We start from the raw sequence: 826,453 nt of genomic DNA on the forward strand, positions 1-826,453 counted from the left end.
CAACGGCTCCTGCATTTGTGACTGAGACCCAGGCACAGAAAGAGGCTAAAAGTTGCACAGGGGCAAAATGCATTCCACGGATGAGGGTTGTATACGCTAAAACAATCCTTAAAGATACACTTTCAAACTAAGCTTGACTAAGAGATATTTGTGAGGAGCTTATTAAAATAGATGAGACTTGAGGCTTATTAATATCCTTAAAGAATATTATAACAAATAAACTAAAAACCTATTTAGGCAATATTTGAACAATGCTTTAATATTATTCTGAAAGCTCTCCCGGAGGAAGAAAACGTAAAAGCTTCAAGACTGATGGATTTTTTGTTAGACATGTCGGCCACAGAACGTACATCATTGTTTAAAACAAAGAGGGTGACATTACTGCTGCTCAAACTTGAGTCCGATTTGAAAGCCAAAAAATACAGCCCTGACTGAATGCAGTATAGCTAAATTTATTGGCAGATTCCCACCTCTTCAATGATACCAGCAAAAGTTAGAATAATTATAGATCCCATAATGTAATCGTGTCTTTGTAACTTTTTAGACACAATGCAAACACAGTATACGTTTTCAAGCACGCAATTAATGAAGTCAACAGTCTCCATGTCTCCTCTGAATAATTGGAGATTCATCGCTTTGACCTTAAATGTATCACAACATATTGAATTCCTGCCCTGGACCGTTTTTGCATGAAACCTGTAAATGCCTTTTCAGCAATTGGTCTCATGGAAAGATAGAAACAAAATGGTCGAAACCCCGAACGCCAGTGCACCTTTGTCAACATACACTGAATCAGTGACGGGGTTTGGAACAAGGGGTTCAAAACGATACAAATTGTTTCCGCCAAATTCCAATTAAAACCTTCAAAATATTGCCTCAAATGTTATTCAAAAAGCGATTTTGTGGTTTGTGATAAATTGGTACGTAGGTTTTGTACACGAATTGGCATCCAGTGTGAAGCCCTTTTTTCTAGCCTCATTCGTATATTATGTTTAGTGCTAGATTCATCAATGTCAAAGATATTTGTTCTCCCATTTCAATTGGTTGACAGCCTATTTCGCCTGTCTTGAAAGATTAATAATGTTTGCTTATTTCTAAGCTAGATTGCATGGGTACAAATGCACGTATTGAGCATATGTTAATTTCTTAATTAACATAGATATGACAAAATTGGACCTAATGTCATTACCAGCTACCAGTCCCTATATTCGACTTCTGGAGACATTATAGGGGACGGGAACCAATCATGTGAGACTCCGGCGTGCTTGGGCGCCAACATTTACACAGATGGTTGATTTACCTCCGTTAAAAAAATGGAAGAGAGCCTTCGTCAAAATTTGTCCGATTAAATTTGATTTTATATCTATCTTGAAGTATGGTTTGCGTTGTCCATTCAAAATACAATTTTCAGGTGTTGAAAATTTTCAAACTCTTTTTTCCCCTTATTTTTTTGCCCACTTAATCCACTTAATTGTTATCTGATTGATTGTTTGGTTGGTTAATGTTGGGCGTGAGAGTGGGGGGGGGGCGATGACCGCCGTCTCCCTTTCTAGCTCCATCCGTGAAGCCTGACTCTGACAATGACACGTGCATTGCGTTCTGCGTTTGCTTGAGGAATTCGCCAATCAAATCCTCCTGGAAAGTCAATGTTGCCGCACAGCATTGACAGCCAATGAGCTTCCAGGAAAATCGGGTAGAGAAGAAGAACGCGTCACAGTGTTGCCAGACACGGAGTGGGTTTTCGACCGCTTAAGCCACTGTCTCTGATTTCAGGGGCATATAAGCTAGGGGTAGACCTACTGTCATTTCATTTCGGCTCTGTATCTGTTGCGCTAAGTCAGTTAGGTTACGATTCATTTTACCGAAGCGATATGGTTGAACAAGGAAAGAGGCAACATTGCTGCTGTTTCTTGTATTTCCTAGCTATGACAGTCACTACTACAATTTTGGCGCGAACAGGTAAGCGTTATTGGTTTTGTCAGTGTATATTCCAGTCAGGACACTCCAGATGGAAGGTTGGTGTTTCACTTAAGAAAATTGTAAAATTGTAGAAATAATTGTAAAAATTTGTTAACCCCAATCAAAGGTTTCTCTAAGACAGACGTTGAGAAGTTGTGTTAAGGTTTGGGGATAGTTTCTGGAATAGTGGAATAGTATATAAATATTGACTGCTTCGAGTGGTATAGTAAAGCTAGCCTCCCGAGGTGATCCATGGAGCATTCGTTTTTAGAATGCTTCATGGATCACTGTGGGAGACTAGTTTTACTTCACCGAGAGATAAAGCACTCAACATTTGTTTTACAACACCTCACACAGGTTACACTATGAGTTGAAATACACGCCTGGGTACTATTCATAGTTTCGTTGCTATGGCTATTGTTTTTAGTTGCTACCGGTATATAATTCTTTTTCAGAGCAAGGCAGACTGTGTACAGGCTTTTTAATGTGGTGGTACAAAAATATAGCAAGCGTCACGTGACACACGTTCGGCCAATCAAAATACAGGATCTGTGGGTGAGGTGTTATTATGAGAAATGCAGTATACATGTGAGCGGAATACGTTATGGGTAAGGTCGACACCGACTCAAACCAACTCAGACGCACGACCAACTCGGACCCATAACTAACTCGAACTATCTATAAAACCTTATGGGTTTACAGTCACTTCGCCCCATCTCCACTTCGCCCCATCCCCACTAAATTTTTATCTAGTAGTCTAGCAAAAATTAAAGCCGACGAGGAACGCAAACGGCACGACCTCGCGTTAGACCAATTGGCGCAAGCTAAAAAAATCCTGGGAGCAAAACCAAGTTCATATGTTAGACTTTTTAAACGAGCGCACGAGGCAAGAACGCGAGAGTCACCAGACGTTTGTAAACGGTGACGAGGCGTTACAACCCAATGCCGAATTAACAGGCAAACAGATTACGCCGTTGCCGCCAGAGCCCAAGTTATCCATTTTCTACGCGCCATCTGAGGATCAGAAAATCCGCGAGTTTATATGGATAATAGGCGGAATGTCTTTGGTCGGTTATTTGGCGTATCGTTTTAGTTCACTTTATTTTAAAATTATTTGACAGTCCGAATTTATTAGCAAGGCGAAAGCGCTGTAAATCGTTTGGCGCAAAAAAAAGTGTGGAAAAATCAGCCGTGCGATCCTGCTTAGAAAAACAGGCAGTGTGGCAATTGATTACCCGCGCCAGATTACGTACCCAGGTCAATGACTTTACAATCAGAATCGGTCAAACGCAATTACGCGCATCATATGGATATAGTTTATTTACCTTGGAATCGAGTGAATCGTAAAACTTTTAAATTTGACCCTAGTAGAAGTCGGTTCGTGGTATAAAGCGGCAAAATCTAAGGCGAGTTTAAAAAGTTGATGACGAAAAATAAAATAGAAATCCAAGTGGGCGAACCCGGGGTACATCGATCACTGGACATCGTCGAACAATTTCACCGTACATTGGCCTAGCGTTTATTAGGCTATCAATGCGTGCAAGAGATGTTAAACGTGGGTGTTCGTAACCCGCAAAAGCAAACGAAGCAAACGAGCAAGAACCTCCTCCAGACGCGGTCGTTTGGTACCTTTATTACCTGGGCGAGCAAGAAGGGTAAATAAATGGGTAAAGGGCAAGCGCGTGAAAACGGGTCTGACTTTGTATTATTTATTAAAATAGAAGTTTTGTCAAAGGAGAGCTTCAAGTAGTACCCGAAGATACCGAATTACCGCCCGCTAAATAATGACCGTGGGCTAGAGTTTTAATGCCGTCTCATAATACGTAACGCTTTGTGTCTAACGGTGAGAGATTTAATTTATTTTGCGACACCGTTAATATCTGATGTTTATCTGATCTAAGTAATTGCTGCTTATTAAAATGCTGAACCCGACCAAATAGGCAACTTTTATACTCTCCTCACGCGTTTTGCCTTTTTCAAATGTTGCCTGTCCGTTAAAATCGAGTACATATTTGGACGTATGCAAACGGCCTCTTATATTTGTTGGCCACCGATTTCATCTTTCAGTTTGCCAATGACCTTTTTATTTTCTGAGTCGTAAAGTTTATGATCCTGGGGATAGTTACTAAAGTCGAAAAATTTATGCTTTTTGCGCAGGTACTTGTTTAAATTGTCAGTTTGAATTTGAACGAGTAATGAATCGGTATCTGTATAAAGTAAGCCTCCTTTATCGCCAAAATCAGCTTTTAGCGTGTCGTAATAAAAATCGTAAATTGAAGTTTTATACAAGTTCAACACACTTACTCCACAGTAGATCGGCTTATTAAATTTTGTTTTTATGTGATACATCTCGACGAATGAAAGGTCACACTTGTTAAACGGAGAAGTCGATTTATAGTTTGGTTTAAAAGTAAGTTTCTGATATTTTTCGGCGTTTTGCAAGTCCTCAATAAATGACCGTCCATCCGATAGCGCACGTTTTCCATAGTTTTGCCCCAAACCGAGTTATTCATCAATTTGAAGAAGTCTTTCTCAAAATCAGACTTGGCTAATTTGCGTAACTCGGTATTTTTATCGATATAACTTTTCATCCGATGCGCCTATTTAAACAACATGACTCGGTAAATCTGTTTTAATTCTAAGCTGAGTTCTAAATATTTCTGTAAAGTTCGATAATGAACGACATATTTTCGTTTTGTGTTTAAAGTCAACACAAGCTTATCTCCTGAGATAATTCACTCGCCGTGGGATATTAAATCTGTTTGATATTCCGACAGCCATTCATTTGGAATCGATATATTTTCTCCGGCGGGAAGTCGTTGTGTAAATCGTGTAAGTGTCGCAGATAATCCAACGCCACCTGGAGTATATATCCTTTAGACGCTCTTGAATAAATTTTGGAGATGAACTCTGGAGTACATTTGGTTACGTCCTGAATCCATCGAAAGTGTTTAAACGGCAAAGGCTGACTCATGGCGCGGCTGTATAAATTATTTGCGTCTAAATACATAATATGCGACGTCGGTTTCTTGGAATAATAATCTTTTAATTTGGAATTATTTGCCTTGGCGTAGCGCTTTGCACCCACGCTAGAAATTCCGCCGCGTGTGGCTCGTTCAAAAAATAAGTGATTGTCGATATTTGTCAATAGTTCCAACTTGATGCTGGAGTGTTTTAGCAAAGCATCACAAGATCCCAGAGACGTATAATAATTCGCCAGATCGAGGGCCTAGTTCTGTATGAAGACTTTTAGTCCCCGAGATTACGGCAGTTGAACGTTTTCCACACGTTTTGAGCTTGGTCATATTCTTCCTCCGTAATAGACACTTGCCTCGACGAGCTGTAAAAAAACGGCTCGAGGAGGCAGTTGCGATTCTTCAAATTTATCAAACGAGTCGATATATTCGTACGGGTAAATCCCCTTTTCTGGAAGTAAATCGGTGTTATTTGGGTAGTTTCGCAAAGTAGGTTGAAAGCGTCGGGGGAATAGTCTTTAACCAATCGATCGAGGAATCTTGAAAACTGAGTTGGTCAAAGCTAAACGATATATAATTCTCGGAATTTTAGCGATTACTTTAATTTACAGCCGTTAAACGCTTGCGCAAATTGAATAATTAGATGCGCGTCGTATTTCTTTAAATTGTGAAGAATCACTGGGACAGGCGTTTGATTTGGGACAACTCTTAACTTTGAATTGCAACTGAAATGCGCGGGGCCTCTATATTTACCCGTCACGTGACAGTGATCTCTGACTTTTCGAAATTTATTCATTGGCTTTCCGCACGTCATACGAATAAAATCTTTGAAACCATCTTCATTGACCAAACTAAAGGCGATTTTTTCGTCCTTAGTTTTGGTTCGTTTGAATCTCGGCATTGGCATTGTGACACGCGCCGTCACATCTAACGACTGCGTAAGAATAGCCGCACGGTTAATGGTTTTGTGTTTTAACCGTGTTTAATTCTTTTGGCGGTAAGTTTTCTAGAACAGACTCGAAACCCGCGTAGATTATAAAGGGGGCGTCCTGCTTATTTTCATAATTTTCAAACTTGATGATATTTTTGCCTTTGGCAGGCATTTCGACCTTGCACGCCGCCGCGTCCATGCCTTGACAGTCTTCTTGATGCCCGCTGAGTCGTTCTTCGGTTTGAAAGTGTGACAGGCATTTAAAGCATCAATAAGATTTACCGTTGTGATTATTAACGTCGCCCATAAATTGTGAAAGTGTTTAATCCATGAATAATGACTCGTTTCGCGTTTGGTAAAATAAAGTAAATTAATGGGCTCTTTTTGCGTTTAGTTTTGTAAAACATGTAAGTGCCTTCTTTCTCGGTACAGCCTAATACATTAATGGCAAATAAATTTGAGATTCTTTCGTGAAATTTGTGAAATCAGTGTCGTAAATTTACGTTTGTGAAATTTAGGCCGTCGGCTGTCGTATAAGTCGAGATGCGCTCGTTATGTATTTTGTAATTTGGCTTCGTTTCTAACTGACGTTTGTCCGAATATAATTTTAAAGCCGCTCGCAATGCCCAGTGAATGCATGCTTGATCATCTTTATTTTGGACATTGATAATTGCTTTCTTATCTACCAGATATTTTGGTAGTGGAATATAAGTGGCGCGACCTGGATTATATTTCACCACGTTGATATAAGGCGTGCACTTTATCGGCCACGCTTCTCGTTAGCTTTCACGTCTTCTTTTTGTTGCGCGATTTGCTGATTCAATGCTTCTTTAATTTCACTTTTAGAAAAGACAGCGTTATTTTTACTCGTAAACGTGAAAACGCCAAGTTTCGTTTCGACTCTGGGTTTCTTCAATTTGAACTGAATCTTAATGGTCGTTTGTTATTTATATGGGCCGATTTCTTTAGACTCGGCTAGTGCTTTGTCTTCGATATACTTTCTATAAAAATAAAAAAATTGAATCACATCGTCTTCATAGAAATTAGGTATTAATTCTCAATTTCTATAATTGTCCTTGAAGCGTCTAATTCTACGGATGTCCACTTCTTCAATCGCTTGCGACCTAATGTACGCTTTAATCGCAGTGATCAGGTCCTTTCGCACTATTTATCCTTTTGAACCCGTGGCCGTGAATTCTATGTTATTGTCTTGCGCTATCTTTAAAAACTGGCGATACGACTGGCGAGTGAGATTTTAAATTGCCGTTGACTCTCTTGAATCGCCTTTTCGAGCTCCGGCTTTGAATGACTTTTTTTAGCGAGCGCTGGTAATGGGACGTCATATCGTTTAACATAGTCAACAATAAAAGATTTTTTCAATCGCGTAAAGTCTGGTAAAACAGGTTGGCACTGTGGTTTTTCTCGGAGTCTTTATACCTATTTTATATATACGTTTTTTTTTAATTTATCTAATTTTTCCCGGCGCGCCCAGTATTTTTTCCTGCGGTTTAAAGCGCCGGGGGAAAGTCCCGCGTTTGTGTGTTAGGAGCTCCGCGATTGCCGGTTCGGGAAGTCGGGTCACGGGGTTTGGGGGGAAGTCCCGGCTGGCTCAAAATGAGTAAAAGAGGGGCTGGTCTTTATTTATCCCTCCCCTATTACTTCTTTCACGGGTGCGGCGTGGTGGGAACCAGCGCTTTGCACTCGTGATATTACCACAGCGTCAACGAAACACGAAGAAATGTATTTCTAACTTGCCAATAAAAGTGTAATAGGATGAATTTTGTGCCCACCATTTTTTTGAAATTCTAACTGCCCCTTAGAAATGTGTGGGTTGCTTGGCAGCGCGTGTGGGCAGGTTGGTAGCAGAACTTGCAACCAACCACAAGAGTCCTTGAGGAGGAGCAGATAAATTTAGTGGCCAGTGACCCTTCACTCCACTTGGCTACTGGACTCAACAGAGACTGTTCTGTTGTCTCTGCGATCTCTCCTTGCATTGAACCTGCCACAATTACATATTCGTCCCTGTCCTGCTCTAGGCAAAGACACCACTAGTATTGGGGCACTAAGGTTACCTCAGTGAGCCTATCGAGCTGTAGGCCTATGTACTGCTGGACAGGGAGTGACTTGAAGCGGAGTCGCATGCATTGTGTTCCCCACACCTGATGTACCCAAGCTGGGGAAGGAGAGACTGTGCAATCGAGCCCTGCACACCATCTGCACATAGCCAACGCTCCTAAGAGTTCATTTGAGCCCCCCTTGAACTACAAGTCCTTCAACTGCAGGCTCCCCAGCTTAGTGCCAAGTGAAGCAAGGACACGTCATCCCCAACCTCAAAGCAACTTCAAGCTACGCCCTTTATTTATTTTATTGTTAATTAATAATTATCTTTTGCGAACAGAATCCCTGGGTTTTTCTTGTTGTTTTTAAATATATGTATCCTTTAGGTTTAGGATATCTGTATTTTCGTACAGCGTGTTAAAACTTTTCGCTAACTTAGCCGGAAACGCACTAATCTCCACTGGTTGGCTGACAATAAAATGGCGTAAACTAGTAAACAAATAAATAATGTAAGCAGGTGTCATAATTTTCATATTATGCCAACAATTTGGTCCGGCGGTCGGGAAATTATTATTTTTGGCCTTTGAAAGTTGGATTATCCGATCGTTATTTGGGTACCTTAACGTCGATTTTACTTGTTGCATCTAGGCCAATGAAGAAAAGAATGAATGATAATCAACGGGGCGAAGTGGTAATGGGGCGAAGTGGAAATGGGGCGAAGTGACCGACACCCGTTCAGAGGTTTGAGTAATAAAAGTACATCGATAAAACAAGGTTTTTAAAGGAATTGCACTGCATGAAGTGTGACAATACACACACTACAGTTGATAAAAATAATATGCGCATAATCACATGCATTGCATTTATCGTGAAGTTAACGAAAGGGGATTAAAATGACACCTGTCAACTGCTGTGTTTGCTTTGTGGCACAATCAGCAAATGTCACTTTGATACGTGAAAGTGCCCATTTGGACATCAGAGGTTTAATAAGTTGGCTTTGATAGTTCAGTTTACTCTCACTGTCTTGTCAACTTGGATCGCTGTCTTTGTGAAAATAAAGCAAACACAGGAACAAATTAACTTTGTAGAACCAGAAAGCCTGAAGTAAATTTTATTACTTTACTCTTTGTAAATAAAGGAAAATATTTCAAAATTTTCCATGCTTTTTCTAAAAAAATATGGTACCCTTGCAGAGAAATAATGATGTGAAAGCACAGTCCCTTATAGGTGTAGCTTGTAAAATTGTGAAGTGAGCACATGCTCAGTGAAAAACAAAGTTACAAATAAATTAACAAACAAATGAAGAGACTTGGTTTTTCTTGAATTGAGCTGACACATCAAAAAGTAAACAAAATTTTGATAATAAAATGTCAAACCTATGGAAATTATTGCACAAATCGAGATACTGGTATACTTCTGTTCATAACTTCAAATTCATAGCACAAATCACAAGACACAGCAAATAAAAAACATGTTAAATGAGACACAAAGGGAAAGTAACCACAGTGCATTAAAATTACACTGCATGTTCGGAACATTTTTACTCAATTTAGTCAACGAAAGAAGACAAAATAGCATTTGTTAGATTTAGAATCAGAATATGAGATCCTAATTGAATAGGCAGGGTTTTTTTTGGTGTGTTGGCAAATTAGTACTGTTGGTTGATATCTGTTATGTCAGTCAGTTTGATTACACCTTGTTTTTAGATGATGGAAATATCTACCGGCTTTTTGGAGGAGCTTCGCCAAACGAGGGCGTCCTTCAGGTTCGCAGCAGGGCAAACGAGTCAGCGTGGTATAGTTTATGCAGCTCTGCCATCATCCTCGAGCCAGGACTCGGGGCGAGTCCCTGTAAGCAACAAGGATACAGAATCTCGTGCAGCGTGCAAAAGGTGGCTTCACTGCAGAGTTTCAGGGCGCCCCCCGGATTTGCAGGCTTCCCAGTTAAGAGAGTTTACACCTCCTGTGGCGGAGTTGACTGGACCTGTAGTCTCATGGTCGATCGGACGGGTGAACAGACTTGCGACCAGGAGGAAGTCTTATGGATCATGTGTGGGTCAGGTAAGGTCAAAACAAATAGCAACTATCAGTAGATTATCTAAATAATTACTTCATCTGCGTTTATTAAAACTCCCAACCTTTGTTGCAGTTAGCATAACTTTTAGCATAACCAATTGCACAGGTTTTTTCATAGTCAAGTGTGTGATATTATGATACTCTGAATATCGCCAAATGTATGCATTTCCATTTATCAGACGATACACAATACAGTGATCCAACAAGAGGTTACCATGGAAAAGTTTTTTTTTATGTTTACGATGGCCAACAGCACGGTCCACTGTATTGTGAATTGCTTTTGTTTCTGTTTGTAATAAAGATCTGGAATTCAGGTTAGGACCTGGCCCCAATGAAAATGAAGGCCCACTACAGGTACGTTGTAATAACACCGACCATTGGCATGGAATATGCGGAGGTGATCACTGGCTGGCTGCTTCTTGGGCTCATCGGGTTGCATGCCACCATCTTGGATATCCTGGTACTGTTTACACAATAGCTTATAATTACGAGGGATTTTTCGGCGCCTTCTTGGATGAGCTGTCTTGCTTGGATGGAAAAGACAGTTTGATAGATTGCCAGTACCGACAACCACTTCAATATCCCTGTTTTGGCTTCGCTGGTCTGAGGTGCAATCACCAAGGTGAGTGGACTAGAAAGCACTTGCGTGATTGGTATCTTGATAATATTGCAAGTACACTGAAATGCCCATCGAAGTAAAGTTAGTTCCTCGTTCGACGTTCGACTTTCAATTTTTGTTTTTTGTCCCTTTTGCACTCCATTGTTTCTAGGGATGTGCATCCTGAGTGCACACTGAATGTAAAACTGTTACTTATTCAACGTTGAATATCGAACCGTTACTTGTTGAACATTGAATCGCGAACGTCAAACGAAGAATAAGTAACTAGCTTCACGCTGCCGAAATCTCCTGAGATTAATTAAGTTTGAATCCAAGCTTTCAAATAAAAAGCAGCCCACCTGATTTAGGAACAATAAAGGGATGAGATTCACGTTTTCTCCATGGCAATGTAGATGTGGAGCTGAAACTCGTCGACTCGCAATACGAAGCCTCCGGCTTTGTCGTTGGTCGTTCCAGTTCAACTGACGGATTCGGAGTCATCTGCAGAGGAAGCTGGGATGATCGTGACGCACAGGTGACCTGCCGGCATCTTGGTTACCTGGGCAATATAAACGTGAGGCGTGCAAAACTACACGATGCAAGCAAGGTGCCAAACAGTACGTTCGTATCGAGGGTTGGCTGCCAGGGTAACGAGAGGAGCCTGTCACAATGTGAGCTGGTGTTTGATGCCTTGACCTCCTGCAGCGAGTTTGCTTATGTGGAATGTAAGGCAGGTACGCAATAGCAGATGCACTCACTTTGGTAGTAACTGCAACTGTTATAGATGTAGTTTAACAATGGGGGACATTTTTCTGCAGTGTGTCTTGTAATGTGGAGTACACTCATGTATTCCACAGATACATTGTCTCATTTTTAAAACTGTGTATTTAAAACTGACTGCAAGAAAAAGGTTCGCGGTTTGAGAAATCTAGCGGACTAAAAAAAAATAAACCATGTCGGTTTCATTTTGCCATTCTGTAAATGTGTGACGCAGTACGCCGAAGTCGGAATACTTACGACTGTTTGCTGTTGTCTAGCATTTACATAATAATGAAGGGCTCCAAGCGTATCATATCAGCGTGAGTGTATTTTTGACAGCGACGCTGATGAACAGTCGGTTTCTTTTCACATCTACTATGAAAACAATCTGACAACGACATCAGCAACACTAAATAAAGCAGCTTGCCAACCAATTTTAGTCCGAGCTTTGGGAAACAGATGCCATCAACAATGCGGTTTCCAGCCACACTGGTATTGTCCAAAGACACGATAAGACGGTAGAACACCGACAGTGTGTTTTATCATCTATCGCAGGAGATTGTGCATGGTTATACCGCATGGACCATCCCGCACAGAGCGATTTAACATACCCCGCCGGAACTACTCTCACGTACCACGTCATAGTTTTAGCCAACACACATGCTATATATGATGACTTTCCAAATACTTGAGGCTGGGAAATAAGGTTCTAAAGGTCACTTTTAAAGTTGATTGGATGGCAAGAATCATGTTTGTGTTGGTTAAGTGTGTTTTTAATGACGCACAAACCGAATTGGACAAAGTATCCTCCATCCGTGTACAACATCTTTAAGTTGCCTTATACTGCGCATTATTATCCAGACACCAAGAGTGTGTATTCTTCATTACTGTGTACGCTACAATGCACTCACGTTGCACTGTATATCAGAAAACGTACAACTAAAATCCATGCAAGTAAGAAAACATGCAGTTAAACCTTTCTAAACCCATTTTCACTCAGGATTAGACTTTACATTTCTCGAAAACGGTATTATGTTTCCTACACTTCCGACTGTCCAGGTTATATATCCTATATATATAAAGACAATTGTACAGTAGTTTTAATCGAATTTGATTTATGTATTTTTGAGCACCAATTTTATATTGTTTTGTACAAATGCGCTTAACAATGAAGATATTTAACGTGACTGAGCCAAATGGTATACAGGCCAGGGCACGTAATAAGACAGCCGCCAAACGAACTGTTTCCCCCCGCATCTATTGATTGGAGACATTAAGAAGCAGTTACAGTTATGGGGTTAAGAGGAAAACCCCAGAGAAGATAATTTTGGCTTAAATCCACAGAATCAGGTATAGGGACTGAAAACCCAATCCACATGTGGACGAAGCTGTGACTGAATTCGGGCTGCAGAGGTATAATGAATAACGAAGAACAATAACTAACACTAACCTGACTCCCGAACTGTTCAAGCTTAGTGAGTTAATGGTATTTCAAATAAGTAGTATTTCAAATTATTCCATTGCTAAAATTTGCAGTGAACTATACATTCGAATGTTCCATTTGTCACCAGCAACCGCCAGATTCGACTTTCCGGCCTATTTGTGTGGTGAGATACACTACTGTGGCTTTGATTGTAACAAAGGCCGCCACGACACGCTGAGGCCATGGCCACAAGAGACATGCAAATGTGACGACGTATGTGTTTTCTTCGGCGACTGTTGCTACGACTACAGCCTGAACTGTGACCCTGCTCCTGACTGGAGGACCTTAACAATGGGCGGAATCAGCGTCCAGTACTATGCATGTGTCGCGCTGCTGACAGATCTTCCAGTAACGGAAAATTTCGGTTTTGCGCTGGTTAGTTTCTGTCCAGAGCAGTGGAAAGACGTCTTTGTGAAACAACTCTGCGAAGGAAAAGTCGATGATGATGACGCCATCGGTTCTCTTCCAGTATTCGACGTAAAGGGTGCTGTCTACAGAAATATCTTTTGTGCAGCTTGCCACAGAGTTCATCTGAGAAGTGTTCAAAAATGGGGTGCAAGTTTGGAGTATATTTCTGGAAATCCTACACACAATTCGAGGTTCAATGTGACCATAGACGGTGATTTAACTGGAAGATTTGTGTTTAAACCACCAAAGAGAAACACATCCTTAGGAAGCGCGCGCACTTGCCCAGTCAATTTTGCCCACTCTTGTGATCAGGAATTCCAGAACACTTCCGTAGAAGAGTCATGCTTGGATTATTTTGCCCCATTTCACGTTAATGAAAAAGCTTTCAAAAATCCGCATTGTGCAGTGTGTACCAACGTAAGCTTGACATCACCCGTGGCCGACTGCGGTTTACTCTGTTCGCCAATTTGCAGTGACGTTGACAAGTGGGCCTTTTGTTCAGAAGTGTGCGGAGCACCAAGCGCCCTTCCTAGACTGGAAATTCTTTTCGATTTCGGTTGGGGTCCCGGCGAGAATTCCGGCTGCAAGCCAGGACAGTTCTTTGATCCATTCCTAGAGAGATGTCGGACATTAATCTGTGCGTCCGGTGCTACTGACGAGGACGGTCAGTGCTCATTGGAATCTCAGCCTCATGTAAAACTACCCTCCAAGTTCTTTTCCCTCCTCAGTGACGAATGTAATGAGATAATCAACAGAAGTCTTGGCCCTGAAGTAGTTCATTGCCAAGCCCTACCAGCTGGTTACATAGACTCCACGGATGTAGTTTGGTCCAACTTCACTCTATCGATACTACTTCAGACGTCTCACTCATTCGGCAGTGGAACGGAAGGGGATTATAGACCAGTTCTAGGAAACCAGTTCTTGGAAGAGACTGATATTAAAATGTGCAACATAACCTCCCTATTGGTCTACGTTCTGGATGGCGCAGGTCTGTTGAAAGCGGTCGACGCTTGTACAAACTTCACACATAAATCAAGAGAGATTTTCCTGTCTTTTAGGGGTGCAAACTCAAGTCAGGATATTTTAGTTTTTTTCTTGACTGCCTTTACAAGACAAAACTACAACACAACGAGAAGTGCTGCGATTTCAATAGGTTGCCTTGACATGCTCGAACTACACTGCTCTCAAGTCGCATTGTTAGAAGAAAACGAGTATACGTACAAGGATGATCTACTGTCCATAGATCTAGAGCACTTACCAAAAGGGAGAAGGTTTGGACCCCGGGAATTCACCGTGTTGCCCGATGGCAAAGCTGCAGTATGCGGTCCCATTGACGGGTCCGATCCTAATGACTCTTTACTGGGCATTTTAACCTTGGTCTGCAGTTGTCTGTCACTAGTCGGTCTTGCAGCCACCTTCGTAACTTACTGCACCTTTCAAAAACTCAGAAACACGGCGGGCATATACACAATGAATCTTTTGGTGGCGCTCTTTACTGCACTCCTCCTTTTTGTTTTGGAGTCTCCATTGGGTCTAGATGGAGGTTACTGCGTTGTTCTTGCCTCCTTGGTGCACTTTTCCTGGATTTCAGCTTTCCTTTGGATGGCGACATTGTCTGTAAACGCTGCCAAAACCTTTGGTGGGAGAAATCTTCGTCCACGGGCTTTAGGCCGACATCACAGCTGCTACCGTCTGCTGACTATCATGACAGTCGTCTGGGGTAGTGCTTTCGTTATCGTGGCAGTTTGTCTGGTGTTGAATTTCTGCAACTGCACCCACCTTCCAGTGATATACAGCAAGACCTCACCCTGTGCGTTCACTGGTCCTGGCGTTCGTCTACTTGCCTTTGGCGTTCCTGTTGCAGCTTCGCTGTTGGTAAGCACGGGCAGTTTCCTCTTTGTCATCTTAAGCGTCAGAAAGTCCAAGAAAGACAGCAAGATGGTTCGGGCTCGGGAATCTATGAAGGAATTGCAGGACCAGGTGAAAATCTACGGCAAGGTATGTCACAAAACGCCGAATACATTCCTCAATGGCCACAAATTTTCCCGAATTAGTAGACATGCATGCATGTGCATGGATGACAATAGGCCTACTAATGAAAATGATAAGCACTTTGAAGATAACAAAAGTGAATTACCGTTTTTTTAATCCAACAGCTTGCGATACTGTTTGGGATAACATGGATTCTGTCCTTCACGGTAGGAATAGTGGGTCACGTGGCCTTGAAATACATCGACGCCATTGTCAACCCGCTGCAGGGTGTGTTTATCTTTGCGGCTTTCTGCTTGAACCAACGCGTGAGGGCAATGTGGAGGGGTTGGCTTGGCAAAAGGACGAAACAGGAAGGCAGGCAATTCCCTGTCCCAAAAGGATCAACAACGAATTTGTCTACAATCAGTTCTTCAGCTGGAAATACAAAACTCTGAACTAACTGAAATTAATAAATTGTGTTTCACTCGGTAATTTTTATCGACATATGAGAGCATATAAAAATGTAGCGCTGCGAAAGTCCTGCATTAATAGACATTTTTGGTCTTTTTGCGCGAAATGTAAAACATCTTTCTGCTTGCTGTACTTATCTGTTTGATTTATTGAGGTTCAGATCAAGACAGATAATAAGTACTGCAATTTCAAAGCTAAATGTTGTTTGGGTTGACAGGGTGTTGCTATTTTCGAGGCCCTTCAAAGCTCACATTTAAGTGAAATAAACGACTTGCGGCTTTCACTTTTTTGCCGGTCAATTTAAACAATTTAAACACCAAACAACTCGTTAATAAATTTTCTTTTTCTGTAATGTAGAATTTATATGATTGGATAAGGATTACGATCTAATTAGTCCTAGTAGCAGTGCGTACTATAACCTCAATGATGTGTGCGAGTGGAGGGATACACCCATACTCAGGTGCAGTCCGTTCACGCTGGGCGCGGCCGAAAAGTTAAATTAAGCAGTCTATACCAATAAATACTAAAACATTTCCATATAATTCATATGCAGCATCTATGACAATCATTCAACCTATTTCACACAGCATTATAACAGTTAAATGAGAAAAATGTTAAACGTTTTCAAGTTTCATGTAGGCCTATTTTAGAGACCTGTGTACGGATTAGAACTGCGGTTTTTCTCACCAGCATTACAACAAATTTTGACAAAGAGTGCCCAAATGATCTTCAACACTCAACTAGTAGGATTTGAATTTAAAAGACATACAGACTGAATTCATGATATCTGATGAAACTTCTTCAAGGACATGTATACTTTAAACATAATATTGTATAAAAATCTATACATTCGAATTACAGCTTTCATGAAATAAAGACTGTTGTCGCTCCTGTTTTATTTCACTCACTTTCTTTTACGAAGAAAACCTGAACTTTAAGTGCTTGCTTGACATATGCCAATAGCATTATTTTCATTTTTAGCTATTCTGAAGTAATCTTAATTTTATAACCATTTATAGGCACCTAGTCAGTTTCCCTATGTAGTTTGTTTCATATCCTCTCTGAGTGATCCCTGTTCACCACTCCTCAGGTTGTATTGTGTTATTAGGGCGTGATCCCCTGCTACATGGTGTTTCAGGTTAATGGCTTCTGGTGAGCGCCTCCGAACAAAGATATTTACAATTGGGAAAAGCCACCAACATAGGACAGGATAACTCAGTTGGTAGAGCACCGGTTCGGTACTCTGGAGGTGGCAAGTTCAAATCCCGCTCCAGTCAACTTCTTTGTTCATCTTTATAATCATTTTTAAGCACCTAGTCAGTTTCCCTATACAGTTTGTTTCATAGAGTATTGTAAGATCTGTATACAGACAAGTATAATCTAAGACTTTTGTCCATGTGGATTGTTGCATTTTTAATAATCTTTATCTATATCATGTATAAAACATAATACTTAAAACAGTGTTCATAACGGTTGAACTAGGTTATTAGAATGACTTTATTCAACTGATTTTGTCGCATTAAATCCGTTCAGATAATAATTCGAAGATCACTTAGTACTCGTGCGGTCTACGGCCATCTTCATTCTGTCCAGCTCGCGGCGCAGTCGTTGAATCTCTCTTTCGGCGTCAGTGAGGTGCCCACAATGTTGGCTTCGGATAATCTGTGAGACTAGCATGCTTTGAGCTGGCTGCACATCATATCTTGACCGTACCTGCAACCATTTTGAAATCGTTCCAGTTACCTGCGGGTCTGTCGGCATAGCCTAGATTGAAGCAATCGTGGCATGAACTCGAGCAAAAAAGTGCCTTGTACAAATTTGAAGTAATGAGATTTCTTGTATAATTATGTCAGTTTTAATGATTGAATTTCTTACCTTTGGAACAAATATAACACTCAGAGTCAGAGTTGTGGCCAGCCAGATCATGCAAGCTTCAAGGGCATAGTTGGCGTTTCGGTCCTCCAGAACGAACGACACTGGTGCACCAACGAAAGACAGGATCAAGACATTGTAGACGCAGACACCTACAAAAAGCCGATTGAAGAATGAATGTGCAAAGGCAAAAATCTGACGTTTTCCCTCAAACCAGGGGCGCCTCGAAGGATGGGCAAGAGGGGGCACTTGTGCCCCCTTCCCCTTGAAAAAATGGGGAACATTAAAAAAGTTGGGAAAAAAACTAACTAAATAGAAATAAGAGGGGAAATGGGATGAAAGTCACGGATTTGCTTTAAAAAATTGCCTTCCAACCTTGAATGGGTTTATCATAAATCATCAATTCTCATAAATTCCCCACCTTAAGGGGAAAATGGTTCCCTCCTTAGAAAAATCCCTGCGACGCCCATGCCTCAAACGCCTCAACGCCTTTGTTAAGGAAGTCTTAAATGTAGCTCCTTTGTTCTTCATTATTATTAAATTTTGCGCAGAGATTTACCAATGTTTTTGGAGTCATTCAGTGCTGGGATTGAGACTGTCCTGGTTTCCCATGCCAAAAAAGCGCCAAATATCAACAAAAGGCCATCGATGACGTAGAAGGCCCCAATCCAGTAGGTCTGATTCCTAGATTCACACAACACTTGGATTGGTGCATACACGATGTCGTCATTCTGCTCATCAGTCTAAAACAGGACAGAAGTTAAGGTGTTTAATGTGACAAATGTACCTGCAATGGCAAATTGCTGGCAATGCACTCAATGAATGAAACAGCAGATATTACAACAAAAAATAACTTTGAGCTAAAAAGAAAAAAAAATGCGCTTTTGCCTTACCACTTTATCCCTATGCTTTTCAAGGGCTACCAGTGGGTCAATTATTTCCCACAAGACGAGAACAGCAACATCAAGGAAAACAAGAGATGCAACCCAGCTGAACAAGCGCTGATCCTTCACTACCTGCAAAAAAAACCAAAAGACGCCTATATAGAACCTTTAAAAAGAAAGTTGGGGTAATTTTACAAGATGAAGCTGGATATTTTACCAGGCATGGATGATAGGGCCCTTGTTCAAGAGGTGTTCATGTCAAGAGTGAAAGAAGCCTTTAGGGGAGGGTTTTAGACAGAAGTCTCGGAGGTTATGGGGAAGCAATTTAAACAATCTGGGAAAAAAGGTAAACAAAGAAAACTTCACACAATTAGTTGGGCAATATTGATGATTAGCTGAGCGTAAGCCTTCCTTGTGGTAGGCTGTGATGGGAAGAAAATTCGATGGGATGTTGATATGTTTGAAGAGGCATTTAATGACAAAGGAAACACCTAAGACAGCAAGTCTGTTGTAGAGAGGGGGAGGTACGTTTAGACAAGCGTTCTTCTTAAGTGAGGGAGGTAGCAAGATTGTAAGGAAAGCCAAGATTTCGTGAAGCGTCGTTGAAATGCCTCAATACATTGGATTTGATTTTTCTTATGTGGTAACAAACTGTTAATCCATATTCAAGAACAGACTGGCAAAGAGATTGGAAACGTTTACTACTGTATTTCTGGATTTCACAGTGCGTCGAATGATACCAGCATGTTTGGAACATTTTGAACGAATCTTGTTAACATGCTTTATCCATGTAAGGTAACTGGGAAAAAGAACACCAGGGTATTTGTAGGAGCTGACCACTTGCAGCTGTTCTGTACCCTGGAAGTAGTAAAGAGTGCATATGTATCACTTTACACTTGGTTGAGTTCAGCTTCATGTGGTTCCGTGTCCACCATTCAGAGATCGAGTTGAGATCTTTCTGTAAGAAAACTGCATCATTAGCATTTTGAACAATTTTAAACAACACAGTACCATCTGCATATTGAGGTAGTGGCGATTGAACACTATTAGATCAGATGTGAACAAACCAAAAAGCACTAGACCGAGATCCGAGCCCCTGGGAACGCTTAAGATAACTTGTATCCATTCTGACTTGTTCCTTGCAAAAATTACTCGTTATTTCCTGTCAGAAACAATATATTTAATCCATGAAAGAGGAATTCCACAGATGCCGTATAGGTGTAACTTCTGAAGAAGATTTAGATGATCACACCTATCAAAGGCTTTTGACTTATTATATTAAAGGTGGCATCAATTCTGGGTGGTTCAGAGACATCTAGTGCATGAGCCCATCTATAAAACAGGGTAGATTTAACTGAGTGATACCAGAACGTCAATGTTGGAAACCATGTTGAGATTGAGGAATGGTACTATATTGTTAAGTGGGCAAGCAGTTTCTGAAGTCTGAAACATTCAAGCATTTTACATGGAACTGAGGTAAGAGAGATAGTTCTCAATAAGAGACTTATCACCATGTTTGAACAGAGCAACAACGTTTGCCAGTTTCCAGCAATGGGGAGTGGAACTTGTGAAGAGATAAGATTAAAAATGCATGTCATTATTGGAGAAATGAAAGACCCTGCAAGTTTGAGAATTCTGGGAGAATTGGAGGAGGCTTGGAGGAATTTATGTTATTGGTGGCATTTGCCACATCACCCGGTTGACTTGAAGGTTCTGCAGGGGCATAACTCTGGAATGGGCTTCACAGGCACCATCATTTTTGAATATCAATACAATTTTCAACAAGAATGTTGATCCTCCTTGCTATCTCTGGAAGAATTATCATTATAGCTGGACTTTACAAATAACAGACTTAGTAGTGTCGTGCGATGTCGTTGTTTTGTTATGTTTGTTGTTTGTTTTGCGATTTACCATCTTTGTTGTTGTTTTGTTGGTGAATATCTTGTGCACTCGCCAGGTCTTGCTGAACATGGAGCCAAAGGCCAAAGAGAATCCAATAGACAAACACCAAGTCTTGGCCTGAAAATAATTAATACATCAAAATAAGGTATATCATTTCCAACATCCTCGAGACCAACAATAAGGCCTATTGGTTTGTTCGGTTTTGCATTTTTTTAGTCGATCACTAGACAACATAGGATATACTTCAAATCTATGCGGTAGATGTTCTACTGGAATACACTGTTTAATGACATGATTACATTTTAAGCGAGATTACCACAAACAATAATCCATTATTAATCTTTATCCTTATTCAGTATAACCACCACAAATAATAGAGATCTCACTATACTTTATTTACCTTGCACATCCACACAAATGTCTCAGTGGATGCTATGGCCGTATCCACTCCTTGAAAGATGACTGAGGAGTAGGCTAGCATACCACCAATCAGCATCAAGTTGTTTATGTTGGGGCTAGACATCTTGATCACCCTGCAATGAAGAAACAGACAGAGACACAACGTAGCACAACATGAAAGATATCACCTTTGTTCCACACAGAATACTGTGATAATTTTGCACAACAATGTATAACACAATACATGTATATCTAGAATAACGTTTGTTATATGTAGTCCTTGCTTAATTTGGCATTCATCCGCATTAGCCGAATTTACCAATAAGTCTTGTGGAATTTTGGTCGTGTGTTCATATGCAACAAGCAGTTCAAATGGTTTTAGGGCCGCTCCCCTCCCCTCCCCCCTAAAAAAAACAAATTGGCTGATTCCCTTCGTCAAAATAAAGGTAAATTCATCACATCGTGCATCATTTAGGATAAATCAGAGTCAAATAATTGTGTCACCTGTTTAATACCTAAGTGTCCTGAAGTGGATATTGAAAGCCAGGAAACAGCACGCTAGGATAATTCCAACTGTGGCAAAGATTACGCCAGTGATGAATACTGCAGTTTTTATCGTTTGCCGATCCTCCAGTTCGATAATGAAGTCAATTGGTGGCGCCTCACCTTGAAAGGGAACCAAAACAAAATAGAGAACGGAATGTGAGGACAGGTCCTCTTCAACAGCAAAGATAAGGCCCCCCCCAAAAAAAACTTTAAAAAAATTATTAATCCTTAATAAGATGTCTAGCCCCAACATTAACAACTTGATGCTGATTGGTGGTATGCTAGCCTACTCCTCAGTCACCTTTCAAAAAACAAAATAGAGAACGGAATGTGAGGACAGGTCCTCTTCAACAGCAAAGATAAGGCCCCCCCCAAAAAAAAACTTAAAAAAAATGACATTTGCAGGTAGACAGACATGAGGCTGACAAATTATTATTGCCACGAATGTAAACTTCTACTTGCTTGCCTATAGCTCAAATTGTAATGCACGTACGGAGAATTTCAGCAACAAATGTGACATACCTTCCCAGAGAACTGGTTCGTATCCCTGCCAGGTTATGTGTTTATTTGCCACTGAGTCCATCATCCCTACGTCGACACGGCTGTTGTCTGTGCAAGTGTTAAAATAGACTAAAAAATGAGGGAAGTCCGCTGCTGTTTTAAATATGGCAGCGGTGATCATTTATAGAGACGTTACAACTCTTGACTGTGTGTGTCGTCATTTGTATTTACTATTTTTGCTTTAGTCATAACAAAGATGTAACATTGGTAGGAAAGTTAGTTGTTTAATTTGTATACTTTTATTGAAATGTAAAGCAGCCTGCTCGGTTGAGTATGTAAGCCAAATTAACATGACAAATAAGTTTAGGGATCTACTCTACATCTCACTCTTACTCAAATGCTAGCAAAATGAAAGCTGGAAAGTTACCCTGTATTTGCCAAATTTGAATTAATCCCAGCCGGTCTCCCGATGAAGTGAATTTCACTGGACCCTGTGATTGATTTCGATGAATTAAAGAAAGATAGTAATCATGTTTATTAAATTGAAACTTGACCTGATATTTATTGTTTCACCAAAGTGGAATCCTTCAAAGGTTCTGCTCGATTGGAAGTTTTTGCTCTTACACTTATGATATTGCCTGTATAGAGTAGCACACATAGTTAAAAAGCATACCATTAACGCTCTCTTTAAAGGCACCAACAAACTGGGAGACCACTAGAGGAGGTTGATAAATGAACTGGTGGAACTCCTTGTGAATAAAAAAGGAACTATTTTTTTCTGTGTGCGGTGACCAATAAAATGCAACTTGTTACCCACCGTTATACCCTCGAATGTCATTCTGCTGATTATGTCAAAGAGCATTTGCACGGTTACAGTGTCATCGTACGTGAAATCAGCCAACGTTTTAGGAGGATCTAGCGATGTAAGAACCAAATGAGACATATTACAATAACTTGCAAAGATACGTGACACCTGAATACAAACGCAGACGTATGTGAGCTAAATTATGACCAGTCATGTTCATTTTAAGTGATTCGACTCAATAAACTGTGCTTACCATTATTTATTTTTGTAAACCTCGTTCGACTTTGCCCAAAGGAGTCGTTAATTAAAATGTTGAAAAATAGTGCCCACGTTGTCTAAAGTTTTGTCCAATTGATATCCCTGAGAAACTAAACAACTGAAGAACATATTTCTGCCATTCGCATAATGTATGTGTGTCAACCGAATAAAGGATTTTTAAAATAGAATGTGGATTTACCTAAATTTCGAAGTTGCTGGTCGGCTTCGTGTAAAGCAAGGGCAGCAGTCCAGACAGTGTCATAGGTGAACGGCATATCAAGGAAACCAATCAGGGATTCCGGATCTTCTGAATCAACAAGCAATTTAAATCTCTCCAGGAACTTGCGAGACGTCTGAGAGTAAGTAAAATGGCAAAAAACGCCGTTTGGTTTCGCTAACGCCTGGTAGGTCGATTGGGTATTGAAGTAAATTTCGCAATAAATTGCTGAACGGAAAAATGATCAATCAAGACTAATCATTGCTCATTTAAGAGGGGCCTGAAAGCTTTAGTGATGTCAACCTCCCTCATTACAGTTTACGTGTAAATCTGGAACTATTGTTAGTATTGATACTATAGGTGTGCACGCGTGGAAGACTAACGTCAGGTGACGGGTCACGATCGAAGAAAATGTCAACAGAGACTTATCTGAAATGGCAATTAATGGATATTCATGGAAGGTATAAAACGTTGGTGATTTGAATCCTGATACCCCCCTCAGCTTTTCTGCTCTGTCAATTTCGGTGAATCTAACTTCAAACTTCAGACTCACCAGCCCGGACACAGTCGGTGCTCGCCGAGGATCTGTCGGGAAGCTAAGTACGGCTAGTCCAAACTGCCCAGACACTACTTCTTTCAGCTGATCCAACGAACAGTCAATCGAATCGTCTGGCACCAGCAAGGAGTTCAGGGTGTGCCATCCTTCAGAGTCACGAAGGAGATACTTTGTTTCTGATTTGTTTATTACAATACCACCTATCCCTCACACACTTATCCAACGTGGCATGGTGAGTTAAAAAGCGTAACCCCAGTGGTGGTAAAAAAATAGGGAATACAGTTTAATATACTCACGTGGTATCTAGGTAATAAGTTAAATCTGTAAGTGGCACTGTGACTGCGAAAAAAAAATACGGACCAATTGTGCGGGTTTTTCAAAATTTTGCACGTTGGTACCGTTAGTGGCGCCACTCAGAAATGCTTGTTTGATGACGTGCCACCATGGAAACGAAAAACGTGACGTCATGACCACGCATGTTTTAGTATATACAAAAGCCTAAACGCCAGGGCTGTCAGCCTAGCCTGACACTTTTGTCGGAATAAAATAACAACATCCACCATAAGAATTGAAAACATCTGTCCACTCTGAACCTACCAGGCCTTATTTATCATATGATCATGGTCTCCTTAACCACCTCGTTCACCAGCAGTGCCCCCGTCGTCAGCCCGACCAGGATCCCGTCGGCACTGGGGGGGGGCACGATTAGTTCAAAGCGGTAAAACTCTGCGCCTCGTACTTGGGACAGTGTATAACTGTTACTATACTACATGTAATTATGTGCATTGACGTGACTGCGCCCACTCAGTGCGCACATGCACCAGCCGGAGAACCGTTTCCACGGCGCTACGTCGACAAAATTCTGGAAAAGCCGTATTTCTTAGATGTAAATGAAGCGATGACAACTCGCACCTTTCACGAAAGCTAGCCATGGCGTTCTGCTGAAATGAGTCTCAGAACTGAGTTTTTTAACCAAAAAATTGCTGAATCCGGGTTTATCTGGCATAAATGTCTGTAATGGGATTCAAGTAAACATACTACGTCCAGATTTTTTATATTCTTCCACCATTGGGGTTGCTTTTTAAAGGTTTCCGGTAGCACCACGCACAAATATCCCTTTTCTGAATATATATGGTACCCTACAGTTCTTTTCAGAACAACACATATAAATTTAGATACTTTGGCATGATGCTACCGCATACTTTTTACTTAACTAACTCTTTCTTACAAAGCAAACCAATGAGGAAACAAGGAAAATATTTTTTTGTTAAGTTGTCATTTTTGGCGAACCGTTAAACTAATATTTCATAACTTTGCTCCAATGTTGAAATGTGCAATAAAACAGTAAGGGTTTAGTTTAACATTGTTCAAAAGTACTTTAATAATTAACATGTATATTTTTACAGTCCTGAGTCCACTTATTTCAGTCTAAGTTTACCCTAAGGGACTAGGTTTAACTGGAATACTGTGGTTGGCACTCGAGATTTGTTTCGATGCGTTATTTGAGAAGCAACGTTGTGATATGTGTTTCCTCTAGTCTGCTTCTTTGCTGTTAATGAAAGAAATTGTTTCCTTCATGAAACAGAGTTTGTTATTATGAATTTTAAATTTGCTGAGTGAGAAGGAATGAGTTCTGGGAAACTGAAAGGGTCATTTTTTGGGAATCTTTGAATCCAAGCATGTACAGCATGTGAACGCATGTTAACAAATTGCCCGAGGAGATGGTTTTACCAAAACAAAATCCAGTCCTGTCGGCGACTAAAATTCGAGACAAAGTTCTTGTCACATGGTTTTCTGAAGATAAAGTCCCCAATGAGTTAAATTTACCTGGCACTATCCAGACGTATTTAGCGCCGTACATCTTCTGGTGATACGCCTGACAGTAAACCTTCCGCGCCATATTGGTATAGAATTCGCCCACTATAATACGAGCGCCAGATTCCTGTAGGTATAAGGTATTGAGGAATTTGAAGTTGTTTTAAATGTTAAAAGTATCTTTAGTAATTATGGCTTTAAGCATTATTAACATCTACAGGAAATATCTGACTTTTGGTAACGCTTACTTTTAAATTATAATAAACTTGGGTACTACACACCCGAACAGATTTGAACTCATCTTTTGATTACAATGATACATGTACTTATGTGTTGAATATATTTGTATGCTATATATGTAGTGGTGAAGTTACCAAAAGGCAAGGAATGTAGAGGCATGTATATTGTAGAGAACATTCTGTAATATCACTACTGTTTTTCGGGTTAAAGTCTTGATTGTGTCATATCTGATAATTATTTCAGAAATCTGTGGTTAAAACTATTCTGTACAATGCATGATTAAGGAAGGCACCAATAAAGCTTGAGTTGATGTTTTGCCATCATAAATTATTGGTACCTTTAGATGTTCCACGTGCGTGGTCGGATCATCCACGAAACTCTCGGAAGCTATCACCTGGATACCGACATCTTTGGCATCACGGTGGAATTCTGCCATTGTCTTTGAGTGAAACAACATCAAAAATTGCAATTCTCCCAAGCGACTATTAAGCCTGATTACGGGACAAATTAGTTCATCTCATGGATGCAAAACATTGTGTACAAAAGGATGAGCATTAATTGGTTAAGCTTCCTGAGAATTTACTGCCGTTTTATTTGATGTGGCTATAAAGAGGATTTGTGTACCAATGAAAAGACGGGAGCCGACTCGCAAAGCGTTGCTACTTTCTTCCATCCGAACTCCGTTATGAGGGCCAGTTTTCCAACGTTGAACATTGTCCCTGGTGGATACAGGCGGAAGAACCGAGGGAACAACTGTCGATTTGATAGCTTCGGAGACATTGCGCTATACGATATCTTAACAGTGCACAGATAGGATGTAAAGACAGCGGTGTAATAAGTCTTATTTCTAGAAACAACGCCTCGATTCTACGGTGAGAAACATGAAGAAAAAAAATAATAGACAAACCATTAATCAATAGCAGAAGGACTGGCAAGGAAAAAAAACCGAATATACCAGAGGAATCCCGCCCCTCACACGCACACACACACAATTTTAGGCACACGTGAAATATGAGACACGGTTAAAGATTCTAAAGAGTCCAACCTGAATGAGGTTCCAATAGTGCGAAGCCTGTGCTGTCGGTTCCGTGGCTAAGGAACAACCTGCTCCAATCACCATGACCTTGGTAGTGCTCTTGTTGAAGAGTTCTCGGTACATTTCGTCGGTAGCCTTGCCACCATTGCACTGGAGAAACGAACTCATTTAACCCAAATCCAACCCAACTCAGCTTAACCCCCCCCCCATAAACTCAGTTATACCTAACCCAAGCCATCTTAACCAAACCCAATCCATCTAAATCTAACCCACGTCAACCCATCATAAATTGTTCCAACAATACAGCAGAGGAGAACTGGTCAGTCCCTAGGAGTGGTTTACAATCCCTTTCTTCAATATAAAGTTCTTGCATATAAATCTAGCTTTTTGTTGCTTTGAAACGTCGCGACTACTTACTTCAAAAAAACACTGATAATATTTACAAAACCCAAAATGTAGAGATTACTTCTTCTAAGGACAAATGTTTTAAGATTTGAATTTTTTTTCAGCCAAAGTGCTTTTCATAAATACAGGAAAGGAGTACAATATCTTCATATTTGAATTTTTAAAGAGTTTACAATGTTGTTTTCTTGTTTGCTGCGCTTTTTCTAGATTTAGACTGACGACAGAAACAGCCCGTTTTCTCCTTGCAACAATGATTTATTCTAAATTAAAAAGGCCAGTTGTCTACCGGTAACATAAAGAGTTTGTGGAACTTCATTCCAAGGAAAAGCAAAAACAGTAATATCAGTAGTCACACGACTGGAATCGACTATAAACTTATCTCTTTCTATGAAACTAGAATTTCTAAGATCAGGCATTTCGTCATAAACAAGAAAAATAACCTACACTGAACGACGTCACAGCCCGGACATTGAAATGAGCAAAACCTTTACTGCGCAAACTTTAAAAAGAGTAAACTTCAAACTTTTTAATCCTGTTTTTCCATTCAACGGCTCAATTCGTCCTAAGAGTATTAATTGCACTGCGTATAATATTTAAATGTTTAACACCAAGTGGTAAACATTCTCTAACGATTTCCTTTATCCTAACGCAATTTTTATTTCTAAATTGTCTGGTCCCTTGTTATAGTAACGGATAAGAGTTTGAATCTTTTACCTTTGAAAACAGCCAATAATTGATAAAGCCACCCCTGCAATTACCTCTGAATCCCTTGGTATGACAAGAATCTCGTACCCAGGTAGGATATCCGGATTGCCGTTAATGTCCTTCACAGCTAGCTCGGTAGCGGGTATAGCGGTCTGCGCTCCAGCCCACGGGCCAGACTCCGGATAGAGTCCAAGGAGGTATAGTTTGGTGACATTGGACTGGCACACACTTGGAGTGCTAGCAGTTGTAACGAGGAAAAACAGCAGCAGCATTTTCCTTGCTACCCCAAAATCTAAGTGCAAAAAAGGCGCAGTTTTCGTTTGCTCATACATTTGGACGATGAGGGATACTGAATACAGTCCTGGCAACAATGTCAAATTTCTCGTGGTTTTTTAAGCATATAAACAAAGACAGTGACTAGTACACCGATGTCCAATCGCATAGCTTGTTGGTAATTCGCCACCGTCCGTAGTCATTTGTTCTGAGAGGACCTGACGCTACTGTTTGTATAGAATACGCGACAATGCTCCCAGTAACTTCAGTAGAACGACTGTAGGGGTTTGGCTTGTTTGGTTTTTCGTAACTCCCCAACTGCTTTTTGATTAAAGTCGAGAAAGGAAATTTTCCCCTGCCTTAATTGTGTGCGGACCAAATTACAACTTATGTTTTCCATCCTAATCAAATTATTACCTGAAATCTTTTGTGTATATTCACACAGACTTCCAGTCCAGTTCGTTTGTAGTGCCTTAAGGGGATGGAACAGCGCCTTAATTAAGTTTGCTCACCAATATTTAATGAAAAGAAAGCTTTGTTAATTCAATTATATATCTTCTTGCTGCTTGTATTTCGGGGTAATTTCAGACATCTCTGCATTCTTTCATCGTACAATTTTATGTGATTTCTTAGGCAGCGCGAGAATTTCCAAAGTTCTAGAGTAGAGAAGAATTTGCATGACTACTACAAAGTGAGCAGAAACACCGAAATCTAATTTGTCTGATCACTGTTTTTGAAAGCTTTACCAGTGGTACAGGCGGCATTTACTACAAAGGCGATTAGCTATAGGAGTCAAGTAAAGAATTTCCAGTGAAGGCTGAGAACAATTGGAATTGCATATTTCAGCAAAGCTTTTCAACACAGAAAGTGTACTTTGCCATTACAGCATATGAAATCCAGTATAAAATATTTTTGTCAAAGTATAGTGGGCATACATATTTACGGAGTGGCTTTAACTTTATAATGTCAACAAATTTAAATAATTAGATACGAATGGAAAATCTGTTGTCCTTCTCATACAAAATCATCGGAAGCCCTAAAAGTTGATCCACACTACGGACTTGTCATCATGTGAGCGAGCTGCTTCATGCCTCTTGACAACTAAATAAAATGGTGCCTTTTTCACAAAGTCACACGTTCATGTTATTGCTGTAGTGTCTTCAATAATACAAAGGCATGCCAACATTAGCACCATGAAATCTATAAAAAGACTTAATCCAATATCGGAATGGCTCTGTTTTTTTAAATGCAGTCCGGCATTATCTTGAGCTGTGTGGTGCGTCGTGGAATGAGTGGAGGAATATTGCATTGACATAATCTTGTTAGATCTTCCAGCTGGACTTGTCTGATTTTGATATTATGTTTAACATGTGATTTAAATTTATATTGTCGAAGGTTTGTTACACAATCACTTTTACGTCTTTGTAATTTTTTTCTGCTATTTGCGGTCAATCAAAGATGCACACACTTCTCACGCTCCATACTTGATGTGTAACGTCATTTGAACTGCGAAGTGTAGTGCCAACGAATGAAGTACCGTTCGCTTGTTAGTTGACCCGCTGGTTCTCGCTCTAATGCCTTAAATCCACATGACCGTAACGAATGCCGACAGCACTCAAAACGTCAAGACACAGACAGTCACAGAACAGACAAAATGGAGGCCGAAACTCTGCAATGTTTCGCATAACATTTAAGGTGGCAATACCACCCCTTCAAGCCAAACTGACACTCCAGTTTGATGTATTTTTCTTATGGTTGAGGCTGCATATGGTAGTAATAAGGCGAAAATAAACAATACGAATGGTACTTCGCGAGGTGAACATGTGTACGCCTGTCATGCCAGCGTGCGTGCTTGTCTAGGCCTTATACTGAACGACTCAACGCAGCTCTTGAGTCAGCAAAGTTGAACCGTTTAATGTGAATTACTCACATTTCGTCCGGGACAAGTTGCAGTAAAATTGTGGGGAGAGTAAATCCTTTCCACACAATTTCTCCTCAAGTAGCAGTGCATTTATTGAGGGAAAGCTGCGGAGGAATTTTGCATTAGTACGTCACTTATTTTGAAGGACTGTTTACATTATTCGTTGCAGGGCAGTCTACCACCAGGCACCAGGGCACACACACGTTGGTCCAAACAGGGCTGACAAGCACAAAATCCCCTCTCCAGCCCAGTAACTGGGGTTCTAACTCACCCACACAATTGTGTATTTGGATGCAACTGGGGACCCCATATTGTTCCGTTTTTGTTTGTACTTTAACTTTTTTGGAAGACCACCCATATGTTCTGTACACAGTTGTCAAATTGGGGACCCTCTGTCAATCGGGGACCTTATTGTCCTCTATTGTTCAGGGTCCCCGATTGAATGCAGAAACAAACTCTGGTACACGGCCCAGCTGCGTTGTCTTCAGGAACACCAGGTTGCGCAGCGTAAGCACGGACTCCGGGTCCAAGACAATGAGAAGTGGAAGACAAAAGAGACGCAGCGCACACAAGCTTGCGACCAAACAGAACCAGGTACCAACTCCATGTGCAGTTCGTGCGCCGCACTATCAGCCTGTGTCCGCGTACTAGTTGTACATAAACTTCAACAAGTCTTACCATACACATTGACTGTTCTGCTACAATACCCAAGATCCACTGATTCAGATCTCTTCGCTTGCAGATTTTGTAGACAAAGTAAACGATATGGAAGATGGCACTTTACAATAGTTCTGATATTTTATGCAAGATTTGCTATGACATATCAGTACAGATATAATAAAATCGTGGTCCATTAACCTGTTAACTACGATAGCAACATAGCTTTGGGAGTTGCGTGCAAATCGTTTAATACCTTAATAGAATATGCAATTAAAATAGGCATGTGCCAAAGAAAATAAAATGCTATATATATATTATATATGTAGTTGGCTTTAATGTGAAATTATCAGTGATTTTATGAATACTGAGTCTTAATGTTTTACTTGTCCTTACATACTAAAATTCCATCATCATCTGGTGCCGGTCTTTTTCGAGTGATAAACCTCGTATTTAAGAAACGAGCTGTTCAAATACTTTCTTATAATGATTCTATCGATATCACACTACACAATTATTTGCAAGTCTTTAGCTACGACAGTTACATTAATGAATACATGAAATAATCTGTACCTTCATGCATTCACTTCTGTTTTACTTTAACTTCAAATAGTCATTGTCAAATTACTAGGAGTGTCTTGAAGGAATTAAGCCTTCATGTTGGCTGTGGTTGAACGACAATAGTCAAAATTGAATAGTTCGACATGGTGCCCTCTATGTGAATCTTACTTCTAATATGTTATCATATACGTCATTTACATACAGAAATATATCATACCAATAATGAATGTTTATGAGTGCAAAGTTAACAGTTATTTCATGAGGTGACATATGAAACTTTTATTCCACGAGGTGAAGCCATTGTGGAATCGAACAGAGTTTCATAATGTCTCTTGTTCGTACTTCGTTGTTGTATCTCAGTTTGTTCTTATTTGTATTTTGGAAATGATGAAAAATATTAATTATTTTTAATTTTAATCATATTAATAGGTACGATTTGGTTGGTCTTGCTTTTTCCCTTAGTTTCACCTGATGTTGTTCGGTGCACCCGATCCGACTACCCAGCGCTACTTATAAGTAGGGCTTTCACATCAAATACGTCATGCTATAAGCAGGTTGGTATCACAGGATCGTAGCAGGGGTACGTTCGCCAGGCTTGAGAGTGTGGCATGAAAAACGCCCCCACTTGAAACACAACAGAGAGCCACTGCTGCGGTGCACAAGTTAGCGCTGGTCTAGCTTACAAGTGTGGCGAACATGGTCCATGCTACGGTCCTATGCTATCGACCTACTCATAGCATGGGGCATTTGGTGTCTAAGCCTAGTTATATGTAGCGGTGGGTAGTCAGATCGGTTGTTCAGTCTCCTAGGTTCACTATTCATTCACACTCGTCTCGTATATGCTCTTTCGAAACCAAATCTGATCGTAACAATGGTCAGTCAATGTTTACTGTCAAAAAAGATCCAAACGATGTTGTCTGTCCCATAAGCATACCCTTGACAGGACTCTTCAAAGTTTCATCCAGCACTGCAGTCAGATGTACGAATGTAGTCAGAATAGAATCAAGGGTGTACCAATCCTCAATTTATTTCTAACCTCGCCTTCATCCTGTCGAGTTCTTGCCGGAGCCGCTGCATTTCCCTCTCCACGTCGGCAGGTTGTTCACTCTGGTGGCTACGAGGCTGCACCACGTTTCTGGCCCGTACCTGAAACAGTGCAACCGTTTGAAAGTCATGAAATATTACTATAAATCTTACATGTTATTAGGAGGTAGCTTCAATGCAAATTAGCTGTATTATAGGAGCTTGTTTCTAAAACCAGGGCCCTTTTCTTATCCCCAAAAGAGACATCTTCTCTGTATTTCATTCAGGGGCTGAGCCTTCACAAGTTTTTAGTGTAACACTTTGCGGTCAGTTTTACGCCAAGTTTATGAAATCGAACACACTGCTCTCATTCTCAATGCACCTGGACTGGCACGCAGCCTCGAACTTCAAGTGACCGTTAAAATAATACCATTATGTTTGATATATATCAACCTTCACCTTTATAATGAAAAGAAGTGTCTTGAAATGTTACAAAAATGGAGTATGTTTGTCCTGGAAGGAGGGAGTCCGCTCCCACCCTGCTATGAGGTGGGCCAAAATCGGCTCATTAACGGTCTCTACGAAAATAGGGAATCGTTGACTCGAACATTAAAATATCGGGACCTATCTGTTTGATCTAAGGTAAAGGGGTGGAAGATTTAGATCTGCTTACCTTGGGTACAAATACTACGCAGAGTGTGAGTGTAGTGGTTAGCCAGATCAGGGTAGCGACTGCTGCGTAATGCACGTTCCTCTCCTCGAGAACAAACGACATTGGCGCGCCCGTTAAAGACATTATCAGAACATTGTAGACACAGATACCTGGAAATATTAGTTGTCATCCGTCAGTTGTTAATTCTAACTGAATTGTGCAGTTTCCGTTGATAAAATTATAGCATGATTAAGAAATACACTGCATAAATTATTAATATGACACTTTGAACGAGGAAGAAATTTGGACAGGGTCTCAAGTTATCACGCCAATTAAGTCCTAACAAAGACTTAAGAATTATAATTCAACCTTCGGGGCCTACCTATATACCTAGAGTCGTTCAGTGCTGGGATAGAGACTTTCCTGGTCTCCCAGGCCAAAAAAGCGCCAAATATTAGCAGGAGACCATCGATGATGTAGAAAGTACCAATCCAGTAGATTTGGTTCCTTGACTCACAAAACAATCGGATAGGTGTGTACACAACGTCGTCATTTTCGTTGTCAACCTAACCATGGAGAAATATCATTAAATACAGCGTGATGAATTAAAACAATGATTATAGCAGTGGTGTTAAAATAATAGGACGATTTACGTAGATCAATAAAACCATTTTGTATGGGAAGAGAAAAAAAAAAGTAATTACCACTTTAGCTCCAAGCCGCTCTACCGCAACTAGAGGGTCAAGAATTTCCCACAAAATGAGAATAACAATATCTAGGAGAACTAGTACGGCAACCCAGATGAGCAATCGGTGATCCTTCAGTACCTGAACAAAGCATGTAAGATTGAAGAATCTGAAGGAATGAATTTCCACTTGAAAAACCAACGGTGATGAATAGCGATCTTGGTCCTGTGTAATATTAACACAAATTTAGAGGGATCATCGTATTATTACCATCCTCATTGCAGTTTTGTTTGTGAATATCTTGTGCACACGCCAGGTCTTGCAGAACATGGAGCCGAAGGCCAAGGAAAACCCGGTAGAAAGGCACCATGTCTTGGCCTGTATGAAGGATGACGTAAAGATGTATCAGTTGACACAACGAAAAAATCTTAATACTTTAATGAATGGCACCACCAAGTGTCATAATCCAAGTATGAGATGAAACCTCTAAATTTACAAATTGCTGAAAAGTAAAAGTCGAAAAATCAAGAGAAGGAATGTAGCAAAACGTAAATCTGGTTGCTTTGTTCTCTCGGATAGGCTTTAGGTAATGTGTTTAGGTAATCACATTTTCCACATTCCTCGTCATGGCTAAATTAGTAGAAATGTTGTTTGTTTACAGCCTGTTGAGCATGTAGAGTTGCCCAAAAGTCAACAACTTTCCATGCTCAAGATGACTTACCAGGCATGACGGTCAAGTTGACGGATTCGCAATGCTCATATATGGAACACCGAACAATATGTCATTATGTATAATCTTCATCCTTCTTTAGAATTATCCATCATGAACGAAAGAGATGCCATTTTCACCTTGCACATCGACAAAAATGTGTCAGTGGATGCTATGGCCGTATCCACTCCTTGGAAGATGATTGAGACGTAGGCTAGCATACCACCAATCAGCATCAAGTTGTTGATGTTGGGGCTCGACATCTTGATCATCCTGCGATAAGCCAAATGGTGCAAGAAAAAAAATAGTTTTGGATTTGGCTAAATTTGCAAAAGGACTCAACGCTCCGTAAGAGCAGCTTCATTTAATGACACGCAAGGTTTGTTTAGACAATGACTTTGTCAACAACATTTAAATTTAAATGAAGTCATATGAGGTCAGTGCAATTCAGCATGAGAAACACATAATTTTTTTTCAGTTCCGAGAATGAAAAAACTCTTTAAAAGAAAAAAATACTCTTCTTTAACCGGCGGTTTTTGAAGTGGATGTTGAAAATCAGGAAGCAGCAGGCCAAGATGATCCCAAACGTAGCGAAGATTGCACCAGAAATGAAAACTGCACTTCGTATCGTCTGACGATCTTCAAATTCAATAACAAAATCAACAGGGGGTGCCCCGCCTGAAAAGAATTAAAAAGAAGGGTTCTCTTAGATTGAGAGAGTCAGAAATAGGCCATCGAAATGATATTTTTAAAGTTAGAACAGTGACGTCATGCAGTCTAAGGAAATTAGCTTTTCCAGCGCCCTGTACAGGCATTGGATACGAGAGAAAGGTATTGATTTAACAATGAGATCGTGGCACCTGTTCTTAACACCACTTGGTATCCAATACTAGAATTACCTTCCCAGCGGATTGATTCGTATCCTTCCCACGTGATGTCTTCGCTAGTACCTGGGTCCATCACCCCCACGTTGACGTGTCTGTTATCTGTGTGAGTATTCAAGATGTTCTTGGGAAGCAGTTTTTGCAAGTACCTTTGTGCTTTTTGTGACTCTTGGGGCGCTTTTAATGGACCGAGTTCTACTATCTTGCCGTGCCATGATGTACCAGATCGTTGTCTTGCTAATGGCTTATGCCAGCGAGGTTGAAATTCCTGACAATTACTAAGTAGCCTCACTCACAAAAAGTTAATGTCAACACTAATTACAGCATCATGTTCAGAGACGGAAGGGGCAGGACAAGCGTGTGTGATGAAATAAAGGCGATAATATTATTATTTCCTCATTATAGCTATTGGTTTGAAATGAAGGTATTCCATACGAAGATAGCTATAACTGACCTTGTAACTGCCAAATCTGAATTAATCCAAGCCTGTCGCCAGACGGAGTAAATTTCACAGGACCCTGTCATGGATTTCAAGAGACACACCTAGAGGTTTAGTCTCAAGCGTTTGGTTCTTTGGTGTCAGGGCGCTATATCCATTTGTCAATTTCTGTGTTTGTATTTCACGTGCTATCGTGTTAGCTTATCATGCATGTATTAGGGGTATTCCTTAGTCACGTGGTACTCTTGCCTTTCGTACTTTTTGGTGCTTGAACACCCTACATCATTAATATACGTTGACTTTATTACGAAAACAGCCCATGAAGAAATTTCATTGGATAATATAACTTCCTTGCTTTGGATGTGGCACTTTCAAACTTGAACATTATACATATAACAAGCCTTAAATAATATTACCCACCGATATGCCCTGGAAAGACATGTTGCTAATAATGTCAAAGAGGATTTGTACGGTTACGGAATCTTCATACGTAAAATTAGCCAAGGTTCGTGGAGGATCTAGAAAAGTGAAAGGATAGTTCAAGTTAAAAAGTATTTTGATGGACTATGCACATTTTATTTTAAGTGATTCTTGCCAATCAATGTCCTTTTATCTTTATTCGCAGGAGTCTTTGAAACTCTTATTTATTTCTATTTTTTCACTAAAATTGGAGGCAACGGTTTAATTAATCCTTCGATTGATTATTACTAGACTGTGATCACATGCAGTCGTACACCAATGACCTGCTGCTGTCGCAACACGATGCAATGGTAGCTACTCAGATTTAATGACAGATATAGAAGATAAAGAACACCCAACATTGGAACGAGGTTATACATTAGTGTGCAATAAAAGAAACCAAATGAGAAACTGGTGTTACCTAAATTGCCAAGTTGCTTATCAGCCTCGTGTAGAGCTAGGGCAGCAGTCCATATGGTGTCATAGCTAAACGGCATTTCAGAGTAACCAGGCAAGGATTCTGGATTGTCCGAGCCAACAGTCTCTTTGAACCTCTCCAAGAACTTGCTGGTGGTCTGCAAAACATAGGAAAGAGCCCAAATAAGGTTTGATTGTTGCTAACTGGGCACAGGGACACTGTAAACAAAAGTAAGTCATTCTTGATGACTCATTGAATTAAGACAGGACTTATATTTAGTCATCAGTGACTGATCTTCGGTCAAATGTGACTAATATTTGATTTATATTTGACGAATAAATTTGGTCATTGGCCTGTCTCACCAAATTAAATTGGGGATTTTAGACGTAGAGCCAGACTATATTTTATTAGTCAAAATGCCCAATTTTTCTTTACAGTGCAGAGGCAGATTCCAAATAATCAACTTCTTGCATGAACTACTTCAATGAAAAATAACGAGCAACGATAACCCATAGTATCTTTGTGTGCAAATTGTTCACGCAAAGCCTCATTCATTTTAGACGTGGAGGGGAAATAAGCCTATGACATCACACTTTGACTTCTGACTCACCATTCCTGACAGAGCTGGTGCTCGCTGAGAATCGGGAGGAAGACTTACAGCGTTAATGCCTATCTGGCCGCCCGCCACTTCCCTGAGCTGGTCCAGTGAACAGTCAACCGAATCGTCCGGCACCAACCAAATATTCAGAGTTATCCATCCTTTACAGTAAAGTATGTTTATTTCAGAGTAAGGTTTAATTTAGTTACATGGCTGTAAAGCACGATATTTTGTTGCACTAAACATGAACAAACTCTGGCCGATAGGAGCAATTTATAATACGTTACAGTAGGTGTCCCGTTATCTTGTAATCTGGCAATCCTTGTAATAACCGACCACTTCATCGCATTGACAATTCCTTTAGTTTTTGAGTGCGACATTTTTGTGAGATTATACCTGGCACTATCCAGACGTATTTGGCGCCGTACATCTTTTGGTGATACGCCTCACAGTAGACCTTTCTTGCCCCGTCACCATAGAAACCAGCGACGATAATGCGAGCACCCGAATGCTACGGTAAGAAGAATAGTCATGTTGAAAATAAAAGCTTTTACTGATGCCCAGACAATGGGTAAGAAACACGTAAACACCACAGTAAAATATAATTATAATTTCCAAGGTGTGGAATAATTTACATCAAAAGAGATTATGTGATCTGTTGATGATATATTCTGCAACTTGAATTTTCTAGCTTACAATTTGCATAACTAGTTCAGAAAACTACTACTGAAAATTGTAGAATACCAGGATCTCGAATTTTGAGGTTGCAACATTTTGAACCCATCTCTACCTTCAGGAATTTCACCTGCTCAGTTGGATCCTCAATGAAACTCTCTGCAGCTATCACCTCAATACCGGCTCTTTTAGCATCACGGTGGAATTCTGCGAAGGCCTTTGAGGAGATATAAAGATATAAGCCTCTCTTTAAAACTTTAATGAGGTCTTGTTACAGTGGAGTGTTGGGGGGGCAGGGGGCATGGGGAAGGGAAGTGCAGGGGGGCAGGGGTTCAACCTGAACGCCTACATTTTTTCCTTTTTTTAACACTTCATAGGTGAGCTGGATAGACAGTAATCGATATATTTAGTTATCAAATATCAGGACCAAAACCCTAAGAAGACAACACAAGCAAGTAAACACGACCGTGAGTAAGGCTTTTGGTATTTCTCCCCGAACACCATATTGAATGAGCCAGAAGCCGCATTCGCTTTTGACTTCCCCCCCCCACACCAGAGCTGGATACGCCACTGTAACAAAACAATTCAGAATGATCAGTGAAACCTTTAAAGTACTTCATGTTAATAGAGCCTGAAAGTAAAAGGTCAAGCTTCCGGAACCCTCGCGCGGTCTGCTTATGGGAATTTTACACTGGGCCGTCCTATCACGTTCGATAATTTTTGGAAAAATAATTCCTAACTGAAACCAACCCATGAAACACTCATGTTGGAATTTTACCTTTGTCTTACTCAAGTAATATTTAGGAAAAGTCACGTGGAGATGGGTAGAAAACGAATTCTATTAACGACCTCTCCGTCCTGCGATATCGTTTCTAGGTCTCCTTGTTCACGCACGTTTCTTTTAACTCCCCGTGCCTTCGTGGTTACCAGATTGTACAACATTGCAAAGGTTTACCTACCTACAGTCGATGGATTCTAGATTCTGTTGAGTTGACATCACGTAGATATTGTCAGCAAAGGTTAGAAAAAATATTAGAATCTTTCGTAAACGTAGAACACTGTTTTATGTTTATTACCTTATAAATTACGAAAGTGTGTAAAATGTTTTTATTTTTTTATTTCGTCGTTACCGACAGACAACAATAACATTTCAACCCGTAAATGTTCATCTGCGTATGAGACTTTCGCATTGCACTGTTCTTCATGTATTCATAATTTTCAGAACTGATGTGTCAATTTTTGCAGGATATTTCTCTTTCAGGTCAGATGATTTTTCAGTTTCTATCAATTGATAACCAGCAAGTATTTTCAAAGCCCATTTTCCGAATGGATGTTTCAAGAAAAAAAAAATTAACATTCACAAATCTTTGTCCTATCCAAGGTTCCGGAAGCGCGCCATCAGGGGTCAACTTTCAGACTCCATAACGTTTCTTTCAAAACGCATGCCAGCTAAGTTCTGCTGAAAAGAAAACACTGACTGCGATTGATTTCAACATTGCTGGCTAAATCACCCTGTATATATTGTATAAGCACTTTTAGAGAAAGTTGTACCAATGAAAAGATGGCAACTGACTGATGAAGTGTCGCCACTTTCTTCCAGTTGAATTCTCTTATCAGGGCCAGCTTGGCAATGTTGAACATATTCCCCGGTGGATACAGACGAAAGAAACGTGGGAACAGCGACCGAGTTGATAGCTTTGGTGAACTTGAAGCATACGATATCTTGGTAGTACACAATGACATACAGACATTCGTATTAAGACACTGAAATAAAAGTCAAAATGTTTAAACAAAACCGAACCTCTATATTGGATTATTGTTTAATTTAAAATTAAAACAAAAGCTTATATAAACCCATAACCTTAACCATAATCCAAACCTAAAACTCCTATCCTCTACCTTTATCGAAACTCAAAAAAACATCCAACTTGCATTATTATTTGCTTCGGCAAATGCACTTTCACAGAACACTTATTGTACCAAACTGAGTTGTAAGAGATCCCCTTTCGTTCATATTTTTTATTAAACATGTTGACACCATATTTCTCTCTCTTTTTAATGGGAATGAAATGGCGCGGGAAACAGTAAAGTGAAATGAAGTTCTATACCATTTGAATTAACGGGTACCGTTTATAAGAACAAAAAATTCGATGTGATCAGTACAGTGATCAAATGACAGCGCAGGACCTGGTATTGTTCATGCTGTATCCAGTTAGTAAGAGGTTCAGCATAAGAGCCATTTTTCCGGTAAGAACGTTTGTTCCACAGGGATACAGATAAGAAAACTTTTTGTTCTATCCGTCCACGACAAAAGCAGTCTCCGGAAAGATGGCTACCATGCAGAACCTCTATTGATTACAAGCTTCCATTGGGTCATCTGTGTTGGAAATTCGGAGAGTGCGAAAGTTGGGGAATGGTTTGTGTGGCCATAGAAATGTGATAAGCTGCGGGGTACACCATGTACACTATAGACACGATCTTCGTTATAAATATGTACATCTGTAATGTGTATCAATAGATAAGACTTGAAGCTATGCACAGTGGAAGTACTACTACCATCAGAACCACACATGGTACAACCGCCAGCCTTACCTATTCAATGCGTATCAAATTTATGCAGAATCTTCAATCCGAATGGCGTATTTATGGCTTTATAAAATTGTTATCCCTTTTTGGTGATAGTGTAAGCATGTTTGACATCGGGAAATCCTAAGTTATTCACGATTCGCTTAATTTGTTTGTCTCATCACAAAAAAATGTGTGTGGGGGTGGACTGGGTGGGGGTAATGATTCAATAGCCCATCCCCACCTCAAAAGGTTACGCCTAAGCATTGAATGAACACTCGAGTTGCGCGTTAACATTCGGTTTCCGTGTAACTTGATGAGCTTAGGCTGCTTGTTTCACGCGAATCAGGAGAGCGAACATTGATGAGTCGTTGATTCAATGACGGCAAATCTTGTTTATTGGATGGGGCAAGCCAGCGATGGGATCACTGACCGAGATTTTGATCCGTGTGAAACAAATAGGCCCTAATATGTGTGGCAGTTTTTTTTTTTCTTGTTTAACTGAAGTGTCACCACACTTACGAACCGGACAAACCATTTAAAACCGGCCACGTGACGGGTTCTCAACCAATGGGAATGGGTAACTAGGTGATTATGAAAAATAACTATAGCGTCGCGCGCGGTCTTTGCGGGTGTTAAATGTAATGAACTGCAATAAGCAAATCTTTTCATTAGCTTAAGACATACGTAACCAGTCTGCAATCGCTGAAAATGATATTGCATGACTTATCTCTTTCAAACGGTACGCAGTAAAAGTTTTCGCCTGTAGATAAAATTGATAGGGACATTAAAGTTAATTAAAGGTAGAAGTTGACAAGATTCCAACCTGGATAAGATTCCAGTAGTGCGAGGCCTGCGCTGTAGGCTCCGTAGCGATAGAGCACCCTGCCCCGATCACCATGACCTTGGTTGTGGTCTTGTTGAACAGCTCACGGTACATCTCATCGGTAGCCTTGCCACCATCGCACTTGAGAAACAAGCTTATTCTTTAAGCCATCCTGAACCCAATCTAACACAACCCAACTCAGCCCAACTCAAGCCCAATCCAACGCGGGCTGCTCAAGCCAGCCCAGCCACGCCTGACTCAGCTTAAGTGTACCAAGGCACATAGACAACGCTAGAGTTCAAGTTTTAAATACGCCAATGGAAATTTAACTTCAAAGTCTTTATTACAAGGCACGTTTGCTTACGCTACAGTAATTAATAAGGCTTTTTGGAAATGAATCCTGGTAAGTTCATTTGTGACGTAGGCATTTCTGGGGGTACCCGGGGTGCACACATTTTTATCAGGGGGCATCAAAATACAATGAGCTGGATTTCACGGGAGGGGGGGAGGGCACCCAGCGGGCACAGGCATTCGCTGGGGGGCACGTCCCCCCCCCGTTGTTACGCCACTGGGTGTCGGTCATTTCATTTTGCAGACTAAATTCTCTAAATAAAAGTAATTGACATCACAAAAGTGCACATGCTTAGCAATTTTTAAAAAAAAATTGATAGTCTCACTCAAAATCATCAGAAATAAATTCACTTTTGTTTCATGATGTTTGCTGTTCATGAACTAATTTGTTCGTGCTGTAACTCTTTGGCTTTCATTTATTTTGTGGAGTTTATTTCCTTGTATCGATAATGAGATTTTCTGACATTTAAAAATCAAACATTCTGTAACTCAATTGTCATTCAATTTAGAAACCAACACTGGAAATGTTTTTTGTCGATTCCTTTACCTTTGTGTATACTCAAATGCAATTAAACTCTGGGCTCTCCAAATAACATCACTGATTATATGGATAACGCGTATTCAAAATTATTTTTAATGAAAAGTGGGGTCGTCTTGGATTGCTACAGGTATTCTGTAACCATTGTTAACACTCCCTTAACGAACTGATTACGAACTTCTTGTGTTCTTCAAAGAAATACCTTTGGTGCAAATTTTGCTGTCAAAATTAGTAAAATTATTGTATGCCGCTGCACTAACGGAGAAGCACATGCAAATTATCATGTACACAGACAAAATGAAAAAAAAAATAAATTTGTTAATTTAGTTTTTGTCAATTTTTTGTTTAGAAAAATAATCTCCATAGTCTGTCCTTAATAACTCATCAACTGAAGTTCAAGCATCAACATTTGAAAAAGTGACCGTGTAAAAAACAGAAAACGCTACAAACCCCTTGTCCTTTGTAAGATAAAAGAATAAATACCCTTTCAATAACGGACACACGTGATGAAATGTATTCAAACAGTTGGAATGTAAAGTGTAATAATTTCTTTTTCAAAATGTTTTAATTTGACAGATCATTTCAACTTTGAAATGCACTCTAAAATAAACACGCTAGAGGAGTACGGACCTTACCTCCGTATCTCTTGGTATGACAACAATCTGATGACGAGGTAGAATATCAGGATTGCTGTTGATATCCGTCACAGCTAGTTGGGTTGCTGGTATAGCGGTCTGTGCTCCGACCCAGGGTCCAGACTCTGGATAGAGCCCGAGAAGATAGAGTTTGGTCACATTGGGCATACAGACACACGCTGTCCCAAGGATTGTAAGACGAAAAAACAGCGACAACATCTTTCTCGTTGCTTCGAACAGTTAGACCCAAGAAACCAAGCGCCATGCCTTATATTTTAGGCTGCGGCCTTTTGCTCTTCAAGTTCAGTTTGACAGTCTAATAGATGAGGCCACGGCACAGGCGGGGTGGCTGTAATAGAAAGTGGCGACCTTTCCATTGATAACAGCAAGAGGGTGACTAGTCATCATGTGTTAGCAACTTTTTGATTTTGAATAGGGGCATTTTTTTTTATAAACGGTATAAGAAATCTTAGAATACCATCATGGCTCTGGAATGGAAATCGTCATTCTCTGAGAATTAGTCGGTCAGAGGGTGGAAGAGGGTATCTTTTTTATACCCCACCCCCACGGTTTGAATGGTCCTGAAGTGACGTTTTAGCCTATGTAAATTATATTCTGTGACGGTCTGCCGCTTGAATAACGCTGAGTGAGGACTTGAATCACACCTTGATTTTGACAAAATTTGTATTTCGTTAGTTTATACGTGCTTCGAGTCGTGTGTATATTCATGCATGTGCATATTAAGGTTTCATATTAATATTAGATTGAAGTTTTTAGATTTATGAAGATCTATTCGTCAACAGTATGTTTGCAGCAGACGGTGATCTTTCATATAGTGATTTATTTATATGTAGAACTCAAAACAGTTTGACGACAGTACGTTTCGTTTACATAATCGAGTGAAATAGGGAGCCAAGACAAGAGATATAAAAAAAAACCACAGGATAATAACAAATTATATCTGTGTTAAACAGCCTTTCTGAAAGAATCGTAGAAAGTTACGCTAAGAATTGGAAAAGGCAACAGTGTGAAGTTAATGTATAACGATTTTTAGCTTATTGATAATGTACGCCACATTCCATGGATTATATTCAAGTAGATCTACGACTCATGAAAATTCTCAATTTAAATCGTATCTTCATTCTACTTCAAAAATATTCTGATATTATTAAAAGTTTAAAATCTTTTGGTTGAATAAGAAAAATGGTTACGATTATTTATATGATTTTTCACTGCCTTAGAAGTTCTTGCATTTACTTTTGCAAGTTATTAAACTGGAGTTTTTGATTGTGATACTAGAACTTTTTCCTATGGATGCATCTAGTCAGCTGGCCGCGCTTTTGATGCTTCAAGTCTCATGACGTGAAAGACTGTTTTTGCAGCGTCTCCATCCAGCATGCCGATGACCTTAAAAGTACAACTTTGCATTCAACCAAAATTACAATTCCCCTAACTCCTTCATATTAGTTCGAAAACCAATGACGAGGACGTGTAAAATGACAATGCATGATGTGTTTTTAATGACACAGTCCTAAGCTTCATCAGGTAGTAATTGTGCCCCCCAACCAAAGCAATTTTGCAGACTTCACGGGACGTTACATCTTCAATTCCTCGAAATTCTTCTTCGTTTTGCCGAGTTAATGCCGGAGCTGCTGGACTTCCCGCTCCGTGTTGGTAGGTTGTCGACTCTGTTGCCTTGGGAAATCTGCGAGGCTAACGTGCTCTGAGCTGGCTGCATCTCATTTCCCATCCGTACCTGAAACAGTCAGGCGTTTGATAGCTGATTATGTAGTTTCTCATTCGCAACCAAACATGAGCCGAAAATTGCAAATAAAGGGCGGATCAAGAAGTAAATATTCGGAAAGGGGATGTTTCCCCAAAATTAAGAACATATTCATGTAACCATCTTCAACATTTTCAACGATGAATTTATAGTTTGGGGCTTTTGACACATTGAGGAATGGAAAAGAAAACTGACCCAAAACGAATATTTTCTCTCAATCTCTCAAGTCTCTTTGGGGAAGCCACAACCTCTACAGCCAACCTTGTGTGATCCTTATATCCGCTTTTGATTGGAGCGTGGAAAATAATAAAATTCATTCCGGCATGGTTGAAGATATAATTACAATTTATTGCCGATATGAGCCTGAGGGCGGCACGTACTTAAAGGAATGATAAACTTTTCTTCAAACTTTCTGACACGAGACAGATCGATATCACCACAGCAGTAGATGACACGTGCAGAATACAAATTTGCCAGACCTGTCGTCTGCAACTTCTGTTTGATATCCTGAATGACCGCGCCCCATTTTAAAATCGAGCTGGTTCCTTACTTCATGATCTGAATTTTAATATTTGTATGATTGTATTGGCTGGCTTTAGGAACAAAGACCAGACAGAGTGTGATGGTAGTGTCCAGCCAGAAAGGATAGATACCAGGGAGTAGTGGGCGTTCCTCTCCTCAAGAACAAGCGACATCGGGGCGCCCACAAGAGACAGGACCAAGATGTTACAGAGGCAGATACCTTAAAATTTCAGTTAACGGCGATGATCAGAAAACATTACATGCAAAGCATTGTGAGTGATGTTATCAATGATCTAATTTCCGCTTAGAGTAGGAGCAAGAATTTTAAGCCTCCTAGATCCGGATAACAAAAGTAAGACTTTCAACGAAGTCTGTTTGCAAAGGACAAGCTTTTATATGTCAAAAATTGGAAACTTAAAATTCTATTTAAAAGCGCCAAATATCAACAAAAGGCCATCGATGACATAGAAGACACCAATCGAGTAGGTCTGGTTCCTTGACCCACATGTCATCTGGACTGGTGTGTACACGATGTCGTCGTTTTTATCGCCAATCTAAGAATATTACACGACTGCAGTCCATGTTAAATCACATAAGTGGTAAATATAACATTCGTGAACGACTCTATGTCTAATTCATGTTGAACTCAAAGAAAAATTTTAGAAACAGTGTAGAAACTGAAGACAACATACAAACACGTTTCTTCTTACCACTTTAGCTCCAAGCCACTCTATAGCTGTGAGTGAATCGAGGATTTCCCATATGATGAGAACTGTAACATCTTGAATAACCAGCGTGGCGTCAGAGCCGAACAAACAGTGACCCTTCACCCTCTGAGCAAGAACAATTAAACAAATAAACATAAACATAAAAATGGTTGGATTATTATACATCAGAGGGAAAATCGAGAATACAAATATACCGCCCAATATGGCGATAAGAGGATGTTTCAACTGGAATTGGTCCCCAGTTAAAATTTCTGCAAATCTTCATGAATTAACACTCCAATATGTACTGTTAAGGATTTCTGACTCAGTGTTTCAACTACGCCGTAAAGCAACTGTTACCAAGTTTGTGTCATATGCAGTTTTGTCAATAGACGAAAACTCTTTTAAGGATTTTACCATCCTGTTGTTGGTTTTGTTGGCGAATATCTTGTGCACCTGCCAGGTCTTGCTGAACGTGGAACCGCAGGCCAATGAAAACCTGATAGACAGACACTACGTCTTAACATGAGTCACGACAGAAAATGTATAACTATATGAACGAAATGGATGTAGAGGCGATTAAAAAGACACACATGGATTTGCAAACTTGTCTCAGCAAGTTATTTAGGCGTGACAAATTTTAAATAAAATATATAGAACTGCAGCTAGCGTGGCGGCATGCTAAGAAGTTTAGTTATCCATAGTAAAGACTTTGCCAGCCCCATTCTGTCTTGACGAGAGTTACTAACACCTAACTATTGGTGTCAATTCATTCCACAACAGTGAGTTCTTTGTATAACATGGCTCACCCTTTGGAGGGTTAAAAAGCAGACGATTTACCTTACACATCAAAAGAACTCTTCCAGTGGAAGTGACTGCGGTATCTATACCCTGAAATATGATGGACACGTAGGCCAGTATTCCACCAATCAGGATCAAGTTGTTGATTTGGGGGCTGTATCTTAATAACAGAGCAATAGTACAAACATATGCATATTACGGGAAAGGCCCAGTACAGCTTTCTAAAGCTGTCATAAATGTATTAATGTGCATCATATGTCCACTTAGACTGATAAACCAACAAAGTTGTCTAACTATATTCTGACAGTAAAACCCTTTGATGTAAACTGATGTTTCACAACCACTTGTAAAATTAACCTTCAAAAAGAATAAAAGAGTCTTTATTCTCACGAAAGAAACGCAAGTTTGATTTTATAGTTATTTGAACCTTTCTTGGCATTATGAAATGTTACGATCCCTGCTTCGTTTACTGGTGGTTCTTGAAATGGATGTTGAAAATCAAGGGGAAACAATCCAGGATGATCCCAGTCGCTGCTAAAACGGCGTCAGTTATGAAAACGGTGGTTTTTATCGCCTGGCGATCTTCCAGTTCAATAACAAAATCAATAGGGGGTATCAGGCCTTCAAAGAAGCATAGAGGCGTTTGTTTTCAATTTAAAAAAACACAGCACACACTTCAAGGATAGTCAAAGATTTTTTCCCCAGGGTTAAGGGTGTGAAATAGCATTTGTGCAAACCTACACTTCAAATTGTGCTCAACAGAAATACGCCACGCATGCAAATCAACAAAGAGTCTCTTAATAATAATTAAAAATTACAATAATAATTTAAAATTTATAATGCGCCGTTTCCATAAAAATGATCAATGGTGCAGTACAAGTTGATATAAAAAAATTAATTTCATTTACGAAATGAAAGATAATGATAAATGAATAAGAATAAATGAATGAATGTCACCGCGCTCGTACCCAAACCGCAGTAGGGGGATACGTCTGCCCCGCCAACAGGGAGAACCTAACCCTGCCGACATCGGTGATGTCTAGATTTTTCCTGGGGACAGACGCTTCTAACCCTACCTACGATAAAAGAAAAGTAATTATACCAGACAAGGTGACACTAAAATAACGAATCACAGCTAAACCCACGTTAAAAATGTTATTACCCTACTACTTAAAATCAATTAAATAAAATCAAGAATCTTGCAGTGCAATATATCACTGGACAAGTGTAATATTAAAAAGGTAACTTTTCACTTTCCATTTAAAAATAGCAAGGCTTTGCTCACACCCTATATGCCATGGTAAAGCATTCCATAATTTAGGAGCAGCCATTGCAAATGCCTTGTTACCAAGTGTAGGTAGCATTTTACCGTAAGGGTAACTTAACAGAGGACCGTTAGTTGCTGACCTGAGATGATATCTAGACTCCTTCTTAATAATGGCAAGATTCATTAAGTATCCAGGAGCAAGACCGTGGATACATGACTTTGTATGTTAAGAGATTTTGAAGTTGATCCTGTGCAAAACCGGTAACCAGTGCCGATGATACATTATTAGTGTTATGTGCTGAAACTTGGGTTTATTCGTAAGGAGCCCAGCTGCAGCATTCTGGACTCGCTGGAATCTCATTATCTGTGCTGCCGACAAACCATACATAAGACTATTACAATAGTCCACACAGCTGGTCACCAATGCGTGAATTTACACTGAAAGCGAACCGGGAGAGAGGAATTTATTGATGCTCCTAAGATTGTGAAGAGTGAAAAAATGCTGCACAACAAGCCTTAGTGATGTGGGTGTCCATTGTCATTTCTGAATCAAACTATGATCCCAAATTCCTGACGCACGTGGATGAAGGGATTACAGAACTGCCCACCGTGACATTAGACATATTTATTTTCTGCAACTGTTGCCTGGTTCCAATAATCAGGAATTCACACTTAGCATCATTGATCATTAGCCTGTCTTGCAGCATCCAATTTCCAATGTCCAAAATACAACTTTCCTTTGCAGCTAGAGCGGTTTGGCAGAAGTGTAATCGGGTTTAAATGATAAGTACAACTACGTGTCGTCTGCATAAAAATGGACATCAAGCAAATGGTCTTCAATGATGTCAAATAGTTAGAAGCATAAACCGTAAATAAAAGTGATCCTAAGCAAATCCCTTAAGGGACACCACAGTTTAGATCAAATTTCTCTGACAGAGTACCCTGAAATAGAAATACTGTTGGCTTCTGCCAGATAAATAAGATGAAAACCAGGCCAGAGCTTTACCAGATATCACAACTTTAAATTCTAAACATTGCAACAGAAGAGTGTGATTAACTGTATCGAAGGCAGCACTTGAGTCCAAGCGAACAAGCAAAATGACATGCTGAGAATTCATTTTCAGCAGTATATCATTCTTAACCTTCAGGAGAACCGTCTAAGTGCAATGATACTTTCGGTAAGAAGATTGAAAAACAGGAAACAGAAGGTCGACACGTGGGAGTAAAGCTGAAAACACACAGCTCTCTCTGTCAATATAGAAATGAATTGGAGATCACTAATCGGTCGATAATTTTCTAAAATCAAATCGAGGTTGTCTCTCTTCAACAAGGGACGCACCAAAGCTTCTTTCCAGTCCCTCGGAAATACACCTGATTCTAAGGAACAATAAGTGGTTGCCCGGAGACTTCTATTGACGCAAATGACTCGGGTCATTTACAGTGCCTTGATCAGTACTCCTTCGGTCGTACATGTACTTTGAAAAGGGGGGGGGGGCTTAGAGAGGCTCAATGGCCTCACAAAATTTCCAGTTTAGACGTGTGGGTAATTTACTATGCGAGCGTCATCATGCAAAAGCAGAAATGATGCCCAAAGGTTTGGAGAAATTACATCATGCATTCCGAATGAATGAGACGGAAATTGGGTACCAGTTCCAGGCAAAAGTACAACCCCAATTGTAAAAAAAAACTCAATGTCCTATTTTCTTTGATGTCCAGTCCACCGTACACCTGACGTACCTTGCCAGAGGACGGGTTTGTATCCTTCCCAAGAGATGTCCTCACGGGCCACTGGGTCCATCATCCCCACGTCAATAATATTATACCTGCTCTTTACCAATGTTTTTATCAAATATATATGTATTGAAGCCTTAATGGCGAGTGCAAATTGTGCACTTTTGGGCGTTTGAGATGTGTACATTTTAAATGGCACGTAAACACTAGTGTCTTAGAAAGTCGGACAATCTCGAAACAATATTTCGAAAAGATGATCAGAGCAAGATGTAAAAACACACTTAGTACGTGTAAAAGGAAGGTTAGTATGTAACTCAGCCTGATAAATATTATTTAAACCATTATAAGTGAGGGCACTGTATGTCCTTTAATGCGAGGTTGGTAATGTACCTTGAATTTGCCAAATCTGAATCAAGCCAAGCCTGTCGCCCGATGAAGTAAATTTCACAGGACCCTGGATTGGATCGCAAGAGGCACAACATAGCCGGGAGGTTAAATCCGGTAGTTGAGGCTGTTTCTCAAAGCTTCGAAAAGAGAAATCATCTACTTTCAATTTTCCGACGTCTGTCTCACGCTCTGTGGCTGCTTTAATCCCAGAGTAAGTATCCCTTGGTCACATGGCATCAGTGTTTCCTAATCTCTGAAAAGCTCCATTGTCTCAGATGGACGTTGACCAGCGACGTACAATTCTACCGAGGACTTGGGGGTCGGGGATGACGTAAATCTATTTAAAAATTGTCTGGCAATAGAAATAGAGGCTTTGGTCAAAGCTTTCGTCATTGACAGTCCGTATGATAACCGACCGCAGTGGCATAATTTAAAATAGCCAGCTATCTGCAGCTCCTGGCTATTACGTGCATGTACAGGTATTATTTTAAAGAGTGAGGTAGATCTTTTTGAGGTCCATTTTTAGGATATATATTTTTCCGACGTTGTTTTACAAGATATATTTTCCCAAAGTTCGTTTGTTCGAGACATACATTCTCTAGTTCGTTTGGAAACTTTTTTCTTTTTTGTTGGTAACGAATCGTTATTATGAGTTTTTTTGATGAAGTTTGTTTTTTATGAGAGATTTTTTTCCAAGTGCAAGGAGACATACATTGTCAGGTTTGTATTAATTTCTCACAATTTTTTTAAATATATCTAGTAAAAACGATTCGTTTCCAAAAATAGAAACAACGTCTCTATCTATAGATTTTGCGGGAACAAACTGGAGAATATATATCTTGAACAGACGAACTTGGGAAAGATATACTTTTTCTCTAAACGGAGTTGAAAAAAATGTACTTTGATTTTTAAAAATATACACCTGATGGCATTCCAAGGCTGACTTATCAAGCACCACTGTCATGCAAACAAACGATATCAATTAATAATTTAAGTTGTGTACTTTTGGTAAATTTGAGCTCCTGACTATGCCTACAGTGCATATCAAGCTACCTGATAAATATACATCATAGCGTAAGTGGAGAAATATCTTTGGATGTATACATAGAATATTGTTAGTCGTGAGTTGGTTTTGTCATGATGGGACAGACCTTCCTATATAATCAGATATGCTGACATAAAAACAGATAAGCTGATAATAGAAAAAGGGAATTAATGCCCATGTGGCCTTAAAATTAATGAGACAAATGGATAAGTGGCCACTTTGTTCCTCCTTTTACGTTGATTGTCAAATTAGGGGCTTTACTGAGGGCAGACTAGGCGTGTCCAGAGCTTGGTTTCATGAGCAAATCCAAATTCGGTCATTTATCATAATGTTGTGGGCAAAAAAAAAATCAAAAGCCTTATCGCGGTCCCGACATCCTTGTTTTCATTGCATGGTGTTATTTCTTAGGGTTTTTGGGCTAAAATTTGATAATAAATATACCAAATACTTTTTTCAGTGAGGTAGCTAGGATTTACAAGTGGGGGGGGGGCACAAGGGGGCACCAGCATCTCCCCCCCCCGTCCCCCTGTGCCGCTGGATACGCCACTGTCTTGGAGAGCTTAATGCCACACTGAACGAGTTCTGTCCTTCCCACGCACTGTTTATTTTTTCCATGCACGTTATTTTACCCTGTCAGTTGCTCAGATCAGTGACACACTAAATTTTTCCCTTTGTCTCGGTAGAGGGAGTGGCCTCTCCTGGCAAGTCCATTGGAGCTAATTAACATATTACTTTTTTTGAAGTCCAAATTCCACAACTACTTATCATATTGTGACGGAAAGTGTATAGGACTAGAGCTAGTCTAATTTTATTAATGAGTTGCAGTGCACGTACCTGATTGGCTAGTGACTTGGTAACGTGTGCTGGCTAGGCATAGCGTAGCGCGCTGTGCGCACATGGTCGTGCTACTGCAGTGAGCGCTGCGATCGCATTATAGTTGGTTGCGTGTTGGACTTCGCAGAGTGAAGTTGGTGAGTTGGCACGGAGCTAAGGCATTGTCAGCGCTGTGCGAAGCGTTGCGTGGTGCTGATGCGTTGCAAGTACGTGATTGTATAGACTGTACGTGGCTGACTAGTGTGTGTAGCTGACGCGTTGCAAGTACAAAGCTGTGAGAGCTGTACGTTGCTGACGCTGGCTCGCATGCACGTTAGGTGAAGCTCGTACGAAGTTGTACAAGTTGTACGATGCTGACGCGGTGTGCATTGTTGATGCAGTGCATGTAGTGTGCATGGTTTACACAGCGGTGTGCATTGTTTACACAGAGGTGCGTTGCTTATGCAGGGGTGCATTGCTGACGCAGTGTGACTTTGTTGATGCGCTGTGTGTGGTAGATGCACAGTGAACGGCTGATGCGCATGGTGCATGTATGATGCATTGGCGTATTGCTGCTGCGGCCCTACGCTAAATTAGTGCTCAATCCAATTACGTAAATACACAGGCAACCAAACCAATCTCCCAATCACTTCATTGTACATTTCATTTGTTGATTTGTGTTGATTAATGTTGAATAAATTGAACGTCCTGTACCGACAGTTCTTCTGTCAAGGATTACTTTCTTTGCAGGTTGATTGTGTAATTCAACAGAGACTAATTAACACTTGGTCACAATCGGCGGTATATTTCCTTCAAAACGGTCCTGCAGCCTTTGCCTTGAGGTCGCTCTGTGTGGTCTCTCGTCTGGGGAAAAGCCTTAGGTTGGGAAGATCGACTCTGCCACTAATAGTGCTTGGTTTGATCCCATCAACTCAGGGTAGGCCCGGGGATGCCCGCCACAATATCCTACCACTGAACATGCTGAAAAGCCTGGTTTAGTCATTTTACAGCCAGGTCCTCCCCTAGCCAGAATAAATGCAAAAAACCTAGATGGCCTTGAGCCAGCCTTCAGGCAATTCCCATAGGACTGTGTACTAATGGGTCCCTTGTGCACAACCTAATAGGCTGTTTACAAAACGGTGTCTGGGGCAGTGTTCCTTATCAGTGACAGCTGTCTGGAACTTGTCAGAGGCGTCTGTCGGCTATCTTTGAAGTGTTATTTTTTGTTGGGGGGGTGTGTGGTGGTGGTATGGCTTGGCTGGCGTGTGGCAAGGGGGCCCCCCACTTCAAAGCCGGTTAGCCTGGGAAAACGCCCCCCCCCCGCGGTACTGTGATGTAGGTTTGGTGGGTTTTGGTGGTTTGTAAGAATTGTAGAGGCTGTGGAACAACCTCTAAAGCATTAATATACCTTCAGGACGGACTCAGGGCTCTGCAAACCGGAAAAATGCAATGGACTCAACGAAAAAGGCCGTCCCAGTAACCGTGTAGGTTTGACCTTGAGAACGCGTCGCAGGGTGGGTAGAGGGAACGGCATCTCCCGGAGAGGCCACTGGAGTTAATTAGGGTGTGTGTTTTTGGATTTTTTTACGTCCATATACCAGAACCAGCCCCGGTTTATGCTGAGAAACGTGGTTTAGTCACTTAACCTGGCCTCCCCTTGCCTGAAAAAATTCCAGTCGGCCTCCAGCCAAATCCCATGGAAACGTGTGCTAAGGGGTCCCCTGTGTTTACACAGTGGGTTATTTACAAAAACCGTGGCTGGGCCAGGCAGTGGAATGTTTTTTATCAGGGACAGCCATCAGAAACTTGTCTGAGGCCGGCTTCGGCTATCTTTGAAGTATTATTTTGGTGGTGGGGGTGATGTGGCTTGGCTGACACGTGGCGAGCCCCTCCCCCACCTAAAATCAGGATAGCCTGGGAAATGAGGCCCCCTCGCTATGGTGGTGCACTTTTTGCGGGTTTTACGAGCTGTAGAGGCTAGGGGACAACCACTGAAGTATTGAAATATCTTCAGGAAGGACTGAGGGCTCTGAAACCCGAGAAATGATACGGCCTCTCCAAACGAGCAGCTCAAGCAACCGTGTGAAAACCAAAATATAACAGCGTCGTAACTAACAGCAGAATATGGACTTACCTAAACTGACAAGTTGCTTTTTAGCCTTGTGGAGATGGGGCAGCAGTCCATATGATGTCATAGCTGAATGCCATCTCAACCTTGCAAAGATTCCGGATTGTCTGAACCAACAGGCTCTTTGAACCTTCCCAAGAACCTGTGGGTGGTTGGAAAATGGCCCAACGATCAAATCCGTAGAACTGGTGTAATCTATTGGCGACAGATTGTCAGACAACACTGGTTGAGAAATAAACTGGTTAGTGCATGAACCAGAAGATTGGAAGGTCTTGTCGTATGAGCTATTTCCGGGTTTCTAATTGTAAAAGCTCGAGCCAGGCTAAAAATAGAACATAAGTGCATTCAGGATCGTGACCATTTTGGACTGTTGGTAGTGTTACTCTGCAAGGAAATTTTATGCAATCGGGTAAATGTCACATACTGAGGAATACAAGTGTACATGCGCAGTTCAGTCGAAGCACGTGCCACAAGGCAAACACATGTTCAGGAGGGAAGACGCCATGAAACAAAAGTTTGCCGTTTCACGGCAACTCTCCCCATCGCTTCACTTATCGCTTCACCTTTTCGCTCCTCATATAGCCGCCCCCGTTACTCTCCACGAATCACATATATTATCGAACAAACGCGTACAAAGGTTTGCATTCGTACACGTGCGTTTTAAGGCGAATGCGTCAACATGTGTGTTCACGCCCCATAGAGACAACGTTCACTACAAGGTCGCATGCGCACTTTAATTTCAAAGCGACAACAGCGGTTTTTAGTGTAAGCAGATGACGTTATAGCGCAGAATTTTTCAACGACTGACCTCGTAAAATACCAAAGTGTAGAAGCATGAATAAATTCCAGGAGGATCTAAACACGGTATCACGAACAGTTACACACACTTTTTACTTAAGTTAAGTTTTATTCGGACATAATTTTTGAGATAATGTGATAATTCACACAATTTGATGCGAAAATTTGGTTCAAATTGAAACTGATTTTACATACACGTTTATCCTGCGGCTTTCCAGTTTTTGAGTGCATCTATAAGACAGTCTTCTAGTTTATATGAATCCAATTTTATAACCAGGAAAACTCGGCATTTTTAATAGATATTGATCAAATTCGGTTACACTCAATTTTTCAGGTGAAAAATAAAATCATTTTATTTTCATTACTTGTTTAGGCAGGCCACAAATTCAATGCTATACTGAAAAATGAAACGATACATGTAATTTGGATTTGTCGTTTAATCTGTTAACGAAGAAAACGCCTCATTTTGCAATATCAGAGCGCACGAAATCAGACATAGCCAATATGAAATAAGACCTATCCCAGTTATTTATATGAATGAAATTTTACAACGCATACCAATTAGACATAGCCTGTTGGTATGCCGTTGCTAGATGAAAATCTTGCGCACGCTATTTTGGTAATGAGCGCCATGGAGGCAAGTCCACTGTGCTAGTGAGCACAATTACTCAAGTTTTTCGTGGGAGTATAAGGGTGGGACTTACAGGACCAATCTTATTAAATACCAAAGTCATTACGTCACAAGCACAATACATGACTTTTGTGTAAAATGCATTAGCACGAGAATTAGCCCATGAACCAAGACGCGCGCGTACCGTCCATTCTTTGCCTACACATCCTGGTTCTAAATGACTTCAGACTTCCGTGCTCCATAACAATAAAAGAGTTAAATTTCTTGGACTCGCCAATCCTGACAGAATCTGTGCTTGTCGAGAATCTGGAGGTAAGCTGAGCGGGGCAATGCCAAATTGACCTATCATGACATCCGTCAGTTGGTCCAATGAACAGTCAATTGAATCGTCTGACACGAGCAAAGTGTGCAGGTTCAGGATTCCTGGAAAGAAAGTTCATCTTAGTATATAGTTTAAGGGTGGTCACTCAAAATGCTTAACGCTCCTACAGGTGTAAACTCTGACCGTCTTTAGTCCTCTAAAATTTTATCATAAATTACACCGAGGGGTGCTGCTACAATAAAGCAGCGTGTTTGATATACTAGTTTTTCCCGGCCGAATTAGTTAAAACAGCATTCAAATTCATGAAAGTGCATTTACATTCGAGCGATTTCTCGAAGCCCGTTACTCCCCTGCATGGTTGAGTTTCGAAACTTTGCGCATTCAGTTTCGTTTGTGGACGTCCAATCATGCACTGTCAAGAATTTAGTTTGGTATTAACACTATCATTCAATTTCGCGATGCACATGCGTCACTCAATTTCGCCCTGGGTGACTGGGAGGTGGATTCCTACCCGAATTTTACTTTCATAACCGTCAATGGGCACTCATATTCGCAATGTTAGATTTTCAAAGTATACGTACCCTAAGTATTGGAGAAGAGATAGAGTTTCTGTATAATTATGATACGTGTACAGTTCCAGAGACATCTTGATCGCCGGCGATATTTGCTCTGGATCTTTATTATCCCCAACCTTTTCATTTAACTTGTACTTGTATACTTTTGTTCTGTTAAATGCGTATGGGGATAATATCGAGTTGTTTTTTTGAAGTAGAAAATTTCGGATTACACGAAACCAATTTGTCCTTTTTATAAGCAGGAAAAATACAAATTACAAGATTACTGCTGAAAAGATTGAGTATTTGGTCATTGTTTTAACAATCATTTAGCCAGATAAAAATTTGATCATTTCTTTTTCTCGTTTTAAGCAGAAATAAATACATACATTATAGACAAGAGGTTCTCCCATTAAGGTGAGATTAGTGTACTGAGAGGGATTTTTTTTCTGCGAGTGAAACCCCTCTTCTTCATGATGTAATTTGAATAAATTAGTCCAGCATAAAATATTTCAAATTTGTAAATTAGATTTCGATGAAAAAATCGCACGGATAAGAGAAATGCTTACCTGTTCATGAAATCGTCTGGCTAATTACGAGTAACCGCAGAGTGATCGTGCGAATTTGACTTCTGTTCTTGGGGTTTTCTGAACTGAATAGCGACTCAAACTTTGCTGTTTAACAGAAGTTTGCAATCGCTTGCTCAAGGAGTTAAATTGAACGATTATTTTGGCTGATTGAATGTTGATCTGGATCGTCAATCAATTTTTCGCTAAATTGAATGAGCCTGACGTTAATTGGAGCGCCAATTTTAAAAAGTTGACTGTGCGGGAAAACCTATATCTAAATAGACGGTTGCGATATACCTTCTCAAAGGCGTATTGGTTTGATTGATGATGTTGCTAATCTGATTCTCTGTGCGCAAGGAATCATTGAAATGACTGTAAATCTCGTAAAACAATAATTATAAAGGATTATTGTTGGTAGGCCTATTGCATATTCATATGCCTTGTAGGTCTGCAAAGGGCAATGGAATTTCAGTAGCCCGTCGATTCTAGTGCTTTGTTATCACTTTCTGGCACTGCATCACTCTGGACTTGATTGTTAATATCCTTCAGTGATATAATTATATACCTGAAACCATCCACACGTATTTGGCACCCGTACATCTTCTGGTGGTAGGCCTCACAGAAAACTCTCCTCGCCGTGCTGTCATAGAACTCAGAGACGATGATGCGAGCCCCTGGATATAGAGTGAAACATTAAGCGACTGTGTAGTTGGCAAGAAAGGAAAACATATTCTAGGCATTACCATGCACCGAACTTCAGTAATTCTAGATGAAATTTAAGCAGAATGCAGCAGAATACAAGACAGATTTTAAATCACTTGCTTGACACAGACATCTACACATTTAATTTATTGGTCTATTCTTTGTAGTTAAAGTTACAAAAAGGTATAAAACCGGACCTATGCATATCGTAAGAAATATGCTGTTTCTACTTGTATTTTGCTTCATCTGACGAAAATCAGAGAAATAGACCAGTTCACTAATGAACTCAATTGTTTTTTCCAAATATAAAAGTGAAACAAGTGCAGAAGCTAAAGAGAAAACGACATTTAAATTTGTGCCCCTGCACATTTTCCATGGGCCGCTCAAGCTTATTGCCTTCACTTGCCATTTAAGCGCATGTGTGGATAAATTACAATTAATTAGTGAACTGGTTTATGATTATGATCTCAAATATGGCACATTATAAACAGTAGAGAAGCAAAGGCATTTTCCTTCGGGGTGTGCCAGCGTCAATTTGCTGACTTCGTGTTGCGTAAAATTCACGAAGTGAGCTATATTTCATGCCACAGGGGAAATACCGACAACTTATATCGTTTATGTGCCAATTTTGGATTTACTTGCCGACCGACGAGCTATTTGCCAACTCGAATTAATTATTGGGGAGTGCCGCAACCCCCCGAGCACCACGGTCGCTACGCCCCTGATAATAAATTAATGGAAACGTGCCACGAGTGTCAATTTGATTCTGTAGCTTGAGGTTTTCCACTTGCGTGGTGGGATTTTCAATGAAGGCCTCTGAGGCTATCACCTCGATCCCTGCTTCTTTGGCGTCTTGGTGGAATTCCAGCAAATGTCTGTGACAAAAAAGGGCGGACAGTCGGTTTTTCCATGTTTTAAAAAGTCTGTTTTCTTCAGTTGGGAATGACCACAGTTATTAGCTGTTTTGGTCTGTCAGCGGTCCTGCCACTACTAATTATAGTGCCAGTGTGAGCACTACTCCGCCGGCCATGCCTTTGATTTCGTCTATGTCTGTTAGTGTGGTGCCATCCTTGTCTCATGCACATGACCACCCACCTTTGACGAGCTTTTGACGAACTGGGGCTGGAGTACCGAAGCAGACTCAAGCAAAAACTTGGAATGGCGAGTACGTTGATTTTGGCGCTTTATTGCGGCCGGTCCGCGGTGGATTTGTCACTAGCACTCCCCAAGATTGTGTGCTTTTGATCGGCTCTACTGAGTCACCTACTTGGCAAATTCGCCCTCCTGCCCAGTACACTCGCATCACGTTCACTCGTTTCAGGGAATCAGTTAAACTCAAGCGGTGTATAAAACGTAGCCAATTAGTTTTGCAACCGTCCATAGTAAGTTTGACTTTTTGAAGAGGCACAATTCTGGATAAAATTGTGATATTTTCGATCAGTCGACCGTGCCTGTAATGGGGAATTAATTGGATACATAGATGGACTCGATGTAAGGTATTGGTTTCTACACTCTTTTATTTCACGCCAAGTACAATGCTGGGATTGAGACCTTGTTTTGGCTGTGCTGAATGAACGACTTGAGAGAAATTAACAGGCGACAATGATGACGTACAACCACTTAAGTTTTCAGCTTCGCGGATCGCAACTACCGGAGGGTTATGAATAATAATAATGCTATAGATTGTTGTTTCGCGGATCGCAACGACCAGAAACAGTTGTGGAAGTTGGTTAAATTTCGCCGATCGCAACGGCCGGAAATAGACTTCCATGGTTGATATTATGTTGGGGGTTTCGCGAATCGCTACGATTGGAGATTACATTTATGGTCGACACTGTTGTGTATTTGCGAATCGCCGAGACCGGAAAACTTAGCTGATCTGACAATAAACTGCTCTGGCCATAGTGAACAAGTAAAAACTTTGTCGATGCCTGAATTTCTTACTGTTTTTTCGCATAGGGGAATAATTATCTCCAAAGGGGTCAATCTCAAGCCTTTATTGGTTTTACAGGAGCTATAGTAGTCTATAGTAGACGTACCAATGAAACACAGGAACCGACTTGTAAATCTTTGCCACTTTCTTTCAGCCAAACCCTTTAATGAGAGCCAACTTGGCAACATTAAGCTTTGTCCATGGTGGATACAGACGGAAGAACTGTGGGAACAGTGATCGAGTTAACAGCTTTGGTGAGCCAGCACCGTTCGATATCTTAACAAAACACAGAATGGATGCAAAAGGAAGTAGATGTTTTCTGGATTTAATTACAGAAACGAACGGTTTGCCCAAGCTTCTCAAACTTTGCGGTAATTGAAAAGAATTGCAAGGTTTTGTAACAATGACCATAATTAATAATTTGTAGTTTGCCAGGCTTATCCACCAACGCATCCAGTAAAATCCATGTGTACTACGCAGAAAACGAAAAAGTCATGTAAATAGCTAAAATAAAAAGACAATACCAAAAGACGAAGAGAATGAAGGGAGACGACAACACTCTGAAGTCAAAGCAAACCAAAGAAAACTATGACATAATTACTATTCAGCCAAAACCTCATTGTAAAAGCTTGATCGGATAGAAATTCAACGAATCCCGTTGAAAGCAGAATCATAGTCTCGTTTGATAACATGGAAAATTATGTCAAAGATTTCTACCTGAATAAGGTTCCAGTAGTGCGAAGCTTGTGCTGTAGGTTCGGTATCTAGGGCCTCCTCCAATCACCATGACCTTGGTACCGTAGTGCTTTTGTTGAAGAGCTCTCGGTACATAGCTTTGCCCCCCTTGCACTGGACAAAAAACCCATCAAACTCCATGCTTCGTCGTAACTTTGCTGTTTGAGCGTTTGATCAATTTAATTATTAAAACTTATACAACCTTGTGTACAACACAATACAAAATATGTTACCATGGTAACAAAAACAATTTTCTACCATTTACAGTGTTTTTGTTAGGCTTGTCATTGTTATAACTCAAATGATTTGAAAAGGAAATGTGATCTTAGAATTTGAAGTAATGACAAATTGTCTCTTATAACGTACGATACCCGGACAGTTGAGTCTGCCTTTGGATGAAAACGAAACAGGGCGTGTACATGCCTTCAGCCTTTGTAGTTGTTTGTTTTGTTTGAATCCTTCTGCTCAGAACTGAAGACATGTATACATTTTAAGGGGAAAAAGCATTAAGTCATACTGCGCCAAGGGAAATGCACATACTAATCATCATAACTGGTAATCAGAAAAAGGTTTCTTACAAACCAGAGGTTGCCAACACAAACACAGAAAACATGCACAACAATTGGTCAATGCATAAAATTATTTACATTATTTTAATTAACAAAATACACCACATGAAACAAACAATGGGCCTGCATTAGCGAAATTAGAAACGGCCAAGCTAAGAAAAACAAAATTAATATGATGGCCATGCACAAAAACATTAAAGTAACATTTTACAGACACACAACTCAGTCAAGCAAAGGAAAACATTATTACAAGACTTTAACTTACCCTTTCTTGTATGAAAAATAAAGACCACTGCCCGGTCGGTGCAGAACGGTGAGCACAGCCATCAAGGCTGCGACCCCTAAACAGCACTGCCACACCAGCACGGACCCCAACCACCTCCGGCAGCCCACAGGCAGATCCAAGCAGCAGCAATGTAGACAATCATCGGAATAGGGGTGCGGTCTTCAAACTGTGCTCACGCACGTTCACCATAACTGACACTGACCGAGGCCGAGCAGCCCGCTACAAGGCCTTAAATACGGAATGAGACATTCCATGCAAACAAAAAGGTCCATGCACCTTTGGTATTCAGCGAACAGCAACAAAAGACAGGTATGAGTAGAGGCTTTATGTAACGGATTGAAACTTATTAACGTTTCTACACCCCTCCTTGCCTTGTCAAAATATTTTCTTTATCCCCTATATCGTTATTTCCTCTCAGTCAGAAGTAAGAACCCACAAAAACGGAAAGGACTCCATTCAACATGCCGGCGATTTTATCACTATTGCATCGTGGAAAAAATACAAAATGGTGACTTCTATTGGCTTACATATGGAGCATTCACCCTCTCAGACTGAGACATGTTCATGCGGATTGATTTGAACCGCTGAAGTATTTTGCTGAAAGCAATTTCTTTTATATGTCGTTCCAATCTAAAAAGAGTCAATGTTCATTTAACAACGGCCACAAAAACGGTTATCGTCAGCCGTTATTGCGAAAGACCGATATCTTACCTGAGTATCCCTTGGTATGGCAACAATCTCGTAACCCGGTAGAATATCAGGATTGTCGTTGACATCCGTCACTGCTGGTTCGATAGCAGGTATATAGCGGTCTGTCCTCCTGCCAAGGGACTGGATTCCGGGTACAACCCAAGTAGGTAGAGCTTGGTAACATTGGACTGATAGACACAAGGAGAGCCAGCGTTCGCAACGAGGAAAAAAAAGCAGTAACATTTTTTCCTTCCCCCAAAGTCTCAGAGCGAATATGTCTGGCCATGTCATCTTATATTTTAAGGAGACGTCTATGTTTTCTCCTCACTTTCTACAGTTTGGCTACGAAATCTGTACAGCCGAAACTATAGTGTCGCATTCTAGTGCTTTTGCGCAGTCAGAAAATGAACAATGTCCCTTGCGATGATGGGGAATTGTGATGGCTTATCGGAAACGTTGATGGCCAAAGAGACTGTATAATTGTTTTTATTTCATTTTGCTCCTACTTTTCAGACTATCACCAAACTTCAAAGGTTTCAATAAAGCCCAAAGACATATTTGCCTGTGTAAATTGTGTTCCACAAAGGCTTCCGCGTGAAATTTATGCATTGCTTCAAAATCAAATTATACTGGTGAAGTCACACCGTTGTGAATATGTTTTCATCTCCTTTGTAGTACCTTTTCATGATAACGATTCTGGAAATATACTTTTTGAGTCAAAGTTGATTGAATGTCGTCAAGTTAGCGCAAAAACTGGTATCTTGGTTTTGAGTACTTTGAGAGAAACGCATACATAGATCGCGTCAGAGTAATTTTGTGCTGAATTTAAATAATTTGACTTTAAGCAGCTTATGTATTCAAGCACTTAAATCGGTTGTTCTGGGCTTTGGTATCTTGATTATTTTAGTTCAACATACTACGATTTAACTGGAACCACAAACTACCATATTCCAGTCAAAACTTCGTAATTCGTTGCCACACTGGATGCAAGACCTCGTTTTAAACAGATCCTTCCAAAACAGTGTATGTAACGGGTGTAAATCCTGTTTGGAAAAAACAGGAAATATATTTTTTGAAAATATGGAATGGGCCTTAGAAAAATCGCCAGACTGTTTTGTGCCCAAAAAAGTAAAAAGGCTCATGATCTCCTCAGAGGAAAAAATTAAGAGACGAAGGTATAGGCCTACTTTAATTAAATAAGACGGAGACATTCGTGTGATCAAGAAATGTCAGGTGATTGAGGGGTAAATGCAGTTGGGATAACAAGCATGAAAAGAGAACGTTAATTAAGGTGGAGAGTTTTTATGCTGAAAAACTGTGTTTGGGAAGTGAACACAACTTCGTTATCACTTTGTATGCATGTTTAGATGCTAAACATTCAGTCTCAATGTCAGTGGCTGATCACTATGTCCATCAAAACCTTAAACACATGTACCACCTAACCATGTTTACAAACTGACAACAACAACGTGTTCAGAAAAAAGTGTTTCCTGGCCGAAACAGTTTTTGCAGTGTAACGTTGGAGTAATGTGACAGGAAAGCAAGTCGCTGGAAGCTTTTACATCTGCAATGGACGTCCCAGGAATGCTATCTTTCCGTTTGGGAAATACGTGTATTACGGGAAAATTGAGTGACAAACATACACGCAACGTCATGTAATTATGCATCAGATTACATGACGTTGCGTGTATGTTTGTCAACCTTCTAATCTAGTCATGCAGTTATACGTGTTACACGTGAAGTTTCCAATTCATGGGTGAATACAGCTACAGTATGCATGCAGTGAAGGGTTGTGTTCGTTACTTGGTGAAAATCATGCTGGACCAGTGCGGATGAAGTGATCGATTTTGCACATAAGAAACTTAACGTTGGAAATTAACAAAACACGGGTGCTTTTCATCAAATTCACTTTGTTCTTGTGTTTACAGGGTGGATTTAGCAGGAGTGTGGATATCCAAGCATCATTTTCTTTTTGATTTTCAACAAAATGCATGCTCCCGGAGGCAATCAGGACAAAGTTTCAGTTACGTTATCCAGTGCATGCTTTTCATCAGTTTCATGTCAGCTTGCATGGTGGTTAGATAAACAACAGAAATGAAAACCTAAATTAATTTAATCTATTACTGGCTGCAAAAAGCAAGACGAGGTATTCTTACGGATGTTAAAGATTAAAATTATCAAATTTGATGTTCATACCAACTTTCAAGTTCATTTGTCTTACGATGTTGAAAAATGGCCCGGAGAATGATTGTCCGGAAAAAAGGAGAAAAATGGAACCGTACGACTTCAAAAAAAGTGAATGGGTTAAGCTCAATTAGCGGTAGATACCTCATAGGCAACTCAATAGTATGCATTAACGTTTAGTGTTGCTTTCAAAGAAAATGGACAGATGCAATGCAGGTTTGATTTTCATGCTATTGTCTTTAAAGATGCAGTTTATAGTTTATTGATGAGCTTTCGACATTCTCTCATTTCAGTTAGAATAGAATAGAGGAGCAACCTGCCTACATATACATTCATACGTCCAGTATTTTGCTCATGTTATAATAGACTTCATAAAAAATGGAAAAAAATATGCAATCTCTGTTAACCTACCGAAAGAGACGATGATAATACCACCGAATTTCAAAGGGAGCACGGGTCCATTGAAATCTAATTTTATCGGAATAGCTGAGGAACACCAGTCCTGAGCCATGTCCCTTTCTCTGTTCCTCCTGGTCATCCACCACCCCTATTCACGCTCATAATAGTTATTGTTACAAACACATCCTCGAACAACTAGTGCGCCAACAAGCGAGATTCCTAAAGCAAACGAGCATGACTCAACCCAGTTACGTCCCAGAATCACACGTTACACGTTTTGCAGTATTGTTTTAGTGTCATGGGCACAGATACCCATCTAGATGTGTCCGTCCAGAGTTCATTTGTCAAGTTTAGATAAACGGATAAACTTATCTAGAAGCACTAATTCCGTCATGTACTTTTTTGGTATTCCGGTAGATGAAGACATGGCGTGTTTCCTCGACATCCCGAACGAGTTCATAGTCTTCACCCCCGCATTCATTTTCTGCAAGCACAGTAATTAAGGTCATCACGGTGATATGACTTTTCGTGAAACCTCCTTCTGTGCTGTGGACTATCAAAAGTGAAAGATTTCTAAAGTTTTTTTTATATTTCTAAGTAAATGCTCGAAAAAAACCAAGGCTCAAAATGAGACCTTTAATTGCAAAAGTAGCACTGCCAAATTCCTTGTTAACTAAGTTGACAACATTTGATCAATTAGCTTCTCTTCGGATGTTTTCCTGCTGTCTTTCTCAAGGTAAAAGCATCTCCTAATTTTCAAGGCCAAATCGAAACCACACCAAAGAGGGAATGTTCAAGAACGACTTGAATTAATTAATTGAATTCCCAATGAACGCATTATGATATATTGTTTCCTGGTGTGTCTTCTGTTCAAATAGGAAAATTATGTGTTTCTTCTTTAAATAAATACTGATTTTTATTTGAGCTAAACAAAGGGCAGCTTTCGTATTGCATAGCCTCAAGACGTTTACAGACTGACAGCTAATTGAAGATGTAAATCTGAAACAAGCATCGACACTTCCTTGTAACTGAATAAAATTATGCCTGATGCTGCGTTTGTTTTCTCGGTAAAACTATATTTGTACTTACAGTCCGATTCAGGTTTTGTTTTGTGAACAAGATCGCGCCTTCATTCGTGTTTATGGTCAGCAACACTTCGGGCAAGATATCTTTTCTAGACGTGGATTTGAAAAGGCGCATCGTGCTCCTCCAACATGGGCATTCGTGTAAAGGTAAATAAAACATGATTAACTTAAATTTTTAAAGTCACAGTTTCAATAATGGAAATTATCAAATAAGCTAGCAGTCTACAGTCTTAATCGTCCGTTTTTATCAGGTCTGCAGTGTTTGGCAACTGAATATTTTCCCAGAATGACGTACAACGCGAGTTCTTTATGACGGTCCATAATTCAGTACACTCAAGTTAACCACGCTTTTCATCGTATTTTAATTACTATAGAAGTTGGGAGACCGTCCCTTCATCGATATAGATTCTTCTGTGGGCACAGCTCCCGTCAACTTCTAAGTCCGAAAGGCCCGTACACAAACGAAGGCTAACACGACTAACGACACACAGACACACCACTGTAAAACATGGATCTGTGTGAGCTAACGCATAACAATGCAGAGCTGAATACATACAACCCTTCAGAGATTTCTTCTCGCCGATCACTGTCATTTAGAATCCGTGGGTGTGTTTTTTTATGAGATCTTGATTTCCATTGAAGGTGTGTTAATGTTTGGTTTGTTTATTTATCTTTTATTGACTTGTTAATTTTTTTCGATCAGTAGAGTTTGTTTATCTCAGAATCATTCTCATCTCAACTGACCGGAGGCTGTTATTCTTGCCTCAAACATTTCCGTTACCCTTGGCCAGGCAGTCCTGTGTGCTCCATGACGGAATTACGTCATTGGAGCCTGCTTTAACCTCAGTAAAATTGCGCGCGGCGTCGAAGCCGAACAAAGCGCAGGCGCACCTATGACCTCTCCCAAAGACCTTGGCTACTGAGCTGCGTGTTCAGCTTGGAATCTGATCAACCTTGCATCAAATACGTACGGCCTTCGGCACACAGAACTGGGACAGAACAGGATTGTAAACTGACACGTACTGGTCGATCATTGCAACACGGAGCTGCTTGATGGTTTAAACCAAGCGCAGTCCGATGGCGATGTCATTTCTCACACTTCTGGGTTTCTTTCTGAAACTCGTGACAACTGTGGCACAGCGGGTACCACCCAGTGAGTATGGCACTGCTTGTTTGTTTCGTTGTTTTAACTTTCTCTTCTGTAGCCTACACGCAGTAGCGTACAGTGCCTACTAGTTTAACTTGTGTTAGGGAACCAATGGTCCGTGATAGTATAATGGCACTGTGACGACATTTTGTAGTAAACGTTTCCAAAGTTTGCTTCAACCTTTGCAATTTGAAAATAATTGCGCACTATTCTAGCTTTGATTATAATTTCGGAACATTGATCCTTGTACACAGTGTACATATTTCCTATAGTTTCCACATGGTCAGTGTCCGCGAGCTTACCGTCTTTGTGTGAGTGTAAAGTGTTGGACCACCTTAATTCCTTCTACACATGCACTTGATTGAATATTGCTTCGCCATACCATTAATTACTACCCAAACCAAATGGGGTACATTGCTGTTTAGTTAAAGCCGCTGTACTCTTGAGGTGTCTGTTAGTATATAGAGTATGATATTCGCTGCAGGTATTTTAGTTTCCTTATAAATTATATAAACTTTACAAACGTTTGACCTCAACCCCACCAAGCCTCTGCCGCGCCTGTGCATGTCATTTGTTTTGGAAAACGCGGCCGTACGTGCAACATTATTATGGGGCATGCCTTGGTCAACTCGTGTTTGAGCGTTTTCGTGGGCGCTGATATTGATCTTTTACTGTATCACATCTTTTGTTATTTTTCGTCAAACTGGAACTTAAATGTTTTGAATGTAGGGCTTTATGGAAGTTAGTAATCACACTTGAGTCTTGTCAATATTTCACGCGATCCACCTCGCCGCGATTGTGATTTAAGATAATTCAGATCCACTTAAATTTTGTGAATATCGTTAACTGGGCGACTAGACGTTCCTTTGTTGTAACCCGAGTGATAAATATGACGAAGCAAACAGAACAGGTTGCCAGTTTATTTATGGTCCGCGGTCGCCGCGATTGGTGTCTGACCTCTGTAAGCGGAAAGAAAGTGTTGACTATTTAGGTGAAGTGGCAACACACAAGAACCCTTGACTCTAGGCCCAGCTTGCGACATTATTCTATCTAATATTTTAAACCACAAAACCTCACATGCGTCTTACTCACTGTGATATATTTTGATCCACAATCTACAATTTAACAAAAGAATGTTACACATTTTAATTCATTTATAGTGAAAGCAGACGAGCATGGACAGGAGATCCCCACATAAAAAGTACAGGCAAATTAAAATGAAACCGGAACGAATGAAAACGAAGCTGGGATGAGAATATAATCCTTGCTGTCTGTGCCAGGTTCATTGTTATCAGAAAGTTTTCCGTTCTGCCGCGATTACCCTCCCCCATAGTTTAAGGACTACTTTGAGGCCCCCGGCCGCCAGTCCTGGTCTTTGGATCACACGATTATATCTAGGGGTTCAGCGCACTCTTGTGCTTTCTTGAACTTGTCAGTTTTGGTCAAAAAGGCATTAGTAGGAAATTGTGGGGGTAGGCAGCAGGAAATAAATAGTCGTGTCCCTTTCTGCCTGTCCGTCATTCACCGCACTGTAAAAGCAGAAAAACGGGCAAGCAGTTATCATTACGTAAATTATGGACACGCTTCACTCGTGAATCACTTTGGAGATAGTAATGAATTTCACGAACACTGCATGCAGAGTCCCCTATATCAGATTGAAGTGTTCAAATGCATTTAGGAGTTTGGCGAATAGTTTGCTACTTTCATTTGGTACTTTTAATTCATATTTTCTGCTTCAATATAGAAACGTTACACAACTCTTGTTTTTATATTTTCTGCATCAGTTGATCGTATTCAACACCTGAACCGAAACGCAAGGGGTTTTGCGCTTGGAACTTGTGGCCCAGATGCCGCGGTCACGTTGTGCAATGTCATACCTTTTACTTGCTTGACAATACCCACATCTTGGATAAGGATGAAAAGGAATTAAAATTACTATTATTAATTATTTCTGATAATGACAACAAGGATTCCTTCCAAGTGCCCTGGGCACTGTTGCTCGCAAGCCCGAAGAAAGCTGACAATGAGAAGGGGGATCATATTTCCCTAGGCTTGTACGTTTCTTATACCAGAGTGTATACAAGAGATCTTCGCAGTCAATTTTGAACTTAAATGCAACAAATGTAACGTACAGGAAAAATTGCTTTTCATATTTTCTTACAACATAATAGGCCTTCGTCTTGTGATCTGTACTATTTATTTGAATGGATCTATAGGCTGCAATTCGTTGGTTTTTCACTGAAAAAACGTTTAGCCTGACGGCCAGCCGAAAAGCAGACACTTTATTCTATTTTCTGTTTTCTATTTACTGTTTTCTATTTCTTATGTACCATCGACGAGAGAATTAAATGCTTCGCAATAAAAAAAAACCACACAGGTAAACACTGATATTAATAAGGTTCACTTTCAACTCTCACAGGGCCAACTGAATGTAGCTGGTTTACGGTATTTCCTGGGAAGTTGATAAAGGAGTGCAAAAAAAGATTTGCCGATCTTTCTTCTCAAGGTTACTAAGCTTCCTTTCAACGTGACCATACAGCAGACAGCCGGCTGCAAATATGTTGAATTACAACAGCCACAATGCAAAATGACTGTTTGACGTGCGAGGTCACGTACTCAGTACATTTTCCTGTAGTTGCGTACAGGCACGAATGCAAAACAGGTTTACAATGTACCCCCCGTACTAAGAATCGGTCTTGTTAGCATACAAATTACTTTTTGTGAAGGGGTATACAGTTTAATTGCACAGGCTGAGGAGGTCAATTTTATGTCCCATAAACACTCTTACTTGAGTGGTTTTGTTAAGGGTATGCGAAGTTTCTTCAGTGGAATAAATTGTCAGCGTTAATGACGAAAACCTCAACAGCGAAGGCTCAATAAGTGAAATATAAAAATACAAATAGGGAAGAGAGGAGAAGACAAGGCAGTCGTTTTGTCACGATATGTCACTATCTTTTTCTCATAAAATTCGTGTTAATTTAAGTCAGTTTCAAGTTAAGCCCGCGTTGAGATATCGGTTCCCATTCTTAATACTTGTTTGTTATAACCTAGCACCAATTTTTTTACTGCCCGTATTAAAAAAATCAATAATGCAGTATAGGACTGAAATTACGGTACCTGAAATTTTTCAACTCACATTAAAGTGGACATTTCCCCCGTTAAGACAGTCCTCTCGCATAGTAGTTGTCCAGAAAATATGATTAAATGTTCTCTACCTTTAAAATATTCCTTGTAGTTACCGCATGAAGCTTTCAGTCCCAGTAAAATAGCAACTGTAACTGGCTTCTTTGCTTTAATAGTAGCCATACTTGTGTATATAAAATAAATAAAACTGGATTTTGGAGAAACCCCTGGCCCCTGAGAAAGCCTTTCTTAGCACACCAACAGCCATTTTATCATATAGAACTAGGCTTGCTAACTTGGCAATTGTACAGGCACTTGATTGGGTCTGGCACACGACAGAAATCCTAACTGTGTTATATGCATTTTATTTTCAGTTTAAATCGGGTATGTTCTTGGGTAATAGATAACCTTTGGATTAAATGTCAACAAATGTAACATTGGTCCCACAGTGCGACTCAGCATCGATCAACTCGACGTTCAACTCGTGATGGGAAGCTCCCCCAACGAAGGGCGAGTGCTCATTCGCTGGTCCCCGGATTCTCCCTGGACCGCTGTTTGCCATGATTTCTTCTTGGTTAACAACGCAGTTCCCTTCCAGATGTGCCGGCGAATGGGATATCCGTTTGCTTGCGGACAAGACTATGCTGGATCCCGCCGGACGGACGAGGCGTCGCTGGTAAACATCACTAGTGAACGTTTCCTGGTGTCCTGCGCGGCTGACAGCACTGATCCGACTTTTGGTGGCTGCAGTTTGGAGCCTCTGCCTCCCAGCGGCGATCCCACTTTAGGACCACCCTGCACACATGACAACGACATGTGGCTGTCTTGTGGATATTCAGGTGTGATACACGTGTTTACCAAACCAATAAAGCCATTTAAAGTAATCAAATCAATAAAAATGACAATCATCATAACATGCTTAAGACGTTCTTTTTCAAAAGATACAGGGAGTGACATATGTATTTCGACTAGAACTTGGAAGCATCCAATTATTTGTGTTGGCCCTTCTTTTTTCAGTGGTTTTAGGCAGTTTTCCCTCGATTTGTCTGTAGAAGTGAGGTGAACATAATTTATTAGGTATTTCTGGCTGGTAGATCCCATCTACAATTACCCGAAACTCGACTTGTAATTGCCACATAAAGTTAATCGAAAATACTGAAATAGTGCTGGTATTTAGGAATGGGAAAGAAGTAATTGCCGTCGTGGTTTGCATTATGGTTACTTTTGTAATCACCATTTTAAAGTGGGCATTATATGATTGTTGTGTTTTGTTGTGATAAGGTTTTAATTTGGTGTATTTTTTTGGTTTTGACGATTCGCTGACAGGCATGCCTGACTTCGAACTACGTTTGGTAGAGGAAAGTTACCTTGATCCTGGCGGTCTCCTAGAAGGCCGTTGCAGCCCGCAAGACGAGTGGAGGGCCATCTGCGGCAGTAGTTTCCATCGCCTGAGACTAGGCCGCGTGGCGTGTCGGGAACTGGGGTTCTCCGATTATGCTGTCAGGGGCCTAAGGGTCCCTCTGGAAAGACTGGATCCCCAACGCAGGCCGAACTTGGACCTGTTCGTGGACATCGGCTGCATCGGGAACGAAACAAGCCTCACCGAGTGCCAGCACTACTCGCTGCGGGAGTGCTCCAAGTACCTCACGATCGAATGTTTCACTGGTGAGCACCTCTAACTTTCTGTCTGTGGGCCACAAGCACGCATGCATTGGGTATGCCCAGTGTGTATGGCACTTAGAATGGCGCTTAGAACAAGGGGTTTTATCCCTTTGTGCACAAAACCTCAGCATTTATACGTGAAATGGCCAAATCCGAACGTGAAAGCTGGGCTGAAATGGCCCAAAAATACAAACATAGTGGATTTTTTTCTCTGCGATGTGGTTTGGATGTAGTTTTTTTTCATGTTAGGGTGTGTTTTATTCATTTAAGTCGTGAGCTGAGGTTCAAGTTCGCTAAATAATCTTTAACTCCGCTTATTTTTTCACAAATGCAGGGGTTACTGAATATGAAGAGACTTCGTATCTTTGTGGCTCGAAGCAGCTGTGTCGAGAGCAGTGTGAACAGCCTCATCCAATCAATGGCTCAAGTGATGACATTTTCCACTACTGTCAATGTGACGACGTTTGCGGTCTTTTTGACGACTGCTGTTACGATTACGGGGGTATGTGCAGTCCGGGTCCGCCCGAACTCAACCGTGGAGGCTTTTCCATTGAACAGTTTGGATGCGTTTGGGTACCAGGGAGTCAGTTCACTCATATCGGTTACGTGGCTGTAGATCGCTGTCAAGCTGGCTGGACGGATGAGGGCACGCGTGATTTATGCGAAAGACCCGTGAATATCACGGATGTCATCGGATCGCTGCCAGTGTATGACGAGAAAGGTGTGGATTTTAAGAACACCTACTGTGCCATATGCAACGGTAGGTCTTTGAAAACGCTCAAAAGATGGGATGTATCCGCCACATACGATGATCAGTATCCATCACTTGATACTTTTTACCCATCCCTGAACGAGACATTACCGAGCTTAGGCTGGATAATGACGCCCCCAAGGGGCCATGATATCATACGGCAGTGCTCAGCCCATCTGATAGACACATGCATGGAAGAATTTCGGGGAAGCCGGTTGGAAGCTGGGTGTAAGGCGTATTACGCTCCTGTTAAAGTCGAAGACAATTACATTCGCTACAAAAACCCTCACTGCGCCATGTGCAACGGAGAAAACATTTTTCCAGATAGCTCCTGCATGGATCAGACGTGTACCGAGTACTGTGCACCCGACCCCTGGGGACCATGTGCTGGTATATGCAGTCCCTTTGACGGCTTCCTGACGATTGAAGTTCTCTTTGACTTCTCCTCCTCGTCTTCCATCAATGGGATGTCTTGCTCAACAGGACAGATCTTCGACCCGTTTCTGGAGAGGTGCCGCGTACTAACGTGCGCAACTGGATATGAGATCCACGGTAATGAGTGCGTTCCAGCTCCGTCGATCTCTCCATTTCCATCTAACAACGAGTCACTGGTCATCGATTGTCTTACAGAGGGATCTAACCACATGACCACGGTACTCCATGTCGGGACGAAGGTACAACAAATGATGTCGACTCTGTCTGTGAGTGTATTAGTACGTTCAGCCTCTGACGTCCGCAACCTGGAGATCATATTTGATAGCTCTGTCAAATCTGTCGTGAACGACTCTTCCCTACCCTGTAACATATCAGCTTTGTCGATTTTCTTGCCATTTCATTTTAACGTGTCCAGCCTTTGCAACAATTATTCCGTGGCAGGGAGCGACGTTTTTCCTGACTACTCAGGGCGTATTCTCGCAGCAGCGCGATTCCTTCACATTTCGAATGCGCAGTATGCGAAAGAAAGTGTGGCCCCGTCGTGCCTGAGGATGACTGAACTGAATTGCTCATCTCTTCTGACTCTGAGAGACACAGAATACTCTATGGTTTCGGCAAAACGTATCCACGTTTTTGCAACAGAAAATAACCTGTCCGCTGATGAGTTTGTTCTTTTACCAGATGGCTCGGTCGTCGTTTGCTCCTATATTGGACCGGTACCAGAAGGCGTGGAGCTGCAGGTCCGCCGGGCACTTTCTTTTGTTGGCAGCTGCCTGTCGCTAATCGCCCTTGCAGCTACTTTCGTGACGTACTGCGTGTTCCCAGACCTGAGGAATCTAGCCGGCATAGCAACGATGAACCTCGTGGTGGCGCTCTTCTTAGCGATCCTGCTATTTCTATTATCCGGTTATCTGAGCCAGAGCCAGGCTGCATGCGAGTTTGGAGCTGTGGTGGCGCACTTTGCCTGGCTGGCTGCTTTCCTGTGGATGACGATGCTGGCGGTGAAAGTTGCCCGCACCCTGACGTCCATGGTGCCGAGTAGCGGGCGCAGGAGGGTCAATACCCGGGAACTCATTGTCTATATCTGCCTTGCCTGGGGTGTTCCTTTCCTCATCGTCTGCATCTGCATTATCCTCCAGTACTGCAATTGCCCCACCTTGCCTGTGATCTACGCACAGGGCAGTATTTGCTGGATCTCAGACGCCACCACTCGGCTGGTTGCCTTCACTGTGCCTATGACATTAAGTCTTGTCTTCAACCTTTGTTTGTACGTCTGCACGATCATCAGTGTCAGGAGAAACAGACGTAGTTCTAGAGCAGTACGCAAGCACAGCAAGCTAGACGATGCCAAGGAGGAGCTGGTCATTTATGCCAGGGTAACTGTATTATGTAAATTGACAGTGTTATTAAAGTCGAGTACCTCAAGACCATCACAAGACTAGGCCCCACAAGACAATCACAGGACCAACAAAAAACCGCTAGTCTAAATACAAATCACAAAAACATTCCGTTGCAGTTGTTTACAATGTAGTTGATGCACTTGTGTGTGATTATTTGATGGCCTCTACTTCAGCACTGTTATAATTAGACACAAATTGCTTGTTGTTAGTTGCTAATGGTAATGCAGTCATGTCCAATGCCTAAATTAACAGTAACATTTATTATTATCCTTAATCTGTAGCTATGCGCTCTTGTGGGCGTGACCTGGGTGTTTGGCTTCGTGTCTCAGTCAGTGACGGGCATCCTGGCCTTCTCCTACATCTATATCATCCTCAACTATCTCCAAGGAGTCTTTATCTTCGCCGCTTTCTGCCTGAACAAGAAGGTTCGGAACCTGTGGAGGGAGAAGTTCGGCATGCAGAAGGAAGTCACGACGACAGGTGGGACCACTGATCCTAAGCATCGTTCAAGAGAATCTGCACTGGTGGCGTCAACGCTGCCGGACACTTCGGAAGATTCAAAGCTGTAGCCTGTTCAATAAACGATGGTGAATTGATTTCGGTCAGGACTGGACTGCGTGGAGAGGAAATGTTGACATCCTTTCTCCATTCTGTAAAACATCAGCATCTGTTGGCGAAGGCTCCTGTGTTGTTACATACTGTAAGCCCAATAAAAGCTGGCGAGTTTTAGAGTCTGATCTGTGAATGAAAGTTGGAATTTGAATCGTTTATTTCTTACCAAAAGTTAAACTGATTCTGTTCTGATTCAGGTATTTTTCAGTATTTGTTGTCATGTTTAGATTCGAGCAATTTATGTTCAAGAAGGGGATTTATTTCAGTGTGAAATATGTGCCTGAAAATAAAAGGACGTTTAACTACATGTAATTTAAAATACGTATACTACGTTTCGTATGTTCAGCATCAGTGCATTTTTCTTGAGTCATGAAACGGAATTTCAACTTCTTCTTTCCAAACATTATAGAATAAACTTTCGCATTAAGGTCTGCAAGACTTCGATTAAGTTAAAAGAAAGAATATTCAACGAACACATGAATGCATCTTCAGGGCTTTGAAAACTTCCGCAACTCCATCCACATTGAAATTAGACTTATGCTTGAGAAAGGACGATTGCAAAGGGTATAAAAATGAGTTCTATTCAACGTCCAAAAAGATTGAGCCTTGACATCATGATTTTATTGGAAAATATAATGCCAAGATCCTACCTAATAAAAGGCAAATGTCATTCATTGGTTCGGTCTGCATTAGCAATTAATTAAATCAATAAGAATTGTAGAGAGAGACTCAACAGTAAAACAAATCCAGCTGTGAAGGAAGAACAGGAGTGACGTTAAGTTCCAAAGAGCTGCAATGGAAAAATTATATGGGCGTATACTAGTTGATTATGTCTTCCCTGCAGACACCTTGATACTTTACAGTTTTGACGTTGCATACAGGGGCGAAACATCTTTCCATCTTTACATTGTTATCAATCGAGGCAACCGATTTGATGAGCATATCAGATTAACGTGACGAGGGACATATTCGTTAGGGCACAAGTAAATAACCAGCGATTATTCCCTCCCCCCATTTAGTCAATTCAGTTGCTTGGGATTGCACGACTCAGTACTTGTTACTGGTTACCGATAATTGCGCGATTTTATTTAAATAACTGAATTATTCCCTCGTTGTGTGGCGATGTATTTATTTGATGGCGCAAACTGAGCTTTATGGCATTCAGACTTCATACGTGTTTGTGGACACAGGCACGAAAAATGCATCACCCGAGGCTCGCATAGCTCTGTTTTGATTTCTTCGAATACCATCGTGTGTTAGTCAGTCCAATGCCACCAAGCTTTACCCACTCGGGCTGTTTGTTTGGTCGGGTTCATGGGCCGGGGCTGAGGCCACAGTACTTGCTACCAAGATGGCTCTTCGGGATGTTAACACTAATCCAGTTGTATTGCCAGATTACGAATTGGTTCTTGTTATCAGGGGTACGGAGGTAAGCGCTAAATGATTACACTACGGGTAACGTTTCATATTCTCCGAGCGTCATGCAGTACCATTGGGTCTTCAGATTTCATTCACAGAATAAAGTATTAGCTTTTCTTAACTAGCGACATGGCTTGAGGTTGCCTGACCCGACGTTACTATTATGCTAAATCAGTGGCATTGAAGCCCCTGCCCAAATGGAAATATCCCCCGTGTAATTTTTTGTGTTTGTTTGTTATTTTTTTGGATGATATCTTTGAATATATCTTTGATATCTATACGTCGAGTCTGCATGGCCTCGTGGAAGGAGTTACTGTAATGCACGAGGGCATGCACGCGTGTGGTCTTGAACTTCAAATAACTGTAAAACAAATTCCCAATTGAATTGAAACGGCACATTTGTACTGACAGTGGCTGTTGTTACATGAAGGAAAAGTTCTAAAAGAAATCATACATAAGCCAACCAAGTTTGGGGCGGTGAAAGGCCTCTGAGAGTGAGATTGCCCAAAACAAACTGCCTTGAGGGGTGATGACACTAATATCTAAAACAAATAATAAGCGAATCGTGAAGCGAAAATGAAAAATAGTACTGGAGTTAACTGTCTTGTTAAACAACGTTTTGGAGTTTAAACATTTCTTGTACCCACTTTTTTGCTCACATTTATTGAAATGGATAATGTTTTAAAATTTGTACTTTTTAAAAATCCGCTTAACGATTTAACACATTCCTTAATGCACACAAAAACATGTCGAGGTTTAACATGTTGAAAATTGGGTATAATATAAGTGTTTAGAAATGTGTTTAAACTCTGAGCACAGTTTTAAGAGTTTAAAATATCTAGAACAAAGGCAAAAATGCAATCTATTTTCGTTAAAAAATTTATTTAAATAGTGGCTTTTAAACAGCAATAACTAAGTAACTGTTCGACGACGTCAGTAAAATTGTCGTTCTGACCAGGAAATATGCGTCGCTATAAAAAGCTTTGTGAATAAACATCTTTTTACTGTTTTTGCCCTAATTCGTCACAGAGAAGATACATAGATACATAATAAGGATAGTTACATAGTAAAGATAAAAGTTTAAATATGATTTATTTGCCCAATCTCTTCTCTGTCTCTGGGCTTTCTACGATACTGAACGCTTTTGAACGATAAGGGCCGATGATACGTGCACTGTGTTTATAATTCAGAAACTTCTACTGATGTGCAAATAAACCGTATAATGTATGAAATAAGTTTGCACTGAGTTTAATGTAACCTATATTTGCTTACTTTTTTGTTTTGTTTATGTATAATGAGTGTTGTTCGAAGAATCTAAAGAATATTTATTAAGTCTCGGTTCATTTCTAAAGCTTCACTACTAGGGAGGCATAAGCCCAGCGCTTAGGCGAATCACATCCTCTCAAAGATCTTAATGGAATGTCTGTCTGCGACAACGACGTCACCTGCGTGATTGAAGGTCATTTCTATCGGATTGTACAGCCCTTCAGCTACTGTTGCTACGAATGCACCGCTCGAGTCATAATGCTGAACTGCGCAGTTTCCCACTTTAGTGGAATGAACGGCAACATAGATGTCCCCGCTATCATCGCACAGAACACCAGTTGGCTTTGCAGGTCTGCTATTAAAAAATACCCCGACGCTGAACACCTCTTCACCATTGAAGTCAATGCACAATAGCTTCTTACCCTCGTACTGTGCGAAGATCAGGCTATCATTCTTGCCAATTGCCACGTAATAGTCAATATTGTCGTTAATTGCGCATGTAACGAACGATCCGTCCACGCCGTAGACAGAAATGGTGTTCCTGCTTCTGTCAGCCACTGCTAGTCTTTGCTTGTCTACAGCAATGCTATTGTTGCTACTCTTTGAGAGTCCCTCTGAATCTTCTCTTGAAGTTGTGAAGCTGCGAATCGGCTGTAGGTTGTTGTCGAAAACCTTTACCTTTTCTTTGTCTGTGACATAAAGTAGGTCATTGCAGGACACCGCAACACCCCAAGGAGCTTTTAGATGATGCTGATCATCCCCCTGAGCAACTGAGGTTTTGTACTGCCCATTGGATTTAAACACCGTCAGTCGTTGTAACGTTGTATCTGTTACAACAATATCTCCATTGCTGAAACATGCAACACTACTGGCAAAAGTAAATTCCCCTTCACCTTTGCCCTCCTTGCCGAACTCATCCTTGAGTTGCCAGTTTTCTTTGACGAAAATTTCTCCAAGATCTGCATCATTGCTTACAACATCATGACATTTCACCCCGATGAACGACTGGTCATACTTAACCGGTTCACACTTGAGTTCCGTCTGCAATTCCAAGTTGTGCACCACTTTCGGCTTGAGCTCCATAAGTTCGAAGTCATCAGCTTCGTGCATCAAGTTATTCACAGCTGTGACGATCTGATCCGCGCATTCCACTTGTTCACGGATGTGTGTCAGTGCATTTTCGAACTCGCTGTCTCTGTCACGACCGATTATGTTCACTTTTTCGGTAAGGATCTCTACCTTGGTTCTGATTTTAGCCATCTCCGCTTCTGCTTTTGCCGAAATGTTATTCAGAGCCTGAGCTATATTCTCTTGTAATCTCTTTCTAGCATTGTTGAGTGATCCTTCAGTGGATTCAAACTGCTGTTTAAGTTGCTCAAATTTCTGCAATTTGGCATGGACATTTTCACGGAATGATTCGACGGAATCAGAGATTTCGGTGAAACTGTGTTCTCCTGAACGGTGTTCTGTTGCTGCACACATTGCACAAATCATCACATCGCAATCTTCACAGTAAAAACAAAAAGCGTAGTCGTTGTGTTTGCTACACTTCCTGGTGTTGGCTTCACCTGGCTTGGTTTTAGACACCGTCGCTTTGGGTACTTCGTTTAGTAGTTCAATGATTTGGTGATTTTTAGTAAGTTTCCAACGCTGGTGCGCTTCCCAACAACTCCTGCAGATGTTCTCCTTACAGTCGAGACACCTTGAGACAGCTATCATACCCTCCTCACACTGTTCGCAACGAAGCGATGGCTTTGACACCTCACCAAGGACCTTTTCCTGTCTGTTGAATTCCTCAACAAGAGAACTAAGGTAAAAACAGCCAGAAAGACCCTGCAATCCTGCATTGGGTATTTTTGTGTCTCTCCTGCAGACTGGACACGTCACCTTGCCTGTCCCTGGCGTCTGTTTGCTCATCATCTCATCCAGACACTTCAGACAGAAACTATGTAGACAGTCCAATATCTTGGGGTCCTTGTAGCGACAGCAGCAGATGGGACATTCCAGATGCCCCTTGCTGATCTTGTCCAGTACGGTTTTAGTTGCAGCTTCTGCCATTATTTGACAAATACGACCTTCAACGTAAATTGTCACAAAACAGTAGGTCACCAAAAATGGAATATTAAAATTGAGACGGCATTTTTAAGTAATAGCTCCCAACCATGTTAGATCAATCTGTCGTAGAAGGGGGAAAAAATGGGGGTGGGTGCCACCCTTGATTATGACCTCGAATGCCAATTTCCGATCAAAGGTCAAATTAGGTAACATGATATAGCGGTTGAATTTTAAGAGCCTGGACCTAATTTTGTGTCTGGGCTTAGAGGTGAATGACACGAGGTACCCGGGAGCTGCGATTAGGATGGGAATAGTGGTGGGTGGCAGTTTTGATTATGAGCCTGAAGGTCTATTTGAGGTCAACAGTCAAATCAGGTAGGATGCACATTTTGAGTGATTTTTAAGCTGGTGAGCCTCATTCTGTGTATACCGTTTCAAGGAAAAAATTAGTTGTGTGACAAAAGAAGTAGCCAAAACCGGTAATTTAAACCAAATCATGAAACAGGTACGTGTTTGCATAACTCCTACAAAGTATTTTTTCGAACGATTCACTGATTTTGTGATTTGTTGTCAGCAAGCAGTTTGCAGCAGTCTTGCATGAACTCGCACCCTTCTGTTGCTGTATCCCTTCGTGGTGGTCCTCCTTGCTGTCGACGGTGTAAGTTTATCAGTTTTGTTTGTGATTTTCTCCTGTTGTTTCCTGGTTTTTATTACAGCTTATCCATCTTGTCTGTTTTTCTGCTAATGATTTGCTCCCCCCACAGGTAATTGCAGCGTCGTCTTTTTCTCTGTTTATGTACTAATATTTCCAAATAGGTCACTTAGGAGACATTCTGTGGTAAATTTTTCAACCGTTACGGAGGCATCGGTCATTAGGGAGATATTTCAAGGAGGAAAATTTTTATCTCCCACATTTTGAGAGATGATAGATTAGGGTCTGAAAGGAAAACATGCATAGTTTGGCTAAGATCAGATTAGGGAATATTGAATTAGGGGACGGTAAAGTTTGAAAAATTTTGTGCACGTTCCTATGGGAATGTCTCCCAAGTGACCCACTTCGGTAATTATAATAACATTATTACCTCTTTTCTACAGGTACTTGCAGTGTTTTCATCTTCTCTCTTTTATGTACTAATGATACTATGTGATTTTCAATTTTCACACTTTTGTTGAATTCCCCTGAGATCATCGGTGACACTGTCTGAAAGACTGATAAATTTTTTGTACATATGAGCTCATTTTTTTCAAGATCGAGAGCCATTTGTCTGAAATGCGGTTCGTTTTTCATGCGAATTCAAATTCCCACTCTAAACGCAAATCATAAGAAAAATTCTGATTGATTTTTTGTGAAATTAATTTTGACTCTTTTGGCCGATTTTACCCCTTTTGGCAGCCCGGGTTTTTTTACAAACAAACTCAACGCAAATCAATAGAAAATTCTTTCACCAAAAAATAAGTATTATTACAACCAAAATTGTTTCAGAATTTTTCTAATGATTTGCGTTTAGTTTCGTTGTGAAAAATTGAAGTAAACTGCTGGCGACCTTCGGTTTGGACAATTTTTTTTCTTTTTTTTTCAATTATTTTGTATTTTTGTTTACTGTTTTTATTTTGGGAACTTTTTAGGGCATATTGTTTTCAGATGTTGGTTATTTATTTTTTAGATTATTTCTTTTATAAATGTTTTAGAGTTTGTTTTGTGTTTTACCCTTTACATTTTGATATGAAAATGCTGTTCGCCCGTGATTATTTATTTTTGGTGAGATTTATTTTTGTGGCTAATAACTTTTAATTTTGTTTAACTAAATATTTTAATAAGTTGTTTCTCAAATGGTTTTGTTCGTTGTTCTGTGTTTTATTATTTAGATTTTTGAATAAGAAGATTCTGTTTGCTCGTAATCGTTTATTTTTGTTTAAATTAATTTTGACCCGTTTGGCCGCCCATAGAGAGCATGGCGCTAGATTAAAGTTCAAATAATGTTTGCTGGTCATTTATGAATTTATTTATGTATCACTTATTGCATACCAACAGCTTTTCAACATCTTAAAAATATCCGTTCATTTTCGTGTGAATCTAGGAAGCTACTATATTTGCTTTTTATGGTACAAAATAATACAACATACCACGCGAGTTAAGTCGCGGCTGCGAGTTAATTAAGTCGAGGCCGCGAGTTAAGTAAGTCGCGGCCGCGAGCTAAGTAAGTCGTGGCCGCAAGATACCAGCAACAACGGAAGAGAAACGCACTTTTGCAAAACGCACTTTCCGTTTTCATCGATACGGTTTCCTCCTTGTATGATACTTTCTCATTAGAGTGTTCATGGTATTCTTCACCATTCACAAGTAGAAAATGTCAGGGACAAACCGGCAAAACTGAAAACAAAAACTCTAAAATGTTGACTTTACTTCCAACCTCTGACTCGCTTACTTTGGAGATACGTGACAAAAACAGGCAAAAATTTGGCAGAAAATGGATTTTTATAGGGTGCAAGTTAGCAAAAGGGACTTTGAGTGTTTAAATTCTTTTCGGTATGGAAAACAGGGGCAAACAGCTTTATCTGAACTTGATGTTGATCGATTACTTTTGGGGTCCACCTGCACGAGTCAAGAGCCATTTTACTGGCTTCTGTCGCTTTAGTGGATTTAGTGCGCATGCGTACAACTAAGTGAGAGGCATGAAAATACGTGCGCTGGCCTCAGGTAAATTAACTTCCTCCTCCTCAATGCTATGTTCTTCCCAGACGTCTTCGCTTCTAGACTTTTTTGTGTGATGTACAGTACATGAAGGGTGTACGCTCTTTTTAGACGTGTGCTGTACATGTATGTGTACATAATTATGTACATACTGGCCTAGGGTGCGTTGATTAAGTACCGCCTCCTACGTCATCGTTCAGACATGCATTATGCAGGATATTTAAATTGGTTGATGACGACAATTCCATTTTCGCAAAAGGCTTGTTCAGCCTGGACAAAAGAGCCTAAAATTTTGTTCTCTTTGAGACTTAAGAAAACATTGAACATGTTTTGTTAGCAAATACATGTGAAGAATTACAACAGTACATGGTACTTGTGGGATAAAATCACAATTTTTAAATCCGTTTTAGTGCAGCTTTAAAATAGTTGATTGAACATGGTTGCCTGCTATTACCAAAGCATGCCCTGAAAAAGAAATCTACAGTACTTTTACACCTTTGCTTGACCAACTGAACCCCACACCCGAACAGGGCGCTGGGAAGGGCTGATGGCTTTGCACTGATGTGACATGGCTACTACGTGCACGACGTCCGACCACGAGGTTATCACTTCCTGTAGTGTTAGCGAAGCCTTGTTTGAAGCTTTTGGTTAGACATGCAATGGATATGTGTCGGCGTATATGATAAAATCATGGCCTTGGTACAACCATGGTAATTTTTGCCCTTATTTAAGAACTATCATTATTCACGTGTCTTTGGGCGATACTTTCAAATCATATAGTTATTTTGATTAATTTGTATGAATGAATAACGCGTAGTAAGAATATTTTCAGCAATGAGGAAGAAAACGAACTGATAACCGCTACACTGAACGAGCTTGCACGCTTTGCAAAAATTCCCACTATGCTCTTCGCGTCATCAGCTGTGATCGGGGGTGACGTATTTCCTACACTAAAATCTGTGCAAGCCACCAGCCCTTCCCAGTGCCCGAGCGACGAGCGAAGTCTTAAAAGGGATTTGAAAGAATAAGAACTTCGGTTTGTGCGGCCTGCAGGTTTCATGTGAGCAATGTACATGTATATTGCATTACTGAATGGTGCAGGCACTACGGCAGACGCACAGTGTCAAAGCCCACAAAACATTTATGACAGATCGATCAGTTCCTCGTTCACGCTCTATAGGGCGCGACATGGTTGCTCAATGATCAAGCCGTTACAGATTTACACATAAATGTTCATTTCCTGGAGTCACCTACCTGTGCTGTAGGCACGACGCGAAGCTCAGAATAAAGGGTAAATTCTGTGTAGGCCCGACAACAGACGCTATTTGTTGGAAAAAAACGTACGAACATGAGCTGCAGATCCGAATGGTGACGGGGATTTCTATTGCTGTTTAGGCATACATGTAACGCTGAGGCTGTGCGACCGTCGGATAGAAGACCTCATTGCTCACGATGGGAAAAACCAGTTGCAACATTTAGAGCACATTCAACATGTAAGCATCCGACCTAAACTTGTGCGGTTGATGAAAGCTGGTTCAAAGTTCAATGTTATCACAGGGGTGTGCACACAGTGAATAAGGAGGGCGGAAAGGGTATGTGATGGAGCAAGTAACTGGCGATTATTTTAACGCGCTGTGGCTGGACGTTTAGGTAGGTTGTGGTCTACTGTTGTCGCCCTAGTCTGTTTCATTGGAAACGGAAGCAAGACCAGTTTATAAAGGATGAGTTTTGGAGTTTATTTTACGCTAAAATATCCTCCAGGGGTAAAAAGAAAAAAATGTATCGAGTAACATACGATCTGGTTTAGAAAATAAAGAAACTAAAGGGAAAACATTGGAACATGACGTGTATATGTGTGGATCAAACCCAATACGCAATGGGCCTGCTGAAAAAGTATGCGCATTGATTAGCCCATCACGTCCACAACAGCCGACGATATGTGAGTGGAAATAGGAAGCATTACAATATAGATAGGCAATAATATCTTATGCGCTGCCACAACTATGGAATATGGAGGTCGCTATTCCGTTACACTTACTATAGCCATTTCGTATTTCAAAGCTTTTAATGTCATTAATCGTGCTGAGTTTACTGTTTCCCACGGGGTAACTCAGTGTATAGTGATATAAGACCATACATAAAAATACCACATTGCTAGGCCTTTAATTATTTCTTTATTAATTTATTCATTTATCGGGATTTTTCTGTTGATTTTTTCATTATGGATGTTAGTTGAGGTTGTAAATGAGACATCATTTTAACTCAGATTTGGAGATCAGCGCTCAGTTTCTTGTTTTCACACCAGTCATTGTTCTTTAATAGAAATCACATTCAACTCAATATTTTGATTTAAACAACTACAATTTAATAAAATATATACCTTTCTTTAATAATGTATAAATCACCTTTCATCAACAGCAAATGATTAACATTAAGATTATGTTCATTATTAACCAAAGGTTATGATCATATATTGGCCACTATACAGAATGACAATGTTTAAGCTTGCGGTATTTTACAAAAACTTGGACTTGGAACTGTCCCAATTGAACTGTCAGAACAGAAAAACTCAAACATGCAGTCTGAATAAAGCGTGTGGACACTATTGTAAGGACGTCACTGTTTATTAATTAAAACAAGATCAAGCAAATCAACAGGGAGGTGTTGTGTTTTCCCCAAGATTGTTGGCTTTATATTTAGCAGCACTAATTTTAACGTGATAATTGTTAATAAAATATTTCAAAATGTTAGAATAAAGGAGATGTTTCCAAAAAGTTACCAATCGTTATAATTGTAAACAGGTTTTAAAAAGCATAACTTTCGATTGTGGTTTTATTTTTTATTATACTTAAATCTTGTTCATTTTTGTTTATTAGTTTGGATTTATGACCTCCAGTTTATAATGAACATTATTCCCTTTCAAAAAGAAGAGAATTTTCACTATTTTCAAGTAATTGTTATGAAGCTGATTGCTGAAGTGTGATGTATAATGGAGATGTTCTTCCAGTGTCATGGATGGATTAATTAATTTCCTTCACATAAATAACAAAATGACCAAGTGGGGATGTGAGTACTCACTGTACCTACGCAATTAAAGAAAGTAGACCTCATTAACATGTTACAACAATTTCGTTAGCATATGCAACCCTCCCATTTTATGACTTAGTGATACTTCCACTCTGTACCGTAAACACACAGCACACACTCTGGTTAAAAATCGTTTTACGTAACACGTTGAGTCTTTTATGTTTGCACGATCAGATTAGAATTACACGAAAGGGTGTTGAAAGCTATGAAGACTTTGTCTCTCTGGTTCTCAAAAATGACTAACAAACAACAGTGAACAAATTTCAGGATATCGCATTTTGGAATTAATTGTCATCAAATATTAAAACACTCGATGTGACCGCATAAAATATCTATAACCAATTTTTATTTGCTTACTGATATAAAAGATTTTGGACTTTTTAGAAAACTTAATATTTGACTTTTCTGTTCCCTTTAGCAGACGTTCACATACTGGAAATTATTTACAACATTCAGGCGATTTTGAAAAAGCTGTTGGTTATTTATTTAGCATTGATGTATATCTCAATGTACATTATATCTCAGTGTACATTTTGAAGATGATGTACATAGTATGCATATGTAAGCATACACCCCATGTACATGTCCATATACATTCCGTTGTACTGCATGCAGCTTACTTTAGTCAGCACTGAAAAAGGAAGTAGTACACAAGTACATTCACGTACAGATGCACAACAAAACCTAGCTTAATAGGGTTCAAAGTTGACGCAGTGAAACGAAGAGTGCGCTTGCCCGATTACGGAAGATAATAAAGGACAATATATGACAAATAGCGTTGAGGAATTAATTGTGATAAGTCTCTCTCAAGCCCCGGCCCTTCTATATTCAATTAGAATTATTGTTCTTACACAGTTATTTATAGCACTATGTACTAATGACGTATCACTGTATTCGGGCTAGAATGGGGTCGTCGTATAATCGTTCTTTTGCACGTTGACGCCATAGGCATATGGACCGAGCTTCAATGTGGCAGCTTTACACAATCAATATAGCCGGTTCAGTGATTCCCGTGATTTTTTGCGGGTTCTGCGTTAAAGCGATTCTGACGCGATCCTACAAGTTGCCAGTTAGAGTTTCTGCATGTCTTTGGCGGCAGCGTGCCAAGAGCGAATGCCAACAGTAGCAGAAATATCGCACACGTGCAAGTTACATTTGATTAAAAGAAAGTTAAGGGCGCAATCTTACCGTTTCCAATTGTTGAGGGTAAATTCCCTGGAAGATTCGAAAAGATCGTTACACAAAACAACTGTCTTTCCCACACTAAATAACTGTAGTGATATTTTTTTATCACAGTGTGTCCACTGATGACCCCATTCTATCTCAACAATGCATTGCGGTAAACACCGTTGTACGTCATTAGCACATGAGCTGTTGATTGGATGGTTCCACATGCATGTTGAAGGTTCACTCACAATATGCTTCTTACAAGGCCTATAAGATAATTCTGTGTTGTATATTTCAGACAGAAAAGTGACGTTCTAAGCAGACCTGGAATACATAAAACGAAAAAAAAGCTTTTATACGTTACATATTAATACATTTTAAAGACATATTATTGTGAATCCCATTTATGTAAATCAAGGAACACGAAAGCATTTTTTATAAGCTTAGCTGAGTGACATCGTACAATATACAGCCAGTAAGAGAATAATATAGTTTATTCTAATTACACTATGTTCGTTGAATTATTTTCTGCATTAAGCTGGAAATTAAAACAGTAATACATTAAGTCTGCGTTTTATGCACAGTCCTCCCCCAGCACTGCAGCGATCCTTTGGATTGAATCATTTGCCAGAGTAATATAGGTTTTCCCGGCCGAATTCGTAATCTTCCCGGTCAAATTCATGGCTGTTCATAAGTATTCTAACGATTTTTTTTCAGCAGACTGCTCCCATGTTTCTTTTTGATACGGCAGAGCCTTCAATTATTGGATTGAATAATGTATAACCGTCATTAGATTTCCCGCTGGATGACTCAAATGAAAAAATCGTCCCAGATTTTACTTTTGTGTTCGTCTATAGGCAATCAATCGCATTGTGAGCCTTCAAAGAGGAATACTTCAATGTAAGAGGATTATACGGCAAATTAAGATATGTATTGAACGGAAAGGGAGATTACAAGTGTGTCCAACGTATTTACTTGAATGAAATTATATGTCTCAAACAAATGACTCATCAAAAATACAGTACAGTACAATACAGTATGGCGTATAATAACACGCATTCCATAACTCAGCCGTGCTGTAGTTTGTACAAGCGTTGATGGGTAGGTGACGCGCAAACCTGATTGGACCATAGAGATACTTAGACTTATAATCATATTTCTCAGTAAAGTTTACCGTCGGTAATATTTTTAGGCATATCAGTGTTTAAAATGTAAAGCAGATTGTTTTGTGGGGTCAGAATATTAACGGTACGCTGATAACAACAACAACGCATCGCCGGAATACAGTGTTTGCCTTCAAACTCAGCGGAAGATCTTAACGGATCGTCTATCAGCCACGATGAGGTGGCCGCTGGGACTGTCATGCCTAAGGGGGGAGAAAACCCGGATGCTACAAGACCAACATGTGTACCGTCAGCAGCATAGTGGTGTATTTCGGCACCGTCCTCTTTGCCGTGTTCATAAAAAACTACCGACATAAACGTCGCCCACTTCATCACAGCATACTCCAGTTGGCGCACGTACGGCCCATGGACAGACAAGCTTACATTAAACATCTCAGTACCAGACAAATCTACACTCAGCAACCTGCAACCTTTATAATCCGGCAGAATGAGTAGATTTTTTCTACGTATCGCCAAAAATTCAGGTCGAAAGGCGAGGGAGATCTTTTTGATGAGAGATCCATCCGCCTTCTCCAGATATACAACGTTTCTTGCAATGTCAACAATTGCTATTTGTGTCTCCATGTCGACAGCAATGCCTGTGGAATGACTCTTGGGCTGTTCGTGGGAATCGCCTGGTTGGAAGTTTTGGAGCTTTTGCAGATGGACATCAAACACATGCACGTCCTGACCATCTGTGACAAGGAGCAGGTCATCAGAGGTTACAGCAACACAACACGGTCGGGACACCTGATCTGAGCTCAGAGTGGTCTTAAACCGTCCAGTTGGTGTGTACGCTTATTTTGTTCTCCTTTGAATCTGACACTATTATGTCGCCATTTGGAAAGCAACCGACGTCATATCTATGGACGGGATTTCTGCCTCGTGGTCTTCCAAATGTATTCATAAACGGCCACTTTTCTTCATGGAGAAGTTTTCCGAGACCAGTGTAACGTTCGATGTTGTGACATCTTATTCCACGAATTAAATCCAGTGATGGGCCTTTTCAAATGACAAGTCCTCGAGTCCTAAGTTACCCATTGCTTTCGGTTTCCGTTCCGAAACTTCGAAGTTGTTATCTGTTTTCATCTCGTTGTGTACTGCCGCTGTGATCAACTCGGCACGTTCTATTTTCTCCCTGTTGCTTCTGATTGTTTCTTGGAACACATTGTCTCTCACTTGGAATGTTTGAGAGACTGAGGCGCTGGCATTCACCTTGGATTTGGGCAATTTGGGATGCTTCGTGTTTTGTGATGTCGCAGAGCGCTCTATCAGACATTACTTGCAATCTCTGCCGCGAAAGTTCCATACAGAGCTCGATTTTATTCATCCGTTCCTTTTCTTTTTTCAGATACTGGAAGACATTGTCTCATACTCGCGGTAGGATCGCGCTGCTTGAGAATCGTATTGCATCTGTGTCCTTGCTTCAAGTTGGTGAATGTGGCGCACTCTGCACACGCTACGTTGCACGCGTCGCAGTAGTGAGACACGTCTTGTTCACGATTTTCATGCTTCATTTCCATCGTTGCATGCCCTTTATGAGCGTCATCACCAATTAAAACAATACAATAGTCCTTTGTGTTCTTCAAAACTTCATGTTCCTCAAGACACGTCTTGCATTTGCTCTGATTTGCTTGAGCACCTTTTTCACACTCGACGGCTGACACAGATTTCCCCTCCAATATTTTTTCCTGCCTGGTGACTCCGTCTACTAGAGAAATGATGGCGAAACTGTCCGCAAGACCTTGTATCCCGGAGCTGGGAACTGGCGGGTTTTTTTCCCTACAAACCGGACACGAGAGACTGCCTTGCTGGCGTTGCTTGCTCACTATATCGTCCAGACAATTCAAACAGAAGGTGTGCATGCAGGCTAGGCACTTCGGATCCTTGTAACGACAGCAGCAGATTGGACATTCTAGATGTCCCTGTCTGATTTTTTTCCAGCACAGTTTAAGCTACAGCCTCCGCCATGTTTTTGGATTTAGCCTAAAACAAGAAAGAATTGTCAAGAATTTTGTCAATTAAGTCAATTACTTAGTCATTTAATCATTTGAGATGTGTTCAATTAGAACGCATCAACTTTGTCAGTTAATTAATGCATCACTCGCCTGGGTTTGGAGACGCTTAGACTATCCAACCATTGCTATCCTCGGGTACACATTGTTGTAAATAATTCAAAGAAGCTGTTGGACCCCAGAAGAACTAAAACATTGAACTAGTATAGTCTCTGACGCAGCGGTGTACAACCCAAGACAGAATACTGGACACTCAACTGTGTCTACACATTTATTTTTCGTACTTGTTCAACACAAAGCAAGCTAGAATGCTCCCTGTGAAAAAGACCTTGATATGTGCGTGTATGCTGATGTGGTTCAATAACGACGATTTGAAAAGGTGCCATCCTCGAACGAAGATCGAGTGCGTTGTAAAGAAGTCATTTGTATTGATATTGATCAATTCACTTCACCGAAAGATCTTTATCTTAACTGTTGAAAGTACGCACAACTGGCACACAGCAAGTTTGTGAGAGTCAGGACTGTTATTTCTATTTAATACCACATGAGATAGTTATCAGGATCATGCAATCTACATGGAATTATTTTGGTGCACATTATAGGGTTTTTACCATTACAATGCACGTAGTGTAATCTCGTGTCAGTTAAATCCGAACCTTTGACTGTCCGCCATAAACTTTGATCAATGAAGTTAATAATATAGTGATAAAAAGAACAAAAAGAAACGAAAGGTCAAGAAACATACTTTAATCGGAAACAGCAGTAGGCCTATACACCCCGAATATCAAAGTGACTGAACAGTTGCCAACTTCATGAGTCATTTTATCCAGGTAAGTGTAGCAATAAAATATAACAAAATGATAATTTTATCCCAACCCCTTCCTAGGCGTTATGATAGAAATGCTTATATAGAGAGTTGCGACGTGAGTGTCTCACTGATGGATTATGCGTCAGTGCGCCTGGACAGTTAGTACATAGCTGCCTGTTATACTGTACACTTAATGCATGAGCAGCCATTTCGGGTTCAATGTCTGAAGTTGGAGCTACTCCATAGTTCCGTTTACAGCTCTGACTATGAAATGTAAAGAGCGTCCTCTAAGCCAGCTATAGCAATAATGTGATTGTCAGCGTTTGAACGTTCCGGCCGGGTTGGGGGCGCTGCTGTAGTGGCCGGATCTTAACACTGGCAAGACGTAATGCATGAAAGTAGGTGACTTCTGCGAGATCACTGGTGAAGTGCCAATATCCGCGTGTTGAGGCGACATGAGTGACATCAGTCACAAACACTCGTCAGACACTCAGAAAGGTCTGGACGAATTAAATGTCTCTTTGTAAGACTTCAACATTAGCTGTTGACTTAATTTACGTCAAAGTGTCTGTTCGTTGATAACGGGCTTCCACTGGCTCCGGGTTATCGACATTTTGCTCTGGACATTTAGCCTGCTTAGGGCAGAAAAAGGAAAGAAAATCTACATCAAGCAGACACAATGCACAGAAATTCCCCTAATCTATGGGTTATCGTTTTTTTTTTCTTGGCCTGTTTGTAGTCGATCATTCGAAAGATATTCAAATTGGGCGTAAATCTCGGGGGATGCATGTATGCCCCATATTTTTTGACAAGGGAATGGGCTGGCCATGAGATCATCCCCACACACTTTTTTCATGGTGGAGAAGATGTAGATTTTGAGGTATTCTTGGAACTTGTAAACAATAAAAGAAAGAGAAAAATGACAAAACCTCTTAAAACGCCGTTTTAAAATATAGGGTAATGGATGTATGTATACATCATCTATACATCTGTGACATTAGCGCCCCCTGGTGTCATGTGGTGGCCAGCAGACAACCCCTCCCCCCTCTGATTTTCAAATTTCCGCAGCATTCCAAGGTCGTCCCCAATCTCCCCGGTCTCTGGAAAAGATTTGTACTCCACTGTAAAGATCTTTCCATATATTCATGCTAAGGGGGATGAAGACCTGGATTTCTGACTGAGGGGGAATCAAATATTTCCATATTTGGTGGTTAAACAAAGCAATGGAAAAGAGAGAAAATATTCGATGTGGTAGTTGGGGCGATGTTCAGTCTACCCTAGAGATGATTTTATTGGATCACGTCCTCTCAATGTTAATATTTTCCTATGCTGCCCATACAGATGTTCGTATGGGGGATAATGGATGAGGCTTAATGTATCTGCAGGTCGGTCAGCAGCACCCTCAGTGACCTAATATTACCGGAGCAATCTGGCTAGATGATGGGGATGAGGGAATAAAATCCCGAGCAGGTGGGATAGGTCAATAAATGATTCAGAAAAGATTCCAAGAGCAAGCATCCCTCTTTTACCGTGCATTTTATGCACGGTAATATAACCATGAGGATGTCAACTAAGGCTCTTCCGGAATATCAATCTTGAATTTAACCCAGAAATTTCAATTTCAGGATATTTAAAGAATGTACATCACTTCACGTCACCATTTGATTAAGAAATTTCGATCAGTCTATATATCTGAACTTTTATTTGACAGCAAAAGGCTCCCTGGATTGATAATAGGGCTAGGCCTATATTGTAAATATCTGACGTGCACAAGGCTTAGCCTCATACTTTTTTAGTTTCCCCTGGTTTAAATTGTTTTCTGTTCAAAAGGCATAGGAAGCGAAGATTTCAAAAGCCAACTTTCTTAAAAATTCTATTACGAACGTATGAGATTGGACGGTAGTAAGGGGGAGCCGGTATTCTTGCTTGCATAAGATGCACGTGGGTGTTTCAAAAAAATTCCCAATCATAAAATGACCAACGGGCTTTCCTTTCTCTGAAATTGGCATGCCTTGACGTAAGAGCGGTTTCACACTGAGGCGCACTGTCGCCATTGAAACCAAGATATTTGTCGCCGAACAAACTAAGACTTTAATTTCACATATATTAAACACTTTAACGTGCTTTAAACATCTTGTAGCGAAGAAAAATGCATCATACCAATGCCTGTAATATACCACATATCGTAGAAAAGTTAGGCGGTGCATTTAAAAAGACTTGCAATCGAACTCGAGAGATAACCCCTTTCCAAATTAAAATCCTGTCTGACATGTCTTCTTCTTTTGTTTTGTTTTTTTTTCCTTGTTTGCCTAATGGATTCAGAAGGTTACAATGCAGCTAATATTACTTAGCTTCAGTATTGTGTAAAACATAAAGAGTCTATCTGAAAATAACTCAAATTATAAGGAATTTGAACGCCAAACAGTATCACTTTGTAGCTTAAACGCGCTTATCAGCCAGATGCGTACCACGATATGAATTTGGCTGGTAAGCTATTTGGAAACGGGGTGCCTAGCCCTAGCCCCTTCCTGAAATTGTCACTGATTACTGCGCGCAAATTCAGCGGCGACAGTCTGGACGTTTCCAATAAAGATTGACTATGCAAAAAATAGCAAGCGATACATATGGAAAGGCAGCGCTGTGTTTCCATGGCCTGTATGAGGAAAATATGCCAGCTTGAACGTTTCTGTTCCCATTTTAAGTAATTTCTTCAGAATAGCGTCTTGGGTAACGCGTCCCCATCATCCTGTTGCTGTACTGCCAATAAGATTGGGCTGATCTCTCTGCTGGCGTGATGGCTTGGAGCCGTCAGAGTCATATCAGGGGCCGATCCTCCTGATAATGCGTCTGTCCGGGGCATATCAGTAGTTAATGGGAAATCTATGTATGTCACTCCAGCTGTCTGAAGGAGATCATCCCGGTCAAAGACATACAGCATTAAAAGTTTCCTCGGTCGTCTACAGGTTGGCCGCGTGTACTTGTTTCAGTTTTTGTGGGTTCATTTTGGGCGAGATGTTCGTCTTTTGTCATAAATGTGTGGCAGTCAGGCTTCAAGTCACTTTTGAGTTTTTTCATAAACACTTTATTAGATTATTTTTCCTCTCGTTTATTTTTATTGCCCTGCACTGTTAAAAGATTTCTGTCAAATAACAATAGATTCTATCGTCAATTGGCATTACAGAAGTTGCTTTTGGACAGCACATTGTACTGCCATTTTTTCTGCGTTTTACTAACAGGAGATTCTTAAAGAAGTGTATTAAGGACATTGTGAGAAAAATATTATTCGCACTTACGGATTACTAAACTGTATTAACGGATTAGTAATCCATATGTTGTACTGCTTGACTAAACTTCCTTTCAATGGGCCCGAGCGGTACCAAGAGAGAGTGCCGCTGTGATATCTTAACAAAGCAGGTCCCTTTGGTACGTAGGAACTCCACTTTGCTGGTTCCCGAATGACAGTGAGTTACAGTGGCGTTGCGTACACGTCTGGCCCTTTCACTCTCCACTAGTACGGCTCTTTTCGACCGATGAGGGGATGCTAGGGGGTGCCTAGGATCATTATTTACAAAACTGTACGTACGAAATAGTAATCCGTATTTACTTTATAGTAATCCGTACGTACGAATTAAATTTTCTCTTTCCATGTCCTAAATACACTTCCATACGAATCTCCTGTTAGTATACAAAGAAAGCTGACAGTAGAATGTGCCATCCCAAAACAGCAACTTCTGTAATGCCAATTGACAATAGAATCAACTATTAGTTAACATACATTTTTCACCAGTGTGGTGCTATTTCTATCTGGCCAATTATGGATTGCTTTGTAGTCTTTCCTGGTTGCTTGATTTCCTCCAGACCCCTTTAGCCCCTTGAATTCCATCTCAATTTCTTAATGCGTTGAAACTGTTTTTCTTTAAGGACTTAGGATGTATCTTTTGGTGACTCTCCCACAGCGAGAGCTCGATTGTAAACTCGGGACATACAACTACTCAAAACTATGACATTAAGGGGTGCTTGCTCGCTATATCTCTCAATTGTTAATTGCATCGTAAATCAAGAAAGGTAATTCAGAATGTAATCAAGGAGTCAAACGACATTTGTGCATCATCACATTATATCCTTCTTACGAGACTGAGAGAACAAAAATGCTTGGAAACCACATTCAGATGATGAAAATTTGGGAGGCCCTTACTGACGTTTTACTGATCATTTATTTGGGGTCCTTCCTTCTGGACAACGACCTTCCACGAAAAACACTTCCGCAGCTACGGGTAATTTTTGTAGTGACGTGACTATTACCACGATCCGAAAACGTGGGAAGAGGAGACGGCAAGATGGGACCCACCGTTTATGTTGTCAGTAGGATGAGAAAAATGGCAAAGCCATGGAGGACACAAGAAGAAGATTGACTGTTTTGAGAAGGCCTGGTCCAAATTGCATCCGGTTTTCCCCGTGGAAATGCTGAAAAACAAGCTCATCTGCGAGGTTTGCTCTTTAATCGTTTAGAAACCTTTTCCTGTTTGGGTAGATAGAATCTTTAAGTCGTTGATACTGTTTATCAATTTAATATACTACAAACATAATATTGAGCCTACCAACTTTATAAATGCATATTTTCTTAACTTTATCGGGTGGCTGTCAGGAAATAAATATCTCTCATGTCATTTACAATTACCTTTGTTTACATTTTCGAAGATGTCTGACACTCGTTATGATCAAGACAGTGATCAATGCATACCTTCTTATTCTTAATTAAAAATCTTTAACTATTATATTTCCCCATTAATTCATTATCTTGAGAATAACTCAAGATAAATGTACCAACCCAATTTCCATTTTCTCAGCTGATTCCATTATTACCTGTCTCCTGGTTCATGTTCTTGAAATATTCTTCAGTATTACCAGCAGTGGTTCCATAACTCCTTTCCATTAATGTGTCACTGATTTTGCTCCACTGATTGGCTTTTAAAACTGTTCTTATGTTGCACTAATAACGAATCATTGCAGTAGAATAATAAAATCATAACGCACGAATGCATACTAAATAAAAAATTGCTTCAAATAGTAAACCCATTACATGTTAAATTAAGCTTAATATATATGTTTTGAAAATGGCAATTTTTTAATTGGACTACAGTGTACTGACTTCAGGCCGCTCTATACAGTGCTTGCAAGGGCAATTTTTGTATGAAAGGAAAGGAAGTGGGAACGATTGATGCTGTAGGAAATTATCGAGAAACGTGAGATCAACTTGCAATGTTCGCATATAAGACGTTCCGATGTGCAAATGCGAATGTGTTTGTATCTGATTGTCACTTTTAGACTCAGTGTCTTTTATAGCATTCGTTTGAACAGTTTACGAGCGATTTCCAGTTGCGAAATTCCGCACAAACTCGAAGTCTTCTTATCAACGACATGCCAAAGGAAGAGGCTGGCCTGTATTCCAGAGAGTTAGTGGACAGTTCAGTGTCACTTCAGTCCACCTCGGCCACTAGTGATCACAGAGCAGATCCGCCTATCGCCAATCTATCGGGGAGCGTGCGACTGCAGCACTCTCTCCCAGATCTGCCGTTCCGTGCCTGTTAATAACTTGACACACAATACACGTATGTTTAGTCATTAATTTTCTCTGTCACTGCGGATGGGTTTTTCTTTGCTAAATTCATCCCAAGGAGCCTCTTGATTTGAAATCACGGCCTTCCATATCTTGCTCCCCATCTCTAGCTAGTCCAGTATGTCTGGAGACCTTATTGCTTCTAGCAGCCAAGTTATATACACCATCCTATTAAGGCGACATCCATAGGGATGAAAACAAAAGCCTTTTCCCGAATTTTAGAACTAAGGCATCTGTATAAATACCTCCCTTTTGCTCGACGTTTGTACACAAATCTCAAAATTCAAATATCAATTTCATAAAGAAAAATTATAAATCGTAATTGAGGCATCAATAAGAGCGGACAATCTTTTTTAAATGCAAACCTTTCGCATTGGTGAGCTTTGATGTTGAAATGAAGATTGACTGGTGGAGAGTTTGCTTATGCTCCATCCATCATGATTTTTCGTTTTAGACTCCCGCTAGCATAACACGAACCATTCATCATCGGACACTTCGCAACTCGGTCAGCCGACATCCTATTAACGGAGGATCTTTCCCTCTCTTTTTCTCCTAAAAGCTAAGATGCTCGGCTGAAAGCCGTTTTAGTGTCAGCAACAAGCAGCAACAAGCGTTAGTGCCCTTTTAACTGGGGCTTGATTTGCTGACAGACTGCTGGAAAGGTCGTTACAATGTGTCTCCAGCTTTATGGATCAGTTTTTCCCTTTGAGTCACGTTTCCACATTGTGAATAAGTTCAGGTTCTATTATTTCGTTTCAGTCGGGCAGCCGAACCCTCTCACGTCTTTTAAACTGCAAAACGCCCTCTAACGTTTGCGGGAAGAGAACTGGTTTGAAATCCGACTTGTCTAATTGTTCCCTGAGCCGTATGTAAACAAGTAGCATCTATAGTGCGAAGCACGTCTTACGGGGTGACACCACAACAGCTAGAGCAGCCTAGAGGGCAACGGAGGAACAGAAAAATGGTTCGCTGTTGGAGGTCGAACCATTTTATACATTGCAGTTTATCGGGATGCCCTTTCTTTCAGCCTATTCCAAACTGCTCATCCAGCGCACACTCTGACGTAGCAACGGGCCCCTCAACCTCCACTACTGTGATCTCGAGTACAACTACTAAACAAGCAGATGACGGCAGCGAACGTTCAGGAATCACTCAGTTTGTTTTGCAGTAAATCTGCCGAGTGATTTGCTTGATTGCTTCGCGTCTACGGTCACGTTCGCGGAGCAACAACCGGCTGCCATTCACAGAAAAAGCTCCCAGATTTTTATTCAGACACAACCAGTTGTCTCAACGGGGATTCGGTGCGGGAGGTAAATAAGCAATCAACCTCTCGTCTGCAAAAGGAAAAAAAATTGTCAACAGCTTACTCACGGGGAGACTGGTGCGTCATGAACGTTCTTACGTCAGCGCACCGCGAGGAAATCTGACAAGATATCAACAAATAAGACATATTCTATTCACTTCCCTGCGTTGGTTCCTTCGATCCGTTCTTCTGGTGGCAAAATTATTTAAGCACTTTAAATCCAACAGTTCAACTGACAACCTCGTATTTGCATTTTATTGCTTCTAGAGCACCATAATTATATCATAAAACTGGTTCTTTAAATTCCATTGATGTTCTTCAAGCTATACCACCTTTTACGATTGTGTACTTCACAGTGCACTCAAGTCCAAAATGCACAGATGATTTGAAGTCCAGTTCAATAAGCTGAACATTAACCATTCTGCTTTAACTTATCCCAAATAGCAAAACAAATCTTTAACCCAAGTTTATCTTAAACCGAAAGTTGCTGCCTGTATTGCTTCGCGATCCTGGTACCTCATCGTGGAATTAACAAATCATCAATATACCCTATGGCTTTCCCTCATTCACGTCAACAGGGAGTAACCCCACGCGTATGTAGACCAGCCGCAACGTGTAAAATTTGTCTCTGAAACTCAGCCCTGAACGGTGCACGATAGATTCACGCAACTTTCGCCGATCATCCTGGCAAGTCATAGTGAAATTTGCCACCGTATTCAGAGCAAACTGAAAACAGGGAAGCTGCTGTGAAGGGACCAAATCGTACCCAAGGAGCAGAGAGGTAACATGGGCGGGGGAGGTGTAAGTTAGAGGAAACATCACACCCTCTTTAGGTCTTCCTTACTTGCAATGCAGTTAATTTTTATCTAAAGTGATATTCTTAAATGAGGCATGTAAATGAGGCTCTTTGGTGAGGAATAGAGGACGCACAAATAAGTCCGGTGCACATTAAGTTATTGGGGGTTTTTGTTCCCAATTCCCGCTGCAAATCACGAGAGGAATCTGTTGCCAGGGTTATATGAGTTGCTTGCTGCATAAATACCTTCTTGAAAAGCTTCTGGTTTCGTTAATGCGTTATATGAAACTGAAATTGGTGCATTTGTTTGAAAGTCTTCGTTTCATCATTATTTTAGTAATTCACACTCTACTGTTGACGTTTTATTTCTGTCGACGTTCCAAGGCCTGGCATGCTTAACATATGGTACTCCTACAGAGTTGGTATGTGATCTCTAATCTGTGGGTATATAATTTTTTTTCTCCTTCCAGTCTTTTATTTCTTCCTGAACGTTTGTATATGTAGTCAATAAATAAACTCTTACTATCTCCCCGCTGTAATGAGGTTTTCTTTATTAATTAATCAAATGAATACTTTCGATAATAATGGCTTCGGATTTTCTTCATTATCTTGTCGTTACAATGGTTTATCTGTTTGTCAAAAATTATACGTTTCAAAGCTTCTTTTGGTTTAAAAAAGAGGCTGGCATTATTTTCTTTTGCAAGAGGTATTTGCAAAGACCCCCCCCTTTTTTAACTGAGAATTTTATCTGGGTAAAGACAGGCATGCAAGATTTATGCCGAGGATGATTTACATACATCGACCACGGTTTGCCCTGGACTGGGTTTTTCCCTTTCATAAAATCTTCTTTCATTGTCACCATTTTCCCCTCGGGTGTTTGCTAAAGATGGGATTACTTCAAGGTCATTGTGATTCGGAGGGGATTGTGATGAATATATCAAAGGACGGGGATAATAGCACGCTCCAAAATACACTGCACAGTCCGGATTGCAATTTGTGTAGAGCTTTTCCTAGGGTAATGCGCAAGCGACTATAGACCGTTTTGCTGTATATCTAATCCTTCTAAATCAAGCCAGATTTAATTTGATTTTCCGCTCTTAAATCAGAAGAAGCATGGTGTTTTTAATATTTAAGGGGAATACAAAAGGATATATAGGATTCTCCATGTTACGTTACTGCTATAGGAAGCTGCAATGATATTAGAAGAAGTTTAGGATTCGGTGAAATAAACTGACGAGAATGGACGTACCGTGTCATTTCCAGGAACATTATGACTGATTTTATTAAAGAAGATGTTCCCCAAAAGGACAAAAGTAGATAAGATGCCTTAAAAATTAATTCCCTTTCAGTTTGCGTTTCGTTTTATATACACCGTTGTTTTGTGTGATGTTGTGTTCTTATTTTTTTAGATGAATAGCAGCATGTTACGTAGGTCTATGATGCCAACAAATGAATGCGATAAGCTCTGCACACGTCTGGTCATGAATACATGCATCATACAGTTGGTCTCGATTTCAAGATAAACTAGTCGAGTGGAATAAAAACTCCACTCTGATGTGGAGGAAGGAATTTTAATTATTACTATCCCCTCACAATTAGAAGTATCTATCAGTGACATCTCAGGGATAGATTCAGTTGATGATTTAACGAAGTATTTCGGGGAAAACGGTATTCCAAACTAGAGGAATTCCAAGTAATTGTGTTGTCGTCAGAAAAATTCTGGAGATGGATCCACGTTTCAGTCATCAGCGTGATTACGACTTAGTCTGAACAGTCGTGTCATAGCTAACCACCGCCATCGTCACCTAGAGTGCTTGATGTCTTGGCAAGCGACACTTTCATAAATGACTTGTTGCTTGCACGCCCTACGGGTGACCCTCTACAAATTGACACTTCCGCATGTCCGTCCACGGAAGATCACCCCTTCCCACTCTACGGAGCTAATGAGACTGGAGAGGTCCGATACACTGGGTAAAAGTCACTGCCAGCTACCTTGTAATTAGCGACCCGTCTCGCTGGCTGTGGGTGTAAGTAAAAAACCCGTCCAAGAGTGTTTTTCACCGGCGGGCAGTGAACGCTATACCTAAGCGGTTGAAAGGGTCATCCAGGCTCCATGCCTCGGCCGGCCACCGGAAGCATATTGGATATCGTTATATCTTAGTGGTGTTGACAGTATAAAATGGAAAAGCAAGAATTAGTCATTAAAAATCCTGTGTTGAAATAGATACGCTCTATCAAAGGAGTAGAGAAAATATAAAGTTACGTTTTAACACGAAAAGGTTTGCTAAGTGCAGAGAAATTGGAATTCAACACCCCCGAACTCAAGGGAAACATTTTTATTAGACGGCGCCAACCTCCTGGAGTAAAAGTCGCGCTTGTTTAGCGGACATGGTTCAATGGAAAATCCCTAATACTACACCATTCAAAAGGAGGTTTAAAGTGAGTAGATCATATTTTCATTTGCCATAACTCCCCATAATTAATTTCCCGCCATTCTGACCCATCCTAGCTCGCAGCTCTTTGTTATTATGTAGGACTTCAATTAACAGCAAGAGTAGACTTGTAATTGCTTTATGATCAAGACTCTGTAGACCCGCCAATTTTATTTTACAACGGAGTTTGAAACTCCAAAAACGTACAGCACAGAGGATCTAGGATTCTGGCTGATTTAAAAAAAACTCGGTAAAAGTTCGCCCAATACGTCACTTGGTGGTGCTCCCAAACTATGACGTCCTAAATTTTTGCTCCAAAGACGACGGTACGGCTTTTCTTACTTTTGATATTCGCTCACATATATACTAAAAAGACAGTTTCTGCCACAGTTTGTCCACTAAAAGTGTCGTGACATTGTTTGTGCATGTTAGACCATTGTATGAATTAACCCTTTCTCGAGTGTCAGGTTGGCTTTACTGTCAGGTATTGACTCTGTTCATACTTCCAACTTTATATTGAATTGAAAGCGATGTTAACGTTGAGAGTAAAATCACTGTAATGAAATAAAAGTCCACAACACGTTGCATGTTTACGTTGATGAATAATTAACCATTTGCGATGAATTACATCTTAATGTTTAAAGCCACAATTGAAAATCGAGGCATCAACACGAAGTCTGATACCACCCCATTTAACAGATTACAATGCGACCAGGATGGAAAATGGCTTTTCTTGTCAATAAGGTCACTTTCTGTGACATAATCTTGCTCGGTGTGGTAAATCTTTGCCATTCTGGTGTAACTGCGCATGAGATAAATTTTACGTACGCACATGAATGTGAAAGGGCCCATAAGAGTGCATGTCAACTTTATAATGGACCACAACCTTTTTCCATTACTCATATAAAACGGCCTTGCTTAAGAAATCCCCAGTTTTCTTAGTCATAATGCTGAAAAGTGATTCTGTGAGTTTTCCTTGTGATGTTCTTCCCTGATGGAGGCACTGGACGTGACTTTCAGTGAACAACGACCTCCGTGGGCGTTGTGAAGTACTTTTGCAATTCAAATGATGACAAGGATTAGCATGGTCGAGTTTTTAGGTGAACAGACGCTTTCTCAGATGTGCAGAAGAAAACGTGTTCTTACATAATAACATATTAAGACTTAATTGAACACCGTCTATGTTTAAAAGTCCGATGTTTCAATTGAAACAATGAAATTTCCACGAAACATAGGTATCAATCAGTGTGCAGTTTCCACTTCAGTTCTTGTGGTGAAAGGGTTTCAATATTCAATACTTATGATTTCAAAACCTTCTAAATACCCAGTTATAAGGTTTCTTTTTGCCCTTGTATTACATGTTTCATAAAAACAATGGATCTGAAGTAAGGGCAATATCAATTGAGGGAGGGCCGATCGGTGGAAAAAATTATAAAATTCCAGAACAAATCCATGCTGCTGCCATATAGATGACTAAATAAACCGGGCGAAGTGTGGTATTTATACTTGTCACTTGTTTTTACACTGAGTACCGTGAATGTTTTGTTTCTAGGTGAGAACAGAAAAATGTTTTTCTTGTCACACACACAACCTACTTTTTTTATAGTCAAGGTCGGTAGAAATTGGGAACCAAAAATGGGGTAAGAAATGAGCACCACAAAATTTAAAAATTAGTCCCTAATCGATTGCAGAAGACGCAGAGAAACATTCAAAATGGAAAACGAATATTAGCGTGTGTCAGGCGTGTGAGTTCGGGCACGGGTCTGAGTGCTATCCCACCTGATAACGTATACATCAACGGGTAGTTTTTAACGCAAGAATAATGAGCGGAAATGGAAAGGTCTGTAGAGTTTCGAGTTTCAGCCAGGTAGGCTGTGCATTGTTACTTTTATCAGATGGGTGGATGTGACAAAATAGACAAGATACGGAAAGGACCTGCAACGCAGAACACGCGCGCGCTGGCGTCAATGTCCATTCATGATCCGCCCTCGCTTTCACACAAAGCGCCCGTGACCTGCGCAGTTGACGCATTATCCCATCCACAGCCTGTCCATTAGGATCGGCAATTGGACATTGGGGGTGATGCTTTCCTTATAAAAGGGTCAGAAGCAGAAGGCAGTAGCGTCAGTTTGGCTTGGAAGACATACAGTCCCGTCGACTATTTGTGATATTCCTCTGCTATAGGAAGGCAGTTATCAACACGATTTGACTCAGTTATTAACTCTCTCAAACGGAAGTAGCTAACCCTGCGCTTTTTGGCTTCAAAAAACATCGCTGCATTCACCACGAGGGCCTTCAGATAGGTAAGTATTAGTGCTATTTATACGATATTTCTTTTTTGAACTTATCTTGTGGATATCAGAATATCAAAGATTACATAATGTACAAGCACCCAGGCGATCTGACACTTAGTACTTATGAAGGCGTCACCAAAATATAACAAGTATAACTTGAATTAATGACTCGACCAAAGTTCGACTCGACTCAAGTTTTTCATGGAAGATCTGAATCAAGTGAAAGTTACTGAGACTCTAGTATACCAAAATGAAAGTAAACTTTTTTTGCGAAAAACTATTTGCAATGATTACAGTGCCGGTTTACAACGTTCATGTCATGTCTTATTATCGTCAAGAGTAAAGGGTTTGACAAAACGTAGAAACCCAGAGGTAAATTTTAAAACACCCTAAAAACTCTCTCTTTCTTGTTTTTACATATTCTTTTGTGTTCAAATATTTGTGACTCGAATTGACTCCAGCTAAATACTTGGCTCGACTGGACTTGACTTTTCGCCCATTGACTCGACTCAACTCAATACGTTATACACTGACTCGGCTCGAGTCGAGTCACAAAAATAGTGACTCGTTACAACTCTGGCCTAAACACATTTTGCGGTAATCTATTAAAAAAATACACCGAGACACTTTTGTGAGATTCTGACAATTCTGAACCACAGGTGCAGATATCGTGCAAAAACTTTGAATCAAATTTAAACGAAGATTTCATTTTTCTCAACTATCGGCCTGGCCTATGGCATGAAAAGTGCACAGGGTGCGCGAAAAGCGCGCTCACCTGTAGACCGTCAGTTATGGTGGGTAATTTACAACCAGTCACGGTGCAGGCTGGTTCGTTTCATGTCACGCCTTTTCACGTAGACCAACACTTCGTTGTCGTTCTCAGAAGTGTAATGAACCCTGTAGGTGCACGCGTCATACCATTACAGGTTGCGATTTGGCGCAAAATCACCTCTTAACTCATGTGAACAGATTAGAAATGGTGATAGTCAAATGTGAGTAGAATATTCCCGGAGTTGTCCCAGCATAACCTGTGTAATTAATTTATATTAGTCACATAGCAAAAAACCATTAAACGAATCAGAATCAACCAATCAGAGAGTAAAGCCATTCCGTCTTTGGTACTTTCCCCAATGATGAATTTTCATTGCGTGCATTTTATACTGTTTGGTTTGAAGAACGTTTAAGGAGTGAGAAGGATTTGAAAAGGTGTGCTGTATTCATTTAAACCCTGAAATGGAAAAATATTGTATGGAATTATGGTAATTTGGCGTTTTTCTGTTCTTTGGGCGCAACAGCTTACTGCAATTAGCTATAAAACAGTGGAAAGATTAATCAGTCACTCCGATGCATTACGACAGGCTCTATAATGGATTTCCCCCACTTTTTAGCTACGAGGTTCAAGGCACAAAGTCGCGGCACCTTTAGTTCATTGAGAACACGAAACTTGATGTTGGAGTTATGAAAATTAGGCCTAGGATAATTACACGCCTCAGCACTCCCTGTGAAATTACCTATCCATAATTAAACGTGACAGGGAACGTTTTGACGTCACTCGTGTAAAGCAACACTGATTGGAATGATATGCTGCTCTGCCTGAATATCCAAGCGTCCTGTACAGCGGCGTTTTCATTTCTTTTTTGAGCCGCCTTTACTGGGTCATTTTTGCAATAGATATTGATGGGGTGTTGTCGATGTGCGGTCATTGTGCCCCACAGTGGCGAAAGTGCGGGGTTTTTTTCTATACACGAAATAACTATGGACCCGTCATCTAGAAATTATGTGCAGAGATATGGCGCCCGTGTTACGTGGTATTCTGGGATTTCCAGATTACCTCTTTTATAAAAAAAAAAAGATGTACACGAGCAGTGGAAAAAATGTTTCCCGACATTGCACTGTTTTGCACGATTTTTTTTCCAAGTGCGGAGAAACTACAAGGGAGGCGGGTTAGATTATAAGCTCGAAGGAGCTGAACACACTTTTAAAAACAAAGATCCGACTTCTACTAAGTCAGTTATATGTACGGGCGTCGCTAGGATGTTTTCCAAGGGGCTCAGAGTACTTTCTTCGGTGGAGGAGGCAAAGCACTCGTTAGCATGAAACTGATTATCATTAATATTGGAAGGTGGTCAGTTTGAAGGTTTTTTAAGCAATTTATGATTTTCATCTAATTTTGTCCCTTTTGTTTCTTTTGCCTTTTCTGTGTGTTTCCTTTCCTGTTTTTCTATATTTCATTCTTTTTCCGGGGGGGGGGCGCTCCCCTGCCCCTACGAAACCCATGGTTATACACTTAGTTTAAATGATATCTCGGACAAACACGAAATGTGCGTGACTAAAGTGATACACAAACGTGTAGTTACTATTTTGTTCAGCTTAGATGATGTGTTTTCCTGTCTTTGGGAATTCTGATGACTATTAGTTAGTGTTTCTAAACAGCTGCAAAATACACCCCCTTAAAAACACAATAAGCTCCAATGATCTCCAAATCTCAAGTGGTGTTGCATCAATACAAGCAGCATTTCCCGATATTAATTGAAGGTGTATTTTCCTTTTCTTTACTTGAGACTACACGAAATTCGTTCTTTAATATAGCTTGCCTTTCTGTTAACAGGTTTCTTGGCAGATATCATCGTCTTTTACTAGTTTAAGACTGTATTTCTTCACAACTTATTCATACTATCCGGATATGCTACTTGGCTCACAGAGGTCTGAACAATACGCGGAAGGGTACCTCGAATCATGCCGGGCACGATCGGCCAAATACACACTCGAAGCAATGCCGCTTCCGTTGCTCTGCCGCGAAATTGCGCAGGTCTGAAAGCTCCTCCTTCGGGTAACCCTGGCCGGTAGGCTAAGTGCAAAACCCCCTTAGATGCGCAGGCTCCTTCCTGTGCCGAACGGTAAACGACAGAAGTAAACGCTGGATACGCTGAAGAAAGGAAAAATCAGACGTGGGCAACAAGACAACGTCGAAGACTCACACTTCCGGTTGTATGTTGACCAAACCATTAAAAGTCGACGACAAAATAAAATGTGGTACGCATTTTAATGAGGTTCGGGGTTTCTGACAGGTGGTATGCCTACATGAAAGCAACCCAATCCGGACTGCCTTTGAAATGCAATTTGATAGTATTTCTGAAGTACCAGGATCGGCTTGCATTACGGTCTTTGCGTGGTAATAAAATAGTTGCCCATTTTGGCGTCACAAATGTTGACTTTGACCTGACTTGAACATGACTTGGCAGTTGCAAATAAACAAAACACTTTTCAGTAGATTCTTACTTATGCACACAAAACTCAATTTTTACATTTGTACACCTTTCATTATTTTAATTCCCTTTTTAAGCCACTTCAAAAGGGTAGAAGTCTTATAACAGCAGGGTACATATATTTCAGCTACGTTGATTCCACATTTTCCAATATTAATTGTATAAAGCATTGTGATCAACGCAAGTACTTCATTTCTTTTCTGGGATGATTTAGAATCGGTGGCTGACTTAATATCATCACTTCCTTTTAAACTGTATATCTCCGACTATTAAGGAATAAAGAACATGTAACAAACAAATTTATTGTGCACGACTTCAGCCATTAACTGAACTTTAAAATGTCATAGTCGTGTTCTAAAATATCTCCAAACCATGCTTACAGGCCTTCGATGATTTTTGCTCACAAGTCAACAATAAGAAGCCGAACCTTCATCAGCGGGTGATTCGCCTCCCCCCTTCCCGACCTGGAGGCAAGGACTGATCAAGTACCACTGAACAGTCGGGTTTTTCAATTCGCCTTTCGGGGGGAGTGGCTGTCTTATTCTTCCTGAGTGTTGTTGAAAAAAAACAGTACCAAAAAGCTGAGAGAAAAATTGCACTAGCATGGTAAGGTTGCCTGAAGTTTGTTTTGTTTCGGGATATAAAGTTGTCCAGAAATATCTTTTCCGCCCCTTTCCGAAGTGCATGCCCAAGTCGTAAGTATGATGGAAGAGAACCCACGTTATCTTTGAAGATTGTTTGATAAAGCTGTAATTTCCTTGGTTGTTGCCTAACTGAAGCTGGGCCAGAGATTTCTGACACGTGAAAGCGGACAGAATATCTTCTAAGACGAACTTGTAATTGTGGAACTAGAGAGTAGATACCTCCTGCAGGCAACGCACATCTTCCTCGGTTTCTCATTCCCCACAATCTAACCCCATGCCCCAAAGTATTTCCCTTCTCGCAAATTATGGAATTTATCCGTTCCCATTTTATCTGGGAAAACAAGGTGGAATTCTTTGGAACATATTTAGCGCTGTACTTAGTAAAGCCTTCCCTGTATTTTTTTTTCGGCTTTTTTGCGAGAGCCATTCAACTGGAGGCTAAAACTGCATATTTATATTAAAAAAGCACAGACATCATTGATCGCCTCGACCTACTGTAATCTCAGTTGGGGATAGCCGAGATACTGCTGAGATTTCAAATAAGATCCAACAAATTTAGCTCCATACTGTCCCACTGACTTAAGCAAATCTGTTTTATGGATCATTGCACCTTTGGTCGAAGACCACGAAGAATTCTTTAAAATTAAGTAGAAGGGGGAAGTCCTTTCCTAACTTAGGTTTGATAGCATTCGAGCATGCATCAACAATGCAACACTGCAGCGTCATATTAACACCTTTGGAATCGATGTAGGAGTAGAATATTCCATTTATTTTGAGAGCTGAATTCATCGGTTTAAAGTTTTTAGATTGTATGAGAATACCAAAAGAGGATGTTTCCAACCAAATTTTCTCCCTTCAGGAGCGCGTTTGTGAAAGGAAGAGAAATAAGAAAGCCATTGCGTACTTTCTCCTTATCAGGGCGTCTCAGGGGAAATGATTTCTTGAGCGAAGGAAAAAATCATAATGCCCCTTCCATCTTGGCATGCTCTTAGAGCCTAAGGGTATTTCCCTTACAAACAGGCAAAGAAAGTCCAATTGAAGCACACGTCTTTGAGGGTAGAAATCCTGTGTTGGGGAGCTGGTGGGGGTGGGGAGAGTTACTGAACCTTCTGTCAACCTACTTGTTTTTTGTGGGTAAACACATTTTTGGAATATATAAAATGGATTTGAATTATGCAGCTGCAAAGTTTCCAGAGAGGCGGTTGTAAAAATCCTTGGTGTCTCTTCCATCTATCTATTTATTAGCGAGCACTAATGAAGCGAATATAAGAAATCTTTTGCTCGTACGCGGGTTTCCTAAATGTTAGATTCTGAATTTTGGTTCCCTTGTCAGCCTTATATTAATATATCTCTATACGTGAGCAAGAATCTAATTCACTTAATTTACATCGCAAAGAAGAAATCATTAATTAATGTGTGTAAATCCAATCGCTATTTCTGATTCATTCCGTTGTTGAGAAGATAAGTATTCAGCATAAACAGTGAAAAAATGCCTCAACCCCTTAACATTTCGACCATGAAGAGAAAACAGTTATCTGACATAATGACTAAATTCCATGAAAATCTCTATTTTTAATATCTAAGGATTGCCCTACCTTTATTTAAAAACTAAATTATGCCAGTCATGTGCTATATCTTTACGAGAAATTTTAAACTACTTGTCATTTAAATACAATCTATGGGGAAGATACTCAAATCTGTATCATGGGGACAGATGTATTTGATAACAGTGCTTGTTTTTCCTTGGGCAATCCATTACATTTAAAAATATATAAAAATAAAAGGAAATCATGGACGCTTTACTGAAAATGGATTTTATGCTTCACTGAGACAAGAAAATTCACCTTCAGAAGTTGTGCAAAATCAAATGGGAACTTGTCAAACAAACTTGGAAAATAAACCAATGTCTTAATTCAGATCACTGCTTGAATTGGAATCGAACATATTTTCATTGCCTTGGAGGTAATTAACATTATTCATCTAAAGATGAAGGAAAGAGCAAATGATTACCATGCATAATTTAGTTCCACGTTTTCTTATCTCTTTCTTTTAATTCAACGTCATTTCTCACCTTCCTATTTTTGGAAGAAGTGTAATGAAAACAAGTGAAACCCAGGATTAAATAGTTTAGAAGGTGAAAAATTACTTCTGTGATTCAATTTTTTTTTAAACTAAGAGCTTTCGAGATAAATGCGGAACTAAGATTTCATGATACATTTTTGGATTGTCCCAAATTTCAATTTATGTTTTTTGGGGAAAAGGAAATATTCTGTATCCAATAAAATTCAATTAAGTATGCACCACTCATGGTGTTAGTGACCAAGAGTCGTGGTGTTTCACGAACGTTATCACTGCACAGCAAATCCTAAATGTGCCCAGCCGGTTTATATTTTCCATCTGTTAAAAGAAGGGCCACGTTAAAATAATATCCAGGATTAACGACTGCATCAGCCGAGGGTGGGTGGGGAAGATGGAGATTGATCGTCCCTTAAGGCCGTGTGTTGACATCAATAACAAAACAGCAATACGCATGGGCACTCAACCACCGCAGTAATCAAGATTTAGATGGGAAAAATGTCACTTTAATAGACCTCTAAATTACTGAATTTATCTCTTGCCTGCCTGGTGTAATATGAGGAACATGTTGTACAATCAACTATAACAGAATAAGAGGTTAACACGAATTACTACTTTGTTCCTCTTCTTTCACCCAATCCTGATATCTACTAATGATCCTCCTTGTCCTTTTCTTCATAGGTGATAAACAAAAAACGCTTTCTAGTTTAGGCAAGGTTGGTGTTAAAAAGGGGGAATGGGCTATAAGTCGAAACAGAGCACGCAGTTAACAACAAGTGCATATATTATGCGCGTGGGCATTAGGCAATATTGATTCTGGTTTTTTTTTCAGGGCGGTTGCTGCATTAACTGTTTTCCAATCACTCGTACTGGAACTAACAACGCAGAAAGTTTGGTATGTGTGCATGTGTGTGCTGGGAAACTCCAAAGAGTCGGCCGGGAAGACAGTCCCACAAGCCTGTCTGACCGTGATATCGATCCACCCACGCGGAAAAAAAAATTCGAAACTCCTCTCGTTCTTGCAACCTGTCTCTCAGACCCCGCGCGAGTATCGTTGTCAATTGTTCTGCTCGATTGAATCTTATAATTTCATTTCGCGTCCAACCGATGCTGTGCGCGGTTACCTTGATGTCTGATAAACGTCTCCTCCTCTTACCGCTGAAGCGAAGATGCAACGGCTTCGCATACACGCACCGAGGCAGTTCGTGATGGAGATATACATCTCTTTTTTATTAATTGGACATTTGATAAACTTAAAGTTTGAGGAAGTAGGCTATTCTCAAAGGAGCAAATGGTTAAGTATTAAAAAGACTCAAAGAAAAGGAAGACTTTTATGTAATTATGTTAATTGTTGAGAAATATAACCAGTGTGCCACAAATCAAAATCATGTTCACGGTAAATTAAACTTGTCATGTCTGGAAGTGCCTTCTGAAGAGACAAACAGAAAAAAGGAAGACTTTCATCTTACACTGACAAAGTTTCAATGGGAGCAAAATTTTCTCGAAAGTGAGTCCAATGGTATAAAAATAAATTATCAGGATCACCTACCTACACAGGAAACGAATAGACCCACCTAGGTTAGTGTGGTTAGAATTTTATATTATGACATGTTTAAAACAATTTGGAGCTTAAGTTAGAGTATATTTGAGGCGTAGATTAGGCGTAACCAAAACAAACAAAAACTGTACAAATAACAAAGATCAAGAAAACCAAACTTACCAAACGGCATGACTTGTTGACAACGCGGTGATAAAAATAAATATAACTCGGCGCTTTCGGGTTAATGCCAACTTTGTTTCCCTAACATTTTGCAAGAACCGCAAGGCAGCTGTCTCGGATTGAACTTATAAAATCGCAGAAAAGACACCATCAAACCGCAAAAGACCCCGTCGTTGATGTTCACCAACCGTTCTTATTAACAAGGTGGCCAAAATTTTCCATCTAGCCTTTCATCAGCTTAATTGTGTACCCAAAGCATGCAACAAAAGACCAACGATAGTCACTCCCTTACTTATTCTTCGTCGTTATGTGCTCCAGCGGAGCATGAGTGATAGCATTTCATGGCCTCCCCATCTAGAATCCGTTGAGCTGTAATTTTGCCTGTATAATAATTGAATGCATTTTCAGCTCACGGTCTCTCGGTAACTGAAAAACGAGGGCCCAATTCCCCATAGCAGATTGAGAAATTAGCTGGTAAAGCATCTATGAGTAGCATTGGAACCCTTGAACTGCATTAATCAGACGCTTTTGACTAGTCACAGAGTTACAGATGAAATGATGAATTGTATAATTTGAACCACTGCCTCGGTGGCAAACCATACATTTACCAAATACTTTACTTTGTCAACGGCAATCATAAGGGAGCAAGTCCTTTCCTCTAGTACTCGGCTTTATTCTCCACTACTAATCCTTGTTTTTCAACCTGTAATTCTGTGAAGACTGGTATCACCTTTTCAATGCCTGAAACCATTAAGATTCAGTTTCAAAAGCCTGACTTCTTGGACATTTACAATCTCTTAAATCACCATCCCTACGAGCCATCCGGTCGGGCTACAAGTTGTTAGCTAATAATATATCCCCTTTCCCTCACAAATTTATGGATTTACCTGGATTCTTCCATTCCCTTGTGCATTGAGTCCAATTAGATTTAAAAGCTCGGCTGTACATCAATTAGATCGAAAGCGCTGTTGAGGCAGCTGAAATTTCAAAGGACCGCGGCGGTGGATAGCCTACGAACGACGTGACATCGGACGACAAAATACAGAGACAGGAAGCCGTTATTGCGTGCATTTCTCTTGTGACGTTACATAAAGATACAAGGTTGTTTAATCACTATTACAAATCAGCTGTCTTGCATTAAATCGCAAAATCCTCAGTCGGAATGTCTCTTGGATTTAATATCAAATGTTCAGAGGTTTAAACTTTCTTGGAAAATGAAATTGCACAGAACCCATTTTAGTCAATGATATTCATTGGTCCACATTGTAACCAGTACAAGGCCAATTGAAAATGTCTTTGATTATCGTATAATGCAAAATTATTAAGGTACCAAACGCAATGCCTGACATTAGATCTGTGAGGTAAGCTGCATCAAACTAAACATCTGGTTAAATTCGCAGGTGTGTGATTTGCATTTTAGCTACATAAAATTCAAATAGTTGTAAGGTACTAGGCTAGTTTTTCTCGCAGTGCCATGGTTCAAATATGGGGGGGGGGAACTACTGAAAGAATACAACGAGCAATTTCTACTAGATTTGGTGTCACGAAAGGCAAACAAATGCAATTCACTCTCTTTAGCGTAATTGCACCTCGCAGCGTGGGTCATTGCAACTGTCGGGTGAATTGCTCATTAGTGGAGTGAAGTCTGTTTGCAACTGGATGAAAAATGACAGCTTGATAATGTCACAGGAATGATTTGGAACATCGGCAATAGGGCATTTCAGGGCCAAGTAAAGTAGAACTGATCGAGGGTTCAATTTTATCGGGGAAGATGCGTCCGTAATAACGCCACGGGCACACCTTATGAAATACCAACGACAAGAGGGTGACATTTTATATTTTCTTTCGAGAGATGAATAGTACCTAGATGTAGAAAAGAAGAAAACAAACGCAACAATGTATAATCAAGTCAAACTGTATTGCACCGTCGGAAGTCTATTAAACCTCTTGTTGTATTTTACTTCTATTTAAATCTTTGCCTCATGTTGCATTGGCAGGACGACCCTTCTACATGTAAGCTCTTTTTTATCTGCTTCAATGAAAAGAACAGTAGAAAGGACCTACTGAATTGAAAATTCAAACCAAATTGATTCAATTTTAGATAATGGAGCTTTTTCCCAATGTAAGGGATCGATTTAGTTTCAAAGCCCAGCAACATTCAACAACTATTTAAAATGAATCGAAATTTATCTGTAGTACTACTGTCTGCCCCGTCTGGAAATACTTTGGAATGCGTTACTTTGCCGACAAAGAAAACAGACGTCATGTTTGCCAACTCCCAAGGTCAGTTATAGTGCAGACGGGCCTTTGAAATAAAGGATTGTTGGTGCGGCTTTATATGAATTGAATTAATACCGGGTCCGTGTGTGAGTCTTTTACTTGCCGAAAATCCTTGCATTTTTATTATAGCTTACGTCGAATTAAGAAGTCGTCCCGTAAACATCAAGTCATCTGTGATACACCTTCACTAGGAGAGTAACAAATTAAACACAATTTTAGGTTTCGAGCTTAATTGGAAAGATAAGGTAGAACAGACCCTTTTTTTCGTAACTTGCTTTATTTTGTCAAGAAAAAAGCAAAGTCCGGAACTAGAGATTACTGTCAATTAATGTGTTCTTCGATAAAGATACTGATAGCTCTCAAGAGATGTTAAAATGGAATAAAACTGTTTCATGGCTCACATGGAAGGTTAAGCATGGTAGAGACTGAGTCGTTAAAAATCCACGTACATTGCCACTAATGGGATTTCAAGCTATTCATGGTGACAGACAACTAAGGTGGAAAGCTTGCGGTAGCACCATGCAAGGATACGACCTCTTTGTGAGTCTGTATGGTTCTGAAAAGAACCGTGAGGACCTCAACGTTTCGGACAGTATGCTCTTTCCGTCGTCAGAAGAACCACACAGACTCACAAAGAGATCGTATCCTTGCATGGTGCTACCGCAAGCTTTCCACCTTACATTGCCACTGTCGAGCGATATAGGCAAACATGTTTGTACCTGCCACATTCCCTCACAAAAACTATTGGGTCTAGTTCATGATCCACACCAGACCATCTGGTGTTCAATTATGTACATCTCAGCAGCTTCGCTCGTCCAACCCGACCTGGGTTGAACTGGGTTTCTTTACCTCTAAGTACCGCCCTTAATCCCTTTAGTAGAGGCACGAAGTCCATGAGGTGGGAAACCCCGCTGCTGCATGCTCTCCTGGGATAACTGTCGAGAACACTGGCTCCCTGATCACTTGTTGCAGGCGCGAGCCTTGTCAAAACAGATATAGTGGCCTCCGTGAGATTGCTGGGTTGCTAACCGTAAACTGTGTTGTGAAACGTGCGTCCATGACAAACACTCGAAAGGCACGCGCGCCTTGCTCAGGCAACAAATTCTCATTAGTGAAAGAGCCTGATCCGACCCAGACGAGCCTGAACTGAAATAAATGGCAAGATTAATCTCTATGAAAGAGCAAATTAACAACAAGCGTGTAACCGATGAACTTCCTCATCATAAAAGGGCTTTTCCGATATACCTTTTTAACTCTTAATTTGGTATATGGTTGTCATAGATATGACCTCCTTTCAAACCGTGTTTTCACTTTGGAGTCCGTTTGGACTTGTCAGGTCACCCAAGGCTTCAATTTCAAGCAAGGTATGGTAAGCGTCTCCGTAGGTCTCAGATTAACTTTTTTCTTTTTATTCAAAGGTTTAACGGGCCAGACGAAGGAAACACTAAAGACACCCTCAGGACAGCGCGTGTTCAAATATTTGATAATTTTTTTAATCCATCTAATTGTTCTTCTGAGAAAAAATACTAAAGGTAAAGTGCAAGTAGCAAAATTATCGACAAAACTGTCATTTTTTCTTTATACAAACGATTTTTGAAGTGTTAGATAGAAGAATTGTTTATAGTACGTACACCGCGCTTTACCTAAGATTGTTGGCCCTGCTGTATCAGCCTCTAATAACGTCTCCACCCTTATTAACGTCAATAGGGATGCGCCAGCGTCTGATCTTTCACGCCAGAGTGGTTTTAATCTGCTGTGTAATTACAGCTTTTCGATAGTCGCATCCGACCAAGAATGGGCTTTTAAAAACAAGGTCTTCCTAGTTTGTAATTAAGAACCGACATATAAATCAATTCATATCTTCTTTTTTTTTCTAAATTTGGCATAATTATTGTTGGTGTGTTTTAGCTTGTCAGGATATTTATATTAATACGTGGCACTCTCTTGCTCAAACAGTGACTCGCTTCAAAGGAAGAGGACAGGGAAAGCGTAAAACAAAAGGTTATTGATCCTAACTCATGATTACGGCAAACACGTAAAAAGAGTTCACTGATCGACTCTTGATTGTGGCGGCTCCAAATTTGTCTCACCACTTCGGAGACAGATAACGAGGCTCTAAGTGTTTCTCAATAATCGTTGCTGCTCCGTTTGGTCTTGTTGAGACGTTGCGATTGGTGAAAGAGTATGAAAAGGTCGCCTCAATGCTATTCAAACGCTAAAACAATCCGTCTTTGAAGAATACGATGGCAGTTATCTATCTCAACATAACACAGTAGGCCTACTAAGTTACCAAACACGTTCTATACTTTGGACCAAGCAACTTTACCGCTGTATCTTGCAAAGCCACTGCCATCACTAATTTATCTTTTAAACTTTCATTCAGGTCATTAGAATGGGTATTTCAACTACAAAACTGTCAGTTAATAGGAAAGCCGTATGTGTTATTCGATTTCTGCTCCCATAGGCTTTGGAAAGATTACCGTCAAATTTCTCCTGGGGTGTTTGATGGTGATCCAAAAGTAGGAATCTCATGCATGCTGTATGATGTTTGTCCTGTAGTACCCTGGACAGTTGCCACCACCGTGTCTGTCAATGTGTGTAATAAATACTGAAATGCAGCATGGAATTCCAAGTTCACAAGTTATCTTCACTCAGTAAATGCTTTTAGTACATTCGTTGGAAAGGGCCACAGCATCTAATGAAAAACGAGGCCTGATGCATCGTCGCCAGCCGGTCATCAGTTTGGACGAGTATATACTTCAACTAAGACAGGGAATCTTAAGAAAGTAATGTGTGACATGATCGTTGAAAAAAAATAAAGACGGGGAATCACCATCGACGCATTTCTGCCAACGTGCAGGCTTATGCCGTTCAGAGGGATCAGGAAGCACATTACCTGCATCATTATGGCATTGCTGCGTAAGAGAACTTTTATGTCTAAACGTTACTCGAGGATTCCATAACAAAAAAATCTGCAAAACAACTAGGCCTAGACGATTAGATTGCCTGTACGATAAAGCCATTCAATATAAACACAAGGCGGTTTTAATGAGTGATTGCTTTGTATATCAGCATACTGAAAGTAAACGAGGTATGAACAAGTAGGTCAGATGTCGTGTTTATTACCTTATTTTCCAGCTAAGATCTCATTGTCAACGTCTTTAACAAGCAATCTTTATAAGGAATCTTGAAGTCAAGGAAATTAAAGTGCAGCAAAGCAGAGGTTTGGCACCGATAGCTGTATCAAGGAGCCCCAGACGACGGTTTGCCCACGAGCTTTCAGTGGCCAAGTGGGAGACCGAGTCGTGTAGACCACATTGAGTCATCATGAAACAAGTTGGGGTGCCCCGTAAACCTGGCCGCTGACAGGTCAGCGATAGTTGATGACATTAGCACAGAGATTTATATTTCGCTAAAAGGATTCCTGCATAGCAGTGAGTCCGCTATGGTCCTCCAGGTCTAACTTGCTATGATACGCAAGTTTCTAGCACAGCTGCCAAAATATTTTTTCATTCAGTGTTTATTTATGCAATTTTAGGCAAAACGTTTGTCGAAGTGGGCTGATTACCTGTTGGAAATCAGAACCACGCTGCATTGTTTCAATCTATTTTTGCGGAATTCAACAGCTCTGATAATTAAACTGGCATATTCATGTTCAGCCCAGCATAATACACCAGATGCTACCGCGGATATTTCATTCACATTTCAAAAAGATTTTAAAAACATACACAATTCACTCTTTATTATTATGCTGTGTGCATATTTCTAGTACCAAAAGACAGCTCCGGTTACTGGTTAGGCCTATATTTGCCCTGAAGGGCCGCTGGGAGTTTAAGGGTATAATTCAGATCCGATTCCATAAGCGGTCGCTGTTAATTCGAGTTTACACTTTTCCGTTCCAAGTTAACACTCCTGAGTCTTGGCACTTCTCCCAGCTAATAACGCTTTTCAACTCGGGAAAATCTGCAGAATAGCCGCCGGATATGAACTGGGTCAGTCTGGGTAGAGTCTGGCCTTATAATTCGAGAGAGCGGCGCGACGACAAAAGACCCGCGAACTTCTCTGGTAACCCTCCGATGAGACAAGATTTGCTCTCACAACGAGGCAAGGAATTCTGTAGGCCCCGTCTGCTTGCCCAATTGAGAAAGTTAATCCTCATCGATGTTTGCCCAGTTTCCATTTCGGGTGGCAATTTCAACGGCTTATTTATCGCGATCCAAGTGGTTTACGCTGAGGCTGCACACTCTGGTCATGTCACTCTTTGCCTAGGCTTTACACATACGACGATCTTCCGGAAAAGTTAGTATTTCAAGACTGCAGATTGCATGTCTGTGTTCACCGTAAAGATGTAAAGTAGTCAAAGCCTATCTCATATTTTTTCTATCCCTTAGGTTTTATATAAAAATCATATTGAAATAGGAGGATATGGGACTGTCAGGGATCTATTTTATATTTTAAATATACCAGTTAATTTGTGTATTTATTTGAACTCCAGAGCAAGTGAAGTGCATTAACTAAAGGATTTTAAAATCCGATTTGTACAAAAGAAACCATCTCCAAGGTGATTCAAGGAATGACATTCGGTTGAATATTCACTCACGGATCATTGCCAAAAATTAAAGCACAGTCTTGACGCTGAATACCGTCGTCAAGAGTCAAGTATTATTTAGATATACAACTTTTCTTCCCACGGTTATGGGGCCGTTTGTAAATTATGGATGAGGTGAACGTCTCTACCTGAAAGTTGAGGCCGACCATGGACCTCTCATTTCAAATGTTTCCAGGCGTTTTGAAATCGACTTCAAAAAATTCAACATATCATAAATGCAAACCATCTTGGCTAATCCTCAAATCCATCTTTAATTGCCATTGTCTTCATGAATTTTCTCAACATTCCTCCCGTGAGCTCCATGCTAAGAATGAAATGGCGGTCAGACACTATTCTTCGATTCTTCTCTTAGAAGATAAAGCCGTGTTTTACAAACACAGAGGACGAGGAATTGGGGCTTCCATTGTTATCTTTTGACCAACCTATTAAAGACATCTACCTCGGCGGAGCGTTTTGAACAAAGCATGACTACTGAAGACAGGAAATCTTTTACTATCTTTGCGTGTCTGTCCTCAATGAGTGTGGTACAATGCATGTGAAGTTGCAAATAAACACCACCATGCTCGTGTCAGTTCGCTCAGAGGGTTGATACGTGAGGGCATTGCCCATTCTATTTGTCAACGAAAATGAGACGAGAGAAGCACACAAATTTGCTTAGTTTTTTGCCTGTCAGAGCCGGCCTCTGCAGCGGAAAGTGCTGACAAAGAGGGAACTCTTGAGGGATCATCGGATTACAGAGAAAGGAAATTGGATAAAATATTGGTAAAATCCCCATGGAAGCTAGAGGCTTTACTTTTATCAAGGAAGCCTTTAACTGCAACCTAATAACCGGATAGTCGTCGGATCTAAATTAAAATGACCGCATTTTTTTCTCAATAATGATTCCATTATCACGAATACTTCTACAGTGCTTAAGGTTTGAATTGCAAATAATCGGAAACTAATGTATTTTTCGAAAAATGAATGATACTTTATTTCATCATCTAACCCTTCATGAATTATTTAACAGCCATTTATGAATGTCACTTTTTTAGAAAAGTAACGAAATATCATCACGACTATACCAGTGATGATCCTTAAGAGTCATTTCAGGTAATTTACTTGACATATGTGACCATGCTCATGAAATCGTTGTTATATACTTATAAATATGTGCAGGATGAAAAGACTTGGGGTGCAAGTAAACAAAAGAGACATTTTCTAATCCATATGTAACTCGTTGCCATGGAAACAGCTCATTTGGTGTGTCACTTTGAATTATCATCCTTGCCTCTACTTAAGGAAAGAAATTGTCGCTTTAGGTGCCTTTGTGTGCACCCCGAGTCTTTTCATCTTTCGTCTTTCAAGAAAGTATGTAAAAAAAATGATTTTGTGATCGTGGACGCACGTGTCAAGTATTTACGTGAAATGACTCTTAACAAACAAGATGTGAGCGAGTTGTCAATCAGGCGCATGCATTCCATAAAGTTGAATGGGCAACAACCCAACCACCAGAAAATGCCCTTTTGTTGAATATTTCAACACGAAGAATATTCAGGTAGAATAATTCAGCAGTATCAAATGACTCACCGAACGTTGTGGTAATGGGAAGCTAAGATGTAAAGCGATCGCAGTGATGCTTTGAAACGAGGTGGATCTCAAAAGATCTCAAAAGCGCTAAGCGACGAAAAAACCGAAAATGAAGCTATTCGGGTTTCGGAAGAAAAAAGAGTTGCCCTGCTGTTTTCTTTTTCAGTAAAAGGGGTATGTGAGTAATGCACAACTTTTCCCCATTTAGATCAAAGGCCTTCTGATCTTAGTGAGCGATAGCCGCATATAAACTCTTTATGAAAAGGGTTTCTTTTCATTTTTTGCCATGAATTTCACAGAGACTGCCATCGGAAGAGCATTTTGTTTCAAGCTTGATAAAAAGCATAACTGTACCAAAGATATCTTGGTCAGAAACATTAACATCTATTATTTCGATCTGTTAGAATGAGTTCTGTTAAAGTTGTAGTTCTCTTATTGGATGTTAGGTTAATTTTCTTAAGGCCGTCCTCAAGCAGCTGCAGCTGGATTTTGAACGAAAATGTTGTGTTTTTTAATGATGAATTTCTGGCCTGGTTTTTTTTTATTTATTTAGTTTTCTTTATTCTCTTGCACAAAAAAAATTCCTCTAGCTGAACTTTGCTCGCAAAATTGCTAGGATCAGAGGTGAAAACGAAATGAACTGCAAGTTAATGTGTGGGAATAAATGAACATTATTTATTTTTCCCGGAATGGGTGCTTGGGCAATCAAACGCGACAGACCGCTTGGGAATTCTTGATTTACGCGCAGCCTGGAGGGCCAGACAAGGACCCTTGATGTCCCCTTCATTCCTTCCGACTTTCCACGGCCGAAGGAGGGTGCCATCAGCGGGCCAGAGTTGAGTGGCTGGTTGGCATGCCAAGTCCTAATGCAGGGTGTCTTTTTTTTCCTGCATAGGCCCTTCGGTCGCAGGTTATGGCTAGTGCACAAAACGGCTTCGTGGCCAGTGCAGCACGCGCGCTTTGCTGCCGTGATATCACGTTACGCGAGACCACACAGCCACCCTGAATTTTCCCAGGTGCTTGTTGCTTGGAGAGCACAAAAGGCCAACAAAAGGGTCACTTTAGTCTAAAGTCACGGAAGCAAAGGGGATTAGTCCAGTCTGATTTTTAGTGACCTTACAGAGTGCGGATGATGGAGCGCAGGGCGAAAATTATGATGCGTGACTTTTGCCTTTTGCTTTTTACGAAATAAGCTGAAAGTCACGACTATGTACTTGTCTGAGCATTATGAATTTGCACGATAAAATAAGAAACAAGTTGCACTTCAGTATTATGAAACATTTTTGGATCCAAAAGTAAATACTGCAACTCAGTGGTATGATTCCCTTGGATGAGTTGGACATTAAGTTTACGCATTAAAACAGTTTTTACATTGAGCAGGTCCTGCGAGTTGCATCGAGGAATAATGTAGGATATACGAACTTGAAAAATCTTGAAAAACTCTTCACGCGCATATTTAACTATCGGTATGTCTGTGGCATAGATATCACAGTTTGCTTGAACTGAGTAATTTCTACAATTTATCTTAACCATTTGTCCGAATAGGTCTTAGGATTTGGTCTTTCACAGTATAATTAACAAATCAGCTACTCAAAATGAAGTTGTGAAAAGAAAAAGAGTTTGCAAATAGCGACGGCTTTCGGACAGTTCTATATGAAGGTTGCCCTAAATTAAACTATGCCGGAACCATTAAAGATAATGATGTGACTGACTTGCATACGTATTTCTTATCTTCACGATAAAAATGAAGTCTTCCTTGTCCTTGGTAAGACAACCACGACGCCCACTTAACCGACGCCCACTCAGTAGAAAAATATTTAGGTTTTTTTCCAACAAAATCGTTACTGGAGCTCGAACTTTTTTTCCCATTTTGGCGAGTGGCGTGTCCAGTCCTTCAAGGGTGCTTACGAAAAGGCGAGGCAAACACTCAACCATTCATGCACAATCGCGTGGGGACGTTCGATACTCCACAGACGGTTGCGTCACGGCCTTGCTGCCGACGAAATTGATAACCTTCTGATATCGATCCCAAAAGCAGTGACGGCCATTAAAATAGCGAAGCGCAGATATTCACTGCGCAGGCGCGGCGCAATTGCCAAGCAAACGGAGAGCTAGCACAAGTTGGTGGAAGATTAATCTGTCCTACATCTGAAAAGAAAATGTAACATTTAAGTTCACTTCATCACACTTGTCCAGAGGATGCTAAAGATTTTCCATTTTTCCAACACTGTCAAAATTATCACTTTCCTCAACAACGAGGACAAGCCGTATTTGTCCGTTCTCGCCCTTTGGAGATTCTAGAGATTTAGATGTCAGGCATAAATGTCAATGTAATGTGCAGTAATTTCCAACCCAGGTCAGTTGATGTTTTAGACAAGGGAATGGGTATTAAAACCCCAAACAGATATTTCTAGCGCCCAAAGCCAATAACGCTGATTACAAATGCCAAAAACGAACAGTGGTCGCTTATTATCTGTAGTTATTATCTGTCAATTTCCTGTGTTAGCTATGTGTTTATCTTTAGGTACTCGAGAGACTGACAACTTGTGAGAAACATCAGACTGTAATTTTCTTCGGGATGACAATGTGGTTGCATGGCCGGTCTGGCTTGACGAGAAAAAGAATGCTCTGATATAAGATATCTCATACTCGAATTTGGCATTCACTCGTTCTTCTTGACACAAAGGAAGGAGTAAGTAGTTGGGCGCACACGGCCACGATGAACGACATCCATCGGCTCATTCTTCTCCTTTCCCTGGGAACGATTGCCCTCCTCCTGTGCCTACCAGCTTGTTCCGATGCACAACCCGTCGGGAAATTCCAGTTCGACCTCGACGAACTCCCCGAGGCCGGTCTTGAGGACTGGGGTTGGAAACCCCCACCCCTCGTTCTCACCAGACAAAGGGTCCTGGAGAGACTAGCTGATCTCGCCATGTCCCGATCTGGATCAGGCCCAGGTGAGAACCTCGGACTAAAATCATCTATTGGATTCTCCTAAACCGTATCAATACAGAAAGGGAGAATTTTGCATGCTGACAAGTTTTACAGATTGTCCAAAATGATATAACACTCGTCATCATAACAGGTTCAGTCATCCTCCGAACACTTGACCAGCTTTACATTTTAAAAATCCTGTGGACCTTTTTATACTTTAAGCTTTTAAACACAACATGGTTTAGGATAATGATGTGTCACAATTTGTAATGACTGACTGCTTAGATATTGCAGCTAGTTCAAAGGTGTCGTTTTCACTCTGTGTACAGGTTACACGCTTCCGAGGAAAAGGATTGTGGGTGGTGTAGGACTTCGCTTCTTCCCGCTGGACAGAGTGGCCATGGATGAACAGCTGAGGAATGATTGGGACCTACTAGCGCGAATGGAGAGGAACCAGGAAACATTCGAGGACATTGGCCGCAGGAGATAGAAGCCAAAATGGAGCACAGGACCGACGGTTTTACGTTTTATTTTAAACCGGTCAGTTTCAAATTAGGACTATCAGAAAAATGATAAACAAAAAATGATAAAAATAAATGACCTATTGCGGTGGAATTCCATCAACGCAGCTTATGAATTATTGTCCAACCATACCAAATGGACGTGGGACGTGCAAAGTCTGAGACAAACCAAGTTCTACACACAAATTCCACAGGATTGTCTAAGAAGCGTGACTAACTCACAGTTACTGAAATGGTAACACTCTCGTGCGCTGGTGGCATACGCGAGCGTCTTATACAGTTTCGTCATTGTGTCTCGTCAAAATGAAAGCGCTGTTTAATTGCGGGTAACTGCAGTTGCCAAAATTTGCTCTTTGCCTTTCTATTCCGTTTAATGTTCCAATTTTCTATCCATATCTAATTCAGATCTATGGCCCATTTTGATCACAAGTGTATGTCAAATAGACTCTGGCAATTCAGTTTGTAATTTATAATTACACACGACCTACACACGATTCTTTACCACACCAGGTTCTACAGAACACAACCAATCACCCTCCTGACCCTGGCAGGTGTAGGCAAGGCTCACTCAGTGGTGCCTAGGGGGGGGGGCTCGGGAAGCAAGGGCCCCACCCGACGTTGTCAGTTTCATAAAATTTCAGTTCCCTGTATAGACTTGACGACCATACATTCGGCTAATACAGTGTTTCACCATTGAGATGTTTTGCCTTAAAAAAAAATTTACCAAAACTTATTGTACTTTTAAGACTGCATTAGGATTTCTGAAGTATTTGGATAAGGCAGTAATTGTCTCATAAACCAGTTTAAAACCACGGAATACAGGCAATTACATTGCATTAAACTGGTAAACATAAAAGCCCACTCAAAAATTCAACGCAAAACAAAAATTCGACACTAATGAATCTTCTTATTTCTGCCTTTTTTTGTCTACCTTGTCTTCCCCTTCATCCAGATTTCCTCAAAAACAACAGTACAGGCTGAATTAATTAAATACGAGGAGTGATCCACTACTCACTGCCGTCACGTTCCGCCATGTCAACAAGCTCCCCCTTCTCAACACCTTATAGTCGAAGAGTGTATTAAACGCCTCTTCAACCTGCTCACCTGACACCCCGACTCCTTGCCAGTTATTTGGTGTTTTACGTGAAAAACGAAGTACCTTCATCGTAGGTCCCCAGTCGGATCCCCCTCTCGGTTCACGGGCATTTTGATTCAGCGGAACGCTCCCAAACCCCTCGGGGACCCTATCCGCCGTTACATCGACTGCCTTGTGTACATATGAACGATTTTAAACATTTTAACAACACAATTTCGAGTCTGCGAGTATGGAAACCATCAAAACTGCATCGTATTGTGTGTAGATATATAGCGGTAATATCCAAGACGGTTTCTTAATGTATGTTATGTAATCAACTGTATATACAACTTTCGGTTTCATTTATCGAAGATAATAGTTTTCTGGGATCTCATAAATATGATTTGTTTTTTTAAGGACAGACTGAAAGAGTTAGTTAAATTCTGTTTTGGGACACGGCCTTAATCGGCAGTGACCCTGACGTAGGTTGCAATACTGGTTATAGTTCGATTGGCAAGGGTCGTGGTGTGTTCCGAATGTAATTATTTGGGGTGGGGGAATCTCGATGTCTCTGTTTTTCCTCTTTATATGGTGTGACACTGCCTGATTTTAAAGAGAACGCCTGAGAACTGTCATTTCAAGATGGACTAAATATTTAAACAAAATGTTGTTGAAGTTGAGAGGTGAGTACATTTTCCTCTAGACCATTCTCCACTGACGTTAATTTTTAACTTCGGCAATGTATACTCTTAGGAAATTAACACTCCAATAACAATTGGCTATTTGCTTTTTCAGGTACAGCCTGTTTTTATTTTGTGTCTTTTGGTTGCACAGAGCACTGAATCAAGGCAGGCAGCAAATATCCAAGCGCACACTGTGGTTAGTGGGAAGGACATTCTGAATTTCGTTTATTGCGCATCAAATTTTTAAAAAAGGGATCCCAAAATGCTTGGGCATGGTTTCACAGCTCACTACTGTGTGGTATAGGGAAAGTATAAGGAACAGTGTAATTTTAAACATTTTGACCATTTGAATGTATTTTAAAGTATTTACGGCAAGCGGTGCCTGTACCTATTTTTCGTAACCTAGTTAGATTATTAGATTTAGGGGTATCTGCGTGTGAATTCCTTTAGGGCAAGCATTTTGACTGACAACTGCTACTATGTGATGAAAGCAAAACACATGTTCTCTTTAACTGTAATATGTTCAATTGGATTATTAAATTAATAATTACCTATTCTTTGTCAGAGCATTACTTTTCACGCAGTCTGCGCTACGTTATTAGTCTAAGTTATTCGAGTAAATGTTACATCCATTGGAACTCCTAGTCGTGCATTTTGCCCGACCTAAAGGGAAGAGAAACAATAGATTTAACCGATATTTGTGGTGGACTGTAGTCAGAGTTTATCAAAGCAGAAAGACAAAATATAGCAGTCTAACGGTTATGAAATTGGACGTTTTCGGGATATTTCAACCATAGATGACTGTGAGAGGTCGGGTTTTTCTTTAATTTTCCAACAAAATGAAAGATTGATGAGTGTATAGACAACAGTTACGCCTTTTTTTTCTAACGACTAAGTGATCGTGTTATCGCCATTCTACCGAGACCATAAAAGCCATCACTGGCAGGTATTGCTCGGTGTTCTTATACCCACTTAGCAGTCCTTGACGGAGGTTGCTTGAATTCATCAACCTGCTGACGTTGCGATTACACCAAACGACAGGAAGCATACAGTAAGATTAGATATACTGACGATTTGGCTGGGATGTAGGCATTCGTTGCTTTTTATTCAATGGCTGACATTTTGACTGTCTTACTCCAAGCATGAGCACCGTTGTCATTTGCCCTCAAATTCATGCAAGATCACATCAGCATTTTGGGGAAGCCTTTCGATGAGGGTTAAGCTAGTGATCGATTTCTGTGTTTCCTTATCACCTACATACTTCTGCACTTAGACCTATTTACTTACAAAACGTACATCTCTGTAGCCGTCCGATAGTTCTTAAGGCCCGTACATCTAGCAGCATTACGTTGTCTCCACGCGGTCAAACCAACATCTAAGCTGCGTATTTCACAGCTGTGAGACGCTATACTTAGTATATACAATTCTTCTCTATGGCCATGGGCACCGGGTCAGTCGTATAACAAAAGGGGCATTCACGAATAATGCCTATCCGAGTTACGGGCATACACGGCTTTGACACGCGTGGCCAAGCTCACATTCTACGTATATATGAATATATGAATAGCTGGCTCTCTTTACCTGGCCCTTCTCGGTCCTGATTTATTAACTTTGAACTTCAACAGTTCTTCTTGACCATTTGCTCCTGATTCACTAATAAAGTGTGCAGTGCGTATTTCAATAAAAGAATACAAAATGTTTGGTGCTTTTTGTAACCTCCAGCTTTTGTCATAATTTATTCTGTATCTGTGGTATTTACACACTAACTTGGAGTTCTTGTTTACTTACATTTTGCCGTATCTTTTAGCCAGAATTTCGTCTCATTGCCAAAAGATCTGTTTCTTGATTTGTTCTTAATCAGCGGTTTTAATGGGGAAAGAACAAGCCTCAGTTATGAGCCCCTGGGTCAATGACTTTATCATATTAACCAAAACAAAACTGTATCCGTTTGGGTTTACCCATGATAATTTTTGTCTCCATTATTGTAATGATTTTATTCATATAGAGACAGATTTAGGTAAACATTGGCGGGCAAAGTTTCATTTCAAACCAGTCTTACAATGCATAGGGCATCGTAGCATGGTTCTCATATTCTTTTTTTTAACTTGGAAGAGGGTCAGTAGTTGCTGAACACACATAGCCTGCAGGAAATGATCATGATAAAATGTTCACTCTGCGATTGTCTTGTTCTGCGTTAGTCTTACTTCAGGGATTAGAAAATCCATAAATATTTGTACCCTGCAAACCCGTAACTTGCAGCTTCCCCCTCAACGACGCATGGACCATTGTTTGCTGATCATGCCCATCCTGTGTCGGCGATCTAAAATCCACGCTCAGTATTTTTCCCGTCATAAATTTCAGGCACCAGAACTCCCAATAGGTACATGACTCAGTGTCGATACATCTTGCATATATCAAATTTGGCCGGACGACAGGGGGCTTTTTTGGGGGGGGGTACTCTGCATCATGCAGCCCGTCAACATTTTACCGTTGACGCCGCAATAATGAAATGAAACCAAATTCGAGTTGCTTCAATTCATCCGATTTCCAATTTAAGAACTTGTGCGCTGAAATGCAACAAGTGCGCCCATTTTTATACATAGGTAGATTTAAGGTTTGAATCAAATTTGCACCATGTTTGAGTTTTTACTTTTTAAAATATTTTATCTTTTACTTCGACGAAAAAAGGTTTAAAACTAGAATAAGTTGAATATGTGTTCGCCCGAATGAGCACAATCATTTTCATGCTATTTATTGTGCTTGAGCACATACGCATTGCGGGTAGTCACACGCGTGTGCACAGATCACCCACTTCTCTTTTCTTTTTTTTTCTTTGTAGGAAATTCTAGACAGGGTCCTTATAAAGAGTTATTTCAATGTTACTATAAGCTTTTTAAATTTGCTTTCAAGAAGACTCACTCTGGTTCACAATAAATTCGAGTCTAACGGCAATCATTTCTTCTTAGCACAATTTTTCTGCAATTGTTCACTCTTCTTCAATACATTAAAACTATTGGACATTTATATTAGGTAGTATTGAAAGTGCTCTTTGATAAAAACATTAAAAATTGTCCATGCTTTCCAGAACACTTTAGGCCGCTGTTGCCATGATGTCATCTGGGAAGACACGTTTCAGTGCACAGGCTTTTTCGATCAAATTGTAAACCCAGAATTTACTCACTGAAACCATTTCTGGGAAAAGATTGATCGCTTGCTTGTTGCTATGTACTTCATTGAATCCCTAAAGAAGAGAAAATATTGTGAACACACCCATGTCACATTAAGATGTTCTTCTTGGGATGAAATCGCAATTTTGTCCATGGATAAATAAATATTTACTAGCGTAACATCAAAACGGCAACAAAATACCCCTGAAACAACCTGAGAAAAATGAGTTTAGTGAGACATACGGGTGCATGTTGATGTCTGTGTAAAAAAAATCCACTGCCGCTGCTTCTTACGTAAGCGAAAGCACCACACCATCGAGTATTTGTTTGAAATAAAAAGGTTTAAAAGGCTGGAACTGGGGTTGACAAGAATATGCGCGTAGTAGAATGAGGTTGGTAAAAGTGCACTATACTCGACCTTGCCAGAGGGCAAGTTACACAATTTCCAGAAATCATAAAAAATCGAGATTTATCATGTAATTGCTCAGTGTACACTTCTGCTTTACACAAAAGCAAATAAATGCAAGGAAAAATCAGTAGACCAAGCTTAAGTATGCCGTCTTTTTACGACATTTTATAGACTAATCCGAGGAGACGCCATAACTGCGGTGGTACCACGCTCACACGCGCGTTGTTGTGCTTGACACGAGCGTGAATTTGGCAAATGGCGACACCCTATTGGTCGAAGAGGCCTGTAACGCGCGCACAACACCTCTCCACGAGCGTTGTGCCGAATTACACAACCGCTTTATCGTCCTGACAGACGTTCACCAGTTACATGAATCATTGGGCCTTTAAAGATTTTGCTCAAGGCAGCTAGGGTGACTGTCTCTTGTTAGTTGTAGGCACTCCATAGGAACCAAAATCTCTTCGTTGGCTTCATTGGCTGGCAGATTGGCCTGGTTTGCGGCACTGCCGTGGTTGTACTGCTTACAAGTGACCCATACACCGTCGCACGTTCATTATCATCATATGTTCCCGCTGAGTCCATACCAAGGCAACGGGCTATTGCGAGAAAGCCCAGGCTGCATCCGTCTTAGTCCGAACGGAAGAAACCTCATGATGGATTGTTGCCTCCAAGGTGCTAGCCGATGGCCGACACCCTTGTAAAGGACGTGCTAATAACGCGCTTCGGCCTCGTCGAAATAAAACTTTGTTTCTGGGATTTGGCTGACTCAAATACCTGTTTTTAATGGTGTCATCATTTCCCTTTAATTTAATTATACTGTCTCCTCCAACATGATGATCATGCTTTACGACAAAACGCACGCAGATACGAGTGCTTTTAGGGCAGATGACTTAAAGGTGTGTAATGACGTAAACGGATATGGAAGTGTTTTTATAGACAGATGATTAAAAGATGAGTAATGAAGATAACGAAGATTTGCAATATCCAAATATCTCATTTCCCTGGACAATTTTTGAAGCTCAAGACGTACGGTCTCCTGAAGGAAGGATCCATGCCGTAGACTGCCACTCGTTAACTGAGACTGCCGCTGAGCGACGATTCCTTGGGGTCTGGTATTGTTCAACGAAACCCGACATCTAATCTGGTACTCATCTCTGGAGTGACTTGATATTAAAAAGAAGGCAGGGTTTCAGAAGAAGGTGTGCAGGTTGATGAAAAGCCAGCAGGATATCCGAAGGGTTGGGCTTTCAGACTATGTGACAAGTCATGATTTCCTGTCTGTAACCTCCGGCCGTGGACGCGAAGAAGGACGCGGAGTATGGAGGGAAACACGTCGACAGTTTCAAATTAATCTATATTTCTTGCAACGCGGTTTTCATCGGGCTTGTCGGGGTACATTTTGAACATGGTGCTAAATTTCTTCCTTGGGGGTGCATAATAAGAAATTACACATGGAGCAGAATGTGAAACTAAACAGGTACATTACAATGGTCTTGAGCTGAGCTAAAGATCCATATATAAGGAACCATACAGCTGAGCAGACATTCCCTGCAAAATAACGACTCGTTAAAAGTAGGGAAGGGACATACCAGATTCAAACATACAATGCTAATGATGAACGGAATGAATTATTCAGGAACTAATAATGCGCATCTATCAAAATGGCGAATCCCTACATAAAAATGCAGTTGCAATGCAAAGACTTTCAAAAGATGCAAGAAATATTTCCAATACAGAGTGAGTCGTGGAATCAGCAAAAAAAAAAGAAGGTAAATGTCAATGAAGGCACGAAAGAAAATAAATCAAAAACAAAGTTACTCGACGCAAAAATGCACCCAGTAGTAACTGCCAACAAGACTGGCGGTTGCTCTTTCGAGAGATGCAGACAATAAATATGTAACTTTCCCTGCGTGGGCTTATGTATATAATCCGATAAAAATGGCCCGTGTTTTGCAGGATATCAAAAGTGGAGGCCTAGAAAAAAGGTTAATCATGTGTTAGTTCCATTGCATGCCGGCCGGGACACTGCTGTCTGTCTAAGATTGAAGAGACGTGATTTCACCGTTTGAAATTGTAATGCCTCACCGCCCTGTGTTTGGTTGTATTTACTAAAGGCCTGTGTGATGAATGCCTTGTCGAAGCTCGTGAGATGGTTCCGATCTGTCACCAACCTACACGTTCCATCGAAACGCTGTACTATGGTTTCACTTGCGGATGTTCAGTGCCCAAACTCCAATAGGACTGAAGTTGGGGTTTCATCCTTGATTGCTCCGGCTATACATATTCAACACTAGCAAACCGCAAGGCACGTGTAATAATCACCCGGCATTTCGTTTCTATCTGTTTGACACCCTTTTGGTGCGATTCAGCTTTTGTAACCAAGATGCACCGCCTTTGATGGTTGATTATTTAGTAAAAACTCATCTCTGTGGACTTATTTTCATTGGAAGCATACAAGTGGCAAGCGACACGACGGGGAACAAGAAGGAGCCTGCGTGCTATTCGCGTAGCTATTGTGTAACCCCAGTCTAAACACGCTTTAAACCTTTAACGGCGAGTTTTGTATGCAGCTGCCGTCATATTTTAATCAGTGTCTGTTTATGTGTGTCCTATACATCAACATCACATGCTATGGCGTGCAGAGTTAGCATTAAATTCAAGAATAAAGATATATCTATTATTAAATACAGATTATATCTCTATTAACATTTATTCACGGAAAAGAGATATCTCTATTAAAAATATAGATATCTCTATTGCGTAATAGAGATATCACTATTAAGTTTCCGCTTCCGAGGTCAGCAGGTCGCTCTCGACGTTTTGTGTTTATAAATCTATTATCTTGAGGGATTTTGAATTGTATCTTAGTACTAGTACTTCCGTAATTGTTTACATTAGGAAACGTTACATAACCCATGCTCAGTGAACCTATATATATCTCTATTAAGAATAGATATATCTCTATTAGGAATAGACATTTAGATCTGTATACGCAGGTTAAATGTTAACACCATACATCACCTACCTGTTCATTCTGACACCGGTTTGTCTGTTCGCTTTGTGGTTTCTGTTCAAGAACTGGAAGAGCAAAGTTTTGAATTAAAATCAGCTTCGTTTATCTTTCACTCACGGAGCCTGGGTCAGCCTTATATAGATATATAGATACGCAAGATATCCCTTAATATAGAGGACCCATTAAGATAAAAAAGAGTTGATCCCCAATAAAGGAACGTTTAAGAAAGGCTTACGTATGAGACAAAACCAAGTGGTCATCTGGCTCCTTTATTTTTTTCTATGGTACTCAGTTGTTATGTTTGTGCGACTATCTCTTAGCGCGTGAGCATAAAATCTACATCATCGCGTCATGGCGTCACGAATTGTACTCTTCCATCTCGACGATAAGTGTCTTCTGCTCGTTTCTTGTACGCCCCGGCCCGATGGGGCACTCGATGTCAGCTATTTGGGTCACGGATGCAGTAGTGCAGTGTACGGGGGAGTACTTTTCTAGCCTCCTAAGCTTTTCCCGAAACGAGGTTGGATTTTTACCGAGACCAGCTGGTGTAATTTGTAGACGGTTTTCACATGACGTAACACGACTGTCAAAGGCATTTCAGAAAGCGTACCATGTCTGTGGAGGTGCATACATTTTCAAATATGAGCAGTTTCTAATGGCAGTTTCATGTACGCCTGAATGCTGAGAGACTTGGAAGGCCCGTGAGTTTCCGCACACATCTGAACATTGACCGTCAAAAATCACATGACTTAAAAATCCTCTATAGACTAATCCAATTAGACGCCGAAACTGCGGTGGCGCCGCAGTGACACGCACAATGCTTTAGCTCGACGCGCGCGTGTTTGGGGGAAATTGCGACACCCTATTGGTCGAAGAGGCATGTAAGGCGCGCGCATACCAGCTGTCAAGGAGCGATGTGCCACCGCAGAAATGGTTTGTAATTCCGGCTGTCGAATTACATTATAGTCCATTCACCTCTATCTAACCTTTTCTGAATGTGTCACATTCCCTTCCTGTTCATATACTCCAATTGGGAGTGGGATGAATGTGTTCATTGTCATTAAAGCCACTTGCTCCTATAAAACGCTTAAACAGCAGGGTTTCTTGGGGGGATGTTGAATACAATTGGTTGTCTCTGATGTCGTAAATGTCATGGCAGTGCAATAATTTTGAAAATCCTCCGTTTCAATGGCGTACTTCGTGGAATAGGCATGAAAAAAGAACACAAATCTACACTCAATTGCCATTGTTGAGCATTGAATTTACGGTGTACGAAGTATCGGATATTTTATCATTATTCTTTTGTTGTAAGGTTTGCCTTGTCTCCAGTACACCCCAGGAGAGAAATTGGAGAACACTCCCACAATGAAAAGCTATGACGCGCAGCCCACCTCACGTCGATAGCTGATTCAGACTATTACTTATTGTGAATGTCAGACACGCGGGTGGGTGGTATTCAATCTTTTTTGTGTAAAAGATGTTTTGGTATCTGATGTCTCTGTCTGTATAGTCAATCTGAAAACAGAATGCGCTGACTATCTTTGGGGCGATGGCCTCTGTGAGTTGTTTATTAAAAATCCCACGCGTGGCGTGTCAATGTGACAGGCGTTGTGCTCGTTGTGTAACGCGTGAGTTGTCATTATAGTACCATTCACAATTCAAATTTACATTTCCGTGCAGCGCCTGGTGACGTTAGCAGATATTCACGATTGGTCCTAGAAATTTGTAGTCATTCATATATCCTGTTACGTATGGACCTTGCAACTAAAACCATAGTTGGTTCGTAACCGATATTAAAAGCTTACTTGGTTTCATTTCTTTAAATCTAAATTGCCCAATTTCTTTTCGTCCTGCATGAACAACACGGGAGATAATTATATTTACAATGACAAAACATTCTGCTTAATGCGCTCACTCAAAAGTGTTAAAGCAGTGCTTGTTGTGTCTTTCTTGAAAGAACATGAAGTTTATTTTATTCATTCAATAGCAGGTCTAGTTTTTAACACCTTTACATGGCATATTGCGAATTTTAACAGGAGATTCTCATAATTATACATAATGCTGTCACCGTCTCATCTATTTTACTTTGCTGCTCGGTAGGATAGGGCAACTCAAATGAGCAGTGGCGTACAAAATGCGTGTTGGAGACAACATGTGAATACTAAAAAGCACTTTTGCCGAGATACAGTTCGCGCCATTATTCATATCCCGGGTAACGCACGTGCGTGCATGCAGGCCTGCACCATTTTGTACGTGTTGTTTACCCGTAGCAGTTAACTTGCATGCTCGTCGTTTGACGCATTATTCTATGAGAGATGCTGATAGTATCGCTCTCGCGTCGTTCATTTATGCGGCCAGTTTCGTGATACGAAATTCAATACGTTGTTGTTTTCTTGCATTTGCCCGTGATGTCATTTCCCAAAGGTTGATGACACTTCACTCAACATTTGGGAGCTTGTTTCCAAGAAAAGGAAGTTAATGGTAGCCTCTTGTCTATTTAACCCAATCTAATGTAGTTGGACTGTATTTCTTTTCTTGTAGCAATAACTGAAAGAAACGGTCTGTTTTCGATTTCCGTTTTCTTCCTTGAGATTGATTGCCAAACCAAGATAATTTTTAATATTTTAGTAGATTCTTCCCTGGACTTTTGGTTTTTAAGATATTCCTAAATTCATTGGAGAGAAAAAGCAGCATATGGTCTGGGGGTGCAAATGAAGATGCTCAGTCGTTTATTTAAAAAAAAAACGGCGGTGATACTGTACGAAATGACCAACGTTAGGTAGACTTGTTTGTCCAACTAATGTTTCTGATGAGCTAGTAGCGCTAAAACGGTGGTGCACTGAGTGGTTCCCGGAGGCAAAACAAAGTATTTTATCAAATAGAAGTGATAGGTATAAGGGTATAAAGGATGGCTGCTACTGGACGGACAGCACCACATTCCCGCCAGATTTCACCACAAGCAACCAGCGCCACATCTCAGGTAAGGACACACCTTTATTTTCTGGACATTGTTGAATATAGCCTATATTCTTCAAATTCCTGATAGCAAAAATCATATTTTTAAAATCTCTAACATTAAGTAATTCGCTGTTCCTGTTGGTTTAGAGGATATCTTTGGACAAAAACGCTGAGAGCCTTCAGCCACAACCTTAAACAATTATCCATTATTGTCTACCATATAGTGTTTGACAAAACTGCCAATGTGCGTGTTTTCGCTTGAAATGCGCTCTAAAAACTCCGGGAACAGGTAATGTTAGGGGGCTTACCCTTACCCGGTTCAACAACGACACTCTTTTTGTTCATTCTGATTTTTGTTTTCTAGGGAAGGGCCAAGTCCTTAGCGAGAACCGAATTCTTAGTCATTCTGACCTAGAAGTTTTTAGAATGCGCAATTCCACAAAAAAATCTACAAATCAATTTTCAGAAACTTCAGTAATTTCCACCAAACTCAATTGTACTGCATCTTTTGTTTCAGTTGACAAGCTTCAGTGTGTAGATATTCGTATTACCTTCGTGCTTTCTACAGCGCGTAGTTTCTGATAACAAATACGTATAATTATACGTCACACCGTGGCAAAATTCCTAAATTTACATCACATGCTGAGACATACATGTATCTTGGGATTTTTCTCTTGCGCTCTTTAAACAACCTCATCTCGAAAACAGGAAGAAGTCATTCCTTTCAGCGATCAGATGGCTTGAATTTCATCTTGATGGCGGTTCTTGGATTTGTTTTTCGTCAGTTGCTAAGTATACACTTTGGGCGTTTGACGTCTGAATAGGTGGGTTTAACGTGATCAGATCTAATTGAAAATGTCTATAGTGTTTAGAAAAGGCAGGAAAGATAATTCATGTTTAAAACCAAAATAGTTACGGGACAAAATATCGGTCATGGTCAGGATGTTTATCGCAGCCTGATTATTCAAAAGATCTTTGCTAACAGAAGCCCAAAAAAAGCTGGCCAGACTACCACAAGCCCGCGCAAATGCGTACGGGTTTTAATAATGCACCCACGCACTCGATGATGGGTGTGTGCGCACTTTGCTTTCAAGCCAACCAGTGACTACGCTCACGATCATGACGGGAAAATGTGAACTGAAAATACATTAATTGCCGGAAAATTAGTCTGGTTTCCTGGACTGAAGACTTCCGATGAATCTTGATAAAACCCTAGGTCATGTATCGCCAACGATTAAATATACATGTAGTTCATGGCGCTATATGTCATGAGCCATAATTGAGCTCCGTCTGGGCTGGAAGCTATCATTTCATTTATTTTAAAATCGGGATGTACCTTTATAATACGCAATGGCACAAGATACACAAGAAAATTATCTTTAAACAGACAAAAACAACTGAACAATACTGGATTGCCTGATGACATATTAGATGCAGGCGTTGCAACGTGATATTTGGTCACGGCTATGTTGGTCACATTTAAGAAACACTATTTTTTAAACGTGTTTTACTTACACACACACACACACACTGTCCAAATGTTTGTTCACAGTAGATTAATGTTGCAAAAAATATAGTACAACACTGCTCATTTATCAGTATTATTTTACAGTGCAGTTGTCGACAAGTGCGTTTAAACGGCAGAAATGTAAGACCATAAACGATTCTATCCGAACGTTGACCACAAAGATTTTGGAATATTTCGGAAAACGGAGGAATTTCTGCAATTTCGTTACGGACATTGGTTGATACCGGACCCTCAAATAACAGTGATAGTTATATTCATCAGGTCTGGGAACCAGACTAGCGGAATATTTTGCCACGTCTTTATGAAACGTGACCTTCCGGAAGTCGACTCTTTAGTGAGAAAAAAAGCGTGAGTTGTTAGTAATTCAAGCAACGAATACGCTAGCAAATGTGTCACTTTGAGGTTTTAAGCTTTAAATTCATCGTTTTGTTGTCTTAATGAGTGTGTCATAGAACCCTAACATCGGTAAGTGGTTTTTCCATTGGGGAAGGCGCGGGCCAAAGGCGGAACTCGGGTTCTGCAAAAGGGAAAGGGAAAGAGTGCTAAAATGAAACGGATTATCGGTTTGTAAATACCTATCAAAACACCTGAACAAGAAAGGCACCAGACGAGTTACACGTTTTCCTTCAGCCGCTACCTCTACACTTTCATTATAAGTCGTTTGCAGAATGCTTCTCGTTGCTACTAAAAATCGACTTTCTCACTGGTCTATTTTTTTAGTTTATCAGTGCATTTTCCTTGTACAAACAGTAACCTCACCACTTGGATATGTTCCCAATCTAAGATGGACAGGTTTATTAATGATGCAATATTTCAATTTTGTATGATCTTTTCTAAAGCTACAATAATTTTAAGGAATATACACTGCAAAATAAAAAATAATAATAATTCATATTTACACGTGGTGGTCACAGTGGCAAAATCGAACATCATTCCATCAGTGTATTACATTAACAGCCAAGCTCTTTTTTTCGTCGCTTCTACTGGAACTGTTACAGTATTTCTAAATTTGGAAGAGCGAGAAAACTTCAGGATCATGGCCTCCTCCGTGCCTCTCTTGGCAACCTACCTACTTATAGCCTGCATTGTGGGGGCGGGCTTTGCTTCAACCCACGTGGAGGGGATAACGGCATCCCAAGGTGCAGCTAGAGGGTGAGAAACCATGTGGCTTCTGGACTTTTGGCAGGTCCCGCTAAGCAAAAGGAGTTCCCCGAGAAGATAGAGCATGAAGGGGGGCAGTGAATGGTATTGGACCAAGAGCTAGACAAACCGTGGAACCTGTTTGCTCTATAAAAAGAACATTTTGAAAATGCATCCTTTCTTAAAAGGCTGAAAAGCGATTGGTTTAGTAAACTGGATTCCTATGAGGTTAATGATTTCTTTTAACATTTGACTGTCAGATTGAAAATCTCGAATCGAGTTGAGGAAATCCGGAAACTGATGTATACCCGTTTATGAAACGATCAGGCTTGGAGCTTCTAATTTGAATTACAATTTTGCAGGCGTCCCCGTGGTGACATGGTGCACCTCCTGCGGATGTCTCTCCGCGATATATACGTCCACAGTGCTCAGCTGCTTAAGCAGGAACTAGACAACAGTCTGGCCGTGGTAGACGGCGCGGTCAGCGGCGACACAGGGTGAGTCGGTTGGTTTCGTGTTTCTGAAAGCCGCCTCAACGTAGGCCTACGCCAATATAATACCGATTGCCAGTTCGAAGATCGCGCGATGAGGAGCTGGAGACCCACTTCACGATTAATTGCAGAAATGATTCCTCACCCCCCTCTCAAAATAATGAAAAAGAAGAAAGTGCAGTTTTCTTATTTACACAGATTCTATTGAGTGAAAGCTTAACTATTTTTAGGGTTCCTAAGAGTGAACTTCGACAAGCGCGAGCGCCAACCGAATGCAACTTAGTTATACACTCTTGTGTTTACTGTTTGACCTTGTGCTGTGACCTGGATTTCTTTTAGTTTCTGAAACATTTGTGGTGCAAAGGGACTGATCATTATTATGCCAGTTTTCCTCTATCATCACCACTCTCAGACCTGCCAAGAGGAATTCTGCCGGGCCAGGGTCCACCTCGTTGGGCAGCGGACCACTATACTTCCTGGCCAGGGGATTGGGCCTCGACGAGGCGTCATCCACCTTCGACGATACGGTTGAGCACAACGAGCGGCTATTTGACATCGCCGGACGGAAATAAACCAGTGGAGAGTGTGGCGGACATGTACCTATGTGGACTCATCCAAAAGGAAATAACAAGAAATTCCCAATAATTTGTACAGCAAAAATATCAATATGGAAAAGGCTTTTTCAGCATAACTGACTGACTTGATTGTAAACTGTTTGGCGATGTGAACCTAGATGACCGAATTTATGACGCAGCCCCGATCTCTGCGGGCGTCATTTTCCGATTTGCGACCTGCATCCGATATCCGTAAAATGAGACCAATATAATTGAGCGCCCTCTGTCAAATAATTGCAAGGTTGTTACATCTTACCCATATCTTGTACATTTTAACCCTACTATTTACATTATGTATAGTGCACGTTTCCTCATTTTCAGTTTAGGTAATCCTATGTAGGTGTATACAAATCAGTCTTGCCTGGTACCCTTCATTTTGTAAAATGGGACCGTGTCATCATTGTGTTCCACTTCTACAAAAGTATCAGTTTAGGTAAAAGGCGCTTCTTGCTTTCGGAGCACTTCTCGGTATCTATAGTTCAGTGTGACAGAGACTCGTAATGCCAAATAGGATGATCAGTGAAGAAATATCGCGCAGACACGTAGCGACCGTGAGTGGATACATGTCTTGTAAGTGCAGGTTTTGAATACGTGGCTCCGAATGTACAAATGGACAGAGCAAACTTCTCTCAAAACGAAGCCACATCGAGACTCTGCAAGACCACGCATTGCAATAGGTCACGTTCAATCACCTCTTGTATTATGCGGTAGCGCCTAAGATAGTGCAGTAGTTCAATTTAAAGAGAAAAATAAGAAAGGAAACCAACGGATGCGAATTCGCTCTGGACAGTCTCTTCGTGCACACACACGAGACTTTTTCAGAGTATAGTAAAGGCTTTGCACTTCCATAAATTTTGTTCGTGCTTTTTTTTATTTATTAAGGTTCTTTGTTTTTCAAAGTGCATTATGGTAGCCACAGTCTTTCATCAGTAGTAAACAGTTGAATTCTGATAGGTGTGGTAGAAGCACAATGCCATCGCAACTGCGAAGTACTCTAAGTATGAAATAGATAGCAAAAGTCAATGAAACATGCAACCTAATAAATTGACCAGAGTGGAAGGGCATTGGTTGATTTGAAGTGGTGATGTTTATTTAACACGAGGCGTGTTGCCTTCATAGAGCGCACACGGCCCGTCGCTATTTCCGGGGACATTACTGTAAGAAGGAAAAACGAGGATTAGAGCATTTCAGAGCTGAAATCTTGACATTGCTTAAAATCTGCACCTGCAGTCTACCCTTCAGACAAACCACATGATCTGCTATCCGGTAGTATTCTGTCGGTACCTGTTTTGGCGTTGAGCATTGAAGCTTAATCCTCCCAATAATAATGGCAAGCAGGTGTATTTTAATTGTATTAAATCCAGATGCATTCTGGACCGTTGGGGCAATATCTTCCAAATACTTGTCATATGATATTACTGTTGTAACCGAAACTGATTCTAATTTTGGAGTACTGGTTACAGTGTTATGAAGCATCGATGGGCACTGGACTGTCACTTCGATTAAGAGGACTCGGATTATACGGTTTCAACTGCTGGTTCTGAACAAACGGGGTAGGTGGGTTCCACCCCTCCCTCCTTGGAGGCAGGATTGTGAGGAGTGGGCGTAGTGAAGAGGAACTACACCATATGCACCTATAATGAGGTCTTAAACGGGCAATCTACATTCTTAACAGCCTAATCGTAGCAGCTGTAATGAACTTTTGTTCAAACTTGTTAAATCTTTTATAAGTACGCCTAGGTCTGTTTTGATAAGGAGACACCTCATTTCTTGGACACATATAGCCCCCCCTTATTAAAGCCCCTCCAATATGATCACAGCATCCTTCCTCCATGATCACAGTTCGTTTCCAGCCAAAACGAGCCTGATAGGCTAACATCCGATTTAAGAAATCAATATAAGCCATGGCAGGCACAAAGCAATGTTTACATGACAGTGTCACAACCTATAGTACTAATTCCTTGAGTCTGAACTTGCAGTGGCGGATCTGTTGATTCATATATGAAACAAGGAGGTTCTACAAATTCGGGATCTGGCTGGCTAATGGCTTTCCCTTATACCCTTCCGTTATAAATTCATCAGCCTCAAAGGCGCTACCTAGGTAAGGACGTAAAACGGTCCTTCGTTTGTCTGATGCCCAAGCAATGGCAAGTCCAGGCGACACGAGAGGAAAAAAAAATCAAACAACTCAAGTCCGAAACCCAAGCGCCGTGAAATCCCCTGCGAGCTGAGAAGCGCCACTGCTAAGTGAGCCGAGGAGGCACTCAACTCGCTTTCAACGAATTATTTGGCAGGACTCTCCTCCTTTCCCGCTGGAGCTGTGTGCTAAGGGCCAGGGGGTTTCCTCCCGGAACGCACTAGACGCGAGAAGTCACGACGTCTCCATGGTGGTCTCGTGAGACGAGCGATTTTAAAACCTGGATTGGCTTTCCTCATTTTTTGTACTTTAAATTCGGAAGGGAAAAAATTCTGAGGTAGCGTTCTCCAAGTCCATGTGCACGTGACAAGAGATAGGAAAACACAGGGTCTCCTCTTTTTGGCATAAAATAAGGAAAAATATTTGGAATGAAAGTACGTACCGGGCATTTTGATGAGGAAAGCTGTGCATTCATAAATAATTTGGCACCCAGCACGACGACCTTGCTAAATACAGGATCACGAGGGTGCATTATGAACACACAGCGCCGAAGCTTGTAAACTTAACACTCGCTTATTCCTACCGAAGCTACTAGAATTTAACCTTTCAATTTTAGTTCACGTAATATCTACTGACGTGTTAAGGGAATATCAGTAACTCGTGTTAGACATAAGGTAATTACTTTAATGTTTACCTCACGCACATAAAAAAATCTGAGTGGTGAATGCTTGAGAGTACACGTAGATCACCGTCAATTCCTCGTCTTTGCATGTAACAACAGCGGATGGTGAATTACATGTGCCTGGCACAGACAGACCTAAATGAAAATCGTAACTTGGTAACACTGGTATGAAATTTCTCCCCCAAGTTTTTCTGTTGATAGCATCACCCAAGGTCACTTGATAAAACTTTGCATAAAATATGGTGTGCAACAAAAGGAAGATAGCCCCGCCCATACTAAGAAGACGAGTTTTTATTGGTCAAGGTTTAGACATCACCGGTGTGGTCGTCCACGGCGATGTGTGGCACAGCTGTTCCCAAGCTCTTATTAGTTCCTTCAGTTCAGCTGCACTCTAAACGGTTGGCCCCGATGGCGTTGTGCATCGAGACTTTCCACGACGTTAGTCAGGAGAATGAAAGACGGAGGTAATTGCATTGTACGTGTTTTATTTGCTTTTCTGAGTGGAATTCGTTTTTTTTTGGGGGGGGGGTCAGATTTGACTGCCCAGAGTTCTGCATTCGCAGTGGTGTGCGTGCACATACAAGACTAACCGCCACACGTGTTCATGGTGTTCATTACCTAAGAACGTAATGTCTGAAGTTGCACCTTTGGTCGTCGAGTTTGTTGATAAATTATCAGGAAATAAAGTAAGAACAATGGAAATGTTTCAAGACATTATTCAAACATATGAATCATGTTACTTTTCATTAGAATTTATTTGAAATCCTATGTCAAAAAAGATACTGACCATTTTTGTTACAATCAGGCAAAAATTATTCTCCTTTTTTCAATTGAAGGAAGTGATTGTAGTCAAAAATTTGTTTAAAAAGTACCCACTATGTAACAATTGTTCATGGTTATAAAAACAGCTTTTTCAAAACGGTACAGAGTAACTGATTTGACTGCATTTAAAAAATTCGGAATCCACTGGAGGAAAAGTCAGCAAAATGTTTTTGAATTTGACACACATCGTTTGATTACAGAAGTTCGTATTTGTGTGTGATATCACCACCTCCGTATTTGTGTACACTACATGTATATTTTGCGTTAGAATCAATACTTTTTTATCTTAAATTGAAATGCAAACGTTAGGACGGTACTATTTCGGGGCAATTTGAAATTATATACATGTAATTATTCACTTTAATCACCAGTGGATTCAAATAAATCCATGAATTAAATTCAATGAGAGTGAATATATAATTTGACTTTTTGTACCAAACTTACTTTCAATTGAAAATGTATTGGTGAAAATGTCTGAACATATGGCAATTTTATCTATTTTATTGATAGAAAGGCTCTTCGAATTACGCTGCTGATGTTCACTGCTATACTTAGAAATCTTCAGTAGTGTATCCAGCTTTCGGTGTTGGGGGAGGTGGCAAATTCAAAACACAAATGCACTTTCGGGCTCAGTCAGCATGATAATTGTGGAGAAAAACTATAGCCTATTCATTTCATAAATACATAATACCAATTATTTTCTTTCCTACTTATCTGTGAAGTAATATCAATTGAAAAAAAAATATTTTTTTTTCAATCCATCAGGGAAGGAAAGTTGCCCCCTCCCCCTGCAAATCTTGCAAATAGAAGAAAAAGTGTGTTGTTTTTGGTGTCGAAATTAGATTGCCTGAATATCCATTTGGGGGCTCAGTTTTTAAACAACGACGCTGTCGTCGTTTGTTCGCACAGAAACGCTTGTCTGCTTGAAAATGAAATGCGCATGCTCGTTTGTGTCAATGGGACATGGACATATGTGACCAGATTGAAAGGAAATGACAGCTTGAAGATTAGGTTGCTACCAACGCGCACTTGCCAGTGCGTTCTACTAATAGCAGTCTTTTGGCAAACCGCCCACACCAGTTTGTAACCCAAAACAGTGTAATCAAAGACACGGACTCATCAATTTTAAAACCGCCGCTCGAATTCGACACTTGAAGGCCTTGTCGGTGTGGAAAAAGTGCGCCCCCTTAGGGAGAATAGAGATGGAGCGGTAACGCACGGCGCTGTCACCGAAAGCAGTTTCGGAGGATCAGTTGGTTTACTGAAGCAAATTGGCCACATAAAGCTAGTGTTTCAAGTAGGCTGTCATACATTATGCAGAACACCACTGGCGACATGTCTACATGATATAAGCTCAATAATTTCAACAACAAGGCATCAAATCTCACACCTGGGCGCTCTTCCATAGCATCCCCTGCATGGCAAAGTGTTCGTCGACTTGGATATGTATTATAATCCCGTAAGTCATTCCTGAGTCCTTGTATCGGATTCATAGCTCGATGTTATGAAATTCAATTTGTAAGTTATACCTCACGTTTCTGGAAAAAAAAACTTTCACCTCACGTTTCTGAAAAAAAACTTTCACCACACGTTTTTGAAAAAGAAGAATCAGAGACCACTGGGGATTTGCTAACAAGAGAAATGATCACCCCATGGCCCAATTTCATGGCGCTACTTAACCCAGAATTCCGCGCTTACGATCTCCATTCTGCGCTAACCACGCAGAAACATTTTGCGCTATAACCTTTTCAATACGTTCGCTGTAAGTACAGAATTTTCGCTTGCGGGAAACAGCGCCATGAAAGTTACAGTACCTTTTAAGCACAGATTCCTTAGTTACGGAATGTACGCAAGCGCAAAAGCCAAATTCCTCGCTAACCCGTGAAATACGTTCTGCTACGGTAAGCTTGCGGTAGGCAGCGCCAGGAAATTGGGCCCTCAAGCTGCTCAGTAGAATAGACGCCGATAATACCCGAGCCGCGAGTGAGGGCATTGTCAACGTTCTTTGTCCTTTACCTGGCCAAGCACACATGTATTTCCATTCATAAATACCTTTCTATGATGCATACATATGATGCATTTCCAATGATATGTAATACAAAACTGCTGCAAACTGCTTGCTGACTACAATGACCTAAAATAAATATCTCAAAATATGGAGGGCCTGACGTTTTGATCCTCGCAGAATTTCTCAAAGGCAAATGACAAGTGGACAGGGCAAACAAGCAAACAGATAATCAACCAAGCATGGATGAATGCAAGAGGAATGCAAAAGAAAGATCAAGAAAGCTGAAGTCTGAAGAAAGGGGCAAATGATGCATGAAAGGCATGGTTGAACAACAACGGAATGTAAGAAAAAATACAATGGATGGAACTGGACCCCAAGTGGGCTTGGGGGCATTATCTGCATCCTCTTGGATGTTCAGGCCTAGGGGTTGTATGGTGTGGAGACGTTTGATCCAAAGCTTCTCGCTGTTGAAGCAAACAGCATCTTTACGGAACCCAAGCGATACTATGCCCTTTAAGATCATGTCAGACATAGAATGGTTAGGAAGGTTGAAGTGGTGGCCTACAGGGGTATGTAGTCGTTTGGATGGAACTGGACTGTCTAGTCCAGGAAATTACCAAGCGAACGGTAGAGCTGAAGCTGCCGTAAAGATCATCAAGCGGCTCTTCCTTAAATGCAGAGCCACGCGTGAAGACCCATATCATACCTTGGCATGCTGAACTTGCGTAATGCTTCCACTGAAGTCATGTCAACCAGTCCTGCCCAACGCATGTTTGGTCGTCGAGCCAATTCTCACAGTCTGCCCTGCCTTCTCAACAAATTGGAGTTCATTCCCCAAGATGGTCATTTCGCAGCCGGCCAGAAAACCCACAAGCAACATGCCACTGCAACACACACAAACGAGCACAGAAAGGAACCCCCACCATTCGCCGTCGGTGTTGCTGTTCGAGTGCAACCTATCGACAACAGATCAGCAGTTTAGAAGCTGGCTACCGTAACAAAGAGGCTGGGAAAGAGGGCCTACCTTATGACCAACCCTGATGGAAGACAGTACAGACGGACACGCCGTCATCTCTGTCCTGCCAAATACGCTCGAGTTCCTAACGTGCCCCTGTACTTCTCATCTCCCTGTCCCCTAGATGCTAGGACACCACCTCAGTCAGCTGTACCAAAACCATCACCTCCAACAGCTCCACCCCACATGCTGTATTCCCTCCTTCCACCTCACCAGCCCCTCCAGTTGCCCCGCCCACCAAGAGACCAAGTCGCATTCCAGTCCTCAACCATCCAGTCAAGCTACGATCCGGTAGACTAACGAAACCTATTTCACGACTTGACTTGTGAACCTTGTAACACCGTGATTTAAATCACCGCCTCTGGCATATCACACGTATTGTGTAGAGGCTTACTTACAATTACGCAGACACCGCATTGTTTTATCCAGGTTTATTCCTCACTCAAATTAGCAGGATGCCATGAGCCAGGATATACCTCATCCATTTTTTAACCCTTCAGAACTGCTGGATATTCTAATCATCATCCACTGAACCCCATTAGACTTCTTAATTAGCACTTATTCAGTGTTGAAACTTCTACAATTGGATTTAAAGGGGGGATGTTGAGTGTACGCTGCCACTGGTAGTATAGCGCCACCTAGAAATGCCTGGCATGCTTGACCCCTGACCTAGGTAACTACTAAGGTAAAAAGCTGGTCACATTAAAGTGTCCTCAGAATAAAACACCTCCGCCTGAGTTGTCACGAAACAAAGATACAAGGCATCATGAAAAAGGAGGACCAAATCATGATCTTGGATGACAATGTGAACGCGTCTGCTGATGAGAAACTCTAGCTTGGACTTGATTGGACGTACCAGCAGTGGTTCAAGGACAGTGGTATCCATGTACTGGAAGAGCCAAGTCAAAGCCCCTAACCTATAGATAATCTGTAGAGGGAGCCAAAGACTGGAGCGATGGCCAGGAGACCATCCAACCTGACCCGGCTAGAGGCTTTCGCCAAGGAAGAGTTGATCATTATCCCACAAAAGAAGTAGTGAATTCCGGAACAGCTTTCTACACTCCTGCCCTGATAACTCCATCATTGTCCACATCTACAGCCGTAATAATTAAATTCAATGGACAGGGCAGGGCACTCCATTGAGTAAAGCAGTATAAAAAGCTTCAGTGCTTGTAGCGTGCCTCTGGGGGCGGGTTAGCGTAGCGGTTCTTTCCTCGCTTGGCACCAATGAAGCCCGGGTTCGAGTCCCGGCTTGGCCCAGGCTTTAAGTGCATTTGGTTTCCAGTCCATACTCGCTCTCGCTGGTTTTCCTCGGGTACTCCGGTTTCCTCCTGCCTCTGAAACTGGACCTTCTTCCTAACTCCGTAATGTGATGCTGATTAATAAAGTGATGAATAAACGCAAATAGCCTGAGTTGCTGAAAGCGCCATTATAAGAAAAACATCATCAGCATGCCTCTCACTCCTTCGCTGTGCAGCAAAGCTCGAAACATATTCGCGCCACTGCTTACCACCTCGTTGCAAATGGATAGGTAGAATGATTTCATCAAACCCTTATGTCGGCATTAGAAGCTCAAAGGGAACCCAACAAGTGGACAGAATTATTGCCACTCATCATTCTGCTTAGTCTTCGCTCATCGTTTAAAGCTGACTTAGGATGTAGTGCCGTAGAGCTAGTTTATGGTTCTACTCTTCGACTCCCTGGGGAATTAATCGTTCCAGTAAAAAATGTAGACAGTCTATAGACCCTATCAGCTATGTCTACCGCCTTTGTCATTACATGTCGCAGCTCAAACCAAAATCACCTAGAACTACAGAGCACGAAAGTCAAGTTCCTAAAGATTGGTTTACTCGCACGCATGTGTTTCTGGGCGTAGATGCTGTTAAAAAAAAAGCATTGCGGCCTCCTTATGAAGGCCTGTATCATGTCATCAAGAGAGAAAAAAAATATTTCATTCTATACATCAATGGCAAACAAAGTACAGTAAGTGTTGACAGGTTGAAGGTCGCTCATACTGATATTGAATCCCATACACCAGCTTCAGTTCAACCCCCATCCGACAGTGTACCCAGAGAGGCAGAAAGGTTCACCAGATCTGGAAGACGTGTGCGCTGGCCAAGAAAATGTGTACAGACTTTCCTCATCTGAATTAAAATATTGTACATATATTCACTTTGTAAATATTTTCTTCTGTTTATTGTCGATCACATTTTGTTTGCCAACATGCGATCTTGAGGGGGGCTAATGTACTGAATTAACCTATAGATAATCTGTAGAGGGAGCCGAAGACTGGAGTGATGGCCAGGAGACCATCCAACCTGACCCGGCTCGAGGCTTTCGCCAAGGAAGAGTTAATCATTATCCCACAAGAGAAGTAGTGAATTCCGGAACAGCTCTCTACACTCCTACCCTGATAATCCCATCATTGTCCAAATCTACAGCTTTTATAATTAAATTCAATGGACAGGGCAGGGCACTCCACTGAGTAAAGCAGTATAAAAAGCTTCAGCGCTTGCAGCGTGCCCCTCACTCCTTCGCTTTGCAGCAAAGCTTCAAGAAGCTACTGGCCAATACTGAAATCAACTAGCAGCCAGTTTACATGTATTTTGTTCTACTTGTGTCTGGATGTGGGGGTGGGATCTGGCTTAGCAGTGTTTGCTCCTTACGGTGAATATCCCCGCGGAAGGCCACATTTTCTTAGTATTTATTTTTGTCAATATCTACAACAATTTTGCCGAGTCAAGAAACGGCCGGAGAAGACCGAGACTCAAGCTTTTCTTTATCTTTATTTATCGCCCAAACCTCTAAAGAGACGTGAAGAAAGCTTGTGGACACTTTTAGGAACCGTCTTAATTAAGGTAGTCATCAAGAACAAAGGCTACGCTATTAACTATTATGGAAAGACAAAACCTGGGGTATGAAAACTTTCAACAGGAGCAAAAAGAAACCCGGGCCGTATCTATTATTATGCAAATGATGTTTAGTCAAAACGCGTGTGGGTTTGTGCATTGCAACAAATGGACAAAAGATATAAAGGAAGTACCAAGATAGGCCTGATAACTTTTACAAATGAAGGATTTAGAAAATTATGTTATTTTCCAAAGGGTGCAAATACTTTTGAGCACAACTGTATACGACAGATTCTGCAGCGATCAAATTTCCTACCGAATGCATTCAAGTGCGATAGGGGAGAGCATTTCTGTGAGACAATGCTGTCCCATCCATATTTGAAGACTATCCAGATCATTTGAAGCCGGTAACTAATTACATTTAAATTATGCAACGCGACTTCAAGCATGGAATAAAGCGGTTTCACGGTTTTCCTTGTTTAACTGTCATCTTTTTTCCAGCCAAATTATTGTCTGGAGCTTGGGCTTTAACCGCCAACGAAGAAGAAAGAAACACCTCCTATATAAGATCCGTTTCCAATCCCAGCCGATAAGGCGTCTGGCTCTGGTGAGCACGTGATGGCAGAATGTGCATACAGTCATCCTCAAACGATGACGTCTTTGGAAGCTCAGGAGCGCATCGCCCAGCTGGAGAAGAAGAAAAAGAAACAGTTGCAGAAGACAAACCTGCAGTTAACAACCACGTCTGCATCAGTGAGGGACATCGTTCGCAGACTGAAAGGGGAACGACTTGTTCCCGATGACAAGGTTCAATTAATCCAGTCAAAGTTCACAAACCTGCAGTTTGAACTCGCAAACTCTTCATCATATCCAACTCTAATCGACTATATGGCAGATGGCCCAAAGATAAGAAACTTTGAATTGTATCTGTACTACTGCTCGACAAAAGCTTATGATTTCAACATTATGAAACTAGTTCATGTTTCTTATTACATGTATTACTGTAGTGATTTTATTTTTGAATTTGTAATCAAGGCCTGACCAATGTGACATCGCCAGACAGAGTTAGTTACAGGAATTCAAATAGCAATCCTTATTAAAAAGTACAACAATGACATGAAAGCTTCGTTTTCGACTGTGGTGCCCTTTTAGCCATGTAACAGGCCAATAAAGTTAAACTTCTGGGGTGAATTGTCGTGACACTGATAACTAAAATTCCCAGTATATATGCTCACAATTTATGCCGTGCAGAAAAGTTCAACATTCAATAAGAACACAGAATATTATTTAGCGCTTGAGCAAAGGTTCCTTGTACAAAATGAGATTTTACGGTATTAGTAAAGGCTTAAGAAGAACCATAAATTTGGCCCTCTGTTTCACAGATTTTCTCTTTGTACATTTCCTTATGTAAAAACAAAGAATAGAATTAAACTGTGGCCCTATTTTGTATTTTGTGTTACGTACTAGACTTCATTAGTATTCATGAGCAAATCGAAGCTCGTCATTGGCCGATTTCATTTCGCGTCTTAGAAGTAGAAATGATACGCAACAAGGTGACGTTATAGCAATGGGTATCCACCTCGCTGCCGTACGGTAGTTTTTTCTTGTAGCATCAGAAAATCACTCTGGACCCGCCGTGTAAATATGAAGTCTGTGTCATGTAATCTTTATGGAACCAGTCTGGAGTTGTATCCTAATTACTGTTACAGTGAAGACCCAAAAGGTATGTCAGCACCAGACTATTGAAGCCCTGTTTCTATGCACATCTGCACTCCACAATCATCACATGGAAATTTAGCAGCTGAGAAACAACAATGGCACCTGTGAGTACAAGTAACGTGAGATTTCTGTTTTAATATTTATGAATTACTGGTCCGGAGGTGCAGGTCAGGTTGACTACCTCCCCACGCGAAGCGTCAGGACGTAGTCAAGCTGAGCTGCGCCTCGGGACCAGTAATTCCCACTATTTCCCCTCAAACCATGCTGTGTTTGTATAATATAGGCCTATCCATGTACATGGATAGCATTTTAAATATTAAATGGCAGTATCAGCTGCATACAATGAATGCAAAAAGACCTAAAAATGTGCAAAGTAGCCTTTTTGTATATTTTTTATCTTGACTTCATTTTGTTCAATGTGTTTTGCCCATTCTGGATGTGCTTAGACGCATTAAAAAGTCACGTGAACAGGGGTCTTTTTGCAATTCTCTGCACAAGCAATGGCTCGCGCGCGCGCTTCCCATACAGTTTTTTATTAGGTAAATATAACCAGGGTTCGGATTTTGTTCGAACGAGGTTTTTCAAAGACTTGTTGACGTTACTATGCTTCAATCGACAGGTTTGAAGAAAAGCTAACTTCTGCATCAGGAGTGGGAAAATTTTGAAAGAATAATGCATGGTTAAGGTGTGAGCAGCAGCGAATTGTCGGAGATCGACGGTAAATCAAGTTTAGAAGAAGGAACATCTCTGGACATGTAGAAAAATCTACCAGAAAGCCATGATTTGTGTTTGTCAGATATCTGCAGACGCATTGAAACAAAATTAGGTGACTAGATGATGTGATATGAGTGACAGGATTCTTCGTCACGTCAGGGCAGAGATGAAATAAAAGCGAGAAACCGAGAGCTGACGTTTCTGTAGAATGAAGCAACAAACAAGCAAGTCAACGCTACAATGAAAGAAACTTTGTGTAATTTATGAACTTATATTCGTTCTTAGTTAACACTGACTTCTTTCATTTCTCCCAGAAGGTAGTTGCTAAATGTAAATCTCTGGTTAAGTTGTTAACTCAACCTTTTTTTTAAATCTTATTTATAAGTGTGTGTTGTGAAAACGGCAGCAAGTTAGTTTAACTGCTTATTTAAAGCTGCACTCACTTTGTGCTCACAGAAAAGATTCTTACACTTTTGTATGCTGATTTCGCTTTTAATTAAAATTTATTCTGTGTAACAGGAATGGATTTCGGTACAATTTATCCTGTGAGTGTGTCAAATTAAAATTGAGACTTTATTTTATTTCTTATTACTGATGACCTTTTCAGTGTTGTCCCATCGAAATCAGTGGAAAAGCCTACTGTGGGTCTTGGAAGAATTCTTGCCGAATCCCGTCTTGCGTCGTCCCGTCGCCCCAACGCGTCGACGCTACGACAGCTCTATCCGTCGCGTCGTGCCGTCGACCTGTTGCGTCGTGGCCTTCAGCCGTCGCGTCGTGTAGTTGCGTCGTGCCGTCGCCCTTTGGCGTCGTGCCGTCGCGTCGTGCCGCCGATTTGTGCTCTCACCGTCGCCTCATTACTGGTAGTAATAGGGGGCGCCCTTAGAGACAGAGTTAAGTTCAATTTTCATTTTTCATGATCAAATCTTGTAGGCCCCGTGGGTGCATTCCACAAAATTGTTGCATTCCTGGGCGAGAGCTCATTAATATTTTATGATCCCGAGGGGGCTTTTACAATAAGACATGCCATAATCAGAAGGGATCATAGAAACATTTCTATAAATCCCGAATTTGGGACTGATCGTTTCCACTTCGGGGTATTTCTTTCACAAAAAGCCCCAAATTGTGGACCTATTTTGGATAGAGGCGGGCGGCTACATTCAGAGCTGAGTGCAGAGTTTTACTACTCTTTGGGGGTATCTTTGGGGAAAGGTGAATAAAAAAAATTCACGTGGCTAACCCTCAGAAAAATGAAACGATCCTCTGGCCATAGTCTTGAATTTCCAGTGAAAAACGCGGCGCTATTTCGGTTTGATTTTGCACTGTTTTCTATGGGCGCGTACTTGGAGTAGTGCAACCATTGATCTCCATTGTAAAGACTGAATAGGTCATCGCCCAGTGTGTGCGTACAAAATGTGCGGCCGTACAATGGCGGCGCGTTGCGTTTCAGGAGGGTAATGTGATGTTGTATAGTGGGCATTTGGTCAAAATTGATTATGGAGAGAAAATTTCTAATGCAAGAGTACAATTTCTCGACTTAACAGACCATTTTCTTATTAAATAACCTACTCAAAAGTGATAATAATTAATAATGTCCAAGCTGTCCAAGTGTTTTTCGGTCTTGTATCAATGAGTCAACACTGAAAAACTTCATCAAGTATATGAAAAAAGCCTTAATTTTATTAAAAACTCAAGGGAAACACTGTACTGAAATTCATTCATATACTGAGTAAATTTATTGAAAACTGATAAGTGTGAGGATCTTTCCTGTGAGCCCAAATGAGCAGAACTTTGACGGCGAGCCAAACTAATTAAGTTCGTGCCACTTTCACCACAGACACTTATAAATCAAGTAAAAAAATTGAGTTACAAGCTTGACTAAAGATTTACATTTAACGACTTTCTGAAAGGAAAAAGGTCAGTGTAAACTGAAAACGAATCTTTTTTGTAATTTAGACAAAGTTTCTTTCCTTGCGTTGATAAAATTTCCTTGTTTGTTGCTTCACTCGACGAAAAACGTCAGCTCTCTGTCTCTCGCTCTAGTTTCATCTCTGCCCTAAAGATGGATATTCCGTCACTCATATCACATCGTCTGTCAGACGATTTGGGTTCAATGCGTCTGCAGATCTCACATACACAAATCATGGCTTTCTTCGAGATTTTTCCAGTGAAATCTGGGGAAAATAAACGACAAATTAATCATTCAGTTTTTAAAAACACTTTTGCCGATAAATGATATTTCAGACGGTCCCAAGCATTATAGCACAAGGCGTGCAGAAACCTTCTGAATGTGCGACTCACATGTCAAAAGCTGCCCCTTCTTCCAAACTTGATTTTACCTTCGATCTCTGGCAATTCTCTGCTGCACACACCTCAACCGTTATTCTTTCCAAATCCATCCATTCCAAGGGCAGAATTCCGGTTTTTTTTTCTTCGTAATCTGACGACTGAAGTACAATAACCTCAACTTCCCAGCAGTTTTGAAATCTCCGTTTGAAAGTGCACGCAAAATCCGCTACGCTTGTTATTTACCCTCCTGAAAATATGCACACGCGGGACACGTTTTGGACGCGATATCCTATCCAGTCTTTCTAATGGAGATCAATGAGTGTAACCCTGTGCACGTACGCACATTATTTTTTCCAGGACTTGTGACATACGCCCTATATTGGCCTAAGTAATCCCCAGCCATTGTTGACGCGTATGACGTCTGTGCTAGGTTGCTGTCATTGCAAATTGAAGCCACTTACGACCCTGCTACGTAAAATTTGAACATGCTCAAAACGTAGGCACGACCTCCCGTCCATGAAGACCCTACCACGTTCTTATCAGTTCCCACTGAGTTCTTACGATGTACAAGATCTCACCATGATTTGCCATGCTCTCCCTATTTCTTTTTGAGGACGTAGTAAGATCGTTTTTGAATGTGATGGGGGTTTAAGTTGTCCTCACCCTCCGTGGTGGAGTATCCAGGACACTTGTCAATGATCACATTTTCTAGCTCACAAGTATTTTGTAACAACCAGTGCTTTTGAATTGTCTTTTTTTTCTTTGTCTAATAGTTTAATTAGGCCTAATGAGTAGATATAATATATTCATTTATATTCATATCTATGAACACCTGGTATCCACCGCAGGATGGCTGTGCATAAGGGTTGAGCGTGTATGTGCAAACGTGGAATATATCTTTTGTTCAGTGGCATGGTGAGAGTGTTTCCTCGGATGCCGAAATGTATGCAGATAATAGAAAATTGTCAAGTTTTTTTTTCTTTATCGAATACGGGCGTTTCACAATAGAACGCCTCCAAGAGTTTGCATGCGTTGGCCAATCACAATGCCCAAAATTTATCGATGGAAAGGGTCGACAAATTTCGTGATTGGGCAAACTCTTGGAGGCGCACTATTGTGAATCGCCCGTATTTGAGTGTGTGGCATATGCCAATTTCCGCCACTTCAATTTGTCCGGCGAAGTCCCAAAAGTGACAATGTGACACACTGAAAAAATCCCAGTATTAAGGGCAGACAATGTTGATCAAGGGAATATGTAACACCTTGGGGTCGATGACTTTTGCTGAAGAGATGTAAGCAGTTCACAAAATTTCAAACCTCTGTGAGTTGAATTCCTCTGGTGTATGGAAGGCCTGATTATATAGACTGGGCCTGCACAGTCTGCAAGGGCAGCGGCTTTGAGCTATCGCTCCGTTTTCTTTTGATCTCGAGTCTCATGCCCATTTACCCCATCGCAAACATCATAGGTTTCCCCAATCGATCACACTGTATGCGGGAAGTAATTAGATCAACATCGGAAGATGGACCTATTCACCACTCAGAGCATTTTCTTCTCTGTCTCCGTTAGTTGGTCGGGTCAACATCTTTGTTTTTCTCTCTTCCGGATGGGGGTAACCATGGCAACGGGATGATGGAGCAAATCTGACGATGGACGGGGGGGGTGTGTTTTTTCGCATAGCGTCATGATTTTCTCATTTCATTCTGTGTTCCCCGTGGTGTGCGGGATTATCTCGTAAATTCTCGCCACTGCCAAAAATTGGAAGAGTAATTGGAGTGGCAGCAGTGCTGACAGCAAAAATTTATGGCGACGAGAACATGTTGTTTCCTGAGCCTACAGGTTAGAGTGTATGTTCTCCCTGGGGTAGGCGTTGGACTCTGCCTAAGGTCGCCCTTTGGAAAAAACCAGCTGTACAAAAAGAAGATGGACGATTGGAAATACGAACTGTTGGGAGAAATGGACGGGTGGGGTAATTAGTAAGACATGCGGAAGTGCATTGACCAGAGTGTTGGCGGTCATGTGCATCATATGCCCGCCTGCAAACGCACATACAGCACTGCCGTGGTTGTTTCAAGCATGATATGCTTGGACGCTGATGTTGGAGACCTCCCAGCGTGTCCGTCTTGTTCTTAATTAAAGTATAGAAATAATTGTATGTAAGTTGGTTCAACATTCTTTGCTAAAACTGAGTTTGTCATCCACCATTTTTTTGGGGTAATATAAACATCCACGATACGTTCGAACTTTCGAGCAGAAGAATAAATTCACTTAAATCCCCATACATCTACTTCCAAAGTCACCCCCCTCCCCACAAAAAACATTCGTCAAGAAATTAAAAGACAAAATGCAACTCCTTTTCCTGCAACTCTATCCTTTTAAATAGTTCACTTGAAACTTTTGTTTACTTCACACCTTGGCTTGGACTATAAATGTAACTACCTTTGAATTAGTTGACAGCTTTGGCCGTTTGGTATTTTCGTTTCTGCAGAGTGAATTTCAAAACTTCCCAAATTATCTTTCACTTTTACACGTACGGCTTCTATTTACCTTCTCAGAGAATGAGATGAGCAGTTCCCCACATTTTCCATCAAACTGTTTGCTATAGGATTGGCTGTCCGTGGAAATGACGCGATTACTGCCTTTAACGTGTCCGTTTGCCCTGGGCAGTTGAATCTCCAGGTTGTAGTGGTGTCGATAAACAAGCTCCGTAATACCGAGCTCCTAGAATTCTCAGGCGAGACACCTATCCATTTACGGGAGATGATTTCCCCACAACTGTTTATGGAGCGTCATTCTTGGTTGACACAAAATAATCCCCGCATCCCTGACGGAAACTCATTCGGTGAAGCGTTGAAACACCCACACTGTTTCGCTCGGAATTCTCGAGCTCAATGGAAGGCGCAAATACACAACCTCACAATCAAATTCAAAGACTCCCCAAAATTCATATTTTAATTGCTTTCAATGAAAACATTTCACTTGCATAGCTTTGCAATCACGGCGAATATACTAAAATGTTTTACACAATTTTGTCAGGCCATAATGTAAAATATGTGCCTTGTACAAACATCAATAAAACTCCATTTATTTTAATAAATGAAAATAAATAAGCTAAGGGATTAACAAAAAAACAGAAAGTGTCCTACACAATAACTCTACCAAAACAATACCAAAAAATCCAGGAAATAGGTAATTAGTGACTTGGCTCTATGTTTGTTGGACATATTTGAGAGCTTCATGTGCACTGCACTTTGTGAGAGTGACCAAAAGAGAAGTCACTTCAGATTAACAAACAAATGCCAACCCCTGGAAAGTGTACCCAACACCTTTGCAATCTTCAACACAGAAAGAACTTCACTGAATTAAACCAAGTTGAAATATTCTGAGAAATGCAGCTATTTCACATCTGCGCGTTGGGATTAGAAATTTGAAGCATAACGATGAAGTACATGCCTACATGTACGTAACCAAATGCGTGCAACCAAACATGATAGCAAAATATTCCCAATATCCCAGTTTAAGCTCAAACTATGGCGACTATATATGGAACACTACATGTATGACATGAAAATAAATGGGACAGTCGACCAAAATGATGTGGGTTTATTAGTTGAATTATCATCTCATTCAAAGTTTGTATTCACACACTAGTTGAATATAAGAATGAACAAAAAGCTGGACAGCATAACACCGCTATTCCGAACTTGGTACTCCGAATATCCCCCATTGACTCCTGCATTCTCCTTGCAAGTTACACGTACCTCACATTAAAAGATCACACACGAAAGAAACACAAGACTGACGACAGAAAATAAAGAAAACTTAGTCAAGAAGGAACAGCCAACGTGCAGCTGGCGTGACTTTAACGTGCGCTTGTACATGGTGCCTTGTGGGGTGCCGGAACAATGAAAGGTACCCACAAGGCCAGTTTTGATCCTTGTGGGGTACAAAAGTGGTACCCCACAAGAATTTCCCGAAATAGATATTTCAAATTTACTCAAAAAGGAGGAATTTTCAAGTGCCATTCATCCATCGCAAATTGAAGTGTTTTAAATAAGAAACATACGGTCGAAATTTCAACCCAGGAAACTGAATTTGGTTGAAATGGCAGTGATTTGAAATTTTTTCCGTGTTATGTGGGGGTTTTGTACACGAGAACAAGGCAAATACCCCACAAGTATACATATGTCTGTAAGGGTGGGTGTACATGTGTGTGCCTGTCATGCAGCCATGAAGCGTAACGTGTACATCAAGTACACATCATACATGCAATGTGGGCATCTTTGATGCCCAAATCTTGCTCCTTGCACTCAGAATAAAAGCAGAAATGTTCACATCTGAAACATTAATGAGAACAGCAGTGAGACAGATTACCTTTCGTGCTTTAATTTGCAGAAAGTTTCAATTGTTTTAGCAAACTTGGCTGACATTTCAAGAGGCTATTCCGATCCAGAGCTATAGAATGGTTCCCGGCTTTATCTATAACAGTACTAATCAGTGTATCCACATTGCAATGTCATGCTGTGTCAGAATCACTTGGCTGCGACTTCAACATTACACACTACTCTATGGGAACTGGCTGCGACTACACCCTAGACTAGTCCACAATTTCTGGCCACAGCCAAGTAATGCCAACATGACCTCACATGCAATTTTAGATGACTCAAGGGAAACTGTAATGGGAAACCTGATTTCATTTCACGGCTTAGTTTCCAGTGAGAACCATTCAAATGGTAAAATATGAAAGGAACTCAACTTATACACTGTACTGAACAAAATACACAAATGTCAATATTGTTTGTTTTTAACTTGATACTTTGGGTGTAAGTTTGAGGTGTTGAACCAAAATCCTTATGAAGAAACATTTGTCAAGCATGCCATCTCACAGTTGAATGGGTGAGAGTCTGGAATGAGTACATCATGTTCGTTATAGCAGCGTTGTGTTGTACCATCATATGACACGATTTCCCATCCCTCATAGTCCCCTGAAATCTCTCAGGTTTCGAGTCCAGAAAAAACTGAGTTGCATATCTTTTTCCGTATTATCTCAACCACGACTTATTTCCATCACTCGGTAGGCTTGATCAGACCCCAGTCCGTAGCCTGCTGGAGGGCACTCTCCGCTCTGGACCGCACCCCTTTCATAGCGGGCGTCTCGTCCTTGGCGAAGGCCATCATGATTTCCAACAGGTTTGTTTCGACGACGGTGGTGGCGTTTTCCTTGCTGCTCTCAATCAGACTCATGACAACGTGCACACCTCGCATTCGGATGTCGATGTTCTCGCTGGCGCACAGACCCTGCATAATTTCCAGCCACGCCTTCACCTGAAATCAAGATTCAAGATTCAAATTTATTACTGTCCATGCGAAAATTCACATGGAAATTTACTTTCCCTTGGCTAGTTGCAAACAGTTTGTTAATATTGCATTCATCAATATTACAATCACACTTAATAACGAAACAAAATTGCATTAAAGTGACATAAACGGCAATCACAGTCTACAAAGATAATAATTCCTAAATCAAATTAATAATATCTCTAATAGTCATCAATCTTTCAATTTCAATACTTTTTCGTGTTCCTTTGGGGTAAGGGTTCAAGACTCCTGATCAGAAGCTCTGGGGTTTGAATCTAGCAGGTGGCCAAATGTTGAGGCCTTAGGCAAGTCAATTTGCCCCTACTGCCTCTCTCCACCCTCGTGATTACGAATGGGTACTAGCATCTCAGCCAACACGGAACAAAACATTCTTAATTGTCAGGAGAAATTGGAAACAAACGCTGGTCTGATGGCCACAAAGCTTTTGACAGATTAGACAAACGTTTGACAGTAATTTGTCAACCTTTTACTTTCTTTAAGCCACCCAGCCCCAAACAGATTGCTGGACCAAGGGCAGTGTAAGAAAATCTCTGAGTTGACATTGTGAACGCCAGCATCAATGTGAGATCATGCCTTTTTCCTGGCCCCACAGAATTTCTAATTATCCCCAGCTTGATGTTCACCTTCAAAACCTTGTCACAGACTTCCTGGAGGTGAGCTATGCTGGCCAGTGCTCCTGCTGCCGCCTTGACTAAAGCCTCATCCTCCTCGCCACAGTACAAGACAAGGAGCTTGACACGATCATTGTCTCCCAGAAACTTCTGAGCCACCTGTGGTTGGAAGATTCCACCAGATTCAATTGATTCTACAGGACATGCTAAACAATCTTAAACTGAAGAGCTGTGCTGGTTGCTTATTAAGGTGACGAATATTGCTTGAATTCTTTTCCTCATCCTCCTGGTATAATCTGTCCCACGGTGCATGAGTACTGGGTTTGCAACATTAATGTCGCAGGTGTACACCTTGAGTGTCTTCAGTTTCTATACCTCTTCGCTGGAAACCAGGTTGCACATGCACTCTGTGGCAGCTCTCTTGATCATGTCATGGTCCTCAAACATGTAATTCTCAATCTGGGAGAAACCCTTTTCTTTCAAAATTCGGTTCCTGTATAAAAAAAAGGAAAAATAAAAGTACCCATTACTGGTGCTATTTCATAATCCACAACACTTTTCAAGGACAGCAAAATGCAGAATACTGGCTAAGCTAAAACATTCATTTAGAGAAACCCTTGCCAATAAAAAGCCTGACACTGCTTTACTTCACCCCTAACCTTTAATGAGGTTGAGCGAGACTGGGTCCTAGCTTGGCTTACCGCAGTGAGTCGCTGATCCCAGCTAGGTTCGTCAAGGCCATTAATGCCTCAAAGTTCTGCAAACCTGTCCTGTCGACATGGAGGAGGCTGACCAGTGGACGGACAATTTCGAGACACTGTGATCACAAAAAATTTTCTAAAAATCACTAAGCCCTCAACTTTCATGACAGTAAAAAGATCGTCTGTAACAAATTGAAATGTCTAAACTATCTTATTTTGCCATTTACCACACTTAATTGGAATTTGACTCACCCGAAAATTGTACTGTTGATGTACCCAAATGTGGTGCAGCCCATTATGTGGTGCACTTTTGATTTTTCTCTGTAGTGCCTAACTAGAGCAAAATTTTGACTTCATATTTTGCAATAACTGAAAATTTATTCAGCTCTCTACATTCCTATTCACAAATCTTGAGTTTATGCACCTGTTACAGAGTTCCAATGAAATTCTATTTTGGCCTGATTTTCAGGGTTTTTTCAAAGTGCAAAATAAACTCTTTTCAAGGTGCACAGAAGTATGAAAATATTTGTTAACAGACTTGTAGGTATGCAAGTAAAGGTTGGGCGGAGTGTTCTAATTATTTGAATGTGAGAATGCGGAATTTTCTTATATTTATTCAAGTGAGCCACGTTCGGGAACACACAGCTGAATTCATTCATGCCCAATTCCCAGACACCACTTTTTTTAATTGTGGAGTACATTTGATGACAATTGAAACTGTTTAGAAAGGTTGTATTATGAAGGTAACAGAACCTTTATTTAACAGAATGAAATTGAAGTTTGTCAACAAACAAGTTTGACAACACACTGCAAGAGGAAAGTCAAGGGAAACATCAACATGTGCCATGCTAGGGGGCACCACAACACTTATATAATTCACACAAGTTAATGTTCAAACTCATACTTGAAACCCCTAAAAAATACTAGATCTTCTACAGTGGATGCAATACTAAAGAAACAACATGTACCTTGTGGACAAGCCAGTTTCAGGAAATGGACAAAGACGACAAGAACCACTCAACCATGTTACACAATGCCAGGAACAGTGGGCAACTGATATCCAGTTTATTGACACCAGGATGAAGGTTGAGACTCACCCGCTGTCCAGGAAATGCCAGTTCCGGATTCATGGTGATCCCAATCCTAGCCAGAGCCTGAGCTGCTCTAACCTTCCCTTCCATGGTCCCGTTATTGGCAAGAGGGATCAGAGCCTTGCCACCGCCTTGCTGTACGATCAGGCCTCGGTCGTCCTTGCCCTCCGTCAGTGTCAGGAACACCCTGGCCACTTGCTCCCGGCAGTTCTCGCTGTCGGCCTTGGCTAGGAAGACTAGAGCTGTGACCACTCCTTCTCGCAGTAGCTTCCTGACTCTCTCCTGTAAGTATTCCTTGCTGTCCTAAAGCATGGAAAGGCCCATTGTACATGTTCAAATGAAAGTCAATTTTATAAAGCACATTCTGTTTGCCTAAGGGTGTGGCTAATGCTTACCTCATAATGTGGCTGACGCTTGCCTTAGGGTATGGCTCATGCTTGCCTTAGGGTATGGCTTATATTAAAATCAGGGTGTGGTTCATGCCTACCTTAGGGAGTGGCTTCATGCTTACCTTTGGGTGTGGCTCAGGGATGTGTTGTTTGGCAAACTGAGCCAGCTTCACCATCTCCGGGTCTGGTTTCTCTTCATCATAGCTATTGCTGAGATTGACAAAGACCGAGGCTACACTGTACAACACTGTCTTATCGCCACTCTGAAACACAATCAAGACAGCACTGTTTGTGGTGAACTCTTCAACAAACACCATACTCTTTGAATGGTTCCAGACAGAAGTTCAATCCACATCCCCTGCTGTCCAAATTACTGTTAACCACTTCCTGCCGGGGACTCCAGAATCGGAGACGTATGGTTTATATGCGTGGCCGGGGTCTCCGAACTCGAACAAAGGAAACAGGGCCCTGTAACAAAAGACCATACTCCGAACAAAAGACCAGGGCATTACCGACATTTTTCGCTCTCAAAAGTGGTGATAATCCAGCCATGTTTTGAAACCGTATACCAGGGTTTGGGGCTTTGAGAGCGAGCGGATTACCACCGGGGACAAAAGTGCTCCACCACCGCAGCGATGAGCCACACAGCACCGCTACACGCTAATTTGGCCCCTATTGAAAAGACGTCAGCAGTGCACTGAGCCAGGTTCATGAACAAAAGAAAGTTATATAACACCGCACAATCTGGGCTCTGTTTACAAGGCTGCAGGCCAGGCTGAAATACTCGGGCATCAATGAAGGTCACCTGTCAACTTCGAGTAGTGGCTAAAGATTACTTCATGCAGCTATAAACGACCGTTAAATGGAATGATGACTTTTTGAAGGATTTTGAAAACAGAAAAAATGATAGTCATGCCGGCCCAGCATCATCAGCAGTGAAAAATGCCCCGGCATGAAGTGGTTAATGTTAATCGATATCATCTAGAACAGAGCTGGAACCACCAACATAAGATGGACCTTCCACGTTACCTTGGCTAACTCAATCAGCGTCTTGAGTGCCTTAGGGTCATTGACGATGTCCTCCTTGACATCTCCATCCAGTGATAAGAAGGATAGGCCCTCTGCAGCCCACTTCTGGAGGTCATGAATCTTCTCTGGGTTAAGAAGGAATCTGTAATAAGGAAGGGGAAATGCTCATACCTTCATGTCATGTTGGAAGCAAAGTTTTTCAACTGGCCAGGTAAAGAACCTTGGTGAAAAAAGGGGAATGCATAAATTTTTGAAAAAGTACAGGAGCACTAAAGAATATACATGTACTTTGATCTGTCTTGAAACTGTGACCAATTGATAACTAAGTACACAGCAAGGGAAAACTGTGTGGTTTACCCTGAGGTACCCCATGAAATCCTGTGTAACCTCAAACCAACCCTGAGTGAACACCTGTTTAATTTTTTGTTTTCCCTTAAGGAGTCTAAATTTCACATCAGAAAAAGTGCAAACATGCTTACCTTTTCACCTCTTTGGCAAGTTTTACTGTGGCCCCGTCGGCAAACAGTTTAATGCTGGCGTCGGTCCCACCCGCCACCCCAAGCTTACACATACCGACTAGCGCTCTCACTTTGATGTTATCGTTGCTGGACTTGTAACATTCTTTCAAGATGTTGATACCGGTTTGCAGGATGCCAGTGCAGCGATCCTTCTTGTTGGCAGCCTGGATGATCGCTTCTAAGGCAACTTTCTGGAAGTTTTGGAAAGTGAAACAGACATTTTTGAATCAAAGAACTCATGAGGTGAGAAATTTACTTCTTTATAGGAAAAGCCAAGTAGACTTTTAAACACGGTGTTGTGTGTAAAAAGGAGCCGTGAAATAGATTTTTGTTGCATTCACTTATTATGCATCTTTATACTTTTCTTCAATGTATGAAAACTGAATTCCTGTTGAAGTGACGTGCATTGATAATGCACTTTTTAAAACATTTCACACTGTTCACGCTTTTCAAGTGAAGGTTCTTTCGTTGCAATATAAGACACTGTTCAGTTTACATAATTCCATATTCAAATTTTGAACCCAAATTTACTCTTTGAAAACATTTCTGAGAAGTTGCAGCTTACTGACTTATTGCTATATACTTACACAACAATAAATTGCCAAAAGAAATAGAAAGTTGAAAATTTCAGAGAAGTTTTGAACAAATAAATGCAATATTGAGGTGTACAGCCTTGGATGATATCAGTTTTGCTAGAAAATATGCAAAACTCTTTTGCCGGGAAAATATGTATTAACATAAAAACAAAAAAAAAGAATCCAAAATACAGATAAAATATACAGATTGATACAGATTGCTATATACTTACACAACAATAAATTGCCAAAAGAAATAGAAAGTTGAAAATTTCAGAGAAGTTTTGAACAAATAAATGCAATATTGAGGTGTACAGCCTTGGATGATATCAGTTTTGCTAGAAAATATGCAAAACTCTTTTGCCAGGAAAATATGTATTAACATAAAAACAAAAAAAAAGAATCCAAAATACAGATAAAAATAGCAAAACAACAACAAACCTTGAAATAAGGTTGCTACATGAAGGAGATATTTGACGGGTTGTAGTAAAATAAATGGTCCCTTTAAGCAAACATTTATAGCTGAAAATACTAACATAAAGAATGGGTCGGAAAGCAGCTTTGCTAAGCCAATTTCTTCAATGCTTCAATAGCAAACTTCCAATCATTCTTCAAGTAAGAACAGTTTCTGTTCAAGGACATGTTTTGCAGCCAGATGTGATTCAACCACGGGCCATACCTGATGAAGGACGTCATAACTTCCTGCCATGGCAACCATGACCTCAACAACGCCCTCTCTGCCAATGAGTCCGTTGCCAACATCAAACGGACCCTGTAGTAGGGCTGTGATGGCTGTAATGGCCTCCATGTTGGACTCCATCGTGTTCACATTAAATTTATCCCTGTAAGAGAAGAAAATTTACCACAAAGGAGGCCGATAAGTGTCAGTTTTTGTATCTCATGAGGCCATTTCTCCAACTGTGGTATTTTGCTGTGGTGCTGTGGTGTTTCATTTCATTTGTTTGTTTTCTTGTTGGTATGTGTTGTGACTTGTTTGCTTTGTCTTGTGTGTTTATGCCTTTTTTATCTCGTTGTCTGTCTCTGCGTTTTGTGTGACACTTTATTGTTGTAGTTAGAGAGCCTCTCAACAAGTTATTATACAGGATTTTAGGCAATCCTTCAGGCCTACATACGGTACAATTTTATGCTTGTTTGTTTTTAGTGTTTTTACTTGATAGTCGTTTGTATCTTGTCCTCTTGTAGTTTGTCACTTTGATATTTCGTGATGTGGTTTTTATTTTTTATGTGATTGTAATTGGACTGAAAAGTATTTTTTATTTTTATTGTCTGTGACATGTATTTTGCCTGAGAAATTGTCCAATCAATAAATAATAAATAACTTCTGTGAGACGGCTAAATCCACTGGTGACTTACGTGATGAATTTATTGCACAATTCGTCATAGTATTTCCGGTTCTTCTCGCTGTGCATTTCATCATAGAGCTTAGACAGAGCCACAGCTGCGTGCATGCGTGTGTTTGCAGTTATCGGTAACCGCTTAAGCTCTGGTACTTGGCCGGCCACAGTGAGCAGTTTCATTAAACCTGACAAAGGTAGAACGAGGCCAATTCAAGAAACTATGACTACAACACAGAACACATGAGCTAGTTGGTCTCTAGTTCAAATAGCTAAGGGAATAAATGTGCCTGACCGGTCTTAAGCGTGCGTTTAAGACCGGCTCAGGAAAATGGACATGACTAATGCCCGAGCCGCAGACGAGGGTATTGCCATTACCAGCATTAAATCTCCGGAGCGTTAATTTTAGACGAGCCAAGCACATATTTATTCCCATTTATAAATACCTTTTAATTCAGCGAGTCAAAAGAAGTCAACATGTGATGGATTTCCAACAATTTTGTTCTAAAATTTTACTGTCACTTTCCCGAATGCCCCCATCCATTTTATGGCATATTCCTCTTGAAAGTTGTCTAATAGAATCTTTTTAAATGAACTTGGCGCGCGCACTCAGATACCTGACCAATCAGACTCGATTAAACTGTCTTGTATCCATGTACCAGCGCCTGATTTACACAGCAGGCATTATCACTCCTTGGCGGACATTATTAAATGTTAATATATGGTCACATGACATGTTTCGACCAATAGGAATAGAAAAATTGTCCCAAGTATCTATTAACTGGGTTTTAAAGTCATCCGTATCATTTTTTAGTGACAAGAGGGATTCCACTGGAACCGCTAAGAGATTTGGCTAGGACCAGAAGCTGCAATGGGAAGGTTTGAGCTTAACTACTCATTCTAATTTATTCAAAGAAGAAACTGAAGAAAAAAAATTGTTTTGGGATATTAAAATGTTTCCAGTACCTCCATTGGTCATGAACGTGAGTGCTCTGCCGGTACCGGTCTCCTTTGGCACAAACTTCATGATGATGTCAATGACTGCATCTCTGCCGTAACCTGACACATTCTTGTCCGTCAGCAGACCAAGGAGGAACATTAAGAGCGACTTGAATTCAGTAGTCAGATCTGTCAATGGTAATATGAACCAGTAATGGATTACTTTTCTAGTACTAACTGAAGAAACAGCTTTGAAATGAAATCTATTGGCTGAATAATGAAGATGCAAAAACAGGCTTTTCCAGTAAGAGGGGCCACAAAGTACTGCTCACTCACCAGGCACGAGAGCTTCTTTGGCTTTCCGGGGTTGTTTGGAGTCTTCTTCCATCATTGCCTGATTTCAAAGAACACAAATGTCAGCGCCAAACCTTGAAGGTTTTCTTGAAGGGAGATGTCAGAGACGAGGACAGTAAGGACAAGAAGGGCGGTTGATGCATACCTGCAATTTCAACCCCTTGACGATGGGAATTTCTTTCTGAAAGCCAACTCCAAGAATTCCAGCCTCGATTGGCCACGAAGACCACCTGCCAAACTGCAAATTCTCGGTTTGTGGCCCTGCGTGCTCTGCACGCTTTGAATTACATAGCGAAAAGGCTGATTGTTCGGTGGCATGCGGCTCTACTCACGCTTCCACATTCCCGTTGCCTCTTTTCAAAGTAGGGACTATTGTGAAGCTGGTGATTATGATGCAAATTCGGTTCTTTTCATTTCTGGGCTACACACAAAAGCCAATCACCATATATACAAGAGCCAGGGTCTGCCTTCTTTCACGGTGTTCGCTCGAGTGTGGGCCGAGAATAATAGCTGAAAAGCGGGCTGAGGATCTCAATTTTTACAGCGGCTCTATCCGTGTCCCAGCGCGAAGGGGTTGAGTCTGATCAATGTTGATTCATGGTAATTAATATACATGTACATATAAACTGGTGGGTAGGCTGGTGAGTTTTTTTCCTGGAAATTTACAAATTACAGTGTCAGGTTTGTGTAACAATTTAGGCTAATGCAATTGTTGTCTACCAATAGTGTGTCCCATTAGACCTAATTAGTTTTCATGCATGTAGTCCTATGGGTTCATGTATGGTAGGCCACAGCTGCATACAATGTACTTTATTCCTTTGAGTACTAGTTTATCACATTTACATTGTCTGGAGGACTCTTTGGAATTTCTGTACAGCTGTGTGCATTTCAGTAGTGTTCGGTCCCTGTATTTGTTAAGTTGAAGTTGCTACCTATTTGGGTAGCAATCCACTGCTTTGTTAGTCTCATAAGCACTCGTTCTGTTACACTTGAAAGCCTCCAAGGGCTCCAAATTAATGATACTAAGTTGACTGGTAACCATTTTTGATCACCTAAGACAGCGATTTACCTGTATTGCAGTTAAAAGGATGTTTGCTGCAGCATTGGCAATCTCCTCTGTTGGTGATGAAATGAGCTTGGCAAGAGATGGTAAGGTGAATTCTTTTAAAACTGCATTGGCCTGAACATAAAAATTGAAAAAAAAAAATTGGATGATCACACATTGGCGTCGTTTTGATTAATCAGGTCAACCAATGCTTGGGAATCAGATGATAGGGGAAAAATAACAAAATCGTTTCAAAGAAACCTTCATAAGAGCAGTTGACAGGTGTTTGCTTATGGTAAAGGCGCAACGCTGATTTAAAAGAGAATTTTACAGCAAACAACTACGCAAAACCCCTTGGAACCTTTCAACCATTCTGAACGTTGAAGTACCAAACACTTGACAGGTTAAATGCCCCTACCCTTGCTTTATGCCCCTGGCAAAGACAACTGAGCACCCTCAGACCAGCCAGTGTCAGCTCCTTGTCCTCTCCTTGTAGGAGGTGCTGTATCTTGGACACACCCCCTTCGGCAAAGATTCTCTCCGCCCCTGTAGTCTCCCTCGCTAAGACAATCAAGTTGTTAGCAGCCTGCAAATGAATCACACCTTAGGGAGATGACTCAATCCTACACCGTCCAAATGTCAAAAGCAGGGGTGAGATGAAAGTGAAGTAGCCACAAAATGATCAACAGAGGATTTGAGGGTCCCACAGCAGGATAGGGTCCATAATACACATCTGTGTTAGCCATATGGCATCCCTTAAAACACCCATGCATTGTGTTCTACATGTCTTATCAACTTTTACACGTAAAAACACCTTAATGTTACCTAAATATTTAAGAGTACACTCAGGATTTTCAAGATTTTACAAATGATTGCTTGAAAAATCCTGAAATAAGAAATTCCTGACAAATCTCACTCCTGGAAAAGGGCGTGGCTGCTGTCAATGGACTGAATTAAGGGCACAGTACACTGATGATAGCCACGCCCCTATACCAGGTTCGAAGAAAAGTAGTCCAATTATAAAACGTTTTGAAAGATTTTCTCGTTTTAGTTTTGCTTCAAAATGATACACAAATAGCACAGTATAATACATGTGAAGTCAATTTTGAATACATTCATCCTCAAAGCATCATCTTCACAAGCCTGTCTTTAAAAATTACCACGGATGAGACTTCCAGTGACCCAAACCGACATTATCACAATGCAAAGTATGATGAGATGGACTCATTTCCATTTACCTGTCTTCTCTTCTCCACATCTTCATCTGATAAAGCAGTAAACATCTGTACCACTTTACTATCTGTTGTGGACAGTTTGGTGACCTTTATGATGGATAAATGAAGAAAAGCAAAAAACATTTCGACACTTAAAAGAAACTTTGAACTAGTTTTATGACAAAATGTATCCACAAACATCACTGGATCCATATACAGTATTCCTTGAGATATTTGAGATTTTGTTGCAATGTATTTAATGACACTAATTTTCAAAATTTCAAACAGCAGAAGTAACCCCATTCCCCCTAAAAAAAAGCAAAACTGAAACCATTAAAACATCCCCTGAGTACAAAGAACAAAATAATGAGAACAAAAAAGGGGGCAGTGAAGTCTGTAAAGAAAACCATCGTCAACAGCATATCACAAATTAACAGGTGGGGCAACACAGTGCATCACTACCCACGACAGAGCACGCAATGACTACCTTCTCTGCCACGATCGCATTGAGCCTCCGGAGCATGGCTTGCACGGCTGTGTTGCTGGGCTCCAGCTTGTTCAGTTGTAGCGCCTCCTTGAAAGCCTCCTCGAATCGCCCTAGCTGCTCCAGGGCTTGGCACTTCCGGAAGAGTGCCTTGGTGTCATTGGGAATGATATCCAGAGCTGCGGTGTCAATGCACATTAACAATCACACACACAGGCCATGACAACAATGCTAGACGAACCTTTACTCAAAGAAAGTACATGTACATAAAGTTGGGTAATTATCAGCAGTGCAGTGTTTGACAAGCTGAGAAAATTGTCATGCCAGCCAGCTGTGGATGCAAATGCATTCTGGGCTACAAAATCTTGAGAGGGTATAACTTGTGAAATATACATGTACTATGCAAAGTCTACCCAAATACATCATCAGTTTTTAGTCTGCTGCTTATCATGACCAGATTGGCCGTCATGTGTAGTGTGCTCTCCACTGTTTCTGCAGAAATACATGTAAGGTGTTAGTGTTGTAGTGCAGACCATCACAGTTCCTTTCTAAAGACCTTTTACAGGGTCATGCTCAAGACCAGTCACTAGTAACAAACTTAACACTGACAAAGGAATACATTAGTTGGTGCTTATTTGAATAGCTCCTGACTTGAATTCAGGCTGGAGATCTTGTGTTGTCTCGTAAAGGTCTTGTGGGGACTTTTGTGATGGTTTTTTTTACAACACTGGTACACAGAAGTGTTTAGAAAGTGTGCAATTCCATCCTCTTTAAAACCAGCCTAAATGACAACTTCAACTTCCCATTTTTGCCAACGCAATCATGGCATATTCTTTCAAAGGTCTCACCAGCAGCAGCATCTTGAGCGGCCTTCTCATACTTTTGGAGTTTCAGGTAGCAAGCTGAGCGGTTCTTGTAGTAAACAGCCCTGTCTGATTGCCCCTTGGGACAGGCGCCAATTGCTTTACTATATGCTTCTACTGCCTCCTCAAATCTCTCCAACTTGTAGTGGTTGTTGCCTTCCTCTTTCCATTTTTGTGCCTCTTGAACCTGCAGGGTAAAATTAAGGAAAATTATAACTCAGTTAAATGCTAATCCAATTAAGCAAGGCTGAGTCTTGAAGTCATCGGTCATCCATCATTCTTGAGAAGCCAATCTCTACTCCAATTAAAATTGAAGTCTACACGTAATAGCAGCAGAAGTTAGTCTATCACCTGTCTATGTGAAATTTGTTTTAAAAACTGTGAATTCAACAATGTTTAACATAAAAATTATAGCATTTTTTTCTGAATTTGATATTCCATTCTCCCTTTCCACACATTTCTCACAATCCTTAATGAGGAAAGAATGTTGTTACATCCTGACTCTACCTCAGTGTCTGTGTACAAATCAAAGTTCGGCATGGTTAGGCATGTTAGGGGAGTCAGGAAAATGTTCGAAATTAGAAAATCGTCTTTTCAGCATTTCTGCGATGAATGACCTGCAATGATTGGCAGAAGACAACATTTTTCCCTTTGTTGAAGAGGTACAATACTGTATATACAGCGTGATTTGAGGGAAATCGCCCAATGGCCTTATTTGGAACTACCGGTGCATTACACGTACATGTAACTAAACTTAGCCATACGATAACACGAACGCATACGGTCTGAGCCTTTTTAGTACACACATTGCATTGGAATGTTAGGAATGCCGATTTCTGTCAGACGTCTTTTGTCTCTTAACCAAGTCATTGGTCGATTTTACAAACCATTCCAATGCAGAAGATTGAAAGATTCCGTTACAGTTACTGGATTTGAATTTTGGCGTACAGATATCCACAAAAGTTACCTTTTCCAAAGGATCTTCACTCGAGTCACCCATCGTAACCATCTCTTGACAAGTCACGTCGAAATTCGTTGTACCACTTGAGGGCGCTGTTAAAGTGAAAAGCAGTTCCCACAGCGGCATGGCAGTTCCCGTCGTCTGTACGAAGTTTCAAAAATAAAGATTACGTCTACCAAACCATGAAAACACCAAAGTGGAGGTGGAACTGGATGACTGTTCGAGGTTTTTCAGCGGTTTTCCTCCCCAATTGCAAAGCATTTCATGCCACTCGTCAGCAAAATAATGGATGAACAAACTTCATTTGTAGACGCTCTCAAGGCAAAGTACTGCGAGTGCGAGAATGATGCCGTGAACGAAGGGTCGGAAAATTTTGTGCAGATCACCGTGTTTGGCAGCAGCTGTCGCCGGCGGCCACGAAGTGACTGCGCTGGGGAAGACAGCGGGCAAGGCAATGGACATGATGGAAAAGAGGCTGGTGATGATTGTGTTCCGGAGTTAGGCTACTTGAAAAATGTGGTGAATATATATCTTATAAGAAAAAAGAACAGAAGCCACTGATGATTTTTCCTTGCACTGCAAATAAATACTAAAATGGTAAAAAGTCAAATTTAGCTACGAAAAATGGGCTTATTGAGTTATTCACTCAGAAAACTCTTAATTTAGATCGGTCTCTCAGTTAGGGTTTGTGCACAGACAGACAGGGTGTCAATACAATCAAGCAGCTAGCAGCATCCCTATGCTATAGTATAGGACTATTCCCGTATACATCATGTACACGTAGGGAATTCTTTCACATAGAGGGCCTGCTAAGAGTGCCCTCACAGAGGACATGTTGTACTCAAGCATATCACTGTCAGTTGGGAGATGCTATCTGGGCGCAAGCCGGGTACGGTCATGAATAATACAACATACATGTATGACGTCACATGAATAAAACATGTTCTACTCAAGCATATCACTGTCAATTGGGAGATGCTACATGTATCTTGGCGCAAGCCGGGTACGGTCATGAATAATACAACATATGATGTCACATGAATAAAACATGTTCTATAAATGTACATGTAGGCTACTGTACCTGACTTGTACCCGTTTGTACTCCACATGCATACACCGTAATTTCATACTTACACTATAGGTTTTTTAAAGTTATGAGCACACATGGAGTACACATGGGCGCAAATGAGGTACATTTGAGAAAAAGACATACTAAGTATGAAATTGTGAGCGCAGGTGGAGTACATCCGGGCGCAAGCCAGATACATGTATGCTTGTACTGAAACATGAATATATGGATGTACAGAGTATAAGTGTGTATACATGTATATACTAAGACTCTGATGTCAAGCACGTCGTGCACGCATGAACGCCAGTATCGGGTCACACGTCGATTGTTGTTTTGTTCATATCTACATCATATGTTGCATTATTCATGACTGAACCCGGCCTGAGCCCAGATAGCATCTCCCTATCTCACAGGAACTAAGACCTTTCTCAGTGAGGGCACTCCACGTACATGTACGTGTACATGTAGGCCCTCTATTCCCCAACTTTTTATACATGTATTTACATTTTTAAAATTAAATTGTTTGTCTCCAAACAATGAACACATTTCTAGACAAATTTCTGAACACAACAGGGTGACAGGCAGTGTTGTACTGACTTTATGTAAATATCCTTTTTAATACATGTACAGTACGTGTAGCTAATGATGTGTGATATATACATGTACATATGTACATGTACAGTATGCCCATAACATGCTATAGCTGTCGTGGCTCCCAACTTACATGTATAAGCTACATGTATTGTGATGACGTCTCCCTTATTTGTGCAATAAATTGTGCAATATGTTGTTGCATAAGACAGGAAGCAGTAATTTAATCATCTCCTGCTTATGAATAAAGTGTCCACCAACTAAGAGGGTTGGCCATTATTTAGTGGCTTTTTACAGTCGTTAAAACCTATCCCACAGATTTGGCATGCTATCAGTGCCATTTGTCTTTGTTGAGTCACAACCCTCAATTCACTTTGGATGCCAAGGAGCCGAATTTACAAAATGTAAGTTCTCCTCCTGAGTGAGTTTGTTCCTGTCTGAGTGATGTGAACCTGAAATGAATTTTAAATGGCCTAAATGACAGTTGCATGTAAAAATTGTTGATTCAATAGCAGCAGAACTAGGGAGGCATTATGGCTTAATAGGAAAAAGTCAACACAATTTCAAATATTGATGTTCATTTGTCTTTTTGCTGTATTTAAATTTTACGAGCAGGTTGCATTATATTGTACCCTGATTGCTTTTTAATACCTGTATTTTCTTCTTGCATTACCATCTCATATATCTTGCTAATTATTCATTTAATTTTCCTTTGAATCTTAGACCCATTTTTTTCTCTGCTTTGGTGTCCTAGTTACTACTCTTGTACATACATGGACATTTTACCCTGTTGCACAGAAGTATTTACATATAAAGGTGTACTGACTGCACTGTCAATGTTTAACCTACCAGACTCTCTACAACAGTGGCATCACTCATGCTGCTATTCCATCAACCGGTCTATCTTCCCTCTGTCCCAATGTCCATGACCTGGACCTCTCAGGCAACTTGCTGAGCAGCTGGCATGAAGTGAAGACGATTCTGAAAAATCTACCTTGTTTGAAGTTTGTCAACCTGAGTTCTAACCCCTTGGGCAATTTGGAGGTACAGTAGAGATTACTACAAATACATGTACATGTATGCTGCCTTTGCCTACATGTACTCACAGAAAAATCAGAAGCCCCACTCCACAACCTGGTGACTTTCTTAATGTCACCCTAACTCTTGATAATTAAATCAATGTAATATTTCACTTGAATTCTTTTTGAGTTCAACTCATGTTCTTAGTGTTTATTTAGAAATTCAGTTTGTCATGTATGTGGAGCATTTTGAATAGAGAAGTTTAAAAAAGCTGAATATATTGATGTTTTAGACATCTGTTTGTGTTATTATTTAAAAAAAAAAGCAAACTGAGTTTCCCTTTTGCATGTCTTGAGTCAGACAGATTAACAAGTTATGTTTGATGTTTCACAGATTGTAAAGCAAGAGCAGATTCCCTGCTGCATTGAGGATCTGGTGCTGAATGATACCAAAGTTTCATGGAGTGAAGTGGCTGCCTTGTCACGCCTCATGCCAAAACTGAAGCAACTGCACTTGTGCAAGAATGGTAAAAAAAATACCGGTAGTTGTACCCTATCCAGTCTTGACAGTGTCTCTTCACGGAAAAGAAATTGTTTTAGCGTCAACCTTTCTGCAAAATGAACCTGCTGATTACAGTAGTACAGTAATAATTTGATATAATTTGATTTGTGATAATTACAGAGTATAACACCATTGATTTACCTGCTGATGAAGCATCAACAAGTCTTGGCCATTTGCATGTATTGGCACTGAACAACAATCGCATAAAGAGGTGAGATGTGCAATTTATTTGACAATATTTTTAAAGGAGTTAATGCTTAAGATTACATATACATTGATGTTATTTCATTTCAAGGGTTGTAACTTTTTTCTGTCAAATTGTCAACTAAAATTGTGAAAATGCTTTTCAGAATCCACAAACTTGTTTCAGAAATTGGTCCAATTTCTATTTGATGTACAACTGCCAGCCGTTCCTTTCTCAATCGGTCGTTTTCAGATGGAACGAAGTTGCCAAGTTGAAGTCACTGCCAAAACTTCGCAGTCTTGTCCTCATGGAAAACCCCCTTGAGGATGTATTCTACAAACAAGCACATTCCACAGCTTCTGATGAAAGGTCAGCAGAGAAAGAGAAAGCCGGTGACGCTGGAGACAAAGAGAGAACTCAGCCTGGAGACACAGCAAAGTCTGAAAGTTTTTGTGCTGAAAATGTTGGAGAAAAAGACGGAGTCAGCTGTGAACAAAATGTTGCTTTGGTGGACAAGGACAACGAAGCTAACATTCCTCGTTGGCACTTACAAGAAAACAAACAGGCCTTGGGATCTGAACTGGTAGCAACACATCCCAAGGCCAACCGGAATGACCAAAGCCAGCCTTGGGTAGTGATGGAGGGAGAGGGAGCAATAAATGGGGATGCCAGCCCAGGCTCTGTTGCCTTGGAGACAGCCAAGGATGAGGCTGTGGGAAAAGCTAGCACTGCAGAATCAGTTCAGTCCAGTGCTGGAGCTTCTGGAAGCAATAGAGAATGCAACACAGTTAGTTGAATGTTCACTGACTTTAGGAATTTCCTTCTTGATTCACCCATATAAGCTGCCTTTTTATTGTCTTATTTTATTATTTAAATGCCTGCCAGTTTATCTATACATCAAGGCCAGTGTAGTTGCTCTGCTGCCCTCTATCTTGCAGTTTTAATGATTCAGAAGGCTAGGGTTGATAGCCTTTTTCTAATGCCTCTCATGTTACACATTCTTTAGATGGGAGCTTTAGAATCTGCAGACAGCCAGTCACCTGTGAGTAACAAACAGGAGCAGGTGGATGCAGCCTTCCCAGCATTGGAATCTCTATGTGTGACAGGCACCTGCCTGTCGAACTGGCAAGACCTGCAGGAGCTGAGACATTTCCCCAGGTTACACTCTGTCAAGATCAAGGTTGGTCTTTGAGCTTCAGTCGTGACCTATTCATTATAAATAAGGAACAAGGCCACAAAGCCTATCATTGAAGAGTTACCATGCCCTAAACAAATTCAGTTCTTGTACAAGAAAATGGCAGATTGACAGCATGGCAGTGGATAATGCAGTTGGTAGAGCACTAGAGAAGCATAGCATTTCAGCAGTTTGAGGTTCCAACTTGTTTTCAGCTGAAAAGAGATTAATTCAAATTTCACCGTTTTGCCAAAAAACAAGTGAAAATTCACAATGAGGTGGGAAGAACTTAATTTTCTCTGTCTTGTGTATTTCATAATTTCTTCAGAGTATTCCGCTCTTGGAAAGCTGGGATGAAGCTGACCGAAGAAAACTTGCTGTAGCGTGGTGAGCAGTGTTTTTTGGTTTTGAATAGCTTTACAATAACACATTTTAATTACCTGAACACCATGGATGGAATCAGGCTGTTTGGCATTTGGTCAGTTGGTTTTGTGATGATGGTTATTTTTAGTTATGATAGTTAAAATCTAAGACGGTTTAAGATCAGGCAATATTCCAGGTTGATTTTTTGTAAGATCTCCAATTGGTGCATTTCAGCCTGCCAAGTATCAAGCATCTTAACGGCAGCGAGATAACTCTGACGGAGAGGGAGAAGTCAGAACGGCATTTTGTCCGAGTCTTTGTCGACCACGCCCAACCTCCGGCACGGTTGGAGGAGCTAGTCCAGAAACATGGTGATGATACAGTTGTCAAGTCTGTGAGATATACACCCACATTTCTGAATAATTCCTACTCATAAACTGTGGGTTTTAAACTTTGTGTTTTTCACTTAATACACAGTTGAATTATTTTGGAGTGGAATAAACAAGAAGATGGTGACGTCCTCTTCACATTTTTCACCTGAAAAGTTTTTTCTTGGGGGGCATACAGCTTCTGAGATATGTAATACCAAGGCAAGGGAGAGAGGACTGCTGTTAAAGAGCATCTCTAAGGAAAATGTATTTTCTCTGATTTTATCTGTTTAAATAAAAATCGAACACAGTGTTATTTGTCTTCAGAGCTCAACTATAATAAGCTAAAAAGGACTTTTTTTCTGTTCATGCCAAGTTGTAAAATCTGAATGTAGATTTGGATGCTTCCATATTTATTTGAACAGATAAAATCAGAGAAAACATGTTTTCCTTAGAGGAGCTCTTTAAAAGTTGAATTGCTTTACCAGCCATGCAAAGAAATGTAACACATCATGAAAATATTAGCCATATTTTCACCTGTATGTTAAGGTAAGCTTTGTAGCATATTGCAGCAAGGAATCTGTTTCAATCCAGTGTCGACTCATTCTTTACTAGGTAAGTTGAGGCCCTTGGTCCAAGTGGACATAGGACAAGGATTTCAGGAGTTTGTGGAGTTGAAATTTATCTACGGAGGTCGCTGTATCCACCAAGGAGTTGTTAGGGTGGTGGAGCCAGTCAGAAAACTGAAGCAAATCTGCAGTAACCTGATTGATACGTCTTCAACGTACGTAGCATCAAGTTGTTATCCTCTATTTAGGGTTCCCCCCCTTGTTTAAAATTCCCATTTTAGTCATTCGTTGTTGCTTTCCCTTTAGTTTGCGGATTTTATGCTGATCTCTTTCACACGTAAATCGTTAGCGAAAAAGGGGATTTTGAGAAGACTGAAAAGTGACCGAGGGATTTGAATGTGTAACCCTCCGGATATGCTGTTGTCTTTTTCCTTCGTAGCCATTGAGAGCAAGCTTAGATTACCAGTGTAGTTAAGTACTGCTGGTTCTGCACCACTACTGATGAAATTGTATGAGTTTAGTCTTGAGTCAAGAAATTATTTTTGTTTAACGAAAACTTGGTCTATTTCTCTTTTCTTTGAAGGATGGTAAAACTATACCACAAGACTCGAGACCCAGACACTGACGAGCCAGTCCTGGATGAGCTGTTTCTCGACTCGCTGCCCATGAGTCGCTTTGATATGAAGGACGGTGACGAAATCCTCATTGATTTGAAGAAGGGTCTGAATAGAAGAACGCCTTGGCAGCCTGCGATCAAAATGGCTCCTTAGGCAAACCTTAGATATTGAGATCATGCAGGCCATTTTCTGCAATACCACCCAAAGTAATAGTTTCAACATCGAGTGTGGAGCCAGACTTACATAGGACATGCGTGACATGTACCAAGAACTGCTGATTTTGCCAGTATTCATATATTGATCGCAAGGTTTGGATTGGTGTTTGCATGAGCTTTTCATGAAATTCTTGATCAACTTAAGCATGGCATAGTGCATGCTATGTCATGTTAATGTGTGTGTGATACTGCATTCAACTTTGTCATAAGAGTTGTGTTTATATCAAAGCATATTATGTACAAACAAGGTTTCAATTTTGGTTTGCTTTATATGTTAGGGTCTTCACTGGCAAAGTACCTAAGTGTTTTGCTGTATGTCATTTGTCGTCAGACATATTTTATTGTTTCAACAAAGGTCATTGCAGTGCATCAGAGTTGAAGTTTGAGGTTTCTCTTTAACGCCTGTGTTTTGTTGTGCTGAGAAAGATTTGATGTTGGGGGGTTGTGGGATAAGGAGTGCCCAAGTTCTTTTTCTGCGTTAACAATGTTATCAACTTCATTTTCCCACAATAAAATATGGCTATGAAATTTCTGTTGAGGCTTTCTGTCAACATTTACAATGAGAATCTTTTCCAAACGAAAAATGTCTATGCCTGCATCAGATTATATATTGATGTGTTTGATGTCCAAATGAGAATAAAATTTTTATTTTTAGAATATTTTTGTTTCACAGTTCTAGTTGAAAGTAAATATACATGTATATACATATATATACCAATTTTTTAGAATCTGTTTGGAGAATTTTTTATTGTATTCAATATTTATTCTAAAGATTATTATTGAATATTGAATTTGTTTTTAAGAAGTGGAACTTGTCAGCTCTGAAAAAATCTATTTTGTAAATTTTCAGGAACAGAACAGAATATCCCTTTTGCACTGAAAAATATTTTTCCATCCTGTGTTTTATTTACAAATACAAATAAATCAAAGTAGTCGTGCTTTTTATAGTATGAGGATACAATAAAAGTCTTGGAAGGTTTGTGTGTCATGTAGTTTTGCATTGTGTAAAAGCAGATCTTCTTATCCACTGTCTTTTTCATCTGGAGCTAGGGTCAAGCTTTCACAACTGGAACCCTAAACATTGCCACAAGCACATTTGTCAATTTTTAGAGACAAGACGGATACAACATATACATGTACGACGTAGTGATGAATGTTGCGATGTGTTCCATGACAAATTTCACATAGGAATAAAAGGAGATTAGAGCTCATGAACTCATCTTTTGGTAGGTCTTCATTGGCGCTAACAGGTACAGCTCTGGCATGTCTGGTATATTCTGTGTAATAGGGCCCATTTTATTCCCTTGCTTCAGAATTGCTTCATGTCAAGTGCTCCAGTAAAACAAACCACTGTGTTGTAACAGGCCCACTGATATGCCAAGATAGCCACTCGGTTGCAATTGAACTTGTTCCCATCTCCTTTGATACCAGAAGGATCGAGCAAACATCTGTCCCAGACACGGGGTTAGTATTTGTACCCCTGGTGTCGCAGCCTCTTGACAAAGGTCACAGTGTCTCTATTCCGGATGCCATATCTGTGGGAAAGGTCAAAGAAATCTGCTGAATGTTTTAGGCTATGAAAATGTAAGTCACCACCCAAGTCCTCAGACTAAAGTTTTGGAGAGTGGAGACTTGCCAAAAGATGGAGCACGAGGTTTAAAGGAGGGAGGTGGTCTGTTATTTTCATCATTCATGTATATCCCCACTTGAATATTAGTACTAGTTTGCTGTTGGATAAAGTGAACTTACTCTTTGAGTTTCTTGTTCTTGTCCAGCTGTTCTCCTTCATAGCAGAGGGAGTAGGTCCGCCAGATGTATTTCCTGTTGTAAACAAAAAGTGAACATCTCAGTCATGCAGTTTGAACTTGATACTTCGTGTACATGTACAATCAGTAATGAATTTCTAAGAAAAGTTTAACAGTCATGTAACACATGTTAACCCCATTCTTAAGAAGTAGTCTGTTCTTACCAACTAATGCTGACTTGGCTGCCCTCTCTGGACTCCTTCAGAGTTACATATCGCTGGATGGCATGCTTCAAGTCTTGCACCCTGGCTCCTTGGAGGACTACAATAGCTATATAAGAGATGGAACACTGCTATATCAACCTTCACACTATAGGAATGGACATTCCTGTTGTAGAAAACAGATGTACAGTACATGAACCCCCCCACCCTTTGTTAGGGTCAGCCCCTGTTAGGGTTACTCTTCATCAGGGATGGCCTCCGTTAGTGTGTACTGAGAGGTTTGTAGATGTAGCTCATGAGAGTGAAACATCCAAAGAGTATTTAAGTACGATACTGAGGTTTCAATAACTGGAGTAAACTTCATGGAATTGAATTAAAATACATGCTGAAAGAAGAAAGACAAAAATGTGGGTATTAAAAGGTAAAGTTCTGTTGTACTGGTGGTCAGGGTAGTGAACATCAGACATGTCAGATGGGTACTGCAACCTGACTTGGCCAATATACATTTTTCAATGGCCAGTTTTTTGGACAATTTTGACCAAAGTTACCTGTCATACAACATTTCTGCTTATAACAAGGAAGGTTTTAGGTCCCAATCTTTTGCTTATCACAGTTGTCATTCCTGATGTACAAGGCATGTACAAGGTTCCTGTTACATAACAAGGTACACTGTACATGTACAGTACTTGCATATGCAAAATCGGAAGGACCTCTTATTAACTGAGGATCAGGGAAATTTCTATCAGGTTGTCAGCTAACTATTTGATAAGCCGAGGTGTGAATAAGGTTGACTCACGCATCAACTCCCCAGTGAATTTCTGCACATTGACAGTCATAGCTTGGCCGTACTCCAGTGCAATCTGGAGGCCTACTTCCTCAGCTGTCACCTCAGCAGGGAGGTCACTGAGAAGGGGGTCATCTCTAATGATCTCTGCCAGTCCATCGCGCATGATCTTCATAGCCTCGTGGTGTGTCACTTCACCCGGTGTGGGTGCTCTCTGGCATTCATCCTGGGATGTGACCTTGGGTGCGTCTAGGATGGGCTCCACGGCATTGTCACTGGGTGTGGCAGGGATTGTGGCCTGGAGAGCGTCTATGGGTTTCTGGTGTTCCATTGAAGTGCATGTGGAAAGTGTCTGTGCTTTGTGAAATCAGCTGGGGATCATACTAACTACCGGTATGCTACCTGTAACTGTAGTGATGTACATGAAGGCCTACTATGTCCTAACACTTTACATCTTTTTTCCTGCAAATCATGACACAGTCACAACTTCACAAGTTGACTGGTTCCAGCCAATCACAACCTCCTGAAAAATAAATATTTAAATATTTTTTCAACAATAGTTGGCAAACATGTCATGTGGCTTTTTTCTTGATCACGCCATGATCACAACAGATCTAAGGATCACAGTGTTGGGCGCTATCACTCAATCCATGATTGATATATGCGCAATCCCTTAAACGTCCATAATTTGATGATAATCAGCTCACTTCATTTTCTTTACAATGCACATTTGTGAAAGACTGTCTTGACATTGAAGTAGACACTGGGGAATTTCTACAGGATCAACTGATCGCACTGCACATTTATGCAATCACCATGACGATCGACTGATAATGCCCAACAACATCAATAGGGGAGCACACAACACTATTTGTCACATGGTGTAAAATTGTGCCAGGGACTAAGGGGGCATAAGGACGATGATGTAAATAAAAAACATACCCAACCATGGAAATTGAAAAGTGGGGTGAGTGCCAACACGTGTACATGCCATATGACACGATTCATGTCTATGCAGATCTTCAATATTGCGTACATACATGTACGTACATGTATACCCCAGCAGCCCTACTACAGCCTACAGGCTAACTTTAAATGTATCCCTCAACCTTAATCAAACTGGCATATATTCAATTTAAAATAGCTTTTTTTATTTTGTTTACTTTGTTAATGAACTCATCTTGATTTTAGAAAAGTTGAAAAATTGCCCAAACTTTGCCAAACTTGACTCCTGACCAACTCGACCGTTGAACCAACTTGTCTGTTGACCAACTCGACTTCAAAGTCAAGTCAACTCGACCATTTACCAATTCATTAGACAAACTCTTTCCTTGAAAAATAGTTATTAAAAGGCGAAAATAAAGATCGAATCGGTTCCAGATCGCAAAAATTATGGATGCTAATTTCGGCTCAATGAACCCAGGAAATCAACTGAAATGCAATCAATAGACTTGTGCCAATGATAATGAGATACTCCAAAATAATTTTTCCAATTTGAGAAGCATGCACGCACGAACCCCCGAAATCTGTCACCACACTGTGCGCATGCACAGATCACATCACACACAGTAAGACGAATTACAAGCGTGATCCAGAACTAGGAAAAATGCGTTCCTTCTACAATGCCCTGCAGGCCTACCTGTTGCACCGTTTGCACGGTCGAGTTGGTCAAGAGTCGAGTTGACCTTTATGGTCGAAGGAACAAGGGTCGAGAGTCGAGTTGACTCGAGTCAAGTTGGCAAACGGTCGAGTTGACCTGATACCGGCTAGCATGGCTAGGGCACTTACAGTTACACTCTCCTACACAGGCCTACACGCATTATTAACTTCCATTATCGAATAAATGCAAAACTCACATGTCCACCCAGCACCTGGTTTTTAGGTCAACTCTTGATATGATGCGGTCATCCGTCTTATCAAAAGAGTCATCAATCCAGATCCAAACAAAAAGTTAATCAATTTCATGTGATGTACATGTACATACGTGTGTACACGGATGTCAGTGTCAAGGATGGCACGGTGGCCTTGGCCTAATTCAATAAATAATTCACCAAATCGTATTCTTCAGTTTCACTCTCTTGAGGGCGCTGCTTGTAAAACATGCAAAAATTGATGGTGACACGAGCCAGACCCAAGACACGTTACGTGCAGTGCTGAAAATGTTGATGTTCTGCCCAACATGTGCCAATGTACTCGTTGTCGAAGAGGGGCCAAACTGCTACAGATTCGCTTGTAACACATGTCCATTTATTCACAATATAACGAGAAAGGTAGGCGTAACCAAACTCTGGAACGTCCTGTTCTGTTGCACCATCATGACCATGACATCATTCAATTCATGATTGTCTGATTGTTGTCATCGTGGGAGTATGACAACAATCATGACAACGATTGATGTCATGGTCATGATGGTGCAACAGAACAGGACGTTTCAGAGTTTGGTCCAGATTTTGACGGGCCTTGTTTTCGCACCCTTACCGACTGCGTTATGCCGCACGATGTAAATAACTTCGAATGACGTAAAAAACATGTACCTTCAGTCTTGCTGAAGATCTCTTCTCCCCGCTGACCGATGAAGTGTAAAGTTAAGGTTCTAGTGGTAAGTTGCACTCATAAGTATCTACTACATGCTAGAGTACACATAGGCCTAGCTCTACTAGTGGAGTGTTAGTATTCCTCTTTTTGGATTTTGGACGGGATCATCATACATGTACGTGTTGCTCTTGGAAGACCATATTTCGCCCATAGAGTTATTCTGAATCTCGATACAAACATTTGAAAGGAACAAGCGGCGAAAAGTTCAATTGCCGTGCGTGTGTCAAGTGAAAACGGTTGGATTTTGACAGATTGTGAAGTGAGATCATTGAAGCCCCCTCCGTTGCACATGTCGCTGTGACTTCAACGTTAGTGAATTTTGCCTGGTACTTGTGTATGTACTTTTTATATATCACACCAGGCAAAATTGTCAAGTGGTTAAGAAATAACCATTGCCCGAATTCATATGAATGATGCACTAGAGTCCTGCACACTCTCCACACACGCAATAGTTGGCCAGTCTACATGTATGATAATCATCATTTTTAATGTTTCTAAAAGCGTACAAAACCGCTTCACCCCTTCCCCCCTGCATATGCTTTGTGTTCTCGTGAAAATGATGAAAAAAAATGGATGACCCCAAAAGTGACTGTGTGGGTTTTTTACAATTACTGTAAGGCCTTCAAAATAAAAGAAAATGGATCAATATTTTGACAAAAAAGAGATTATAATAAATATTCACTAGGCCCTACATGTTGATATTACAACCGACATGTGACATCCAACAGCAAAATACTAGTTACTTTCTCATCTTGCTGAACATGTGTATGAGCCACGTGCTGCTGTCTGGGGCAAGTGTCTACAGGAACTACATGTACATTGTATTCTCCATCAATGCTTACAAAGCATTTTGGTGTGTTGTTGATGTGAATGAATCAAAGAAGCCTCGTGTGATTCCTGCACCTCAACCTGATCCAACTCATGCTCCTGCACTAGAACACAACATTGCTTCAGAGCACCACCATCACCAGTGATGATGACAGTGACTCGAAGATTAATGACAGTGACAAGTGCTGTGTTTGCACTGATTTCCACTCATTGAATTTGCAAACTCCCATCAATTTAACATCATGGGGCCATGTTCGAAAACTGCTTGCACTGGACACACATCAAGTACTATTGCAGTGTCACCCCTCTTCTGGCAAGTGATACATTTTATTGTCACACCTTGTCACACTCACAGTCTCCCATGCTTTCAACCCACAGAGGAATAAATTTTACCAATGTTGTTTCCTTCTTTTGTCAGGAGATTTCCCTGAGAAAAATATTAGTCATTTTTTCAGGGCAAGCATGTTTATTATTTTGCCAAGTAATTATGGTTAATGAAATAATTTCCACAGTAAGCACTGGAACATATTTGTTTCAGTTTTAGAAATAAATGAAAGTGTTTTCAGTTTAAAATACTCGCCAATTTATTGAGTTCATGTTTAATGAGAAGTAAACATAGGACAGTTGGAAAAAAACATAAAACACAGGGAAACTTTAGAGTTGAAAGCAAAGAAACACCTGCAATGGTTTTACCTTTATTTTGTAATTTGAAATTTAAAATCATTTCAGTATTTTGTGAGATGCCTTAAAAAAAGAGATTGAGTTTGGAAAAGACGACTTCCGACAATAAAGGATAAGATGAAGTTGCACAAGAGGCACCGCACGGCAACAAACATTTATTTCATGCATGGCTTCACTTGAGCACCGTACCTCTGGACAACCTTTGAAAACAAGCCATAGTCAGCCACGGGTGGCGCGTTCATCATCCAGTTTTGTTCGTTGTTTACAAATTACATGTAACTTAGGGAAGGTGATTAGGACAATTGATATCTTGTATTTGTTTGTATTTTTCAAATTAAAGAAAAAGCCTTATTTCCTCGAAAACTAGTCTCTGATGGATACAGGTAGTATGCTTAGGCCTGCTGCCAAGTTGTAATGTTAGCACGGTTGTGGCACATCAATCATTCATGTCAATAAGCCAATTTCCTGTTCTGTCACCATGTTGAGTTTAGCGCGCCCGCTAACTGTCTACAGCAATAACAATCACGAGCATCCATTTGCCAAACATTATGCAACGTCGTTGTCAGGAATTTGTTTCCCCGCTGTTTAGTCTTCTGAGCTTGCGCACATGAAACGTAAAAAAAGCTTATTGATTGGTCTTGGTTGAACCATGGTTGGACTACTAGCTAGCCAAAGTTGTATGCGTACTATGATGTACATGTACCATGGAGCTATACATGTACTTGTAGCTCCATGGATGTACACACGTGCCCAGGCCTGCTTGTTTATAATGCAGATCAGTACATGTAAATAAGATGCCATAGACAGTAGTGATAAATATCCCCACTTCATAAAAATAGGAAAGCACAGGAGTTCCAGACAGCTCACTTCCTCATCTTTTATTTTTCTTTCAATTTTCAGTGGCTTCACAGGTGACTTTTGAAGATCCCGGTATTTCTCTCCAGAGAAAATCACCCCTCGATACAGTCATGAGGCCCATCAGCATTTTTAAAACATTTTTTACAGTCCATTGCAAAATAGAGCAATTTGGAGGGCCCCATTTGGTTCAGTACTTTCAGAAATACAACTGGCATTGTCCTGCTCCTGGATTTCATCCACCATTTTAACAAACCACCCAGTCCACGTGCCACAAAACGCTCTAAAAACAGAGAATTTGACAGCCTGCAAATCGTGATTTGGTCTGTGCAGGCAATTTTGCACCTATTTACTGGCCTGCAACTTTAACATGCTTGAGTTGGGTGCACTCGGACAATAAGCACGATTGTGCATATTGGCATTGCACTATCGGTCAGTCCTTTCCTAAATCTCCACCTTTTTCCCCACTTTTGAAACAGTCTTCCTTAACCATGAACATGACGAATTAGGCCCTAGAGCCTAAATGCAGTTTAATGCTAAACCTAGAAAGAAAAGGTGATTTGGATTAGTTGGTGCCAGAGTCATTGGTAAATTGTGTAAAAAAATCAACAGATACATGTACCACGCAGATCAAGCAATTGTGCCCACATCATGTACTGTACATGCCTGAACTACAGATAATGGGACATGAGTCACTTCACATATCAATTACAAGTGCACAGAGGATGAATCTTAATTCCCCCCCCCCAATCATTGGTCATGGTCATTGGGGTTGTGCCTTCCTACTACGGGTAGTCTATCAATAATTTGGGCTGAGTCAATGCGAATAATTTATTATTCGAATACTCGACCTTCAATTACGTGTAGGTCGAATATCTGAATAATAGGTCGTACTGACAGGCAGAGTGTTGATGAACGAACCATGTACAATATCAGTGGCAACAACACACACAATTCACATTATAATCAACATAATAGCTTCTCACATCTGGGAGTATCTCCAGCCACGATTTAGCAAGATTTAGGAGACAAACAACACTTCTTGTCCTGTTGAAAATTTATATCCCTTTGAAATTGTTTAATGAATAAGTTACTTTTTGAATCGTAATATTTATGTCCCTTTTCAGTTGAATTTGCTTTTAAAAAGCCTCCATATTGCAATATTTCTCATTTAAAACGAAAGAAAATTCTCCCTTTTCATGAATTTTGCATTTGAATATTCATACTCAGAAAATAATATTTGAATATCCAATAATTGATTGAATATGTTTCGAGTGTGTATCCTGTGTTTGCACATTATCCGGCGTCAAGTGGTTAAGACAGTAGACCCCAGTTTTACCCTTTTTTTCCATTCTTGCCTAGATCTCCAGCAAAAAGTTTCCTCGTTTGAAGGAAGTAGATGATGTCCTGGGTGGAGCAGCAGCTTGGGAGAATGTGGATTCTACAGAAGGTATATACCCCTCGTAAACAATATACATGTACCCCCCGAAAAAAACATTAAAGAAACCACACACATTGGTGTCATTAGTATGTGGGAGAGGGGGAAGCAATGACTTACAGCCAACAGACAAGTCACGGTGGAAGGGGTCATTCTTGGGATTTTTTTTTTCAAGCAAAGTGCCAATTTTTTTTCCCCCAGCTTCACTTCCCTCCCCTCGTGATGGTCCTACAGCTTCCATTTGTACATGTACATTGTTTTGTATTACTATTGTAGTAACGGCCCCCTGAACCTTAACTGTGTGCAAACAACCACATGGATTATGATGTGGATTATCATGTGGATTATGACTTGATGGGTGGCACACTAGACTGTACGTGTACATAATTTGTGCAGTGCATGAGGATATTTTTCCTACCAGCGTGGTACATCAGTGTTTACTCGAGCTGATTTTATATCGAAGACAGGAAACGCCTCCTTTTGAGGGAGAAACTGGACAAGTTTTCTCCCTGCACGGCACTCTACATGATATGTATATAATCTCGACTGATATCGATACTCAACCCTGGCGCTCAGGCCAATATGAGAACGAGGTACATGTATATATATCCCTCCAGTGAGTGATCGTCACATTTGCCAGAGAACTCTACTATCTCACCCTTACAGAAAAATGTCCCAAATGTGAACATCCGAGGGCTTACTTCATGCAGATTCAGACGCGCTCTGCCGACGAGCCAATGACCACCTTCTACAAATGTTGTAGCCCAGACTGTGGGCACAGGTGGCGGGATTGAGTGCATCGTTTGTCTTTTGAAACTGTGTGTTTAGTTTTCTTTTATGGGTGCATATATTGTAACTTACAAATGTAGGGATGCCAGATCAGAAAATTCTTGCACAATTGGGTGACTACCTACCAGAAGAGCCTTGTCTATGGGCTGGTTGCTACATGTAGGTGTGAATTCAAGACTTCTAAGTAATACGACATGGTCTTCAAGGAAAGAATTTGTAGAATGGGGGACTGTATGTAAAAAGACATTCAATTTAAATGCTTGCTGAAATGTGCATTAAAATCAGTACTCATTGAAACCACACCATCATTTCTACTTGTATACTACAATCATTTTCATTCTAAAAAGAAACCTTACAAACTTAATGCCTTCTTAAGACTTAAAGGTTTTCATGGTGAAAGAACTATATGAGGAAAAAAAAAGAAAACAAAAAAACCAAAACGATTGCGGTTACACCATGGATCAATCTCTTTCTTGAGTATGTGTGGTTCTGAGAAGAACCAGGGAATAACTCGACGTTTCAAACAGTGTAATGCCTTCTTGGCTGATTATATTGATGACAAACGGCTTCATTCAAATCTTATTCCAGGTAAACATAACTTAAATGTTGATAAACGGATTCTTCCAATTACCCCAGATAGCATTTATCTGTCGGTAAATCATCTTATCAGACAGACATGATCTTATTTAATAGTCTCCGGAATCCAGTCGCCGGCAAACAAAACTATTGATCAGATGACTAATCACTACTCGCCTGACTGATAATTGACGAATGGATGTAGGTCTGCCTGTGAAAGTTTGTGGGGGTTTTTTTTGGTTGCTTCGCTGAAGAATGCAGCGTCATGTTTTGAAGATTTATCTGAAGCAAACGTTGAGACAGATAAATATGTGCACGTATCTGAGGAGTATTTTGAATGGTGGTATGTGCCATAAAAAACACAAGATAGACATGAACACCTGTGTGATACTCATGAATAAACAACAGAAATTGCGCATCTCGTTGGCAAACATGTAACAGAAATAGATGCAGGTTGAAATTCCAGGGCCTTGTGGATACCTCATGCCCATAGATTTAACCGAGCTTCATTCTGTTTGCCCGTCATCAAATTTGGCGAGAATGGACTTGCTTTGGAAGAAAAAGTCATTGTGAGCGGCTTGATGATTGGTAGTAGGCTTATTAGCTTTAAATTGGGAGAATACGGTCGTTTCACAATAGTGCGCCTCCAAGAGTTTGCAATGCGTTGACTAATCACAGTGCGCGAAATCTGTCTCCCGAATGCGCTTTAGAAAGGGTCGACAGATTTCACGCACTGTGATTGGTCAACGCGTTGCAAACTCTTGGCGGCGCAATATTATGAATCGCCTGTCTTGGACATTAAGGAATAATGAATGCATGTGTTTCATTCGCGTAAGTGTAGGTCCGGTATATTTTGTCGTAGGTTTTTGTTTTGGTTTTGCTTATTGTTTTATTTATTTTATTTACAGTTTCAGAATTGATGCCGTATGACAAAAGCAGAAATGCCACTTAATAGCCTACATATGTATATATACTGCCAAAGAGGAGCCTTTATTAAACAATAACTAACAAGAAGCTCGTAGACTTGTATTGGTAAAGTGTGTTTATACAATTAAATACATTTACATCAAATTGAAATGATGTGATTTTCCACTAAACTGTTTTTTTACCATAACTTTCACAATACCTGAATTTACGACATTTCAAGACGAGATGTAAGTTTTTCAGTTACGGGTTTTGCCCGTACCAAACGTAGATTCATAAACACTGTATGTAACACTCTGTGCTTGTCCAAGAGCTTGTGATAGACTTCACAAGCTTAAAATTAACATCTCCCCAGCGTAAAGTGCATCTTGAAATACTTTGCAGTACCCGCTGCTATGTGTTTCTTCCTCCATGGTCTGACTCGGACCCTCGTCTGACTCGGAGTGGTTAAGACGTCTGCACTAATGAGCAAGAGGTAAGCTCGTGAATTTTTTGGCGAGCTGTCGGCCAAGCACCGAGTACATGTATACAGTGTTTATGAATATACGTCAGGTAAGGGCAAAACCCGTAATTAACATTTACGACATTTTGTTTGAGTCTGCTTTTAAAGTTTACAAGACATTACATGCATGCACCAGTGAGTAGGATCCGTTGATAAGGGAATAGATATGTGCTTGGCCGGTCTTAAACGTGCGTTTAAGACTGACTCAGGGGAATGGACGCTACTAATGTCCGAGCCGCAGCGTTTAGAGTGCTCCACATGACGGAGTTATGCGGTTGTTCGTTCAGAGACCTTGATGTTCATTAAAACCTAACCCCCAGGGTGTATGTAAAATCGTATTGAAATAGGAGGATTTGGGACTGTTAGGGTTAAGGTACCGAGTTTGCCGTAAAGGCCGTATCAATAGGGCCTAATGCACAGAGTCCGCCTGGCGTCCTCAATGTCGCGCTTCCGTGCAACTTCTCGATGGTGTTTTACGAAGGGGCTTTCAGAAGAATTAAACATGGACTAGTTTCGATTCAAGGATGGTGAGTGTAAGTCACTCTGTACATCTGTGAACTTAGGAATGAATAAGATGGAAGTCCTTCACGTCTGTGAAGCGCAGGTCTCAGTCGTTGGTCCGACGACAAAAATCCTGACAGGAGTTAGTAAACCATTACTGTGCCTGTTCCATTTGCCTTCCCAGCGTCAGATTAAAAACCCGTTTCTTGCTTTTCAACAGTCGACAGCAGGCATGTCTTATTTTTTGGTTCATCCACGCATAGAGAATCGGGTTGATAGCCACTGTTGTGGACAGTATGAACATTCCGAAGCGTGCTCCTTGGAAGAGCATGGGGGAAGTTACGCCGAACAAGTAGACGATGGATATGGGAATGTATGAGTACGAACATTTTGAGGAGTCTGATTTCATCTTTAGTGATGCCGGAGGCATTGGGTCTATTTTGGCAAGAGAGTTGATGTTGATCGTTCGTACAGGGTCCCGTCGATACGGCCCGGCCGACGCGTCGTCTACTGGCCCGGATCACTAGCAGTACACGAAAATACTGCACGGGGACAATGATCAACACAGACACCACAAAGATGCAGATAAACACCATAACGAAGTAGTAGGTGGTGGGGTCCAACGGATTGAAAACGCAGCATGAGAAAGCTGGCAAGTACTGGATATCCACCTCAATGGCGAACTCCGAGAACAACGCCACCAGCAGACTTTCCAGCCAGAAGACAAGCACAGCAAAGATTATCTGTTTGCGGCCGCAGAAGCGGCTGTAAGTTCCAGAGGACTTGGCCACAAGGAAATAACGGTTGGTGGCAACGGCGGCCAAGGTAAGTAAAGACACCTCCCAGAGAATTAGGGAGAATTTGGCTTTGAACCGACACACCTTGGAACTGAGAGGCCAGCCCTCGGCAAGGATGGCTAGGACGTAAAAGGGGACAGTGAAGACGGACAGCAGGAGGTCCGACATACTGAGGTTGAGCACGAAGGCGTTATGGGAAGTGTGGAGCTCAGGCGTCTTGGCAATGGATATGATAACAAGAAGATTCCCGATGATACCTAAGATGTCGGCGATTATGACCGTCGTGCCATGAAGCGCACGAAGTGGAACAGACAGATGGCTGACTGGGAGAATGGTACTGTTAGCCTCCATGGCAGTTGGGTTATTTGAATTAAACGTCCAGTTGTCGGTTTGTAACTCAATCTGCGACTTTCAGAGTAGCTCAGGCACAGAACGACTGAGTCCTCTAGACTGTTAATCGCATCTGGATTGTTTCACGCTGGTATGTGAACATTTGGAACTCTTTCATGATATTTGTGTGCAACACAGCTTTATCCTATCTAGACAAACTGAGCAGATTGTGTTCACAGTGCACTGGTTGTACAACTTGTAATACGTTTGGGAAGACCGCCTAACAAAATGCACAGCGTTGGTGATATCAAAGGGACATGAATCCTTCCCGTTAAAAGCAGTCACCAAAGTAGGGCATTATTGAGCGATCGATGAAGCTCCAGAAAGAAAAAACATGTACTTGATTAAAGAAATGTTACAAGTTGTACATATCCGTCATCCGTCGCCAAATAGTCGGCAAAAACTTCATACCAAGATTTTTTCTTGCCTATTTAAATGGGAGGGAGCTCGCCGCAGTTAAAAAGTCAAAAGATTTTACTACGTCGTCCTCGTATACGTAGCTGGTGTCTGTGGTTGTTTCTTAACTTGAGAAGAAACGCACTTCCGCGCTCTGTTAAAGTTTCACAGGATCTGTCTAAATTAATGAGTATCTGAGTCGTATGCTCTCAGATTTTTTTGGGCGGAGCATATGTCGTATATTTCTGCGGGGAGAAGCGTTCGCTGATTGATGTACATTTAGGCCTACAGTGGTAAGCATTTGCGCATCAAATTGGTGATGTATCATCTGTGCTATTAAAGTTCGACTCTGATTAAGGATCGCCGTCCTGGTAATTTCGAGCTGTCCACTTTGTACTGAGTTGACAAGAGTGGTGACACCCAGAAACAAATGAACCAACTCCGCTCAGTGACCCTGTGATCGTCTACGAAGTCATTGGCCTAAGTATTTTGGAACCGGTAGATTTCACATCAAGACTACTGTAGACCACGCTTCTTGATGATTTCGCTCCTTGAAAGTTCCATTGGGGAGAGTAAGATTTTCGGAAAACGTACGGTAGCACTGTGCCCATTGTCTTTCGTTAGAGGTTTATCGCTCAAAGGGAGCAATTGGTGTTCTCAATATCTTGTACAGACGTCATTAGCGACAGATTGGGTGACGTGGAGGAACTCCTGTCGCATTTAATCTGTCATTTTCAACCTGATTAATTACGTCAGCGAAATTAAGCGGCCGGTACGATGTCAGGAAGAACGCCGCTTCATTAGTCTGTGCACGGGATAGACATTAACGAACATCAGCGAGTAATCTGTGGAGTTTTGCATCGTGGGTGTATAAGGAATCAAGTAAACTAACAAATTCAGGCTGCCATAATTCGTCAACCAGCTGCTAGGAAAAGTGCAGGGGCGATATCCCTGCAGCATGGAAAATTCAGCTGGGTACATTGTGGGTCATTTGCCCGGGCCATTGCGCGTGCTTCATGGTACAGCGGTTATTGTCACTGATGTCTTGGGTATCACCGGCAATCTTCTGGTCATCATCTTGATTGTGACCACGTCCAAGCTCCGGACCTCCCACAACGCCTTCGTGTGTAATCACAGTCTGGTCAACCTCCTGTTGTCCATCGTCTTCTTGCCCTTTTACGCCGTGGCTGTCCTGGCAGGGAAGTGGCCCGAGGCCCTAGACCCGATCCTTTGTCGATTCAGCGCCCATTTCTCAGCCCTATTGTGGCACGTGTCTCTGATCAACCACTGCGCTCTTGCGATCAACAGGTACCTTCTCGTGGGAAAATCACCCGCTGTTTACGACAAATACTGTGGGAGGAAACCAATTGCCTTCGTTCTGCTATCTACGTGGTTTCTTGCTGTCGCGGTAGCTGTCATCTTTCACGTTAAGTTTGAGTCTCAATACCAGCCCCTCTTTTCCTTCTGTATTACCAACGTTGACCCTGGTTCCCGTCTCATTGTTACTGTGATCTCGAGCATAACAGTTGTGACCGGCATGATCGTGATACCTGTGCAGTACTACCGGATATTCCGTGTGGTGCGGGCGAGCGGGCGACAGTTTCTTAGACCAACCGCAATGGTACCCGTCGCCTTGGCCGAGACAGCATTGCCACGTCGGGGTCCACACCCAAGGTCTTCGGCTTCCCGGTCTGTCACAAAAGAAGAGATCCGACTCATCAAGATGTCAGTGATTGTGACGCTCGTCTACCTGCTTTCGTATGTGCCAATATCCGTCATTTCCATGATCGGTATGTACAATCCGGTTGTTTTTCGAGGGGCACGGCTTGGGGTGTTCATCCTGTCGTTAACGCCGGCCGTTGATCCAGTAATCTATGCCTGGATGAACAGAAATATCAGAAAAGCCTGTTGTCGAGTCATCAGGTGTCAGCAACTAGCGCATGCAGCACGACGTCGGTAGGTTGGAGGACCCTTTAATTGGTAAGGAAACCAGCATCTATATAATTATGTATGGTTTCGTGCACAAGTACCCCTCACCAGTTACAAGGAGAGAGGTGAGACTGACATTTAAACACCATTGTCGGCGTTCACGCTTAGTGCGTGGGCTCTATATATGTGATGGCCATTTGGGGTCGTGCTCCACGAATCTGCTTCATGTATTCAACACTGAGATAGGGAGGAGCCTGATTGTTTCTTTGTAGCCTCACTTTAAAAACACTGTTCATTTAAACAATAAGGTATCATGACTTCTTGCCCGTGATTTGGAGCTGTACACAGAGATGCTTTACAAGGACGGCCTCTTTTTCGATTCAAGATGGCAAACTCTTCTAAAGGTTAGCATGCGGAAACCCTATTGCCGGATACATGTACTCATTTTGTGTAAATTCTACGCGATACCCGAGCAAAAATGTACACGCATGCGTATAGTTGACTCTTGGCGTTCGCTCATGGAGCTCAGACTTCCAGTACTGTTTAATATGTACAGCGTCGCCTTTGAAACATTGGTTTTTCGAACAAAGTCATCTTTAAGACATTGGTTATAATTATTCCTTGTAACAATACGAACCTGGGGGTGGCTTTCTTTGACTTCTACCGTAGCCTTACTAACTGTTGTTATTCATTATTTGTAGCAGTAACTTCTTCAGCGTTCATGAGAGGTATTCGTAACGTTATTACGTGAACATTTTATTGCCTCACGTTCAGTAAGTGAAATAAACAATGTAGATAAGGCTGTAAAGATTTACGCTCATAAGATAAAAGCTAGGCTACAGCTTATAATATTAGCAGTACCGTTGAAGGTAAACATCGTGAATGAGATGAGAAATGAATTAAGGCAAGCACAGAATGTCAAACAGCAAACTTAGCTTTTATTTTGATGTCTTGGCTGTCGACCAGTCCGATGAAAATAGTATCATTTACCCATCGTACTGACCATTTGCTGTGTACTTAAATAATGGCGGTTGTAAATGACTTGATGAGGTCGTTCGTACGGGCGTTTCACATAGTACGCCGCTAAGAGTTTGAAACGCGGTGACCACCGTACACAGTGTTCTTTTGAATGGGTTGACCATAGTCCATACGCGTCGAATGGCAATGTGCGTTTGGAAAGAGTCACCGTGTTCCAAACTCTTGGTGACGCACTATCCGGTTTATGACGTGACGTCAATTCAGTTTAAACCACTGCACATGCACTGCACGTAGAGTTGCATGCATTGATCACCGTTTACATGGAACCGGAAGTTAACGCGCAACTTTAGCGATCGTCCAATGGGAGCCTGCAAATCGGGGCGCGTCCGCGTGTATAACGAAGTCACTTACGAACCACATTGTGGAACACCTGCATGTTACGCGGTAAATCATTTATATGCGTATTTTGATAAGTGACAAAGTTTGCTTCCTGTGTTATTACTCTGGCTATCTTTGCTGAAGAGTTTGAAGAACATAATTTGTATTTTGAGGTCAAAATTTATGAGATGCCCGTAAACACACCCGTCTGCTCATGGCCGCAATGAAAATTGGCGAAATGTTTTCCAAAGTAATTAATCTCTACCGTTTGAAAAAGCACAAAAACACAATGCACAAAAACACCAAAATCGTCTTTAAACTTCAGCACAATATTTCAGGGCCCTAAAATTGGGATTATTGTCTCACTCTTTCTCAGGTGGAAGAGCATTAATCTGGCTGCCGTTCACATGGGCTTAACTCTGTTTCGTCAAACAGAGGAACACTGCCCATGTGGTTTCGGCACCCTCCCCTCCCCCGGCACACACGACCATCACCACCACTTTTCGAAATTCCTCAGCCGGGCAATTCACCCATCCCCCACACACATAATTCCACTCCCCCCAATTTCCGGCACATGGTCATTAACAGCTGCCAAGAATAATGCCAAATGCATGCAGTGTCAACAGGAGTCTTACCTGACTAACATTGAAACTTCAAAACAGGAGCTACATACATGTACATATTTACATTAATTTATTTTACTTGAAGATTTTGGGAACTTGCTACATTACTTACATTAATTTATTTTACTTGAAGGTTTGGGGAACTTGCTTAACTGTCAAGCTTAAGCTTAACTGTAAGTACAAAAAAATATTTGGCACCAAATTGATAATGTGTTAGTTAGAATGGCGTAATAAATAAAATGATGTCAATCAATTTTGCATGCACATCATGCCTCAATTTTGATGACAGCTGTCAAAAAGAACGTCGAAAACAAATTAGGAGAAAAAGTTAAGCATGCAGAAAGAAGCTGACCCACTGTACTGAGTTTGGTCGCAGTCACGAAATTTTCTAGTTGTACCATAGAGCTAGGAACATGGTTGTACTGTGGATGCCATCCCTTCTTAAGGGCTAAGCCTACCACTTAAGAGCATTTTACTGACCTGCGTAGTAGAATATTTCAGGAAAGAACATACTGTTTTCTTCTTTGACAAGGATGGCTTCTGCTTTGTCAAACACCAATTTGAGGTGACAGTGCTGGCAAACAATGTCCAAAAAGTAATATTTTCCTGAATAAACATTTGTCGATGATTATTTTACTTAAAACAAGGTCTACGACAAACCCAATATCGTGGCGCTGCCTAACATTTGCCAGAAAAGTCGGGCTTGCTGTTGCAGAAAACTTGGCTTACTGTGAGTGCGTGTTCCACGCTTGGCATGGTCAATAGCTTGCGCGTGCCTAATGTTGCCACTACGTTGAGCATGTTTTTTCCCTCCAAGGTAAGCGTGCTGTTTGCTGTGGTTACTACTCACTGTTAACATGAAGTACACGGAACCCCAGTTAGTTTAAAATCGTGTGCATATAGCAGCGCACGTGAGATCGTGCTTTGCTGTTCGCGTACGTCCGATTAGAGGGCGCTTGAGGGTTTACTGCAATAGAGCACCTTGGAGCCTGAATTAATCAGACGGGCCAGGAGTCCGGGCGCACAGGAAAGCCATTCCGTCGTCACTGTATTCAACTTGCACTGTGGAGTACAGCACGCCGTACTTGGTCTCCAAGATGTGGCGGGCCTCCTTCAAGATACTGCGGGCGTTGACCGGCTCGCCATCGTACAGCGAAGCTGGAGGGTCAGAGAGATTTGTCGGAGATAATAATTATACATGTGATTCTGGTCGTTTTAGTGCCTCACGATTCACGATTGGTGGGGAACCAGACAATGCGCATTTGAATGAATCACACCATGGGACTGCCAATTTTGAATAAGAGTCCGCAATGTTGACGGAACATGAGAGATCGCAAAGCCCTAACGGCTCCGTAATCATTTGAGATTCTAGACGGTGTAATCCGAGACAGTTATGGTGAGCCACCAATGCGGTGTAGATTGTTAACTGCCAATGCATTCGTTAAATTTCAACAGAAAAGCCGCACACGCTAAAGACTTCAAGGTTTCTTGATTGTGCTATGTATGTTTTCATATTTTTTTTAAATATTTTACCAGCGTCAGAAATCCCTTGTTGGCTGAGAGCTTGACAGTAGCCTGAACTGCGTGAGTCTCACGCTCTTGTGCGGACCATGGGCAAAGTATGCTAACTTCCTTGTCTTCGAGATCATAAATTGAACGAAAAGCAATGATATATCTGGTACTTTAAATAGAGACGGGGAGAACATGACGGTTTTGATTGATGGAGAAACTCGTGCACTTTTATTTTGGTATCACCTGTGCCACGTTCTCTACGATCGCCAGATCATGACCAGACATGCCAGATATTAAGAGGCACTTGCACTCGTAGACTCAGGCCGCCCCACACCTTGTAGGTCTGATACCATCTGTAATTTGATTTTGTAGACCTCGGGCAAGAGAGGAGTGACAGCTTTGAGTTGTAGGATTTTTGGATTTTAGGGTAAGATACTCGACACGGGATATCGAAGGCCATCTTGCAACTTACCAATAACAAGGTGGACAGTGATGACGTGAACGCCACTGGTCAAAGACCATATACGTAGAGAGTGGACGCCCTCTACGCCGTCAATCTCAACCAATCGGCGACGAGCATCAGCGTAGTCAATAGAGGGCGGCTTGGCTGTAAAAACATGGGGAAAAAATTATGTAACGTCGTTCCCAATCCCATTAGAGGTCTTGATAACACATGTAAAACAGATGCTGTTTGTAATCTATGTAAAGAATTCGACCGAAATTGTCGGCAACAGTGTAACAGTATCCTTTGTATACAAAGGGCCGGTGGTTTCATTCAAATGAGATCGAAGTGCCAGCAAACGTTGAGATATTATAGGCCTATGTAGAAGAAAGATATGACTTGTTTCGGTGGGCTAAATGTTGTGCTAGGAATTTGCAGTTTGGTTTTCAGATAGCTCTTGTAGACTTACCTTCCATGAGTATCAATATGATATCTCGAAACAGTCTGCATGTGGTTAGGAACACAAACACACTGAATATGATGGTAAGAATTGGATCAATGATGGTCAGGTCCGGCTGTTTCAAGATAAAAGAGTGAAATAAAGTATTACTGTAACGGGTTTGTTTTTTGCCCTGTGGGAACCACTTGGAATAGACTAATCTGGCGAAGAGGATAAGCCATATTCCAGCTATTGAATTGACGTTAAAAACATGTTTCTGGCGAGGGTTGCGAAAACAAGCCCCGTACTGGCGAGTCGGCACTGAGTTTGCGCACTTCGAGCCTTTGCCTTATTAATTTCCAAAGTGTGCACGCACAAGTTCAAATACTCTGTAGGGTGCGCGTGACTGTGGAGTCATCACTACAAAGCAATGACTTCTCGTATAAATCTACTTGTACATCGAACGGTCATCTCATGTGTGCCATGTGGCATCTTATGATCAAAATGATAAAAAATACTTCAGATTTCTTACACGAAAATAAAGGATGATTGCTGCAATCAGAATGCTGAGACTTTGGAGGATATCACCGATGACGTGGAGCGTGGCAGCTCGTAAATTCACGCTCTGGTGTTCCGTGTCCGTCGCTCCGAATGCAGCCACAGTGGGCTTACAGCTCCCACCGTCACATGTGAAATTTAGTATGAAGCCCAAACTATTGGGTAAAAGGAAGAATGGTCGTCAGTTCTTGGTTAGCCGTTCCTGGTTCTTTAATAGTGGTTTTTTGTTGTTGTTTTCTTGTTATTCCTGTTTTGTTGTTCTCTGTGTGAGTTTTAGTTTGCTTCGCTTTTATAACAGTCTGTATGATCGTTGCATTTAAAATGTGGCGTATAAGTGGGGCTGCAATCCCAGTTGTGTACAGAAATTCGGAAGAATGATTGATTTTTCATAGGTTGTTCCTCTGTAGATTAAATGTAATAAATTACTTTGTGAAAGTGGAGTTATCAGCAATGGTTCCCACACCGTCGCCAAATTTCCTGTCTTTGCTTTACAGTGTTGAAAGAAGCATGCATTACTTAGCGGTTCTTGTTTGACAGCTTTGCACTCATCTTCACGTAGTTAAACATCGACAATAAGCTGAACTTACACAAAGTTGATTGCCAACCCGATGGATGCTGTAATGATCATGATGTTGGAGTCGATTTGTAAACGGTCTGCCATTGCCCGTTTGACTCCAAAGTAGATAAGCACCCCCGTCATGACCCAAATGATTAACACTGAGAATAGGGCTCCTAGGATCTCTGTTGAATTAAAACACAGAGCAGTTTTGGTGAACAAAAATTAGGTAACATCAACCGCATAAAAACACACTGAAATAGAGCCATACTCGTTCTGCTCATCAATATTTAAATACTAGAATGATGAAATATCAGTTTTTTCTTAAGAAATTTATTATTCGATAATCAACTTAATCAGACAAAAAGTATCCCTTAATTCAGCCAAAAGTGTTAGATAGAATAAAGGCTTTCACCAGTAACTGACTGACTTCTAGCTGGTTACATTGGTTCTGCTGTGAAACAATAAGAGTAGGCCAGTGAAGAGACACAACCTTTTTCTTGCTCAGAATACAGTGCAATTTGCTGAGATAGGAAACAAAATGACGTCATGGAAAACATGACCAACCTGCGCGGTGCCAGCCGTGTGTAAGTCTCTGACTGGGCTGCTTCCTCGCTAAGCAGATGGCCAGTAGTGCTATGATGAAACCTAGAAAGTCCACCAGCATGTGCGCTGCGTCCGTTACCACTGCAAGACTGTCCGCCAGATAGCCTCCTGATAGAGAAAAAGGAAACGTTGTTTTTCTTATTAAATGGTCGTGGTGGCTGCCATTTTGAAGCTGGTCCGGTCTCAGAATTTTTTTTATTTTAGTTTTAGTTAACTTAAAATGGTTATTGGTTACGCAAGCAAAATCTGCATTGTGATATTTCGCCCATTATTTAAGTGCATTGTGATAATTGTTTTTGTAAATTGTAACCTTTGAATTGTAATTTTTCTCTAAATGCCGAGGATCCCAAAAGTGAAGCAGTTGGCCTTTAAATCAAAAATTGAATTTCGCTGAAATTGTATTTCATATTTTGATATTTGAAATATCAAACATTTCCCATTTGAATAAGTTAGATGCAATTTCTTCTTTGGATTTTCGGACTTGAGTCAACAAAATTATAATACAACCCCCAAAATCAAACATCTGTTAGTCATTATTCAAATTATCTACGATTAAAGACTGACATCTGTGGTAGCAGACTGGTGGTAACGGACTGACACATGTATGGCTGTCGATGCAAAGCATTGTGGGTAAAGTGTATAGTTAGAGCCATGGTCTGAGATGGAGCTGGTTTTTGCCACGGCTTCGAATAATTGTATTTTCCTGATATTTGACATGGTTTTCAGTAGGGAGGTATTGATTACGCAAACTCAATCGGATCACAAGGGTGATTTACTATTTCCTCCTAATTCTTGGTTAAACAAGTGTTTTGGCATAACGTCCACATTTTGCATTCCAGTGCTTCCATGATACAAATAATTTTGGGGTTTGAAAGGATTCTTTCGTTGATATGGTAAAAGACCCCTCTATTTGTACAGCTTGAGACCTTACGTATGATGTGTCCACCTGAAGATGACTGGAATGTGGTTTATTGCAAAGCACCTGTCACAGTGTTGCTTGAACAGTATAATGGCATTTTTCCTGGATGGTTCTGACCAAAGATTGTATAGCGCCGAAGGCGCAAGATGGATGACTCTGCCAAAAACGTGTAATTAGCATGGGCGCCATCTGAGCAAGCGATACGCTTGCGCAGTCTACGGTAATGCTTCGGCGCAGGCTCACTAGGCGCACGTGCCTGCTGCGGCGCCTGCGCCTTGGCATTAATGTGCATTGCGCAGGCGTATCGCGTGCTCAAATGGCGCCCATGCGATTACAACGTTTTACGTGTATTCACGGTTAAGTTGGCCATCTTGCGCCGCTACGTGGCGCTATACGGCCTTTTGTTCTGCCTAATCGATGCAAGGAATACATTACTCTGTCATTGCGGTGTCTGGCACAAGCGTAACACCAATACACAAAAAAGGCTGATAAAGAGACAGCTTGAAAACCATGCAACGCATATGGAGGTAGAGACATCTCTCCGTGCATGCATATGGCGACTACCATTTATCGATAGTTGTATTTTAGCGAATAATTTTTGAGTTTTTCATCACCTTATGGCAACTCTACAGGCGCTCTGTTAACCTTCACGTGGAATCAAAATCATAATTTTCCCAAAATTAGAATATTTATTAAATATCACATCTGCAGCTCTAGTAGTGCCCAGGGTCTAACCAGGATATTTTGCCAATTTTTTGTGGCCTCTCGACCAATCAGAAGGCCAGATTTGGCCCTGTGACCTTTATTAGCGTAAAACGAGGAATGGGAATATTCCATTTTTAATTTTCCGCGTGGGTGTAGGTAGTTTTTGGAGGGGCTGTGGTGGCACTTTAAAAATACAGGAACGTACCATTTTAAGTAGGGTTTTGAATTGGATACCAATTTGATTGGATATTTTTTCATTGTTTCATTGTTCAAATTGGTCTTTTTATTGCCCAAACTGCTCTTTGTATTACTCTTTTACTTATTTTATTACTCTTTTCATTGTTCAACTTGTTCTTGTAATCGTTCAAATTGATTTTTTATGGTCTACATTGGTCTTTTCATTGTTCAAATATACTCTTGGGCTTTTTACAAAGCTCATCAAAGTTTGCTTAGAAGACAGAATGAGTTTTAAAATCTCATAGGTAATCTCATTGGACTGTGTAGGTTTGGCGTTTACTTCCCCTGCAATAAAAAGGCCAATTTGAACTATAAAAAGAGCATTTTATACAATGAAAAGAGCAATAAAAAGAACAATTTCAGCAATAAACGGAGCAATTTGAACAATAAAAACAGCAATTTATACATTAAAAAGACCAATTTATACAATAAAAAGACCAACTGAAAAATACAAAATCATTGTGAACAATAAAAATAAAAGATCAGTTTGAGCAAGGAAAAAAGTATATTTTAACAATGAAAAGATCAATTTAGACCATAAAAATCAATTTGAACGATAAAAAGAACAATTTGAACAATAAAAAGAGTAAAAGAGTAATAAAATGAGTAAAAGAGTAGTACAAAGAGCAGTTTGGGCAATAAAAAGACCAATTTGAACAATGAAACAATGAAAAAATAGACACTGAAATGTGCAAATCAGAAGCAGTAAATACGTGTATATTTAAGATATATGGAACGATTTCTTTTGTTTCGTGTCATTTAAAGGTCATCCTTCGCAGGGTCAACATGAATGGTATTTTTACATCCAAGCCCTATGCTTGTCACCAGTGTATCAAATGCTTCGGACGGAAGTTTAATCTAGAGAGGCACATGAAAAATCCATGTTGAGGAGGAATCAGACATGAATGAAGTTGACGAAAAACTCGGATTCTGTTGAGGAAGTCGATGACGAAACCTCGGATGAAGACAGTTCAGATTTGGAAGACAATGCCGCCTACCAAGATTGGCTGGCTGAAGCTAGGGAAACACATAGGGAGATGAGGGATGAAAAATAGGACAAGTACGTCAGTGAAGGCATGGATGAAGATCAAGCCATGCAGAAGGCAAACAGAAAGACCCTCTGGGCAGTCGAACGAGACTTTTTCGACAACTATAAGGAGTTCCTGTCAAGTTACCTGCATTTGAGGGAAATGCAAGGACATTGTGGATGATCTCGACGGAAAGCTTGATAAAGGCATGAACGTCAACAAAACCTTGAAAAGAGTTTTGCCTAAACATGCTGAAAAATTTGCCGGACTGTTTCATGACGAAGAGGAGCATGCCTAAAAGATAACAGTGTGTAGATAGAGACAAATGGTTCCAAAAAGAATGAGTACATGTAATGCCTCTGATTTCAAAGTTAACAAACTTCCGGTAATCACCCTTTTAGTAATTCTTAAAATTACCAAGATAATTATTGGAGAAAAATCAATGATGAACAACGGGAAATAAAACGGCACCAGTACAAACCTACCAGAAACCAATATGTGAAGTCCACTGAATTTGTTTTGTGTTATACTTATCGGTATGACTATCGAATAATAATTCTCAGGTCGGATATCGGCTGGAGCTTCTACACAATATTCCACAGCACAACGAATAAATTTACTTCCTTGCTACGTCTTAAAAATCCCCAACTGACGTCATGCTGCCCCCAAGGCTAGAATTCTTAATTTTATATAAAGCTGTATTTTACATTTAGGTTCCACAATAAAGAACAACAGTAATGCTCCGCTCTGACTGAATTTGTAAAACGCATACATGTACAGGGTATTAAACCGCCGTAAAATATCCGTTCAAAGAATTTGAAAAATTCTGCCAGAGCCCAAACCATATACATGTACAAGGTAACCGACGTACAACACTCTAGTTCAAAGGAGTAAAAATTCAGCTAGGGACAACAGAGTCTTCTTTCCGTATCGATCAAATCTTGGTAGCGATAGTAAGCTAAACGCAAGACCGTTAGCACGTGGGCGCCCTCTCTCCTAGTACCAACGCTCACTTCCAACGTACACAATGTAATCATTAACACAATAGTCCGCCGACACAGTTCACCCTTTGTCTTAGGATTATCCCTCTCATTACCAGGCGGCACGTACGTCCCTTTGTCTAGGGATTATCGCTTCCTACTCCTTAATTACCTTAGGATCTGCTGGTGGGCGAGTCTATATTTTTCCATGACATCAAGCAACCTGACTCATCGTCTATTATTTTTCATTTTATCCTGTTGTGCCATAATTTCAAAGTAAAGGTCATTGTGTACCATCATAGGAATTTACTGGTTCAATGTAAAAATGCACTATTGTTGGTTTTTGTGGTATTCCATTAAATAGGTGTATACATACTGTAAGTATATACTGTATGTACAAATGTTCTTACTTTATATAGGCCACTTGCGTACGGTACCGTACCGTAGGTCTATATACACGCGTAATTACATGCACGCGTGAAGGAAATCTTACGCGTACGTCATCAGTAAATAATGAGAACTCAACTCCAAAACTCTACTTAAAATGGTACACTCCTGTGAGTAAGTACGTACATACACGTGTAAAGAAAATCTTAGACTAGAGAATAATGTATTCTGCGTTAGCTACGAACTAGAGAACTTGTATCCAATTCAAAACACTACTTAAAATGGTACGTTCCTGTATTTTTAAAATGCCACCACAGCCCCTCCTAAAATTACCTACACCCCGCGGAAAATTGAAAATGGAATATTCTCATTCCTCGTTTTATGCTAAAGAGGGTCAAGTAGCCTATATTTTTGATCCTTCTTTTTTTTAATACTCAGCAGTGATTCGAGGAAACAGCATGAATATACGGGAGGACTTAGTTTAATAACATTTTTCTATGTCATTACATTTTATAGTCAAATTTCAGTTTTCTCATGGAACACTATAACCCCATAAGAGGCACACTGTACAAGTGTCAGTCTGCACGGTTACCATGGCAACGCTTATCATGACTGACTCCAGCAGAGAACCAATCTTGAAAGAAAGAGAGCAACATAGAAAAGCGCACATGTAAACAATGTGTGGCGTTATCACTACTGAAGTCTATTCGGCATCTTCACAATGAACAACAATTTGGATGGTTGGCTGTAAGAACTGAAAGGGAAATTGTGACAAAATTAAGTTGGAGTTAGGACAGCTCAAGTTTTGAACAATCCAGCTTTAGCCCTTCGCTAAAATGTGGCAAATTTAAATGCACGTTTAGATTAAATGTTTACCTGAGAGTTTGTCTAAACCTCCTACACTCTGAAAACTCAGGGGAGGGGACTAACCCGTTTGGGGGTCAAAGAATGATACTCTTCTAGGTCATTTTGAACCGTTTCCAGATCACAAGTTACCCAAAATGACCCTGAAATGAGTCAAAATAATTCAAGATAAGGTCAAAATGATCCAAAATAGAGTCATTCTTTTATCAACAAAAAAGTCTGTCCCAACGGGACCCGGGTCCAGGTCAATCGGAACTCAAGAGTTTCTATAGTGAGCACCTCCTGTTGAAATTGAACTGTCATTACTCAAAGCAATAAATGAGTTGAAAGATATATGAAATACGATGCTCCACTCGCCTCCTATCTCAGCGATCATGACCACAAGGCTCAAGATAGCAGCAACGAGTAGACGGTTCCTGGCCCGCTGAAGCACCTGATGTCTCACCAGGTGTCTTTGTGTGTCGTTAGCGTTGTCCACGCTTCCGTAGCCGTTCTCGTCCTCAGCATTCGAGGCGATCAACATTTCGTCTCTGCGCTTACTGCCTCCCATGTTTCATTCACAGCTGTGTTTTTTTGGGGGGAAAGGTAGGTGTTAAAAATTGGCACTATGTAATATCTATAATGAAAAGATGTTAAATTGTGATAATATGTAATTCAATGTTTAACATTATAATTGTGGCAATTAGGCAAACACAATTTTTAGGCCTACATAAAAAAACCTTCATAATTAACGTAAAATTTTCACATTTCAGCAAAAACTGGAGAATGAATGCATTCATTTTGTATTTTTTCAATTAAACGTTAAAAAGTTTTAAATTGGTGCTCCATAATGCGAGTTACATTTCTCTACTGAAAATATTCGTAGAATGTTGCACTTGGTTTTTATTTTGTCAGAAACCACATTTTCCCCTTTTGATCGGTCAAATCGGTGCTCAAACGCCCGAGTTACGTTAAATCTTTGAGTTGTGGAGTCGTTTGTGTGGGCCAGAGCTTACTCAGCACGCATGCGTGAAAGCCGAGTTGCAAGTGCATGAATAAATAATTCTATGCCATGGAAGGTGTTTCACGTGATATATCATAAAATGAAACTGAAGTATACGAAAAATTGATGCTTAATTGCCTGTGTTCACATTCTGACTTAAATCGTTTGCAAATCCTCTATGAATTTCATAGTCATAGGTAATTGATCACGAAGTTAAAGTCGGACTATATTTTCTCGCGGACGTAGATGGCGCTGACGTTCCCAAATACATTGGGTACGTGAATGAAGGGTCAAAGTACAGTTTCGTCTTTGGAATTCTGCCCCCCCCCTTTATTGGGAGGGCGGATCATTGTACGCACTAAACTTCCTTGTCGGAATTCTTCCCCCTTATTGGGAGGGCGGATCAAAGTACGCACTGAACTTCGTTGTACGAATTCTTCCCCCTTATTGGGAGGGCGGATCATTGTACGCACTAAACTTCCTTGTCGGAATTCTTCCCCCTTATTGGGAGGGCGGATCAAAGTATGCACTGAACTTCGTTGTACGAATTCTTCCCCCTTATTGGGAGGGCGGATCAAAGTACGCACTGAACTTCGTTGTACGAATTCTTCCCCCTTATTGGGAGGGCGGATCAAAGTACGCACTGAACTTCGTTGTACGAATTCTTCCCCCTTATTGGGAGGGCGGATCAAAGTACGCACTGAACTTCGTTGTACGAATTCTTCCCCCTTATTGGGAGGGCGGATCAAAGTACGCACTGAACTTCGTTGTACGAATTCTTCCCCCTTATTGGGAGGGCGGATCAAAGTACGCACTGAACTTCGTTGTGCGAATTCTTCCCCCTTATTGGGAGTGCGGATCAAAGTATGCACTGAACTTCGTTGTCGGAATTCTTCCCCCTTATTGGGAGGGCGGATCAAAGTATGCACTGAACTTCGTTGTCCGAATTCTTCCCCCTTATTGGGAGGGCGGATCAAAGTATGCACTGAACTTCGTTGTACGAATTCTTCCCCCTTATTGGGAGTTCGGATCAAAGGATGCACTGAACTTCGTTGTACGAATTCTTCTCCCTTATTGGGAGTGCGGATCAAAGTATGAACTTCGTTGTACGAATTCTTCCCCCTTATTGGGAGGGCGGATCATTGTACACACTAAACGTCGTCGTCGGAATTCTGCCCCGTTATTGGGAGGGCGGATCATAGTATACGCAAATCTTCGTTGTACGAATTCTGCCCCTTATATTGGGAGAGTGGATCAAAGTGAGCACTAAACGTTGCCCTGCGCCATAATTGACAACGCAGATAAAGGTATGCACTAACTTTCGCTGTCAGAAGGCTTTTTCAACAAAATGATCTCTGTAGAGATTACACCAGAATGTCTTTTAGGCATGGAGAAAGAAAAAATTCCTCCATGATCTATTTCATACACATTATAAGTGCCTTTGTGAATTTTTACAAGTTGGTGGACACAAACGATATTGAGAAATTTTGGTATCCTATTTCACTTGTAGCTCTATAAATCAATACTCTTTTTAATTCTATTACCATTTGAGCTGCTGTGTAATCACCCACAGACACCCTGTAAAGTCCACAAACAAAACAATCAATTTTGTTTCAAAAGGCCTTTGTTTTATTTTATATTCATTCCCGTGCACCGACGTGCATTATCAGAGGCCTAATCTTTTAGTCTGCAGACACTTATCTGTAGGTTCAAAATAACCCCTTTTGACCAAATTTGCTCACATTGTGATCATCGGGAGGGCATACTTTAAACTCATCCACGATACTTCCGTCTAGTATTGGGTGCCGTACATAACGAGGAACCAGGGGCAGCGTGATTGGTCGTAGGCTAAGGGAAAGTGTTTTTTTAAGTTGGCTCTCAGATCAGTCGACCTTTCAAATTCGAAATGGAAAAGTCTAGGATCCACCGAAAAATTATTTACCGGTATAAAAATACTATTCTCTGTCCTCCTCGAAATTTGTTCTTTACAATCTGTGCACCAGCTTATAAAAAAGGCCTTCATTAGGCAGCCTTCTAGCTTTTTTGCGTCTTTTGTTTTTCAATTCATTCCATTCAATCAATATGCACTTTTCTATGAGAGGACACTACACTTCAAACTCAATGGAAACTTCCTTTAATATAATCCTTTAATTAAAGCCACGATTATCGAATTTTTCTAGTCGAGTTTCCCCAGTAAGATACATGAAAATATATCGCTTTCGGTACCAGTACCGTGTACACGTACTCAATGTACGGTACTGTGCATTGCTGTGCAGTAAATGTACGCCCAAACATAGTGCAGACACCATGCACAATGTTCGACTGTGGTCGAGTTCGGGCGGCCTGTGCTTGACACGGGTTTCTTGTTCTAGCGCTCTAACGGCGGGAACACGACTCAAGAACACTGTTCCCGGAACAGGATCACACCACCTCCGCGTCAGGGTTTTACAGGAACACACAGAAAAACTCGTGAGATTTTGATTTTTGAACAGCTTTAAAAAGTAGAGAGATGGCTTCAAAGCCATAGACAATGGAAGGATTTGCAAAATTAACATTGATTATTTTCTGTAACGCAGAAATGAATGTTCCTATTTATATAGAAAAAATTTCAGCCCGTCCAAACATCAACTCTCGAATTACGTAGCCATGTTGCATATTGCTTGTCATTACCTACCATCAATAACCATTGTTTGTTTCCGGCGTTCGAGCGGCCGACCCACGAACAACAAACCGAGCTGTTAGTGAACATACGGGAACAAGCCGCCCGAACTCGGCCTGTGTGTACGGATGAAATAAGACAGTCCACACGTTGGTGGCACGTGGGGGTTCTGGAAAAGTAGATCAGGCAGGAGGTCGGACTAGCCACACGCAGAGTGTTGATGGATGGCGTATTTGATAGTAGATAACGACGCCTTCCCTGGGGTATAGATTAACATTGGAATCCTGGTCGCAGAGAGGGCCAGATTTTTAAAAGAGAAATTCGCCTTGTGACACTTTTTCTAGTCTAAGCTTATGGGTCTTTCTATTAGTTCGGGGTCCATTTTTTTTGTACCCCTGTCACATCTTACATGATTTGGTAAGTTCAACACACTCTGTAATTTCCAAGAGTGATGAATTAATGCATGCCACTTACCAAAAATAGAAATAGCTTGAAATCAATTTTAGTAAATTTTAGTAATACTTCCATGTAAAATTACACAGGTCAAGTGTAACAGGGATACAAAAATGACACAATTTGGGACCCCGCATTTACGGAATGACCCAAATGCTATTGGACAGACGTAACCCACCCCCGTGATGAGTACAATAAAACAAAGGCAAATTCAAAAAGGAACGAACCGTGGTCCAGCCCATTGCAAAGCCATACGATGTTTTCAAGATGTAATTTTGGAAAAACCTACCATGGCAAGCTGTCAGTCATCATAATTATAGGCCTAGGCTAAGTTCATTTTGTGAGGTCTGTAGCCCAACCCTAGGTCTAATCATAGACCTGGAGGGAAAAACAAACAAACAATGGACTGCCAACTGTGTCCAGCGGGCGCACGTCGATCTTGCGTCAACCGGAAGTGCCGAAGTTACCGGCTCAGACACCTCCTGTCTCTGTCGTCCGTATGTTGAACGGTGCTGCGTGCATAGTGTTGATCTTTCCTCCTCAAAATGGCATAAAATTTCTATGTAATAATTGTACAGTTGTTGGAAGCAGTGCCCTAAAGACACAAATAGTTGGTTGAGTTTCTATGGTGTCACGAAGAGGCCAGATCCAACCCCCCCCCAAAAAAAAATTAAAAAGCGAAAAGACGAGACGGAACTGAACACAAGCAACGAGAATGGAGGCAACCATGTAGGCCTAGTTAAGAATTGTCAAGATCTGAAGATAGCATCGTTTTATGGTGAGTTCATACAATTTGAATATCAGTACATTTGGGTTTCAAGACCGAAGTCTTATTTCTTCTTCGGCTTAGTTGAAACATCCTCAGCTTATCATGCAGAAGTCATTTTAGTGCCAAAGAGTGTGGCGGTAATATTAACATAGGCCCTAATTAATAAAAACTACAAACAATGTAAAAGATTAATAGGAAAAAAATGACTTGGTTTGCTTGTGGTCTGGTGCAGTATTCTTTTTCACTTCACAATAATTCTCTTTATATTTCGTTTTATGGAATGAGCAGGTGCCACCGTAGCCTACCCGCTGAATTTCTGCATTAGTTAATAATCCTGGTCCTGGTAAGTACATTGAGATGGTTGGTTGAGTTGGTTGTTGACTAGAGTTTTCCTGTGTTAAATATTTGAAATTTGATTTCTTAAATTGTAAATTTAACAGTTTTCATTTTTTCTGTGCTCTCATTTTTTTGCGTCTGGCTCCATGTATGGATGTATTTTTTTCCATATTGCACTGCAATGCATGCTTTTCTGTTGATGTTCACGTGTAAACCCCTCATGTTAAACCCCTCTGTAAACGTTTCTTGAGTAGTAACCAGAATTTTATGCATGCTGTAACTATTCAAAAGCAATAAAGTCAGATTTTAACTCTCGTTCAAAAGTAATTCTTGGCCAGATGCCATATCTTAGGTTCATGTCATCAAATTGGGCCCATCCAACCAAGCAGTTACGAACCCTTTTATTTTTTATTTATTTTTTGAGAGTAGTTATAGAACCATTTTAGCAAAGTTTAATATTTTTCTGTAAATTATGAATAAGATGTTACTGTGTTACTTAACATCTTTTGAATGACCTTAATTATGTACGTTCCATCACACTTATTGGAATATGGTCTTTTGGTGACCCATGGATTGTAACAGTTCAGAATGTTGCCACACCTTCAAAACTGGCATTTAAAACGAAAAAAAACTTTGCAAGTACAATACGTTCTTGTTTGTGAAAAAGAAAGTTGGGTTTGAACCCCATTCAAGCGGGCTTTTATTCACTCATACTTTGTTGAATCTCACTCTTTAGGTTGTGTGAGCATCACTTACACCATCCCCTAAATTGGTGGCTCACATGGACTTGAGCAATGTGCGAAGGGAAGCCACAATGTTGAGGACCAACAGCCCATGACAGCAGACTGCAACTTGCAACACTCATAAGGAGCATGAAACTTTAACAGGCCACATCTTTCAACCATATATGCACTCGTGCACACTGGCAGGTGCACTTAACACAGACATATGGAATCTAAATTCTGAGGATTCCAAAAACAGTAGGGAGAACTATATGTATATGGTAGCTTCAAATAGCTCCAGTTTTGTTTACAAATACTGAATTTTAAATATTTCTTGGCATACGGGAGATATTTCTTATTGCTATTACATAAAAATCCCTGATTGCAAATATATAGGATTAGAAAGAAATTTCACATATAACATGGACACTTTATTCCTGTCTCAATTTCATGCATGGAATGACACTCATAACACTGTTAAACATTGCGTCAGTGGCATCTCTGATGAATTTATAATTACAGTGATGTGAAATATTTTTGAGCTTATTCACAAGCTAATTCAATTTTTCGTATTTATTGCAATTCCTGGTGCAAAAATAAATGACTACATAACTTTTTTCATGCAGCACGAATTTTTATTGGAATACAATGTAAGTTCCAACTGTGTCAGTTAAATAGGCTAGGCCTAGGCCCCAGCTGGCTGAGCAAGGCTAGAGCTTGTCACACTGCCATGTTTGGAGCAGCTTGCAGTAAACTGCATGGCACTTCCGTAAGGCCACTCGACATCAGATTCTAAATCAACGTCTTCTTGCCAATCAGGACATTGGCATTGACTTTGTGTGAAAAGTGTTTTTTGGCCTTGTGGTAGGCCCAATATGGAATTAACATGATTAGGCCTAGGTTTAAGAGGCAAACAGCAAAAGACAAGCGTTTCTTGCACACACGGCCATCCAATCAACCTGCCATCGACATAGCGATCACTGGACATCCTGGAAGCAGCATGAGGACCCATCCCATTCAGCTCAAACCTAGCTCAGGATGGAAGCAAGCATTTTTCTCTCAAATAGACCGTGCAAAAAAAGGTAAGTCGAATGCTACTCGATTTCTCATACACTAAGAGTCTGACAACGAAATTGCACCATTTTTCAAAAATGATTGACTCAGACAATATGGCCAGGGATGTGATACAACTTAGTGAAAGTAATAACATTGGGGAAATATTATTTAAATGAACAGGTCAGTCAGACACTGTTTGTATAAGTATTCAGTAGCTTGGAAAAATATTCTATAACGTTAACTCCGAATCATTTGCCAAGTGATTTTATTGACTGGCATTCTTTTCAACATGAAATAGATGAGACTGTTCCAAAGACCGAATTAATTACGTGGTGCGCTAATTTCTGGTGTGTAAAGGGAGCCAATACATTGTCAAAATGGACACACCAAAAGCGCCACTTTTCCAGGAATTCCGAATTAAGGCGCTGTTGGATATGTGGCTCTATAAGTAATACAAAATGTACGTTTGTTGATTACCACACAGATTGTGAATTTTGCTTCCAACAGGAAGAACCAACAGCCTAATTGTTACCAGAGCTGAGGGAAGGCTCAAGTTGGGTGCTGACAAATTGTCCATATTCTGAAAGCATCAAGACACCCTTTGGAGAGATTGTTCACAGGTAATTAAAAGATTTGACAACATTTTCATTGCTTCCATTAACAAAGTACACGGTACATGTACATGCGTGGAGTACATTGCATTTGAAAGTTACCCTAATTGGAACTCCTCTTCCCATGGAATTCATGTTCATTTCACAAACTCTGACATTTTATAGATTTTCACATATATGAGAAAAGATTTTCACTCATTTTTACAGATGTTGGAACAATTTTTGCATAATTTTTTCACAAGTGAAAAATATTTGCACGTCCTTTTACACATTTGGGAATGTGAAATGTCAGTGTGAAGGTAACAGTTAATTTTATTCACTAAATTTCCCGCTCCGATTCACAGTGTTTACTTTCAAATGCAATGTTCTGTATGTACCCTTTATTGTTCTCAAAGACGTTCAGTATCCATCTCTCGTTTTGGTCAGTAAATAACATCGACAATTAGTAATTTTAAGTGCATTTTATTCTGAACCTGTCAATTTTCAAGAGTGTAGCAGGATATTCTGTTCAATATGTGACAAAAATCATTAGACATTTCAGCAAGATGAATTGACCAGATATTCATGTACTTGAAATTGATTTCTCAGTGACAAACCATTTGTCATCTTTTTACAGATTTTACTGGATGAAAGTCTCTAACCTTGAGGATCGTGTGTCTGGTACTGGATATGGACCAACCAGCGTCTCCCATAGTCCTCTTATCTGAAAGGTGTGGGACAGATACTTTAAGAGCTGCATAGTTCTTATGAATGAATTGTTACAATATATTGGCCATGTCTGCTAGTTTCAAACAGTAACATTTAAATATCACAATAGATATATTTAGATTTTGAAAATTGTAGCATTTTGTATCAAAAACGCAGAACTGAGTTAAGGTCCCTTGGGCCATCATGAAAATAATTATAAGAAAATTCTTTGGAAACCAGACAGACTCTGATTTATGTATTATTAAGACTTTGCTGGGTGGACGAATTATCTGAATGGTTCATACATTGTAATGAGTTTGATGAGCTTAACAAGTCTATTCCTGGTGGATAAACAAATTAATTTCCAGTTTGTACTGCGTTTTAGACACTGTGGGATAAACAATTGTAGCCCTTGTCCATACAGCATTAAAGGGTTTTTCAGGGATAGACATTTCTATCCCTAGTTCTTACTACATTAAAGAGTTTGCTAGGGATATACAATGGATGCTTTCATTTCTAATTTGCAACTAATATTTCACCAAAAACGGTCTTTTTAATGCTCCAATTCTGTAAAAAGTAGAAAAGTGAAAATTTGCAGTTAATTGTGAAGGTATCCGTTTTTACAGTTGTTCAATGAAATGAGGTCTAGTCTTGTGTTTATCTTACACGAAAGACTTTATATAATGCTTTTTTGGGGCTGAATCCGAATTTCGTTTCCAAAACAGAAGCTATTTCCAGATTAATTATTACTTTATCGCTCTCCACGTTCCGTCCTCGATCTTCGTCACGCTGATAGTGCCTGCCGCGCCCCTCATCAGTAAGTGCCATATCCTTGAAACACACTCCGCAAACCCCGCTAATAACAAGCGTCAATTTTGAGAGAGCTATCATTATCATAATCACATACATGTCTTTAAAACATAGGAAGGCACGGAATAGGCGCCAAGACTCTAATTTTCTGGCCTCACTGTATAACAAATGTGGGCTTGCATATTTTACAAATAACGGTGTGGCGAAGGGGGAACGCTTGCCCCCCCGCCGGAAATTTTGTATAAATAATAAAGGGGAAACATGAGGAAAAATGCTCAAATAGAACCCCTCCCAACTGTTGATTGTTTTAGCTTCATAATGGTTGATTCTCTGTTTGTTTGTCCTGTCCACTTATTATTTTGCCTTTGACAAAGATTCTGCTAGGATCTAAACTTCAGGCCCTCCATTTTTTAAGATTTTAGCTGATGAGTGCTTTGCCCTTCCCCCAGAAAGGTGGTCCCCCGAGATCCTAGCGAGGCCCGTGTTTGCAAAGTTTCTTTGAGAAACAAAATTAAATTCTGGTCAAGCATTTTGATAGTGAACTCCGACAAATTGTTCCTTTCCTGATGTTATTGGGCAAACTGACAACTATTACATGCTAAAATTCATCACAAAAGTAACTACCTCCACAGTCGTCAGTAACAGTGTAAAAATTCACTGAAATGCATCACAAATGCCGGATTATACACTAACCACTTTATTATTCAGAGCGGCTCGTGCGCTTTCGATGAAAGTCACATTCATTATGGGTTAAGAAATAACGGCATTTACATTACGCGACAAACGGCAATTGTACTCGTTGGAAATATTATTGGAAAATGCCATGGTGTTAGATCATGGACTGCAGGTCAACATCTGATTTTCAATGGACGATCCAACATACATATGATGCATTTTGGAATTTACCTGAAGACGATCACAGGCCGCTTATTAGAGTCCAAGCCCTGCAACAACTTTGAGCGAAATATTTCACTGCAAATTGTATCTGCTTTTAGTGAAGGAACAGTTGAGATGCCGACTAAGAAGACATAACTTTGTTTCTCATGAATTATATGAACATTTCAATCAGCGTCATTTAACCCTAGAAAATAATGAACACTGAGCTGCTAGAGCCATCGTTCGTAGCCATGTATAGAATGAGTGAGAAAAGAATTTTGTATTCATAGGCCATTCAAAATTTCAAGGCTTTCTCAGAGAACTTTCTTTCAAAATTTCTTTTCAAAATTCTAGCTCTGATGATTGCTAATGCAGCTGTTAATGTACTATAGACGCCGGTCTTTTTGACCACCAAACCCATAGAAAGGCGTATAATATTTTATTCATCGAACGGTTTCCTCGACTTTGAATTCAGCTTGCTTTTCCAGGAAGGACTGCTGCCACTGGAAGGCATTTTTCGTCATTATTAAACCATACGAATATACCTTGATAATATGCTCAAAAGTTACCATGACGACCAAATATGGGAAACGTACACATACATAATGACAGTATCATTGCTTTTATTACCATATCATCCACAGCTGTTGTTCTATGCTCTCTTTTCACCCCCCTTCAGTCCTTTGGTGGTTGCATTATAGGAGAGAAGCAAATCCCATCTTATTGTGTGCGGAATATAAACTGTTTATAGCAGAGTCGTGCTTTAAAAAGCACGAGAATGGTAATCTTGTCATAAGCCAAGTATGAAAAATTTGCACAATGCTTTTCCGAAGAGCTCTTTTTAACACCCTTGATATGGAAAGAATGCTTCAGACTTTTTCTTTGAAATAATCGCACCTGCAGCTGTGAGATAGACTCGACAACCAATTATACGGGATAAAATAAATGACCACTTTCCAATGTTCGGTTGAGATAATCCAACAATCACCGTCTGGTTTGAAATAATTTCTCATTCAAATCTGCAACTGTAGCATTTTAATTATTTCCCAAAATGTCGTTATACTGCTGCTAAAATAACAAATCCATGTCGTTCACACTTTTTGACAAAATGCTGAGTCAGCTTCTTTGTTCAGCCAAAATAATGCTTGCTAAAAGTGAAACCAAATGTAAATTGTTTTCAAAGTAATTTGTTCTCAGAAAAAAGTACCCCAACTTTTTTCTACCCCCCCAAAAAAAAATCTGGAAGCATTATTTTAAATATATATATTGTTTGATTTTCTTTACTTGTACCTTGGTGGGACACATGACAGACGAACTTGTCACAGCGTGGTGGCCACATTATCTTCAAGATAGAAGGTCCGATCGTGGCGATCCGTTTCAATGATTTTAATTACATTTGGGGGCTACCTCATGTTTTGCACATTCATCTGTGTGACTTTAAAATTTGCTCTCCTAAAATGAAGAAGTTCACCAACCATAAAAGGGTTGATTCTAAATTTGATATTAATCTCATGCGCTGTTTCAGTTGCACATGACAATATAATAGCTGAAACAGATGCGGGAAGTCGAGTGACGGGATGATACTATGACGAAGGTTTGAAGCTTGTTATGGATAAATCGGAAAATGTTGTCGGAACATTATGTCTATTATTACAAATGTTTCTTTCATCTTTTCAAATATTTCAGTGTGTCTTGTGATGGGTTGGTTACTGGAAATGTTCTGATTACAGCTGAATATTTACTTCCGTTGTAGCATACCTTGGTACGTCGAAAATGGGGCTTTCCAGTGACATAGCTGGAATTTGTGCCTTCCAGTAAAAAAAAGTCATTTTATGAATCCATTTGTCTCAAACCACTACGCTCTGAAATATAATCCCGACCTGAGCTGTTGCCGCTTTTTACAATTTGATAAGATATTCACACAAGGGGAAACAAAACAGGTTCCAGTTCCCTCGGTGGGCTTACTATATTGAATGGTTTTATCTGTGTCAAAAAAGAGTTTTCCAAAATGACGGTGTTTAAGGTGGATGGTATAAATATAGGTTGTGCCATTTAATAGCCCCATTTTGGGGTGTCCAAGATATTATACAGCATTTCCAATCATACAATTATTCAAATCAACGGTTCTGTCCAAGTGAGGGGACTATATCGCGCACACGGCCTGCCGCCATGTTATGGAATGGCCAGTGATAGAGCACTATAGTCTACATCTGCAACATTAAGTCCAGAAATCTCAATATCGGACAAGTCAAATATGACCCAGGGGTGATTTCTTTTTTAATACAAACCAACAAAAATCAGCTAGCCACTTCCAAAATATTTTCAGAAAAGACGAATATGCCTCAGTATACAGTTCTCGAAAATCCTTAATGAAGTCTTTGTAAATGGCTAAATAATTGAAAAGTATCAAGACGTCGGCTTGCCAAGAACAATAAACGCCAGTTTTTACAAAAATGGGAAAACCCGCGCCGCCCAGGTAAAAAGTTGTGTTCTGCTGAAGGATTTAAATTATCTTTGAATTAAATTGTGAATGTGATCATGGCAGGATGCAACGGACAGTCTCCATTTATGGATTATGTAATTGGCTGTATGCACTTAACACTTTTTTTCTCTCAAAAGGTGGACAATTGATTTATCTGTTTCTGCATCAACACTCCTGAGTAAACCATGTCACGAGACGAGGTTCCAATAAGTTTTCGAAGCGGCCGTTGGCAGAACTATGTTCACGTGTGTGGGCCCGGTGAGTTTTCGTATCGTTAAATGCAGTATCCGAGACATGTTTGTTTCTTTGAAGTGATTTGCCCGCATGTTATGTAATTAAATACGATTACTCCCAGCACTATATCAACACACAATTTTACGACTCAGTGACTTTTACGTTTGTAATAGCGTGGATGCTTTATGTGGCGGGTAAGGGTTTGATATTGAAAAAGTCGTATCAGTACATATTCACACGCGATTTGTGAACGTTTGATTCTGAGTAATGTTACCTTTCTTGCGCTTCAGACTCCAGTCGGTGACAGTTGATTTCGAAAGACTGCAATGTTGAGTGGCTGATAAAAAATTTAGTGATGACAGACAGCAGAGTGACTGATCACAGACGAGGAGTGAAGAGGCTATGGCATCGCAGACTGTGTAACTCCTGCCCCTCTGATCTCCAAACGACGAGTGCTCCTCAAAATCGGCACCTCTCTCCACCAGTGGTAAGTTACCAGACAACAGACACTTTGCTTTTTGCCTGGTTATTGCTGAGCCGTCCAGTGCGAGGCGGCGCCTCCCGGTGACGTGGCTCTCTTTCGCTATAAGTTCATTGGCTCAATAAGGCTGCCAGACTTGCATGTCGCTATGAAGAAATTAAATATTCATGGTTAATTGGCCAGCTGTATATTGCGCGTTCAAGGTTATCCAGGAAGTCAGTTTTACGAGATATTTGTATCATTATCATAAAACTATATGAACAATTGCTGTTCAAAGCGCATCAAACTAGAAGACTGAACGATTTTAGCGACTTTACCAACAACAGAGATACTTTCTTCCACGTTTTTTACAACTTATCTGTAGAACCTTCACACGACTAATTATGAAAAATATAGAAATAAGATAAATTTAGATTGTATAAAATATGACTAAAAGTATGCATTGCCGGGTCTGTGCAATGGTATAAATTTAACCTTCATTTCAATGGCGACAAAATTGCTGGCATTTTGAATCTCCTTTTAAGTGCGGGAGACCCACACCACTGCACATGTCTTGCCCATGTATCCCGCTCTATTTGCGCAAATGAAGGACATGTAATCTATTCTGAATGTTCTGCTCCGTAACCTCGGCATGAAATGAAATGCAAATGACATGACTATCCGTCGGCTGGAAGGAATTTTCAGTAAGCCACAGCCTACTGAGAAAATTGTCCTTTTGGGCAAGCGAATAATGAGTGCCTTCCAGCAAGCAGTTGTGTTTTGTAAGCGTTTTACACGACAACGGAGAAAGCGTGTACCCCCCCCAAAAAAAAGCTTGACAGAACTCATTAAAATAAATTATTGCTTCATTTTTCTTGGTCAAGTTTTACCGGCAAGGTTGCTACCAGTCAGACGTTTGCAGCAACTTCTATTTTTGGCAAAATACAATTTTCCTCTCCACTTACAGCCGAACATACCCGGCAAAAACGCTTACAGTGAGAATGGTCAAACTTAAGAGTCGATTTATGGTATAAAAAACGAACAAGCGAAAACAGACAAAGGTTGGGTGTAACTTTTATTTCCAACATTGAATTATTTGAAATAAAGCCCCACTAAAATTAGTACAAATGCAGTTTGATATACAAAGATACCAAAAATGTGTTTTGCGTTATCATTGCAAATGCAGCACTATCCGAACTTTACCCATTCGGAATCATCCTTCCTATTTTATGATGACATTTTATCATAATGTCAACACAGACGGCCACTTCCACCAAAGCGCATAAATTATAATGTTATGCGGGCCCTGTATAATTCCCGCTTGCCCCTTCCATACACACCACCTTCGCACGAATTCATTTGTAGTCTTGAAAAATTGATGAGTTTGGTTGGTAGGCCGTCACGCTTCGCTAGCGCGAGGGAAGCTTCTGCGCTTGGAGTATCACACGGCACACGGTCCAATGATGAGTGGAGAGCAATTAAGCTAACGGGCCAGGCGTGTGCGGGAAGGGGGGTGGTAGAAGGGGAATACAAAGTGTCTGTGACATGCCATTACTAGGAAAACGGTGGCGAGAGCAACTCTTGCACTTGTTTTTATAGCGTCTGGGGGAAGCTAGGGGTTGTTACCAGAAACAAAGCCCCACTGACGGATGCCCATCTTATAGGTCATGATTCCAGTGATGGAAAAAGAGGACAGAAAAGTGCATCTTGGCACTTGGTATATTTATGCACCTGACGAAATATGACTCGGTGAAATACGAATCATTGTAGAGATTCAAATGGTAGAACAAAGTCTGGAACGTTCCTGAGGCAGGTAGGTGCGGGGATAACAGGGGAATACTTTACCCCAACATGTGTTTCCAGCAAACGAGTTTTCAAGCCTCTCTAACAGCTTAACTCAAAATGCACTGCGGGACTTCAGCACGCATTAATATACCAGTTGGTTTGGTACTTCGATAATGCAGTAAAATGGTAAAATAAATGAAATAATAAACGTATTTTAGGGACTGTTACAATGGTTCCGAAATTACGACTGTATAGCACCTGTAGGCCATATCCTCTTTATGAAGAGGGTATATACCAGTACTATGCAATCGGTCATCTTCATGAAGTCGTCTGACTTCTCATGCACGACCAACTTAGTTGAACTGCCTATAGTAAAACTGAGCAACGCCTTGCTATATGGTAACCTTTGTGATTAAACGTTTGGTACTGTCGCTGTGAGAAAATTGGCCGCTTCCATTTGGGGAATTGATCTATTATTAATCTTAGTAAGAGCCTTGTCATCCATTAGGAATATAGTCCTCTCCAGCCTTAATCATTGTCATCATTGACAATGAGCGATGGCTCATTTTCCCCTCATTTCCATTCTCGTCGTAATAATTATAATCCACCTATGTTTTTATTGTTGCTCGTGTTTCCGTAGAGCTTGAAAGTAAAAGGTCACGCAGTAAGCTTCCAAAACCCTAGCGCGGCCCGCCTACGGGCATTTTGCCTGGGGCCACCCTATCACCTTAAAGATTCATACTACTGGCGAACGTAAAAGCCAAGCAAACAGGACGTCACGAAAGATTGGAGCGATATTTCTCTCGAGTGGAAATGTGTTCAACTTTTGCAAACTTGTACAGAAAATGTTTGACCTGACGTCACAAAGTCGCATTTCGAGTGAAGTATGAATCGGCCTGATCAGACATTCAGTTGGTTTGTTATCTTAAGTTTGCATTCTTGTAAAGAAGTATCATTGTTGAAAAGGAACCTGGAGATGAATAAAAAACAAATTTCATTCGTGACCTTTCACTGCAGCCGTTACGGTTCCTGGGTCCCCTTATCCATGCATGTTTGTTCTCACTTCATGAATATTTACGTGAGATCGAGAGTGTACAACTTTGCAAAGGTTTGTCTCCCTACAGTCAATGGATTTCTAGATTCAGTCGAGTTGACCGGTTGCCAGTTGCTGTCAGCAAAGGGGAGATTAGACTTCACAATATTTCGTAAATGCAGATCATTCCTTCAAGCTCATTTCCTTAGAAACTGCTAACTAGTAAAGTATTTCTTTCAAATTTTATTTCAGTGTTTATGTAAAGACTACAACAAAATAATTTCGTAACTTTCCATCTGCGTTCCAGTTTACCGAGTTGCGCTGATCATCGTGTACTTTGGATTTTATGAAGTTAGAGGTCTTTTTAGCACGATATTTCTCTTCCAGTTAAGGCAATGTTTTCGTTTCCTATAAATTGATAAATAGTGAGTAAATGGCGGTAAATAAAAAGGTACTAAGCCCCAGAGTGCCAGCAAGTGTAGAATTTTTTTGTTCAAAACGTGAAGTATTATTTTTCAGCGTTGTTCGTACGACATATTTTTTTCCTAGAGTTCGTTTGTTGGAGACGTATATGCTCAATTCGTTCTTGTGATATCTGTATTTAGAAACATCGTTTCTATTTCAGGAAACAAAAAAGAAATTTCATAAAAACGGACTTGGAAAATGTGTTCTTTTGAAAATTTGATGGCACTCCGGGGATTTCGTTAAAAAGGCCTGTTCGAAGATGAACGAAAAAATGATTTCAAACTCTATCATCTTTAGGCCTCAACATTAATTTTCCTGTCTAGGGGTGTCACAAACGTGCCATCATGGGCCAATTTGCAGACTCTTTTGTAGCGGAAAACTATTTGAACATTATTAAGTTTATTTGTGCATGAACTAAGTGTCCTTGATAAACGAAGGATGGGCAAAGCTTGGCGCTCTGTGTAAGTTCTATAGTTCGCGCGCGATTATAGTTGGCAGAGTCAGCAGAGCTTTGAAGACGTAAGTTCTAGATATTCTAAGTGTGCCGCATTGTAAAAATCTTGACTGCTTCGATGGTGTATTACAACCAGTCTCTCAACCAAAGAAGCTAGTTTTTTACACCACTCGAAGCAGTCAACATTTTTGTGTACTATGAGCCTCGAGCTGGACAGAGAGAGGGCGCGATTTACCTTACAAAGCAGGCTCCCTTGCATAGTACAGGGGACTGCGTTTCGCTGATTCACAAACGACTATATGAAATGCACGCGTTAGAGACGCATCGCTACCAATAACATGAGCACTCCAGACCAATATAGGGTGCACCACTACAAATAAATTCCCATAGACAGCAGTGATAAATCCCCATACTTCACAAATATTTTAAAAATACTCACAACTCTCACAGGTGTTCAGGCTGCACAGAAAAATGATGTTCCACATGTCCTCTTTCATTTTCCTTTCAATTTTCGGGGGGTTGACCAATGAATTTTTGAGAAATTTTCACCAGAAGCAGACCACCCCTAAAATGCAGAAAATGTCCCTGTCCAGAAAAGTAGCCATTTTGAAAAACCCTCCCTCAGCAAAATGGCTCAAATAGTGCCACTTTCATACCCGATTGCATCCAAATTGCTCAGAATTGGAAGCCCCGAGTCCGGCGCAGAGGTCCAGTCTCATATTTCTTGAATTCCTCAGTTCCATGGCTCTCAGGACCCTCTAATATAGAATATTTTGAGTGTATAACTTTTATTAATGAGCTCGGCGGACATATTTCTGGCCTAATTACCAGGGTGCACCCACAAGGCTTTATTCAGCCGATGATGAAGAAGTGTTTGTGCTTGAGGCCTATGGGATATGTGAACAATGGATGCTACGGTAGGCGCTGGCAGACTGCCCGAGTCTGTAACGGCGCCTTTCATTACGTACACTTTTAGCTGCGTTGCGTATATGCGAAGAGTTTATGCGTTTCACTTTCACAGACACAAAAACGACTCCATTAACATAACACACGTGTGCGTTGCGTTCGGCTGTCAAAATCGCCAAGGGAGCGTTTTGACAGATACGCAACGCTTGGCGCAAGTACAGTCTAGACTAGCCCGTCACTTGCGGGCGCATTGTGCTTCGTGTACATGTACTGTACATGCATGTGGGCCGTACGCAGTGTGATATTTTGTGTTGACAGTGCAAGGTTGAACTGTGCAGTGGAATTGTCAGTGCTTACAACGTCCCTGTGATGCGACCTTGGTTTGTGAATTGGCCGTTGTACTTTTGCCTGGAGTGAAATATACTGTAGTGTGAAATTAGCTGTTTATCGCTAATAGGGTCTAGTCTTATCTCACTGTCGTACAGTCATCTCAACTTCATTCAATCAAGAAATTGCTTGTTGGAATTCCCTAATAATTCATCATTGTTGCTCGAGGTTACCAGCCATGTTTAGTGGATTAAATAACAGCTGAACTGTTGCGTAACAGCGAGCAAAAGCGTTGCGTCCGCGCGCAACTTAATAAACTATGAAATTCTTTGTTAGTATTTTTTAATCATTCCATCTTATCCTGTGTAACGGCAAGAAAAAGAGAACAATTTAAATGAATGATTTCATTTGAGATTGGAATTACACAGATTAAATTGTACGATGCGATAAGATTGCATTAGTGATTGCCAATGTAGAAATACATGTAGAGTTACTTGCAATTTACTAGATATCTCTTTGTCTTGCTATCCATAGGAAATATTCCAGGTTTGTACATTCGATACATTAGATGAATTAGCCTTAACTTTCCCACATGTCAACAGTTTGATTTTTACTATGCCTTCTATTTGTTTTATTTATGACCAGCCCACCAATCCTAGCTTCAGCTTCATTCTAATTACAGCGATATCTGGTTTAGCGACTAGTTCAGTTGTATCGGACGTAGTTGATATATTCCAGCAGAATGTAAATTTATGTTAATCTTTGTCACAGGGGAAAGTGAATAGTTTGAAACTCATCGATTCGAGTAAGATTCTTAATTAAGTCCCCTTTCTGTTTCTGTGTTTCCAGAATGTTGTCGTTGTTCCTGTACGTCCAATAAAAAAATATACAGAAGCAACCATTAGAAGATTCCGCTTGTATCGTAGTGATGTGGAGTTGCGCTTCTTGTCTGCACCAGTCAGGTTTCCTTGTTTTGTGTCTTGTCTCACAGTCATCATAATCACCGGTATATTGCACCAAAACAGATCTGCTCCCCAAGCCCAAACTATTGTCACGCTTTTGGTCCGATACCCCCAATGTGTTAAGTCATGGTAAAGCGTAGCAAATCATATGCACGACGGCGCCTGTGAGCATCTTGAAGAACTTTGTCTAATCTTTGTGGTTTGGCAAGGGCCACAAAAGCCGTAATGAATCTGCTTCACATTTATACAAATGGTTTTTATATAAATAATTGATATTTGTAGTCTCACCATAGAACAATCCCCGAAGATGCGCTTTATAAATCTGAAAGAGAGAACATTTTATCTGTAACTCATCCCTTTCAATTAATCTAAATGCTTCCCAACGAGTGAGCCTCGATTAGGTTACACCTCTATAAGATACGTGTTTTGTCAGATTAAACCCTATAAGACAACAGTAATTTATCTCTAAAATACTTTACTTCGCGCAGTTCCTTATATATGTATCGTCATAAGATACTTCCTTTCGTCAAAAATATTTGAGCTTGAGTAGCAAAACCATTTTTAACGTCTGTTTACCAGGTTTCACTCAGCTGTAAATAATCAAACATTTCAATGCTGCAGCTGCATGCCCAGATTTGTTGCAGACTCGGCGACTTTCGCAATAACGAAGAAATTGCACAGCTGTAACCGTGATCTTTTTTTTCCTGTGTGAGGCTTGATCTGTATGCAGAGGGCTTACATGATTGACAGACTCTCAACTCTTAAATGGTACTAGGCGAAAAATCAAAATCATATATCCTTGAACTGTGTAAATTCTTTCTCAGATACATATAGAACAAAAAACTGCCTCTTTGTTAAAACTGACTGCGTAGACAAAACCGCCCATTTGAAACAGATGAAATATTACACATGTTAAGAACAGATATGGACCTACCCGATAAACACAATGGAATCGAATTTATGATCCAAAAATGGCAGCCACTGGATCTTTGACGACATTTTTCTCAAAAAAGTCATTTTTCAGATAACTTTGGTTTGCTTTTGAGAGCTTCGCCCTAGTTGGTTTCAATTCAGTAATACATTGGAAACGGAAGGACATGAAACCTACCCACTAGTGTCGAAAAGTTCATGCCATCAATCTGCCATTAGAATTCCAACGCGTTTCATTCTAGTCAATTATCTGTAACCATGCACATAATGTTGAGGGGGGTTGCGTGAAAAGTTGATTGAGGTAGAAAACAGGAAGTTCCTTTGGATGAAATGGAAATTAGAATTGACGGGGCAGCATCGGGGAAGTACGCTAGATGGATTGTATCTGTATAAGACAATACATTTTGCACTATACAACATTTATAAATTCATATATTCATTTTGAATCATATCATGAAACTCCAATTTCACCCTTGTAATACTTTATGGGCTTGCATTATTATGTGTCACTTTACAGATGTAGGATACAGTTTTTGTGCCTTTGTCACATCTGCACTTTAACAAAATGTCTGTAAATAACAGTACATTAATTGTTAATTGGTATTACATAAGTTGTTGTTTTGGGACAGCACATTCTACTGTCCAAAGTGTATTTAGAACATGGAAAGGGAAACTTTAATTCGTACGGACGGATTACTATTTAGTAAGTATGGACTACTATTTCGTACGTACGATTTCGTAAATAATGACACTATGTATATGCACTGGTCGCATTTAAAATTCCGTCTTGAGCAGAAGCATCCCCTCATCGGTTGAAAAGAGCCATACTGGTGGGGAGTGTTGTGTTGTTGGCAGGGCTGGACGCGTACACAACGCATGCATCTCATTGTCATTTGGGAACCAGCAAAGTGGAGTTCCTACTGAAGGAGCCTCCGTTGCTAGGAAATCGCATCCTCTTGTGGTCCCGCTCGGGCCCAATGAACGGAAGTTTAGTCATGGAATGCAACATGTGGATTACTAATCCGTAACCATGGTTTAGTAATACGTACGTACGAAATAGTAATTCGTATGTACGAATAGATTTTTCTCACCATGTCCTAAATAGACTTCCATAAGAATCTCCTGTTCGTAAACTGAGAAAAAAATGATAGTATAATGTGCTCTCCAAAAGCAACTTCTGTAATGCCAATTGACGATAGAATCTACTGTTATTTGACAGAAATTTTTTAACAGTGTGATTTTAAAAATTAAATCAAGCAAATTCTTAAAAAATAGTTTGAAGTCAATTCCAATCGGATCTTGGGGCCATTCATTAAGTACGTGTGCACGAAATACCGACTTTTCAGACCCCCTCCCCGTAAGCATGGCGTACGCAGTGGCGCCAACAAGTGTATTGATATGTTGAAGACTCATTACAAGCAATTTTTGGGTTTTCGTACGGTACGCACCGGCTTGAATGCTCCTCCCCCTCTGTACGCATGATGTATATGCAACTGCACAAACCCCACCCCCACGCCTTCGTGCGTTGACCTTTGTACTTTATGGACGGCCCCTAGGTCAGGTGTAACAGGCGTACAAAAACATGGTACATTTTTATTTGTGTTTTTTTCTTGACAATAATCCTACGCATCTGGTCTTCAAGATGTATATATAACGTATATATCAACTTGAACGTTGACAAGAACGAGAGTTCTGATGACATTATCATATGATTGCTGTGATTTTTTTAATTGCCCTCAGAGTGATAATTCTTTTCAATTTATCTCCTAAACAAAAAGGGATATTTGCAAAATATGATTTAATTAGATTTTGATTTAATTAGACGTTAGGCCTACTGTTCACCTGAAAAGGTTCTGAAAATGAAATTTCTGATTCTTATTCTATAGACCATATTCACCTACATTGAATTATCAGCATTCAGAAAGATAGGACTGTAATTGTCAGAGATGTGTTACAGGCGTAGATAATGGCAATATGGGTGCAGTCTCGACAATACCTACACATACCTAGAGTGAGATTGAATGGGAACGAGTGGGATGTGTCGCAGCTATAATGCGTTAAGTTGATGCGTATCTTGTGTAGCGTAACAATGCCTGAAACCCTCTCTCTTCAAGGGCCAATATCTCTACGCAGCAGGTCACATTCAGATCGTATGAAATAAACAATTGATAGGCTCCCTTATTTACTATATCAAAAACTCTGCTATGTAAATGAAAACCTTCCGACCAAGCATGAAAATATAGTGGCAGTATTGGATTTCTGCCTGTGTGTATAATGCATGTAAATTTCATTAATTCTACCACGGTACAAAGTATTGCGATAAAGGCTACTCACCATTTCCAATGCAACTACTCCCTATAGCAGTGTCGGTATGTTTATAACGTATGCAAAGTCATATTTTTGTCGCTTTTGTTTTCCAATGCCAGTGTTACAAATGGAAAGCCTGTCAAGAGTGCTCAGGCTCGTGAGAAGTGAAACGTTTTATTCTCTAGCGGATCCCGACAAATACATTTGTGGCATTGGTTCCATGGTTTTTTCATTAATGGTTGACAATTACTGTCTAAGCCCTCTATCTTTAGCTGACACGCGTAGGCCATAAACTGTTGTTTCCTCAGGCATTTGTGTTGATGGTAGCATCAACTACAGCTATTAAAATACCTAGCAGTTGCAGCAATAACTTATGAACATCAGCAATGAATGATTTGGCCAACAGGATCCATAAATCGTTACCATTAATCAGAAATTTGTGCCATAACATACAAGCTATACACAGCATGCGTTACAGAGCATAAATATTAATAATGCATAAACTGTTATCCCTGGAGCATCAACAAAATGCATTGTCATTGTCAATTATGTACATTCAAACCTTCGCTCTTGTTTGGAATTCACTCGTGAAGTGGCCTTTCAGATCCGTGGTTTTGCGTTTCACCACAATTTTATCATGGTGGGTTGTTCCTGGGTTCTGTGGTTCATATCAACAATTTGAATTGGTGCAATTCGGATTCGATTGGTCGTTATGTCATAGTTTCGCAGCCTTGCACTTACAACACAAGCTCCTACACCCAGCAAGATATGGGACGGAGGTGTACCTCCCTACATGTCCAATCCCTATACACGCTCTAGACTATTGTTCCCTAACCCCCTTCCCCAATGTCTGAAAAGAATTCCTGAGATTCCGATCAAACAATGACCAACGCAAAGGTGCACATGGGTGTGGGTGGGTGCACTTATACATGGGGCCTTGTGGGGTACCGGAGCAATGGGAAGTACCCCTTCACGAAACTGAAATTTGGAAATAACTCAAAAAGGGGAAAATTTTTATGGGTAAAAATCTGTCGCAAATTGAAGTGTTTTATATAAGGGACATACGGTCGAAATTTCAACCCAGGAAATTGAATAAGATTTAAATTGGAGTGATTTGAAATTTGTTGCGTGTTGTGCGGGAGTTTGTACACGACAACAAAGGAAATACCCCACAAGTTTAGCTGTATGCGTGTGTGGGGGGATGCTCTTCAAATAATATTTGACTTACCACTCCGTTGAGGTCGATCGGATGGTTGGTTCAGAACAATACGGCAGTTGGATCCGCCGTTAACAATGCTGTAATCTGGTCAGTACGACGACACAAAGGGCTATAAGTCTTGTCACCATGAGCATATAGGCCTACCCTGGTGTAGTACCACCACTCTCAGAGGATTTTAGACGTAAACGGGTGTATTTGGACTAAGTCAAACAAGCTGAAAAATATTGAATAGAATGCAGAGCATCAAATGATTGTGTATTGTTCTCTGTTATGACAACTGTGTATTATACCAGTGTTGCAGTGGCACGTCTGACACATTCATGACTTCATGGAGTCAATTGAGAATGTGTCCGAACAGTACTGCTTGACTAAAGTTCTTGATAAGTTGCATTTTAGCTTAGAGAATGACTCTTTTTGCCTCTGTGATGTTTGGCTTTTTTAATGAGCAAAATAATCGCTTATTTCTATTTTTTCAAGTAATATCTACGTCGTGATTTATATGAACATACATGTATATGACAAGTTGTCATCCCACTTACCCGGTAGAAGGGGGGGGGTTGTATGGGATGTTCAGCAATATTAAGGAATAGTGCATATAAATTATTGAAATCATGCTTAGAGACCTTGATGTGTTGACTCAAAAAATAACTAATTTATATAGGAAAATAAACAAATCAAATGAATCTACAGGTTTTTGGATTTGTCCTACTTCATACCAAAACCCACCAGTCATATAAAAGCCACCAGAAGGTTCTCCAAAATACCTGTGTATGTATCTTCTAATTTGGTTGGTCACTTAACCTGGTGTCAACGGAGCGGTGATGAGAGTTTCACCCAATCACTTAATATGGTCATAACTCTTTTTTTTTTTTTTGCCAACTTGGCAAAGATTCCAAGTTGTCCTCACCAAGGCATACACCACAGTCCTGTAGACTCCCATTGGCTAGACCCCAACCACTGCAGAGTAAGGAGTCTTGAAAGATCAGTCACCACAAGGAGCCCATATGGTCGGTATCAGGAAGTGGAACTCATTGTTTAACAGATATGTGCTGACTCGTCATGGCTGTTTGGGTTGTGGCTAGTATAACAGTACTTCCTCGGCAGCATAATGAAATGTAGATAGGGAGGGGACCTGAGGGATGTACATATATTATTTACCATAAAACAGTCGTACAGATTCAGGCATGACCGGGAACTGACCCGGTGACAAAAGTCTCCGCGTGGAGAAAAAGTCTTACATTGTGGGCGTGGCTGCTCCGAGGGAAATAATTACCATCTGTGCATTAAATTTCACCTAGGAGTGATTTTGTCATCTGATTCTCACTAGACAAAGTTTAGTTTTCACAGAAGGCATTTCCGTGCAATAAACAATCAAATGAACTTTATGTATTTCTTGTTGAAGCAGACAAAAGTGATACAATCTGAAAAGAGAAATGTTGCCCCCCCCCAATCATTTCTTGATTGACATCCTTGCAATGCTGCTCCTCGGTTGGATGGAGGCTGACATTTGCAAAGTGTAAAGACACATAGAAACAATAAAATAAAGAGGACTGATAAGTTCAAGCATTTTGTTCAAAAAATACAGAATAAAACAGGACATTGAAGAAGAAGATACAGTGTTTGGTAGTTTGGAGCCTGTCTGTTCATAACATTGGTTTGTTTATCACAGCCTCATATGCATGTATATCATAATTATGCAACTTATGGGCCACACACACATATTTCAACACGTGCGTTAAATTGTGTTTTTCACATTTTGGTTGTTCGTAACATGGAAAAATTCCCAAGGATACGCTGGCAAGAATGCTAGAAGATAGACCCTACAATGCTCACGAAAACGGGAGACGCCAGTCTTCTTTACCTTACATTACATTAAGACCGGTGTAACGCAGTACGATGAGACCACCTTTCAGCTGGCAGCAGGAGGTAACACAATCTGAGGGAGCACGTATGGAGAAACAAACACGAAATAAACAAAAAATTATGTTACGTTTATATACCTTATCATACCATATCATTTTGCTTAAAGTGCCTTATCATACTTTTTTCGTACTTTTTTCATAGCGCAAAGAAGGGTTCTGTTCCTCGCTCTATGGTAGAATTTAATGCAAGTGGATGTTAACGAGATAGAATCTTCAGGAAAAATGTTAATCGGTTAAATAACAACTCTTCACAAATATACAGATTGGCAACTGATTATTTATTCATGGACACTGGAGCTTAACTAATTGCAACTTAATCCCTCTCTTAATCGATCTGGACTATTAAATATCTACCCATGTGCATTTATCTATAAATCAAATAACCAAGACATAAACATTTTATAAATGAATGCATTATTAAACCTGGCACTATCTCTCGTGCCCGCATAGCATGTCCAAAACACCATGATTACTACACGGCAACGTACCGAGCGATTCATGGACAACATGAATAGCGCCCTCATGTACTACAGCACTTAACAATTAGCAAACACTACAAACATAAAATGCATTCATTTAAAACCCACAGAAGAGCCACGTAGAAAGTCAGACATTTTTACGGTATAAATCACTTGATTACAAAAAAATTTCGGTTGAGGGACCTACTTACATTGCCGGAGAAGTTTTTGCTGTTTATATTTCAGATCGTACCGCGCAATGTTTATTGTAAGATTTGGGCGGAGCGAAAAGCAGATTAGAAGTTTTCTTTTTTTTAATCACAATGTTCAAACGTTTATTTAAAATATTTTGTTTTGCTGTGAATTACAGTATGACTTGGTTCTGTCCCTGTAGGTTTGAAGACTAGATCAATTATTGCAGGTCTATAGGTTACTGCGTAGAGTGTTTGTTGTCCTCATGGCGGATGCGGGAAGCGTTGCTTAAACTTCGAAGCAGCACGTTGAGTGGAAGTCCGGAAAGACTCTCTTAAATTGTTGGGTCATTGGATTTTGAAGTCGGTATGTTTTAAATGTCATGGCCATTGGATTTTTGAAGCTGGCATATGGGCCAAAATATGGGTAGAAGTTGAGGAACGGGTTGAGGAACGGGCAATGTCACCTTGAAGTCGGCAGGATGATGCTATAAAGGCATCATTGCGTCAGGCCATAATTTATTGCGTGAGTATGGTCGGTTCAGTAATAATAATAAAACCTTTACAATGCGTCAATTTCATACAAATGATGGAAAGCACACGGTCAGGTCGAGATTGTATTTTTTTTTAAAGAACAGACCAAAGATTCTTTCCAATCCGCAGGAAATACACCAAAGACCAAAGTGGAATGGATAATTCTGGTAATAACTGGAAGCAAGACATCAGGGCAGTCACTCACCAACGGTAGGCATTGGCGGACCTACTGCACAGGATTTCTTTGCTGATTTCACGACAAATTGTTACACCTATAGTTGTGTCTCAGTTTATGGGGGGAAATAGTTAGTAAAACAAAGTGCTATTATATGACACTGGTGATTCCGCCACTGAATGAGAAGCCCCATTTGTTATGACTTATGCGTATCAAATCTAACATGTTTATTTTTGCAAAGTCGTTTCAAAGGGACAGTTCATTGGTAAGAGGTTGGAAGGGATTATCATTAGTCTTTGGATGCTCTAAATAGTTCCCCTTGATTGGAGCTGTCACCTTCTATAAATTCTTCGTAAAAATCGCAACAAGCTTTTTTTTTCATACAGAGGAAGTAACCATCTTTTGAATCTTATAGTCCAAGAGATCATAAGCCTTATTAGTTCGCCGTTTGCCTTTCTTCTCAGTGTCACTGCTGACTCAATCAACCAAGGTGGACAGGGCCTAATAGTGACATTCTTGTTCAACGGGGCACCGGTGTATTAAACGTGCTTTATAACACTTGAGACGTTCTTCGAGATCCTGAGGAATATCCATACACAGCTTAAAAAAATTTAGGTCAGCTTTCAAAGAATCCATGTTAATAGATTTAACGTCCCTGTAAAGCAACCTTCTTCAGTGGGGATTTGGAAATGCCCAGTTATTTACCGACGGCTACCCCGCTGGTAAACGGCAGCAGGCCAATGTGGGCTCAACGTTCTCGAATGACGTTATCTTAACTGTCTCATTTGAGGAAGAATGATCTCCAAATTGCAGTTGCCAGCTTTGGCTCCTCCCGGTAAGTACGATGGGGACTAATGCACTGGCTTGGGAAAATAGGCGCTGCTTTCAAAGTCCTGAGATCATACAGTTTGTCGTTCGAAAGACAGCAGCTGCTATGAAAAAAATATATTCAATACTTTTCCACTTTCCTTCGAAGATTTCTGTGACAGAAGGGACCTACTATAGTTTCTGCATAAAGGTATGTCAGGATAAAGCGGCTTATATTGTCATACATCTGCCATGAAAATATTGACTTTCTAAAAGTATTTATGGGTGCATTCCACCAAATGGTTGTATTTCTGCGAGTGAGCTCATTAATATTTTGTGATTCCACGGGATTTTTACAATAAGACAGGCCATAATCAGGAGGCATCACAGAAATATGTCTATAAATCCCGAATTTAGGTCTGATAGTTTCCAGTTCGGGGAACTTCTTTCACAAAAAGCCCCAAAATATTTTGGACAGAGGTGGGTGGCTACATTCAGAAATGAGCGCTTAGTTTTACTGCTATTTTGGGGGTATCTTCGTTCAAAGGCGAATAATTTGTGGTTTACCCCCATGAAACTGAAACGAAAAGGGATCTTCCGGCCATAATTTGAATTTCCAGTGAAAAAAAAAAACGGAGGCCAACCTCTTCACAAGAGTCAACAGGCGGCGCTATTTCGGTCCAATTTTGCACTGTTTTCTGCGGGCGTGTATTTTGTGTAGTGCGACCTTACATGCACGTGCAGGTGCGGTACATCTCAACAGTTACCTAATCAGGGATCGTTTTGTTAAACCGATACCCGGGTTTAGGGCCCATCTCACAGCTCGGGTGGGGGCAGATTACGCTCAATTCCTTTGAAACCTGGCATGACTGTAAAAATACTTCTCAATTATCATTACAAATGTGAAGGTTTGAACTCAATCAAACATACGGTTTTGTTGTTACAGCCATTTTGAAGTTCAAGTACGTGTGCGAGTCCGCGTGCATTATTTAAACCCCACAACGGAAAAAGAAAATTTTTTTGCTGACCGTGTGTCTTGGAAAATGGGCGCTGAGTAACAACCGTATGTTCAATTTTACAAAATTGGTGTAAAAATGACCGCAAAGAGTGAAAATATTTTAAAACTCTCCCACGTGATACATTTGTGGCAAATCGGTCTGACTTTCCTTTGATATTTTTCTTTGAAATACGTGCTTCAAAAGGATGGCGCATTCTAATTTTCTCAGAATGCGATTTTGGGATAATCACCATTTTGACGTGATTGAGGTGGCCGCGCCGTGTTAAAGAACTTAGTCTCATCCATAGAGATTATACGAAAGCTGGAGTGGTCAGGGACCGTATTCACAAATCGTACTTAAGAAAAACTTAAGTCGCAAATAAAATCTAAGCACCCTGCTAACTTAAGTGGGGCGCTCAACTTGAGATCCACGAAAAAACTAAGCATCCTACTTATCTCAGTGCTGCACGTAAGTCCCATAAGTAAATATTTCTGTTGCTCGTGCGCATAAATCACTTATCAACAATGGTCGCTTAGTGTCCATTGCCAATCAATCAATTAAGATTCCGGACGGATGCAGACAGGTTACAAAGCTGCTTTTTCCCCCTTTTTTTGGCTCATCATTTTTAAGCCTATAGACTAATCCGATTAGACGCCATAACTGCGGTGGCACCCCACTCACACGCACATCCCGCAGCTTGACGCACGCGTACATTTGGCAAATCACAATACCCAGTTGGTCAAAGAGGCATGTAACGCGCAAGTACCACTTGTCCACGAGCGTTGTGCCACCGCAGTGATGGCTTCTAATTCGGGTGGACGAATTACACCATCGCATCTACAAATTACAACCCAAATAAATAAAATTCGCGTTTGGTACGCGATCCTCTCCCATGGAAGCGTTTAGACGCAAGACGCATTGAAATCCCAATAAATATTTTGAAATCGCTGTTGCACTGACGCGCGGATTCAACTAGATTAACTTGATCGCAACACTTTGATTGTGAAAATTATATAATTGATAATTGAACAGCTTCGTCTCAGTTTAATAATTTATAACAATGGCCCCCAAAGACGGTAAGCAGTCAAGAAAGCCTAACTTTTCTGAGAATGAAAACTTGACCATTCTAGCTCAATGGGAAAGAGGGCGAGAAGTGCTCCGGCCCAAATTTTCTGCGAAAAGAACAGCAGCTGCCAAGCATGATGCCTGGCAAGAAATTACCGATATGCTGAATGCACAGTTTCCTTCTGTCCAACGGGACGGTCAGCGAAATTCAAAAGAAATGGCGCCATGCACGAATAAGCAAAATGAAGGAGAAAGCATACGCGCAAAGAAAGGAGTCACTGAAAACATGTACCGAGTTTTAAAAAGGTTTTCATCCACTCTATATATAGGTCCTACAGCTTTTGTACAGAATGAAAGAAGGTGGTTTAGACCGCAACAAAAACTATTCTTATTTAAACTATACCGAGGCGTATCCGGGTGCGTCTGATGAAAAAAAAATTGACCTTATAATCTGTCCTCACGAAGTAGGCCTAATCACTCGTTTCGATTTTTTATATACCGATTCAAATTGGTGACGTTGAACATTAGGCCCAAAGGTTTACAATGAAAATGACAATCTACTAAAAACGCAATACGGGGTTTTCCAAAGAAGTATAAGATACCATGAATAATAATAAGGGAAATGCCGAATTGCGTTTACAAAAATCGGTGTGTGCATCACGGTTTAGGTCTGATTTTCTCCTTGTGTTAAATTCTCTAGTTGGAGGTCCAGCACCACCTGATTTGGCTGCACTGAACCAGAGATTGATGTCACTTCTTGGAGAGACTTCTCCAGCCATTGTTGGCATCAGCGGTGGCACAGATAGTTTTAAGCTGGTAGATGTAGAGGCTCAACCCACTTTGGCCTCAGAGAACCAGTCTGTAGCGGCGACATGACACCGGCCGAATGGTGAAACAGCTTATTATCAGCCTCATAATTCATGCAGAAATTTTGGCACAACGGATAAAAATTAATCCAGTTAAAAACAACTCTTGATGGCTAGCTCTTAGTTGGAGGATCTCTGTGAAGATTTTTATTTCTTGACTTATTATAACAGCAAACTGGTAGGCCGACCCGGCGGTAGAGTTTGCTGGAGCACTGGAGCACCGTGAGGAAGCGGTCTGATTTTGGCCGGCCGGGGAAAATACCCTGTTGTATTGAAATACCGATTGCACAGTAATAGTTTGGAGAAACTTATAGAATTTTTTTAAATTTCAAGATGTACTCTAATAAAGGATTTTGCCCTTTAATGGTTACATTTATTAACTTAACTTCACTGTAGGTCGACAGCTATAAATATTTCACTGCCCTGTGCAAAGACTCGACTTCACCATGATAAAACAAATAAAAAAAATCACACATTGGCCTAAGCTAGCTCCACCCAGCCACCCAAACACCCACCCAAAAACCAAGCCGCCCACTCTCATGCACATTGAAACCTTCTTGTTGGCTGTGCAGAATTTCGTTTTCTTTGTGTCTCGAAAGACCAACAGGTCAAGGTGACACTAAAATATTTTTAAAAATTGGCAATATTAAACTGTGGTCCAATTTAAACATTATCGCCACAGCTTACGGGTGCTGGATCTGCAACAGAAAACTTCTACAATAAAGGAAAACGTTTCGGAAATCTTCACGAGATAATCCATACACTTCCTCCTCCTAGATTCTGCTGGAAAAAGAAACCCACAGTTTTGTTTCCTTGGCTTCCAAATGCTGCTTTTTAAGGCTTGAAGACCGGAGACGGGCGAGTGGTGGCCGCATACGCAGGTGCGTGAGGTAAAAATAGTGTTCGAGTGTTCGTCACATCTCATGCACTTGTACGCGTTTCATGCATACGTGGAGGCGTCGGCGTGGTTCCAAGATGTTTGTGCCTAATGGGACCAGTGGCGTAGCCGGGGGGGCCTGGGGGGCATGTTCCCCCCCCCCCCAAAAAAATTCCCGGTTCCCCAGGTGCCCCCCTCCACTGAAAAAAACGGAGGAATGGATACTGAGCAAGGCTAACAAAAACTTGCCCAAAAAGACACACCACTGAAAGCTGGTGCCCCCCCCCCAAGATGCTGGGGGCCCTTTGTACCCCACTGAACCAGTAAATCCTAGCTAACTACGCCACCCCGACGTCCCAGTTCTACTTACGATCTCTATGGTCTCATCAAAAGGGGGCGCTTTCCAGACGTGCTGGGTGTAGTCACAGACATAAATATTTATGTATATGGGTGTCACTAATTCGAGCCCCTTTGAAAACGGTGTAAAATCGACATTGTTCAGAGCCCAATAAAATGTTTACCAACATACCAAGGTTTCTGAAACACATGTTAAATTATTTTATGGTCCATAATCTGTGAATTTGTTTGCAATTTTCTGTGGGTTGACTGAAAACATTTTTAGTTATTCTCACAAATCAAAATTACCCCTCCCCCAAAGTGATTTTTCCCGAAGTCTGCTTGCGGCCATTTTTCAAGTGGCAATCTACACCTTGTGGCACAAAGGATCATTTTTCAACCGAATGTTTTAGCCATTCTGCTCTCAGATGAGAGCCCTTAGACCAAGGGAGTTAATTTTCGCCAAGGTTTACATACTTTCTCCATTTTGGGGGTCACACAATCTCCTTTTTCAAAAGATACTGTGGGGGGCACATTTAATGCTAATAAGTTCCCCCGAAACTGTCACTTGAATTAGTAAATTGGACTACGTGTCCTCTTCCCAGGCGTCTGCATGTGCTTTGTAGGGTATTCTCAGGTAAACTGACTGAGCTGCCCGACTTTTCCAAGGTAAACATTGCATGGAATTGGAAAACACGGCGGATGCCTCGTTGTGTGTAACTTGTACAGAAACTTGAGCGGATACACGTTCGGGAAGGCGTTTCACTCATCATTTTCGTCAGACACAGATTTTGCATAGGCGTAAGTTTTTGATCGGCCAAATTTATGGGTGGGAGGAGTTTTAGGGTAAAACTATGCCAGAAACAAGTGATTTTTAAAGTTGGTGTAATCATGGTAAGAATACTATTCTGAGTATTCATTCATCATGCACTTCAACAACAGTATGATCTCTCAGTCATGTCAGTCCTTTGTCATGTTTGTTGGGAATGAATTGGTCATTGATGAGCAGATGAGCACCATGAATGAGTGGAGTGGTCGATTGGGAAAGAGTTCCACAGGCCCTATATGGAGTACAGATGACACTAATTTTTCCCTTAAAATGTTACATCAGCCATCAGAAAGTGATAACATATCCTAAAACGTAAATCAATTAGTTAGGTTTACGGTTACACCATCATAACCATCTCTATTCGTAAGTGTTGGTTCTGAGTAGAACTAGTAACTCTATGTTTTGGGTAGCTCCACTGAGTGGAGCGGTAGTAGGCCAACTCCTCTTTTTCGGAAGACCGATCCAATACAAAATTTTTAAAAAGAAGAGTACTAACGCTCCACTCAATTGAGCTACATGTACGTTTCAGGCAGTATGCGCTGCCCGTCAGCAGGTGAATGCTGGAGGTGAAGTGTATGAAGGGTCGCAGGAGGGGGATAACTGCGCTGAATCATCATGATCATGTTGGAATGGAGCCTATTGGTGCTCACTGGAGTGCAGCCTTGGTTTCTGGATCCTGGCTCTGCAGTGTTACTAGGCATTTGTAAACTTCGGGACCCCCTCAAAAGAGGTCGACCTGCAAAAGGATACCCAACGCAATCTGTGGCAAAGGGGAACCCCCCTAATGTGATGTGTAAGCTATATACCTTAAGGCTATTGTGCCTACTGCACCCCCCTGAAAATCTGAAAGGAATTCCAAAGATTCCTACACAACTGTGGGGCCACCTTTGCCACACATTGTGCATCATATGTGCAAAAGAGTACAACCTTGGGCAATGATGCTGATCCTATTGTTTGTGAAATTAGATCAATACATTAGGCATGGTGAGCTATACTGTACTTTGGGAAGGGTGCTGGGATGCCCTTGGGTATAGATGACCCACTGGGCGGACTGCCAGGGATGGGACACAAGATGTCACTGGTGGTGAGTTCTTTGTCTTGAAGGACCGTTCTGTGCATGAAGATTTCTATGGCCTCTCTTATGCGGTGTGGGTACCAGTGCTGTTATTTATTCAGCCTGCTGCCAGTTGATGTGGTCTTCGGAGTGCGAATGCTTAACCATGGATGACTTTTCAAACTCGCCTTGTCCGCTATGGGCCTCAATTATGTTTCATTTAATCTTGAAATTTTTGCCAGTCTCCCCTTTGTATACTTTGCTGCATTCAAAAGGGATCTTGTATACTTTGGGTCTTGCCTTGGGATCTTGCTTGTCCTTGAAGCATTTACTTAGAAAACACTTAGGTACTTAGATTTTTGGAGACAAGGGGCATCAAGTGTTGTATATGGAACTCTTTCCATGTATTATGCACTGCATTCATAGGCTAATGTGAGTGTGAGGTGTATTATGTCCATAATTATGTGAGCATGGTGAGTTACTCAAAGAAGAAAACGGTCGAGGAAATCATCCTTATCATCAGTTTCATCACTAATTTACCCAAAACATGTACATGATGTATAAATCATGTAAGTGAGTCACAGTTTCCTGCATGTGGAATTCACTGTCCTTGGTGAGTTGTCCATTGTAGAGCGAGAGAGAGAGAATTCCCTTGATCAGTATGTAGCATGTTCCTATCCGCTGCTGTGTACATGCAGATAGGTCATTTCATGCAGTAATGATGATGATGAAAACAATTAACAAATGCCACAAATCAATTTTTGATAATTTGAAAGTTGCTTATACATGTAAATGTAGTCTCCATCTGGACATTTTGATAGACATTGATTTTTATTTTCTGTAGACTATGGCCTTGAACCAGCACAGCTCGTCCAACATCAACAACAATGCCACTGTCTTGGAGTCAGGTCAGGAATCCAATGGGATTATCCAGGCCTTGCTGACCGACCTGTACCAGGTCACCATGGCCTATGCCTACTGGAAGAGTGGACGGATGGACAGCCGAGCCATCTTTGATCTGTTCTTCCGCAAGAACCCCTTCCGGGGCGAGTTTACCATCTTTGCTGGCCTCGAGGAGTGCCTGAGGTTCTTGAAGAATTTCCGGTTCACAGAATCTGGTAGGCTATTCATGATGGGGGGGCTTGGTCTTTGCCAGGAGTCAATAACTTGGTGGCCATGTTTTCCTTAAATTGAAGGACCAAGCTGCTGAGATTTTGTACTTGTAGATTTCACTTGCACATTTCATAACAGAAAGGGGTGTCCAGAGTTGCCCACAGGTATCCAGAAGACACAACATACCCCATAATGCAATGGCTGAATTGTTTGGGAAGGACAAAACAAGCTTACCAGTCAATCTTTTGTGACAGTTTCGTGTAATCTAGGCAATGATCAAAGGATCATTCCCATGGAAGTTCTTTTAGTTTATTTTTGAGATTATACATGTACATGTATCAATTCCTCTGGTTGAAATGTCCAACCTTTCATCAGGGCATTATATAGCTAACCCAAAATACTCCTATTTTATCCTTGATAAGCTTTCAGGTAGATCGACATGTATTCATTTAACACAGGAATGCCAACTTGGAAATAGCAATAAAAAGGGATGGATCTTCATGTAACCACTAACGTGTGGCTGATTTGTCCACAGACAGCAGTTTCGGAAAGTACAAAATTTCTACAACAGTTAGCCAACGTGTCCCTTCATATTATAGAGCTTGTTTATTTTTCTCAACTCCACAGACATTGCATTTTTACGCACTGTGCTGCCGCCCACCACCGAAGTGGACTTCTTTGACTACTTGTCCAGGTTAGACTGCTCAACAGTTGAGGTGTACGCTTTCAATGAGGGCTCAGTGGTCTTCCCTAGGGTGCCTCTGCTGAGAATCGAGGGACCCCTGCCGCTGGTACAACTGCTGGAGACCACACTCTTGAACCTTATCAACTATGCCAGGTTCGTTAGAAGATCGGATGCCTCTGAGCAGTGATTTCTGGAGGGTAGGGGGCATCTGAAGATGCAAATTTAATGTGCACTTCCCACTTTTAGAGGTCACTCAATGGGGCATGCATCATTTGAAAATTAAAAAAAGTTTTTTATAATGTGAACAAAGAAAGAACTTGCATTGTGTGGATTGGAAATTCCCCCCATGCACTATAGTTGGTTTTTCAGTTGATCCACGTTGCCAGAATAGTGACAAAAGAACTTTTCCCAAAAATTTAATTTCCAGTCACAAACCAGGAATTATGGATCTTATTGCTTCTGTCTGTTGACATTTTTATTTTTTTATTCTTGCTTTGCTTGAGATATTTTAATCAATATTTATCAGTATAAACATAGTTATATAATAATTCATGCACAGTTTGGCAATCAGTGTGTAAGCAACATATTACTGTACATGTAATTGCTGCTTTTAAACCATATATTCTTCTTTTTGTGAGTAGTTTGCTTAATTCAAGTCTTGCTTTATCCAGTTTGGTAGCAACCAATGCAGCAAGATTTCGCCTGGCTACTGGACCCAACAAGCGTCTGCTGGAGTTTGGCCTGCGTCGGGCACAAGGGCCTGATGGAGGTCTTTCAGCCAGCAAATACAGCTACATTGGAGGTGATGTAGATTGGTCTTTGATTCCCTACATGTACATTGGAGAATCTCTGGCCATTTTTATTTAGGTCTTATTCTGAGTCCTCAAATGCTCTGAAATCATCAGTCCAACAAAAAGACTAGTATCTCATCAGCACCTGTTTCCCTTTTCCTCACTGGCCTCCTTTTTTCCTTTGCTACAATGTGTTTTTATTTTTTTTCTCCCAACAATGCATGTAGGTATAAATGCACGGTGTTGGATGGTGGAAAACTGTATTGAAAGGGTATTCATAAATAAATGACCGGAAGGTGCAGTTCAGATTGATGACCATCTACCTGTGTTTTCTTTGTTGTTTAGCTTTTCTATTGAAATACGGCTTCCACCCAAAAACAAGGACATATTTCTTGTTATCCTTTCTCTGCTAATTAAGCCCATGAAGAAAAGTGGTTATGCTTTGGTGAGCAACAGTTCCAGGCTAACCCCTGATGAGCACGCTTCAAATCTTTTCATATATTTTGGGTCTTTGCTGATGGATTGGGCACCCTACGTGTACTTTGCCAAATGCCAAATATGACACTCAAAGATAAACTGTTTTGTGCATCGTTTCAAGTTCAACAACAGTGATTGTCATGTTTTCTTGCTTTTGTGGCAGGGTTTGACGCCACAAGTAATGTCTTAGCAGGGAAGTTATACAACATTCCACTTCGAGGAACTAACGCACATGCCTTGGTCATGGCCTACCGTAGCCTTGATGACCTGGAAAACAAGGTAAGCATTTTCTTTATCCTAGCATATCAAGAAAAACTGCATGATCAGGACTTCCAGCTGTACGTTTTGAAGTTTTTTAGATGAATTGGGTGACCATTTGTCAACTTATGGTTCATCCATGACACACCTCGCTAATGTAAGTGTGAATATATCTTCTTCTTGTCAGATGCGAACATGGCAACTCAGAATCCTGGCTCTCCAGCTTAGAAAGCTTGTCCCGAATACATGAATAGACTAGTCCAACCACTGTTGATTATTTCTTGTAGTCAGACAAACTATGATTATTTGTGGTGCTTGACAGACCTTGCTTTTGCTGTACTTCAGTCATGGACTGCTTGCATTTTGCTGTTGCAAACTTTGAAACTTACTGTCCACAAGTAGATGTGGAAGATCTCTTGCACTGAATAGTGTTGATGGCTTCTGCTACAGATGCTGCTACCTAAAGACTCGACCAGGGACCCAGTCGATCTCGCTGCCAGCTCCCTAGTCTGGCTAGACAGAGTCTGCCAGTTGCTAGGCCTGAGAGATACAAACGCTGGAGAGCTGGCCTCATTTATTGCGTATGCTGTGGCATTTCCAGACTCCTTCCTGATGCTGGTAGACACCTATGATGTGCTCAAGTAAGTCGATTGGGTAGAACTGGATTCGAGCCATTGACATTCCAAATGCATTACCATTGCTCCACCGATTGAATTTTCCGACCCTGTAGTATACCCAGCTAGTTTTTCATTCTTCCTTTGTAATTTTACAGAAGTGGAATAGCCAACTTCTGTGCTGTCTCACTTGCCCTCCATGACGTTGGGTATAGAGCCACCGGGATACGCATTGACAGTGGAGACTTGGCCTACCAGTCTCTAGAGATCAGGAAAATTTTCCAGAAAGTTGCTCACAAGTGAGTAGCTTTATTCTTTCATCCTTCAAAATCCTGTTTTGTTTCACCCTTTTATAACTTTGCTCATGAAGTTCGCACATGGAGACTCAGACCTTTGGGGCTGTGTTGTAAACTTGGCAGTTGGTTTAACCTTGAATTTCAGATTCGGGTTACCATGGTTCCAAGATCTGACAATCGTTGCGAGTAATGACATCAATGAGGATACCTTACTATCACTCCAGCAACAGGTCAGTTTGAATTGGAACTCAAAATACTATGTTAAAAGCATTCACAGAGGCACATCGGAGCCTTTTACTACCTGAAGGAAAAGATTTCTTCAAAATGTAATATTTATTCTGTAAAAATACATGTAAAGGGAATCTATGGAGTGACAGTTTGGGAGGCCTTAAGGCCTTTGTCTGAAAGCCTTGGTCTTGGCCTCAGCTTTGCTATATAATGACTCAGTCTTGGCCTGAGCCTTAGCACCCTCTGGACTCAACGAATCAGTCGAGGTTGGTTGGAGGCCACCCGTTTGACTTGATATTCCTAGTGTTTACTTTTCCCAAAGGTTTTTTAAAAACTGAGCTTTGCAACACCTGCCAAACGAGAAATAATTACACCCATTCAAATTTGTTGACAAGGTTGTTCACAATATTATACCGAAAGTAACTAATTTATGATGCATAGCGCTTGGTTATTTTTTCTTGCATGAAACGAGTAGGGATAATTATTGTCTTGTCATGTACACACAGGTTCTTTTGTGAATCTGTATGAATTTTGTGTGCCAGCAAGCGTTGCTAAAAATAGAGAAAATCACCTTCAATCGTGTAGAGTGGTGTTATCATGCATGTGTAATAACTGGCCTTGGCTTTGAATGGCATTGACTCGGTCTTGGCCTTGGAGACCCAAGATTTGGACTCAGCCTTGCTGAGCCTCTAAGTTCCTGGACTTGAATTTAACAGTGGTAAGTGACAATTGCTCATCTGTTTTTAGCCAATCAAATGGTACTTTTCTTTTCACTGATGCATTAGAAAACAAGACATTTGTTAATTGTTATTGACTTCTACTTTTGCAGAGTTGTCAGTCGTCCGTTATTTTTTTGAAGGGTTGTGTTCTCAAACCAAAAAATAGATTTGTGAAATTTCTACCTTCGTTCAGGGCCACGCAATTGACGCCTTTGGAATCGGAACCCACCTTGTGACATGTCAGAAGCAGCCAGCACTAGGGTGTGTCTTTAAGGTGAGGAAAAGGTAATTGTAGTGGGACACCTGCGCAGAAGAGACATCTGGGATGATCACACTGGTAAATGATTGTAGAGAACGACTAAAAGATAGTGGAAAAGTAATTGTGTATTCATAACAAGGTCATTAAGAAGATAGCAACCAATGGCAAGGGCAGCGAGGACTTGAATGGGAGATTCTTATTTTGTAAAGGCGACAAACTCCTCAGGACTTGACATGTCTCTCATTTACTGCTTTGCAGTTGGTCCAGATAGACAACAACCCATGCATCAAACTGAGCCATGACGTTGACAAAGTCACCATTCCTGGCAGAAAGACGGCATTCCGTCTCTATGGAGCAGACGGTTGGTACAGCAGTCCTTCAAGCCTTTTAGAGAGGTCGATTTGTAATCGAAGCTTAAACTTCAGGCCTTGATGAGCGCATGAAACCTGAACCCAGAACACCCCCGTTTGACACCCTGACATGCCTGATGCTAATGTATTCTGGTCCAAGCATGTCAACAGTGCCTGTTGAGTTCCATTTGTGTGAAATTTGTTGAGGGCCCCAATCTCTCAAGCAATTGGATCTTATTAGACTTGAATCAAGTCAGACTTCTCATATGTTGCTCTTCCCCAGTCAGCCATCCCTTCACAAACACAGTACATGCATAACTTCTTATAAGGCGCCCTCATTTGACAGCTTTTCTGCAATATCCAGCATCAACATCAAAGATTGTACGTGTGTCACCAGTCAGTAAGTCTGACCTAAGCCAATCAGACCCCCTCTTGTTCATAATTATATAGTTATTCATAATTGCATATGAAAGACTTGATCTTGCGTAATGTATACAGAATTTCCACCAATCAAAGTAGTCAGACTTGGAAATTCTACCACTCAAAGTAGTCAGACTTGTAGATTAGTTCATTATAACAGAGGTATGAACGATGTAAAAACAAGTCCAGCAATTTGATTGGCTGCTACATGTTTTGGTAGATGAGCTGATTCACTGTGTACAAATGGCTGGCAGATTCGTCAAGTCTGGATTTCTGAACTCTAAGTAATAAGTGGACACAAGAGGGTGCGAAGCAAGAAACAACGCACAGCCTCCATTTCCAAAGCATGAACACAGACAAGGTCACGGAAGATCCTGACTTGAGTCAAGTCTAGGATCTTATCAACTTTGAAACTTTTTCATTCTCAATTGAAACTTATCACACAGGCTTAGCTATTGCGGATCTAATGGCCCAGTCCTCGGAGCCACAACCTGAGGAGCAGAAAGTTGTACTTTGTCGTCATCCATTTGAGGTAGGTATTTAGAATTGTTTCATTGCTTCTTGTAGCTTGCAAAAACTCCTCTGTAGACTCGTATAGAAATGTAAATCAAATTTGAGTTAAATGTATAATCCTGTTGATTTAACTTATGACTACAGGCACTGAGAAGAGTAAATGTCCAACCATCCAAAGTAGAGAAACTGCACAAGCTGTACATGAAAGATGGAGAAGTAAGAAAATGAGTAGCTTTGGAAAACTGAAGTTCATTTAAATTTAAATCATTGGAAGCTAATCAATTATAAGTAATTTGTATAGTTGTTCATTGGCTAAAGTTTTGTACCTGGCCCATTCAGCACACAGTTCCTTAAACCATCTTGAAACAATTTTCCCCACTCTATACATTTCCAGATTTGTCAGGCATTACCGACTCTGTCAGAGATCCGTGACAACGTCAAACAGGGCATGCAAGCACTTCGGTCCGATGTCAAACGTGAACTCAATCCTACTCCTTACAAGGTTTGTGTGAAGTCACTACCTAAGGCTATTGCTGCAGGAATGGTATCTTGCACTAGGGAAAAAACAGACTACTTTTCCAGTTTTTAATCGCGTCAGCAGGTGGCCGATAATAAACTCTCAGCACAGATACACATCGAAGGTCATTTATAGTTGAACATTGTTAATAAGAGCATGTTTAATACACATTCTGCTCATAACAAGGAAGGTTTGAGGTCTTAATCCTTTTATCTTTATTGTTTTGGTTCCTGATAATACAAGGTTCCTACCAAGTAATCCACACAAGGTCCCAACTGTCATATATGGCATTTTGAGGCTCCCGTACATGTATTAACATGCCGTGTCTGGAACGCACAATAAGCACTGCCTCTGAACCTACGCCTGAGTACACGAGTACATTACATGGCGTCAGAAGTGGGGAGTCCCAAACTGAGCAAAATGAGAAAGGCAATTGACCAGAACTCATTTAGCAGTAAGAAAGCAACGTCTCAGAAGTCGGTGAATGAGTGAGTACCTCAGACTACGGTCACTCAAACTCATAAATAAAAAGGCCGAATTTTGCACACCGACCACACGGCAACGAGTACATTGCTGAAGGACCGAATCAGTTTCGTGATAAAATATCACACATCGTTACAGTGGAACGATCTCTCGTAAGACTGTTTCGACACACAAAGAAACTGTCACCAAGAACCTCCGAAGCTGATGGTAACACTGTCATAAGGAGAATTGCTGTTAAAGTGATCAGATTTGGTGTTCCAAAAAAAAAAGCTGCACTTGCCCTACGTTCGTCAACGAAACTACGGAAGCCGATAAGAGACATGTGAAAATTGACACAAAAACTGTGCATGAACTGGTCAGCATTGCACATTCACATTCAAGGGTCCCCTAGCTCAAAAGTCAGAGGTAAAAAAGGTCAATTACTTCACGACCTACGTCGGAGACAAAGGAAGGGAAGTCTACACAACTTTCAAGTGGAAACTCCAGATGAGTGTGACAAGCTAGAGGCAGTTTGTGCCAAGTTTGAGAAATATGTGGCCCCACGAAAAAATCAAATTCGTGCCACTATAAATTTCAACTAGAACGGGAAAAATTTGACAGCTTTGTCGTTGACCTGTGAGTGCTAGTGAAAGACTGTGGGTACGACGATGAAGAACACATGATTCGAGATGCCATAGTCCTGTGGGTACTAAATCATGCGGTTCAAGAGAAATGCCTGGAGAAAGGAGACAAGCTGACACTTGCCATGGCCATCAAGATTGGTCAAAACTACGAAACTTCATAACAGAACCTGAAGGAAATAAACAAAGAAGAAGATCGCAAAGTCAATGTGATAAAGTCAGCGAATCGCTCCAAAAAAATTAGTCGTGCTAAATCACACCCACAGCAAAGGCTTAGCCATGAGAAGGGCAGTTCAAACCAAACAAAGTCCAGGCGATCAGAGGCCAAAGCTGGTCCTGCAAAGAAATGCCACATATGCGGATATCAAGCAGACCCCCGAAAATGCCCCGCAAAAAACCAAACCTGTGACTTTTGCAACGGGCCTAATCACTTTGCATCAGTGTGCCGAAAGTGCCTTGCAGCACACAGTATGGAAGGTGCCGCAGCCCAAGGAACAACAGAATGTGATGAGTTTTCTTCAAAGGAAGAATACACTCACCTCATCAATGCATTAGATGATGAATCAGACTCAAAAGAGTGGTACGAACAAGTCTCGATCAACAACAGAAAAATAGAGGTGCAGATTGACCCTGGAGCAGCGCAGTCCATTATGCCACTCCACATCTACCAAACACTTGAAGGCACAAAAGAGCTGAGCCCAAGTGACTGCAAGTTTGAGTCATACACCAGCAACTGAAAGTGGAAGGGCGCACACGCTGCCTACATGCCACAAAAATGTGTGCATCGATGTGCCATACTACGTCGTACAGGCAGAAAGCAAACCACTACTTCTCAGTGGAGATGCCAGCAAGCAACTTAGACTCAAAGACAGAGTCTATGGGCCGGAGCAGTACCCCGAGCTTAAGACGACCACTGGTACTCTTCCAGGAAAATATTCCTTGAAGATTGACCCATCAGTTAAGCCAGTAGTGCATGGCCCCAGATGCCAGCCACAGGGCCTCATGCCAAAGATTGTCGGGAAGCTACAGGAAATGGAGGGTGACAAACATATCATGAAAGTCAGGGAACCAACAGATTGGGTGAGTTCCATGGTCGTCATGGTTAAAAATGGGAAGGTGAGAATCTGTTCCGACCCAAAGGATCTCAATAAGGCGATCCGTCGAGAACACTACTCAGTCCCATCTGTCGAAGAAGTACTGGCATCTATGCCAGATGCCAAAGTTTTCTCAGTTATAGACGCCAAGTCCGGCTTCCTGCAGATTGAGCTTGATTACAAGTCAAGCCTTCTGACGCCATTTAATACGCCCATTGGCCGTTTCAGATGGCTACGTCTTCCATTTGGCATAAAGAGTGCACAGGAAATCTTCCAACGAGCCATAGACACCATGCTGGAGGGTGTAGATGGCGCACGTGCCATTATAGATGACATCCTGATTGCAGGCAAGAATCAAAAAACCCACAATCAGATCATGAAAGCTGTTGTCACCAGAGCAACCAAGTGGAACTTGAAGCTCAATTTTGACAAGTGCCATGTCAGACAGACACAAGTAAAGTATGTTGGTCACCTTGTCACTGCCAGTGGATTGAAGCCTGACCCTGATAAGGTCAAAGCGATGAGAGAGATGCCCGAGTCCCCAAAAGAGGACGTCCAAACATTTCTTGGCTGCATCCAGTAATTGGCAAAGTTCATCCCAAACCTCAGTGAGGTTGATCAGCCACTTCGTCAAATGATGAAGAAAGACGTGAAGTTCCACTGGGACAAACCACAGCAGCAAAGCTTTGCCAAACTCAAAGAGCTTTGCAGTGCAGCTCCAGTTCTGGCATACTATGATGTCCACAAAGAGATAACAATACAATATGACGCCAGTAGCTATGCTCTTGGTGGAGTTCTACTCCAAGAAGGCAAGCCAATAGCATACACTTCCAGAGCCATGACACCAACAGAAATGAAATATGCTCACATAGAGAAGGAAATGCTTGCAATTGCCCACTCTTGCGAGAAATTCCATCATTACGTCTTTGGCAAGACCGTGACGGTTGAGAGTGACCACAGTCCACTTCAAGCAATCTTCTCCAAATCTCTCCTGTCAGCTCCAATGAGGTTGCAGTCCATGCTCCTTAAACTACAACCATATGACTTGTTCGTCACATACAAGCCCAGAAAAGAGATCTGGCTCGGAGACCTACTCAGCAGAGCTAACCTGCCAGACACAGAACCTGTCATCAAGCCAGTCATCGTCAACATGGGAGACTACATCTCAGTAACACCAACATGCTACAATGAGTTCCAGCAGAAAACTGCAGACGAACTGAATGAGCTATCCACAATGATCTGGAAAGACTGGCCCGATACCAAACAGGAGACACCACATGCCGTTCGCGAGTACTGGAACACCAGAGATGAGCTCGCATTCTCAGATGGAGTCGTCTACAAGGCATGAGAATTGTTGTCCCACCCAGCATGAGGAAGGACATGCTTGCCCTGATCCATGAATCAAATATGGGTATAGCCAAATGCAAGCAGAGAGCCTGTGAAGCCATGTTCTGGCCCGGAATGACTCATCAGATAGAGGACATTGTTGCAGATTGCAGAGTTTGCAGCAAGCACCAGAATCAGCAGCCTTCCAAGACACTCAAACCCACAAAGGTACCTGATCTCCCTTAGATTGAGCTGGGATTTGACATATTCCAGTTCAAAGGCCACCAGTATCTTCTAATCGTAGACTACTTCTCCAAATTCATCGAAGTCGACAAGCTTACAGACAGCAACAGCGCAGTAGTCATACAAGCCTTGAAGTCTCAATTTAGCTGTCATGGCATTCTTGAGAAGCTGCGCACTGACAATGGTCCACAATACTCATCCGTTGTTTTTGACACATTCTGCAAGGACTACCAGATCATCCATGTCACCGCCTCACCTCTTCATCCTCAGTCCAATGGGGAAGGTGAGCATGCCATTCAGACGGTCAAGCGCTTGTGGAAGAAAACTAGTGACAGACATCTAGAGTTGCTTGACTACTGTACGACCCCGCTCGCAAGCTGTGATCTCTCGCCTGCTCAACTCCTTATGAGTCGCAGACCTCGAAACAAGCTACCTGTTGCACACACCCTACTTCGTCCTAAGACACACAAGGCATCAGACATACAGCGCCGCCTTGCACAAGCCAAGGGCAAACAGGAACACTACTTCAACCAAAAGGCACATGACTTACCGCCACTGAAGTCTGGAGATGCCGTTAGGATGGCACCATTTCCAGGTGCCAAGCAGTGGGTTCCTGCCACTGTGGTAGATCATCACGAATCCCCACGATCATACATAGTGGAGTACTGAGGGTGCAAATACCGACGCAATCAATGACATCTTCATCTCTTCACCCACGTGGCAAACCAACAACCACCACTGGCAGTCATCCCAGACCCTGAGCCCGAACCTTTGCTGAAACCCAAGATGACTACAGGTACCCCTCACCAGACCCATAAACCTGACCTGAGTCCACAACCAGCACCTCAAGACGTCAGCCCTCAAAGCCACCCTATGTCACCAGAAGTGGACAAATTGTCCAGCCACCTACCCGCATGGACTCGTGAACTGGACTTTAACACTCCAATCTAAGCCTTTCATAAACAGTTATATGTGCTTTGAAATAGATCACACAATATAATACCCAATCCCAAGCTCCACCACAAACGTAAGCATACATGCATGTATAGTTGTTTATAGTGCATCTCATCCAGAACAACTCGGCTCGTTGATAGATTGTCACATTACCACAGCCCATACATGTTTTTGGTTGAATTGCAGATGTTACTTCTCAATTTAGGTGTTTGCCGGAAAGGTTTCCACAGTTTAAAGTTCTAGATATAACGTTACTGTTTACTACTGTTTGTTTTTTGATAAAAAAAGGGAGATGTCATATATGGCATTTTGAGGCTCCCGGACATGTACTTACATGCCGTGTGTGGAACGCACAATAAAGCACTGCCTCTGAATCTACGCCTGAGTACACGAGTACATTACACCAACAACCTCTAATGAGGTTCAACTGTTTACAGCTCTGGCAACCGAGAAATCTTGAGTCCTTTTACAAGACCATTTACAAACAACATGGGATGAATACCTTGTGAAGTTACTTCATATCAGTTGTCTATGATGGACCTGTGACGACTTGAGATGAATTTTGATGAACAGGAGTACAGTATTGTCGACATGAATTCCAACCAAGTTTGAAATTCCTGTCTTTTGTTTGTTCCTTCTATATTGCCCTCAGGTGTCAGTCACAACCAATCTCTACCATTTCCTGCATGACCTTTGGCAGGAGAGCCTGCCTATTGGTCAACTCAGCTGAGGCAGCTCCCAGACTAGATCATTGAACTGCCATGTAGAATCCCACTAATCTGGAAGAATTTCACAAACAGTGCTATATTCCATGAAAAGTACTCAGATAACTGGGACAAGATGTCAAGTACACCTGACTAGGAATGGGAGAAAGATGAGGTGAAAGATAATCAGGAAGGCAACTAAAATGTGATAGTTGTTTGTTTGTAGTACTGAAAAGATATCACAATATTTTTTTAATTATGCTGCATTCTTGAATGTGACATTAAATTGTGTTGCCATTTAAAGTACATTGTAAAATTGTATACACATGCACGCATTAGAACAGAAAGATTTGAAGTTTATATGAAATTCTAAAATGTTTTTAAGAAATACAATTGAAATATGTTTTATAACTGACGGTTGAAAAATCAAATTTGCGTTTGGAAAGATATGTTGGATCTTTGTCATTTTAGGTTCAAATTATGAAATGAGTTTAAAAGTACTGTTAGAAAGGCAAGTGGATCTTGGCAAAATCTTACCGACTTTTCAATCTATTTGACCAAAAAAAATGTACTTTTGATCTCTGAGCTTATAAATTGGGAGATCTAAATAGAACGCTGTTTTGATACAATGTAAATGTATTTAACTAAAGCATGCTATCAGACCAGGTGAAAGGCAGGGAACTTTCAATGTAATACATATGTAGTTAAAAAAGGTGAGTGGGTCAATAGAAGCAGTTATGGGATGAAATGCATTAATTGCAGTACTTTACTCAGGACAATTTAAAAGCAGTGACTTCGTACTGGTGATCAAAATGGACCGGAATATTTTTCACTCTCTATTTTTATTCATGCTAATGGTGAAACTCCCAAATCTGGGTGTGGCTTTTACCTACATGCCAAACCACTGGCGGAAACTTGTTTTTTTAATCAAATTAACAAAAAAGCACCAAACTTCATCTTGAAACGACTTTGATGAAAGTGATGAAATTCTCGTTATAACCTTTCAATTACAGGACTTGTGTGTCTTTTTATCGAGAAAAAATTACAGTTGGACTCTTTCACTTTTTGTTCTTAGTATATTTGTCAAAATGACCTGAAATTAATTGCAGATAAACCCAAAATTATTTGTGCAGTTCCACACATAATTAAGCTATGAAGACAACCGTATGAATTGTATGAGCACAGCTCAGTTGAGTGTTGACTGAGAGAGATTTTTTTCTAACAGAAGCTAGAACTCAATTTGTGGATGTGCTATCTTTTGTTTTGTTTACTATCCAAAATCTGGCCAAAGTAATCATCACTGCATTTAGAATAGAATGTTTATTTTAGTTTTTCATAATGGTGAGTAAAATATATAAGTATATTTGTTTATAACGGAAAGGATTCTTTGTATATTTGATAAGAGAGCAATCATGTTTTAATATTAAATACTGACAATAATCATCATGCGAGACATGACAATAATTATATTGACTAGCACCATACTCTCGAATTTTCAGATATGTGTTCTTTTATTTTTTCAGATTTCATAAATAGCAGAATATTTAATTATCAAGGAGTGATTTCTATTGAAAAAGTATCTGGTTTTCAACAATTTTCATGATCATTTCATAACTAGAAATGTTGAGTCCTTAGTACTGCAACATCTTTTACAAATCGGAAGTATTTGTGGCAGTGATTCCATACAAAATTTTGTAACTGGTCAAATTTACAAATTGTATCAAAATTAATAATTGCATTGTTTTCATCCAAAAAGAATAGCAGGGACATGGCCCATGAAGAAGCACAACTCCTTGTGTTGCAAAGGATTGCATTTAGAAATATGTTCATGTTTTCTGTCCAGCAGAAAGTAATTTGTGGTAATGCAATACAAAACAAAATAATGTTTCTTCTTATTGTTTAAAACTGATACTGACTGACAGCTCTCTTGGCAGCATAGTAGAGTTGTGCCTTTTTCCTTAGTTAAGTAATTGTTATGCAATTATTGCAAGAATCTTGGAGGATAGTTACTGGAATACATTAGGCCCTGGAAAGTCATAATATATATATCTTTACCAGCTCATTTCAACGTGATTTTTTAAAAGGCATCTGCCCACAGTTCTGCTGTACAAGTTACTGTTTATTTTTTAGTAAAACTTGAGTGGGCATTCAGTGGATTATATGCAAGAAGGCCTTTAAGCACTTAGCAAGATCAGTGACCTGGCCTTTGAGGAAAGCAATGTGGTTTCAAACAGATGAACTTAAGTGTCCAATTTTTATGTGATCCACATGTAGTTGGCACTGTCTTTTATTGCCTGCCACTCTCTGGATGGAACCATCTCCACATAATCATCAACTGTCATTAGTCTATTTGGGAGTGGAAGGACGTTCCAGCATGTTGTACACCTTGTCGATGTCGGGGCGCTTGACAGCAGTCTTGCGGGAGCACTTCTTGCCAATGTGCTGGAGCAAGGTGATTTTGGTCTTCTTTCCGATCGCAGAGAGTACTCTTCCAAGAGCGTAGATATCAGAGGCCACTGTGTATGGGGTCTCACCTCGGAGCACCTCAGGTGCTACGAAGGGCTTAGCAGCAGACTCTGCTGCAGCTTGGATCTCTGGGGTGGAGTGGATCTTGGGAGCAAGCCTCATAAAGGTGCAGTCTCCTAGGTCACAGATCTTGGCTCGCCAGCCTTTCCAGTTGCCGTCTGTGGCATAAAGCAGGATGTTTTCTGGCTTGAGATTGATGTGGAGGTATTCCAGCTGATGGAGGTGTTTTATTCCGTCAGCTATGTCCTGGGCAATCTGGACCCAGTCGCTGTAAGGTATCTCTGATGCGGCGATCTTCTTGTCCCTCAGGACGTCCTCCAAGGTGGTGTTCTCGGGGATAAAGTCATTGCCGACGAACTCCTCCAAGATACAACGGAGTGGGGACTGTTGGATAACGCCTACCAGATGTGGAAATGATGGATGGCCATTGACAATGTGGAGGGCATCAAGTTCCTTGTGAAATCGGACCTCGGGGTCCTCTCCTTGGATGATCTTTGCAGCGACGAGTTTGCCATTTTCAGACGGGATGTGGACAAGACGTGTGGTTCCAGTCTCGCCACAGCCTAGCTCCACCCATCGTCCCAAAATATCCAGTCCTGGTTTGACGTCTCTACACTGGTACAAGCGACTCCCCAGGTATGATGGATGCCCATTGTACATGTAAAAGCCAGACTTCTTGCTTTTGCCTTCAGATGGAGTCTTGGTCGGCCTTGATGCTCTAGCATGGGGAGTTAAGTTTTTCTCAGGAGGTGAGAGAGTTGAGATAGCTGGTGCAGATTGTGAGGAGCCTGTCTCCAGAGACTTTGTAGAGGCAGAAGAACACTGGGATGAGGAATAGCTTTCTTCATTGGCTTCTGTTACCGTGGCAACATCCTCATTCACCTCTTTCTCCAATCTTTCAGGGTAAAAAACAGACCAAGTAATGAATTTATCTGCAACAGTTATTTGGGGTAAATAACACCAGTATACTTTTGGTGAAGAGTCCGTAGGTATGTAGGGAAGATTCCCCATTTCTTATTAGCAGCTTAAGTTGAGTATATCTGAGCTTCTATCGGAAGGAAGATACAATGTCTTGTAAGCTGATCTTTTATCTTCAGGCGGTAAAAACACAGGTAGGATTTGTATTAAAAAGTTGTAGAAAAAGTCAGTTTTGTGTTTTGTTGGCAAACTTTCGCACTGGTTGTACTAGGGTACCTTGAAGGAATAGCAGGATTGGATATGTTTATATCAGGAGAATCAGCTGTCTTGTCTTTGGGCTTGAAGATAGCTTGGATAGCACGCCTCAACCCAGACATCTTCTTTCTTTTCATTTTCCTGAAAGGAAAAACGCAAACAGTCAAATCATTCAAATTCTCATTTCTGTAAAAGTCAGGTCCCACAACCGAACTGCTTGGATATCTTTTAAAAACAAATATTCTGTGAACTACTGTGCACAGATTTTTTTTTCTGCAATCCACTGAGAAAATTCATGATAAGGTCTGATGATTTCAGTTTATTTGAATAATTGGTCCTATTAGAAATACACCATTCATTTTTGAAGTAGTTTGCCGTCAGTTTTTGAAATCATGCAGTTTCACTCAAAGAACAAGTCTCATCTTTTTATGTCGTATGTGCTTGCTCATTAGATTTACAAGTATTTACTTTGCTATGTGAATCAGTTCGAGGCAGTTTTCACTTTCCTTTCTACAATGTGCTCTATAAAGCTACTGTGTCTATTTCCTACTTGTGCTTTATCTGTTGCTTGTCCAGAGAGTCTGTTTCAAGAGTGTATGTCTTATATCAAGTAGGCCTACTGGTTTTTGGTGAAATTGTTGCTTTCATTTCTTACATGTCAGGTGGCGGGCGCCTGTCAATCACAGCACACTTCATGCCAATTATCTGATGGCTAAAAGTCGCGTCTATTCCAGATTGATTCTCGGTGTTGGAGCTCATTTCATGCTTTCTGGCCATTGTCGGTTCTGCCATGGTAGAAATATTTGATATATCTTAACCCACTTAATTTTCTCAAATCCTCGAAACTTGAAAGGTCTACCAGTAGTGGGGTCATAATGTATAATGCAATAAAATTTACAAATGCCAACTCACCATATGAGATATCTCTCAATGTATCAAGTACGGCTCGCAAAACTTCCAAAATTATCTCGAAATTCACAACGAGAAAATCACCAAAAAATTATTGTCAGGCTGCATGTGTTTACAATCGTGGTTTGTTTACTTTTTGCCTTGCCATGCGCGTAGTGAGTTGATTTCCCGGAACTACTTGCTAACTTGCTTTCTTTTAGACCGAGTAGTTGGTGGAAATATGATTGAAAAAAATTATTCACAAGTCATTATTTTTTTCTAATGATCGATGATCGGGCACAGTCGTTATCATGTACGTAGCAACAAAAGGTTTCCAATCTGAATAAAATTTTTAATTGCTATAAAAGAAATAATGTTTACACATAAACTATTCGATAATAGGTATTTATTGATCGAATGTTTCACATCCAAGCATTGATCTCCATGGAGATCAAATGCTGTAAAGCGATCATCTCATGAGCTGGTAAAGTAGTGCGGGTAGAAGGGCGATTTGTTAGGCCTATGTCATAAAGACCGCAGCGCGCCGGGGCACCGGGCTCCCGTGGGGGCCGTACTGCGTACCCGGTCGAACATGTGGCACGCGCGCGTTATTGCCATGTTTGGGAATTCAGCGCACCTTTGGAACTGGTGTAATATGAAGCTTGTACGTTTTCCAATGCCCCGGCCTTTTTTCTCAATTGGGGCGGATCCTGGGGCCCGGGCCATGGCGCTTCATACCCTAAACAGGATTTCTTTTTTTTTTATGACAGAAAGATTATTGTCGCGTCTATCAACACTCACATGAAAAATTTCCATTTGTTTGCCTTCTAAAAAACCAAGTTCTCCCACTCTGAATTTGTTGGTTCACGATCCGTCCATGTGCACATTACATATAGGTGGGGCAGGAGCCCGAAAGACTCGACTCGATGAGAAATGCGAGGGTTTGCAGTGTCCATGCATTGCACAAGAAGTAAACACCAATTAATAGACTGCATTCATGTGTCGGCCAGCTTGAATTGAAAGTTAGGTAAAAATTCATTTTGGAATCCACAGAGTAAAAATAACGACAAAATTAAAGTTCAGAAATATAGTAACTCATCCCATATTTTTTTTGGAATAATTCCAAGTGTGTGAAGAATTATATTTTTAGCCACATTAACACAAAACAAACAACCCATATAAAACAAAAACAAAACTGAAAGTGAGATCTTAAACCAAAATAGTCTCCAATGTGATAATTCACGGAACTTAAAACATAACCTCCCCTAGAATAAGGTCTATTGATGTCCAGGTATCATTTAGACCGCTGTAGCACTGAAGAGTTAATTGGCACAAGCAAAGTTAGAGAAGCTTGAACTCCATGCTAATCTTGATCACAGAAGGCGTTTACTGTGTTGCCATATCAGGAGGAGTATTATATATTTATCATATTACAATGAAGCCATGATTTGCTCATGATCGCGAACAATATTCTAGTTTTGAAATCTTTGGTCTCTGGCAGACAAAAAGACCCCCAGTCGTGTAGTTAACAAAATGCTTGTAAAGACCAAAGCTAAACTTGTAAATGATCAAGATTCGAGGAATCATCGATCAACTTGAACGACGGATAGGCCTACACTAATTCAAATTTAAATCTAATTCAATATGTCCAGATTATAAAAAAATATATAAACAAATAATCTAGCGTGATCTATTTGGCAATCCACTAAATGATAACTTGAATTTGAAAATTACACAGATTAAAATAGCATGTTCGAAACATAATCACTAAAATATCTGATATTAATTACAATTGATGTTCGTAGTTCACAGGTTTTTTTCGGAAATTAATAGGCCTACTTGGAACAAATCACATATGCTCCGTTCTCAACTTGTGTACGTCACGTGTGTATGGTGCCATGATTTACCGCTTTGCTGAGCGAACACAGCTGGCAACTGATTGCCTATTGACGAAAGCGAAGAGAAGTTCAAGTGGTGGCCGGGTAGAACCTGATGCCCAAACCGGAACTTGACCCCAGGTAGTTGGTTAGGGTAGGCCCTATTGAAACTGTCCCAATAAGGAACCAAATGTAGGCCCTACATATTAAATTATAAAGTTAAAAACGCCTAGTTTTGATCACCGGGACCGACAGCATAAAGTCGTAAATGCACTGATTAATTGATTGCCTCTTAAAATCGTCAGCGGGTCACCCGTGGTTATACTATCGGAAAAATGTGCTCGCGACATTTGGAAGTCTGACCATTCAGACTTACACAGTCAGCTTGAGAGGACCAATAAAATCTCAAAGTACTTCAAGTCTTTGCCCGGCCGGCGGCGCTGCCTAGCCTTACTCTCTTGAGAGGTCACAGACTGTTCCACACAGATGGTTGTATCCATCGACAGTGCAGTCATGATCACTTGCTGTTGGACTTTACCTTTGGGATCGACGGTGGATGACCGCGAACTTGTTTAACGTGCGAGGTTGCACTCCGCTGGTAATCCATGCCTCTTTTACGGATCACCCTATTAAACACGTGCAGCCGGCGCCAGACAGGAGTACCAGTTTTCAATTAATGGTCGAACTCGTCTCGATGTTGTCAAAGGATCGTATGTGTCGGCATCGTGGAGTGCAATTTTTAGGCAATTTTTATCTCCTTCTATTCTCGTTATAAATGGTAATTGCTGTGTCCACATGGCTTCAGTACACTTTGTTGTACACCCACTTCCTGGAACAGAGGATGAACTAAACGATAGGTAGGATTTACTACTTCCGAAGACCTAGGCTTTCCTTTGCTTCGTGAATTTCTAGTTCGTCATGTTCGTCATTGTGGTGGGACTCGACTTCGCATGCTAAGCTTGCACAGCATCGCGCGCCCTAGAGTGGTACATGATGTTGTACATGTACTGCAAACATCCCATCTGCTCCTTCATCTTTACTGATCTCTATGTTCTGCTAGTGAAAAAATATGCTGGGGAGTCGGGTTGGTGTAGTGCCTAATCAGCTAGGCCTCGCCTAGAACTAGGCCTACATGTAGTTCTTTCTTCGCCTTCCACCTCTGCGGTCCGGGTTCGATTCCCGGCTCGGTGCATAACCGAGTAACTTGGACCCTACAAATCGCTTTTTTAAACATTTGGACATGGTCGAGCGATAGTAGGGTCCAAGTACCTTTCATAGACTTTTGTTTCAATTAATTCATTTCACTCAAAATACATGTAGCTCGTACCCCACATCGAAATCCTCCAAATTGATCTCCAAATGGTCCTTCAACTGTCTAATGCTCCCGGCTAAGGATTAAATGAGAATCATAGATTCCAATCATGATAGTAAGGTTTACACACATGTGGGAAAAAAAGAGAAATTTCCCCTTCAATTCGGAAACGCTCTTGTTGTCGAGCTCAAAGGAGCCATCTTCTGTATTCTGCAGGTCAAACTGTATGCTAATGTACCTGAAGACTACTTCGAGAACTTCCAGTCACTACTCCATTATACTCCGTGTGACTTTGATATGGGGTTTTGGAATCGAATTTTTGTGGTGAAATGATTCATAGACATGACAGATGTAAGAAAGCTATTAAATTAAATTTTCCACTGTCATCAAACCTGCCTAAATTAATCTATACCTCCTGAAAAGTGGGATAACCAAGTTTCAGAGCGTGAGACAGGATATTTGTGAAAACAAATGCAAATTTTGCTCACCAGTTTCTCGCTTCCACCCGTTGACCGTTGCTCCGTTCATGTTTATCAGACTGCGCATGCGTCGAACCCACCAATGACTGTTCTTGCTTCCACCCGTTGACCGTTGCTCCGTTCCTGTTTATCAGACTGCGCATGCGTCGAACCCACCAATGACTGTTCTTGCTTCCACCCGTTGACCGTTGCTCCGTTCATGTTTATCAGACTGCGCATGCGTCGAACCCACCAATGACTGTTCTTGCTTCCACCCGTTGACCGTTGCTCCGTTCATGTTTATCAGACTGCGCATGTGTCGAACCCACCAATGACTGTTCTTGCTTCCACCCGTTGATCGTTGCTCCGTTCATGTTTATCAGACTTGCGCATGCGTCGAACCCACCAATGACTGTTCTTGCTCCACATCTTGGCTCGACCATTTTCGGTGGCGTTGTTTTCATTGTGGGGCCATCCTGGTTGCTGTTGTGACCTGGAAACACACATCAGGCATGACGCGCGACATGTGCTGCCCCGTGTATGTATAGCTGGGACAAATACAACACAAGATGTTATCCCCTGCCACTGGAAATTGTCAAGCCAAGCATGCCAAGATGCGGAGCAAGTGCAGTCATTGGCATGATTTGTGGGTTCGACGCAGAACATTCCTCAAGGGTTTTCTTCCCACCTCTAAAACTGTGACTGCTTCTCATTACATGTATCTCCTCTGTACAGGTTTCTTCAGGCTTGCAAGCTACATGTACATTACTCGGACACTCTCGATAGAAACGACATTAAACTGATTGTACACGGACCATCGGTACCGATGGTCCGTGTACAAACCAGAATGGACCAATAAGGAAACAGCGCCCATGGCTTGTGTATTGCCAGAACGTAGCCAATAAGAGTGCACATGCTCACCTTGCTCCACGCCCACAGTGCCCTTCAAGATCCAGAATTGCAAGCACATAAACAGCGGGATGACCACAGGGTTTTACGAGCGCTGTGATAGCATGTGGTTTCGTGATTTACCACTGCACTGACCTTCAATGTGGTGACTGGGTTTGTCAAGCACCCAAATATTAAAACATAAAGTCAGCAATAGTAAGGAAAAAGAAAGAACAGTGCAGTGGGGAAAATTTGCAAACTGCCTGGTGGAAGTCGTAGCAAAACGGAATAGAGTAGTGCACACTTATTAAATTGGCTTTAAGGCAACGATATTGAAAACTCAGCTCCCCGAGAATATATGCCTGCGTGGGCTTTCAATTTTTGAACTGGACAGTGTATTGTATGACGGAACTGAACCATTGCAAACTAGGTATACTCTGTTGATTCCACTGGGCAACTCAATATGAGAATCCAGAAAGACTGATAAAAATCATGATGATTTAAAATTTCGTTCTTTATTCGGAACATCTTCGGGGACATCTTTAGATGGCTTTCATTAGTCCTTTGTTTTTCATTCTGTTGAGACATCTGAATATTATCAGTTGATCACCTTCTGGTTTCCACTAGGCACGTACCAGGCTAATCATACACATGTCCATGTACTGTACAAGTGTACAATCACAGTAAAAATTGTCCTGAAGACAGTGCTGAAATAATGAAGTCAATGTGAACTGCTTTACCAAAATGTCCCCGGTGTTTTTCATGTGTATGAGCTGATTTTTTGTGAGGGTTCCATGGCCCCGTTTTGTTCCGGCCTGTCCATCGTATTCCTGTATTTTAATGGGGCTGGATCCGCCCGTCGAGAATACCCACTTGGCTGTTTCCTTCACGGAGAATGGACCTATGTACTGATCTCTATGATGACGTTTACACTTTGTTTACGTGTACATGTGTGCTTTCCTATGGTGCCCAGTGGACTGTGCCCCAACCTCCCCCGCTTGGAGGGAAAAGTGGGATGCGAGAAGGGAAAAGGGGGTGCAGGAGCGAATTTGCATGTGGGGAGTATTCAGTATTGTCGAGAAAAAAGCGGGGTTCAATAACGGAAAAGAGGGGTGCGAAAAGGGAAAAGGGGATGCAGGAACGAATTTGCAGTGTGCGGGAGTATTCAATTTTGTGGAGACAAAAGAGGGGTGCGAGAACGGAAAAGAGGGGTGCGTGAAGGGAAAAGTGGGGTGCGAGAAGGGAAAAGCGAGGTGCGAGAAGGGAAAAGAGGGGTGAGAGAAGGGAAAAGTTGGGTGCGAGAAGGGAAAAGAGGGGTGCGAGAAGGGAAAAGTTGGGTGCGAGAAGTGAAAAGGGGTGCGAGAAGGTAATAGCGAGGAACAGGAGCGAATTTCGAGGGTGCAAAGTATTCAGTTTTGTCGAGTCAAAAGAGGGGTGCGAGAAGGGAAAAGAGGGGTGCGAGAAGGGAAAAGAGGGGTGCGAGAAGGGAAAAGAGAGGTGTGGACGTGGATTTGCAGTGTGGGGAGAATTCAGATTGTCGAGTCAAAAGCGGAGTGCGAGAGCGGAAAAGAGAGGTGCAAAAAGGAAATAGTGGGGTGCGAGAATGGAAAACGAGAGGGGTGTGAAAAGGAAAAAGTGGGGTGCAAGAAGGGAAAAGAGGGGTGCGAGAAGGTAAGAGCGGGGAACAGGAGCGAATTTCGAGGGTGCAGAGTATTCAGTTTTGTCGAGTCAAAAGAGGGGTGCGAGAAGGGAAAAGAGGGGTGCAAGAAGGTAATAGCGGGGAACAGGAGCGAATTTCGAGGGTGCAGAGTATTCAGTTTTGTCGAGTCAAAAGAGGGGTGCGAGAAGGGAAAAGAGGGGTGCGAGAAGGGAAAAGAGGGGCGCGAGAAGGGAAAAGAGAGGTGCGGACGTGGATTTGCAGTGTGGGGAGAATTCAGATTGTCGAGTCAAAAGCGGAGTGCGAGAGCGGAAAAGAGAGGTGCAAAACGGAAATAGTGGGGTGCGAGAATGGAAAACGAGAGGGGTGTGAAAAGGAAAAAGTGGGGTGCAAGAAGGGAAAAGAGGGTTGCAAAAAGATTTTGAAAGGGGCAAGGGAGTGAATTTGTGGTGTGTAGAGCCTTCAGTTTTGTCGAGTCAAAAGAGGGGTGCGAGAAGGGAAAATTGGGGTGCGAGCAGAAAACAGTGGGGCACGGGAGCGAGAGTCAAAAGCGGGTTGCAAGAAGGGAAAAGAGGGGTGCGAGAAGCGAAAAGTTGGGTGCGATAAGGGAAAAGAGGGGTGCGAGAAGGTAATAGCGGGGAACAGGAGCGAATTTCGGGGGTGCAGAGTATTCAGTTTTGTCGAGGCAAAAGAGGGGTGCGAGAAGGGAAAAGGGGGGTGCGCGAAGGGAAAAGACGGGTGGGAGAAGGGAAAAGAGGGGTGCGAAAAGGGAAAAGAGAGGTGCGGACGTGGATTGGCAGTGTGGGGAGTGTTCAGTTTTGTCAAGTCAAAAGCAGAGTGCGAGAAGGGAAAAGAGGGGTGCGAGAAATAAAGGTGCGAGAAAGGAAAAGGGGGGTGAGAGAAGGGAAAAGTGGGGTGCGAAAAGAAAAAAAGGGGCAAGGGAGCGAATTTGCAGTGTGGGGAGCACTCGGTTTTGTCGAGTCAAAAGCGGAGTGCGAGAGCGGAAAAGAGGGGTGCAGACGTGGATTTGCAGTGTGGGGAGTATTCAGTTTTGTCAAGTCAAAAGCAGAGTGAGAGAAGGGAAAACAGGGGTGCAAGAAATAAAAGTGGGGTGCGAGAAGGGAAAAGAGGGGTGAGAGAAGGAAAAAGTGGGGGGCGAGAAGGGAAAAGAGAGGTAGGAACGTGGATTTGCAGTGTGGGGAGTATTCAGTTTTGTCGAGTCAAAAGAGGGGTGCGAGAAGGGAAAAGAGGGGTGCAAGAAGGGAAAAGAGGGGTGCGAGAAGGGAAAGGAGAGGTGCGGACGAGGATTTGCAGTGTGGGGAGTATTCAGTTTTGTCGAGTCAAAAGCGGGGTGCCGGAACGGAAAAGAGGGGTGCGAGAAGGGAAAAGAGGGGTGCGAGAAGGGAAAAGAGAGGTGCGGACGTGGATTTGCAGTGTGGGGAGAATTCAGTTTTGTCGAGTCAAAAGCGGAGTGCGAGAGCGGAAAAGAGAGGTGCAAAAAGGAAATAGTGGGGTGCGAGAATGGAAAACGAGAGGGGTGTGAAAAGGAAAAAGTGGGGTGCAAGAAGGGAAAAGAGAGGTGCAAAAAGATTTTTAAAAGGGGCAAGGGAGTGAATTTGTGGTGTGTTGAGCCTTCAGTTTTGTCGAGTCAAAAGAGGGGTGCGAGAAGGGAAAAGTGGGGTGCGAGCAGAAAACAGTGGGGCACGGGAGCGAGAGTCAAAAGCGGGTTGCGAGAAGGGAAAAGAGGGGTGCGAGAAGGTAATAGCGGGGAACAGGAGCGAATTTCGAGGGTGCAAAGTATTCAGTTTTGTCGAGTCAAAAGAGGGGTGCGAGAAGGGAAAAGAGGGGTGCGAGAAGGGAAAAGTGGGGTGCGAGAAGGGAAAAGAGAGGTGCGGACGTGGATTGGCAGTGTGGGGAGTATTCAGTTTTGTCGAGTCAAAAGCGGGGTGCCGGAACGGAAAAGAGGGGTGCGAGAAGGGAAAAGAGGGGTGCGAGAAGGGAAAAGATGGGTGCGAGAAGAGAAAAGGGGGGTGCGAGAAGGTAAGAGCGGGGAACAGGAGCGAATTTCGAGGGTGCAGAGTATTCAGTTTTGTCGAGTCAAAAGAGGGGTGCGAGAAGGGAAAAGAGGGGTGCGAGAAGGGAAAAGAGGGGTGCGAGAGGGGAAAAGAGAGGTGTGGACGTGGATTTGCAGTGTGGGAAGAATTCAGTTTTGTTGAGTCAAAAGCGGAGTGCGAGAAGGAAAAAGAGGGGTGCGAAAAGGGAAAATGGGGTGCAGGAAGGGAAAAGAGGGGTGCGAGAAGGGAAAAGAGGGGTGCGAGAAGGTAAATATGGGGTACAGGAACAAATTTCCAGTGTGCAGAGTAATCAGTTTTGTCGAGTCAAAAGGGGGGGCGAGAAGGGAAAAGAGAGGTGCGAAAAGAAAAAAAGTGGGGCACGAGAGCAAATTGGCTGCGTATTGAGCCTTCAGTTTTGTCAAGTCAAAAGCGGGGTGCGTAAAGGGAAAAGAGGGGTGCGAGAAGGGAAACGTTGGGTGTGAGAAGGGAAAAGTGGGGTACGAGAATGGAAAAGTGGGGTGCGAGAAGGGAAAAGAGGGGTGCGAGAAGGGAAAAGAGAGGTGCGGACGTGGATTTGCAGTGTGGGGAGAATTCAGTTTTGTCGAGTCAAAAGCGGAGTGCGAGAAGGAAAAAGAGGGGTGCAAAAAGGGAAAAATGGAGTGCAGGAAGGGAAAAGAGGGGTGCGAGAAGGGAAAAGAGGGGTGCAAGAAGGTAAATATGGGGTACAGGAACAAAGGTCCAGTGTGCAGAGGAATAGGTTTTGTCGGGTCAAAAGGGGGGCCGAGAAGGGAAAAGAGGGGTGCGAGAAGGGAAAAGTGGGATGCGAGAAGGGAAAAGAGAGGTGCGAAAAGAAAAAAAGTGGGGCACGAGAGCAAATTGGCTGCGTATTGAGCCTTCAGTTTTGTCAAGTCAAAAGCGGGGTGCGTAAAGGGAAAAAAGGGGTGCGTGAAGGGAAAAGAGGGGTGCGAGAAGGGAAACGTTGGGTGTGAGAAGGGAAAAGTGGGGTGCGAGAATGGAAAAGTGGGGTGCGTGAGAAGGGAAAATCGCGAGAAGGGGAAGTGTGTGCGAGAAGGCAAAAGTGGAGCGTGAGAAGGGAAAAGTGGGATGCGGGCACTAATTTGTAGTGTCTTGAATCTTGTTAAGTCAAAAGCGGGGTGCGAGAGCGGAAGGGAAGGGGTGCGGGCGCAATTTGCAGCGTGTTGTGTCTTCACGTTTGTCAAGAAAAAGAACAATTAAAGGGACTGCATGCGGTACTATCTTTTAAGCAGATGGTTGTTGGTCTGTCAGTTAGTCAATTTTTTTGCATTGTTGGATTGTCACTTTCGTTGTTGCAACTTAATGTTACCCAAATACATACCCAGAACATCAATCCTTTAGTTTTCAGCAGCTATAGCTTTTTTGTTTGTTTGTTTGGTTTTTTTTTTGTAGTTTTCCTTTTCTTCCTCTGGCAATGCACGCCACTCCTCCCAAATGTTTTGATTTGCAGCTGTAAAATTCAAAGTACTCGCTGGAGCTTGTTGCAAAATAAATAAGCAGATCGAGTACATGTATTTTGATAACGGCGATTTTAAGCCTTGGTCTTGAGATTTTGTTTTATTGGATTGACATGTTACAGGTTCACATTTATAAGACGGGAAACAGCGCTTTTCAAGCATCATCGTCAATGTCAAATGGATTTCGCAATGAACTAAAATTCATAGCTAGATTGTTGCTCGATCAAACTTCAGCGTTACTATATTTTAGAATCACATTTTTATGACAGGTGTACGCGTATTACCGTCTGTCACAGGACAAAGCTTTCATGTAATTGCCAGATTTGATAATATGACTCTGAACATTAAGGTTTTATTCAGTCAGAAACTTTTCGAACGGACCCCAACCCTTGTTTTTGTTCGGTTATCTTGTCCCAGAAACGATGAGCTTTCTCAAGTCAATAAAAACTGTATTATTTTTCTCTGTAAGCTCCGACTGCGCATTTTAGAACACTGGTTTCTTGTGTTGTCTACACGTACATGTACTGTACACTATTTATTATACAGGCAGTAGACCTCTACATAATTTGGGAAGTATCACCTGCAGATAGCTTTCCCAGACGAATATGATAATACACATGCCCAATGCCCAACCACCGGTTTGAAAAGCTTGGAACTTAAAGGTCAATCATTGGTCAATCACAAAACAACATGCTCTCACAGCGCTCATAAAACCTTGTGGTCAGCCACTGTTTATGTGCTTGTAATTCCCCAGTGGGAAGGCCAACGGGTGTGGAGCATGCAAGGTGAGCATGTGCGCTCTAATTGGCTACGTTCTGGCAGTACACAAGCCATGGGCGCTGTATCCTGATTGGTCCATTCTGGTTTGTACACGGACCATCGGTACCGATGGTCTGTGTACGATCAATTTAATGTCGCTTCTATCGAGAGTGTCCGAGTAATGTACAGTGCTTAGGGCTCTCAGTTGCAGAATCCTTGGTGTCATTGCCAGAAATTAAATAATGATAGTAACAGTACATGTACACCCTTTCTTGGTGAGGTCAGATGCCTGCTAGGGAGGTTTATCCGCTTTAACCCTCCTTTGGTTTTACAACACAAATATGCACGCGTGCTCACAGGCACACTCTTGCATGTGTTTTCTATACTGAACACGAACATGCACAGGTTCAGTATGTACACATTTGGTTGCCAGCACAAAATGACCCAGGGTCTTTTGTGCAGTCCTCTTCACTGCATTTGGTTTACTGCACAGTTATGCACATGAAACAGTAAAGCACAGTTGTTGGGCAGCACAAAAGTGCAATCTGATATTCCTGTCATGCCTGTGAGGGACAGTTGGTGCAGTGCACAACACAACACAGCTGTGCTTCTTTGAGGTGTTTACCAGATGACCCAAAGAGTGACTTCAGCATAGGAGGATTAAATCTCATTAAAATTGTTCAATTCACAATGCATGTTGCCGCACATGTACATGTACATACATTGTATATTCTCTCATCATTGTCAACAATACAACAGCTTGACCAATTGCAACTCAGCTCCTACATGTACATGTATCTTTGTCGTCTTGAGTTCCTGTCTCCTGAAAAAATATGGCAAATGAAAGCTGCACTGTGATCCAGTGATCGACCTAACCACATCCATACAGTGACCAACCATATAGCGCAGCTTTCATTTGTGATCTAACATGGTGGCAGGATACAGTTTACTGAAGTGCTCAAGTTATCGCTGATTCTGCAACTTGTGCTGGGTATCTCCGATCACTCAACCATTTCTTGTCTCATGAATATTCGTAAACCGCAGTCAACTCACACACAAATACTGTAAGGAACATCAGAGCAGTTAACAGGGAGTACTTTGCCAACAATCTCCTTGAGCATGATATCTTGTCAGCCATTTCTGGTTCTGTCCAAGAAGCTGCTGACCAACACAATCTCATCCTTACAGAGCTCTTGGACACTCATGCGCCCGCCAAAATAAAATCTATCAAGGTTTGCACTCCTTGGTACAATAATGAGATACCTCTGGAGAGGAAAAATGTAGGCAACTTGAATGCAAGTAGTGTTTTCCAGACTCAAAATACCGGTACATCGCCAGTTATGATGTGAGCAACAACAACGTGTCATTTCCCTGGTTTGCAAATCAATTTCCCTGATTCGCGTGCTCATTACAACCAGTTAATTCACGAATGTCACTGCGATTCTACGCGACTTTTTTCGTGTGGCTAACCACCTAGGCATTTAAGATCTTCCGATTGCTATTTGCTTTCTATTCCTCATACTCACAAATCATGGGGTGATCGATCTTTTTCTAATGCAGGTCCCCGTCTTTGGAATGAACTACCATTTTATATCCGTTCTATCCCCTCAATCTCAGAGTTCAAAGTTGTCTTGAAATCCCACTTCTTCGTTAACAATTATTACATCTTAATTATTTTGGTTTTTCTTTTTCTTGATTGTACTGTGCCATGAGCGTCTCTTGAGGCGGATACCAGCGCATTATAAATATTCATTATTATTATTACCATTCTGGTAGGATTCCGAGAAACTCTTACAACATGTGCAGAAGCACCGATTTTTTTCAAGAAAATTAATCGTCGCATGGTCGTAACACCATAGGTCATAAGATTTAAAGAAATATGCATCAGTTAGGATGGCTTTTGGGGAAAAGATTTGATTGAGAAATTGGACTTTTCAATTGCAGTAAATGTATCCCGATTTGATATTACTGGGCTGCACTCAAAAACCCATAGTAATTACGAACCCAGAAAAAGTTGTAGGTCTGCAATTCACACGGGGTAGTGACTTGCAGTTCTGTAAGTAGTGCTAAATATGCCCCAGCCACATTTGCTACCTTTAAGATGTACAGCATATTACAACTTACAAGGTTATGACTCAAATGGCAAAGTGATATGACTAAGGCAGGGGCCAATAAATCTACTTATGATGACAACTCCAATCTTTTGTCTCACCTCATGTGTGTAGTTTGGATTATCACCTCCACTGAATTGTATTTTATGGGTGTTTTTTCTTTGTCAACAGGTTAAGGGAACTTGCAGAGAAAATCCGCAGACAGCCGGCAGCTAGGTAAGTCCTATTGTCACGGTCAATTAAGTTGTGAAGTTGAAGAAATCTGCAAAATTAACAATGTTATGCATTGCATATCGTGCTTTTGTGTGATGATACATGTGTGTGTTGGGTTGCAAAGGGTGGAAACTTTCCTGGAAATTTGGAAGATTTCCATGGAAAGTTTTGGGAACTTTTGTCTGGTCAGGAATTTTGGAATCTACGTATGACAAAAACAAACAAAAAAATCAAATTTCTAAAGGAAATTTTGATCATTGTAAGTAGGGCTGTACCGAAGATCCGAATATTCAATCGATTATCAAATATTTGAATATTATTTTCTGAATTTGAATATTTTAATGCAAAATTCATGAAAAGGGAAAATTTTCTTTCGTTTTAAATGAGAAAAATCACATTATGGAGGCTTGTTTCAAGCAGATATAAATGAAAAGCGACAGAAATCTTACAATTCAAAAAGTAAATTATTTATTAAAAGGGATAGAAATTTTCAAAAGGACAATAAGTATTGTTTGTCTCTACATCTTGCTAAATCGTGGCTGGAGATACTCCCAGACACGAGAAGCTATTATAGTGATTATAATGTACAATGGTGTGCATTATTGCAACTGATTTTGCATATGGTTTGTTCATCAACAATCTGCCGGTCATTACAAGCGAATGTTCAGATATTTGATCGAATTGAAGGTCGAATATTCGAATAGTGAATTATTCGAATTGGCTCAGCCCTAATTATAAGTTTCTCTTACATCTTCCATATGCTTAAAAATACATGTACCGGTACTTTAAAGTTTTAGGTGCTTTAATTTGATATGAAAATGAAAAACATGAATATTAATTAAAAACTGAGTTCATACGATTTACATACAATTACGATGCACGAAATTTCCATCCAGTCTCCAAAGGCGTTGCAAGTAATGTCCACCACGCACTCTACAACATGTACAATGTAACTAGGCATGTGCGCTGCTGCTATGCTAGATTCATCAAATATCTTTAAATGAGAAAGAAAGTGCAAGCTATAGATTTTGATGCATGTAGAAGGCAAAGGCATAAATATGGTGTATGTCAGTGGTGGTATAAGTCTCCTGCCGATTGCAACTTTATGCAACAGCTTTTCAGCCCCTTTTATACCACTACATGTACATGTACAAATGTATGTGTTTTATAAAGTACACTGTACATGTATGTCCAAAGCAAAAGTTGAAATTTCTGTTTTTAGAAATGAATCAGTTTTCATGTTGTTCCAAAAGTGTTATTTTCCTTTCCTCTTTATTACAGTATTCTACGGTTGTCAGGAATGCCTAATCTCACATGACAAGCAACCGTACACTTCGTCATATACATGTATACCCAAAAAGACTGCCCATCGAGAGTTTATGAAAAATCCCAATATTCTCAGAAAATTCCCAGGAATATTTCCACCTTGAAAAATTTTTTTGCAACCCTATGTCATTGTATGTGTGTGTAGTTTAATTTTTGAAGGCTATATTATACCAATGTTAATTTGCTTATTTGTAGCATTACTGGTGTACCTCCTTTGAAGCACGAGGTCGTCAACTTGGTGGTGGTTGGACCACACCATGCAGCCTTTCTGCTTGAGGTAAGCGCACAAGAAATGGATGCTGAAGGGAAAAGCAAATGTATGTGATGTCTCATGCCTCCCCATGGTGTTAAGTCTTCTTTGTTGGGTGACACATAGGGCTGCGAGCATCATGAGTTTTCTCCAAGACAGTTGGTAAACCATGCTTGTCGATTGACAAGCGTGTACTCGGGGCGTTTTAACTCCAGATGGAACAGGTTGGCTTTCATCGTTTGTCGCAGGGCACTGGAGGCTTTTACTTTGCTTCACCGGTGCAATCACACATTGAGAAAGATGAGCTTTCTATGTAGTGCCTGACAAAACATGTAAAAAGTTAGACCTGTATTTGGCAATACATATTGGCACAATGCTTATCCCAATTTGATGGGATTTTTGATATTTTCTTTCTTTACTGAAAAGTCTTCCATTTTCAGCATTCTGTACAAGTCATTATTCATGTACTTTTGGGGGTCTAAAGAGAACTTTTTGGGTTTTTTTAGAGTCAGATATGCCTGATATTTGACCCTGATTTTGGGGCTTCAGTTCTATTATTTATCAAATGAAAGCAAAAACACGCTTCACTTGACAGTAAAACAGTTCACAAACTAATGTGACATTTAGTCATGTATTTCAAAAGAGTTTCAGTAAGCATGTGCACATTTATTTCTACCGCCATGAATCCTTTTTTTCTCAGGATGGTCGAATCTGCCGCCTGCACTTTCACATCAACCCAGATAAGATTGAAACGGGTAAAGCAGAGCCAACCAAAAGGTATGCAAGAGGATCAGCCATGACCAGGGCCCATTTTTGCAGAGCTGCTTAACAGTCATGTTTACTGTAGCATTGAAGATTTGCTCACAATAAGCACTACTTCACGGCAGTGTTTGGCATGATTCTATTTACGGTTGCATGCGCATTGTATTGTCACTGTTTTTAGCAAATTTGTAATCCAAGGTACATGTTGTGAATGCCTTCTGGAATGGTTACTGCTTACGGCCCGCATTTGTGTTCTCAGCATTGCCGTGAAATTGGGCCCAGGTTTAATAACGCTAACCTTCCCTAACCACACAGAATTCAACACCTGTAAAGAGTGTGAGTTTGTGGCATTGGGTACTGTTAGCTTACTATCTGGTGTTTAATTTTGTGTGAATGGGTACTGTGGGCCTGCACATACCCTGTTGAACTTTGTCTGAATGGGTACTGTGGGCCTGCACATACCCTGTTGAACTTTGTCTGAATGGGTACTGTGGGCCTGCACGTACCCTGTTGAACTTTGTCTGAATGGGTACTGTGGGCCTGCACATACCCTGTTGAACTTTGTCTGAATGGGTACTGTGGGCCTGCACATACCCTGTTGAATTTTGTCTGAATGGGTACTGTGGGCCTGCACATACCCTGTTGAATTTGGACTGAATGGGTACTGTGGGCCTGCACATACCCTGTTGAACTTTGTCTGAATGGCATGAATGGGTACTGTGGGCCTGCACATACCCTGTTGAAATTGGACTGAATGGGTACTGTGGGCCTGCACATACCCTGTTGAACTTTGTCTGAATGGCATGAATGGGTACTGTGGGCCTGCACATACCCTGTTAAAATTGGACTGAATGGGTACTGTGGGCCTGCACATACCCTGTTGAATTTGGAGTGAATGGGTACTGTGGGCCTGCATATACCCTGTTGAACTTTGTCTGAATGGGTACTGTGGGCCTGCACATACCCTGTTGAACTTTGTCTGAATGGGTACTGTGGGCCTGCACATACCCTGTTGAACTTTGTCTGAATGGGTATTGTGGGCCTGCACATACCCTGTTGAACTTTGTCTGAATGGGTACTGTTGGCCTGCACATACCCTGTTGAACTTTGTCTGAATGGGTACTGTTGGCCTGCACATACCCTGTTGAACTTTGTCTGAATGGGTACTGTGGGCCTGCACATACCCTGTTGAACTTTGTCTGAATGGGTACTGTGGGCCTGCACATACCCTGTTGAATTTGGACTGAATGGGTACTGTGGGCCTGCACATACCCTGTTGAACTTTGTCTGAATGGGTACTGTGGGCCTGCACATACCCTGTTGAACTTTGTCTGAATGGGTACTGTGGGCCTGCACATACCCTGTTGAACTTTGTCTGAATGGGTACTGTGGGCCTGCACGTACCCTGTTGAATTTTGTCTGAATGGGTACTGTGGGCCTGCACGTACCCTGTTGAATTTTGTCTGAATGGGTACTGTGGGCCTGCACGTACCCTGTTGAATTTTGTCTGAATGGGTACTGTGGGCCTGCACGTACCCTGTTGAATTTTGTCTGAATGGGTACTGTGGGCCTGCACGTACCCTGTTGAATTTTGTCTGAATGGGTACTGTGGGCCTGCACATACCCTGTTGAACTTTGTCTGAATGGGTACTGTGGGCCTGCACATACCCTGTTGAATTTTGTCTGAATGGGTACTGTGGGCCTGCACATACCCTGTTGAATTTTGTCTGAATGGGTACTGTGGGCCTGCAAATACCCTGTTGAATTTTGTCTGAATGGGTGCTGTGGGCCTGCACATACCCTGTTGAATTTTGTCTGAATGGGTGCTGTGGGCCTGCACATACCCTGTTGAATTTTGTCTGGATGGGTGCTGTGGGCCTGCACATACCCTGTTGAATTTTGTCTGAATGGGTACTGTGGGCGTGCACATACCCTGTTGAACTTTGTCTGCATGGGTACTGTGGGCCTGCACATACCCTGTTGAATTTTGTCTGAATGGGTACTGTGGGCCTGCACATACCCTGTTGAATTTTGACTGAATGGGTACTGTGGGCCTGCACATACCCTGTTGAACTTTGTCTGAATGGGTACTGTGGGCCTGCATATACCCTGTTGAATTTGGACTGAATGGGTACTGTGGGCCTGCATATACCCTGTTGAATTTTGTCTGAAGACCCTGTTGAATTTGGACTGAATGGGTACTGTGGGCCTGCATATACCCTGTTGAACTTTGTCTGAATGGGTACTGTGGCCCTCTCACTTTTTACCATCACTTATACCATCAAGAATTTCAAATGAGGACTGTATTTTTAAAAATTATGTAAAGATAGAAAGTTTCCCATTGAAATGGTAAGTATGATAGTATGTAATATTATGTAATAAATACCATAACAAGGACAATCTTCATTGTTTCTGACCACAATGATCCCAGCAGCCGGGGATGGATATGCAGCATGATGGTGTGTGAGTTTGTTTGAATAGGTACTGCCTGTCCATGCTCGTTGTACTGTGGGCTTGCTGTACCCAATCAAACAAAATCACACAGGTAAAGACCTACTGAAGTTTGTGGGATTGGGTACCGTGAGGTAAAGAATGTTTTTCCAAGGTGTTGAAGTTTGTGTGATTGGGGAAGGTTAGGTCCAGCAACCCTTGGGTGGGTTAGGGTTAATATGTAAGCAGTGATAAGGGACCAAATAAAAAAAAGTATGTTGACAAAACTGTCAACATTATCCACTCAGTTTGGAAGTGCAAGATTTTGTCATATGGCAATTCCTCTGTCCTTTTAAATGCACATAGTTCAAGGATTTTGAGTATTTTCGTTGAGCTGTTAAAAAATTATGTGTACATTTACAGTTTGAAATGACAATTCAGTTCAGTTATGTTTAGGAATGCTGGAATATCATGAGCGCTTCTCTTGAGTCAGAGAAATACACTGTACGTACTTTCCATGTATTCCATTAGTTCAAAGGCTAAGACAGCAACCTCCTCAACCACACGCAACCTCTCATCAACAAGTCGAACCTCGACCAACCCCTGGCTGTTGAGCTCAGGGGAACAGCCCTCAAGTTCCTCTAATACCGCGTGAGTTCCTTGTGTTCTTGATTTTTCTTGATCTCCCCAAATCTCCCCAAGTCTCCTGCTCAACTGTTGTTGGTTTAAAGATGGTTAAGGATTGTAATGAAGCAGATGGTTTGTGTGACGGATGTATCTCATGTTGTTGTCCTGTTTCACAAACTTCAGGAAATGGATAACAAGCAGCCGTACCACGACCAGTCGAAGCACAACAAATGCAGCGTCCACTGCCTCAGCCACCTCTCGCAACCGTGGCCGCTTTATCCGCACGCAGTCCCGGGGTCGAGGGGGTGTCATTGTAGGGTCGCGACCTGTGGTCCCAGCAGCCGTGGTACCCGAGGAGCTGGTGTCCCAAGCCCAGATGGTCCTGCAGGGGAAAAGCCGGGGCGTGATTATCAGGGAGCTTCAGCGCACAGTAAGTCTGGGAACTAGACGTAACATTTATAGGTACAAAAAATTTGCTTCCACTGGGGAAAATGAATATATTTATTTGTACAAGCAACCTCACTTGCCTTCCATTTTGGTCTCCAACAAATCATGCATATACATGTGTACTCAGTTACATAACCCTGAAGTTCTTGCTCAGAGTAGAAATTGATCTAAGAATTATATAAGGTCGTGCTGAATATCTGAATATGCAATCGATTAACGAATATTCAAAGAATATTTTTTCAAATTTGAATGTTTGAATGCAAAATTCATTAAAAGGGAGAATTTTCTTTTGTTTTAAATGAGAAAAATTGTACTATGGAGGCTTGTTCCAAGCAGATTCAAACAAAGCGTGACAGAAACCTTACAATGTACAAAAGTACATTTTCCATTAAAATTTGTAAAAGAAAATACATTTTCAACAGGACAAGAAGTATTATGCACCTCTTAAATCTTGCCAAATCATGGCTGGAGATACTCGTAGATGTGAGAAGCTATTACAGTGATTATAATGTATGATTTTGTACATTGTTTGTTCTTCAACAATCTGCCAGTCGGTACGACTGAATATTCTGATAGTTGATGGAATTGAAGGTCAAATATTCGAATAGTTAATTATTGGAATTGACACAACCCTAGATTTACACACAAGCAAATGACTTTTGCTATGTTGTAGAATCTGGATGTAAACCTAGCTGTGAATAACCTCTTAAGTCGCGATGATGAGGATGGGGATGACCAAGAAGAAGGAGACAGTTACATCTCAGGAGGAGGTAAGAGTGGCACCTGAAATTGCTTGAAGATGGAGGGTTTGAAAAGGGTTATGTTGGAATCCTACAATGCCCGAGGGAAAACCTGTGGAAACACTACATTTGTTCCATGGAATCCTCAGAATTTCTGGGCAATTTCCAATTGAAAATTTGTGGGAATCCATTTGGGAATATTCCTTGGAGACCTCGGGAATTTTTAGGAAAAGTTTCAGGATATCCAGCCTTAACTGCTTGAAACCCAGATTCCCGTGCCGTAATGTTTAAATACCATCAAACATAAATTTTTCATTTTTTTTTTAGATGACTTGATGTCTCTTCTGGATGGTGGTATCCATTCTGATCATCCCAGTGTCATCATCGATGCCGATGCCATGTTCTCAGAAGACTTCCTTGGTCTTCACTCGTCCCGAGCCCGGTCCAGAGCGTCGTCCAGCAGAGGTGAGAACTGTACCCTTGGACTAAAATTCTGCATCGAACAAACTTGTCAGTTTTAGTCCTAGTTGCCCAAAGGCAAAGCCTGTGTTGATGTTTGTGCAAAGGGGAGGCAAATTGATGTAAACAGTTATGCGTATGAAGTAAGTGTGCCATCACCCCACTTGTGTAATATTATACTGTGCGTGAGATAAATTCAGTGACTTTAAGGAGAACCGTTTTCCCCTTATGATAATTCTTGGCTTTTCATGTACATGCTTAGATTGACTTGACGTATTAATTGAGTGCTAGGTAGATCCATTCTGATATTCTTGAAACTCTGTCGATTCTTTCTTTTTCCCCTCCGAGTAGACCGTGATAGAGATGCCAGCGAGCGGGACCCACTGTTGCGAGCCAGGGACCGGCGTTGGCTGGACAGTGCCCTACGAGATGCAGCCAGCAGCGCGGGCAGTTACAAGTCCAGCACGGTGGACCCTACGGTTGGCCAGGAGCCCAAAAAGGGGGCACCAGTCCAACACAGCCAGAGCCCGTTGTCGGTCAGCGATGATCTGGAATGGTGGCCAGAGAAGGTCAGACATGACATGGATCATTGTTAGAAGAAAATTCTAAAGTTTAACCCAAACAGCCCTCAATCCTTAATCCTCCAATTTCAGTACGATTTTATATGTACCCTAGGGGGTTGGAGTTAATGGAAAGTAGACACCTGTATTTAAGGACTGAATATTTTGGTTGGCTCCATTTTTGAGCAGGGGGGAGATGGATGTCGGTTCACCCACATTGCCGCCATGTACAGCGAACTCCTTGCAGTGGGTGTAAATGGCCAACTGTATCAGTGGAAATGGAATGACCCAGAGCCATATAGGAAGCCAGAGGTGAGAAATCATTTTAAAGTAATCTGCTGTGCCTTGTTATTGCAAATTCAAAGATGTGGTTGAGTTTGAAAGCTTACAGTTGTATTTTCTGTCTTGTGAACTTGATGGCACATGTTATCGTGTGCTTATTCATGTGGTTTTCGTATTTTCCCTTACAGAATTTGAACCTTCAGCACCCCAAGGCGGCAACTCTTGGCTTGCTAGGGGAAAAGGTTGTCCAGATCACTGCTTGCTATGAGAAAGCTGTCCTAGTCACTGAATCGGGGAAGGTAATCCGTCCTGGTTACATTTCAGAATGGCTGTCACTCCATTCTATAGAATTTTGCATTAGGGAGATGTAAAGGCAAGTTTGAAATGGTATTATTGTGGCTATGGCTATGAGTGTTAGGCCTTGACATACCACAATGTATGTTGGTACCCATAGACGTAAACGCCCTTTTCAGATATTTTCTAGATTTATAACATAAACTTGGCAGCCAGACAGTCCTAACAACCAAAGTATCAAAGAGATGAAATGACCACAAATGAAGCGGTCATGGGTTGGACTCTCATCGGAGCTTATGATGTTTTTTGAAGCCCAGGAAAGTTGTCCAGCATTGATTGGTAGAGGGAGTGCTTGTTTATGCATCATTCTCCAGTCAGAAACAGGTTCAAAATGTAGTGAGGTCTCACGCTTAAAGCACTACATATGTATTGATTTCTGAATTAGCTTCCTGGATTAAAAAAGTGGCCTAAATCAATGAAGGGTTATTCTAGCATTCATAAGTATAAAGCTTGAGCAAATCCAGACTTCAGTCAGCAAATTAAATACTGGATGGCAAAGCTCTTCACACATTTGGACCTGGTTTCAGATTGCCACTCTGTTGGATGAGACGCTGTCTCCCATCGCCTCACGCCTGGAGCATGCTGCTACCTACTTCAACGAGTTCCAGGGCGAGAGAATCCATTCTGTCTACACCTGCCCTCTCTACACCTGTGCCTGGCTGGACAATGGCACCCTCTTCTGGTGGTAAGAATGAAAACAGCTCCTACATGTTTGGCAGAAATGGTGCCTTAGCTTAGCTGAGCTTAACTTAACTTAGCTCACCTTAGCTCTGCTTGAGCTTTTTTCCGCTTTTATGTTGTTTTCTTTTGTTGAAATTGTCACAATCTTCTATTTTGAAAATTCAGAGAAGGAGAGTTGTGTGTACCACTTTGAAATCCCCCAGCAGCTATAACATTGTAACCTGGAATGTTGTAATGGGTAGAATGGAATTCAGTTAACTTTTTGAAACAGTAACTTACCCGCGAATATCTCTTAATGATAATAATATCCACATGACTAAATGTAAACAATACCACCACGTGTGGACTGCCTTGGCCACGGTGATCACATATATTCCTACGGGCAGATTCAACCACGTACAAGCGCACTTGCGAACGCTGCATGTTTGACAAATGTATCTTGAATAGGTAGATTACCATCACAACACTATGCACTCATTACCATCACAACACATCATAGGTCCAGCATGATCGTGACTTCACTGGAAAAAGGTCTATATTAAGGTGGTACATATTTGCAGTTATATCAGGTTCAATAAATCAGAATATGTAAACGCCAATGTTTTGCAGGGGAGTTCTACCCCTCTCGGTCAGGAAGAAAGTCCTAGAGAGAGCAAGGGAGAGAGCACGGGCCAAGAAACGAGAGGCTAGCAACCCCGGTAGCATCACTGTAGGAACACAGGTGAGAGGTCAAAGGTCAAATTGGAAAGGTCAGATGGCAAGAGTTAGGACCATCCTGGTTGCATTGGCTGGCTGTCTGTAGCTGTGCACACCAGAGTCACAGGAGAAGCTTGGAAAGTGATAGTTTGTGACAGCTTTCATCCTACAGTAACCTAGACTCCCTTGGCATTGTAGATGGGAACCCCCTGGGTCTTCCACGGTTCTCCACCTTGCAAGGAACCAGTGACACATTTTGTAATTGGCGGCTTCAAGGTCCATTCGAAATAATAGTCGCTTTGCCCGGCCTGCGAAATCCTCCAAACCCACCTGATGGATTTTGAAAGATCAGGGAAGATTAGGGATATCAGTCACTGAATAACTAAATGTTCCTGGATTGGATTTTGCCACAGGTGTGCCTTCGCAGCTGCCCCATGTACCATGCAGGCGCCCTGGCCTTCAACACTAAAAGCTACCCCCCTAAAGTGGGCCAGCTCCTGGACACCGCCTGGAACCTCTCCGACACCTGCCGCTTCCGCATCCGCCACAACTCACTGGAACGCTCGGACCAGAAGACAGCCTCAGATGCCAAAGAGGATGGCAAAGGGGGCGATGGCAAGGGTGACAGTAAGGGCGACGGGCGGGGGGAGAGTAAAGTGGAGGTCAAGGGTGACATGGGACCACCCCCGTCCCCAGGATCCACTAGCAGCGGGGAGATCATCGTGGTATCCAGTCCGGCAGCACAGAGTAAGCATTGCTTCAAACAACTTGCCATTTAAACTTGATGGCCCTGTGACCAGTACATAAATCTGTGGTTACCGAGTGAGATCAGCCAGCCAAACAATGCTTTCCACACAAAGAGTATCTGAGGCTACGAAGCCGATTAGGAAAGACCCTGTTAGGCACAATGTCAAAAAGATTTTAATCGGCGTGCTGCCGCGGCGCCCCACGGCACATTTTCCAAGTCACCTATTCACCACCTACACGCAACACAGTGTGGTGCCCAGACCAGTCTCCAGCTCATTAAGTATTCCAATTGTGCATTTGCTATTGTGTTAACGACAGCATGAATAGAGAAATTCCTCTGTCACACAAGGCTCACTGCGGTGCGCCGATGTCCAGTGTTAATTTTAGCTACAGACCGAGTCCTGTGGAAGAGTCTCAAATTCCAAGCAAGGGATAGTGGAACTGGGAGGGAACCCAGAAAAGTGTCTGCAGATTTGAAATTTCAGCAGATCGAAAGTTCAGATTGAATTTCAAGGTCTGAGTACCGTCATTTTCGTACATCCAGATCTGAAAATTATTCAGTCTGCCTTCAACTCAAATAGACCTCAAATTCCAGTGAAATGGTCAGTGTGCTGTGAGTAGGAGATACATGTACTACAAAACTATTTCCAAAATGTAAATTTTTAATTTGGACGGAGGATTGACGACATTTACAATGGCACTCCATTTCAAACGAATTCCCTGAGGAGCTTTTTCTTTAAACCAAGAGGGACAACCAACTGACCCTATAGAATATATATTTCTTTGAGCTAATGGGGCCAGTTGCCTTTTTTAGTGTCTGCGTCTTTTGATTGACATTGCCTGTGTCAGCATTTTTTTTTATCTACAAACCTGGACCATGTGTGGTTTTATTTTTTCCCCGCCCCACCGCGTAATGATACCAGGCTTCCAACCCACCAAAATATTCCTTCCTGAAACGGCATTTATTTGAACCTGGATCACACTTGGTTTAAATTTTTTTCCCTTCCCGACTGTGTGCTGATTATTTTTATTCCGCTCATTCAATCTGCCAAATATATTCATCCTCCCCATCTCAGCGTTTCTTTATCGAAACTTGGATCATGCATGGTTTAAATATTTGCCATGCCCCACCACGTACTGATTATTTTTATTCTGTGCATTCAATCCGTCAAAAATATTAATCCTCCTGGAAAATATTGAGTCTTGTGAAACATTTCTTGAGTCTGGGAGAAAAATTTGAAAATGTGGATAATTGAGGGGCAGGAAAATATTCAGAGGCCGGGGATAATTAATTTGAGTCCAGGTGAATCAAGGAGAAAAATATTCTGAACTCCAGGAAAAATATTCTGAGTTCTGAGAAAATATTGGGAGTCTGGTGGAACTTTTTTTTTAAGTCTGGGAAAAATATCTGTGGCTGGGAAAACATTTAAAGGGGAGGATGTATTGAGCTCTGTAAATATTCTTGAGTGCTGGGATAAAATATTCTGAATCTTAAGAAAGCATTCTTAGTCCAGCAAAAGCTCTGAGTCTTGTGGACAATATTAATAGTCCGATGAAACATAAGTTCTTACACTGGGAAAAATATAGTGGGACAGGAAAAATATTCCAAGGGTGGAGATTTGTTTTTTTGTAGATATTCCTGGGTCTGAGATACAATAATGTGAGTCTTTGGAAAACATTCTAAGTTGGAGAAACACTTTTCTGAGTTTCTTAAAGTGTGAGAAAACATTCTAAAGTGTGAGAAAACATTCTAAAGTTAGAAAGAAAATCCAGCCCGGGGAATTATTTTGAGGCTGAGGAATTTATTTCGGCATGGCCAAAACTAATACCCAACGAATACATGTATATTCGGGGCCCTCTGGTAATTTAACTGGTTTTGTCTCCTCTCTACCTATCCTTCAAAAGCGCCAACCACAGTAATTGAAGGTAACAATTAATCTCATTGTGACCGCAAAATTTCATTTCCGGCCAGTAACCGACACTGCCTTTATTACTTAGTGATTAGGGTATCTGGCTTCAACTTTTACAACCAATGATAATTCAGAATTTGTACAGCTATTATTTCAATTGGTTTCTCATTTTCTATTTTACGTCTGGGCGATTAGTATGTTGACTGTTGAGCCTGGAGTATCAGGAGGGGGGTTGATGACCTTGGTTCGATATTAAATCTAGGAAGGCCGTTAAAAGTGTACACAGATGCCAGGGGGCAGGCCTCCTTTATGAATACAGAAATAATACACTGTAACAGAAAAATGTTTGGAGAGTGAGGGCCCTCGGTATCAACTTTTGACCTTAAAAGCCTTCGTGTATGTGGACTATCGAGACAGCTCCATGATTTTGTGTAACCTGTAGGACAAATTCAAAAGGGTTTTTTTTTTTCAACAAAAAGCGAAAGCCTTTAATAGTGAAAATTGCTGACATCAGATCAGTGTCTGTGATTCTGCCGGTGCACTGCGGCTGCCTACAAGTACCTACCTACAAGAATGCAGTCATCTATGAAAGCATCATGCAAATCTGTAGCCTTTGTTATGCAGGATCCCTAGGTAGGTTGGCGGCACCCGGGGTCGGCCAGCCGGGGTGCCGGATGATAGAGCAGGGAAACAATTATTTACTTATCATTTGCTGACATCTCTTTTCTGATATAAGCATCAGCTAAATTGTTGAGGTATTAGGGGGCTCAAAAGTCTTGATTGCCTGCATGACATCCTAGAAAGTATGCCTATTAAAGTGCTCCAAACCAAAACGTATGCAGCAGGTACAATTAATGGATATTTTTTAAGTGGTCGTTTATAACGTCTGGTCAGATGCTTATCAGTAAAGATGTGTAATTGTTTCTAAACAGTATTCCCCTTCACTTTATTTTTTGTTAGGACGTGGGACAAAGCGTCCTCTGTCATCTCCAGTGAGAGAAGTTGAGAAGCCAGACATTGAGGTGTGGGCGTTGACTGACGTTGTCTTTGTGGAAGACATACGCTCCGTTCCCATCGGCCGTGTTCTGAAAGTGAGCCATGGTCAACAGTTTGTGTCAACCTCTGGATTTATCACAATGTCAAATATGTGAATGTCTATTTTTACAGCATTCTTAATGTCACGCAAAAAAGTGTTTCTTTTGGACTAAAGAAATCAACTTTGAATAATTGCTCAGGTTGACGGAGCTTATGTGGCTGTGAAGTTTCCCTCCTTGGAACCGGTTCCTGATGCTACCAATGACTGTGATGTACCCTCTCTACTCCAAGACTGTCGCCTTCTACGCAAAGATGAACTCCAAGTATGTACACGGAAACAGAATTACCTTTTTTCCCTCCGCCAGTCCTCCTTCTCCCCTGCGAACAAATTATGGTTCCACTCCAGCAGTTTTAATTATCAGTTGTGATTTTTACAGTCGATCAACAAATGACTTTCTTCTCTTTTGTTGTGTCATTTCTGCGTCACAAAACGGCCCAGTAGACCGAATTTCTTTGTTTACGCTTGTCTTTTGTCTGTAAACAGATCGTGAAGGGTGGCGCGGCACCAAAAGTCCCCGACTGTTTCCAGCGCCTACCCAAGAAGCTGTCTTTGCCAGAAAGTGGAAAACTCTTAGCCATCTCCGTTGACTTTCAAGGTCAGTGTGGCATGAAATACTGAGGTGGGAGGGGTTGTTGAAATCAATATGAACTAGTTACATATGCTCAATGTATAACTGTTTCTGCATGTAACTGACATCCCTTGTATTGTGCAAATCTTCTGGCATTTTGGCAAAGAATGCAGCGTGAATTCTTCAAAATACTCCACTCTGTAGGGAAGGACATGTTCTTTACCAGTGAACTTTCTAGGGACATGAAGCCCCATCTAAGTTGACAGCAGATGGGCTCCGCATTTCCTCAGTCCCACAAAAGCTTCCAAAACTTCCCAGTGGAGTTTGATTTATCTGATAGGGTATATGGTCATTGAGTGTCGAAGTGTTTCAAAAATTTGTAAAACTACAGGGCTCCAGTATATGCAGACCTCATAGATTTATTGACGTTAGTCATAGTCAGTAGCCTTAGGTATCACTGGAAATAACACATATGCCTATGGAAGCCACTGGCTTGTGACTATAGCCGTTTCTCATTGACTTGTGTGCTCCACCAACGATAGCCAATATTCTTCAGAAACATCTAACCGTTATTACATTTGTATCTTGTATGATAGGAGTGCACGTCTTGGTCAACGTCCGGTCCAATCTCCTCTACCTGCTCTATGAGCTGATGTCCAGCCGACCCAGCCAAGAGAGCCCCTTCCCTACCAAGACACGCTCCTTTCTGGGCAAGTCTCCAGAGCTAATCCGCATCCACACGGGACGTGAGGTAAGGCCATTGTTCGTTTGTCGTCAGTGATAGACACATATTTTCACATGTGCCTGCACAGTTACAAGGCTTAGGTCCACCCTCTTTTGTGAGCATAATGACAAATATGCCAAGACACAATGGACCTTGCTCAATCCATGATATATTCTATGACACAAAATTTGCCAGTGGTCATGGCTGTGTTTGCACGCAGTATGCACCTGTGAATTATTTGAATGGATTTCAAGTTGGAAGTACATATAAATACCTGCATCTACCACAATTTCTTTTAAGCTTTTAGCTGTATTGCCTAGCTGTATGGCCTAGCTGTGTGGCCTAGCTGTATGGCCTAGCTGTATGGCCTAGCTGTATGGCCTAGCTGTATTGCCTGAAAGACAGATTTCACAGTTCTTTTCTAATTTCCATTTGTACACATGAAGACATATACACACAAAGCACCAACTGCAGTGTAAACATTACCAGTACATTCATATTTAAATACATAGACAATTTCTATTTTCAAGCATGCATGTATACACACAAAATGGCTAGCTACAGGAAAAGTGGACAACTTCAGTAAGAAAATTCGCTCAACTCAACAGATCATCCTCACAAATGTTTTGACAATATTTCTTGATTGACTCCAGCACTCATTGCGTACTACAAATTGAAATGTTCAGCACTGTACAGAAAATGTCTTTTGTACTAACTTGAAATAAAAATTGAAATGTCCCAGTGTAAGAAATGTTATTAAATCATACAAAATTGTTACACAGACTCCCAGAGAGTAGCATGGAAAGGGCTTCACTGCAGTTACTGTAAAAACTGAGTGTAAAACAAGCTCGTTTATTAAAGGCATATCAGCGCTTCTTACACTGTATGTATGTACATGTAATAAATTTATGTCTGTGCTGAACAAAGGTCTACTGACAAAAGTTACTGGACATCTGCAACATCTTTAACAGTCTCTTTAATCTTAATACCAGTGCATGCTTTTGACATGCACACATGCTAAACAGTGTTATATTTTAGAAGAACAGCCTTTTTGATGTATTTTACGTGGACGTACATGTACATGAAAAACAGTTCTTTGTTGTGTTAAATGTATGTAAATGCATTCAGTCTTTAACACTAATGGGGCTACATGTTCCAATTTCAGTATGATTTTACATACCCCCGAGGGAGTTATGTGTACATGTACATGCACCAGGACTTAAGATTAATTCCACTGAGGCGAGATACTTGTGTATTTTAAAGTAGGTGTATTTATGCCTACAGAGATTTGGGCTCCTTTTTCTCACGTACACATGACGGAGAGATTACCTAGTTCTTCAACCCTAGTTCTGCATGCACATGTTCATGCGTTAAGTAGTTGAACTTATACTTCTGCCTGTCCTCTAATTTCAACATGAACTGTATATTTACTGCTTGACTGTGCCATTATTGTTGGTTACAAGTACTATTACGTGAAGCTTTTATAGAGCATTTCATTATTATTTTGGCTCGCCATTTCTGAAACATTCCACATGAAACAAGTTGAAATTTGCTTTCTGCAGCCAGTAATGTATAGGAATTCACTTTGTTAGGCAGTCGTATGCTTTGTTGTCATGAGCAGGGCAGACATCATCAGCCAATGGCGTGAGTCATTTACTGTCTGACAATCTGACTCTAGTCCAGTAATATGTATGATGCCCATCTGGGTACCTGTATGGGTCACTTTCTGCTATGTAGACTCCATTGCTATATGGATTCACATCAATATTGACAATTGTAAGTGGCTTCCAAACAGGGATGTTCTTCGTCAGTGTTGGCGAGTGTTTCCTCAATGTTTGTAACCAGTTCCTCTTTCTGACGAAGGAGTTGATACTTGCCTGCATCAGCCACCTGCTGGCTGACATAGTCATAGACATGCTGAACCCACTCCACCTTGGCGGAGATTACTTGAAGTGCCTTGCAGAAATCTTTTGCTCTGGCTCGTTTCAATGTCATCAGGGTTTCCAAAACTTGATCTTCGTCTTCTGCCTCTGCATATTCACCAGCCGTCTCAATCTTTGCGACAGTGTTATCCAGGATATCTTCTGTGCGTTCACAATTCCTCTTGATGTGCTGCACAGCTGAGATGTAGTCTTGCTGTCGCTTCTCCAGCCTGGACCGGAGAATACCCAACTCCTGCCTCGCCAAGTCATCAGCTTCATCGATCTCCAGATGCTCATGTTCTAGGCTTCGGTGTGAGGTTGCTGCACACATTGCACAGATCAAAGCCTGGCAGGTTTTGCAGTAGAAGCAGCATTCATACCTCTCATGTTTCCTGCACTTTGGGACAACGGGGGGTTTCTCAGTTGTGGTTGGATCTAGTATGTCAATATGGTGGCCGGTGTGCTTTGAATCCTGTTGCATCCAGCAGTCTTGGCACAGCCTCTCCTGACAGTCGCTGCATTGGATGACTGCACTGGCCTCATCGTTGCACAGACTACAGATCACTGCACCCTGCTGAATGCGCAGCAGCTTTTTCTGGCTTGCGACTTCCTCCACCAGTGATACCATCGTGAAGTTAGGCTTCAGCCCCAATGTCCCTCTTCCAATCAGTGATGTCTTGACTCTGCAATTGGGGCAGTGTAGTTCATTGCAGGAATGGCCGCTGTTACTTCGCATGTCTTCAAGACATTGTATGCAGAATGTGTGAAGGCAGTCCAAATAGGTTGGAGATGTGAAGGTGTTAAGGCAGATATGACACTTGAGATGGTCTTGAGTTAGCATATCCAAGACTGATTCGGCTGTGATTTCCATTAGTTGCCCTTTGGGGGACTCCATTTCCTCCAAGGTTACTACAAAAAAAAATAAAATTGTATAAAATTAATGTACATTCATGTACATGTAATGATGTGTGTATCGGTATGGTGCCCAATGAGATCTTCTCAGAATGAGGTTATCTCACTTACATGTACAATGTTAATACATATTCTGCAGTTTACATCTGCAGGAAGAAAATACAAGCACACCCACCCAAGTAGACAAACCAGCAAACTGGCCAACTAAACTGACTGATGAATAAACTAATCACAAAGCAGCAATAGAACATGCAATGTATCACAGTAATAGGATTGTACCTACACAACACAGCTGTGCAGCATTTTACAACACAAATCATCATGTAACGTGCACATACATGTACACGTAACATTTATATGATAGCGGTATGTGTCTGTCCTTGTGCATGTAATACACAGATACATGTACGCTGCACAGTGCATGTACTGGACCGTATACACCTGAAAGAATATTGCACCACAAAACTTTCCAAATTAATTTCAATGTGAACTTAATGGGAGAAAAAAATACTTTGACATATTACAAGTACCTGCTTTGTTTTTGGTGAATTCCATCATGAAGGTAGCAGTCAGTGGTAGACCGGTAGGTTTAAACACAAACCCAGTCATAGGAAATTTACAGTACGAATGCAGAGTGCTAGTTGGGTGAAATGCATGTAGATCCCAAATGCCTGGCTGTTCTAGAATGCAGGGGGCTTTATATACTCAGAGTCAGTTGTACACGTCAGGCTTATAGAGACGGTGTTTCCCAGTGTACATGTACTGTCAACCTCAGTGCTGTGATTGTGCAATGGTTTGCACAGTTTGGTCTATGAGGCATGAGATTGCGCAACCTCCATAGATATGTAATGATGTACCGGTCCCCCACATGTACATATAGAGTACATACCGGGTACATGTATGTACATGTGCATGTACATGCAGGAGCCTGTATTGACCTTGTATACACAGGCTGTTTCTCATCAAGGGAATTCCCCTTGGCATGCAATGAACTCACACATGGTACAGGAATGCCTTGTGTGGCTGAATTTACAGTCCCAGTATGCTACATGTACATGTATGTGGGGATGCCAGCAGAGTGCTACTGTAAGCAGCTTAAAACCTTCCTTCTGTTTTAACTGTCAAAAACAGTCAAAAATGCCTTCCAATTGATTTCCCCCAGTACACAGACACATACATGTATGAGGAATTTGACTGATTTGGACTGATATGACAACTGTGTCAAGAATGCATCTTAGCATAGGAGGGTTAGACCTGGGTCACTGGCATAGGTTCAGACGTGTCAAATTACTCAAAAAAAGTTAAGGACCACTTTTTTCTTAACTTGTAATTTTTTTCCAGCAATGATTGGGGTCTAGTTCTTTCATTTTTTGTGTGTCGAGATGGTGTTCTCACTGGGATGAAAAATTTGTAAAAAATGTTTCAAAACGTCAAATGCACATTTCAGCAGTAAAGTATCTCATATAAAAAAGTACACAGAAAATGAGAAGTGGTCCTTAACTTTTATTGAGTAGTGTATTAAATTAACCATCTACATGTATGTACCATGTACTGGAGTTCTGAGAGATAAAAAATTTAAATTACTTATTCAAAATGTTTTTAATAAGTGGGAAATGTACACGTACATATTTAGCAATTGTTGCCTATGGTATTGGGGTCCATAGTGTTTTGTACACCCTCGAGGCCAAATGGCACTGGAGGCAAACCCTGTCACAGCAGGCAACAATTGTTTTGTTATACGTGCAGGTGTATCATGGTCATAAATTACAAAGGAGCAGTCTTATATGGACATGTTATGTATTATATGCATACATGTACACGTTATTGCAAGATAGCTTAAAACACTCTGACAAATTGAGACACTTTAGCAGCAAATTACATGTAGATTTTAAATTACAAGGAAAGTTATTGATGGTGATGTCCTTTGTTGAGCAATGTGCTTGTTTCTTTTAGGGGGGGAGGAATCTAGGATTTATGACAAATTGTCATTATTATTATTATTAACTTGTTTAATAGAGAAACCTGGGATTCATGAAGAACTGGACTTTTTGTTGACTGGTTGAATCTCAAGAAATTATTTACACCAAATTCTCTTGAAAAGTATTGACAAGATTGAACAGCAGACGAGAAGAGACGACATCAGTGTTTTACATGTATATAAACAAAAATGGTGGTGATCATAGCAGAAACAGTGATAAGAGCATACTCACGTTCCAGGATCATAGTGGGGTGCATGAACAGAACAGAAGTCTATTAACCTGCGGGTCTCTGTCATGGTCAGAGTGAAGAGAGTATCGCATGTGAACGCACAGGGGGTTTCAGTGTCCTCCCATTCAGCACATCTCCCCCAGTAATCAACATATACACTGTACGTGTACAGGTAGCACATGTACCGTCGTCGTGGCTATCCATCCTTGAACCCAAGATTACACAATTACAATGCAGTGGACACGACTCATCAACTGTGGGAAAGATCAGCGTTATCTATCAGCTTTTGAAGCCTGGCAACATCACCAGTGCACTCGATGCATAAATGATACCTACCGGTACACGCTTGAACTTGAAGCAAATCACCTGATCAATCCTTGACCAATAAAAAGTTATTGTCTATGACCTTGGTGTAACAAGACATGTCCTGTAATGCAACTCAAAAGCATACATGTTACACGCAGGATGCATGCACAGAATAATTTTTTTTAATAATGGGTACATGTACATTAGTTAAATGCAAGTTTGCAATATAAATCGCATACGTGTAAATTGAAGAGCTTAATCAGCTTGCGTAAATAAGGAAATGACGTGGCAAAATATCTGAGGTACTGTACAATACACAGACACATAAAGCAGAACAATAAAAACTCTGGCTGAGAGGTTTCAGTAGCAGCATTTTGTAATTTTTCTTTATTCTAAGAACGACTTGTACACACGCTTTACTCTCAGTACAGTAGTTATGCATGTACATGTACATGATGTATGGGTGTACATGTACATGAAACATAAACGTGTACATTCACGTGTGCGACATACTGGTTGAATATCACAGTGTTGTCATCAAATGTGTATACATGCACGTATACCGGTACTTTGGATTAAAGCCGATTAGTATTCAAGTTTTAAAACTACAGAATAATGGCAAAATAGATCCAGTACCAGTGCATGTTGCTTCTGTGAGCTAAGAGTTAAACACTACATTTTGTTTTCTCTGTATCAACGGATAATTTACATGTCCTAGTACAGCATCAAAATAATATAGATACTAGTAAATTTCTTTTGATAAAGCAAAGTGATAAGCATTGGATTTTACCAGATGAGTGACAAATACTGCACTCTCCAATTTGAAATTATATTATGCAGTTGATTAAAACATTTAATAAACTTATTGCAAACTCAAACAATGCAATAATTAATTTCACCTCCGAATCTGAGGTACCGGTATTGTGCATATGCTTTTAAGTAATTACATGTACAGTAGTTAATCCAGATTGAATAAGGTTCAAATATCTATTGATTTGTTTTGGTTCATTAATTCCCAATACTGCATTGTGCTTTCCTATTGGTGCTTTTTGAACTGGGAAGAGGGACGAATATACCATAGAGGCTTGCATTGCTTAAATACAAGCTGAAGATTGCATACAGGTGTACAAGTACTATCGATATTTACATGTAGATTTACTAGCTCTGATGGACGGAGTGCTGGAGAAGTTCCTCATCCCTAACCAAGAGAAAGGCTGAGCTGTCACCTCAGCATTGTTGATGCTATGCGTCTGGCACTCAATCAAATGGGTGGTTTGTGCCTGGAGTATGTGACCTTCATGTACATGTAAGGTGCCAGTACATATCAGGAATGGGATTGGGTCTTAGAGCTTTATTTGGACCCAGTACAGCCTTGGCCCAGGTCTAACGGGGATGGACATTTCGGTGTCATCCATGTACCATGTGTCATTACTTGAAGTCACCTGGAAATCAGCTGACTTGTAGCACTTGGCTTTTCTCACGTTGATGTAGACAATTGTTGGTAGTTCGGGAATTGGAACTGTCTTTTCAAGAATATGTCGTAGCTGCAGTACCAGTTCTTCCTTTGATCGGAGGAGGGCATATTTATCTGCTGAGCTTACCCGTTTACTGATGGTGTCACGTATGTTTTGAACCCACTCAACTTTCGTGCATGCAGCCTCCATTGCTTTGGAGTACTCGGCTGCCCTTGCTTGTGCAAATTCAGTAAGTTTGGAAAGGTATCGATCCTTGTTGGGACCTCCTGACTGCTGGATTTTGGTAGTTGCCTCAGCAATTTCGTCCTGCATCTCATTACATTTTCTCTCGATGATAGCTTTGTGTGAGATGTATTCTTGTAGACGCTTCTCAGATCTGGACAGGAGAATGCCTAACTCCTGCCTCGCTGTGTCATATGCTTGATCGATTTCCAGATGCTTGTGTTCGTGGCTGCGATGCAAGGTTGCCATGCACATCAGGCAGATAAAATCCTGGCAGGTTTGGCAGAAGTAGCAGCATTGGCTCTCCCCATGCTTGCTGCACTTTGGGACAGTGGGAGATTTCTCAGTCCAGATAAGATCCAGAACATCAGTCTTGTGGGTGGCATGGTTGGACTCCTGTTGCATCCAGCAGTCTTGGCACAGCCTCTCCCGACAGTCACTGCACAGGATGACTACATTGGCCTTGTTACACAGACTGCATGTAGGGATCATGGCCATCTGCTGAATGCACAGCATCCTTTTCTGGCTCTTGACCTCAGCCACCAGTGACGCCATTGTGAAGTTGGGTTTCAGTGCCGATATACTCCTTCCGATCAACGGTGTCTTGACTCTGCAATCAGGGCAGCCCAATTCATTGCAGGAACGCCCGTTGCTACTGCGCAGGTTTTCAAGACATTGTAGGCAGAATGTGTGCTGGCAGTCCAAAAAGGTTGGAGATTCGAAGGTGTTAAGGCAGATATGACACTTCAGAAAGTCTTGAGTTAGCATCTCCAAGACGGACCGAGCTGTGAGTTCTGTTGGATTCTGTGAGTGGGGCTCCATTTCCTCTGAGGATGAGGGAAAACAGTTAAAAATTAGAAATGATTCGTTTGTTTTTAGAGTGAATAACACATCTTGTTTGAAGTAATGTGTACAGTATGAGAAGAAGAAAAAGTTGTTGCAGCCCCCCACCTCTTCAAAAATGAACCCAAATGTTTACCAAAAAAATTTAATGAATCAACTGACAGATCTCAACACATCGGCAGAGTATACATATAAATGCCAAAGTGTACTTACATGTACATGTATATTCATTGTGATCATGAACATACATATGTAACGCAATCTAAATCTCTACACATGTAGCAGATGCTTCTAATAAATTAGTCAAACTGCTATATGTACAGGTTCAACAAAAAACAGAAAGAATTAATGCTATGTTATCATATTCAAGAAGTAATTGCAATAGATATGGGTACGGTACATACATGTACATGTACATTACCTTTGATGTATTCACCAGTTGGAATAATTTTGTACATGGGTATATCTCAGCACTCAGTAGTACAGTTACAGGTGTAACGGCTCCAGGAACCCAAGGTGTTGTGTGCTGTTTGGCTTGGTCTGTGTGAATAATGATGGCTTATATACATGTACTGTACATGTACATGTAGTGTTGGTCGGTTTTAATATAAAACTGACCTCATGCCTTCATGCAGTGGCCTGAGATCCACGCACATGTACATGTATGTATGGGGAATTTCCTATACTCTGTCCACATTGATGTGGTAATACTTTTAATAACGGGGAAGTGCTCTTCCCAGAAACAGCGGCAGCAATTGTGAAATTGCAATCTGACCCACATTGTACATACTCAGTACCACAGTGCTGGGGTTCCCCCTGCCTAATCAAAAGTGAGGCGACCAGCCTCATGACTGTCTGTGATTGGCTTTTCTTAGCCAATATTGCCCTGTGACTGGTCAAAAATGAATAATAAATGAATAACGTGGAAATCCCTGCATTTCATCCTAGGAAGCAGTAATTTCCTTAATACTTGTACATGTACCAGTATGTACATGTACATTGCATATATATGTATTTCACTGTCATTTGAAGGCCAAACATATACATGTACAGCAGAACGCTGCTATAATGAACACAACGGTGTCCACGCTAAATGTTCAGTACAGCGGTGTTCCACTGTACATGTAAGTGAAGTTACTGTGTGGAGCATTTTCCTATAATAATGCAAATGTACATGTATGTATTGTCATTTTGCATGCACAGTCTCTACCTGAGAGCAGTACTAAACTGTTGAAATCATGTGCGGCATAAAGCACTTCCAGACTGGTTTCTGTCTCTGAAAATATAAATTTAAGACAGAGGAAAGGTTAGGAACCAGTCTACAGCACCTCCCCCCCCCCCACAGAGACAACAGCGTACATGTACACGTGTACTTGCAAACATGTACATGTACGTATGTGTACGGCAGAAAAACAGCGTAAGAAATGTACGAGTAACAGTATAAAGATGAGTAACGCAATCACTGGTTGAAATGGATTGAAGCTCCTAAAAGATGGTGAAGATTCCTGTGAGCTATGTTCAATCACTAAACCTGCTGTCTGTTTCTAGTGTTTGTTTGTCCTTCCAATCTCCATTTCGAAGAAAATGTGTGTATTTGTGGCGATTCTTGCAAAGCGTAATCTTCCTTATCACCTTGCCGTGTGTGCACAGTATTGCTAAGTCCAATTGTGTGTCTCTGTGCAAGCTGATTTCTTTGAGTTCCAGGCATTGTTGGTCATCGTCTTGCATGAATATGACTGAAACTTTTTGTGGTTTTATTACAGATGTGTAAAATACAAATTGAAGCCCACACTGTAAAACCAAATTTTGACCAGCCTATTCTAGGAATAAGTAATCACAAGCATTGTATTGGCCTGATGATTTTTTTGTAATGAAGAAAACTAGGCAACAGACCGGACGTGTTTTTGATGAAACAGGTCGAGAGTATCCTACATGTAAAACATCATTTTTCATGGGAGATGTGAAATGGTTGACATCTGATGTAATACATATACATGTAGGATATGGTTTGACGCACCGTTGGTGATGCACATGTTTGCTGTCCAACGGTAATTTCCACTTTTCTATTAACCACCTCGCACTCATCGCTGCATGTACTTCAGTCACTGGAAAGTCCTGCCACAATGTGGTTCTTTCCTGTCACAAGTGCCTTCAAATGTAAAAAAAGTATTGTTGTGAAATTACTCAACATGAACTGTTAATCGATTATTAGTCAATGATATTGGTTATTTTTGGTATTATTACAGCGACTGACAGCACGCTCTGCGATTATTACCGGTAGTTCACTCACGTTGCGTCTTCGCCACTTCAAAGTGCATTGACAGTGCACAGTCGAGTGTGTAAATGCCTTCAATCGTGGACCTGTAACAATAGAGGACAATAGGGTCCACGGTTGCCGACGAGTCCTCGGTTGGAAAACGTGCACAAAACATATGGGAGGTCTTCCGAAAAAGTATGAACAAAAGAGGAACAATAGGGAGTCCACGATTGAAGGCGTTTACACACTTGCGTGAGTTACTGCTGTGTGCGCACTATTAGAACCACATGTAAACAGCGCGCACTTGCTTGCTTGGTCACGCTAGCGCCCTCTTGCGGGGGAACGTGAGACATTGATGTTCGCTACGCTGCATGCTGTTTTGTTCTACCTTATGTGACTTATTAGTCAATGTTCTGATGGAATGTTTTGTTCTTAATTCTCTGTAAAAACAAGCCCAACCTGTATAAGTAGCCCCGCTAGATTGTAAATAGAGAGTTCTGACCTTGGACCATTGGGATCTGTGCCCAGAATTAAACCAGCTGTGAAGTATAAATCTGTGTGACTGCCCTTTTATATGCCCGTTTCAACGGCAAACCTGCAACAGGACATGTACATGTATGTACAGTATGATAGTGTACCAGTGTTTGTATGCATGTACCGATATAATGTACATGTACATTTGTAACTTTGCTTGTCCAATATTGTATACATGGTCATGCATGTACACGCACCACCACTGGTACCAGTACATGTCTAAGCACTTAGGATTGCTGGTATGGTATATGGGTTATTCCAGAAATTCGGGGTTCATTTTTTTCGTGTCCCTGTCACATCTGAAAAATTATTTTAGAAGTCCAGAACACATTTTCGTGTTTCCAAGAGTGATGAATTAATGCAGATTACCTGCCAAACAAATAGTAATAGTTTGAAATCAATTCCAGTGATATTTCCATGTCAAATAACAAAGGTCAGATGTAACAGGGACACGAAAATGTCACACTTTTGGGCCCTTAATTTCTGGAATTACACATATTTCTTCATTTCCTTTCTCGGTTTCATCATTACTTTAGTTTCAAAGGAAAGATGATTTTCCTTCCTTTGCCTACACCATGCTAAAAATACTGGTCCAATGAGCCCTCTTCCCCTCTCAAGTGTCTGTGATCACAGAAAGTAAAAACATTCCTTTGTAAGATGGACAAGTGATCAATTGAAAAAAATGGCTGAATTGCCGTAAAGTTAACAAAAATCATTAGAGTTACTGTGACTGGTAAATAAAATCTTCTAATTTGACCAAGTTTAACTTTGACACAGTCAATTGCCAATAATTGCCCACCAAACCATTGATCTTCACATTGTGTGCTTTCTCTTGTTTGTCCCTAGGATTCAGTCACCATCCTGCAAGATGGCAACGGTGCCCTCTATCCCCTTGCCAAGAACGCCGTTAGTGGGATCCGCGATCCCATCTGGTTTGATCTACCACCGGCACGATGCCTAGCCCTAGGCACCCACTCCCTGGGACATGGTTTATTTGGCACTAACGTCAAGACCAAAGCTGCTGTACTGGTCCTAGCTGTAGAGGTACCGTACAAGTGTTTGTACTTGTTGGGGAATTCAAATAAGCCCTCCTCCTGAGGGCTTTCAGGCAATTTCTCTGACTGAAACAGTTACTTATTGAGTGGATATGGTCACTTGCACTTGGGAACGTGATATGGTGAGACTGTAATGGCTTCTTTGGCCATGTTTGACTCTACTGGCTATGGTTGTGAGCAACATGTGTGTTAATGCCTGCAGCCACTGGCCATTGGACTCCATTGGAGACATTGAAGTCCATGTGGACTCAAATCGGTATCAAATTGGCATACATGTAGCTGTGCTTCCCACTCTACGTCAGATCGCCCAGGTTCAAATCCCACCTGATGTACATGTATCATGTCGATTATTGGTAATCAGCACCTTTTTAAAACACATTCCTTGAAACTCATTAAGTAGAATGTACATGTACATGATGGGTAGATTTTCCTTCTTCACTTCTGGTGGGCATCCTTGCTGCATGTAGGTTTTATTCACATGCTGGGTGGGCCCTTTAGGGAAAAGGATAAAGCATCACTAGTCAAGCTTCAACAAGATTTATATAACTTCAGCTAGTCTTCATTCATGTGTTTCTGAATTTTTCAGACCCAGGGCCTGATGCCACATATACTGAGATGCGACTACGAAGCAGTGTCACACTTTCTGAGCAACCTGGAGCTGGAGACCAGTAAGTCCAGTGCACACATGGAACTATATATGAAAACTAGAGTGCTAACTTCTCATTCTCCGCGAAGAGAAAATTTGATGCCGTCCTGGGCACAGACATTTTGAATCCATGTGTGTGCTTTTAGAATGTTCATAGTTAGATAGAATGGATATCGAATAACGTATTCTAAATGCAATGCGCAATCCCTAACGTTCGATCATGGTCGTCTGATGTCGTGTGCTTGTCTTTTGATGACTGTCTTTCAATATATAAATTCAGTCCTAATTAAATATTCATTCTCTTAATTCACTCAGTATTAATTGAGTTGACAGCTCTGGAGCTGCAGCTGTTGTGCGCATCGCGTACCGATACAATCCGATTAAAAAGTCTTGGTAAAATTTTCGTGAATCGCATGCGCACACGCGTTTGCATTTTTTGGCATAAAGCGAAATGAAACTCTCATCTGATGAATGTGTGTTCAGCTTGTTTGTGTATTGGCTTTGTTGGCATATGGTTTTAGAATACAGACGCAGAAATGCAAATGCATGTATGTAGCTGTACAAAACCTGTGTGCAATTTTGAGTTTTCCATAGGTTTGTGCACAAACAAAGATGCGCCAGCATACATGTAAATCACTTTGTACATACATAAGTCACACATGTACATGTAGCTTTATGGATGCACATTGGCTTTAGTACATACATGTATACACTGTAATGTTGAAATGCTCTGTTAGTCTCAATCCAGTCTGATACTGCAAGTCTGTGCAGCCACAACTACACTTCATATCCGGTTCGTAAGTGACTTCGTCACAAAGGTGGATGGGCCACAATTTGCAGGCTCCCATCGGACGATCGCTGAAGTTGGGCGTTAACGTCCGGTACCATGGTTCCATGTAAACGGCGATCAATGCATGCAACTGTGTGTGCAGTGCATGTGCAGTAGTGACATCACACTTACGAACCGGATAGCCACTGTAGCTACATGTATTTGACAACATGCCTGTAGAACCTTGCTGAAACTTGAGGTACAAAGTGGTACGTGGTCTCCACATACGTCTTTACACAAAATTGTTGTAGTCTCAGGTAATAATTAATAGAGTTAGTGTAAACTTGGCTTTTTAACTGATATCAGGAAGTGTTTTGCCTCGTATCAAAAAGACATGGTTTATTACTGTGCCTGCACATGGCTGTCGCTTTGCTGGGGTGAATTATGTTAGTTATGTCTTTCTCAGATGCAGTTGTCAAGGAGCAGAAGTTGAAGGTCGTTCTAGCAGAGCGTTGTGATGGCAACCGTAACATCTTCCACGCCTGCATCAGCAACTGCGTCCCTATCTCCAACACAGAAACCCCAGTCACAGGTTAGTCTCTGTAGCCAATGCTTGCCATGACCTTAGCTCATTCTTACTGTATATGTAACTTGATAGCTTCTGGTAACCACATTCCAGATGTACGTTAGCATCTGCACGGGTAAGCTGGGGTTAGTTGGTTCAAGTCCCACCTGAGAGAGTTGTTGCTCTCAGAAAATAACGTACCAATCTCCCAAGGGCAAACCAAAAATCGAAATTGATATCTTCCTGTTGCAAAACTCCTACAGGTTATTTCAAACTTGGGATAACAAGTGGGTTTAGAGAGTGTGCTACAGCTGAACTGCCGTTCATTTCTAAACTGAACTCATGCGAAGCAAACCAAGCTGGTCGGTTGGGATATTGGGCATTTACGACATAGTATGAACCCTCCTATGCCAAGACGCATTCTTGACACAGTTGTCCCATCAGTCAAAATCAATCAAAAAATACTCTTGTCAGTGTACTGGGGCAGATCAACTGGAAGAAAGTTTTGACTCTCTGTGACTGTTGCAGCAAAAAGAGGGTTCATAGCACATGGAATGCATGCAGAGAGAGCAACAGAAACAAAAGTGTATAAAAAAGCTTTGCTTTATCTTCCAGGTTACTGTCATTCCGTGTATTAACATGTACACCCACTGGAAGTATGTCTGTGCTCATGTGCACATCTTCACATGTGCATTGTTCTTGTGTGATGTCTCCATGCATTACTCCGTGTATAATACATGTGAAATGTGTGTGGTCAGAATTCATTAACGGTCAACTGAGGACGTGCAGTGTGCTGCATTAGTGTGCGCGACTGCAGAATTCTCACTCCAAACATTTCTGCTGATGTATTATTCAGACCACAATTATGTGTGCCAACCACCCAGTAGCTATGCCTTTACATTCCCTATGAGGCCAGTGATGTCATGTGTAATGTAAAACACCCATTGTAATTACATGTATCGTTGTCATTCAACTGGAAGGCTAGGTCAGGACTGTTAGACTCCTGAACTTGTTTACTTATTCACATATCCTATAGTCACTTTGTTCAAGCACGGTCCAAAGACATCACTGGAAAGTGGCAAAAAACGTCAGGCAGCCAACCTTAACTGTCCTTGGAATTTAACTTCCAGTGAGTGAACTTCGGGGAAACAGTTTAGAAAAAAGTACCGTAAAATCTCGATAAGTCGAAGCCCGCTAAGTCGAAACTCCGTTTACCTCGACGTCTTTCTGTATTCCCGACAAAAGAATAGGCCTTTATGTACAATAAACTATCCGTAACTCGAAACGTCAATACCACTAAAGCCGCCTATCTCGAAGTTTTGGCTGGCCAATTAAAAAAACACACTGAAGAATGATGAATAGAAAGTGATGAAACTGATGTTCAAAACAAAATTTCCCGACCTTGTCTGAAACCAGCCTAAACCTAACCTGAGGGGTTAATTGCAGCACTAGTTTGAAATACTTTTTCTTATTCTGTCTTTTTCTTTGTTAGATGCACCACCAACTTCAGCTGAGTCTTTGACAAGTAGGGCACAGATTATTCGTAATGCTCTGCACACTTTGAATAACGCCATTGCAGGGGCTGCCATGGCCAACTCGAGCTCTGCAGCATCAAGGAGGTAAGGGCAGAGAACCGAAGGCTGTATAACCATGGTATTTAAGATGCGTGTATGAACACTCATTGGGGTCATGGGCTGGCTGGCTGACAAGATGGTTGACTGACTGACAGGATGGCTGGCTGGCTATTTGTCTTGTTGCCAACTGTGTGAGTTCATCTATGATGCTTATCTTAAGCCAGTCCTCAACCATTATCTTATACTCATCTCTCCCTCTGGCAGCATCAACTTAAGAGAGCTGATGGGCCGTGCAGCCAGTGCTGCCCGCACAGCCCGTGTAGCAAGTAGCGGGCTAGCGGCGGAGGACTTGAGAGATTCCTCTCCTCCTCCAACCCCTGGCAGTGCTATCCCGACTTTGAGCTGGCCCCCGGAACCCTCTGGCCTCTATGGAGGTACGTGGCCAGTTATCATTCGCCGGCACAGCGTGAACAGACAATAGATGGTGCTGTGAATTGTCTGGAGTTTTTTTTTAAAGCACTATGTGATCTTTGTTGACAGAATGTTCTGAAAGGTTCTTACTGAAAATGTTGCTTTAAACACAAAATCGGGCAAGAAGGCTTCAAGAATTTTAAGTGCATTGGCCCTGTAAACTAGTCTGGACCATGCTAAGTATCAATTAAATATTTCTTTCTAATAATATTTGCCAAAAATCATTTGACTGACCTTTAGTTCTGACCGAGGACACTTGAAATCTTGATGTGGTTACCTGTACCTCAGATCAAGAGGAAGACAACCTGAGCCTTGGCACCAGCGCCGCGGCAACGGCAGGCTCCACAAGCTCCCTGGCTAGCAACGCATCCTCCCTGGCCGCCTCCTTGCCCATCCCTCCCGCTTACCCAACGGCGGCCCGCCTCACCCCTGAGGAGAGGAAGAGGAACGCCCACAGCATCCTGAGGCTGCTCTGCTGTACCCCGGCACTTGTGCCTTGCATCGTGGACTTGCTGTCGGCAGAGTAAGTTTGACCTGATCCCTAATATCACAGCAAGGAGAATTCTGTTGAGTAATGACAAAAAGAGATGCATTAAACATTTGTTGTTACCTGCCACATGCCATTTAGATTGAAGAACATACTTGACGTACTGAGCACTTGGGACTCACAAAAAATCTGCACTTTTTGGTTAAAATCGAGCCTTTTTAGTTCTGAGGTATTCAAATGAATTTGTTACCGTCTGGTGTTTTCACAGAGATTTTGTTCTTTTACTTCAGGGATGCCCGCGGTGACACCCCTTTCATGGCAGCAGTTGCCTGCCAAGCCTACTCAGCTGCCCTCTCTATCTTGGATGCCATGGAGGAGATCACCCACAAGCCCCGTAGTGCTACCGCTGCAACCCCTACCCCCGCGCCCACCACCGCTAAGCCTGGCAGCACAGCCCCATGTCCTTCCAAACAGCCAACCAAGCCCAAGGCTAGCGGGGCCAGCAGCTCTGGTCCAGCTGTGGTAGAGGAGTTTAATCAAGCTGTGTTTGATCGGATGTTTTACCCTCCGGGCAGCGATCCAGACTCGTCGCCGCTCTACGTGCTCTGTTGTAACGACACGTGTAGCTTCACCTGGACTGGCACCGAGCACATCAACCAGGCAAGTTGTAGTTTCCACGTGTCTAAACTGATAAAACTTAAGGATTCCTTTATCAGTTATTTCTTACAAGAATCTATCCAACTCACCAATTTTGCTCTAAATTTTCAGGAAAACTTGTTTTACCCAACGTCAACCATTGGCATAGGTTGCACATCCACTGCTCTGCCTCTTATGCTCTGTATCCACTTGATTCCATATTCAGTTGGACAGGCTTTGATCCAGATTTTCATTATTTTGTTAATGTAGTCTTTTGATTGTAATTGTAAAGTTCAAGGAGCTGTAAATGTCTTTCATAACTATTTCCAACATCAGCAGAGTGACCACCAGCATTCACTTCCTGAGGAAGCCACGTTGCCTGGATGAAACTATTCATAACAGAAGTAATCCTTTTTCATGATGAATGCCAATTTTAACCAGTGATGTCTGTGGTGGTTTGCAGGATATCTTTGAGTGCAGGACATGTGGTCTGACTGATACCCTGTGTTGCTGTACTGAATGCGCACGGGTTTGCCATAAGGGACATGACTGCAAGTGAGTGATTAGGTACCATACTAATAGTCTATCAGCATCTCAATCTGGCTGACACAAGTTACTATTGAAGAAATTGAAGGCAGGTGTATGATTAGCATGTGTTAACTTAAGACATTGGGTAAAGAAAGGGGATTGAACATAGCCAGTGCACATATTTCATGATCGTTATTATGTGTACAGGACTGACTGAAATGGTTTGTGTCCAGTTTGTTTCATACTGCAAATCTTATCTCTTTCATCTTCTCTCCAAGACTCAAGCGGACGTCTCCAACAGCCTATTGTGACTGCTGGGAAAAGAGCGAATGCAAATCGTTGATTGCTGGCCACCTGCAGAAGCGCACGGAGCTGCTGTTTCGCCTAGTCAACGACACCCACCTGGTTACCGTGCCTAACAGCAGGTAGGTAGCATCTCAGGCAAGCCCTGCCGATTGGACTGTTTGCCAGTTTTATCAGGTAGTACAGCAGCAAAATGTCCTTTGAGGAAGTTGTTTACCAGGATCAAAGCATCATGCTCGCTAACTTTTGAGCTCTGTACATTTTGCAGCAATCAATGCAGCGAGCAGTTTGCAACATGTTATATGTTTTCTGTCTTATTGCCTGACGTTTACAAAGACTGTCATCAGTGGACTGATAATTTCTTCACCATTTTCTTTTCTTCCAAAGAGGAGAGAACATTCTGCTCTTTCTTGTGCAGTGCGTTGCTAGACAGACTGCGGAACAGCGCCAATATGGCCAGTCTAGGAACAGCAGACTGCCCAGAAAAAACAATGACTCAGGTAGGCTGCTGAAAAAGCAAATTTATGTCCGAATTTGCCATACTTCCACTGTTGACCAAAAGAGTCCTATTTAAAGCAGTATTGTTTAATGGGCTGTGTCCTTTGCATGGCTAGGATGCAAACCATCATAATGCTATGATCCTCTTATGTGGATGGAGACATCTAGGAGACATCTTGCCGAGAAACATAACATAATGACCAACAGCTGTAATTTAAGCCCCAAAGGATCAGCTTCATAACCCTAAAAGAGCCGGATTATTTTTGCCGTTGCACAGCTGGAGAAGGGAGCAAAATCTGCCCCCAAGAACTCAGCTGTCCCATGCCTAATTGTTCAGAATATTGGTGTGAATGTATATAAAGGCACTTCTTATTAGTACGGATGTGAAGTTTCAATTCAGTCTATCAAGTGAGTTTGTTGTTATGGGAATATGAGCTTGTTTGAAGTTCAAGACCACAAGCCTGCCAGCCCATGTGCATTGTGCACGACAGTGGGAAAAGTGTACATTTCTGGCTGACCTTTCTCGGAAAAAGTCTCACTGCGCGAGAACAGTATGTTCGATTTTCACAGAAATGGTGTCAAAATAAAAGAGTTACTAAGAAAACTCCCAAAGGCTCAGCTCATGAAGAAAAATGTGCTGCTGTGATATCAGAAACATGTTGAGGAAGGGTAGAATCTGCCCCCCTCCCCTGGCCATGTTAGGGTTACATTAATTTGGGATATTTCTGTTTCCTCCCCCTTGTATATGACATCAGTCCGTCACTGCCTGAGGACGCGGCATAGAACCAGCACCTGCATTCAAACCTCTGATACTCTGATAAGGAGTCACAAACCTTGAACCACTCACCCTGACTTTCATCTGTTTTGCTTTTCACCTCACAGATGTGGAAATGCCAGACCACAACTTGGAGCCGCCACGCTTCTGTCGACAGGCTCTGGAACACATCTTGCAGAACTGGCAGGCCATCCGTTCCATGATCAGAAGTGGCTGCACCAGCGATCTCAGTGTGTAAGTGAACCGCTCAGCCGTAACCCTTCCAGATCCTTCAAAATCAGCAAAGAAGTTTCAAGGATTGTTCAGGCTCAAGGAAAGCACAGCCCAGCAAGGAATGTGTCCATCATTTTTTGGCACTATGGATGACTTTATTAGGATTGAGATTCAGACGGATTGCTGACAGAAATGTCTCTTGATAGGGATAGGGTTTACCTGTTCTAAGCTATGATTGCAAACTTAGTTTAGTCAAAGCACCCAGAATATGTCAGCATGAAAATCTTCGGCAGGAGTAATTATCCTTTGAAATGTCTCAATCTGATTTTTCAGGAGCTGTGCGCCAGACTGCAGCAACCAGCCCCACACACCAATGGCAGAAGAGGAAGTCTACTTGAACAGCCAATCTGAGACCATGCGATTGGACTGGTTCACCCACACCCTCATCGTCAAATGCACCAGTGCAGTAAGCCCCCATCAGTTCCAAAGAAATTGGCTTTATCACTCCGTTAAGAGGATCGTTCAGGATTACAGCATGGTTCCTTATAACATGCCAAGATGTCAGCAGAAAGTCCAGCTGTGGGCTTAGGAAGTCTGTGCCTTTGATCTGCTGATTTTGCTCCTTTTTTTTTTATATTGTTAGGATTTGGACACACTTCTGACTACCTTGATCAAGAAGCTGACGACCACCTCCAACGCAGCTCAGAAGTCAGAGGTTGCGGATGTGGTGCGGCGATTTGTGCGATCTGTGGCCCGTGTCTTTGTTGTCTTGACTGTTGAAATGGCTCCTGGAAAGAAAAGGTATGAAGTGGGCTTATCCTTCGCTGGAAGTGGTCCAAAGCATGCAGTTCAGAAACATATCCGGAATGGTGGAATGGTTTCAACATGAGATTTAGAGCATATGGTAGGAGACATTGACTTGACCCTTTCCCCAAACCATGTATATCTTGAGAAAGCAGAACCATAACAAGTTGCTTGCCGGGGCCTTTTCAAGATTTTCCATTTTCGAAATTCTTCAAAAATTCATCCTTTCATTGAATGGCCGTTTATACCCACATGAAGGACTCTTTGGGACTACTCTAAAGCTGACAGTTAACTTTCATTGGCTTTTGAATATTTCATACAGGCCTGCAGCCTTTGAAAAAGAGCCCAGATTGTGCGGTGTTACATAAGATTCTTTTGTTCCCGAAACCGGCACACTGCACTGCTGACCTCTTTTCAATAGGGGCCAGATTAGGGTGCAGCGGTGCTGTGTGGCTCATCGCTGCGGTGGTGGAGAGCTTTTGTCGCCGGTGGTAATCCACTTGCTCTAAATGCCTCAAACCATGGTATACTGTTTCAAAACAAGGCTGGATTATCTCCACAATTGAAAGCGAAAAAATGTTGGTAATGCCCAGCAGCTCAGTCTTTTGTGCTGAGCATGGTCTTTTGTTATAAGGCCCAACTCTTCTGTCCCAGTTCCGGGCTCCTTAGCTCTGCATATAAAGCCTATGTACTCGAAAATGGGTCGAAGGAAGTGGTTTACCCTAACAGTCCCAAATCCTCCAATTTCGATACAATTTTACATACACCCTAGGGGGTTGGGGTTAATATATGTTTTTTAAATTCTAAATAAAAAAATGTATTTATTGAATATGTTCATCTTTGCCCCCCAAAAATCTTAGCTTTCTTTACAGCATTGAGTATGTTTGATTTTATTTGACCCCTCCTGTGTTACAGCTCGGAGGCAGTGTTGCGCTGCAAGCGCGTCTTCCAAGCCCTCATCCACCAGTCAGTCGGGGAGCTCTGTGAGATTGCGGAGTCCCTCATCGCACCAGTCCGCATGGGCATCACGCGGCCCACTGCCCCCTTTGCACTCTTCAGTAGTCACGCTGATGCCGTACAGGTGGGACTTTTCACACAGAAATTCTAGATCTTGACATAGGAGATCCAATCCAAGGGATGGATTCGTACATTTCACACTTGGAAATGAAACAAAGATCCAAAGAAAAAAATGCTCAATAAACATAACCATAAAGAATAGACACCAGATTCTGTTACACCAGCCCTGTTTATCTGTTTCATGATGAATTTTTGTGTGGGGAGATGTTAATTTATATAACAGGTTTTGCCCTAACCCAACATATTAATGTGTACGTTGGGTAAGGGCAAAACCTGTTATATAAATTAAGCCCAGTTTATTATCTCTATTCGAAGTTGGGAGTTGAAGCCCTTTAAACACACACTCGTTAATGTAACATTTTTTAGTCCACATTGGACTGCTAGGACATGGCTATGACAGTTTTGGCAAAATGCATGCAACTAAACAGGTAATGGGGAAAACAACAGTTTCTGTCAAGATGAAAGATACTCCATCTATAACCAACTGCACCAAAGATACCGAGACTCTGTTCTGTTCCTGGTCACACAGGGAAGCGAGGAACTATTCTTTGCAGAGCCCCTGCCCCGTCAGAACAGCTCGCGGTCAGAGGCGATGAGCAGCATAGGCACCCGTCCTGTTGGTAGCCTGCATCATCGCCGCTCTGTCACCAGCCGACTTGGAGACGATGAAGAAGAACCGGATATTGGGGCTGATGGCATGGAGGTCGATGCAGTGGAGGGAGAAGCCCTGGATGTTCCCCGTGATTCTCATCATCGAGACCCTGTAGAGGGCGACGGTAACCCTGAAGGGGAACACAGAGACGACCAGAACGAAGATGACGGTAAAGACAGTTCATCTGTAGTGATTAACGACCACCTTTTGTAAAAACTTCAGAGACCCACAGCATCGTTGGACTTCCCCAACAAATCTGACTACAAGTTAAGTGCTAAGTGAGTTTTTGTGTATTTTGATCTTCAAGTGTCTGGCGTTGTGCAGATTCCCTTTCGTGCTTCATTTTCTCCAGGCAATGACAGTGACATGGACCTGGATCTCCTAGCTGAGAGTGACAGTGACAGCGACAGTAACCATAGCAACCAAGACCAGGACAATGCCAGCCAAGACCAAGATGCAACTAGTGGTCGTCGCAGCACGGTGACAGCAGCCACGGCTGGCTCTGATGCGGGTACTTGTAGAATCTTAAACCTTTCAGTTGATTTTATTAATCTCAGCTGTTAAACTGTTGAACAAATAATAATATGAGATTAACGTTGTAATGTGGAAAAACCTCATCCCTATTTACTGTAGATGTACTAGCCAGCTTTCTGCTCAGAGTACTTTAACCTTGGTTGGTTTGCAAAGACTTAAGCAGTCACTGATTTTGAAACAGGTGGCGGGTCGGTGGCTGTGTTCTACTCAGAAGACGAGTCCTCCTCAAACCTGGATGATGCAGAGGGTGAAGATGATGATGACAGCGAGAACGAGATTGAAGAGGAGGAAGAGATGGAAGACCCCTCATCTTTTGGAACGGACACCCTGGACAGGCCGGGTACTAGCAGCAGACAGGGTGGGTCCCGGACAGCCCAGCCCCAGCACCCAATGCAGTGGGCCTTCCGGCACCAGACTTCTAGGAGCAGTGACACCAATACGACCACACCCGCTACGTCCTCCAGTAACCGTGAGTTTTAGGTTTTTCTGTTTTGTGACTCAGTCAGCACTATTAAATGAGTCCAAGCTAATTGCTGTGTTATTGATGACTACCCTAACACATTCAAGCAATTACCAGTTTGTTTGCTGACCACCTGTTGGAAAGCGAAGTGAGACCCAGAGTCTGTCCCTTGCCATTGTGACCCAAGAGGCCCGTTGCTTAGCTCCAGTATCCTTTGCATGACAGGACTGAGAATGTGTCTAACCTGTTGATTGGATGCCAATACTTGGAGAAACCAGATATCCCTGTGGATGCCTCTTGGATAACTTGCTCAGCTAGGATTTTAATGGAGAGTAGGTATTATCATGCTTAGGAGGTAGGCATAGCAATTATCATCATGCTAAGCGTCTAATGTTTCTAACATTGCTAGGGGGTCTGATCTACATTGATGCCTCCAGTCAGCGCCGCATGGCCATCAATGCAGCCAGTGCCCTGGCCAATAGCAACAGTGTTACATCCAGTAACGAGACAGCGCCTTCTACCACAGCCAGCCGTTTGGCCAGGGCCTACGGAATCGTGGTGCGTCAGATTACCGAACTCCTGGCAATGCTGATGATCTACCATGGTCCAGAAAGCTTGCGGGAGAGCGTGGAAGTCTCAGCCGAAGAAGCAAGTGATTTACAAGTAGGTTTTAGTTGATAGTTTGGGCACCAAATCATTTCTAGGGACTGGAACCTTTTAGACCTGGTTGGAAAAGGGTACTAGGTACTAGACCAGCATGATCAAAAGCTTTGAAGTCATTCAGGTGTATCAGTAACTTGCTGCCATAATATCCAGAACTAAACAAAAAGGGGCTTAACTGATTAGCAGGTGCTGGTAAGATAATCAGACAACACACACACCCGATATTGGATAGTTTACCCGTTTTGCCACTGGGAAACAGTAGACCCCGGCTAGAACTGCACCTTCTTTGCCAACCAGCCTGCATTCAAGGCCGGTATCTGGGCTAGTATGGAAGCGCTATATACAACCAAGTGAAACACGGGGGCCATTTTCAAACCAGATTTAAATAGTCATGGTCAGTTACTTACAAAGAGGGGGAAGTTTTTCCACTTTGTTCAAGAAAACTTTTATGGAGCTATTGGTATGTATTGTGTTTTTTATATTTTTTTTTCTTCTTGTATAGTCGGTTGTGGAAAACTGCCTAAAGCCAACCTGGGATTGGCTCTTTTGCATCATGAACAGCACAGAAGCACAGCTTCGTTATGGCAAGGCTTTGACAGCAGCCACTGACCCTGCCCATCCGACTCACCCTAACCACTCCCAGTATATGCGTGGCCTGCGAGGTGCCGCCCGTGAAGCAGCAGCCCGTGACCAGTCGTTCCAGCGTAGCCTGGAGAACCGCCGCAACGCTGCCACTTCGCACTCTGCAAGCAACAGCGAGGAGCATGTAGCCCTCATGGACTTCCTCAACTACACCCTCTCGCTGATGCGCTCCCACAACAGCGAGCATGCCAGCTGGCTGCCTGTCCTCGACATGTCTGCCCTCAAGCACGTCGCTTACGTCCTGGATGCCATGATTTACTACATGCGCTGCACCGAGCAGGACGGTGCAGCTGCAGGGATAGCAGCAACTGACCAAGATCGCATCCGACGATCCTCCTGGAACCTAGTTTCTCAGGAGTATGAAATAGAGGAGGCAGCTGACGAAGAAGGCACTGATGCCAGCGTGGTGTTGGACACAGAGAGTGTGGAGGAAGACAGCAGCGTCACTGGCTCCACCTCTGGGCAGAGACATCCCTTCTTTGTCCGTTCCGACTCAACCACCTTCCTAGGATGCCAACCACCAGATCCCTTCAGCACACCGCTCTCGGAAGCCTTGCCGCTAGCTGACAGGCCGCAGCTGCTTCAGCCTGACGCCACCCGGGAACAGCTGTTTGGCGTCCCGCATCAGGTTGTTGGTGGAGGGTCCTCAGACCCCCCGACTGTGGCCTCCCACAGTGCGTCAGTTACTGTCGAGCGACAGTTCCTAGAAGTCATTCCAATGAGGATGAGCGTCTCGCAGCGCAATCCGCACATGAGCAGCGATCTGGATGACGCTGAAGATGAGATTGATGCTGATGGGATGCATCCTGCGCAAGAGGGAGAGACCTTGGTTGCTGGGGAACCTCAGCGGATGTCAGATGTAACAAATGGGAATGAACTTGGAACAAGATCAGAATCCTCCAGTGATCCATCAGGTGGGTTCACTTTTGGACTTCATTGCCATTGTTTTTTATGTGGAAGCTATGAAATTGTTGGCTAAATTTGATTATATCTGTGTGGTTTGCTATAGAGCTGTTCAAAGCTCACATTAATGTGTGGTTATTTGTCGAAACAAAGCTTTAAGCTACATGTACCAAGTTGGAGCTGCCCTTATCAATTTTCTTACAGGTAATTGATTGTAGTTTTAGTTACTTGCTTGAAATACCACTTAACAGCTTAATACTTTGGTAGAGTTTCATGGCATTGCTTTTTATCTGTCCTGGTTTGGTTTTTCCCTTTGTGTTCTTCGTAGGTGCCAGCTTAGCTAGTCTGTCCACTGTTCTCATGAGCCAGAGTCAGGGAGTTGCCAGTCATCAGACCCTCTCTTCCCAGGGCACCTCTAGTGACCCCAGCACCTCCGGCCGCAGCCTCTCACTGGGCTCTAGCGGGCCTTCCCTTGATCCCCGAGCAGAGAGAGACCTCCGCTGTGGTGTCATCAGGGCTGGGTCCTTCCCTGATCCTCCATTCTTTCCAGACATCCTCGGCGGGTCATTGCAAACCCCACCTACTGCCAGTTCCGTGTCATCAGATAACCGGGAGCTGTTGAATGCTATAGCCACCATATCACCCCAGGAGGTGTCAGTCATCCGGACGACGGGGCTGGCTCAGCGACCGCCTTCATATGAAGAGGTTGCCCATGGAGGCAGATTGGTTGAGGAGCTAGCTGGACCGAACCAGGGACCAAGACCTCAGGAAATGAGTACGCTTGCAGACCCTGCCCAACTTCTTGCCGGACCATCAGCACTCAGCCCCATTGATGTCAGACTAGATGCTGCGGGTGGAGTACCACCCACGCCTAATTTGCCCCCTCCCATGCAGAGCCCCCTTACCAGGGGCGGGGCCCTTGCAGCAGATGACCGCCCTTCCCGATCAGTGAAGCCCAAGGACGTTCGCAGCAGTGGGATTAATGCAGAGGCAGGATTAGCGATGGGTCCAGGACCTAGCAACTCGTCTGGTGTAGACTTGGGAGGTCTGCTTACTGTTGGGCCAGGGAGACCTGACAGGTATGTACGCAAGGTTCACACCTGCATCATACTGATTTTAAAGAGGGTTGGACGATAACTGTGTTTCCGGTTTATCTTCTTGCTTAATAGCTCAAGAACCTTTACTCACTTTTGAAAAATTTCCTCAGAAGATCATGTAATGCTTGCAAAGGCATTGCATAATTTCCAGGGGAGTATCCGAAACTTTTCAAACCATCATCAATTTTTTTTAACTTTGTCAGATTTAAGAGTACCCTCAGCCCCCTGGTCTCAGTGGACAACCTTCTCGGGCGATGGCGTCTATGTCTGGAGCTTTTCGGCCGCGTATTCCTGGAGGACGTAGGGGCAGAGCCAGGCTCAGTACTGGGGGAATTACGCCCCTTTGAGGTCAAAGAGCTGCGCTTCCGTCGTGAAATGGAGAAGCTACGCAACAACAGAAACGGAGACCTGACTCTAGAAGTAAGTTCAGGAAGCATCTTCATGGAGTCATGTCTCACCTGATAAAAATTCATCACAGATTTCTCTGTGACTTGTATTTCCCTATGAGGAAAAGATTTCAGGTTCTCAACAGGTTTTTTTTGTGAGCATAGGAGTTAGTCAAAAATGTTGAAGTGGGGGAAGGAAGTTTAGTAGGATGGGGGAGGTGGGAAAGGTGTACCAAGCACTGTAAATATTCCCCTTTCATCCGGCAACTGTGATTATTAAACGTGAGACATTTCAGATGTAGCCAGTCTCCTTTACAATTGTTGGTGTGATTGTATTAGGTGGAGCGCAAACGTGAACTCCTGATCCAGCAGACCGTCCGTCAGCTCAACTCCTTCTACAACCGTCGCAGCAGTGCCTCCACAGGGCCACCCATGGCCGTTCAGCGGGTCAAGGTCACCTTCAAGGACGAGCCGGGGGAGGGCAGCGGGGTGGCACGGAGCTTCTACACGGCCATCGCTGAGGCCTTCATGTCTGGGGAGAAGCTGCCCAGCTTGGATGAGCCCCAGGGAAGCTACAAAGGGCCCCAGTACAGTGAGTAGTGTCTGTCTTGTGCTTTTCATCAGTAGGAGCGATTTACAGTACCACTGAACATTACAGCCCTAAACTTTGAGGTGTTAGTGTTAATCGTGAAGAGCCTTGTTGGACTTGGCATGTTAACCCCTTCACGGCGGGATTATGTTGACCGCGACTGCCGGGCTGTGGTATGCCCTGAATGGAGGGCATTGTCCAGCAGCAGGCGCCATTGAACCAGCAGCTGCATGGTGAATAGACTGTATGTGTGGTATGCACTAATGCTCACACAAAGGTGCTGTAATAGCAGTCATCCGTAGCGAAGGGGTTAAGGGTTTGAGAGAGTTCAAATTAAAGGGAGTGAACACTGCTTTTTGGGAAAGGTTGACCTCTTGCCACTCCACAATCACTATTCAGGGTTCTAAATCACCATACCTTGCCCAAGCTTTCACAACTAAAGCTCCTCATTCCCCCTTCCCATTCCTAGTGACTCACAAAAACCGTTCTTCAGCGTTGTATGCTTCATTGCTAGAATTTTTCACTTCCCTAATGTGTATCACTTCATGAGCTCATACAGTTGTGTAACAACATTCTGAATACCAGGAGTTTAGTGTTGCACTAAGGGAACAATTGGATATTTAAAGTCAGGTCCCACCCAGGCTAATATGGGTCTTTTTGTTCAATCTACTGATAAGCAGCGAGCCTGCAGTTGAAGTACGATTGCAAGATTTAGTCGCTCAGCGCTGTTGTCAAAAGCATTCACATATTTATCTTTTTCCTTCCCCGTATAAGATGATCCTAGTGTATGCCTTTTAAATTGTTTGTTGAAATTTTTAATACAATGTGCAGGGCTCATACAACGGCTCCGAAGTCAGGAACGGGAGCGTGAACGTCGCCGCCAGTCGGACTATCGCAGCGGTCGCATGATCCAGATGTTTGAGCGTGAGCGGAATCAGCTGTCATACGACGCCCGTCCCTTCTACCCGCAGGACGGTGGTAGCGCAGAGGAACGGGTCGGTGACTATGAGCCTCTGACTCCGGCCAAGCAAGCGCTGGGAGAGAGGTTGTTCCCCAGGGTTCTGGCCTTGCAGCCGGTGAGAATTCCCAATTGACGATAAAACAAAATCATTGGATTTGTTCCATTGTTGAAGTAATCAAGTTCTGCTCTGATCCGCATCATTGCATTCAACCTGTTCTGCTTTAAGTCAAAATTTTTTAGAATTTCAAATTTAGGTGTTGGATGAGAATATGTTCAGAAATTTGCTGTTGTTTTTTCAAATTTCCAAGACTGGTGTTTGATGGGTTTGCACATATCACCTCATATCTTTCTTTACTGACCTTTTGTTTCCAGTCATTGGCAAGTAAGATCACCGGCATGTTGCTTGAGTTGCCCCCGGCTAGGTTGCTTCTGTTGCTGTCCAGTGAGGAGACGCTAAGAGAAAGAGTGGATGAAGCCGTGGACATCATCCTTGGCCATGGAAGGTAAGCCCAACACTGGTTTGTAGAACCTCACATTTGTTTGTTAACTTTCTTGAATCTGGCTAAGTGGGTAACAAGGACTTGGTATAAAATGTAACATCTGTGATCTGAGCAAGATCCTCCAACTGATGAGAAAGCAGGGGTCTTTTCATTGATGGGTCTATGCTTGGAATGTTAGCACGCTGCTTGTACATGTATTTAAATTTGGAGAATTAAGAGTAGCCAAAATGTTGATTGGGTGCAGTTATTTTTAAGAATGTGTCCTTGGATGTTGTCATTCCTAGGGAAGAGAGCTCAGAGAGCAGCTTGCTCGATCTGGACATCTTCAGTCTCTCGGACCGTGGAAGCTCAGGACCCTCCTCTGGCCCCACCCACCAGGACAAGCCCAAGGCGGGCTCGGGTGGGGAGGGGCCACGCCCGGATGAATCGGAAGACGGGGAGGAAGGGACAGAACTCGACAACGAGCCGTTGTTTTACCAGCCGGGGAAGAGAGGATTCTACTCACCCCGGCCGGGCAAGAACAGCACTGAGCGCCTCAACTGCTTCAGGAACGTAGGCAGGTAGGAATGAAAGAGTGAAATAATGTAAGGCTTCAAAGACTAGACAGAATTTTTTCCTGAGTTGCTTTGTACGTTTAAAAGGACGGACAATCATTGCTTTCCTGTGTATGGGATGGCAGCCCATTGTGATTTACTCTTAGGCTGATGCCAGTGGGTATTGAAACTCTTGGGTGATAAGATCCACTTAATGGTAAATGGCTTGCTTGAGGACACAACATAATGACCAACAGATAGATTCAAAACTGTAGCTCCTACTTTTGATAACCCACCCTTGACGGTCCTTACATCCATACATATTATTCACTTGTCTTTCTTGACCTGTTGCAGGATTCTAGGCCTGTGCCTCCTACAGAATGAACTTTGCCCTCTGACCTTGAGTCGACACGTTGTCAAAGTGCTGCTTGGCAGAAAGGTGAGCCTACCAGACAAGTCACCGGTAAAAATGGAGCATGAAAGTATCAATGATATTTGCCTTGTTTGAATGAGTAGGAAAATAAAGAATTTCTGGTGAGGAATAAGGCTTTCTGGACTAGGAAGTCAATCAGTATTTCACTGAAGTAATCTTCCTCCCATTATAGGTCGGCTGGCATGATCTAGCCTTCCTGGACCCAGCTCTCTATGAGAGCCTGCGACACCTTCTTCAAGATGCACAGCGGGACGGAGCCGAGGGGCTGATCAGTTCCCTGGACCTCTACTTCAGCATTGAGCTGTGCAAGGAAGAAGGGGGAAGCACCGGCAGTGGGGGACAGGTGGAGCTGATCCCCCACGGCATGGAGACTCGTGTCACGGTGGCCAACGTCTACGACTACGTGCGGCGTTACGCCGAGTATCGGATGACAACGGTTGCCCAGAAAGCCCATGCGGTAGGTCTTGAGCTTGTAGGATTGACAAATGTCGCACCCAGCCTCTGTCACTTTACAATGGCTACAATGGCATGTAGCCATTGTTTGGCATGCACAGGGCTTATCCACTATGGACACGGGGCGAGGGTTCCCCTCGTTTTCTCTGTTTTCTCAGAATGACGCAATCTACATTCAGAATTTGCATCTTGGCATGAACAGGAAAAAGCTCTTTTAAGCTTGTTATAGTTAAGCTCTGAAGACAAACGACATGCTTCCATATTCATTTGAACAGATAAAATCAGAGAAAATGTGTTTTCCTCAGATGTGCTCTTTAAAGTACAAAGAAGGTATGAGAGGGGTTATCACCCATTCTTCTTTTTTCCTTTGTGGCAGTCTATGAAGCAAGGCTTGTACGACGTCCTTCCCAAGGGAGCCTTAGAGGGTTTGACGGCTGAAGACTTTCGTCTGTTAGTCAATGGCTGTGGCCAGGTCAACGTACAAACCCTAATGAGCTACACAACGTTCAACGATGAAACAGGTGAGCGGCTAGTCATGTGGCACAGCTTCTAAATTCAAACGGTGCTCCATTTCACGCTGCGCAGGAGTGTTGTGTCTTACCAGAGTCGGTGGAGTGCTCAGCGTGTCTCAGTTTTTAATCTCAACCTCATGCAGTTTCAACTGTTTCCTGTTCTTTTTGTTTGTGTGTGTGTGTGTGCTGTGTGTTTCTCTCTGCAGGAGAGACTCATGCGGGTGAGGGTGGGGAAAAACTGAGCCGTTTTAAGCTGTGGTTCTGGGCCATCGTAGAGAAAATGAGCAACCAGCAAAGACAAGATCTGGTAAGCTGATTGTCACACTCTCTCAACAAATATGACCAAGTTGATCACAGCACAACAAATTGAACCCCATGTTGTTGTCAGGTTCTCCACAAGTACTGCACAAGGATGTTACCAGCACCCAGTCTTAACATGAGGCAGGAGCTATTTGTACAACAATTATAACAAAGACGTTTCTTTGTCACTGTTCACCAACTGTTAGTAGCGAAAGTACTTGGGGCTACTCAAGTGAAACGTGCATTGCTGGGCCACCAAGTAGAGGGACGCATTTGCAATCTTTAGCAATTCTGTGTTTCCATCTGCTGCCAGGTCTATTTCTGGACCTCCAGTCCCAACCTACCGGCCAGCGAGGAAGGGTTCCAGCCGATGCCGACCATCACCGTCCGGCCACCGGACGACAATCATCTGCCCACAGCTAACACCTGCATCTCCCGCCTCTACATCCCACTCTACAGCTCCAAGGCCATCCTGAAGAAGAAACTTCTCATGGCAATCAAGACCAAAGCATTTGGCTTTGTGTAATTCCTTGTTAGTTAAGAAAAAGAGTAGTGTATGCAGTATTTAGATGTCTAAGTAGGTTTATCTGTCAATGAATCTTTCTCTAGAGGGACTAGTTGGTCCTTTTTGTTCCTGACATCATGCTTGTGGCTTCTCGGGTGCTCCGTGTGACCTTCGGCTGGAGACATAAAACTAGCATTTACTCACAGCCCACATTGATGGTTCTGTTGGCTGTTGCTTCGCTTAAGTGCCTTCAAAGGCTTTAAAACTCTGCTAGAAATTACTTGTCAAACTTCCTTTAGGGGGCCCCAAGGATCCTGGAAAATTAGCCATACAGAGGAAGTCATCTGACATACGTTAACAAAAATTTGAGGGGGATCCCAGGTAAGAATTAATTTTGTACGAGTTCATTGGTTAGATTGTCTGTCAATCAAGATCTTTGACAAGTGATTGCTGAAAATGATTTGTGGAGAATTTTTGTTTGAGTTTCATGTCCAGGCTGCCTCCATATTTATTTATAACAGGTTAATTTGCTTCATGAATTCAAAGATTGAAAGATTAGTTGTGAAGGATTCCCTTTCAGGAAGGATTTGGGTTATTAGGGAAATATGTATTGTTTCAAAGAAATCTCCCAGTTGCGGTGAAGAAACAAATTTATGTTTCCTTGTAGCCTTTGAGCTTAGAGTGGTGCTGCTCAAGTATTAAGAGGTAAACCACTATTCAGCATGTGGTTTCTTATGGGCTCTAGATTTGATATCTTGAAATTTTAGCTGTGATATTTTTTAATGGGCATTTCAAGAGAGGAACCTTCACCAGTAATTCCATTTATCAAAGCACGTTTGTTCCTTTGAGTGTGAAGGGTCTGCTCATAGCATACTACGAAGTAATTTTACTTGTCACCCTCCACAATGGCTCAGTAACTTGAAATCCTCTTGTTTTTTTAACTCAGGAGAATAAGACGCTTTCTCCCTTTTGACAAATTACTGGGGGTTTTTTCCCAACAAATGTGGGCAGGGCTGCATTCCAGGAGTTCAGAAGAGTTTAGTACATGTTGAATTATTCAGATGTTTCAAACAAATATGTGGTACCGTATTAGTATGGAGTATTGCCAGCACATTGCTAGCACATTATACCCGCCTCCATCCCATTCTGTCCCCGCCCCTTGTATTTCAGCGACCTCCGACCTTGCCAATGTACACTTGCACACTCTGTACAAATGCAGGAGCATTGAAAATGACACATGTACATACACCTACAAGTATACAGCAGTGTGCAAAATTATTGAAACACGGTATATTTTAGGGTACAGTGTACATTGAAATGTATTTTAGTTCCCTGTGATGAAATGGCAATCAATACAGTATGTTTATCCATGAAATGTTTTTATTTTCAGCATTAGTGCTTGAAGACGTGCAAAATTATCCAAACACTCAACACTCTGCGTATGCATACTCGCCGTTTGGTTCCAAACTGTTCCAACTTAGATTCATTAATTTATAGGACTTTAGACCAATACATGTACTCCTTTGTCCAGTACTTGTGTTTCTTTGCTTCACGCTGTTGTTCTCCCACAATGATGGCTTCTTACATGTAGCTGCTACTCTGTCTACAAGTCCTTGTTTTATCAACCACCAAAGCACAGTTGATGAAGAAACTGTAACCCCATCCGTTAGCATGCTGTTGGTGTCATCTTGAAGCTCCCTTGAGGTTCTCCTCCGGTCTCCAAGACTTACAGTATTATGTCTCTCTGATGTTGCTTCTTCCATCCTTTCCCCTCGTGGTGTTGGCATGAATTGTGCCCAGACACCTGTCCAAAGTGTGTTGTACAGAGCTTGGGCTGCAATTTAGGTCTGTGGTGATTGATCGGTAGCTCCATCCAGCATCAGAGAGGGCCTTTATTTATGCCCTTTGCTCAGTTGTAAGTTCCTTCTTTGCCCTGTTCACACGTAGGCTCACCCAGCACCGTCTGTGTATCCCCATTAACCCTAACACTCCTCAGTCCTCCAACAGTTGAAGGATTGGGGAGTGTTAGGGTTATTTTAGTTAATACATGGGATAGTATGGGCCATGACAGGGGAAGCCAATAATCTGGTCCTGTCTCCTGTGACTACGGCTTCGAATTTGTATCAAAAGAGGCAGTGGTGCAGAGCCGTAGCCAGTGTTTTATTCTGTGCATGCCATAGTCTCACATGGAGACGCTGCACTGTGTCTTGCCAACATAGAGTGCAACATAAACCGTTGAAAACATTTCTTGTAGGGGTTTTCCTGAAGGACCCCATATGTATATTTGCAGTGGACGTTAGTAATGACACACGATAAAGCCAAAAGTGCAAAAGTTTCTTTTTTAAGAGATATTGAGCCATTTCATTCAACATTGTCATTAGAAGCGAGTATCAATCCTTGACATATAAACTGATTTTTATCAACACCATTAAACCCTACTAAATTCTTCACCATTCAAATATCAACTGGGCTTTCGGTTATAGGCAATGAATTGCTGAAAGAAAACAATTTACAGCAAACCAGATTTTTAAGTCTGTGAATCTGGCTTTAAAAACTTTTGCAAGCTAATGACCATCAGGATGGCCTTCAGTTCAACGCTGGCTTCATATTTATGTGTTTCACATTCTGGTGAAAAGCCCGGTTGCAAGAATACCACGATTTTTTTACACACACAGAAGTAAACAAATTTTCACTGCTCGAAAAAGGCTACTGCATAATTGTTTGATTACATAAGATCAATGACTAACAGAATAATCCATCAGACGTCTCGTTTCCATCACTAAAGCTCACTGGCGTTCCAGTGTGAGACCCTGAACAATGAGCTATTTAAGCCGAGGAAGGAAAGGTGATCTGTGCTCTGGGTTAGTCTAGTCTTTATGTACCCTTTCCGCTAAATAGGGGCTTTTCATAATTAGGTTCAACATTTTATGCATATGTTATCGACAGAAGGTTGTTGGTGCTGATGACCACCAAAGCTTGCCAGCCAGTCTCCCGTTGACGGATGGAGCATACTGTCCCAAATGTTAAGTACCCTCCGGTTCTTATCAGAACCACATGTACATGTACATGGACTCACAACAGGGATATTTTGAAAGGTGCTACTACAGACCTATTACCTTTACCAGCCACCTTCTCCATAAAGAACTTGAAATCTCAATTAATGCATGGAAAGAGCATTGCAATTGAACTGGACAAAAAACAAACTGCAGAATAATGGCCAAGAGGTGAACGAATAGCTGGTTACTAGAGTTGTCTGGATAGTCCATCCTTAAATTTGAAAACACTAGTTTATTTCACCACAAGCCACTTCAGTCTCAAATGTGCAAAGTGTTCAAATAATTTATACCATATGTACAGTAGAACAGTGTTAGAACAAAGTCCTTGTGAATTTACAAATTTCCTTGTTACAGTAGTTACCTTGCATTATCAGTCATGAAAAACAAAGGCTTGGGACCTAAAATTGTCCTTGTTATAAGACCTTGTATTAACAGAGCTCTTCTTATCTGTGTTTGACCGTATGCAAAAAAAATTCACAGGTATATTGATTGCTATTTCATCACAAGTAACATAAGCTCCTAATGCCAGGTGTTCAAATAATTTTTGCATACCACTGTGTATTACCTGCAATTTTAAATTACCCACCTGCATGTACATGTAAACCGCAAAGTGAATAAATAATGTACAAGAAACATAAATCTGCAATTTATGGAACAAAATAACGCTCTAGAAATAGTGGTTCTTCCTGTACAAAATACAAATTCAAGCAAGCTGGGACATTTCCTGTAGGCAGTCCGTAATTATATCTGATGTGGGACATGTATGAGAAATAAAGAACACCAAAAGATGTGTACAAACATTGTCTCCAAGTGTGATTAAATTGGGCTTAAAAAGGCAATCCATCATTTAGTTGCCACATCTTATGATTTATCATGAACTAAATCTATCATAAAATAGCATTTTGCCCCTCAAAAATGGAATTTACAAATTACAATACGGTGCTAATTTCTACTTTTGATGAGGCTCAAATTTCTTCTGTCCTATGAAGTCAAATGCTTGTGGTCAAATTGATAAGAATAAAGAGAACCATGTAACCTTGCCTTTCATAAAAAAATACAAACGATGCAGTTCATGAATCTCCTGAAATTATACCCATAAACAATCAATTGCACTCGCACATGTACATGTACGTGGATAATTCCTGAAATTAGGGGTCCAAAAGTGTGAGATTTGTGTGTCCCTGTTACATCTGATCTTTGTTTTTTGAAAAGGAAATATCACCGGAATGTTTTTTAAACTATTACTATTTGTTTGGCGGGTAATTTGCATTAATTTAGCACTCTTGGAAATAAGAAAATGTGTTCTGAATTTACAAAATCGTATGTCGGATGTAACGGGGACATGAAAAAAAATGGACCCCTAGTTTCTGGAATTACCCACCTACATTTCTATCTCCCTTAATGTAATTCCATGACTCTTGCTGTTACTATTGTTTTCTTGACCACCAAACTGCATGTATGTGATATGCAAAACATTTCTATCCTTCTATTCATCTGAGGTAATTTTATGATTTTCATCCGAGGTAAACATAAATACACTAGACAGCAAAAGAAACTTGCCACTTCTGGCCACACAGGCCAAAGGCCACAAATAAAAATTTGCTCCATAGAAATAAACAATTTTTGTACACAGGTATGCTGCAATACTCCAACTAATCACATGCCCAAGAGTAAGTGATTATCTTTATACCGGAAGAATTTGACATGCACAGCAACTTGGTTACTGAAGCAAAAGTCACATAATGAGCCTTAAGTTTTATGCAGAAATCAATGTCACAGGACGAAATAAAGAAGTCACAATCATTGCTTTTCAATAATGTGTATGCATAGTCAGTAAGGATGGAATCCCTATACAGAAACCACTCATGCCCATCATTTTGACAAAACAGGTGTTCACTTTGTCATTGGTTGTTTAAAATGTTGCCCATTCATGGGTCATTTTTGCTTGGTGGAGAGTGCTTTTGTGTGTGACTTTTGATTCAAGAACCAAGTTGCTGTGCATGTTAATTTCTTCTTTGTTATAAAGATATTCACTTGCTCTTGGGCATGTGATTAGTAAGGGGTATTGCAGCATACCTGTGTACAAAAATTGTTTCTATGGGGTGAATTTTTATGTGTGGCCTTTGACAAAAGTGGCAAGTTTCGTTTGCTGTCCAGTGTATTTGATTCTACGTATTCCAACCAACAATTCGTACACTTCTAGTTTTATCAACATATCTCCTGAATACAGTCAAAAGTAAAACTGAAAATTCAATGGGAACAAAAATATACAGACGTCTAAACGATACAAATACATGTGGCGGTACACAATAATTAAATAAAAATGAAAGATATTTCTTCTTGTACACAAATGTAGATGCATGACTCAAGTGTGATGCTGTTACACAAATGCTGAAATATAATAACATTTCCTACTTTAGTTTTTGAACTAATTCATTTAAAATCTGCCAATAACATTTCATCAGTTCATGGAGTTGACATCATTTGATGTACAGTGTGTACTGTAACTTCCGGTTGCAATTTTGTTTTTTTTTTAAAAACTTTTTATGACAAAGGCCTGCAAGTCCACCAACACTGCATCCGATTACATGCTTGTCAATTCATGATATAGGTGATTTGTTTCCAAATTTTAAAGCACTTGGTGTCAATACCGTACATGTATTTTCTAAATTACATAGCTGCAATTCTCTTAGAGTTGTCAGTAAGTACTGACCTCAAAAATAAATTTTTTTTGAAAGACTACAAAAGTAGTAGGAATAAAATAGAATATATAACACAGTAACAAAAATACATAACTTTGAATCTGTGGCAGCCCATGTTTGAATTGGGATTTCAATCTATTTAAAGAAAGCTACAAGGATTTTTATTTTTCTCTTTATTTATACATGGTCATTGCAATCTCATTAAAACTTTTATTAGATCGGAATTTAAAATACTCTGATCTCTCTCAACAGCAGAGCAAAGCATACATGTAGGCCAATGACCACTGCACCAGTGACGGCATTCCTGACCACTTGCTTCATGTCCTTGGGCAGTATGAAGGCGCTGAACTCCGTAGTCAGATGAAACATTCTGTGGGAGAGGAGCAGGTATATCATGGAAGCCAGGGCAAAGTTCATCAGAGGGTAGCCTGGAATGAAGACTATGAGTCTCCGGGCATCATACTGCATGTAGATGTGCAGCTGGCTGATGTAGGTCTCCAAGGTGATCTTACCCAGGAAGGCAAAGAGACCCAGGTACCGCATCCGTAGCCATGGCAACAGGTTTCTGAAGAAGATGTAGACCAGGATTGGCACCCAGGAAGTATAGGGGTGAAGCTTGTTGTAGTCATATTTCTCTCGCCACATCACAGCGTCGTACCACATAACCAAACCAACAAGCAGTAACCCACTCAGGAACAACTTGATGGAGACAGCTAAGAGGTAGTCGCGGCGATTCAGGTGCCGCTTGTCAAGGTAGTTCATAAACCATTCATAGTAGGGGTAGTTGTAGGCACACAGCATACCAACGAATGCCGCATAGTGGTCCAGTCCTGCTCGGAACAGCCACTCGTGCATGGAACCCTTGTATGCCAGAACAAACCAGAAGGGCTTGAAGACCACTTCTCGTAATGGTGTGTCAAACACCAAAGCGTTGAGAACAAAGTAGCAGACGAATTTGAATGCCATCTTGGCTCTGTCCTGGTTCCAGGAGGGAAGAATACCCATGAATGCGTAGACAGAGAGGAACCAGTAGGTATGCATGGCACAGATGTAATACAGCATATAGCTGCTGTCGGTCACCAACATGGTCAAGACTACCAGAAAGTTGAGCCGGAACAGCATCTTGAGGAAGCGCCAGAGAGAGAAGTCCTTGCGTACCCAGAAGAAAGAGAAATTACCTGCAAGAACCAGCACCAAAAAGTTGAAGTGAATAGAGTACTCAACTTTCTGATTACTTACTACACGTACTTTGAAAGAGTTATTCTCAGGTCACCACACCCTGGGCTGGATCTAGCTCAGCTGGTAGAAAACTGGAGCAGTATTCTGGAGGTTGTGAATTTCAATCCGCTATGTGCTTTTGTTTTTAACACTGCCACAAAAATAATCATACTGTATGTCAAGCTGGTAACTTCCACCTGTGGTTTTTAATTGATTGCATTGTCATTTACATGTAAGAATGGTGAAACTGTTCCCAAGGAATAGTCTGGTAATACTGAATTTGTAATAACCATACATGTACTTCTTACCAAACCCAGTCATCCAGACGTAACAAGCGATGAACAGCCTGATGTAGTTGTACGTCTCTGCTGCTCTGAAGTAGTGGTACCAGACAAACATTACTTGCATCCAGCCCTTCCATTCCTCAGTCTGGTCCCTGGAAGGAAGCATAAAGTAAGAGATCGTTGAGACAATTGAAGCCACAGCTGTAATCCAATGCCGCTAAAATCCACAGCCTTGACAAAAACTGATATTAACACAACTTTGTGAGACATACAATTTTCATCGAGCTAAGGTGGTAACCCAGTTTTGCTTACATGTACATGTACTTAGCAGAATCGCTTAACAGAAAGAGGTTTTCAGCCACTTGATTGAAATTCCTAACCTGTTCAGAATTTTATCTTGAGTTGATTGCAGGGTGAATGCTCCCGCAACGGCAAACAGCAGCAAAACCAAGAACATGAACAAGTCTCGTGAATACTTCCTCTCGGCCTCAGGCCACTCATGTTTGTAGTCACACAGGTAGAAGAACAGCATGATCAGGCCAAACATGGCACAGAACTTCAGGAACTCATCAAATGTCGGTGGTGGTTTCACCTTGGAGAATGTCATCGCCTCTTTCTCCATTTTCTGATGTTGACTTGCATCAACCTTCTCAGGACCAGTGTAAACATTGCTTGGCTGTTTAGCACCTCTGAAATCGCTGACAACTTTCTCATTTGGGATGTTTCTTTGGTTGTCTGCCGGTAGATTTGGCTCACTGTTTCTGCTTATGACCCTTTCCTTGTCAGCGTCTGACATTATTTCAGTTGATCCTTTGCCAGTTATTGCACCGTTTTGGCTGCCAAAAATCTGTGCATTTTTCCTTAGAGTTGTGTTTTGGCTGCCATTTTCCTCTACGTTCAGCAAGTCCGCTATGGCATTATTCCCGGATGCTTCCAGATCCAAACTGCTAGGCATGACAGTGACCCTGTCCCTGTGTCGACCATAGACCCATCGCAACAGCCACATGACAACGGCAGTGACCCAAAGCAGGAACAGGGTCAACTGGGCAATGGTGGGTGCAGCATGCGTCGACTGGCCGAGTGCTGCCGAACTGACGTTAAAGGCAGAGGGCGCACTCCGTCGCACAACATTCCCAAAGCTCCAGTGCTTCAAAGTCTCCATGACGAAATTTCAAATTCGTCACTCTTCACAAACATGTACACCTGACAAAACAACAACTAAAGTAAATTTTACTGAATGAAAAGTTCAAACAAACATCTCATTTGATAAAATGTCACTTACTGTTGCGTCCATTTGCCTGGGCATTTTGACAGGGATACTGAATTCTCCAAAGTCAACACCTACCGGGTACATGTAACACATACATGATCATCCTGTTTTAGAACTACTGCTACAGGTACATGTACATCATGCAAACAGAGAGCAAACAATACTGCAATCTGCCACGTTTACAATATTGGTTTTTTTTTATTTGTTACGTGCAGAGAATACAAGGCAGAAGAAAATCAAAAGACGGGAACAAGGTCAAAGGACAACAAAGGAACTAATTTGGAATAACATTTAACCCCTTGACGACAGGAATTTCTTTACGAAAGCCGACTCCAAGAATTCCAGCCTTGCTTGGCCACGAAGGCCACCTGCCAAACCGCAAATTCTCGGTTTGTGGCCCTGCGTGCTCTGCACCCTTTGAATTACACGGTGAAAAGGCTGATTGTTTGGTGGCATGCGGCTCTACTCACGCTTCCACATTCCAGTTGCCTCTTTTCAAATTGGGGACTATTGTGAAGCTGTTGATTATGATGCAAATTCGGTCTTTTCATTTCTGGGCTAAACACAAAGGCCAATCACCATATATACAAGAGCCAGGGTCTGCCTTCTTTCACCGTGTTCATTCGAGCATGGGCCGAGAATAATAGCTGAAAAGTGGGCTGAGGATCTCAATTTATATGGCGTGTCTAGCCGCCTCCCGGCGCGAAGAGGTTAATTATAAACATAAACCAGCAAAGCAGTATAAAAGCAAAGTAAATTTAGTGGTTTTTTTTGCAATTCAAACTTCTCATGCAAAAACACCATGAAGTTGTCCAAGCAAAAGCATAAAAGCAAACATATTTACATTAGCACAGCCAAGCACAATTCTACCATGAAAATTAGCAAGCCAGCAAAAGCATGTTAATGGACAAAGAGGCAGGGTGTCCCAGAAAAACCAAACCATGAGGAAGGGGTTAATCTGCCCAAACCATGAGATATGATTATAATGTGTGAGGATCTCCGGAAAGTAGAAGCAGTATTCTTTCTAATGATACCTTGATGGTATCCCTCCTGCCATGCATGACTGAACACCATTGTCTTGAAAATGGGGCATCCGAACTCAGTTGTAACACTTTGGATAAACCAGTGAGTGAGGTTGTCCTCTGTCGTGCTTGTCGTGGTTGAAAGTGACAACAAGAGGTCATGTTAATGAGGGAAAATTGCCTTTTGTCACTTTCAAGTTATGCGATAATCTGGTTTAAATGTGTTGACTTGCCCCGAGGTAGGCCAGTGAAGTGTTGAAAAGTGTTCGAAGCAGGACAGCAAGTCTGCAAAATGGTGCAACTTACCCCAGAGCAAAGAGTGTTTGTCATGACGAAATTTCTTGAAAACAAGAGCTTTCAAGCCACCCAAGCTGCATTTAAGGAAGCCTTCCCTGATAGGCAAAGTCGACCATCTGGGAAAACGTGCGCAAATACCGAGACCATGGGACAAGCCTTAATTTGAATAAGGGTCATTCGGGCGAACTACTGAAAACGTTGCTGCAGTTCGACAGCAATTTGTCGAACAGCCAAGGGGAACCAGTTGCTGGAGGAATGGACTTGGACACGCGGAAGGTGTCGGTGCATAATTAACTGTGAATTACGTAATGAGTAAATCATCGGTATGCCCTTGATATCTTATACAGTACAAACATGACAAAGGACAACCTCATTCACTGGTTTATCCAAAGTGTTACAACTGAGTTCGGATGCCCCATTTTCAAGACAATGATGTTCAGTCATGCATGACAGGATGGATACCATCAAGGTATCATTAGAAAGAATACTGCTTGTACTTTTCGGAGATCCTTAAGCATCATAATCCTGTCTCATGGTTTGGGCATATTAACCCCTTTCCTCAGGGTTTGGTTTTTTCTGGGACACCCTGTATTCGGCCAAGCATAATTACCTTAAGGAGCCAACACAAGAAAGAGAAAAATGAGGCCCCGCCCAGTCAGCACCATGTCTAAAGGAGCACAGTCGTTGGGCCAAGCACCTCCACACCCCGCGCCAGAACAGTCCAGCTCAGACAGGTAGGTCAGTGTCGGTCGTCAAGATTTGGCTTCAGCATGGAGGCACGACACTCCAGGATCCACGGTCCCACAGCGGTGTCAGCTTCGGCCACGGTCTGGCGATGGCGAGGAGAAGACGACAAGGAGGTGCTGACCCAACGCTGGCTATTTTGGAAAGCACATGCTAAGAGCATATAGGCACTGACTGAGAACGAAACAAATGACTATGGAGTCTTTTATACAATTGTAGGTTTTTAAAACGTGCGTAAATTCCACATGTACCTTTTCGGGGAGACACAAAAGGATTGGGATCAACTGGAATAGTAACAAACTGCATTTGATGTACATGTACATGTAACTGGAGTTTGGGTTCACATGAATGCCACGCACACATGTACAATCATTTCCCTGTGCACACTCTCTTGCCCTCTGTTTGCTGCATTTTTATTGAAATTCCAGAATCAATAGTGTTTTTCTTTGCCGCTCCACATGGTCCCCACACCAGATGTTCACACAATGTGCAGCTCAATTCATATTTTTTTATCCCTCTTAATACATGTCATATGTGCACACCACGCAGTTGTACAACTGCAGTGCTCGGCCTATGAGCTGCAAGCTGGACCAAGGGAGGGCACAATTTTCATAGCAACGGAGGTTCCTCTGGTGGGAACTGCAATTTGTTGGTTCACAAAAGACGATGGAATGCAAGTGTTGCGGTAGCATCACTACCAACAAAATGAACACTCCCCACGAACTCTTTTCAACCAATGAAGGGGTGCTTCTTCAAATGATGTCGCGCTTTGGTACTCTGTATTACTGTGTGACAGCAGTGCAAACAGATTTTGGGGAAAAACTTGAACCAAGCACACACGTTGTGCTGCTGAAGGCAGGCAAAATGCTTGTTTCTAGGGATACATGTACATGTACTCTTCATTAACAGCAAACCCTGGTGGGTGGTACATGTACACTGTAGCTCCGGCAGCCCAGCTGTGTTGCAACTACTATGTAACAAGCTGGGTTTTCCAAGTTACATGTACATGTATATGTGTTTATATAGATACCGGTTGATATAATATTGGGCCCAGTACACCACTCATAAGTTTTAAGGTAAAGGATAGAATTTTCAGGTTTGGTTTATAATCACTGTGTAAATGCTACTAATTTAACCATCTAATTGTAAGTTGCAGGTGTACAAGTACATGTAATTCTCACAAATACTAGTAGGCCTACTGTATACTGTACGCATGCAGGAACTGAAGAGCACAGTCTTTGGACCTCAATTTTCACAAGCTACAGTACGATCTAATAATGAAAGAATAAATAATTTGCTGGAGGAGTCTTTCAAAAGAAATATTCAGACCCACGGTCAGCATGAGTGGAAGGACATGGGAAGCTGGCAACTGAATAAATGTATCTTCGAATGGGGTCTGAACATGCCTATCGAGCTTGCAGTCCCTCGAGGACGTTCTAAGCTCAGGCAGAGGAGAAAGATCAATATGCACAAGCTTCTAATGGACAAAACATACCCATCAGACACAATGAAAATGTGCAGAGGTACACGTACATGTACAGCGAAAAACAAATGAACATATGTACATGTACAGGAATTGACTGTGTGACAGCCAAACGTGAACTTGCAGTCCGTGGCTGGAATGCAACAGTAGCCGTTGAAGGTCCCAATACTTCCGTCATGGACATCACTCTGGTACAAAGGTAACATGTATGTCTGTATGTGTGGCAATGACTCAAAACAGGTAAAAATAGAGGGTTTTCAAACAAGGGGCCGTCCAAATGACAATATTACAATGTTTAACGTTTACCATAGTACCCCTCTGGATTCCAATCCTATCTGATTCTCTAACCTCTTTTGGACAATTGTGCAGCCCTGAGCTCTGCACACAAAGTGCTCAACATGGAAAATGAGCTTCATTCCTCTGTAAATCAGAACCCAGCATGGCGGAAAATTAGAAAACCCATGGAAAAATGAGACAAGTACATGTACATGTATGATGTACATGCAAATGCTGTCCTGTACATGTATGTGTTCAGTGCAATCAGTCCACTTGCACGATCGCTTGACCCTTGGGTGATTGGGCGATATAATTACATGTACATGATTTGTTGAATTTGACTTTTTTACTACATGCATGTAAGACAATAATGTACAGTGTACTGATGGCCAATAAACTGTACTGCAAGGGGTGTCAGTCCCTGTCACTTCTCCCCATTCCCACCTTGCCCCATTCCCACTTCTCCCCATTCCCACCTTGCCCCATTCCCACTTCTCCCCATTCCCACCTTGCCCCATTCCCACTTCTCCCCATTCCCACTTCTCCCCATTCCCACTTCTCCCCATTCCCACCTTGCCCCATTCCCACTTCTCCCCATTCCCACTTCTCCCCATTGCCACTTCTCCCCATTCCCACCTTGCCCCATTCCCACTTCTCCCCATTCCCACTTCTCCCCATTCCCACTTCTCCCAATTCCCACCTTGCCCCATTCCCACTTCTCCCCATTCCCACTTCTCCCCATTCCCACTTCTCCCCATTCCCACTTCTCCCCATTCCCACCTTGCCCCATTCCCACTTCTCCCCATTCCCACCTTGCCCCATTCCCACTTCTCCCCATTCCCACGTTGCCCCATTCCTACTTCGCCCCACTGGTTATCATTGTTTTCTTTTAGTTTAAAGGGCGGCATACCGGTACATTGGCATATATGCAACAGATACAAACATTGACAGTTTTAGTATCCAGTCAAGTCAGAGGTTCCGATTCAAACAACTTGTTCTATAGGCCTAAATATGGCCTATTTTTGACTGCGGGTTGCAGGTATTAATTTTATCATATCATCTCTTCACCAGAAGTAAATAATTGCCAGAGACGAAGCGGCTATCGTGCAGTTCTGTTTTTTTTTTTAATTACCTGGTTCTTTTTTCAGACGTCTACTGAGGCCACGGTGTAAAATACTTTACATGTACCGGTATACGGTGTACCTTAATGATGGGATGGAATTTCATGTACATGTAGTAGATAGACGGGCCTAATTTCTGAGGTCAATCGATCTTGCACGCGCTCTGCACGTATATGACCCGTATCGTTTTCCCAGTTCCAGATCACTTGAAATAAAAACCTACCTCCTTAGTTTTGTCGTACATGTATTCACATCAGACAGGTTCTGGTTTAAAAGTGAAATGTAAACTTCTTGTTGAACAAAACTTGCTTTCGGAAAATTTTGGCCAGATTTCAGATTCGCACTTTGACATTTTGGAACGGTAGCGGGGAAAAAATGACAAATAGTTATAGGGCGATATATATGTCACTCACTGCGAGTGATCCCAATGCCTTTTTTTCATACTCAACAGTCATATAAACTCTTGCATAATGTCTGTTCAATCAAAATGACTTTCAAAGTTGCGTTAAACAGGCTGAAAACTGAATGCATATTGTTTCCTAGTTTTGGATCACACATTAAGTGCATGCAATATACTTTGCGAACTCATCGTGACATAATGGGTTCCTCAACTGTGCGGCACGAGATCGTACTGTTGATGGCTCATGCTGTGCAGCTGAAAAAAGTCGAAATTTACACAAGATCCAATTTTTTAATTCATTGTAATTCTTATTTATGAATCAAGTTTCCTAAATTGAGAAATTTTTCATTAGAAAATAATTTTTTCATAATGGTTCTGGCTGAAAATAAATTTGCCGCTCGCTTCGTTACTTTCCGGAAACCGATCCAGAATGACAAAAGGGAGTATCACCACTTTCGTCGATCCTCTACGTCCGAATTAACTGTGGTATCTCTATCACACAAGGTGGATGGTGACCACATTCACTGGAATTTGAGAATTTTCGTAGAGCTGCAATCTGACTGAATAATTTTGCAATCTTGAACTGGGAAAACGACTGTATACATGTGAAGAGATCTCCCTGGTCGAGTTTGTGACCACATTTCACTGGAATTTGAGAATTTTTGTAGAACTGCAATCTGACTGAATAATTTTGCAATCTTGAACTGGGAAAATGACTGTATATATGTGAAGAGATCTCCCTGGTCGAGTTGTCTCTCTGTCAAAGTCGAGTTGTCCTAACGGACAACTTGGCAAACGGTCAAGTTGTCTCAACGATCGAGTTGCCTTAACAGTCAAGTTGTCTCAACGGTCGAGTTGTCTCAACGGTCATGTTGTCCAAAGTCGAGTTGGCAAACGGTCGAGTTGTCCAACATCTGAAGTGGGGATGGGGCGATGTGGTTAGGAGCGACCAGTCATGTCAGTTAGTAGCCCCATTAATGTGGCCTACAGTCGGCTGGGAGCGGCGTACCGTAGGCCAAATTAATGGGGCTAGTCGCTTGGGCCCTAGGGGCGAAGTCGAAATGCATGGGGCAAAGTGACTTTAAGTGTAAAGCACTGTAACAGTCTAACAAAAGTGCAAGCAGGGCTAGGGAAAATTAGTGACGTCCGTATACTGGTACATAAATATACAGTGTACATGTACATAGCTCAATGAGTCATAGGCCCCCTAAGGCCCTATGCCTACTTATGGAAATTATCAAAAGGCACACAGGTCTGTTTCTAGGTCTACTTCCACTCGACTCGAGTCCAAGTCCATCAATCCATGCATCGAAGAAGCCGGCAAAAATAATCTGCACTGTCTACCCATCCATACAGAAGTTGCAGCAAGTGACTACATAATTACTAGACTAGATAACACGACTGTACTGTGTTTTATTCCTCCATGGTGTATTGTAGTATCAATCATATTTATGTATTTATTAAAAGTTCCATTATCGTGGTGATTATTATGCTGTAGAAAATCAAATAAATCTTGAAATCTAGACAACTAGGCATGACGGGTGATCAGCAAGTAATCCAACCTACCATGGAGCTATAAAAAAAGGAACCTACTGTCGTCTACCTCTGTACTCCAACTCCTGGCTGTACCCTGCCCAAGATCTTGCTTCAGTCTGCGCAGGAGAAGCCGGCCTGCCCGCCTATCGCCCGCACTAAATCATTTGATGATTTATTTAAAACAAAACAAGTGATCGATTATGCATGATGCACGCCCTCTATGACGCACAAAATGTAATGTACAACCGGTGCACCTTTCACCACCGTCGTACGTCTTGCAGCCCGCGCGCTTTGTACGTACATGCCTTTCGCAATGCACCGTAGTTAAACATGTACATGTACATGTACACACGCGCACTCCATGTGTGTACGCCCCGTGTACGTACACGCGCACCAAACCGTCACCCGCATTGATCTCCATTATAAAGACTATTTTAAGTCTTGTGTTCGAAACCCCGAGCAGCCGGCAATATGTTATTGATCATTTTAATTATAATTCCAAGTTTTTAAACCTATATTATAATGTATTTCTTATATGGGATCTTCACTTGTACCAGAAAAGGTAATTTTCGAGATGAAAATTGTCTTCAGGTTAGATATTTTCGTTACGTTTACCTGCAGTCCCTTTTTGACCGTGCCGTGCCAACAGTGTTGCCCAGGTACGGTTTCTGGCGACGGTCGGTTGTGCGTGCTGCAGCCATACACGCACTGTAAATTTTGGTGGAACGTGAAGAATTTTTGACAATACGGGTAACAAATACAATGGACAGAAGATAAGAATGGGAGGCGCTCGTTTTTACAACGGTGTGGAAAACGGTCATGTTTAAGGGAAGGTGGGACCTTTACTGACAAGTACATGTGTACATTGTTGGAAAAGAACTCAATAGTTTTACGAATTAAATCGTTGTTATGCATGGATTTTAGAGGTGTCAATTTGAAGAGATCAAGGCGCAGAATTACAATCGTGTTAACGTGCAGGATCCAGAGCTGGATCGATAAGTCAAAATGGGAATACTTTTCAAGAATCTCCATGAATCGAAGGGCTGGTGTACGCATTGAAAATAGAACGAGTGCTTCGATAATTCTTGTAGATACGGGAAACGCTGGATGGAGTTTGTAGCTGCAAATGAAATAGTTCCTTATGAACACCCCCTTATAAAGAATGGAATAGGCACAGGCCGTTGCACGCACATCACGCGCACAAATAGAAAAAGGCCCTTTTTAGCCTGTTATTGTTGAGCTCTGAAGACAAATGACATTGCGTTCGATTTGGATCCTTCCATATTTATTTGAACTGATAAAATCAGAGAAAACATGTTTTCCTGTGAGTTGCTCTTTAAGCTCCATCCAGAGTCCCCCAGTGGAATCGGGAACCAACAGCAAGATCATACCCATGTATGGTGTTCCATATGTTCCATCTGGCGTCGCATTTTTCAGCCGGCGTCGCATTTTTTGACGGGCGTCGCATTTTTCGTTGGGCGTCGCATTTTTCGACCATCGACGCATTTTCGGAAAACTTTTCGTGATTTTGTATTGCTGACAACTTCTTTCAACCAAGAAAAGGTAAAATTTCTCTAAGTGACACTTTGTCGCCAAGAGTAGTTACATTTTAAATTATAGACCGTAATGCGATAAACGCTCCCTCGGGAAGCATGTCTGCAAGATGGCAAATGCCATACCAACCAGAGTGAACAATAGGCCTACTATACTGGGTTTGATTTTCGTGGCAACTAGTAATCATCAGTACGGGGACATTTTTCACTCAAAAAGCTTGCAGAAGTGAGAAACCAAATTGAGCGAGGTGAACTTCCACGACTAATCGGGTTCATTTTTTAAAGGGTTGTTAATTTATTTACATAAAGTTAGTCGACGCATACATGCTAATTTAGCCGTTTCCATAATCATTAAAAATATGTACGCACACTTTTAGCATCCACGTCAACAACATCAGGTCCGGCTGGACCAAGGTTGACCATCATGATTAATGGCTTATTCACATTGAAAGGCGACGCGAGTATGAAAATGCGACGCCGGTTGAAAAATGCGACGCCGGATGGCACATATGGAACACCATACCCATGGGAATGAGGTTGGATCCACAAACGTACACGTACGTGTGCGTGTACACATGCCAGTACCATTTACCATTTTATCGCATGTACATGTACTTTACATGTACAGGTATGTACTGTACTGTACAACCCGTACGACCCGCCCAACATGCATATTCATAACACAATGCGGAAGCGGGGCCTTAGCAACCAAACAGCTGAGTCCCGCGCAACGTGCAACGAAGTCTATCGAGTGGGATTTCTACTGTGTCAAAAAATCGAAGATTTTGTTTATTCAGAAAGGACTGAAAATAATCAACTATGGCTACAGCAGTACATGGTAAGTAGTCATGTGTATACAGTTCTCATCCACAATATTTCTGCCAGGGAAGCTCTTGTTCTGTAAAGGTTGCTGGTAAGTCCGTTTCGTAGCCTAGGTTAGGCCCTCGGCTCGAGTCCGTTTATGTTATCACCTACAGTACAGGCCTAACTCTTTACTTTGAAGTTCCTGTCTTTGTGCTCAAACAGTATATCCAGGGGTCAGGGCCCACACAGATTTAAAATTAAGGGGCCTCTACGCATTTTTACAAACACATCAACTCAACGGCTGTGCCAAATGAAAAGTTAAATTTTGGTGAGGAAAGGGATGTACATGCATGACATGTACGCTATGCCTGTGTACACAAATCATTTTCATGAGACTTAAATACATGTATCATACAAAAATATGATAGATGTTGTGGCGAAAATCGTCACAGTGGAGATGCTATCCACCCCCAGCAAATGCAACATCATGTCCACGACACAGTTGAGGCATGGCGTGCATGCCCAACTGAGTCAATACAGCTTGGCATGCCAAACTTTGGTTATCCAGCAAAAGCGTCTATAAAAAGAGTGTAGTTAAATAAAATAGGGTAGGGACAAATGGCTGTTTACCAGTTTTAAGGCATTTTTACATGTAGGCCCAAGGCCTTTGTTTTCATGTCATGGTTTTCCCAGTTTACATGTACAGGTCTAGGCCTAGGCAATTTAGTGACATCACTGCATTCCACTGATTTTTCACCCCTTGATCATCTTCTCATTTCCTCTTGGAATCACTCAGTCATTTTCATGCTTAATGTGTGCATTTTCTCTTATTATAATCTCAACACAATTTAGTAAAAACCTACTTGGGCATGCCCTATTTCTCGTAGAGTGTTTCTTTCCAATGAAAGCAAAGTTGGGTGTGCAGCATGCTCCAACTGTGTCGTTAACACAGGTGGGACAGTTAGAAAGTATGGGTGTAGCAGAGATTTAAGCGCACTGCCTAATTGTCAGTTGTCAGAGCATAGGCCTACATTACAGGATCCGTCTGTCAGCAGACACAATGACCAGTGCTCATAATGAATGAAATTGCTTTTGTTTTACCAATGTTTGTGAGTAGAATGACCTTCAAGGGAAAAAATGCTTTCTTTTAAGTAACTTGGACCTTACATGTATTTATCACCTTTTAACTAATTGTAATACTTGCTTGGATGTGGTTGGGCAAAACATTTGAAAGAATCCAAACTGTACATGTCCCAGCTGCTCAGACTTAAATGTAATCCAGTTCTGAAGCCAGCAATAAGACAAACACTTTGTCAACTGTCATTGCTTTCTGTCACAATTTGTCATTGTGTAATGCAGTTTGATCAGCCTTCATAGTTAGTTGACAACTGGTGAGATGCAAACATGTAATGTTGTGTAAGCGTTATGTTAATTGGAAAAATGATATGCAGCTTGTAAAAAAAATGGTTGGCTGAATAGAAGCCTTTTTATTTACCTCTGCAGCAAGGCCACTTCAAAGCATGCCTCCTTCACAGAGACTAGAGGTTCTTGCGAGACCCAAGCAACTTCCACCGGGGTATCGCGAGGACAGGTAAAGACCCTAAAATCTGCTGCAATCAACCCTCTGATCCCACAGAAAAAGTAACAGTGAATAACGTGAAGTCTACACAATCCCAAAAGTATCCATTAATGGCACTGTGAGAATAGTTAAATCCAAGAGAAACCATCAAGAGATCTTTTCTTTTTAGTTGAGGACGGTATAAAGAACAGTTTTTCTTAATTTTTAACCAAGATGAAGTTTTTTGGCATTACATCTACATACATGTACAAAGCTGTTGTAAATGAATAAGTGTAATGAATGTTACATGTAACATTACACCTGTATACATGAAGTTTGGGTTGACAATATGCATGTACATGTATATCCAGGACCACAATGATGATTATCTACTGTGGTAGTTGCTCTGCTTTGCACTGCCAGGTTAGACATTTTAAGACCCTCTTAAAGTAATTAAATTACTTTTTTCTGTAATGATGTCCAGTCCATATTGACCGTAAAATTCTGTAACTTCAGGTAAAAATTTGAAGAAAACTTGTGAAGTACTCATTGTTACAACCTTGCTTTGCAAAAGCTTTCTTAGTGTAATGACAAAGCTGTCTCTGACTCTTGTTAATAATCCTGCCCTTTTGAAGCTACGATGTAGTATGCTCGCCTAAATGTTTGAATCTGAGACTGCAAAATAACATGATTCAAAATTTAAAGTTACAGTAAAACTCTGTTAGCAATGTGTCACATTTACAAGTTCCTTTGCATGAAACTCTCTGCACCTTCTTACACAATACACAGTTGAGTCCTTTTTTACCCATTGTGACAGGTAATGATTTGGCATGCTAGATCGTGTACGGCATTTTGTAGCCTGTGTAAAAGGACTCGAGGGGACATTTCTGTCCACAATAGAAAAGATCAATAAACACACATTCGCATCCAATCACTTGGCACAAGTTAAACAGCGTTACCAAGCTACCCTGCCGAAGGCATGGAGAGAGAGCAGTTACTTCTCTGTCGCTGAGTGGACTTGTCAAAAGAATTGTGTGACCTGTATTATTACTCATCATTGATTTGTAGGCCATTTTTGACTGAAACCAGCAAAGCGTTCATGGGTCATCAATACTACCGACAATCACATGTATATGTAATGCAAACAAGAAGTCTTATATTATCATTAAAGACTTAATGTTGTCAGCGAATCCTAGGCAGAAATTACCATAGACCCTCATGTAGAGAGGGTTTTCTGTCTTTTATATATTTCTCTTCGTTTAATGGATTTTCACAGATTTTATAATTTTCAACAGAAACCTGTTGAAAAACATTCCTACATGTAATTTCAGAAAATATAAGCAGATTAAGTCTTACTATTTTTCAATAGATTTCATAATTGATGGTATTCATCTCTCAACCAGTTGGCCATTGCTGATCTTTTCTGTAACTTTTAGTGGGAATCTTACGAGTAATTTGTATCCTCTCAGAAAGGATCTTCTCAGAAATCTTGTCTGACCGGGACTGAGAGTAGCACTTTCCTGAAAAGTGGGTTGCCCGACTTATCTCATCTTCAGAATTGTCCATTTAGCGGAGAGGGATTATGTCCTCCAGACAGCTCTGATTATAAACCAAATAGTTCTGTTGCTGATTGAGAATGCAAGTGGGCGGAGCGGTGTGGGAAATGGAACAGCCCAAATGGGCAATGGAGTCACACTCACAGGAATAAAATAATCAATAAGCAGTTGCCAGGTCCTAAATAATTAACTAATTAGAGAGGAGTGTACATGTACATGAAGCACAAAAGTTGTGTTACCTTCATTTTATAGTTACATGTACAAGGTTTCACCCACGAGTGTCAACTGTTAAAAGGCATGAATAATAATAAGCTGTCACAGTCTGTTGACAAAGTTGCTCTCGGTGTGGAGATAGCTTTTTGTTGGAATCTTTTTTCTTTTCTCAGCTGTTACTGGATTGTAATACAAATTATTAGTATTGGACTGATGTATACATGAATTGTTTGTTCATCTTTCACATATTCCAACTGTAGAAATAAAATTTAAACTTTTTTCTCAATTTTTTTTAAAGGCGATCTGTTTACTGGATTGATAAACTTCCCCCAATGCCTGGACCAGAGGGTACAACAGCTTTTGGTAATTTGCCTCAAAGTAATTCTTCATATTTTCTGGTAGTTAGAAGTACATATGTGTAATACAACTCTTTGAATCTTTGTTTATTCAAACTGTGAAATGATCAGGATGCCTCTGTGTGCACTTAAAAACTCGACATTGAAAAATTGATCCCTAAATGATAAATTACGAGCTAACTTAAAAGTGACAAGTCCTCATTGCTGAAAGTGTCAAGTGTCAGTGCTAAAGGGTCCTTATTGAAAAATATTGCTAAAAACATTAATTCGTGCGAGAGAATTGTTTGGAATTTAAATTGTCTTAAGGAACTAGTTTTGTAAATAGACAGAAAAAAGTGTTGTCAGATTCAATGAAATATTTCTTTCCTGCTCAGAGTAAGGCTGTAAGTGTACTTTCAAAAATTATATTTTTGCTGTAATGAACGTTTAGTGGAAAAAAAAGAAAAACAAAGTTAATAAAATGTTTTGTTTCCCACCCATAACAGTTGTGAACAGTTGGCAGGACACGTTGAGCAAGCCCAAACTTGTCCATCCTGGCTGGAAAGGAGAAAGGTAATGCAGTATATCCAAAAGTACTCTTTTAAACCAAAATCTTGTCGGCAAGGATAAGAAGGCTTTATAATGTACGATTACATGTATTTGTATTGGCAAATGTTAGTGGATACAGGCTTTAGAAAAGTCTTGTCAATCAAACTCACTGCTTCTGCAGTTCCTAACTGTAGAAGTATCATTCTCAGAAAGCAGTTCTCTGAATTCTGGTTAAGATATAACTCATTATCTCTATAGGCCCAGCCCCATATGGCCTGTCAGCAAAAATGCCCAGAAGGCAGAAGCCAGCGACCGTCTTCACATTCTCAGCAACCCCAAGACCACCGTTTCCGGGTTTGTGCCTGAGCGGCCAATTATGACAAAGGTCAGTGAGGCCGCCAAGAGTGCGATGGCATCAGACCGGATCGAACAGCTCTCCCGGGCCAAGACCTACGTGCCGCTGAAGATCCGCGAGAGCTACGAGTTTGACTGCTTCATGTGGGACCAGGAGATCTCCAAAGCAGCCCGCAATGCCCGTGCCTCGGAGCGGCTCGAGGCCCTAGCCGAGTCCAAACGCCACCACCCCAACTTCCAAGACGCCAGGTCCATCCAGTGGGATGTCTCCGAGTCTGCGCTGAAAGCCATCGCCACGTTGCGCTTGCAGCAGTTGGCCCGGCCGAAAAGCCGCAGCAAGTACGACAACTATGATCCCTACAAGGTATCGCCAGCATCGTTGCATACGCGGGCCACACCCAGAATTGAGGAACTCTGCCTGCCCATACCCAGGAAAATCCGGCAAAAACGCGTTGTTGGAGGTGGTGGTGGTGGCGGCGGTGCAATATAAACATTTTTCATATCCCCTGTGTCCTGAATCAAATATCATACATATACACCTGCATGTCTTGTATACATGATGTATTTGCTCCTCACATGGTATTTTGAACTCATAAAGTTTATTTTCAGACAAGTATACAGGTATATCCCACATATTTTTCTTCACTTTTTGAGGTCTTTTTAGAAATAAATGCAGTGAAACTTTGAAAAACCTTGCAGTTTGTGTTCTGGAAGTTCCTGTTTACCTACATGAATTGCATGTATTCAGAGAAGTTTACAGGGACTTTTCTTCGCATATGTTTTCAGTGAAGCTCTTGTGCAAAGCTTTAATGCTGTGAAAATTTGTTGAAGGATTTGATAGCATTCATGTACGCCGCTGTCCAAGCTGGAAACACTTCTGCCTGCATTTCAGGTGCCAAGGTTTGAAGTATGGCTCTGATCAGCAGACACTTGAGTCTTGATCGTAAACAAGCTGGTTGGTATTTTAGCAATATTCTCATTAGATCGTGGAATAAGCTCCATTTCATTCAAAATCAGGTGTTTGTCAGTATTGAACTGCAGCAAAAATTTCACGTTTTCCGTAGGACCAACTATACATGTAGTAAAAACACCTAAAAATTACATGCTTTTGATAGAGTACTGTCTAAACATTAGTAATTCGAGTTTAATATCGAAGGAAACAAGTGTAGAATAACGTTGATCACTGACTTTTGGAGGTATGTATTACAATTATTTTGAGTGAGTAACTGGAAGAAGTATTTTGAACAAATTAGATCAATGCATTATCAACTAACACATAAATCTGCATTATTTTCTGTGGATTGAAAGAGAATGTGTACCTTGCAAAGTATTAAAGAATAGTGTGATGACTCATGGGCTATAATTTTCACCACTTGTGATTGGATTAGGAGAGTTAGACCATACAGAAATATGAAAATCCTTTAAAGTTTATAGATAAACACTTTGGGAGATCACACCTATAATGATAATATCATTGATGCATGCAATTGTTCTGATATCAAATTTTGATAAATAATGTTGGGGAACTATCTTGGTGTATGCAAGTAGAGAGAAAATCAACATTTTAAAGGGACAGTAGTAGAGATTATTTAAAGTGCACGTTGCCACTTGTTCAAGACAAAAGTAGTTATCAAAATCAGGATTCAAGACCGGTATGCTATTTATGTTTGAAAAACCTATCATATTTATGTAACGATTTTGTTCATGTTTTATTTTTGGTGCATGGATTATGCTGTGGAAGTGGTGGACACATACAAAAATATCATTAACATGCATATAACTATAAATTTAAGATCAAATTTTGATACACAATATTGGAAAAATGAGCCGTTTAAAGATTAATTGCTTAGTCCATTTTGTTATTCTTTGATCATACACGTAATGCATGTACATGTACATGAGGCATCAGGCCCTCATTTGAATGTTCATTGTAAACTCCACGTACTTGCTGAAAATGTAGATCAGATTTGTAACCATATTTATCAAATATTAATGGTTTTGTTGGATGTGCGGCCGTATTTTTTTTCCGTTTTTGAATTGAAAATGTTTTTTATCGCTTTTGCTTTCATTGGTCTTTCGTTTTATATTACGACTGTACACATTTTCACTTGTCAATAAAGCTTTTACGTGCACAGTATTCACGCAGCCGTACGATCATCAGGCTGAGTGTAAGCAATTGCCGTTTTCTTTGGCTTTTCAGTTATGAATTAATCCGTTCACGGAAGTGCTTCCGTGATATAACACTCTACAGCGGGAGAAAAATTGGTAGACTAATATAAACAAAACTGGTGCTTATATTTTTGGGGAATATGTCGCCAAAATCGAAGTTCACCTATACTTCATCAGCACACGGCTATTGTAACAACCCGGCTTTTCTACATGCACTTTCGCCCGGCCCATGCCGTGCATGTACGGTACATGTACCTGCAGATGCGGTCCAGGCCACACTTTTAGTAGTGTTGTATAAGAAAGAAACAATGTTGACAACAGGTACTAACTTTTGAGAAAGGAACTTTTATTCTAAACTATTTTCAGCTTGTACAAGAGAGAGTGGGAGTACTGTGCACAGAGATGTTGCTTGGAGAGTGGTTGTGATGAAACTGGCTAAAAATGACCAAGTGGTGAAAATAAGGTTGGGAACACAGGCCGGAAGAACAAGGGTAAATCTAACTAAAATCTAATTATAAAGTAATAAATCCTAGACCAGAAGTCTGCCAGAGGAATGTGGTAAGAAGGCCAAAGCAATAAAAGTGGGTCCTTGTGTAGGAGTGCTCTTAAATCAATTAGGAGGCTTGACATTACAGGGTCAAAAGTTAAAGGCTCCTAATCTGCTGGGAAAAATGTACATGGAGTCTACTGTAGATGCAAGTGTTCTTATTTTTACAAGGGGGAAAAACGCTACACACTAACCCTAATGCAAGTTCAAGAAAGACACTTGTTACCAGAACTCATAACAGGAAACCAAAGGCCGGGGAACTCTTGCTGAGCACACATAAACTCGATTTTGTAAGGTCAATGTCATGTAGGAAGGAAGGAGTTGTAACTCAGGCACTTCAAAGCGTCCAATGATGGTCGACGCCGAGTCTGACGAATAATAGAAAATATTCCAAAAATACCTTATTGCTGCCTGCATCTTACCTGGACAAGCGGGGCCAGTAATACCCTGGCAATACTTGTAGTTTTTTGCTTGCAATTTAATACAAACTATCGATGTGACCAGGAAATAAATTCCTGATATTAGACCTACTTTCAGTTGCCATCATAAATAAACTTTTTAAATTTTGACACACTGTTTCATTATCCATGCAAAGTTTGTAATTCTAATCTCCTATGTCCAATCATAGAGCTGTAGCTCTATGGTCCAATATACATCAGTGTCAAAGACTTGGAACGAGTTTGGCTAAGACTGGCCAACAAAATGTTCACTATTACCGGAAAACTTAGTTCATTAGGAACAAAATGCGCTATCTTCATCACAAGGAGTTATCGTGTTTTCGCATAAAATACGCTTTTGTACAAATGCCATAATAAAAATGATTCAAACAAAACACAAAATCTTACAAACAGCTTGGCTATTTATTCCTAAAAGAAGTCCAGAAGAAAGCGTTCGATAAGGGAAACAACTGCACATGAACACTTCGGTTATACAGCCTAATAGAAGCAACTGCGCAAACACTACATTCGATGATGTTGTCGGTTCATATCAAGTACCAACGATGGCATGAATATTCAACTTCCTATACTGCAGTACACAACGTTTTAGGGATGCAGATTACCAACGAAAAATTGCGGCGACGATCATGGGGTACAAAGGGGGCTTATGGCTGCAAAACAGGTGGCGGGTAGCAGGCGTGCAGTGCGCTTCGCTCTGGCTATGGACATACCGGGAATGCCAGAAAGTGGTAATCGGCCAGATGTTACAGCCCGGGCAGTTCAAACTCCTTCTGTGTCCTTCCTCCAAGGTCTGAAGCCAGTATACGAGCCAGCCGTATAATGTTCCCTCTTAGTCGGAATACTTGTACATTATGTGTCCTGTCTGATAACTGATTTTGCCTCCACCTGCCAAAAGGGGAATCGTGACGTCCCTCCTCGTTAACCATAGTACCAACACGGCGACTTCTTCTGATTTGCCTAACATTACAAAGAACTCAGGGGTGTGAGAGGGGTGTGTCGCAGGAGGTGAGCGCGTGGTGGCGCTCTTGTTTTGGCGGATCAATCAACGAGTTGTTAGCAGCGCTACATACGCGCGCCGCATCTTAAGCTTAGCTAGCTGGGCCTGGGAAAAGCACGACATGTCGACAATGGACATGCATGTTCTGCATGAGTGCGTCACATACGTGGGCCTAATTTGCGCTTGCATTCCTTCGACGTCAACACTGATGTTTGGTGGAGTAAAATCTGTTCCAATTACTTACTATACGGTTTTGACGGATGAAAAGGGCTAGAATGGCGGAGACAGTGGTCGAGAACTTCATCGGTGGTGAGTTTATTGGGACTAAGTCACACCTGGACAGCTACGATCCGTCTACAGGAGAGGTGTGGGCTAGGATTCCGGACAGCGGAGAGGCCGAGATCGAGCAGGCTGTGAAGGCTGCCAAGGGAGCATTCCCAGGGTACGGATCATCCTAGTATAATAGGCCTACTAATAGTGCGTGTACTGCTAGGCACTGACGTTCGCCCCACTCCCACTTTCATCCCGTTCGTGGGATCCCACAGTTCGGGGAATACAGAACTTTCATGACGGGAGGCCGGGTTCGACGTCCGCCGCGCTCCCACGAGCAGGATGAATGAAAAACAAAATGGTTTACTTAGCAAAACGTACGTTTTCAGACCAGTTTCATGGGGTTTGTGCATGGGATGTCAAGTTGTGTCCTTATATATATGGGAGTCCTTCCAATGTGGGCCTACATGTACTTATAGTGTGGGGTTTATTATCGGGTAACAACCTCACAGTTCTTAGTATGTGTAGCACGGAAAAATGGCACCCTAAACTAAGTCTGAATAAACAAAAAACAAACCAGTATTTGGGGAACTCGCTAAAAAACTTCAAATTTGATCGGGTAGGGAGGAGTCGCAAGGAAAATTAGGTGGAGGCAAATGACTGCAAGTTTTATAGAAAGGAGGAAACAAAACCAAAAAAATGTAATCCCAAAATTTATTGCTTAGGGGCAATGCTCAACAGAATCCAAACAACGATATAAAAAGGAATTGTCTGACCACAAACTCAATCAAACTTGTGATCTAAAAAAATTGAATAACCAGTGTGACGTCTGGACAGAATGGGACTAGATTAACTTTGATCTTCAAAAAATGCACTTAATGAAACTACGTCAAACTACGAAAAAAATTAGAAGCCAATGAAACTTTGCAGGTCAAAAGAAATAGGAGCGTGGATTCAACAAAATTTAAAGTCTAGCAAATACAAGCAAAAAAATGAATGAATTTCAACAAAAAAACGAAAACCTAACCAAAAATAAAACTAACAAAACCGAAAGCCAACACAGCATATAAGAGGGTTGCAAAACAATAAACACAACAGCTTTGAAAACCTGAAACATTAAAAAACGAAGAAAAACGAATAGATATATGAAAATGATTGACGATTATATGCAAAAAGTAACTTTAAAAGTTAAACAAGGTAAATGTTATAAGTCTACAAAATAAGATGACCAGTCTCTAGTTCCATAGCTAGTTCACACAAACCATCTGGCTCTCCCTTTCACAACCTGTAAACAAAAAACCACAGCCAGAGGTGCATGTAGCAGTCCAAACCACCAAAATCCCTGTGAATACCTAATAAGCTGATAAGACTATCCCTGCCTTCAAGGTCAGCTGGCTACAGACAAACCAAGTGCTCACCCTGGGTAGAGGCTAGAGGAGACTTTAGTCCTCCCACCGTAAATCAATCAGCAACACAATCATTATGTATAAAAGATGACTGGAGTTAATACTAACCAAAGGACTAAGGAACAAGTCTAAACTGCTGAAACACTAACTCCATGGTGAAGCGCCTCTCCTTACCAGACCACTGATCTTATGAATGGGACTCTACTACATGTATCAGTTAAAGCATGAAAGTAAATGTACATGTATATGTAATAGACAAAGCAAGAAAGAAAATCACTGTTAAATACTTAGGCTTAACCTTAATAAGAAAACAAAGTGAAAACAGCTCTGAAGTGTAAAAAAAATGTTTGAAAGCTTGAATCCTTTCAACAAAGGTATGCAGGGCAAAGTAATACAATTTAGTCAGAACTGAGGCAGAAAACTACACAAATCATGATGAGTAAAAGTCAAAACTTGTCAAAACCAAATTCCTCTAGTTTTCCATCCCAACAGCAACGAATGTCACTAATAAAGACAGAGCAATAAAATGGTAAACGTAATCTAGTAAGAATGCATAAAAATCAGGAACAGGAGTAAATGTGTAGACTTCATGAGTCGAGCACAACCATGACCATGCTGTAATACCCATCTCTCACAAGTTACAGGTATTTCATAAAACATGAAATAAACTTATTTTCTAAAATAAGCCTGAAAAGGTTGACCGAGAGGATGGAAACTCAAGTACACGCACATGTACCTGACTATATTCATTGTATTAATACAACAAAAACTTCACAATGTAATAAAAATATCCTGAAAAGAACCTAGGGTAATCTACTGCACACAATAAAAAATCTTCTTTCCAACAGTTTCATTAAGGAAAACGAAGTAATATAAGGGAAATTACCGAATAAAACGGCAGACTAAGCGATGGGCAGAAAACTCATAAAAATGTGGTGTGTGCTCTTCACTGCCAGTCTGCAAACTGAGGGGGTCTAGAAGGAATGCTGAGCACATGGTGCTGAATCAAAGGGGCTCTTTGTTCAAGGGTCTAATTACTGTAAGAATGATGTTACCTTACCAGGAGGAGGGTGTAGCTTAAAAAAGAAAATTGTTTTCCAGGGGGGAGGGAACTGAAGTTATTGTACATAAAGAAAATTACAATCATCCTCCTTACATATGCATGCTACTGGCAAAACTTAGCTAGAATTTGTAGAAATATCTAGTGCTAGGCTCTTGGCATGTACTGGCTAATTCCCCCATTTCATCCACCTAGAGCTTGATATTTCTGGCTAGTATTAGTAATAGTACTGGAGTCATGTAATGTACACACCAGCCAAGTTTGGGCCGTCAAATATAAACATAGTCCAGTACAATGCATACATGTACATGTACATACACATAGATTATTTTGAGATAGTTTTCCTGCTTGACGAGGAGGCACTAATACCGGTTAATTAGAATTGAAATCCATTTTCAATAATACATATTACTGAGCTACCACTAGGAGTTTCAAATATGTGGTCTGTCTGCGGTATACGGATATGCAGATGGTCATCTACACCAGTGGAGGAACGCTCCCGCATCATGCAAAAGATTGCTGACATCGTGGAGTTGCATCTGCCTGAGTTGGCCAAGGTTGAGTCACGTGACCAGGGCAAGCCAGTCTCATTGGCTACTCAGGTCGACATACCCCGGGTCGTGCTGAACTTCCGATTCTTCTCGACAGTGATACTTCACACAAACAACAGGTACATGGGAGACACCTGGAGCTTGAGAACAAATCATCACACTCATAATTCACAAATTGGGAAAGTAAATTTGGACTCCAGTACATGCCCCCTTTCATAAATTTTCAGTGGCCCAAAGGTGATCTCCAATAGGCTTTAATCTCCTTTTGCCCTTCAAAATGACTGGATGGTGAGAAAAAAACCCTCCCACAATCTGAACATACCCACACCCAATTTTAAACTGTGAAAATCCTGTTTATGCCTCCACCCGTACGATATCAGAAAGCTGAAAACTCTTTTGCCTCACTGAAGTTCAGAGCTTTGGAAGCCAACTATTCAGACGCCAAATTGCATGATGCAAGATTTCAAGTGGATATGAGCAAGCAATCACATTAACCTAAAACATTCATGAAGTTGTATTGAGAAGGTTACATGTAATTCTTAATGTAAACCAAAAGGTCATTAAGATGGCTGACAAACATTGCAACACTTTCAACCCTGGCATTTGTATTTTCTCTCAGTTCCACCATGTTAGACAAAGTCAACGCCATCAACTACACGACACATGCACCGGTGGGTGTGGCCGGGCTCATCAGCCCCTGGAATCTGCCGCTGTACCTCCTGACCTTTAAGGTGGCCCCTTGCATCGCCTTTGGCAACACCTGTGTCTGTAAGCCCAGCGAGATGACTTCTGTGACTGCTTGGATACTGGCAAAGCTGCTCAACGAGGCAGGTCTGTGGCCTGATGGTACAGTCTGATGGCTTGGCTGAATGAGTATGACTGATAAAACTCTTGAGCTTTGGGTCAGAATCCAAGAGACTAACCTCTAGCTCAGTTAAAAGTTAATTGCAGAAAAGTCAAGATGCAAAAACTGTTTCAGTACACATGCATACAGTCAGTGGATATCCCAGGTTGGTAATCAGGTCAAATGAAGCTCTTCCCTTATTTCCAGGTCTTCCTCCAGGTGTTGTCAATTTTGTTTTTGGCACTGGTCCCCATGCCGGCCAGGCCTTGGTCCAGCATCCTGATGTTCCCCTTATATCCTTTACCGGCGGTACAGCAACTGCTGAACACATCATCAAGACTAGTGCACCTTACTGCAAAAAGCTCTCCCTGGAGGTAAAGAACAATGGGTCTGTCAGTTTGGAGAACTGAACACTCCAAAGGACTTTGGATTTTAAAGTGAGGTTTGGACAACAGAAGATGATTGTGCATGCATAATTTGTTTAGATTAGAGTTCAGAGAAAGACCTGATGTTGGAATTCAGTGGTTTATGGCGTATCATTCCAAGTTCATCCTCTCGCCTTTTCTCTCCCAGCTTGGAGGCAAGAATCCCGGTGTCGTCTTTGAGGATGCCGACTTTGAGAACTGCGTCCAGACCTGCGTGCGATCCAGCTTTGCCAATCAGGGGGAGATCTGCCTCTGTACCAGCCGAATCTTTGTCCAGGAGACTATCTTTGACAAGTTTGTGGAGCGTTTTGTCCAAGAAACAAGGTGCGTGAGTCCCACCGCTTGTGAGAAGTTGCAGACATCAGCCCTATCTGTTGCCATCGCGGATTTCAAACAAGTGTAATGAATTTTGGTTAACTCCCCTCATTTGCACAGGAAGTTGAAAGTTGGCCCACCACAGGAACCTAGCACCAACATGGGCGCCCTTATCAGCAAGGAACATCTGCAGAAGGTCAAAGGTTATGTGGCCATTGCCAGCCAAGATGGCGGGACAGTACTGTGCGGAGAAGGAAAGGAGATACTTGATCTTCCAGTGAAGAATAAAAATGTAACTCAACTGAGTGTGTGCAGGTTGTGGTAATTATCTTATTCATTACATGCAAAGAATGCTGGGAGTATCTGACAGATTATACCGCCTATGTCGGTCTTGGGAATACCTCACTAGTTTCTATCACATGGTTTACAAAAATTGTAAGTTGTTTTATTTGAGCCCCTGTACCAATCTCTAAGAGGAAGCAGACATCTCAGCATTTGTAGAAGACTACTCTAGTCATCTTCAAAATATCTCTGTTCATGATTGTTTGAACAGTATTTTTTTGGTGACTGTTGTAGGGGTATTTCATGAGGCCCACCGTGATTGTCAACGTACCAGACAACTCACGGAGCATGCAGGAGGAGATCTTTGGTCCCGTCACTTGCATCAATAGCTTCAAGACAGAAGAAGAGGTCACTGCAAATTTCGAAATAATTGTTGAAGTCTGTTGCTACAGAAAACCTGAAAAAAGGAATGGCATCATGCCTGTGTTCTTTGCTTGTGATTCTGTCAGAACACTTTATGTAGAAAAAAGTGATAAAGATTTACTGTCATTAGCCAATCTAAGAATACTGAGATGATAATGAGATGTTCAGAAGAAAATTATAAATAGGCACAAGGCTTCTTTACTGTCATGCAGATTTGAAAAGAGGTTTTCTTTGGTACATGCTGAAGTTCTTAATAGCAAGTCACACTTTGGAACGATTATGGTTGTGTAAAGTTTGTTGAATAGTCTCATGGTTTGTATAAGTGGGAGAAGAGATGCCACTATCACCAGCCTTTTTTGTTTGGGAGATGTGAGATTTTTTTTCTCTGCACGGCAGGCGATTGAGAGAGCAAACAGTGTGAAGTATGGACTCGCGGCTTGTCTCTGGACACAGGATGTCAGTAAGGCACACCGAGTTGGCCAGAAACTCCAGGTATGTCTCCCGTTCATTTTGATTCTGGCTGTGTAGCTCGCTGTCATCTGCGAAACTGTTGTCACAAACCAAGCCATGTGTTTGTAGTGTGTGATCATTGTGATGTGATTTCAGATAATGGTTTCCACTGGACTAATCACGGAACTCCCCTACCGCAACCCAAATCTTTTAATTTGTTAGTACCTAAAAGGAGAGGCAACAGAGAGCTGACAGACCTGTTGTCACATCTTGCTCTGGTTTATTTTGTGTTGAGTCTGTCCGCATATTCACATTATCATCAGGTGGCTAAGATGGTTCTCAGATTCAACTCCGCTAGTCCATGGTAGTTTTCTTTTTACTAGCTATTCGAATTTCCCCTCTCCCCAAAAAAGGCTGGTACCGTTTGGACCAACTGTTGGCTTGTCCGTGACCTCAACATGCCCTTCGGTGGGACGAAAGCTTCTGGGATCGGACGAGAAGGTGCCACCTCTTCAAGGGAGTTTTACACGGATGAGAAGACTATTTGCATCAAGCTGTAAGGTTTTGTGGAACAAGAAGAGGGCCCGGCCTTACACCAATCGGGTGTTGCTCAGCGCATATTGGCAGACTTACTTTATAGCCAATTAGTTTTCTCTGGTGGTAAAGAGCTTTGTTCAAAGAGTGCATGTAGGTTGCCTTTTGGGCACAAAATCTGATGTTTATAACCTTGTTTAACCTTAGGAAGGGTAACCTGAGTCATTTCCTCATATCTTTACAGTAATTGTTTTGGTGTTCCTGGGCCATATGTTGGAGTAACTTTTGAGTGCTTTTTTATATTCCAAATAATGGCTTTATTTACAAACCTTACTTTTTTGTCAGCAACATGGCAACAATAATGTAACATAATCTCTGTACATATTCATATGACCTTTTCATGTTACTTAGGAAAAGGTCAAAGTGTGCCAAAAGTCCTCCTCAACTACTCAAGTCAAATCCTTGACAAAAGGAATCTCCAGTTTTATTGAGTTAACATGGTTGTTGGATTGCTTTTCTTTGAAATTTCAAGTGCTATGCATATGTAGCGGCAAATTGTGCTGGTGACTGGAACATTAAACACTACCAGATTGTAAGCATTGACATCTGATTTGTGTTATCACCAACCTCTTGAAAGTACTCCCTGCTCTGCATGACTGCGGATCGTCAAAGTGAGCACAACTTTCTTCCTTTTGTTGATTCTAACTGCATTTTTGAAAAAAATCTGTTTTCATACTTTTCAAATCTGTCTTGCCTGAAGGATATTTTTTAATCATTAGTGGATATATTCCATTAAATATTTTGGGATTTGTTTGTATTTGTGATTTCCATCTGCAGTTTTCTTTCATACTGGTCATCATGGTTGAACAAAACGGAGGTACCGTATAGACATTTTAAGTTATGGAGGTACTCAAGAACAATCTATTCTCACGATGGGAATGAGATATGACCTTGAGGTACACGAAGAACTTTTCAAGTTACCAGTTTTGAGTCAATGAGAATTTACCGTACATGGGGAATACATGTATTTGATATTTCAAATTGATCATCAAAAAATCTGATCTCGATGGACCTCACGTTGGGTACCAACTTTCACACGGGACCTCCAACATCAGCCCAGCCCCCTGTTGGAGATGAGAAGCTCACTTCGCATATGGAGATGAAACGAACATCATTATACTCAGAGAGAGCTCCTTAAAGAGAACGCATGTAGCATCACCAAAAAGGGAATCGACACAAATATGAACGAGCTAATGGGCGCTAAACCAAACATTTTCCACTGATGTGGTTTTTATTTCAAACACAGAAAGTGTACAATTAAGAGATATAATTTTAACATACATGTATCAATATAATACCGTAAATAGATACGATACGTGTATAGTACTGCGGAATATTTCATCTATCTGACTGGCTGGCAAAAATACATTGTACACATTCATTTGGTTTACAATTTGGTACAAGTTTGGTACACTTCACAATTATCATCTCACACACACACAACACTGTCGAGATGTAGAAATATAAATAGTACAATACAGAAATTGGCAATGCTGCTCCACTTAATTGGGCTTTCCCTGTTTTTAGAATGTTTTGACACCCAAATCTACATGTGAACCCAGGCGATGAATTTCACGTACTTTGTAGACTTTTAACTTCCGATTTCACTGCATACATTGAGGTATTCATAAATCAGATATATTTATTGGACAAACTGTGTCTTTTCTATTGAAAATGCTAATTACAATTTTCCGTATGCCAAAGACGTGTATAACTGAACAAAATATAACTAAAACATCAAAGCACTTCCATTTTTTCTTTTCCCCAGTGTTATCGATAAACTTCTTTTTACCTTCATTTAAACTAAATTGAGTCTGAATCTTTCCTTTGGTACACACGTACAGTACATGTACAAATAATGTCACACCACAATAGTAATTTAAGTCCGAATGCTTTGAATACGTCAATGTACATGTATTTGTCTTATTTAGTTTGGCAGAAAAGGCAAGAACATTTCCAAAAACCATTGTTTGAATACCACAAAGATATGTAATGTGCATACAAGGCATGAAACTATAATTGAACTGGAAACCTGTCATAGGTCTACTTGAAGCATGCAGTGGCTACTTCAATTACGTATACTTTTTAACAGGAGGTTTTTATAGTTGGCCATAACTTTTTTTAATCAAGAAATTAGCAAAAGGCCGTCCAAAATGGACGTGGGAGCCCTCTACGCAGAGTTTTAAATCCACAGACAACCCTGATTTGGTTCCAATAAAAGCACTTGATACAATATTTTAAGGCCTACTTTGCAAAGCTTAACTCCTAATGACTGCATTTCCATCAAAAGAATTTGATGCATACCCTGTTTGTATGATGTCGTTTTTTAACTTTGAAGTTGTGAAACTTTATGCCAAGACCCAAACACGCAAATTTCGTTTCTTGTAACATCACAAATGAAAGCTAAATGGACATAATGTATGTGTAGGCATGCATGCCCCAAGTTACCGTATTAAATACTGCAGAATTTGTACCCCATACAAAATGTGTCATCGATACACCTGTATATTTGAAACTAAAATAATGTATGATCGTGGGATGGACTCCAACCCAACCTCCCAAAAGTTCCATTTTTCTGGGCCAAATATTCACTGCCCTGGACAGTGCTGACCAAAAAAGCAGGGAATCCTGTGATAGGTGGGAGTCCAGCCGTGGTTGTCTAGATTAATGAGATAAATACAATAGAATTTTACTCTTTTTAATACAGGAAAGAGAAGGAAAATGGAATTAAAAGGTCCTGCAGCCCCTGACCATCAGTTTGATTACCTGGATGCCCACCACTCAGCCAGCACACTCTTCTTGTTTGTATCGTTCAAAGCCAAAATATAAAGATTCAATTACTGAAAATGTGAAATAAACTGGCACACGTGCATACTTTATACATCCAAACAAGATGCCTTGGATGTAGACATGTACAATAGATATGTACAGTAGATTGGGTACGTGTTGTTAATGGCCACTACATGAACAAGTCATTACAAGGGACAGTTGAGTTGACATCAACATGTGCATCATTGTTGGGCTTCTTTTTCCCTTTGAAGAATCATTCTTTTGGGGAATTCAAAATTAATCTGTTGAACTTCAAAATTTTCAAAATGAATTCCCAATAGCCTTGTAGGGGAGAACATATTACGGCTTAGGATATTTTTCTCAGACAATTACAATGTAGTTGAGAAAAGTACATATGGCTCCCTGATAAACATTAATCGAATATTTCAGGTCGCAAGCTTTGGAGTACAATTTGGTGCCAATGGGGATGTGTACAATGTACATGTGGTATTATTCTGTTGTAAACTGGAGAAAAGGAATTACATGTAATTCGTACCATTTTCCTGGGAAGGGAATTTTCAAAAACGGCGTACAGGTTCCATATTCCATTGTGAAACAAAGCATCGCATAACTTACACTACCGGTGTGTACCAGTACATGTATACACAATTGCAGTTTCCCAGAAACTGTGTACGTAATCCTCCATTGTCAAACAAAGGAAAACATATCTTTTTTTCCCACAATTGTCCCCAACGACAATCGTTTTTGTAAGAACACACACACACAAAAAAACCGACAATAAATAGGGCAAAATGCGGTTGAAGCTCAATAACTGACACTGCGGCTATTAATGAAAGACGGGGCATTTAGTTCTCTTTAAAACGTGGGAAATCAAAATGCACTGGGATGTCAAATAGCATATTTCATTTCACTGTGTCAAAATTAAATGGCTTATTTATCAATTACTGACCACAAGGCCAAAATTAATGGATGACCGGGTTCTAGAAACCCTTCAGTCCTACTCCTCCCTAATCAAAGGAAGGGACAAGTCTTTTCCCCCTACATTTCTGGCAAATTTCAAGCACCGACACATGAATATTATCGTATTTGCTATTACTACTTGTGACCTGCCTTTGTTCTTTATGGTGAAAAGAACAAGAACACTTAACACTACCGAGGGCTGTGCCAAGTCAAGACAAAAAGGACCTTCTGTACTCTCAAGCTACCCCAATGTGGCTTTATAAAGTTATACACTATAAAAATATCAGTTACCTATTTAAGCTGTATAACAAAATTTATTTGACTTGTGTCTGTGACTTGGTAGAATCTATCAGTGATCTCCAACTACTGACGTGTTCAACCAATGTTGCCAATCATTATCAAAAAGCACACATAACTAACGAAAAACTCAAATATTGCACAAAGCTCTTTGGAATCTAAAACTGCATTTAAATCTGTACACTGACCTTTACAACAAGAGGCAGCCTGACAAGCGCTACACATTATCAACATTTTGATGACCTAGCTGCACTAGTGTATTACACTGCAAGGACAGAGGTATTTAACATGTATCATTTTAAATGATTCATTCACTAAGTAATCTCCACTGCAAAAACGACATGTACATGTAGGGCGCACGGATAATACTGTTTACTGAAGTCAGGAGCGAGAAGAGGATTCACCCTGTTACCATGGTTACATGTATCTCCTTAGTTGCGATCAGTAATATAACTCTGTATCAAGTCATTCAATGGATTTTGGGAAACCCTGTACACAAGTGGTTAGAATTTGTAACAGTACGTACATGTACCGGTATTTGAGTAAATTAAAAAAAACACTGTCCACAACTGAAAGACACTCCCTCAATATTCATGTGCGCTTTGATACAGCTTTGAGGGGGAAAGGCTTTTTCTTATTCCAGTGTTCCTACACCCCCCCCCTTACATGTACATAAAAAAATCACATCAAAGAAGTGGACAATCTTTAGAGATAATAATTCCACTGGTGCGGATTGCTTTGGTTTACAACTATTGCAAAAGCAAGACACAAATCATTAAAGTTCAAGACCAAAAAATTCAAACATTCCACGGTAAAGGCAAATTATTAAATATCTACATGTAAGTAGATGAACAAAAAAACAATTGACAAAAGCACAAAACAAAAAAATGTAGTACTTCTTCAAGATTCCAGTTTCAGACAGGTAGAATTCAGAAGCCTTCCATAAGATTTGGTATGTGTTCCCCTGCAAGGAATCCCTTGGGCTAACAAGGATGCAAGTACTAGGCATTGAAGAAAAAGCTGCCAAATCACACTTTTAGATCAAAATCACAGGGAACAGTGCTCCTGCCCATACTTTTAAGGTGCTAGCCCATGATCTAGTGATGCCCCTAATTTCAGAATACCTTTTTTGAACAAACCGTCAATGGCATCTTCTCAATTTGGACTTCTAGTATCTTTAGTGCCACGCTGCGACTTTGCTGAGGCGGTTCAGAAGTTTGACTGGCTACCTGTCATGACTGAGGATCCCTTTTAAAGGGCATCTCCCATGACATGACAACTCAGAGGGTTAGATGCTGTCGACTGTCGACTGCGATCACTTCCAATCAGAATTCCTGTCAGTGCAGCAAAGACCTCGATGAACCCCAGAATGACACCAAAGATGTCAAAACCAAAACAGACTCTCTGAAAGAGCCAAAGGCAATCCCGAGTCATTCTTCGGTTTGAAATATTACGGCCAAGGAGAGTAAGATATACACCATCTAGGAAAAACCCGGTTGGACAATTCCGTCTTTGCTCATCCATGCTAAAACTACAACAGCTCGTTTGGGGCAGATGTCTTGACTAACAAAGGTGGTGTTCAAAACGTTCCTAACAGATCTTCCAAACTTAAACAGGCATGTTTCGTTATCTGTGACATTCTGCTGCAAATACACTGTACAGACACACCCCAGTGATGCAAATGGGGTATGTAACATTATACACATATTTCGAAATACATGTACATGTAACTACAGATGTACTGTACTGAACCAAATGAGGGCACGTCGGATGTTCCTCCCACTGGCTGTCAGTTTTGCAGGGGGAGATATGTCTGGGTTTGACCAGAATCAAGGAAATACGTACTCGGGATATATGGATTTTTCTACATGGCATGGTATTCTTAAAACAAAGTATTATTTTTCGAATTTTACAAGACTGAGAATGCAGGACTTGTAAAATTTGAGGTTTGAGAGGGTGTGTTCAGGTGTTGTCACACTGGAATGCAATGGAAAAAATGTTGAACTGTGGGAGACTTGGTGTTAGATTGTAAAGAGTCAAGACTCGGCACAGCTTTCTAGCTCTGTCCGCATTTATGGGAAATATCACACACACCCAAAGTGGCATCCAGTTGTCACTTTGAGTAATCAAAATAGCTCATAAAGTTATTGATCTCGGCACTGGTATTCTTTAGTTGACAACGGCCCCAAAATTGCAAGGACGGAAAGTTTTGTGGTTCGAAAGCCAGGTGGAAAACGAGGCGGCAAAGGGGAAGACGATATAGATGACTGCGATTTAATCGACAAGCAAGGATACTGCAGGTACAGTCTGTGCGATCAATTTGTTGAATATTCTGGTGGAGGCCCATCCCCCCCTTTTTTTCTGTGTCCTCAAACCTTTCCCTGCCTTTGACATTAGAGATTCTACTTACCAGCTTGGAGGCCACCTCATCTCTGACGTACATGAACGGGTACCCTTTGTGATACTCATGGATGGCACTGACGAGCATGAAACACATCATCAGCAGTGCCGCAAGCATAGCGATGAATGAACTCATCATGTACATGCGGATCTGTACCATTGGGCACACAAAAAATTTATATTTTAAAAGTTTGATCACTTGTGGTCAGCACAACTGTTGGATGAGACTGCCTGTGTCCTGCTTGGGTATTACGTGACCATACATGTATATCCCAGTTCACCTAAGACTGGTCAGCACTGCAGTAGGTAGGGGTTTAGTTCGCAATGACCACAGATCCCTTATCGTATGATGACCTCTTTTACTGTGTATGGTCGTAGTCATGTTATTCAACACTTTCAACGATGCATAATTTTCTTTGCAACAGAGGCTCCTTTGGTCAGAAGTGAACTTCCCTGGTTCAAGAACAACTATGAAATGCATAGGTTACCATCCCATTGCTACCACCAAAGTGAACGCTCCCAACCTAAACGTATGTGGCTCTTTTCAACCAATGAGGTGGTGCTTCTGCTCAAGGCGGACGGACCTTATTCACAAGGATGTCATTTTTGATCATGTTCCTTGAACCTTTCTCATGTAATATAATCCAACAAATGGGATGGTGTCAAACTATTTGCGGTTCCATGCCTCACTGGAATGTTTTAAACAAAAGTTACTGAAAACATTTTGATAAATTGACAAATTAAATACGATAAATTTGAAATGATTATCTTAATGGGTAGCTGCAATCAATTTATTATAATACAAACCTTCAAACTGCACCTCTGTGTCTCAGCTAACCTTGTTCTCACTTTTTGTTTCACTATTTCCAAGGGTATTTTACTGCCATCTTGGTTCTTATGCGGGTAAGTGTTTCATATTCATGAGCAAAACTGTGATGTCATCCCAGGAAGATGCCGAAATATTACATTGGTTTGTACACAAAAAAGTCCTGCAATTTTGTAGATTTTTCAGGAGGCAGTTTTCTCTTCTGTGCTGACTCATTGTTGTGTATGTGCATAAAGCAAACATCAATTCCTTTCTCAGAAATGTTTTTTTAATTAAGTAAATTTTAGGTTCACAATATGAACAGAAAAGCCTGTGCACTGAACTATGAGCGTTTTCGAAATGAGTGGATCTGGCATAGACATCAGCTTTGCTGGTTCCAGTCAGAGCTTGTACATGTGGTTTTGAACGCTGCTTCAAAATGGCTAGAGCCAGCGAAACCAAACTCTAAGCCGAATCCACTCATTTAAAAAAAGCTCCATGTCTTCCCTTAATGACATCAAAGCAACAGCGCCCTCAATTGTCTAGGAAAGCATGGATAATTTTAATTGTTTCAAAAAGTGCATTTTTCAATGTATTTAACCAAGTGTGACACGCACTGTGAAAATGAGTCACAAGTTATCAGGGCCACTTTTTGAGTTTTACATTGTATTAGATTGAGAAATTTCAGCTCTGTTTCAATGTGTCACTTAGTTTGGTACGATGAAAATGGATGTTGTGTAGAATTCAAATTGTTGAGGATTCCTGCTGCTTAAATACTATGCGAGATTCTTTCAAAGGCCTTTAACTCAAAAGTGGCCCTGGAGACAGGTGACTCAATTTCCTAGAGCAGGTCCCAAACAGGAATGTAGAATGAGTTTTCATACATTGAAGAATACAAAGTTGAAGAAAAATTGCGTCTAAGAAAAATTATTACAGGAATACTTAATGATTAAATTAAATGAAATTTCTCCATAATGATTATGAACTTTCCTTCATAACTTCCACTTTGGTTCCCCAAAATAAAGACGTTAACCTCGATTTCATGACTTTCAGTCCAATGTGGCCGCCTTGCGAATAGGGTTGATTTATTCAACTTGTGAACACCTGTAGGCTACTTGTTGCATGTAATGTAACACAATCTGTGGCCCCTGCAATGGTGATGCTAGCTTTCCATAACCTCCACGCCTACATACATGTACCTTCAGGATGGGGAAGGCGGGTAATTGAGAGACCCATATTTAGTCTAGCTCCTTGACTCCCTCCCCACCCACTACTGAAGTAAGATACATCCTCCCCAGATCAGACTGTAGAAGCCTCACCATTTTTGTTTTCTTGTTTCTGGACATCAATGCCATGACACCAGCCACAAAGAAACACTGGATAAATAAAAAGACACAGAAGATAACAGCTAATGGGATTGAAAGGAGGCAAGTTCAAGAATTCGCCAAGATTTAGGGCTGAAAAAGGAAGCAATCGGTATCAATAAAATTATCAATACATTCTTTGTCCTTTTTTTTTCCTTTCAAGGTGGGTGTCAACAGTACCCTTTTGAATTCCATGGAAAAAAACATTTCTGCTGCGCTCAAAATAAAAACTGGAAGGAGCAGGAGGACATTTCAGTAGATTCTCTTGTGGAGAAAAACATTATTTGTCAAGACCAGACACAATCTGCATATGAAGGTTTGAAGGTTTCCATGGTGGAGGTACACATAGTTATTAGATAAAAGGTTGCAGTAGCACCGTGTACATCTCATTTTGAGGTTCTGAAGAGACATCAGTCATGGTTTCGAAAACCCAAATTATAAACAGAATCAGGTGTCATCACAAATCTCTGTCTTATAAACTACTTGGTTATTTACCGGAAATCCGCACCAAATGGGTGTGCCCATGACAGCAATGTTGCAGTAGCCGATCGTCGTGGTAACGATGCCATCGATGACACTGCATAGCGCTATGCTGAGCTGTAACACGCCCAGCCACTTGGCCAGCCGCACGTTGTAGTTGGGATTCTCAGGAGCCATGGAGTACATAGCCACAAAGTTGCCTAATGAAAAGAAAACAATCAAAAGTTGGAACTATCAACTGCTTTTAGAGGGATGTACAGAGCTGAGATTGGGGCCGTGGGCACAGTGCTTTCGGTGTGGGTGGCAGGCAAAGCACTAAACAGTATTACACTGACAACAGACAGTGCACTGTTTTCGTGTCAATTCAAAGGCATTTGCAAGAAAACTGGCAGTTACTTGTTACTTCTTTCATCACCATGAGGGAGTCCACACATACAAGCAGACCTTACTCCTCAACAGCAGCACACCAGTAACAATGAACGGGCCAATTCGGAGGTGCGAGTAGTTTTGTAACAATGGCAATTATATTCTCCTTTCCCCGACCGATTTCTTTCTTAAGAATGCTCTCTTTGTAATATTTCCAATGTGTTGTGGGGGTGGGGGTGGAAGTGCTTCCTGCCCCTTGCCCAGGAGCTGCATACAGCATGCCTGTGAGGCTAGGATAAACACGTGTGAGGCAATGACACATACATGTACAATGTATGCCCTTGGAATGGATAAAGAACGTGCCAGTGTGCCCAGAATTTGAGCAACTCCTGGTGAACAGCTCTCAATCTGAACCTTGCCACTGTACCGACGCACCTTGGTTGCTTATCTCTCCTTCGTCAGTCTCAGGAGGTAGCCTTTGAAACTCAATCACTGGCATCTCCAAGTTTCTCAGGGTGTCCGTGTGATGAATCGGAAGGGGGGGGTGGACCAGTCTACATATCCTGAACCTTGGGTAGCTGAAGCTGAGGCAGGACGGTGTGCTGGTGAGACTTGATCGTCTTGTTGACAAGGTCTCCTGGGCTCTGGATCAGACTGGCAATTTCTAAAACATTCCATGGATGTACATGTAAGTGTATCCAATAAGTCAATTTCTCACACCATCTTGCTTTCTTTGAAACCACATACTTAGGCATATTTTTGGTTTTGGGAGAAATACTTGTGGACTTTGTTTCAAACAAAATATCTAGCCATGATGTATATAGATTTTCTTAAGTGAATCCAGCGCCAGTTGCTGCAGACACAAGAATTCAAAGAATCCACCCACCATCTCAGACAAACCAACCATCTTTTTATAACAAAGGGACCTCCATTCTCCAGAGCTCCCAGACAAAATAAACCAATCATTTGTCTACATGGCACAGCCATCTGTTCCTTCCCCCATGGCAAATTACAAGTAAAGATGTCAAAAACTGGATTTTAATATTTTGATAAGCGAAACATTCATCAATCAGTCATGCAGTGTAATACACAAGTTTAATAGAAGGCTACTCTACTTTTCAATTTTCGTCCCTGTCTAAACATGGATATTAGTTGACTGCATCAGTTCATTCCAGATTGTTGAATGGGTGCCAAACAGTTGGGATCTATTTTGTCTAGGAACCAGACAGCAATAAACATGTTGCTCCCTACTGCTATTTACATGCGTCAGTGACTCCGTATCAGGCAACAGTGGACACCCGTGATAAAGCCTTGTGAACATGCAACGTCTATACAGCTGTCAGGTATTTGTATGAGTCGCCATGGGCGGAAATCCCGTGGGGACAGGGGTGACACATCCCCCCCATGAATTTGGCACAGCGTGTAAAGGATGAGCAACACTGCATGAGTCAGTGGCACCATGCCGGCGGCAATGATTTCATACTCAGTCCCAAGCATTTCGGTTCACTTATCTTTGTTAAATAATACTATTGTTTGCCTTGCCCTGGGGACGTAAGTTTTATTGTTGTCTGGTTCTTGGACCAAAGAGATCCCAACTGTCACTGAAAGTGTTTATCGCCTGTTCAACAATCAGAAATGAACAGATGTACATGTAGGCCATAAACAAATGGACGTGTTGAGATGGCAAAAATAGATCTCAAATTTCATGGACGGATACATGAATTTATGACCAGGTCGGGTGAGTGAAGCCATATAAAAAAGGCAGTGTATACATATACGTGTACTTACCCAGCACCTGCAAAATTATATTTCCTGGGCAAATGTGCGGTAGCTGTTTTTCAGACTTAGAAATTCTTACCATGACAAATCTTAGTCTGGTTCTAAGCCACCACAGTTGATGCAACTTAGTATTCACAAAGGTAAGGAATAAGACATTATATAATTTCAGACTTTTTCCCTACAGAATGACAAAGAAAAAAGTACAAAACCCTGTAGCAGTCAAATTTAAATTAAGGCCAATGAAAGTTGATCGCATGGTTCCCGTCACTGCCTGAATGAAAGTTTTGGCTCGCATCAAAAGAGTTCATTGTTCACCTTTTTCCAAAAGCTCCGTCTGATTTCACGGTTCTCCTCACGGCGTCAGCACCCACATGCAAATTTCGGTCCACGTCAAAAAAGTTTACCATTCATTTTTTTAAAAGCGGTGTCAAGATTGTCAGTCTAAAAACCAAACGCTAGTGCTATTATCCTGAATTGACGTCTTTGCCAATACGTCAAATGCGCTTGTTGATTTGGAAATGGTCAGGGTTGTGTGTCTCCATCCATATTGAATGCAAAATTAAATTGAGGGAGAAGAGACATTTTTTGGAAAACCCAGTGAGGTTATGTGGGCGGAGTTAAATTATTCATGATTCATAACAGATGTACAGTATCATTTAGATGAACACTTTTGTGTGTACACATGAATGTGTGGTAGTACGAGTACAATCAAGTCACTGACAGGTAAAGGTACAGGGAGGAGCCAATTTTGATTGACAATAGGCACGCTGTCGCCGAAATGGCTAAAGCACATGTTGCATATGAAGGCGCTTGGCACGTGGCAGGAAACTAATCCATTGTATGAATGTAATGTAATGTATGTGGTTTGTGCACCAGGTAAATCGAGCCCTGGGTTCATCATTCATCAATGTTCATTGCCAATGTCTTGCTCTGGGGATCTATGTAATAACGCTGTCTTGTTCCCAGACCAAAAAGATCCCGACTGTGTTTGGCATCGGTTAGCGATCTGGAATTAGTCGCTGTAGTAAATGAATGGCCCAAATCGAAACCAAAATTTCGCGGACTTTTACGCATTGGAAATCGCCCAAAGTAATACATCAGAGTTTGATGGGGTGAGTGATCCATACATGCAAAAGGCCAATGGGGTTTCATAGAAGGCATTTTCGCTGAGTCCCCAATTTTTTAATGGACCACTGTGGGGCCTGGGAATAGGATATTGAGGAAGTCCAGTAGACTGGCCCCCAGTCTGGAGCTAGATCCTCTCCAAGATCAAGTCAAAAAGAAAACAGAAAACGAAGTTCAAAAATTTATGATGTAGACTGGTTGTACTTTGAGGCTTGACTAGTCGAAGTCCAACGTCACGAATGTCTAGACCCGTAAACCATTGCAAACACAGCCCTTCGTATAAATAATGGCATTGGTACAGTGTAAGGGCCGAGGCCTGTTTACCAAGACCATGCATCACCGATGCATGGTTTACGGGTCTAGAAAAATAAACGTCATGCATGTCACGCATAGGCCTACATCATGAACTGGCATGTCGCCAAATCAGGATTCTGTTCAATTTACCTTTTCCTGGCTACATTTTCAATTCGCTGATTAATTTGAGACAAGAACTCACGAACAAATAATTATACACTATCTATAGCTCAAAGTGGGAGGTAATACTTCTTCAACGGACGGTTTCAGCACCAAGTCCGCGATGGAACCTCCGATCTAGGTTCTCCAGGGTAGTCAATAAACAGTCTGGTGACGCTTCTCAAATAATAAACAGAAACCATTGTTGGCGCTTGGGTCCCCATCATAAATCGATAATAACGCTAAAAAAAGAGGATCAAAAGAGGGCGTTCTTTTATTTAGTACTGGGAAAAATCAAGCAGCCCTCACCAGGCATGCCAGGAATGGCAAGAGTGGGACTAGCGATTTGAATGCAGAAAGCTTCAAGTTCAAACTGCCAGGCGTCTCTTGAAAGTGTGTGAATGACGCACTGTTCTTTCTTTTCATTTGGCAGGGGATATCCTTGGTCTGACCCAGAGTTAATGTCTGTGGTTGCAGCCTTACGCGTGTACTTGCGGTGGGTTGTGCGAGTTGAATTGATTATTTCCCCCATCATAGTCTTAGGTTGAATTCGGGCGGCTTGTTCTCGTATGTTCACTAAAAAGCTCGATTTCGTTGTTCGTGGGTCGGCCGCTCGAACGCCGGGAACAAACAACCGGTTAGTTAGTTAGTTAGTTAGTGACAAGCAACATGCAACATGGCGGCGTCCATGTAGGCTACGTTATTCGCGAGTTAATGTTTGGATGGGCTGAATTCTTTTCTATATAAACAGGAACATTCATTTCTGTGTTACGGAAAATCATTTTGCAAAACTTCCCATTGTCGATGGCTTTGGAAGCCATCTCTTTACTTTTTGCAGTTGTTCAAAAATCAAAATCTCACGAGTTTTTCCGTGTGTTCCTGTAAAACCCTGACGAGGAGGTGATGTGATCCTGTTCCGAGAACAGTGTTCTTGAGTCGTGTTCCCGCCGTTCGAGCGCGAGAACAAGAAACCGTCCTTGTCAAGACTATTGAACAGGCCGCCCGAACTCGACCTTAGATGTAATGTAAAATGTATGTTTTATTTCATCACTGTCATTTTAATTTTTTATATTTCTGGTTCATTTCAGCTCATTGAGCATCGATTATCTGATGAATTCTAGCGCGATAGGCCTAAAACAAATGGATATATACGTGCGCATTCATTCTGGCGCGGGTCGGGCACCCATTCATCGGGATTCGTTGCATTTCTGCAGTCAACTTATTGTGCGGCGCTAAAGGGTATTTACCTGTGTGTGTGACTTTTTTGCCTTTTGCCAGGCTGATGTGACGCAAAATTGGAAAGAAATAGCACCACTGTCCTGGTGAAACTCACGCAGGAAAAAGGTGGCCTTAGTGTTTGGCTGGCAATTCAAGATATGACAAGCTAGGGCAACTTTCTTTTCAATTTCATGTGTTAAGTGTTAATTACCTCATTTTAAAATCCTCACTTCCTCAAAAAGGATGTCGGACAACTCGACCGTTTGCCAACTCAACGTCAGACAACTCGACCGTTGAGACAACTCGACCATTGTGACAGCTCGACCGTTTGCCAAGTCGTCCGTTAGGACAACTCGACGTTGACAGAGAGACAACTCAACCAGTTGCTTCACATATTAGGCCTATACAGTCGTTTTCCCTGTTCAAGATCGCAAAATTATTCAGTCAGATTGCAGCTGTACAAAAATCCTTAATTCCAGTGAAATTTAGTCACTGTCCTCCTTGTGTGGTAGGCTAGAGATATCATGGTTACCACCAAATCAATTTCAAATTTTAATTCGGACGTACAGGATCGATGAAAATGGTGACACTTTTTCTCATTCTGGATCGGTTTCCGGAAAGTAACGACGCGAGCTGCAAATCTATTTTCAGCCAGAACCATTGTAAAAAGCTTTTCTTTTAATGAAAAATTTCTCAATTTAAAAAAACTTGGTTCATAAATAAAAATTCTAATGAATTAAGAAAGGGATTTTTTCAGCTGCACAAGCTGACAAACCCATTACGTCACGACATCTCTGCAGCGTCCGTATAGCGAGATGACTAGTATAATAGTATAATTGCGTGCATGCACTTAATGTGCGATCCAAAACTGGGAAATAATATGCGTTCAGTTTCTGCCAGTTTTTAATAAAACGCAACTTTGACAGTTATTTTGAAGTTAAACAGACCTTAGATGCAAGAGTTTATATGACTGTTGAGTATGAAAAAAAAAGGATTTGGGATCGCTCGCAGTGAGTGACATATATCGCTCTAGACTATTCGTCATTTTTTTCCCGCTACCGTTCCAAAATGTCAAAGCGGGAATCAGAATTTTGGCCAAAATTTTCCGAAGCCAGTTTTGTTCAACAAGAACTTTACATTTCACTTTAAACCAGAAACTGTCTGAGAATGTAGAACTGAAGGACAATACCAAGGAAGTGGGTTTTATTTCAAGCTATGCGGAACTCCGGGAAAATGACTGTAATGCATACGGGCCTTATACTAGTACGTGCAGCGCAGGTGCAAGATCGGTTAATTGCGCAAAGACTTACTACAACCACTATTTTTGTACTTCCCTTAGAAATTGGGCTTGTCTGTATTTACATCATGAAATTCCATCCCATCATTAAAGCATACATGTATATTATATTATTTTACACCGTTGCCTCAGTAGACGACTGTGCTGAGCAGACAGTCCTAACGGACAACTTGTCCCAACGGTCGACTTGTCCCTCTTTTACGCCCGGACGGTCGAGTTGTCTCAACGGTCGAATTGTCCGAAGTCAAGTTGGCAAACGGTCGAGTTGTCTGGAACCCCCTCAAAAATACGCATGCAGTAGGCCTACTCAAACTCTGGTCTCGGGTTTGAATGTACATGTAGTTTAACTGACCGCCTCTAGCTCTATGCAATAGGCCTTGCAGGTGTTTGTAAAATAAGCAAAATACCCAAAGATATGAGCCAAAATCCCAACTTTCCTCGTTGTGACACTCATATTGTAAATAACCTGTGAGATCACAAAATATAAGCATGCACGCTGAAATATAGACAGAGTTTTGCACTCAGTGCATGGGAGAAACAGACAAGGTCAAACCTTTCATTTTCGCATTAAAAGCATGAAATTCTCCAAACTCTAGTATATGAACTGAACAAACGCCTGGTTTTCCCCTCGTAATGAATGGAAAAAAGCCTTACACAGCATCATAAAGCTGCTAACTTTAACCATCAACATTGGCTTAATAGCTGTCTTTTTCAATAGAAATTCTTGGTTTTTCCCTTAGAAAAATCTACGGTGGCTCTTAGTTTACATACTTTGGAGTCCCTTTTGTTTTCCAGCACAAAAAATTGCATTAAAATAATTAAAATAAAAAAAAATTTGCACAGATTTTATTAAGTTATTATAACGACTAAGATGTAAAGTAACATCTTTTGCTTAAATGCAATGTTGTTATCAATTTATATTAAAGACACTGGTACATTGAATTTCCAACTTGCAAACTAAGGAATATTCCTATGAAAACAATAACTTCAGGCCCTATTCAGTCCTATTCATCTGCCACTTTTGCATTATGGTACCTTGAGGTAATGAATATTCCAAATCTAAAAAGTGTGCGAGAACAAACCAAATGCATGCAGTTTCAGGTCAGTGAATGAGAAAAATAATACCTTGTTTTCTTGCATAACGATTTCAGATCAAAAGTTGTTAACCTGAATTCACTGAACAGCGTCTGGGACACATTCTCACCTTCAGTCGAGCGAGTTACAGTAACTCAACCCTTGCGTGCGGTTATCATGACAATTTTTTAAAATGCGTCTCTATATGCACCGTAAAATTGGCCTTCTTTCATTGTTTTCTGCAAAATGACAATTTCCCGGCCCAGAAAGAATAATTCAATAGGTAGTTTAGCTCAATAACCATCTTCAAACTAAGTAATGCTTTCCACCAATAATTTCTTATTTATGAATTTTTGATCGAGACTCATTATCGACAAGTATGACGGCAATAGCAGAAGGAATGCTGGAATCGAGATCACATGACGTCGATATAGCTTGATCTTACAACAGGTCCGAGTCTTATTTCTGGAGCCTGTCCCGGCTGTCTTTCACACCCGGATCACAGAGAGGTTTCTTCCGACTTGTGCTGTTTCAGCAGTATGTCGGATGCATTCATCGAACCCTTTTCCTGGGGGGGGGGGAGATTAAGAAAAATGAAATGATAATGATGTTTTAATATGATGCCTACTACGACCACTATCGAGCTTGGCCACATGTCTGCATGCCTTTACGATTGCATACTAGCAAATCAAATAAAATGTTCATTTGTTCGACAAGCTATCCCAGAAATACTTTCATCAAGCAGGCAGCTGCAATTTTACCGTTCTTTTTCACCGATTAGCCATGTGATAGACGAAACTGTAATCCAACTTTTGTAATCCATTATTCAAAAATTCAAAGGATCCAAGAATCCCAGCACATTGAGCCACTGACAAATTTGATGATGCCTAAATCGAACCAAGATGAACGCTGTAATTATATTCATTGCCTTATGCAGTAGACAGTATCTCAAGAGGGATGCACGGGAAGCACGCAGAGGCTGATACCGTACAACCCCAAATGTGGCTACAAGATAGATCTGCCCCTGTAAATACTGTGCCACCTATTATCCAGCTTTAAGAACAGTCTTCAACCAATGTGTGGAGGTAGTTTTACCTCGAGTTCTTCATCTTCACTTTTTACATATGATGACACTCTTCTCCTTCCTAACAGCCATGCGCAATAACACCAGTCAGGCACCTGGACGTGCAATCTTGGATCCACGATTCCTTGCTCATTGCCACCTGATGATGATCGAAACGAAAACAGGAAGGATACAGTTACTGTCCTCGTTTATGAATTCAGAAAGGATTCGCATCTTTATCTGAAAAGCAGATGATATAATGTGCTCACCGAAAATAAGGGTGCTGACAACGCCAACTAAAATAGACAAAACGCACGTCAAAGTTGGGTACCAAACTCTTGACACGGAATACAGAGGCCCCAAAATTGGTCCACTGCTGAAAAAAAACATGTACAGGTTAGGCCTACATACTGTCAGCCGTAGATGGACAAATATCTGACAGATTTCTGTTCAATGGAGTTTCTGGTTACAATTTAAAATCAAAGATTCTTGTTTGAAATTTAAACGATAACACTAACCTTTCTACTGTTGGTTCAACAGTGGCTAAAGAACTATTCAGGTATTCCGTCACAAATCCGTTCATTACGTACTGCGTTACCACGGTCTCTGTTGTCACGTTCATCTCATCACAGCCTTCTGTCGATAAAGGCAATTCAGCATCAGACGGTCCGCCGTGAATAATGTTCCCAACACCCAGCCATACACCCACAGCAGCTCCGACCACATAGGAAGCGAAGGCAGCCTGCAAAGCCAATGCCCGTAAACCTCATGTTCGTGCATAAGACCATTTTAGGGTTGTGGCAAATACGCACCATATATCTCTAATAAATCAAACGAGCAATTTCAAACCAATGTTTCTGTCGTCTTCGTCGGACAAACCTTTGAGCCACAACGAGGGTAGAACGCCCCTAAGAGGTACAAAGCCAAAACCGGACCATTTGAGGCACCGCCGATAACAAGCACCGTCTGCGGAATATAAAAACACTGGCAGATCTAGGCTCATTTAAATAGAGGAATACAAAAGAAAAGACGGGGTGGCACGGCCCCACTTCATTCCTTTGTACCTACTGTATTTTAATGAACCTGATGATTCCCTTGAAAAATTTCAGCGGTCAAAAGTCAATGGTACACATAAACATTTGTCGGTGTATGTTTATATTTCCTTGATTTTAGTTCAAATCAAACAATAAAGCTTGGAGAGAATAAGCAGCTTGAATATAGGATCTTGGAAATTTCAAACATCTTTACGTTGATGTGTTTTCGGATGGCTAACCTGTAAAAAGGCTGCTATTGCTTTTTAACTTACAGGCGTGACACTCCCCATCAAGGGCACCAGGAACGCCATCCCAAAAGTAACCAGTGCGAAAACTGTAGCTGAAACACATAAACAAATGAATTCTTGAAAAACAGGGGCACTTATTTCACACAAAAAAACACATTGTAAACAGTTGCTCAAAAAAGAAGAACCAAAAAGGGAAACTTTGTATTGGGCAGACTATAGGCCCACAAAATTAACAGAATGTGCCTCATACCGATGATCTTCAAGACGAGTGTGTATCTCTCGTCACTGAGGGTCTTCCAGCAAGGTTTGACGAGATGCTCACCTAGTAAGGCAGCTACGCCGTTCAGCACAGACGACAAGGTGCTTGAAAGAGGAAAGATACCAGTTTGGAGATTACCTGAATGCAGTTAATTACAGTGGCATTCACACAAAATATTGGATTCAGAGCCTCAAAGCACATGACCAGGGCAGGAGCTCAAACGATTTCTGGCCAAGATTAACCTGATCACAAATTACAAGACTTTTTTTATTTCTTGAGAAAATACTGCAGCGTGCCGACGAGCCTTCAATTAGCAGGTCATCCAGATTTGCTGGAAGATGAGGTGGACCTGGATTCAGCCTTCCCGACAAGTGGCTATCGGGAAAAAGGGAACGTCGCTCCGTTTGGAGGAAATCTACCCTCAAGCCCTGCAGGCAAGAATTGGCACCCTGCTATATAATAGACGTCCTCATGTACGCCGGCTTGTACGCATGCTTGTACGCAGGGTTAGCGATATGACACAGCGGCCTTACTGCATATGCTATTCAACATAGACCGCAGCGACAGAAAACGAGAGTTAAAGCAAAAACAAACAAACAAACAAACAAACAACCCAACAAACAAACCGGGAACTACGAAAGGTCCGCTCGGCGTGCACGCAGGCGTGTCAGCAAGGACCATTGCCGCGGGCACCACTATCCTGCGGTTGGTTGTTTGTCCATAACCCAGGTTGGTTACAATATCAAGAACTACTTACTTCAGTAAATAATTCAACAATCACTTTAAAAAGAGCAATTCTCATTTACCTTAAAGCTGCTCCAAATATGCCAGATAACAGAAAACCAGCTACACCTGGTGCCCCTCGGAAGACCTCAGTAATAAAGTAAGGCAATATCTACAGACAATCAAACACAATAATAGGAAAAACGGGAATATTTGTAACCAACAAAATAATGACACTGCCGATCTCTGTAACTCACTACCAAATATCAATCTGGAAATAATCTTAACAATACTGTGGACGAATGCATGTTTGACATCGGCCAAACCATACACTATTCAACTGAATGTAATCACTGTCCACTTTGAATGGACGTTGGTATTGAGACTTGCCTCGTCCTGTTGAGCGAGGAGTCCCTGGGTATAGGGGTCGCACTTTGCGTAGTAAGCGTAGATGGTTACCCCACCCAGAACACAGAGGAAAGTGAAGACGGTTGATCCAACCATGAAACCAATCAAAGCGCTGATGAGAAATGGTAGGGTTAACGGCTGGAGTTTGTATTAAGAATAATGGTTGTTGTTAATAGTCAAGTCATTTCAGTCATCCCATCTATTGTTACTGACCAAAAGCTGTTCCTTGCCGAGAGGAACAAAGAATCTGATAGTAATTTTCAGGATTGTTCGCTTCAAGAAAACAATTCCTTGCCAAAAAAACACACTGAACATTGCCAAGAAGCAATTTTACGAACCAGATATAACTTGTTATGCTTCTTGCTTATATACTGAGTGACTAACAGCGCTTCGGAATGCAAGTGGAGTCACAATGTGTCTTACAGAACTAACTCACGTCTTTGCCACGTTGAGGCTCTTGCATGCCAGATAGCGTTGGACCATATACTGGTTGCTGATGTGCACAGTGGCTGCAGTTCCTAACTGGCCAATGAGTAGTCCCCACACAGTGTAGTATTCAGTCGGATCGGGGCTGATACTGTGGTTTTCAGGAAGAAAATAACAATTGAAAATAGTCTTTCAATATAAATACTTTGACAAATAGTCTTTGAAATCAGAAGGCGGGCCCGGAGTGTCCTCAGGTTGCTTGTCAGTTTAAGGAATTAGTTTCAGTGAGGTGTCATTTTTAAAAGATATGTTTCCACTTTTACGGAAAGAGTTATCTATCACTCGTAATGCTGTCAGTATATGGCCTGGAAGACGGATGTTATAAATGACTTAAACAATTATTACATGTGCAGCTTGATATCCACCCCTTGGGGACCAAGAGAGGGCGCACCTTTCCCAGCAACGGAATCTCTTTTGGTGGGAACTGCACTTCGCTGGTTCACCGACTGTGCGACATGCAAGCGTTACAAAAATAAGGTCGAGTTCTGGCGGCCTGTTTGTTGACTTGTTCTCGCTCTTGAACAGTGGGAACACGATCCAAGAACACTGTCCTCGGAACAGGATCACACATCACCACCTCCTCGTCAGGGTTTAACAGGAACACACGGATAAAGTCTCGAGATTTTGATTTTTTTTAAAGCCACAAAAAATTGCGAGATGGCTGACAAGGCCGGATACAATTTGGAAGTTTAAAAAATTAACATTAATAATTTTCCAGAAGACAGAAATGCATGCTCCTTTTTTACATAAAAGAATTCAGCCCAGTTATCCAAACATTGACAAGGACTTCGCCGTGTTACTTGCCACGAACTGCCTGCGTTAACAGGTTGCACGTTCCTGACTTTCGAGGGGCTGACCCACGAACAAGAAAGCCAGCTGTTCTTGAACATACACGAACAAGCCACCCGAACCTGGCCCATACCTATATACACTCCCCAAGAAACATTGCTCTTTTCAGCCGATGAGGAGGTACTTCTGCTCGAGTTAGAAAGATGCAGCCATGTACGTTTTTGTAGTAAAACTTTTCGCAAATGAAACTCACTTAAGCAACTGTATCCGTTGCCCCTTTTCGGCGATTCTCCAGACGTTCTCGATGCCACCCATCTCAAAGTTTCCTTTGATGATGACAATGATGATGGTAGAGAATATGACAAGCATCTGCAGTGTGTCTGTCCACAAGACCGCCTTCATGCCGCCCTTTGTGTCCCAAGAATACAAAATTCATTCACTCTTTTCACTTTCATAAAGACACATCAAGGAAAGTTTGCAGTTTTTAAGGAATTTAATACTTACAATGACTGTATAGACGGTGCATACACCAACGAGGCACACCACAGCCAGCGAGTAACTTACACTTGTGACTGAAGACGAAAACAAGAAAACAAGACCAAGTATTGACAGCATGTTTTCGCTCTAAAGGAGGAATTCTTGGTTTCCGGGAAAACCGCTCGACAGACCAAGCAACTTCATATGTTGTAAGCAAACTTTTAAGTGATATAGATGATAAGAAATTTACAATTGGGATTTTTTTTTAGATTTTAGATTTTGATACTGTTAACCACGACATTTTGATTAGTAAAATTGAACATTATGTTGTCCGCGGGACTGCGCTAAACTGGTTTAAAAGTTATTTAAGTAATGGAAACAGTTTGTTTCATATAATTGGGTTAATTCGGATGCTTATGTAATATCTTGAGTCCCGCAAGGTTCAGTATTGGATCACTTGTTGTTTTTGCTTTTTATCAATGGCATCTGCAATACATCAGATATTATATCTTTTTGCCTTTTTGCAGATGACACCAGCTTTTCATACAGTCACACTAATGTTGATACAGCCGTTCAAAATATCAATGGAGAGCTTATCAATATGAATAAGTGGCGTTTAGCCAACAAGATGTGCATTAATTTACTTAAATCAAATTACATGATATTCTGTGGAAAACATAAGAGGTATACGCAAACTATTCCATTTGCTGTAAATGGTACAAACCTGAAACAATCAAAATGCATTCGATTTTTAGGTATTATTTTTAATGAGCATTTAACTTGGAAGGACCACAGTAATGATGTAGCAAGTAAAGTTTCAAAAATACTGGCATAATGAATCGCTTAAAATTTTATTGACCAAGCAGTATTTTGCTTGCCCTATATAATTCCTTTGTTCTTCCGTATTTGAACTCTTCCATAATTACATAGGGTGGAGCTACGTAATTTGTTAAATAAATCCTTAAGTTGCAAAAAAGAGCTGTACGTATCACTGATAAGACTGGTTATTGTGATCGTACTACTCCATTGTTTGCCAAATTTAAATTCTACGTTTTAACGATTTGTACGAATTTTTTTGTGTAAATCTAAATGTTGTCTAGTCGTGGTATTTCAAGTTGGAATAAACTTAATGACGTTCTAAAATCATTGCCAACTCTGCCTGCATTTGCCAAGAAACTGAAAATGACACTACTTAATACATATTTGGAAACTTTGTGATGCCACCAAATTATTGTACAAAGTACCCATCAGACAGATAGATTCAGCCATGGCTAAGTCTTGCTTCATTCCTGTATATCTAATGTTTGTATAGTCCTTGTCCTTGTCAGTCCCAGGTCGAGGTACAAAAGCTTTTAGCTTCACCCACTTACCTAGATGTTGCCCTCTGGTTTTGTGCTCAAGTGTTAATATTATTTGTCCTGCGTAATAATTTAATTGTTTAAATGTATTTTGAATTGAAATATGTGCATTCTTGTCCTTAAGTATAGCAATGTACAATCTATGTGTCTTTGTAGGGCAATGTTGAAATAAATGTTGAACCTAAAAAGAAAGCCATATGACGCATAGTTATCAATTTTTAATTATGGGTTTCGCCCGACGTATGAAAAACCCGTTACTAAAAAAAATTACATCTCCCCAACGCAAAGTACATCTTGAAGCAGCTCGATTGTTGCAGAGTTCCACATGACCATTGAAATTGGTAATCCAGGAAGTGCTTGGTTGTCATTATTATGCATGTTCATTTAACAAACACCTGATTGAGTGTTGCACACTGAAAAACAGGGGCATTGCCTTAATCACGGGAGATTGGGGTATGAATCCCCTTCCTTGACCAAGGGGTGGGGGTCGGATTATCCCCCTCTTTCTCGTGGTATTTCGAGGTGATTTTTGACTTAACAGCCACATTGTATTCGATAGTGCTGCAAAGGGGAGAACATTGCAAAAGCTTAAACATGCCACTTTGATGCAAGGCAAAGTGTTGCAGCGAGCTTATAGTGTCATGTGGTACATACCTAACACCCCCCCGCTTTTTCAAAAATTTTCTCGGCCGAGTATTTTGACTGAAGTCACCCCACCTCCAGTCTGTCGAACAGATTGACGCCACTGCCGCACAAAATGGAGAGGTAGGCCTTAACATGCGGTTTTCTCGAACCACATGCGCATCCCGACCAGGCACATTTCTTGTCCCTGCATGATATCGTACATTTTAAATCGTACCTGCCGTTGCGGCTACGCACACTGCAAATGTCACCAAACCCATGTACAGAATCTATCAGATGAAACAAAAGAAAAAAGGTCAAGGCAGTGTTCCCATCCATTGCAATAAGCACTACTTGATAATTTCAGTAATAAAGTGCCATTACCAAGCATACGTACCGCAAAGAAAATGAAGGCGAAAACTCCACATGCTAGTACAGCCCTGTTGAATCTTAGTTCCAAATACTAGTAAAACCAACAATGACAGTAAAATTAGTTTGATAGACTTAGACTAGTTTGATAAATGCTGAAACTCAAACCACGGTCTCATACACTCAAATGTTTAAGGTACTGGCGTAAGCCTGCATTTTAAGAGCCATTAGAAGCAGTTAGGATTGCTGTAATTGACTATTAGGAGAATAATATTTGATGAAAAGTTTGCTGGAATTAGTTTGCCAAGTTCTATGGTAACAGTGCAATTCAGGTGTTAATAATTATAATCTTGAATGGCTTACTTCAAACACAGATGTTATTCCCATGTTGTAGTACAGCGGCACGAAGAAGTACAACGAGATGAACCCGCTGAACACAACTGGGGCGGCAGCCCACACGCCCATGGTGCCTCTGAAGTAGACATCTGACGGCATCCCCTGTAGAGAGATACCGGAGAAGTAGCTGGCCAGGAGAGAGAGCGTGACGGGGACCACGGTCATACGGCGGTTGGCCAGAATATACTCGGCCGAGGTGTGCTGCCGACCGCCCCTCAGACCGTAGTAGAAGCCGATAGCAAGAGACGCTAAGAGCATGGAACCACAGACGGCGTAATCGGCGGCCTGAAACGCATGCCGCTCTCCCGTTGGAGTTTGCATGGCGTCTGTAATTTGTTGGTGCCCACTACAGTTAAACTCAGGTAAAGTTGTTTAATACTCTTTAGGTAACACAAAGTACTCCATACTTCGCTAAAGTGCAGTCATGCACTCGTTTCTTCGATCAGTTGTGCACGACAGAGGCTTGAAGGAATAGCTCTGCGAACATTAAGTTGCCGGCTTCCAAGTCTTGGAAGAACGTATGCACTAAAATGGGGCTGCTAATAAAAATACGTACACTGTTGAATGCTTTGTTTGACTTTGAAGTGAAAAAAAAAACACAAACAAGACCCAAAGGACGTATCTAACAAGGATGTGCAAAATAATACAGCAAGGTCGACAAAAATAAAGCACACCAATTGTAGTCGTTCAGTACACATTTGTTTGATAACCTTTGCCCTCGGAACAACGTGCGACCCCAGTAATCATTGAGCAAACATGTAAGGTGCTGCACTTGGAATTGACGGTTAAATGTATCTACCCATTGAAATTTCGATCAGCTAATGGCAAAATGCTTTATAGCACACATTCGATTTTATTCATTTGTAAAGAGTTCACTTCGTTATCAGGATTTAGGTACATATCCTACTTTATACTAGCACACCATTATTTGGGGTGGCTGTTGACTTCCAGCAAATTAGTTGATCTTTTAATTTCCCCCTGAGAAATTTAAACAGTTTTGAATTTTGCTATTTTGCTATTGATATTGTTTACATGAAAAATTCATTCAGCCTGGTCCACAATACCGTGTTAATTACACATACAAAATTGAAAATTTTAAACAGTCGACTGGTAAAAATTAAAAAATATTTAATTCAATAATCTTAAATGTTAAGCCCCCAAAAAGTCTTCAGGTCAGCGAGCGCGTCGCCGTTGACCTGTGCTTCGGCAAAATAAAAAAAAGTTGTCAAAAAAGTAAAAAAGCTGCCAAACTTGCTTAAAAGACTGAAATGCTTCAACTGTGTAATTTTAACGTGTTTCGATGGGTTACGGTTGAGTAATCCTGTACAGTAAAGGAGTGACGTCTCTCTAGTTCCCGATACATTGAGTCGGGCACTCTTTTTCAGATGACGTCATTTCTGTATCATACATTTAGATCTGGGAACCAGACAAATGAGGTGGTCTTATGTCCTGTGTACATGTACAAGGTGAATGCTTTTGAACAATTAAAAAGCCGGGGGCAGTCTATTTTAGTGAGGGTAGTGGCTGGCGTTGCATGCACATGCAGTCGCGATGGACATCGCACTTTATACGTACATCATTTCCGCCAAAAAAGTGAGGGTAAAAAAAAAGCCGCGTCGCTGCACCAATTTCAGAGCCAACTCCTAACCGGAAACCGGAGACTTTTTTGGCCTTGTGTGGCTTAAAATAGTTGAAGGTTTTATAGGCCATATCTTACAATAATATATTTAATTTCTTTTTCAAAATATACTCAGTTTCATCCACTACCAATACAAAACTTGAAACTACAATTACATTAAAAAGATATGCATTTAAGTTCGTAATACTCGCGTATAATACATTTACATGTATACCACAAGCTACAAAGGGCGGCAAGAATAAACCTGACTGCTATTTCACATGCTAATGAAAAGGTCAAAGGCTACATTAATTTTTTTAGACAATACCAAGAGGGAAGTTACAGAAATAAGTCTTGTTCGACTAATAAGCAATATCGTCGTATACCTTTACAAAAAAATCTTAAGTACTGAAGGGTCATATACCTCCGAACAAAGGCAATGACAAGGTTGAAGACCGTTGGCTCACCATATTTAGACTATTAGTTGGTGGCACTATAGGCTGGTGATAATAACAAGCTCTCCAATACTCAACTTCGGCTCCGTCTCAGGCTTCAACTGTTTTTTGACGAGATGACTTTGAAGCTGTAAGCGTAGTAATTAGTCTAATAGTGCCACAAAACATCAAATAAGATGCAAGAGAGCCAGAAATTACAGTAATCCTATTTGATTTAAACGCTCCAGGCCCACAATCGGGGATTGGTTTTGGGAACGAAGCCTGAGACGGAGCCCAAGTCGAGTATTGGAAAAGGGCCCTGCTCTGCTTACATCAGATGCCTTCGTTTAGCTCTCAATAATTTTGTAAGTTAAACCATGCTATACACTAATTGACTCTTTACGTCCAAGTTTATAGGCCCATAAAAGTCCAGACAATATCCAATCCTTTTTACACCAGAGTTGTATCAGTGTTGGCTGAGTGTGACTGATGGGAATTTATCTGGCTGTGTGTGCCCGAGGCGTCGACAAGATCGGTGGGTTTTCGCCGGGTCCTCCTCCGCCCATCAGAGCGGTGTCTCCGGCCATACTTCTCTCTCAGTAGTTTTCGAACCCGGGCCGTGAAGCAGAAACTCAGGAAGATCAAAAAACCTTGCAAGGAGTTCAGGATGACGAAGACAAACAACATGGCGTAGCCCTGGATGACTTGGGTCAGAAAGCCAAAGACCCAACTCATACCCATGAGAACGCTCAGCTGCGGGATAATATTACTGAATAAATGAACATGGCTATAGTTATCGATGAAAGTCTTAATGCGTGAGCTAAGCAAAATGAGCATTGAGAACGAGTCCCAAAGGCTTGCCCAACATGAGCTGCCGCTATTACGCGGTTATGGTGGAACTCTTATGAAGTACCAAAACGGCACTGCGAAATAATATTTTACAAAATGTTTATGGTAAGGGGTATCAAAAGGTCACAAGTAGTATGTAATGACATTATATTAACAGAGCTAAGAGTTGTGATTGACACTTTGAGATGCACCGTAATAGTTAGAAGGGCCTACAGCAAGCTGTGATGCCGATACCAATAAACCTTTTTCACCCACGTGACTAAATGTAAACAATACCACCCCGTGTGGACCGTCTTGACCACGGTGATCGTATTTATTCCTACGGGCAGCTTCAACCAGGTGCAAGCGCACGTGCGAACGCTAAATGCTTGACGAGTTTACCTTGGATAAGTATATTACCATCACAACACTAAGCGATCACTACCATCACAACACATCAGAGGTCCAGCACGATCGTGACGTCACTAGAAAAAGGTCTATAGATACTTGCACATGTAAATGTAAGTACTTACCCTTGTGTAAATGACAAATTCAACTTTCGCCTCCTGCATTCTCGTCTCGTTACGTGCAACTCTCGTTGCACTTCGCGAGATCCGGAGGTTGACAACGGTGAATAGGAACAGACAAATACCGACTGTCAGTGTCACAGCCACTGGAATGCCAAACGCATATAAGTTGACTTGGGGGTTTACGATATAGCAGCTTATCTCGCTGGCGTAAATTGATCCGGTGACAACGCATTGGCAAAAGTGAAGCCCAATGCAAATTCCCACGATCACCAGTGACGTTCCCCAGGAGAAGAGCATGTACAGCAACAGCGGCCTGGTTTCCGACTCCTCAGACTTATTGACCACTTTGCTGGTGATGGTACGCGCCACATTTATTGACAGGGCCAACATCCACATGAATGCAGCCAGCCAGGTGAAATGGATGACGGGGGCAGCAACCAAGCACAGTGTGGGCACCTCCACAAAGAACCCGTTCAGTAGCAAGAGGAGGTTGGCCAGGAAAAGTGCCACAACCAAGTTCATGATGCACCGGCCTGCTAAATTGCGTAGTGTTGGTAGCAAGGAATACACGAAGAACGTCGCTGCGAGCGCTACAAGCGACAGAATCGTGAGAACGAGGTACAAGTAGCGATATGCCAGTTCAGTGGTAGTTGGTGGTCCAGGGGTCGAGGGTTGGATCACAGCATCAGCGCATGCAGCTGCGCTCCCATCCGCAAGAACAACGTACATTCCAAGAGGCAAAACAAGGCCGGATGGAATATACTTGACAACCGTTTCGTTACCAATTTCAGATTTCTCAATGTCCGAAGAGTTCAGGGTTAAAATAGGACAGGTCAAACTGTTGTCAAGACATGCGCTGTCAGTCTTCAAGAAGTTGTATACACTTGTCGAGGTATTGTAATTAAACTGTGACAAGCGAACAACCTTTGTACGGATGTCTTGACCGAAATGGGCTTGAAAAAGATCGGTGCCAACTTCAACAAAATTCAAGCAGTGGTCTAAGGGAAGGATATATTCAAATTCAAGGAAAAAAGCTACCTGCGTTGCATTACACCAACTACTGTGTACGAGGAGATTCAGGGCCTCACTCACGTCGTACAATGTTGTTTCATTTTCTGTAAGGAAATTAACTGCAACATTTCCCGACGCGCTATCAAGATTTGCATCCCAGTAAACAATGCCTTGTGTTTTTGGACCAAGCAGCGCCCTCAGGCAGTCCGCCAAGTCAACATTGACTGTATTATTTGAGTTGTACGCAAATGCAGTCACAGTACCAGGCTTTGGTGCATCTGGTTCAACCGTGGGGGGCGCTACAACCTTGACACATTCATCACCAATGATCTCGTATCCCGAGGAGCAGGACAGCAGCCGGCAGCTGCCGAGGAAGGGGTCATACAACTCTCCTGTCATGCAGGAGTCGACGCCAGCTATTGAGCTGCCCTGGCTACTGAAGCTAAATAACACGTCGATTGTGAGGAAACCTTCTGGAGCAGCACACCTCCTGAAACAGCGCCCCCATGGGTCATCACCGCACAACTCCTCGCAGTAGTCGTAGTCGCATGAATCACCCTGGGAAAGCGTGAGGTTGTTGCATTTCCCGCAGTAGGCATTGCGGTAGTTTGTTATGGTGCCCGAGAATGCTGAGGGCCGGTACGCCATCGACGCAGAATACGTCTTACAACCTTGCTCAGTCAGGCTCCCGCGGTATTCCTCTAAGCAGGTGTCAATGGCTGGCGTGGAACACTGGCGGATTTCAATCCCTGATCTATCTGGCGCCCTGACTACAAATTTGCCTGTGTAAGTACCGAAGGCTGGCGGTCCTACGTCAAAATTTGGAAGAAATGGTAGCCCCCCTCGATCACTCGAATAACGGGCCTCCACGCTCCAGGGAACCACCTGGTCGTGTCTCTCGCCATGACACACCGCGCAATAGATGTTCTTATACTGGATAAAGGTGATGTTGTTGTAGACGGGAATGGACCGGAAAACATCCGAATCATTCGCCGGCGATTCACACATTTCTCGTATCCCACTCCCAAGCCAATCTTCAGGGCAGATTTCCACCAAGAAGTAGCCCATGAATGTAGTATCGAAGCCCGGCACTTCTACGCAGCCGAACCAGTTAATGGGCAACCCGTTCAGGGAAGTTGGAGGTTCACGTGACTCCGAGTTACAGTTCTCTTCGTAGTCATAGCAGCAGTCACCAAAGATCAGGCATACGTCGTCGCAGTGACATCCGCGTCTGGGCACGGAGGTGGTGTCTCGTTGTTGGGAGCATTCTACGCCGCACAGGTGACGGTTACCACACAGCCCTACCTGAGATCCGTACTCGCTTGTTTCTGGCATTCAGTAAGAATAGAATTGCCCAAGTTATTTACATGCTAATTAACTTTGCAAAGAATGCAAAGAATTACATATGTCGAGGTAAAAAATAAAAATCAATTTTCATTCCAAAAGAAAAGTCTCCAAAGTTGCTGACATGATCTGTTTCCACATTTGCTGACTGTTTACCCAGAAGCAGAACGTTAAAGTCACTCAAATGTAAGCCTTTGTTTTAAACACACTAACACCCCTTTGCCTAGGTTACAGTGGATATTTTTGTTATGAAAAATAGCATAGTGTTATATTACCTATACCACATGATAATCTTGGAACACTGGTGCAAGATGTGCGAGTCAATCCCAGTCGGCATTCCAACAGATCAGTCTCGTTTCCAGCGCACCCAAACTCGGATATAACAACTCGCGACGGGATCGAGGTTGGCTCAAGGTTGGCGAGGGAAATCACCGCTCTTTCAGCAGCAAAAGAGAATCCAAGATGGCGGCACGCCACCTCTGCGTCGCGGCGGTCCCAAGAATAGCTGTAGCAGACAGACGCCCAGTCCTGACTTCCCCGGCAACGCGCCTGAACTGTCCCCGTGAAAGAGGACAGAGGATTGGCCAAACGGAGTTCGAGCTCACCGGGGCCTAAGGTCAAAGATCAGAAGCAACAGTCATGCTCCAAGTCAACTTCAGCTGTTAACCCGTTTGGGGGTCAATATCCTTGATTTTGTGGAATATTTTTTCAGGATTTTTAAAAGATATTCGAGGTTATTGAAAGAACTGATCTCTCTCACTATGGAAAATAAGGAACAGAAAAATAAGAGACAAAATTGCATTATCTATTATTTAGCAGACCTAAGAGTGTTGGGTTTCTCAACAAATTTTATACATTAACCCAAAGTGCTTTTTAGTCCCAGAAAAAAAGCTATTGCAAAGCGATACTCTGGTAGCTGGAAAAAAGTTGCCCTGTAACTTTCCTGTCTTGTCATGTCCTTGAAACTTCCTTAAACCTCACATTGCAATACAGTAAACATTTATTTTACTAATACTAGAAGCTTTACCGGATGTACAGTGAAGCCACAAATCTTGGGTGTTCGATGAACACGCGCCATTCACAGATGGGATTCCGGTAATGTCGCAGTCCTGCTCCGTATACGTTGACCCAATATCACAATTTCCAAAGCTCACCTCCTCGACCGAACCGAGATCGACATCTGGGCTAGAAAACTCGGCCCCCGTTCCGTACTTGCAGGCGACCTGATAACCCAGACGGGCGCATAGCGCAAACCCGATAGCATCGTTAATGGCGTTGACATCGGTGCAAACGGTTGACCACGACCCGTCATTTGCATGTGCAATCTGTAAGCGGCCTTCATTGAGGTCCTGTCCTCCGATCAAGCGGAAATGATCAGTTGAAATCCGGCCTGAAGAAAAAACATCCAAAGGCTTACTAAAGCTTTTTTTGAGTAACAAACCCAGATGTAATGAAATTTGTCAATTTACAAGAGCCACTGTGAGCCTTGTAGCAAAAGGGTTTAAAGTTTGTGTACAGATGTTCAAAGGCAGCAGAAACAGTGCGGAGTGCGCAATATATCAAATCAAACACATACTAAGATAATTGAAGTCGTCAAAATAGATGGTGGCAATCTTTTTCAAGGTGCACATTGTTCGCCACAAGAAGAGCCCTGCATTAACGGATGCCCGTTTTAATTTTGGGTCTACTAGATGAAATGCTGTAAGAGCAAAGGTGTGAAGATACAATTTCAAACAGTTCATGCAGGCTGGAGATGTATGCGTACCTGTTAATGGCATAAGCTGATGGAAGCTCGGGGTTGCAAGACCGAAAATAGTCAGGACAATATTCCAGAAATTAGTCTTCATTCTTGTAGAAATGACGAAGATCTGTTTGCGAACGATGATCTATTTATACAGACGGAAGAAAGACATGGAAACGCAGCACATGAAATTTACAGAGGGGGCACAATCTTTCTGTTTGCTGGATGTTTGGATATCTCGAGAATTACAGACAAGTTTATTACTGAGCTTCTTCGTTCTGTATATACCCCACGCCCATGTATCTTCTTGAGGCCACTTCGTAATGACGAGACCTTAAAAACGCGCGTAAACATTTGCGCCATTGTATCTGTCAAAATTGCTCCTGGGACTATTTTGACGGCCGAGCGCAACGCACACGTGTGTTACGTTAATGGAGTCGATTTTGTGTCCGTGAAAGTGAAGCGCATGAGTGCATCGCGTACGTAACTTGCACTCCAAAAACGTACATATGGAGTGCGTTCGATTAGCTTACACGTGTAAGTCAAACTTACACGAGAGCGTTCGTTTAGCCATCACGTGATCTTCGTGCCTGCTCTGGTGTCATCAGCCACCACTACCCCGGCTGGCGAGCGAGTCTCTGGAGGCTGCTCGAGTGTAATGACGCAACGGTTGACTGTTCGAGCATGAGCATGATGGAACGTGGCGGGGACTTGACCTCTTTCCCTAAATGCCTTGGCGATTACACTGCAGCGTTCGATTAGCCTCATTTTGAGGCTTCCCTTGCGTGTAACACTGATGTATTCAGGGAAGCTAATCGAACACACCCATGGAAAGATGCCTTTAATCGTTTGTAGAACACATTGCGAGCCCTTATGGGTTCACACATGTATGGGTCTGTAAAGTACAGAAAACTGAGGGCGCGTTCGAGCGATAGTCATTTTGTTAACCATTAGTCGATTTCCTGCACGCAGAATGATGGTCTTAAATGTTTTCCATAATAAAATTTTTCAAATAACTCGACCTTTTTCCAAATGCACATGTACTTGCTGTTTTAGACGCCAAGTGTGGGGCAAACGAGGAAGCTAGAGTCTGATTTTTAGCTTATAAAGGAAAAATGACTAAAAAGGCGTGCCAACTGGTGAGTAATTCTCTCACTCAAATTTCGTATAATTCAATGCCAGTAAAAACATTAATTGAGATTTACAAAATATTCAATACTGATGTGATTGTAATATTAAATACATTAGGGTGCCGAATGGTGGACCAGTCCATCTTATGCGTGGGAACGTACAACCAGTTCTTTGCATAATCAGGCTTGATTCAAAACAACAGAGTAATTGGGAAGCCTAAAGGGTGAAAGATTTTCATCAATCAATGCCAATTGTCCTTTTCCGGTTATTTCCAGTCTGCAGAAAGCTTTTAGCGCTTGAAAGGGTGATCCGGCTGAGAGTACAGCCTTATCGTCCTTATAAAACAAAAAAGGCTTTACCCAGAGATATGTCAAATTGAAAAATCGCTATCGCATGAAGCTCAATTACATCCACTTTAGTTACATCCCAGCTTAGCCAGGTAGCAATATAACAAAATTAGTATTATTTGTCACAAAGCAGCTTTATGACCGCTGTTTAATTTTGTGCCAAGTGCGACACACACTAGCCACTAGTTGTTTTCACCCGGTACACAGGATATATCTTGTCACCAGCTTATCGGGAAAATTGGCAAGTACTCGACAAATGGTCGTCCATCGAATTTGTCCTCATTTTTATGTGAATGTTGACAAACTGCCCTTCTTGCGTTGGTGTAGGCGTTTTGTTGTTTTCCTTTGTCAACTGAAGAAACACTTGTTCAAGGTTATAAAATAGCAAAAAGCATGTCTCTATGATGGTAACCACCGGCAGTTTTACCCGCACGTGACTTCTTTGCCTTTGTAACGTGTTTATGAACTGACCCGTGTCGTCAATTGTGCCAAGGGAGGATTTAAAAAAAATGAAATCTCAAGGTAAATCAGTGGATTTCACCTGTAAAGATACCGGCAGATTGCATTTGATGGAATCATAAAAATTATTCCCCGCCCATAGCCGGACTTTATCGTGGTCTTAACAAAACACTTATTGCCATCCGAACTTGGATGTACCAGCAATATTACCTTGGCCGTATTTATTTTCTCTGCCTTTAGAGTCAAAACGATTTGACGATGGGAGGGAAACACAGTTCAACTGAAACTTGTCTGTGACACGCGTACGAATCTGATACTTTCATATTTCTGGAAATTTCGTCTGCATAACTTTTGTGTGCCGATTTGAAGTCTCAAACTCTTCATGGAGACTGGAGCTTACATCTAAAACCGAAAGCCTTCTGATTACCGTACGTAAATGTCATTTTACAATTTACATGCATGCAGAACATTTGTGTCAATCAGGTTTAGGGTGCAGCTTTTCTTGTGCGTATTTTGAATTTTGTAGAAATTAACAATAGAGCGACAAACTCTTAAAAGGTTTCGACTACATGTTTTTTTTTTATCCCAGACACTTCAGACTTCTTTAGGTTTTCTTTTATTAGCTTTTTTATAAAAATGACATTACACATGCATAAACTAGCGGTGAGAATAATGCACACCTATGTTCCAAGAGGGACTGCGAGTGACCAACAGAGGGTGCTATTTCCTGAAACCAAAGGCTAAGGGAAATTGGAGCCTCTTCTTGTTACTCGCAGGTAGGCCACAAGGGCAATGAACTTGTGCAAGTGACTTCATTGCTGGCCCACGTGCTGTATATTAATTTAACACCGCCGTACAAAATGTAAAAAATCTGAATAAGCATTTTAACAATTAAAGGAACACCTTTATTTTCCCTACAGTTAATTTTGAGTTGCTCTTCAACGTTCATATTAATGTAAGGGTGCTGTAACGAGTCTTAAATTTTAAAGAGGTGGGGAAAGAAAACTTTAATTCCCAAATTATAACCTAAAAGCAATAAGTGGCAAGACCAATTTTCAAAATTAACATGAAAAAAAAATTGAACACCTTTCCCATTTATTGCCGAAGAAACGTCCCAAACGGGGCTTCAGCGAGTCCCCTTTTCGCTCCGATTTTAGAAACACTGATCATGTAACCCTAACAGTCCCAAATTCCTTGTTTTCAAAGTGACTTTACATCACCCTAGGAGGTTACGGTTATAAATAGTGTGTTGGCTCAATCTTTCAAGCTAGTCTTGTTGCAGAGCAACAAGCATAAATGCAATGTTCTCGCGCGGCTCTTGTCCACTTCGTTGATTTTTCCATCCATCAAGTTTAATTGCATGATTTATTGTATTTTTCCATAAAATAAAACATACTCCGGGATTGTGCAGTTTGTGGTTTCGGAATCTCGTAAGCCGTACACTGAGACTTGGTCTCGACGCTTCCGTGCAATAACGCGTTGAACCAATCGTTCCCGGACAGCGCGATAACGGTTGATTTTAAACTTTCCCGATTGTCGCAGACAGAAAATAATATGCCAAGGATTTTTGAGGACTGCTTTGACAATACCCAGTGTCTGCAAAAGCACTCCAAATTGAGAGAAGTGACGCATAAGCCTCGCCCACTGCTTGTGTTGTGTTGCATCTGCCGGTGACGGCAGTGCTGTGCTGACGCTGCTGGACCGGCACGGTCAGGTTTGGGACCACCACAGTAGCCCTGCAACATTGTAAGGTTCCGTGTCGTCGTCCTCATTCATCGACGACTAAATGGTTACTTTCATAGGAACTGAATGTACTCACTTTCATGAGAAGAATCCCATATGTATTTTTATCCCTTTTTCTCAGACACATTGAAACTGTAGCCTCGGCAATAAACAAGTCCGCATGTGGGTTGCTGACTTTTTTAGAAGGTTCACGTGTGCACACATTACAAGGCAGCCCGCAATTCAGCCAAAGATTCAGGTCTGGGTGCTGGACTCCTACGCTGACCGCGTTGTTCTGTGTTGCCACACTGCACGTGAACACGAGTGTTCTCTAGCTCTTGAAGGTTTGCATGGTGGAATACGATAAGGTAGAGGGTTTACGGATACACCATGAGGAAAATATCTCTTTTGAGTATGTGTGGTTCTGAACAGAACAGGTTAGTTGACGTTTCGAACAGTGAGTGCTCTGTCCATCTTCCATTGTTAAACACTCACATGAAACAGACCATGCTATCAAGTGGCATGAAGCACATCTTATCGCCAGCATCGACCAATGGCGTAACCGACGTATCTGCGAGGCCATTGAAATCTTCAAGAGCAAGACGGTCCCCCAAGACATCGGCGGCTTCAACATTAGTGATATTTAGCGCCCCCTCCTGTCCAACGGGTCCCCTATACCCACGGACTCCCAACCTTCAGTGCCACATGGGTCCCCTACACCCGGCACTCTCTCCAGCCCCCTAACACCAACTGACACGCGCCAATGAGCAGCCACAGCAGCTCTCAGCACAGTTCCCGCCTTCACGCCCCAGTACCCAGATAGCTTGGATTCCAATTCTCAGGCCCCAGTGATTACCCACAGCATATAATCAGCAGCATAGTTGGTTTGCATCAGTCCTGAACATGGACAGAGCACTCACTGTCACTGGTCCTTTTCAGAACCACACATACTCAAAAGAAATATTTTCCACATGGTGTATCCGCAAACCCTGTTCATACATCTTGGAGATTAATGTATAATATTTTGCATTTCCTACACGTCATCAAAACTCATTTTAATGCATTCCGGGGCAGCAACTATGCCAGCTTACATGTCTCTTTACGCATGCTTCATGCTTGACTGCTGTGCCTTTCTCCCCATGACGTCATCAACCCAACATTTTGACCTCGCGTGTTTCCGACATTGGCTCGGTTATTTGTGGAAAGCAATTGCCGCTTTTTTCTCTCGTGTTGATTTTCAGGATCTATTATATACTGTTGGGTGGCCAATCTACATTGTACCTCCAAAATAATTGAAGCCAATTATTGCATTGCGCAAGTGAATCATGCATGCATAATTTTGTGACCTCCATAGATCACGGAGTTACTATGAAGGACATGTAAATCAGCCTTGACCCAACGGCCTGGATACGATTTCCCAACAAAATGGAAAGATGACTCGCCTGAACATGATTTTGGTAAGGATTATCTACAACACTAAATGGCATCCGAGCCCGAAACCACATCCAAGACAGTACAAAATCACACCTTGAGTTAGACTTTAACAACATAATACTGAATGTGATTTCTGGCTCAGGTGTGATTTTGGATAATCCCTGCCAAAATCTCATTCTAGGTTGAATATCACATCCACCCTTAACACCTTGGCACTTTTATAGGGAAATCTTAACCAGGTCGTTGATATACGTACATGTATAAAAATCTAAATCAGCAATGCATGCATAGGCGGTGTTGCTAATTATTCTGGATTCATATAACAGTATGACACTTAATTATTTACACATACATGTGCTCTAAAAAGACTCTTAAAACAAACAATCACAAACGTGTAATTTTTTCAAAAGGCCTTCTGGCTGCAATTTCAGTAGTATGCCTCTACAGGGACTGTAGATATCTTAATGCACACGATCCAAATTCAACGTAGCTCACCTGGGTTCCTGCGCAACACTGACAGCTTCTACTTGTGTTCAAAACTCAGTTTCGAAATTGCGATCAAGCTGGACAAACACAAAAAAGAACTATGCCGACCCCACATGTTTCAGTAACAGTTAAAGGACATATCACTTGTCATGGTGACCAGACTCTAAGAATGAAAAGCGACAACGTTATCAGGCACAACGAATGCTTACAAAACAACTGCTTTCTACACAAGGCAGGATTTCTCTGAACTCAGATCTAGTGTGCTTCTCTTCCTACGCAATTGTACAAAACGCTGCCGACAGTAGTGCCCTTGATGAAACAATTGGGCCTATGCTATGGGCCTAACCGCACAGCAAAACAAAGGGACAAAGCAAACCGGAAGAGGAATTCAATAGCAGTATTGCAGCCCATCCTGAATCCAACGCTCTGCATGATAGCTCAGTGCAATGTGAATGACTTGCGTGATCCGAAAAAAAAGTTGGTGACCCTGACCTCGCTGTCATTTTGCTTGCTGACATTTCAAATCCATTTCTGAACAAACAGAACTTTCACATTAAAGTATGTAAAAAGTATGAGTTTCTGTAAGCAAACTAATAGTGGTATATTGAATATTTTGTATAGTTTCCTTCATCATTCACACATACCGACCTCAAGGAGGCTACATGTTTGGGGCAAACTAGGGGAGTCGGTAGTTGCTTTAAGCTAAATTGAAACGAAACCTCGGATGGAAAGAGGACTAAAAAGGTGTCCTAACTGGTACATATAGTTCTGTCAATCACATTTTGTGCAGTTCAGTCCAGTAAATGTGCTACATTTAAATTTTCAAAACCGTCCGCGTAAAATCTGTGCAACGATTCAGTTCATCTTATGCACAGGGAACGAACAGCCACCTGTTAGTGTCATCCGTGTTTTTTAATCTTTCATTCTTGACTCGACAATTTTTGCCGAATTGGGAAGATTAAAGGATGGAAGACGGTGGCCTCGTCAATCAATGTCAAGGGCCAATTCCGGTTATTATCTAAAACCTTTAGAAAATGGTAATTGGTGTGGTTAAGAGCATTTATACAAAAGGCCCTTTCAGAGAGGAAAAAAAGTTGTACTTCAGGTCAACTGCATCCACATTCTTGTAGTTTTCACAACCGTAATTCAACTGGATATCAATTTTATCCACTAAGTACCTTAACAGACGTTGAAACTAACCACTTAACAAGAACGAGGACCATAGGATCAGCTATAGCAACAGTAGCATTAATAGAAATAATAATAGCTACCAGAAAGTTGATTACAGCAATAACAAAAAACGATAGCCAACAACAACAAACAACAAAAACAGCTGGAATAACGGAAAGCACGTAGAGACCATCAGTATTTTTGTTTGTCAACATCTTCTATCTCTGTATTTTAAATGAAATCTTCCACGACTGCAGTTTCGGTGTATTCTGATCACGGACGCCCTGGAGATCTTTGGAAAGGTGGTCCTGTAAAAGGAAGACACAGCATTGAAATTGTGGACGCCATTTTTGAGGAACCGGTTTTGGTACGTGATGGAAGTGGGGCTGATAGCGGCATATTTCATGCTTCTCCTTCATCTGGACATCGTGCGAACGCAACTACTGTCTCTCGGTGAGTATCTTTCGTGAGAATTCCATACCAAGGGCAGAGGACGTTTGAACGACATAGAAAGTGAAAGTGAAATTCAAAGATCACGTGAGCTTTCGGAACTCTCCCACGGTCCCCTAATGGGGACTTTTACTTGAGGCTGTCCCACAACGTTCAATAAATTTTGGAAGAATGATTTCTAACGGAAAACCACCCCATGAAACATTCATCTTGAAGTTTACCTTTGTTTTCCTCAAGTAATATTTAGGAAAAGTCACGTGGAGATGGGTAAAAACGAATTTCATTAACGACATTCCAATTCCGGCGGTATCGTACTTACATCTTGTTCATGCACGTTTGTTTTCAGCCGCGTGCGTTGTTTTCACTCTCATTGAAGTGATAGGTCAATTGAATGAAAAATATAAATTCCAAATTTTTTGCACGTTGATTTTCCTATCCAAGGGTTCCGGTAGCACGCCATCAAAGGTCAACTTTCCGACTCTATAACGGTGCACGTTTGTTTCCTGTTAATTTCCGGTTTAAGTTATTGGAACTTTTAAAGGAAATTTTAAAGATATGCATAGCCCAATGCGAGCCACATGCTGCTAAAAGTTGTCCCAACTTGGATTTAATACAGGAGTTAATACACATGTAAAACAATGGATAATTTCTTTTCTTCTGAAAGCAATTGAAACAAATTTAAAAAGTACAAAAAATCAAAGTAATTATTGTGTCAGAAACCTGCTTTCTAAACTAAACCTCAAAACGAACCTCAACATCAACGGCTGCAGCACGACTCAAATTTCCTGCAGCACGGCTCAAAGTGCTTGTGCTTTAAATGCACAAGCAATTTGCTTTTGAAACATGAGTAATTTGCAAATTGTTAAGCCTCAGTCACTGTTTCCATGTTTCATAGCTACGTGGCATTTTAACGTGTTCGTTGCAGAAACTGTGTATGTAAAATACAAAATACATTTTGCTGTCGAATTAACTTGTTTGTCGTGTCTACAACTTAAAAACATCAATTCAAAAGCTGATTTTGTCAAAAGGGATGACTTTAATATCCCTTTTGACAAAATCAGCTTTTGGCCTTGTCCGGAATACATAGTGTGAAAAAGACTTTTGAAAGTCACTCCAAAATGCAGTGAGTTCCAGCTTAACAACCTACACACTATAGAAAGAAACACAAATGTGGAAAATATCAATAACTGAAATTTGTATACTCATGGGAAGGTGCTGAGGTAGAGAAACTATATACATTTATAAAATGTTCGTCTCTTTTTCTTTTCTAGGGTCTAATGTGTATTTGTTTTCAAATGCAATGTTTTTGTTTCTCAAGTCTGATGATTGTATGAGTTGAGGGGATACTAAATCGTGCTGAAAGAATTAAACACAGTCATTTGGCATTTAAGCGGGATATGCCTTTCAAGCAATGGTTCTGTTTATTATACTTAAATGCTGATATGTATTTATATTTGGAGTACTGTATGTTTTGATAATGCATGCCAAGTAAAAAAAAATCAGGCGTGGCACAGCCGAGTTCTTGGGGGTGGGAATCCGCCCCTTGCTGTGAGATAGGCCAAAACAAACCGGTTCCTTTAAGGTTAAAGCATCATTGATGATCATAGCTTAACACTGACTTAGGGTGTTTTGCCCATAAAAGGAAGAGAGTTTGAAAGTGAGCGTTGCAAAATTTGGAATAAGTAGCTATCAGTTTGAATGCAGCAACTGCAGGACAGACACGAATGGACATGACTATAAACCAACTCAGTGATTTAACTCCTAGCTGCTGCCTTGTTTTTCAAATGACGAATAACGAATTTTAGAGAAAAATGGAAACTAGCTCGTTCCTTTCATTGAATTGGAAAGCAAATTTTCTGCTTACATTTTTGAAAGTTAGTGAAATGATTGAAATATACACGAAGGCTTTCGTTGTTTTTCGAGGCACGTACAGCAGCGTATTTGTGACCCACTCTGTGAAAATGAGTCTTAAGTCGCAAGAGCCACTTTGATTGATTTTGATTCGATCAAGCTTGTGATTTTATGTATGCTGGGTTCGTTGTTAGAATTTTCGGGTCCAAGAACCAGACTACCAATGCCCAAGTAAATTCTGGAGTACCACAATATAAATTGCGTACGTTATTGGTTAACTACGCGCACAGACGGCAAATGGGTCGTATACGTTAATTGTCTCACGTTCGGCCTTCTCTTTGTCAGAACCGTATCGAATATCGGGTCATTGGAGTCGACATTTTTGTACTTTATTTTAACGGCCGTGGTAAGTTAACTTAAAGGATTTTTTATCGAGTACTGTTAATCGAAAACGAGTACTTTGACGCTCGAGTACAATTTTTGGATGTCGAGTTCCGAGTATTTTGTAGCCCGAGTACAAGAACTGTAGTTCGAGTACGAGTACTTGGATGTCCGAGTACAAGTATGAGTACTCTGAAAACGGTACTTGAGTAGTACTAGAGTACGTGTACCGAGTACGAGTACTACAACACTGCCCCTAGCATTTTTCTCCATGAAGTATCCACTTTCGTCAGGATGCTAAACTGAGTGATAAATAATAAAAAAAACTCAATTTGCTCTTTCCAATACAAAATGAAAACTCAAAAAGTGGCTCTGGTGACTCAAGACTCATTTTCAAAGGTGAGTCACATTTCATTCAGACGAGCAATTTTAACGCTAAAATATTGATAAGGTTTACATAATTGAATACCAGATGCTCAAGATATCGACCAACTTGACATTCAACTCGTGAACACCACTACCCCGAACGAGGGTCGAGTGCTCATACGCTGGTCCCCCGACTCACCCTGGCGTGCCATTTGTTATGACCGGTACCTACCCACCACAGCCGCCTACCAAATGTGCCGTCGGCTTGGGTTCCCGTTTGTGTGTGGTCATAGTGAGGCTGGGGCTCAACGGACGGATGAGTTGTCGCTGGTAAACGTATCTAGCCGAATAGTCGTTGCAGAGTCTTGTTTCTTCAGCCCAGATAGCGTCTTTGAAGGAAGCTGCAGCCTAGCAGAGTTCAATTTTGGCTTCCCTGGAGATGGGCCGCCATGTTCCCATGACAATGACCTCTGGTTATCCTGTGGATATTCAGGTGAGTTTAAAAAGTGTGTACGGCAACCCAGGAACGTACGCCTAGCCGAGAACGTAATGCGGTTGTGCGTAAGGTCCCGTGCGTAGTACGTACAAGCAGGCACTTAAGTGTCGTCAATACGGGCGATTCCCAAAAGTGCGCCACCAAGAGTTTGCAACACGCTGGCCAATCATAACGCGCGAAATTTGTCGACCATTTTCTAACGTGCATTGGGTCGACAAATTTCGCGCATTGTGATAGGCCAATGCGTTGCAAATTCTTGGTGGCGCACTACTGTGAAACGGCCGTATTCTGCGCGCACGAGTGCGTCATATTTGTGTGGGTCTAGACAAACGATAGTGATGTTTCGTGTTGTTGCCTCAGTCTGTTAAGAGGGTAGTCGTATTGGAGTACTACAATTTGTCCTTCAAAAGTTGGCCTCAATGGTAACAGACATTGGCTATTTAGATATGTTGAAGGGATCTTGTTTGAAACCTTCAGATGACGACCCTGGAATGACCTCAGCATTCTGGCCAGACTTGGAGTGCGTAGATCTTTTTCTGTCTCTTCTTGTAGTAACTGATTTATCAATCTTTGCCTGTGTAGGTATGCCCGAATTCCAACTGCGGCAGGTTGGGGAGACGTACGATCGCAGAAAGCTTGTACAAGGCCGCTGTGGCCCGGTACACGAATGGAGCGCCATTTGTGGCAACAGCTTCTATCTCTTGAGAGCTGGACGTGTGATGTGCCGCGAACTCGGTTATTCCGATCGTGCACTGAGATACGAAGGGGTCTCTCTCCAAGACATGGAACCGCAGCATCGACCCAACTATTCGCTGTCCGCCGACATCGGCTGCTTTGGGAACGAGACAAGTTTGACTGAGTGCCAGCATTACTCGCTGCGAGACTGTCAATACTACGTCACACTGGAATGCTTCACTGGTATGGATATCTTGCTGAATCCATTTTTACTCAGAGTTAATAATTAGAAAGGAGTTTTGTGCTCTTAGGAGGTTGCCCTCTGCAAACTCACGACAACCTTATTGACCGAAACGCTCAAACGAAACTGTTGTGAAGTAAAACGACACTGTTTTACCTCTTCAAAGTACATATTTCTGTTTTTTCAAACACTATGAATGACTGACCAACAATGTCCGCGTAGGCTGGATGTTTCAAAAAAGTAAGAAATATGGAAAGTAGACAAGAGCATACTGCAGTAAATGTGACTTATAGTGACTTTCAATTATTCTTCCCGGCCCAAGGTGTCACTGAGTATAACGACACGGGATATCTCTGTGGTTCAAAGCAGCTCTGTGGCGGTAGATGCGAGCAGAAGCATCCAATCAATGGCTCGGGTGATGACATTTTCCACTACTGTCAATGTGACGATGCCTGTGTTCTTTTTGACGACTGTTGCTACGACTACAAAGATGTGTGCGATCCCAAACCACCTAGCCTTGAGCGTGGAGGCTTCACCATTGAGCAGTTGGGGTGTATCTGGGTGCCAGGCAGTCAGTTCACTCATATTGGCTACGTGGCAGTCAACCGTTGCCCAATCAGCTGGGTGGACGAGGGCACACGTGATTTATGCGAGAGACCTCTGAATAACACAGACGTTGTTGGATCGCTGCCGGTGTATGACGAGAAAGGTGTGGATTTTAAGAACATCTACTGTGCCATATGCAACGGAAGATCAATAGAATACGTGACATTGTGGAATGTATCCGCTTCTGGGAGCGTCAGGGAGTCTTCCATCAGGTATCACCCTACTTTTGACCTATTCCTACCAATTAAAGGTTGGGTTGTAACCCCACCCAAAGACCACTTGTTCATACGGGAATGTCCCGCTTATCTGGTAGACACATGTTTGGAAGAGTTCCAAGGGAGCGTATTGGAAGAAGGCTGTAAAGCATATTACGCTCCAATCAAAGCGGACGACAGTGACATACGATACCGCAACCCGCACTGTGCAATGTGCAATGGGAAGTCTCCGATAGCCGAGAGTTCATGTAATGATCAGACATGCCAAGACTTTTGCGATCCCTGGCCCTGGGGAGGTTGTTCTTCCATCTGTGGTCCTATTGATAAAATTTTTACAATTGAGGTTTTCTTCGAATTCGCCTCGTCCTCATCTGCCAGTGGAATGTCTTGCTCTGAGCGTCAGATCTATGACCCGTTCCTGGGTAGGTGTCGCGTTCTGACGTGCGCAGCCGGTTTTCAAATTGCAGGGGATGAGTGTGTTATCGAAGATCGGGTTTCCGATACCCCAATGAGTAACACCATTAATTGTTTGTCAGAAACCCTTGGAATTGGCACGTCGAGTGTGTTTACCTCGGAACATCAGCATGAGGCACCTGACCCAAATGCCACCGCCCAGAGTCTATATATTGTAATGCTTTCAGCCACATATATTTCTGACTTCGAGCTTGCCTTTGACAAAGCCGTTGAAGCTATTGGATTCGATCCTCACGAATCACCGTTACTTTGCAATATTTCCCAAGTGTCACTTCTTTTACCATTCGCCTTAAACATTTCAAACCATTGTATTAACAGCACAGTAGACGGGAGTAAACTTATCCCAGTCCATAATGACACATTGATGAAGGTTCTAGAGTATAATGCCAACCCTATTGATCAGAAGTACTCTAAACTGAAGGCGTCCCTTATTTGCTTGAAAATCCTTGATTTGAACTGCTCATCCTTGCTGTTCCTTGATCACCTCGAATACCACATAGTATCGAATAGTACAATTAAGATTGCTGCTTCCGGCTCATGGCTATCGGATGGCGAATATGTGCTCTTTCCCGACGGCATAGCAGTTGTTTGCTCTTTTATTGGACCGACGCCAGAGGGTTTGGAGCCATACATCCGTCGTGTGATCTCGTTCGTTGGCAGTTGTTTGTCCCTGTTTGCTCTAGCCGCCACATTCGTGACGTACTGCGTCTTTTCTGAGCTCCGGAGCCTTGCAGGCAAATTGGTCATGAACCTGACGGTGGCACTATTCACGGCCATTTTGATGTTCCTGGTGCCCGGCTACCTGGCTTGGAATCCAACGGCTTGCGTGCTCGGGGCGGTGCTAGCGCACTTCGCCTGGTTAGCCGCTTTCACCTTCATGACTGTGATTGCGGTCAACGTCGAGCGCTCCCTGACGTCGCTGATACAGAGAAAGGAGTTGTCATCAGGTGTTAACTGGACGCTGGTGGCCTACATGACTTTGGCCTGGGGCATGCCTTTTGCTATCGTTATCATCTGCTTGGTTCTCCAGTACTGTGACTGCACCAGTCTGCCCGTGATCTACTCGGAGGGTGCTGTTTGCTGGATCACTGACGCCACCGTGCGTCTGGTCGTCTTTGTTGTGCCAGTTGGGATTAGTCTTGTTTCCAGCACCAGCTTGTATGTTGTCACGGTGGTTAGACTCAGACAGAGAAGGCGCGCCACACAGATCGTTCGGAGGCAAGGGAGGATTGAAGGCGCCACAAAGGAGGTCGCCATCTATTCCAAGGTAAGAAGCTCCAAAGTTTCCAAACCCAGCATATACAGGATGCAACTATTTATTCTAAATGTCCATGTGGACTGGCTCATAATCCATCATTTTGGTTCAAGCAATTGAGACACTAATGTTACAACTCTAAAACAGCTCTGGATAAAAGTAGTCGTGCTAGTTCCGCACAGATACTACACTGGACTCGTCTCTTAGGCAAAATTTGCTTGATTTGTTTTACTACAAAAAGTGGCTAAAACTTGTACAAAAATCACCGTGTAGTTCAGCCCTTGGGCAGCAAACATGTGACTGAATAAACCTACAATAATAATAATAACGACAAATCTTTATTGGATTGCTTCTAATTTTTACCAGCTGTGCACTCTCATTGGCGTGACCTGGCTATTTGGCTTCGTATCTCAGTCAGTAACGGGCATCCTGGCCTTCTCCTACATCTACATCATCCTCAATTACCTCCAAGGTGTCTTCATATTCATCGCCTTCTGCCTCAACAAGAGGGTCCGAGGTCTGTGGAAGGAGAAGTTGGAAGGACCAAAAGAGAAGCCGAAAAAAGGAGCTCCGTCCGCTTCCAAAAATAACACACACGGATCCAACACGCCCGCGACAATCTCCACTGTTAGTGCACTCAATGTACCAGAAGACACCAAGCTTTAAAATACAAGTTCCACACTGATGGGACAACGTAACGGCTCATCATGAAAGAGACTTGCCTTTATGGTTGAAATGCAAATTCATAGGAAAATCAATCTGTGAAGACAAAATTTAATGTAAACCATGATTTCATTCAAAAAGAATAGTCATTTGCACTGATCACTTTGACAGTGAGAAGTTGAACGGTCAGCGAGACGAACAGCCTGAATTAATGGACTTGGTATAGTCTCTGTATGTGAAAGACGACAGCGAAATAATTCCAAAAAAGTTGAAGTTGACAAATGAAGACGGTAATAAAATTTAAAAGCCTTGGGTAGACCAACTTGAGTACAGTGAAATCAAAACAATTGTTGAACGGATATTGTTTGTTGCTTTTAAAATTATCCTAATTTATCTGAATAAAAAATATCAGCCTACCTGACCTCAATTTCCGAGGTCCATTTGGCAAAAAGCTTTTTCTTCAAAGTGAAGACGAGTTAAATGTATCTGAGTGATTGGCTTGGGTAGGGTGATCTTTTCCCTGAGGGTGATACGGTTTCAATGGATGTATAATTATCCTGATGGATTATAGTGCGAACCCATTCTGCCTGCTTAGTTTCAAGATGTCTGTATGCATGCATGCATGCTTCAATCAGTACTCAGCGTTAATGCAACTTGAAAAGACTTTTAGCAGTAACAAAGTGATGAAAACTAAAATTTCTTGTTTATATTCATGCCAGTAAATAATTGATTAATTGTAAAAAAATCTCCGCTTATGTCGCATTTCGTTCACTAAGTGTATAGCGCAGTATATGCATATTTTATTTCGAAAAATTGCTCTATGAAAACGATAGGTAAAGTGGATGCCTTATTTGGACATGATCGGTGTGGCTACGGTATTTTACGTATTACTTTTGTTTATTTTCTTCATTTTCAAAGGAACTGAATTTGCATTGTGTGTGGCTTTATTAGAGCGTCTGGAGTTATTTCTATGATTCTCATTTTTTTTAATTGAAGGAAGGTTTGGTCTGTCGATGAAAAGGTGGGTAAGATACTAATTGCTTTCCTTTGGAAATACCTCAGTTTATTTTTCCTCCAAGTATGAAATTCAAGACAGGGTCGGAGGCTTCATAAAGGTTTTTCCTTGGCCGGTGCCAAAAATAAGAATCATATGAGAACTGTAGAATTAACTACGGACGTTCGTATGTAAAAAAAACTATGTAATTTAAAATGATACCAATCTACTTTATCATTTGTTTTTAACTGGTGGAATTTTTGCAGAAGCACTTATCAAAAAAAAAAGTTGGTTGTTTTTACCTAGCTCAATATATATACCGTCAAAAATCTGGCCTGTCTTGTGATGCATGTACATTGTACATGATACATTTGGAGTGTTTACACTTCTATAGATGATGACAAGGTGCCTGTAGGATCATTGAGCTAGCCCTATGGTAGGGGGAGGTGGGAACTTGATTGACTTGCCAAATGTACAGGTAGATGTGTAATTGTGTAAATATGCAGGTATGTGTTCCATACTGGAAATGTAGGCCTAAGAGGAGTTTAATGTTAGTGTTTACGTTGAACTTTATTGACCATTAAAAAAAAGAATTCTCTTCTCTTTTACAAAGGTAGAGACAAGTGAAACCTGATAAATGATACTGGTTGACCTATTGCATTGCCCCAAATGAAGCGTGTCTTGACTCCAAGGTTCTTTGGGAACAGCAATATGCATGCACGAGGTCTTCGCTATCAGCACGGCCACACGCTAACTCACACCTGTGCTTTTAACCGTTCTCAAATGACCAAGTTTGATGGATCTGCTTCAAATAATCTCTGCAGCAAGTTTAAGATTAAACGGTCTCTAAACCCATCCAGACAGGCGCTCCAGCCAGAGCTTCAACTTGCATTGTACATCACATAACGAGCGACCGAAATGCCAACGTTAAAAGTAGCCTTATTATTGGCTATGGCAGTGACCGAAGTAGCCTCAGTCTGTGCCCTGTCCGCCAAATCACAGTGAATGTGTTACATTTGCGTACATGCCACCGCAACCTAAGAACGCTTTTCAGTGGGAGTCACACGAACATGCCTCGTAAAACTGACCTCTCAAATCTCCCAGATACTGTGCGTGCATCGATTGTCTTACGCCCAGGCTAGCCACACGGCTGAGGTCTCTATAACGAAGTGGACGTTGCTCAACGGACGCCCGTGTTCTCCGTTACTTCTCGCGAGTCCCAAGCGTGGGAGAAGGAACAAGCCAATAGAATTTAATAAATGCAAGCTTATCATGTGGGACAGGAAGGCAAAGGGATTATGTGTACTGTTCTTAGTGTGCTGGATTTTTGATGTGTCGACGCAGACAGGTGAGTCTGTGGGTAGCATAGGCCTATATTTGACGTCGTAGATTTTGTATTTGTCCACCATATTGAAATGCAATTCTGGAAAGCAAACTGTTTCTCTTTTGTTTGCCCCAAAAGGAACGTGTAAACATTAAGTTAAATTTTTTTTTTAAGTTGCAATAGCAGAGTAGCAATTTATGGAGCTTTATATAAAACGCAAATTTATAATGTAATAAATGTATAAAGGCGCCTTTCTATATGTGATATGTACGTTTTTTGGGATGCGATGGGTACACAATGCGTTCATGAGTTTCACTTTCACGGACACAAAAATCGGCTCCATTATTAACATAACATACGTACGTGTGCGTTGCGTTTGGTCGCCAGAATCGCCCAAGGAGCGATTTTGACGGATACGCAACGCTCGGCTCAAGTGTTAACGCGCATATGGAAAGGTGCCTTAAGGCTTCAGTTAATTTACAGTTGAGTTTTGATTGATTATTGATTTGAATTTCTAAGCATTATTTCTGATACACCGGAAACGACCGTAAAAAGACACCATTGAATGACTAGCCCTAAAACAAGCAGCCGTCAGAAACTCTTAATCCGCTGATTGATTTGCTTTTCATTGAATTCCCGTTTTCTACTGACACACTATTCTGTCAGATGGTAATTCAACCATCTCTAGTTAAGCGGTTTTTCTGTAAACATTCAGTGCTTGTCAGAGAGCGAAAAAAGTCACAAGCTTACTCGGGTGGGACTCGAACCCACGACCTCCAGCTTAAAATGTTGACACTTGACTAACCATGGTACTGAACAAAAGATGCATTCCCTGGACAGCACACACTCATCCAATTTTCATAACTATCCTTATATGATAGGACTTACTGAACTAAACCGGGACACACGCAGTGAAATCAAGAAACACTTGTTATAGTATTCATATAATAATATTCAATAGGCCTAAACTATTTACCGATGATCGTAAGGAAAATAAAATGCACACCAAGAGACTGGTTTTTACAGGAAGGTTTATTCACTTGTAAAACAACATACACGAATTGTTCGCTAAAAGAGAAGAAGACAGTTTAAATGTGACACACTTACGTCACCAAGGATCTGTTGATTCTTAGACGATGGAGCAGTGCGCCTCGTGAACGGTGGTTCAGCACTACAGGGACGAGTCGAGGTGTATCACAATGGTGCTTGGGGGACAGTCTGCGATGACAACTGGGACTTGTTGGACGCCAGGGTAGTCTGCCGTTCTCTTGGTTACGCTGATGCCTTGGCGTTCTCTGTTCAATTCGGCGAGGGATCAGGGTATATCTACTTGGACGAAGTGGATTGTATCGGAGATGAGTTGAGCTTAGCAGAGTGTAGGCACGCGGGTTGGGGACGGCATGACTGTAGTCACTACGAAGACGCTGGCGTCATTTGCTCAGGTATGAGGCTTGGGAAAGATGAAGTAAAACCATCCTGCACATTTATTCCTTTACATTTTGTCGCCGTCTTGCTGCCTAACCTTTCTGCTAATTTTACAATATGCAATTAATGACCCACATTATGATGTTGTGCAATATATCCAAGCAGGAGCAATAATCCCTTATTTTAACCAAATTCTGGCAAATTTACTAAGCATCACATCAAAGAAACCATAGCAACAGTTTGAAGTTTAGTCCTCGTTTTTCAGGACTTTCGAGAGAGGAAATTGGTTTGCTTCTCAACAAATTGGAAGTTCGCCTCGTTGACGGTAAAGCAGAGTGGGAAGGCCGAGTCGAGGTGCGTTTGCCCAACGGCACTTGGGGGACCGTCTGCGACGACAGTTGGGACTTGTTAGACGCCACAGTGGTCTGCCGTTCGCTCGGCTACCCTTATGCCCGGGCTGCCTCTAATGAGTTCGGCGAGGGATCGGGTTTCATCTACCTGGACGAGGTGGACTGTGTCGGAGACGAGATGGGCCTAGCAGAGTGCCAGCACGAAGACTGGGGACTGCATGACTGCAGTCACTACGAGGACGCTGGCGTCATTTGCTCAGGTATGACGCATGGGCTTTGTTTAATTCAATGCCTTCTCGTGTATCACTGCTGCATCTGTTATTTTTGCTGTCTTTCTCCGTATAATAATTATTTAAAATACAATGATTATTTCAAATGAACGCTGCATGGCACATACACAGGAATCAGTACCTCACGTACTTACCAAACCTTTCACACATTGGCATAACACCAATGAAGAAAACACTACCATTAATTTGTTCCTTTCAGAGCCTTTGGGAGAAGAAGCTGGTTTCTTTCCAGATATAATAGATGTTCGCCTCGCAGACGGTCAGGCACTGTCAGAGGGCAGAGTCGAGGTGCGTTTAGTCAACGGCACTTGGGGAACCGTCTGCAACGACGCATGGGACCTTCTCGACGCCACGGTAGTATGCAGTTTCCTCGGATACCGCTACGCTATGTCTGCCTCTGTCTGGTTTGGAGCAGGTTCGGGATTCATCTACATGGACGAGGTCAGGTGCATCGGGCAGGAATCCCACCTTGCACAATGCTCTTTTGAAGGCTGGGGCGTTCATGACTGTAGCCACAGTGAAGATGCCGGTGTAATTTGCTCATCTGATCTTAGAAACCAAAACGAAATTCCCTCTTTAACAGGTAATTATGTTTTACCTACAATATACACGTAATTCAAAGAGTGACATCTCTGAAGGACTCAAGTTGAAGCTTCATACTTGACCAAGGGTCAATTTTTTTAAGTCAAAATTATTTACTTCAGATTGGGAGGAAGTGCTTTTACATTTCCAATATTTGGCATAGTTATGTCCTACAATTCTCTTTAATGTCGTTTTAACCATTCTGCAGTTGGTAGTATCCGGCTGGTTGGAGGGAATTCGTCCTCTGAAGGACGGGTGGAAGTTTACTTGCCCAGCCAGTGGGGAACAATATGCGACGACCTTTGGAGACTGCCAGACGCTATAGTTGTTTGCCGTCAACTAGGCTTCAGAGGTGTTATCTCGGGGCACACTAAATTTGGTGAGGGCTCTGGAAATATCTTGCTGGACGACCTTCATTGCTCTGGTGATGAGGAACGACTCGCAGACTGCCCTCATGCAACCTGGGGTGTTCATGACTGCAGTCACAGTGAAGACGTGGGTGTTATATGTTCCAATGCAACTGCTAACGAAACACAAGATGGTTCAGGTATGTTTGAGCACTGATAAAACAACACAATTCTATTATGTCTACGGAAACAAAAGGTAGACGCCCCTCAAAATGCTGACTTGTTTTTACAGGTGAGGTGATGACGTTTCGGCTCTTTGGGGGAGTTGCCCAGAATGAAGGTGTTCTTCAATTTCGCAGTTCTATCAATGAGACGTGGAACACAGTTTGCAGTCCCAATTCTGACCTGTCCTCCCTTTTTGGAGCCGAGGTTTGCCGAAGGATTGGGTACAAGTTTTTCTGCGGCTTGAAAAGCCTGGAGAACGTGCAGAGCTTCAGGCAACGGGACAAGCTGGCCGGTTTTCCTTTAAAGCAGGGTTTCGAAGTTTGCCTTGTTTCGCCTGTTGCTGCTACTTGTAAACTGACGCTCAATCCGGAGAACGACATCCCATGCGCGTTAGATGAAGCTGTTTGGGTCGCTTGTGGCATGGGTATGTGAGATCTAAAGATTGCGGGCATATCTATGTTATTAATTTTTCTAATCATCGGCCTTGAATTCAAAGAAACTAGTATAGATTTCCGGCGTTGTAATTTTACGTAGTCGTTTTTTCGTCTCAGTGTGTTACGCTCGTAAAGCACACAAATTAGGCACGTGGTATTTGACGTAAGCACTAATTACATCTCTTTCATGCTTTTTTAACTATGAAGATCTAGATTTCCGCCTTGCATATGGAGTTTTGCCAAACGAAGGTATTCTACTGATTCGTTGCATCAATAGCACAGAGTGGTATGGCACGTGTGGCGATCACTGGATGCATTCCACGCATGTGCACCGTGTTGCATGCCGACATTTTGGATTACGTGAAAGGGCTCCCATCTCGTCCTACACGTTACCCAAGTCGTCTTTGCCGAACCCAACAGAAATCTTTCTTGATCGCATCGAGTGCTCTGGGAGGGAGGAACATCTCAATGCTTGTCAGATGCAGCAGCCTTTGCCTGCTTTCTGCTCGAGCTTTGCTGGAGTAAGGTGTCAAGGTGAGTACAGAAATCTGGGCAATGGCCTCATTGTCAATGAGGTCTCCTAAGAGAGAGAGAGAGAGAGAGAGAGAGAGAGAGAGAGAGAGAGAGAGAGAGAGAGAGAGAGAGAGAGAGAGAGAGAGAGAGAGAGAGAGAGAGAGAGAGAGAGAGAGAGAGAGAGAGAGAGAGAGAGAGAGAGAGAGAGGGGGGGGAGGAAGTTCGTTAAATGCTGTAAGAAGTAGTACCTGTTTAGTATTAGTGACCCTTGGACAAATACAAGTGCCCAACTGTTGTGAAGTGACGTCTCTCAAGTCTCTCACGAGCACTTTCTTTTCCATAAATGTCACACAACAAATGTAGCTTCGAATGTAAATAGGGGATGTGTTTTACACGTCAACAACGTTTCCACGAAGTGACCAACGTTTAAAATCTAACTAAACCGCAATTTTTAGAGGGTTGTATTCGAAATTATTCCCCTATTAATTACACATCTTTAACTAGTTCGTTGGTGCGCATTTTCGGAAATGTTTGCATTGTCAGAAAGTGTAATCTTTGTTCATTGCTAATCCTTGGACGTAGGAAAGGCCTCATCAATTTTTAATTCATTAAGAAAAAACTTGGCTCACTTCGTAAAAATGTTTGTTTCTCCGAGAGGAGATTAACGCAGTAGAAAGCTGTTACTTTATTTTTACATTTCAAGGAGAACGCACTTGTTCTTTTCCAGAATTGTTTGTGTGCGTTACGTCGCATCCTGATTTGACCAAGAGAATCTATTGTCTCCTCTTGGCCCTGCAAACGAAGTTACTTTTTACCACTTCGTGAGCACAAAGTTTGCTCACAGTTAATGATATTTTGAAGACCACTTTGCTATAATTTTTTGTCAAAAGTACTGTCAAATATAATGAAAAAGCCAGAAAAATTCCCGGTCGAAAAACTATTCATTTTCGTGGTTTTTGTCATTTCCTGGAAAAAAAATGACTAGATAATCGAAAGGAAGCTTGAAATGTGAATTATCATGATGCAAAAAACCTTGCCGGAGGTCTTCAATTTTTGGAATGTCTTCAGTTTCCCTCCTCCTTTTTTCTCCCATTTAAAGGATCGAACATAGAACTGAAGCTTGTGGATTCCCTATACAGTGGTGCTGGTATCGTTGTCGGACGGGTAAGGCCGTCTGACGAATGGGGCGCCATTTGCGGACCCGCGGACGAGCGAGATGAAGAAGTGGTCTGCCGCCAGTTGGGGTTTCTAAGGAGCGTCCAAGTGTTCGGATCGGTGAAAAATGCACATGAGATACCGGAAACAGTACTGGTTTCGAGACCTGGGTGTTTCGGCAATGAGACGGAACTTTCACAGTGTGCGCTGGTGCCCGGATTCGGCAAAACCTGCAACTCATACCTCTATGTCGAATGCCAAGAAGGTTTGTGGATTAATTATCTCGAGCCAATTGGCTGACATTGTTAAAGAAGATATGCTGTCAGTTATTTTCCAATTCTTCCTGATAAACTGGCTAATATCCCTGTCCTTAAAATATTTACATCTGTCAAGAGGGTGTATATAATGCTCAAGGACGTATATCAAAATTCTTCTGCTTAAGCATCACTGGTTTCTTGTTTCTAAACTCTGCACGTCTGTTGGTGTCTTCATTGATATGAAGTTTATATGATATGATCGATAGTTGATTTATGAAATTGAAATGATATATCCTTCTTTCAGAGATATTTAAGAGTTTTTTCTTTATTTCCTTCCAAAGAAACTGCAAGATTTGATACTCCTGCCTATTTGTGTGGAGAAATCCACTACTGTGGGTACGAGTGCAACCAAGGAAAACGGAATACGTTGAGACCAATCAAAGAAGAAACATGCAAGTGTGACGAAGCTTGTGTGTTTTTTAACGACTGTTGCTATGACTACCATTCAATCTGTAATCAGACATCCGAGTGGGGGAAAGTGGTTATGAACGGTGTGAGGATTCAGTATTACACATGCATGTTAACACCTGGTCAGCCTGGCCATTTTGGCTGGGCATTTGTGAGTCTTTGCCCCAAGACCTGGGTTGTCCCATTTGTCAAGCAGAATTGCGAGATGATGTCTGCCAATGACGACGTCATCGGTTCCTTACCCGTTTACGATAACCGAGGTGCTGTCTACAAAAATATCTTCTGCGCAATTTGTCACGGAGTCCAACCTGAAATTTTACGAAAGTGGAACGCTAGCATTGAATTTACACAATCATCGGGAAGTACCACATTCGATTCAAGATTTAACGTCACTATTGAAGGTACACCAACCGGGAGGTATGTTTTCAACCCACCGACAAATAACGATTTATTTGGCACAGCCCGCACCTGCCCGACACGTACTGTCAGCTCCTGTAGTGCACAGTTTTCGAATACATCCGTGGAATCGGCATGCAGTGATTACTTTGCCCCAGTCTATTTGAACGACACCCAGTTCAAAAACCCTCATTGTGCCATGTGCAATGGCTTGACGGTAGATCCTACTGATGGCTGTGGACCTCTGTGCAATATGATCTGCAGCAAGGAAAACGTCTGGGCTGAATGTAGTGCAGTATGTGCCCCAAGTGGTGTTTTTCCAACCATAGAAACTCTTTTCGATTTCGGCTGGGGAGGTGGCGATGACTCGGTCTGTCGAACTGGGGAACTGTTTGATCCTTTCCTAGAAAGGTGCCGGGCTGTTTTCTGTCCGTCAGGCGTGGCAAACGAGGATGGCAAATGTACTGAGGTTTCTGATGTGTTTCATGAAAAGTCCTCTCTATGGTTTGGCATGCTCAACGAAAATTGCACCACTTTCCTTAACACAAGCCTTCACGCGGATACTGTCTACTGGAGAGCAGAAATCGACTCTGAAATAGAAAAGTTCCAAAGTACTGGCCTGGATATCGTGCTTAGAGATTTTGACTCAATCGAAAAACGTGGTGAGGAATTATTTATGATGCTTGAGAAGTATCTCAGTGATTTGCAGATGTGTAATATTGGAAGGGTAGCTGTTTACGTGACCACGCCTGCTGTGCTGTTAGAGATTGAAAGCTGCGCGAATACGTCGCTTGAGGCGGGAGATGTTTTCCAGATAAGTGAACAGAATAGCTCTCAGTTAGATTTTGAGATATTTCCAACTTACCTCTGGACCAGTCATCATGGAGAAAACTTCGTAAAAGAGGAAGCGGCACCGAGTGAATGCCTTGAAATACTCGAACTGAAATGTATGGACTCACTGTTGCTTAGTCCGGGGGAGTATGAGAGGGGACCTGCGGATGCCTCGTTCATTAAACACACATCAACTGGCCTGAAGTTTGACACCCACGAATTTGCTCTCTTGTCGGATGGCAGGGCTGCCATTTGTGGTCCCGTCGAATGGACTGATCCAAACGTAATAGCTTTGTGGATTGTCTCTTTGGTCTGTAGCTTTCTGTCACTTTCAGCACTGGTGGCGACTTTTGTCACCTACTGGAAGTTTCCCGAGCTCAGAAATATGGCGGGTATGTACACAATGAACCTCGTAGTGGCACTCTTTGTGGCTATTCTGCTGGTAGCCTTAGCAGGATTCCTCTCCTTAGAAGGACATAACTGTGTGTTGTTTGGCGCCCTGACGCACTTTTCCTGGCTGTCAGCCTTCTTTTGGATGGCGATGTTGTCGTACAACGTTGCTAGATCCTTCAGCGGGGGGATATCCAGCACCGGAGCTCGACGAAAAAGTCGCCGCTTGCTTGTCTGCATGTTATTGGCTTGGGGCGGTGCTTTGCTCATCGTGTCCACATGTTTGTCACTAACTCTTTGCGAGTGCACTGGGCTCCCGCCCGTTTATAGCCATGCCTCGCCCTGCTTATTCACCAGTGGAACTGTCTTACTCGGCGTATTTGGTGCCCCCGTGGTTATCTCGTTGCTCTTTAACACCATTTGCTTCATTGTAGTTATTGTCAGCGTACGGAAGACCAAGTGTGCCAGTAAGATGGTGCAAAACAAGGGTCAGATGAAAGAGGCACTTGATGAAGTGAAGATATATGCTAAGGTAAGTGTCATGCTCACTTGATGCGGAGGAAACTAATAAGTGTTCCGGGACCCACGACTAGCAGGCCTCTAACAGATTGCTGTTTGTTATTGGCTAGATTGCACCCACCTGGCTATTCTCATAAATGTGATGCTCAAGTGATCTTATTGTTTTGGGGGAACCGCACTGTTGTCTTAATGAAGAAATAAAATCAGTTCCACGAAGTTTATCGATTAGATTGATAACTTTGACAGTTACAAAATCACATAATTGCTCCTAATTTTTCGAATCCCTTTTGTTTCTCGTTTTAACAGCTATCTTCACTCTTTGGACTCACGTGGGTCCTCGCTTTTATTTCTGAGGCCGTTGGTCAAGTGTTCTTGTCCTACGTAAACGTCCTCATCAACACACTGCAGGGGGTTTTCGTCTTTGTAGTCTTTTGCTTGAATCAACGCGTGAGGGCCTTGTGGCGGAGAGAATTCCGCGACCACCGAGGGGGAGAGAGCAGCGGGCAGCTGCAGCTGTCTACAATGCGGACGTCGAGGTCCTCCAAAACTACCCAGCTGCATGAAGATGGTCTTAATGGAGAACCCTCCAGCAAAACGTAGATTGAATAGCCTTTACAAAATTTGAGCTCAAACGTAGATATCATTAGCTTGGTCACTAAACACATAGGATAAAGGCGATGCAGATCACCCGTCAGTATCTTTAGTAATTAGTTTCAGTTTACTCTGAAAGATCGCCCTCCTTGCAGTTCTGAAAAGCAGAGTAGGGTGGTTTTTCCTTGTAAATCCAATTGTACTCTAAAGAATCATCCAAACTTCCAAACAATCATGGAGAAGTTGGTCATAAGAGTGTACGTCCTCAAAACCAATTGCAAGAAATCATCCTGCACCTCTATTCGCTGAATTTCACACACTAACGCTCGCAAACTTCAAAGAGGGATCTTCATGTTCAGGGACATTAAAAAAAGTCTTCTGTATAGGCGCCAGGTAGTTGTACCTTATCTCCTGTTATGTATTATAGTTTCTTGTGACCTTTACTTTTGTTCATAGTCTTTCATATAGCTTTTGTCAAATTGTGTGAATTATTCATTAATGACATTCTATTCTTTTCTATCCCTGAATATCCATCTTCAACTATGTTTACAGTATTTGTGTATTTGTGTTTGTCTAATTGTTAGTCTGTCTATGTAATTGTTTCCAGTTTTGTTGTGACAAGGCACCTCCTTGAAAGCTCTCGACTTCGAAAGATACTTCCATAATTGCTAATTTGTTTCCCCTTTTTTCCTCAACCCACGTTAATTCAATTTATTAAATCACCTTGTAACATTGTATAAAGACTTGGGGCATTGTTAAAATAAATGGTGATTAAATTATGTTTGTCACTCTTTAAGAATCATAAAGTGAATATAAAAGTCTTGTTCAGGGTCAGATTTAAGTCTGGCAATCGTATAGAAACGAGACATTTCAGTAGACCTGACTTATAGTAACACACATACAAAAAAAGTGTTTTATTCGGATCAACGATGTTGCCTATGCGTATAAAAATGGCACCATAAAAACTTTACTTACTTGGAGTGAACACGTGCCCAGACCTATCTGGGTTTCTTCGTCAACAGAATGGTGTAGATTGCAAAGGATCAGTACATAGTGTCATTTGTTCTCATCTTTCTCAGAATGTTCTGTAGAGTCTACAACAGTAAGACAAGCTGTCTTTTTAAGTCACACAATTACCATCTGCAAAAATCAAACATGCCAGCTATTAATGATGTCATCACGGGCGTCGCTGGGGGGTGTCGGAAAGTTCACATCCCCCTCCCCATGGGTTGGTTTTTATCTGCAAAATCAGGATCTCTCGGCAAAATGAATAAACGTCAGGTAGATGTTGGGCTAGGGAATCAGGCTACAGTACACTCGTTTTGCGTGACGGTCCGTTGGCAAATTTCACGTGGCACTCCTCACGTTCAAAATGGTCTAGCGACGCCCTTGGCTGTTTACCATGTGGCTCTCGTTTCCCAAGAATTTCATGAACTTGAAGTCATAGGGGGGGCTTTATAGCAGACGAACGGAGAACAGACGGGTAAAGTAAGTTAGATGTCTGGCGTCTAAGCACTAATCTACGCAGGAGGCGAAAAAGCAACGCAATTAGGAATACTTGGAATAGTTTGGCCTTCGCGTTGAAATAACCCCACATCCTATAGCCTGACCATAATCTCCTTGTCTGCCCTCTTTTAATCCACAGCTTCGAGCAAGCACAGTGCCCACACTTGTAGGCGCTTTTGCCCCGAAAAAATGAAACAATATAATTTCAGAGCCGTAGGTGACGTCATCAAAAGAAGCTTCTTTCATTTCCACATGCCTGATATGAAGGAGAACTTCAGCTTGTACTTTTGACGTCAGTAGCATTCCTTTTTTTACATAACAGATTGGTAGATTGACGTTTAGTATGCGGAACAAAGCAAACTGGCCTCAAAGATCAGTCAAATTAGTAATTCCCAACCTAATTTTAAATTTCTTAAAAATGAGATTGCGAATTACCAATTTGACTGATCATTAAGGCCAATTTTGCTTTGTTCCGTATACCAGAAGTGAATCTACCTTTCCCATCAATGCGTATCAGTGTTTGAACAAAGCCTACTGGTATTGCTCAATGAACTGAGCGGTAGTGATATTTGTGCATTTTCTATTGCGCCATAACATTCACGAAAGTTTTCAACTTCAGTTTATATATAAAGGAACTCAAGGCAATGAACTTAATGAGCAGCTCGAAAGCTTAGTGGCAGTATAATTAGTTCTGGTTCATATGTTCCACGCTGTGTTTGATTCTATTTCAAATCCGTGACAGGATTCTAGTTATAAACTCAATTAATCTAACATCTAGTATGGTTTAATCTTATCGATACCAGTTATGACGTAGGTATCTTTAGTCCAGTGTGCAAAACAGTAACGCTTATGATAACTTACTTCAGCTTAAAAAAGGTTATTATAATGATGTTATAATTATTCCGTAGGAATCACAAAAGTAAAAATTTTGAAAAGACGTAACACCATTAAAATCTGGAGAGAGTTAAATGCATGACTGACCAGATATTCTAATCAAATTGCTATTTATAGTTCATCAGCCGTTCTGCATTATCCTTTAAATGAAATTAGGGTTACTCGGTGCCAAAAGGTGCTGTTTGTTTTTTAAACCAGAGATTTTGCAATGTGATATAAAAGGAAACATTATTTAGGATTCACATACTTAATTTGAATATTACATCATAGTATATTGTAGCATTAAATAAACTTTGCATAAAAGAACAAAGATGAGTTACACGAAAAGTACTTCTTCCCTTGATATCACTTTCCCGTCCCGCTATGCTTGCCTGAAGAGAAAACGTTGAAATACACCTATCTGTTGTCCTAATTATTGTAAGTTGTATCAGTTCCAAGCGTTCCATGGACGAGAGAGGGTGCACAGCTTTGTTTTTTTCCAATAACTTGCTTAACAACTATTTTTAAGTTGAATCGTTTCCTGAATTAACGTGTCTCTGCCCGTAGCCAGTGTGCTTTTCTAAACACATAGAACAATATTTATTCCATTCGTAAAGTTTTGTTTCAAGCCAGACTCCCGTAAAGTTATTAATTTAAATTTAACTTTGCATGGCACCTTACATTGGAAAGTCGAAATTCAAATAAAACTGGCTGTTCTCTTTTCAAAATAAGGTCTGAATGATTGACTTGTCTGCCCTCTCAGCCTAACTAAGCCTAACTGCTTAGCGTGGCTTGCTTGGACATTGGTTACCTTAGGCCTACTGCACGAAGCCCCACTCTTAGTCTTACCGGCCTCACACGGCAGCTTCTTCCGCCACAGGGCCCTCACGCGTTGGTTTATGCCAAACGCCAGGAAGATGAAGACCCCTTGCGAAGTGTTGAGAATGACGTTGATGTAGGACATGACCACGTGGTTCACGGCCTCAGACACAAAGGCTACGATCCATGTGAGTCCGAAGATAAATACAAGCTGTTGAGACAAACGGCAAAAGGTAGAACAAAATAGTGTTCAATTGAAAATGTTGCTGAATCGCACTTTCTTGACAGTGAATGAAAAACAAGCAAAAATCAGACAAGAATCAATCGCTTGTAAATAGGATCATACCTTTACATAAATCTTTGCTTCATCTGTAATCTCTTTAAGTTGTCCTTTGCTCTGTACCATCTTGCTATCTCGCTTGGTCATCCTTACATTATAAGCAACCAGCGCAAAGCAAACGATGCTGATCACGAGAGATGTTGCCACGGGACAACCAAAGACAACAAGAAGAACGTTCCCTCTGGCGATGGCGCATGGTGGAGACTGACTGTATATTGGTGGAAGACTGGTACACTTACAGACGCTCAAAACTAAGCACACTACCACAATAAGCATGGCACTACCCCAAACCAAGGCCATGGAGGCTACCAACCACCGAAGGCTACATACAGAACCTCTTGACGTGGCAGTCTTGCTGACAAAGGTCTTAGCCACACTGTAAGACAGCAACGTCATCCAGAAGAATGCAGACAACCAAGCAAAGTGAATTAGCGAGGAAGTTGCAATGCAGCCTGGTCCTTTGATATCAAGGAATCCCGCCAAAACTAACAGAAGGATAGCCACAAAGAGCGCCACCACGAGGTTCATCGTGTACAAGCCGCCCATATTTCTGAGCTCACGCAACACACAGTAGGTGATAAAGGTGGCTGCCAATGCCACGAGAGATAGAAAACTGCAGACCAGTGAGACCATCCACAGGGCAAAGTCATAAGGGTCAGTCCAGTCAACAGGACCGCATATCACAGCCTTCCCATCTGCAAAAATGGCGTAATTACCGGACATAAATTCTTTCTGTGTTGGAACGTGTCGGATGACCGAAGCCTGATGAACTTCATACTCCTCGGGATTTAGCATCAGAATCTCCGAACATTCCAGCTCCAGGAAATCAAAACATGCTTCTGGAATAAGGGCATTTCTTGAAAAGTTGGACACCCCTTTAGTCCAACAGAATGCTTGCAGTATTTTGAAGTCATGCCCAGAAGTACTATTTGCTGTTAAGTTGAAGACTTCACTCACTGTCACTGTTGAATTGACGCAGCTGTTGACTTGTTCCAACAACAGCGCCTCCTCTCGAGAGTAAACTGTCACCGTGTTGACGTCACAAACTTCAAGTGTCTCAGAAAGGTTTCCAAACATTGCAAACAAGTCTCCACTTACAATTGCAGTGGTTTCAAATCTTGTGATAAGAATGGAAAGATCGAAAGCACTCTGTGTCACACCTGCGTCGGGCCCACTAATGACTACTACCTGCCAATACTCTGTGTTTGCACCAAAGTCGGTGTTGACTAATGCATTACAACCGCCATTTAACAAGGGAAGCCGGTCAGGGGACGGTATTGCGTCGAAATTCCGAGACTCTGCAACCCGAGGACATCCTCCGTCTTCGTTTTCGACACCCGGAAAGCAAAAGACAGTTCGGCACCTGTCCAGGAATGTGTCATACAATTCACCTGGCTGGCAGACGGAGCCCTCATCGCCACCCCAACCAAAATCGAAGAGGGTCTCTATAGAGTTACCAGAGTCACCCCTTACACTGCATTTAAGCTCACAAGGCTCCAAATCGCCATCGCCGCAGGTAGTAGTACAGATATTCCCACAGCTGTCTCGTGGTTCCACACTGAGGCCGTTACACATAGCGCACTGCGGATTTTTGAACTGAGTTGCATTCACATAAACAGGAGCAAAGTATTTCCTGCAGGCTGTGTCTAAAGACGGGGTTGCTAAATCCTCAAGGCATTTGGTGACTGTTTTCACAGGACATGTGCGGGCCTGTCCGGGATCAGTCTCCCCAGGTGGCTCAATCCAATACTTAGGTTTATCATAATCGGAAGTGACATCATCATCTGAATACAATGTTGCCATAGGATCCGTCTCGTTTTGGGCAATCTTCCATCTCTCTAAAACGGTGGGATTCATCCCGTGGCAAACGGCACAAAATATATTTTTGAAAACCACACCGTCCTCGTTGTACAGGGGCAGGAGATTTATGATATCATCTTCGGCCGCTGTTTGCTCACATTGTTGCCTGACCACGTTATTGATCCACCACTCCGGGCATATACCTACCAACACAAACCCGAAAAACTGGTATCTTCCTTCGGGGTACTTAGTGGGTAAGTGTACACATGTGTGGTACTTCAGGGATATACCTTTTATGGTTATTTCTCTGGTATCAACACCAGTTTGACACTGAGATTGGTAGTCATAGCAGCAATCATTAAAATACATGCATGCGTCGTCACATTTGCATGTCTCTTCCTTGTATATTCTCAACGTATTGCGTAGGCCGGTATTGCATTCAAAACCACAATAGTGTATCTCGCCACACAAGTAAGCAGGGATGTCAAACCTCGAAGTTTCTGTTGAAAAGTAAACGGAGAAATAAGAAAATTAGTATCGTTCTGACGTACACAAAAAGGAAAGAAACGCTTCACTTCATATACTTATCTCTGTATGCTATGGAAAGATGTGAACAGCCGATCAATATTTGATGAAAGGTAAACAAACTTACTGTCCTGGCATTCAATATACTGGAAATATTCACAAGTCTTGTCGGTGTCTGAGACCACCAAGCACTGTGAGAAATCACTCTCCATGCCCAAGCAACCAATGTGCGATACTAACGTGGGCATTGTCATTAGGCCTGTACTCTCTTTCCGGCTTGATCTTTGCACAGGTACGCTCGTTGAAAATCCAAAATGGCGGCAGAGTACGTCTGTATCGCGGGAGTCGTCCAGATCTTGGCAGAGGGCACCCCACTCATCCGTCTGGCGCACTCGCCCAACCACGATCCCAGACGCGGGAAATCTTGAGTCGATTAATTTTAGCTCCAAATTCCTGTCGGCTAAAGGTCAATTGACAGAGGCATCTTTATACATTTTTTTCTGTTACGATTGGAAAGACACTGTGCAAATTGGGATTCCCAATCATCTGCACCAGCCCTACCTTTAGAGGCCGCTTTTTGGAATATATAACATGGTTCAATGAAATAATAAAATTGCTATTCTTTAACAATAGGTATGTGAAAAAAAACCATGGATCTCAGTATAAAATCCATGGATCTCAGTATTCTGCTCCACTTCTCAGCACTGCCGGATTTCTAAATAGCACAATAAAATAGAGAATAAAATATATTTTATATTAAACAAAAAAAAGGAGGGAAATATCATATTGACTGGACTTACATTCGTTTCCGCATCTCACACCAGCGTAGCGAGGACAAAATTCAAGTGTTGGTTGGGTTATCTCGCAATCAGTCAGTGCCTCCTCCTCACCAGAACAAACTATTCCTTTAATGAGGGTAGGAACCCAGGATGACAATTTGCTATTTTCCACAGTATACGGGGTAGGTACGGCTGAATCGGGAAATCCAAGATGGCGGCATGCGACTCGATGGACTTCTGTAGATACTATCCAGTCATCACCACAGACGGAACCCCATTGTTCGGTGTCATGACAACGCACTTGAAGAAGGCCAGCATTATCCAACATGTTATGCGAAAGACGGAAGTCTACATCTGAATCTAAAAGGTGAAATTATGGTAATGGTCATTGATTCAATAAAAATGAACTGAAAAAAAAAAGAATTTCCTTCTAAACTGAACAGGTTGTTTTCTTCCATGTAACGTTACAGTACAACAAAATGGACTATTCTGTGTAATTTATCGGGGATTCAAAATGTTGATCAGCTAATACCATTTTAAGGCTACGTCAGAAACTTGTGGCTAAAGCTGTAAATAATGTGTGACTGCGCTACCCAATGGCTGCAGCCACTTCCTACAGCCACTTCCAACGGCTTTTCTTTGAGAGAAGCCCTAGCGTCAAACCGAGACCAGAAGCCATGCAAAAATTGGCTAACAGCAGACCCCCTTTGATTTCCAGGCTCGTTGTGTCCCACAACGCAGTCACTGAGCACAAACGGACCTAATAAATGGTAATTATTGCTGCGTGTGTACTTTTCCACTCATGCCCCTCGCTGCCAAACTGGGATTGCTTCAGATAAAGAGCAAAGCACACTATGCCTTGAAGCTGCTCTTCTTTTAATAACGACTCGTGATTGCTTATGGATCGCATGGATATGATCGACCATTGTTTTAAGGGCCAGGTTTCAACAGGGGAGTAAATTACCATTTCCGCATGAAATCCAAATAGCTTCATCTGCTGTGCACGTTGTGGTGTTCCCTTTGACTGGCAGCAGACCACAGAAGAAGTACCCTGCCGAAACAGACATGCAATAGTCGGCTGCCCTTACGAAGGGGGATGCATCCAAATCATTGTGTATAGACACTCCTGTCCGGGAACCACAGAAAAATGGGTACCCAAGTCGCCTGCAGATGTCAGCTCCAACGCCTGCCGGCATCGTCCTTCCTGCCGTGCAAAGCGTGCTCCACTTGTTGTTTTCAGTAGTATGGAATTGGAGGATGCCTTCTTTTGGAGAAGCCCCACCTACAAGTTGGTATACTGTCTCGTTTTCTACAAGAATATAGTTAACACATCTGTAATTATGACTTTTTGGTTCTTTGCAGAAAGCGAAACGATGTTAGGGATGAGGTTGAAAACATTTCAATACTCTGCCTCAAATACTCAAAGTTTTTAAATCTGAACTGAAACTAATAATGACAAATGTGGTGTGCGACGTATTGAGCTGAATTTTAGGCTCCATTATCATTCCTTTTAGTCTGTCGTCTAAGAAGTATTTGTAAATCCAGTCATAACACTCAAAAGGATGAGAAATCTAGCTTTTAAATAAAGGGGGAAAAGAAATATCAAGAACAAAAACCACTCAGTGCATATTACAAATAGACACCCTTGACTCCTACCCGGGGGAAAAAATATCTCTATCCCGTCAGTGGAACAGTGAGCACTGGCGTCTGAGCTGTGATCGCAGTAGTCGTCTCCCAAATCTGGCTGGTAACAGTCATCCAACCGAAGCTCATCCCCAACGCATTGTACCGTCTCTATGTGAATTGGTCCCGAGCCCGGTATGATCCCTTGTGGGTAGGCAGAAATGGCAGAGAGGTAGCCAAGATAATGGCAGGCCACCTGAGCTGCCTGCAGATGCCATCCGTCATTGCATACTGTTCCCCATTCTCCATTGACAAATATCTCAACCCGACCCATTGAATATGCTGTTCCATCGGACAGACGTAATGTCTGTTTTTTTTCTGAAAACAAATCAAAATAGGGCACAAAATATTGCCCACGGTGTATCAGTGACGATGTCTTCAATGAATTAAGACTTCTTTTTTGTTACAATCATGGATATTAAAAGAAAACTACCAACAGTATAAAAATTATGGTAAAAGTAAGTTTTAAAATTCAACCTTTTTCAAGACTACTGAGACTCCAAAGTTTCGAGTCTAAACTAAGCAAACTTCTGAGGTTTTCTCCTGATTCCAAGATCACTTACCTCTTTCTTCCTCAAAGACGCTCCCAGAAGAGAAATAATATTCATAAGACCAGTTATCTGAACTTTCATATGACGAACCATCTATGCTTTCAGAGAACGAGTCGGTAGAAGTTTCAGAGGACGAGTCAGCCAAGGTTTCAGAGGATGGGCCATCTGAGTTTTCATACAAAACATCGGAGTTTTCATATAAGCAGATGGTACCTGCATCTTGGTCGTGGCTGCAGTCAGTCTCTCCCCAGCCCGTATGGCGGCATTGCTCCAGTCGCAGTTCGTCACCGTTGCAGTCGATCTCAGAAAGAAAAATAGGTCCGGTGCCTGGACCGAAATTCTGGGAAACTGAAACGGCGGAAGGGTAGCCGAGGGAGCGGCAGACTACCACAGCGTCAGTAATATCCCAGCCGTCATTGCAGACTGTTCCCCAAACACCGTTGTACAACACCTCAACTCTCCCGGCGAAATGTGAGTTTGAACCGGAAAGACGGATCTGTATTTCACCAGTGTTTCCTACGTTGGAGATTTTGCCAATATTTAACAAAATAAAATACATCTTTTAAGGCTACGCTCTAGCAGTATTTCAACAATCGCAATTTTAAGCACCATTCCCCTCCCCCCAAAAAATGTTCGAACAAACTTGCTGATAATTATCTTTATTCAAATCTGAATTTCCAAAAGGTTTCTTCTTTGTTCTTACCACGTTGGTTATATATGTGAAGGGAAAATTAGTGTTCTCCGTTTAAGTCTTACCAGGCTCAACTGTGAAAAACCCATTTATTTAATTTTAAATTTTTAATTTTTGATGTTTTAAAACAACCACTGAATCGTGAATTTCAGGTAAGAAAGAAATTAGCAAAATCAAATCTGTTTAGATCAATTTTTTTTTAGAAATCCAGATTTCCTGCTGAATAATTACTTACCATTTTGCGCGAAGATATTCAAGATTTTCAAAGCCAAGACAACCAGTAAAGCAGCCCCGTGAGAAGAAATTGGCGTGTATGCCATTTCGCGCAACGTAAAGAAGCATGAGGTTAGTTGAAGACGCGATGGTTAAGAATGTGGTGAAGTCCTGTTGAATGCGTTCATTAGTTCCTTTAAAACAAGACAATGCAAAATGCAGCTTCACTAACGCGGAGCGTTTCCGCCGTTGGCGCTACCCACATTTCTTATGAATTCCTCCGACAAGCGGGGTATATCTGAACGGCACATCACCTGTCTTTTATCACCGCTTCGATCACGAGATTCTTGTTCATAGTTCTGGATATGTTACATAACGATTTTACTAAGCCAGTAAAAATTATACTGGTTGTGGTGTTGAAGAACTTTGGCACAACAGTGATCAGAGTCAGATTTCCTTAACTTACATTGTGATATGAAGGCCACGTATTTTAACCTAACACCAATGAGTGTTTGGGGACGTCTTTTGCGCGTTTTCAAACAAACTTCGTTCGATTTGGATGCATCTTTCTACCAAAAATACCAAGCTTTTACTCGTCATAAAAAAAATCGCTACAAATTTTTTAGCCTTTTATATTGTAAATTTTATGGTTACAAATTATATTCTGTTATGGGACTAGACTTATTAACTCCGATGAATAGTCCATCTGATGTAAGGGGATTGGATAACTGTAGTTATCAATCATCGCGGCGTCGTCATTTTGTTCTCAGGAAGAGGTTGGTGGAAAAGCACTACTCAGGGACGGACTGATAAACCAGAGGAAGGCGTTAATTTCAAGATTTCTTTTAAATCAAAATTGGTGATTTTTATCTCCTTTTATCTCTCTTATTTATTGTTCTCGCCACCTTTCTTTGTCTCTCATTGTTTATTCTTTTGGCTTGGGGAAAGGAAATGGAAAATTTCATCTCGACACTGACAGATGGGAGTGAGATCGCACTTGGGAAAATTGATCTCGCACGTCTCCGAGCTCCTCACTCCCACAATCGTCGCTACTGGACAACCGTCAACGCACTACTTTTGCACTTGATTATGCTACGTCACCTGACCTGAAACTTCGAGCTACCATGCAAAAACTCGACCAGAAGAAGCCTACTGGCCTGGAAAACTAGGCTTGGAGGTTGAAACGAAGGGTTCCAAGGCAAGAGCGTGTTAAAAATGAGGGTAAGAATTAAACACACTCCAATGAATTTCTCAAAAAAAGGTGAGGAGTCGTTGAACCCTTGCGATTATTAGAGAAGAAAGAAGGCCACACTGACTGTAAAAGGGCTGACATGAGATCGTTTCTGGCTAAGCTATTTTAATTGCATGTATCCTACAATACGCCGTTTCCAGTCACGTCCCTCCGTAGCATTTAGATTCGTGGTATATCCTTGTGAACTAAGCAAACTTTGCTGATAGTCCACTATGATGGTCGGCGTTTGAGGGCATTGGACGCTTTCCCACTTTCTTGGGGGGGGGAGTAGTAGGACAGAGGAGAAGTTTGGTGTATTACACTTCCATTACTTTCCAAAACGTGTAAAAAGCCCACCAAATCCATTTTTTGGGACCCCCTTAACCAATTTGGTCCCCCAAAATTCGGTTCTGAATCTGTTCCTGATATTCAGACAGTGGTGTAGTTCTGAATCTGTTCCTGATATTCAGACAGTGGTGTAGTTCTGAATCTGTTCCTGATATTCAGACAGTGGTGTAGTTCTGAATCTGTTCCTGATATTCAGACAGTGGTGTAGTTCTGAATCTGTTCCTGATATTCAGACAGTGGTGTAGTTCTGAATCTGTTCCTGATATTCAGACAGTGGTGTAGTTCTGAATCTGTTCCTGATATTCAGACAGTGGTGTAGTTCTGAATCTGTTCCTGATATTCAGACAGTGGTGTAGTTCTGAATCTGTTCCTGATATTCAGACAGTGGTGTAGTTCTGAATCTGTTCCTGATATTCAGACAGTGGTGTAGTTCTGAATCTGTTCCTGATATTCAGACAGTGGTGTAGTTCTGAATCTGTTCCTGATATTCAGACAGTGGTGTAGTTCTGAATCTGTTCCTGATATTCAGACAGTGGTGTAGTTCTGAATCTGTTCCTGATATTCAGACAGTGGTGTAGTTCTGAATCTGTTCCTGATATTCAGACAGTGGTGTAGCTGGGGGGAAGGGTAGATGAGGAAACCGCCTTCCAGTAGGGACTTTTGCCCCTCCTTTCCCTCCTCGTTGGTATGTGAGCTGTCGCCACACCATTTTTACTGTGTTGCTATGCGTTACTTAAGTTGGGACATAGACCTTGGAGACAAGGCTCCTTAAAGGGCTGTCCATTCTACAATTTCAGTTTCATATTAATAGCGGGAAGAGAGGGCAATGCCATCCACCCCCCCCCATCTCAGTCCCTGCATCTCCAGAGAAAAAGCCTGTCTGCACCACCGTATCCACACACACTTCTCATTTACATGAAGTAATCCACAGCACGTTAGGGATTCTGTCCCACAATCCTCGCCTTATTGTTCATTTGACCACCCCAGTCAACCTGAACTTCCCCGTTTTCAAGCATTCCATGTATTCCCCTCTCGACAAATAATAAAAATGCGTTCGCAACCAAGGCATTCGTCATAGTAACGACATCCTGAGATAAAGTCTCAGCATCATCATCATCATCATCATTTAACCTCCCTTGTCTTCCCGACAGGCTCTCCACACAACAGCTGCTAACTTCATGTTATATACATGGAGATCTCCTCTCTTTACATATGCTAAGGCTCGCTGCATTTTTTTGACTGTTAACTGCTTATTACAATCATGGTTAAAATGATACTCTGTCGATATCTGCTGCAGCTACAGAAAAAATGCTCTTATAGAATAATAGTGTCTCTGTTTATTATTTCGTTACTTTTGCTTTTCCTCTTTCAGGTCAGGTATCGCCCAAGATAATATGTTACTCATGACCCAACATGTCAGGGGTCATCAGGAAAGGTCGTCTGAATTGGAAGCTATTTCATGGCATCTTGTTTTCGAGATGTACTTTACATAATACACTCCAAGCTGGGCTGCCCGTTTAGATGAAAGCGTTGTCGAGCTAATGGTCATGTCGGTCATGTTGCTTTGACAAAGTTGAGGATTGGTGTTTATCTTTGAGTACAACACTAGTTGTCGTAAGCTCAAGAAGTCCAAGATCCACAGCCGGTAAAACGTTAGGAAGTCCGAAAAATTCTTCATAACCCACTTCGTTTGTTTCACTTTGATTCTCAAGTCCATCCTCCGTGGTCCTAAGGTGTGGGGAGGTATAAATCCCCATCTCCCGTGATTAACACACATGGTACCATTGATCAAGATCTAGATCTGTGTGAAACGAACAGGCCTTGAGCGAGCTTGCATATGCTGGTTCCAAAACCAAAACGGAGACAGGCTAGCGCGTTGCAATGGTCGCACATCATGTCGGCGCAGATGGCGCCCTCCACGTCATCTGGGATGTAGCGCTCTAAAGAACGAACTTTTCCAGAAATGCATAATTGCGGGAGGATACCCTTTATCCCTCAATGAGGAAATTAAACAAACTTAAAACAATACAAACGTAATACAAAAAATCGCTTCATGAAGATCACAACCATCAGAAAGAGTAATAAAGATAACTAAATTGTATTTGATGATGTAAATACCTTCTCAATATTCTGATCTATTCTAACCATCATGCATTAATTCATTTTCACAACCCAGTTTCGTTTTTTAACTGTCTTCCTTCTTTTTAAGCTTTGAAACTCAACCCCATCGGGAAGCAATTCACTGGAGTGACTAAGGACGAAGTGTCATACACAACCGTGTTATCGATGATGAAGAGAGCTTTATATAGCATCATCTAAAGCAGTCTTGGTTCTTTTGGTAAGGGACTATAGACCTTTTTCCTTTGATGTAAAGATCGTGCTGGACCTGTGATGTGTTGTGATGGTTATGCGTGCATAGTGTTGTGATGGTAAGGAGTTCATAGTGTTGTGATGGTAATCTACCTATTCAAGGTAACCTAGTCAAGCACGTAGCATTCGCAAGTGCGCTTGAAGTTGCCCGTAGGAATCACGTTCAGGGTCGTACACTGGAACGCCAATAAGCTTTTGTGATGGAAACGAGACGTTTGATAGATGGGTGAATGATCTATGTAATCAAATATGCAGTAGCCTTTTTTTCGAGCAGTGAAATTTCGTTTATTTCCACTGTTCGTGCAAACCAAATCATGATATTCTTGCAATCAGGGTTTTCACACAAATGTGAAACACATAAATATGAAGCCAGCGTTGAACTAAACGCCACCATGATGGTCATTAGCTTGCAATAGTTGTTTTAAAGCCAGATTCACGAACGTCAAAATCAGGTTCACTGTGACTTTGTTCTGTCACAGCAGGTGATATTCGAATTGTATAAAAGTTAGTAAGGTTTAATGGTGTCGATAAAAATCAGTTTAGGATATGTGAAGGAACGATACTCACTTCTAGTGACGCTGTTGCATGAAATGGCTCAATATATCTTTAAAAACTTTTGCCCTTTTAGCTTCATTATGTGTGTCATTACAAACGTCCATTGCAAATATATATGTGGCATATATCTTCAGGAAAACCCCTACAGGACATATTTTCAGCGGTTTATGTTGTACTCTGTGTTGGCAATACGCGGTGCTGCGTCTCCATGTGAGACTACGGCATGCATAAGTATCGAATACTAGCTACGGCTCTCCACCGCCGCCTCTTTTGATAAAAAATCGAAGCCGTATCGGAGGAGATGTCTCCCCCGTCATGCACTCCTCACACAATCCTTATAAACTAAATTGATACGCCGGTAGTGATGGGTAAACATACGTGGAATATATGCGATCACTGGGGCCAAGGCGGTCTACACGTGGTGGTATTGTTTACATTTAGTCACACGGTTGAGGTCTATATTTTACACGTAAACAATAACAACAAAAGAACCGAAGCCGTTACCACCCAGTTCATCAGAGCCTACCGCTTCGTAGCACTGTATCCCGTACTGCCGCAATGCACTGACACGCACTACTCATGTTTAAATTGACATTTAACTGACTTGAGTTTTACGTCATACATGACGTCAGCTAAAAACCATAAGCTTACTGGGCTTCTAGCGTTTGCAGCTCCGTCTATTCATATGTTTATTAGATTAACATAAATGCCAGCATTCAGAAGCTTTGCGGATTACTCATTCAATTGAATATCTTTCGCTTGTATACGGCGACAGATGAGCGTCAGCCTTGTTACTGTATAACCAATAAGATTTTAGCATTTGTGGTGGTGGCTACGCCATCATGATATAAAAAGGAGTGAAACCGACATCGTAAATGACCACGCACACCCGCACATGAACCAGTCATTTATTGCAAGGTTACCATTCACATAACGGTGCAAATACTCAACGTACATGGGTGTGGTGGTGACGTGGGTGTGTTGAGGAGACAAGTCGCTGTGTTCCCCTCAATCAGCAATATGTCGATCCTGCTTTTCCTGTTCCTATCCGGCAACATGGCCCCTGCAGAATGCGAGCCCAACGTTACCCGGCTTTACATTCTTGGTCTCTATCCAATGTCTGGCTCCTGGGCAGCTGGGGAAGCCTTTTGGCCCGCCAGCCAACTCGCGGCAAAGCACATTAATGCCAACCCTGATGTTCTACCGGGCTACGAGATCGTTATCTTGCTCCTAGACACAAAGGCAAGTTCCCTTCCTTATTCTCCATCTAAACTACTGACAGAAAATATTACTTAGGGCTTTATTCACGAGATGACAATTTAGGATTGTAACATTGGAAATGTTTGGGTAGATTCGAGGTTCAAGGTTAAACCAAGTGGCTGTCAACCCCCCTGTCAAAGCATATGGAAGAGACAGTAAATCGGCCTTCCGTTTGGCTTGCCAAAATTTTGGTATCATATCGTGCCCTCTCAGCTCTTTCGTTACACAGCCAATGACGGTTTCCTGGTAAGATTTTTAACCAGATTCCCATCAGCGCAACAACCGACACACTCAAGGTTTTCTCCGCATTCAAATTAAATCAGATGATGCATCATGCCTTTTCCTGTTTATTTCGGTGTATTTGCAAAGTAAACGTTTTTACAGTAAACTTTCTACAGTGCTTGACTGCACTGGTAGCACGGGAGCCTCAAATTGACGGTAAATTACATTAATACAGCAGTCTCATATTCAAACACAGATTTTCATAACAGCTAGTTTGCTATAATGTTGTAACATAGCCACTGTCAATTGGATTACGTCAATAAGATCCATCCGACGTGTGACAGGAGGAGTTAGGATATGTTCTAGGTCACGCTTTCTTTACCGTGTGTCTGGAAATCTCTGTCACGGCCGTTCTTCATTCCGTGGCACATTTTATAGTGAACCGAAATGGTATATGCATCGGCTGACCCCTCCGATGTTCGTAGTGGGTTAGTACACAAACATCATCGATTTGTTCAGGAATTTTCCTGTGAATTGTATCTTTGAATTAATAGGTGGTGATAATATTTAAAACTACATCAACAAAGTGCACAATATATAGTTCAACGCTTTTATAAAAAAATAAAATATTCCAAGATTACTTGGGTTAAGCAAAGATTTGCTTTTTTGGTGCCAATACGAAAATAAACGTCAAACCTTACCCTTTAAAGTTGTAAATTCGTTACCATAGATTTATACAGTAATTGGATGAGCTTCTACAACTTCAGTTTATTGTTACCGTGTAAAACACATGGGTAGTTTACTGTAAAATTCGTTTACACGTGGATTACTCTCAACGACCACTATCAGGTACAGTACGGTACTGCACATTTAACAGTAATATTGAACAGTGTGTGGGGGGGTTGGTTCTAATATCAGGTTTCTCTAATTGCTTTGAGGAACTATATCACACAAATTTCGCAAAGAATACTGGAATTTTGTCCCTGAACACACTCAAGAGTTCATTTCCTATTATAATTTCGAAGGCATTCTATTCATTCAGTCGGATTACTTACCATTACTAACCAAGAACACACTAAAAGGAGTAAGAAGTTAGAAATCTAAAGTCTCTGAAGTGTTAATGTAGTTTAATAGTGATCTGTAAATGCGGCCATTCTGATTCAGAACGTGTTGGTGATTGAGTCAGTGAAATTTAAAAAAAGGTATCTGCTGTGTTTTTCAGTGTGATGGGGGAACGGCTGTGAACGTGATGTACCGGGAACTTTACAACATCACCACTACAAAAATAATGATCCTGGGTGGAGGGTGTTCTGTAGCTACAGAGCCAACGGCTCTCGTCTCACATCATTGGAATTTAATACAAGTAAGTGATATTGATGCTAAAGATAATACGGAAGCTTTTCAAATTAATAGAACCCTTCCGACAGTTTTAGCCGGCGTCACGCAGTTAATCAACAGCGCATACTCTGTGACCCATATAATTACGAGAGTCTTTGCTGGTGATGGCATTGCCATGACAACGGCTGGTGAACTGAATAGTACATTTTCAAAACAGCTTGCATGTGCAGATCATAAAATGCATGTTTTGATTTTCTTTGTTACTTTGTTTTCTCGCACATCTCACATTTTTCGTCTGACCCAATTAACTTTAACCTTCTGGATTTTCAACGTTGCCGACATTCCTGACTCGTGGCATCCAGACATATGTAACTCAAGAAAGCACAATGAGCGCCCAACGCTGGAAAATAACACAGAAGTCACAACAGCGAGCTCAGTAAGACAGACGTAACAAATGCCTTCATCTTAGAAACACTACCAAAGGTGGACCACTGTTAACACGTCTGATAAAAATAAAATGATTAGGAAAATAACAGCAAATGATATCGAAGAAATATCATGCAGTGAGCGCTAATGTAGTTTTTTGAATCACGGAGAAATGTGATTGGATTTACCCCATTTTCTGGCTTAAATATCTGAAGCCATGATTTTCTTGGCGCCAACATTGAAAACTGGCGATTGCAATTAAGAGGCCCTGTTTCTGTGTAATCAGGAACATCTGCCAGACTTTTTTCACTGGTAAGTCGCAAGCGAAAGTCACTAATTCGGCCAGTATTTAAAGTAATGTACTTGAAGTCAATGCGCTACGGGTACTTTGCGTGTGCTGGGGAGAAGACTTCATGTAATGGCGCCAACTACTAGTGACATCAAAAATTAATGATGTTAAGGTGTTTTGTCGTTTTGAAAGATGCCACCAAAAGTCAGTTTATCATTTGTTTGTTTTGGTGTCAAGTAAAAGTCTATTTTTACCTTTTTATATGATTTTTTGCCTCTTGAAAGTCAACTAAATTTTGCTATGCTGGGTTAGATATTGAGTCTGGCAAGACAAAACTCGTGAAAACGAGGTCTAAAGACGGGGTAAATCTTGATAAAGAATTTTGAGTAGGGCACGTGGGGCATTGGTGATAGCTCAATTTTGAATGCGACCCTAAGCGGATTTTTCCACGCTGCATGTGCAAAGTTCCTACTTGTGATTAGGTGACTTTTTGAGGTAAGTTTGTATAAATTGCTGCACTGACTGGGGCCTTTGCCCATCTGTCTTACTCTTCGTGGTCTTAAAAGCTTGCTTCCGCTAATTTTACTGTGCAATTAACCATGAAGGATTTTATTCTCTGTGAGCATTTTAAACAAAAGACGATCTTAGAAAGAGTTCGCATTGTTTGCCACATTTGCAGATTTTTTAAACAGACGGTCAAGGTGAAGTCTATTACCAAATAATGTGGCATCAATACAATTTTAGAGTGTCATTCAGTGAAATCTGTAAGTATCAAGTCCATCAGAGAATGGGCAAATGCTCCTTTTGTACACAGCCCATACGCGTATTGTAGATATTGATTTGTGTTACTTTGTTGGCACCGACAGATTTCTGTCAGGATAGCCGTAAGCGTTTTGCGTACACGTAGTAAATGGCAAGGTGGAACTTCCTTTGAAATCGACGAAGCAGCTTTAACTATACAATTAATGTAAATTTTCACATTTTTTTACTGGCAGCCCGGGCGCCAGTAATATACTGTAAATCACTGTCATTTATTGGAGAGTATCACCATAGATATGTGCTGTAACAAACACAAATAAATATACGGCTACGGTTCCCTTATCTCGTATCTAGAAATCTTGATCCTCATATACGTTCTTGATGTGCAGTTCCTATGATCACCTTCACAATTGTCTTCAACTTTAACATTTAGACTTTTTAAAGAAGTGGACCATTAAAAAGATGATTTTTCGTGAAACAATTGGTGAAAATGAGAAATCAAAGCATCCTATTCTCAACTTCCTGTAGAACATAAAAAGTTATGAATTTAAAGCAACATTTCACAGATTTAAATCAAGAACAAAATAAACTTTGTACACCGATTGTCTCTAACCCATTGTATCATTCATGTAAGATGATGCTACATTTTGTTTTTAATCCATCCACAGTAACCTGAATGTTTTTTTTCTGAACTGAAGCACTGAAACACAACAAATTCACGCAAACAATTTCTTTTTCAAATAAGATTTTTAGTCAATTAAAATAACATTTCTCTCTCTTGTCGATTCCTCCAATGAGATTTATCATTTTTCATGCATATTTTCCTAAATAATCTAGTTTATGATTTGTCCAAGGTAACCATTATTTTTTAATAAAGGTTTGCTACCCAAACCAAAATGCAAACAAGCTGTATAAAACACTAAATCACAAAGATTTTGATAACATTTTGAAAAAGCTCTTGCATATTTCTCAAGCAAGGCGAACTTCGCAAGTTCATACTACATTAGAGTTCATACTTCATTTGAGAGTTTGTTGGGATTGAAAATTCTATCCCAAGTTTGCACTGCATTTAAGTGTTTGCTTGGGATAGACAGTTCTATAGAAAGACTAATCTATTTCATGTTGAAAAGAATGCCAATCAATAAAATCACTAGGCGAATGATTCGGAGCAGAAGATTACAATAGAACATCATTTCAAGCTACTGGATGCTTATAATATAAAACTGACCTTGTTATTTAAATAGTATTTCCCCAATGTTGCTACTTTCACTTAGTGTATCACATCCCTGGCAACATTGCGTTATTGAGTCATTCATTTTTGGAACAATGGTGGAATTTCATTTTCAGACTCAGTGTATAAGAAATCCAGTAGCATTCCACTTACCTTGTTTGGTGTATTTGAGATAAAATGCTTGTTTCCATCGTGAGCTAGGTTAGGCTGAATAGGATGGGTCCGAATGTTGCTTCCAGGACTGATGTCTACTTATCGCCATATTGATGGCAGATTGATTGGATGACAGAGTGAGTCAGAAACGCTTGCCTCTTGTTGTTTGCCTCTTAATTCAAGACTGAGCCTACCACAAGGCAAAAAAGGAAAAAAAACACTGTCCACACAAAGTCAATTCCAATTTCCTGATGGGCAAGAAAAGATTGATTCAGAATCTGCTGTCGAGTGGCCTTACGGAAATGCCATGCAGTTTACTGCAATCTGCTCCAAGCATGCCAGTGTGACAAGTTCTAGCCTTAACGCTTTATATAATTATGTTGTAAGTGTGAGTTGTATCAATGTTAATGTCCATGAAAAAAAACAGACACAAAAAACAAAAGGAGGTTCACAAAAAACGAAATCTGACAACTACAGTCAAGTATTTACAAAATTCTTAAAAGAAACTGCACATAAATCATCAAATACAATCATCTCAACAATTTGTCAAAATAATGACAAATACTTGCGTAAAGATCGAAAAATTAATGGCAGAATTACTTGACCAAAGTGACAGCAGCTATTAGTGTCAGCATGTTATATATACAATATACTGCTGCATTTCACAAAAGCTAATATCACCAGGTTACAATAGCACATGTTGTAATACTTTAGTTGCACGGAGTGGCCTTCAAGAGTAGAACCGCTTTCCAAGTAATGAGACTCACTTAAAGAATGGCAAGTTTAACCACAAGACGTTTGGGGAGGAAAGCGAGGCTGGACCGGAAGGGCCATTGAGGCAGTCCACCGGCTTTATAAGGAAAAGTCGGTATTAATTAATTTGACTAGCCCTCGTCAAATCCATATGAACCAAACACATTCATTCACCCTGTATTAATATTCAAAGGACTGGTAACCAATAACTAATAAGGCAAGGAAACTTATATGATGGATGGAAAACGGAATGTCCAGTAAATGTATAAAATTCATATGAGATCAATTTTGAATAAACTACTGTACCACTTTGTCCGAAGACATCTTCTTGTGTCAATCCATATAACCTGTCGGGTTATACTAAGTAAGTACTTGTGACAAACACGTTTTGCAGTAAAGTTCGTTTACAGTGAATTACTTTTACAAAACCAATGCAACACTGCGTATTTAACAGCAGTATTTTACGTTGAAGTATTTCCTGGCTTTTCGTTTGTCTTTTTTCATTTTTTTTTTCAAAATTTGGCATGAAGCTGTACACTTCCTTGATTCACCGAAGGAAAAAATTGTACCTTTTTTGTTTTGCACATTATTATTCTACGTACAGGGTTCGCACGCCTCCTGGAAAACCTGGACAATCCTGGAATTTTACGACCGTCCTGGAAAGTGCTTTTGATTTTTAAAAGAAGTCCTTGAAATTCCTGGAAATTGCAGTAACATGAGACAAATGATCTATTACTGTGTTGGAAAATTTACCGCGATCGATCCGTGTCCGCGTACGTTGTTGTTGTTGAAATAGCGCGGTGCAATAGAGTATTCACCGTCAGACCATGCGGCGTGCATGGTCTACACACTCGAAAACACACCCACCCTGCATGCGCATGCTGTGAGCGAAATCGTTTTTTGATGGTACCCACATTGTAATTCTTTCTTTTTTGCAAGCAGGGGGTACCAAGGATATCATTACCAAACTTTCTTGTAGTCAAATTTTACCTTAGTTTTATGTAGCTCCATGCATGGTGAACTCTCTGTTGTGGATAGAGTTATGAAATCATTCTCGGTTAAATTTGTGTACTTTATTGAATACGTAATTAAATATTTCCAGTCATTACACAGGTAAACTATTAAAGCTCAATGTAAAGGTAAAACTGTGAATGTGTTGAACCTTTTTCCTTAAAGTTGAGTGGCCTTAGGGAAGTTAATTTTTCATGATCGCCAGCTGATGTGTGTAAGTCTACCTCGTGGTCCAGTTGTCACTATCAGAATACGTGTCACGTCTTTGTCGCTGCGCTGCTCGATTTCTGTATATTGTTATGTTATAACTTCACAATCTTCTTGATTGTTAACCTGAAAAGTCCTGGAAAAATCAAACTTTTGACCTGGAAAATCCGGGAAAAATCCTGGAATTTTTCTCACAGGGGCGTATAAACCCTGTACGCACTCCTGATGACGGTAATATTCCAAAGTGGTTGCTTGAAAGGCTTATATTAAGTAACCCTCTCAGAGTGTCCAACATTTTCTTCTGCAAGGTTAGGCTTTACGTTCTCCAGAATCATATATGAACCAATAGTGTTGGCATAAAAACTTCAATCAACCACATGGGTACAATGTAAAGATCCCTTTTAAATACAAGAATTGCCTTTCTTTCAGTTGTCTTATGGTGCCTCGTCCCCAGAGCTGTCCAAGCGCCTCCTCTATCCCCGTTTCTTCCGGCTATTCCCAACAGAGTCGCTCTTCAACGTGGTTTGGCTGGCCGCTATGGAGAAATTCAACTGGACTAAAGTGGCCACTCTCTACCAATCTATCGACCTCTTCTCCTTGGTAAGATTTCCGGCTCTCTCCTTGAAACAATGTGGACGAATTATTTTGTGTTATTGAGCCATAGAGGTGCAGTGAAAACTTCGAGAGAAAGCAACAAGTGCCGAGGAAATAGGCCGTCATGAAAATGGAATCTTGCGATACCAGTAAAATGAGAGCGCTTGCCGCTAAGCTTATTTGACAAAAAGTGTAAAATAGTCAAATGGCTTGAAAGCTGAAAATGTGGTTATAAAATTTATTATTTCACAAATGTTGCCTGTTATTTCGAACTGTCATCGGAAGGTATTTTTGAATACGCAGGACATTCTGAAAACTTATCAGCCTTTAGTGAAAGCAAAACATAATCATTAAATAAACCAAATAAACGGCACTGAGCATCAGCTTCACAGCGGCACTTTGAGAGCGAGCACATGTACAAGATGGGACTTATAATGTTTGAGATTCTCTGAATTCACAGTTATTATTTTTAGTCTCTTGAAAATACAGTTCAATTTAATTGGAGAAGGCGGATGTTAATTAATTTTGGATTTATACACTATATTCAGGGTATACCCCAGAGGGCTTGTGAAAAAAACCAAAAAACCCAAAACACAATCGTACTCGGGTGGGACTCAAACCCACGACCTCCTGCTTACTAGTGCGGACGTCTTAACCACTCGCCCGCCGAGCTTGCCGCGAACAACTATTTCAAAGATGGATTTGTGCCGGGGAGATGTAAATTAATTTCGGATTTTTGCCTTGCCCGACGCAGATGTTGCTGCGGCTTCAGTAAACGTACCCTTTGACAGGTTATAAGTATCTTGATTGGCAGATACTAAACTTAGAAAGAATTCTTTATTCCTGTGTTATGCACGCTGCTGGGGAATCAAAATCACAGGATGTAGAAAAGTCTCTTCTGTTTGAAACTTTATGAGGACAGCTGATGTCAATGTTATAGGATTGTACTTCTGAATGGATACACTTTGAGAGTGCACTGAAAACGATTCACTTAATGATTGTTGCACTGATTGAAGTTCAAGATTTGATCTTACAGCGACTGCAAGAAACAGAATAATCCGAAAAAAGCAATAATGAAGTTGTCAGTCTCAGTGAAGATTGAGAGACTTTGGCTTAATTCACCATGTTGACAGGTCCAGACAGACTCTTGAGAAGAACCGTTATGTTCATACATCAGTGAAAAATTTAGGGGAAACTGACGTTCCCACCTATTCAAAAATGCAGCTTCAGCGTTTCAGAGTTAGGACCCAAATGAATTGATATGAGTGGCTCTACCTTCGCTGAAAAAATGCAATTAGTCTTTCTTTGCAGAAATTGATCAGTAATCACATCCCCAAAGTACTCCCCATACATGCATGTATGTGTTAAAGAGTTCCAGGCAAATCGCCGAAGTTGTTCACGCAAACCTAATTGCGGGACTCCTCAATATTTTCGATTGAAATATAAAAGTAGGCTAAATCCTGTAAAAACCTAAGGATATATAATACCTTCGAACGTAAAACATATAGAATACATAATTCTTACTTAAGGATATATGTGTAGCTAGTTCTTGAGATTCTAATTTTATTTACCTCTCAGAATTGATCATTTTAGACGAGACATGTCAAGTCTGTCAGGCTCTTTCGTCAAACTTATTAATAGATTTCCATAATGTATTTACGTTCAATCAACCAGACCCATTTTAATAATGTTAACATCTAAATATGATTATTTTCGCTGAATGAGAGATTTGTGTTAACCTGACAGGTGCCGGTATTAGGGCGATAGCATATCATATTGGCATTCTCTCTAGAAAATTGCAGCCTCTCTAGAAAATTAGATTTTATTTCATTTTATTTTGTTAATTATTCTCTCAAAAGGTCAGCATTTTTAAATGTATTTATCACAGCGAGTCAGCACCCCAGTATTTTACATAATTGATATATGTGTACCAGTCAAATATACGCACCAAAAACTGTGATGGAGTTAAGCTTTTAATAATTTATTGATAAATTAACTATTGATTAATTAATTAGACATTTGAAACTAATAATTATATGAATATGGAAAGAATAATGTGATTGTAAATTGAATAGAATTGATGACAGTGTAATGAGGATATTAATATTGTAAGGTATTATCTGATGTTTGTTGATTAATTGATATTAAGTTCTTATTGCATGCTTACGATTCTCTTATCAAGCGTTTTGAGATTTTTTATAATGTAAGACGCTATATCAAAAATAAACTATTATTATTATTAACTGGCACAAACTTTTAAAAGATATAAGAACTGTAAGACCTCGTTTTAGCAGTTACATTACAAATTATAAGTTAATCCTGCGTTGGGTAAAGTGCATATACAAACACGTACACGAACCGCTGTGCTAACAGAAGGTGACCTGTACATGCGATGGAGAGCGAGAATAGAATCTAATGTAAAAAACGCTTTACTGCTTTAAGTGCATTGTTCGAAAGGAACAACAAAGACTACGTTTTTTCTGGTATAGAGTCATTTCTTTACTCTGTGTTTTTGCGGTGTAGACTACCGATTGTATTACGATTTCTATTGCCACTGAAAAAATGAGGTACGTTTTCTCCTCGTCAGACTAAGTCTAATTTAACTTGACCATGAATGAACAATGGTCGTTTACCTCATTTTATAGGCAATGGCCGATTTCCAGCGGGACGCCAAGGCTGCAGGTATTGAAATCCTTGCCGCCGAGAGCTTCGTCGACGATCCAGTTCTACATGTAGAAAACATCAAGGTGATGCACAAGATTAGGTTCGGCCATGTTTTCCTTGGTCACTGTGCTGTAGCATTCAGCAAAATCTTGAAAAATTACTAACTCACTTACTCTACGAGAGAAAGTAACTGCATTATTGGAGATTTTTTACGGGGTAAACAGATCCACAAGCGGTAGTAGAATCGTTTCGATTTTTCATAGTTCGTTTTTATTTAAGATAAATTGTTTTAAAATTGACAAGTGCATCTCTCCCTCATTGTTATGCAACCTTGAATCATGTTAATTCATTTCAGAACCTTCTCCGTGAATGATATCATGGTGGTTACTTTTTACACGTTGGCACAACGGTGCTTATTATAGTGACAATACCAACCAAACAAGTTCCCGTAGTATTTGTCATGTAAACGAACAATGATCGACTATGGGCAACAGCGTATTTGAAATTAAAACCTGACATTGAATCAGGTCTTAGAACTGCAGTGAATCTCTGTCCAAGTTTTGTTTAAAAATGACTTCTATTTTTTCCTGATAATTATTAACTGTTGCAGAAAAGCGGAGCCCGTATCATTATGGGCAATTTCTATAGTGACATGGCCATACGCGTGTTCTGTACGGCTTACCACCAAAAGATGTACGGTGCCAAGTACGTGTGGTTTGTACCAGGTAGGATCACTCTCTTTGTATCATGTAATTTTTAATTTCACTTTTTTTATGCTTCAGCGACAAACACACAGGCTAACTAAGGGAGAGTCTGGAAATTGGGGAACATTCGTGGACTATGGGTCCCGGGTTACGTTCCTGTTCATCTGGCGTTCCTTTGGGACGTGCAGCGTTCTGTTGAGAACACGCGTGTTCCTGCAGTTCTATGTTCCCAACGGCACGCTCACGGCTAGATAATAGCAGTCGGACAATCATTTGTCCATGAAGTAGAAAACATAAATTCATAACGCATACCTCGATAACCTTGCAGGTTATAATCCTCATCGTTTCTACTTTTCCAAAACAGAATACTTTGATGAGTGACTACGTTTGTCATATGAAGCCTGAAGTTTGATATAGTAATAGCTAAAATCCATCCTCTTCTTTTAGTTGTGAGTTGAAGCTTAATCAAGTGCTGCCAAAGTTACGGTACCCAGTGGTTTAGGCCAACTTTGGCAGGTTTATGGAATTTAATGAACAAAAATTTTTAAAAAAGGATTACACATGAAAACTACTTCAGGCCAAAGCTTCCTAGAAATGTACCAATAAAAGGTAGCACAACCTATCTTTCCACTTGGCCGTTCCAACGAACACGCTGTCTCAGTGAGGACGTTTTCACATTTTGAGACGCTCCCTAAAATTGATGAAATTTATTACGAAAACAGTTTAAGCGAGAGAATGCCCCGGTTAACCGACTTCCATGGAATTAAAATGCCAGTTGATACTTCATTACACTCGCAAAGGTTGGTACAAGGCAAGATGGTGGCGGGAACCGGACAGTTCCATAGACTGTACGAAGGATCAAATGGATGTGGTAGTTGACAACGTCTTCACGGTCAACATCAACGCGCTGCCAACGGAAAACCGAAAGCCGTCAGAGACTGGCCTGGTAGGTGGGGAGGGTCTTTTGCGATGGAAAATTCAAACTTTCAATAATCGTTGATTAGCGCCTGAAATCTGAAGCAGCTCCCGGCATGTTTGTTTAGGCTTGCACGTATGATTATTTCACATTCTGTGGAACTCTGTCGGGACGGTTTCCTATTGCTCAGTCTTGTCATTCAACACGCTACTTCATCACCAAATCTCATTCATCATCACAACAATGATGATGTGTAGACTAAAGTCATCAAAATGAACAGTTGTGCCATTTCCACACAGATTAAGGTATAGAAAAGCCCTTGTGGTGATTAATTAAGCAGCCTTGTAAATACACCGATGTTTCTAATAAAATGTGCATAATGAGCAAATTGAGATGTCCTTCCAGGGAGAAATTCGACATATTTAAGTTGCTCATTTAAGTTCTAGTTGCAGAAAATAAAGTTTAATTCCCAAGTAAAATATGAGTTCTTTGATACACTCACGTCTTCTGTTTTATCGTGCAAACCCCTGACTGGCTCCTTTTGATGCAGTTAGAGGCGTTCTGATTACTTTTTACTGCAGACGCCCAAAACATTTAAGGAGAAGTTCAACGACTTCTATGGGGACGGTGCGGAATCGTTGGCTGGTTACACGACGTGCTCATTGGGTTACGACACGGTTTGGGCAATCGCCTTTGCTCTCCAGGGCACCGAGAGGCAACTTAGATCCCAGGGTAATTCCCTTAATTTAAACTGAATGGGTGCGAGCAAAACATTTGAGAACTGTAACAGGGTGTACGTAACGACTTCGGCAAGTTCAAATATCAACAGCTTGCAAAAATAATAATAATAATAAAAAAACGCAAGCATACCGGTCAGACAGAGTTAGCAACACTTTATAGATTAGCCAACAGGGTTATAAATCAGTGGGTGAGGTGGGGATGCATATATCCCACTTTTGGACAGGGGGTAGGACAGTAAATCATTTCCAATTTTTTGTAGTGGAAATAATGAATTGGATTTGGGGAATTCTTAGAATTCCCAATAACCAAAATATTTAGTAATGAAATGGGGCAGAAAATGAAACAACAACAACAAAAATGGAAATGCGCTTAGGTTAGAATGCATATTAATCACGAAGAGATAAATACCATGAAAAACGAACTTCGTGTCCTATTCACCACCGGCTTTTCAAATATCTACGGCTGGGTCCTCTAAGTCCTTACCAAAATTTATGACAACATTAACCAAACAAGCGCTTAAGAAAACAGACTTCACTCGTGGGTCGGCCCTATTGACATTGAAAGCGAGGTTAACTCTTGATTTTTGTAGTTGAGAGTAAAAATTAAAGCAATGAAATGAAAACTGATAACAAATCAGTACCTGTCCACTCTGATGATTACTTTTAAATTTGCAATTAGACACAGAAAAATGTACCCTAGCGTTTTAGGCCATATATTTAGCAAAATATTCGAAGGGAGGCATGAAAAGCACGGCAATCATAAAACAATCTGGTTCCATTTCTATCGCCAGTTTGCAATTCATAAAACAGATTTAGGAGAGGAGATTCAAAATGGCTTCAACGTGATTAATGCTTAATAGAGCTGGTTGTTCCAATTGATTTGCAACGAAGAACTTCTAAGCAGAGTAGACCCTACTACACAAGAGCAATGATAAGCAAGCAAACAATCACTGTTGCCATTACCAGAGTTTATTACCATAGATTTTGCCTGAGCACATCTCACAGGTGACAAATCAAATTACGGGGCACATACTAAATGTAATAATCAGATGAGATATATATAAATTATAAATAAAGATAAATCCACTACAGGTATATCTGGTATGTATTAACAATGGCTGCATGTGGAAGCCAGTAGGCCAAAATTTTTCTTAACATCGATCGCATCAGTTGAAATCTCTCCCGGGAATCAAGAACATTAGGCGACTCAAATTAATAGGTCACGTGTTTCAGGTAATTGAGAAATCACTACAACCATCATGGTATGACCTTCAACCATGAGACTAGTCACAATGGCATTGATTGTGATTCACCAAAGAGCAGTCACAATTAATGACGGTCCTGGAATATTTAAGCCTAACACACTAATGGGTTTGGCTAGTATTGTGTGTGCATGCTCACTCCCATTGTGACCATGGGCGTAAATCCGGTGAGAGATGGGGGTATATGTCTCTCCACTTTTTGAGGTGGGGATGGGCTATTGAATCATCACGCCACTTTTTGTGGTTAGCAAAATAATTAAAGCGGTGGTGAAGAATTCAGACTTCCAACAACTAAAATGCATTCAGTATCACTAAAAAAGAGAGAATTACACAGCCATAAATATATAATTCTGAATAAATTTTACAAAATGTACAGTAACATCTTGGCCATCGAGCTATATATAGAGTCATATTGTATCACCCCTCCCACTATTCAAAGTTTCATGTCAACCCCCCCCCACCGGGGGGGTTGACATGAAACTTTGAAAAGTAACAATTGTGCTACACTAGTGTTTTGCTTAACACACTAAAACCTATGCTCAATCTCACCACGCATTGTGTGATTCGTCCACATTAAATGCAGCTATTCCTGGAGCGCGCAATACTTATGTTTGTAGATATAATGTTTACATACAACCTTTCTTGTGCATAGCAGCCGAGCTCATGGCTCTCGGGAAAACTTTAGAAAAGTTTTTCTCCCGTAATTATGGAAGCGGTTATCCCTGAGAAGCAGGTAAACACGTTTCACGTTCAAAAGTGTGTTGCGTGCAAAATGACGCAGTAAAGAGAGTATTAATGCAGTCTACAAACTCTTCCAAAGTGTTGTCACGTGACTGTGTTGCATTGTGAGATTGACATACGCTAATTACCTCATTAACATAAACCCGGCAGGATTCCTCCGGAATCGTTACCTGCTACTGGTCTCTACGTTAGGTGGACGTCTGTAAGATGTACCAGGCGGGAACAAAAAAAATATTTAAAAACTAAATAAACATATGCAAAAAGTAAAAACAAATTGTCATAAGTACATAGGTTATTACTACAAATTAAGAGGATGGGACTGACCAAAAAATGTACATGAAAATGTCGACAAGCAAAAACGAGGAGTGAACCACGTTAAAAGAGCAAAGTTTAATTATACCAAGCTTAAACGTAACGTCAAGTATGAGATAAAAAATAATCTGCATTCATCTTTTTTTTCAGATCCACCAAGAAAGTTATCTGATTTTACATACAGCGATAACGTAACATTGGAGATCCTTTTTGATAAAATGAGCGACATGGAGTTCGAAGGAGTATCGGTATGTAAAGTGTTGGGAGTTTTACTGTCAGCATTACATCCTTACATTACTTGCTGGTCCTCCACCGATTCTAAACTGCAGAATTATAACATATCACGTTCAAGTGGATAGCCACATATCCCCAGTGGCCCTATTAAGCACGACCTGAAGCAAACGATGAGAGATTGATTTGGTTTGTTGGCGATGTACGTGCTTAATGTCAGTGCGAACGAGCACTGAAGTAATCAGTTGGAGAATATATGGCCATCCCCAAATTTGCGATAAAACATATTTCCATTGGAAATGGCTGCAGCCTCTGACTTCGGCTTCATAAGCACATGGGTCTTTTCAAGCTTCAGCCACAAACGTAATGCGGACACAGCCTAAGAGTTCACTGTAGAGAAACTGGTGTTAAAAGCAACACTTCTTGGTGTTATAAGATGACTATGCACGCACCGCTGATGGTACTTTACACACCTATAGGTGTTAATTAAATAGACTGCACTGGAGGGTAAGTAGGCCTACATAAAAGTACATATAAAACCAAGGCACTGAAATAGCATCAAAAATTGTAGCACCAGTGAAAGGTTTTGGCATGTTCTTTTGATAAAACCGATGTAGCACCCTGCTTTTGCATTGTTCGGGTGATGAAGCACTTTTGCGACATACGAACCTAACTTCATGTGTAGGTTGAAAGCGCGGTTTGAAGGGAGAAACTGAAATAAGCCTGCCGTAATTACAATATCAGTTGGAAAATGTTCTAATTAGTAACATCAGACTAACCAGCAAGAAACACAATTCTCAACCTTCAAAGTTTCCCAAACAGGACTCATACAGCATTATTTCTTGGATATATATTTTTAGGGGCCAGTTCAATTCGACCGCAATGGCGATAGGATCTGTTTGCTAAATCTGCATCAAATCAAAGGTTCGTATGATACAAGTATAGGTCTATGCGCTAAAAGGAGATTGTTCTGCAACTAGATTGTTGAGATATAACGCTACGGAATAGTGTCAAGTTAAGGCAATTTGATGTTTATAAGAGGAAGGTGCAAAGTAAGGGGAATATTATAGGACTTATAAAAACAAATAGGCTGTGACAATGAAAGCAGGTGTCCTTAACTGGATGCACACTCATTTGCATCATGAATCGTCTACGATATTACCTTCCGAGTCAGGTTTTATTAACATTGTATAATTCCTTCATATTAGCATATTTATATTATTCCATTTTTACTTGAGCTGGTATCCAAATGTAACAAATTACTATAACTTTACAAAAACGAGCGGTCCGCATCATTTAGAATACTGCCTATCGTGATCATTCTGTTCCTTTGTTTGCTAAATTAAACCTATTGCAATGTAACCATTTATACAAACTGGGAACATTCATGTACAAACTTATACATAATTTACTCCCTTCCACTTCTTGTTTTACTTTAGCATCTAACATGATAATACTCAAGGCAGTGTGAGGAGATACTTATATGTCCAATTTAACATAACATAATTGGCTAAGAACGATATTATTCTTCAAGGTATCTTGTACTGGAATGGTCTAGACGATCCTCGAAAATCATTAATTCTTTATCAGTGGTTGTTAGAAAACTAAAAGCCTAGTTGCTCTGCTCAAATTCCTAAATCATTTTTATTCGTGCTCTATTGATGTGGCGTTGTTTCACACTTGTTTGTTTTGGCTTTTTCGTCATTTGTCTGTCCTACGTTAGATTGTATGGTTGTCGTCTGTCTATAGGTTGGGGTACAAAAGCGTTCCTGCTTAACCTTAAACCTAAATGTTGTCATCTAATTGATCAAATGTATAATCCTATTTTATGTAATGTTACTCAATTTGAATGGCCAGATATATTCATTACTTAAGTAGTGGGAACGTGTTTGGTTACATAGTACAGAATGAATGAAATAAACGTTTCATCATCAACTAACTGAGCACGAAGCAGTTCAATCAACTATGTCAGAACTGGTCTTGCACCAGATGGCCAGTGCAGGGCTTTTGTTGGGCCTCCAAATTATTCAATCTTCAGCATGTTAATTCATTGCACACTCCTTAAGTTGGAAAGGTTGTTAATTGTCGCAGACCAGTAAAATGCAGCTTACAACTGAGCAGTGTGTGTTTGTGGTAACAGAGTGGTCGAGGACTGGAAGCCTCCAGCAAGAAGTAGGTTCATCATTTTGGTCAGCGTTTTCCTGACCGTGCCATTCCTTCAAGTCGACAATTTGGAGAAACATCCAAAAGTACCAAAGGGTGGGGACAAGCTTGAATCTCACCAAGGGTCGCTCAGGCCAACGAAGAACGGTAAGATCAGATGCGAACACCAGGGCTGTCCATGAGTTGCTACAAAGAGACCCACCTGTCTGCCAGGAGAAATGGGCTAGGAATTCCGCCATCATCTTTCCAAAAGATTGTTTGATTGGACATCCATAGTACCATTACAAGATGCACAGGCAACACGAACTCCTTGATGCAGATCTACCCAGATGACTTAAAGATTTTGCCAGTGGTTTTTTGACCGGCATCCCAGATTCTTAGAGCACTTTGTGATTGGGCATGAAGCAGTGTTTTTCATGAATGGCCAAGTCAATAACCAGAATGTCCGCGAATACGCTCCGATGCCTATCCCACCCAACTTCAGTTTGGATGTGAGAATGAGACGAGATTTCTCTTTGGATAGGTCGGTGTGGAGATGGCACCGTCATTGGACCCTTTTTCTTTGACAGCAATCTCAATTGTGAACGTTACCTTGAGATTATCGACGACAACATTGTACCGCAGTTGCACTTCGAACACAAGGGTGCAATGTTTCGCCGCTTATGGTGGGCCCCGGATGGAGCTCCAGCTCATCGTCGGATCATCGTGAGGGATAGGCTACGAAAGTTGTTCAACGTCAGAGTAATTGCGGTCGGCAATGAGACTGAGTGGCCACCAAGGTCCCCTGACCTTGCCCACTGTGATTTCTTTTTGTGGGGATAAGTCGCCACACTAAGATATCAATGACTTACGTGCCTATACCCAGCAAGAAATGAGACCGAGGGGTACCCCCCAACATGTCCAATCCCCGCTGAGACCTTAAGAGACAGGCGTAATCAGGAATGCATTCAGAGCACTGAGAATCGGAGCTCAATCTTTTGTTGAATGGAATGGTGAGCATGTCAAAGGACAGTGGGTTAGGTGAGACAGGCATAAGCCCCCAAATGTTAAATCACTGAATAAAATTTTCTTAAGGACACACACTGGTCTTTCTTCTTTTTAGGTATGAAAAATGTCATGTCGGAGTTAGGCTGCGGATTTTGGTGCAAGACACAGTTCTGACATAAGTGATTGAACTGCTTCATGTATAGTTATCTGTGACAGTAAATTGGATTTCTTGATGTCATAAGAAAGAGGATATCATTAGTTAATTAATAAATGGTGGTTGTCAATTTCCAAAATATTTAGTCATGTCCAAGAAATGAAGAAATTAATCACGGTTTCTTTTTTTAAACACAGCGTACAATGTAATTACTTTGTTTATCCGGTTTGACTCAGCCGATTTAGTTTGCGTTCCTCCTATTAGACCTCGAGTCTATTCTTGTTGGTATTGTGGACACAACCACTGGTACACGAAAAGAGCTGAGTTTGAACGGTTACCATCCAATACATTGGCCAGGTAAAGGAAAGATCCTGTTTCATTTACTAAACTTTAAAATTGGTCATCTGTTTCCTGTTTAGGCAAAGAGATACTCGTTTTTAAGAACTTGCTATAAACATGTATTTTAGACATGCATTTTATTTTGAATAGTACTGGTAATACGGACACAGATTGATGGTGTGTAATTTATACATTCCCATACAGCACCATCAACATGAAAAAAGGGTTTTATGTCATACTCATTACTCACCATGTTGGCAAAATTTTAGAGTTAAAACTCTTTCGTCGGTCTATAGTGCACTGCTTTCATTGACTCGAAGCAAACCCCAACAAACATTCCGTTACAAGGCTTTATTAGTGCTGTATTTAACTGTGATCTGGATTTTTTGCGCAAAATTTTGAAAACGCCCAGCACTGTTTGCTATAAACACGTAGAAGTTTGTTGATCAATTTCGCTAAGGTGGTGAGCCCCCCATCGATTTCATCATCGAAAGGGAAGTGCGACAAACAATCTTGTATCCTGTGTTTGTGACGGGCACTGTGTTTGCAACGCTGGGTATTTTACTGGCTGGTTTCTTCCTAGCTTTCAATATTCATTACAGAACTAGACGGTAAGTAATCAAGTTACAGACAAAATTTCAAATGTAGAACATAAAGGCCCTCGGATGGCAGGATTAAAAGAATGATTACGAGTTCTTTTGTGTTGTCTGTACCATACATATTATGTGTGTTCCTCAACTGCCAGCAATCAGCAAAATGTTCGCTCGCTCATTTCTAAACCTACAGAGTGATCAAGATGTCGAGCCCCAACATCAACAACTTGATGCTGATTGGTGGAATGCTAGCCTATATCTCTATCATCTTCCAAGGAGTGGATACGGCCATAGCATCCACTGACACATTTATGTGGATGTGTAAGGTAAACACTGGTAAATTTGAGGTAGTGGACAGTATCGTTCTATTTTAAGACTACTGGAATGCATCTATCAGATTGTACACCCCCCCCAAATATAAATGCCTTTCGATCGTATTAAAGAGATGTACAAAACGAGTGGGAGACTTTGAGACGATAGGGGACAGCAAACATTATACACCAGTCCTTTTCTATTGTTTTTATCAAGGTTGAGCTATGTGTGCATGATCATATACCTACCAATATGCCAGATGATTTTGAAGAACTGGTATGTTTGCCAATTACAATGTGTTAAAAGGCTCTGTCATACCAGCAGTTTGTTTTATCATGAACTGCAGTCAAAGACGTGGCTTCTTGCGATTGGCTTTTCAACTGCCTTTGGGGCGATGTTTAGTAAAACGTGGCGGGTGCACAAGATTTTCAACAACAAGACTGCAATGAAGTTGGTAAGAATCATTTGTTCAAATTAATAGATCTTATTTACCGTATATACTGCTAATTTTTAACATACTAGCCATTTTTCTGTTCTCTCGAGTAACACATTACGTAGTATTATGTATATATGAAAACACAAATAATTAGGTCCGTCTGATTTCTTTGAAAAACTCTCAATTTCTAGTTCACATTCAATTTCTCGGATAATTTTGAATATTTTGTCTGGTCAACAAACACCCTTATTTCAATTGCAGTTTTTGATTATGAATTTTTTTAATTGCAGGTCGTGAAAGACAGCAAACTGTTCATCTTTATAGCTGCACTAATAATCCTTGATGTTATTATACTCATTTTATGGAATTCTACCGACTCTGTGCGTGCTAACTTGATACATGGCCAAGAAGTGGTATGTTCCCGATTCTGGATAAATTTATTCCAATAAAAGGCGAATTTAACTAAACTGGACAGCAAAAGAAACTTGCCACTTCTGTCAAAGGCTAAACATAAAAATTCATTCCATAGAAATAAACAATTTTTGTACACAGGTATGCTGCAATACCCCTTACTAACCACAAAATAAAGTGATTATCTTTATAACAAAGAAGAAATTGACATGCACAGCAACTTGGTTACTGAATCAGAAGTCATAGAATGTTACAGACTGAGCTGTAAGTCTTATACAGAAATCAATGTCACAGGACAAAATAAACAAGTCACGATCGTTACTTTTTAATCATGTGTATGCATAGTCCATAAGGATGGCATCCCTATACAGAAACCACTCATCCACATCATTTTGACAAAACAGGTGTTCGCTTTGTCATTGGTTGTTTAGAATGTTGTCCATTCATGGGCCATTTTTGCTTGGTGGAGAGTGCTTTTGTGTGTGACGTTTGATTCAGTAACCAAGTTGCTGTGCGTGTCAATTTCTTTGTTATAAAGATAATCACTTGCTTTTGGGCATGTGATTAGTAAGGGGTATTGCAGCACACCTGTGTACAAAAAATTGTTTATTTCTATGAAGTGAAATTTAATGTGTGGCCTTTGACAGAAGTGGCAAGTTTCTGTTGCTGTCCAGTGTATTTACGGCAAGGGACTTAGAATATGTGGATTTCACTTTTGAGTGACATTTCAGAGCGGATTGCCCGTGAAAAGCATGAAAAGACACAATTAATGAATTACCGTACAAATTATCACTAATTTTACCACATCTTGCCATGCACTGCCGAGTTTTTATGACAGTGTATCTTCACTTTATTAATACCAACTCGCTACATGTGCATTGAGCGCATTCTATTTCACATCTCCCTTTGATCATTTGCGTTCCACCCGCCTTTGGTGGGAAGCCATGCTGAAACAACGTTTGGTCATGCCATTGGTTCACGCATGGCCGGTGGACATAATAACGGCTGTTGCCCGTTTCAGGCGCAGCCTTTCAATAAAGATGTAGGATCAAAGAGGTTTGTGGGAAGTGTGCGAAGACTCAGTAAAGAATGTATTTAGGAGTTCGCAGGCATGATTTAGCATTCTGGTGTTCTGGTTTGATAAAAAAAGAGATGATCTTGTAAAGGTATAGATGAACGAACTTTTAGGACCTTCAAGGGGAGCCAGTACACTTCTCACTCAGATGTCTTCAAATTATTTAATTTAGATACACTAGACAAAAAGGACAGTAGGGCATTGCATGAAATCTGGTAAGGTTTATGAAATGGTCAAGGAATTTTTGCCCCCAGAAGACAAATAAAACTGAGGGGAAATGAATTCTTTTTTGACAGTTCTGACCTCTTTTCCAGGTTGATCCCGAGAATGATGACATTGTTTACAAGCCGATCCGTGTGTTATGTGCGTCTCGCAACCAGACCTACTGGGTCGTTGCCTTCTACATCATCAATGGCATTCTGCTGTTAGTCGGAGCTATTCTGGCCTGGGAGACTAGAAATGTCTCCATTCCAGCTCTGAACGACTCTAAATATATTGGTAAGATAACAAAACATGTTTAATTATATTGTTTTTTTATATTGGGGACACGCTGGACTGTTTTCCCCAATGCTCGTCAGTTAATATGCTATATCTGCGCAAGGTTTGTGTGCTGATAGAAAATGTCTAACGTCATAGAATTTCGTCAGTCTACATGCGTTATAAAGATTTGGTGGGTATTCAATTGTTTGATGCTGCGAAGCAAAATGGTTGAAGTCCATAGGAGCTGTGAATTTCCAGAAGACAACAAATTATATATATATATAATATATATTTATATACATATATAGTTATATATAAATTATATAGTTTCTTCTCTTTGAGCCAAACCTAAACGAGTGTTAAGTTGGGCGAAGATCCTGGAAGATAATGACACCTCACTTTATGTGATCGGTGCTCCACAGGTGTCTGTGTCTATAATGTCTTGATCTTATCTATCGTTGGTGTGACGGTTTCCTACGTTGTGGAGGAGCAAAATGTTCTGTATGCTCTCACGGCCTTTTTCATCTGGCTGGCAACTACCTTAACACTGTGTGTTCTGTTCATCCCAAAGGTATCCTTTTACATCAATGAAGGTAGCTAGGTGAATACAAAAACATATAATGCTGTAAATTATTTCACTTGTAAACGTTTTGGTTTTTGATGCAATGTCTACTTTGAACTAGTTAGTTTATTCCTGTCTTTCCCTACTTTTTTCCCTCAGATACGGATGCGAAATGATGTCCGCCCAGCGCAGAACCCCATCGTCTCCCATGCAGCCAGAGACGAGGGGAACGCAAATACGTCAGAGTTGGAGAGGCAGCTTCAAGAACTTCGTCAGGAAGTAATCCGGTTGAAGGAGGAAAATACGAAGCCGGTATTTCCGCGTTCAGACTTAAAACAATTTTCACTGTAGGAGTTCTCCATTTTGGAGGTGGCATTGCCAAAAGTATAATCTTTTTTTACTTGCACCGAACAAGACGCGTTCCTTGGGAATTTCTGAGTGTACAAGATTTATCTAATCGGATTGGCCTATGTACTGGTTCCTAAAGATCTCGAGTTTTCTACAACGATACAGGAGCGCTATTGGTCGAGCCTTTTAGAGTCTGGTTTGGGAATTTCCTGGACTTAGCGAGTCAATTTTGGTCTATGCCTCATTTCTTGCTGCGTCGTTTTACAGTTAGTGCTAAGCCTGTTCACCTTAGCCGCCGGCGATCCAAGGTGCCGCGGTGATTCGGCCCGGATGCCACGCGTGATCGTGGGCTGTTCAGAGCCGGGTTTCGGCGCCCGCATAACGACTTGATCAACCTGACTGGATGGATATTCACGCATGCGTCAATGATGGCACGGCATATTCATACTTTCCCATTGAGAGCGTCAACAGCACGGGCGTATATTAAAGAAACTCGCAATGCCCTTAATCAGCTTATAGAGATCATTGAATCCACTAGCAGCCATTTTACCGAGCCGAATACAATTTTGCCCGGCAATGCCCACTTTTGTTCTCCCTGGCGTCAATAGAAGGGAGCCAACCCACGCATTTGTATTCGGCTCGGTTAAATGGCCGCTGGTTGGCTTCTATTTCATACAAAGGCGTTGCAATTCCAGGTTTTTTTTATATAGGTCCGTGGCCAACACGGCTGACGCTACATAACGGACTCATCCATTATATATAGGGATGTCTACATTTGATTATTTTGCCGTAATATCCTTTTTAATACAAAGCTTAAAGACAAAGTGTACATACTGTTCAAGAAAAAACCTAGTAATTACCGTTTGGGGAAAAGTACGATGCTTTTATGGTAAATCATGTTTTTAGAATAATGTGAACGCCCTCTTCAGTGAACGAGACTACAGGTTGTTGCTAATAAACGGTCAACTAACCAATCAAACTTCCCCTAAAATAAATCGTGATTCTTAGCCAATCAGATTGTTCCGTCCAATTTTGATAGCCTATATGTTTTGCACAAAAGGGCTTGCAGATTGCTCAAGTCGGTGATTGGGCACCGCATGGACGGGCAAGCTTTGTATATTTGGCTCGGTAAAATGGCCGCTAGTGGACTCAGTGATCTCTATAAGCTGATTAAGGGCATTGCCAGTCCAGATTGTTTTAATATACGTCGGTGGAGCACCGCCCGGCCGGCACGCAAACTGGGGAATGAGGTTGCACTGACCCATTATGCGGTTGTTAAACTCGAACTGCATCGCGTACGCATTGCGAGAAAGGTGGTACACCCGACCAATTATCGACTTGATTTCAAAACCAATATTTGGATATTTACAGGTACATGTACCCCCCACGGAATTCTGAGTCTTCCAAAGCCCCCTTATATATGGTAAATATACAGATCCTATATATATATGTGTGTGTAACGAATGCCCTTGGAAAAAGTATGGATGGGTCCCACTGTGCGCTCCTAGAAACCTCTCCCCAGTTAACCGCTAACTGGGTATTGGTCTGCGCTGTGTGGCTTTGGACAGGCTTGGGCAAAATTGGGCTTTGGTTGCTTAAGCCGGTCGTTGTAAGGTTCGGATGGGCCGGGTTGCGGCTGTTTCGGCGGAGGCGGGTGTATCTGCGTCAGCTGGGTTACAGGTGTGTTTACTTGTGGCCCTGCTGGGGAGGATGGAAGCGAGTGAGCAGGGCTTGGCCATAGTAGACTTGGCTGATCTTTTGTTGTGTTCACAACATGCAGATCTAATGATACTAATTTGCTCTTCTGTCTTATTTCCGAAGGACCCTGAAGAAAGTCCCAGGCAGATTCAGAGAGATGCTCCCCAGATGCACTCTAGGCCTGTGACGACGGATTCCAGTTTGCAGAAAACCCATTGATGGTTGACAATAGCCTATAGAAACAGTCTACAATGGTGTATAAAACAGTTGGAGAATTTCTTGACTCATCGCCCACTTTTTTGGGGGGGGATGGTTACAGAGTAGGCCTATCTTTGAGTACATTTGCTTGCAGTAACATCCAGTTCCCTTATCGAGAACTTTATTTTACTTGACAATTTTTATTTATTCCAGATTTTTACAACACATTGCAAATCATACCTCCAGAAATGACTATATTTGCATGTATCTTAGCCTTTGACACATATTGTTGTGGTGTATATACATGGCCAATTATATTGGCAGTTTGACAGATGCATATTGTATGTGTTAGTTGGGTTCCAGTTTCCATTCTATTCTGTTCTGTATTGAAAATGTACCTAAAGATAGCGGGCTTTATCAACACAATGAGTTAGTCTCGGTGAAAGCGCAGAAGCCATCTCAAGATGTCACAGAGCGTAAAAAACATTTGCAAAAAGCCCTAAGAAGCAGATGACACTTTTGACTTTACAAAATACCATTGAGTCATCAAAGTTAATCATTCCAATAAAACAAGAAAGACACAGTGACAAACAATTGTAAACCCAGATGGAATTTCACGCTATCCATGGTGAAGGACAGCAACAGGTGGAATTAAAGGCTTTCGATAGAAACATGCGAAGGAATAAGAGAGATATATTCCTTCGCAAGGTGCAACCGCAAGCCTTTCCACCTGTTAATTGTAAACACCTCATCCCAAACTGTAAGATTTATAGCGATTGCTTGCTTTGTTTTTATTTTTTCCCCTGCGACATTTTAATCTGAATGTTTCGCGGAACACCATCGATCAGTAGAACACAACTACATATGCACGTACGCAAAATTGGACGAGTCCGTTGAGCCTTTTGGACACATTGTGTGACAGTCTTCTCCTCAAACGGCAAGAAATAGATCAGCAGAGAATGTAGTCGGGATCGTAATAAAATTTGGGAACAGAAACAGAATTTTCAAAATTAGAAACAAGGCCTCAGCCTTGTTTCTAATTTTGGAAAATATCACCGAAAAACCAAGGTAAACCACATCGATCAAGATAGAGCCGTGGAGTTGGAAAAGGCACTGATGTACAAACTATGAACAAATGACACGCACCAAAATGATAATCGTGTCCCTAAATGACTTGATGCAACATGCTGATGGTTTTGAATTTTTAGAGCTTGATCCAAACGAGATGCACAACTTGGACTGTACACGTTCATTATGTAATGGAAGATTATAAAAAATAATGAAAGGTTATTAGTATAGTTGTGCTTGGAAAGTCACTTGCATAATTGTAATAAGCCGCGTGGGTTCTAACACGTGTGGTGAGTAGACTGATGTGAGAACGGAATAGCCCCACTACATGTAGTGTCACGGTGGCACGGACCCTTGCTCCCGCTCCATCCTTAGCCACACATCCGTATACGCAATTTCGTGTCGGTGTGGTGAAATCTTCGGCGCACCCTCTCTATAATCGTAGGTGCAATTTTTTTTCGGCGCGCACAAATGATCCTTAGTCTCTCCACTCTCGAATGACCATTTATTGAATGATTTTACTCACGTTGTTCTAGTGTTTTCCAGTCTTTTTGCCTTTACCCATTCAATCTCAGGGTCCCACTCTCACACGCCATCTTTAAATTAAAATGAGTCTGTTGAACTTTAAGTCACTGGACCCTGGTCTGCAGACGGCTGTACCATGTCAAGACATATCTAATATACTACTGAAGTCTCGCGGACTGAGCAATTGTGCAGGTAAGTTCATTTGTTGGTACAGTTTTTTACATGGAACAGCCGTCTGCGGGCTGGGTAAAGGCAAAAGACTAAGGATGGAGCGGGAGCGAGGGTCCGTGCCACACCAGTGGGGCTAAGAATGGAAGACCAATGAAGCAGGCAAAGGAGACTGAGGTTTAAGTCGTTTTGAATGGTTTTATCCGTTTCCTAACACAACATTACACATACTGATCAGCAACGGTTGTTGATGTTCAACATTGGTTGATTACGGATCTGATCGGCGTTGGTTGTAAGATCCATTTGGTGTTGCTGTGACTTTTGATGATCCGCTTCATGTCACAGACAAAAGGAAGTCAAGGCGTTTGGCAATGAGCTTCGGCTGAATAGTGACCTCTCCCCATCACCAGATGATGTCGAAGGGTAATCAAAGAGTTAGCTAATTGGCATTGCTTTGACAAGCAGTGAGTGGATCGTAGTGGCTAACAACCATCTAAAGCCTTCCGATCAGTGCCCATGACCTGTACAGATCTTTGGTTACAAGCACATCAAACGACAGTAGGCCTAACATTTCCTCAACATTTGTCAAAGGTCAGCATGTTTTCTTCGCTAAAAGGGCATGGGTTTATTGTAGTGCATATAATCAGATGGCGTGTCTACATAGCCAACTGGTATCCTGCGCGATGATTGCGGAGCTATCTACAGCGCTGTTCTTTGCGATAGTTGGTAGTTGTGCTGTGAAGCATTACGATGCTAGAGTAAAGCCCGTTAGAAATGGCGTTTACTGTCGCTGGCGATAGTTTTGTCGCAGACAAACAGTTTTGAGATTATTTGACTGCAATGAGTAAAGTTGTCACCTTTGAAAGAAAATTAAAGAAGAAAGTCAAGAACATCTTGAAAGAAAGGCTACCGATCAAGATTTCATGCCTTAATAAACATTGTATTTGCACGATTCCTTGCTAGTGTTATTGTTAAATGTCCTATTAAATGAAAAGAGATTGACAATAATATCCAGTTATAAACGGATCCCACAGTTTAATTGCATATTTCAAGTCGATTATTTGGTCAACTGGGATCATACCCTCGCGCCAGGTCCACTAAAATAAAAAAGTAAGACATATTTTTTGAACTTTCACTACAGGTTTATTTTAATACCTCAGTTGCTAAATAATTTGCTCTTTTTGTATAGAGATCACGAACATATTTTTGTCAGCACAGGTATTGGCGCAGTTTGATTTTTCGCCTCGATTGCCTTGCTAGAGCGGTATCTTTACCTTATATTTCACAGTAAATGAAATTTCACTAAGTTTTCAGCTTTGTAAATCACGAATCGTGTGTTTACCAATCTGCTACAACATTTAAACTCAATCCTATTTTGGCGTGATTTGCCATTTTGTTTTACAAAGTGCGAATCAAAATTTGCCAAAATAGGGAAAATAATTTATTTTTGGTGTTGGATATGCTAAAGGAACTAATGTTATATCAACACTAAAGAATTCCTAAATGCCAATATGGGATTTCTGAGATTTGTTCTGGTGCACCTGGTTAAGGAATTGCTCACTTAGTTTCAATAGCATTTACTTTGAAGATAATAAAACCAATATTAAACTGCATGAATTTGTGGTTAGGGGACTTCATTGTATTCAATTTGGGTTTTAATCAACTTAAAAGCAAAGAAAGGTCTAGACAGGCAGTTTGGGCCTCTTTTAGACGCTTGAATCTAACTGTATTGTGTGCGTGTGAAGGAAACATAAAGATTGAAGCGGTTAATGAAAATGTGGCCTTTTCTCATTTATAAGAACGGGTTATGGTTAATATAAATCTGGGTCACAATTCTTTACGACAATGTTTAAAACAGAAAAAAAGGTTTAACAAAGGGCGCTACACTGGACATCTTTCAAAGGCATAGTGTCAGAAGATGCGCAACGCTGCGCAATTCGCTGAAGATTTCGTTCCATATTTCTATTTTTATTCTTTTCTGATACTTTATCTAAAGGTTTCATAATTCATGGATGTTAATGTCGCCACTCCGGTTTGTTCGGTAACTTAATAAATTTCAAATTACAATTATTATTTCCATTTTCGAAAATTTACTCGACAACATTTTGTATTAGAAGTAAATTCAATTCATAGAGCTCTTCGCTTATTCTGATGATTTTTATTATTGTTAGAATGAATAAAATAACTCACACAGAAAATTGTGGTTTTTCTTGCTGTCACACTATCATATTTTAGCCTGCAGGTTTGGAGGACTTGGAGTGCGGCCCCAACTGATCGTCACCGTTATTTATTTCAATCTTTAGCCCAAACAGGGAAAAAGAAAACAAGTTGTGATGCACTTTCTAAGGAAGAATCTAATCATACTCAAATGCATGTAAATGTTCTCTAGCGTCGGGTTGGGGGATAAATTGGCAAAATATCACCAAACTTCAATATGTCGATATCAAACGTGACATATTATATATTAATGAATAATTATATCCGATTTTGTCTTTCTTTGCCATGAAAACTAAACATGAGGGAACTACCTCACAGCCAATCCAATTAATTTATTATACGGGTCCATAATTTAGTTGTTACAAATTAATTATGCAAGTTTTTCCACCCTACATCATTGTTTTTGAGATTTACTTATTGCTTTGAATATTAAGAGATGCTATTCAAAAACAAATACTAAGATAATTGATGGTTAAGTATAAAAATATTAGGCTTGAAAATCAAAACAATGATGTCCAACACTGGGTACAAGTCTAATTGTTTGGTATACATTACAATTTGCCTTCTTTGGCGACCTTGAACTTTTTCAAGCTTTCAGTCAACCGGATTCTTTATTGTTGAATTTAAAACTAATTGCTTTGAATATTTTAATGTACTATCTTACAAATAACAAAAGCCGACCTGTCTGAAGTTTTCATTTAAGTTTAGGCTTGAAAGACGCAAACCTAAAAACGAAGGGAACGTGAATGCAGAGTGTAATCGGTAATCATAGCCTCTCACCATTTCATTTTTGTCAATTTCAAGATTAATGTCTACAATAATCAAACATCTTTATTTATTACTACTTTTTGTTACTATATTCGTTTTGTTATTTCTTACAGACCAAGTATCGTTGCCCCTCCAACCCTGGTGCAGAGAAATCCACAAGTATACACGTATCTGAATGGGATCTTGAAATCTGCCCTCCTCAGAGAGTACATCCTTTTTCTGTTTGGATTTTTACCTGTTTGGAGCATGTCAATGATAGAAAAAAATAACAGTGGAGATCGGTTCAGGGGAATTTACTGAAATCCTTCTCAGCCTTGGTCTATTTCAGAAAGCGTAAGTACCAGGGCACTTTCATAATGTCAGTAAGAACATGGGAAAAGGGAGACAGCACAAACAATGTGTAGACAAAGGAGGATGACGCAAGTTGCTGAAACCCTGCTTGGCGCGTTTTGGATGTTGGTAGAAATCTGAAGAACAGCCAAATTAATGCCTCCGATTGGTGAAGACAACCTGAAAATAATCCTGCAATCGTTACCCTTTACCTGCTCCTTTTACTGAACTACACTCGATAAAGACTTCAAATTGATGACGCATGTAAATGTAGAAGACAACTTCGACCTAGCATATTTAATAGAAGACATTACACTTCACAATGTGGCGGGCAGTATACGTGCCAAAGTAGCTCTGATATACCTTCTCGGGTTGTCCCCACTCGGCGGCCCGTACTCGCAGGACTTGGCCCTCTTGCGTGCAGCCAAGCTGGCCTTGAAAGACATCCATGACAACACAGACATTCTTCCAGAATATGAAATCGAAATTATACCCAGGGAATCGTTGGTGAGACGATTTTTTTCTTTCAGTTTATATTTAGTGTTTGCATTCTTCACGAACTAAATATTGCCTTAGAAACATTAAACCAGCTAAGCGTGAAAACTGTTAATGCTTAAATGGGTGTGTCAATTCAAAGCTGATTATTCATTTCAACCAAGAATAAGGGTTATGCAGTACTCCACAATGGAAAAAAGGTCATGGATTATACCCAAATATATTCCAAAATATATCCCAAATATATATTCCAAAGTCATACAAAGTGAAATTTGTTTCTTTCGTCTCTGCAAAATGTATGCTTGCTAACTAACCGAATTTCTCAAATGTTTTACAATTACATGGTATGTAATTCAATACATTTGATACCTCCAGGGAGCCAGTACAAGTCGGTTAATTAAGAAATTAAAAACGACTTTCCTCTGCATATCTCTACGATTAAGACCGATTCAAGGATGTAGGGGTGAAAATAAGGTTTAAGATATCGGTAACATCAACGATGAAAAAATTGTCGTTCAACTTTCAGGCAAGAATTTTTCCATTCGCCAGATCAAACTTTAGCGTCTCATTGTGTCAAGATTGTACATAAACTGTCGGCTGTCCTTCCTTAGGCCAGGGCGTTTACGGGTAGATTTAAATTAGCAATTCACAACCGAAACACCTGGTTTGCTTGAGAGTATAATATTTGCCAGAATTTTTCCGTTTTATAGAGAGTCGACAGACATCTGCTATCTATGTTTGGTTGCTTGTGTGTGTGTCATATTGAAATGGAAGCCGTTTGACAATAATTTGGCTGTGTAAGTCGTTGCGTTCACTCCAAGTTTTTAAGTTTTGCTACAAGCTATATGACGTGCAATTTACAACACACATTTCTGCCTCCCTCTAGTCTCTCTACAAGACGTGACAGCACGACGGCAACCTTCCGTCAGCCGTCGCGTTGCACCGTCTTACCATGCGTCGCATCGTGCTTCAAGCGACGTAAGCGACGCTACCAAAGACACGACATACGATGCGACGCACGACAGTGCAACGCGACGGCACGACGCAAGGGAGCCGTTGTGATGTCGTATCGTGTAGTTGCGTCGCCTTGAGAGAGGCTAAAAAGGAGGCAGAAATGTGTGTCGTAAATAGTATACCATATTAAAGACAGGAGAAGAACCTATGTGAAGACTGAAGAATCACGTCATTAGATAAACATTCACGGTAAGCACAGGTAGTGTATTACACTAACTGTCGAGCGTGTATGCCTTGGAGTGATTTGTAAATCAAGGCATACAGAACTAAAGTCATATATAATATACCCTATATGTGTAGAATACACCAGCTGTAATCGTCAAACGTGTCAGTTTTGATATTGTTAGACATCAAGGAATCTTGCTTTTGCATCGGAGTTGAACTTTGTTTCTTAAACATGACTATTGTGACTTTTGCTTATTACCTCCTATTGGTAATAAGCTATTAAACGCGTAACAGCCTGAAGTAGAATACCTTTTGGTTTCAAAGCCATGCTTTACATATTTGCCTTGCATTAAATATTTTTTTCAGTCGATAAAACATACCAGTGATGTAAGTGCAATATCATTACAAGAATTGTCAAAGTAGCACAATGATTCAACTGCCCTTTTCCATTGCTGAGGGACACATTTTCAGAAACACTGAGTTCATAAGCAAACAGTTTGATGAGTCTTGCTGGAATGGCATCGGAGCCACATGCTTTACCAGGTTGAATTTTCGAAAGTTCATTTTACATCCAAAGGCTGAACTATATGCGGTTTACCACAAGGCAAATAGGCAGGATGATTTAATACATTCAAATGTGGCTTCAAAAGGGGCTATGTCACTAGCAACCTGAATAAAATCATCATTAATGAAATTAGCAATTTTCAACAGATCAGTTTGGTCTATCCCCGGGATGTTAATAACAACATCAGACTAAACTGTGGAGATGTCATTACTTTAATATTTTTGCACCATGATGATGGACTATCACGTTTCAGGTGGAGGTCACGGCTATGATAAAAAAATTTTTAGAGTTTTTAATGTAACAAATGATTTTGTTCCTACATTTCCACCAAGCGCTAGCATCCCCTTGATTAAAAAGAAGTTGTCGTTGTTTTATGAGCGCTTTAATTTCAGTGGTAATCCATGGCATATCTTTCACATGAGTACGAACAGGTCTAACGGGGAAATAAACATCAAGTGCACAATTCAAAATAGAATATAACTTGTCACATTGAACCGTTGTAGTCTTAGCAGTAAGTACCTCTTACCTCTAAGTCGAAAGCCACCTGCCAAAGGATCGAATTGTAGTCCCCGTGCTTAAGGAACGACCAGCATCCTTAGCAAAATTGCGTCCCATGGCACTTACTGATCATCTAGCTAAAATATCTGAACTGTTTATTACTAGATGGTTACTCTCCGATATTAATCATTGCCTAGACCAGAATCAGTTTGGCAGTCACCCAGGAATGTCAACTACTCATTGTTTGGTGGATAGGCCTATTGTTAATTATATTGCTAAAATCTGCTGATAAACCAACTTTCGTCTCAACTCTAATTACTACCTATTTTTCCCAAGCATTTGACAGGGTAGACCATTCTGTTGTGATATCAAAACTGCTCAATTTAAATCCTTGTGGCTGGCTGATTCCTTGGATTGCTGATTTCCTCACTGGTCGCACCCAATGCGTGCGATATCCTGGTTGTTGTCCGATTGGTCCCCAGTTACAGCGGGAGTTCCTCAGGGAACACGGTTGGGGCCAGTGCTCTATCTTGTTCTTAATGATGATGCTCTCGCCTCTGTAGGACCCCAGTGTTGGAAGTATGTCAACGACATGACAATCGTTGAATCGACATTGCGGGGTGCGGCCACTGAAGCCCAAGCTACACTTGATACGTTAGACCAATGGTATACAGAAAATAACATGCGTCTTAATATTAACAAATGCCATGCTATGAGAGTTTATTTAGGTAAAACTATTCCTCAGGCACTCCATCTGACTATTGACAACAAGGTATTAGAACAAATTGACTCTGTGAGAATTCTGGGTGTTCTTATTCAGTCTAACCGTAAATGGGATAAACACATCCAACAAATTGTTTAGAAAGCGAATATCAGAGGGCCTGTTACGTGTAAGTCAACTGATCCCATTCAACCTGCCTAGGTGTGATCTCATAACAATATACATAGGGGACATTCGGCCGCTTCTTGAGTATTCTGCACCTATTTGGCATCCAACTCTTACTCGAAGCAAAGCTCACCAAATTGAAAGGGTTCAGAAACGAGTATTACCGTCCGTTTAATTTTAGGCATCCACTATAAACATGCAAAATTGCTCTAAGCCTTGTTCAACTTGAAACACTCTGTGATAGAAGGATTAGACTTTACTTAAAATTCGCTCAGTCACTTGCGAAATCTTCTTAGTTTCGTCACCGGTTGCCATTAAATAATTCCACATCCAGGAATTTAAGAAATCGTAACCCGTTTAAGGAAGTCCTGTGTAACTGAGCGGTTTAAATATAGCCTGATTCCTATCTTTACCAGGCTTTTAGTGAAAACGCGTAATTAAAACCATCCGGCCATAGACCATAATAACCGCAGAGGATCGCTCTTTGTATTTGTCTTTGTATATATATTTTTTTAAAATTTAAATATTTGTATATTGTTTCTTGTATTTAATATTATCCTTGTGAAATCATGTGCAATTCAGCCTGCTTGACTGCAATCATGATTGAATAAAACACCATAACAATAATAAATATATATAATTTGACATAACAAAGTATTATACGATATACGTGTATAATACTTTGATGTACTAATTACGTGATGTAAAGTGGCATGATATACTAAATGTATTGATAACACACTATAGGTATGGTTACATTCTCCACTACTCAATAGAATATGATCTATTATACTATGTGATATTTATGGGACATATAACAGTACATTATACAATGTAAAATAATACTTTGAATCTAGCTCAGCCTGTCGAATGATACTGTTTGAAAAGATTTAGATTTTGCTTTTGCTTTTAATCCCTCGTAGCTCTTTGACAAGAATTGATGCCCACTTCTCTTTGATGTTGTCTTTTTTCTTAGCTGACGATTCTCGTTAGAACAGATGTCAAACTAAGATTTTTGATATATCCTCGTCCAACTAACTTATAGACCGGATGCAATCGATCGATCGAATTTCCATCGCAAGCTTGCTGTTTCATTGCTTGAAGACGCGTCGAGTGACGGCAAATGGTATCTTGGTGTAATTTGCACGAGAGGTATGAAGTACCTTTTTGTTATTGTTGGGGATATATGAAGGCACCTCCATGATGAAATGACGAAAGGACATAAATGCATAAAATTACGTTAAAAATCACATGATAGCCCATTGTAAATGTTTGGTATTTTTAGCCCTATTTACTGAATATTCTTAAGTAAATGCCGCGTAAGAAATGGATGTATTGTGTCTGTACGACTGTGGTCTTGCCCATTAACACGCCACAGCAATAGAGCCACGGCAAACTGTACCAGTTTTGGACACGGCCTAAATATAGCCCAAAGCGTACTCAGGGGTGACAGGGTCTGACGCAGCTACCTATGATAAAACGAGCCATAACTTTTGTTGAATACTACAAGTAGCAAGTTTTTGATTAGTTACAACGTGTTATCCTGTTTCAATAATCTGTTTGTAGTTAAGTAATATGTACCAAAAAAACAGTAAAATGTCGATGACACTTGGAATGATATCAATATGTAATCAATGTATTTGTATGCAGGCTTCAGTTTTGGTGTAAATTATTAGGAAAAGTGGCGGTGACTGGCGTCAGTGGTTATGTCAATGACCACTGCGTTGTCTTTTGTTATACTGTCTTAATAGCAGTTCTTTGGTCTGTCCGGATATGATTTGCGTGCATATTTTGTTAAAGGATCAGGGCAGCTTTCATAATCAAGATTTATTAGGCGTGCTTTAGTTTAGAACTGGAAATCCCGAGTTAATATTTGTATTAGATAAAAGGCATACTCGGAAAGCGCATGCAAAAAGGCGTCTTTCCATGGTGCGACTATGCTCTCATGCGTTTCAACTTACACAGACGCAATTAAAATAACATACACGAGTGTTCGTTGCGTTCAGAACGCTTGGCACAATCAGAAAATGTTGGACCAAGCTCAATGAACTATGCCTGATCCTTTTCCTGATAATTGTCAACCACAATTATTTCAAGTGAGGGCAAAAAAGAGTTTTCTGTCAATATCAACATGACGCATACTGTTGTGTTTGTGTTTGCAGGGCTTAGGCCCAACTATAATTTCTGTGCACTTTTATTCCCACTGCTTATCAGTTAACTAAACAGAAATAAGTTAGACGCCAGGGAAATGTCTTTGTGACTTTCAAGGAAAAATCTTACCGAAGAAAATAAATATGCAGCAGAAAAAAATATTGCACATATAAAAGGATTACCTTTTGTTTTAGCCCCGTTGTCAGCTTCAGTCGTGGGGCACAGTGCCAGCTGAGGTTGGGGGCTGCATGATTGTTTTATTTTGTAATGATTTTGCCAATGGGGAACAAATGATCGCCGCGGGGAAAGACTCAGCTTGGCAACGGGCTAGGCCATAAGTGCCTCTGTGTTCTGACGTTGATTGAACCTTGACATGAAACGCAGTCCTGAAAATAATATCATCTGATTTCTCCCAGTTAGAGGAAGTACATTGAAGATTAGTATCTCGCCTTACAACAAACATGGTTGAATGCTGGAATGGGCCTGAAATACAAAGGAATTTTGATGTTTGCTGGTTGTGAAATTCGTCATCAAAATTGCAGCCATTGAGAGAAGGTATTCCGAACAAGAAATGAAATGTCATGAAATGAAGCAGCTGCTTGTCTGACACAAATTTTCATTGCCTTCATTACGTGTGCAAATGATCCTAACTATGGGACATACGCAGTTTAATAATTTCCCTCTGAAACATACGTATAGGTCAGGGATGCCCACATTGTCTAATCTGCTGCTGTCGTTACATGGATACCACGATACTGAACTGTCTGCATACTTTCTGCCTGAACTGTCTAGATGAGATGATGAGCAAACAGACGCCCGGGACAGGCAAGGTGACGTGTCCAGTCTGCAAGAGACAATCACAAGTACCTGATGAAGGATCTCTGGGTCTTTCCATTCTGTTTCCACTTAAATCCTCCTCTCGAAGATGAATTTCACTATTAGGAGGATGAGACGATGCCTTTGATTTAAAGCAAATAATGTGAAGAAAGCAGGGTGGCCGTCTCAAAATGCCTTGACGGCAAGGAGAACATTTTGAAATGATGCCAAGACGCACATGAGCGTCAGAAGCTGACTAAAAAAATCACCAAACTGTGAAAAAAAAGAGCGAACCGCACGATTGATCCGATTTTAAAAAAATAAGTATTCATTTAATGATAACTTCAAAATCCAAAGCATATATCATTGGGGAATCAATTTTCGCCACTGTGATTAGAATTTAAACTACGAGTATGATCCTCATTTTCCCACAGTAACTTCAAAAAAAGGTTTGTATTGCGAGTGAGTTCCATTGCAGACTTCAATAAAGATTTGTATCGCAAGTAAGTTCCATTGCAGAATTCTTTATTTTGATGGTGCTTCTTGTTGAAAGGAATAAAATAACGCGCACAGAAAAGGTACGTTTTCTTTAAGGTTACACTCTTACTTTTCACAAAAAAGTAGAAGGGAGCCACGTGCACTATACAGTAATGTCAACAAGAACGATAGAAAGGAAAACACAGCACAGGCATAAAGAGTTTCCTGTTTTGACAAAGGATAATGAAGCAAGGAGCTGAAAGCGTGCGTTGCGCCCTCTGAATGAAGTCAACTTGAAAATAATCTTGGAGACGTTACGACAACACCAGTGTTGTTGTACCTTTATCTGAACAGCACTCGACAAAATCTTCGAATTGACAGCGTATGCAAAAGCAAAGAAGCAAAGTCTTAATTTGCATATCAATTAAGTGCGAAATGTCCTGCACTCATACTCTGATTGGTTCCTCCACCCTTGCTCCAGACCTCCACAGCTTTAAGTAACCGCGAGGTTTATTCGGGGTCAAACTGCTTAAGCAATAAATTTCAATTTAAGTTTCCAATTATCCAAAAATCTGAAATTGAACAGATTTTGACTGAAACTGGAACCTGTTTTCATGCAGTTTACATCCGCTGATGATGATTCTGGTGTCTGTAAAAAAAAGTAAAAAAGCCAAAACACAGAGGCCAATGGATTCAACAAAATAGACAACAAACAAACGTAAAAAAATGAACCGATATGACTACTATTCCAATGATGACGATTCTTTATTTCGTATTTAAATGTAAAAGTTTGAATTCGATTTTAACATCCTCCTTACAAAGCGTTGATTTAAATCAGGTTACTTGCCATTCAGAGTATATATATTGGATCAAACTTACAAAATATGTAAAAATGCGCTTACCTTTGCGTTGTGTTCTTAGAAACAAGCAGCAATGACATCGGTCTTCTGTCTGTAACTTTGAAAGGATTCCTCTGTGTTTCCACAATGATTAAAAGATAGCTGAAACTTTTGAAGTTAATTGCTTTACATTTACCAAAATATCAGTTGGTTTTGCTCCAAACCCAAATTTAACTGCTTCATGTAAATATTGAACGCATTTCTTAAATCCTGTCGCCATCCTATACGCTGAACGTGTAAAATATAGATTGTTCAGAAAGTTTCGTTAAAGCTGATTTTCATAAGGGGAATGCGTTGTTTGACACCATAAGCAAAATATCTTACACTACCCGTCGAACAATCATCTAAACAAACAATGGACCTGAAAGGCAAGTAATTTTTTGTTTTCGTTGAGATTGTTTTCATTCTTTCAAAACTTTCTGGATGATTTGAGACCGTTTCCTGTTTCTTTTATCCATTATTTTTCTTTTCATTTTCTCTTTTTTTGTGTATGGGGGGGAGTGCTGTTAATGCCATGACGTACGGTTTGGTTGTTTCATCAGTGTCGACTCTTGCATCAGGTATAAAACGGACTGTCTAATACCTGCCCAGCCGTGTTTGGAGTGAATTATCAGTAAGACGAGAAAATGTTCCTACGGGTGTCCTTAATGGCATTCAGCCTCGTTATCACCAACGCAGTTCCTGTCGTCTACGGGTCGAATAGGACCAAGCTGTACCTCCTTGGATTGTTCCCGCTCGGTGGCCCGTACTCACAGGATCAGGCCATCCAGCCTGCAGCTCAGCTGGCCTTGCAAGACATCAATGAAAATCCAGACATTTTACCAGACTATGAGATCGTCATCATACCAAGGGATTCAGCGGTGAGGCAATTTTCTTTTTCACTTTTAAATTCAAATGTATTTTCAAGATGATTTTTATTCTTCACTTTATATGCTGATATAAACTAAAATGCCAAGTTGGTTAAATAGAAGCTCATGGAAGGATAAAAATTTCTACTGTGAAGAACCTGATTGTCTTAATTAACCCTAATAGTTTTTTAAAAAGGAAAATGCTTTGAACCTCTTCTCCCCACAACCACGAAACGGGTAATACATCTACAAATCTAATTTTTCTGCTTGCTTATTGGGAAAATGTGTCATTTGTCGATCTATTTCTGCGTAGAATGGAAATGAAGTGTTATTACTCTTAGTTTTAAAATAAAGACAGTCAATTGTAATAAATAAAACTGACTAGACTAATATGTAGGTAAAATTACAATAATTAAAAATAAAAGCACTTCTTCAAAGACTAAAAGCAAGATGAAAAAAATACTCTTTGGAATTATCAAAATTAATGTCGTGTTGTCTATTAAGGGCATACAATTAGGCTTTGTGTGTAAGATATAATTACCAACTCTGTGTCGCATACAACATTCTCACCAAATAAACGCAGATAATGTATTGGTGGGGCATCGATGTTTTTGATACAGGTTTTCCTGGTCAATTTCGGCAAACGAAAAGCCAATTTAATTTTCATGTGTTCGAATTAGAGCCATACTTCAACTCAAGGTTTTACTGTGTTTCGAATTCGGAACTCAGGCATTCAATTTCGTTTTGAGTCATTCGGATTCCTTTAGTACAATCGTCATTCAATTAGCAAAGCTGATTTCTTATTTCTAATTTTGTGAAGAGGCAATCAGTTTTATAAAGTAAATATTCAAATTAAAGATAAACAAATGTCAAAACAAAACTTCAAAACAAAACTAAACAAAACGAAAAGAGGCAAATGAACTGAAATAGACAATTTTTCTCAGTCAAATCTTTCATCTTCTGTTAATCCTGTCTGTTTCCTGTATATTTTGGATGAATTGGTCGTTGTTTTCTGTACTTTCATTTTTTGGATCTTTATATCTTAAACTGACGCTTTGGCATTTCGTTTGTGTAATTGTGATAATGAAATATTGAGTATCCCATATCTTGACACATGTTTTAACGTTTTGGTATGGTTCTTTCACTGCATACGCTTCAATTGACATTAAACACTCTCGCGTAGCGATCACTCTGCCATTTCTGGAAATAGTGTGTACATATTAGCGAAAGGTTGCTGTCGAAGAACATCAGCAAAGTGTCTCCTGTACACATAGGTCAACTGTATTCATATCATTAACATTTTAAAGAAAAATTTTAACAGTGTGTGTTTTAGATTGCACTTAATAACAGAAATTCCTCCCAAGTAATGAAAACGAATGACCAAACACACGCCTTGGAAAAGCGCCTACAAAAATGAATGTTTTTGGTTGAATTGTTCATTTGGGTTATAATTTGGTTACATCGGATGACACATCAGTGCTTTCTCCTAATCTTAAAACGAAATCGAATATATAAGCTTGGTGGTGCATTATTCTCAGAAAGAGACATTTATTGCTGCTATTAATAAGTTTATGGTATAGGGCTGCTTAGTGTGTATGAAATAAATATCAGGCTGCAATTGATGGGCGCATATTGGTTACGATTACGAACGAGTACAGCTCAATACCAAAATCAGCTTTCTCTTGAAACCTCACAACGATTTCATTCAAAAGGGCAAAGATGCACATCTAATCAATCAGTGCAGACACATGCCTTTGCTTGGACGTTTGATTTTGTCCCCAACTTAATCTTACGTCAAATATAAACAGACGCCTTCCGGAGTTTGACACTGCTTTGTCTGTGTGCTAGGACGCACAACAAAACCAAACGAGGAAAGTGCCCAGAAGAATCTTCTCAAAATTCATTAAATTTTGTTAATATTTGATGTTGATGGTATAAAGACAACTGACTCAACCATAAAGGTGAAAGTAGCAGTGGTAACATAATTACAATTGTCTTTAAATCGATTTTGGAGCTTTTTCCCTGCCCGACGTCTATTTCAACAATGTACACTCAGTGTATGCAGCCAAAGGCTTGTGAAAAAACCACAAACGTATTCGGATGGGACTCGAACCCACCACCTCCTGCTTACTAGTGCAAACTTTTTAACCACTCGACCACCGAGCTTTGCCGGTGTTGGTCGACTGGTTCGAATCAGATGTAGCAGCGGGTACCGCAAACAACCATTTCAAGGATGGAAATCATAGAAATAGTTGTTCGCGGTCATACAAAGCCCTATTCGACTCCAGCGTACTCTTATACACCCACATGTTTACAGATAATTATCGACCATTCCATTTTTCCTTATGGCTTTGCATTGACAACACACGTTTACCTTTAAAAAATGTCCATTCTTATCACAGTAAATACGAATAATTGCACTAACTTAGACAAATGTACTATAAGTGAATGATATTACTGGGGCATAATGATACGTAATAAATTGGTAAATTGCAAAGTCACCTTAGAAAACACTTTTAAACTTGCATTTACTACTGTCAGGTTATATCTTTTGTTGACGTCAATATCTGTTAGTTAAAAACTAGTTAGTTAGTTTTAAAGTTAAAAACTAGTTAGTTAGTTTTAAAATCTTCATGCATAAATTATAAATCAATTAAAGGACGACCAACCCATTTTCCCATTTGTCCCCAGTGTGATGGCGGGATAGCTGTGAATGAAATGTTCAGTGAGTTATACAACCACACAACCACCAAAATTATGATAATCGGAGCGTTCTGTTCTGTTGGAACCGAACCAACTGCACAAGCGTCACATCACTGGAACCTTATCCAGGTTTGACATGTTTAGTTATTGTATCTAAAATACCAACACTATTATATCATTTTCACAATGCAGTATACAGATCAACAAAGACTGGGGAAAGTCAAATTTAATAGGAAAGGACAATGGCAACACTAGTTTTCTAGTCGAGATATCTTAAAACCCACACAACCAACACCAGACCTCCAGTCTGAACTCAAGTCACAATCGATTAAAAAGAAGTACAACACATTTCCTTGTCACTCTTCCACCTGTATAGTGGCTGGTCTTTTGGATGGTTTTGAGCATGGTCTTGTGTCTTGTCATGTGAAAGGTCTTGTAATGGTCTCAATTGCAGCACTGGACATCACGGAGAACTAAATAAAGGCTTTAACGATAGATAAAAGTTTAATAATGATCTTAGTTGGACGAACAATCAGAGATATGTTTGAACCATGCCAGGAATATCGAACTTGCCGTCATAACCCGGTCCGACTGCTTACCACTGTTCATAATAAACAATGTTTTCAGGGTGAATGGTCCATCTTCATAGCGTGGATGTAATATATTATCGTATTGTTGATATGGGTGCAACGCTACTAAATAAGGCCAAATTCGATAAAGCATTAAAGTGAGCAGTTTTTCTGGAATTACAATGTATTACCAAAACGCTTCGTATAGGACGGCATTTTGCTTTGAAAGACTTAACACTAAGCAGCAGTGGGTAATCAGATAAGGTGCCTTCCCCTATATGTTCTACTAAAAGGGCAGAATGGAAATTTATCTTTGCTTCAATTCAGAACGTAGATTGCTTACCACTGAACAGGAGCCCCGCTGAAGGCTTATATTTTAACATTTTTTTCCTTTATATTCAAAGATATCGTATGCCTCCACCTCTCCCAAACTGTCCAACCGGGCTCTTTTCCCGAGGTTTTTTCGCCTGCCCCCAACAGACTTTGTGATAAATGCTGTCAGGATCGCACTGTGTAGAGAATTCAAATGGAAGAAAGTGGCCACGATTCATCAATCGGCGTCTATCTTTTCCCTGGTAGGTTTCAGCCTTCCTGCCACGTAGGTCACAACGAGAAATTGCAATCTGCTGACTAATCAAAACGCTTTGTATTATGACGAAAGTAATGCAGGATACGCACAAGAGTGAGGAATCATGAAAATTATCACGTATTGAAAAAGAAGAATAGAAGGGAACATGGCTGTCTTTAACCTGTGTTTATTCATCCACAGTAAATGTGTGTCAATATGTCCATTTTTGGTCACATGTTTACCTATCATACTCTGCATGTAATAACGTTTTCAATCAATTCACATGCACTGCAGAATTGGATTCGTAGTTTTAGAAACAATAACAACAAAAGTGCTAAGGTGGCTTTATAAAACAAATTCGGAAATCACTTTCAGGCCTGTTTATACTACAGGCGAATGTGAAAGCGAAACAACATTTCGCTCGAATTGAAATGTGTTCAACTTTTGCGAATTCACAACGCGAATGGATGTCACAAATTTGACGTCACAAATTAGCGTTTGTGCACCAAGTACGAACTGGCCTCTACCTCATAAGTTAAATACTCCCAAGTGTTGACCATTTTGACCAAGTGTACAGGATGCAAATTCTGTATTGCAGGCCTTTTTGACCAGAGACGAAGGAAGGATAAGAATAATAATAATATACATTTACCGTTTCCATAAAAAAAATCAACGTCATAGTACAAGTTAACATGAAAAATAATTGATTGAAGAAATGAAAGGATAAGGATAAAGGAATAAGGATAAGTTCACTGACTGTCATGACATCTTACACGTTTACCACGGTTGAATGAACACAGTACCTTTGAAAAAAATTCATTTGTATTGTAAAGAATGGAACAGGCCCTCACAGCTGTTACGTGTCTAGTTTACAACATGGACTTCATCAAAGAATAAGAACGTACGACAGTGGATCTATTTGGTCCGTCACAAGAGCCATTTTTATGCTATGTCAGAATCCTGTTTCAGGTTGATCTTGAACGAGAGACGTTCGTGAAATCTTTTTTTATGTGTGTTTTGGGATTCGCAGACCATGGCAGACTTCCATCGTGGCGCTAAAAAAGCAGGCATTGAGGTGATCGCTGCAGAAAGTTTCATCGATAACCCGACCACACAGATTGAAAATATCAAGGCAAGATGAACACGTACTATTCAAACAAATTTACACTACAAGAATATAATTTCCTACTTTGACATTTGCGATTGATAAAATGAGACTTTTTTGCGTATTTTGAAATATACACACATGTATGTGTCCTGCACGCAATTTTGCCTGGCACACATTCTTCAGAGGTTCTGGGGGAGATGGATATTTTAAAAAGGAAATGTTTCTCTGGTCTCTCTAAAGAATGTAGGAGCTCGCATAATAGTGGGGGCGTTCTATGACAACATGGCAAGAAGGGTTTTTTGTGCAGTCTATCACCACAAGCTGTATGGCGCCAAATACGTTTGGATTTTGCCAGGTTGGTAGCTTACCTTTTAGGATTGGTAGGTTGTTTGGTGCCAAAGCAATATAGCGCCTGTGGAATCTGTACCAGTGGCGTAAGCGGGGGGGGGGTTGGCTTGCCTGGCCATGAAAATTTGAAAAGCGAGGGATGACACCATAAGGACTCTATAATTGCGCATCATATTGATGTACATATGTAACATGTATTCAGAATGGCTTATTTATGGCTTTTGAAAATTGCAGTCTCCTACTTAATCATATTGAATGCATTTTAGTCGTTGGAAGTCTGAAAAACTTTTCTCACAATCCCTTTATTTTTTGCTCTCCAAAAATATACGTGAGTGTGTGTGTGTGGGGGAGGGGAAAGTCAATAGCCCATCCCTACCCCTGGTATTTGCTTGCATGATCTGTACTGTTGCTTCTTTCGCGACTTGCAATATCTATACCTTAATTTATATGTCCCCTATGAGAAGTCCATATTGTGTTTTATGTCCAGTGACTGACGCTCAACAGTTTGTAGGTGATTGCTTGGTTATGGGTAGCTGCTTCGTGAATTTCCGATGGACGCGAGTGCTACCATATACCGACCGTACAGTCAAACCTTTTGTTAGCGCAGAATCCCATATTTGTCAGACGTGAATCAGATCTGTATTATGTGTCTAGACTGGATGCAATGGCACTGGTGGCGGGATCCAGACGATGCTGTAGACTGCACGCCAGAACAAATGGATACCTCGACAGCCAATTACTTCGGCATAATTGCCGAAAGTCTGCCGCCTGACATCAATCGAGCTCCTTCCCTCTCAGGAATGGTAAGTTTCCATCTTTCGTTTAACAACTCATTAACTAAGCTGCAAAAACATTTAGTCGTTATTTTGTAGTTTGTCATAAAGATCCGTATCCATAAAACAAAAAAACTCATATTTTTGAATAACGTTGGAATACGCAATACTGGTTGCTGACTATAATCCCTTTCTCCTCCTCTCTAAAAGTCCACCACTGAATTTTTGGAACGATTCAAAGCCATATCTGGAAATGATGATCCGGAAACAATGACGGGCTTTGTTGAGATTTCGTTTACCTATGACAGTGTGTGGACGGCGGCACTCGCACTCCACGAAGCGGAGCGGCAACTCCGTCTGCTAAGTAATGGTTTGCTTTAGTAATGGTTTGCTTCAAGTTCACTTAATAACTATCTGCATAAAAGACTCTGCCAAAAACAACGAAAGGCGAGTTTCGGTCTATGTTATGTACCTTCTTTCTAGAAGCGTGTATAATGCCCCAAAATGTGGTCTCACACTTCAGGAAGGGCATAGAGGGTTACATTCTAACATTTCAAACTCGACACAAAACATGCATATTCGCATCCTCATACCTAAAATTTTGGTTCTGAATCCACAATTAACACGCGCTGGTATTGGACAGAGATCTTCAGCTTATGCAACTGACAATCACCATTGTTCCTAACGACTACTAAAGACAAATGAATGCAGGGGAGCAAGTTTGAAAATTCAAAAATACCAGTAATATATCAACAAAGGTGAATGTAGCACAGCTGTTCATTAAGGCATGTTGTGTTTTTAATTCTACTTATCTGAAAGGAAATGCAAGTTCAGTTCACAAAGCCACAAACTTTGTCTTTATGGACATTTTCACATGCTGTAACTTTCCATTTCAGATTCATCAAGAACGCTTAAAGATTTCTCGTACGACAGTGTGACGGCAACAACACTTTTTGACATCATCAGCAATCTAACATTCCAGGGAATTTCAGTAGGTTTAATGGCACGCAGCGCTTTACATGAATTCATGAGATTATAATTATAGAACTAAACCAGTCCGCTGCTGTTTTAACTAAATGCCAAGGACATCAATTTTAGTAACAACTTATTTTTTGGCAGCTTTTACATTATTTTTCGTTAATTAAACGAGTATCATTATAATTATGCAAGACAAAAGTGAATGATTACCAACGAGTCTAAAATGTCAGACTAAAATATGTACTCAGTGAAGAAATCAGACCACTTGAAAAGCCCAAAGACCCCTCTGTTATACTATAACTAATATCTTTAAAAGCTTATAGTTTAATATTGCATGGACAAAATAGTGTCTACTTTGCTCGATGTTTTTGTGTGTGACTCCTTGCCAGGGTCCTGTCAAATTTTTACCCTCAGGGGACAGGGTAGGACTTCTTCTACTTAGACAATTGCAAGGTAAGTTTACATACAACAAACTATACATGTTACAAAATCTTTGATATCCTAGCCTAAGTTAAGCTTTTGCCACTTAAGAGGGAAAAACACTTGTCCCATGCTGATGATCATAGGCCTACCACAACAATAGCAAAAATTAAAATGCATCAAATTCTACATCAGAATGTGTTGTATCTCCGCTGAAAATAATTTCCCAGTAACTTCGCTGCTGCATACTGAAATTTAAAGTACCTGTACCAAAAGAACATGCTAGTGATTCTGATTGCAATAATACCCATACGATACACACTTTCCTACAATATCTACATTTACCGTAGATGGTGAACGTGTTAACGTAGGTATCATGGATCCAACAGTCGGGTCAGGGGAAGATATCCAATGGAAAGGCTACACACCAATCTATTGGCCAGGTGGGTAAACGTACGTTTTCCCTAACATGACAAACGCACAAGAGGCAGAAATCCCGTGGAAACTCTCTAAATCCGAAAGAGTGAAAATTGGAACGAGATTAAAATCACTCTCACATTAGATTGAAATACTCTTAGAATAAAATTACTTCATCAGTCGAAGCTCCAGTGAAAACTCGATCTTTGTGACTAAGGAAGTTTCACTCTAAAACGTATGATCCCTATTGTACATTTTCATTAAAAAACTTACTTTTCACTCTTTGGAATTTAGAGAGAATTCCCTCACTTTTGGAGGGGGGTATTGGCAATTGGAGACTCACCCATCCCCCACCTTCAAACATTTTTCTTGGTAAGAAAAAAAAAAGATTTTGAGGCGGTTTTGAGCTTCCCAATACCAAAAATTTACTTACATACGCCGTCTTGATGTGATGTTTAGGGCTGTAAGGGGGGCATAAAATGCAAATGTGTATCATGGACGGCGCGCCCACTATAGTCAGATTGTCTACAGTAATTTCCACAGAGGAGCATTTTTTTAATATAAGTCACCCTAATCCCCGGTCCATGGCACAGATTTATCCCACTGACATACCGAAGGCAAACGCGCTTCCACCAACATGTAAATCGGTCGGTCAAGACACTGTTTCAGCTGCAAGTGTTGCAAGAGTCTCTGTTGATAATGAACTCTATTTCAGGGGGAACTCCTCCGATTGATTTTCTAATCGAACTGGAGGATCGGCAGACGATACACCCTTCGCTATTTGTGACTGGCGCCATCTCGTCAACGGTGGGCATCGCACTGGCTTCCTGCTTTTTGGCCTTCAACATTCGATACAGGAAGTTACGGTACACTTTCCTAGAGGAAAGAAAAAAGGACTGCCAAGTCCAGCGGGCGCGCTCGATCTTGAGTCAACCGCAAGTGCTGAAGTTGCAGGCACAGACAACTTTTGTTTTGCTGTCTTCCGTAAATAAAATTTGCTGAAAAAGAGAATACAGGATGACAGCAAATAAACTTACGTACTAAGATCCAAGAGACTTACTTCCAAAAGAAAACAATTATTCCTGACTCGTATCGACAACCGAGTGGACTGTGAACCTACAGGAAACAGACCTAAGGAAGCAACTAGTCAATTGAAAATTCCAAAACAGTATTAAGAAAAAAGAATTCAGCAATGGAAGTGGGGAAAACTGTTCCGAAACAGAATCTAAATTGAAGTCTATAAAAAAATTTAAAAAAAAATATTTTTAAAAAGTAGAAGAAAGGCCAACACGATATATAGGAGTGTTGAAGTTAAATACACAACAACTTCAACAACCTGTAGAAATAGATCCAAAAAAAAATAAAACCGTGTAAATAGGTAGCTACTTACATGTATACGACAAAATGCAGCTGAACAATTCCAAGTAAATGAGTTATGTCGACAAACAACAAACACACTTTTCTCAAATCTACAGTCAGACCCTTGTGCATAATTAATTCTAAAACTGCTAAGTCTTCTTTGTCAGGTAAGCCTATTTTCCTTGCGAATACTTAATGAGCATAGCCAGGATGGGGCACAACATGCTTACAGGTCACTAAAGATAAACAGGTGTTTAACCTAACCACAGTGATTAGAGTTGTTAAAAGTCTCCACCGCGATACATAGCGGGCACAGCCAGTGCACTAGGCAATATACAATAAATTATATCCAACTACAGGAACTAAGGGGCAGCTCTAGTCTTCTGAAACACTGACACTACTGTCCAAGTGTCCATCCACCCCAGACGCCTCTGAGAAACCAGGCCTTAACCAAATAAGGAAATCCACTCATTCCTCTTCCAAAACCTGCAATGCTTAGGCTATGTGTAACTCTACCTTGAGGAACGTTAAACAGGAAAAGGAGTTGCAAGAGTGCACATTTTGCTATTCCAAATCATCAATCAAAACTGTAGGTCTTAAAACAAGAATCTCAACAAATCTACAAGCATGACAGCCTAATGTTAAAAGAAAAATACCTTTCTCAAAAGTCAAAAGACTGCAAAAACATTTGAATACAGATTTGGCCCAATAGCTATGACAACTTTTCATTAGACAATAGCCTCCACTCAGGTAATCAATGTTTAGTTTTCTAAACTCTCCAAAAACGCGTAAGTGAAGAATCTACATAAATACAGCTGTCCCAAACAAACATGTTTTTCTTTAAACTGTGAAGAGACTATGGAAAGAGTCCACAAGTAAAACAATGATTGAACTCAACTGATTTACGATGGCACAAAAATAATCAAAACATAGTTGGTTTACGTCCCTACAATGCAAAGTAAAATCGAACTTCAGTTCATGATCAATCAAAAGATATGAAAAAGTCACGAAAACAAAACAAATCCAAGTGTTTGGTTTGATCTTTTCAAGCTACTTGAAGGAAACTTATACAGAGAAAGATCACCAAAAGGGGAGGTAAAACAGCTACTTTTATACAATATAATCCCTCTTACATTTTTATTCATAAATACAATCAATGAGATTGACTTACCGAAGAAGAGAGCAGACCAAATGTAGGGGCAGAAACAGATACTTCGAAAATGAAATGTGTGTACACTTTAAATTGAGTAGAGTCTCACAGAGGAGTGCAGAGCACATAACCCCAAAACAGAAGGCCTATTATTCTAAGTGTCCAATTACAAAGTACAAGGTGTTTGTTTACCGGGGGGGCAGTGCACTAAGGAAATTCGTTTACCAGGAGGACCAATCTGCACTAGTACTACAAACATATTATTTTAGAATAATCCCCTCTACACTCAAATGTGTAAATAAAACTACTCAAAATGGCATACATTTCCAGGTAATAATTGTGCACTTGTTGGAAGCAGCGCCTAAAGACACAAACACGGGCTTGAGTTTCTGTGGTATACCGATTACAATAACATATTTGTATGCGGTTAATCTCATCCATTCATGTCCATTTTGCGATTTTTTTCCACGAAATACATGAAAAAGAAATAATTTCAAGGCAAAATTACGAGCGCAATCGTTCATGGCACGTGAACAACGCTTCGAAGATCAACCGAAAATCTCCTGTGTCGGCAACTGTAGCCGACGGAACATATATAGAGGCCTACGCAAAGCAAGGTGCGCCCGCTGGAAATCGCAGTCCATTTTTTCCCTCCAGGTCTATGGGTACACTGATGAAGTTAAAGATTAATTTGGTATGGACGAATCAAGTGACCAAGGTAATGCCTTTACTGGTCATTTTAGTGCCCCCGCCAATGATGGTAAGCAGTGTGATATTTATTGTGTGGAGCCACTGTTTCGCGATTGTCACTTTGTACAAACCCAAAACAATGCTTTCTTCCAATAAAGGAGGGGGCGGTTTTGAATCCAATGAAACGTCGCTGGATGCATCTAGATATATAGGGATAGGGATCCCAAGTGCCTTGGTATAAGAGTATTAGCAGTCATATTAGTGGTCTTTCGGATATCTTTTTCAACTGCCAAGTTCTCTTCACTTGTGATTGGGTGAAAAGTACCAACAAGAATTTCAGCTCTATTACTTAAATGGCTCTATTCTTTTCATAAAAGTGTTATCAAGATGTCGAGTCCCAACATGAACAACTTGATCCTGATTGGTGGAATGCTAGCCTACGTCTCCATCATCACTCAAGGAGTGGACACAGCAATAGCATCCTCTGAGACCTTTGTGGGAATGTGCAAGGTAAGGGCTTAATTGACGTTTTCTTGTATAGTCGAGAAAACTTCAAATAATACTTGAGTCGAATCTTTTACTCAGTTGCTGTCCTGACTCAAACAGGAAATGGTGCAGTAACGTTCCACCGAATGGGGCCATAGAGACCGTACCTTACACCAAGCTAAAGTATATATTACATGAATGTTATTGGATATGTATTGTTGCCAAGATGCACGGCAAAGTGTGATGTTAATTTAACAATACAAAGTGACAACACTGATGGAACAGACAAAGACCAGTCACAAGTAGCAGGACGAACAGTGATAAAAGAATGCTCTTGCTGCAGTTAACGTGGACACAATTCTGACTATTAAACTTAAAAAGATCGAGGTCTGAGGTTTACCTTGTGATTGTCTTGTGTGGTCTTGCGATGGTATTAAGAGGTTTCAACCACGATTTTTGATTGTTTGTCTGGGGGAACGTTACGTTAATATTGGGGCCCTCTTTCCGTATTCCGCATAGGCTAGGACTTGGTGTCTATCCATCGGGTTTTCATTGGCCTTTGGCTCCATGTTCAGCAAGACCTGGCGTGTACATAAGATATTTACCAACAGGACTGCCATCAAAGTTGTAAGAAAACTTTAATATTTCCCAGTCGATGATGAATTAAATTATAAGCCAGTTTCCCCGGAATTCACAGTGTATATCAAGACTATTACCTTGCACTGAGGGCTGGTGATTTTGATCAATGGTCCTCTCTCAACGGTCGGAAAATCACAGCTTTATTCGTGAGGGACAGCATAAGATTAGTCTGGTTTGTTTAAACAGACAGTAACATCGATTCCCCAGGGTGTTCATACAGCGTAATTGACTTACAGACCCTGAAATAAGCCTAAGTACAACATGGGGACATATACACGAAGGCGCCAGTAACAGAGAAGACACCACACAAGACTGATAAACGAAATTTACCCATACAGAGGTAGAGTTCATCAGTATAATCAGCAGATGGACAAAACATGGCTCCACCGTGTTGAGGTATTTGTCCAGAAGTGGACTGAAAGTAGCCGTATTTACAATGACAAGCAATATGGAGGAATGTTAATTAGTTCCTGAATAAGCCTGATCTGGGACCATTCGCATACATGTAGGCACATCTCTTCAAATCTTTTGTGCATTATCCAGGCCAGACTACATACACGTTTGAACGGCTGCGTTGAATACAACTAAATCTTGTCTTGGGTAGCAGAAAAATACAAATAAATGTGTATGTACAAATACTTAATTGAAGGTACTGAAAGATCACCGGTTGTTCAGCTTTGTAGCCACGCTGGTTGCTATTGATGTCTTGATCCTGATACTGTGGGAACTAATCGATCCACTCGAAACAACAGAGCGATTTGGCGCTACCGAGGTACTCAGACAATTGGAGATTACTTTAATGTTCTACGTTTACATTTGTCTTGTTAGCAGTGGATGATTGCATTTTATACTTTTAATGTGTGTCTTTAGGTTGACGAAGAAAACGACGACATCGTTTACACGCCTATCCGTATGTTGTGTGAGTCTAGGAACCAGACCTACTGGGTTGGTGCCTTCTACATCATCAATGGTCTTCTGCTGATGTTTGGTGCTTTTCTGGCCTGGGAGACCAGGAAAGTCTCTATCCCAGCTCTCAATGATTCAAAGTTCATAGGTGGGGGCAACTTTAAGTAGGCAAATATCTGAATTTTTGTTAGCAATATCACATTTTTAACCCTAACCCCCTATGGACCATTGAAATCACACATATGCTTGTTAGATTCAGAATGGTTAGGAAAAAGAACTTTGGGATCCCTAATATAGCAAATTAAGAAGCACAAAAATGTGCGACGAAGGGGTCCTCATTGTAAGTCTTTATCAAACAAAACTGTAACTATTGTATTTCCAATTTTTTTTAATTTGTGCTTAAAAATGTCTTGTCTGTATTAAGTTAGTTAAGTTGTTGGTTGAGCAGTTGGATGGTATGAACCTGCTTTGGGTAAGATTCCTGAAGATCAAAATTTAAAGACTGACAGCTCTATCTAAAACAGGGCATGTTTCTTTTAGGCCTGTGCATCTACAACATCTTGGTCCTGTCGCTTGTGGGAGCCCCAGTGTCGTTTGTTTTGGAGGAGCAAAACACCCACTACGCCCTGGTATCTATCTTGATCTGGCTGGCCACTACCATCACACTCTGCTTAGTTTTTTTTCCGAAAGTGAGTTTCAGCTTAACAAAATCCCAATATTCTGAAAAGGTTTCAATAGCACAGGATGGATACTGAAGGGGAATGAATGTTCCGTTCTTTAAGTCTCTTTTTTTTAATGAGAGCAGATGGGTCGTATGAGAACAAACGTCTAGGCGCCTGTTTTTATTTAATTAAAAACCAATACATAATAATCAGACGGGCTGTGGAGCAAAATATAACTGAAGTGCAATCAATGTTGTCTGCATGCTGTCAGATACGAACGAAGAATGATGTCCAACCGGCTCAGAGCACTATAGTATCGCAGACGACCCAGGGTCAGCATGGTGCGACCTCTGAAAATGAGAATAAAGAGGTACAACTTCTCCGCCAGGAAATAGACCGCTTGAAGAAGAGCCTGAAGGATTTGGTAATGAAGTGGATCATTTTGCTGTTTATACAAGGCCGACATTTGCCGAGAAATGTTTTATTTTCGACAGAGTGGAGTTTTTATAGAAACCTGGACTAATATTTCCTGATCATGTTTCCTATTTTCAACTGGAATGTTTTCCATGATTAACGTCTGGTAACTGCTTGGTTTTCTGCAGAGTGGGGATGATGGAGGACAAGGACAGAGCTCAACTAGACCTTGACAAGTTTTTGGTCAGCAAGACAGGAGAAGATCCTTCATGAAAGACTGAAGAATCACGCCATCAGATAGATATCTGAAATAAGCACAGAAGGTGTATTGTAAGTGTTGTGCATGCCTTCAGGTGATTTTTCGAACAAAGGCATTTAGGGCTGAAAATTATGCACTACATCCTTTAGACTGTAATCTGAAACATACGCCAGTTATAATCGCGAAACTACAGAACGGTATTTGCTAAAATCGATGACTTTCACTTCAGCATTCTTATTTTTATTGTAACCAGACGAGCAAGGGGACATGACAAAAGGTCTTGGCTGGAAACAATTTTGCAGTTCGCTCACATGATGGTTTATTTGACTGGAAACTCAAAGACAAAACGTTAGTGTGAGTATTGGCCAAGATATAGGATCTGCGTTCTAAACAAATTTTCTAACAATAGCAATGACGCGTGCGTAGTGTTGGGGAGGTGAACCATTGACAACAGACCAGAAAAAACTGAGGAGAAAAGGTTACCAGTTGATAGGGTGTCTGTGCAGACAGAATTGCAACAATATCTCCATATGTGGCGATCGTACATTGTAGAATATCGACAAATGCAAGATTTACAATCATTAAATAATGGCATAGCCACTCTTACAAAATTTCTAGAGTACTTAAAACCCGTGTCAGCTGGTAATAAATCTAGTAAAAAAGAATTGCATTCACTAGCATCATTATACCATAGCTTTTCACCTTCCCAAAACACTGAAACACCTGATACATACAACGCCTACAATCTCTTTATTTTCTCAATATAAGGCCACAGTCTCGTACCTGTCAGGAGGTATGTTACCTGTGGTTGTAGAGTCCTAGTTTCATCAACGGCCGCAAAACAATATTACAGGCCTAAGCGACAAATGTGAAAGAACGTCACGCCTTTTTTCATGCATGGTTACATTATATCAATGTGACAGCGGGGAGCAAGTTTCCTCCATAGCTTATCAGCTCCAATTGTTCTTTGGCCTTTCAACCCCAAATCAATTTCAACCATAAGACGAATTGTTTCTACAGCCATGATAAAAATATATTTGATTTGCATCAGGCATACTTCTTAAGTTCGTAAAACATCCTCAGCGATACAAATGCTAGAGGAGAACATTAGTTGTCAAAGTAGCACAGGTATTTAATATACTGTGGTATGATATTACTAAGTAGGCCACAATGGATAAACAATCTAAAGATTAACACGTTATTGATATGTAATGTAGGTAGCATTATGCATTCTATGGAAGATCGCATAAAGTAGAATATAATGTAACCTTATACGATACAGTATATAAAAGAATAGTGTACACTTTTAAATAAACATTTTGGAGCTACCTAACTGATAATTCATGACAGTTAGCTTAGAATATAATTATATGAGTCTATGAGATACTATGATATAACAAAATACTTCACAGTTGAAATATTTTTGAAGCTACGTTGTTGATAAATAATGATAGCATGATATACTCTACGACAGGAAAAAATTACATATGAAGCACTAAATGATATAGTACCATATAAAAGAATACAATACAATTTGAAACAGTAATTTAAGGGCTATCTTTTAATTAACTTGAATTTCATGCTGTCTTCTTTCTTAGCCAGGAATCCTCTTCTTCGCCTTGGAGGGCTTGTAGATGTGATCGATTGATCGAATTTTCACTGCGAGCTTGTTAATTCATTGTTTGAAGACGTGTTCTGGTGAGATCTGCGGGGGGGGGTTGCTCGATTGGGGTTCCATTTTCCCTCCCATTTCAAATACTGCTTGTATTACTCCTAAACCCGTTGAGAGCATATAAAAGCACTTCACGTTGAAATACCCTCAATATTCGAAAGAGTGAATATAAACGTTTGGTGTTTTGCAGTTGTACGTACAGAATGTCTTGAAGCTAGTTTCATGTCCACATTGGGTATTTTTGTGTCTGTGGCTGTGGTCTTGCCCATTAGCACGCCACGGCTATAGCCATTACCGTGATGTTAAGGTCCCTTCCGGACACGGCCTAAATCATGTTCCCATGGCATGCAGGACGTACAACCCATGTGGTGCACACTGAATTGTGGACGCATCCGTGCGCAGCACGGAAGGGTTTTCTGGTGGCCATATCCGTGTCTCGCTTGTGGTTTGTAGGCTCTGCTGGCCTCCTTCATCCCCCGTTTGATCTTTTGTTTCCCCATGCTTTACAATCTTGCTATATTCACAGCCCGACACCACCAGTTTGCGGTGCAGGTATATAGATGACACTTTCACCAAATATTAGAAAGGAACATTCCCAGGAGTTCACTGAACATCTTTATTCATTAAATCCACTCATCAACGTCACCACTGATGAAGACGAGGGCAATAGCTTACTCCTCACCTGGATTCTGGACGATTGCAGTCTAGAATAGGCAGAATATACCGAAAACCAACCCATATGGACCGATGGTTCAGCTCAGTGACTCCAATCATCCAGCTGAACGCAAATTGGGAGTCTTTAAATTTCTAATGCATAGAGTGAATCCCGTCTTCAACATACTGATAAACATAAGGATGTTACGCATCAACCAGTCTCTCCAAAAGTGTGGGTATCCCCGCCATGTGGACTTTGGCGAGGGAAACCAAACCCAACAAAAGAAAATGAAAAAGAGCATTACCCAACATAAGCATGTCCAACAACAGAAAGAGTCGGTGGTCCTCCCTCATATCAAAGGAGTTTTGGAGGCACTCATAAGAATAATTATTTGCAACCTACAATATTGACACGTGTTTCAGGCCTGCAGGCACAGTCGCAGACAATAACTTGTTCCACCTGTAAGGCCAAATCAAAAAAGAAGGCCCGGAGGGATTAGGTGTAACACATCCCGTGCCAAAGGCAGACAAGACAAGGACAGTTCATTGGGGAGACAGAGAGTTCCCTGACGCCTCGATTTCGGAGAACCGTTGCCAGAGCTCAATATGCTCAGAGATATCCCAATATATTCATATCATATAACCTGGTCACTACACCGACATATCACAAGTCAACAAACTGGAAAGTGCGCACGTATTTGAAAACGACGTGAAGGAGAAGCGAACGTCAGAACCTACAAACCATCACTTGAACATCCAGGAATTTATGATCCGGTGTTGGGATTGCGTGTTCATGGATTAAGAATCTGGGTCAATGCAGTGACGAAGACCTCAGTTCTCGGTCAGATATTTTACGTAAGAATTTTTCAGGTGATTTTAACCAAAGTTAAATTTAGATTACTTTTTACGTTCGACATGTTCACGTTTAAACGCACCTCATCGTGTTCAAATGATTAATGTGTTTAGTTTATAAACGTGTCAAACGTTCTTGGGTTTACAGTGATGTCACTCTCTGTTTGGCAAGCTCCTTCCCAGGAAAAGATGTCCATCAGCTATTGATCTTACCGAACATTTACTGTATCTGCAGCTTCATAGTGAGTCTGCATAGATGCTGCCCAGCTGATTCTGGTCATGTCAGATGCTATAAACACTCTTGGCTGGATGCATGTTATTCCTCATTTGGACCTAGGAGCAAAAAAAAAGAAAGAAAGAAAAAAGGATCCCGTGGTAAAAAAGGAAGGTTCATGGTGTAATTCTGTATTAAAGGGCGCAGTTGAGTTTAAAAGCCACACAAATCGTCCTCTCTTATGTCAGGTGCAAGAATTTGCTTTTGAATCCTTGGATAACAGGATGTGTGTTTCTTTTTTAAATGATTTGATACACTTGCCTTTGGGAAGAAGACTACGCAAAGTGTGAAGGTATGACCAGTGAGATCACGGGAGATATTGGACATGGTGTGCATTTCATTCCTAAATAGCAAACGACACTGGGACACCCACCAAAGACACAATCGGGACATCGTAAACACAGACAATTTAAAACGTTTCATTGAGACATGCATATTCAACGGAACGATGGTTATAAAACTTAACTCTATTAAAACAAAATCCCAAACTTTTTCGTCCATTAGCAAGAGAAGTGTTGACCCAACTTGATAGAAGTTAAATCTAATGGGAAATGGTACTGTAATGGGTAGTTGCATATAGCCTTGTATCGGCACACAGTCATTTAGCTGACCTTCGGCGGACCGCCCTGACATGTTTCTGTTGTTGGTGTTGGAATAGAGAGCGCCGGAAATTGGTATCTATTCGGGTTATTTGTATTCAGACCCCGGGAAGAATTGGCCAGGTTCCAGGGCGGGGAAAAGTAAAACTTAGTTACATTTTTGACATAGGCTTAGTTCTTGTTCTTTATGGAATGTGGCTGTTGTTTCGTGAGGGATGCAATGAGCGGACTGCAGACGAGTCGTTATTTGAAATAAAAAGGTTTTGCTTGTTGCGTTGAAAGACTTGTGTAGTGTCCCTTGTCTTGCGTTTCGCTGAAACCGGAAGACAAGGACCCCAATAGGACCACGCTTCACGACCGATGTACCTGCAGTCGTACAGTGCTGCAATGGAGACCTGGGCTCCCAGGTCAGAAAAGATCCAAATATCAGCAGAAGGCCATCCATAACGCCACCAATCCACACTAGGCCTGGTTGCTGACCTTACAGAGCAATCGGATCGATGTGTACACGATGTCGTCATTATCTAGGTCAACCTTGGAAAGGAAAATGACAACTTTTGATCCCACTGTGCCAAAAAAATGTTTTCCCATCTATGATACAAATTTAAAAATGCTTTGCTCTCTGTTTCCCCGTTGTGGAAAGAAAACTTTTTTTCTGAAATTTGTGAGTCTTTGTTTGTTGTTTCTTTGTTGCCACGCTCAATAGATAATGCTTCTTATCACAGCGAAACCCAGTTAGCTGCTATTGTGGATAAAGCCCTTGGTGATAACAGCTGATGCATTATTTCCCTCAAGTGGGAGTCCTGATGATAATGTCAGTGATTTTTCCAACACGGAATTAGACATTCAAAACCACTAAATGGCATTGCGTAGCAGCATGCCAGTTGAATTCCAAGTTCTTTTGCTGCTGTGTTAATTAAATCAGTGACGACCAGAGCTGCAACAACAAAAGTCATCAACCGGGTGTCTCCGAGAAACCAGAGGATTTTGTTTCTTTTTGTTACCCCTAGAGGGCGTCGTCAGGTCATTGTTTGTCGCTTTCTTGTACACGATAACCAAAAAGGATGATATTCATGACATGCACGTCAGTGGATGCTAGCGTGTGTACAAAACTGCTGAAGTTGATGAGTTGTTTGTAGTTGTGACCAACTTTCCAAAATGCATTCTTGAATATTTCAACGCATTTTAAACCTGTATTTTTTTCCATTTTCAACCGGATAACATGAGAAGCATTTCAAATGATCACAGCCATTTAAAAAAATACGTTTTACACAGTTTGCTCATATCATGTTAATAGAAACATGATTTTGTCTGAAATTATCATCGTGGTGATGGTGATGGTGGTGGGAAAACGTGAATTACATTTCAAGGAGTCATAAACTTCATGCTCAGCAGTAAAATTGCCAATGATATTTGGAAAGACAATAACTTAAAGCCAAGTTTCCGTTTTCACAAAATGCAACTTCATCTGACATTTCCATAATTCTTAGAGCAGTTTCTTCACCTACAATTGTCATTTGTTCTTCTTGAAGCCATGTGAGAGTGTCAATGATTTACTTCCATTTGTGTTGATATACACAAAAGGCAAACCTGTTACGTAAGAGTTCATACAATGGCGTCATCAAGCCCTCTCTATCACAAAAATACACAGAGCGCTATATGTACCTATCGTATCCTGTGTTGCAGAACTGCATGCATGAAGGCAATAAGTCCTCAAAGAGTCTTTTCATATTCATGGCCGGGTACGTATAATTCAAACTATACTTGTAAGTAACGATTGACCGCAAATTTTGAATTTTACAAATTTGTCCAGAGGAACACATCATATAAACATGCTCTTTATTTGGAGGTATGGAAGGATAATAAAGGTTTGTAACATGTTATATAGGTGTTGATCGCATTTAAGTGCTATGTAAAGTGATTTATATTAAAGTGGTGTCATAAAAGAAAAAGAGTGATGGGCTCACTAGACATTCACTTTTTCAGTTAGTCACAAGAAAGCCATCATAAAAGGTCATACTATAACAAAAGTATGTTTGTCTGCACCCGTCAAATGTGAAAACGTATTTTTATATTACTTTATTTGCAGGCCTTCATTTGAATTAATCTGGAATGGTATCGGGCTCCAGAATGATCCAAAAGGCGTATTTATACTGGTCCATAGCTCAGGCCTTCGTGGCACTGACAGTTACTGCACTAGGAATTACTGCCCTAACGTTGGATTGTAAGTTCAGTGATAGCGCTGTGCCTCTGTGGTCTGGGGCTTGGGTGAGTTAATTAGGATTTAATTTGTAGCGTCGGAGCGAAACTTAGGTTAACGCGTTTTGTTTTTATAAAGCCGTAATGTGTTGGAGTGTACTCTACTTTATGTTGGCGATTTAATTTCTCTAAACTTAATTACACCACTCTCAAAACAAGTGAATTCTCACTTTGAAAATGTGTGTTGTGTGATCCTAAGTGCCATAGGAGTCAATAAAACAGGCTAGATGGCCCGGCAAACAATGACGATCGACTGTTTAATGTTTAAATTAATGTGAAAAAAGGGAACAGCATCAGCAAGATGCTCCCCTTGACAACGGCAACGGCTAGCAAAGGAAAGACCCGTATCTTACTTATACATTCACATGAAATTGCTAAGTACACAACGAGAAAAACAGTCTATGTTGTTACATTTCAGTGTGTTCTTGATACAATTTCATTCGATTTACCAAATAGGAAACAGCGGCCTGCGGCGATTTCTCGTCAACCTAAAGGCTAAAGGCCACAAGTTAAATGGATACAAGACTACAAGCACATCAGATACTCTGCAACATTAAACAATTAGAAAAGCGAAGAGTTAGCTTTGATTTGAAAGTTGTCCAGGTGATAGCAAGCATGTGAGCATTCACAGGAATTAGTTAAATTAAGTGAATTAATAGGTGAAATGATTTGAGTCAATGACTCGAATTGTGTCCGACTCGCACAATTTTTGGCGACTCGACTGGACTTGAGTCTCTGCGACTAAATGACTCAACTCGATTCGAATCTCTTATGGAGGCTCGAATCGAGCACAAGCTTGTAAGACTCCAGTCTCAAAAAAATTAAAGTATGTCTAAATGAAGGTAAATACTAAAAATGACTTACATGTAGTTTTGCTTTTATTGTATTTTTCAAATTGTCTCGATCTCAGTACTTTAGTCGACTCAACTTGACTACACAAAGTGACTCCACTCGACTCAACTCAAGTCACCACATTTGGTGACTCGTTACAACATTGTAATCTGCATAATTGATTGGTCGAATAAATAATGAGAAGTTATTGGAATAAGAAGGAGTTTAAAGATAAATCTTAACATGAACTGAGTATATACTTCCTCGACTTTAACGTTCCAGCCTATGTAACAGTTGCATACGAATCGACCAATCACGTCCTAGCATCCACTTCATTAGAGTGAGCATAAACTTTTTAAAAGGCGGAAGTTCATGGTTGCCGGTGTTCGTCTTTGAAACTATTGCTCCATTTTCTTTTTTTTTTTCAGTTCTTCCTGTGCGGACTTCTCGGAATCTCTGCCTCTCGTAACACAAATAACAATTGTCTGGTAAGACACTTCTATGAAATTCATACTCCTTCAAACCATGGAAGAAGGACACGAAAGGAGTTGTAACTCACGCACTTCAAAGCGTCTAATGATGGTCGCCGCCGCACTTGACGAAAAATAGAAAACATTCCCAAAATGCCTTATTGCTGCCTGCATCTTAGCCAGACAAGCGGGGCCAGTAATATCCTGGCAATACTTGTAGTTTGTTTGCTTGCAATTGAATACAAACTATCGATGAGACCAGGAAATAGAGAGAGAAAAATTCCGAATATTAGACCTACTTTTGCCATCACAAATAAACTTTTGACACACTGTTTCATTATCCATGCAAAGTTTGTAATTCTAGTCTCCTCCGTCCAATACATCAGTGTTCAAAGACAAGGTACGAATTTGGCTAAGACTGGCCAACAAAATGTTCACTACTTCTGGAAAGATCAGTTTATTGGGAACAAAAAGCGCTATTTCATCACAGGGAGTGATCGTGAAATCTCATAAAATACGCCTTTGTGCAAATGCCATAATAAACATTATTCAAACAAAACACAAAGTCTCACAAACAGCTTGGCTATTTATTCCAAAAAGAAGTCCACAAGAAAGCGTTCGATAAGGGCAACAACTGCGCATGAACGCTTCGGGTACACAGCCTAATAAAAGCAACTGCGCAAGGACTAAATTTGATGTTGTTGTCGGATCATATCAAGCACCAACGATGGCATGAATATTCAGCTTCCTATACTGTAGTACACAACATTTTGGGATGCAGATTACCAACGAAAAATTGCGGCGACGATCATTGGGTACAAAGGGGGCTTATGGTTGCAAAACAGGTGGTGGGTAGCAGGCGTGTGCTGCGCTCTGGCTATGGACATACTGGGAATGCCAGAAAGTGGTAATCGGCCAAAGGTTATAGCCCGGGCTGTTCAAACTCCTTCTGTGTCCTTCCCCCATGTTCAGACATACCCCATTCTTTCAGAGATGTAAGACGGCTTTGTTTTCCACATTCCTTTCGCTTACTATTTACATCGGCGTTTTAAAATCTGTCACCCCACTGCTTAATTTGTGGATTTTTTAAAAACGTTTTCATATGGGCAATACTCGTTATTAAAAATTAATGTTCTTATGGCTCAAATCAACTTTACTTGAACTGAGGGACCTTTCTGACTTCCACTTGAATACAAAGTGTGTTTATTTTTCTGGGTGATCAGGCACCTTTTTTAGTCTCACATATCGCACCTGATCAGACTACCCACCACAGATAATAAACGAGGCTTTTCACCGAGAAATGTCCTTGTTTGGAACCCGGCCGAAATATATTATGAAATTCCCTGAATTACACGACTTCAGCGTCAGTATGTACGGTCATGGGCACAAAAGAGGTCGAAAGGAGAATTCGATCGAGCCGGCTTCTGTAGCGTAGTATGTACGGAAAAGGATTACGTGTTGCTGGTTTTCTTGGTTAGAAACCAAGATGTGAGGTTTTCTCCTTTCAATATCTTTTTTCTTTCAGGTTATTTCCTGTTGGAAACACGAAATATGTCAATCAGGCGTAAATTAGTGCCAGAAATTGGGGGGGATGGAGGTGGGGAAGGTTGGGGGAGGGAATGACTTGCCCGTCCATGAGAATTTGAAGGGGGGGGGGCTGACACCATTGACTCGATATGGGGGTTGATGTTCATGATATTGATGTACATCTGTAATATACATTCAAAAGGGCATATTTATGGCATTATAACTTGTTTTCCCTTTATTGAGCTATACTGAACGTATTTTAGTCGATGGAAGTCTGAAAAATTTATTATGATCCGTTTTCATTTTTTGCACACTACAAAAGGGGGAGATGATCCAATAGCCCATCCCCCACCTCAATACGTGGGGGGATGCACAGTATACCCCCCCATCTCCCCGGGACTTACGCCGATGGTTGGAAAATTTCAATTAAAAAAGTTATTTTATTATTACTTTCATTTGTAGCCCTGAATTTTATTTGAGGAAAAAAGTTCACTTCAACGCATTCTGGATTAGGTAATACCGTGTTTCTTTCGACCCGTTCCGAATGGGGGCTTTTCCCCGTAAAAGTTGCGTCTTTTAATGGCAGTGGGCAGTCTGATTGGGGGCACCTCAATGTTATGAGAGGTGATTGTGATGAAGGACGTATGTTTGCAGATTTCCCTTGTATGAAAAATTAGTTTATCGCTTCAAAATAGGTGCTTAAATGAAATCTGGGTCCAGTCTTTGCGCAGACATGACCAGGGTTTAAGTCAGCCTCTTAACTACGCAACTTCTTCAGTTTTCTTCCACTGTTATTCCATCGGTTAATACACAATCTGATTTTTACCATTCCACTTGTTAATGCACATCCTGCCTTCTCACCAGCAACAGCGGCATATCCTCTAACGGTAGCGTGATGATCCTCACACAAAATTAATTCACTCACGGAAAACACGGTGTGCTTTTATGTCCCTGTAGACTGGCGGCCATCTTGTATTCTGCGTTATTGGTATTATGTATTCAATCAACATGACGGTGCTGTTTTCAACTGCAGCGGCTGAAGAAGAGGAAACTACTGATAGCGAGGTTAGTGTTTGATTATATCAAGCGAAAAGTGTGGACAATCGGCGTATGTTTACCTGTGCCCGACTTAATTGAACGTGGCTTGGCACGTCTATCTACATGAAGAGCGGGAAGTCGTAGCGAAATAGCTCGCACTGCCCGAGGTTACGTCCGACTGAAGTTTTGTTGCATAAGTTAAACTTCATATCATTAATTCTGCAAAATTACCCCTTGTGCTGAAAAGCAAACGTGTATCTCAGCTGATAGCCTTCTGTATAAATTTGTACTTTATAAGCAATATGGAGGTATTGTGACAAAATGAAAGCTCAGATTTGTTCAAGTCAAGTGAGGTAGTGAATAAATTATCTTTTCTTACTGCAAGATCCCCTTTCTAAATTGCTGTCCACAGTCGCCTCTAGCGGCAAGGGCGGCCGTAGATATAACCTTGGCCACCTTGGGGATAGTACAGGTGTTTCTGTCCGTTCGATGCCTCGCATTTGCCAGTAAGGTGTGCTGCAGCGGGAATAACTTAGCGCCGAGGCGCAACAGTCGGCCCAATACAGTGAGTACTGTGGACTTCTTCATCGGAACAGGGAAGTTAGAATTATCAAAAAGTCAGTGCTTGAAAAGGCACCTTTACTCCCCACAATCGACTTGCTTCAGAGGATGAGGCATAGAGGCCCATTTTCTGTAATACAATGGACTTGCTAAAGAGGATGAGGCATAGAGGTTTATTTTCTGTAACACTGTACGTTAACCTAAGCCAACGCTCGCTTATGAGGACCAGATTGTTCAAAAGGTTAACTGCAGAGGACAAAAAGATTTGTAAAGAAAGTCTTCCAAAGTTGTGAGGCCGATTTTAAAGAATGGCTTACATCCCATATTCCCTTTTTCCCGAGACAATTTGAAATGAAGCATGTTTGTTAAAAGATTCCTAGAGGAGCACAATAACATGTTTTCCTCATCACCAAGCAGATTGAAACAATCACTGGGATAAATATACTTTTATGTCACTTGTTCATAGGAAAACCCTCGGGAGATAGAGGTAGCTGGAATGAACATTGATGTTGATGTGCCGCAGACACCAAGTACAGTGATGGCGCCCCCTAGCTATGGTGAGTGAATAAACTGTTTACACTAGGGCAAGCTCAAAATTTCACAATAAACACTGTCTCTTTCTATAAAACGATCGCTTTTAGAAGTGCACTTTCTCACAAAGCATGTTGAATGTCCCTATATACAGCGTATGTTAATTCAACGGCACCACAGTCCTACGATATCCGATTCGCGAACGGGAACTTTCCACCAGTGCCACCTTACGCCGACCAGCCGCCCTCATACAGTGAGGTAACATCAAGTGCCTGGACACCAAACTCTTTGCAAATCCAGATCTCATACACACCCACGAGCGAGGAGCGTCAAGAGCACACAGCGGTTAGCATTGCTGCAGACAGCCAGGCTCGCGAGTCCGAGAACGGGCAAAGTCCGCAGGTCACGACCACAGTTAGTGTTGATCAGGCCACCGATACACCGAGCACGCGGAGCACTCACCAAAAAGCGCAAAATGGAGTGGTCGCTGTGGTGGAAGTTGAACCATCCACACCCAACATTTGTGATACCCACATAGGGGAACTCCTGCGAGAAGACGGCCAGAGTTCACAATAGGCGGTTGTGCTACAGTTAACACCCGTCCAGACTAACCCGACAAAACTTCACATTTTGAGTTAATTAATTTCTACACTTTCTTGGTTAGATCTAGTTTTCAAAAGATAGACGCCATGAAAATTATTGAATACCTCTGAGGAGTATTTATAAGTTTCAAGCTCTAAAAAGTATAAATTTACCTCAAAGGAAAAAATGATTGTATTCCAGAACTAATTAAGTAGGTTTTCGTTCGTGTAACGGACGTTTATAACCAAAACAAGTGAGTAACTAAAAATAGTAATATACTTTATAAAACAAACAAATATTCATGATGTTGACAAATGCCGTAATTCAAATTAAATCCCTAACTACAGACGTGATGTGCTTGCCCCATCAGGTTAATTTGCCTATAATGTTATACTGTAAATGTGTGGGGTTTCTTCAGGATGAGCAATGTCAACTTATTGATCTGCAAATGATGTAATTCGCTGTGCTTCCGTGCATGGTGTTGGCCCAACTAATGATAGCCAAACTGTTCAATTTCTTAAATTTGACAAGCACACAGACGCTATCTGAGTGCTTCTGGGGTCATCCCCCTGTTATAGTTTAGGTAGTGGCCTAAATAAAAACTACAGTATTAGTGATAAGTAAAAAACGACTGCATAGTCCTGAATTCTTTGCTTAACAAGACTGACGTATACTAAATGACTTACCGCGAGGGCACGGCGTACTTTAGACCCACTGAGCTAATGATTAACTAACTTTGGAAATTATTACATTATCTCACAACGGGAACCGGTTCAGGAGAGTGCAAGGCATTGGAAAGGTTGTTATTCAGCGAGGCCATTTCATACATTCAGAATTTCAGTGTTGCGAAAGATACTAAGGATGTGAAGCCCTTTCCTGTTTTAAGAATGAGTAGCACTGGACGCAGAGAAGCACGATAGTTGAAGTCTGCTTGCAGTGCAGATAACAATACGACAGCTGCGGGATAACTTAACAGTCGTTGACATTCTGTTGAAAGCAGTTTTGTTTCCTCAGGTGAGTGTTCAGAAGTTTTTCGTGACCATTGAGAGAGCTTTATCAGTGGAACATGATGGTATATGTAACTGCTGGTTGTAGCGAGGATGAGGATGGCTATTTTCGGGAGTGAACTGAAGAAGGATTCAGCGGGTGGTTTATAATTGTGGTGGTAACTTTAACGATCATATAGGCGATAATGAGGATGTGATGATGGTGTGTGATTGTTGGAATGTCAATAATGGTAATATGCAGGTGTTGATGCAGGAGAGTGATGTGGTGGTAGTGGCGTAATCAAAATGACGGTGGCATGTTGGATTGGTGGTGAATACGACGATAACAACCTTGACAAAGGAACAACTAAGATGACAACACTGGAACTAAGTAATTATGGCAGTTAACGAGGATGAAAAAGCCAGTGAGAACAGATTTTGAGCTGCAATTTTACTTCGCCGTAAACCTAAGTGTAACGTGTAACCGAATGCCAAAATGTGAGAGGGTTAAAAAAATAAATCCTTCATCAACCCTTACCCACTAGGGTGTATGTAAAATCATATTGAAATCGGGGGATTTCAATAAAATAGAATTTCTAACGATGATTGAGCATCTGATCCATGGTAAGGTTGCATAAACTTCACAGTTGCCATTTTTCAAGAGGAGGTAAAGTCCAAAGATTGGGTAATTAAACCAGCCATGGCAATACACGAAGATTGGTCTATATTAGGCTTATTTACATCTTCCGCACACTGATTTATGCACCAATACACTTTTCACCCCGATGTGTCAGGGTTGTCCTCAGTCATTAAGGCAACGTTGACTTCTGGACTAATAGCAACCTCTACTTAACATTCAGAAGTACATTCGAAATTTTGCATGGTGCTAAAGGAAACAAACTCCTATTTTGAAAAACGAGCCCCGCCCAGAAAAAAAGAACAACAAGTCTTGGATTTTATTCTTGAAAATGCCTGTGATTATATGGTGTTACTTGGTAGATATTGTAGAATCTTCAATCAAGATGGCGGGTCCGGGGGAGACGGACCAATCACAGCAAGGAGACGCCACTAGCACCACTACGTCATTCCCTCCCCGAAGCTCACTGGTCAAGCCGATCTACGTGGCGGGAATCCTGCAGCTCATTTTGGCTCTTAGCATCGGCGTGGTTGGCATGTTTGCCTCATCCAAGAACTGCGCACTAAGTATCACCTGGGTTTATTTCTTCAATTCAATCTGGGTGGGTATTTTTTACAAACCCTCCCCAAACCTCAAGCAGCAAGATATATTAAAGGCACGTTATAGCGAAATATGCTGTCACACGTCATCCTCCATTTTTGAAGAGGCACTGTTACTCAAGTATTCGCTTCCTCCGAGGGAACAACAACACTTCACAACAATCAATTCTCACCGCTCCCCGTGTAAATAAGAACCCCCTCGGTACTTTGCCATCAATATCAATTCAGGTGTAGGAGGTTCAATTTCTGAGTTGATTTTCGGCATACAAAAAACCCACGTGTTGCTTCTAATGGGATTCCTCTCAATGGTTAAAACAGATACAGTTGTGCTCCATTATCCATACCCTTTGGAAAATAACATACCTTTCTAAATTCTTCATTTGTAGAAGCTATTAGGCCTATGTTGGTACTTCCGCTATATCTTTTGTATATTTGTTGCAATACACAAAGCCACATATGAGTTGGCTAAACTTCATTTGCATAATAATAGATACGTCCCGGGTTTCTTTTTTGCTCCTGGTCAAAATTATTCATACCCCGACAAAATCCCAAGAAAAAAATGTCCTTTCATTCATACTGCTTTTTTTCACTTTCTATGACTGCAAGAATCTTTGGCCTGAAGCAATCTAAAAATATTTCAATAGAATAAATACCTTGTTTTAATGACTTTGTGCTCAAGAATCTGATGAAATGCCACCCCCCCCAAAAAAAGAAGGTAAAAATAAGACAGGTTTTCAGATCATTCTCAGTTACTCGTCACCTCGGCCAAGAAGTAGGAACTCGATTAGGATATACGCCAGTGTATCGTGAATGCCCATAAAGAAGGCAAAGGGTACAAGGCAGTTTCCAATCAATATGAGGTCCCTGTTGCAACAGTTCAGAGTATCATCAGGAAGCATATGAGGTTCAACACAGTGAAAAAACCGTGATGGGTGTGGCAGGAAGGGCAAAGTATCTCCTAGACTCGCCAGAAAAATCTGTCGGGAGACCAACAACAACCCACGGATCAAAATCAAGGCCCTAAATGATACCCTTGACAAGGCAGGAACGAAGGTGTCACTGGCAACCATCCAGTGAGTATTGCACAAAGAAGGTCTCCTTGGACACAGGCCCAGGAAGACACCACTACTCAGGAAGAAACTGATAAGGAGGCTCGTCTGGCACTTGCCAGAGCACATCAAAACCAAGATCCTACCTTTTGGTCATCGGTCCAGTGGTCTGATGAGGCAAAGATGAAGTTGTTTGGCCACATGGATATTGCCTACGTCTAGAGGAAGCAAGGAGAAGCATACAAGCCGAAGAACACAGTCCCAACCGTAAAGCATGGTGGTGGCACCATAATGCTATGGAGTTGCTTCTTTGCTAGTGGCACTGGAAACCTCATTAAGATAACAGGGCATTATGAAAAAGGAGGATTATATCAAGATCCTTGATAACAATGTGAAAGCGTCGGCAGAGAAACTCCAGCTTGGACCAGACTGGACGTACCAGTAGGACATCGGACCCCAATAACACCGTCAAGGTAGTAAAGCAGTGGTTCAAGGACAATGGTGTTCATGTACTAGAATAGCCAAACCAAAGTCCTGACCTAAATGCAACAGACAATCTTTGGGAGGAGCTGAAGACCAGCGTGATGGCCAGGAGACCATCCAACCTGACCCAGCCGAGTGGGCCAACATCCCACGTGAGACAGAAAGCTTGTGGACACTTAAGGGAGGCAGTCATCAAGAACAAAGGTCACGCTATTGACTATTAAGAAGAGACTTTTGACTATGTAAATGTGGGGTTTGAATAATTTTGACCAGGAGCAAAAAGAAACCCGCGTCGTATCTATTATTATGCAAATGAAGTTTAGCCAACTCATATGTGGGTCTGTGTATTGCAACAAACAGATAAAAGATATCATCGTGGAAGCACCAACGTAATAGCTTTTACGACTGAAGAAGTTAGAAAAGTATGTTATTTTCCAAAGGGCATGAATAATTGAGTACAACTGTAACTATGAAAGCTTCATCCACACCGCCTACAAGGGTTTTTATTTTGAAGGCACAATGCTACTGTACCCACCGTTAGTTGTTTCAGATTAATTGTCAACTTTGGCGAACTATTGTAACCAATGAAGGTAAACTTTCAGTTAGAGAAGTAGCTAATAACTGATAATTATTGTTTGCCCTGTATTCATTTTCAGCACTGTTTGATATGATTCCCAACCATAAACCCAGCTCTCTCGTTGAAAGGGATAAAAACAACGCGGACACTAATAAAGCAAAACCAGTTTTCACATTTTTTACAACACCTATTAACTTAGTATTTAAACAACTATGAACAAAACAACTAAGATGTTTCAATAAGCTTGTGTGCCAGTACGACTTCGGGGAAGGAGAAGTGGGATGTGAATGGGGGAAAGGAGGTTCTTATTACGGGCGCTTCATTCGGAAAACCAGCACCACGGGTGCATTGTTTTTGATGAGCTCACGCGCGTCGGGGCACATCATTGCAAATGACGTTTGGATGTGGAGACTCTGATCCAATCCAAGACCTCTGACGAAGCCGCCAGACCGGGCCAGTAGCACTATGACGACATAAACTCCACGCCACCGTCGATTGCAAATTGACATCAAAACGTCGTCAGACGGCAGTCTCCCGGTCCCAAGGGATGTGTCCCTGTGGCAGACTCACGTCAAACGCCATCAATGGGCACAGTCGCCACGTGAAACTCCGCGATAGCAGCGATGGTTCTGATGGTGAGGGATAAAAGGCATACCCCAAAAGTCCATCAAAGTTTTACGTCGACAAACATTCCATATACATACACCCTCGCATGACAAGAAATCCCATTGCTTAGGCACACAACAGTTTGGTAAAAAAATAACAAAAAAGCTGCTAGCCCGTCAAGGGTTAAACTGCTTGCCTCGTTAATGTCAAGACATTGTTTACTCCATGCAAAACACAGTAATCAGTCCGGTAACTACAATTAATTAAACTAACTTAATTTAAAAAATGAGTAAGAATCATTTTACCAACTCGTTTATCAAAACCTAAAAAACCGATGACACCAAATCTACACAGTTGATACAAGAAAAACATTATCATATTTAAAACTAGTCCATTAAAGCACGAAAACAAAAGCTAAAGAACCACTGCTTCAATCTTTGTTTAGTGGACGCTAGTGTCACCTCAAAACACACGTGGCTGTCCATATCCACAACATTTAATAGCTAAAATAAAAAGGGCATCTCCATTGTTTTTCCACACAAGTAATAGCCTTCCTGCATGGCTCAAACGATGTTTCTTTTCCCTAGTTTATCGTATCAAGTTCGGTGGGTCTGTCACCTTCCAGACGAGGCGCAGTGGCACTAGGAATGAAGGAAATCAAAAGGACGGTAAGTTTACAAGTGGTTTTTAAAAAGTCCTTTAGGCCTCAAATGTTCTCAAGTTCTTCAAAGTGTAGCTCTCAATCATATCGGTGGAACTAATTAAATCTAGCACGTTAGACCTGCTTTCTGGTACGTCAAGATAACCATCTCTGCTTTGTTGTACCTGCGAATCACTGACGTCTTCTCTCAGGGATTCTGGTATTTAAATAAAGTGGCACAATAATTTTTTTCTCAGATGAAATGGTATCGAATGATGTGTCTTGTTGGTCTGCTGATGATCTTCGGTTTTATGACCGTGGAACTGATTGGCATATTCCAGGAACCTAAACCAGCTCGAGTAGAGGTGAGGCAAACACAATCACCATGTCACCAAGTCACCTTATCACCTCTTCACCACCGTCCCCATCACAATGAAACGTGTTATCTGATCGATCACCAGCGTCATATTTACTATCACCATGATATGAATTACGGCCCTTTAATACCACTAATACACATATCCGGTACGAATTCCTACTAAAGCTCTGCAATCCCTGTGGATGCTTACAGTCAGTTTGTCAAAAAAATAAAGTCATGCTAGAGGAAAAGTGTTATTCAAAAACTCAACAGTCCTTGTGCAAGCAAGTTTGGTAAACCGAGGAAGCAGTGGATGCTAAGCAGAAAATTGTTGGAGTGTGCACATACGGTATGATTGGTGGATAAGGTTGGCACACGTCAAAGCTTCTGGTAACCAGACATTACAAGAACGAACACTCCGACTTTCATTGCCTGAAAGCCTGCTTGCAGAAACAAAAGAAAGAAAAGAAAAGTCAAGAACAACAAACATTGATGGAAATAATCCAAACTATTGGGAAAAAGGCAAATACATGTATTAATACAAACTTTCATCTGGTCAGTAAGTTGACAAACTCCTTTCTTCAACAGTGGAACTGCATGACGATGCACTTGATCATTCTCGTCGTAGGCTTCGCTGCTCTCGTGGTGTCAATGGGAGGTATAGCAGCATCCACAAGACTTATCATCGTCTTCAACAGGATGCAGAGACAGGTATAATGACGTCTGCATTCCTGCTTGTTGTTTTTGTAACCAACAAGAGATGTTCAACATACTGTGGCAACACAATTCCAAAAGGGGAAGTAGTATCCCTCCTTTTGTCTCCTACAAGCGTTTGAGGTGAATTAAAATTACGTAAAGTATTCGTATATCATCCATCATTATTGTAATTGCCAGGTATTACTTTGCTCTTTCTGATGCAAGATCAACGACTCTCTATAAATTGTCATTGTCGGTGCAGGGGTATGACAACACCTTTTCAGCGCAGTCCAACACAGTGTCTGGCAGCCTGGGACACACAAACTACGGCATGACACCAGGTGAGGAGAACAATACACAGAGAAACACGGTCAAAGGCAGTTTATTATAAATTTTGTCATTAATTGGTGCAGCTTGTGTTTTGTTTTAATACGTACGTGTTTGAATCAGTTGACAGGGCATGAAAGTTAAAAATTCATCTATGAGAGGTGGTTGCAATGAATATCCCTTAGATCTCCTCAGGGGTGTGCATATCACTTGAAACTATTGTCTATGATAAGACAAAAATCACCAAGGCCATGTTAGAAAAGCGTACGGCGCCCTCTAGTAGCACGACACTTTACCCAATATCTGACCAGCCCATTTTTAAGGCATCCTTTGTCCCTTTGGCGTCACTTTTTTTTCTGAAACGGGTTTTGTGTTGCCCTGATTCCACAGATATGTTCATCTTACCAGAGTATTCTGTCGATGCTGACTTGCCACCAAGCTACGCTGACGTTGTGTCCGGAAAAGCCGACGGAAATGAATGTCGGTCGGGCATTGACGCACCTGATGAACCCTCGTCGAGCAACTCGTAACACGTTCCAGAGCTTCAGCCACAGGCTGTAGAGGGCGCTGTGTATGAACGTAGCACTGGACCATTTCTGCACGTGAATAATTTTCATTATGTTGATGCATACTCTAAGAGTTTTCCGCAGGGATAATTTGCATGTTTGGGCAAAGCCTGAGTGAAAGTTGTACATTTTTTGTTGTCAATGAATATTGAGACGCGAGGGCTGGTTGCCCGCATAACCCAACATACTGCTAACGATTTTGTGCCGGAAACCGACATGGAAGTGTGAGCGACTATAATGAGCTGGTCACGATGAACACACGATCGTGAAGTCCTTCGCCATCCCACATCACGCAAAATAAACCACATCGGCCTACTACATGACGATGGGGAGCCCTCTCTTGATGTTAAGCCAATCCTGATATCAAACAAATGACCAAGACTTATATGCATCGAGGGATTTCTGTTTATCCATTTTTACAAGGAGTTATCTGTTATTAGAAATTTGATGGCTAAATGCCTCATTGAAATTTCAACTAACCTTTTGAGCAGCTATGATGGTTTATAGTATTTGAAATAACTTAGATATTGTAGTGTGAAAATAAACACAAACCTTTTCGCTTTGGCAAACGGGAAAAATCTTTGACAACCATTGACTGGTCTTCCATCATTGCGTCAGCGTATTTAGCCATTTCATAGTTATGAGGCTATTAGTTACAACAATTTAAAGTGAAAAATGAAATCTAGAGATGGTGGAAATTCGAGCAATTTCGTGAATGTATACAATACAACCATGCATTGACTGGTCTTCCATCATTGCGTCAGCGTATTTAGCCATTTCATAGTTATGAGGCTATTAGTTACAACAATTTAAAGTGAAAAATGAAATCTAGAGATGGTGGAAATTCGAGCAATTTCGTGAATGTATACAATATCTCAACGTCTCTGCAAACAAATAGTTGGAAAGCAGTGTTTATTTTCTTTTTTAATTAGTGTTTATTGGATAATAAAACGGTCCCGTTCGATTAGTTGGACGTCATATTTGCATTTAGGATGAGTTTTCTCTTTGAACGTTTTTCTGTTATTTTCAGGTGATGTCCGATATTTTCTTTGTAATAGTTGTGTTCACTATGCATTTCAACTTCCAAGTGTAAAAATAAAGCAAGTTGATACCCAACATCACCTTTTGTCATATCAGGTTACGTGATGCGAGGAAATTCTTATTCAGAGGGAAATCAGATGACTAATGTTTTTTGCTTTGGAAGATTCCGTTGGTCCCCTTTTCATGAACACTTTACTGTGAGGGCCGGCCCTGCCTCGGTGTATGCTCCTCTTCCAGGCTTTATTCCCGTTGGGGAAACACGTTTACGTTTTGAGACACAAACATAGTTGAAAAATTAGCATTATGATGGCATCATGAGATTAATTTTTGGGTGAAAAGAAGAGTAGCACAGATCACCCTTTGTTAAATCGGCAAATAACCTTTAATTTAGATAATTGACATATTACATGAATATACACACCACAATATTATTTTACATCATACGCTATCAACATAAACGTAACACTGTTGGCAAACACAGTACAGATCTTTGTCTTTTCTGCAAATGTTTTTCACTTTTGAAAACAACATACTCTGAATAAAAATGTTTCCCTTTTCTGGAAAGGAGATAGTGAAACTTTTTGTGCTGTTTGACAGCTGAACTGTCTTTGGATTTCCATCTGTTACAGTTCCCTGAGGAATTCTCCGCGAATAGTTTGTGTTAAATTTCGTAATAAGCAAATCTGATTTAACAGATAAATAATTCCATCACACCAAGGGATTGCCACTAGCTATTGCGATGTATTCGGCAGCAACCTACAGCAATTGTGCTTCCAGGACGTGCAGCGTACCCGTGTCATCTGGAAACGTTCAGATGAACGTAATTATGTAGAATTCAAAACGAACAAAAAGCCCTTCATTCTATATTAAATTCCAGCCAAGTATCCGAAATATGCCAACACTTGCCATCATTTTCACGGCAGCGGTGGAAATTATTAATACGCAATGGACTAAAACTGTAATACACCCTCTGTTGAAATGATACAAGACATCGGCTTGCCATTAGTGAACAATGACCTGTCATCGATAGACCATTATATTATCGATTGGTAGCTTAATCAAACGATCAGATGATCAAAAGAAACTTTCTGTTCCTACCATATCATAAAATGACACATGGTGCTTTTCATGAGAGATAATTCTTGCTACTTACAAAGCTGCCGCTTTTAATCTGCCAGGTCACGTGCAATCTGAAACAAACACGCACAAAGTTCAAACAGCAAAAAACTGCCAATCACAAAATAAGACTCAACTGCACAAACTATAGCAATTCACGGTGGCAATTTGGACGGGAATAAAAGCAACAGATGGCCAACGTTAAATTAAGCAATGATCGATATTCAACCGTAAGTGGCAAAACCTCTGAATAAGACCAAACCTGCAGATTAACACGAACACGAACTAGTTCACCTCAAGCCCATACACCTGGGAAATTTCGTTAGGTAAACAACACCGCATATACTAATAGACGGAATAATTTAACTGTGCTGCATTTAGCATATTTATAACTTTATGGAAATGATTTGAATCTTTGCACTGAATCTCCCCTGCATTATCAGTGCAACGTATCGTTTCTTTAAATGTTACGCTTAAAGCAAAGAACATTCCGCTGTCAACAAAGGCCTTCTGCATTAATACGAGGCAGGCGGAAAAGATTTACTAAGGCTTGCCTAACGACATTTCTGATGGGCATGTGGGCAAGTGGGCTGCCCTTTCACTGACGGCTCGTTAGCAATCTTGACAAAAGAAGTCTCGTGAGAAGCTTTTCCTCAAATTACTCTGACTCAAGTTTTGCTTTGTTACAGCACTAAGTACTACTTTTTTATTGTTAAAATTGTCACAATTTTGGGAAACCAAAATAAAAATCGAAATTGGCTTTAACATGGAAAATAAAGTCAGACCTATTCTTCACATCATCGATAGTATTACCGTCGAGGTTTATCATTATTTTTTAACCTTGCTACCTCCTTGTTTGAAGTAAAAAGGAGTAAAACTAGCCTTCCAAAGTCTTCTTGCTTCTGTTACGATCGAAAAAGAGGTCGGCCTTGACACTTTTTCATTCCCACGGGGAACAAAACAGTAAAAAGAAAAACTCGTTAAAGAAATACGGTATTTGGACTCTGGACTAAAGTCCGACAAAATGTTACTTGATTATGTCAACGAATTAGTTGAAATATCAACGACAGTGAAAATCATCAATAGAAGTGCTACTCACGTAACGAGATATTGCACTGAAGTTACCCCTGTGCATTTTTAACACTAGAAAAAAATCACACCGTCGCTCTACGCGTGACAGCTCTTAACTCAGCCCATTTTGTTGCTCCAAGCCATATTTCTCGTCCTACTAAATATGCTTTCCTGTTGAACGGCTGGCCTTCATATTCCCTTGCTCGTGGGCGGTATCACATGTTTACTACACACTCGGGAGACGTTTAAGTTTAAAGTTGTCTGAGATTGTGTCCATATGGCTGCGGCTTGAACTTACACAGAGTTTCAAGCCTTAGCAAGTTGCTTCGGCCTGAGTACCATTCAAAATAGTAGTGCGAACAACTGCCTTACTGTGCACTGCCGCGATAAGATTACATGTTCATTATGGCATCAAAATCTACATTTCAAAATACATTTAGTATTATACGTGTACTTAATTTCAATTTAGATTATTCAAATGCTCAAATATAACCGTCGTAAACTTTTTACGTATTGTAGGCCTATATCAGCTTCACTGGTATCAGCCACAACACGTAACTTATAACGTGGTCGTATACCAATAAATATATGCCAGCTATACTTACTCAGCCGTGTATCACAAGTATCACTAATACATTTTGTTTGCGAGAGTTTAAAAAGGACTCAGATTTTTAAATAGTATAGCCACCTTTTACCTAATCATACCGCAGGCGAATGAGCTACAGTTGTACTACAATGTACTTGTGCTTATCTTGCATGCGAGTTGCATTTTATAGGCCTATATGATTCGACGAAGCAAAAGGGTAGGGCTACCATGGGCTCCTCTAGTCTGTATCTTACTGAGCATTTTCCGTTAGTAGCTCGTGGATACGATGTTTCAATATTTCTAGGTATGGTAATATTTGAATTTATTTTTATTCACGCCACTCTTAATCTATGCACACTCTACTTCACTTGGTTACAATTACATGTAGGCCTATATAACTTTTTAAGCATAATATTTCTGAAGCCAGTCACATCGCAAATACAGTACGTTCAAGCCTCTTCTAGCCAAGCAGTAGATCGGAGATTGATAGGATATATGAGGCGTACAGGTGGCCTTAAATAGGAATAACATCTGGATTCATTATCATGTGTAAGCACAACCAGCTCAAAAAGCTAGGAAAGAATTGCAGTACTTTGCACTGAGATTCTCCTGCTCAAACACCAAGACAAAGCCACATATTGTTGGTATACCGTGCATTGACAATCTATCGTTGTTCCTCTTATTTCCCTTGTTCACAAAGTGTGCAATAAAAATACTTTTGACTTCACTTTTACTGGCATTTTATCGCTACGCTTTTCATTTGCTAAGAGGCATACTGTAGGTCGTTACTCCTATTTTCTTTTCGCTCAGTTTTCCAGGTCCCTGGGCAAATCATTTATTTTGTGTCTTTCTTTTGACTTAGCACATCACTTGTTGGACACTTTGCATTACCAGTCACAATCTCCTATATCCGTTGCCATTTTTGATGTCAGCCCGAAACTGAATCGATATTTAGTGACTACGGCTTACGTCATTGCCACTACCAAAATAAGGGATAGCCGTTTGAAACAAGCCCTGACACTCAAGATGGGGTTTGACGAGTGCTGCGGGCAATGTGTAATTTCTTTGCGAACTATCAGTTCAAATTTCCAATGAAGGATACAAGGCGATGTTACCTGTGAGCTATAAGAGCCGTACTATAATAATTTGGTTATCTAGTTCACCTTAGTTACCCCACAACATCAAATCCAAAACACTCGAATGTTACATATATTTTACTTCAACCGCCATGATGTGAGATCTGTCACACGTGGGACATCTGCGAGACGTTGGCGCTGGTACGCCGGGTCGTTCCTGTGAGTGTCGTAAGGCGCATGGTTCCCTGTCCATGGCGTAAGCGTTGCCTGCTCCACACACAGCGGAACAGACAGCAGCGCTGGCGGTAGGTGGAGCTCATGACGAAAACAATCCAAGGGTTGGTGCACGAGTTCGTCAAAGCCATGAGGAAGCTGATTATCCTCAGGTAGTCTATGTAGGACGGATAAGGCAGCAGAGCAATCAGCTCAACCGAGGTGTAAGCCCTAACATGAAGGTGGATGAAATGAGGCAGCCAGAATATGGCAAAGAGCACCGTGATGAACAGGACGATGCCGGCAAGACGCTTGCGGAGCCGACTTTGCTGGGCGTGGCTCTCGGTGTAGTCAAACTGCACAACGCTCTTATACAGAGAGCTCGCAATGCGAATGTAAAAGAAGCTCACGATGGCTAGAGGTAAAACGTAGCCCAGGACGGACCGAAGGGAGACGAATACTTTCTTAACAATTTCATGGGTAGGGAACTGATTACATTGTTTGTAGTTGGTCTTGCTGGCAAAGACAAGGGAGGGGATACCCAGCAATAATGAGGTGGATATAACTACCGCTACAGCACAGAGACTGTTAACGGAACAAGAACCCCTCCTTCGGCGGTTCTCTATCCCACAGACGATGGCCAGGTACCTCTCGCGGCTCAGGGCCGCGAGAGAGAAAACGCACATGCTCTGACCCACATCTTCCACGTACGCCTTGAGCTTGCAAGTGGAGACTGCGGCCTCCCAGCTGGGCGAGATCTCCTTCTCGATGAAGAAGGTGGAGGCACTGAGGATGTACAGCAGGTCGCCCACTGTGAGGTTGATGATGAGGATATTGGGTGGGTTGCGAAGTTTCTTGTGCCTAACCACCAGGTAGATGATGCTCAGATTCCCAACTAGCCCAATAAGGCTTAACAAGGCAACCCCAATCGGGCCAGCCAGGGATCTGGCTTCCAGACAAGAACTGTCGACGCATGTGTCGTTTTCAGAGTAGAGGTACGAGAACTCCATCTCCTGAGCCAGAGAATTATCCATGGTTCCAAAGAATATAGCCCACGTCCGTGCAGACTCTAACTACGCGAGAACCTTCTGTTGCTCCGTACTGAGTTCAGATAACACCTCGGAGTGAGTTTTCATACCTGTCAAACACACAATATAAAATTACATTTATTCACTGACAGATCTGATTACTACAAGGTTCCATTTCAGGGAGCATAGTGATCGGTTCTGCGTCTCTCTGCAGAAACAGGTTACAATGTAGTACAAAACCTTGTGCTTCAGCATCACGTTTGATAAGGTGTACAATTCATCTCATTTTTCTCGCTCCTATGAGAAAATTCTCCTTTTTCTCCTTCCCCATTATTACTTCCTTTTTACGCCAAGTTTCATTCTTTCCCTGGTTAATATACCAAACTTACCATAATCCCAAAAAGGTCAACAATAACCGCAGTTTCATACTAGGGCCTTTGCTTCGAATGGTTTTTGGCCATGTGAATAAGAAAACTTAAAATTCAACAACGAAAAACCGACAGCACAAGATAGAATTGTCGTTAATCACTTGGTTTGTGGGACCTGATTTCCTTTCTTTTGTCTTTTGACTGGTATTTCATACTAAAAGCAGAGCTAAGCGTGTGTAACTTCAGCGTACCCCGGACGTGTACAGTGGAATACGCTTTTCTCTCGCCAATTTAGCCAAGCCGTTTGTTTTGGCGCCGAATCACGATTCCAATTTCCTGTGCAAGAGATGGCAACTGACCAGGCGAAGGGGCTAGTTGTTTTCGTGTCGAAGAAGACATGTTTGATACCTTGGGAACCTCCAAATTATATTTGGGTTTCAAAATGTTTCATAACGCTGGTGTCAATGGCATTTCTGACGTTAAAAACATCCTATTTCCGCCCGTCGTTTTCCATGTTTATATTGCCAACGGTTTAGAATATTTCGTCCTATAAAAAGTGGGCAACTTTTGGCCAAGTTTACGGGGTAACATTTTTTATATAGAATTTGCCCAAGTCTGTTTATCTGATTGACAGTATCAAATTGTGTCTCTCCGTTTTGGGGCATGTAATATAATTTTTAAAAATAGCTCTCATTATGCAGAGATATCGCATCCGCGGTCTCTTCAATAAAAGAAGACCTGGACTGTTTTCTCGCTCCAAATAGTAATATCAAAACACGAAAGAGACTTTAGGCTGATTTAATGTCCATGCTTATCCACTGGAGCGTGGAAGCAATTTATGGCTTCCTCGTTTATTTTTAATTCAGGCGTGAATCTAGTCTTTAATTAGAGGGCCATCTGAATGCGGGAAAACTCTCCATAAGCTTGCACAGGAAGGAAGGAATCATGTCGGAGTCTGGTCTAGATGGTGTCCGTCCCATTTGGTCTGGTGCCTGTGCCTTCGGCATGATACAAACAATCACTAATTGCCTCTCTCATAAAAGGCAGCATGGCATTTTTGAGAAGAGAATTGGGTTGGCCGTTTTACCAGCACGATAGCATTGAGCGGTATAGTTATCAAGGGAGGCATGGCGCTTCCGATAAGGCCTTTTGGCATAATGAACCAGGGCATTATAATTATATGAAGAACCATATGCGCACCAAATTGGAAACGGGTAGCAAGCTATTCTCAGAAACAGTGGTAGCAAGTTAGACTTCATAGCCAAATTAAATTCGCCAAGGAAAAACTTGTAGTTTTATCAATATTATACCATCTTACGTCCGACAGCTTACGACAAAAAGTGGTTGCTGTGTAAAGCGCTTTCCCAAGGTTCATTCGAGATGCTTAACGATAAAATACGCTAAATTTCCAGGGGATATCAGGTCGTAAAATATCTGAGATGCAGACTGGAAATGGTTTGATAAAGGGGAAGGCTATCGAAAAGAACTGCAAACCCTTCACGGTGGCATCGCTATCTGTGAGGTGGCCGACAGTGACGAGACAAGAAGTTACCGACCCCAGGGATTGACTGTGCTCGGAGGCCAAGAAGCTTGGGTACTTCCGTCTGCTGCCTCTTGCCCAAGGCCAGGCACGCACACTCGATACCAGATATTCGCTCCCACACCCTGCAACAATGACCGAGGTCCAACCGCGAGAGACGATCAGCGGCACGCACCTGAAAGATGTTGCGAAATTAATTTTCAAAGCCTCTCTTTGAATCCACATTACTATATCTTTGCGTGGGCGCGTGATAGACTGAAAGTCGTTGTGTTGTCTTCATACTCGACGACAAGGGCATGTAGGATACCTTATGTCAGATACCATAGAGTTTATAGAGTACTGCCCGTCACATAAATGATGGATTTTGACATTAGTCGAGAGCTCTGAAGAGATCAATTTGTATACTCCATAAACACTCCACAAAAAGCGGCAAAGAAGAGGCACACCACGACATTGGGGAAAATAAAGGATAGGGAAAAATTGAATGATTTCGGAGGGTGTTCATTTTAGGAATTGCCTCCTTCATGTGAACTATCAATAAAAAGATGGAAAACAATTTCTCTACATGTTATAATCTAGTCCAAACCACTTTTAAAAATAACACCTTTTTTATTCAAGACCACACGGTTAAAAGTCAACGCATAGTTCTGCAGTATAAAACATGGCGTCTAAGACTCCGAAGTTAATTTCCTTCAGAATTCTCCCAAGGGTAAACATATCAGAACAATAGATATTTCTTTGACGTTTTATTCGCTGTTTTCCAAATTTACACCTTTGGACGTACCAGAAATTGACTACCCAAAATGCGATATATTTTTAAGAGTGGAAGTGACAATAAAAACCTGTGTTCTTACAGCTGCAACCATTTATTTTTAGGCTACATGTTTAGGTAGTCTATATATCAAGTGCAATACGTTTTCTTAGTTAAGGCTGTCCCTCGCGCGGTGGGACCCCCAAGTCGACGTGGTCGGTTAGCGCTGTGATGGATTGCCGAGCAAGACATGTGTTCGCGGGGCAATATGCGTCCAAAAACACATTTGAAGCCGGAAAGGCATGCACCAATCATTCCGGGTAAATCTTTCAAGAGAATGAAGCTTCGCTGGAACCGACTTGGATCTCCCCTCACTGTCTCCACGGGATCAGGTACGAATGCTCGGACGGCATTGCAACGAGGCATGTTTGTCATTGTCTACGCTATCCGACATTTGAAATGAATGTTTCAGCCGATCTGGTCTCCAGAGCGCTACCTCCATGGGGAAAATGTTAGAGATCCTATTACTTCTGACCTCTTTTATATTTACTGTTCACATCTCAAGTATCCGCTGATATGCTTCAGAAAAAAAACAAATCTATACGAGACCTTATAACTTGATTTGCAGGTCTATGTTGGATGTTCCCCACGGGTGACTCACTGATTGAAGTATCAATGGCAACGATATGGCAATTTATACAATAAAGCAACAAGTGAGGAACACCCCCATTAAATAATATGTATTTTCATAATTATACATGCTGCAGATTCCAAAATAACTCATTTTCTTGCTTTCTTCCACGGTTATTCTAAAATCAGTTTTAATTTCGTGAAACTGAGTAGCGAGGAGGTATCATTATATTGCATTCCAGATGCTATGTTAAAAAGCAAGCAGTGATGGCGCCAACATCAGCAGCTGACTGGGCCGGGCCCGCGCTTCATGTCTCTTTGAGAAAGTACCAATGTTTGCCCAACCGGAGCCAATATTTCTGACAGGCTTATAGAATGACATTTGCACGTTGGACGATTTTTTTTAATTTAGACGGGCAAAACCTGCCGGTGGGTATGCATCGACCAGGAAAACGTGCGGGTCCCTGATTGATTGCAACAGTCGATCAATTAAAGTCATTTCACGCTGTTGGATTTTGACAAAAGGGCGACAGTTTATCTCTGAATGCTTCTTCCAAATGGGTATTGGGGTGAATATGTTACCCTAACTGTGCTGAAAAGGGAGTCGTCAAACAATTAAAAGTGTCCACTTATCATCTGACAGATGATTCCTGTCTGCAGGGCAACATAATTGTTACATTGGGCGTCCCATACCACAGTTTTTATATTGGCTTTAGCTTACCTTGTGCAAATATTATATTCTCTCTTCCAAAAGTAGCAAATTGTTCCAATCATTGAATAAATACGCAAAGAATGTTTACTTCTTTTTCAAAACTGTACAAGGCTTGTAAACATTCGGCGATAATTTTAGTGTTTGGCTCGACAAAAAAATTCAATCCTTGATTAAGTTACAATTAACAACATCGGCAATAAAAAGGCAAAACTCCAACCACCTGAGTAAACATCGTCATCTCGCTTGTCATTGTTCTAACTAAATTTCCCAACAGGTGTTTGATACACATTTCATTCTTTTGCCCCTTTTCCCTTTGCTTTTTTCTTCATTTGTCTTACTTTTAAGAGCCGCAGATTACCTCAGGGTTAAGCCAGTGCGACAGACCGTAGACTCAAATAGTTCAGAAAACATAAGTCTGCAGTGCTTTGGGTTGGACGCTTTTTCAGTGTGGGTATATCAGGGTGGAATGGTGGCATCACATCAGATGCAAGTTTTACACCATAGTTTTTCCAGTCAAGCGTTTGGGGACTGCATGCTAGCCAGAGGTAAACAACGCACAGCATAAATATGTAAAAGCCTGGTCAACAGGATCGAACCAGGACCAACCGTGGCAATGGACGAGGGAGGAATCCAAAGACACGCAAGCATCGACCGTCCACTCAGCCATTATGATCATGAGTCAAGGCAGCAGTTATTGATAGCCCCAAGAGTGATGATCTGTTCAGGAATAGCAATTAACGGTTACAGTTGACAACGAATCAATTGTAAACTCCGCCAGAAACTGCCGGATTATACACGATCCAGTATCCCGGTTTCTCGACATTAAACTGTGCTGATCGATAAGCCATTTCAGGCGACGGCAGAAAGATGCACGGCAAACAGATACAGGAAAATTGAAAGATTGATGACGTACCACACGGGACATGTTCTGCCATAGTATTTTCGACAGAACAAACACTTCGAGAGCAGAAGAACGATGAGAGACTAAATGCATGTACGCTACATTTTACTTTAATAAAAAATTTTCCTGTGCCAGAGGCTCTGTTCGATGAAAGTTTTAGGTGCATATCACTAAATGTATCCGTAATATGCTTAAAAACGTGGAAAGTCAACTACAAAGCTTGCCATGAGTGCACAACCCCTGCACGTTGGAAATGAAAAACCCCAAAAATCAACTTGTTCTGCCGTAATCTTGTCATTTGCAAAATTGTTCTTCCAGACTATTCAATGGGCCAATGTACTATATTGTAGCTCACTTTCTCCTAGCTTTAATTTTCCAATTATGACAAAGTAAATCATTGTCAATCCGTCTTTGCGTTAATACCTACAAATTGCTAGCATTTCGCATCCTCGAAGCGCACAAAGAACACCGATTTCAGCGGTTTCAGTTGTGGAAAGCTATGCTTCCATTACCATTACTTGCTCTTGTATTCCGTGCATAACACCATATCTACCTGCATTACAGCAATAGAAGTCAATCATCCGATGAGTTAGTGACCTAAAGTAAATATTTCCTCTCTGCAAACGATGGGGTTTTGTTTGCGCGATACTCCAGGGAAGGAGTATCACAGCGGCCAAAAATGACAGCTCAAATAAACTAGAAAAAAAGAGACAAAAAACTGCAAAGGGTGGCTATGTTACACAACCAACTCGAAATTAGACTACTGACCATAGGCAACCAACTTTGACGATATAAGATCAAGAACAAGGTGTGAAATTAGCACATTTCGGCATGGCCTGGAGATGTTTACATCAGTGTATATTTATTAACATCTCTGCTCTTGCAGTTTATATCTGCTCGTGCAAAGTGCACATGCAGGAATTACTGTTGTAATGCCAATAGTATACAGGTGTACATCCACAAGTTTTGAATTGAATAACTAGGTACACGGGTACGGTAACCCTTTGCAGGAACTGCCGTGGCCTCGTGTATGTTTCCTCTTTGAGAAACAATGACATAACCTGACAAGACTGTTAGAAGATGTCCTTCAATTCATGCAGTTCCTGTCGGCGAAAAGTTTTTACCAGTTCCTGGACGTCGAAAAAGACAGCGATTCGAAAGAGCACCCTATGTTCAAGCCACGGACACTCCGAGAATCCCTACGGTAGTTTTAAATGTCATTTCACAGTTATTGTACAAAATTAAAACGCGGGCTGATTTATCAATCCGCTTTTGCAGTCTGCACTTCGAAACTTCGATGCTCATTTAAGGCATTAACCGTACGGTACATCATTTTATACAGGTTAACAGGGACAGGTGGTTTAGTATACAGTTTTTAAACGTAATCAACTATGCCTCCACTTATTTTAACCTTGTTCTGTCTAAGGAAGCTAATTCCCATACATTTCCTCTTTTGTAAGCAAGGAAACGTACTTCTTTGTCAGATCTCATTCAACTACAGTTTGCTCATGCTTTACACACCACAAAGCAAAGATTTTGCTGATTGCAGTCATTCAAAGCAGGTTCACCCATGAAGTTATTCTATATTTAAAGAAACCTATTAATCAAAAAGCTCCAGGTATTTCACAAACCCTTGGCATTTGCAATGGGACAATTTGTGTAACTTCAACAAAAATTCAGATGAGATACGATTGCCTTTAGCGACAACCTGTCAGACCTTCAGTGGTGCTTTGCTGCTGTGGTAGACCTTTGGGAAATTTACTTGATTTCGGTTCGTGCCTGTGCAAATATACACCACAAGAAGATATCATACATTGTTTATGCTGAAGAAAATACCCAGTGTACATCATAATAATTCGAATTTACTTATCTTAGCCAAAAAAGACCAGTGATCAGGCTCTCTGACAGTCTGTCAGGCAGACGAAATCTCGATAAATTTAGAAGAAAACATCTGAGAAATTTGTTAAGTGAACAAAGTTTTTTCCCTAAGAGGAATATTCCCTCCGCAAGTAATAGAATCGGAGTTGGTTGAACCTGTGCTGAGTGGCTGAGACTTTACACGGAACGGTAACTTAATGACACGTCTCCCTGAAACATCCTCGACAAAGCGAAGCGCAAAAACAGTCGACTGTGATTTATTGACCCGCAGCTCACTCTTAAACGCGTCACAAGGCTTTCCTGGTCCGTTGACACTCGTGACATCACTGTGACATCACTCTTTTCTTCCGACACATGTGAGCACTATGCATTTTCATTGGCTGCAGATACACAGATCAAAGGCGGTGTATCTTAAGGCAGTGCATCTAAAGATACACCCTAGTAAACAAGAAAATATGCTTTTGCAGACATGTGCTGTAGCTTTATTTGAGACAGCCTAATGTTTTTAACACAAGTGAATTCATGGAAATCCTAAGAGGTATTTTGACATTATCAGCATCTGAACGTCCACGGTGCTGGTTTTGTCTTCCTCGCCTGACCACGTAAATACTAAGGCATTCAGAGATGTTTCGTTTCTTGAGGAGTTGCATTATCTCACGATTTAAATGGCCTAGACACACTGCCGGAAGAAAGGAACCCCGCTCACCCGTAACAGGCTGGAAATCTTTCGAGAAATATTTCAAAGTGTAGTACTGTAGCACAGCGAAAATACTTCACCATTCTCGAGATACACTTTCCATGAGATTGAATTGACTCTAGATTTGGAAATTAAAAAAGAAAGTGAGAGTCCTCGGTACCTTAGGTGAATCCATGTGTATATTACCAACTTAACTTAGCACCCGACTGGGCTGAGCCGAAAACGTGTTGTATGGTCATTTGGGTTTGGCATGGGAAACACTTTGGTCACAGACGGAACAGAAACACGTATTTGCGTAAAATCTTGCGATGTAGACACTCCACTTCAGCACATACATGTAGTTCTTTTCAACGGCGGATCCAGAACTGGATTTTTCGGAGGGCCGACTTTTTTTCGGGGGGGGGCAACATTTGTAATTCTTTTTTCTTAACCTCTAATGACCTTTTTAGGGGTCAGGTAACATTCCCTGGCTTTTTGTACGCTTTAGCAGGAAGAGAAGTGAAATTGATTAAAAAATCTCCTTATTTTTTTCAAAACTAATTTCTGGCCCCTTTTTGAGGGGCAGTGTTCGTTGCCCCCTCCCCATCTGTACTTGATTGACAATAAAAATCCACTTTCTCTGCTATTCTGTTCGTTACAATTAGATTTATTCCGATAACAGGCTTTCCGGCATGTCACGACATAGTAATGCTTTCCCAGTAAAAGAAATTCCGTGTGCGCTGTTGACGGTCCACAATTACTAGTACGACAGGGCTGGGAGATCAATCACCATCGTACCAGGCTCGGTGTCTCGTTGGAATTAAAAAGAAAGAACAGGAGAGGAGAGGAAATACAGCAATTCAAAGTAAGTAGAGGCTTACAGGAAAGACTTTGGCCAGCCGACACGCCGCCCGGATTTGCTAATGAATTATGGCGATGTGGTATTACACTTTTCAGCATGTAAGACCCCCTCTATATAGAACAAATGTTTAGCCAGTTCAAGACGACTCCTCTGGCGTGCCCCAGACGAGACGTAAAATAACAGTTGACAGACAAACTGTCCCTCGATAATTAGTTTCTTTGAATGCTAGATTTATTCGTGGGAACCTCACCGGGAAATTATGTCTGAGTGAAAATCCTATTTTTATTCCTCTTTTATCAGCACAGCTACAACCTGGAAGTGTGAAATAGGACGTACATTGCGTTTAAAGGTTAACGGATTTTTTTTTAAGTTTTCTAAATTCAAATAAGATACCTCCAAACCTCGACATTATCAACTCTATCTTCTAACCAATACATCTGGAGTTTCGGTGTCCAATGCAATCAATGCGCCAAAAGAAGGCAGACTTGAAAATACCGTCTTGATGTCAAAATCACGTAGATGAATGCGGCTTGCTGGGAACGAGGATTAGCTTAAGACGCGAGACTGGCCTCTTTAGGTAAGAATGTCATATGACTGTGAGTGGTCCGTTGCAGATCTTGGTCAAGGAGGTTGCTAAACAACATTTTTTTATAACTCCCCCAACGAAACAAAAAATTTGCAAAATTAGTGTCTCATAACAAAGATTTACTGTTAAAAAAGCGAAGAAGGGAAATTTGTACGAAATGTTCTGTGGTTAATTTTTTCGACATCACAGAGCTATTTCTTGAGGAGTTGAAGCTTTAATGTCCTCCCCCTTCACCTCATCCTGTCACGGTATGGTTCTGATTTCAATTGGCGTGTGCACAACACCTCGATGGGGCCGTCAACTCTATCGACGACACCTGGCCGAGGGTTGGAGACACACAGGTTTTCTCCATACCGGCACTTGCCTAAGTGACAATTGATATCGGGGAAATGAGTGTCAACTCTCCCGAATGAGGTCTGTTGAGTTAATGTTAACGACGACACGCGGTTTCGGTAAGGAGGCACAGGCGCCTCTGTCATTCATGGTGGGTCTTAGCACACTGTTTTTATTTTAATGGAATTCGTGTCTGATTTTGATGATGCCTGTCCGTTAATCATCGTTTGCATTTGATTTAATTACGACCTCGATGTTGTTTTCACCGGTGTTATATCCGGTTGTAATAGTTGTATACCTCGGTGAAATGGAGATTAGGCCTACAACTAAATTTTAATTCGCGTGGTTGTCAGTTTTAACAGTGTACCGTACCCTATACATTGGTTAAATTAATTAGCTTTACACTTGAAGACGACAAATGAGCATCGTCATGATTCTCGGCTCGGAGACATGCTTCGGTTTATGTCCCTTTTCGTAGTCAGAAATTGCAAACTTTCTTGCAAATTCCGATGAAAAAACTACTTTGTTGTAAAGTGTAACTGTCTATGTGCAAAGAAAAGCACGCACTCTCCTCTGTGCCTCTCAATGCAGGTCCTGTGTTTTATGGCGAATGTTCTGTGGTAATTCTTCCCGTTTTTACATCTTCTCACAATTCACGGTTGAGGTATGAAGAATGATTCTTCGCCTACGAGATGATTTATCAATAAGAACAAATGAGGATGGATTCTAGGCCTGTGAGATACATTTCAAAATCATGTAATGGCATTTAACGGAATGTGACGAGAATGCAGTGAACAGTCCAAAGCTGTGTTCTAATTTCTCCTGAGAGGCGAACGATCAAAAGTGCAACAATCTGTAATCTAATTTGATTTCAATACTCTCGCAAAAATATCACGAAGAGATAGCAAACAAGCAGACAACAGCCTGTACCAACGCGTGTTCCTTGAGGGGTCATCATAAGTACATGTAACTCCTTCGGTTTCAGCAGTGAGTTCTCCTGACCTTTATTGGCATTACTTATTTTCCTTGTGTAAACAAGGGCTAAATGAGTCAATACTTGATGAAGGTTAAGGATGGAGCACAGAATGTTGACTTTCCACAGCGGTGATCGGAACGAACCTACGTCTCATTTCATCCGCAAATACTTCAAGGGAAAACAAGTGCTGTCGTTCGAAGGGTGCAAGGTATTGCAATTATACGTGTGTTTTGTTTTCTTATTTTTCTGTTTCAAATGTCTAAGGAAAAGAATGAAATTGGGAAAAACACTACAGTAACAGTGACTGATGTAACTTTTCTTTTTTGTGTCATGTTTGCTTTTCCCGCATATCAAGTTATTTCAGTTTTTGGTTTAATTCTCGAATAGAGATGTCTTAATAACGTCAACTTAATCATTTGTGGGCACGCTACAAAATACTTTTTGCAATTAAACACTTCAAACACTTCTCTTGATACTGTCTTGGTGTACAAGTTCGTAAACATATACTGGACACGCTCAGTGTTAGGCACTTGAGTATGGGTTGGCATGATATTTCTGCGAGGAAAACGGTAAAGTAATTAATAGTTTTTAAATGGTTGAAATATTAACATCGCCTCTTCAGTGGCATGGGTAAAGATTTTTGGTAAGTTACAGGCCAAATAGACGAGATCAGATGGACTGGTGTTCAACACCTTCAGCCGCGTCAGACACCGAGGCCGATTTCGCGCAATTCGGCCGACTGGGTTCATCGGCATGACCCACCGTGCAGGAGGTCTCATGTCATTAATCAATGGAGAAACACACAAAAAGACTCGGCCAGGGACAAAATGAATAGATGACTGTCCCTTTTCTGAACGCCGGTTGCGACTCATCAAGCGTGGCAATTCTTTCAGGGAATTTTTTTATGATTGTAAAAGCTATGCTGCGGTCGAGTGGTCTACATAATAACAGTTGGCAAACGAACCAACTAGCTTAGCAACACGGTTTAACAACGTCATTCTTCAACATGCAAAGAGAAAAAACAAGCAACAAACCAAAATAAATTCAGAATCAATGACATTCAGTGCTTCAAGCGCTGCTCATTTCGTAGCTACCAAAATAGGTTATTTGAAAGTCATTCTCAAAGTGTAAACTAATGTACATGTAGGCCTACATCTTTAGATTTTAATTAGGCCTGGGCTGTTGAACCCAACATACACATGCTACACAATTCAGTGCCCTGCGGTTTGGCTAAAATGTGTAAACAACGTGTCAGCCTGGAAAGTGCAATGGCGTACGTGACCTTTTTTGGCAATCAATTTACAAGTGTCAGCTAGCCTTGTGTTGATCTGGACAGTAAAGACCTAATTTTTGCCGCAGTTCTCATATCGGTTAAGCGTGGTTTAGCCATCATGACAGCAATGTGGAATGAACAAGATGAAAGAAGCTTGAACCATTACGCTCAGCTAAGCAACCTATCATGAATATGTAAAAAAAAAACAAGATTACCAACTTGGTCAATCTAAGGACGGTCACTTACATAGAATTGTAGCACTAAACGAATCTAGCACCATACCACAGCATACAATCGGCCCGATTTTTGACACAAATGGATAAATTCACAGTGCCATGATCTACTATTATAATTCTAAAATACGAGGATATATCAACGACTGTAATTTAGCCACAGACGAGCCTGCTCACGTAGACCCCATGCACATCGAATAACTCAGAAAGTCAAGCAAGGGGTCGATTACAGATCACGGCGCACAACAATTCATACTATGCATGATGCCAAAGTATCAGTGTAAACTAAGCTTGTGCGTTCCCGGTGCAACTTGAATGTCTCATGAATACTCAATTGCTTTAGAAGCCACTTTATTGTGTGGTGACAAAAAAAGTAGAGATTTGTTTCTGGTGCGCGTTTCACAATGACAAATAATTCTAGAACTTGCTCTCAACCGGTTTCAATTCACTTACCTGTCAGGAAAATGACGGTAGGCCTATTTCTAATATAGCACGCGATCATCAGCAACAAATGACAAGTACAGTTTGCGTTCCTAGTTCTCCGTAACAAACTGAGCAGTGTTGAGAGCTCACGTGAACTACTTACCTGCCAGCACAACTGACTGCTCCGGCGCAGCGCCGACCAATGCGAGCCATCGACCAGGCCGTGTCTTTATCGATTGCACTGTCTACGCACCTCGCGGTTGTCCCCGCGAGAGTTTGCGTGTTTTCAGTAACCGGAACGCTTTGACATGACTCAAGTGTTCAGGTGTGGGACTACATTGTTTTTCGAAGTCAACAGACAGCTTGTGTCTACATATGTCCACTTATTGTCTCTAAATTGAGTCACCTGATCTCTTCCTACATATGATTCTTGTTTTTCTATTGCTTTGACCTGTTCCCTGCCCGTATACCTCTTCCAAGCATTTCACGACATTTGCATTTATCAACATTCACTAAATTCATCGAATTTTAGCAAAAACACCCACTTGTCGAAAGGCGATACTGACACCAAATATGATGGCATTATCCTTTTCGGTCGCGGTCGCTCAGACGAAATGGGAAAATGAATATCGAGATATTCGGTTTCGAAGAATCGGATGCTTACAGACGAGCATGGTATTTCGCACTGAAGTATTTTTGCACTGTATACAGTGACATCCAGTGACATAATACATAATTTCCTGAGTTACTATTTCCTCTGTACTGAGCTTTCACCTGTTCCCTTAAAGTTCATTAAATTTTTTTCGACTGCAATTTGTGGGTACTAAATTGCTATTTCTGTTAGGGGTTTTGTTTGATCGGGATAGTCAAGATAGCGAACTAAAATTGTGTCAAGCAAATTTTTCAGTTGTAAATGGATCGCCAACCTGACACTAGAGTGGTGAATATATCTGTCATGCAAGCAGGAGACGTGTCAATTTACGTAGTGCTCACAATTGGGAAATGATGTCGTCACCCACATTCTCCCATTGGCTAAAGACGGTGGCTGACAAGAATCTGGGCACAAAAGTGTGGCCTATACAACACCAAGCAAACTCCCGCACAGGTGATATTTGGGTACGAGGCCCTATACGAAAATCATAGGTGAGCACTTAAGCGACACTGTCGGGTTTTTTTTTTTATTTTACGCTAACCCAGCCACCAGAGGTGAAGCTGGAGCGAAATCATTAGCGCGGCCTGGGTCGAGCACGTATTCGACCAATTGAGCTTGAATATTGTTTTACAGAGGACTTTTTCGCGGGTGATTTTTTGAAGAAATAAATGAACAAAAACAATTGCAAATGCTCAATTTTTGGCACGTACTTTTTACAGTCCAAATGGCTTCGGAAGCGCGCCATCAGGGGTCAACTTTCAGGTTCTACACGGGTGCTGTGTGTACCAGAAGGCCTTAAGCTTGGAAAGGCATGGCAGATTGTGATGCTACCGCAATATTAAATGTCCTCTCCTTGGATTAGGATTAGTCTGTGAGGAAAGGGTTTCAAAAATGACCCCACCAGTAAAATCACCTTGGGACTGCCACTTACAAAGAAATTTGAACCTTTAGCAGCTGGTCAAAGGGTTGGAATGTTGTCACTTCTGATCGAACTGGAGCAATGAATTGGAACTTAAGTATGCTCAGCACGCACCAAACGCGTATGCAGCGGAGTGGTCGGGTAGGAAAAGTGGTGCACGAAGTGACTTTCTGGATGCTTCAAAGACGCATAACTCCGCCGACCATGACTATGAATGCATCAGTCAAGTTTCCCCCGAACTACAGAGGGAAAAAAATGATATTGATCAGACAGGGTCTGGCAGAAATGAACACCGGTGTTTTTTTCGATGGTGTGTGATCTCCGTCAACACAGCTGAGCTGGGACAGGTCGCTGTGCAAACAAAAGAGACAAGTGTTGGTTCAACATTCACTCGAGCAACGGTGAATTTCTAACGGCTGGGAATATTTGTCATGGTTATATCCCGGGTGTTTTTCTTTATATGCGCCAAGCAATAATCCTTCCCATGTCCCAGGGAAGTCCCTTTATCAAATGGGGAGTGTCTTGGGGTCAACCACCTATAGGCAAAAGGCTGTTGGGCGACGGTCCACGGCTGTTCAAGGTGGATGCTAGAAATGAAGATGAAAGACTCGGAAGCGTCGTCGTATTTACCTTAAAACTGCATTTGTCGTCAGTTTAACTTCACACCTGTAAAGTCAAAAGACAATGCGAAATCTGAGGCGGGGGGACACAGTTAAAGTCGCTCTCAGGGTTTGTTTAGAGGAAATTAGTTTCCGCGATCAATCGGCGAGTTAGTGTGTGGTGTTCAGGGTGGGGATCACCGATCTTCTCGAGGTAGGGTATATACGTCTAACTTGTACTGTACTTACTGATCTGATATGAACCAGGAAATTCGCACTTCTGAGACAACCCTCCCCACCCTCATATTCCCTAGGGGTACGTGGTAATCTAGAGCGAGAAACAACAAAAAACAAGTTTTTAATTCTGAGCTAAGTAAATCACAAACTGCGTTCTTCAATACGAGCCGCAGAAAGCACAAACTGCGCCACAGGCGAAGGCTGTGGATCTACCGTGATTGTTATTACAAGCCTGGCTAGCTCTTGATCGCACAATCCAAAGCACATTTTGTTCTCCACCGGCATTATCACCTTGGCAGGTTGTCCAATCGTCTTGCCAAGAGAATTGTGACATAAGCGGGTTCATTTTGTTCTATCGGGTGGGAAAAATCCAATTATGGGATATTGGCGGTTGTCAGAAACACGGGGGGAAGTTGATGTGTTTAAAATTGTATCAGGCTAAAACACACTTAAGAAGGTGCCAGACGTATCCATGAATGATAAAAGGAAACCAGGACAGTATGGTTGGGGCAGTCAGGTCCATCTGATTAATGAAACATGGAAACATTCACTACAGCAACAGTGTTCTGGATTTCAAACCTCGTGTATAGTGTAGGCAGCTGCGTTACATTACCCACCTTTTTAATATATATGCAACCACTGGAAGTTAGCCAAACACATTTTCAGAGTAAACAGCCTAGTTTCATAATGACCTGAAGCAAGCTTACCGCAAATCGGACGAATATTTTATATTAGAGTTTGGAGATTCAAACAACCAAATATCAAAGTTTAATATAGCGAACCATTTTTCATAACAGTCAATGTCAACAAACGTGGAGTGCAACTACACAGAAATATTACACCGTTGGCTTATGTCCACAGCGCAACACTATTGTGATAGTATAACTGAACGTAGCCTGATATTTGTTCAGTATTTTTGACGGATATTATTTCGGGGATCTGCAAGAAAATAAAACAGCGCTGGCCCAGTGAAGAGATGCATGCTCTTATCTGACCGCTTGAACTGTGGTGATAGCGCCGCGGAGCGAAAATCCCGTCCACGGCATTTCCGACCGAAATTCTCCTCCGCCTCAGTTGCCTGTCGTTCCGCTAGGGGCCACTGACCAGTACCCTGTCCGCTGGCATGAGCCAATTCGCAAGGAGGGAGTGATTTTGAAGTGTTGTCTTCAACCCGAAATATTGCGCGTGAGATTGAGCATGAGCCATTTGACAGTGCGGACCCAGTTGATACCGCCCGACCGTTATCGCAACCGAGTAAAGCCACGGATTTTGGACGGTTACTAAGTACCCTTTTTAACTTGAGTATTTTTTTCTCAGTAATATTGCCGTCTTTGCACCTCTGTACCGAGAAGGGTGGTCGCCAAGCTGTCGCGACGACTCCAACAGGAATGAGACAAATCTAGGATTGAGGTGCCCGTTAGTAGTTTTAATTGCGCCGTTTCATCCGTCGTAAAACGAGCAACCGATGATGAGGTCTACGCCTGACAGATTTGGAATCGAGTTGTCTCGTCGCCTTTCTAAAGACCCCCACTGGTTGAGGAGTTGCTTGTTGATAAAAGCAATTATCTTATTATGTGAAAGCTGTATAATGTCGTCTCATTTATTTTCAAAAACAGGCCGTAAATATGTTTGAAGTATAATCACTTAACTGCATTTTCCGCAAGACTACGAAATTGTCAAGACCCCCACCTTGAAAATGGACTCCGAAGTTTATTCATTATAAAACAAATGGGATTTTGCATAATGTGCAACATTGAAAGCTATCTAAATAGTTGATTAGGTAGACGGCTTGTCTCCACCCAAGGTTGTATCCATTAATATTCAACAGGATAGCGTTACATTTAATTTAGCTGATTGCAGTCGTTGTACTGTCTTGTGGGTTGTACATGCTGGCGTTAAATGTGATACCACAATTATAGTCAATCCACTCTCACTTATCGAATATTGTTCCAAAGGCGTTCCTTAATGAATTGCATTACCCGCTCTGTCTGTTGGCGGTTTACGCAATTTATTACTCAGTTATTTTCCATTTTAAACAATATGGAATTAATATGTCCACAGGGCTATAAGCAGTGGAATCAACAAAGCCCGCTGTTGGCGAAATTTGGATGAATAGCAAAAGTGCCTTGGGCCATTTTTACACAGCATAGTGATAAATTTAAAGATGTGCATGGCAGGAACGTGACTTGAAAACATAAAAACTAACATAAAGCCAGTTGGTATCTTTGGATTTTTAAACTGTATGGAGAGGCCTGTCCTCCATAAAATGTGACATATTATGGTTTGTGAACTAGAAACCTTACAGCCATTAAAATGGCCGCTTTACTTTATGCCTGGCGAAGTCAACGTGCCAATTTTTGTCCAACATCAACGCCAGCTGAGACTACGTCGAGGTTCGTGTTAAGCGCGCAATTTTCGGCGCTGACATACTGACGCATTACACATTGCAACAATGGGGGATAGCGATGTTTGGAATTATTAATGCAATGGATTTAGATCCGCAGAAAATCCTTTCCTGTTCACATGTGGACAAAACCTCGTGCCTGAAGGCTAGGGTAGATTTGAATTTTCCCTTGAGAGTTTAAAGGTTGCACCGGGATGCTGCATCTTTTCATTTTGTTCACAGAAATCGTTATTTTTATGCGCAGGAGATAATTGCTCCGTTGGTTGTTTCACAGAGTCCTGGGTTTCGAATAAAAACAGGTTTTTGATTTATGACTAGATAGATCTTTGCAACAAGTGCGTCAAAAGGTTATACAACAAAACACACAGATTGCCATGTGCAGGGCTTTTGTCACGGAAATTGGCTCAGAGCAGTAAACTCGATAAATCACCCGAGGAACAGAGGGTGGGTGGAAAGTCGAGGGTACGGGCATATCGGAACGACGGCCTGGGGATTGACGAAGCGATCGAATGTGTTTTTGACTGCCAGGAAAGAAGAAAGGAAAAGCAAGAGTTCATTTTATGCCAAGGAATGGAGACCATACATCCAAATGACAGTGCTCAAGAATAGCTTTTAAACATTAGTACAAAATGGTCCATCGAAAATTTAAGGATTAGGGTCGCATACAGTGAAGTGTGGAAGATATTGCTAAGGCTGCTGTATTGTTTTGAAAGCGAGTTAACTTAAGGCGGCTGAAATTGTTTTTGTATAAAAAAAGAGCGCCTGTCTGTTGAATACCAGAACTGCGAGAATTGTTGGCGCAAGAAATCACGCTGGATTTGGACTGAAGGGAAAGTGACACTTCAATAAAGTTCAGTTCAAAAACAACACTGAAATCAAAGAGGTAGATCCGGAGGGGAGGGCGTCAAACCTCTCCTCCAAAACAAAGCGATTAAATAAATGACTTCACCAACTGTGACAATTATAATTATGTTGTAACGCCTCCCAACCCCCCAATCCCCCGCAAAAAAAATCCTGGATCCACCCCATCAAGCCACTGTTTTAAAGGTATTTTTTTTCCTATAACCTTTTTAGTATCTTTCTACTTGAACCATGCACAGCACTGCTGCAAAAGCTGTTCGTCCGACGTCGGGTGTATTTCATCTGTTCGGTGTATAACACATAAACTGATGTCAGCCTAACATCGCAACATTGCTCACAACTGTTACTAAAGGACAGTGATGGAAGTCGAGTCCATCTGATCCGAGTCCGAGCCAAGCACAGTCCCGGAGGGGCCGAGTCCGAGCCAAGTCCTAGTCCATAATTGTCTAATCCGAGCCGAGTTCGAGTCCCAATATTGCCCTCCTGGGCCCAAATCCCGGACACACCAAAGATTTGTTTGAACTGAAGGGCATCAATGTCATGGCAATACAACAACATTCAGTCAAAAGTCTCTGTTTCGCCCCGACATTTGACGAGCAGGGTTAGTACTTACATAAGTAACTGTCTAAGAATTTTCAGTTGCATAGGCTATCTGCCACTCTGGGACTCAAGCAGACACTCTCTTGCGGGGCGATGCCTGCTTTTAGAAAGCGTTTGAAACGTTCACGGGTCTATGTCTAGGTTTACGGTCAACCCGGTCCATAACCAACTCAGTCTGAGTCCACTCGGTCCCAGGTCTATTCAGTCCCTTTGGAAAAAATTGGATAGTTTTTAATTTGGACGCAATATCGTCGGTTATGCTCTATTTTCACCAGTTCAGTAATAAAGGCCTGGTTGTTGGCTGTTTTTGGAAAATACAGAAAATGTAAGTTTTTGTGTACAGTTATTTTCGAGTTGACTCGGAACGAGTTGATTACATACCTAGTTGACCGGCGTCCCATTTCTAGACTGTACAGTAGGACTACTGATTTTGAAGGATGCTTCCTTCCAATGTGCCCCACAAGGTTGCTCCCAACTTCTCCGTGCACACCTTACCATATAATTTCCATTTTCCTTTTCGAAGGCCAGCTGCTTCTTGATGGCTTATTGTAAAGTCAAAACGGATTATCTGTGACAGGGACATGTTTTAAAGAACTGTCAGTGAGGGCAGGACGCGGAAGGCAAAATAATGACTTAATGACTAAACGTGATGTGTGCATTGCATGCGCGCAACACGTACAGTACATACATACCTATATGAACTTATTTGTGAAAAGGTGGACAGGACATGTGAAAGTCAATTTTGCACATTTCTTTACGCGGTTTCATTTAGTCAGGTGCATAAAAACCTCATGCCAGTCCTGGTATGTCCAACATTTTTCACCTGTCCAACGATTCCAAAATGATGGACAAACTATTTGTGTACCGAATTTAACCCAAACATTCTACAGAATATTTACAGAAAAATGATCATTAATGAGGTACTGACTAAATGTGTAGGAGGGTGTTTATGGGTTCACTGTCACTTTTAATCTGTGGTGCAGTGATGATTGATACAAGTCACAACAGGAAGACTAACTGTGAGCCTGTCAATCCTTCATGAAAACTGTTTTTACACTGCAATGCACAGGCAACTCTGTCGAATCGGTTGCGCGCTTTTTAGACGTGTTTGCCATAATCCTGGACCCGAAAATGATGATTTGTAACCAAACAATTATGGACAATAGATGCGGACGGTTTTTCCACTGAAATTAAAAACAGTTTTTAAATGGACTTGATTCGAGTCCGGTGAATAGTCCGAGTCAGCCACTAGCTGAGACCGAGCCCAGTCTAGTCCAAAACGACCCGAGTCTGAGCTGAGTCACCAGTCCAAAATAATAATTTGGACTTGAATCCGAACTTGAGTCCGAGTCGGACTCGAGTCCTCCATCACTCCTAGAGGATTGAAATGAATGCAGTGATCGAGCTAATCCTTCGACTAGCTTTGTTCCAGCTCAACCTTTCTTAATCACTTCCGACAATTGTGACATGCGTCCCCCTCTGACCAACCACCTTGGCAAACGTGACCCTTTGCTAATGGCCAGGGCAGAGAAAAGGAAAGTCAGGAATCCACAATTGTTGATGAACACGATAGCACTTGTTTGTTGGCGTGGATACATCGATTTTGCGCTGGATCGCCTCCGTGACGTGACGTGAATTGTCCGGTTCGTGTCCCGCTCGATAGCGGCCTGCCGGCCCTTGAAGTAAATGGTGTTCGTCTTTATTAAAGTCAAACGACGACTGTTCCGTGTGCAGTTTCATTTTCCACAAACGGAACTGCAAAAAAGTGCTTAGCTTTCAAACACATTACTAAACATGTTTTGTTTGTATTGCATTAGCCGACACGCAATGAGAGCGACAACAAAAGCTTGGTATTGATAAAAAATGCTTCTAATTTATTTTTCCATTTCTTGAGCTATGAAATTAAAAGGTTGCTGTTTACTAAACTGTTAAAGCTTTGAAATGTATCTGAAGTTCGCCACATTTAATCACATGACTTCGTATTGTATGGTCCTGTGAAAATACTTTAAATACGTATTTCAGTTCTCCAAAGGAAACTTGAACTGCTGTTAGGGAGAGTGGAGATACCAAACAGTCGCCAACTCATGCGTCAGTTTCGAGCAAAGTAAAGATGTACGGTCACTAAATGCCGATAATGCAGTAATGCCTTCATCAGGGTTGATACCCTGTCATTAGCAGCCATCGTGTTTGTGCGCAAACTTGGCAATTAGTCAATCAAGCGCGCCAATCACACGCAGGCGTGCGCGTGTCCATTACATGCCGCGCTCCGTCACACAAGCTTGCCGCGGTGCATTTGGCGGGAAGTTTTTCAAAGACTTAATGCGCATTTTATAATTACTGGTTTGGCGGATTAATTAGACCCGTTCAGACATTTCACGCCAAATACCGTCAGGCATGCCCTTCAATCAAGGATAACCTTCCGCTGTCAAAGTTGACTGCACGAAACCGGGCAGCACGTACTTTTTTTATTTCCCTGTGTTGTCTTGATCTAGTCGTTGACCACTTTAATGGTCGCCTTAGGCACTGATTCGTGCAGCTCACAGGAGAAGTTGCCGAGCAAAGTGGTTTACCTGCCAGAGTGTTTGTGGTGTTTACTAGTCAGGAGAAATGTCTGTTTTGCTTTGGACGTACTTTCGTACTCGGCGAAAATTGCTATAGTACCAGATTTCTCCACTTTGCAGTTCATGCTCCGCCCTCGCTGTTTCTCTCAGAACTTAAGGTTGAAATCTTGCGGATAAATTTGAACAAATAAAACTGATTTCAAAAGGCAAGTCACTAGTCACACTTCCAAGACCATAGCTTCGCCATGCACTGAATGCTCCGCAAGAATCCTCGCGCTAACGCGAAAACACGATTAAGTCACCAGTAATTTCAAAGACAAAACATTGTGTCAACGTCGTGTATACGTGGGACGGATTGATCAAAATTTGGGGTCAACCAAACACAGATGGACTCTTTTTGCTAACTGATTAGAAAACTGTTTGTTTTATTTTCAGCGCCGAAGGGAAACTAATTATAAAAAGCCATAGTACAGGCACTGAAGTAAAACAAAATTACTCAGGGCACAAAACGCGTAAGGCATATACGTGATAAATGAGCCAGGAACAATTTGCCAGAAAAGGGTTCGTACAAAAAGAACAGTTACAGGGGCACTTAAAGTGGCGTATCCTGGTCTTGGGCTGAGGGGCGAAAAAAAACTAAAAACAACCGTCTTTTATTTTTATCTAGAAAGTACATTCATCCCCCTTGAGATTGGTATCGTTTCTAGAATACTTTACGATTCCTGAAAAAAAGGCAGCACGTTGGGGGGGGAGGGGGAAACTCCCCCACTCCCTGCTGGATATGCCACTGACCATGAAGAAAAGCATGTATATTTCGGTAGAAAGGTTTTTCTTTACCGAGAAGTGAACTAAACCTTTAGTAACTCTCCACTAGCTTGTAGAACACACAAATGACACATCGGAAACAGCCCAAGAAAGCAAAGAATGAACGTAATCTAAGTTGTGTTTATTCAGTGGGGTTTAATACTGTACACTCTTCTGCTTAGTCGGGTTACCTTCCTGTTGAACTGAGTTATCACCACTGGAGAACACATATTACCGTCAGTTTTGTAAACATGAACTCAGTTTATGAACTCTGCAGTTTCTGGTATTAGTCTGTATATCCTCAAATCAAGTTGATAAGCTATTCGTCTGGTACTGGCCACCCCTTTTGTGCAGTGCACGGAAGTTTGTCTGAATATTTGGTAACATGAATATTTGGCAACATAAGCCACAACCAATCGTTTTGCTGCTAACAAAGGACACGAGGCCGCTGCTTGCAACTTCCGGAGTCATTTAAAATGTATATGTTATACCAAACCACTGGCAAAAGTAAAAGGTTGTAGTGATAAAAATATTTTGGTTATTGAAACTTAGCGGGGTACGATGCACAAGATATTAAACAGGGAAGCACCTGCCATATTTAAAATACAATACCATATTGCAACGTCGTTTTGTTTTGCCAAAATGCGCATCAATGTCAACCTAAAACCTCTGTAAACAAGCAATTTAAAATATGAGAGAGTTCAAAGAATGCAAATTTGAATGTTATTCCAAAATTTGAAAACCTACGTAACTGAATATGCAATGCACGCCATGTGCTCTTTAGTCCCTGATCCCACGCCGTATAGTGATCAATAAGAAATGTTAACCTTCATTATGCGACTGGTGATGTATCATTTATGTTTTCTAAGAAGATGGCTCATCTAAAGGTCAGTCTTAATGGAAATAGTTCTGATGTTTCTCCCAAGAGTACACCTTAGGTATCCTCGTACTTTTTACATGCCGGAGTCAGTTGTTACGGCCCATCAAGTACATCCCCCGCTGGGTGTCATTGCAAAGTTACCTTCATAGACCAATTATCTCTTCGAATTTACCCTGTCCTATTCCTTTAGTCTTCAAAATGTGGTTGAGAATCGGTTAATCACACATCCATATTGATGCCCGATGAGATAATGAAAGTGGACAGCCCAGCTAGGTTATGTAGTGTAATTTATTAGTGATTGGTTCATACCAGCGCCTTTCTCCGTGCATAAAATGTCAGTGCAGAAAAGCCAGTTCTAACAGAAACTGGCTTTTCCCACTGAGGAACTACCAGAAGACAGGGTTCCAGGTCTTTGGTGGACCACACCTACTGGGAGTTGGACATCCCGTGTCGATTCGTCTTGAAATATTCATGTAATAACCTGTTTCTGATATGGAGTGAGTCGGGAGCAACACCATACTGTACCAAACTGTCTTCAATCCAGTGTGTGCCAAGTACCTGTCTTTGTTAGACAAGTCCGGTCAACTGGCTGCCAATTTACACATTTACCTGTAGCCAAGGACAGTGTCCAGATCGGTACATCATTCTGACATTCAGGTCTGCCCATGGAGCCAACGGTGATCGGGCAGATCTTCAGAATTACATCTGGCCAGGGACACTCAGTTCCAGCGAGTAGATTGGCTGTGGAAATCCTAGTGTGGCGCCTCTTGGCGCCAGAATCAATATCTCTAGTTAACCCAGTGTTACATTTTCTTTTTAATTTAATTTTTTTGCAGTAATAGTTTTTATGATTTTTTTTTTGGTAGAATTCAATAAATGTACCAGTACGGTCAACATAATTAATGGTCCTGTGTTATATCAACTTGTCAGTTTATCTCTTCCATCTTCACTGTCGTCCTCCATGGGAAGGACAGACCCGTGGTGTGACAGTGAGCCACAGTCTATAGACTAATCCGATAAGACGCCCTAACTGCGGTGGCACCGCGCCGATCACACGCACATGCTTCAGCTTGACGCACGCGTGCGTTTGACAAATCACGATACCTTATTGGTCGAAGAGGCATGTTAATCGCACGTACCACCTGTTCACGAGCATTGCCCAACCAAGGTAATGGCTTCTAATGCTGGTGGTCGAATCACACTGTAGCCTACGTACAAAGGTTTTTCTCAACATTTAAAATGATACACCTTCTTGTACAAATACAAAAAGTAAATACTTTTACGATACGATAGATCAAATTCAAAATGAAATGCTTTTTAACATACGTATAGTGCTGAACCAATTTCCTGCTTACATCCGTGCGTGCACGTTGCTCATTCATACATGTACATTGTCAGCCATAAAGATGGCCCCCCTTCCCAAAGAAATTCATGTTAGTCTTTTAAATGTAAATAAAGAGGAACGACTTTCTGGTACACTTTCATTGTCCTTCCGTGGACAATAACGCATTTATAAGACCCCAAACTGGAACTCAGAGAGAAAACTATATTAATTGGCACCCCTAGAAAAAGTTCCTCCAGCAGACAATATGGTGCTGTGTCCTCCCTTGACTTTAATTCTCAAGCTTATGCTCATTTCCTAGTACACGGGCAATCGACCCGGCATGCATTGCGGGAAAATGCAACGCTATATAATAGAGCAGGCTAGTACATATAAATGGTACAGAGGTTCGACACCTTAAAGTAAACTTTGATTAACAGTACAAGGGATGGTGGTAATTTTGAAAAAATAAAGGCTTCTTAATTAAAATGCAGGATATATGGCAATATTCACGGCATTTATCCAAATTGTTGTCAGCTGACACGTAACGCTAAAAGCATCTGCAGGCTCAATAAGCCATTTTATACTTGACATTTCTGGTACGCTTCAAAGATGTGCCGTGGTGGTGTAAAGGCGCCGTCATGCACTATGTGATTAATTGTCCTCGTTTGAGTGCCGCTGTGGTCTGTTTATAAACACAAATGATGCTGCAATGTGTTCCGGTTGTCCCTTGAGAGAAAAACGGTCAAGAAATAGCCGCTGTGCCCGGGTGATCAAAACTAGCGAAAAGTGAATGGGCAAAAACGTACGACTCAATTGAATTTACCTGACGCCCTTTATATGCAACCTTTATCTGCATATACAAGTCATAAGGATGGCAGAAAACCGCAAAACAAACCATGCAGTTTACAAATTGATCACGTTTGATTAAATGTGCAGTTATTTGTCGACACGTCTATTAGTCAGAACCAACCTGCTTAACATTTTTTACTGAAATTTCGTTACCACAACTCTGTCTTGGATACTGTCCGGTTATTGGCCCAGAACGCTAACATGACAGGGCGATATTATACAAATACAGCAGGGTTAGAGGGAATCTGTTATTTATTTATTGATCTTTTATTTCGGTTTAATAAATCTCCAATACATAAATTCCATAACTAATAGTGATTGGATAACAAATTATATATTTACCAATAATAAAAATATTAAAAAGATACATTTAGGGACTAAACAAGCTTAAAAGAATTAATGATGTGAACAATTTGTGGAACAGATGATTTTGATATCTGTTTGTACGACAAAAGGGGGACCATGGACGTAGTGTTCGCGTCGAGAGGTAGTCAAGCTGACCTACACCTCGGGACAAGTAATTTCCACTATTTTCCGGAAATAAACCATGCTGTATATTTGTTTTACAATACCTCATAAATATTCAATTTAATGTTCAATTCTGCAGGTTCCGACTGTGCAACCTCTTCAAAAATTTGACAGTATTTTGTCAGGAGCCTCACTGCCTTGTCAATAACTGCCTTCGTAGATTTTGCATCTTTATTCGGCACAATAAGTTCCTCTTCATATTCAGATAAAAAGGGAAATCTAATGTTACTTGTACTCACAGACGCCATTGTTGTTTCTGAGCTGCTAAGTTCCGTGTAATTAGTGACAGTCGAGGGCAGATGTGCATAGCAACAGGGCTTAATAGTCTGGTATTGACGTACGTTTGGGGTCTTTATTGTAATAATTTTAGGATAAAACTCCAAACTGGCTCCGTCAAGATTACTTGACACAGAGTACATTTTTTTATGCGGCGGGTTCCGGAGGGACATTTTGGTGCTTCTGGGGAAAAAAAACTACCGCTCGGCAGCGAGGTGGATACTCGCGGTATGACGTCACCTGGTCGCGTATCATTTGTACTTCCCGAATGTGAGGTTAAATGGCCAATGACGTCATCCGATTTGCTCATAAATATTTATGAGGTGTAGTAAATCCGCATAATCACACTCGCCGTGAAATATCTCATTCTGCCGATAGTGCGTGCACGCGCGTGAGACAGAAAAGCTTCGGGAAGTTCGAGAGTGAATGATTCCGCTGCTTCAGTTTGGCGTGGTACCTGTGATACGTTTTGTGCATAAGCTGGTGAGAATTCGATAAACAAACGAGTTCGTATAACAGACTCGTTCCCATCCACGCAACGTATAAGGTAATGCGGGGACCGCTAACCAGACTACATATACTCACTTGTACCCGCACTAGTTTCACAATAAATTAGGCAATTATAGAAAGTGAGGGAATTTGCATTTGCAGACGATATCGTTTATGCCAGTTAGGCTAATTATACAGTTTGACAGTATAGGCCTATCGTTTTCTTAAATTCAGAGCATGTTTCTCGATCATCCTTAAGACAGAGGTATGACAAAACATTTGTTGTGACGTCTTAATTTTAGGATGAAAGTTGCTTTTAAACTAGTATTCATACAATCGAAGTCCTCGGACTGTTAACCAAAAATGCCTTCAGGAATCAGCTCTCTGATAAGTCCATTTAACCATTCTTAAAGGACTATTAACCCGTGCAGACAAGACAAGAAATGAAAAAACCTGAATGTGTGTTCAATTTGCTAATAGCGGATATTGCTTTAAAGGTTAGCTGGAATGCATTTTTTTCCTTTTTTTTACAGACCTTTAAAGTGCAAGGCCTTCATTTTTTAATTTTTTTGTTCAGTTTCACCGTTTTGAGAGGTATTTTGCTGCCTTTCTGGTTTTTATGCTGAGTGTTTCCTTATTCATGAGAAAGACTGTGATGTCATCCCAGGAAGAGATTCTCAATGTTGCATTGGTTTTGTGTGCAAAAAACTGCTCAATTTTTAAAGATTTTGCTGGCCTCAATTTTCATTTCTTTGGGGATTCATTGTTGTGTATGTACCTAGCAGTAAGCAAGCATGCAACCCTTTGCCAGAAATGTTTTCATTGAGTTAATTTTGAGTTCATAATTTGAAGGGACACCATGTGCACTGAAACATGTCTTCCCTGGATGACATCACATTAACAGCACCATCAGTCATTGTCTATAGGAAAGCATGGACAATTTTTAATGGTTTAAAAATTGCACTTTTCAATACATTTAAGCCAGGTAAATCTGCTGGACCTGATCAGTTCCCTGCAAAATTAGCTAAAGAATTCGCCTATCAGCTAAGTGTTCTATTGTCTGATATCTTAAATTGCTCGTCAGCTAAGGGAACTGTCCCACTTTAATGGAAAGATGTTATTGTCACCTGATCCGACTACCCACCGTTACTTATAAGTGAGGCCTGTGCAGCTAAATGGCCATGCTTTAACTGTGGTGCTAATATATTATGGTATGATGCAACACAGAAGGCACACTTATAAGTGAGGCTTGTTAGAGCTGTCTGCCTCCAAATTTTTTTGACGCTGACTAGTCTCACTTATAAGTGTGCCACTCTATTGCATCATACGATAATATATTAGCATCACAGTTCTTGCAGGCTATTTTGCTGCACAGGCCTCGCTTATGGGCAGTCTGATCGGGTGTCATTGTTGTGCCTATTCCTAAATTTTAGCCCCTCTGTATTGACAAATTTAGACCAATATCCTACGTCAGTCTTTGCCAAAGTTGCAGAAGGTTTCCTAACCAATTGGACTGTAGCAGATATTAGTTACAAGATCGATGCAATTGAGCAATGTTCGTGGGGTTTCAACTAATCATTGTTTAATTTTTTTTCAAGGTGCTGAGAAAAGCCCAAACCTCGGGACGGTAGTTCTCAAAGGCATCTGATCTGATCAACCATACAATCCTTATTCAGAAGATCATTGCCATGGGAGTCCACGGGGCCACTGTCCCGTGAATTTGTGATTTCCTCTGTGACAGAAGGCAGTGTGTCCGTTATAACAATGTTCTCTCAGACTATGTGTATCTCAAAGGAGGGTCCCACAGGGCACATATTTTTGTCCGATTGGATTTTAAATAATGATCAATGATACTGCCCAAAAATTCCTATTCTAATTATTGGAAGTATGTGGATGATTTGACATTTGCGACAAATTCGACTGCAAGCTGTCCTGAACTTCTTCAGAGAGACTTTGATAGTTTGAGTGAATGGTGTGATAACAACTTTTTCAAGTTGAATCCTTCCAAGTGCCAGGTTCTTCAAGTTTAGTTTAACAAATCCAAAATCGTCAACACAGCAGTTTAATTACGACAGTTGACATGTTAAGTGTTCTTCCAAAAGCCATATTGGGATTTTGGATACAAAACTTTTTGTGAAATGGAACACCCAAGTAGACAAGATGCTGGCTAAGGCAAACCAAAGATGTTTTTTATGCTTAGTTAAAAAGATGTGGGTTCGGTAGGGACGAATTGCGAATTACATTCAGTGGGTACATTAGACCGGTGTTAGAATATGCTGATGTTATTTGGAACTCTGGACTGACAACCAAGCAGAGTGGTGACATCGAACAATTTCAGAAAAGAGCTTGCAAAATTATTTTAGGACGAGATTATGATCATTATGGTGGTGCTTGTAGAATTTTCAGCCTTATATATAGAAGCAGTATTCTTTCTAATGATACCTTGATGGTATCCATCCTGTCATGCATGACTGAACATCATTGTCCTGAAAATGGGCATCCGAACTCAGTTGTAACACTTTGGATAAACCAGTGAATGAGGTTGTCCTCTGTTATGCTTGTTCTGGTTGAAAGTGACAATAAGAGGTCATATTAATGAGGGAAGATTGCCTTTTGTCTCTTTCAAGTTATGCAATAATCTGGATTATATGTGTTGACTTGCCCCGAGGTAGGCCAGTGAAGTGTTGAAAAGTGTAAGAGCAAAGAGTGTTTGTCTTGACGAAATTTCTTGAAAACAAGAGCTTTCAGGCCAACCAAGCTGCATTTAGAGAAGCCTTCCCTGATAGGGATCCACCGGCAAAGACGACCATCTGGGGAAATGTGCACAAATACCGAGAACACAGGACAAGCCTTAACTTAAATAAGGGTCATTCGGGAAGGAGGTGCACAGTGCGAAGTCCTGAAAACGTTGCTGCAGTTCGACAGCAACTTGTCGAACAGCCAAGGGGAACCAGTTGCTGGAGGAATGGACTTGGACTGTCCCATTCTTTGTGCAACCGCACAACGCAATTAGACCTGCAGTTCCATCCATACCGAATGCACATCCGCTATCAACTTTTGCGTGGAGACCTCAGGAGGAGACGGGAATTTGCTCAATGGCTCCTGGAACGCATCCAAAGCGTTACAACTGAGTTCGGATGCCCCATTTTCAAGACAATGGTGTTCAGTCATGCATGACAGGAGGGATACCATCAAGGTATCATTAGAAAGAATACTGCTTCTACTTTTTGGAGATCCTTATACATTATAATCATATCTCATTGTTTGGGCATATTAACCTCTTTCCTCAGGGTTTATTTTTTTCTGGGACACTCTGTACAACAAACCGTTTTAAAAACAGCCCAATCCCGTACTATAATAGGCTTTAAATTCATAGTGATTTGTCCTTGAGTGTATTTGTGTTTTTTGTGCTCATTGTAAACGTCATGCGGAGTCTGTAGTTTTGTAGTCTACCGATAAGTAAATGTATTTTTCCACATTAATATGCCTTCCTTTGTAATTGTACAATTAAATGAAACAGTATTGTAATTAATGTAATGAAATATTTGATGTAATTAATGGCAGTGTGGTGTGTTGTAATAAGATAATTATATTGGTCCATGTTGTTATTCAATTTTTATTTTGTAAATTCAAATGTAATTCGGCCTCTGGGCCGCGAAGTGTTTTTAAATAATGAGCAACAACAAAAGACAAGCGTTTCTTGCACACACTGTTATCCAATTAATCTGCCATCGACATGGTGATTACTGAACATCAGTCCTGGAAGCAATATGGGGACCCATCCCATTCAGCCTAACCTAGATCAAGATGGAAGCAAGCATTTCCTCTCAAATAGACATGGTAAGTACAATGCTCCTTGATTTTCATACACTAATAGTCTGAAAACAAAATTGCACCATTTTCCCCAAAACGAATGACTCATGCAATGTTGCCAGGGATGTGATACAACTTAGTGAAAATAGGAACATTGGGAAAATACAAATAAACTGGTCAGTCGGGCACTGTTTGTATCACAAACGTTCAGTGGCTTGAAATGTTATTCTGTAACGTAAACTTCTCCTCCGAATCATTTGCCTAGTGATTTTATAGACTGGCATTCTATTCAACGTGAAATAGATTAGTCTGTTCCAAAGACTTAAATTAATTACGTGGTGCACTAATTCCAGGTGTGTAAATGGAGCCCATACATTATCAAAATGGACAAATCGAAAGCTCAACTGTTGCAGGAATTCAGAATTACTCTAGAAGGCACTGTTGGTCCGTGGTAAGTGGATCTAATATAAAATGTACGTTTGTTGATGACCACACAACATGTGAATTTTGCTCTAAGCAGGAAAAAACAACAGCCTAATTGTTACCAAAGCCGATGGGAGGTTCAAATGGGGTGCTGAAGAATTGCCCACATTCCGAAAACATTTTGACACCATTGGAGAGATTGTTCACAGATATTTAAAGGATTTGACAATATTTTCATTGTCAAAATTTAACAAAGTACACGTACACGTTACATGCACAAGCATGTAGCAAGCATGTAGTTGAAATTAACATTAGAATGGGAACATCTCTTCACAGCTGTCTTCTTCCCATGGAATTCATTTCACAAACTCTGAAGTTTTCTTTTTCACACAAATGAGAAAAGATCCTCTCTCAGTTTCACAGAAATTGGAACAATTTTCAAATAATTTTGCACAATTGAAAAAATATTTGCATGCCTTTTCACGTATGTGGGAAATCAAGCCTTGTGAAATGTGAGTGTGAATATGACAGTGAATTTTTGTCACTAATTTCCCACTCCAATTTACAATGTTTATTTTCAAAGGCAATGTTCTGTATGTACCCTTAATTGTTCTCAAGAAGTTCTCTTTTTGGTCAGTTAACAACATCGATAATTAGTAAATGTAGGCCTAGAGTGCAGTAAAATTACCGTAGTTCATTGTCCTGAAAGTTGCCGACCGCAAATACTTTTGTGAAACGACTTAACTACGTTTAATGGAAATATTATGTTGATCGTACATTACGAAATAGGAAACCACAACTGGCACCATCCTCTTATGTTGGGAAAACACAAATTTTGTGATGCTTTTAAGTGCATTTTGATCTGAACCTGCCTATACGGCCGTTTCACAATAGTGCACCACCCAGAGTTTGCAACGCGTTGGCCAATCTCAATGCACGAAATTTGTCAACCGAATGCCCGTTTGGAAATGGTCGACAAATTTCGAGCGTTATGATTGGCTAGCATGTTGCAAACTCTTGGTGGCGCACTTTTGTGAATCGCCCGTATTCGAAGAGTGTAACAGGATATTCTGTTGAAGATATGTGACAAATATAAAACATTTCAGCAAAATGAATTGACCAGATATCCATCTCCTTGAAATTGTTTTCTCTTTTGGTTGAAAAATCAGTATTATTGAGAAAGTATGCATGAAAAATGATACATTTTTAAATTTCATAGGATTAGTCTACAAGAGAGAGAAATGTAATTTTAATTGATTAAAATGTTATTTGAATAAAAAATTGCGTGATGTTGTGTTTTTAGTGCTTCAATTCAGAAAAAACATTTAGGTTCCTGTGGATGGATTAAAACAAAATTTAGCATCATCTAGCATGAATAATACACTGGGTTAGAGACGGTCGGTGTGCAAAGTTTATTTCGTTCTCGATTCGGATCTGTGAAACGTTGCTGTAAATTCATGTTCTAGAGGAAATTGAGAATAGGATGCTTTTTGATTTTCTGAAAAATCATCTTTTTAATGCTCCAATTCTTTAAAAATTCGAAATGTAAAAGTTTGTAGTTAATTATGAAGGTGTTCAGAAAAGGTAGGCCAAATAATTTTCATACACTGAAGAAGCGTGTCAAGTGGCAGGAAAAGTGGGTCTCCAATAAATTCAATATGGCAATACTTAAAACGGTAAATAGCCGAATCGGAGGTTTCATGACTAAAATCTCTTTTTGTTTTCAAAGACTAAAAATGAATCTGCCCCTGTATGCAGAAGTCGAGGCAAGCTTTACTTAGTTCGTACAACAAGGTCCCAGGCTTGTAAAGGTCTCCTCGTGTAGTGAACACAGGCAAGTGGGTTAAAGTCAACAACTTCAAACATGTGTTGCTATACCTTAAGGTGACCTCTGCAGACATATTTGATCTAATTAATCACTGTAAAGTGTGCCACGCTGAAATAAGCGTACGTGCCGTTGTCGCAGGATTGCAGCCATCTCCTCTGCAATCTACAACGAAATGTCAACATCGATAGATAGGTAGCATTAACAAATATCATAGCTAACAAACGAAGATTATCTTTTAGCTCGCCACAAAATGTTATTTTTATTCAACTTTTTTTTATCCAACTTTTTCCCTGTAAAATGAATTACATACCCTCGTGCTTTGGCTGTAAAGCTGGTCAATTAAAGTGAATTCTGTTTAATAATTGATTTTATAATATCATGCTGTTTAATTGTAACCTCCATGTGACATGCTCTTCGTGTCTGTGTATCTGATTTTTGTATATTCATTGAAACATTATATTCACAGTTAAAAGTAAAAAAGTACAGTATTTAAAATGCATCTACCATTAATACGTTATGTAAATATAAATCAAATCTAAAAATACGATGCGAATTAAGACTCCAGTATATGTACTGTAAAAACAAAACAACTGTCAAATGGAGCTCCATAGGAATACACAGATCGCTGTGAGATAAAACTGAGCAATATGCGATTAGAACGGGATCTCATTGATCGATATCCTTGGGGGGGAGTGTTTTAACCGCAAGGGCAAAGAAAAACTCATAATGCCGGATGAGTTTTGCTGCCTACATTAAGCTAGACTCTTTTCAAGACTCGAAATTAATACACATCACCAAGTGATGGGATTGGAATACATGTGGTCTTACTTGCAGTGCAAACGATCCGGCCGCGAGCGCCTCCTGCCACTGTGTCATCAATAAATGTAGCACTGCCCCAAAAGAAAATAATTCAGAGTGTCATGACACCCGTCAATGTCCAGCAGACCTTTAGTTTGCATTTTCTCAGTCAACAGTGGCGTTTATCTGTACTAAAGTGGACTTACCAATGCTTAATATCTCATTGTATCTCACAAAAACAGACCATTCCTGGAATGGCTTTTCTTTAACTTTACTTGACCTTCGCGCTCAGATCATGCACGCTTGATCTTTTATAAAACCGCAGTTATGCGCAAACTTCTCACCCACCCAAATGGGTGACGACAACCTGAAGACTATGTCACAAAGCACTTCGGATCGACAAGACTTCATTCAGGTGTTACGAGATCTTCCCCGTAAATAAGGGAGGACAGAGAACCTCTCGAGATGCCTGAGTCAGTTATCCACCCACGAATTAACTCTTTGAAACCAGACGCTAAGTGGCTTTATTTGCTATGTGCAGAGGGGTGAACCTCCAAAATCCGGGTAATTTGTCCATGATTGGGGTCCAAATGCAGGGATTAGAGCATATAGCAAACAATGAAAGTGAGTCGTTACTTTGCAGAGATCCTACTTAGGTCCTGTTGATACGCAGCAACAGGTACGGATGCATTTTTTCCGCGAATGGGGTATAATGAAAGGGTGGATTTCCACTTCTCATGTTGGCTAAGAGGGTGAAGACGCGGTGGGGTTTTTTATCTGTTAACATTTCACGAGACTCCAAGCATATGAAACACTCAGGATCCATGTCTCGGCGTCGCCCCTACAACACCCTTGCGAACTTTAGGACGAGATCTATAAAGACTGCAAACCCTTCTTCAATAAACCCCGAAAATGTTGCAGCTGTAAGCCTCAAGCTAGCCGACGCCAAGAAAAGACCTGGGTTCCTCATTTGAAAAGATGTCCCATGCTGCTGAAGCGGACAGTCTCAAGACTTAGCAGGCAAGCTGGTAACACATCGATTTCGTGATGGAGCTCTACAGCTTAATGGCCCGCGGCAGGTGCAGGTCAGCGTGGGTTTTCAGTGGGTCGCGCTCGAGAGAGAGGAACGAGGAGTAGTGAACCCCATCTAAGAATAGAAGTCAGATAAGCCACGTTGCATCTCACACCTCTGGTGTCTTTTTCAGAAGCTTCTGATCGGAGATCTATGCACGTCAAAGCCACTCAATTACACGAAATTACGGAATGGGCCTTTTTGCGAACCCGTTTACCCAATCTGCTTAGGGCGGTCAGTTCTCTGATCCAGTAATCAAGCGGCCAGTCAAGTCGATTCGAAGTCTTGAGGCAAAGTCTATGGAGTCGATATAGGGTCAATGCATGGTTGCCTCTAAATAAATGATGCATCACTGCGCTGATGTGACGAAGAGCATTCGATGTTGAGACAAGCAGGTGCGCACGTATCGAGCCGCATTATTGTGATGGCCTGGGGGATGCATGTTTAAAAATGTAGGTGAAAAGTTTTTATGTCATATCCTGCACGTGGGTTTACCAGTAATTTTTAATGTTGGTGGAAAGGACCAACCTATAGATAGGGCAGATGGACGGTTTACTTTCTCTCGAAATCAGACCTTCCGCCATCTGTTCTGGCGACAGCGCTTATAACAGCTTATGAAATGATTCGCTGAGTGTGACATTATCTCTGACGGTCCTCAACTGTAAAGAATCGTCATGACACTTCTAATGAAGTTCAACAGGTTGGGGGTTCATTTTCTTCGAAGAACCACTGAGGAAGATATAGCTCTGAACACTGATGGAGACAATAATCAACCCTTTAACTTGCAGGCGATAATGAGTGGTATTGGACTCTTCTTAGGTGTGGAAAATCACAAGCTCTTATACCGTTAACCCTGAAGGAGCCGGGTCATTTTGGCCCCTTTCAAAGCCGAGTGGGGGTGGATTCCTCACCCACCCACAAGAACTCAGCAAAAACAACACTCCATTTTTCTGAGACTTGAAAATTTCTGAAAAACACTCTTTACCATTACAAAGTGAAGTTTGAAGTCAATCAAATGAATGCTTTTGTTGTTAAGGTCACTTGGAGCTCAAGGCTACATTTGCATGCAAGCCTATTTACTTTGAGCGCATACATTTTTGGCTGACCAGGCTCAGAACAGTAAAATTGGTGTCAAATGACCGCAAAATGTTACTTTAAAAATTCCTACAGCACTTTGAAAATTCCTAAAGTTTCAGCTCCTGAAAAATTCACTACGGAGATATCGAAAAAAGTCACCCCAACCGACTTTTTTAGGGTTAAGACAAATTTGGTACGAGGGAATACCAAAATGTACGGAACATTTTATTTTATCAAAACTCTACCTAGACACCAAATTACCCCCCAAAAAATGCATTATATTGAATGGCAAGCACACATTCTTGCTTTTAAACGGTGTCACTAGACTTTATATCCAACCAAGTGTTAAGACTCATTGCAAAATTCACCCCAGAGAATAAAATGCTGACCCAACGCACTTCAGTTTCCCAGGTATATTTTAACGCACCAACATCCGGCACCGATCAAATAATAAACCTGACTTCGTTGCGCACCATCCAACGCATGTGACAATCAGCTCTCAACGCCATTATCTTGTGATAAATCACTTTCAAAATACCTCCCATCCAGACGTTTTTAGTATTTTCCAATAAAACTACTGATCGGACAGGAAATAAATCTCCCATCCTCCCCCGTCTAAATTAGGGGGAAGATCTATGGCTCCCCATGTAGAAGTAACAGATTCCTTTCCAAAAAATCAATGAAAAGATTAATATCTATCACTTTAACTCAACGGAAATCCGATTTAAGATGCTCTGGCAGCTCAAACTGATTCCAACCTCATAACATCTAAGCATTTCCGTCAGAAAAAACGACCCCTGGAATTTTCGTTTTAATGAAATTAAAACATGATTTTTCCCAAAGGCTTCCACGAAGGCACGCTCCAGTGTGGGATAGAGTTGAATTCACCAATACAGGCCCCTTCAGACTCGAGCACTTCCCGATGCTTACGGAATGTACCTTTGCTGAGTGTTTGGCGTTAACGTGCATTGTGGGGAAATCAGCTTTGAAAGGATCCGAAAATTCCTACAGGCACTGCTGATGAATTGAGATATTGATTGTATTATTAACGCCATTTAAAGTAGGACGGAAAGTGAATTCCGATGGGCGTGGAAAATTTATATTTGGGACATAATAGTTTTTGAGGTTGAAAACTACCTCAGGGCATCGTGCATAGATGGAAACCAAAATCTAATTCACTAAACAATTGATTTAAACTTGGATCCGGCAAGAAAAGCCGGAGTGGGATAGCAAAGTGCTCTTTCAACGACTCGAAATGGACTTCCGTTTTATTTCTGTTTTATTTCACAGTGGAAACTATTGCGCTCGTTTGCTAAATACAATCGCTTACACATCAACCAAGTTAGTGAAATATGATGGAAAATTGATTGGCACTGACGAAAATGCAGGGTTTTGTTATATCACCTGTTCAATTCTGCTGCATTTTCCTGTGGCCCTTTTCCTAACTTGTAACTTTTTTCATTCATCTAAGATTTTTTTATTTTCATAATTTTCTTGCGAAGGGGCGTGTCGAGAGTTACGGATATTTAACAATTGGTGGAGGTTTTCTTCAAGCGGCAATAAAAATTAGTCAGATACATGTGGTTCACACTGTATCCGTTTTTCATCTTGAGGATGGCAAATTGACTGCAAAGGGAGATTGCCCTTGACAGGATGTATAAAACATATGTATTCTAACTTTAGCTACATACTCCCCTGGCCTTGTAAAGGCTGAAGACATTCACAAGGTATTCACAATGTTCTGGCTTATTTCAGAGCCCTGGCAATACCTATGAATACCATTTTGAGACGATGAAACGATTCCTATGTGCTCTTAGAAACCCGAATATGCACGGAATGTACAATCAGCGGAATGTGTGCTGAATCCAGAAAAAAAGGTACTCACGCTGAAAGCTGAACCCTGTGTGTGAGCACTACTCGCCAACAGTTGTCAAACACAAAACCCGCTCCACAAACTGCCGACTCAGAAAAACGGAGTCAAAAGAGAGTTGCCTGTCCTTCTTCACCATGAAACCTGTTCTCGTCTGGATGACGCATTTTTGGTCGGGAAAACGGCGCTAGGAAGATCGTCTGTGACAGCTGGAAAATCCTAGATGCGCTGCTGGCCTCATCAAATCGGAGTCAGGTTGGCCAAAGAAAGTGTGGGCCCTAATCTCTTTATATGCGACAACAGAGGTCGCCGCCCATGGACCGTGTTTGTGCTTCTCGTTCTGCACAAGAAAACGTAGCCAGTTATTTATGACACCGCACCTCGTTTCTTATGTCATCCCCGACGTCGGAGCTACCATGTTTGTGAATGGGTCACCTCCGGCACAAAACGTATACAAGCAGCAAATCCCTGTTGCATGAACGACTAAATCATTTCCGTGATGGAATCAACACCTCTGAATGAAGTCGACAAGCAACAACTGGCCTCCCGGTGGCGGAAACTGGCCCTTTCTTGAAAATGTAAAGTGACATCTCCATTACCAAAACATGAATTGAAGACAAATGTTATACGAACTTGGCATGTCTAAATACAGATTGACTATTACTACAGGTTCGACATAGCGACATTGCACAGTTCAGGTTTGTAGCAGGTGAATAGAAATCGGATGAAATTACAGTTTTCAATTGAGATTTTATGACTCAATTCTCTCAACGAGTATTTTCTTTACTCATGCACAGTACATTTTCAATTTGTTTAGACTATAACGAAATTATATTTCATTCAGAGATGGACTTTGCTCGGTTATTTGGAAATTAATATAAAATTCTGCGGAAAAACTGAGAAAAGCACAAATAGCCTTCCTTAAAGCCGTTTGTGTCAACTAAAACCTGGGACCGACAAGCCTTTCCAGACATTTAGTATATTATGAATTTGTTAGACGCATGTTGATAGATACCACTAGTGAAAACATTGCTGGTAGGTCATCTGCGCTTTTATCGTTTTTAATATCCTTTTTTAATACTCTTCTCAACCTGAAATCATTTCCATGAATTCCAATTTGAAATTCTACGTCGTAAACTTGGACCTTAAAAATGCCGACAATAAAACTCATGATGATTTACTGTCTCTGGAAAGTTAAAGATTTGTGATACATGCGCTCCGGTGGGCTCATTGTCTTGACTGTTCATCGGTGAGTTCTACATTGTGGTCCTTTTGTGCTCTACTTCTGGTTTTCCACGAAGAAATCACAAGTTCACATCCAGAATAATCCAGACTCATCAAAATCATAATTATGCATGAGAAAAAGGCGGGGAAAGTTGAAAGCAAAATAACCATACTAACTCTCTCAGAGCAAAAGTGTGGGCGGCTTTGAACAAACAATAGTCGATGCATTATTAACCTCAATTTGTAATGCGTTTTTAAAAGTATTGCTGGTATATTTTCCCAGCAAGTATTGCGGGCAAAATGACTTTTAGGAATAGTATTTCAACTCGAATTATTACAACTCGTGAGATTTTCCGTGGTTTTAAATCTTCTATCAGAACCGAGCTACACTATGAACTTATATAATTACGGGACTTATTCTGTAACTTGTCATCTAGCAGACTTTTCATCTGTTGTTACAATTTTCCTCTTGAGTAAGTTCAAATTTAATATTTTGTGTATCGGGAATAGCCTATACTTTAGAACATCCGGCAAACATTAACGTTATCAGACCATTAGCGGCGATGAAGTGCTAACGTTAATGAGATCCTTCAAGTAATGTCCTGCTACTCAAATTACGGCACTCTTTGAAGTTTTTCATCCATAATCTAGTTGCAGAAAGAATAATGTCGATGCGGCCTTTAGGGACTGCCCTGAGCCAAAATGCTTAAGGGGAGACCGTTGCCGGATGGAGAGACATTTTCATTGGAGAGCACGAAATCGGCCTGCTACAACGGGCTCCTTTACCTCAAGAGAGAAAAAACGAACAAGAGATAGATCGTTGGGAAATAATGAACCTCGGGCGTCTGTGTTGTCTTGAGAATGTTCTCGGGAAAATGCATCAACCGTGCACCTTTCTATGTTCCGCGGCAATTTCCCCTATATCGAAAAACTTGGGATGATTATCTTTATGTGTGTATGGATTGTGTGTCTTTTTAAAACCTGTTTGGTCGATATTGTCTGGCAAATTAATGTGCTAAATTCCTCCGGGTCATTTGTTGGCACTGTTGAAGCGTTTTGAGTTGTCTCGACTATAGTCTGAGAAAAGAATAACTAGGAAAAACAAAGTCTGCTAGAATGAGCTGTTTTTGTATCTTCAAAAATAGCCCCGATCGCTTGCGAGCCCACGCACAGTGTGGGCATAATCTTTCCTCAATGCATAAACATGACATAGCGTTGGCTAATAATTATGGATTTATTAACTTTTTCCTTTTCCCACATCAACAGCGACAGATATTCAGATATCGATTATTATTTGCTTTGTAATTATTCGATGAATGAAATCCACCTGAATTCTCAGTACGTCCATTTGGCAACACCTTTTTAAAGTTATAAAACGAGCTCTACTGTAGGCACCAGCGCGAGTAAAAAAAAGCCAGGTAAGCAGTCTACTCAAGTTTCTCCTACCTAAACACAACCAACTCCACGCGCTTTTATAGTCGTTCCTTTTTTCTCCTTTTAAAAAATGAACTTTGCTCAATTGATTAATTAAAGCAATTAAAACGCAATTTAGGTCGAAGTCAGACTTTAAATCGATTTCAGTATTTCTGTGATTTTTATCAGAACAAAGACATAAATCGCTAAAGAACTTTGAATTTTGTCTGCCTTTAGTGCCCCTTTAAAAATCAATCTCTTATCTGCCAATGACCGAAGAATGCATTTTTTTCTTCCTTCTCTCTGTCTGAGGTATAATAACCTCTCTCTGGAAAAGGAAATTACTTGCCTCCAGATAGAACGTCCTTTCTGTGCAGGGTCTTGGTAGGCTATAGGAAGTGGGCATCGCTATGTTTGTGTATATGACTTCAGCCGGCCCTGCTCGGGCGTGAGGAGAGATTGGATGTCTTGAATTCCCTACACGAAGGTTGTTGCTATACATCTGTGGGTCCCCGGTGTCCTCTGCAGCCTGTCTCCTTTGAGAAGAGAACAATGCGCAGGATCTTCGCAGCAAAAAAGTGCCTCGTCAGTGACGCGTCGAGAGATATGCAATTAATCTTCGCGATAAATGGGACCGGATGCACATGGCCTTGGGCATTGAGTTCAGATGAGTTCATATCAAAGTTGTGAATATGTAGTAGAATATGCCAGCAACTTTTGTTTTATTGACCGGATGATGAGACTTGAAATGCAAGAGGTTTCCTCGCATTTGGGGGGGGAGGTGAAAAGCAAACGGTAAACTCAACAGCCGCAAAGATGGGTCTTAAATTCGGTGCAATAGCAATTCGATTTTTTCTTACTAACTAATGACAGAACAGTTTTTGAAATGAACGTCCTCCTGACAAATATGGGGGCCTCTGAGTTTCTGCTTTCGCTTTAGCAAATTACGAACTGTGCGTTCTTAGCATGATCCTGTGAGTGAGCCGCCCTCTATTGGTTAAAAGTGTACATACAAATCGAATATCGACATTCCCAGTATAACCCGAAGTTTTTAAACGTAAAAATATACTGTATAAGTTGTTTTTCCTCAAGTCTGAAAAAGATGAGAAAACACAACTAGGCCCATTCTTAGTGTTACAATTTTCATCTTAATTACTTTTGGGTAACTGGCAATATGCTTGCTGATACAGGAATAATTATTGTCCTTCACTTTCCTTGGTTACAGAATATACACAGTTTACCCTTGGCAACCGTGATCGTAATTCTTGGGCATGGGGTCTATGTCACCCCCCTCCCCCATTTCGACCAAGGGGATGGGCTGCTGGATGACCCCCTTACACTTTTTCGTGGTGAGAAAAAAGTAAGGCTGATTTTGGAGAACACTTCGGACTTCCAAGCAACCACAATTTCCAATAACACTCAAAAAGGGAGAACACTAATTATTTTATAAAAACTAAACCAAAAATCAGTCGTTTAAATGTACATATACATGTAAGGTGCTGCAGTGGTGTATAATAATAGATATGAACATTACCGATGTACATCTGTATGAACATCGTTCCCTAGAGTTATGGTGTCAGCGACACCCCCCCCCCCCCGTTTTCGAGTTTCCACGGCCGGGCAAGTCGTCAGCCCCCCCACACACACACACATCCCCCCCCCACACCGTAAAAGCTGAAGTTTTACGCTGCTGCAGGCAGCATTGTGGAACTCTACGATTCACCAAGGTCTGTCAACTTTGCGCACTCAGACAGTGACCCAGGCCCACGCAGAACATTCAGCCGACACTGGTTGAGTCCAGTTATTTTGTAAGGTATAATATGAAACGAAGAGTTGATGTTTCACAATAATGCAAATCCCGAGAATAATAAAACTGACGTTGGTAAATGAACATATTAAAGTAAAGTTCTAGTCTATTTTGATGATGAAAACTTAGGCTTGTTTGAAACATAAAAAAGAATGGTTGGTTTAATAATTTCCGCCCCTCCTAGCAAAGTGGAATAGGCTGGAGAAAAGCAAATAGCAACATACGTACGTATGGGCGTTGATGAAAAGGCATTTCCTTGCGTTGTCGATTTGAGCAGTAATTTCGTCTTTCTTTTCATTTTTTTGTCCATAAGACATAGAAGGAATTGTTACTTTTAGTTATAGAGAAATATCTGATCTAGCAATCGACTTGCAGATCACCACAAAGGTAGGATTTATCGGTGACTAAATTTTCAGCAGCCTGCTGAAATGTTGGCTATACACCACGCACTGCAGCAGACTAACGGTGCATGCATGCCATGATGGTCTAGAAATTTGTAGTAGCTGTAGGCAGGTAGGCCTTCATCAATCATGTAATCAGAGTAATTAAGGTGTGGTAGGCCTCCGCATCCAGACATGTCACTTGGTGTGAAAAAGGAGTCTTTCATAACGTCTTTATTCCTGCCTCCGTGCGTTATGTATGATGTACACCATTGTTTTACCTAGGACATGTAGGAAGTGACAGCATGATAAACGTGAACACTGAGGTGCGAGTGAGACCATCAATCATTGGTTCCTTCCTCCACGGACATGATGGACCATCTAACCACCATGGTCACCATGTTACATCCATGACAGTATAGTCACAAGGTCCCTTATTTCTGTACTTTCTGTGAAAACCAATCAGACTTGACAAAAGGCATGAAACTGAAAGGTGGTGAAATTAGGGATCTGGCGACTACAACTTGTATAGGTAGCCTAGCCGAACTTTGCAGAAATCTCACCTTTTGGTTGGTTTTGCTTATACCTCGAATAAGCCCATTCAAAATTTTTGGCACGTAGGAATTGTGGGGCTAAAATGTTGCATCCTGACTCCACTTTTCTCATCATATATCATCTCATTAAAAGCCAGTCATTACAGAAATGCTGGAAGGACACGAATTCTGGACTGAGAAACACTTACAGATGTTGTTGGGAAATACTTATTTAGGGGATTCTTTATTCACCTTTCATAGATATTCCAAAACTGCCCAGGCACACCATAGAACGTCTTTTACTTCTGAAGAATTCCAAACCAGAACGGCAATGCAGAAAAACTCTAAGGTGCGAACATCTGCATTGCTACACGTATGGCGCAGAACGGTTTGTTTGTCCCAAAACATGGTTCATCGAGGCCAGTTGGGCACGTGCGTGACTGAAATAACGAATTGGCTTATTGGCAACTCATTCAAAATGGACATTTGTCTCACTGACTTTTAATAAGGTTGGTTTTTCCAACATATTTGGAAGCATTACTGCGGCCCAGATTAATGCCTTTTCTACTTTTTTTGCAATAACTAGCCTTAATTGAAATAATACAGGTGTGAAGAAAAAAGGGCATCAGGATGCAGCATTGTTTTAGATCCTTAAAACCGTCCTCTTGCTGTAACCGTCAAAAATTCCTTCCACTTCCCTGTACAGTAAATAGACCTGTCACATGTCACTTGACTGATTTTGACTGATAGGAAAGCTGTGTTGAGAATGCATCTTTGCATAGGAGGGTTTTAATTAATTGGCACCGGAAGAGTCACTGCCCAACTAATACCTTAAACCTTGCCCTGTTGATCAGGAGTTCAACAGTTTAGAGCTCTTTCCAGTTGTGATCAACAATTTTAATATTGGAAAGAGAGTTTAAAACAAAACTAAAGGGTTTAAATCATTCGCATACTCAGTACATGTAGGTGCTTGCATATTGGGGATATTTATTTAATTCTAAAAATTGCGTAAAAGCATTCTCTGATAAATGTGGACTTCAGAGGCCCCTAATTAATATATAATGTATTACTACTCTGACATTCCCCCAAAATCATTTCCTTTAATAACAAATAAATCCTTACTAACTCTGCACTGATTTATTTAGTTTGTCATCATTTGTAATAATAAAGTCAAATAAAATTTCCTGGACAACCTCACAAAATTTTTTAAGTATATGTAGAATAAAGTCCAGGACCTTCCACTCTGATAGTGTCAGAAAGCCTGCTGTGAGACATGGGTTCCGCATACAATGTAGTTCCAATTCTGCTCCACATGAAGATACAAAAATATGTAATAGCAGTTGCGTCAATAACATTAACACTGTGCACCCGACTATGTTCAGTAACAGACTACATGTATTACAGTCGTGAATAATTTGCATCTGGAACCCGAATGTTTATTTGGTTGCCACCTTGAAGGATAAATGGCGTGTGTTGTGACAATATCATTTTCTCAGAAATGTCTTCATTATTTTATTATTTTGTGAGGTAATTTTCCACATTTAATGTACATTTGTACAGATAAAGATTCTGAACCAAAGCAATTGTTGTCACTCTTTGATTTGTCGTGAATATGTTTTCTATTGCATGGGTTGTGTTCACATTTTTGCAGTTTCATCTCCGGATATGATCATGAAAATCTCCTGTCGCATGTTGCTGTTGTTGTTTTGCTTTAAAGGCTCTTTCAGCCACTCATGTTATTTGTGCCAAGAGCTATACGTTTGTTATAAGAAGGTCCAGTTTTAGAGGCAGGAGGAAGCCGGGGTACCCAGAGAAAACCTGCGAGAGCGAGTGTGGACTGGAAACCAAGTGTACTGAAAGCCTGGGCGAAGCCAGGACTCGAACCCGGGCCTCATTGGTGCAAAGCGAGGAAAGAACCGCTACTCTAACCCACTCCCCCCCCCCCCCCCCGTCGCATCATGATGTCGTTGTACTTAAAGCCTGGGCGAAGCCAGGACTCGAACCCGGGCCTCATTGGTGCAAAGCGAGGAAAGAACCGCTACGCTAACCCACTCCCCCCCCTGTCGCATCATGATGTCGTTGTTTTTTTATCAAAAAACAATGTTCCTATTCTCTCCAGTGTCCCAGCTTTCTGTGTGGTTTCACACACATGCAGTGTCATTGTCTCCTACATGTACATATTTTGGGGTGATTTCTGATGGAAAAATTGTGTGAAAACTGTACCGGTTTTTAGAGGCTTTCAAAAATGGGAAAACAAAAATTCGCATGGATGGCCAAATTCAGCATGTTTCATGTCAGAATAAAGAGTATATTTTCTTCCACAAGATAATATCACATCGTCTCCAATCCAGTTAAACTAATTTCGATACCACCATTTTTACTGCAAAATAAAGATGGCGCAACCCACAAGACTTCCCGGTGATCGGCTCGTTACATGGTTCAAGATATTTCTTATATGCATCTTAAAACCAATGAACAACGTTGATAAGGGTCCTAAAGTGTATAGATCATGTGAAGCTGAATATTTGAACCACCAAAATGATGTTTGAAATTGTGAATTGGATACACATGTCAGAAAAAGATTGAATAAACGTAACTAGTTGTGCATAGTTACAGCTATAAATTTCAGTGGAGTCATTCTCACTGAATTCACTACCGTTGACTGAGTGTCAGGCTTGCTGAGTCAGGGTGCTAACATTGTTATTTATCCCTTTTCTGTTACCTTTCAAACTATTTACTGAATGTTCCTTCCGTCATTTTTAGGATGGATGTTCCCCAGTGGGTCAAGACCTTTATCTGTTTGGCTGTAGTTGTGGTGTCAGCTTCAGCAACTCAATCTGAAGGTAGGAGATAGGCTACTTAGTATAGTTTCTGTAAAAATATGTGATGGAAGTTTGGAGCGGGGTTTGATTTTTAGACCAATTTGACATTAATTTTGTGCCATATGTTTTATTTTGCAGTGCATTATTTAAAATATGGTGGTATTGATTATATAAAATTGTCTTTGTTCTACCTTAATTTCAACAGAAATTGAAGACAACAAAATATCGATTCGATTTGATAAAGTCAACCTGAAGCAGGTAATGGAGTAATTCATACTGGAAGTATTTCATAAAGGAAGTAATTTCTGGATTGATCTGAGATTGGGTTGTCTCTCTAATTTATGAGCTGTGTTATTTTCAAGCAGGCCATTGCTTTCATTTTGTTACATGTAAGCACAGTGTTACAGATTTCTTTCTAACTTTGTCTTCTTTCCTTTGTCTTCAGTGGAATGAGAATGAAAACGATCCTACCAACAAATTCCAACTGATTGTCGCCAGGAGCGTTTCTGACTACTGCTCGGGCTCTGACTGTTCACTGGGAGTAAACGGCTCATCCACGTAAGATTGAAAGTTTCCTCTAAGATCAGATTTTTAGAAGATTGAATGAATGTGGTGGGACTGTTATGAGTTTTGTTTTTTTTCATCTCGTTTCTTGCAGCACTCCATTTACTGTCAGTGACATCATGATTCTAGAGGGTTACCCGACTGATGAAAATGCCGACGTCCAGATTGTGTTCTATGTGTCCATCGCTAACCAACAGAAATCTGAGAGTGGTAACCAGTTCGCTCTGAAGAAATCAATCCTGGAAGGTCAGATATAATCAAAAATATAAACAAAAGTATCGATATATGGTATACCCCATAATTACAGCATTTCAAATACTTGTTACCAGCTTGGTTTTCCAGGGTACTGGAGGCCGGATTACCCACATTGCTGCTATTCCAAATTATGTCAAGCATGCCCATCAGGGGTGATGGTGGCCATGTGGTCTGATCCATGTGGTCTGATCCAAGCAGTTCTGAGCAGTAGTGAAAACTGTTTTCTGCACTGTTGTGTCTCTAGTAATTTTGAAGGCTCACTTGATGGACATCGCTAACGCTACCAGTTACAGTGTGGTTTTCATCGGGGATGAGCGTGTCGGTGCACCGTTGGACGGCACACTGAACACCATCATTATCCCCATTGCCATTGCTACACTGGTACTCCTCATCCTCATCACGTTGTGCCTTCACTTCAATGAGTGAGTACCAGTATAGCTTGAGTTGAAATATTTCCTTCACCTTATGTGTAATGGTGCATTTAGTTGCAAAGGGTCATAGCGGACACTTGGAGACACTTGGAGCCAGTCTCACTGAACAGTGCCACTGGTGAATGCTGTTGGGGCTGCAAGCTTAGACTTGAAAGCCGTTTGGCCTCAGGGACCCGAAGATCACAAGCACCCTACAGGGTCAGTAACACTAACAAAACAATGCACATTGATCAATCATCTTAAAGGATCTCTAACCCAAATCTCTGTTGAGGGTTAGGGTTAAACATATGAAGGTAGTTGGCCGATAAACCCCAGCTAGCTTAAAGGGTGGGGCGTCTACACTTGGTGAGCAGAGATCTTGACAACAACGGGCCTGTTTGTTGCACATGGATTTAGATCCCAATCGGTAATCAGTCGATCCACAGACACCAGAACCCACCTGATGGATGGAGCAAACCAGCGTTGGGATGACTGATTGAGATCTAGATCCGTGTGAAACTAGTAAGCCCCAAGTTCTAGATCTGTCCCAAAATTCTCTGGAAAGATAGAGGATTTGTGGTACTGAGAACGATTGAGCCAAGTGAGTTTATGCTATTTTCATGTCATTGGTGCATAGCAGAGATTCCTGTGTTAAATTTGGGTTCAAAAATTGCACTTTCGATATGCCCTCTAAGTTCTGATTATTGCCCATTCCTGTTGTTTGTTAGAAAACGACAAGAGAAGCAGAGGAAGGGATTGACCACCATCAAGCGGGGGGATATCCCTAGCAACGATGCTCACAGTGAGGGAATAGTCCTGACGTCAGTCAACAAGAACTCGGGTAAGGTCTTGCTGCTGAGCAGGCTGCAGGGTGGAAACAGTGGGTATAGCTAGGTTTCGTCGCAATGCGCACAACCATTCAGTGTGTTTGTATTGGCTTAGGAGGTACAGAGACAAATGTAGTATCCCGCTCTGTTCGTCACCAGCAATGAAATACTCATGGGTGGGGTTTATGAAATGCGTGTCGGGGCTGATGGCAACTTGACAAGCTCTAAGTCTGATTGGAGAAAATCTCAAATTCAAGCATTAGCATGGTGAATTTTCAGGCTTGAGAGAGTGGAATAACGGAGTGAAGTGGGAAAAGTAAGCTGTCATGTTGAAGAGTTGTCTCAGATTTTGCAAGGACTGAAATGTGCATGTACACGTAGTCACCCGTGTTTAAAAATTTGGGGTCAAGTAACTGAGGGTGTACCTCGCCAAATGATAGATACGTGTTGAACTGAAACCCGTTTTCTCCCCATTTTGTATTTGTGCCACTAAAAGCTAACTTTCACTGGCATGAGCTGGGCTTGTGTGTTTTCTGCCAACTGATAACAGTAGTGTGAACTACTTTGCTAAACTTGGCATATTCCTGGCTAATTTGAAGCGCCGCCTTGCTTGTTAGCATTTGTTTGTACCAAACAAGACATTGAAAGAAAGTAGACACTTTGGTGTAATAATTGTATTTCCTTCATTAATTCCTTTATTTTGCAGTCGTGCCGTCTGGTCCAAAAAGAAGTATGTACTTTTTTTTTACACAACAAGTGTTTGTGTCTACACCAGGATTTTCTGGTTCTGTTCAAGCCACATTCGTGTGCCTGCAAATGCATGTGCAGCTCATCATGTTTTGAGGTGTAGGGATAGCAAAACAAATGGTTGGAAAGAAATCGTCCGTTGAAAATGGCATAGTTCTTCAATATCAAATGTGTGTTGAGAGGCCACTGAAGTCCCCCCCCCATTCTGAGAGCCGACCACTCCCCCCTCCTCCACCATAATCCCAATGCCCATTAGATTTCACTATAATTAGAGCTCACAAGCCAACTGTATTCCCTCACTGGTTTGTGTACCTGTCATGATGTAATTGCCTGGGAAGTACCATTTCTGGCAAATACTGCTTCCCACTTGAACATGTATGCAGTCCTCAAAGTGCCCTCCACAAAACATGCCTAAACCAGTCCTGAGAAAATTCCTCCCACAACATATTTATCATGAGTAGTCGGTGTGTCTCCGTCAGTTTTGCATTACCAGTTGACTTTCTCTCTTTCACAAAAAAAGATGTCCCCCACCCCAAATTTGCACCCAGTTCAATGCATGAACAGACACAGAGAGAATTGTGAATTAGCACTGTATCTTTGTTCATGTACATGTTTAGGGTTGGACTTACATGGAGGTGTTTCATGTCTGAGGTGGAGGGCACGAAGGAAAAAGAATAGATACATGTATGATGCACACTGCAAATTAGGATAAAATACAAAAGTACAATCCATTCGAGACCAGTTGGTTTCAAGAAGCATTCTGCTAAGGTTTCCGTGGCAACTGTAGCATTTGTTTGAAAGAAGTGATAACTTCAGTATTGGTATCCTTATTCTACCAGCGGTAATGAAATTGTGATGAAGAATTTGTCTTTTGGAGGTGGTGGACACAGAGTTCATTCATTTTTTAGAGAGTTTTTATTTTTTTAATTCAAACAAAATGTAAACGTGATATGGTCTGGGGTGTTTTGTTGACAACTGTGGGTGTGGAAATCGACTAATTGGAATTGGATCAAATTGTTACCGATGATCCTCATGCATGCCACAAGATCACTCTCTGAAGGGGAAGAAACCAAACAGTGTTTTATGTAAATGTGAAGACTGAGGCACATCACAGGCTTGGGCTTGGTGTGTGTCGCTCTCGTTCTCCAACAGAGCCATGTTACCTTCCTAAATTGATTGGTCCTGTAGTAACATTTCCAAACCACCTTTCTGTGCAGCTGAAGTGTATGTTTGTTATCCATTGTGGTACAATCAAGTATACATTACTGTAGCCTCAATCACAGTGTACTTGAGAAGTCTTATAAACTTTTATTGTATGAATGGCATCACAGATCTCAAATACAGTGGTGTTCTTACGTACATGTTTGCTGATTGAAGTAGATCTCATCATGTTAGTCACTTTCTCTAAAGAGAACTTCTCAAAATGCCAGTCTCTATTTAGGAAGAACCCTAGCAGTGTTCCCCAGCCAGTTTTCTTGAAATCAACCAATTTGTTTACATGTTGCTCCGGGGCTCAAAAATGTTCCCCAAATACCCTCTTTTGGCCCTGAGAAAATGAGGTTTTCTGGTCTCGTGTGTGTTAGACTATTTGCATCAGTGAAATGCGACCCCAAAGTAGAGATCGTTGCTGCTCCTCCAAACTAATATATAAAGTGTCCTCTCTGTTTGCTTCAGCAAAGGTACCAAAATTCCTCGTCCAACAAATTGAGAAATGCTGATCAATATGAATATATGAGGTCACATGACCAGTGCCATAAGCAGAACAATATACACATATGTACATGTACATGTAGTTACAAGTCATTCAGTCCAGTGAACTACATCAAAGATGTGCCTTCACCATTACCTGTGCCTTGTACATGTAACTCATGACCCTAAGTTACAATTTTGCTTGCAATTGATTGGCTGCTATAGCAGGGCTCATCAATTTTTTGATTCAAGACACTGCTAGGGTTTGAAACACTGTCCATCAGATATTCCTGTCGCAGATGTGGTTACTTGTCCATTTCTCCTCACATGATTTTGTTGTGTTTTTCTTCTCATTTCTTTCCCAATCCTTGTACCCACCTTACATTTTCTCACTGGCTTCCGGTCAACAATCTTCAGATGATGAGGAGGACAACCCTCGAGCGTAGTACCTGAACTCCTCGTCAGCTTTTCTAATGTCTATAGTGCCAGGTATCCATGCATGTGATGACCCATCTCTCTCTCATGATACTAACAGGCAGCCGTCTCCATCCATGATGTCAGTGTAGGGCTAATGCAGCATGAGGTACACTTTCCAAGGAAGACAAGCTTAAGAAATCTGAACTGTTGCTGGCAGACAAATTTGTGTGAAACAGTTCAGCAATACGTCTTCAAGACTTTCTCATCCTCTTCCGTAGTTTCGAGCAAGTTCTTGGAACAAGTCCCCAAAATGTATAACTTATGCACGATGTAAATTTGCATTTGGTGGATTCAAATTGCTGAGTTAATGTTTTCTTGTTTGGAATTGTCTCAATCATTAGCCCTGCATAAGCCATCCTGCATCCAACAAGTCGTCATCTAACCTTATTTGTTTGTTTGATTTCCACCAAATTGCTTGTACATCTATCACCACCTCTTTTACATGTCAGTGGTCAGCCAGGAAGTGCTGGTCACTTTTTTATTTCTCACCTCATCCAAACTTGGCCCTGTGGTGGTTGTGGAGAGTACAACACTATATACACATATACTTGTACTGCCTGCTTTCTGTGGTGTTTCAGCTCAGGCACTGGCTGAGGTCGGAGAACCGGCTATAGTGTGATCCCTGTAATCCCAGGGGTCGTATCTAAGCACCTTAGATGATGGAAGTGAGTGCACGATAAATTGTTAAAACGAAAGAAAAGAATTAGCTATGCACGCTGTGTTTTGTTCCTTGTGTGATGGCATGATGTTGTTTTTGTGAAGTTTTGTTCTTCAGTCCGCTTGCTATCCGTTGCTATTTAGCTTTTGTACAATGTGGTTTTTGCCCAATTTCCTTTGATATCTTGTGTTTCTTGCCAATGCTTAATTATCATTAGCATCACAATGAAAGGGCTCCTAAAAACCCTCACCTTGCATTATTATCACTCGCTGTCAAGCATCAGCTAGAGGATAATTAACTGTAACTGCATATACCCTCTGCCAATTTTAATGGCAGGTTTGCAGAACTGAACGATGTACATGGGCTTGATATGACACTGCTGTTCTTTTTGAATTCCAAGAAATGCACATGATTTGCTGGCTGCTCTTATACCAAAACTTTTACACTGGATAAGGGTGCATGGAGAATTAATATGCCTTAGTTTCTGCAAACTTCAGCAAAGCGCTTGGCTGTGTGCGAAGCATCTCTGAATTGCATTTTTCTCCTCCTGACTCTAAGTACAGTGCTTTGATGTCACGTTTGGCAGTTGTAGGTGAGAGGTATTTTAACTCAAGCAACCATAACCTCCCCCCTCATCCACGGTCATATTGGCTAGCTTGGTTTTAAAGGCCTTATTGCTGTCTGAGACCCTGTCCAAGGTACCAGTATATATATGCATGTTGTCCTTTCATCGAGATGATATTGCAGAACCTTAGCACTTGACTCTTGTTACATGTGGCAGGTTTTGAAAAGTTGATAGAAGGGAAAAACACATACAAAAACGGCACAAAATTAAAACATGATCTTTTGTTGCTGTTCACTCTGATGTTAGGCTTTCTTTGAGCCTAGAAAATAGAATGCAGAAAATAGAACGCATTTGCACCTTTTAATCTTGACTGTAGTCAGAGAAGTGCTGGATGTGGACAGAGGGTTATTCTAGAAGTTGTGCCCTTGAGCAGGTGCATTTGATGAACGGCTTTATTTTTCATTTTGTTTTCCTGGTAAACATCCTTCAAATTCTGTTCTGCCAGTGGTTGTGTTTTGTCTCATACTATTCAGTTGGGTTGCACACTTAGCTATGCATGATGGGCGGTGTTCATTCACTGGAGCATATGAGAATGGTCTTTGGAATATTGGCATGAGATGGTATAATGGCACACTAATATTGCTTCATCAATTACTTGTTGAAGTGCTTTTTTTTGCATTGTTAATTGACTGGGTAGTAAGCAGGACCAGACATCAACAGTGGACACTCACAATTTAATCCAGGGGCACAAGTTAATTCAAATCCTGTTGAGTTTGCATCAAAAACTAAACATCTAATTCACCCATCCAGAGCACTTTGTGGGAACAGTACACGGCTTGGATGTTAATTGTGACTGTGCAAGAGAGAGTGACATTGAAGAGCCAGGATGCAGTTTTGAATACCCTTAATAAAAGTTGCACGTTTCACTTTGGGTGGAAAATCACAATATATCTTTCTAATGACTTCAGCACAGGGACCTAAAATTACAAACTAATATTTGTAACACCCACTTTTCCAAACCAAGGCACTTATGTGCCTCCCAAAAGTAACATGTCAAGTATGTAATTTGCTTGCACCTGTAGACTCTATGAGAATCTATACAAAGATATTGATTGGCAGAAAAAGCAAAACCAAAGTGATCTGTCTGCATGTCTAACAATGTAGTTTCAAACCTGAATATGCCATGTACATTTATACGATACAAATATATATTTTTCTTCAAAAAATTGGTCTGGGCTTTATTCTGTGGGTTTTTTTCAGTTGCCAGTCATGCATGTATTAATACATCGTCTCATCCGAGCTAATATTCCACGGTTGCCGGGGCGATTTCCATAGAAACGCTGTTTGTATTTGTACCTTTCCCTGTCCAGCCATCATAATATGCGACAATCTTCATTGCTTTGATTACACCTGTCATACCATGATGCTCACAAAGCGTAACGTCATGGCTGACCGCACACTGCCATGTACACAGCCTACAACCATGCTTTTTATGCTAATCAGCGTTGAATAACAATACGAGTAGACTTGTTGCCAGTATCCCCATGTCTCATGTCTTCCTTACATTTATGTTAATGATTCATGTCACAAGCACAAACTGATTTCCAGTTAATTATAACCGAACCGCTAACGTGGTTAGATTGATGATTGACTGCTCCTCCCTAGATTTTGTCCCGCTTTATATGGCTCCCTCTTTCTGACATATATTTTCTTCGTTATTATTTCTATTGTTATTATTATTTATGCGGCATAAAACAAAACCAAACAATACGAAACAAAAAAATGCAATACAGAACAGTAAAATACACAAACGATTAACCAATAGCACATGCCAGGAGTTCAAAAGGTTTACTGACAAACTGTGGCCTAGAGGCCTCCAACTCTGCTGTATACATGTATCTATATCATAAGTGCACTACTGGAGAAAAGAATCCTAGATTTTTGGCATTTTGTACACTCACTGCAAGGTAGACCTTAGGGAGTTGTATACTTGATTAAACATACTCCTAAATTCATGAGCTAACTCCACTTGGCTACCATCAGATTAAAGCTTTACTTTTGATGAAAGTTGCATTTTTAAATTATGATTAATTTCAAAATAACCTTTTTAAGTACAGTAATAAAAATGGTAAGGTTGATTTTTTTCATCTGTTGGGACTGTTACCAAAATGGAAACAAAACAAAAACCACCCCCCTTCCCTGCCGAAAAGCTCTCACTTTAACTGAGGTTTTTCAACCTGTCACACATGTTTGTTATGAGCAAGACTGAGGAGGTATACATTTTGTTTTCTACTGTGATAGGCAAGGAAAAGCGAAAAGGTTGTCGAGAACCGAGACGCAAGAAGAGAACAGGCAGCAGCAGAAATGGAAAGACTTGGGAAGATCTGGGATCAGCCATGACCACCCAGCATATAGATGTCCATCCTATCCCTCAAGTAAATGGAACAAACTCAATACCCGCCACCTCACACCCTCCAAATTGTCAAAGCATTGACGGTTTCCATTCAGTACTGAACAGCTACACCAGCTCCAACATGCAGCTTGAGTCTTGCAACACAGCCCCGGTAAGAACAAGGCGAGGCAAGATGGCTCGGTCGCGGCAAATCGACCCGCCGGCATACGTAACTTTAGACGGTGCAGCGGATTTCCTCGAGGACGCAGACACTGCGAGCCACTCCTCTAATCTAGGATGCATCAATCATGTCATTGATGCAGACAGTGGCTCCCAGAGCTCCCACATGAGGGCAGCAGACAGGGAATACCTTCTCAAGCCTGCTGGTCGGTTACCCCCACTGGACAAAGTTTAAAATAGCACATCATCTGCGATTAAAACTGTCGCTTTCATTGTGTGTGACCCGTCATGTATTGCTTTCAATCTCAAAGCTCTTGATATATTAAAAGAACAAAGAAAACTGAGTTTTAATCCATTTATGCTGCTGCTGCTATGTTAGTGATTTTTTAAAGAATTTTTTTACACTTTTTGAAATACTTCCTGAAGTAGGATTTCAGCATGGATATGTGCATGATATATTAAGGTATTAGTATGCAATAGTTACATGTACGTGGTGGTTGCAATATCTGTGAACTATACTCTATACAGTACTGAACACGTTGCCATTTGGTGGTGTTTTCAAGTTTTTAGGCTCCCTTGACATTTTTTGGTATTTTGTACATGTCTAAACTTGGGACATTCCTGTTCCATGATCTTGAACTTACCATTATGAATATGGCTCGTGGTTTTCGTGTGACAGGGTTTTATTCTTTTTTTGTAACCTCAGAAAATATGTGAAGACAATTTTACTCGCAGTGCGCCCCACAGAGTTTCAGTACTGCACAATCCATATTTAATACTGTAATGTTCAGTCACTTGACAGTACTTTGCTTTTTAGTAATTTGAACAAAGGACCGGGCATTATCCTTTAAAAGGTTTGAAAAAAAAGTATAAACAAGTTTCATCTAGCAATTCAGTCATTATTCTCTGTTAGTGTTTCCTTCTGCCTTTCATACGCTGGATTATTTTTGAGAACGTACGTGGGAAAAAATGTTCGAAATTACGTAAGCAGTTGCACATTATTATGTGTTTGCACTATTAAAAGAAAGTCCGCCTTTCAGAGCATTCTGACTTTCAGAAGTCAGATCAAGTGAGATGTGAACAGAACTTGACCTGGAAATTGTCTGCAGGTGTGTGCGTTTGTTTTCTGTCCTGCAGTGCGTCTGTCACTGTAATAACACAAGTGATTCACTTGAATTTGTAGATAAACCCTTGCATGCGCATCACATCCACTAAAACACTCCATTTTGGGAACTATTGTTTTGGAATTCTTGTAAAATTACAAGAGGAAACAACTATTTTTTGTGAACTCTTTCAAGGCATTTATGAAATCATAATTATACAGACCCTGAGCTTAAATTGAACTCACAGAATTGCCACAATTTGGAAGAAACGTTCTGTTAATTACTGCTAAAATAAGCATTAGTAGACAGATATCCATGAATCTTCTACAAGCATTATATGGTAGGGTTTCTTTTTTCACTTTCCCATTTGATCTGTCAAGCCTGTGAACAAATTGACAATCAATCATTGTCTTTAATTGGCCAGTATTTTGTTGTTTTTGGGTATGGTGGTACATATACCGAGAATGAGTGGGCTGTAAATGATGGGTACATGTACAGTGTATTAGCAAGGACAGAGAACAAACTGCAGGGTGGTTCGTACTTGGTGTGAAAGCATACAAGGAACTCGGAATGGTGGCATCAGATTGAATCCCTGAGCTGTGAATGTCTGCATTTTAGCTGCCACATATTTCACTGGCAATGCGCTGTGATATTGACATTGCTTTGGTTTGGTGCGTGCTTGAAATCTGAACCAACCTTGAACAGGAAACAGCTCTCTTCTTTGGTCGCATTTCTTAGAGCTGTTGACCTGGAAAAGGCTGCTTAGCAAGTTGACAAAATTTCTGCACCAAGCAAAAAATTCAGCAAGTAGTTGTGATTTTACAATGCTTGAATCCATGTTGGACCGCGGACTGTTTTTTTTTTTGCTCTGCCAATATTTTTAGGGACAGCATATAAACGGACTACTACGTTGCTTACATGTTCAAGTGAAACTTACATTTAGTCTCGTCAAAGCTATCTCATTCATTTCGTACATTTAACAGGCACCAAGTTAAACAGTTTCAAGTTTCTAGTATCTATGATGATTTTGTATATTTATTTCTTTTTAATACCAAGGTTTCAAGGAATAGTGTACATGTATTTGCTGTGTATAAATGAAGGTGAGTTATTTTACGGTTTCAAAGAAATATTTGGAATGTATTTAGAGAGACTTGTTTGTCAGTAAAAAGCGGTGAACTGATTCAATAGTTATTTCCATTTTCAAACCTTCTGATACACAATAATCTGATTTGCAAAATGTGTTACTATTAAACCTCTTTAGTTCTTACATTCTAGTCAGACTAATAATTATTGATGCATGTACTGAACTGATCCAAAGTTCACATCTCGTGTTGGTTTGTTACTAACTGGAGATCTTTCAGATAAACCTCTTAAGTTCTGGCCATGGTGTTTATACTCACTTCTTATTCTCATACAATGCGTGTTGCATTTATCTGTTTCTAAATAAAAGAGTGGAAAATTGAAATGTTAGCACCAAGTTGTTTTGTGAGATTCAACTGTGTAAAGCCTCACTTATGACAGAAAACTTAGAAAAGAAGTAAAAATTTCACCAGAATACAAAATCTTCGGTTTTAAAACTTGCAAACTTTTGAACATATAAATCTTGTATCATAAACTTCACTGTGGCTCGGAAGAGGCTTGGATTCAATTGTTTGCACATAAATGGTTACTCAAAGAACAAGTGACCAAAATATTCGGATAGGGCAATCGTTCTCGAGATGGCAGTATATGTATTGAGGTAATCAATTCCTGACATTCATGCTTTCTCAAAAACACTCCTCCTTCAGTGTATTAAGTTTGTTCAAACAAACCTGACAAAAAACTTCTGCCTTTTTGTATGGATTTGACACAGTCCACGACTTATTTACAATTCTCCAAATATCAACAGCGGAACAAACTTTATACAAATTGTGAATTGTGCTATCAATTTGCAAAATTTGCTCTGTTGAATTGAAGATGTAGATTCACTATGCTTGCACCGTGATTTGGCCCAAGTTTCGGAAAGCAAAATATTGTTTCAAATTTCGTAAAGTAAAGTTTACACTGTCCACCGGAAAAATACCAGAATGCAATCTGAAAGTAACAAAATACATCACTTTGACAGAAAACTTCCCGAAATACACTTCAGCTGGCATAGTTCTCTTAACATGGCACACAAGTAGAAGAGTAGACTACAAAATTCCCCAACTACAAATAAATAGAATGACACTGAAAAAACTGTCAAAGTTTTCCGAGGGGAAGATCCAAATCTAACCCACATTTACTTCAGGTGATATTGTTGCGCAATGAATGTCTTTCTCTTCCTCAGTCTGTTCCAGTCCTGGCCAAGTTTCTCCTTTGTGTTGCCACTCCCTCTCACCAATGTCCTTTTGCCCCGCCCCCTCCCCCTCCCCAGGCTCTCCTGTTTCCTGGTCTAATGTCTGCCTCTCGCAGGGACACTTTCCCTCCTCCCAGCATGCAACCTTCCGCTGGATAGATTCCGGCACCAGCATGACCAGGAATCCTGCCACGATTAGTGCCCCACCAAAAATCTTCAGCGCCCCGAACGTTGCACCTCTGACCAGCCAATCAACAACTGTAAGGTGAATCAAGACCACGTTTCTCTTGATTATAGAGGTACATGTACCAACCAGAGACTTCAAGAACAAGAATCCAAGAATTACAGACTGCTAAGTTAACTGGATTATGCAAAACGATCCATCAATTTTAAGATTGGTCACTTCTGGCCATGCATTGTGTACTGGATAGTGTTCCACTTACCTCCATTCAGAGGAATCCCTACAACAGTTCCCAAGGCGATGAAAAGGGGAAAAGTGATAGCTATGCCAAAGTTGACTAGGAAGTTAAACACTGCGAAAACAAAAGAATTGAAGAGGAAGTCTGAAAAAAATATAGACGGAACAAATCAGTCTTTCAATTTCTGATGCAATATCCCAGACCATGAAGCCCTCAAGTCTGGAACCTGAACTACTTTACCTAAGGTCAGTGCAGCACCCCCACACAAGAAGGTCACAGGCAGGTTCCCCCAGTCCAGCGTCTCAACGTTTGTCAGGTACAGGATGAGCATGATTGGCCAAAAGAAGACAAGATTGAAGAGGCCCAAGAGGGACAAAAAGAGAGAGACTTGACCGAAAGAGGCGTTGCCCACACACCTGAAAAACAGCACCTGCAAGGATGGACAGGAAAATAAGGAAATCAGTGATGAAAGGAAACATCTTTAAAATCAATGCTTTGGGACATAGTGCAGTCATTTTTACGAAAATATTCTGTTTTCCATGACGTACCAATCAGCAAAATTTCTCACTTTAAACAAATTTTTCACCGGTTGTCCTCATGTCTATTTGCTCACATTTACAAATGTTTGTGAGTTGTCATTGTATAATCTTACAATTAGAGGGGATTACAGATTAATATTCTCCTTCCAGACAATTTTTGTGCGCCTGGAAGTTATGTGCATAAAATAGTGTGCTTCTCCATATCCAATAGCCTGCACTATATACAGGCCCCATTGATTATCACTATGACAGCACTGCCCGTGACTACATGTGCGTGTACCTACAAGAGGGTACCTACAGGAAATACAGGTGCCCGGTATGGACCACACAGAAAAGGAGTGGTGGGTTTTGGGGGCGGGGATAAAGGAGAGGGCCTGATGTTAGCTTTACCTTGTAAAGAGCAGCACCAACGGACGCTCCAAGAGCTAGCACTACTCCCTCTGCGCGGCTACCTCTGAACCCGTCAGCGTAACACACTAGGACAGTGCCAAGGATGGACAGGACGACAGAAAAACTCTGCGTGGGGAACAAATTGAATTGGAGCAAGTCCACCTGTCAACCTTGGCCTGTTCACTGTGAATATTATTTTTTGTTTGGTTAGGGCGAGGGAGTTTGGGGGGGATTCCACAGACAAGTGAAGCAACTTCCACAGCCACACTGATGCTACATTATCCCTGAGCAATCTCGGAAGAGATTCACTGAAACTGCATCACAGTAAGATTAGACCCCGTCACAAAACCTAACAATACCACATCCAAGTGTCCGGGAAATAAATCTTACCCTAGCCGGGATGAGAATGAATTTCTCCTTCAGCCAAATCCAGGAGCAGATGTAGACAAATGCTGTGTTTGTCGCAAAGAGCGCGGTGACATCTGTCACCGTGATAATACCCACAGCTCGGATGTACACATAATTGGTGACCATCCAGCACAGGCAGAATGGACCGATGTACTTAAAGTACGTCAGTACCGTCAGACCGTTAGGTCCAAAGATCTTCTGGTCCTCCCTGGGGGTGAGGAAGACATACATTTGAAGCTCGTTACTAAAAGCACTGTTAATAAATGATTATGCTTGTACTGAGATTTTTAGGTCCCAATCCTTTGTCCTACATTGTTTCAATTCCTGATAATACAGGGTTCCTGTTTCAACAAGGTATTTTGCCAAATCCGAAGGACCTCTTATTGTGTCAAATTTTAGACAGACCATGTTAGAGGCCGCAGCACAGAATAGAGACCTTGTGTTAGAGGCCGCAGCACAGAATAGAGACCTTGTGTTAGAGGCCGCAGCACAGAATAGAGACCTTGTGTTAGAGACCGCAGCACAGAATAGAGACCTTGCGTTAGAGGCCGCAGCACAGAATAGAGACCTTGTGTTAGAGACCGCAGCACAGAATAGAGACCTTGTGTTAGAGACCGCAGCACAGAATAGAGACCTTGTGTTAGAGACCACAGCACAGAATAGAGACCTTGTGTTAGAGACCGCAGCACAGAATAGAGACCTTTTGTTAGAGACCGCAGCACAGAATAGAGACCTTGTGTTAGAGACCGCAGCACAGAATAGAGACCTTGTGTTAGAGACCGCAGCACAGAATAGAGACCTTGTGTTAGAGACCTTGTGTTAGAGGCCGCAGCACAGAATAGAGACCTTGTGTTAGAGGCCGCAGCACAGAATAGAGACCTTGTGTTAGAGACCGCAGCACAGAATAGAGACCTTGTGTTAGAGACCGCAGCACAGAATAGAGACCTTGTGTTAGAGACCGCAGCACAGAATAGAGACCTTGTGTTAGAGACCGCAGCACAGAATAGAGACCTTGTGTTAGAGGCCGCAGCACAGAATAGAGACCTTGTGTTAGAGGCCGCAGCACAGAATAGAGACCTTGTGTTAGAGGCCGCAGCACAGAATAGAGACCTTGTGTTAGAGACCGCAGCACAGAATAGAGACCTTGTGTTAGAGACCGCAGCACAGAATAGAGACCTTGTGTTAGAGGCCGCAGCACAGAATAGAGACCTTGTGTTAGAGGCTGCAGCACAGAATAGAGACCTTGTGTTAGAGACCGCAGCACAGAATAGAGACCTTGTGTTAGAGGCTGCAGCACAGAATAGAGACCTTGCGTTAGAGACCGCAGCACAGAATAGAGACCTTGTGTTAGAGACCGCAGCACAGAATAGAGACCTTGTGTTCCATTTGCAAAATTACAGTCTACCTTCCCATTAAGGCCAAAGTGAAAGATCTGTTTTCAAGAGAGTCAATTTTCTCTTAGTTAATCCTCACCTTCTTGTTGCTAGAATATCTTAGGTTACAATGTATGTGGTTTTTTCAAAACATGAAATTTAAGGACAAGGGCCTTTTAGCACCACACAGTGCCACAGGTAGAAAGGTCACAGTGATGTTCACCTCACTAATTATTCGCACAGCTTTCTATATACCAGGCAAGATATGGGACGGAGGGGTACCCCCCTTACCTGTCCAATCCCTATACACACTCTAGACTATTGTTACCTAACACATCCCCCCTAGAAGTCTGTAAAGAATTCCTGAGATTCCGATCAAACAATGACCAACACAAAGGCGGGGGGTTCTCTCCGTCCCATATCTTGCTTCAAATGGCTTCCTACTTCAAATGTTGTAGTTCTGAAGGATTAACCCTAACACTCCTCAGTCCTCCAACAGGTGAAGGATTGAGGAGTGTTAGGGTTAACACTGTTTCCACAGTCTCACCTGAATAGCACACGCAGTCCACCTTTCCTCTTCTCCTTGAGACACACCCATGCCCCAGTCACATACACCGGGTAACAGATGACGTTCCAAATAGTACTGAACCAGATCACGAAGAAGGGTGCATTGAAAGTTGCGGAGTAGGTGCTCTTAGTGAACTGCATCGCACTGACCCAGGACAGTGCAATGCCAATGACAAGTACCAAGCCATGGAGGATTTTTCGTACTTTTTCTGTCAAGCACTTCCTCTCACCGTCTTTCGTTTCCTTTGGGTGGAGGGTGATCTCAACTTTTCCATTTTCAAGTCGTGCTGAAAGATGTTTGTGAGTGAGTCAGATTATTTGGGGAATGGATGGTGACTGTAAAAATTTACATACATGTATACAAGTATATTCCCAGCTACAAATTAAAATCAGTATCTCACCAGATCCTAGCCTTAATGTATGTGTAATATTGCTACTACCAAGAAGAACTACCATAGAAGCACTATTATCGTCACTACAATCACCAACATTATCACCACAGTAGAACGATGACAAGGCATCCTCATTACACTGTACATCACTTCTACTTTGCCTTTCACCATCACTATCAAACCCATCACCATCTCTAACATCCACTGCCCATGCAATCGTATCAGAAAATTCATATCACAACTATCATCAGTCACCACCATCAGTCAATACCACCCTCAGTCAATATCACGTCAACCCATCTTCTTCCTGCTGCTCACCACAATCACCCCCACTCCACCCTAGCCCGAGCTTACCATGACTATGTTGACTCTCAACCACTTCCACCTCCACTTGATCCTCAATAGCAGTATATTCCATCATTCAGAAAGTTCCTACATGTACCTGTACTATCACAACAAAGTAATTAAATCAAATTAAAAGTCTTGCCCCCTTTTCTTCTTTTTGGGGGGTGGGGAGGAGAGCTGAATTAATCCATACTGCTTTGCCGACTTGCTGTGGGCATGGTGGGCCAACAACAAACGTGAAAAATCCACTTTAATAGTGTTTCGTTACAACACCATGGTTACGATAATCTTTCTCTTGGATGCCTCAAGAAATTTCCAGGTGGAAAAAAAAACAGGTTGGAATAACGGACATTTTTGCAGGTCCAAGTCAACTCGAGTCACAAGTCTAGTAAAGTCAAAATCACAAGTACGTGTGATTTGGTCAATCATAAGTCAAGTCACAAGTCTTTTAGTCACAAGTCAAGTCATGTTATACAGGTACATGTACATGTATGTCATTTGGCCAAAACACAAGTCTAGTCACAAGTCTTCTAGTATCAAGTTAAGTCAAGTCATGCAATACATGTAGGTCATTTGGCCAAAACACAAGTCAGGTCACAGGTCTTTTAGTCACAAGTCAAGTCATGCCATACATGAACATGTAGGTCATTTGGCCAAAACACAAGTCAGGTCACAGGTCTTTTAGTCACAAGTCAAGTCATGCCATACATGAACATGTAGGTCATTTGGCCAAAACACAAGTCAGGTCACAGGTGTTTTAATCACAAGTCAAGTCATGCCATACACTGTACATTATTTGGTCCAAACACAAGGCAAGTCACAAGTCTCTTTTGTCCAAGTACATGTAGAAGTCCAGTTGAACATTATTTTGTGCAGACATAACAAGCAGATGGGGCTAGGCATCAACTTACATTGTAAGATATTTCCAAAGTTGCTTACACCTTTTTTTCCTGCCATTCTGTACCACATCGTATTGTAAGCATACATTAAAGGGGGTCAGTTCCAAAGAGTTGTTGAACTTAAAGGATCTTATAGCAAAAAGGGTATCCTAACCAAGATGTCAGGTGACAAACATGTTTATTGCAGGTTTTGGACCACTGAATTTGGCACACTTGCTTAGTATAATTAAACATTTTCGTTCAATGTAAGGCAGACAAGGCAGTGTCTTCTGTGGGGGAAAGTCGAAATCAAGTCACCAGTCAAAACCGGTAGTTCTCTGTACAAGTGAAGTCACAAGTCAAAGAAAAATAGCGATTTGAGTCCAACTCAAGTCCAAGTCACATGACTCAAGTCAACAACTCTGTATGATATAATTTTCAAGAGTGAGCGTGAGGCCTAACGGTAGTCTTAGGCGTAGCCATGGAACTACATGTATCTTATTTCCAGATATTGTAAGGCACAACCCTACTGTAATTAAATCTTGGCTCCTGTGCAAAGTTATTGTACTTCATCCAGCATGTCCAGAGCTGATTTGCCTTTCAATGAATCCATTCGTGGGATAATCAACTCAGGAGGAAGTTTGATCAATTTTCGCAAGAGTCAGGTTTGTGCATAACATAATGAGTCCATTGAGACGATATACAGAGGTCGGCCATGAACCTGACGCATGTGCAGTGTAATGAGTACGAAGTACGCGTTATGCTTTGATCATACATGTACATGTAGTCATGGGAAGAATAAGAGGAAGTTTTTCCTTGCAGTGGTTTAGTACCTCTCCGAAGGTGAAAACAAGTCCTAAAAAGTCAAATTTAGCAGTGAAAATATTGACGCATTTACTTCGAAAACACATAGGCAAGAATATTTCAGACCAGTCTCATATGGTTTGTGCCCAGGGTGTCACGTGATGTTAATCGTGTATATGAACTCTTGCATAATGTCTTGCAAAAAGGTCTGATTTTTTTTAATGTTCTGTCACATCTTGAAAGGAAAGAGTTTCATATATGGACGCTGTCAATATGAACTCATAAAAAATACATGTAGCTGGGCTGTATAAAAGCGTTCGCTGAGTAGGCCTTTTGACTTGCAGTTCTTTAAGACCATGTGAATGAACATTCCGGATTTCCGTCCACCGCCCACATACCACTGCACTGCTGAAATGGCCGCCAACAAATTTCACTATTGCAAAAAATTTCATTACAGTATCACAGAAAAATCATTGTTTTTCCCACTGGAAATGGGAAAAGAATGGCCGCAAAGTAATCATGAGTTGGTAAATCTGACATACACTGTAAGCATCGCATGCATAAAAATTAATCACAGTGAGATGCAAGATGGCCTAAGGTTGAGAGCTAGTCTACTAACACTGACTAGTGCACTTCAAGAATAGTTCCCTTTGGTTTTGATTGGACAGAGGCAGATCTACAGGGGGGGGCTGCAACCTCCCCCCCTCCCCCCGTTCAGATCGATGTGAAGTTACATGTAGTTCCTCGTTCCACATTCATTGTTGAAGGAGTAACCATTTGATATCCCAACATTGAATAAGTAACCGTTTGACATTCACAATGCACACCGCTAAAAGTGATGGAGTATAAAAGGGAATAAACACCCCGCCACCCTGCACATCCATTCACCTGTTTACATGGACCCAATTTACATTGTACATGTATGCGAAATTTCACAATGATGCATACACAAACAACTCTCCCACAAAGGGAACGAAGGGCAACAGCTTTTTCGGGGTCAAACAAGCCCTGAAATGTTGGCAATGCTTTTTTACGGCAGGGACTTGTAATTATTAAAAGAAAAATCTTGCCATTTTATCAAAACTACAGTACACGTATTTCAGTTAATCAAATAATATAGATCTATTCCACACCCCAGCTCTAAACTTTTTTTTTCAAAGTGCTTTGCTACACTTTAGTGACCCCTTTGCCACCATTTCAACCAGAGCAAAGTTTTTTCCACGGTCCAAACGGCTATGACAAAAGTCTTGTCAGTGGGGTTCTTTGCTTGCAAACCAGAGTGGGAAAGTGAATGCATCACACCATAATTTTCTGAAATGGAAATAAAATACCCAAACCCCGTGCACTGCCTGAAGATTAAAATGAATCTGATGCCATTGTTCTACTCAATCATGTCAATCAGCGACGACTCCTTGCAGCCTTGGGGCATGGGGTTTTTTGAAGGTCAAACATGCCCTAAAATGTAGTTGGCACAGTTTGTTTTTTGTCCCTTTCGCACTCCATCTCTTTAAGGGACGTGCATCCTGAATGTCAAATGATTATTTCTTCAACATTGAATATCAGTTACTTGTTCAACATTGAATGTCAAACGCCAAACGAGGAATAAATAATTACACGTAGCTTCACACCAGTCCCATCTATCCATCTATAGTTAAACAATTACATCCATTTCTGGTAGATTCCCTTAGCAGGGCATCCCTTCAGTACACCCATCAACTCCCCGTTTCCTGAAAGCTAGATCCGTCCCTGCTACTTCCAGAACTGTATAGGTGTATACAAATCTCATAGATAGCCATGTACAAACTTGCATTGCACATTTTGACTGTTTTGATTGTGCCAACTTACTCTGTCATTGGTGCAATTTGTGCAACAAATTTCCATGCCTTCTTCATAAAGTTAGATGTTTGACCAATCACAAGCTCCCATCTTTTCCTTCTTGCTCTCCTGTCACCCACTGATGAAAGCAACACTGTGACTGGCCCAATCGGCTTCCATTCCAATGACCAATCATAGCTACGCTATAATTTTGATGGGGTCAGGAAAACAAGTAGGAAAAAAGAAGCCGTGTTGTGATTGGTCAAGCTATCATGTAGCTGACAGTGATTGAGAGTACACGCTGCCGATTTTCTGAAGTGTGGATGGGCAAAATATTCAAGAACTTCACCATCCTGGAGAGGTTTTCTGGTGGTCGGAGGTTGTTCTATTTATTGCACTAACGTCTGGGCAAAGGGGCAACTCTCCATTCACTCTGTACAGGGATTTGCATGTTTTCCCCCTTTTTTGCTGACATCTAATCTGGTGCCCAAGTTTTGGAAGAGCCCATTGGTACATATAGTATCTTATCGCTCAGTCTGTGTATTAGATACATGTATGTCTTGACATGGAGCCGTCGAGACAATGAGGGATCAAGTGACATAATGTTCAACGACCTTAATATTTTAAAGATGGCGACTGTGAGAGCAAGCCCATGAGATTGAATGGGTGAAGGCAAAAAGACTGGAAAATACCAGAACAACGTGAGTGAAATCATTCAATAAATGGCGCTAAGAAAGCGGAGAGGGTAAGGATTATCTTTGTGTGCGAAAAAAATCGTGGGCGCGCCGAAAATGTTCAGTACGGCTGAGTACGCCGACACAAAATTGCGTAAACGGATATGTGGCTAAGGATGGATTGGGAGTGAGGGTCCGTGCCTTACTAGTGCGGCTAACTACATGTAGGCTACACACTAGGCCTAGGCCATCATGTCGACCTAGGCCAAGTGCAGAAAAGGCCAAGAATGAGGGGGCATTAACCCTAACCGCGAAGCATATTGTTTGGCTTAAACTACACAGTACTACAAAATATTCAGTAGTAGTCTGAGCCTGAAGTACATGTACCTAGCGCTACAGATTACTACTTCTGGCTAGGTAAAGGTTACTTCCATTGTTACTTACAGAGAACAATGAATTATAAAGCTACATGTATGCATTCATAGTGCCACAGCACTGTCTGGTACATTGTCTTTTCTATTTCATCGTATGGAGTACAATAAGGTCACGTCCACTTACAAGCGACAGGCAGGACTGAATACTACATTTTACTACAACTAGTAACTTGTATTACTAGGCCTAAGTATGTAGGGTTAGGCCTACGGTTAAACTAAATCTGTCCTAGTGTTAATGAACTATTATAAAGCTACATGTATGCATTCATAGTGCCACAGCACTGTCTGGTACATTGTCTTTTCTATTTCATCGTATGGAGTACAATAAGGTCACGTCCACTTACAAGCGACAGGCAGGACTGAATACTACATTTTACTACAACTAGTAACTTGTATTACTAGGCCTAAGTATGTAGGGTTAGGCCTACGGTTAAACTAAATCTTTCCTAGTGTTAATGAACTATGCCCACAGTCTGTTCTTTACAAGAAATTCCCCCCCAAAAAGGAAACGTTTATCACGCCAAAGCTACATATAGGCCTACCAGTACCAGCATTTTGTACTCACCTTCACTATTCAGACGGACAGTCACCAAAATTTAATCACACGATCACTGACGATTGCATTATAGTACTAGGCCAATAGCTCAATCACTCACAATGCCGGCAGCGTGACTTTGGTATGGTACCTGTTCTCGTACAACGAATGAAAGCAGGCTAGCTTGACAGGACTGGTGGTAAAAAAGACTAGTCATTTCTTGCCTCTTGATGGCGCTATTTACATTTTAAGGTTCCACTCGTTGATGGTTGCACTACACCAAAAATACTCGCCCATAGAAAACTGCAAAATGGGACTGAAATAGCGACGCCTGTTGACTCTCGTGAAGAGCTTGGCCTCTGTTTTTTTCACTGGAAATTCTAGATTATGGCCAGAAGATCACTTTTAGTTTCAATTTCATGAACGAATTCGCCTTTGAACGAAGATACCCCAAAAATAGCAGTAAAACTAAGCACTCATTTCTGAATGTAGCCGCCCACCTCTATTTAAAAAAGGCCCGCAATTTGGGGCTTTTTGTGAAAGAAATAGGCCTAACCCGAACTTGAAAATGTCAGTCCCAAGTTCAGGATTTATAGAAATATTTCTAAGATCCCTCCTGATTATATGGCATGTCTTATTGTAAAAATGCCGTGGGATCAAAAAATATAAATGAACTCGCTCTCAGAAATACAACCATTTGGTGGAATGCACCCTTAAGAGGCACGGCTCTGTAGTATCACCTGGAGGGGTGGTTTCGTAGTGAAGATCGAATAGCTCAAAAAGGACAAAATCTATCCAAAATAGAGAAACCGTGTTCAAAAATTGAATACACTCTCTTGTTTTTATAAACAAGGATAAAATAGTTTGGTACGTTGCCACTGAATGCAGCAGTATTTTTGTGCGAAATGACAATCTTATTCAGTAAACAAAAGGGAAAATTGAACATCTACAAAAACTGCGGGACACAGGGCAGAAAAACCACCAGAAAGAGGATGACAGACGGAACTTTTCCGTTTCCCCTTCGTCGGGCCGGGGGGATGGGGGCTTGAAAAAGAAATGGGGGAATTTCTGGCCCTTTTCCAGTTATTATAGGACAGAATAGTCAATAAGCCCCTCCGAAGAGACACAGTGTGCATATTTCTGATACTTTTTGTAATATTTACTGTTTTGACAACTTCCGTCCACAGAACATAAAAAGCACTTAAAAAGGACAGGGCGTCCCCTTTTGGTCTGTTTCCATGGGCGCCACCATCTTGTCTTTACAGGTTGCGCACACAGTAGAGATCTGTTGTCGCGCACGGCATCAAATAACGCCGCCTGTTGACTCTCGGGACGAGGTTGGCCCCCGGTTTTTCACTGGAAATTCAAGATTATGGCCAGAAATTCACCGTTCGTTTCAATTTTATCGGGGTTAGTCACGCGATTTGTTTTATTTGCCTTTCCCCGAAGAAATTGGAAGAAATTGTTTATCATGTAAATATACTTTGTAGCATAGGATACATGTTTTACTTAATTAAATCTATATAATAATCCAGTAAGTTCGGAGAGCCTCTCGACACTTCTTTTAGGCAATCCAGCGGGAGCTAGGTGGATATTGTGTGCTGTTTTGTTCCTCTGTGCTGTTTGCATTGTATCTACTATGATGTAATATTCTTGGCTGCAATTTGTATACATCCCAGAAAATGAAATAAATGAAATGTAAAGTGAAACGGAATGAAATTATGCACGCAGAGGGCACCTGTACGCTTCAAGAAGACGCTGCCGGTCTTTATGTCATGAGTAAGGTTGCAGTTTGCTAATAATGAGTGATTGCACAGGGGGATAAATGGAGCGGTGGACGGTCACAGGAGGATACTGTGTTTGAATGGTTTTTCGACACTCAAAAGCTGATTCTGGAATTTATTTGTACGAGAAAGAGGCAGCATTTTGGTTTGCGTACACTATGGCTTGAACCCCCTCTCTGTATGCATGGTGTACGCAACGTCACCAATCTGTGTACGTACTTTATAGACGGCACCTTTATGGCGGTTTAATGAACGTTTCTCAAAACGCGGCTAATTCGTTCCTTGGGCTTGAATTCGAGAGTTAAAATCTAGTTTGGACGTTAACTGATCGATTCAAATAGACTCTAAAACTAACTGTTGTCCCTTGAGTAGGATATTTTGCTGTTCCACGCTGTCAGAGAAAAATGAAGCTTTTCTAAATTGGATGACCTATATAATTAGGCCTAACTCGAGGGAACTAGATTCAAGAGGGCCTTACTCAAGAAGCCGAAAGTTGGAGTAATTCTGACCCATCAAATTTAAGTGCAGACCAATACAAATCACAATTTTTAATGCGGTGCGAAAGGAATGGTCACCGATCAAGCACCAAGTGCAAGGGGCCTATTTGACTGTTTTCTCTATTATCCTGATTATTGTGGAATTAGTAAGCTACATTATCAATTATGGTTCTCTGTCATTCCCCAAACAACAGAAAAAATCGACTTGGTTTTTTTGTATGCACTTGGCACTGACCAATAAAAAATCGGTGGACTTGCACAAGTTCACGAGTGACGTCACTGCATCCCCCTTATTCACCGATCCTGCCACCTCGATAGAGACCCTTACTGATCAGTACAATCGCGTACTCAGTCAGTTAATAGACATCCATGCACCTTTGAAGACTCGTCAAATTGTTGACCGACCTGCTGTTCCCTGGTACAAGGAGCAAATTACCACTGAAAAACGCAAGAGACGTCAGCTGGAACGAAAATGGCGAAAATCTCGTCTGCAAATTGATTATGACCGTTTCAAATTGCAACGAGACCTGTGTAAACGAACTCTTGAAGAAGCAAAATCAGCCTTCTACCATGACAAAATACAAAGTTGTGAGGGCGATCAAAAAGCACTCTATCGTATCATAAATCAACTTACATGTAACATGAAAAGCAACGGTCCCAAACTTCCGGAGCATACGTCCAAAAAGGAACTTGCATCTAGTTTCTCCGCATACTTCACCGAGAAAATTGAGCAGATCAGAGAAGACATACTGATTAATAATCCACAACCAGCAGCACCCTTAACTGAGGTAAATCCAGTCTGGCCTTCAAGTTCCACGTTCACAACCTTCACACCAGTGTCTACTGAGGAAGTTGAAAAGATAATCAAGACAGCTCCTGCCAAGTCCTGCAGATTGGACCCCTTACCCACCACGTTGGTCAAGAATCTGCCTGTTCTGGTGGAACCCATAACCAGGATGATCAACATGTCATTGGACTCTGGTCAGTTCCCAGACAACTTCAAAACGGCCTTGGTCACCCCAACCGTCCAAAACCAATCCTTGGACTGTAATGATATGAAAAACTATCGTCCAATATCTAATTTGCCGTTTGTGTCAAAGGTCATTGAGAAAGTTGTTGCAGGAAGACTAAATGCACACTTACCAAAATATCAGCTGCGTGAAAATCAGCAGTCTGCGTACAGAAGTTGTCACAGTGTCGAAACGGCCCTTCTCAAAGTTCATAGTGACATCATGTGTGCCGTGGACAACAAAAAAGCCGTGCTGCTCGTACTTCTGGACCTCTCAGCGGCCTTTGACACCATTGATCACTCAGTACTTATTCATAGACTTTCTAATTGTTTTGGCATCCAGGGTTCAGTGTTGAATTGGTTTAACTCAAACATTAGTAACCGTCACCAGATAGTTCAGATACAAGGGGAATCCTCAGGTGCGATTAAGGTTAAATATGGGGTCCCCCAGGGATCTGTTCTTGGTCCGATCCTTTTTACTCTCTATACAACGCCTCTTGGGGAACTCGCTTGGCAACACAATATCCAGTCACATTTTTACGCAGACGATACCCAGCTGTATACTTCATTCAGTCCCAAGCTTGAGGATGATGATACAAAGATGCTCGATTCTCTCATCACATGCTTGCACGACATCCAGAAGTGGATGCTGGACAATTTCCTGAGGTTCAACCCACATAAGACAAAGTTCATGATTATTTCTTCGCCACAACTTCAACACAAAATCAAAATCCAAAACCTACAAATAGGCGATGCTGTTCTGGTACCCAGTACGGATGCCCGCAATCTTGGTGTGGTGTTTGACCGGTTCTTAAACTTTGAAAAACATGTGTCCAAGATTTGTCAGACACCATACATGCATCTAAGAAGAATAGCAAGTATCAGACACTTACTTTCTCAGAACGCAGCAGAGCAACTCATTCATGCCTTTATCACTGCTAAACTTGATTTTTGCAATAGCCTGCTCACCAGTCTTCCGCACGGTACAATTCATCGTTTGCAACTTGTACAGAACGCTGCCGCACGTCTTCTAACGAGCACCAAAAGAACAGCTCACATAACTCCCATTCTCAACAAACTACATTGGTTACCCATCAAATACAGAATTCAGTTCAAGATCCTCCTTCTCACATTCAAGACACTCCACGGCTCTAGTCCCCTTTATCTTGCAAACATGCTGCAACTCCGCTCTGTCAGGCCGGGTCTGAGGTCAACAAGTAATACCCTAGTTGTTCCCCGGACTCGGCTGGCCAGTGCCGGAGACAGGGCTTTTTCTACAATTGCACCACGCTTATGGAACTCACTCCCGGATCATCTAAGACAAGAACATGACATCAAGCAATTTCAGCATCATCTCAAAACATTCTTCTTCTCACAAGCTTTTTCACTATGAATGCACAATTGAGTTTTTCATTTTCCACCTAGACCGGCGCCTCTGAATGCTTTGCAGATATAGTGCGCCTTATAAATGCTTTATTAATATTATTATTATTATTAAAAAGAACTCTTGACCTCCGACCTCCATAAGTTAAAAAATACAAGTGTGGGACCGTGAGGGATCCATGTGGATCGAGTTGTTGGCCAACTTACACAGACGTCAGATTGGCTTTGAAGCTTTTCACAGTGAAGGTGGCAAGTAATTAGTTACAGAGGTTTGCGGAAGCTTGACCATACAAAGTCTCTCTTAGTACAAGTGTGTGTGGTTCTGGATAGAACCGGACGGTACTGAAAGTTTCGGACAGTATGCCCTGTCCGTTAGGAGGCTGCTTTACCCAGACGTCGTAATAGAAAAATCTTGACTCGCAGTGCCTTGGGCCGAACGAAGCTACTGGCTGCAATCATTCCTTGCCAAATACAAAGGCGACGGTTGTCTGGCTTCCCGTTGTAACTATTTGATGCCACGAAGGGTGACCCAATTCCCATCATACATAGACAGCGGGGATAAATCCCCACTTCAAAATTATTTTACAAATTCTCAGAACTCTGAAAAGTGTTCAGGCTGCACAGAAAAATGATGGGTTCGACATATCTTCTTTCATTTTCCTTTCAATTTTTACTGGTTGACGAATGAATTTTTGATAAATTTGTTCCTAAAGTAGACCACCCCTAAAATGAAGGTAATTTCTCGGCCAGGAAAAGTACTACCATTTTGAAAAAGCTTCCATCCGCAAAACGGATAAATAGTGCCATTTTCGGACGCGATTGCATCCAATCGCTATGAATTGGAAGCGCTAATTCCAGCCCAGAGGTTCAATGCAATATCTGTTCAATTGGAAGCGCTAATTCCAGCCCAGAGGTTCAATGCAATATCTGTTCAATTCCTCACTTTCATGGCTTTTATTAACAAACCTTTGTACACGGTCAGAAAGTTGACCCCTAGTGGCGCGCTTCCGGAGGCCTTGGATAGCAAAAATAACTTGCATAGATTTTCTACTTTTTTCCCAGTTTGCCTAAGAATCTCCTTGAAAAAGGCCTTTGTAAAATATTTGCTATTTAATTTATAGAAACTGAAAAATTACCTGACCGGAAAGAGAAACATCCGGCCAAACTTTGACCTCTCACTTCCGAAAATCTAAAAAACATTAAGAATAGTGCAATTCGGTGGTCTCGTATACGCAGATGAACACTTATGAAAACAGATCAAAATTTTAAGCAGCTTATACAATTTATACGGAAATTTGATGAAATGATTTGCCTTTACGACGGATACTAAAGTTAAATCCATCCGTTGCACGGACGTATATAAAAAAAACTTGGACCTGCAAAGCCTTTGTATGAAAAAGAAGCCAACCAGCGGCCATTTTACTGAGCCAAATACAAACGCGTGGGTTGGCTCCCTACTATTGACGTCAGGAAGGACAAAGGCGGGCATTACCAGGAAAGTTTTGTATTCGGCTCGGTAAAATGGCTGCGAGTGGATTCAATGATCTCTATATTCTGATTAAGGGCATTACGAGTCCAGATTTTATTATACACGTCCGTGATCCGGCTGCAGGTATGTAAATCTTTGGAAACGTTGTACAATTTTGTTTTCACGTAAGTTCATGAAGTGAAAACAAACCAGCATTATCGCCGGAAGTAAAAGCTCGTTAATAATTTTCGTGTTTTACCCATCTCCAGGGCACTTTTCAAAAATATTACTTGAGGAGCACAAAGGTAAAATTCTGACATCAGTGTTTTTAAGGTAGTTTCAGTTAAAAATAATCCTTCCAAAAACTACTGAGCGTGATAGGACAACACCATGTAAAATTCTAACATGAGGACTGCGCGAGGGTTCTGGAAGCTCGCTGCGTGACCTTTCACTTTTAGGCTCAATTACGTTGATATTCAGCATGATGGCCGCCGGAGCAGTGGCTTCAATGGCTGACCGATTAATGGCATTACGGGTCCAGATGTATTGTATTATTGCGTCCGTAGCCAATAGGTGGAAATCGAAGTTTTCAAAGTTGCGGGAAATTTGTGTCGTTTGTTACGCCATTAATAAGGGCACTGTACAAAATGCGCTCGTGAAAAGGGGCAGTTGTGAAGGAACTTGTCTTAGCACAAAACAAATGCACAGCAACTCAAAAAATGTAGTAATGCGAGGGATGCACCACAACAAGTCAATTCCCATAGACAGCAGTGATGAATCCCCATAATTTACAATTATTAAAAAAAATACAACTCTCACAGGTATTCAGGCTGCACAGGAAAACGACGTTCCACACGTTCCCTTTCATTTCCTATCAATTTTTTGGGGGGTTGACTGATGAAATTTTGAGAAATTCTCACCTGAAGCAGACCACCCCTAAAATAAAGAAAATGTCCCTGCCCAGAAAAGTAGCCATTTTGAAAAACCATTCCTCTGCAAAACGGCCAAATGGTACCACTTTCGGACCCAATTGCATCCAAACTGCTCAGAATTAGAAGCCGTAAGTCCAGGCCACAGGTTCCATGCAAAATTTCTTCAATTCTCCAATTTCGGGGCTATTACAAGTTTCTAATGACAAATATGTTGAGTGTATAACTCTTTGTAATGACCTCGGCGGACAGCTCTTGAGCCTATTTATTAACATTGACGAATTTGCACGCGCCCTGAGGGTCCTGAGGGGATGCAATACAATTCCCATAGCGCATACTAAACCTGTGTTCTTATCGAATAAACAAATATCACCGAGGCTTGGCTTTCCTCGAGACGGTGAACTCGCCTGAAGAAAATCAACCGCGTGAAATCAAAACAGAGCTCGGGAAGCATGCGCAGCTAGTGAGTGTGTGTGTCAGCGGTAACGTTCAGCTCACGTGTGTGAGTGATTTAGTAGGGGAAGTCAATGCACATACAGGCCAAGAATGTCCGTCGACAACACGGTACATGCACTGAAGACGACCAACCAGCAGGCAGTGCGGGATTTCTAGAGTGGCAACTCTCATACCGGAAGATCACCACTAGTCTTGTAGCTGCACTGTCCGCGGCCGGACGGTACGGAGATGGCATGGCAGCTCGTGGTACGTGCGCGTCGGCTTACCTGGTCGGCCCACGGCCTGAGACAGAGGAAGATTTTGGCACTCATTGTCGGTGTGTCGCTATTCAGCTGTGCGCACTTCCTTGCCAGATCAGAAGGAGTGTTCTCGGCGGGGCTGCAGCGCCAAGAGACGTCAGAGAATCGGGTAGTTCACGGCAGCGATGTCCGGCGGCTGAACGAACTCGGGTAAGCTCGAACTGAAGTTCTTTTAGCATAGACTCAGCACCAGTCTTGATGTCTTCTGATTTCTTTTAAAAAATTATTTCATGATTTTGCCCAAGTTAGGAAAACAGAAAGAGATAAGATTGTTGTGATAATTGTATTAATTTATTTAGAAAATAATCAACTTGATAAAAAAGTTCAAATTTCGAATATAAAGGCATTTTTGTAAGGCAGACAGCGTTAATCAGTTATGTGGTTTGTTTGTTTGTTAAACTTTCAAAAAAGGAGAATTTGGGATATTTGGAAGCAGGACTACCGCATTGTTGGAAACCGGAAGTGCAAGTTGAGTTTACAAATTTCCATCATTTAAAAAAAAATCTAATGCAGCGGCACAAAGTAATACGACTTAAAATTACTGACAACCGTCATTGGCCCTTCCACTTGGGCAGAATTTTAATCCTAAGAAAGAAAAAGATACCCTCACAGCAGTCAAAGGTTACCTCCCGCACGGTGAGATCATTATCCTTGCATCTCAGACAGCGTTGTCATAGCAACTGTTACTGATCAAACCCAAACTGAGAGATATACTCCACAGTTCCTCGCCTGGGCTCACCATTCAATCTTGTAATAATAATAGTAATAATGATAATAATAATTCATTCATTTACAAAGCGCAAATTTCATATGGATATGTTCAAATGCGCTGTACAATGAAGACATTAAGCGTGGAACAATGAATACATTTAAACATGGTTGAGCCGATGGCATACAAGGGCGCCTCAGCCAGCCGCCAAACGACCCACATTCACCACTTACCACTAACCTAAAAAGATCATCTGTATTATTTTATGGAAGAGTCAGTGCCTTAGACATTATTTTTCTCTCTTGTGTGCAAAGTCATTTCGTATAATTTTTATTTGTATTATATTTGTCTCGTTCCAAGAGCAGGCCTAAGCACGGTAGAATTACAACTTAGAAGTTGCAAAATCCAATGAGTGTAAATTCCAAAGGTATACTGAGAAAAACAAACCAAAACAACAACCTTTTCAGACACGTTCCACAATGTTTGATAACTTGCAGTGCGCACGATGCCGTGGGATATTGATACAGGACTTCAGGGAAACCGAACCTTTCTGCCAGCAACAACAATGCGTAGCGTCTTATGGTGACTTTCCCCATGCCTCACCTCGTAGAAAAATATGTGTTTTTAAGCAAAAGCCTCTTGACAAAGCCTTTCCCGTTTTCTGCGTTCTTGTTGACTCACGGTCTTCCTGTAGCGATGCAGGCCACCTTGGAGTGGTAAAAATAGCCATTTCAAAAGCTGTCTCGCACAGCCACGTCAGAAGGGAATTTTGGAGGCCTTTTGGTTTGACCTTTTTTACATAAGAAAACGGAACAAAACCAAATTACAAAACTCAACTGCTACCAAAATTTCAAAGAAGGGGGTGCCGAGTTTGATTTCTATTATAAGTATGCCCCAGATATCTTTCACGTTTTCAGCTGATCTTACAGTTGAATTTCTAAATCTAATTTAAAACCTTTAAAATCATTGGATAGCTACGTCATGTACATGGCTGCATGGCACGATGTTATTCTGGACACGTCAATGGAGCTTTTCCTTGCAGCAAATCATAGAACTTCACCACGCGCTATTTACGTAGTCAGTCCATTTGTGGGTCTAAATTATCATTTTCGAATGCCTTGGGGGACTGGGGCGAACGAGCGGTTGCGCTCTGTTGAATAGTGAGTAATTTCATGTAAAATCATCAACGCAATTGGATTATTAAAGGACAAAAAACCAGCATCATTGTGTTGTTACTTGATGGCAATCAAAGGTATAATCCAGTTCGAATTTATTTTAAAATCAGCTAGGATTCTGTCAAGATGTGTCCTTGTATATACTCTGTCTAAGAGAACATAGTGATATTGCGGTGAAGTAAGATTGCCTCTTGAAAACGAAACGAAACGTTCTCACTCGAAGTTCAAATCATGGACCACGTTGATTTTGACTAATATATCAAGAAGCAATCGGCTTGTAGAAGAGTATACAAACTAATTCTAAGGCAAACCTATTTCGATGGAGCCTTAAGATTCCTTATGAAGGAAGACCAATCTCACGCAAGATTCACTCGGCCTCTTCTTGCCAAATTGGATGAAAATCAGCCGCCCTTTGCAATTATGTAAAGGGAGTTCTCCAGTGGAAAAAAATCGGGAATGTTTTCGGGCGATTCTTCGAGGCAGAGAAACCAGAGTCAATAACTCGCAGAGTCGTGGCAGACACAATATTTGTCATTCTGTGCGGGAAGAGAAAGGTGAGGTTAGAAAGCTTGCCCCAGAACTGTCCCAATCGCCTTTCCGCTTAACGATTTTTCGATATCAGATGTGGTGACGGAGAGGCATCGGGGATTGCGCCCGACGGTGCTGTGCATGCAATTGCTTTTTTGCGGACGAATTCGCCATTACAGTTGCGCACAATTACCTCCTAAACACACTGAGCAGATCTGGTTAACAGTGTGTGAAAAGATTTTTGGAGGTAAGAAAGTAAGAGAAATAAGACTGTTTAAAGACTCTTGCGATTAGGCGGTATACGTTCATGGTATTGAATTGGTTGGGCCTGTTTGGATAGAAATGTGAAGTGAAATGACCGAATGCCACAGAATAAAATATTGTTCTTACCATTGCATGAATGCGAAACATATTTGTTTGTACAATACGTGCATAAAACCGTGTCTGTTCAGAGAACAAATTAAAGGATCCAGGAAATGAATTTTTCTTAGAATCACTTTTTGTGTATCTCTGTACTCTTCTTCCGTGAAGACTGCTTGACATCTTTTTTGAGTTATGTAAACTGAACAGTGCACTTTTCAAACATTAAAAATCGTCCAAGCATTTCTGGACAAGTGGGGGAGCTTTTGCTTTGATGTAAATCCAGGCAGACATGGTTCAAGTTGCATGTTTGGAACATTTCTGTGAAAAGGATTTTTGCTGGATTATTGCCATATACTTACATAGCAATAATGAAACCTGCCATAGCAGTGGTTAGAAAAATCTAGACATTTTCTGTGCACAAATCGGTGCAACATTGAGATTCAGTACCTTGGATGACATCATAGTTCTGCTCATAAATATGCAAACTTTATTAGCATAACCCCCCCAAAAAACAAAATATGGGTTAAAATTGCAAAACAAAATTTAAAATAAGGTTAATTGAAACCCAAAGATGCAATTTCAAGGGTTTTTAGTAAAATTTATAAACATATTTCTATTTCCTGGTTCCTTTAACGGTCCTTGCGTATTAACATTCGATCACGGTTTTGCGAAACAGATTCGTGATGTCTCAAGCACGGTAGTTTCGTGTAATGTCAAACTATAGTTCTCATCCCTACATTAATATCTTCTTTATTACTGTGAATGGGGCGGGAACCAGGCAAGGGAAGGGAGTCTTGTTCGATGGTGCCCGTTAAATAGAACGAATAATTCAATGACATGTGGTCAACGATCCACCAATCAGCTGACGGGGATTGGTGCGGATTTGTATTAGACCTGCATGTACTGTACGTTTATTGTGCGCTTCTCAAAAACAGAAGCCAATATTGCGGTGGCACAACTATCGTGGACAGGTGGTAGGACTTGCCAAATGTACGCCCTCGTCAAGTTTAAAGGAACACCTGTGTGCGGTACAACTGCAGTTCCGGTATCTCCATACGGTAGGCCTACTGTTAAGAGCATCAGTTACTGCATCAATATAGCAGCGGTATAGGAGCTGCACGTGGAAGAAGCATTATAGCTTAAAAAGACAAGAACAAAATATAACTCTGCTTACTGAAGATGGGTAGTCACCGGAGCAATTCCTTAAAGTGCACTGAAGGATGTTTTTAGCACTTCCGCAAAAAGATATCGACGTTTAGCTTGCACGAGTAAGTTGGTCTATTTCTTGAGGGACTGTTTATCTGGAACAGTATGAGGCAAGAGAAATGCATGTTTGTTTGTGAGAATAGTTTATAATCTAGATGGAAAGTATAAACAGCTTGTATTTCATTTTCTGATATTGCCATTCGATATTACTGATTCAATCAAATGGATACGATTTCGTAAGCGTATGGCTCTGATTTAATCGACCGATCTTGGGTTGAAATTGTATGATTCGTTAGTGATTGCATTTTGCAAAACTAGTCGGCCAAAAAGAGGTTTTATCAATCAGTCGGAAACATCCGCTGCCATGCACGGCTCGGTCTCTCCCAAGAGTAACATTTTGACAAAGTGGTGCACCGTCCTTTTTTTTTCCAATTTGCCCTCCGGGGATCGACTGCATGCCTACCAATTGCTTCTCGCCTCCTGCCCCAGTGACATCCTTCGCTGACGTGCCTCGTGTCTTGCATTAGTCCAGCCCACGTACATGCCTCGCGTACTAGCCACGATTCGTATTCTCAGAATACGCTGTACGGAAAGTGTTTCGTGTTCTTAAAGACACTGTGTAGAAAAAAAATCATTTTGGAGTATACCCGACACGTCAGTGCTTCTCTCTAAGTGCTTGCCATTCTAGGTCTAGGCTCCACAAATACAATGACATTCACTAAACCACCGCCCAAGTCTGCGTACATCATTTTATGTCATATCTAGGCCTGTAGTTTAAAGATATTGGGAAATCACACGCCTTCTTTGTTGATATCACGTACTATGAAAAAAGGTTATGTGTAAAATGTTCTGCGGTCTTGCGAGAAACGGTTACATGCATTGCTCAGACAGCTGTGTGTGTCTGCTAGTACCCAGTTTCCAAAACGTGAATCGTCCCATGAAAAAGAACAACTAATATTTCTGTTAAATAACAAAATTACAGTAACTGAAAAACGAGAAAATGTATTTCGATAAATATATTTCGGCGTAAACAATTTGTAGTTTGTGTGTGTGGCTTTAGAATCAATTAGCAGAAGTAAAAGGTATTAATTATTCTTGTCTACCAGCCAAAGACTTATAGGAACTCAACTAATGAGACAAGCATCTCTGATTTTTTTTATCCTCGTGTGACTCATCCAGATTAAAATGATGCAAGGACTGGCCTGCTCCGTTAAACCCTCTGCCTTCTTCATGGCGCAGAAGTGGGATGGAAACGTTGCTCGCGCCTCCAGCCAAGACTGTGATCAGATGGAATTACATCTGCGGGCTGAGCGTGAGGTGTTGTTGCGGTCCCGCCGTCGCTGATTGAAATATCAATGCGACGGCTGGCCAAAACAAAGACAACATAAGCCACATTTTTTTTTTTTTTTGCTTTCTTTGGTCGGTGAGTCCATTCTGCTCGCTGATTACACGTTTTAAAGGGGTCCTGTTGGTTAACTTTTGACACCTTCAACAGACCAAACTGCTCTGTCAAGTTTTGCGTCGTGGCTAGAACGTGCGGGTGACTGTAAATTACAAATTACTGACAGCGTCTCAAATTTACCACGATCTATCTAATCGAGTTTCCAAATGCTAGCAATAAGAAGTTAGAGAAGCTTGATCTAATGGTTTCGCCCATTCACGAGAGACCGAAACGGTTTTGTTTTTTCTTACCTTGTCTCGTCTGGCAATATGTCCTGTCCTTTCTAGTGACTGTCGTGTCTTAACTAATATCTGGAACCATCGACCTTAAGGTTACCAGTTATCGCCTTCTCACTTCAGATTTGGCAGTGGATATCAGCATTCCTATCACTCGTTCTGGTCACTACCCATATCCTGTTTGACGCAGGCGGCTTCTTGTCCGAAGCCCCCCATCTGTATCCGCAACTATTCGCTGCCCACCTGCGCGTCGTGAAATCGGCATACCAATGGCCACACTTCCAACACCTGTTACTTGATTCCAAATGCTTACAATGCTTCCAGTTATTAATACTTCAAATTACAAAACGTCAATTCCTTAATGAAACCTACCTTTGCTGAATGCGCCCCTCAAAGTATCTAGTAGTTTTAAGTAGAGACAGATATTCAAACGTCCATTGATTGTAAATGAGGTGCGTAGTTCGCATAGAGTTTTTGTGGAAATATCCTGTGGTAATCTGATGTAACTTTGCCAATTAGATGTTAAAGTTTAGCAGCATTACAACGTTAATTTCCCGTCTTTAAACTCCGAAAGTGCTCCTGGTGAGTTCAACTGTTCCTTTGCTGACCACTGTTTTGGGCACTGAATCAGTGCACATATGCATAATGCACCAGGCGCAGATCCGGGGGGGGTCAACCTCCCCCCCTGAGACCCCTAGGTGAAAAAATGAAGGGGGAAATGATACTAAAAAACCAATGTGTACAAAGGCAAGTGCACCAATTCCATTGTCAACAATTATGTCATGTAATGTTTCATTTTCGTTCCCGCTTGTCCGCAAAAATGAGACATTAAAAACGAATCTCCGGCCTGACCCCTCCCCCTAAAAATTCCTTCCTGTGCGCAGGCGATCGGGAAAAGGCAAGGTCATTAACGATGGTGATTATTCTTCATGCCAAAGCCGTCGGACCCGCGTCTCATGATCCGAGAATAATATGCAGTCTTCTCCATATCCCACACCCTTTCCTTCCCAGTGGAGGCATTCATAACCGAATGTGTCATGTGACAGACGTCAAGTATCCGGCTTCTAATTCCAGGCACGTTGTACTTTTCGACTTGGGAAACCAACTTGAATGTGAATTTTATAATTTACAAGTTCATGAACCGGCATTGTGCATCATTGAGCATACATTTTGACTTACTTGATAACAGCACAAATGAGTACATAGGACCTTGATATTCATTGGTGGGTGAATACACCGAATACATTAATCTCATCAGATTTTTTTAGCAGCAAAAAAACCTCCGATCGAACAACAAGTACACGTACGTAGATGTGCGAAGGTTTAAACCTTGGAAGTGTAAAGATTATCGGTACTGATTTCCTTGTCTCCTTTTGTTATTACAATTATTTTCGCAGAAATGGTGCTCTTTGGCCACCCCCTCCGTCCTCAGATCAAGTCATACAGGAAGGGGAATTTCCCTTTAAGCCCGCCAGGCCACCTGGAGATATCAGCGAACTGTCGGGGGTCAATTCACTGGGCCGGCTGAGGCAGGCCAAGATGGCCGTAAAACGGCACGAGGAGCCGTTCCCGTGGCCTGTGAGGCAGAACTTCATTCCAAACTATTTCCTCAACTACGACAATGCGTCGCTGTCGCCTGCAGCGGAGGACAAGCCGATGCGTTTCGACTCACACAGCGTCCTCGTTTACCTGCACCACAACAAAGCGGCTGGTACAACGACCAAGAGGTGTCTGTCCGCCATTGCAGGCGCCAGTCTGGGTCGGACGGTTGGGCCCGTGTTGAGTAGCGAAGGACGGCTGGCCGTAGAGGCTCGTTTCATGCGGAAGAGGCGATTCAAGATGCGGAGTACGCCCAACGTGTACTTTGGTGGGTACTCTTTCGGACTCTGTGACCGATACAAGAAACCTTGCGCCTACTTCACCGTTATGCGGGACCCGTACGAGCGGACGCTGTCTTCCCATTCGTACTGCAAGCACGCACGACAGGATCAACTCTGCTCCGCCCAGGTTGCTCGCAGGGTGTCCCTTCACGAATGGGCTCTGCACCAAGGCAGCTTCTTCTTCAGGCAGCTCTTGTTCCAGCCAGTGTTCTGCAGCGACAAGACTCGCTGGATGCGCTACATCGACATCGAAGGCGTTCCGCATGACTTCGTGATGAAGCAAGATTGGCTGAGGAGCGCCCCCTGTTGGTTCCGACAGAAACTCATCATGGAACTGACTTTAAACGAGACTCTGCACGAGGCTTTACTCCAGTACTGCCTGGAGAACATGGAACGCTGGTTTACCGTCATCATGCTGGTAGACCACTACGACGAATCACTGCAAATGGCACAGCAAGCCCTCAAACTGCCCATGTACGATCGGTGCGCCGGGAGGCGCTACAACGCTGGTTCCTACAACAAAACCAGCAACCCCATCAACGTGTCGAAATCAATGGAACCCAACGGGACTATCGCCGGGCACCAGCCAACGACCGATCCTTCAGCGGAAAAGCAGTTGCTTGAACTTCGGAAGGATCCGGAAATCCGTAAGATCTTGCGAGCAGACGAACTGTTATACCGAAAAGGAGTGGAAATCTTCAACAAGCAGAGGGTGGTATTCAAGAAAATCCAATCTCAAACATGACAACAAAGTATTCAAACGCTTAACTCATCCAGCGAAGTCCTTTCTCCAGCTTTTTACCCTTTGCAAGTAGCCCACGGCTCGACACTTCCCACTTCCTTGACACTTTTTCAAAGGGTGTTCCAGCGTTGAGTCTCATCTATGCATTGATTGTATGATTTGGGAAGATGGCTTCAGCGGAGTATATAGTATGTACTTTGTAAACAAAATATTAATTATCAATTACACGATGCCTTTCTTAATACTCACACTGAGTTGTCTATGAAGTTGGCAGCTGACACTTTAGCGGCTAGAGGGCTGGCAACGTCTGAATAATTAGAACCAACCGAAGGAAATGGAGCATTAAGCCTATCGTTGACAATCTAGACCTAGCAATTTGTAGCTGAAAGGACACTCACTAGACGCGTGTTACCCATGCCCAAGCACAATGTGCATAGTTCAAGTCGCTTTTAGCACTACTCAACATAAGTTGCCGCGCTGGCAATATAATCACACGGTCTTTATTTACAGGTACTACGGTTGCTCTTCAGTCCACTTGGCTTGGTCTCTGGAGGTCTTCCACCATAACAGATATAAATAATGCACGTCCGATGGATGACTCTGACTGAAGTAGAGGAAGGGAAAAGGCGAAACAAAACTGAGTCGTGTTCCTTTCCCGACGGTCGAGAACATTCAGTCGTACGTGGAAAGTGCTTCCATTAGCTGTGTAAATACAGGTCACACCGGTGCAACGCTCGTCTGATGGACTGGAGTGATGTCCTTCGCTGGGCGTCGGTGGAAGCATAGAGCAAGGATCCTTGCTCTACGGTAGAAGCGTGCCACGGCATAACACTGGGACGTAAATCCATTTACATGTACATGCACGTTTAGTAACCGTCGTTGAGATTAAAGGGATCGGGGGGGGAGATGGATCCTGACACTACAATTCTGGGTTTGACCGAATTCCCTCGTTATTTTAAAACATCTTTTGCCACGTCCTGGGTGATAATGGCTGAAATTGTCGAGGAGGCACTCGAGATAAGTCTGCGTTTACACAATGTAGCATGCGGGGTCTATAAATGGCCTGTTCTAAACTTCGGCCTTGTTTCCAAACAGACAAAAGGCGCCTTTCCACAATGCGCGTCAACACTTACGCTGAGCGTTGCGTATCCGTCAAAATCGCTCCCAGGGCGATTTTGACGCTCCCAGGGCGATTTTGACGGCCAAACGCAACGCACACATATGTTATGTTAATAATGGAGCCGATCTATGGGTGCGTTCGATTAGCTTACACGTGTAAGTCAAACTTACACGAGAGCGTTCGTTTAGCGATCACGTGATGTTCGTGCCTGCCCTGGTGTCAGCCACCACTACCCCAGCTGGCGAGGGGGGTCTCTGGAGGCTGCCCGAGTGTAATGACGTCACGGATGGACTGTTTGAGCATGGACATACATGATGGAACGTGGCGGGGACTTGACCTTTTTCCCAGAATGCCTTGGAAAACACACTGCAGCGTTCGATAAGCCTCATTTTGAGGCTTCCCCCGAGTGCAACACTAGTATGTGCAGGGAAGCTAATCGAACGCACCCTTTGTGTCCGTGAAAGTGAAACGCGTGAACGCATTGCGTACGCAACGCACCGAATAAAGAAACATGGATAGGCAATACGAATAGGTTTTGAAACACTCTCACAAATCATCACTTTCCAAATACCGAAATGAATATGTTGCTTTGAATTTGTCAAATATATATTAGTATTTTTACTGTGGGAAATCTTGAGGTGGACAGGAATATCTTTGTAAATGGAAAGAATACTTTTGAATAGGACAAAGCGGTTATGAACTACGCAATTATGGTGCAGCTGCCTCAACGACGGAATGTCTACCAGAGATCTTCTTGAAACATTCATGTTCCCATTTGTTCCAGATGTTTCCGTAATTGATCTCTTACAGCTCTCGATGCAATACTTGTGAAATCTCCGGAGTTTAATGAGCCGTTACTTGGCATATGCCATGTGCTATAAATCGAAAATCCGTGCCATTAGTCAATGGCGTCCGTGCGACTGAGTTCTGACCAAAAAGGGTACTGAACTGAAGAGAGAGCGAATCGCCAGCACTGCGGTAAATGATCACCCAGCAAATGCATGACCCGGTCCGTGACAAAGAGGCCTAACGTCTGAAATTTATCACAGGAGGTATTAAAGGGTCCGAGGAATGCTTATAATGCAAAGTAGCGAATAATTTTATTTTTTTCGGTTGATTAATTTAGACGGAATTCAAAGATAAACTTTCGAGACGATTTTTCTCTTTTACTTTTTGCATCTCACAAGAGGAAAAGGGCGGAAATTGGAGTAAATAAGGTTATCCTTGGTCAGTACGTGCCGCAACATGATAAAATGTGTCTTTTTCATACAACAAATTTATTCTTTTCCTTAAACCATCAAAGACAGCAACATTTCTCCGTGGAATGACATCGATTCGCCGCCAGCACTCGAGACGGAAACGCGATCAATCTCCTGACCCTTTGAAAACATTCAAGGATCAGGTTTGTCACCAAACCCATTAAGTGATTTTGTTTTGTGACACCGGAGTGAAGAAGGTTATCAAATTATTTGTAAAGCCTAAACGCAGCGCCGGTAGGATTGAAACAAAATGTTGATTAACGGTGTGGATATTGACTTCACTTTACTAGTGTAACCCTCACTTCAAGTACATGTAGACCAAACATCTGATGGATGGCACTTATTATTACAAAGATAGCAAATAAATATGGGTTTTCAACAACAACAACGCATATGTAAACTGTGTTAGACTCAATGTCAAATATATTGAAGATTATTATATAATTTGTATATCACTATGCTGCTGTGTGAATATACATGCATTGTTTTATGTATATATACTGAGAATATTGGTCACATGTCAAATATACATATACTTATATATTATGTTGTCGTATTGGTGGCTTGAAGGGCTTAGTTTCCAGTGTAAGCTGTAAATTTCTTTTGTAAACCTTAATGACGAAGCCAGAGGTATTCATCTTCCTTTTGCTAATAATATTTTGAGGTTTGTCCTTTTCAGAATTGAATAAGGATTCAAGTGCGATGAGAGAATAATTCTGCACTGACAAATAACTTTATTGTACCTAGCTCTTGCAGACTAAACACGTTTACAAAGAGTAATTATCTTAAAAGTTTTTACATCGATATTTACAACAGAAACCCAACGAAAACAAAGTTTAGACTGAACGTGGGCTACAGCTGCAGTTTAAATGCTCTATAATGCAAAAAAAATGTTAGTTGGTCTGCCAATTTTATTGTGAATCTAAGTGCAGTGGGCAAGTGAGTTTGATCGTTCATCAGAAATGGAATTTCACTCAGTTGAATTTGATCGTTCATCAAAAATGGAATTTCACTCAATTGTATTCAAAGCAAGCATACTTCTTTTCCGATAAGGCTACTAGGAACAAGAATGCATTGTATAAAAACAGGCGATTGGTGGGTTTTACTCTACACGATAACATTATAAGACCGAATTTTACTTAAGCACACAACGTCATTAAATGCTGAATATTTAACGTCCTCAAAGGCAGAGACTTTTTATGTGAAAAACAAGATAACATTGGTCAACCAGCATATTCATTATTCTTGCTGTCTCGAAGTCTTTTCAGCAAGAAGGATAAACAAGTATTCCATTGTGCACTCTTCCAGTAAATTCCCCCAAGCCTGTCGTCTTCTACTCTCCTAAAATACTGAAATTTTGGAGATTTAAACATAACGCAGGCGCAACTTTCTTAAAGCAATGCCCAACCCAGTATAGACCCATAACTGGTTGAAATGGAGTCCTGTTCTATCGACCTGGAGTCCTGTTCTATCGACCTACGTTGGATAAACTTGCACCTGCACGTATTCTGCTCGAAGAAGAGTTATAGTTTTCTTTGATAACAGAGGACGTCCACTGTAATTAAGCTCCGGAAGTTTCTTCAAACTCATGAGTGGAGACTGGACGCAGAAGTGCAAATGTTTTGTGTTTCGAGAGGATTCAATGAACTATTTCAAGATGGTGTCGGTATCATGGGCTCCGATGAAACGCGATGGAGGGTGTCTACCACCACACTTCAGCATGGCGCGGTGGTGGTCCCTCGCGGCGGCATTGGTGAAAACACAGCCGCATTCTTCGCAATCGAACGGCTGCTCATCTGCAAGAGAGGAAGTGGATTTCAACAATAACTACACATGGCTTCATATTAGTACACGCCCCGTCCGTTCATCACGGCTATGGTTGCTAATTACGCCTGAGCCTATCGAGACTGCTCTGGCAGGCGTCACTGCTGCTACTTTGCACAGATGTGCGTTACTGTCTAGCTGAAAAACAAAGCCATAATGCAATCAACCACTGAATGGCTTGAAACTCTTGTTGGCAGGGAGGCCGTCTCATTTCGCCCTAAGTGACAAGCAGCAGTACACACACTAACGTATTTCAGAGGGTTTTTTAAAATTCCCGTAGTTTTTCTTTTCCACAACCACCAACCTGGGTGAATGTTCATGTGGAATTTCAGTTCATAGCTCTGGCTGAACGTCTTGCCGCAAACTGGGCATGCGCAGGGTTTATCCTTCGTGTGTGTCCGGCGCACGTGACTATCATGTGCGGCATGTGACGCGAAGGCCTTCCCACAATGCTTGCCTGAAATGGAGAAAAAGGATCATATACGATACGAGCAGCATTAGAATAATTTAAGGTTCATGTGGAAAATATTTAATGCTCATTTCAGTGGAGGAGCCTGGCCAGAAATCTAGGGCCCCGCTCATGCACCATTAAAAATACTAGCACATGTACTTGTGAAATCACCAGCGAGTAGGCCTAGTGTGTAATATTACATGTATAGTGTATGTAAAAATGTCTGAGGTATTCTTTGCAAGCGACTGGTGACTCACATTTGAACGGTCTTTCTCCCGAGTGTTGGCGTATGTGTGTGCGCAGGATACTAGACGCAGTGAAGGCCTTGCTGCAGTAGACGCACTTGTAAGGTCTCTCCCCGCTGTGGACTCGGATGTGCTTATTCAGACTAGAGGACTAAGTGAGAGAGAGAAAACACCTTGGCACTAAATTGCAGTTGCAACATACAGGAGTTGCAGCTCGTGTAACTCTCAAACTGGTAGGACAAGAACCGAAGTACGCGACTGTTGAGAATGTATATGACGCATTGTCTGACCCGAACTGCAGGAGCACCACACTCACGCGCACATGTGTATGCGCGCGTTTGGCGTCACAACACCTTCATAAGTACCATGCCACCCTTAATCGTCTAATGGTGGATTTATACCCTGCCCGACGTGTATTTTGTAACACTGTATACACTCAGTGTATGCCCCCGAAGGCTTGTGAAAAAACCACAAGCGTACTCGGGTGGGACTCGAACCCACGACCTCCAGCTTACGAGTGCGGACGTCTTAACCACTCAACCACCGAGCTTGCCGGTGTCGGCTGGCTGGTTCGAATCAGATGTAGCAGTGGGTAACGCAAAGATTGATTTGCGCCGGGGAGATGAAATTACCTCTTCATCTTTCGCTGCTACATCTGTGTATAGAGTGTTGAAATACACGTCGGGCAGGGCAAAAATCTAAAATTAATTTCATCTCCCCGGCGCAAATCCATCTTTGAGATGGCTTCCGTCTAATCCCGGTCGCCTAACTAGTCTTTATGGCTTCTTGACCTGCATAATGACGGGTGTTTAAAACAATATAAGGCACAGAGGCAAGCTCAGGCCCTATTGAGGATTGGAGAGTGTCATAGAAATGGAACAGGAGATTTTCAACCCTTTTTGCCCCTCCAAAGGGAAATGGAGATGATTGTCAATGAAGACATCAGGTGCTTGTTGCTCCAAATTTCAGTTAGGGGTAATCCTAATTTTTAGCGACATGGTGAACTCGAGCTCAGCGACTAGCCATGATCCATGGAAAAACCTACTACAGTAACTGCCGTGTCAATATACCATTCCCCGGTCACGCTCGTGATCGCGGTCGCGTGCGTGGGTAGACGCAACTCAGACCTGATATGATGACCAACATCATCATTAACAACCCACGTGAATCCATTTTCCAGATGTTCGCTTGTCTTGTGATCAGCGGCATCGACTGCCTACACCCTCCCTCTTCCAAAGCGATTTCGTCGGTCGAAGGTGTAAAAAAAATGACCCCTGAAGACTGCTTACTGTTGAATGCAACTATACTGCCCTGCAAACTATTTGCTCAAAATTGGAAAAATCGTTTTCAAAGCAGTTGGAAACGTCCCTTTTTTGCTGTTTCTTGCAGTCTATTGTTTGTTATTCTTTAATACAAAATCCTGCCACTGCTGTTTTTATGATATAATCAATAATCATGTACACTGCCTGCAAACACTTAACCTATAATTAAGACCATGCATTGTCAAATAAACGGTGTTAATGCAACACTTTCTTTATTCAGAGTGCTCCACGAAAACTGTTAAGAACTGTCACTGTCACTGGGTCCATTAATCTGATCATGCCCTGGGATGTGCTTGCCAGGTGCTGTCAATTATTTATCAGTAATATTATGTTTTTGCACGAGAGAGAATATTGGGATAAAGTCAACTCATCTGAGGTCTTCGCGTCATCAAGCAACCTCGGGTGGACTTCATCCCAGATGGATACGAGTAAAATATCCATTTACTGATCTGAATTGAAGCAATAGATGGTGCAGTGAGCACTGCACACGTTGGGGAAATAATAAATGCATATGCTGTGTTTGGCCTACTACGCTTTGGTAGCCCGAGCGTTGCAGTAAGATGCAAGAGAGAAACGAAAACATATTGCATTCAAGGTAAGCTAAGACGTTTTTCAAGACGTGGTTTTTTCCAGTTTTTATTATCAGGCGGAATAGAAAACAGTGGTTGGTGTGAACATACCAACACTGAGTCCATTCAGTTTTGATAAGCCGCCCGGTTGAATTCTACATCAAACCAGTTCCGCCTCATGGTGAATAAAGACTACTTTCCATGTGCGCTTATAAATGCAGGTTTTAAGATTTAGTCCCATTGATAAAAATCTTCCCAAAAGGAAGAAGCAGTCTCATGTTTTGTGCTGCATTCCAAAAAAGCAAGCAATTCTTGCGTAATATTGTAGTTTGCTGAAAGTGGAGCAATATGATTATGTATAGACCCAGACCCTCTGTCAGCAGGGAGCACTCCATGTATTTTGCTGTTTAATTTGCTCGTCGTTCTTCACTTATCTCCGAACCAAGAAATTTGTTTGGTTAACTCGCTCTTCCAAGTATACGAGTGTATCCATCCCATCATGACTGCAATGCAAGACGTATTTACTGCGACGATCCTTCGTAGAAAAACAAAATACTTGTGATAATGTCAAGTCTTTTTTGGTGGAGGCAATCAGCAATAAATCAGGCGGGAACATGGCAGTCCTCTCATGCAATTTTAATCCGCAATCTCGGTCTGGGCTAGCATTACATACAGACAAGCCCATCAATCTGGCCCAACATAAGCAATAAACGAGGCGTGTCGCAGCGGGCGCGCGAAGGAGAAGTTAGCACGTCGCCTCCTGTGTTTCTCTGTGTTTGTTTTTCCCTTTATCGACCCCCAGCCGGTATGTCCCAGGGAGACTCCTTGTGACATGCGGCGTTCGCGCCTGGACAAACGAGGTCGTCACGGAATGCATTTGGAGGGCACAGAGGTGCTCCTGACAGACCAGGCTTTGGCACCAACGGGAAACGAGAGCTGCCGAGAGGGGGCGCTGCTTTACAATTCACAGCAGAGCTGTTTACGTGGCGAGTTGCGACATGAGTGCCTCCATTTTTGGAACCAGAATGATTGTTTATGCGTCTGTGCACATGAACAATTAGTATTAGCACACAATAACCACAAGCTGTACTGAGCACTTACTGAACAGCCATGTTGGTTCCAAAGTCTCAAGTTGGCATTACACTCTCTCTAAAGGCCTAGCTACAGCTCTGATTCACTGCAAGCTCTTGCAAGTTTTACCTAAGATCAAGTATTAAAAGTCACATCTTTCCAACCTGGAATTCAATTAGAAATTGTCCAATTATCTTAGGTCATGATCTTTTGTTTGTTTCTGTTTTATTTAAAACAGGTGCAATTTACATTCTCACTGTTCTTTATCAAGTCCAAACTGTATGGCACAAAGCAAAATACACGTGTATAAGATAAGTCTTATGTCACGCTTTCTTCAACTTTTGTTCCAGTTGCACAGGAGTAAATCATAGCCTTTTTTTGGTTTGGTGGTAAAAACCGCTTGCATATTTCACAGAAACTGAAGCTCACATCTTATCTCTCTTTTGGCTTCGCTTGAACGCGTCACAGTCCCTTTTGATGATCACCTTTAGAGCAACGCGCTTGACGGGGCCTAGGGTAGACACAAGCGAGCCCCATTTGCAGCACTGCGCCGGCACGCTGAAACACCGCACGCCCGACGGACCCACAGTGTGCCCGAAGTGTCAGATCTGACACTGCGTTCCGTATACAGACGAAATGAACTCCGGATAGCATTTCCCCCAACTGCCCGAGACAGATTAATCATACATACGATAGAGATTGCTTCAGTCGAGATTCCACACCGGGGAATAAGCGATCGTTTGATAAAACCCTCCGCTCCTTCTTTTTGACGAGAGATCTTGCGACAAAAATAGGTACTATTTTGGAATTATTGTCATAATATTTTCAGTAACTTCACACCGCCGTTGTGTCCATCAATACTCCCAAAAGAAATGACAAATTATCAACGTGAACATAAGAGCCTGATCGGAAAAAAAATCAGAATAGTTAAGGATCGTAGCTGAAGGTGTCTGAATTAGACATCTGTGGCTGTGTCTAACGGACACGGCTACCTCTACAGATTAAGTACGGTAGGACAGGTGGAGGAGGCGGTCATGACGTCATCGAGTGAGGTCATCCACCCACTATGCGTTTCCACAAAAGATCAGCCGTTTATCGTCGTAACAACGGGAGGCGGAAGCGGTAGCGAATGTTTTTGCTCTGCCCCCTCCCCTTCGACATTTTAAAATAAAAACAAAGTACACTTGACCAATCCATTACAAGTGGCTGGTATATTCATTGACCATTTCTCAACAACTGGTGAGCGCTTGGCAAAGAGTGATATCCAACCCATGTCTCTGACAGCGAGGAAAGTGATAGCCCTCGCTGTGATACTGAACAATTTTTATTCCCAGTTATTACTGAAGAATTCGTCAGAGAGCAGATAAACCTAATGCCGACAGGGAAAGCAACTGGTCCCAATCGTGTAAGTTTCTTAAACTTGCACCTTATTGTCCTCATATCCTTAGGGCACTCACCCACGTTTTGAACCTGTCTGTAAGAAGTGGTCTCTATCCTGATGCATGGAAGCACGCTTCAGTCATTCCCACCCACAAAGGTGGAGACAAGTATAACATTGACAACTATCAGCCGATCTCCATCTTACCACTTGTTTCAAAAATTCTTAAAAGGGCAGTCCATAGTGCGTTGTATACATATTGGCATGGAAACAACTTGATTTCTGCCTCTCAATCTGGTTTCAGACTGTTGCATTCAACTTTGCATGGGATAATTAATGAATGGTTTTTATCTATTGATCGTTAATTCATTCTGAAACAGCGTAACTTTGCTCTTGTTTTTTACCCCGTTCCAAGTGGGCTGTTATTTCATCTTTTGTTTTAATTTTTATCTTAATCTTTATTCTCTTTTAATTTTTAAGTAAGTGTTTGCATGTTTAAAATGCAGAGCCCCATTGGAAACCAGCTTAGACTCTTTCAAGGGCTACCCATGGAGGAAGGTCCCCTCCTAGATAAACAAAGGAATGAATATAATGAAAAGAAAGTGCATCCCCGATACCACCGAGAAACTTCGCCACCTTGACGCCACTGCATGCAGCGCCAGTGTGCCCATCTTGAAATCAATGGGCAGGGGAGAGATACCTTATTCCTCCCCTCCCCAACCTCGGAGAATACTTTACCTGTGAGAAGCTCTTGCCACATACTGAGCACTTGTGAGGCCGATGTTTCTGATGCACGTGGAGGATGTGAATACGGAGCCGGTCGCGTTTCTCGAAAGACCGCGTGCACATGTGGCAGGGGAACTTCCGGTCACCTTTGTCCACGCAGCGGGTGTACTTTAGGTGTTTATCTCGGTAATCCTTGTAGGAGAAGACCTTCCCGCATCGGTCACACTTGTAACCTTCCTTATCTAAAAAGAAATACAATAGGGTCCTCCAGTTTATTTTCTCGATAGAGTTTTGCCATGACGTGTTGGGTTCAATGTCAATTCTCGTATTGCAAGGCATGTCCCAACAGAAATGGGCACATTGAAAATGTAAGTTTTTAGGTGAGAAAGGAAAACCTCGCAGTTATTTCGAGAAAGCTTGAAGTTGCTCATAGTAATCCACGTAATGGGCCCAAAATGGTGTTTAATGGTAAAACAAAAGGAACATTCGTGCTGCTCTGCATTGGATGAGCTCATCTTATGCATGTCAGCTTTGCATCGGTTTTGCTCTTAGTCCGCAATTCTGTTTCTGAACTGGAAAATCGGTTCCTGTGATACTTGACTGGGATGCAAAGCATAACATATCACTTTTGGAGCTTGTGTTTGAGAAATCACGTGGCTGTAGAATAATGTGATCGGCTTGTTCCCGAGCTCAATCAAAGGGTATAGTTTGTCGACGTTAGGGGCATCAAGTCAAGCGGCAAATTGCAGTTCAGGGCGATGAGTCAGCTGCGGGCGGTCGCGGAGATGCACGCCCAGTGATTGGGAATGAGCAGATTAATCCTGGGTGATCCCAGCTCAGGAGAATGACAGAGTACACGGATCGGCCACCGCACCGCAAAGCCTGGCTTAGGATACCCTGACTTGAGGCCTGCCCTCTTTTTAAATGCCCTACCTGGACAATTGGGGAGTAAAACCTAGACTGTCCGTCTCCCGCATAGATGTCTGCCTCCTTGGAGATTTGCCAGCGTATTAAATGCTCGGGGAGATACTTTTTAAAATTATAAATCAGGTACATTTCGATTTATACATGTTGGACCAATTCCCAAATACGTAAGTAAGTGTAAATGGCTTTCACCCCTCCCTTTCCATCATGTTTGATTCCTTGAACCCCAAGCGCTGAGTAGGGGTCATTTTCTAACTGCTGTCCAGCGAAGTAGCCTTTGAGCAAAGTGGTTCCGACTTATGATGAATGAAATTAAAAGTGAAGGAATTTACCAAAAAAACGTTCTTCAAACTTAATTTACGCAGGATCACATGGAAATGATCACTCAAGCAGACGAACAAGAGGCTTATAAAACAAGCAAAGCCTAGCCAATATCATTGTCAATGAACTCTGCTGAAATCGAAAGCCATACTCTATTTGAAAAGCCTGATAGCGTATCTTAATTATGCATGCATTGTGGCAACTTCTTCACCCTAGAGGCGGTCAGAAAGTGCGGCGAATGGTTGTTCTGTCTACTTGTGCGCCATTATTGTGGCTGAGGCTTCTCGGCGTCCCGTGGGCCATGTTTAACTTACTCTGTAAATTATCGCTCTCCGCAGTGGCTTTGCTTGCTGTCATGCCCTTCAGAGAAACAGGAATGCCCAGAAATTGATCGTAGCTGTCACCGTACCAAACCAATAACTCGGAACCCTGCAGATGAAAAAAGGGTGAAATTCATCACTCGTTACTTTATAATTTATGTTGAGCGGCAGCGCTGATCGTGTTCGTGTGCTTTCGACTTAATCATGTTCAATTTCTTCCTCCTTTGGTTGATAGATTTAAGACGGTGTGGTAAGAACTTGTTTACACTTTTTCATAACTCGCCGATGATGATCCCAGTCAGAAAAAATTATCACCAATTTGTCGCTTTTATCTTAATTGCTTCTATTGCAGTTTTCCATGTTGTTGTCCATGTCAATTACTGAATCGGTAGACTGAGGAGAAACTTCACAACAGACATATTTTGACGTCACATTCCAGTCAACCGATCATAGCTTGAGAACACAACGAAAAGGTCCATGGCTAGATTAGTCGGGTACCCACCCTTGGGATATCCTTGCAGGCCTCGTAATAGATGTACTCTCCATTCTGCGTGGCTACCAGGTTCTGTTCCTGAGAATGGCGGGCGCAATTCACGAAGCACAGCCAGTTGCTTGCACCATTCCGGCCGTCCACAAAGTGGCTTAACTTCCCGTCGTGGAAAATCTGAAATAAGAAGGAATAATTCCGAATTTGAGACACTCGTCAAGAAAAGCCCTCGATTCATGAAAAATTAAAGTGGCTATCAGTATTTGAAAAATATTGCATATTTTTGTTGATAAAAATGCCTCAATTTTGATTGGATTTAAACTGCTAGGCCTGGAGCCCCAAAAATTCACGCTCTGGTGAAAAGATATTGAAATGATAAATACATTCCATTTTGCGATAAGATGAACCATGGCTGAAGGCCTTTTTTATCTTAATTCTTGTATATTATCCCCCGTTAATGCTTCCCTCAAGGCCCCTACACGGTGATTTGTCAAATTATAGTCTCATCTGTACAGAACGGAGACAAATCACCTCCTTAATGACTGATCGCATGAGGTACCATAAGCTAATAGGGACCTAAATGACTTGAGATAATGAAGTAAGCTTCTCGGGGAATGGAAACCGGCACCGGCTACAGCCGTTGTGTCGGAGAGAACTAACAACACCGCTGGATCATTTGTGAGAACGCTGACACGATGCGATGATCGATGACTGGAAGATGAACAGAGATCTCAGGTGAGATCTTCTTGTCGATAGGAGTTGTTGAGAGGCAAAATACAGGGGGGAAGACTGGGCTCTGGTAGCTACTTGGATGCTTCAAGTGACAGGACTTGATTCTTGAGTCCTGAAGAAACTGTCTCCTCAGAAGAGGTGTGGCTCTACTCACCGGTTCTTCTCAGAACCACGCATCTTCTGAAGAGACAGATTCCAAGGACAGGTGTACCCACTAACCTACAGCTCAAGACATGGTTTGTTTTCCCTGTATCAAGAGGGTAAGTATGGTGTTTGATATCCCAAGTAGACGTATCAATGGTTTTCACCTTTTGGCCGCAAAAAATGTTTATTTTCCTTTCAAAATAAGGCAGTTTGTTTCTGGTATCAATTCTCTTACACAGTTTTTCAATTTTATTTCTGATTTCCATAACTGACTTTGTCTCAATTTTTCATTGGTTTTTGGAGGAGCGCTCTCAGTCTTATAACTACGACATGGGAAAGCTGAAAGAAGATTCTTTGAAAACATTTGCGGTTATTCAAATGACGCCCTCTGATAAAAGAAACATGAGATACCCACACAAACAACCTCTTTATCAACCTCCTACGTACCGAGTCACTTTTTTAATCCCTCATAATGTTGACCGCAACCTCAAGTCAAATGGCATTAACCTTCGAAAGTACATTAAAATCCCAACGGTCTCAAAAACTAGTGGCATTAGATAAAGTGGCCAGGGCTTTCGGGCAAAATTTCCCCGGGGACAACCGTATGTCACCTCAATTCAAACATACAACGGAATTGCTCATGAGAGTCCCCCATTCGAGCCATCCGCACAGCGATCCCTACCCCCTTGAAATTCGTGCACTGACTGTTGAAGCAAAAGGTATGCAAGTTTGCCGCTTCTCATAGCTTCGAATACGCCTGAGTGGCACATCCCGGCATCTCATCGCCCTTGACTGATACATCCTCTCCTTGCATATTTCATGAGCTCCGCGCAGCCCCCCCCCCATAATGTTCCAGAGGGACTAGGGTCTGCCGGTGGATTGGCATCCCCAACGCTTGACTCAGCCAGCCCGTGTCACGGATAAGATACCCGGAAAGCTCTCGGCGTCTTATAGGTTCGGTGCTTGTTTCTTGTCAGAGACTGGTCACGGTATTTACACACACCGCAGTGCGCATGTTTATGCTACGCTGGGTTGCTTCCGATCGATCGTTCGCCTGACTTAACATGCAGAGCGCCGGGGCTATGAAATCCAGTTATAATTTGCAGCACGGTTTGCTGAGGAGGCTGGATAGTCTATGTAGTTTAGCGACCTCCAGTGTTGAAATTTTTCCACTTACCGTTCAACATATCATGCATGTGAATTAAACGCACGGTAATAGTTCCTTCTTCAAGCAAGTAATAATGAGTCTAGTTGACTAACTGAGAACGTCATAACACCAGCCTTGGGTGGACGGAGGTGAATGTACTTTTACTGAAGTTAAACTTGTGAAGGGGAGACTATGACTGAAGCGGGAAGGGGGGGTTTAGGGTCTTTCTCTCTAGTTCCCACCTCCCACATGAAGCTCGTGTCGTCGCTGCTCTTGATTTCGCTTGGGTGGATGACGCGGCCCGTGAAGGGGCCAAACCGTGTCCCCTTAGCGATCATTATGGTGTGACTGAACACACTGTAGTGGGGGAAACCTCCAACAGTTGTCTGGGTGATTGATATACCTGTAGGAAACGAGAAACAAACCGTGTTGGCTTTTGTCACTGCCATGGGCAGCTTTGAGATAGGCTAATCATCAGTGCAAATATCTCTAACAGATCAACTTTTCAGGCTCCCGACTAAAATCTAAGACGTTTGTGATAGCCTGCATAAACGCTTGCCTGGCTGTCTTGATGTAATGAAAAATATGCGAACAGTATTTGGGCTCAACCCAATTTTTTGAAACGGTGGTTTGTTTTTTTCATTAGGACTTTTTTTACCTTCGGGCAGACTGACAGTTCTGATGTCCAATGGCGATCGGCATGTTGATTTTTCGCGTTCTACAGCAGAGTGCGCCCTCTCGGGGGTAGTTTCGCCTTTGTCGCCCTTTACTTCGTCATCGCTGGAGGGCGGCAGACACCGAAGTGTTGTTTTGCCTCGCAAATCTAAGAAAGGGTTAACTATAGCTTCAGGACTTTGCTTTTTCAAGAAAATACGCACCAAAACAATATACCCCTGTTTTAAAAACAGCTGACAAATCTGCGACTATGTTAGCCTTGGAACTAATGAGTGTTCCTTAGATTGAAACTGTTCATTCTTCTTTTGTCCATCAGCCTGCTATTCCACACCTGCCTGCACCATACAGTGTCCGCCCGTCATCGTGCCTAACAAATAAACTTCGCTCTCAAAAGCCCTTTCAGCGCTGCAAAAAAGACCTGCGATTTGCTAAACGTGCCTCTAGTTGTGAGGGGATAAGAGGTTGAATCCCACACTTAAAACTGTTTACCCTGAAGATAACATCCCCTAAGTGACTACTCCAATAGGGTACTGTTACCCTTTTAAGAAGATCTGTTCCCCTTGCCGAAAAAGAAAGGGTGGATGATGTTTTCTTCTTATTAATGTCCCACCCCTTTCTGCCCCCAACTACATCGCCTGGAGGGTTTGTTTGTCATTAACTGCACACCGTCCATCTATTGTGCACCTTACTAACCCCCGAAGACAAGGCTGAAGTGACTTGCTAGGAGGGGCCTATTGTGCGGATTCTGTGCGATGCTTGTCCAAGCAATTACCGGCCTATTCACTAACGACAGGATTGATATATATATATATGGTCAGCGATAAAATGAGCAGCCGACCGTAGGGTGTGCGCTGCGCAGAGCCCGCACCATCGTTCTGCTGAGGGACCGGTCGTGTGATGGATCGCGTGGACAACTGTTCTGATCAGATCCTCCGTGGACCATAGAGCAAGGATATACCAAGGGATGGGTTTTCGTTCCTCAAAGTAATCACTAGTTATTGCGCTTACTCCATTCCCGATCATTCTTTGCCAAAACGGAGTCAGAAAATTCGTATAATGCACGCTAGTAATGCACGACTTCGCACCCAACCAATCAAGCAAAAATTCTCTGCAGAGAAGTGACAAAACCGTCGGTAAACTAGTTCGTTTTATGAGACTTAATACTAATGATTATGCCTGGCTACCAATTATTCGATTCATCATCGTCTCGTAGAAAAATTAAGCTTTATGAATAGGAACAAGCCACTGAAATTAACCGGCTGTCAGAGAATTAAAGACCGTTGATTAGGTCTGTTTAGCATCACTGCCACGCACAGCTGTTCACTGAGGGTAGAGGTAACACACAAATTAGTTTGTCCATCCTATTTGCATGAAATATAAAACCCCAAAACATAAACAAAGAGAAAGAGTTTATAAATATCTATGTTTTAATACAATAAAAAGGATAAATTTATAGAGCATATTCCATGGGCATTTAGGTAGGGGAGGGGGGAATGCCCCACCCCACCCCCTTTTCAGGTTCGAGAGATTATTTTGTTTGCCCCCCCACCCTTCCACTTTTCTTCTGGAGCCTGAATAAAAACATGTAATGGGCGTAGGCCAACATTATTGATTTATAGTTGCTTATTTGATATGCCAAATCTTTTGCCTTGTAGGGTGTAAAGTTGGGACGACGGACAAAATGGTTCCAACTTACATCACATTTTCAATGCGAACAATAATGTAATCAATCTCGCAACCAGATTTGCTAAACGAAATAATATAGGAAGAGTCAGACATTGCTTCAGATTGCACCATAGAGCATCTACAGTCCAACATTTTCCGGGGCGCCTTTAGGGCTTCGAGCTTCGCGCTCATTGATGATCAAGGTCCCCTCACACACGCTTTTCAAAAGCGATTCGTACCCATGGTATGTTCAATTACAGTACATGGGCAACTAAAGTTGCCCCAATAATCAAAAAGACCACCGTGTGTTAAAATTGAATTTGACAAAGAGATGGGATTGGAACAGAACCCATCAACCCATACAAGACATTTGCCAGGCTTAGAAAAGGGAAACGAAATCATCTCAAGAACCCAGCAACTTCCAGGAAAGCTGCGAAGGTCTGTGAGCCATTTTAATAAAAGATATTTATTTCCATTCCAAGTTGTTATAAAATTATTAAAGGTTCTTCAGCCATTAGTGCGTCTCTTTGGATCACATGAATATAAGCAGACCTTCGCCAAAAGGGCTTCTGCATCGTCCAAAAAATCTTGTTACATACGAAGAACTTCTTTACTTTAGGACTGAGTAGGTCTTGCCAAAACAGGACTATACTTAGTGGAGACAAACACAGTCATTTATTACGCTGCGTTGACACATAGGTGCCGTTTACGACAATTGAAGAGCTAATCTACTGAGAAAAGAGGGAAAATAGAAGGTAGAAACCCGGACAAGTGCTGTCTCACTCTTGACTAGTTCGTGCTAAGAATGACTAATAGACTAACTACAGCAACTTAGACTACAATGCCAACAGCAATATTTGGTGGAGAACACCAGTAGCTCGCACGCATGCACCCCAACTGGAAGAAAAACAACAAATTCCTCAAGGAGTTCATCCTCTCCCTAAGACCGCTCCCTATCAAGAAAAGAACAATCGTGTAATCCCTTCAACTCATTTCGGGGCTCCTTCAGCAAACAGTGCGACAGTGCTGGTGGTCTATGGGGCTCAGGCCGGAGGGATCTACCGCCCCCATCCCGCTTCAACAATCCCTAAAGGCTCCCACAACAAAGGCAAGAGGCACACTTTTGAAACCTCACTCTTTAACAACCCACAGGCCGCTAATGCGGTGATTTTGTCTTCTACCTTTGTGCTGGCCTTTTCGGCGGAGGAAATTGAATAATAAAGTTCTTTGCAAGGATTGTTAACAGTCGCGGCCGGGGTCCACAAGAATCCACAGCCGCTGTTCTCCGCTATGAAGTCCCGGCTTTTTTAGCTATTCGCCGCGAAAAAGGGAACTTGGCAACATCTTCGCATGTTACCCCAAAGTGGTGAACGTGGCTGCTCAAATCCAAAATTGCCCGCAAAGAATTCATGTTTCTGATTTCTCATGTCCAGTCTGCACTACAAATCCTTTCTCTATAGAGACGCCCTCTTCCTATTTTCTCCTCTGTGCATCCGAAGATCTTTTGGAATAATGGACGAAATTGGAAAAATAAAGGTAGTTTTGAGTGGTATCAGATTTCCTTGGAAGGCACATGTACAATGGGAGAATATTAGATGCTGTAATACCTGATGTCGGTAAAAAAAAAATTAACGCTGTGGGTTACGTTGAAGACAGTAGAGAGAAAAGACCGGTTGTGATAAAACATTTTGCCACTTGTAAGTTTGACATGCCTACGAGATTACTGCCAACACACACGCATGCTCCCATCGGATGGTGGTTGACCACTGCCTGACTGATTACAACTCTGAAGTGTCCAAAAAGCTGTTTAACATTTTTTAAAACTATCCTCACAGTTCCAAGACCATCTAAAGTTCAACACATTTTTGTGTTACTGCTTGACTAACCGTAACGGCATTGTGCAAGGACGCGCGAGGCACTCCAACCAGGGACTGAACCAGCTTTTGACTGCCGATCCAGCCATCGATCAAACAGGCCAGCCCGGGCCCCGTTCAAGCGTGACACCAAGCAGGCCAGCCGCGTGGATGGCCCGTGCGAGGCCGGCTGCAGCTGGAAATTTAGCCCAAAAGCGCCGTAGGAGGAAACATTGGCCTGGATCCTGGGCATTTTTTTCAAATGCAATGAGCGAAAGGCAAGGGGGGGGCCTAATTATTTCCTGTGGAAATGTAATACCGGAAAAGCGTGAAGCCTCGTAAATCCAATATAACTATCAATCTGCCAGGCAGAAAAAGACAATAAAGTTGTTTGGGCAATAAAAAATAACTGCATTGCGCACAATTTGGATCTTAGATTGTGATTTTTAAAAAAATTGTTTATTATGGACTTACCTGTTTCTTGAATTCTCAGACCAGACAGGGCGCACCTCAGACCACAAGGCGGTTCCTTCGAAGGTCTGACGTAACCGTACAAGACGTTGTCTAGTTCGGTCGCTGTGAAGTTGTACACCAACGGCAGCGGGCGACGGATCTCCGGCGGGAGTGGCAGGGCGGTGTGCAGCAGGCTTGCGCTAGTTGACGTGGCCAGGCCGAGGTAAGGAGTTGCCACCCGATCGGCCGAGGCGCTCACAGTGACAGTAGGCGCGGAGGGTTTCGGTGTGGCGGTAGCGGCGCCGATGCTGGCGGCTGGCAGTGGGTCGCATTCTGGGGAAAGATGGTGGCGGTGGTGGGGGTGCAAGGGACGGGGGAGTTGGTGTAAAGGGATCGGCACACGCAGACACTGAGGTCCCACACCCGGGGGGAAAGGAGGTAGGGGTAATGGAGATGGACTGTGGAAGGGGAAGAGAGACCGAGGTGGCACGGGTAGGGCTACCCCCGTGCTTCCGCTACCAGGACTGGGGAGGTTGTAGGATCCAGTGGCTGCAATGGAGGCTGTAGGCTGCCACATAGGATACCTGTGTAGAAAGAAAGTTTGAGAGAATTACAGCGTTTTAGTAACGAGTTCACATAGGTGTTTACTTTCATGCTCATGTAGGCCTAGCCTTCACAAGGGCCTCAAGGATGTCCCAATTTGGTGTGAGATGACGGTCAACTGGGCACAGTCCGAATTACTTAGCAGCGGCTAGAAATTACACTCAACTGGGTGGGAGGCGGCTTGAACCACCATCATAATAGTCTCGAATCTTATCTTAAGCCATAACCAAGTCGAACACGGCCCGTAACCTGATTGCAGTAGCACCAACCTCACACACGTGTTGGGAAGCATCCAATTGCTCGGTAATTGATTTCGTATACAACCTGTCCACGAGAACTGTATCGCCGCAGTAATGAATGGCTACAAGTTCTGCTAGCCTTATCAGTCTACAGAAAGAAAGGACCTTCTTCACTGTAAATTTCACGGATATTCAAAGTCACTGGTCGTTGCAACAAGTGTTCATGTTTGGCTAATATTTACAATGTGACTCCAAGAGCCACACGTCAGATATAGAAACTAAAATGGTTTTAAGGTTCATCCATTTCTCAGTACGAAACGACAACGTATCGTTATTTATACGTCAAGCAGTTGATTTTATCATATTTGTTATGCGGCTACCATTTTTACCCAATTTTGGAAAAAAGTTGTACTTCTAGATTGACTAAGATTATGCCCAAAACCACAAGCATAGTGCCTTGACCTCGTTAGGAATACTTTGATCACCGCGATTTTGAAAGAGCAAGGCCACAAAATCGCTTGCCTTCAGTCTCGGATTTCCTATGTGACCTTGTTTACTTATGCATTAGAAACGAAACACTCCGATCTGTGTGCGGTGGCTGGCCCCAATTGGGGGCGTGCCTTCGTTCTGCAGCTCTGTGCACGGTCGTAACTGGTAACATCATGTGGAATCCACGCATGGTTAGCGATGGATGTTTACCGGGCTTTCCCGGCGATCTGACGCGATTAACGGCGAGACTAGTCATTGGGCGCGGTGCTCGCCCATCGGGCTGATTAATTCCTGCGCAAAACACCGCAGCCAGCGAACACGCTAGTTCATGTCGACGGTAAAGCCGTTAAATTCGGAAGCATATCTGCCAGCTGTCTAACTTGATTAGCTACGTACGTAAAAGGGCTTGCGACGTGAATTTTACTTGCGAACATAACTATTGTGCACAAAACTCTTCAGAAACGCCTGAAAACTATTTGACAATCCGTTTGGTTAATCTTATCGACTGACACATAGCCTACACACATATTCTTCTTAATGTATCCAGACTTTTTCTGACAAATTGTATGACATGACTTCAGGAGAAACCTTTCATTTTCGGGGCTATTTTCAAATTATGGAACTGTAAAATTTGCTAAATGAAAACATTTTGGAGAAAATGTCGCTTTAGAACTAGCGCACTGTCCTAACATTTAGCAAATGAATCATCAGAGAAAAGAGAAAAATTAAGGCATCAAGAACACGGGCGTTTCGCAATAGCGTTGGCCAATCACGATGCGCGAGATCTGTCGGCCCAATGCACGTTTGGAAAGGGTCGACAGATTTCGCGCGTTGTGATTGGCCAACGCGTCAACTCTTGCAGGCGCACTATTGAGAATCGCCCTTATTCTGGCAAATTCTAATGCTGAAATAAAAGTGTGATTTTTCGTCAAATGAAATCTCAAATTTTGCTAATCAAGATATGAATTTCCAGGAGTATTACGAAAACAAAAGACACTAAAATGGAGCATAACGTTAAATTAGTCAAAAAATACATTGGACATAAGTCTCAGTGTCATCATGGCCCATTAGATGGGGATACATTATTAATGTTGTCAATTATGATAATTCGACACAAATGGAGAGCTAATTGTATGTTCATCTTCTATCATTACAACTTCTCGAAATAACTACCAACCCAATCAGATCATTATCGCAGATGGATCACACATTGAAGAAGTACAGCATTAAATTTTGATTATTTAGATGAAGGGGCACTTCGTGGTTTCTGCGAGAAAATTATTTCTCTGTAAACCCATGTGCTGCAAGTCGTATTTTAGGCAAAACATTTTATCTTTCCAACAGGTCGTGAATTGGAGGCATAAAAAGAGGAACAAGATAAAACAAGTTATCCCGACTTTTGTTTAAAAAGAACATTGGAAAATCTATTACTGTTGTTGAAAACTAAGAGAAAACATAAGCGTACTTCCTTCACAGTGTATCGTTTTGAGATGATCTAGCGCCTAATGGACAATAAATTTACTACAGCAGATGAAATCAACAATTGTATTTGTCTGAATTTTGCTTTTGTTATCCTTGGTACTGGGTCCATAAATTGCAGACAACAATCGGTGGCTGGGTTTATTCCGGAGAACTTCAGTTACATTAGCAACGAGGCTTTTTAGAAAATAGGCACTGTTGTCTTGCCATCACTCTAAACCACAAAAACCATTCCTCATTTGACTCGAGATTAATTATCAATGTTCCAACGATAAGAGGCACATGAAAGAGGCCCTTTATATTTGACGAAACAACTATAGGCCCTACATGGCCTATCTGTCACAGCTCAATTGAATATGTATAATTAATGCATCAGGGACCGTTAGGTTCGGTGGTTCTTTCTGAGTTGTTCGGCCGTGGCGTGGAGACTATGCACCGTCTCCGACACAGAGTCATTAGCACAAGACACGTTGGGCTTGATTAGCCTGTAGGCCCTGCGTCGCTTCGTGCAACGACATCCTCAGCATGCAATATTAAAAAGGGACAATTCAATTTGTCTACAAGTTCACCGTCATTAGCGCATAATTTATTCCTGCCATTTTCCGATCCGGGTGAATTTATATCCAAAATTTCGAGTCCCGCCCTTACACGCCACAAGAATGTATACATTATAATTCACGTATAATTAGAGCTTTGGTACAAATCGTGAGGGTAATTGGTTGCACTCGCATAATGCGATCGTAATATGTGGCATAAGCCTGAGTAGCCCAAATAGGCCCTATACAGAAATGACAGCTGTACATTAAGGGCTACATATCATCGTTCACACCCCCCTCCCCCGGTTCCTTCTTCATGCTAGGGGCTCGTTAGTATTGGCTCCAAGACCTTCCAGTAGTTATTCCTGGACACGAACCACACACGTACACTGTTAGGGGGCGCTATCATCACACGAATCGTTATCTTCCTGCGATGACGATTTGTGTGGCGATAGCGCCCTGTACGTGTAGATGCAGTTGTACAGTGTACATGCACATACATACGTACTGTACGTGTACTGTATGTACAGTACGTGTGATGGTCACGGACGTATATAAAAAAAACCTCGACTTGCAACGCCTTTGAAAAAGAAGCCAACCAGCGGCCATTTTACTGAGCCAAATACAAATGCGTGGGTTGGCTCCCTACTATTGACGTCAGGAAGAACAAAGGCGGGCATTACCAGGAAAGCTTTGTATTCGGCTCGGTAAAATGGCTGCGAGTGGATTCAATGACTCTATAAGCTGATTAAGGGCATTGCGAGTCCAGATTTTATTATACACGTCCGTGGTGATGGTTCGTGGTGTCATGAAACAACTGGAAGGTCTTGGAACCAAGACTAGGGGCTCGTGTGCCTTCTGAACAGTGACCTGTTGTGAAAGTTACTCAAACATGTGATTACCTTATGTTCTGGTGTGTTTCTAGGGAGGTCAATGTACTGGTCTGTTCTGTACTGATGTTGGCACAAAATATCTTGTTTTGTCGGTAATATCAAGCAGTAACAAACAACATCATTAAATGACCTGGCCTATATGTTTTTAAGGGTTCAGTGAAGTTCGAGTTTCCTATACTCAACAACTGGACAATTTGTTTCTTGAGGGGCTGGACAGCCTCCTGCCCTAATCACACCACACCCACGAGATCAGCCAAGTCCACCTATTCGTGTTCCAGACAGTACAAATCCCCGAAGTCCCTCCTCATCCTACATGTCCCCCGGTGACTACACGGTTCAGTGCGGATGGCAACCATCATATCACAGCTTAATTGATATCTAGGCCTACACAAAATTAACAAGGAGTGACATCCTTGGTGACCACTGACTTTTTTATATGGGTTTTACAATAACTTTTAGAGTCATTTTCATGTACTTTTTATTTTTACTAAATCCATATATGTTTTTTTTTAACTTTTAATTGTAATGTTGCTGTGGCAGCAATTCAGCCTTTTTGGCTGCAAGTGCCCACCTAATGTGGAATAAATAAACCAATAATAATAACAATAGACAAACCAACTTCTTAAAGATGAATTCCGCCTCGGCATTAGGGGTTATATAAGGAAATTGCACTTGCCAACTAGGCTATGATCTGACGAAGTGAACAACATTCAATAAACTCGTTTTATTTGACACTGCTAGTCGATTGGGTGCAAAAGACATCCTTTCAAATTTTAACCACGCCCCCACTGTTGTCGTCAGTGAATAAAGCATAAACGTTACAGGGATTAGTCGGTGAATGAAAAAATATATATAAATAAATAAAAATGGCTGCCACATTGAAATCACGGCCATAATGTTACCTATTTTGCAGAAATTTATACAATCATGCTGTTCGTATTATCAGAAAAATTTAATGAGAATAAATCGGTTTCCACGCGGCGGTCGCGTTACATTATTTACTCCCAAATTACTAGATGAATTTAATACACGTATTGCCCCATCGCAATGCATGAGTTCTCCATTATATGCGTGACATTATCAACAGAAGACAAGCATGGCCTTTCTGCACCATGGAACAAAGAGAAGAACCTGACGACGCTGAAGTTGGGCCGTTTAGAAAATGTAAGGTCCATAATCCCGAAATGATTTTTGACAGTTACCATGCATATTAAAAATACTTGCAATAAGCAAACAAAATCTAAAAACTGCAGTTTATTTTTTCATTTATCAATTGATTTATCTGCGAATGCTTTAGGTGTGCTTGATGGGCCAGATAAAAAAAATAAATGAATTCCAGGCAAGATAACAAACTCAGTGAATAGATATATACATATGGGGACCGTCCACCGGAAGCATGGAAGTCAGGATTCTAAAATACGCTGTTGATACAAATTATTCAACACAACAAGTGGATTTTTATTTCAGTATACTACTGTATCTTGCGCTTTTAGAATTTGTAAGGAATAAACAGGAACAGGTGCCATAGGGACAGAGCACCAAATTAAACGCCCTCGGTTAGAATTGCGCGCTCATCATGCATGCCAGATTCAAAATCGATCAACAAATCTCATTTGGATGAGAATCAGCATGTCAGAATGACGCTGCAATGTAATTAAGCCAGCTGACATCAACAATGCAAAAAATATATTTGCTCTTTTTTTAATTTCACCGATTCGGTGTGCGTTAGACAGCGAGGTATATTTAGGCGTTGAAACAAACCACGCCTGTGAGTACATCCTGAAATAACTGGCCAAAGAAAGGACATTGTGAAGAACACAATTTTAAAATTTAACGTCTAATATTAAATTGTGTCGTATGCAGGAGACACTTTGGAAGTCAGTAAAGCCTGTGTAACGTAATGGATCTGTACTGTTGACGTTAAGGGGCAGTAAGTCCGGGATTTTTACAAAGTAAAAAGAAAAAACAAACAAACCAAAAAGATGCGTTATACCAAAACAAACTTAGCTGCAGTGACAGTTGTCCGGGACAACTTTGTTACATTTCGGAAGTGAAAGCAGAAATGCAACTATCGAATTTCGATGGAGAACTATAAGACCACCGTCCCATCGGCTGTAAGGTAGATTAATATGACATGGCCTCTGTGAATCGATCCAAATAAACTCCTCCATAAGTCCCTCCGAATGTCACAGACAACGACGTACTTAATTTGGCGTTGTTCGGCGAGGTAATGCCATTGTGACGTCGTTTCAACTTTGAAACATTACCGTATGTCCAGAAGGAGAGGGGGGAGACGAGAGTTGGCAGTGGAATTTTCTTAAATACAAGCCTTCAAAATGCACCTTTGTGTCTCATTTAACCTCATCTTCTTTTTTTGTTCCACTTTTTCAAAGGTTGTTTTACGGCATTTTTGTTCTTTATGCTGGTGAACAGTTCCGTATTCAGGAGCCAAACTGTGATGTCATCCCCGGAAGAAAGACTCCATGTTACACCGGTTTGTACACACACACAAAATGCTCCGTAATGAGATTTTGCTTGATTAATTTGAGTTTGTTTTTCTTTCATGCTCCATGCATACCATTAAGCAAGCTACCGAACCTTAATGAGAAAATTCTGGGTTTACAATTTTAAACACCAAACATACGGAATGAATCATGATTGACATCATAGCTACAGCGTCCCAAGAAACGAACTTGAGATGTTTTTAAAAGTGCACCTTTCAATGCATTTAACCTCACAGGGAAGTAAACCATAGCTTATATAATATGAGAAAGTATAATTGAGTTGCCAATCTGTTTCCCTCCTTTTTCACAAGTTTAACTCATAAAAAAATTGGCCTTAAAGCTTCCGCGCTCTACCACCTAATATATTGTGGAGTAACATTTTAAACCACCGTTTACGCTCAAATGCACCGCTTCACCAACCGACAGGTACTCGGTGGAATACCTGCCCGCCACGCTTGCCAATTTGCAAGTCCAGTGCCGGTCGACAAGGGAAGGCAGATGCGAGCAGAGATGGGGTGGGCGGACTATAAGCAGCCTACGGATGCATTATGATATTACACTCCACGTCGCGGGACCATCAAGGATTTAATGCATACGAAATTCATCTGGCTAATCACTGGGAAGTGGCTCGACGTACCAGCCGAAAACAAAGACTACGCGATGCGCTGTGTCTACAGCGTTGAAAATAAGTCTAATTATATCAAATTGTTAAGTCGGCGTGTCCAGACCAGTCACGGCAGCGGGGCCCAGCGAGGTTTGGACGGCGTCGGGTTTCAAGCGGCGCGCTTGTAACTCGGAGATCGGTGTCATCTCACAAACTCGTTAGGCTCGATGGTAGTAGGCATTTTATGGTGATTAGCTTCGACTAGCCTCTCAAATGCTCAGAGCAATGAGCGTGCTGATCGCAAGTTATGTAGTTTAATGCATGCAGAAATCAGATACGGCGGACTGTCACTTGATTGATAAAGAAATGGTCAAAATGACTGTTTTGGCGGAAAAGGGGCCGATTAGCATTACGAGTCCGACTTGGTCGCTTTTGAATTTTGGCACCAGCGTGGCCATGGTTTGTTGTACAGTGCATGTCGTGAATGGGCAACTGGGAACAGAGTTTCTACATTAGGGCTGTAGGTCTACATTACTCAAAAGCCTAAGATTTTCCATTAACTTGCCACAGCTGCTTTTAAAATGTACTATATCACCATCCGTCCCCTCTTTTGCCCGAGGCAATATCACATATTACCGACACACATTGAAAATAAATATCTCCCTATTTAGCTATACAGGCAACAGTTGGTGCGACTCCTGCCCACAGAAATTGGAACCCTCGGGTCGACTGATTATCCTCTCCCTACACAGTTCGTTACGGTAGGACAGCTACGCTTTCAATTTTGTACGTGTTCCGAGTCTCAAATGACCGCCTTTTTAATTTCCCCAATTTGTTTACTGTGGATAAAAGATGAGCTCCGGGCTGTCGAAAAAGTCTAAACAATATCACTTAACTCCTGCAGAGGCTTGTCGAGTCGGCTCATCAATATTTTATTTTTTTTGAAAAGTTTTCATCAAAAAGAAAGCTGAATGTAGAAGTTTCATTCTGGCCAGACGCAGGGGACCCCCTGACAACGAAATTCTCTTTCTGTATTCGTGAATTCATTCTCGTTTTCTCTATCAAAGATTCTGGAGAGGAAGAAAAATGTAAGAGTGCCCTCTTTGTTGTTTGTAATTATGACTAGGATTTGACTGAAGCATTGCAGACGCGAACAATTCCATTCAGAGAACCGGGCGCTCAGGTTCCTGCCATTCGTTCTTTACTTAAGGGGTGTGCCAGAAATTTTTAGACCTTTTTAATACAGTCAAGTATTGCACGAACATAATCATAATGATGTTCAAACTGTTGCATTAGTAGTAAACATTAAGAACGTAGAAAACTAGCACGGCGTAAATTATATTCAATGCCTATAAAGTATACAACCTTTCTAGTTGTAATTGGTCAATGGCTTTCGCGTTAAGAGGCAGTATATCGATGATTAAGACCATTCATCATGGTAGCAACTGTGTCTTCTATGACTACCCCGCGGCAGTATAGTCCCGTTGGGGAAAACAGATCAAAAGGTACATAAATCATAGGGACCGAGGCGAATAATAGCAACGGTTGAATAGACGAAGTCATCCAAAAAGAGAGTGGGAACCGAACGACAGATAGAAAGTTAGTTTAGTCCGTGTAAAGATATCTTGTATGAAATCAGTTAAGTCTGAAAAAGCGGTTACCTTTTTTACAAATTTTAAAACTTCTGTTGATGTTCTTGCAATGCCTTTCTGGTTAGTTTCTCCTGGAAGTGATGATCAACTGGTAAATCACTAATAAATGTTCGCTGTGTAAATTGAAAAGGGCAAATGGGGGAGGAGCCATTTCCCCCAAAGGAGCCTTTATAAAAAAAAAGACACATACCCGGGTAGGCGATTGTTTGGTACATTCCGTTTCCCGTCGAAAAGCATGTAAAAGCCCCGAAAATATTGTACAACCCTCAGAACAGCCAAAAAAGTTACTTACAGACATTTACACATTTTGCCCTCCCTCTACCCCCCCCCCCGAAAATTTGGTCCTGTGTCCGCCCTTGGTCAACAATCAGTCAATTACTTTGATTGTCCAACAAAAGGTGGGTGGATCAGGCCTATAGGCGGGCGTATTTAAGGCTACAAAGTTTGGGTTCAATAAGCGGGCGGGCCCTAAATTCTGGAAGTGGGCGGAACCTTGGTAAGAAATGCACAAAACCACAATGAAGTGGACAAGCAAGTTGAGCATGGATGCATGGGCCATGTCGACAGACTCAGAATAGTATAGGCCTACCTAGACAGCACAAAACCTGAGTGTACGGATTCGGAATGGAGCAAAATAAATGGGCGGGGACACTGAGTGTCCAGGGGTGTATCGGCGGGCTGAACTCCGTCAGCTCATGTGGCCCTTGGCTATGATTGCAGGCCAGTAAATAGTTCCAAAATTGCCTTCGCGGACCAAATCACGATTTGTAAGCCCTGTCATATTCTCTGCTATGAGAGCTCTTCGTGGCACGTGGACTAAGTGGTTGGTTGAGAAGGAGGATGGAATCTGCAAGCAGGACGGCCAGCTTGTATTTCTGAAAGTATAGGACCAACGGGACCCTCTAAATCGCTCTAGTTTCAATGGAGTGTAGGCATCAATTTTCAAAATGGTGAGGGGGCTTCATGAATGTTTCGAGGGGTGATTTTCTCTGGAAATAACTTCAACAAGTCGGTTAAGCCACTGATAATTGAAAGGAAAATAAAAGATGGGGAAGTGAGCTTTAATCTGATATAAAGTCTTGACCATCTGAGAAACTTATGGGCATTTTCCTGATTTTTTGAGGTAGGGATATTCATCAATGTTGTTTACGGCAGCTCATTTACTGGTCTGTAACCCTATGGAATATTATTCTGAACTCAGGAGAGTCCAGTTGTCAGAAAACTGAAGAAGCAGAGAAATAGCTTTGAAAAAAAGACATTGGTTTTGAACAATAAAATAGCAGGCCAGCTGCTAACGGCACCCGTCTCCGAACAATCGCTTTTGCGAAAATTGACTTAAAAGTTGATCTACGGAGTCATGGTAATAGGTTGCCAATATACTTTCAAAGTGTACTGGAGCCGGATGGAAATTTCCCCTTCTTTCCAATGGGTTTCTTCATTTTGATAACATGATCAGCAATTCAACTTGTGTTTTACAATATACAAAAGGTGTACATGTACATTTGTTTTATTTTAGCAGTACCATGTTCATTTGCTTATTGCATGTATGTTTAAATTATTTTATTTTGAACAAGTGTTCACTGTATGTTCCAACAAAGTAATAATCTTGTGATGTGAGGTTTACCATTACTTAATAGTTTGTAATATGCAGGGCCCCAATGAATATCAGTTTTCAACTGTTTGGGCATATCCTGGGTACAGAAACGGAATAAATCAATAAAAGCACTGCACGGTCACTCTAGCATAGACAGTGTGCAAAAATGGGGGAAACAAAACATCTATGACAAGGCTCAGAGTCCTTGCAGGACATTTTTAATAGGTCTTGCGGTTGGCTAACGATTTGAAACGGATAGGCGGATAGGGCATTCATCGGAGCAGCACGGACCCCTACGTCCAGCCAACGTCCGCCTGCGTCCTACACAAGTACCCGTGTCATACAACAATTAATTTTGTTCTACGCCAAGACACGCCCTCCCGGAAAGGGCAAAATTACCATTTTTCATCTACTTGTATGCGACGCGGCGACCGGTGTGAACTGAACGCTGTTGGCCCCCAGTGCCTGGTGACATTTAAGGCAACCGCGTTGCTAAAAAAAAGCCACGGATGTGGATCCCGGATACAAACTAGGCCTCTTTATTTAGTTTAATACTGACTGGGACTCAAACTGTCCAAAATGTATGGAACACTGACGAGGGAGGATCAAGAAAATTGCATCGACATCAAAAGCCTTTATTTGTCATTTGATGGGAAAAGGCTGAAATTTGAAGGGCAAATGGCAAAAATTACGTGATTATTTGCGACTGGTGGCTGCAGTTGATGACATTCAAACATCGAAACGTTCGACTTAAATTCACGGGTTGGTAAACGTACAGAAATCTCATCTCACATGTAACTGCATGCATGCGATTGCTCACATGGTTCTATATAATGACTTGAATAATACTACAATATTCACATTCTTTCATCACATTACAATTAATCATCCAATGAGAGGAAATTAGAATTGTTTTCTCAGAAACCGGGAGGAGCAAATCTTTTGGCAGTGTCGATGTACAAAATGTGACATTACAACTATAGCATATCGATTTAACTTGAATTCGAGAAAACGTGCAATCAAAACAAGAATGACACACCAATACCAGTAATTTAATAATTAGACTTATCGAGCGCAAATGTATCTTGAAAAATTCAAATGCACTTTACAGTAATTGAAACTGAGTAAATTAAAACGATGCATGTGACAATATACTGCATCAAACATTATTTACATTCGCAATATGTTAAAATTACAAATGAAAATCAGAACAACGCGTCAAGGACATTAGGGGAAATAAATGTCTGTTCAACTAACAGCTGAAAGACATGTTATTATGCCCTCCAAAAAGTCAGAAACAGCGGACCAGATCATTAGGCTCTAAAATGAGCCACGAAATCTATTTAATATATAAGAAATGAAAGACAGTGTAAATTTCAACACAATATTCTCAGTCAAGCTTACCTGGACACTTGTAGAGGAACCGGAACAGAAGACATCATGTCCCGAATTTAACGCCGTTGTTCTGCCTCAAAATTCACTTCCTAGAACAATTGTGTTTCATCCAAGAATTCGCACCTCTTCTAGCGATGGCGATGGTCTCTTTTTCAGACTCTTTCACGGATTGACAAGTATCCTATCCGAAATAGTGTTTATGTTCAGGACCAAGGCGGGAAAAAGACCACGAGCTTTAAAAACAACACAACCTTGTATTCTATCAGTCAAAGGCTACACGCAACAGGTGCTTGAAACTTGTGCTTTGCATCCTTGGCTCCGCCCCTTGGAAAGTTCAACGCAACCCTGTTGGCTGTGGCGTGAAGGAAAGGCTCCATCGTGACGTGATTGGCTGCAATTGTGCGTAAATCATTGTACGTCATGTCACAAGCGCTTGCCATTGTTTGTACCCATGCTGACGACCGTTCAACGTTGGCTAAAACTGCGAGGACTCTGTGCGTGCGGTGGGAATAATAGAGCGGCTTGAGCAAGCGTTGAGGCACCACACTCATTCGGTTAGCTGTTCAAATTTACACAGAATAACACGCCGAGGCTAAGGTTTTTTAACCGGTGAAAAATCGTTTGATTCCAACAAACGCCGACGAACCATCCAGGTTTTCAACCTGAGTCGCCTCTCTGCAATAATAGGTGTCGGTTGATCTGTTGTTGTGGAGCTATTGTCACTCATTGTCCAGCAGCTCTCCAAAAGGATTTGTTGTAGATTACTATTTTAATTGGCTGGAATGGAGGTCTTTTGTGCGGCGATTGCCCGCCGGTAGCATCCTTTAGTTACAGTGTCTTTGCTAACGGATATTATCCCTACTGTTCGCCGGTAACTGAGTTGATTGTTCGTTTATTGCCTGGTTAACGAGGTTTTCTGTCTCTTGTTGCTCTGATGAGGGCTGGCACTAATTAGCGGTGTTTGCTGACGGATTTCGGTAATTCTGGAGGGACGTGCGAAGGTGAATTGGCGCATAGGCGCTGGGCAACCGTGGACGCAGTGAATGAACAACGCCGCACGTTTGTGTCGTTGAGTTTTAGAAGGGAAATGTGTGTCATTCGAAGCTTCAAACTGTCAAGAAATGCACCATTTCAAAGGGTAACCGCACGTGCTTTCGGTTCGTGTGAAACAGTAAAGACGGCTACACCTTTTTTCAAGAGTAAATGAATTGCCCTCAGGATAGTGCTAACAGAAGGGTATCGGAGGTTTTTATGAGAGCAAAATATCCAATCAATTCAGGCTGTTGTGCTTATTCATGTCAGCAACACTACGGCTGCATTGTGCAATTTCTCCGATACAAAGAACAACAACAAAAAACAAAAACAAAAGCAACACACAAAAATAACTGTGTAAAGCATTTGTTTATTTACATATTATCATCTTTAATGCTAAAGCTGATCATTTAGGACCCGGACAATAGAGCCTGAAAGTAAAAACAGTTGCGAATCGAGCTTCCGGAACCCTCGCGCGTTCAACCTACGGGGATTTCACATTTCACCCTCCTACCACGTTTGATCAGTTTTGGAAGAATAATTCCTCACTGAAACCACCCCATGAAACACTCACGTTGGGATTTTACCTTTGTCTTTCTCAACTAATTTAGGAAAAGTCACCAGGAGATGGGTAAAAAATGAATTTCATCAACGACCTTTCACGTCTGGCGATATCATAACCTAGGTCTCTGTGTTCATGCACGTTGTTTTCACTCCGTGCTCACGTGAAAACGAGATTGTAAAACGTTGCAAAGATTCACCTACCTGTAGTCGATGAGTTCCAGATTCCGTTGAGTCGACATCACGCACTGCAGTTGTGTCAGCAAAGGTTAGATAAAATAATATAATCTTTCGCATATTTCGAATATTGCTTTATTGCCGTTATTACCTTATAATTATAAACGTGTCAAAAATATTTTGATCTGTTTTTATTTCGGTTTTTACCGACAGACTACCATAAAATTTCAAACCGTAAATGTTCATATGCGTACGAGACCGCCGCACTGGGCTGTTCTTCATGTATTTCATATTTTCGGAAGTGATGGGTCAATTTTTGGCAGGATATTTCTCTTTTAGGTCAGATAATTTTTCAATTTCTATGAATTGATGTAAGAGTAAATATTATCCATAGCCCGTTTTCAAAGTTGAATTTGTAAGGAAGCAGCTGAACGAAAAAAATGCTACAAATTCTAAAATCTTTGCACGTTATTTTTCCCATCCAAGAATTCCAGAAGCGCGCCATCAGGGGTCAACCTTCAGGCTCCATGACGAAATGTTCGGTGAAGAGGGGAATAAAACTTCAGAGAAATTTTTCCAGAGAAAAACCACGTAATCGGGTTGGGACTGGAAACCCAATTCACAAGCAGACGGATTCCAACCCGGGACGCAGAGGTGACAGCAAGGAGCTAGCCAGTAAATAAAAACTAGCCGCCACAGGCAACCAAGATGAATGCTTATATCCTCACTTAATAATATCGGGGAAAATACAACCGTCTCATATTTTTTTTCATCCCATAGAAAACCTTAATCAAGGCTTGTTTCATCATCTCGATTTTTGTTTTAATTTTTTGAGGGGGGGTTGGTGGTTCTGATCCGACAACTGTGAGTGAAATTGAGTACCCCAGAAGATGACCATCTCAAAACTGCACCAACATAAACAAACCGCAATCGTCCTGGAAGCGCCATGGCCACCATTTAGAAACAAAGGTGAAACCTTCACTCCATTTTAAAATCATAGAGCAAGTTTAGGCATCGACATGCCCGGAACTTAATCGGGGGTTGGGCCGAAATTTCCCCTATGCTATAGCTTACGATGTTCAACCCCAGCCCCCCCCCCCGGTTGCAACAGAGGGGACTGGAACGTATAAGGATCATCAGGCCAAGTAGTTTCATATACTTCGTTCTTCATTGTTCAGAAGGTAGAAAAAAGAAACAGTTCTTAGAGGCTCAAGCCCCCCGGTTGCGCCATTGTTTTTAAGGCCAAATTTCATCCCCATTTGGCAGGAACGCAGGGGGTAGTCCTGTCCGTGGCTTCAAACAGTGTCCTCTTTCGCAAACCATCGACGTCATGGACCTCTGTTAATCCAGAAATGTAAAGAATCAGAGGGTATGCATATGGCGGGTTGGTCGACTTTTGAAACTATTTGGGCCGGTCAGAACAACGCGAGAGTCATGCATGCACCCATGCCCTGAAGCGGAGTGTAGAGTTTGTGGTCTGGTGCACGACCAAGAAATTTCAGCGCCGGTGCCGAAGTGAAATGTTGCTGTTTTCAAATCCTAAAAATGGCAATACATTGTCCATCGTCTCAAGAGAGATTAATTGTCCGCCGTCACAGACATACAAATCATAAAGCTTTATTGAAGTTTTTATGACAGCGTAAAACCAGCGTGAACGTTTCTCTCCGTCAATTATGGTCGGTCTGTAGACATTGCTATGCATATACGTGTAAACGTATACCAGGCGCAAGCACTACGACATTAGTGTCCATGCCTCGCTCATTGGCCTGTGATTCAAGGACCACCGGGCCGATCTCATTTTTCCGGGGGTGGAGGTTATTCATTTGTACTAGTACTGACAACTTAAATCTCACTTAAAAATTTTAATTAAAAATTAAAAGTGTGGTAGAGGACTCCGTTTTTCTTTAGGTGAATGGGCTCAGGTTATAACAAAAAGGCGGGTCACAATTAACACGAGCGTTTACATTCACTTAACATGCAAGCTCACAGCATTCAGTCGGTCCAACTAAACAATCCAGAAGTTGTAGCGGCCGTTACGTCTACATTGGCCTTTGTGTACAATAATACCTCTCCCCTCTCCTGCCCCAACCAAACCTTCACAGATTAATTTTTCAGATACCGCAAAGACTGTTTTCTCGTGTGTACTTTGGGAGCGCACGCACCCTTTCTACTTACACGCGCCAACTTGCCAAATGAAACAACATCGGCAAATATGTAATTTCCGAAGCCAACACAAATTGGTTTAACAGACAAGCAACGCATGCACAAGTGATCGATAAAACAATCTTGTGTAAAAAAAGGACTCGACTTTGTATGTTGCATACGAAGTGAAAATGATAAAAGGCACTGCTCGAAAAGACGACAGATCGACCGTCCAGCCAGCAGCAACCTGAAATTAAAAGCGATAAAACGATTATTCGGGGTTGAAAACAAACAAGGTGTTCAACTTCTTGCTGAAGTTGCTACATGCACGGCTACACAGAGCAGTTTACACAAGCAATAGCGCAAATATACATAAACGTCAGTTACAGGCATTCTGGGATCATTTGCTTTGGACATCGGGTGCATTTCAATTAATTGAATCTTTACCAACCATATTTTGTGTGTTTTTTTATCGCTTCGTCGCTTAGTGCGTGAATTCATTCCTTTGTGGAAACAAAATGAATGTCCTTTGTATAATGTCGAAATAAATGTCATTTTGCACATGTCATCTTGGACATGAAAATAGTCGCATAAAAATGCGGCAATACAGCCGGCATCACGGTCTGAAAACTTTCAGCTGCGAATCTACTGACAATACATGCACTTTAAGGTCCCTTTCAAATCGCAGGAACAATTGAATTTCTACTACGTACCGGAGATTTCGAGAAAAAAAGCAACTGTACACATACTGTTGGAACAAACCTTAAATAAGTAAAAATCTTTAATTCGTGATTCAACCTCAAACTGGCATTTGAGCTCACTCTGTCGACTCTCGTTTAATGCTTTGTCTTCGTTTTTGATTTGGAGAACATTAAGTTTGAGAAGAAATGTGGTAAAGCATCGTCCATCTCATGTGAACAAAAGACTATGGCCACTAGCTCACAAACCCGGATATACATTACAATTCCGATTCGGCAAAAAAATCGAGTATAAACATAACCAACAGGGCCACCCATGGACGTTGATCAATTACGATTTAATGGCCTATTATTGATGCTTTATCTTTTCCTGCAGCGCACGAAACGAAAGCCGAGAATTCTCAGTGGTGTTTGGGACCCGCTTCACGTCAGCAAAGGATCTCCATCGCCCTCCGGGGTTGCATTTAGTAACACGTTGGTCCAATCAATCGAACGTGCCACGCCACGCCAGACGGGAAGGTTTTCTTCTCCGCTGCACACCTGACGGGCAACTAGGCCACCCCACCGGTCTCAGAAAATCGCAAACCGGATTTCTGCCAAGTGTCGCCCCTTTTCGATAAAGCCAAATGATCACATAATGCATCTGTTACGTAAAGTGCCGAGGCCGTGGTATCGATTCTTGAATCTCCGTGTGGAGGTAAACGAAAGAAACGAACTGGAAACAACAGCAGAATTCCCCGTAAACTTTGAAACACATCATTTTCATCAACACGAAATGTGCTAGTGTGTGTACATTGGAATCACTTGTCGATATCATCATCACATCATATTTTTTTCTAGCTATCTTTACTCTCGGGCACAAAAAATGTCTCCCTTCATTTTTTAACTGAGTAAATTATTCACGAATGTTTCCCAATGTGAAGTTGTCTTGTTACGCACGCGCTGACAGCCTGCGCACTCAACGATGACCACATTTAATGAAAAAGGTATAATTTAATTAAATCGGTCCAGGATGTGCCGTCTCATTGAGAGACTCCCCGCGTCATTGCTCGGTCTCAGGGGAAGCAATTGGGGACAGGACGCGCCCCTGAAGGTTGGGGTTGGACAATTTTTGGGCGCGTCAACAGCTGCAAAGCAGCAAATGCGCTCATATATCGTAAGCAGAGAACATAGCTGCGACATAAAAATATATCGCCAAACAGTGGGAGAAAAACTGCCCCAGGGGACAAGAAAGAGGTTGAGGGCCAACATTCATATCACATTGGCAATAAAACAATAGTCTACAACCTAACAACTCACTAATTCCAAACAGCGGTGAAATTGGCAACGGCTTCTTTTTCCATCCCGCACAGTACATGCAAAGAGGAGCCCGTCAGGGTTTTCCGCATGGCGTGAAGCGCACGCCAAAATTAAGTACACAAACCACTGACGTTTTGAACATACATGTCCTCAAACCGTGTGTTCCCTCACCAACAAACAAGTGCATGCAATCCCGTCATAGGTCCCAGTAACCCTCCAAAACAACCATATACATGTAGAGGGTGCCAATGTACACGATAACATGAGAACGTTCTAACGGCGTGAGAAAACACTTCAATTGGTTGGGTATTTCCACCTCAAAATTTATTCCCTACACCAGTTGTACTTTTGGATAATTGGCATAACAGCTGGAACCTAGGCAGACTCGCAGGGTCCAATCATTTACTGCTAATAATTATAAACAGGCATGTAGTAATCGTGAATATGTACGACAACCAGCATTTACTCAATAAAATCCACACAATTCCGGCTTGCGCACAAGTATTTACTTTATTTCAAAACCAACTGAAGCCACATTGACAATTTAAGGTTTCCCACTACAAACTTGGACAAAGCACGTGAATTATTGTAAGATATTTTAAACCACAGAAATTTAAGCTTTAATACACATGTACACAGCACTGGTCTACAGCTCATGGACATAACAAAAAGTAAATATGTTTCTAAAACAAAAAGGACTTCATTAAAATCAGTTGGAAAGCATGGGGAGAAAGTGGTAGAATCAAACGATGGCTCATTTCTGTTTAGCAAATTCATTTAAAAAAAAGAAAGAAACCGGCTAAATAGTCCTATGATCCATACTCGTTCCTCGCTGAGTTTTTGCTAAGCACTTAATGTCTTCTGAGAAGGTACGGTACGCACGGATTCAGCCTTCATGTTAATGGTTGATAGGCACTGGCAGGGCAAGGATGCAAGGACCAATGAAGGGGTGGGGGTAGCACTTGGGTGGAGAAACGGTTGGTGGAGTGGTGTGGGGAAGACGATATTTCTGAAGACAAGGGTCCCACGTAAACTCTGCCAGTGTTATGATCAATAGCTTGTAATTATTACGAAATCTGGTGCTACGACACTGCTTAAAGTAATGCGGCAGAGATGGGCCAGTCAGGGCGGGGGGGGGCGCACCAGGACTTGAGTAAATGATCAATAAGCCGCTTATATTGTGCTGTTTGGTTTTGTTTGTGTTAACTGTTAGCTCAACATCTGCTGAGAGTCTCAGTCCAGGAAAGTACTAAAAAAAATTATATTGTACAAACCAAACAAATTAAAATAACCTCCTCGACTTCCAAGATTGCCCACGCCAATTTGAGGAGACAGGTCACCATGAACTCTCTCATTCAAGGGAGTTTCAACAGCGACTGTTACTGACGAATGAGCTGACCATCAATGTGCTTTGGGCATATGTTACCCTTGTATGGTATCTTTAAAGTGGACTTCAGTTGGGCGTGGCAGGTAGACAAAGGTGTGGGTGGGGTGGACAGTAGCTTATGTGGTGTCGAATTCCTGCCTCATATGGCATTAAAAGAAATCGTCGTCATTTGGCGCATCCAGGTCACGATAGTTGACAATGTGTCTGGGATCCCTGTAGACAGAAGACACAATAAATACAACCTCATATTGTTTCCCCTGAATGTTTGCTTCAATTTCATCCCTTGCAAGTGTTGGACACTACAACGAGAGCTTCGTTCAACCACAGCCCAAATCCACGCTAAATTACTTAAATGTAACCTCAAGTACGGGGGAGAAATAGTCATGTGTTTTGAACGTTGGTGGCAACCAATACCCTCCATCCGTAGTCTCTCACAAACTTCACGATTGGCCGTGTTTAAAAAGATACGAGCAGTTTGATAGTTTTTCAAGACATGAATGAGTGCCAATAGTGTCAGGCCAGTGGATTTCCCCAGGCACTGATGTATTTGGACATCAGTATGTGGTAAAGTCTCTTTGTTGAAAGGCTGCAAACAGCCTTTAGATACAAATTCGACAGTTATCAACATTCCATAAAGCAAACACTGGCATCTCATGACTTGGCTAGAGGTTTACGGTCTGAGGTTAACAGTCGCCCATGCCCTTCTCTCCCACTCCATAAATTACAAGGACGGATGTTCTATCTATAGACTGTCTCCTGCCTGTTTTCCCCCCTCTATTGCGGTCAATGGTAACCTGACGCTGAATAAACAACAGAACAGGCAAGAGTACTAACAGCAAATTAATTGGCCAGTCTGCAAACAAAATGATCATGTAGATAATGGGGATCGCGTAGGCAGGCCTCACCAGGCACATCTACAGAGGACTTGGTTGTTGTGCTGCCCAATGCATGACATAAATACTTTAACCATTCAACAACATCCAATGAGACAAAGGCAATTATCCTCCCCCTCTTCCCTTTATTTCATTCAGGTTGACGTACGACGATGACCTTTTGATGGAGTCGCATGCCTAAATTATTCAGATTAGACATACATGGACCATTGGTCGCACTGATGGCACCGTTCTTTTGCAAATATCGATCAGGTTTTGAACACGGCATGGCTCTGTTCATCTTACCCAACAAATGAACAATCTTTAACAATGACCGGTTACTGCCGAGGCTAACCCCTTCCCCCAAATTACCTGTTCCCTTCCGGTTTATCATATCCAGTGTGAAAGGAAGCAGCAGATCTAACATGAGACCAATAAATCCCACAGTGTACATGTACTTTGGGCAGATCTGACGTACACACAACTAAAATTGTGTTTAACCAACTTCAAATTTGCTTTGTTCCAGAAAAAAATGCCATGGCATAAAATTCGTCCTCAAAAATTTCATGAAAGGAGCAAGCAATGTATCCTACATTCACAGCAGGGATAGCTTTTCAGTCAGGCCCCCAAAAGTCTTTCGTCTCTATTCAGTGTGCATGTCGATTTGAAGCATGCGCGTCAACCTTTACGGTTTTTTCTCTGCGATAGCTACAGCAGCGCCCTCTCTTGCCGTACTGCCTCAACATTTTGGCGAGCAGCTTGATCTGTTACATAGGGCGATAGATCCCAGCGAGATCCATGTTGAACAATGATAGCAGATTATGGATTTGGAGCTGTTTGCTGTTGCAATCATCCGTACAGTCCAACACTGGCGGACGGGAGGGGGAAAAAACCGCGTCGCCGCATCTATTCCAGAACATCAGTCTGACCAGAGGCAAACATTTGAGGGGAGGGGCCTCATCTCTTGATTTTCGATTTTTGTTTGTTCCCTTGGTTGTTCATTTTTGGGGGAGAACAAGGTGAACTTGGCAAACGAATCGTTGAGCAATGGGATCAAGCAAAGCTACAGGCTTGCAGTACAGAGCATTTCAATATGAGAGTTACACAATAAAACTTCAAACCAAAAGGAAACAGAAAAACATGCCTGATTCATGAACAAGAAAAATCTAATGCTTTCGCCATGCATGCTATTATGGGTTTGGTCAAGTCAGGTCATGTGATTCAAGTGCCAAATGGTGTTTAAAGCCTTCATCTTGGTCTTGATTATCCGATTATCGCTTCTGAACATTTGCAGTTCTGACATTGACACGGTGAATACATGCATAATTCATCATGACAATAGGTAGCAATACAGAGATGCCAAGTTGTCAAACTGAAAAGTGTGATCCTGTTACACAATATGATGTAACGATGAAGATGCAGGTTCCTGAACATACACAATCACATTGCTAATGAAGTGCCTTCGTGCCTGTCCGCCCCTAGTTCATCATAGCGTTAACTGGGGCCAGCAGGTGGATCGACCTTGCTGGTTTTGCTGTTACCCACGTATCTTGTACGCACAAACTGTGGAATGCCAGCAACACATTTCTGACGCGCACATTACGAGGCTGGCTCCAGGCTACCTTGCATGCAGTTGTATACGCAATTGTATGATTTGTACCTTGGGAGTTGGAAATTGTGAAAATCTCCTCTGGATTGTGCAATCGGAAACAGGCTAAACAAACTAGAAAGTTGGCATCTCTGGTCAAGCCGGGATCTTTTATCACGGCAGTGGCTAACAATGTTAGATCAAGAGCCCAAAATACCAGATCCTGCCCTGTCTTTCCTGCAGACACTTTACACCCCTTTTTCTTCAACAATCCTCTGCGGTCCATCTTCGATGCCAGGCTGTGTCCAAATTCGGTAATTTGTGGCTACGACTTGGACTTTTGCCATCTGCACACCAAGGTTGTTGGCCACAGCCATAGCCAATGATACTCATGATTGGCAGTTTCACATCCGAGACGGACCACAAGGGCTTATGGGAAACGCCTAAAGACAGGGTGCACTCAACCTGTTCATGCCCATCTGAAAAGAAGTGCTTCTGCTAAACGTCATCAAGAATTCATCTCCTATGCTGAGGGGCTAGATCTTTCTAGACTTGCAATTCCCTTTTCATACCGGCTCAAGGGAATTTTTTCTTACACACACAATAAGGAATGTAACGTACGTTCTTGATGATAGCTGATCCCCTCGTTTGGTAAATCTGAAAGCCAAAGGGGAGAGTGCTGGGTGATGGGGGAAGGTTTAATGAGACATCTTTACTATTTACAGTATGAATTTCTCCCTTATCAAGAACCCTTTCAGGATTTTACTGGGAATTTTTCTTCTTACAGGTGCCTCTATATTAAAAGTTTTTTTTACCCAGTTACGGAGGGGATCTTTCGTTTAAGAACACACAAAAATAAATACAGAAATATTGAAAAGAAAATTGTCGAATTAAGACGGGGACTGCATCAACAGGCTAACTTAGGTTGGGTTTAAACCCAGGTCATGATTAAAGTCAATGGATGTGATATGAAGTTGAATATCGGGGGGGGGGGGGGGAGTTGGTGCTAAGGTGATATAAGCACATTTTGTTTGTTTATGAAAAACAACCACCCACTTGGTTGCATGCAAACTGGACTGTAACTGTTAAAGCAGTGACCAAGTCGGTGCCCAGGTACCATACACCAGCCTTCTCTTACCTGTTGCGTGGTCTGTTGAAGCCACCCCCATAGACGCCCCCGCCACGCTGGAAGGACCCTTGCTGCTGCTGGTGGCCAAACTGAGGACCTTGGAGAGGGGCAAAAAAAACCCACAAATGACGAAGACAAATAAGCAACTGTTGCTCCATGTATCTCCAGGACCAGCACATCTAGAGCATTGAATATGTCTGTGATTGGGATCCCACAGCCTGACAAACAGTGTCCCCAGAGTCACCAGAGCCACTTTTGAGTTAAAGGCCTTGGAGAGAACCTTGTACAATGTAAATCAATCGGAAGCTTCAACAATATGTCAGACTGAGAGTCATATCAAAAGAATGAGCATATTAATATCTTTCTGATGTATACAGGAACAAAACTACTTGAAAAATTACCACAAGACTCATGTTGTGGAACCGGTGAAAATTAGTAATATTTATTTGAACGAGACAGAGTGAAGTGAAACCTTTGTTTTGATGTATCACTCAGTTTGGCGTCCCCACGAAAATGGACATTAACCACTTCGCACCAGGCCCATTTATCCATTTTGATTCTGCTGGGCCAGGTAATTTTTAATTTTTTTCCAATTTCAAAATTCTTTAAAAATTCATAACTTCATTTACTGGACATTTACACCCGCACGAATGACTTTCTGGTGGCTACTCTAATTTGACAGACAACACTTATTGACGCCCGAGTATTTCAGCCAGGCCTGCTGCCTTGTAAAAATAGCCCAGATTGTGTGGTGTTATGTAATTTTCCTTTGTTCCTGAAACTGGCACAGTGCGTGGCTGTGGTAATCCGCATTCTCCAGTGGTAATCCGCTCGCGCTGAATGCCACAAACAGAGGTATAATCTTTCAAAACAATGACGGATTTCCTCCGCTATTGACAACTGAAAAAAGATTGTTAGCAATTCCCAGCAGCTGGGTCTTTTGTTCCGAGTACGGTCTTTTGTTTCAAGGCCTAGCTCTTTTGACTGGTTTTGGGCTCCCCGGCTTCATGTATAATGCCTATCTGCCCGAAACCGGGCACCCCGGTGGGAAATGGTTAAATGACTGAGGTATCTTGAGGTTTCCTACCAATTTAGATTGAGTGCAATTCTTTTCAAGGCCTCTGACCCCAAAATGGGCTCAGGTAACCTGTGATTGATCTCTATAGATGACACCAACACGCGCTTTACCTTGGTTGAAGCCTCGGTTGCTGCCAAAATTCCCACCTTGCTGCTGCCCACCGTAGCCCATCATGTGACTGCCGAACTGCTGCTGCTGCTGCTGGTAACCCATTCCACTGCCTCCGCCTCCACCCCCGCCCCCTTGCATGTCACCCTGGTTGGGCCTGTCTCCACCACCTGGGGGTTTCTGGGCCTGGGGCTCGGGCAGCTGTGGGCGATTTGGGTCCTTCAAATAGTTGTTGAAAAAGGCAACCTGTGAACAGAATCAATCAGCCTAATTTAAACTTTGAGAAGCTGGTGGAGTTGTCTCTCAAATATGACATACCAGTCTCACAAAAAATTTCACCTTGCGAAATTCCCATTTTTCCACTGGAAGTCGCCCTAAAATGCCGACTTTCATAATAAATTTACTTCCATTTGCTAACAACCCAAAGATTGAATTGTTACAGTGATTACATCAATAAAACCAATTAAAAATACAGAGGCATTTATAGATTTACAAGATTCATTTGCAATTAGAATACAAATGTGTCAGGTAAAATTGCCAATTTACTATTACTTTTCAGAAAAATATAAACCCCAACCATTAGACACTTAATAAAATTGACATGGACAACGCTTTAAATAGCACCTAAATCAGTCGCAAATGCGACCAAAATTTTGCTAATGCGATCATATTTTCACCATCCAGTCACCATTTGCGACTTAGGATAGCTTAAAAACTACATACAAATGTATTTGAACAATTTTGAGTATGCTTAAAAATCAAAAAAGCAATGATTATGTACTCCAAGTTCGTTCTGGAAAAGTAGAAATTGCAGCGCAAGTCGCATTAAGTCGTACCGAGTGCGCTGTACATGTACATATACCATACTTTAAATGTACATGTGTCGCGATCACGCACACGCTTTGGTTGGTTCCCGATCTAAACATACGTTGTTGATGCACTGTATACGGACACCAGGGCCATTTTACAAAACCACGGCATGGCATGGGCTCCATTTTTTGCTGCTTTTTTGCTGCAATGTAAATGAAACCTGAAACGGAGCTCATGCCGAAATTAAAGGGTGTCGCTGTGATTTAGAGTGTCAGAAATAGCGCAATTCATGCAGCAGGGTGTCCTGCGACATGCTGAAACTACGGACGTCACGTCCGTGGCTGAACCCTTGGTGAAAACCCAGATTTCGTGGATTGACCTCATTGGCGCTAGTATGCAAGTTGTGTGGTGGACGTGTGCCGTCCCAGGTCATGATTCTTCGGCATGGATGGACGATGTAAATGCAGGGTATTTATACTACACGTGTGTACGTACGAGTGCACACATGTGATTAGTAAATTTTCATATAAGTGCTGGCGCCTAAATTTTTCCCCATTAGGAGCCAATGGCTACCAAATACTGTTTTTCTGTTTGAGGGGTTGGACATGGATGAAAAGGGTGGTACACATCTACATTCAACACACGATACACAAGATTATTAACATATACGGCAATCAGTAACACTAAATTCTTCTCACTGATGTGTACCCAATAAAAGCTAACAAAGCATTAAGAGTAAACCGTATGTCTGGCAAAACGTTGTAGACATACTTATGACGGATACTTGGCACGTATGGCACGTTTCATAAAGATTTATCACAAGAAAACCAAGATGGGGGGTGTATCCCCTAGATATATTAACCCCTTCGTGATGGATGACGGTAAAAGCTGCCGTAAAAATTGCGATCCTCAGCCCGCTTTTCAGCTATTATTCTCGGCCCACGCTCGAGCGAACACGGTGAAAGAAGGCGGACCCTGGCTCTTGTATATATGGTGATTGGCCTTTGTGTGTAGCCCAGAAATGAAAAGATCGAATTTGCATCATAATCACCAGCTTCACAACAGTCCCCACTTTGCAAAGAGCCAATGGGAATGTGGAAGCGTGAGTAGAGTCGCATGCCACCGAACAAAGAGCCTTTTCACTGTGTAATTCAAAGGGTGCAGAGCACGCAGGGCCACAAAACGAGAATTTGCGGTTTGGCAGGTGGCCTTTGTGGCCAAGCGAGGCTGGAATTCTTGGTGTCGGCTTTCAGAAAAAAGTTCCCGTCGTCAAGAGGTTAAGTGAGAAGGTTGAGGTTAAATAACAGGAAGGAATTTTTCAAGAACTTTGAAATAAAAAACAGAGAGCACTATCACCAACCTCCTTTCTGACATCGTCCACTTTGTCGCTGTGTTTGTTGAAGATGTGTTTCCGGACAAACTCCGGCCCTTTGAACTTTTTCCCACTGAGTGGACACAGCCACTTATCCTTGCCTATCTCCTGGGTGTTGGCCTTGACAAACTTCTCCACCTCTGTGAGAAGGGACAACAGAGTCAAGGAGCAGAAACAAGGATGTGCCTGGTGACTGAAGAGATTGGTTACCGTCCTGGGCAGGCTGGTTAACTGGCAAAACTGTCCTTAGTACACTCAATTCATTTCTCAAAAACCTGAGCTGATCTAACAAACTCAACTTCAAAGCCCTGCTTTTTTATTTGGTCCCCACGCAACCAATGGGGTAAATTTGCACAAGTCTGCAACAGGTGTCTGTCCCTCAGGCCAGTCAAGCGGGAGTCAGAGCCTGTTAGCTTCATTTCCGTAATCCCTATTGCAAAGGATATAGTTCTGGGTCTTTCCTGCCTAGTTTGACAAGTTCTTCATCCACTACATCAGAGGCTGCATTCAACAGGTTGGACAGCTTAGTCTCAAAGTTACTGATCCAGTTGGTCACTGTCAGAAGGAAAGTAATGAAAGAACACACATCCATTTCGGTTTAATAATTAATTTTACGAGTCGTAATTTTCGTGTTTCCATTCCAAAAACGTTTTGGGTTATCACACTTGTGTAGTAAGGTATAATTTTGTACACCAAGACTGAATTCAATGGATTTGCCATAAAAAAATGCCCATTTTGGCTGATAACTGACGTTCACAAATACCTTAGACAGTTTCTCTTGTAAACAATACGCATCGTGACCATATACTTAACATTTGATAATGCCCACTGTGTAAAATCATGCTGGCACCTAGATACGAGACAGTTTAATCCATTCCTATGGGTCAAGAGTCTGTGTGCACCGCTGAGCACAGAACTCGCCGTGCGTGCGTGACGTCCATAATTACAAAGAGATTCTTCTGGACTACTTGCACATGGAATATAGGGGTGTTCAGGGAAATCACAGTCAAATTCTTGAACAAACTCCTTGCAAATTTCTTGTCTATTACTTCATTTGACTCTGACTTAAGTGGAATTTATGAATGGGAATAAATGATATCAGTCTTAGGATGAGGTTTAAGACCAGCTCAGGAGAATGGACACAGATTAGTTGCATCCATTCTCCTGAGACGATCTTGAACACACGTTCAAGACCGGCCAAGCACATGCTTATTCCCTCATTTGCGGAGGAAATATTGTCTGTGCCCAGCAGCTGAATGAAATTGGCCCCAAATGAGACACCTCTCATGGGCATCCACAAGGACCCCCCCTTCATTGGCTGGGTAGACCTGATGCACAACTTACAGTCCTTGTGGGTGAGGCGACTTGGGGGGTTGTGTCCTCGGGTGTGCATGATGCCACATCGATTGGGCATCTCGTCCTCGATGTGGTACTGGCTGGTGTTGTAGTAATCCACTGAGTGTACAATACGCAAGTAGACCAGTAAGCGGTCCAGCACCTACAAGCACCAGAAGACATGGGTGTTAGGACAGGCAAGAGCAATCTCAGGACTACCTTCTTCGGTTCCTCCTTGGGATCGGGAACTTGATATCCGAGGACTGATCAGAATAACCTGTGGACTACACTTATTCAGTTCCTCTTCAATATCACAGCAATCTGAGTAATAACCTAAGGGAACGTTTCATAATTACAGAAGGCGGTATTTACTGCGGTGCCGCTGTATTTTTGCCGTACCAGCATTAAGCCCTTTCGGGTAACTAGTGTGGTGCCGCTAAAAAAAAACCAGCGGTACCGCAGTAAATACCGCCCTCAACAATTATGAAACGCTCCCTAATTTATACCGTCTTATCCACTGAGAACATGACATCTCATAATGGACATCATACCTGAGGACTAACCTTATTCAGCTCTTCATCCCGCAGGAACATGACCTCTCCGCTACTCTCCTCTCCTTCCTCTTCCGGCTTGGCTCCCATCAGAGCATCTTCCTCGGCACTCACCTCCTCCACCAAGTAGTCAGTAATATTCTCTAGGACTGGATTAAACTTGTACTTGGCCGGGATGATAATCTGAAGTACACAGAGCAGACGCAAATGGGTAATTCCATAAATTTGGGACCCAACTTGTGACATTTTTGGTGTCCTCGTTACACACGAAACCAATCAGTTTGTTCGCACCTTATACTGTAACTAAATGAAATATTTCGTCCATTTAACAGTATACTAGGCAGCACACAAGCTTGTAACTTTTACCACTTTCCATTTTCCAAGTGTCTTTCAGTTGTAGTGTCAACCGATCTTCAAAATTTGTTTCATGTGTAAGGGGGACACCAAAAGTGTAACACGTTGGGTCCCATATTTATGGAATCACCTAAAGGGAGTCGTTACAGGGGGTACCAACTGCAGCAATGATGGTTTACAACTTCTGAAGGAGCAAAAATGTGGACTTCTGAGTTCAAACTTTGAGCATGGGCTTTGGCATTAATCTTATTCTGAGGTCTAAGTTCACCCTCTCTGGTTCTTTCTCCTCGGCTGAGCTTTCCTGAAGTCCTTCTTCTTTCTTCTCTCCATCGTCTTCGTCTTTCTTCTCCTCTTCTCGTTTCTTCTTCTCCTCCTCCTTGCGCTTCTCCTCCCGCTTCTTTCGCTCGGCCTCTTCCCGGGCGAAACGGGCCTCCTCATCGGGGCAGAAGAGCCGGAGCTGCTTGTCCAGCTGCTGGACCAGGCGGGCGGCCAGTTTGAGGTCAGCCCGGATGATCTTCTTGTGGGCGGTGATGCCACTGACCCCACGGATGCGGTTGGCGAGGTCACGGTTGACAACAGGACTCAACTCGCAATCCCTCAGCTGAGGAATCAAAGCAAACAAACAAACACACACCCAATGACAAAATCCATTTCAAATTTCTTCCGAAAAGTCAGTGTTTCATATTGCCCACTTTTCACAAGCCTGCTGGTCGAGGCATCTTTCAAGAGGACTAAAGCTCTGAAAATTTAGCAGACAATCTGCAACATACACAGTGACACAACAATATCCTGGTTTCCTCCAGGACTTCTTATTACATTGATGACTCCCATTCAACCCTAACCCTGCCAGATGCAGCTTAGTACAGCAGGTGTTAAAGTCTGGTGCCCTTTGTTGCACTCAGCCTGGCAATCAAGAGCAACCAACCAAAAATGCCCATGTTGAGACAATGGGAGCTGGGAACAATGTCAGTGTTGGATCTTGTGATGGCTGGCAACCACAGACTCCCAGGCCGTTTGGTTTTCGGGGATAGTTTAGCTGTTGGATCTTGCTGCACTGGACGGGCAAGCCACTTTGACAAATGCTTATCTGGCAGGGTTTCTAGCTAAAACACCCTGGAGGGTAAGGATTCAGCCAGTTTCACTTATCTTCTCTTTAGGGAGGAGAAATTGGGCAGATCAGATTAACTGTGGAGCAAACCCCTCCAGGCAAACCATGCTTGAAATTGCCAAATAGTCAGTTCAAATGCCCCAGATTGGCAAGTTGCCAATTCTGTGACTGGACAGTAGCTTGCTACATACCCTGATACTGCTCAAGTTCCAGCAGATCTCCTTAATGTTGACACTGCGATCGAAGGTGACCCAGCCGTGTCGTTGGAAGTTCCTCTCCGGCTGTGGCTCAGCTAGAGCCACTCGCATGAAACCGTTGTACCTCTTGCACAACTAAAATGACCCAAAAAAAAAACGGTACAACTTGTTAACATAAATTCTTCTGGAATTTTTGACACAATTTTTCTGAATTTACTATACCACATGGTGAAGTATTGACACCCCATTTTGTCTCTAAACAAATTGTGCTCTCAGGAGCATCTCATTTCGATATCAGAAATGCAAGGTGCATCATAAAAGTAACGCAGGCGTTGGCACTGACCGAGATGATCTCGGCTTTGGTGATCATGGGCGCCACGTTCCTGATGAAGAGCGAGTAGGTTTTGTGCAGTGGGCGGGGCGCTGGTTGCTCCTCCTCTTCTTCCCCTTCCTTGTCGCCTTCCTTCAGCTCTCCGTCATCCTCCTCTGCCTCCTTTCGAGCCTTCTCTGCCTCCTTGTCCTCTTCAAGTTTGTCGCTAGGAAGGACGTCATCATCCATGCCTTGGGAGAGATATGCCATTCACACACACATACAATATTGTCATACTTGTGACTTAGAAACTGTTTTGTTCGAGAGGTACGACACTGAATTATGCACTGTGACATGAAGGTCAATGCAGAGATATTATTCCCCCCAAAAGGGGTGGAGCCTCACCCTGCCCTGGTGGGGTGGGTTCATTATCAGATTCCGACTCGCTGCCACTACTGCTGCTGCCGCTGCTGCTGCTGCCGCTGTCATTCTCATAATCGCTGTCGTGGTGTCGCTTGCGTTTCTTCCCACGTTTCTCCGAGCCACCCTGGTTAAGGGGGAAAAAGTTCACTTCCAGTGCAGGATACACTACAACTTGTTCAAATTCAGGAAATATAATTTTTGACATTTGTTGACGAGTACACCAATCTCCAGATGAAGTGTTGTATGTGCAAAGGAAATGTTCTTTGGTTGTGTATGTACACTGATACACAAGACTCTGTGACAATTGTGTGACATCGCAGGTGAGATAAATCAGATAGGTTTTATGACAAACGTATAGACAGAGGTTACAACTGAAGTCCAGAGTGTGATTAGGACAGAAATACCTTTGGTTTCTCATCTCCGTTAGTCTTTGCATCTTTCTCTTCATCCTCCTGTGTTTCAGCACCCTTTTCCTTCTTGGGGCTGACAATCTGGGGACGTAAGGCAAGGGAACGTATGGCTTGTAGGCTTTCAGATCAGACGGATATACAAATGACATAAACCATGGGATAAAAGCTGTTGTTCTGTCCACGTAATGAGCAACCACATCTACAGAGGTGCTTCTTCAGCGTCCGACATCAAGCCTACCTCTCCTGTCTCATCTGGTATCTTGTCCTCTGGTTCTTGCTTGACGTCCTCCTTGGCAGCTGAGGCACCTTTCTCCTCCTTCACCTCCTCCTTGATTCTACAAGAGCAAAAGCAAATAAGCAACTCAATTGGTAAGTACATGATTCAAGATCACATTTTAGTGGACACAAATCCTAAGCCGACACTGGTTGGACTCATCACTTCTCTGAGAAGCCTGCCTAAGTTGGCCACATCACCAGTTACCAAAGACCATACATATTAGAATGTGAAGTTTCATGTTTGACTGTACAAAAAAATATGGGAGCAAAGAGGCAAGGCACGCTACTGACTACCTCCTTGCCAATGAACAGGCTTTGACCAATCTCGGGGGGGGGGACAAGTTCAGTCATTGGTAAGAATTCCACAAACGGACATCACTAATTTTCCCATGCCGTAGTTTATGAGCCATCAAAAAGTGACAACATATCCCCAAAAGGTCTAATTTTGCAGTGAAAATGTTGCAGCATTCACCTAGCAACCACTTTTTGTCAGACCAGTCTCCTAGGGTACATGCACAGGGTGTCAAGTGACGTCCAGATATGGAACTCTTTCCCACTTGTTCGACACAGCTGGACATTCGACCCTCTAGAATTTCAGTGATATTTCTTCTTGTTACATTCCAGTAGGGCTGTGCCAAATCAGTTATCAAATATCCAATTACAATATTTTGCAATAATTTGTATTTTGTAATGTTTGAATATTCGACTGAAAAATTAAAGAATAAAAAGGAAAGGATTTGCTTTTTTAAATGTGCAAAGTTGCACGGTTGTGGCTTGTTTCAAGCAGATTCCAGACATTTGAAGGCAGTTGATATGCCCAACAGCCCAACATAGAATCCATCCAAAAATATGGAATTTTTAACAAAATTTTTAACAAAATAATGTGAATCATGAAACAAATCATACACGGAAATTAACTTGGTGCTTACAAACTATTACAAAGATGAACAAAGAAATGGACTGGGGCGGGATTTGAACCTGCGGCCTACGGAATACTGTACAGGTGCTCTACCAACTGTAGCTATCCAGCCCTAGGTTGATGGCTCTTAACATGTGTCAATATCATCTTTGTTTGCATCGTCTACTTGCATCACTTCTTCCCAGGCTGTATCGTGTTATTCAGGGGTGATTGAGAAATGATAAAAACAGCTGAAAACAGCTGACAAAGGCATAAAGAAGCTGAACTGTGAAGTCTCCTACACTTTTGAACACAGCCGGTGAGGAAAAAAAAGCTGAAATCCACAACAAAAAAAGCTGAAATCAGCTAAAAACTGATCAATCTCACCCCTGTTTATTGGGGCGTGATCCCTGGCTACATGGTGTTTCAGGTTTAATGGCTTCTGGCTAGCGCCCCTCAAACACAGAAATTGACAAATGACAAGAGCCACCAACATACATGTAGGGCTGGATAGCTTGGTTGTTAGAGCACCGGTACGGTATTACGAAGGCTGCAGGTTCAAATCCCGCTCCAGTCAATTTCTTTGTTCCTCTTTATAAAAAATATGAAATGTACCAAAATAGTATTCTTTGTAATCATGATGTACTGATGCAAACTTTGTTGAAATAAAATAAGATGTAACCTTCATGACAATACTTCAACTTGAAATTGAATGACAGGAAGTCCAAAGAGGAAGATGGCCGCGTCAGACGAAATTTTAAGTAGTCTCTCAGCGACCACAAATTGTGGTGTCAGAGTCTCTTTGTTATTAAACCAATAATCTTTGCTATATCCTGGCTGGCAATAGTCCTAAAAGTGAGAAGTTATTATGGTGATTATATGTACATTTGTGTGCATTATTGCAACTGATTTTGCATATGGTTTGTTCATCAACTCTCTGCTGGCCAGTATGACCGAATATTTGATCGAAATGAGAGTTAAATATTCAAATAGTCAATTATTCAAATTGTAGGGCTGAGTCAATTTGAATAATTCACTATTTGAATATTCAATCTTCAATTTGATCGAACATCCAAACATTTGGACGCACTGTCTGGCAGATTGTTGATGAACAAACTATATACAAAATCAGTCACAATAACACACAGAATTGTACCTTATGATCCATACAATAGCTTCTCACATCTAGAAGTGTCTCCAGCCACGATTTAGCAAGATGTAAGAGATGAACAAGACTTCTTGCCCTGTTGAAAATTTCTGTTCCTTTTAAATTGGTTATTGAATAATTTACTTTTTAAATCGCTGTAAGATTTCTGACACGTTTCATTTGAATCTGCTTGAAACAAGCCTCCAGTGAGCATTTTTCTCATTTAAAACAACAGGAAATGCTCCCTTTCTTTTCATGAATTTTGCATTCAACTATTCAAATTTGAAAAATAATTTTCACATATTTGACAATCGATCGAATATTTGGATATTCGGCACAGCCCTATCCAATTGACTCAGCCCTACATTCCAGGCCACTCACTCTTCTTTCTCCTTCTTGATCTCCAACTTCCCCCTTGGGCTGTGAGCCAAGCTTAGCGTCTCTGATGTCATCCGTCGCCGTGGTGACAGGAACTGCTGATCCAGTACCTTGAGATCGAGGGACGTGCCTCCTTCCATTTTGATGACAGCTGCCGGATGAAAATTTTAAAATTACAACTCGGTCATTATTCCGCAGCTGCGTGACCATTTTCTCATTCTGCATTGACAATCTCTTTATTCAGTTGCCTTAACATGTTCTCGGACGGTTTGGAATCACCAGAATTTCCAAGCAAAGTCTCAAAGACTGTCAGAGTGATGGCAAATCCTTGCTGGCATGAAGAGCTCGGTACTTGCGCGAGTAAGCTTTGGTTCTCTATATGTTCAAGGCCACTGACTTTGTCAGCCCAACCTGCGTCCAGTAACCGGCTGATGTCGTCGGTCCGGTCCGACTGCAGCCTCAACTTGTCCATCCAGCCTTCCTCGTACAGCTCCAAGAACACCAGCAGGCGTCGCCGGACAGCAGTCAGACCCTCTGCCTTCAGCTTGTCTGCCTCATCTGGGTAATACTTTGACCGGAACCTTGTCAGACAAGCAGGATAGGACAGGAGGGGAGAAGGAAGCAAGAAAACGGGGGATTAGAAAAATAAAACCTGGCTGCCAGTCAACGCAATCGAATCACACAATATGCTTAACAATAAGAACTCATCGTGTCTGGTTGTTGAGTGTTTTGAGTGTAATGATGCATTTTGGTGAATTGGGGGGGGATGGGACAGAAACAGTGGTATGATCAAGATTAAATTACTGAACAGCTGCATGTGTGATGGGAAGCAATACAGACCATGCCACTGTTTCGGCCAGACTGTTTCAGCAAATGCAATTGTGTCTGCTTGTCATTCAAAATGCCACGCTGAGCACACAACGTTTCATACATGTATGTGTTTTTGTTTCATCAGGAAAGTTTCTGTCCAGTCCTATGTCTGGTTCACAGAGTGAGTGGCATGGTCTACATCCATACAAAAGCTCTTATGGTTTCTTGGTCGTGTTGATACATAGCAGGTGGGAATCTGATGGGTCTTTTGGTAGCATGTTTTAAAGCACATGAATATCGCATTCTGGCTCTTTTTTTTGGCAAATGTCTTTCCTGGACCGATTTGATCAAAGCCGAAAGTTGCACCTGACTCAGACTTGGCATCTTTGCTCAAAAGCTTTACCAGTCGATGTTTGAAAGCACAAACTTGACATGCTGACTTGCAGCTATGATAGAGAAGATCTGCCGTGTTTGGCCAACTGCTATTTGCAGTATTTGCAGTGTCGGCCCTTTTGATTTGATCACGAGTCCAACTGAAACAGCCAAGTGAGCAACGCCATGGAATTCAGTGTTTGAGGAATGACGGAATGCGAATCGCTCAGACTTCACATGCATGCATCTTGGGCAACACTTCATATTTAAAAAAAGGGGGAGAGAATATTGTGACATAGGTCTGGAAGCAGGCTCATATGCATGTAATGTGCTTATCCAAATCTTACCACCACCACCATCACCCATGGGGTGTACCCTACCTGCCAACCACTCGGCCGTTCAAGCAACGCACGAGGACAACCGAACGTTTGAGGCAGGCCCGGAGATGCAAACCATATTTTTTATTCCGTTTTGGTCCCTCTCCGCAACGACAACCAGTTACACGTTCTTCCGATTAATCCAGCCCTTTTTTTAAAGGGGGATTCATGAATTTTTCTCATGTAAAGTTGGCCGTCCGCTCAATATTATTTCCCGTGAAGACTTGAGGGGGGGTTAACGCCGAACCTAGCACTAAATTTGTGACTAATCCACTCATTGGTGACCCTAGCCCTATCACACTGCATTTTTGCGCAGTGGCCCTACAAATTAAACAGATCGCGAGATGGTATTTCTTCCCCCGGAGCTTGTCTCTTGGCGAAGCTTTGCTGCGGAAAGACAGGTTTTAGTATCAGAAGTTAGAGAACAATTCTGGTGTGGAACTGTGTTTGTAAGTCAGCAGACCAAGATGCACGTACAACAAAAATCTACTTACATGTAGTCCTACAATGCATTTTCTCAGAAAGAGAATAATCATAGAGGCAAATATCCCACACCGGGCAAAACCAAAACTGCTCACTTTTTGGGGGTGAAAGTTTGAAAATTCACCCACATATTTTTTTATATTTGAGGGTACAGTTTCCACACCAGAGATAAAACAATAACAGACAATCAAATGATGAAGGGCATTTTTATTTCAAAACAAAAGGGAACAGTTTTCTTAAGCTCCAAAACAGGACTTTTCAATTTTCAAGGGGTAAACCCATTATCAGGTACATGCCAACGAAAAGGCTAGTGAAGGAACGTTTCTGGACAGGTTATTACCAATCATGCAGCTTCAGTACCAATTTATAACTCACAGACAAGTGAGAACTATATGAATGCAGTTTGTGTTCAAATGAGCTGCAACTGTTTCAAATTTAGTAGGGGTGTAAATTCTCCAGTCAGCAGTGTTTCGTCAAAGAGGCATCAGTTTGAAATCCGAAGTCAGTATACATGTATGTAACAACACATTAGTGGTTTTCTTTCAACAGATACAATTTAAAATTTGAAAGCTACTAGTCATGTTGTATGGCACTAACCAACTACTTAAAGAATAATATCTTGTATGAAATCAACAAATGACCAATCACGTAACTGATAACTTGAAATGAACCAATCACGTAACTGATAACTTGAAATGAACCAATCACGTAACTGATAACTTGAAATGAACCAATCACGTACCACTCTTCCTCCTTGTGGGCCAGGAAGAACTCGCTGAGCTGTGTGCGCTTGAACTCCACCTTGTATTCGTTGTACTTACGCACGGCTTCTGTGTCATCAATCATGTCATCTTGGGAGGCCAGAAAGTTCTTGAAGCTCATGAGGTGAGGGCCGTGGGGGGTTCCACGGCCATGGTCATGATCCATCCCACCCCTGCCATCACGGACAAGCAGAAATCAAACAGCTTATTTGCATTGGGTCTGTGATTACTGAATGTTAACCCCCTGGGCCCCCTTTTTGCTAAGGCCCCTCCCCAATCCTCCAAAATCCGCCAATTTGGGGGTGAAAAATTGGATTCTCCCTCAATCCTCCAAAAGTTCTTGAAAATGTTACTTGGATGTGTGCCTACTGCCTCAATCATTCAAAATCCTCCGGCAATTCCTGACATTAAGTCGAGGCAGTACGAATGGGGTTCGAGGGTAGTGCGGTTGATTCAAAATATCGGACTGAATTTATGTAGGACTGGGCAAGAATAACACAAGGTCTAACCCACGACCTTCACGCATGGCATCCTTCACAATCAGCCATGCACTTTTGCCATTCACCCTCAATCTTCCAAAATCCTCCAAAACTGCCCGAGGGATTTTGGATTGAGGAGGATTTGGGGTTTATCAACTGAGAAGTGCACAATGTCATTCCATACCAGCTGCAACGCCTGGTTCTTAGCTTACCTTGGTGCTTGGTTACCATGGTGAGGACCTTGCTGCATGTGTTGCATGCCACCTCCACCACCACCACCCCAGCCGTGGCTTTGCGGGTGGCCTCCATACCCCTGGTTTCCACCCCCGCCGTATGGCATGTTGTAATTACCGTAGCCACCTCCCGAATCCCTGAACATGAAAAAAGAATGGTGACACGCTAGTCGAGCCCGCCATGCCCAAACCGCACCCAGAGCTATTTTTTCACTGATCTCTCCTCACACGTCTGATGGGTGTGTTCAAGCGAAGCAACTGAACCCCTGCGCTGCCCTGTCCTCATCCATTCTTCCCCACTCACACCCAACCGAAGTCTATTTCCCAAACCTCGCCTTAAGCATTGGTGGGTACGCTGAAGCTGACCCATTTGGCGCCCCTGCCATGTGCTGCCCTGCTCTGGCCAAACCCTAAATTACTTTCTTACCAATCTCTTCTCATGCGTTTGGAGGGCGGACTCAAGTCCCTTGGAGGGGGGCTGTACCTGTCCCTCCGTCCACGATCCTGGTAGTCCCGTCGATTCCAGTCCCTCAAATCGCGCGTATCTCTCCGCCTACTGTGAGGGCAAATTTTGAAATTTTGGTGTCAAACATTGATTCACTCATCAAAAAAAATCTGTTAAACATTCTTGAAAATTAATAAGAGCGACAGTAAAGGTAGCCTTTCTGAATAACACAACATTACATGTATTCCTAAGTTATGCCTACAAAAAATGGCACCGGCATAATCTGTGAGAAATCCTGACCAACTTGTCGATCGTACCGATCATTCCAATCGTCCCTCCGCCGGGTATCTCTTTCTCTGCGATCGCTGTAATCACTCCGTTCCCGACGGAATTTATCCCTCCGCCGGCGATCATTCTCATCATCGCTATCCATGGTAGGTTTTTACTCTCCTGGTTAGGGCCCACTGCTCTGAAGGAAAATACTTAAAGCAGGAAATAAACACAACAACATGTAGCAGTAGCAGGTAAAAACACATTTTGAACATATGCATTATCTGTGGCCGTATGTCACGTGACAAAAATAGACGCAGCGTATTTGCGTAACAAACGTTTATGTTGCTAAAAACTATCATTTTGACTTACAGCAACACTTGCACTTTTGCGATAAATGTCGGAAATGGCGAGTGCCGCGCCAACGGGCGAACTGAGTGGCGGCATGGTGGTTAGCCTTGCCGATCACGATGGGCAAGACCCAGTGATCAAGGTCAGCCTGTCTATCGTATTTTACATTTTTGGGGCATGTTTGTGGTTGAAAACATTTTTTAAAAGAACTAACTAAGTTGTTAGCCCATCAAATCTGGATTTTAAAAGAATTACATGTACCCGAGCACTACACGAAACAGTCTGCCTGCTTCGCAAAAGTTTTGTAAGTGGACTCTTCCATTATTTAATATAGGTGTGAAGTTATTAAAAAGTGGCAGTGGTCGTCCCATATTTCATTAATTGGGCCTATTTTACTTCTTTTCATGTTTCTTCACCAAATTCACATTTTAATGAAAACTGATCCTTCCCTAAATTTCACACTCTGTGTTCTGAATTTCTACTTTAGATTTCTGGTTCTTCTTTTTGTTTGTTGGTATTGTTTGCAACTGTTGAGTGTTGTAGGCCTAGGCATATTTTTTATTTTTTTTTTGGCAATGGAAAACCAACTGCTTGGTTCTTTTGTAAAGGGTTTAATTTCTTTGATCATAGGTTAACATGCAGAAATAAGGCCCATTAGAATACTTGAATGTCCCTCACTCCCCATGGTTCAAAACAGCATTATTGATGAACAAAACATATAAATATTTTAGTGACAAAAAGACCTTATGGCTGTCCAGAAATTATGAGATCAAATTTCTTTATAAACACTTAGTAAAAATTAACAGGTTCCTTTGGGAGATTTACCATTGTCATGCTTTAATATCTTTCTCATTTTACTAACATTTTCAGTTTGGATGTCAATAAAATTGTTTCTTAAATTAAGATTATTTTTTTTCTTTCTTCTGTGAAAAAGACATCGGCTGGAAAATTTGCCACCTTGGAACCAGAGGCAATTACCAATTCTATCGTCTGTAATTGCCAAACTGAACAGAAATAAAAGTGACTGAATGTATTCTGGCATGTCTGAAATTTCATGAATCTGCCTACTTACATAAAATTCTTGGGGGAAATGAAGCAACATTTCTATGGGTACACAACTCAAATGGAATCACTGTTCTTGCCCCGTTAAATGTCATGCACAGCCTATGGCAAAAAAGGCTCTTTTTCTGTGGGGTTCGTGGGAGTGGGGTGGACGTCGGACCCCACAGTTCTGGGGGTATTTAACTGGCATGTGAATGGGCATGAAGAAAAAACCTGAAAACAATTTGTGGTAAAATTTATCATAGGGAGACTACTGCAAGAGCGCGAAGCCCTTACGGCAAGAAAATGAGGAAAAGGCAAGGTTTCTGCAATTAGCAACCTAGCAGATAGTTTATCCCATAAGTAGTGAACATACATGTGTACGTACGTGTAGGCCTAGGCCTACCAGTGCAATTTCAGCTCATAAAATCAAGCGGATGCCCCCGGATATCCCATAAAATTTTTTCGAAAGAAATCCCCATGTATCGGGACAGGGCCCAGTGTACGATGGAGGAGTATTCGTCGGACCCTGTTTACAGGTCTAACGCTAGGCCTAGCCTACTTTCAACATGTTCAATTTGACATATTATTAGTAGGGACCGCAACGGTCTACTGCGCACATCATCTGCGCACGTACAGTTTTGTGTACAAAAGTTTGGTTTCGCGTCTCCAAACCGGAACTCTCCGGTTTGAACCGGTTCTTCCACACAGCACCATTCTCAAATCGCTTCGTTTTTCACACACGGCAAGCTGACGACTTCCGTCAGCACCTCGTCGAAGTTTTGGCGAAGTTCGCCCGATTTTTCTTCGAAATACGGCCGTGAAAAGGAGGTTGGTTCTTCTACAAGCGATTTTGGAGCATTTCTGTCGTATATACAAGAAACTAGTGTCCATTTTTGAAATTTTCAGGTTATAAATACCCTTAATCATTTGGACTTGTATAAAAGACTGTGAGCGCATTTGACCGCCGAGCGAAATAAGTTAGCGTATCACGCCGAGTGACCGCCATGGGACCAACGCGTCGCACGGTCTGTCAACAATCGTGTGTGCGCGGTGGTGTAGCCGCGTTGTTTCGTACAGCGCGCAGCGCGGAGCTTTTTTCACGCACCTTTGCATTTTGTGTAACATCATTTTTGATGAAGATTTGTTTGGGGAAATGACTTTGAAACCAACATTTATCAGCTCTTACATCTATACATGAATATGTCGATGTTAATTTTTTTTTGGAATATGAAATGACTGTCGACATGCACACCATGGGTGAAATGATGAATGAACCTGGAATTTTATGAGACTTCCAATAAAGAAAGGCTGAATAGGAAGGACAAAAGACTTAACAATATTTATTTCAAAGTTTTTATTGTTAACTTTAATGTATTTAAAAAAATTACACCGAATCATTTAAGTTAAAATCATGTTTTTCATATCTGAGTGTTCTGTCCAAGTTTTTTTTTTTACTTTATATTTTGGATGAAAACTGAAATTTTGAAAAATTTCTTCGAAGTTTTTTAAATAAGTGGAGCTCTACATCTAAAAATCTTCGAGAGAAAGACGTGGTCATTTGTATGGTGGATGTTTGTCATATGAAATGCCCCAAACATTCTGGTTTGCTTTACTGTTGCTTGGTAAGTCATTTGAATGTTTAGTTTTGATTCTTTTCTATTTATGTTATAATTGCCTTTTCACAATCTTTATTTGTTTACATAATATGTTAACACTGTATGCTTAATTGATTAATATCCTTCAATTTTGTGATTTATTGAAAGAAGATTCCTTTAATAAAACAAACTATTCGGCAGATATTTGGAATTATGAAGTCTTCTTTTTCTGTCCGTTTTTAAACAGCCCATTTCCTTCAAAGTCACGGGCATCCCAACTCAGTTGTGGCGATCCAGGATTGGATGAAACGCCAAAACAGGGTGATGTTTAAATGACATACACAGTTACTGATGCAGAGTATAACAACTTTGTCTTAGGTTTAAGAGAAATGGTTTCAAAAAGTGCTGGGGATACCCTTACAACTTTTAAGAAGATTCAAGACGATATCACAGACATCAGCCATGGAAAAGACGATGTAGGTTCTAAAATACTGTGTGAGATTAAGAACACAATGAGTGATCGTGCTGCTACTGAATCTAAGTTCAATGCAATCCTCCAGTCTTATAGAGAGTCATGCCTTCCTAAAAATAACAGATAACTGGGATTCTTTAAGCAAGACTGCCAAGCAAAAGTTGATTGAAATGAACAATTTCTTCTGTGGACTTCACCTCCTAGTTTCAATGGCAGAAACAATTTCAGCATTGTGTAAACAATTTGTTTATTGATGCAGCAACTTCTTTAGCCGATGGGGAGTCAGTTCAAACAACCACACGTGATGACATGAATGTAACAATTCCATTGCTAGTCGGTAAAACTGTCAGCCACTACTTTGCTTCTGGGGATGGGGAGAGACAGATGTACACGGGTGAAGTCATTAGTCAGGTTCCTGGGTTTCCTCACTGGTTCAACATCACATAAGATGACGATGAAGCTGTGTACTCATACAAACTTGTTGAGGATTACAGAGATGGCAACTTGGAAATTGTTCCCTCCTAATCCACTCGTAACTACATAAAGAGAAAATAATGCATTTCAATGTGTTCAATATTAAATAGCATCTGAATCTGTTCTTATCACCATTGTTCCTGTATGTTGAAAAGGGTCTTCATTCACTCCTCATTTTCAATTTCTGATCGTAGGACATAATGGATGCCTATATCCTCGAAGTAGACCTACTTGTACATAAAGAAATTGTTCTTTCTAGGACTTCTGTAAACTTCATTCTTGCCTTAATGTTCTTAAGTGTCAGCAATAAGAAAACTAAGCTATATCAGAGAAAATCAGACAAACTGTATTATTAAAATCATGCAAGGAACTGGTTCACCTACCAGTAGTTAACTTCTTACAGTTTGTTAAACGGATGAAACCACAACTGGTGCTTAGAAAGCTGACTTACTTTCCAGCAACTTTGAAGAATTAACCGTGTTTTCCTTTCAAAAACAAGCCAGAAGTAAGAATGTGAGATGAAGTTAGGATTATAAAATAAATGTGATTGGATTTGAAACTAAACTCAAAATGAACCAAGATGCACGTGTATTGCATGTACATGTACATGCATATATAGTTTTAATATGACTTTATTGCTCGTTACATAATACAGGTCCCTTTTTATCTGTATTCATTGCATGGGATGTGTGAACAATTTCAATACATGCATACTGTTCATTTACATGTCATCCGTAGAGCAATGCATTACTTTTGTGTTACAGTTCATGGCCCTGAATACACATGTACATGTACGTGAAACAAAACTCATTCGTTTTAGAAAATGTGTTGAATCTCTTAATGTATGCTCTTGGCTACCCGAACTTTTGTCTGTATTAATACATACTTCAGGGCAACCAACTGCACTAAATTACTGTGTGGTAATAAATAGATGGTTCATTTGAACCAAACAGAAACGTTAAAGTATGTCAAACTTCAAAGATTCTAGAATTTGACTTGTTTCAGATTTTAGATTTAAGATTTTATTATCTTCCTAATGTTTTATCCTGTTGAGGGTTTAATGTGACAAGAAAAATGCAATATCATTGTGTACATACATGTACTGTTAAAAATGGTCCCTGATCTGAAGTTAAAATTTCTTAAACTGTGCTGTTGCTATCACCATGAAAATTTCAACTGAATTAATCGTTTCCATAGCAACTGGTTACTGCCAGTATTAGGCTTAAGCATACTTTTCAGTAATACTGTACATCTAAACATTGGAAAAAGAAAAGTATGGCTAACATACTTTTTTATTCCACCTAAACACTGGAAACAGAAAAATATGGCTAACATAAAGAAAATGGCAATTTTCTTGCCTTTTCATGTCTAAAGATATGGCAAATTAACTTATTTTATACAAAGTTTTTTGTCTGTTTCTATGGCAACCTTCTCCAAAAATCTACCTTTAGAATTGTTATGAATCCTTAAAATTGGAAAGAGATGTTAATCTATTGGAATATAGTGAAAACAGGATCCGTTTAGCATTTTCATATCCGAAGATATGGAAGCTTCAATTTGTTTACTACATTGTTTACTACACTATAAATTAGTAAACAAATGCTGTCGTAAATAACTCATTAATCGTAATCCCAATTTTAATCCAATTTCAAGTCAGGGTGATTCATCAGTTTTTCATTGATATTATGAAGTTTGAACTGTAAAATTGGGGCTCATTACAACCAATTGAGGAAAAACGTAAATAGCCGCGTTTCCATGACAACCCTATTTGTAAACAAAATTCCACACATAGATTTATGTGTACAACATACACTGTGCATACAATTTTGTTGATTCAAAAAAGAACGGCTGAAAATAAATGAGCAACAGAGATGTTTTCTGTGACTCAATTTGTTTATCATTTTGTTTACTGCTGTAAACACACAAAATGTGGCTCTACTTTAACCATGATCTCCATTAAGAAAAAGAACGAAAAATTCCCATTTTCAGAAAATTCAAATCGCCATATCTCAGCAACGCCTCGACCAAATACAGACATATTGGTATCAATGTGCTCAGAATTATCCCCTCTTTCAACACAACACAGTCATAAAGCTTATAGAGCAACTTCAAAAATCCCATTTCTGTCCCTATTATTAGGCTGTTAGTAGGGGGGCCTACATGTAGGCCTAAACTAGGCCCCTAAAAAGTAAGACTCTCAATGTGGCCCATAAGGAATGTGCTCCTCTTTCTGGAAATTACGGATGCAACCCTCTTTTACAACCGGTTTTGTCTTTTGATGTACAAAACACAACCATTCGGTACAACAATGGGGCGAAATTAAAGACCTCTTGGGGCGACATTGTAATTGTACTGCCATGCCGCTACAACTGAAAACGACACGACAAACATGACAAAGGACTTTGACGTCAGAGCATCGCGTATTTTCCAACTTATCTGACTGTCATTAACGTAAATACAAAAACAATAGAGCAAAAGTTCCACTGCCTGCACATGGTGAGCAATTGTGTCTCATCCACCTGTTTTCTGACTCAAAATCTAATCTAAAAATGACAAGATTAAGTTCACTTACGATGCATTCAACTCCACGCTGGTGGTTTTAAGTAAAATGGCGCTTAGTTTGAACCATGGCTTAAAGAGGGGAAGTCCCTCCTCCCTTAAATTTATAATGTCGATTGGCCTCAATTATTTTTGTTAAAAATATGAATAAATTATGACTTTTATTCTATAATATGCTGTTATATTTTTAAACTTAGGCCATTAATGTAAAACAGAAAGTTGGATTTCGCTCATTAATAGTTTAAATGCGAATTGTCCTTGAATGGTTACCTATTCAATATTATGGTATAGTCCACAACTGATTCTCGCATGCTCGAGCGCTCGCGCGCATATCGCATATAGTGAGTACATTCTTTGGTAGCAGCAGTGCTGATGAAGTAGGCGGCCCCTGGCTCAGGCCCGAATTTCAATGAATGGTAGTATAGGCCATTAAACTTGGCTTGGTACCATAATTTCAAAACGTCTGGATTCGCACTGTGCTTTTGTAACACATGCTAACGTCAGAGCTTTATTTTTATTCCCTTACAAGTTCATTATCTAGGCTAGTTCAAATCTAGGCTGGAATAATTAAGCTAAGATCATGCACGGGAGATGTACATGTACTGTATGTTATATCCCTCCATCATGTACACGGTGATGCATTCACCACCAAAACCACGGAGCTATTGAAATACATGCCGAAACTGATGTTCTGCATATCTGAGTAAAATTAGGATTTTAAAATTCTGGAATCCCTTTCCACTCAAGTTGCAAACTGTGCATCTATGATCATGATACTACTATAGGCCCAGCTGCAAAAGAAATTTCATTATGGACCTTCAAATTTAGTTAGTCCTCCAAGTACTACAACTAGTCCTAGCCTGGAGGACGGAAGGAAGACATGCACGCCCTAAAATGTTCATATTGACATTGTTGCTGTATACCATGGTTATATGATGTTTAAATCTTGTCTTAGAATAGTTTGAGTCTGTTAACAGATTCTTACTCCAAGCCCCGCAATCCAAAGAGAATAAAGATGGATGCCAAGAGGTTGTCTCGGTTCCCAGCTCTTCTCTTCTGTCATCCATCCATGGAGGACTTGGCGTCAGCCATCGCAGCAAAATGTTCCCGCGAGTCGCTTTCCTTGACTTGTTTCACCCCAAATCCGGGATCACAGTCGCAAACGCTTGACTCGGTTGGTGTCACTGACGTCTTGCCAAGTAAACAAAGTGTAGTTTCTGGTTACTGGTACTCATTTTTTATCATGCAAAATAATTTCACCTTGTTAAAAATGTTTGAAATTAAAGATTTCATACTAGTTTTCGATTTTTGTTTTGTTTTTCAGTTTATACTTTTGACAGGGGTGGCTGATTTAAATCACCAGAAATCACCCGTTTAATTGTAATTTAAATCAAATAATTTTTATTACACACTGATTAAAATCAACAAATGTACATGTAAATTTTATTTAAATAGGATAAACGTGCAATTCTGAAAAAAAAATTTCAACAGATTTTTTTTTCCAGGTTTGGCACATTTTGAATGGCAAATCCCATTCTGTGAGCTATTGATAAGAAGTACATGTGTGGGTTTCACATGTGTTGCACAAATTTTTTTTGCAAAATTTTTTTATTCCATTCAAGCCACTTGTTTTGATTAAAATCAGATTTTGGGATGCATTGCGTGAATTACATGTAGAGAATTTATTATCATGATTTAATTTCACTTCAATTGAAGTGTCAACTTCTAAGTTAACGTGACGAAGTATCAGTGTATTGACATCTACCGTTTATTTCTACAAATAAAAATATATACTTCATAATGGCATGTGAAGTAGGTACATGTATGTGAAGATGACGGCATGTTTTTTTCAATTCCTGGTCCAATAAGTTGAGTTTTTGGTTAACAGATTCCTACGAATCAAAACGGTACTTTACCCTTGGCACCTGTACTGATCTCAGAAATGTCTGCAGGAACATTTAAGTGTATACTTTGTGTTTTTCACCCAAGCTCAGATAAAATTGAAGGAGGTTAATTGCCAGGATGTGATTTTAATCAAATTACTTTTATGCCACCTCTTAATTTTAATTCAAAATGTTTTGGGGTTTAGGGGATCTGTATCAATGTGTATTTCATGCAAACCTGCTCAACCCTAACACTTTGTTCCCTTTTCTAGCACCCTCTTAGCGAGGAGAATCTGACACATGTGCAGATGCGTCTTCAGCCAGTAGAGTTTCAGAAAAATGGCATTCTCTGGGATAGCTTCAAAGATGGATGGCCCAACTTGTTTATCGACAATGTCAAGCAGTGTGCTGGAAGAGATGGTAATTTAAATCATTGTTCAGGTTACAATCTCAGAGGACATGGAGAAGCTGTTCTCACGGTAGTGCAAAGTACAGAATTGTGCTTAGAGCAAAAACCAGATTTGCTACGCAGGAACTGGTTAACCACCTAAGACACTATGAGATGGCTATTGCTTATCACTGGTTCCCAGCTGATTTTCACTTTATGCACATTTCGGTGAGCTGTACACGTACTGTTATCTTAGCTGTGTGAACAACCCACCAAAGTTCATTTACTTTCATTTTTTGGGGAGCTGTTTCTGAGGAATGTTCCCCTCAAAAACATCAATTCTGCTCTTAAACTCAGATAAACAATGTTCAACCAAGATTCTTCATTAAAGTCTTTTTTCCACTGTATTCTTTCCAGTGATCTTTCTCGGTAGTTTCCACTCGCCAGAGGTGGTGTTTGAGCAACTGTCTCTCCTCTACACCATGCCAAGGTACATGTATAGTTGACAGTTGACTGTTAGACACAGCTTTGCCTTCTTACACCCCTCATTTCTTAATCAGCTGATCTCAGCAGGAATCCAATCCCTTTCTCTGATTGCTGCAGGTATCTTGTTAGATCTTTCAAGTTCATCCTTCCGTATTTCCCCACTGGAACCATGGAGAGGGTGGATACGGAAGGCCAAGTCGCAACAGCTAAGGTAGTCACCTCAAGGCAATATACCTGACAACAGCTAAGGTAGTCACCTCAAGGCAATATACCTGACAACAGCTAAGGTAGTCACCTCAAGGCAATATACCTGACAACAACTAAGGTAGCACCTCAAGGCAATATACCTGACAACAGCTAAGGTAGCACCTCAAGGCAATATACCTAACAACAGCTAAGGTAGCACCTCAAGGCAATATACCTGACAACAGCTAAGGTAGCACCTCAAGGCAATACAGCTAAGGTAGCACCTCAAGGCAATATACCTGACTAGCCCTCTCCACCAAGACAGTATTGCAACAAAGGGAAGGCCAAGTTGTCAAAACTCTTTTTTCATTTTTGCCTGTGTTGGTAGGTTCTTGCCATGATGTTGTCGTCTATTCCCAGCACCGCCCATGGTCCTGCCCAAATTGTAATCTTCGACATCCATGCCTTGCAGGAACGCTTCTACTTCTCCGACACTATCATACCAAGGTAGCCCATGCTCCCTTGTCTCATTCTGAGTTCAGACAGAGGCTAAATGAACTGCACTGTTAATGCCGTATCAAATTGTCACAACTTGTAACCTCAGCCTTTTGGCTTGTAGGGAGAAAGAGATGTTATTGCATTATGTATTACATTATGCATCACATCTTCATTTTTCATCTGTTGTCAGGCTAGAATCTGCCATTCCGTTGCTGCACCGTGAGATGCTGAAACTCCCACATGATGTCAAGTTCAATCTCGCTATTGCCTTCCCTGATGAGGGGGCCCACAAACGCTTCCACGGCATGTTTGAGGACTTTCCACTTATCACCTGCATCAAAGTGCGCAACGGTGACAAACGGGTTGTCACCATCAAAGAAGGTATCAAACCTGTGCTGGCATCGGTATTCGGTACTCATTGGCTCATGCGTGCTCGTCAGAGGGTGCTCTCTTGCCTCACTACAATTGCAATTGAGTCACGGATGCACTTTCACCTCACATTTTACCATCATTGCACGTAAACATGCTTTCAGTGGTCTGGGGTTCACATTCCACTCAACACATTTGATATTCTTAGCTCATCCTGCCTGTATGTTTGGTATGCAGGTGAAGCAAAGGACCAGCATATAATCATCATTGATGACTTGGTGCAGAGTGGAGGAACACTCATGAACTGTGCCAGGGTGAGGGAGTATTTCTCTTTCAGCGAATACGGCCGTTTCACAATAGTGCGCCACAAAGAGTTTGCCACGCGTTGGCCAATCGCAATGCGCGAAATTTGTCGACCCTGTGCGTGTTTGGAAAGGGTCGACAAATTTCGCGCGTTATGATTGGTCAACACGTTGCAAACTGTTGGTGGCGCACTATTGTGAATTATTGAAGCCAGACTTTGAATCCAACCTCAGGCCATATTGTTTTTCACAGTATTCACACTATGGCTTAGGACAAGATGACTTTTGATGGACTTGCGAGTCTTGTAATTGACTCAAATATACAGTAAACTCTGACTAAGTCGGCATCGCGTAACTCGTCATATCATCTTAAGTCAGCCTTTTGGTAAAATCCCGATCGTCTGTAATGCATTTGCATGGAAAGTTTCATTTCTAAGTCGGCATTTATAAGTCGTCATTTCGTATAAGTTGGCATGTTTTTCTTGGTCCCTTTTCCACAAAACCACAAAAATTCCTTTGTGTAAGTCGGCATTTAAAAGAATCACGCTTCGGTATCAGTTTCCTTCGCCATGGTTGCCAAGAAGTGTCAAGTGACAAGTCCAACACTGCTTGACTGATGTCTGTTTATTAGCAGCACAGGCCGTGGTTGATAATCGGCCAGCACGAGTACATCAATACCAGTAACCCCTCTAGTGCTAGATGCATGCACTCTGTCCATTTTGGGGGTCACTTTATGGAACGAACTTAACCAATGTGTGTGCGGATGAGTTTATGTCTTCTGTACCGTAACTGTATCACGTACGTACTGCACTGTCGAGTCGTGATGTGATATGCCGTCCTTGCTTCGTCCTTAGGGGCACATGGTCAATTATAGAATTTGCAGCCTGTGAGGATAATAATCAAGAACGAATTTGCTGGGATTGACCATGGAGGTACATTAGAAATAAACCAGGGTAAATCAAAGCCATTGAATTAGTGCAAGGAATCATAATGTACATAGGCAATACATGTGTACGTGTAAGTCGGCAAAATGACGCCTTACAGCACAAGTCGGCGTTCGCGTAAGTCATCATAATTTCTTGAGTCCCGAGAGTGCCAACTTAGCCGGAGTTTACTGTATTACCATACTCAACCAAGCAGCATGTACATGAATATAAAGGATGAACTTTGCTTGAAGATGACAAGTGTTATACACTGATCTAACATTAAATTCATAAATGTCAGATTAGTTTTCATTCCTACCATCCAACTGCCGTCTTAAGAATATTTACGGTAGTCAGCGTTTTAAGAGTTTTTTCCTTGTGCAGGTTGTGTGTATAATTGGTCTTGTCTTTATGCGTGTATTTTTGTTTACATTTTAAAATTAGTACAGCTTTAGTAGTATTTGTTTTAACATTATTTGTATTTATGTTTATTTTCCTTCAGAGAGCTGGAAGAACAAGTCAATTACCGATGTCAATGTTTTGTAGCTTTTCATTGGTTGAACAAATTAAAATATTGTATTCTGTTCTAATGCAGATATTTCGTTTTTCCCCAGGCTTTATTAGAGAAAGGTGCAGCCTCTGTCAGTGCATTTGTCACCCATGCCGTTTTTCCTCAAAACTCGTGGAGGGCCTTCACCACAGCAGAGGCAGCAGCTAGCAGCGTCAAATTTGAACATTTCTGGATCACAGACTCGATACCGCACGCCCGTACCATCGCCGAGCACGCTCCGTTCAAGCTTTTGTCCCTATGCGATGTCATATCGGAGACGCTCCTGGGATATGACCTGGTACAGCATATCTGATTGAAGGATGTTGGGGGTCAGAATGGTACAAGCGTTGTGATTGGATGAAATGAATGGTACAGCCCTCGTGATTGTATTTTAAGTTCATCCACAGTTACGTATCCTTTCATACAGTGTGTTAGTAGCAGTTGTTATGTCCACTACTCCAATCAGCAACATGAAATGTTTTGAATTTGCAACATCTTATTTGGTTACAAGTCAAGCCAGACTTGACAATTTCAGTGTAATTCATCAGTGCAAATACGTTTATATGTAAGCTGAATGAAGCTTTAATCCTTTGTTAATAATCAAACAGCTTAGCAGTACTGAAATAAAATGCACTGTTAAAATGGTCACAGGATCATGTTGGCTTGTCACATTATGGTTGATTTTTATAAAGTTTATTTAAACTTTTAAGCTTAACTCCTGGCTCTAAGTTTATCTTCAAGAAAACCAGCTCTGTTGTATTCAGAGGAAAGGTTCCAGTCTTGTTAGTTGACGCCATCACAATATCAGTGACTAGTAAAAACAGCGTGAACAGTGACAAAGGAATGCATTAGTTCCAGCTCTTGCGCTGGTCGTAAGGGATCTTGACAAGACTGAAAATTTCACTTGAGAAGTGAAAATGTTGGTATGATGAATACCAACAGAATCATCTTAAAAAGCATATTGTAAAGTGGCGCATTGTCTCTATCAAAGTCGGAGCACTGAGCCCCAGTTGGAAGTTGTTATTGGCACAGTTATATAGAACCAAATCATGTTAAAACGTCTTGTGTTGGCTATTTTGATAGATTTTGGATGGAAAGGGCTACTGTGTGGCCGGATGTTGTTTTCTTTGTGCAACAAGTGGTACTATATTCTAGATTCACAATTTGCTATATTCAGGTTTTATAAGAATAGCTTAAATAAGCTGATTTTAAACAATTAAATTATTGGACAAACTTGATCAATGTTGCTTGTTCAGATAGGACCGGTATGTAGTGTACGTTGAAGTTACTGGTAAAATAGCAGCATGCATGTACATGTACACAGCAAGGCATCAAAGGAATAACGTACATATAGTGGCTAAGACCCCGACATTGCAGCAAACTGGAAGCACCAGAAACTATTCATTTCCACAAATTTCAGAAAAAGTACACATGTGTTACTTTGTGATTTCAAATGTACAGTTCCATTAAATTTTTTTAAAAAGCAGTGTCTTCTTGAAAAACAGAAAAAGATCCATCAGTACTTCCACATGACTCTAAATTCTCAAGAAAACTGAGAAAATAATTTGTGAACTCGCAATCTCCTACTCCAGGAGCATTAAAAATGGGCAATTACAATGTGTCTTTGTGCAAAAGCAAGTACACTGTAGTCTTGATGAAACCTGACAGATTGATAGCTCAGTATGAAAAAAACATTAATCCTAACCACACCAAAGCTACAATGATGCTGCGAAATTTCAAGAGTCACTTGGTTAGAGTCGAATTCATAACTGAGTGCCCATGGAGTTGAGCAATGCCTATTCCCAGTCTAAACAGTTTTACAGATGGCATACTGTCTGTACTTTGAGACAATGAATCTGGATATAAGGATATTCCTTTAAGTCAAATGGGACTTCCCAACTACGCCGAACGGGTGTACATTTTTGTTTGTAGAGTGAAGGGAGCATTTTTTTAAGTTGATGCTTGGATTTTTTTAAGCATTGGAGGACAGAAAAAAAATCATTTCCTATGGTCTCAAAAAAGCAAATAAGGGCCTTCAAGTTGGAGGGAAGAATACAAACTATACACTTTCCACAAGGAAAAAAAATTTGTGGTTGGTTGGCAGATCCGAGATTTTTTTTCCAGTTCTGAATCGGGAAGATTGGTAAATCCGAGCACCAACTTAAAGAAACTCTCGCCTGACAAAGTTAAAAATGAGGAAATCTGGTGATCTGAAGAAAAGTTCGGTTGACTGCGTAAAGCAGCACATCTTTTAAAAAGTATGTCACATGCTTGAAAGTTAATTTGAATAAATATTGGTACCCTGGGAAATTTGGAGTGGTTAAATATGTTGTTCTTATTTTTTAACATGTTACATAACTTGGCAAATAGCATTTCAGACATGAGGGGGATTTTCTGAGGTTTAGCACATCTTACGGAACTGTACCATAAATTATTTTCCCAGCCTTGGCTCTGAAGCACGTTTTGAAAGTATCCACTTGAAGTTCTGACTGAACGGCTAGTTTCACGCTGAGTGGCTTAACTCTCTACGGTAAGTTGTCAAAGAGTTGCACTGTAAAATAAGCCACATACTTCTAACTCATCCAGCATCTATCTCGCCTGTCTTGATCAGGCTGGCACGGCCACATCAAATACAGTTTGCAGCAATCTCAAAAAAAAAACTGAAGTGATGTTGGTTTCTCTGGCAACAGGCAACCCTATTCACGGGGCCGAGGGCTTTCGTCTCTCCGTTGCTCTGATGATGCACTGTCACCTGTCCTGCTTGCACGCCGCCCTCTGACGCCAGCGCACCACATGCAAGCTGTGGTCAGACATGCTGGTTGCAAACACCAGCCCCACCTCCGCTTCCAGCCCCAGGCCGTCCAGCCAGCGCACTGCCCCAGCCACAAAGTTGGAGCCCCTCTTGGATCGCCGATAAGCTGGGAGGCGCCAAGATGACACAGCCTCGTGGGTTTGGGTGTTGAGGAGCCGTAGGTACTGATGGTCCAGTAGAAGGGTGAAAGATGTGCCAAGACCCAGCAAAATAAGGTTGCTGGAGTCGGTGTAGGGGATCAGCCTGGAAGTTGAAGGAGAGCAAAGTGGCAAAAAGGAATTCCAAATTGGTTTTTTGTCCAAACTTCACAGATTCCTCAAAATTCACCAGGAGCTTTGGGAGGATTTTGCAGGACTGAGGGTGGTGAAGCCAAGCCATTATTCCTTGTAATGGGGCTTCATGCCTTTTGACAAATTGAAGGGACCATAGAATTATTTTACTAAAACCCTTGAAATGGCACATTTGTGATTCAATTAACCTAATTTTTAGTTTTTGTTTTGCCATCATCTTCTGCATTTTGGAGCCTTTTCGGTTATATTCAGGAGTAAAACCTTGTCATCATCTCTGGCACTGAACTTCAATGTCACATTGATTTGTGATTAAAAAACTGACAGGAAGTTTTCATAGTTTGCTATCGTCAATTCTTATTTTTCTTTGGCAATTTACTGTTGTGTAAGTATAAGGTGATAAGCCACCAAGCAACATTGAGAAATGTTTTCAAAGAGTAAATTTGTGAATCAAAATTTGAACAAGCAACAGTGCCCTCATCACTTGTCAAGAGCTCAGACAATTTTTTCTGTTTAGAAAAATGAACTTAACTCCAAAAGGATTCCAAACAGCTTTCATGCAGTGGCAGAAGGTACAAAGATGCATTAACAGCAAGTCCAAATATATTCAATGCATGACCCTTTAATTACAAAGAATGTGCCACCAGATGCTTTCCTATACACAAGGGCTAATCCAGAATGACAACATTTTTCGTGCAGGGGGGGCTCAAACATCATGAAATTCTACTTTGCTCCTCCGGGCCAAAGAGTCGGTTGAGAGATCAACAACTCACTTTTTTAATTCAAAATTCTGGAATCTCCAGACTATGATGCCGATGTCGGAGGCACAGGCAATGTGGGTGCCATCCAACTGCAGGCGGGGCAGAAACGTCTGAGAGTGGAGAGTGGTGTTGCTGGGCGAGGTGAGAGTCTTGACGCACTGCGACTCAGCACTGTGCTTAAGACTCCAAACCTGCGGAAAAACACGTCAGCATTGCTGAGTTTTATGTTAATATGTTACAAAGGAAATGTTTTGTGCTGATGTGCTTGTCTGTGTTTTGTATGAAAATGACATGCTCTTTCTTTATACCTAAAGTGCAACTTGTCTCTATTTTCATGGATTTTCTGTTTCTCAGCGATTCAAGTGAAAAAACATTTCCAACAAAGTCGAATACTGATGGAATGCAAGCTCCACTAAATGCAACGGATGGAAACCAGAAATTGTGTACTGGAAGAAAATCAGCCTTGGCACTGCGCAGGTACTTAGTATTTTAAATCCAACTATACACAACAGCTTTTAACCACTCCTGGTTTTAACCGCATTTAGGACTACGAAGGGTAAGGCTGGCTGAAAAGTTAGCTGTCTGGTACCCAAGCACCTTTTGTTGCATACCTTTATTTCATTCTTGTCCATGGTCAGTAGTACTGGCTCACCAGAAGAGAATGTGTCAGATTCTATGCAGGCCTCACGTAAAATCACCTTATGAAAAAACATTCAAGGTCCGTAATCAATGTCATTGGTTTTTTATACCACAGGGGACAGATACAAAAATCAGGCTGCTTACATTTCAAGTGTCACCTTTAAATGAAATAGTGTCAACTTTTCAAAATAACAGCAAGATATCATACTTGAGTGACCCAGTCATTGTGTCCATGCAAAGTGTTGAGGAGAGCTCCGTCACTCAGACACCACAACTTGACTGTGGCATCGGCCGAACCACTGACCAACAGATCCAACTGGTCGCTGTAGTCAACGCTGAAAACTGCATCGGGAGAAGAAAGGATAAGGAGGTGAAGATGATGCTTCGGCTATGCGTACCTAATGGTATTTAAAATGTCATATCATATGTCGCAGCAGTCAACAACTGTTTTGTCATATCTCCGTCTTGATGTTTTTCATTATCCTGCACACTGCAGGGTTGCATGCATGCGTGCATGTGATATCATACAATGCTGGCTGATGTGATGTCTAGCAGTGAGGGTGATAAACAGTTATGTCATCCTGTCATGTGATCGTTCTGAGCCAATGAGAAACAGTATTTAAGACAGAGGTATGACAATGGCAAGTACAACCTTTCTACTATGCTGTTAAAACACACAGTCGGATTTTTCTATGGAAAAGCTGTGGCTTAATAGTATGTTTGTTTTTGTTTTCTGTTGCAGTGTATAAATGTACATACCTGCGCCACAATGGCCAGAGAACCGCTGAAGCCTGGTTCCCTCCTCCCAGTCCCAGCATGCAATGGTGTTGTCAAAGGACGCCGTGATGAGTTTATTATCGTCAAACTTGATGTCGGCGCAGGTGTGTGTCTGGAGCACCTTGAGGCACTGGCCCGTGGTAACTTCCCACAGTCGGACGGTAAGATCATCCGAACCTGCAGATGAAAAGAAAGGGGAAATTTGACTAATATTACACAATCCATGAGGTTTGAATTGGACGTGTTATCTGCATTTTTAATCTGCTGTATTTACTCTTTTGAGATTTCGATTTGTGGACTTGAATGAGAAGCGTTAGATACCTGAAGCCAGTTTACCATCCCGATAATGGAGGGCATAAACCCTGGCACTGTGGCCCTGCAAGGTCAAACTGTCAAATGCACACCCTTCCTTCAGCTGCCTGAGGCGTAATGCAAAGTCCCTGTATGCAGCTTTCCAGTCCACCCCGTTCTGGTCAAAGTATCGCTCCTGTTCGGCGGGGTTCAGTCCCAGCCGGCAGCAGGCATTCTGCCAGGCCGCGGCGCAGCTGTTCACCATCTTGTTCCAGTGCCGGTTGACCAGGCAGCAGCGACAGAGTGTCTCGGCGTCCAGCCAGGCCAGGAGGTAGTTGCCCAGCTCAACCGGGAGCAGGTGAAGGAAGTCCCGCTTGACCAGTCCCTCCAGCTTGGTGGAGAGGTGACCAAGCTGCTTTGCCCCGCAGGAAGAGATCAGACGGTCCAAGGTGGCACATCGCTGCTCATCATCCAACTCATCCTTAAATGTCTTAACCAGCTGGTCTTGCCAAACGTTAAACTTGTCCAAGTCCATTGTTGCTGTATTGTCTCTACTCGGAACACAGAAATCTACAGCTTACGTCCAGTTGTTGCACGTCTTGTAGTTTTGGTTCAAAGATTTCCATTCTCCTGGCATATGCAAACAACAACAAATTAGCCTAGTTTTCAACCATGTCCATCAAGCCCACTAAATCAGGCAATTCAGAAAAACGTGGACCTGACTAACCGTGGGAGGCTTTCTTGTCATTTGAATTTTAGTTTGACATTGTAATTTTTAAATTATCACATTTATTCATGTAGTTCCATTTATGCTTCATCATATTTATGTCCAACTATAAAAGCGACAACTGTAAATAACCTACATGTATACTGGACATACATTGTAACTGAAGGCTTAACACCTGTCATGTCTGTCACTCTATACATGTACATGTAGTCACCAGGTCCCTAAGTTCAGCAGCAACTTGGACGTACGGTTGGTTTTTACAGTAAATGGGAAAAATAAGGACCTAGTGACCAAGTATATAAGAAGGGACATTAGTTAGGCTCATCGCCTATGCACAGAGAAAAGGAACTTCAATACACAATACCCACGGCATAAGTGTATGACATAAAATCTTTGCAATTCCTAAGTTTGGGGGCACTCCATGACAACCAACAGCCAGAACATGGTCAAGATATAGCTGGGGTAACCCGGGGAAGCCCTAGGCTAGCAAAGCATGGGTAGATGCAGCTGAGTCTGAGCTGACAGCTGAGTTCAGATTGGTAAAGTATTTCCTTGCCCTATGCATAGTCTGATGGAGACATCTTTGATCCTAGGCCCAATCATTATCCTTCTTTCAAATTACATCCTACAACAAGTCTTACTAGCCCCATACTACTCGGGGCCAGTCTACTGGACTACCTCAAAGCAGGTACATGTAATCTAGTATTTGAGTACAAGGCTGTGTAGACCATGTACATGTAGACTGGCCTTTGCTACTGCTGGAACCTAATAAGCCCCTCTGTGTGTCTTTTAGCCATTTTACTGTACACATGGTGGTAACGGGTTCTGTTTTGAATCCCTGACAAATGATTTTGTTAACTCAGAACACATTTTCTAATTTCCAAGAATGATAAATTTATGCAAATTACCTGCCAAACAAATAGTAGTTGTTTGAAATCAATTCTGGTGATATTTCTATGTCAACTAACAAAGGTCAGATGTAACAGGGACACAAAATGTCACACTTTTGGACCCCTAATTTCTGGAATTACCTATTTATGATGAGCCGTGTCATGAAGCACATACTCTACATGTATAGCTCTTGAAAATTTTATAAAAGTGGTTTTTTGGACCAGGATTTTTGGATTTGAAAATGTTATAGATGTAACAATGGTTTTTAGACCATGAGACTGACCAGTTTTGGAAAAATCTGAGTTTTTAATGACGAATCTCTTGTTTTCCATCCAATGTGGCCGTGCCGTACACTTTATTTATTTACAGATCTGTTCATCCAACAGCACATTTAGTGCCAATTACAGGATGAAATGACAATTACGAAGACCAAAAAGAAATATTCAGTTTTAGAGGTGGGACGAAAACCCCAGAAAAAGATTCCAGGGAAAACATGAGGAATCAGGTAGGGACCGAAAACCCAATCCACATGATGTACACGTAGGGGGGATTCAAACCCAGGTTGCAGCGGTGGAAGGCCGAGGAAAGAGTGACTGCACCAACCTGACTCCCCTTGTGTGCAGCACACTGCTCATGCAGAGGGCCAATGGATGAGCAAGCTCCACATCTCAGTTCAACCATTCCCTGAGGCGGTTCAACCATTTTCGGGGGTGGGGGGATGGAATTTTATTTTACCTTTCCCAGCCACACAGCACAGCGCTTGTAGCACTTCCTGCCAGTATCAATCCAGTTATTCAGCAAGGGTGGTCGTACGATGAGAACGAGATTCAATCCTCGCTCTCCGAAAAATGGTCAAACCAACTTAGCTTGGTCAGCTGCATCTGCATGAGCAGTCTGATGCACACAAAGTGTAAAGTACAGAGCGATCGTCGTGGGATGGAAAACAAGAGATGGGTCACTAAAACTCTGATTTTTCCAAAACTGGTCAGTCTCATGGTCTAAAAACCATTGTTACATCTATAACTTTTCAACAACTACACCTTTATGTATCTATAAAAGACAATGGCTCTGATGGGAAAATTTGATTTAATAAATGGTATGTGCATCACCAGTAATTTACGTCAGAGACTGGGCCTAGCATTATGACCACGACGACCCTTAGTACAGTAAAATAGCCAAAAAAGGTTCACAGAGGTAGATTTTGGTTTCAAGAAGAGGGCCTCCCTAGTACCTGATATTGTTTGAGGCTGAGCAAGGCACTGCTCAGTAAACATTTTTACTGTTGTGCAAATTTATTGTACTCTGGAGTCCTGAGTTTATTATCCTAATGGATATCATTTAAAGGCAAATCAACTCCAGACATGAAATGGAGTCGGCTGCCATGTTCGTATAAGATTCAAGATTGCACTAAATAACAGGGACACATACCGTACACATATGTAATGTCTTACCAGTCATGTGCTACTTTTCATACTAACATGACTAATGTTTGTTTGTTTATTTGTTTTCTTTGACAAATCCCAAACAGATTACAAATGATCATACACAAACAACTGAATTAACTCAAACAAAATAAAAAGAACTACATATACCAAATCCAGGGCACTACCAAGGATAGCACAAAAAAGCTAAAAATAGCTTATTTCCATTGTGATCCTCCAAGAGAAGTAAAAAAAAAATGGATATGGCATATAAATAAGTAAACAAAAAACAATTTTCAAAACTCACGGTAATTAAAGTACTCTTAAGGACAATGTATATCAAAACTAAAATTATTTTGAATTAAAAAAGCTACAATTCTCATTGCACATGAAATTTTGATACAATAAAATACAGTACACAAGACAGGACAAAAAGAAATAACCATACAAAAGACATTGATAACGGCGAACAACCACGTCAGCCAACGACAAAGAGAGTATTCTCCTGCAGTTGCAGTTCATCAAACTGATACATTTTGACAGCCTTCTTGATGCAATGGTCATGAAGGTAGGTTGGTATTGCCAACATAACACGGAAGTTTATTCCATAGTTTTGCTCCGGTAACTTGGAATGAGTGTTGACTGTAATGTTGATGATGAGGTACAACAAGAGACCAGTAATTTGAGCAAGTGTTGGAAAAGTAAGTCGTAAGTGTCAACTGAAAAAAATCTGATAGGTTAGCTGGCATGGCGAGTCATGCTATTTAGCGTCAACAAAGCAGCAACAAGTTAGTCAAGCATATTTATGCTAAGTTTTCTGTATAAAATGTTAATTAGGATCCTACATGTACATATCAAATTCAATGTATTATATCCATCTGAAATCATTTTTGAGTGTTGAAATTTGAGTGACAAAGTCGGGCCTGTTTGTGCAGTCCGACCAGCCGCCATCTTGTTTTCGCACAGATGGCAGAGGAAAGAAAGATGGCAGCCCCCATACATGTACATCACGAACAAATTTTGTTTTCCTGCGAGAAACTGGAAGCAAATTTGGTGTTTCTCTTATACAGTGGGAAGTGTTAGAGTCTCGAAAAAATAACAAACCCATTTTAAATCTGTAGAGGGTATTTTCAAGTTGTTGACGCTTTGTGATGCTGTGTGTTGATGCTTGTTGACGCTAACTAGCATAACTGGGCATGGTTGGAGCCATAGCAATCATGATACGAAATATATCGCACAACTTCAGTTGATCACATCTGATCTGTATAGGAAGCTAACCAACTTGTTTGTAATGATCCACCTCTACTCTAGGCAGCTAGAGTCAGGGTGACAGTAGGTGAGTCCTAGGCTAAAGATTAAGAACAAATCTTATCAATTTGTTTTGGGAAATTGGGATGTCTGTAATTTAGCTTTGGTCTGTTTAGTCAAACTATCATACCAGAATGATGAGCAGTACTAATTCACCTCCAGAGGTGGGGTCCGGCATCCGCTCCTCTCCCACACAAGCGGAGCGGACGTTGGACCCCGTTCTGGGGGTTGTATTATTAATCATAGTGACACTGAACCAGTGTTTTTAACGGGGTAGTCAAAGTATTTTACCATGTTTACCATGTACAAAAAATTCAGTCTGCAGTTGTTAACTTTACTTATCACTTTGGTATGGCAGTCATCGTTTTGCCACTAAGTGACTGGTCAATCTCAGCACCAAGATACATGCAGGCCTACTTGACTGTCAGTGTCGTGACTTTGAGCTCAGATTTTATAATGTTCAACCACATCAACATGGTCGACAGGTATGACAGTAGTACAGGACAATGTTTGTCATGTCTGTAAAATATCATTTCGCACTCCTGGCATCATGCGTCATTGCTTGGCATGTTCGTGTGGTGCACAGTTAATTGTGATGGTCAGGTGATGGTGTGCACTGTCACCAGTGGCAGTACAGGGGGCTGGTCACTAGCCTGGTAGGCCTCGTAGTATTTCAAGTTCAACATGTTCGATGCATTTGAAAATGTTGAAAAGCTTGCTTCTTTTGACGAGAAGTCCTTTTGGTTGGCATTAATGTCTGAATTTTTGCATAGACACAACTAGCAGTAACTTACTAGGCCCTATCAGTAGTAGTGGGCCTTAAATTAAGCTAAGTAATACTTACAATAATGGGCTTGTCCCACTTACATGTACAGGATTCCGTGTTCGTTCCACTGCTCTGCACGTACATAGGTTGGCTGCGCCTACCTGTAATGCAGGCAGGCTGGACATCGAAAGCAGGCTTCCGCAAGAACAAAGTTCAATAATTTAGATGGGTTGCCAGCTCGTCGTTATGTACTTCATTAAGGCTTGTCGTCTAGGTAGAAGGTGTGTATATTGCCTCGATTTCCATCGACAACTGAGGGCGCTACTTCGTTTTGTTAGAACAAACTGAGCCATGCAACATGCCTTGGTCGTGTGTGTAATGCGGTGAAAAGTTAACTGGGCCCATGTGGCATCACAGCAATGTCCCGTAGGTCCGTACGTTTTAGTTGAAACTCTTGTTAAAATCCTTCCGTGATTATGTGTCTTAATAACCACAACACTATCCTTGCATCACCCGTAACTTTAATGCTAGGCTTTAGTATTGTACTGTGAGCTCTGTGCATTGTCCTTTGTCAGTTTGCTTGGGCATGTTCGGATGTTGGGAGCAGGTTAAAGGTGCCTTTCCGTGTGTGTGTCAGCACCTGCACCAAGCGTTGCATATCCGTCAAAATTGCTCGCGGGGCGATTTTGATGGCCGAATGCAATGCACATGCGTGTTATGTGAATGGTCAATGGAGTCAATGTTTGTGTCTGTGAAGGTGAAACGCATGAATGCATCACGTACATGACGTACGCAACGCACCCAAAAAAGTACATATGGAAAGTTGCCTGAAGGCTTAATCGTAGCATACAATACCATGGGAAATACAGGTATTTCACAATAGTGCACCTCTAAGAGTTTACAATGCCAACCACAATGCACAAAATCGACCCAGCGTGTGTTTGGAAAGGTCGACAGATTTTGCAAGTTGTGACTGGCCAATGCGTCGCAACCTCTTGGAGGTGCACTTTTGTGAATCCCCTGTATTGTACATTGAGCAACCCATATGAGGATAGGTCAACTGGTACACTGACCAACTCCTACGTTGACCAACTCGTGTGCCGACCAACTCTACATGTATGCTGTTCAACTCGTGTGCCACAATGTGATGCGCTGTTGGTTCAAAGGCGCCTTACCGTTTGCGCGTCAAAATTTGTGCCAAGCCTTGCGTATCCATCAAGATTGCTCCTGAGGCAGTTTTGACGGCCAAACACAATGCGCACATCTGTTATGTTGATGGACTCGATTTTTGTGTCCATAAAAGTGGAAAGCCTGAACACATTGTGTATGCAATGCACCCAAAAAAGGTAGATGTGGAAAGGTGGCATTAGTCTGAACTCTGGAGTCAAATGACCAGAGAACATTAAAAATTATTCTTTTCAGAACTACAAATTAAAAAACTAATCCATTTTTAAAGAATAGCATCAAGATTTATAATTGAAATTCACAAATTTGTAGTCAGAAAATGGAAATTATACAAGGCAGATTCACTGAGGGCAAGGGAAACACAACAACACACGTTTTACTAACGGTGCAATTTGGTGTACGAGTTGGTCAGCATACGAGTTGGTTGGCGTATGAGTTGACCAGCATTCCTCACTTTCAGCAGTTTAGTCCGGCATGTTTGATGGGTTTGGTTGTGCCCTGTGCAGGGACTGCCGAGATTGCCTAGATGTTTTATACCGGAGTCATTGAGTTACCCTGGGCTGGACTGGCAGAAGTACTTCCAATCTCTACCCCATCCTCAGTTACATATTCATGAGATGTTGAGGTTGTGGAAGGCATACACAAGGTTTCTTCAGGCACACCCTTTTAAAGCCCAGGCTGCCAACACATGTAAGTTGTGAAAGACCCCCCCAAAAATGTGATGGCCAACCGCAGGATATCCCACCACCCTGCATGATCAAAATGTTACACTGTTCTCATGGAGATTTCCACCTCGTACCCACATAACCAGTGATTTGAGGGGTGTATTTTCAAACAAAACCTGCCTTCGTCATGTTCCTGCCTGTAGGCTTACTTGTTGATTTATTGGAATGAAGGCTATGAATGCCACTCATTTTTCCCTACAAGGACCTATAACTATCATCCATCTGAAATACATAAAATGTCATAAAAAGTCAAATTGATCAGTGAAAGGTACGTGCATGTACAGTGTAGTCACTCACAAAACTTGGAAGCTTTCAGGGGTGCGTTTTGGCGGTCATAACTAAGAACTGATTCAGTTGTAAGTCTTCAGAGCTTTTCCTTGGGTAAGAATTATCTGTGTTTATGTAGTACTCAAACCCTAAAACCTAAAAACAATTAACCAAAGAGAAACAACTGAACCAATTCTTGGTTATGACCGCCATTACATACCCCAGACCTGTCTTATAGGGTTTGTGCACAGGGTGTCAAGAGGCGTTCGTAAATGGAAGTCTGTCCGATTTTGTTCTTTACTTTCGTTGTTTTTCCTGCCTCCATGCTCCATCAAATTGTCGTTGTTGAATGTTGTGTTTAGGCATGGAGAGGTGTGTCTTTGTGTTCAAGTGACAATTTAATGGGTTGGCCTGGACAGCAAGCCATGTTAATGTCCATTTGCTGTAATTGGTGCTGACAGGTCTTTTGATGGGCCTTGGTGATGCCATCTGCCAGCAGGCCATTGAGAAGGCGGGGCTCAAGAAACATGATGTCATTCGCACCGTCAGACAGGCCTCCTTTGGACTCGTCATTGGTGTACGTGAGAGAACGCTTTAGCCTACCCCTAACAAGTGTCTCATCTAGCTACTTGGACGGGCAGTTTTTGCTTGTTTTAAAATTTACAAAGGCCATTTTTTTACCTAAATCCTTATACTGGTGGTCAACCCTTCACATTTCTTTCCAAAACACTAATTATAGTGGAATTCAAGGCAAATAAAGGCAAAGATGGCACCAAGGGATGTCCATTTCTAAAATTATCCGGGAAAAGGACCGGACAGGCAGTTTTTAACCTTGGCAGGAATGGACAGGAAAATGTTGCAAGATTTCCCAGACGAACCCTGCCGCTAACCATGCTCCAAGTCTGGTTGATATGTTGTAAGAACTAATGTTCATCTGTACTGTTGTATCCAACCATGGAGGAAGGAGGCCATGTTACTTCATCATCCAACAAGCACTGGAGACTTTACGTTTTTTCACGTGTTTGTAACTTTGTTTTATTATTCACGTTTTCCCCAAATCTGTTCAGAGGTTTAAAATGTCCGGTGAAGAGTTTGGTACCTAGCCACCACAATTCTTGAATTTTACATACACCAAGTTTTAAATTGTGGCATAGAACAACTATGCCTCTGATTGGTCAAGTTCTTCCAAAGCTGAATGGACACTATCTTTATTGCAAATACACATTGAGGTGGAAGTTGTTTTCTTTAGCAGACCTGCCAACATGCCGTACTCCTTTCTGAGGTCAGGCATGACCACAGAATAGATTGAAAATTGAAATGAACTGAAGGCTCATTTAAATACCTTCTAATCTATTTTGTGGTAATGCCTGACCTCAGGAAGGAGTAAGGCAAGGTTGGCAGGTCTGTTAGAGGCGACTATAAAGTAGCTGGACATAACCACTGGAGCCAGTGATCTCTGACCAACAAATGAAGGAGAAGTACGGAAGGATGAGAGAATTTCTTTTCTAAGAATGGCCAATATCAACCATGACTGTTTATAACCTAGCCTGATTTTTTCTCTGTTTTCCTTATCCTCAGGGTCCACTGTTATTCGCCTGGTACAGAACTCTAGACAAGGTGATAAAGGGCACAGGTGTAATCAAAGCACTGAAGAGTGTTGCAGTTGATCAGGTAAACAAACACATTTTAAACATCTGTGAGTCCTGTCAGTTTCTCTCCACACAACTGGATGATTGGTAAAATCATAAATAAATTTTTAATAATGGAAAATTAGATTATATGTTTCATCTATCTTCTCATTCTTTGCAGATGGTGATGCCACCCATATTCTTGACGTTGTTTTACTCTGCGATAGGGCTTACTTCTGGCCTGTCCCCTGCAGACGTGGTAGACAAACTGAAGCAGGTATGTTGATGTGTTTTGAGTTGAGAATATTGTAAGGTCTGTATGTTAAAGACACCTCAGACCATGGCTCCATCAATGAAGTTGACTTTGGCTAGCATTAACACAGAAGTTTATAGGACATTGCCTCGATTATTATTTAGCTTCTGAATTTTGTTCTTATTTATATTTTAATTGAAATCATTTTAATTTAAGTGTTGACATTTCGAGTCTGGGAAGCAGACTTTAGGACTGCAGTGTTAAAGTAAGTGTTTGCTTGCCCTGGCCGGCTTGGAATGTTTATTGTCCTTTTCTGTTCTCCTTTCTCCTCTCTTTTGTCAAACTTTTCATTCTTTCTTCTGCCCTCATCTCCTTTTCCCCTCCAACTTCAGCCCATGACTCTCGCTTCCTTCAGTCCTTCACTTTGTCTAGTCATGCTTTTTTCTCCATTTTGGCTACTTTTCGTTTTCCAGTTTTAGTATCCTTTTCACAGGTAATTGCTTTTCACTGTACTTGTGTCGTTTATCGACCAAATAAACAATAATTAGCTAAATTTCATCTCTTCGTTTCTTTTTTGTGAATAATCTAATAAATTTTCTTTTCTCTTGTAGAACATGAAGCCGACATTGATTACAAATTACAAGGTAAGGATTCTATCCTGTGGTTTGGGAATGTTGACAGCAACTTGTAAGTAATGTTTCTGAGAACAACTAGGGTAAATAAACTGATGAAATTTAAATTTGGAAAGTGGAGAACTGGATGTTTATCTTGTGGAATGGTGCCTCAATTTTAATCAAACCATTAGTCAGCATGGTGTTTTGGTTGTATCTGATCTGCCAACACCAAGAATAACTTGCAGTTCACAAATGCCAGTGCCCCAGTATGTGCCTACATGCTGGAATACTCAAGAAAAGATTCAGTCATATTCTTTTGGGTTGCTTTCGTCATTTATTCTTTCCTTGATAGGAGAAGTTTGTATAAAATTCTTGATTTGGCATTATAGATCTTTGAAAGCTGACGTTCCACATTCCATTTTCCTCAATATCATCCTTTTGGAAATTTTTTTTTGCTTCCAGATTTGGCCCGCTGCTCAAGTCATCAATTTTTACTTTGTCCCACTGCAGCACAGGTGGGTGCTTCTTGATTTCTCATGTCATACATATTCAACATGGGAAAAAACATGTATTTGCTTAGTATGCATATTGAAGAAGGGCTGATACAAGAAGCTTTGCAAGCTAAGTGTATATTTTTTATGTTTCCTGTAGCCTTATTTGGCACATATTTGAAGCAGTGATTGGACTTAACACTTCAGACCAAGCCGGTGATTAGGAAACATCTATATTTGAAGGTCAAATTTACTTCCTGGTGCGAAATTTCATGTAATGATGACATCACATTTTTGTTTCCTTGTATTTAGAGTCCTAACTGCCAACTTTGTGGCTCTGTTTTGGAATATTTACCTAAGCTGGATGGCAAATAAAGGACGAGGATCAGACAAAAGAGAGACGATCGCACCTGAAACCTGATTGCGTGCTGATTGGGCTGTTACCACTATCCCTCCAATGTGCTTAAATGGGATTTATTTGGAAGGTTTTCAGACTGAGAAAAAATTTTCAGGCATATAAATGCATTGTGAGCAGTACTTGATACAGTATTGATCTTATTTATTATGTTCGTGGTACTATCCTAGTAACTTTTGAAGAAATAGTTTGCTTAATCTCATAAATGTTTTAAGCATGGGAAATAAACTGGTAAAATAAGTGTTAATTCAGGAGTCAAACTAACATTCTGCTTTTACCTCACTTTCATCATCAATTTATATTTGTTGTCACTATTAAATTGCTCCTTCTGAGAAAAATAATGTACTTGTATTTTACCTCTTTAGAGTTCAACACAGCTGCCTATAGTGTTGGAACAGTATAATACCGTGTATTGTGCTTACAGAAATAGCAAAATCGCACAATATAGACAAAAAAAGACTTAGTTTAAATATAACATCAAACCTAGACGAGTGAAATGATTGCGGTTGCACAATGTATCAATGTTTTGAGTATGTGTGGTTCTGAGAGAAGAACCGGGGAGTTATTTCTGTCACCATGAAAACCTTCAAGTCTTACCAAACATCTAGCCTTATAAAAAACTAAAACCTTAACACCAAAATAGTTGTGTGCCCCTGCGGGATTACTAAAAAGTGAACTAAATCACTGTCAAGTAGTTTTCCCATAGCATGACTAAGAACCCTAATTTGCAAAATCACAAACAAACAGTTTAAGGATGATAACAAATTTTGTCACGTCATGAGGTTTTTTCGGTCCTAGAAACTAGTCCTTGCATTGCTGCTCATATTTTAGTGTCTTTTGGAATACCCATTTTGCCTACTGTGTGGTGCCTATTTTTAACTCACCAGGGATGCAAGTTTTCAGGCAAAACCCTCATTTCAGGCCTTTTCTTGGAAAATGTACGGCTAGCTTCTCGTCTTGCCTTTTAGGCACCGGACAAGCTGACTGGCACCCCTCCCTGGGTGACATTGACAATTACCGTACTGATCGGCTCATCCAACTGGACGTAGAAATGAATTTACGGTTGGGGCGACCTATATTCTAGTACAATTTTTAGCCATTTTTATCCTCTAAAGCAACACAAAGTGCAGCTTTTAAAAAGCGGATTTTTCTCTTGAGGCTGTAGCCTTGTGTAGCATAGAAAGGACGCGTGCGCAACCCCATTTTATAGCATGTAAGTTGGCAAGTTGCGTGTGAATTTCTGTGATTTTGCAGCAAAGTGGATAACTGCAGTTAAGGAGGGCGTTTTATTGAAAGTCATTTTTAAGACTACATAAGTATCTGGGAGGAAAAAAAATCACCAAAATGTGTGGTTCCCCCCCCCCCCTGGTATCGATACGTCAATGCCCACGCGGAACGTCAGAAGTAAGCGGCGCTTGCGCATGTGGTTTCATACGGATTGCGAAATGTTTCAGGGGGTGGCCAAATTGCTTGCTTATGACGTCAATACGGGGACCCCCTATCCAATCATATAAATACTGCTTGACTCGCCCGTTGTCGGTCCTTTCGTGCGTGGCACATCCGGTAAGGTGAGTCGTGAATTTCATGCCTTGTATTAAACTATTATCCGTTGAAAAGTAACTTTCCTAATTGTCATCTGTGGATAAAAAAGCATTAAGATTAATGAAATAATGTTGAGCTGATTGTTGCTTAGTATTTGTTCGGGAATATTTTGTTTAAAATGTGAGATTTTCGTGAAAATTTGTGACCGGTATGTTGAATTTCATTTTGTACATGTGACTCGATGTGTCATTGTCCGACAGTCGTATATGACGTGGCAAATTGATCGCGCACTTGCTATAGGATTTTAATTTGGGCCTAAAATGATACTAAGGTTGCTTGAAAGTTCATACGCCGCAGGTTAGACCAGGCCAGACCTTCTTGTAATTCGCTGTCGAAATATGCTGAAGAAGTCATTGGGCATGGCCTTGAAATTGAACGGTTGTTTCATCTCTTCATATATTTGTTCAAAGTGCATAGCCCTAGGACTCCAAGTAGGGCCAAGGTCTACCGAAAATCATAAGAATCCGAGTGATTTTTGTACCCTGCTCCGACAAGTCGTATGTCCGTCGATGTGGGTCAAGGGCCTAGGCTTTTTCGTTATGATACCCTAACTCGAACATGCCAAAGGGTCATGCTAATTCCAGGTCAATGAAGCGTCAACATGGGCAACAAGTTATTCAGACATATGGAGCAAAAAAACATGAATAGGCACTGGGTATTTAGCCGGTGATGGCTAAAGTTCCGGAACGATATTTGGCCGGGACGTGTTTTCATTGGCCAATTCTCATTACGTCATCAGACTATGATGTATTACTGAGTCTTGTTCAGCACTTTCATTAACATGCGGGTAGGGGGCAGAAATCAGACCTGTGAAATTTTGGACTTTATTTCCCTTTAAAAAAAAATCCTCAAAACCACGAAATGTAGAAAGAATAGATAAATGTAAACTTAATCAGGGACCTACGCCCTAAATTTCAGATTTGTATAATTTTTAAAAATACTCCGTGCTAGGAGAAAGTTATAGGCCTAAAACAAGAAAAAAATTCTTCATTGGGGTTTGAACCTGGAACCTCGCACTCGCACAGGCATTCGGTATCGTATTACTGCATTGCTCGATTGAAAGTGGTATTTTCTAAATTGGAAAACATCCCGGCAAAATAGCTTTGAAAAACGTTTGCTGTAGCCGGCAAAATATACACTTCCACATGAACATTGTAGCCTGTAGGCCTAGGCCTATTTTTATTACTTTATAATATTGATGAGTTGAGACTCCGAAAACCATTCAGTGCCTCACATATGTCTTAAAGGTAAAATAGGGCTTAGGCCTATCTGTCATGTTTGTGTGGAATTTGAGAGTTTACACAGTACAGTGGCAGTCCGAGTAATTAATCGCCCTTTTTAACATTTACACATGGTTGGGTGATAGGGTCTACCGTCTATGTACCTTCCATACACTTTTGCTTCGATTAATTCATTTCACTTAAAATAGCTTGTACCCCAAGTCAAGATCCTCTGAATTCAGCCCAAAAACTGTCCTTAAAATGTCAATGTACCTAGCCTGTTCATGAATTACTGATGAGAATCAGAGATTCTAGCAATAAAAGGGTGTACTCACATAGGGGAAGAAAAGGGAAATGTCCCCTTCAAATCGAAAAACGCTCTTTCAATGAACTCGAAGGCAATCTTTCATCAAATAGCGATTTGAACTGTATGTTGTCCAGTTGACAATGTCGTTGCACGCCGGCCTAGCGGACCATTCACAGGAAGCATGCTATGTTGGTACATGCGTCGAAACCTCGTTGATGAGAGCACTGTTAATTCAAGATTCCGCCTAAGACAAAGAAATTATAAGGTCCAAATCTTTTTATTTCTCATTGTTTTCATTCCTGATAATACAAAGTTCCTGTTGTAACAATGTAGTTTGCCAAGTCCAAAGGTCTTAGCCGTGTTTTACGTGATAAAAAAGGTTAGGATGTGACAATTTTGGGAAAAGAATTCAAGAAGACTTCCATATACGGACGCCGGTATTTCTTCCTTGCAGTGATTTAACTTGTCACAGACAAAGTGTTAAAGATATATTTTCCAAATAAATGAAAGTAAGAAAGGAAATTTTTTCTGAACCCGAACCCTCTAGGGTTTATGCAAATTCTGAAATCCGAGGATTTGGGACTGTAGGGGTTTACCGTATTTTTAAGTGGGTACCAGTCACTTAATGCTTAGAATGAAAATGATTGGTCAGCATGGGATGAATGAGCTTCAAGTCCTGGTTCTTATCGGCTATGTCATTAATTCTCAAAACTCGGTTATGTTACATGCAAATTAAAGGTCAAGGGTCACCCAAAACTGAATTGTTCCGTATTCTAAATACAGTAACATCTTGATAAGCCGAAGTCCCTTAAGTCGAAGCTCTGTGTACGTCGATGTCTTTCTGTTTTCCCGACAAAAGAATAGGCCTTTTTGTACAATAAACTATCCGTAACTCGAAACGTCTATAACACTAAAGCCGCTTATCTCGAAGTTTTGGCAGGCCAGTTAAAACAAAAACACTGAAGAATGATGAATAAAAAGTGATAAAAGAATGCTTTCCTTCATAATGAGTCATTACTGTCGCGCGCACGACTTTTCTTTGATGAACCGAGCATGTTCACACGGACTGCCATTGCCACGTCGACAAGCACTGGGTGGGCAGCAACTGTAACTGCGCGCCTCCATGCATTTCCAATGGAGTGAATACCAAGACCTAGATCTAGACAGGAGATTCGGATGCAGCCTAAATCAGGCACAAATGATGCGCCATCAAGCGCTTTGTACATATATCACGTGACCCAGCACGGACACCCTGACCGACTTGCCCGCACGCTGCATTAAGCTGTAGCAGCCCAATCAAAGCAAATGAATGAATTCTCAAGACGTAGACACAGGTACCGGTACATAACTTCATTGGTTTATTGTTTATTAATGTTCCACATACATGTAAAAACATGTTTAATGATGATGTTTGAGGAAAACTTGCAGTAAGGATAGCCGAAAATCCAGTTCGTTGTGTGACTCGACTTGCAGGCCAACTGCCGTAAGCCAGCAAGGTTGCATGTGCACTGAAGCGAGTATTTTCCGATAACTCGAACGTCGGATAACTTGAACTTTTCGTCCATTCCCCTGAGCTTCGACTTAACGAGATTTGACTGTACATTAAAAGATGTGCCATGAAAATTTCTTGAAATAGAGGTAAATTTTTTCTATCAAGTTGTACGTTTTCCTTGCCTTGTAGTACTGTCAGAGCAATAAATGTATGAAAACAATTGAAATACTGAGTGATGAACAATGATTATGATATATGCATATTTATTGCATAAAATATGTCAGTGTGAACATAGAATATCAAAAGTAAACATTTTGAATACATTATGTTTTTAATATGATAATCCATGTCTGTTCAATTTTACTCAATTGGGCACTGCAGTGAGTGATTTCGTTCCAAATTTTGCATAGAAATTTTGCTTTACAATTTTCTTTTTCTGAAGCCCTCCAAGTGTGGTTTTCGTATAGCAGTCAAACGGTGATTCATAGCAAATACAAAATATATATCATAAAGTAAGCCAGTGGTTGGGACATATTGGTTGGTCCGGTGGGGATGACCAACGAGTTTATATGCGACCTAAGAATAAAAAGTACCTGCAGCCAGAGGACTGAGACCAAATTCAGTGAACTTTGTCCAGGGGCTTTGGTTATTTAAATTCAACTTTAATTTTGAGTTGAAAAAGTTTGTGCAAGTAACTTACACCTGCATTGCTGCATTTTATCGCTAGCCCTGGTAATTGCGTATTTTCTTATGATATATAAGCATGTTACGAGTTGCATTGCTTTGACGTTCAATGGTGACGAGTCTGCTTCCCAGTTTATTCATTTTCTTTGTTCTCAATAAATTTTATTACAATTCTTTGTTCATCACTCATGGACATTTGACTTTCAAAAAGAACATGTATTAACTGTTTTGAAAGACAAATACTGTTGCAACAAGAACATGTGCGGATGAATTAACTAGATAGCCGGTAGATCGATCAGTGATGCATACAAGTGGGAAACTAGTATAGTCGACTCTATTATGAAATCGCCAATAACAAACACAGGTCTGTGGTCCTGGCGAAAATGTGCACATTTCTATGGGGGGGGGAAATCTGTTACAGCAAAATCGCATTGTGTGAAATTCCCATTGATTCCGTTTTATAAAAACCATTGTTGACGACCATTTATAACAAGCGTTTGCAAATTGTGTGGGCAGTGCAACACACACTGGTTTCCGCTGGGCCAAACCCTTGCCAAAGAATGCACGAGGGATATGCGGCAACCAGTCAATGTACAGTTCCTGCCAAAACAGTCACAAGCGTTCCACTACATGTACATTGTATACGACTGCAGCCCGACAGTTGCAAGGTGAAAAAACACTGCAGGCTTAAATGTTTTCTGCAGGTTCATTCACAAATATTGATCTCATGTCTTTGTTTGGGGTTTTCTGTGTTGTGTACATAATTTGAAGATGTACATGTACTGCTTGTACACGAAACAAGCGTGTTTCCAAAGAATTTCTAGCCACATCACAAGGCTAATCACCGGCCCCTCCAGATGCGTCATGCATGCTTACAGTGCGATACAGAGACATTGTTGGCCAGTTTCCTGTAGTCATGACAAACGTAAAGCATGATTTAAAAAGCAATGATTTTTACATTGATCACACAAACGTCCCAAAATATTCCCTTCCCAATCCCGAGAAAAATACACCCAAATAAGTTACCTTGACAACTCTCTCATCTCAAGAGCCAAACTAATCGCCCAACACTGAACTATTCATATTGCTGCAAAAGATTTAGCGTACCCGCCAATGAGACTGTGCGATTTCATGACGTACATTTGGCAAGACACAGCTATCCAATCGTAGTTTTCTTTCATGACGTCATGCTTCTTCAGCGACCATCTCGTGCGCGGGCTGCCGCGCCACAGTGGGCGAGTGAACTCGGACTCTCGTTCAATTGTGTCGTGCAGCTAGTGTCCAAAATCATAAGACGGACCGAAAATTAAATTGACATGTCTCTCCATGACACAGTTTGTGTTGGAAAGACTACTTAAATGGATGGGGGCTCCAGTTGACGAGTCTTCAATTATTGGAGGTACACACAGGTCTACATGTGCATGCCGTTTAGCTTCGTTGTCATCCATGGCGATGGAAAGCCTTTTAAAAAGCCCTGGATCCATACTTTCACAATGCACATTAAACATGTTTTCATATGACAAAGAATTTTATTATTTCAAACACATCACAATATATTTGATAAATTATAAGCGAGATCTTTTAGACATAACATCGATCACGTGTATATGTGCATACACGTGAATACGTATTGTACAAGGCCTTGTACAAAAATGCATCGAAGCCCTTGTACTGCGTTCCACCTACAACGAATATCAGAAACAAACATAATCTCCAGTCTTTCAATACCCATTTGGAACTGTAACAAGGCTTGCAAGTTGAAACACATGCAAGGCTACAGTGAGAGATCAAACATGCAAGGCTGGACATCATCAACACATAATTTACATACCAAGGCGTTGATCCCTAAAATATCTGCTCCTGGCACCTTTTATATAAGTTTGCTAATCGCTTTTTCACGATTTCATATGTTTTCTGTGTTGTGCCATTCCTTTTGTGACACTCCGGTGTTAACAAAATAATTTCTCTGGTCCCTGCAACTTGCTTTACTAAGAGTCGCCAAAATTTGTAAAGAAAAAAATTAAAAAAAAAACCTTCAAAATGTATATACACCTGCACATGTAGTACTCTGGAATTTTCAGGATTTTAACAGGCTCGGTTAATATCAGTTGCTTTTGATTTTGGCCAAATTGATTATCTTTTAAATATTGCAACACTGAATTTCAATTGTTTTCCATCTGTAAAGCAGATTTCTGAAGTTAATTCTGATCAAGCACCTGAAGCTCAACTTCACAAAGCAACATGGGCAAGGAGAAGGTTCACATCAACCTGGTGGTCATTGGCCACGTAGACTCCGGCAAATCTACCACCACTGGTCATCTCATCTACAAGTGCGGAGGTATTGACAAGAGAACAATCGAGAAGTATGAGAAGGAAGCAAGTGAGGTAGGAATTTCTGCAGTTCTTGATTGGAAATAAAAACAATTGATATCTTTAGTCGTGTTTTTCTGTCATGTACCACTAAGGGTCTGTGTAAAGATGACTTGTTGATCAATATGTTTCATCAAAGAAAAGGCATTAATGCTTGCCTGTTTAGTATTTTGAAGCCTACAACCCTTCTCTTTCCAAATCAAGACATACTTAAACCATTAAGCACCAATTACCAAAAACTTTATTGTTATAAAGGGATAGATGGCACTTTGTGCATATAAAAGAAACTTACCATCATTCCACATGTTTTTCACATACTGGTCTATTTCTGTGGAGTCCAATTTTGAGAAATTTTTGACTTCACAGATGGGCAAAGGCTCCTTCAAATATGCCTGGGTGCTGGACAAGTTGAAGGCAGAGCGTGAACGTGGTATCACCATTGATATCGCTCTGTGGAAGTTTGAGACGACCAAGTATTACTGCACTGTCATTGATGCCCCTGGACATCGTGATTTCATCAAGAACATGATCACTGGAACCTCTCAGGTAAATTGAATGAATATCAAAACGCATCTCAAGATGACTTTAAAAGATACTGTTTCAGCATGTAGATGGCACATGCAAAGGATGTTGAATTTGCGGTAATGTAGCCAATTGTAAGTACCCAGTCATAACTTGAATTAAAGACAATTAAAGACTGTCAACTTTTATATGAAAAGTTTGACAAATTGATACTCAAATTGCAACAGTGGAATACCTTTGAACCCAATCCTCCGAAGTCTGGACGTGGTTTTGAGGATTGAGGAAGAATGGTAAAAGGTGAATGATAACAAAGGATGCGTTGTGTCCTGGTTGTGGGTTTGACCTTGTGCTCAGCCATGCATAAATTCATGTCTAGATAAGTGAAATTGTACTGCTCCAGGATACATACATGTATATCGTATTTAAACAAATGGCATTTTCCAAAGATTGTGTGGAAAAGCCGTAAAGATATTAAATTTCTCTTTGCTCAAAAATGACGGCATTCATGGCATAATGTTTCCAGATCGTCTGCTGTTGTTTTTTTTACTTCTTTACAGTGAGATATTAAAGATACTACAGCAATCTCATTTTAAAAAATTGACTAATCCTGTACACTACCTCTACACCCAGGGGGTTATATACATGTACATATTTATTGTGTTGAATTGCTCAAGTTTCTAATGTGAGACCCCTTTTGTTTTAAGGCTGACTGTGCTGTCCTGATTGTGGCATCTTCCACTGGAGAGTTTGAGGCTGGCATATCCAAGAATGGACAGACACGAGAGCATGCTCTCTTGGCTTTCACTCTGGGCGTCAAGCAGCTGATTGTGGGTGTGAACAAGATCGACAACACTGAACCACCCTACAGTGAGGTAACCGCTGTAGCCCCTTAAGCCTGTCACTTCATGTACTTTTAAAGGCAGAGTTGTGAAATCACTCCAATTGGATGACATCAACACATTGGTTTTTCACTCCACATTGCATGGAAAATGGTGAAAGTCACCTTGGCAAATTCTAAGTGAAGTTGGTCATATTTGTTCTCATACTTAAGTGATTCCTATTGAGTATGTACAGTCGAACACGATATAACACTAGCATGCTTGAGACGAGATTGCACTTGCAAGCATATTTCTTTAGTCTCGTTCAAAATGTACATATTCCTATGAGAGAAAACTTAATACGAGCTGTGTTGAGATGAGAACACTGACAAGACGAGCACTTCTGATCAACCCGCAGTGTCAAAAACCATGTCCAAGGCATTTTTACAATGAATACAATTGAAAACGCCTCTTCAAAAGCTCAATCCCAGAAAATCTTGATGGAGTGCGACAGTACTCCAATAATGCTACTCCGCTCGGCAGTAGCTCGGCAGCTTTACCACTGACGACTTGACGACTTTGTTCCTTATGCCACTAAAGGGGGCTTTGTTCCTTATGCCACTAGAGGGGGCTTTATTCAATTATTATTTTAGCTCGTATTTACGGTGTTCAACTGTATACACTGGCTGTGAAGGTTGGACTTTTAAGCATTTGACTCGGGAGTATTAAAATTAAAAATAAAATGACAGTACAAAATGTTGCAGCAAACACTGACATATGGCCTACATGAATCACAAATGCATGTATTTACCTTTTTTATTCCTCGGTGAACATGCACACCTCTCAAAAGGTGGCAAAACCGTGCCTTAAGGAGTTGCTTTTATTTTGTTTCATTTGCAGGCACGGTTTAATGAGATCAAGAAAGAAGTGAGTGGCTACGTCAAGAAAGTTGGTTACAACCCCGCTTCAGTGGCATTTGTACCCATTTCTGGCTGGCATGGTGACAACATGGTGGAACCATCTGGCAAGGTAATAAGCAAGCCCCCCCGTGTCCTGAATGGGCATTGGCTAGATGTGGCTGGGAAAAGAGCATTTATGAAAAGTGGAGGCATGTTACTGAGATGGCCTGAACTTTTTGCTCGGTAGCAAGTTACTTTGGTTTCTTTCATGCGTATGCCCAGACTCATGACATTGTCGCTCTTTCTGACTCTCTTAATTTTAACCACTTTGTGCTGGGTTGCCCAGTACCGGAGACGTTGGCTTTATCTGTCCAATCGGACAAAGGAGCTGGGCCTTGTAACAAAGACCGTACTCGGAACAAAAGACTGGGAATTGCCAAAAATTGGTTCAGTTGTCTGTCTGATAGATGTTGTCAGAGAGTATCAATGTCCAGTAAATGAAGCTACGATTTTTTTAAGAATTTTGTAAATGGAAAATCTTGAAAATTCCCTGGGAATTCGTCACGCAACTTAAAATGAAACCTGGCAGCAAGTGGTTCATGAATACAGGACTAATAGTTTACTCTACAAAAGTTTTACAAGGAAAGGGTTCAAGTGCAGTTCTCTGTGAAACAAGGTGGCTGGTGCTAATTCAACTGGCAAAATGTGACCTTTAATTGCCAAGTTAGTCGTATTGGATGAGGCCAGATTTCTATTTGAATCCCTTCAAATTCTAAATCACCGTTGCATGTCTGGGCTGTCTGTCTGTTTGCAGATGCCTTGGTACAAGGGATGGGAAATACAATCTGCTGACAAGAAAGCAGGCAAAGTGACCGGAAAGACGCTCTTGGATGCTCTGGATTCCATTGCTCCACCATCTCGGCCAGTTGAAAAGCCACTCCGTCTGCCCCTGCAAGATGTGTACAAAATTGGAGGTTTGTACATTTTGACTTGATCCTGGGAGGTCTTTTGTTATATTTCTCTTTGGGGGGGGGATTGATGGGAAGGTTGGGAATCTTGATCTGCCATGGGATTGTACTACGTGTATATAGATATTTTTTCTCTTGTGCGAGTTGTGTGGTATAGGATTACAGCAGGAATGTACAGACTGACCCGGTCTGAAAAGTGGAGAATCAATCATATCCAGCTCTGCCTGAACCCGCATATCACCACCACGCCTCCCTCATCACTTAAGTGTAGTGAATGTTGCTACAATTCTAGATATTTCATTCACCACTTTCAAATTTGGTATGCGAGCATGTGAAGAAAGGCCTGTTTTCTCTTCAGGTATTGGCACTGTTCCCGTGGGTCGTGTGGAGACGGGCGTTCTTAAGCCAGGTGTGGTGGTGACCTTTGCCCCTGCCAACATCACCACCGAAGTCAAGTCGGTGGAGATGCACCACGAGTCTCTGACAGAAGCCCTTCCCGGAGACAACGTTGGCTTCAACGTTAAGAATGTGTCTGTCAAGGAAATCAAGCGTGGCATGGTCGCAGGGGACAGCAAGAGCGATCCTCCAAAGCAGGCCGAGAACTTCAAAGCCCAGGTAAGATTACCCAAGGGAGGCAGCTATCTCATTTGTTTGAGGTAAAATTGCAGTAGATGCTTGGGAATATGTTAAAAAGTTACGATTTGTGGGGAAAGAGGCCTTTATAAGAACAGACTGAAGGAAAAAACGGTTGCAAGGACCAGCTGATGTAACCTTGATAGAACCAGAACCTTGTTCCAAAAAAGTAAACGAGTGATAGCAGAACTGGAAATACTCGTCACCTAAGAGATTCCTTTGTTCCAATGGTATTTTGCTGTAAGGGTCTTCTTTTATCAAGCCAATCTTCATTTTGCTTGTTAGGCCGTAATAAATAAAGTGTAGTTTGAAAGTTAGTTGGAATAAATAGTTCAAAATTCCTAGTTGTGATTGTGTTCATTGAAGGCTTACTGAAGATTTCAAGTTAGTCAAAACTGTGATAGGTTTTTCCTTTGGAGCATACTATCAACTTGGATAGTAAAGCTGCACTGCCTCTGGATAATAAACAACACATACTGATGAGACTGCAGTAAAATCTCTGGCATTGGAAGGGCAGCATGTTCATTTTTTTTTTCAATAACACCTGCAGGTGATCATCCTGAACCACCCTGGACAAATCCACGCTGGCTACTCACCAGTGTTGGACTGCCACACTGCTCACATTGCCTGCAAGTTTTCTGAGCTCCTGGAGAAGATAGACCGACGTTCTGGCAAGAAGCTGGAAGAAAACCCCAAGAACGTAAAGTCTGGTGATGCAGCTATCGTCAGTCTGATCCCCTCCAAGCCCATGTGCGTGGAGTCCTTCAGTGAATATCCACCACTGGGGCGGTTTGCTGTCCGTGACATGAAGCAGACGGTTGCCGTGGGTGTCATCAAGGAGGTCACCAAGAAGGAGACAACCGGAAAGACCACCAAGTCAGCCCAGAAGGCCCAGAAGAAGAAGTGATGGCAGGTTCATACAGTCACTGCCTCCAGGCTCTCACTGAGGGCTTGCTTCAGGAAAGCAAATCGTAACATAATCAAAAGCAAAGTCCTTATTGGTGTTCACAAAAACAAAGTAGTGAAACAGTTGATTAAAGTCGCAAAGCCCTTAAAGTCCAATATTCAGAAAGAAAGCAGCATCAACCACAGGAAGTTCTTTCGAAGGAAAAACATGTTTTAGCCAGGGACTTCCAGAGTACATGTACATTAATTTCACAATTACTTGTGATTGTAAAGCACTTGCTAAAAAGTACTGTAAGGTTCTTATTCTGATATTCCTACACCCATTAAACCATGCAGAAGGTACAATCAAGTACCTCACATTTATTTAATAAATATTGGTTCTAACTTTCAGCCCAGTGGGAGAACTTTTACATTTTCACTTATTTTCACTAACAATCATGACTGCATGCATTGTTAAAACTTAATACATGTAGTAAGAGATGCAACAAACCATTTCTGTTGCCGTTGTGTGAGTTGTGAGCTTAGATGTCATTCAAGCCTAGTTTGACAATTTAATGAGGAGAATGTCATTTATTCTGAGAGGCCACCAAGATTTGGCCTGTTCTTAATGTGTGCTCACTGTGTTGTGTTGCTTGTACAGCAAAAGAAAGAAGCGTAACTTCAAACTTGCTTCCTCTCTGAAACCCGAATACGTTATCTTAATATTTTTTTTTTATTTTGTGGTGTAACAAAGATTTCAAAAATTGAAGAAAAAGCACAAGCAAATTTCAGTTCAGGTGACCAGTCAAAAAAATAAACAGAAAAAAAATGAAACGTAAAACTGTGTGACCTCTTTCCTTGAGTTTGTTGAGAATTAACGAGTAGGTCAACATAGAGAGTTCTGTATCAAGAAAGCCTCGTGTTCATGCACTGGATTCTTTGCTTCAGATGAAGTAAACCTCGGTGTACAATATGTATCTGTCTTCTCTGACCCCTTTCATCAGACTTGCCGACTTGGCACTTGCTCTAGGCTAAAACAGTAAAAGAGGATCGCTGGTGTCGGCTAGTTAATGAAATGTAAAGTTGAGTGAGATCTAATGCTCATTCTACCAGGGACAAGGCAAACAAAACGAGATTGACCAGACGTCTTTCTATCAACCAATTGACGCAGTACGTGTACATGCATTCGAATTATTGGAATCTTTCAATTGAAAGTACATACAGTAGCCCCTGAGCTTTTCGAGAATTAACGGCGTTACGATTGTCCACAGTTCACTCATTTATTCAAGTTGTTTGTCGCACAAAGTTGATTATTTGAAATGTGTATTTTATACCATTTTCTTGTGACTTGTGGAAAGAATCAGTGAACACTATACATTATGATGACGTGTAGTAGGCACGAATGCCCCACCCAAACCTGGTACCGTGACCAGACTCGTGGAATCTGTGTTGAGCTCTCGGTCCTTTTAGTATTCAATTGGATCCTGCAGAATTGTTCTTCGTGTTCGCCACATGAGTGACAGGTCGGAGTGGTGGTCTGGATATGAAGCTACGGTGACTATGACGGCAGGGACAACTGTATTCAGGGCGCTAGAAAGGACAGTTTCACAATTTTTTGGTTACTAATCCACGCGTGGACGCTTTGGACCCGTTATTGCTTTTAATCAAATGAAGTATCCAACAATTGCTCCATGAAATTACGTTATGCATTTTGTTCTTCCCAGCGCTCTGTTGAGGGACAAGCGAAACGCACTGGCTGCTTGCTCATCAGACTTCACGAGGGCGTGCTATTCAATGTAGTGTGAAAAACAGCCTTGTCCCCGTTTCCTCCTAACACTGAGTAGGCGCATGATTAACACTTGCACAGCTAGCTGAATGGCTAACTCTTGTCCTTATCAAGTTACTCTTGCCAGTTTAAGTAACGGACCCCCCCCCTTATACGAAGAATACTTCATAGGAAACGAAGTAATCAGTATGTTCAAAACATATTGGCACCAGAACCCTATGAAAAAACATGAAATAAAAGCAAGGATGTCGGGACCGTGGGTGAGGCTTTTGATTTTTTTTTAGGGGGGGGTTAAGATAACGGAAATTGATTCTGCCATGAGGATATCTTGTCGAAAAATGCAACGAAAATAAAATTCACTTTAATTTTACATTTTGTTGTTAAGTGTTAGTTTTCTTGGAAAGTCTGAGATGTCGGGAAAACTACTCTCAAGACTTGGTGATGAGGACAGTTCAAAAGTTTCGTTCGGCCGAAAATGAAATTTGAAAAATTGGCCCACAGTTATTGTTCTCTCTTTTGGCCCGTAAAAGGTAAGAGGACATTCATCAGAGTTCTAAAAGGTGCAATCCCATGTTTTTAATATTCATAAAATACCGTAAATTAACTTGAACAATTTTTGTTTAAATTTATCAGCCCGCAAGTTTTGAAAAATGGTCCAACCAACCGAAGTAAACGAAGGTGTCGATGGGATGCGAGAACGAGGTTACCGGAAGTGAATTGGAACATCATGCGCACAAAATTCACCGCGGGTTAGTCGCGTGGTTCTGAGTCTGTCCGCGCCGCCCCGGCCCCATGATCTTAATGGCCGATTTTGTGCTTAAAAGGCGCTTAAAACAATATCGTCATTTCATAGCAACCGTTATGTACGTTGGTTTTTTGTTTGTTTGTTTGTTTGTTTGGTTGGTTTTTTTTTTTGGTTAAAACGATAAGCGAACAAAAATCAGCCTTAACGTCCGCATTTTGTATTTAAGCAAGACTTCCAATCAAAATGGCCGCATTACTTGGGAGTAGTCTTGCTCCTGAGAATTTGCAAAGAAATTGTCCAATTCAGAGAGAGAGGCGGGTGTTTCGCAATAGACAAAATCCACTCGAACTGTTCACACCTCTTCAAATTTCGGCACAATACAGATTTCACCTTGCCATGATTGTGAGACTAGCGGAAGTGCTTTCGGGTGAGTTGGAACATCCAAATGAGAGCAATCATGCCCTGCCACCCCTGCTTCAAGTATGCCTTGCATTGCGATATTTGTCATCGGGAACTTTCAGCATAGTTGTCAGAGACACTTGCGTGGACTCCTGAAATCAATATTATCATAGAGCGATTTTGATTTCTGGGTTTTCGATTTTCACAATTTTGAAATAGATTCCGGCACTATTTTATATCTCTGCTATTAAATTTCATGCTTCTTTACAAACCACCAAGGTCGTGTGCCAGCAACTTCCTTAATAAAAGGGAAATTGACAGTATGCAAATTGCGATTCGGTTCGCGAAGTCATTTTTGGGGGCCATCATTGTCTGCACTAGCGCCCTCATCCATTTTCCACGAAGGCTTAGTGTTTGTTTGTTGGGGTGTTTGTTTGTTTGTTTGTATTTTTGGGTACATATTCCGGTCTTTTTTTCCTGTTGGTGAAAAAATTTTCATTTGTTCACGTTGTTTCATAGCTAAGATACATTTTTTCAGCGAAGGGTTTATTTAATTTAAATGTGGGTTTTTTTCTGTGGACGTTTATGGGCTCTTTCTGCTATGCCGTGATCGGGTGCGTGGAATTTCTAGCCGGTTGCGTGAACGATTTCTTGCAGCCGTAAAAATAGCGTCCAGCCGAAAATCAGGCTAGCGGAAAATCCGGCCCGAACTTCGTGCCAATTTCAGCTTGGCACGCGCGCGCCGCGGCCTAGCCTCTTCACTTTTGTCTGCCATTTTTTTCACTTTTCACGACGCCAGAAGATGCGCGCGCATCTTTTTCTGTGCTTAGCTTAGGCCGTGTCCGCAAGGGGCTTCCAGAGCTTACGGCTAGGTCTATTGTCTCCACACATTTCCAATTGAGCTAAGACCCAGACCTAGCTCTAGACAAGATATTCGTCGGATGCAGCCTCAGCGGCTGGTGAAATACGTTTATGCTTTAAGTACAATATAGTAAGCGGAAAAATTTGCTTATGCTTATGCAGCTCTACGAAATTGGGCCGTGCCTTTTGTTTTGATGGCCCTATGTCGTCTGTGAGAGCATGGTGGCTTTTCATAATTTATGCGATCGACGTTTGTCAGACTGAAGCCTGAAGGAATCTTGACGAGGCTTAGTAGACATACGGTTTAAGGAAACGGTGTTTGGTGAAAATAGACGATTCGGAAACAGATAATGAGCGTCCAGTCTGGCTCGGAACAGTTGGGTTTACTTGGGGCGAGTCACGGGTGAGTTGTCTCCACCGATTCAATGTGTTCAGCACCGCCAGGATGGCTGAAGTTGGAAATGACAAGCATGTGGTTTATTCATGTTACTATATGATAAGCGAGTCACTAATACTAACCTAAACATATGGTATGTTTCCAGCTGTCAGAAACGCACACGTGGAAGTTGATCACTAGGCTTCGGCCTGGCATTTCATGAATTGTCCCAGGCCCAATAGGCCTAAATATTGTTGACATTGTTGATGTAACCCAGTCCCTATTAAACGAAAAATCAAAGTGTGCTACATGTACGTTAAGGGGCAAGGCAAGATGAGGCATGATGAACACGAATGATAAAAGGCCCAGGCTTCGTGGGTTTAGACCTACCTACGTACCTCCGTTTCTGGAGATTATATGACTTGAACATGACATCAGAATAGGTGATTTGGAGTGAAGTGAACTGAAAACTATCTGTGCATGAATCAAGTGCATGGAGGAATATTCCTCAATCATACAGAGACAGTTTCCATTTCCAAGTTTCAAAAATCTCTTTTTGCACTAACTGCAGTTAGTCATCAGTGATGATCAGCGACCGAACACTGAATTTTGTGACTTGACTCATCTTTTGATATATTTTGATATACAAGAGATACATGTACATGGACTTGAGTCATCTACTTGCAACATGGCAACAGCTTACATGTACATGTAGACCACACACAGACACAGTGCATTTGTGTATGGTCAAATCGGGGGACCGGACATAAAAGCCATCACCACACTGGTGTACATGTACGTGATGTGCCATGGAGGAAGGAAAACCGACCTTCCTCCATGCATGTACCTTGTACATAGGCCTACATCAAGTTGAATCATAGAGCCACTGTCGGCAAAATGATTTTCAAAGTGGGGGAGGGGATGCCAGTTGTTAAACCATCAAGCATTATCCATTAACAGGCCGATCCAATGAGCCCAACCACATTTCACCTGCAAAAAAGAGTGTGGGGGTAGGTCCCCCAGTCAAAAAGTTGGGGGGGGGGGCACTAGCCCCCCTGCCTCCCCCTCACTTCTGCTGCCAGTGCATATAAAGCATGGGTCAAGTCACGTATGAGATCTGCATGAGTCTTCTATATGAGTCATTGCAACTCTTTGGTGACATTTTACAGTTTGGACCTTGGCTGAGGGTCATAGTTAAGACATGTAAGAGGACTAACTTCAGCTTAATAGATTCATAGATTGAATGTTTTGGTGGTTGATCTCTTGTGTAGATCACGCTTCCAGAATGGCAAGCTGTTCCTGTGTTGTACCTTCGCCCTGCTGGCTGCCTTCAGCATGGGTCTGGGGTTGGGCTACTCCTCACCTGCTGATCCTGACCTGAAGGACAGCGGCATACTCAACGACGACCAAGTGACGTGGTTTTCGGTAAAGACCAAGGAAATTATGCTTTCTATTTGTACTGAAAGAAATGAGGGTTTGTAGGCAGTTAATTTTTGCTTTTAGTTTGGGTGATGTTCAGTGTAGATTGTTTATAAGGACAGGCCTCAGTCTAGGAGAACAAATCCTTGTCTGAATTATTTCCGGTCCTGTGGCTTCGAGGAGTACATGTACTTGCTCGTGAAAGCCTGCAGTTAGTGATGACAGCTGATTTCTATACATGTCTATAGATGCATTTCCCCTAGCCGCAGCCATTTGATTTGGACAATCTTACGTTTGGCCATTCATAGTACATGTACATACCTATAGAATGTCTCCCCTCAAGTTTTAAGAGCAGCCGTAACCTTTAAAATCTGGATGCCAAGTTAAAAAAATGTTCATGAGTCACATTCTGGAAAATGTCATCTTACACAATCGTGTATCTTGATGAAAAACAAAAAGCTGTCCATGAATGTGTAAATTTGCTTTCAACATTTGTGAAATAAATCTACCTCTTCTGCACATCCAGAAAGGCACAGACCTGAGTTTAAATAATCTGATGGTCCTTAATTAACGCCCATGCTAAGGCTTTGCCTTGCTCCTTCCCATTTCAATTTTTTGAATTGAAATCAGTCCCCACTGTGTGTGAAAGTAGAACTTGAGAACACCGCATTTCTGGATAATTCTGCAAAATAAATGCAGTGTCAAATTTCTGTATTTTGTCATTCCCATTGCTACACAATGCCTAACCACAGGTGTTATAGTTTCACTAAACCTTGAATGTATGAAATATGCAACCACCATTCACCCAAATCATCTGGCATGTCTGATAGATGTCGTTAAATTTAATGCTTAATATAATATCTGGACAAAAATACGAAAAACAGAGGCATGGTGTATTGTATAACTGTGGATCGACTTTTAACCTTCACAATAAATGAATTTATAATTTAAGCTTATGCCACCAAGTGTGAGTACCATTTCTTTATTTGTTCATGTAGACGAGAGGAAGATAATGTCTTCATGATCTTTCCACCTGATCAGAGTCATACTTTTGATGACTAGCAGGAGCTTGTGTTAAAGAAAAACAATACTGTGGCTTTTTTGTGAAGGGTAAACATTTTTGAAATGTACATTATTAAAAGGCATGCTGTGTTTCAAGGGCGTTAACGGTTAACCTGATGTGAAAAGTCACTTGTCACTTCGGGCCTGTTTCTTGTGTTACAAAAACAGGAAGGTGAAAATGAAAGAGATAAAGGCCCTGAAACTATCATACAAAAGTTGCTGTTGGACTCTTGTTACCGTTTTTCTGTACTGCCATACCACAACTAATGCTTTGCTTACATCTTGTTTCAACTCAAGGTATTGTCAAGGCACTCACACTTAATTTACTGTTAATGGTTCATAGGAAGGAGGCAAACTGTACCGCTAGTATTTTTCTCTTAATTTGGAAACAGCGGATATTATGAAATGTCATCTTTTTGCATCCAAAGGGGTACATGGGACTTTTTTCATTTTGTTAAATTTTTTAAGACATTATCCAAATGATGTGTACTGCCAACATGCATGTAGATCTTTTGAGATATTTGAAAATTTCTAGCACTTTTACTGAAAAACGGTATACAGCATAAATTGGCGAGTTGATGGCATAATGTGGTACTGTCTGTGAGTGGGAGTTTTTCAAATGGAGTATAACAGGATCATGTGGTACTGACAATGGTTGGGTTGACAGACATGTTTTGTCACTGCCTTCTCATTCCTGTCACAGGCACTGTTTGCTGTCGGTGCGATTGGAGGTGGTCCCATTGCTGGCCTCCTCTTGGACCTGTGGGGGCGAAAGCTCACTCTCATGTCCTGTGCGCTGCCGTTCGTCGTGGGCTGGGTTCTCCTGGCGACGTGCACGGCAGTCCCGTTGCTCTACATTGGCCGGATCCTGACAGGCATTGGGGCTGGCATGAACTCCCTCGTCACACCAGTGAGTAGAATGCTTCATCATGGTGGCATTGGCGTGGCCAGACTCCGGGGGGGGGGGGGGGCAAGGGGTGTTAAGGAGGTACCCACCTCCCCCTTAGATACCTCATTGGATTGTTTTGTGAAGCCAATGCTCATGGAAGGAAAAAGAACCAAAATGAGCAGGGAACCAGCAAAGAACATTTACACAATGGAGAGTTTTTCAATTGGTAACCTTTTGTTTTGCTAAATAAATCTCATATGTCATATATGTTCCCTACGCAGTTACACCCTACCTGATTTGTGAAATTAGGTCCAAATCAAATTGTGCATCTCTGCTGTTGGAGTCTGCTGACATATTTTCATGGTGGCTTTTATCAAAGACAAACTAGATTTGGCCTTGTTGTCTGGTGTAGGTATACATTGCAGAGATGTCTACTCCTCAACTGCGAGGCCTGTTGGGTGCCAGCTTTCAGCTTGTCATCACCCTCGGCATCCTCGTTGTCTACGCTCTTGGTAAGAAAAGAAGAAGATCGCGCCCTGTACAAATCCAAGAAACTGGATATACCTGAAAGATGTGACTCAAACTCCCTCAGTAATTTACTTGTAACCTACCTGAATTCTAGCTTTTCAATTCTTTCACAGAGCATCAAGCACCTTGAGGAGATGACTTGACTCTCCTCTGTGCTGAAGCGTCCTTATCTCCCCGGTCTCCTGTTTGATTATATTCTGAAACTTTGCATAGTACATGTAGCTTTACCTCACTAAGGCCAAACTTTATGGCATAATTCATTTAACCAATTATGACGCATTGCAACCAGTCTGCGACTCACACATAAATTATGGCATAACTTGTCATTTTAGGTGGCATACATGTAAGTTGCCCCAAGCAAATCAGATATATATGAGAAATTTACTAATCAAATTGATTGTACATGTGTACAATAGATAATATGTTGACCATAGTCTACCTTGGCGTCGGTAGCCATGGTGAGAACATGTAGGGCATATGGTTTTGTTGGTTCCCCAACAGACAAGCGATGGATGTTGTCAATCCTAACCATGCTAAACCCAACAAGGTTATGCAAGATTTCAATGGTCCCTAGGGGGTAAGGGTTAATCTCAGCTGTAGAGATCTCACATACTACATTGTAGTGGTTGCTTGTTGATCATGGCATTCCTCCTGATATTAAGCATTACTCTAAAACTTGATGTGGCAATTGCATCAGTTGCACTCTCCGTGCTGAGAGAAGTTACCCAGGATGCTACAGTGTATGAAGGGGATTGCCCGGAGAATAACAAGTCCACCAAGTCTACCAGTTTGGTGGACATTCTTAACTGATAAGTTTTGTCTCATTTTTCATCAGGCATCCCGATGAATCATGTCTGGCTAGCTATTGTAGGGGCTGGGGTGGCTGCTGCCCTCGTTGTCTTGATGAGCTTCATGCCAGACACGCCCCGCTTCTATCTCATCCGCCACAAGAGAGAGAGGGCACTAGACGTTCTACGCTGGCTCCGTGGTTCCACGGCTGATGTGGATGGGGAATGTAGAGAAGTAGAAGATGCCTTGGACAATTCCAGTGTAAGGACACAACAGAACTGAGACGTGATCTTTTGCTTTTTACGCTTCGTGACCACTCAGTAAAAAATCCAGCCTTCTTGTACATTGTCTTGAATTTAAATAGCTCAGGATTTATTTATGATCTGGAGGTTGATTCCAGTCCATGGGAGGTTACGCCCAGCTTACATGTATGGCAGTCTTGAGTACCCATCAAACTTCTAGGTTGATAGAGGCACATGTAAATAAGGGTAAAGTGGTTTGTCCATGGACACTGAATATGGCAGCGGCTGGATTCAAACCCCAGTTGCCACATTCTGTCAAATTCAGTAGGCTGCACATTTTCCTGATAGCAGAATGTTGGATTAATGAAGCTTCGATCCTTCCTGTTTCCTCATCATACTAGAACAGTTCCCAATGTATTAACACTTTTTGTCTTTCAGGAGAAGTTCTCCATCCGTGAGTTTGGCCAGCGATCCCTCCTGAAGCCCTTGTTAATCTCCGTCATGCTGATGATCTTCCAGCAGTGCAGCGGCATCAATGCTGTCATGTTCAATGCCAAAGACATCATGCAGTCGGCGGTGGAGAACATCTCTGCTGACGTGGCAACCATCATCCTGGCTGCCGTCCAGGTCGGGGCGACCTTCTTGAGCGTGATTCTGATGGACGTGGCAGGAAGGAAAATCCTGCTCACCGTTGCAGGTACTCGCAAATTTCGTGTTACGTGTCCATAATTAGTGCATGGAAATTTCAAAGATGTCAAATCTTACAATTATTAACCCCTTCGAATTCAGCATAAACTTTCACAAATACACCAAAAAGGTCTTAACAGATACAGTGCAGTTCAGAGTTTTAGCCAACACACAAACATGCTTAGCGTGTCAGCATGTTTCAATTCCAACAGACATGCAAGGAGTTAACTGCAAACACGAAACACGCTGACCCCTGCATAACAGGGAAGTTGAGAGAATGCCGACACTGCAGTCCGATCTGTTGAGTATAAACATGCGCATGCTACGCCAAACCCCAGAACCGCCAGGCCTTGTAACATTTTCCTAGTTTCCCGCAACGAAAAGTATTCAGTTTGACTACAGCTCAAGTTGTCTTCAAATTCCAGGGAAATGTGGTCAGTAGTTTACCTTGTATGTAGTAGGCATTGCAAAATTATTTTCAAAGATAAAGCCTTTTGTTCGGCCATACAGGATCGATGAAAGTACCATGCAGGCAACACTTTTGGTTTCCTGTCTGAATCGCTCAGAAAACTTCTGAATCAGGCACACTTTTTTTGAGCATGAAATCAATTTTCCGACTGGGACAATTAAAACTAGCAGGTTTTATGACAAAGCATTTCCGAAATTTAGAGAAAACAATTATTTAAGAAATCCACAAAATATAAACTGGGTTTGACTTCGCCAGTCTGCTATCTAAACTTTATTCAAGACGGCTGCCACGGTGGCGATCCTAGCATATGCTTGACAGTTGTTGCCGTTCTCGCCGTGCTCAAGCTCAGTGTGTTCAAAATCACGTGAATATAAATTCAAGTGAGGTGGGGATTTTTCCCATCAGTTTTCGACCTTGGAACTGGAAAATCTACCAAAAGAAATCACTCTGACTGTGACAAACGGCAAAGATCTTCTACATGCACCGGCTACACACAACAGATAAAGTAGTACCTGTTTACACTTCATAAATATGCATGTTGTGTGACATTTAAGGGCGGTAGCATTGCATTTGTGGGAGCTGTATTGAAATGAATATGTAATGCAGTCATTCATATTTAAAATTGGTGGTTGGGATAAAAGGACTGGAGTGGTTGCAATTTCGCAATTACTTTGGTTGCAGCACTACATCTGTTGTTGATGTGGGCAGCAGAAAAAGTCAAGTTAAAATTTACTCATGTTCAGTGGATTTTTTTTTTCTGATACATGAACTAAATTTCCCTAAATTAAGAAATACTTCATTGGAAAATTAGCTTGTTATAATGGTTCTGCCCGAGGAATGGATTTCTTTAGTAGTTATATTTATTTGTGAAAAGTTTTCTCGCACAACCTGGAAGTGCTTAAAACCGATCTACAAGGTCATGTAGCATCCAACCAGCAATGCAAACGGCAAAGCGTGTATTGAACCGTGTGTCAGGTTCAGTGATCGTCTCAGTGTGTAGGCTAAAATTCTGTACTGTAGGATTAACAAAGACGTAGGCACATCAGTAGGTAGGCGTGACAAACGTCTGACCTTCCTCCAGTCAATGCTTTTTTATAAAATTCAGCCTCCACTTGGAGGCCAACTTACCAACTTACCATGCTTGGGTGATTTGGTGTAGGCATTCTAATGGCTGTCAGTTCGGGCACATTCGGGCTCTACTACCAGCTCAAAGCGAACCAGAACGAAAACATGACCACTACCATTGCTCCAGCCTTTGAACTGCTGGGCAATGCTACCGTTGCTCCCACTGCGGCCGGCCAGCCTGACCTGACGTGGCTGTCCCTCGTCAGTCTCATCATCTACATCATCGGTTTCTCCATCGGCTGGGGACCCATCCCTTGGCTCATCATGTCAGAGATTTTCCCCACTAAAGCCAGAGGGGCAGCAAGTGCCATTGCTGCAGCGGTCAACTGGCTGTTTGCGTTCATTGTCACCAAGACTTTCGTGTCTCTGCAGGTAATGACTGAATCTTGAATATGACATGTTTTTGAATGCCTCAGACAAGCTTTATAAGCTGCGAGTTGTTGATAAATGAATTTTATTTAGAAAAGTTGTGCAATGAAAATCAGTGAAAATGGGTACCAGTCTATTTCCCCCTTCATCCAATGGAATTTTTCACTGGTAACAAACCTCCCAACCCTCCCGATTTTGGCAGAAAATTTCCACTTTTTCACTTTGTTCCTGCCATTCCGATTTTGCCTCTTAAATTTCCGTCAAATAGCAATTTTGACAGGCTTATGTATTACCAAAAACTGACCACGTAATCCTGTTCATGTACCGTAATACGACTTATCCAACCTACCCGGACAGTCTTTTGACGCGTAACAGCCGAGAGATGGGTATGATACATGGATGTGATACTGAAATCATTCGTGGACGTAAATGCCCTGTATCAACAAGCTGCATTCTATCGACAAGCTACATTGTAATTAACATTGTATGCGTCGCGCGGTGCCTGGTTTTGCTAGGAACTGCAGCTAAAGATGTTCAGATCAGACTAAGCACTGCTGTGAAACTGACCATGATCATGTCAAGTGTGCAAGCAGTGAATTTTTCGCTGAATTTTGTGGTGAATCAATACATTCAGGAGATGAAAAATTATTGTGGACCATTTCAGATGATATAAACTCTTGTGGAATTCAAAATTTTATGGAATCGTTGAGTATGAGAGGTACTGTACATCATCATGGACACGGATTCGACTCCAGTACAGTGCATCGCTGATTTTTACTTGTTCATGGTAATATGGAGAATGTTCCAATTGTTTATGAAAAATTCCACATTTTGGAGAGAAGGATTCCGAATTCTTGATAGCCAATGCTGGGAGGTCTGCTGGTAACCTGTGTTGGTTCAGTAAAGCTCTTGTTTGCTCTGTCATTCATAATTCCACAGACCTTGTTTAACAGATTTTGGGAAGAACTTATTGAAATAAGCAGGTATCATCATGTTCACTCATCTGTATTTCTGCTCAAATTTGTTGCACATTAGAAACCAAACAGTCTGAGTTGGCATGTGGAGGCAAAACCAAGAGAAACTTGTTTGTCCTAAGAAGAAGCGTGCGTTCCATGTAAGCCTCTTGATGCATGCTTAGCTGGTTTTGCTGAGATCGTGGTGGAACATGTCATTGATCAAATCTGCTGTACACTAAATATCTACTGGGAAAAACGTGCAAAGTAGTTCATCACTTGACATTTTTGTGATGAGCTTTTTCCCTGCGCCAAGCAGATTTGTACATGTGCTTGGCAGCCGCATGATATAAGGAATTCCACACAGCTGCCACTAAGCAGAAACGGTTACCTAGTGAATGTTCTTAGCAGAGTCAGCGAACTACCGACCGAACATAAGATTCATTCTGTGTAATTTTGGTTGGTAACTCGTTTTTGCTAAGCACAGCTTAGCACTTAAAAACAGCATGAAATTGGTTGTAGTCAGCCATTTACTATTTACATTTCCAACCCCCCCCCACATTGTGGCATCTCACAGCAAGGACTGACAGAGCAAGGGGTGTTCTGGCTCTATGCGGGCGTCTGCATCATTGGCGTCATCTTTGTCATCTTCCTGGTCCCTGAGACCAAAGGCAAGACGCTGGAAGAGATTGAGGCAGTTTTCACTGGCCAGGCTCTGCACAGTCACCTTCCATCTGGCTCCGACAACAAAATAGGTTTCATAAACGACTAACACGGCATCTGATGTAACCCAAAGAAAACAAAACCCATGCAAAATTACGAGGATCTCCACCAGTCTTTAATTTCTAATCAGGAAAGCTGTGAAAATATTTGTGTAGGTTGGAGACTCAGTCTTTCAGTATAAGATTTCTTCAAGTTATTCTATAGAATGATGGGAGTGGATAGATCGCATTAACATCCCTGCTTGCATTTTGTAAAGGAGGGGTCACTGAAGGTTTTGGTAGCCAATCTTTTTTGGTATTTTGTAAGTAATTTGAAACTTAAAAGAAGCCTTAAGACAAAAATCAACCTGTGGAAATCGGTATCTGGCACAAAATACCTTTACTCACACACAAGAAGATGTTAGCAGTTTTCAACTAAGGTTGCATTCCCTTGCATTGAAAACAAAGTTCATGATCAGTCTACAGGACTTTCAGTACACATCTTTTTACAGATGCAGCTGTGGTAAAAGAATTTAAGAAAGAGCATCAGTATGGTATGTGTACTTTGATTCCAGTGCAGGATAAATAATTAACTTGTAATTTTGGAAAATTTCTGGATTAGGATTGGGTGAGTATCAGCAAGTATGATCCAAAGACAGTTAAGTTTCACCGTAGTATAGAAAAGTAGTGTTGCATGTACCTAGGAACTAAAACAAGTGTACCTATTAATGTAATTAGTGTACCTGAAATGCTTTTGAAAAGATGCAACCCAAGATAGGAACTAGTGATTTGCCCGTTGTGGAATGGGTCCATTTTGGAAAAGGCCCATTTTCACTATGCATCAAATACTGGTAAGCAAGTATGTTGACCAAGCAACAAGTAACCGGAAGCCAATGACCAGTAGTTGCTTATCACATGGCAACCTATTAGTTGGTGACTTGGTTTTGCTTAGAAAATTCTATCCATGCCAACAAATTTGTCTGCGCTTTATGGCATCCAGCCAACAGACTGATCCAAGTGGGAGCTGGACGGGACTGAGCTTGATACCATCTGAAATGCTTCAAGTCCCCATCCCAAATGATAGGTTCCAAATAAAAAAGTTCCCTGACCCTACCAGGCACCCATCAAAATCTATGAATTTCCAGAAATTTTGATGGATTCGAGACTGTACACCTGATAACAGCGCAGAAACTCTTGTCCCGCATTTATCCAGATAGGCAGAATGTTCTGTATTTTTAATTTGGAAGACTTGTGGAGTATCTTGGCCTAAGGTCTTGGGGTTGTCATCAAAACGAAAAACATTTCTAGGTTTCCCAATGTAACCTGTAGTCGGTAAACTAGTACATAAACAAGTGAACTGGGGGAGATTTAGCTAGGTAGCCAAATGAAATTGTCAGTGTTCGATGTACTAATTTGCTACAACCAGTAAATGGATTAAACTACCAGACCGGTCACTTTCTTTGTGAAACACAACTCAAATTTTCTTTTAAACTTAAGTTTAAGAGAGGAGGCAAATAATAATAATAATACATGTAGTAATAATTCCATCTAGCTTGCCTAGAAAAGTTCAAAAAGAAAAATTCCAGTTTATTCATGTTCAATCATTCTTGAATTTTTCCACTGAGCAAAATCTGTGAAAACATTTCATCTGAAACTTCACTTCATTTGGTGTGGTCTTGAAGCAGGTGTTTTGAACAATGCTTTAATTGTTGGTACTTCATGTAAACTCATGGCTTCCCTTCTTTTGACTGCATGCCTCTATACGGAACACTGACTGGTCTTTCCAATTTACTTGCCATAAAATTGTTACAAATATTTAGGAGAAGAATGTGCATATGTAATGTTACAGAATTATGTAGGTTAATTCTAAAGCTCATTGAGAGTAAAAATATATATTTTCAGTTCATATCTCAATGAAAATCAATGACAGTATATTTTAAGATGCTTGCTTTGTAGAGAGAGTGATGGTGAGTAGATTATGAAACAATGTTGTAATTTATGTACCATCTAGGCCTTGATCGATTTTATGGCTGTTGCCATGTCATGTGTCCGTGACGTATGATGTACATCAAATGTGTCGCTTTTTTACTAACTTTATTTTCAGCCTGATTATACTGCCTGAAACCCGATTACAAATTCAAATACATTGAAAGTCGCTTTTATTCTGTTTGTTGCCAAAATTTTATTGACTGGTTGCAATTGAAAAGGGTCTTGGTTTGCCATGATTTTGAATTTGACGGGCTGGCTAAGATTTGTTTGCCTTCCCCATGACTTGTTATGAACGAGCCAAAATACTGTATTATGTATTCTTGGAGAAAACCTAGCAATGCACATGGACACCTCCCCGAATTGTAACATTTTTCGGGTTTTTCTGTGCAAAATGAACTCCAACGTCAACAAGAGAGATTGCAATTGACACCTTGGGGGTTGTTTTGCTTGTTGTCTTTTCTTTTTGTTTCAAATTTAGGCTTAATTGGAGTTTTAGGCCTTCTTTTGTGTGGAAGCATCATTTTGTAGGCGTTACTGGCTTTTACTACGCAGATCGAGTAAGAAATATCGAGGGGATCTCAATAAGCACCTCTAGCTTCCTAAATAATTGAGTCTGTTTCACGATCAGACGATATTTGTGCATCTTTCGTTGGTCCTTGTTGCTTCGTTTTTGTATTTGATTATTTGGGTCTTGATGTGTTCGTATTTGTCAGTTCTCTCTTCCGTCCTCGTCATACATGCTCTGAACGTTGCTGTACATAGTGAATATACCAATGGTGTTCCAACGAATGTAGTAAAACGCAGTATTCAGACGTCACACAGTTTTTGAAGTTGTGAACCAAGGTCTGTTGTGATAGTCGTGTAAGCTTGTGTGCCCCTGGCTCTGTCCAGCATTTTCTGCCGTGATGAATGACAAGCATTTACGCTGTGTTGGGATCAGGATACTTGCATTTCCTTTGATGTCCTTATGTTACTGATTCCACCCCGCCCACGCCTTCACTATCTGTCCGTATTCAAGAGAACTGCTCATGAATTTCGTTCCTATTTTGTTTTTCTATGTGCATGTGTTTTGGCGATATCAATAAAGAAATCATTAACGGAATCATTGTTTAAAATAAGTTTGAAATGCATAACAGCCTAATGTGGATGGTTTTCTATTCAAGTGCATTACTAAATCATGGTGTTACTTCTTTTGCAGCATTTTTGAAAGGAAAAAATACATCCAAAACAATGATGTGTTAAGTTTAATGTGGCTTGTGTTATTGATGAAGCCGAAATGTCGGATTAAAATGTTAAAAATTTCTTGTATTAAAACCTTCTGAGCTGGGTGTCAGAATGTTTGTTTTTTTCTAATTGGATACCTCTCATTCTCACATTTGTCATCGGTTTTCCTTTTACGTAACGCATCAGTAGTTCACCTTTGGGATGCAGTTTTTCTGTGAAATGAAATCATCCGATGGAATTGTTTCCCAATGTAGTTTAATCGGGTGTGCAGATTTTTTCAACCAACTCTGTCATTGAGGTTAGATGTTTAATTTGTCGAATTTTCCATGCTTCGACAACCCATGCACCCATCAACATACATGTTACCATACATGTCCATTGAACGAGAGGTTTCTGTGGCCATAAATCATTGAATGAGGAATAAGAACACGCTCGCGCATTCATGTTGGTATGTTTGGATCATTATTTCCGTTTCCATGGCAGGAGTGTGGCCAGGTAACAGGTACCAGAACCACATCCCAAGAAACGATTCTCTCAATTTGTGGATTTTAACATGGTACATGTATATAAACGCTGGTAAAAAGTACGACAGCTGCGCTTTAAAACGCAGTAATTCTATTTTGAATAAGACGCCGACGTTTGTCTTAAATTACATCATAGGCTAAGATACGGCAGACAGCTCTTGTGTTAACGTACGCCGTCTGTCGTATCTGTTGCCTGCATTTTCATATTTTTAAAACCCCAATGGTGCGCTTTGCCATATTGGTCATAATTAATATTTTCCCAGGAATTAGTTTGGGGTCACGGTGCGTTTAGGCGTGACTCATTATAACTCTCATTAAGATAATCATCCATTTGAGGTACATTCCATGCATGTGGAACTTTTTTTACCACAGTGTTGTGTAAACCATGTGCAAACCGGTACTATTTTTACTCTTGTCGCGCGTGGGATAGGTTGGCTCGTGATCCATTGCAATTATGCCCTTTCCGCCTAATGCTAGTGCACAAATTACATGTAGGGCCTATTGTAAGACGGCTATATATGATGTGCACGTACATCAACCACATACACATGAACTCTGCACACACTGTGGAAAGCGTAGCTGTTAGTTCCATGCCGTTTTTGAGATACGGAACGGGTGCTTAAATAGGTAAGGTTTGAATATATATACACACATAATAACAATTTAGTTCAAATGGAATAGTTCTGAGTACTACACGGTGTCGACTGGCGATCATATTGGAGGGTAAAACGATATCATTCGCTTGGCAAGCTACTGCGCTGTGACGTCGACATGTGTTGTGTTGAAGTGCTTTGATATTTTATGATATTACGAAGGATGTTAAACTAGCTCTCATTTCAACTTCAGTCTGACGAAGGAATTCATCACTAATATGAATAACCTATTTAGATTATTTTTTAGCTATTTACATTTGGTTTACAAACGAATTTATACTTCGATAGGGCGCATGGCAAGGACCCGATGCTACTCGGTGAATACACTCACGCTCACGTTCTGTTTGGGACGCGTGGCCTACACTATACACGACATATATCCTTTTCTCATCCTCAAGTACGGGTTTCCGAGATAACAGCTTCCACAGTCGGTACTCACACGGGAAATTACGCATTAGTGATCTGAATCCCTAACTCTCATTTAATTTTGTTCACCTTGTATTAGGCTTCAGCCGTTAGTCGTTGGGCCTTGACTGTGTAAAAATACGCACGGTACGTGGTCACGTTTGAATAGACGTCAGAATTTTTTTCTAGACTCTGACAATATATGTGAACCTTGTACCGTCGAGAACGATTGCCCTGCTGTCATGCCCATTCACTGAAGTGTGCTGAGCGCGCCGTCCATGATCAATTTCAGTTAAACGTTCAACTTTGTTTAATTCTGGCTGGGTCATCAGTTTGCGGAATGACAACGCCTATTAGTGTCGGAGTCGCCTGATCGACTATTGAATTTGCAGTTCATGTGAGTGTCGCAACTCTGAGGGTCGGCCTGCTTGTAGGCCCGGCACGCGCATCATTGTGGGTTTGGACTTCTAGGCTGGAATTGGAGCCGTAGATTTTGTCTCCGATCATTCTGACATTTTTTCTTATACAGGAAGCCGTGTTTCAGTGTTACTGAATTTCTTACGAAGGTTTGTGAAAGGTGTCGACCAGTTTTGATCAGCTGTCAGACTGGAAGACTTTCCCAGGATTTCCTTAAGTCAGGTAAGGGTGCAAATTGGCATTGGCCGAGGGGACAGGTCGATCAAAATACCGCCTTTTGTTCCGTGTTTGAGGCTGAATCGCGTGATTCTAAAACGATATCAAATTTAATGGGGTGAGGGTTCATGCAGTTTTCACCCCTAAAAGAAATACTTTTTATCGCCCTTCCCTGTGGGGCTGTTCCTTTCCCCAGCTGGAAAGGGTGAATTCCTTATAGCTGATGATAAGCTCCCCTCAGTCCCGGAAGGGCGCACTTTCTTTAACCAGCCTTTTTCATGAATAGCTGTATTGACCATTCATTCAACACAATAAACTATAGAGGTCATGGTTTGAGGGCAACTGAGTTGAAGTTGTGATAACAGGAGTTTTTCCTGATTTCCTGATCATTTCCAATTCGACTTCCCCGTAACCTTAACAGTGTGTACTCGTTCCAAGATTATTGTTTCTTCTCCATTGTATAAAGGAGATCATTTCTATCGCTTTGTTTAGAGATTTGATATTTTTTTTGTTCAGGGACTCGGGAACAATAATGGTAAACTCATTGTTATTTTAATTCAATACCGGCGTTGCGATGCGGCTGACGGAAATTTATTTCTCGCCGCAGAGACGCTTTTCCAAGTTTTTCTTTTCTTTGCCATTGAATCTTAAACGGAGATTTACTTTGTGATATTACTGTAAGCCCCTAGAGGTAATGAAATGTTTAAAGGCAAATTGCTAGTAAGTTCAAGGGTTTTCCTTTCAATTTACAATTCTACAGGAATGAATTTGGTCATTATAATGATGCGTCATAACAATATAATGTGCGGTATTTTGACCTTCGTACATGGCTTTGTTATATCTAATCCTGAAGGTCTATTGTTATTCATAATCTGAAGGTAATTTCCCAGTGTCAAATCCATGGCCCCGTATAAATATCATTCAAGTTCAGTTTGACCTTTGCATATAGGCCTACATGTAATGCGGGATGTTATATAGGCCTCACAGATCGGGTATTCAATCAGCAAAGCGTATATCCGTGTTCTTGGTCGCATTAGCAGGGGCGCAGTCTCCCTTCATTTAAATAAATAAGGAAAGAAAAAAAAGACGAAAAAGAGGGAGGGAAACTGAGAAAAAGGGGCCATACTGCCTGAAAATGCACCACCGAGCGGCTAGAATCCTAATTTTCCACGCCGTGAGGGCTAATTCGCACTGTCGCTCGCGGGTATTTTACCATCGCTGGTTTAGTTCACGCCCCCCACCCCTTTGGAAAATACTGACACGTCCCACCCTGGAAAATTATGGATCCACCTCTGATTACGGCTGTACAATGCCGACGGGAATGATCCGTGTAATCGTCGTCACAGTGGAATATGCATGATAGGCTCATCTCAAGTTGTAATTTGGAAGAGCCTGTCAAGGAACACGTTAAACCATGCAAATGGTTGAGGACAGGTTTTTGACGATCGCGTTTTAATCAACTTCTCCATCACAACGAACTATATCATCCATATTTGCAGATGACGAACCAAGTTTCTACACTTTGAAAGTTTCAGTTGAGTACAGCAATGTGATTGTTTTTTCCAACTTTAATTTTTCATCTTGGAAATCCTTTTATTGTAATCCGTCAAATTTTCAGTGTATGTCAAAGTAAGTCAAAGAGAAAACCTAAACGTACCCTTTAACAAAATCATGATGAAAAGAAACGGATTTCGAAACCGAAAGAAAATTGTATCCACACAGCAGGCGTCTCTGTAATGCATGAGAATTTTGAGAACAGTGGTGCGTAATCACGTGCACTTAACTGGAAAATGGAAATGTTATATTTGAAAACATTTGGATTTTTGTGTTATCTTTTAGGGCCTTTTTGGGGCTGAGACTACACTGTGGGGCTTTTTACACGTTTTGGGAAGAAAGGGAAATAGAGCAAAACAAACCTGCCTTCCTCTGATCTGTTTGTAAAATTTATTTTGGTCTTAAAGTTCTTTGGGGGTGGGGTGGGGTGGGATACTGCCCCTGCAGTCCTTTTGGTCCACCATTTGAATACTCACTAGAGTTTTACAATAAGGAATTCGGCGTGTTGATTTGTATAGTGATCAAACAGGTGTAGGTTGTCCAATGCGACATCGTTGTTAATCATTCGAATTTACAAAAGCAGTGTAGTGCGATCAAATGTTTGTTTATAATAAGCAAAGTACATCTATGTTTCTTGAAGTTCTTTTTAAGTATATTTTTCAACTTTTTGTATGAGATAAATATTTCCACAGTTTGAATTATGTATTCTCCAGTTCGTTCTTATGAGACCTAGGTTTAGAAACATTGTTCCTGTTTTGGAAACAAATCGTTTTACAAGGATACATTTTTTGATCAAGATTATTTACATGAAATTTTTGAGTTCGCAATTTAATATATGAAATATATTTTTTCGAGTTCGTTTTCAAGAGATACATTTTTGGATTTCGTTTTTATGAGATATAAAATCAAAATTGAAATTATAGGCTCTCAAAAATTAACTTGAAAACGTAATCTCATAAACTAAATTTGGACAGAATATATCCCGTAAATATGAGGTTGAAAAAGTGGTTAATGAAAACAAACTCTCAAAAATATGTATTTACTTCATTTTTCGAAAATATAGTTGATGGCACTTCAGGGCTTTGTTATATAGGAATTCACTGGACTGCATCTGCGTTTTTCTTCTGTACGTTTCAGAGTGTTAACTGCTGCCTATGTCGTGTTATCTGAGGTGTACCTTCTAGCAAAAAGACAGAGTGACGCTTGCATCAAAATGCATGGTCGACTGATTTTAGAACCTAGCTAGACTCCGGTTTAGACTACATACTCATATGTCGCAATAATTTTATCTCAATATTTTGACAGGTAGTGTTTGATTCTGTGACACCTGCATTTCTAGCCCGTAATCAAGTATGGCAAGCAGCGAGCCCCAATCGCAACCCTTCCGGATGTTTCTCTGGACCATCCCTCGGTCAGTCTCCACAGCATTCGAGCGATGCATGAGCGGCCTCGGCAATGTGGCTCTTGTCCATGAGCCTTACACCACTGCCTACTACTTTGGCCCAGACCGCAAGTTCTTCAACACACCCTTCCTTCCTGTCGAACACGACTACTCTTACGCTAAGGTCAAGGCAATGATGGAAGCTGAGTTCTACGGTAAGGATTACGTCTTTGGCAAGGACCACGCCTACTCACTAGACGAGCGATATGACATGATACCAGATGGGTTTATCCACTCGATCTTGATCCGTGACCCAGCCCGAGCGTTGGCGTCCTTCTACGACGTCTGCAATATGCCGATACTGCGACACTACAGTCTCTTGAATCACGTTCTACCAGAGGGCTACGCCTTTAAGCAGCTCTACGATCTCTACGAGCACCTTCGGACCACCACGGGGCAGGAGCCTGTGGTGTTGGACTCGGACGATCTGCTGCAGTACCCGGAGCAAATGATCCGCCGCTACTGCGAGGCCATCGGGGTGCCTTTCAAGACCAGCATGCTGGACTGGGACCCACAGGTTAACGTCACCCAGTCTTGGGCGAGCAGTCTGAAGCTCATGCAGCACATTGGAGTGTACGAGAAGGCGCTTAAGAGTACAACCTTCAATTGCTGTCCGCCCAAGCAGGTTGACGTGCTATCTCTTCCTACCGATTACCAGCATGCCATCAAGGTCTCCCAGCCGTTCTACGATAAGCTTTACGAGAGGAGACTCATCCCGGAAGACAGAGAGACGGAAGTTTGAGTTGGACTTTATGTTTGGGATGAGAAGACATGCCGTGATAGATGGAGACAATGCCGCATTTTCAGAAATAGCACTTCATCCCCGAAAAAAAAATTATCCACATTCCAAAGTCTTTGTTATAGTCATGAAATACTTGCCGAAGTTGGACAAACTGGCCAATGGCCCCTGTTCATGCTATGTATGTGTGTCAAAACATTTCATTTTATTATTTAAAACAAACTTGCCTTATGGGCCTTAAAAACAAGAAGGGAAAAGAGATTCGGCGTTTTAGTTCTTGTAGTTTTAGGTTACGACAATTTCCCTAACTTACTAGTGCCCTCCGTAATAGGAATTAATATAAATGATTAGAAGATAACGATTTGTCAAAAGTTCCAAAAGTAACGACTAGTGGTTATGATCGACTAAGCATTCTGAAACATACTGTGACGGATTATTGATAAAAAGAGAAATTCCCAAACTGTAATTTCAGCCTTTTGAAATGTGTTTTGAACTCAATATTTCCAGAGCTCAATGCTGGCAAATTGATGCATTGTGCTTATTGTATAGCAAGCCTGATGGTTTCAGTTTTTATGTGCGTTTTTAAATTTTCATTAGATATAATTAACACGTGCGAACATGATTTACCCTGTATTAAATCTCACAGACAAGTTAGAGTGAGAGGGTTCATACTATGCTTGTATTTCCCTTGTGATTAAGTGTTCAAATAGCACTTTTCAAATATAGCAGAAATCTTTTTAACGAACCGGTTTCATTTATTGTCGTTGCTTTTGCATTCAACTATGGAAAGGATAGTTTGTTGGGCAGAGTAAAGGTAGAGCAATGCTATCTTTGATGAAACATTCAGTGAATAACCTGTAAAGGTTTTATACTGTTTGTTGGACACCACAGCCTGCACTGCAAAAACAGATGTTAAATTTGCAGGGTGTGGTATCGATTTTCCGACAAATGATTCAATATTTTGATACCATTTTTTAGATAATTATACACAACATTATTTACGGGCTAATTTTACCATGCAGTTCACAATAGAGTGGAATATGAATGGCGACCCTTTGGAGACATATCCTTAGTTTCGTCACAACCGACTGGAGTTCAAAGTCTGTGGACCTGCTTAGTGAAAAATCTATTGCCATATGGCTGGAAAAAAGGATGGCGCCTTTTCTCCTAATGGGCGGCATGTTAACAAATTCCTCAAGAGGGCTGGCTATGGTGTCCATTGCCGGCAAAGGTTTTCATTGACCTTTGATCATTACAGCATATTACATACTGACTTTACTCATTGTAAACGTAGTGTGAGTTTAAAAGTGGAACTATATACAAGCAGACACCATAGAGCCCACTCTAACCAATAAAATCATGGTATTCATTCTGCGCAGCCAGACAGTACGATTGTCGCTTTTAATGGAAAAATATATATAAAAGTGCACCTACCTTCGGAGGTTATCCATTTAGTTTTTTGTAAGTGGTAATTCGGAAGCTTGAGTTCAACATATGTAGCAACACCAAGACAAGATTTGTTTCCAGATATTTGAATTTAAACGCAAAACGTTTGCTCAATATGTTATTGTATTGCTGGACGAACTGCTTGGTATTCTTAATATACATCATGTAGGCTAGAAGGTTTGAAATCAAACTTATTACTTTATGTAGATATTATGGAATAAAACATACAGAGTTACAATATAGTTCACGATCACAGAACTGTATTTCACGATCACATCCGTATAGTTTCTACTGGGCCTGTACATGTACATCCATACTCTCAACATTTGTCTTCCTGAGCGGCAGCTGTCTTTTCACGGTTCTACGCATGTGTTGCATGCATATGGTGTGCTCATCCCCATTGGCACCCCTAGCCTTGCTGAGACTACACGTTCATGCATAAGGTTTATGCTCGTGTGCATTATACAAATTCAGGTAGGCCAATAGCATTAAGCCACAACAAAGTGTAAGGCCTTTGATTGTAGGGATATGCTGTGAAAGCGTAAGTTGATTATGCTCTCCGTCAGGTCTAGTTCAAGTTGCCTTGCTTTCCTTCCTTTCTTATGAGAACGTGCATCTTCATGTGTGCATGTACGAGGGCTCAAAAAAGCACTGTATTGAGCCAATGTCCAAACAATAAAGAAAAACGAGAATTGAAGTAATGTGTAAATAATTTATGTACCTGCACTGGGACGCAGGCGTGCAAGTAAAAAGTTGGTTGTGATGTGATGATTTCTTTTGCGGATAATCCCTCAGCGCAAGCTCAATTTGAGGAATGTTGACTCCATTAGCTGCCGCATCGCGCTGTTCCCGTCCAGGATGATGAGTGAAAATTTGAAGCATCGAGTTAATTGGCGTATAGATAAAGAAGAATACATGCGTTTCACAATAGTGCGCCTCCGAGAGTTTGCAACGCGTTGACCAATCACAAGGTGCGAAATCTGTCGACCCAGTGCGCATTTGGAAAGGGTCGACAGCTTTCGCGCCTTGTGATTGGTAGATCTTTTGCAAACTCTTGGAGGCGTGCTATTGTGAATCGCCCGTATCCGCTTCGTAAGTGACTTCGTCATACACGCGGACGCGTGTATGACGTTGCGAGTTAACTTGAAGTTGCGCGTTATATTAACATCCGGTTCCATGTAAACGGCGATCAATAGAGGGATCCCAATACGACGCTTTTAGCGTCGATCTGCGCACTTCCGCGTTTAAAAACGAGGCTGTATGTGTCAGGTTCAATTCTTAATACGATAAGACGATTGAAAGAAAGGAGTCAGGACACAAAATACATAAAGGTATGTTAAATTCAGACTTTTCAGGCTGCAAAATGTTGTGGAAGAGTCTTTCAGGATGACTCGACACGTAAAATCAATAGAAAAAATGACAACAATTGACCGCGAACTAACCTACCTGCGATGGTTATGTATCTTGTGCAGAGGGCGTGGTTTAAACTGAAGTGGTATCACACTTACGAACCGGATACTGCATGTACTGTGTCGACTCCGCGGGCGCACGACGAAGTTCAACAGAGAGCCTCGATTCCGATACAGATATGCGCAGACGGCGCTAATGTGAAATCCCTCTATGCATTAACTTTATGTGCAGTGCCTGTTAAGTGGTTTAAACTGAAGCGACGCCACACTTATGAACCGGATAGACCTTTTCACTCATAAATTCATTATTCTGCGCACAAAGGGCCTTGGCAGCAAGAATTGTGAGCAAGCCATTGAAAATGTACTGGGGTGCGACTTTGATGATCTTTTTTTCTCAGGTTTCATGGCTTTGTTAATTTTTTCTTCAGAAAATCCCATTAAATCGTTTCTGTGCTCTAGCTCTGTAAAAAGACTTTATAATCGTGATTTCAAGCTCCTGTGCGCACGAGATCGCCGTTTCTTAGTATGGCCCCCTTCCATTATAAATCACATCGTTTAGTGTTCTTGGAGCCAACCTGTGCATTGTAAACACGTACTGATGTTCCATGTACAGATGCTCTACGCGCATAGCTTTCCACAGTGAACCGTTGCAACTTCACAATGGCTGTTTATTTATGTAAGCTGCTATTGCCAGTAACACTCCACTCATCAGCCATGACCACATTGAAGGAGCTTTTGATCTCTCTGCATCATCAATGCAGAGAACAAACTCTGGATATATGCTTGATCGATGCAGCCTCAGAAGAATTGTGTATTACGTAATGCATGCACAATCCACATTTAAACTCCAACTGTTTCGATCCGGTCATGATATTGAACTAAATCCAGGTCCTTCCCGTAATAATGATCTAAACGTTCCAATCTGAAATGTGTCCTACTCAATGCCCGCAGTGTTGTCAACAAATCTCGGAAGCTGCAAGCAAAACTCGTCGTCCACCAAATTGATATTGCCTTTGTGACCGAGACATGGATGTTTTTTTCCAGTGACCTTACACGGACAAAACGTGTTAACACGATTTTTGTTCAAAATGTCCCAAATCTGCTGGTCTCATTCGATGCACTGTACTGTTCAGGAATACAGCAGTTCTCTTGACACTTTTCCAGTCTCTTTGCCAGCCTGTTCTTGAATATGGATCGGCAATTTGGTGCAAGAACCACAATGTATTAAGACAGTTAAGCGATGCTTCACAAAATCTTGCCGTCCTTGCAATCTTGCTACCTCACTCACTTAGAACGCTTGTCTAAATTTACCTCCCCCTCTTTACAACAGACGCGTTTTCTTATGTGCTTCCGTCGTCATTAAATGCCTATTCAAACATATCGACATCCTATCACATTTTCTTCCACAGCCTTGCACAAGGAAGACAGACACCCTGCTCTTCAAACATCAGTACTGCCGAACTAATTGTGTGAAATTTTCTTTGTTTACCCTCTTTCCCAGACAGCTTAATTCGCTTCCCCATGACCGTGACCTTCGACACTTCTGTCTAGATACCTGCCCCAAAGACTTCTTTCACTCTTTGCATGAACACCTCTTTAACCAGGGCCCTATCATCCATGCCCTGTAGAATATCCAACTTCTTCCTGTAAGGTCAACCAACTTTGTTAGCAGGTTCCGTGTACGTGTCTTTTGTTTTGCATCGGTTCCAGTGCATTGCCAGAACAGGTATTTTTTTCTTATATATATATGTGCATGTATGTGCACTTAATATACTTTAAAACGCTCATTTCAATCTACGTTTAGATTTTGTTTTATTCATAGCTTTATTAATTGAACTAATTTTATAAATGTTACGTTGTATTGTTATGTTACGCTATATTAATACTGTTTTTATTTCCTTAATATTTCGCATTCATAATTTTCCTAATTCTAATTATTTCTTGTTTCCTATTTAACCAGTTGGAGAGCCCCTCGACAGAAACTATGTTTCTTTTGAGCAATCCAGAGGGAACTGGTTAAATATTGTGTCCTGAGCTGCATGTTTCAATGTATCTCCTGTAAATAGAATGTCTTTGAAAATGTATCGCGAAAAATGAAATAAATGAAAAATTAACAAAAGAAATAAATACTTATGATGGATGGGACCATGCTAAGAAACGGCGATCTCGTGCGCACAGGAACTTGAAATCACGATTATAAAGTATTTTTACAAAGCACTAAAAATCCTACTTAGAATAGAAACTGATAGCAAAACAATTTAGTGGGATTTTCTGCAGAAAGAAACCGAATAAAGACAGAGAAACTGAGAGAAACTGATCATCAAAGTCGCACCCCAGTACCTTTTCAATGGCCAGCTCACGCTTCTTACCACCAAGGCCGTTTGTGCGCATGCGAGCATAATTATGAATTTATTAGTGAAAGGTCTATCTGTGTACGACTTGGGAAGTGTGGCCTCACTTTATCTATACTGTTTGGTGAGGAACTGGTTCCCGTAAACAATGCAAAGAAGGTCATAAAATTTTGTACACCTGTCTGTCCTAGTGTGACAAGTGGGCTGCACGTAAAGATACTGCGCTGAACCTGTTACATCTTCTTTGTTTTAAAGGGAAGGAGGGCCGTTTACGTACGTACGTCACTATTCAATCAAGGATTTTGGGCAGTTTCCAATACTAAACTTTGTCTCCGTCTCAGGTTCGTGTAGGAAACCAATCCTCGATTGTGGGCCTGAAGCGTTTAGCTTAAATTGAAGTACTGTAATGTTTGGTTCTTTTGCAAGTTACTTCATGTTTTGTGGCACTATTAGACTTACTATTGCGCTTAAAACCTCAAAGTCAGGAAGTAAAAAACAGTTGAAACCTCAGACGGAGGCCAAGTTGAGTGTTGGAAAAACGGCCCTGGTTGAGGATGAACCGCGGTGACTGGGTTTTGGCACCAATTTAGATGAATCAGGGCTTGCAGTTTGTAGCATTGCTACCTGCTACAAACCCCACGCATGCGCATTAATGACTTTAGAATTTCCCTGTGAGTTTGTGCACAAGTCAATGGTGTAGCACTTTTTGGCTACAGATTTCCACCCCTGACTTTTCCCTTCCCAGCTTGAAGCACAGTGAGGCAGTGAGTTTGTGCACAAGTCAATGGTGTAGCACTTTTTGCTACAGATTTCCACCCCTGACTTTTCCCTTCCCAGCTTGTAGCACAGTGAGGCAGTGAGTTTGTGCACAAGTCAATGGTGTAGCACTTTTTGCTACAGATTTCCACCCCTGACTTTTCCCTTCCCAGCTTGTAGCACTGTGTAGCAGTGAGTTTTTGCACAAGTCAATGGTGTAGCACTTTTTGCTACAGATAGATTGCCATGCCCAGGCTTAACTGCTTCCATTCGTGTTTGCTAGTGCGTCCGGTCGGCGGCAAGGGTTTGGTCTAGTTCCCGGGTACCATTATAACCATACTGCATATCTAAGTCCAAGCTGATGAAGGTACCTGAAATTTCATAGGCTTGTACTGTAGCATGTAGCACTGCTACACGACATGCCTGGGAGATTCGTTCGTCCCATTTCGTGCCTGATGTAACAGCTGGGCGTGCACAAAGATTGTATAGCGCCACAATCTTTGGGCATGCATGCAGCTGCGATCCTATTTCTGTTTGCTCTTGAGGGCGCTGTGTAGCTTTACTGGTACAGTGAACATGATGCACGAAAATGGTGTCCATGTCGTGGTTGAAAGTCGGAAGAAGTGTAACTGGGTTTCTTATGGGTGACAGCCACAAGGTTAGTCCATCATATTATTCATTTCTTGTTTAGTAGGGCTACCTTTTGATCATAGTGGTTGATTTGAGGAAGAAACCGTAAGACTTCCTGCACCATGGAGGCTTCTATTCTACCTCCGTCAACTATGACTAGGCCTGCATATGCAGTATGCTAATTTAGGCTAAAGCTTGGGTCATACGTGTCATTATGGGTAAGGCCAATGAAAATTTGATTTAGGCCTAGGTCTTATCTTTGTTTTCCGTCAGTTTTTTTTTTTTCAAATTTAGATGCCTTTTTTTCATTATTGGTCATGTTGGTTATTTTCTGTCATGAAAAAAAAAATACCCTTTTCACAAGGCCAGGCCAGGTGGACTCCCTGACCGTACGTTACGGAGGGAGTCCAGGATATGAAGGGAGCAAAATCGAGCGAAAAATTTTGTACCTAACATTTTCAACACTTCTACCTTTTCCAAGGAGCCAATTTCACATCTTTAACTCCTATGCATACTTATCTCCACAGCTGGTTGGATAAAAAATTTGACACCTCACCACCAAAGACAAAAACGGGAAAATAAAGTCAGACTTAACGTTAATCCTGGCCATTGTTGTGGACTGTTTTCCCCACTTTCCATTGCAATTCGTACTGTGTGCACACGCAACTACCTGGCTAATGGCATTCCGAGCTGCGTACTCGCACATCGAAACTAGGCCTACATGTTCTGACTGGAACCAGCGAAAGTCTAACCGAATCCTCTGGTTTCCACGCTCACATAAAGCACGTAACACACAACGTGGTGCTCAGCCACGAGTACCATTGATCTCCATGCCGAGTACACACAACATCGGGCCGGGGGACGAGGCTATGGCATGCGTGTGTGACAGTTGGCGTAGTTACCTGCATGCAAGCTGAGTCTCCTACGGCCAGTACAGGAAAGCTAAAATATATGATCCTGGCCTTTTTTTTAGCATGTATTATGTGTTAACAGGTGAACTTAACCCTAATCCCCAAGGGTGTATGTAAAATCGTATTGAAATTGGAGGATTTGGGACTGTTAGGGTTAAAATAGACAGACAAAAGGTGTCCACAAAATTCGATAGAAGTTAAGTGACTCGAGGCAGTCCTGTATTTAGGGGGAGAGGGTTTTTTCCAGCAAGGCTTTGGCACATTTCTGTTGCTAGCAATTTAATCATGTCTGTTGATTTGTCCCGTTTTAAAAGTCACACCAAATACATTTTTTAAGAGATGGAGAAATTTTCCAGAATGCGCTGGCACAGACAATTTCTTTTTAAAATAAACTAGACTGGTATGAGAATCAATAACGGCGATTAACAATCTTGATCTCTTGATCTCTTAAGCCTGAATTCAAAAACAAAAAATCACCTATTTTGAGATTATTGAGAATTTGAAGTTGCTCATTGTTGGGGATCCATCACCCGATAACCAAACAGAGTTCCAGCATGACCATAAACGTCAACCTTCCAAGCCAATGAATTTTAAGCCCACTAACAAAACTATTCGGCGACATGATTTCTTAACTGGTGAAAAACAGTGACAAGAATATTGGAAGGCACTTATGACCCCAAACAACTACAGAGTACACATGAATGTGAGTTTCCAGGTGTTTGATGTAGGCCTACGTCAGGCTGAGGGTTTTAAAAGAGCATCTCTTCACCCCCCTAAAAACCGTATGATTGAATTAGGAGATTTGTTTAAAACTTCAATACAGTCTAGCTATCTATCCATAGCTCTAAAATCCCTCTCGTCACAGCCAATTACCATTTCTGTCTGCTTATTGTATGTTTAGTTTATGAATAAAAAAAGGAAAGGCCCATCAACAGCACAATTTGTACATGATCGCTACTTACTACACATGCGCTTGCAGCGTTTCACAGTATCAGTGGTGAAAGAAGGGACTTGGCGACTATACAGTCACAGACATTAAGCCTACATCTTGAGATCACACATGCTCCTAGCCATGCTAACTGGTTTTCACTCTAGTGTCGGAATAGTCTTCTCTTGTTGATTTCAAATTTACTCCAAAATTCCAGTACAGAGTGTTACATTTTCTCTTTCTGATTTGTGGCTGTGGAGAATATTTTAAGGTACAAAAGTCCTAAATTGTAAAATTTGACCCATCACAACCGAATGAAGCAAAGTCACATTCTGCTCTTTCCTATTGGACATTTCAAAATCAACCTTTGAATTGGAGGTCCATTGTTGGTTCTTGTAATATTTGGAAAGAGTAATCTGTCTCCTGTGTAATAACAAATTTTTTGCAGGATCATGTATTTAAAAAAATAATTTTTTTCAGCAATTTTGACGATAGCATTATTCGTACCTGGTCAGAAATGTTGAAACAATGTTTGAAACAAAGATACAAAGCTGCCAGAGTAATGCACATTGCCACCTTAAAGTTTTACCCAAGTGGTCCATGTGCCTACCATTGGAAAGTCCTTTTTCTGCTGAATTCAAAAACACCAGTATCTCAGTGTTTGGAAATTTCGACTTTCAGTCTGATTCCCACCTTGTGAACATGTAGTCACACTGACAAAGTTAACACAGAACCAGACTAAGATTTTTCACAGGAAGAATTTCTAAGTCCAACATACAGTTACTGCACATATTAGGTGTGGTTGAAAAAGTACCAGTGAGGGCTAAATATCCATTACCTTGTAGAAAAACAAGACTTCAGCCTAGCTAACATTTGCTGCTGGAAACCAAGGTTCAGGAAAAATTTATTAAAAGATTAATTTAACACTCAAAAGCGAAGTTCATTTGAAAGGAGTAATCCATTCAAGCGTTATTTAAAGCCCAAGATGAGCTTTTTACACGAGGGGAATATATTCACATATACTTACACACGTTTCAGAGGTCAAAGCCGACATGTATGAGCAATATGACACTAATTACAATGTAGGTCCATTGTCAAGTCTAGTCACCGTTTTTCTTTTGCTCTTTTGCAGGCATCGTTGCTTCCCATGGCGTCTATGCTTACGCAGCTAGGCAGAGCGCCATCCAGAACGTACTATACAGACTGGAGAATGTTGAGGGATGTCAAGCGACGTCGATTGTTCAAAGAGTATGGTGTGGAAAGGAGGAGAATTAATTGCATCAGGAAGAACACGATCCTCCCAGATGAACTCAAGGTACTTTGGTTGCGGATAGAAGTAATGAAATGACAATGATGTGTAAGCGTATATGTTTCCAGTGTGATTTGTATCACGTGGCTGCTTGTAGACAGCACCATACATGTACTACCCCGATGATGTTCTTATTGGGCTACTTCATGTTATACCCAGCAAGAAATGAGACGGAGGGGTACCCCCCGCATTTCCAATCTCTATACACATTCCAGACTATTTTTCCTTAACACATCCCCCCCCCCCCAAGATGTCTGAAAGGAATTCCCCAGATTCCTGCGAGTCAATGACCAACACAAAGCGGGGGGGGGGGTTCTCTCCATCTCATACCTTGCTGCATATGCTTCATGTTGTCATAGGAGAAGTACATGTAGGAAGTTTGGCATGTACATGTTTGTGTGTGCCAATGATTGCCAAGTGACTTGATCAAAAAGAGAAACTCACTGTTGTTTTGCTTATATATGAAAGATGAATTTAAGTCAGTATTTCATCAATGATGTCAGAAAAACAAAGTAGAGTTAACTCAGATACACTAAAAAAAATGCATGTACTGGCAGAAGCTGGCAATCAGTTTTAACTCTCCTTTTGGAAAATCTTCTAAAACACTTTTTGAAAGTGAGCAATTGTCTCTGATCTTGATAACCTTAAGGCATTGCACTTAGGGCTACACTTACATGTATGTCACATTCATTTTGTCAGGAAATAGCCGACCGGGAGATCGCCGCCCTTCCGAGGGACAGCTGCTGGGTGCGACAGCGGGGGCGCTGTGCTATCACCTCTCGACCCCGCTCCGTCCTACCCCGCTGGCGGCTGAGCCGAATAGTCTGGCGCCAGGTCGCCGATGCGAATCATATGTCAGGAGTGCAGCGATCTTCTTGGTAGCAGAACCTGTCAAGGACACATGAGTGAAATGTTTGCCACTTACTGTAAACTTTGCTTAAGCTTCTGGTAGATGAGCGAAGTACAGAAGAACAATGCAGGTGGTGCCGTCGCCGTGTTTGATAAACATTGATGCCAGTCCTTTAAGTGACTCTGTGAGTTTATCTTATGCCATTCTGAAGCACATCCAAAACCACAACTTAATCTTAATATCCATTTTGCCACTCCCGTCCCAGGAATTTTCCTGCTTTCTATCCTCTACCACACCCTCCACCCAAACTTACACCGTCTCCCCATCTGGCCCACCCAAGGCACTTTTAATAGAATTCTTGCAAGCCTCCTGTCAACCCAAAGAATATTCGCTTTTATTCAAAACCTAGCAAATAGACAAAAAGGGTGCATATGTACCTGTAGGATGCTACATGTTTGAATGCAGTGTGTATATTTTGAGTGAGGGAATTTCCGGATTTTAATGGACCTTTTCCCTATGCCGTTGTAAATTCCAACCCAGCGAAACTGCCCAAATGGTTACCTCGCATTTCCTTGGCATGTATTCATATGCCTAAAGAGTAAACAGGGGTGAAAGTGGTTGGGCTTGTAATGAACCGATCCACTCAAACATTCGACGTGAAAGTAAAGTGCATTTCACATGGCCCGTTAAACGAATACAATTGTTTTATTTCAAGAACCAGTTTTCACTTTACTCGTGGAAGAGACTGTGAAATCTTCAAATAACTGTTACAGATAAGGAGCAAAATAAATAAATGTTAGTAGTGAAATTAGTGTCAGTGTCCGTTTTATTTTACCCAAGACGTAAAGAGATATAATTCTGAGCTTGAAGGAAAGTAAATTTTTACTGCTGCGGTGATTCAAATGTATCGTGCATTTATGTGGGCTTTATTTTACGTCATTCATGTGTTACTGTTGATACATGTTCTATAGGCGTCAACTCTCGGACATCATACATTGGTACGCGTGCAGCTTCACTGGTCTCAAATACCCTATCCATACGCTGTCAAATTGCACATCTTTGCACGACTTTAACTGCCATGGTATTCTATGAATCTTGTTGCAAAGGGCGAGTGCGTGTATCTTCACGCAGACTTTGTCATTGTTGGCACTCCATATTTCCCGACTACAATTTTAAGCTTGAACTTCGGGAACAACTTGAACTTCGTGCACGGATATGTTTTTTACCCTCATTATCCATTGTCATGTTTTTGTGCTAGGTGGCCTTTGATTTGGCCGCGCTTGCACCGACTGCCTTGGTCTTGGTAGCTTAAACGAAGGTCTGCACCCCTTGTGAGAATGGTTAAGTTCAAAGTGGCCGAAGGTTCTGGGACGCACACCTGATGGTTCACATGAGGTCAGGCTTAGCATATCCAAATAGCTCAAAGTCCAGCCGATAGAGTTCCCATAGTCTCTGCAACGTAGCCTTTGGTACCTGATTAAAGTATTTATCATATGTTTTGGAACTGTTTGTCGGGTGACTGTTGGCTTTGGTTGGATACGAAACCTGGTCTTGAAGCCCTAGTGACGTCAGCATGTACCTAGCATCATCACCGATAGTCTCCAGTTTGCCGAGATAGTCGTACTTGACCTTACAAGGCGAGCACATCTTGTAGATCTCCTGCCAATGGTCGTCGAAGCCTGCCCTCTCGGTTGGGTTGGTCAAGTATGTCACCCACTCGTGCCACGTGATGTTCTCGCCTGTTTGAAGTTCCCGAGGCGTGGCGTCCTTGCGATAATGTTTCATGATCCGCTTGGCAAAACCCTGGAAGTACGGTTCCTTCCGATACATTTTGATATCGGCAAATTTGTTCCTGTAAGCCGATAGGATACGGAGGAAAGGCTGGCGCGCGTACATGAATTTGGTGTACGTCTTTAGTCGGATTTTCTGCTCCGACGGAGTCAGGGCACTCAATCTTTTCATGCCGTTCTTGAAGTGGGCCTCGTTTGATGAGATGCCCTCCGTCTCCTCGCGTAAACCGGCAAGTACCATCAGCACCCGCTTCCAGTTGCTACATCCAACCTAGAGATTGGCCATGAGAATGAAAAGATACCACAGTGAAATGTGATGATTTCACAGTGCAATGGCATATGTTGGATTCTTCTGTGAGGTTCTACGAAATGTTTTCTGCTTGGAAATTCGTAATTGGCTCTATCTGTTCCAAATGTATTATTTTTAATGGGACCATCTGTAAGATGCCAAGGTGACAAACCTTTGGCACGAAGCAGTAGAGAATCTTGTGTTTTTCGTGGACGTAGATGTGACGAAGTGTCTCCATGTTGAGGCTTCCCTGCGACAGCTTGGGATAGTTGCTGCAGGCCTTGTTGAGATGACTTCGCCGCTCCATCTGTATTGCAGCCTGCTGCTCCATGAACCCGTTTGGCTCATATTCATTGTTCCAGGCATCCTGCGAGAAAAATTTCGAGATACGAAAGTTCAATGTCAATTGACTATTCGAACAGGACCAACCGAGACCGCAGTCAAGTTACGAATCACTTTTTTATTCGAGCACCGCAGAGCAGCCAAAGAATGCCATTGGAGGCCTCTAGTCTTCACAACTCGCCTTCGTATCTTGTCGTTCCTTGTCGCTGTCCTTCACTTGCGATCGAGAGGCGTTCTGAGCCTGCATGGAGTCCGAGACGTCAGCACCGCTTGGCGGTTTCTTGACCGGCGCAAACTTGTCATCTACCCACGGATAGTCCTCGTGCTGTCTGATGCTTTTGGGCCGACTGAGGCTGACAGGGGCTGTAGAATAAGATTAGCCCGAGGAGGAGAGGAGTTGGACAGGTTTATTTTGGTTCGTTTAGTAGTGTTTCTCTTTGGATTTAGTATTTAAGTTTATTTTATTAAATATTTATTATTTCACTATTTCTTCTTTTTTTTCAATTTTGTTTATCTAATTGATTTTTTTTTGCGCAGTGGCAGGTAAATATCGTCATAATATGCACATGAAGCAAACCATGGGACTGAGAGAACCCCCCGCCTTTGTGTTGGTCATTGTTATACTGATATCTTAGGAATTCTTCTAAGTTCTAGGGGGTGTGTGTTAAGTGACAATAGGCTGGAATGTGTACAGGGATTGGGCTTGCTGGGGGGGTACCTCTCTGTCTCATTTCGCGCCTGGTATAAACATGTGCTTACTCGTGAATAATCCTCTAAAGAAATCGGCAGACGGGGTCAATTACATTATTTTACATACAAAAGAGGGCTTTTGCCGTCGTTTCAAAGGTCACAGTTACGTAACGTACCGTCAAATTCAATTTGAGTGACGACGTAGAACACCAGATAGATGAAGCAAGTCAGGAGGAACAACTGTGGGAACCAATGTCTACACACACGCCACACCCAGCGATGAGGGACATGTTGTCCCAATGCCATCTTCCTAATATTGAAGACGAGACATATATTTAGCAATTTATTTTGATCTTAATGCATTTACATGTACTTGTGTATACTTGCGACCGTTGGCTGTATCTGTTCTTTACTCTAAGTAACAAAGCTTAACATGCGATTGCATTTTTATGAACGAATTTTATTTTCCTCACTTGCATGACATTTAATTGCTTTATTTTTTAAACACTGCCCTTTTCACAGTTTAATGTACCTTAATTTGACAAGGGAAATTTTCGGGAAAATTTCAATGCATACTTACGTCATAAACAATAAACCAATACCTGAAGCATTCAACACAAATAATCACGACATTATATCACTGTTTTATAGCCAGAGTATTACTGGCCCCACTTGTCCAGCTAAGATGCAGGCAGCAATAAGGAATTTTTTGAATGTTTTCTACTATTCGTCAGACTCGGCGGCGACCATCATTGGACGCTTTGAAGTGCCTGAGTTACAACTCCTTCTGTGTCCTTCCTCCATGATTGGACATTCCCATAGGTTTGTACAGGGAATGTCCAATGTCCAATAACAAACTAGCTTTGATGTCATGGCTTCCCATACAGTAATTTTTCACACGAGACCTTTGGAAGTCGTTTCCTCTCCATGTTACGCACTGAATTCAGCAAAGAATAATCATTGCATTTACCAATACTAAACCGGAAGGCAAGATGTGATATCCGTTATTTTAATGAAAATTGGAAGTTTGAGCATCAACACCGAGATCAGGCCTGTACATTCACGTGTACTTACCTACTTGTAAATGTGTATCATTCAACAACTATAACGGTCAAAACGGGATCACCTTACCTAGGAGTTGCGTCAGTAAGTCTCAAAACAGGACATTTTTTCCTCCAGCTTTCCAAAATTCTTCAAGAAATACCAATACCGGAGTGATGAGAAGCCGGCACCACGACAGGTCCTAACCCACACCGTCTATCGATCTAAGTTTCCCGTATAGTTCTCTCGTCAACGAGACAACCGGGGGTCATCCACGCAATCGACAACATGGACTTTAGACGACGAGTATTCTTCTTGCCTAATGAAATCCGCTCTTGGACATTGCATACAACCGTAAGAAGATCGGTAAATAGGTGTGATGCAAACTCCTTGTTATGGTAATGTGTTGCTTAGGACGTCCCTGAGTGTAGCCAGGTTGAAATGTAATTGTGTATGTGGGGTGCCAAAGAAGGTGGAGGCATTTGGGGGTTTTTGTTATCTCGTCGACCTTTCACCTGTCGACGTAAGCATAATGACGGAACATTCTGTTAAAGATTTATTTCATTTTGATTTCAATTCAGAACAGTTTACAAGCACATCACTGTAGCAATTATCAATTTGAATTAAGTTATTGCACATTACTCGATGAGTAACATTGGAAGGAATTCTGCTTTAAATGTACAGATTAAAATAAAACCACCAACTTCAGAATGTGGAAAGAGCTTACATAATACTGTACAATATAAAATTACTTGCAAATTCACACATTTTGCATCGTTTCGAACTATCTTAGGCTTTTTCAACAAAATAGCCCATAAAATGATAATGCACTGTTTCCCGAATGACTGAGATGTTCAAACTGATCTGCCTTAGGTGTAAAAAGGTACCTGCAAGTCTTCTTGAAATAATCGTTTAGATTACGATCTAAATCGAATCGAATTACAATCTTCCTATACTTCAGGGCAGAATATAAATATTTCCTTACTCTGTACAGTTTCGTCACTTCCACAATATAGGGATTACAGTGTGTATTATGTAGGCGATGTGAAGTTCAGCCTTTAAAAAAATTAATAGTCTTTAACAAAGAGAAATACGTACATTGTTAAATTTTTATGGTCGATATTTTGGAGATCTGTAGTGCTCCAAAAACAAATCTGTTCATAGAAATTTACTCTAGCTGGGAACTACTGAGGGTTTGGGATAACCAAAAAGCTCATAATCCAGCTTATAAAGGTCCCACAGTTTGGTCAACTGTAACTTATCCAGCTGCGAAAAATACTTGTGGAATGTCCCGCTGTCGGAACTGTTAGTCGGTCGGCTGTTTCCTGATGATAGGTACCGGACCTTGGAGGGAGCATTCAACAATTCCAATACGTACTGGGCGTCATCAGCGACGGTCTCCAGGTTACCAATGACGTCATATTTGATGGTGCAGGGGGAGCATAATTTGTACATCTCGGTCCAGTGGTCGCTGAAGTGGATGTCTGTCTCCACCTCGGCTCGTTCCGTGGGATGGGTTAGGTAGTCCACAAACTCTCTCCAGGTGGCGTTCTCGCCCGTCTGCAGGTCATGCTGCGACGGGTTCTTCTTGAACTTGGCCACGATCTGTCTGCCGAACCGGTGGAAGTGTTCATTACCCTGGTAGTATCCAACATCCTCGAACTTGTTCCGGTAGACGGAGAGCGCGCGACGGAAGGGCTCGCGGACGAAAACAAACTTGAGGTAGTTCTTGAGGCGGTGGGCCTGCTGCTCCGGAGTGTAAGAATTGAGGAACCTCAAGTTCGCCCTGAGATGGATCTCCTCTGAAGTTAATCCTTCTACCGTCTCCTTGTTGCCGTTCAGCACCATCAAGATGCGCTTCCAGTTACTGCAACCCACCTTGGGAACAAAGCAGTACATTGCCTTGTAATTGTCCACCACGTAGATGTGTTGCCTGGTGTACTTGGGCGGTTCGGCCTCAGATTTAATTTCGCGCCGTTCGCACGTACCTCTGAGGATGGCTCTCCGTCGGGCCTGTACCTCTCCTTGCGTCTTGAGAAAGTCAAGACTGGACGACTTGCTGAATTCTATCTGCTCCTGTGTTTTTCGCTGTTATGAAAAAGAGATGGCAGAATATGTGATTGAGTGTCTTGTGGGAAGAGAAATATAATGACGAGGTTCAACAGCAGTATAGTCTTGCCGTAAGATGCTTGAAGTGGATTAATCAATTACAAACAATCCCGCCTTGCACCACGACTACAACAGTTGCGCGAACTCTCTAAATACAAAAGACTGCAGAATAAACTCTCAAAAAGAGTGAGTGCCTAATATCAACCACTCTCAAAGACTGAAAACCACTCTAGAAAGAAAAGAGTGACAACCACTTCAAAAGAGTGAAATTTCCACACTTAAAAGGAGCCATGAGACACAACTCGAAAAAAAGTTGTCATACATACACGCAGATCCTCTGTTTGAGCGATTTTCACTCGTTGGGGGTAGTTTTCATTCCTTGTAAACTGGACTGTACTATTCGGGGTGGATTCACAAAGGGCTCACTCTTTCAGAAAGTTTTTCACTCGTTTGCCTTCAGACAGTAGGTATGAATATAGAGTCCTTCCCAACATTCGCTTTTCGGACATTTTTCTATGTAAAAACCTATAATGTGAGCTTAACAGGGCCAAGTATAGCGCAAGATTTTCCATTCTGTCGTCACCCATCCCGACACTGCAGTTGCACAGGTGGGCGAAACAATCACTTAATGAAGGAATAGTGTGAATACCCACCGGTTTGTTGGGTTGCATGGGCTTCCGGTGTGGCTTCTTCATGACTGCCTCTTTCCTCGGGTTGCCGTTACGGTTACCAATTGTTCCTTAAATGGACAGAATAAAGACTTAATTATTGAACTCCTGGACGTAGTTCGATTTCATTTCAGTAATTTGGGCGTGTAAGCAGCAATAATTGTTGATTTGTCGGGAGGATACGATAACGGATCGATATTCACATGTTTGGACTCTGAGATTGCACTTTCACTGTCGGAATTAATACACTACATTTTCTGTGCCCAACCTCAGGGAAACTGACCCTGTCGTAGATTGAGTGTTGTACAATGGTAATATTCTTGGAAGGAAACAAAGTAGGCCTCCTGTAACTTTTAGTGTAAGTGAAACTGTGCTGTACAGACCTATGACAAAAATGAAAGCGATCGATCACCGGTTAAGAAAGAACACGCAGTGTACAAAAGAATGGTAGGCTATATAGGCCTATTGCTTTCTGTATTACATGTGGAAAGAAAAATTACTCGAATTAGGAACTCCCTTGCTTAATCAATAATATAATTGAAGTATGCGGTGGCGCACCGAAGGGGGGGGGGGTCAGGAGGCCCGTTTTTAGCTTTCTGAACAAGGAAATAATCCAACATGTTGAACTTTTACCCGCGATATAGTTGTACATGTACTAGTACAACTCTGGTCCCTTTGACGTAACCGGGGGGGGGGGCTTTGAGGATCACGTACTACTGGACTGAAGTGTGGTTTCATTTTCTTTAATTTCCTTGTTGAGTGAGCTGTCTCTGACTTGGTTCTTATACTTTCTGTAATTGTTTGCATTTCCTTTTCGGTTCACATACCTTGCGATTTGTCCTGGTAGAAAGTGCGATACTCGACGAGGAGCAGACACGCAAGCAGGACGACGGCAGCCACTGCACTCCGGCGTATTTTACGATCCAGTCTCGCCATTTCCCGGCAGACTAACATGGGTCATCACAGGCAAGTGTTTTTTTCTTTTCTGGAAAAAAAGTACATCAGTCCTGTGCATAACATAATGGAGTGCATAAAATAAACCACAATTCATCTGCAAGCTCAGGTCATTATATCGACCGCATTTGGAATGCTACTACCAGATCTACAAACATGCAGGTTCAACTTCGATTACAGTTGGGGCAATCGTTTTTGCATATCTTGTCTGATAATTACTTATAAACTGTAAGTCCCCGATCGCTCTATGTTTACAACAACGGCCATTGTACACACGTGTTACCAGGGGCACAAAGTGACTTGTATGAAAAGTTATGCTGTCTGAAACATATCCTCACGAGGAGCTGAATAGTGTAGCAGCTGCAGGTGACAAACCAAAAGACCAACCAACTCGTCACGGCGGTGAGATTTCGAACAAGAATACTTAGCCTATGCACCGTACCGATGAGTGACTGTACCAGCATTTTATATACACGTACATTTAGGCCTACGTACAAGTCGGTTCCGACCTTTGCTGAACAATTCCGACCTTTGATCAATTAAAGGAGCCTGAAGCAGCGATCACACTAGAAAGCCTTGCTGACAAATGTAACTACTGAGAATCCATTCGTCTGTAGAATATTCGTCCAATCGTTAGTTGGACTGCAAAACGTCAAAATTTGCACCTGCTGTGATGATTTTTGAAGCAGTCTTTGGCACACAGGGTGCCGTGTTGGAGACAGTTGGCAACAGACAACTCTGTCGGTATTCCAATGAAGAACGGCTCATGTTTGCAGAACTTCCTACCCGCCGAAATTTAGCAAACAACCGTTTCGCTCCATTTCACGATTGCACATTGCAGGTACAGTTTAGCCTACCTGCATACTGACCTGTCTCTTTTAAAGACTTGTACAAATAATCGATTGATGCTGGGCCAGGCCAGTTAAAATTTCGGTTATCGCACTTAAATTGCACAATTTGGGGTGGGATTATATTCGATGTCAGCCCCATCGCCAGCTTCAGGCATTTACGGGGGCCACAGTATTTGCTAGAAGGCCGCACATCATAAGAACAAAATATTTTATATGTTTATGTTTTTTCGGGGGAATCCAGAAGTTGCATCTATTACTCTTGCATGGCGCCCTCTGCAGTTTGATGGGCGAGAAAGTCCAAGTCCTACTTGAGGCGTGGCGACTGAACAGTTTTTGGGGGCAGTGACCGGCAGCTGCTGCCACAGTGAACCCCCATGCACTGAAATTTGTAATCAAAACAAGGCTGACTGACCTGCAGAAATTACCAGCGACCATCTATCGTAAACGTTATCACAACAAAGAAGCGGAAATCCAGGTTGCTTCAGACTCCACATCGTAGGGACGAGTTTGTTCCTACAAAACGTCCAGCATTGTGCTGGACGTTACTAAACACTTTGTAACCACAGAGCAAGGAAATTTGGTCAAATTAATTTACACACTAACAATTAAATAATAGACAATCATGTAGATTCTAAGACCTTAAATATGAATTACTAACAGTATCGTGCAACTTGGAGCTCTAGGAAGTGGAGAAACCACGCAGGAGCGAAACAAAATGGGCAGGCAATATCAAAGTTTCAAAAAGTACATGTACATTTTCACACTATTTACCACACTTTCCAATATCAGAATGCACAAGGACAAGAGAGGCAAATAAAGGTATGAGACACATTTTAAAAAGCTGATAAAAAAAATTCACTTTGATATGATTCACATATTTATTCCTCTTACATGAGACTTTCACAGATGAAAAATATTCAGGATTTACGATTTTGAAGTAAAAATTGTCCAAATGTATAACAAAACACAGTAAATCTGTGAATCTCTGTGCTCTTATAAAGGGCACTGATAACATTATGATTAAAACGAGTATAAAGATAGTTTCAATCAAATTAATAAGAATGAGTAAGTTTTCGAGGTGTAAAGTATTATACTCCTCTGAGATTGAGCAATGTCTCCAGAGTTCATTGTTCTCAAGCTCTGTGGTATTCGAGGTATCGAGGGGGGGCACTTTTGTATCATTATGTACATTATGTTCTCACATGTTGACAGGCCATGTTTCAGCTTTTTGTTGGCACGATAACATTCCAGAGCCAGTTCCACACCATATCTGCCATCAGCTCACTAGACTCTAAGCAGAACGCGTGGGCTATTCCCCGCTTGCAGAGCCGAATGTCCCCCTCGGGGAACAACGCTCTCATGTCGTCGTAATAGTCGACGGGGCACCATCCGTCCGTTGCACCGTAGTAGAAGACGAGCTTGGGCAGGTGTTGGGCGATGGCATCCAGGTCTGGTTCCACCACTTCCCGCATCTCATGTGCTGCCATAGTGAGTGCGTTGTTGGCACAGCCAGGATTGAAAAGATTGAGGGCAGCATGGAAGGCGCATGTTGGAACCTGTTTAAAGAAAACAAAGAAACACAGGTACTCTCAAAACTATTTTCGACTGAGAAGAATTTTGATAACTGATGCCATGCGATGCACCTTAAGCACTTCGTTTAACAACCTTATCAATCGCCCTCTGGAGTGTAGCGACTGGGGAGTTTAATTCCAGTTGGCAAATAGAGCTTCAGTCTGCAAAGGAATCCAAAGTTAGTACATAAACGATATACATTGGCCATCAGCATTTCCCTGAACTACAACCATAGCCTACCATGGATCACTTAGTGAATCTTATGCAACAGGAGATTGGTTAACAAGCTACAAGTTGGCAAACTGACTCTTGCACACACCCCTACAAGAAAATGCCTTCGCTACGCCTATGCCTCCCTCCCTGAAAAGTGAAGAGGATTTCGGATTATGTCTTTGGTTTGTAACACCTGGCTGAGCCAACTTGTTCCTCTCTCTAGCTCTAAGACCCTCTAAGAATCCCTTGAAACCCTGTTGTTACGCAGTCATCACTTAGGATTGCTTTAATGATCCTTGTTCCAAAACAAAACACTAGCCTTTTTGTCTTTGAGGAACCAGTTGATCATCCGCCACTTGACCCAGTCTGAGAGGTAAGAGCCCAGAAAGACCACCAAGACTCCTAGCCAGCGGGCATAGCAGAGGAACGGAGCCAAGACAGTGCCGTTTGGGGAGGACCACATCCTCTCAATGGTCGGGAAGAGGAGGAGAGCCTTGAGGATGGGGAGAGTAGGGTGTCGCTTCATGACCTGGAGGATGATGTGGCAACCTGCAGAGAAGAGACAATAAGATGAAAGAGCTTCCATGTACATGTAGTGACAGAAGACCTGTGAGTAATGATAATTATCTATGGCCAGCTGTGAAGTGCACAGATAAGGCAAAAACATCTGCTTGTCTGACTGAAGAGACTGGCACAGTTTCCTCTGTACCCCATATCAACTGACGCAACTTCTTTTACAAAGCCTTTTTGAGAGGTGCTGACTGTACTCAGATCAGATTTTTTTCCTTTACATTTCATTCTCTGTCTATGAAGTTAGGAAGCTTAACATCTTTGAATATATCACCTCATATTACCTGACACAATTTTCTTTGGCACAAGCATCTTTTCAAAGGAAACTTAGAGCATTTTATATCTGCTTGTGTGACATCTTTCATAATCTTTCTGATACATCCTACAAATATCCACTTCCCCAACTCTTCTCACATGTCATGTATGTCTTGACGAAGCCCAACATTCCCAGGATTCTTATCATCAGCTGCTCACTGCTTCAGAAGTCACGTCTTCTTTTTACAAACTGCTGTTCAGACAACTTGTATCAAAGCTACCAGTGTTTTTCTTACCAATGGAATGACCGATGAGTACGATCCTTTTGTCTTTGGGCACAAAATCTTGGATGAATGCTGCTTTGTGGTCAATCTGGTCATCTAAACTGTATGTATCTGAAAAGAAGGTTATTGAACTCTTCCTTTTCAGTAGCAAATACACAATATCGGTGACAGAGTTAAAGAGGCACTGAAATGTATTGACAGTGGAACAGTATCAATCCAGGAAACAAAAGAACAGTTGTACTGAAATGTTCGTCTATAAACATTGTACCTGTGTTGTGTTCTTTAGGAAGTAATGTATGCCCAGCATGGGACACGCCCCACACAGATGCCCTGTATGCACTGGCCTTGTACAGTGTTTGCATAAAAACTTCATAGAAATCGACCACTCCAGGGTTACCTTGAACAGAGAATAGAACAGACTTTGTAAGTTATTCCACTCCAGGTCAGAAAGTTTTAATTGGCCTGCCTTAAAAATCCTGTCTTCCGGCAAAAGCCATGTCAGCAAGCGTGTTTTATTCCTCCCTGATGAATACATTGTAAAGCCGTTAAGTTAAGCCTGCTCATTTTCTTCTACCTGGAATGACTAGAAAAAGCACATCAAGGACATCGACGTCGCTTCTGTCATCATCAGAGTCACGCTTCTGGACTTTCATTATGCGAGTCTGGATGCCACGAACACTGATGTACTCTGCTGCACAGAAAATCTCATCCTTGTATTTGGTTGCCATGGCAACTGGGTTCATTGATGTTGGATTGATGGTGGGCTTGCTACGGTAATGAGTCCAATTCCTGGAAATTCGGAGATTCCTCGTAGCCCTAGGCCTAAATAACCAAAACAAGAGTCTCTCTCAACAACATGCTCAAGTTGACAGACTGGTTTAAAATTTACAAAGAGCTCATTGGAATCGTGTGAAGAGGCTTACAGTGTAGGACCGTAGTGTGTTTTATTCCTTCATGGTAGGACGCACCCCAGATATTCGGTAATCATAAAAAAATCATCCCTTTAAATTAATATGCTTCTCATCACTTCATTTGCTGTAGCAAGATGGCGGCACGTTAAAAGAGTACGGGGTAATTCACGTTCAGGCTAGTAACTTAGTAAAGTACCTCTCAGTCAGCGCCCGTTAAGGTAATGTTGTGTCTGGTTGGCCTCCGACAGGGAAACAAGGTTCATAGGGCCTGGTACTGTTGGTCAGTCCTCAGTGATGCCGAGGTGCCTGGATATATTACGTAATATTTGTCTCAAGGACGAGATTTTGTCTCAAGTCACGTTACGATACGCGTGTGCCGCGTGATGCAATATAGTCGGGCCCCCTTCCCATTTGCAGACCAATCATAATGATTGCACTAGGGATCCCAGACTGAAATTAAGTAACATTTTTATGGTGTACCTCGTATCTGTGTGTAGCAGTGTAGGCCCTACGTGTTTTAAGAAATTTATTTTGGTTCTTTGGCTCACATTGGTTCAGTTTTGGCGAGAGACAGTCTTGAAGAATGTACACAATTTGCCGAACATCGCAGATGGCGACCAGCCTGGGATCTGCGCAGATTGCTTCTCGCGGAATTCAGGTGACATGAAACTCTGAACTGCTCCCCGATCTGTTGAAACTAGGCCTACATCAACAGTACATGTACACGTACCGTTACATAGGGCCTACATCATGTATGAACACGTACATACATGTACTGTAGAAGGCACTAGCGCTAGCCAGCAATATATGTCATGTATGTTGGACGGTTGCATATAATGCAGCCTGCCAATGCCACCGTTCAAGGGTTGGTGAAGACATGTTTAGGCCTTTATGATATGTGTCGGCCGTAATGAGGGTTGAATCTGTCATCTAGCCTTCTAGTCTAGCCTACTAGTAGTACTACAGCACGAGTATGTGATGTACATGTGTACAATGTACATCATACATGTACACATGTTGCCAGGCCTAACTGAGGCCTCCTTCGAGAACTCAAAAGTCACTACTCCATCATACTTCAAGCCGATACCACCTGAATACAGTTAACTTGGATCCATAATGCTATGGAATGGATTTTAATAGACAGGTAGAACAAAGCTATTCAATGTAATTTTCCTGTGAGAGCAAACTTAAGTCTTGACTCGAGTAACATATAGGACCTAGCTCTTACAAAAGGTGGGACCAAGGTTTCAGAGCACAAGACCAAGTAGGTTTTGGAAAAGATGAGGTTTTTACTCCAAAATCTCTCACTCCCAGCTGTCGGTGATTGCTCCATTCATGCCGATTGTGTTTATCAGATTGCATATATGCGTTGAGCCCTTCAATACGTGTAGGCCTAGCTGTGCTTGCTCTGCATCTTGGTTTGACTATTTTTGGAGGTGGGGATTGTAACAATTACACAGCACAGCGCAAGTTGTGCATTAGTGTCCCAACGGCAGTCATGGAGTACATGAAAACAAGTAAAGGTTCTATCCCCCACCACCAAAAATAAACGAACCAAGATGCGGAGCAAGCCTGGCTATTTGTGGGCTAAATCTGACAAACACAATCAGCATGAATGGAATAATTGTTAGTAGGGTGGAAGCAAGTGATTGTTGAGTAAAAATCTTATTTTTTTTCCCAAAATACTTGGTCTCATGCTCTGAAACCCTGCTCCAACCTTTCCTAAGAGCAATAGGTTACTCAAATTTTCTGTGAATGAGAAAATTTGATTGAATAGCCTTGTTAACAGACATGTTAACATGCATGTAGCAACACTTAAGCCTGGGTTCCATATGGTCGTTTGTAATGCAGACGGTCTGCAAGATGTCAAGATGTAGACCGTCATAAATGAGACACGGTGCGACGTCATTCCGCCCCAAAAATCAACCAAAATGGCAGCCTAAACTCAGAAAACGATTTCCAAAAATGCCTTTTTTAGGTGGTAGTCTTTCCTCTTGGAGCCAAACTGATACTCTAGTTTGATGTAATTTGTTAAGGTCAGCTATTTTGTTGACGACTGGGGCTGCACGTGCTAGTACATGTAATCAGGAGAAAATTGACAAAATGAGTGATACTAAGCGAGAGAAACATTGTTGTACGCCCATCATGCCGGCGTGCGTGTTTGTAGAGACTTACTCAGCGACTCAACGCAGACAGTCGGCAAAGTTGAACTGGGCTCAACTTTAGCGATCCGTCTTGGGCTGGTTGATGTTATCATTGACACTTCTGTTTGACATGTTTCCATTTGACTGCGTTGCAGTTTGTGTCTTGATTGCTTTGTTCTCTGCGTTTCTTATGTCGATATGGAAACCCGGCTTTATATGTACAGTAGCCCCCCCCCACCTCCATCACGAAGTTCGTCTTTAAGAAATGTTGTGAATATGAATGTGAACAAATGTGCAATATCCCTTCTTCAGCTTTGCTGTCGTAGCATGGGCTGTCTGATGACTCAATCAGGAGGAAAGCACCATACAACGTGCAGCTCAAACTCAGAGTTAACATACTCCAGATGGGCGTACCTGAGAAGGGGGAGGGACAGTCAGCTGAACCAAGTCCAGAGACATGTCAGCACCGGTCAACCTAACCTGGTGAGAGTCTCATGCTAGTGGCGGCAGAAATACTGGTCCTTTTTCACAGTAATGCGCGTGCTCAGAACTATGCGAGCATGTGCAAAACCATGCGCACAGGTGCAGAACTGGCAAAAAAGACTAGTTTGTTTGCCACTGTCAAACATCTCAAAGTCTCCTGTCACATCGATAGTAGATGAAACATTTTGCCAAACCTTCATTTTCAAATTTTTTATGGATAACTATTTCCATAAGATTGTTCATTTTCTTTCTGAAATTCCATATTTTGTCCCAAACTGCATGACTTAAATATGTTTTATGTCATTCACATCTGAGTTTATGTAATACATGTCAAGTTGCTAACTGAAAAACTTGTTTTAAAACAAATTTTCTGAAGACTTTTTAAAAAACCCAGAGCAACTATAAGCTGCCCTTGATACCCAAAACTGATAAATGATATTGGAAACCTGTTTACATTCACAAGTTGAATCTGTTAGCACACAGAAGAGAATTTTATTTAAAGTGAATTTCATTTCAAATGGATTCTCCTGTTCCATGCATTTTTGGCTAAAATACCAAGTTTATGTACTTCCTCTAGCCCTGAACATATCGGTGAATTTTTGTTCCTATTTATGTCTGTGGCCAGGCTTTAGTCCGAAGGAGTGCAGTACTTCCCGAAAGTAAACCGACTCCCTTCAAACGATTGATGGAGAAAGCTGGAATCCCAGTACAGATGAGATACAACAGATTTGTGAGTACATTGTACATTACTGCTTCCGTCGGTATTCCAGGGTATAAATATTTATCACATCTTATAGACAAGTGGGTCACCTAAATCTGTTGTCAGGAATGTCAACTTTCTATCTGTAACTGTTATGGGCACTTCGGCCTTTTCGGTTTTGTAGTAAACACGATAACCTCAATTTCTTTTCCAGAAAATCAGAGTAGCTGGTCTCAACCTCTATACATCTTGTGTTGACAATATTGACTGTCACACTTTCTTCCGCGGTAAGTTTGAAACCGAAAACCAAAGCTTAATTAATTGCTTGGGAATCTGATTTTATAGTAGTTGCTCATGACATGAACCAGTTATAATGGTAACAGCAAATCCACAATCATTTGAACCCGTCAACCCCGTTGATAATTTTTATGGAAATGGCGCATTATCAATTTCAATTATTATTATTATTATTTTCTTCTTGGAGAAACACCATTTTCTGTACTCCCTATTTAGAAACAGGGTTAGAACTCGATCATAAAGGCCCCTTTCCCCAAGCTGCCAACTGTTTTGGTGAGCTGGATGCTTCTGCCGTAAATGATATAACACTGCGCAAATGATGATCAGTTTGAAGGATTTTAGTAACAGGGCTTTCTCAACGTCTCATTGGTGCCTTTTTTATTTCAGCATGTGGAATGCCGGACACCTTATTCTCATGGTTCCTAGTCACAGAGCTTCATGTATGGTAAGATGGTCTGCTCCAAGGAAAGTTAATCAATTATGCAAGTGGTTACGTTGAGATGGCTACACTTTGCTCTCGGCAGTAGGCTAAATCGTGTCCCTATTTGTTATCGGCATGGTTGATAGCCAAGTCCTTGAAGACTATCGCTCAGGCCCGTAGTTTCATTATTGTGCATATCTTCTATGAAATGAAAATGTAAGTTAGATGCTCATTTGGAGACCCTTGCCCATCTGGTTATCTCTGAGGTAACGCTGCTCAAAGTGACTGACTGTTTTGGGCTTCTTCTAGGATGTGTATGGTGCGTTTGAAGCAGGAAGGACAAGAAGGAAAGTACATGGTGCATTACCTCATCATGTCCATGTGGCATGACATTCAAGAGAGAGGTCGGGTCATGGGGGTGAGTATCATGGGACGCGATGGTGAAAGTAGGATGGATGAGGTTGTGGGGATAGGAGGAGGGAAGGGATGGGGAAGATTTGGAGACAGGTGGAGTGTGGTGATTCACCCCATGTTCCTTGGGTACAGAATCAAGATGGGAGGTCTGAGTATTGGCAGTGGGAGGAATTGGTCGGAGAGGTGAGAGATGGACGAAGAAGGTGGGCTCAACCACTTCGGGACGGGGGCATTTATGAATGTTGATTCTGCTGGGCCAGAGTATTATTCATTTTTTTCTGTTTTCAAAATGTTTTTAAAATTCATGTCTTCATTTACTAGAGACTTACACCCACATGAATGATGGTCTGGTTTCTACTCTAATCTGCCAGACAAAATCTATTGACGCCTGAGTATTTCAGCCAGGCCTGCCGCATTGTAAAAAGATCCCAGATTGTGCAGTGTTACGTAATTTTTCTTTTGTTCTTGAAATTGGCACATTGCACTGCAGCTGTCTTTTCACTAGGGGCCAGATTAACATGCAGCGGTACAGTGTGGCTCATCTGTGCGGTGGTGGATTATCCCCAGTGTTGACAGTTAAAAAATGTAGCTAATTCCCAGCAGCCTGGTCTTTTGTTGCAAATGCGTCTCTTGTTACAAGGCCCAGTTCCCTTTGTCTAATTTCGGACACCCCGGCTGTGCATATAAAGAATACGTTTCCGACACTGAGACAAGGGACACTGGGGAGGAGTGACATGTTGTAGGAAAGGAAGAATGTAGCGATCCATTCCTTGCCCAAGTGGTACGGTATCATGAGGGTTGAGGTCACGGGTAGAAAATTGGTACAGGGGAAGGAAGAGGTGGGATGTGGGGTTGAAGGCAGGGTACGGGGCATGGATAAATGATTTGGGGGTGAAGGCGTTGGGGTTGAACCAAGGTTGTATTGAAATAGTTAGCGCCAGATCATCCCCATGAAAAGAAACTAACCTTGCAGTTGTGTTAGATGTTAGATTCTGAGTTCGTTCTTCTGTTTGTTTTTTAGATTCCTTCCATCAAAATGAAGGAGAGCTTGTCCAAGATGGTTGAACAATTCAATGCAGCATTGTTTGGTTATGATGAGGTGAGCGCACTGAACAATGCTGACAATTATTTTGTTACGAATATTTTTCTCTTTGATGGAAAATAAAGCTGAAATATACTAACACCAGTATGTTCCAGTGTTCACCACATACCGACTGTTGGATGTAGTTGTCACTGTAACCTTAATTTGCCAAATATGTCAATAACTTGATTCTGACAAACTGGGTAGCTGGTCTACATCTTGATAGCCGAATTAATGGTGTCCTATACATGTATGTGATATATTTGACACACAACATATCGATGTGTCAAGGGTAGACTTTGTCTACAAGGTATGTCAGTTTGTTGTGCACCAACTACCGGTGATAAGATGTATCCATTCTCGGTGCGACCGATGTGAGAAAATGCTGCGGTGGATGCCGTGTTATCTAGCTGGTTGCAGGAGTGTTGGACATCATCTGTGACTTGAGATGATATGAGCCAGTGATCTTCCACTCTGAATTTCTTCTCTCAGGGTCTGCTTTCCAACGATAGTGTTCTAGCCGGTGCACTCTGGCGGAATCTTTTTGTCAGGCGGGACATTGAACCAGAGCAGCTTGCAGACATGGTGGAGTACATCAGGCAACAGGTCAGTGACCTGACATTCCCAGATACCAAGGAATTCCACAGAGAGGTTCAGAAGAATTCACAGGATTCCAAAAGGCACAACCTTGACAGGATAAACAAACATTCGATGGGATGTGATGTCCTTTGAAAGTTTAAATCAACAGAATGTGCTGTTGAGGATTTTGGAGGATTGAAAACAGGCTCTTTGCACAAATGCTAAGGAAATCTTAGTGAAAGACGTTTTCATTAGGACAAGAAAAATACCCCACAAAATAGACTTAACTTTCTAGTCCATGCTTGCCAAAAATGACCAGTGAGTCATATCAACAATTGTAACAAGGACAAGAATAAAATATCAAATCAATGCTCTGATTTATATAATTGCCGAGCTTTCGGTAACTGAGTACCTTCTTTAGGGCAAGCGGATCTGAACTGAATCTACTTGCCCTGAAGAAGGTAGTCAGTTACTGAAAGCTTGACAATCACGTATTTCAGAGCACTGATTTGATATTATATTCTTGTCGTTGTTCTGATCCCAATGCTACGCAGCCCTTCCATATTTCTCATATCAACAGTTGTGTTGGTTCCTAAAGCTAGCACAAGCTCCTTGTCTGCTTGGTTTGACAGGTACAGTATTTGGAAACGCTGGACTCTGCTCAACTGCTTCAAGTGGGACGGATAAAATGGCGGCCGTTTAAAGGGATAGTCCCAGACAAGTCAGTTGCACTACCGAAAGCCAGCAGCATTGAGGAGGAACTTGATATCCCTGAAGTTGACAAGATTGGAGCTCAGTAGGACACAGCTGTGCCACTGTGAGGGTCAAACTTTGAAAAAATCACTTGGTCTCAAGAGATCGTTTTGACATGTAGTGATGTTTTGTAAACATCGGAGTGGCAATGCACAGCATTATTATGATTTAAATTGCTGGGTGCCTTTCATCCTCTACAACACGCCATAGAATCTGTGAACCATGCCTTCAGGAACAAGACCAAGATGGCTGCTAGTTACATCAAGAAAGGGGCTTGACAAATACAGGATGTGGTTAGTTGCCAATGAGCCACTTGTGGCTCAGCTTTATTTCAGTACAGCAGTGTCCTTGTTGATTTTAAAAAGTGACCATGTGATCGTCATGTGATGAAGAGCTTGGTAACCATCAGAGGTGCTTGTCTGCTAAGTAGCGTGGAGACAGGGCACCTTTGGGTGCAAGTCTTGGTGATACATGACCACTGTTTTATCCTATTAAAGGGAATCACCTCTTGTTATGCAAAGTGCTGAAGTTCATTTGTCCCAAAAGTTTGCAAGTTAGTGGAAGTTTAATTACATGTAACCCTAATTCTGTGGTTTAGTTGAACATCAAGTTGAAATCGGAGGGTTAAGCCCTGTTAGTGTTAGGGCTTGTGTTTTCACGACTCAGCTCTGCTGTCACATTATTATTCGGTGTGACCTTTCCCAAGCTGCAGCTACACTTGATCGAGAACATGAAATATGCAAACCAATGAAGGTGTGCACGATGAACTTCACTTGACATTAAATATTCTATTGGCATCTCGTTGCAAAGCGTATTAATTATTAAGTCACTAAATATTTACTCGATGCATTTGCTCTGTCCCTGCTGACAGAAAAATTCACTCACATCATAGCTTCAATGCATACTGAGTGAGACTGGTCAAAATGTAACAGTGGATTTTACAAGAATATATTTGTCCCAGATGTGAGCCCGGACTGGTAGTAGAAATGGTGAACTGTTTTGTACAAAATGTCACAAGTCTTGCACTGCTAGGTTTGGGTCAGCTACAGGTGTACACGTACATGTATATCAAGTACATTTACAGCTTCTGATATAAGGCATCGCCTTACGATTGGACAATTTTTCAAACTTGCGCACCCATAAGTACTGTGTGCTAGGATTCGTAAATAAAGGACTCATTCATTTTAACGGATATTGAAAGCTGTTATTTCTGCCCTGTTTGTCCATTCAAAGAACCAGAAAGTACAGCACAAAAGATGCCAGACTATGATCGTAACAAAACAGCCGAATGACATAGGCATTTTGAAATGCAATTTCCATTAAAATCCTTCCTTCACGCTTTGGAAACAGGTTTACTTGAGTACATAATACACCTCTGTAAGTAACATGAAGCTGGTGAACTGCAGACTCGATTGTGTCCTACACTGTAAACACTCTGGTGCTAAAATCAACACTTTTGGGTGTTATCAGATGACCACACCATAGGGTGTTACTTTAACACTGATGATGTTACTTTGCACACCTACATGTACAAGTGTTACAGTGCACTAGAAGGTGTTACAAGTAGCAGCAAATAACACCAAAATTTTAACACCAGTGAAAAGTGTTGGTATAGTTTTCTGGTAACACCGCGGGTGTTAAATTTAACCCCCCAGTTTTTGCAGTGTAATTCCATATTTCAAGGATTGTTCCATTTAAAGATCTTCATAAATATAACAGCTTACCAGTTCTAAAACATATCCTCATCTCAGATCAAAACTGGTTCTGTAAAAAGCACCGTACATTGAACATTCATAATAACTAACACGATGATGATGAAAAAAAACTTTAAATATGACTGATCTACGTCCTAAAAAGTAGGAATCAACTATTATTAACAATTGTAGGTTACCAAGTGAGTTGAACTTAATGCATGACTTACCCTTTTGATTTTAACTGTTGACATTTGTACATGTGTACTTATAGATGTGTATTGGTGTTTTTGAGAAATAAAGTGTTCTTTTCCAAGTGAATCCAGTTTGATTTCATTGTCGACTAACTGTGTGGTGTAAATTTTCTAATTTTCACCTCCCCTGAGTCGTGTCTCAGTTAACTGTTAAATGAAATACACTTTAGTTAAGGCCTGTACATTGAGCAATATAATGAAAATGTACACTTTAATCAAAAGCTTGCTTCGAGCAATAGGTTTTTTTAAAATACACAGCAGTTAAGGCCTACGTACATGTAGAGCAGTAGGCCTATAATGAAAGCAGAATCTTCGGTTGGATCTTTATTTAGGTCTTTTCTTTTTACGTCGATTGTCGTGTTTTTTTTTGACAAGTACACGTAGGTGCTAAAACTATGGCTTGCCGTCGGTATAGAAATAATATAATTCACAAAGTGTTAAAAATCTCACGCAGCTGTCAGAACACCATGGTAACAATATACTAAGTGAGAGTTCAACCCTCTGTAAAATTAATGGAACAGATGCCCATTTTGAACGAATTTGAAGTAAAATCGAAAACCAACAGAAAGGTGATATTTCTGCGAACTGTGGCCAACCTTACATGCCATTTGTAGGTGATGAGAGTGGTGTAAGGTTCCTGTGCCCCCCCCGGTCCGCTTGTTGAACTCCATTAATCTCTTTGGTGGTCGAGAAAGTTCATAGCTTTATTTTGGGGCTTTCAGAAAAACAAGTAACACTGGGACCGATATTAAGCAACTTGCCTCTCAAATTTGGTACATCGTTCAACCAAAATTTGATTGGACCCGTTTGTTTAAATTTTCTGGCCACGACTCTTCTCGAAGTTCATTTCTTCAATAACTTGTTGTGTGTAAGCTGAATCGTGATCATTTATTTTCGGTTATATTAATATTTCCCCAAATTTTTCACATGTTCTCGAAATCGAACGTCACTCACCGAAAAACGTAAACTTGACGCAAAATAGAAATTTACAGCTTATGATGTAAATTTACAGATTCTAAATAGAATTCTATTCTAAATAGAATCTGTCGCTGTACAAACTACAGTTATTTTTCGAAATGTCAATCATTTTTCTTGTTTGTACTGGTGTACTGTCTAGTTTCAGCACTGAATACGCTGAAAACATCTCACGGTAAGATAAAGATCATAACTGCGCAAGAAAGAGGTACTATACAAAAGATATAACATGTAATTGCCACTGTTTTCAGCAAAAGTTATCTTTCCTATTAAAAAGAAAGTATCGTGTGAAAAGCAAAGGTAACAAACTTATATCTGAAGTCAGTGTAGACCTATATTGTGTATCTGGGACCTCCAATACAAGAAAAGAAAAGCGAAAACTGATTATCAACATATAAATGAAACAGCCCAGATGACCAAAACTTCCTCTCTCCGACTTGAAGCCTCAGATGTGGGCGCTAACACATTCATTTTCAATTGAAAACATCGTTCATTGTATACATCATATTTTGTTAGTGAACTTTGTTTTCTTCGTCCGATTCCCATAAGTCGGGTTACGTGCTCCATCGCACAGTCTTTATTCACTGGGCATGATGAATGCCCAGTATTTTAGATGATTTTAAAAAGTGTATCACAACATCCGACTATAGGGGCTATTTCGTAGAAATCACTACACGTTTGTGATAATGACTTGCTCATGCGTGACTTGTTCCCACTCCACAATTCGCATGCTACTCGCTCTTTGCACGCTGCCGCCATAGGCACGCAGAGCCTCGATCTGGCAGCTTGTACAATTGCGTCATAATCGCGTCAACGCAGCTTTCTCAAATACATGTATTGTCAAATTGCATGGTATAGGGGCCGATGCAGCACGTGCAGAATTACTAAGCAACATACGCAAGAATCACTGAACCGGCTTGTGTAAAGATCGAGATCGAGGCTTTACATGCCCATGGCAGCAGCAAGCAGAGTTTGCAACACGTTAGCCAATCACGACGCGCGAAATCTGTCGACAGAATGCGCGTATCGTGAGTGGCCAACGCGTTGCTAACTCTCAGAGGCACACTATTGTGAATTGCCCGTATTGCTCTGCCCAGTTAAACAGATATCCCACGCCTAACGGGTTTTTGGGTGGGCACCTTTTGTCACATGAGAATCATTATGCCAGTGAAATTTCCGAAATCGCTACTTGCTGTGACGTTTACCAGGTAATCGATTATGTCATCAATCAGTGTCGGATCGTTTTCGGACGATGGTTGATGGGATACCAGTGATTGTCCCGTGACGCCGGGTGCGTCTGTGGCAAGGCGGTCTTGACCAAGCAGATCGCTGTCTTGGATCATGAGGAACAATGTGAAGTCCAGCACAGGTCTTGCAATTTCGGAGATTGAAATGTTTGATTGTCTGTTAAATAATATTAAAGGTCAACAGTATTAAGTTTAGACGGAAAACATATTTTTTGTTAGTAAATATTAAGGAAGCCAACACTTGTAAAATTGAAATTATAACCGACGAGCAAGGGCTTATCAGTTATATATTTTGAGTTTCAACTCAAAGACAAATTCACATACCTGATCCCATCCACTGTGGTCTTCTCGTAGAAGTCCTGAAATCGCTCGCTATTCTGAAAAGTTGCGTTCACCTATGAACAGAAAAAAAAAGAAAAAGTTCACCGAATTCAATTGTCAACACTTTTCAGAGACTTCACATCAAGAAGTTTGCAAGAAGTATTAGGAATTAAAGTCTGATATGATTAGTTCTCGCCACAGAATCGCGAAATAGCCTTTGGTTGACATGCTGAATCTCGATTTCCATCGTTCATGATAAAAAAAAATGAGGGCTAAAATCGTAAATGATGTTGTCGCTATGAATGAGAAAGATTGCAAGGAAAAAGACAAAACATTGAGACGAAATGCCTTAGTTTTGAAGCAAGTCCATCGTCGGTCTTGGGGCTAGTTGAAGACTTACCGTACTTATGAACTCCTGGCTGAAACGTTGATAATCGATCGAACTGTTGTCTGCGTACGAGACTTTGTACAGCCGATTAGTGATGCTGAAAACGCCGTCTAGCGATGCTGGTGATTTGTGTCCTTAAATCAGATACAGTAAACAATGTGTGCAATTTCAAATGTGCAGAGAATCATGGTTCAGAGTCATGGGCAAAGACAAACCTATGGATATCTACATGTACGTGTATATCATAATACTTACCGGTCATCGTCTTTGCTTCACCATCATCACCTGAACCTATGCAAACCAACACAAAAAAACATGTTGAACAAAATTTTAAAACGCCTGTTTACACCGTTTGCATACAACATGAAGTGAATTATTGCTTTGTGTGATGGAAAAGAAGTGTGATCACAGATTTTACATCGTTAAAGAATACACGCTGTAATTAAAACAGGTGAGTGGAAATGGGCCGAGATACGAGATGAGAAAAATCATGCTTTCACAGACAAAAAGGATTTAGAAACATATTCAAAACGTTGTATGTGAAATTCTTAATTTTGAAATCAGACAAAAAGTTATTAAAAAAATAAAAACGTCAGTATTTTCCATATAGTGGGAGGGAAAATAAAGTGACTTTGAAGTACAGGACTGATGAGAAGAAAAGTATTTTTTCCCCTGAAACTAACCACTCAGGATTATGAAGCCAACCACAAGAATGACAGCGATAATGGACGTGGTCATTATGATAATCATGGCCTTGCATTGGACCGAGTGAACGGCACGATTGTATCCCGCCGGGGCCGGCTGTCGCTGGTAGTCCATTGGTTCCACCTCGTTCTTGAACTTTGGTGGCTGGGACGAGCCGCCTTTTCTCAGTGCTGGCTTAGTCGGTTCGTACTGATCGGGGCTGGTGCTGCGGGAGCTGGCCGGTCCTTCGCAAGAGACCAGCGACGGGGTCCGGGCTGGCTTCTCCGGGGTCGCCTTGTCGAAACTCCCGTCTTCGTCGTCTATTTTCACGCCGCTGTCAAGGTCGCCTTTGACATCCGGGGATGCGTCCCCGGGCTGCGGAGTCACCGCGATGACCCTCGGCTGCACAGGGGGTGTGGACACACTTTCCCCTGGCTTGGCATCCTCGCCATCCTCGCTTGGGTCCAGCTCCTGGGGTAAGTTAACACTTGGACTTTCCTGTCCGAGAGGTGAATTTTCCTCTGCCTCTTCCTGTGGATCGTCAGGGGCGTTTCCTTCCTGCTGGACCTCGTCCTGTGAGTCACCAACATCTGCGTCTTCTGTGACTGTTGATGGACAGTCAACCGACGGAGAGGGCACACGTGCCTGTGAATCGCTTCGAGGAATCTCCTCCAAAGAGATGCATTCATTGATCTAAGGTTTAAACGATCATAGGACTATAAAGATTATGACATTTTATTCGAAGGGCCATCCATGCATGCAGGACCAGGGCCAGTGGCATCATGACCCGCGGAGGCATGCTGTACGAAGGCAAGACTAACCAAAAAATGGAGTCTTGTGAAAGCAGTTTTGCCGAATGTCTTTCCAATCAAATTTAATTGCCTAACTGGATAACCCCAAGTTGTCACGGCTCTTGAATGTTTAATTTGTGTGATATAAAAACGCCATAAAAGATATACCACTGATGAAAACAACCCCCCTACAAATTCAAGTGCTATGAAGCCATTTAAGCTGTTGGGTCAAAAATATCAAGTTCCTCTTATTGCTAACATTGCATTCTGGTTTTGAAAAATGTGGCTGAACACTGGTTATCTAAACATGAGCTAACATGTAATGATGCAGGATAATGCGTATAGATACAGCGCAGTTTGAACGGTTTCTGACCGTGAAGACTACAGTATCATCGAAAGAGACGCTTGCAGAAAATCGATATCTCTCCCAAAGAGCATGTTACACGTATCGAGCGAGGAAGCGTTACCATAGCAACTAAGATGGTTGGAAAAACGTTGATGCTACGTCTTACAAATACGAGGCCATGTATGGTGTACAGAATTTATCCAGAAGGCTTTTGCAATAAAATTTAAGGGAAAATTTAAATAGAGGGAAAATGAAAAAAAAAAAACAACAACAACAACATACATTTGACGACCAACTTCAAACCTGTTGACACCTAAACCATTTCCCACTCCATTCACGGTATACCACTTTCGACTGGCATACATGCTACGTATCTCTTATCAGGTTTTTGAGACCAGTAAAAGGAAGTTTTCTCGCAAGACCCCATCCTCCCCTCCGGGGGACGGGGACATGCTCAATACTGGAAGATTGGTAGAGAGAGGCTTGTGGAGCCCTTTCTCAGAAACAAAATTGGGGACACCTTAATCTGCAGTTTCAGCCGGCCAAAGAATTATAATTATGAACCGATGTTATTGAATATCACTTGCCATTTTCAAAACGGTAATAAAAATTGTTTCTCAGCTTACACAGCTGCAAGTATTGATTTTAAATAATACCCCAGCCACGTAGTCACACTCATTTCCCCATCATGACCTCTCTCCGATAATGATATTTGTCTACCAAGAGCAAATATTGTTGAGTTTGGTTTGTGCGACTTAATTTTGTGTGTCTTTCAGAGCAAGTGACGCAGATGTGAGGCAGGGATAGCCCGATATAAGATGTCGAAAGAAGAGGCAACTGCTGAATGTGTATAACGTAATCGCAATAGCGTAGCGTAATCGCAACCGCAATAGCCTCAAAGTGCCAGTTTATTTTGACCCATTTCACTGAGGTGTGGGCGGAGCCTGACGGATTTCACCCCCTCCCCTACCGAAAACTGGGCCACGTTCAATATTTAGGAAAATTTGCATACCCGCAGTATGTGTTGTTTGAACTCAGTAAGACATTTTTATTGTTATGGTCATTTGAAGTTCAAAGTTACGCGCTTGGCAGCCCGCGTGCATTGAGCACCGTATTTGGAAAGTATACATTTTCGGCGGAGTTGCCTTTTAAGTTGGAAAAATGAGCGCTGCGCAATATTTATGTCAAAATGACCACAAAAAGTTATTCTAAGAATGCCTGTAATCTGAACTCCTTAAAATATGCGCTGCGGAGATATCGAAGATGTCTGGGCAGATTTCGCCCCGGCACTTTTAGAATGAATGAATACTAAGAATAAGAATGTTTGGGTCACGTCTTGTTTTTTGGGGTTTTTTTTGCATGTTAGTAATCCAACACTGCCACTTCGGGGGGGAGGCTAATACGTACCTCGTTGACGTCTTCCATTATCTTGCGCTTGTCAGTCCTGTTACGATCGAATCAGAGCATCTTTTGTGACAAAAGTGACTTCCTTCTGTCCTAAGAGTTCAAAGTGAATTTATGGGCCCACCTCGTCAGAACTGCAAGAAACTAGACGGCTACGTTAATGTTTTGACCTAGCTGCTCATTGGGGTAGCAAAGGGTCTTCTGGATTTGCTGATGCCTCCAGAAAAATGTATCAAATGGTATTTAGTCGACTACATGATCATCAAGCTTGTTTCATTTTTGCCTAGTGTAGGATTAGGTGTGGATAAGGGATACCGACAAGAAGATAATAATCACATCACATTCGGGTGATCTAGTCCGAGTCTTCCGTAGCTGCGACGATCACGCTTCCGCTGTACACTCTGTATTTACATGTATTTTACAGTCTGTTCAAGCACCAACCTGTTGCTCACGCGGTTGGCATGGCTGAGCCTACGTCACGGATCATGAGATCCACGATGGCACAGTGCAGAAAAAAAAACCGACCACAAATTGCGTCATCAGGCCACTGGGGGCTGCCTTTAATATGGTGTCAGTTTTGCCTTTAAGGTCAGGAGAAGACGTTGAATGAAATCCTTCAGGCCAAAAAGCTTCTCATCACCCCCTCCTTTTCCATGGCAACGGTGTTCAGTTCCTGAATGGTATACTAGCGCGCTTACGACTTTATTACTATTGTATATATTCCAGCGTGTCATTAGGCTCCGGGCATATATAGGCACAAACAAACAGCGACACATTTTTTCTTCTTTCTACTTTGCAAGAACAAGTAATTGTTGAGTGGCGCTTCATGCAGTACCTAATTACATAATTGAATGGAATGACTGGATATATCAAAAACAAATTTCGTCCTGAAAGATGCACGCCACTGCAAGATATAAAGCACATTGGTCGTCATTTTATTATCAGTTTATAATAAAAAATAATTAAATAATAAAAAAATCACTCTGCATATGGAAGGCCGGGGCTTGCGTTACTACCGTGTAAAAAGCTCTTGGGAAGAACTGTGTGGTTCTGAAAAGAACCAATTGCTTGGGCTCGACGTTTTTATCAGCATGCCGTGGTTGTCTTCGGGAGGAAAGAATTTGTTTTGTTTGGAAACATGGCGGGCATAGCAGAAGGGTGCGCGTTACTTGAAATGTGAAAATTTGAAGTGAACACAACAGATTTTACTCAAACCAAACAGCGCTCTACCATTGTGTCCGCCATACCCCAATAGGCTAATTGAGGTAAAACGCTGGTTCAAATCTTTGAAGGTACCAAGAGCTCTTTAAGACTTGGCGCAATCGTAATCCCTTCCAAATTACAAGTCCATCATGCAAAATTCCAAATCTAATTTAAAAAACGTTCTTGAATTCTGGTTCCTTTACAATTATAAAATTGTGAAGGTCCAAAGACATTGTGCACAGATGTGTCTGAGATTGAAAAAGCATCTATTTCGTTGCACTGACGTCTCTTTGAACTGTCATCAAACCTTGTAGATAGACAATCTTTGGTCTGTGCCTATTATTCAGTCACCATGGCTCGCTAGCTGCAAGTGATAAACTAGTGGGTAGAGCATTAAAGTCAAGGTAGTCGCTGCCATTATTTATAAATCCACATGCAGCATGTACAGCGCTTGAGAAAAGATTACCCCGTCATTCAATTCATTAATGGTTTTCTTAATTTCACCGTGGCTCTTGGTACCACTGTTCATATTTTACCCACATAGAAAATGTTATCCCGTGATGACCAAGTAGATGATGGAAATACTCGATTGAGAGGTCTGGACCTATGGCGTTGCGCAGAAGATTTATCGCGTTTGCATAATTATGATTACCATGGTGCATTGGGTGATTGATCCACGGGATTATTGTTCCATCAACTGAATTATTCATGAGCCTTTGGAAGCGGGTTGTTATATGGACTACCGCTGCAGCAGGTTGGAATTGGTACCTGTCAGTCTCTCAACAAGCAATGTGCATGACACCGCATTGTCGCAGCGATTGCCTTGACAAGAAGGCTACAGAGCATCTAGTTCGGACGTTGTCGGACCCCACTGATGGGGGACTGCAAAAATCACGGGAAATGTGGTGTATAAGTGCAAACATATTTAAAAACAGTAAAAATTATTACAACCCTAACATTTGTTCTTCAGATCTGGGTAAATAAATCAATGAATATAAACATCAATGACAAAATAACAGTGAAGTAACCTTAAAATGCGAATTCCATTTGTAAGTACTTGGTTAATTAAATCAATTCATAACAGGCAAACGATATTGACATAAATTAGTACACGTACCAACACCCTTGTGACGGTCATTACTGTTTTGCTGGATAATAGCCTAGCAGTAAAAAGATTCAAGATATGCAGCAATTGTACTGTAAATTACCTCTACATTATCATTATTGCTCTTAATAAAATATTAATTAATCCTCTTTGTACCTTGGAAACTCACCCCTCCAATGTCGCCCCTAAAACGTGTGTACAATGATACTATAATATGAATTTCATTCATATTTTGTATTCAAAGGCGCGAACTATACTGAAGATTCTGACATTTTAAAGAGAAAGGAAAAGTACATTTGCGGCTAAGGTACAATCCATTTTGCGGAAATGTTCATGGATGGCAAAGCAAGTAGAGTAGCTACTGCTTCTAGATGGTGACCTTAATGCTTTATACGAGGAAAAGGAATGATCAGTGGTGTAAATTTGTTCGGAAAACGGCGAGGGGGGAGTTAGGGAACGGGGGGTGTGACTTGCCCAGCCATTGAAATTAAAAAGGCGTGGGGGTGCTGGCATGACACTATATGGCACTATACAGGGGCTAATGTTCATAATACCGATGTCCATCTGTACTGTGTCTTACATTCCAGCCCAATCTTACACCAGGACGGCATGTGTGTAGGGCTTCCTTTGATTGTCCTCCCGTTTTGAGTGCTATTAAATGCATGTTGTTGTTGAGAAGTCCGAAAAATACGTCGCAAACCACCTTAAGTTGTACTCACCAAGAAAAAGTGTGTGTGGGGTGATTAAACACCTCACCCTCTGTTCAAAAGGTGGGGAGACCCCATCCTAGCCCCCGGTTTACGCCCATTGGAATGATGAAATGAAGTAATGCTTCTCCGAATATCGTGATGAATAAACGTTTTCCTTCACTGTGTGCGTGATTAACCGATATCAGACCACAAGGCTCCTCAGCGCTTTGGTTTGTTACCATAGAAACCCAGTAATGAAATATTGACGATCTCCCTCCAGGCTTTCCTTGTCAATTATGTTAATGTGTTCTGTGGTCTGGAGTGCCATTTTGCGTTTTACACCGTTTTATCATTTATGTCACACCTGCGCAGTTCAAGGAAAAGCGAAATTCGGCCAGTCTTCAGAAAAAGTCTCCGACAATTTACATTTGATACTTATGCATGAGTTGAAGTTGTTGCATTTCAGTTTTTTACAAGTTAGAAATGTCAATCATTGGTTTCAGGCTACATATATTTTATAGCCGGTACCGACATATAGAAAAACCACAATGTACTGTATGTAAAACAAATCTGAATATGTGCACTTTTATATTGACAGGACTGAAAACCCATATGATTTTAACATTACGTTTACCAAAGAAGAAGCACCAAACTAATTAATATTAATAAGACAATTGATATGCGAGTACATCAGTCGATGATAGCTTGAGTAGATCATTGTAATTCAGCTGCTTTTAAATTTTCCTTACCAAATTTGGCCTCTTGATATAGATACTGTGGCCAATGACAAACCGTGAGGATCATTATGTATAAAGGACTTTCTAAAGATACGCCTGTTTGTGTGGGACCAATCATGGGATTGTTTTACGGATAGCTTCTAGTGCAGAAGTTATTCACCGCTATTGGGATGGTGCCTAACATTTCACAAATGCCCGGGAAATCCCATCCCAGCATGCTGAAGAACGCGTCGCATTCGTTGAAAACCCTCTCACACAGTGCTTTGCATGGTGACCTCGGCTGGCTCCCTGGAAGCGTGAATTCTGGGAAGGCCATGAAGCAGAAGATCAGCCGGGCGTCATCGCTGCACGACGCGTAGGGCGCCAGCACGCGCCAGTCCGGCACCTTTCTGTCGGAAAAAGACGCGTTGTAGGGAAGCAGCTGACTGCACTCGGTTTGGTTGATCTCAACTGGTGCACGCACGGCCTCTAATGAACAAAACCAGAAGTGAATTGGGATCAAGAACCATGGGTTGGCCAATAGTGATCGAACGCACACCTGTTAGCAATGGTTGGTCCAGTCTGAATTATTACGAACCAGAATACTAAAATCAGTAACCGCTTGTAACAGAATGTCCCGGTATTTGCCCAACTGTCAATGAGCTGTCAATAAAGAGTTGCCATGATGATACTAGAGATCCAATATTCCGACATTAACACTCTGACATAAACATTGTATACATAGTAACGTACGGAATGAATAATTTGTTCGTCAATCAACAATTCTTCATTCAATTTGATCGAGCTCAAACTGATACTAAAGTACAGGTGATTTATATAAACGAACGTTAGAATTCCTGACGAATGAACTGCACAGAGCACACTGCTCCGAAACAAGAGAATTTAGGGCCTGAACGTCACACTTTACTGTCGGCAAGAATGGTCAATTTTAGTAGAAGAATGTACATAGTATATAGATATATATGCTGACTGGGAATGCTTGGTAACTTACGTTGTGTAGTAGGAAGGTATGATACTCCAGTGCCTGAAAACAATAACAATATCAAATCATTTATATGGTGCTCCGTATATCTTATAGCATCTGTCATTCAAAAACACAGATTAAAATAAAACAAGGCACTGTTTCCTCTGAGATACGCTTATGAAGTAAATGTACTTCATGAACTATTGGGGTACAGTTTTATGCGCTACAAAATTATACTCCAGGAGCACAGAAGACAACAGGCTTGGTTTAGGATGCTATGTTGCTAATTCGTGTATTAAAAGACGATAGGCTGTATCTACACGGCTCTGTGAGCTGTTTCACACAGAAGATCACATCCTACCCCAAAAAGAGACAACCTATGTAATTCGATAACCTTAGCTGCCTACTCTCCAGTTTCTCTTAACTTACTGAGTTCACAGTGTCTTCCGTGGAAACTCTCAGGGCATGCACACACGTAAACTATGACGGAAAATGCATGACTGTGACATGTGGCCCCATTCTGGCAAGGGTTTGGGTTGCATGGATCTACGGGGAACCGGGAGAACGGAATCAGTTAGAGATCGGTCAGTTTGGGAAGAAGTGAGTTGTACACGACTAAAGTAAACAAACTCACCGATCTCACAGCGGCCGCCGCCAAACGATTCTGGACAGCGGCAGAACCACTCATCGTTAATAGCAAAGCAGGATCCCCCATTTAGACACAGTTGATCGTGGCAGGGGTTTTCGGGAAGCGGAGCTGTATCAGAAGGGGGTGAAAGGTCAAAGCGAGTAATATCTGAAAGACAACTTCGATGACACATGCCATACGTTAATGTCACGCGTCACGATTTGAGTCAGCAATGTATTCAGCTTGAGACAGCCAACACGGCCTGTATTATCATCATCATCATCATAATAATGAATATTAAGATTACAACATTTGTAATGCGTTTTCCACAGCGTTTCAAAGCGCCATTATTATCCCTGCACATTGAGCTCACATATCATATGAACATTCCTGAAACCATCTCAGCTCCCTGGGGAGTATACTAGCCCGCGCCGGTGATGCCATTTCGGCGCAAACGGCTAAACAACCGTGTCTGCCCTCACACGGACCCATTTACTGCTGGCCCGCACATAGGGGTAAAGTGACTTGCCCAGGATCACAACATCCTACCACCAGCTGGATTCGAGCCCCTGACCCTGTGATCAGAAGCTACAAAACCTAACCACTAGGCTACATGCCTCCACAAACTCTCTAGAGTTGGATACTCACAGTGGTGGACTGGAAATCTGATGAGCTTAAGAAAGGTTTTCATTATCTCAATCAAAACCAGTTGTTTCTGAAGTGAGAAAGTATTACAAAATAGCCCAATTTTCGTTTGCAAGAAGCCTTGAAGGCAATGGCAGGAAGCATACGTGTCAAAGCTCTATCACGTACCCACTGTTCACACGGCATATTGACGTATTCGACGTAGGAAGTTTAACGTTCACTTATCTGCTCGTTATGTCTGTAATGCCATAGAGCTGGGTTTGTAGCTCTATGGTAATACGAATGCATAAAGCAACTCACCATAATAACCATCTTGATTAGAAGACTTAAAGCAAATGGTCTCCGAGTCTGACTCCGGTAGCGACTCGTTACACAACGCCCCCATCGTTCTGGCCTCCACAGTGTCTTTCATTGAGCGAACGGCAGCCAGGCACGCCGACCTGCACGGAAGTGTTGGACCTACCAGACGACCATCGCAAGAGGGTGCCAGAAGGCTACAGATGACCCGCCACGTCATGTTATTCCCCGCCGTGGCCTCTGTCAACTCGATGAACTGATTCCAAATCTGAGATACCACGCTACTCCTAAGGCCGAAACGGTTGGGCGATCGGGTAACGTTGGTCGACCAGCCTCGAAGGACGCAGGCCTCCAGCGCATTCGGACGACATTCTGCTACGACATCAACAGTTGCTATAGGCGTCTCTGTAGGTAGGCTGGTAGACCGCCACGTTGTGAAGAGATTAGAAGTCCACGCTTTGGTAAACCTTGTACTTCTTCTCCGACGAGTAGTATAATTCGCCGTTGGTGTAACCATTTCGGTTGTGTTGGCGTCAGTTAAAGTGTCATTGACAATTGCATATGTACCGGGAGATAATGTTGTTGTGACTGACGTCACTATCTCGCTCCAGTTGGTGGTTGACGCGGTTGTCGTACCAGTCGTACTGTTGCTTACTTTCATCATGGTCATAGTCTCTGGAGCTGCACTCGTAGATGCTTTGGTGGTGACCGCTTGGTTACTGGTTGTTATCGTCACGCCCGTTGTGGCTGGAGGGACTGCCGTTTGTGTCGTCGTCGTTGACTGGTCGCCAGCAGTTGTGCTTGTGACCGGCGTAGTCATGGGGTATATCTGAATGCGTGCTGTAGTCACGTGAGGTGTGGTATAGGGCTCCTCAGTGAATAACTCAGATCCTATAAAATGCAATCACCAAATTTTTGACAAAATGCCCTTTTATCCTAGAAACCTATAGTGCATGTAGTGCGTTGCATGAGATTTCGCACCGTAGGTGTTGCATCAGAGGAGAGACGCATTTACTCGCCATCCATTTCAAAAATCAAAGGACTGAGTGAAGCCTTCCGAAATATATCAAAGCGAAACTAGTAAACTGTATACAGTAAAGTGACGAAATCTATGAATTTGAGACAGTACCCTCAGACTCCAAGCAGACGATGAGGTGGTATTGATGTGTAATGATGATGTATATTCACCGAGATGCCGATGCTCTTGTCTGGCTTTGTGTTTAATTAAGATAGACCACGAGTTCTAGATTTTTTTTGAACTCACCGCTTCTTGTGTTAGAAACATTAACTTGTTCACTCTTCAGCACCACAATTTATCAAAACTGTGGTACAATGTTGTGCTACAACTTTTGTACGATATGGTGTTGAAATAACTTAACTGGCACCGAAACTACAACACAGTGTAGCTAGCACCATACCAACATCAATCCTGATCTTGCTACACATTTGGTAGAATGCCATGTGATGCAGACGTGACGCAAATTGAACTTCTGCTTTGTGCAGCGTGGCATCAATTAGGCACATAGAGATAATACATAAATTACCCGTTGTTGTTATTTTGGGCTAGTCTGCTTCTCTGGAAACAGAATTTCAGATCATTTTGTTAAAAGAAAGTGACTTACCAAATAATAACTCCAGTTTAATCCAAGAAACATTGTACGTTCTTAAGTTGATCTCCACTGATCGAAAATCTGTCTTTAGGAATTCCTTCGCCCTCTTGTATATTTCCCTTTCAGACTTAACATCCATAGAAGACCGCAGTTTCTTCATCGGCTTCAATCGGACTGAGAAGACAACGATGACGCTGCCATTTCTATAAGGAAGTAGAGTGTTACAAACACCGTTTCTGGGTAGTTTTGGGAATTATTCATATTGTGGTTATGGCTTACGACTGGCTTGTATACAATGATTTATCTGATAAGTTGGAATTACCTGACTTGGTCAACGCGGGTTGACCTGTAAATGTTACTGTAGCTACTTCCTCCGAAATGGTTGTCTATCTGGAAATATAAAATCGGCAGAAAAGTCAATGAAACTACATAAATATTCTCTTCTCGTAACATCACGAGTGGTTGATTTAATGATTCTACAGTTTGGGGGAAATTACAAACTTATAAGCATTTTGATTCCCCGAAGGCCCTTACGTTACTCACCGATTGTATAAAGTTTCTTTGGAGGGACTTGTATCCGTCTGATGTGCCGATCTGGTATTGTGGATTAAAGAGTAGATTTACAATCTTGACTTCTCCTTTCATTGTAACTTTGTTTAGAGAGAGAAAGAAAGATATCGAAAGTGAGAGAACGTTTGGTACAACAAGCAGAGTTGCTAGTAGCTCTGGTATTTGCCGTAGAGCAAAAGTGGCAAAAAGTAAGGACGCAGCCCCAACTTACCCAATTTAAGCTCGGCCATAATAATGGCATGATGCACACTTTGTAAACAGTAAAGGATGAATTTGACCCAGTGAAGTCTGGCGTTTCTTTTAATTAAGTGGGAAATAAGAGGAAAGCCTTTTCTTCAGCTGACAAAGTTAATTGCTTTTTTGTGGTTTCTACATCTATTTATAAAATATCAAAATATTATTACCTCTTTGTAAACTAGTAGACAAACCTGGCAAATAATACAGAGAACAAAATAAGTCATTATGTTTGAGAAGATGCAAAACCAAACTGTATTGGGATTTTAATAAGGCCTGCTGGAAACTCGTTTTTATCTGTTGATTTCGAAAGAAAAAACAGAGTCTGTTGATTATTTTTTCCGAGTCGTCAACAAAATCTCACCTCTAGGTGTATAAATTTTGTCAAATTTACCCACTTTTTTAAAGTACACATTCCCTCGAGGGGAAAAAACCGAGGTCAATCAAAATCAGTGTTAGCATGAACGCAACAACAAATATTCTTCCGAACCTGGAATCGCGAAGACGTCTTTGTAAGTAGTCAGTAGCACCAAGCCGACTACCACAACGATCAACATGACCGTCGCTACCGCCATGGTGCACAAAACCATGACCCTGGTCTGGCTCAACCTCCGTTCAGTATCGCCGGACTTGACGAACATGGTGTTTAGCTCGGAGTTCAAAGATGCCAGCTTCATCCCCGACGTGTCGCTGTGGCACTCGGCCGCCTCGTCGGTTAGAACGACTGGCTCCGGTGTCAGCTCAGCGGGCCCGAGTTCGATCTCTGTGCTCAGGAGAGCGGTGGTGTCGACCCCGGCGCCATTTTTGACCGCCGCCGGATCGTCTGATTCCGGTGCTTGGTCTGTGCTCGGTTTTGAGTCCGTGTTTGCGGACAGAGTAGTCGTAGTTTCAACAGCTGGAGACGTTGTTTGTACCTCTGTTGGTTTCGCCACCTGGTCATTTTTGTCATATTTCACATTCTCAGGTGTCTCGTTAATTGGTGAAAGGGGCTTGCCAAATGTTGTCAACTGCAGAAGAATAATGGAACAGTTTTTAAAGAAATTCCTAACGTTGTTTATTGACTAAGAGGCCAAGTGACATTTAACTTTGAAATCCATGGTCTCATTGCAGCATGAAAACTTCCATGCAGGACAGTTCACGGTGGCCATCAAAACAGTATTGGACAAGCTTGAAAAAATGTAAGTGGTATGCATTTTGTGCCTGGATTTTTATGCTGGCACAAAAGCTGCAGATCTGCAGCCAGTTAAGGTATTTCCTTCATCATACAGGGTGTCCCAAAAAACCCCAAACCCTGACGAAAAGGGGAAATATGTCCAAACCATGAGATATGATTTTAATGTATAAGGATCTCTGAAAAGTAGAAGCAGTGTTCTTTCTGATACCTTGATGGTATCCCTCCTGTCACGCATGACTGAACACCATTGTCTTGAAATGGGGCATCCGAACTCAGTTGCGTTCAAGGAGCCATTGAGCAAACTCCCGTCTCCTCCTGAGGTCTCCACGCAAAGGTTGGTGGCGGATGTGCATTCGGTATGGATGGAACTGCAGGTCTCACTGCGTTATGCGGTTCCTCATCAAAAGTGTTACAACTGAGTTCGGATGCCCCATTTTCAAGACAATGGTGTTCAGTCATGCATGACAGGAGGGATACCATCAAGGTATCATTAGAAAGAATACTGCTTCTACTTTTCGGAGATCCTTATACATTATAATCATATCTCATGGTTTGGGCATATTAACCCCTTTCCTCAGGGTTTGGTTTTTTCTGGAACACCCTGTAGAAATGCGTAGGCCTGTCCTCTTACCTGGATTGGGGGTGAGAATGCCTCTTTTTCGTGTACCAAGCTATTACTTTCCTCAATCACAGGGCTTTCAGCAGTCACAGGAGCAGCTGTCAGCGTAACGTCGCCTATTGGCTCATCGGTAACCTTACTAATCGAGTCTGCGTCTGGTTTGACGGATACAGGTTCGTTATCGATAATTTCTGCAGTAGCCAAAGTACCCACCGTGACAGCGCTGGTAGTTGAGGGTGGGGTGGACGATGATAACTACAATGTCATGTAAAAGTTTTACCAAGAAAAGGAATAAAACAAATAGAAATAAAAAGCCACACGATTGGTTCAACTCCAGGAGGCCCATCTCCTTCATATTTAAGTTGAGCAAAGCTAAGGGCAAAAATATATTGAATGGCAAAATTAAAAACAAAATTACCTCCAACAAAGCCGTTACTGATAGAAATCCTTAGAACTGGTTTTAAATTGATATTGGCCATTTGCTGTCTATTTCAGCTATTACTCATGGTAATTCGAGCTCCTGAGGTATGCTCGGAATTTTTCGGGCAGGCCTGCTAGATTCACCTAGACTAGATTTCAGTAGCATTCACTGGATCGGCGCCCTCTACCGTTACTGCTATTCGGTTAGCATTGTCATGCGCAAAAAGGCAAGAACAATGCAAATCCGGTCCTGGGCAAAGACCACTCCATGAAAAGGACTTTAGAATGTCTGGAAATATGCTCCATGCAGAACTGAAAGCAGTTAGAGCTTCCACCTTGTTGACAAAACTGCCGTCAACCTTACTTGTGTGATAACAAAATAGACATTTGGCTAATATGTTTATTTTGAAATTTGCATTTACAGATTTATTAAGAACAGCTGCAGTGACAGCACTTCGCATCGATTTGATACCTGAATAGCCGGGGGTGGGGGAGGCTCTGGGATTACAACGGCTGTTTCATGTGGCACACTATTGCATTCTCTCTCTTGAGCGCTGTCCTTAATGTTGAGTTCGAGACTGCCGTCTGTAAGGGGATCGACCCGGTTGTTATTCGCTTCTGTATCCACTTGAGAAGTCAGCAGTTTAGTGTCGATACCGTTTGCCTTAGCATCAGTGGTGACACTTGTCAATTTTGGTGAGCCAAATGTTGTCAGCTGAAAACAAAGTAATGTTTGGACATTATTTTGACTGGATGTGTGGATGCTGTGAAATGGGAGCAAAACATGGAAGAGAAGACCAGAACAAGAGAATAAAACCTACAAAATGATGATCACAAAACAGGCTACTTTCAGTCTGCTCAGGGTATATATCGGCAGTGGTGTAATTTGTCGAATGATTGGAGATCATTCTTTTTAAATGAAAGAAATGTTTATTTTTTCTGGAATTAGCCTTCTCGATGCTTGTATCTGAAAAGACATTAATTGTCGCGTACTTCTTGTCCGTGGACTTGAAAACTTTAGTTTCCACCAAACACATGCCGCTTATTCCTAATCATTTGTTGAATCCCGTCTTTGCTACACTATATTTCAACCAACCCACTTCCCTATGTTGCCTCAACGGACTTGATCTTTCCCAGGCCCTTAGAACAACCAAATTAATACAATGAAAAGAATGGAATTGAACCCCTCAGTAAACCTTACAAGCTTCGTCACAAAAAAATTGGGAATTGAAATAAAGTCACAATAGTAAGAGGAACAGGAAGTGAAAAATAAACCCAGAAATAATCATGCCTCTCGCCGTTGATTCTCTAAAACAATAATTGGTCTTTAGTTCCGCTTTCAGTTATTGTTTTACAGTTTGAAAAAGAAACAAGTCCCCCTGAGATATTAATTTAGTCCGAATTAAAATCCCTCAAACCAAACAGGATACACTGAGGAATAGAGATCGTATCGAGTAAAACCGACAGCGGGCGAGACATGTAGGATTTATATTTGTTTTGTAAATAGTGTCACGTACATGTGGAGAAGTCTTGCAGATTCCATCAAACCTAGTTGAAGGAACTTTCACGTGGTGCCTTCGGTTTAAGGTGTTAAGGTGTTCCTCACACTGGCCGTGTGTGTTAAGTCAGAAAGCTCCTTTATAGGTAAATTTATTGTTTGTTATATTTCAATGATAGAGGGCGCTGCTACAATTGCACTGTAATCTATAACTTCCCGGTCACGCTTTGCAGTCGCCATGTTTCGTGTTTCGATACCACGTCATCCCAAAGTCGTAAGTGAAATATGCATAACTTGTCATTTGTAATTCCTTTATTTGGTTACTATAGACATTCTTTGGGTTGTGGGATATGTTTAAGGCATTTATTTTGGGAAAAAAAAAACACATGCACAAGTAACATAATTGGGACAATTTACAATGTGTATTGGGGTCGATTACATGTCACTTTAGGTTTATTGCGTGCAGTGTAAAATGTATATGTGGATCCAGATTAATGTCATCGATCCTGTTAATTGCCAGATACTGTGTGATTAGTTATGATTGTTTAATTTCAATTATGAACAAAATTGTTGTTGATTTATACTTATAATTTCAGACTGTTTAAAGTCAATTTTTGCATATTTGTTTTGGACAGATTAAACCGTGCTCTTTGTGCTGGTTAATTCGCCTAATCACAACAAGTTTGTCAATGGGGTATATTTGTCACCCGTCACACCCGTCACATGAGTTTAATGACTGGGATCTATGAGGATACCTGTACACCGACAACATGAGCGTAGTTAGTGGAGGTGAGCAGAGCGCCAAGCACCAAGACCATGATGATGGCCCGTTACCAGGAGATGATGAAAGGCAGGAGGAGTCGGTACGCCCAGAGGACTCTTCCAGTCAGATAGCGTCAACGACAAGCACAACGAAGTCGTCACTGGGTAGAACCAGGAGAAGGCTTGTTGCCAAGATGGCAGCGCTTGAAGCAGAGGCAGCATGCTTACGAGAGATACAGGTGATAGAGCTCGAAGAGTTGAAACTGCGTCAAAGAAAGCAAGAGCTCGCAATCAAGACCAAGATGGACATGGCAAAGGCGGAAGAAATAGTTTACGCCATCGATGGGGACAGTCTTCAGACGACACCCCCAAGTTTGACACCATCACCAGTACTGAGTGACAAGCAGGAGTCACAGAAGGACAGTTTGCATGAAGCAGGGGATGAGCAGACACCCCGGAAGGAGCCAGGTTACTCCCCTGTGGATAGTCCGTCAATTACGACACCGAAGAATGGAGAGCACTCCGCAGACAAGCTCAAGACAGCCCCTATGGATGATGACAACCCAGAAAAGGAAGCCTCGCTGATGGAATTGGTAAAAACGGGGCAACAACAGCAGCGATGCATGCTGGCAACGATGCAACTTCCGAGAGCAGAGTTGCCAACCTTCGACGGCAACCCACTGCAATACTAGACCTTTCTGCGTGCATTCGAGAACAGTGTAGACATTGCAGATATTGACGACAGTGCCAAGCTAGTAAGGCTTCTGAAATACTGTACTGGAAAGGCAAGAAAGATCATAGAGTGTTGTGCCATAATGGCGCCAAGTGTTGGCTACAAGAGGGCCAAGGCACTTCTCCAAGAACGCTTCGGCAGTGATTATGTCATAGCTGAGGCATGGGTAAATAAGGTAACCAAAGGTGTACCCTTGGCTTCCCATGATAAAGTAGGGCTAAGAGAGTATGCTGATGACCTCAAAGTTTGTAAGGAAACATTGGACACAATGGGATATATTCAGGAAATAGGAACCCAAGGTGTAATGGTAAAACTTGTAGAGAAGCTGCCCGGTTATTTACGTAATCGATGGATAAAACTTGTAAGGGGGCTTCGGAAGAGTGACAAGTGTCCTAAGATTGCTGATTTGGTTGAGTTTGTTGAAGACGCGGCCCAGGAGGCCAATGATCCTGTATATAGTAATTTGCATGCAAGTACATATAAGCCACACAGACCAGAGATGAGATCTAGAGTAACCAGACCAGACAAAACTAGCTATGCATTGTCAACCATTAGCAAGATGAATGAACATGTACATGTAACATGTGTGATGTGTAAGGGTAACCATACACTGTTTGGTTGTTCTGAATTCAAGGGTAAAACCCCACAAGAGCGGTTTAACTTTGCCAAAGCTGAAAGATTGTGTTACAATTGTTTAAGGCCAGGTCATGTTTCAAGTGCATGTAGTTTGCATAGAGTTTGTTCTGTTGCAGGGTGCGGTAAAAGACACACAAAGTTCTTGCATCCATTAAAGCAGACACCGTCATCTGGTGTTGAAGATGATAGACCAGCTGGGCCGGAGGCAACAGCGCAAAGTAGCTTCACTGAGACGGATCATGGCACATCTTGCGTCACAGGGGTCGGGGTGTACAGAGTTGCCCTACCTATCATTGCAGTGAAGGTCAGTGCAGTAGATGGCGATTGTAGCGTTGACACTTATGCTCTTCTTGACAATGGTTCAACAAGCAGTTTCTGTACGGAGGAGCTTGCATGTCGACTGAGCATCAAAGGTAAAAGGCAATCCTTGACCCTAACGACAATGACAAAGGCAAAGGTCAAGACTGAAACAACCGTCGTCAGCTTGGTGGTGAACAGTTTTGACCAACAAGCGGCAGTTAAACTTGATAAGGTTTATACACGACACTCACTTCCGATTAATGACGACAACATTGCTGAGCCAGAAGACATCACGAAATGGCCACATCTGCGAGACATCAGCATCCCCCAGGTTGAGAAGGGCAAGGTACACCTCTTGATTGGTCAAGACTCGCCAGAGGCACTCCTTCCATTGGAAGTGAGAAGTGGTGAAACAAAGGCACCGTATGCTACCAGAACTCGACTTGGATGGTCCTTAAATGGGCCGTTGGGAATGTCCATGAGGCCTGCGGTAACGTCAAGCTATGTGGCAGTTGATGATGCTCTTGAGCAACAGCTGCAGAGATTCTGGAAATTGGATGCTGCTGAGTCACTGTATGACGACGACAGGGGCATGTCAGTCCAAGACAAGAGAGCAATTGCATTGTGGGAGAGCACCGTTTGCATGAAAGATGGCCATTATGAACTGCCAATACCGTTCAAGAACAACCCGCCAAGGCTTGCTGACAATCGAATGGTCGCAGAGCAACGCCTGACTTCATTGGGCAGACGTCTAGAGAGGGATCATGAGTTGAAGTCACGCTACATAGAAGGCATGAAAAACCTGGTTGATAATGGATATGCTGAGGCACTAGGAGATGATTGCGTGACAGATACGGCCATATGGTATCTACCACATCACCCGGTACTCGATTCAGGTAAACAAGGGAAGATGCGTATCGTCTTCGACTGTGCAGCTAAACACCATGGTCAGTCCTTGAACACGCAGACAATCAGTGGGCCAGACCTGACAAACAAGTTGTTAGGCGTACTCCTTCGCTTCCGACAAGAACAAGTGGCAGTTTTGGCAGACGTTCGTGCCATGTTCCACCAGGTCAGAGTGTCCCCGGAATGTCGAGACGTCTTGCGTTACCTTTGGTGGCCTGACGGTGATACTTCACGTGAACCGGCTGTGCACAGGATGACTGCACACCCTTTTGGCGGGACATGGAGTCCCAGTTGCTGTTCCTTTGCCTTACGACATACCGCCGAGGACAACCGTCACGAATTCCAACCAGACACAGTCAATTGCGTCATGCGCAATTTCTACGTAGATGACTGCCTAGTCTCACTTGCAACTGAAGTTGAGGCTATTCGAGTTTCTAGAGAACTACGAGAACTTCTGTCCAGAGGTGGTTTTCAGTTGACGAAGTGGTTGAGTAACAGCCCTCAAGTTCTTGAGTCAACCCCACAGGAAGATAGAGCCGTGGGTGTCAGGGGGCTAGACCTGAATCATGAAGCGCTACCTACAGAGAGGGCCTTGGGTATGCAGTGGGACGTCGAGACTGACTGCTTCGGGTATAAAGTGAGCCAAAGGGAAAATCCCTTGACAAGGAGGGGGTTACTAAGTATTGTTTCCTCCATCTATGACCCGCATGGATTTGCGAGTCCCTTCACGCTGTTAGCCAAGAAGATTGTCCAAGACTTAAGCAGGAAGAAGTTGGGTTGGGACGAAGAGCTACCGTCACAACACAGAGAGGATTGGCAACGTTGGAAGCAGGACTTGGGAAAGCTCGAACAGCTGCGGATAAACCGATGTATCAAGCCCTATGGGTACAAGGATGGCGTCAGTTATCAGTTGCACCACTTTTCCGACGCGTCTGAGGCAGCTTACGGAGCTGTAACTTACCTTCGTATGGTGAATTCTGCAGGCCTCAGCCATACCTGTCTGCTATTATCAAAGTCACGTCTGGCACCTTTGAAGAAGGTTACGATACCAAGGCTTGAGCTGACGGCTGCGACACTCTCTGTGAGGCTGGATGCAATGATCAAGAAGGAGTTTGACCTACCTTTGGAAGAATCAGTTTTCTGGACTGATAGCACAATAGTGCTTCGATACATCTATAATGAACAGAAGCGTTTCCACACCTTTGTGGCAAACAGAGTAGCCGTCATCCAGAACCAGTCAAGTTTTCATCAGTGGCGTCATGTGAAAAGCGGGTTAAACCCGGCAGATGTTATCACCAGAGGGCAAATGGTAGATGAGCTGCTGGCCAACCAGAAGTGGTTGATTGGTCCTGAATTCTTACGCCAAGAAGACAACATGTGGCCAAGTTTACCGATCTCGACAACTCTTGACGATAAAGATCCAGAAGTGAAGCTTGAGAAGGAGATAGTCACCATTTATGCCACCCAACATACAGACTCAGCTAACCCAACCGACAGATTGATGGCCAGACACTCCTCATGGTATGAGCTGAGAAGAAGTGTTGCATGGATCTTGCGAGTGACTGACAGTCTGCTAAGAAGAATCAGAAAGCAACCAGCAATACAAGACATGAAGACGCTGACAACGAACGACCTAGCCAGGGCAGAGGCTGCCATCGTAAGATACATTCAAGCCCAGTCCTTCCAGGAGGAGTTCAGCAGCTTGAAGAAGGGTGAAGATAAGGCTCAGAAGCTTAGGTCTGAAAAGAAGAAGAAAGGTCAACTGTACAAGTTGGATCCTATCTTGACAGACGACAGCATCATCAGAGTTGGGGGACGGTTGCGGAATGCCCCGGGAGATACATCAAACCATCCACCCATATTGCCAAAAGACAACCATGTAGTCTCTCTTATCATGAAGCACTACCATCTGGAATCTGGTCACTCGGGAAGAGAGTATGTTCTGTCACTGATACGACAAAAATTCTGGGTCATCAAGGCTAGATCCATTTTGCGCAAGGTTTTGAGCAGTTGCTTTGAATGTAGGCGAAGGTCTGTAGTTCCAGTCCAGCAGAAGATGGCAGACCTACCATCTGACAGGGTTACCCCACACAGACCACCATTCTCATTTGTTGGAGTCGATTGTTTTGGACCGTTTCTAGTGAAACAGGGTAGGAACCAGATCAAACGGTACGGTTGCATATTCACGTGTCTTGCATCTCGAGCGGTGCACATAGAGGTTTTGCATACACTGGATACAGATTCCTTCATAAACGGCATGCAGAGATTTGTCTGTCGACGAGGACAACCGATAGAGCTGAGGTCCGATAATGGCTCTAACTTCATTGGAGCTGAGCGTGAGCTAAAGGAAGCTTGGAAAGGGTTGAGTCAAGAGAAGGTTGACAAGTTCCTTCTTAAGAAAGGAATCCAGTGGAAGTTCAACCCCCCGAGCGCTTCCCACATGGGGGGCGTCTGGGAAAGACAAATTAGGTCGACACGCAGGCTGTTGAGTTCACTGATGACAGAACAGGTAGTGAGCGATGAAACCTTGTCGACTGTAATGTGTCTAGTCGAAAGTATCATAAACAACAGGCCAATTACCACCGTCTCAGACGACATCAACGACTTGGAACCACTCACTCCAAATCACCTGCTACTTCTTCGTGGTGCGCCACATTCCCTTGGTGAATTCGACAAAAAGGATATGTACTCGCGGAGAAGATGGAAGCAAGCGCAATACCTTGCTGATGTATTTTGGAGAAGATGGATCCGGGAATATCTCCCCTCACTGCAAAAAAGACAAAAATGGCTTGAACCCCAAAGGAGCATCATGGTTGGCGACTTGGTACTTATTGTTGACAATGACCTCCCTAGAAACAAATGGCTTCTTGGGCGTGTTCTTGAAACTTACCCAGGGAAGGATCAGCTTGTAAGAGTGGTCAAAGTAAAAACCAAGTCATCCATTCTGACTAGGCCAGTTCAGAAGTTGTGCCTCTTAGAGTCAGTAAATAAAGAGCAGTGAACCATCTGGTATTCATCAGGGATTTACAGCACGGATTTACAGCTTAAATCAAACCCTAACATTCTAGCATCAAGTTTCTTGTAAGGATATGTGTATTTGTCCATTGTAATTTGAATGGTGTTATTGTTGGGATTATGTAATCATTTTTTCCGTGCTTAAAGGTATATAACATTCGGTTTGTTGAAATGGTCGCATTTTGCTTAATGATATAGTTATGTAGTAAATGCCTTATTAAGTATGTAATGGCATTTAAGGGGTCGGAATGTTAAGTCAGAAAGCTCCTTTATAGGTAAATTTATTGTTTGTTATATTTCAATGATAGAGGGCGCTGCTACAATTGCACTGTAATCTATAACTTCCCGGTCACGCTTTGCAGTCGCCATGTTTCGTGTTTCGATACCACGTCATCCCAAAGTCGTAAGTGAAATATGCATAACTTGTCATTTGTAATTCCTTTATTTGGTTACTATAGACATTCTTTGGGTTGTGGGATATGTTTAAGGCATTTATTTTGGGAAAAAAAAAACACATGCACAAGTAACATAATTGGGACAATTTACAATGTGTATTGGGGTCGATTACATGTCACTTTAGGTTTATTGCGTGCAGTGTAAAATGTATATGTGGATCCAGATTAATGTCATCGATCCTGTTAATTGCCAGATACTGTGTGATTAGTTATGATTGTTTAATTTCAATTATGAACAAAATTGTTGTTGATTTATACTTATAATTTCAGACTGTTTAAAGTCAATTTTTGCATATTTGTTTTGGACAGATTAAACCGTGCTCTTTGTGCTGGTTAATTCGCCTAATCACAACAAGTTTGTCAATGGGGTATATTTGTCACCCGTCACACCCGTCACAGTGTGTATATGTAAACATTCGAATTCAGTTAAATCCTGAGAGTTGTAACAGTTTTAAAGTGTTTATTCTAATTGAGTGACCGATTTCTTCAAACTGATGACATTCTGATTGATGTAGCATGTGTAAACTTCTACCCAAAATAGGCAATTCATCAGCAAATAAAATGCATTTATCAACAGTACTGCATGTTTTCACAGCTTGTCGAGCAAAACCCCAAGGCCAAGCGTGAGCCATGAGGATTTGAGTTCCTTTGGCAGAGATATTAGGGTCCTCTCTACGCTAAACAAAGCCATTCACGGTAAGCATATTTATTGCATTCGATAAGGGAAATTACGGTCATTATGTACAATAGCGCCCCTTTCATATAGCTCTCGAATAAAACTTAATACTCCCGTCCTGTCTGTGTTGATAGTAAGTTTGTAAATTCCTCCCCATGAAAATTTCTAAATATATGTACCATCGTTTGCAAAGGTAAATATAAGCTGTTATGTTTCACAAAATTTATTAAGCCACCTTACCGTATCATAAATCATAACAGCAATATAATATGATATTATAATCGTAAATTCCTAAATCATAGCTCATAAAACCCCACACAACATTTTCATATAAGGGCATGTCTGACATACCAAAGAAGAAAACATGAAACAGTTTTGTAAACAGCCCAAAAAGACAGTCAGACAAATTGAAGGTGATGACCTTGCCCTTGAGCATGTAAATTTAACATGTTGGTGGCGCCCCTTAACCTTAGCACTTTCACGCACCCTTTAAGTCTTCAGTCGTTTCCTATACTGCGTTTCATGATTTTGGCAACAAAGCTGTGGCTCAGACTTCAAGTACCATGCAGGCCTAGACCTCGTGCCAAATAAATAGCGTCAAAACGGTGGTGGTCAGACCTCGCATGAAATTAACATCGTTCCCGACGCCATGCCAAATTAATAACACTAAGCATGATACAATACAAATGGATGGGTCAGGTTTTCAAATACTTTCTTTTTGAAGTTAGTTTTTTCACTATTTGCATGGTTCATGCCATTTCTGACACATGTGAGCGTTCAGGGGCGTAGCGAAGGCATTTTTGGGGGGATGCCAGAGTCAACTAGCCGACTTGTAACTTTTTGCCAACCTCGTGTTGTGTAAAATAGAAATCCGTGGTAGGTCTACGTTATACGCTATATTTAATGCTTCCGGGAAAATACTGACGGCCAACGTATACCGTTTATTTACCAATTTTGGATTTATTTGCCAACTGAAGTTCTATTTGTTGACTGGAGTTATGTAGAGCACACCCCCACCCCGGTCGCTACGCCCCTTTGAGCGCTGCTTTTGTCATGTCACTTCATTTACCCGCAGAATTCACGAATTTGCATAGCTTTTCACTACAAAAGTAGTGTAAGGCACCAACTGAACTGGACAGACAACATAATATGAGAAAACTAACCTCAGCCGCAAACAGAACTTTGGGAATTTTCAAAAACAAAAATTGGTTTGCTCAATGAAAGAGAGAGATATTTTTATCAATCATAAAGGCTTTGTTGTAATTTAGAAATTACAGAAAGATCTGAAAGCGGACGGGCGTTGATATGATCTACAAATTTATGTTCTCCCTTTAAGATTGTTTTGTATTGAAAAGTAACAAGTTTCCCAAACCTGATACTACGGGTTAATGTTCAGCTGCCACCCTGGCCATATTAGGTTTGACGGGGCGTGAATTCAAGTTTAGTAAGTGTCGTTTAGGAAATTGCATTGCTTGGTGGGTTTTATACTGATTACATAGGCCCTATTCAAGTTGCTCACCCATGGGTCGACGTGGGATGAGGGCCAGTCCGTGTATATGATTTCACATGCGTTTCCTTCCGATGCGAAGTGGCCCAGTGCAGTGACTGTCCCAAGACATTAAGCAATCCAAATCACATAAGACTGCAAACGTTGTGTCTGACGCAAGCGATCTGTTCACTATCATAAACCACGATCAGTTTCAGCTTTAGACTTGTGTAACTTGAATGTTAAAGGCCGAGCGGCATATTACCTTTGGTCCCTCGCTTAACTATTAAGCCTAATTGATAGCAGAGTGACTACCAAAATATTTCGAAATTTTCCCCAAACCTACGTTTCCATATCCTTCATTTCTAATCAATGTGTGCATGGCAATTCCGTGCCACAATACAAACGGGGGAAGATCCAGGGAAAATCCCGGCATCGTCTGATCTGGAAATTCCATGTAGCGTCGAGTCTGAGTAGCTTGATGGTAGCTTGAAGATTACCGAAGGTCGTGGCTGCAGCCACACCCCCGCAGCAGATCTTGCAATATTCAGGCATACATCCAAAATAACTTGTTTGGAGTACTTGAGCATTATTAATTAATGCCAAATAGTGTATTTTCTTGTCAAGAATTAATCAATCTGGGCTATTTATGTTTAGTCGTATAGTCACGAGGCAGTTCCATGGAGTCACACGATAGAAGCATGCCAACCAAATCGTCATGCTAAACAAAGGTGGACGCTACATCTCAAATTCTTCTTACGAAACCTTCACGAAACAGTATTTCCGCCTGCCAGCTTCCTAAAATTTGGCCCAAATCCCGAAGCCACACGACACCAAAAAGGGATCACCACCTCAACATTATAAACTACAGCTGAGCCAGGATCGAGAAGGGAAAAAGTAAGAGAAAATGCCGCTGCAGTTTATGTCTCACGTACGTGTATACATGCCGTCCAAATCGCCGGGGTGCCATTAAGAAAGTGGCAAGTTTACCGAATGAATAGCCAATAATGGCATCGCCTCTACTTAACCTCCCTTAACTTGATGTAATATGTGTGAAACAGTTTCACTGTTTGAATGTTTTATATGTATCAAATGCAAGAGTGCATTGTACCGGCTGTTTCTATTATGGTTTGTTTTCATTTCAATGTTTGTCGGGCTTTTTATGTCTGGATTTTTACTCCCACAAGCAGGCCCAGGATATGGGAAATATTTTTTGGAACCATGAAAGATATTTTGTCACTATAGTTCTTTGAAGAACAAATATCTACCCTCTATACACTTAATCGAAAGACAAGACGTGTAGAGTGAAATTTACTAAAAATAACTCGAGGGTCCACGGGAGAGGTTTCTATTTCGTTGGGTTTTTTTTAGTCGAATATGAATAGATCTTTCTCTCCTGAAATGTTCGTCGGCCACCGCTAGTTTCAGTAAACGATGGAATGGAGTGTCACACTTTTGAAGTTATACAGCATGTTAACCAGCGTAGCAATGAGGGCGCTTAGTTATTTAAATGAACAGGAAAATTCTGTCAAGGGTTTGTTTGAGCAACAGGAGACCTCTCTTGACTGACATCCAGAAGCAACGACAATTTTTGAAATTTTAAACGCAGAATACCTGTGTGATATATGAGAACATTTTTGCAGCACATGTGATGCACGAGGTACTTGCTCGTGCTTGCTATAGCGGAGTATACGGTAGTCGTATCCGAGGATCGATGCACTGCAAAAACTCTGGTGTTAAAAACAACACTTCTTGTTGTTATCAGATGACCACACCAAAATGTGTTCCTTTAACACCTACAAGTGTTAAAGTGCACTAGAAGGTGTTAAAAGCGACACAAAAAAATTACACACCAATGAAAAGTGCTGGCCGGGTTTTTTCTAGTAACACCGGGTTTGGGCGGCAGGGTGGGTTCGATCTGCCCTCCCTACTCATGCTCAACTTCAGTCAACGCAACCACCTACCAGTGACATTATAGCTGCATGATGTCCTATGCAATCTACACAGTCAAAGATGCATTCAAACATTGTGCTGTTTATCTTTCTGTGTTCCCAATACTTACAAAGAATTATTTGATTTTATAGCGGGTATTAAAAACGGGCCTTAACAACTTCATGATCAATTCATGTAACGCCAAATGATGTCTTGTGACATGATATTTTTGCGGCACGCCTATTGTGATAAGGGACACTTTCAAAACAAAAACACCCTCTTGAAAACAACTCCCTTATTTCAACATCGCTTCATTGACAACGTCGAAACATTAATCCGTTTTTTCTTCTCTGGTGAAAAAAATAATGAAAACTTCATCCGGGTTCATGACCTCTCCTACTTGCACTTGACACTTTGTTAGCAAAAACAGCGACCAACGGTTGATGCAAGCCACGCCCACTTTGCTCGTCATGCGTTCTTTTAAGCACTTTCCCACGAGTACAAAGGTTAGATGGCACATGAGGCTAGGTTCACATGCCTAAATGAGTATCCGACTGTCACTATCTTTCCATGGGTGTGACCTAGGGTCTCGGGATCTCACTCAGGGTCGGCATATGCATTGCATGTCATTGCCAGGCGGGATCGGGTCATGTAGGATAATCTCTTGATTTACTGAATGCTGAAGACTGGTACAGCACTGTTTACGCATAGTCACCTGTTGATCATTGGTTCATCGGCTAAGTTTTTTCTTCCTGTGTGTCATTAGATTGTTTATGGATGGTTTACGGACGGGTTATTTTTAGTTTACTATTTTAACACCAGGCGGGTGATGATCGAGTTGGTTGGTGCCTCGGTTGGTTGACTATTGTTTCTGTCGTTGGTGTTTTGCTGATCGGTTGAATTGCTTAGTTTCTGGCTTGTTTCCTGTTAACCTGGTTTGCTTGCTTGCTTGGTTTATAGTTCATCCTTTATTTGTTCCATTCCCTACAGCCTTAGCCTCAGGAGGTGTCCCGGGGTTGAGTTATTTAGGCTGAGGGTGCCGGTGGAACGGCCCGAGTAGCGATATTGCCAAATTTGTCGCATCGCCAGGGTTGCTCGACCCAGAGATATGTGCCATGTCAAACAGCAAGTTCCTACGGGGACTGAAGGTGAACATGCATGCTGAATGCATCACAATATTAAGAGACATGGACAGCCACTCCTTCCAAACACAAAGACAATCCCAATGCGATGTGCTGTGTATGAGTCGGTGCGCCATTGTTCTTGCTGACTTTTCACACTTTTAAGCAGAAGGCAAAATATCCGAAGGAATGTAAAACAGAGAATGTATGTGACTGTAGAGACAATGTAGATTCGGCATTTCACGGTACTGGAAAACTCCTTACTTTTTTTTTAAAGGTCTTATCACCTGCTTTATTCACTGATGAATAATATCAACAAATTCAATAAATGTAAAACTGGTACCTTTTCGCATACACTTAACCAATTAAAGCACGATGTAAATGTAAAACCTTTCCCTATTGGTTAATTCCCACGGCATGTGCACTGACCCAGATAACTGTTACATGTCTAAAGAACATTGGTTGTTGATCGTCAGTCCACCCATCCGTCATCGGTTAATTATTTTTGAACTAACCTACAGCAAACAGTCGTTGGCGTTGATAGATGTGTACCACCAAAAACTATACTCCAATAATTTGGTCAACTCATTCTTTTGTACATTTTCAGTCTTGTTGTTATGATTTATGTCACAAAACGCCGGCACAAGTTTATAAACCGAAACCCACCCGGGAGCTCGACAGAAATTCAGGGGAAGGGCGTGGTGGGGTGGGTTGGGATGAAAGGAGCGAAAGGTAAGATTATTTCCAGGGCGGAAAGGAGTCATTTTGGACTTCTGACTTTTGGTATTCCTGCATTGTGACGAATTCGAATGTCATCAAATTATTGCATAAGCTATAGTGATTTTAATGTCGCAATGAAGAACAACTGCATTACTTTTTCTGTAATGGTGTCGAGTTGAGAATTTTTCCGTTATGACTGACTTGCCGACCCACGTTTTGAAACCTAATAAATTTCTTTTTTGCTAATTTGAGTCACATTCACCTTGTATTGATTCGCAACCTTAAGAAGGACCGACTGTTACTTAGATTCGACACATTGCAACCATGAATAAAAAATAACATACACGAAAGCAAGACAAAAACAAAAAAGCTTTAATTACTTGAACCTTAGAATTCAGAGAATGAATTTCCTTAGTATTAGATCGGTGAACAGGGCAGCTTTATGTCTTGTTTAAATAAAAACGACTTTATTAAAGGGAAATCTGATGTAGTTTACTGCATCTTATCTTTCAAGATTAAGGAAGTTTGTATATTTTTGGACAAAGTAACTTGTATAGAGAAAATGGCATCAGCGTGTGACACCTAACAGTCTCTCAGTGGTCTGTTTATTTGAACTTTCTCCACACCACACTATGTGGGCCTTGAGATACATCTATGTACCTGCAATTCCGTGGAGGAGCCACCTTAGTGTAAAAGCCCCTTAATACGTAAAATATGCCAGGATGTCAGCCTTAGAGATGGTACCCGGAGAACTCCGTACACACAGACATCAACGTGCTATTATTTACAGTGAGCCAGAAATGGCCTACAAATGCAAAACACATGCGGAACTAAATTGTTGTTTGGGAGTAATTTTCAGAATCCTGAACGATTTGAGACAGTCTCATAAGATGGTGACATGATTCTGACGCTAATTTGAAAGACCAAGTACAATTCCCAAAATGCAGATCTGTAAGCAAAACTTTTGTTGCTGTTGTTGAAAGTTTGCCCACTTACTCATTCTCCTCTCTTAAGTATGCTCGTTATTTATTTTGTATGCCTTTTCGCCTCTTCGTCAGCAATCTTCTTCGTTTCTGTTATCGGTACTTTCAGATTTGCGACTTTTTATCGTTTTTACAAAATTCACATATCATCAATCGCATACATTGATAATTGGAAGCTTAGTACAACTTCATTGAAAATTAACTTGCACGAGGTTAGCGCATAAGCAATTTTTAAGACAAAAAACCAGGATGTTTGAAAATCGAAAGTCACAGTTGAATATTTCAAAATGTCATAGTGCTGGCTCAGCCCCACATCACCACAATCATGGAACTCACGGCAAATATTCACACTGCCATTGAAGTCCCATAATTTTTTATCAAAGGGATCTCGTCGAGGATGTGATGTGGCAGCTACCTGGCTCGTGTACACACGAGGGGCTTGCACTCCGTGTAAATTGGTTATAACATGCTGCGTCACAGCCGAGGGCTAACGGCCTGGGAGGATTAAGTTCGTCGTGTGCACAGTGTGTACACCGTGTATTTGAAGAAACCATTCTACTAAAGAAAGGATTGCGGATATCATTATCGCAAAGAAAGATGCAGATTAGGTTTTAGTATTCTTCCAGTTCAGTGAATGTAATGTATATGTGACGTTTGCAAGACACAGAATGTATCAAACGGTGATGGACTTCATCGAAGGTCTTCAAGTTTACGGTTAGCCGTGGGTAATAACTAGGCTTACAACGGAATTCAAACAGAAAAAAGTATGATCTTGTAAAAATTAATCATTGATAACTGTAACATTTCGGGCTTCATTCAATCAATTGGAAACTATCACACTCTATTTGTGAAGAACTATCTGTATATCGGATCTAGAAAGTCACGGGTTCGGTTTTGAATATTTCATCTGACTGTAGTCACTGCATTATGCAGACGCTCTGTCTCGAGACATTTTCTCGAGGCATAAGCGTTTGTATCACTAACGACAAGCGGGTCACCTTTTTGTTGGAAGATTTATCTACCATACGCAAGCTATCAGATACATGCTGATCGATAATGAAACAAGACACTTACCTGTATTGGTTCTTCCATTGTTCACAAACCTTAATAGACTTGTGAATCGCTGCTGAAACAGTCCCTTGAACTTGAATGCGCAGATACTTTTGGGCCAAACGAGCCAATCCCCAGGTCAGATCTCTGCCCTTGCTGAAAGAATTCTTGTCAGGTCTTTGAGTGACCCCAACTGTATTTTGTCCCTCAGGGCACGGTGAGGTATTCGTCAAGTAACAGTGGGAGTAAAGAAAGGCAGCGATTCGATGAAGTGATCCGTGACGTGTACAACTTGTACCAAAGAATTGCAAGCCTCGAAGGCAAGTGAAAATTTTCACGACGGAGGGTTGCCACCTTCCCTGGAACAAGTCGATTGCGATCTTTTGATTGGCTCTGGAGCAGTGACGCAAGATTAATTTTTTTCCCACGCTGCCTAAAAGTGCCTTCACAGCTGTCCGGGAAATGTACATAACCAAGTCATGAAATTGTTCGTGTTTGTACGTGATCTAAGCTTAAGTGGGACAACATTTCATTGTTTTCAAAGTGAATGCTTTTGTAATTTTTTTTTATCAACAAGAAATTTGAAGGCTATGTCAATAGTGTGCGTTATCACCGATGAAATCTCAGCCGCAATACTTCCTTGATCATGAAACCTTTTGTTTTTTGTTTCGCTAAATTAGTAATAAATTATAAAAAGGACACGTGCATCCAAATGGGTTTGACATCTGGGCGATCCGGAATTTCAAGGTATACGGCGCGTTCAATTACTAGAACTTTGTGCTTTCTAGGGGCACTTTGTTGTAAGCTGACTGGCCACGCCAAAGTCAAGGCATTGGTTGAAATGCCTTGATACTTGGAGAGACCGGATGGAGAAAGTGCCCAATTGCCCAGGAATTAATGATCCCACTACTGCTGTTCAAACTTAATGCCCTGATTACCGAGACACTCTGAAGACTTGGTAAAAGATCATGTGACAAGTTTTCATGTTGTAACTTTTAGATTATCTGACTTTTTTCTTCTTTCAGGTCCCAGGCAATTGCAAAAATGCTATCCTCCTGCATTTGGTTGACCTGTGAACTTTAAACCCGTTACATAGTTTTAAAAAGTAGCCCGAGACTTGATTTATTTAAGTTTCTTCTAATAATAATGCTGAATCAATTTTTTTGGTCCTAACAGTTCACTCAAATCTTCGTTAAGTTATTGTTCAAAGATAGGAGGTACTTAATAATCATATGGTGCTGTCCATGTGATTTATTATCTCTGATTAGATTTGCCAACTTGACCTGGCTTTTAAAATGCTGCATTGTATGCCTCCATGGTTCACTGAAATAGAGACCGTGATATTGCCGCTGTGAATATGTGTAGGCCTGCCGTACTTTACAAAGCGAAACAAACGTTATAGGTTAATTCGACCTTGAATAATAAGCTAGAGCCAGCAATTATGATTCTAAAGCAAAGGCCCTCGAACTTACGCCCTCACCAATAATTATTAATTTGCTTGTCACCGCCCCTTAGCGCCCAGCTGGCCACGCGTCACGCGTGGGTGACAAGCGAATAATCAATATGGACAGCGCCCTCTTGCCCAAAAAACCGTTTCATTTAGAGTGGTACCAACAAAGTGTGTCAATATTGCTTTGATAACTCCCTTCTGCGAAGCAAGGAACCAGTCTCATGTTGCTGTTGCGCGTTCATTCGTCTGTCCAAGTTGTATCGAATTAACAGCATGGCTGATCAACTTTTGCCGGTCCTCCTGTGTGCCCTTCTTGTTTCCTGCGTCTTAGCCGACCTCGAAAAGGATGACAGCCCCAAGAATGTATACAACGAGATGATGTTTAAACATGCCATCGGGAAATCGGCGCATTTCATCATGTTTTTTGCTCCTTGGTAAGCTTTTTTACACTCCAGCCTAGGGTTCATCATGTTCATGGTTGATCGATCACGTTCATAATGAGTCGTAAATTTACAACCTAGCCCAATGTGGCTTATAACGAGACCATACGCTTTGTGTGTGGAGAGTCCCCGTTGCTAGGGTCCCCCGAAAACGACTTTATACATTTTTTCAGAGCTTGACATTCAATACGGTGTACCATGATTGAGAATACTTCCTGAACATGCTGCTGAACGGTAAGGCACATGTACTACAGGACAGTAACTATTCCGTAGTCTTCTGCACTCCACCTTTTGATGGTTCTGCACGCAGTGGCCTTTTGAAAGCTGCCCAGCAATCATACCAGATGAAACGTCGTTTGTGCTTTCTGAAGCAAATCTTCCCCTAAAGACCCTATATTAATAATAATATATTACATGTACAGTAATAATAATGATATAATAATAGCTAACCTATATGGCACTACCAGCAGCGTTTAATCTATAGGCCTATTAAAAAATGACTTTCTTTCTATCATCTTTACCTCTCATCCATTGACGATCCGTACACACATCTGCATCCTTTGTGGCTGTACGGCATGTGACAAAAACTTGTAGGCACAGAGTATTCACGTTACGAACATTTATATTACTTTGGATACCAGCCCCGATAATTCTGACTACTCTCGTTAAGATTAGGTATAGAGACGTCTGGGAAATCTGTAGTCAGGGAACCACACTAATCACATATTGGTTCGATAATCCTCTATGGCTCGGTATTTCCATATGGGATGATTTGCTTCAGATAGCGCAGATGGGACAGTTTTTTTGCGGGACAGCTTTCAAAATGCCACTGCGTGCAAAATCATCAAAAAGGTAGAGTGCAGTAAGATTTATGGAGTAGTAGCTTACTTTTCAGGAAATATATTGAGAAGGTTAAAGTTAGTATCCCCCCCCCGAATAATAATTTTGGTACCTTTTGCCGTTTCAAGTTTCAAGACAAATTCCAGAGCGATGTCGCGATGACTCAAGCCGAGTCAAAAGCCATCCCCATGAACCCAGATGGGGGCCCAGTATCAATGAAGGAGTATACATAGGACCCTGTTTACTGGTCTAAGGAAGTAGCAGTGGTAGGGGCTTAGTGGTACGTTGATGATCGAGACACCTATTGACATGCATGACGAAAATTGAGTTTTGCACAGCTAAGGACCTACATGTACCATGATAACTGTGCAATAGTCGTAGAAATTTTGATCTTAGGGGAGTAAATAGGTTTAAAAAAATGTTCAGTACTATGGGCCTGATATTAGAATTAACTTGAATATTTGATAAAAACTTATCAAAATGAATGAAAACTTTCTTCACGTTTTTGCACTTTATTTTCTTCAACAGAGACTTTAAACTGCACTCCCCTTATTTGCCGATACATTCTGTTTAAAGGCATGTTGTCTAAAGGCCAGTTGGCATTGTGTTTGCAGTGTGATGCCGAACACAAAATACAATTACAAAATTTATTTGTGCAAACAAGAACTTCAGAAAATTTGATATGGAGGCACACGTACATTGGAGGGTTTTTATAGTGTATCAAGATCAACAACCAGTTCAGTATTTGAATATTTTGTACTCTGGGGGAGAAACAAGGATTTCTGTAAATGGCCCCATTCTATTGATTATCAGCCTGATCCAATCAGTGCAAAGCATAATATACAAACGAAACCATCAGGTGTGGTACACACACAATTGACAGCAAATATGTCGATAAATCCAACAGTCAGAAAGATAATCGGTTGCCATGGTTATCTTGCCATCTGTTTTCGGTATTGATTTGTTGGTACAGATGGGAGGCGTGAGCCTGCATCAGACTCGCAAATGAGAAAACAGACCAAGTTTTTATATGTGTAAGTTTACTCAGGCTTATGTCTTTATTGTCTAATTTTTCTGTTTTTGTGTAGAAATAATCTAATAGTCTAGAATTATGTAATGTATTTGCATGCTGGAAAGTTTCACATTTTCCTTCAAAATTACACAAATATGAAAGATCATACTTCATCGTAAAAATTGTGATTAAAGGACTTTCATCTACATGTAGCTATCTGTAATTACATGTACTTTGGGTTCTTCAGCATCATGAGGCAGAAATTGATTTGTTACAGATTTGCATGTTTTGTGCATGTTACTTAGAGTGTGCATGTCACACATTGCACATTGCAAGCAAGCATTGTTTGTGTACGTGTGAATTACTGTCAGGTTAGGGTGTACATGTACATTTACATGCACAGTGTAGCTAGTAAACAAGACTGAGGAAGCCACTGTTTGAGCAGTTTACCACTATGGCAAAATTAACTTGGGGGGCGGGGATGGGCGGTTCATAAGGCATTCTCCCTGAATTGCTGCAAATTCAGCATTTACATTTGTGTCAAGATGGGAAATGGCTTAGGGGAAAGAGGAGGCGCATTTTTCTTCTATAGGGGTCCTGCCTTGATGTCCCCTCTCCATCTGATACCAAATGGAAGGGGAATTACTGTGTACAACAGTGATTTGCTAGTTCTTCGTCAAGGCACCAGACTGTCCTCCATTTCACTTCTAGTGGAAAACTACATGTACCTGTAAGGAGTTGAAAAGCAACACACTGTTTGCTTTAAAGTACTTTCTTTCAGTAATTCAACTTCCAAAACTCTTGCTTTACCAAAATTTGATCATTGGGGATTGTCAGGATATTCCTGTTTTTCTGTAGGTGCGGCCATTGCAAGAAGCTAACACCAGTTTGGGATGAACTTGCTGACCGATACAACCCTGACGAATCTGTGCCAGCCACTTTTGCCAAGGTTGTGATCTCCTGATGTTTTTCTTCAATTTTCATTCACCTGTTTTTTCTGTGTTCTCATTTAACCCTAACCCCCAACCTCCAGCACTAGAAAACACACTGAACCTCACAAAATCCAATAGATACATGTACCTGTCTATGTACATGTACTTGTACATGCAGGTCACTGTACCAAACCTGATAAACTCCAACAGAATGAGCCCGTTGGAGTTTGAGTGATATGGTATGGATGGGTCTATGCAGGATAGGATGACTTGCACTGAACAGTACCAAACCTGACAAAATCAAGCATAGTCCAACAATTGGTACAGCAAGCCAGACGCTGAACATGCTGAACACAATGAACCCTGTGTGTTCCAACTCACACAGAATCCAACACCCCTCCCTGAGCCTTTCATCCCAAGTCTCACAAGATTCAACAAGTTCATCAGGTATGGTATCAAACCTGCCAAAACCTGCTGTTGGAGTATTGTAGGTTTAGGGTTCATGTACATGCAGTCATGTTTAAAGAACAGGTAAGCCAGGCTTTGCAACAAACTGTTTCCTGTTGGTTTCAATGGAACAAAGAAATTGTCTGAAGTAGTATTTGACCTTGTTTACCTTTGATGTCGGTCCAATTAAGGATCCAGCTCTGTGTTACTAGTACGAAAATAAAAGCAGCTACATGTAAGCACAACAAGAAATTACAACAAATGACGTGCCACATGGCCTGTCACTGAGATACTGATGCAGCTTATCAATGAATGAAAGAGTTAAAAGCAGCAGAAAGGTTTAAAGTGGACCTTATTTCTTGGGGGGGGGTTTCCCGGTTAGGTGGACTGCACGGCTGAGACCAAGGTTTGTCATGAGAACGAAGTGAAGGGCTACCCAACGCTTAAGTTCTTCAACCCAGGCCATGAGACGGTCAAGTACACAGGCAGTAGGAACTTTGGCAGTCTGGAGAAATTCATGTTTGAAAGACTGGACAAGAAAAAGGTAAACACTTTTATTTGAATTGATGACCAGAATGTGATGATTGGAGTAAGGAAATTGTGCATTCAGGGTAAGTTGTAGTTGAATTGTCAGAAATGTCTTGTTTGACCAAATCTATCTCAGAATTATTTTTGATAGGTGAAATATTCCTCCTGAATCTACCATAATTTCAAATTTGTGCAACAGCTCTTTGTAGTCGATCAGAACTGGGACACGTGCCTTATTTGATGTACAGTGTGAAGAGACTGTGACTGTCCACAGGGGAAAAAAGGGCGCAAGCCATTGCAGTTACTGAGGCACTCTAGCGCCCTCACTTGTGCTGCTTCTCTCAATAAGACATTGGCAAACCGGTGTGTGAATGGGATGTATCCAGCCCAGCTGAGCACCATCTAAATCTTGGGAACATGTTTTGAATTTTGGGTGTTGTCAGAAATCTGGGATACAAATATTTATGGAACAGTGGTCATCGATATTCTGTTTTGGCCCTTTAGGAGAACGTCCCTCAACCGCCAGAGGCCAAGCATGGACTCTACGAGTTGACAGAGGACAACTTCAAGTCCCATGTTGCCAAGGGCAACCATTTTGTTGAGTTTTACGCCCCCTGGTGTGGGCACTGCAAGAAACTTGCTCCGGTATGGGAACAGCTCGCTGAAGGTTTCTCCCATAATGAAGATATCACAATATCAAAGGTAGTACCTCCTTAATCCACGACTTAGGTGTTAAGAAGTGCTTAACAAAGGGAAAAAGACACAACAAAATCAGGATACTTAAAAAAACCTTAACCCTTAAAGGGGGGGCAAATATATCCCCCTCAACATTTTGTCCAATGTCGTCCAATGAAAATGAGTGTTTTACCACACCTGTCAAGTAAAAAAAAGATTGGGCATGGGACAGCCGAGTCCCATGGGGATAAGAATCTCCCCCATGCCCCTGTGAGATGGTAAAATGTAGCTGATATAGGGTTAATGATATTATACATCTCTTCTTCTTAGATTGATTGTACAGCCCACAGGCCTGTATGTGTTGAACATCAAGTCAATGGATTCCCAACACTCAAGTTTTTCAAGGATGGAATGGTGGTAAGCAAGCCTATCTTAACATCTGATACTCAAGGTCATTGTCAATTTGAGGAGACATTCTAAGCCAGCTGCGGAATCTGCTGAAAGCTTGTGGGTTCTTTGAAAACCAATATAGTGATGTTCATTTGAAAACTTGTGAATTAGCTTAAGACTGAATGACTTGTCTTGGACTTGCAGGGACTTGTGATGGACTTGATTACACTGACTGGGTGTCAAACGTTGAAGTTCTGTTTACTGGTTTGATGTAGTGATGATGAATTGAAGAATAAATATCAACAAAGGAAGTAATAGACAACAGACTGAAAGGGGATTGAGGAAGGGAGTTCATTGCTAGAGAATCTCATGTTTTTCCTTAGGTGGACACCTACAAAAAGGATCGGAATCACCAGTCCCTCAAGGAGTACGTCAGCAGCATGATGGGCCCGCCAAGCACCCAAACCCCGCCTCTCAAAGAGGTCAAGAAAGAAGAAAAGAAAGTGGAGGAGAAGACAGAAGAAGCGGCAGCAGATACAGAGCCCAAGGAATCCAAGGTACCAGCTGTCTGTATGGTTTTATGCATGTGGGAGTCTGGGTGGCTGTTGAACACTCTGAGTGTCATTTGAACACCCAGTGTTGGGTGACCAGGAGAAGACTGTCTGTCCGTTCTCAGGACTTCTCAGGCATAGTGTTCTGTTCTGTCTTCATGAACATTACAGAGCCTACTGTATAGAACACCGTTGGGTTGTTCAGCAATTTCATCATTAGTCTTGATTCAAGTCTGAAATTTGGGGGGGCAGTTTCTGCACGCATAACGAGTTGGTTTAAGGCTTGGCTAAAATGACAAAGTAAATTGGACCCTAAGTTGACTCCTTTCAATAACTGAAATTCTGTCAGTGCTACATGCTGTTGAGTCCTGCTAGTTGTGATGCAGTTTCGACCTTGCTGTTGAGTATTGTGGGATTTCACATTTTTTTCCCTTCCATTTCCATGGATGTTCCTGAAAAAAAGAGCTGCTTGTAAAAGAAGATCTTGCCGATTTGGTTCAAAATCAAGTTAGGCAGGTTATAAATGCTGTTGTGAGATCACCTGTCATCTAATTAGACTTTGCTGCGTCCTTTTCTCATGTAGGTTGTTGTTTTGACGGAGGACAACTTCCAAGAAGGTGTCTCCAAAGGACTTACATTGGTGAAGTTTTTTGCCCCGTGGTAAGTTAGATTTTCAGTTTGCTCTCCGTTCCATATCTTGCTTCATATGTTTTCCTTCATGGCGCCACTGGAAGTTCGCCAGTATTACTTCCATTGATTGTTGTATTTGAGTCCATCACAAGTCGTTCTGGCTTAAGCCAGTTCACAAGCAATTCAAATGAACTGTAACAAAAGCATTCTTTGGTCATTGTTTAACCGGTTCCTTATGACTGGCTTTGTGAAGGGACTTGTGACTGGACTTGTGAAAGGACTTGTGATGGAGGGGACAGTGAAGTTCTTTTTCTGCTATGGCAGCCATGTTTGTTCGTATCATTCAGTTGTGTTTTTAACTGGGTCAATTTTGCTGTAATTTCATTTTGTTTTTACAAAGATGTATTTCCCTAGTTCCAGTATCCATGTTTGTTGTCACAAATTCTGGAAATATAAATATTATAGAAAGTATTAAAGAAAAAACACAAAATCACATTTTTGAAGGAATGTTGCCCTCTCCAAATAGAACAGGCCATAACATGTTTGGGCATTGTGCAACCTGTTACCCTTTTTTGCCGAGCGGGTCACATATAACACATTTTACGGAATGTCTCTATGTGCTTATTATAATTATCTCTGCACATTGGGCTCACATCATCTGAACATTCCTGGAACCATCTCAGCTCCCTGGGGAGTATACTAGCCTGATGCTTCCATTTCTGCACATACGGCTAAACATAACCACGCCTGCCCTCACAGGCACCAGTTTAGTCCTGGGTGGAGAGAGGCCCATAGGGGTAAAGTGACTTGCCCAAATACTGAACATTCTTTGCATTATGGTGGTTGCAAAGTCTGTATCGGGAGGCCCAGAAGTTTCAGTTAGAATCTATCACAGGTTTAGACAATTTGCTGGAAGATGGAAGTGTCAAGGCAACAGATGTTACTCCCTACCAGTTATTCAGTTTAGTTGAATCGAGTCAACTAAACACTTTACAAAATCTCTTACCATACAAAAACAAAATTGTTGCCTCTTGTGATGGGTCCGTGGGGTTTGTACACCATTTGGGGGCAAATTGTACCCTTGGCTTCGCCTCAGGTCTTATTTGCCCCCTTGGGTGTAAAAGACACCCTGGACCTTCCCAACACAGTAGGCAACAATTGTATAGCGTCATCTCTTGACAGGTGTGGCCACTGTAAGAAGTTGGCTCCTACCTTTGAGGACTTGGCTCATAAGATTGACGACAAGCCTGGTCTAACAGCAGCCAAGGTGGACTGCACAGTGCACAAGTCCACCTGTAACAAATATGAGGTAAGGTCATATGTTGACCATTCTGATTCTGGAGGCTAGGGCTAGGTCTGGAAATTTCAGCTGTTGCTGACAGTAACCCACATATCCACAGGGAGGGGCTGCAGCCTCTAGCTAGTGCCTTCCGTAGGAATGTTTGCTATAGCCAGCCATAGCCAAAACATTTAGACTCAGTCTGATGCCATTTTTGTTTCACGTCCCATGTATGTGATGTTCCTGGAATCTCAGAATTTCATTGAGAAACTAGAGTAAGATATTTCACAGTTTTAACCACAGATTCCATATCCCCTTTTTGTGTCTGTTTTTACGGACAGGTCAGAGGTTACCCCACCATGCTTTTATTTAAAGGTGGCCAGTATGTGGAGAAATACTCCAGCGGTCGCACTCTAGATGACATGTATTCCTTTATGCTTCGTAAACTCAAAGAACTTCAGAAGGAGGAGTTGTAAGCATTCCAGCCAGATCGGTAGTCTCCTTGCTGGCCATTCGTAAGCAGCACATGTCAAATCCCTTTTTCCCGACTGTCAGTTGCTGTTACTAGATTGAAATTGAAGGATGTTCCTGACTTCTCAAGTTCAGAAATTGCTTGGCCTAGAAAATTTCTACTGAGTAAAAACAGCTTACCATAAAAAACAGTCATGCAGTGTATATTACTTGTGGCAGGTTGTCAGCTGAAATGTGCTCTCCAAAAACATGCTTATTGGGATTTTCTGCTTAAACAACTTTTTGAACTTAGACCTTTCTGAAAACGTGGAATATTGCTGTTCCAGCTTCTTTTTTTGGGGGGGGGGACTGGGATGTGGGTTATGAATATCTAGGAATGTAAAATGCAGAGAACTTGGAGGAGTTTCCTTTGTATAATTAGAAAAATAAGAACATGATTCAGGTACTCAAATATGAATAATTCAATCAGTTTCCTCATGGAGAATGAAAGGGGCATGTGCTGCTTGTGTGGATTAGTAAGTAGAGGGAATAGATTTGTCCCTGTAAGAGATACAACTAAATGTGAGAGGAATACCTGATGCGTGTAATGGCCCAAAATCATGACCTAAGTCTTGTCTATCATTCTTAAAGATTCTATATATATTCACGCAAGACAGTCCCAGCAGAAAATTTGAAGTGTAAAATGTCAGTTTTTAAAAATATAAGTTTTCAAGGCGGATATGTGCAGTTGATGTCGCTGTTTTGCTGTGCCAACATTATAGGGAACTCTGAACTAAGCTTTTGCACAGTTAGCTATTTTCGATGAAGAGGTTTTGCTTAAAAAAAATTCAGTAATAACAAATTTCTAATTAATGAATGCCAGATGACAGGTACACTAAAATTTGTCTCTCAGTTTACAATGAAAGGTTTCTCTCTGCCCGGAATAAAAATTAAGTTGTGTTGTGCTGTAAATGAAAATACAACGTGTCATGGGATGAACAAATTGGCTGCCAACAAGCTACAAACCTCACACCATAATCGTGAAATGTCAATTTGGACTCCTTTATCAATTTGTACTGCGGCCATTTCGGCCCTGCCATTTCAGATGGTATTACAGTGCCATAAGAATTTCAAAGGACATCAATATTACCTTTTAGTTGTATCTTTTGAGAGATGTTTTTCTTTAAAAAAAATAGGAGATTAGTTAAGAAGTGTATTATCCAGATTGGATTTACTTGCGGATTAAGAGTCAGTATTTTGATTAGTATTGTAGTCATTCCCGATTTCCCTTGCCCAGAAGTGCCTTATGAAGATCTTGTTCATTTATGTGCAAGATTTCACATTCTGTGGATTGTTTCTTTGTTACCGTCTCACCATGGACCATTTTATTGTTGACACATTCCTGTATGCCTGATTTAAAATGAATATGAAGACATTGTTCAGCACTGCACTGCCACGGAAACGGGCAAATTATTTGAGTAAAAAATAGACCTGTTACTGTTTCACTTGTTATGAAATTATAGTTACAGAAAATACTTTATTTTCAAAGAAACGACAAATTGAAGGTTTTTACATGTTTACTATTAATGTCGAGATCAGCAGTGTGCTTTTGTGATGGTCCATTTTAATTAATCATTAAAAGGCTTACACTACTCACTGTCTGAATTGATAAGACAGTAACGAGTGTTCACAGTAGAGTGAGGGTTTTACATACATGTATGGAGTCTGAATCAACAACCCAGGGGCCAATTTCATAGAGCTGCTTAAGCACAAAACTTGCTTAAGCGGAAAAAACTTTGCTTAATAAACAAACGTTACCAGCTCAAACTCTATCTGATTGTCATGCTAACCCCAAAACAGCTAAATACAATCCCAGAACAATAAACATCACATGGAGTTTTGGCTGGTCACTTGATTTATCAAGCAAGTTTTTTTCACGCTTAAGCAAATTTTGTGCTTAAGCAGCTCTTTGAAATTGGCCCCTGAAGCACAAAACGAAATTACCCTTGCTAAATCACGGATTCCCTGATTGCTGTTGAAATTAACAATCACATCTTTTTCTCAAAATATATACATTTATATTACTTAGTCACTTGTATTTTCACCTAGCAACTTTATACTTTTACTTTGGAAGGTACATTTTCCTATATCAGCTTTGTCATTTTTAGAAAAATAAAATTTACAAACGTGGACAATTGAAAGTACGAGGTTGGTGTTTATTGTTCGTTCATACATGTGGATTCCACTTAATGCTGTGGGAAGGATCCTGAGTAACCAATTTGAACAAAATAATAATTTCCACAAATACATGCTGATGAAAATCGTGAGTACAGGTTCAAATGTTTAGTAATGCTCCGAAAGTTGTGTTCAGTTTTGCCTGTGCTTCGACAAGGTCCAAATTGGGTAAGAAATACGGTTTAGGTGCAACGATTTAGGGGCTAACTAATTATTTCTAATGTACATGTATCAGTTAAGTCATCTACCTTTTCCCCATCAAAGGTAAAAAAAGGATTTGTTTCGAAACAGGTTGGAGTGTCTAGCACTCGCTTGATCTGCAGTAAGCATAACGACTTATGAAATACATAAACACATCGTCGGAATTAACCTAATAATGCAAAATCGACCTCTCATCTTTTGTTTCAAGCAAACTGGAAGTTTTCGTCACTGAAGTTAAGATTTTGCAGATGAATATCGCCGCGTGTGACTTCCCCATTTTGTTCTGTAAAAACGGAAAATAATCATGAATTTGTTATTTTTAACCTATGAAAATTACACAAATTAATAGGCTTTTACTCTGAGCAAACGTCATTTTAAAGAGAGAAAAGGTTGCGCATGCGCGACTTGAACAGACAAGCAAAAAGATGGCTGACAGCAATTTGACGGCGGGGACGTGAAGTTTCGCAGAATAATAACGTTTCCAGTGTTTCTTGAGAATCATGACTGAAGGCAGTTCAACCAATTTATTCAAAGCTTTGAAAGCTTTACCGGAACATTATGACAGAGCGTTTGGATTTATCGTTTGATGTTTATTGGACAGGCAAGAACTACAAGTTCCTGATATGGGCTCATCAAGTGAAATATGAAGCACGTGCGACGGAGTCCACACGACAACGTGTCAAAGTTCAGTTACACAACAGCCGCACGCGTAAAGCACTGTCCTTTCGAGATTGTGGTAGAATTGTGAGAAAGTTAATTACAGTGTTTACATTTTAGCAGTGTGACCTCAAATTATTTGAAGCTCAGCGGTGTTGGGAATGAGCTGGGGTGCAATATCAAGAGCACTGAAGCCTGAAGGTAAGAATTGTCTAAATTTGGCCGTTTAATTTAAATTAAGATTACTCCCTAAATTCACATCACCAAGGCTGGAAAAAAAAATGGTTGGGAGTGGCCTTTATATTCATACCCTATATATTCGCCTGTTTCACATCCAAAGTGAATTACGTACGGCCTACAATGCCAAATACATTGTACTAAGCCTAAAAGAGGACACAGCAAACATGAAATTTGTCGATCCACCAAGAGACGTCGTCATTGCGCGCGTGTAGCGCTCACGCGGCGCTATGAGCATGCGTCTCACGTTGGTGCTTGCACGCACACAAAACGTTTCACTGTTTGTGTATAGACAACACATGTGTGTTGATTTGCTGAGAATATTTTGGGGAAAATGCATCTTTCTTTTGAGAAAATAAACTTTAAAAGGATAAAATATTTTTTTAAAAATCGATGGGCATGAAAACGGTGCGGGCGGTGATGTGAAGCTAAACTTATTTGAAATGCCTTAAGTTATTGAGACGAACTGTAACAACTGGGTGGTGTACTGTGATATTATAAATGGGAGTATGTAGGGATAGACACGTCCTATTTTACTGCAGTATTGAGGCTATTCGATTCTTATCGATTGTAAATCGCGGGAAACATGGCAAAAATGATTTGAAAATCTGTCCATGGCATTAGTGTCTTGCATGTTGATGATGGACCAAAGAATTAGAATGAGGGCGCTATTCAGATTCATAGCCCCTCAGGAGCTATCGTCTCTGCATACTGCTAATAGCAGGTTTCGCGCACACTTTCAAAATTTTCGATTTATATTCATAAACGAATAACTTCGAATTCGTCTCTCAAATTCATGACATTTCGTGTCCCTTGTTTTGATATCCTGTTTGGTTTCTTTTGTTTGCAGTTTGTTCAAACGATTTCATACATTATGCATGCTTTATCGTGAAAAACAACTCGATTATGTCGTCCGCATGTAATTGACAAACAATGAATGAAACAGTCCGGTCATTTGGCGATCAAAAGATAAATTGCACTTAAATTCCTCACATGATTGCTTACAGTTTGGGGTATTTTTACGTTTTCATCTGATCATTTTTACTTTTAACATATTTGCTTTATTTTTTTGTATCTGCATAGCATTTCCTTGTGTAACACAGGTTTGAAACCTTGCATAAATAAACTTTTCTGTACCACTGTCGATTATTCAACTGTTAAACAGGTCAACGAATTGGAGAAATAAGCCAGGTTGATAAACCTGTATCGTGAAAGAAATAAGTTGGCTTGTTCCATTATAAATAGGCTCATGAGTAAAATGTATTCATTTTTTTAAATGTCTTCTTACATACAGTCGATTACCTTCTTGTCTTTCAAGATTGGTTGTTCAACCTTCAATTCATTGAGACATTGTTGAAAACGACCGAACAAAGACCAAGTCGATCCTTACTAGCGGCGGATCCCGGATTATCCAAAGGGGGGGGGCGTGAACTAAAGCATCAGTGGTAATGCCCACGAGCCCGTAGCCTAGGGAAGCCGAACTGTTGTTTTTTACACCCGAGTCACGTAAGGCTGGGTCCCTTTCTCTGTTTGTTTCCCCCGTCCTCGTTTTCTTCTCTTATGTATTCATTTATTTCTTTGGTGAAAAAGGGGGGCGCCCCCCGGATCCGTCCCTGCTTACATCACGAACCTGATCATCAGGTGAGACTATAGATTCGTGGAAATGATATGACGACTTCGAATCGACAAACATTAAAAAAGATCAACTGTTGATGATTGCGGTCAATCAGTGAAATTAGTCCTTGATCAATAACTAAATCTATTGTAGCATTTAGTAATACGCGTTCGATTCTTCTCGGGACGGATTTGAAGTTGACCAATTTATGAATTCGTACGCACAAAAAAAAAAAAATTGAAAATGCGCAGGCAAACTTAAGGTTGTGCACAATTGCTTCACAGAATTGTTTACAAACAGGGGCTAACTTTAATCTCACCTGCTTCTGTTCCTTTTATTGACTTCGTGACAGACCGATTACCGTGCCGTACTGGGTAGGGCATCAACGGAACAACCTATATGGGAGTGGATGTAGTTGTATAATTGATATTGTCATGACAGTATATCCGCAACAACAACATACAGCAGTTTTGAGGCACTTGTATCCCAACCCCACAAGTAAAGAAGGGCTTTTTTTAAAAGCCACAACAGACACACAACTTTAAAAACTATATAGCAGCGATCATAAAAGGAGAGATTGGGTCTTGAGAAGTCTGACATTCAAACATACCTGCTCTTTACATTTTCCTACTTTGTTGTTGAGAGTCATGCTGACAACGGCTGCTGCAAGAGCAAGGAAGAACAGCACCAAACCGATGCACCCAAGCAAATTGTTAAAGGTCACGCAAAGAGCCTGTGAGGATTTTTTAAAAAAGTAATAAAAATGTCCTGTTGGAGTGGAGAGTTGCTTTTGTATGATGGCATTGGATCTGTATACCCCGTCCAGTACCCTATACCTCTCGTAAAATTAAGTCAGCAACTGCAATAATTCGATTTTTCGTGAAATCAGTGAAATATTTTATACTTGCAACAGATAAAAAGCATTGTCATAAGGATATCGAAATGATCACAACATGGCTGTGCTTCCAGGTTTGTGACTGGTAAAAAAGTCTATAACAGCAATAGTCAACACTAAAACACAAAAGCACAAACACAGTGATTCACCAGCCTGTTAAACTCTTACCGAACATGTTTTTGTCGTGTCTGCACAATTCGCCAACTCCCGAAGCAGAGAGAGAACGTGGATTGTTAAGAGCGCTGTGCCGGATAAGATATTGAGGAGCGACATCATGTGATAGGAGGACAGCTGAAAATGAAAAATAATAATTAAAAAAAATATAAAAAATGGAGAAATTAATGATAAACCAGAGGAAATAATAGAGTCGTGAAATAATCACTGACATGCTTTCATTTTGGAGGAAATGTTCAAACCAAGCATAAAATTAATTTCTGGCAAGCGACAGAGGGTATCTCGCGAAGCCTTCTCGGGGCAGAGGGGTTCGATCCACTGCGTATAGTTCGAGATGCCATACACTGAACATGCCAAGTGCATACATCTACAAGATCACGACCAATCCCCGTGTTCGTTTACTCGCAAAGGATGCATGCACGCACTGCGCGGCGCGTGATGTTGCTCTAAAGCAGGCCGCATCAGGCCGGGGTGTACTATTCGAAACCGGATCACTCACTGGAGCTATAGAGGTCGCAGTATGGATTTAAGAGAATAGTGTCTTCATGATTAAAATCAATTATTATCAATGGTTAACAGCAATCTTGTATTTTTGTGGGGGGAGGGGGGATGGTGTTTACAAATTTTTTGAAGTCGTTTGTGATTGTAACCTGTATTTGTCTCACATTTTGCACTGCGTTGATCACGAAATAAAAACCTTCCCCAGCTTAAAGAATATGTTCCGAAGATAAACTGATTTCCATCTATATTTGATTTTGGTTAGATAAATGAAATTTCAGTGCTGTGGCAAACAATACATGACCTGGAAGGCACTTTAATCTCACGTGGAACCTTCCTGGGGCGTGAACTGTATTCACATAAGTACCCATCAGCACACTGATCTCTTGTGATGAGGCATTGTTAGCAGAAAATGGCGTTAACTTTAAATTTCAGTCCATCAAGTAGGGTTCAAAAGGGTACTTCACGGTAGTCATAGTGAGAAAATTGTTCAGTGTAAACACGCCAGCTCAACGTAACATCACACTATTTTGTTCAACAGAGTATTTGACTAATCGGTGCTTTTTTCACCATTTGGCAAAGAGTTGTGTGGGTTGATACGCTGTTGCTTGTAGAGGAAGATTCACTATGGGTGCAATGACTCCTTCAATAATGCTGTGGAATGGACTAAAACGTGTGGTCAAATTCAGTCCTTTTTCTGTGACAAACTTACTGGGCATTGTTCCTTACTTGATCCAGCAGAAACTCCCAACAAACCAGACACTAAAACCTGTAAAAACAACATATTCCTCCTGCTTATTCTCTTTTTTTGTAAAAGTTAAATAAAGCAGTCAAGTTTTTCTTGCTGTGTTATGGAAACATTTCGTGAAAGTAGACATTAATTTTCATGCAAACCTCTTCATTACAATACATATATATATATATATATTATTCAATTTGTCATTAATCAGGGAGATCAAGCAAAATGACAGGCTTCTTATGGAGTTCTCTAGGGTATTTGGTGGTAGCTAGTATTCATTTGGCTGAGCGGCAGACAGCTATAGTAGTCTTTTTCTTTTTACAACTGGACTGTAAAAAGGAGTTGAATTCTCACAATTGCTCCAACCCATATGCCAGTGGCGATGTATCCATACTGGCATTCGAACAGGAGTGCTGCCACACCCAGAGCAATGCAGGGAATTGCTGTAAGGAATTGTGTCAAGCCAAGAATCTTCACGACGTCTCCCATTACGGCGATAGCCCCGCCCAACTTGCCATGCTGTTGCCCCGCCGGTAACATGAAGAAGATGGGCGGCCGGCCCTGGGAAAGAGTTCTGCTGGACATGATGGGATCCGGAACTCGTTTTCTTGATCCTCACCCAGTGTTTTCTGGTTTTGTTGTTAGATTCCTTCTGTACTTTTTGTCAGATTTTGTAGTTAGCTTCCCATGGCCTGTTTGCGAAAAAGTGTAAAAACATGTTTAGTTTCAGCGAAGCTCTGGATTCTTTTCTCATGTCTTAAAAATGTTCCACTGATCATTGTAGAATTTTCTCAACTGTATGCCTCTTAAAGTCTACAATAGTTACTGGCTGGCACAGCCTGGCTCTTCTCCATTGTGCCATTTGTTATCATATGAGAAACCTGAAATGAGCATTTTCCAGTCAGCACTGCCCAGTTGTTAATTTTAAAAATACTTCGGAATGATGTAACGTGAGCCTGCGGTCATTTGAAAATGAAATTAGGTAAATTATGGACAATCCTCGCGAATAATTTTTTAACACCAAACGTACGTCAAAGGGTGGATCCAGAACCAAATTTTCGGGGTATGGGGCAATGTTTTTTGTGCCCCCCATAAAAAACGTATTATGCGATTATTCATGGCTTTTATTAGGGGCGAGGCTACATTCGGAGGCTTTTGACACGCTTTGGGAGGGAAAGGAAATAAAGAAGACAACAAAAAATCACCTTTCTCTCGTTACTCTTTCAAAGTAAATAGGCTGGCCTCCACTGTCCTCCTCTCCATTCGCCTTTGCAGACGTCTTTTTAAAGTTACCATAAAAAGTAATCATAACAGGGCTATAGCATCAGTAAGTCTAGTTTGACGCACAGTTCAAAACTGTTCTGTCTCCGTTCCACTTCCCTTAGGGTGATTGTTAGTAACTTGGATGAATACGTTGAAAGGTAGGGTATGAAAATTGCTGTTTTGATGAACAAAATGGCCGCTAAGAGAAACATAATCAGTGTGCCATAATTTTCGGAGCTAAATTTTGCAGCCCTTTTCCTCGCAAATAATTCATACCTATGAGATAAAATAGTTGTCAAAGAAAATGTGCAACCTACCTTTATTGATTGCGAAGTCGTCCTCATATCGAAGGGGTTACTGATCACACGTAAAAACCAATATTAAGACACAGCATGGCACGTCTTTTTATGAAGCTTTTGTCCGACTCTGTTAAAAAATACCTGAAGATACCCCTTGGTGACTGTCGATTAATACAGAAATTTAGTTAATGATTTAATGGAATACACAACTGGTATGGTAATGTTTGCTTACTCGATCGTGATCTATTATATACCAGTCGCGGGTACTGTTTCATGTCACAAATTATGTACGACTTCACCCTTCGTACTTATTTAGAGACGCTCTGACGTGGCAATTTCAGTCTTTCAGTGATCGTCCACATTCGCAGTGGTGTGAGGAATTTTTATGTGAAAGTCATGGTTTTCTTCAGAACAGCAAAAGATATCAAGACGTAACGTCTTTTGAGTTTGGAGCCACCTGTATTAGGATTGACAGTGTTACGGACGGTACATTTGTTGAGGAAATTATTCTCGTTCATTGCTTGTAAAGTTTGTACAACCTCTTCCATGGTGGAAATAAGTTACCCGGTCGACTTCTTTCACTTGGCTTTCAGAGGTTTAATAACCAGGTTTTTATACACAAGGGAATACGTGAATTCAAAATGAAAATATGGGATCGATATTGCTCCCACACGTAAATCGTTACACGAAAGAGCAGCCTGAGTGTGTACGGTGTTAAGCTCCAAAGTTCAGTTTACATCCATTGCTTGAGGCCGCTGAGGCTGTGGTTAGGTATTCATTGCTTGCAGGCATGCATAATGTAACAGATATTGCTGATTTATCTTTTCGCATGAAAAATGATATGACGGTCATCGTGTTTTAAACTTCGAACTGGGCTCCAACATTTATCAGATTATCGTAACTATTTTAGTCTTCGACGTGTCAATGTAACACTCGTTGGCTGTCATATTCATTCAAATAACATTTTTGCTTTATTCACATTTGCTTAAATCGGTTTATCACTTATGTGAGTGCATAGCACTCCTTCAACTTGAAATTCATCTCTACACATGAAAAGGAAGTCGTTGCCATCAACGTAGTTATTTAGTTCGAGCGTTAGTATAGCAACGCGATCTGCCACCCTTAGAGATGGCATCCACGCTCGCCCGCTTTGAAACGGTTGCTCAGTGCGACTGGTCAAATCGGTTGCTATGCGACGTAGGATGAGGACTTGAACGCAAGTGTAATGACGGTAAAGTTAGTTCGGTATTGGACATTCGCATAGGCTTCTATGGCAGCGAATGTCTATTCAATTGGGGGATATTGGATATATATCCGACATTCGATTAAATGTGGACTGCTACTGCTGTTGTGCCCAAAAACTGTCAGATCTGTTTCCAGCGTGCGCAGTCTATCTTGCAAGGTCCATATGAGATATTCGCTGTAGAAGCCTATGCGAATGTGAAGGGTTCAGTATCAAATTATTTTACTCAAGAATACTTTTATCTAAAAATCATTTGGGCTGCCGTAGTTTCATGATAAGGAAATTCATCACTTCCACAGCAACTATGAAGTGTGGCCCACGAACGGCTCGAATCTGAGGTTAAAAACTGACGGTCGTGTGCCAATAATTTCACTACAAAAAAAGAAGAATGAAGTCGAATGCAAGTTAAATGACAATACTATTTACAAATGTATATATCAACTGCTTTGCTACAAGCACATTTCAGGAAAAATATGTATTGAAAATGTTCTTAGAATGTCTTTGGACGTCTCCGTTTCTTCTCTCGCTTTTTATTGTACCCTAAAAAGTTCACCATTGTTTTAGCTGTATCTCGTTCAGCCGTGGTTACACGACTGAAGTCTAGTGCCCTCAGTTGGGGGAGTTTGGTTAGTACATAGTGACGATACCCGCGTTCGCTGTCTACTGGGTTGCCATGCAACGTCAAACTCATCAGCTTCGGCAAGCCAGAAAGTTTGTCAATCTCCTTCAGATCATCCAGGCTGTTACCATGGAGATATAATATCTTCAAGTTGGGGAATTTCAAGAGGACGTCATCTACACTGACCAAGTAGTTGAAGGACATGTCAAGCCAGGTCAGTTCGGTGGGACTGGTTATCAGTGACGTCACGAAACTCTCGAATCCGTTCCAGTCCTGGACGAGGTTGTTGTTAAGCTTGAGGGACACGCTTGCGTACTTGCCGTCGTCTGCTTTCCGCAGACTCTTATTAGTATTTTGGCGGGGTTCGTCTGCCCACTCGGACAAGTCCATATCTAGTGATCCGATGTGCTTGAAGGACAAGTCGAGGGGCGGAGCGGAGAATCGCGCCTCCGAGTTCGAGTCGATGACTGGAGTAACCGCCCTGTGGGCTTTCTTCTCCCGTCGACGTGGCAGTTGCGTGTAAAACGACGTCATGATGATGTTATTGCTGTAGCACCTCTTGTTTGAATTATCTAGCGTTGATCTAACGTACCTGAAGAACACATTCCAGTCAGATAAAATTAAGCATCAGTGAATGTACACACGAGTGTGTGGATTCCTTATGAAAAATTCCTTATGATCGATGAAGTCTTAATCGAACGCGGTGGGCCCTGTTATGTTTCCGTACAAAACAGTGTAAGCATCCACGTACATTCTCCAACTTTAAGCTCATAGGCACACACTCCTATATCGAACAAAGTGTGGATCGATTTTTTAGGTAACTGGTGCTGTTTAAACTGTGGATAATGTTGTTAAGTGACTAGCATAATAACGTGTGTACTAAACTGGTATTGACTATATACCAAACACTGTAATGTTGCTTGGTTTGCGGGAAAAAGCATTTGTTTTTAAAGTTACAAAGTGGATTTTTTTTTTCAAAGTTAACATGTCGTTTATTGTAATCTTTAGGCCAATATAATTTGCTTTCTGTCTTTGAGAATTAAACTGGTCGAGGCTGGCTCATTGGTTTATGACAGAAGCAGTATGTGTCGAACTTAAACAGGCGTTAATTTATTTAGGGTTTTTTTCTTCAGAGTGTTATTGATTAAAGGCGCGTCGAAGTTATTTCATATTTTGAAAATGAGGTAAAAAACTGGATCATAAGTACTTACCCTTTTCAAGTAGAAAGTTGCTTCATCATCAGACGGGACTTTTTAGGCTTCCAGCTTTGTCGGAGCATCAGTAGTCTGGCAAATGGTTACTGCAATGAAATAAAATAATTATCATTGAGTTTAACCTGAAGGGCTGAAGTTAACAACCTCAGCTATGAATCACGTCTGTGTTACTTACACGTATCCTTATATTAATGAGCTGTTTCGATGTCCCTTTCCCACTTATACCCGGTGTAGGTTCATACCCACTTCTGCTATCAAGACTACCGGACAAGTGTTATATGCCTGTTCTACCTGTTTTCACGAGGTTACTAAGCCGTCCATTTGCGATCACTCCTCTGTTCAAATCTGCCCCCAGGCCGCTAGAGACAGTGGCTGCAGCTTCCTGGAATTTGAGCAAATTGGAAGATCACTTGGCAGGAATTACTCCTTTCTCTCTTTCAAAATGTATTTTGCACTTAAGAACCTTTGCAGATTTAAAGAAACATCTCAGGTATGGCAAGTCCAACAGATAAACACTATACACTAACTGCTTCCCTTTGTGGCAACATGCAACATTAGTGGCTGCAGCTGGATACACTCTACGGCTATTGTTTGTAGTGTTACATAGTCAACGGCTGATGCATGATGGAACCAGTGCCATTGTGTTGTATATTTTGTGCCAGTCTAGTCCGAGCCTAGCTCCATGGTCCGAGGGAGACCATACGTAGGCTAGCCCCGTACGAGCAGACTGCAAGGTTGGCTTTAGGGCTCAACGGTGTACTGTACATGTATACTTCCGACAACAGCAAAGAGCAGGAAGAACGTAAACAAAGTGGATTCAAGAACTGAAAATGTTGCAATGAAAAAAGATATTCCACCTTTCCGTAATGTCCACCGGACAATAAAATGACCCATGACATCTGTGTGGTTTGACCCTTGTAGTGTTCCCACATGTAATACTCCACTTCTCAGTAATTCCACAGGAGGGTCTGTCAAATCCGACAGCCGCTCAAGTATGGACACCTGCCGCAATACATCAATACTACAAGCACCCCCTCGTAGTTGCTTTCCGATTCCCATGAGTGCTTCAGTTTTAATTATAGAGTTCCCGTATCAACTCCAATGGTCTTCATCCCGTCTTCATTTCGCAGATGAGTAGGCATTCAAGGCTGCCCACCGAGCGGATTAAATCAGATTGACTAATCCGCACCACGGGCTGTGTTGTCCGTGTTCCCCTGTCTTGCATTTCTCAGGATTCCCCTCCCCCCCCCAAAAAAAAACAGCCCCCATGCCTACCAGACCAGCAACAGTGTTTAATCATTGGGTTGCTCACAACAGTAATAACTGCAAGCTAGTGTCAGCAACTGTGGGGTTAAAATCAACACCTTTTGGTGTTATCAAATGAACACACCATAGAGTGTTACTTTAACACTACTGGTGTTACACTGCACACTTACAAATGTGAAAGTGCACTGGAAGGTGTTAAAAGTAACACCAAATAACACTAACATTTTTAACACTGTTGTAAAGTGTTGGTGTAGTCCTCTGGTTACACCGGGGGTGTTAAATTAATCACCCCAGTTTTTGCCGTGTACCTATAAATGTAACACGACCACTTAAAATAGCTCTTTTAGCTGTTTCTCATGGATGTAGTGATTGCACGAAAAACCCAACGCACCTCATGTTGCGTTTGCATGATATTCATTTGACCCCTGTCAAGCTACCAGACTGGAATTTTCAACTTTTGTATCTTATTTCCCATAGGCCAACGTGACATTAAACCGTTAACCAAAACCCAAGTATCATTTTTGCATCCCAGAGCAGAAAATCCTATCCCGAGAATTCTTCTCGACTTTCACTGGCGGAAGAAAGACGCCAGTGTTTGCCCCGTCGCTAAGGTCGGGACCTCGTTGCTAGGAGGTGATGTATATCCGTAACGAAGCACGCAGGTTGAAAAAAGTCGCATTATTTTTGCCGACATTGGATAAATATTTGGTTATGCTTGCGCGACATTACTGGGAAATGAGTTTGTTCACATTATTGTGTTTCCGCACACGCGGACGCAAACAGACAGTAAAACAAAGACGGCCACACATAATCATGTAATTGTATTACGTCTTGATTTTTCTTTTGTATTTGTTTTCGTCTTGTAGGCGACAAGGAAACAATTCCCAATGTTTTTACGTATTATAACGTGTCAATGATATTCTAGCTTCCAAAATATAATATAAAATATAAAAATATAAAAATACAAATATAAAAATATCCAAATCAATAACTGTAATCTCCGTTTTATGTGTGAATATAAAGCAGACTTACGTGTATCACACTTAAATATTGATTCCAATATCAGGTCATTTGTATATATGCTTTGTATATAGTCCCCCCGTACATTTTCCGAAAGGTCATATTCCAGCAGGCACGTCAGACAGGTGTTTCGTGTATACGGGACACAAGGAAAGTCAGTATTTAACCTACCCCTGGAGGAAGGACCTCCTCCAGCATGGAATTCGATTGAATACTGGATATGATGATTATAAAACCTTGAAAGCACCCCAGGCAGTGCTTCTTGCTTGTAGTTACCACAGATCGTTCCATTGCACCAGAAAAATGGCCAAATCAAGAAGGAAATTCGAATAATTATATCTACAAATATCGGAGAACCTAGTCAAAAAGACCGTATGCAGCAGTTGCCATTTGATGATTTACGACAAAAGCCAACATGTAGTAAAAATAAGTCACAATGTAAAGGCAATAGCTGACACATTACGCCTCCCAGTACAGAGTGCAATTATAGAAATTCCCTAGCTCATAAATATCTCGTCAGTTAATGGTAAATCATGATAAAAGCACCCATTCCCTAAGCATAGTAAAATAAATTACTCGAATGACAAAGTCAGTATTGGTTTACAACACAACGGAGTTGCGCGTCTGAAGATTTTTTTACCTTTATTTATAGCGTGAAACCTAGGCCCCTCGATTTATCACTCGTTTTATTAACAGAAAGAAGGTTATCGCTGATCGAACATAAAGATAACCCCTTTATTGGATTGATTTTGTGCCATTCTAGTTGTGTGCAAATACCTAAGATAAAGGGCAACTTTTGGCATTGTTGGTGTTATATGTACTTTCGAGATAATAACTATATATAAAGGAAGAAAAAAGCAATGATTAAACATGACATCTAAGCCTGTGACATTTTGTGACAGTAAGGTGTTGTAACAGTCCGGAACATTGCTTTTTCATCAGTGTCGTAACCAGATTGCCTAAAGGCGCCTTTCCATAAGCGCGTCAGCACTTGCGCCAATTAAGTGTTGTGTACCCGTCAAAATCGCTCCTGGGGCGAGTTTGATCATTTTTTGTTGGCCAAACGCAACGCACACGTGTGTTATGTTTATGGAGTCAATTTTTGAGTCCGAGGAAGTGCCACTCACCGTAACGCATCGTGTACGCAACGCACCTAAAACATTAACATATGGATAGGCGCCAAACATTTACATATGGATAGGCGCCAAACATTTACTTTTGGATAGGCGCCTTAAAGATGTACTCTGTACAAAAAATGTATCGGGAAATTAAGGGGATCAGAAATGTGACGATAATCATAAGACTTAGTAAACTTCTGCTCAGTGTAGGTTTTTTTTTACGAATTCACTCACCTGACATGGCGGCGAATTTTACTTTTCTCGTTTATTAAATGACAAAAGTTTGCCTTTTATTTACAGTATTATCATAAGGGCAACGCCAAATACATTACACTCCCTGAGAGACAACCTTACGGACAGTTCTCCTTCCCCTGCCCCCCCCAAATCCTCTAAAACAATTTCCCTATAGAATGAATTCAACCCAAATTCACCTGGAAATGTCAATGTCTAACATTTGTTTCAGTTCGCTGATTGGAGTGTAAAATAAAATACGGAAATTGTTACAGTCAACTTACCGATTATAGTCTCCTATACTCATCAATAAGGAGCGTCTCGTCTTGATTCAAGTGTTGATAAGTCGATCACGGACCTGCTCTTCCAAGTGTTAAGTGTTGCGCGGGTGCGTGTGATGACTATATAATCAAGCCACCTGTTCTCGCACCGACGAACCTTGTGTTTGTGATTTTGTCGGGTAGTGCCTGTCCATCTGGCATGTACAGTGTACATGTACATGTACAAGTATCAACCTGAGTGCGTACCTTCCTGCGGGTCTAGGGACCGGCTCAAAACACCTGCAGTAGTTTGTTAAAGACGCAGTGCCGGACAGATTGCTTAATTTAGATGTCTCTGTTTTAAGTGTTCTTTGTCCACCGGACGGACATTGGAGGTTTTGAAAGATTTTTTTGAAGTGCCAACCAAGGATGGCTATCCATAGAATTTGCATACATATGGTATAGGTTTTCCCGGTCAATTTCTACAAATGAGCAGCCACTCTAACCTCCGTGCCATTCTATTTTGCGCGGAATTGAAAGCACCTGTAAAACGGTCATTCAATTTCGTTTTAAGACTAGGCAAAAGTACCGTTGCGCTATTCGATTTAATAAAATTACCACAATTCAACCAAAAAAGCATTCGATTAAGCAGGCACTTTTTCGAGGCGTGTGTTCGGTCATTCGTTTTCATTATTGGACAGGCATCTCTGCAATTTGTGCAATCCAAAAAACGCACGAATGAACCTGCAGCAGCGGAGGTGCGATCTACTCCAGCAAACAGCCATTCAGAACTCTGATGCTATTACTCAATTGAAGTGCACATTTTACCAAGATGTCTGGCACGCCAACTGATTGATGGTTTAGGAAGGCGGGAGCAACATAGGCCTAGGTAAAAAATAAAAGCCAGAATAAAGAAAAATCATAAAGAAACCAATAACAATGAGGAAAACAGAATGTTTCAAAACACAATCACTGAAAGATTATAGGAATTCGTCAGTTTACGATCCCCCTAAATGAAAATAAAGAAAACAATGACCAATAGGTCCAAAATCTACGGGAAACAAACAGGAATAAAGAAAACAAGATTCGACTCACCAAAGTTGTTTATTTCAGTGAATTTGTTGCTGTTTGTTTTGTTATGTTTTGTTGTGGACATTTTTTTATAGTGCTTGAATTTAAATTTTCTTTGTGTGAAATTGGTTGCCTCTTCACGAAATTGAAAATAAGGAAATCAGCAAAAATGTCCAGTCCAACTAGCTTTGCTAAATTGAATGACGATTGTGCGTCACGAAAAAGAATGACGCTTTCCTTAATTAAACACATTGCTAAAGGAATCCAAAACTCAAAACGAAATTGAATGCCTGAATTCCGAGTTCGAAACAAAGTAAAAAACTTCAATGGAAAAATGGCTTAAATTCAAACACAAGGAAATTAAATTGGCTGCTCTTTTGCCAAAATTGACCGGGGAAAACCTGTACAAAAGGATTGCCAACTTGCACCAAAAGGAATTCGAGTTGCAGCAAGTGCACAGGAACCTTATATAGGTTGGGCCTTCATTCAGTATAAAGCTTCCTTTCATTTTTTTTCTCTCTGCTGTTCCTCACCGTAGCGTTCAAATTGTGTGAAGAAAGCAGAAACAGTGTTTTAGGTTTGACAAATTACCCCCTTTTTAGACTCAGATGATCGACGTCGGGTATAACGTCATTCTATGATCGTGAACGTTTGTAGCAGCCCGCATCCGAGTGTCGTTTACATTGCAGGCAGGCTGTATTTTATTTTCAAACTTAATGCTGGAGACGTTCTTTCACCATCTCTGTGAATAGGGCAGAATTTGAGTTTTGAGGCCATCACAAGGAGGCATACATCTGTGCAAACGCCCAGCCCTTGTTTTTGTAAACTTTGAAGACTGTCCCCTCCAACCCTATCGTTCACCAATAAGCATCGCGTACTGGCAAGCAACAATACACCTTTCAATTAGTGAAGTGCCTAGTCTATGCCTCAAGATGTACTGCGAACCAATTTCCTACTTCCGGCACATGTCTTCTTTTTGTTCGCAAATATTGGTGTTTGGGATTTATGGCCACAGAAAGCGCGTCAGTCACAGTGTTTGCAGCGCAGAGCTTGGAAAGTGGACAGAAGTAGATGAGTAACGATATTATACAAATAAGTCTTGTGATTGAGGATAATGCTGTTACGTCCACAGGCTGATGGTTAAAGAGACGCTTGCTCTAGGCCTACAGGGAAGCTTGGAGGAGAGAACGTGTAAACTGTGGTAACATGGCTCTTTCTCGTTCTCAGGACGCCATATGAGGTCTGAGGTATGGCCTCAGGGTACCTGTTGTTCAATGTGGTTACTTCCTCAAGGCACATGCAAACAAACACGGGAGTTGTGATCGAAGTTCCTGTAGAAAACATGAGATTGTGGGGCTGAATCCCAGTAACGAGCGAGTTTGAATATACAGGTACTCATTGAAGTCATGGCGCTTGTCCTTGAGCTAAGTTCTTGATCCTGATTGCTTAATATTTGTTCTATCCACGCAGAAGTATAAGAAAACTGAATAATATACCGGTAACAGTAATTTGGAGGCATACTCAGCACTCCTAGAAGCTGGTAGTGTTTATACGTAGACCTTTATGAAAAGTCGGTCATCAGAACAGATTGAAATTCAAGCTCCCGCTGTAATCTAGTCTTACAGTGGTTTTATGGTGTTACCAAAGAGACTAATTATGGGTTTACAATACAAGTTGGAATTGGCGGCAGAGCAGTGAGAACAAGGCTTGTACAAATGACACTTATGGGAGAAAAATTAGCGTTTTGTTGATGAGACCTGTCCTTGGATGCTGTGTTGAACGTTAGGCACTTTGTTGACACGTTTTGAAGCAGTAAAGAAAAGTTTGACATGTTTATGTAAGTAATAATATTTGGGCTGTATCTGACACTTATCCGATAATGGATGAGTACACATTAAGAGAGACGGACAAACAAACAGGCCAACAGAAACCAGTTGTTCGGTGAAGAGTGTAAGAAATATCAGTCATTTCGTTAATGGGTGCTGCTGTGAAGTGGTAAACGGTTTACGGAGAGGACAAGGAAATGGATCAAATTAAAGGTAAGCACAGAAAAAAATATAAGTCCAGAAACTTAAGCCAGGGCACAGAGGTTCAGGTTTTGTCTTTTATTATCCTTTCTATATATAGTGGGTTTTTTTCTAACATATTTTGTGTTACCAAGCTTGCAAATTTCTTGGAACAAAATAAAAAAAGCTAGACAACTTTAATTTTTGCAACCCCGGGATAGCCATTACGTATTTACAAAGGTATCTTTTATCCCAATCAGAGCAAGGCCTTCGGGACTATCTTGAAAGAGTTGCTGCCAATTTAAAGCAGAATGAGTGGAAGTTTCTTGCTGTTCGCCTAGGACTTTCGAAAGCTGATGTCGATGATATTGCAAAAGAGCACCCGGGTAACTTTTCCCGCCAAAAGAGCGAGATGCTTTTGCTGTGGAAACGGAATTTCAGGGAGTACGCAACCCCGGAGAGACTCGCGCGCGCACTGGAAGAAATCGGCAGAAATAAAAGTCAGGGAAAAACGGAGGACGGCAAAGCATGTTTCAGAGGTAAACAGGCTGCTCACAAAGCTTGCTGATCTATGTTCTAATACACGTTTTGAATGTTTTATGCTGGTGCGAAGTGCACAGGTCTTCAACAACTATTTTACTGTTTTTTGCTCAGCAAAAACCTTCCATTCTGAATGGCCAGATCAGCAAAGGCAACTGCAAGACTGCAAGACTGCAAGACAAGATCAGCCACGTCTACGAAGTAGTCCGCAGAGCTACTTGTCATCGACCGTGCAAGTAAGAGGCTTGCCATTCCCAATTCAAGAGAGAAATATATCGGATAGAAGTCAGCTGCGATCAGGTTGGTTGCTATTTCCACACATCGCTTGTTTCTTTCTTTAAAGCAAAAGGTCATTAATAAGACGACATTGTTTTATATCTGTCGAAACATGAAAAGGTCTGCGTGATTTAAAAGATGTCATTTTCCCCCTTTTCCAAGACAAAAGCTTAAAAGACGGACGGTTTGTGTCTTCCCAAGGAAAAGAATCGAGACGGAAGACATGCACGTCTGTGCCAGGTAAGAAAATTCTCAACTGATCCTACAAATATAGCATGAATCAACTCCATACTGAATGTGGTGTTAAAAGGAGGTAGTCTCTTCTTGAACGTCAAGAATGATGAAAGCATATGTTGAGACTATTGGAATGGTATAAGGATCAGACACTTTCTATCTACCTCATGGCATGGCGAAAAAGAGAAAATAGATACCGCTACCATTTTTTAATTAAAATGTTTATATCTTTTAGGTAAAATTACTCTTGATGTTGACATACAGAGGATGGCCGTAAAGAATATTCCTTTGACTTCCAAAAAGGCTGAGAATTCATTTGAAAACGACGAAGTTCCGTCGATTGTGCTTCCTCCCTCCATTTCGAACATGAGTGGTGACACAGTGACAGGTGCCGAATCTCTTGCAAACCATCCAAGAGCTGGTCAGCAGCGGAGAGTAAAATGTAGATGCTCACTTCATCGATGTGAGGAGCCTCAGGAAGGTAACAGCGAGGAAGGAAATGTCGATACCAAAGACCCGTTCGACAATCTCCTCAAGGGCCTCCAAGACCCCTTTTTTAAACGCCTCATGGAGAGTTCATCAGAGGTCGATGCAGCTGTCGACCAACTGGAAAAAATGAAAGGCGTGTTTGTTGACGAAACCAAGCTGATGCCTCCTGCTTAGCTGCAGAAGAACGGACGCAACCAGCTTGAAGAGATTGTGGGATGAGCACGAAAATGGCGACCTGACCACCATGTTCCAGGCGTCACACGCGACTGACCAAACCGTGGCGTCTGCTGGCGCATTAGGAATAAAGCTGATTGTAAGAATTTGCTAAGTTTAATACCAGAGGGGCAGGGAAATTCTATATTGCGAAAGCATTTGCAAGAAAGGGGCAAGCAGCGACCTAAAGCCAAGGGACCTGAGTAATCTTGTTACTAATATACACTCTTCCTCAAACTGCCCGGAAGTAATAAGGACCTCCCTTCAAAAACAATTTTGCAGTGTTTTAAAAATGCACGGTATAATACTTGTTTACTTACGACATCTGCATTTCAGATTGTTATCTGCAATTTAATAATGCAGAACACCGACACCAAAACAAATCAAACATGCAGTGAAGATAAACACCTTTATTTGAAATCATTGTGATGTGTGCTCACTGGAGTAAGACATAAAAGTTATAAATATCAGCAGTAAATTTACCGCATAAATTGACAACCAACGTCCTTACAAATATGGTTTTTGTTTCGTTTGAACTTGAAATTCTAAACGACCGTGTTAAGGCACTACTAAATATGCTTGCTCACATGATTGAAACGGTGGTCACTTGCTACCTCTATAACAAACAACAAACGCATACAAAACATACATCATTCCAACACGCTACCTTGTCAGTACGATGAACTTTGTCTCCCGAGTGACACGTAACCGTATCATCATAATGTCTCTGTTTTCTGTGTTTTCTTAAAGGGTAAAGTTGGCAGTGGATTGTTGAGAAGCAAAACGAGTTGTTTTCTTTTAAATTTCATTCTTCTATAAATGCTGTAACGGCTTTAGAGATCATTTTGATTAAATTTTGCAGACAGTATATCATTATTAAGTGACTTTTTCAGCCATACTTTATTCATCGTGGGCACGTAAACCTGGGGGGACATGTTGCTGATAATCGCTTCTGAAGTGAACACCAACATTTAGGAAAATACAAAAACAAACGTCAATTGAACGTTTTTATAACTAATGCATCATGTAAAAATTAAATGTTGCTCAAATAATATCATCTACTACAAAATAGCGATTGTAAAACTTACACCAGAAATGTATAGAATGATAGCCAGGTAAGTTTGCGTTAGGAATAGGTTCAAAAATATATCAGTTGATGTGCAATAGGCACATGGTCATGAGCCCCCAAATTAAGAAATATAAACAGGACTGAAACAACATACTAATTCCAACAATAAATATACAGCGTCTTTAGAATATTTAATAAACACTTTACTGAATGAGTTCGTTACGACATGAGCTATTCTTCACACAAATGTATAGGTGAGAGTACTGCAACATCAGAATTTCATTTAGCACATTCTGTTTAAGAATGTAGCAAACCTATGATGAGTTTGCATCACTCCAGAATTTTACTTTATGCAAGAGACTAAACCACGCTAGAAGGATCAGCCTGATGTAGGCTACAGGCAGGTTCAAGGCACTTAACAACAAACACCATCAAGTGTACTTAAACAAATTTTAATACTGTTCCCACAAGCACAGTACACAGAATGGGCTTAAATTCCAGCGTGAAACCATCCTGTGAATAATGTGACTTTGCTGGCAGCTAGTACATTCATAATTTCTGCTGAGATGATGCTTGATATGGGTGAGCAGAGCTTGCAGACAGTTCACCTTTGTCTGGAAACAGGTTTCGAGTAATTTGGAAGTATTTATCAGTTCGTGTTTATGACGGATGCGTAAGATATTTTAAGCTATTTTACGAATTATTAGTTTGCTTTTCTACCTGGCCAGCAATAGTTTATCAAACAGTGGTGGGGGCAGACCCCTGATTGCGACATAGCAAGAGAAAGATGTATTGTACTCTGCACGTTCATAACATTGCTGTGTGCAACCTTCGCAAAGTCAAGTACTCCTTGAGGTTTGCAGAGTGTACGTCAGATACATAAACTGAATCATTTGCTCTAGTTGAAATTAATACTTTTACGAACTTTTGACATCGGTTAAGTTGAATGTAAAAATGAGCCTTTTCAACAGATCAAAATATGCAATGATGCAAAAGTGTCATTTGGACATCAGGAATAAATAGGACGCTGTATAACTGCAAAAATGTTAACTTTAAGGTTCTTATGGAAAACCAAAGTCTTATTTTGAAAGAAGATAGTTATCGATATATGTGCTGATATACATAAAATAACCGTGCCACGTAAATAACATTTGTATAGTAAAATGTTATATAATTTTAACAAAAAATGATAAATTGCACAGTTTGGGTGTTATTGCAAATGTGACAAAATGTACAATGAGTTTCAACGATATATTCAAATAATTTATACTGTGTACATTAATTTACATCACCTAGAATTTCAAGTGAATACCACGTGAAAAAAAGGGTTTTTTTTTGGTGTATTGAATGTGCAGAATAACGACCCAAAACATATACATTGTTTGATGAGATTATGCTGCTTTAAAGTTGTTTGGTAGGTAAACTCAAATTGAATGGTCTCAAATCGGTTGTGTATGTATCTACAAACCGTCGACCTTCAATAAGCGTTATTCATTTGTTTGCTCATGTGTTTTTCTTGCTTTGTGTTCGTTTTTGTTCAACGGCAAGTTCTCAAAAATATAAAAACCGACAGTTCAAAATGAATTGTCCCTTTAAAGCGTTGTAGTGGAATACTATACATCATTTACAATTCGCCTTGTTAAAAGTATACACAATAACTGTAATGTTTGTATTTATACAACAAATTTAATTGAATCTAAACGAGAAACAAAACTTTGAATAAACGAACCCTATTAACTCTTTAGGACGAAGGCACAATTTCCTCAAGTAAGCAGATGTGTAAGATAAGTAAGATAATTGAGAAAAATGCATAGGGCTTCAAATCGGTCAGTGGGTTTCTCTTGCGAACGCTTGAACATTTTGTACCTTCGTTAATGACATCACTTGGGTGCACTGCTTGGAAGCGTTTCTTCGAACCTTCAGACTACGAAGCCTTCAGACTCGAGCATCTCAGTCAACTCTCCAAGGGTTCTCTTTCCCGCTTTTGCTCCTTCAATTGGGCTATGCAACGTTTCTAAAACAGTATAGTCTTTCGAGTTTGTGTTGCATTATACGATCATATTTGGTAGCAGGTCATCCTTCTCCTCCTTACCAATTAGGTAAAAGGTCAAGAGTTCACCTTTGCCCTTAACCTTGACGTAACCCCTCTGCTGAAACTTGAAACCGAACCTCTTCAGTACCTTCATTGTTTCTTCAATAACCTGCAAGGATAAGACGAGATACGATTGTCGAAATGATGTTAAGGTTGGGATTCATACATGTACCAGCATGCCAAGACTTTGTACTACCAACATTGCGCATCTCTATTAGTTGGACAGCTGAAAGGTTTTGTTACCTCGGTTTCACAATTTATTACCGTACGCTACAGAGAACGCAGAAGAAGTTCTGGTGTGCTTGTCATAACTTGTAAACATTTCAGTCACCTGGATAAATCCTGCTTTCCCTGTGCTTTCCATGCGGCTGGCTACGTTAACTGTATTCCCCCAGATATCGTAGTGTGGTTTCCTGGCTCCAATGACTCCAGCAAGAACTGGACCATGATTGATACCTGTCGATTATTTCAAATATACATACACAATAAACGATTATAACTCTCACGAAACATTATCCTTTTGGGGATTTTCCCTAGTTTCCTATTAAGGAGTCAGTATCCAAAGAAATTTGGTTTTAATTACTTCTTTGAGTGATACTTTATAAGATACAGTTGTATTTACTTCAACTGGAATAAACATCTGAAATGATCGTTTGCTCATTTGCGAGGTTTATATGGAGGACTTCTAACTGGTATTCATCAAAATCACGTCACTGATGATGATTTTATGTCTGCATGTAAAGTGTAAAACACAATCTGATAGATTTACCTAAAATGACACGTATTTGGACAAATAGGATTGACTACGGTCAAATTCCAGGGAGACGCTTTGGTCTGACCATACGCGTGAGGAAATATTTCCTGTGAGGAATGGTTAATGCCGAAAGTAAACAATAATGAGCCCCTCACCGACTTTCATGATGAAGTTGTTGAACGACTGCTGGTTAATGGTGTCCAAGGTGTCCCTGAGAGCGAAGGCAAAGTTGACGAGATCGGCAAGGTGTTGCCAGCGCTCCTGCTCTCCCTCGTAAATAATCTTCTCCGGCTCAGCCACCATCCCCGACGACGCCATGTAGGTGCTGGTGATCGTCTTGATCTTGCAGATGCTCCGGAAACGAACTGCTTTCAGAAGCTGAGAAAGGCAGGTGGAAATGTAAGGACCCGTTGAAGGCCCCTATCCTAAATTGCGGTTTTGTGTATGCGCGCCTCTTCTGAAAAATTAGTTAGTATTAATAATGATAAAAACAATTTTATTCATTTATAAAGCGCAAATTGCATGCGCTGTACATGCCAACATTAAACGTGGTCGAGCGAATGGCATGGGCACTGCGCAGGCAGTCGCCAAACGACCCACATCCACGTGCACCTTTGAAGAGGAGACAATAAGGAGCAGTTTTAGAGGTAAAAAGACAACCACAGAGAGGACATTTCTTGGTACACCCGAGGAATAAGGATTGAAACCCCAATCCACATGTCGACTGAGCCGGAAATCGAACTCAGGCCGCAGCGGAGGTGAAAGGCGAGGAAAGAACCACTCAGCCAACCCGATTCCCGGACTTGAATATGGTTATAGTGTTTAAGAACTTACATTCATACTTCTTCATGATAGTCCTGTACGGAAATATACTCTTGTACTGACTGTAACCTAAAGTTGCCCCAGATTCGTCTCGGTATGCATGCGCACAGCCTCAATATCTCGTATGACGAGTCTGTGTTTCTGAATGACTTTAGAAGTGAAGTCACATCTTTAAACATCGGTATGCCCATATGGACATATGGACTCATGGCCATGAGTGGGAACAGTGTTCTGGCACTGTTAAGCCAATCGGACGTCAGGAATATAGGCAACGTTCATAGCAACCAGACGTTCAGTTTGAGCGACTGCCGGTTGTCACGGGATATCAGCGTGAGTTCTCCTCTGAGTGTAAGTCTATGATTTTCTTGCGCACGCATTCATACAACAAGGTATCGGTATTCGGCCCGACATGAATGCACCCACACGTTGTTGCAACCCGTATCTTACCGTATCGAAGTCGCTGATGATTTCATTCAAGAACCGGAGACACTCTGTGCCTTGGTTGTTGATGGTATCCTCGCTGTAGAATTCGGAGAAGTTTGGGATAGAGGCGAACATGACACCAACCTCCGGGTAGTCCTGGGCATAGAGATCCTGAAACCGCAAGCCGAAGAGATTCCAGAAACATTTTCATCTTGAATGTTTCTACTCGCCCTCGACACGAATGGTTTATAAGGCAAAGCACTCGGTTCGAGTCCCACCCGAGTAAGCTTGTGAGGTTTTTTTCGCAAGCTCTCGGACAAGCACTGAGCATACAGTGTTCATTAATATACGTTGGGTAAGGGCAAACCCGTTATATATAATCAGTAGAAGTAGTTACTAGGCTAAATACATGATTTAGCTGATCTCGGTTTGAATTTATACGAAGTATTCTTTTAAAAGTCGACTTTACGTGGTGTTCTTTAGTTACTATCTGCAGTATATCCTTAAATGAAAATGATACTATACTATTATTCCAGTGTAATATTGATTGGTGTTTAACTGAAACCTGAGCTCTTTGTGTCTGCTGTCTGTGGCATTCTTTTGGCATCAGTTGCACTCGGGGAATTTTCATAGGCATTTTCGTCACTCACCTCGTCTTTCCGTTTGTTCCGTAAGAAGTGCTTGGCCACGTGGATGGGCATGATGTTCAGAACCAGCACCTCGTTTCGTATCCGTAATTTGCCAACTTCTTCTTTTTGTTTCCGCGTCTCGTACTTCCAGTAAAAGAGTAACCTATTGGTGACTTCTAGCTGCAAGATGTATCGAAACGGGTAGGATACGGTCATTGTGGTCTGCGAGACTTGTGAAAGTTTGCTTCCTTTATAAACTGTGTTTAATCTATGGGAAAGGCCATGAGAAAAACCAAATTTGGGAATAAAACGTTTTTTTATTCAGATTATCCACTACACTATGCGTTAAAATTTCCACCGTTACAGGTTTCATTGTCTTTGGCGTTATGATCATGATTAACGGCTTATGCAAAGATATTTCAATTCTCCGTTGTCAGATTTTGCAAAACCGATTCAAAAATCAAAGTCAAATACCCCTCCGTTGGGAAACCCTCATCGTTTAGTATCTCAGACTTGTTGAAAACAAAGTGAAACCATGTTGTGCAACGGATAGAATGGCAAGAGAGGGCAGCAAACACAAACTGAAGACTAGTTTTTTCGTTCGTTGCAATGCCGTTTTTAACTGTACTACACTGATTGAACACAGATTTGATCCACGGACAGCCTGATTCAGGAATGAACTCACAAATCTGTTGTAGAAGATAAGTGCAAAGCCGGCTGCGAGAAGCTGGTATGTGATAACGTAACGACTGGGAAACTCATTGGGATTATCAGTTAGGCTTAGCCTGAAAGAAAAACAAAACAACACAAACTCAGCGTTGATAATGCAAAATTTGAGACTATGATCGCAGACTTGAAATAGTTTGATATTATGAACGTGTTTGAGAAAAGTGGGTCTGGAAGCCTTGGTCACCATGGTGGTTGCAGCATAATACCTGAAACACTGACTCCGTTGCGAATCGTTTGACAGAGATTTCGGTAGACTCGTTATCAGAGATACCTAAAATCCTTCAAATTAAGTTGCACATGAAAAATCGAGTATTAAGAAAAAGAACTAATTTAAGACATGGTTTATGAAGAAAGGCGTCTAGCCTACCAATGACCTTCTTGTTGAGCGTCATAATGTTCATTTCTTTCCTTTATTCATAACATTGTCAAGAAGGTCAAGAAGAGATGCAACGAAAGGCGTTTACCTTAACCTGCTTCAAAATACAATAGTTGAAGGCCACTCACGTGCTCACTTGCTCTAATTGGTAATTGTCGTATCTGATAAATATTTCCTTGTAGAAGACGAGATTGAGGAGGGTATACACCAAGCCAATAAGCAGGATCAGAATCATCTTGATGAACTGCGTAACGTGTATCATCACAGTGATGGTGACCTGCAAAGCACAAAAAAGCCAAATTGTTGTGTCATTCACATTAAGGTCCCGGGATCATGTGAACGCAACACCAAAAAAGAAATTCGACGAGAACTGTGCTCAGGTCTAAATAAATTATTAACTCCAAAACTCACACTTTGAAGAACATAATACAGAAATGAATCGTACTAGGTGGACGCTGTCGACGGTTCCCTCGGACAACTACGCCGAGCACAGCAACGTGGCCGGAATATAAAGAAATTATACGAAATTCCACCTAGCTGGTGTATTCAACAAAACGTGAAGAATGTTTCACAACAAAATGTGCTACAATCGTTGGCCTTATAGCTCCCAGACGTTCTTGTAGCTTTATTATTTTTGGCATCGTCCCTTTTTCCTTACTATGGCGAGAGATGACAGTGGAACGCTCATTGTTTTTTTATTGAAAAGAGAAATATAGTAATGATGCATGGCGAGGTTTGTTTACTCGAGGGCCGCACAGTTATTTTTCAGGGACGTGGCATCGCCTACGGCTGATACTTAATGAGCATCAAAAACAAAAAATTGGCGAAATGAAAGAAGGTTGTTCAAACTTGGAAATGTTACAAGTTCTGATGAACATTAACGGGAAAAAAATCTGAATTACTTACCAGAACCAGTATACCCGTGTATGTGTAATATCGCCCGTATATGCACATTGGGCTCTGTGTGTCCAGAGTTTCAATTTTGGAGTCCCCCAGCTCGCATACAACCTGTCGATTAGAATAAGGCTCAGCTAACAACAAAATACTGTCTCATACTTATGGTACGACTTTATTTTTTGGAAGATCGGAATTACATTGGAAGCCGTATACACATATTTGAAAAAAAAACCTGGAGTTAACTTTTGTGTAAACAGACGAATTTGGACTATTAAATGTTGCATTTCTTCGCAGATCGTTGCTATAGGTGCTGTTATTTTTTAATGAATGCATTCATGGCATTTGAATGAACAGTCCTCCCATCTACAGTTCTCACCATGTCAACAACATCAGATGCAGCAACGATGACTGCGACACACGTGACGATCAGTGTCCTTGCCACATACGTACTCTCCATCCAGCTTGACACACAGACTAGTGTGTCTGGGTACCTGTTCTTGAAGCTAGTTGCCATCGATATGTAGAAGATCAGGACTAACAAAAATAAGCCTACGGCAAATGTGACGTAACTCGCTGTGGTTCTAGAATAAGATCGAAAAAGATCATTTATAATGAGAAGACTGTGTACTGTACAAGGGACCATCACCGGTATCCGATGCTACTGCATTGCCCCTGACCATTACACAGGGAAAAGTTTCAAAAAGTTGTAATTCTAATCTTAGTTTTCACCAGGAAGCGCACGGTTTTCACCGATAGGCATCCACGTATCCATGGATATTATGAGGCATTTGCGGTAACAGACGCTACCTAAGGGCCCCAGCTGTTAATGCAAGCAATAAATACGTGAACTGCATTTTAATAGGCCAAAACAATGCTCGAGCGAGCATTCATCATTACAAAAGTCCATGAAAAGAAGCATTGCCTTCTCTGTTCGCTTTCTTTTGGACATGATTTTTATTCATTGACGTACCTCGGCAAGACCATCATCTGCACACAGAAGCCAAAGACCATGATGATGATGGCACAGCAAAAACCCACAGGGCTCTGTCGCTCTTTTTCCCGGTGGAATGTGTCCTCCAAAGTCTTATCCCGAAACCAGAGGGAAAACCTCCGCATGCCGCTCGTCTTTGCTCTGATTGAGCCAAGAAAGGTCATTTTGGTGGTTATTGTGGGTAAATTTAGGCGTGTGACTGGATGTACTGACCATTACTTGCTGCCAACTACCAGCGAGCTACTTACGCGTCTGCTTCTCTCTCCACTAGTGCCTCGTACAGTTTACGATTGGTAATCCCTTCATCGGGCTTTGGTTCTGGTACCTCCTCGTCAAAGGTAACAGTCTTGCCGTTTGCATCATTAGCCTGAAGTATAATATTAACCAGACCAATGTACCAAACAGTGTGATTCATAAACGGTGTTGAAATTAAGAAAATAGTATTTAGATGTCCTTACAGGTATACGTTACTGTAGTGGTGTAAAAGCTTCAGTGGGCTGCTGTTGTTTTTTTTTTCGATGACATGTGAAATGTGTGAATCACATTGCTTCCTGCTGCAAATCATCTCTTGTATGGCATAGAAACTAAAAAGCTGTCTGACGCACCTTTACGTCACTTTCCTCTTCCTCTGACCTCTTCGTCGTTGATCCATCGTCTGAGAGAATGATGGAGGTAAAAGCAGCGGCTTTCTGTGAATCGACAGCAAAGAGACGGGAAACGAGCATCAGTGAAAGCAGGCAGTCTCACCGACAGTCTCTCCAGTCTTGATGTACTGTAACTTTAGTGTACTTTGTGTCAGGAATAATTTCGTGTCAGTGTTTTTCTAAGAAACACGCGGACACACTGTTTAGTGTCTAACGGAGTAACGTTCGCTTACATACCCTGGTTTCAGGTGGTTCAGTACACCGAGAAGTCTCGATGCCGCCACGGTAGCTATTTTTGTAGGGGCCGCCACATTATGTTTTGGACCTGAAAAGTTTGCTGTCTCAGGACCCAAGCATTTTTCTTTGTTCTTTGCGTTGACCGTAAAGGTGCATTTTCAGTTCCTCTGCTTGTGAGGACCAAGGAAGCTTTTCTTACCTTTACGTTGTCCTTGTTGACCTTAATGAGATAGGTCTTGATACCTTGGTCCTTGATATAGTCGTCGCGTGTCTCCCCCTCGCCTGGTTCAACCTCGAACTCACCGTTCAGGCACCCAAAGGTGTCCTGCGAGATATGCACACGACTGTGGGGAGGAGGAACAAGGTAAGTGTAATGTAAAACGCAGTGCTGTCATAATGTAAAGGGTAAGTTCTATAACACGCATATCAAAAATGCGCGGAATGTTCCCTGGGAAGTATTCACGAGTGAGTTGTTTGTTGGTAAGCCGTATTTATCTAAAGGTTTATTAGGACTGAGAGACTGAGAGTAGAATCATTTGTGTTTGCTCGTCGCCGAACGACCGAACAGGGCGTTCGGAAGGACTGATGGCCTGGCACAGATTTAAATGAAGGAAATTCATCACACAGAGTCACAGCTAATGACGCGCAGAGCATTGCGGGTAAATTTCTGCCAGGCGCGCGAGCTCGCTCAATGTGGCGGTTATCAATTTTAATTTTTCGTCCTCATTGCTGAAGATATTCTCACTTCACTTTATTAGTTCATCCATAACAAAACTGTTCAAGATGATTTGAAATATACCGCCAAAAGACACTCGATCAGTGATTCGTAGTGAGAACATAAATGACCGTGATTGTATCAAGGCCATATTTTTACAATTTAAGCCGACATTTTCGCATGCGTCAAAGCATTGCCATTGGCGAACCAAAAACTTCAAATAACGCTTCGCTAATAGGAATTGCTAACTTCGCGGTCGGAGGTCGTGCACAAAGTAGCCAATCACAGTGCAAAGCCAATAGGCCCTTCCCAGTGCCCTGTTCGGGCGCTGGGTGATGAGCGAATCATTTGTATAGTCTACAGTGCAGACGTCTGTCATGTAGAATTCATTCAAACTCCTTGCACAAAGCATGATTGTGGCACTCCCCTCTTTTCATTTGTGCACGTTTTGAAACATTAAGGACAGTTTACTAACCGAGGGCCTCCACTCCAGTCTGGGATTATTATCTTTTTATTTATTTTTTTTGGCGCAGAAACATCATCGGTTGGTCCCACTCTTGGTCACAGTTATATCAGAACCGACTTGCCATTATTCCAATTCCCAGGAGTATTAGTCAAATAAACAACAGACATCGTCATGAGGTTATACTGATTTCACGACGAGTGGTCATGGGTCTACATCGGTCTGTCACCTAAGAATAATTATCGTGACGTCTCATTTATTCATTAGCGTAATAACGTCGTATACTACGTCTTGGAAAATAACTTTCATGCAGGGAAACGTATTTAAGGACTTGTTTGTTTCCATTTGAAATGATTAAGGTGTCTGATTCGAGTTTTAAGAAATCTACAACTTCTGCTCCTTGAATCTTAACAAAAGATGTGTTCTTTATGGGTCAAAAGAAAATATTGAAATACATGTTACCTCTTTTCTGAAATGCCAATTTCTTCCCTCAAAATATTCCCTCGCAATAATCAGTTAATTGTAGATGTGGCTACATTCATTCTAACCATGGATCCAATTGGTTTCGAGAAAGGAAAAGGCCCAAACGCCATTACGAATCCATGATCTCCGTGACATTGACCTGTCGGGAGACGACAATTACGTCCGCATTTCCTTTTGCTTGGCGTAGAAGGAAATTGTCCAGTTACCCGTTCACTCTGCTCAACCCATTGTGGCGGTCTCAGCAGTCCCTCCTGACGTAGCCGGACATTTCAGCACGACACTGGCACCGTGTCGTTGGTCTTTCGTACTGAGATGTCCGCATGACTAACTTGCACGGTACTATTATCTTTGGTGTAGGCCTATGTACAGTACCCGTCACGTACAACGTGAAGCATGCGTGGACTGCACTGCTCAGCACGCCACTTAAACGGACGACTTTCCCGTTGTTGTGCGCAGAGATGGCATGACGTATTTTTACCGTATTTGGTAAGGGGGACCGCTGAGACCGGGAGACAGCTGAGACCGCCACACCGGAAATAACAATCAATATTCCCATGATGCCTGGCTAAACATTGCTGAAAGTTACTCGCGTGCGGACTTTATATGTTTTGTCTTCGAACGGCACTCTTTGAGCAGAATTTTCCACAGTCATTACTGTTTAGTTATGCTCCGGCTTGAAATGATCCAACTGATGTTTCAGATATTTAAAAGCATTCCCTGCACTATCCTTGACATTTAATTTAGTAAGATTCCGATCCGTCGTGCCGTCCGATCTACTTTAATTTCCTTTCCTTCAGACCGTCCATCTTTAATTTCATATTTTGGGCAAGACTGAGGTCTCATCATAAAAACAAACACTCAGTTCCATTGAAGGAAATGAGAAGACATCGATTGATATAAAATCCATTTATGGGCAGACTTAATGGATGTCATTATCTGCAGAGGAACCGCGCAGGGACACGTTGTGAGCACTAAAGCCCTTCTAAAGTCCTCCTAAATCTTACGGACCTACTTCATTGAACCGATTGTGGAGGCAACGTCCATTAAAGTGATTGATTCTGGAGTCTAATATGTGATTCGGTTTCGTTCCTCAACTCTCTTTTCTGTTGGATCTTTCATTTCCTTTCTCTTGAGAGTTAATAATTGGATAACTGTAAATAATTCGTACAACACAGATAGGATGAGGAGCGCTGTGGCTGTTCGTGATTATTATTGTTAGAGCAAACCGTGCAGGAGGAAATAGCGCCGTTTTATACCAGTTCATGAGATACATCTCGTCATGCTGCAAAGAATTTGAATGCAGCATGCCGCAGTTGGGGAACATGTTAGTCACTGTTCTGCAAACAAGATTGGTTAACCGGGGACAAATCTAGTCTGCGTATGTGCAATAACCAGTGTCTATAACCCCCATACAGTTTACTCAAGAAATGAAAAACGAATTCACGAAGAGGATCGAATTCATGAACGCAGTATGAAGAAGATGTTGATTACTGATAGAATAGTACCTCAATCCTTAATTTGCACAACTCTCATGAAAGATCAACTCTAAAAGTGAAACACTCAACTCACCCAGGTATGCCGCCAGACTCCATGTGATTGGCCAGCACCACCGCGGTGCTCCATACGTCAAACTGCCACCTCTGTTGACCCATGACCCCGGCCAGCACGGCGCCAGTGTGGATTCCAACACGCATGTCCACTCCAGACTGCGTTTTTTCCCTCACGGCGCTGTAATCGAATCAGCAAATTTGATTTGTGTCCGAGTTACAGGGTCAAAAGCACGGTGAATTAAACAACTACACAGGAACAAACAACGATCTTCTCACAAAGCAGTGATGGAAAAAGCAACATAAAAAGACATAAAGCCGGTTTTGCCTTATTGGAAAGACAGGAGCAAATTTTTTCCGTGTATAAAATTAACACAATGCACTTAAAACTCCCAACAAAAACAAACAAAGGAAAAATACTCTTGATCCTCATATTAACAAACTTAGACTGATCTTCCCTCAGCTGGAACTTCGGTAACAGTTAGGCAGGAAGTGTCTGAACAGTCTGTCGTTTTGACATACGCGTCATTTGTCACCAACAAGACATTAAATTGTCACCCTTAAGAACGTCCATGAGCTTTCTTCAAATATAAGCTCGCGAAGCTTGCTCTCAACTTACGCGATTGCTACCACCATGTCAAGCCCCATCTGTACACAGCAAGCAGCATGATCCTGTCGCTGCTCTGGAACACCACAAATACAGTAATAACAGTCGCCTAAGATCTTGATCCTCAGCTGGTGGTGTTTCTAGAAAACAAGAAGAAATCAGTCATGCCCATTACCCCTCGATTTCTGGTTTGACGGTACGAAGGTAAGTTTTAAAAGGAGAGTAGGAAGGACAGGAGGAAATAAAAGGTCGCCTCACCTCAGCCAGCTTGTCAAAATTTGCAAATAAGGCATTGAGCGTTTTGACAAGTTCCTTTGCAGACATCTTGGAGGACATGGCCGTGAATCCCACGATATCAGCAAAGAGGATGCTGGAAGAGTTTTGAAAAAAAAGCAAAACACTTCTATAATCACAACAGTGGCGCTTTCAAGAAAAGGGTTAACTTGCTCCACACCTTCAGAAATCAAAACACTTGTTCCTAGTTCTCTGAAAGTCAATCGTTGTAATTCAATAAATACAATAAAATTAATGTAATAATGTAATGTAATTGAATTGAAATAGTTATTACATGCCTGTTTTTGATGTAGCCTGCTTGTATGTGGATAAACGTGAAAACAAATTTGTTTTTGCGTGCGTGAAGTATGATATTGTCTCATCAATACCCATTTTCAGTTTTTGTTAAAGTTTCGAACGATGCATCACAAACTAACATGTGCATGTGGAGAATCTTTTTCTGAATACATTGAAGAGCTCGTGAACAGCACCTCGTATTTTTCTTGTCACACAGTCCAAATCCTAATTTAATTGTGAGTGGAAGATAAATCCCGATCTTTTTTCTCCGACGTACAAATCAAATTTATGCCATGCCTCAGATATTAATAGATTCTACACTAACAATAACGGCCATTGAACGGTGCAAATTTGAATAGTCTGACGACTACATTTTACAGAGCCTTTCCTATAACATACACCTTTTGTCCAAATAATCTTACTTGAGACATGTTTCACCTGGAGCGTTTTTTTTTATGACGACCGGTAATCATTTTTGAAATTCCATTTACATCGTAAGAGCGTTGCTCAAAGATCACATTTCAAATTAACATATGCCTCTTTTTTTTAAATGCCAATAACATTGTCCAGTGTATTTCACAAATGAATGTTTATCCGTAAGTCAAGCGGAGGGTTTTCCTCTACATTTTATAGCGTGCAATTTTCGCTGCATGTTAGATAGGTTTCCCGGTTACTTTCGCACGTCGTTCATTTAAAATTGCTTAACCGAAAGTTTATTTCGTCAAAGCGGGGTCGCTTGCCCCAAATGTTGATTCAATTTCGAAATAACATTACTAGATTTCATTTTCAGAGTACTGTAATTCACGAAAAAAAAGTTCTTGTTTGTCCCTTTTTACATAGTCATTTTCGTCTCACTTCGGGAATGATGTTGAGTTAGAAAAGCGAATCTTTTTTTGTCACTCATTTTTCCGATTTAATCATTCAATTTCGTCATTGATGTAAATGTAATATCCTTATAATATATCTTATAGTTAATCTAATTAACAACACAAAGTGGAATTACAATGAGCTATGTGATTATTGCAAAACGTTTATGCCTGGTTTCTTTGACCTTCTATTTAGTTAATTTGAAGCACAACAAACATGACGTCCAAACAACCGCTAAATGTAAACCACCTTAATAATAAATTCAATGAAATTTTTGCCCTGGACCATTCCACATCAGGTTTTGTAAGTAGGCCTATTCTTGAACCCTTCAAGGGATCTTTTTCATAATAATTAAACAATTATATTCGTCGTGTCTTAAAAGTCAGATAAGAACGTTTCTATGTGACACGTTCGTCCTTTATCAAGGAACCCGGAGGGCCTTTGGTAAAAACATTGCAGAGTGAAGGCCGCTTATAAAGACGTCGCAGTCGCTGCAATATGCAATATAATAAGCCGACCAATACTGACCTCTGAGTCCAAAAGCACTGCGATTCACAGTTTCAATTCAGCAAGCGCACCACACCAATTGCCCTTTTGCATCAGAGAGGGTTTTAATTATTTTCGGCCTCATTTAATTGAATGCAGTGTCAGACCTTAAATAAATAGAGGACCGCCACAATAAACATCCCAGCCCTCGTAAATTTATGAATTTCAGAAAAAAGAAGATTGTATAACGAAAAATGTAGACAAAGAACGAGACAACAGTAGACCACAATACGTCGCCAACTGTTTCAGCATTTCTAACGTTTGTTTCCAAACAGTTTCCTTCGCTTCAATTCGCTTAGCAAAACCGATGTGTGTATTTTCCTTGTAATACCGCAGCGCATCAATGGCAAGTCAAAAACACTATTATGTAGAACACTGACGTCCAAAATGTGAACTTGAGGAAAGCTTCAAGATGGACTCCGAAAATTCCAACGAAAATAATTCCTTCAGAACAGGCGCCGATTGCCTTTTCAGTAGAAATGGTTAATGATTAATCCAACCCCTCAGCAGAAACTTCTTTTCTTTTGTAATCTAGCGGAAGCTGGCTAAATATTGCGTCATTTGTATTTTGCTACAAATGTTCCAGTGCGTCTTTCGTGTACTGAATGTCTTTCTCAGTGTATCCCCCTAAAAATGAAAAGAAATCTTTCATGTCTCAAAAAACACGCTTATGAAATGCTATTTCCCAGAGCTAAGTATGCTTTGTCGAGTTTTTTTTTATGCAACCTATTATGAAACGTACCAGTTTTATGACCGGAAGCAATTGTTGTTGTTGTAAATGGCCAAGACGTCCGTTGTAAAAGCTGTCGTCTGTTGCCAAGTGTGAATTTAACTGCACGATCAGCAACAAACTTTGTCCATAACACTTGACTCGAGCTCAATCTTTCGGGAAACATTAAATTTCTCCATAGGTATGGAAACAAACTGTTCGGGAGCATGCGATTGTTCGTAAACAATCGTGAGCCAAGAATGTTGATCGGCAAAAAAATCATGCTCAAGTATTCTCTGACATCAAATATGAAATCTGAATCTTTACGAGGACAGTTGAGTGGAACGCAATAGTCCAACAAACCGACAAAGGATCAATAGGTTCAAACTTCACGCGTCTCCTTGAGGCAATCTGTCGGATCTTTCATCATGGCATGGCATAATGCGCACGCAGCCGAAGTTCATTGAAAGGGGCGTTCGTGTAGAAGTTGGAATGTTCCAGATGAAGATGTCTTTTTACAAAATGTGGAAAAAAATAGCTTGGCTTCTCAAAACGTGTTTTTCAAGAATCTGTCGCACATGCAGGTAGGAAAGAAGTGTAAGAAGTGGTATGGATCCGTGTGGCTGCGTGCTGAGATGAAATTAGGTACATAAATGGATCACTTTATGAGATATGTAGTACACTAACGCGGTGACCGTTTGGTTACGGTGTGTGAATAACCTTTTTGGTATTTTTGTACGATTATGCTTCACGTACGAATTGTAACTTAAGTACTGCAAACGACTAAATCCGCGCTTTAGATACGATTGTTTCGGCTTTGATATTCTTTTTCACACCAACCTTGGACAATTCAGCTATCTGCATAATGCATATTAGGGACTTTTCTTTCAGTTACCGTCTACATAATTATAAAAACCAATTATCTGTGGACCACACGCTCAATTATTCTCTTTTCCATTAAATTGTCACCTGCTGTGACTAGTGCATCGTACAATTCCATTGTGTATTCATTAAACGAGACACTTTCTCAGCGCCTTGGCAGGGGGCGCCTGTTCGGTGTACTTCAGACCTCCCAGGATTAATAGACATTTTTATGATTCCAGTTGCGATAACAAAAGACAAAACAAAACAAGAAGGCCTCGAAATTTCCCATATTGCATGTGGTCTAAGATATCTCAAACCTCGGGCTATTTTCTTGGGGGGGGGCGGCGGTTATAGATGTGAAAGTTTAAGGTGTAACAACCACTGCCAGGTCGTACAGGTCGATGATGCTTCAGCTGCTCACACAATAGATTCTCCATACCTGTGTGTGTGTGTTTTTTAGCCTGGTGTTGCATTCGAAGGCATCTCAATTTAACACCTCACATGCAGCAAAGATCCTACCTGACGTTTTCGTGTCTCTTAATGTAGATTCTATTGAACTGTCCCTTGTTGACCGTACCCATGTCCTTCATCATATCGTCAGCAACATGCTTGGGCAATACAGAGAGCAGGAGCTCTTCCTGGCATGACAGAAACGAGGAAAAATAGGTATAAACAACTAATCTTGCGACTGCAAGTGGGCACGTACGCTGCACGCCAGGCAGCTTGGCGCTAGCGCTCGTACTATGACGGTCGCGGTTTTCACTTGCCGCTGGACAAATGCAAGAGACCTTCGAAATGAAACAAGAGACTACTAAATCAGTGATTTCCCGACCACACAGTCATAATCATCACGGGATTGCAAAAAATTATGCTCCATTTATGAGGGGGCTGGTGAGCTTTTCTACCTTTGATTTGATTAGTTTGACAATTTTTCCTTAAGCCATACAACTATTGGATCTTGGAGCAATAAACATATGAAATCTTTGATTGCGAAAAGAATTATCATGGCATATCATCTTTTAACTGAGAGGCGCCAAGTGGTGATTCTTTACTTTGAAAATGAGGTAGCCTGTGCCATATTTCGTCACTAGCACGCTTCTTCTTGTTTCAGTGTGTTACCGGTATAATATTTTGCTGACTACGCTACTTCAACCTTTCCCTTTCACCAATGCGCCGCATATTCAGTTTAATTTTCACATCGGTGAGTGCTCTTAAATAATGTCCAAGTTTAATGCCTTCATAGACCGTAAGGTTTTCCCTCTTTGCTTTGACGCCACATGATATCCTGTGATATACATGTATATCCCGTAACGTGTATAGTTGATGCGTCTTTCACGCATAATAATTCCCATCCAAGAAATTAATACCGTCAAGTATTAGACATCACGTGGTAGCTTACAGATGAAACTTTTTGAAGGATGGTCCGGGTAGAGAGACAGCTACAATATAAATGCGGATTCTCATTCTAGCGCTTTCTTGTTAAGCCATGTCTGCTTATTGACGTGGCTTCAAGTAATATTACCATTTGTGACTTCAGACTGATTGGATTACAGGTTTCCATGGTAACACCGTTGTTCATACACATACTTTTTTTCCCAATTACGTGGCTGGCAATTCATGCATGCCAAGCCTTTGCTTGTTTACCTCGTATTTTTCATATACTCTTTAAGTGTATGTGTGTATCATTGATGTTTGTCTCGTGATATCTCGTTAGGAGTTCGGACCTCACGCTGAATAGATGTCTCTTTCAAAACACTTGTAAGACACAAATAAGACTGTAGATTTTGATGGAATTATATAAAAAGATCATGCAATAGTTGGTCAGTGACCCAAGAGGTTATGATTTTCAAGCTAAACCCACAACACCCATGTGCAGACGGTAGTAGTAGTCAAGACCTAACGATGTCAAATGCGGAAGCTGGCTGCACTGATGGCTTCCAGAGTAAACCTTAAATTCTAATTCTTAAGAGTTTGGAAATGGGCGCTTCGAAATTTGAGTCTTTTTCATCCGTCATTGTCACAAGGAAAAAATCTACTAATCATGCTCGTTCAGCACTCCTGAAACAGGTTTTATGAGAACCGTCTTTGCAATTTTTCTTTTATCTCGGCCTTTGTGAGGCCATGCGAGGTTAGCTTACTGAGTCCGTGATCATATCAGTTATGAGTAGCATTTCTTGTCGGGCACCACAAAGGAGAAACCATGCAAAAATATTGCAATTGGCGGGGTAATTGTAGTGTGAAAAGAGCTGCACGAATCCTGTGTGGGCATGCTGAAAACCTCGAGTCAGCGTGTTTTTTAATTTCCGGAGGACGGTGATGGGAATTCCTTTCTTGCTATTACCCCACAGCTCCCCGTCCACAATAATTCAAAACATTGCTCTGTGGATAAGAACAGTAATTGGAATCTGAGTGCAAAGCACCATTGTCAGTACCTCAAAATAGAAGTTTTATATAATTTTAGTGGAACACGGTATTAAAAATAAGACGTTCAGCGTGTGGTGACATCGCTATCTTTAGCAAATTTCAAGTCAAAAATAATTTTGAAGTCTAAAAATTGACTGGTGTTCACTGTTTGTGGACGGCATCATTGGATATTCTAATACAATGCCCATTTTAACATTTTCTGATGTAAAACCTTGTTTCATAAGCTATGGTAAATAATATATTATATCCCAACACAATAAGAAATGATATATGGAATAGCTATAAAACATAAATTTATGTCATATTTTTTTAATTGGAAATAAGCTGTATCAGTCTGAACCGCAGCGTATATCCTGTACGGTAATAAAACAGTGAGAAACTGAAGATATGTAAATGTGTGGTAGGAATGTATACTGTTTAGCGGTTTACCCAACAGCTACGTTGTTCTTACCAAAACAGCTTACAGTAATCCATACCCATAAGAGTACTAAGGTAAGATTTTTTATTACTGGCAAAGTATTGATCCACTCGAAGACAAATCTATACATTGTGGGATTCAGTAGCAGATTGGAGGGCAAGGGTTTAACAAATCGCTTGGCAGTGTTATTCAGCTTGTTAGTTGGGATCGCATTACCTTCAGTGTCTATTGATACAGGTAAATTGAGCTTCAAAGTAAAACCTGCAATTTGACGAAGTCCATTCAACTTGACTATAATCTGGTACTGCAACTTGCTTTATTTTACCCAAACCGCGTGTTTTATTTGTTATGGCAAACGCGGCTTTGACCGTAATGGTTGTAAAGTTCCTCTAAAGTTGAAATGCTTTTTTTGTGCATAATATTTTCTATTTTCAGTGCTAAATCTGTGTCTTATCGTGTAAGTCTCCGATATATTGCCCGTGAGAGCCAGTCTGTCTGAGGTATTGCCATGCATTATAATATTCAGTGCTTGCGTATACACACCAAGCAGGCTTGACTTATAAATTAACAGACATATTAAGCAACGTCCGAAGAGTAAACAGAAAGACAGCCTCAATTGTGACAGGATGTGGTGCTCTTTGAGGAGTGCCTATTTGACTTAATTAACACACCAGATATTGAGCGTTAGAAAGCACGCTGGCTGTGTGTACCTCTTATCTGTTTCAATCCTCAGCTTTGTTTGCAGTTTGGATGGTCTTTAACAACCCATAGGCAAAATCACAAAGCTAGAAATTGTAAGAAACAAAAGCCTGGGGGGGGGGTTTAACCGATCGATTAGCGTGAACACATTCAAAATGCCAAGTTAATGGGAAAGAAATAACTACAGCCTCCTTAAGAAACTCTGGGTCTATTGAAAATTCAGGCTGAGAAGTAGCCTATAAAGTTCAGCGGGGAAATAAATTGTGTTTTCCATTATTTCCGTCAGCTAAATAATTTACCTGTTGCGTGCTTTGCTCCTGTAGCGTAAGTTTGATCTCTAAGGCCGCTTTGGTTTCCACGAACGCTCGCCTCTGTTTCCTGTCGGCCATTAAAAACACGATGCAGCCGACGATCATGGAGCATGCGTACAACATCAGGTTGGACGCCAGCTGTAGGAGAAATGAATACACTAGACTTGTTGTCATGGGAACAAGGCAGTTGCAAATGAGCCGTGACATTCTCACAACAGGTTGGTTCCAGCTTATACCGTACGTGCTTTGACTGGAGGAAAGATAACCGTTGCTTTCTGAATTGCTGGTGATGGAGCAGGCACTATAGAGCGGTTTGGCCTTGCAGCGACACGCTGCTGTGAGCCATCAACAGCCAATCCAACCTTCAATCTTCACAAACGCGACTTTTACAGAGAAATGCCCCTGTTTAAAATGGAACTGAAATGGTATTACCTGATCAAGAACCCGAGGGAGTGAGTTTCTGTCCTTAAAGTATGCTTCGGGGCTGCAAATTAGGGTAGTAAATATGCATAACCTTTCAAAAATTTATCTTTTCCAACAGGAAAGAGTTTTGAAAGAAAAAGTACCCTCTGTGATCTGAGCCAAGAAATCCACAATACTAATCCTCTTCCTTGCTCACTATGATACACAAGCCAGTTGGACCGAACTTAGCGTGTTTTGATGAGATTTGAAGCTTTTCATGGTGGAGATAGCAAGTAAACTGGATAGGTTTGCGGTAGCACCGTGGATATATCTCTTTTTTGAGTACGTGGGGTTCTGAAAAGAACCGGTGTGTTTTTCCCTTCATTTTGAACACGACCCCACATAATGACCAAGAGGCTGTTAGTATAGTTACCTAATTTAGGTTATACCATGATGCATTTCAGCCCCGGTTTTTAAACAGCGTTTCTCTGTAAAAGCCTCGTTTGTTAACCACGGTTGGTAGTCGAATTGGCTGCCTTTAAGACACAACCGCAGAAATATACATATTAAACATTAATTACAGCACTTTTGTATCAGCAATATTTTAGTTGTTCGTATTACTCGAACCCCTTGGTCAGAGAGTCAAGTTTTTTAATTATTCATTTGTAAAGAAAGCCTAAATTCCATAAAATATCTTTACATATTATGTCTATGTCTTTACATTGTACATTATGTATTTTAAATGAATAAATCCAAAATTAAATATACATGTATCAACATGATATGCATGTTTGTTTAGAATGAAAACTTACACAAAAACTGAATACAATATATCAGATAGACCCAAGAAGCTGTTTAAAGATTTCAGAATGATCAAATATCTTAACAAAACAGTACCAGGTGACACAGGTAAAATGAGAGTTTTGTCGGAGGAAGGCACACGTTACAAATACCAGATGATCTTAAAACAACCAATCGGTTTCCAGCTGGGATATAAACGCAAATCCAGCTGTTTCATAGAGGCTTGGCTGAATTAAACAATCAACAAAAGCGTACACTCTTCTAAAGTTCACCTCTTTTCCGAGTTTTATGTCTGCTTTGATCAATCTTTCTTAGACTGCGAATTGTCATGTCTACAAAAAGCGCGAGGAATCGAAATTGTCTATTAGTCAGACAACCAGTTAAGCTAAGGCCTATTTGTCAACAATCTTCTTTTCCCTCGTAGCTATGGCTTTGCATATCATTGTCGCGATATAATGTCGACAGGTAGCACTTAATGTTCATAACATCATCCGCAACACTGCAGGTAACCAAGGGGTTTTGAATACGGAGCTCGAGTCAAGGGTTGTTGTTAGGTTGACGTCTATTTCATTATCTTTGATATCCATCATTGGTGACTTGTGACTATTGTCTGTTGTTCCACGTAGCATTCTGCTTTGGTTTGGTGGTTGTGGTGATATTTCTCTTTTCCAAGCTGCCTCGCTATAATCCGTTGGTCGCTTTTGTGTATCGAACAGTGCTTAAAATTTTGGTATATATTATTTTTATCAACTTTAATTTCTTTTTGTGCCCTTTATCGAAAGAAAATAAATAAACACGCTTCTCAAAGTTTACGATTCTGGAAGCTTTGCGCTGAGATCTTGTTTCCGACGTTCTCGGGTTCAGTTTCCGGTCCTTAGGTACGGCAGGTACATTAACTCATTACCAGGGTTAGCCACTCAGTTCCTCACTGCTATTTGCGATGCCACGGCATAGTAAACAACTCACTCCCTGCCAGTTCCAATTAGTGCAACTTGACATCAGTCAAGCGAAAGATCCACGAAGCTAATGGCCGCTTCTTATCCACAGTCTGGTCCCTCAATCAATCGACTACAAATTATCGAGGATCAGTGCGGTACTAAACGGACTGTTCCTGGTACTAAACGGGCAATAACGTTCGTATACGACGACCAGCCGGCGTAATTGCTAAGTTTAGTAAAAGACACACGTGTTTTGCGTCGGCATCATTTTAAAACAAGGATGTATAAATTCTTATCACATTTACCACGCATAAAGAAACAAGTAAAATCAAAGACGGGCGTCAGTTTACTCCTTACTTCTTTAACCGATTTCACTCTTTCAACACGTTAACTTAGCTTTTGAATGCAGAGGCAACTTTTAACATTTGGGGTGTTACAAGAATGGCAGATTGACTGGATTTGACACAAGCATTGTTGGTGAGGAGAAAAAGACACGACATTTCTGTACTGAGCGGCATCGTGTTAACGTTTCTCACGTAAACAAGAGCCTTCATAATAATTGGATAGAAACGGATGCAGCATAGGAGCCTGTCTAGTTTGAAACGTGACCTTTCTATCACAGATTTGTTTTTGCTGACTTAATCACCGACTGACGTGAAGTACCACTTGGACCCGTACGGCTTGCTTCGTGAAGAATTACAGACTACTGGAATTAAAACTGACAGGAAATACATTTAGCGCTCCTTTTTCTCCATTAGCTCCCACCAAGGTAGAATCAACAAGAAATGGCGTGCTTGTCACTCTAAATTACTTCGACCTATCTTTGCAAACACGCCAGTTATATTAGAATTTTAAGGGGGCGATCACAATTAAAATTCTACGTGGTCTCTGTATTCTTAAAAAGGTGTACAGCTACATCGTTGTGAACGATACTGTCTGTGCCCTTACTAATGGGAACACTTTGTCACAAGCGATACTCCTGGAGTACAAATTAAGATTACAATGTAACGGCGAGTTTTGGGTGGTATTTTCTTTCACAAAAAACGTGAGCAAATGCTGACTGAAGTAAAATACGGACGTAGGTGCGGATCGAGAGGGGTTTTGGTCCCGGGGGTGAACCCTCCCCCTCCCAGCTCTGACACCCCAAAACATAATACATGAAATCCCAATGATAGTAATAATTTGAAAAGATGACACCGTATAAAGAATGGCTACTATTTGTACCTCAGTAACGTTTTAATGCATTATACATGTATACGTGTCCGCAACTGTTACAATGGACCATGAACAAAATCTGACTGGCCAAGCCCCCACTGGAAAAAAAATTGAATCCACCCTTAGGACGTACGTAAGTAGAAAGGACTACCAAAACAAAAGGAAACACAGAAACACTATATTCGAGTCCTTCCTTAAACGTTCCTACAATTACAAACACCTCATACTGCATGACCTATCGAGTGGGAGGTTTCGCTGGCCGAAATATCATGCGATTCGACTTATTAGCATGTACTGTACATGGACGACAAACCCCAGACTGCTAGTACCTCTAAAGTCCTGACGTAATAAACGGGACGCCACTGTGGACTGCCAGTGAAGTAAGATTTATGAGGGAGAGAAGATGGGCATGAAAGCGGTGCCGTAACTATCCATCAAACGCGGACTACATGGCTCAATTTCGCTGGGTGAAAACCGCTCCCTTAAAAGCAAATGAATTAGGCATTGCGTGTCTTTTTGGACCTGTCAGTGACCTCTAAAAGGACGAAACCTCAAGGTACCACGTACTACAATATTCGTCCTTGATATTAGCATTGGTGGAATGATCAAGCACCATAGAATGACTCTCCATCAGTGATCATATAGTACGGGCTTTTAATTAATCAAGTTCCGGTGAAATATAAGTTGAAGATTGAATATTTTTTAGTTTTGCCGCACCGATTCCTTTGGTCCAAACTTACATTTAAACCTTTGTTCTAAATAATATTCACAGAAGCTGGTGTTGATAGCAACTTTTTTTAGGGGTATAATTCTCTGATCGCAACGCGCATTCCAGATATGCTGTCTCCAGTGCCATGAAGCTGGTCGTTGTGGAGTGGCGACGCATTAGTTATACCAATAGTGACAGCATGTGCGTTTAACAAGATTATGTGACACGCAGCGCAATAGACAAACATAGACATTCTTTACGGAAAAGAAAAGAAAAGAAAAAAGTACAAGAAAAGGAAATAAAACCAATATTGGAAACGCATAGCCTGTTAAACAAAGAATGCTACATCACTGACCCAAATTATGTATTATGAAGAGGCCTCTCGAAATATACACGCACACAGTACAGCGACAACGTCAGGACCTACACAGCCATGACAATTGGTCTCCGGTTGTCATGGCAATCGCCAAGTCACAAGGAACCTGTTGATCAATTATTGCCATGCCAACTGCTGGAGGTTTGGGCTCCTAAATTGCGCGAGATGTATGGTCGCACAATATTGCTGATATACAAAACATAATGAACAGAGCTGACTTCAGCTTCATGTATGTATGTATGTCATATTCGCCAGGGTAATGAAGAAATTATTATTGGGTTTTGAACGACAGACCCCCTTGTTGGAACTGAAAATCGATAGTGTCGATGACAACGGTAACACGTAAACCTGCGCGACGCGAAAACATCGCCTTCGAGGGTTGATAACAACGTCAAGCATTCTGGCAGGAGTTGTATCAAAGTGGGGTTAGGTTTTTGTTTAGGTGAAAAAAAAAATTCTGCACTTTCACCTGACCGGGGAAGGATATTCCCACGTTACTAAAATACATCAGAAGTTTATGTCTGACGGACTTAACCGGTCTTCGTGTACTTGTCATTTAAGCAATAGTTGTGTGTTAAATAAAAATAGGAAATTACAAAAATTGAAGGTTATATTTCTTGCCGTATGCCAAGTTATCAAACGGTAAACGCCAAAATCAACTCAGGGCGAAAATACAGCATGATTAGGAAACGATCAAATTCTTGAAATGCGCCATTCTTTCCCATCGCCCTTGTGCCCTTGGAAGAAATACTGTTGAATGCATCTCAACAAAGTGAGGAAATAAATTTCAAAGCCAAATAAAAAGATGTTGTAAATGATCAATTGCTATTTGACAAAGGCTCACAGGGTCCGGAAATTTTTAAAAGAAATTTACAAACTAAAATTTCATATTAAACCATTTTGTGTCAATGCTAAGCTTTGGACATGGTTATGGTTGATGGTTAGCTAATGGTTCTATATAGCAGGTTGGGCGTAAGGTTTGTAACTATTTTGCGTCAGCGTTCTCCTGCATGTCAGATATCATGACACTTTGACACGCATGACCGATCACTCGAACAAAAATAGACGCTTTGTTTTTGGGTACTGCAGTGGCGCCATGCTCATGCGCAGGTCATTCGCACGCCTTTTTGACAAATAGGAGTAACATGCTCGGTGCCGTCGGTACGTGTACACTTAAAAACACCATTCGACGGGCGACTGAGTGTGAAGTTAAAATGTGTCTCCTCTTCGTCAGTACAAGAAGGTATGGGACCTAAACATGCAGAAATAGTCTTACTACAATAACCTCTCTGGGGCGTATACTCACTTATTCATCACACCTGTTTCCCTAGCTTAAAGTCCATCTCATTAATTCACTCTACGCTAAATTCTATGCATATAAATTGGACACTAACAATTAGGAGATGAAGCGTGAATATTTTTAACTTGGAACATGATAAGCTCGATTTCAAGGATCATTTGGTGCATTTGACTGGTCATTGAAATGCATAGCATAATTGAAACAATTTACTGGTACTACGTTTCAGAGGACAGGCCACGCGGGGCTTTTATCGGTTAAAGCCTGCCGATAGAAATGCATACATACGGTAATGGTGTGAATTAATGACATTGGCAGTACTAAGCACAAGCTGATAACTCTTGGAAAACGGACACATTTTCGTGGAAGAAAACTTTATCAAAGAAAAGTGGTCCAGAAACTTAAAATTCTCACTCAGTGAGCTGTTTTCTTTGAAACCTGCTATTTTTACTCTTGGAATATAATTGCCAGCAAATTCTAAAGCTAATCCCTGCAACATTTTGAACACAATTAAGTTTAATTAATGGCTTTATTGTGTGATTACATTACAAAGCACAATCCTGTTGTATTAACACAAGCTCGGACTTAAACAGATGTGTCGAAGGATAGATGTGTTACATCAGGAAACGATTTTGAATTTTTATAGAACGAAATGCATTAGTGTTGGATAGCTAGGAACTGTTTTTCGAAGGGAAGTGAAAAAAAATGTTCTTATAGCTGCAGTTCTATTTTGGACCAAATAATACGCCAGAACGGTTGGTGTTCTTATTTTTGTAAGCTTTGCTGTCTATGCTGCGTTACGGTTTATTATTAGATGACGATTATTCGAGCTGCTCAACAACAGAAGCATGCACACTTTCTATTAAAACTATGCATCTTTTGAGCAGAAATTTAGCCCGTCGTTTCTCGGGGACGTGTTCAGTCAAGCGTGACCCTATATTAATTAGTCGCCAACACTATAGATTTTATTGTCCTTTGAGCTGAATAAGACAGGTGACTGTGAAGCCATCGGTACATACAAATATGGATTGGTAAGGCGTCCTGCTAAACAGCATAGTCGCTATTTTTGTTGCTCTCTGCTGCTCGGCGTACACCTGCAGTTTTTACCGTGAGAAACCAAAGTTGAAGCTCGTCAGCCAGAATGCTTTGTTCTGTCTGTTTTCTACCTTGATTTCAGTCACTTAGGGAGGTCTTAATTCTTATTAAACCTTGGAATGCTGCTATAGAAACTTCAAATGATACAAGTCGCTTACTGTGACGGAAACTTTTAACCTTTTTTTAAACGAGTGGGACTTTCTTTTTTTGTCAATGGCTTTCTGAGGGCTACGTCGATATGGCAATCGATTCCAGAACTATATAAGCGTATTCGTGATGGCGCCAGCTCTGATAATTGGTCGCTTGGTTTCATTGTCTAAGTGGAAGAAAACATAAAGTGAAAAGCCCTGCAGAAGCCCTCATCCAAACTAAACCAAAAACCAAATCAAAAACCAAACCTACCAAACCAAAATGGACTAAACCAAGCCAAACTAAAAACAGTCCATGAAAATCCACGGCGATGACGTACACTGGGCTTTTCTTCTTGATATATCTACTGAAAAAAAACCCGACAGTCCACACTGTCCATGATTAAGCTGTACTTGCTGGGAGTGAGTTCAGATACAACGGGTGAGTGACAATTTATAACACTGCGATATTTGTGACCCACTCTGCAAAAATGAGTCTTAGGTCGCCAAATCCACATTTTGAGTCTTCATTTGTATTGGAAAGAGCAAATTCAGTTTCTTGTTTTAATGTATCACTCAGTTTGGCATCCTGATAAAAGTGGATACTCCATGGTGAAAAATGCTGCACATGGGTTCCTAAAGTATTGAGTTACACTGTGCAAAATTATTCTGAAGGACTTTTTACTCAAAAGTGGCTCCAGCGACTTAAGACTCATTTTCACAGAGTGGGACACATTTGCATTGCATTTCTCACTATACTTGCTTCATGCAGAAGTCGAAATTGCTCCTTCTTGTAAAGTAATATGCAAAATAATATGTAACGCCACAAAACCTGCACAGTGTAAATTAGCCAAGCAAGTCACGAAGCAACAATACTGGGCGTGGGTGCGCGGCCAAGCGCACAAACGAATATTAATGGACGAACCTGAGGGATTTGCGCGCACTGAAACACACCACATGGGGCTTTGACCAGGTTATCGTGGTTGCCGTACAGGTGGAATCTCATCAGATACGAAAGTCCTTGACAGCGAGAAACAGAAGCTGACAAAAATTCGCACTATCAAATTGCGCGAAGGTCAGTTTTAAATGGGAATAAAGATACCGTAAGTCCGACAGAAAGCAGAGTGCAGAACATTTGGGATGGTGCCATTTTAAATGACTGCAATATTGAAAGCGAAAATTAAAACTGACTGACATCCTGACCATAATTTCTGAAATGAAGTGAAAAATGCCTACATGCTGAGCCTGAATTCGTGCTTAAAAGTGCTGGAGATTTTCCTCAGTTCCCCGCCTTTTTCTCACTGTCCACTGCCCACTGTCCCACCCCCACCTTCTCCGTTTTTCCCTTTCTCTTCTCCCGCTGTATCCCCCGTTTGTACCAAACAAGTCCATTCTTAACCAACGGTTTGTTCGAAATGTAACGCACACATGACTCAAACTATAACCTCGCTCTATTCGTGTACCGTTCGGCAGGACACCAGGCCGGAGGTTTCCTCCGTTTGCTGTGTTGGCTGAGTATTATGTGTCATGCCACGCAATGACAAATCTGTCTGCAACAGTGATCGCTATGAAACATGGCAGCCCGGCAGTATAATCATGACTTTCCACGTTAATAATTATGTCGCACTCTTGGATCCTTGTATTGTTGGGGCGTTGAATGCGCGTTACAGTGTCATTTACTCTCGTATTGTCTCTATATCAGGACTCTATATCACAAGCGGATTATTTTCACAATTTCATTGTATGCATCTGATTAGATTTCAGCTTCCATTACAGCCTTTTTCTTTGTTTTGTTTTTGTTAATATATTTTTTTCACCGAACCCCTTAGGCCTCTGACTTAGGGCTGTGCTGAATATCCAAATATTCGATAATCGGATATTCGAATACAATTATTCGAATTCGAATATTCAAACGCAAAATTTGCTTTGTTTTAAATGAGAAAAATTGAACTATGGAGGTTTGTTTTACGCAGTTTCAAGTGAAAGTGACAGAAATCTTACAACGATTCAAAAGTAAATTCATTAAAAAAATTAAAAGGAATAGAAATTTTCAACAAGGCAAGACGTATTGTTCGCCTCTTAAATCTTGCTAAATCGTGGCTGGAGATATTCATAGACGTGAGAAGCTATTTTATTGATTATAATGTGAACTGTGTGTGTTGTTGCCACTGATATTTTACGTGGTTTGTTCATCAACAATCTGTCGGTCGGTACGACAGAATATTCGATCGAATTGAAGGTCGAATATTGGAACAGGGAATTTTTCGAATTGATTCAGCCCTACCTCTGATCTTTTGGAGACTTGCAACTCCGCCGATATTGCTCGCTACGTTATTTGTTAGCTGTGTTTTGTGGGGCGGCATTGCTCAATGGTTTGACAAACCAATGTTTCTAAAAAATGCAGAGAGACTTACACTCTAAAGCCATGCTTGTCGCCATCTTTAGAGCGTAAAGAGCGTGCCTCCCAAGTTCAGTGCCCGGAAAAGCCGCAAATTGGTATAACCAAACCATTTTGAAAAGTGTTTCTGTTGAAAAAAAATTATATGTGTAAGATAAAAGAAGATATCCTTTGAAGGAAATTCATCGTGCAAGGCAACAATCAAATTACGTTGTCAGCATCACCCTGTAGTACGAAAAAAAAACTGAAATCGTACAAGATTCTTGGGAAACCTAGCTTCAGTAATATGCTGCACGGAATGCAATTACAAGTTTGAAGATGCAGGCAGACGTTCATTCTCCTTCAAAACATGGAGTGGAGCAAAAGGCTCTCCTCTTGTTTATGAAAAAATATTATTAAATGTACAGGACAACGATGACGTCAGCTAGGTTATTCTTTTCGTGTTTCAAAGGAATTGAGTGTTACTGATTGAGCAAAAATCAGAGGAGTGCAAGTGTTTTAGCAATCTATCAGTTGTGTACTGTTTATCAATCAACATTGTAGGTTGAATGTGCAGTCACGGTTTACGTGCCTGGAGTGGGATTGGAACCCATCGATTCGTCTCGTGTCAATGGCACACGTGAAACGCCGACTGGAGCTCGCATTTAGGTGTCATCGTATTTAAATCCCCAAACTAATTGATCAAACCTTGAAACTGATTGGTTACTGAGCCCCATCCACAATAATGGTCAAACGCGAGATTTGAATTGCCTTAAAATGACGTCCTAAAATGAGCTTTTATTTCACCGTGCAGGGGAAATCATTAATGTCGAGACGAAAACGACTACATCACATTTGGTCACTTTGAC

General features: G+C 41.4%; 56 protein-coding genes, 2 long non-coding RNA genes and 2 pseudogenes across 110 annotated transcripts; 31 read left to right on the forward strand and 29 right to left on the reverse strand.

Moving 5' to 3' along the window:
* The first annotated feature begins 12,869 nt into the window (after positions 1-12,869).
* Positions 12,870-16,327, forward strand: LOC110978302 (uncharacterized). The gene is made up of 2 exons (XM_022233199.2): positions 12,870-15,244; positions 15,403-16,327. Exons 1-2 carry the CDS (start codon positions 12,908-12,910, stop codon positions 15,670-15,672), a joined length of 2,607 nt encoding a protein of 868 aa, XP_022088891.2. The 5' UTR covers positions 12,870-12,907; the 3' UTR covers positions 15,673-16,327.
* Positions 16,323-28,202, reverse strand: LOC110978236 (gamma-aminobutyric acid type B receptor subunit 1-like). The gene is made up of 17 exons (XM_087132661.1): positions 27,883-28,202; positions 26,729-26,869; positions 26,308-26,478; positions 26,021-26,122; positions 25,456-25,570; positions 23,626-23,774; positions 23,055-23,208; positions 22,610-22,707; positions 22,220-22,283; positions 21,814-21,900; positions 21,261-21,411; positions 20,747-20,879; positions 20,356-20,463; positions 18,454-18,576; positions 18,120-18,303; positions 17,564-17,712; positions 16,323-17,401 (listed from the first exon to the last, which is right to left on the reverse strand). Exons 1-17 carry the CDS (start codon positions 28,159-28,161, stop codon positions 17,237-17,239), a joined length of 2,373 nt encoding a protein of 790 aa, XP_086988787.1. The 5' UTR covers positions 28,162-28,202; the 3' UTR covers positions 16,323-17,236.
* Positions 28,203-32,089: 3,887 nt separating this feature from the next.
* LOC147799878 (gamma-aminobutyric acid type B receptor subunit 2-like) lies at positions 32,090-38,013 on the reverse strand. The gene is made up of 14 exons (XM_087132668.1): positions 37,900-38,013; positions 37,506-37,620; positions 37,122-37,270; positions 36,515-36,668; positions 36,055-36,152; positions 35,650-35,713; positions 35,211-35,297; positions 34,839-34,989; positions 34,452-34,584; positions 33,873-33,980; positions 33,621-33,743; positions 33,299-33,482; positions 32,938-33,086; positions 32,090-32,387 (listed from the first exon to the last, which is right to left on the reverse strand). The coding sequence occupies exons 2-14, from the start codon at positions 37,537-37,539 to the stop codon at positions 32,262-32,264; spliced, it is 1,560 nt and encodes a 519-aa protein (XP_086988794.1). The 5' UTR covers positions 37,540-37,620; positions 37,900-38,013; the 3' UTR covers positions 32,090-32,261.
* Positions 38,014-42,597: 4,584 nt separating this feature from the next.
* Positions 42,598-63,312, reverse strand: LOC147799879 (uncharacterized). 2 transcript variants are annotated; one of them, XR_015424271.1, is made up of 6 exons: positions 60,962-63,312; positions 60,110-60,285; positions 57,323-57,431; positions 53,890-54,025; positions 45,715-45,837; positions 42,598-44,455 (listed from the first exon to the last, which is right to left on the reverse strand). It is a non-coding gene; the product is annotated as an uncharacterized LOC147799879 (long non-coding RNA). The 2 variants fall into 2 exon arrangements; XR_015424272.1 differs by having other exon boundaries at positions 53,890-55,735.
* Positions 63,313-66,306: 2,994 nt separating this feature from the next.
* LOC147799880 (uncharacterized) lies at positions 66,307-76,454 on the forward strand. The gene is made up of 5 exons (XM_087132659.1): positions 66,307-66,493; positions 70,060-70,449; positions 70,937-71,275; positions 71,607-73,834; positions 74,140-76,454. The coding sequence occupies exons 1-5, from the start codon at positions 66,418-66,420 to the stop codon at positions 74,425-74,427; spliced, it is 3,321 nt and encodes a 1,106-aa protein (XP_086988785.1). The 5' UTR covers positions 66,307-66,417; the 3' UTR covers positions 74,428-76,454.
* Positions 76,455-76,851: 397 nt separating this feature from the next.
* Positions 76,852-83,575, reverse strand: LOC110978278 (E3 ubiquitin-protein ligase TRIM33-like). Its single transcript, XM_022233152.2, has 2 exons — positions 83,157-83,575; positions 76,852-79,230 (listed from the first exon to the last, which is right to left on the reverse strand). Exon 2 carries the CDS (start codon positions 79,211-79,213, stop codon positions 77,282-77,284), a length of 1,932 nt encoding a protein of 643 aa, XP_022088844.2. The 5' UTR covers positions 79,214-79,230; positions 83,157-83,575; the 3' UTR covers positions 76,852-77,281.
* An 18,816-nt stretch (positions 83,576-102,391) lies between these two features.
* Positions 102,392-125,676, forward strand: LOC147799881 (uncharacterized). The gene is made up of 4 exons (XM_087132673.1): positions 102,392-102,593; positions 121,435-121,705; positions 122,012-122,222; positions 123,156-125,676. Exons 2-3 carry the CDS (start codon positions 121,468-121,470, stop codon positions 122,170-122,172), a joined length of 399 nt encoding a protein of 132 aa, XP_086988799.1. The 5' UTR covers positions 102,392-102,593; positions 121,435-121,467; the 3' UTR covers positions 122,173-122,222; positions 123,156-125,676.
* Positions 125,677-133,083: 7,407 nt separating this feature from the next.
* On the forward strand, positions 133,084-138,345 carry LOC110978299 (uncharacterized). Its single transcript, XM_087132672.1, has 4 exons — positions 133,084-133,530; positions 136,035-136,188; positions 136,539-136,673; positions 137,080-138,345. The coding sequence occupies exons 2-4, from the start codon at positions 136,073-136,075 to the stop codon at positions 137,237-137,239; spliced, it is 411 nt and encodes a 136-aa protein (XP_086988798.1). The 5' UTR covers positions 133,084-133,530; positions 136,035-136,072; the 3' UTR covers positions 137,240-138,345.
* A 16,091-nt stretch (positions 138,346-154,436) lies between these two features.
* On the reverse strand, positions 154,437-169,141 carry LOC110978316 (protein unc-45 homolog B-like). The gene is made up of 18 exons (XM_087132660.1): positions 169,026-169,141; positions 168,044-168,245; positions 167,199-167,374; positions 166,736-166,819; positions 165,916-166,083; positions 165,522-165,632; positions 164,435-164,492; positions 164,126-164,287; positions 163,179-163,347; positions 162,484-162,646; positions 161,191-161,420; positions 160,712-160,853; positions 159,805-159,945; positions 159,300-159,596; positions 158,203-158,318; positions 157,877-157,994; positions 157,514-157,660; positions 154,437-156,836 (listed from the first exon to the last, which is right to left on the reverse strand). Exons 1-18 carry the CDS (start codon positions 169,065-169,067, stop codon positions 156,579-156,581), a joined length of 2,784 nt encoding a protein of 927 aa, XP_086988786.1. The 5' UTR covers positions 169,068-169,141; the 3' UTR covers positions 154,437-156,578.
* On the forward strand, positions 169,094-176,742 carry LOC110978317 (tubulin-specific chaperone cofactor E-like protein). The gene is made up of 10 exons (XM_022233226.2): positions 169,094-169,538; positions 171,532-171,723; positions 172,093-172,225; positions 172,381-172,471; positions 172,697-173,231; positions 173,451-173,624; positions 173,947-174,005; positions 174,216-174,352; positions 174,965-175,133; positions 175,502-176,742. Exons 1-10 carry the CDS (start codon positions 169,284-169,286, stop codon positions 175,686-175,688), a joined length of 1,932 nt encoding a protein of 643 aa, XP_022088918.2. The 5' UTR covers positions 169,094-169,283; the 3' UTR covers positions 175,689-176,742.
* LOC110978321 (U11/U12 small nuclear ribonucleoprotein 25 kDa protein-like) lies at positions 176,635-180,544 on the reverse strand. Its single transcript, XM_022233231.2, has 5 exons — positions 180,357-180,544; positions 178,513-179,023; positions 177,720-177,825; positions 177,500-177,571; positions 176,635-177,285 (listed from the first exon to the last, which is right to left on the reverse strand). Exons 2-5 carry the CDS (start codon positions 178,829-178,831, stop codon positions 177,216-177,218), a joined length of 567 nt encoding a protein of 188 aa, XP_022088923.2. The 5' UTR covers positions 178,832-179,023; positions 180,357-180,544; the 3' UTR covers positions 176,635-177,215.
* Positions 180,545-180,577: 33 nt separating this feature from the next.
* Positions 180,578-187,339, forward strand: polr3k (RNA polymerase III subunit K). 2 transcript variants are annotated; one of them, XM_022233232.2, is made up of 3 exons: positions 180,578-180,770; positions 184,822-184,909; positions 185,564-187,339. In XM_022233232.2, the coding sequence occupies exons 1-3, from the start codon at positions 180,660-180,662 to the stop codon at positions 185,689-185,691; spliced, it is 327 nt and encodes a 108-aa protein (XP_022088924.1). In that variant the 5' UTR covers positions 180,578-180,659; the 3' UTR covers positions 185,692-187,339. The 2 variants fall into 2 exon arrangements, with proteins under 2 accessions (XP_022088924.1, XP_086988800.1); XM_087132674.1 differs by lacking the exon at positions 180,578-180,770 and adding an exon at positions 180,898-181,099.
* LOC110978319 (melatonin receptor type 1B-like) lies at positions 187,228-189,337 on the reverse strand (annotated as a pseudogene).
* A 1,393-nt stretch (positions 189,338-190,730) lies between these two features.
* LOC110978320 (alpha-1D adrenergic receptor-like) lies at positions 190,731-191,732 on the forward strand. Its single transcript, XM_022233230.2, has one exon. The coding sequence runs from the start codon at positions 190,731-190,733 to the stop codon at positions 191,730-191,732; it is 1,002 nt and encodes a 333-aa protein (XP_022088922.2).
* Positions 191,733-192,432: 700 nt separating this feature from the next.
* LOC110978318 (proton-coupled zinc antiporter SLC30A2-like) lies at positions 192,433-216,253 on the reverse strand. Of its 2 annotated transcripts, XM_087132670.1 has the most exons (9): positions 215,865-215,987; positions 211,143-211,204; positions 203,271-203,476; positions 197,755-197,901; positions 197,219-197,372; positions 196,606-196,786; positions 196,104-196,209; positions 195,665-195,799; positions 192,433-194,838 (listed from the first exon to the last, which is right to left on the reverse strand). In XM_087132670.1, the coding sequence occupies exons 3-9, from the start codon at positions 203,461-203,463 to the stop codon at positions 194,675-194,677; spliced, it is 1,080 nt and encodes a 359-aa protein (XP_086988796.1). In that variant the 5' UTR covers positions 203,464-203,476; positions 211,143-211,204; positions 215,865-215,987; the 3' UTR covers positions 192,433-194,674. The 2 variants fall into 2 exon arrangements, with proteins under 2 accessions (XP_086988796.1, XP_086988795.1); XM_087132669.1 differs by lacking the exon at positions 211,143-211,204 and having other exon boundaries at positions 215,865-216,253.
* A 19,064-nt stretch (positions 216,254-235,317) lies between these two features.
* naprt (nicotinate phosphoribosyltransferase) lies at positions 235,318-250,698 on the forward strand. Of its 2 annotated transcripts, none has more exons than XM_022233179.2 (14): positions 235,318-235,468; positions 237,395-237,668; positions 238,291-238,501; positions 239,020-239,150; positions 239,780-239,895; positions 240,325-240,515; positions 240,647-240,787; positions 240,930-241,014; positions 241,925-242,005; positions 242,249-242,351; positions 243,207-243,292; positions 243,418-243,489; positions 243,668-243,775; positions 249,163-250,698. In XM_022233179.2, the coding sequence occupies exons 2-14, from the start codon at positions 237,398-237,400 to the stop codon at positions 249,238-249,240; spliced, it is 1,674 nt and encodes a 557-aa protein (XP_022088871.2). In that variant the 5' UTR covers positions 235,318-235,468; positions 237,395-237,397; the 3' UTR covers positions 249,241-250,698. The 2 variants fall into 2 exon arrangements, with proteins under 2 accessions (XP_022088871.2, XP_022088870.2); XM_022233178.2 differs by having other exon boundaries at positions 235,337-235,561.
* An 8-nt stretch (positions 250,699-250,706) lies between these two features.
* On the reverse strand, positions 250,707-254,197 carry LOC110978291 (uncharacterized). Its single transcript, XM_022233181.2, has 4 exons — positions 253,826-254,197; positions 253,569-253,698; positions 252,935-253,054; positions 250,707-252,635 (listed from the first exon to the last, which is right to left on the reverse strand). Exons 2-4 carry the CDS (start codon positions 253,688-253,690, stop codon positions 251,561-251,563), a joined length of 1,317 nt encoding a protein of 438 aa, XP_022088873.2. The 5' UTR covers positions 253,691-253,698; positions 253,826-254,197; the 3' UTR covers positions 250,707-251,560.
* A 2,133-nt stretch (positions 254,198-256,330) lies between these two features.
* On the forward strand, positions 256,331-316,339 carry ubr5 (ubiquitin protein ligase E3 component n-recognin 5). 2 transcript variants are annotated; one of them, XM_022233035.2, is made up of 48 exons: positions 256,335-256,535; positions 266,582-266,626; positions 268,145-268,226; positions 268,900-268,976; positions 271,923-272,042; positions 272,202-272,448; positions 273,139-273,235; positions 273,533-273,670; positions 274,016-274,233; positions 274,414-274,536; positions 274,695-274,805; positions 275,388-275,545; positions 276,151-276,262; positions 276,651-276,984; positions 279,855-279,985; positions 280,130-280,252; positions 280,474-280,585; positions 281,155-281,309; positions 292,808-293,005; positions 293,603-293,684; positions 294,898-295,023; positions 296,489-296,615; positions 296,835-297,004; positions 297,330-297,564; positions 297,819-298,188; positions 298,628-298,719; positions 298,971-299,117; positions 299,383-299,495; positions 300,376-300,502; positions 300,815-300,947; positions 301,125-301,282; positions 302,201-302,366; positions 302,892-303,183; positions 303,367-303,525; positions 303,730-304,017; positions 304,418-304,671; positions 305,174-306,227; positions 306,545-307,295; positions 307,517-307,733; positions 308,039-308,291; positions 309,120-309,364; positions 309,622-309,752; positions 310,034-310,309; positions 310,637-310,721; positions 310,888-311,172; positions 311,545-311,689; positions 311,887-311,987; positions 312,294-316,339. In XM_022233035.2, exons 1-48 carry the CDS (start codon positions 256,474-256,476, stop codon positions 312,504-312,506), a joined length of 9,438 nt encoding a protein of 3,145 aa, XP_022088727.2. In that variant the 5' UTR covers positions 256,335-256,473; the 3' UTR covers positions 312,507-316,339. The 2 variants fall into 2 exon arrangements, with proteins under 2 accessions (XP_022088728.2, XP_022088727.2); XM_022233036.2 differs by lacking the exon at positions 271,923-272,042 and having other exon boundaries at positions 256,331-256,535.
* Positions 281,432-284,851, reverse strand: LOC110978221 (E3 ubiquitin-protein ligase Midline-1-like). Its single transcript, XM_022233039.2, has 2 exons — positions 284,647-284,851; positions 281,432-284,113 (listed from the first exon to the last, which is right to left on the reverse strand). Exons 1-2 carry the CDS (start codon positions 284,723-284,725, stop codon positions 283,044-283,046), a joined length of 1,149 nt encoding a protein of 382 aa, XP_022088731.2. The 5' UTR covers positions 284,726-284,851; the 3' UTR covers positions 281,432-283,043.
* LOC110978220 (E3 ubiquitin-protein ligase TRIM56-like) lies at positions 286,989-289,897 on the reverse strand. The gene is made up of 2 exons (XM_022233038.2): positions 289,592-289,897; positions 286,989-289,154 (listed from the first exon to the last, which is right to left on the reverse strand). The coding sequence occupies exons 1-2, from the start codon at positions 289,626-289,628 to the stop codon at positions 287,974-287,976; spliced, it is 1,218 nt and encodes a 405-aa protein (XP_022088730.2). The 5' UTR covers positions 289,629-289,897; the 3' UTR covers positions 286,989-287,973.
* LOC110978315 (uncharacterized) lies at positions 315,726-328,210 on the reverse strand. 6 transcript variants are annotated; one of them, XM_087132663.1, is made up of 5 exons: positions 327,925-328,210; positions 322,945-323,163; positions 320,126-320,948; positions 319,770-319,897; positions 315,726-319,421 (listed from the first exon to the last, which is right to left on the reverse strand). In XM_087132663.1, exons 3-5 carry the CDS (start codon positions 320,905-320,907, stop codon positions 318,469-318,471), a joined length of 1,863 nt encoding a protein of 620 aa, XP_086988789.1. In that variant the 5' UTR covers positions 320,908-320,948; positions 322,945-323,163; positions 327,925-328,210; the 3' UTR covers positions 315,726-318,468. The 6 variants fall into 6 exon arrangements, with proteins under 6 accessions (XP_086988789.1, XP_022088913.2, XP_022088915.2 ...); XM_022233221.2 differs by lacking the exon at positions 322,945-323,163 and having other exon boundaries at positions 327,962-328,210; XM_022233223.2 differs by lacking the exon at positions 322,945-323,163 and having other exon boundaries at positions 327,952-328,210.
* Positions 328,211-330,129: 1,919 nt separating this feature from the next.
* Positions 330,130-336,992, forward strand: LOC110978314 (sperm microtubule associated protein 2-like). 2 transcript variants are annotated; one of them, XM_022233219.2, is made up of 5 exons: positions 330,130-330,285; positions 331,755-331,842; positions 333,877-333,941; positions 334,420-334,486; positions 334,721-336,992. In XM_022233219.2, the coding sequence occupies exons 1-5, from the start codon at positions 330,267-330,269 to the stop codon at positions 335,304-335,306; spliced, it is 825 nt and encodes a 274-aa protein (XP_022088911.1). In that variant the 5' UTR covers positions 330,130-330,266; the 3' UTR covers positions 335,307-336,992. The 2 variants fall into 2 exon arrangements, with proteins under 2 accessions (XP_022088911.1, XP_086988797.1); XM_087132671.1 differs by lacking the exon at positions 330,130-330,285 and adding an exon at positions 330,291-330,360.
* A 1,932-nt stretch (positions 336,993-338,924) lies between these two features.
* aldh8a1 (aldehyde dehydrogenase 8 family member A1) lies at positions 338,925-346,364 on the forward strand. The gene is made up of 9 exons (XM_022233146.2): positions 338,925-339,429; positions 342,193-342,393; positions 342,894-343,105; positions 343,326-343,492; positions 343,692-343,867; positions 343,979-344,150; positions 344,435-344,548; positions 344,960-345,055; positions 345,427-346,364. The coding sequence occupies exons 1-9, from the start codon at positions 339,248-339,250 to the stop codon at positions 345,571-345,573; spliced, it is 1,467 nt and encodes a 488-aa protein (XP_022088838.2). The 5' UTR covers positions 338,925-339,247; the 3' UTR covers positions 345,574-346,364.
* LOC110978274 (uncharacterized) lies at positions 339,958-358,607 on the reverse strand. 2 transcript variants are annotated; one of them, XM_022233149.2, is made up of 6 exons: positions 358,418-358,607; positions 355,505-355,733; positions 354,719-354,903; positions 354,179-354,235; positions 352,065-352,205; positions 339,958-342,414 (listed from the first exon to the last, which is right to left on the reverse strand). In XM_022233149.2, exons 2-6 carry the CDS (start codon positions 355,566-355,568, stop codon positions 342,379-342,381), a joined length of 483 nt encoding a protein of 160 aa, XP_022088841.2. In that variant the 5' UTR covers positions 355,569-355,733; positions 358,418-358,607; the 3' UTR covers positions 339,958-342,378. The 2 variants fall into 2 exon arrangements, with proteins under 2 accessions (XP_022088841.2, XP_022088840.2); XM_022233148.2 differs by lacking the exon at positions 339,958-342,414 and adding an exon at positions 346,799-351,058 and having other exon boundaries at positions 358,418-358,605.
* A 1,213-nt stretch (positions 358,608-359,820) lies between these two features.
* On the reverse strand, positions 359,821-370,567 carry LOC110978234 (sodium-coupled monocarboxylate transporter 1-like). Of its 2 annotated transcripts, none has more exons than XM_087132666.1 (15): positions 370,214-370,567; positions 369,879-369,944; positions 369,720-369,771; positions 367,530-367,597; positions 367,279-367,433; positions 366,187-366,327; positions 365,733-365,862; positions 365,426-365,514; positions 364,611-364,723; positions 364,385-364,452; positions 363,958-364,044; positions 363,597-363,820; positions 363,348-363,451; positions 363,111-363,238; positions 359,821-362,583 (listed from the first exon to the last, which is right to left on the reverse strand). In XM_087132666.1, exons 1-15 carry the CDS (start codon positions 370,565-370,567, stop codon positions 362,515-362,517), a joined length of 1,848 nt encoding a protein of 615 aa, XP_086988792.1. In that variant the 3' UTR covers positions 359,821-362,514. The 2 variants fall into 2 exon arrangements, with proteins under 2 accessions (XP_086988792.1, XP_086988791.1); XM_087132665.1 differs by having other exon boundaries at positions 363,348-363,454.
* A 2,174-nt stretch (positions 370,568-372,741) lies between these two features.
* On the reverse strand, positions 372,742-383,833 carry LOC110978216 (uncharacterized). The gene is made up of 6 exons (XM_022233032.2): positions 383,341-383,833; positions 377,777-377,897; positions 377,039-377,401; positions 376,287-376,622; positions 373,660-375,995; positions 372,742-373,051 (listed from the first exon to the last, which is right to left on the reverse strand). The coding sequence occupies exons 2-6, from the start codon at positions 377,856-377,858 to the stop codon at positions 372,749-372,751; spliced, it is 3,420 nt and encodes a 1,139-aa protein (XP_022088724.2). The 5' UTR covers positions 377,859-377,897; positions 383,341-383,833; the 3' UTR covers positions 372,742-372,748.
* Positions 379,937-393,820, forward strand: LOC110978283 (uncharacterized). 2 transcript variants are annotated; one of them, XM_087132658.1, is made up of 7 exons: positions 379,937-380,117; positions 382,766-382,868; positions 384,759-384,954; positions 387,656-388,042; positions 388,628-388,963; positions 389,284-391,523; positions 391,878-393,820. In XM_087132658.1, the coding sequence occupies exons 3-7, from the start codon at positions 384,876-384,878 to the stop codon at positions 392,175-392,177; spliced, it is 3,342 nt and encodes a 1,113-aa protein (XP_086988784.1). In that variant the 5' UTR covers positions 379,937-380,117; positions 382,766-382,868; positions 384,759-384,875; the 3' UTR covers positions 392,178-393,820. The 2 variants fall into 2 exon arrangements, with proteins under 2 accessions (XP_086988784.1, XP_022088851.2); XM_022233159.2 differs by lacking the exon at positions 382,766-382,868.
* Positions 393,821-393,937: 117 nt separating this feature from the next.
* LOC147799882 (uncharacterized) lies at positions 393,938-403,280 on the forward strand. The gene is made up of 10 exons (XM_087132654.1): positions 393,938-394,516; positions 395,626-395,934; positions 396,183-396,527; positions 396,757-397,140; positions 397,348-397,686; positions 397,779-398,135; positions 398,353-398,679; positions 399,758-400,078; positions 400,412-402,687; positions 402,981-403,280. The coding sequence occupies exons 1-10, from the start codon at positions 394,441-394,443 to the stop codon at positions 403,272-403,274; spliced, it is 5,028 nt and encodes a 1,675-aa protein (XP_086988780.1). The 5' UTR covers positions 393,938-394,440; the 3' UTR covers positions 403,275-403,280.
* Positions 403,281-403,322: 42 nt separating this feature from the next.
* On the reverse strand, positions 403,323-413,318 carry LOC147799883 (uncharacterized). The gene is made up of 8 exons (XM_087132655.1): positions 413,068-413,318; positions 412,154-412,657; positions 411,564-411,908; positions 410,872-411,216; positions 409,929-410,267; positions 409,256-409,588; positions 406,810-409,103; positions 403,323-406,674 (listed from the first exon to the last, which is right to left on the reverse strand). The coding sequence occupies exons 1-8, from the start codon at positions 413,150-413,152 to the stop codon at positions 406,342-406,344; spliced, it is 4,578 nt and encodes a 1,525-aa protein (XP_086988781.1). The 5' UTR covers positions 413,153-413,318; the 3' UTR covers positions 403,323-406,341.
* Positions 413,319-420,257: 6,939 nt separating this feature from the next.
* On the forward strand, positions 420,258-447,077 carry LOC110978333 (gamma-aminobutyric acid type B receptor subunit 2-like). Its single transcript, XM_022233257.2, has 17 exons — positions 420,258-420,394; positions 425,628-425,798; positions 428,438-428,539; positions 429,067-429,181; positions 429,961-430,106; positions 430,658-430,808; positions 433,282-433,379; positions 434,223-434,286; positions 436,931-437,023; positions 437,466-437,616; positions 437,792-437,924; positions 438,257-438,364; positions 438,637-438,759; positions 440,147-440,330; positions 440,735-440,883; positions 441,034-441,186; positions 443,044-447,077. The coding sequence occupies exons 1-17, from the start codon at positions 420,281-420,283 to the stop codon at positions 443,137-443,139; spliced, it is 2,151 nt and encodes a 716-aa protein (XP_022088949.2). The 5' UTR covers positions 420,258-420,280; the 3' UTR covers positions 443,140-447,077.
* Positions 447,078-456,770: 9,693 nt separating this feature from the next.
* On the forward strand, positions 456,771-475,763 carry LOC147799884 (gamma-aminobutyric acid type B receptor subunit 1-like). The gene is made up of 18 exons (XM_087133791.1): positions 456,771-457,020; positions 459,700-459,840; positions 460,685-460,855; positions 461,879-461,980; positions 462,197-462,311; positions 462,959-463,107; positions 463,288-463,441; positions 463,974-464,068; positions 464,445-464,508; positions 464,826-464,918; positions 465,608-465,758; positions 468,469-468,601; positions 469,097-469,204; positions 469,866-469,988; positions 470,087-470,270; positions 470,663-470,811; positions 471,056-471,208; positions 471,387-475,763. The coding sequence occupies exons 1-18, from the start codon at positions 456,787-456,789 to the stop codon at positions 471,429-471,431; spliced, it is 2,364 nt and encodes a 787-aa protein (XP_086989917.1). The 5' UTR covers positions 456,771-456,786; the 3' UTR covers positions 471,432-475,763.
* Positions 475,764-477,139: 1,376 nt separating this feature from the next.
* LOC147799885 (uncharacterized) lies at positions 477,140-483,923 on the forward strand. 3 transcript variants are annotated; one of them, XM_087133200.1, is made up of 7 exons: positions 477,140-477,250; positions 477,598-477,776; positions 479,027-479,086; positions 481,553-481,660; positions 482,046-482,198; positions 482,661-482,751; positions 482,880-483,923. In XM_087133200.1, the coding sequence occupies exons 2-7, from the start codon at positions 477,621-477,623 to the stop codon at positions 483,299-483,301; spliced, it is 990 nt and encodes a 329-aa protein (XP_086989326.1). In that variant the 5' UTR covers positions 477,140-477,250; positions 477,598-477,620; the 3' UTR covers positions 483,302-483,923. The 3 variants fall into 3 exon arrangements, with proteins under 3 accessions (XP_086989326.1, XP_086989327.1, XP_086989328.1); XM_087133201.1 differs by having other exon boundaries at positions 477,160-477,274; XM_087133202.1 differs by having other exon boundaries at positions 477,246-477,376.
* Positions 483,924-484,078: 155 nt separating this feature from the next.
* On the forward strand, positions 484,079-491,409 carry LOC110978305 (uncharacterized). The gene is made up of 7 exons (XM_022233206.2): positions 484,079-484,321; positions 485,293-485,531; positions 488,832-488,912; positions 489,142-489,249; positions 489,831-489,953; positions 490,201-490,279; positions 490,656-491,409. Exons 2-7 carry the CDS (start codon positions 485,316-485,318, stop codon positions 490,793-490,795), a joined length of 747 nt encoding a protein of 248 aa, XP_022088898.1. The 5' UTR covers positions 484,079-484,321; positions 485,293-485,315; the 3' UTR covers positions 490,796-491,409.
* Positions 491,410-492,247: 838 nt separating this feature from the next.
* LOC110978303 (bombesin receptor subtype-3-like) lies at positions 492,248-534,758 on the reverse strand. 6 transcript variants are annotated; one of them, XM_087133198.1, is made up of 3 exons: positions 509,268-509,551; positions 498,825-499,045; positions 492,248-497,072 (listed from the first exon to the last, which is right to left on the reverse strand). In XM_087133198.1, the coding sequence occupies exon 3, from the start codon at positions 496,966-496,968 to the stop codon at positions 495,889-495,891; it is 1,080 nt and encodes a 359-aa protein (XP_086989324.1). In that variant the 5' UTR covers positions 496,969-497,072; positions 498,825-499,045; positions 509,268-509,551; the 3' UTR covers positions 492,248-495,888. The 6 variants fall into 6 exon arrangements, with proteins under 6 accessions (XP_086989324.1, XP_022088895.2, XP_022088893.2 ...); XM_022233203.2 differs by lacking the exon at positions 509,268-509,551 and adding an exon at positions 509,135-509,260 and having other exon boundaries at positions 498,887-499,045; XM_022233201.2 differs by lacking the exon at positions 509,268-509,551 and adding an exon at positions 509,135-509,260.
* A 3,857-nt stretch (positions 534,759-538,615) lies between these two features.
* On the forward strand, positions 538,616-553,479 carry LOC110978266 (uncharacterized). 7 transcript variants are annotated; one of them, XM_022233120.2, is made up of 10 exons: positions 538,616-538,799; positions 542,089-542,168; positions 542,353-542,405; positions 542,593-542,705; positions 542,806-542,957; positions 543,211-543,388; positions 544,105-544,217; positions 544,910-544,933; positions 547,695-547,781; positions 550,641-550,782. In XM_022233120.2, the coding sequence occupies exons 2-9, from the start codon at positions 542,090-542,092 to the stop codon at positions 547,733-547,735; spliced, it is 753 nt and encodes a 250-aa protein (XP_022088812.2). In that variant the 5' UTR covers positions 538,616-538,799; position 542,089; the 3' UTR covers positions 547,736-547,781; positions 550,641-550,782. The 7 variants fall into 7 exon arrangements, with proteins under 7 accessions (XP_022088812.2, XP_022088813.2, XP_086989079.1 ...); XM_022233121.2 differs by lacking the exon at positions 547,695-547,781 and adding an exon at positions 547,057-547,128 and having other exon boundaries at positions 550,641-550,780; XM_087132953.1 differs by lacking the exon at positions 550,641-550,782 and adding an exon at positions 547,057-547,128.
* On the reverse strand, positions 553,014-564,233 carry LOC110978265 (solute carrier family 35 member F4-like). Of its 3 annotated transcripts, none has more exons than XM_022233111.2 (8): positions 563,935-564,233; positions 558,774-558,861; positions 558,008-558,314; positions 556,070-556,295; positions 555,680-555,805; positions 554,991-555,180; positions 554,775-554,864; positions 553,014-554,589 (listed from the first exon to the last, which is right to left on the reverse strand). In XM_022233111.2, exons 2-8 carry the CDS (start codon positions 558,838-558,840, stop codon positions 554,264-554,266), a joined length of 1,332 nt encoding a protein of 443 aa, XP_022088803.2. In that variant the 5' UTR covers positions 558,841-558,861; positions 563,935-564,233; the 3' UTR covers positions 553,014-554,263. The 3 variants fall into 3 exon arrangements, with proteins under 3 accessions (XP_022088803.2, XP_022088801.2, XP_022088808.2); XM_022233109.2 differs by having other exon boundaries at positions 558,774-558,866; positions 563,935-564,232; XM_022233116.2 differs by lacking the exon at positions 558,774-558,861 and having other exon boundaries at positions 563,935-564,231.
* A 7,158-nt stretch (positions 564,234-571,391) lies between these two features.
* LOC110978211 (uncharacterized) lies at positions 571,392-583,577 on the forward strand. 2 transcript variants are annotated; one of them, XR_002598034.2, is made up of 3 exons: positions 571,392-571,879; positions 578,785-580,197; positions 580,520-583,577. XR_002598034.2 is itself a non-coding variant. In XM_022233017.2 (2 exons), exons 1-2 carry the CDS (start codon positions 571,659-571,661, stop codon positions 580,010-580,012), a joined length of 1,449 nt encoding a protein of 482 aa, XP_022088709.2. In that variant the 5' UTR covers positions 571,392-571,658; the 3' UTR covers positions 580,013-583,577. The 2 variants fall into 2 exon arrangements, 1 of the variants encoding a protein (XP_022088709.2); XM_022233017.2 differs by having other exon boundaries at positions 578,785-583,577.
* Positions 583,103-610,781, reverse strand: prdm14 (PR/SET domain 14). Its single transcript, XM_022233214.2, has 10 exons — positions 610,693-610,781; positions 598,717-599,279; positions 594,708-594,872; positions 594,292-594,452; positions 592,042-592,203; positions 591,534-591,648; positions 589,987-590,216; positions 584,921-585,059; positions 584,517-584,669; positions 583,103-584,184 (listed from the first exon to the last, which is right to left on the reverse strand). Exons 1-10 carry the CDS (start codon positions 610,728-610,730, stop codon positions 584,036-584,038), a joined length of 1,875 nt encoding a protein of 624 aa, XP_022088906.1. The 5' UTR covers positions 610,731-610,781; the 3' UTR covers positions 583,103-584,035.
* A 903-nt stretch (positions 610,782-611,684) lies between these two features.
* Positions 611,685-613,101, forward strand: LOC147799886 (uncharacterized). The gene is made up of 3 exons (XR_015423686.1): positions 611,685-611,821; positions 612,327-612,544; positions 612,940-613,101. It is a non-coding gene; the product is annotated as an uncharacterized LOC147799886 (long non-coding RNA).
* A 3,982-nt stretch (positions 613,102-617,083) lies between these two features.
* On the reverse strand, positions 617,084-643,116 carry srrt (serrate, RNA effector molecule). 5 transcript variants are annotated; one of them, XM_087132798.1, is made up of 21 exons: positions 643,062-643,116; positions 636,601-636,765; positions 636,266-636,394; positions 635,818-635,976; positions 635,108-635,299; positions 632,735-632,904; positions 632,327-632,474; positions 629,863-629,959; positions 629,619-629,705; positions 629,197-629,338; positions 628,825-629,042; positions 628,476-628,616; positions 627,445-627,777; positions 626,835-627,005; positions 626,281-626,434; positions 625,382-625,491; positions 624,925-625,077; positions 622,757-623,000; positions 621,578-621,665; positions 621,061-621,096; positions 617,084-618,192 (listed from the first exon to the last, which is right to left on the reverse strand). In XM_087132798.1, the coding sequence occupies exons 2-21, from the start codon at positions 636,714-636,716 to the stop codon at positions 618,129-618,131; spliced, it is 2,952 nt and encodes a 983-aa protein (XP_086988924.1). In that variant the 5' UTR covers positions 636,717-636,765; positions 643,062-643,116; the 3' UTR covers positions 617,084-618,128. The 5 variants fall into 5 exon arrangements, with proteins under 5 accessions (XP_086988924.1, XP_086988921.1, XP_086988923.1 ...); XM_087132795.1 differs by having other exon boundaries at positions 626,823-627,005; XM_087132797.1 differs by having other exon boundaries at positions 626,823-627,005; positions 636,601-636,747; positions 643,062-643,106.
* A 267-nt stretch (positions 643,117-643,383) lies between these two features.
* Positions 643,384-650,943, forward strand: LOC110978287 (uncharacterized). 4 transcript variants are annotated; one of them, XM_087132010.1, is made up of 9 exons: positions 643,384-643,464; positions 644,004-644,222; positions 645,204-645,351; positions 645,737-645,809; positions 645,923-646,016; positions 646,380-646,498; positions 646,680-646,870; positions 647,096-647,172; positions 648,698-650,943. In XM_087132010.1, exons 1-9 carry the CDS (start codon positions 643,462-643,464, stop codon positions 648,944-648,946), a joined length of 1,173 nt encoding a protein of 390 aa, XP_086988136.1. In that variant the 5' UTR covers positions 643,384-643,461; the 3' UTR covers positions 648,947-650,943. The 4 variants fall into 4 exon arrangements, with proteins under 4 accessions (XP_086988136.1, XP_086988152.1, XP_086988142.1 ...); XM_087132026.1 differs by having other exon boundaries at positions 644,009-644,222; XM_087132016.1 differs by having other exon boundaries at positions 643,391-644,222.
* Positions 649,292-659,555, reverse strand: fbxw2 (F-box and WD repeat domain containing 2). 2 transcript variants are annotated; one of them, XM_022233160.2, is made up of 7 exons: positions 659,415-659,555; positions 654,231-654,830; positions 653,892-654,086; positions 653,341-653,474; positions 653,105-653,191; positions 652,506-652,684; positions 649,292-651,688 (listed from the first exon to the last, which is right to left on the reverse strand). In XM_022233160.2, the coding sequence occupies exons 2-7, from the start codon at positions 654,733-654,735 to the stop codon at positions 651,382-651,384; spliced, it is 1,407 nt and encodes a 468-aa protein (XP_022088852.2). In that variant the 5' UTR covers positions 654,736-654,830; positions 659,415-659,555; the 3' UTR covers positions 649,292-651,381. The 2 variants fall into 2 exon arrangements, with proteins under 2 accessions (XP_022088852.2, XP_086988121.1); XM_087131995.1 differs by having other exon boundaries at positions 659,392-659,554.
* A 60-nt stretch (positions 659,556-659,615) lies between these two features.
* Positions 659,616-665,716, forward strand: LOC110978288 (mitochondrial inner membrane protein Mpv17-like). Of its 4 annotated transcripts, none has more exons than XM_022233173.2 (8): positions 659,616-659,743; positions 661,005-661,188; positions 661,952-662,067; positions 663,069-663,161; positions 663,300-663,395; positions 663,983-664,015; positions 664,448-664,500; positions 664,789-665,716. In XM_022233173.2, the coding sequence occupies exons 2-8, from the start codon at positions 661,116-661,118 to the stop codon at positions 664,895-664,897; spliced, it is 573 nt and encodes a 190-aa protein (XP_022088865.2). In that variant the 5' UTR covers positions 659,616-659,743; positions 661,005-661,115; the 3' UTR covers positions 664,898-665,716. The 4 variants fall into 4 exon arrangements, with proteins under 4 accessions (XP_022088865.2, XP_022088869.2, XP_022088866.2 ...); XM_022233174.2 differs by lacking the exon at positions 659,616-659,743 and adding an exon at positions 659,795-659,927; XM_022233172.2 differs by lacking the exon at positions 659,616-659,743 and adding an exon at positions 659,984-660,122.
* A 638-nt stretch (positions 665,717-666,354) lies between these two features.
* Positions 666,355-678,132, forward strand: LOC110978286 (elongation factor 1-alpha). Its single transcript, XM_022233166.2, has 8 exons — positions 666,355-666,459; positions 672,385-672,581; positions 672,933-673,112; positions 673,793-673,960; positions 674,807-674,935; positions 675,620-675,779; positions 676,132-676,388; positions 676,957-678,132. The coding sequence occupies exons 2-8, from the start codon at positions 672,438-672,440 to the stop codon at positions 677,311-677,313; spliced, it is 1,395 nt and encodes a 464-aa protein (XP_022088858.1). The 5' UTR covers positions 666,355-666,459; positions 672,385-672,437; the 3' UTR covers positions 677,314-678,132.
* A 3,021-nt stretch (positions 678,133-681,153) lies between these two features.
* Positions 681,154-694,002, forward strand: LOC110978281 (solute carrier family 2, facilitated glucose transporter member 8-like). The gene is made up of 8 exons (XM_022233158.2): positions 681,154-681,485; positions 682,730-682,883; positions 684,643-684,849; positions 685,241-685,340; positions 686,192-686,406; positions 686,826-687,084; positions 688,703-689,040; positions 690,568-694,002. The coding sequence occupies exons 1-8, from the start codon at positions 681,433-681,435 to the stop codon at positions 690,760-690,762; spliced, it is 1,521 nt and encodes a 506-aa protein (XP_022088850.2). The 5' UTR covers positions 681,154-681,432; the 3' UTR covers positions 690,763-694,002.
* An 833-nt stretch (positions 694,003-694,835) lies between these two features.
* On the forward strand, positions 694,836-701,996 carry LOC110978324 (uncharacterized). 4 transcript variants are annotated; one of them, XM_087133551.1, is made up of 3 exons: positions 694,836-695,055; positions 696,016-696,125; positions 698,983-701,996. In XM_087133551.1, exon 3 carries the CDS (start codon positions 699,026-699,028, stop codon positions 699,854-699,856), a length of 831 nt encoding a protein of 276 aa, XP_086989677.1. In that variant the 5' UTR covers positions 694,836-695,055; positions 696,016-696,125; positions 698,983-699,025; the 3' UTR covers positions 699,857-701,996. The 4 variants fall into 4 exon arrangements, with proteins under 4 accessions (XP_086989677.1, XP_086989679.1, XP_022088928.2 ...); XM_022233236.2 differs by having other exon boundaries at positions 694,839-695,055; positions 698,979-701,996; XM_087133553.1 differs by lacking the exon at positions 696,016-696,125 and having other exon boundaries at positions 698,979-701,996.
* Positions 701,997-706,317: 4,321 nt separating this feature from the next.
* On the forward strand, positions 706,318-711,251 carry LOC110978331 (small ribosomal subunit protein uS14m-like). Its single transcript, XM_022233254.2, has 3 exons — positions 706,318-706,473; positions 709,417-709,599; positions 710,293-711,251. The coding sequence occupies exons 1-3, from the start codon at positions 706,405-706,407 to the stop codon at positions 710,473-710,475; spliced, it is 435 nt and encodes a 144-aa protein (XP_022088946.1). The 5' UTR covers positions 706,318-706,404; the 3' UTR covers positions 710,476-711,251.
* On the reverse strand, positions 711,130-714,945 carry LOC110978327 (carbohydrate sulfotransferase 11-like). The gene is made up of 5 exons (XM_022233242.2): positions 714,686-714,945; positions 713,731-713,864; positions 713,046-713,227; positions 712,695-712,889; positions 711,130-712,504 (listed from the first exon to the last, which is right to left on the reverse strand). Exons 2-5 carry the CDS (start codon positions 713,858-713,860, stop codon positions 711,830-711,832), a joined length of 1,182 nt encoding a protein of 393 aa, XP_022088934.2. The 5' UTR covers positions 713,861-713,864; positions 714,686-714,945; the 3' UTR covers positions 711,130-711,829.
* A 193-nt stretch (positions 714,946-715,138) lies between these two features.
* On the reverse strand, positions 715,139-718,339 carry LOC110978328 (carbohydrate sulfotransferase 11-like). Its single transcript, XM_087131595.1, has 3 exons — positions 718,200-718,339; positions 717,358-717,443; positions 715,139-716,683 (listed from the first exon to the last, which is right to left on the reverse strand). Exons 1-3 carry the CDS (start codon positions 718,324-718,326, stop codon positions 715,769-715,771), a joined length of 1,128 nt encoding a protein of 375 aa, XP_086987721.1. The 5' UTR covers positions 718,327-718,339; the 3' UTR covers positions 715,139-715,768.
* uqcc1 (ubiquinol-cytochrome c reductase complex assembly factor 1) lies at positions 718,200-731,866 on the forward strand. Of its 2 annotated transcripts, none has more exons than XM_022233253.2 (9): positions 718,200-718,338; positions 725,439-725,609; positions 726,235-726,339; positions 726,524-726,596; positions 726,994-727,051; positions 727,337-727,445; positions 728,463-728,540; positions 729,015-729,128; positions 729,734-731,866. In XM_022233253.2, exons 2-9 carry the CDS (start codon positions 725,454-725,456, stop codon positions 729,899-729,901), a joined length of 861 nt encoding a protein of 286 aa, XP_022088945.1. In that variant the 5' UTR covers positions 718,200-718,338; positions 725,439-725,453; the 3' UTR covers positions 729,902-731,866. The 2 variants fall into 2 exon arrangements, with proteins under 2 accessions (XP_022088945.1, XP_022088942.2); XM_022233250.2 differs by lacking the exon at positions 718,200-718,338 and adding an exon at positions 723,499-723,640.
* ldah (lipid droplet associated hydrolase) lies at positions 718,856-723,550 on the reverse strand. 3 transcript variants are annotated; one of them, XM_087131607.1, is made up of 6 exons: positions 723,463-723,550; positions 722,646-722,893; positions 722,340-722,468; positions 722,084-722,182; positions 721,282-721,511; positions 718,856-720,733 (listed from the first exon to the last, which is right to left on the reverse strand). In XM_087131607.1, exons 2-6 carry the CDS (start codon positions 722,812-722,814, stop codon positions 720,398-720,400), a joined length of 963 nt encoding a protein of 320 aa, XP_086987733.1. In that variant the 5' UTR covers positions 722,815-722,893; positions 723,463-723,550; the 3' UTR covers positions 718,856-720,397. The 3 variants fall into 3 exon arrangements, with proteins under 3 accessions (XP_086987733.1, XP_086987730.1, XP_022088941.2); XM_087131604.1 differs by lacking the exon at positions 723,463-723,550 and adding an exon at positions 723,179-723,395; XM_022233249.2 differs by lacking the exon at positions 723,463-723,550 and adding an exon at positions 722,995-723,139.
* LOC110978326 (uncharacterized) lies at positions 729,938-738,721 on the reverse strand. Its single transcript, XM_022233240.2, has 6 exons — positions 737,959-738,721; positions 735,414-736,107; positions 734,986-735,021; positions 734,743-734,864; positions 734,346-734,416; positions 729,938-734,178 (listed from the first exon to the last, which is right to left on the reverse strand). Exons 1-6 carry the CDS (start codon positions 737,974-737,976, stop codon positions 733,920-733,922), a joined length of 1,200 nt encoding a protein of 399 aa, XP_022088932.2. The 5' UTR covers positions 737,977-738,721; the 3' UTR covers positions 729,938-733,919.
* A 148-nt stretch (positions 738,722-738,869) lies between these two features.
* On the reverse strand, positions 738,870-765,454 carry LOC110978325 (uncharacterized). Of its 3 annotated transcripts, XM_087131574.1 has the most exons (14): positions 765,148-765,453; positions 749,455-749,565; positions 749,323-749,415; positions 748,443-748,685; positions 747,128-747,644; positions 746,808-746,831; positions 746,377-746,483; positions 746,156-746,223; positions 745,846-746,036; positions 744,227-745,114; positions 743,288-743,410; positions 743,083-743,199; positions 742,681-742,713; positions 738,870-742,157 (listed from the first exon to the last, which is right to left on the reverse strand). In XM_087131574.1, exons 1-14 carry the CDS (start codon positions 765,163-765,165, stop codon positions 741,817-741,819), a joined length of 2,874 nt encoding a protein of 957 aa, XP_086987700.1. In that variant the 5' UTR covers positions 765,166-765,453; the 3' UTR covers positions 738,870-741,816. The 3 variants fall into 3 exon arrangements, with proteins under 3 accessions (XP_086987700.1, XP_022088929.2, XP_022088931.2); XM_022233237.2 differs by having other exon boundaries at positions 749,323-749,565; XM_022233239.2 differs by lacking the exon at positions 743,083-743,199 and having other exon boundaries at positions 749,323-749,565; positions 765,148-765,454.
* LOC147799887 (uncharacterized) lies at positions 750,474-751,802 on the forward strand. The gene is made up of 2 exons (XM_087133781.1): positions 750,474-750,622; positions 750,984-751,802. Exon 2 carries the CDS (start codon positions 751,119-751,121, stop codon positions 751,800-751,802), a length of 684 nt encoding a protein of 227 aa, XP_086989907.1. The 5' UTR covers positions 750,474-750,622; positions 750,984-751,118.
* LOC147799888 (uncharacterized) lies at positions 751,809-757,553 on the forward strand. The gene is made up of 2 exons (XM_087131549.1): positions 751,809-757,103; positions 757,465-757,553. The coding sequence occupies exon 1, from the start codon at positions 751,926-751,928 to the stop codon at positions 756,684-756,686; it is 4,761 nt and encodes a 1,586-aa protein (XP_086987675.1). The 5' UTR covers positions 751,809-751,925; the 3' UTR covers positions 756,687-757,103; positions 757,465-757,553.
* Positions 765,455-766,782: 1,328 nt separating the features above from the next.
* Positions 766,783-776,948, forward strand: txndc5 (thioredoxin domain containing 5). 2 transcript variants are annotated; one of them, XM_087132607.1, is made up of 10 exons: positions 766,811-767,007; positions 768,827-768,887; positions 769,724-769,814; positions 770,627-770,788; positions 771,277-771,474; positions 771,778-771,864; positions 772,221-772,394; positions 772,972-773,048; positions 774,201-774,327; positions 774,639-776,948. In XM_087132607.1, exons 1-10 carry the CDS (start codon positions 766,962-766,964, stop codon positions 774,771-774,773), a joined length of 1,158 nt encoding a protein of 385 aa, XP_086988733.1. In that variant the 5' UTR covers positions 766,811-766,961; the 3' UTR covers positions 774,774-776,948. The 2 variants fall into 2 exon arrangements, with proteins under 2 accessions (XP_022088900.2, XP_086988733.1); XM_022233208.2 differs by lacking the exon at positions 768,827-768,887 and having other exon boundaries at positions 766,783-767,007.
* On the reverse strand, positions 776,943-783,748 carry LOC110978253 (uncharacterized). Its single transcript, XM_022233082.2, has 7 exons — positions 783,579-783,748; positions 782,353-782,690; positions 781,972-782,028; positions 780,756-780,878; positions 780,303-780,425; positions 780,012-780,087; positions 776,943-777,466 (listed from the first exon to the last, which is right to left on the reverse strand). The coding sequence occupies exons 2-7, from the start codon at positions 782,581-782,583 to the stop codon at positions 777,387-777,389; spliced, it is 690 nt and encodes a 229-aa protein (XP_022088774.2). The 5' UTR covers positions 782,584-782,690; positions 783,579-783,748; the 3' UTR covers positions 776,943-777,386.
* Positions 783,749-784,508: 760 nt separating this feature from the next.
* LOC110978254 (leucine-rich repeat-containing protein 51 pseudogene) lies at positions 784,509-790,741 on the reverse strand (annotated as a pseudogene). 2 transcript variants are annotated; one of them, XR_015424238.1, is made up of 4 exons: positions 790,556-790,741; positions 786,928-787,018; positions 786,634-786,722; positions 784,509-786,014 (listed from the first exon to the last, which is right to left on the reverse strand). The product of XR_015424238.1 is annotated as a leucine-rich repeat-containing protein 51 pseudogene, transcript variant X1 (transcript). The 2 variants fall into 2 exon arrangements; XR_015424239.1 differs by lacking the exons at positions 786,928-787,018; positions 790,556-790,741 and adding an exon at positions 786,812-786,914.
* Positions 790,742-792,148: 1,407 nt separating this feature from the next.
* Positions 792,149-795,753, forward strand: LOC110978252 (uncharacterized). Its single transcript, XM_022233081.2, has 4 exons — positions 792,149-794,147; positions 794,263-794,448; positions 794,587-794,664; positions 794,894-795,753. Exons 1-4 carry the CDS (start codon positions 794,021-794,023, stop codon positions 795,319-795,321), a joined length of 819 nt encoding a protein of 272 aa, XP_022088773.2. The 5' UTR covers positions 792,149-794,020; the 3' UTR covers positions 795,322-795,753.
* Positions 795,751-816,401, reverse strand: LOC147799889 (adenylate cyclase type 3-like). The gene is made up of 18 exons (XM_087133472.1): positions 816,235-816,401; positions 812,914-813,032; positions 809,097-809,208; positions 808,851-808,978; positions 808,254-808,412; positions 805,223-805,367; positions 804,748-804,831; positions 804,391-804,509; positions 804,122-804,283; positions 803,528-803,732; positions 803,161-803,262; positions 802,383-802,531; positions 801,835-801,934; positions 801,171-801,329; positions 800,545-800,691; positions 799,431-799,653; positions 798,853-798,977; positions 795,751-798,630 (listed from the first exon to the last, which is right to left on the reverse strand). Exons 1-18 carry the CDS (start codon positions 816,367-816,369, stop codon positions 798,478-798,480), a joined length of 2,526 nt encoding a protein of 841 aa, XP_086989598.1. The 5' UTR covers positions 816,370-816,401; the 3' UTR covers positions 795,751-798,477.
* Between the last annotated feature and the right edge of the window lie 10,052 nt (positions 816,402-826,453).

The sequence above is a fragment of the Acanthaster planci genome, linkage group LG02, assembly GCF_054643075.1.
Source record: "Acanthaster planci isolate LZ-2023a linkage group LG02, COTS_SCS, whole genome shotgun sequence".
NCBI classification, from domain to species: Eukaryota; Metazoa; Echinodermata; class Asteroidea; order Valvatida; family Acanthasteridae; genus Acanthaster; species Acanthaster planci.

Bases quoted from the DNA above. Each gene is read 5' to 3' on its own strand.
- LOC110978216 (XM_022233032.2), bottom strand. From the start codon at position 377,858: ATGAAGACTAATTTCTGGAATATTGTCCTGACTATTTTCGGTCTTGCA. The intron at 376,623-377,038 runs GTAAAGCTTCTA...CTTTGACCTTAG, and splicing joins GTGGCTTCACTGTACATCCG to GCCCCGGTGAGCTCGAACTC. The intron at 373,052-373,659 runs GTAAGTACTTAC...ATTATCCCGCAG, and splicing joins AATTTGTCATTTACACAAGG to CTGAGCGTTCTCATGGGTAT.
- LOC110978318 (XM_087132669.1), bottom strand. From the start codon at position 203,463: ATGGGAGGCAGTAAGCGCAGAGACGAAATGTTGATCGCCTCGAATGCT. The intron at 195,800-196,103 runs GTAAGTCTACAA...ATGTTTTTACAG, and splicing joins CATATTGATACTCATGGAAG to CCAAGCCGCCCTCTATTGAC. The intron at 194,839-195,664 runs GTAAGTTGCAAG...CTGACCCTCCAG, and splicing joins CACTGTCCACCTTGTTATTG to CTTCGCTGTACGATGGCGAG.
- LOC110978274 (XM_022233148.2), bottom strand. From the start codon at position 355,568: ATGCCAGTGATTGAGTTTCAAAGGCTACCTCCTGAGACTGACGAAGGA. The intron at 354,236-354,718 runs GTAAATAACCAA...TTATTTATCCAG, and splicing joins CCATTTGGTGCGGATTTCCG to TGTTTCTTTGTGGCTGGTGT. The intron at 351,059-352,064 runs GTAAGTAGAATC...TGGCTCTTTCAG, and splicing joins ATGAGGTGGCCTCCAAGCTG to AGAGTCTGTTTTGGTTTTGA.
- LOC110978287 (XM_087132010.1), top strand. The intron at 644,223-645,203 runs GTTGGTGTCACT...TCCCTTTTCTAG, and splicing joins AGTCGCAAACGCTTGACTCG to CACCCTCTTAGCGAGGAGAA. The intron at 646,499-646,679 runs GTAGCCCATGCT...ATCTGTTGTCAG, and splicing joins TCCGACACTATCATACCAAG to GCTAGAATCTGCCATTCCGT.
- LOC110978315 (XM_022233221.2), bottom strand. From the start codon at position 320,907: ATGGAGACTTTGAAGCACTGGAGCTTTGGGAATGTTGTGCGACGGAGT. The intron at 319,898-320,125 runs GTTAGGAATTTC...GCTTCCTTCCAG, and splicing joins CAAGATAAAATTCTGAACAG to GGACCAGACTGAGGAATGGA. The intron at 319,422-319,769 runs GTAAGAAGTACA...TGGTTCTTGCAG, and splicing joins CGTCTGGATGACTGGGTTTG to GTAATTTCTCTTTCTTCTGG.
- srrt (XM_087132795.1), bottom strand. From the start codon at position 636,716: ATGGATAGCGATGATGAGAATGATCGCCGGCGGAGGGATAAATTCCGT. The intron at 629,960-632,326 runs GTGAGTGGCCTG...TTGCTCTTGTAG, and splicing joins ATCAAGAAGGAGAAAGAAGA to AATCAAGGAGGAGGTGAAGG. The intron at 618,193-621,060 runs GTACGTTACATT...TTCTGTCTACAG, and splicing joins GATCAGCTATCATCAAGAAC to GGATCCCAGACACATTGTCA.
- LOC110978299 (XM_087132672.1), top strand. From the start codon at position 136,073: ATGGCCTCCTCCGTGCCTCTCTTGGCAACCTACCTACTTATAGCCTGC. The intron at 136,189-136,538 runs GTGAGAAACCAT...ACAATTTTGCAG, and splicing joins TCCCAAGGTGCAGCTAGAGG to GCGTCCCCGTGGTGACATGG. The intron at 136,674-137,079 runs GTGAGTCGGTTG...CACCACTCTCAG, and splicing joins GCGGTCAGCGGCGACACAGG to ACCTGCCAAGAGGAATTCTG.
- uqcc1 (XM_022233250.2), top strand. From the start codon at position 723,566: ATGTACACAATTTGCCGAACATCGCAGATGGCGACCAGCCTGGGATCT. The intron at 725,610-726,234 runs GTGAGAGTCTCA...GTCTGTGGCCAG, and splicing joins GCACCGGTCAACCTAACCTG to GCTTTAGTCCGAAGGAGTGC. The intron at 729,129-729,733 runs GTCAGTGACCTG...TTGGTTTGACAG, and splicing joins TGGAGTACATCAGGCAACAG to GTACAGTATTTGGAAACGCT.
- LOC110978324 (XM_087133551.1), top strand. From the start codon at position 699,026: ATGGCAAGCAGCGAGCCCCAATCGCAACCCTTCCGGATGTTTCTCTGG.
- LOC110978281 (XM_022233158.2), top strand. From the start codon at position 681,433: ATGAGCGTCCAGTCTGGCTCGGAACAGTTGGGTTTACTTGGGGCGAGT. The intron at 685,341-686,191 runs GTAAGAAAAGAA...ATTTTTCATCAG, and splicing joins CCTCGTTGTCTACGCTCTTG to GCATCCCGATGAATCATGTC. The intron at 686,407-686,825 runs GTAAGGACACAA...TTTGTCTTTCAG, and splicing joins ATGCCTTGGACAATTCCAGT to GAGAAGTTCTCCATCCGTGA.
- LOC110978220 (XM_022233038.2), bottom strand. From the start codon at position 289,628: ATGTACAAAATTATTCCAACTGGTGAATACATCAAAG. The intron at 289,155-289,591 runs GTAATGTACATG...CCTCATCCTCAG, and splicing joins AACTGGTGAATACATCAAAG to AGGAAATGGAGCCCCACTCA.
- LOC110978328 (XM_087131595.1), bottom strand. From the start codon at position 718,326: ATGTTAGTCTGCCGGGAAATGGCGAGACTGGATCGTAAAATACGCCGG. The intron at 717,444-718,199 runs GTATGTGAACCG...TGTCCATTTAAG, and splicing joins CTACCAGGACAAATCGCAAG to GAACAATTGGTAACCGTAAC. The intron at 716,684-717,357 runs GTGGGTATTCAC...TTTTCATAACAG, and splicing joins CCATGCAACCCAACAAACCG to CGAAAAACACAGGAGCAGAT.
- ldah (XM_087131607.1), bottom strand. From the start codon at position 722,814: ATGAACCCAGTTGCCATGGCAACCAAATACAAGGATGAGATTTTCTGT. The intron at 722,469-722,645 runs GTAGAAGAAAAT...TCTCTGTTCAAG, and splicing joins GCTTTTTCTAGTCATTCCAG to GTAACCCTGGAGTGGTCGAT. The intron at 720,734-721,281 runs GCTAGTGTTTTG...TTCTTTAAACAG, and splicing joins GGTTCCTCAAAGACAAAAAG to GTTCCAACATGCGCCTTCCA.
- LOC110978252 (XM_022233081.2), top strand. From the start codon at position 794,021: ATGCTTTTGCTGTGGAAACGGAATTTCAGGGAGTACGCAACCCCGGAG. The intron at 794,148-794,262 runs GTAAACAGGCTG...TTTTTTGCTCAG, and splicing joins CGGCAAAGCATGTTTCAGAG to CAAAAACCTTCCATTCTGAA. The intron at 794,449-794,586 runs GTTGGTTGCTAT...CCCTTTTCCAAG, and splicing joins TAGAAGTCAGCTGCGATCAG to ACAAAAGCTTAAAAGACGGA.
- LOC110978317 (XM_022233226.2), top strand. From the start codon at position 169,284: ATGCCACTCGTCAGCAAAATAATGGATGAACAAACTTCATTTGTAGAC. The intron at 173,232-173,450 runs GTTAGTTGAATG...CACATTCTTTAG, and splicing joins GCAATAGAGAATGCAACACA to ATGGGAGCTTTAGAATCTGC. The intron at 174,006-174,215 runs GTGAGCAGTGTT...GGTGCATTTCAG, and splicing joins AGAAAACTTGCTGTAGCGTG to CCTGCCAAGTATCAAGCATC.
- LOC110978286 (XM_022233166.2), top strand. From the start codon at position 672,438: ATGGGCAAGGAGAAGGTTCACATCAACCTGGTGGTCATTGGCCACGTA. The intron at 673,113-673,792 runs GTAAATTGAATG...TTTTGTTTTAAG, and splicing joins TGATCACTGGAACCTCTCAG to GCTGACTGTGCTGTCCTGAT. The intron at 673,961-674,806 runs GTAACCGCTGTA...TTTCATTTGCAG, and splicing joins CTGAACCACCCTACAGTGAG to GCACGGTTTAATGAGATCAA.
- LOC147799887 (XM_087133781.1), top strand. From the start codon at position 751,119: ATGAGCGTAGTTAGTGGAGGTGAGCAGAGCGCCAAGCACCAAGACCAT.
- LOC110978314 (XM_022233219.2), top strand. The intron at 331,843-333,876 runs GTAAAGACCCTA...TTTTTTTTAAAG, and splicing joins CCGGGGTATCGCGAGGACAG to GCGATCTGTTTACTGGATTG. The intron at 333,942-334,419 runs GTAATTTGCCTC...CACCCATAACAG, and splicing joins AGAGGGTACAACAGCTTTTG to TTGTGAACAGTTGGCAGGAC.
- txndc5 (XM_022233208.2), top strand. From the start codon at position 766,847: ATGGCTGATCAACTTTTGCCGGTCCTCCTGTGTGCCCTTCTTGTTTCC. The intron at 771,865-772,220 runs GTAAGCAAGCCT...GTTTTTCCTTAG, and splicing joins TTTTCAAGGATGGAATGGTG to GTGGACACCTACAAAAAGGA. The intron at 774,328-774,638 runs GTAAGGTCATAT...TTTTACGGACAG, and splicing joins CCACCTGTAACAAATATGAG to GTCAGAGGTTACCCCACCAT.
- LOC147799881 (XM_087132673.1), top strand. From the start codon at position 121,468: ATGAACGACATCCATCGGCTCATTCTTCTCCTTTCCCTGGGAACGATT. The intron at 121,706-122,011 runs GTGAGAACCTCG...CTCTGTGTACAG, and splicing joins CCGATCTGGATCAGGCCCAG to GTTACACGCTTCCGAGGAAA.
- LOC110978211 (XM_022233017.2), top strand. From the start codon at position 571,659: ATGGCATGGCAGCTCGTGGTACGTGCGCGTCGGCTTACCTGGTCGGCC. The intron at 571,880-578,784 runs GTAAGCTCGAAC...TTATTTTCGCAG, and splicing joins CGGCGGCTGAACGAACTCGG to AAATGGTGCTCTTTGGCCAC.
- LOC110978331 (XM_022233254.2), top strand. From the start codon at position 706,405: ATGGTGTCCATGTCGTGGTTGAAAGTCGGAAGAAGTGTAACTGGGTTT. The intron at 706,474-709,416 runs GTTAGTCCATCA...GCTCTTTTGCAG, and splicing joins TTATGGGTGACAGCCACAAG to GCATCGTTGCTTCCCATGGC. The intron at 709,600-710,292 runs GTACTTTGGTTG...TCATTTTGTCAG, and splicing joins TCCTCCCAGATGAACTCAAG to GAAATAGCCGACCGGGAGAT.
- LOC110978320 (XM_022233230.2), top strand. From the start codon at position 190,731: ATGGAAAATTCAGCTGGGTACATTGTGGGTCATTTGCCCGGGCCATTG.
- LOC110978266 (XM_022233117.2), top strand. From the start codon at position 542,090: ATGGATGTTCCCCAGTGGGTCAAGACCTTTATCTGTTTGGCTGTAGTT. The intron at 542,169-542,352 runs GTAGGAGATAGG...TAATTTCAACAG, and splicing joins TTCAGCAACTCAATCTGAAG to AAATTGAAGACAACAAAATA. The intron at 542,406-542,592 runs GTAATGGAGTAA...CTTTGTCTTCAG, and splicing joins ATAAAGTCAACCTGAAGCAG to TGGAATGAGAATGAAAACGA.
- LOC110978265 (XM_022233111.2), bottom strand. From the start codon at position 558,840: ATGATGGAATATACTGCTATTGAGGATCAAGTGGAGGTGGAAGTGGTT. The intron at 555,181-555,679 runs GTAAAGCTAACA...CCATCCTTGCAG, and splicing joins TTGGTGCTGCTCTTTACAAG to GTGCTGTTTTTCAGGTGTGT. The intron at 554,865-554,990 runs GTAAAGTAGTTC...TTGTTTTCGCAG, and splicing joins GGGTGCTGCACTGACCTTAG to TGTTTAACTTCCTAGTCAAC.
- LOC110978321 (XM_022233231.2), bottom strand. From the start codon at position 178,831: ATGGAACACCAGAAACCCATAGACGCTCTCCAGGCCACAATCCCTGCC. The intron at 177,826-178,512 runs GTGAGTCAACCT...TCTCTTATATAG, and splicing joins ATTCACTGGGGAGTTGATGC to CTATTGTAGTCCTCCAAGGA. The intron at 177,286-177,499 runs GTAAGTTCACTT...CCTTTCCCACAG, and splicing joins AAGAACAAGAAACTCAAAGA to ATATGGCATCCGGAATAGAG.
- aldh8a1 (XM_022233146.2), top strand. From the start codon at position 339,248: ATGAAAAGGGCTAGAATGGCGGAGACAGTGGTCGAGAACTTCATCGGT. The intron at 344,549-344,959 runs GTCACTGCAAAT...TCTGCACGGCAG, and splicing joins GCTTCAAGACAGAAGAAGAG to GCGATTGAGAGAGCAAACAG. The intron at 345,056-345,426 runs GTATGTCTCCCG...TCCCCAAAAAAG, and splicing joins GAGTTGGCCAGAAACTCCAG to GCTGGTACCGTTTGGACCAA.
- LOC110978236 (XM_087132661.1), bottom strand. From the start codon at position 28,161: ATGTATGAGCAAACGAAAACTGCGCCTTTTTTGCACTTAGATTTTGGG. The intron at 26,870-27,882 runs GTAATTGCAGGG...TCGTTTCTCCAG, and splicing joins TCATACCAAGGGATTCAGAG to TGCAATGGTGGCAAGGCTAC. The intron at 20,464-20,746 runs GTAAATAAAGTA...AATTATTTTCAG, and splicing joins CATTTGTGTGGATGTGCAAG to GCCAAGACTTGGTGTTTGTC.
- LOC110978325 (XM_022233237.2), bottom strand. The intron at 746,484-746,807 runs GTAATAATATTT...CTCTAAACAAAG, and splicing joins GTCTACTAGTTTACAAAGAG to TTACAATGAAAGGAGAAGTC. The intron at 742,714-743,082 runs GTAAGTTAAGAG...TATTGTTTTCAG, and splicing joins CGGAAGACACTGTGAACTCA to GCACTGGAGTATCATACCTT.
- LOC147799884 (XM_087133791.1), top strand. From the start codon at position 456,787: ATGTTCCTACGGGTGTCCTTAATGGCATTCAGCCTCGTTATCACCAAC. The intron at 464,069-464,444 runs GTAGGTTTAATG...ACTCCTTGCCAG, and splicing joins TAACATTCCAGGGAATTTCA to GGTCCTGTCAAATTTTTACC. The intron at 471,209-471,386 runs GTAATGAAGTGG...GGTTTTCTGCAG, and splicing joins AGAAGAGCCTGAAGGATTTG to AGTGGGGATGATGGAGGACA.
- prdm14 (XM_022233214.2), bottom strand. From the start codon at position 610,730: ATGATGTCTTCTGTTCCGGTTCCTCTACAAGTGTCCAG. The intron at 599,280-610,692 runs GTAAGCTTGACT...CTTTCTACACAG, and splicing joins GTTCCTCTACAAGTGTCCAG to GTATCCTATGTGGCAGCCTA. The intron at 592,204-594,291 runs GTGGGAACTAGA...TTCTTATTTCAG, and splicing joins ACACGAGCTTCATGTGGGAG to ATTTTCCACGACGGGAAGTT.
- LOC147799882 (XM_087132654.1), top strand. From the start codon at position 394,441: ATGTGGGACAGGAAGGCAAAGGGATTATGTGTACTGTTCTTAGTGTGC. The intron at 395,935-396,182 runs GTATGAGGCTTG...CTCGTTTTTCAG, and splicing joins CGCTGGCGTCATTTGCTCAG to GACTTTCGAGAGAGGAAATT. The intron at 400,079-400,411 runs GTTTGTGGATTA...TTCCTTCCAAAG, and splicing joins CTATGTCGAATGCCAAGAAG to AAACTGCAAGATTTGATACT.
- LOC110978302 (XM_022233199.2), top strand. From the start codon at position 12,908: ATGTTCCATTTGTCACCAGCAACCGCCAGATTCGACTTTCCGGCCTAT. The intron at 15,245-15,402 runs GTATGTCACAAA...TTAATCCAACAG, and splicing joins AGGTGAAAATCTACGGCAAG to CTTGCGATACTGTTTGGGAT.
- LOC147799889 (XM_087133472.1), bottom strand. From the start codon at position 816,369: ATGTTGTACGCATGCTCCATGATCGTCGGCTGCATCGTGTTTTTAATG. The intron at 804,832-805,222 runs GTAAGAAAAGCT...GTCGATTCACAG, and splicing joins TCAACAAGGACAACGTAAAG to AAAGCCGCTGCTTTTACCTC. The intron at 798,631-798,852 runs GTGACTGAAATG...TTATCCTTGCAG, and splicing joins GGAAAGCAGGATTTATCCAG to GTTATTGAAGAAACAATGAA.
- polr3k (XM_022233232.2), top strand. From the start codon at position 180,660: ATGTTGATGTTCTGCCCAACATGTGCCAATGTACTCGTTGTCGAAGAG. The intron at 180,771-184,821 runs GTAGGCGTAACC...ATTCTTGCCTAG, and splicing joins TTCACAATATAACGAGAAAG to ATCTCCAGCAAAAAGTTTCC. The intron at 184,910-185,563 runs GTATATACCCCT...TCACCCTTACAG, and splicing joins GAATGTGGATTCTACAGAAG to AAAAATGTCCCAAATGTGAA.
- fbxw2 (XM_022233160.2), bottom strand. From the start codon at position 654,735: ATGGACTTGGACAAGTTTAACGTTTGGCAAGACCAGCTGGTTAAGACA. The intron at 654,087-654,230 runs GTATCTAACGCT...TTTCATCTGCAG, and splicing joins GGATGGTAAACTGGCTTCAG to GTTCGGATGATCTTACCGTC. The intron at 651,689-652,505 runs GTGAGTTGTTGA...TTCAACTTCCAG, and splicing joins CAGAATTTTGAATTAAAAAA to GCTGATCCCCTACACCGACT.
- LOC110978234 (XM_087132665.1), bottom strand. From the start codon at position 370,567: ATGCAAACTCCAACGGGAGAGCGGCATGCGTTTCAGGCCGCCGATTAC. The intron at 367,434-367,529 runs GTAAGTATTAAA...TGGGACACAAAG, and splicing joins GCACCGTCTATACAGTCATT to GGCGGCATGAAGGCGGTCTT. The intron at 364,045-364,384 runs GTAAGTTAAAAA...TATATTCCGCAG, and splicing joins TGATGGGGAGTGTCACGCCT to ACGGTGCTTGTTATCGGCGG.
- LOC147799883 (XM_087132655.1), bottom strand. From the start codon at position 413,152: ATGGCATACACGCCAATTTCTTCTCACGGGGCTGCTTTACTGGTTGTC. The intron at 412,658-413,067 runs GTAAGTAATTAT...TCTCCAACGTAG, and splicing joins GAATATCTTCGCGCAAAATG to GAAACACTGGTGAAATACAG. The intron at 406,675-406,809 runs GTATGATCCTAT...TTGTCTCAACAG, and splicing joins AAGCAAAGATTTATGTAAAG to CTTGTATTTATCTTCGGACT.
- LOC110978305 (XM_022233206.2), top strand. From the start codon at position 485,316: ATGGCGGGTCCGGGGGAGACGGACCAATCACAGCAAGGAGACGCCACT. The intron at 489,250-489,830 runs GTGAGGCAAACA...TTTCTTCAACAG, and splicing joins CTAAACCAGCTCGAGTAGAG to TGGAACTGCATGACGATGCA. The intron at 490,280-490,655 runs GTGAGGAGAACA...CTGATTCCACAG, and splicing joins AAACTACGGCATGACACCAG to ATATGTTCATCTTACCAGAG.
- LOC110978283 (XM_087132658.1), top strand. From the start codon at position 384,876: ATGGAAGTGGGGCTGATAGCGGCATATTTCATGCTTCTCCTTCATCTG. The intron at 388,043-388,627 runs GTGAGTTTAAAA...TTGCCTGTGTAG, and splicing joins GTTATCCTGTGGATATTCAG to GTATGCCCGAATTCCAACTG. The intron at 388,964-389,283 runs GTATGGATATCT...TCCCGGCCCAAG, and splicing joins CACACTGGAATGCTTCACTG to GTGTCACTGAGTATAACGAC.
- LOC147799888 (XM_087131549.1), top strand. From the start codon at position 751,926: ATGGCGCCAAGTGTTGGCTACAAGAGGGCCAAGGCACTTCTCCAAGAA.
- LOC110978316 (XM_087132660.1), bottom strand. From the start codon at position 169,067: ATGGTTACGATGGGTGACTCGAGTGAAGATCCTTTGGAAAAG. The intron at 162,647-163,178 runs GTAAGTCACCAG...CTTCTCTTACAG, and splicing joins TTGTGCAATAAATTCATCAC to GGATAAATTTAATGTGAACA. The intron at 156,837-157,513 runs GTGAACATCAAG...TCTTGATTTCAG, and splicing joins TCTGTGACAAGGTTTTGAAG to GTGAAGGCGTGGCTGGAAAT.
- naprt (XM_022233178.2), top strand. From the start codon at position 235,493: ATGGGTGGGAGGAGTTTTAGGGTAAAACTATGCCAGAAACAAGTGATT. The intron at 237,669-238,290 runs GTAGGCTATTCA...TCAACTCCACAG, and splicing joins TTTCCGGTTCACAGAATCTG to ACATTGCATTTTTACGCACT. The intron at 240,516-240,646 runs GTAAGTCGATTG...GTAATTTTACAG, and splicing joins GACACCTATGATGTGCTCAA to AAGTGGAATAGCCAACTTCT.
- LOC110978327 (XM_022233242.2), bottom strand. From the start codon at position 713,860: ATGGCATTGGGACAACATGTCCCTCATCGCTGGGTGTGGCGTGTGTGT. The intron at 713,228-713,730 runs GTACGTTACGTA...CTTATTCTACAG, and splicing joins CACTCAAATTGAATTTGACG to CCCCTGTCAGCCTCAGTCGG. The intron at 712,505-712,694 runs GTTTGTCACCTT...GCCAATCTCTAG, and splicing joins TCTACTGCTTCGTGCCAAAG to GTTGGATGTAGCAACTGGAA.
- LOC110978288 (XM_022233172.2), top strand. From the start codon at position 660,084: ATGCATCACGTACATGACGTACGCAACGCACCCAAAAAA. The intron at 660,123-661,004 runs GTACATATGGAA...TGCCCTGTGCAG, and splicing joins TACGCAACGCACCCAAAAAA to GGACTGCCGAGATTGCCTAG. The intron at 661,189-661,951 runs GTAAGTTGTGAA...TGGTGCTGACAG, and splicing joins AGCCCAGGCTGCCAACACAT to GTCTTTTGATGGGCCTTGGT.
- LOC110978278 (XM_022233152.2), bottom strand. From the start codon at position 79,213: ATGGCAGAAGCTGCAACTAAAACCGTACTGGACAAGATCAGCAAGGGG.
- LOC110978326 (XM_022233240.2), bottom strand. The intron at 734,865-734,985 runs GTAAGTATTATG...ATCTGATTTAAG, and splicing joins TGAAGCAAAGACGATGACCG to GACACAAATCACCAGCATCG. The intron at 734,179-734,345 runs GTATGTGAATTT...ATTATTTAACAG, and splicing joins ACCACAGTGGATGGGATCAG to ACAATCAAACATTTCAATCT.
- LOC147799878 (XM_087132668.1), bottom strand. From the start codon at position 37,539: ATGTACGGCGCCAAATACGTCTGGATAGTGCCAG. The intron at 35,714-36,054 runs GTGGGTAATATT...AATCCATGACAG, and splicing joins TGTCTTTCCAGGGCATATCG to GGTCCTGTGAAATTTACTCC. The intron at 34,990-35,210 runs GTAATTCTAGTA...AATTCTTTTCAG, and splicing joins CGAATCAATCCGCTGGGAAG to GCGGGGCACCCCCTGTTGAT.
- LOC110978221 (XM_022233039.2), bottom strand. From the start codon at position 284,725: ATGACTGGGTTTGTGTTTAAACCTACCGGTCTACCACTGACTGCTACC. The intron at 284,114-284,646 runs GTACTTGTAATA...TTTTTTTTGTAG, and splicing joins ATTCACCAAAAACAAAGCAG to TAACCTTGGAGGAAATGGAG.
- LOC147799880 (XM_087132659.1), top strand. From the start codon at position 66,418: ATGGCGATGTCATTTCTCACACTTCTGGGTTTCTTTCTGAAACTCGTG. The intron at 66,494-70,059 runs GTGAGTATGGCA...TTGGTCCCACAG, and splicing joins GGCACAGCGGGTACCACCCA to TGCGACTCAGCATCGATCAA. The intron at 73,835-74,139 runs GTAACTGTATTA...CTTAATCTGTAG, and splicing joins AGCTGGTCATTTATGCCAGG to CTATGCGCTCTTGTGGGCGT.
- ubr5 (XM_022233035.2), top strand. From the start codon at position 256,474: ATGGCTTCAGTACACTTTGTTGTACACCCACTTCCTGGAACAGAGGAT. The intron at 298,189-298,627 runs GCAAGTTGTAGT...GGTGGTTTGCAG, and splicing joins GCACCGAGCACATCAACCAG to GATATCTTTGAGTGCAGGAC. The intron at 310,310-310,636 runs GTAGGAATGAAA...GACCTGTTGCAG, and splicing joins TGCTTCAGGAACGTAGGCAG to GATTCTAGGCCTGTGCCTCC.
- LOC110978333 (XM_022233257.2), top strand. From the start codon at position 420,281: ATGTACCGGGAACTTTACAACATCACCACTACAAAAATAATGATCCTG. The intron at 430,107-430,657 runs GTAGGTGGGGAG...TTTTTACTGCAG, and splicing joins AGCCGTCAGAGACTGGCCTG to ACGCCCAAAACATTTAAGGA. The intron at 434,287-436,930 runs GTTCGTATGATA...TCCTCCTATTAG, and splicing joins AAATCTGCATCAAATCAAAG to ACCTCGAGTCTATTCTTGTT.
- LOC110978291 (XM_022233181.2), bottom strand. From the start codon at position 253,690: ATGGCCAGAAAGCATGAAATGAGCTCCAACACCGAGAATCAATCTGGA. The intron at 253,055-253,568 runs GTAAGAAATGAA...TTTTCCTTTCAG, and splicing joins AGGCGCCCGCCACCTGACAT to GAAAATGAAAAGAAAGAAGA. The intron at 252,636-252,934 runs GTACCCTAGTAC...TTACCCTGAAAG, and splicing joins AATCCTGCTATTCCTTCAAG to ATTGGAGAAAGAGGTGAATG.
- LOC110978253 (XM_022233082.2), bottom strand. From the start codon at position 782,583: ATGTCCAGCAGAACTCTTTCCCAGGGCCGGCCGCCCATCTTCTTCATG. The intron at 782,029-782,352 runs GTGAGAATTCAA...TTGTTTTTACAG, and splicing joins GCATATGGGTTGGAGCAATT to GTTTTAGTGTCTGGTTTGTT. The intron at 780,879-781,971 runs GTAAGTTTGTCA...TTTCATTTTCAG, and splicing joins CAAGTAAGGAACAATGCCCA to CTGTCCTCCTATCACATGAT.
- LOC110978303 (XM_022233205.2), bottom strand. From the start codon at position 496,968: ATGGATAATTCTCTGGCTCAGGAGATGGAGTTCTCGTACCTCTACTCT.
- LOC147799885 (XM_087133200.1), top strand. From the start codon at position 477,621: ATGGTATCGGGCTCCAGAATGATCCAAAAGGCGTATTTATACTGGTCC. The intron at 482,199-482,660 runs GTGAGTACTGTG...ACTTGTTCATAG, and splicing joins GCAACAGTCGGCCCAATACA to GAAAACCCTCGGGAGATAGA. The intron at 482,752-482,879 runs GTGAGTGAATAA...CCCTATATACAG, and splicing joins GATGGCGCCCCCTAGCTATG to CGTATGTTAATTCAACGGCA.